We start from the raw sequence: 1,115,861 nt of genomic DNA on the forward strand, positions 1-1,115,861 counted from the left end.
AAGGTCTTTGTTTCTCTTTGTGTTGTGTGCATGTCTCTTCCACAGTATTGCAAGTTTCCTGAGCTTGGGGACTGTTTACTTACTGGTAACCTTAGCTGCCAACAGAGTGTCCAGAATACTAGAGGTATTTAATAAATATTTATTGAAAATTTTTTTATTTTTTAATGTTTATTTCATTTTTGAGAGAGAGAGAGAGAGAGAGAGAGACGGAGCATGAGCGGGAGAGGGACAGAGAGAGGGAGACACAGAGTCTGAAGCAGGCTCCAGGCTCTGAGATGTCAGCACAGAGCCCGATGTGGGGCTCGAACTCACGAACCGTGAAATCAGGACCTCAGCTTAACCGACTGAGCCACCCAGGCGCCCTGAATTATTATTTTTTTTAAAGGGGCGCCTGGGTGGCTCAATCGGTTGAGCCTCCAACTTGGGCTCAGGTCATGATCTCGCAGTCTGTGAGTTCAAGCCCCACGTCGGGCTCTGTGCTGACAGCTCAGAGCCTGGAGTTTGCCTCCGATTCTGTGTCTGCCTCTCTCTCTGCCCCTCCCCCGCTCATGCTCTGTCTCTCTCTCTCTCTGTCAAAAATAAATAAACATTAAAAAAAAAAAAAAAGAATAGTGGTTGAAACTTTCCTGAAGTCTTTTTTTTAAACCTTAATTTGCTTAATGATTTGATCTTTAGATTTTAAGGTTAATCTAACCTTAACAGAAAGGCTTCTGAACTTGCCTTATGTAGTGTATTTTTTATTATGTATCTAGGAGCTTTATTTAAATCTCTTTTTTTTACCCTGCTGTTCTTAAACATTTTTTTTTTCCATCTGAGAGTTTCATAGGTAATTGAATTAATTAGTACAGTGCTTTAGTTCAGGATAATAACCTGTCTTAAATGTCTTGTTCTTTTACTTGTCTTCCTGAACTTGATGAAAATCCTTCATGATAGCCCTTTATTTGACTGTTGACAATAGTTTTAATTTAACTTCCTATTTGTCTTCTGTCCTTGCAGTTTTACAATATAATTGTCTTTTTGTTGTTTTTTTTAAATTTTTTTTAATTTTACACAAGTGGATATTTAAAGTGAGAAAAAGAGATCATAATTAAAATGCTACAAACATAAAGTGCCAAAAATAACCTAACACTAATTGAAATATACATATTTTGGCTGCATTCTTTTTGCTATTGTTTTCACGGCTGTAATCTCTTGATCATCTCTTTACAGGCCACGGTTTTTATAATATTTTGTAACTGTTGAATAGGAAGACCATTCCTTATTTCTTCCAGTATGGTTGATTAATATTTGTTATTATTGATGGTAGGGATGCATAAAACATACAACCTCACCCACGAACATATACCCTGTTTATAGTATTCCAATAGGATTGTGTCCCACCAACACATAAATTCTGTATTCCATGATTCCCATAAAAAAAAAAATGCTGGTTCTGTAATTTCTTTATTTTTTGTTCTTGTTGTCAACCAACATATTTTAATCCTTTGGCGCATTTGAATTTTCTCTTATAGTGGTTTAGGTTTTAAAAGCTTTTATGGGGCGCATGGGTGGCTCAGTCGGTTAAGCGGCCGACTTCAGCTCAGGTCACGATCTCGCGGTCCGTGAGTTTGAGCCCCGCGTCGGGCTCTGGGCTGATGGCTCAGAGCCTGGAGCCTGCTTCCGATTCTGTGTCTCCCTCTCTCTCTGCTCCTCCCCCGTTCATGCTCTCTCTCTGTCTCAAAAATAAATAAAAAACGTTAAAAAAATTTTTTTTTTAAAAAAATAAATAAAAGCTTTTTATAAATGGACAGTTTAAAAAAAACCTGTCCTGTCAGTTTAAAAAAAAAAAAATCAGGCAGGGAAGCCTGGGTGGCTTGTCAGTTAGGCAGCCAACTCTTGATTTCGGCTCAGGTCATGATCTCAGGGTCGTGAGATCGAGCCCCTGCATCAGGCTCTTTGCTGAGCGTGGAGCCTACTTAAGACTCTCTCTCCCTCTCCCTCTGCCCTCTCCCCCACTTGTGTTCACTCTCTCTAAAATAAGATGAAAATACACTAAAGAAAAAAAAAGAGGCAGAAAAGGCTCGAAGTGTTCTGTTTCTATGGACGCAGTGATGAACAGATTGACACTCTCTCCGCTCACGGTGGCCTGAGTCTGGGTGGGAAGAGGAATTCTGAGCAAGTAATTCAGGACGATCCGTGCCCAAAAAAAGTGCAGGGTCCCTGAATGTCCACTGCACTTTCTCCCTGTGGGAAGGCAGGTCCAGCATTCCGTAAGTCTGACTCCTTTCCAGACCAGGTGTGGTGTCAGGGACATTGCTGAAATCACTGGTTGTATTCTTTTCAGAGTTCCCCAGGAATTCCTCCAGAAGGGATTGGGCAGCATACTCTTCTGGGACCTTGAGAACAGGTCACTGTGTGACCAGGAAGAACACAAGTCTCCTTTGTGTCCAGCAGCCAGACAATCACAGTGAGCCCAACGCTCTTCGAAGAAAATAGGGCCTCCGTCTGCTTAAGGTCAAGATCAGACACAGCTTCCCCATTTCAGGCCGTGACTTCATTGCCCTCTCTCAGCCCTTCTCCATACGCCAAGCCGTCAGGGAGAATGTCACTTCTAAGTATTTGGCTGGGATGCTGATTCTTCTCCACCTGCACGATCATTGCAAACCTCAAGTCAGGCACCCTCCCAGGTTTTGTGAGCTGCACATCATAAACCTTGTGTAAAAGTCAAACATATTCCTGACAGGAGTAGAGTTCCATTTTGGCCAGGCACTGATGAGGATTGAGTCTTCTCACAATTAAAAAAAAATTTTTTTTAACGTTTGTTTTTGAGACAGAGACAGAGCATGAATGGGGCAGGGTCAGAGAGAGAGAGGGAGACACAGAATCTGAAACAGGCTCCAGGCTCTGAGCTGTCAGCACAGAGCCCGACTCGGGGCTCAAACTCACAGACCGCAAGATCATGACCTGAGCCGAAGTCGGACACAACCGGCTGAGTCACCCAGGTGCCCCTAGTCTTCTCACAATTTTAGATACCTGATTATTGGAAACATTTTCCATAGACATTTTCTCTGTATATTTCAAGCCTTGTTTCTCTTCCATCACCCATCTGTTTACCTCTGGCCCAGAGCACCATAGGACTTACTCATTTATTTCGTCCTAAGACCTTCAACTTGTATTTTTGTTCCATAAGAGATCAACACAGAGAACTGGCTCTAGGAGTATCCCTGGATGTTGGTGGGGGCGCCTGGGTGGCTCAGTCTGTTAAGTGTCTGGCTTTGGCTCAGGTCATGATCTCACGGTTCACGAGTTCAAGCCCTCAATCAGGGCTTCGGATCTACTCTCTCTCTTAAAAGCAAATAAACACTTAAAAATAAAATCCTCTAAATTTGTCAAAGGATTATGAGACCACTCACTAATCAGTACGTGAAATAAAAAGACAAAGCTGAATGTATTGCTTCCTACATAGTTTGCTGGGGCTGCCGTAACAAGTAACACAGACGGAGGAGGCTTAAACAAGATCAAGGTGTTGGCATGACGCCTCCTGGCTTGGCCTGTAGGTGGCCGTTTTCTCCCTGTGTGTTCACATGGTCTCTCTGTGCATGTGAATGTTGTAATCGCCCCTTCTTATAAGGACATGGATTAGGGCCCACCCTACTGGCCTTCTTTTACCTTAATTACCACTTTAAAGACTCTATCTCCAAAGACAGCCACATTTTGAGAGGTCTTAACTGGGGGATAGCATCCCAATGTATGAATTTGGGGGTAGCGGTTGTGGGGGGGAGACACGATTCAGCTCCTGACATTTTCTAAGTGAGGGGACATTTTCTACGTGAGGGAAAATTGTGTTGGTCAGGCAGAGTCTGTCCCAGCAGAGCAGTGTTGATTTTCCATAGGGTGAGGGGCAGTGTGGAGTTCGGGGACTGGCAGCCTTTCAGAGGACTTGACATCATGGGAATTCGAGCTACTTCGCTGACACTCTTGGTGGTTGGCACTTAGATGCATGTTTAGCAGAGCGAGCCCATCTCTGCCAGGCTGAGCTTCGGCACAGGAGGCTGCCCCTGGATGGCTTGTACGAGCGTACGGGTGAGGCAGGTTGTCGTTGGCACAGCAAGCTTAAAGGCCAGCCGAAGGGCCAGACTCCCTCAGTTTGTGGCAATGTTATTCTCCATACAAGTGGCTTTCATCTGGTCCCACTTTTGGCCTAAAGTGGCCTAATACCCCTTCCCCGGAACTTGTGGTATTTCTGGCTGATTTACAAGTTTGCACTCTGAATCCCAGTCACTGATGTTCTGCTGGATTACAGAGCAAGGGACAGACACCAGAGCCAGCTGGCTCTCTCAGATCACTAGTTCTATGGCCTTAAATGGCTTCACCAAGATTCAGTTTCTTTTTCTGTAATTGGAAATAACAACAACGGTCTCACAGTGTTGTTATAAGTATCAATCATCAACATGACTTAAGGGAAACACCTAGCACAGTATCCATGCCACATGCCACTTCATGGTTCTCATCTCCCACTTATTAGACTCGCCTAGAAGCTTTAAAAATTGCTGAGAAGAGGAATCTCCATAGCCCTCTGAGGTTCTGATTTAATTAGAGTTGATTCCAGGCAGATGATGATAAAACTCCCAAGGTGGTTCTAAAGGTCAGCCAGGCTTGAGAACCATTATTAACTGCTCCAAAATGGTAACTCTTTCTTTTTTTTTTTTTTTAAATTTTTTTTTTCAACGTTTTTTATTTATTTTTGGGACAGAGAGAGACAGAGCATGAACAGGGGAGGGGCAGAGAGAGAGGGAGACACAGAATCGGAAACAGGCTCCAGGCTCCGAGCCATCAGCCCAGAGCCTGACGCGGGGCTCGAACTCATGGACCGCGAGATCGTGACCTGGCTGAAGTCGGACGCTTAACCGACTGCGCCACCCAGGCGCCACATTTACAAAATGGTAACTCTTTCAATCCATTCTCGTATATCTTGATTGGCTTTCCCCCTAAACGTGATACTCTCCTCAAACTTAAGCAATTTTTCTTCTACATACTTGAGAAGGAAAAGCCCTCCCCATGCTGTATGCACACAATTTTATGACAGGATGTCTGTGGCTCTGATGTTATAAGAGATGTGTCTTCAGACCCAAAAGTGGAATTGAGGAGACAGGGTGACTGGAAGGGAATATTTCTTTTTCCAAACTGTAAAAGGATCAAGTCACATAGAAGTCTGCCCATGACATTTATACAGGAAGATGCAAAGGGAGATACACATGCTGGATATTCTAATATTTAAGTTATTAAAGTGATTGTTTTTAATGTTTATTTATTTTTGAGAGAGAGAGAGAGAGAGAGAGAGAGAGAGAGAGAGAGAGCATGAGTGGGGGGAGGGGCAGAGAGAGACAGACACAGGATCTGAAGCAGGCTCCAGGCTCTGAGCTGTCAGCACAGAGCCCGACCCAGGGCGTGAACTTACCAGTTATGAGATAGACACCTGAGCTGAAGTCAGACGCTTAACTGACTGAGCCACCCAGGCACCCCTCTAACTAATAGTTCTATGTGAAATATGTCCTATCATCCTACTTTGACAAATGTTATCTTCATAACCCATAGAATTTATGTATGTATGTATGTTGACTTTCTTTCAACAAAATCTTAATGATGGTTTAATCCTTGTGTCAGTTCCTAGGGCTGCTGTAACAAATTACCACCAATTGGGGGCTTGAATAACAGAGATTTATTCATGCACAGTTCTGGAGACCAAAAGTCTGAAATCAAGGTGTGGGCAGGACTAAACTCCATCTGAAGTCTCTAAGGGAGAATCCATTCTTTGCCTTTTCCTGGTCCTATTAACACCAATAAACTAAAGAATTAAAAATATGTGATGTAATTTTATTCCAAGTATATAAAGTTTGAATGTATTTTCATCAAAAATGTAAATTTTTAAGAAAATGTTAAGTTTCTATTTTTCCCCTAAAACTATTTATTAAAACTAAAAGCAAAATACAAACTATAATTGGGGCGCCTGGATGGCTCAGTAGGTTAAGCGTCCGACTTCGGCTCAGGTCATGAAATCGCCGTTCGTGGGTTTGGGCCCCATGTCGGGCTCTGTGCTGACAACTCAGAGCCTGGAGCCTGCTTTGGATTCTGTGTCTCCCTCTCTCTCTGCACCTCCCCTGCTCATGCTCTGTCTCTGTCTCTGTCTCTCTCAATAATAAATAAACGTCAAATTTTTTTTTTAAAAAATGCAAAGTATAATCAATGACTCTCAAAACTTTCATGCTGGTTAAAGAAAGCTAAACTTTTAAAATATTTTAAACATTTAATCCAATCTTTTATAAAAACAATTCAACAGTTCTAGGGTTTGATGTCATCTAGTGGCTAATGTGAAGAATTGGTGATGTATTACATCTCATTTGAATGGTACATCTGAGTTGTTTAAAACCATAAAATGTTTTCTAGCTACTGTCCATATGCGTTGTAAAGAAAATTTTGGTACCTCCAGAACCAAAAATAGAACGCAAAGAGTAGCATCACTATTGAGAAAAGACACTTAATTGTGCAAGAATCTGTTACATTCATGCCAAGAGAGAGATTGTAACAAGTTAATTGTCCTTTCTCTTACCTATGAACTTCTGCAACTCAAACCTTCCCTGTATTTTTAATTCATCAGGACATAGATAATATGTAGAAAAGCCTTTCTCTGGAGTCTCAACAGTCTAAATCAAGAGGGCAGATGTTCAAGGTCACCTTGTGTCCTTGGATCTTAAGTGACAGGAACCCTTACTCATGTATTCTTTGAGTCAGTTTGTTTGTGATACATAGGTCCCTTTAGAGCTTCCCACCCAGGGGAGGAGGCCCCCTTATGTGATTCTAAGCATGCCTAAGAGTTCTTCAGTTGAGGGAGAGATGGCACTCTCTATATGGTGCTGGTTGGATCAAGCCTGGATTATGTGAGACAAAGCAGCATTGTTCCTATATCTATACTTATGTCTCCTTTGTATCCATTTTGCATCTAGTGAAGTCTTGTTGAAAGCCTTATCGTATTTTCACCTGAATGAAGACCTATCGAGGGAAGGGTCTTATTTTGCTTTGTGGGGGAAACAGCATACTCTTGAGGGGAGCGTGCTATGTTAGTGTTTAGAGTCAAATTCTAGGAGCCCAAGGACAAAGTAAAACCTAGGAGGACATCACGGGGCTGCCTGCCTTCAGTCCCTACTGACCAGGGCAGTTTCCAAAGAAGGAAACCTTATGGGATCTGGTTGCTTTTCATTAAGGAGGGTAGCTCCTTGTTCTGTCTCTTTTGACTTCTATTCATACCAATATTCCACCCTCACCCGCAAACATTCTTTCTTTCCTCTGCTTCTCCAATCTTTGCTTTTAGGGATTTTTAGCGCCTGTACTGACCTAGGCTCTAGAGCTGTTTCTAGTATGTTTGCTAGGGAAGTTATTTCACTTATTTACCTACTTGCTCTGTCCTGCAGACCAGTCACATACTTCTCACCCACCTTTGTTCACCAGATGTGGAGAGCATGGAACTTTGGGCGTCAGACTAGGTTCAAACCTTAGTGCAATCGTGGGCAAGGTACTTACTTCTCAGTTTCCTTATTTGAAAAATTGGCTTAATAATATTTACTTTAAAGAGTTATTGAGAGTTAAGTGAGATATCCATTGAACTGTGTTTAACACCACATCTTCTTTGTCTTATAATTTCAATCCATGTTAATTTGTTTGCCACAGGACACAGACCCAGCTAACTCTCTGGAGGGTTCCTGGTAGCTGTGGGGTTTTGTTCTGAGAGACACAATGCTTGGAAAGAGCAGAGGACCAGCAGTGGGATGAGAAGAAAGAATTGTGTGTCAGGTGAACGCTTTTGAATACTAGTCTTGGGAGAGAAGATTTTATGTTTTATACAATGGACACTTTTTTAGAAAACAGTGTTATTGAGATATAAGTGTGTATAGTTGACATAGAAAAAGGTGCACGTATTTTAACTGAACAGTTAAAGTTTTTCCATATGTATATTCCCATAAAATCATTAGCACAATCAGATAGTGAACATATCTCTTACCCCCCCCCCCCAATGTCTTTGTTCCTCTTGGGAATCTGTCCCTGCTTTCCTCTGCATTCCCCCCCCCCACCCCCCCCCCCCCCCCCGGGAAACACTGATCTGCTTTCTGTCATAACGTACTTTGCATTTTCTAGATTTATATAAATAGACTCATATATTACTTTTCCTGGCTTATTTTACTCAGCATAATTACTTTGGTGTTTGTGTATATTGTGTGTATCTATAGTTTATTCATTATTATAGCTGAATACTAGTCCATTATAGGAATATATCACAATTTGTTCATTCATTCATCCATGCATGGACATTTGGGTTGTAGCCAGTTTTTGGCTATTGCTAAAAATGCTGCCACACACAGTAATTAAAAATTATTATTAAACATGAGATTTGTTAATGAATATGAAAAAGGATCGAAGGATCATGAAATGCTGGTTACAGTCCTGCCTCCTTTTTACTACGTAGAAAGATATGAGATAAGATTAGTTAAAACACATAATGTGTATCAAACCTGAAGCTGCTTGGAGAAAGTTCATTTACAATACAATTTAAGGTTCTAGGGTAAACATGGCGTATTCAATATATGCCACCTCTTCTTCTTCAAAACCCACTACATCTATAGTAAAGAAAAAAATTAAGACATATTCAACAGGGAAGGAGACCATGAGGCTGGGTAACCCTGTCTGGGAGCTAGTAACTGAGGTAGCTGACCAGAGAAGGCATGATCCTAAAAATGCAATGGAAAAAACTAAGGCACACTTGCAATCAGACTGAAGAATCCTCAAAAGACTCAGCAGCTGGGAGCACCAGATACCCCTGGGACTGAAGATTATGGGGTGGGAGGAGGAGGGGCTAAAATGAGGAGGATTGAGGCAAAGCTGATTCAGTCATTTGGAACCCCTGCCCACTCCTTTCCCTCTACCCCAACTGTAGTGGTCTTTACATGGTCTGATATTCAGACTGGATCTTGAATGCTGACACTCCTGGCTTTCTTGCTCTACTTGGCTCTGGAACTCTGGCAACCAGACCCTCACTGTCTAGGTAGGAGATTTAAAGAGTCTCTGAGAGGGGTGCCTGGGTGGCTCATTAGGATAAGCCACCTGATTTTGGCTCAAGCTGTGATCTCTCTGTTGGAGGGATGGAGCCCTGCCTCCAGCTCTGCGCTGACAACATGGAGCCTGCTTGGGACTCTCTCTCTCTGCCCATCTCCTCTCTCTCTAAATAAATAAATAAACTTAAAAAAAAAAAAAAAAAAAAGAGTCTCTGAGAAATCTGGCCAGCTCAAAGAAAAAGAACTTAATAGATGGTGACATCAGGGTTCCCAGCAACCCGCCCAGGCAAGGCACTCCATGGATCCCCAAGTGGACCTGCCCTGCCCATCAGCTCAGTATCCACTCCATATATATATATATTTTTTCAGTTGAGACCATATTTTTTTCTCCCACATTTTTATTCCCGGAGTCCATTTTGCCTGAAGAGGGATTAATATACTTAATTACTATGATTGTGAAGCATATCTCATTTAAGGATTTTTTAAAAGTTGATTTATTTATTTTGAGAGAGACAGAGACAGCGCGAGGGGGGGAGGGGCAGAGAGAGAGAGAGAGAGAGAGAGAGAGAGAGAAACAATCCCAAGCAGGCTCTACACTGTCAGTGCAGGGCCTGCCAAGGGGCTAAAACCCACGAAACCGTGAGATCTTGACCTGAGCCGAAACCCAGAGCTGGACGCTTGACCCACTAAGCCGCCCAGGCACTCCTCAAGTGCAAACAAACCAACCTTGAATTCTAGAGAAAGCACCAAGTTCACTGTGTGGGACAGGGGGGCTCTACAGGCACCCGAGGAATGGTGTAGTGGTCAGTGTTTCTACTGTCAAATGGTTTAGACAGTGCTGGATTCTGTGCTGAAAAAAACAACAACAATACGGATGGACACCCTGATTAAATATCATTTCCCGCACAAATAACTTTTAATTACTTTTCAATGAGAAGACCTTCTCGGGCTTCTGCTCTTCGCTCACAGCTCAGGTCTGGCTTCCTTTGGCTTCTTGCAGCAGCCGAGCACCATTCCCCCCAGGAGCGGCTCTTTCAGAGATCTCTTGCACTTTTATTGCCGCAGGAAGGCTGCGCGGTCGGGATTGCCCTGGATCGTGCAGGGGCTTTCCATTCTCGGAGGGCAGGTGTCAGGCCCACTCGGGTGGCGTCCCGCCCCGCTGAGGCCTGGGTCTCTGAGCCTCCGTTTCGACCTAGGAGGGCGGCTACGTGGAAGAAAGGACAAGGAGAAATGCGAATGAGGCGCCAGCTCCGTGCTCAGCGGCAGGCCCGCAGGGGTGACAGGTTTCTGGCGTCAGTCTTTCCTCCACTAACTTCCTTCCCTTCACCAGCCGCCGGGCCACATGCCCCACTCGGTCATGATTTAGTGGCAGCGTCAAAACCAGATACCTTCCTTACACTTTTTAATTTTTAAAGTTGGTTTGTATTTGTTTGTGTATGTGTGCATAGAGGTATGTAATCTCTACTCCTGACATGGGGCTTGAACTCACGACCCCTAGATCGAGTGGCCGGTTCCCCGGCCTCAGCCAGCCAGGCGCCCCGATGCTTTCCTCACACTTTCATTCTTTCTAAGAATAAAGACCTAGTCTCTGCGGACGAGGTTCTTAACCCGGAGTTCGCGGACTCCACTTCAGAAGGTCTCTAATTTGCCGGACGGTACCCAAATGTTGGCACTAAGGGCCCACATGCATTTTGCCGCCAGGACCCGCGTCAGGTAGTCAGGAGGGTTCTGATCCAAAAAGGTTTAGGAATCCAAGCGGTAGACCTTTCCCTATTACCTCTTCTTCTCAGACCAAGACAGCCGTTTAGCCTCATTTTATTTAATCCCAGTCCGAGGCGGGTGGGGCAAGAGGACTCCACGCCGCTCAAATCTTCTACAGCTCGCGGCCCCCGCCCCTAAAGAGGAGACCCGCCCTCGAACCCGCCCATTGCCCGCTCGGGGCGGGGCGTCTCTACTGGGCATGCTCAGTACTAAGACCTTGGGTTGGTCTCTTAGGCGGAAGCCGGGGCGGAGTGTGTGTGTTTTTTCCCAGGGTGTCCCGCGCTGCTGTCATGGCCGCGTCCGTGTTCCTGTGTCTGCACATGGAGTTCTAAGGCTGTGGGTGTATTCACAGGAACTGTCACCACGAGATTTCAGCGTCTTTGGGCCCTCCTCCTTTCATCTTCTTTAGTTGACTCCTGTGTGACCCTCGTAGGAACCTGTTTGGGCTGCAGCGATGTCCAGGGAGATGTGGATACCGGAGCTGGCAGTTTTGAGGGGCTTCTCCACTGAGGCTGAGCGGCAGCAGTGGAAGCAGGAGGGAGTAACCGAATCAGGTGAGAAAGGCGAACCTCCCAGGAACGTAGGCCAGCGTGTGGACTGTGAGGAGAAAGAGTGGCGGCGGCTGGGTTTTCATTCTTCCGTGTTTGTTTTGTTTTTCTGCCCAAATCTAGCTGATTCCTTAAAGCTTTGGATTGTTGCATCCTTGATGTAGCGGGTGGGGTCCTTGGGCTCTGTGCTTGTCTTTACCCCAAACTTCTCACCGCCTCGGTTCAGTGATGACACCGATGGCGATGTCAGCGTCTTTTCTAAGTCCTTAACTTTTATACAGTCATTTAATCCTTGTAATAGACATGTAAGGTAGATACTACATTTAATACCACTTTGCAGCTGAAGACATTTAAATACATTGTTTAAATAATTTATTCAAGGTCCCACCGCTGAGAAACAGAAAAGCTAAAACGAGGCAGCAAAGATGTAATTCTTGTGAACAGTACACGTTTACAGGAGAGGTAGGGTTAAAAGGCATATTTACTAGTGATAAATGTAGGATATAGGCACATCTGGTTGTGGGATTAAGGCTGAATCCAGAAGAGAAGTAACAATCTAGGACAGTATATAAGCGGGGTGTGTGTGTGTGTGTACACACACACAATAGGTGTGTGTGCACACACAAGCAATAGGTGCTTCAGGAGAGAGGTAGTTTTTGAAGTCTGGTCATCTGGAAAATTTTCAGGGAAGAAGTCAGATTTGAGCTGAATTTTGATTAAAGAATGAGACAAGTGGAGAAGAGCCCAGCAGGAAAAATCACAGACATATTCATGGGGTATTAGGGGAAAAATGAGTGAACCAGCTCTGCCTCAGGGAGTATAGTGTGGGTAGGAGGAGCCAGGTTATGAAAGGCCTTAGACCCCTGTTTATGGAAACTTTTCTCTTGTCAGTAGGAATCTTTTTGAATTCCCAACAGAAGGGTGACAATACAGTAAAACCTTGGATTGCAAGTAACTCGTTCTGCGAGTGTTCCTCAAGATGAGCAAACATTTCTAATAAAGTTTGACTTGATAAATGAACGATGTCTTGTGTCACCGAATGTCGCATGAACACAACTGAGCCAATGGTTCTTGAAATCCGCTTTGATATACCAGTGCTTGGATTACAAGCGTGTTTCCGGAATGAATTATGCTTGCAAACCAAGGTTTTACTGTACTTACTAATGAGGAATATTATTCCTGGGTCTGTCTTCTACCTTGCTGCTCGTTGTATGGATGAGCTGCTAATTGTAGAAGAGGTGATGTTTGTAGAATGATGGGAATTTTCTCAGTGCTTTGTGATTAATGTACAGTAGGCATTCTAAGGATATGCATTTAAAAAATTTTGCATACTAAAATGGTAGATTTACCTAATGGTGTTATCATTTACAGTTTGAAAAAAATGGTTCTTTTGGATTATTGGACTAATTTTTTATATTGCAGAGAGTGGATCTTTCTTACAGTTGCTGCTAGAAGGGAACTTTGAGGCCATATTCTTAAATTCGTTGACTCAAAATATTTTTAACTCAACCACAATGACTGAAGAAAAGATTGACAGTTACCTTGAGAAGCAGATAGTAACATTCCTGGATTACTCAACAGATTTGGACGCAGCTGAAAGGTAGAATTTTATTTGAAATTTTCATAGAGAAACAGACTGAATACATTTACTAGAAAGACATTGGTTTTAGCTGTCATTGGAAAACCTGTGCTGTCCAGTATGACAGCCCAATAGTCACATGTGCTTTTTGAGCACTTGAAATAGGGAGTGCAACTGACGGACAGAATTTTACATTTCATTTAACTGTAATTAATTTAAGTTTAAAAGAGCCTTATGTGGCTCACGGTTGTAATGTTGGACGTTGAGACATAAATTGTTCAGGTTTCAGAAATTTTGTTTTGTAATACTTGGATAATCTCAATAACTGTTGGTTAATATTTTACATTTTTCCTAACAAAACTGAAATGGAATTAGTTGTGGTTGCACAGTGGTTCATATTTGTTTCTTTATTCTTCTATGCAGACAACAGCTGATATTCCTAATTGGTGTAAGCAGTTTGCAACTTTTTGTTCAGAGTAACTGGACGGGGCCTCTTGTTGATTTACAACCTCAGGATTTTTTGCCATCCTTTTTGTTCCAGCAGTTCAGTGAGGTATGCTTTTCGGAAATGTCATATATAGTTATTATTGTGTTATTATTTTTTTCTTTAGGAACTAGTCTTTATAACCTGGAGTTAATGGCAGATAGGAAAAAAAAACATGACTGTATAGCTTGTACAAAGCCTACTAAGAATGCTTGTTCATTGGTCAGATTTTCAAGTACTTCTAGAAGTTCCATTGTCAGTCATAGACTCCTCATGGAACTCTCCCAATTTATGGAGCTCTCTTAGTTGCCCTTTTTACTAAAGTCCAGGCACCTGTACCAGTCACCCAGTTGCAGATATTACCACAGTTATGTAAAGATCTTTTCTGGCAAAGCAGCAAAACTGGAAATCTGTTTAATTTTATTGCAGGTAAGTTGTGCTGCTGTGCTTAAGAATGGATCCCATGGGTGGTTTCCTTTATATTACAAATACTTCTTTATTTTTTTTTTTATTTTTATTTTTTTTTAAATTTTTTCTTCAACGTTTTTTTTAATTTATTTTTGGGACAGAGAGAGACAGAGCATGAACGGGGGAGGGGCAGAGAGAGAGGGAGACACAGAATCGGAAACAGGCTCCAGGCTCCGAGCCATCAGCCCAGAGCCTGACGCGGGGCTCGAACTCACGGACCGTGAGATCGTGACCTGGCTGAAGTCGGACGCTTAACTGACTGCGCCACCCAGGCACCCCTTACAAATACTTCTTTAAAGTGCCTGGCACAGAAGTGCTCCATGGTGATAACAATTATTATCCATATATAAAGACAGTATTACTGATTGGCATTAGTATGTTATCAGTAGAACATACAGTTCGAATTCTGCAACAGTTTTTCAGCGCATATGCATGGAGCTTGGTGAGTATGACATACTCCATAAGAGAAGTGTGGTGACAGTGACTTATCCAGCCACCTCAGAGATCTAGACATAGCTATCAATCACTAAGCCTACAAAAAGGGCTCCTTAGCATCCAAAACTTTTGCAGCAAAAGTGACCTGTTTTCTGTTAGCAAGCTTCTCAAAATTAGAAGTAACAAATGAAAGGGGAATGAAATTATTAGAGATAAGTGTTAATAATCTGATGGTAGAGGGGCGCCTGGCTGACTCAGTTGGTGGAGTGTGCGACTCTTGATCTTGGGGTCATGAGTTTGAGCCCCGTGTTGGGCATAGAGCTTACTTAAAAAAAAGAAATAAAATATATTTAAAAAAATAATCTAATGGCAGTGTGGAAAGAGAAGTACAAAAGCAACCACAATCTGATAGCTACAGTAATTAGCACTGTACTGTCAGTGTAGTGAGTCACTATATTAGGTTGCAGTAGAGTAATTGAAATTCATAATCCTGGCCTTAAATCATTACTGAAAGGTTAAAGGATCATCTGTATCTCATGTCTAAGAAGGGAATTTTTTTTTTTTAAAGTAGGCTCCATGCTCGAGGTGGGGCTTGAGCTCACGACCCTGAGATCAAGAGCCAGATGCTCTACCAACTGAGTCACCCAGACGCCCTTCTAAGAAGGGAACTTAATCTGCACTTTACAGAGGTTTTCATCCAAAGTAATTAAACTAAAATCCCGAAGCTTATGTGACTTAAAGAGATCTGCTTCACTTTTCTAGAACTTTGCTATTTATGTGGAACATCTCACTCCCTCTCTTACTGTGTATGAGACGGTTTCTGCCTCTTCAGTCCTGTGGCGTTAAAAACTCATCAGTCATAAGTGTTTGTTGAGTGTGGCTCTGTGGGGCGAGTGGGGCTTAATTGACATCTGTTCCATCAGTTTGAGGTATTCTAATTTTTTTTTTTTAATTTTTTTTTTTTTCAACGTTTTTTATTTATTTTTGGGACAGAGAGAGACAGAGCATGAACGGGGGAGGGGCAGAGAGAGAGGGAGACACAGAATCGGAAACAGGCTCCAGGCTCTGAGCCATCAGCCCAGAGCCTGACGCGGGGCTCGAACTCACAGACCGCGAGATCGTGACCTGGCTGAAGTCGGACGCTTAACCGACTGCGCCACCCAGGCGCCCCAGTTTGAGGTATTCTAAAGATGAGAAGACAGAGGCTCCCAGTGGTGAAGGAAACTTGACAGAGGTCTTATAGCTGGGCAATTGGAAGCCACATTTTCTGGGTCCAAATCCAGTCCTCTTTCTGCTCTCTACTGGTGTAGAAGCACCTGTAAAGTCAGGTAACAATTCAAGGAAGTACATACGTAGGTTACATGAGAGATTTGGACTGTAAGAATATTGAAATTAACCAAATTAACCAGTATTGAAAGTGGATGTGTCAGACAGTTTAGTTGGGGGTGGAGCGTGAGTTGAACCTGAAGGGTGATGAGGAAATGGACAGGTGGAGAAGAGGAGGAAATGCAGTCTGGGTGCAGTCATGTGAGCAGAAAGTCAGAGGGGAGAAGAGCATAGTGTTTGTGGGAACGGGCTGCTCTGAGCTTGCTGGAGTAGCAGTAAAAGGTCAGACTTCATGGGATTCAGGCCAGACTGTAGGAAACCTTGAGACTTTGATTTTAGTTTTTTTTTTTATTAGAACTACCTCATACATTCAAAAAAGCATATAAAGTGTATACAGTTTAAATAATAAAAGCCCTTGGTTCCCACCACCCAGCCTGAGAAACATTAGCAGTGTTGAAGAACAGAGCTTCCCGACTGCTGCTCCCCAGATGTCGAGCCCTGTGTCATTGCAGTGTCCGTGTGGGGCCTGGGCTGGGTTGGGGGAGCCTGTGAACTGGTCTCCTCCGGTTAGCAGCATTTGCTAGTTCCTGCTGGGCACCACTAATAATAGCATCTTCTGCGGATGCTGTGCCTTGGAAAAGGTTGGGAAATACTGCCTCAGAAGGTCCCCTGTGTGCTTCCTGATGGCAGCCCTGGCCCCCCTCTCCCATGAACCAGGCTCATAAATTTTGTGTTAATCATTCCATTGCTTTTCTTCATAGTTTTAGCACCTGTGTAACTCCAGGAAACATACTGTTTAATTTTTCCAATTTTTGAACTTTTATAAATAAATGACATACACTGTACGTCTTCTGTGACTTGTTAGGCTCAGTGATATATTTTTGAAATTACATCATTATTCACTTTTACTGTTGTATAGTATTCCAGTTGCGTGACTAGACCAGAATTTATATGTCTGTTCTACTCTTGGCCATATGGTATGTTTCCTTTTTTTTCCCCCCAATATATTACATACAGTGCTATTAGGAACATATCTTCTGGTAATCATTTGCAAGAATTTCGAAGCACAGCATACTGAAAAAATGATAGCGTTTGTTTGATGCAGTGTGCTAAATGGAGGAGGCCCTTGGGCTTTAGTTGGGTACCCTGAGGGCTGAGGGGATGGTCTTTTAACACACTTGTATACCCATCCCAGCAGGGAGTTGCGAAGCTCCTCTGTGGTGTATATTTCCGTATGTGGAATCGCTATGCCCTAGAGTATACACATGTTCAGTTCTTCTTGGTAATGTCAGATTGTTTTTGTTTATTTCTTTGTTTGTGTCAGGTTATTTTTAAAGGAATACTCAAGGGGCCCCGAGGTAGCTCAGTCTGTTGAACGTCTGACTCTTGGTCTTGGCTCAGGTCATGATCTCATGGTTCGTGAGTTCAAGCCCCGTGTCCAGCTCTGTGCTGACAGTGTGGGACCTGCTTGAGATTCTCTCTCTCTCTCTCTCTCTCTCTCTCTCTCTCTGCACCTCCTGCACTGGCTCTCTCTCAAAATAAATAAGTAAACTTAAAAAAAAAAAAAAAAGACAAAAGGAATACTCAATTTATACTCTTTTCCAGCAATCCAAGAATTTGGAAGGTAGGGGGAGTTGAAGCTTTTGAACACATGAGTACAGTCATTTTCCTGTGGTAATTCATGATTCTTGGCTCTTGTGAAGCACAAATATTTGTGAATATATTTTATTGTCATAGAGTATAGTGACCAAAGCTAAATTCATTTTCCTTGCCCACAGATCTCTTCCTGCCCCTCAGCAAGGTTCAGGGCTATGCTAATCATTAGCAAGGCTGCAAGGACAGGGCCAGGATCAACTACCTTATGGTGGTGTGGCCTTGTCATTTTTAACACTGTTTTCTGGTTTCTGATGCTAACCGGTCTCAGAGGAATAGCACTAAAGGTCCATGTCTGAGCAGTACGTGAGATGTGCTGACAGTGGAGAGCTTGATGTGGGCTTGAACTCACAAACTGTGAGATCATGACCTGAGCTGAGGTCGGATACTTAACCGACTGAGTCACCTAAGTGCCCCTAAACAATCCTCTTTAAAAATGGACAATTTCCCAAAACCTCTGGAAACACATTTGGAACTCAGTTGCAATATCAGTGTTATATCTCGGGTGTAGGCAGAGGCTGATTTACTTAAGCAGAAGATAGAAAAGCATTTCATTTTTTCATGATTATGCAAGGTAGCACTGGGAAGAGAAATGTATTTATTTATATAGATTCACTCATTTATTTGTTATTTGTCTTGTTACTACCATCTCCCGAGAGTTTTGAATTGAAGAGTAGGAGGTTTAGTAACCAACCCCTGCTTTGAGTATCAGAGGTAATGATACCCAGGTGGTATATCATGGGCTGTCTCTATCTCTTTGTATAATTTTTTTTTTGTTACCCTAGTAAATTACTTGTTTGCTGCTTCTGTTTAGGGATTTCATTTGCAAGAGAATGATCTAAACGTGTGCTAGAATGGTTAGTTATGTTTCTCATTTCAAAGTGATTAGAATATGGATTATTTTTCTTTTTTTTTTAATATTTATATATTCTTGAGTGTGAGTGGGTGAGAGTGGGGGAGCACGGGAGAGGGTCAGAGAGAGGGGGAGACAGAGGGTGTGAAGTGGGGTCTGAGCCATCAGCACAGAGCCTGATGGGGGCCTCGAACTCACGAACTGTTATGACCTGAGCTGAAGTCGGATGCTTAACTGCTTGAAGCACCCAGGTGCCCCACAGATTCTTTTTCTTAAAGGCATGTCATATCTTCTTGTAGTGTACCAGTTTGGTCTGGACTTTGGGAAATAAGGGTGGTTGTATCCTTATTTTGACATCTTTGTGTGACAGAGAACTCAATGAGGCTGCATATCTAGTCTTGGCACATTAGGCAGGTTCTTCTCCCAAGTTCTTAAGTGAGTATATCTGCTGGTATATTCGGCACCTCTGCATGGGGGTCTCGCAAGATGCCTTGTGCTCACGTGTCTCAGACTGAACTCATGGTGAGGGTCTCCCCACACCTGGTCCTCTTCCAGTGTCTGTATCTTAGTAGCCATGCCACCATAAGGTAGTGGTCCTAGTTGGAAGGCTGGAAGTGATCCTGGCCTGGTGCTTGCATTCTTCCTAATGCTTAGCATAGCCCTGAACCTTGCCAAGGGGCAGGAAGCGGTCCGTGGGGAAGGCAGCATGGGGTGCTAGGAGGAACACTGATTTGGGAGTTGGAAAACAGGCTGGAATCTGTTCAGACACTGACGTCTGTGTGATTTTTGACTGCACTTAACATTTGTGTCTGTTTCCTTCTAAAATTGAGGTAGTTATAGTAACTTCAAAATAGCTTCTTAATTATTGAGGTTTAAAAAAAATTCCTCTGGCCTTAGTGTAGGTAGCGGTAAGCTTTGTTTGCAGTTTGGTGGTGCTCTTTCTTTATTCCTCTATTACACTTCTTGACGATGAAGGGAGGACAGCGGGTGAACCCACAGCTTTTTCTTTCTTGCCGGTATCGAATGCTTCAACAATGTATTTATCCAGGCACTGGCATTATTTGGATTATTTAATTTAATCCTTACACGTACCCTACAAGGTGTGGGTTCTATGATTTCATTTTGTAGTTAATGATGTTTCAGTTCAAAAATTTACCTATATCCACAAACTAACAAGAGGCAGAAAAAGGACACTGTCCTGTGTCTGTGACCTTGGAGCTCATGTTTCTAATGGGTAAGCATTCCTGCTGTCTGTCTTGTGGCAGTCATCAAAACTATACAGTGCACATTTTAGAAAATGCAGGTGATTTGTCCATTGTAGAAAGTCTCTGTTTAGTTAAAGACTGGGTTTTCCAAATGCATGTCTTTTTTTGCAGCCTTCTGTTACCACTGGTCCGTAGTTTTAGGCCCACTCAGCATTTGATATGTAAGATCTAGCTGGCTGTTTGGCTTAGGAATTATGGAGCAGACCTGCTTTGTAATGACGTTTGCCAGCTAATGAAGCATATGTGAAATGTGTTTAATGTAAATACTTTAACATAGGGATGCTTTTTATTTTGTTGTAAGTAAATCTATAAAGTCGTGAAACCTCTTCAATACTAGCATTTTCTTGACTTCCCTGTTCCTCTAAAGTATAGGCATGTAGGTGGCCATCTGTTAGGGCAGCCTGGGTTTATAGGTCTCCAGGGGCCTTTATAATGTTATGATTCTGTCCAGTGCCAATTGCTGTGTAATAGATTAATGCCTTTGTTTCAAAGTTGAATTAACTGGAAAATATGTGTTATTGTAAGATCTATAAAGATTAATATTTTGTTAAATTACATCATCTTGGCTTACTTTTTTTTTTTTTTTTTTTTTTTTTCCAGGTCAAAGGACTGGATGCGGTTGTTCTGAATCTGCTTATTCTAGACGGGGAATCAGTCTACAGCCTGACCTCAAAGCCCATACTACTCTTAATAGCACGAGTTATTCTAGTGAATGTAAGACATAAACTGACAACCATTCAGGTAAGGGGAGAAACGACGGTAGGTGGTGTTTTCTAAGTCTTCTTTAGGTATATCACTTTAAAATCTAATGAAAATAGAGATGCCTGGTTGGCTTAGTCAGTTGAACATCTAACTTTGACTCAGTTCATGATCTCACAGTTCATGAGTTTAAGCCCTGTGTCAGGCTCTGTGCTGACAGCTCAGAGCCTGGAGCCTGCTTCATTCTGTGTCTCCCTCTCTTTCTGCCTCCCTCTCCCCTGCCACTTGTGCTGTCTCTCTCAAAAAGGAATAAATAAACTTAAAAAATGTTAAAAAATTAAAATCTAATGAAAATAAGCAAAAACTTTCTCCTTTTATGAGATTCATCTAATATAAAATGAGATTATATTGAGCCCCTTTAAAAGGATTGTATAGACGTACGTTGTGTATGTGTGAGTGTATGTAAATGTTGATTCTCTGAATCTTAAAGGTTTGAAAACATCCTCCATGGTCTTTCATGAATTTCCTGTAGGGATAGTGAGCAGGAGGCAGAATTTTAGTTTTCTTGCAGTCGATCTTAATTACTGTTTCCTGGCCCACATCCTACCTTGGTTCATCATTTGGGTTGGATTTAGTAGAGCATTTGTTGAATGTCTGTTACATTGTTTCTTTAGGTCACAGATAAATTAGTGAGAAGACCTGCTCTACTCACAGAAAGCTACTATGCGGTAGGAGTGACAGAGCTCCAAGAGAGATACAAGCGTGTCTTTTGAGGGTTAGTGGACGTCACCACCTGTACAGTGTGCCTTGTAGCTCCTCAGGCTGCACTGTGCTGTGAAAGCAGCTGTGGACAGTTTGTAAACGAATGGTGTGTGTCTGTGTACCAATAAAGCTTTATTTATGGACACTGAAATTGACATTTTATATACTTTTCACATGTTGCAAAATATTCTTTTGGTTTTTGTTTTTTTCCAGTGTTTTAAAAATGTAAAAACTGTACTTAGTTCTTAGGCTGTACAAAAATAGGAGTGGGGTGGATTTGGCCTGCGGACTGTAGTTTGCTGACTCCTGTTCTAATTGTGGCAACTTGAGGATGTAGACCCAGAAATGATAAATCTAAACTGTATGTGAAATCTCCCCAATTTCCAAGTTTTGGCTGAAGATTTTTAAGAAAAACAGTATTTCGGTGGGCAAAATGTAGACTCGGGCTGTACTGTGTAAGGACTTATTTTCCTAAGTATTTCATACCCAAGTAGGGATAAGAAGGCAAGTTTTGCCTCTTTCAGTGACTGTCATGCCAGCCAGAGGAATTGGAATCGCTTGTACTGGAAGGGGTTTTACTGGATGGGCTTCAAATGTCAGAGTAGATATAAGGCCTTATCTTTGATTGTTTAGTCATGCTAGCTTGAATAAAATTTTTTTTCTAGAGTTGATCTGAGTGAATGCTCTTTTCTAGAATGACTAGTATTTGGCTCTAAAGAAAGTGTCACTGAGGCATGAGGCTGCCAGATGACATTATTGTCTTTGTAGTGAGACTAGAGTAGTAAATGAGTGAGACAGTTTTAAATTTTGTTGGTGGAAAACGTTCATCAGCCAGTAGTTAAGCATCTTTTAAAAAAAGATATATGTACTATCAACTTAGGGTTGAACAAGTAAATATTTGAACGGCTGGTTGTAAATGTCATACTTTGTGGGGTTGGAGAGACAAGTTACCTGAATTTCTTGGCAGGTGCTAAACAACTTTTGACTTGGGCTTACAACCCTGTTGTCTTGTTACCCATCACCATGCAGAGATCACTCTGTGCTGAAATCTTCCCTTTCAGTGAAAACAGGAAAGTTCTTTCTTCTTTGGGTCTGTAATATGTCATTTTCTAAATGATGATATAAAAATGACTTCTTTGATAAATGAAGATAAAATAGTAAAGAAGTGTCCCATACTTAACCAAGTTAATTTTAACCTTTTTAAGTTAGCTTTGAATAGACGTACTCATGAAGAATATATCAAGTTGTTTATAATGATATTTTTGTGGAACTATAAAAGAAGGTGATTTTCCCCAAACCCCCTAATCTGTGAAGTATATAGACTAGTATTAGTAATATGTAAATGTTGAGTAAAAAGAGTCTTGGCTTCAAAATCAGACCAGAGTTTGTCTGGCTCAGCCGCTTAACAGCTGTGTGACGTTACGCTAGTAAATTTCTCTGGAATATCAGTTTCCCTTATTTATAATTATTTTAAAAATGGGCCAAGCTGGCAAAGATTTATTGGGTGCCTTTTGAGTACACTTATGCTTCCTGCCTTTTAGGAGGTTATTGACTAGTGTGACTTCCTAATCAGAACATTCTGTCATAAGTGCTAAAATCAGGAGACAGGATCTAGAAACTAGAGTGAGGCTTCAAATGTCTTTTTTTTATTAATGCCTCAGATTTTCTATTAAGCAATCTTGGCAAACAGATAAGGGCACTTTTATTTTCTAGTAGAAAAATAGGCTATGCTTTCTTTATTTTTTTCACACTCCCTCTCACCCCAGATAAAGATTTGGGGTTAAGAGTTAACTTATAGATCTGATTTTTAAAGGTTCAGCATCTGATGATGTAGGTTTTCTTAAATTTATTTTGTTATGTTTTTATTTTATTTTTGAGAGAGAGACCCAGTGAGAGCAGGGGAGGGGGAGAGAGAGATGGAGACAATCTGAAGCAGGCTCCAGGCTCCAAGCTGTCAGTGAAGAGCCTGATGTGGGGTTCGAACTCACAGACTGCAAGATCATGACCTGAGCCAAAGTCGACGCCCAACCAACTGAGCCCCTGATGTCGTAGGTTTTCTTAAAAGGACAGTTTCTTTGACTCACTCTGTCTGAATTCCCATGTCTAGAAAAGGAAGGGTGGGCTGTCAAACCTGAGTCACTTAATGCTGATGCCAGTTCAGGGATAGATAATCGAAATGTAGCCTGTCGTTAGCCTTAGTGATAGAAAAGAAGGAAAATGAGGCAACACCTCCGGGAAGTAAATGAAACATGATGTGAAACTTCTCTCTATTAGATAATTCTACCTTTCCTCACAGGGACTAAGGAAACAGCATCAGTAATTAAGAAGGATTTTGTTACAGAATCAAAATTCATTTGTGACCGCACCATTGTTGGAGCAATGTGCTGTGGAGCAGTGTAGGAGGGAAACCAGGCAGTTTACCCCTTAATCAAATGAAGACATTAAGTTCAAGTTAAAAAAAAAGATGCTTTTGATAGTTAAGCATGATCTTCTATTAGTAGATGTTGCTTTTATTTATTTATTAAAATGTTTATTTATTTTGAGAGAGAGAGAGAGAGAGAGAGAGAGAAAGTGAGCTGGGGAGGGGCAGAGAGAGGGAGAGAGAATCCTAAGCAGGCTCCATGCTTTATCAGTGCAGGACTCAAACCCATGCAGGGCTCGATCCACAAACTGTGAGATCATGACCTGGGCCAACATCAAGAGTAGGATGCTTAACTGACTGAGCCACCCTGGTGCCCCAGTAGATACTGCTTTAAAAAAAAAAAAAGGAAAAATTAATTTCTTATACTTTCATGCAGTATATTCAAAATAGCATAGTTATAATATTTAATTTAGATGATTCAGTGCATGGTCATACTTAATATTTTAATGAACCTATCAAAAATATTTAATACTTCTTACTTGCAAACTCACCCATACACTCTTCACACATGTACACATACACTCATATACGCATAGTGGAAGATCCAGAAGGTTATAAGCCTTTGTCATGGATTTTTCCAGGGGAGGAGAATGGCACTGAGTCAGCTGAAGAGAGACTTTCACTCTTCACTGTACATGCTTTTGTATTGGCTTTTTGTTGTTTGTTGTTTTCTTTCTGTTTTTTTCTTTTTTAATAAGAAGCAAGTTATTTTTATTTTTATTATTTTTTTAATGTTTATTTTAGAGAGAGACAGCGTGGGGGGGGAGGGGCAGAGAGAGAGCGAGAGACAGAATTCCAGGCAGGCTCTATTCTGTCAGTGCAGAGCCTGATCCGGGGTTCAAACTCACAAACCATGAGATCTTGACCTGAGCCTAAGCCAGGAGTCAGATGCCCAACCAACTGAGCCACCCAGGTGCCCCAAGGATCAAGTTTTTTTGAAATAGTGATCAAGTGAAAACAGCATCAGACAATAGAGAAAAACCTACTGTGTTCTCAGCCATAGTCAAGACACTGTATGAAATTCAGTCTCTATCCTCAAGAATGTTTGGACCAGGTAGAGTTATACTCTTGAAAAACAAGCACCTGATGCAGTGCTAACTTCTAGGAACAGTGTAGAAGTTCAGAGAAGGGAGAGAGAAATATGTGCCACACTCGTGGGAGAAGGCTTCATGGAAGGGTCTCGCCGGGTGTGGAAGGGATTTTCTTAGTTTTGGGGAATATTTGAATGCAGGGTATTCTTTGCAGTGTAGTTTGTGCAAAATATATTGCTCTGAGGAGGACCTAGAGATGGGCAGGACGTGATTTCTTACCTTATTGGGTAGATGGTGGGCGACACTGAAAGCTAGGGATGACCTATGTGAATCAGTGGACTGTGTTCGCAAAGGAGGTAGTACAAATAATACGCTAGAAGTTCAGAGCAGAGAAAACATCACCACCCCCCTATGCCCACCGCACTCCCTGCCTCTGGGAGGTTCTTGCTGGAGTTCTCCTGGGCGAGTTGCTGCCTGGTTTATGGCGCTGAGGGGGTGCCATGGAGGAGAAGGGTGCTGACAGCAGCAGACGTTTTAAAGGATGAGGTCGTAAGTTCTAAACGGCATCAGGAAGCCCAGCTGATTTAAAATACAGGCTCTGAGAGAATGGAGCAGAGGGGTTCTTGCGAAAGAGGGAGAAGCTGATGTGAGTATCATCATCAAAGACAGAGCAGTGGGTGGATAAGTTTGTCGAAGAGTAAGTTTAATTTCGCAAATGTTAAAAAAAATTCTAAACGCTAATTTCAGTTAGTGGAAACATTGTTTTTCAGAGGGGCCTTTACTGTCAGTTTACATGGTTCTTTTTTTCCCTAGAGCTTGCCATGGTGGACTTTGAGGTGTGTGAGTATTCACCAGCAGTTGCTGGAGCAGCGCTCACCGCAGCTCTTTGCTCTTGCCGGAGACTGTATCGGGGAAGGTATGTAGCAGATTTTGTTTGATGCGGGCATGAAGTTCTTGGCTGAGATATTCCTTTTTAGTTTAGTTTTTTACAGGTAATAGTAACTTCTTGGTTGAGGGGGTTTCTTTTTCTCCCCTTTACTTCTGGATGTGGAATATCACAAATTGTTAGGGTGTCAGATTATACAATTTCTTTTCACCTCTGAATTTAAAAAGAGGTCATCATTGTAATTTATATTACCTATTTAGAAAGTGATTTGTTTTATGTAGGTTGCCATGATTTTATCACAAGTGGCTTACAAGTATTTTAATATTTTGTCTGTGTTTTAATCTGAGAAGCCTCTTTGGAAACAAATGCAAACTTTCTTTGTTTAAAAAAACTTCCTTCATTAATGAGTTGGAGTAAATTGTGCCAAATGACATGCAAAATAGAAAATTATTTATCCTCTGTCCTATTGAGTACATGAAGAAAGCCTTTTTCACATTTAGTAGAAAATACATTTTCCTAAGGATGGCAATAGGTGGAGAGACATTTTTACATTTTGTATTATTTTTTATTATAATACGTAATATGCATGTACAAAAGTACCTAAAATATAAATGAAAGTAGAAACCACACACCTCTGTCAGTGCCTCCCACTGCCTTTGCTACACATACCTTGCAGGTTTCCTAGGGAAGCATTTTGAAAAGAGAAAAATCTTGGGTACCTTGATACTTGGTTTTCCTGGGCTTTTGGAATGATTCTTCTTAGCAAAAGTTGCCAAACAAATCAAAACAAAAACAGATTCTCTTGTAGTGAAGGAACACTTGAACACAGATGAACTTGGACCTGGTTACAGACTTCGGAGTTAAGAGAAGGGGTTTGACCTTAGGTGTGTCTGATTCCAAAGCCCATGGTCCTTTCACCATAACAAGAGTATGTATGGCGTGAGTACGTGCACATGTGCGTATGTGTGAACAGTACTCTCCCTTCTCCATGGTCTCCATCTCAATGGTTTCGGTTACTTGCAGTCATCTGCGGCCTGGAAGTAGATAATCCTCCTTCTGACCAATTGTCAGAAGGTTAGAAGAAGCCTAATGCTACATCACGATGCCTGCGTCAGGCACCTTACTTCCTCTCATCACACCGGCATTTTATCATCTCACATCACCACAAAGGAGGGTGAGCACAGTACAGTAAGATATTTTGAGGGAGAGAAAAGGGTTTGGTTCTACTGTGGTTTCTCACATCCACTGGGGCCCTGGGACCTGTCCCCCTTGGATAAGGAGGGCCATGGGGGGGAAGCGGTGGTTTTCGTCACTCTGGGTGGAGAAGCAGTGATCTGTACTTGGTGGAGTAGCACACTCATGAAGGCATAAAACGACTCTTAACATGTGTGCATATGTCATTACAAGAAGCTCCCACACCTTTCTGGAATCTGTTTCCTTCAAGGGTACCTCTATGTAGTAACAAGCTAGGCCAGAATACAGTGGAGAGAATGTTAGTTTGTGCAGCAGTAAATACTACTAAGCTAGGTAATTTAGTTGAAATTAATGTCTCAATTTTGTTGTTGTTATTTTAGGATAGAAATACATAAGCATATGCTAATCTTAGATAAAATGAACATCTGTACATTATTCAAAAGGAGAAAGTAAGGAAAATATTCAGTCAGTATGATAATTGATTCATTTATATTGTGTATGCTAACTGAGACTTAGACCATTTATATTCTTTCAGGACTTTAGGTAATGCAAGGCTACGAAACAAGCAAGGCCATGTTAAATCAAATTTTGTGTGTGTGTATATATATATATATATATATATATATATATATATATATTCTGCTATGGGATTTAAACCTGACATATGATAGATTAGTTGTTTTATTACATGTAAGGAGTTTACTTTTCTGTACAATGGTAATTCTTTTCTTTCTTTCTTTTTTTTTTTAACGTTTATTTTTGAGAGAGAGAGTGTGAGCAGGAGAGGGGCAGAGAGAGAAGGGGTCAGAGGCTCCCAAGCCAGCTCTGTGCTGACAGCAGTGGGACTGACATGGGGCTGGAATTCATGAACCATGAGATCATGACCTGAGCCAAAGTCAGATGCTCAACTGATTGAGCTACCCAGGCACCCCTATACCATGGTATTTCTTAAGTAACAGAACTGAAAAACAGACTCTCGCTTTTTCTGACCAATAGTTTTGGTTTAATGCTTTTGGATTATAAAAGATTTTTATGAGCAGATTTAGCCTACTGAACCAAGACTATAGATTCTCTAGACTGGAGGTCCTTGAGAGCTGTTTTTGTTTGTTTGTTTGTTTGTTTTGTTTGTTTTTAAGCTTCTTTCTACTTAGCATAGTGCCTGGAAAATAGTAAATAATTAGTACATATTTGTTGAATAAGAACAGTTAAGGTTTATTGAGGCCTTTCTACATGCACTTTTAGAACTCCATCTGTTCTCCATTTCAGTAGCAACTTTTATCTGACTTAACTTCTGTACAAGAGTTTTTCAAAAAGTAGAATATCACAGGTGCGCCTGGGTGGCTCAGTCGGTTAAACATCTGACTCTTGAACTCAGTTCAAGCCTTGATCTCAAGGTCTTGAGTTCAAGTCCCACCTTGGGCTCCATGATGGGTGTGGAGCCTACTTAAAAAAAAAAAAAAAAAAAGGAATATTAGAGCAGTTAGGAGAAAAATTGATCCTACCCAGATGCCATATGGACTTTGAATCTCTCCTAATAACATTGCCTAAAGGTGGAGTTCTCTTCAAAATGAATACAGAGTGAACCTTGGAGAAAATGAATACCTGACGCCCCATTTAGCAGACATCTTTTCCTCTGTATTCAGTAAAATGAAAACTGTGTAGACTGAGTCTCCCCCATTCATGCCATTGCATATTTTTGACATGACGTGAGGTATACTCCATAAATGAACATAGTGCAAAGGAAGAAGGGGGGGGTGAGCTTCTAATTTATGAAATTGGGTAAAGTTTTGAAAGGCAAGGGTGACTTAACATCATCGATAATTATGGGGAGAAAAAGTTGCCTTTTCCAGAGGATAGTGAGAGCATTTGAAGTAAGATGGCATCAGGATTCAGCCCACTGTTTAATTTTGTAGAAAGGTAATTACATTACACTACTTAGGATATTATACGGTTTCCTGTGCTTCATTATACTTTTATGGAAAACTGGTTAACAAAAAGTGAACAAAAAAGGTGTCACTAGGAGTTGTTTTTTCTTTTTATGGGAAATCGAATTTGATGCAGTTGTTATAGCGAAAGTCACATTTCTTCCCTTATTCCTATATTATATAAACTTGCATTTATGGCTACGTTTTTTATCACAGCACAGTGACTAATGTTCATAATTATTATTAAGAAAAGAAAAAGTAGCATTCCTTAAGTGCCATTTTATTTTATTATTTTTTTTTAATTTAGAGAGAGAGAAAGAGAGAGTGAGTGCACAGTGGGGAAGAGGGACAGAGGGAGAGAGAGAGAATCTTAAGCAGGCTCCATGCTAGGTGCAGAGCCTGAGGCAGGGCTTGATCCCAAGACCCTGGGATCATGACCTGAGCTGAAATCAAGAGTTGGATGCTCAACCGACTGAGCCACCCAGGCACTCTCCACCCCCTGCGTTATGTGCCATTTTAAAAAGGAAGGACCATATGATGTGTTTTAGAGAGAATTCTATTCTGTGGGGTAAAATTAAGTTTCCAAACAGAAAGGGTTAACTAAGATCTGGAAAATATGACTTGTAAGTGACTCATTCCCCAAGTGGTCTTGATTCTTTTCTGCAATATATTTCAGCATATCATTTACTTTGCCTTACAACTAAGCATTTTTTATGTTGCCATTCTAGGCTAATCAACGACATTTTTCATTTTATCTAGTCATAAATTCGTCCATTTTGGCTATGTTTAAGTAGGTCTGCACATAGTCTTCAACTGCAACATTTCATAAACAATTTTATTTAAAAAAATGTTTTGTTCTGGGATTTGACCCAAATGTTGACCAAGCAGTCAGTTACAACTGAAATATTACTCAGTGTCCAGAGAAGGATATTATATTTGAAATGTTGCCCTTGAAGGATCATCAAAAAGTTGGCAGGATTTTTTTCAGTCTATGAAACATAAGTGAGGATTTCATGAACAACTGTGGTCGTTATATTTTTGTCCAGGAATGTGACATCAGTACAGTGTAGTGGAATAGAGCCCATCACACTGTCAGCAGAACTTTGCTGGACTGATCACATGTATGAAATGAGTAAGTTAGAGTCTTGCAAAGTATGCTCTTTAGTGTGATCTAGGCACTCTTTTTGATGTCACACCAATGAAACCCATGATTCTCTAAAAGATGGCTTAGATGCACACACAACCATTTATTGTGGGAGCGTATGCCGAAAATGCATTTGATATAGTGCATGAGATGTAATATTGCAGTTTAGCTCTTCGAAATTGAGTTTATGAAGAAGTTCGTGTGTAAGAGAAAAGTTTGAAATGCTTTGTCCGGGAGTTCTGCTATAACATCTATAGGCAACTCTGTAACTCTCAGGTTAAGTTGTTTCCTCATCAAAAGAGCTGATCAAAAGATTAATCTCTTGGTGGCTGATGAATGCATTGATTTAAAAAAAAAATTGATACTTTGCAATGAGTGTTATTAAATATACTAAACATATTATAACTATCTGTAGGAATTTCATTTTAAAATAGCCTTAAATAATCTTTTAAGAAGAGACTTTGGTTTTAGCACACATTTTAAATGTACTGGTTGACATTTGTATCCAGAAGGTCATGAATATTCATTTCCATGGAGAACCTACAGGTTTATTAAAATAATATACATCTACTGAGTTGACATGTTCCTTTCTTTACTTAAACCTTGAGTCATCCAAAGCTTGAAACTGTGTGTTCATAATTGACTCATTGTTTTCCATGATACTGTGCATCTAGCCAGTTCTTAAATCTTACCAGTTCTTCCTTAAGGGTCCCATATACATCCATTCCTACCACTCTTATCCTAGGCCATGTCCGAAATCTTTAGTTTGGAAAGGCCCTTTAGAGATTATTTTGTTCAGCTAACTAACTCATTTTACAAAGACTTGTGACTCAAATTGCCCAAGAGCCAGACCTATGATGTAGAGTTTGTAACTCCAAATCCCTCCCACTCTTCTTTCCATTATATTTCTGCAACCGATCAGTAGGGCAGAATTCTAGTATCTGATAAGGATAATGCAGTTCACATTTCTATAGTGCTAGCTCTGTACCAAGGCCTGTACTAAGTCTTTAAGTATATGAACTAGTTTATTCCTCACAACCACTCTTATGAGATAGAACTGAAGACTGAAGAGTTTACAGAGGATGGTAGACTGGTGCATGTAGTGTTCTTTCCTTTTTTTTTTTTTTTAATAGCTTTTTTGAAGAATAATTAACCTACAGTATTTACTCATATTTTGAAGTGTGCGATATTTTACACATGTATACACCTGTGAAATTACCACAATCAAGACAATTAACAGAATATGATGTTTTAAGATCTGGCTTTTAGTTTCTCCTCTGTCACTTAGACAGCTCATCTGACTTCCGAACTAAGGATTCTTTCCATGTAAACTGATCTTTGAAGCCTTTCCAGGTATAAAATAATGTGATTCTTCTTAGGCTGGCTCTCCACTCATCCTAATGCTGGAATTCATTGCAAGATTGTATCCAAAAGAGTTACTTCCTCTTCCCTTGGGAACTTTCTGAAATTACTTTGAGAGAGAATGCATTCCATTGTTAGGATCTGTAATTGCTGCAAAGTGCTTCCTTTTATTAATTAAAAACATCTGTGATTTTGTCACTTATGACTGCTAGCCAGAGCTGTGCTGATATAGTAGCCACTAGCTATCTGTGACTATTTAAATTTAAATAAGTAAAAGAAAAGTCATAAAAAATTCAGTTCTTCAGGTTCACTAGCCACATTGGCAGTGCTCAGAAGCCATGTGTAGCTAATGGCTGCCATTTTGGACATTGCAGCTAGAGAATATTTATATTGTCAGAGAATGTTTTGGACAGGACTGCTGTTGAGCAACAGACAATGACAAGGTAGGTCTGTCCTTCTTTCTATATGACCAGCCCCCAGTTACTTAAGGCTACTGTCACTGTCATTTCACGTCTGAAGGGTTGTCCCTGACTTGCAGACTCATTCTTGGCCTTCGTTCCCTCTCCCTCTACGTTAGTACTGGATTGGTTTTTCTAAATACCATTTACATCATGTCCCTTTTTTGCATTAGGAAAGTCTTTAATTGTTCCCAGTTTTACCTTTGACTTTATATTTTATACTCAATTTGATATTTAATACAAATTGTTTTTAGAATGCTTGCTGTGTTTCAGTCACCGTGCCAGGTGCTAGGGATATTGAAGAACTCAGTGGGGCAAGGGCAAAAATTACAAGTAGAAAAAAGGGCATAAAGGGGATAGGAAGGGATGTGGTTAATCTAAACCTGAGAGATCAGAGAAGGCTTCACAAAGAGCCTCATGCTTGAACTGACTCTTGAAGAATTAAGAATTTATTAGATGAAGCTGGAAAAGGTATATAACATGTATTAAGAGAAGTACAGAGACTCGAAACATCTCTGTGGGTTTGGGAATTTGGGTAGTTTGGAATGGCTGGAGCAGAGTGTGAGGGTGGGTTGTGTGGCAGGTGATGAGGTTGAACAGGTAGGCAGGAACTGGTCCTTAGAACATTGGATTCCATCTTGATGGTTGCTGTCAAAAGGTTTTTAAATATTTGAGTACTCCTAAGACAGTTATTGAGGGCCACCTATGATAGGGGGTACATAGAGCAGTGAACCAGACTCACGTGGGCCCCTCTTTTGTGAGCCTTATGGTCTAGAAGTGAATTGCAGCCAAATTTCTACCCATCTTTCAAGGCCTGCCCTTCTGAAAAGGTTTGTTCAACTATCCTAGTCTTAGGGATATGCCCCCTTTGGTATTTATGATCAGTACCATACAATTTCACTTCACAGTAATTGTCATGTGTCTTCTCTTCCTAGCTCTTCTTTTCCCCATATCTTGTTAGGGAAGATCAGGGCTTAAACCTTGCTGTAGGATCTGGTGTAATTCGAAGCATATATAATAATTCAGTAGATGTTTATTAAAAGTCATAGGATAGAAAAGAGGGAAATTGTTGAGGAAGGGAGAGAGGCAGGAGAAGGATGGAACACTGGAGGAGCAGCAGTAGGAAATAAGCTTGCAAAGTATGGAGATAGGGAGAAAAGGATTTTTTTTAGAGGAAATGAGTTGGCGTTGGCTAGTGCTTTCCTGTTTAGACATGATGTCACAAATGTGTAAAGGCTGGCTTACGGTTATGGATTCTTAGGATAATTGTTTTCCCCCTTCTCCCAGTGCCATTTTTCTTGCTGACCTCTTTTGCATGGCAGACTTAACCTCTTTTTTTAACCTCTCAGTGAAGATACAGTAATTTGGGTCTCAGCTTTGAATGGACTCTCCTGCTGGATTGGCTACTTTGGGTGGGTCTAGGCCTCATCTTCTGTCTTTGGTGTTCCTTGCAGCCATAAAAATGGAATTCTAAGGTCCCTAAGGTTTGGTAGATAGCTTCAGGGCAGAATATGGCTTCGGTGCTTGCGTAATTCCTCAGGTTCAGTTTTCATTCAGTTTTTGTTCTTTGAGGATTCCTTACTTTCTTCTCAGCACAGTGGTATCAAACATCTTATTTATTTTAGTTTATTTATTTATTTTTGTTTATTTATTCTTACACACACTTTATTTACTTGATTGAAAGCCTGTGGTACATACAGTGTTTAATATAGCTGACTTAGCTTTGTTCACACTGACTCCAATGTGCTATATTTGGGTTTTCTGTGCTTGAGACTTTGCTCAGTTGCTGCTGTTGCCATTGGTTTGTTTTCTTTCAGATCAGGAGCAAGGTGGGTACTTTCATATAAAATCTTATTTTTAATTTTCTCTCTGGCAATTGTCTCCTGGGTTTTTAGCTTGTATAGTTATACCTACAATGGAACCAGCATCCTAAAGCCACTGAGATAAATCCTCCTACACCAATATCACATTATCTCCTAAATCTACTAGTTAACAAAGATGTCCAAGGCCAGCCACAACAGATTCTAAAGAGCCATTCATACAATATTGAATCCCACGCCCAGGGAATGTTTTCGGCATCTAAAATTCCTAGGATCTTAAAGGGCTTTCCCGTGGTGGGTTCCCTCGGCTCTGGCTCTGTAGCCATGAGTTCTGGTATATGACTGCGGCCCTCCCTGGCCTGCACTGTCTATTAAACATTTTAAGTCCAGACTTTAAATCTAGCTTAAAAAAATTTTTTTTTTAATGTTTTATTTATTTTTGAGACAGAGAGAGACAGAGCATGAGCAGGGGAGGGGCAGAGAGAGAGAGAGAGGGAGACACAGAATCTGAAGCAGGCTCCAGGCTCTGAGCTGTCAGCACAGAACCTGACGCGGGGCTCGAACTCATGAACCGTGAGATCATGACCTGAGCCAAAGTCGGACGCTTAACCGACTGAGCCACCCAGGTGCCCCTAAATCTAGCTTTTTAAAGGTGTTTTTATTGGGAAAGTAATTGGTCATGCTGTTGGAATTTAAAGATTAAACTAATTCTTAAAAAAAAAAAAAAAAACACCCCCAAAATAAAAAACCATGGCTTGTCTTCCTATTTTTATTGAACAGTCTTTGACCCCTGAATATATGAGCTACAGAAGAAGTAGAAGATGAAAGCCAATTACTCTAATATCCACCTGAATACACACAGGTAGATAGGTAGGTAGGAGGGAAGATAGATACAGACAATCAGCTTTGGGCATTTATGTGACTTAATTATGTGTTATTAGGACAGTTTAAATTTGACAGCCTTCCCTAGACTTACATGGTCTATCACAATGTCATAAGTCTACTTACATGCAGAAATGGCCTTTCTGTGGTTATTGAGAGGTTTTTAAAAAGCTTGGCCAAGTTTTACATCCCTTGATATATAGTGCATCCAGAACCTTAAGGGAAAATTACTTTACTGTTGACAACTAAGGAAAATTGTGTCACTTGTGAACTGTGCTAAGATGATAGAAGGTTATTGTATTTCTGAGAAAAATGGCTAGACACTCAGGAATAGTGGGCAGATAGAAGGAAAAAAATTAATAAAAAGCACTAAGAGCACTGAATATCATCATTTCCTGCTTTTCTTGAGTTTGGTTTGTGTGGAAGAAATCTGATGGAGTTTCGTTGCGAGAAATTCATGTTTGGATGGCTGTCTGTCTTTTAAAGTAACACATGTACATCTCTGCTTACTCTCTGAGTCCAGAGAATCTCTTTAAAAAGGACTGGCAGGGGCGCCTGGGTGGCGCAGTCGGTTAAAGCGTCCGACTTCAGCCAGGTCACGATCTCGCGGTCTGTGAGTTCGAGCCCCGCGTCAGGCTCTGGGCTGATGGCTCGGAGCCTGGAGCCTGTTTCCGATTCTGTGTCTCCCTCTCTCTCTGCCCCTCCCCCGTTCATGCTCTGTCTCTCTCTGTCCCAAAAATAAATAAAAAAAAAAAAAAAAAAAAAAAAGTTGGAAAAAAAAAATTTTTAAAAAGGACTGGCAGTATATAGAAAAACACCTCTTCAGACTCATTTTAATTTTGGTTCAGAGTAAAATAAAAGATATCTGTTTCTTAGCTCTAAGTGTTTGTCAGATAACTAGGTGATGAAGGAGGTTGGGTTGTGTAACATCACCTCTATATTCATTCTGCCAACTCCCCCCTCACCCCTGTTTTTTCCAATAAGTGTGGATTCACATTCTGGCTTTGCCACTTAACAACTGAGGTGACGAGTGAGTAAGCTATCTAAGTTCAGTTTTCTTTTCGTTTCTATATTTTTTTTATTTGAGAGAGAGAGAGCTTGCACGTGCACATATGCAGGGAAGGGGCAGAAGGAGAGAGAGAATGTTAAGCAGGCTCCATGCTCGGCATGGAGCCCGACAGGGGGCTTGATCCCTCGACCCTGGGATCATGACCTCAGCCAAAATCAAGTGTTGGATGCTCAACCAACTGAGCCACCTGGGTGCTCCTGAGTTTAATTTTTTAATGAATTAAGTGGGGATAGTGTCAGCCTCAAAGACATCATTGTGAGAATTATAACACAATATATACCTAGTACTAGGCTGAGATGGCATTCAGTATGTATCACTTCCCTTTCAGCTTGAATAATAGAAAACTGATTCTCCATCTTTGGACACTGGAAGTGTATTTTCTATTCATTTATTATGCATTAATTCTTTAAAATATTTTAAAAATCTTTTTTTATAAGTTTATTAAGTAATCTCTACCCCCAAAGTGGGGCTGGAACTCACAACCCAGACATCAAGAGTCACCTGCTCCACTAACTGAGTCAGCCAGATGCCCCTAAAATTCTTTTTTTTAATTGAAGTACAATTAAGGTACAGTGTTAATATTATTTTAACATTATTTATGCATTAATTCTTGTGGAATGCTGACTAACCCACTACTGGAAGCCTTTGTGAGGGGTAGTTTGTCAGGGGTGCTGTAGAGGTATGGCTCAGGTGACCTGTGGACACCCCCTGCACTCTGGTGTGTGTCAACTAGCCTCTTTATTATATATGATTAATTTTGACAGTCATTTTGTTCCAGACACCTTGTTATCAGGTTATTATCCTCCCGTCTATTCAGCTACGGTATTCAGAGAAATGAATCCTAATCTGACTGCTAAGCTAATATTCATTCTCTATTTGGTATTCATATAGTCATTTGTATCTATGTGTGTCTTTCTCCTTTGAAGGGAGAATTTCTACATTCATTATGAGGCAAACAGTCTGTAAGCTGAGCTCTTCATTAGATTTTCTGTGATGTTTATTTGTAGATTCATTTGGTACTTTGTATCTTCACCTTGCATTGCCATATTCTTTTATAGCATGAGTAAGACAAGCAGTCTAAAATTAGAGCAGGTTTATAAATTGTATTTCCTAGGATCCTGTGGAATAAAGGATGGATGTATGCAATGTCCTTAGCTTTGTTCTTGCAACATGTGAGTGCTGAGAGAATGCTAGCTGTGAACTATTTTTATATCCGCGTTCCTCATCTTTAAGAGCAGGGAATATGCAAATGTATACTTCGCATCCTGTGGACTCAACATTTTACTCGTTTTACTTAATCATAGATTGTTATTTTCATCATTGTTATCCCCCCCCCCCCCCCCCCCCCCCCAGTCTCACAGTCAGCTCTCAGCACACACTCCATCACCTGGTTCCTAGAACTCAGATTGTGCAGTGGTCACGTCATCATTGACCAGGGCTCACACTTACAGCGGCAGAGGCCTTCCTAAAGCTCCATCATCTCCAGCCTACATGCTGCCCCTATTCTCCTGGCCCCCGGTCCCCAGCCCCACTTTGCCAGACACATTTTCCTAATCTTTTCAGGCTCCAGGCTGGTGGCATCACCAGCAATGGAGCCTGATCATGTAAGGAAAATACCACGAGCTCATGAGCGGCTAAATCGGGGACTCCGGGGCGTCCCTGCCCTAAGACACTTACTACACTCCCTCAGATGCCAACCTCCCCAATTCCCCCTGCCCCCGCCTGCCAGCTCATCATAGTTTTTAATGTTTCATCTCATGTCTTTCAGTGACGAAACAAGAAGATCTGTTTGTAGATGATTCCGGTCCGTATTTGGCTATTCAGTTCCATCTGGAATGTGCATATATATTTTTATATTATTATGAATATGCAAAAGCAAAGGATCAGTTCCACATTGCTAAAGACATCAGCAAATTACAAATTGATTTGACAGGTAAGACTTGTTACTTTTTGTGGGTTATTAATTGATTTTTGTGATGAAACTATTACATTGGCAGTTTGGCTGTCTTGTTTGGTTGTATTTGATTTTTTATGTTCTGTTCTTTGCTTTATAAAAATAGATTTTAAAGATTTTATTTTATTTCATTATTTTTTTCTCTTTTAATTTTAGAGAGAGACAGAGTGCGAGTGTGAGAGGGGCAGAGTGAGGGAGAGAGAGAAAGACAGAATCTTGAGGAGGCTGCACGTTCAGAGCAGAGTCTGATGTGGGACTTCATGACCCTGAGATCATGATCTGAGCTGAGACCAAGAGTTGGATGCTTAAACAACTGAACCACCCAGGCGCCCCAAGATTTTATTGTAAAAATTCATAGTTTTAGGGGCACTTGGGTGGCTCAGTTGGTTGAGCATTTGACTTTGGCTCAGGTCATGATCTCACGGTTTGTGGGTTCAAGCCCCGCGTCAGGCTCTGTGCTCACAACTCAGAGTGTGGAGCCTGTTTCAGATTCTGTGTCTCCCTCTCTGTCTTTGCCTCCCCTGCTTGCACTCTGTCTCTCTCTCTCTCTCTCTCTCCCTCTCTCTCTCTCTCTCAAAAATAAATAAACATTAAAAATAAAAAAATTCAGTTTTAGGGGTGCCTGGGTGGCTTTAGTCGGTTGAGGTCTGACTTCAGCTCATATCATGATCTCATGGTCCATGAGTTCAAGCCCTGTGTGGGGCTCTGTGCTGACAGCTCAGAGCCTGGAGCCTTCTTCCCGTTCTGAGTCTCCGTCTCTGCCCCTCCCCTGCTCGCACTCTGTCTCTCTCTCAAAAAAAAAAAAAAAAAAAAAGAAAAAAAAAAATAAATAAACGTTAAAAAGTGTTTTAAAAGTTCATAGTTTTAGAACAGATTAGGAATGAAATCTTTTCTTTATTCCTGGAGATTTCCTCTATTTTCTAGTCTGGTTAGATACATGTTAGTAATGTACAGCAGCCAGGTAGTATACAAATGAACTTGTTTTTAAAAAGTAAGCTCTCGGGGCGCCTGGGTGGCTCAGTCGGTTGGGCGTCCGACTTCGGCTCAGGTCATGATCTCTCGGTCCGTGAGTTCGAGCCCCGCGTCGGGCTCTGGGCTGATGGCTCGGAGCCTGGAGCCTGTTTCAGATCTGTGTCTCCCTCTCTCTCTGCCCCTCCCCTGTTCATGCTCTGTCTCTCTCTGTCTCAAAAATAAATAAACGTTAAAAAAAAAAAATTAAAAAAAAAAAAAAAAGTAAGCTCTCTGCCTAGTGTGGGACTTGAACTCCAGACCCTAAGATTAAGAGTTGTGTGCTCTACCACTGAGCCATCCAGGTGCCCCTACAAATGAACTTTTTGATCATTTGTTTGTGAATGTGGGTTTCCTAAAGTTTGGCCTAACTCCCAAGTTTGGTGTGGCCTCTTTACATAGCCCTTGTTTTGTAAATACCCACCTTCCATCCTGGTTTTCTTGTTTTCCTTAAGAACAGAAATTTTTGACTTTTATTTTTTTCAATACCTTAGAACACAGGTATATAGTTGGCACTCAGATGTTTGTTGAATGAACAAGTAAGTTACAGAATTTCTTCAAAAACCTCTGTGTTTCTTCTGAGTATCAAATAAGAAACATTAGTTGCTTTTTATATCTTGCTCTTTCCCTGGGTTTTCACAATATTCTTGGCATTCGGTACTGATGACATTAATGAAAGTCAGACATGGTCAGTTGAGCACATGTGTTATACCTGTTAAACCTGAGCTGAGCAGTCCAGGCTGTGACAACGGGTGTGTGAAGGTTGAAGTGATTGAACTTATTTGTCATTCTTGGGTCTGAGTTATCCCTAAGGCCCATTCTAGGCCCCTAAATTCTTTGTTTCTTGGGGCGCCTGGGTGGCTCAGTACGTTAAGCATCTGACTTTGGCTCAGGTCATGATCTCACGGTTCATGAGTTCAAGCCCCCCGTCGGGTTCTGTGCTGACAGCTCAGAGCCTGGAGCCTGCTTCAGTTTCTGTGTCTCCCTCTCTCTCCGCCCCTCCCCTGCTCATGCTCTGTCTCTCTCTCTCTCTCTCTCTCTCTGTCTCTCTCTCTCTCTCTCTCTCTCTTTCAAAAATAAACATTAAAAAAAAAAATTCTAGGGGTGCGTGGGTGGCTCGATTAGTTAAGTGTCTGACTTCGGCTCAGGTCATGATCTCACGGTTCATGGGTTCAAGCCCTACGTCGAGCTCTGTGCTGACAGCTCGGAGCCTGGAACCTGCTTCGGATTCTGTGTCTCTCTTTGTCTCTGCCCCACCCCCACTTGCGCTCTGTCTCTCTTTCTCAAAAATGAATAAACGTTAAAAATTTTTTTTCTATGTTTCTTATTGAGCTGGTCTTGTCAATAAAATCTTTCAAATACATTATGAGTTAAATATGACTGTGGCCTGGTCTGGGATCTTAGCCATCTTTTATTACATTGTTTGTATGGGGAAAATTATTAAATATCTAGCTTATAACTTTTGGAACGATGGCCATATGTAAGTTGGAGTCTTGTCTGTATTTGAGAATATAGTTATGTATAATATAACTTGTGAGGTTAGTTTCAGAGATTATGTTTTTAAATGTTTCAGCCCTAGGGGGCTTTTCTTGGGCTATTTAAAAACTAATGGCACGGTATTCTGTATAGTCACCTATAACTGCTGGTATATTTACTAGCTAGTTCCTCATATTTTTTCCAAGTTAAGAGTGAAGAACTTAAAAAAATACAAATGTGGTACTCACAAATATAAAATGGGAATCAGATTATTATTTTTTTCCATTTAACTGTAGCCTTTCTATAAAAAAGTGAGCTGTGTTAGGCCGTCTCAGTAGCTATTTTTGTGTAACATGTGTAAAGGGCCAGATTCATTGCAGGATAAAATCTAGACTTCTTAGACGGGTCATTATGGTCAAGGGTCTTTATAATCTGAAGCCTGCCAGAGAATGGATAATAGGACTGTTGCTTCTATTAAAGCTATTCTTGTAGCAAGGTATTTCAGATACAAAATGGACAAAATGTTGGTGTTAAATGAAGCCAGATAGAATCATGGAAAGATAGACTGTGGGATTTAGAACCTGGAGACCCTGGCTTTAAGCTCTGGCTCTGATACTGATAATCCCTGTGATCTTAAGCAAGCGGCTGCACCTCAGAACCTCTGTTTTTTCATTTGTTATATGAAGATGCTGATAATCCTTCTACCAATGACACTTTTTTTCTTTAAATGTTTGTTTATTTATTTTGAGAGCTGGAAAGAGTGGGGGAGGAGCAGAGGGAGAGGGAGAATCCCAAGCAGGTTCTGCGCTGTCAGCCCAGAGCCCGAAGTGAGGCTCTCTATCTCACGAACTGTGAGATCATGACCTGAGCCAAAATTAAGACTCGGATGATTAACTGACTGAGCCACCCAGTTGCCCCCATGACACTTTTTTGAGGAAGGAGGTAGTTTGATGCAAAAGTAGGTATGTGTAATCCAGTGGCGTAAATCTTGGGTTTGAGTTCTGGCCACATAGCTTATTGGCTTTATAATTCTATTTTAATTTTTAGTATTATTATTAATTTTTATCTCCCACCCCTGGCTTTATAATTTTATAAGTAGTTTTAAAATCATCACTGGGCCTCAGGATTTTTTAAAATGTGAAATGGAGAAAATACCTTACAAACTCTAAAGCACTCTGAAAATACTACTTTTCATGATTGTACAGTAGATCTAATTGACAAATCAGTGGATACAATTTAATATGCTTTTTTCAGGTGCTTTGGGGAAGAGAACACGGTTCCAGGAAAATTACGTGGCACAACTTACTCTAGATGTGAGAAGGAAAGGGGATGTCTTTTCACACTGTGAGTTCAGTCCCGCACCCACTCCTCAGGAACATTTAACCAGGGTGAGTAGGATCGAAAGTTAATTGAATTAACATCCAAATCTGACAGTGTCAGTAGGTGAGTTTTGTAGAAACACTGAATGGGTTGGGAAGAGGCTTCATTTTGTCCCTTTTTGAGCTGTTTCAGGGTGGCTGGGGTTTTAAAAAACAAACCTATGGCTAGGCCTTTTTTACCCTTAAGTAGAGATAAAATGTTATTTTTTTTCTTAGACTTCAGTAATAGGAATTAGCAATGCAGTTAGTTTGTATTACCCTTCTTGAAAGAATTCGAAGGACGAACTGAGTAGAGTCTAATTTTTCTAGCTGCTACCGTATTTGTTGTCTTAACTTTCACCTTCTGTGGATATTTTTAAATATTAAGAGACATGAAATTTCTTAGACTTCCTCTTTAAAATATATAAACAGATGATAAGAATACCTTTTTACCAGTGTTCTGATCCTTTGTTACTCTGTCATTATTGGGCTGGTTGCTGCCTTAGTATGTTTTTCTTGACCTGGCTAATGCATTCTCTTCTTTTTTTTTGTTTTTTGTTTAAAGATTTTATTTTTAAGTAATCTCTACACGCAACGGGGGCTCGAACCTATAACCCTGAGATCAAGAGTCACCTGCTTTACTGACTGAGCCAGCTAGGGAACCCATGCATTCTCTTTTCTTGTAGCTTAATTTTATGGCTCTTAGCAGGATAATAAGTTGGAGAACTTAGTGGTCAATATTCAAAGCTAAGAAGGTACAAAATGCCTTGGGTTAAGATCCAAGAGCTTGTGACAAAGCTTGATTGGGACACAAGGAATCCCTGGGAAGTGAAGGGAGCTAAAAGCAAAAGGTGGTTGGAGGGGGTGTTATGGTGATTGACAGTGACAGCTGATGGTCTCATGCAGTCTGACCCCTAACACAAAAGGAAAATTTAAATAGTAACTACTCTTGTTTTCAGATAATAAAGAAATTTACCACCCCCCCCCCCCAAATAAATAAATTTATGGCTCTTGGTCACTTTACCTGTTTAGATGCCTTTCCATCTCCTTCCACAGAAATCATTAGCATTTATATTTTTTTATTGCAGAAATCCCAAGCCAACATTTTTGGTAGTCCTTTGCTTGATGTTACTGTCTTTGAAGCCCTACTCTTCATTTTAGAGCCTACAAGCACATTTATCTTGGGTACTTTGAACACCAAAATTCTATTCTGTACTGAAAATAGTGCCAAGAGTAGGGGCTAGGGATGGGAAGGGAGAGTGGCAGCAGTCAGGAATCCCAAGGAAAACCTTTAATGATGTATTGTATACCTCCTGGGCTTACTCCAAGCACTGTCTTGTTTGCATTCAAGATATCCAGGGAAGAGCAGCTATTGATTCTAAGAGGGGAAGGAGGGAGGTAAGGAAAAGATGTAGAAACTCAGGGATAAGACTACACAGGGTGCTGCCTATACTTCCCCACATAGGTTGAGCCATAGTGAAGGAGGGCTTGTACTGCTGTGTTGATGCTGGTCCGGGAACACTGTGCTGTTACCTGCTTCCGTCCTTGGCCTCCTTACATGTCTGGAGTCTCCTCTTTAAGCCTTTATTTTTCTTTTTTTCTTTCTTTTTTTTTTTTTTTTAAACCTTTTGATGTAAACCAAATCCTTCTCTAAATCTTAGATTAACTGCCATAATCCTGATCTTTAAGCCACAGCATAGCATCAATGAAAAGAGATTTAATTCTGCAATCCATGCGTTTAATTCAGTAATCCATTGTTGTTTATTTTATTTTATTTTTTTTTTTAATGTGGAGTTCTCTTATTCAAAATTGTCTTCTGGGGGCGCATGGTTGGCTCACTTGGTTAACCGTCTGACTCTTGATTTCGGCTCAGGTCATGATCTCATGGTTCGAGAGTTCGAGCCCCACATTGGGCTCTGTGCTGACAGCGATATTCTCTTTCTCTCCCTCTCTCTCTGCCCCTCCCCTGCTCTCTCCCTCTCAACATAAAAAAAAAAAAAAAAAAAAAAAAAAATTGTCTCTTGTGATGATAAACAGGATAAGGATATGATAACTGTTATTAGGAATGCAAAAAAATGATGCACAATTTAATATAGAATTTACTGAATCTTTAATATTTGAAGTAAAATACATTCAGATAACCTTATGGTTTTCATTAATTACTACTTAAAGGAGTAAGGTACAAATTATGTGATGTATGTATTGATTACATAGGAACAGCTTTATACTTAAGGACAGAAGATAGAATTGCTTGTTTAATTTCATATCCTATTTCCTTATGTGAAGGACACTATTAGATTATAAAATACACTATCTTTTTGATAACCACTCTTTGGGGAAAAAGGCACGTTATTACATCAGTTTTAGTTATTGCAAAATATATCTTGATTGGAAATGTTACAGTGTGAAAATGTATATCTCAGAATTGAGGAAACAGTAATTTTATTGCCAGTGAGGAGCATATTTCCCTGTGGGCCTTTCTAGAGTCTTAGTCTGTTATTACTGGGGAATTATATAGATTCAAGCCATTGGAGATCACCAACAGTTAGGAGCATCCCCACTGTGCAGATTAAAGACACACTCCCTGTTCTTAGTTGTTCAATTGTGTATTCACAAAAAACAAAAATGCATACATGATCACTAATGAGAAATATATATTAAATCCTACGTATGGTATGTCTCACATATTGGAGATAAATTATGTGCTAATTTCTTGGTTAGGTAGAATGTTATGAGGTACAAATGGTACTGGGGCAGAACAATACTCTAAATTTGGGACTTGCAGAATGGTTAGGTAAGTACGTACGGTAGCCGACCCATTAAAACATTTTTTTTCTTTGAGAGAGAGAGAGAATGAGAATGAGTGGGGGAGGAGCAGAGAGAAAGCATGAGAGAGAGAATCCCAAGCAGGCTCTGTGCTGTCAGTACAGAGCCAAATGTGGAGCTTGATCCCAACTCTCTGGGATCATGACCTGAGCCGAAATCAAGAGTTGGATGTTCAGCCGACTGAGCCGCCCAGGTACACCAACAGCCAACCAATTTTAATTTTAGAAGAGCTAAATAGGAACATAGAGAATTTTGAATGAAGATCAAAACTGATTACTTGTTTGTGTCTGACAAATAAATAATTCCGTGTGGCCAACTCTGACATATCTCAGGTCTTCTGTGGTGGAGGGGAAGGAGTCCTGGGATGGTGGAGGAGACTTGGGCCCCTGTCCCTTCCTTATTGTCTAGCCTGGGATGAGAATCTGGTACAGTTACAAAATACTTAGTTTCCTCATTTGTTTTTTCCACATCACGCTTTGTTAAAGGATCAGATTAGATTTATAAAGGTACTGTATGGGTGTGTTAAAAACATTGTGTATTAGGAGCACCTGTCTGGCTCAGTCAGTAGAGCATGTGACTCTTGATCTCGAGGTTGTGAGTTTAAGCCTTGTGTTGGGTGTGGAGATTACTTAAAAATAAAATTTTAAGAAAAAAACAGAAAACAAAACAAAACATTGTGTGTTAATTAAGTAGATTAATATAACCCTATAGTGATGTAATAAGATGAGAATTTTGGGATACTGTAGTGCTACATAGACCAATATGGTAGCCATCAGCCACATGTGATTATTAATCACTGGAAAGTTGGTTGGTTCATACTGAGATATGCTCAAGTGTAAAAGACACATCAGATTCATAGACTGTATGAAAAAAAAGAATGTATGATGTCTAATAATTTTCTCTTGACACAAATTACTGGAATAGTATTTTGGATGTATTAGGTTAAATCATACGGTTTTTTTTTTTGTTTTGTTTTTACTTTTTTACTTTTTTTAAGTGTGGCTGCTAGAAAATTTAAAATTATGTATGTAGTTCTATTTTTTAAATTCTGAAAGGCCTGTCTTGAAAATGATGGCCACCAGGGTGTGCTGTGCACCCGCCAGCCCTGCCTTTGAAGGGTGCCCATTCCGGGAGGAAGAGCCATTTTTTCAACTGATTCTGAGCAGTCGCCTAAGTTTCTGTGTTCCTCCCATCAGCAGTTGTTGGTGTTGCTGTACTCTTTTCTTGAAACCCTGTAGGTAGAGACAGACCCACCGTTAGGGTGATTTTGAGGCTAGACAAGGAAAGGTGTTCCTCTGGGCTGTGTTTTGGGCAGACTTACTGCTTACTAGGGAAAAGGTTACGAGTTAAGAAGTTGACCTCTTAGCCATAGACAGTCCAGCTTTCTGGTCTGTTCAGCTCCTAGTTTTAAGTGCTTTTATTGAATTAGAAAAGAAAAACTTAAAGTGTGCCTATTTTATTTTAAATGTACATTTTGCATTTTGAAAAATAGACCCCATAGAGCCACCACCATAATAAAAATACAGAGTCATTTCCATTACACCAAAAAGTCGCTTATACTTCTCTGCAGTCAGTCACTTTCCCTCCCACTGGTCTGCTTTCTGTCACAGATTAGAGCTGCTTTTCCTAGAATTTCAAATAAATGGAATCATACAGTATGACTCTTTTGTGTCTGGTTTCTTTCCCTTAGCATAATGTTTTTTTAAGTTGTAGCAATTCTCTTTTTTCCCCAGTTTTACTGAGAAATAATTGGCGTGTCACTGGATAAGTTTAAGGTGTTCAGCATAATGGTTGGGTTTGCATAAATTGTGAAATGAAATGATTACCACAGTAGGTTCAGCTAACATCTATCTTCTCATATAGTTGAAAAGAAAAGAAAAAACAGAAAAAAGGGAAAAAAATTTCTTCTTAGGGTCTACTGTCTTAACAGCTTTCCTGTCACACAGGATACATCACATCAGGTCATACATCACATTCTTAGTACTTATTCGTTTTGTAACTGGAGGTCTGTAGCTTTTGACTGTCTTCCTCCAATTCCCCTTTCCCCCACTCTTTGCCCCTGGTAACTACAGATCTGATCTCTTTCTCTATGAGTTTTATTTATTTATTTATTTTTAGATTCTACGTGTAAGTGAGATCATACAGTATGTATTTTTCTCTTAAGTTAGCATAATACCTTCAAAGTCCATCCAAATTGTCACCATTGGCAGGATTTCCTTGTTTTTTTTTTTTTTTATGGCTGAATAATATTCCATTATGTACCATATCTTCTTCTTTTCTTTTAATGTTTATTTTTTATTTTTGAGAGAGTGGGAGAGGGGCAGAGAGAGAGGGAGACAGAGGATCTGGAGTGGGCCCTGTGCTGACTGCAGAGAGCCTGACGTGGGATTCGAACTTACAAACCATGAGATCATGACCTGAGCCAGAGTCACATGCTTAACCCACTGAGCCACCCAGGTACCCTGTACCATATCTTCTTAATGCATGGATGCAAACTTCGGTCCATCAGAGGACAATGTGATTATCCATTTACCTGTTGGTAGACAGTTGAACTGTTTCTAATTTTTGGCTCTTATGAATAAAGCTGCTTGAAACATTTGTGTGTAAGTCTTTGTGTGAACATATGTTTTTAATTCTCTTTGGTAAATACCTAGGATTGGAATGGTTGGATTGTGTGGTGTGTTCTTAACTTGATGAGAAACTGCCAAACTGTTTTTCCAAAATGGTTGTACTGTTTTATATTCCAAACATCAGTGTATGACAGTGCCAGTTGCAAATGCTTGGTATTGTCAGTCTTCTGAATTTTGGTATTCTAGTGTGTTGTGTGTGTGTATAGAGAGATCCCATTGTGGTTTTACTTTTTTTTGACAATTCATTTTTTAAATCAATTTTTTTGAAAAAGAACTTCTATCCAAAAGTTGATCCATTTTAATTGATGAGATTAAACCCATTCAGTTTGATGGCATTTGACAAATACATATATCTAACCATTATAGTCAATGTATGTTTCATTACCCTAGAAAGTTCCATCATGCCCCTTTGCAGTTAATCCCCCACCTCAGTGGCCCTAAACAGTCATAGATCTGTTTACTGTGACTAGAGATAGATTGCTTTTTCTTTTTTTTTTTTTTAATAAAAAATTTTTAAATGTTTATTTTTGAGACAGAGCATGAGCTGGGGAGGGACAGAAAGACAGGGAGACAGAATCTGAGGCAGGCTTCAGGCTCTGAGCTGTCAGCACAGAGCCTGATACAGTGCTCGAATCCACAAACCATGAGATCATGACCTGAGCCAGAGTCGGACACTTAACCAGCTGAGCCACCCAGACACCCTGATAGTTTGCCTTTTCTAGAATTTTACATGAACTTTTTTGTATCTGGCCTCTTTTGTTGAGCATGTTTTTGAGATTTACCTATATGGCTACCTGTGGCAGTAGTTCCTTTTTATTGCTGATTAGAATTCCATTGGATGGATATAGTATAGTTTTTCTTTTATCTGTTTATTGACAGACATTTGAGTTGTTTCTGGTTTGGGCGATTACAGCCCAAACCATTGGGCTTATGAACATTTATTTATATATGTCTTTGTGTGGCTATGCTTTCATTTCTCATGGTAACCACTTAGAGTGGAATTGATAGCTCCTATAGTAAATATATATATTTTTTTATAAGAAGTTGGCAAAATATTTTCTGTGGTTGAACACCATTTTATTATTTTTTTTTTAAATTTTTTTTTTTAATGTTTATTTATTTTTGACAGAGAGAGAGACAGAGCATGAGTGGGGGAGGGGAAGAGAGAGAGGGACACACAGAATCCAAAGCAGGCCCCAGGGTCCGAGCTGTCGGCACAGAGCCCGACGTGGGGCTCGAACTCGTGGACCACGGATCATGACCTGAACCAAAGTCGGACGCTTAACCGCCTGAGCCACCCAGGCGCCCCGTGAACACCATTTTAAATTTCTACCAATAGTGTGTGAAAGTTCTCATTGCTCTAGATCCTTGTCAACATTTGTTATTGTCAGTGTTTTAAATTAGTATTTCCTCTTGACTACTGTTGTCAGGGATCTTTTTGTGTGCTTATTGGCCACCTTCCTTTATGAAGTACCTGTGGAAATCTATTGTCTACTTTTCTATTGGGTTGTTTATCTTCTTTTTGAGTTGTAAGAGTTCTCCATACTCTCTGCATACAAGTCTCTTTTCAGATATTTGTTTTTTGAATATATTCTGAGTCTGTAGCTTGGCTTTTCATTTTCTTAACAATGTTTTCAAAAAACAGAAGTTTTTAATTTGATGAAGTTCAATTTAGTAAGTTTTTTTCTCTGATGGTTCAGGTTTTTTTTGTATGTTCTAATTAAGGACTAATTACCTAGCCCAGCACTGCAAAGCTTTTCTCCTCTGATTTCTTCTAGTTTTTTCAGTATTAGCTTCTGCATTAAGGTCTGTTATCAATTTGGGTTTAATTTTTGTGTTGGTATGGGATAAGAGTGAAGGGTCATTTCTTTCCAAATGGATATCCAGTTGTTCTGCCATGTTTTTTTGAAAAGACTTTTCCTGTGTTGAATCACCCTAGGCACCTTTGTTAAAACTCATTTGACCATATGTGGGTCTAAAATTCTGGACTCTATTTGATTCCTTTCATGTGTATGTCTATCTTCATGCCAGTACCACGCTGTCTTGGCTTTGTAGTAATTCTTGAAATCAGGTACTCTATCAAAGCCCCCTAAGTCCTCAGATTTTATTCTTTTTCAAATTGTTTTGGTTATTCTAGATCCTTGAGAAACAGAGTTGGGAGTGGATGTTTTAGATTAGAATTTAGAGCAGAGTATGGAAAGATCTGGTTTTAAATCCTGGTGGATCAGTAGAGGGGCTTTTGCCTACTGGGCTCAATGAATGATAGCTGTTGTTTCCTATTACTGATATTGTCAGTGCATTCCTGAGGTTTAGATGGCATGTCCTCTGTTTCTACGTAGTAAATTATCTCTAAATATGTGTTTCACAAGAAAAAGCCTATTGACCATATGTAGACATTGTATAATCTTTAAACAAAAAGGTAAGTTATCCCTCCTTAGTAATCAGTTGCATACAGTGTATTGAATGAATCAAATTTAATTTTTGGTCTAAATATTTTCTTTTGTATTGCACCAGAATCTTGAACTCAATGATGACACTGTTCTAAATGAGATTAAGTTAGCAGATTGTGAACAGTTTCAGATGCCTGACCTGTGTGCTGAAGAGCTTGCTGTTATCCTTGGAATCTGGTAGGTCAGTTACTTCCTTGGGTACTTTGAACACTTCGCATATTGTTTCTCTTGTATTGAGAAAGACTATTCCAGGACTCAGTTGTTCTGGATGAATAGGGAATCTTATAATGCTTATAAGGATCGAGAATAGTGGGGCAATCAGTTACCACTAAACCACCAGTGGTCTCCACTGGGCAACCAAGTAAAGGGTTAGAGATTAGGAATCTCAGGGATCTCCTTTGAATTAGTATACTTATCCTTCTCTTTTCCTTCATAAGTAAAATATCTTTGATTAGCTTTTGCTAGAAATAAACTTTTAATAAAGTATTTAGGAGAGTTGAGAATGACTAATTTGACCTTTGAGGATATTTACATTCTGAAGGATAGAATTCTTTTTTTTTTTTTTTTAATTTTTTAAGTTTATTTATTTATTTTGAGGGAGAGAGCGCCCTCCATGGGAAGGGGCAGAGAGAGGGAGAGAGAGAGAATCCCAAGCAGGCTTGTAAAAAAAAAAAAAAAAAAAAAAAAAAAAAAAAAGTCTTTTCACTCAGTAGAACTTACCCTTTTGTGACCACCTCATAGCATTTTACTTCCTTTCCACTGACAGTAGGATTTCATTTACACACAAGTTGAATGCCGCCCTCCATTCCTCTTGTTAGTTAGGGTGAAAGGGATCACACACACACAGCTGTGCTTCTAAGCCCACAGCACTCGTCCTATCACATTATTTGATTCCACTGACAGAATTTATGCTTACTATGAAACATTGTCCAATTCATGATGATTCTTAGTATATAAATAATATAAATAGCAACTATTTGTGAGCAGTTTCATGTACTAGGAATTGCACCATGTACTTCCCACATTACCCCCTCTTAATGTTCTAGTGACCCTAGAGTTTGTTACTCTTCTCCATTTTTCAGAGGGGAAAGCGGGTTTAAATGGCTGACTGACTTACTCAGAATTACAAAGCAGCAGTGAAGGCTTGAATATCCAGGTTTTACTGACCTTTCAGTTTCTTAAAACATCATTTTGGCAAATTCATGATTGTCAACTTATCAGAAAATTAAATCAAACAAAGTATACATATTCCTAGGCATTCTGTCAATTGAGCTTTAGGTACAATGAATTAAACTTCACAGTTGAGAGAGGACTAAAAGACAAAGAAAATGCTTGTTCTAAAATACTGTTTTTTTCCTCCAAATACAATATTGATGGAACAGTTAAAAGTGCTGAGTGGATTTCATAGGCAACTTGAATCTTCCCTGTTCGGTAGAAACTACTTGGTTATGTTTTGAATCTTGGAGCACCTGATGCGGTTTATAAATGAGTCAGGACATCTACATGAACTGAATTCCCTTGGGGGTTGTAAACAGTGATTTTGTTATACCGCCTGATCTCTATCTGATCCCCATGGTCATTACCTGTATGGGAAGGTGACTTGGACGTTGCAGTGGGCTGGGTTGGTTTAGAAAGGAAACACAGAGAAGGTGAATTCTTACAGATGGTTGATTGGTGAAGCAGTGGGGCTAGGAAAAAAGAGACAAATGAAAAACCAGACTCTTAAATACAGAGAACAAGCTGGTGCTTGCCACAGGGGAGGTGGGATGGGGGGATAGGTGAAATAGATAAAGGGGGTTAAGAGTAAACTAATCTTCTTTTAGAGGTTTTGTTTTTTTGAGAGAGAGTGCACGTGAACAGGGGAGGGGCAGAGAGGAATGGGGAGAATCCCAAGCAGGCTCCATGGCCAGCACGGAGCCCCAGTGTGGGGCTCGATCCCACAACTGTGAGATTATGACCTGAGCCGAAATCAAGAGTTGAATGTTTACCCAGGCACCCCGAGAGTAGATTTATCTTTGTGGGCATTGAGAAATATGTAGAATTGTTGAATTGTTATATTGTATACCTGAAACTCCTATAACACTGTATATTAATTATACTTGAATTTTTAAAAAAGGTAACCACTGTCCTTAATTTTGCATTTGTCATTTTCTGTAAAAAAATTTTTTTTGGTAAACGTTTATGCATTTCTGAGAGACAGAGAGAGACAGAGCGCGAGTGAGAGAGGGGCAGAGAAAGAGGGAGACATAGAATCTGAAGCAGGCTTTGGGTTCTGAGCTGTCAGCACAGAGCCTGATGCGGGCTCAAACTCACGAACTGTGAGATCATGACCTTAGCTGAAGTCCGACGCCTAACTGACTGAGCCACCCAGGCGCCCCTCTTGCCTTTTCAAAAAATATATTTATTCACATGTTTTTATACTTCTTTTTTTTTTTTAATTTTTTTAACGTTTATTTATTTTTGACAGAGAGAGACAGAGCATGAGCAGGGGAGGGGCAGAGAGATAGAGGGAGACAAAGAATCTGAAGCAGGCTCCAGGTTCTGAGCTGTCAACACAGAGCCCGACATGGTGGGGCTCGAACTCACGGACCACGAGATCATGACCTGAGCTGAAGTCAGACGCTCAACCGACTGAGCCACCCAGACGCCCCACATGTTTTTATACTTCTAAGTTGATTGTTTCATGTTGTTGGTTTCTGAGCTTTATGAAAATGGTATCTTACTATATGTAGTCTTCTGTGATTGTTTTTTCTCTCAATATTCTGTTTTTATGATTCATTCATGTTTTATATGTAACTACAATTTACTTCGCATTACAGCATCCCTTTGGGTGAATATTTCTCTGTTTATCAGTCTCCTTTTGGACGTTTGGATTGTTTCAAGATTTTTTCCTATCATACACAATTTTACTACGGATATTTGTGTGTATGGTTCCGGTACACCTATTCAGGAATTTCTCTGGGCTCTATACCTAGGATGGAATTATTGAGTTAAGGATATATGAAGGTTTGCTTTACAAGATAGTGCTAAATTGTTTAACAAAATCATCCTGTCAAATTGTACTTGGATCAGCAGGATCTAAATATTCCCATTGTTCTGTCTCTTTGACAGCCTTTCTCTAATTTTTGCCTAATGGTTACAGTAATATTTTAATTTTTTTGGCCTGTGTTTGATAAATAGGAGCTGGTGCCACATTAATTCTTTTCATTTTCTTTGTGACCTGGCACAGATTAGATTGCTTTCCCCCAGTAAAATAAGTTATGTTGACATTTAGTACACCAGCCACATTTTATTTGTTAGCATTTTACTACATACTTGCTTAGTACATTATTTACTGTCATACTTATCTTTGGCACACTCATATCTATATTTGTACATGATACAATATTACAATATGTGCTTTGAAATATATACACTTTACGTTGCCTTTTTAAAAATTTGGTGTCATTAGTTACAACATGCATTTTAGAATTAATTTGCTTTTTTTTTTTTTTTTTTTAATTTAAAGCACAAATTTCCAAAAGAATAACCCAGTGCATAAGTTAACTGAAGAGGAGCTGCTGGCATTTACATCAGTGAGTAATGTCGTCCTTTCCGTTTAATTTTTTTCCTTGTATGTTTTAGGGCTTCTGATGTATTCTTGCCTCAGATTGCTCCTGTTGAAACACTGCCACTTAAGGAAGTTAAGGGGATAAAACCTCATCATTTTAGTTTCCAAACCACATCTATCTTGCTGTTGATTTAAACACAAGCATTTTCCTTTGTACTTGCTTGGATTTGAGGGCAGTGACCAAATATGTCTTGTTCATTGTTTGATCCCAGCGCCTAATAGGTGCTCAATAAATGTTGAATGAAAAAATGAAGTGACAGAACAAGAGTTTGAATCCTCACCCCAAAGCTACTATAGTATGCAACTCTTTTGTCTAAAACTGAGGGTGACGCCTGCATGGATGGGATGAGCAAGAGGACATCAGACAGTGAGGAGCAGAGCCAGGAGGGTGTAGGTTATAGAGGACAAGGAGGGAGGCAGTGTCCAGGGCACGAGGTGCTGGTCAGCCTTCCACACCGTAGAGCAGTGAGAGGCCGTGGGCACTGATAATTAGTGCATTGCTTATCTCCTGGACGAGTCCTGTGGAATATCATGTAGTCTCTCTCATTACGGGGAATTAAGGAGGGAATGGGGTATAAGAAAATAAAGCTGATAGATAAAGACCACAGTCAGAGAAGAATGTCAGTGAAAAGAAAAGATCCAGTAATAGAGATGTTTGAGGTTTTGAGATCAAAGAAGGATTTTCAAGAACAGAAAAGTCGCAGACCAAAGGGTCACTTGGTGTCTTCTTAGCTTTATGGATAAAAAGATAACGCATGTCTTTGATGAGCACAAATTACTTAAGATAATTTTTTCAAAGGCATTTTTATTATCCTAGTTAGAATCAAGTGAGAATTGTGATGTTTTTTTCTTTGTTATTTTTCAGATAAGGCAAAAATGAAGTACTTTTATCTGGTAGAAAGCTAGCTTACTTTGTATTGTCATGTACATTTTGCAAGTTACTGTTTCCTGCATAAGGTCTTGGAACTGATGGGATGTACATCCTTTGAGGCCTCTGGGGGCCTGCTTTCTTTTCTCACTTAAGCATTCTGAGAAGTCTTTGGTGTTTATGATGATAGTGTATCTATATGTAGGTAACTATGTGGAAATGTCCCTGTTTATTCACCACATATGCTATAAGGAATTTGACAAGTAAAGTGTTAAACACTTTTTTAAAAGATTTATTTAAAAATGATTCTGTGTTTCCTATTTATTTAGCTAATCTCTGTTGAATACTGAATCTATGTCAGGCATTGTGCTGGTCACTGGGGATACAGTGTCAACAAAGTCTTTCCCTCTTGGAGTTTACATCTATTTACATTCTTGTGGGGGAAATATATAATATACAAAGAGAGAAATAATATATTTAACAGATGTGCTTTGGAGACCTGTAGAGCAGGGTAAGGGAACATGAATGGCATGGGGATGGCTGTGTCAGAAAAGGTGGTGGGGAGGATCTCAGTGAGAAGGTGACGCTGAACACAGGTCCACGTGCAGTGAGGCCCAGGGAAAGGTGTGGAGGGTCTGAAATGGTGGTCAGTTTGCAGTACTGTAGGGAAGTACAGAGCTGGTGGGGACAAGTGTCTAGATGATACATGATGACTGGGACTCTTGGGTTTCTTCTGATGACTGGGGTAAACAGGATGTAACATGTGCTAGGAAGTGTTCCTGCTGGCCTTTTATGGGGAGGGGATCAGTAATAACATCCTTTGGGGGACTGGTCTTAGCAGATTAAGGTATATGTGTGACCCATAGTTATCCTAAAAAACCCACTAAAATACTCTATTTATATTCAAGCAGTTAATTTTTTTTTTTCAGCGTTTCCCTTTGGTGCAGATAAATTTCTTCCTTTTTAAAAAACTTTCCCTTTTTTATTTTCCTGTTTCTTTTCTGATTCTTCCCGTCCTCCTCCCCCACCCATTCTTGTTCCTCTCTACTGTGAAGTACTTCTGATGTAATTAACTCTGGTAACCTCTGGGGTAGGTAACTCATCTCTCCTAACTTGCAACGAGGTCATAAATTTGAATTTTATACTTTTCCCCCAGGGGCTTCACAATACATAATGTTTTTGCTCTCTTTCCTCCTCTAACTCTTCCAAGTCAGAGCTGACCTGAGGACTGATCTCTTTGGAGGAAAGCTGTTTGATTACAGTGATGCAAAGTGCCAGGCCTGACTCTTCTAAGGAGATGAGTTTTTAAATTCCAAGTGAATCTTTATTTCTTAAGAAGTAGCGTGAGGAACTTACCTGTAAGGAGGGCTTTTAGGAGCCCCAAGGATGCTTTGTGATCTGCACCACCCCTTCTTTTGTTTATCCCAAAGGAAGCATACAGAATATACTGGAAAAATCCAGATGAGCCCTTGTCAACTCATCCTTGTATTTATCAGTACTTCCTGACATCCCTTCCTTGTGCAAGATATTGAGGCAGATAATAAGATGAGTTGGAAGTGGCCCCTGGTTTCAATGAGGAATTTCATTGAAATTTATATCTTGTATAATGATATATCCTGTATATAAATATCCTTTATCTGTATTATTCTATATTACTCCAAAAGAATATTGGAGGAAAAGGGAACACTTTGAGTTGCTACCTCACTTCTGAACTCTTGAACTTCTGTCTGTGCTTTTTTCTTTCTTTTCTTTTCTTTTCTTTTCTTTTTTTTTTTAAGTTTAATTATTTTGAGAAAGAGAGAACGGGAGAGGGACAGAGAGAGAAGGAGAGAGAGAGAATCCCAAGCAGGCTCTGCACTGTGAGCACAGAGCCCGATGTTGGGCTTGAACCCATGAACTGTGAGATCATGACCTGAACCGAAACCAGGAGTCAGGTACTTAACTGACTGAGCCACCCAGGTGCCCTTTCTTTCTTTCTTTTTTTCCTTCCTTCCTTCCTTCCTTCCTTCCTTCCTTCCTTCCTTCCTTCATTTATTTCTTTTGAGAGAGAGAATGAGAGCAGGGGAAGGGCAGAGAGAGAGGGAGAAAGAGAATCCCCAGCAGGCTCCTCACTGTCAGGGCAGAGCCCAACTCAGGGCTCAAACCCACAAACCATGGGATCATGATCTGAGCCAAAATCAAAAGTCAGATACTTAACTGACACAGTCACCCAGGCACCCCTCTGTGCCTTTATTTAACACAGATCATATTTGGGCTTATAATTCTTCGTGTATTCATGTATATTCATGTATATTTTCCCTCCCACAGGACTATAAACTCTCCATTTCAGGGACTGGGCTTTGTTCTTCTCTGGGTCTTCTACAAGGTCCAGTGCAGTGCTTCCAAGCTTCATTTGTAATTGTTGCTCAGTAAATGGATGCAGAAGAAGAGAATGAATGAAATAGACTCAAACCCTGGACAGGATTTATTTGTGTCCATTACCTTGACGATTTTAGGTAGTGCTGCATGATGGTACTTGATGGGAAGGATAACCACTTGTTTCATCTTCTTCTGTGTGATGAGGGAAGTAGGGGATGTGCCTCGTCCTCAGCACTGAAAACTTGTTTTGAGGATCAAATTGGAGAATGTCCTGACAGTACCTTTGAGTAGGTAGAGCTGGTGCACCCATAGCTTTCGGGGATGAGCTGGATCACCTGATCACTGGTTTTAGGAGAGCATTTGTTTTCCAGGAATAAGAATTCCTAAGGGGATAAGACCTGCTTGAAATTGGCTGTAGATGTGGGAGAGAAGGAGGAGGGAGGAAACAGCATACTCTTTCTTGCTGGGCATCCATTTACCTTCTCTGGCAGCAGCGTGGTGGCCTGGAACTAGGGGTGTAAGCTATTGAGACTAAGAAGTGTCTTTTTGTTAACAGAAGGTCAAGAGTAGTTTAAGTCTTAATATTCCTACCAGTGGATTGTAAGCACTTGAAGGGATGGGGACCATAGTTACTGGAGATTTGTTAAATATTTATTGAATAGGGGCACCTGGGTGGCTCAGTAGGTTAAGCGTCCCACTTCGGCTCAGGTCACGATCTCGCAGTGTGTGAGTTCGAGCCCTGTGTTGGGTTCTGTGCTGACAGCTCAGAGACTGGAGCCTGCTTTGGATTCTGTGTCTCACTCTCTCTCTGACCCTCCCTCACTCAAGTTCTGTCTCTCTCTCTCTCAAAAATAAGCAGTAAGAAAAAAATTAAAACAACAAAAAAAGTACCTTCCCACAAGATGTTAATTACAAGGGTAAAAGGGTAAAAGAGAAATCTCTTTTTTGGAGACATTTTTTAGTGATTTCCTGTTGGTGCAGCATGTAGAAATACACGTGAGATAATGTTGGGAGAATGTTTTAATTCAGCAATGTCAGAAGCTTATCCTGAAAGAAATATTTTATTTTTTTAAGGTTGTCATAATGTGGTGCTGTTCCTGAGATACTCGATCCACACATTTCAGGAAAACTGAATGACTCATAGTGAAAATAACCCATATTGTTTTAGAGAGCCATTTATGTTGTATCGGCTTGATAATTTAAAATTAGCTGTTATCTACGTTATTTCCTTTCAGATGGGCCAAGTCAGTGACATTCAGTAATGCTTTTAATTTCCTTTCATTGTTGAAAATGGGAACAATTTAGTTAATTCATACAGGTGTTTCAGTTTTCATTGGCAAAAGTTTTGCTTAAGTGTGAATTGATACTGGCAGCCTGCCTTCTGACTGTCTGCCGAAGCCCCAAGGTCTCCGTAAATGAAAAAAAGAAAAGACTTTTGGAACTTACACATTATATTGTATATATTTTCTCTTTCTGCTATAAATTTTAAAGCTATTTAATAAATACTTATCTGTGAACATAGAACGGTTTGCAAACACTTTTACGTGATTGCCTGTTTTTCTTTTAGGGCATGTGTATTTCTCAATTTTTTAAGATAGGCAACACAACTTTCCGAGATAGCCATGACACCCCTGACAGTTTGTGTTAGCATTACAAGATTGCACATTCTGTATTAAGCAGTTATAGCTCAGGATTTTTTTTTTTTTTCTGGTTTGAATACTTGTCTCTCAAAATGTTACTTGTACATTTTAATAGGCATTTATTGGTAATGACTATTGTGGTGCTCTCTGGGTTATAAATGCTGTTAAAGAAGTAAGAGATAGGCCTGCTTTATTTTGTTGTATCAGTTTGTAGGTTAACTGTTATTAAACAGAGGATTCATAAATGTTTTTTGACTGGAGTTGAACTGAGTTACTTGTATATGTCCTATTTCAGGAATAGACAGAAGGACTGCTAGGATTTCAATAGGAGATTAAGGCACTTTTCTAACCACCATCTATCTACTCTGGTAACTGCTAGACTTCTTTCATCACCGTTAGCCATGGCTTAAGGTTAATACTTATTTGTGGGTTTACTTCTAGCCACATTGGAACAACTGGTACTGACCTTGAACTTTTACTGTAAGCAGCTACAAAACTGGACAAAATATATGAAGCAGCAGTGCAAAAAAGGATAAGTCATGACCAAATTGTGTTTATCTCAAGAGTGCAAAATTGGTTTAATATGAAGAAATCAATGCAAGTCATCTTATTAGTAGAGTAAAAGAGAGAAGCCAAATGATTATCTTGATAGCAGAAAAGCATTTGAAAAAAATTCAACACACTTTATTTTATATTACACAATACATACTTTATATTATAAAGTGTATGTGTATATATTATATTATATTATATTATATTATATTATATTATATTATATTATAAAAGCTTTTAGTAAACTAGAAATTGAAGGGAATTTCAACCTGGTAAAGGGCATCAATGAAGAATCTCATTATTAATATTATTATTTTCTATTTTAGAGAACATGTGGGTGGAAGAGAGGGGGAGGGAGGCTCCATGCTCAGTGTGGAGCTTGATGCAGGGATTGATCCCACAACCCTGGGATCATGACCTGAGCCAAAATCAAGAGATGGACGCTCAATTGACTGAGCCACCCAGGTGCTGCTCTAATTAAAATCATTATTGACAAAAAACAACCTTTCCTCCTTAAGATCTCCATTGAACTGGAAATCCCAACTAGTGTAATAAGACCTGAAGAAGATGCAAAAGGTATATGAATTGGAAAGGAAGATATAAAACTATCATTATGCATAGATGACACAATTATATTCATAGGAAACCCTAAAGAATTGACATGAAAGCTACTAGAAGTAATAGGCAAGGTCTCAGAATACAAGGTCAATAAAAAAAAAAAAAATCAGTGAATAATTTCTAGCAGTGAATAATTGGGAAAGACATTTTAAAACTACTTATGATAGCATAAAATATCAAAAATAAAGTGTTTTGTGATAAATTTAACTGAAATATGACTTGTATGCTAAAAATGACATAATGCTGAGAAAAAGAAGATTTAAATAAATGGAAAGATTACAATATTCATGGATTGGAAGACTCAATATGTTTGAATTGACAGGTTTCTCAAAATTGAGTTATAAATTAATAGAAATAAATTCCTAGTAGGCTTTTTCTCTTTCCAGAAATCAGCAAGTTGATTCTAAAATTTATTAGGAGGACTTCTGCTTCTGTGATGGGCAAGTAAGCTGTTTGGAGCCATCCTTCAGATAAAAAAGACAAACTGGACAAAATGCAAGAAATAAAAAAAACAGCTATCTGATGAACTTGGGAATGACTGAAGGCAGAAAGATTCTGGAGATGACTGTTTTGCTTGGAAGAAGGGAATGACATTGTGTGTTTTTCTTGTTTCTATCTTATGGCTAAATCTTGGTGTCTTAAGTGCAAGGCAGCTAAAACTCTGATAGCAATCCAGCAGTCTTTCTAAGGACAGAGATTGGGGCTACCATGGCTGCTGGACTGTGAGGGGGAACATTTCATAAAGGAGAGAGTCACAATGAAGATTCTTACATTCTTGATATAAATGTTGCCTAAGTCTGGCTTATTCTTGAGCTACACGTGTGTAGGGAATACTCTAAGCAGCTTAGCTAAGGACAGAGGAACTCAGAGGAGATTCTGAGCAGCCACACAAGAGACTATGTCTATAGGCTTAGTCAAAAGTTATGTGCTAAACACAAGACTTTTATGTGTTTAAAAAAAAATTTTTTTTTAACGTTTATTTATTATTGAGAGACAGAGCATGAGCAGGGGAGGGGCCGAGAGACAGGGAGACACAGAATCTGAAGCAGGCTCCAGGCTCTGAGCTGTCAGCACAGAGCCCGATGTGGGGCTCGAACTCACAAACCGAGAGATCATGACCTGAGCCGAAGCCGGATGCTTAACCGACTGAGCCACCTAGACACCCCAAAAAGTTTTATGTGTTATGTGTTAAAATATAAAAAGCCAACACTTTGGAACAACACAAGAAAAATCACACTCAACAGTGTAACATTCACAATATTTAGGATATCATCCAAAATTGTTCAGCAAATGAAGAATAAAGAGACCATAAGCAATTCATAAGAGACAAGATAGTCGATGGAGACTAACTCCAACATGACCTAGATGTTGGAATTAGCAGACAAGGATTAAAGAAAGATCCTTTGCGGCACCTGGGTGGCTCAGTCAATTGAGCATCTGACTCTTGATTTCGGTTCAGGTTGTGATCCCAGTGTTGTGGGATCGAGCCCCATGTTGGGCTCCATGTTCAGCAGGAAGCCTGCTTAGCATTTTCTCTCTCTCTCTCTCTCTCTCTCTCTGTCTCCTCCCCTCCCCCTGCTACCCCTCTCCTCAACTTGAGCACACTCTCTCTCTCTTTCTCTGTCTCTCTCGAAAGAAATCAAGTGAGAAAGATCCTTTAATTACACTCAGTAACATAAAGGAAAAATGTTTGTAATAGTCACAAAGAGGAATTTGTAGAGAAAAATAGAAAGTATAAAGAACCACAGGGTAATCTTAAAATTGAATTTATGTAAAATAAAATGTATGTATTTATGTAAAATAAAAATTAGTGGATGAGATTTACAATTGAATGGAGATGATACAAGAAAGGTTTAGAGAACTTGAAGATAAATCAATAGAAGCTATCCTGTGTGAAGAACCCAGAGACAAAAAAGATAAAAATAATGAATAAGGCTTCTTGGATATGTGGGACAGTATCAGAAGGTTCAACATACATGTAATTGGAGCCAGAAGAAGAGAGAAAATAGGGCAGAAAAAATTTGAAGAACTACTGGCTAAAACTTTCCTAAATGTATAAACATCGTATATTTATGAATTTGAGAAGCACAGTGAGACCTACGCAGGGTAAAACAAAGTAAATAAAGCCTATGTATGTCATAGTCAGTCTGCTAAGGTGAAACATAAAGAGAATGTCTTGATAAGAAATAGAGAAAAATGACACATTAAGTAAGGGAAAACAAAGATTTCAAAGATCTCTAACTTCTTCTCAGGAACTATAGAGGGCAGAAGACCATGGAGCAACATTTTTAAAGTGCTCTAGTGAAAAATGTATCAACCCAGAATTCTGTATTTAGTAAAAATATCTTTAAAGAATTATGGCCAAATGAAGACCTTTTTACTTTTTATTTTTTATTTTTTTCGATTTCTTAAATGTTTGCTTATTTTTGAGAGAGAGTCAGAGCATCAACGGGAGAAGGGCAGAGAAAGAAGGAGACACAGAATCCAAAGCAGGCGTCAGGCTCCAGGCTCCGAGCTGTCAGCACAGAGCCTGAAGTGGGGCTCAAACTCATGAGCCATGAGATCATGACCTGAGCTGAAGTCGGACGCTTAACCGACTGAGCCACCCAGGTGCCCCTGAAGACTTTTTTAGATAAAAGAAACCTAAGAATTCGTTGTCAGCAGGCCTGTAGTATAAAAAAATACTAAAGGAAATTCTTTAGGATGAAGTGAAAAAAAATTCATACAGAAGCTTCAGTGTTCAGAGAGAATTAAAGAACATCTGAAATGATAAAACATCTAGATAAATATAAAAGAGCATCATTTTCCTTACAATACCTTTAATATATATATATATATATTTTTTTTTTTTTTTTTCTATTTAAAACAAATTATGAAATTCTCTGTTGGTATTTTCTGAACTATGTAGAAAGCATGCAAAGGTGGATAAACAGACCTAGATGATTGTAAGTTTTCTACATTTTATGTGAAGGATTACACTATTAATTCTAAATACATTGTGGACAAGTAAAGATACTGCTATTCTAGAGCAACCACTTAAAAATGCAAAAGCATCTGGGGGGGCTTGGCTAGCCCAGTTGGTAGAGCTGGATCAAGATGTGACCCTTGATCTCAGGGTCATGAGTTTAAGCCCCATGTTGGGTGTGGAGCCTACTTAAAATTTTTTTAAAAATTATAAAAAAGTGCAAAAGCATCTAGCTAAAAATCCAATGATAAGTTAAAATGGCAATCTGAAGTATTTTTGAATAACCCAAAAAGAAGCAGGAATGGCAGTACAATAGGATAACAAATACATTCAACCATATCTATAATTATATTAAATGTTAATGGATAAATACTCCAAATAAAAGTCCGAGGTTGTGAGAATGAAAAAAAAAAAAAAAGCAACAACCAACAAGACATAACTATATGTTCTTTCTAAGAGTTGTATTTTAAATATAAAGGCTCAGGTTGAAAAAAATGGATAGAAAATATTATCCTATGCAAACATTAAGTATAAAAAGATACAATTTAGATTTGCTAAATTAATATAAAATAAAAGGGCTTTGTTATAAAGAATACTTCCAGAGACAGAGAGGGCTATTTCATAATAATAAAGGGAGAATTTTCCAAGAAGACATAATAATCATAAATGTATATGTGCCTAATAACAGCTACATGACGTCTGAAGCAAAAGTTGACAAAATTAAAGTGAGAAATAGACAATACCACAATCATCTTATTTTAACATTCCTCTCGCAGCAATTAATAGAACAGCTTGACAAAAACACTGCATAAATACATAGTTAATTTGGACAATACTATGAACTGACTGGACCTAATTGATATTTATAGAACAGTGCACTCAGAATACCTTTTTTTTTTTTTTTTTTTTTAAGTGCACATGGTATGTTCAACAAGACCATATACTGGGCCAGTAAAAAAATCTCAATAAAAAAAAATGCACATCATATGGAATGTATTCTCTAAATAACTGTTAGATATCTAGAAAAACGCCCAAGTATTTGGAAATCAAATAATTAAGCAACATAGTTAGTCTATGGATCAGTAAAGAAACCACAAAGGAAAACTATATATAAAAGTCAGTCATTGACCTCTATTTCCTTCAATTCCTTAAAGTAAAATTGTAACATTGGGGTAATGAGCAATTTTCAGCTAGGATGCTAAGTGCATGAACCATAATAGAATTGGATAGAAAGTTATATTGAACTTCATTAAAATTAAAATCTGCTCTTTGAAGGACATCATTAAGAAAATGAAAAGACAAGATTCAGACTGAGCAAATATTCACAGTACATATATCTCATAAAAGTCTTGTTTTCAGAATAAAGATCTCTTCCAACTCAATAATAATAGGATAAAGCAATGAAAAATGGAGAAGGTTTGAACCAGATCTTCCACCAAAGATACATGAATGACCAACAAGAGTATGAATGATGCTTAATACCAGTAGTCATTGGGAAAATGCATTTTAAAACCACTTTACACCACTTAAAAGACTTAATACTGTGTGGGGTAGTTGGAACTCTTATCCATTGTAGATACAGTGTAATGTAAAATGGTACAACCAGTGTGGAACACAGTTTGGCATTTTCTCATAATCATCAGTGCTACCTCTAGGTACTTACTTATGAGAAATGAAAATAAATGTCCCACAAAGACTTATCTACAAATGTTCATAGCTGTTTAATTCATAATAGCTTAAAGCTGGAAAAACCCAATGTCCATCAACAAGTGAGTGATAAACTAGAGTACATCCAGGTAAAGAATTGATACGGAGCAATGAAAAGAAATGGAATACTGATACATGCAACAGTGTGAGTGAATCTGAAAAACACGATTTTGAGTTAAAAAGCCTGATTCCATTTAGTTGGAATTCTAGAATAGATAAAACTAAATCATAATGACAGAGAATAGGTCACAGATTGATTGCCAGGGAGCTTTTTGAGCTGATGGAAATTTGTATATCTTGATTTTCATGGTTGTTGCATAGGTGTATACATTTGTGAAAACAGCAAAGTCTTGCCAAATAATGGGTTTATTTTGTTGTGCCTGTCATATGTTTCAATAAGGGAAAATGTGTAGGTGTTATTTAGAACTATAATGTTTAAGATTGATGAGTTTATTAAGATAGATTTTGACTTCAGTGTAGATAGGTCGTCAATTTCAGAACTACAACACGAAATACTCAGCCTACCTGATGTGTTAAGTGGAAAGAATGTAGGAGAACAAATTCCCAAAGGGAGGTTGCTCAGTGTTCACATTTAGTATCAATTTTACTTTTTTTTATATAAGGCAAAATCAGGGCAATTTCCCTCAAATATTTTTGGAAACTACTGTTCAAAAGAAACTCTAGGTTGCTCTTGGGGGGCTCAGTCAGTTAAGCGTCCAACTCTTGATTTCGGCTCAGGTCATGATCTCACAGTTTGTGGGATGGAGTCACGCATTGGGCTCTGCACTGACAATGCAGAGCTTGCTTGGGATTCTCTCTCTCCCTCACTCCCTGCCCCTCCCCCCTGAACGTACTGACCTGCTTTCTCAAAACTAAATAAATAAACATTAAAAAAGAAACTCCAAATTCAGGTGGAGGAATATACTGTTTAGAGCTCCACTTGTGGTACTTTTGACCGTTAGCACCTAACACAGGTCACTGATTTGTTGAGTTGAATTTTTCTCCCCTCATGATCAAGAGTCAGCAGAAACAACAAACAAACAAAACAAACAATTCATTGGGCCGGAAACTTGTGTATAAAAATAGCATACGTAATTGGCATCTTCTAAAATACGATAAGGTATTAATACATGATTTCAAGCAACTTCTCTGTTAATGGATATAAAAATAGCTAATTAGTAGAATTTAATTCTTTAAAGTCTGTAAATGCCATTCGAGTAGAATCTATATCAGGTCTGGAGATTAAACTATTGATTGTGTGGCAATCAAAGAGTTGAAGAGTATACAGGAATTCGTTGTGTGTCTTATCCTTGAAACTTCTCTGAAGAAAACAAATCTGAAAATGAAAAGTTAAAGGAAAAAACCTCTTGCACAAAACTATACAGAAAATGAGTAAGCCCATCACTGCCTTATGGCTAGTTAACCATTTCTTTTTTATTTTATTTTATTTTATTTTTTTAACATTTATTTATTTTTGAGACAGAGAGAGACAGAGCATGAACGGGGGAGGGGCAAAGAGAGAGGGAGACACAGAATCGGAAGCAGGCTCCAGGCTCTGAGCCATCAGCCCAGAGCCTGATGCGGGGCTCGAACTCACGGACCACGAGATCGTGACCTGAGCTGAAGTCGGACGCTCAACCGACTGAGCCACCCAGGCGCCCCATAGTTAACCATTTCTATTTGGAGTTGAAGATAATAAGCCAGCTCTCTGGGATATGTTCAAATAACTGTTAAACTTCTTTAAACCTGCCTCTGTCTCTTACTGGGTTTCAACCTTGTGGCTTACCCCACCTTGTCTTTAGTAGTGAAGGAAATAGGGAGGCATTAAGAAGTAAACCTAAAGATATAGATTAAAAGGGGGACTGATGGGCCAGAGATCAGAGGCTCCCATGATCAGAGATCAGTGGCAGTTGTGAGGAATGGAATTATCTGACCTAATAGTGCTTTCAGAACTTTCTACTAAGCCAAGACCCTCAGACAAGTCTGAAGGAATCCTAAATTCATGGTGTGGCTTGCATGGCAGCAGAAACCAGTTTCTTTGGAGGAAAACATCAACAGTCCCAAATTAAAACTGAGCAATGAGCTCACAGTTAAAGATCAACAGAGAAGAGAAAGCAAGCCACCATGACTGAGAGTCAACAAAGACAAGAAGCAGGCTAAAGGAAAAATTGTGGTTTTCTGATTCATAATATAGACCGGCTATGGGGATGTTGAAAGAAGTAAAGCATGTACTAATCACGAAGGTAGTCGAACAACTTCTATTCTTAGACTTTTATGATTGGAGAGGGAAAATATAACTTTTACAAGTAATTTGAAACTGAAAACCAGAATTTAAAAAATGCAACCCATGCTTATCCACATCATAGAGAGGTGATAAAACACCAGGAAGGTGTGTGTAACAGGTGTTTCAGAGGTTGCAGACTTAGAAGTATACCTAAGAAGTGCTTCCATCTCCATCAGTAGATACATGTACAGATGTTTAATAATGGTAATGTTTGTCATCCTGGCAGACAAACTGGCAACAAGCTAAATGTTTGCTGATAGGAGAAAGGATAAATAAATTGTGGTATTTTATCCTTATTCTCCTTTCTTTCTTTCTTTCTTTCTTTCTTTCTTTCTTTCTTTCTATTTTTTTTAAGTAAGCTCTATGTGGGGCTTCAATTCACAACTCTGAGATCAAGAGTTGCATGCTCTACAGACTGAGCCAGCCAAGCGCCCCCAAATTGTAATATTTTATATGACAATTGTGAAATATTATACAACAGGGAAGTGAAAATAAATTAACTATAGCTAAGCAACAATGTGGGTGGGTTTTATAAATGTAATGAAAAGTTGAAAAAAAGTCCCAGATTCACAAGTGTTTATATTATACTTTATAACTTAAACTTTAGCTACTTATAATCTTCTGTGTGTATCAAATAATAAAAACATGGTATCTAAAAATTATTTTGAGCAATGGGAAGATCATTTAAATGTTACTTGATAAAATTTTTTTTAATGTTTATTTTTTTGAGAGAGAGAGAGAGAGAGAGAGAGAGAGAGCATGAGCCAAGATGGGGACAGAGGATCTGAAGCGGGCTCTGCGCTGAGAGCAGAGAGCTTGGCATAGGGCTCAAACCCACAAACCATGAGATCATGACCAGAGCTGAAGTCAGACCTCAACCGACTGAGCCACCCAGGCGCTCCTGATAAACCATTTTCAATAATAAACAGTTCTGATTTCACTGCGTACATTTTACTTATAAAGTGAATGTTACTGTCATTCATTAGGCTAGTGTGAAACAGAATCAGTGATGATGGGGAACATTAATAGAAGATGGAAGAAAAAGACTTAAGAAAGAAAAGACCCTTAGTAGGGTTCACAGTCCCCAGAGAAGGAGAAATATATAGGACTTATAGCTAAGTTGGTAATATATTTGATATTAAGGAGTCTTGTTCAAACTCATGTCTTTGTGCTTACGCGTTTGGCCATCACTGAAGCTAGAGAAGGTTCTTAGGCTTTCTGACGTGATGAATTAACATGGTGCTTAAGGATGAAAAATTCAGCTTTAAAATAGTTTGTGTCTTGGGGCGCCTGGGTGGCTCAGTCGGTTGGGCGTCCGACTTCAGCTTCAGGTCATGATCTCGCGGTCTGTGAGTTTGAGCCCCGCATCGGGCTCTGGGCTGATGGCTCAGAGCCTGGAGCCTGCTTCCGATTCTGTGTCTCCCTCTCTCTTTGCCCCTCCCCCGTTCATGCTCTGTCTCTCTCTGTCTCAAAAATAAATAAAACATTAAAAATAAAATAAAATAAAATAGTTTGTGTCTTTTAAATAGGTCTGTTTCTCATGACAGTGTGAAAGGTGAATCTGGTAGAGCTGATGAACTGGCATCTCCAGAATGTAGAAGGTCTTTATTTATTTATTTATTTTATTTATTTATTTATTTTAACGTTTATTTATTTTTTTGGGACAGAGAGAGACAGAGCATGAACAGGGGAGGCTCCAGGCTCTGAACCTTTTTTTTTTTTAACGTTTAGGTCTTTATTTTTTGAGGCAGCCACATGACCAACAGCTTGATCTCACTCTGGTGTCTGCTTCCTATATGAAAATTTGCAGAGCAGTGAACAGAGCTTTGAGAGCAATTGTAGTAACAGGAGGTTTGGAATCTCAGGATTTGCCAAGCATGTTCCTAGATATTATGGAAGAAATCAAGGTATAAACATAAGACTTGTGTTCCTGGATTTTTTTTTTAAATTTTTCATGTTTTATTTATTTTTGAGAGAGAGAGCGCGCGCAAGTGTGAGCAGGGTAGGAGCAGAGAGAGAGGGAGACATAGCTGAAGGAGGCTCCAGGCTGTGAGCTGTCAGCACAGAGCCTGATGCGGGGCTCAAACCCATGATGTGAGATCATGACCTGAGTCGAAGTCAGATGCTCAACTAACTGAGCCACCCAGGCGCCCCAAGGAATTTTTAATCTAGCTCAGGTCAGATAAACTTATGAAAACATAATTGACAATACCAGGCAGTTTAAACTACAAACTGGTAGCACAGATAAACAAATCCCCTAACTGCTCAAAAAAAGTATTTAGGACAGAGCAAAGAAGGCTTTGTTCACTAAGGGAAGATTTGAGTCAGGCCTTGAAAGACAGCTGGGGTCTAGATGGAGTGATAGCAGGAGCAAAGGCAAGGAGATGGGAAGGGTGAATTGTACTGGGTTTGGTTAGCTGGGTTGGAAGATTTGGTTAGGGCAGTAGTGAGACCTGGGGGAAAACAGATTTGCGACAGATTTTAAATGGCCTCTGGAGTAAGGCCTGGGAATTTGGACTGTAGTTCTCCTTCTGGGGATAATTTATAAACTAAATTTAGAATTCTAAACTTACTGTCATTTGATACTGAATTTAACAATGGATGCGGTTTTGAATAGTTCATTATGGAAGGGGGAATATACTTCTTCTTTTTATAGTATTTCTTTGTTCCTTGCTTTTGTAAGGTCAGCCTGACCTGGGTAGGCACCATCTGATTTGGCTTGAGTGTAGCCAGACAATTATGGACCCACAAAGAGAATGCTGAGTAGGCTTTGATTTATGTGCAGAAAAGCAGCTATCTAAAAGCTCCTTCCTTCACATTTAAAGGAGCAGACCAGCTGGCTGTCATGTAAAGGACCCCAGTGACGTCTGGAAGAAGATTATTGGAAACATGCAGTGATAAGAATGAAAAGGAAATTTGTTTTTAATAGAAACAACACTCCAGAGTTTCTTTGAGGGTGTTACAAAACTTTCTTTGCTACTTTTCTGGGAATGATGGCAGTGTTTCACGTAGTGGGATTGTCAGCTATGTAAAATGATGCCTGTATACATAGCGTATCATAATAAGATTTACTTTTTTAGCGTGATTTAGGGTGGTATTCATTGGCTTTTTCATTTCACACTGTTAGCTGAGTTTCGTTAGGTGTTGGATTATTACAGGTCCTTTTTTAGTGTGAGTCTGAGCACCAGCCCAGGTGGTGTATCTTAAAGTGATAGGCGCCTGCTGAGGCATGCAGAACAGCCTTCCTTTTGCTCTCAAAATACCTGCTTTTCAGCACTTGCTGAAGTGGATTGATTCTCTCGCTTTTATAAAATGCTGTAACTGTAAGCAGAAGATATTACCAGAGTTGATTTCAACTTTCATAGTCATAGTAAATATTTAGAGTATGTATTACAAATTTATGATATAAGTATTAATAAGTCATGTTACTAATAAGTAATATTGTAAAGAGTACATGAAAATTATACACTTACAAAAGCTTACTGGATCAGTGAATCGCCTTTCATAGATTTTGGTCAATGAGAGTTGAGAAATGAGAGAACTTTTCTTAAAACAGCCATGCAAGTGTTATCACTCACATTTCGGTGGTTTCTGACCCTTGCCCTGAAGTGCACAAGTAGTGAGTATTCCATTTCATATACAAATGTCTGGTTGCAAATGACACAACCTTCTTCAGCAGTGTCCTAATTCGCAAAGGTCTGCTAGTTGAACATACCAAATTTCTTAAGGTTCTTTTTTGTTTGTTTGTTTGTTTTATACTGTATTTTTAGCCAGCATATGTCATACTTCCATGGGGTGATATTTCATCAAATTACTTGAATTCGTAGACTCCAAGTAAAAATAAATGGACTTAAAAAACACAGCGTATACAATTGTACGATTCCACTTACCTGAAGTACTTTGAATAGTCAAATTCACAGAAACAGAAAGTAGAGTGGTGGTTTCCAGGGGCAGAGAGTTGGGGATGTTTATTGGTACAGGGTTTCCGTTGCGAGATGAAAAGAGTCCTGGACATCAGCTGAACCACCATGCAAATGTACTTTACACATAAAAATGGTTAAGGTGCTAAGTTTTATGTTCTACGTATTTTACCACAATTTTAAAAAACATTAAAAAGAGGAAAAAAGATAGCACCTGCAATAATGTCATAGACAGGAAGTTTCAAGAAATAAATCTATCAGAAGATTTACGGGACCTCTGTACTAAAATCTGTAAAACATTATTAAGAGAAAATCAGTGAAGGCTTAACCCAATGGGGCATCTGCTATCATGGAGCACTCAGCATTTGAAAATTTCAAGTCTTCTCGAGTGGACCTATATAATGAATGTGATCCCTAACACAATCCCTGAGTTTTGATTTTTTGTGGTTTTAGTAGTTGTTGCTGTTGTTTTTTGGTTTTGTGGAATTCATGCTGACTTTAAAATTCATGTGGAAATGTAAAGGGCTAAGACTCACTAAGGCAGACATGGAGAACTGAGCTGGCATACTTACATTGCCAGATACCAAGCCCTGTTATAAAACTGTATTATCCAGATCATTGCTTACCATATGGCGGTCCTTGGACTGGCAGCATCGGCATCACCTGGGAGCTTGTTAGAAATGCAGTTTCTCCGACTCCATCTCAACCCCTTATTGAATCAGAATCTCTGGGGTTGAGGTCAGAGAGTCTGTGTTTTAACAATTTCTTTACGTTATTCTTACGCACTTCGAAGTTTGAGAAGCATTGAATTAAGACATTTTGACATAAGAAAATACGAAACAACCAGTAGAACAAATAGAGAGTCCAGAAACAGATCCATACGGACACGGTTCATCTGATTTATGACGAAGTTGGAATTGCGGTACAATGGAAACGAGTAGGCTTTTCAATAAATGGTATTAGATGATTTATATCCATATCTAAGAAAGCTGTCTTAACCCCTATATCATACTGTATATACAAAAATCAATTCCAGACTGAATTTATAAAAGTGAAAAGCAAAAATGTAAAACTTTTAGAGGAAAAAAACACAGGGGAACATCTTTGTGACCTTAGGACAAACAGTACAATCAAGCTATAACCATAAAACAAAAACGATAAATTGGACTATGTTAATATTAAGCATTTCTCTTTATCAAAAGATACCATTAATATTTGTAAAGCCCTTAGACTGGTGCCTTGCCAGCATGTTGTTTGTGTTACACGAATGTCAAGAATATAAATAATATCCTCTTCCAACAAAAAGAGTACTTGTGTTCAGGAAATATAAATAGTTAACAAATTATTAAGAAAAATTCTGACAACCCAATAGAAAAAACAAAGGACTTCAATAGGACTTAATGAAGAAGCATTAAATGGTCATTAACATAGTTAAAAGGTGCCGAACTTTATGAGTCATCGGAGAAGTGCAAATTAAAACCATAATGAAATACTACTACATACCCACCTGAATGGCTCAAACTCAGAATAGACTGTGTTGAGTGTTGTAAGGATGTGAAGCAACAAGAGCTCTCTAATATTTCTAGTAAGAGTGTGGAGGGGAATAACCTTTTAGAAGATTGGCAGGAACTGGGAAAGCTAAATGTCTTCATGCTCCATGACATAGCGATTCTACTCTTAAGTATATAGTCAGCAGAAATACTGGTGCATGTTCACCTGAAGAACATGTCTCAGAGTGTGTGAACCACACATGCTGGTAGTTCATCTAGAATGTCCATAGCACGCTTGTATCAGCCCTAAAGTGGAAACTGCATAGATGCCCATTAGTGATATGATGGTTAAATAAACTATTCATGTAATGGAATATTATGTGGCAATAACATGAATATTCTACAACTCTGTGGATGAATCTTTCACAATAATGTGGAGCAGAAGAAACCAGATCCAAAGGAATACTCTGTGATTATATTTGTATAAAGTAGAAAAGCATGCACACTGACCTCTGGGGTTACAAGTCAGGACAGTGGTTACCCTGCCAGAGGGGCAGGAGAGTGACCAGAACAGAGCACAAGGGGGACAGTAGGAATCTGGTAATGTCTCTTGATCTGAGCGCCGGTTACATATGTCTGTTCAGTCTGTGAAAATTCATTGTGCACTTATATAAATTATATAAACAATGTTTTTTTTTAACTTTTTTTTAAAGTTTATTTTTGAGAGAGAGAGAGAGAGACAAAGAGAGAGACAGAGAATCCCAAGCAGGCTCCATGCGGCAAACATGGAGCCTGACATGGCTTGATCTCACAAACCATGAGATCATGACCTGAGCTGAAATCAAGAGCCAGATGCTTAACCGACTGAGACACCCAGGCACCCCTAAAAGCAGTGCTTTAATTAATGGAAAAATTGGATTATTAGCCATTTCTTCACCACATCAAACTGAAAAAGACATGGAAAGAGTCCCATAGGGCATTGACATTCATGGTCAGATGAGTTGCAATGGTCATTCTTTGAATATTCTGAAAGAAGAGTATTTTTAAGAAAATGAATGTTAACAAAGCCCCCTTTCTCAGCACATTTTAAGCAAACTAGAATCTCTCTTATAAAAACAATTTCTTTCTGGGCCGCCTAGGTGGCTCAGTCGATTGTGTCCGGCTTTTGATTTTGGTTCAGGTCATGATCTTATGATTTCATGAGTTCGAGCCCCACACAGGCTCTATACGGAGGTGTGGAGCCTGCTTGAGATTCTCCCTCTTTCTCTGCTCCTTCCCCACTCACAATCTCTCTGTCTCTCTCAAAATAAATAAACTAAAAAATAAAAAAATAATTTCTTTCTGACTGTGAATAATTTCATTCCACTTTCTTGTGTGGATGTATTAAGTGTTTGAATCTCTCTTCCATGTAATCTATGTGAAGATAAACTATGAACTTCCAAACTTATTGTTTACATTAGTGCTTTGCTTGGGAATAATCTGATTTATTTCTTTAAACCTATCAGTGCTAGAAAAGCATTAAGATGCAGGATGACCTACTCATGACTATATGAAAAAAGTGACAGTTTCTTGCAAAAAAACTCAGAAGCATCAATCAAAGCTTATTCTCACAATACATTTTTGCCATGTATCTAGATTCTATACGTTTTTTTTTTTTTTTTTACATGTGTTTAATGTTTATTTTTGAGAGAGAGAGACAGAGACAGAGCGTGAGCAGAGGAGGAGCAGAGAGAGAGGGAGACAGAATCTGAAGCAGGCTCCAGGCTCTGAGCTGTGAGCACAGAGCCCAACGCGAGGCTCGAACTCACAAACTGAGATCATGACCTGAGCCAATGTCAGACGCTTAACCGACTTAGCCACCCAGGCGCCCGTTTTTGTTTATCTTAACAAAGACAAATAAATGTAACATTTTTGGTTGCAAGGATGTCTCTGGTACAACAGAGATAGAACAGTATGCTGTTCTAACAGTAATGTATAAGCAGTTATTTTCAACTTAATGCTGTTTAAATATTTCACCAAATATCAGGATGGATCTGCCAGGTACCCTGAAGTCTACAAGGACATGGTTTAAACGTAGAGGGACATAGATGGGTTTGTATTACTTGGGAAGAATTCTAATGAATTGAGTATCTGTGCAAGGGGAAGCTTGCTGCTGTGCACATCAGTTGTTTGCCAGTGCACATAGCTAGGCGGGATGAAGCATTTCAGACTTTAGGATAATAATATCTGTGCCTTTTTAAGGGCGAGTGGCTAAGCTGTGCATCGGCAGGCTGAGCACTACCAGAAAGCTTAGGGGAAATGATCACAGGTTAATTTGGGTTTTGAGTGATTTCCATTTTAAGGGAAATTTTAAGGGTGTTGGTGTGCTCCTTGCCTTCAGAAAGACGGCAGCTTGCTCTCCTGCAGGATGAATAAAATCCTACTGAAGAACCGTTGTCAGGGCTTCCAGATCAGTAAGGAAGAGGTAAAACTTTCACTGTGTGCCTGTGACATGATACTAACGAATTCAGTAAAGTCACAGGACACAAAATCAATCTACAGAAATCTGGCAGTTCTGTACACCAATAATGAAGCAGCAGAAAGAGAAATTAAGAAAACAATCCCATTTACAATTTTACTAAAAAATAATAAGATACCTAGGAATAAACCTAACCAAAGAGGTGAAAGACCTGTACTCTGAAGACTGTAGAACACTGATAAAAGAAATTGAAGAGGACACAGAGAAATGGAAAGACATTCCATGCTCATGGAGTGGAAAAAAAAATATTAAGAAAATGTTTTTGACATTTATTATTGAGAGACAGAGGGAGACAGGGCATGAGCATGGGAGGGGCAGAGAGAAGGGGAGACACAGAATCTGAAGCAGGCTCTAGGCTCTGAGCTGTTAGCACAGAGCCCAATGTGGGGCTCGAACTCATGAACCGTGAGATCATGACCCGAACTGTAGTTGGACGCTTAACCGACTGAGCCACTCAGTTGCCCCGGAAAAACAAATATTTTAAATGATTATACTACCCAAAGCAATCTATACATCTAATGCAATCCCTATAAAAATACCAACAGCATTTTCACAGAACCAGAACAACAGTCATAAAATGGAACCACAAAAGACCCCAGATAGCCAAAGCAATGTTGAAAAAGCAAAGCAAATCTGGAGACATCACAATTCTGGACTACTACAAAGCTATAGTAATCAAAACAGCATCGTGCTGGTTCGAAAGTGGACAATAGATTAATGGAACAGAATAGAAAACCCAGAAATGAACCCACATCTTTAGGGTCAATTAATCTTCAGGAAAGCAAGAAAGAATATCCAAAGGGAAAAAGTCTCTTTAACAAATGGTGTTGGGAAAACTGGACAGCAACATGCAAAAGAATGAAACTGGACCACTTCTTACACCATACACAAAAATAAACTCAAAATGGATTAACGACCTAAACATGAGACCTGAAAGCATAAAAATCCTAGAAGAGAGCACAGGCAATAATTTCTCTGACATCAGCCATAACAACATCTTTCTAGATATGTCTCCTTCGGCAAGGGAAATAAAAGGAAAAATAAACTATTAGAACTACAAAACAAAAAGCTTCTGCGCAGCAAAGGAAACAACAAAACAGGCAGCCTACAGAATGGAAGAAGATATTTGAAAATTACCTGTCTGATAAAGGGTTACTATCCAAAATACATAAAGAACTTCTAAAACTCACCACCCCAAAAACAAATAGTCCAATTAAAAATGGGTGGAAGACATGAACAGACAATTCTCTAAAAGATACATAGAGATGGCCAACAGACACATGAAGAGATGCTCAACATTATTTGTCATCAGAGAAGTGCAAATCAAAACTACAAAGAGCTATGACCTCACACCTGTCAGAATGGCTAAAATAGGGGCGCCTGGGTGGCTCAGTCGGTTAAGCATCCGACTTCAGCTCAGGTCATGATCTCGCGGTCCGTGAGTTCGAGCCCCGTGTCGGGCTCTGGGCTGATGGCTCAGAGCCTGGAGCCTGCTTCCGGTTCTGTGTCTCCCTCTCTCTCTGCCCCTCCCCCGTTCATGCTCTGTCTCTCTCTGTCTCAAAAATAAATAAACGTTAAAAAAAAATTAAAAAAAAAAAAAGAATGGCTAAAATAAAAAATGCAAGAAACACCAGGTGTTGGCAAGGATGTGGAGTAAAAGGAACGCTCATGCACTGTTGGTGGGAGTGCAAACTGGTGCAGCCACTCTGGAAAGCAGTATGGAGTTTCTTCAAAAAGTTAAAAATAGAACTACCCTACAATCTAGCAATTGCACTACTGGGTATTTACCCTAAGAATATGAAAACACTAATTTAAAGGGATACATAAACCCTATGTTTATAGCAGCATTATTTACAGTAGTTACACCATGGAAGCATCCCGCGTCCATCAATAGATGAACAGATAAAGAAGTGATATGTATAGATATAGATGGACATTATTCAGCCATAAAAAAGAATGAAATCTTGTCATTTGCCATGACATGGATGGAGCTAGAGAATATAATGCTAACTGAAGTAAGTCAGTCAGAGAAAGACAAATACCGTATGATTTCGCTCATATATGGAATTTAAGAAACAAATGAGCAAAGGGGAAAAAAGAGAGAGAGGCATACCATAGAAACAGTCTTAACTTTAGAGAACAAACTGATGGTTACCAGAGGGGAGGTGGGAGTGGGTGGGTGAAATAGGTGATGGGGATTAAGGAGGGCACTTGTCATGATGGGCATAGGGTGATTAAAGTAAATTCCTAAAAACAAAACAAAACAAAAAAACCACTGTTGTCCAGGCTTTTACAGTTGAGTTGTAACTGTATTTCCCTCAGAACAAGAAGCTGACTCTCCTGTTATCAGCCTTGTAGTAATTTCTCTTATTTAGAGCCAACTTTAGATACAAATATTTAGAAATTTACAGAACATTTCTGAGAAATAAGTGAAATATTAGAAGCAAAATAGAGATTGTAAGAATTAGCAATGTATAGTATTTGATATCCTCAAAAAATGTATTTTTTGGAGGAAATAGAAACTGAGAAGATTAAAAATAGTGTGTTTACTATAACTTAATTATACAGAGACATATTTTCATGCACTAAAATAGCCCAGCTTTTTTGTGAGACAAATTCTGAAATTTGGGAGATGTTGAATACGCATATAAGATGTTTCATCCAAATATCATTAGTGACTTTAGAAAAAGAAAGTGAAATAGTAGTTTGAGCTTATTTTTTTATCTTAGGTTTTCTTTTTAAGTCTTTAGCAACACTGGACTTGAATGTAAGACTGTTCTTTTTAAGGACCTTGTAAGTAATGATTTTGTAAAATATATCCTTTTTATATTGTCATAAATTTTTCTTAACCTAATATTTATGCTTTTAATAATTTTTAAGTCTACTGTTCATTGATATTAGGGACATTTACACTGTCCTGCAGTTATCAGCACTTTCCACCGCCAGAATTTTTTTATCACCCCAAACTGAAACTCTGTCCCATTAAACACTAGCTTCTCATACTTTCCTCGCCCTAGAATGGCGGTTGCCATTCTATTTTCTGTCTCTATGCGTTTCACTATTCTAGGTACCTCACACCATCATAAAATATTTGTCCTTTTGTGTCAGGCTTATTTCACTTAGCATAAGGTCGTCAGGGTTCACCCATGTCATAGTGTCTATCAGAACCTCCTTCCATTTTACGGCTGAATAATATTTCTTTATATATAAGGAAATTTATATATAAATCTTTGTATGTATCTCCCAAATTTCTTTTATTCATTTTTCTGTCAGTGAATATGTGAGTTATTTCTTCCTTTTAGCTATTGTGAATAACACTGCCATGAACATTGGCATGCAAATATCTATTCAAGTCCCTCCTTTCAATTCTTTTGGGCATATATCCAGAAATAAAATTTCTGGATCATGTGGAATCCTATATTTAGTGTTTTGAGGATTTTTTTTTAATGCCCAGATTTTCTTATCCATACAAAGATATAGTGAAGTGTCTGCCATGAACATGGAACAGTCATTAAAACTTCATAATCTGTTAATCTCTAATGTATTTTGGTTTTTGCTCACATAAATGATTGGTAGCTAGAATCCTAGGCTAGTAAAAGATTTTATCAGCCTATATTTAGGTACTGTATATTCAGTCACTCATTGCTTCCTATCAATGCTGAAACTGTCCTTATTTAAAACCTCTTTTAGGGGCGCCTGGGTGGCTCAGTTGGTTAAGCGTCCGACTTCGGCTCAGGTCATGATCTCGCAGTCCGTGAGTTCGAGCCCTGCGTCGGGCTCTGTGCTGACAGCTCAGAGCCTGGAGCCTGTTTCAGATTCTGTGTCTCCCTCTCTCTGACCCTCCCCTGTTCATGCTCTGTCTCTCTCTGTCTCAAAAATAAATAAACGTTTAAAAAAATTTTTTTTTAAAAAACCTCTTTTACATAAGACACCCCACTGTTCATGATCTGATGAGTCACTATTTGGTATTTGTCAACATCTTCCTTTATTTTACTAATTTTTGGCATCTGAGAAGTTTAGCTGTTCTCAAGTACTTTTAAGTTGGATAGTAAAGAACTTTCATTAGCTTTTAATAACCTATTTGTGGAGTAGTGAATATGAAGTCTATAATCGTTACAACCAAATTAATGTTAATTTAAAAACTTAACCATAATTCGACAAAGATCAACTTGGGAATTCATGTCATTGTTTTCCCTTCCTTATGACAGAATTTTGGAGGTGAAATAAGCTTTGATCATCTTTTAGTCCTTTATTCCCCCCCCCCCCCCCCCCACTTTATAGCTAAGATACATCTTAGGTCAAGAAGTTAATCCATTTATTTAAGGGCATTTAGAGAATGTCTGGGAAGGTAGAGCAACCCAAGCTAGTTTAGAAAACAGCTTAATTTCTAGATATTTACAAAGTATCGTAATGAATTAGTTGGCACCTTATTTGCTATAAAAGAAATGGAATTTTATTAAAACTTCATAGCTAAAAGTAACCTTAGAGACCATTAAATCAAATCCCATCATTGTATACATGAGGAAAATGAGGTCTAAAAATAGTACCTTTCCCAAGAGTTATGCAGCTAATTGTTGGAGAGTCTGGTCTAGGATCCAGTTCCTTTTTTCAGTACATTTTTCCACTTTGCCATGCCTCTTCTTTAAAAATACGTTGCATACCACAATTTAGCAATGACTTATTTTCTTTCTATTAAAACAATTTTTTTAAATGTTTATTTTTTGAAAGAGAGAGAGAGTGCGAGAGCATGCGTGAGCAGGGGAGGGGCAGAGAGAGAGGGAGACACAGAATTGGAAGCAGGCTCCAGGCCCAGAGCTGTCAACACAGAGCCTGATGTGGGGCTCGAACATACAAAACTGCGAGATCATGACCTGAGCCGAAGTCAGATGCTTAGCTGACTGAGCCACCCAGGCGCCCATATAAGCTTTTTTTATTTGGCATTTGGAGCATATCATTATAAAGAAAAAAATACTTTAAGGTAAAGTTCAGGTTTCTGAGCTGCTTCACAGTATACCTGGATTATAGTGATAAAAATATTATTTCATGGTACCCAATTATTATTTACTATGTTGTGTCACTGGGGGAGAGTATTTTCCCAATTCTCTTCAGAAAAAGAAATGTAACAGGTGATTTTCATAAGCTCCAGTCACTGTTCATTTCCATTTCTGTTTCAGAAGAAGCACCTTTGTACATAATGTTTTGCCTCTGTGTAAATGATGACAGAGAAAAAAAATTCCTTTTTCTTCCCCTTTATCTCTTTCTTTGAGTACTTGCAGTGTGCCAGGCTGTAGGTAAGGCACTAGTGGATGGAATAGCTGGGGCCTCTGCCCTGAAGGAGCCAACCTGGATGCAGCGGCAGAGAATCATGGGATGCAGACAGAGATATGCAGGAAGATGGTTGAGAAAGGCTTTCCCAGGAGGTGACGTTTGAGCTGACCCCCAAAGGGTGAGACAGATCCAATACGAGGCAGTGGTCATTCTCGGGTCATAAATTGGGTGGAATTAAGATTAATTCCTGTCCGGGATGTGGTGGAGACCCTGGGTCAGCCCTGCCTGTCCATCTGCACAGACTAGCTTGAGTCCTCACCGGCCAGCCTGCTGCTTGGATGGTTAGGTGGGTGCTCTCTCCACTGGGTTTGCCTGCTCTACTATTAGATCAGAAATGTCTTAAAAATAACATTTTCTTCCAAAGTTGGCAGAGCATTATAGTGTATATCCCCCGTTTAATTTTCTTTTTCTTTACCTAATTACGATCGACTTACCTTGTGGGCAGCAGTGTTCTATAAAATATATTAAACACAGCCTATCTGCAGTTACCTCCTTTTAGAAAGACTTTCCCAACCAAGTCTTTATATCTCCTGGCCAAACAGATATACGATATATGCATTCTTCAGTGATACCATTATCCAACCAGTTCCCTCTTTAAAGCTTTTCAAATGTCCGTTTGTCAGATTGCATTTTATTCTCGGTGTTTAGTGAGAATGTTTTGCTTGACCTTCGCATAAAAGTCTCAGGCAAACTCTTGTTCTCATGCCAGCACAGAAAACAGTCTGATTTTTTTTCTCTCAGGAAAATATCTCCCCTACTTGGTGTGCAAACCTTAAAGCTGGGCTTTAACTCTGACAAGCCCGTGGCCTGAGCTGATCTCTGTCCTGACACACCATTGACAAAGTGGTCAGTGCGGTTGGGAGCTGTAGGGGAGGACAGGTTTCCTTCCACCTTTTTAGGGCTGGGTCTGCAAATTAACCTGACGGATTAACGGGAGAAAAGCACACAGATTTATGTAGTATAGGTTTTTTTGTGACATGGAGGGCTTCATAAGGAAAAGAAGACCTGAAAAAGTTCAATCTGAGTATTTTACGCTCGGTCTGATGAAGAGTGGGCATCATGGAGGAGGAGTGTGCAAGGTCAAAGAGTGTGTGAGTGTAAAGGATGCTCCTTTCTTCTGGGTGTAGGTAGGATATCTCTCACCTTGAGGGTTTTATGACCTGTTTCAGGGCAGAGGGGCAGGGGGAAGGTCGGAGTGATCTTCCTGCTTCTGCTGTTTCTCAGACTCCATGGGCTTAAAATATTCAATATGCCCAGGTGCCATGTTTTGGCGAAACCATGTCCTGAACCCTATCAGAGGTTAGTGTCATCAACCTGTGTTCACTCTGGATGGTGACTTTCTGTTAGGGGTGAGAGAAGGTGTTACAGGAGGAGAAATCCTGGAGGGGGCCACTTCTGTGGATACTCAGAGGCTTGCTAAGCTTTACCTATTCATATTTAATCCTCACAACCCGTGAGACATGGGAGTCCCCACTGCTGTTTTAGAGAGGAGGTCAAGTAACTTCCCAAGGTCACCCATCTGGTCACCTCACATGGTGAAGCTGGGATTCTGAGCAAGCTCTGGCTGGCTTGGAGAATGTTCGTGCTATTCTCCAGAGCCCTTCCCTCAGCACTCTTCCATCCTGTCACAGGGTTACAGAGACAGTCCCTTTAATAAGGTGAAGAGAAAAAAATGCAGTGATGTGACCCATTGTGGGTTGGAGAATCACTTTGCAGATTCACTTGATGAAGAGTTCATTCCTTTGAAAATTCTTGAGATCAAGTAATGTTACACATTTTAAGTGTTTTTTTTTTATGTCTTTTATACTTCATCGTGTATCTCTTTATAGTGCCACATACACCTATTTATGTTGGTGAAGCCATTCTTCTTGCAGATTTTAGTTACTGAAGGCTGAGATAAGGGTATAGATTAATCTGGTAAAGCATATTTCAAGGGGATAAAATAATTTGCACAGTTAGTTATAGAAGGATAAGATTACCTAATAGATGTTGCATTAGAAAGTAGATTCTGTGAGGGCAGCCACTTTGTCTGTCTTGCTTGCTAGTTTGTCTGTGGGGCCTGTGCACATGGCCTTGCGCAGAGTGGGTGCTCATGTGAATCCATGAACGAACACACTTTGGTGAGACTCCATTCTGTTGATTCTCCTCCGCCCTTATTCGTGGAGGTTTTGTTCACTCCTCATCCCACTCCCCCTTAGCAAAGCAGTTTCCCAGCCTTCCTTACTGTGTCCTCCACTCATGTTGCTCTACCACTCTTTCCTGGGTAGTGTCATCATTTCCAGGAGGTAATCGTGTCTGGAAAACATGTTGAAAAAACAAGATAAAGATGTTCCAGAGACCAAGAGGCCAGATATTAGAATCTGCTTTTGCTACTAACAAATGTGTGGCTTAGAGCAAGCGGTCGAACCCTTTGGTGCTTTCTTTTCCTTTTTATTGTAAGGGAGTTGGTCTTGATTTGGAGTTGAAAATTCAAATGCCTAAAGGGGCCGGCAGTTAGCTCACGCGGTGCTCATGGACGGTCTTCCTGCTAACTTCTAATGAGAATTTGGAGTTATAAATGAATGTGACCAAAGATAAACAGTTGTGTATCTTAGTGGTTCCTAAACTTGGCTACAGTTTAGAATGACCTGGGGAGTGTTTTAAAAAACACTTTTACCAGGGGCGCCTGGGTGGCGCAGTCGGTTAAGCGTCCGACTTCAGCCAGGTCACGATCTCGCGGTCCGTGAGTTCGAGCCCCGCGTCAGGCTCTGGGCTGATGGCTCGGAGCCTGGAGCCTGTTTCCGATTCTGTGTCTCCCTCTCTCTCTGCCCCTCCCCCGTTCATGCTTTGTCTCTCTCTGTCCCAAAAATAAAAAAAAAAAAAAAAAAAAAAAAAAGCTCTAAAAAAAAAACCACTTTTACCAGATCCTGCTCTCAGAGATCTGATTTACTTAAAAAACAAAACAAAACAAGGCAAAAGCTTCTCAGGTGCTTCTAACCTGCAGCTTGGTTTTGAATGATTAATTGGATTCTTAATTAACTAGGGTGTTTTCTACACTGACTTTTGGAAACAAGCAAATGATCAAGGATATGGTCAGCTGGCAGACAAATAAGCATTTTCCCTTGTTTTGCAGCAATCTTGACTGAAAGTTACAGTTGTGAATGATCATGGGGAGACAGTATTGGATTCTAGATCAGGAGCAGAGTGAAAATTGTGTTTGTTACATCAAGTAGCGCCTACTGCATTCTCATTGTCATACATTTTGCCCGTTTCACTCACCTAGAACTTTTATTTTTCTCCAGTACATCTGTTGTCATATTCCGTGGTTTCTACTCCATTCTCTGAATGCTTGGCAGTCACAGCTTTCTGGGGTTAGGACCCAGTACTTGTATATTTGAGGTTTTGTTTTAGGCCAGTCTTTGTTAAGATGCGCCCTCTAGGAAAGCATTTTAACTAAATCGGAGACTCACTACCCTAACCAAGGCCAGAAAGCATTCTCATACATTTTAGTATTGTTTTCTGTAATATGTGTAGAAAGAAAGATCTTTTGCCTTTAAGTGAACAACTTAATTCTTAGGCATTCTGTGTACTTAAAGTTTGATTTGCATTTGCATGTGTGAATTAGGATATTTTTCAAGTGAAAAGTTACAAGATTTCTAATGGTTTGTTTTTATGCTTGAGTTTGGGTGATTTTTAAAAATTTATTTCAAATTTGAGGAAGATATTTTTAGGTGGTTTATTTTCTCACATTTTTTAAATAACTCGTGAAATAAAAGACTTATTAATTCCTGTTGTGATATACTCTGCCCACTGTTTTATCTGGAAAGATTTTGATTTGTTCCTTAAGGGATTTATTCAATAGATTGGATCCACTAGGTTAAGTAATGACTGCTCAAATGAACACACTCTTCACAAAAATACTTGACAGCACGTTTTATTATTATTTTTTTACAGAGAAGATTTTCAAATCTCCAGTTGTATTCTGATATTTTTGGAAGAATGAGTTTTGTACTAATCAGAGAGCGATCACTGAGCTTATCCCTTCTTTTTGTGTTTTTGTTTTTTTTTCCTCTTCTGACAGTTTTTGCTTTCACAACCAAAGTTTTGGGCCATTCAGACATCAGCCTTGATCCTCCGGACGAAACTTGAGAGAGGAAGCACACGCCGAGTGGAACGGGCAATGAGGCAGACGCAGGTGAGAATTCATGTGACAATTCTTGTTATTCTCCCAACTCTCTTTTGCTATTAAAAAGCATACATCTGTGTTATAAATATAAGAGAATGAGATAGCTTTCATTTTGTTCATTTTGGCATTATTTAGGGTATAGGTTCTAGAGTTCATTTGGCTCCAAAGCCCAACTGTGTCACTTAGTAGCTCTGTGACCACATTATTTAACCTAAGGAAAACTGTTCCTCTGCTTACAACACTTCTTCCACCAGATGTGTGGGTCTTCCACACCAGGCATTTCTCCACTTCCCTGTGGATATCAACTGGGTGTCCTACACTTTAATTCAATTCTGACACTTCCTGGAATTAGTTCATACCCCCTAGGTTAAGGGCTCAGACCTACACCACTGTCCTCTACTGTAGATGCCAATCTCAAGTCTGGTACTTCTGACTGACTGGCTGTAAATCGTGGGTTCTGACTCCCTCCTGGGGTCTGATAATTTGCTAGAATGGCTCACAGAACTCAGGGAAGCTTTACTTACTATTAATGTTTATTATAAAGGATATTATAAAGGATACAGATGAACAGCCAGATGCAGAGGCACTTAGGGCGAGGTCTGGAAGCATCCTGAGCACAGGAGCTTCTCTCCTTGTGGAATTTGGGGTGCATCACCCTCTCAGCATGTGGTAGGTGCACCAACCTGGAAACTCGCTAAATCTATTTGTTTTAGGGTTTTTATGGAGCTTCTGTTAATGTAGGCATGATTGATTAAGTCATTGGCCATTGGTGAATAACTTATTCCCCAGCCCTGCTCCCCTCCCCTGAGGGTGGGAGTGTGGCTCAGAGTTCCAGCCCCAAAACTGCCTGGTTGGTTCCTGTGTCAGCTAGCTCCCATCCTTCAGGAGTCACCTCGGTATCTTGGCCTGAGGAATGGTGCGAGGGGCTTAGGAATAACAACAGATGCTCCTTTAAGGAAGCATGAGAGTTATGAGAGTTTTAGAGGAAGTTATGAGAGTTTTAGAAACTCCATGCTAGGATCCAGGGATGAAGACTAAATATGTACTTCTTATTATATCACATCTCACCTCTAAACTTCATTTTCATCATCTGCAAAAGAGAGTAATAATACGACTTGCAGCAAAGGTTTATGATGAGTATTTAAAGAGGCAATATAAGAGTTAATAAGATAAGTGGTTCCATAGGTACAGAATGTGTAAGGAGATAAAATTCATCCTAATGCAAAAATAATCAAAATTAATCTGCATTCAGGCATCATCTCCATTTAATACTAATGTTTATTCTCATCCAGTGACTAAATAGCATCTCTTTTCATTCTAATAAACTAATAACCATGATGCAAATTGATTGCCAAGAAAAATTAAAAATGTTACAAAAGACGTAGGATTTTGTGAAGCCAGTGAAACTGATATTTTAAAAAATTTCTTTTTTGGGGTGTTTAGGTAGCTCAGTTTTGGTTAAGCATCTAGCTTCATCTCAGGTCATAATCTCCCCATTTGCAAGTTCGAGCCCCGCATCAGGCTCTCCACTGTCAGCACAGAGCCTGCCTTGAATCCTCTGTCCCCTTCTCTCTTTGCCCCTTCCTTCTTCTTTCTCTCTGTCAAAAATAAATAAACATTTAAAAAGTACAAATACCTTTTTTTTTTTTTTTTTTTAATAATTGTAAGAACGATATGAGGAACTCCTACATGATGAGACCCTGGTCAAATTTTTTTTTTAAATTTTTAAATTTTTTAAAATTTACATCCGAATTAGCATGTAGTGCAACAATGATTTCAGGAGTAGATTTCTTAATGCCCCTTACCCATTTAGCCCACCCCCCCCCACAACCCCTCCAGTAACCCTCCGTTTGTTCTCCATATTTATGAGTCTCTTCTGTTTTGTCCCCCTCCCTGTTTTCATATTATTTTTGTTTCCCTTCCCTTACGTTTGTTTATCTGTCTTGTCTCTTAAAGTCCTCATATGAGTGAAGTCATATGATTTTTGTCTTTCTCTGACTGACTAATTTCACTTAGCATAATAGCCTCCAGTTCCATCCACGTTGTTGCAAATGGCAAGATTTCATTCTTTTTGATTGCCGAGTAATACTCCATTGTACATATATACCACATCTTCTTTATTCATCCATAGATGGACATTTGGACTCTTTCCATACTTTAGCTATTGTCGATAGTGCTGCTATAAACATTGGAGTGCATGTGTCCCTTTGAAACAGCACACCTGTATCCCGTGGATAAATGCCTAGGAGTGCAATTGCTGGGTCGTAGGGTAGTTCTATTTTTCGTTTTCTGAGGAACCTCCATACAGTTTTCCAGAGTGGCTGCACCAGCTTGCATTGCCATCAACAATGCAAAAGAGATCCTCTTTCTCCGCATCCTCGCCAACATCCGTTGTTGCCTGAGTTGTTAATGTTAGCCATTCTGACAGGTGTGAGGTGGTATCTCATTGTGGTTTTGATTTGTATTTCCCTGATGATGAGTGATGTGGAGCATTTTTTCATGTGTCAGTTGGCCATCTGGATGTCTTCTTTGGAGAAGTGTCTATTCCTGTCTTTTGCCCATTTCTTCACTGGATTATTTGTGTTTTGGGTGTTGAGTTTGATAAGTTCTTTATAGATTTTGGACACTAACCCTTTATCTGATATGTCACTTGCAAATATCTTCTCCCATTCTGTCGGTTGGCTTTTAGTTTTGCTGATTGTTTCCTTTGCTGTGCAGAAGCTTTTTATTTTGAGGAGGTCCCAATAGTTCATTTTTGCTTTTGTTTCCCTTGCCTCTGGAGACGTATTGAGTAAGAATTTGCTGCGGCCAAGATCAAAGAGGTTTTTGCCTGCTTTCTCCTCGAGGATTTTGATGGCTTCCTGTCTTACTTCGAGGTCTTTAATCCATTTTGAGTTTATTTCTGTGTATGGTGTAAGAAAGTGGTCCAGGTTCATTCTTCTGCATGTCGCTGTCCAGTTTTCCCAGCACCATTTGCTGAAGAGACTATCTTGATTCCATTGGATATTGTTTCCTGCTTTGTCAAAGATTAGTTGGCCATACGTTTGTGGGTCCATTTCTGGGTTCTTTAGCGTAAGTATTCTTAAACATCAGTAGGATCATGCAGTCTTTATTACCTTATACCTTGAGGTATACCTTATACTTAAGGTATAAGGTATAACAGCCTGATCAACTTTGCATGTTGGTGCCTGTGGATCTAGTTCATTCGTTCCGGTAGGTGTATGTTACTCTGCTAAGGGTAGGTTCTGTAATTTACTGAACCTATCCTTTATTTTTCAAGGTGCCCTTTAATTAATATTTTGGCTTTAAAACTGCCTATTAGGAGCTTTGGTACTGCACATGGTAAAAACATTTTAATCTACTCCGAAGGATCACAAATGAAAGATACATATTTTCCTCCAATTCCTAGCCCATTTTTTAGCAGTTTCTTTTTTTTTTTGTTGTTTATGCTAGTGGTTTCCATCATAACTTTAAATATTACACTTGTATTATACTTATTTAAATGCTTATATTCTATTTCTAGGTTTATCAACTTTAGATGGAATCTCTTGCCTCCACATTGTGAATTATGGATGAAATCAGTACACCTCTCATCCCCTCTTCCATTTTTATGCTTTTTTTTGGCAATTATTAGGGATTATTACTCTGCATTTTACTCTGTAATTGATGTCATCTGTGTTTCATCTATATGTTGATTTTTAAAATTTTAAATCAGTTTTACATTACAATTATGATTATATATGTTAATTATACAATCAAAACCTGTGATTATACCTATGGAGAAGAAGTTGAATGCTTTGTCTCTAAACTTTTGCTACTTGACAAAGGCTGGCATGACAGCCTTCTTTTTTGCCTTTTTTTTTTTTTTTTTTTAACTTATTCTAGGTTGTAGTCAGCTACTACTGTTTCTTTTTATTTCAGTTGGTACCTTCCTTGTTTTCCTTATTGTCTTTTTTATTACCTTTTGTGTAACTTTTCATATGAAGGAAGCAGGTGGTAAAATTTGAGTCTTTGTGAATGTATTTTTCCATCAGAATTTCTTAGTTGGGTTGGGTATAGAATTCTAGTTTCAAAATCATCTTTTTCTAGGACTTTAAATGAGGTCATTTCTTTAATATCTTCTGACATCCTAGTTTGCTGATAAATATAGCAGTTTGACTTTGTTCCATTTTAAGTGATATTTTTCTTCTCATTTTGAACACTTTTAGAATTTGCTCTCCATACTTGGAATTCTGGATATGTCTCAATGTGAGCATGGGTTCTGGCATCATACTACCTGCTTTCAGATGCTAGCTCTATCACGTCATAGCTGCTTTTGCCTTACACAAGCTACCTAATCTCTCTGTGACTCAGTTTCTTCATGTATATTATGGCATAAACGTACTTATTAGGATTATATTAATTAATATTTAGATCAATGTCTCTCATGCAGGAAGTACTTAACAAATGATATAACTATTATTATTTCTCTTGTTGGAGTACTTACCAGGTTCTTTAAGTGTGAACAATCACATCTCTATAGTTTGGGAGTATTTTTTTTATTCTTTTTTTTTTAATTAAAAAAAAATTTTTTTTAATGTTTATTTTTGAGAGAGAGACAGACCATGAGTGGGGCAGGGGCAGAGAGAGAGACAGGGAGACACAGAATCTGAAGCAGGCTTCAGGCTCCGAGCTGTCAGCACAGAGCCCGACGCCAGGGCTCAAACTCACAAACTGCGAGATCATGACCAGGGCCAATGTCAGATGCTTAACTGACTGAGCCACCCAGGCACCCCTCTATTATTTCTTTAATTATACTTTTTCTCCCTTTTTTAAAAAGCTTTTTTCTCTGGTTCAGTTCTGTAGACTTATGTGAGATCTCTTGAATTTATCTTGTATGACTCTTCTCTTCATGCTTTCTATCTCTTTGTACTTTTGCTTGATGTCATGGGAGATTTCTTTTACCCTTTTTTCTGTATCACTAGTTTTGATCATTAATATATTCAGCCTATCCTTGTAGCTTTTTATTTTGACAATTCCCCTTCTTTCTTTCTCTTTCTTTCTTTCTTTCTTTCTTTCTTTGTTTCTTTTTTTCTTTCAATTTACAGTTAGTTTCAGGTGTACAATATAGTGATTTGAATCACAATTCTTTGCCTTTTTTTTTTTTTGTCAGTGCTCTATTCTTAATAACCTTTATTTCATTAAAAATAATATTTGAAAATTATTTTAGTTTTTGGGAATTCTGTATTTTTCCAGTTTTTTTTCTAATAGCCTTTTCTTGTTTCATTGATGCAGTGTCTCATTTAATTTCTTTGCACGTTGTTCATTAGAATTTTCCATGAATTCTGTCTCCTCAGTAACAAATTATTTTATATGTTCATCTTGGCTGTTTTTTTCTCTTTTCTTTCTTTTCTTTTCTTTTCTTTTCTTTTCTTTTCTTTTCTTTTCTGTGTTGTTGTTGTTGTTTTGAGAGAGAGAGAGAGAGAGAGAGAATGCAAGCAGGGGAGACAGAGGGGAACAGAGGATCCAAAGCTGGCTCTGTGCTCACAACAGTTAGCCCGATGTGGGACTTGAACTCATGAACGGCAAGATCATGGCCTGAACTGAAGTCACCCAGGTGCCTTTTGGCCCTTTTTTTCTTGGTATTGCTTTTCCTTAAATGCCTGATAATCTCCAATGTTGATACTAGTGGTCATTGTGAACTTCCTCTGCAGTTATGTGGATCTCTTTGAGAGGCCTTTCCCTAGAATGGAAGGGCTGACTACAGACTGCACACCTGGCCAGGGTGTGTCTAACTGGCAGGCTTCTTTAGGGTTGCCAAGAATCTTCCTTCTGCACCTTCCCCTGGGGCCCTGAACTCTGGATCTGAGGTAATTATAACAGAGATGCTTCTTTTTTCAAACAGGCCCCATATATCCTCTTGCTTTATTTCCTTATTCCTTTCCTTCTGACAAGACCTGTAAGGTCTGGACAACACCCCCTAGATGGCGCATGCAAACAGTGTGCTTCAGTCTAGGGGCCAGAGATGGCGTCCAGGGGAGCTGGTAGCAGTGCCTAGATCCCAAGTGAAGAGCCGGTAACAAGAGATAGAGACCTTCATGAGGAGGAGCTTTTCTCAGTTATTGTCTGAAGCATCAGCCAGTGGTTGTGAGTCACAGAAGTCACAGATAGCCTAGAATAGTGGGTCACCCTCACCAGAGTGAAGGCCCAACAGTTGAGCTCTGCACAGAGCAGTGAACTAAACAATTTGTGAGGTGTTGTTAGGCCACTGAGCTCAGGGAGGCCTCAGCAGATACAAAAGGCTTAGCATGCTTAGGAGAAGCACCTATTCATCAAGAACAAGTTAAAGTATTTAAAGGATGGGATAGCAGGGTCAGAAAAAAGATCCAACAGTTCCAAATATGTGTATGTGGTTGATAATATGTAAAATTAGCTCTGCAACAAATGTGTTAACACAGAGCCTCCCTTTCTGTCCTTAGACCACAGGCAGACCTTGGGTCAAGGCATCACATCAGAACTGCCCTTTGCACGTCGTCATAAAGAACATTGGGCAGGAAGGCAGTAGTTGGGGGCAGAGACGTAGCTTATGTGAATCATCTCAGCTTATAATCATTGTGTAAGTGTGTGGTTCTCTCAAAGAGATTGGGCTATGACCACAAGAAAGAAGGTAGAGGACCCAGCTGTAGGATGTAATATGTTAGTTATACTAAGCTGGAGGCATGTTCTCTGGGTAGGAGCTCCCCAGGACCCCCCAGTTTCTCAGCAAGATGTCCAGCTGTAGAGGATGCCATCCTGTGGCGTCCAGTGCCGGAAACTCCCCTTGGCATTCTCACAGGGGTGAGTGGTGAGGGATAGTTAATGTCCTCCTGTGACCTCCCATTCCTCAGCCAGATAATGACTATGAGGGAAGGTGTCCCTGAGCAAACCCCGGCTTCTGACCTATCTTAGCTTCATTCTGAGTTTTGTGAGAAGAGGATTTCTGAAGTTGTTTTTTTTTTTTTTTAATGTTTATTTATTTAGAGAGAAAAAGCCAGGGAGGGGCAGAGAGAGAGGAAGACAGAAAATCCCAAGCAGGCTCCCTACTTGTCAGTACAGAGCCTGACAAGGGGCTCAAACCCACGAACTGGGAGATCATGGCCTGAATTGAAATCAAGAGTCAGACGTTTAATCAGCTGAGCCACCCAGGCGCCCCTGAAGTTGTTTTATCCCTCACCTTATGAGAGAATTATACCACCTTAGGATCTTTATCATTTCTCACCAAGATTGTTGTAATTGTCCTTAGTTTTTCTCTTCACTGGTTGGTCCTTTTGTTGAAAAATTAACTGACCATTTGTGTATGATTTCTTCCTGGGTTGTGTTTCTGTAGCTATATTTGAGCATTTACTGAATTATATTATACTTTATTGGAAACATTTCTGTCTTCACATCTAGAACGTGAGCTTCTTGAGGGATCAAGTTCTTTATTTTATTTATTTTTGTATTCTCAGAATAGGCATTCAGTGGATGTTTGCTTCATGTTTGAATTAGCTACTTATTAGCAGGGCTCTTTGAGAATTGGCTAAATTAAAGATCAAATTTTCATCTGGCACTTGAGTCATCCATGAGCTGTACAGACCAGTCCTTTTTCATATCATTCCAGTCCAGATCTTCAGCCCAGTGCCAGAGCTAACAGTAACAGAACAATCACCGTGATCACAAAGGTTAGCTTAGTGTTCTCAGAGGATAGTAATTTCCAGTTTTGTTGGTTGTAATGTTTTAGCGGGTGGGAAAAGAGATAAAGAGATGTCAGTTTTTTCTTACAGGGTTTCCTAAAAAATGATGACTTTCAAGTATAAATTACTACCTTTTGAGACCATTAGAAGTGATAAGGGAAGGTTCACTCTGTATTTCTCAACGTACCAAAAAACCAACACTTTTTCTTTATATTACAAACTGGTCATTTGTTCTGCATTAAAGAATGCTCTCTCATGTTTTAGTGTCTCAGGATATGACTGTGCTCTGATATTTCCATGTATCTTCATAAAAGCACATCCACATTCATTGTACTTGACAGGCTTGGTATTGACCTTGATGTGTGACCATTTGTGTGAGTGGGGAGTATACATACCACTGCCATTGTGGAGCCCCGGAAGAAGGGGATGGGGGATAGGCACATAGTGTAGTAATTCAAACTGACTGTGGTTATGGCTGGGCTTGCCTAATTAGTGGGTATAGCTTCAAAATTTGAGAAATTACATTTGATATTTATACTTATTTTAAATATCCTCTCCTAAATACAAGGTGCTTGTAAGGATAGATTGAAGTTTAGAGCTTTTCAAGACCCTTTACACTTCTGCTTCGGTAAAATTTAAGAACAGGTTTCAATAAGGAATCTTTTCGTTGTAAGGGACAGAAACCCCATTCAAACTGGCTGTAAAGAAGGAAACGTATTGGCTGTTAGAACTGGGAAATCTTGGGGTATTCCAATGTCAGCGATAGCTGAGATTTAGGGGCTCAACCAGATCATCAGCCCTTTCTCTTTCTGTCTTTTCTCACCTGTGTTTTCCCATCTCTGCTTTTCTCTGCCTGCTTCAGTATCAGAATGTCTGTTGTCAGAAAGGCACCAGCTTTCATTGTCCACAGACCTCCCAATCCAAGAGGAAGAGAGGTCAAGTATGATGGCCAGGGTTAAGCCCCCTAATCTCTTGTGCTTCACTCCTCTGTAGAACAGAGAGAGCAGGAAGTAGAGCCTGCCTCATACAGATGTTGAGAGATTCAATGAGTTAATTTTCGTGAAGTACTTGGAATAGTGCCAGGCATATAGTAAACCCTCAATAAATCTGGACTGTTATTATTATCTGCACTTTACAGGAGGGAAAGTTTAGGTACAAGAAAATAAAGCTGCCCAATCCTTCATATAACTTACTAAAAGCAGTCATTACTACCTGGAAAATCTGAAAACTTTGGGATAATTACAGTGCTTCACATTTAATATGCTGAGTCATGCCACTGAGTTTTTTAAAAATCTGAGAGATGAAAACATGTCCATTCCGACTCTGTTCTTCACCTGCATGAGTAATCATTTGCGGCATTTGAAAGTTTCTGAAAAGCATACTAGGATTTGCTCGTGTGATTGTAGCTGTGCTTTTATTTGTTGGAATGATTATAGTTAACCGCTATTTATTTAGAATTGTGTCTAGTTACCACTGTTCACTGAACCCTTAATATGCCGGGTGCTAAATAAGTCTAGCTTATCGGCATTATCTACATTTTTATTAATGAGGGACGAAGGACAGAAATTTTAAGTGACTTACCCAAGGTCTTATAGCTGGGCTAGAATTCAAACCAGGTCTGGTCTCCCTTGGATTTTGAAGTTCTTGCTATCCAAGGGAATCCGACATGCTGTAGTGTTCTGAGGAAGCTACGAGAACTGGCTTAAAAAAAGATATCAATATAATAAGACTTTGCATTGTCTAGAGGAAAGGAATTGAATGAGCACAGGCAGGAAGAAGTGAATAGAGGCTTTTGTGAGAGAGGCTTGGGTTGCAGAACTCTGCCTCTTCAGGCCAACAGTTGAGGTGAGAGGGGAAGGAAATGGAACTCTGCCACTCTCAGGATGGGGTGCTATGAGGGAAGAGGACATGCACAGGGGCGAGTGAAATTGGCTTCTGCCAAGGCCAAGTAAAGAGGCTGTCCTGAGGGACATGGCTAGGCTGAAACCAGGATATGGATTTCATAATAACAGTTTGGTAGAGAATAGGCAATGATTAGTTCAGAGACAAGTGAAATAAAAGTGGGACGAGTAATAGACAGCATAAGATGAACTTTATTTTTTAATATTCATTTATTTATTTATTTTTATTTTTTTTTTAAATTTTTTTTTCAACGTTTATTTTATTTTTGGGACAGAGAGAGACAGAGCATGAACGGGGGAGGGACAGAGAGAGAGGGAGACACAGAATCGGAAACAGGCTCCAGGCTCCGAGCCATCAGCCCAGAGCCCGATGCGGGGCTCGAACTCACGGACCGTGAGATCGTGACCTGGCTGAAGTCGGACGCTTAACCGACTGCACCACCCAGGCGCCCCAATATTCTTTATTTAATTTTTAATTTAAATCCAAGTTAGTTCACATACAGTTTAAGAATAATATCTACAATTAACTAAAAAAGGTGTTAACATTACTCTTCCCTTTTCCAGCCATATAGCTGTATGAGGCCATGTTTATTTATTTTTGAAAGATTGAGAGCACAAGTTGGGGAGGGACCCAGAGAGAGGGACACAGAGAATTGGAAGCAGACGCCACACTTGACAAGCAGAGAGCCCGATGCGTGGCTCGAACTCACAAACCCTGAGATCATGATGTGAGCAGAAGTCGGACTCTTAACCGACTGAGCCACCCAGGCGCCCCTAAAATGATCTTTATTATTAGCAGTAAAAAATGTTTTTGAAAAGCCTAGAAAGTTACAGAAAAGTGAACGATAGGAAACAGCAAAGGAACTTCCTGAAAGGATAGAAGAAAGCACACCCACTGAAGCACACTTCCAAGGCGGCCCTAAACGATAACTCTGGTTGGATTCCAGGTAGGAACATGCTGAAGTTCTGTGGACAGAGTCGGATTGTGTTGACTAAATGGACACGTCAGTTTTCCCTGGAAGAAAACCCTGTGTGCATCCTAACGGCCTTGTGCAACGTTACCCAAACTTGCCTGAACACGGGAGCACTTCTGAGGTGCTTGTGAAAGTATAGCTCTTCAGCCTAGCCCTCAGAGCTTCGGGGTGAGCTCAGCGTTGGGGTGGTGATTATGGGCGCTTTTGAGAAAGACTGCCTTAGGCAGAGGTAGGCTGTTAATCTTTAGTAGCTCCAGATGTTTTTCTGTCTCGTGCCTGCCCCAGGACTTAGAGAACAGAGGCTAAAAGGTCATTTACCCAGGTCTGGAGGCCAGAGTTGTGATTTAATGGGAGACTGAGTGCCAGGAGGAACCTTAGAGGTGAGTGTGATTAAGTGTCACAGAATCTGGGGCCAATTGACATTGAGCTCTGAAGAACAGGAGCTTGGCATTGGACACCCACCAAGGAAGGTAGGGTATATTTATTAAACTGAACTCTTTAACTTTTTTTTAGAAAAGATGATGCTGGGAGTTTAAAACTTTCACTTAGGTTTTAATAATAAATATTTGGTATTCTTTTGCACTTTTATAATCCTTGCAGATTATAAACAAGCCAACTTGTGTTTTCATTTCCTAATTTTTATTGTTACTAAATTTTTAAATATTTATTTTGGAGAGAGAGAGAGAGAGCATGAGAGTGGAAGGGACAGAGAGAGAGGGAGACTCAGAATCTGAAGCAGGCTCCTGGCTCTGAACTGACAGCACAGGCACCCCTCATTCCTAATTTTTCAAGACAAGAGGTTAAAAAAGAATTTCTAAGTATTTCCTTAAACACTAAGCAAGGAGAAGTTTGGGGAGAAAGTTCGAGGTGGGTGGGTGTGGGGAAGGCATTAGAGATAGTGTATCTGCTAATTCTAAGGCAGCAGTTCTCAAAGGGTGATTTGTGGAACCCTGGGGGTCCCCAGACCATTTCAGTATATCTACAGGTTAAAATAATCTCTGTAATAATAATACTGGGGTGTTATTTGCCTTTGCACTCTGTTCATACATTGGGTCAGAAGAGGCAGTGGGGGTGGCAGACTGCTGGCTCCTTCACCTGAATCAAGGTGGGAGGCAGCAAACCTGTGTTGGTAGTCATCCTATGCTTCACTGCCATGCATTCGGTTTCCAAAAAAAAAAAAAAGTTTTATTTATGAATGCCTTTGATAAAGCAATAAATATTATCTTATTTATTTATTTATTTATTTATTTATTTATTAAACTGTGTTTATTTTGAGAGAGAGAGGGAGGGAGGGAGAGAGAGACAGACAGACAGACAGGGCATGAGAATATCCCAAACAGGCTCTGCGATCAGCACAGATCCCGACTCAGGGCTCGATCCCACGACTGTGAGATCATGACCTGAGCCAAAATCAAGAGTCAGACGCTCAACCAGCTGAGCCGCCTGAGCTCCCAATGTTATTTTATTAAGTCTTTACCCTTGACGGTGTCTTTTGGAATATTCTCTGTGATGAAATGGGGTGTACGAGGAAACACTTACGCTCTGTGCTAACATACCGTGGTTGTCTCAGGAAAAAGCTGAACTAGCTGTTTTGCCCATGGAACATGATTTTTACTTGAAAGAACTACCGATACCGTTGGGGTGTTCAAACTTAGTTATTTGGCAGAAATTTTCTCAAAAAAGCAATGAAGTGAGCTCATCACTTCAAGGAGAGAAATTGACAGTAATTTGTTACTAGTGATAAAATCTTGAGCTTTTAAAGATGAGAGTTTTGGGAAACTTGGATCTGTCCCTGTGAACTTGACAGTTTCCCAGTGTTTCAGGTATTGGGATCAGAGTTTTCTGAGGAGATTGTTGGTGATACTAAGGTATATATATTTTTTAATATTATGTGAAATACGTCACATGTGGAAGATGTGTACATTTTCCAAATGACTAATACAAATGGTAAAAAAATCAAGCCTCTGTAAAAGATCCATTCAAGCTTTAAGTTAGATCAATGAGTGTTTTTGTATGTTTATTTGTTTTTTTTACCAGTGTATTTTGCTGTAACAAAAGTTCATTGATAAGATTTCAAATTCCACATTGCAGGTAATGCTGAGAAGCTACTACATGTTGAATTTTGGTGTAATATCAAAGAATAATCTCTACAATTAACTGAAAAAGGTGTTAATATCACTCTTCCCTTTTCCAACCACATAGCTGTATGAGGCCAAATTTTCTTCCTAAACTTCAATCAAAATACCTTATTGCAATAAATTGACTAGAGAAGCAGGTTTGAGATTTTTAGATGTCATCTATTAAGCAAGACATTAAAGAGATGTCCAAAAATGTAAGACATTGCCAATCTTTTCAAGACTTAAAGTTGTTTTTCCTAAAGACATGTTATTTATGTTAATATAATGCATCTATTATTTTATTTTTTGTTAAAAAAATTTGTAATGCTTATTTATTTTTGAGAGAGAAAGAGAGCACGAGCTGGGGCAGGACAGAGAGAAAGAGAGACAGAGGATCCAAAGCAGGTTCTGTGCTGATAGCAGAGAGTTCAGTGCAGGCCTTGAACTCACAAATCATTAGATCATGACCTGAGCCAAAGTTGGACGCTTAACCAACTGAGCCACCCAGACGCCCCTATTACTTTATTTTAAAATGGATTAATGAGTATTTAAATTTTTCTCAGTTTTAATTTTTAATATGATAACTATTGATAGATTATAGCCCATACAAACAAAAGCTCTTTGAAGTCCCTAACAATTTATAAGAGTTTAGAGTTGTCCTGAAACCAAATAGTTTAAGACTATTGACCTAAGGTATGACAAAGGGCAGTGCTTCCTTGAGGACTACCTTTTATGTTCATCTATTTGCTCTGGAATCATAAATAAAGGCATCCACGTTCTCCCAGTCCCCATTAGTAGACCCAGTTTCTATCATCCCACACACTGAAGTCTTTTCTGTGTCTGGAACAAGAAGCAATAATTGAAGTTCTTGACCAGGCCACGCCCTGACTCCCATGTTATGGGATTCAGGTGGGGAAAAAAACCAATTATGGAGTTCTGAATATTTTTCCAGTGAGAAGGTGCTTTTTGTTTTCACAGCCCTGGTAATTGCCCACTTAGTTATAAGGTGAGGTTTTAATGAAGCTATCAACTTGGTCTTTGGAATCAAGCAGGCTTATTTATTTTATGACTTTATGACTTTGGGCGACTCATTTTTATCTCTCTGAGTTACAGTTTCCTATACACGAGCTAAAATTGGGCTAACGATAGGTTTAAAGGTGTTAATACAGAGTATTTGTAATAGGTTTTAATTCTCATTCCCCTTGATCCTATTGGAAGTTCTCTTGGACTTGGGGGTTTGAGGCAGTAGTTAGCTTGACTACTCTATTTGTAAATCATAGCTGAATGACTGCAGACTCCTGTCAGAGGAAGCTATTCAGCCCAACTGTTGGATATATTTGATTAAGTACATCTTTTAATAATAAATCCAACCCTCCTTTTTACACACACATATGTACAGAGATTGTACAACAAAGCAAGGTGATTTGGCATATGATCAATCATACCTTTTAGATTATCAGCTAATTTCTGCTTGGCTCTTCAGAAAGATGATAAACACTTTGATATCATGCTAGCAAGAATGAATAGCCTTCAGTGGGAGGGTAGGTCCTTAGGGACTAGCTCTGTTCTTTTGAAGATATGTGTGCCATACTTTTAGATATGAGCACATAAATAAAGTCTAAATCATACCAGACTTTGTACAGAATTGTCCTTCTATACTAAATCATTCTCCATGTGCTAATTTTAAAATGTAGGCTTCATCTTCCCTATTTTTTTTTTTTTTTTGGTGGAAGTTCTTTTTCTACTGAAAACAGAACACTGAAAAGACAAGGCACATTGTTGCTTTCTGTGGTTTTATTCTTTTATTCCCTGTTACATAGAAATATCTTCTGATCTGTGGTACTAAGGTTCCTGGAAGGTTTGAGAGTGGTTTTTGCATGAGGTTAGGGAATCCGTATGCCCAAGTACATTTTCTCAAAGGATGCTCAAAGTATAAATGCTTTGAGGTGGTGTTTGGGGAGAAAATGACATTTAAAGGGAGCCTTAACATTTGATAACAGTCTCATATCATAATGTGTATACATCACAAAATTATTGTTGGTGTGTCCCAGCAGTCATGCCTGGATTTTCTGTGAGTTGGCTCTTTCCCCACCTGTGGACCAAGCCCTAGACTATTCCTCACTCTCTTCTGTCACCATCCTGGACTATGCTCTGTCTTGCTTTCATTTCTCAATGATTCAGTTCTTAATGGTGGGTTTAGGATATATATGCTTGTCTTTCTCTCTCTCCGTTTTTGGCATTATCATCTTTCCTTAAAGACCACCTCCTCATGTCAGTTTTAACTTATAATCAAGAGCCCATGACTTTCAGGTGTGAAATTCATGAAACTTAGAAACCGGAAAGAGAAATTGGTGCAAAGGTAAGACACTGCTGTAGAGACTACTTACCTACATTTCTGGGAGTACGTGTAAGCTTGCAAAGTTCCAGTTTTGCACAGAATGCATTGTTTGTGTCCGTGTTCATGCACATAGATATACACAGTATTGATTGAGGCCCCAATTTCATTCACTCCTGTTCTAGTACTGAATGTCCTACGTTGTCTTCCAAACTATCTGGATGTTTGATTTACCGCTAACAAATCTTGTGTTCAGTTGATGGTGCAAACCTCCTCAAATGGATCAAAATACTCTTTTGATAAAGCCCTGTACCCACTGAATGTTGGAAGTGCAGACATCATTTCATAGATGAGTACCATTATGGTTTAACGACTTGCTTGTTGGAGATAAACCTAGAACAGAATCCAGGTCACTTACACCTTCCAGCACTGTTTTTCCTATAAAACACTTGAGTTTATTTATATATAATAGAATTATTTACCATGCCTATAAATGATTCCAGTTGTTTGAATAGAGTGGAATTATTTCAGAATGAGTTGCTAAAAAAATCTTGCTCTGAAAAATCTAGAGATGTACTGTAAATATGTCCCTGTATGTATAGTGAATTAGTAAATAAAAAAGAGTTCTTTCAATTCAGTAGAGGAAATAGGCAAATAACAGTATACCATCATCCCTTTCATTTGTATATTAATTTAATGTTTTTAGTTTTATGGGTGGGTAAATCTTATTTAGGAGGCCATCATGCTTAAAGTAGGCAGAAGTGTATTCTGTGTAGGAGTGAAAGTAGGTTAGAATTCTGTTTTTAATCAGTATCATACTTATGGCCTAATCAAGCTCTTTTTAAGCATGACTATACTTCTACAGGGGCTTATTCATGGGATCCAGCTCAAATAAGTGTTGGTTTTCTGATCTGTCTCCTATGATTTTGGAGAGTATCTGAGAATATCAGAGATGCTTAAATACTCTGAGATCATCTAAAGGTATCTGAGAGTATCTGAAATACGTAATAAATCTGATCATTAATCAAGAGGTTTTTACTGAGCATTTTGATATATTTTAGCAAGATGAAGTACCTAAGGCAAGCAACATGAGGGTTTTTTTTGAAAATAAAGTGTTTTGCATGTAGTTAGAACTGTATAAAAGTAGGTGTTATGTGTTGATTTTGGCTTTTATTATTATAATAAGCATTAGTTATTTTTTTCTTTCTAAAGAAAGAAAAAGAATTGATAAAAGGAAAATTTGCCCCCTTTTGATGAATTAATTCAGCGAAACTTTTATTTATGTATTGTAACCATATGTATTCAGCTAGAAGTTTTTCTTCTCTTCCTCTTACGACTAAACAGCTTTGGGCAGAAGCATGCAACCTTTTTGCTATTAAGTTTCTCTGAAGTAAGGCCAGAAAGCTTTAAAAATATTTTGACCAAGATGGTTTAAGAGTCTGGTTATGTCTCAGTTTGTTCTGATGGACTTGATTGAATAACATCTTGGATTGTCAAAGAAGTGATGTAATGAGTATTTTCTCATTCTACAGGACATTCTTAGGCTAACATATGTATCTCCCTCCTAGTAAAATACAGAGAACCCCCAATTTAAGAGTTTTCCTGCTTAGAAACTGATCTCCTTGTCTTGGGTTTGTACTCTGGGGTATGTTAGATTCTCGTTTTCTTTCTTTTGAGGAAGTTTAGACTTGAGATCTCGTACGTTTTTTGAGATTTTCAATTGTAAAAATTAATTTCATAAAAATTTGAAATAATTTCAAATTACAGACAAGTTGCAAGTACAGTACAACTATTTTTTGTATCCTGAAGAATTTGAAAGTAAGTTGCCAACATGGTACTTCATCATCCTCAAATACTAAGACGTTCTCCTACATTGACCACAATATGTACATTGAAATCAGAAAATTAACATTGACCTATGGGTTACTGCCTAATCCTCATAGGATAGGCCTGTGAAAACTAGTCAACTGGCAAAACAAACAAACAAACAAAACCAAATTAGAGTACTGCATTATGTAGTATAGGTCATGATAATTCATAGTTGAGAGAAGATCTAAGTATATGTCAGAAAAGTATGTATACTTACAATAAATTGAATGACATATTAAGAGGCAGGTGAAGATGATTGTGGTAATGGGTCCATTATGCATGTATTTGCTTAGGAACTCCAGAGTATGGCTGCATTCACTTTGATGCTGAATATGTGAGCTCTTTCGAAGACTGATCATTTGACCACTGGATGGTGCCAGCCTGTGACTTTGCAGTTGGCCCTGGTACCTTTTCGCAGAGTCAGCCATCTTGGTCTTAATGGTCTGCTTCTTGATGTAGCTTCTGGGAGTTCAGTGGTATTTCGGTACAGCAGAGGGATTCTTCAATATAATGGAGCTTGCAGCTGTCCACTATACCTTAAGGATGGTCTTGCCTGAGTGAATGTCTTGCCTTATAGATCTGTTGCTGAAGAGTAAGAAAACTCACTCACTGTGACCAAATAGACCCACCTTTTGCTTTCACTTTATTCCTGAGAAAATAGTCCAGAATGAAGTTCTTCATATAATTTTTTTCTGATTTAAATTTTTTTTTAATGTTTATTTATTTTTGACAGAGAGAGAGAGACAGAGACAGAGACAGAGCATGAGCAGGAGAGGGGCAAAGAGAGAGGGAGACACAGAATCCGAAGCAGGCTCCAGGCTCTGAGCTGTCAGCACAGAGCCCGACGCGGAGCTCGAAGTCACAGACTGCAAGATCATGACCTGAGCTGAAGTCAGACGCCCAACCGACTGAGCCACCCAGGCGCCCCAATTTTTCTCTGATTTATATTAGCAAATGCCATTGTCAAAGTGAATCATAGTTGTGAAATAGATACATTAAAGAACGCTTTGTCTGCGGTGCTTGGGGGGCTCAGTCTGTTAAGTGTCCGACTCTTGATTTCGACCCAGGTCATGATCTCAGTTTCATGAGTTTGAGCCTTGCATCCGGCTCTGTGCTGACAGTGTAGAGCCTGCTTGTGATTCTCTCTCTCCCTCTCACTCTGCCCCTCCCCTGCTCACACTATCTCTGTCTCTCTCAAATAAATAAACTTAAAAAAAACCAAAAAACACTTTTTCATAGAAAAGGTAAAAACCTGATGAATTAATACTAGTTCTCTGAAAGAATCATTATAGGAAATCTTAGTTTTAAACTTTTTAATGTACATGTTCAGGTAAATGTTGGTTAATTTTAAAGTTTTTTATTTAAAAAAATTTTTTTTAACTTTATTTTTGAGAGAAAGAGACAGTGTGAGTGGGGGAGGGGCAGAGAGAGGGAGACACAGAACTGGAAGCAGGCTCCAGGCTCTGAGCTGTGAGCACAGAGCCCAACATGGGTCTCGAACTCAACGAGCGGTGAAATTATGACCTGAGGTGAGGTCGGACGCTTAACTGACTGAGCCACTCAGGCGCCCCTAATTTTAAAGTTTTTTAAACATTTGAAGAAATTCAAGAAAAAATTTACATATTTCATCACCTTATCAAAGTGACTCATGTTCTTTGTTGTTTATATGTCCATTTGTATGACTTTTACAGTGAGAATCTCATTTGTATTAAAACATTATTACACATATAGATTCTGATTATGATACATTTTCTTAAGGCTCTTGCAGACCAGTTTGAAGATAAGACTACATCTGTATTGGAACGTCTGAAGATTTTCTATTGCTGTCAAGTACCCCCTCATTGGGCCATTCAGGTATTTTTGTTGCTGTTTGTCATTGGGTATGGAAAATACTTTGCATTTGAAAGATAAATGCATTAGCAAAGAATGATTTTCAGTTTATGTTTGAGTTTGCAAATATTTCAGTGAGAAGAATAAAAGTATCTAGCTGGGGATTGCCGATTACTTCACATTGCTCTTTTGGTTAAAGTGATATTAAACTTCTAAGTTTTTTTTTTTTAACGTTTTATTTATTTTTGAGACAGGGAGAGACAGAGCATGAACAGGGGAGGGTCAGAGAGAGGGAGACACAGAATCTGAAACAGGCTCCAGGCTCTGAGCGGTCAGCACAGAGCCCGACGTGGGGCTCGAACTCACGGACTACGAGATCATGACCTGAGCCGAAGTTGGCCACTTAACCAACTGAGCCACCCAGGCGCCCCTTAAACTTTTAAAACATTTTTAAAAGAATTTAGAACTAGATTAAATAGAATTCTTGAAATTAAGTAGTGGAAGAACCACAGAAGCTTTCATTTTCAAAGTAACTTTTAAAAAAAAAAATTTTTTTTTTAACGTTTATTTATTTTTGAGACAGAGAGAGACAGAGCATGAACAGGGGAGGGGCAGAGAGAGGGAGACACAGAATCCGAAACAGGCTGCAGGCTCTGAGTGGTCAGCACAGAGCCCGACGCGGGGCTCGAACTCACGGGCTGTGAGATCATGACCTGAGCCTAAGTCGGACGCTTAACCGACCAAGCCACCCAGGCGCCCCCAAAGTAACTTTTTATATTTAAAAGCCTTTTTGAGGGTGCCTGGGTGCTCAGTTGGTTAAGTGTCTGACTTCGGCTCAGGTCATGATCTCGTGGTTTGTGAGTTCTAGCCCTGTGTTGAACTGTCTGCCATCAGCACAGAGCCCACTTCAGATCCTCTTTCCCCCTCTCCCTAATCACATGCACTCTCTGTCTCTCTCAAAAATAAATAAACATTAAAAATTATAAAATAAAAGCCCTTTAGGACCTTTTACCAGATAATGAACCTTTAACCAAGTTGTTTACCAAAGCAACTTAAAGCATTTGTTTCTTGCTCTATATTGTGAGATACCCTTGACTACTTTCCTTGTTCTGAGATATGAAAATACCTAGCATAGCTCCTAGAGCTCCAGATTGGGATTGAGATTCAGGACTTTGCCTCATGGTTCTCCTGGCTATGGTGTGGTTCCCCTATTTTGTAAAATTTTTAGCACTGAAGACAACCTAGGTACCTGGTCCAGTTTCTTAATATTACAAAGACGCCCAAACTGAGGCCCCGTCCAGTTGACTATTATTTTCCAATGTGGATCACACAGCTGTTCAGAAAGTAGATCTCTCATTTCCCAGTTTTAGTCTGGTTTCCCTCCTTTCCTTATTGGAAAGGTGTAATTAAAACCAGCTTTTACTGCTTACTTAGTATGATATCAGCATGCATTTTGTTCTACATTTTGCACGCATTATAATATTTTATTGGAACAATTTTGTGAAATATTCTCATTTTATAGATGAGGAAGCTATGGCACTGAGAAGTTAGTAAGTATTGTCATTTTAGCTAGCTTTCTGTCCTCTCTGTCATGGATTATGCACATAGGTGGTGATTTAGAATTATAAATGCCAACCCACCATTCAGTGACTCTGAATCCCCATTAGATTTTTTGGAGTGTGTCATTTTTTTTTTTTTTTTTTTTTTGAGAGAGAGAGGGCGCAAGTGAGCGAGGGGTAGAGAGAGCGAGAGCAAGAGCGAGAGCGAGTGAGAGAGAGAGAGAGAGAGAGGAGGAGAGAGGGGGAGAGAGGGGGAGAGAGAAGCAGGGCTCCACCCAGGGCTTGTGTTTTTACCCGAAGTGGAGCTTGTGTTCACTCGAAGTGGGTTTCAAGTTCTCCTGATGTGGGTCTCGAACTCACGAACTGTGAGATCATGACCCGAGCCGAAGTCAGATACTTAATGATTGAGCCAGCAGGTGCCTGATTATGTCATACAAGCACAGGGTAAACTAGGGAATTTATTACACATTGGAATTCACTTTGTCTGTTGAAGGCGTCTCAATATAATGGGAAAATAAAGAGCTTTGTTATATTACCCTAAAAGGAATACCTTCTTTAGCAAGAAGGTGTTAACAGCTGGAACTTTTTGGCATGTTTTTGACCCTGATCTGTGAAATTTGTTAAGTGCTTTGTACTGTGTGGTTTGTGGTGGATAAATATTTCAGATTCTGAGCCATTATTATGACAAAACATGTATGTTGAGGATATAGCTTTCAATCTGTTTCCTAACAGAAGCATTAGGAAAATTAAGTACTGTTCAAATAGAATTTAGATGAAATGTTTATTTTATCTGCTTAGGAAGCTGTGGATTTTAGGATCTTTACTTTATCTTTAGATAAACATCCTCTTTCATTAACAGATTAAATATTTTTTTTCTTTCTATAATTATAGGGAGTAAAGATCAAAAAATAATAGCATAGTTTATTGTAAAAAGAAACTGTCTTTATTCTGTCACTAGCTAGCCATAACAATTTAGATGCCATAACTTTCCTCATCCATTATAATGAGATTAAACTGCTTACTACATGAGCACAAAGATTTATTCCAGCACCCACATATTATGTTCAACTTTATAAAATGTCCAAATATATTAAATAGCCAAATTCTCCAAAATTCATGGCATAAGGAAGAATTAGAACATTCCCTTTATTTATTTTGTTAATATATTAGCTTATAAGTTTCAGGTATATTTCATTTTACTTTCTAATTTTGTCAACCCAGATTTTCCATATCCTTTGGCTTCTTAACTCTTAAATACGTATTGAATTTTGAAAGAATACTAAAGTTGTATTGAAGAGAAAAGAACACAGTTCTCACTAATATGAAACCATATGGTATTCACGAAACTCACCTACTTTTTTTTTTTTTTTTTTTTTTTTTTTTTAAGTAAGCTCTATGCCCAACGTGGGGCTTGAACTAACGACCCTGAAATCAAGAGTTGCATGCTCTACTGACTCAGCCAGCCAGGCACTTTTTAAACCTTTCTAATATTTTTCCTGTTCTTGGAGGATGAACTATTTATAAACCACAATATGTTTATCTTTTGATATGTTTAACCTTCACTGACCTTGCCACAACTTGCCCCCTTTTCATCTGCCAAGGGCTGGGAAATAAAGTAAGTTTTTTAGAATGTGCTTAAAATAAATCTAAGTAGACCTGAATGAAAAAGACCCAGAGATGCTTTCATGAATGAAGTACACAAATGCTAGTGCATAGATTTATGTCATTTATATCGACTGCTTAGTTTTTATTATTTGTTTGAGTTCAATTTCATTTTTTTCCACTTTAAGATATAATTGACATAAAACGTTGCATTAGTTTTAGGTATACAACATAATGATATGTCTATATATTGTGAAATGGTCACCACATTGAGTTTAGTTAACATCCATCCCCTCACATAGTTACACATTTTTTTTCTTGTGATGAGAACTTTTTAAGAGCTATTTTCTTAGCAGCTTTCAAACATACACTACAGTGTTGTTAACTGTAGCAGCATGCTGTACATTACCTCCTCAGAACTAACTTCTAACTGGAAGTTTGTATTTTTTGACCACCTTCATCCATTTCCCCCATCCTCACCCACCACTTCTGACAGCCACCAGTCTGTTCTGTTTCTGTGAATTTTTTTTAGATTCTTCTTATAAATGAGATCATGTTGGGGCGCCTGGGTTGCTCAGTTGGTTAGGTGGTGACTGACTTCGGCTCAGGTCACGATCTCACAGTTTGTGAGTTCGAGCCCCGCATCGGACTCTGTGCTGATAGCTCGGAGCCTGGAGCCTGCTTCGGATTCTGTGTCTCCCCCTCTCTGTACCCCTCCTCTGCTCATGCTCTGTGTCTCTCAATAATAAATAAATGTTAAAAAAATTAAAAGAAAAATGAGATCATGCTCTATTTATTTTTCTCTGACTTATTTAGCATAATGCCCACCAGGTCCATCCATGGTGTCACAGATGGCAAGATAGCATTCTTTTTTATGGCTGAATAATATTCCTCTCTCTGTGTGTGTGTGTGTGTGTGTGTGTGTGTGTGTGTGTGTACACGTACATGTACACTACAATTTCTTTTACCCATTCATCCCTTGATGAACACTTGGGCTGCTTCTATGTCTCAGTTATTGTAAATAATGCTATAATGAACATGGGGGTGGAGATATTCTTTCAAGTTAATATTTTCATTTTCTTTGGATAAATGCCCAGAAATAGAATTGCTGGATCATAGGGTAGTTCTATTTTTAATTTTTTGAGGCACCACCATACTGTTTTCCATGGTGGCTGCACCAGTTTACATTCCCACCAACAGTACATGAGGATTCCCTTTTCTCCACGTCCCTGCCAACAGTTATCTTTTTGATACCAGCCATTCTGAACTAGAGTTTTTAAACCTTGATTTCTTGGATCTCAGCTTTACAAATCAGATTGTAACAAAATCTCTAGGCGAGAAGGAAATACTGATTTTGCTTTCTAAATTATTCTGAGTTCTTGGGAAAAATTGATATATTGAGTATTTTGAAAGTTTCTGTACTGTTTTTTAATTTCTTACCCCCTTGCTACAGTAGAGGCAAGTATTAAATCATTGTAAATTTCTAATTAGTAGAGGTCAAATTGTAGAAATGGTGTGTTTATTACAGTAAGTGGACCCTTAAAATGGCAGATTGGATACATGTGCAAGTCAAATGGGAGTCTCTTTACATAAAGAAATGTTCATTATTTTAACTTGATTCTTACAGCGCCAACTTGCAAGTCTTCTCTTTGAGTTGGGATGCACAAGTTCAGCCCTTCAGATATTTGAGAAGCTAGAGATGTGGGAAGATGTTGTCATTTGTTATGAGAGAGCCGGGCAGCACGGAAAGGTATGTCAAAGGAACATGGCGTACACTCACGAGAGCCTTCCGTTTGGGGGCTTCTTTCTTGCTTTGCTTTGTTTCTCTAAGCCCACTTTTGCTAGTACTTGAGTTACATTCTTTTTTTTTTTTTTCTTTTTCTCACTTTTCCCCCAGAAATCTTTTTAATGTTTCCTCTCGTTTTTGTTGGGGCACATAATTTTATGTGTATGCATGTGTGTGTATATGTGAAAGAGAAGAGCAGGCCAAAATTGATACGATGTGTGTTTAAGAATGAATAATGAAAGCATTAAAGACTCTGCAGTTTGGTCTCTTTCCTTTACTAACTCTCCTCCTGAGGACAATTTCAAAGTGAAATATTAGGAATTATTTAAGCATCACTGGGCTGCCTGGTGATCAGAGTTTGTGGGGCTGAAGGAAAGTACCTGGGAGGGAGAGCAGCTGGCTTGGCCTATAGAAGATCCGAAGGGTGTGGCCTCCCGCCCTCCTTGGGGCAGAAGAATTGTTAAGTGTGTCACGCACATTTAATACCACCCTTAAATTGGCCAAAGAGGGAAAATGTTGCAGTGTTCATATCTGTTATTTATTGTTTTTTCCCCTCATAAATGAAGAGAATTTTTAAAAGAACAAGGAGCTCTGCGTTGGGAGTATCTGTTGAAACTGACACATTGAAGTCATACGTTAATTTTGGATTAAACTTTTAAATGACTACATTTCTATCATAAGTACAGTCCACAACAGAGTACAACCCACACATCGGTTCATTTACTTCTACAGCCAACCTTTTGCCATCACCCTGAAAAAAAGAAGTAATGGCACAAGTACACGTGTGTCTGTTTCTTAAATACCTTCCTAAGCATGTCTTATTTTAGACTAGTAGTAAAAGTTACACTCCCTTCACTAATCACCAATGGCAGTGAAGGTAGGTCTGAGTTGTACTGGCGTAAGGAGAAACCAGCATGGAAATAAAATTTTATTGTAGAAGATTATAGAATTTTAATATTTTCATCCCAGGAAAGAACTCCATAATCATCCGTTCCAATTCCCTCCTTTTTGAAATGGAAAGGAGTCTCTAGTGATTTGCCTCAGGTCACAAAGCTGGTTATTGATTGTTAGCTTGAGAGCCCCCCTGGCGCGGTGGTTAGAAGCAGAGCCTCTAGGCCCAGGCTGTGCGAATTAAGCGCTAGTCTTGCCACGTGCTCGCCTTGTGCTATTGGGCGAGTTACCCATGCCCGCCCCCCTCCCCATGCCTCAGTGTCCTCACCTAGTGGGACTTAATCAACCTACGCTACAGGTTTTCATGATGTAATCTATGTAAAGACATAGAATGAATGGTCCTTTCCTTACAGGGATATGTGAGTGTTGGCTGCTATTACTGCTCTGTTCTAAGACACTTTTTTTTTTTTTTTCCCTCACATTTTAACATCTCTGGCTGTATCTGACACTTGATGGCATCTTCCAATTGCTGGCTGTCAAGTGGCCATCTGGTCAGCTTGTCTGTGCTTGTCCAGACTTAGTCACAGCTATATTTAGTGTCATCATTTCAATGTGTCATCGTTTCAATAGTGTTATGTACCTGTTGTCATTGCTACATAGGGTGGATTTAATCGCCATTTAGAATATCTTCAAAAAGATTTTATTATGATTTGGCCTTGAAACAAAAAAGTTATTGAACACACAGAAAAGGACAGAAGCAAAGTAGAGAGATGTTAAGTTTGGTAGTTGTGAAGTAAACTGTTGCCTTTAGAGAAATCACCACAGTTTCATTTACTTTTCTTTAAAAATAACAACTAAGTGCTTTATGGGAGCCAGGAAAGGATGACACCCCTAAGTAAATGAAACTATGTTTTGTATGGAGATGTGTGAAAAAAGTTGTCATTTAAAATGTCAGGCAATGTATGGAAGGCAGGAAGAATTGCCAAATTTTTCTGAATGATTTATTTTATAAAAGTATCAGAACAATGAGAGGCTGATGTGATTCCTTCAAGGCATTATGTCATCATGTGATTGAAAGCATTTTTTTATTAGTTAAGAGTTTTATGATTGGTAGTATCCCAGATTTAATGAAATATAGTATGTTTCTTCGAGGGTTTAAATATCTATAAGCTGCCACTTAAAGCAGTGCTCAGGTATTTAACAAAGGAGTCGATGGATGGATGAGTATCCGCCTCCCAGTCTGATGCACTTCCCGTTGTGTTCTTCACTGTGGTAGTCTCTTCCGTTGGCCAGTAAAGAAATAAACAAACTAGGGGCCCCTGGGTGGCTCAGTTGGTTAAGTGTCCGACTTCAGCTCAGGTCGTGATATCATAGTTCGTGGGTTCGAGCCCCGCATCAGGCTCTGTGCTGACAGCTCAGAGCCTGGAGCCTGCTTCAGATTCGGTGTCTCCCTCTGTCTCTGACCCTCCCCAATCTCTCTCTCTCTCTCTCTCTCTCTCTCAGTCTCTCTCTCTCTCTCTCTCTCTCAAAAATAAACATTAAAAAAATTAAAAGAAAAAGAATGAATAAATAAACTGTATGTAAAATTAGGGTAGTTTTTGAAATAGTGATTTTTGAGATAATTAAGTTGAATTAAGTTGAATTAAGTTGATAATTAAGTTGTTGAATCACAAGCACCCAGGTATATTTTGAAATATATGTAAATATATGTAAATATATTTTGAAATTTATGTAAATATTTTTAAAAAGTGTGGAAAGCAGAGACTCTCTCAGAGCAGAAGAAAAAAACTAAGGAATCCATCCCTTTCAGAGAAAGGATTTGACTCTGTCCCCCAAAGTAATTGTAGTATTAATATATTTTTTAATTGGCACATGACCTTGTAAGCATTGTCTTATGTTCATGATGAATTCTCATGTTTCTGGTTACTCTAGAAAATGTGTGTCTTTTTTCTAGGAATGCACGGTCATTTACTTTGTCTTAAAGTCTTTTGTGAGTTTCAGCCAAACATCCCTCAAATTTTTTATTTTAAAAGTTGATTTAGCATTTCATTTGTCACATAAAAGACTTACCTTACCTTTTATTCTTATGTTATATTTGCTGATCAGTTTAACCATAGACCCTAAAAAAGTTTTGCTGTAAGCTGGAAGCAAATGTTTTATTTCTAAAACAGCCGAGATTCTGTTCGTGTTTGGTCGTGTGCCAATAGTTGTCACCACATTTGATTTAACTAGAAGTTTGTGAAATTTTAATCCTTCCATTTAGTGCTTAACGGCATAATTTATTTTTAAAAGGCAAATTCGGAAAAGTATCTAATTCTAATTATTGTGTTCTGGTGCTCGCACCCTATTATTGTAGGGTCTCAGACTTTCTAATTTAGATACTCCTTAACAGAAATTCTCATTATTTAATGACCATTGGCAAAATAGCTTAGATTAATTTTGCCTGACCTTGGGATCAGACCTGGTTCTCATCTGTTAGCATTTATTTTTTTTAAAGTTATCTGGCACACTTCTAGCAGTTTCCCCAAGCCTATGGACAAATTCTTATTTTGGTGTGCAGATTTGATCCCTAAATGAAAGACAAAGACTGAGTTGGTATAAACTGCCTGCAGAAGACGGGAAGGGAGTGGAATGACAAGGATTAGGACCTCTCTTTTTTTCTTGAAACAAGGCTTACCTGAGATTACATAGCCTTATTTTTTATTTTGCTGTGTTTGCAGATCATTGTAGCCATAGGCTCTTAAAAACTTTTCCTTTAAGTTATAAGTAAATGTTTTACTTCTAAAACAGCTGAGACTATTTTAGCAGTTGGTTTGGGTTTTTGGGGAGATGGGAGGTAGGTTTCTAAAAAAAGGTTCTAAAATAGTTTCTTTATATGATGTAAAGTATTTCCTGCAAACTCTTTTCCCACACTGCAGCCAGAGTGATCTTCCTAAAAAACAAATCTGATCAGGTCACTCCCACTCTTCAGTCACTTCCCTTTGTCTCCAGGATTAAGTCAGAGCTCTTTAGCATGAATGGTTTACTGACCACTTCGTGATCTGACTCCTGCTTACATTGCTAACTGCTTTGTCCCCCTCTTTTATCTCTGCTTCATCCCCCTTTGTACTTGCTCATTGAGGTTGTGTTCAAAGTTCCAGCAGGACGAAACTACTTGTCATTTCTTGACTTTGCAGCATTGTTTCGCCTCAGGACCTTTGTATGTGCTATTGTCTGTCTAGAACTTGTCCTCCTTCAGCTCACTCCTACTTATATTCTTCAGGTTTCTCCTTGGTGATTACTTTCCACAGTGAGCTTTCCCTGCTACCTCCCTCTCAGATTTGGGGGTGTTTTCCTGTGTGCTTCTATGGCACCCAACATTATTCTGATTTCCCCTTTCCTGGTTTACTTCACGTACTAAACTGTAAGCTGTTTAAGAACCAGACTTGTGTCTATAGTATTTACAGTGGTCTTCCCAACACCTAGCATGGGCCTGACACATGGTGAGTCCTCAAAAGTATTTGCTAAATGAATGGCTTGTAGCAATTCATTATGAATAGTTACTGCATTGAAACAAATCTCCAAGTAGAGACTATACTCCCTTTGGGCTTTACATGTGGCAAAAGAAACCTCTCCAACTCTTGCCATGTATTCTCTCTCCAAAAACGAATTATGAGATCTCTCTCCTCCCATTTTAATCTTTTACCTTTAGGAATAGAAGCAGGTGCCTTCAAGAAATTTATTCTTGCTTAGTAGATGCTAGACACTGGGGGAGCATGCTGTTATTATGTAGCACAATATTTTGAGTGCCTCTTTCGTACTGCGTACTTCATGTAATTATTATTTGTCACTGTCATGTACTATTTATAAAACATACAAAGTGTGAATTGTTTCTGCCACTTTACTGATTAGTCCTAGTAAGCAGTTTTTGGAATCTGAGCTTAGACCTTCCTCTTCTCTTAAGCCCTCAGTCCTTTCTCCCCCGTGCCTCTCGCTGGAGTTGTTATTAATTCCTTAAAAATTAGGTGTTCGATTTGTAAGACAAAACCTGCCGTTGTGCCCACTTGAATGAGAAGAATAGGCAAGCTTACTGAACGTACCCTGTAAGTTGGTAAGGCAAAATAGGACATGAACAGCTAATTGGATAACTAAGGCTGCTTTTAATTATTCTGTCTTATCTTGGACCTGAAGGATTTATGTTGGCAAGTACCTTCAGAAAATCAAGCCAGAGCATGGTGTTGTCACACACATAAATGTAAAAAGCAATTAGTGAGCACTTGTCTCCGTGAGAGACTGAACAGGACTAGGCACCAGCGCACCTAGAAGAAGTCTAGCTGGGAGCAACCCACTGGGGAGGGATGAAGCGTTCTGCACTTTTCACCTCTCAGTTGCTGTTCAAAGGACAAGAATTTAGACTAGGCACAAACGGCCTTTCTGCTAGGATTACCCCTGGCCAGCCATATGGTGCTATCTTAGCTCTGCCCTGTCATCCTTAGTCACCGTGTTAAGGACAGTAGAACACCTTTCCAGTAGCCATTCTCCCTGCCTTTGTAGAGCCCACCTCTGGAATAGTGAAAATCAGAATCCATTTTCGCTCTCTGCTGCCGGGGAAAAGACTGGAATTAAGCTCTGTCCAAAGTTGTTGAGTTATATGCACACACTCACACAAACACATTTTTTTTTTTTTAAGCCTGAGGCTTTTGTCAAGTGGCCAAATCTGACTATTAGTGTGACCTTAAATTCTTAGCCTACGTTTTTCCACCCCCTTGGAATAAACCTCTGGCCATTAGGCCTAATCCTGTCATTTCTGTAGTCTTCAAAGATACTCTTTATAGTTAGTACCACATCTGGGTCTAAAGCTCATTTTCGCCCCTTCATTCTTTGCCAGGAGAGCTTCTTAGAGTTGTTGCTCTGCTGATTCACAACTGCCTGTAATGACCAGATGTAATGTCAGATGAGGGCCAGGCCACACTTATCACACTTTATAATTATTAATGCCTTTCGCTCATTCACAAAATCAAGGCATAAATCACAGCCAGCAGGGGTAGTTTGTTTTGATAATTCCTCTGACTCAAGGATGAATGATTTTCCTCAACTGTTTTATCTTCGTTTTCACCAGGGATTGAACTTCACTTTTACCCATATCCTTGATCAGATACAAGAAGCTCCTTTTAGGCCATCGGTTTCATTTCTCAGTATTTTTAGTCCCAACAAGAGTCATTTCCTAGGTGTGACTCCTTGGGTTATAAGGGTCTGTTAAATTCAGATTCTGCTATATGACCTCTCTGTCAACTAGAATAAACTTGTTGTTAGGTCCTAATTTAGTCATACTTAGTACTGATGTCGGCCAGAGCACATCCTGTAAAGGAGTTCTTCCTTTGTTCTCAATGGGAAGAATCTTTTATGTCTTTATTTAGAATCTGAAGACGCTTAGAAAACACCAGGAGCCCTTTGTGACTTTAGTGTTAGTTTTAGTTAAATTCATCCAACATTTATAGAGCACCTACAGTGTGCCTGGCAGTGGTATACCAAAGATGATTACGAGACAGAACTTCCCTCCAAAGAGCTTATAGTTTGATAGTACAGATGTACATGAGGAGAATACTTTAGCCTAAGATAGCAGGTGCTAAGATGGAAGTATGTACAAATTCCAAATTTTATTTGGCGATTGTATCGAGAGCTAAATATTTCTCCCTGTGCCTTCCTGTAAGGCAGCAGTAGTCCACTCAGTTTGTATCTTGTACAGACTTTTTCTCTGAGATCTCTAGCATCTCCTCCTGTGACTCTACACGCTTTCATAAAAAAATGATATTTGGTTGAAATTAGCCTTACGTGGAAAACTTTAACCTTGTAATAATCAGTAGTCTTCTCCTTTGACCTCGCTTCCTCCAGTCCTGTTGGCTCAGTTACGTCAGTCACTTACTCAACAATTGACAACAGCACTTCTACTGTTGGAGAAACTATTAAGCAGTTCACCAATGAGATTATTTACAGAAAATGTTGATGTTCCTAGAAGCTGTTTCCAGTTCACTTCCTTCTTTCTAGTAGGGAAACCCCAAGCATCTTACTTTCTAATCTGGTTTTCCAAAACGAGTTGAGAAAGAGCACAAACATTAGTTTAGGGCTTACTGTGTGCCTGACAAAAAGCTAGGTACATTTCACATCTAGTTCTTGTAGGTAAGGTGCACATGAAGAACAGACTCTCAAAATATTAACCTGCTCAGGGTCCTACATTTTGTAAGTAAAACTAGCATTTGAACTGCCTTTCTGACTAAAGGCACCTGTGTTCTTGAAGATCTTCTTCCTATACCTGGAAGTCTGTAGACTGGATTATGCAACACAGTTTTCTAGGGACATGGTAGGACTCTTATGGTTGTAAGAGAACCAACATATATTACCTTAGGCAAAAAAGGGAATTTATTGGTTCATGCAACTGAAAATTCTAGTAGACCTGGCAAAATAGCTGTATCCAGGGGCTGAGGTGATATCGTCATGGTTTTGAGGCTCTCTTGATAAGGCAGATAATATTGCCACAGGAGGCTCAAGCTTAATAATCCCAGTAGGGAAATATAGTCAATTCCATGACTCTAACACAGATATTCTAATAAAGACTTAGGGGCCAAAGTCATGGGCCCTGACCTCCAGTAGGCCCCACATGAGCCATATGGAAGGGGTTCCCCTCAGAGAACAGGAGTTACTATTATCAGAAGATCAGAAAAGGGATACTGAGTAGGAAAAAGAGCAATTGATGTCCACTATAGGGTGGGAGTTTAATGCTCTAAATCTGTTGTTATGAGAAGTATTTTGTTTGGCTTACACAGTATTTTGAAAAAAATTAAACATTTTCAGGTAGTTTCTTCTAGGCTTCATCTAGGCTTCTAGGCTTCTAGGCTTCTTCTCTTGGCTTCTCTTAAATGATGTGGAAACACAAGGCCAAATTCCCACATTATTGTTCTAACTGGCATTCCTTCTTTTATGGGCTCACTCCCCAGCCTGCTTCATTCATTCTCAATAATTGCCAAGGATCTCTGGGCATTTGAGCATGGGACCCTTGCTCTAAGCAGTGCAGATTACCAGTGCAGGTATCAGGAAGTGGAGCGTTAGTCCAGCCATAATTGTAGCTTCTGCTTAAGCCTCAGCCACATGTCATTTTATACTGAGATTCACTGTGTGTAATTATTTCTAAAAAAAAAAAAATTGTATTAAAAATACTAATTAGTTTTTTTCAATTACAGAATAAAATAGTTTATTGCAGCAGCCTAGATAATGTATGTATGTATGTGTGAGTAGAGGGATGGTCTTTGCGGTTTGTGGGTGACAAGATTCTTGCAAGCAACCCAGCTTAATTGTAGCCAGCTGCCCATTTAAATATGCCTTTTCATGTTTGGGAATGCAGTTTTATCCTATTTAATAGATATTTAGATGACAGATTTCTTGTATTCTGTAAAAATGTACATCTATATTTTCCCGTAGGGAAGTAGCAACCCATAGCCAGAAATACCAAAGCTGTTGCATTCTGTGAAGATTCCTGGCCACCCACATTTTGATATTGCAAAAGAGATATTATAAGCCCTTGCGCTTTATTTATGTTCACTGGGCATATCTATTATAGTTCTTTATTTGACAATGAATTATATAAATCGAGTGGCTAAGTGGAGGAGGGAGGAGCAAATAGAGCATTTTTGGAAAGAGTGAGGAAGAAGACTGAGGAATGCAGGGTGACTAACTGAAGAAAGAAAATATATTGCCTACAAGCTTTGCCCTTGGGAAAGATAATGCTGTTGGCAGGATGAAGAGGTATAAAATCTCAAGGAGAAAGAACTGACTTATCTAATAGAAAAATGTGGGATAGGAATTTGAGGAAAGAAGAGGCCAATTCAGACCAAGCAAGATCACTGCTTTTGTGTTTCTTCTTCAGGAGGCTGCCCCATTCTGGCTCTGTAGACCCATGTTACAGTGAATAAAATACCCAGAATTGAAATTGTTTGGTGACAGGAGTTGCATACCACCCACTCCCTATGTTCCTCATTCTTGTAAGTGTTTATTTAGGTAGATATGAATTGGTGGAGGAAGTATTTGAAATCCTCAGTACCTTAGCATTTACAAATGTGAAGGTTTTCCTGATGGTTATTTAATGTTTCATTTGTGTATTTGTCTTCTTTGCAAGTTTGCCAACACTAGGGCTGTGTTAAATGTCTTCGGACTCTGGTGAATCTTTACAGCCTATACAATATTTGTAGAATGGTAGTTTTAGGTCATGCAGGTGTTTTAAGGGTATGGCTTGATGTTCCGAATCTTGGATCCTATTTTTTTTATAGGGTACCTGTAGAGTATAGTACTCCCTTATAATTCTTTTTATTTCTGTAAGGTTGGTAGCGATTTCTGATCTTTCATTTCTGATTTTAGTAATTTGAATGTAAAGAACCAACTTTTGGTTTGTTTCTCTTTTGTTTTTCTATTCTTTCTTTATTTACACTGACCTTTATTATGTCCTTCCTTCTTTGGATTGAATTTAGTTTTTTTTTTTTTTTCCCCTAGTTTCTTATGGTAGAAGATGAGATGATTGCTTTGAGTTTTTTTTTTTTTTTCCCCAGTACAGGCATTTACAGCTATAACTTTTCCTCTAAACACTGTTTTCACTGCATCCCATAAATCTTGGCATATTATATTGTTTTTATTTATCTCAAAGTGTTTTTAATTTCCTTATGATTTCTTTTTTGACCTATTGGTTATTAGGCACTGTGTTATTTGATTTCCATGAATTTGTGAATTCCCCAAATATCTCTGTTATTGATTTCTAATTTCATCGCATTGTGGTTGAAGAATGTACTTTGTATGACTTCAGTCCTTTCAAATTTATTGAGACTTGTTTTACAGCCTAAGGTGTAGTATACCCTGGAGAATGTTCTGTGTGTATTCTGCTGCTATTGGGTGGAGTGTTCTTTAGATGTCTTTTAGGCTTAATTAGTTTATAGTGTTATTCTTTTATTTCTATCTTCTGTATAGTTGTTGTATCCATTACTGGAAGTTGGAAAGTGAAGTCTTCATATATTATCAATGAATTGTGTATTTCTTCCTTCAGATCTGTCCGTTTTTGCTTCATGTAACTTGGGGCTCTGTTGTTAGGTGAATATATACTTATAATTATGTCTTCTTGATGGAGTGAATATATATCATTAAAATACCCTTTCCTCATCCTATTAACAATTTTTGTCTGATACTGATAGCCACTCCAGCTCATTTTTGGTTACCGAATGTATGTATGGTGTGTCTTCTTTTCTTTCTTTCCTTTCCTTTTTATTTTCAGCCTTTTTTTCTGTCTGGACTCTAAAGTGTGTCTCTTGTAGACAGCATTTCATTGAATCATTTTTTTAATACTTTCTGCCAATCCCTGGCTTTTCTTTTTAATTTTTTTTAACGTTTATTAAGTTTTGAGAGAGAGAGAGAGAGAGAGAGAGAGAGAGAGCAAGTGGGGGAGGGGCAGAGAGAGAAGGAGACACAGAATCTGAAGCAGGCTCCAGGCTCTGAGCTGTCAGCACAGAGCTGGACGCGGGGCTGGAACCCACAAGCTCTGAGATCATGACCTGAGCCGAAGTCAGAGGCTTAACCAACTGAGCCATCCAGGTGCCCCTAATCCCTGCCTTTGATTGCAGTGTTTAATACTTTTAAATTTAATTACTGATAATGTAGGATATATATTGGCTATTTTGTTATTTTCTATGTTTTATGTGTTCTGTCTTTCCCTATTTCTGTCTTACTTTTGGCTGAATGTGCCATTTTAATTCCTTTGTCATTTTTGCTTTTTTTTTTTTTTTACGTTTTTATTTTTAAGCAATCTCTACACCCAACATGGGGCTTGAACTCACAACCTCAAGGTCAAGAGTCTCATGCTGTATATAGACTGAGCCAGCCAGGTACCACTACTTTTTTTTTTTTTTCTTTTTGAGTTATTTTCTTAGTCCTTGTACCAGTAATCATTTAAAATAGCATGTTTTTGGGGCGCCTGAGTGGCTCAGTCGGTTGGGCGGCCGACTTCGGCTCAGGTCGTGATCTCGCGGTCTGTGAGTTCGAGCCTCGCGTCGGGCTCTGTGCTGACAGCTCAGAGCCTGGAGCCTGTTTCTGATTCTGTGTCTCCCTCTCTCTGACCCTCCCCCGTTCATGCTCTCTCTCTGTCTCAAAAATAAATAAACGTTAAAAAAATTTAAAAAAAAAATAGCATGTTTTTAAAGTGTCTATTAAACCAATCATTGGGCATTCTCAGTGACAGTTTCTGTTGGTTGCTTTTTTTCCTTATGTAATGGCCATACTTTCTTGTTTCTTTGCCTATTTTTGTAATTTGTTGAAAATTGGATGTTTTAAATAATATAATGTGGCAACTCTAGAAATCAGGTTGTTACTGCTGTTTGTGTTCTTTTGTGTTTAGTGACTTTTCTTAACTAATTCTGTAAAATCTGTATGCTTTGTCCGTGTAGCTGCTGAAGTCTCAGGTTGATTAGCTGAATGGTCAACTAATGATTAGACAGGAAGTTCCTTGAATGCCTAAATCAACAAGCCTCCCAGTCTTTGCTGATGGGCTCTGTGTGTGTGTATGTGTGTGTCAGAGCATGCTTCCAACACTCAGCCAGGCAGTTAACAACCCTGCCTTAGCTTTCACTGAGTGCTTGTGCAAAGCCTCGAGTTCAGCCTCAGGTTAGAGCTTAGGGCCTTCTTGGGTCTTTCCTGAACGTGTGTACCATGTTATACATTCATGGCCTTCTGGACTTCCATGAATATGTTGGTGCCTTTCAAAGCTCTTATGTATATCTCATTCCCTTTTTCCACTTTTTTTGGTTAGCCTGTTGTTTGTCCCACTTGTTCTTTACCACTTCAGACAGCTACAGAATTACCAGTTGTCTGTAATTGTTTTTGACAAAGACTTTTCACTGGGCAAACTCAGAGTTAGGTTAAATACAGACAGCCTTGCAAGTTGGAGAAAGGGGAATAGGAACGGTGCAAGTTAAGATCACACAAAGTGGGGCACCTGGGTAGGTGAGTTCGAGTGGGTTCGTGAGTTCGAGTGCCACGCCGGGCTGTCAGCATGGAGTCCGCTTCGGATCATCTGTCTTCCTTTCTCTCTGCCCCTCCCCTGCTTGCACATGCACTCTCTCTCTCAAAAATAAATATAAAAAAAATTTTTTTTAATTAAATAAAATCACACAAAACTTGTTCTTATCAAGATATCACTACTTTTTAAAAATAAACATTCCTTAGATTATTTCAAGTTTTTGGTTAACTTCCAGAATTATGAAAAAGTTGATTCTAAAACTTTTTGTCAGTTTTCTTGTTGCCTTTATGGAGTAGGGAATTTTCAGAGGTTCTTAGACCACTATTTTTGCTGATGTACACCTGTGGAATATAGGAAGAGTACTGAACCTGAAATTAAGGTCCCATTTTTCAACTTAGTATCTTTTGGTTTTGAGCTGGCCAGTTGGCCCATGGGCATATTATTACCTACCTCTCAGACTTACTGTAGGGATTAAATGAAATAATACATTTAACAATATATTGGATAAAAACGAATCTGTAAATCACTGTCAAAGGGGAGGACACATAAGGCGTTTAAAAGGCAAAAAAATGAAGAAAAGATTGTATCATTCAAATTTTGTTTATGGAAGCAGAGCTACTTTGAGTAGTTTTGGGAATAAGGGGCTTACGAAAGGAGTTAGATCTCACACAGATGTGGGAAGAGCCGAGCAACGAAGGTGTGGAAGAGGGAATAGAAGGACCAGGGCAAAATCATTTATCAGTCCACTTGAAGCACTGGCACGAGTGGACAAGTCAGAACTTACCAGGGAGTCTGAGAAGCTGAGCACTTCCAGCCATGAAATGGGGGCGTGAAGGAGGAGCTTGTGGAGAGACCTGTGGAAAGCTGTTGTCTGTATGTGGCTCCCAGCCCTGGGGTCCACAGTGAAATGTCTGCCGGCCGTCCTGGAGCTGCTGTTGGTTGGCAGGGCCTGCAGTCAGAGGCACAAGCTGGATGCAGAGAGCAGAGGACAGGCGGGGGTCTGCAGGACATCTCTGCATCTTGTCTGACACCGTACTTAACCATGACCACCTTCCAAGAGTAAAAGCTGTTGCTTTACTTCTGCCTTTCACATCCCCACCAAACTCCCCCTCTGACCAGCTCTAATGCGAAATTGGGAGGGAAAGGAATTTTAGGAGACACATTTTAGGTTCCAGCTGAAGCAACTTGACATCGCAGTGCATATGACCCGGCAGTGGGTTAGCCCTTTGGCTTGGGGATTTACTTATTTGGAAAGTTCCAAACTACTACTAACAGGTACAGAGTATTTTATATATTATGTTATGTAAAGAAGAGTTTTTGACTTGGGGAAACTTAAAATTTCTTTGAAAGAGGCTGAAATATTGAAGCATTCTTAAAACATATGAGAAGAAAAGCAACTAGAAATACGTATTTATTTTCCATATCTTGCTTTATTGAGATGAGTTCCTTAAAGGCAATATATCAAATGAATTTTTGTAAATTGAACATTTCCTAATAACAAGTTACAGTATCAGGAATATGATCATTTCCACTTGGTTTTTGAGTGACATCGGCACACCATTTGTCTGAGTTTTGGAGTATTATTAGCATGATGTCATCAAGGTCCTAGATTGGTGAGGTCTAATGAGATGGGGAGACAGTCAAGGTCCTTGCAGACTAAATTATACCAGAAAAGTGTACTTCTCTCTGTGCTAGTGAAAGCCCACTACATCTGATGTTGTCTGGCTATTAGGTAGAGAAAAATGTATTTACTGTATCAGTACCTGCTTATCATATGTCAGGGGGTGTGATTATTTACTCCAGTAAAGAGATCATGTCTGGAACAGTAGGTATAATTAGAGCCACCATTATATTAAGTTTGTCATAATCTGACATTTTCCAGGACCCATCTATATTCTGCTCAGTCTAAATGGGTCAGTTAAACTGCCTACACTCACACACTTTGCAGTATCTCTCATGTGTTTGAGAGTGGCACACATTTCTGTAGTTTACATAGATATGCAATGGTGCTTTGGGTTTTCTCTTAAGGGGGAGAGTAAGCTTGGGGCTTTCACCTGGCACTTTATTCTGCATTAGTCCTCAATGAAGGCTCTGCTGGTTGTTGGATATATCTAATTCAACTATGTATTCAAGAAGTAGGGAGGTGACCACTGGGTGGGTCCAGAGACTTACTAGGCCTACCGTGGGATAGACTCACTCCCATAAACCCACTAACTCATCATGGTAATATTCTGGGTCCCAGAGGATTATCATTAACTGAGAACCAATCAACCTTGAAAAGACAGGTACAGTATTTCTTTCCCTCCAGGATAGAATTACCCAGCAAATGTTAAAGGTACGTCTTTGAGGGGGGCACATGAGTGACTCAGTCAGTTAAGCGTCCTACCCTTGATTTTAGCTCAGGTCATGATCTCATGGTGCATGGGATCGCGCTCCGCATCAGTCTTTGCACTGACAGCACTTTCTCCTGTTCTCTGTCTCTCCCTGCATTCGCACGCTCTTTTCCGCCACTCCTCTCTCAAAATAAATAAACTTTAAAAAAAATGTTATGTCTTTGGGGAAGACAAGGGAAGAATTATGGTATATGCTAGTTATATTATAGTGGGGTCCTTCCTCACTGGTATTGACTCCTTCATTCCTTCCTTCCTCCTTTCCTCCCTCCGTCCCTCCGTTTCTAATTTTTAAAAAAATGTTTATTTTTTTGATAGTGCAAGTAGGGAAGGGGCAGAGACAGAGGGAGACAGAGGATATGAAGCAATCTCTGAGCTGACAGCGGCAGCCCAATGCGGGGCTTGAACTCACAAACCACGAGATCATGATCTGAGCTAAAGTCGGATGCTCAACCAATTGAGTTACACAGTTACCCCTCTGATTTTTTTTAAAGAGCCTCTGACTGTGAAATGACTCCAGGATAGGCATTGGGTGAGAAACAATGTTTTAGCATGGTGACCTGGGTCAGATGTCTGACCCCAAACCTAGGTTTTTTTTTTTAATGTTATGTAGATCAAGTTTGGACTTAGGTGTACATCTCATTTGGCTTTAAGGCTTGCTGGTGAGTCAGCAACCACCTAAGATCCATGCTAGTTGCACTATTGTAATTATTACTCTGGCTGTTCCTGTTGCAAATGACCATGCTCCTCTATAGAGCTACCCTATAGTTCTGAGGGGTTGAGTGCCATCAGCTGGTCTCTATCTATTCTAATCATCCCCTGAAATCCGGAAGCTCATTTCAACTGAAGGACCTCCCAAGTGTTCCCCCCAGCTTACAGGACATCTATAGCACTTTTAAGGGATGCTAATACTGCCATATACAATGTATTTCTCAAAGTTAAGATGAAAAGAATATCCCCTGGGCCCTCTTGGAGGACATTGGGATGGGTGAACAGGTTGCAAATAATAAATTGACAACAACTTTTTCTTCCTAAGTTGTTAGATTCTTTCCTTCACATCACACCAAGGAATTTCTGGCATCTCAACTTAGTTTTGGCCACTTTTTTTTTTTTTTTCTTCAGTTTTGGCCACATTTGAGTCCAGGTTTTAGCCAAGCAATTGAGCAAATAATTGAGAGCTATCCCCAGCTGCTTGAGTAGTTAGCCTTATGAATCAAATAGTACTGATGAGTACCTAAATTCAGCTGATTAAAATTGTGATCCGCTTTGTCTACGGTCTGTCACCCTTAGAATCTCTTTTTCCGTATGGTCCAAGATTTTCCCTCTCTAGAAAGTAAATACAGTCTTGCAGTTCTCTTTGTGTATAAGTGTGTTTACATGAGTGGAGGCAGTAAGGGATGGAAGGGGTCAGCGATGAGGAGAACTGGCATTCTCTTGCAAGGTACTTCCCTGAGGTACAGTCATTATACTGTCTTTTTTTTTTTTTTTTTTTTTAATGCTTTTTTTGAGAGAGAGAGAGAGAGAGAGAGCATGAGCAGGGGAAGGGCAGAGAGAGAGAAAGGGAGACACAGAATCTGAAGCAGGCTCCAAGCTGTCAACACAGAGCCCGATTTGGGGCTCGAACTCATGAACTGTGAGACCATGACCTGAGTCGCAGTCGGACGCTTAACTGATTGAGCCATCCAGGCGCCCCAGTCATTGTATTGTCTTTAAACAAGGTAGCACTAGTCTTAACAGGTAGGGGAGGACTGCCTCTGCTGGCATAGGAAACTCAGTAGGGTTTGGAGGTTTCTATTTTCAGAAACATCCCGCATGTCCTTATTTAAATTCTTGGGCCTTGCTCCTTCATGGTCAGTGCCCTCTTCTCCTGGCCATGATGAAGTAAGTGGTACTAGAGTAACCCTCTTGTTTTAAACAACCATTGCAGTTATTATTGCTAAGAACCAAGCCACATCAAAACTTCAGTGTCTTAAAACAACAAGAGTCATTTGTTTATCTTGCATTGTTTCTGTGGAACAACTTTAGGAAGGGCTTGACCGGGCCACTTGCGATGTGAGAAAGGTGAGGTGATATAACAGTTAACTCTAAATGAACTTTGATAAATTGAAGATGTGCATGATTACCTCTAGAGCAGTCACTCAAAAATAATAAAATGACGGGGCACCTGGGTGGCTCAGTCAGTTAAGCGTCCAACTTTTGATTTTGGCTCAGGTCATGATCTCAGGGTCGTGAGATTGAGCCCTGTGTTAGGCTCCATGCTGAGCATTGAACCTGCTTAAGATTCTCTCTCTCCCTCTCCCTCTTCCCATACCCCATGTACACACATATTTCCTCTCTCTTTCTAAATAAATAAATAAATAAATAAATAAATAAATAAAATGATGTGTGGTTAAAAGGCAATAGAGGAAATAAAACAAATGACTAAAACATATTTGATTAACCCAGTGAGATGCCTTCATTTGCACATAGACCTAGTGAAACTGAGTTTGTCCTGTATTCAGAATTCATGCAGCAGCAATGTCTACATCCGAGTTTTGGCTATACTACCTTGGCAGCTACGAGGAAAAAGAAATTCTTTGAGGCAATCATAGAAATAACTTGCTTCTCTGAACTTGAGGATTTAAAACACTGAATGTCATTTTCTTTCTTTGTGCTATTTGGTGAAATTAGAAGCCACCAACCTACCTCACAGCCTGGTATCTTCAGTGTCCTATCACTTAATTCACAGAAGCCTTTTTTTTTTTTTTTTTAATTTAAATTTTAGTTATTTAACACAGAGTGCAATATTGGTTTCAGGAGTAGAATTCAGTGATATATCACATACAACACCTAGGGCTTATCACAAGTGCTCTCCTTAGTACCCATTACCCAGGGCACCTGGATGGCTGGTTGGTTAAGTGTCCAACTCTTGATTTTATCTCAGGTCATGATCTCACGGTTCATGAGTTCGAGCTCCACATCAGGCTCTGAGCCGGAATTCTGTCTTTCTCTCCCTCTCTCTCTGCCCCTCCCCCCACTTCCATGCACAGTCTCTTGCACGCTCATTCTCAGAATAAATAAACTTAAAAAGATACCCATCACCCATCTAGCCTGTCTCTCACCCACCTCGCTCCATCAACTCTCAGTTTGTTCTTTATCATTAAGAGTCTCTTGTTTTGTTTCCCTCTCTCCTCTCTCCCTGCTTCCCATATATTCATCTCTTTTGTTTCTTAAATTCTATATATGAATGAAATCAAATGATATTTGTTTTTCTCTGATTGACTTATTTTGCTTGACATAATACATTCTAGCTCCATCCACATCGTTGGAAATGGCAAGATTTCATTCTTTTTTTGATAGTTGAGTAATATTCCATTGTGTGTGTGTATGTGTATATATATAAATATATATGTGTGTATACACACACACACCCCACATCTTCTTCATCCATTCATCAGTCGATGGACATTGGGGCTCTCTACATAGTTTGGGTATTGTTGATAATGCTGCTATAAACATCAGGGTGCATGTACCCCTTTGAATCTGTATTTGTGTATCCTTTGGGTAAATACCTAGTAGTGCAATTGCTGGATCATAGGGTAGTTCTAGTTTTAGTTTTTTGAGGAACCTCCATACTCTTCTACAGAGTGGCTGCACCAATTTGCATTCCCACCCACAGTGCAAGAAGGTTCCCCTTTGTCTGTGTCCTTGCCAACACCTGTTATTACTTGTGTTGTTAATTTTAGCCATTCTGACAAGTGTGGGGTGGTATCTCATTGTGGTTTTGATTTGTATTTTCCTGATTAGTGATGTTGAGCATCTTTTCATGTGTCAGCCATCTGGATATCTTCTTTGGAAAAGTGTCTATTTGTGTCTTCTGCCCATTTCTTCACAGGGTTATTTGTTTTTTGGGTGTTGAGTTTGTTCTTTATTGATTTTGAATACTAACCCTATGTCATTTGCAAGTATCTTCTCCCATTCCGTTGGTTGCCTTTTAGTTTTGCTAATTGTTTCCTTTGCTGTGCGGAAGCTTTTTATCTTGATGAAGTTCCTATACACAAAACCTTACATTAGGTAGGAGCTTTATTCTAAGCTCCCACAGGTGATAATTTAAGAAATTCTTTCATCACTGGATATCATGGAGCACCAGTGCCAGACCCTCTCATGATCACTGCCTCCTCATGCCTTCAGATCCAACCACATCAGATAACTAATCACAAATTTTTATTTTCTGCAGGGGCAGCCTTCTGAATTTCTGGGAGGGTTTGGGTTTCAAGTTTCAATGCCATATTGCCAGGAGAAGTGCCTTCAACTACACTATAAGATCATGTCAGCAAAAATTCCACTGTGGCTATAGTCTGTTACGTGTAATTCGGTTGAATACATATATGTGTATATGTAAATATACCTGTGTTGGGTACTTATATAAACAACTTATAAAATTATGGTTAGAACAGTAATAACTATTGTATCATTGTAGAGGTTTCACATGAATTATATTTTAAAATTTCATATGTATTTTGGCTATTTGGGATTTACAACTCTTTTTGCTTAGAAACTGTTTTATAAATTCTGGTTCCACTTTCAGACCAGGCCTAAAAAGCCTGCATAGCCCATACTGTATCAGAAATGCAGATAGGGCGCCTGGGTGGATCAGTCAGTTGAGCATCCAGCTTCGGCTCAGGTCATGATCCATGGATTGTGGGTTTGAGCCCCATGTCAGGCTCTGAGCTGTCGGCACAGAGCCTGGAGCCTGCTTCGGATTCTGTGTCTCCCTCTCTCTCTGCCCTTCCCCACTCATACTCTGTGTGTGTCTCTCTCTCTCAAAAATAAACATTAAAAATTAAAAAAAAATAAATAAAGAAATGCAGAGAAGCCAGCATCCAAAGACACTTTTATAAGCACAGTCGTCTTTTAGAATGTTTCCCCAAAATTAGACTAGTTAAGAATTCTAGCTGGATGCAACCTAAAGCAAATCAAATACATCCACTTTGAGATTGCCAACTGTGTCAATTAAGGAGTCTAAAGAATCAATTTAGCTTCTTGAGGATGGCTTCCCAGATATCGACATCCATTGTGGCCATCCATGGCTGTCTTGGCATCTTGGGTGACTCCACTGCTATTTATAGGAAAGTGTTTGCATGTAAGGATGGGACGTGGAAGTAGAGCCGCTGCCATGCTGTTGAAACTGATCAGAAACAAGGGGTAAGGGACACGGGCCAGGGAAGCAGAGTAGTGGTAACAAGTACAGAATTAGCTTAGCCGATGAGGTGAATCTGAAGTGTGCACATAGGGGAGTATTACCCAAGCTTGTGCCGTGTTCTGAGGATGGTCTCTAATTGCTAAACCGAAGGGACTGTCTGGAAGCATATAGGCCTCCTGTTGGCAAGTTTTATCTGTGAGATAAACAATGACTATTAAATTGTACCCCCTCCTTCTTTTATAAATGTTTCAGCGATCCTGGGCTCCCTGAGCAGGACATTTTAAAAAAGGAAAAATAAAGCAGACTAAACTAAATAAACTAAACTAAGAAACATACCCTTGCATTGCCATTGAGTAGAGGTGAACTAAAGACGCTGCTCTCACAGTCACAGTGGTGGCAGCTGGAGTGGGGAGCTTCTGGGGAGTCCAGTGAGTCCTCCCAGTATCGTGGAGTAAGCTTCCCCTTGGTGCCTTTCTTTCCTGGAGGATTCCAGAAGCCAGTAAAGTAGCACTCGGTTCTTACTTCCTGTTCCTCTCTTTTACCTGTACCATATCTGTTTTCTGTTGTTTTCAGCCTTTGTCCTAGATGCATGAAATCAACAGGTCATCTCAAACTTTGAAAATAAAAATTTGGGTCCTGTGGGATTAAAGATGTTTATGTGCTAAAAAAAGAAAAAGCCATTAGTCACTATAAGCTAATTCACTTACTTCTGTTGTCATTTCTAGGCAGAAGAAATCCTCAGGCAAGAGCTGGAGAAGAAAGAAACGCCGAGTTTGTACTGCTTGCTCGGAGATGTCCTTCGAGACCACGCTTGCTATGAGCGGGCCTGGGAACTGTCCCGCCACCGCAGCGCTCGGGCTCAGCGCTCCAAAGGCCTTCTTCATCTGCGGAACAAGGAGTTTAGAGAATGCGTGGAGTGCTTTGAGCGCTCGGTGAAGATCAATCCCATGCAGGTTAGACAGTTCGGAAAGCCCACCTGCTCTGGGCGCTTCTGTTTCTCTTTGGTTTGGTGTCTTACCAAGATGAGTGAGCACGCATCTTCTGCCCACGTGCCTGGTGAGCTGTGTTTGCAAGCCGAGAGCTGAGTCTCCCACACTTCTGGCTTGTCATGGGAAATGCTGCTTTTCTCTTACTTTCTGCTGTGTTTCTGTTATTTACTTTTCAGTTTTATTTTGTTATTTCTTTCTTTAAACTGTCCTTAACCCAAATACAGCTAGGAAAATTAGGTTTTGTTTTCAGCAGATATGTTAGGGAGAAATAGAGGAGAGTCAGAATTGCACACACTGTAGGACTATGCAAAGAATTGTTGGAATCAGCAATGAGAGCAAAACTGATATAAATAGGGTAACATCTAGAATGGATTCTTGATCATTTAAGAAAAAGTATATTTACAGACACATAAATTTTTCTTTTTTTAAGGTTTGAAAAAGTAATACAAAAAGTCTGGATCGTTAAAATAGGTGACAAGCAGGGCACCTGGGTGGTTCAGTTGGTTAAGCATCTGACTCTTGATTTCAGCTGAGGTCATGATCTCGTGGTTCATGAGAACGAGCCTCTTATGGGGCTCTGCACTGATAGTGAGGAGTCAGCTTGGGATTCTCTCTCCCCCTCTCTCTCTGCCCCTCCCCTGCTTATGCTGTCTCTTTCAAAATAAAGAAATATTTAAAATAAGTGACAGGATAAATCCGCAGGAGAGGACTAAATTTTGAAGGGAAGAAATTGACCATACTTTGTACTTAATGACACTCAGTTGGCAAAATGATTTTATTCTCAGAAATGGTCTTTGTTTTTTTTTAAACCGTACTTTCTTTATGACTGCTTTCCTGTTTCACCAGTCAGAGGCACACATAACTGTCAACCATGGGTCCTGACAGACATGCACGCTGACTTGGTAACATTCTGGTTAAAACACTAATTTGTAATCAGCTGCTAATGTTTACTGAATACTTACTATGAGCCAGATATGTTGGGCATTTTGCCAATATTTGAACCCAAGACAGACTGACCCCAGAGCCTGTGTTCTTTTTTTTTTTTAATTGTGGTAAAAAAAAAAAGCACATAACATAAAATTTACCACCCTAACCATTTCTAAGTGTTCAGTTCAGTTGTGTGAAGTTTATTCCTGTTGTTGTGTAACCACCACCACCGTGCATCTCTACAACTTTTTTTATCCTGCAAAACTAGAAATTTGTACCCATTAAACAGTAACTCCCTACTCTCCCCTTTCTTTAGTCCCTGGCAACCATTCTGCTTTCTGTCTCTATGAATTTGACTATTGTTGGCCCCTCACATGAGTGAGTCATACAGTATTTGTCCCTTTGTGACTAGCATATTTCACCGAACATCATGTCCATGTTGTAGCCTGTGTCAGAGTTCCGTTCCTTTTTCAGGCTGAGTGGTATTCCATTGTATGTATATGCCACACTTTGTTTATCTGTTCGTCTGCAGCTGGACACTGGGTTGCTTCTGCCTCTAGGCTATTATGAATAGGCTGCTATGAACGAGTGTGGGCAGAGATGATCATGTTTTGAACTGGGTAGATTTGGGGCATAGCTCTTATATGCAAAAAATCGGAAGTACATTTTTGAGCTAATCACTTGCTTTCTTCACTCTGGGTAATGAATACAGTGAGAATCTTCCAAATCAGCTGACTGGTAAAGAAAATCCGGAGAAGAGATTATCAGCAGAAATTAACAGGTGCATTTGGCAGAAAGGATATTTAAAGTATTGTCAGAGTTGGTTTTTATTGACAACTCACTCAAACTGAGTGGTCAACTGGGGAGGATTTTGCCCCCCAGGGGACCTTTGGCACTCGGTGAAGTGAAGGGGACTGCTACTGCCATCTAGTGGGCAGAGTCCGAGGCTGCTGCTAAACATCCCATAATGAACAGGACAGCCCCCGAAGGTAAAGAATTATCGGCCAAAATGTCTGTAGTGCCAAGGTTGACAAACCCTGCACTAACTTGATTGTCACTAGATTTTTTTTTTCCTTTAAAAAGAAAAACAACTCAATATTGTGTTGTTAAATTTTTACTTTACTCTTATGGAAAATTGTGTCCTTATCCTTGTTTATGTTAGTACCCCTGCCTAAGATTTGCCGAACCTCAGCCGCTGGAAGGAGTGAGGAAAATAAACTCCCTCCCCTAGCCTCCGTAGTCTAAGTTGTATGAGTGGCATGCACCTGATGGATGTGGGTTATTCTCTCAAGCGCACAGTCTCTTCCCAACAGATAGGCATTCATGTTTTCATCTTGCCCCACTGGCTCCTCCTTCTCAGTCTTGGCGGCTTCCTAGGCTTAGTCCTTGGGCCTCATCTCTGTCTACACCAGCTCCCTGGATTTCATCTGCTCCCATAGGTTTGATACTGTCTATACACCGACAACTCCCAAAAGTGGGTTTCAGGGTTTCTCCCCTGAACTTTAGACCCCTATGTCTAACTGCTTCCTCAGTCTCTCCATTCATTACTCCAGCTTAACATTTACAATATCTGAGATACTCCCCTCCTGAAGACTTTTGTCCCCAAGGTCATCCCCTTCCTAAATTACTCTGACTGGTCTTCCTGCCTCTATCGATCCCTATTCTCAAAGACCATCCAAATGGGTCCTTTTTTTTTTCTTCTAAATCTTCATTTTTGGGAGAAAGAGAGACAGAGTGTGAGTGGGGGAGGAACAGAGAGAAGGGGAGACAGTATCCGAAGCAGGCTCCAGGCTGTAGCTCTCAGCACAGAGCCCAGGGTGGGTCTTGAACCCACGAACCGTGAGTTCATGATCTGAGCCGAGGTCAGACGCTTAATGGACTGAGCCACCCAGGCACCCCCAAATGGGTCCTTTCAAATGTGAGTCCAATATGTCATTCCTCTGTTCCCTCCCCTAGAGGTAGCAGGCAGAATCCCTGAGAGGCTCTCTCCCAGCAGAGTGCCTCCCATTCTTCCCCCTCAACTCACTCCACCTCAACTTCCCCCTCAACTCACCTCTTTCTTCTTCCCTGAATAGTCCAGGCACATTCCTGCCTCAGGGTTTTAGCACTTTGATCTCCCTCTGCCTGGATGTTCTTCCAGATATCTGCATACCTCACTCCGTTACCTCATTCAAATCTTTGCTCAAATGTCACTTGTTCAGAGAAGCCTTCCACAATCATTCTGTGTAAAAGCATAGCCCACCTTCCACCCCACCTTATACTCCTTACTTTCTTCTCTGCTTTTTCTCCAGAGCATTTAGCACCTTGTAATATTTTTACAGCTTACTTTAAAAAAAAAAAATGCTATGTCCCCTTCCCTAGAATGTAAGTCCTATGAAGGCAGAAGTTTTTGTCTTTATGGTTCGTTTATATTTTCCTGGTGCCTGTAACAGTGCGTAGCACATATTGGGATTCAATAAATATTTGTTGAGTGAGCGAATACATAATATCTTTAACCAATTAGTCAATCAAACTATATACTAATTGCTGTGTACATAGCACTGAGTCAGAGGACAAAGCAGTAGCAGCAGCTCGCCAGATAGGCTTGTTTGTACCCCCTGCTACAGTCTAGTGAAGCTAACATAGGCAGAACCAGCCAATAGTGTGAGGCATCAAAGAAATACCAAGTGAGTTATTTGTAAAGCACTGGTTACCTAGAGGCCAAAGAGATAGTAGAGACAGGATGGTAGATAGTGAAGATAGGATGTTGAATTTGGCTTTGAAGGACAGATAGTACTTGGATAGGCCAAGAGGAGGGCGGTGGAGAGGGCATTCCAGGCAGGTGAACAGTATGAGCAAAGCCCTGGAAACCGAAAGAGAAGGGGTGCGTACATGTTTGTGTTGGAGGAACAGAGGAGTTAGAGAGTAGGCTAATAGGGGGAACAGAGGAGTCAGTGAATAGGCTGGTTTTGTAGAGTAAAAGTAAATAGGGCGGTTCCAGTGGGAAAGTTGGAGCGGAGCCAGCTTACGAAAGGTCTTAAATGTGAGGTTAAGCTCTTTGGCTTTTTATTTGGCAGATAGGGAGCCGCTGAAGGACCGGTTTGTGTTTGGCTTTGTTTTGAATGAAGGAATGTGGTATGCGTGGAGGTAATTTAGTCTTATTGTTTGGGAAGCGCTGTGGCCTTGGAAGATACTAGATGTAGACAGGTTTGGGAGACCAGCACATGTCTAGCCTGACAGTTATCAGTCTGGCAGGGGCGATAGGAAAGGGGATGGATGTGAGGGAATTTGCAAGGGAGGACTTGACAGGACTTGATGGTCTCATTATATAATTTTGAATTAATTACTTAGCAAGACAAAGAAATGACAATTGCTCAAAGCAGCATCACAATACAAACAGATGTTATGTGAGGATATTTTGCAGTTTGTCATATGGATCCAATTCAGGCAGGCTGTGAGCCATGCCAAAATATGCAGGCATTTGATGCTAAGTTGTACAGAACTACTGCAAGATACAAACTTGGACTCCATAGACACTGGAACTTGGGATCCAAGTTTGAACCGTGTCTAAGAAGGGAGAGCTCCTACATGCTGTCGTCTCCTTTAAGTCTTGGAATAGAAGGAAAATAGAACGGAATTTAATTTAAAAAATAGGGATTTCAAAAAATGTATTCTCTTCTTTCAGACATTTCCAAACAGGTTTAATAACAAAATTTAAGCAGAATGAGAGTGATATTTGGATGGCTTTTGTGCACTGTAATGACTTTCTGAAACCAAATTGGTATAAAAATAGAAGTGTTTGTTTTATATCAGGGAGTGTCTGCAAAACCAAATGCACTGTCTACGGAATATTTGTTAGAGAATCAGGAGACATGTGCACTGTTTACATTTGTGCTTCTGAGATTGCCAGCTATTGTTCCCTTCGACCTACCCGTTTCATTTCCCCACGCAACTTCTGACACTAAAATTCAACCTTAGACTTGACTTTGTGGGCTGTCGGAAGGTGAAGAAGGTGGGAGAGAATAGTAACCAAACCTCCCAAACAGGATCTCACAGTCTCAGGACCCGAATTAAAATAGAAATCCTTATGTCTACTTGTTATTCCCATTGTCCCCTACTCTTATGTAAAAAGTAAAAACAAGGAAATTGCTCAGATATCAAACCAGTATGTGTAGCATTGAAAAAGGAAAATGTCACTTCCTATTATTTTTTCTGCTGTCTCTCAGCACACATACTAGATTCCTTTTCTTTTGTCAGTCCCTTCCCAGGGCACGCCCCCCCCCCCCGCCCCCCATTTATTTTCCCCGAACTCTCCTCTTCATTGAACTGGTCACCCACCTTTGTAAGGTTACGTGATATAACTGCAGGATAAATACCCGAAGACATGTATGGCCAGAAGGGCCATGTTGGGAGGAGGTGGGCAGACACTGTGGACTGACCACATCAGGAAAGGCTATGCTGGACATAGTGCAGGAGTGAACGCAGGTGTGCACCGAGGGCTGGAAGGTAAGTGTTCAGAAGGGAACTGGCGTCCCAGGTTAGAAGAGCACGAGGAAAGCCATGGATTTGAGTGTTCACTAAACATAAGTGGCCAGGTTATGCCTGTTATCCTGGTAACCCATCGTGTTTAGTGTTTGTCTCAAGGTTTTTCATTTTTAAATGAGGTGTTATTAATTGTTGCATAAAAAGCAGAGTGGGTTTTCATAGACATCCTCTTTGTTCTTCCCTCTTCTGCCGCAGTCTCATCTAGTATCGTACTCAATGCATGTGCAGAGGACAGAGCTCCCACTTTCCAGTGCTAAAATTTGAACAATGACAAGTAACAGCCTGTCTCTTTTTTTTCCAACCCTTTCCACACAACTTACTAACCTGACCCTTTCAAGGACAGTACACAGGATGCTCGCTGATAAAGCCTCCTGTGCTTGCTCACAGAGTCTGGGAACAGCCACCTCCTTCAGGTCCGGGGTGCTGGTAGGAGAAATACTCGCACCAGTGTCTTTGTAAGCCCCCTTGTATGTATCAGACATTTGTGCCAAACTGCAGCCTGTGCAATGCATGACGTTGCCTGGCTACCAGTTGGCAGGATTAATGGGAAATGTGGGGAATCATAGACTAGATGTATGGGGAGCAGAGCCGAGCAGGCCTGCCATAAATAAAGCACATGGGGAATAGTCTGAATTCTCTTGCTACAGTGGTTTGATCACTTATTGTATGGCCTAAATGTACCACTATTTTTATATTACATTGCTTGGTAACTTGTATATAGTTTATAGTAAACCCTTTGGCAGCATTCATTTCCAAAAAGCAAACAAATCAAAAAAGTGTGTTAGAGGACCATAAGGAACTCAATTCTCGTTTGTCAAGAGAGCTAATGAATGTATAGGTTGTACAACATTTACCCTCCACTTCAGGGGCTGTGGTGATATCACTAACGGGAAGACCTAAATTTGTTGAAGAAACATTAGCATTTACATCAAAAGTTAGTAGTAGTTGGTTTTCTTTTCTTTTTTTTTTAAAGTCACGTCCAAAGATGATGATTTAATATGAAGCTATAGAAGGTGCATTTTCATGGCATTTTGTGAGGCTTGACTTTTTATTTGGAGCAAATGAAAATGAGCAGAAATGGTTTATAAGATTGGTCCATCCCACATTTTCTTGTATGTGTACGAAAAGTGAGATCACAGGTGCTAATGTGCTTGCTCTCTTAGGTGAAATAGCTCATCACCAATTGAATTCACCAGTTTGGTATCAGTGACATCAGATGCTTCAAATAGAAAAGTCATTAATTCTGTTCTCATAATGGTTTAATTTTTTTCACCTAGTTAGTGGATTCAGAATAAAATTCTTGGAAATTCATTCTCTCAGAGGTGAAACATCTCACATTATTCTGAATGCTCTTGTACATTCAGTTAAAAAGGTAAACATAACAGATAAAAGTCTTACTTGTAGTGGTGGTAATACGGATATCAATTTTGGTGGACCCTGTGAAGTGTAAACGTACTTGGATGTGATTGTGATGGTAGACATATGTGGTCCAAAGAGGCTTCTACTAATGGAAATAAAAACTGGCTGTTGTCATTTATAATTTTTTTTTTTTTTTTTGAGAGAGAGAGTGAGCGAGAACGAGCAGGTGCGAGCTGGGAGAGGAGCAGGGGAGAGAGAGAGAGAATCCCAAGCAAGCTCCATGCTCAGCACAGAGCCCAATGTGGGGCTTGATCCCATGACCCTGGGGTCATGACCTGAGCTAAAATCAAGAGTTGGATGCTCAACCAACTAAGCCATCTGGGCACCCCTACAACTATTTTTATATACACCATTGGGTAATTGAATTATAAGATTCTTGTGACTTTTCTGATGTTGAATTAAATTTTGTATCGTGTGGCAGTATTTACTTTTCTTTTTCTGCCCATCGTCAGGTGGATTTTAAAAATGTTTGAATTTTTTAAGAATTATTTTATAAGTCAGTTTAAGTGTCCTACAGTCACATGGACTGTTTAAGAAGAGAGTCTTTTGCATTTTGGCTGCATTCTGTTAAAAATCAATTGGAAATCTTTTATGTCTTCAATTAATGGAGTTCCAAAAAAAATCCAGCTTTTGAAAGTTTTTTAGCAAATTGTAATTATTGTAGGCAATACTTTCAAACAGGGAGACATTGAAATTTTCCACAAAGGGAATACTGAGTGTTCAAATGATACACAGGATTTAATTTTGAAATGTAAAATCACACTTTTGAATATCTTCACTGTCTGCTAGGGCTGCCATAACAAAATATGACAGACTGAGTGTTTAAGTAGCAAAGTTTATTTTCTCACAGTCCTGGAAGCTAACAGACCGAGATCAGGGCACCTTCAGGGCTGGTTTCTCAAATTCATATTTGAGGTCTCTCTTCCCGGCTTTTAGATGGCAAGGCTCTTCCTCTGTGTGCCTGTAGTTCTCTTCTTATAAGGATACCAGTCCTGTCATATTAGGGCCCCAACCTTATGACGTCATTTAATATTAATTATCTCCCTTTTTTTTGGCGTGGGAGAGCTCAAGGGATGTGGGAAGGGTGGAGCATGGTGGGTGAGAGAGAGAATCTTCCAATGCAGGGCTTGATCTCATGACCTTGAGATCATGCCAAAATCAAGATTTGGATGCTTAATGGACTGAGCCATCCAGGCACCCCCTAATCTTAATTATCTCCTTAAAAGCCCCCTCTCCAAATATAGTCACGCTTGGGGGGTTGGATTTTAACATATAAATTTTGGGGAGGTATAATTCAATCTATAACATCCACCTAGGAGGAGTTGTTTGTTTGTAACATTTTATTATGCAAATTTCAATTATATAAAATATATAATAGCAGAGAGACCACTATAATGAGCCCTTTCCCATATGCCTGTCAATCAGCTTCAACAATTACTAACTTATGGCTGATCTTATTTCATCAGTATTTCCTTAACTCAACCCCATATTATTGTAAAACAAATCCACAGGCACCTGTGTGGCTGAGTTGGCTAAGTGCTGGGCTCTTGGTTTTGGCTCAGGTCATGATCTCACAGTTTGTGGGATCGAGCCCCACATCGGGCTCCATGCAGGTAACACAGAGCCTGCTTGGAATTCTCTCACTCCCTCTCTCTGCCCCTTTCCTGCTCATGGGCATGTGAGCACATGTGCATGCTCTCTGTCTCTCAAACTTTAGAAATAAATTTAAAAAACTAATGTATCAAGTCATTTCATTTTTTATTTTTAAAAAATGTTTGCTTATTTATTTTGAGAGAGAAAGACTGCAAGTTGAGGAGGGGCAGAGAGAGGGGAGAGAGAGAATCCCAGGCATGCTCCACTGTTATTGTAGAGCCCAATACGGAGCTCTATCCCATGAACCATGAGATCACGACTCTAACCAAAACCAAGAATCAGACACTTAACCTACTGAGCCACCCAGGTGCCCCCAAATCATTTCACTTTTATTTTTATTCAAAAAAAATTTTTTTAATGTTTATTCACTTTTTGAGAGACAGAAAGAGTGTTAAGCAGGAGAGGGGCAGAGAGAAAGGGAGACAGAATCTGAAGCAGGCTCCAGGCTCTGAGCTGTCAGCACAGAGCCCAGTGTAGGGCTTGAACTCATGAACTGTGAAATCATGACCTGAGCTGAAGTTGGCCACTTAACTGACTGAGCCACCCAGACACCCCTCTGTTAAAAATATTTGAGTATATATCTCTGAAGAAATGACTTTAAAAAATAACCATAATACCATTGTACTTAAAACCTCAATAATAATTTGTAGGAAACTTTTATTGATCTTCTGATTTTAAATGAATTAATTTATATTCTATACTAGAATTGAAGCCTATAATTTATCAGTGTCTAAATTTGGTGAAACTTATGAAGAATAATAAATAGAAACAATTTATTTTATGAATTTTGTCTTATTAAAAATATTTGTTGAAGGTGCTTGGGTATCTCAGTCAGTTAAGCATCCAACTCTTGATCTCAGCTCAGGTCTTGATCTCAGGGTCTTGAGTTCAAGCCCATGTTTGACTCTGCGCTGAGCATGAAGCCTACTTAAAAATAAATTATACATACAGTATATATATTTGTTGAAGAAAGGCACTCTAAATGGAGGCAAAAAGACAATACTTAAGAAAAATATTTATAAGTTTCAATATTAATAAGACTAATATTCAGAATATCCTCTGTTTAATAGCAGTTGCTCTGAGTTTACCAGTTATCTCAGCGCATTAAAATTTTTTTCAGGTTAAGGTGCCTAGGTGGCTCAGTTGGTTAAGCATCCAACACTTGGTATCAGCTCAGGTCATAATTTTGCTGTCTGAAATCAAGTCTCGGGTTGGACTCGATGCTGAGCATGGAGCCTGCTTGGGATTCTCTCTTTACCTCTTTCTCTGCCCTTCCCCAACTTGTACTCGTACGTGTGCATTCTCTCTCTCAAAATAAATATTAAATTTTTTTCCCAGCTTTATTGAGGTATAATTGACATATTACATGGTGTAAGTTGGAAGTATACATTGTGATTGATACTTGTATTGCAAAATGATTACCATGGTAGCATTGTATTAACATCTCTGTCACCTTACATAATTACGTGTGTGTGTGTGTGTGTGTGTGTGTGTGTGTGTGTGTGTTGATAACATTTAAAATCTACTCTCTTGGCAACTTTCAAGTATATGATACAGTCTTGTTAACTATAATCCCCATGCTGTATGTTAGAACCCCAGAACTTATTCATCTTTACAACTGGAAGTTTGAGCCCTTTGACCAAAATCGTCCCATTTCTCTTACCTGCTCGGCCCCTGGCAACCACCATTCTGTTTCTAGAGTTCATCTTTTTTAGAGTCCACGTAGAAGCAGGAACATGCAGTATTTGTATTTGTCTCTCTCTGTCTGACTTACTTCACTCAGCATAATGTCCTCAGGTCCATCCATGTTGTCACAAAAGGCAGGATTTCCTTCTTTTTTTTTATGGCTGAATAATATTTCTCTTTTTGTGTGTGTGGGTATGTGTGTGTGTACACATTTTCTTACCCATTCCTCTATCCACAGACAATTAGATTGTTCACATGTTTTGGCCTTTGTGAATAATGCTGCAGTGAATATGAGGGTGCAGATACCTCTTCAAGACAGTGATTTCATTTCCTTCAAATATATACCCCAGAGTGGAATTTGCTGGGTCATATGGGAGTTCTATTTTTAATTTTTCCTCACTACATTTAGAAAGAATATTTTCTCAACTAAAATCATTATGGCCTACTGACAAGAGTCCATCAGAAGTTTTAACAGTTTTAAATGTATTAGCAATAAATTTGACAATTAACCATAAAGAACAACACTGGAGTAGACAGGTAATTTTATGAAAAAATTGTAAGTACTAAGATCATAATGAAAAAAGAAATTAATCAGTAAAACAGCAATACGGTATTAGATATGATTAAGGAAATGATTAAAGTTTATAAATGCTGATAAAATTTAAGTAATTTTAAATCTATAGTATATTACAGAAATGTTCAGACGTCATAAATGTACAGCTTGATTATGTTCCTTTTGTTATTTTAAATGTTTAGCATTTAAACATTTTTACTTTAATATATTTTTATTTTTCAGTTTTGAACAGAACAATCTTATAGGTTCCCTGATACAGTAAAACCAATTTGTTGTTCAACAATTTGTTGGCCAATAAATAAGGTCTTTTTTAATGTATGTAACTTTAATTATTTTTTAATGCTCCATTTCCCTTTCAAAAATGTTGCATTTTGATCAAGTATGTTACATGGTTGCCTAACTAAGCATTATCGAGAGCCTACCACGTACACACACGGATGTGGGAATGAATTAGGCTGTGTCAGCCTATCAGCAAAGAGCGGAGAGTTTCCGGTGGGGAATGATACGGATAGAACTAGTTTTTGAAGGGCCTTAAATGCCCTCCTTCAGGATCTTCCAACCCCGTGGATGTGGAAGTCTGATGTGGTTTTGAACAAAAGAGTGATATGACAAAAGTAGTATTGTAGGAGGTTTAAATAAGGAATGAATGTCATGGATGAATGGGCAGCAAGAGGAAAGATAGAACGGGGTGAAGCCTCATTACAAAGGAAAATCTTCTGAGACCTTGTCATTTGGACTGGCAGGATGGAGGGAGAGCTTAGAATCCGAGAGGATGCCAGTTTCCTCAATTGTCTGATTAAAAAGGAAAATGTCCCCATTGATAGAATGTAGAGAATTCGGGAGGAAGGGAAAAGATCTTTTACGGGAGAAGATAATGTGATTTTGGATACTGAACACGAGGACATGTTGCTGTATCCAAGCAGAGGTGGCCGATCGTCCATTGGACCTAGAGTCCGAAGCCCGGTAGTAAGACCACAGTTGAACTTTCAGGTTGGGGCTTTTTTGTGGAAGTAAGTAAAGCCATGTGAGTAATGAGTTCTTGACAGAAAATCTTGGAAGAGAACGCTGAGCAAAATCCTAACCTTTGAGCAACAGTTGGAGGAAAGTAGAAGTAGCACCAGTGAAAAAAGATTCAAACAAAAGAAACCAGAGTATTGGTCAGAGGAGTAGGGATTCATGGAAAGGATTTTTGGAAACTAAAGGAACAAGTGTCAGTGAGTGATGTGATGTGTAGTGATGAGGTCCAGAGAAGGCCAAGAAGAGGCCACTGGATTTGGAGGTCACTGACGACCTTCAGAACCAGCTTCGGGAGGTTTAGACTGGGCAGCGCATGAGGAAATGGATGTAGCATCAGTCGACTGTTCATATTAGGAGCGTGTCAAAGAGATGAGAGCCAGAATGTAGAGTATTGTACAAGGGGCAGAAGAGGCAAGTAAAATGTTTCAAGATACGGAGACCTTTACATGGTTGAGGGCATTGGATAGAGGAGAGGGTGAATACAGCAGAGGGAGGAAAGATTGAATGTTACAGAGCGAGGGGAAGATAACTAGAGAAGATCACTCTAGGGAAGAGTGAACTGAGGGGAAGAGATGAAGGTATTAGCTCTGGAAAAGGCATAATATTTCTAATGAGACTGGAAAGAAGATGAGAGCATCACTATTATAATAGCATTTTCTGTTTTCTTACGCATCTTCTATAGTCTGAACTAGAATGTAAGCGTAAACCATTTTGAGGTACTGAGGGGGATATGAAAGAATTGTGTTAAGACATGGCCTCTCACCCTCCTGTGGTTTATATGGGCTAAATGAGGAGAGGAGGCAGAAATAACTCTGTGACCAAGGGGTAGAGTAAATAGACAGCATGCTTCGGATGCCTAGGGGTGGCATTATGAATGAGGATGTGAATGGTCAGAAGAGGCCTGGTGCAGATGCTCTGAACTAGGAGAAATGGTTGGGGTTTGGACGGGAGGCAGATGTTGAGAAAACGGGTTTCAGTAGAGAGACTAGCAGATGCAAAAACCAACCACGTAGCCAGGAAGGGTTTCTCGGGACCTCTTGGTTTGCACTGTTTATTTTTTTATTTAATAATAATAATAGCAGCAGCTAACATCAAGTATTTACTAGGTGCCAGGTTCTAGTGTCAACGTTTTACGTGTACTTTTAATCCCCACCACATCCTTTAATCCTTGAGGTACTTACTGCTTTTACCCTCATTTCACAGATAAGGAAACACAGGGTTAAGCGATTTGCACCAGTTCCCACAGCCTGTAATGGGTGGAGTGGGGATTTGAACCTGGGCTTTCTGGTTCCAGAGCGCTTACTCTCAACCTCTTCCCTCTTGCCTCTAGAGGATGTCGTCTTAAGGTTAGGAAGTAATAGTGGATTTGGTTGAGGTCGAGTTAGAAGCTGTGGGAAAGCTTTGAATGCAGAACTGTCAAGTTTGAATTTCATTCTTCCTTTAACGAAGACCCGCTGGGGTTTTCATCAGGAATGAAGAGAAGTTGTAAGTTGCACATTCCGTAACGATCCAGCAGGTGACAGCGCGTGTGTCTGCGAAGACCAGGGAGTTTGAGAGGAACCAGGGAGGCCCTTCCCAGCCCATTCTGTACGTAAGACCACACTTCCAGGGCACAAGACTCTGATAGAATTGTGAGTTATCTCGGGAGCTTGTGCTCTCCCTTGATGTGTAGCGGTTAATTTTCTATTTCATTGTGGTTTTTGAAAGAAGAAAGCGTTTTTATTTGAAATGGAGTTCTCGAGTTTCTGTTGTGAACTGGTATTCACCGCGGTGGAAAGACGCGAGGAATTGGAGCTTACATTCCGATGGAGAAGACAGAATGAACATATGTGAATAATATGGAGAGAAAAAAGAGATTCTTTCCTTTTTGTTCTTCCTTTCTCATATTGGTAACCAATGAAAAATGAAACTCTTAAAGTCTAACTTGCATAACTGCCAAGAAACACGAGCCCCTTAGTAACATCTGGGCCATAGCTGTGGCTGAAGGGCAGTGGGGAGGGCGGAAGCTTTGCTGCTGTAAACCCGGCTCCAAACCCTGGCGACCCCAGGAACACAAGGAAGGTAAATCCCCTCATCTTTCTGAGCCTCTGTTTCCTCATTTGTGAGGTGGAGATACAATCCCCGTCTCAGTGTGCTGCTGGGGAAATCAGAGCCAACGTATGTCAAGAGTCTAGCATGTTTCCCGTAGCGCATTCTCGGTCATAGATGTCACATTTCTCTCCTGCCTGTTGCAGTGCGGTAGTAATGGTGGAAGAAAGTCATCACTGCCCCATTATCTGTAGCCTAAAATTAGGGGGCTACATCTAACATGGGAGTCTCACATGCAGATAATACCTGAACACCTGTATGTCCTCACATTATACGTTCTCTGGAAAGAGTGGGCAAATGTAAGAGCCAGTCATAACCAAATCGGGGAAAGGAATAAAAGGGGGACGTTAAACAATTAATAGCCTGTCTAGTTAAAGAAAAAAATATGTATAAAGTTTAGTTCATCCTGTAGTTTAATTATTATTATTATTTTTTTTTTAATTTTTTTTTTTTTCAACTTTTTTTTATTTATTTTTGGGACAGAGAGAGACAGAGCATGAACCGGGGAGGGGCAGAGAGAGAGGGAGACACAGAATCAGAAACAGGCTCCAGGCTCCGAGCCATCAGCCCAGAGCCTGACGCGGGGCTCGAACTCACGGACCGCGAGATCGTGACCTGGCTGAAGTCGGACGCTTTAACCGACTGCGCCACCCAGGCGCCCCAATTATTTTTTAAGTGTTTAGTTTTGAGAGAGAGACAGAGTGTGAGTAGGGGAGGGGCAGAGAGAAAGGGAGACACAGAATCTGAAGCAGGCCCTGGGCTCTGAGCTGTCAGCACAGAGCCCAATGGGGGGCTCTATCCCAGGAACCCTGAGATCATGACCCGAGTCAAGTTGGATGCTTATCTGACTGAGCACCTAGGCGCCCTGATCCTGTAGTTTAAGCAAGACACTGAAATAGAGGAAATTTTTCCTTTAGAGAGAGAGAGAAGCTGGCAGCCTGGGCCTTGTGTTTCCTTAGGGAGGATATGAGAAATTTGGTTATGAAAGAGTTGGTGGTGCACATTTTTAAAGAATATGAGCACCAAGCATTACTTTAGAAAAAAGCTGTTACCAAAGAACATTGGTATCGCTCTTGGATTTGTCTTGGGTCATTTCCTGTTTAAGGAAACCACATTCAACAACTTATCTGAATTTGGGGGTCATGGGAATGAGTCAGGGACGTGGAAAGGAGGGATAGAGAGCATGGCTTGGCTTTAGGATTCGTTATAACATGTTGAACGTTTTACATGACATAAAAAAAAAAATTCAAACAGTCAATCCTGTAAGGAAATTTAGCAAAAATGTGAAGCTGCTGATTATTTCTTCTGCAGAAGCTTTGAGGAGGAAGTAGATTTGAGCAGTAGACTCTTCATTTAAGAAAGAAAATTGTAATACATAAGCAAATGGTACCTAGCATGAATGTACTTTAAGACTCCTGTAAAAATTAACTTAAAAAAATTTTTTTAACGTCTATTCATTTTTGAAAGACAGAGAGAGAGACAATGTGAGCGGGAGAGGGACAGAGAGAGAGAAGGAGACAGAATCTGAAGCAGGCGTCAGGCTCCGAGTTGTCAGCACAGAGCCTGATATGGGGCTCAAACCCACGAACTGTGAGATCATGCCCTGAGCTGAAGTCGAACGCTTAACTGACTGAGCCACCCAGGTGCCCCAAATTAACTTTTTTATTGTAAAAATAATCCACACCCTTTGCCTAGTGGTGCTTAGTCTTTGTTAGCCCTCGGAGTAGCAAACTGTTTAATTCCTTTTTTTTTTTTTTTTTTAACTTTGATTTCTATTTTAATTTTTGAGGCTAATGTATTGTGGTCTCTGTGTTCACCACACCTGTTGCACACCAGGAACCAGGAGCCATTGTGTGCATTGTGTGGCTCTAGGCAGATTACTTCCTCTCTAGGCCTTGTTTTCCCCTCTGCCTCTTTTGAATTGATTTCTAAGGCTTCTAAATGAATTGATTCCCTCCAGACTCTTCAAACCTGCGGATTCTCCGGTTTGTGTCGCCAGGGTACTTACTTTGCCACTAGATGGCACTAAGGTGCCTTTGAAGCCTGTCACCTCTGGGTTTTCAGAATCTTGGGTGTTTGCTTCCTCAGATCCCCATTTAACATTTGGGTGACGGAGACCCAGAGGTTAAGTTACTCAGAGCCTCTTGAATCTCAGTCATCCGTCTTCCCCTCTGTTCCACTGTTTCTCTAAGGGGCTTTGTGAGGGAAACTCAGAGACCACGTTCTCAATCAGTCTTGTTCTTTCTTATTTTTAAAATAATTTTAAACCATTCTTTAAGTGCATATATCATCATATTCAAAATAAATAATTGGCCTGCATTAGTGTTTCTGTATTGGCTCCCTCAGAGAAAAAGCTAGACTGTCCACTTCTAAAGATCTTTGCCCTTCCTATGAGCAGCCGGCCTCACAGTTTGTGCTGGAATAAACACTACAGAAATCTCAACCGGAGCCTCTCTACCCGATGGTTGTTTCTCCATTCTTGCCCAGTCCCTCTGACGAGGGTTTGCCTTTCAGCCCTCCCCTCCAACTAAACATGGTCATCCATTCTTGTGCCTCACCTCTGTCCACTTGCCTAATTGGGAGAGCTTTTGCGGGGGTGGATATGCTCCAGTTCTGAAACATTTGATCTCCTGGGTTTTCCCAGCCCATGTTAACCGTTCTTTTTTTCCTGTCTTGCGTCATTGGTGACGAGGATGGGATTGCCATCAATCATGGCTGTGTGTGGACAGATGGTACAGTGGGAGACAGGGTGGCCACGTGGAGAAGACGTGGGCTCTGCAGTCCCGCCGACTGGGTCAGATCTCTGCTCTGTCAGGGACTGACTCTGTGGCCAATCGTCATCTCTCTAATGAGGAGGAAGTAGTAGGGTAATATTTACTACCTGGAGAGGGTCCCGTGAAGAAGAACTGAGGTAATGTATGGAAAGCTCCTGATGTCAGTGCTTGGCACACATAGTAGCTGCTCACTAAGTGCTAATTATTCTGATTGCCATTGTATAGAGAGGAACAAGAGAGGCTATATATAGCATGTGAAAGGTAGGAGCCCAAGCAAGGGTCTCTGTCAGAGGACCTAGATTTTTTTTTTTTTAAGATCTCTACATCCAACGTGGGGCTTGAACTCACAGCCCTGATATCAAGAGTCGCATGCTCCACTGACTGAGCCAGCTACATATCCCCCTTTTTACTTTTTAAGTGTAGCTTCTAGAAAAAGTGGTGAGGCTAACATCATATCCCCACCTGATTGTACTGGACTGAAAGGTAGAGAGGTCTTTCGTACTCAAGCATATACAATTTTAATTTGGAGAATCATCTATTAAGGTTTTTCGGAGGCTTTTGATTTTTTTCTCTTACGATGTGCTTTTTTCTTTTAAATACGTTTCTTTTTTTTTTTTTTAATGTTTATTTATTTTGAGAGAGAGAGAGTGTGTGTGTCTGAGCAGGGGAGGGACAGAGAGAGAGAAGGAGAGGGAGAATCTCAAGAAGGCTCCATGCTCAACGCAGAGCCCATGGTTGGGGCTTGATTTCATGAACCATGAGATCATGTCCTGAGCCACAGTCAAGAGTCGGATGCTTAACCTAGGTGTCCCATGATGTTCTGTTCTTAAGAGCCTGACTGGCATCTTGATGCACTATTGGCATTAATCGTTTAAGTAATCGTTAAAAACGAAAAAAGTAAAAGAGGCACCAAATATTCTCCTTCGTCCTCCAAATCCTGAGGACCTCAATGGAGAAACATCTGAATGTATTATTTATGGTTTAGTGTGTCAGCTACAAGCAATTAGAAGATCCTTGAGTTTGTTTTTTAAAAAGCCATTTCATGATTTCAAAGAATAGGGTGTGTGCAAAAACCATCTCCCATGTAATTATATCTTATCAACAGATGGAAATCTACTAGCAGTTAATGGTCCTAGAATTTTCCTTCACATGCAAATTATTAAAACAACACAAATGACCAAGAGTAAAAAAAAGAGAGAGAACCATAATACTATATATTAAATGAAGTCATCAGCCTGATTTTCATTAAATTTATTTTGGTTTTAAGACACTAGTTACAAAACATTGACTTCTTTCAAAACCTTAAAGGTAAATAATAATCTCATTACCAGCTTGTTTTAGAGCTATGAGTAATTGCTAATTTTAGATTTGTAACCTTTGTCTTGCCAGGTGGATTGAAAAATAAAGTTCTTTATTTACATCTTGAATTTACACTTACTTTTTTTTTTTTTTTAAATAATGACACTTGTGAAATAATTTTGTGGGAAGTTTATTTGCAGAAAGCAAGCACGGCACATGGGTTTTGAGAACTTTGAGTGTAATTTTCATTGTTCTTCCTTTAGTCCCAGAATGAGGTATCCCTTCTTCCAAGTAAACTTGTAACCATAATTCATTGGATATAAGATACCATCAGTTGTAAGAGGCACATTTATTTTAAGTGCCACCTTGTATAGAAAATAAAATGCCTCCAATAAACTCTGACAAAGCTGTTGGATCTATTTCAGAACTGTTAAATGGTGAAAAACAGGTGTACCTTATACCTGATGAAATATAAGACAGATTTTGTAACTTACACATTGGTTAGAAGTTAGAGAGCTTGTTTTATATATTGTTTATAAGTTAGCATCAGACTTTAGGTGAGCTCAGAATATATTATATTTAGTGAGTATGGTTTGGTCTCTAGATTCTGTAAATAACTGATGAAAGGAAAGTGTAATGAGGTCTCTTTTCAAGTGCTGTTAGCCCCTTGATTCAGTAAAGTGAACTAACTTTGCTTCAACCTGGTATCTCTACCTTCTCCCCCCTCCCACCAAACACACACCCACCCTCTTTTCAGTCCTTACCTATTCCTCTAACAAAATCTGTTCTCCATAAAGGCTCCTGATAGCAGTTATTTATAGCCTCTTGTGAATTCAAGGCAAAGTGTTAAATTGCCCAAGGATGTTTGCTTTTTAAGCCTTATCTCTAATTATCGGCTAAAAATCTTTATCTGCTTAAAAACCGTTCAGGCCCCAACTAGCCATATGGAACAAGTTTTGTGAAAATGGCTGGGGGGAGGAGGGATGTGGGGGCGCCTCCTGCGCTGTCTCTGTGGAAGGCTACGGGCAGATAACAGAGCACCTGATTTCCTTTCCCACCCTGAAGGGTGCCACCAGACCTGTCTGCCTGCTCCCTGCCTTTGTCCTGGGAGTCCGTGAACCGAATAGGCTACATTCTGCTGCTGCCCTTACTGACCGTATCCAGAAGAAAAGCAAACTTGCCTTGAAACAGCTGCATTTCTGACCAATTTCATTGAAATTTTTATCAGTTTTATCTTCCTTTTGATAGAGGCTATTGAATTTTAAGGAAGCCCTGTGATACGAAGAATTCTTTTGTAATTTCAATAGCTACTTCCTCATTCACCTGTTTTTTTTTTTTAATTTTATTTATTTTTTTCTTTCGAAATCTCTGTGCTCATACGTCTTACTGACTTAAGTCAGGATTTCCATTTTGAATGACTATTTGGCAATCCAGATTCTCAGCCCGCTTTTTCTACATTATTTTCAGGCATGCCCAAGCAGATACATGGTAGAGCAGTTACTTTTGTTTAAACTGCAGAATTGTTTGTGGTCTAACTTGAAGATGAAAGCAAGAGTTTTTTGGGTTTTTTTTTTTTCCCCCTCTCAAGTTTGTTATACATTTATCAGTTGTGAATTTTCTGATATTTTGTATACTTAAAATTTTTTTTTATCTTTCTATTTTATTTTTGAGAGAGAGAATGCTAGCGGAGGAGGAGCAGAGAGAGAAGGAGACACAGAATCTGAAGCAGGCTCCAGGCTCTGAGCTGTCAGCACAGAGCCTGACGCAGGGCTCTAACTCAACGGGCTATGAGCCCCAACTTATGACCTGAGCCAAAGTCGGACGCTTAACCAACCGAACCACCCAGGGGCCCCAATACTTTGTAAACTTTTGACATAGTTGATACTCACTAAAAATGTTAGATTAATCCCAAATTGGTACTATCAGGGTTTATAGACAGAGCTCTTGATTGCATTTATGGCGTTTGGTTAACACAAAGAATGGTGTTTCTCAGCAAAAGACATGCAGTGATATTGCACATGCTTTTGGTGTTGTGTTAGCTTTGAAAACTCTATGAAGAAATTCACCTCTGTTACTAAATTTCATACATTGAAACTAATGTAAAATGTAAGATAAATATCCTATAGATGTCTGTATGTGCTTGCATGACTTTGGCTTTTTTGTCTTTGCAGCTCGGGGTGTGGTTTTCTCTTGGCTGTGCCTGTTTGGCCTTGGAAGACTATGCAGGTTCGGCGAAGGCATTTCAGCGCTGTGTGACTCTAGAACCCGATGTGAGTTTGTTGGGTCTCCTCCTCTTCTCACAGCTCTGGGATATTCTCTGAGTTACTTGAATTGTACTGTAGTTCAGTAATTCCTGTGGGTACACAGTTTCAGTTATACAGAATGAATAGATTCTAGAGATCTGCTGTTCAACATTGTGCCTGTGGTTAACCGTACTGTGTTGTGTACTTACAATTTTGGAGAGAGGGTAGATCTCATGTTAAGGGTTCTTATCACAATAAAAAAAAAAGATAAAAGATGGAAAAAAATTCAAATTTTCTATTATTTTATGTTAAAATAAAAAGAAAACCAATTGGAAGAAAATATACCTTTGACAGAAAGTCACACATTAAGGTAAATTATTTATAAATCTAGAAATAAGTTTTTTCTTATAATAACTAACTTATTCATGGAAAATAAGTTTCATACAACAGTTTTTTAGTTAAAATTATACTTAAGTATATAGCAAAATGTCGCATCTATTCTATCATTCAGTAACATGTGCTGCCTATGTTCATTGCATTATTAGAAAGTTCTTTTAGTTTACAGTCCTTTAATAGTTAATAGTTTCACTGAGATGATAAATAATTCACATATCATGTAGTTCCTCCATTCAAAGGTAAAATTCAGTGATTTCTTGGTATATTCAGCATTGTGTGACTGTCACCACAATCAATTTTAGAACATTTTTATTATCATAAAAAGAACCCCCCTGTACTCATTAGTAGGCATTCCTCATTTCTTCCAAACGCCTTCCACTCATTACCCTCCACGCCATGCCCCAGGCAACCACTAATGTGGCTTTGCCTGTTCCGGACACTTCCTATACATGGAATCCTATGCTATGCGGTCTCTTGTGGCCTCTTTCACTTTGATCAGTGTTTTCCCAGTTCACCCACGTTGTTGCACACATCAGTACTTCTTTCCGTTTTACGGCCAACTAATAGTCCGTTATATGGGCGTATCATGTTACGTACTCTTACATTGTTGGACGTTTGAATTGTTTCCATTTTTTGGCTATTTTAATAGTCATTTACAGTTTTTGTGAAAATAAATAGATTTATAGATTTATTTTGTGTAAATAAATAGATTTTTGTGTAAATAAATAGAATCACAGATATATGATTCTATTTCTCTTAGGTATGTGCCTACTAGTAGAGTTACTGGGTATGTTAGCTTTGTGTTCAAGATTTTGAGAAACTGTCAGACTGTTTTCTAAATCACCATTTTACATCCCCACCAGCAATGTATGGGGGTTCCCGTTTCTCCACACTTTGGTAGCTCTTGTTATTATCTGTCTTATTGATTCTAGTCATCCTTGGAGGTGGGATCTTGTTGTGGCTTCATTTTCCATTTCCCTGATGGCTAGTGATGTTGAGCATCTTTCCATATGCTTATTGGCCATTTGTGTCCATTCATCTTTAGAAAAATATTTGTTTGTTGACATCCTTTGCCCAGTTTTAAATTGGGTTAGTTGTCTTTTTATTGTTGAGTTTATAGGTGTTCTTTATACATCCTAGATACAAGACCCATATCAGATATATGATTTGCAAATATTTTCTCCCATTCTGTACCTGTTTTTCACTTTCTTGATGGTGCCTTTTGAGATACAACAGTTTTTAGTTTAGATGAGCCCCAACTTATCTGTTTTTTTCTCTTATTGCTCATGTGTTTGGGGTCATATGTAAGAATCCATTGCCAGATTTAAGGTCATGAAGATTTACCCCTATCTTTTCTTCTAAGAGTTTTATTCTTTTAGCTCTGACATTTATGTCCAATCTGCTGTTAAATCTGTTTATTAAACTCATCACACCTTATGTGGTTGGTGGATGTTGACTAAACTTATTACAGTGATCGTTTTACAGTATATAAATGTATGAAATCATCAATTACACACCTAAAAATGAGACAGTGTTATATAGCAGTTATTTCTCAATTTAAGAAGGCTGTGCATCATTTCAGATAATGTGTTTTCTTTAGTCCTTTTTACAGTTTTCATGTTTCTGAGACTCCCAAGTTGTTCCCTTACTGTGTTCATGTCTTCTTCAAATCTTCGTATTAAGAACAACTATTTTGAAGCCTTTGGTTATTCCTACATCTCTTTCATTTCTCTGTTTCTACTAATTTTTCCTTCAGCTGTGGATGAATTTTCTTGCTCGTTTGCACGTCTGTCAAGAGTTTTAATTGTATCCTACACACCATGGATGCTGTGTTGTTGAGTTCCTGGGTTTTGTTGTTTTCCCTCAAGGAAAGTAGAACTTTATTTTGGCATTTGTCTAATTTACTTGTGGATCATCTTCATTTTAAGCTTTGTTAGGGTGGGTGTTGCATTGTCCTTATTCTGGGGTTGTAATCACGCTTCTCTGAGGTGTAAGCTTTTGGTGGCTGACCTTAATCCCATGTGTGATCAATAACAGTTCTCCACTCTGGTTGGTTGGAACTTGAACAGCTCCTAGCATTGTGTGGCCTCCAGAATGTCTGTTCAGCTCACAGCTCTCTGGCAGTTGTTCTCTGCTTGGCCTCAAGAAGTTTTGCCCTGAGCACGTATAGCTTAACATTCAGCCAAGGACCCACAGAGATACTTATTGAGATTTCTGAAGCTTATTCTCTGCACGGATCTCATTTCCCTGTTTTTTTTTTTTGTTTTTTTTTTGTTTTTTTTGTTTTTTTTGTTTTTTTTTTTTTGCCCTGCAAATTCTAGCCGACATTTGAGCCCTGAACTCTAATCTTTTTTTTCTTGAGAGAGAGAGAGCGAACATACATGTGTGCATGATCAGGGAAGCAGAGAGAGAGAGACAGAGAGAAAGACAGAGAGAGAGAGAGACTCAAGCAGTTTCCTTGCTTAGTGTGGAGCCCAACATGGGGCTCCATCTCACAACCTTGAGATCGTGACCTGAGCTGAAATCAAGATGCTTAACCAGCTGAGTTGGTTGCTTAACCAACTGAGCCACCCAGGAGCCTTTGATCTCTTTTTCTTAATCTCAGTAAGACTTGCTTCGTTTGATTTTTTTCCTCCCTGTGCTGCAGTCCTGAAAGTGCCTCTAGATGGAGGTGTAGGTTGATTGTTGAGATATCTCAGTTTACCTTCTCTTAAGGGTCACAGTTCCTTGCTGCTTGTTGTCCAACTTCTCAGAAACAGTTGTTTCCTAAATTTTGTCCAGTTTGTAGCTTTTTATTGTAACAAGGCTAGCCTGGTACTAACTGTGCTATGTCTGCAAGCAGAGGTCCATTGCCACTTGATTTTTAAATCATACATTTGGAACCTGAAAACTATACACTGTATATTTTGTAAAAAGCTCAACAAAGAGGAACAAGCATAATTCATATCGTTCTTGTTAGAATCAACATTCGTGCAATGGCTTTAATTTATTTTTGTCATTGCACAGAGGAATAGGGAAAGAAATATGTTTGATTGATGAAATATGTAGGAATAACACTGGAGAACACATACTCCTTTATTCTCCTATCTGAAGAAGGATGATGGTAAAATAGCAAAGCCTTTCAATATATGAAAAGCAGGGGCGCCGGGGTAGCTCAGTCAGTTGAGCATCCAACTTTGGCTTAGGTCGTGATCTCATGGTTCATGAGTTCAAGCCCCGCATCGGGGCTGTAAGCTACCAGCACGGAGCCCCTTCGGATCCTCTATCCCCCCCTCTGTCTCTACCTCCCCCACTCATGCTCTCTCTCTAAAAAATCAATAAATATTTTAAAAGGTATGAAAAACAATATTCTGCATAGCCTTGGATTTGTAATCAATCTAAATATTATGTAAATTATGTTGCAAATTGTCCAGTTATTTTGGAAATCTAAATTTGTAAATAAAATCTTAGCTAAGTTCCAAATTAGTGCTGTAAGAGTTGTGTCAATTTGCTGACCATTTTTGTTTGAAATTATACAAGTGAAGTTTAATTCATTGAATTTTCTCCTACAACTCGAACATTCCTTATTGACAAGTCTGATTGTAAAGAGCACATCTTGGACTCGGAAAATATGTTCTACTTTGGGTGGTAGCAGTTATTTTACCGAAATGAGAGTGGTGTATAACTGGATTCCCAATCATTTCAGAATGCTGAAGCTTGGAACAATTTGTCAACTTCCTATATCCGATTGAAACAAAAGTAAGTACATGAGACAAATATGAAGAACTCAGTTTCCAAAATGAGTGAGTTCAAAAAAAATTTTTTTTTAACAAATGAGATTTTCTTCCACTGAACACTGAACGTTGTGCCTTCCTTCTTTTCCTCTTGCCCATCCATGTCTTTGAATTAGAATGACTTAATATAGCCATTTGAATTCTAAACGTAGCTTATTTCGTGAAAACACTTACCATGTAATAAAAAAAGAAATATTATTTGGAATCTTTATTTGATACTGAAGTTTTACATCCTAAATTTCATTGCATGATAAAAGTAAGCATGCCTTTAGTTAGTCAACTTCATTGATAGATTCATATCAATTGCTTGATGTGTACTAGATATTACTGAGAAATATAAGTATGAACCAATGTCTTCAGGAATTATAGATTGAAGAAATAAAATATCACTGTATTATTTTAAAAATTGATTAGCGTTAGAACTAGTATGTGGTAGGGGCACCTGGGTGGCTTAGTTGGTTAAGTGTCTGACTTCTGCTCAGGTCATGATCTCACGTATGTGAGTTTGAGCCCTGCGTCGGGCTGTGTGGTGACAGCTCAGAGCCTGGAGCCTGCTTCGGAATCTGTGTCTCCCTCTTTCTCTGCCCCTCCCCCTTCCTTGCTCACGCTCTTTGTCGCTCTCAAAAATAAATAAACATTAAAAAATTTTTTAAAGAAGTAGTATATTGTAAATATCAAATGGGAAATACAAAAAGAGCTATAATAGGGCACCTGGGTGGCTCAGTTGGTTAAACGTCTGACTTCGGCTCAGATCACGATCTTGTTGTTTGTGAGTTCAAGCCCCACGTCGGGCTCTGTGCTGTCAGTTTGAAGCCTGGAGCCTGCTTCAGATTCTGTGTCTCCCTCTCTCTTTGCCCCTCCTCCACTCATGCTCGCTCGCTCTCTCTCTCTCTCTCTCTCTCTCAGTAATAAATAAACATTAAAAAAATTAAAAAAAAAACCAAAGAGCTCTAATAATAGTGACATTCGTGGAACACTCATTCTTTTTTAAGTTTATTTTTATTTATTTTGGTAGAGATATAGAGAGAAAGTGGGGGAGTGGCAGAGAGAGAGGGAGACAGAATACCAAGCAGGCTGCACCGATGTGGGGCTCGAACTCATGAACTGTGAGATCCTGATCCAAGCTGAAGTCTAGAATCCATCTCTTAGCTGACAGCCCCCCAGTCGCCCCTAGAACACTCATTCTATGCCAGGCACTCTCTGTAGGTCTCAGAAGAGAAAAGGATTATGGTCCTGGTTCAGGAACACTTCTGAGAGAATGTTGGACTCAAGCTAAAATGTGAAGAATGGGTAGATGGACAGAGGAAAGCCTCTCAGGCAAGAGAAATGTGATCATATGCAGAACAAGTAAACTATACCAACTATAGATTATAGTGAGGTCTCTAGGGAGAGGGAAGGTTGGAGTCAAATGGCAGTGCGTTTTGATGATTTGACTAACAAGTTGAGACTATCCTGTTGGCAGTAGGAAGCCAGAGATTTCGGGGGTGGGTGGGGTGGGGGGGGAGGGAAGTTCATGAAGAAAGAAGCTTTTGGGGAAGATTTATCTGGTGGCAGTGTGAGACAGACTGGAGAGGAAACTGGGGGCTGGGAACCCAATCAGGAGACAGCTGTTGTAACAGTCCAGGCAGGAGATAACTAGCCTGGAAAAAGAAGGGGCCGATGCCAGTTTATAAAGGGGACAACCAAATGGCCTTATTGACTGGCCACAGAAAGCCAAGGAAAGGGAAGAGACAGGGTTTCTGTTGCCAGAGTTTACTAGTAAGTGAAGGAAAGGATGGATCTATTTCCATTTTCATTTGGCTTTATTTTCAAGCTTAATTTAATTTTTCTTTGTGGATTCGCAAGATACTTCTGAAGATATCATTAAATCCACATTACATAGAGATCATGAAATGCTTCTGCTGCCCTTGGATGACAAACTACATAAATAAAGTACTGTTTTTTCTACTGCTGTCTTCGGAAAATAATACTATGTTCTTGATTGCAACTGATTGTGTTAAAATTCCCTGGGGACCCTTTTGGTTTAAAGCAAGGGCAGGGGAAATCCCTGTCATAGTTGTAGAGTGATCTCAGTGGTTTTTTCTGGTAACCCTGATAATTTTGTATGTAGTGAGGCTCTTGTATGTACCTTCTCTTCAGCCCACTAGCCCTGAGCATTCCTCTTTTTCTCGTAGGGGTTCCTCACATTGTTTGACTTCTTTTTGACACTTTCTTGTCTTCCTGCAGCTCCGTAAATAGGTTTTTGTGTAAAAGTGGGGTTGTAAGGTCAGAGGTGAATCACTGCTTTATTGTTGCCTTTTTGCTCTTTCCTTTCTTTGCTGCTGTTCCAGACGTGACTCATTTTTGACTCGTGAGATTGTTACTTCAGGGGTAAATTATGACCGCTCCTCTCAAAAGAATTCTATCCATGCCTAAAAGGAACCCTTCAAACCATGTCATCTGCCCCTTTCCTCTCTTGGGGTTCTTCACTAATGTGCTCTTTTTGCTGTTTCATCTGGTTCCCTAGATGTCATGTCCTTTGGGAAAATCTTCCATCTTTCTGTATAACTTGAAAAAAATTTTTTTTATGTTTATTCATTTTTTTTTTCTTTGAGAGAGAGCGTGAGTGGGGGAGGGGGAGAGGGAGGGAGGGAGGGAGAGAGAGGGAGAGAGAAAGACATAGAATCCAAAGCAGGATCCAGGCTATGAGCTGCCAGCACAGAGCCCGACGTGGGGCTCGAACTCACAGACCATGAGATCATGACCTGAGCTGAAGTCGGACGCTTAACTGACTGAGCCACCCAGGCGCCCCTGTATAACTTTTACAGTGCAGTGTCACAACCACTCTGGGCTTAATAAGTGAATCCTGAACTGAAGATCTTTGTGAAGAGGCCATACTTAACTAGAAAAGAATTCATAGCAAAAACGTTGAGACCTGGAAATTGAGGTTAGAGGACCAGAAGACATGCAGGAGAAGGGATAATCCTCCTGCCTAGGTTGCTACCTGTTGAGTTCTTTTCCGGCAAGATGACCTCACCCAGCCCCACACGGATGGGAGAACCCCAGGCATGGTCCGCCACTGTTGAAGGCAGTTGCTGCCACATGGGAGGTGGGCTCTGGGAGTACAACAGAGAAAGGAAAAAAGACACATGCACACATACACACATACACACATCCTCCCCAAACAGTTTAAGGCTGAATTTGAAGAAGTGTTACAGCAAGGGTACCTTCATTTTTAACTATGAAGGTTAGTGGGCCAAGAGATAAGCCAGTCAGTCTGTTCCATAACACCTCTAGGTAAATTGTTATGACATGGCCATTCTTCTTTTCAAATGCTTCAGGGAGTGATTCTCAGGGCAGTGGCCTGGGATGACCAGAAGAACCTCCATTATCCCTTCCAGAATTTGCCTTGAAGTCATCAAGGAGGAGATGCCTTGTTGAAACACTGGGGCTCAGCAAGGAAAGGGAGGTGGACCTTGTAGTCTTAAATGAACAAACTCAAAATGGCTTTGGAAAAGGAGATTGGTAGCATACATTTGAAGGAGGTTACTGTAACTGTCCAGTAAAACATTTATGATCCATAAAGGAACCAGAGTCTTATCCAGCCAGCTGAGTAAAGCCTGAGAATCTTTTTGTTGGATGAGATGTTTAACATTTCGAATAGGTGAAATGAAGTTCTGTTGATTTCCTTGTCAGTATCAAGTTTTTAATAGTCTTTTTCTCTTTTCTGAAGTGGCTTATATAAGACAAGGATTACTTTATGGTTTGCTATACCGTTTCTGTAAAACTGCCTAGCCTTTTTTTTTTTAACTTTAATTGATTTATTTGGCTATTTCTTTAGCTCATCTTTATTTGTTCATAGCATTCTCTTTATGATTTTTTTCAAAAAATTATTAATCTTATTTGTGCCATTTTCTTTTATTCTAAATGGAATTTAGTTAGACATTTGTCTGTTTTATTTTATTTTTTTCAAAGAACCAGCTTTTGGTTTTGTTAATCATTTCTACTTTTGTTTTTTGTTTTTTTGTCTTTTTTAAAGATTTTATTTTTAAGTAATCTCTACACCCAATGTGGGGCTCAAACTCACAACATCGAAATCAAGACTCACATGCTCCACCAACTGAGCCAGCCAGTTGCCCCTAGTTTTTCTTTATATTTACTTTCTTATTATTTTCTTCTTTCTTAAGTTTATTTGGTATTTTCTACCATATTAAGTTGAATGTTTTCACTAATTATGTCATTTTTTGTAATAAATGCATTTAAGATCATAAATTTCCTGCTACATACTGCTTCAGCTATATCCTGCAGATGGTGATAAATAGTAATTTTCATTATGTTCAAAGTATTTTGTACTTTCTTGATGAATTTTTAAAAAATTATTTTTGAGAGAGAGAGGCAGAGAGAGACAGCACGTGTGAGGGAGGGGCAGAGAGAGAGAGGAGACCTAGAATCCAAAGCAGGCTCCAGGCTCCAGGCTCCGAGTTGTCAGCACAAAGCCAGATGAGGGGCTTGAACTCACAAACTGTGAGATCATGACCTGAGCCAAAGTCGGATGCTTAACTGACTGAGCCACCCAGGAGCTCCTTGATGATTTATTTTTGACAGAAGAGACGCCAATGGTGGGGCGAACTCACAAACCTCGAGATCATGACCTGACCCAAAGTCAGACACTTAACCGACTGAGGCATCCAGGCACCCGTAAATATTTTGTACTTTCTGATATGAGTTTCTTTTTCCCCTTGCTGTGGTTTCCTTTTTTATTAGACGTGCATCGTTAAGTTTCCATATATTTCAATTTAGTATTGATTTCTTATTTAATTTCAGAAAATATAGTCTGTATACTTTCAGTTTCACTTTTTTTACACAAACAACTAGTAATTTTTGTTCTCAATAATAGTTAAATGTAATGACATATTTCATCACTTTCTTTTCTCACCATTGATCATTTATTGTATCCCTTTCTTTCTGGCTGAATTCCCTTTTATTTTTGTAAGAGAAGGTCCTTTAGTGGTTCTATAAGATAGGGGCAGAAGGTGTAAACTTTCTTAGTCTTTGTACATCTGTAAGTGTTTGATTTTGCACTTATTTTTGAGTGGTAAGTTTAGCTGGTTGTAAAATTTGGGGCATGACAATTATTTTCATGCAGTGCTTTATTCTGTTGTCTTCTACATCTTTTGTTGCTAATGAAATATCTGCTATTCTCTCATTGTCATGCTTTTTTAGGTTTTAGGATTATCTTTTTAAATTTTTACTTAATTTTTTATTTTTTTTTTTTATTTTAGAGAGAGAGCGAGCATGCAAGCAGGGGAGAGGGACAGAGGGAGAGAGAGAGAATCTTAAGCAGGCTCCACGCTCAGTGTGGAGCCTGATGTGAGGGTCCATCTCATGACCCTGGGATCATGACCCGAGCTGAAATCAAGAGTCCAATGCTCAATTGACTGAGCCACCCAGGCGCCCCTGGAGTTATCTTTATGTTTTGAAATTTTGTACAGTATACCTAGGTGTTGGTTTATCTTTATTTATAATATTCGGTACAAAAGTATACTTTTGATCATAGAATTTAGGTCTTTGTTCAGTTCTGGAAAATTCTCAACTATTATCTTTTTGAATATTGTGTCCAGACATTTTCTGCATCTATCTGTTTACTCTGCCATGTCTATCAAATGTATATCTGAACCTTATGTCTCATTCTTTCTTCTCTTTATTACTCTTTTATTTTTTAATCTGAATTCCATGTAGATTTCTCACTGTTGTCTTCCAGTTAGTTCATCAGTTCTCTCTTTGTGTACATTCTAGTTTTTTGTCAGCTATTGAGGGTTTTTTAAATTTGTTTTAATGTCTCTTTCAATTCCAAAATTTCCAGTTGCTTTTTATTTACATCTCCCTTTCCTTGTTGCACTTCTACCTGTTTTGTTTTGCAATTTCTTGCTCCTTTTAAATTAAAGAAAATTTGTAGGCCAATTTGAGGTGGTTTGAGGTTGTTTGGGTCTCAAATTCTGTACTAACATGAATGACTAAGGACTGACAGAAAGTCCACATTAACATTTTATGCATTAAGTTACATAGTTTATTTAGGTATGATTATTCATTATTATTCTCTTTAAAATCTGGTCTTTAATAGAGTAAAAGCTTTTAGGACTTTACAAGAAGCCCTCAAGTGCAACTATGAACATTGGCAAATCTGGGAAAACTACATTCTCACTAGCACTGATGTTGGGGAATTTTCAGAAGCCATTAAAGCTTATCACCGGCTCTTGGACTTACGAGACAAATACAAAGATGTTCAGGTAAGACATTCATATTTTGACTTTTCAACTTGTGATTGATGTTAATGCTTGATTATATGATTGTGATGTTGACTAAATATGTATTTGGTTTTGGTTCTGGTTTCTGGCACAGAGCTCCAAAAACCTTTGGAATTTCCTAAGTGATGACAGCCATAAAGGTGTCTTTTGTTGAGTGAATGAGGTGACTTTTGGAAAGCACCTTAAGGATGGGGTTGGTTGCCAGGGAGTCAGTCATGTGATTAGAGGGTTGGGACTTTTAGTCCCATAACCTCCATTCCCCCTTTCTCCATGACCTCCTAGGAGGGGAGAGGGTTTGGAGATTGAACTCAATCACCAATGGCCAGTGATTTAATCAATTTGTCTTTGTGATTAAGTTCCTGTAAAAACCCAGAAGTATATGGTTGGAAGAGCTTCTGGCTTGGTGAACACATGGAGGTACAGGGAGAATGGTACACCCTGAGAGAGCATGGAAGCACCATGCCTTTTCCCACATATTTTGCCCTACGCACCTCTTCCATCTGGCTGTTTCTGAGTTACATCTTTTCAAAATAAACCAGTAATCTAGTAAGTAAAATGTTTCTTGGAGTTCTTTGAGCTGCTCTAACAAACTAGCCCAACCCAAAGAGGGCGTTGTTGAAACCACTTACAAAGCACAGGTGATGACCGAGACTTGGAACTGGCATTGGAGGTGGGGAGCAGGAGGGGTCAGCGCTTGTATAGGACTCAGACCTCAATCTGTGGGATCTGCTGTTCTCTCCAGGTAGATCGTGTCGGAATTGAGTTTGTAGTGTGGGGAACTCCCTGACCTACACACATGTGTGCACATGTGCGTACATGCGCGCACGTACGCACACACGTCAGGATTGGTGACCAGAATCATCTGAATGATATAAACTGTTTCCTTGGCTATACACAGGAAAATTGTGTTGAACACATGTAATGTATAAAACGAGTGTTTTTTCTCTAGTTGAATATTCTTCATTACGTATTCTGGCATTCCAGTGTCAAATATGTTTGTGCAGTCACAGACTGAATGTTACCGTGACTCAGTTAAGGAAATCTGTTATGTGGTTTATGTATATACAGTGGGCTTGCAGAAATGAAATAGAATGATGTTTGTGTGATTTACTGCTTTGGTTATCTCAGTGTAATAGCTGGAGCAAGTCCCATTCTCATTTGTTCCCTCATTGGACAAGCATTTACTGCCCACTTTCAGATGTTTTGAACAATATAGAAATGAAGCCTAACATTTTCTTTGCAGTGTTTAGTGAAATTGTCCTCTTGGTGAGATGCAGTCAGAATGGTTGACTCTAACACTGTACAAAAAACACTAGATCCTTTCAGAAAATATGGGAAACTTGAAGCCACTGAGTTTGTCACCCAGCAGGATGACATATACAAGATCTTGTGGTTTAATTGTAGGTCAAGACTGTATAAAGACAGGGCTGTGCAGGAGCCTGTGGGTTACAAAGTCAGGGGGCTTGAAAATACAACACTTTGCATGAATCGGTACATGCTATTTAAAATGTTGAAGCTGGAATTATGAAAAAACCAGAAGTAACTTCTAATGTGTGATAATACCTCTCTATTTTTATGACCTATTGTCTGTACTCCAGCTGTTCTGAAATTTACCTTATACGGGCCCTGTCTTATACTCCCAGCCCTTGATGTATGCATGGTCTCGCAAGCTCAGCCAAGTTCCTTTAAGGCTCAGGTTTTAAGCCGTTCACTTGAAAGGTCTTTTGGCTTTGAGTAGAAGCATACCTACTTCCAGGATGTATGTCAACCCCTTTGAATTAGTTTTCTTCTTCTTACACTTTCTTTTGTCCTTGCTAAATATTGTACACTGACCTTCCATTATAGAAAGAAGGGACTTGAATTTTATGGATCAACTGAAATGTGAATGGAGGCATGGCAGAATGTTCCATCCTGGAGAGGAATGGAGCCCTAGCAAATCTGTTTGCATGGTTTCCTGGCAGCCTAATATGTGTCCTGTTGACAGAGCTGACATCCTCTGTTGAGGCAGCTCTTTTTCTTCTACACTTAGCCTGTTGATAAAGGGCACCAATGAGGCTGTGAACAGATCTTGATATGTCACCAAACCACTGGGATGGGGCAGAGATTCCAAAGTACTTATCTCTGGTTTACTTCAACTGTAATTTTTTCAAAGATCTTTCTTCACTAGAAAGCATTGTGTAAGCTGTTCCTAAAATCTCAGGGAGAAGGTAAATAATTTACATTGGTATTTCATTCCAATTTATACTTGAAATAACTTCTGTGTGTTTTTTCTTTCACATTTAAAAAATGTGCATCAAACATTCAAATCCAACACTCCTCATTTAGACACCACCGCTGGCTCAATTCCAGCATTCTTTAGAATTACAAACTGTCAGAGCAGGAAGGGCCTGTAGAGCAGTCCCGTGGGCTTGGCGGGATAAACCACCATGGGTTGGAAAGGAGCATGAAGCCCCGCTCCTGCCTGGACTAGAAGGGTTGCTTCTCCAGTTGTCAACCTGCTCTCCTGTCCTGCTGCTGTTGCTGCTGGAGATGTCACGTCTCCCTGAATTGTCTTAGAATTGGCTCCTTGGCCAGTCCGATGCCATTAATCTTCCATCACGTGCCTCCAACTTCTAACTGATCTGCTTTTCTTTTGGATGCAAGTGGGATTTCCCTTCCAAATCCATATTTTAACTCATGGCAATCCTTCATATCTGCTAAGGATTGTAATAATTGACTTACCAGACTGGCTTTTTGGATTTTCCCGAGAAAATCCTGATCACTCTTCTATGCTCGGCACCCTTGGAGTTGGTTTTATGTAAGGAGCCCAACTGGCTAGGTCTAGGCCTGTCTCCTTCTGTGAGAGATGGACTTGGGTGGGTTATGGTACGTAAGCATCGAAGTGAGGGGTACTTTTCTCTTTTATCTCTCACTTATTTTCCTGTGCTTCCCAAGGCACATAAAGCAGGTCAAAGTGGGACATGGTAGAGGAATAATAACCTTTACTGGGGGCTTATTGTCAGACACCCTTCGAAGCACTTGACGTGGATTAGCTCAGTTCTCAGCACAGCTTTATGGGGTAGTTTTGTGTGTTGGACTCTGCAACATACGTATGTGTCTTCCCCCTTGTTTTAAGGGAGCTAATGATAATAAAAATAACTGTTCAAAAATTGTTCTCAAAAGCTGTTACTTCCACCTCATAAAGAGTTATCGAGTCATCAGGATATTGCTGATTTTCGTTGACTTAGGTGTATCAGTATGCCAGATTGTCTAGCTCTCCTGTCTCTGGCAGGCCTGTATTCCGAAAGAAAGGCAAGACAAAAATGAAACAGTTGCTTTACTGAAGATGATGATGTAAAGTAGGTTCAGCCTTGATCATTCCAGTCTCCTGCAATTAAATTAGCCGGAAACGTGCTGGAGAATCTTACTTACGTTTTTCTTCTGTCCCTACGGTTCCTCTACGACTCCTAGCCTAGGAGTGTCCTTCTCTCTTCTCTCTTGGGAGGGAAAAAATTCTTGCACATGTCTAGAGTAATACTGCTGTATTTGAGTATGGGTAAGAGTGTGGGGAGAGAGGTGACACTTAGAATAATATACTGGTAGTCACAGTAGCAAATACCAAGGAGAAAACTGGCAAAAATAATCTGAGTTTAGTTAGTCGATTTTGAAGATAAAACTTTCAGTTGTTGATTTGGCTTGTTGTATACTGAATCCAGTTCATTGGAATTGTAAGAACACACGCTCATAAATCTTTCGGGAACCTCCTGTAAGAAAGAATAAAGAGACTCACATAATAGTTTTTTATTCTGGGGAATTCTGGGCAATTCTCAGTCAATACCATTCATTTTGAAGTAAAAATGTATTCTTAAGTTTTTACTGAAGAATTAAAGAAGAAACAAAGCTTAATGTATAACAAAGGATTACTTTTTTCCCCCTTCGATTTAACAAGCCTCAATTCTGAATGCGTAGAGATACATTTTGAGCATTTTTCAGAAAAGGAAAAAAAATCTTAAAAAAAAAACAAAACCTGAAACTTTTCCTGACACAAATTGAGATGCTTTAAAAAAATTTTTTTTTTAAATTTTTATTTATTTTGGAGAGACAGATCAAGACAGAGTGTGAGCAGGGGAGGGGCAGAGAGAGAGGGAAACACAGAATCTGCAGCAGGTTCCAGGCTCTGAGCTGTCAGCACAGAGCCTGACGCAGGGCTCGAACTCACGAACCATGAGATCACGACCTGAGCCAAAGTCAGCCACTTAACTGATGGAGCCACCCGGGCACCCGTGAGATGCTTTGATTGAACTTTTATCTTAGATTTTTCAAACATATTTTGGTGATCGTGCAGCTTTTCACTCCTTCCAGCAAATCTAATTATTAGGAATTTGTACCCATGGAAAAATCATGTTCTGATTTTCATTTAAAATATTCTAATCCTGAATTTAAGTGAAAATCTTTTGGCTTTCTGGAGAAAATTATTAGCATTTAGTTTAAATTTATGGCCAACTAAACAACAAGGCAAGGATATGGAGAAAAAGGACCCCTCGTGCACTGTTGGTGGGAATGCAAACTGGTGCAGCCACTGTGGAAAACAGTATGGAGGTTCTTCAAAAAAGTTTAAAAAAAGAGGGGCGCCTGGGTGGCTCAGTCGGTTAAGCGTCTGACTTCAGCTCAGGGCACGATCTCGTGGTTCGTGGGTTTGAGCCCCGCGCCGGGCTGTGTGCTGACAGCTCAGAGCTTGGAGCCTGTGTCAGATTCTGTGTCTCCCCCTTTCTTTGACCCTCCCCTGCTCGCACTCTGTCTCTCTCTCAAAAATAAATAAACATTAAAAAAAAGTTTAAAAAAGAACTAGCCTATGATCCAGTTATCACACTACCAGGTATTTACCCTAGCAATACGAAAATGCTGATTTGAATGGATACATGTAGCAATGTTTATTGCAACGTTATTTACAACAGCTAAATTATGGAAGCAACCCAAGTGCCCATCAATAGATGAATGGGTAAAGAAGATGTGGTGTATATATGTAGAATGGAATACTACTCAGCCATAAAAAGAATGAAATCTTGCCATTTGCAGCAACATGGATGGAGCTAGAATGTATTATGCTAAGTGAAACAAGCCAGTCACAGAAAGACAAATACCGTATGATTTCACTCATTGTTCACAAAACAACTGAACAAAGGGAAAAAAGAGAGACAAATAAAAAACCACTCTTACCTATAGAGAACGAACCAATGGTTAGGAGAGGTGAGGTGGGTGGGAGGATGGGTGAAATAGAGGAAGGGTATTAAGAACACACTTATCCGTGATGAGCACTGTAACATATGAGGCTGTTGAATCATTGTATTGTACACCTGAAACGTGTAACACTGTATGTTAATCACACTGGAATTAAAGTAAGTTTAAAATAATTTGAGGCCAGCTGATATTTTATCTCTTTTCCTCTAATTCTTCCTTTGTTCCTCAAATTCAGAATATGAAACACAACTCCTATTGTACAGTAGTATTTCATCTGTATATGAATATTTCAATGAGTTTGAAATTAGTTTCTATAAAAGTTCAGTGTTTTTAGAAACAATTAATGGCAGCTTTGGGCTTCCTGAGACTTCCCTCCTGTAGCCCCACTGCCACACACAGGAGCACCAAGAACCGTGCATATTGTGAGAAATATTGCTCATAAACAAAGCGCTTTGAATTTTTATTCTTATTTTTTTTAATGTTTATTTAATTTAGAGAGAGAGAGCATGTGCTTGTGCACACTTGGGCGGGGGAGGGGCAGAGAGATTGAGGGAGAGAGAGACTCCCAAGCAGGCTCTACTCTCTCAGCGCAAAGTCTGATGCAGGGTTCGATTCCCGTGACCATGAGATCATGACGTGAGCCGAAATCAAGAGTCAGATGCTTAACAAACTGAGCCACCCAGCCACCCCTAAAGAAAGCACTTTGAATAACATTTTTGAAGATGTCAGATCTTAAGGCTGTTAGCTTGATTTTTACATTTGGATTTGGAGACATATTCTTGAGAACATAACATCTAGATATAAGGAGCAACTTGCTCAGGTTAGATTATCATCTGTAGCACTTTATAATGGAGAAATAGCCACAGTGAGATAATGTGTCAGGACCTGTTAATAGCTTTCCTTAGAAGTGCCTTGGAGTGCTGCTGGCAATGTTCATTGTCTGGCAGGTGTGGGTAGAATCACTCTGTAGTGATGTAATCATCATGGAAGGAAAGTTTTGCTGGCTAGTGATGGGCTCAGTCATATTTAGCTTCATAGAATATTTCTGACTGTCATCATGCTTTATTACAACCAGTCAGCGTGGACCAAGACAATTGATAGATTGTCTGGAATATTTTTATCTTGGCAAAAAAATTTTACTTATTTTGACTCTGCAAGTTTGGTAACAGGTGTCTTTCAAAAAAACTCTGATATTCTTATGTTTGACTCTACTTGACCTTATTCTATTTTAGTTTGCTTTAAAACTTTTTTAATTTATTTTTTTCTATTTCTTTGTAAATGTGACTTGTCATTTAAATTGTTTCTGTTGCATATGTGTGTTCATGTGTAAATATATACTCCTTTTAATACAGACACAGGGTAAGTTAGCTGCAAATTATTCTGTATTTTTCACTGTTTGTAATAAATGAAGGAGTTGTATCTGTATCTTTTCTCCTTTTTCTCTCTGTGCCCTAATTTTGACTAATGCATAAACTAGTAAAACTTAGGAATGCGTTTCTATCGGAGTACATATTTATATTCATGTATTTTGATCGCTTCTCGGCCTTTTGGCTAAGATCAAGTGTATATTCATGTATTTTGAATATATATTTTTAGTTACCATAAAGCAAAATTTCATATTCCTGCATAATTAGTCTCTGTTCAGTTTTCTAGGTATTTATTATTGTAAATAATGCCATCAGTACCCTTGTAGATAAAGCCTTGTGTATAGCCATACTTCTTTCCTCAGGGTAAATTCTAATGTTGATTTATTAGTTTTTTCTTTTTTCTTTTTTCTCCTCCTCTTTCTCCTTCTCTTCCTCCTCCTCCTCCTTTTTTGATGACTGGGCCAATCATTTTGGGAAAAGAATTTAAGTATTGCAGTATTACTCCCCACTTGCTATTTGTAAACGGAAGAGGAAGGGATTAACATATATTAAGTGCTTGCTATGTTTCTGGCACTTAACATGGGTTATCTGTTATAGGGCACTCAATATTTGAGGTGGATACTAAATATTTCCCATTTTACAGTGGATGAATATGAAACACAGGGAAGTTACATAACTTGACCAGTCATGTAGCTAGTAGGATCCAAAGACAGGAATCACATTTAGGTATGCCTGTTTTTCTCCTTTGTGTCATATCTTGAAGTCTATGGGATGTCTTATGTTAAAAACACATTTCCACATTATATTAGTGAGTATGTGAACTATACAGAACAAAGTTTTTTTAAATTGGGGTATAATTTACATATATTAAAATTACAGATCTTGGGTGTTAGTTGCTGTATTTGGATCGTTTATATGTTCTTACATAACCACCACCCAAAACAGGTGTGGAACATTTTCGTCACCACAGATGTCCTTTTATGTCCCTTTCTAGTCAATTGTACCACCACCCTTTCTCCCCAAGCCAGGCAACTGCTTTCTGATTTCTGCAGCATGGTTCAATTTTGCTTTTTCTTAAATGTCAGATACAGAGAATCATGTACTGTGTGTTCTTGTATACTGATGTTCTTTGTGTGGATTTCCGTGTGGTGTTTTCTTTGGGAAGGGGGGAGGTGATGTTGATGTGCAGTGGGGCAGCTGGCCAGCCAAATAAATCCTGCAGCGAGTGGTGGCTAGGTATTACCTGAGAGAAAAGAGGGGAGGGAATGGATATATTTTGTACAAATTATATCTGTAAAGTAGGTTTTATCTCCCCTTGCTTGCTGAGGTATCTGAGGCTCTGTAAGGTAAGCTAATAAGGCTGGTGTTTCATAACTAGCAAGTGGTAGGAATGCCAAGACTTGAAGCTTAAAGTCTGGCCTATTTAACCTGAAGCCTGTGCATGCCTTTTCCACACTCTTAAGACTTTTTTTTTTTTTTTTTTCCTGAAGAAGGGGGAAAAAAAAATCACCAAATATTAAACTGCCTACCTCACTGTGATAACTGAGGCTTGGGGAAGCCAAGGGTCAGGGTTATCAGGCCAGGAAACAGAGCAAGTTCTTTAAAGAGCTCCCAAGTGGAGCAGGGAGGTAGCCAAGCTGGGAGGTGGAAAATGGCTTCATTCCTGGCCTGGAGCCCTCCTGGACTGAAGGCAATCCCATTCCTTCCTGCTTTGAAGACCTCCAGCACTCAAAAGCCCAACACCTTGTACTCTCAGCCAAGGTTTTGGTGAGACCTGGCCAAGGACTCCAAGGCTAGTGTTGGAGAAAGGGATAGTTAGGCTTTTCTCTTTGTGGGGATTCTTCAGCATGTACATTGGAATCGCTGTTCTTCCATGTGAGGAAGCGGGAACTTTCTTCAGGGACTGGAGATGGCTCCCCAATTCATTCCCTGCTTGCTGCATCCCCTAGGCATGTTCCGGGATGGAGGTGAGAAAGAGGCCTAGGATAGAGAATGAGATGAAGGTTCCATATCACCTAAGTGGATGAGAGATGTGGGCGAGGGCTTAAGAGGTCATTGCGGGGCATCTGTGGTGTGGCATTGGTTTGGGTAGGATGTGAGGAGCTACAGCGCTGTTTATATTGATGAAAATGAAATCCCTCTAAGCATGCAGGCTTAAACAATATACATAGATTATTTTATGATACACCAAATGAATTCCAAATGGACTAACTGTATGCACAGTATTTTTTCATCTCATAAGAAAATCAGGAATAGAAGTGGATACTTCCCAAATTTTCTGAACTTTAAAGCAATAAAAGAAAACTTGAATTTTTATGACTACATTTTAAAAGTATGTGACAGAATATTTGTAACAAATAGGAAAGATAAAAAGCTAATAATACCCTTATTATATGAAGAGTTAACATCTGCCACAGGAATGAAATGTGACAGAACAGAGAATTCAGAAACAGACTCAAGTAAGTATGAGAATTTAGTCCATGATAAAGATGACATTTTTAAAATCTGTGGGATAAAAATAGAATTTTCAATATGTATTGGAACGGTTGGCCAAGCATTTGGGACCCAAACCAAAGCTCTGCTTCACTGCTTAAACCAAAATAAATTCAAATGGATAAAATATTTAGATTGAAATGCCTCGAGAAACAGGATTACGTTGTAGATGAGAGCATAGATTCTGGCGTTAGACCGTCTGGGCCTGCAGCCTGCCTCCGCCAATCACTGGCCATGTGACCTTGGGGGAGTTAATCACTTTCTGTTCCACTGTCATGAGAGGGGGATTGTTGTGAGGATTAAGTAAGTTAATATAAGTAAAGGGTTTGAGATGGTGCTTGGCGCACGCAGGTGTTATTAAGTGTAGCTGCCGTCATCATCAGCATCATCATCAAAGAAGTCAAAACCATAAAGGCACTAAAAGAAGGTATGGTAAATATTTTATAGGCATAGGGTTGGAGACACTATTTTTGATCATGACACAAACACCATTCTCCAGTAAGGAAAAGTTCAAGAGATTTGGTACTTGAAGCTTCTACACCTGGGGAAAGAACGCCATCTGAGTGGGGTGCTAGAGGTCACTGTCCCTAGAAGGGGCGGCCATTCGTGTAGTGCCTCCTGAACTGAAACTGGAAGATGACTAGTAGAAACTGGGTGGGTGTGCTGGGGAGACACTGTCTCAATGATCTCAGAGTCATCTGGGTCTTTCTACTTAAGACTGCTGGATTTGTAGCCTGCGGCCACTGTAACAAATCACCTCAAACTTGGCGTCTTCAAACAAGAGAAATGTATCCTCGCCATTCAGTTCTGGAGGCTAGAAGTGTGAAATCAGGATGTTGGCGAGGCTGTGCTCCACGTGAGGCCGTGGGGGACAGTCCTTCTGTGCTTCCTCTGGCTGCTGGGGGCTCCTGGCGCCTCCTGGGATTGTGGTGGCATCGCTCCCGTCTCTCCGTCTTCACTTACCTCTGCACCACCTTTTCTGTGTGTCCTCTCCTCTTCTTAAAAGAACTCTGGTCAGGGGCGCCTGGGTGGCGCAGTCGGTTAAGCGTCCGACTTCAGCTCAGGTCACGATCTCGCGGTCCGTGAGTTCGAGCCCCGCGTCGGGCTCTGGGCTGATGGCTCAGAGCCTGGAGCCTGCTTCCGATTCTGTGTCTCCCTCTCTCTCTGCCCCTCCCCCGTTCATGCTCTGTCTCTCTCTGTCTCAAAAATAAATAAACGTTAAAAAAAATTTTTTTTTTTAAATAAAAAAAAAAAAAAGAACTCTGGTCATTGGATTTAGGGCACACCTACTCTGGTATAACCTCTTCTTTTTTTTTTTTTTGACCTGAACCCTGATAAAACCTCATCATAACTGATTATGTCTGCAAAGACCCTGTTTCCAAATCAGGTCCCATTGTGAAGTTCTGTTTAGACATGAATTCAGGGAGGACACAAATTTACCACAGCTGACCTGCCCCGACTGTTAACATTCCTTTTCAGAGAGAAAGCAGTGCCTTTGAGTTTGGGAAAGATAGGGGGGTGCACCCAACACACACCTCGTTGGTTAGCCGTAGTGATAGCAGAAGTGCCATGCACAGACACACAGCAAGGGAAGGCCAGAGAGCCCACACTGGTCATATGAAGGCCTTGCCTTTAGCAAACGATGCCAGCTGCCTGAACATCTGGAAGTGGCAAAAGAGATCGTAAGGATAGGGAGGGAACTCCCTATAGGAAACTAATAAAGCTTTTCAAATAGCTCTTCGTCATATGCAATATTGACAGAAAAGACTGGAATCCCATGCCATGGTGGGCAAAAATAGGATTTCTCTTATTTTTAAGTTGTCCAAGTCTAGTATAGTTAATATACAGTGTTATGTTAGTTTCAGGCGTACAATATAGTGACTCAGCACTTCCATACATGACCCAGTGCTCATCATACCAAGTGCCCTCCTTGAACCCCATTGCCTATTTCATGCATCCCCACACCCATGTCCCCTGTGGTAACTGCCAGTTTGTTCTCTCTAGTTAAGAGTCTTGGTTTCTCTCTCTCTCTCTCTCTCTCTCTCTCTCACAAACTAGGATTTCTAAGAAGGATCCATTGTTAAGCTTCAGGAGATCGTGATATGACCTGCAGCACTGTGAAAAAGACGTGTGTGTGGGTATGCGCATATTTTGGAAAGAGGCTTCCAAAGTCTCATTAGATCCACATGGGTATCCAGAATCCCAAGAAAGTAAACACAGACTAAATGTATCTAGTGAAGAGGTAGACTGTTAGGATTCGTTTTCAGATAAAAAGTCTTGTTGGCCCTGTCTTCTCCTCACCTCTGTAAGTTGTGTTACATTACAAATGGGAAAATACTACTGAATGCATGTATCTGTTGCTCTAATTTTTGCACGTTCACAATGTTGTCCAACACATTCACATTCCAAGCACATTCACTTTCTCCCCACTCCCCACACCGTTTCTCTTTGGCTCCTTAGCTAGGGAGAAGCATCTTCCCACATGGCCTCCACTTCCCCGCTGCCAGCCTCTTTGGAGCCCATGCAGGTTAGGCTTTATCTCCCCCAGGCTACTGAGCCCTGCTGTTGTCAGGTCCGTGCGTCCTAACACTTCCTGGGGACACTTGTCAGGCCTCAGGTTCTTCAGCCTGTCAGCAGTGTTTACTGCCACAGATCTCACTCCCTCCTCGAAACGCGTCCTTCGCTTGGCTTCCAGAATTTTACAGTTCTTACCTTACCAGCTGTGGCTTCTCCATCTCATCTCCACACTTCCCTTCTCTGTGACAGCCACTCCAGGCTCATTCCTCACCCTCTTCTCTTCCCCACTTATGCTACTACCCCTGGCGTCTCACCATCACCTTGGTTTTCCTTCTTCCCTTTCTAAGGTGATATATATAATGAAAACAAGGTAAAAAGTTTTCTCCCACATGACCCTTTAATTCTTTCTCATGGAAGCTCTTCATTTTATTTCATTATGGTTGCACTTTTCAAATGTCTTCATTTTTTTTCCTGTTGGCTCATACTCCCCTGGTGATGCCGGCTTTGCACGGGTAATGTGTGCTGGTGGGAGGGGTTCACGCAAGCCCAGGACCTAAGGGGTGCCCTTTCTTGTGAGTCTGGGTCCTAGGGGGAGTCTCACCCCTTGGGTACACCTCACCACCGCCCCCTCCCACCACCACCAGGTAGCCTGGCTCCTCGGGAAACCTCCCTTTTTTCTGCCAGGTGCTGCTTTCTCCTCATGCCCGTGTTCCTGAGTAGCCCTCTAACTTCAGAAAGTGTGGGACTAGCCAGGCCGCTGGGACCTGTTGCTTTCCACTTCCCACTGGCCGGGCCCTCTGCCCTGCTGTACCCACAGGTTGCTGGCTTACCCTGGGCTGGCTTGGAGAGCACTCACCTGTGAACGTTGGTGCCTGGCACTCTTCCGCCCTTTGCTGCCCTTGTCCCCCATACCGGGACCAGCCAGTTGCTGTCTCCTATGGTTTCTCACGTATTTGCTGTTTCCACCTCAGATTCATCAGCTTTCTCCTTTCTCAAGCGATGTATGGACTTGGGGTTCAGAAAGAGGAGCTAGCCATGGGTTAGCTTGTGAGCTATATAATTTCCAAAATGATCAACAGTAAAGATGTTTTCATATTGGAAAAAAATGAGTTGAGCACAAATTAAGAAAATGTTTAAGGGGCGCCTGGGTGGCACAGTCGGTTAAGCGTCCGACTTCAGCCAGGTCACGATCTCACGGTCCGTGAGTTCGAGCCCCGCATCAGGCTCTGGGCTGATGGCTCAGAGCCTGGAGCCTGTTTCAGATTCTGTGTCTCCCTCTCTCTCTGCCCCTCCCCCGTTCATGCTCTGTCTCTCTCTGTCCCAAAAATAAATAAACGTTGAAAAAAAAAAAAATTTAAAAAAAGAAAATGTTTAAATGTCTTTAAAAGGAACTATGTTTTGGGAATGCAAGCTGGTGCAGCCGCTCTGGAAAACAGTATGGAGGTTCCTCAAAAAACTAAAAATAGAACTACCCTACGACCCAGCAATTGCACTACTAGGTATTTATCCACAGGATACAAGTGTGCTGTTTCGAAGGGACACATGCACCCCCATGTTTATAGCAGCACTATCAACAATAGCCAAAGTATGGAAAAAAGCCCAAATGTCCATCGATGGATGAATGGATACAGAAGATGTGGTATATATATATATATATATATATATATACACACACACACACACACACACACACACACACACACACACACACAATGGAGTATTACTCGGCAATCAAAAAGAAGGAAATTTTGCCATTTGCAACTACGTGGATGGAACTGGAGGGTATTATGCTAAGTGAAATTAGTCAGAGAAAGACAAAAATCCTATGACTTCACTCATAGGAGGACTTTAAGAGACAAAACAGATGAACATAAGGGAAGGGAAACAAAAATAATATAAAAACAGGGAGGGGGACAAAACAGAAGAGACTCATAATTATGGAGAACAGATGGAGGGTTACTGGAGGGGTTGTGGGAGGTGGGATGGGCTAAATGGGTAAGGGGCACTAAGGAATCTACTCCTGAAATCATTGTTGCACTCTATGCTAACTAATTTGGATGTAAATTAAAAAAAAAAAAAAGAACTATGTTTATGTAGCAAACATTTGGAAAGAGATTTAAGTTCACTAATAATAAAAGAAATAGCATTCATTGTAATAGCTGCATATACCTTTAGAAGAACAAAATATCAGAGATTTAAAAAGTAATTAATACAGCCAGTGCTGGTAATGCACAGTGAAATGATGCATTTTCATGTACTACTGATAGGCATCTAATTTGATTTAGCCCTTTTAGAAAGTATCACACTTACCTCCAGATTCTTAAAATGTTTATTCCCTTGATTCCATAATTCTGTTCCTGGAATTCTTTTTTTTTTTTTTTTCTTTTTTTAAAGATTTTTTTTATTTTTTTCAGTAATCTCTACCCCCAATGTTGGGCTCAAACTCCCAACCCCAAGATCCAGAATCACAGGTTCCACTGACTGAGCCAGCCAGGCACCCCTGTTCCTGGAATTCTTTTTTTTTTTTTTTTTTTTTTAAACATTTATGTTTTTTGAGACAGGGAGAGACAGAGCATGAATGGGGGAGGGTCAGAGAGAGGGAGACACAGAATCCGAAACAGGCTCCAGGCTCTGAGCTGTCAGCACAGAGCCCGACGCGGGGCTCGAACTCACGGACCGTGAGATCATGACCTGAGCCGAAGTCGGCCGCTTAACCGACTGAGCCACCCAGGCGCCCCTCTGGAATTCTAACCTAAGGAAAGTTTCAGTGTGGAAAAAAACTTTGGGCACAAAAGATAGGCATTGAAGCGTTACTTATAGTAATAAAAACAACACTGGCAGCCATGGAAGCAGTGTATTTATCTGACTACAGGGAAATTGTTAAATAGACTACAGTCTGTCAACCCAATGGAATATTTTGAATCTGTTAAAAAAATCTATTTTAAAGATTATATGGAAACAAAAAAATACTATGACATAATGTTAAGCGAAACAGGTAAGAGAAGACAGTTTACATAGTATTAAAAAATTTACACATAGCAAAAAAATTAGAAGAAACTCACTGCAATGTTAGTAATACTTGTATTTGGGAATTTTATTTTCCCTTTTTATTTTTTATTGGCTCTGATGTCTTGAGGAAAAAAAACAATAAAAAATAAAATTACAAAAACCTGTTTGGTTTTGGTTGATTCAAGATTTGGCAAAGAAGGGGTGCCTAGGTGACTCAGTTAAGTGTCCAACTTCGGCTCAGGTCACCATCTCATGGTTCGTGGGTTCAAGCCCCACATTGGGCTCTGTGCTGACAGCTCAGAGCCTGGAGCCTGCTTTGAGTTCTGTGTCTCCCTCTCTCTGCTCCTCCCTCACTCATGCTCTCTCTCTGTTTCTCTCTCTATCAAACAAACAAACAAATAAATAAATAAATAGATTTGGGGGAAGAAATGATAATGAAATGATCAAAGTTACTAGTATACATATTTCATAAAAAATAAATTTTTCTGGTGTAAAACTATTTCTTATTAGAAAGGAGGAAATAACAGAGGAGTAAGGAGCTGTGCTTTGTAAATTAACACAGCGAATGCTTGACAACAATATCCAGGACTTGGACTACGGGTTCACATCCAACGCCGCCTTCCCCAGCTGTGTGACCTTGGACAAGTTACTTGACTTCTCTGTGCTCCAGTTTCTTCATCTGCAGAGTGCAAATAACAAGAGGACCTTTGTAGAGGCTCTGGTTCTGACACATGCTCATATTCTTTCTCTGTCCCTCTCACATCTATATATGTAACTGTTATCTACCATTGTCATAGTCTTCTCCATCAAAGCTCAGGAGTCAACTGTCACTGGTGTTCAGGACCCCTCTCTGCACCTCACTTGCTAGGGGAGGCAGAGGAAGTACATTTTGCCTCTCTTGCCTAAGTGTATTTGTAAAGTGGGGCTAGTAAAGTGCCTGTGTCCTAGGATTGCTGTGAGACCCCAGTGAGATCAGGTTGGTCATATGCTTACCACGTAGTGATGCTCATAGCGGAGGCACTAGGGAGGTACTGAGAGCCAATGCCACGTCATAGATTCTGTTTTTCTTTAGGTCTGTTTTGAAGCATAAGGAAAGTCAGGGGCACATGGTGAGTGAGTTAACTGTAAGGGTTTTGCTGTCCACTTCTGATGTAGTAAGGAAGTTGGGAATCATTGATAATCCTGATCGTTTATAGGCTTATATTGCTTTACGGTTTCGAAACTGTTTACATGTGTGTTGACTCCTTGATACAACGATTCTGTGATGTAGTAGGTAGAAGGCCCGACCTCATTACCACTGTTCACCAGTGTTGTAGTCGTACCCCCTTACTTTCGGTGGACTTTAGCAACTGATTCTGTATGCTTCCTCTTTACTCTAGATCTAGCCGGTCTTGAGTACTTGGTGTTTTAGGTAGATGGCACTTGTAGTACTTTGGACATAAAGTTTTTTGTCCTTTTGTTTTCTCCATATGAGCACCCCATTCAAGTGGCCGTATCTTGGATTCTGTTTCCCCAAGAGTTGTTCCATCTCTAAATTCTTCAACTTCAATATTCTATTCTTCAGCCGCTTATTACATACTTAGTAATTCATTGTTTTAACCAGTTACTACTAATTTATTCCTAATAGTTACATTTTTATTTAGGTTACATTTACTTGTTTAACTTTTTTTTTTTCATTTTTGATTATGCAAAGGATTGTAATGCTGGTAAACATCATAGACTACCCAAGAGGAAACTGTATTGTTTGGTGATTCATTTAGTCAGAGTTCTATTGTAGTAACCTTTGCTGCTTTTTTTTCTTTTTTAAGCTTATTTATTTGAGAGAGAATGAGACAGAAGAGAGAGCGAGCATGTGTGTGTGAGCAGGAGAGGGGCAGAGAGAGAGGGAGAGAGAGAATCCCAAGCAGGCTCCATGCTGTCAGCACAGAGCCTCATGTGGGACTCAAACCCATGAACTGTGAGATCATAACCTGAGCTGAAATCAAGAGTCAGACACTTAACCAACTGAGCCACCCAGGCACCCCCTCCTCCTTTGCTTCTTTTAAGTTACAAATATTTACTTCTTTCCTTTCCTTTCTTCTTTTTTACACATATTTACTTTCTAAAGAAGAATTTAAATATGTGTTAAAAGTTACTGTTTTTGTAGTCAGTCTGTATAACTAGAATGTAGTTTTTCTCACTAATTAGTTTGAGGAAAATGGTGCTATTAGACAGTAAATTATAAAATTAATGTTTTTTAAAAAATAATTCTGTTATCACTCTGAGACTACTTTTTAAGATTATAAATTAACTCCATTTGTTAATGGAGTTTAATAACTCTTTTTTCCCTTTAGTGCATGGGACTTTCTTAATTACAAGAAGTAACTTCTTATTTAATGTTTTATTAAAGTAGAGTGTACATATAGAAAACTATACAGATCATAAGTAAACATAGGAATTTTCATGAAGGGAACACACTTGTGTCCCCAGCCCCTGGAGCATGAGTCAGATCATTGCCAGCTCTCCCAAAGCTGTCCCAGCCCCCTTTCAGTCACTAACCACCCCCTCCCCTGTGCCAAGGACATAAATTGAAAGTAAAATCTAATAAATGAATATTCATGTTGCCGTCATTTTTTGTTTCATCTTTTCCAATCTTTGAATGTGTTTATACTTGCCTTTTCTGTTTTTAAATTAAAATTTTATTTTATTAAGGTAACACAAATGTGTACACAAGTTAAATAGTAGTAAAAGGCTTAAAACAAAATGTAGCAATTTCCTGCTCTACCCCTTTCTAGTCCTCAAGATCCTACTCCCTAAAGGAATGTATAGCATTTAGTATATACTGTATTTCTTTTCCCATTTGCACATTTCCAGATTTCATAATATAAGTATATGCTGCTACTTTTTATTAACCAAATTTAGATATTATCTGTTGATTTCCTATTATAGTAAAGCAAGGTCTTAACTCCCTTATATCAGCATCTCTACTACTTCTTTTATCTTCTTAATATATTTACATTAAATTTTTTGGCTAAATGAATATTCTCTATTAACATTCTATGCTTTACATATAAAATTTAAAATATTACAAGGTACTATGATTGGTGGTTTGTTTTATTGCTTTTTGTTTTTTATGATATTATTAATTATTGTCTTGGTTTTCACATTTTTCTCTCTCTTTGTACGTCTCTTGTCTGAAATCATAATGTCTCCTGCCTTTCTTCTTCTGACTTTTGGTCTGGATACAGTCACCAACGCTTGTTATTGCTAAACCCAGTGGAGTCTTCCAGCCCTAAACTTTTGTAGATGTGCTCTCCTTGTTACTTCCTCCTTCCTTGGTTTCCATAACATCACTTTCTCCTGTTTTTCTGAACACTCCTTTTTAGTCTCACTCATGCATAGACCTCTATTCATCTTCCCTTAAGTGTGCGTTCCTTAAGATTCTATCTGGGGGTTCCTGGGTGGCTCAATTGGTTGAGCGTCTGACTCTTGACTTTGGTTCAGGTCATGCTCTCATGGTTCCTGGGTTCAAGCCCCACACTGGGTTTTGTGCTGAAGCATGGAGTCTGCTTGGGATGCTCGCTCTCTCTCTCTCTCTCTCTCTCTCTCTCTGTCTCTGCCCCTACCCTGCTTATGTACACTCTGTCTCTCAAAATAAATAAATAAACTTAAAAAAAAAAAGATTCTATCTGTAATATGATTCTTACCCAGAAGAATCTCTTTAGGTAATGTCTGCCATGGCCATGAATGACTTCTGTTATCTGTTTCTTCTTACAGAACTTTCTTCTACATATATCTGGCCATTGAACATACAGATAGAGAGACTATGAATACATTTTTCTTGCTTCCATACCTGTTCAGGGTCCCACTCTCTTCTTGTGACATCTGCATATGAATTATGTGGAGGCTTTGGTATCTGTCTGTCTATAGTTCTTTACCCTACCCTTCTCCTATTCACACAGGCACACCACTTCCTTACCCTTTACTGTTCCCTTCACACACACACACACACACACACACACACACACACACACACTCAATCTCTCTCTTTCTCTCTCTCTCTTTCTCTTTCTTGCTCTCTCTTTTCTGACCTTTCTCCTCTCAAACATGTGCACTGCCACTCTCCATTTTTATTGGCAAGAAGGCTAAAAATTGTCTCCTGCCCATTGTCTCTTCATGTAGGTAAAGTGAGGAGATGGGATGTTGGGCCAATTGTCAGATCCTAGAGAAAGCAGAGTGTTTTACTAATTTAGTATGCTTCATTTATACTTGATAGTAACTATTTTAATAGATCATCCATTTTAAAGCGTGTTAATCCTTGAAATGTTTAAAAAATGATCACTTGATAGTGCATATTCATATAGTCTCTTCTGCCTTGTTACTTTCAGATTTAAAGTCATGAATGGGATTGTAATATGAATTTTATTACTTTCAGAATTAAAACTACACATTTGGGATTGTAGTGTGAATTTGCAGGTGGAGATCTTGTCCAAACAAGAAGGAAGAAGCGCAATTAAACGTTCTCCTGTCCACTCTTTTGCTATATGCGATTCAGACCATGAGTCTGAGCTTACATTCCTAAAAGCTACAGGTGTCCATCAGATCATTCAGAGAGAGCACTCAGATTGAGAAGACAGAGGCATCGAGCCTGTGAAAGAAGAGCCCTAAGGAGCCCTAAAAGGGAGCATAGAGAGCTTGTCAGTATGTGATTTTAGAGAGTGGTTCAGGACTTTTATTTGTAAAAAGTGTAAAGGTGATATTCCAACAGGTCTCAGGGTTTTTCACCATCATTGTTATTGATGATGGTGATGGTAGCCCTTTGTTTTTTGTTATTATTTCGTTGTTCTTGGCTTACCCGTTTGTTCTGCGCATTTTTTAAGGTCCTTAAAATTCTGGTCAGGGCAGTGCTTGATGGGATGACTGATCGAAGTGGAGATGTTGCAACTGACCTCAAAGGAAAGCTGCGGGAGTTACTTGGCAGAGTGACTTCAAGAGTGACAAATGATGGAGAAATCTGGAGGCTGTATGCCCAACTGTATGGAAATGGGCAGAGCGAAAAGCCTGATGAAAATGAAAAGGTCAGTCCTCTTCCAGTCCTCCTGGGTGCTTGCCTTTTGCTTGAATGACGTGTGGGGCATCTGCTTTGATGGTTGGAAGCAGAGATAAATAGCTTAAAGGGGAAGATTGATATGCTCAGGTCTTCTGTCTTGATTCAGAATCTTTAACATAAGCACTTGGAATTGCGGGCAGGTTAAGACTCGTAAGAATTCATCTTTTCTCTTTTCATGGGTTTTTCTCACACGGTTGTTCTCTGCTTCCTGCAAAAGGCTCTGTCTGACCTGCTCCCCTGCTGGAGCTGCCTCAAGTAGCTGTCCACAGTATATACCCTGCAGCCCTTGCCCCAGGCCCCTTGCTGAAGACTCGGGTAGATGGGGCTCAAGGACAGAAGAGCGTTCAGATCTGAGACGGGGGCCATGGAAGGGAAGAAGAAAAAGGAACCAGATAAGAATATTAGAGGCGAGCTTTAAGTCTAAACATAAAATGCTTTTACAAAGGTCGCCCGGCCCCTTTCTCGAAAGTGCGTTAGAACACCAGTTACACTCAAGTAATGCCTTTGGCTTAAGGGAGCCCCCAGGGTTTCCAAGGTTGAAATAATTGTTTTCTGTTCTTTTCAAAACATCCACAACAAATCAAATGTACTCCTTGCGTGAGTTTGGAATTTGCTGCAGTACAGCTAATCTGTGGGATGGTTAGCCGTCTCTCCTCCCTCCGTCCACCCAGCTGGCTTCTGCCATTGCCTGTCTGCCCAGAGAACACATACTTACATGCACGCATGCACACACTCCTACCTGCCATCCTTCCATTTCTTCTTGAATTATGAGGCTTTGCATATGTGGAATCAAGGGTAGTCTGAAGTCTCTCATCTGTGACTTCTCCCTCAAGATTCTGCAGGGATGGAGCTGTGAAAGTGTCTTAAACTTCTGTGAGTACACACACCTTTGAGTAATCCCATAGTTGTGCCTGGGTTCATGCCTCGTTTTCCAAACGGGGCTCGTAAGCTGATGGCTACTGATGCTGAGGAAAGGTGTGCAAGCTTCTTCTAGATTTCCAAACCTGGCATTTCTGTTTTTCTGTTTGGAGGGAAATGTCTCTATCAGATACATCCCTTTGATTGCTTTTAATTGCTTATTGCTGTCGGGTGTGCATCTGTACCCCTTCTTTGATGAGAATAGTAAAGGCTGTGCTGCGTGACACAAACGCTCGTTTTTCAAGTTGGAATTAGTTCCATATGAGTTCCAGGAAGCCGCGTTTGAAATGTGAATTACACTTGTTATTCTGAACGTTGTTCTTTCTCTGTCCTCAGGCGTTCCAGTATCTCTCCAAGGCATACAAGTGCGACACACAGTCCAGTTGTTGGGAGAAAGATATGACATCATTTAAGGAAGTGGTTCAGAACGCCTTAGGCCTCGCACATGGTATTTGATGTAATGTTCTGATATCCCTGCCATGCTTTAATGTATTTTTACTGAAAAAGTATTTGTCAGAAGTGAAGTTCCATTACACATCATTTCAGATTATTTCATTGTATTGAAATTGTTGTATTTGATTCAGCAGATCTTTATAAGACCAACTACCGTGTAGTAAGCACTTTGGAGTAATCTGAACAAATATAGGATAGAGCGGTCTGCGGGATAGAGGCTTGAATGCCATCTGAGTGACAGGTTAGTTAGGAGCTTTCGGTACGTGAAGTATCTTCACAACTGTAGCCAACCTTCACGGCACATAGAGTCTACTTGTGGTTATCATGTAGCGGTAGGGAAATCTGTTAACATTTGCTGACTCCTATTCCTTTATAAATGGAAATATTTATTATCAGAAATACGTAGATTCCTGGAGTACATAGCAACATACAAAAAGCTATGGCTTGTACAAAAGAAACAAAAAATATCCTGTCCCTGCCTTTGGGAGATTTAGTGGGTGATATTTGAAGGGAGGGATAACCTTACGTATAAAGTTGTATGCCTGTTGGGCAAATATATTCCAGATAAAGGTTCCTTTTAATTATTTGCATAAAGAGAAATATACTGGATAAGTTGACAATACATTTCTATATTTATATTTGAACATGGGTGTGTGAGGCCCTGGAAAGGGAGTTCAAATAAAATAATGAAGCTACAGTGCTAAGAACTGGTTCACAGGGACTATGATCCTATCCTAAAGTCTTCCTCCAACTTCTCCTGCAACTATTAATTACAGTAACTGGGGAGCCAACAAGGGACCATAAAAAGGGTAGACCCTTGAAACCAGGGAGACCTAAACTCCAGGACCAGCTCCACCACAAAGTTGCTAGGTGACGTTGGGTAAATGACTTCTCTCTGAGCCTTAGTTCCCTCATCAGTACAATGGGGGTAATACCTACCTCTGATTGTTCGGAAGTAAATGAAAACATATTCAAAAACTTAACAGTATCCTACACATGGTTTAAATGTTAATCCCTTACATTCTCGCCTCAGCCCTGTTCCTCTGGGGTAGAGGATCTGAGCTGTATGATAAGGCATGCAGAACTAAAAAGAGAAAAATGAAGAACAAAAATAGCATTTAATATGTCTCTAAAGAAGTCACAGAACATTCAAACAGCTTAGAAATGGGTTTAGTAGATAATAATTCTACTTCTGGTCTTTGATATCCTTGACAAAAGGGATATAAATATCCAGTTTTCTGGGCTGCCTACCGCTTGGCAGATCCAGTAGACGTGCTGATCTCTGTCTAGCTGAAGTTCAGAGTAGATAAGGTGGAGGTCATTGCTGGGAGACCCATGGAATGTGGCTACAGTTCATGCGGCTTGTGTTGGCCATGGTGGGTGGGCTTAGATGGAGTTCAGTTCTTGTGCCTTTGACCTTTGTGGATATAGTACCAGGTTTGGGAACCCCCATAGCCACGTGTATTATGTATATAATTATAGCAAGGTGCAATCTCCTTGGAAGAATTTATCTTATCTACTTCAAATTGCCAACCCTAAACATTTCTGTGAACAGCTAGCTTTGTAACAGTTAAAGCCAAGGTATTTTCTGTAATCACTAAGTGTTGCTATTGAACCTGTCAAGTATAAATGCACAGGTTAAAGAAATAAGTGTTGCAGTAAAAAAATCTTCATTTACATCTTAAAGTTGGTTTGAAACTATTTTGGACACTGTTTTTTCATCAGGGCAATACTGGGAGAAAAACAAGTGTTTATTCTTTTAAGTTCCCTTTGACTTTAATGATTTAGGTGTTGGTGCTCCAACAACATTTTAAGCACATTTTAGTGGATGCTCGGGTTTAGTTTCTGGTGATATTTTAGATTGATAAAGATAAATGTTTGCCTTTTCTTGTTGCTTTTTTTTTTTAATTAAAAAAATATTTTTTCATGTTTATTTTATTTTTTAAGAGAGAGAGAGAGAGACAGAATGCGAGCAGGAGAGGTACAGAGAGAGAGGGAGACACAGAATCCGAAGCAGGCTCCAGGCTCTGAGCTGTCAGCACAGAGCCCAACATGGGGCTTGAACTCACGGACTGTGAGATCATGACCTGAGCCGAAGTCGGACGCTTAACCGACTGAGCCACCCAGGCGCCCCTCTTGTTGCTTTTGTATACCAATGCTCAGCTGAGGAATGAACTGGATTTCTATTCTATTCTGTTGCCCACCTTGCTCAGTTCTGAAAAGGCAATGTAACATTAAAAAAAAAAATCTCCACACAATGACTCCTTTGAGTTGCTCTTTGTAAGAGTAGCTACGTGCTTCAAAAGGCCGGAGAAGACATTACAGTGTCTACATAGGGTTTGAGACCTTTGAATAACAACGTTGTCATTTTGTGCCCCTTTGTATTGTTTGGGGGCTATTCATTTATAGCCTCCGCTCTTCTGTTTTCTGGGAAACGGTGCGCAAAAGCTGGTTCTTTCTTTGCCATTCAGGAACTTTAAAAATAATAGTTATGCATTTTAACTACAGTCTACCTGGAGGAAGCACTGCTGTCTTGGATTTGCTGATAATTTGAAACAGCAGTTTATTTCTCTCTTTTTCTGGAGCTCTCTCTTTATCTCTAGTGCCTTTTGGAAGTGGGATTGAGGAAGGGGTCTAATAGTGTTTGTCTTTTTGATCTGCTTTTGTGTTTTTGTTGTTGTTGTTTATTTGTTTTGTTTTTCAGAATTAAAATAAGGATTTAAAAAAGAATCACAGGGGCGCCTGGGTGGCTCGGTCGGTTAAGTGTCTGACTCTTGATGTCTGCTCAAGTCATGATCTCACAGTTGTGAGATCAAGCCCTGCACTGGGTCTCTGCTCTGGGTGTGGAGCCTTCTGAAGATTCTCTCTCTCTCTCCTTCTACCTTTCCCCCCTCGAGCTAGCTCTCTCTCTCTCTCCCTCTCCCTCTCAACAACAACAATAACAAAAAGAATCACAGCTATTTCTGATCCGTTCCTAGGCATTTAACAGCCCACATACCTCAGCTATGGTAGTCAAATTTTCTTCTACTAAGGGACACAGACATCATAATCCTCACTATCTATCTCCAGGTTAACTGTGCCCTTTGAAGATGAGGTGAACATTGTTGATTACCATGCATTCTTTCAACCCTGAGCTGAGAAATGTCAAAGTCTAAGTATTATTTTGAAATGAGAATGTCACACGTTCTCACCAACCATGGAAGACATTAATTAATGATAAAGCAGTTTTTGCCAGGCACAGGTAGTCTCCACCAAACGATCAGAGTTCGCATGCAAGAAAGACGTCTATTTCCATTCCTGGTCTAAGATCTAGGGTACTAAGTAGACTTGCACTGTTGTACTGGTTAGCGTAGTTTTAAAACTGGATCTGGTTATGGATCTGCTTATAGCAAGCATAATTTAGAAGAACAAACACAAGAACAAACCAGTGGAGAGATATCAGGTGCCGTATTTTTACAGAGCTCTTTACTGGTTCTTATAAAGCATGAATAGCCAGGCCTTTTGCTAGTGAGGGTTATGCTTTCTTGGTAATTTCACATTTTAGGAAGAAATGGGCTCCCCGGCTCACTGGAGGCAGAGTAGGGCCACATGGGCAACTCTGTTCTCTCCCTGCCCTTGCTGATGTCAAGTGCAACCCGAGATCCCCATTGCGGTCACCTCCCTGAATGCAAGCATATAGGTTGTGGAAATCACTCCTTCCAGAATGGTGATGGAAAACCCTGAGTATAAAAAGGAGGTTAGGATTGAGCTGTCAGCACCTGTCATGTCGCTTCACTAGGCCGGTGTCATTGGCTACTGTGAGTCCCTTTTAAGGACTTGGTGCCCCAGGAAGCTACACTAAGATCTGCCACATCTGGTTTTGCCCTCTGTGGACACCTTGTGTTCAGTTAGATTTTGTCTCTTTTTGCCTGGTTTCATTAGTGTATGTCTGTATATGTTTTGTGTGTGTGTATCTGTGTTTAGGGTCTCTTCCTGATGATTTGTAACGTACCAAAAATCACCTATTTTCCTCAAAATTCTCCTTTTAGCAGTAAGTGTTAAGAAAGATAATGAGAACTGTGCACATAATTATTGTCCTTTTACCAAAATAAAGACTCTCCATGTAGAAATATTTGTAGAGTCTGTACTATAAAATCCTAATTAAGCAATTGTTTTTTGTACTTGTAAATTATCGTGACCGGTATTTAATGCATGTTTTCTCCCATGTGTATTTTTCAGTGGCTATGAAACACAGTCAACACAAATCCAGCCCGCAAGAGGCAGTACAGGTGCTCTCCTCAGTTCGACTCAATTTACAGGGCTTGATATCTAAAGCAAAGGTAAGAGTGAAATGTCAATTCGTTTGAAGTGTCACAGGAAGAAGGTGTTAGTATGACCTGACCGCTCTGAAGTCGTCTTTTACACTGGGAGTAATTTTAGGCCCGCGTGACATTTCAGATATCAGCCCCCAGGTGGTCCATTGTCCTGGTGGCAGCATCATCAGCCTAATGGCTCAACTACCCTTCCTGGGTAACTCAGGAGTCTTTGAAATTAATATTTATAATCCAGCCCTACTGCATTCTTCAAGTTAAAGTAAAGCAATGCTCTTTTTTTTTTTTTTTTAAATTTTTAAACATATTATTTATTTTTGAGAGGCAGAGAGAGCGTGAGCAGGGGAGGGGCAGAGACAGAGGGAGACACAGAATCCGAAGCAGGCTCCAGGCTCTGAGCTGTCAGCACAGAGCCTGATGCAGGGCTTGAACTCACGGAGTGCGAGATCGTGACCTCAGCCAAAGTCAGACAGACGCTTACCTGACTGAGCCACCCAGGTGCCCCAAAGCAATGCTCTTTTACTTACCATCGCTTTCCCCAAAGTGTGGCACATACATTACTGATAGCACTTGGCTAAAGGTTTTTTTGTTTTTGTCTTTTTAAAAAATATTTATTTATTTTTGAGAGAGAGGAAGGGGAGGGACAGAGAGAGAAGGAGACAGAGGATCCACAGCAGGCTCTGGATCAAAGCAGAGCCCGATGTGGGGCTTGAACTCATGAGCTGTGAGATTATGGCCTGAGCTGAAGTCAGATGCTCAACCAACTGAGACACCCAGGCACCCTAATTTTTTTTTTTAATTAAAAAGAAATTTTTTTTAATGTTTATTTATTTTTGAGAGAGAGAGAAAGAGCATGAGTGCCTAAACTTTTGATTTTAGTGTATATTTATTTCAGTGCATGCTAGAAAAAGTATAACTAGCACATCAAACCTACATTTTCATGAATATTATTGCTTATTTTTCATTTACAGTAGTATAATGTTTCCTTTAAAAAAAGACTTTAAAAAAAAAAGACTTTTATTTAAATTTAAAAAGTTCGGGGCACCTGGGTGGCTCAGTCGGTTAAGCATCCAACTTTGGCTCAGGTCATGATTTCAGTTAGTGGACTCGATCCCTGCATCAGGCTCTGTGCTGACAGCTCAGAGCCTGGAGCCTGATTCTGTATCTCCCTCTCCTTCTGCTCCTTTCCCATTCATGCTCTCCTCTCTTTCTCTCTCAAAAATAAATAAACATTAAAAAAATTATTTGTTTAATTAAAAAAATTTAACTTTAAAAAGTTGAGTTAGAGACAAATATTAAGGAGGTAGTATATGGATTTCACAAACATTGTTAACTTAGGTGGGTGACTCAGGTTTGACACTAAAACATATAAAATCTACAAACGCCACCTTATAAATGAGCACTTGGATGGAGACACCGAAGAGTCCCCAAGACAACTGGTTTGAAGCCTGGACTCTGAGTCTCTACCTGTGGCAGGTCAGGCATGGGGCGGAGCCTGGGAAATCTGTGTAGCCAGGTGTGGATTATACTTTTGGAAGCAAAATTTAAAGGCATATAACTTGTAACACAATTCAGTGCTTTCTCTTCTCATTTTTTTTTAATGTTTATTCTTGAGAGAGAGAGAGACAGAGCGTGAGCGAGGGTGAGACAGAGAGAGGGAGACATAGAATCCAAAGCAGGCTCCAGGCTCTGAGTTGTCAGCACAGAGCCCGACGGGGCACTCGAACTCGTGAACCACGAGCTCATGACCTGAGTCAAAGTCAGACCCTTAACTGACTGAGCCACCCAGGCACCCCTCTCTTCTCATTTTTACTCATCTTCACTTTTTAATCGTAGTTTGCAAACGAATCCTAACGCTTCTGAGAGTGAGTCTGTGTGTGGCAAGTGAAAGTCACTTCTGGACACGTGTAAAACCCTTCCCAGAGTTTGCATGCCTTTTTATCAATTGTTTGATCTTTTCTGATGAGGACATCGTTTTCGCCTGTTTAGATTAGTAACTTGCTTTACTATCCTTTTAGTCTGCAAGCTGGAACCAAATTCCTATAATCTACCAGGAGGAACCATACTCTCACCCGTCTTGGTGGCATAACTTCAGTTTTGTGTCTTTGAGAAAGCAGCATGAGCTCTCAAAAAAAGTCAGGGTAGCATGCTTTCCTGTGACTTTCCTTCTCAGATCAGGAGTGTGGTTTCCTAGTTGGGTTAGATCACTTACCTACCCGTGATTATTTCCTCAGGATACATTCTACTAGTTCCCTTCTCTCTGTGCAAAGCTTTTTCTTATGAGTTATTAATTGCATATAAATCTATACTTACATACTTAAATAGTCTTGTCTGTGCAGAGACTGCCTATCCTCCTGTATTGTGGAAGATGCCCAAACATTGAAGATAAGGCCTCAGATGGGGCATCTGGGTGGCCCGGTTTGTTAAGAGTCTGACTTCAGCTCAGGTCATGATCTCGCAGACCCTGAGTTCGAGCCCCACATTGGACTGTCTGCTGTCAGCACAGAGCCCACTTTGGATCCTTGTCCCGCTGTCTCTCTGCCCCTCTCCTGCTCACGTCCTCTCTCGCTCCCTCAAAATAAATAAAACATTAAAAAAGAAAAGAAAAGAAGGACTCAGAGCATCGTCTATGTTTAGATTGTGTTCTCATTAGATCCTAAGGGGTTATCCAAAAATGGGAAAAAATTGCCTCCCAACGCCTCCTTTGAAGCACAGTTTTTTGCTATAAAATTTGGGAGTCTCTGGTTTTATAGTAGATCAGATGCCCTTCCTATTTTTTTCTTTTTTTAACAAATTGGTTTGTAAAGCTGAATTTCAGTCCCAAAAACACTTTTTGAGAGCACCTTAAATACTGAAAATGGAATAGGATAGCTCAGTTAAATAGCTTGCAGTAAGCTTGGTTCGTACCAGTCTCTGATCTTTTCTTGCCAGGCCAGGGACTTCATAGAAATAAAAGCTCCAAGAACCTAGAGACTCACCTGACCTTGTCCCGTCTGTGCTCCCCCAGGATGGAGCAACTCTCCACCCCTCAGCACATTGTCACTGTGCAGATTTGCTCCAGAGGGCATGGAGCTGTTGGGGGAAATGCTGGACAGCCTGAACACAGAACAGATTTTATCACTTACGTGCTTAGGGATCCTCAGCAAATAATTCATTCTTTCTAAGCCTCGATTTCTATCTGCTTCCTCCTGAGTTCATAGGGGAGTGATGCAGATTCATGATGATTTGCAAGCACTGTAATTCTTAGTAAAAATCAAATGTGCTGTGTGAGTCCAGGTTATTTTCCTAAAAGGTGTTTTCTCTATCAATCACATTGCAATGTTCTTATGTCAGTCTGTTATGAAATGCTGTACACAATGTGACTACACGGTAATGTGACAAATCTTTACTAAACATTTATGAAGTCCTGCATTTGAGTGAATGCTCTCGGCTCCAAAAATCACTGTGTGAAACTCTAAGCTTGTCCCAGTGATGATACTATCCCTCAAAACATCTTTGGGACTCCCTCTTTAGAATTCTGTCAGAACATTTGTCATGTGATATATGGTAGTGATAGTAAATAGTCCCACAGTAAGGGTAAATTTACTTTTTGTAAACAGGTCAGCTAGTCAAGTCTGATGAAGAAGGTAGATAGTGTGCTGGGGCGTCTGGGTGGTTCATTTGGTTAAGCGTCTGACTCGTGGGTTCGTGGGTTCAAGCCCCATGTCTGTCTCTGCACTGGCAGTGCAGAGTCTGTTTGGGATTCTCTCTCTCTCTCCCTCTCTTTCTGCCCTTCTCCCTGCTCTCTCTCTCTCTCAAACTAATAATAATAAAAAAAGGTAGCATGCTGAGTAAATTACATTTCTGATCAACACACACACACACACACACACACACACACACACACACAGTGGTCATAAAATCCCAAAGCTAATTTTTTTAGGTGCCTGTCTTGCCTCAGCAGGCAGTTCCTAACAGAGGCTTTCCAAAATGTCTCAGCCACGATGGCATCGACCTATGTTGCAATATACCTCCCAAGGCAATTCCTTTTATAGGAGGAGAGAGCACATTCATTTTTATTTTAATATGCTGGGATTCTTTGCTTTTACCAAATCTTGATAATCTTTTTGACCCCTGAGTCCTATGCCATAATTAACTTTTAAATAACATAAAGGCAGGGGGGTGCCTGGGTGGCTCAGTTGGTTAAGTGTCTGACTTCGGCTGAGGTCATGTTCTCATAGTTCGTGGGTTTGAGCCCTGCCTCAGGCTCTCTGCTGACAGCTCAGTCTGGAGCCTGCTTCGGATTCTGTGTCACCCTCTCTCTCTGCTCATGCTCTGTCTCTCTCTCTCTCTCTCTCTCTCTCTGTCAAAATAAATAAACATTAAAAAAATAACGTAAAGGGTATGGTTTGTATGAACTTGAATATAAAATGTGTTTGTTTTGTTTGTATACACAATGAATAGATTTGTTTTGTTGAATGAAAAATCCAGAAACCATCCTGTGACATCAAAATGAATAACCGATATTCAGGGCAGCCGTTCTGAAGAGCATAGCTCATTCAAATTTACAGGTTCAGGCACGTTGTTTGATGCCTGGCTCAGTTTTGCAGCTTGTGCGTTTCCAGGATGGTGAACAGAACAAACCCTACCATTGCTGCTGTCATGTGGTATTATTATATACAGGGAATTTGACTTCTCTGCTCTGTACCTATCTTATTTTAAAGAGATTTGTCATTGTTTTGATAGTTCTCCTTTGTTCTTTATATTGCAGCAACTTTTCACAGATGCGGCGAGTGGAGAGATTTCCAGGGAGCTCGCTGATGAAATGGTAGCTATGGACGCCCTAGTAATTGAGCTACAAGGCCTTAGCAATGAGTTTCGAAATCAGTATTGACCATCCTGGGAACACTTTCTGGAAAAGGAGCTCTCACCTTCTGAGTTTCTGAGTTTCTCTCATACCTATGTATCTGAAACACAAGATACTGATTTTTTAAAATAAATTTCTCTTTTATGGCTAACATTTTTGTTTTGTGATTTTTCCAAATGTTTGAGCTTTCTGAAGTACGTTAAAAGTTCCCTGTTTAGGAACCCTCTTGCACTGTTGGTGGGAATGCAAATTGGTGCAGCCGCTCTGGAAAGCAGTGTGGAGGTTCCTCAGAAAATTAAAAATAGACCTACCCTATGACCCAGCAATAGCACTGCTAGGAATTTATCCAAGGGATACAGGAGTACTGATGCATAGGGGCACCTGTACCCCAATGTTTATAGCGGCACTCTCAACAATAGCCAAATTATGGAAAGAGCCTAAATGTCCATCAACTGATGAATGGATAAAGAAATTGTGGTTTATATACACAATGGAATACTACGTGGCAATGAGAAAAAATGAAATATGGCCTTTTGTAGCAACATGGATGGAACTGGAGAGTGTGATGCTAAGTGAAATAAGCCATACAGAGAAAGACAGATACCATATGGTTTCACTCTTATGTGGATCCTGAGAAACATAACAGAAACCCATGGGGGAGGGGAAGGAAAAAAAAAAAAAAAAAAAAAAAAAGAGGTTAGAGTGGGAGAGAGCCAAAGCATTAGAGACTGTTAAAAACTGAGAACAAACTGAGGATTGATGGGGGGTGGGAGGGAGGGCAGGGTGGGTGATGGGTATTGAGGAGGGCACCTTTTGGGATGAGCACTGGGTGTTGTATGGAAACCAATTTGACAGTAAATTTCATATATTAAAAAATAAAAAAAAAAAAAAAAAAAAAAAAAGTTCCCTGTTTCTTTAGGCTTAGTTACAGTTGAATTCAGCATCTTTATCATTCTTGAGGTGTTTCTGCACAAAGAACGAACAAATTGTAGTTTTCTTTTTAGCATAGGGTTTATTCTCTCTCGGCCTAAAATGATATAGATCATCCTTTGGAAAAACTTAGTCTATACCAGGAAGAAAATATCACACACTACAAATTTGTAGAATCGTTAGATCGGCTGCTTTATTATTCAGAAGTGGTAAAAGAGTAGATTGAGTGACAGAAACCTTTTTCCTTCTTGAGATTTTGTATTTGTGTCTGAAAAATACAGACTTGGCTAAATTAGAAATGTGCGTATGGTTTAGCTTCGAAATCAAGAAAATGCAAGAAAAAAAAATGACATAACCCAAATTTTGATTCAACCATTAGCCACTAGTAACCAGGCAGACCCTTCTCCTTTTATATACTGCGAGCCCTCGAGATGGTTGTTCAATAAGGTTATTATGAGTGAAGACAGCCATAAACGGTGCCATGTTACAGAGATGCCAAAGTAAGATGCTTTCTTAGCAATGTCTGTGGAAACAAATATTGAAGGCATTAGCTGAGTTTAATAATCTTACTACAAAAGTCGTAGTAAGGAATTCTCAGTCCTGGCGTGGGTTGCTGAATTTTGGGTCCCGTGCATCAGTCATCTGACCCTTGCTTTTATCTATGTTCTTATTTATAAAATGTGAATAATTACCACCCCTTCCTTCTTTGTTTCAGCTGTCGCAGGAAATTTAAAAATGCATACTCTGCAGATATAGGAATTCTGAACATTTAAAAAAAGTCTTTTAAAACTTTCATCAATGAATTTTAGTTACAAATGGTTTCCTATGCTTCGTTTCCTTAACCACCTGCTTGTCTTTTCTAGTACACTAGTCTAAAAAAAAAAGTCGGTGTCTTCCTCAAAGCAGTTTCTCATACAGGAGACACAGTAACTGTGAGAAAGCCCAATAAAGTGAGCTAGTAGCCTGAGCTAACATTAAATGTCCATTCAAATCTGTTACGGAAGCTGTTGAGGAGTAGGTAGGTAAATGGAGGGAGGGAGGTTTTAAGATGAACTCTATCAATACCCAGCTGTGAGCCCCACTAGAAAATGGATAGACATATACTGGGAAGGGCAAAGATTTCAGGAATCAAGTGGAAGGCTGAAAAAGAGTTTCCAAGTATTAGAAGTTTTTAATTCTCAGTTTGATTTTCTTCAGGTTCAACTCAAGGTAGAAAGACGTTGGTGAGTGTGAGTTGTCACAAACCAAGTCACAAAAGGATTATCTCCTTCTCGTCCTGTTGTCTAATGCTATGTTGAACCAAATTCTCCAGGACGATGCCCTACACCCTCTTTTATTTTGGAATGATCTCACAAAAGAGGGGGCTGTTAAATGGCTTCTTTTAAAGACGTAGACTTGTTAATGATGTTTAATAATCTTATGTGAATGTTTAACATAATTGAAGAAAACATATGGGGAAGTACTATGGTAAAGTTGGAAATGTTGGGGTCTTATCAAAACCTCATCTCTACCACCTCTAACACTTAATGCTCAGGTACTTGATTTCTTCATCTGTAAAGTGAATGTGGTAATAACAGTACCTTCCATCAAGTTCTTAATATCTCTTAGAGTACTTTCACCCAGTTGCAGAGTCAGTAAAACAGTATCAGCTTAAAACTGCTGTATTTCATTACTGTAGGGTCTTTGAGGCTTCATATTGCTATATTATGATTTAAATATTTGCTATTTCCAAATGTCTTTTATAAATTTCAACTTTGATTTTCTAGTATTACTATTTTTGTTTTCAGCATTACTTTTGTGCCTTGTCAAATGGAAGAATATACAAGATGTGATTCTTTAATCTGTATTGAGTCCAACTAGTATGAATAATCATGCCAATAGCTACAAGTTAATTGCGTTCTCACTATGCACTAGGTAAGTCTATGATATCACCAGGACTCTAAAGCTCATGGGCTTTAGAAAGAGAAATAGCCAGAACTCTCTCAACTGGCTCTGTCAGGGCTAGAAAAAGCTTCCAGTGGTCAGCTGATTTCTGTCTTCTCTTTATCACAATGGGATGCCTGGAATGTTTGCCTTTCATTGTTTATAAAGTTCTTCAAGGAGAGAAATTCTGTGGAATCCCAGTACATAATAGCCTGTGGTCTGTTAAGATTATTGTACTCTTTTTTTTTTTTTTTAATTTAGAAAAGTTTTTGTTAGCCTTTTTCCAAAGAAGCCGCATAGTAAATGGGGGCCCTAACTGCAGATGGGTTAAACCCCAGTGAAATAAAATACCTTCTCTTTACCCAAACCCCAAACTCAGGAAACTTACAGAGTTGATGCTGAGTCTAGGAAGCAGAGCCATGGAGCGTGTGTCAAACGCTAGTGAGTGGATGTGGTTCAGAACTACAGAACCCCTGGTTGGATTTTGAGGTTCCTTTTTAGGGTGAGTGCTTGGCCTTACCTCAAAAGGAGACTCAGCACGGTAATGAGGACCCCAAACATTGAAAACATTGACTTATTTGTATACCAAGGCTATTCTTCATGCTCTACTGGTTTCTGTTGGACATGCTATCAGTGTGCTATTCATAAGCAGAGATTTAAGGAAGAAATGACACTAAGTATGTGTAGTTTCCAGACTCCACTCAAAGACTGTGACATAAGCAAAGGTATGGCTAGTTTGGGCTCTTTGTGACCATTTATCCAAACTGTGGTAAATCTACTAAGTTAAAACCCTCGGTGAGTCTCATGAAAAGTACTTTTTTCCACTTCTGTTTTTATAACATCCACATCAATCTAAATCACTGTTTAGATAAGGTAACTCTACTTTACTGGCCAAGAGTGAGGAATAAAACCTGTTAAGTAGATGCAACATACTTCCTTTCTGCGTTCATTCGACAGGCCCTATAGTGAAATGGCAAAGAGCCTTTATTCAAATGGTGGGCGCCATGCTGTGGTGATACAGATGGATTTTTCACAACGTGCAGAAGTGCTTATAAATAGATAGGTTTCAATCAACAAGTAGCTTATTCAGGCATGTGCTCAAATATAGTAGCTGCATTCATTAGACAGACATTTCCACTAATCCCAAGACTATACTAATAAAAGAGTAATCCCTATGGGCTAAAGGTAGTGCTGGCTTGCTTTTAACTCGTATAGAGTCTTTCACAGACCAAGGCCTAATAATAATTGTAGCTGCATTAGGTTTTCACCAAATGAACTATAAAGCCAAGCTTATCTTGAATTTTCTTCTTTTATTTTATTTTTTTTTAATTGCAGTAGCTTAAGTGGACAAAGAGGTACTTCTTACCCTGGATATGCGGCTTGCAGCAAAGCCAATTTAAAACCAATTGTGTGTGCATTTGCGTGAGTGTGTGTGCGTGTTCTCATTACTTTATTATAAAGCACTTTCTCTTTCACCCTTGTTAATAAAGTGATTAATAAAGAGCTTGCTTGAGCTGATTTTGTTTTTTCCATTGGCTTTGAGAGGAATAACAAGTTAATGTCAATTCTGAGATTTGCAAACTCAGTAGGGTGGTTGGACTTTTTATGTGGGCCTTTTCTTCCTTGGGCTGGGCTTTGTTTGACAGGGTCTTTACTCCTCCCACATCATTCAGAGCCAGCACTAATTAGTTTCTTAGCACAACGCTAAAATTTGTCCCTTGCCAGTGATGTCAGACCTGTCTTCCTTTTTCTTATTCTGACTTCTTATAAACCACAGTGACCTGGGAGTCAACCGCTCCATCTCTTGGCCCTGTACCAACATTGTGATCTATGGAAAGGGACTCCCGCCAATGACTGTGAGGTGGAAAACTGATAGTATTAAAGCGGGTCTTCTGAACAGTAAGTATCAGCCATATTTGAATCTTTTGTGGTGTCATTGCCAGAAAGGGGTGGGAGGAAGTAAATCATGTTAATGTTGTTAAAGAGCTAACCCATGCATTGCTAACTTTTTCCAGACTGAAAGCTCAAATGAACGTCGGTATCTATAGACATGCAGAAGTTATTACTGTGGCTCACAGACAGGGGAGTGCTGCTAGAAGCCTCCGTTGTTTGAGGCTTGTTGCTTGGGGCTTGAGGAAGCCCTTAATCTCTCTGTAGCCTGTCAGCGATCCACAGACAGAGATGTTATAACAAGAGCAACCGGAAAATGCGTGTAGAAGTGCTTTGAAAATGAAAAAGTTTAACAGCAATACACGTCACAGTGTCTTAGAAACCACCCAATAATAAGCATTGACACAACCTTTTCTGTTCCTTAGGCGGGAGCTTGGTGACATTCAGTGCTGCTGGGCCATGACACCAAAGTGTCGTGTTCTCAGTGTCTTCATTGTAGCAGCCTTCCCAAGTTTCTGGGATGCATGCACAGACAGGGGAAGGGAAGAAGGAGAGAATGTGATGGAGTTTTACAAAGTGGTGGATTTTTATGCCATCAGGAGTTCTCTGGGTGGACCCACGCTGGGAAAAGGAAAGTGAGATGATGATAGGCAGAAGCCAGCAGGAGAAGGATGACCCCAGGAATTGACTGACTAGGGTGAAGCCAGGGTTAGAAGCCCTGGATTGAAGTCCCAGCCTCACCGTGTCCTAGCCGTGACCACATCTGAGCCCCTGAACTCACTCCGTGGGCCTCACTTTCCTCCACTATAGACTGCAAATCGCTGCCCTACAGACCAGACAGAATTGCTGTGGGGATCGTATCAGATGCTGTGTGTGAAGTGTTTTGTGAGCAACCGTGCACAATTAGTTCTTGTTATGATCAAGAGAAAGGGGCATTGTGGATGGTCTTTCGGGTCCCCGGGACTGGTGGAGTGGCTGGGTGGGGGCTTCCAGGCATTTGGCTCCAGTTTCCGTAATCCCCGTGGGGGTCATAACCCTGTGGTTTGAGAGACAATGCTGCAAAAGTTTTTCCAGTCTTCTGGGTGCCCTTCATCGCTCTACTGACCGAAATCAGTTTGGCCTAGAGTATGTCTGGTGCCAGGGTTGATAAAAGCTGTCTTGGTATTTTTATAGCTGTCTGGCCAGAAAACCTGCTTATGCCTCCTCCACAGTTCTTTTTCACACACAAAAAAATGTGTATCTGCTACAGAACTAGAGTGTGCTTTACATACTCAGTTGATTCCCCTGATCATAACCAGTAAGATATAGGTTATTGGGGGGCCGGGGGGAGGGGAGTGCAGGGGGGAGGGGAGGTGTACTCTGATTCTTGTTGACCTCCTTTAATAAATTACACAAGTGTCCCATCCCACATTCATTGTCAAAAAATTAGAAAATACAAATAAACCAGAAGAAAAATACTGAATCATCCAAATTCCCACCGCTGTAGAAAATAAAACCGTGTTAACATTTTTCTGCAGATGTGTGTATGTATACACACACACACCTGTGAAAGAAAGAGACAGGCTTTTCAAAAAAATTTAATTAAGCTTTCTAACAAAGCACATGGAAGTAGGCCTGCCTTCGACCTGGCGAGGCTCAGAGCCAGAATACAAATGGAGGCCCACGTACCATTTATCTAAATATTTAAAAGTTATAAATCAGGCTAAGAAACTGTTAGAATTAATTTTATGCTTGGATCTTAATATATATTCCTCCATACTGACTTGGAAGGGCATATTTTAATTTAGAATTCTTAAAACTTCAGAATTCCCGAGCAGAATAGTGCTCCCTTCAGGGAGCACATTTCCTCCCTCAGCCCACCCTTCTCTGCAGGAGCCTCGTGTGCATAGGTGTGCACACCCAGCTGACGTCTCAGTCTGTCACACCACCCAGAGATGGCTGTAATGACACCCTTCAGTCCTAGGAGTGTGTGGGCCACAGGCCACTCTACCCCTGGGGGAATATGGACTTGGGGTAAGGCCACGCAGCCCTGGCTGCAGGCTTTGGGCTTTGAGCAGGAGATTCTGGGGTCTCAAGTGCCTGAGCATCGTCTAGAAGGTGAGGTGAGTACAGACTCTAGGTGAGTTCATCCCCTTGACCCATAAGCAAGGGATGTCTGGAGGACAGAGAGAGAGGGACCTTTTAAAGCAAAAGGCCCAGGGCAAAGGTTCCTCTTGCCTAGTTTTTAAGGGTGGTTCCGATGGGAATGTGCTGCCAGATACACTTATTTATTCCCCTCTCCCTAATTTTCCCTAGAAGAGAGAGAATTTCTACTCAACATGCTCTGAAGGAAAAGAATAGAACAATTTAGCTTGTCTTTACTATGCATTTAATCCAACACCAGAGGCATGATGTAAGGAACTAGACAAACTTGATTTCTCCCTGTCTGTGTGTCTGTCTCTGTTTCTCAAGACTTCCCTGACAAAGGAGAGGGCTCTCTTCCTACCCATATTCTCCCTATAAGCACACTTGAGTCAAGGCCCAGGCTTGTCTGAGAGGTGACCTCTCTCTCTTTGTTCTTCCCAATGGGGCGGTAATTCTGGATTGTATCTGCTCTCTAGTCAAAAACTCTCCCTTTAGGGATCAATCTAAGAGCTACACTTCAGGAAAAGTATCTAGGGGCTCAAATGTGATAACACATCAAAATAATAAAATGAACACTTTGATTTCCATCTGTTGGAATCCAGAGTCTATACCTCCGTTGGTTTCAGAATCAGTCTAGAGAGGGGAGGAGAGTGATTAATTGCTTGGATTCAAGCCCTAGTGGGGTTCATTGAGTCGTCTAGTGGAATTTTTTTTAAGTCTGGTGAATATTTAACCAGGGCTGTGAATCAGAGCCATCTAAAGAATTAAAAAAAAAAAAAAAAAACAAAAAAAAAAAAACACAACACCACAAAATCTTAGATATAAGCTCTGGAGATTCAGATCCATTAGGCCTGAGAAAATTTGTTTTTTACAGTTCCAGAGGTGATTCTGATACTTACCTGAAAATTACTGAGCATAATGGAGCTTTATAGAATGAAAATAAATCCTGCATTGCTTTGTCAGAGACTGAGGGTGAAGATGAAATGAAAAAAAAAAAAAAAAGTGTACTGAATACTAAAAGTCTCCCTATATAAAGTTTAATCTATCATAAATTATTGTGTTATTTTTTTATTTTAGAAAGAGTGAGCAAGTGGGGGAGTGGGACAGAGGGAAAGAGAGAAAGAATCCCAAGCAGGCTCCACACCCAATGCAGAGCCTGATGCGGGGCTTGATCCCACAACTGTGGGATCATGACCTGAGCCAATATCTAGAGTCAGACACTCAACTGACTAAGCCACCCAGGCGCCCCTATTATAAATTATTATGAATAATTATCTAGTATTAGTAATTATCTAGTATTGTTAGTTACCATAGTTATTAAATAATACACATTTGGAGCAAAATGCAGTAAAGTAAATATCAATTTCAATGGCCAGATTAAGAAACCCTTATTTAGAACAACTAAATGTATTGGACAAAACATTTTTTAAAGATTTCTTTTTAAATGAGTGGCTGAATTGTAGAGAAATAGGGAAATTCTTGGTGTCCATAAAGCCAAGAATCAGGAGAGGTTAATGAATGCTAAAGGCAGAGTGTGTAGGGGCATACACTAATTTTGGGGGGAGTAAACTTAGTTATTAACAGGCTGAGCATACTTGGAGACATGAGGAAAAACCCAGGATCCACCAAAATGGGAGGTTGGTTCAGGGATCCTTTATATCCATATATGAAAAGTAGAACAATAGTTACAACAAAAACTCACTCAACAGAGGGACGTTGGTGAGACATTTGTCTATCTTTGCCTTGGCTCTGGGTTAAGGAGAAAAAGAAAAAAAAGGAAAATCTCTTTTCTGATAATTCTTAACTCCAAGATTGCTCTTATACTGAAATTTATAGTGTGGCCTAAAGCCATTAAAAATTTAAATCTGGCACACTCAGGTTGATGTGCCACCATATATATGATAGAACGAACCTCTTTGGAGGAAAACACGTTTAACACGGAACTCAGTGCATTATCCCAACAAGGTTCCAAGTAATAAGAATTCATAGTAAAAAAAAAAAAAAATCAGAAACACATCAATAGGTATGGCACCATGGGTAAGAATCAGTTGAAACAAACAGAATAAGATTGACAAAGACCACAGATGTTGGAATTATAGAATATAGAGAAGGTACATTTTTTTTTAATGTTTAAAGAAATAAGAAAGCAAATCAACTTTGAACATAGAAGAGTATCAGAAAATTTCAGAAAGATTTGAAAAAGAGCCGTATTAAACTTTGGAAATGAAAAGTATTAATAATTGAAATTAGAAATTGAATAGGTTAAACCAGAGTTTCTCAACCTTGACACTACTGACATTTGGACTGGATAATTGTTGTAGGGGGCTGTCTTGTGCATTGTAAGAGGTTTACTAGTATCTCTTGTCTCTATTATCTAGATGCCAGTAGCATGCCCTTCCTGGTGTGACAGCCAAAAATATTTCCAACATTGCTAAGTGTCTCCTGGGGGATAAAATCACTCTCTTTTGAGAAATATTCGGTTAAACAAGAAAGCTGAAGAGAATTTTGTGAAGCAACCACTTCACAAGTTGTTTCTGAAAACAATGCAGTGCATTCATATCAGGAAAAAAAAAAAATGAAAGACTTAGAAGACAGAGATTTCCAGAGGATGAAGATTTCCAGAAGGATGTCTTTAATCAAAATTTCAGAAGGATATTAAAGAGAATGGGAAAGAGGCATTTGAAAAGTTAACAACTAAAATTTCTTCAGAACTGATTAAAAATTTTGATTCTCAAATACAGGATTTTCATATAGATTAAAAAATCAACTTCTCCATTTACACATACACACAACCTGCAGGGATTTTGAAAAGGAAAAAAAAATTTAATGGTGCCATTTATAATAGCATGAAAAATTCAAATACTTAGGAATTAATCTTTTTTTTTCACCCCCCCCCCCCCGGAATTAATCTTTTTAAAAGTATTAAATATCTCAGTAGAAAGCTAAAACATTTTCAGGAAAATTAAAGAAGTCCTAAATAAATAAATGGTATGAAATCCTATGTTTTTAAACTAGAAAACTCAGTATTGTAAAGATGTTTCTCTCCAAATCAATCTATAAATTCCAAATAGCCTTAATCAAAATTATAGTAGACTTTTTGGTAGAAATCAAACATCTGATTTTAAAATGTGTATGGAAATTCAAGGGCTGAGAATGCCAAAACAATCTCTTTTTTTTAAACAATCTTGAATAACAAAGTTGAAGACTTACAATATCAGAAATAAAGACTTAACATAAAGTGAGAATAATTGAGACAGTGTGATATTGGTGTGATATTGGTGAGATGGTGTGATATTGGTCTAGACCAATGGGATATATATATAGACCAATGGGATATATATAGAGTCCAGAAATCTGCATATACAGACCCTTGATTTATAATAAAGGTAGCATTGCTCAGCCTTGGAGAAAGGATGATGATCTTTCTAATAGTGCTGGGTTATTTAGATATCTATATAGAAAAAAGTGAATCTTGACCCCCTACCTCACACCATACATAAAAATCAATTTTTTTTTCATAAAAATCATTTGTAAGTGAATTGTTGACCTAAATGTGAAATAATAAAGCTTCTAGAAGATTATATAAGAGAATATCTTCATGAAATTGGGGAAAGTAATGTGTCCCTTGGGACACCAACAACACTAACTTCATAGGAAATTTAAAAACAATTTTGAACTACACTAAAATTAAGAGCTTCTGTTCATCAAAAGACCTGGCAAAGAGAATGAAAGCTAAAAGATGGGAGTAAATATTTGCAATACATATAACTGAAAAAGGATGTATATTCAGTAAATTAATAAAAACTATTAATAAGAAAAAACTTGACCACATACTCAACAGAATGGCTAATATTGAAATGACCGTGCATATCAAGTGTCAGTGAGGGTGTGGAGTAACAGCAACTCTTAAACATTGCTGATCACGGTATGAGTTGATACTAACACTTTGGAAAACAGTTGAGCAACATATACTAACTTTGGAGATAAACATACACTATGACCCAACAATGTTACTCCTAGGTGAACACACATACATACAAGCACACATGTGTGCATCTATGCACCAAACTCTCATACAGAAATGTTTATAGCAACATTATCCCTAATAGACCCCTTAATGGAATCGATCCAAACATGTACCCACAGTGAAGTGGATACATAAATGGCAGGATAGTCATGCAATGGAATAGTATGCATCAATGACAATGAATTTACTATAGCTACACTACAGCAACAACATGAGGGAATCTCTCAAACATTATGTTGGGCAAAGGAAGCCAGATGTGAGGAAAAAATACACACTACATGTTTCCATGTATATAATACAAAATTGAAAAGGCAAATGAAATTAATGTATAAAACTTAGCGGTCCCTGTTGGAGTGTTAAAACTGTCCAGGAAAGCAAGAAAGCGAATACCACAAGAGACAGTGGTTACTCTTGTGGGTGCACAGGGCTGATGACTAGGAGGGTGTATGAAGGACTTCGGGGGAAGCTGGCAATAACCTTTATTAATTTGGGTCATGGTTATCATGGGTCTTTTACCAGATCATTGAGTTATACATTTTTGTTTTGTACATTTTTCTGAATGTGTATTATAGCTCATAGTAAAAACCTTTAAAATATTAGGAACAGTGCAGTCCTCCTAATGTGAACTTGGGTGTCTGCTTTTCCCTTCTGGATCTTTGTAATTTTCTACCTCCTTGGTCTTTTTTTTTTTTTTTTTTTTTTTGAAAAGACCTGACTCCTTTTCCTTGCAAATCATAAAATTGACGTTTAAAAAAGCATACTGCTCTTTGAGACAAAATTTGGCATTACTAACCCCCATGTAACTTTACCCACCACCCCCAACATCTTAAACAAAATATAACATTTTACAACTCTCTAGTGGTTTTACCCTAAGACAAAAATGTGGATACTTTGCCATTATACTCTAAATTCTTTATTTCTTTTGTCTCACACAGTTAAGATCCTGTGCCTTTCTTTCCACATTGCTCTCTGGATAAATAGTGTGGTACTAATGTAAGGGAACCTGGCCAGTATTGAGTCATTCATTGATAGAGTGTGGCCATCTTGTTGACCAAAGCCAGCTTCTCACATTTCTCCTTGAAAAGCATGGTGTTGACATGTTTAATATCCTGTGGCATTTCCTCTGAGCTCCATAGTATGATGGAAAAAGTCCCTGTTGATGTCTGATGGCCAAGTTGAATAAGCAAGGCCTTGAGACTCTCCACTTCACAGCTCTGGCTGGCATGGTGATTTCCTTCAAAGCCGTAATAGGAATCCTGGTAGTCATTTCTTGACAGGATCCCCACACCACTGCTTTCAGGGAGACCACTTATGTGTGCCTGGATGGTTTCTGAACAAATAAAAGTGAAATCTCATCCACAACTTGATAGGGAATGATAAATCAAAACCCAGCACACTACAGAAAAAAATGATAGCCCTAAGGTTTTAAGCTTTTCTGGAAGAATTCCAAAAAGGCATATTTTAAGGGAATGTCTCAGGGCAACCCTAAATAAACTGGTGGCCTATGGATCAAAGACACTGTATTTTATTAGCCATCTCCTGACCCGCCAATCCTACTGTCCTCTAACAGGCATCCAGATAAACCCTCCCTTCTCTTTCTTCCTCTGAGAATCACAAGAATCACATATCAGCCCTGACAGCATTTGATTTCTCATCTTCAGGAATGTAACTGGTACATTCTTTATGCGAAAGAGGCAATCCTAGGAAGGGGTCTGAACCAGACAGAATTAAGAGTATCTTATTTCATCTGCACAAGAACAAAAGAGTGTCTTTCCCTTTCCAGTGCCTGCATGAGTCTGAGGACTTGAATGGAAGCAGACTGGCTGAGCTTAGCCCTTAGGACAGAGACACAGCTGGCAGCAAGAGGGGTCCAACTGAGGTAAGGGGGTCACTTTCTCTCCTCCATGATTATTTTTACAGTACATCCCTGACTTGCAAAGGGTGCAGTGATTGGCACAGGGCTCTTTATCCTTGACTGTAAACTTCCACCAAATTAAATGGCTTCCACCACTGATTCCAAATCCTATAGGTTCATTTTGGATGTGGTTAATAAAATGTTACGGATTTCCATAAGTTTACTCTATGCTGGGAATTTAGTGAACTATGGATGAGGCAGGCTGCCTCTGAGAAGTCCCCCAGTGATCTCTGCCTCCTGGTAGTCATGGCCTTCTGTAATCTCCTTCCCTTCAATAATTAGTTTCTCCTAACTGGTAAAATATTGGCAACATTGAAGGGGATGTCCCTTCCGTGACCGGGTTACATAAGCTACTGGTTCTGTCTTGCAGCAGACTCTGTCCCTTGATAAAGCGGGCCACCATGCTGGAGAGGTCTGTGTGGTCAGGAACTGAGGGTGGCCTCAGGCCAACACTCAGCAAAGCCCTGAAGGAAGCAAGGATCTGAGCAAGTCCTTCAGTGTAACAACCCTCCAGAAACAATTCTCACAAGAAACACTTGAGCTTAGAAGCAGATCCTTCCTTGGTTGAGCTTTCAGATGAGACTCTGGCCAACTCTCTGGTTCAGTTTGATGAGCGACCCTGGAGTAGGAACCAGGTCAGCTGTCCCTGAACTCCTTTCTCACAAAAACTGTGAAATAATAAATGTGTGCTTTGAGTTGGCAATTTGTTATATAACAATAGGTTTTATATATATATAATAGGTCATACAGTAGATCTCACCTGTCATTTTTCTTTCTGTAACATACTCACTTAATATTCACCTTGGAAGATGTTTCCACTGCTATTTCTAAGTTGGTAGACCGACATTCAATTAAACCCAATATGCTATCATTGTACCCCATACTGTGTTAAAATCAGTCATCTCTTTAGAACTAACAGATCATATAAGGGCAAGCATTAAGAAGCTTCTATTGTCTAAAATGTGGCTCTAGTTGTGCCATTCTTTTGCTTAAAGACCTTCTGGAACACTCTAGGAAACAAAACTTTCATAATGTGACCCCAAACACTTTCTCAGGCTTTCTCCCCATTATACTGCTCCCCATCACCTTTCCCACACTGTGTCCCATCCCTTCCCATGTCTGTCTTCTTTCCTACTGCCCTTCATAGTGCTCCCCTCCCTCCATCACCTCATACCTGCCTTTGGAAGGCCTATCTCTTCCATGAGGCATCTCCAAGATCGCACATGTACCCCTAAGCCAGGTGCTCTGTCTTCTCAGTCTATCCTCCCATGCCACTTTTGGTCTTGCTTTGCGTACTTTTCACATGCTGACCTTCATCCTGGTTTGCTTTCCATCCTTTCTCAGATTCTGCCTTCTCTGATCTCTTCTGTGAGTAAAAGCCCATGAGGGCAGAGACTGTCCGTTATTCTCTGTGTGGCCCTTCCCACACCTAGAGCATTACCTTGGGCATGGAGAGGAGCAGAGCAGTCACCCAACGTGTGTGAAGTTGAATATGACAAAAGGCAGACTGGGATGTGGGGCAGCATTAGCACAAAGGGGTTAACAGAAGTGCTACTAAGGAAGGGCCCTATGGCCAAACGAGGTTGAGAAACTAGGTGTACCTATCCCTTCACAAAGAGTCCCTGTGGACATTAGATGATCAAAGTCTCCTGTAGTAAAGAAATGGATGTTGTAGCTGCAGCTTTCTTTAATGCTTTGATTTGGGCAGGAGACTCGGAAGCCACCTCATCACTCATCTATAGGATCCCTGCCCATTTAGAGCTCACCTCACAGCGATTGCCACATGTTGGGTTTTTCTTTGGTAGGGCTTTGAGCGTATCATGCTAAATAGTCCATATCCAGTCACCTTATTTAGTCACAGGTGATTCCAGATGGTTGTAATTGGTGATACTCTGAATGGATACTCAGCTCCCCAAAATACACAAGTTAGGAACTAAGCCACCTACACTGTGTGAAGAACCATGTTTATAACCAGGTTGGCACGACCTTATCATTATGGCCCTTCTGCTTAAAGTTGCAGAGACTGTATTTAAAGATTTCAGACATTAGGGACTCATTTTTTCCACCAACCTTTGCCAGAGCCAATCTTGGTTATTGGAGGTTTAAGAAGCATTGCCTGTGTGTCAGGCACTGTGCTAGGTGCTTAGGATACAAACCTCAATAACAGACTGTTTCTGCCCGAAAGGATGTGTAGTCTGACTCAGAACATAGATTCTGTTAATACAATTCCCTGAGCACTAAAACCCTGTTACATGGGCACACAAGCAAGGGAGTGGGGATCTAGCCTAGAGGGAAAGGGAGGCCTAGCGTGAGAGTTGAAAGGTTCTGAAGGGTTACCCTGGGAATAGAGGTGGAAAAACAGAAAGTCCAATTCAACAGATTTGTTTTTTGAACACCCACTCTCTGCCATGTCCTAAGAATTCTAAGAGGAATGAGGAACACTCCCTTCCTTCCAGGACCTGAGCTGAGTGAAGGCGGTGGGGGCAGAGGTCAGGTGAGGCCCACTGGGCCTGATTAGTGGAGACTGAGGACCCAAGGATTGTAAGGCGAATGGCCAACACATGTCATACCTTCCGTTTTAATTTAAACAATAATTTCTTGCCGCTAATCTTTTGTTGTTGGTGGTGGTGGTTTTTAAAGAGCAAACATCACTCCTCTGGGCATCTTAAGCCCATAGACCTAAAGACCTAACAGCTATGAAGTTAAGAATTCCTGTCGGGTCACTGGTTATCTATTCCCTGCCTTAAGCACTCTTCCTCCCTTTCCTCTCTCCTCGTGCTTCACCTCCCTGAAGGGGACATTGGAAGGGAGAAAGAGGAGGTGGGTTTGCCTCCTTTTGTGGTCTTGGCGACTCTTCCTGGGATTCGTTTTAGGGGGCCTACAGTAGAGCGATTGCACTAAACAGCTAAATCTGACATCTATGTCCCTGGCCGCAGCCTGGCAGACTTAGTGGTAGTTGTGACCCTTGCTTGTTGATTGTGTGCCCTTGGGCATGTTTCCTAAGGCTCTGTGTTTACCTCATCTGTAAAATGGGTAAAAAGATATTCTTCCCAGGGCTGTGTGTGGGTTAGTACTTCTGAGCTGAGCATACTGTCTTCATAAAGGCTGTATTAGGTGCTTCATAAATGCTAATCCCTCTTGCCTGTTTTCCGTGAAATCAGGGCAGTCGTTCCGGCTTTGTTGAGATATAGTTGGCATATTTCATTGTGTGGGTCTGGGGTGTGCAGAGTGATGGTTTGATTTCTGCATCTGTTGCAAGATTACTCCGCACTGGGGTTAGTTAATTTCGCCATCTCATAGTTACAGCTTTGTGTATGTGTGCCCTTATCTTTCTTTTCTAATTTTTCTTAAACACATTCCAATTTTATGATAAGAAAAAAAATTGAAGAAAATAATCAGGAAAGACACACTTGTTCTGAGTGTATAAGAACATTTAATTTTTGGTTTAAGAACTCAGACATCATGTTGGCTTTTTCTACAAGGACCCTGGTTACAAGTAGACACCCTCTTCCCCCAGTGAATGCAACTGTTATACTTAGTGGCCTAGTCTACTTGGGCTGAGAAAACTTTGTCATTGTATTTGTTGCCTAAAACAGGTGACTTAGACATTTTTGTTCCTTTCTTGGAGAACTCCACCATCTCATTTTTCTCCAGCTTACCTTGAGAAAGACAAGGGAGGTGGTAGTTTATATTGGCAGGATTGAAAGAGAACATAAAAATGGGCGGAACACATATTCAATGATGGATGGGATGTGAACATTTTTGGCTTAAAAATCAGTTTTCCCTTGCTCTTGTACTCAGGCCAAGGAAGCACCAATTACTTTGGGTCTTTCCTGGAGTAATTAATTCACCTGGAATGCCTTCCTCTCCTCCCTTCCTGTAGTCCCGTCTCCAGAACTTGTTTTCTGTATTCAAAGGACCTTTACTGAGGGCCAGCCTAGAGACAGAGCTACTAGATGAAGAGGGCAGGGGCAGAGGGCAATGGGGTGGGGGGGGGGGGGCACAGGCATGCGGGCACTCACACCCTCCACTCCTTGTCTGAGTTTGGTGCATCTGGCCCACGGCTCTTGGTAAGGGGAGAAGGCAAGGGCCCTGGGACCCAAGCTCTGCAGGGTATCACTCAGAGAAGTGGAGAGAGTGGGTGCAGGCCCTACAGGACAGAGAAGGGAACCAGCAGGGCCAGAATGAGTGATGGGTATGGGGTGCGCAGGGGTGGCTTCCCAAGAAATGCAGGTCGTAGGGGTGACATGCAAGGAGTGGGGAGAAACCAGTGGTGCAAATGGCAGAGGCAAAGACCTCTCTCTCTGTCACATCTCTGCACGTCTGACCTCTTTCTGGGTCATTGTGGCTACAGACAACCAGCTGCTGTTGCTTCATGTAGAGAAGCATCCAGTGGGTCATGCTGTTCTAGAAAGGGGGATACAGACAAAACCAGGATGCGGTCCCTGCTCTGAGGAGTTTGCAGCCCCCGTGCTGTGCTCCCTAATCAGGGCTGCGTGTCAGAGTCAGCCCGGAGCTTTAGAACATGCACCTTCACGTTTCTGCCATCTGAGAACCTGCCTCTAGCGAAATGATGAGCAGGGGAGAAAGTCAGCACCCCTGTCTCCCAGGCTCTCGGCTGAGTGCATCATATTGCAGGGGGTGAAATACTCAAGCTGGTGTTCCTGAGCAGACCCAGCTCAGCACACAACAACCAACTACACACAGTTCTTCTCAGCCTGACACTCAGTGAAGTCACATCAGTTACTCTGAGAGCAGCTATGGAAATTAGCGAATGGTAAAAACCAGGGCATCTCCCTCTCTAGAAAGCCAGTTGTTAAACATTTCCTGAAACACCACAGTATGTGTCTATATAATCTCATTTAACCTAATCTTCATAATAAGCCCAGATTTTATGTATGGAATAACACTTTACTGCTTTCTAATCACTTTGAAATATGTTACCTTGCTGTCATAATAGCCCAGGAGAATAAGTTAGGGTAGTATTGCTATCCTCATTTTATTTTATTTTTTTATTAAAATTTTTTTAATGTTTATTTTTTGAGAGAGAGAGAGAGCAAGCTGGGGAGAGACAGGGAGAAGGAGAGAGAATCCCAGGCAGGCTCTACATTGTCAGCGCAGAGCCTGACATGGGGCTCAGTCCACAAACTGTGAGACATGACCTGAGCCAAAACCAAGAGTTGGATGATTAACTGACTGAGCCATCCAGACACCCTGCTATCCTCATTTTAAAGAAACACTGGCTCAGAGAGGTCACCCAGTGAGGAGGGCAGACCCAAGCTGAAGAAGCCCAAGTTTGACTCCCAGCTGTACTCTTCCTATTCTGGCAAGCATGGCCCCAGGGGTCAGATTTCCGGTTCTGAGTCCGTGTCTTGACCGCAAGGGCTGGAGGGACCAGACCTGACCCCGTTCTCAGATATCTGGTAACAGGAAGTTTCCCTAACACTGGCAGGTGTAGCTTAATAAATGACCTTCCCGCTCTGCTTATTTTTGTGCATGGAGTATTCTCATGCTAAGTTCAGGGCCTAAATAGGCAGGTTTAAAGGGGGTTTATATTTTGAGGGGGGTGTGATGTGCCCGGGAAATGCGCCTTTGGCTGGCATGGAAAGAAGGGAATCCGGAACTTTAAAAAACCCACTCCATTAAGGTCTTGGCTGAGGCCATGGGAATTTCCAAATATTTCACTGGTTCTAATTGAGGTAGCAGTGAGTTGGAGGCTAGTATGAGGCTTGGAGATTTATGTCACCATGGAAAATTCCCAGTAGACAGGGAGCTAATTCTCAAATGGTGAAAATAGCAGCAAACTCAACCAGTGCCAACGGATATTACCTGCTGGGGACAGAATGTGCCCTGAGGAAGAAAGGAAGAAGAGACTCCTCATTCTCAGGGTGCCGTTCCTCCACTTCTTGTCTTGTCAGGACCTACTTGCTGTCTGCTGGGGTGAACCATGGAATGAAAAGCTGGTCACATCATGGAAAAATCACACTGAAAGACTTTTTTAAAGACAGAATTTTCCTTTATGTCTGAGGTTCCGGTGGCTGGGATTGTTCTACTCACGTGAACAAACACCCGTGTAGATCACCACAGTCAGAGTTCCTTGTGTGTCTGTCGTACTCTCTGACCCTACCTGGAACTTCCACGGAGGGTGTCAGGTATCATTTCCTCTCTATGTGCTGAAGGATGTCCTGTCCGAGGGATGAGCTTCCAGATGGCACCAGATGGAAAACTGGGGGGAGTCGTGGTCTGTGGAGCAGCCCATGACATCAGGACTGCAGAGGCTTCTGAATGGATGGGGTCAGAGCCCCCGGATCTCTTGGCAGAAGGTAGATGATTCCTTCACCAAGCTGTGTCCGCCCCTCCAGCCGCCATGCTGCCTACCACCCCCAGGCTGGGCACAGAGTGCGCACTGTTTTCTTTGGAATCCATAAACACAAACGTGCCCCCAGAAGTATCTCAGACAACGTGGACCAGCAGCAGTCCAAGAGTGTTTGTGCAGAGCCTGCAGGGTTGAAACATGAGCAGGACCACTGCCAGGTGGGCCCACCCATGCTTCAGCAGGGAACCCTCCTTGGGAGATCTCATGTTGTGATGAGAGATGTAGAAGGACTCAGAATTTCAGACTCAGGGTGTGAGGGAAGATTGGAGGTGACTGGTGTCAATAGAAGAGTCAGCAGGAAGAAGGTGCAGGATAAAGCACGTTCACTGGCCACCATTCTGGGAAACCTGGCTGCAGTGTGGTTCCCAGACCCGCAGCAACCGGCATCACTTGGGGACGTGTTAGAAATGCAGAGTGTCCAGCCCCACCCTGATCTCCTGACTCACAATCTGTACAACAAAACCCTGGGGAATTCTGGTGGATTTAGAGGTTGAGTGTCTCGCGACTCTGAATGAAACCAGACAGGCTTCTCCCCACTGACTAAGACCAGGTCCAGGGCACTTCCGGGTGCCGGTGTACTTATTATACAGTAACCTACAGAGGTTTACAATAGAGAGTCAATGGGGAGAATCTCTTTTCCTTTCTCTCTTTCACAGACACAGACACACACAAACACAGACACAGACATACACACGTGCACACACATATGTGATATCAAAAAGGACCTGGAGTCAGAAGCGATTTGAAGTTTCACGGCTGGCTCTGTCACTTAATAACTTAATACTCATGGGACCTCAGCCAAGTCTCTGACTTCTCTGAACATGTCTCCGTAAAAAGGAGGTAGTCAATGACTCCACTGAGCTGGGGACTCACAGGTAGTGAGCAGTAAACATTTTACATGTTTTGACTCATTTAATTCTGTGGACAGCCCATATGATGCTACACTCTTATTGCCCACATTTGACAATGTGGCCCTGGGGGCGCTCACCGACCTGCTGGAGATCCCACAGCTTGAGGGTGGCAGAGTGAGGCCCCTACTCTGTCCATACCCCATGCTGGGACACAGCCGAGTGACCAGTAGACTGGCGTGGAACCCGTGGGGTGATGGATGTGAGCCACACAGGCCAGGACCTGAGCCCCCAGTAAACGATCGCTTTCAATATTATACATGCACAGGAGAAAGTTGGAGAAGATGTAGGCCTTAATTAGGCATTAATGTGATTTCTTTATGACACTTTTTCATGTCTGTGTTTCCCTGAAATTAATGTCTTTCTTTTGTTATGAAAATAAGAAATTGTCATTTATAAAATCCCTCTTTTTATTCTTTTTTAAAATGTGTTTAATTTATTTTGAGAGAGAGAGAGAGAGAGAATGAGTGGAGGAGGGGTAGAGAGAGAGAGCGAGTGAGAGATTCCCAAGCAGACTCCATGCTGTCAGTACAGAGTCTGACATTGAGCTCGATCCCATGAACTGTGAGATCATGACCTGAGCCGAAATCAGGAGTCAGACACTCAACTGACTGAACCACCCAGGTGCCCCTAAAATCCCTCTTGGCTTGCTTGTATGAGTTGCTCCTATGACTTGCTCATTCCCAGTATGAGGGAGAGAAGGAGAGAAACCTTTCAGAGCCTGAGCTAAGCTCCTAACTGTAGAAGCACAGAGGACACTTGCCTCAACTCTGAAAAAGCAGCCTATCTCCATCTCGCTATCCAGAAGTCACAACAAACAACCTGGAGAAGGGCAGGGCACACACTTGCAGCAGGGCTTAAGGAACTCCCTGAGGTTTACATTTCAGTATCTTCCCACACCAGGGACCAGAACCTTTGGGGAGGGGGATGGCCTTGCCTCCCTAGTTCCACTGCATCCAGAATGAACATTCTCAACAATAAACCTTTCAGTGCATAAAGTAATGGCATGGAAGAATGCATGTATTAGAGACTCAGGGTTAACGACTTTCTAAGTGTGGAAAATTTCCTCCCAAAGTGTTTCCATATATAGAAAACTCAACATAATAAATGACGAGGGTTCACAGATCTTGGCGGCAGCGGTAGCAGGGGGCAGAGTGAGGAAGGAGAAGGAATTCCCAATTCCCAGGGCCAGCCATCCCATAACTGACTTCCTGACTACTATGCCACCAATGGTTTCTTCATTGCATCCATCCAGGAGCTCTTTGGATAAATAATCTAAGTGAAAATCAGATGTATTATATTCTTAAAAAATTTTTTTAAAATGTTTATTTATTTTTGAGAGAGAGAGAAGCAGAGCACAAGTGGGGAGGGACAGAGAGACAGGGAGACACAGAATCCAAAGCAGGCTCCAGCCTCTGAGCTGTCAGCACGGGCTCGAACCCACAAACTGTGAGATCATGACCTGAGCAGAAGTTGGATGCTTAACCAACTGAGCCACCCCAGGCACCCCTTATGTATTATTATTCTTAAAGTCATTGACAAATCCCCTAATATAGATTACATGTCTCCCAGCCCTTCTGTACCAGAAGTGCTTGGGAGGTTGAGAATGTCACTGGTCACATTGTCCTTTTCTCTTGTGTCCCTAAAGGGCTTTATTGGGCAGCTTCATTAATGGTTGTCAAATACTCACTTGTCTCAGGCATTTTTAACCTGCTAGGAGCTTGTTGGATCAAACAAATGAACTAAAACCACCCCTGATTCTCTGCTGACTACATTTACCAAGATTAATTCCTATAATTATCAAGTTGCTGCCTAAGCCAACTACTCACAACCTTCCCGGCTGAGCCATCTTTTGCATCTTGACAGCTGTGAGCCTCCTCATCCCCGTGGGTGGAGGAAACTGGTAGGGGCCCAAGAGACGGGAGGATTGCTGAAAGCTGAATCTCACTAATGCTGCCCAAACTTTCCCTCCTGCAGCAAGGAAGGGTCCAGTTTTAGCACAGAAAGTATACTCAGAGATGTATCAAAAATGCTTAACCAAAGGGAATTATGAATCAATGGTTCTGGGATTACAGCTGCCCAAACAGGTCTCTTCCAACTTGGGCTAGTTGCCCAAGAATGAGGGACCCATCCAAGGCTCTGAGTGTATTTCCTCAAAAATCAGAAAGGCCCTGGAGGAGGTCTGGGTCCTAGATGGGCCTCCAGAAGAATGGCAGCATTTTCAGTCTTAGATGGAGCCCTTGTTGTAGCATGGGAGACGTGAGACCTGTATTGGGTATGGGCTTGTGGCTGTGATGTCCATTTTATTGAACAAGGTGACATCCATCTCCTGAGAGATTGTCCGTGAGCCCTGGGCACACGTTTTGACTTAGAAAGTTTTAGCACCGTAGAAGGAAAGGTCACCATGTTATTTTAAACTCAAACTTGATACTTGGATGTATTAATGGCCTGGCATACAGGGGTTGAAAAGTAAGTCCTCACTCCTCTAGCCACTGTTCAAGGCCTTAGCCACATGTCATTTTGAGGTCATGGCTCTACATTTTGAGAAAGATTAAAGTATCCAAACAGATCCCAAGAAGAAGAAGGAGAAAGAGAAGGAGAAGGAGAAGAAGAAACAGCATGAAAAGAAAGGTTGGAATTAGGTCTTATGCAGAATGTTTAAATGTGTTGGGAAAAAAGCCACATGACAACCAAATCTCTGTGTTTAAAGAAAAGAGCATTGCTTATACAAACAGTGCTGATCTGTTTTCTACTATCAGCCAATTAAATGATTTTATTGCCAGTCTCCCATGAGGTTCCATCTTGGGCCATGTAGGCAGTGAATAAGAATGTCTTCTAAGGGAAGACCCTGATGATTCAGTTCTGGAGAGGGAGCGTGAGGAACAGCTTCACCTCCATGAGCCATGCAAACAAGGGCCTGTCAAGCTTAAGTGGTACTTCCTGAGCTTACCTGGCGACCTGAGGGAATGGAGAATTCTAGTGAGGAAGCTTGAAAGACATGATGGCCAACAGAAAGGTAAAGAAATACTTAATCTTAAGGTTGATTAACTACTGAATAAAGGCTATGAAAGAAAGAGTGGGCCTTCTTTCCTTGGGGAGGCTTAAGAATGGTAGCCACCTTCCTCATTTTAAGGATCCTCTTGCCTGGAGTTGTAGCAGGATTCTTGTATAGAGAGTCGTGATGCTGAGGCTTTTCTTTCCGGGAAGAACTTTATTCTTACCGGCACTGCTCAGTTGGGTTCGTACCCGAAGAACTGAGCCCCAAATGCCACATGGCGTAGTTTTTTTAATGTATTTTCCGCTTCTTTGTCTCCCATATATGGTAACGTAAAACATGCAGTATGATTAAGTGGTCTCATGTTACAAGGTCATGAGGGATGTTGTCCCGTATGTGTATAACCAGGTTGCCTTGAGGTTTTTTTTTTCCCTTTCCTTAGGGAGGGGACCCTACCACATTACCCCCTTTAATGCTCGGACCTCTCTATTTTGGGTCAAAGAGCATCATCTTGGTTTAGGTGTTTATATTTTTATAACATTATTACATGAGTGGCCGTCCTTTTTAAATCATGGCCTCAATGAGACTGGAGACAGACCATACAACCAAGGGAGCTTAGCAAGGTAGGATTAAGCAACCTCCCAGAATTAGGAGGATAATTTTTAGGAGAGTTTTGAATCCCTTGAAAGTTGAAAACTTTCCTCTAAATAACTCCCCGGGATTTTATCCATTTCAGGTCTGGACGGGGACATGAGCAATCCTTTTCATTTGATTTGTGATCTCTTCTATGACTTTTTTCTCATTATCTATCTGTAGGCAGCAGTTGTTTAGGTTAAACTTTTTACAAACTTTTTCCTCAGAAGCAAGTAGGTAATCTAAGGCCAAGCGATTTTGATAGATAGCATTGCATATTTTGGTTTGTTGTTTGGCTAGTCAGTTAAGAGCTCTAGCAGGTTTATTGGTTATAATTTTTATAACTGCTTGTAGTCTGATTATGTGGTTTAGCATGTAAATAGGAGTGCAGTAGCCCCAGGACTCATCCTCTGCCCAGGTGGCAGGGTCATAATATTGGATTATATGCTCGGGAGGCCATTTATCATCTTTTTAATTGCCAATTTGTAAGGCATGCTGCTTCCTTTGAGTCTCCGTGTCCCCATACACTTGGACTCCCAAATGTTCCCCTCTGGCAGTGGGGAGCAGGACGAAAGATGGATGAATAGTTTCCAGCACACATGATCCTGACCAGACTGAGGGAAGTACTATGTAGGCTGTCCTTCCACGTATCTAGTATAGTCCACCTGGGACCTGCCATTTGATGGCTGTGTTGACATTGTCTCAGTCCTCTTGGAGATGAGAGAACATAGACAAGGGGAGGGGGTCTCGCTCAAGGTGATCTGGGGTCCCCCACCATTGGGTTTTTCAGGCAGTTGAGTTACAGAATCTTTGGCATAGGCATGTTAAGTTTTTAACGGAGACAATGATGAACTTTTTCCCCACTAGGCAAGACAGTTTTTCCTAATAATTGAGTTTTTGAGAAGCCAAACCCCAGTTGTAACACAGGAGTATTTTGTTTTACTACAAGGTTTGTGGGGATCTAATTTTCTAGTCTCTTATGGCCATTGTTTCCCCATGTTGGTACCAATGAAGTATCCTATCCACAAAAGGAAGGTGAATGTTAACAAAAACCTCTCACCACATTTCCAACTGGTCGGGGTGGCCTCGGCCAATCCTATGGCAAAGAGTAGAGCAAGAATCACAATAATAGTGAGAAACAAGGTGTGACAGTGCATCATAGTAAGGAAACATCTAGAAAATAAGGACAGTCTTTTGTTGCATCAGACCATCGATTCCTTAAGCTTCTGCTGTGCGTAAATTAGTCTGCTTCTGGAGTGACTAAAGCAGAGCTGCAGTCTCCCGTAGTCTCTGGAGTTGCAGATTGCTTCTTCTGTATGGTCAGCTTGCACAGCGTTGATGGATCAGGAATGCACTCCGAGTTTTGAGACGCTGGCTTCACTCTGCTGTGGTGAATCCAGGGACCCACTTTGGCTACCTTTACTGCAGCAGGGGTGGACAAAATGATAGTGACTGGGCCCCTCCAGAGGGGTTTTAGAGGTTGGACATTTCACTCCTTTATCCATATTGAATCTTCTGGTGTAAAGGGGTGAGCGTCTGTGGTCAGATTCACAGGTAATTGCTCCCTGACCCAATGGTGTAAAGTGGTTAGGGTAGAGCCAAGGGCCTGTATCTGTTGTCTGAGGGTTAGGTTGTCTATCTCGTTTAGATCCCCTCCTTATGCCCTTGATAATGGGGGGAGGGTGCCCATAAAGGATTTCATAAGGGGAGAACCCCAGATGTTTCTTCAGCCTCCCACCTGCAGCTGCAGTCTGCCTCCCTGAAGGTCCCTTACCTCTTCCTGCCTAATGTTAACCCTTTCCCTATTTATTTCTCCCCTGGAACAGGGCCTGAAACTGCTGTTAGGGAACAAGGATGATGACTGTTCTGGCTTCTTCAAGCTGATAAAGGATGGTGTAGGGGTACAGCAGTTAGAGTCTACGCAAGGGTCAGTCCAGTGGCCCACAGTATGGTTTTACAGGAAGGCTGGCAGGCATGAGGCAGCATAAACATTAGCAGACACAGAGAAAAACACAAAGTAAAGATTATACTGACCAATAAGGTGGCATCTTAAGATAATGTTTACAGTTTCCAAACCTGACAAATAACTAGGAGAGACCCTGACGCTGTAGACAACACATGTCAGGGGATCTCTCATAACCCAGGTGATAGAGGAGCAGTAAATAATTAATGGTGCCTCTGTTTCTGAGAGTTTGGCCCTAACTTAATTTAAAAAAAATGTTTAAAGCACCTAATGCTTGTGAGGTGTTATTTATAGTTTTGCTGAGTATAAGTAGACAGTTTGCTTTATTTCGAGGTATAAAAGTTTTCCAAGAGTCAGGAGTTCTACTAAAGAAAGAGTCAAGGTAGCCATCTACCATTATTAATTCGTAAATTTTTAGGTAAGCCAAACCTGGGTATTACTTCATAAAGCAGAATTTTTATTACTTTTTATGCCTTTTCTGTCTTGTATGGGGAAGGCCTTTACCCAATTAGTAAAAGTGTTAACCCATACCAACAGATGTTGGAATTTTTTTGACCTTGGCAGATGAGTGAAACCTAACGGTCAGTCTTTTCTGGATGGCCTCCAGTTTCTTGATTGCCTGGGAGAGCAAGTTTGTGGTTGAAAGGATTGTTCCTAAGACACACTTCACAGGCTGATACTACTTGCAGAATTGTCCTTGACAAATTTTTTTTTCAGTAAACATCTTTTGGGCCATTTGATAAGTTTGTCCCTCCCTAAATGAAAGTCCTGATGCTGTGCTTTAATGATCTTTTAGCTCTGTGAACTTGGGAATAGTAATTGCCCTGCTCTGTTTGTAACCATTCCAAGGGCTGGAGACAGTGTCTAGGAATCAGACCCCAGTTTATTTTTGGGGGGAAAGTAGGTGGGATTGAGTCTCCTTTAATATTCGGTATAGCAGGCAAACTATTTTTACTGAACCTTGGTATCTACAGCCTACAATATCCAGTAATTTCCGAAAACTCACATGATTGTTATCTGTCGTGGAGTCAGTAGCACCATAGTCTCTAATTAAGTTACAATGTGCCTTTCTAGCAAGAGAGTAAGATTCTCTGGCATCATCAGGAAAGAATGAGAAAAAGTTAGGTTTCCCATATGCATTCTGGGGCTGAGAGAAAAATTTAGTTAAAAGTTTTCCGGAGATGCCTCTAATGGTCATGCTGCATTTGGATAGTTGGCCTGGAGTAGAAAGGAGGACAGAAAAGGTAGCTCTGGCATCAAGAAGGAAATCAACTAATTTTCCTTCTATATTAAGAGTTACCCAAGGCTCTGGGTTTCTGATAGACAGTTGGTTTAGGGGAGCCACCGTGAAGAGCCCCAGGCCCCGGTTAGTCCCTTCCAGGGACATTGGTTATCTGAGCCCTCACAGAGAGAGGTCCCCAGGGGGCATTCAGATCTCCAGTGATGGTCTCCACATAAGGGACATGGCTTATGGGGTTTTCATTTTGGTTGTCCCCTTTGAGGATGTTTTCATTTCAGTGCTCTGAATGGCCATATAAATGGCACTTGGTGCCAGGACCTCGGGAAGTCCGGTCTGACAGTACATAAGGCTACAACTAAGTCCTTAGATTTTCTTTCTTTTTTTTTTTTTAAGCCTCCTTTCGTGTGTGTGTGTGTGTGTGTGTGTGTGTGCGCGTGGGTGTGTGTGTGTGTTTATTCTTATTCTCCTCTTGATCTTGGTTGTAATGTACCCAATTGGCAGCTCGTAAGAGCTCCTCCAGGGTCCCTGCCAGGCCAACAGCCAGTTTTTGCATTTTCTCTTAATATCTAGGGCTTGGTTGAGTGACAGATTTGTCCTTTAAAATCGTCTCAGCCTTAGGAGTGGCAGGGGAGATAGCCATATATTTAATGAAAGCCTCCCTCAACCTCTCCAGGAAGGCCATCAGGCTCTCATTTTGTGTTTGTAAAATAGTGGCTAATTTAGCATAATTTAAGGGCTAAATCTTAGATTTTCTTAATTTTCTTTTTTTAATGTTTTTTTAATTTATTTTTGAGACAGAGAGAGGCAGAGCATGAGCAGGGGAGGGGCAGAGAGAGAGGGAGACACAGAATCCGAAGTAGGCTCCAGGCTCCGTGCCGGCAGCACAGAGCCCGACGCGGGGCTCGAACTCACAGACTGTGAGATCATGACCTGAGCCGAAGCCGGACGCTCAACCGACTGAGCCACCCAGGTGCCCCTCTTAATTTTCTTTTTTTTTTTTTTTTTTAATGTTTATTTATTTTTGAGACAGAGAGAGACAGAGCATGAATGGGGGAGGGTCAGAGAGAGGGAGACACAGAATCTGAAACAGGCTCCAGGCTCCGAGCTGTCAGCACAGAGCCCGACGCGGGGCTCGAACTCACGGACCGCGAGATCATGACCTGAGCCGAAGTCGGCCGCCCAACCGACTGAGCCACGCAGGCGCCCCATTTTTCTTTTAAAACATCTGTCTCATTAAGAATCTGATTTAACAAAAGCATTATATCTTTCCAGGTCAACTCAAAAACATACGTAATATTCTCAAAAGCCTTTATATACTTATCCGATCAGAAAATTTACCTAGATCTCCTTTTATCTGCCTTAAACCTTGTAATGTAAAGGTTTTTTTCTTCTGGCGTTCTAGTTTCTTGTAAGCGAAACATGCCTGTTACATTACAGGGAGGGCCTGGATAAGGCGGGTAGCAGGGAGCAGAATTGTATTATTATATATACATATATAGATTGAGGACCTGAGGAGGAGGAGGTTGAGGTGGCAGACTTCCCTTCCTCCTTCTCTAGGTCTGTTTTGGGTACAGGTAAGGGGCCCTTAGTTGTTTCCCCTCCTGATTGCTGGACTTTAGAAAAGAGTTGCCATTAAATTAGGATCGACCTTACACTGCTTACATACATCTCAATTTTTTTTTCTTAAGGCCCAAAAGCAATGAACATAGGGGAATTCTCCCCATTTCCCTTTACATTTGCAAAACCAGTCCAATTGTAGGATAGTATTGTCATTGATATTTCCCTCTGGTGGCCAGGTTCCCTCTTCCAATTTGTACTGGGGCCAAGCCTTTGTGCAAAAGAAAATGAATCATAATGCATTCCAAAGGAGTAATGGCCTTGGTTGGGGAATTACCCTCTACAGGAAAAAGGAAGAAAGTTGTCCCTTATCTCAATTTCCTGTAGCTGACCAGGAGAAAACTCATCTCCTGGCCCCTCGTTCTTGGCTGGCTATTTGACTGGCAGCCAAAGCCCTGTCAATCTTGTGAGGCGCTGGGAGTAGTCATTCTTGCCCAGGCTTGACCCTACCTCTGAGAGCTGACCTGGTCTTTCCTGTTTTTTTTCTTGCCGCTCCATTTCCCCCCTGCAGGACCTTGGGGGTATGGACTGTGACCAAGCAAGACTTTCCTGGTTGTTGTAGGATGCACTCATTTTATTTTGGCCCAACAGTAACTTACATATTGATCATTGGCTGTTGAGGGAGGGGGTTAAAGGGCCAAAGTCAAGGTCTATTCCCCTGCCTTTTTCAACAATGCCCACATAAATATGTTTCAGCCATGTGGATATCCACTTTCTGCATACAATGGGCTAAGTTTAGTAAAATAGCTCCCATGTATCTTAGTAAAAGCCCTTCATATATCATCCCTCTCTCATATGGCAGAGGCATCCAGTCTTCTGCTAAATGGGAACAACACAAATGTGGGGGATTTGGAGGCCGGCCTCAAGGGTATTGCCATCATTTTCCCGGCCTTTGGATCAAAAGAGAGGGAATTTTAATCTTAACCCAGTGTACTTTTAAAATCCATTTATTTTAATCTTAGTCTGTCCTGACCACACATAAAATTTCTTTTTAAAGACTTTCTTTCACAAACCTTCTACAACTTTTCTTTGAATTTAGATTTTGTCCCAAGCCATTTCTCCCCAAATAACCAGTCTCATTTAGGACAAAATTACATTCTTTTACCTTCAACAAAAATATATTTCCATTTCTTATGTCTTTTTTTCATATCACCTACTTTTCTGCATACAGAGTTGCTTTTCTTAATTTTTTCAGTTTTAACTACATTTAGCAGAATTTTAACTCTTAGAAACCTTAGTCTGCAGTGAAAACTAAGTAGTAATCAGTGGTGAACTCTATGTTACATCAGAATTTTTTTAGATGGCAAACTTATGAATCCATTAAGCATAAAGCATGCTTTCCCACAGATCTAAATATCCTTAGTTTCTCTGCAACAAGTCAGAAGCACAAACCTACATCTAGTAATTAGTTCTTTAGCCTCTTATCTCATTAGATATCCAGTGAATTCAATCTCAAGTTATCATGCAAACAAAACTTTAACTAACGCTTTAGGTTACCAAAGACTTTGAAAGCTATCTTAACAATTATGCATGGGAACTTTGAGACAGACAAAATTAACCATCATTTTAAGTCGCCTTTTTGCTGACAAATTGCGACAGAGATAATAAGAGCTTGTTTGACCTTTAGAAAACCTTAGGTAGAAAGAAGTTTTATAGATTTAATGCTGATAACTCTAAAGACATGTCTACTTTAAACCAACAGACTTAAATCCATTTAAATATCAAATTTGTTCTGTCTGTGTCCATTTAACAGTTAATCAATTTGTTTCCTATTGTCTATTTTACCTGGGGCACCAGTGGGGAAATCTGAAGGGGGTGGTCTTCACTCTGTGACCTCTAGGGAGGAGGAGCTGATAGTGCCTGAGGCATTGAGGAGCCAGTTACGCAGGCCGCCCCCCAGGTGATGCAGAAAAGGAGGGGAAGGGAAGGCAGAAGAGGAGAGGTGCCAGCAGAAGGCAGAGAGAGAGAGAGATTTCCCAGTTTTAAATCTTGTCAGCTCAGACAGAGGAGCAGACTCCTGGTTTCTTTTGTTTTGTTTTCAACTAGTGGAATTAGGGAGTCCGTGTCAGTCTGGAGAAGACAGGGAATTTCCCCGAAACAAAAGGAGTTTCAGCAGCTGCTTGGGAATATTCCTTAAAGTCCCCATTCTGAGGTAGAATAACCAGAGATAGTTGGCTCTGATTATCATAGTCATGACCCAGGAAATGAATGAGAGATAAGTCCCCACACACAGTCACACGGCAACTCCAACCCACCCCCCACCCCCCGGGGCCTTAGAGTTGCAGATTCATTCCTTGTCCCTTCTGGAACTACTTGGGCAACTCTGGGAGGTGATCAGGCTCCCCTTCTGCCTCTTAGGGGCAGGTCTGCCAAAACAAACCTGGGTTCTTACCGGTCTGGTGGGTGCTCCCTGAGCTGGTTCCTGGACCTCACAGGTTCTGTTGGCACACATGAGGTCCTCGCCCCAGCGTGCTAGGAGGGCTAGTCTCCTGTGGATCAAGCAGTCCGCTGACAGCAGGTGAGGCTGGCGCTAGGTGAGGTCACCTCTCCCAGTGCCCTGAGGTTTGTATCCCTGGTGGCAAACGAGGTGGAAATGCACGGTCTCCGAATCCTGGGCTCGAGTCCCCAACTAATGTAGCAGGATTCTCGCACAGGGAGTCATGACACTGAGGCTTTTCTTTCCCAGAAGAAACTTTATTCCTGCTGGTACTGCTCAATTGGGTTCATACCTGAAGAACTGACCCTTGAATGCCACATAGCGCAGTATTTTTTAAATATATTTTTCACTTCTTTGTCTCCCAGATATGGTAACATACAAACATGTAGTCTAATTAAGTGGTCTCATGTTACAAGGTCATGAGGGATGTTGTCCTGTAAGCATATAACCAGGTTGCCTTGAGGTTTTTTGTTTTTTTTTTTTGTCTTTAAGGAGGGGACCCTACCACAGAGTCAGAGGGCTATACCAGGTATCCTCTGTAAGCTCCACCTATTTTTATGAATCTATGATATATTAGAACTCCGAAGATGGAAATCCAAGCCTGGCTAGCCTGGGCCAAGGAGCAGATGTAGGGCTTCCATAACCAGTTTCCAGTGGGGCAAGTCTGTGGTTGGTCCAGGGGCCCTGGAACCAGGGGTGTAGTGTGCCACCTGCACTTTCTCCTCTCCCTTTTTCTGTGTGTTGCCTTCAGAGTTTGGTTTTATTTTTCACACAGTGGGCCTGGATTTATGTCTGACCCTTCACTAGTAAAGAGGAGCTGCCTCTCCTTCCTTGGTTCCATGCCAAAATATTCTAAAGAAGGACTAGGTCAAGGGCATACCCCCAAAGGCAAGCAGCCCATCCCTCAGTGGTTGGGGTGGCAGGGGAAACAGATCACAGGAGGAAGGACCAAGCAGGCACAACCATAGATACCCAGCATGGCACTGAGCCAGATGCCAAATTCTTCAAAAAAAATTTTTTTAATGTTTATTTTTGAGAGAGAGAGAGAGACTGAGTGCAAGCAAGGGAGGGTCAGAGAGAGGGGGAGACACAGAATCTGAAACAGGCTCCAGGCTCTGAGCCATCAGCGCAGAGTCCAACTCAGAACTCTAGCTCAGGAACCGTGAGATCATGACCTGAGCCAAAGTCAGGCACTTAACCGGCTCAGCCACCCAGGCACCCCCAGATGCCATATTCTAAGTATGCGCAAGCTGGATGAGAAAAGAGAAAGAGAGAAATAGTAAAAAAAAAATGTCAGAGTCGGGCTGGGAAAGAGTGAGGGACAGGGTCCTTCTGTAGCATTAGCATGCTAATTGAAAGGACATTCAGTTCTACTCTTGCACAAAGATGCCTCAGGCTATATGTATCTCTTGCCAATTTCCTTTCAACCCTAATAACTTTTCCTCCTTAAATTCTGTCTGAGCTAGTTGGCAAAGCGTAAAAACACTTTCTGTTTATTTGTGCTTGGTATAGCTGGAAAGATTCCTGTGAAGCTTTTTGCCCCCATCATGTTGTCTGTAAGTTCCTATGCAGTACGAACCCTTTCTTAGTAGGCTACCTGGGAAATCCAAGAGGCAGTGGTATTTGTCAGTAGAAGCTACCCCTTTTTACCTGGTGCAGTATTTCGTGCAGTGATGAACTCCAGCTGCGAGTGGGGTGAAAGCATATTTGTATGGAAGCTAAAGGGACGGGGTCTCGGCTTTTCCAGAACGAATCACCAACAAGCAGTGGTGGAAACAGGGATGTGCAACCGACATGAGCAGGACTTTAGAGCCAGAAAGTCTAGGATTTGAATCCAGGCTGTAAAATGAGTAAGGATTTTGATGGCGGCTGCACTGCAACTTCCAGATCCCCCTTCCCAACCAAGACATTCATACTCCCCACTGCTGAGAGGATTAGTTGCTAAGGCCTCACAGTTCCCTTCTGGGCACTCCCATGGCTGAGGACCAAAGTTACACCTCTCCCAGAATGGCCCGGGCTGATGTAAGGGTTCAAAGCCCAGTACTTTCTACAGGGGCCTTTCTTGTGACTGCCTCAGTGTTCAGCCTCAGCGTTTGCCCCATCCTGCTTCCTCACTGTCTAACAGGGGTTGCTTCAGAGAGCACTCCCCAGTAAACTTCCTATGTGCAAACGTCCACCTCAGCATCTAAGATATTTCCTTGTAGGACTTTTTCTACGGGATGAAAGCCAGCCAGTGTGTGTCCTGAGCAGGTGCTCATAAAGTTATTGTAAAATACTTTGAAAGCCATGACCTGCATGGTTCAGTCACAGAGTTGAGCCACAATTAAATAGGATACAGTCTATTCAACCAGAGTAATTTAAAAAATAACTCAAGTCCTTTACAGATTCTATTAGGAGGGAGACTTTTGGTTGCAACCCCAAGTAAGATTGTTTAAAGAAAGGAAAAGTTTATTTGTGTATTCACATGATTGGTGGGGAAGATTCATGAAACTATAAAGTCTGGGGGTAAACTTTCATGCATGTCTGGATCCAGGGGCTCAGAGAGGAGGGTCATAGGGCCTACTCTCTCCTCCTTCTTCCTTTATACTCCCTCCAAGCTCAGACGGGTTTTAACCATCTGCTGGTAAGAAAGTTTCTTTTACTGGCATTGTCTACCCCAGCCCCATGGCTTGTGTTCAGTGGAAGAGAGAATGCCTCCTTTCTAGGTGTTCACATAGAACAGGTATGTTGTAGAGTATTTAGAGCATGGATTCTCACCCCCCATTGCCCGGGTTCAAATTCCAGTTATGTTCCTTAGCAGCTCTGTGACGGTGGATGAATTACTTATCAGACCACAGCTCCTGTATCTGTATAGTGGTTGATGACAGCACTACCCTTCCCATAGGATTGCAAATATGAAATGTGTTAATACTTATAAAATGTTCAGTGCTAGCATGTTGTAAACACCATATAAGAGTTTTAAAAAATAAGACAAAAATACTTCTCTGATTTGCTTGACTTGGGTCACAGTGTCACATCAGAGGAGATGATGTTCAGGTTGCCCATCCCTGGAGGTAAGGGTAGAGTTAACTCCACTGAAATTTAGGATATGAGGTGGGAGGTTCTCCAAAAGCAATCAGGTTTATGTTGCCAGAAAAAAGAGAATAGATGCTGGGCAGGCAAAGTAACAATTTCCCCCTCCCTATGTAGTTCTTAAAATAGTATACACAGACACACAGTGCTTAGCAATAGTGTTTTTAAATCCTTAAAAAAATTAAGATACTTTCATAATGAAGTAATCTGATAGACCCCAAATATTATCTAAGTGAAAAAAAAATTAGCATCACCTAAAATGAAACAAATTGATATGTTGTGCTTTCTAATTTGACATAATGGGAAGATAATCTCCTTTATTAGCTTCTAAAAGTATTTAGGACTATCTGGAATTCATTTTTGTATGTGAGCTGAGTCTTTAAATTTATTTTTTTCCAATGTGGATACCCTGGTTCCACAGTACAACTTTTGAAAGTTTATCCTTTCCCCACCATCCTGCTCTATCATTTTAATTATATTTAAGCTGTCATAATTGCATATTTATTTCTGGCTTTCTATTCGTCTATTTCTGTGCCAATACCATACTGCTGTCATTACTCTACAAGGTTAAGTGAAAAGGTTTAACAGATACTAAAAACTCCTAAAACAAGAGTAAGAGATTCAAGAAGCCAAATAAATCATAAGATAGATAGATAAATAAATAAATATTAATAATAAATAATAATATAAATAATAAAATAAATAACATGAAGCAAGGAAAAGCAACAATAATGACAAATTCGCACCAGACACATTAACAGAACTACAGAAAATAAAACACAAGCAGAAAGTCTTAAAAGCTAGAGAAAAAAGACAAGATTCCTTGTTAATGAGTGACAGTTGACTTTTTTTTTTAATTTTATTTTTTATTTTTTAAAATTTACATCCAAATTAGTTAGCCTATAGTGCAACAATGATTTCAGGAATAGATTCCTTAGTGCCCCTCACCCATTTATCCCATTCCCCCTCCCATAACCCCTCCTATAACCCTCCGTTTGTTCTCCATATTTATGAGTCTCTTCTCCCCACTCCTGTTTTGTCCCCCTCCCTGTTTTTATATTATTTTTGTTTCCCTTCCATTATGTTCATGTGTTTTGTCTCTTAAAGTCCTCATATGAGTGAAGTCATATGATTTTTGTCTTTCTCTGACTAATTTCACTTAGCATAATACCCTCCAGTTCCATCCATGTAGTTGTAAATGGCAAGATTTCATTCTTTTTGATTGCTGAGTAATACTCCATTGTGTATATATACCACATCTTCTTTATCCAATCATCCATCGATGGACATTTGGGCTCTTTCCATACTTTGGCTATTGTTGATAGTGCTGCTATAAACATGGGGTGCATGTGTCCCTTCGAAACAGCACCCCTGTATCCCTTGACACATGCCTAGTAGTGCAATTGCTGGGTCGTAGGGTAGTTCTAGTTTTAGTTTTTTGAGGAACCACCATACTGTTTTCCACAGTGGCTGCACCAGCTTTCATTCCCAGATGCTTGACTTCTTTTTTTTTTTTTTTTTTTAACGTTTATTTATTTTTTGAGACAGAGAGAGACAGAGCATGAACAGGGGAGGGGCAGAGAGAGAGGGAGACACAGAATCTGAAACAGGCTCCAGGCTCTGAGCTGTCAGCACAGAGCCCGACGCGGGGCTCGAACTCACGGACCGTGAGATCATGACCTGAGCCGAAGTCGGACGCTTAACCTACCAAGCCACCCAGGCGCCCCAGACACTTGACTTCTTAATAGAAGCAACAGAAGTCAGAAAACAGTGAAACGACATCTGATATGTCCTGAAGGAAAACAACTGCTGACTTGCAGTTCTTGCCCAGTGAAAATACCTTTTTTAAAAAAAATTTTAATGTTTATTTATTTTTTAGAGAGAGACAGGGTGCAAGTGGGAGAGGGGCAGAGAGAGAGGGAGACACAGAGTCTGAAGCAGGCTCCAGGCTCTGAGCTGTCAGCACAGAGCCTGATGCGGGGCGTGAATGCACAAACTGTGAGATCATGACCTGAGGTGAAGTTGGATGCTTAACCGACTGAGTCACCCAGGTGCCCCGAGAATATCTTTCAAGAATGGTGGTGAGGGGCGCCTGGGTGGCTCAGTCGGTTAAGCGTCCAACTCCGGCTCAGGTCATGATCTCTCGTGAGTTCGAGCCCCGCGTCGGGCTCTGTGCCTACAGCTCGGAGCCTGGAGCCCAACTGGTATTCTATGTCTCTCTCTTTCTCTCTCTCTCTCTCTCTCTCTCTCTCTCTCTCTCTCTCTTTCTCTCTTTCTCTCTCTCTCTCTCTCTGCCCCTCCCCTGCTCGTGCTGTCTTTCCTTCAAAATAAGTAAACATTAAAACAAAAATTAAAATTAAGAATGGTGGTGAAATAAAGACATTTTTGGACAAAGATGGTGTTTTGCAACCAGCAGACATGCACTAAAAAAAAAATTCTACAGAATATACTTTATACAAAAAGGAAAATTATCCTAAATGGGAAGTCTGAGAGTAAAGAGCAAAAGCCTTGGTAAATGTGGCTCCAATAATCCTAATGGTACTTTGTGATGTGTTTTGTTTTTGTTGTCCTAGTGCTGTATAATGACAACCGTTTCATTGTCTCTTGAGATTCTGGGTGTTGAGTGTACTCAGTGAGGCAGTTCTTCTGGTTTTCCTTGGCACGTCTCCTGTGGTTTCCATTAGATGCTGGTGAAGGCCAGAGTCATCTGGAGGCTTAAACGGGACGCCATTGTATCTGGGTCTTGTGCACTCTTCATGTGGTGTCTGGTCCTCTTCTTCCCCTTGTGGTTTCTCATATGGTAGCTCAGGAGTCCTAAAAGTACAGTAGGGGAAGCTGCCGGGCCATACTAATGTTTGGTTCAGATGTCACTTCTGTATTAGTTTCTCCAGAGAAGCTGAACCAATCGGATGTGTGATATATATTATACATTAACATGTGTGTGTGTGTGTGTGTATATATGTATATGTATGTACATGGATGTATATATTACACATATGTTATATACATATATTATGCATATGTAATATGTATATACTACATAGATGTATATAACATATGTGTAATATATATAACTTATATAGATTTATTATAAGAAATTGGCTTATGTGATTGTAGTAAAGAGATTGAATTAGTAACAACAACAACAAACTTGCCACAAATGAAAGCCCATGCCTAGAGGGCTTCCCTGGGGAGTTCCACCAAACATTTAAATAACAATGAATGCCATTTCTTCCAAGCCACAAGTGAGCCCTGTTAAGACTACATAAGAGAGAATACCAGGTGTTCACTGGGGATCATCTTTGGAGACCAGCTCCCAAAATCCGCCTTGTGTGAAATCTGCTTACAGATCAAGAGCAGCCACATCTTTGGCCCGCAGCTGATTGCTTCCTGAAACTCCTTCGGCTGGAGCTCTTCCAAATGCAGGCTTTGCATCCTTAGTAAATACAAAAGACCCTTGAGAAGTAACACACTAAATTTAAATCAGTCATTTACATCTTAGTGTAGACCAAGGACTTGAGAGATGGAATATTTAATGATATGGTAAAAGACGTTATTTCAAAGCCTTAGGACTTGGAGTGGGGAGAAAGAAACTTGACTGAAGGAGGGGGTGGGACAGGCTGGATGGCAAGTTCAGAGTCAGAAACTTACCTTGTACCAGACCTGCTTAAGTGTTTCATAGAGAGTAACAGTAAATGTCTCCCTTCAAGGAGGGCCTTAATAAGAATCTCAGTCCATAGCCATGAATCGATAATAGCACAATTTGGGACACATACCAGCAGGGAAGAAATGGGCTTTCCCAGAGCTCCTAATGTGGTCTGTTGACAGCCTCCTAACTCAGACTACATTTATTACAATGCAAGTATTCCATCCTTTTCCCTAAGAGTTATGCATCTCTGAGAGAGTGGAGCACAGAAGAGTCTTTGGAAGCAACTTTATAAATAGTGACATCATAGTTATTTTGACCTCAGTGACCCAAAGCTACCAGCAATGGCAGAGGAGCCAAAGGGTTCAATGTAATTGGCCAGTCTGATAGTTCTTCTCTTGGATTTCAGAAGGCCAGTGGTTCCTCAAGTGTGTTGGGAAGGGAAACCATAAACACGAGGCATTGCTTTCTTCTTAGGTGGTGGTCTCCCGTCTGAGGCTTGTATTGCGAGTCTTACCTGAACCTAGCACAGCCTTTGGCATGAAAGGTTTCAATGAATAAATTAATGCTTTTAAGTGGCTTGCTTAACTCCTTTTCTCTATACACATTCAGTGAGCTAATTCTATTAGCAAAGGTTGTTGATGGTCTGAGAAAAGTGGAAGGAGTTCATTTTTGGCAAAGATTCCTAATTTGTAATGTTGGTGGTTACCGCACCCAAGGCTTCCAACTTAATTGGAAACAGTGGAATGTAATTTAGCTGTGGCTGTTCCTCTGGCCGTTAATTGAGCTGATTTGAATTCCATTAAGGTTTTAATGGAAACAATTCCTTGTTAATTAACCAGAACCTCCACCGCTAGTAGCTCGTTACAGGTAGGATCTGCAGGGTGCCAGACCCATCCGTGCTTCTTAAAGCAAACTGTGCAAGGACGCCTGGTCCCAACTCTGGATACATTTGGCATCTAGAAACAGATCTTTGAAACTTCTGGTGTTTATAATCAAAACCAGAGTCTATTCAGTGACCAAACACTAAAACTGCTTGAGTTTTGTTTTTCTAGCTGAATTTCCAATGACAAAATATTGAAGGCGTTTTGTTTATTGGCTTTTCCCAGGAGATCTGCTGCTAAGATAAGACTAAAGCTTTACAACATTGTTTAAAAAGAGAAGTTAGCATCTTAAGAATCCTCTTTTATAAAAAGAAAGATAAAGCATATACTTTCTACTTCATTATTTCGTTAAGACTTTAGTGATATTGAAAATCTGATATTTTTGTCTGCTAACTGTAGCGGACTAATTGTGGTCTTCTAAGTTTCCCACAGGAGTGTTCAAGCTGATCAGGGCAGTCTCATATTCCAAAATATTTACAAGGCATGGGTAATGATCCATCTCAGTCTTCTCCAAAGTTAGGAAGTAGGCTCAGCCCGGTTCTGAGAGAACAGACCTGAGCCCCAGCTTCCTCAGCTTTGGGAAGTCCTAGAAACTTCCTTGCCCCTGACAGAGGTAACTCTGTGTCGTGGGGCTCCAAAACAAAAGTTCCCTCTACAGGGTCATGGCAAAAATTGTTCTGAACTGGCAAAGGCAAATTTAGCTCCAATGAGGGAACACTATGATTGCCTTTCCCCCTTCTTTCCCTTCCCCCACTTCTCCTTGCCGCCGAATCTGGTAGGTGTTCCTGTTTCATCTGTAAGAACACACGCCACTGCTTGTAAATTGTCTTAGTTTTCAGTGGCAGCTTAGATGTTGGCAGAACCTTAATCATTCTGGGAAGAGGAGTCTTCAGTGAGCACATTCACTTCTGAGGCCCGATGGAAATGTGTGTGACAACACAGTAATAAAGGGACCCACGAGCCATGCAGGGAAACCAGCCTCATTGCCTCCCAGCCCCCATCACATGTCTGCTTGAGGTGGGAACTTCTTATTCCTGCTTTTGTTGGGCCATTAGTCTCAAACTACATGATTGTCTCTTCTCAAACATCAGTGTCCAGCTTATGTGGAGTGGAGACCCAAGAATTAACATGTCACTCCACTGAGGAAAAATAATGTGTTCTCATATGCACATTCTTCAACAACCATCCATTGGATGTCCGTTCAGGGATCAGGTGGCTTAGATTTTCCAAGATGACTCCATGGAAAGAAATTTTGATATTTTCCATAAAGGTAAATTATTAACTATATATTAGATACAGCCCTAATATTTGAGGTTCTTATAAATATTAAAAATAAGGAAAACAAGGTAAAGGTGAATTATGTATTCCTCAAAAGGTCTATTTGATCACTCAGCTCTGTGTTAATATATTTGTTAAGAACAAACATGATTAAGGCATGATTCTGCTATAAATGTGTTCACATTGGGGTGCCTGTGTGGCCCAGTTGGTTAAACATCTGACTCTTGATTTCACCTCAGGTCATGCTCTCTCAGTTGGTGAGATGGAGTCCATGTCAGATTCTGTGCTGATAGCACAGAGCCTACTTGGGATTCTCTCTCTCTCTCTTTCTCTCTCTCTCCTCCTCTCCTCTGCTCGTGTGCACACATTCTCTCTCTCTCAAAATAAATAAACATTAAAAAAATTAAATATGTTCATATGTAGCAGGGGACAGAAAGCATGTATACCAATAACACTACCAGAAGGTGAAAAGCCACAAGTGTGACAAGGAAGAAAATACTGATGGGGGAGTTCAGAGAAGGAGATATTGTTGAGCTGGAAAGGTGACTCAGAGGAAGTACGCTAGCCTGTTGAAGGACACCAAAACTTTGGAATAGTAGGGGTGAATTTCAGGGTGTTGACAGCCTGTAAAACATGTGAGCAGAAATCTGCGGAGGGTAATCGAGTTGAGGGCATGGAAGGAATGTACAGTGAGATGAAGAGGGAATGATAAATCGATCCATGAATCTTAGACCAGGGAGACTGGACATCACTTAGTAGACAGTGGAGTGAATCTGAATATTAAAGTGGGGAAGCATGATCAGAAGGGCTAATGTGCTATCATGAGTAGAGGAGGGGACAGGGGAATATGGGGAGAATAAGAGGAACGCAGGAACTTGGAAGGAACCGATCAGGTCCCTGTGCATGATGTGGAGGACTGTCTGTGGAAATCTGTGGCCACACAGGGAGGATTCTAGCATCTGACAATGTGTGTATGGCAACAGTGGAGCAAAACACTCTGGCAAGGAGAAAAGGACTCTGGGTGAGTTGGAGCCATACTTCTCAAACTTTAATGTGTACACAAACCACTTGGGGATCTTGTAAAAATGTAGATTCTGAATCTGTAGGTCTAGGCAGGGCCTGAGATTCTGTACTTCTAACCAGTTCCCAGATGAGGCCCACACTTTTGGTCCAGGGCCCATGTTTTGAGTAGCAAAGAGCTAGAATAATTCACATTTGCTAGTTTTAGGAAATGATTTATAAGCCCTCAAAGTCTGTGAGAACCCAATTGTTTCGAAGGGTGTTTATTTCTTTAAATCTCATTGTAAGTATGGCAAGAAGCTGGCATGTGGTTAGATTGTGTTTGGTTTTTAGGTCCTAGCTTGACCCATCCAGAGTGTAGCTTTCTTCTGCGCAGGATGTGTGGACAGCGTTTCTGGCTCTAGAAATCACAAAGGCGAGTCTGCTCAGTTGAGAACAACCCTTTGAGACAGTCCAATGGCTGCCGTAGGTTCAAGTAGTAGACCTCTTCATTATTATGGAAGTCTCCCTTCTGTGTTTCCTTCAAGGAAGGAAAGGTTACTGTCCAGAGGCAGCAGATCCACCAGCCCATCCTGATTCAGTGTTCTGGAGTCAGTTTGCAGCCTGGGAGGGAATGGGGTTAACCTCCAGGCAGTGTGGTGGGTCAGTTACCAAAATGGTGGCAGGAAGGCAGGTAATGCCACGTTTGGGACTGACCCATGCAGGTCGATGGCCTGCCTGACTGAAGCCATTCTTCACAGCTCTGAGGAGTGCAGTCAGCTCATTCTCTGATACCACATGAGGTCCTTCATTTATGGGGAGACCAGCTTTAGTTCTATGCCAACCCTTTTGCAGCAGAGACCATGGCCTCTATGTGAATCAGAAGAATTGGCCCTGAGTTTCTCCTCAGTGAGCTGGAAAGGGGATACATAAGTCACATCCACTGATAAATATAGGGGAATTATTTATCTTCTGTCATCATCTTAGGCCACAGAGAAGGCCCTATTTCTCTTAATAATCTGATTGGTAGGATTCTCAACCACCACCCACTAACTGGAGCTGCCTTAGTATATACTTATTCCCTCTCTTGGGACATCTTCTTAGTGTCACCCCTGAAGTCATTGCACCAGCCAGACTGAGTGAGCCTGGAGAAGGCCTGGGGACTGCTCTGGACAGTGGGGCTTGGGGTCCTTGTGCACAGCCCATGCCCAGTGTTGTCTTGCCAAAGCATCATCCTGGGTTTCAGCACCTGCAGGGGCTGGTAGATCAGCCCATGGGATTTTTACAGAAGGTCATGGCTTTGCATGGCATGGCTGTGAGGCCCTGCTGAACAGGAGCAACTTTTCAGGGCTGGAGGGAAAGGGATAGCAGATGGCTCCCCAACCAGGACTGGGTCTCAGTCCCCATTTTGTTCTCATTCTTGTGTTCAGGGTATTAATGCCCTGCTCAGAAGTCCTGCTATATGAGTCCCCATCATAGGTCATCACTAGACAGTCAAGGTCCTGGCATAGAACAGAGGTCAGGGGTCACTCAGATAGTAACCCTCCCCCTCCATAGTGAGTTCCTTCTGGTTGGGGGGTTCCTTGCCATTCTTTTCACACATTTACCTCACTCATTGACCAGAAGCTGGGCCCAAGCAATCATCAATTACTCTCATAATTAGAGGTGCACACACAGGGGTTCTGCAGTTAAACATGAAGGTCTTAATCCCAGCTCTACCAAACAGTTCAAGGCCTACTGATCAGGACATGCACCTTGGGACCAGCCCAACTGGGACCTGTGTTCCAGATCCTCATCTTCCTCATTGTCCGACCTCGGGCAGGCCTGGGATCACTGGGAGCCTAGGTTTCCTCAACCACAAAGCAGAGATTATCATGTGCCCTCTCCTGGGGCTGTGGTAAGAATGGAGTGATGGAACACGTGGGGAGCACTTCACACTGTGTGTGGCACATGGGAAGCACCCAATAAATATTAGCTATTACTATTAAATGATGCTTATTTAATAAGTAAGGAGTTGTGGGTTTTATTAGAAGGAAACCAGGTATGTCCCTCATCCCTCTGGGAAGCCACACCACAAGCTCGTAAATGCTCAGTGCGGCATCCACCTGGTGGCCGCATCCCCAAATCTCTCATCAAAAACCTTGGAGGAAATGAAAAGGCTTGTAATTTATAAGCTGAGGCTTCTCAAGGGGGCAACAGGAGGAGAGGGGAGGGTCAGAACCCACACTCTGGGGCTTCGTGGGGTCTGCGCAGGCAGCTTGAAAACAAAGCAGCACTTTGTCCCGTGGCTTCGCTTTGCTTTTTGTCATAATATTTAATTAATTTTGAAATTTCAAATAACATTGAAGGCAAGTGTGAGATATTTACATCTATTAAAGAAGAGGGCATAGGTGTAAATGGGGAGAAGCCATCTATAACCTATAAAATGCAGCAAAGCTCCCAGGAATGTTACAGCTACAGGAAGTCATGGTGCTCTGTTAGGCCGGCCCTGCCAAGCGCCCACCCATCCCCAAGGTGGCCGTGGGCGGGTGGAGCCCATGCAGCACCCCCCCAACCCCCCACCCCCGCCTCGGCCTAATTGGAAAAAGCTGGCACATGCACAGGGCGCTTCTGTGTTCTGGACCCTTCCTTCTGCTTTCTAATGCTAATGTGTGAAACTTGAACAAATGTTCATTAAACCCGTTTGAAACGCGATGCCCCTTCCTCCCTGGGATTTCACTCTTATTCCAGCTATCCATCAGGATGTGGGGCCTAAGTCCTTTATTCCTTCCGAGAGAGGTCCATTTGCCACTCTAGTGAAATAAAACTCCTTTGTGGGTCTTTCGTCCTAGTTTTCTTTTTTTTTTACACTAAAGACTTAATAAAAAAATTTGAAGTTAATAAAAGTGAAAAATACTCTTGCAGAAAAGTGCACAAGTGTATGGCTTAATGAATGGTTACAAAGCGTGACCAATCAAGAAACAGAATGTTACCCTTCCCCACTGTCCCTCCCCCATCTTCTTTCTGGTCACTAACTATCCCAGAATGGTGACACAACCCTGGCTTATAATAGCACATAATTATTTTGCTTGTTTTTCTTTTCTTTTTTTTTTTTTTGAACTTTATGTAAATGGAATCATACAGGATATGCTCTTTGGGGTCTGCCTTTGTCTAAGATTATGTTAGTAAGACCCATCATCCATATTGTTGGGTATTGTAGATCATTTATTCTTACTGCTGTATAGTATCATTGTGTGGTCCTTCCTGACTGGAGACATCCCAGTGGAGGTGGGCATGTGTCCCCTGACAGGGTGGGTCCCAGAGATGGGAATGTGACCACGGTGGGCCAATTGGGGTTTCCCAAATCAGAAGTAGATAGTATCTCTCTTCCTCATGGGAAGTAGTCTGTCATAGCAGATTCTGGAGTTGGGCCATCTGTGCTTAGTCCTGGCTGTGTCATTTACTAGCTGTGGTATCTGGTGTTATTTAATGTCATTTTTAGTCTTAGTTTCTTCATCTTTAAAAGGAGACAATAATAATAATGGCATCATCAACAAAATGAAAAGGCAACCTACTAAATGGGAGGAAATATTTGCAAAGCATATATCTGATAAGGGACTCATATTCAAAATATATACAGAACTCACATCTCAGTAGCAGAAAAACAAACAATCTGATTAGAACATGGGCAGAAGATCTGAACATTTTTCCAAAAAAGACATGCAGATGGCTAGCAGGTGCATGAAACGATGCTCAATATCATTAATCATCAGAGAAATCCAAATCAAAACCACAACGAGATATCACCTCCAACCTGTTTGAATGGCTGGCATCCAAAAGACAAGAAGTAACAAGTGTTGGTGAGGATGTGGAGAAGAGGGAGCCTGTGTGTACTTTTGTGGGAACATAAATTGGTGCAGCCATTATGGAAAACAGTATGGAAGTTTCTCAAAAAATTAAAAATAGAACTACCACATGATCCAGCAATTCCACTTTTGGATATTTATTCGAAGTGAATGAAAACACTAACTCAAAAAGACATCTGCACTCCTCTGTTCACTGCAGCATTATTTACAACAGCCAAGATGTAGAAACAACCTAAGTGTCCACTGGTGGCCAAATGGATAAAAAATTGCAATATTTATATATATATAAATATACACTTATATATATTTATATATATTTATATATATAATGCGTAGATATAAAATGTGTATATATATAATATATACATATTATACATTATGTATTATTATAAATGGAATATTATTCAGCCATAAGAAAGAAGGAAAACTTGCCATCTGTGACAACATGGATGCACCTTGAGGGCATTATGCTAAGTGAAATAAGTCAAACAGATGTCTCTTATATGTAGAATCCTAAAGAAAAGAAAACCTCATAGATATAGAGAACAGATTGGTGGCTGCTAGAGCCCTGGGGGGTAGGAGTGGGGCTGGGAAAAATGAATGAAGGGCATTAAAAGGAAAGAAGAAAAAATAAATAAATATGGCACATTAGTGACCAACCACAGCAAGGACAGCAACAAAAGAAGCAATTGTGGTTTTCTGGATGCACAAACCTAAAAGCAGGATGTTAGTTACAATATCAATTCCAGTTCAAGTTATTCTTGACTGTAATATTACAAGAAAATTTACCTTGAAATAGAAACTCTATTTTAAGGAATGTCCAAGCTCACATTTTTGACTTTAGCAAACAGCTTATGTGTTCTGCATTTGCATCTGGGAGTAAAACATCCTTGCCCCACAAATAATAATAGCATGAACCCCATAGAGCTGTTTCAGAGATTAAGTGAATGCTTAGAAACGTGTTGGGTACATGTTAAATGTTAATAAGTGGAGTTTTATTCTTAGACTGTAAAGTGTAAGGGCTGATTGGCCACTCAGACACCTGCAGTGTGAACACAAGGCTCTATACATACCACACCTGCCATGCCTCTGAACCTTTGCACGTGCTGTTCCCTCTGCCCAACCTATCATCTTCCTTTAATTCTCACACAAAAATTCCATCCCTCTTTCATGTATTAGCCTAAAAGGGCCAGTGTATCTACTTTGCTTCTAACAAAATGTCATCCCTGCCCCGTCATTGTACCACAGCAGCTCTCAGGGCATAGTCTGGAAGCCCCTGGCAGGGGGCAGTTCTCCTGAGACATTATTCCTCTCTTCCACTGTGTTGACATCTGTGCTGACACTACACTGGCCGTGGTGGGTGAAACTGTAGCTGCCTTAGCAGGAATCCAGGCAGTGACACCAAACTGAACTAGACGGTCGATTCTTCATCATCGCTTACTCCTTAAAAAGCCAGTTTTGCTTAAGAATGCCTTAGGGGCGCCTGGGTGGCGCAGTCGGTTAAGCGACCGACTTCAGCCAGGTCACGATCTCGCGCTCCGTGAGTTTGAGCCCCGCGTCAGGCTCTGGACTGATGGCTCGGAGCCTGGAGCCTGTTTCCGATTCTGTGTCTCCCTCTCTCTCTGCCCCTCCCCCGTTCATGCTCTGTCTCTCTCTGTCCCAAAAATAAATTAAAAACGTTGAAAAAAAAATTAAAAAAAAAAAAAAAGAATGCCTTTGATTAGGCCGTAAAAATTGTTAATTTTTGACCCTTGAAGGCCTATATTTGAAAGTGTCTGTGTGACCAGGTGGGAGGTACACATTGGGCACTTCTTAAGGGCACCAAGGAAAGGCCCCTGTGTGGAAGGAGCTGCTTTGTCAACGGAGCACCATCTTCACTTGAAGGGGCAAGTGACGGACAGACCACGGTCATTCAGACTCAGGGATGTGGCAGATATTTTCTTGGAAATGAATGAAGAGAACTTGCTGTCAAGGAAAAGAACTGTCAGTCTTTGTTGCCAAAGATAAGCTTTGAATTTTCAAGTAAAAATCAGAATTTCAGAAAACCTGGAAATACTGCCAAGGGCGTAACAGCCCCCACTACTGAAAGGCTTTCCTGGTGAGATGGCGGGAGACACGAATGAATGGGATCGGGCCGTGATCCTAAGTTGTCTCTCTTTACCTGTGCCTCCCCCGTCCAGGTCGTAACCATCCTCTCAGTATGAGCTCCAACCCACCTGTCCTCTGTCTCCCTCCAGTTCTCATCATGTACGTCACCCCCCACATCTATGGCCACCGTGTATTTGACGGTTCACCGAGGAGGAGCTGGGCTGACTTCCCGGATGGCAGCCCCCTGTACCACAGCCTTGGGGACACAACACCTGCTGGCTGGGAGGTCCCTTCCTTTAGGGTCCAGGAGGGATTTGGATTCTGACAGTGGGAGGCTAAGGCCAGGTGAATGCGGGGAGGCCTGCCCCCTGGAGGGCAGGCGGGAGAGAGTGGGGGGGACAGGCAAACATGACAGGGCCCCTGTCTTCACACCCTTGCTTCTGCCTAGAATTCCCTGTCAGGAAGCAGTTTTGAAAAGAGGAGGTGTAATGAGAACATTCTCTTCCACTCTTTAAAGGGAGAGGCTTTATTTCTTTATTTTTTTAAAATGTTTTACTTATTTTTGAGAGAGATGGCACACAAGCAGGAGAGGGGCAGAGAGAGAAGGTACAGATGATCCAAAGGGGGCTCTGCACTGACAGCAGCTGGCAGGATGCAGGGCTCAAACCCATGAACCGTGAGATCATGACCTGAGCCGAAGTTGGAGGCTCAAGTGACTGAGCCACCCAGGGGCCCCTAAGGGGAGAGGCTTTATTGTTTAGCGTGTTGTTTTATTTGAAGCCACAATTAGGAAAGAATCTTAGGGCCCACCCTAATCTCACATCATTAGTTTAAAGGCGAAAAAGACTCTCTCAGCCCTCAGTGGATCATAGGAGAGTATTTAGATTAACTTCTTATTTATAGCTGATTAATATTACTCTTGAGCAATTATTGTGAAATACCTTTTGAATTCCCTCCTTTGAGGAGCATTTTTCTTAAGACATCAGAATCTCTTATGTCTCATTAGTTTTTTGCTTTAGAAATCTTTAAACATGTGGGCGCTGGGTGGCTCAATCGGTTAAGCCCTGACTTCGGCTCCGGTCATGATCTTGCGGTTCATGAGTTCCAGTCCCGTGTCTGGCTCTGTACCTGTGGGAGCCTGCTCAGAGCCTGGAGCCTGCTGCAGATCCTGTGTCTCCCTTGCTCTCTGCCCTCTACTGCTCGTCTACTGTTTCTCTCTCTTTCTCAAAAAAAAAAATAATAATAATAATAATAATAAAAATAAATCTTAAAGCATATTATTTTGAAATAGTTTTAGACTCACGCTCTCTCTCTCAAAATAAACAAATAAGTAAACAATTTAAAAAAAAAAAGAAATAGTACGGTGTGTGTGTTCCTCTATACCTGTCACCCAGCATCCCCAATGCCTTATATAACCATAGTCTGTCCTCAAAGCCAGGGAGCTGAGATTAGTGCAAGGCTATTAACTAAACTCTGCACATTATTTATTCTTATTTATTTTCTCCATCTTTAAAGTATAGTTTTTATTTTAATGAAAGTTACACTCCATAAAAATATAATCGGAACCACTGGAGCCTAGTATGGTATCATGCGTGTAGTAAGTGGTGTGGACTTTAAGGTTGAAGTGCTGCCTGTAAATGTTGAATTGTGGCTCACTTGCTATGTGATTATAGGCAGGGCACACACACTCTATCCCTGAGCCTTGGGTTTATCACCTATAGAATGAGGCTAATAACCCCCCCTTGGGAGAGGTGCTGCATGGGTTAGACACAAAGCGTATGAAGTGCCTGATGGGTTCGTCACAGGCGCTCCGTCCGTGGCCCGTGTCTCGGGTCAGGTTCCCCAGGAAGCCTGAGGTGGAGGTCTGCGTGCAGGTGGTTTACGGGGAGTGCTCCGGGTGTCACACAGATGAGCTAGCCGGGACACAGGGCTGGGCAGGGGGAGAGATTGAACTACCGTGCAGTTGTAACACGAGGTGCCAGCCCCAGAGGGCTGGGGTGGCCAGGCCTTGCATCCCTGCATCAGCCGGTCCCTGTACGTCGTGGGTTGCCCTCAGGGAAGGGGTAGCCTTGGGCGGGTGGCTTCCTTTAGCCAAAGGCGAGGCCCAAGGACAGGCCCAGGTGTGAGCCTTCAGCAGCTACCGGTCACCCAGCTCTGCTGGGGGATCTGGGGGGTGCCTCACAGCATCCACTGTTCTCACTATTACTGTGGCTCTGGGGAAGGGGACATCAGAAGAGGGGACGGTGGGGCGCCTGGGTGGCTCAGTCGGTTAAGCGGCCGACTTCGGCTCAGGTCATGATCTCGCGGTCTGTGAGTTCGAGCCCCGCATCGGGCTCTGTGCTGACAGCTCAGAGCCTGGAGCCTGTTTCAGATTCTGTGTCTCCCTCTCTCTGACCTTCCCCCGTTCATGCTCTGTCTCTCTCTGTCTCAAAAATAAATAAAAACGTTAAAAAAAAAAAAGAAGAGGGGACGGTCCTAGGTTTTTCACCCTCCCCACATGTGAGTCACATTAGACCCAGGCATATGTGAATGGCTTGATAACTCCAGAAAAAGCTGTTTCCTTTTTTGTTTTAAGCCATTGAAGGAGATCTGTTTACATTTTCAGGAAGAGCTAATTTGGGAGAGAAAAAAGCAACAGATCTTAATCTCCTTTATAGCTGTGAAAGGGAATTTCTTAAAATTCTCTTTGCCTTCCCCACAAAAGAACCACCTCTTGTACATTCCGGCCCTCTGTGAGGATTACCTTAAAGCAGGTTTTGGATGCCGACTTCTAACAATTTTTCAAGAACTCCCTCTCAGTCTGCCAAGGACGGGTTGGGTTGGTATCAGTGCTATCATACAATAATTGTATTTGTTTAGTCATAGCTGGAAGCCTGACGCTGAGGTAAGGCCCATGGGGGATACCACAGAAGAGATACCGAGTCTCCAGCTAGAAAGATTCCATTTTATGCCTTTTCTCTCTGCACAACCGCTCAGAGATAAAGTAGCACAATATGGTTCTAAGTCCTCAGTGGATGTGGATTAAGATCCAGCTCATATCTAAACTTGATTAGTATGCTTTGGTCTATAAGCATCATGATATCATGTCCCCTGTTAGAAGGGAAAGATCACATATGTTAAGATAAAGCACATCTATTTGGTGCAATACTGTAAATTTTGGGGTAGACAATTTCAATAAAGATACAGCTCACTGCACACAATAATGGTGAAATGATAACATGAAGAATTTTCATAAATTAGGGGGATTTTTCTGCCAGAAAACTCGATAAACACTTTTTTGTCTTTCTCTGACATCCATGCTGGGTATTTTGGGGGAAGTGTTTCCGCTAACACACAGTAGAGACTGACCTAGAAACTTTCACATCTGTGACAAACGTACCAGTGCTCACACTCCTCCAAGCTGGGAAAGGGTGAGCCCAGCCCTGCTGGTCACTGTCTTCCACTACTCTCGGTCTCTGTCTCTGTCTCCCTCTTTCTCTGCCTCTTTCCAAACCAGGAGCTTACAGACAGCTGTGGCCCACTCAGTGTGGAGGAGGAAGAAGAGCAGAAGCCAGGTCAGTGCCCTGGAGGGTCCAAGAATGAGAGAGGAGAGCCCCTGTAGGATTGAGCCATGTGAAGGCCTGTCACCCCAGGGGACTTAAATGGCACATGTCACCCCTCTCCTGGCTTGAGGGAAAGGTCTAGGGGGCAGGAGCCAGATCTGATTTCCCTTTGGTTCCTCACAGGGCCTTGCACAGATATAGTTGGTGATTAACAAATGTTGGAGACTGAGTGGCCTTTTCTGTTATTCCCTATTAACAGTGCCAGAAAGTGAAGATATGAACTAATCAGCAGTGATGAGCTCCACAAATTAGTCATGATTAGAGGCAGCAGCATTTTGACAATTACATCAGAGATCTGGGTTCATTCCTAGAAACTCACTGGGCAATTGTCCTCTTAAATCAGAATCTGTGGTGAACTCATCTGAGGGACGGCTGGTCATGCACGGTCTGTGAGTCAGAGGAGGCCAGAGCTCAGATCTTTTCCCAGCTGCGCGACCTTACCGAAGTGGCCGAACCACCTTAAGGCACAGTTTCCTCCGAGGTTAAGTTGGTTGATCCCACACTACCTGTCACAGGCTTGTTTTATAGGTCAGATTAGGTAATGCCTACAAAGCCTCGGCTTCCCCCCAATGCTTAATACGTGGTGGCCATTATTATCACAACTGGGGTAATGGCATTATGTCATCAAATCAAGGCTTTGGAAGCAAAGGGGGAGCATAAAAACAATTAGAATAACTTTTCTGAAAGATTTACTTACTGACCGACAGATTGGTTTCTTCTGTTTCTTTTTTTAAAATGTTTATTTATTTTTGAGAGAGAGGGAGAGACAGAGCAAGACAGAATCCAAAGCAGGCTCCAGGCTCCAAGCTGTCAGCACAGAGCCCGACATGGGGCTCAAACTCACGAGCTGTGAGACCGTGACCTGAGCCAAAGTCAGACGCTTAACTGACTGAGCCACCTAGGCGCCCCTCAACAGATTGGTTTCTTACATTGGTGGACCTATTGATTCTATTTAGGGACTCTTCTCAAATTCAAAGTTCTTTTGAAGAAATGAAAGAACATGTATCTGTGTACATTAAAGCAAATTTTCTCTATATTGATCTGAACACTGAAAGATTTTTCAGCAGAGGGCACCTGGCTGGCTCAGGTGGTGGAGCGTGCAATTCTTGATCTTGGGGTCTTGGGTTCGAGCCCCACATTGGGTGGAGCAATTACTTAAAAATAAAAATTTTTAAAAATTTTATTTTCAGCAGAATAATTATTCTTGGTATGTATTTAGGTACTTTAATCAATTCTTAGCCTAACTGTCATGGTATTTTCTTTGCAGAGTGTATTTTTAAAGCTTTATTATTTTTAACTTTTTCTACAAAATTGTCTGCATTTGTGGCTTAAGGAATTTGAAATTGCTGATGTTTACATTGGCTTCTCTGTAGATCATAATGTATTTAATTGGGAAAATATTTTCTTTACAGCTGTTAAAGTGCCTGGTAAGCCAAGAGCAATTCTGCTAAGCAAAGGCTATTATCAATTCTAACTTTTTAAAATATTGAAAAGTGTAAATAATTCAATCTGAATATTTTCTCAGGTAATTTTGGCCTTTATTCAGAGTTCCTTCTTTTTTGACAAATGTTTTTATGATGCAACTTGTTGAGTAAGTTGTCTCTATGATTCTTTTGAATGGTTCACCAAATTTAGATGATTCAAAATTGTAGGCCTTCTCAATTGCATTCTATTCTGGGACAGAATTTAAATTTATCCAAATAAAAATAGGAGCTCCATCAAAATATTCTTCTCATAGGTTGAGATCATCCAGTGCACAATTATAGAATTTCAAAATACTTCATTAGAGCACTCATTGTGGCCCCCACCCCACTTTTGCAGGATATATTTCAGTGTCTTCCTGCATGGAGAGCTGGTTTCATGGCCTCATGACTTGTGCAGTCACACAGAAGCCATTCCTTAGAAGGGCTCCACACTTGGTTTACTGTTCTGCTGTTGCCATCCTAAAATTCTTAATTTTTTATTAAATTTTTTAATGTTTATGTATGAGAGAGGGAGAGAGAGAGACAGAATGAAAACAGGGGAGGGGCAGAGAGAGAGGGAGACACAGAATCCAAAGCAGGCTCCAGGCTCTGAGCTGTCAGCACAGAGCCCGACGTGGGGCCCAAACCCACGAACCGCGAGATCATGACCTGAGCTGAAGTTGGACGCTTAACCAACTAAACCATCGAGGCACCCCCTAAAATTCTTAATTTTTTAACAGGCATTTTCTTTTTTGTGCTAGGTCCTACAAATTATGTAGCTGTCCTGCTTATTTGTCTTGGTTTTCAATAATTACAGTTCTCCAAAAGCTTCAAGCTCAAAAGCTGAATTAAAAAAAAAAAAAAATTCCATTCACTCAATACTTTGAAGACTTCCCAATGATTTTGAACAAAATGCAGCCCCAAATTCAGAGCATTGTAAGACACTTAGGGTGATTTTATGAAAATCATTTATCACAAAGACTCGGATATTCTGTCATTTGGTAGACACAAAGGAGAATTTTGTGATCTGGTTACTTTGTGTGTGTGTGTGTGTAAAATTTGTCAACTTAGCTTCCATTTCCATTGGTCGACCACCACAGCCTGTTTGGACCAAAGCACTAATCCTATATGTTCCACTACCTAGTCGAAGTACATTGGGTTCCACGGGTTCTTACGTTAGCAAGAATACTGTTTCTACCAGGATTCTAGCCATCAAAATTTGTCACCTCAAAAACAAAGTTTCCCTTCAATGATGAACTTTTAACTTGGATTTAGTATAGCAATCAGAATGTCAGATTTTTCACCCGTGACAGAATGCACTTTCCAAAGGTTTAATTTTATTCCCTGAATTAGGTTTTATTTATTTATTTTTAAAATGAATCATCATTGGAATTAACAGATTTCTCATGTGAGGTAGCTAATGACTGATAGAAAGCTTGGGTCATTTTACTATTTGCGTAGTGCGACTTCTGCTAAAGGCATTAGCAGATAATACTCCATTTTTCAGTCAGGCACAAAAAACATTAGGATTGAAAATGACTGAAATGAGTTTAGAAGAACAGTCGTTGCATCTCAATAAAAGCTAAGCTTTGCAGACTGATACGCAAACACACCTGTGCATCTGCCTGTGTTAGGTTGCCATCTTTGCACATCATCTACTTATCCAGTTAACTTTTGAGGTAAAAGCTGATGTTTCTTCAGCAAAATTGTGTTTGCTGGTTTTCATGTGGCCAGTGATATCATGATGATATCCCCACGGTAGAATCAAGATGTCAGTATTTTATTCAAGTTACTCATTTCTCTCCAACTTTAACGTTTTAATTTTTCCCTAAATATGTACTTTGATCTTTTCAAGCTGATTGCTGCCCAAAGAGTTTATTGCAGAAGGAAAAGATGTTATCCAACAATGTAATAAATAATGGTTGTAGAGTCACTGTATAGTAATGAGAAAACTACTGTAAGAAAGTATTCAAGCTACAGTCTATGCTCTATGACGGGGCTGGTCAGTTTCCATTTCCTGCATGCGTGTCACTTACAGCTGTCCTGTGCTTTTGCACATTTCCTGCTGACCCTGCTGCTGTGTGGCCTGGCATCTTCATGGACCTCCCAGCCCACGTCAGGGGGACTAGTGAGGGCTGGTGAGCAGCTGGGTCACTCACCACCACGGAGTCCCTAAGAACTGGTGGCTGAGCACACTGCATTTTACCATGCTGTCCTTCAAAGGGGGTGTAAGTTGCACCTTGTCAGGAAATGGTTAGGGAAAGAGAAAAGGGTACTGCCGTCATCTTTCAGACTTTACCAGGAGAAAAAGTGAGAACTCAGTTTATCACACTTGTGGTTCAACACTACTGTTCAAGACTGGAAGAGGCTGGGGTGCCTGGGTGGCTCAGTCGGTTAATCATCCAGTTTTGGCTCAGGTCATGATCTCGCAGTTCATGAGTTCAAGTCCCGCATCAGGCCCCGTGCTGATAGCTCAGAGCCTGGAGCCTGCTTTGGATTCTGTGTCTCCCCCTCTCTTTCTCTCTACTCCTCCTCCACTCACGCTCTGTCTCTCTCTCTCTCTCTCTCTCTCTCAAAACTAAATAAAACATTAAAGAAATTTTTAAAAATTAAGAAAAGACTGGCAGAGGCTGAGAATGCCCAATGTGGGTCTACTGAGCCCATCCAGTGTGTTTAATTCCAGTATTGTTAATAATGTGTTCTAAAATGAAGCATCTGGGGTGCCTGGGTGGCTCAGATAGTTAAGCATCCGACTTCAGCTCAAGTCATGATCTTGCAGTTCATGGGTTCGAGCCTCACATCACACCAGGCTCTGTGCTGACAGCTCAGAGCTTGGAGCCTGCTTTGGATTCTAGGTCTCCCTCTCTCTCATCCCTCCCCCACCCTCAAAAATTAACATTAAAAAATTGTTTTCAAATTAAGCATCTGATATATGTTAGACTGTCTGGCACTATCCTAGGAAACCTGGGCACGTAGCCACCCTATCACCGACTGCTTTGGTTATTCTATGGCTTCCTGATGAGACATAATATTACTCTAATTTTACCACCCACTTCTACATCGGAAAAATGACCTTTCATTTAAATGTGAAGAAAAGAGTGAAGTTGGTACGGTCTAGAACAGGACAGTGTAAAGCTAAAGGTGAATGACAACTCAGTGGGTACATTTGGATATCGTGACTTACCTCTTCTGGGAGCCAAATCCCAGAGACAATTTCTGATTATTTTCTTACTGGTCTGGAGCTATTTTTTAGTGAAGGCAGACTGATTTCTGGAGGAGAAGGGGAAAGCTAGGTAATTTATCTTACTCTTGCTTCGTAAACCCAGGGCCTGCATAACTTTGGGTCTGTAACACTGAAATCCACTTTTAACTGTGCCCCAAGTGAAGTGTCAGGAAACCACTGCCTTTTTTGGGGAGTGGGGGTGGGGGTGGTGTTAGAAGTCCAACATTGTATTGGAGGCCAGCTGTATACAAGTTGTGTAAACTTTATTGTCCGCGGGCTTCATCACCTGTAAAATGGCCCTCACAGCACGGGCTGCCAACACAGCTGGGTCAGGACAGCTGGGAACAATTTTCAGTTGGAAAAATAACTTATGTGGAAAAGGAGCATAAACTTTCATCATATACTGGCTGGTTGTAAACTAAGGCCATGTCAGGGAGAAATTCTAAAGGCTTGTTTTTCTATTTGGTTATTGTCACATATTTCTGGCGCACACAAGGTGCACATTTCCCAGGCGACAGGTCATTAGAATAAAATGAACCGGGTCACCTTATTACCTTTCTCAAGTTCTTTACTAGTGGATTTTGGGAAACAGATGCTAAATGTTTAACAAAATCCATACACAGCTTTGTTAGGGCTTTTCCACGGTAAACCGATCTACACAAGGTGCCCATAGAAGAAACATAACAAAGCAAACAAGTATGACCTAACACAGATTAAAACTGTAATTAAAAATTTTTTTTCATGTTTATTTATTTTTAAGAGACAGGGAGACAGAGTGTGAGCAGGGGAGGGACAGAGAGAGGGAGACACAGAATCCGAAGCAGGCTCCAGGCTCTGAGCTGTCAGCCCAGAGCCCGACATGGGGCTCAAACTCATGAACTGTGAGATCATGACCTGAGCCAAAGTCGGACGCTTAACCGACTGAGCCACCCAGGCTCCCCTAAAACTGTAATTTTTAACATGTCAAGTAATGCCAAAGGAACTTGGGTGACCGGATGACTGTGACTGGGGCTGTCCAGATAGGAGAAAACAGCAGAGAGGGTGCTGTCCAAAAGCCGAATAAAACCGTATTTTGAATTTGGAGTTGCTTATAGTTTTAATTGTAAGATATGCTGCTCTTTTCCTGGTTTAGAAACCTAAAAGCATGAATGGACTTCAATCCACAGAATGTGTAAGAAATAGAACTACAGCTGATGCTTGTAAACTCTACCTGAACTTGTATCTTACCAACTTAGAAAGTCTTTCTGTTTGCCTAGAAGTCATGAAAAAGGCTAGTTTTTTACACTTTATTTGACCTATTATCCAACTATTCTTTAAATGTTTTATGATTCCTAATTTACAAAGTTGTTATTGTTGTAAAACATACATAACATTTACCATTTTAATCATATTCAAGTGTACGATACGGTGGCATTAAGTACGTACACAATGTTGTGTAACTGGCACGACTATCTATTTCCAGAACTTGATTTTTTATTTTTAAAGCTTCACCAAGATATGATGCTTAAACATTAAGAGGGGAAAAAGCATGATTTTTCTTTAAAGTGAGATCAACAAGTGATTGTTTTCTTCCTGCCTGCGAATGTAGACTGCTCCTGAGACAGCTCTTGTTAAGTAGGTCTGTATCTGTCAACATATTGTGTTTAACCCTGTTTTGAACTCTGCTTTTATTCTAAGAGGGTTGTAAACCAGGGAAAAGCTACAAAAATCTGTAAACGCTCTAAAAAGAAATTCCAGGACAATATGGCTGGCATGGGAGCTGAGGGGAAACTTTATTATGTTCTTATTTGGAGGAAAGGAAAGTCATTCAAGCCCCATAATGGTTAGATGTGACAGTGTGTGTTAACTAAATAGGGGGACAGATAGGAACGTAGTTTCTAAACTTCTGCAATTCAAATTGCATATTGATTTTATTTTAAATGAAGACATTTATAAAATGAAGTCTCAGAATATGTTTGCATTAAAGGAAATCAATAAAGTAAAAGTGACTTTAGATATTCCATCTCCCTAAAGCTCATGACCTTCAGATCTAGCCATTCTCCTGCTTACAGGACATTTATCTTTCCTCAGTGTCCTATATTAATGTTCACACAGACTCCCTTGCCAGCCATAGCCCACCTCCAGGCAGCAGCAAAGCTCACTGAAGTCCTATTGGAAATATTTACGGTCTTTTCTGGAACCTGTCTCTTCTGTTTTGAAATCATGATTGCAAAAGGCTCAGAAGTGAAAGGTTTATTTTTAAGTGTTCCTTAAAGAGAGAAATAGAAATGGGACTGTTGGTTTAACTTAACAATTTACTCCATGGGTCAAATAGAGATACCCATCATTATATTGATATATGACCCAAATATGGCAAAATATTACATTTGTTAAATCAGTATAGTTATTTTATAACTGCTGGTTCTATTATTCTCTGTACTTTTCTGGACCTACTATGACAAAAGTGAATAAATACAATTTATGGAATTGACAAAGCAAGGGACATCATCTTTCTCTTGTAGGCAAAGGAAATTTCAACATTATGCTAATTTGGAACCGACCCGCCTTCCTAGAGTAAGGTTGCTTCCAAACTCCCAAGCAGTCTTATCTGCACATCTTTTGAAAAAGACTTAATTGTTGGATCCAGCCTACAGGCTCATCTCATGACACTGGTCCAAGGGTACTACGGCTCTTTCACTACCGTGAAAGAACATTCTCCACAAGTACTAAAGATTGGCTCATGTTGGCAGTTTTGGAAACTGTGATGAGTGAATTCAGAAAATGAATTGTTCTGACTCTTTCAAGCTTTTAGGCTTTGAACAAAATAATGAATAACCCTTAGTAATTAAATGCCTTGTTTGTTTTTAGTTCTTTTGAATGCAATCAAGGAAAGGAATGGGAAGGAAAGACGCGCTCAGGAGGCCCCCAAAAGCACTTTGGCACTCACCAAAGCTGCCACACGATGAATAACACAGTGGGGGTATATGGCTAAGTAGGTCCTATTTTTGTGTTGTTCAATAACACTAGGAAACATGCTTTGGTTCAAAGCATTATTTCTCTTCAAGTGTCTCCAATCAGCATCACATAGCTTTTGGTAATGCTAGAGTGATTTCAATGTACCAAGTGTCTTTGAGTAGTTGTCTAAGGGAATAAAGCTAAGGAAAAGAAGAGGGCAGACAGAGGGCATTTGACCACAAAGACTGAGAATTTCATTGGTTTGTGGGAGAATTCCTTGGCTAGTACCTCTGGGAAATGGGGTGGTTTATAGCGAAGATTCCCAGGCATACAAGTTCTTAATAACAAAGAGGCCTTTGCGATGCTGTCTTGGTGAGGATGCTTTTAGCTGCAAGTAACCACAGACCCAACTGAGGACAGCGTAGCCCTGAGGGGATTCATGCTCTGCATAACAAGCCCTAAACTAGGCAAGCTCCACCGAATGTACACAGGGGCGCTGGCCCCACTTCTCTGTGGCTTTCTGGATTTCCCCATTTCTGTGTTGGCTTCATCCAGCAGCAGTTCTGAGCATCACATCCAGTCACAACAGAGTCTTGTGTTATGTTTAGCCCCAGCCTTGGCTGGATAAATATATATGTATATATAAATATGTATTTATATATTATGTTAAATATATTAATATATATTTTAGAACTTCTTTTTCTTTTCTTTTATTGATGGATTTTTTTTTTGACAGAGAGACAGCACACACACACACACACACACACACACCCCACATGCGTGAGCAGGGGGAGGAGCAGAGGGAGAAGGAGAGGGAAAGAGTCGGAAGCAGGTTCCAAGCCCAGCGTGGAGCCATAATTTCACCATTATGAGATCATGACCTGAGCTGAGGTCAAGAGTCAGAGGCTTAACCAACAGAGCCACCCAGGCACCCCTGGACAAGTATATATTGATTAGGGAGTCCTGGAGACCAACTCTTCTCAGTGAGGAGGTGCTAAAAGCAGTGCCACTGAGGACAGTTGAGGTTGAAAAGGCTGAGAGGTGCTGTAAAAGTAAGAAAGAGATGTGTAATTGTGAATAGAACAACCCCAGTTCTTGAGGAGTCACCTGCAGTCACCGTTTCCTGACTTCTGAGATAAGACAGCAAATCAAGTAAAAACCATACTGTGCTCCATACAATACTATTGGCATAAAGCCTTGAGGACAAAATGTCTTCTCAAAAGTGACCATAAACGAACGAGGCTACTCTAAGTAGAAACATAATTTTTTGCATGTTCACACAATAACATTGGCTTATATTTGTGTAATAGAAGCATCATAAGAGCCTGGGTTTTGTGTTATTTAGTACTGGATCAGCAGTGCCTAAGCCAATGAACAGCACATAGTAGGTTCTCAAATTTTTGTCAAAAGAATGAGCAATGGTAGAGGGATTTTCATTTGCTAGTTAAGAGACACCTGGGGGCGCCTGGGTGGCTTGGTCGGTTGAGTGTCTGACTTCGGCTCAGGTCATGATCTCACGGTCCGTGAGTTCGAGCCCCGCGTCGGGCTCTGTGCTGACAGCTCAGAGCCTGGAGCCTATTTCAGATTCTCTGTCTTCTCTCTCTGTGACCCTCCCCTGTTCATGCTCTGTCTCTCTCTGTCTCAAGAATAAAAAAAAAAAAAAAAAACGTTTAAAAAAACGTTTTAAAAAAAAAAAGAGAGACCTGGAAAAAAGTGGGAGAGGGAGAGAGAGAGAGAGAGAAAGAACTGGGTTCGAATGTCAACCCTGTAAGTTACCAGCTGTGGAATCCTTTCTGGGCTTCAGTTTCTTCTTCTGTAAAATGTGGCTAATAGAAAATTGCTTTCTCAGGTTGTTGTGAAGATTAAATGAATTAGGGATGGCTGGGTAGCTCATATGGTTAACTGAGTTGTTGTCCGACTCTTGATATTCGGCTCAGGTCAAAATCTCAGTTCATGAATTCAAGCCCTGTGTCGGGCTCCATGCTGGTGGTGTGGAGCCTGCTTGGGATTCTCTGTCTCTCTCTGCTCCTACCCCCAGCACACACTCTCTCTCTCAAAATAAATAAATAAATAAACAATTTGTTTTTAAAGATGGAATGAATTAATACATGTAAAGCACTTGGAACAGTAGTCCTCAGGAAGTGCTAACTATTTATTATCACTACCACTACTAAGTTCTTAATTTTTTCAGTTTCCTTATTAGTAAAATGGGGATGATGAAAGGTATCCCATTTTGAGGATTAAATAAGATGGTGCCTGTTTCTTCCTCATGGTGTCAGATATGGTGTTAGGAGCTTGGCCAAAGTCACTCTAATTCTATGTCTGTTCTCAGTGCTTTTTATTTTATAAAGTAATTTTTCCCCATTATATATTTGGTCCTCACAACAAATTACTGAGAGAACAGGTCAAATATTAGGCCCTTTTATAGGTCAGACAACTAGAGGTACCGAGCAATTAAATTATACCTCTAAAGACTTACTCAGAAGGCAAATGGTAGAGCCAAAAGCTTACACAGCACTTGTTGGATGTATTGCTGTGTAGATCTCCCACATGTTAAATGTCTAAGCAGACTTTTCAGGGCTAGAGAGTGACTTTATTGAGCAACTGTATAAGGTAAAACATCTCTAAATGGAATAATTTAGGGGAAAGATGGAGGAAGGGACCAGAAGAGGAGATGACATTTTAAAAGAGGTGCTTTTAAGGAGGCAAGGTTAGAATGATCCATGTGATACTGGATGAGAATTGGAGACATCAGTATGAATTCATGTTTAGCTTAATACAGGCACACATGGATTACATGTAGAAAATTTGCAGCTGTGTATAAATACACTGGTTAGTATACTGCATGCCACATACATTTCCTTGCTCTGTCAGCTGAGAGGGCTTAGAACCAACAACATCCCAATAGCAACAAGCACACCCACCACCCAGATCTTGGTTTCTATAACCTTTCTCCAATGGAAGGAACCATGGCTCCTTGGAAGGCTTCTAGCCCTGGGCAGGTAATATAGAAGAGGAGTCTATAGTGTCAGAAAATAAGGGAGTGCTAAAACCAACAAACGAACAAAAAAAGGTGAGGGGTATGTTAAAGGGAGCCAGGAACCAATTGAAAAGGCTCCCAGCGACCAAAGCTAGAACAATATTAACAACAAAACAAATCTTAGTATCAGATTATAACCTAAAGTGTAAATAAATACCTATGAATCCATACTAATATGACTAAATGATTGAAAAATAAATGGGGGAAAAGAGACAAATTTTCCCTGCAGAAGAATTCAAAATAATTTGTGTGGATACTCCACACTCAAGGAGATGGAACATAACTCCTTACCCCTTAAGTGTGGAGTACATATGATGACTTCCTTTCAAAGAGTCCAGGATGGAATGTGGGAAGAAGAGAGTAAGCTTGCAGTGCAGAAACCTGACAAACACGACCCCAGCCAGGTGATCAAAGTTCACATCAGCAGAGATAAGTCATCTTTCTATTTGTCTCACATATTCCTTATTTCTTCTTTCTTGCCTTCTCTTAGACTGATTATTATTTTTATAATAATATTTTATCCCCTCTACTAGCTCTTAGCTATGCCTTTATTATTTTTTGAATGGTGGCTCTAGTGACCTCAATATGCAACTTTAATATATCCTTGTCTATATTAAATAAATATTATGGCACTTCATGGATGAAGTCATACCCCTAAAACACTTTTATTCCATTTTACCCCTTCGTTCCTTAGCACCATTTTTTTTATGTGTTTTACATATAAATCCCACAAGGCTTGCTATTATTTTTATCTAAACATTCAAACATCTTTTAAAGATTCAAAAAATGAAAGACAGTCTTTTCTATTTACCCACATGTTTACTTTTTTCCAGTACTTTCCATTCCTTCCTGTAGATTCAGGCTTCCATCTGGCATAACTTCCCTTTAATTCACAAAAATCTCTAGTTACTGTAGTGATGTAAACAAAATGGCCCATTTATAATACGTAAGATCTGTTAATAACACATTCTGTCAGATCTTGTTTGTTTGAAAATGTCTTTATTTCCTCCCTTTTTCTGAAGTATATTTTCATAGGATGTATAATTCTAGGTTGATATTAAAAATTTTTTTTGTTATTATTTGCTTTTTTTGTTATTTGTAATCATTTTATTTGTTATTTTTTTCATTTGCCACTTTAACAGTGGTATTCCATTATCTTCCAGATTCTATTATTTCTGTGTGTAAGTCAGTTGTCATCTGTGTTTCTCCTCCCAATTCCCCTACCCAAATAAAGTGTCTCTTTTTCTCCTCTGGCTTTTTTTGGGGAGGGGGTATGACAGAGGCCTGATCCCTTGATATTGCCATACATGTAAAAATATATAATTTAAAGTCAGGGAAATAATAATCAGGTCAGTGTTACCTCCCTTCCTCCCCTTTGGCACAGCTTTTCCAACTGGCTTCCTTTCTAGCTTCTTCCTTCAAAATCCTGGAGTGTGAGGGGCAGGGGTCACTTCTTGGCAGCTTCCACTTGAGCTGCCAAAATCTGCTGCTTTCTGAGCAGCCAGGAATGTGGCCCACTTCTTCTGGAAAGCTGCCAACTCTCCTGAACTGAGGTCCTTTGCCACACGAAGGCCCAGGGAATGGGAAGAGCCAGTGAACAATAGACAACAGGGGCACATCCTGCAAGGCAAAGGCATCATCCTGTGCTTTAACTCAGGCGATCTCATACACATACACCAAGCCTGGCACCTTCTTCCCTGTCTGCCAGGCCCCCCTTCTCAATCCCAGCAGCTGCCTTCAGAAAATAGGAAACAGTGAGTTATCCAATTTTGATTTCACACGTCCTGTCAGGCTTCACAAAGCTCTTGGTGGGCAAAGGAATATCTTCTTCTTTTTTTAATGTTTATTTGTTTTTCAGAAAGAGAGAGAGAGAGTGAGCATGAGCAGGGAAGGGGCAGAGAGAGAGGGAGACAGAATATCTATGCTGACAGCGCAGAGCCTGATGCAGGGCTTGAACTCACAAACTGTGAGACCATGACTTGAGCCGAAGTCCGATGCTCAACCAACTAAGCCACTTAGGTGTCCCAGGAATGCCTTCTTTGGTGTCCTTTGTCTTCTTCTTCTTTTTTTTTTAATGTTTATTTATTTATTTATTTTAAAAAAATTTTTTTAATGTTTTTATTTATTTTTGCGACAGAGAGAGACAGAGCATGAACAGGGGAGGGGCAGAGAGAGAGGGAGACACAGAATCTGAAACAGGCTCCAGGCTCTGAGCGGTCAGCACAGAGCCCGATGCGGGGCTCGAACCCACAGACTGCGAGATCATGACCTGAGCCAAAGTCGGATGCTTAACCGACTGAGCCACCCAGGCACCCCTAATGTTTATTTATTTTTGAAGGAGAGTGAGACACAGTGTGAGTGGGGGAGGAGCAGAGAGGGAGACACAGAATCTGAAGCAGGTTCCAGACTCCGAGCTGTCGGCACAGAGCCCAGCATGGGGCTTGAACCCACAAGCTGTGAGATCATGACCTGAGCTAAGTCAGATTTTTAAGTGACTCAGCCACCCAGGTGCCCTGATGCCCTTTGCTTTCTCATTGAACTTCTTGCAGAACTGGTTGATGAAGACGCCTCGCTCACTTAGGATGGGGCCTCCCGGGCACCTGGACATGGTCTGGGCTGCCCACATGATAGTCTGAATCATGCTGCTGGCCTTAGGCTTCCTGAGGGCCTGAGTGGCCCAGCTTGGCTTCAACATGATGAGGGGTTCGGTCCTTAGCTCACTTTGAAGCAGTAGTAAGAGCAGCAACTTTGGCACTGCCACCCTGGATTCCCCTCTGGCTATTTTTAAAGAATTTGTCTTCTATCTTTGATTTTCAGTGACTGTAATGTGCCTGGGAGCAATCTTCTTTCTATTCATCCTGTTTGCAGTTTGGTGAGTTTCTTGCATATGCGGTTTCATGTCTTTTATCAGTTTAGAAAATTCCTGACTGTTTTATCTTCAAATATTTCTTTTGCCCAGTTTTCTCTCTCCTTGCTTTCTGGGACTCCAATTCTATGCATGTAAGACTATTTGATATAGTCCCCTGAGTTTCTAATATTTTAGTTTTTAATATTTTTAAAATTTCTCTGTGCTTCTCTTTGGATCATTTATATTGACCTATCTTCAAATTCTCCAATGCTTTTTTCCCCTGTGTCCCGTATTCTGAGCAATTTAATTCTTTTACCCTTCGTTGTGTCCACAGCTCTTCACTATTCACTAGCTTTAAAGAATTAAATACACAGATTAGATGTAGATGTAGATATAAATTTTCCCTTGGAAAGAGCATCAGTCTTTCATAATTGTCTACATTGGAGTGGTTGTTAAACAATCTTAAGTCATCCAGGGAACTTGTTAAAAATTCATATTCCTAAGAAATGCCATCAGAAGGGCGCCTGGGTGGCTCAGTCGGTTAAGCGTCCGACTTCGGCTCAGGTCATGATCTCACAGTCCGTGAGTTCGAGCCCCGTGTCGGGCTCTGTGCTGACAGCTCAGAGCCTGGAGCCTGTCTCAGATTCTGGGTCTCCCTCTCTCTCTGACCCTCCCCCATTCATGCTCTGTCTCTCTCTGTCTCAAAAATAAACATTAAGAAAATTAAAAAAAAAAAAAAAGAAATGCCATCAGACACCAGCCAATATCTAGGGTACTAAAAAATCCTCCAGATGGTTCTGATGCAGGAGTCCCCAGGAACCCTTTGAAAAACTCTCATTTGTTAAAAGCGTAAAGTCAATATCTAGTTGGCAGTTGGAAAAGGCAAATCAGCATTAATTGAGACCTAAGACCATCAACAAAGCTATCAGATTGCTTTACTAAGCCCAAATTTAAAAACAAAACAACCTAATTTAAACAAATGGGTACACATGGAAATAGACACAGCCTAAAATTGTCGAAAGCCAGGAAGTTGCTTCATTTCAGATGGTATTGATTTCACGTTGGACTGTGGCTCTTTAGTAAGCCAACTGGAGACATAGACAACTTGGGGAAACAAGATTTTCATAGATCTGTTCATTTGTGTTGGTGGGCTGGTGCAATTCTTGAGGGTCTCTAGAGAGAAATATAAGGTTTTAAGGCCTGAAACAAATACCAAGAGCCAAAGACATTAACTGGCATATTATGTAGCTAATTTTTAAACAAACATACCAGAAACTGTACATTCAAATGAGTGCTGTCCTCTTCAACAGGGTATGTAATGCAGAAGGACAAAGACAAATAAGTTGAGTATCAATACCAATTCATTGGTTTGGTGCCCCAAAAAGCTGGATCTGGCTCAGTAGGAAAGAGTGCTTTCATCTACTAGCAAGATCAGCCATGAGCATGGTAGGGGACAGTGGGAACACACAGACTGTATAACTACCTTGCTGGTTTAATAGTAAGATCTCTGGATTAGGGGTTTGAGGATCTGAACTTGAATCTTGGTTCTACCATTTACCAGCTGTGAGATTTTTGAAAACACATTTTGTGAGCCTCAGTTTCTTTAATTTAATGGCAATTAGTCCTAAACAATATTTCCACTGTCTCTTTCATAGATATGTATGTGATAGCCCCTTTATAATTTATAAAGAAATAGTCATAAGTTATTCAAAGTCACTTTGGTGGGCTGTGGTCTTATTCACAATAATTTGGTCATTGCACGTAATACTTTGGGAGTGGATTGACAAACAGTTTGAGCAACTTGGAAAAAGGACTTTTATATGTACCTTGTTTTTATAATTCAGCCAGATCACTGACAAATTGATCACGACCTTTGGATCCAAATGACATGGTTCTTCCCCAAAATAAAATTCACTATCAATGGATGAAGATTTGGTACCCCTGAATTATTAAATAGGGTATGCCACAGGCTTTTGGAGATTCTTCACAAAGAGGAATTCCTAAAATGATTTGTGCAATGGCAGCCTCATTAGTGTAAGAGTATGATCTTCTTTTTTTTTTAATAATTAAAAAAATTGTTTTTAATGTTTATTTTTTTTAATTTTTTTTAACGTTTATTTATTTATTTTTTTTATTTTTTTAAACTTTTTTTTTCAACGTTTTTTATTTTATTTTTGGGACAGAGAGAGACAGAGCATGAACGGGGGAGGGGCAGAGAGAGAGGGAGACACAGAATCGGAAACAGGCTCCAGGCTCCGAGCCATCAGCCCAGAGCCTGACGCGGGGCTCGAACTCACGGACCGCGAGATCGTGACCTGGCTGAAGTCGGATGCTTAACCGACTGCGCCACCCAGGCGCCCCTACGTTTATTTATTTTTGAGACAGAGAGAGACAGAGCATGAATGGGGGAGGGGCAGAGAGAGGGAGACACAGAATCAGAAGCAGGCTCCAGGCTCCGAGCCATCAGCCCAGGGCCCGACGCGGGGCTCGAACTCACGGACCGTAAGATCGTGACCTGAGCTGAAGTCAGATGCTTAACCGACTGAGCCACCCAGGCGCCCCAATGTTTATTTATTTTTGACACAGAAAGAGAGCGCAAGCAGGGAAGGAACAGAGAGAGAGGGAGACACAGAATCCAAAATAGGCTCCAGGCTCTGAGCTCTCAGCATAGAGCCCAACGTGGGGCTCAAACTCATGAGCCATGAGATCACGACCTGAGCCGAAGCTGGACGCCCAACGGACTGAGCCACCCAGGCACCCTGAATATGGTCTTCTAACAGTATTACATTGAAGGCCAAAATTCACTTGAATGTGTAACTGCCTGTTTAATAAACCAGTCATTTTGCATCATACACCCATGGTGTGTATAGCAATATTACCATGTATTGAATCAGAATGATGCTCAGAGGCTACTCCTGCAGTAATCTCTAGGAAGGCACAGTGATGTAAACAAGGAGCCCAAGTGAATTCCCAGCCTCTGATAGAGATGGAATTAGAACTCTGCAGTTCTTATTGATAATGTTAGTCTCTAAGCAACCAACTATTGGCAACTTCAGAATTATGAAATACAGATTTCATACAGCTGTGAAAAATCCTGTATTGTCCATAAACAACTACTGTCATTATGGAGAAGCAAGAAATATTGAAAGGAAAGCAACCAAATAGTCCTTGGGAGGAGTGTCTTTCTGCATTGGCATCTGGACTTTTGAAGGGGTTGCTGACACAATTCTAATCCTATGAAACTGGGTCATGGGGGGGCCACTGCCCTGGGCCCTGAGCTTTTGAGGGTCATACTGTGGCCTTCCTCTCTTCGTGAGGGAAAGAGTCCTAGAGACAAAGGATGTGCCACTTTAAGTCCAATGTGGTAGGAAGAATTCTAAGACGGTACTCAAGATTCCTATCAATCAAGAGAGAGACTGTCCTGGGTGGGTCTGACCTAATCAGGTGAAATCCCTTAAAAAGGGGACTGAGCCCTTCCTAATGAAAAATTTTCCTCCTGGCCTTGAAGAAGCAAGTTGCCATTAGTTCTGCAGCCTCACAGAACTGAATTCTGCCACCAACCAGTGAGCTTAGAAGAGGACCCTGAGCCTCAGATGAGTCTTCCAGCCCTGGTTGACATCTTGATTACAGCCTGGTGAGAGCCTGAGCTGAAGACCAAGCTAACCCATGCACAGACTCTTGTCCCCTGGAAACACCAAATAATAAATACCTGCTGTTACAGCACAGAACACTGGTTCACCCACATTCATCTTCTAGTTAGTGGTACACAAAGTATGGCCTGTGTACTACTGGTCCATGGTGAACTAAATACAGAAAGTAAGAGTAAATTTTCAGTACTTTCTATGGCGATTTGATACTTCTCAAACATTTTAATGGTATTTTACCATTTAACCGAAAATATAGGTCCCCAGTAGAGTGGACAATTTTTGAAACGTCTATTTTGAGAGAGAAAGAGAGGGTGAGCATGTGAGCAGGGGAGGTAAAGAGAGAGTAAGAGAGAGAGAGAGAGAGAGAGGGAGAGAGAAAGGGAGAGAATCCCAAGAAGGGTCCACGTTATCAGCACAGAGCCCAACGTGGGGCTCATTGGTGAGATCATGACCTGAGCCGAGATCAAGAGATGCTCAACCAACTGAGCCACCCAGGTGTGCCAGAGTGGACAATCTTAAAACCCAACTAAAAGTAGCTTGTCACCAGAGAATCCGGGTTTCTTGTTTATGATCTGGGTATCCAGAAGCCTGAGTTCCCTGCACAAATGATCACAAGCCAGCTCAAAGGGCCTGCCCAGTCCTTTCTCTAGCCTGCCTGTCAAGTAGTGCTGCTGATGAACTAACCTGTCGCAGACTGTGAGTCTGAAGTTCTCTCTTGTCCAGCAAGAGAGTGGACACAGAAGTGAAAATGAGAGGGGCGTCTGGGTGGCTCAGTTGGTTAGGCGTCCGACTTTGGCTCAGGTCATGATCTCACAGTTCATGGGTTCTAGCCCCGTGTCGGGCTCTGTGCTGACAGCTTGGAGCCTGGAGCCTGTTTCGGATTCTGTGTCTCCTTCTCTCTCTGCCCCTCCCCTGTTCACGCTCTGTCTCTGTCTCAAGAATAAATAAACATTAAAAAAAAAAAAAAAAAAAAAAAGAAATGAAAATGAGAGAGACTAATGTCCAGGAGGAGACAAGAGCCCCAAACAGCAGTTTCGTCTCCGTATTTATTGAGCTCACAAGATATTACCCGTGTGGTGAACGTGAAGAAAACAAGATCTTACACACGTGAACGTGGAGAAAACAGCCAGATAGTAATCGTTAACTTGTGTGTGTAAGAAGCAAAGGGTCTGGGGGGCAAGTGGAGTTTGTGATATTGGCATCAGATGGAAAGTAATTTCCTGCAAGTGATATAACGAGTTACTTGTGATTCCATTACGATATCTCGCTAGCGTTTTTGCCCTGTGGTGGCAGCTTTCCGCCCTAAGATTTTTCTAACCCATTTATGGAAGTAAAACCTACTTCCTCACACTAACCCTAGGCCTGAGGGTGGCCGAGGGGCAGCTCTTTGTAGGGGAGGGAGGATGGAGCTTAGGAGGGAGGCATGGGTCTGTGACCACATGTGAATGTGAGCCCTTGAATGTGCTGGTGAAGAGGTGGGAAGAGGAGGGGCCAGGGGCCAGAGTAGGTGGCCCTTAAATGCAATCACAAGTGTCCTTGTAAGAGGGAAGTGAAAGGAGATTTGACTCAGAAGAAGGAAACAGGGCATTGAACAATGACGTTACACTACTGGCTTTGAAGATGGAGTAAGGAGCCCAAAGCCAGGGAATGCAAGGAACACAGTTCTAAAAGCTGGAGAAGACAGGGAAAGGATTCTCCCCTTGAGCCTTCAAAGGGTGTGCAGCCCTCTTAATACTTTGATTTTGGCTCAGTAACCTGATTGTAGATTCTGACCTTTTGGCCACCAAGTGTGTGATAATTTGTTAGCGTAGGCATAGGAATCTAATAAAGCAAACACTGAGGCTCTTCCTTTCAATCTGAATTAAAAGCCTGGGGTTTTGGTGTGCGTGTGCAACCACTACCAGTTTTCTAGATGCTATTCTAGAGACAAGGACTGCGGAATTGGCAATGTACATGAGAAGGAGGAAGAGAATGACACAGACCAAAGGGCATGCTTCTAAAGCAGTGTGGAAGGCTGGGTCCCAGCTGATGTACTACTTTAGAACAAAAGGGTGTTCCCTGAAAATAACTGAAGGAATGCTGGAAAGGACTACATATGTGTTAAGCTTTATTCCCACAGCAGACATTTATGACCTATCAGTCCCTGCTAAGAGCTTGACTGACAGACAATCAAGAGCTGCACAGGACTTCCATCTATAAATGGTCCTGAGCACACCCAAGAGGGAGCTTTAGGGCAAGCTTCAGAGACCAGATCAAAATTACAAGTTGAAATGGAGCAAATGAAAACTCAGGGAGATTTGGGAACAGATGTTCCCAACCAAAATGTCTGAGCTTGGAGTCATCTTTTGATCACTGGGAGATGGTGAGGAGCCCTGGATCTGAAATGACTGGGATGTGACAAGTATTTGTGGGCAGATGATGGGGGGGGGGGGGGTCTTTCACCACTCCCTCCACTGAAGCTTTGGGTTAGTCCCAAGGACTGCAGATGCTGTTGAGGCCCAGCGAGTGCTAGGCAGTGGAGAAGACCAGATTCACCTTGTCTACCATCTTCCCTGGGCCTCCAAGGAGAGCTCAGACTATTTCGCAAAGACCTGTAGCACTTTTCCCAAATGGCCTTTCTTTGTTCCCTCTGGTTTCCCAGTCTTTGAACACATTCTGTATTTTGTTGTTGTTGTTCACACAGGTGCCTGAGTCCATCCTGCAAAAATGTTGCTGCAAGCCACCAGGTAGATAATGCCTCGTGCATCCCTGATGGGCTTGTTGCTGATCACTTTCATCTCTGCTTGAGAAGAAATGGGTTTTGGGTTTTTTTTTTTTTTTTTTCTGAATCAGACCTACTGACCATAAGGTTCTCCATATAGCTGCAAAACCATCTTGCTTAACTAGTCTAACTCTGGATACAACTTACATCAAAAGAAGAACTGTAGGGAATAGAGTTTACTCTCCCAAATCCATGTACCTCCACTGGCTTCCCAAGAGTTCGGTATCTGACGGCGTGGGAATGGCAGCCATACGCGTGGGAGAAGGGCGCTCCCTCCAGAAGCACTTCGTCTGTTTGCTTTGGTGTTCGACTCATTCTGCCTGAAACTTAGCGCTTCTGTCTCGCCTGGGAGAGGGGATCCTTGAAGCAAAGGAACATCTCATTCTCATTTTCATATTCCTTCCTCTTGCCCACCCCCATGACGCTCCCCCCACCCCCACCATTGGCTCTCCACCAATACTTTAGCAACTGCTGTAATTAAGCACTTAATATATAGCCCACAGAATGAATAGGAGCCTTCACACATTAGTTATTTACCAAACTGGTAGCAGAAGTATCTTGAAAGTGCATAGCACCTAACCATTTGATATGTTTTTGAATCTAACAGTTTATAACATCCCTGTGAACTCCATATAAGTAATAATAGCTCCATTGAACGTGTTTAGAAAATTGAAGTCTGGAAGAGTTGTGACGTTAGGAAGGTCACACTGCAAATTCTTGGCAGAGTTCATTGAGGACTTGTTTCTTACTCCGCCGTCCTTGCCACGATGCCATGAAACTTTTTGGTTCATCTACCTGACCTCCAGTAAAATTACAAACTTTCTCATTTTTGCAAGTGGGGAGGAAGGAGACTGGGACTAGGCATCTAAGTTTTGACTTGGCTATAAATTGTGGCAAGAGGGCTGTGACTGTGGTCTTGTGGATTGGAGATATCACCAAAACCATCACTCTCTAAATATAACCCAAAAGGACACCCTGGCGGTTCTGAACCACATCAAATAAACCACAATACCAACTTTGTTTTCTGACTGTAATCTCTTACTCATGTCAGGTTGTTTGGTTATTTAAGTGACGGTGGTAAGCTTCAGGCTTGGTGATTTCTAGAAAGAAAAATCTTACTTTTAGGTGCTTATGCATGAAGACTCACAGAGCCTAGGGGATGGTGCCAGATACTGGTTTCCTTTCCCATCAGGGCGCTGCCTGCCAGTCCATATCGAAGTCCATCCTGGAGGATACCTGGGATTTCCCTTCTCCCTGTGGCCCTATCTCCCCACAGTCCCCTCTGCCTTTTGGACCCACCCTTCCCGGGGCCCTCTGTCTTGAGTCACATATATTCAGCCCGAAGGGGCAGTAGCAGATACATTAGGTTCTTCCTAGAGAAACCAGATCCCCCCCCCCCCCCCCCGATCAAATCATGTTTATTGTGCAAATATTAGCTTCTTTGCTGCACAGTATCCATGAGTTATTACATGAACAGAGTTTCATTCTCTGCATCTTCTTACGACAGATATTTTCCCAGCAGAGAATGGGAGTGGAGGCGAGAGGAGAATGAGGAGGGAAGAAACCCCACCCCGTCACACTTAGAGCTTTCCAAGTGATCGCATGCCCCACACTCCCCAACTCATTTGTTCAAAACATGTTCCTTGAGGATTTGCCTTGTGGCAAGAATTATGACATGGGATATACATATCTATGGGCTACAGTCCTTGACCTAAGGGAGTTCATGGTTTAGAAAAAGAAGCATGTTGGGGCGCCTGGGTGGCTCAGTCGGTTGAGCCTTCAACTTCAGCTCAGGTCGTGATCTCACGGTCGGTGAGTTCGAGCCTCGCGTCGGGCTCTGTGCCCACAGCTCAGAGCCTGGATCCTGCTTTGGATTCTGTGTCTCCCTCTCTCTCTACCCTTTCCCCCATTCATGCTCTGTCTGTCTCTGTCTCAAAAATAAATAAGCGTTCAAAAAAAATTAAAAGAAAAAACAGGCTTATTTAAAAAAAATTTTTTTTAATGCTTATTTATTTCTGAGACAGAGACAGAACATGAGTGGGGGAGGGGGCAGAGAGAGAGGGAGACACAGAATCTGAAGCAGGCTCCAGGCTCTGAGATGTCAGCACAGAGCCCAATGCGGGGCTCAAGCTCACGGACCGTGAGATCATGACCTGAGCCCAAGTCGGATGCTTAACCGACTGAGCCCCCCCCCGGATGCCCCGAAGCAGGTTTATTTTAAAGTGAGGTAGAATTAGGGGCACCTGGGTGGCTCAGTCGGTTGAATGTCTGACTTCGGCTCACGTCATAAGCTCACGGTTGTGAGTTCAAGCCCAGCACTGAGTTTGCTACTGTCAGCGCAGTGCCGGCTTCAGCTCCTCCCCTGTTCGCGCTCTGTCTCTCAAAAGTTGATAAAACATTAAAAAATAAATAAAGCGCGGTGGAATTACAACGATTAGAGAAATGCCCAGCGGAGTACAAATAAGGAGCACCTGCAGTCCCAAGTGACTCAAAGCTTCCTGGAGGGACGGATGCTCGCGTTGCTCCAATTTCACAGGTGGGGTCACTGAAACGGCAGACCCTGGAGCTGCGGGGCAGACTGCAGCGTTAGGAAATCGGGCTTCCCCACCGCACGAGCCTGGGGGTCCTCAGAGTGGGCCTGGGAACAGCTCAGGCAGCGGAGACTGAGGAGAACTTCCAGAAACGAGAAGATCGTTTCCAAGAGGTACCCATGAGGAACTGATGTGATCCCAAAATGAGGTGTGAGGGCTTTGGGGTTCCAGCGGATTTCCCCAGGGCGGGGTCGGGTGGCGTGGGGTGGGGCAGCAGCAGAGGAAGGAGGTTGAGAAAGACTGTGATTTCGTTGCAATTTTATAAAACATCTTCCTTTGTTTTTACCAGTAGTCGGGTGCAGGCTAGCAGCACCTGACGGCGATTAATACGCTCAGCCTCTGAACGTGTGACTTTGTCCTCTCGCAACCTCATGAGGGAGTGATTCTCTCTTTTGAAAACTGTGGCTTCAGAGGTTAAGTGACTCATTCCAGATTGCAACTGGAGTGTGAACCTGTTATGCCCAGAATTCGTGATCCCCAAAGACCACCAGGGAGCCGAGTCCGATGCAAAAGCAAAAGAGCCTTTATTCGAGCTAGCTCGAGCTCATTCCCCTACCTGCAGTGAGATACCAGGGAGAGAGAGCGAGTTTCAGAAGCACAAAGGTTTTATAGGGGTCTAGGGGCAGTTGGTGAGGTAATGGCTGTGGCCTCAGCCAATTGGCTGGGGAAGGGTCGGGTCGCCGGGCGTGTTTTGAACGGGTGTGCGGGAGGTTACTCAAGGGGAGGAGGCGTGGTCAAGGTGAAGGACACAGAACAAGATGGAGTCGGCCAGTGTAGGCCCGCCCTTTCAAACCCTAGTATCCTGACTTGAGAGTCTGGTGCTTCGTTGCTATACTAACACAGAGACCGGAAATAGGCTTGATGATGGGTAAATCCACAGATATCTGGTGTTCGGCCAGTGCAAAGGGGGGCTTTGGAGTGCAGTAGCTGCTCTTTATTGACCATCTGTTAGGAGCTTTAGCTCATTAATCCTCTCAGCCTACCTATGAGGACAGCATAGTACTGCCCCATCTTACAGGTGATGGCATTGAGGTACAGAGATGTTAAGCAACCTGGTCCAGGTCACACAGCTAGTAACGTGTGGGTCAGAATTTGAAGTCAGGTATGTCAGACGGCAAAGTCCGCATGCTTGCAGCAGTCGTATGTAAAGTGTAAAATTAAGCTAATGTCACAGATGACGTTCTCATATTCTAAATCAGTGGTTCTCCATGGGGGCAAGTTCACCCTCGAGGGGACATTTGACCATGTCTGGAAACAGTTTTGATTCACAACTGGGAGGGGGGGTGCTACTGGCATCTGATGGGTTGAGACCAGACATTCTGCCAGGGATCCTATAATGCACAGGACAGCCCCACAGCAAAGAATTACCAAAATGTCAATAATGGCAAGGTTAATACGCCCTGGTCTAGGGGCACCTGGGTGGCTCAGTCGCCTGAGCATCCGACTTTGGCTCAGGTCGTGATCTCACAGTTCATGAGTTCGAGCCCCGCATCGGGCTCACTGCTGTCCGTGCCAAGTCTGCTTCAGATCCTTTGTACCCCTCTCTCTGCCCCTCCCCTGCTTGCGCTTTCTCAAAAATAAATAAACATTAAAAAAAAAAAAAAAGCCCTGGTCTAAATTTAAATAATTCTAATGCATTCTGAAGAAATAGCAACTTTTAAAATTCCTCTGTGAATTCCTAGGTCAAAGGTCAAGGGATCCCGAGTCCAATTTCCTTCCAACTTTGCTCCTTGCAGAACGTTTCGGGCAACGGAACTGTGGTGCCCATGGGGATGGACGGTGTGAGTGCCAATGGTGCGCCCACCGAAGCCCTGGGACCTGGCCAGGACCCGCGGGAGCATACGTCACCAGCCTCCAGGGCAAAAGCCCTGGACGATGGTGAGGGTGGGTGGAGAGGGAGCATCCATTTCTTATTTGCTAGTTGTTGGGTATTCTTCAGGATATAGTGAAGCCTTTTCAAATGTAAAGAACTTTTGAATGTAAAATGTATCAGGGCTGCGGCGAGCTGCCCTGCAGGTCAGACCGTGGGGATGCGTCAGGGTTGAAGCCCCTGGCGTGCTTTGCTCTAATTTGCACAAGCACACCAAATGAGCTAGCAAAGACCCAACGCTCCGCGGGCCCCAGGTGTGAGCAGCTGGCTGTGAGATTCTTTTGATTGGGAAAATACACAATGACCGCTGAACTACTCCGAAATCAGTAACACGTTAAAATGAACTTACATTTCATTAATCACGGCTACATCTACACTTGAAAAATTGTAGTGCCAGTATAAACCAGAGGTTATTCATTCAGCCTGCAGACAGCACTTGGCCCGTATGGACTTGTGGACTAGCGAGGGCAGTAACTCCAAGTTTGCCCAAGATTCTGGGCCTGCAGGATAAGCAAAGCTGCCCCAGACCTTTGTGCATGAAAGTTATTCTGTTCCCTAGTTGAAGAATTTATTTCAGGGGTGGAAGGCCAGTTGGCAAAATATGAACATTTTACACATTGTTGCACAATAAAAAATTCAAACGTTAAACATCTTCAGTTTTCACAGTTGTTGGAAAGAAATTAGGCCCTTGGACAAAACCCAAAGAAATAATGGGCTCTCTAACTCCTGCCCCAAACACTTCTCCCATCTGGGCCTGCCGCAGCTTTGCTGTTCCTGCATTTGTAGATCTTCACTTGTCCTATAGACTAGCACTGTCCAATAAGAATGTAACACTTTTTCCCTCAGGGCACCTGGGTGACTCAGCCGGTTAAGTATCCGGCTTTGGCTCAGGTCATGATCTCACAGTTCATAGGTTCGAGCCCCATGCTGGGCTCTGTGATGACAGCTCAGAGCCTGGAGCCTGATTTGGATTCTGTGTCTCCTTCTCTCTCTGCCCCTCTCCCACACACACTCTGTCTCTCTCAAAAATAAACACTGAAAAATCTAAAAAAGAATTTAAATTAATTGAAGTGATGTATAATGGAAAACCCAATGCTTCCGTCACCCTGGCCACATTTGAAGGGTTCCACAGCCACATGTGGAATGGCAACTATACGGGACAGCACAGTTCTAGGCCTTCCATGTGATTTAACAGGCCTCTATAAACCTCACAGACCCCATCATCATGTGTCAGTGGTTTGAAGAGAAGTTCTAGAACCTTCTCTGTGTGACATCAGAGCAAACCTGTGGTGGTTGTTAGGAAGCTTTTGGTTTATGTTTAATGTAAAAACTTCCTATGGTGTTAGCACATTTCAGTCTGACATTTTCCTGTGGAGATGAAGAATAATATGCTATTTTGGGCCCTGTAGTGATTGCCATCCACAGTTGAAGGTCATTCCCAAGCAGGCTGGTTTTTCTGGTCTCCTTTGACTTTGTTTCTAGGAGTGTGGTTTTTGAAAGAATTCAGAAAGACAAACCCCTGAGGAAAAATTTCTTGGGTGAGTGTCAGTCTGCAGCCAATGGGCAATCAGGATGGAAGGCTGGAGGGGCTCCCATCTCTGAGAGAGCTCAACCCCTACACCTGCAAGTGTGATATGGTCAAAGTTGGAAGGATGAAAAAGGACCTTAAAAAATTTCAAGCCGAAGAGTTTAAATGGCCACAGAGCAGCAAACCAAGGTCTACAGCTACTATGAAATAGTACGTGGTCAGTACCTCTATTGACCTCTCTTTGCTATTCCAGAATATGTTAATAATGAGACACACCCAAAACATGTTTAGCATCACACCATCTGCTGCTCTCTCGTGGCCAGTATTATTGTCATCAAATCTGATCCCAATGTTTGCCATATTATTGGATATCCTATGAAACAGAATCTAAAAATACACCTTTTTCCCTCTAAATCAGTCCTAACCTTACAACTGGGGTAGCAACTACAACACTTTGCCTATTTTTTTACTCTCAAGGATTAGGTAATAATATTAAATTCCCCCAGCTCATGCTAGTCTGTTTGCACTTGACTTGGTGTTTGAAGCATATATTTATAAACTAAGGCTGTGCTATGTTTTATCCCGTGCAATTGTCCCATGAGGTGATGGGTTTACAGATTTGTGGTCTCTCATAATGTTTTCTGTTTGAAACCGAATACATCCCGTCTCTCCCAACTGAAGTTCCTCAGCTAAAGTGATTTTCATTTCTGAGAATTTCTTTCTTTAATTTTTTTAAGTTGATTTTGAGAGAGACAGAGATAGCGTGAGTGAGGGAGGGGTAGAGAGAAGGAGAGAAAGAGAATCCCAAGCAGGCTCTGCACCGTCAGCGTAGAGCCCGATGTGGGGCTCAAACTCACAAAACCATGAGATCATGACCTGAGCTGAAACCAAGAGTCCAACGCTCAACCAGACTGAGCCACCCAGGAGCCCCTCATCTCTGAGAATTTCTTGAGAGCTCTTTCTATTATGGAGGATAAAGGAATAAAGGATTCACAACTGCCCAAACTCAGGGCCTCTTTAAATACAGGCCTTGTGGGGAGCCTGGGTGGCTCAGTTGGTTGAGCATCTGACTCTTACTTTGCGGCTCAGGTCATGATCTCCTAGTTTGTGAGATCAAGTTCCATGTTGGGCTCCGTGCTGACAGTGCAGAGCTTGCTTGGGATTCTCTCTGTCTCCCTTTCTCTCTGCCCCGCCCCTGCTCTCTCTCTCTCTCTCTCAAAAAATAAAAATAAAATAAAAATAAATAAATAAATAAAATCAATAAATACAGGCCTTGCATCCAGAACTTGATTTCTTCCTTTAATGGGGTGAGGGTGAGTTCTGCACTCAAGGATGGAAGGATTTAGGGAGCAGTTGAAGCAGCAGGTTTTCCCTGGGCTTCTGCTCCGCTCTTATGTGGCTGCTGTTCTGTGGGCCTTCTGGCAAGTTCTAAAAAAGCCAATTAAAGCAGAAAAGCCCCTTAGAACCAATTCTATTGCCCCCAATATAGCTGTTAAGCTTATAACTTTCAGAAAGCACTCAGTGCTTTGTGTGCCCCTATAGCAGATCAGAGAACTACCTACTGCTTTTCCGTAACATTCTTGAAATCCCTTGTTATACTTATATATTTATTTGTAGATGAACATCTTTATCAGAAACAAAAAGGGCAGGAGTATAGACTGTAAGATCGGTTCACAGAGAAAAACACACATTTCTATTTTGCCAAACACACCACTTATTTCCAGGGTCTATGGCCATATAACATGTTACCTGTGAAGGCTGGGTAGTTGAAAAACTTTATTTCTGTTTGATTTCAAATAAAAAGAAACACATATTTAATTTCCAGAAATGTACATTGCCTCTGGCTCTTAAAATAGACACCCCTCCAATTTTTACTTGCTTTCACTTTGTAACTGTTGTTTGCTGTTTGTTTTAATCCTCTAGAAAGAGTTAAACTTCTTATAGACATTGATCCAATGGAAATAATTGGCCAAAGGCCTAAACTTGTTCTTTATGAGAAATATAAGACTCTAAGGGATTCCAACCCTTTGGAATCCTCACACAATTTGCCCAGGAAGCAGGACATTGGCAGAAAGGGACCATAGGTAACTTTTACCATGTTTATATGGATGTGGATTCTGGGTTTTACAAATAGAGAAATATTGTACAAGTCCATGGGGATAATGAAGTGAAATGTGGAGAAAGAGAAAGATCCCTTTGCATTTTAAGACCAAGTAGTATAGCCAAATGAGACAAGTGAGAGCCTAAAGGTAAAGGTATTAAAACATTGTTTGCTCTTTTTACTTCTCTCTGTGGGGCACCTCTCAGAAAGAGAACAGTTTCACAATGTGGATGGAAGATGTATTGAAATTTTTTAACACAGAATAGCCAGAACAATCTTGAAAAAGAACAAAGTTGGAGACTCATACACCCTGATTTCAAAATCCACTACAAAGCTGCAGGAAGCAAGAGAGTACAGTCCTGGCATAGGATAGGCATATGGGCCAATGGAATAGAACTGGGAGTTGAGAATAGACCCATACATCTATGGCTAGTTGGTTTTCAGCCATATAGTCAAGACCATTCGATGGGGGAAAGAATAGTTTTCTCAACACATGGTGCTGGGATAACTGCTTATCTACATGCGAACAAATGAATCTGGAACCCTACTTCACACCATACATGGAAATCAATTCAAAACAGATCAAAGCTCTAAATGGAAGAGCTGAAACTATGAAACTTTTAGAAGAAATCATAAGTATAAATTTTGTGACCTTGGATTTGACAATGGTTTCTCCCCTATGAGACCAAGAGCACAAATAACCAGGGAGAAAAGATGAATTGAACTTCATCAAAATGAAAAACTTGTGCATGTCAGAAGATTATAGGGCGCCTGGGTGGCTCGGTCAGTTAAGTGTCTGACTTTGACTCAGGTCATGATCTCACAGCCCGTGGTTTTGAGCCCTGCGTTGGGGCTCTGTGCTGACAGCTCAGAGCCTGGAGCCTGCTTCAGATTCTGTGTCTCCCTCTTTCTGCCCCTCTCCCACTCAGTCTCTGTCTCTGTCTATCTCTCAAAAATAAACATTAAATAAAAAAGATTATCAGGAAAATGAAAAGATAATCTACCAAATGGGAGAAAATATTTGCAAATCCTATCTCTGATAAGGGTCCAATATTGAGAACATATGAAAGGCTCTTACAGTTTAACAATAAAGAGAAAGGGGGCCTGGCTAGCTCAGTTGGTGAGCATGTGACTCTTGATCTCGGGGTTGTGAGTTCAGTCCCCACATTGGGTATAGAGATTACTTAAAACCTTAAGGAAAACAAAGAGAAAAATAACCCAATTTAAAGATGTGCAAAGATGTGAATGTATGCTTCTCCAGTATACAGGTGGTCCATAAGCACATGGAAAGATGCTCTACATCATTGGTCATCAAGGAAATTTAAGTCAAACTGCATGATATACCACTTCACATCTACTAAGACACTACAATAAAGAAATTTTAATGGAAAGTAACTGTTGGCATGGATGTTGGCCTGGAACCTTCATGTATTGCTAGGAATATAAAATGGTACAGTCACCATGGAAAACAGTTTGGCAGTTCCTTAAAAAGTTAAATATAAAGTTACCATATGACTCAGAAATTTCACTCATAGGTATATACCCAAGAATTGGAGATGTATGTTCATACAAAAACTTTTAGATGGATGATAATAGCAGTGTTATTAGTAATAGCCTCAAGGCAGAAACAACTCAAACGTCCCTGAATTGATGATAGGCAAAATGTGGTATATTTGTAGGAAACAATTAAACAAAAGGGATCCCTGACACGTTAGCCTTTATTCCCCATGCTCTGCTTCCAGGCACCCCCTGACAACCACTAACCCACTTTGTCTCCTTTGATTTTGCTTATTCCGGACATTTTATATAAATAGAATTGTACAATATGTGGCCTTTTGTTTCTAGCTTTTTTGTGCATGTGTGCGTGCTGGCTTCTTTCACTTAGCCATGCTCATTCATGTTGCAGTACTTCTGAAGGTACTGAGAGAGAGAGAGAGAATCTTCAGCAGACTCCATACCGAGCACAGAGCCCGATGTGGGGCTCAGTCCCATGACCCTGGGATCATGACCTGTGCAGAAATCAAGAATTGGACGCCTAACTGATTGAGCCATCCATGCGCCCCCTTCGTTACTTTGCACTGCCAAATGATACTCCATTGAATGGATATGTTGTGTTTTGTTTACACATTCATCAGTTGACATTTGGGTTGTTTCCACTTGTTTTGGCTCTTATGAAGAACGTTGCTGTGATCATTCGTGCACAAGTTTTTGTGTGGTCGTGGTTTCATTCCTCTTGAGGTTTTGTGTATATTTTAAAAGCTGTGCAGGAGTGCTTCAGTCTTCTAAGCGTCCGACTTCAGCTCCAGTCATGGTCTCACGATTCATGGGTTCCAGCCCCATGTCAGGCTCTGTGCTGACAGCTCAGAGCCTGGAGCCTGCTTCAGACTCTGTATCTCCCTCTCTGCCCCTCTCCTACTTGTGCTCTGTCTCTTTCTCTCTCTTTCAAAAATAAATAAACATTAAGAAGATTTTTTTTAAAGCTGTATAAATTTAGAAAATTGTCATTCCCTTCCTCACATGTATAAAGCTTTCTCATCAAAAGGTAGAAAATTGTTAGAGCATGTAGAGTTCTAAGGGACCTAAGGTACCTGCTCAGTTAGATTCTGGTTTCATTGACGAGGCCTAGAGAGGCAAGGTGACCAGTACGGGTCAGCCAGCCTGTGGGTGACTGAGACAGGCACGGAGCCATATCTCCCAACTGCATTGGGGGGGAGGCCTCCCTACCTCCCCCAAACAGTCCCCACTCTCTGTAACTTGCTGTGGTCCTGGTGCTTCCAAACGCATCCCCGCATGCAGGAGCTCAGGACAGCGGCCGCTGGTGCTGTTTCTCATGAAAGATCTTGGAGGCTTGGAGTCCAGCAGGTGGCTTCTGGCCCCACGCTGTCAGATTTCGCGTGTGGGTCACACTAGCCTCCCTGATCAATGGATTGGCTCTGGCATTCCGAGGGCTCTGAGATACCACTGCAGAGGAAGGCAGGCCTTTCAGAGTGGGCCCTCAAAGTGGGCACCAGCACCTCACAGTTGCCTAAGATGAACTAGTGACCAAGGGTGGGCTTCTCACAGGGCACCATGAGATGCTACTACCCGGCACCAGTTTGCTAACTGGAGCGAACTTTGGAGGAGCTGGTAGCTAAAGTCCCATGTGGGGGCCAAGTGCCATCATAACTTGGGCTGTAATACTGTATCCAAGGGCCAGCAAGCCTGAGAAATGTAGGATTCATGTCTAAAACAGAATTCTCTGTTCCACAGCACGTAGAATATTTTATTATTTTTTTAACATTTAGAGAGAGACTGAGTGCAAGTGGGGGAGGGGCAGAGAGAGAGAGGAAGACACAGAATCCAAAGCAGGCTCCAGGCTCTAAGCAGGCTGTCGGCACAGAACCCAACATGGGGCTTGAACCCACGAACCATGAGATCATGACCTGAGCTGAAACCAAGAGTGGGACGCTTAACCGACTGGGCCACCCGGGTGCCCCAAGAATATTTTATAATCCAAATGGGCTGATCACCTCTTCACTTGCATTAGTGAGATGCTATTATCTCAGTAAGTGTAAATATCAGCTCTGTTAGATTTGGACAAGTTTTGGGGCCTCAGATTGCTGTTCCGTGGTCTTGCTACAAGCCTTGCTGTGAGCATAGGAATGTGGGGCCGACAAGAACAGATGTCAGAGCCCCCGGAAGATCAAAGTGCCGGCTCTGCCTTAGAAAATTTGCCTGGGCCAAGTAGTCCTCTGGATCTGCAGGAAGGCAGTCATAAATATTCACTACAGATCCATTCAGTCGAATCAACTCTAAAGCAAGCATACTCTTTGAATTTTTTCGATTTTTAAAAATTTAGTTGAGGTATAGTTGACCTAGAATGAATGAGTTTCAGGCATACAGCATAGTGATTCAACAATTATATATGTTACAAAATGCTGACCAGGGTAAGTGTATTACATTATTGACAAAAGTGAACATACTCTTTTTTAAAAATTTTATTTATTTATTTTGAGAGAGAGCGAGCACAACTGGGGGCGGAGCAGAGAGGGGGAACACAAAGGATCCAAAGTGGGCTGTGTGCTGACAGCAGCTAGACCCATGCGGGGCTCGAACTCACAAAACGGTGAAATCATGACCTGAGCCGAAGTTGGACGCTTAACCGACTGAGTCACCCAGGTGCTCCAAAAAGTGAACATATTCTTAACCGTTTCCCTGGGAAGATGAAAGCTGGTGGAATGACAGCCATGACCGAAAGCCTTGGGAACAATCCTCACCACTGGTTTCCTCCCCTAGAGTTCATCCCCTTCCCTGATATCCTAATTAATTTGGTGCAGAGAAAAATTTCTCTCCTCTGTACAAAAACTACCCTGAAATTGTTTTTGCAGTTTATCTTTTCAAAACTGAAAATAAGAACACTTTGTTTCTAGCACTGTGGACAGTGATTCCAGACAAGGAAAACCAGAAGGATTTTATGACTCAGGAAAAGCGAGCTCCCAGAGGGACCCGGCTGTTTTTCTTTCCCTTTTGCATTCTCTGAATCTCTTCTTGATTTTTTTTTTTTAAAAAGCCTCTCAACCTGACCCTCCACGTTTCCAGACTTCTCTTTCTGGTCCCAGCACCCTCTTCTCCAAGTCATTTTTCTGCGTTCTCTTGCTTCCCTACATTGGCAGGCCCAAATTTTTTGCCTGGGCTTCTCGCTCTCATTTACTTAGAAGCTCATAATTATTTTTTTCTTGTGGATAAAAATGAGCAGAAAGCCAGTAGGATGATTTTTAAAAAGAGAAGCTCTCCACAGGCCTGCTCCAGGTTTGGCGGAATCCTTCCTACGAGAGCGTGCTTAACTGACACTGCATTGTGTTTCCGCGTTTTGTTCAACGGGTGGACTCCATTATCTTTTACGTTGTGCACTTTTCTCTGAAGACGGTTCACCAGTACAGCTGGATGAAACAAATGTTGAATGGGAACAAAATCAAAAGTAGATACTTTCAGACCGGCCCTAACATCATTAAGGATATCTATGCCAAAACCTGCATCTGGTAGTAAAATCTTTCTTTTTCAAACATTGTTTTCTCCAAAGAACCATCCAGAAGTGGCTACTGTGTGAAAGAAAGCTCTTTAACCGTTTATACTTTGTGGTTTTTAACAGGCATGTCTTTGTCTGATAGAGGTTATCACCCAGCACTCAATAGACATACAATTCTGACGAGTTCGTACGTCTTGCCTAAGGAAGTACCTGCCACCAGGAAAACTAATTGACAAGGGCAGCTCATTTTTGCCACACGGTATGAGCTATCTCTGTCCCCAGAGATGCAACTCCCGCGGTGTGACAAATTGTTTGTGGGACCATACGCATTACAACCCAGACAGTTAGACAAAACACCCCGTTGGACTGAAACTGCACTCTGGACCCCTCAACCAGAAACATGCAAAGTCACACCTGCTGGCCCCCATTGCAGCTTGTGTTTTCCGCCTCTATTTTTTTTTTTTTCCTTTCTGACAAAGAAAAGTCAACATTAAATGAATCTAATGTTAAGGACCCGGGGTGAGGCTCCCACAGAAACTTAATTCAGTTAGTGATTCATTAGGTGGCGTAACTATAGATGGCGTGAGTGGTGTGGCTGAGGTCAAGTTGCGATTTGGAGTTTAAACCTTGATGTTCTCATTGTTGCCGGCCACTGGATGGAGCATAAGTGGCTGACCATGGGGCAGATCCAGTCTCAACAGTTATCTGTAGTTTGGTCCTGGTTATTGTGTAAAGATTGATGTTCTCTAGAAAAGCATCCTTGCCACCATTGAATTCTCACAGACACTGCTGTTCATACCCGAATATTTATGACGCTTGAAAGTAGGAATTTTTCATAGGTGGAAGGTGGGATTATTTGGAACAAAACAGGGATGAGAGGTTTCATTTTTGGAGATCCATGTTGACATGAAAAACTCCTAAAGCTATTAAATGTCAAAACCTCTCTTTTCAAGAGAGAATTTCTCCTGATGCTGTAACAAGAGGAGAACGTAGTGCTGCCTTTGGTAACATTTGTGGTATTTGTCTCTGGTGCGTATCGATGTATATATCATGTGCATTGAACGCATGGGTGCCTTCTATATTTTAACTTGTGAGCAAAAGTCTACAGTTTTATAAGCTATGAGCATATATCATATACATATATACATGTACATACAGTAAAAGCTTACATTCCATTTTGCTGGTATTTGTATTGGTTTTCCCGGGAGCACTGTAAGTTCCCATAGAAATGATTTATTAGTGCTTGTGATGGAAAGTTCTAACTGGTTGCAACTAACGCCCATTTTCTGGAGCTTTTGGTAGACTTGCAGGGGGAAACAGGTACCTTTGCATGTTTTTAGGAGTTCTGTTATCATCATCGAATCAAATGCAGCCTTAGTGTATCCAGTCCTTCCTGTCAGCCCACTTACAGGTCCCATCTTGCACCCTTTCTGATGGCTATTCAATGCCTGCCACCCAAGTCCATTTTTGGATTTTTCTAGCCATTGGTCTTCAAACTCCATATTTAATTCATTAGTAGATTCTGTCTCCAGTACCTCCAAAATTTTTTGAATGAACTTCTTCCCAACCTGACTCCACACTCTCAATTCACATTGCTGCCTCATCTAAATGCTCCAGTAGCCTCCTAGATGCTCTCTCTGCTTCCACCCTGGCCCGGGGCTGACTCATGAAACACAGAAATGCTGGAATAATGTGCAATGTGTATGCATCAGAACACATACATCAGTCAGATCATGTGACTTTCCTGCTCAAAACTTTCAGTGGCTTCCCTTATGTCTTCGAATACATTTTAAATTCCTTAAGATGGAATCTTATTCTCTGATGGCTGTCGCTCTCTTTAGCCTTATCTCACAATTTCCTGTTTTCCTCTCTCCTGAGCACCACATTTCCCATCCAGGCTCCCTTCAATTCTGGGAATGAGTCAAGCTCTTTCCAGTCTTAGGGCCTTTGTACCCACTGTTCTGTCTGCCCCAAAGTGTTCACAGAACACTACCCTTGTCATAGGGGTCTCAGCACAGATGTCACCTCCCCAGAGAAGCTTTCCCTAAAACCATCTTTCAAGTAGGTACTCTCTGTTACTCTCTATTCATTCCTTATTCTTCCTTCCTGGCTTTTGCTATGATCTGCATTTGCTGTGATCTGTAAGTTCCTTATTGTTGGTTTTGCTTATTGTGGGTTTTCCTCCAGAAGACTCTAAATCCAATGAAGATAGGAACTACCTATTTTTTTCTTGAACAGGATAATACAATGTTTTGAAAATATTTTAATATTTTCCATTTTTCGTGTATCCTCAGTGCTTAGCATGGAATCTGGCACAAAGTATGTGCTCAATAAATACTTGTTGAATGAATGAATGAATGGACAGAAAATACTTTTACATGTGAAGGGAAAAAATCCACCTACTTAAAATGTTTACTGTTGGTTCTAATTATGTTTTCTAAGGAAACATAAAATGATTCCACAGCTCCTTGTACGTGATCACATTTGAAATCTTTGCTAGCTTTCTTATTCATCTATGATTTCTGTGCTATATGCTACTTTTAACTTTCCTCGTATGACACGGTTGTCACTTCTTGTCGTAATGATCATTCTCTTTTGGAAGACTCTAATTTGACAACAGCCTTCATTTAAAAAAAAAAAAAATGTGGGTTGCCTGGGTGGCTCAGTCGGTTAAGCATCCGACCTCGGCTCAGGTCATGATCTCACAGTTTGTGAGTTCAAGCCCTGTGTTGAGCTGTGTGCTGACAGCTCAGAGCCTGGAGCTTGCTTTGGATTGTGTCTCCTTCTCTCTCCCCTTCTCCACTTGTACTCTGTCTCTCAAAAATGAATAAAACGTTAAAAAAATTTTTTTTTAATATTATGTTCTGACCACACATAATCCTTTTGGACTTGATGAGAATCACATCCTGCTTATGGATCTTTAATTTTCAGGGTCTATTTTTTTCCCCCAACAACGTATTGCAAAATAGAACATTTCCCAAGGTTCCTGGCATCTTGCTCATTCTCCATGATTACTCAAAGTTACTTTCAGTGGCACTGAGGATATATCTTCACATTCTTTTTAGACTCTGGAATATAATTTGTCTGGAGTTAGAGGTTTGAAATCATTTATTAGATTTTTCTCATTCCCTCACTAACTGTGTGTGGAAGACTTTGCATGGTCTCCTTTGCCACACGTTTAGAATTCAGAATCTGTTCTCATTGTTCCAGAAGACTGAATTTGAGGATTTGGTAAAGTTGGACTTTTTGTCACCTGTTAACACTACAGCATCTTCTTGAACGTGTCACTTCCTATCGTTCTTTTTTCCTTCTTTTATCGTTCTCCCCTCCTCCTCTTCCTCCCTCATTCCCCCCTCTTCCTGCCCTCCTTCCTTCTTCTCCCATCCCATTCTCTGTCTCTGAACTGAACCTGTCATGGGACATCTTTTCTCATGTTTCTCTGGTGACATCTCTCATGTTTTTTGCCTGTCCCATTAGCTGAGGATTTAGCCTTCCTAAAAACCTTTACTTTTACATTGGTTCTTGGGTATGTGTCTCTCATTTTCTTTCGTGAAAGTGTCCTTTAAAACATATGAGTTGATGCGAAACTTTCTGTGTGACTACCCTGGCTGAAGATGTTACTTATCTTTTTCTTTTCCCCTGGAATTGTTCATTATTGCATTGCCTGAGAATTTATGTAACATTCCCCTTCCTTGCCCAAATGGGACATGGTCATGTTCTCTCAGGGTCCCTCTAATTTCTGTACAGAAACCAGGTTGTTCCTAGTCGTTAAAATTATATCCAGGATGGCAGTGTCTCCTTCTGAGAGAGCCGAAATTGTTAGTTACAAACGCAAAAAATTTTTATTAGTGACTCTGTTTTAGCAAAATGTGACCTCCAACAGACACAAAGATAGGTCAAGTCCCCGTCGATGTGATTACTCGCTTGTAGTTGTGGGGTTGCCTTCAGAAAGCCTCATCCTTACCTGCGCCACCTGCTGTAAACATCCACCCTAGAAGGACTCTTGTTTATATTTTGTGCTGTAATTCTATCCTGCCTCTCCCCTTATTCAGTGCCTTTCTGTACAGGACCATGTACAGGACCTACTTCTTCCTGTTTCTCTAGCACCAACCATTTCCTCCTGGGGCTGCATTTGGGGCAGGTGTCTCATCTCACGTCTGTGAGAATTGCCATGCTTGTGTGAACACTCCAAGCTCTCTCTCTCTTTTTTTATGTTTGTTTATTTATTTTGAGAGAGAGAGAGGGAAAAAAAGGGAGAAGGGCACAGAGAGAGAGAGAGAGAGAGAGAGAGAGAGAGAGAGAGAAGATCTGAAACGGGCTCTGTGCTGACAGCAGAGAGCCTGATTCTGGGCTTGGACTCATGAACTGCAAGATTCTGACCTGAGCTGAAGTTGGACCTTTAACCATCGGAGCCACCCAGGCGCCCCCATTTCTCTTTCTTTGCATTTCATCTGCTGTGAATCAAAGCCAGAGACATTTTGGCACATAAGGGATTTTTTCCTGATGAGTTTCTATTTTCAGCTAAGAGTTGAGTACCAGTTAATCTGGTCCAGCAATTTCTCCCAGTTGTCCTGTTCTTCTCACGCTTGATCCTATCTTCATCATCCCTTGATCAGGCTTTCCCTCTGAGTTCCTACTACTTCGTTCTCCTTGGTCCATCTTTGCTAATAGTCTTGTGTATGGAAAGCTCCTCTGATCACAACCAAAGTTACTGGTGATCACCCAGGAACAAAAATAGAACACACTCTGCACAAACTGGCAGAGAGAAGAGGCAAGATCTTCATTTTGCTGACAGTGTGATTTTGCTCAAGAACCATATGAGAAGTGCAGACACAGGAACACAACTTGTAGAAGTGGCCCCGGGTAGATTGCAGGGTGGCTCTCTTTGTGGCCCCCGAGGCAGCTTTCTCTTTGTTTCTGGAGTAGGGGAAGGGGCCGTGCTTGGGTGAAGACGAGATTCAAGGAAGGAGGTGGGACTGGCAGAGGGAGAGCAGGCTTTGGCAGGGCAGCGGCCCACAGGATGTGGCCTCCTCTGCCCTCCTTTCCAGCAGATAAACCACACTGTCCTGGCTGCCATGGGGCTGGGAGGAGAGTCCTTCCCCATCCTGCTCTAACATGGCCTCTCCTCTTCCTGCCAGGATCGTGTCCCGCCCATACACATCCCACTTCCTGCACTGCCTGCCCTGGCAGCTTCCCCCCAGGATCTCAAGGGAGCAGGCTGCTCAGTCCCCAAGTTATCCCCCACTGCCTCCACCCCCATGTCTTTCACCCCCCAGGTTGCTGTCTCTGCATCCATGCTTTCTCCACCTGGCCTCCTGCACTGCACCTGCTGCCGGAGCCCTGGCAAGGGGCATGGACTTCCAGATGGCAGTTGGAGGCTTATTGAACAGCCCACCGGTAGGCCATGTGGGGTATGCAGTCGAAACTAGATACGGACTTGGGTTCTAAATCCACATTTTGCCATCTTCCAACCAGGAAATCATTCTGAGTCTCAGAGTCCCTGTGTAAGATATGGATAATAATCCTAACTATGCACACACCTATGTATACACACACGGAACGGGTGCTCACCACATATATCACTGTTTCCTTCTATAAAATGGATAACATAGCATCGATGTTTTGCATTTATTTTGATGGAAGATAAATAAGGACATTAAATAGTACCTATAATTAACACTTATTGTGGAGAGATATGTAAGCTACTGGTTAGGGTGATTGGAGTCAGATTAAGTATGAGGCCTGGTTCTGCCACTAGCTAGCTGCGTGATGCTGGACAAGATATTTAACCTTTCTTTCTTTCTTTCTTTCTTTCTTTCTTTCTTTCTTTCTTTCCATATTTTTATTTTTTTAATTTTATTTTTAACTTTTTAAAATTTACATCCAAATTAGTTAGCATATAGTGCAACAATGATTTCAGGAGTAGATTCCTTAATGCCCCTTACCCGCTTAGCCCATCCACCCTCCCACAACCCCTCCAGTAACCCTCTGTTTGTTCTCCATATTTAAGAGTCTCTTATGTTTTGTCCCCCTCCCTGTTTTTATATTATTTTTGCTTCCCTTCCTTTATGTTCATCTGTTGTGTCTTAAAGTCCTCATATGAGTGAAGTCATATGATATCTTTCTCTGACTAATTTCGCTTAGCATCATACCCTCTAGTTCCATCCATGTAGCTGTGAATGGCAACATTTCACTCTTTTTGATTGCTGAGTAATACTCCATGGTGTGTGTGTGTGTGTGTGTGTGTGTGTGTGTGTGTGTATGTATGTATGTATATATATACATACATACACACACCACATCTTCTTTATCCATTCATCTATCGATGGACATTTGGGCTCTTTCCATACTTTGGCTATTGTTGATAGTGCTGCTGTAAACATTGGGGTGCATGTGCCCCTTTGAAACAGGACATCTGTATCCTTTGGACAAATACTGAGTAGTACAATTGCTGGGTTGTAGGGTAGTTCTATTTTTAGTTTTTTGAGGAACCTCCATACTGTTTTCCAGAGTGGCTGCACCAGCTTGCATTCCCAAGGATATTTAACCTTTCTAAGCCTCATTTTCCTCCACTATAAGATGGGATCAGTTATAGAACTCACTATCTAGGGCTGTTGTGATTACACGAGACCATCCATGCAAAACACCTGACCCAGTGCGTGGTGCTTAGCAAGGAATCTAGAAGCTGTTGTTGTTACTTTTACTGGTCTTCTTGATCATTTTTTTCTCCCTGCTGCCCTCCCCAGCCCTGGGTCAGGAGAGACTCTGGTTACCTGGTAGGTCAGGGAAGGAAGGAGGACAATGTGCAGAAAGACCCCAGGAGGCACGTGAGAAGGGGAGAGTGGGCCATAGAAGCAGCTGGAAAGGACGAGCTCAGAGGGATGTGAGGATGAGCACCTGGCACTTTGTTGCTTTTATTCTTATGCCTTTTCCATCATTTTTATGGGCTGATGCGTAGACATTTGCTGAAAGGGCTGCTCCACCTGGATCTCATTGAAATTGTGCAGCCTTTCTCTGCCGAACGTTTTCCTATCCCAGTAACTATATAAATGTTCCATTTGTGATGTAATTGTTCTGTTTCAGATTTGCTTTCCTAAACTGAAAAGTAGAGTATCCAAAACATCTGAGACAATGGCTTTAATGTAACACTTTATATGATGAACTCTTCCTTTCCTGTGGTCCACATTTCTTTTTCCTATTTAGTAGTCTACACTCTGGCTCTTGGTGGAGGCTCCAAAGGTCAGAGGTTGCATTGTGAGGAGGATGAAAAAATTAGGTGAATTACTTTTATTGTAAATTTCCCACTTCTTAGAGGGTAGGGGGAAGCATCAGCTAAACAGAGGCAGCTTTCACTTGTTTAGAAATACAGTGCAATCATGATCCTTATTTCGGTTGCTTGAAATGTCTACAGAAAACAACCAGGTCCTGCCAAAATTACTTCCATAAAGAAAATATTCTGTGGCATTAGCTGCCTATGGCAGTGACTTTTTCTTGGAGCCAGTGACCCTCCCTCCCACTTCTTGGTGCTGCTAAATAACCACACATGGGAAGAGGAAGGAGGAATCCGGAATGGGTAGACTTTAGCACAGACATTTTTCAGTGTAGAAAATGAACCAGATTTTGTTCAATGAGAAGATGAGGTAGAACGTTAAGTGTTTGGTTGCCGTAAGGTGACAGGAGGAAGGGTTCAAAGTCAAACACATGGGTTTTAAGCTCCATTTCTCCTCTTCTTTAAATGAGATGTGAACCTTTATGGTATTGACCATCAAGTGGGGAGATGACACTTAGATAGTAGAGCTGGCTGAGGCTTAGCAGGAATGACATGGCAGTACAAGTGACATTTCTCTGGAGCCATTTGCATGGATGAGACAGTATACACGAGGATTTCCCTCTTCTTGGCTCAAGAAGATCGGGGGTTTCTGGGTGTCCTTGAATGCGGGAGGCCCAAAGGTGACAGGAGGACAATGGAAGGTCAGTATGGCATCTATGTCCTGTGCTCTCAAACCCCATCTAGGGTATGAGTTTCTCTGTCTCTGACCCCCACCCCCAGCCCAGTGCAGGGGGCTTGGAGTGGAGCAGGGCCGTGGGGCCCAGGTGATAAAGCCTCACCTGAAGATGGGGCAGAATGACTCTTCCCATCCCACCGGGCACCTGCAGCAGCCCAAGGGCTCACAGCAAACATCAGCATCCAAGTGTGGCTCTCCAGTGGCTTGTGGGCTGTGGGTGTGTGACCATGAGGAAGGACGAGCAGAGGGGTGTCACACACTTATTCATGAGCTAATCTGTGACATCTTCTAGGACACCCAGAAGCCACTGGAAGATGTTTTAGTTGAAGGCGTTGGGTGGGGCAGTCAGGCGGCTGTTGAGGGCTTAGAGTCCTACTGACAGAGCCTTCTTTTAATGGGACCTCACAAGTTGGTGAGGCCTGGGGACATTGGAGATACCTATACCTTGTAGGGTTTCAGTGTTGATTAAAAGAGAGAAGGGCCATGTGAAAGCACTTTGTAAATTTTGAAGTGCTGTAGAATTGGTATGATGGGTAAGACTTTGTAGTATCTGGGCGCCCCTGTTAGGAGGTCACTGGAGGCTCTGCCAAGGTCAGATGCAGGTCGGATACAGATTCGGGTAACCAGGCTACAGAAATGCCTCCTGAGGCAACCCACGGGAGTTTTACTGAGCACCTGCCATTTGCCAAGTATTTTTCTCCCTGCTTAGTTAGGATTCAAAGATGATGCTTTTCAAGAGCTCAGAATCCAAAGACGGTCTCTGTTTGTGGAGTGGATATGAGCACCTGAAAGAACTTGTTCAGCCTCCTTGGAGCCTTCATCTTTGCCAGGGTCCCGGCTGCAGTGACCCCCCGGTCCGAGTGCCCACGGCACGAGGACTGCATTTGCCCACTGCAGGGGCAGCAGCCTCCATCCCAATCAGCAGAAGGCAGGTGACTTCACAGCTGAGTTTACAGCCAAGAAGATGACTATAGGCTTTCAACAGACAATTTGTCTCTTCTGCCTCCAAAGTGTCAACTGTACAGCAACAATTTACTGTGTAGCTCTCGGAAGTAACCGTAAGAATGAAGTCCCCAGCAGCCATCAGGCGGGTGAACAGATTATTGCACTAAAGCAGAGGCATCACAGGAGTGTAAGTGAGTAGATGTCACGAGTCAACGAAACTATACAAGGATTTCTTCACTGATGAGGCACCTCTAGGATTCCTTCCAGACAGCATGGTTCTGTGTTGACCATGAACACTACTATTCAAAGGTCCAGGACGAAGGGGAAGATCGTTAGTCCCGCTCTACAGACCCAGTGAGTATGTCATATGTATGCATACACAGGCGGCCCCACAGAGGAACCACACCATTGCTGCCATCAAAAACTCACAATCTGGGTGAGCGAAATGGGTGAAGGGTGTCAAAAGGTACAAACTTTCAGTTATAAAATCAGTAAGTCATGAGGATATAATGAACTGCATAGTGACTGTAGTTAATAATACCACATTGTATATTTGAAAGTTGCTTAGAGGATAGATCTGAAGAGTTCTGGTCACAAGAAGAAAGTTTGGTCATGGATGTTAATTAGCCTTACTGTGGTGATCATTTCACAGGATGTACAAATATCAAATCATTATGTTGTACACCTGAAACTAATATAATGTCGTATGTCAATTGCATCTCAATTTAAAAAGAAGAACTCACAGTCTGCTGAGGGGTTTGGCAAACTGTGGCCTGTGGGCTGAATCTGGTTTGCTGACTATTTTTGTAAGTAATATTTTATTGGAATCAGACACACCCATTCACTTTTATATTGTCTACATCTGTCTTAGCACTCATTATAACAGCAAAATTGAGTAGTTGCCACGGAGGCCTTATGGTCCACATAACCTAAAATATTGACTGTATGAGCCTCTAACTCTACAGGAATATTTGTCAATCCCTGTTCTTGTTGGAGAAACACAGCCACGCCCAGTTAACTCTAATTCTTAGCTTTGAGTGATGGTGGTGAGGGGCAGAGATGGCTGGTTGGCTGGCTGCTGCCCAGGGTCATTGCCATGATTGGTGGACCTGTCCTCAACCTTACAGGTCCAGAATCTGGACTCTGTAAGTTCACCTGAATATGACAACGGAGTTCGTGATGGACTTGACAAGGCACCAAAAGCAAAGACTGGTGTACAGGCTAAAAACAAAATGTGTGGGACGTACAGGCTAAAAACAAGCAAAAGCCACTCAGGGACTGGATTGATTTCTAGGGGGCTGCCCTTTCTGCATACTGCGGCACTTACCCAACTGTGACACTAGCTTTCTCGAGCTTTCCTGATAAGCATGACCAAATTGGGTGTAGACCTCCAGGATAGCTAGTTCAGGTCAAGGTGAGACCAGAAGAAGAAACTAGCCCTGTCCCTCACCACACAACATCATTCCAGTGTCTGGAATCTAATGCTCATCCCTGCCCACTGCATCCACCCCACCATCATCCATTAGCATCATCCCTCCTGGAGAAGGTTGGGAAAACACCAGGATGTGCTGCTATGGAACCCACCTTCTCTGACAGCCCCTGCTACTGTTAATACAGCCTTTCTGCAACTACATTAACATCACTGGCTAAAAGCTACAGCTGTTCTAGTAAAACGAGCAATTCCTGTAAGCCTAGCCGGCTCTTTGGTCCTTTCTGTAATGTGTTGTCTTCATGGGCTCACTCTAGGAGGGAAACCACACATCTCCACGCTCAGGTTCTGGAGGGCACTTCACTGCCCCCCTCTGTCCAGCCACCTGTAGCCGGCAACCTTGAGCCGTGCTCTAATGGAGGCATAATTGAGATGCTATCTGACCACGGAAGAGAGTGCCCTTAATCCTGACTGAAGGTTTGGAAAAGGGCTTCTCAGCAGAGGTGACACTTGATCTGGGCTTCAGAGGAGGCAGGGCAATTTGAGAGGCCGAGTGGTGGGGAGAATGGCATCCAGGCAGTCCGGGAAATGTGAGCAGTCCCGGAGGGGGCTTGAAGGCAGCGCTGACTGTCCAGAAGTGTGGGGAGGCAGAAGGAGACCGAAGGACACTGAGGATGGCGGAGTGGTGGCTATGGGGATGAATGACAGGAGATGGAACAGGAAAGAGACCAAATCAGACCGGGAGGGGCCTTGTGTGCTTGGGTTTTATTCTGAAGGTGGTGGGGCAAGTTGGGAACTTTATGAGTTCTGTGGTTTGGAAAAAGAACCCAGCAGGCACGGGAAATGCAGAGTCAAAGTCAGGAAATTCCTTGGGGGTTTGGTGAAGACCTTGGTGAGAAGCAGAACAGGGGCAGTGGGAATGGACTAGATGAGAGGGATAGGATCCCAGAGAGACAGCAGCACTCATCAGGGAGGGTTACAGGAGAGTAAAAGTTTCAATCTAGACTGTTGTGGGGATGGTGGTGATGTTAACTGAGCTGCAGCTCTTAGGAAGAAGAATGGAGAGAAAATGATGAGTTGGGGAAGAGAATAAGGAATGTCTGTAGGTCCAAGTGAAAGCAGATGGACCAAAAGGTGAGGTAGAGTTGAACAGTCGGGCTCGTTTTCCTGAGTGTTAGGGAAAGCAAAGACAGATCATCTAGGAGAAAGGTATAGAAGAAAAGAAAAAGTAATGGAGCCTGGAATCTTGGAGAATGGCCCTACTGAAGGATGAAGAGATGATGAGCCCACAAAGGAGGCAAAGGATGTACCTCCATTCATTTCATTTCTTTCATTCATTCCTTTGGTCAGCAAATATTTATTGGGCACTTACCATGGGCAGGTCCTGGGCAGGAAACAAATCCTGCCTTCCAGAGCTTATGGTAAGGGAGGTGCTCAGAAAAGCGCAGCACTCTGTAGAGGTTCAGAGAGGAGAGAAGTGGGAAGGGCAGGGTCTGACAGTGTTGATGACACTGGTGGCTAAGAGGTGGCGTGGAAGAGACGGAAAGGGGACAGTTGGCAGAGGAGAGAGGGACGCACAAAGGCCAACCCTGCATTCTTTCTCTGGCCTCACCTCTGAAGCACAGTGAATGCTGGCCTAATCAGGTTTACCTCTGTAGCCATAGCAACCTCTGGGTGTGGTTTTGTTGCACATTCTTGAAACTTGAAGTGAGGAAGTGACTTTATATCAAGTTACGTACAAATTAGAAATACAGCAATTTCTCTGTCTCTTAAAATGTCCTCTTAAAGGCTTGGGGTGTTTTCTCTTTGCAGGACTCATTTTTCCCATACTTTTTCATTCACAAGGATTCTGAACCATTATGCATATAAGCTAACAGAGTGTTAAAGATGTAGAATAAAATTATTCTGTTCTCTGATTATAAAAGTGCTCATTGTAAAAATCTTCAGAAATAGAGTATAAAGTAGAAGGTCCAAATTATTCATATCCCATCACTCTTAATATCCTGGTTTTCCCCCCAGTCCTGTTTCTAGATGCATTTTACAAATTCGAACACATGTGTTTATGGTCATTTTGTATTTAGAGTTTTGAATATTATTTCATTCACTAACTATAGCATGGGTATTTCCAAATGCCACTAAAATAGTTATAAAAACATTTTATTCTACATGTGCTTCATTCTTTAACCATTCCTATGTTATTCATTGAGATTCCTCCTAATCTTTCTCAATTTGATGGCACAACCCTCTACCTTCATACATAGATTTTTGACTCTGATTTTGAAAGCCATTCTCACTTCTAAGTGATTTATTAGGTAATTTTTCCTAGCATCCTTATATTTAAATGAATAATCTCTCAGAGATTTCAGAGTTGTGAGTACAATGAAAAATGACTATATATCATCCTTTGTCTCATTATCTGATTATTCTGTAAACTTCATTTTTAAGTCAAGAAATCTGACCCAAACTGGAGTAGTGATAAGTTGCATTTATTTTAAAATCGATTTATTAAAAAAAATCTTTTTTAATGTTTATTTATTTTTGAGAGAGAGACACACACACACAGAGTGTGAGCAGGGGAGGGGAAGAGAGAGAGTGAGACACAGAATTGGAAGCAGGCTCCAGGCTCTGAGCTGTCAGCACAGAGCCTGACGTGGGGCTTGAACTCACGAACCATGAGATCACGACCTGAGCCAAAGTTGGACACAACCGACCAAGCCACCCAGGCTCCCCAAAATCAATTTATTTTTTAATTGAAGTCTAGTTGACAGATTGCATTTCTTTCTGACTCACTACTACCAGTAGTGAAACTACCCCAGGTTTCCACCAATACTTGCTTGAATTCCACAGGGATAGTACTGGTTGAACTATTTTTCCATATTTTTAGGTTTGTCAGAGAATATTAATTTTGAATCTAGTTTTTTCTCATTTCTCTCTTCACCTTTAATTTCTTTTCTTTGTTTTATTTTAACATCACTTTCTATGAGGATTCAAAGGTTACTCCAGAAAGCAAATAGAAAGTCATCTTTGTTTGCTGGAAAAATTCATTTGCCATATAGGGCTTTTTCAATTATTTGACTTTCAAACGTTTGTTGTACTTATGTTTTAAGTGTTTCTTGTAAGAAGAATATAGCTGGATTTTTAAAAAATGAACTTTTAACTGTAAAGTTTAATTCATTAGTAGTTAATTCATTAGTGATCATTGATGCATCTGAGTTTATTTTTACCACCTTTTTCATGCTTTCTACTTGTCTTCGGAAGTTATCATTCTATTTTTTTTCTCCTCTCCTAGTTGGGAACTTATAGAGTCTGTTTTTTATTTTTAATGGCTAGGGTTTTTATATTTACCCTCGTCCTAAAACTTAGTGTTTTAACCCTTTCCAGTTTATAGGCTATCATTGTCCAGTATTTTATTTCTGTTAAAAATGTTTTGCAAAATGTATCATGCATAGAGTGTATGTGCACACGTGCGCGCGCACACACACACACACTCTTGAACACTTATGTATCTACTATTTTAAGAAATAGACTATTACTTCTCTTTTAGAAGCCCATGTGCCACCCCCTCCCTCAATATTTTTAATTTCAACAATCAGGTGTTACCGTTAGTGTTGATGTTTGTTTGTATGTATCCACCTGATCCCCATTTTCTTGGTCACTTGGTTGCCATCCTTCTTACTTCAAGTATCTGTCTATCCCCCTTCTGCACTAAGGATCTGTTGATAGTAAATTAGCTTTTGTTCATCTAAACCCATCTCTGTTTTGTCCTCCTTCTTGAAACATAAATTTTGCTGGATATACAATCATAGATTGACAGTTATTTTTCAGCACCTTGAAGACATTATCTTACAGTATTTTGGTTGTTGGTGAGAAATCAGATATCAAGCAGGTTAAGCTCTCTTGTTGTTTGGGCTCTTTTTAAACTAGTCAATTTGTCTTTAATGTTCTGCAGTTGCACCAGGATGACGCTGGCTATAATTTTTTTTTGGAATATTTTGTATGTCCTAACTTTAGGGGTCCATGAAAATTCTTGAATATTGTCTCTCTCCCATTTTTCCCTACTCACTCAGACTTCCACATTTATTAATCTTTTTAAATAATTTCCTCCTCTTTGTCTCTCTGTGCTATATCTTAAGTAATTTTGTCATGTCCAGCTTTCAGCTTAATAATTATGTTTTTTCAGTTGTTCTAATCTGTTGGTTAACTCGTATATTGAATCTTAAAAGTTCAACCACACCTTCTACTTCCAGAAGTTAAGAATCTGCCTTGACACTCATGATAATGTTTTATTTTTTGCTCGTATATTAAATTAAAAAATTTTAGAAAACATATTTATTTTATAAACTATGACCTGCTGGCCAAATCTGTCACACTCACTATCTTTGTAAATAAAGGTTTATTAGAACACAGCTAAGCCCATTAGTTTACATAACACCTGTGTCTGCTTTCACTCTAAAAAGCAAAGTTGAGTCCTTTTTTATTTTTCATTTTGTGTTTGCTTTTGTTTTTGTTTTTAAGTTGAGTCTTTTTGATGCAGATGGTATAGCTTGCAAAACTTAAAATATATACTACCTGGCCCTTTGGAGAAAACGTTGGCCAGGTCCCACTACACATGATAATTCACCCTAAAGACCTTGGGTATCTGATTCTGCTGCTTGATGTTTCTGCTAACTCTGTCTCATGATGTCTTGCTCTGTGAGTAGTCTTGTGATTTTTTGCTGGGAGCTCATTTTTGTTGGGGCATTATCTGTGAGAATTTTATGAGACTTAACTTGAGAGAATATTCCTTCTATTTGTGTTTAGTTTGCCAAGTGCCTGGGAACTACTAATCCAGGACTATTTTAATTAGCTTCTTTGGCCTAAAATAGTTTCGGAATAGGCAAGTAGTGTGAATTTGAACCACAGGCTGAGGTTCAACCGGGGGACTGAGGTGGGGGGGGGGGAGAGGACTTTTTTTTCTTTCAACTAAAATCAAAGCTGAGACACAAAGCTTTTCTTTGCTGTACCCCTTTGCAAGGCAAATACTTTGTAGACTGCTCTCTCACTGGAAATGGGGGCTTTTGGGGGATTTATTCCACAGGCTTTATGCTGACACTCTACTGCCTTGTTGTATCTCTGTCCCCCACCCCCACCCCAGAAGGCAAAGGATCTCAGGGGTCTTGAGGCCTTAAGGCCTGCTTGAGTGAGCATTTACCAGCTCACTGTGGATTCTGGCTTCTACTTCATTTTTTGCCTCTGAGGATATACCTTAATTTCTTGCCAAGTCAGCTATTCATTTTATCCAACATTTTATAGGTGTTTTTCAGGGAAGGATTTTTAGGATACAGAGTCTGTCATGTTGCTAGAAATAAACGTCATGAAAGTTTTAAATTAAAAAATGTCCAGTTAGGATAATGGAAACGGGAAGGTTTTATAACACCTGTACAGATTCCAAGCCTACCTAGGGTTTACTTATATCTGAATTATGCACGGTGTCTCTGGAGTCAGAAAATGTGGGTCTGGAACCAGGCTTTGTGTAGAGTGGCGGGGGAGGGGGGGGACAATACTTTTTCTGGAAAGTTATTTGAAGGTTATACTCAACTACTCAACCCTGCCACAGTATCAGGAAAGCAGCCATAATTACATACTATGTAATGAATGGGCATGGCTGTGTTCCAATAATACTTTATTTAGAAAGATGGGCACTGAGCTGGAAGCTAATGAACCTCTATAAGCATCAGTTTCCTCATCTCTAGAAATAAATATAATAATACTACTGTGTTGTACATAGATTACGAACATTATGTTAGTGAATTCATGTAAATGCTAGTGTTAGCTGAGATGATGATGTTGGCAAGATAATGATGATTTCAAACCAGTTCCCTGAATTTTCAAGATTATAAGGGCATCTTCACTTCAAAACATTCAACTCAGATTTGAGTCTTACTTACACTGTGTTTCCATTACAGGTTGATAGGGGATTTTGTTCACTGTTGTCCTGCCAGAGATCCAGACTGATGGAGCTGCCACCATCTTGAAACTGCTGGTCACTATAGAGACAAGGGGCTCTGGAGGGTCTTGCAGCAATAATTAAATGCTTGGTCTGCAAGTGACTGTCATTTCTATCCACATTTCATGGTCAGAATTGGTCACATCTTCCCCTCCCTCCCATGTCCCCCTAGTTGCTGGGCATGCTGTCACAGACAGGTATCACCTATTGAACCCTCCAGGAAACCTGAGCTGCAGAGCTGCCTTACCCAAGGCTTACCCCCTTGCTAGGGCAGCCCACATGCGGTGACTGTTCCAGGTAAGGTTACGAGGCCCAGCTACTTTAACCCAATGTAGGGCAATTCCAACAGCCATTTTAGCCCCAGAGATCCCTATGGATTTGGCTCAGCCTGCTGGGCAACTTGACTTCTGTCTCTGCCCAATCTTGCTTCCTTCCCTCCTCTCCATAGGTGTTGCTCCCAAGGACACTCCTGAATAAATCCCCTGTACATGAAACTCCATCTCAGGGTTCTCAGAGAATCCAACCCATGACACCCACCACGTGCCCAAGAGGGGAGGGCTGGAAATATCTCCTGGGGAGCTCTGAGGACTATACCACTCACTAAAGTGAGCAAAGTCAGCACATACAGCTGGGAGAGTCTAAAATCTGAGCATTGATAATAGCTAATGTTTACTGACCATTGACCTGCCATATTATGTACTAAAAAATGTTACTTGGATTAGCTCATTAATCTTCACAACACCCTATGCATTGGGTGGATTAGATCAGGAGATGGCAAACTTTGGCCCACAGACCAAATCGGCCCCTGCCCATTCCTTTATGTAATGTCTTGCATGCCGTAATAGCAAAGTTGAGTCGTTGCAATGGAGACTGTATGGCCTGCAATGTTGAAAATATTTAATATCTGGCCCTTTTGAGAAAAAGCTTGCTGAACTCTATATAGGAATTGTTTCCATTTTATAGATAAGAAAACAGAAGCGTAGGCATGTACATGATTTCTTTATCACGGAATGCCATTTTTTTAGTTACAGAAGCAACCGGCTACAGAAAGACCCCCTCCTGTGATGGCAGGTGCAGAACCCTCTTATGCCATTTATGGGCCTTTGTAAGTGCTCAGTGAATGAATATGAATGATTCTCTTCCCTTTACTTCCTTCCACCACCCACCTTTGTAAATTGAGGTCTTCTTTTCCATCTCTGTTTTTGATCTTCTCCTGAACTGATTGTGTCCTCTTCAGGCAAGTGCCCCTGAAATAGTAACCCTGTGACCTCTCTCTACCAGGTGAAGAGCACAAGGGACTCATCAGGTTTTGGTACCTGTGACTCTACAACCCCTGGAGAAAGCTCCACTGTTCCAGAATGCCTTCCTTCTACTGGAAAGAGGGCATTAAATGTGTAGAGGCTGAGCGGACTGCCAGGACTCACTTCATGATCATGTGTGCTGAACCATAAAGTGATAAAATAAAGCGGCAGCCTTGATGGCCTTAGAATCTAAGGCTGAAATTATCTATTTCCAACTGCCTCCAGCTGAGAAGCGGTTCCCAGGACAGCACTGGGTAAACTCAAAAACATTCCCTCATAAAAGTGATTGTTCAAGGGGGATGCAAGGGTTTAGTTCCTTAATGCCCAGTCAGCTGCTTCCCACATTCACCCAGAACAAGGGGCTCAGCCTCCAAATTCGTTCCCATACTTAGAGGCAGAACTAAAAACTGAGCTCAGGTTGTTTGGCACCAAAGTTTGTCCTCTTAACCATACATTCTATTCCCTCCTGGCATGCAAATATCCAGGATTATGTATCTACATTATACAGCTGCTGTTCTGTGTGCTCGGATAGATTTTCTGCTAACGATTTTCTAGCATTTAGCTGCGGAAGGACTGTAGGAAGAGATTCCACCTATCCATCTCTTTATCCCATGCCCTCTAAAGAATTTCCCCAACTTTTAGAGAGAGAGAGTCCTGAATCTAGTGAGGAATATTAGATCCCTAAGCAGAAATTTCTGAAACCCGTTTCCCATTTTTGTTATCTAAAAAAAAAAAGTTCATTATCAAAAATGTCTAGTGAATGAATGAGTAAATGTCAATGACTGACTGAATGAATCAATCTCCAGGTCTTTGACAACTTAAGGATCTTGGACAAGGTCTGTGCTCATGATGAAAAAAAAAAGATAGTTTTGTTATTATGGACCACCCCCTGCAATTAGGTGTCCCAAGAGATGGCCATTTACTGAACAAACACTTCTATAAGCATTTACTATGATTCGAACAGCGTGTTGGGCATTGGAGATGTGACACACAAGGTCTCTGCCTTCAACACAGACTTCTGGAGATAAGGTGGAGGCATGAAAGTCAGTGTGGGCATTGGCCAGTAACTTGCATGCAGGAAGAAAACGGGGGTGGGGTTGGCGGGGCGGTGATGCAAAGACTGAAGATGCTCTTTCTAGTCAGTGAAATGAAGTTTCACATCCAGGTAGTGGGTTGGAAAGGGTTAAGAGGAAAGTTCTGGCGCAGCTGGCAGATGTAACCTGATCCCTCTCAGCAGTAGCCTGGGCTTTAAAACCTGGAAACCTGGAGGAATCACAGACACTGGGCTGGTTTTACTGGTCTCCCCTCACTGTTTAGAAAGCCAGGCCTTTCCTTGCAGAGCTGGTGTTTCTCTGGTGGCGTGAGTTACTCCTGGGTGTTGCTCAGTGCATCCATGTTCTGTGGCTTTTTACTAGTTGCAATTCTCAGGGTATGTCCGGGTCTCCAGTAATAGGGTAAGTCGAGAGGGCAACAAAAGAGAGATGTTATAAAATCACTGACTGTTTTAATGACATAACCCTGGCAACGTAACAGTTTTCAGACACAAATAGGACAAAATTCTTTCTACAGAGCTTTCCAAACCATTAATTCAGAGGTAGGAAACTTTGTCTTTCTATAGAGGGCCAGTGCTTGATTCAGTTAGAGCAACTTTATTTTAGTTGGGGGAAAATTTGGGCAAACCCCACTGCTCAGCAGAACCCTGCCTGCAAACATCTAAAGGCAAGTCCCTACATCAGAACCAAACCTCGACAATTATTAACCACGACCTGCCTTAGTTCTGGTTTATTTTACTAGGACCAAGAATCGAAACAAGCTTCCCCGGCAGGAAATGTTCTATGTCTATTACAAAGCATGTGTTACATGTTTAATACCTGGGGTGTTTAATACCTGGGAATGGACACTAGATGCTCCAAGGGTTAGGAGAGAGAAAAAACTGAGGACTAAGGTGGTTCCAGGAGCTTCATGAAAATAAAGGGTCTTCAGTTCTATTTTGAAGGAGGAGAAGGACTTGGTTGAGGTCATGAGAGTATTTCAGGAGCAGGGCAGGAGTGTCCTGTTTCTGCGGACTAGCAGCTGACCAGAGGTTTTTTTCTTTTTTCTTTTCAAAGAAAAGAAAAAAACTATGTAGATAAATGTACTTGGAACAGAGTTCATTTGGGGGAGTAGCCTAAGATGAGGTTGAAAAAGTGAAGAGGGAGACGCCTGGGTGGCTCTGTCAGTTAAGCATCCACCTCTTGGTTTCTGCTCAGGTTATGATATCAGAGTTCTGTGAGTTTGAGCCCCGTGTCGGGCTCTGTGCTGACAGCTCAGAGCCTGGAGCCTGCTTTAGGTTCTGTGTCTTCCTCTCTTTCTGCCCCTCCCCAGCTCATGCTCTGTCTCTTTCTCTCCTTCAAAAAATAAGTAAACATTAAAAAAAAAGAAAAGAAAAAGTGAGACGGAGGCAATCTATGAAGGACCTTGGGTCTTCGAAAACAGAAAGGCTGGCTAGGAATTGGTATGAAGAGGTAGTTTAGTACATTTTCTTCTTTTTCCTAGGTTGCTTTATTCACTATATGATCATCAATTTGATGGGACACAGAGAGAATATTATGAAAAAAAAGTTAGGATCAAGTGTTAAATCCAGCATCAGGTTCTAGTGCCACTGGGTGAAAATTCTAAGTAGACAAGAGAAATAACAATTACGAATGTCCTGAAATTTAGATTCCAGCAACTCAACAACCTGGGAAGCTTTGAAGCTGATGTAAAGCAGGAAGGTTCCCTTTAAAATTGGATCACGATTTAGAAGTAGTTGTATCTGAGTGGAGAGAACATTACTCTGTTTGCTCACCTGGCACTCTACCAACCTTGCAGGTGTCTGGGCATCTTGGAATGTAAATTTAAGCAGGGAAACTAGGAAAGTTTCCATTGACTGAATGGAAGGTCAAAGGAGTGTTGCAATGCAAGTAATTGGGGACCTATTTGTGATCAAAAGGCAAGTGTTTCATAGACTGCTTTGTAGAAGGTGCCCCTCAGTTTAGCGCGCATCCAATGTTTTCCAACATGCAAACTCCTTGAGACCAAGGGTGTAATTCCTTTGTGCTCCCCTGAATGTTGTGAGGTTTGGATGGTGTGAATGACAAGTGTCAATACAATTGTATTGATACTATTTAATTATCATGTAGTTGCATGTTTTATATTCCAAAGTTCTGAATAAATGGGTATGAAAAACTTCAGTGAAAGCTAAATTTATAAGCAGGTTTTAGTTAGCTGTAGGGAGGCATTTCGTTGTCTTCTGAAGCCGCTATTGTATGATACTCATCCTTAATTATATACTAAGGCAAGTGAGAAGGCGACCAGAATAATTAGGGAAATTTAATGCACACAAAACTACACCTTCGGTGAGTTTGCTTTTGTTGATTGGCTCTTCTCAATTTGTAGCAAGGCAGCCCATACCCTTGACCTTTTTTCCTCTACTCGGTCTCACTTCTCACTCTGACAGTCCTTTTTCAATACTCACCATACATGTACTTATCTGTCTCAGGACAGTTGACCCCATTAGACTGTGTGCTCCGTGTGGACAGGGTCTCGGTTGCCAGGGCCAGGCACAAAGGCACTCACTGGCCCAGGGGCATCTCTGGGCTGTATGTAATCCAACCAGGCATCATTTTAATGTCTCCCCTCGAAACAGAAGTCTGCTTTGATTTTGTTTTAAGGGTCCACATAGGCTAGCTGAAGGCCCCAAGGTTGTTCAGTGAGCGTTTATTGAATGACAGCTAAAGATGCTTACATTTCAAACCTGAAGCTTTAAAGCGAAACGCAGGGAGAAACCTTGGTTCCACTTGTTACTCAGTTCCCGGGGCGGCTCATCTTTCTCGGCAAATCCAACTCCATGTTGCTCCCACAGCTGGCAGACACACTGACATCTTCATCAGATGAAACTTTGCTGTAATTCTTCATTTGGAAAGCTTCATGGGCCTTTTCCTGGAAGCGGAGTGAAATGTGGAGGAGGTCACACATTTGTAATGTCCCTCAACCACTGCTTTCTGATGAAATGGTTGAAAGAACAAGGGAGACTGCAATTGCGGGGATCTTAGCTGGAGCTGTGGTCTTTGGCCACCTGCTGGGTGGGAGGAAATGGGGCTTCTGGGACCCTCTGGCCTCAAGTGAGGGGTGGGGCAGTTGACCAGTCACACCCGCTAGCACCTTCTAAGGTCTCAGGTTTAATTCCAGCTCAAACCTGGACAAGCTGATGTTCCGGTCAGAACTGGCAGATGTTTGTCTGCCAGAATCCTAGTGGGCAGCCTGAGAAAATTAGCTTACAGGTTCCGGGTAGAATTCTTCGCCACCTTCATTTCATTTGTAAGCTTTTCTTTTCCCCTACTCCCCTTACTCTTGTGTGTTCCCTTCTCTACTCATTGATTCCTCCACCATGGCCTGTTCCCCATTCCTTCTGCACCCTTCCTTTCCTCTGCCCAACTTTGCTGTCCCTCCTCCACTGTGTCCCCACTTTCTGTCTTCATGCTCTTTCTCTCCTGTTTTCTCAGCTCCCTTACTTCTCTGGTCCTCAGTCTCTTTCTCCAGCTCTCTTTCTTTCTCTCCCTTTTACCTGCTACCCACTGACTTGCTGTTGCTCTCTTCCTTTTTCTCTAAGAATTTGTCCATGAAACGACAGGAAAGGGGCTCCATGAAGTCTTTGGCTAGAAGGAAACATGGGTGGAAGCAGCTCTGATCACAGGCAGCCACTAAATTTGATTTGTAGTTGATCTTAAATGATTTTCAATTATGCAACTCATAAAGTGTGAGGATAAGGGAACCTGGCTGCATTTGGAGTTTGACTAATGGTTTCAAAGTGCTTTAAAGAGTTTGGCATTTGCCAGCCTTCCTTTCTTCCCCTAATCCTCAAACCCATGAGCTTTTATGGGAAACATAATCCTCTTTTCTGATTCATTTACACTTAGCTCATCTGAGTATTGTTTTGTAAAAACCATCTAAAGTCCAAGAAGTTTTATGAGATCTTTAAAGACTTTTTTTTTTTTTTTTTTGAACGAGGAAGTTTCATACTGCCAATATAAATGGACCTTGAAACGTAGGGGGCGTGGGTCCAGAAACCATGGCATTAAACTGGGTCTAGAATTGGCAAAGGCTGGTCCCCATGCCTGACAGGAACTGGGCTTTCACTTTCAGAATAATACTGACTTGAATGTTAAGGTGAGTAACCATCTCAGGGTGCACAGCACTTTTCTCAATGATCATCTTGCTAGTTATGCAGATCGCAAGAGACTGATGTGCAAAACTGAGACTTTGCTGGTATTTCCTGACTACGGTGAGGCCACTTACTTATGTGTATATCACTTCATTAATGGTTGTGAATGCAGACATGTATACTCACACGAGTGTGGGTCCTTTAGGGATGAGACAGACAATCATGCGAGATTCTTTCTTTGGTTGCATTTCAGAGTTGATCTCACTATGAGATACCCAAATCTGTCAGAAAGCCGTTTGTAATCCAGCTGAAGAGTGGTTGAAATACCCACTTTTCATTGCTTTGGGTAAAGAGAAAGGAAGACTGCATTGTATCTTTTTTTAAAAAGTTTATTTATTTACCGAGAGAGAGAGAGAGAGGCAGAAAAAGAGGGAGAGAAAATCCCAAGCAGGCTCTGCATTGTCAGCATGGAGCCTGATCTGGGACTTGAACTCATGAACCATGACACCCTGACCTGAGCCGAAATCAAGAGTTGGACGCTTAGCAAACGCTTAGCAGGCACCCCTGCATTGTATCTTCTTGATGGTAGGGACCATCTTTCTGCAGAGCCATAGAGAGTGGTCAAAGTCATTGCTCTCCCCAAATGCAAGGACTTCCGGTTGACCCCAAGACCCTCAGGAAACAGCTCAGAGGGGTGAAATGACTTGCTCAGGCTCCCACGGGAAGAGAAGCAGGGCAGTGATAGAGCCCAGAGCTCTGGCTCCCTGTCTAGGCTCTGCCCTCTGCAGGCGGCTGCCTCTTACTGACTGAAGCAGGCTCATCCATCTGGGTCCTGTGAGTGCCCCAACAAAACCAGCATACTAAACTCTAGTCCTTTGAGGACACTATCCTTCACTATTTCCTGAGCTTTCGCTGCCTGACATCTCTCCTCTTCTGACCTGCTTCTTCAGAACAGAGTTAGTGCTTTTAGATGCCTCTTTCCCCCTCCATCCGTTTCCACTGCTGCTATATAATCCCTACTGTAAAATCTCTCCTGGCTGATTTGAATTGAAGGTAGGCAAGATTTCCCCTACACATTGTGAATTTTCCATGAGTTGACAAAGAATTATGGATTGCACTGTGACACTGGCCTCATACAAATCAGATCCTGCCCTGTGAGGGTTTTATTATCTCCAAGTGTTGCTTAATTCAGTTGTTACTTATCTTTTTTTTTTTTTTTTAAGCTTTCATTTATTTATATCTTGTCTCCCTAACCAGATAGGAAATTCCTCTAAGACAAAGGGGTTGTATCTTGGGACACTGTGTGTGTGCAGAGGGTCCGCCTCTGTGCTGGCCTGGGTAGGCACTGGGTGGATATTTACTAGCTTCTATTGTGTCCTTTTTACAGAACCCAGAGCTGGGAGGCAGTTTCTTGACCCACCCTCCTTCCTCAATCATCTCAGCTGGTTCTCTTTGGCTTGGTTCAGAGACTGACCTTGAATGACCTCACTGATCCTGTCCACAGGGACCCCGGATGTTCTTAGAGTCACAGACTGTTAGTGCTGGAAGGTACATTTAATCCAACTTTTCTGTTACGGAGGAGGAAGTGGAGGTTCAGGGATAAGGGGTGAACTGCCTGTGGTCTTTTGGCTAATTAGCTACAGTGTTCTGACTGAACTGTGGTCTCTCCCTCCAGCCCAGTGCTATTTAATCTTCAACAGTGGCTCTCGTGTGTGTTCTCACATGAAGCTGGTGCTCAGGCAGATGGACTGAGGTCCCCTCCTGCCAAAATCCAATATTGGAGGTCTTTCTCCAATGTACAGAAAAAAGAGATTAATGAATTCTCTTCAACCTTAAATTACTTTCCATTAATTCTTAAGCCACCATCACCTGCTACCAATTGCCTACTAGCCAATGCTGGCAGACAACGGAACAAAGATTAGCCACAAATAAATATGAACAAGAACAACCAAAGCCTTGGAAACCAAGTATCATTTTTTGTTAAATGGCTTTTTAAAAAACACTGTTAAGACCATGAGTTTTATATTGCATTCATACAATAAAATCGTGCATTCTGGAGACACTGTTTTAAATTCAAATGCTAGACTATAACATTATTTCATGGTTTTTCCCAAAGAGCACTATGAGCTCCAGGGACTGTCCTGGGAACATCCTGCATTTCCCTTGATGTGATTTTGGGTCATCTCCAGTGAGTGATCCTTTCCTTTCAGATAGGGGTCCAAGGAACTGAGTTTTTTTTTTTTTTTTTTTTTTTTTTTTTTTTTTTTTTTTTTAATTCTAAATGGCCTGGGGTTGTAATGGATCCTAAACTTTGTATTCCCATCTTAAAGGCCTTTTTACCAAGAGCGGGCTGCTTCTGGGGTTGGTGCCTGCCGCCCTTTTCCCAGTCCACGCGGGCGCCCCCTGCTGCCCGCCCTGCACTCTCAAACTCGCGTAACTAGGAGTAGGGTACCAGAGGCTGCAGACCGAGGCACAGCCACGCGGGGTTTACAATCTCAAAGAGAACCATCTAAACGCTTTCGGATGGACAGCTAGGCAAATCCCGAGCAGTCCTTTCTGGGGCCCGATCTGGTATTTTCATCCAACCCCGGCATGTATCCCAGCAAACACAGATAAGAATATGCCTTCCAAACGATATCAAACGAATCCCGTGAGGGTTCTGGAAGGAGAGGACCAGTCAGTGATTCTGCAGAATCCTTTGTCCCTCTCCGGGACCCGGGACCCGGGACCGGGGAGCGGGGACCTCTGCCTTGCCGCCCCACAGTAACAATCTATGTGGATGTGGAGGGTGGCGGCGCGTTCTCGGGCTCATCTCACGCTTTCCCCAATTAGGATTTACTGCCTGACGTCACGTCTGCCGGAGATTGGCTGTTCAGATCTGACACTCGGTTCCACGGCGAGAGCAACTTTTTAAAGACTTTGCAGCCCGGGTTGCCTCCGAGCGTCCCGCGCGCTCACGCCCGCGCTCGCCCGCTCTGCCCCGGGCCCGGGCGCGGCGCCCCCTGCACCCGCGGCTGCGCGAGCGGACCCTCACCTTGCGGAGTCCGCTCCCCTCGCCCCTCCCCTCCCTTCCCGGGCTCGGCTCCCCACCCCACCCCCACGCCCGCCCCCTCCTCCCCGCCGCTTTCGGCTGGGGTCTGGGGCCGCTCGGCCGCCCGCAGAACTTCCTCTCCTGCAGCCGAGTTCTCCTCGTTCCGCCTCCCGGGCTCTCGGGCAGCCGGAGCGCGCGCGGGCGGCCGCACCGGGCGAGCCGCACGGCCGGGGGCGGGCGCCGGGGGCGCCGGCTCGGGCCCGCGATGGCGGGGCCCTGGCTCAGGTGGGGGCTGCTGCTCTGGGCAGGGCTGCTCGCGTCGTCGGCGCACGGCCGGGTGCGGAGGATCACGTACGTGGTGCGCCCGGGCCCCGGCCTGGCGGCGGGCGCCTTGCCCCTGGGCGGGCCTCCGCGCCCGCGGACCTTCAACGTCGCGCTCGACGCCAGGTACAGCCGCGGCTCGGCGGGCGCCGGGGCTCCCAGCCGCGCCTCTCCGGGGGCCCCCTCGGAGCGGACGCGCCGCACGAGCCAGCCAGGCGGCGCGGCCCTGCAGGGGCTCCGGCCGCCTCCGCCGCCCGAGCCGGCGCGGCCCGGGGCCCCCGGCGGGCAGCTCCACCCCAAGCCCGGCGCTCACCCGGCGGCCGCCCCGTTCGCCAAACAAGGCAGGCAAGTCGTGCGCTCCAAAGTGCCGCCGGAGAGTCAGAGCGGCGGGGGCTCGAGGCTGCAGGTTCAGCAGAAGCAGCAGCTGCAGGGGTAAGCCCACACCCTCCCTACGCGCGCGCGCGCGCGCCGCCCGCACCGGGACCCGCGGGGTCAGGGTCCCTCGGAGCCCGGCCGCGGGCGTCGTGCGCCGTGGGGCCGCCTTCTCCTCCCCCCGCCCGCCCGCGCCGCAGGCAGAGGCGAATGCGGGGAGCCCGGAGACTTTGAGGAGAAACTCCGTGTGCATTGTTTCTCGGCTGCGGGTAAACACAAAAGGCATTTCTGCCTGGGGCGTAACCTCCTGTGCGCGAACCCAACTACTCCTAGAAGACGGGCGTATACATGAAGTCACTACTGCTCACTCCCTTAGCATCAATTAAACTGCTCTTTGCAACTCAGTTTTAACTCTTTTTTCCAGCTAGAGAAGAAAAAAAAAAAAAAAGTGGTGGAAGGGCCGGCTGTGAAGATACAGCTCCTGTTCTGCGGCCCAAAACTTTTCAGCATCCTAGATTGTGGGCTTGGGCTTCCGTGCACCTGTGGGGTCGCCTTTCCCCAGGGCAGGGTGTCTGTGCATTGACAGAATTTTCGGTTGGAAAGTTTCTGTTACTGGGCGCTCATAAACATCCTTCCTGCCCCTTTCCCCATTTAATCACAGGTTGGGGGTGTGGGGGATAACTTGTTTTGCCTATCTGGTTCTTTTCTTCAGGGGTACTTTCCAGGCATTGTGATCTCCCCTGTGTTCGGACACTTCTCCCTAAAACTCAGATTCGGTTTAAATTGTGGGCCAGATAATATACAAAATACACTTGGCTCTACTTTGGGGGTTAAGAAGTTCATTTATGTGGACTCTGTTCTCCCTTCCTGTGTAATTCTATGTTATGCAGGCTTTTTGGTTCTCCCACCTTACCCTGATACACGGTCTTTACTCTTCTACCCGGGCAGCTTTGGCTTGGGCATGCTGCGAATGGCTTAGGACTCTGCAAGCCAGGGGAGTGTGGACACAGGAGGCTGAGCTTGCAGGGACCCATATGAACTTGGGTTTTCTGGAAGAGTACACTGCTACTGTGGACTCAGGGGTCTTGCTTTGTTTCAGGGTCAATGTCTGTGGAGGGCAGTGCTGCCATGGCTGGAGTAAGGCCCCTGGCTCCCAGAGGTGCACCAAACGTAAGTTTCCATGCTGGCTGTGGTTGGCACAGTGGGCAAAGGGGGGCTGTCCACATGGGGAGGGAGGCTCCCCCAGGGGTCACACGAAGGGGCTCTTGCTGCCCTCGAGTCGTTATGTATGCAAGACATTATCTGCAGCCTTCATTACCAATCATGAGTCACAGTAATGATAGTGTATCAGTGCCAGCGGCAATGTATTGTAGAGAACTCTGCCGTGCATCCAAGGTTCCCCTGCACCCACACGACTCAGTATTAATCACTGTCACACCTATGGATCAGGAGCTAGGAAAAAAATTCCATTGGAGAATGTGCTATTTGCCAAACCAGTACTGTTAACTCAAGCTTGGATATTGACAGATGAAAAACATTTTTTGGTTGATGGCCAGAGGGGGATGGGAGATAGGTGGCCTTGTTCTGAAATAAAACATTAGCAGTTTCTAAAGCTTTCTGAAAGCAGCAACAAGAATCCTCCCATCTTTGAGGCCTGATTGTTTTCCAGGAGGCAGTGTCTTCACAGTTCTTCACAACTGACAGGTGTGGTCTCCTTCAGTGCCCCTTCAATTAATACACATCTTTTTTTTTTTTTTAATTTTTTAAATGTTTGTTTATTTTTGAGAGAGAGAGTACGAATGGGGGAGGGGGCAGAGAGGGAGGGAGACACAGAATTGGAAGCAGGTTCCAGAATTCGAGCTGTCAACACAGAGCCAGCCGGATGCAGGGCTTAGGGCTTGAACTCACGAACCATGAGATCAGACCTGAGCTGAAATGGGAGGGACATTTAACCGACTGAGACACCCAGGCGCCCCCACCAATTAATACACATCTTAGCAATGTTTTAGAAACACCCATTATTGTTACATGCAGGTTTGAGAACACCAGAACACATTTCCCCGATGTGCTGTAAAGTTGAGGACTCAGTTAAAATGTATTTCGAGGCTCCTCTGGACGAGTTGCCTCATTCTGTTGCTAACTGGAAATTAAAAAAAAAAAAAAATCTTCCACTCAGCGTATATCCTTCTTAGGTTTCTCTGCATGGAGCTTGAGCCATAAACGTTGCGGATTGGAATCATCCCCAATTTTAGCTGCTTCTTGGTATTCGGCATCATAAGTCAAGTTTAGCAATTTGTTTTGTGTACAGTTTGGATATTAAAATCCTGATTTACTCTTGTAAATAATTTATATTAAAAATAAAGTCAGTTTGGATTTTAAAATATTGGAAAAAATTTCTAGTATGGTCATTCCAGTGACCTTGCTTATTAAAAAATACCTTTACTCCTTGAAAGAAACAGGAGGACTCTGGCATGGTGGCTTGGATTTTCTAGAAAGGAATGTCCGGATAGGTTATGATTCGACTGTGATCAAGGAGTAATGGCAGGTAGGAACTGACTGTCCGCCTCTTGATTACTGAACGCAAACTACTGGCTCAGAAATGCTCAGGGTTGTAGGCATTCAGACTGTCATAATTTTTCACTTCTTAGATTACACTTGACAATAGTGTGTCAGCATTTTCCTGAATTTATGATGACTCAGGTCAGATTATACACCCTTTCCTCCCTTTGGTACCTCCTTCCGCTCAAAACCTGGTATGATACGGTTTGCCTATAACATGGAGATAACCCATCCATGACGGCACTGTTATAGTGGGATGTTGCTGTGTAAAGATTAAAAATATAGGGCAGGATTTTATAGATAGTGGGCGGGTGCTCCGCCTTGATGCCTGTTAAAGAGCATGCACCAAGATTGGAAGATGTTTAGTTGGCAAATGATGCAATATGGTGCCTTTTCTGGAAAGGTGGTCTGAGGGTTTGGGGATCCAGAGATGTTCTGGAATGTGCAAAGATGCTCAAGCAGGAAATCTTGAGGAACCACTTCATGAACTTCCTGCTTGTCCAGGCAAGTGAGGCAAGAATATGTTTGTGCCTAGGTTTGACCGGGTTTGCCCTTTGGTCACCCAGAAAGAGAGAAGTTACAGAAGGCTCTGGGTCAGAGCAGTGACTGCAGGGTCCTAGAGGAGGTTGCTACATTGATTTAGTCTCACAATACACATAACAAATACCTCTGGCTTTTGGTTCCAGTTCTCTTTCCAGTTCCTAGAGGAACAGCACCGGGAGTCTAAGCAAGGCAGCATCACTTTCTTTTTTGATGATGGTTCAGCATTCGAAAAACTGGCCTTCCTAAACTGCCCGATCTGACAAATGAATTCATGCCCAAGTGCTGGAAACTTAATGACTCCTTTCAGGAATTATTTATTTATTTATTTATTTATTTATTTATTTATTTTAACGTTTATTTATTTTTGAGACAGAGAGAGACAGAGAATGAACGGGGGAGGGGCAGAGAGAGAGGGAGACAGAATCGGAAGCAGGCTCCAGGCTCTGAGCCATCAGCGCAGAGCCCGACACGGGGCTCGAACTCACGGACCGCGAGATCGTGACCCGGGCTGAAGTCGGACGCTTAACCGACTGAGCCACCCAGGCGCCCCTCAGGAATAATTTTAAAAGTGATGCTGGGGTGGGCCAGTGTCCAGCCCAAAGTCATGTATGCATTAGGTGGATATGTTCCAATGGGAGACTTGTCTTGTGTATGTGGGAGAGCCAGAGAGATGAAGGAGCCTTTCTCATTCAGATGGGATGACTAGAGTTACCATTGTGCTGTGAAATTTGTGTCCATGGCTGAGCAGTGGGCTACTAGAAAAGCCCCTGGCCCTGAGTTCAAATCCTGAAGCCTTGACTAGATGTGGGGCCTTGAGGGATTCACTTGACCTCTCTGACCCTATATTTTCCGATCCAGAAACGAATGTGCTAAACCCTTGCCCACTTTGTCAGATTATTTCAGGTGTCAAGGTGAAAAAGAATGGGTGTAAAAGCCTTGATAAAACCAGAGAGATTCTTAGTTTATTATTGGATTAAGTCAAGTAAATTTTGTCTCATTTATCTGTTACTTGGTTTTCTTTTTTTCCTATGTGTTTCCCTAGCTGCTGTTGTCAGTCTCCTTTTTAAATAACGTAATTTGGATCCCCTTTTAAAAAAATTTTTTTTTTGACATTTATTCATTTTTGAGAGGCAGAGAGACAGAGCACAAGTGGGGGAGGGACAGAGAGAGAGGGAGACACAGAATCTGAAGCAGGCTCCAGGCTCTGAGGTGTCAGCACAGAGCTCGACTCGGGGCTCTAACTCATGAGCCACGAGGTCATGATCTGAGCCAAAGTTGGATGCTTAACTGACTGAGCCACCCAGGTGCCCCTGGATCCCTTTTTATATTATAACTTTAAAGTAGTTTAGGGTTGGGGAGAAGGAGAATGGGGAGATGTTGATCAAGGGGTACAAAGTGTCAGTCACACAAGATTAGTAAGTTCTGGGGATCTAATGTACAGCAAGGTGACTGTAGTTAAGAGTACTGTGTCGTCTACTTGAAATTTGCTCAGAGAGTAGATCTTAAAGTGTTCTTACTCCCTATACAGTGTCAACTATGTGAAGTGATAGCTATATTAATTAGCTTGATTGTGGTGATTATTTCACAATGTATGTGTATATCAAAACATCCTCATATATCATAAGTATGTACAATTTTTGTCAGTTCCTCAATAAAGATGAGAGTGGACAGAGAATGCATGAAAAAGCCAGTCACTCCCATGCTGTCCTGCCTTTGATTACCAAGAAAAAAGAAAGTAGTTTGTGTTGTTCTTATTTATTTATTTATTTATTTATTTATTTATTTATTATTTTAAAAAAGTTTATTTACTTGTTTTGAGAGAGAGAGAGAGTGCACAGGGGAGAGGCAGAGAGAGAGAGAATCCCAAGCAGGCTCTGCATTGTCAGCATAGAGCCAGGTGTGGGGCTCGAACCCACAAACTATGAGATCATGACTTGAGCTGAAATCAGGAGTCAGTCAGGTGCTTAACTGAATGAGCCACCCAGGTGCCCCCTGAATGATTTATTTTAATAGAACTTTAAAATATACTAAGTATTAGATTATTTGCGTGCCTCTAGTTCTGTTAGGATAAAATGTGCTATGTAGAAGTAAAAATACTCCTTCAAGGTATATATAAATGGAAAAATTGCTGATACCCATTTTGTGACTGTAACTACTTCAGTAAATACTAGTGAACTCTGGATTGCAAAAAAATTGATTTGTAGTCTTTTTCCTCTCTACTTATTTGCTGAGATTGAACAATTGCTCTTGAGTATGCTTTATTTTACTTATGAACACAAATACCAATGGTATATCTATATGAAGTTCTCCCTTAAGGTAGTAGTCATAAAATGCAAGTGCACATTTAAATGTACCACCCAGATTGTCTCCTAATTGTCATTATATTTTGAGGATAATCGATAGGGTTTAGCTGAAGAATTTCAATTTATATAGATCATGTCCAGTTGTTACCAAAAATATTTCTGCATAAGAGATCAGTTGTGTTTATCGTGTTCCATTCGCTTAATCCAGTGAAGAAAATAAGATGCCCTTCCAGCCAGACTCCGTTGTTTTTAGTTGATTGACATTTAATTTAAATGGGGCACAGGCAAATGCTTCTGAAGACTGGAGATTTTGTAAGCCTTCTGTTGCATATCATATACGCAACAGGCATGCCTTTGTTGGGGCAAGGAATGCGTATGTGCACCCGTAAAGGTGGCCTTGGGGGGCTCTAGTCTAGAGATGCCCAGTTGTGTGTTAATGCTGCTTTGCTAGACATCCTGTGTGTGTGTGCATCTCTAGAAGTTGAAAGCGTAGCACGGGATAGGTCACTTTAGTTCTTAACACTGAGTGACCATTGATAGTGAGTGTCTGTTTTGTGCAAAGGAGATGGCACCACATTTGTTCTCTTTCCAAAGAGTTTGCATTTATAGGAGAGCTGTGCAGCCTAGAAACCTTGTCTTGTGCTTCGGGCATTCAGTGCCTCCTGTGTTCTGTTTTTGCCTCTTTTCACTTTCACATTTTCTTCCTCTGTCCAAACAGAACCTACCTCTTCTTGGTTCTTGCAGTCTTTTTGTCCCCTGCTCAGGGGAAGTGCGGGCTACAGAAAGACCCAGTCCGTGGGCTCCACTTTAAAGAGGAGACTGGACTGGGAGCAGAGGACCTAAAGGAGTCTGGGCGAGATGCGGGCAAGGCCAGGTTGGCAGAATGAGGAGGACGGAAGAGGAAAGAGGGCAGATTGGAGTCGGGTGCTGGTGCCTGGCACACTGAAGCCCCTCCGTAAATGCATGGATGGTTCTTTCATTTCTTTAACGGATATCTGTTTAGCTTTAACATGTGCCAGGTTCTATGAATAGAGGAGAGACACAGCCAGCTGTAGGGAGTACAGGGTCTGTTTTTACTCACTTAACTCATGGCACATCAAATGACTTGTTCTCTCCTTAGCAAGAAACAGAAAAATCGATATTCCATTGCTTTTCCATTGGCATTCAGCCCACACTGCTTTGGAAAAAAACCCCCGACAAAACCAAACCTAGAAGTGTTCCTTAATGATAGGCAGAGGAGACAGCTCTGTGTACCCTTGGTGTTCAGAGATGCAGTAGATGGCATCGTCCAGGAGGGAATAATGTGGCCGGAGTTCAGATGGCCAAGAGGGCTTTTCAGGCTGTCTCTTGTCCCTTTTGGCTCCGTGTGGCCCTAGCCAAGCTTGGGAGTCGGGCCCAGAATGATTACACATTTTTCGTATGCCTGCTATGGCCATTGACAGCTGCTTTGCCAATAGATCCGCAGTGAGGTTTACCATGGCAGCTGCTGGGAGCACGGGTGGGAGGGCCGGCTGGAAAATCTCGTCATGTGGCATAGACAGCCCCGCGAAAAGGGAGAGGGACCCAGAGGTCAAGTTCACACTGGGTCAAATATGTGTTCTCAACACTAGTTAAAACAAACATTTAGGAACCATAAATTCTGTGTTGCGATAGTACTTAAACCTTCATCATGAAGCCCTCCTCCAGCCCGTGGGCTGGCCCGAACACACCGCCTGCTCCTGCCTGGCCTGCTTTAGTGGAGTGTTTCTCTGCCCAGTGAACCCTTGGCCCTTAGGAAGCCTGACTTGTTGAAAGGACCTTTGGCAGTGTCGGGAGTTTGCTGTTTCTGACCCTGTTATTTGTTGTCTTGGATATTCCAAACATACTCAAACATGTTTGGGGAGCTCGAATTGAATTTTCCTGAAATGCAGATTTTGTTTCCAAGGCCTTCCTAGCAATGAAGAGAATGACTTGGAGTGCTGGGGCTGTGTCCTCACTCTTAATACTGACCAGGATCGGAGCGCACGCTGAGGAGCCACTGAGGGGGTGAAGGCCACAGCATGGTGCTTTCTAGTGGGCCGGGAGCTTATTCCTGATCTTCGTACCATGTGGGCTGGGGAGACAGGCATGGTTTATTACCACCTTTACAGGCAGGGGGCACTGCCCCTGCTTGGATCCCATCCCAGATCTTGTGGCTTTTTTTTTTTTTTTTTTTTCCCTTAAAGTGTTATTTTATATTTGAGAGAGCAAGCGAGCGTGTGTGATCAGGGGAGGAGCAGACAGAGAGAGAGGGAGACACAGAATCTGAAGCAGCCTCCAGGCTCTGTCTGAGCTGTCAGCATGGAGCCTGACCCAGGGCTCGAACTCATGAACCGCAGGCTCATGACCTGAGCTGAAGTCGGATGCTTAACCGACTGAGCCACCCGGATGCCCCTTGTGGGCTCTGGATTCCTTGTTCTTTACCGCCCTAGGCTGCCTGGACATCCCGTGCTGCAGCCCCTCCTGACAGCTGGGTTAGCGATTGGCTCTTACAGCCTGAATTCACTTTGTGAGTTCTCCAGCTGTGTTAGTTTGCTAGGGCAGGCCATAACAAAGTACCACAGACTGGTGGCTTAGAACAACAGAACATTATGGTGTCAGAGTTCTGGAGACCGGAAGTCCAAAATCAAGGCGTGGGCGGCATTGGTTCGTTCTTCAGGGGCTGTGTGGGAAGGGTCTGTTCCAAACTTCTCTCCTTGGCTTGAAGGCCTCCTTCTCCCTTTGCCCCTTCACATCATCTTCCTTCTGTGTCTGTCTTTGTGTCAAATGTCCTCTTTTTATTAGGACACCAGGATCCCCTAATGACCTCATTTTAACCGGATTCCCTCTGTGATGACTCTGAGTCCAAATAAGGTGCAAGTAAGGTCACATGCTAAGATACTGGGGATCTGGACTCCACATTTTTTTTAGGGGGTGGGAGGCTACAGTCAACTCATAAGTAAGCCTAAAGATGCTGTGCACATGGGCTTGAGAGGTGGGCTACTCAAGGGTTGGGTCACCCCTGGGGACTCTGGGCATCCCTCGTAAGGACCCACAGATGGAAGCATGGGTAGGCGGAAGCTGACTTGGGTCCCTCCCGTACAGTCTGGGACTGTGGGTCTATTTTGGCTTCTTCCTTAACGCAGGCGCCCTGGCTGCTCCAGGGAGTGGGAGAGCTAGGGAATTGGCCCCTTGTGATTTTGGTTATGGCTGTGGCCATTTTTACTTGGTCTGTTTAAAAAGATTCTAGAGTGGTGGTTCCCAAGTGTGAATGTGCAGCTGATCCCAGGAGGAATTTGTGAAACTTTTCTTATTGAATCAGCATCTCTTGGGTTCTTAACAGGCACCCCAGGTGATGCTGATGAAGGTGGGCCACATTTTGAGAAACGGTGACCCAGAAAGAACCCTCTCCTGGGCATGATTTATGACTGTTTGTGTGGGACCTTAAAGACCAAGCCCAACACTGAACAGTTTAGAAACTTATCAAGGCAAGAGCCCTCTGGATATTGGTTTAGCTCAATTTTTTTTTTAATGTTTTATTTTTGAGAGAGAGAGCGAGCACGAGTGGTGGGGGGGAGGGGCAGAGAGAGAGGGAGACACAGAAGCAGGCTCCAGGCTCTGAGGTGTCAGCACAGGGCCCGACGCGGGGCTCGAACTCACAACCAGTGAGATCGTGACCTGAGCTGAAGTCGGAGGCTTAAATGACTGAGCCACACAGGTGCCCCGGTTTAGCTCAATTTTGAATAGTACATACAAAAATTGCTGCCTATAGGGTTATTCCATCCAGTTTTTCTTCAGTTGGTTGAATGTTTGATAAATATACATTGTTATAAGAGTCAGAAATATGTAAAATTATGAATGATATGTAGGTGTGCTTAAATGAAGTGTTTTTTTAAAAAGGCTTAAAAACTTTCAAACACACTGGATGTTTTTTCCCACTAAATATTCTATTTTTAATGATAAAATATTTTAAATACACAAAAACCTAGAATAATAATATATCCAACAGCTACTCATCAGGGTCATGTTTTTAAAAACTCCCTGATGTGGCCATTGAGTGCAATGATTACAGATAAGGGAGGGACTGGTCTTATCTTGTGCTAAATGTGTGTTTTACTAATGATGTTTCTTGTTAGTGGAGAGAAAATAATCCATAATTTGCTAGTGTGGCACAAATTAGTTGCTTTGGTACTTGTGGAAAAACACATCAGAGGTGAATGTATTTGTGTATGCTCATATCTGCCTATTAATTTGCCTTGCTTATCAAGGATATTGAGTGTTTCATATAGGCAAAGTGCATTGGATATGCAGAATCTGTGTACCTAAGACAATGCGGTTTCAAGAAGGAAATGCTACCTGTTACCCTTCCCCCTACTCCCCTCCCCAGCCTATCTGCCTTTTTTGCCTTACTCCTTTTTCTCCCCTTACTGGGTCTTGTTCTGAACAAGAAGGCAGTGTAGGTCAGTGGTTAGAAGTTCAGTCTTTGGAGTTAGGATACAGGGCTCCTGTCTGGATGGTAACACCTCCTCATGGTGACACCAGGGGGGGTGGGGTGGGGAGAAGGCTGGGTGTTCACAGCATTCATGGCACAGGTATGATAACAGAACCATCATTCAGAGGCTTGTTGGGGGCCACATGAAGTAATATGTGAATAGCGCATGCAGAGCAGGACTCCTGCCCAGCCATATTCACGTTCTCAGGGGCTCTCATTCTGCTTCTGCCCACCCCCTCCTGGGTGTCCCAGCCTTTCATACACTTTTGTGTGTGCTTCTCAGGTCCCCTGGTGAAAACCATGGCTCCCTCTTCCCCTCTCCCAGAGCACTGTCATTTCACTCTTTCTTGGCTCTGGGTATGAGTGGACCCGATGGGAGAGGTGTCTGTCTCCCTGTCAGCGTGGAGCAGGATTTTCTTTGTGTTCTCTCTCTCTCTCTCTCTCTCTCTTTCTCTTTTTAAAAAGTTTATTCATTTATTTTGGAAGAGACAGTGACAGCACCAATGGGGGAGGGGCAGAGAGAGGGAGAGAGAGAGGATCCCAAGCAGGTTCCACATTGGCAGCACAGAGCCCAACTTGGGGTTCGAACTCACAAAACTGAGATCATGGCCTGAGCTAAAACCAAGAATTGGACGCTCAACTGACGGAGCCACCCAGGAGGAGCCCAATACAGCCACAGTGCAGACGCTGCCTGAATTGAATAGAGTTGAATTGCACTAGCATCTCTGATGTTGTTGTGTTGCAAATACTGTCCTCTAAATACTATATAGAGAATTCTGTCTTCTTTGTTTACTCGTACTTTTTGGCACTAATTTCCATTCGGTTCTCTTTCCCCTTGTGCTTATCCTTGCCCAACAGACACTGCTTATTATGACAGCCTTTCAAGGGCACACCACCTTATTCTGTTTCTGCCAGCTCTCTTTCTGAAGGCCGCCCTGGCATGGCCCAAACTTTAAGACAACTTTTCCTTTCTCCCAGCCAATTTTAGAATCTTTCTGCTCAACATCATCTGATAGAGATTTGGGCCCAAGTAAAATGAATGTTGTATGATTTTCCCTGTAATTTTAGATCCCTGAATACTGCTCTTGGCCAGCTACTCTATTCCCTGTGGCTTTTTCACTGCACCACATTTGAGTAATATTGTTGGCACGGGTGTAAGTAAACAGTTTGCGAAATGTCGTGTTTTGTAAATTAGGAGATGGATGGGCTGGGTTTGGAATACATGCTGTTGGTTCTGCTGGACCAGAAGAGAGATGAGTGTGGTGGATGGATGGGAAGATGAATTTGCAGAAAGTGTTGCTGATCCAGAGCTGACGTGGTCCACTTTGGTGAGCTGATAGAATCAGTTATTCACAGGTGAGAACTACCTGGAAGGATGTATTTTGGTGATGAATGAAGAGAAATTCCTCACAGAGGAGATAGTTCCTCAGAGGTGAGAACAGCTAGCACAGAGACCCTAGGGGATAGATCTGGCCTGGTACAGGGACCTAGGAGTGAGTGAGGGCCAGAATGATAGGCCATCAGGGGGCTACAGCTCTATCCCAGTCAGGTCTCGTAGGCTGTGTAAGGCCACAGATAACACAGGGGACTTATAAATGCAAGTGGATTTTATTGTTCAGGAATGAAACACAAGACAGATTTGTTTTCTGCAGGCCTTCTTTGAAGGCATGGACAAAGAATGGTTTCGATTGAAAATTCATTCACCTTTATTGCTGTTTTTTTTTTTTTTTTTATTGATGAGAAAAACTGCACATACAACAATGAAGTATCCAAGGCCAGGTACACAAATGATCATTGTAGCCTGTCCGCCTGCACTGTGCCCAGATTGCCAGACCAGCCCTGTGTTCTGGTAGACAAAGGTGACAGACGCTTTCCCCAGAGCCACAGGCCAAGACGTAGGATGAAAGCTTGAGGGTTAAAAAAAGAAAAGCCTCTGGTTGCTGCTGTGTTAAGAGGCAGATTAGTGGGGACCCTCATATGGTTCTAAATAAAAAATAAAATGTTAAATCCTTTAAAAATGAAAGCTAAGAATCCCTCTCTGGTCACCATGGAAAATTCCAGAGAGCAGTTAGGAAATGTTAAATTCAGAGCATAAAACTTTTGGAATACACCTGAATGCTGTTCTGAGGTTTTGTTCAACTCCACCCCCTGCCACCCCATCTAATTTCACAGATTGTGGGGTGAGCCTGAGGTAGGCACAAAGGCCACATCTTCTGGGCCTTTTGGGCAGTCACTCAGTGACTCTGTGTGATTTTGTTCCCGTTTGTAAACAAGGTTAATAGCACTCATTGGCTATACCTCCCATTTTGTAGTACATATCCAATAAAATGAGGTTCATGAAGATGCTTCTCAAAAGAGCTATAAAAAACGTGTTGATTTATTAATAAGGTTTTGTGAAATGTTTTCAGCGGGCGAATTTCCTTCTATAATGTGTTGGTATATTTCTTGTCTTGAAAAGTAAAATGCTTAATGTATTCCAGTGGGTTTTGATGATTACAGGTCTGTGTCTCAGGTCTTTATATGGCTGGTGCCATTATGCCTTTGGTTTATGGTCTCTGGGGGAATGGCCTGCAAGTTGGTCTGAAAGTAAACAAAAATACCTAAATCCCCACTTTAATCCCTGCCCCCTACCCCCCACAGGTGACTTGGTTTATCCTCCTAAAAGTAGAGGGTAGGCAAAGACCAGAATCCTTCCAAGAGGGCTATGTTTCTTTCTTAACTGTGATAGTGAAAAGGTTATGTTAAGTTAGTCTAAAATTTCCTAGTAATTGGAGGTGAAATAATACAGACAGTAAGTAAATTAAAGGCAGGGACCCTGGTTTTGTTTTACTTTTTATCCATTAGGAAGTTGGCATACACATCAGTTCTCTGTATACAGTAGACCCCTCAGTAAGGTTTCCTGATTAATAAGCATTACAAGTCACATTTGTTTCTGAGGGAAAGACCAGCTGAAATTCATTTAAATCAGTGGCTACTGGGATGATGTTATTAAGCACTTCCTTTTGTATGAGAGAATGTATATTGCAGCACATCTTCCGGTGGAACCATTTTTAATGCTCATTTTGGGCGTTAGAGGCTCTTTCTTTGGCACAGTTGCCCCATTCTGTCCAACAGTATAGACTGCTTGAATGGCACTTCATAAACCTAGAGGCTCTCAAAGTGTGGTCCCTAAATCAGGGATTGCAGCATCACCTGGGAACTTATTAGAAATGCAGATTCTCAGGCCCTGTCCTAGACCTGCTGAATCAGAAACTAGGCATGGGGTCCATCACTCTTTTTTTTTTTTTTAAGGTATATTTATTTATTGAGAGACAGAGTGCGCAAGTAGGGGAGGAGCAGAGAGAGAGGATGAGACAGTCTTAAGCAGGCTCCGCACTGTCACTGAAGACCCTGATGGGGGGCCTGAAGTCATGAATTATGAGATCATGACCTGAGCCAAAGCCCAACACTTAACCGACTGAGCCACCTGGGTGTCCCCCCCCCCCCCCCCCCCCCCCCCCAGCATTCTGCATTTTAATGAGCCTTCTAGGCAGTGCTGATGCAGGTATTGTTTGGGAATCATCGCTGTAGCTAAACCCACCCCTCCTCCTTTTCAGTATGCTGCCACACATCACATGTAGAGAGAGGAGGGGTGGAGGGAAATTGGTTCCCTTCAGTTCCAGGCATTAGGGGCTAGAAGCTTGTTTTCTCCTCCTTCCTGAGGGCATGGAGCAGTCCCCTAGGCTCAGATGGGAACGTTGTAATCTGAGCCGTGCACGTTACCACACATTCTGTGTGCACACATTCTGAGTGCTGAGGAGACCCAGGGAAGCCATTTTGCCATTCAGTGAATGTGAGTTTTGTACCCTTGGGACTTTCTAGTTCTGTCCTGTTCTAATGAGGAAGCCTTCACAAGCTGGAACTCCCAGGGGTGACCCTGTGGCCCTGGTTTTCACAAGCACCTAACAACTGATCCACACGGAGGCTTGAGGACGCTGGGTTTAAGGTGGGTATACTGGGACAAAAGATGTGACAGGCCAGGAATGATGAGAAACGTATTACCCAATTAATAAAAGTAACAGGAGTGAATGTGACATTTTGTTTTGGAGGCAGGTGCCATTACTCGTTTCCAAAATAGTGCAAAAGTGAAACGAAGAGAAGCTCTTGTCCAGAACATGCCCTCAGCGTTGGCAGGGACAATGCTTTCTTGTGTGAGGATGAGGAAGTTCAGATGGAGAAGGGATGAGGTGGTGTTGCTTGGCCATTCCTTGGGGTCCTGCTGACTCAGTCCTGCACGTTGCTGAAGGAATGCATCAGATGTTTGGAAACAGCCCAGTTAAGAATTTCAGCAATGACCCACACTTTATTAGATGTGTTTTTAGGAAAGGAATTGCCTGTTACAAGACTAGAAACCTTTGTAGAAAGAGCTGAAGAAGGAGTTGCTTTGGTTGTCCTGTGAAATAGGGAATTTTTTCCCCATTACGTATCTTTTTTCTTTCTGCAAAATAAATGAACACAAAGATACTTTACCTGAATATTGAAGAAAAAGTAGGTGTTTAAAAAATACCTATTTCCTTTCCAAGTAGAAAGATTTTTTGGGAAGGGGTGAGGAGTAAGTCTTAGTTAAATCATCTGTTTTTGTGGTAATAGTTCTACCTGCTTAAAAGTAAATATTTTATCTTTTCCCAATGCGAGCAAATTTTTTGCGTGCTACTTTTGATAAAGCACCCAAATGTTTATCCTGTAGACAAAGCCACTATTGGATGCTGCTCTGTGGAGCTCAGGGTCCAGTGGAAGGCCAATAGGACTACAGCACTAGGATTGTGGCTGATACGCCTTTGTCTAATCCTCTCCCATTGAGTGAGGGCAGAACCCGTAACTTCTAGTGAACAGAATATGACGAAAGTGTTGGGATGTCACCTCCTTGGTTATGTTACGTTGTATAAGACTCCCTCTTAGCCGACTGGAGTGAGACATCTTGCTGGCTTGGAAAAAGCAACTGCCCATTGTATTTGTGGCTTGCCTGTGGACCGAGCCACGTGGCAGGGAACTGTGGGCAGTCTGTCACTGGTAGGCAGGATGAAGCTGGAGCCCTCAGTCCTACAGCGACAAGGAAATGAATTCCGCCAACAGCCTGAATGACTTTGGAAGTAGAGTCTTACTGAGCTGAGCCCCAGATGAAACTGCAGCCTGGTGGATCCTTGATTGTAGCTGCTCGAGACCCTGAAGCAGAGGACTCACCTATTCTGTGCTCAGACTGTTGACTCATACAATCTGTGAGGTAATAAATGTATGTTGTTCTTTTTAATTTGTTTTTTTTTTTTTAGAGAGAGAGAAGGTGCATGTGAGCAGGGGAGAGGGGCAAAGGGGGAGAGAGAGAGAGAGAGAGAGAGAGAGAGAGAGAGAGAGAGAGAGAGAGAGAATCCCAAGCAGGCTCCATGCTGTCAGCACACAGCCTGATGCAGGGCTTGATCCCGTGAACTGTGAGCCAAAACAAGAATCGGATGCTCAACCGATTAAGCCACCCAGGCACCCCAAATGTGTGTTGTTCTAATCTCTTAAGATGGTGATGACTTCTTAGACATGAAAAGGAAATCAATACAAGGAAGAATGTGTAGATCCTAGAAGGGTGGCTCAGACCCAAGCCTTATCCATCCATTCTAACAAGCACCTAGTGAAACCATTCTGTGTGTTGGACGCTTTCCGAGCCCCGGAAGTAGGAGATAGGAATAAAACACAGTTGTATCTTCTGGTAGCTCCCTGTCTGGAGCAGTTGGGGTTCAAAGGAGGGACACGGCTCTCCCTTGGGGAGAAATTAGAGTAGGAATTGTTTGAAATGGATTTTGAGTACAGATACAATTTGGACTTGGGAATCTGGTGGCAAGGCCATTCAGGTAATGGATGGTGCTGACTTCATAGTGTGGTTAGAAAAGGTGTTCTCCAGTTTGGAGGGCTTGGATTTGCTTTAACCACAAAGCTTTACTGAAGGTAAAAGAATGATAAGGTACAACATGGATTAAAGTGGTAAGCTCTGTGGCCAAAGTAGACAACATCAAATTTTAAGAACAATAAAATTACTGATCATAACGTCTCTGATACTTCTTTCCCTTAATTCAGTTGTATCATTGGATCGTAAAACCACATTGTCAAGGTAGTCCTGAATAATTTTCTTCTAAGGCATTTGTTCTATGGTGGTTTTTCCTTTCGAGGAGGATTTGAGGGTAACGGATGTTCTGTTTTTAGCTTTTAGCTGAGGGCACTCAAGGGAAGTCCATCAAAGACCCTCCCCAAGGATGCCATTTACAGCAAGTACTTAACGTGTTTCAGGGCAGTGTCAGTGATAGGTGGCTCCATACACAGCCGTGAGTTCCTAAAGATGTCAGTCCAAAGAGGGCTGGTGTACCTTGTGTCCTGTGTACCCGGACAGGCACAGAACTGTCTGCTTCAGTGCTATTACTATTGATCATCTCATTGTGCTGATATCACAAGTGGTTTTGTCGAGTCTTTTTTTGGGAGATTGGAATACATTTCACTTCCTCCTTCCATCTCTCTTGACATTTCTCATCACTCAGCTTGGTAGTAGAAAGCATGGCTTTGAAGGGCCTTCTGATTTTGTGATCTTGTGGAATCTTCCCTCCTCATGGGTTTTTAGAAGGAGAGGAGACTGGCACATGGCTCAGCTTCACCTGTAGCAGTGGTCCTCACTTGTGGGGCCAGGGAGAGAGAATGGAAGGGACTTCCGCAGTCACGTCAAGTTTTCTGAGCCTTTCGTTTTGTAGGAGGGTGGTAAGGGCCAAGTGAGGAACCGACTTTCCCAGGCTCTGTGGACGTTGATGGCCTGCCTTTACAAAAAGGGCTTTAAAAAATTCTGCCTAGTATTCCTTAGGGTTTGATAATAACGTGTAGGGCACATTTTAAACCTACTTGAAAGAACAGTGCTATGCAAATATTGACAATAATTAGTCCTGTATTTTGGAGAGGAGAAATCACTTGAATGTTGTGAAAATAGCACTGATTTAAGTATTGGTGTTAAACCAGTGTTGTGAAAATAGCACTGATTTAAGTTTTGGTGTTAAACACAAAGCTGTTTTCAGCTGGATCTCAGAGTGCCCCTCTTTTTGTACAAGTGGTGTCCCCTGCGGATCTTTGGGTCTTCCAGTCCCAGGTGACACAGGGCCATGCAATGAGGCCTTGAGGTGCTTCACAAGGCTGACACATGATGGCTGCACAGATTACAGATTACTTCGGGTAACCCCCACAACAAGCCAGTGATGGGCTACCATTTAACCTCCATTTTTGCAGATGAGAAAACAGGTTTGGAAGGGTTAGGTTCTTGCGGCAGGTCTCAGACCTCGATGGAGCCCCTCTTCTCTGCCTCAGAGAGGCCTTCAGTCTAAAGGCCATGGATGGCGCTTGGCCTAGTTTAGAGACCCTGCCATGCCTAGAGACATTTCTCTGGGAAATGTGCTATGGGTTTTCACTGGGATTATAGGGTTACACGTTCTTCCTTTCTCATGGAGTTGAGCGAGGCTTCCTTCCTTTAAGCAAACATGTATAGTTGTCCCCAGAAACATGAAGAACTTTCTTAAGAGCTGGCCTTCTTGTTCATGGTTAAATGCCCTGGGGGGAGGCCTTCTTTCTCTCTAGGCTCCAGGCCTCAGTGGGGTGGCTGGGGCACTGTACACCGGTGTGGAGATGTTTGGGGGACATCCTGTGTAACCCTCCAGGGATATTTCTTGTTTCTTTTCTGGAAATCTCAGGGAAGATCTAGGTATTCTCTTTTCCAGCCCTTCGATGCCTGCTTCTGATTGGATTCTTTTCTCCTTCCCACACCTCTAAGCTTCTCTACCCGTCTGTTTCTGAAAGAAATAGCTAATTTGAGACTTTCTGAGGGCATTTTCCACTATTAGTTGCAGGTGCAGAAAGATGCCCTCTTATTTCCTCTGACTAGTACATGGTAGGCACTCAAATATTTTTTGAATTAATTAATGAGTGAATCTTGCCCATCTTACCTTGTTGGGTCAGATAGGTGAGTCTTGTAAACATGGAAGATTGAATCATTCATCCATACCTTTGAGGGGATTCCAGACTCTCAGCAGCCGGGGCAGAGGATTAGCTAGGGCTTTTAGGATGATGTTGGGGAGGCGATGGATTGACTGGAGGATAGTGCAGAGGCGGCCAAGGTCAAATAGAGTGGGTGTCTGTAGGATGTGGTAGGAGAGAAGGTGGACCAGAAGTCATTTTAGGCAGGACCCTTTGGCTGTAAGTGAAAGATACACAGACCGGCTACAGGAAAAGCTGTTTACTGCCAGATAACCGGGGGTCCTAAGGTTTATGCTGGCTTCAGTCCTCATTGGACTCAGGGGTTTGAATCATTAAATCAGGACCAAACCAGTGGTACTGGTACATCATTTGCAGGTGCAAAATTAAAATGTGGGAACCATTGTTAAAAAATAGCATTAGGTTGGGGCGCCTGGGTGGCTCAGTCGGTTGAGCGTCCGACTTCGGCTCAGGTCACGATCTCGCGGTCTGAGTTCGAGCCCCGCGTTGGGCTCTGGGCTGATGGCTCGGAGCCTGAAGCCTGCTTCTGATTCTGTGTCTCCCTCTCTCTCTGCCCTTCCCCTGTTCATGCTCTGTCTCTCTCTGTCTCAAGGATAAATAAATGTTAAAAAAAAATTAAAAAAAAATAGCATTAGGTTAAGTATTACCTATTAATAGTTTCCAAGCAAGAATAATAATAACAAAGTGTAAGTCCTACATTTGACCATTTTGGGAACTGCTGTGTTGATCCAATAGTTATTATGCCCACCAATATTCTATTCACATGCAGTTGACAGAGGTCTGGCCAGTTAACTCACCGTCTCTTCTGTCTGTTGGGTTGTATGATCTCATGGTATTCTATGGGACCAGAGTGCTTCTAGAGCTCACCCTGAATTTTCAGATTTCAACCCACTGATGACTATTTGTATCAGATCATATGGAGACAAAAAATACATTTTTTGTAGTGTGATTTTAGTTTCATTAACCTTTCTATAAAGTTCTCACGGAGTTCCATTTAAAAATGTCACTTAGAAACAGATCAAGTGAGTTTCCCAGAGCTTAACGCTTTTGGGTTGGAGTAATATTATCCTTTACTATTTACTTACATGTTTACACAAAGACTGGTATCTGGGTCATTAACCACATTTTCATAGATCTGGATGCTTGAATACCCTTTCTGAGGACCGTTGTAGAAACTGTACATAACTGGAGGTGTGTGTGGGAGGGATCCACAGGTTACCTGCTCTGATTCATAGCACAGCACTGCAGAATGGCTGTGTGGGTCAAGTTCTGTTTCATTAGTAAATTTTATGACTCACTTTGCTCTTACGATTCTACCTGTCTGTGCAGTATTTTCATCTAGGTGGGAGACAGTTTAAAGTAAGCTTTTGGGTGACACATCCAGGTGCATGTAAGAGTTTTCCACAGAGAGCTCAGTCACCCCTGGAACTGTGGAAGGCTGTCAGGCACTGTCCTTTCTGTCAGGAAGCACGGGCCTTTGTTCATTCTTCTCAGTGGATGGCTCATCCCTCACAGATAAACAGTTTATTTTCGGAGATTATAATAGATACTCCCCCTGGCTCAAAGTGGGATTACACAGTTAAGAAAGATAGCTGTAGCAGATTTTTGAAAGTGTGATGACAAGCTTTTGACTTGAGAAGAAGAAAGTGTTTATTTTCTTTTGCTTGAATTTGTTATTTATTCCGCTTTTTATCTCCTGTCACAGAACTTGTGGCTGAAAGTTACAAAACAAAGGTGACCTCATATTAGCTTATCTTTGTTTTTAAATACTTGCCCACATCAGTACCTGCAACCACAGAGGATTCAAGCCAGTACGTTTTCTAAATGGACCTCAGGTGTCAGGAATTGCATGAACCACACATCCTTTGGTTCATCACACATTATCATTATTACTTGCAGACAAACCTTTATGACTCTAATGGCTTAACTATTCTTTCTTGACTTGTGGCTGTATAATTTAACTTTTCATTAAAGTGCGCAAAGCAGTCGCCACCTGAACTGTGTAAATATTAGGCTGGCTTTTGGTGGATCTCGAAAATGTTTTAAAATCACCCGTAAAAGGAAAATGAGAAAAATAAGGGCTTGGGATCAGAGGATGAACTCATTGGCTTCTTTGACTTTTTATTGTTGCACAACTTCAGGGTTAAGTGACATTGATGCTTGGCTGAGTGACATGGGGTAAGGTTTCAGGGAACTGTTTTCAGTTGTTACAACATGACCGTGTGTGCTCGTCCTTTCCAGTGGGCGTCCTGACAACAGGAATGGGGTGGCTAAGACTCATATTTGGAAATGATCTAGGAAGTCAGACATCTAATTCAGCTACCCCATCCCTGTTCTAACCCAGGAATCTTCCAGGCACTTCTAGCGCAGGCCATTTAGCCTGTAATTGAACCCTAGAGACAGGAAGCTCACTCCTTCCTGACCACCCCTTTTATTTTACAGACCACTTCAAATGTGAAGAATAAAATTGATTTTGTGGAGCTGAAACATGCTTCCTTATAACTTCCGTTCATTTGCTAGAGTTAGTTTTTTTCCTTGTAGATGACAGAGTCCTCACGTGTATAAATTTTGGAAGAGGTAAGATGGTTGTGTCTTGTTTACGACTCTTAATGCTTTCTCAGTTCGTGATATCTCAGTTGATGCTATCAATCTTGATAACATCGTAGAACATCTGCTCAATTTAGCAAGTACCGGTCGAGTGTCAGTCGTTATGTGAAGCTCCATCAGTGCTGGGGTGGAAGACCTTTGTGGGGCACAGAGATAACTTGGTTCCTACCTTTCAAGAGTATGCTATGGTGTGAAATGGATCAGAAAAGCACGTGGTTGGATACAAGAGAGGGTCTAAAGGAGAGTGACTGATCTCAAACTGAGCTGTGTTAGAAAAGTTCCAGAGTGGGATCTGGAGGGAATTAAGATAGGCGTAAGTTGGTTTTGGAGGCTGAGTCTGGGAGTAGGTCATTCCAGGCAGAGACCAGTGTGAACAAAAGCCCAGGGGTGGGAAGCATAGGTTGTGCCCCAAAGTGGGGGAGGGTTTCTATTTGCTCAGGTTACGGGATGCCTAAGGAAGGCAGGCGTGAAATGGTAGGTTGAGCCAAGAGCCGGGAGAAGCTTGATTCGCCACCTCACTTGTTTGTCCTGCAGCCCCATGATTCCGCTGTGAGGCACAGACCTGGGTTTGAATCTGGGAGTTCAGCCTCAGCTGCTGATCCCCAAACGGGGGTCTCTGCCCATTGTAAGGACTGCACAAAATGTAAGTGAAGATTTCACCTTGCCTGGTACACAGCAGAGTCTTGGTAAACAGCAGCTGTTAGGGTTTCTGAATTTGACAGTCTTAGAGAAGCTGGGGGTGGACGCCGTGGGGTGCAGGGCGGAGTTGGGGTGGGGGAAGCCACTTCAGGGGCACTGCTCCAGGTTAGAAAGAAAGGTGTAAATGAAGCAGAGGGAGCACAGGCATGGATTGAGGGGGAAGAGTCAGATTTCATGTTTTGGGCGGGAGAGAAGTCTCTTCAGGTTTTTGTGGGGGAAGGAGGTAGGCAGGAAGGCTGCGTTGGGTGTTGGGTGTGCTGCAGTGGAGGATCCCTCCAGGTGGAGAGAGTCTGGGCCCGAGGGGTGAGCTGAGCAGTGGGGAGAGTCAGTCCAGTCCTGCACAAGAGGATCCAGAACCTAAAGGGGGCTAATTTGAAAGCAGAGAAAGGAATGAATTGAAGGGACACAGTGAAAGGAAAATTGGCGGAGACAGTCTGATAGATGATTCCCAGTGTCTTAAGAGTTCTCAGGGAAAACCCAACACAATTGTCACATTGTTTTTACACACACACACACACACAGTTCAATCCAAACACCATCTATTATTTAGGCCTGTTAGTTTCCTCAGAAAAACCTTTCAGGAAATCCTCTGCTCTCCTAGAGAATGTGTCTATATTTAGAAGACTTTTAGAGAAAGCCTATTGTTAAATTTTCGTTTACTGGCTAATCACTAAGAGACTGTAGAAATGTAAATCACACGGCTATACAGAGTGGGCAGTGGGAAGAAAGCTGCCTTTTTTGTTCTGTTGAAGACTGTGAAGTGAAAACATGACTCAGTCTTTTGTGACCCCATGGAACCCAAGAAGGGTGGCACTGGCAGGGGCCACAGGGGCCCCCTTGTGTAAGGGGGAGGAAACTGACGCCCAGAGCATTGTGACTGGTCCAGGGTCACACAGCTCATTCGAGGCAGAGCCTGCAGCCTGATGCTAAGCGATCCTGCTGCTTGAAGTAACCCATTCTTCCCAGGCCAGGACCTTTGGGCCACAGTCCTAAGTGGGTGGCCCCGACACAGGGGTCTTCAATGAGGAGTGTGTGTGTGTGTGTGTGTGGGGGGGGGTGGTGTATGGGGTTATCCAGGGACTGTTCAACTACAGTGCTTAACAGCTGGATTGTGGGAAAGGACAGTGGGCTTTCACGAATGATTGTGGCTATGCCCTCATAATTGTTAGAAGAGCTTTCTAACAAGTATTCCATGGAGGAAAGTGCTAAACATGAAGTGAGAACTTGTCTTTGGAAGTCTTTCAGTAGAAGCTAATATCCACCTGCTCAAGTTAACAATAGTCAACATTCACTGAGAACTGACTGTGTGCCTGGCACAGGTCTGCTTGTATTCTAGGGATTTTATCTCATGTTATGCTCTTCGTGTCTTTATGAGACAGGTACAATCACGATACTGATTTTATAGATTAGAAAAGTGAGGCCAGAGAGAGTGTAGGTAACCTGCCCAAGGTGACACAGCCAGTGAGTGGTAGAGTAGGATTACCCCCATGTATTTGGGTCCAGAGCCTGCACACTTATTCTGTGCTAGTGGTTCTCAGCCTTTGTTGCACATTAGAGTATCTTGGGAAGATTTTAAAAATCCCAGTTCTCTGGCTACCTCCCATGTTAGTTGAATCAGATTCTCTGAGGGGTAACACCTTGCATGAGTATTTTTTTTTTTTTTCACGTTCAATGTTTTACATCCGTCTCAGTATCAACGTACCATACAAAATCTGCCTGCCAGCCTAGGTGGGCAGGCAGGAGTGGGGATTTTGCAAGTAATGTAGAAAACCAGGGCCCGCATTAGTATTTTTTTTAATGTTTATTTTTTTGAGAGAAAGTGCACGAAAGAGCGGGGGAAGGGTAGAAAGAGAGGGGGACAGAGAATCTGAAGCAGGCTCCATGCTGAAAGCCCAAGGTGGGGTGCAAACTCTTGTACTGTGAGATCATGATCTGAGGCAAAGTCGGATGCTTAACCGACTAAGCCACCCAGTTGCCCCATGAGTACTTTTTTTTTTTTTTTTTTAAAGCTCTGCAGATGATTTCAACTGGGCAAGGTTGAGAACCACTAATGGATGCCATAGCTGGTCAAGTTAGTGTAGGGCAATGCTTTTCAAATTAACATGTGTAGGAATCTCCTGGAGATCGTGTTAAAATGCAGACTGTGATCCAGAAAGTCTGAGGTGGGCCTGAGATACAGCATTTCTTACAGGTGCCTAGGTGATGCTCTCTTACTGCTCTTTGAGTTTCCTTTATTGGCTGAGGTCCCTTCCAGCTCTAGGATCTTATGGCTCTGCTGCCAGAACTGTCATGTGTTTGTGATCCTACTGAGTGTCAGCCCTCTGCTAAGTATATTGTACACATTATCTCCTGTCCTCTCCACAACCTCCAAAGGAGATCTCATTTTCAGAGATGAGGAAATTGAGGCCTATTGAGTTTAGCCGGAATCCTAATTTGAGTCTTCTGAATCTAATACCTGTGTGATTAACTACCATGTTATGTTGCTTTCCCTTATATGTATAGATGTTGTTCCCAAGAAGAGCTTCTATGGCATTTTCTTTTCTAACCCCATGGAAAGGCTTCCAGGAGACTAGTTACTGGGAACTTTTCTGGTTCCAAGCGCCTTGCTCTTTTTTCCTTGTAGTGGGCCTGGTAGTGGCTTATGAGAAAGCATCTTAGGTGTGCAGTGGTGGTACTTTATTATGAAGTGACGTTCAGACTCTGTTTCCAGTAAAGTTTGCCGTCAGTCCCAGAAATGCTTATTGCATTTGCAAGATGCAAATTCTAGACCTGAGTGTGGTCCCTGGCCTAGTGAACCACACTAGGCCCTTGGGAAGCTTGTTGAACTGTATTTCTTGAGCTCCTTCCTCAGATTCCTATGGATTAGGCCTGGTGACCTGTTTTTGAAAGTTCCCCAGACTGTTTTGATGTACACTGATATTTAAAACCATGGTCTTCATGGTTCTCAAAATGGGGTTTCTGGGCTATCAGCATAAGCATCACCTGAGAACTCGTTAGAAATGCAAACTTTGGGGCCCTACTCCAGACAAATGGAATTAGAAATGAGAGTGGTGGGTCTGGTAGTCTGTTTTAACAAGTCCTCCAGGTGATTTTAAAGTTTGAGAACCACGTGATCCTTGTCCTCAAGATGTGATCCATGGCCCAGCATCATTGGTGAGTCTGCTGGAAATCTGGGGCCCCAGGCTCTACCTTCACCAACCGAATCAAAATCTTCATTTTGATGAGATCTGTACATAGTCACATTTGAGAAGCCCTGCTCTGGATAGGGGTTTTCTTCCCTGATTGTGCATCATAATCCAAGAGGCCTTTAAAACATACCAATGCCCTATCCCCACCCAAGGCAGTTAAGGCAGAATCTGTGAGGTTGGGTGGGGCCTAGATATGTAGTTCATAAAATTTCTCAGGTGATTCTAATGGAGCAGCCACGGCCCACCATTGTGGTGGTGGCATTTCACTGGTGCCTAGTTGTCTGCAGTCCCGTTCTCATACTTAAGGGATAAGACTGAAAAGGAGTGAGGGCCCCAAGCATGCCTCCTTCCTGCTCCCAGAATGTGACTGGACATCCAGGCTCTGGAAGTCAAGGCGCAGGGACTGGCCAAGAGGACTCCGTGCCTGAAGAGATCAGGAAGGATAAGTTCTCTTGATATTTTCAGGTAAGAGCATGAGAGATTGAAAGAGATTGGGTGGGGGAGATGGATAGACCATACCCTTTGGTGCGGGCTGAGGAAATAAGAGGGATGGAGTCTGTTCTCTGGCTTCAGGCTACAGGGCTTCTCACACCTGATGCACATACGAACCACCCTGACTCTGCAGATGCCTGGGCTCTGGAGAGCCAGTGTCACTAGGGCTTGGAAAGGGCCCAAAAATATGCAGGGTTAACAAGCTCCCCCAAATGATTCTGATATAAAACCTCAGGGCCCTCATCTGAGACACATACTGCTCAGAGGTTCTAATGGGCTGGTCATCAGGATTACCCGGAGAAACTGCAAAATACAGGTCCTCAGGGCTCATCCCCAGCTCTTCTAATTCAGTGGGTCCGGTGGGGCTCAGGAATCAGTGTGTTTAATAAGTAGACTCTGCCTTTCAGACTGCTCTCAGAAGCCCTCAGGTTTCTCCTGAAGTATGTCAGGGGCTGCCAAGGGGAAGAGGTGAGAGGAGAAGCAAGGTGAGGGAGGAGGGGTGCTCAAACACTCACCCCTGCTTTCTGTTTCATATACTTTCATTGTAAAATTGCATTTGAAGGGAGGATTTAACCTTCTATACAATTTTGAGAACAAGTCATAGCTGCCCATTGGTGCAGACTATTCTGAAGTTGGCAGTGTTATTACCTTTCAAGCCACAGGTCAGGACAGTATCTGTGCTTTATGACCACCCATCCTTCCTGTCACTTGACCTTCAATCCCTGAGCTGCCTTGTACTTGGCCCGTGATGCTTACTGTGCAGAATGTCCATGACCCTGGTGATATTATGGGATTGCCAGATTCTGCCTTTTGCCCCAAGTACCATACTACTTGGCAGCTAATGGAATGCTGGTCACCCCAGAGATGCCTTTTGCACAGCTCATGGTACCTTAAGACAAGTGACTCTCAAATATGGCTGTGGCTCTCAAACTTTTTCGTGCATCAGAATCACCTGGAGTGCCTGGTAGAGCAGATTGTTGGGTTCCACATGTCTGAGGCAGGGCATGAGAGCTTGTATTTCTAGTAAGATCCCAGGTGATGTATGCCACTAAGTCCATGGACCACACTTATAGCCCTTGCCTAAGGTTATATAATGTTGATACAGGTGGGGTCTAATTCTCCTGCTACGTGTATTTTTTCATTGGGTTGTCCTTCCTTTGGTGTTAAAATATGAGGAGAGGAAATGTCTTGCCTAAAGAGTAACCAGTAAGTGGAATGAAGAACTCAGTGTAAATTAGGATCTGGCTCAGTCCCGTATGTACTCAGTAGGTTTGACTGGGCTCAGCCACCAAGCTGACAACAGTCTACTTCATGGTTTCTGCGAAAGTGCACTGCACCGTGTGTTCCCTTGCCACTCGTCATGTAGACTTTGCTAGAAGCGGTTGAGGCAGTGACACGGATCTGGTGATAGCTTCGTGTCACCCAGGGCTTGGTCAGGTGACTGTGTGGCAGAACGCCACCGAACACTGGTTATCAGAAATGCAGATATTTTCTCCTCCCTGAAATAAGTAGTGAAAGGAAAAAAGTGTCTTGTATTAATGGTCTTTTTAAGGCGTTTCCTCTTACAGCCTCAGACGTTTGTGCAGAGCTGGGTATGGCGGTATGGCAGAGAGACGTGTCCTCCCAGTGGCTTGTGGTCCCTGCCATCTGGTCAGAGGTTGTCATCAGTCACAGGTGGGAAATCCCCCTCGGTCGTTGAATGGTTTGACCAGGCAAATGACTATAATTGTTACGTAAAAAAAGAAATAGCCCTTCAGCTTTTTAACCATGTAGTGATACAGCTGTGTGGTGGGATATATTTAATTTTAGTTTTCAACAGTGCACCTGGGTGACTCCACTAACTAGTCTTGAACAAATGCAAAGCTTTAGTTAATAAGGTAATTACATTTGTGCAGGTGATAGGGCAGGCATCTGTGAGTGGTGAATAGAAAATGTGTGTGTTTAACGTTCAGCAGGGTGGAGCCAGCAAAACCACCTTCTCCTTTTCTGCCCTCCGAGGATGAGTCAGAGCTGTCTGGGAATTAGGATGAGTACTTCCAGCTGAATGGTGAACACAGCTGCCGATAGACACTAGGTGGGGGTACCTGGAAGGGTAGGACCAGGCTCTCTTCTCCAGGTGCTCTTGTAGGTTTTCCCTCTTCATCTTGCCCACTGAAGGAAGTAGAGATAATTGAAAACAGAAAAAGAGATCCTGGGCATGACATTAAAAAAAAAAAAAAAAAAAAACAAAAAAAACCAAACAAACACAAAACAGCCTTAGCACTGGCCCACTTGTAGGTCTGCCCTGTTCTCCACTTCAGAAACACCAGATTAGATTTTGTCCTTTCCTCCTAGAGTCACAATAGATAGAATAGTAAAAGCTAAGAATTTTGTTGGCTTCTTGGGTTCCAGACCCTGTGCTGGCTGCTTAACATTGAGGTGGCTTCTATATTTATAGTGGAGTTGCACTATTCATGTACTTGATGAGCTTGACTTGTTGCATGAACTTGGCAGAGGGAGAGAGATGGTGTTTAAATGAAGAAATGGAGACCTGTTCAAATGCAGAAAGACATTTTGAGAGACTGTATGTTGGCCATCATAAATAGATATGCAAGGGTGATTCTGACTATATATGATTTTTATCTTAGGTACTCACTCCCGTCCTGGCTCATCCCCAAAAGATGAGACTTCTTTCTACTATCCCCATTTTACAGATGTTGAACTTGAAGCTTAAAAGGGTTAAGTAACTGGCTAAAGGTCATCTGGCTTGTAGGAGATGGAACTCAGATTTACACCAAGGGATTCTGACTCCAAAGCTCATGCTCTTCGATACTGAGACCTGCTATAACCTGCTATAGCCAGCTGATGGAGAAACTTGAAACAGTGCCCACATGAGGAGTAGTGGCAGGAATGAGTATATGGAGTCAGGAGGAAGGAGTTCACAGGCAGTATGGTAGAGCTTTCTTCAAATACTGGGGAAGGAGGAGTCAATGAATGGAAGCTACGGGAAGATAGGTTTTAAATCAATATGAGGAAAAGTCTTTGTAAGATAGAATGTACAAAGAAGCCCTGGGATGTTGGCAGGGTGGAGATCTTTATTGGAGGTGCTTGACTTAGGCAGAGAGATTGTAGGGGAATTTTAATCCTTGGATGAAGTTCCCCCTTACTCTGAGAGTCTATGACTTAAGCTTTGGCTACAGCTGGGCCAGTTTATCTGTTGTCATAGATTTCCTTGAGCTTTATAAATTGTTTAAGGGAATTGCCTTATATGGGGATGGAGATTTTGTTTTACACAACTTTATTGAGATGTAATATACCATATAGTCCACCCATTTGAAGTATACAATTCAATGTTTTTTTGTTTTTTATTTATTACATTATTTATAAAATGGTGATAAAATATAACACAATTTGTGAAATAGTACTCAGTTGTGGCAATTATTATCAAGGACGATTTTTTTTTTTTTTTTTTTGTACCTGGTAACTTGGTCAGGCAGACATTAAAAGCTGGCTTTGTATTTATTTGATCCTATGCAGTGCTTGAGAATGTGTAGATATGGAGGTCTATGCTGGACTTTTTCCCTGCTTTGTAGGATTCATGGGATTATTAATCACATCTGTGCTAGTTTTTACTAAGAAGACTTGATCACACAAGCACAGTTTTAAGCGTTCATGCAGGGTAATTGAGCATGGTCGAATTAACAGAAGCCCTGGAATGAGATAGGGTGACTCTTCTTAAGGAAGACTGTTTCTCCAGTGTATTTTTGCAAGACCAATTACCCAACTAGGGTTTTTGAACAAACATTTCATACTATGTGGTTTAAAACAAACATTTATTGACTCATGATTTTCCAATCTGGTAAGGCTCAGTAGGGACAGTTTGTCTCTGTACCATGTAACATCAGCTTGGGTGGTTGCAAGTGGCTTTGCTTCCAAGATAGAATACTCACGTGGCTGGCAAGATGATGTTGGATGCTGGCTGTGGTGGTTGGGAGCTCAGCAGGGGCTGTTGGTTGGGGGCCTCAGTTCTCTTCCATATGGGTCTCTCCATGTGGTTGCTTGGGTTTCCCCATAAATGGTGGCTGGGTTGCAAGAGGGAAGAAATGTTGCTTCCTGACGTTTTTCATGCTTGGGCTCAGAGGTCTTAGAATGGTACTTCTGCATTTCTTTGATGGAACAGTCACAGACCCAGCTCAGATTTAAGGGGAGGAGCTGCGTTTGCTGCTGTGGCGGGATGGAATTATTGGGGACCCTCTGTAGAGACTATCATCAAGAACACAATAGTCTTTTTTTCTCTTCCTCACGCCCACTCCACAGAAGCCTGCTGTTAATCGCAGTATGAGCTGGTGACGACCAATGGAAAGAAATCTAAGAAAAAGACAAAAAATGGGTACTAGGAATGCGCTATTTCTAGGGGGATTGTGGTTTAAGAATAAATGACTCCGTGGTCCATTTGTTAAACATGCAGTTGTGCGAAATTCATGATTATTATATTTTTCATGGCTTTATTAAAATCTGACTCCAGAATTGTGGAAAATTGCCTTATTCTCATTCTGTTTTTCCAGAATTGATTAGAAAGTTTAGCAGTTCGGGGCGCCTGGGTGGCGCAGTCGGTTAAGCGTCCGACTTCAGCCAGGTCACGATCTCGCGGTCCGTGAGTTCGAGCCCCGCGTCAGGCTCTGGGCTGATGGCTCGGAGCCTGGAGCCTGTTTCCGATTCTGTGTCTCCCTCTCTCTCTGCCCCTCCCCCGTTCATGCTCTGTCTCTCTCTGTCCCAAAAATAAATAAAAAAAAAAAAAAAAAAAAAAAAAAGTTGAAAAAAAAGAAAGTTTAGCAGTTCTACTTTTTAAGAAAACAGAGACAAATGATTATTGATATAAGTTGGTTATTCATGGCGTATTTTGAACAATGAAAAGAATTACTTGGATTAAATCTTTAAAAACTTCTGTGACCATTTACTTTCTGAAAAACAAAAGCATTAAGAATTTGGGAAGAGTAACACCCAATTATCATCATGCACTTAATAAGTTTGTGTAGTGTTTTAGAAGGAAATAGAGCTGACAACTTCTAACAGAAAAATACTCCTTGCTTTTAATAATTATTTAAATGTCATTTTGTTTACTGATGATGCAGTTTTTACTTGAGATCAGAGGTTACCGTTTATAGAAGAGATTTTAGAGATCAATTACATTAAAAGACAATTTAAATGCATTTAGAAAGGTAGGCCTACTCTATGGGTAAAAGGAGCTGCTAGACTAATTTCTCCATTTGAAGGATGTTGCAAATGAGCATGCTCTTTAAGCAGTTTTTAATTTTATATATTAAGGTTTTGAAAAGAGAGCTTTGGGTATTCCTTTCAGCTGCTCGCTGAGCCGTTGGAGTCCATGGTTCCATTTCAGCTTCAATTCTAAAATACATCTATCCCATTTCACCATAAGAGAGCTAGTGGCCCGGGGACTGATTGTTTACAAAGAGCATTATCTTCCGTGCAGCTTCCTTCCATTGGGAGGAATGGCCTTGTGTTCACGGTGAGGCTTCAACTGTCATTCTCTTCAGGGTGGGAGAGCCTAATGGTTGTGGTCTCTGTAGCAGGGACTATGTCCACAGCCTGTCAAATGTCTGTGTTCTGCAGTGACGCTCAGGCATTAGTGACATTCGCGAGCGTTTTTATTTTAGCAGGGAGAGGCTCTGGGCATGGCTTGGAGTATGTGTCCTCCTGGGTGTTCCCATCCTGGTCACATAATCCTCTCAATTTACCTTCAGGAATGCTGTCAAAATAAATGGTAATGCTGAAAGGCTCGGTGTCACTCACGTAGCTATTATTTTGTATTCACTTCAGAAAATCGGTTTGTAAATAGGAGAACAGTTATATAATATTTTAGCTTAATGATGCTGTTGCTGTGGCCACCGCAGCTTTACTCTGGATGATGAAGTGTGGGAAAGAAAGAAAACAAAGGTAGCTGCTTATTTTTAATTCAGTGGGAAAGGCTGTTTTTGGTAAATGTAAAATTCTAAGGGTAGGAATAAGATTATATCCCAGAGAGAAGATCTGCTTCTCAAAAGCTTTCTTAAAGGTTATTTTGGGGGCACATGTGGGATGAATTTGGTACATGGGGTAATAACAATAGCTGACACCTGTTTAGGGCTGCTCTGAACCAGGCTTGTTTTAAGTGGTTTGAATATAGTCATTAATCCCTAGAGAAACACCTCCCCTCTTTGTTATCACTCCCATTTTACAGATAGGAAGACTGAGATGCAAAAAGGTAATAGAAATCTACCCAAAGACACACAGCTAGTTGCTGTCTGAGCTGGGGCTTGGTTTCGGTTGTCTGGCTTCAGTGGCCTCTTTATCACTGGGTGACACTCCCTAATCAGAGTAATGTTTTTTGTCTTAGTCTTTTCCCCCTTTATGTTGATCCAAGTTTCAGATACTCAGTTCCCAATTTGGCAGTTGTTTTGGCCTCATAAATCTTATTTTTTATTGCTCTGATATGCAAAAATCTTCTCTGGTTTAACATTTTTGGTTGATGAAAATAAAAAGTCAGCTTTTCAAACAGATTACACGTGTTAATAATAGTACGAGACACATTGCCCAATTGTAGTGTGCTAAGAATAAGTTTCAAAGTAAAAACGTAAGTTGCAATATAGTACAGTTATCATAAAGTCTAGTGTATGGTATTCTGTCTCACATATTGTTTAGATTGTAGAAATTACAGCCCTTAAAATTTTAAGCATGTTTAAACAAGCCCTTAAGTGAATTAACATTTCTTTTCAAATAAGTATTGTTGCTTTTTGCCATACAATAACAGGCCACTTTAGAAAATCTGGAACGCGTAATGTGGTATAAACAAAAAATTAATGACGTACATAATTTCACCAATCATAGGTAAATAATTCATGTTTGCATTTAGGTATAGTTTTCTTCCAGCCTTCATTCATGTGTTCATTCATTCAGCAATTGTTTATTGATTATCATCTGTAAGCCAGACTTTTTTTCTAGGCCCAGCTCCCTGTAGAGCTGATCTTTTAGTGGGAGGGCAGACAATGAATAGCTAAATGTCAGGTCAGGATGAATGCTCTGAAGAAACAGGCAGAGCATGGGAATAGAGGCCCAGAGGCTGCTGTGTTGGAGCATCTGATCACAAGGGAGACTGAGTGACGGGGAAAGGCAGCCTCTGTCTGGGGAAGAACGAACACAGGTGGGGAGCATCTGTGACTATCTGGGGAAGAACGAACTTTACAGGTGGGGTGCACCCAGGGCAAGTGGAAACGTGTGTGGGGACTAACAGGGAAGCCAGTGTGACGGGAGTGTGGTGCTTGAGGAGCTCTAGGAAATGATGTGGGAAAGGTGGCAGAGATGTGCAGACATAGAAAAATGGGCTTAGTATGAGTGAGATGGAAGTCTTGGAGGGTTTGGAGCAGAGGAGTCATGTGGCTGTCCTGGGGAGCACAGATTGCAGGGGATAAGGTGGCCCGAGGAAGGGTTTGAGGGAAGGTGGTGAGAGATGGTTAGATTCAGGATGTATTTCTTTTTTTTTTTAATTTTTTTTAACGTTTATTTATTTTTGAGACAGAGGGGAGGGTCAGAGAGAGGGAGACACAGAATCTGCAACAGGCTCCAGGCTCTGAGCTGTCAGCACAGAGCCTGATGCAGGGCTTGAACTCACGGACTGTGAAATCATGACCTGAGCCGAAGTCGGCCGCTTAACCAACTGAGCCACCCAGGCGCCCCTCAGGATGTATTTCAAGGCAGGGCTAACAGGACTTGAGATGGATTTGGATGTGTGGTATGAGAGAAAGAGAAGAGTCACGTATGACAATTGCATGTTAGGGGTTGAAATACTACCCTGCCCCAATTCCTTTGTTGAAGTGCTAACCCCCCAGTTTCTCAGAATGTGACCTTCTTTGAGAAAATTGTCATTGGACGTCATACTGGAGTGCAGGGGGGTGGCTAATCCAGTGGAACTGGTGTCCTTAGGAAACACACAGACAGACATAGAGGGGGGAGGCATGAGGACCCAGAGAGGGATAGCAGCTTCTACAAGCCAGGGAACGCCTGACGCCACCAGGAGCTAGGGGAATGAAATGGGACAGATTCTCTCACATCACTCAAGAAACCAACCCCTCCACCACCTTGATTTCAGACTGCCTGTCTCCAGAACTGTGAGACGATGACTTTCTGTTGTTCAAGGCATCCGATTTGTGGTAGTTTGTGAGGGCAGCCCCAGCAAACTAATACATGCGGTGAGCCACTTGGCGAATGGCGCTGCCTTCTAAGGAGATGAATGCTAAGGAAGATCCTGATGTGGAGTTTGGGGTGGGGGGAGGGGAATCGAGCTATGCTAAATTTCAGAAGTCTGTTTGATCTCCATGTGGAGCTATTCTTGAGGCAGTTGAACATGGAAATCTGGAGTTCATGTAGGAGGATGAAGCGTAGGTCTAACTTTGGGCACAGTCTCCGTGGAAATCAAAGCCTTAGGACTGGATGAGATCACCAGGAGAAGGGTCCAAGGACCAAGCAAGCCTTGGAAACTTTCAACAGAGGTCAAGAAAGGAAGGAAGAGACAAAGGGAGACATAGAGGGGCTGGCGGCATGTGACATCTTAGCTAAGGAAGATGGTGATGAGGAAGAAGAAACTGATCAACTATGGCCACTGCTGTTCTTGGCCAAGAAAAGGAGAAGGCCCCTAGCTTGGTAGCCCAGAGGTCACAGGTGACTCTGACAGGATCCAATTCAGTGGACAGATAGAGGGGCGAAGCTGATTGGAGCGAGTTCTAGGGCGATGAGGAGCTTTTTATTTATTTTTCATTTGGCCTAGCATCATTAGCATTATTCCATATCATTAAAAAGGTCTTGGAAACCTTGTTTTTAATGACTTACCACATTCCGTGACTTTTATACATTTGTTGTTTTATGGGTAGGATGTTTCTGTTTTTTGCTACTGTATTGCTTGTAGTCCTGCCGTGGATCTGTTTGGGTATTGCATTTCCTAGGTTAGGAATGATAAAACTGGGGCGCCTGGGTGGCTCAGTCGGTTGAGCGTCTGACTTCAGCTCAGGTCATGATCTCACAGCTTGTGAGTTCGAGCCCCGTGTCGGGCTCTGTGCTGACAGCTCAGAGCCTGGATCCTGTTTCAGATTCTGTGTCTTCCTCTCTCTGTCCCAACCCACTCGCATTCTGTCTGTGTCTCTCTCAAAAGTAAATAAACATTAAAAAAAGAAAAGGAATGATAAAACAGACATGAGTGTTTCTAAGTCTTAATCCTAAAATATGGCCGACTGTGGTAAAGAAAGTCTGTACCCGCAGACAGTCTTGCTGGCAGTGTAGGAGCTAGCCTGTCTCACTGCACACCTCTCTTCTGCCTCTTACTGAATTGATGAGAACCTCTAGAGCAGCATCAAGTTACACTGGTGACGATGGGCCTCGGTGTTGTGTTCCTCATCTACAGGATAAGGTCTTTGCTGGTCCCATTCAATTGTACTGATTGGCATACTGGACACATACATTTAAGAATATGTTGTAATTCCTTCCTCACCCTGCTGAACTTATTATCTCTGACGAAAAGCCCTTCCTGAGTTAGTAGAGTCCATTTGCATTTTGCTTTTTTAAAATGTTTATTTGTTTTGAGAGAGTGTGCACGAGCCCGCATACAAGCGGGGGAGGGGCATAAAAAGAGGGGGACAGAGAATCCCAAGCAGGCTCCATGCTGTCCGTGCAGAGCATGACTCAGGGCTGCGTCTCACAATTATGAGATCTTGACCCGAGTTGAAGTCGAGTTGTACGCTCAACTGATTGAGCCACCCAGGCATCCTGCGTTTTGCTTCTTAATGGCTTTGTGGCCAGGTTTCATTGCTAACATTTGGCCCCACCCTCCAGGTCCAGGCCTCTGTGTTACTTATTTCTCTCAGCTTTCAGGTCTGATCCTAACTTCATGATCTCAGGGAAGTCTTTCCTAATAACCTAAATCCCATATGGGCTGGCCCCCACTGTGCACCATGCTCTTTCCACAATGCTTATAATAATAATCACTGTTCCTGTCAGTCTTCTGTCTGGGCAATGAGTCTCATGGGGCACAGATGGCATTTTCTTGTGTGCAGTCCTAGTCACAGGGCATATGACAGTGCCTGGTGCAAAATAATGCAGAAATTGTTACTCAGTATTTGTTTCAGTGAAAGACCAAAGTGCAGGTCAAACTTGGCAACGGGCCCAAGGGCACACAGCAAGGGCGTGGGGTTGGGGTGGTCCGGACTCAGATCAGTGTGACTCCAGAGCCAAGCTTCATCTGCTTTCCATCAGTAGGTGAGCTTGGGCAGGCGGATTTCATTGGTCCTCAAGGAAACAAACCATTCTAAGAATTCTTTGTATCCTTTGTAGTCCCTTGGATATGATAAATCAAAATATTTGTCATTTACCCATTGAGGACCCCTCATTTCTCATGCCTTCTATGCCTTTGTTCTAGCACATAACAGTACAATGACTTTTTTTTTTTTTTTTTTTAATGTCTTTCCTCCTGGACTCTGATCTCCTTGAGAGCAGGAGGTTTGTTTCCTCCATCTTTTTATCCAGTTTTTAGCATAACATTAGCATAGAAGGGGGGAGGTCTTACTGTGTGAATGAGTGAAAAAGATAATATGATAGGATTAAAACACATTATAGATTTATTATTTAGAAATAGATGGTCTTCCAGTGAACCTAAAGGTGTCAATTATAATCGTACTCTGTATGTGCATAATAGTTTCATCTGTAAAACCAAAGATTTGTCGCAAACTTGTATTTATCATACATACGTGCTAGCGTTAGTGCACAAAATAAAATTATACTATTAGAGAAGGTGATTGATAACTAACAAAACCCTGTTTTAATTCACATGAACAGTATTAAGATTTAAAAAAACTTAGTGTCACATTACAATTCTAATTTTGAATGGTTGTAATACTGTACTTGACTCAACCTGGATGCTTCTTTTGAATTTTTCGTTAGCATACATAACACGGCTGTGGACAGCTGACATATGTATGTGCATAGTGATTTCCTTCTTTGACTACTGTTAGAATAAATTTCTAGAAATGAGGCTACTGAAATATTTGGAACATGGTGTTAAACTGCTTTTTAAAAGGCTTGTGCCATTTTATTACCACCTTTGTGGTACTTTGTATTAATACTTTTATGTGACTTCTAGCCAAATATTGTATCTCCTTGTTTTAGTTGGCATTTATTTTTTTTTTTTTAAGTTCATTTATTTACGTTTGAGAGAGGCAGAGAGAGGCAGAGAGGAAGAGAGAGAATCCCAAGCAGACTCCATGTTGTCAGCGCAGAGCCTGATGCGGGACTCGAACTTCCTGAACAGTGACCTGAGCCAAAATCAGAGACTGATGCTTGACCAACTGAGCCACCCGAGCGCCCCTAGTTTGCATTTCTTTTGATGACTTGATTAATTTGGATATTACCCCACAAGTTTTTTTACTAATTGCATTTTCTTCTGTTTTATTGTCTATTTTTGTCCTTTTTTTTTTTTTCTTCAGTTTTTGGCTTTAACTTGTTAAAGACTTTTATTCTTTCTATATAATAGCATTTTCTGAAAATATTTTTCGGGTTTTTCTCTTCCTTTTGCTATTTTTTTTTTTTAATTTTTTTTTTCCAACGTTTTTTTTTTTTATTTTTATTTTTGGGACAGAGAGAGACAGAGCATGAACGGGGGAGGGGCAGAGAGAGAGGGAGACACAGAATCGGAAACAGGCTCCAGGCTCCGAGCCATCAGCCCAGAGCCTGACGCGGGGCTCGAACTCACGGACCGCGAGATCGTGACCTGGCTGAAGTCGGACGCTTAACCGACTGCGCCACCCAGGCGCCCCTTCCTTTTGCTATTTTTAATTAAATGTTTATATAGTCTAAACTGTAGATCTTTAACTTTGTTTTCTTTTCTTTTCTCATGGACTTAAAAAAAAAAAAAAAAGTTAAGAAATGTTAATAAAACGACAGTAATAAGACCAGAAACAGAACCCAGAAAAACTGCTGGTGGGTTTTCATTACATGACTTACGACTTAATTATGTTCTATTCCATGAGTGATTTCACAGTTATTGATGGCATTGGGAGGAGTGTGTTTGGCCTCAGTTGACGACCTATTTTAAATTAAATCACATAGTAACAAGCTACTCCTGCTGAGCTCAGGCTTCCAGAACCTCAACCTTGCAGAACACAGCTCCTGGGGAATTAGGCAGATGGCAGCTCCGTACTTGACACAAAGGCATTAAACTCCTGAAAAAAGCCAGGAAATTCCACACACAACCTTTGTGACTTGCATTCCATATAATTGGTGCAGACTGTCTGCACAACCATCTGACTATCTGCTTGGTTAAGTTGTCACTTGGGATCGGGGGTAGATTACAAAAGCAAACCGGGTAGGAGAGAGTGGGGAGAAAGCCTATGCTACTTGATAGCCTGACTTGGAGAGAGAACATGAACACACACACACACACACCCAGCCCTAAAGTATTTCACGTGGCTTTTCCTAACGATCAAACCCCCTAAGGGTTACTATACGTGTTGGTGCTTGGTTCACCTGTGTACAAAATTTGGTGATGTGGAATTCTTCATTATTGCATAAGGCTGGATAGAAAAGGCATGGGGATGCTATGCTAATATTTTTTGCTCATTAGGGATTTTGGAGGAAGCTGACCTGGAGACATTTGCGAGGCAAGCCCAGCATTTATTTGGGTTTGGTACAAGGAGCAGACAGAGTTAGACCAAGATGTGTGACCTCATGCTATGTTTCTTGTGATCTGATATCACTTAGTGTTATTGAATAACTTCAAAGGGCAGCTGGGAATTACTGTGAAGACACACACAGCAAAGCCATTTCTCACCTGCTGTCTCTGATCACAGAAGACACAGTTAGACTCACATTTCTCCGCGGGACACATGTGGTCGACATGCTACAACTTGTTTGGAGAGAAAAGCAAGGGGCAGAGATAGTCACACTGTTGGCCCTGTGTGGGCTGGGATGGGTTTTAAATATAACTAAGAGTTACTTTTTTAGAATTAAAAGCAATAGAGGCTGAGCTTCAGGGCATGGGTTACTTCCTAAAAATACAATCACCAAACTTTTAAAGAACTTAAGGATCAGCTTGTCAACTGGAGTTGGATTCAAATATGGAAGAAATCAGAGAGTATTTGTTTGGGGTGAAATCTGAGAATTTGTTTCAAATGATGAAAGGGGTTTTTCAGAAGACCGACCTGGCAGCCAGGACAGAGTAGGATTTCTCTGTGTATCCTACTCACCCACGTCTTGACGTCGGCTTTCTGCAAGCTCAGGGGTTGTGGACTGAGTTCATCCTGGTCATGGTGGTGCTTTCTGACACTGACCTGCCTCATACCTGTTAGAACCACCTGTTGGCACCACTGTGATTAAGGAACATGTTTTAGCTGCCTTCAATTCTCAATTGCCTTTGCGGGATTGCTTTTAAAAATTAGTTCGATTTTGAAAAAATAGAAAAATACACGGAAAAGTACAAAGGGTGGAGTAGTAAATCCCTGTGTAGGTACTGTGCACAGCTGAGCTGAGTAGCCTTGTTGTCTGTCTCCTGCCCATCTGTCTTCTAAGGAAAAAAAAAAAAAGGGCCAGTAAAGTGATTTATTTTCTTCTCTTACAGTGTTCTACTTCTTTCCAAGAGGTGATCGCTGTTGTGAATTTCGTGTGAATGTGGTACATAATTTTTTATGCTTTTGTTGATTTCATAGGTCTATTAAAAATGACTGGCATTGTTTTATATGTTTAAAAGATTACACGGACAGTTATTACAATCATACAAAAAACAGTATTCCAAAGTATCATCATGTAATTTACTTTTTCAGTGAATGTTATTTTCATGATCCCTCCATGGAGCTAGATGCAGATGTGGGTCATGATTTTAACTGCTGTGTAATATTTCATTGTATGAATATAATACAGTTTATCGATATCAGTATTTTCCTACTGTTACTGGTGTGCCATGAACATACCTGTATGTGTCTCCTTGAGCACATGACAGCAGAGAAGTAAAATCGCTGGGTATTAGGGTTTTCACATTAGAACCTTACTAACTATTGCCGAATTGCTTTTTACAGAGGTGAGTATAAAATATATCCTGTGAGCAGTACATAGTAGTATTTAATTGAGTTCCCATTTCCCTAAATCTTTGCTAACACTTGCACCTCCAGCACAGAGCCTAACCCCAGGCTCGAACTCACAAGATGTGAGATCATGACCTAAGCCGAAATCAAGAGTCAGACATTTAACCACCTGAGCCACCCAGGCACCTGGAGGGATCTAATTTTAATTCTTTTAGTTAAATGCCTATTTTCCAACAGCACTAAGTAGTCCATTGTTTCTGTACCCATTTATTATATCTCCTCCATCACCTTGCACAACTCCATATTTTAGTCTGTTTGTAAGTTTTATGTTATATTGTATTGATCTGTTTCTCTGTCTCTAAACCAGTGCCACATTATCACTTAAAATAGTTTGTACAGTCTTTTCAATCATTTATGTAGACACTTACTTGAATTGAAAATAATGATAGATTTGTTTCTTCCTTCCAGTTCTTAGACCTTTTATTTCTTTTTCTTGTTTTGTCCTATTAGCTGCACACTACAATACCACATCAATTATTAGAGGCTATTATAGGCATTTAGACTTGTTTCTGACTTTGATAGGAATGCTTCTACAGTTTCCTCGTAGTATTTGCTGTATGTTTTGGTATGCTGTTTGTTGTGGGATTTGCTGTAGGTCCTATTTACCAGAACAAGGAAATCCCCTTGTATTTCTAGTTGGCTAAAGTTTTGTTTGTTACTAGGAGTAAGTGATGAATTTTATTGGAAGTTGTTTTGCATTCATTGAGATAAATTCTCATTTAATGTTCTAACATGGGAAATTCCGTAGCCAGATTTGTTGACATTAAAGCCATCCTTATGTTTTTGGAATTAGTTCTGCTTGCTTTTCTGTTTCTGAAATAATATTTTACTTAGGTATTTTGTACCTGTATCCTTAACTGATTTGTGTGTTAGCTTTCTTTTCATGTACTCTTCTTGCCTGATTTTGATATCCAGGTTTGCTATTCTCTTTAAAGGGCTTTGATTCTGGGGGCACCTGGGTGGCTCAGTTGGTTAAGCATCTGACATACTGGGTTCTGCACAGATGGTGTGGAGCCTGCTTGGGATTTTCTCTCTGCCTCTCCCTCTCTCTCTCTCAAAATTAATAAACTTTAATAAACAAAAGGGGTTTAATTCTGGGGGCTGTACTGAATGTCTTGACTTTGACAGGTCAGGATTGGGAATTTGCACCTTACAGGTCCTGGGGAGTTTGGCCTCATGGTGTTCTGCCCTGTTCAGCTTGGTATCAGGTGAATGCTCAGGGAATAGTCTGCAGTTCTCTGAGCTATCTCTGTGTGCAGGCACCTTGCAGAAGCTCTTTTTTTGTTTCCGCTGCATCTGAACCTCTTAGGCTAATCTCCTTAACATGCTTTTGCCCTGGAAGTTTAGTAACTTGTCACAGTTTCTACCAGTGCATTGTGATTTTTCTTTTCTTTTTCTTTCTTTTTTTCTTGATGTTTATTTTTGAGAGAGATACAGAGCATGAGTCGGAGAGGGCCAGAGAGAGAGGGAGATACAGAATCTGAAGCAGGCTCCAGGCTCTGAGTTGTGAGAGCAGAGCCCAGTGTGGGGTTTGAACTCAAGGACCACAAAATCGTGACCTGCGCCGAATGAAGTCATATGTTTAGCCTACTGAGCCACCCAGGCGCCCTGTGATATTCTCTTCTGTTCATTCTTGACCAGCTTGATTCAGAGTGTCCTATCCCTTCAAACTTCTTCTAGAATACATCGGATCTGGGCTTCTGAGATGGTTTCTTTAACTGCAGATTGTTTAATGCCACTACAGATCTTCTACATTAGCAGAGTATATTTTAATATTAATTTGTGTTTAAAAACATCTTTGGAGGATTGGAGATTTGATCGAAGATGCAACTTGCAAATGAAGCCTGGAGGTTTAGACGTCATCATGGAGCGGATTAGGAGCCCACTGATTGTATTCCCTTTTCAGATGTCGTCAACTCCCAGCATCCTTTGGAAAGGTGTGGCTCTGCTTTCACACCAGTTAGTGGACCAAGATGAGGTTAAAGCTCCCATCCTAGGGTACTGGAAATTCTACGTAAGCCAATTAATGGACCTGAGTTTATAATCTCATTCGGGACATAAGAGAACTTGTTGAGATCATTAATGACATGCGGCAGAGTATAGGGACTGTGATGTGAAAGATAAAAGGGGACAGGAGTTCAGGTGTCCAACAGATCACGGTGGGGCTGGTGGGCATTTGAGAAGGACTTCATGGAGAAGGAGGTGGTTTCACATGAGCACGAGCTTGGGAGACATGTTTCGGGACAGGGCACCATGTGCAGAGGTGGGGAGTGGTGGGCTTCTGTAGGGATGGGCAGGGGGCAGTGAGGGTGGAAGGGGGGCTTGGGCCAGGTGCAGGGGGTCTTTAATGTATCTCACAGGCAGCTAACTTGGGTTGAAAGTTTTTGAACAAAGGAGAAAAAAAAATCCAAAGAGCTGCATTTTATGAAACCCAATCTGTCAGCCAGTCTGGATTAGGATTTTGTTCAAGTTTGGCTGCATGTTGCAATCACCTGGAGAGTTTAAGAAAAACAACAACAACAACAAAAACAAAAGCAACCTAAACTGATGTCTGATCCCCTCCCCCAGAGATTCTGATTCAGAGGCTGGTGTCAGCCCTGGGTTTTGAGAGTTTTAAAAGCTCCCCAAGTGATTCTAATGTGTGGCAAAGCCTGAGAACCACTGCCCACCCCACTGATAATATCTTGATGTAGTGTTTACTTATTGTGTTGAACTACTTGTGGTTGGGCAAATGCAGAATCGACTGGTGGAAAAAGTGGTTTTAAAATACTTCTGTAACATTTATTTATAATTTTCCACATAGTTCATTGCCTCGGTTAGAATAACAGTTTTCTCATAAGAGCTTACAAATTTTTGCATTGGCCATGAAGTAGATGATGACAATATATAAACTTTTGGAAGGGACCCATAATAATCTTGAGAATTTGGTCACATGGGAAGTTTTTTTTTTTATGCATTAAAAATAAAAGGGCAGCAACATAAAACAAGCACATTTATCACAGCAAGAATTCAATAAAATAAATGCAATTGTAGGGGTGAAAACACCAAATTTGCAGTTATAAAAATGTAAATCCTAATTTGTGGAATTGTTGAATCACGATGTTGTACACCTGAAACTAACATAACACTGTATGTTAATTATACTGGACTTAGAAAAAATGAGTTTAAGAAAAATTCTCAAAACACTTGCTGGTGGAAGAGTGCCTGTTTCCAAACATTGTATGTCCGCGGTTTTCAGAGCTGGGTGTGCATCTGACTCCTCTAGAGGGTGGTCAGTTTGCTGAACTCCAGTCTGGGATTTAACAGACCTGGGGCAATGGAAGATTGTGCCCTTCTGAAGCGCTTCTGGCGGCTGCCGCCACTGGTCCAAGCACCACACTTTAGCAAGTGCCACACAAGAACCACAACGACATGGAGTCCCAGTTTCCTAGGAGAAACGGCTTGATAAAATGTGGTTGCAGGACGTGAGGTTTGCTTTTCTTTTCATGGCAGGTGAGGGGCTTACCTTGGCATTGAGGGACTCTGTCCCACCCCTCCCTTCCCTGACCCAGGTCCAGCCAGCCCCTCCTGTCTGCATGCTCCAGGAAGCTGCTGTCAGAGCCTATGGGGGGTTAGGTGGAAGGGAAAATTGTCATTCTCCTTATTCTTTTTTGTTTTTAATTCTTTTTTTTTTTAATGTTATTCATTTTTGAGAGAGAGAGAGACAGACGGATAGAGACCACAGGTGGGAAAGAGGCAGAAAAGGAGGGAGACACAGAATCCGAAGCAGGCTCCAGGCTGTCAGCACAGAGCTCCACCAGGGCTCGAACTCAGGAACTGTGAGATCATGACCTGAGCCAAAGTCGTATGCTTAACCGACTGAGCTACCCAGGTGCCCCCGTGTTATTGTTCTCTCAACATTTACTGCAGAAGGGTGGTATCATATATAGTCACACTACTCTATAACATGTTCTTTCTCTTATGGTAGAAAGTTTTTATAAGTTTAAGGTCCCTGCCTCTCACATGCTACCAAATTTGTAGAGTTAAAAAATCTCTACCCTTTGACGCTTCGAATCCCTCTTTGTCCTCCTAAAGACAGGTTCTGGTTGTATATCCTCAGTGGTATTTTGGAAAATTTCATGATTGGCCCCCATCTGGGTACCAACTTTCGTACGCTGCTCTGTGCAGCCTTCCTGGTAGATGAGGGGACATTTGCAGCACACCTTGGGAGGGAGAAGAAGCGGAAATCATTCTCAGATGTTAAAATGAAACATGTTTCTAATTGAAAGCATGAAGAGAATGTATACATGAAAGTGCCTGGGGGGGGTGATCTTTGGCAGAGGCTCAGCTCTGAAAGCCCCGTCCTGTCCTCCCTCGTGGCCACTTCTGTTCTCTCTGGGTGGAGCCCATTTCCATTTCTGTGACATTCCATAAATAACCATGGCCGAGTAGGGACCCAATGATCATTGGTTGGCCCGGAAAATGCTGATAAATTAGAATCCTGAACCCTGGAAGTGCATAGTTTTGGACTTAGAATTCTAGAAGCCTAATTTGGGAAGAGCTCTTGGGGACCGTTTTAGAACAAGCAGTTACTGCCCTCCTGCCCCCAAACATGTATAGGTACAGAGGTTAAGGTTAAATAACAAGCTAAGGTCACGTAGGGAGCTGGTTGCATTTTTCTTTGCTTTTTAAGAATCCCTTCCCACTTTTGGAAAATTTGTCAGCCTATTCTGACACTTGACAGTCATTTCTTACCATTATTTTCTATAACTAATCGGAATCATATTGTAGGAAGATGGGAAAGCTGCTTCTCTCTTTTATAGAAAATCAGGAGGTTAAAGGGCTTTTAGGTCTTGGTCATTTGGCTCATCCATAGTTAAGCTTCCTCTTGTTCATATCCCTCATCTATTTTGTAAATGTTTATGGACTGAATCTGGCATTTCATTTTATGGGTGTTGTAGTAGTATGATCTGCTTGAGGACCAAGGGTTTAGTTTAAGTCAAAAGTGGACTGATAACAAAATCAGTTGGTGTAAATGAGTGCATTTGGACACATAAACTGAAGGAATCCTGTCCATCAGCCTATATAACATTAACCTAATGAAATTTAAGTTGATAACATCTCAACTTCTCTGGGACCTTGCCTGTGATGAAACCCACTTACCCATGACCCGTAGCCCCGCTAACTTTGAAACTCTGGCCACAAGTCTTGTGATTCCGAGTACGTGCATCCTAGCAAATAGGAGATAAAGGGCTTGCTTCTTCTTGGTTGCCTTTCACTGTAAGATTAGGAATGGTGTACAGGGCACTGGCTTTTTGAAAACAGAAGTATAAAAGTGTATCTGGATGATTTTCAACCTCTGTATCCTTCTGTCATGTAAAAACAAAAAAGTGAGTTAGTCTGCATTTCTGAGTCAGTCACTCCAGGCTCCGATAGCTTATGCAAGATGAAATTTGTAGCACTTTTTTGGGGTTGGGGATTGGATTTGGGCTTATCACATCTTATTTGGGTACCTGAAATTTAAACTTAAGCCACTGAGCACAATTTAAAAAGAAAGGCAAAGCATTTTCTTAAGTTTTCCATTGCTGATGCATTTCTGGTGCATTTCTGAGAGGCAGCTCTAATGAAGTGGTTAAGAATGATGACGTTGAAAAACACACACACAAAAGCAAAAACAAAAGAAAGATGATGTTGGAGCCAGTTCACTTGGATTCAAGTCCCAGCTCTTCTATTTACTCATAGTTGTGTGACCTTTGGCAAATTACATAACCCTTGTGTCTATTTCCTCATCAGTAAAACAGGCAAAATAAAACCTCTCCTTACCGCGGTTGCTGGGGAGGGGGGTGGCGTTCAATTTGTCGATACGTATTAGAACTGCCTGGCACCTGGGAAGCCATTAATAAATATTAGCTATCATCGTCATCATTGTTGTCCTTGTCATCATGTCTTTAAGTAAGGTTTTATTTTATTGGAGAGCATTCTGGTGCTGATGTTAAAAGCCCTTGGAAGGACTTGTTAAGTCTCCAATGCTTTTCTTCAGAGTTGTGTCTTCTGTTGTCTCCCTGCAGCAAGCTGTGTTCCACCATGCCAGAATGGAGGGATGTGTCTCCGGCCTCAACTCTGTGTGTGTAAACCGGGGACCAAGGGCAAAGCCTGTGAGACAGCAGCTGCCCAGGACACCTCATCCCCAGGCTTTGGAGGGCAGAGTCTTGCGGCTGCTTCCTCCTGGGTCCCTCCTGAGCAAGCAGCAAAGCACACTTCGTCTAAGAAGGCAGACACTCTTCCAAGAGTCAGTCCTGTGGCCCAGATGACCTTGACCCTCAAGCCGAAGCCTTCCGTAGGACTGTCCCAGCAGATTCATTCTCAGTGAGTGTTTTCACCTTGCCTCTACTCAGGAGCATCTGAATTGCTGTCCTGGGTGATTGCTTTCAATCACTCTGCCTTTCCTGCACAATTGGTAGAAATCACTTGGGTAATAATGTCTCTTCTTTCTTTAAGGTTTTACATGTCATGCTTCTCCATCACGTCTTTTGAACATATTTGGTATGTGTGTTTAGCCTCTGCAGGGAAGATTGACTGTAAGCATGAACCAAAGCAATAGTGAGGGTTAGAGGGATCAAGGTTGGACTGGAAGAATAAAGAGAGTTGTTTCTGGTGCAGTTGTGAGTGTTACAACAATTCTTTTGGGGGTGGGGGAAGTGTCTAGGGTTTTGAAATAATAATTGAAGAAAGGAAACAGTGCAATTTGTAAAGATACATGGAAACAGCAGGAACTCAGCTTTGCGTAGAGAAGATATTCCAGATGAGAGCCCTGGGAAAGAGCGTTTCCCAACCTCGGTAGCAGGTTAAGTGTCTCTTCTATTAACACCATGTTTACCTCCCAGTTGCCACGCACGTCCATTTTTGGTGAATGAGCTCGTGTTCTATTTATGGGAACAGGGTTTTTTCTTAGCGTTTGGAAGTAAGCGCCATTCTGAACACAATGAGGACTCCTGGCTAAGACTGCTTACCCCTGGCCTCCTCCGAGGGGCCCGAGGAGGGGCTCCTGGGCTGCACAGGGTCCTTACACACATGGTTTCCTTTTAAATAGCTACTAGACATGGATCACAAGATGCAGAGTGTGCCACAACTCTCACTTGTCATTTGTCTAGGAATGTAAAATACAGGAAGTTCTCCACTTGGAAATGGGCTTGACCCAGCGGTTCATTTGTAAGTCACTTGCTGGGAATTGTGAATACTTTTCCCCCCTAGAGACAGCTTCCACATGGTGATTAGTATCCAGTCAGCCCACAGAAGTTATTTAATCTGCTAGTGTAGATGAAATTATCCTAATTTATACTTCCCCTTCGAGTAGGCCACCTACTGTCCCTGCTGAGTGGGGTCTGCCTGCTTTTTCCTTTCACTTCTTATCCCCTGCTCCCCCCTCTTCATTCTGCTTTTTCTTTCCTTTCTTGTTGTCTCATTCTTCACTTCTACCTTGGTGAGTAGGTTTGTGGGGCTAGTTTGAAGTCTAAGCACCTTGGTGGCACGTGTTTGGAAAACACGTTCCGGAGCAAGAAGGGATGATGGTTCCAGCCGGTGTTCAACAGTGGCTCACTCTGTGCCCAGGACTGTTTCAGGTGCTTTGCATGTATTATTCACAACTCGCAGTGACCCCGTAAGGTGGGTGCTGTTATTGACCTCATTTTACAGCTATGGAAACTGAGGTTTTTGGCAGAGTGGTTAAGTAATTTGGTCAAGGTCACACAACACAGTTAATAAGTGAGTAATATTAACAAACCTTAGGCTTTAAATAGAGGCGGTCAGGATTCAGCTTCCATGCCCTGAAGGGTGGTAACTTTTTCTGTAAAGGGCCAGGTAATAAGTATTTTCAGCTTTGTGGGACATAGGGTTTCTGTTGCAGCTTCTCACTTGTGCCGTTGTAGCACAAAAGCAGCCATAGATGATGCATAAATGAATGAGTGTGACTGATCCAGTAAAATTTTATTGACGGACCCTGAAATTTGAATTTCGTATAAATTTCACACGTCACCCATGTGACTTCTTCTTTTGGTTTCTCCCCCAACCATTAAAAAATGTAAAAATATAAAAATTCGTAGCTTGTCGGTTGTACTAAAACAGGCGATGGGCCACCTTTGGCCCTTGAGCTCTGCAGTTTGCTGACCCTTTCTCTAAAATATAGTGGTGCTTTTTTGTGCCAGAACATGAATGTAACTGTGTATCCTTGAAATGACACAAAGCTTTGATTACATCATAGCTAGACATCTCTTTTCCAGCATTGTTCTGGATCTTAAAAACAAAGAGCAATTCTGTGTTGAACTTTGCCTCGGCAATCAAGAGTCAGGTTACTGTGCATTGCAACGATTTTTTTCTAGCGTTATTACTTACATAAACTGTGAAGTAATTTACAAGCGACATCCTTCATCTTGAATATCACCATCTACTGTTAGAATTTGACCCTCTGTGGTGTGTGTGTGTGTGTGTGTGTGTGTGTGTGTGTGTGTATGGCTTGTTAGTAGGAACCATATGTCAGAAGTCAGATAAATGATTCAACTTTTTTTTTCTTTTTTTGGTAGCAGCAGTATAATTTAGACAAGAATGTTGTGAGTCAAAGAGGTGGCTAAGGTTTCAGTTCTAACATTGCTTTGGAAAAATAAGTCCGTGGATACATTTGCTTCAGAGGCTTCATCTTCTGAATGAAGATAGTTTTCGCCATGGCATTGTTACAGGGCATGTGTGTGTGGGTGTGCCTGTGATGTGCTTTTGGGTAAGGAGAAGGGGTGGCCCAAGGTGCTAACAATTCTGACCATTTCTTAAATGATTATTTTATTTTATTTTTTATTGTAGAGAAGGCGAGTGGGGGAGAGGGGCAGAGGGAGAGAGAGAGTCTTAAGCAAGCTTCACGCTCAGCATGGAGTCCGACCTGGGGCTCGTTCTCACAGCTGTGAGCTGAAATCAAGAGTCCGATGCTTGATGGACTGAGCCATTCAGGCATCCCGATCTTGATACTTTCTTAATGAGCGCTTATAGGTTGCCCTGTTATCTGGAGTATGAAGATGTAAAAGATCCACTTCTGCATTTAAGGAGGTTTTGAGATGATAGATGAGCTGTAACATGTGAGGGACACAAAGGCAGGAGGGGTGCAGTTGGCCCACAGGTGAATTTAGGTAATGATCTATAATCACCTGAAATCCTACTTAATCAAACTGCCAAGGAACATACATGATAGTACTATTTTGGCTACTTTTAAGAAATGTAATAATTCTTAAGTCATCTTTTTTTAAGATTGACTGCTTTGGGATGTTTCAAGGTTTTGTTTTGTTTTTATCTATCGAAGAAGGAGATTGAGTTTCAAGGTTTTGTTTTGCTTTGTTTTTATCTATTGAAGAAGGAGATTGGTTAAGCTTCCTTAAAGTGCTTGTAGACACAAAGATACCTAAGATATCAAAATGTTTATTTTTTTAAATGTTTTTTATGTATTTTGAGAGAGAGAGAACAGGGGAGGAGCAGAGAGAGAAGGAGAGAGAGAATCCCAAAGAAGTTCCATACTGTCAGCACAGAGCCCGACGCGGGGCTTGATCTCACAAACTGCGGGATCATGACCTGAGCCAAGACCAAGTGTTGGAGGCTCAGCTGCTGGAGCCCCCCAGGTGCCCCTCAAATTGTGTATTGAGCATTACATCTCTTATGTGGTGTATGAAGCCATATTGATCTCTTATCCAGCAAGGTGTTGTGGAGCACACTCCGTGTCCCGGGCACGCACTGTCTAGGGCCTCAGGCTGGAGCACTGAATGAATACACAAAATGCCAGCCTCCCTGGAGCTTACAGCCTGCAAAGTGGGAGACAGGTGGAAGTGGCACGATGAGAACACTGTGAGAAGTGCTGTAGGAGAAAGTAAACCTGCGGGAATGGATGGAGAGTGCTGGGTGGGTGCAGGGTGGGAAGGCATGAGATCTCTGGTGGTTTTAATAGGCTGTCAGGGAGGACCCAACTGGGAAGGTCACATGTAAGCAAAGGCTTGAAGGATGTGAGAGCATGAACCGTGAAGACGAGTGCGTGCCTGGCACGTTTGAAGCAACAGTTAATTTAGGAAGACTGTGATGTTAAAACTACACATTTTAGGTACGTGAGTAGTAGTTGAATTGGTTTTACCTTTGGCCAGGTTAGTTTTAGACATCTTGATTTAGAACCAGATACAGAGCTCTTGAGGAAATCAAAGGAAGGAGCAATTGTTTCCAGATTTTGGAGTGTTGGGGAAGTGGAGGTTCCAGGGATGGCTCTGGAGATGGCGAGCTTGAAAAGATGGTTGAATTTGGACACAAAGAACTGGATGGGAAGGGCATTTCCAGGAATGGCAATGATATGACATCAGAAAATATGGCATATTAGTGGGGCGCCTGGGTGGCTCCGTCGGTTAAGCGTCTGACTTTGGCTCAGGTCATGGTCTCATGGTTTGTGAGTTTGAGCCCCGCTTCGGGCTCTGTGCTGAAAGCTCAGAGCCTGGAGCCCGTGTCAGAGTCTCTGTCTCCCTCTCTCTCTGCCCCTCCCACACTTGTGCTCTGTCTCTTTTTAAAAAATAAATTCACATTAGAAAATAAACATTAAAAAAAAAAAGAAAGCATGGCATATTGGTTACCTACTGCTGTGTAACAGATCACCCAAAACTCAGCAGCCTGAAACAAACATTTATTGTCTGACATTCTCTGCAGGTGGGGAACCTAGGAGGTGCTTAGCTGGGAGATGTGCCTCAGCATCTCTCATGAGGTTGCAGTCAGCAGGGGCCACTCCACTAGGGCTGGAGAACCCACTGCCAAGTTCACTCAAGTCCGTGGCTATTGGCAGGAGGCTTCCCTCCTGGAAAGAGATTACTCATGGATCTCTCTGCAGAACTGCCTGAGAGTTCTCATAACATGGCCGGCTACTGGCTTCTCCTGGAGCCAGTGATCCCACACTGGAGAGAGCAAGGAGAATGCCACAGTACCTTTGTGGTTGTCAGTCTTAAAGATACACACGTTTACTTCCACCTTATTCTACTCATTAGAAGTGAGTCACTAAGTCAAATGCACGCTTTCAAAGGGAATGAAATTAAGCTGCTCTGTTTGAAGGTGTGAATATCAAAGAGTTTTTAGACATATTTTAAAAAGACCACATTTAGGATACGATTTGATTGGAACTTAATATAGATGCAGACTAGTGGTAATAAAAGGTTGTAAGGATTGGTTAAAAACCAAGGTAAACACTTAAGATTTCCACAAAACCATTCCAAAAAGAGACAACAAAGCAAGATAGGAAAAAAAAAAAAAAAAGGAATAGAGAGGGAAACTATAGTTTAGAAGAGGCTTTTAAGGAACTGACTAATCACAATGTTTGGACTGTGTCTATCCTGATTCAAACAAACTGTAAGTAAAAGTAAAAGATGATGATGATGTATAGGAGAATCATGAAAATCTAGACATTGGAAATTTAATGATACAAGAAATGATTGTTGATTTTGGGGGGCTGTGGTGAAGGACTTCTAGTTATGTAAGGAGAATGATATTAAAGTATTTGCAGATGAAATTGTTTGATGTATGAGCTTTGAAATTATTCAGCGAGTTGAGGTACAGAGGTAACAAGATTGGCTCTGAGGGGATAATTACTGAAGCTGGATGATGGGTACATGGAGGTACAGAACTCTATTTTGTTTTATTTTTAGTTTATTTATTTTGAGAGAGTGCGAGTACTTGCACAGTGGAGGGGCAGAGAGAGAATCCCAATGCAGGGCTCGATCTCACAAACCATGAGATCATGACCTGAGCTGAAATCAAGAAAGAGTCGGATGCTTAACCAACTGAGCCACCCAGGCACCCCCAGAACTCTATTTTTGATATTTTCTGTAAGGAAGAGTAACTACAAGAACAACAACAACAAACCAAAATAAAATTTCAAGTGGGAGGAATGCTGTGGTGTTTTCCTGCCTTGGAATGAAGATTCATCTGGCTGTAGTATCTGCAGTGGGTTAGACTTAGAGGTAATTAGATGACTCTGTAACAGGTGTAGCAGTGCTGGTAATGTAGAGGAAGGAAGTGAACTCAGGAGTGACGATAAATTAAAAGCCTTGGCACCTCATGGAATGTGGGAGGCAAAGGTAGAGAGAATGAGGTGTGATCCAGACTTGGGACTGTGGGAGAAAGGAGGGGCATGGGGGTCTTTCTGACACAGCTTTGTGGATGAATTGCCAGGATTATCCTCTGTACCCCATTAGTGGGTGTCAGTGGCTAACAGCTGGGCACTTGGTCAGGTACTGGTTTGAAAAGACCTGGCTGGGGCATTCTGGCAGTACTCATCGCTGTAGTTGGTAGTTTCATTCATGCTTTTCATGGAAGGTTTATTACTGAGGTGTTCCTTTTTCCAGTTTTGTGGGTCGCATCACAGATTCTCCATGAGCTAACGAGAACACCACGTGATGCCTTATCTTGTATACAGATCTTGGCAGTCACTTCTGATGCTTTGAACTTTTACTTGATAATAATGGAGTCTAGAAGGTCTGTATTAACCCTTCAGGTTACTCTCAAATTGCATCCTGTAGATGTTACTCACATGCAGCTGTACGTGTATTTGTGGAAGAATTGCCACTGTTAGGTCGCAGATGTATCTCCACTGTCTGTCTTTAGTCCTATATGCAAAAAGGTGTTAATGCTTATAACTCCTAGCTGGGAGACTCCACTAAGGAGCAAAATTCAAAAACGGTTCAGCTTTCCAGAGCTTTCTCACCACCTGTCAGTGTCATCATTCACACATATATTGAAGTTGCCCATAAAAGTTTGTCGTCAGCCCCTAGTGCTGCTCACTGAGACTGTTTTGACTTGTGTGAAAGGTCTGTCTTTATCCTTGTTCGTCATGATGGATGCTATAGGCACTGACCATGGAACCACAAGGTGGAGGTCATGAGAGGCATTCTTGAGCTCTTAATGTCTTTTGGTCACTAGAGAATGTTGGTACAAATGACCACTGCTTTGCCAAATGGGGAGCTGTTATCTGTGTGGTATAAGGAGGAAGCGCTTTTGCCAGAGACACTGGACCCCAGTCCCTTGTCTTTGAGCTTGAGAAGGAAGTCTGGTTTTACTCAGGATATGGATGTCAAATCTATCTAGGGAGCTCACATGTGTCCTGTCTTTTGTCTTCCCTGGTGATGGCTCTTTTCATCATCTTATGGTGTCCTGATGTTAGAAAGGATGGTGCTTAGTTTCTCTGGAAAAATAAGTTTTGTCCTGTCTCAGACCAGGTGAGGGGACTGCATTTATGTGATGGCACTGACTTATCCCTCTCCTTCATTCTCTTCGTCCCAGGGATGCGGTGAAGAGAAAAGAAGCAAGTGAGCAAATGTTCTTTTAAAAGACAGGAGTAATTCACATGCATTCTATATTTATCAAGTGAGCTCATAGTATGCCAGATATTTTCTAAATATAGGCAAGACTCTTTAGAATCCACATTGGGATGATGGGGTCCATTTTCAAAGTTCTTGAGAACTGAATGCTCTGCATTTACTATGGGTTGGTTGATAGGAAGCAGTGTTGAGTGATGTTTATGCTGTGGAGGAGAGGGTGCTCCCCTGTCCTTTATCTCTGCCCCGCTCTTAGCTTCCGGGCACTGTGGTTGTGAGTCTTTAAAAAAAACCCACAAACTATATGCTGTGATATCTACAGGGGTGGGAAGCTTGGTGTAATATTCTCTCCTAATTAACAGCAACAGCAACAATAAAATGTAAGCTCATTCCCTTTATTTGGACTTTCTCATACTATCCCAATAGGTGGGAAAAACCCCAACTCATTATAAAAACTACACCAGTAGTTAAAACTTGGGAGAAGTTTCAGGCTTTTTGTACATGATAGTTGAGATTGGGATCTTTGTTGAACTTATTTAAAAAGCAAGGAAGTGATCAGGACTCGAATGGGCATTTTCCCCAAAGGATCTCTCAGTTTGGATCTCTCAGAGTAGAGGGGGGACCTTGCAGTATTGACCCCCATCCCCACCCCCCTGCCCCCCCACCGCTGATCTTCCTACGGGGTTCTTTCTATGCTTCCTCCGCTCCCCATTGTCACAACACTTACTTCACAGTCTTTTGTCTCTTTATTGACATAGGTACACAGAAAGGCTACGATAAATGTTTAATACATTTTTTGAGGTTTTTCTAGAGAAAAAAGCCTAAATCCTTGTCTGAGTATTCTTTCATGAATACCTACTTATGTTGCAAGAAGTTACCTTTTTCTCTTGGAATATACTGTCTGCCTTTGTAAAGCCCTGCACAGTTTTGCAGAATACTTCGTATTCCTGTTGTGTCTGATTGACCTAACATGTCTATACGATGAAGGTTTTGATGCTACTTGATGATGTGGAAAAAAAAGGCAAAGTGGCAGAAAATTGAAGAAAAGGAACTCAGTCCAAGGATTTTAGTGTTCACTTTATGACACTTTAGGGATGGGTGAGAACTCACAATTGGAACTAGTGACTGATTTTTATCATTTTATATGCATACTTTAAACTTTTAAAAACAATTGAAGTGCAATTAAAATTACATACCGAAGAGTATACTAAAGTGCACACAGCCTCATGATGATCCCGAAGTGATAACACACTCCTGCATGGACCGTACACGTCAAAGAGTGGAACACTGACAGCACGACAAAGACCCCTTGTTTCCAGATCGGACCTCTTCCTCCTTCCCAAGCTGCTGTCTTGACTTCTTACACCAGAAGTCAGTTTCTCAACAATGTATGTATAAATGAATCCCATAACGTGTATTTTTTCACTCATTGTTATGTCTGAGGTTGACGTATGTGGTTGTGTGTGACTGTTGTTCACATTTACGTTGCCAAAGATCATTTCATCATACGAGTATACCACAATTTATTATTTGTTCCGCTCTTGATGGATGTTTGGAATTTTTCTAGTTTTTGGTTCTTAGGAAAAATGCTGTAGGTAGGCATGTGTGGGAATTCCAGAAGAAGACCTTTGCGAATTCATCAGAAAACCAAGCCCAATTGGACATGGCAATGTCAAGGTTTGAGAGGGACTTCATAATCCATTGTGCAAAGTTTGATCATACTAGTATTTGTTGGTCAGCGCTGTTCTGTTGCTTTAAAAAAAACATGCACGTAGGGAAGATAGTGGGGTGAGATGGTGTTTGAGGAGCCGGGAGCAAGGAACCTTTTCTCCTGAGTGGGACTTGGCAGGAAGAGTACGCTGGATGGGGGTGGGGGAGGTAGGGGAGGGTAAGGGAGCTCACTTGTGTGTTTCCGTGTGTGTACCCTGCAGAGTACCACAGGGAAGGCTTGACCAAGAGTTTTGAGATAGAGCTGACTGGGCTTAAGTTCTGGTGAAAGATAACATCAGGAATTGGAAACTCAAAGTGTGCAATTAAAAAGGGCAGCTGCTGGGCTAGAGTTTGCTCCCCATTTAATTGCTAGCAATTAGGCTGCTGTTTTGGTGTTGTGTAATAATTATAATAGTAGCTAATATTTACTGAGTGTTTATTCAATGCCAGTTCTCTTCTTCCTCTTCTTTTCTCTTCCACTTAAATTTTTTTTTTTCATGTTTATTTATTTTTGAGAGAGAGAGAGACAGAGTATGAGCAGGGGAGGGGCAGAGAGGGGGCAGAGAGAGGAGACGCAGAATCTGAAGCAGGCTTCACGCTCTGAGCTGTCAGCACAGAGCCCAGCGTGATGTGGGCTGTGAGATCATGACCTGAGCTGAAGTCGGATGCTCAACCAACTGAGCCACCCAGGTGCCCCTCTCTTCCACTTTTAAGGACACTTGTAATTGGGCACATCTGGATAATTCAGGGTACTTTCCCCATCTCAAGGTCAGCTGATGAGCAACCTTAATTTCATCTGCAACTTTAATTTCCCTTTGCCTGGCAACCTAACATATTCATAGGTTCTGGATGTGGATGTCTTCGAGGGGCCATTTTTCTGGCTATTAGAGCATTTTATCAAGTACCCAATCTTGTTTTGCTGATCTTTTCTGATACCCAAGAGCGAGCTATAATCGCAAGGGATAGTAAATAATCGTCAGAGTACCCTTCAATTAATAGTATAGCCAGTCCTTATAACTCTGATAAAAGTTAGATTTAAGCGCTTCACGTAGATTGAAGGTCTAAATGTGCCCCCACTGTTCTTTGCAATCTTGGGACCAGCACCCTCAAGCACTTGTGGTGGCTGGAAGAGGGGAAAACAAAGAGCCTAGAGATGGCCAGGCAGTAGGAGGGGCCCTGGCTGTCTTTATGCCCTTAGTCTCATGGAGCTAGGGATTGAAAAGTCAACACCACTCATAAACAAGTATTTTTTGACATCCAATGGCCCCAACCACTAGACAAAGTGGCCTTGGGGCTCTGATTGCAGTTCTCCTGGGGGGAGTTGGGAAGGGGTGGGCAGACTTGGAGTGGGGAGAGGGCTAGAAATGTCTCTTCCTTCAATAGTTAGATTGGGGTTCTTGAGCCTGATAATGTATTTCCCGTATAACTATTCTCTGTTGAAATAAATTTGTGCCCCGGAAATGAATTAGTTGTCAGAGGACCTCCTGCAAACTGGTGATGGAACTGGAATGGAAACACACATGAATCCACTGATAAGCAGTTGGGATAGAACGCAACGTGGTGGACGCATGGGACCATGTACTTGAGCCCTGGCCTGCATGGTTCATTCCAAACCCAAGAATACTTTTTAGAGCCTGACTTTGGGTGTTGTGTAGATTATAGGAAAAATTCCTCTTTGCATTTGGATATGTTTGGCATTCCATGGATACCGCCCTTGAATCCTTCCAAGGTGCCCCTAGGGTTGCACTAAATCCTCTTTCCTTGTTTTCCTTGGCTTAACATTTAGTTTATGTTCAAGCAAGTGTAGACTTAATTTTAAGACTATATTTTTATAGTGGCCCTCTGCCCCAGAGTTGCCTGGGATCAGAATAAATAACTTAGAAGATGTGAGTCCTACGTGAGGGAGGAGACAGTACAGCTCATATTATGCAAAATATGCTTAAGGAAATAAAACACAAAGTTAACTTGTAAACATGCTTAGAGTTTGTATGTTTTCACTATGGTTCTCAATGTCGAGTGTATTTTTTATTCTTTTATCTGTTCCTCAAATGCCTTAGAGATGTCCTGGCAGAAATAGCCAATCCTATGCTCCCAGAGGCAGGAACTTCTAAGGGGAAAGAATGTCTACTTGTACGCTATGGAGAAAAGAAACCCTAAATTTACTAATCCAGGAAAAAATGTCTCTCATTTTTCAGGACTGCTATTTCTGGACAAGCTGTTGATGTGTTTATGCAGGATAGCAGGAGGGACTGGGAAGACTGGATGGAAATTAGTAGTGGGTTGGTGAATGGTCCTATGCCCACCAGAGTTAGGTGGGTTCTCCCATGAGTGGGGTGGAAAGTGGAAAAACTCTGTCCCTTGTATCCCCGGTGCTTCGGATTTTATTGAGTATGAAGTCCAGTCCACAACTGGAGGGATCTTTTCAAAACATAAATCTCATCTCGCCCTGCTCTGCATAAGAGCCTTCAGTGGCTTCTCAGTGCTCTGAGGATAGAGATGAGTTCTCCTCTCCTGGGACATCAGACTCTTATCCTCTGATTGTCATCATACACAGGTACCAACCTGTCACCATGTCCCAGGCAGCTCCTTAACCCTGTCCAGCTCCTTCCTGACACATTTTGTCCGTCTGCAACCTACTGCCTCCCCTTGCACACGCTCCTCTTCCCTGTTAACACCTGTTTCTTTTATTGATTTCAGTTTCCTCTGGGAAACATTCCCTGACACCTGTTACTCCCTCAAAGGTGCTCTCATGACCCCTATTTCCCCATCTGCTCCCTTCATAACATTCATTTCATTTCGTGTGATTTACTCTTCTTGGTGCAGTGCTTCCTTGGTGAATGCAAATGTATATTATGACTGCTCTGGATCCGAAAGTCTGACCATGCAGGAATGCAAATACTAGCCCATCAGCTAAGCTGCCTCAGTTTCCTGAAAGTAATCAGAAGGGACCAGTTGAATGAGTCACTGATGAGAGTAGTCAAAAGTTTTCTCAGTCTTAATGCACTCCATTCTGGGGCAGTAGTCAGCCCTGGCATCCTGTCCTTCTCTGGCACTTCCAGGCGGCAGTAGGACTCGCTTGCTGTGTATCTCTGGCTGTTTTTCTTTGGTCAGGCTCTAGTTCTCTGGATCTTCTCTTCTTGACCTTTTCACTTCCAAGTCTTCTTGCTCCTAGCACTTCCTAGGATGCCTGTGATAGATGTGAGGCACATTAGCAAGAAAAAAAATATGGCAGCAAAGCCCAGGCAGCCAGTCTCTTGGGAAAATTACTGAAACTGACACTGAAAATCGCATTTTATGAGCTTGAAGACTCGTTAGTACTCATGAGTATTTAATTAAATATTAAGTGATTTGCACCTTGACGCAAGATTGGCTCAGTTTTCAGACAGCAAACCGGGATGTGCAGGCAAAGTTTAATTATTTTTCATTGAGAGTTATTTTTCACTTAGCGTGAAATCATTTTTCACTTAGAGTTCATAGGATTCCAGAGTTCTATAATTGACCAAGTTAGCTCTCAACAAAACACAAAGAAATATTTTATCAATATCACTGTCTTTGTAAAGAGTTAATCCTGGGTATTTGTCCCTTTTGAGAGCTGAGTGTAATGGGAACTAGAATGAGAATGTATTAGGTACGATCTTGTTTCCATCTTCCAGTATCTTCAGCACAGATCATAAAATTTTATCACTTAAAGGGATGAATGTCTTGCCTAGAGTCACATGGGTAGTAGTAGAGCTGTGACTTGAACCTGACCTCTTATACTATGATCTCCTTGCTGTTTTTTATATGTCATCGTCTGTCTGACTCTCTGTTATCAAAATTAATGAAAAAACTTGCACGGTATTTTTGAAGCCCCAAACCTAAGAAAGATAGAGGAGAGATGAAAAACTTGAGTCATTTCTCGAGTTTTCAAGTAAAACACTGTTGTTTGATGAAATGTTTTTTATTTTCAAAATGATCAAAATTCACTTATCAAAATGTATTCTGTCTCAAGGAGAAAATGTGACAGTTATTTCTTTATTGTTAGTTACCAATGTAGATGCCGTTCTCACATCTTTAAAAATTAATTGGACTGTCTGCCATGGACAGGGAGTTTATTTTTAAACAATTCTCATCTTGGGGCTTTCTTGACATGGGCATCACTTTTACTGCTTGTGAAATGCACTGCCTTATTTCTTTGCCGGATGTTGGGGTTTTGCCAAGTGCTGGTATTTGGAGATTTGATGGACAGAGTCTAAAGTGAGACATCATTCTTCCTTAATTTGTTCAAAGCCTCTTAATGCAGCAGCTAATCCTTCCTAATTATATTTCTAGGAAGGATGTTCTTAACCCCCGCAGGAAGACGACATAGACATTTTGAGACGATTAGGATGCGCTGCACTCTGAGAAAAGGAATTTGAAAGGAAGTGCTTTCTGTTTCCCCTACCTCACTCAGGGAGTACAAAGACCCAGTGGTCTTTGAGGCCCTTCGTGAAACTTTTCTCTCTCTGTTCCTTTTCTGTTGCTGTGGCCCCTGTTTATCTCCTGGTTTTAAGAAGCTGTTTTGAAGGAGAAAAAAAAAATCCTACCAAACCCATTTCCATGAATGAGGCAAGCGTTTGACAACTTAATTGCCTTCATGTCTTGAAAGGTCACCTGTAAATGTAAATAGTGGGAGATTCATTGTGTGTATTAGAAATACTTGGTAAGGTTGAAGCACTTGGCAGTCTCCCTGATTGATTTCTTTGATGCCGTGTTGCTTTGTGTTAATTTAAGGTAGTGATTTTTTTTTAAATGTTTATTTTTGAGAGAGAGAGAGAGAGAGAGAGAGTGTGTGTGTGTGTGTGCGCACACGTGCATATGTGCATGGGAGTAGGAGAGGAGCAGAGAGAGGGAGACAGGACCTAAAGCAAGCCCTGGGCTGTCAGCACAGAGCCTGATTCGGGATTCAAACTCACAAACTGTGAGATCATGACTTGAGCTGAAGTTGGATGCTTAACCGACTGAGCCACCCTGGTGCCCCTAAAATAGTGAGAATAAGTATGTTAGTGACATGTGTATTAGATCATTTCAGATCCTTAGTATTTTGAGCAAAGTACATATGGTCACTGTCAAATAAGACTTTGATAAATGAGTTATAGTCTCTAAAGCATTAGTGGTTTTGAATATTCCTATGAAGTGTGATTTTATCGCTCACAGATTAATTACAGTTTTTAAAAACTTTTTAGAGATTGAACAGCTTCCAAATGTTTATTAGTTATTCATATTTTTATATGAATAATCTATTAACATTCTTTATCCCATTTAAATTTCTGTTACAGTAGAATTTCTATGAAATTTCTATACATTTTTTATTTGTAAGAGCTCTTTTCGTAGTAAAGATCTCTTTGTTAAACATTTTAAGAGCTCTCAACGTTGGGGGCGGCCCTTATATACAAAGAATGTTATTAGTACCTACTGAATTTTTTATCCACCAATTTGGGTTCTTTTTAATCCCCCAACTTGAAAGAAACTTCTTAAATTGAATTTTTGAAAATTCCCGCTCCTAGGTGGTTCAGTTGGTTGGGCGTTCAACTTCATTCAGGTCATGCTCTCAAGGTGTGTGGGTTCGAGTGCCACATCAGGCTCTGTGCTGACAGCTCAGAGCTTGGAGCCTGATTCAGATTCTGTGTCTCCCTCTCTCTCTGCCCCTCCTCCACTCATGCTTTGTCTCTCTCTCTCAAAACTAAATAAATATTAAAAAAAAAAAGTCCCCACTCACCTTTGAGGACAAGAATACTAATCAACAACTCATTGGGTAATGTATTTCAGAATTCTTCTGTTCTGCTGAGGCTTGTTGGTTGACATAAACATAATTAGGTATTGTTGAACCATCTTAACATTCTAAGCTTGAATAGTTCTTAGTGCATTTCTAACCTGGTTGACTTATCTAAGGTTCAGCAAAATGAGGGTAGAAACTCTGTTCTCCCCATCTCTGCAATTCAAATTTTCAGCTTACTATAGTTGATTAACTTAGTCTGTCAACAAATACTGAGTACCGGCCACATGCCAAGGACTGTTCTAGGCATTCCAGTTGGAGGATCAGGCTAAACATGCTTGCAAGATAGTTAATAATATGGGATAATACCATAGTGACTGGTGATTTAGGTGGTGCCTATTATAAATTCTAGCGGAGTATAAGGAAGGGGGCCATCAGTAGGGACTAGAGTAAAAGGAAGACTTGCCAGAATGTGGAGGACTTTGTGAAGGAGAGAGGCCGGCCTTTAAGTAAAGGAGATGACAGGATGGGAGATAGGGTGGGAGCGAGTCTCCTGTTTCCATAGGACAGGTGGGAGATTGATTTATTTCGGGGATATGGAAGAGTAGTAGGAGGTGAGATTGAGTATGTAGATCCAGATTATGGAAGGCCTTGACAAACGGGGAGAGTGTCTTTGAGTGGGGCTGTGAGAAATGGAGTGATGCCACTCAAGAAGGAAAAGATTTACCTGTGGGGAGCCAGCTTAGCCAGTGCTGTGAAAATGTGAGGAGCACCCAGGTGATTGATGCACACATGAGAGAAAGGTGCCTTGAGCTGGCCTTGTCACCCACCTACCTCTCACAGTAACTTCTGGGGAGGAAATCTAATTTTCATTAAAAATAGAGGGGGATGAAGATGGGCAGTCCAGAAAATCCTTCCTTTGGATCCAGATGAAGGAGTTATGTATGGTCTGATGTTTATCTCTACCTCTAGATAATGTGGAGTCAAAGGATAGGTCCTCTTACCCACTTTAGAAGTGGAAAATGGAGGCTGTCTTTGAAGGCTTTCTTTTTCCTCTATTCCACTCTGTCCTTGGATTCAAGCTCACGGACGCATAATCAGAAGCAGATTCTATTTCCTTCTGTGTTGATCAAACTAACTCTCTTCAAAATGCATTTGGTAGCCATTCATCATACTCTGTAGAAAAATCAAGGTCTCTTTTTTCTTTTTCAGGTGTTCTCAGACTCCTTTTCTACCCTTACCTTTGTTGGCTTTACGGCTTTTGCCATAGCCATTGTGTGTTATCTTTGCCCCTTCCACTATAAATCTCTGTGCATCTGCTTTGTGTGGTTTTCCTACTACACTAGGAGTGCTCAACTCGCCTGTAGTCCTCGTCTAGTAGGTGACTGGAGTCCCACCTTGTTTATGATGTCATTGCTGAGAGCTGCAAGTGAGCCTGGGACATTTGGGCACGTGTGCACACACAGGTGATAACAACTTACATGTTGATGAGTTCTGGATATCTTTCTAGTTAGATTGCATTATCTGGTTTCTAGTTGGATTGCGTTCTCAGTTATTGAAAACAATGTAAAAAAAAGAATTAAAATTTGAAACAAAAATTTCATAATTTACTGTGTAATGTTAAATCATCAATTTTATTTCAGACTTCATGTACATTTGTTGTTTAACATAGCTGTTGAGGCCTAGGGGTTGCTAGGAAAGTTTTGTGATTTGCTCTGTGAAGTAATCAATCCAACCCCAGACTATTTGATAGTACTGGCAGTATTTGTGTTTCACAAAATCAGAAATACTTTCCAAACCCAGTGAAGAAATGCTGTGCTTTTTTTTTTTTTAAAAAAGCTCCTATATCACCTTTATGTTCATATTAATTTAGGACGTTCATTAAAACACAAGGATTTGTTCCTGATTTGAGTGGATACATGCACCCTGATGTTTATAGCAGCATTATCAACACTAGCCAAATTATGGATGGAAAGAGCCCAAATGTCCATCGACTGATGAATGGATAAAGAGGGGTGGTAGATATAAACAATAGAATACTTCTCATCCATAAAGAAAAACAAAATCTTGCCATTTGTAACAATGTGGATGGAGCTAGGGACTATTATGCTAAGTGAAAAAGTCAGGTCATAGACAAGCACCATTGGCTTACACTTATAGGTAGACTTTCAGAAACAAAACAAATGAACAAAGGGGAAAAAAAAAGAGAGACCAAAAAAACAAACTCTTAACTATAGAGGACAAATTGGTGGTTACCAGAGAAAGAGGGGGGAGGTGGGTGGGGGATGGGTGAAATAAGTGATGGGCATTAAGGAGGGCACTTGCGATGAGCACAGGGTGACGTATGGAAGTGATGAATCACTAAATTCTACACTTGAAACTAATATTACACTGTATGTTACCAAACAGGAATTTAAATAAAAATTTGGGGAAAAAACCCATAAGGATTTTCAATCCAGTTTACTAGGAAGTCTTTGACAAGAAACCAAAAGAAAGGACTTGGAACCTTCAATCTCACAGGTATTTATTGAGTGCTTACTATGGGCCAGGTAACTGTGTTGGTGGCTCAAGGAAATAATTCTTTAATTTCAGCAAATAGCCTGTACCTGTTCTGTTTCTTTCCTCCTTTTCTCTGATTTCTAGAGTGAGTAGTTGCATTTTGTGTTTTTTTTTAGTAGAGAGCTGTATTTTTTAGGACAAAGCATATGTAAGGCTATTCCTTCTACTGGTGTTAAGTGATATTTGTCCTGTTCCTTCGAAGTCCAGTTCTGGTGTTAACAGGCCTAAAATTAATTTATCACATGATTTGGGTGCTGTATCCTCGCACCAGGCACCATTCTGACTTGTAGGCATAGTGCTCAGGAAGATCTAACCAAACCCTAACCAGCCTTACACATGCAAAACATTTCAGTTGTGGGCACCTACATGAGAGCTGGGAAAGAGATTTTTGCCTGATCAGGAACACTGAGCAGTAATAGTGTCTGAATTCATAGCTCCTGTAGAGTTTTTGAAGAAAAAAAAGAGCATTTTGTGTGTGTGTGTGTGTGATATTTCACAGAAACAGTAGTATCTGAAAGCTAGCTGGCTGCAGCTGGACAGGCTTCCTTTTGTATGGAAACGCTGCCTCTAGTGTTGGGGAAGAAAACACTCCCTAGAATATAGTGCAATATTATGGTGCCATCTGTCTTGAAAATGAGTTATTCTTTTATTGTCTGCGTTATAGTAGTTCCCAGACAACAGAGAAACTTCAGCTAGGGTCTGGTGCTATTTTGTATATGGACCGGTTCCTGCTGGTGAAAGCCTTTAAAGCTTTATTTCAAAGGGTACTCACATCGGGAGTTACCACTGTGATGTGATGAGGCTTTTGCCATAAAGCTCCCAAGGATTGCACACTTGCCTAGCTTCCTGGGCAGAAGAGCGTATGGAACAGTCACTACACCTTCTGTCTCCTGTTTCAGCTTGGGATGGGACATCTTCCTCTCAGATGGTATTCTTTTTCCTATGAGTGTTTTGAGTTTCTTTTTATTTTATTTATTTTTTTTTAGAGAGAGGTAGAGAGAACAAGTGAGGGAGAGGGGCAGAGGGAAAGAGAGAGAGAATCCCAAGCAGGCTCCACACTCAGCATGGAGCCTGATGCAGGGCTCCATCCCATGACTGTGGGATCGTGTGCCGAGCCAAAATCAAGTTGGATGCTCAACTGACTGTGCCACCCAGGCGCCCCTTGAGTTTGTTTTCAAGGGGATGATGACGCAGATACACGAATCTATAGAGTTGGAAAATGAGGCAAAATTTGAAGGTTTGGCTCTTAAGGAAAAAAAAAAAGGCTAAAAATGCTTTTACTTCTCAGATTTTTTTTAGAATCAATTCAAGTGAAAAAGAATACTAGAAACATTTAAGCGATAAAAACACTCATCACTGTTAATAATTAAGATCTTTGAAAGCTTCAATGTTTGGGGTTGACAAAACAATGGTGACATGCTGGCAAGTTTTTCCTTTTCGGTTAGCTGGACTGCTGCTTAAAATTGTGTAATTGAAATGTGTATAAACATAGTAGTTATAAACTATTATGTTTATACACATTTAAACTCCGTTAAAGTATTAATGTTTGCATTTGAAAGTCTGCATGGATCAGAAAATGGATTTAGCATTTCACATCCTCTAGAATGATGACAGGGAAGTATAGGACGGTGCTGGCGCGTTTTCAAAGGCATTCTTCCCTGGTCTGGATACTATCATAGACGCAAATGCGGTTTGTTCAATTTATTATATACACAACATGCATAATAGTCTGAAAGTGGGTTTTTTTCCTTTTTCCCTTTTTTTCTTTTGGTTTTAAGCACACTGGCTACAGTTGATTATATAAAAGGTTTGAAATAGTGCCTGGTTTAAAAACTTGGGGGCTGATACTCTTTCTTTAAAAAACACCAACCTAATGAATGAATCTAGACAATGCAAACACCCACACCAATCAATTCATAAATGGATTTCATTTGAAAATGCGAATGCAGTTTGAACTTTTACGATTATGCCATTGGGCAGCAGGTGGCAAGCTTTGCTTTTCAATGAACTCCGGTTTTATTTTTATACCACAGGATGCCAAAATTTGAAGAGGGTGGTTTGCATCCACTGGAATATGTCATTTCTTGGCAGTACAGCCTTGAACCACCTCCTTTGCTCATCGTGCATAATTGCCTTTCTTTGGATGCCGAAGCTGACCCTTTGGTTCCCCCTACCTTGTTGCAGATGGATAGGGATTAATTCACATGAGCAACGCTTTTATTCCCGTGATTTTAGCAGCACACTGCTAGTGAAGAAAATAAATGAAAAACAAATGAGTTTTTTGAGGCAGTCCCTGCATGGTTTATAAGAGGTTTTGTTGTATGGACTTAATACTGACACATATATATAACTTATTTTGCTTCCACTTAAAAAAAAAATCACTTCTGGGTCACCTGGGTGGCTCAGTTGGTGAAGTGTCTGACTTCAACTCAGGTCATGATCTTACAGTTCATGAGTCTGAGGCCCGCAGCTGGCTCTGTGCTGACAGCTCAGAGCCTGGAGCCTGCTTCGGACTCTGTGTCTCCCTCTCTCTCTGCCCCTCCCCTTTTACACTCTGTCTCTCTCAAAAATAAACATTAAAAAAAAAAATCACTTTTGACTAGAAAACGATGCAGAGGTCTGACAAATGCACAAAATTGAATAGAGTTTCATGAAAGAATTTGTGGAAAATTGGACAAGAAAAATTCTTCTTGAGACCAGAATTGAAAACCATTGTCTTCTCCTAGACTGTACTGGGTGTTTAGTCAAGATTTGGATTTCAAGTCTGGTAAAGAGACTCAGTTTAAAGATGGGAGTGATAGTAAGGTGGGCACTGAATTAATTTGGGAATTGTTATACTCTTTACATAAAACTTTTTGGATTGTTATGCAGTGTGGAAAAATTTGAGGGAACAGAAAAATGAAGAAGACTGAATCGTTGTAAACATTTAAGCATTTAATAGTCTACAAATATTTAACACTTGCTATGCACGCTAGTTTTCCTATGCCTGTTGTTAGAAATGAGTTCATATGGGCTATGCTACTTTATGTTCATAATTTTTTATATGTTCTTAAGTTTTCCCCTTTTCTGATGCTACTTAAAAATTTTTTTTAGAAAGTGTATTGCATACAAAAGGCTATAATTTTCAACACACGCATCAAGGCGAATGATGGCAAACCCAGATTCTCATACCCACTGCCTAACGGAAGAAACAAAACACTGTCGTTGTTAGAGGCTTTCTCTGTGACCTTTCTTCATACTTTACCCTCTTTCTTCCACAAAGTAACCTGTATTAATCGTTTTCTGCTTTTTAATTTTTTATTAATTTATAAAACTTTTTTTTAAAGTTTGTTTCTTTTGACAGAGAAAAACTGAGCGAGTGTGAATGAGTGCACTTGGGAGAGGCGGGGGGGGGGGGGGGGAGAGAATGAATGAATGAATGAATATGAATCCCAAGCAGGCTCCACACCAGTAGTGCAGAGCCTGATGCAGGGCTCGCACTCACCAACTGCGAGACCATGACCTGAGCCAAAATCAAAAGTCAGAAGCTTTAATGCCTGAGCCGCCCAGATGCCCCATTTTCTGCTTTTTAAAAAATAGCTTTATTGTATTTTTCAGTACTTCTGAACACTGTTATTTTGGTTAGCCAGTTTTTCACTTTTCAATAAATCTATTGTTTGTATTCTTCTGAGACTAGCTTTCCTTGCTCACTTGTTACCTTCATCCATAATAGTGGCTCTCAAACTCGTCTGAGTCACCCGGATGACTTCTAAAACCTGACTTGCTGGTCCCCCACCCTCTACCCCCCACCTTTGTCTCAGGAAGGAGAGTTTGCTTGGTTAACAAACTTAAGGGTGATGCTAATGCTGTTGGTCTTGGAGCCATGCTTTGAGAACCAAGGATGATCCTGATGCTTTGTACCTGGGCTTCATTTACTTTTCTTTTTTATAGTGTCCCGTTATATGAATATACCACAATTTATATATCCACTCTCCTGATGTAGGGCATATGAGTTTCCAGGGTTTTGCTATTCCAGTGTTGCAATGACCATTTTTGTATAAGTCTTCTGTGAATCATTTTTAAGAGTTTTTACACAAAGGAATAAAATATCAATATTAAGGGTAAGTTTTGCTTCAGAAGACTTTTGTTTTCAAGACACACTCTGCTATGTGGCAGACATTGTCTAAAAAAGAACTGATTCTCTGTACAGAAAATAGAACAGCACACACGCAGTCCACTTTGGTGGCCAGTTCTTCAGCCTTTGCCTTTCCCAACTTGGCCATGAGAGCCGCCGACTTTGGGCCCAGGACGTTACCTCCCTAGTGACGGTGGGTCTCATCATATCTGTCTTTGAAATCGACCCTGATGGCTTCCTCCAGTTTAGCCAGAGCTTCTTTGTCTTCCAAGTTAACCTCTGTGAAGTTGACAGTGCCGCTGGTCTTCCTGTAGACCAGATGCCCCAGCCTGGCCTTCCGCTTGATGATGCAGTGGGGAACCCCCATCTTAGGACACAGGGCAGCCAGGGAGACAAACCCAGTTCATTGGATCCGCAGCATGTGCTATTGCTACCCGCTGTGCCTTCTTGTTTTCCATCATGGTGGTGACCATATTAACTCCACCTTGCAGGACAGACAGCCTGTTAGTGGGGACATCCCCTTTGCTGGCAGCTTTCTTCTCTTCCCGGGCCAATAATCTCTGTTGCTTCTCCTGCTTGGTCTCTCTGGTCTGTATTTGTGGGCCAGCATAAGTGGTTGAGTAGCTGTTTGGTGGTCCAAGGCCTGGGTGAACTGGTGAGTGGCGAGCAGAACATTTAGACCCTTCGAGAGAATAGCCCTTTGCTGCTGCAGCTGGATGTAGCAGGGTCATTTGACAAATCAGGTGAGGTCCCCTTTGGGCTGCGTGTCCTGTCTGATGCCAGAATTCTTGGGCCTTTTCTCAAACAAGGGAATGACCACTTTCTTGGCCTCTTACTTGTTTACAACAGCTGGTGCCCCAGACACCTTCTTTCTTTCCGCATCTTGGATGGCTGGAAGAGAGAGATGAGAAACCTTTTTTTACAGTGAGCTCTTGTCAGAGATCAAAACCACTCATCTTGGGCAAACCGATCAATGTTTTTCTCTTACTGTGTTAATCTTGTTCTAGAATCATCCTTCCCTACTGCATTGTCCTCAGGTAGTTTTCTTATTTTCCTTTCACATTTGTTTAACACACCTGGAATTGAGCGTGCTGTGATTTAGTTTATTTTCCATGTGGATAACTGACTGTCTTACTTATTGACTAATTCCTCCCTGTCCCCCAAAACTGATACCTTCGCTGTCATATGCAGACTCCTCATCTATGTGCTGTCAAAATGAACACTTTGTTATGCAGACCTCTAAATAGATGTGTGTCTGTTTCTGGATTCTCTATTCTCGTGCATTAATCTCTATCCTTCAGCCAATACTTGAAGTATGATAATTGTATAACAAGATTTGGTAGGCAAATCCTTCCTCTTTGTTCTTTAGCTATGTTTCCACATGAATGTAGAATCGGCTTGTCACTTAAGAAACAACAACAACAAAAAAACCAACAAAAGCTGGCTAGCATTTTGATTGAAATTGATTGAGCCCGTATATAATTTTGAGATGAATATGCCTCTTTTTGATACTGACTCTTCCTATCCATAAATGCAATGTCCTTTCATTTTATTTAGGTCATCTGAAATGTTCTTGAATACTTATTAAATAATTTTCATGATCTTTCACATCTTTTATGACATCTTACTGCTCCACTATTCCTGCCTGCTGTTGTAAGGAATCTTTTCTAAAACTTCATCTTCAAACATGCTTTCCTATAGAAATGAGGTTTCATGTTTTTCTGTGCACTGAGATTTGCTAAACTTACTAGGGTACATTGTCTGATATTTTGAGTTTTCCATAGAGATTACATCATGTATGATGATGAATTTCTTTTCCTGATCTTTACATCTAATTTTTGTGCCTTGTGGCACTGGCGGGGACCTTCAGTTCATTGTGACACAGAAGCCGTGGTAGTGGGTGTGGTCCCTTATTTAAAGGGCGTTCCATTAGCTGTTCATCACTGGGGACCCCATTTGCCGTAGGTTTTTTGTAGATACCTTGATCGAGTTAAGGACCACCCCTTTATTGCTAGATTGCTGAGGGTATCTGTTACCGTGTTGAATTTGATCTGTTGGTTTGATCGTATGGTTTCCTTTTCTCTTTAATGGGGAGATTGAACGACTTGCTAATGTTGGAACAACCTTGCATTTGTATAATAAGCTTCACTGATGTCTTTTTTTAAATCTGTCATTACTTTCAGTTGGCATCTGTATTCATGAGTGAGGCTGGCGTGGAATTCTGCTTTCTCATGTTGCTTTGATAAGATTTTGGTATTAAGTTATGTTGGCCTAACAGGATGAGCTGGGGAGTGTTCCTTCCTGGTCTGTTCTTGAAAATTTTGTGTAAGATGGGATGTTTGGTCGAACTCGCATATAAAACCACTTGGGTAGTTTCCATGTAGGGGATCATTTTTTACTGTGTCATTTTGTACTTTCTTTTGTACTAAAAATTTTTTTTTGTGTGTGTTCTTTTAGATTGATTAGTCTTCCTCTCCTCATTCTTTCCTCCCTCCCCACAAACTATTTTGGATTATATACTCTCTTTCTCTGCTTAGTGATTATCACAGGTGTTTACCTCAAATAAACAATTTGTATTGAAATTAACAAAGGCAAAGATATTCAGTATTTTTGCCCTCCTACCAAATAACATCAGGCCTTAGGATAATAGTCTGTGCTGTTGTTTTTTAAACTTTCAAGTAAAAAAAATTTTTTTTTAATTCTAAAAATCAGATAATCTATCATTGCTTTATATAGTCAATGCTTATTTTAGATTTTCCCATGTATTTGCCTTTTTTTTGTTACTGCTGTTCTCCATTCCTACTTGCATTTTAGACATTCTCTTTGGGACAGTTTTTCTTAGAGTGCCTCCTTTAGAAATTCTTGTGGCGAGTGTCTTTTTATTTCATTGAATCTTTCTGGGTGTGCAGTTGTAGCTTGTCAGTTACTTTTTTTTCTAAGTATTTTGAAGCCATTTTGCCACGGTCTTGTGGCTTCCCTTGTTAACTGTGGATGAATCTGCTGATGGTCATTCTGATTCTTGTTCCTTTATGGGTAATCGCTTTTCTGTTTAGATTTAAAAAATTTGTCTTGCTTGGAATTTACTAGAATTGCATGTGAGGATTCATGTTTATACTTCTGCAAAATTCTCAGTCATTTTTTTTTAACGTTTATTTATTATTGAGAGACAGAGAGAGACAGAGCATGAGCAGGGGAGGGGCAGAGAGACAGGGAGACACAGAATCCGAAGCAGCTCCAGGCTCTGAGCTGTCAACACAGAGCTGGACATGGGACTCGAACTCACAAACTGTGAGATCATGACCTGAGCCGAAGTCCGATGCTCAACCGACTGAGCCACCCAGGAGCTCCCTAAATCATTTTTTAAAAAGTTTATTTATTTATTTTGAGAGAGAGAGAGAGAGGGAGGGAGGGATGGAAAGAGAGAGAAAGAGAGCAAGAACATGTGTGCACGTGCAGGAGGGGCAGAGAGAGAGAGAGAGAGAGAGAGAGGGAGAGGGGGAGAGAGAGAGAGAGAGAGAGAGAGAGAGAGAGAGAGAGAGAGAAAATCCCAAGCAAGCTCTGTACTGACAGTGTGGAACTCGAACTCCTGAACCATGAGATCATGACCTGAGCTGAAACGAGTCATATGGTTAACCAACTGAGACACTCAGGCGTCCCTTAGTCATTTTTATTCTTTAACTCACTGCTTCTCCCGTTTCCTCCTTTTACAAGTGTGATTAGGCAGCTATTACACCTCATTCTGTTCCCTGTATCTTTTAATATCTCCTGTGTTTCCTGGTTTCTGTGTTGCATGGACATTTATTTCTTCTAGTTCACTAATTCTCAACTGTGTCCTGCTATACCTGCTGTGACCCTTTGGATTCCCCTTTTCAAATGTTTGCTATTTTTTTATGTCTGAAAGTTCTGTTTGTTTTTCAAATCTCTCAAGACTAGAGAGATTTATTAATCTATATTAATCTTTTGTCAGTTAGTCATAATTTAAACGTCGTCTCTGTGTATATTAAATATAGTTACATTCTGTATCCTAAAATCCCAGTTGAATAATTGGCAGTTGTTACTGAGCTGATCCCACAGTTTGATTTGTGTGTGTGTATGTTGTGTGTGTGTGTGTGTGTGTGTGTGTGTTGATTCTCTTATTTCCTTGTGCATGTTGTGATTTCTTTTTTCTTTCTTTCTAATATATGAAATTTATTGTCAGATTGGTTTCCATACAACACCCAGTGCTCATCCCAACAGGTGCCCTCCTCAATGCCCATCACCCACTTTCCCCTCCCTCCCACCCTCCATCAACCCTAAGTTTAGTCTCAGTTTTTTAAGAGGCTCTTATGGTTTGCCTCCTTCCCTCTCTGTAACTTTTTTTTTCCCCCTTCCCCTCTCCCGTGGTCTTCTGTTAAGTTTTTCAGGATCCACATAAGACTGAAAACATATGGTATCTTTCTCTGTATGACTTATTTCACTTAGCATCACACTCTCCAGTTCCATCCACGTTGCTACAAAGGGCCATATTTCATTCTTTCTCATTGCCACATAGTACTCCATTGTGTATATAAACCACAATTTCGTTATCCATTCATCAGTTGATGGACATTTAGGCTCCTTCCATAATTTGGCTATTGTTGAAAGTGCTGCTATAAACATTGGGGTACAAGTGCCCCTAGTGCATGTTGTGATTTCTGTTGTGATTACTCTGTTGCGAGTAAATGTTCAATGGAATTTTATTGCTAGAATTCCTTACATCTGAGTTTTCAGGTATGTTCTTACAGAGGTTCTTTGTGTTCGATTTTGGGAAGTTCATGGAGGTACCTACCACCCATCCAGGCCAGCTTGTAACTAAAGTGGAGTTGATTTTGTTTTGGTCACTCAGGTATTTTGTCACTGACTGCCGAACTCGCACACAGCTGGACTTGTGATTCTCACCTGAGATCATATTTGTTGTTACCATAGCTTTTCACGCTCAACCAAAGCCCTAGCTGAGGTAGCCACATATCTTCACGTTTCCACTGTAGGGTGCTTTTCTTTCTTTTCCGTAGGGTTCATTTTCTAGAAATATTTCTCTCTGGTCTTTACGTGGAATCTGTTACCTTGTACAGTTTCCAAGTGTGTCCCTGTGCCCCATGCAGCACGCTGAAACCTGGAATTGAGGCATCCAGAAATGGCAGATGCCCCTCCAGGGCACATTCCTGTTCTGGTGCCAACTCATTTCCCTGGATTCATGCTCTCTGGTTGTTCCTGGCCCCTGAGAGTTTCTTGTACTCGCATGCCAGCTCGACCATAGTTTGATATTTTGTCCAGCAATTTTAGTTGTGTGGTACTGGCAGATTTTCTCTGCACATCTAACCCTTTGTTTTGCCAGAAGTAATTTATTTTAAAGACTTTTCATTCTGAGAAATTAGAAACCTCATAGTTGGAGGATAAAGCATAAGGTTCCTTGTGCTGCGAGGAGCTCATGTCACAGCTGAGTAACTAGACTTCAGGTCTTTGGAGAGATTCATGCTTTCTTCTCCTTGTCATTTGGAGCATGAGAAGTCTTATGAAAACCCTCTTTTTGGGGAGCTCTTTCAACTAGATGGCCAGTGAGCCCGAGGGATCAGCAGGATTCTACTCTTAGGCAGCTTTCCCCATATTTTTCCTTGGCATCCTGACCGCGATACCCTGCTCTGGGCTTTGCGTCCTGCCCTTTGTCTTTTTGTGCCCATCCTCATTATTAAACCTGGTCTCCTCTTGCTTCGTTTTGCTCACTAGTTTCACCTGGGCATTCTTCAGCTTTAGCAAACGTGTACTTGGAGAGTACTGATGAGTATATGCAGAAATTAAATTGGCTTTTGTGTCTTCTAATCTCACTTGTCTCCTTTAGGGTTTGAGAGTAAATTGAAGTTCTCTTCATTTCAAGAGAGGTGGAGAGGGATAGTGATTTCGGGTAGGAAAAGGGTAGATACATACTTGTTGCTTCTCCTGTGGCGGAAAGCAAAACATAGCTGCTGTTAGAAGGGAGAGTGGAAGCCCCATCAATACATATTTTCTTAAGCCATTAAAACTCCTGAATTAGTATACCTGCCTAGTAATGGAAATGATATATCTGTTTTGAGCATGCTGTTGTCTTGGGTTTAAATTGCGATCTTTTAATGCTGTTTCAGAGTCTTCTGTTGTAGTGGCCACCTGTAAACTTGGCAGCCTTTAGAGCATTGCCAAAAATATCAGGTCACCAAATAAAACATCCTTCTAACCGAAATTGAGATCAAGTATATCTTTGGCTGACCATTTCTAATCCCAGACTTGTCTAAGTCATTGAGAAATTACATGTTATGTTTGTGTGTGTATGTGGGGGGGTATAATAATATAATTATAGGCAATTAAATTGAATTGAGGAAGTGAATGAAATTACTTTTTTTTTTTTTTTGGGTCCCATATTATTTCTTTTTCAGGAATCTGGGTTGGAATTAGATAACCATTAGTTTAGTATGTCAGTATCAAACCTGGAGTGATGATAAGCTTGGAAGGGCAGATTCTGGGGTGAGGAAAGACAGACTATGGTTGCTTGAAGTTGAGCTTTTAGATTGGAAAAGCTCTATATTCTTATTCTCTCTTCTGTTGTGTTCTCAAGGAGAGATCAGATAAGAGATCTAACAAGACAGGTTTTGGAGTACAGAAGCAGTGGCTGAAGTGCAGCTAGAGTAAAAGACAGATCTAAAGAGTTGTCCTCTCCTCTCTTTCATTTTTTGGAAGAAAATGAGCTGTGGGTTACCTCAAGGCTCGACTTGGGTTTGTGATCATGAGTACTGATTACAGGAGGTGCTAGTCAGGAATCCTTGAGGATCTGCAAGCAGGATGGGGCCTGTCAGGCAGAGGGGGTTCACAGGGAATTGGAGGATGGGTGTAGACTGAGGTTTGGAGCGGTGGGTATTGTGAACTCCAGCTCCAGGGGGTGCTTCCTGGTCACGTGTTTAGGAACCAGAGACCTTTACGTGCTGTTAAGGAGCTCACAGTTCAGTAGAAGGCCTGCGCGCGTGCGCACACACACACACACACACACACACACACACACACACACACAGGGTACTATTTCCTTGTGATAAAGATAATGGAAGAGGTTTTGCAGGTGCTCTGGTAGTTGAAAGAAGAATGATTTACCATTTCCTTCTCCATCAAACCTAAACTCTTTGTTAAGACCCTCCATGATAGGGACCTATCCACTACTTGCTCAGCCCTGTTCTTCGCTCTTCTCCGGCTGATGCCTCCCCCACCATGTGGGCCAGTGTCCTCACCTGACCTCTCCCAGGCTCTTTCTCAGCTCCACACTTATTTTCTCTCACCTCCACCTGACAGATCCTCCCTAGAATTGTGGGATGCAATTCATTTTTCTAAGAGCTTCCCAAGAACTCTGATGATAGCCAGCATTTATTCATAACATGCAGTGTTCACAACATGTCAGGTATTCTGCACACATGCTCTTGTGACAGGGGCGATGTTCAAACCGTGATGGTATAGCAGAGACACGGAGCAGTCAGAGCCAGCTGTAGTGTGGGGCAAGGTTGCCTGCTGTCCTGGAGGTTATTCTTTTTAATTTTCAAGATTATTTATTTATTTTCAGAGAGACAGAGACAGCATGAGTGGGGGAGGGGCAGAGAGGGAGAGGGAGGGAGGGAGGAGGAGAGAGAGAGAGAGAGAGAGAGAATATGAATGAGAATCCCAAGCAGGCTCTGCACTGTTGGCTCAGAGTCCGATGTGTGACTTGAATTCACAAATGGTGAGAACATGACCTGAGCCGAAATCAAGAATCAGACGTTTAAATGACTGAGCCACCCAGGTGGCCCTGGAGGTTATTCTTTTAGTGCTGAATTGTCGAGGGGTTACTGGGTAGAGCTGCACTTAGCAGGGGAGGTGAGGGTGCCCCGAACTGTGTCTCTGCCATCTGCTCTATAAGAATATGAGCAGTTTTACGGAGAAAACACTGTACTGGTGGTACCTCCCAGTTGGCTGTCAGGCTGCCTTGCAGCAGCCCCATCATTAACACCCTTTTTGTACAAACTAGGAAAACTAGTTTTTTATTTATTTATTTATTTATTTATTTATTTATTTATTTATTTATTTATGAAGTTTATTGTCAAATTGGTTTCCATACAACACCCAGTGCTCATCCCAAAAGGTGCCCTCCTCAATACCCATCACCCAGCCTCCCCTTCCCCTCACCCCCCATCAACCCTCAGTTTGTTCTCAGTTTTTAAGAGTCTCTTATGCTTTGGCTCTCTCCCACTCTAACCTCTTTTTTTTTTTTTTTTTTCTCCCTTCCCCTCCCCCATGGTCTTCTGTCAAGTTTCTCAGGATCCACATAAGAGTGAAAACATATGGTATCTGTCTTTCTCTGTATGGCTTATTTCACTTAGCATCACACTCTCCAGTTCCATCCACGTTGCTACAAAGGGCCATATTTCATTCTTTCTCATTGCCACGTAGTACTCCATTGTGTATATAAACCACAATTTCTTTATCCATTCATCAGTTGATGGACATTTAGGCTTTTTCTACAATTTGGCTATTGTTGAGAGTGCTCCTATAAACATTGGGGTACAGGTGCCCCTATGCATCAGTACTCCTGTATCCCTTGGGTAAATTCCTAACAGTGCTATTGCTGGGTCATAGGGTAGGTCTATTTTTAATTTTTTGAGGAACCTCCACACTGTTTTCCAGAGTGGCTGTACCAGTTTGCATTCCCACCAACAGTGCAAGGGGGTTCCCGTTTCTCCACATCCTCCCCAGCATCTATAGTCTCCTGATTTGTTCATTTTGGCCACTCTGACTGGCGTGAGGTGATATCTGAGTGTGGTTTTGATTTGTATTTCCCTGATGAGCGATGTTGAGCATCTTTTCATGTGCCTGTTGGCCATCTGGATGTCTTCTTTAGAGAAGTATCTATTCATGTTTTCTGCCCATTTCTTCACTGGATTTTTTGTTTTTTGGGTGTGGAGTTTGGTGAGCTCTTTATAGATTTTGGATTCTAGCCCTTTGTCCGATATGTCATTTGCAAATATCTTTTCCCATTCCATTGGTTGCCTTTTAGTTTTGTTGAATGTAGGAAAACTAGTTTTAGAAACATAGCCTGCCACAGTGACAGCTAGTAAGTGAGAATCAGACCTTGAACACAAACCTGTCTGACCTTAAAAAATGATCATGAGTTTGTGACCACCAGGCCACTTCACACAGTTGGTAGGTTGTCATTCGGAGTCGTGCATTCACCGTTTCCTCTGGATCTAGTCTGATCTAGCTAGATGGCTCTCCGATGATAGCTGGCTGAGGGTCGTTTGGCAAGTGCATGTTTTACTGTGTAAGAAGCCGCCAGACTGTTTTTCACGGCAACCACCCCATTTTGTATTCTTCCCAGTAGTGTGTGAAAGTTCGAATAACTGTACATCCTTACCAGCACTTAGTAGTGTCAGGTTTTTCTTTGCAATTCTAATGGACGTATAGCAGTAACTCACTGTGGTTTTATGACAAACTTTGCTGGATTAAAAATGCTGAGGATGTTTTCACGTGCTTATTTGCCATCTGTAGATTTCCTTTGAAGTGTCTTTGGTTCTTTTGCCATGTTTTTAATTGGGCTGTTTGCTTTCTTGTTATGACTTCTTTTTTGTTTTTTTTTTCCCCCTTTAACAGGACTTCCTTTTCAGGGATTTGTTAATTAGGTTTTTCAGGGCATTTGATATAAACACTTTATAAAGTGCTTCAAAGAAGATGCTCTAGGAGTGGTTGCCAAGGAAAACTATGATGGATTTTGGTTCCGACGGGGGCAGGAGCAGTGAGGATGTGCTTTCCTCAGTGTGGTTTTGAAACAGGAGGACAGAAAAAAGGGAGAGAGAGGAAAGAGCCAGAATGCACAGGAGGGATTTTGATCCTCGGTCTTAAAAGGCAAACAGGGGTTTGTTTGGCTGCCAGTGGAAGCTGGGAGGGTTAGAAATGCCAAAGGGATGGTTTACTCTGAAAAAAGCGGTTGAACAACAAGAAGAACTGTCCATCCTTTTCTGCCCAGAACTGGGTGAGGCTGAACCAGTGAGAGGTTGCTACCACTGGGCAATGAGGTCACATGATTTTGTAACAGAGTGAGCAAATACTGAATACTTTAAGGAAGGGTAAGAATTTACCCCTAGATAGTGACAATAGGTATGTATTTTCAGCATCTGTACTGGTATGTTAATGGTTTTTTCTTTAAACAAAACTACCCTTTGGCTTATATGTGAACTTCTGGGAAGGAATCTGTGAGGCTGAAGCACTCGTTGCTTGTCACCTGACCTGCAAGCCCTGTTGACATTGGAAAAACCAACCAGGTGTCTTGTCCTAGGGTTTCAAGGCCATCAAGGCTTTGGACCTCAGCCCCCAGTGTTGTCTACACATTGTGGTGTGTGTATTTTTGGGGGGAGTGGTGACATGGCTTCTTTGAGGCTCGCGGAAAGCTTATAATTCCCAGTGGCAGTGAATCTCTGTTCCAGAGGGCATGCTTGTTGGCACATTGGCTGTGGGAATGGCATTGCCGACGCTCCTTGTCTCAGCTTGAAAATATTATGGCAGGAAGTCCTGCGTCCGATGATACTAGGTATACATTAAAGTAGTGGGATTGAGCCCAGAGTCTTTTCTGCTCTTGGAGGAGCAGCTTTGATTCCCTTCCTGACATAATTAGCCATTGGTCAAGAAAAAACTTTTTTCATGTATTAAAAGTACCCCAGATAATGTGTGTTCCCGATTGTGTCATTATAATTATTTATGTATATATGTATGCACATATATGTGTATATGTATATGTGTATATATATGTGTGTGTGTATATACATGTATATAAAGCTATACTGTTTATTAGAAAATAAACCCAGCTACTAGGGTGGGCTGAATTTATGCACTGTACCATGCTGTTTGTTGGAGAAGACAAAACAGGGTAAAACATTGCTGGAAGATAAGGGCCCTTTAAGCAGAGCATGAAGCAAGACAGCTGTTCAGGCTGGGGTGGCAGGTGTTGGCTGTGGATGGGTGAGTAGTAATTGATAGGCCAAAAGGGGAGGAAGTATAAGGAGAAATTGGGCCGAGCATGCTTCACCTGGAGTATTCCTGTCGGGCGGCGGGTGGAGGGGGGGGATAGATGTAAGTGGCGCTGAAAATGCAGCATGGGTGAAATGCTGGTTTGGAAAATGTATCTGGAAGTGGATGGCCAGGTGTGTTGTAGAGCAGGCAAAGGGGTAAAGGTTACGTGATTCTACTGATTCATAGACTCTGGATTCAATGTATAAATTTTTGCTGCATTTCTTAGAAATAATTTTCTAAATGTTCAGAAGGAAAGGTGTGCTTTGACTTCTTATTAAGTAGGATTGTTAAAGGAAAAAAAACAATTTTCTGTTTTTAAACTACAAGGAGTGAACCCTGAATAAGTTACGGACTGTAGTTACTAGGCACCACTAGGGAGTGGTGGATTCAGAAAGGTGGTAAAGAGAACAAAAAAGCAGTCAGGAATTGAGAAGCAGCTGAGGATTGCAGGTGGCGAGTGGTGTTGGTGGAAAGAGATTGAGCATTTATTCAGCAGAAGGAGGTGTATGACCGTAATTGAACCCATTCCTTAGGGTACAGCCAAGTGCTGGCAGGAAAGACAGAACCAGAACCGTGAAAAGATTTTGCAGTGCAATACCTGTCTTCCAGAATCCTCCTGGAGAAGAACAATATTGTCGGTTCTACGAGTAACTGGGTTAGAAGTAGCTTTGACAGTGAAAATCTTGGCCTGACCCATTGATGTCTGTAGCAGCACTTTGTAAAAGTAAGGTGCTCACACTCCAGACCTGTAGAAGATATTCCACTGGGATGCAAGAAAACAAAGCAGTAGACGTTCTGCTTATATTTACTTCTAACGGTAGGAACTGTACATAATAGTCTGTCTGCACATTGCCCTGGTTCCTTCGGTGCCTGAAGGTCAGCAGCCCCAGGGTATTTCAAGAGAAGAGCGTGGGTTCTGCTGACAAGGGCGACTGACTCTGTATGGAGGTTTATCTCTACCCGATTAAGTAGATTTCCAGATTACAGCATTTTAAGTAGTCAGAAAATCTTACAGCACATTACAGTGGCATGGGGAGTGATCCTTATAATCTTTGGTACCACAAAAACTAATGGGAGCAGATTACCTAAAGGAGTTGTTGAAGACAGATTAGGAATTGTTCTTGTAAAGGCAGGCATTTTGGCCTTTCAAGTGATACTTGGCTGTCGTATTGCTGCCCCGCAGATACTTGAAAAACTAATGCACATAATCTGCTTCCAAAATAGAGATGATAAGTTAATGAATAAGGAAGTAGGTGTTTTCTTTTAACGATCATGTGCTACAGAAAGGACATCTAGAAAATAAGTGTGTGGACACACTTTGATTGCTAAACGATTTTCATTGTGGAAAGTGGTAGCTGTTTTGTCGTGTAAACTCATTCCTTTATACTTGAAAATCTTCAACTAAAATCATGCAAAGGGTTTCAAACTCAGTGAAGATTTTTGTCAAAATGGAACATTTTCCAATTAGTTTGCAAGACCAACTGACTGAAAGGGAAAATGGAAAGTTCCTAATTTTAGTAAAGAAGCCTTTGAATAATTAGTGTAGGAGACTGAAACTAGAGAATTAAGACTTTAAGAATAGTTCTGCTGTTTGGACCCAGGTGTCTATGTGAGGTGTCTTTTTTAAGCTAGACCAGGTAGTGGAGGTAGATATTGAAATACACTGTCCTTAGAGCGTTTCAAAGGTTTGATTCTACCATAAGGTGTTAAACTGAGATTTAAGAAAACAAAACAAAACAAAAAAACCAAACGAAACACATTTGGTGGCAGAGTCATTGAAAGAAGAAGTGTTTTTAGTGGAAAAAAAAGGATTAAGAATAACAGAATTAGTTTTGAATTTCTTAATTTCATCTTTATCTCTGCCTTCTAAATTTATATTTTTGAGTATGTGTTAAATGTGCCTGTAAATGCAGTAGGAAGTGTGTATTGGGGGTTGGACTGAAGTTTTTTTTTTTTTCCTTCTGGTAGGTATATGATTCTTAATTTTTTAAAAATGTTTATTTTTGAGAGAGAGAGAGAGAGAGAGAGACAGAGTGTGAGTGGGGGAGGGGCAGAGAGCGAGGGAGACACAGAATCTGAAGCAGATTCCAGGCTCTGAGCTGTCAGCACAGACCCTGATGCGGGGCTCAAACTTATGAACCATGAGATCATGACCTGAGCTGAAGTCGGATGCTGAACCAACTGAGCCACCCAGGTGCCCCTGATACGGTACATGATTCTGCAAGTTGGGAGGCCAGTGGTCCACAGAAGGAGACCTGCTGGGATCTTTCTTACGAAATCATCCTGGTCTCTGTGGGATTGGGGGCTGTTTCAGGGATTCGAGTCTCTTGCGCCCTGGAATGGTAGCCTCAGTGGTGGGGGAGGAAGAAGGACTGGCGGCATTCCTGGGGGACTGAGGGGGGAGGGGGTCTGTTCATTTGCACTGCCTGAGTTGGGCTGTGGGGAGGGTGTGGTCTTACTGAAGGAGGCAGGACTGTGTCCTGCTGGCGAGGTCCTGGCACCCTGGAGGACGGGAGGAAATGCCTTGCAGAGGCTCTCTGCCTGGCCTGTTTGGGTTTCCATCTCTGGCAGAAACGGTTTTGATCATGAATTCTGTCTTCAGAACAGCACTGTCCAATAGTAATAGAATGTGAGCCACATGTCTAATTTTAAATTTTCTAGTAGTTACACTGAAAGGTAAAACAGATGAAGTTATTCAATAACATTATTTAACTAAAAATATCCAAATACCATTTCATTGTGTAATCAATATAAAATATTAATGAGATTTTTTTTCCTCCCATGCTGAGTTTTAAAAACGACTGTTTGGTTTATACTTACAATGCCTCGGTTGGGATTAACCATGTGTTCAGTGCTCATTAGCCAGTGCTGGTGCAGCTTTAGAACATCGATCAGAAAAGTTACAGCAAAGTTAGAAGAAATCTGCACATCATCTAGCTTGTGGGTTTGGAGGCCTGGCTGGCTTCAGGATTTTCTCTTATCCCCCATTTTTTTTTTTTGCAGTAAGGTTTGTGCCCAACATGGGGCTTGAACTCACAACCCTGAGATCAAGAGTTGCATGCTCTACTGACTGAGCCAGCCAGACGCCTGTCCTACCTTATCCACCCTCCATTTTTTAACAGGTGGAGTCCTGTATATTTTTAGAGTACACGTAATGGTTAAGGGATTTGAACACTTGTGGATAGCCAGTGTGCAGGTGACTTGTCTGTGGCTTCTGGAATCTCCTATTTTATTCCAGGTTGGGTGGGGAAAGACTGAGATGCTACCTTTTATCTTTTGACAGGGACTCAACGAAGAGAGGTTGTCCTGCATATAAGGTCATGGAGATGATGTCTCTGAACCTATATTGTCACCTGACTGTTGTCCAGGTGATGTGGCAGAGCTTACGTCCTGGGGGGAAGGCCCTAGACTCAGAAAGAAGATTTGGCTTCAGGTTTCTACTTTGTTCCACACCAGCTTTATCATATGGGCTAATCCTTAGGCTTCTTGGTGAGGTTTCCTCAGCTGGAAAGTGAGCGTGGTCATTCGTCATGGTGTGATGGTCAAGTCTGAGTTAAGGATGGGGGAGTGCTGGAAAAAGTGCTGTTAGAAACCGCAAAGATCTTGGGGCGCCTGGGTGGCTCAGTTGGTTGAGTGCCCATGACTTAATCTCAGGTCATGATCTCGCGGTTCAAGAGTTCAAGCCCTGAGTCCGGCTCTGGGCTGACAGCTCAGAGCCTGGAGCCTGCTTCGGATTCTATGTCTCCCTCTCTCTCTGTCCCTCCCCTGCTCTCTCAAAAAATGAATAAACATTAAAAAAAAATAAAACAGGGGCGCCTGGGTGGCGCAGTCGGTTAAGCGTCCGACTTCAGCCAGGTCACGATCTCGCGGTCCGTGAGTTCGAGCCCCGCGTCGGGCTCTGGGCTGATGGCTCAGAGCCTGGAGCCTGTTTCCGATTCTGTATCTCCCTCTCTCTCTGCCCCTCCCCCGTTCATGCTCTGTCTCTCTCTGTCCCAAAAATAAATAAAAAACGTTGAAAAAAAAAAAATTAAAAAAAAAAAAAATAAATAAAAAAAATAAAACAACTTCAAAAGCCTTCTGAGAATGGAGAGGCAGTTGGGGGAGCCGTCCCATCCTAACTGTGGTGGTCCTGCCCTCTCTGATATGGGGAATTTTCTAGAATGGGCCTGTGAAATAACTGTACTGTTCAGAGCTGGGTGTTGTGATGATTCATTTGCTGGCTAGACTGTGCCCTGGTTTTCAAAGCTTGTGTTGCCAAGTTGTGTGACGTGGGCAAGGCTGTGGTGGGTTTGCAGCCTTGGCCTTGTGCATGGTGTGCAACGGGGCCTGGATAGCTGGTGCCTTGTAATAAAACGGCAGTCGAGGGGCACCTGGGTGGCTCTGGCGTGAAGCATCCGACTCTCGATTTTGGCTCATGGTTTGTCAGATCGAGCCCTGTGTTGGGTTCATGCTGTCGGCGTGGAGCCTACTTGGGATTCTGTTTTTCCTCTCTCTGCCCCTCCCCACGCATGTGCTTAAACTTAAGAAGAAAAAAAAAAAAGGCAGTTGATTTCTGCTCCCACTTCTTGCTCCATCTCTTAGGCTTCCAACAATCTCAATCCTAGAAAGCTATCAACTCTCCCCAGGAAATGCAGAACCCAAAGAATTGGGCACATATTTCCATTTCCTTTTTAAATGATACAGTCTCTATTCAAGTTTTACTTGAATATCGATTCATGGTTTGCATAAGCTGTTTGAATTTTAAATGTGTGTGTGAAAATCTTGGAGTTCCAATTTTACCCAAGTGATTGTTAGGGGTGCAGCCTGGTCTCACACCTGTGTGACAGGCTGGTGAGGACTTCCTTGTGCTTGTCTGTCAAGAACCATGAAACTTCAGCCAGGAACACGGCAGGTCTCTGGGTGTGCACTAGAGGGCTGTACTATTGGAACTCTGATACATGAGCTCTCCCATTTCAAAACTGACTGATACATGCACGTGTGGTATTTGGGAAAACTTAAGGTGACAAAGCTTTAGTAACGTTGATTCTTTGAAAGAGGTGTTTGCTACTGTTCACTTCTGTGAACTATTTTTAATGTTTGTATCATCTAGCTAAAATTAAACTAGGGTCTTTAAGCATATTTAAACATTGTCTAAGAGTGAATGGGAAAATTTTGGCAAAAATAAGCAAAACCCCCCCTTATTGAAATCTGGGAGAAATGGGGTTAAAAAACCCCAAATAGCTAATGTCTAATATTATGTGAGAAAGTAAAAAACCTGATTTACCATTTGTCAGACCAGTTAAAAAAAATTTTTTTTTTAATATTTATTTTTGAACTGATAAGAACAGACACTACACTTGATCTTAGCCAAAAGGCCGAAAAGCGATTAATATTTATTTTTGAGAGACAGAGACGGAGCATGAGCTGGGGAGGGGTAGAGAAAGAGAGGGAGACACAGAATCCAGAGCATGCTCCAGGCTCTGAGCTGTCAACACAGAGCCCGATGTGGGGCTTGGACTCACCAACCACAAGATCAAGACCTGAGCCAAAGTCAGACACTAACTGACTGAGCCACCCAGGTGCCCCTGTCAAGCCAGTTTTTTGACAATAAACTTATGTTGTCTTATGTAGAGCCAAGTTGTAGGACAAAACAGAAATGACATACTAAGGGAAATTAGCTTATTGAGATACTAACAATAAATGTCTTTTTTTCTAAGTGTTATTTTAGAAAACAGCTTTGTTAATGGATTCCATGATTTTTTGGATTGCTTTCACTTTTGAAATTCCAGTCTCCTATTGAATTACTCCTCCTCCTCCATTTTCCGCCTTACCGTTGGGCCAGAAGGACTAGAAGAAGGAAGTGGTACATGGTCTACTTTTTCGAGGATGGGTACAAGAGGCACATGTCCAGTGGTGATGTCAATGGGCAACCATCTTGGGTAGGATACTCACAAGAGAGCTCAAGCTGTCTTTAATTAGGATTTAATCCTTAATTATCTTTAGGTGAGGCTAAGTTTTGCTGTAATAATCTCAATAACAATGTATTTATATCACAGTCTAGTGTGGAACAAATGACTCACTATGGCAGCTCTTCTCCAATAGTGAATCAAAGGCCCAGTGGATTCCATTTTGTGACTCCTCATCTTGTGGTTCTTCATTTCGAACTCTGAGTTGAGGAGAAAGTAGGAAAGAGCGGGGAGAGGGATGGAGAAAGAGAGCTCTTGGAGATTCACATCCATGCTTTTTTTTTTTTTTTTATGATTTTTTTTTTTTTTGAGATCTAATAATATGCCATACAATATTCCTGTGACAGGAAGTTGAGTAGTTCTTTCACTCACATTCTCATGGGGAGAACTTAGTTGTCCTAACCTAAATCTAAGGAAGGCTGGGAAATAGAGTCTCTCTATGGGTCCAGTAAGGAAAAAAACAAAACAAAACAAAACACGGGCAAACATAATACTTTGTCACTGCTCCACTGAGTTTCTGTGACCTCCCCTTGACTCATGGGAAGCTCACGCTACTTTGGCCCACACTGATGGACAAGCAGGCTGTTTGCCTTATAGCCACCATCTCCATTCTGCCCAGTTGTGTGTTTTCTTCTCTCCTGTTCCAACAGGTGTGGGGGAAGGGGCGCAGATCCCTCAGTGCATTGTGTAAGCAGACACCTGTCTGGGGAACAGTCGCCAATCTCCCTGTGTGGTGGGAAATCCCGAATTCAACAAGAGGTTCAATGGAACTGTCTTTCCTTGTTTGACCTTCAGAAAGACCCAGTTCCCCACAAGACTGTTGACGTGCTTATTCTCTTCTGTATCCTTTTCTCCTCTCCTTTACAGTTTGGGCTTGGAGTTGCAGGTGGGGAAGGTGTGCCTAGTAGATACCTCTTGCATAGGGGAGTGGGGTTTCTTTTATAGAAAATCCTTGCAGAGGATTTTCTTTATAATTCCACAAAATCATGAGTTACCATAGAAACAGGTAACAATTCTGAATCTCTTCAAATGATTTTTCTTCTGGGAATATCTACAAGATGCTAAAATGTTTATTCAGTATATTTCAAAATTCCTTGTATTATTGGCATATTTTATTTCAGTGAGTTAATACAGAGTATGAGTCACCCTGTAGTAAATTTGATGCAGGTATTTTGATTTATTAATATTATACAAGCTTTATTTTGGAATAACTTTAGATTTACAGAAAAGTTGCAAGGATAATCTAGGGACAGAAAAGTTGCAAGGATAATCTAGGGACTTTGCATATACCTTTCACACTGGTGCTTAAGATGATTTAAGTTCATTTTAATGTACTGATTAAGAGTTTCTCTTAATGTTCATATATTGGACAACCATGTTAAAGTTGTCAAAACTAAGAAATTAACGTTGGTGAACTGCTGTTAACTAAACTATAGCTTTTATTCTGATTTCACCACTTTTTTCACTAATGTCCTTTTTCTGGTCCAAATCTGGTCCAGGATATTATCACTTGGCACTTGGTTGTCCTGTTTCCTCAATATCCTGTAATATGTTACAGTTTTTCATTTTTCTTTTGTTTTTTCTAAACCTTGACACTTCTGAAAGTATTTTGTGGTATGTCACCCAATTTGGGTTTATCAGTGTTTTTTCACAATGAGATGGACTTATGGGTTTGGGAGAAAAATACTGCAATGGTGAAGTGCCTTTCTCATCTCTTCAAATGAGGAGGTAGATGATAGAGACCATGGTATCACTGGTGATAATAATATTGACCACTTGCTAAGGTTGTGTCTCCCAGGTTTTGCTACTGGAAAGTTATTATTTTCCCATTCCATCCTTTCTTATAAGTCACCAAGTACCATCCACACACAAGAGGTGGGGAATTAAGCTCTACCTCTGGGGCTGTGGTGGCGGGGGGGGGGGGGGGGGGCGGTATCTTTGTATTTTATTTGGAATTCTTTTGCAGTGAATACTTGTCTTGTTTCCCCCATTTAATGATTCAGTCTCTTATTTATATTAGTTTAGCTTGATACTTATTCTTTAGGTTATATGATAATTATTGTTCAAATTATTCCACCTTTGGCCATTGAGAGCTCTTTCAAGTTGACTGTTGGGTACAAAGAAACCTAGGAATGTTTCCAGTTACTTGGACCTGGATAAATAGGGGCTTCTCCACTTCCTCAGTGGTAACTGTTACATGAGAAGCATGTTATGATCTTGGTAGATCAATAATACCCGTCTATAAGAAAGTATATAGAAACTTGGCAGTGTTTATGAAAGTCATAAGCATTTAGTAATATAATTAGCATTACAAGCTATTTCAGAGACTAATCCCTGCAAAAGACCCTTGATACAAGATTCTTAGGGGCTTAGAGGAAATTAGAAGAAACCACCCTACCTCCTCTGTTTTATAGATGAGAAATGAAAGCTTCCAAAGTTTAAGTGATTTGCCTACACAAAGCCAGGACTAAAACTTACTTCCAGGGCCTTATAAAGCTAGTTCTTTCCACTGAATCAAGCAGTTAGTCGTCCTCCTGTTTTTTGTTTTTCAAACATGAATACTCTGGAATATTTTGCAGATATAGAAACATAGTTGCTACGTAATGATAAATACTACTGGAGGAAGAATTTTGCATGTTTTACATAGGCATATCAAGTTGATAGCTTGTACTAAAGAGCACCTTAAAAACAATTTATTGAATTTCATATTTTGATAAGGTTTTCAGCACAGAAAACCAGTGTTCTGGGTCTTTTGGATATACTTTGATGTCAGAATTTCTGTTTAACTGGTACTAATTCAATTGCCCTGATTTTATTTTGAGCCATGTCCACTTTAGTATAAATGTAGCAGGAGAAAAAGCATTTCCTTTTATGCTCAGAAAGTGACATGGCGTGTGTGCATTGAAATGACAGTGTTAGAAGAAGATGGAGAATGTGTGGAACCAACGTGTTAATTTTACCTGCGGTTAATTCAGAGGTAGGTGTTTATCTTATTTTCACAGCCGTACACATTCACTGCCACTGGGTGTTATCCTTATGAGTGATTACCATTACATTAACTTGGTCTTCCAGGAGGGGAAGGATGACGTGAATTTCGTTTTAAAAGGCAGCATTGGTTAGTACAACATTTAAGAAGTGTTTTGCCTATGCCAGTAAAAAGCTATACCATTATGTTGATGGATTTGCTACTTTGTGTCCTATTAAGTATAAAATGTGACCATATATTTTGGATTCCAGCTTCTTTTCTGGTTTGTTGAGCACACCGGTGCTTAAGACGATGATTTAAATTAGTTTTAATGCACTTGGGTAATCAAGCGTACAATGCTTTGAAGCCACTAGCAGAGAAAAAGAAGAGGGCTATTCCAGCCTTCCCCACTAATGAGACCCATAAATCAACAGAATGAACATGGAAACTTCAGGGAGCCTTGAGATCTAATTTCAAACACCTTAAAGTTAGGACTCCTTTTCTTGGGTTCAGACTTGCTGGGACCATAGTGCCTTAGGGTAATGGCTGAGCTGAAAAATCTGGGTATAAAGTGGAGAACTTCTGTAGGAAGAAAGCAGCTGGGCCACATACTCTGACTCTTACCTTCGGATTGGACAGGCTTGAGGTTATTAGGAGGCCTGGGCCTGAAGGAGTGGAAGAGTTTTCGGTATTGGTATTCATGTTCCAAACATAGATTATCTGAGAAATCATAACATGACTGCAAGAGGGAGAGCGTTTTCCTTTCAGTGTATCATTATAGTGGGCTTCTGAAGCTAACTCTGCTGCGATAAATTTGGAGCATAAAAGCTTTTTGAGACAAAAGGAATGAGCCTGAACTTTAGAGAATACATTGGACACCTCCCTAAAAGAACAGAGAAATGCCTTTTAGACTTCAGGTACATCTGTAGCAAATATGAAAACAAGCTATTTCTAGGCCTCTGGCAGAGGAGACTGGTCACTCACTGTGTTCTTAAAAACAAAGAAAATAGGCAAGAGACATTTGGAATAAAAGATCCAAGGTTTCTAGATGTTGTTGGTTCAGGCAGTGTCAGAAACTCTTAGCTCTTCTCTTGCAAGCTGACTTTGGACCGTATACATAGACGTATTTGAAATGCAGACTCCACTCCCATGTATTTCACCCTGGCACTGGTCAAGTCTATGTGCCGGTGCATGATGGGATGAGAGTTTAGGACTCCAAAGTGGTGTTAGAAGTGAGCTGAGAAGAAATGACAGTGTCCTAGGGATCCTTTTTGTTTAATTTCCCCCTTGAAAACGCACTGGAATCCTAGAGCACATGAAGGTACTTAATTCTAATAACTGTAGGACTATTTGCATAGTAGGTAGGTTTCTGTGGATTTTAGTAATGTGTTGTCTTTGATCGTTACTGGGAACCATTTAACTACAAGGTGTAATGGCACAATTATTTTGCCATAAAAGTTTATATTTTGATTTGGGCTGTGTGTAAATCATCTTAAAGGGTGTGTGTGTGTGTGTGTGTGTGTGTGTGTATGTGTATGTATATGTATATTCTATGTATAGGAGCAGGCCGGGGTTGGGGTGGCTTTTAAATTGCTTACACTGAATTTAAAATTCTAGGTGTTTTTTGTTTTTTGTTTTTTTTAGAAATACTATGATGGCTAAAATTGAAATATTTGTGGTCATTAAAAACAAAGCAATCAGAGAGAATGGATTATTTTCATATTCAAAAGAAAATTCAAAATCAGAAAGCCTTCTGGTTTTGAAATGAAAAGCACAATGTTTATATATTTTTTAAGACTCAAGTTTTATAGCTATTGGAATTTCTTGCTTGGCAGGTTTTCTTTCTCTTTCTTTCTTTCTTTCTTTCTTTCTTTCTTTTTAGACTAAAAATGACATTACTTAAAGTGCTTCTCTGAAATGGCTCTTGTAGACGTTGAAACAGAATTAACTGTAGCCTTGTACTTGATTATATCACATCAGATTGTAGAACAGTAAGGGTGTTTTGCCTGGTCCTGAGGTGGAGGAAGGTGTTAGTAGGGCTGTTCCTTTCACTTAGGGGGATAATGAGGGATAAAGTGATCAAAGTGGTTATGGAATGTAATTTAATCTGTATTTATGAAAGACTTCATTTTCCTAACCAAGTATCTCATGGTGGTACTCACTGTGTGTTTTCAAGTCCCTTTTGTTTACTTGATTGTTTTCAGACTGAGATGCAGCTGTTAGCACTACATTTTACCCATAAACACTCGAGCATACATATTATTAACTAGAGCTCAGTATTTATCGTTTTCTGTGTTTCCAATTACATGCACTGAAATGAACAAGTCTTACCTGTACCCATTGAATTTTGAGAAATGTATACACTCATGGAACCCAGATTCAATTGGGTGGAGAGCTTTTTAACCTTACCTAAGAGTCCTGTCCGCCTTTTTCTACTCAGTCCTACCCTCTGCCCTAGAGACCTTGACTGTTCTGATCTTTTCACTATAGGTTAGTTTTCCCTGTTTGCAAACTTCATGTAAATGAATTTATACGGCGTGCCCTCTTGGGTACAGTTTCTTTTGCTCACCATATTTTTTTGGAGATTCACTCATATTACCATCTGAGTAAGTAGTTCATGCCTTTTTGTTGTTGAGTAGTATTCCGTTGTACAAGTAAAACAGTTTGGTCAGCTGGTCATTTGTTGATGGATGGATACCTAGGATGTTTCTAATTTGGTGCTGTTGTGACTAAAGCTGCTATGACCATTGTTGTGTTAGTCTTTTTGTGGACATATGCTTTCAATTCTTTTGGGTAAATACTTAGGCGTGGAATTTCTGTGTTGTAAGGTAGGCATATGCTTAGTTTTATAAGAAACTAATGATCTTTTCCCAGAGTGGTTTTACTGTTTTACTCTCCCGCAGAGAAAGAATGAGCGTTCTGTTTGCTCCATATATACACCAACATATGGTATTGTCAGTCGTTTTCATATTGATTTTTCTTAATGTGTAGTGGTATCTCATTATGTTTTTAATTTGCATTTCCCTGATGACTAATGGTGGTGAATGACTTTGAATGTACACTTTGGTCATCTCGTGAAATGTCTGTTCATTCTTTTGCACACTTACTAATTGTTCTTTCTCTGAGTTGGAATTCATTATCCTGGATACCAATCTTTTTTATCACATGCACAATGCATTTTTTTTCTCCCAGTCTGTGGCTAGCCTTTTAATTTTCTTTCTGTTTGTTGATAAGCAGAAGATAATAATTTTGAAGTCTAATTCATTTTTTTATATGGTTGATTTGTGCCATTTAAGAAATCTTTGCCTATGCCTAAATTGTATACTTTCCTTTGATTTCTTTAGTAGCATTACAGTGTTTTTAAAAAATTATTATTATTTTTTTATTTCAGTCTCGATGTTTATGGACTTGGGTCAATGTTGGCATTTTATAGTCCAGAATTAAAATAATGGAATTTTAGAGCTAGAGTGGACTTCTGAGATCATCCTGTTACCTACCAATACCTCTTTCTGGATGAGAAGAATTGCAGTTTTAATCTTTAAATTTGGGCCTGTGGTTAATTTAGAGTTAATATTTGTGTGTAGTATAAGACAAGGATCCAGGTTCATTTTTTCCATACTGATACCACTTGTTTCGGCATCATTTGTTGGAAAAAAATTTTCCCCCTTTGGGTGCCTTCTGTCAAAAATCAGTCAACTATGGGGCGCCTGGGTGGCTCGGTCGGTTAAGCGGCCGACTTCGGCTCAGGTCATGATCTCGTGGTCCATGAGTTCAAGCCCCGCGTCGGGCTCTGTGCTGACGGCTCAGAGTCTGGAGCCTGTTTGAGATTCTGTGTCTCCCTCTCTCTGACCCTCCCCCGTTCATGCGCTCTCTCTCTCTCTCTCTCTCTCTCTCACTCAAAAATAAATAAACGCTAAAAAAATATATATAAAAAAAAATCAGTCAACTATATCTGTATGAGTCTATTTGGTAGGTTCTAGTCTATTTTATTGACCTACTTGTTGATTGTTGAGCCAGAACCACACTGTCTTGAGTCTTGTAGCTTCAAAAGCAAGTCTTCACATGAAGTTGTGTTAAGTCTTCCAATTTTGTTTCCTTTTTTGGTGATTGATATTTGTAGGACCTTCATGTTTCTATATAAATTATAGAATCAGCTTGTCATTTTTTTTTTTTTTTAACAAAATAGGAATTGTGGTGAGACTGTGATTTGCATTGTCTTGATGCTGGATTCCTTGGTGTTTACCAGATCAAACTGTTTTCATAATTATAGGGAGACATTGCTTGCTTTCACACTCTCATTTTCTTTCACGTGTACTTTAGTCTTTGAGAGGCTACATAATGTGTGATCTTGTAATAGATTGAGTGCAGAAGCAGATTGGAAAATTTAGCTGCCTTCTATTCTAAATACGAAGGATATTGGCAAAAATGTAAAACAATGCAAATATTCTCAATTTTATGCTTTTAGGAAGACTTTTCATAAAAATTTGTGTTAATGTCTAATGAATGTTAATTTTTTTTTATTTTATTTTTTTTAACGTTTATTTATTTTTTGAGACAGAGAGAGACACAGCATGAACGGGGGAGGGGCAGAGAGAGAGGGAGACACAGAATAGGAAGCAGGCTCCAGGCTCTGAGCCATCAGCCCAGAGCCCGACGCGGGGCTCGAACTCGCGGACCATGAGATCGTGACCTGAGCTGAAGTCGGACGCTTAACCGACTGAGCCACCCAGGCGCCGCATAATGAATGTTAATTTTAAATGAACTATTGTAACATAATTTTGTTTTATTTCTCATGGTAAATGTGACAGATATCTCATCCACAGAAATTAAAACTTTTTGGATCCTCCATAGTTTTTAAGAGTGTCAAGGAGTCCTGAGAAAAGGAGTTTGGAAGCTTGCTGCTGTAGATCAAATTTGGGATAATTAACATGTTAACAATATTCATTCTTCGAATCCGTGAACATGGTGTATCTCTACATTTATTTACATTTTGTAGTTTTCAGTATAGACCTTCAGAGATACCTTTTGGTAAATGTATCCTTAAGTATTCTATGCTTTGTGATGCTATGTAAATTTTCTGATGGCTTGCTAACTTATACAAATATATTTGATTTATACTGGCTGACCTTGTATTCTGCAAATTTGTGAAATTCAGACCTCATTCTGGTAGTTCCATGTCAAGAATTGTGAAGAGTTTCAGCTGTTTTCCTGGTTGCAGGCTAACCATTTAGCCTCCCACAGTTTTATAGATGCTGACAGAAGATAAGAGAATCCTCAGAGACAGGAGACTTGATTACTCATGGCACATCAGGCAGTATGAACTTCATGTTTACGTTTCTTCCCATAGCTCCTTAGTCCCATAGGGCTGCTAACTTCGTGGGTTTGTATCACAGGCAGGGAGCCCCGAGCTTAGCAAAATCCATTCTCTGCAAGGAGCTGCTAACAGATTTTGCCTAACCTTTGCCCCAGAGAGACCTGTTTTTTTTTTTTTTGTTGTTGTTGTTGTTGTTGTTGTTTTGTTTTTTCATTTTCCTGGACAGCAAACAAATCTTTTTGCTCCAGAGGGAGACACTATCTCTGTTGTCCAAGGCTGTGGACTTTCCAAACATCCTTGAAAAGATTATCCAGATCAAAAGCTGATATAAGACCTGCAAAAACACAGCAATGGTTCTCCTTGTGATTACCACTGTAGGTTTTTGTTTTTTTTTTTTTCAGTTTGTCCTGATTCTACCCCTTAAACTTTATCTTTTATACAGATGCTCAGTCTGGTAGTTCCCCAGATCTTGTTTTGAAGTATCACTTCACTACTTATTGGGGGCTTAGTTCTCTAGCCTTTGAGTTTATGGTCCTTTGATGCCTTAGTCCTGCTCTGTTGACCCAGCCTCTTTTCTCATACTCCCATCCGCAACCCTGATGCTCACCTTCAGTCGAGGACTTTTCTTGAGGCAGTTCTCTTCCCTGCCATGTTGGTCTGTCCCTTCTGCTTCTCCCAACCCTACCACTGTTACAGAGATCCAAACATAGATCAAACCCCACCACTGTTCCATACTTCCCCAACCTGTTCACTCTTCCCACGACCGTTAATCTTTCTCTCTTCTCATCACCTAGGGCACGAATTAACAGCCATACGTAAATGAATACGTACATAGTCAATTGCACTTGCTTAATTACAGAATATTACTGTGTAGAGAAAGGCAGAGGTTAACCATTTTATGTTTCTTTGACTAGACAACACTGGTATGGTGGCTCTCTGTGCTAATTTTGTTCTCCCAAAAAATGTACGAGTGCATGAATGGATTGATTTTTATGCCTTGTGTGTTTTCAGTGCCCGGCATGGTGTTGGGAACGTGGTAGATGCTTTAGTCATGAATTCAACACCTAAATATTTATGAAGTCTTTATATTGTAACCTCAAGAATGAGTTCTAAAACTTAGTTCTATGGGGAATGGGATTTGACCTGTAGGATGTACAAAAGTAAAAACTTGAAAATTTTTAATTGAAGAATTAACATACAGTATTATCTGCAGGTATGCAACATGGTAGTTTGATTACATTACAAAATGACCAAAATTCTTATGTTGTCAGTATTAAGCATACTTTTGAGGGAGAGTAAAAGAGCAGGAAATTGAAAAATGAATTAGAGCTGCAGTATTTTAATTCTATTCTTTTTAGTTGTACTGTTGAATGTATGTCACGTGAGGGAAGTCCGGTCACCTATCTACTTTTACCTTTAGTAATATTATGGTTAATAAGAATGTTGTGTCTACTTCCCGAAGTATAAACACCCTGTAATAATTAAGGGTTGGAGAAATACTGGGCTAGGAGGAGGCATGTTGGAATACAGACTGCTATTAAAAATTAATGGACTTACTCATAGGTTCTTGGATCATCTGGAAAAATGTGGTGGAGACTTCGGAGGGGTTTGTGAGTAGACATGAAAGGGAGGGGGCCTTTGCAAAGTTGTTACTTTTTAAGGGGACCAGAAATCAGAGTTTGGAAGGCTAGCAACGTATTAATGGCTGACAGTGGCTCCTGATCTGTTCCTTGATAAGCTCTAGCATTCTCATCAGGGCCTCCTTGATCCATTCACGTGGAGCTACTGGAGAGACTTGGGTACTCTGAAACCTCATGTTACTGGCAGGCTCCAAGGCCATCTTTGAGTAAGGCCAGTCTGTTCGTAAAGATGGAAGGGGCCAGGAATGGGATGGGGTGGGAATCAACTTGGATAAATGCTTTCCCCTCCAGCTCTCCATCTCCTATATGCCTGGAGCAGGCGCACAGGAAGCATGGAAATCATGCTTCTCCAAAGCCAGGTGTCTCTGCATGGGGCCCACACTTGCCATTCTTACCAGGAAAAGGTGATTGTGCTCTGCTGTTCTGTATTTGCTCTTAGCAGTTGCAGCTGGTTTGATGACAGTCCGATTCTTCTCTCTAACCCATGTCTGCCCGTAGTAAGCCTCAGTCTTGGTGAGAGAGAATGACCTTCCCAGGGAGAAGGGGTGTGCTTTGCTAAAGGACTTATTTTTTTCTCTAGCCTCGTTTGCTGTTTTCGGGAGCTCACTTCTCTGATGGCCCAGGTGCCTTACCTTGAACTGTTTAAAGCATTGGTTAAGGATCAGACAGACCTGAATTCAAGTTGTTGCTCTGCTTTTTACCAGCAGTAGGACTAATGGGCAGTCATGTAACCTGTGTGAACTTTAGTTTTCTGAGTGAGGAATAATACATAGGTGGCTATGTCATGTAATAGGATTAAATGTAGAGCTCTGAGGTCATTACCTGGGACATCAGTTGTCCATCCATAGATTGTGGTGGTTGTCATAATCATACTTGTAATCAGGCATCAGAGAATTTGTCATCTGAGACTTCTGTGAAGGTAAATGGACTTCACCTAGGCAAAAGTATGAAGTGGTCAAGGCTTATCTGTGGCATCTCTAGTTCCTCTTTTCTTCATTCTCCATTGACCTCTCCTTTCCTCCTTCCTGGACCCAGTGGCATTCGGTTTTCTGACTGCCTTCCTCAAATGGAAAAGGTTAAGAGTCTGATCCTGGTATCGCTGTGCTGTTGGAACCAAATGTCATGCAAATAAGAGATTGGCAATCAAGCTGCCTTTGTTTGGCCCAGGAGCAAAGAAGGTTTATTTTTTTATTTTATTTTTTTGTTTGCATTTTTAAATGTTGGAAACAAATCAAAAGAAGAATAATTTGTGACACATAACGTATGAAAGCAGATTTCAGTGCCATGAGTCAAGTTTAACTGGAGCACAGCCCCGCTCAGTTGTTTACATGTTGTCTACAGCTGCTTTCTCCATACACCCTCAAGCTTGAGTGGCGACAGAGGCCGTACAGAGCTCCCGCGTCACTTTGTGCTGCGATTCACGGTGGCGCAGGTGTAACTTGACAGTGTTTTGAGTGCCACATGTATGCCTTTATAGCCTCTGCACCCCTCTGTTGTTGAAGGAAGTGGTAGAGCGGGATGAGGCCGTGCTGAAAGAACCCACCATCTGCTTTTCCTTCTGTGGGCCAGGCGCTCAACACGGCACACCGTGCGCACGGGAGAGCAGCTGAGAAAAGTTAGAATGTAAAACCAGTATCCCATTATGGTAGAGTTTCTCTCCCCGATGCCCCAAACTGAAGTGAAGTTGCGACCAAAGTAAGTTTTCAAGTGGCTTGTTAGCCCCGTCAGAAGAGCTAGTTGTTGGTGGTGAATTAATGCAATCTTGTTTCATCACCGCAGTTGAAGAAATAGGTTAAAAGAAAACAAAATTCCTCAAACTTAGTATTCTCTCGACAAGAACCACTGTTTGAGGATACTGCGCTCGATGTCTGTAGTCAAGCAGTGAGGCAGATGGTTTTCCTTGCTTCTTGATGAGTCCACAAATACTAACTCTGCTCAGTTGTTGGTTGCTTGGATCGATGTAGAGTTTGAAGTGATGGAAAAGTTAGTGTCTATGGATAGTCTGTACAGAACAGCTACATACAGGAGGGAATGTTCTCAAAGAAACAAAACAGATTCTACTTCAGATTGTACTGAATTCAACGTGGTTAATGACTGGTGATAAAGATGTGTGGCTCAGGGATGCCTGGCTGGCTCGGTGAGTAGAGCATGTGACTCTTGATCCCAGGGTTATGAGTTTGAGTCCCATGTTGGGTATGGAGATTACTTAAAAATTGTAAAAAAAAAATGTGTGGATCAGAAAAAGGCTTAGTGGGATAAGTTTACAAAGCTTGTGAAAATACAGGGTGTTGAAAGTCTATGGCTATTGATTTTATCAGCAGGTACATTGGAAGTACTTGAATTTGTCATGTGTTATTGAACAAGTGCCAATGGTAGACTTAATTTGTTCTCTTAAACTAAGTTAGTGACTTCTGTGAATTTTTGTCAGAAATAAAAACTGAATATCCTGATTTGCCCTACCACACAGCACTTGGATGGCTTTGCTTTGGGAAGAGTATATGTGTTTTTTGTGAAGTTTTAAACTTGAGGGCCAAGATGAAAATTCTTCTGAACAGAAAGTACTGCCTTTAGCCACTAATAGCGGACGCTGAGTGGCTTTGGAAATCAGCTTTTGTTTCAGACTTGATAACGAGCTAACATGGAACTGCAACTCGAAACAGTGCTTCTATGTGAAACTTAATACTTAAATAGTTTATTGAGACAACAGACACCATTCAAATCACTAGAATGTTACGCTCTTTCATGTCTTCCTTTGTTGTCAAGTTAAAATAAGGAATGGGATCTCTCTTCTCAATCCAGTTGGTAGTAGTTAATTTTTCTTAGCTCAGTTGAAATACTGGCAGTGCTTTTCAGACCTCAGTGCAAGTCCAGAGGAAGTTTCCCTGCATCCGAATCCATTTAACTGTGCAAATGAGGAGCTTTCACCTAATTTCGGTGGGAATCTGCAATGTGAAATCCTAAAAGGAAAATATTAGCTGAAGACTCTAATAGAATTTCTTAGAATGCCATCCGTGTGCTGAATGTAGTTAATTAAAATCACACTCCTGGATTAGTACTACATATTTGTGTGAAAAGAAATTTTGAAGATGAAATACGTAAAATCACATTACAGATCAGTATTAATAGGTAAACATGTGCAATTGATTTTGAGGATAGAGAATGCTAACTTTGAACCCCAGATAAGCAAATTGTCATCTCCCAAATGGAATATCATTCTTCACAGTAGGAGGCTTCTATGACAAATAACTGCATTTTATTATGTTTTGAACTTTGTCAGTATAAAATTTGCGGGAAGCTTTTTTTTTTTTTTTTTTTTTTTAAAGTATACGTGTTGAATTTCCCTCTTGGCCCACAAAAACTAAAATGTTTATTATGTGGCCCTAAACTGAAAAATTCTGCTAACCTCTCATTTGTATGTGTCTATTTCTTCTGTATCTATCTTCAGGGAATGAATGTTTTTGTGTCCTGATAAAGGTCCGTATCCAAAACCAATAGTGGTAAGGGAGATTTTGTCCTTTGGCTCTAGATGCTACGCTCACTTAGACTTTACTCTTGTTCTTACGTAGTAGTAGGTTGTCTATCAGAGGGCAGAGCACAAAACAGAGCATGAGATTCCCTTTCCTGGTCCCTTTTAGGTGTCCTTCTCCCCTGAGAGATGGCTCCACTCAAGGCCTCGTTTCTGAGAGCTTGGAATGAGGAGGGGGGTGGTGCCGGCTCCATGTACTGATTTCTCTCCACCGCTCCTTTGGCCCCCACCCCTGTCTGCCTCTCTTCCTCCTTGCGTTCAAGGAAACACATCTTTCATCTCTCAGAGGTCCAGCACCCATTCTTGCTATTCCCTCAGGGTAATCCCTTTTGATTTGGAAGATTTCCTTGAAGGTCTGGATGATGAGCTGCCTACTCCAGAGTTGTTGCTGTTCTCTAAAGCTTCCTTGGGAAGAAGAGGGGAGAGGAAGTGGGTAACAGTGACCCTTCTACCCTTGACACCCCTGGTGAGTGTGAATGTGTGTGTGCACCCATGCACGTCCACATGTGCATCGTCTGGAAGTCCTGGGTTGGGATTCTTTTCAAGCTTGGCAGACCTAGGACCCCCGTAGCATAGGCACCTGCTCACAGACCGCTTTTTTGCTCACAAACAAAACAGATCAGGGGTGACTGTGGTCATCAGTGTTTCAGTGTTTGCCTCTCAGTTTCCTTTTTTCTTCCTTCCTGTCCCCAGAGGCCCACTTCCATTACTCTTTTGTGCAGTTTTAACTTATCTGGGTTATTTATGAGGGGGTGGATGGGTGTAGCGCTCCTGACAGACTGAGAATGTCAAACACTCCTCCACAGTGCTGGGTACAGCCCATGATGCAAAGGAAGCTCTTTGAGACCTTGGTCTATTGATCATGTCGAAAGTGAGCGTAGCATGTGGGAAAATGACTCAGTGGTGTGACTTCACCATTGCCCTTATTTTAAACTTCTTACAGGGGAAGCATAACCTAATTCTGACAAAGATTTTCAGCCAGGGCCGGGCTTGCCTTTGACTAAGCGATGTGTCACATTCTCTCTGCCGGAAACGCACATTCTTAACGCCAGTCATCATGGTCCTGGCAAGAAACCTTTTGGAGAGGTGTTGGTATTTGGTAGATTTATTTTTTTTTCCAGCTGCCCACAAAAAACAAACTCAGAAATATCTTTTTTTTTTTTTTTCCTTTGAAAAGTTTGTTGGAATAGTTGGTCATTTCTCCATCTGGAGATGTTTGTTGTTGCTGTGCCAGCAATGGTTTGCTTAGGGCCATGGCAAGGTGACTGTGGCCCTAAGTGAAGGGTAAAATAAACTGGGGCAGCGTGCCTGTCTGGGAAGGTGAAACCTCACGGCTGACGTTAGGCGGTGGGTGGCTAGCCATGGCCGGTGGCCATGGGTCCTCGCTTCAAGTGTGGCTGGGATTCGCTTAAAGAAGCCCTTTAAGTGATGCCTGCCCCGTTGCTCCCAGAAGTGGATACTTCCTCACTGTTGCGTGGTTTTGTGCCCAGAGAATGCCCAGCCTTGCTAGCCCACACTGAGAATTTCCCAGCCCACAGTGGGAACTTCCCAGAAGCCCAAGGACCACACCTAATTTACAAGAAAAGGAGCTCCAACTTCTTTCTTCATTCTTTACAGCTCATGGAAGAGGCATGTTCTCACAGACTCACTGTTAATGTATAGATGCTGTTGCATGCAGCCCCTTGAAAGTGGGGGCCTTGCTCCTGTGTTTGTCCATAGTGTCAGCTCACAGCGGACCCTAGTAGAGAAGGCAGTGTGGTATGGGGAAACCAGATCAGCATTCCAGGTTGGCCAGTAGCTGTAAGATCTCAGACCATTCCATATCTCTGGGTATCTCCTTGTTATTTAATTGCTGGGTTGAGTGAGAGGTTGTCTAATGCAGTGGCTCTCATCCTTGCTATGCATCAGAAACACCTGTGGACTCCTTATCCCATGGATACACATGATTGGGGTCACCTCCGAGGTGAGTTCAGTAGGTCTGGGTAGAGCCTGGGAGTGAATATTTTTCCAGGATTTCTCAGGGCCAGGTTTGAGGACCACTGCCTGTAGTCACGTCTATCCATTATGAATAAATTAAAGAAGTAACTAAATAGGTAATAGGAGCAAAGACTGACCAGTTAAAGATACTTCACATGAGGTGTGTTAATATGTCTTAAGTAGGACCTTTGGGCAGGCTTAAAAACTACCGAAAATGGAGTGAGGTGAAATATTATTTATTTATTTATTTAGCCTTAATAGAAACCTCAGGATTGTTTTGTACTCTGGCATGTGGAGCATCCCATTCTGAGTGACATGGAAGAATGCTGAGGCCAGGGGACAGGGAAGATGGGACTAAAGCTTAGGGATGGTAGCAAAAGAGATGGCAGATGGGTGCCTGAGCACAGGGTTGGAATTTCTGCTTTCTGTCAAGGCTGAAGGTGGTTCTTACACTCTTGATTTTCACATCACTGGGTTAGACACTGAGGGGTATTCCTATGCAATCTAATAAAACTGTGTTTAATACAGTGTGTTCTATCTTCTTGTGGGCCGTGCCCTACATGCTGGAAGTTCTCAGAAGATGAGAAGCTCAAAAGAGGGAGACAAGATTATGAAAAAGTAACTAGAATGCCATCTGCTAAGTGGTAGTCATTTGTGAGTATGCAGGAATAATTTTGGGAGTGTGAAGCCATCAGGGAGGGCTTCACAGAAGAAGCGATGCCGGACTTGACTTGGAAGCCTGGGGTGGGTGGGTCTGTATGGTGGAAGAAACAGGGTCCATGGGGTTACAGGTGCAGCAGCATGACCCAACGAGGTGAGCTCCAGGGACTACAGGTGTTACTTGCTTGTGAAGTAGACAGAGCATCAGAAGACCAGGCTCAACTTCATGGGCTTTGGGTTCCAGACTTGGAGATTTGAGTTTCGTATCCTAGAATTTTGAAATATAGTAAGTGGGAGATGGCCCAGGTTAGGTCTGCTGTTTAGAGAGGTCAGAACGACTAAGTAGACGGTGGCCGGCTGAAGTCAAATTGGTAAAGCTTGTTAATTGAGTGTTGAGAGTAAGGAAGAGGAAGAGTAGAGGCTGTTTCTTAGGATTTTGGCTTGGGTGATAAATGGAAGGTCTTGACACCTTTTGACATACGCATTGCAGGGAGCAGAAAGCAGAGTTATTAGTTGAGAGGTTGAAGGGGTATGTGGACCTTTAGACAAAAATATCTGGTGAGCATTGGAGAAGCGTCTGTGCCCAAAATAATAGATTCAGGAGCGATCAAATAATAAAATTGTTCTACTTCTGGAAAGTGGGGAAACCAAGAAACACCTAAATCTGTATTAGTTAGCTATTGCTGTGTAACACAATTATCCCAAGTGATGTCACTTAGTGGCTTGAAACCACAAGCATCTATTATCTCATAGTTTGTGTAGGTCAGGATTCCAGCAACAGCTTAACTGGGAGTCTCTGTTTCAAGATCTTGTAAGGCTGTAGCCAAGTTATTGGTTGGAGCTGTGGTCTTACCTGAAGGATTGACTTGGGAAAGGATACACTTCCGAGGTCACTCAAGTGATTGGAGGTAGGTCTCGATTCCTTGCTGGCTGTTGGTTTAAGCTCATTTGTGTTTCACCACTTGGGCCTCTCTGAACAGTGTCTCACAACATGGTAGGCAGCTAGCTTCCCTCAGAGTGAGCAAGAGTGTGGGCAACATGGAAGCTGCAGTCTTTCTGTAACCTAATCTCAGAATTAGAAGTGACCACACTTTGCCATATTCACTAGAAATGAGTCACTTGGTCTGCCTCATGCTCAAGGGGAATGGATTACTCAAGAGCCTGAATCCCAGGACATGAGAAACATCTTAGAGGCTGTGTAGCACAACATTCAAAAGGTGAGCTGATGGATGGGTAACGGAGCAGCAGCAGTAACAGTGGGAAGGGCAAGTGAAGACTCAGGAGGGTGTGGTCTCACCTGCAATGGAAGGAGGAAAGAAATTCAAATACAGCCTAGGTTATGATTCGGTTAAAAAAATTCATGATCTTGGGCTTAACAAAAAAAATTTGTTTCTTGCTCTTGCAGATATTCACTACAGGTTGCTTTGGGCTCTGCGCCCACATAATCATCCCCAGGACATGTCCATTAGGGTCGTCTAGGGTTTCTTCCTGTCATTTTTACTATGGGACCTAAGCTGACAGAACTGGGGAAATTACCACCATCTGAATCGATGCCGGTTGCCTTGGCAGACAAGGGATGTTGAGGGGGAACCATGCGTCAGCTCTCAGGACTTGAACCCATGTTGCTCCTTTCACATCTCACTGGCCACATACGGTCCTGTGGTCTTCCTCACTTCCTGTGATGTATCTAGAGAGTGGGGGTTCAGAGACATTTGGTAATCTGCACCATGACAACCCTGGAGGGAAGGATCATGAGTGTCACTCTCCACAGAGAGGACAGCATGTCTGAACGTGGTATTGGCATTGGCAGGGATGTCACTGTTGTTCGTGTTGGCCTGGGTAGTGTTGTGGGGAGATGAGGCATACCCTCATGGCAGTGGGCTGAGGCATGAATGGGAGATGAGAAAGTGGAGAGAGCTAGTAGGAAGAAATAGTTAGAAACTGCTTTTTTTTCCAGCAGAAAAGAAGCTCCAGTCACTAGCCTTCCTGCATTCTTCTTCGTTATCACTGACTGGCATCATGGTGGGTTTTTGTAATGTGTATCAGATACATGGAGGCAGATTCCTTCTAACTGTGGAGTTCTGCTCTGTCCTTAGCCTTTGATGATAATCTCAGAAGTGACCAGTGGGAGTTGACTGAACACCGTGTGCCCTTTCAGTGCTGCATTTAAATAAGAAATTGCTCCTTTTAATAGTTTTCCGGTGGGGCAAAGTTGCCAAGCTTTTTGAGGAAACTTACTTAACGTCTGTTGTTCTTGATACTGCCTTTTTATTTTTTTATTAACTGGATTTGGAAGTTTGGTTATAATAAAATCTGATACAATCTCCAAATTTGCTCCAAAACATCAGTTTTCCATTTTAGCTGAGTTCAGGATTTCAAGAAGGATATATGAAAGTTCTCGGGAACTTGCGGAGTGGTACGGACACAAGCTTTTGTTGCCACTGATGCCATTAATTTTTGGTGGTTGAGAAGTAATAGAGTGCACATTTTCCTGTTGTGAGCTGAAGTCAAGAGGCAGCGATCTGCCGCTGGTAGCTGAGGCATCAATTATATTTGATTTCGCAGAATTTTAAAAAGTAGGTTTAACACACAGGGTGTTGTTCTGAACTAAGTATTTCAGTAAGTTGGTACTTCATGAACATACAGACTTTCCCGGCTGGCTGCAGACCAGGTCTGATTAGCCCACAGGCCGCCATGATTTCTTTTCCTTTCCTTTTTCTTTTTCTTTTTCTTTTTCTTTTTTTCCTCACTGCTTGTCACCAGTCTCCTTACCATGATATTTCTTCCTGCTGCACCTTATCTTGATTCAGTTATTCCCTCTCAGCTCTGCAAAAAGTGGAGATAATGGAGTGAGTCTGCCCTCAGGGATCAAAAAGGATGTTGTGGCAGTAGGGTTTGAAGTAAGAGGAAGGAAGGTGGTGAGAGGGGACTTCTGAGCATCCCTAAAATTTCCGAAACACCTGCAGTTCTATTTCCTTAGGAGGCTGCCCTTAACACACAGAATGGCTTAGGATGTCAAGTATTACCTGGGACCCAAATAATGTGAATCATCCCCCCATGGCAGGTTTTCAGTGACCTGTGGATAATTGAGATTTGATCTGTGAATGATTAGAAAACATTTGGGGGATAAAGCTTCTTAAACAGTGAACATTGAGTATGTTCTGACTTCTTACTAAGTTGGCATTGTGATTTTTAAACTTCAAAATTTGAAATGCAGTGAAGTTGCTAGCATAATTTTAAATAATGACCTTGAGAAATCTGCAAGAAACATTTATTTGTTGGTCCTATCAAAGGACTTGACATTATTCAACTATATGAGAGTTACCCTGGAATTATGTTCATGAAAAATTCCTTCCACCCTTCTTGGCAAGATGCAAGAATCATGGACTATAAAATTGTACCTTCATAATGGCCTTAGGTGTCTTTGAACCAACATCTGACTTTGAAGTTACCCAGCTGCCTGTTACCAATTTACCTGTTTTATTGGGTGTTATTTTTTTTTCAATGGGGGGGCTATTAAATTTAATACTCTAAGCAAGTGATTTAACCCATATTGCTTAGAATATGATGGTATTCTGATAAAAAGTCATTTCCAGGTGTTTCAAGTGAAATGCTTTAGCAAACATCCTTCAAAGGGCCGTTTTTTACTAATTAATATAAATGCGCTTGCTTATTTTTCTGGACATTGGGCCTTTTTTTCCCCAAGTGATTATATTGAATTAGTAGTGTTAAGTGACCAAAGCTTTCTGATTTCTCACTAATAAATTAAACCTCTTTCAGTTGTTGAAATGATTGCTCGTCCTCTATGCCAGTGCACCACCAGTGAAAAAGGTGTATCTGTTTGGGGTTGTCGTATTTTGAGCATGAGTGGTTGGGAGAGATTTGTGTGTGTACCACTGTGCCGGTGAAGGTAAATCTGTAGAGCTAGGGAGGTCGTACTGCTCTCTGTTACTTAGGAAAGGTAAGCTGTGAATTATTCTCTTTTCAGGCTAATTTATTTATTAATATATTATTAATTAATTAATTTTGAGAGAGATCAAGAGATACAGAGTGCAAGCAGGGAAGGGGCAGAGAGAGAGAGAGAGAGAGAGAGAGAGAGAGCGCGCGCGGGGTGGGGGTGGGGGGCGGGCAGAGAATCCCAAGCAGGCTCCACACTGTCAGCGCGGAGCCCGATGCCAGTCTCTATCTCCCGGACCGTGAGGTCACGACCTGAGCCAAAACCAAGAGTCGGACGCTTAACCAGCTGAGCCCCCCAGGTGCCCCTAAGCTATGAATTTTAAGCCATGACTCAAGATCACATGGTTAAGCGATATTCCATATACACTTTGTAAATCAGTGGCCCGGCCGAAGTTCTTCTACCCCCTGGGAAAGTTGTTGCATTGCTAGATTACAGTTCTTTCCTTGAGCTCAACTTTACTTGTACTCCAAAGAATTACTAAGGGTGGTTCAAGGCTTCTTCCATTTGTTTATTTGCTTATGGGAAAGCATTATTCATACTCTCAAGTTTCATTTAAAAACCAAAATGCTCAGAGATAGTGTTGCTTTCGAAACCTGTTAAAATTATAATATGGGTAGTACTGATAAATCGTGTTCTGTTTTAAACCTGATTATGTTTTGGTGGACATGGGCAGTGATGCTTATTTTGATTACACATATTTTTGTTGTGAGGTGCATAATTGTGGGAGTAATTATGTGAAGAAAAATTGGGGGAATAATAAATGCTCTTTATATGGATGATGATTTTTAATTGAAAGCAAACAACACAATAGCATTATCTGTAATCAGATTTTATAGTCAAAATTTAACTATAGTTGAACATGAGTTTATTTCCATCAAAGTTTTAATATTTTCAAAAATAGAAATGCAAAAGTAGTTAATCACTAACTGGACTATACAATTGACCTTGAACACCATGGGATTGAACTGCACAAGTCTACTTAGGTGGATTTTTTCCCCCAATACATACAGTGGTACAGTACTGTAAATGTATTTCATGATTTTTTGTAACATTTTATTTTCTCTAGCTTCCTTCATTGGAAGGATACAGTATATAATACACATGACATACAAAATATGTTAATTGATCTTGGTAAGGCTTCCATCCACAGTAGGCTATTAGTAGTTAAGTGTCTGGTGAGTCCAAAGTTCTGTGCAGGTTTTTGACTGCACTGGGGATCAGTGGCCCTAGTTTCAGTGCTGTTCAGGGTCTACTGTGCATAATATAATCAATTCATCAAGGTGAGTAATTTGCTCTCCTGTGGTATTGACATGAAATTATATTGTCATTTTACGTGTTAATTTTGTCTTTTCTATGTATATACCTAAGTAGTATTAGAATAATCAACATCATTTGAGCCCTTATTTGGCATCTGGTGCAGGAGATACAAAAATGAATGTGAGGGTCTCTGTTCTGAGGGATGAAACATTCTAGTGGAGGAAATTGATGAATAAACCAGAATCACAGGTCAGTACAATATGTGCTGTGATGGAGATGATCACAATCAGTGTAATGGGAGCATAAACGTAGGGTTAAAGGAGGCATTCTGGAAGGGTCCAGTTGTATTGCACTAAAGCAATATAAACAGCAGGTGGGGAAAATGGTAATTCATTTAGTCATACTAGTCCTGCATCTTAAATCGATCACATCTTAAATTAGGGAAATCAGGCAATTTAGAGAATTAAAACTGTATTCATATTATGTCAGGAAACCCAATGTTAATAGAAGGGAAATGTGTGAGATGAGTAAGTGGTGGGCAGGTAAAAATTTCTGCCAGGTAAAAATCTGAATCTTGAGTGAGGTTTGTGATAGTAGTAGAAACATGTCCTTTGTGAATATCTAACTGAAGTAGGATCCTTTTTTTTTTTTTTTTGAAACTCCCTAGTGCACTCTCTCTGGTTCTGACAGGCTTGCCCCTCCCATTTCTAGTCCCAGGTCCCTCTAACAGGCAACCAGGCTGTCCTAGACCACTGGCACCACCTAGGGCCTGTCACAGGGACTGCCCTGTCTACAACCTCTTCACTGTGAGCTCTTCTCTTGCTTTAACCACTTGCCATGCAGTTAGTTTTCCAGGTGACTGCCTTTTTTTCATATGTTCTTTTAAATCCATATGATGCTTTTTCTTTCTTTCTTTCTTTTTTTTTTTTTGACCTGCTACCCTTTCTTTCTGTTGTGAATGTAGACCAAAGCAGTCTTAATCCTGACTAACAACAATAATAATAACAGTAATAATACAAACAGTATTGCTATGTTAGGGAGAAGACAGGCCAAGAGTTTTGAAGTAGAACATATGTCTGTGTTTGCTTAAGCCCTTGAAAAATCCAAGAAGTTCTAGTGAAAACCTTCACATCTTTATCTGTTTGTCCACCACCTACTTAAAGTTCTTCTGTTTATAATATGTCTGTGTTCAAGATACAGACTCTAATTTCTGTCTTAATATACAATCTTTAAAAAATGATACATTTACATTATTATATATTGTATATTATGTATAACACACTTTTTAGGGGTATTTTGTTTCATTTAACTGACAGGAGTTAACCCTTGAAAACAGTCAGTTCTTTTTATTCATTTCTTTCTTTCTTCAGTGAATAGTTATTGAGCACTGTACCTGTTACACAGCCCTGGTATTTCAGCTAAAAAGGATATGCCTTTACAGATTTTGTTCTGGGTTAAAGTTTACACATGGGTGCATACACACACATTCATGTACTCGACACATTTAATAGACACGCTTAACACGTTATACACACACACACATATGAATGTACAGTGATACTGAGACAGGAATTGAAGGATGGTTAAGGGTAAGTGGATGAAAATGTGGGAAGGGCATTCAAAGTGGGAGGAATATCACAGTCTTATGTGCTGGGTAGGGCATCTCAGGATGTGTAATGCCAAAAGGACTTGAGTTTGTTGCTGTGCTGGGAGCAGTTGGAAAAGTAACAGAATAGGAATGCATCTCAGTTCATAAAGTTTTTTTCTGGTGGAAGTATTATTAATTATAACTCCGCTTACTTTTCAAGCTCATCCCTGATTGTGCTGTGGGAAACATCTCCTTAGTCCGTTTTGAGGCCTCCCTGCCCAGTGATATGAACCAGTTTTTCTCCTGGTATATCCCCCTTTTCTCCCCATTCAGGCTAAGTCCTTATGTTCATCATCTCGGGAGAGGGATGTGGCTAGGAAAGTGCAGAACTACCCTGTAATATTCCTGGTTCTGGAATCTTAGATTTGCCAAGTGATTGTGGGCATCTGGTCCTCGTTGTTGGCTCATATAATTTATTGTAGAAACATGAAACATCTTAGTCCTTACGGCCCTCCGGTTCTCTTTCACATAGGAATCTTTGTGAGGTTGCTAAGGGCTGAGACCCACCACCATGCTCCTCCTTTGTTGGAGTCCTACTCCCTCCCCAGAAGCTCTGCTTCTGAATCCTGAAATCAACCTTTTCTCCCTCCCACCTGATGAAGTCTCCTTCTAGTTTCTGGAAATACCCTCTTTTGTAGTTCTGGATGGGTTGCATGCTCTACACGTGAGAGCCATCTTTCCATCTATGGGCTTAGGTTTTTGGACATAAAAGAAACATTAGCAAGGTAATTCTGCTTTTTCCTAGCCACATCCCTTTCCCAGTATGATGAACATAAAGACCTAGCCTGAATGGGGAGAAAAGGGGGATATACCAGGAGAAAAACTGGTTCAAGTTGCAAAATATTAACTGTCCCCCCTCCCCCCATGGTAGGATGGGTCTCAATATTGAGGAGAGACTTAAATATCTACTAGAGTCCAGATTCCCTTGGGGAGGTCATAGGATGCCCACATGACACAAGACCAGGGTTGTGGTTTAGGGAGATTCACCTGATGGCAGAGTCTGCAAATGGGAGAGGGGGGAGTCTAGGTATTCAGGGACCTTGGCTTCTGCAGTGAGCAAGGTAGTTGTGATTTCTTGTGCCCCAGTGAATTTCCCTAACAAAGTACAGCTCAGGTCCTAGGGGCCTCAGCCAAGGCTATAGTTCCTGAAGCTCTCTCAGAAAGGGCTTGTATTAACTCCGATCTGTGTGTGACCCCAAGGCAGGCCTGTTGTATTGCAGAATGTCCCTATTTGAATGCGGAACTTGAGCAAGGTCAAGAAACAGCCACTGAAAAAGGAAGTTCCATAAGGTCATTGATGAAGGAAATGTTGTTGACCTGACCTCCTGATGCACTGTAAAATGGGAGGAAGCTAAAATTCCTAACCGGCTGCTTGACCTGAAAGGGGTTTTGATGCTCAAACAGAGGAAGCTACTTGTGCTTGGGAGGCTCCCCTGATAGGCAAATAGTTCATTAACCTGGGGAGGACTTGCTGAATGTTCATTAAATTTGCATTACAGGTGGAGGGATCTGAGGTCTGGAAATGCTTTCTCATTCCACTAAGAGAGGGGAGTGAGCTGTGGATATCCAAGGCTCTTTGTGACTCTTGAGAAAATAGCAGACAAAGAAGGCTTTTATAGGGTGAAGATGGAAACTTTCTTGGTGAAACTTGATGAACCTCTGTTTGTAGTGCATAGATGTATCGGAGCATGGGGCAAGCGGAGAGAAACTCCAGCTGTTTGGAAGGGTGTAACATAAAAAGGATCCCCATCCTGGCAGCCTCCCTCCTCGCTGCATCCTGCTCTCTAGAAGCTGCCACTGAGGAACTTTCCTGTTTATTCCTGTAAAAAACAAACAAAAAACCCTATGCACAATCAGGTACACATTTAAAAAAATGTTTTCCCCATTTTTCAAATGGTACCACCTAACAGACGTTGCTGTCCTGTGCACCACTACCAAGGATGCTCTCACGTGCCTTCTGCGGGTCTGTCCCTCTCAGCCCCGCCCACGGCCAGGAGTATTCTACCGTGTTCCTCAGTTGGTACAACCAGGTCTTTGTGAGAAGCACCTCTGCTGTCCCTGCCTTCTCACCTTTACTGTGTTGAATGTTGCCTTCGGAAAGGAGAGTCCATACCACCAGCCCTGGAACCTGAGAGTGTGACCTTATTTGGAAAGAGTCTTAGCAGATGCATTTAACTGAAGAAACTTAAGATGAGATCCTTCTGGGTTAAGCAGGTAGGACCTAATTTAATCACATGCCCTTAGAAGAGGAAAAAGCACAGGGCGAGGAAGTGACGGCCATGTGTAGAGAGGGAGGAACAGATGGAGTAATGTGGCCATGAGCCAGGACATGCCTCCTGCTCAGAAGCATGAGGCAAGGAGGGATTCTCGCTTAGAGCTCAGCGGGTGAGCGGCTTTGTTAGCACCTTGGTTTGAGATTCGGTAACTCTGAGAATGTGTTGCTGTTGTTTTAAGCCTCCCAGTTTGTGGTGATTTGTTAGGGCAGCCCTAAGAAGCTAATACACTACCTGAAGTCATCTCCTGAACACCTTCTCCAGACTCATCTATGTGCAACTGCTAAAGTGCATCTGTAAGAATTGTGGTTCTCAGTCCTGATAATGGTTTCCCCCTCAGCTGTAATACACACATCCTTGCCTTAGGAATAATGTGAATAGCTAGCAACTACTGGGTGCTGAGTACTCCATGTGTGTTGTGCATGGTGTCTACAGGTGTCTTAAAACAGCCCTATAAACAGACTGCGGTTTAGAGTATCGAAGTCAATTGCACATGATCATATGTAAGTAGGAGGCAGGGCCAGGATTCAAACTGACCTCTTATCTAACTTCAAATTCTGTGTTTTTATCCATGATACTAGATGGAAAATATAAACTGCATTTTAAATGCCTGGGTACCATGTTATATGGACATGGCCTGGCCACTGGGTGTGGTGGGTTCTGGTTGGTGACAGGTTCAGGTGCAACTGGGAAGAAGTGTGGTCTTGCAGGCAGAAGGTGGGATCCAAAGGGCATGGGGAGTCTGAAATAGCACTAGGCATTGGAGTAATGAGGTCTCAGCAGGTGCAGTGAAAATCTAGGAGTTAAAACACTAATAATGACAAACTTTAGGTTATCCATCATTCTTGTGATATGCCAGGCATTGCTGTAAGTGCTTTGCATGTGTTAGTTCATTATGAAGCAGGTGTTATATGAGCCTGGGAGGACTACCTATAAACAGCTGCTGGAGTTCAGGTACAGAGACGTTCCTCAGTGAGGCCATGGCAGAACAAGATGGGCTTTAGTCTTGAGGAACTCAGGTACATAATAGGTTCCTAAGAAGGAACTGTCAGCTTGGACTGTAAGATGGGTATCCAGTTAAGGGAATTGCAATATGGGAATCCCATATCCAGAGACATGGAACTTGGGCCCATAGCCAGAGGTCCACACTCCCCGGAAGTGATGGACACCAAGTCTAGCAGTCAGGTGGCAGTCAGGGCAGGGAGTGTGGCAGCAGCAGGCTGATGATGGGAAATAGGTAGAGCTTGATGGTGAGACCCCCAGGGTTAGGATCCCATGGGGATGCTGATCTCTATTAGGCCTGAAACTTTGAAGAAGCCCTTGATATCACTGCGGCTCGTTCTCATTTATCTCTTCAGTATTGTTAGGGGAAAGAGGGTTCAGCTGCCCGTTTCTGGAGTTTCTGTGAACTTCATAATGTAATATTTTAAGTTTTATTTTTAGTAAAATTATCTTTACAGCCTTTGTTAATGTCTTTTAATTCATCAGAAGCATTACGAACAGTTTCTGTTGACTCAGCAACACGATAATTTTTAACTTCCTTGTCTCATTGGGCCCTGTTCCATCTTTGTTAAGTTGTGGCAAAGGAAAAAGGCGTTGTTTTTTTTTTTTTTTTTTTTTTTTTTTTTAAATGGGAGACTGTCCCCATCTTGTGGTTATTTGTGTAGAAACTCACCTGTCTGGGCACTTGATCCTAGAGATAGTTCTGTGGTCTCCATTGTTTTTGCTGTCTTGTTGGATTCCAGATCGTCTGATTTATGCTGTTTCTTTACACTGATACTTAGCCCGTTTCCGAAGTTCTCTCAAAATGATGGTTTCATTTGCTCCTCCAGGTGGTCTTAAGGACTAGGCTACGTATTCTAGATAAGAGAATTGAGATAATGTAACAATAAGTCAGTATTCAGTCTCAGGTCAGAAATCTCTCCCTCTCTTTCTGCACATCACTTAGCCACCTCCACCCCCCGCCCTCACCCCCCTTCAAGCATGGAAGAAAGCAGAATTTATGTGATAATAGTGTCTGAGATCATCTTTCAGCAAGCTGGCCACAAATACAAGTCATTTTGTTTATGAACTGTCAGTGGACTTTATCCACACAGAATATCCTTTGCCTTAATGATTTAAGTAGATTTCACCAATTTGCAGGAATTAAAATGAGTTGATTTTATAAGCTGTACCATAATGTTCCGATTACTACTGTATGAAGTTAGAGAACTTAAAAAATGGATGTGCTTTTGGATAGAGTATATGGTACAGAAGAACAGACTTCGGACTTGGAGTGATTTTGTCTGGTATGCAGAAAGTTCTTTTAAGTATAGTCACAATGAATTAAAATTTTTTGTTGTTAAAATAGTAAATTTCAGCCTTTAGGCACTTATTTTGATTAAATTCCTAGATAATACTGGGCATATAAACTGTAAAAGCTTTTACAAATAGGATAGTTAAGGCAGTTACCTTCATTCTACAGAATAATACAATAGATAAATCTCTCACTAATTCCTGGAGATTGGGATTAGAAGCAGAAATGCTATGGCAGATATTTGATTTGCCTGTGCAAATGCCTTCACGTGCTACCTGGTTTTTGGAAACACCTCACTAGACTCTGAGCCCCATGAGGGCAAGGACTCTGTCAGTTTTGCTCATTGCTAAGTTCCTTGGCTAGGACAGTGCACGGTAGGGACTTGTGTGTTTGTCGAGTGACTCAATGAATGAGTGTATAAAGGAAGCAAGAATTGAGGTAGATTTTTATTAGGGACAAGTGGAAGTAAAAGAAGGCTCTTTCTTGTATGCTACGTAATGGTGATGACCATGGTGCCTTGAACATGGCATTGAAAATAATACCTCATTGAAAAATAACTGTATTATAAATGAATGACAAAATGGGCAAATTTTGGGCTTCAGACCTTGAAAGACTGCTCTGAGCATATCTTTGTTTGATGGGGACAAAACAGGATTGTGGGATGGGAGAGGATGTACATAGAACGTGTTGCAGAGTCCCTGTTACAGAATAACTGCATAGAACAGTTGCTTCCTGATCTCACGAGTGTTTTTTTGGAATAAGACTGGGAAGGAAACAGTCATGTCTTAAATCAGTGGTTTGCAACCAGGGCATTCTTGCCCCCCAAGGGACCTCTGGCAATGTCTGGAGATATGGCTGATTGTCATGGTTTGGGGAAGGGCACTATGGGCTTCTGTGCCCAGAGGCCAGGAGTGCTACTAACTGCCCCCCAGTGCACAATACAAGCCCCCGCAATAATTATCCAGCACAGAGCATCAGTGGTGCCGAGGTCCTAGTCATGCACGAAAGTATAACATTAAAATATTGAGAAAGATGAAAAGCGTGTGTCACTGTGAGTATCCTGTGTTAGGCCCGGTATTACTTATTTACTAAAGCCTGTTCATATGTAGCAAGTAATTTTTTTTCAAGTTGTGGTACTTTGTTTCCAGACTCAAAGTAGTTTCTGTCAGTATTGGATTTTTTTCATCAACATATTTATATATCTTAAAAAGTTATTTGCTTCCCAAACAGTAGAATAAACTTATAATCACTGCTTAGCTTAGCAAACGTTATTATTTGTTACAGTCACAAAAGACTGAAACTTGTTAAAAGTTTGATTAAGTTATATTTGATCAAAGTGCCTTTAATCAACTTGGTGATGTTGATTGAACTGAAATTTAATTGACCGCATGTGCTTCATGTGTTGATAACAGCCTGCTTTTTAAATCTGAAAGTGTTTTTCTGTTTCCTGGTGGAAGAATATTGTGAATTTCCAAGACAGGAAAAGAAAGTTGGAAAATTTGGGTAATTCCATTGTTTCATTTGCTTTCTCATTTAGATATTGTGCAATGTATCATGTTCGAGGATTGCGTGGAGGGAAAAAAGACGTTGAAGATATTTTTCATTATCATTGTCTTCAAAGTTGACGCTTTTCTCTGGATGTTTCATGACACATCAGTTACTCATTTGGTAGAGTAACAAGAATTGTCTTGGGTGGTATGATATTTCCCCTCAAGGGGTTCTGATGTATGGTGAATCTGTTTTCTTGCTTGTGACCCTTGAGTTCAACTCCTGGATGCTGCATCAACTCTAGTTTCTTGTGACAGATGGGTGACACTTACTGAGTACTTCGTTTGTTTCAGGTACAGTGCAAAACTCTCCTCACGAAAGACTGTTTTGCCCTCATCACAATGCCTTTAGGTAGCTACTGTTATGATTCCCGTTTCAGACATCAGAGGACTAAGGCAAGGTTAACTGACTTATCCACAGTTGTATAACTGGAGGGTGATGGGGCCAGAATAGGCCAAGCCACCTTGCTAATGGTCTTTGCTGTCTTGAAAGGAAGGGTCAGGGTGGTGGTGGTACTTCCAGTGGGATAATAGATAGAAATCTGCCCTTAACTCTCAATTGCAACAATAACAAAGCATTGGTGAAGTGTAACTCGGTACCATTTCATACAGCTTTGCAAGGTCAGGGAAGGTACTTGTTGGCGGAAGAAGTGGGATTCAAAGAGAATTACCTCATGAAGTCAGTTTTGGTCCCTTTTGTTTGCTGTTGGGGCAGAATATGGATGTATAGACACAGTATTAACACGTGTGACCTGAGGAGAAGCCTGCTTGAGTCAGGCTTGTTGTCTTCAGTCTGGACAGACCTCTGCATCCCACATGAGACTCGAGTTGTGCCTAATTACCGTTGAGGATTGCTGCACCACTGGGTAGCAGCCCTTTTATGGAGCCTCCTTGTCCTGGAAGCAGTATGAATTGAGGTTTGCACTGTGTGCGTGTACATGAATATGCCTCATGCGTGACTCCTGTTGGCAGTGATGGGGAAGGTGTGGACTGCTCCCTCAACACTTGGTGATAGAACTTGTGTGCTATGGGATTGTAACTAGTTAATTCTTCCTCCTCCTTTCTGGTCTCTGAGCTCCTTCAGGACAGGTACTGTGTTGCTACTGGTATTAACAGAGGCCGTTTGTGTTTCTAGGCTCTGTTGCTTTTCATTGACAAAGGAAGGGAGTCTTAGAACTGCCTGAGGTTGCTCAGCCAGTGGATGGAGGAGCTGGGATCCTCATGCAGGTCTGTCTGATGTGAGCATCTCTGCGCTCATCCCCTCTTGCTTGCATCTTGTCTGAATCTGTTTTTTCATCTTTTTTTTTCCTCTTTGCATTTCGGGCACATGGTATTTAATAAATGTTGAATGAATAGTGCCCGTGGATGCTTCTAGGTGGAAGCTAACCATTGCTCTCACCCAAGCATAATGCAGGGTAGGAAAACATACAGGACTGAGTGGCGAGAGCCCCGGGTGTTGTGAGCCTGACCAGCACCAGAAGGAAGCTCTGTGTTCTCAAGAGTCTCCGCCCCGTCCATGTCTCCACAGGTCTGGATTTTTCAGTCAGTCTAGCAGATTCAGTCTAGTTTTTTTTTTTTTTTTAAATCTTTTTCAACGTTTTTTATTTATTTTTGGGACAGAGAGAGACAGAGCATGAACGGGGGAGGGGCAGAGAGAGAGGGAGACACAGAATCGGAAACAGGCTCCAGGCTCCGAGCCATCAGCCCAGAGCCTGACGCGGGGTTCGAACTCACGGACCGCGAGATCGTGACCTGGCTGAAGTCGGACGCTTAACCGACTGCGCCACCCAGGCGCCCCCAGTCTAGTTTTTGAATCTGCTTCCAGAGTCCTGGCCGGAAAAGCTTTCCAAACTTTCCTTGATGCTGTTTGGATGTTGATTTTCAGTGTGATTCTTAATTCTGATGTGCCCTGATCTCCGCCCACCCCCGCACCCTGTTGCTGTGAGAAGGAAGTTGTCATGCCACCCTGAGCTCCCCAGACCCACACTGGCCAGGTGGGGGAGGGGTGTGGGGGAGGGGTGCCTCTAGCTGCGTGACTGTGGACAGAGCTCGTCATTCTCTGTGCGCTCCGTGCACCTCAGGTGTCTCTTCTGTAACATCGTGGACTTGAAGTGGTCAGTGAACTGTTTCGGTAGTTTTGCACCAGGTGTGTGTGTGTGTGTGTGTGTGTGTGTGTGTGTTTGAAATTATTCACCTCTTAAACTTACACAAACACAAAAGCATACACATACGTAATTTGTTGTGCAATTCCGTGGGACTCAGACTCCCCTCGCCCAAAGCCCGTCCATCAGCCAGTTATCCCATGGAACGGATGGAATCTTTACTGGGTTCTGTCGCTCACAGTGTATGGCATGCCAGGATAATGTGAGGTTTTGGTTTTGTTTTAAGCAAATTTATGGAAAAGATGGTCTTGTATTAGAACTTGAATTTGTAAAATTCATAAACCTTACAGCCTGGGCTTTGAAGCAAAAAAACCAAAAAAACTCCAAAAAAACCCCAAAAACAAAAACAAAAGATTTAGTGTTGAAGTGTAGGCTCCTATCTGTTAGGTGTTTGACAGCTCCAGACTTTAAGACTTTGGGATGATTCCTTCTGACTTTTTACTCCATGCTCTCCTCATCTGTATTATATACAAACAGTGGGACAAATGTGTTTTCCTTAGAGGAATAAATAGTGGAGAGATGTCTCCTGGGTGGAGTTTTAGCCTTAGAGGAATGTAAGTAATTTATTGTTAATTTTTGTTTGAGTACTTGATGAAGTATTTGAGGAGCTCCTGGGTGCCACAGGAAAGCTTGAAATCCTCTATTGACATGACTCCTGCTCTCTGCACACAAGAATTACCCCTGAAGAGCCTCCATTCCCACCACCCTAAACTCTCAAACTCTTGTCATTTCTCTCCTGTTTTGTGGGCTGTTTGCTGCCAGTGCATTCTGTTGTTCCTTGTGTCCCCCCGCCCCACACACTTTATGGGGCTGCTTTGGAGACCTAGGCTCCTCCTTCCTAGTGGGAAGATTTCACTCACTTCTAATTTCTTACTTCCTTGACTCCTTTCAGGGGCGGAGGGTAGGAAACCTGAGATGTAAGAGAAAGAGACCACCCCACAAGGCATCCAAAGCCTTAGAAGACCACGGGGTACCCACATTCACTCCAGCGACATTCTGTGAAGTGGAACATACCTTTCAACAAACTAGCATTTTGCTCATAAGGTTCTCACTGGTCCCTCATATATTTGAATCAAACCTTTGTTGCATGTGCATGTATTTTCAAAGGGAAATAAGTGAGCAAAATCAAATATTTGGTTTGCGGCAGTTAAGGTGGTTAAATGCAAACGTTTTTGGCTTGCCCGTCTTTCCCCTCCATATTCTTCTGCTCCTGCTCTCCCCCCTATTCAGGGAGATAGACTGTTGCTTAAGGACTCTGGGATTTTATTTACTGCCTGGTGGAAACAGTTGGGAGGGGGAAAAAAGGCAGAACAATCCAAGTATTTTGAAACAGTTTCTTGGCAGTTTTTTTTTTTTTTTTTTTTTTTGGGCTAAGATAGGCCTGCTGAAAATATTTTTTAAAAAATGTTTTACCTTCGTGGGCTCTGTGTTTGCCAGTGTAAATGTTTCCAAATTGTTCTCTTGATTTCTTTCTTAAGAACCCAGGCAACTGGTATAAATGCGCACGCACACACACAAACACACAGATTCCTTTTGTTCTTTTGGTGTTAAAAATGCACTTATTTCTGTGGAGGAGAAATGATGGTGAAGCAGCAGTTATTGGAAGGCACCTGACAGAAGGCATTGTTACAGTGAAAGCGACAGTGATGGTGATGATCTCATAGGACTTGGCATTTGTGGAAATGAGGGAATCACCAGTCCTTTTTATTTTCTTTTTGCCATATCACCAAGTTAGGGCTTAGAACTTAGCATCTCCTAGATCCCATGTGGGTAGTTTAATGTGGAACTGAAAGATGTAAAAGAGATTGTTGCAGGATGAGTGGGTTCTGGGGATAAAAGGTAGTGAGGTTACTGATGTAAGTTAATGACCAACAATTTGCAAAGGAGCTTTTACAGTTACTCATATTTACAAGCTATTTGCAGTTATTTTATTGGTGTTTCTGTAAGACAACCGTTCTGGGGTAAGTTTATTTGGCTGTTTGGATTCTTTTAAGATCTAAGAAGGTTAAAGACCTGATCTCACCAAGCAGTAAGAGAGCAAAAATTTGGAGGTTTTGTTGTTCTTCTCCTAAAACTTTCTACCTCTGTATCTCCCATATTTAAAAAAAAAAATTGTTTTGCTTTTTTTTTTTTTTTTTTTTTTTTTTTTGCTGGATCTAGGACAAATAGTGGAAGATACTGAGACAAGCAGTTGGCTCTAGACTTGTTTCTGCCATTGTTGAGAGTTAATTTTTTGATTTTGAGTAAGTTAATTCCTCTGGCCCTCAGTTTCCCCATCTGTAGAAGGACATGATGGGACTCCATGACATCCAAGTCTCTTTTAGCTGTCTGAATACTGCTTTTCATCAATGAAGTTCTAACTGGCCTTCTTGGAGAATGTAACATACCACACCATTATCACGCAAATCGTAGATTCAGTCTGGGGAATTACATAAAGCCACTTACTATTTTTTTTTTTAAACGTTTTTTTATTTATTTTTGAGACAGAGAGAGACAGAGCATGAATGGGGGAGGGTCACACAGAAAGGGAGACACAGAATCTGAAACAGGCTCCAGGCTCTGAGCTGTCAGCACAGAGCCCGACGTGGGGCTCGAACTCACGGACTGTGAGATCATGACCTGAGCCAAAGTCGGACACTGAACCGACCAAGCCACCAAGGCGCCCCTAAAGCCACTTACTATAATTGGCTTGTATTGCTCAGTGAGTACCACATAATGATGTTATTTTATTGTACAGTGTGTTCAATTTGACAAATTCCCCAGTTGCCAGAATGTGATGAATCCTGCTGGCCTTGGCGAGCAGACTGCTTTCCTGACTTGCATCGCACAGGATAATAAACCCGGTGGTTTTCTTTTTTTTTTTTATTTTTTTTTTAAAAAAAAATTTTTTTTTTTTTAACGTTTTTTATTTTTTATTTTTGAGACAGAGAGAGACAGAGCATGAACGGGGGAGGAGCAGAGAGAGAGGGAAACACAGAATCTGAAACAGGCTCCAGGCTCTGAGCTGTCAGCACAGAGCCCGACGCGGGGCTCGAACTCACAGACCGTGAGATCATGACCTGAGCTGAAGTCGGAAGCTTAACCAACCAAGCCACCCAGGCGCCCCAACCCGGTGGTTTTCTGAGCTAATGTGCGAGGTAATGCTATCTTCCAAATGGGAAAAAAATGGCATCTGTTCTTCTCTCTAAAGAGGACATATTCCCCCCCCCCCCCACTTTAAGAATAATTCCATTACCAAACATAAACATACGTGTGATCATTTCCAAATTGATACCCTATGCTTTTGTACTAGTGTAGGCAAATGGTTGCTATGAACCTGAAAACTCAGGTCTTTATTCCTTATGTAATCTGATTATTTACAAAATAACGGGAAATTTTTCTGTTTTTTTTTTTTTTTTTAAACAAAGCATACCAATATAAAATGTTACTGATCTTGTTGGAAAGAAACATGTTTTTAAAATACAGATGAGAAGGTTTCTCTTCTGGCAGTTTTAATAGTGATAGGCTTTTATTAGGCTAAGCCTCCTGCAGATAACATTTGTAAACTCTAGATAAAATATAAAATCAATTACTTGCAGATACCAAAGAGCAACTGAAAGTAGACAGATTGGACGGGAGTTGATTCTTAAAAGAAGTGAATTGCAGTTGGATAAAGTTAACATTTATAAGTTTTGTTTTTGCCCGATGGCATTTCCCAGTCTGTGTAGAGTGGGGTGGCTGGACTAGAGCAGAAAGTGGCAATTCCTGACTTGCTTTAGGAGACGAATGGCATTTGTGGCTGCCAGAGTGACTGAAAAGTGAGACATATCCAGGGAAGGAGGGAGCCACAGAAGGGGAAGCCCCAACATCTGTATATAAACTCGGCCCAAATTCTTGGCTGATCCATGGGGAGACTCTCCAGTTTCCAGTGAAATGCAAAAACTGGAAAGCTGAAGGAACTGAGTAGTTCCGGGCACTGCACACCATAGGGAAATAGAATTTGGAGTTTGAATCTAGCTGAATAACTTTCTGGCCAGAATTCTTCAGAATAAGATAGTCTCTACACCATAATACTTATAATATCCTTTCCATAATAACAGTCATGAGAAGAAAAGGAAATACGATTCAATCAAGAGAAGAAGCAGTCAGTAGAAAACAACCCCAAGATGACAGAGATGTTGAAATTCATGCATAAGGACTTTCAAAGCTGCTACTGTAAATATTCTCAATTTCAAATGTCCTCATGAGACAACAGATGGGGAGTTTTAATAGAAAAATAGAAAACATAAAAAGTGGAAATAGGATAAAGGTCAAAGATTAAAAGACATTACCCCATCTGGAGAAAACAGAAAAATGATAAAAGAAAAATGGAAAGTCTCAGTACTGTTGGGATCAAAGCAATTGATACATATGTATTTGTAATCTCAGAAGACAAGAATGGAGAGCATGTGGCAGGAAAGAGGTTTGAATAAAAAATGGCTCAAGAAAGGTGAATACAAAGAAAACCACACCTAGCCACTTCAAAGTAAAACAGCTGAAAAATCAAAGATAAAGAGATAATCTCAAAAGCAGGTAAAAAGATATATACAGTGGAACAATGATATAAATGATTGGTCACTTTTCATCAAGAACAAGGGAGGTTATCAAATGGTGAACTGTTTTTCATGTGCTGAAAAATCCAATTATCTACTTGGACTTCTGTGTTCAAAGAAAAATCCTTCACAGATGAAGTTGAAATAAAGGTATTTTCAGAAAAATGAAAATGGAGACTACTTGCTATAGATTGGTATGTCAAAAAATTCTGAAGGAGGTTCTTCTGGCTGAAAGGAAATGACACCAGATGGGCACTGAGTATAATATCATGGGGATTTATTACATATATAGATGTTAAATTCTTCTGTTTTTACATATGTTACAAGTGCTGTCAAGATTTCAAAGGTAGCGAGATCCATGAAGTTTATTTTTACAAGGATGAAAGAGTCACTGATGGCAATTTCATGGTGCTCTTACTTTTCAGAGTTTTTTAAATATGTTGTATAGTCACAGGATCATGCTCACAAGATTGTTTGGGAGCAGGCATTTAGAAGATGATATGAAAGTCAAATTAAGAAAGAGAAGAAAGTGGTGATAGTGCGTATAGATTGATCATATATTAAAAGGACAGGAAGCAGCTGCAGGAGCGGATTTTAAAAAATTTTAATTTTTTCAAAGAACCAGCTCCTGGTTTCATTGATCTGTTCGATTGTACTTGTGATGAGCACCGGGTGATGTACGGAAGTTGAATCAGTGTGATATGTACCTGAAACTGATATTACATGTGTAGTAACTAACTGGGATTTAAATAAAAACAAAAAAGTTAACTTCTGAAAATTACATTTTATAACTTGGTGACTCTGAGAGGGTAGGAGGGTGAGAGGAAAGTGCTGATAACCCAGTCCTAGTGGAAGCAATGGCCAGAGCTAATCTATATGTCCATAGATTCTGCAGATTTATGATTCTTTGCAATCTGTAAGTACGGAGGTGATCAAAATCTGTCTGATGGAGTTTTGATGTTAAAAATTATCCCCACTTTAACAGTACCCACTCCCTTTCCACAAATAACTAATAATAATACAGAGGACAGATATGTTTCTTTCCTTTTTTTTTTTTTTTTAATTTTGAGAGAGAGAGGCAGAGAGAGAGAGAGAGGAGAGAGAGAGTCCAAAGCAGGCTCTGTGCTGTCAGCACAGAGCCCAACATGGGGCTCGATCTCACAACTGTGACATCACCATCTGAGCCAAAATCAAGAGCCAGAGGCTTAACCGACTGAGCCACCTAGGCACCCCAACCTTCTATGTTTCTTTATGCCCATAGAGTCATGTGTAGCTTTTTTTTAATTGCTTAATAAACAATAGGGATATAATACATAAATGTTTCTGAATCTTGATCTTCTTAAGAGAGATCATAGAAACTCTTCCATAACATGGATATAAGTCCTTTTAATGGTTATAATATTCCATGTTATTAATGTGCTGATTTATTAGACTGTTCAACTAATGGGCAGTTTGTTTCTAGTATTTTTTTTTTTTTGCTATTTTTCTTTATTTATGATTCAGTAAACATGTTAAGTATATCCTTACATAGTAGGTTTTTATTTCCTTTAAATCATAAAGAATGTGATTAGTAGGTCACTGGGAATGTTCTTTTTTTTTTTTTTTTCCTGGTTCTTCTGAGCTCTCTCATACGATTCAGGCATTTTTAGATGATGAAGGAATGTTCATTTTGAATTTAGGTTCTTCTAGATTGATTCCCAAATTCTGTTACAATTCATATTTCTACCAGTGATGTGCAGAGTATCCTCTTCCCACTTTATAGTCCTGTCAGCAGGAATTTATTGGCCTGTCAGCAGCCAAGTAGATGTCAAAAGCAATTTTAAGTTTATATCACTGGTGTGGTTGGGATGCCACAATGTTTTAGATTCACTCTTCAGTAAATTGCCTGTTCATGTCCTTTGTCCATTTTCCTCCTGGCTTTTGTTTCGTTCCTGTTGGGACAAATTTGTTTTGTCATTACTTTAAAAGAGACTTGTGCATCTAATACCCTTATTTTATATGTGCGTTGCAGATAACTTTTTCTGATCATGTATTTAATAACTTTATAAAAGTGTCTTTTTTATATGCAAACGAATTTTATTTTATAAACCCAAAGTCAAATTTGAGTTACTGGCTTACAATTTCCAATGGAAAATGAGGCAGCTACTTCAGAGCAAAGCTCTTGTAGTGTATACAGGAGCTGGAGAGGTACTTCCTTCACCACATTCTCTGAATAGACCTAACCAAGCCAAGCCTTCAGTTGGATACCTACCAACTGAAGTTTAGGAGTTCTTTTGTCCCAGCACAGGAAGATCCATTGTGGCATGATTTACTTGGTGGGATTTTGCTGCTTCTCATGTACTGTCGTACTCTCCAGACATGTTGAAATAGTCATATATATATTTTTTTTCACCAGGTATATTGGCTTTAGGAGAAAAACCACAACATTTCCAACAGTGTGGATCTTGCCGGTCCTGTAGGGCAGTGGATATTTTGTTTCAGCTGGATCAAGCCCTAAAAGAGGATTGGAACAGATGTTTGAATTTGGTTAAATGCTTTCAATATTTATTACTTAGGTGACCTAGTTTAGCAGCAATTGTAATAGAAAAAAACAAGGCCATTTGGGGAAAACAGAATTTATTGCATTCACCTTAAAAATTGAAAGAATTTTCTTTTTTATGTAACTTGAATGGGGAAATAAAACCTCGAGAGATTCTCATCCTAGTTGAACAGATACCTAAATGCATACTACGTTAAAAACAAATATATCCCATATGAAATGTGACTAGAGAACAGTTTTGGAATTAAAGTTGTTGATGTGTTTATAACTGAATTTCAGAGCTGGGGGACTTGGGAGGTTGACTCCTAGATCCCTCTGTTTTATGGATGAGGAAACCGAGACAGGACCGTGATTGACTCTTGGCTCGCAGAGATTCAGTGGCACAGGCAGAAGTATGATTTTAATTTCCCAAATCTGATTCAGTGCTGTTGATCCATCCTCCATCTTAAACACTGAGGTGAGCTCTTGGATCCTTGTACCCATTGTATCCATCCTTGACACTCTGTAGATGCCTATCAGAGCTCAACGTAAGGAAGATGTTGGTTAGGAAGGTGGGAAATAGTGAAAGAACAGTGTTGTTTGACATGTTCCCACTATCTGTTGTGGTTTTCTAGGTTTACAGGTAATGAGAGGGAGTGTATGAAGTTAGCATCCGAAACCAAAAACCATGAATGTCTGTTCTTGCTGCCATTAGGGCCCATGACGGAGAGTTGACTAAAGAATTCACATAAATATAACAGATACAAGAATGCTGGGGGGAAGAATTTGGAGAATGAGCTTAATTGGGTATGAAAGGCTTCCCAGGCAAGTGGATGTGGGTATTTCTCATGTCGGGCAAAAGGGATGTTGATTCCTTCATTGCTGTAAAGAGAGGGTCATTGGAGACTATAAGGCGTTAAGGTCTGAAGAGACTGAAATCTCCATGTGGTTCAAGGAGTGGCTGTCCAAGTGAAGAGTGTTAAAAAGGAGGGAAAATAGATAGAAGTGATAATATGGGGGATAGAACCATGTACCTAGTCATGACTATAGAATTAGTGTTTTTTTTCTTTTTAAGGTTATTTATTTACTTTAAGAGAGAGCACATGCACACATGAGTAGGGGAGGGGCAGAGGGGGAGGGAGGAGAGAATCCCCAACTCGGGGCTTGATCTCATGAACTGTGAGATTGTGACCTGACCTGAAATTAAGAGTTAGATGCTCAACCAACCGAGCCACCCAGGCACCTTTAGAATTGGTGTCTTAAATAGTTGGCTAAAAGAGGACAGAACGCATACTTGGAATTTGGTGATATGAACAAACCTTACTCTGTATTATCCAGAAATCCTGGAGGCTGGAGGTCAGGGGCTAAGAAACCTGCCTTCTCCCTTTCTCTCTAAAGGAAGTGCTATTTGTGTGTGTGTGTGTGTGTGTGTGTGTGTGTGTGTGTGTGTGTGTGTGTGTTTTAAATGGATCTAGGATCTTTGTTATGTAGATTTTTAAATTGTAAAACAGATAGTAAAATTTACCCGTTCAGTCATTTTAAGTGTGCAGTTCATTAGCATTAATTATGTTCACAGTGTTGTGCAACCATCACCACTGTTTCCAAAACTTCCATTACCCCAAGCCAGAAACTTTATACCTATTAAAGACTTCCATCCCTACCCCTCTTCATTCTGTGACTATAAATTTGCCCATTCTAGGTACCTAATAAAAGTGGAATTGCACAAAATGTGTCCTTTTTTGAAATCTGACTTATTTCACTTAGCATAACATTTTCCAGGTTCATCCACATTATAGCATGTATCAGAACTTAATTCCTTTGAAGAGTTGGATTACATTCCATTGTATGTATTCGTCATGATTTGTTTATCCATTCATCTGTCATAGGACATGTCTTGGGTTGGTTTTACCCTTTTGACTTTTATGAATGACGAGTACTTGATTATAATGAATGAACATTGGTGTACAATTACCTGTTTGAGTCCTTGCCTTCAGTTGTTTTGGGTTTACACCTGGGAGCGGAATTGCTAGGTCATACAGTAATTCAGTGTTTAGTACTTTTTTTTTTTTTTTTGAGCAGTGGCCAAACTGTATTTCATAGCAGATCTAGTCCTGGATTTCTTGACTGTTGCAAACTCCTGGAAAGCTTTCCTTTGTGTGAGTGTATCAGTATGAACCTTGGCCCTCTGGTTGCTGTGAATGGAACTATATGTTCCAAACTCTTAAAAAAAAAAAAACAAAACTGAAAAAAAATTCTGAAGTTACTTACAATAAAACTTTGAAACAAATACTGCTTTGCTTTTCTCTTAACTATACATTTGTGTAATTTCTGAACATGAACTCTAATATTATCGGAGGGGTGAAATTCTGTTTTTGTGCTGTCCTCCTTTTTGGTGGAGGAGAAGGAATCAAACGTCCTTGTGTGTGCATTGGGTACTGTGCTAGGTATTTCCACACATTTCAGAAGAAACCACATTTCGTGTTTGTCTTCACATTAACTTTATGAGGTGCGTATTATTCCCCTTAGATTGCATTGAGGAAGTTGAGGTAATTTTCCTCTTCTTTCCTATGGTAAGTGGTAGAGTCAGGATTTGGTTCCTAAAATTTGATTTAAAAGACTTGGAGTTGGCAGTCCCCAGTAGGGTAGAAGCCTTAATTTTTGTTTATATTTTGGAGTTTTTTGGGGATTGTATTTAGTTAGGTTTCCTCTGGCCTCTTTCAGTTGAGATAAATGGATGACTGCAATTCCTTTTTAGTTTGTGTTCAGGGACACTGTCCCAAGTAACCAAATATAGTAGCTCATTTTTTGACAAAACCAAGGACTTTAGTTATTAACAATATTTCCTTCCATGGTTACTTGCTAAATAACTTACTCTAGTTCAAGGTTTTGATGATTTTAGTCTTCTGGGTTTTCAGGGCTGTTGAGTAGTTACCTCATTCTTGGCAGACGGGTATCTGTCTCATTAGCATGTAGCTTCAATAGTTAACAATAGAAAGAGAGGATGTGCATTGCTGGAATTTTCTTTTTCGTCCTTTTTTCCTCTTGCTGTTTATCAGTTTCCTTTTCTCTTTTTGTGAGTAAATAATAATGTTATCTTACCCATATAGTGTTTCTCCTTTTCAGAGTACTTATAAACACGTGATTTGATGCAGGTTTAAAAAAAAATCACAAAAGATTGTTGTAGGATATTTGTATTTTGTAAACTTTTATAGAATAGCTTAATCACAAAAATAATAGAGAAAATAGTATAAAGAAACCTCAAAATATCCCTCCACTAGCTTTCATGCTTAAAACTCAAAGTCATTTGTTTTGTTTATACTCAAATCTGCTTCTTTGCCTCCCTCTGATTATTTTGAAACCAGTCTATAAATGTTTCAGCATGTATCTGTAAGAGATACAGGCTCTTAATAAATTGCCACAAGATGGGGCGCCTGGGTGGCTCAGTCGGTTAAGCGTCCGACTTCGGCTCAGGTCCTGATCTCACGGCTCATGAGTTTGAGCCCTGCGTCAGGCTCTGTGCTGACAGCTCAGAGCCTGGAGCCTGTTTCAGATTCTGTGTCTCCCTCTCTCTCTCTCTGACCCTCCCCCGTTCATGCTCTGTCTCTCTCTGTCTCAAAAGTAAATAAACGTTAAAAACAATAAAAAAAAATAAATAAATTGCCACAAGACTATTAGCCTACCCAAAACAAATAATATCATTAAAAATCCAGGTATCTAAATTTCCTTAAATGTTTCATAAATGCTTAACTTCTTACTTGTTCAAATCAGGATCAAAATAGTGTTCATCCATTCCAACACAGGCTCATATGTCTCAAATCTTTTAATCTCTGAGTACCTTTCCCTTCTTTTTCCTTAAAATTTCTTGCAGAAACTATAGATTTTGCTGGTTTTTACCCCTGTGATATTAACATGTACTCTGTCCTGCTGAATTTCCTGTGAATGTAGATCTAGAGACTTGGTCAGATTTGAGTTTGATTTTTGTTTGCTTTTTTTTTAGTGTTTAGTTTTGAGAGAGTGCACAAGCATGGTGGGGGCAGAGAGAGGGGGACAGAGGATCTGAAGCAGGCTGTGCACTGACAGCAGTGAGCCTGATGTGGGTCTTGAACTAACAAACTGTGAGATCATGACCTGAACCAAAGTTGGACCCTCAACTGACTGAGCCACCCAGATAGCCCGAGTTTGATTTTTTTTTTTTTAATGTTTATTTATTTTTGACAGAGACAGACCATGAGTCAGGGAGGGCAGAGAGAGGGAGACACAGAATCCAAAACAGGCTCCAGGCTCTGAGCTGTCAGCACAGAGCCCAACTCAGGGCTCGAACTCATGAACCGTGAGATCATGACATGAGCTGAAGACCATGAAGACACTTAACCGACTGAGCCACCCAGGCGCCTCTCCCCCCTCCCCAAGTTTGATTTTTGATTGGACTAGTTCATGAGTAGGGTCATGCTCTTCCATCAAGGGTTATATGTTGTCTCTCTTTGTGATGTTAGCAGCCATTGATGATCAGAGCCTCCTTTTAATAAGGGGTTGCAAACATTGGTGTTTTAATTCTGTTCCTTTTTTATTTCCTTTCCTCAGTTACTTGGTTGAGGTTGTTTGTATAGCAAAGGTGGTGAGTATATTAGGCTTCTCCAGAGGAAAAGACCCAATAAGCTGTGTGTATGTATAATAGAGATTTATTTATGAGGAATTGACATACGTGATTACGGGGGCTGGTGAATCCAGATGTTTGGCGCGGGTCAGCAGGTGTGGACCCAGGAGAACCAGTGGTGCAGATAAAATTCAAAGACCATCTGCTGCTAAGAGTTTGCTTTTAGCCACGGAGGCCTTCAACTTACCCACATTTTGAAGGGCCATCTGTTTACTCAGTGACTTAAGCATTAATCTCATCCAAAAATACCCTCCACGTTGATACATAAAATTACCCTTCACATGAGGGCATAATATAATATACTTGATTCTAGCATTTCATTGAGTAGTTTTGAAATGAGTTGATTAGCATTTTCCAAAGGTGATGTATGATTTTTTTTTAATGAATGGATAAACATATAGTATATGAAATATTTCAAATCATCTCTTTTTCTTACCAGTGCTAAAATTGTTTCATCTTTGGGTAATGAGGGCTTCTTCAAATTGTGGCATTAGTCCTTTGACCTTCTGGGTCTATAGTGATATCACCCTTCCCATTTCTGATAGTGACAATTTGTGTCTTTTTTTGTTTTTTTAAATCCATCTAGCTAGAGTTTTATCGGTTTCACTGATCTCAAAGAAACAGCTTTTGGTCTTAATGATTTCTATTTTTGTGTTTCATTAATTTCTGACCTGCTCTTTATTTCATTTCCTTTCCATTATGAGCTTCATTTTTTTCCTAGTTTCTCTCTATGTGGAAGGTGAGTCATTGATTGGAGACCTTCATTTCTAATACAGGTATTTAGCCCTACAGATTTACTCCTTGATAGTGGTTTAGCAGCATCCCATACGTTGTGTTTCATTTTCCAGTTCAAAATAACGTTTAATTTTCCTTTTGATTTCTTGTTTGATTCTTTGGTTATTTATTTTTTTTTTTTACAGTTGACAAAAGTTATATATACTTAAGGTCTGTAATGTGATGGTTTTATATGCTCACATGTTGTGAAATAATTATACAGTCAAGCTAATTAACATCTATTAACTCACAAGTTACCTTTTATTATGGTGAGAACACTTGCCATCTTAGGAAATTTAAACCATTAAATACCATAATATTAACTATAGCCACCATGCTGTATGTTAGATTTCCTAGGATTTGTTAATCTTTTTTTTTTTAAGTTATTTAAATTCCAGTTAGTTATCATACAATGTAATATTAGTTTCAGGCGTACAACATAGTGATTCAACAGTTCCATGTATGACCCAGTGTTCATCACAGCAAGTACACTCCTTGACCCCCATCACCTATTTCACCCATCCCCCCCACCCACCTTCCCTCTGGTAGCCATCAGTTTGTTCTCTATAGGTAAGTCTGCTTCTTGGTTTGTCTTTCTTTTTTCCCCTCCTGTGATCATTTGTTCTGTTTCTTAAACTCCACATATGAGTGAAATCATAAGGTATTTGTCTTTCTCTGACTGATTTGGCTTAGCATAATTGCTAGCTCCATCCAAGTTGTTGCAAAAGGCAAGATTTCATTCTTTTCTATGACAAAGTAATCTTCCATTGTGTGTGTGTGTGTGTGTGTGTGTGTGTGTGTGTGTGTGTGTGTGTGTATGTATGTATATATATATATATATATATATATACCACATCTTTTTTTTTTTTTTAAAGTTTGTTTATTTTGAGAGACAGCACAAGCACGGGGTGGGGTGGTGGCAGAGAGAGAGAGACAGACAGACACTGAGCCTGACATGGGACTTGATCTCGTGACCATGAGATCACTTTCCTGAGCCGAAATGAATGGTTGGATGCTTAACCAACTGAGTCACCCAGGTGTCCCTGTACCACATCCTCTTTACCTATTCATTAGTTGATGGACATTTGGGCCCTCTTCATAGTTTGGGTATTGTTGATAATGTTGCTATAAACATCAGGATGTATGTACCCCTTCGAATCTGTATTTTTGTATCCTTTGGGTAAATACCCAGTCATGCAATCGCTAGATTATAGGGTAGTTCTGTTTTCAATTTTTTATGGAACCTCCACACTGTTGTCCACAATGACTGTACCAGTTTACATTTCCACGAACAGTCCAAGAGGGTTCCCCCTTCTCTGCATCCTCACCAACACCTGGTGTTTCTTGGATTTTTAATTTTAGCCATTCTGACAGTTGTGAGGTGATATCTCATTGTAGTTTTGGTTTGTATTTCCCTGATGATGAGTGACGTGGAGCATCTTTTCATGTGTCTGTTGTCCATGGGTGTGTCTTCTTTGGAAAAATACCGATTCATGTTTTTTGTCCATTTTTTAATTGGATTTTTTTTGGGTATTGGGTTTGAAGTTCTTTATAGATTTTGGATACTAACCCTTTATCAGATACGTCATTTGCAAATATGTTCTGCCATTGTGTACGTTGTCTTTTAGTTTTGGTGATTGTTTCCTTCACTGGGCAGAAGCTTTTTATTTTGATGAAGTCCCAATAGTTTATTTTTGCTTTTGTTTCCCTTGCCTCCAGAGACGTGTCTATTAAGAAGTTGCTGTAGCCGATGTCAAAGAGGTTACTACCTGTGTTCTCTAGGATTTTGACAGTTTCTTGTCTCACGTTTAGGTCTTTAATCCATTTTGAATTTATTTTTGTGTATGGAATAAGAAAGTGGCCCATTTTTATTCTTTTGCATATTACTGTCCAGTTATCCCAGCACCATTTGTTGAAGAGACTGTTTTTTTTTTCCCATTGGATATTCTCTCCTGCTTTGTCGAAGGTTAATTGACCATATATAGGTTGTGGGTTCATTTCCGGGTTTTCTATTCTGTCGCGTTGATCTATGTGTTTATTTTTGTGCCAGTAGCGTACTGTCTTGATCAGTACAGCTTTGTGATACAACTTGGAGTCTGGAGTTCTAATGCCTCCAGCTTTGCTTTTCTTGTTCAAGGTTGCTTTGGCTATTTGGGGTCTTTGGTGGTTCCATTCAAATTTTAGGATTGTTTCTCCTAGTTCTGTGAATCCTTTGGTTATTTTGAAGTTTACAAATCTAGTTTGGTTTTTAGTTTACAAATATGAAGAGGATTTTCCAGAGATCTTTTTGTTACTGATTTCTAATTTAATTTCATGATGGCAGAGAATATAGTTCGTATGAGTCAACTCCTTTAAAAATTACTGACACTTTTTATATGCCCAGATTATGGTCTATCTTGGTAGATACTCTGTATGCACTTGAAAAATATGTGTCCAGCTGTTGTTGGGTGGAGTGTTCTATGAATGTCAATTAGGTTAAGCTGGTTGATAGTGTTGTTTAAGTCTTCTGTATCCTGACTGATTTTCTGTATACTTGTGCTGTCAGTTTTTTAAAGGGGTGTTGAAAACAGGAACTAAAACAACAAAGTTATCTGCTTCTCATGGATTTTTTTAAAAATCAGTTTTTGCTGCTCATATTTTGAAGCTCTGTTATCAAGTGCACAGCTGTTTAGGATTCATGTGTCCTCTTGATGAATTGACCCTTCATCCTTATGAAATGATCCTTTTTATCCTTAATAATATTCTTTTCTGTGAAATCTACCCTGCCTAATACTAACAGCCACTCCAACCTCATTCTGATTCCTGTTAACCTGTTAAATCTTTTTCATTCTTTTGTTTTTAACGTGTCTGTCTTCACACTGAAAGTGGGTCTGTTGTAGGCAGCATGTAGTTGGGTCTTGCTTTTTAACCAGTCTGAGAACCTCTGACTTTTACTTGAGTTGTTTAGACCATTTACATTTTCTTCAAGCATTTGGTTTCAACCCACTTCATGTTTTGTTTCCGAAGTGTTGGGATTATTTCATTAAACCTTCCAAGAGGAGGCCTTTTCCTCCCTTCTTCTTAAAGTCTCCTCTTCATTACAGCCCATTGATTATATTTTGTCTCCTCTAGGAACTTGGGATTAGATGAGTTGAGAATTCCTTGGATGTTTTCCTATAGCAGTCATGTTCAGAAGAATATCTCCTAAGCATGGCTGTGTGGAGACACGGGTTGGCTTTCAGGGGCCAATTGTGAGACACCTGAGGTTAGATGTTTCTTTAGAGCAGATGTGGAGAACCATTTGGAGAAGGGGCAGATGTGGGGAATCGTAGGTGCAGTGCTCACTTTTGTCTCTTACCCTGACAGTTTGCGTCAAGCCCCTAGCATACATGATCTTCTTAGTATAACTAAACATGGCTGGTTGATTGGGCTCCCCTGCCTTAGGAAGCAGTTTGGCAACTATCTTTCCACGATCTCTTTATGGCACACTCCCTTTCCATGCTAAGCTGTTTACCAAAAAGTTATTTCCATCTATATGTTGTACTGCTCCTAATGGGGTTCTACTAAATGATTTTTTTTTTTATTGTTATCCCATTACATTTTCAACGATACGCTAACTCACCTTGCAGATTGCCACCCAGGCAACTTGACTCCAGGGCCCCTTCCCTGGCCTGATGGGGCTTACAGCACACGTGACAAGTCGTGCAGTTTTTACCTTCCCTACACCTTGTCGTTGCCATTTCAATGGGCCATTTGGTCTTTACTCACGTCTCCTAAATTTGTTTGATGATAGTAGCATGTGTTGAAAACAGGGTTTTTCAGCTTCGGTACTGTTGACATTTAGGGCCAGATAATTCTTTCTGGTAGAGGACTGTCCTGGGTGTTACAGGATGTTCAGTAGCTCCCTGGCTTCTACCCATGGGATGTGAGCACCTTACCTCTGAATCTTAACATTTGACAATGTCTCCTATATTGCCAAATCACACCCAGTGAAGAACCACTGGCAAAAGAAAATTGGTTCCTAAGCTACTTGGTTGTGCTTTCCATGTTTATTGATGATGACCACCAAGGTTTCCTTAATTTCCACGCATTTTCCATCCCTCTGCAATATCTACCCTCTTTAATTTCATCGTCTCAATCCCCTAATGGTCTGTCCCCACACTTAAATTTTCAGGGTACTCTTTTCTTTCCTCCCATTCTTGGGACTTTGTTTTTGCTTGTTTCCTTTTACTTCCAACTGTGTGTATTCTGGAATACCCTGGCTCTCCCTTATCCTGATACCGACAGTCTGTGCTGTCCTTTGATCTCTCCATCAGCAACCTTTTACCTCCTAATTCTTTTTTGGTCTGAAAGTAATTCTGTAGGAGTGGGGTGGCCACAGACTTCAGTCTCCCCTCACATGTGTGTTTTGCTGCCTTGTGACATCTTCCTAGCCGTATGTCTTTTCTTGGACCTTCCCTCTGTGCCTATCATCCTTGAGAACTCTGTAGGAAAGACGTTTCCTCCCTCCAGCTGTAGTTGGCACGTCTTATATACTTGAGTGCACTGCCTTTTCTGTGAGTAGCACGCACCCATGCTTTTGAACAGCTTGTCACCCATGCGAGGCACATAGGAGCCCTTGAATTTTGTAACGAGAAACTGGCCCTGAAAGTCTGGAGGTTGACCCTTAGTGGCTTCCTCCTGTAGCTCTGTTTTTTTCCCCTTCTGGTTTCTCTTAGTCTTGATTATAAACCTGAGTACACTAAACATAGGGGAAAGGCTTGGATTGTGTTAGACTGGCCTTCTGTGGGAAACATTTTATGGCCTGTTGGGGGTTTCCTTCTGTGAGGTCCAGAGCGCTTTCCTTAAGTGGAAAGGGGCTTGTGTTTTGCCAGATTCTCCCACCCATTCCACAGGTCAAATAATGAATTTAGTAGAAATATGGAAAAGCTTAGTCTATACGGGTGCCAAAAATTGCCACTATGAAGGCAGCAGTATAAACAGTATGTGACTAATCCTTTCTTTTAAGGAAAGAAGTTGTATGCAATTGTTTCCTTTCTGCTTATAAAGATAGAGAGGTTTCCACAGATTCAGGTCCTCAGATGGCCAGCCCTGCCTCTAAGCTCCAGCCTGTTTTTCCTGGGCCGTCTTGTCCATGTGTCACGGCCTGCCACCTACCTAATGTATTGCCTGCTGTAGCCACACTCCTGTCACTACTGAACCCACACTGTGGGTGGTGCCAGTGACCTACCCACCCCAGGCGTGGCCTTCCCCAGTTCCTTTCTCTGCCTTTTGTGCTGCAGTTGGCAGGTGGTCCCCTCTCTGTTCCTCCTAGAAACTTTCTTCCATTTATCATTTCTGGACCTATGTTATTCTTGTTTTTCTCCAGTTCCCTCCCTCCCCCCCCCCCCCCCCCACCATTTTCTCTTTATATCCCTACCCCTGAGCATGGATATCCTCCAGACTGTGTGGTTCTGTGTTCCTTTTTCTAAAACATTTTTGCCTTTGAAGAAGTTGGCTCCTCCGAGAACATCACTTTTCCTCATCTTGGAGGCTTTCCCTAATCATCCCTCAGAGACTTGCTCCATAGTCTGTCTCTAATATAACTCTCGTCCTCACTGACTGACCCTTTCTTCCGACTGCCATAACTCAGCCTGCTTCTTTGCTCTTACTTTTCCCCTTGGCCTTGAACAGAAGTACCTGTCCAGTCAACCAGGCTTGAAACCTTCATTATCACTTAATCCTTTTCCTTTTGTCTCCAACTCTTCCACATTTAATCCTCAGGCCCTATTGGTCCTTCTGGTGGTTAGCTCCATCCAGCCATTGCTTCTTGATTTATTCCTTTTAGATGTTGTCTAAATACTTCTTGCTGTAGGAGGTGAAGATTTAGCTTGCTTTACTTTCTCTCTTCTCCCCACCCTTTCTCTCAAAATCATTATTTCATTTGCATAGTTCATGTATATCCCGACAGCATATTTATACTTCTCTTTTCTTGTGTCAGTGTTCTCTATCAAGGTCATGAATGTTATCTGAAGACCCTCCATTTTATAAGGCGAGGGCAGTGGCTCTCCCAGTCTTCCCTCCGTTTCTCCTATTCTTTAAGAATTTTCCTGCCTTCTCTAGCTAATTCTGTACACTAATATCACCACAGTTGGTAACATGGTTGTTTCTGACAGTTACAACATTTGTAATATTCTGTCCATGGATGTACAACTCGATGCTTGGATTTCTCTCTCTGTATGTGTCCTTTGCTTTCATGCATGGTTCTTGAAGGAGAGTATTCCTAGCATCAGATATGAATGTATTCTCCCGTTTTTCTTTCTACCAATCGCGTTTATACCATATAGTCAGGTGTCTCCAAAATTGCAATCCTGTTTTCCATTCTCGTGGTTCCTTCCCTCCACCCAGCACCCCCACCGCACCCTGGGATCATTCTGGAACTCCCTGTTTTCTGGGTTGCTCAGCAAGCTCCTTTTTAGGGGGAGAAATAGGAGACCAGTGTTTGAGCTAGGGGAAGCCAGAATCCAGAACGAGAAGGTCTTACTCTGGGAGTGAGGGGCGGAGTAAGTTTTGTGGTTTACACCACATAGTTCCATTCTTTTAGATGAAAATACTCATATATTTTTTTTTTTTTCCCTGAGAAGAGTAGAAATGTGACTCGGACGCTCTGTTTGCTAGAGTTGGGGAACAGTTGACTTTATATACAGATTTCTAGTGAAGACACCAGGGTACAGCCCTACTTTTTAAAATCACCCTTTGCTTTACTTGGTTTCGGGTCCAGAGATCCTCTGTGTTTCCTTGCGAAGATTGCTTCCTTTGTGCCTGTGCCGTCACACAGTGGTTCTTGAGCAGTGCCCTTACACCTACTGGTTGCAAGCCATTAGGGTGTCACAAAGTCATGAAATCAATGTAGTGGTTCAAAAAATAGATTGGAGGACAAAATATCAGTATTCTACACATGGTAAGGGTAAATATTTTATAAGGTTGTTTTAGTTACATAAAAGTACAATCCCTGTGTAGATGTGTATGGTCTCTAAGTAAAATGTTCTTCTTACTACACGTTGAACTACATGCTGCTACAACAGGCAGTGTTTCTCATCCCACTTTGAATCCCACAGATTTGTTGAAATATCTCGTGTGTTTATTAATGGGTGACACGGACCATATTTAGTACCCTGTGTGGCACAGGTATTGATTAATCAGAAGGGATGCTGGAACAGACACGCAGAGATCCATTTCTGCTGAATGTTAACTCCTTATTTACAGGATTGAAGGGATGTCTTGTGGGGGCCTGGTGGAGGGAGTAGGGAGGCGTGCTAAGGGTCTTGGGATAGTAGGTATCTATCAGAAGAGAATATTTCAATATTTTAGTGACTAGTGTAGCTGTGCTATTGTGTAACAGCCACATGTCAACTCTAGATTTAAATATTTCCTTTTTTTTTTTTAACGTTTATTTATTTTTGAGGGGAGGAGGGGCAGAAAGAGAGGGAGACACGGAATCGGAAGCAGGCTCTAGGCTCCAAGCTGTCAGTACAGAGTCCGATGCAGAGCTTGAACTCACGAACCGTGAGATCATGACCTGAGCCGAAGTCAGACACTTAACGGACTGAGCTATCTAGGTGCCCTGAATCTTTTCTTTTCTTTTTTTTTTTTTTTTTTATTCCTTATAATTTTAAGGGCATCTTTGGAGGAAGATAAGATAGATACCTAAAAACCATTTTTTTTCTTAAAAACCATTTGAGCCAGAGATCCTGTAGTTTTCATTTTTAGTTTTCTCAAATATTTTAGTATTCTCTTAGAAAAATTGTAATGCTCTGACAAATTTGATGTTCACTAGTGATAGTTAAGCTCTCCCCCTCCCCCTCGGAGGAGGGAAGGAAAGAATGGAAAATATCTCAACTGAAATGAAGGGAGAAAGATTATTCCTGAAATACTTGGGTAAAAAAAGGAGAGTTAAAGAGAATATATATTTGTAGGGCTTAGAAGTGGTCCAGAGTGGAAATAACTGAGTGATGAAATTAGAGGGGAAAGTGAACATGAACTGCAAAGGAGGAAGAAGGGAAGAGAGAAAAAGATGGCAATCGTGTATTTGTGAAGTGAGCGCACAGTTTTCTCTGTTCTCCCCACATGGTATCACTGTCCATGGCTTTGCTTCCTTCTCCGTGAGGCTGACGTGCAGAGTGGCTTCAGTCTCTTCTTGTGTGTTTACACACTTGAACTGGGAAAGAGGAAAGGAGCTGGAAAATGGGGAAGCACGGTTCAGGGGTAGCTCCATATTTGCAATTTGTGACATGGTGAATACTTACAATGTAGTCAGACTTAACTACCATTACTCATTTCCTTAAGTCAGTGATGGCTGAGGGTTGTTGCTCAAGTTCTAGACCCGATAAGCTCATCTTATTTGTTTATTCTGTACTTTCCAGTTAGGTTTAGAGAAAAGGAGCCCGTATATAAGCTCTCAGCTTCTTTCTTGCTGATTTCTTGCCGCCTCTCACTTCCTTGATTCAAAGGGGAGAGAAGGGAGGAACTCCACTAGAAGGCAGACCCCAGTCGTACCTAGCTGGCAGTGGTCACAGCTGGAATGCTAGGCTGTCCTCTTCTGAATAGGAGCAAGCCTGTACTTTTGCCAGCAGGTGTCAACAGTGTAGTGACAGGATGACAGCACAGCTGGGGAGTGGGTTGCCCCGGAGATGAGAAGAAGGGCTTCCCCTTTTCTTGAGGCTGATAGAGTAGACTTGTGGTTCTTACCATTCACCACCAGATGTGTCCAGCTGTTATACTTTCTACTGTATTCCAACCAAACATACTTCAAGTTCAGACCAACACTTACATCATCAAAACAAAAGTGTTTTTACAACATTAAGCCTTACTTAGGCTTTTAGTAATTTAAGTCATTAGTCTGGTGATAGAGGGAGCGCCCTTCCATGGAGTTGTGTCTGGGAAAACTAAGGTCCAAAGTGGATTTTCCTAGGCTTTCCTGCAACTCTGAGGTTTAAAGTGGTGGATAGAGATCACTGACTAGGTAAGAGGGAAGCATCGTTAATCCCAGCCTCTTCCTTCCTTTCTCATGGTTGCCTTGTCCCACAGAATACCTCATTCATTGTTAGACTCAAATAGACTGACTTTATTCAAGACTTACTGCTTTTGACAAGACACTGTGTAGTGGTGTTTTTGGTGTCTTGGCAACTGACCTTATGTACTCACCTGTCACAATGTCATTTCTTTTTCTTGTTTAGTACAGTCCCTTATTAGGGAGAGTCTTTGGGGTTTGGGGGTACCTTATCAGTGTGATTATATCCCAGGCAACCATTTCCTAAGTTAGAGTATCATAGTTTAGAAATATTTTGTTTGGTGTAGGCGGCTTTAATATGCCCCAGGTGATAAAATTCAAGATGACATCAGAGATGTCTCCTTCCAAAGACTCCGTTTGCTGCTACAGTGCTCTGATCCCAGCAGTTTTGGTACAATTAAGCATTTTCTGGAATGAGTTGGTGTATCTTCTTTACATTGTCTGATTATTTATTAGTCTTACTTAGCTAATGATTTTAGTTCTGTCCTTCAGGGAATTATCAAACGTGGGCAAAGACTTGTTATTTTAAAGTTTACATTACATGCTGAATGATATTCCATTGTGTATATACACCACATCTTCTTTATCCATTCATCTGTCGATGGGCACTTGGTCTGTTTCCATAATTTGGCTGTTGTAAATAATGCTGCTATAAACATAGGGGTGCGTGTATCCCTTTGAATTAGTGTTTTTGTATTTTTTGGATAAAATTCTCAGAACCAATGTAACACTGTATGTTAACTATACTGGAATTTAAATTAAAAAAACTGCTTAAAAAAAGCACAGTTTCCATTACATGCAACAAAAGAGAACTGCCATAGAAAACGGTCAGACCAGAGGGTGAATACACAGTAATTGTGTTCGGGAGTCCTTGGAGTTCTTCACGTGGGGTCTTGAAGAAATGAGATTGTGATCCGTTATTCTTACCATTGTTCCCCTTCTTAGGAGTGAATAATTACAACACATTTAACCTGAATAGTACAGTTTTAATTGTTAAGAGATACAGCATAAAAAATTTAAAGGTTAACTAGAAAAAGTTGAATGTGTTTCTTACCATAATTACAATTTCAAAAGATAATTCAAAATTTTCCCAGTTTTTGTGTGTTCCGACTTTTTTTACAAGCATTTTTTTCTTTGGCCTGTCTGACAGTGATTCTGTGGTTACAGCTCAGGAAGGTGAGGCTCGAAGAGATTGACCTTCTCTTCTTCTGTCATTAGGAAGGTCCCACTGGTTACTCTACAGGCTCTGATTGTTGACAGTTAATTTTGCGTGACTGATCAAGCCGGGGACTTCTTGCATAATCCTCTTTCTGTATTTTCTTCCTCCTTTCCTTTCCTTGTATTTCCAATACTGCCTACTTATCAGTATATGGAAAATACACTTTGTAAATGTTGGTACCTTCTGTATGTGTCTTTGTCTGTCTTACATATAAATGGCCTGTGCTCTGCGTAAAGGCTGTGTGCTCCAGATCTTCTGATAGAATCCACCTGTGGTGGCCTAGATAGCCTATGCTTCTTGACTAGATGAGGGGAGTCTCTTTTATATTAACGTTTCTAAGCGTAAGTGGTTAGTTCCTTGTGTTATAAGAGGTCCACTACAGTATTTGAAGAGAAAAATCGAGCCTCACATGGAATCTACGTTCCTTTCTAAATTGAACGTCTTCTTTTCTCCTTCTTGGTTTCAAAAGTCCATAACTAATTTCCCTCTCCCCACTTTGTTTCTTCCCAGAGTGACACCACTTTCCTCACAGAATGTGATGATACATCATGGCCAGACCCAGGAGTATGTGCTGAAGCCCAAGTACTTCGCGGCCCAGAAGGTGATCTCGGGAGAGCAGTCCACTGAAGGTTCGTTCCCTTTGACATTCAAGCGGGGTCAAGTTATGGCGCCTTTTCAGTGTGAGTATAGTCCAGTCAATGGTTTTTCTAAGTTACAGCATCATAGTTTGGAAACATTTTGTTTGGTTTAGAGGGCTTTAACGTGTCACAGTAGATAAAACTTAAGAGTCCTTTAAAAGAAAACAACAACAAACCCTCCCTGGTTCCCAGAACAACCAGATAGCAGCACGGTTTCTTTATTTTGAGGAAAGGCGGTTTCCTTGGATATTGGCAAAGAATCTGGAGTGACCTGCCTGTAATTCTGTTTCTGCAAGATGGCTCCATTTCTGACACATACTTGCTCTAATTTTAGATACACTTGTATGCCTGACATGTTTACATTGATAAAATATTTTCTTTAGCAAGCTAGCCAGGATTCATTCCGTGTGAAATGTCTGAAATGTCCTGCATTACTCTCTGAGGTTCACCTACCATGGATATTTTTATGATACGAGTCCACTTTTTAGTAGATCGAGCAGATGGTGTGGCAGGTTTTACTCCGAATTTGTAAAGAGCTATTGTATCAGTGGCCAGCTTGGTTAATATCTCACTATGTGGGAAGCTCTCAAGGACAAGGCCTGGCTCAAAGGGTGGGGAATGTGATGATTTGTGGTTTAGGTATTACAGAGTGTCTGCTGGCAGCATCTGGAGGAAACGTTCTGGAGTGAGGCGCAGACCATTCAGAGCCGAGAGCTAGACGCACACGCTCGTTCCAGCAGCTTCCTGCTCTGTCTCACGTTGACTGATTGCCTGCGCCACAAGTAATGAAAAAGAATGCCAGTTGTGAGGTTGAAAAGGACTGTCTTTCACCACCAAGAGGAGTGCAAAATAGCTGAGAGGGAGTTTTTACTACTGTTTGGCCCTTTAGGAGTCTGTATCTTTGTGGCTTTGATTCCCCGGGCCCACCCCCACCTCCCTAAGTTGGTCACTCTTCTGGAGTGATTGACTCTTCCCTTACAATTGGTTGCTTAACAGAAAGAGTATCTAATACAAGGTTTGTACATTGCGTTTTTCATCTTTTGGGAAAATTCTGCTCCGTGACCTGAGCCTGGATCCCCAGAGTAATAGTTGGATGAGGTTTATTGGGCTGATGAGGAAAGCAAGTCCTGGGGATTTTCAAGAGGGAAGAATGGAGCAGTCATATAGATCATCTCCTCATCCTTTAGGTGTGATAATTCCTAGTCATTTGCAAGACAGGGTGTGCATCTTGTTTTAAAGGTCCTCAGGTGAGGGGCAGCTGGGTGGCTCAGTTGGTTGAACATCCGACTTCAGCTCAGATCATGATCTCATGGTTTGAGAGTTAGAGCCCCAACCTGGGCTCTCCGCTCTCAGCACAAAGCCAGCTTCAGATCCTTTATCCTGCTCTTTCTCTGCCTCTCCCCTGCTCATGCTCTCTCTCTCTCAAAAATAAATAAACCTTAAAAAAAAAAAAAAAGGTCCTTTGGGGTAAGTGCTTGATAACCTATTCTGTGTGAATATTGCTGAGTATATAATATTTTTCTAATCTTATTTGAAAAATAACCCCAATGTTGTTTCCTTGGGTTATTATATAGATCATGTATTTCTTAGATGTTCTCCAGAATTAGAATGTGATGGGAGGAGAGTTTTTGAAAGCTTATAGTCATACTGGTAAGGAAGAGAATTTTGAACTATATGAAAGTGTCAGGAAAAGGTGGTCTGAACTCTCTGGTATTAAGACTAGAGATGAGACCGGTTTTGGTTTGTCGATGATTCATTATTGGAATGACTGGTCCCACCATGTGTTGTGTGTAATTTATTTTATTTTAAATGATTATTTATTTATTTATTTATTTAGGGAGAGAGAGAGAGGGAGAGAGAGAATATGAATGAATGAATGATTGAATGACTCCCAAGCAGGCTCCACACTGCAGAACCGATATGGGGACTCCATCTCACGAACCATGAGATTATGACCTGACCTGAGCAAGAGTTGGACACTTAACTGACTGAGCCACCCAGGCACCCCTGTTGTGTGTATTTTAAATGCTCAAACCTTTGCTGAAGGGTCTTCTGGAAGATGAAATTATAATTTAGAAAAACAGGAAGATCTGTATTGTCCATAAATTGGCCACTCATTCTGTTTAAAGGTAGTTTCTCTGGGGCATCTGGGTGGCTCAGTCGGTTGAGTGTCCAAATCTTGATTTTGGCTCAGGTCATGATCCCTGGGTCGTGAAATCGAGCCCTGCATCGGGCTCCGTGCTGAGAGTGGAGCCTGTTTAAGATTCTGTCTCCCTCTCTTTCTCTCTCTTCTTTCTCTGCCTCTCTCCCTGCTTGTGCTCTTTCTCTCTAAAATAAAAACAAATTATAAAAAATGTAGTTTCTCCATAGCTGGGAGCTAGTAAACGAATTCAGACTAACACGTAATCACAGTGATGGAGTTCTTTGCTCAAACTCCCTAGGATTTAATGACTGTTCAAAAAAGAAGCCCAGGAACTAACTGAAGCAGGCCAGGAAGGGAGATGTGGCTATTTTTTGCTGAGACCAGAACTCTATTGAGAGTTGGAAGGCTAATGGGAAAGTTTTAAAAAGAGGTAATTTGGCAGGACCATGAGGATATGGAAATAGCAAAATCGAGTAAGAACAACAATAGAAAGATTAAAACTAGAAAGGAGGAATGAGTCATAATAAGAACCTAAAAGTGATGTCTCCCCACATCCAGCTTTGTATTAGGTGAAAGGAACCCCCAAGAAAACCTTACATGTAGGAGAAAGGAAGAGACATTAGTAAGGGAAGTCTGAGAAAAAGCAGGGACTTCTAGTGTCTTTAATTTCATCTTTGTAGAAGAGGTCAAGTGCAAACATATGAACCTCTCAATTTGCTGAAGAATTTGAAGGTCCAGTTGTAGGAGCAGATAATTCTGAAATTCTGACTTATGAGAAAAACAGAACATATTCCGAGCAGGTAGAGATCATCTTTCTTGGGAAGAGTCTGAGGGACCAGTGTGTCAAAACAGTCCACTGCCATTACTTTCAAGAAGCTTGGGGGACTAGTGAAAACACTGAGGTTGGCAAAAGACAAGTGTTGTTTTTCTGTTTCATTGGGATAAAGAAGGTGGTCTACTGCAATGACCAGTTGGTAGTTTTAATAGTATCTTGCAAACAGCAGTAATGATGTTTATCTAGAGCTCTGAGCATGGTGTAGATTAATCACCTCCTAATAAGGGGTGGCCGCAGCCCTGCAAGACCAAGGGAATAAGGATGTGCATTTGACACCTGGTAGGCCAAGAGCGAAATGGTCAGAGTAAGCAGGAAAGGGATGACAATGGGGGGTGATGGGTTCAGTGAAGCAGAATGTGTTAATGTGTTAAGTCTAGCACTCTCTAGATAAAACAAGGTAGATAGGGAGAAACAAACTATCAAGTTGCTAGGGAGGTGTTCTCTGCTGTGACGAATGAAGATTTTATTAGAGTTTCACAGAGGTTTGATGGCCTAACTCTCCTTCCCTAACCACTGTGTCCACACTGCTTTTCCCATTTTGATTCTGTGCATTTCCCATCCTTCTGAGCCACTTCCTAGGTTACTCCACTCTACATCCTGCGTTGGACATTGGCTGCTTACTGGATATCTCCAGTGACAAATTAATAATGGTGCTATGCTTCCTTCATTGGTCTTAAGAGAATTTAATTTGCATGAGTATCAGCTAGAGCACGGGTCTGTAAACTTTTTTCTTAAAGGATCTGATAATAAATCCTTCAGGCTTGATGAGCCAAGATACATAATTGAGGATGTTATATATAGGTTCTTACATAACTGTTAAAAATGTGAGCGTTTAAAAATGTGAAAAATAATTCTTAGCTGGCAGATTGTTTAAAAAAAACCCACAAAACTGAGTGGCTGACTAGATTGGTCTCATGGGCTATAGTTTTCTGGGTGTTGATCTAGTGGCTCACTCTTACAGTGTACTGAAAACATCTAGATTTTGGACCTGTAGGTGCTAGAATATAGCCATTGAATCAAAAGCTGTCCAAGAGGTGCTGCCTATAAGCAGCTGTCCTTCAATGTCACTGTCCTCAGCAACCCACCCTCTTCACTGTGATGATTCTCAGATAAATCGCCACTGGTTTGAAGACAGCCAGAAAAGCATGAACTACCAGGAAACCACTCTTTTCTGATAAGTCTAGTTTCCTTTCATGTTAGAGTGACAGGCCACACAGCAATAGGGAAAATAATGGATGTTACTCCTAGCTGTTTAAAGAAAGCCTTTTAATATTGACAGAAATAACATTTTTATTGGATGAACCAGTAACCCCCATCTGGCTAGACTGAATCACATTAAGCTATCACCTGAGTTCCTCCAAAAGTTAAACATAGTTGCTATATGACCCAGCATTTCCACTTCTAGGTATATACTCAAGAGAATTGAAAACATATGTTCACACAAAAACTTGTATACACATGTTCATAGCAGCATCATTCATAACAGCCAAGAAGCGCGAACAACCAAAATGTCTATCATCTGATGAATGGATAAACAAAATGCGGTAGATCTTACAATGGGTTGTTCAGCCATAAAGAAGGAATGGGATACTGATACATGCCACAACGTGAATGAACCTTGAAAACATGTGGAGTGAAGGAATCCAGACACGAAAGGATTCAGATCACACAAAATTCCATTATATGAAGTGTCCCAAAGAGGCAACTTCACATGGACAGAAAGTAGATGAGTGATTGCTAGGGGTTGTGGGTAGGGGGAATGGGTCGTGATTGTTTATGGATAAGGAGTTTTTTTGGGTCAATACATACTGTGGAATTAGATGGTCATGATGATTGTACAATCTGAATATATTAAAAGCCATGTTATGTTAAAAACATTAATATAACTTTTTTTTTTTTTTTTTTTTTTTTTTTTTTTTTGCGCCACAGAAGTAGTTACAAGTCCCGGGAGTAGAGCTCATTGGCTCTCTCTAGAGATGGTCTGGGGTGAGGGGGGGTCTTCCTTGGTGACTTCTAGGAAAGAATTGAGTATGGAAATAAGATTCTGTTGTGTTGATTTTGGTAGTATTTGTAACCCAAGGGAAGAAAAGTTAAAATGACATGGTAACATTTGCAATACCACCTCGTAAAAACCATCCAGATTATTAGTATAGCATATGTTCAGGAGGAAACCCAAATAATTTGTGCAAAAAGAGATTAGTTTGACTTAACTCTCCAGAAAAAGCCCTTTGAAGGTAAGATGAGTATCCACACCAGACCGCGGTTGTAGTGAAAACCCCATGGGATGCTGGATAATGGTAAAAGCAGAGAATATTTCTGTTAGAGTCTGTGGTGGAAGGCCGTTTTTTATCTTTGGGGTTGTGAAGATAGGTAGACAGGTAGTAGACTTCCTTCAAAAGGAGATCTTGAGGATGAGCTGAAATACCCCTGTAATTGAAATGGTTTGTAGGTTGTACAAAGAGTCCAAAGAGCTAAAAGATGGGACAATCACTCTCTGGTTTAACGGTACAGCTACTTAGTCTCTTCTACTGTATCTTAGCGTGTTTGGAAATTTTTAGAAATGTAAACTTCTCTAAATCAGATTTTCCATTTCCCATTCCAATGGTTTTCCTATCAAGGTGGACTTAGCTTTAAAATTTTTTTTTTTGTAATGTTTGTTTATTTTTGACAGAGAGAGAGAGAGAGAGAGAGAGAGAGAGACAGAGCATGAGTGGGGGAGGGGCAGAGAGAGAGGGAGACACAGAATCCCAAGCAGGCTCTAGGGTCTGAGCACAGACCCTGATGTGGGGCTTGAACTCATAGACCACGAGATCATGACCTGAGCTGAAGTCAGATGCTCAACCGACTGAGCCACCCAGATGCCCCAAGGTGGACTTAGCTTTTAAAGAGCTATTTATATTAAAAAAAAATTTTTTTAAACATTTATTTATTTTTGAGAGACAGAGCATGAGCAGGAGAGGGGCAGAGAGAGAGAGGGAGACATAGAATCTGAAGCAGGCTCCAGGCTTTAAGCTGTCAGCACAGAGCCCGACGTGGGGCTCGAACTCATGAACTGTGACATTATGACGTGAGCCAAAGTCGGATGCTCATCTGACTGAGCCACCCAGGCACCCTGTAAACAGCTATTTGTATTTTAAAGTCACCTAAAATTTTAGTTCTTTAAGTTCATAGCAAAACTTTAAATTTCAGGAAAGACAGGTGTCCTGTTTTATATACTACCTTCCTTCAAGATTTAAAAGCAGATATAAGTCAGACTATTAAAAGAATTGTCAGTTTATCTTGTGATGTGCTGCAATGTAGGGGAGAGATTGATTACTGGCATTTCAGGGGTGCCTGGGTGGCTCAGTCAGTTAAGCATCTGACTCTTGATTTTGGCTCAGGTCATGATCTTGCAGTTTGTGGGTTCAAGCCCCACATGAGGCTCTGCACTAAGAGTGCAGAGCCTGCTTGGGATTCTCTCTCTCCCTCTCTCTCTGCCCCTCTCATGTAATTGCTTGCTCTCTCTCTCTCTCTCTCTCTCTCTCTCAAAATAAATAAACTTAAAAATAAAAGCAGATACAGGTCAGATTATTAAAAGAATTTCCAGTTTATCTTCTGATGTGCTGAAATATGGGGGAGAGATTGATTACTGGCATTTTAGACACATGGTACTGTTACAAAAGAGCTCAGGACAGGTCCACTATTTTTAGTGTTGAGCATAGCCTTTCTGTTTGAATAAGCAGTCATGGTGGTGCAGAAAGCAGGTCCACAGCCCCCATCGGGCCCCTTTTGACAGAAGAAAATGTAATCCTTTCTGTGCTGGGACCACGGGAGACTTCTTAGTCCCGGATCCTGTGGTCTGTACTGACTTCTCTCGGTCCTTGTAATAGAGCAGCCAGCCCAGTAACTGCCCAGCAGTCGGTCACAGGCTAACTGGAATTCCTGGCTCTCCCATTTGAAGATAGAACAGCCACCAGGTTTCAGGTCTGAGAAGGGGAGGCAAAGACTCGGTTGTTCTCACAGCAGCAGCCTTCCTGCCCGAGCCCCAGCATCTCAGTTCTGGCCTGATGGCAGCCCACAGTCTCAGGCAATGAAGAGCACGGACTCTCTGGGCACCCGAGACCTGCTGTTTGTACTTAAGGTGACGCTGTGGTTGGATGTGCTGGCGTGAGCCCTCAGGTTGTGTCCACAGTGACATCGAGAAGCCTAATAAACATGGAAGCATCTCAGGTTTGATGGTTCTGTCTCCTCCTTGAAAAAGTAAGTTCATACATCTGGAGTGAAGACTGTGTGCGGTTGCAGACTGGTGCAGCGAAGAGGTTACCAGCGAAACTGTGCACTTCCTGGTTGTTATTGTGAGACGATAGTGGTTGTGCAAAGGCTCACAGCCAACAAGGGGTTTTCTTTGGCAGAACAAATCCAAAGACTAGGAGACAGGCAGCCGTTGGCTGGGACAGTTCTGCTTGTCTCAGCCACTTCCAGGAGGTGGATAAGAACACTGCTTAAAGGCTCTGGATGCCCAGTGCCGGTTCGAGTCATCGCAGGGAGAGAGCCCGTGGTGTGGTTGACAGCACCCACCAGGGGACAGAAGGTGGTTTGAGGAAGAAAGACCAAATTCGTCCTCCACCTGTCGTCCTCCACCTCCTCACAGAAGAGGAGGAGAAACCCTGGACCAGCAATCGGATAAAGGCAAATGTAGATGGAATCAGTAGAGGTGAGGAAATCAGAGCCAGATTCTTCTGTGTGTGGTGAAGTGTGAGAGGGAGATCTTCAGAGGAGGAACAGTTTGGAAAGGCAACTCCTTTGGAAAGGAGAGTCTGGTCCTGAGAAGCAGCCTAGCCTTACTCCAGGACACGCCTGAGAGGAGAGAAAAGCAACAGCAGAAGGAGAAACTGCCTGTGCTGGCAACTCCAGGTCTCCGTGGTGCCCTCACTGACAGTTACTGATTGATGGGAGCCCCACTGGGGCAAAGCTCTGCCAATGGATGGTGTGCACCTCTCGGGAAGGGGAGTTCTGTGGGCATGTGTTCTGCAGCCCTGGAAGCCTTCCTTGCATGGAGACCACCTTTGGCTTGTCATGTGCAGATAAATGTCTGTAGGATTGACCCCACGCCAATCCAGTGGGTACTAAGTGGCAGTGGAAGTGGGACCAGCCAGAAACTAGATCTTACAAGAAGCTGATGAAAATGAACAAAGGAATGATTTAGCATTTATTTTTTCCAGTGATTTTTTTTTTATTTTTTTTTAACGTTTATTTATTTTTGAGACAGAGAGATACAGAGCATGAACAGGGGAGGGTCAGAGAGAGAGGGAGACACAGAATCTGAAATGGGCTCCGGGCTCTGAGCTGTCAGCACAGAGCCCGATGCGAGGCTCGAACTCACAGACCGTGAGATCATGACCTGAGCCGAAGTCGGCCGCTTAACCGACTGAGCCACCCAGGCGCCCCAATTTTTTTTTTTTTTTTTTAATTTATTTTTGGGACAGAGAGAGACAGAGCATGAATGGGGGAGGGGCAGAGAGAGAGGGAGACACAGAATCGGAAACAAGCTCCAGGCTCCGAGCCATCAGCCCAGAGCCTGACGCGGGGCTCGAACTCACGGACCGCGAGATCATGACCTGGCTGAAGTCGGACGCTTAACCGACTGCGCCACCCAGGCTCCCTGATTTAGCATTTAAAATACCAGGTGTGAAAAAGAAGACTGGTTTGAGGAAGGACTTATGGTAAAGCTCCATGCTTTTTCCCTTGTGAAATCAAACTCCTGATTGGGCTGCTTGGTCACCCCATACCACACTTTGTGTGGGAATAAGGAACCTTGAGCCACTTTCCAGCTGTATGTCAGTATGGATGTTAGCACTGTAGGTGGATAGAAGAAAATCATCCATTCTTCAGTTATTTCCGACAAAATCCTTGTTGGTTTCAAAGCCTAGACAGAAAAGCAACAGCATAAATAGGTACAAACTGATGCTTGAGAAAGCATTCCAGGGAATGTGGATGAAGGACCAGCGTTTTGCTGAGCTGATGCCCTTAAGAATCTATATTCCATTGAAGGGCAGGTATTACTTGTTGTACATAAAGTTCCATGTGCAGTCTTGCCTTGGCCGCTGTGTCTTATTTGGGGGTGGTGAGGGCGGGTTGGTATGTTTTATCCAGGAGTTGTTTGATCACATCTCAGTCCAGGCATGTAGGTGAACATGAACGTTCTCTTTGCTTCTTGATTCCTTACACACAGAGGAAGAGCGCTGGGAAATAGTAGACATAGACGGATTATAAACACTTCCAAGAAACTTATCCAGTGATGTTAAAAACAACAGTGGAGGAAAACCTAGAGTGAAGGGTTATGTAATCTCAGTTCCCCAATGGGCAGCCTTTCATGCCAGAGAAGGAGGTTTCAATCCCAAGGGCCCAAGATTTCAAAATAAATAAACAAAGTAATCCAAGGATATTTCTGGGTGTTGAGACCGAGTTCAAGATATTGAGAAATAGATACTGTATGATTCCAGAATACTCTATGATCAAACTGTGATATTGGTGGGGGAAAATAACCACGGATGAATATATAGATTGCCTGGAAAGTACAAAGCAGCATTTTGGGAGGAGAAAACCTGCATTTGAAAAAGAAGAGGTGCTGCCTTCTCAGTCTTTGGATCTCTTTGCCAGAAATTGAGGGCTTTACTTTGATTTTATTTCTGAATAAGAAAATTAGTTTCTAGGGAACAATCATTGTTAGAGTTGAAGTGATAGTTTTGATTTGACATAAACAGGATTGTACAAAATACTGCTAATGAGATGTTCCAAAGGGAATTGAAATAGAATTTGTATTTGCTTGGTTTAGCCTCTTTAAAGAGGGGTCCTCTTAGCATTGAAAATTAGTGCCTTATGGTGAGTCTGTGTGTCCCCACTTGGAGGTAAAGACTTCCCTACCTTCCTTACATTTTATGACCTTTCTTAAAGAGCTTGTGTTGTACTTTTCTGCAGTTCTGCATGGTTTTTTTTTTTTTTGATATTTACTAAGTATTAGCCCCTTGTGAAATTGAAATGTATCTGTACTGAAACCCAGCTGCCCAAGGGCTGTGTTCCCATACAGAGGAAGTACGAGTTGACACATGGCTGGAATGGGAGGGAAACCTTTCTTCCCTAAAAAAGGTAATTGCAATATGGTTATATTTGAGTACTTCTTCTGACAGGAAAACATTAAACCATGAAATGTGTACACATGATGTATGTATATGTATATATACACATTTATATTTAATCACATATATAAATGTGTGTTATTTAAAGAGTTATTTTTTGCAGCTGCCTACCTTATACATATTGCAAGTATTCATTAAAAAAAAATTCTTGTAGCCCTAACTGTGTTTCACATGTTGGCTCTTCCAAGGTCCCAGCTTTTTAAACTAAATGATAACTTGAAACAGGCAGTGATTGCTCTTGTGAAAAACATCATAGTTATTTAAAAAACCCCTGTATCCTAGAAACAGACTTAGAGAGCTTTGGGGAAGAAAAACAATCTAGACAGCAGGTGGGAGGGCGGTCGGTGGTGGTCAGTGGGGTGGTTCCCTTTGGTAGATGGCCCGGGGCTGCTTGCGTGGGATTGAGTGCTCTCTGCTAACGATGTCTGGAACCTCACACACCAGGCAGCTGTGCTCCTTGTTGTAATGAACGCCATTTAATGACTACAGGTGCATCGCACGATCACCACTGCCTGCCTCAGATCCCGAAGAAACTGGAGCTCTTCCTCCCACGCGTTCAGTTTACATTCCTTCCAGAGCCACTGAAGCAGGCTCTGCTTTACTTTGGAGGGTTGGTTACAGAGGAACACTCCCCAAACAAAATCTTTCGGTATTTTTTTCCCTTTACTGGCCATTCAGAGATATTATGCTGCCTTTGTTGATTCAGTTAAGTAGATGCTTTCTGGTCCAAAGGTCTTTTTCTTAGGTTTTTGTAACTGTAGATATTTAACAAAAACAGAGCACTATTTAAGTGTGCTTTAGTTTGTTTTTATAGGGAAAGAGGGAGGCACCTATATTTTGATAATATTTCCCTGACCAGCTTAACTTTTTTCATGAAATTTTTTTCATACCAGAATAACTAATAGAAATGTAGATCTTACGTACATGTAATTCTTCCTTCCTCCTTCTTGCCATGGCTTCCTTGTGGGTATAGTGGACTTTTCCACCCCGTTGACATTGAGCTTGCCTGGGTGACCTGCTTTTACTAATGGACTGCAGGCAGAAAGACAGTGTGCCAGCTCTGAGCTTTAAGTTGTATGGTTCCACTCTTCCTTATACCATAAAAAAGGCATGTATCTGGTCTGCTCACATGCCAGTTCCTTTGACATCTGCTTTTCTTAGTTTACCTTAACAGGGAAGATTTACTATTTATTAATTTATTTAATGTTTATTTATTTGAGAGAGAGATAGAGCATGAGTGGGGGAGGAGCAGAGAGAGAGGGAGACACAGAATCTGAAGCAGGCTCCAGGCTCTGAGCTGTCAGCACAGAGCCTGATGCGGGGCTCGAACTCATGAAACCACGAGATCATGATCTGAGCTGAAGTTAGATGCTCAACCCACTAAACCACCGAGGCACCCCAGAAGATTTACTTTGTAAAACAATCTGGATAATTGTTAGTCTTAGAGCTGGTGATGCTGTTTTAATCAGACAGGATACATATAGGTAAAAATGCTACTCTGGGGGACTACAGCTTCTTGCCACAGTGAACCAGAAGAAGGGTAGGCACTTGACCCAAGAAAACCAATCTGCTGTAAGGTGCTGTAAGCTGCTGTAAGGTGGCCTCCCAGAAGAGCATTCCCTAAGAGGGATGATCTGATGAAATAAGATCAATCAGAATTTTTCAAGGAATTTGTAAGTTAAGTTAGAATTGAACAGTAAGAAACTGGAACAGAAGTAGAATACCAAGTAGAAGCAGAAACAGCCGTCATGAAACAGCTGCCATGTTCATATCAGCTTCAACAGCATTTTCTGAAAAGGACTGGCCATAGGGCAACATATAATGGGTTGATGAAAGTACTGTGGATTCTTAACGTCATCCCAGTTATTGAAGCATATTCAAGTCTCCATAAGGTCAGGCTTATGTGGCCAGCTGTTCCTGGGTTGTCTTGGGACTTGCATCTTCTGCATTGCTGTGCAGAGCTTCCCTGTTCAGTCCCATCTCCCTTGAGAAAGGGTGCACCCCCCTGCATTGTATTGTAGGCGGAGACCCCAGCGAGCACTCATTCTGTGTGAACCTTCCCTCTAAGAGCGGCGTGTCTTGATGTCTCAGAGCACCAAAGACTGTCATTTAGAGCAGGAAAACCCAGCTGCTTTACCCCTCTTTACCCCCTTAATCCTGTCTACATCTTCTGTCTGAGAAAGCTTGGGGTAGGTTGGTAGATGCACAGAGAAGTAAGTGGGGCCGGTTCCATATTTTCCCCAAGACCACTGCAGCACTCAGAATTGTCCTCGTGGCCTGGGCTTTCATAGGGCCTGCTGCGTTAACCATATTTATGCCTCAGTGCCCATTTGGATTTTTAATAGAAATGTTTTCAGGTCTCGGATTCTTGATTACATCGAATAGAAAATGTCCAGTTTCAGTTCATGAGTGAGTGTGGACAGAAACCTTTTTAGAAGACCCCTGAAATCCCATCATGCCTCCTTCTCCTCTTTTTCTGGTATGGGTTTTCGGGCAGCCACGGTGGGGCATGCATGTAAATACCTGTCAGACGTGCTCTGCCATGTCTCCAGCGTGGAAATGGAGCAAAATTAGATGCCTCTTTTTAAAGTTTTAAAAAAGACTCTTAGTGGAGAAAGTGATTCATAATGTTTCTTGTCAGAGATCCCAGTTTCCAAACCACACCTTAATATACCTCAAGAACATATAATATGTATGTTTTAAAAACCTGCTAAAGGTACTAGAAACTATATTCTTGTCTCTGAGCATCAGATAATTAGGAAATTTGGACATAAGCTATTTGTCTCCACCAGTGACACTCCATAGATTGAATTTTTCTCATCTATTGGGTACTTACTGTGTGCCAACCACTGTACTGAGTGCTTGCTGTTAAATTAAGTCAGTATGTTACATCATGATATTAGTATATGGACTATTTAAAATTTATCCTACATGTATTCGTATAAGTTTCTTGGGAACAAAAATACAATGAGTTAAAAATTGCCCAAACCAGGATGCCTGGGTGGCTCAGTCGGTTAAGCGTCCAACTTTGGCTAGGGTCATGATCTCATGTTCATGAGTTCGAGCCCTCCATTGGGCTTGCTACTGTCAGGGCAGAGCCTGCTTCGGATTCTCTGTCCCCGTCTCTCTGCCCCTCCCCCACTTGTGCACACGCTCTCTCTCTCTCTCTTTCAAAAACAAACATTAAAAAAAATATTTTAAAAAATTGCCTAAACTGATCTTACTCATTGGGAGGAGTGCCACTTTACCCGATATGGTGACCAATGGTAGCTATACATGAGATGAGCACAGTACCATGGACATAGTTATTGAAACACTGCGTTGTACACCTGAAATGAATGTAACATTGTGTTTCAACTATATTTCAGTAAAAAAGGTGGAAAAAAAGAGTGCTACTTGAGCTTTCTCTGTTATTTTTACGTGGGTGCAAAGCTAAGTTTGACTACGTTAAAAAAACCTGTCAGCTTCATGATTAGTAGGGCTTTTATGACAATAACACTTAAAAATTATCTGAACTTAGAGTTTCTGGCAAGAATTGTTTAACTTAATCAGTCAGATGCAAAATAAGCCATTCTAATTATTTGCGGAAATCCATTTAGATGCCTTTCAAACCAAGTCAAGCCATCAGCTCTTACCTGGAAATTTTGTAGGAACCAAAGTCCACCCTGCAATTTTCCTTTATCGTAGAGTCTTAAATAATAATTAAGATTGTAATGCAAACATCTTGAGATGAAATTTTCCATATTTAGACGTTCTTGTGGGTTTTGCTGTATAATATATCATGGGGTAAGTGTCACTACTAGCTTGAGCTTTACTTCACAGTTACTCTGCTAAGAGCTGACCGCACGTAATGATACCTCTTGGATTTGCATAGTAGTTAACAGCTTATGAATTATATCCGTACAAATTATTTCAAATGGCCCCTACCACAATCTCGTGAGGTAGATGAGCTGTATGAGTAGTATTCTCAGTGTCTTTTTTTTCCCCACCCTAGTTTTCAAGATGCTGAAGAGTGGTGCCTGTGAGTCATTTTACTGTATTCTATTCCATTGAACCTCTGAATATTAGTTTCTTTGTCAAATAAAAATCTTAGCACTTACTCTGTCATAAGAAGGAAATGAGATGACACCTGACATACTGTCAAACACCTAGGATGTGCTCAGTCTGTTTCCTTCCCTTGCTCCAAACTTCCCAGGTGCCTAGTATCTTAAGCACCTACTAGAAGTGTAGGAGAGGCATTAGGGGAGAGTGTGAAGGCTTGTGTTGAAATCCCAGCCCTGCCATTTCCTAGCAAAATGACCTTGGTCAGGTTCCTGATGAATACCTCTGTAGTTTCCTAGTTTCTGAAGGGATAGGAATGTCACTTAAATGATTGTGGGGTGCATGTGAGCTCTGAAGCTTCATTAGGTACTCAGTACATGTTTCATGAGTCTTACAGTGCTCTGTACATTTAGAAAGGTCCATAAAGTCTGTTTCTGTGTTCTCAGAATCTAGGGAAAAAGAAAAGCAGAGAAATGTGTGTGTGTGTGTGTGTGTGTGTGTGTGTGTGTGTGTGTGTGTAGGGGAAAAGAACAGAGGAGTGTGGGTATTTATATTTTACTATATAATAAATTAACCCAAACCTTAGTGGCTTAAAGCAATAAACGTTATCTTACAGTTTCTCTGCCTCAGAAATTCAGAAGCTGGTTGTTTAGCTAGTTGGTTTTGGCTGATAAATTCAGAAGCTGGTTGGTTAGCTGGTTGGTTTTGTCTCAGATTCTGTCATGAAGTTGCAGTCAGGGTATCAGCAGGGGCTGCCATCATCTGAAGGCTTGACTGGGGCTGGAAGATCCACTCTCAGGTTTGTTCACTCACCTGGCTTTTGGCAGGAGACTTTGGTTCTTTGCCATGTGGGCCTCTCTGTGGGCTCTCTAAGTATTCTCGTGGCCTGGGAGCTGGCTTTCCCCCAGAGTGAGTGATTGGACAGAGAGAGCTCAAGACAGAAGCTGCAGTGCCTTTTATGATCTAGTCTCTGAAGTTGAAATAATCACTTCTGTTTTATTTTTTGCTTTAGACATCAATTGCTAAGACCAGCCCATGCTCAAGGGAAGTGGAATTAGATTTCACCTCTTGAAGAAAGTATCAAAGGATTTGTGGATAGATTTTAAAACCATCACACTGTTCAACAGGAGAGGCACTGTCTTGATGGAGAGAGGAATTTGAGCATGAGTAACCTAAAAAGAATTAACTGAAAGCTGGAAAAGTGACAATGTGTGACTACACATCAGTAATTCATTTTTAATTGGCAACTAATCATTTTTCAGTTTTGTTTATTACATGATAAATAAAAGATGGAATACAACTTTGAGAAAAGGGATATTTAGGCAGAAATCTTTTATAATGATGAGTTCTATTGAACTTGGCAGTAATCCCTTGGAGAAAGTAGTTGGGGCCATTTGATGGAGTCATTTAAAAACTGAGCAGAAAGAAGTTTGTGCTTCAGGGACGAGAACAAAAAGTGAATGATAGAATCTGTGTTCTGCAAGCTTGGATACCTCTGATTCTATGAAGAGAATTATTTGAGATATATGATGATAGAGGGCCAACAAGGGCAGAGGGGGAGAGAGAGAGAGAGAGAGAGAGAGAGAGAGAGAGAGAGAGAGAGAATCCTAAGCAATGGGATTGTAGGGCTTGATCCCACAACACTAGGATCATGACTTGAGCTGAAATCAAGAGTTGAATGCTCAACGAACTGAGTCACCCAGGAGTCCCTAAATTCAGAGATTTAAGAATACCAGTTTTCTCCTATATAGCCAGTTGCTTCAACAGATTTTTCTTTCACCTGAGCCCATCAAAATTCAGCAGTTAGAAAAATGTTCATATCTTCACCTTCCTTAGTATTTCTTAAAATAAAATGCATTCATATTGTAGTATCTGTTTGCTCTGGATTCTTCTTGCCTGTGTGATAGAATTGGACTCCCCCAGAGGCACATCAAGGTGCCTGCTTCTGGCCTGGCAGCTGCAGTGATTCAGAATACCTGCACAAGGTACAGGAAGTTTTGGTTTCCCTCTTTGCTCTGTCTTTTGAGTTCTTCCTTCTTTCAGGCCAAATGTAGATTTTGTAATGTGTGATAGGTCATTTTCTTCTTAGTGTCTGCCTTTAGTGTAAGAGTGAAGTTTCCAAGCCCCCTTACAAAGGCAATGGAACCCTGATGGCATTTGGCTCCTTTAAAGTTTTGTGACTTTCAGTTATTAGTTTGAGTAAAAGTTGCTTCTTTGCCTTTGCCATGGACAATGGAATTCCTGAGTATTCCTTGTCTGAGTTCATACTGCCTTCGATTCCTTTATCTTCATTTACTACCCTTGTGTTCTTTGCTATGCACTCCCCTCTGACCATAAAATCTTTTCTTGTTCTCAAAGAGGGAGAGCCACTAGGTGGACTTTTGTTATAAATAGAGGGGGAGGATAAAAATACAGACTGTTTCCTTGGGCTTGATCGAGGCCAAAGGAAGATTGGAAAAGTAAGGAAGTACACATAAATAGGATTATGTGCAAACAGCTAGGGGAAAATGGAGAGATGCACTGTTCAAACAGGCATGCCTAGGTTGCTGAAAATTGTGTAGGGAGTGGGTAGGTGGGTTGGTTCAGGAGGATGAAAGGTGGAAAGAAAGGAGGAAAGGTTTTCTAGAGGGAGAAAAATGTCACGTGAAGCAATGTGGCATGTGAATGAGGACCATTGGACAGTTTAGTTCAGCTAATGCCTGGACTCTTTGTGGGATGTTGTAGGATGTGAGGCTAGATTCAGTGTCTGTGGGGAAGGGTCTCAACTTTCTTTTAGGGAGTTTCATTTTGTCAGAAATATTTGTCATAACCAGTGTGTAAATTATATGGAATTCTAACTTTGAAATTGCATGGTAGATATAATCTGGGACCCTCATGAGAAGTGGCCCCCACTTAATCAAGCTGGTGAATAAGTCATGAAATTTGTTCCTTGGTAAACAAATAGCTCAGCAGATAATCTGTCCTTTGAGTCAGACTTGCTTTTCCACATACAAACAAACAGATGTTATTTATGGAAATGGTGAGTGATAGACTGATAACAAATGCCTCCATTTACTTTCTTTGGAAAAACAACAAATGTGGGGACAAATAAAACCTAATTCTGTTCCAAATTAAGGCACAGAAAATTTGAATCATGTGGAGCATACCTAACCCATGGTTTCTGTAAGGATGCTATACAAACTAGCCCGATTGTGTGAGTACTAGGGCTAGAAGACCTGAAAGTGTTCCCCGCTCTGCCCCTCGTTCACTGGGTTCAGGAACAGCAGTGAAGGCCTCTCTTGTCAGTGGCACCGAAGCCCCTCCTCCTGTGGCCGTGGGTGGGATCTAAAGGCGAGAGCTGCTAAGACCCGGGTTCTTGAAAGGAGGTAGAGATTTTCACATGCAAAAATGCATCTTTTAAATGGTATTTCTCCCTTGGGAGACAACCACTTAGAAAGAGTAGCATCTTGAATGTTGATGCCAAAAAAGAAGAAAATTCCTGGACAAACTCACTCAGTCTTTCTCAAGTGTGGTTCCCATGGTTGTCAGAATTGAATTGAGAACATGCCTACACTGAGCTCCCCTGAACCCCCGCTCCTCCCTCATTTTCTTCTTTGCTTCATTTTATGTTATGAACTGAGTTAAGTACTGTCACCTTGGGATATGTTTCTTCAACCCTGTGTCGTAACATTTCAGATGCCACTGTCCCTTCTGTATAGGATGAGGGCAGTAGGTTCCCTGGTATTTAAGATTAGGAGCAGAGATTTCTGGATATGTTCTAGACAGGTGAGTTTTTAAAGTTGTGTCAAAGGAACCCCCGTGGAACAGCCTGCTGCAATTGCAGGACACCAGGACTGAGGTGCCCCAGCACTATTTCTAATTGGTTGTGGTGCCTTTGAGTGTGGTCACCTCTTTCCCTGGACTGCAGTCTGGAGCCTATCCTGAACTTTTCTAGGCGTTCCTTATCTGTTAGCTGAGGTATGCCTGGATAGTTGAATCCCCTCAGGGGATGTTAAAGAAAATACTTTACAAAAAAGGTCAGAATATGAAAATGTCAGAAAGCCATTGGTTTGTTTTGCTAGTTTTCCACTTTTAGTACTGACTGTATTTCTTTCCCCAAACACTGGGTCAGGTCCTGCTGGGTGAGCAAAGTACTTGTTGGGTAAAAGTTAGTCTTTTGACTATAAAATATATTGCACTTTCAAACATACTTGATTTTGTTCCAGAGATAAAAATAGGATCTTTTAAAAAATATTTTTAGAGAAGAGAGCTTATGATTGGTGTTTGAAGAGTAGAAACTCCAAGGAGAAAAAGGAAATATGAAAAAAAAAAAAATCCCATAGTCTCAAGGTGTGCTGTTAGAGTCCTTTTAGGGCATTGGAGTCCGGGTGGCAGGGTAAGATTGAAGGTTGAGAAAATGTGATTATAGGTGACAATTTGAGTTTTTATACCTTGAGTCAAGATAAAACAAAGACTGAATGAATGAAATAGGAAATTAGACCTGACTCCTCAAATGCGTGGAAATTTGGGATGAAATCTACTGTCTTTGTGCTAGATCTCTGGCTAGTCTCTTGGCCAATCTCCCTGAGCTAGAAACCAACATGTATTTCTATGATTGGGTAGGTTTTATGGCCTAGTGGTAATTCATATGAGACTCACAGAATCTTGGTAAGTAGTATTTTCAATTTCCTCATTCATTGCCTGACAAGGGGAATTGATGCTTAGTAAATGAAAAATTGGCTTAAAAACTCCTTATACATTGGGGTGCCTGAGTGGCTCAGTCACTTAAATGTCTGACTCTTGATTTTGGCTCAGGTCATGATCTCATGGTTTGTGAGTTCGAGCCCCATGTCGGGCTCTGGGCTGACAGTTTGAAGCCTGCTTGGGATTCTGTCTCTGCCCCTCCCTCACTATGTACTCTCTTTATCTCTCTCAAAAAAAAAAAAAAAAAAAGTGAATAATCGTAAAAAAGAAAAAAACAACTCCTTACACATCATTGTAACTCTTATTTATACAGTTAAAGGAAGTTTCTATCATGTGTGGGTTTGGTTTCTGCGTAATATGTTGTGAAACTTTGGGAGCAAATAATTGTTTTTCTTTAGAAAAAGTGTTTGAGAAATTTCTATTTCCTGTTTATTCAGTTATTCTCTCATTGACATGTTTAATTGAAAATTTTCACTTTTTTATGTCATTGGCCATTTTTGGGTAATGTTTTAATGGTTTTGGGAAAAACGTGTTTTGTAATGATTGCAGAGTTTCCTGAATAACAACTGTGTTTTCCCTTGTTTTATGGCTAAAACATTTCATTTGTCTTTGACAAATGCAGCATCTGTTAAGTATGTTTTGAGGCTAAAGACTTAGTAAGAGTGTTCTTTACTGCTTTAACACTACTGGCAATTAGCCCATTGGTAAATATTATTTATTTAGTTTCTTTCAGTGAAGTTTGTTCATTCAGTTATTTTTCTCGAGCAGTTAGTATGAGACACATGTTGGACATCTAACAGTGACCAGACACATTCCTGCCCTGATGGAGTTTGTGTTCCCATGGTGATAATCAAACAGTAAATATATAAATGTGTTTATAATGAATAGGAAATGTAGGGCAAGGTATGGGGGATAGGTAATGTGTGAGGTGTTGCAGTTTTATGTCAGGTAGTCAGGAAAGGCCTCCCTGATAATCTGACCTTCTGGAGAAGTCTTGAAGGAAGTGAGGGAGGAAGCTGCATGGATCAGAGGAAGAGTGTTGTAGGCAGAGGGAACAGCAAGTGCAAAAGGCTTGAGACGGAAGCAAGGAAGCCAGAGTGAATGGGTTAAGGAGGGTTGTGGCAGATGAGGTCAGGGGTTTGCAGCCGTGGAGGCCCCAGTAGGCCATTGTGAGGCCTTTGGCTTGTGTTCTGATTGTGATGGGAAGCCACTGAAGGGGGTGGGGGTGCTATGAATTGATGAACATAAATTACAAAATGATACCGTGAGGGGCGCCTGGGTGGCTTAGTTGGTTGAGCGTCTGACTTCGGCTCGGGTCATGATCTCGTGGTTCATAGGTTCGAGCCCTGCATCGGCTCACTGCTGTCAATGCAGAGTCTGCTTTGGATCCTCTTCCCCCACCCCCTCTCTCTGCCCCTCCCCAATCACGCTTTCACTCTCTCAAAAATAAACAAACATTAAAAAAAAAAAAAAAAGATACCCTGCGAGCTATTTATTCTCCCGAATAAACTGCAAGAGGGCAAAGGTGGAAGCAAGGAGTCTGGTTTAGGAGACTGTTGAAATAATCCAGACACAAGATGGTGGTGGATTGTACCAGAGTGTTTGTCATGGAAGTGGTGAGAAATTGTTACCTACCTTCTGGAAATAGAGCTCACAGGATTTGCTGTTGTATTGAGTCCCAGATGGACACCACCCGCCCGCTACCTAGTCAAAAATAGACTTGCTGTTTTCTGAGATGGGGAAGACTTGAATAGGAGCAGGTTTGGCTTTGAGTACAGGAAGGAATTAAAGCTTGCTTTTGAATACATTTTGCTTGAGGTGTCTGTGAGACATTAGCTATTTACCTAAGAAAGGCCCATCAACGTGAATCGTTGGTTGCTTGGGTATACACACATACAAGGTAGAGGTGGTCCAGGCCATAGTTCAACATTTTCTATATGTAGGTGTGTAGGTAGTCTTTAAATCCATGCGATGGGACAGGATGATATCATCTAGGAAGTCAGTATAGAAAAGAGAAGGCTACAGAGACTGAACTTTGGGGCCCTCCGCTGAGTAGGGTCATGTGGAACAGTGGCCAACAAGGTAGGAGAGAACCACAAAAGAGTAGTGTAACCTAGAAGCCCTTTGGAGAAGGTGTATCATGAAGCAGTCCTTATGTGTCAGAGGGGCTAAACATTTGTGGAAGAAAGACACAAAATTTGCCATTGCATTTGGCAATGTGGAGATCCTGGTGACCCTTCACAAGGGCAGTTTTGGTGAAGTATGGACAGCAACAGCTTGACTGCAGCAGATTTGAAGCCCTTTGGAGAAGGTGTATCATGAAGCAGTCCTTATGTGTCAGAGGGGCTAAACATTTGTGGAAGAAAGACACAAAATTTGCCATTGCATTTGGCAATGTGGAGATCCTGGTGACCCTTCACAAGGGCAGTTTTGGTGAAGTATGGACAGCAACAGCTTGACTGCAGCAGATTTGAGAGAATGGTTGGGGAGGCAGGGGATACAGCCAGGAGAGCAGCTCTTTTGAGGAGTTTTGCTGTAAGGAGAGTAGAGAAATAGAGCGTTACCTGCAGGAGAGAGGAATGGAGACAATAAGAAGAGCAGTATTCTTGAGATTGGGACAAGGGTGCAACTTGTTTGTGTGGGAATGAGGATGAAGAGAGTAAGTCTTTGAGTCTGTAAGAGAAGAGGGCCATTACTTTAGCCCGCAGGCAGGGGTGGGGCTGGCTTTACCTAGAACCCCATCCTTCTTCAGGAGGAAGGCAGGACAGATCCAGATCTAGGTAAGTTCTGGGTCTACCTAGATCTAGGTAAGATCTAGGTCGGCCTGAGTCTTAACAGCTTTTATTTTCTCAGTGTATCAGAGAGTGAGGTCATACCGAAGAGTGTGTGATTAGGTTGCTCTGCATTTCTGCCCAAAACGATATTTTTGGGACCATATGCACATTTTCAAATGTGGTGTCCATTTGATACCTGCTTTTTGATGAGCTGTAAGCAATTCTGTAAGGAACTCAGAATATATCCAGAAACTTACTCTTACATTAAATGATTTCATAGACCTACAGAAAGGCAAAGAAGAGTACATCTCCTTAAATGCATAAAAAGGAAAAGAAATCTTGTATATATGTGTGAGTGAGATAAGTAACTGGCATAGTTTCCTTCAGAGGATATTAATGGAGAATTGAAAGGGAGAGGAAACTCACATAGTCTTTCCTTTCATGTGTATCATCTGTGTAGCAACTCTTTCTTCCTCTATTTCTTCATTTAGTTAACAGCTACCCAGAAAAAAAAAATTCAAGAGATAGTGCTGGAATATTCCTTGATTCTTATCTGAGGAGGTGCTCACATCACATCTAGAAATCTCGTCTAGGTTTCCCCTCCCTCTTGGAGGGTGTTCTGGGACTGGAGCAACCTGATTAGTAATCATAGGTTTGATATTAGTTTGTTCACACGGCATTTTTCTCGAGGAACAGAGAGTATTCTGTGGGAATTCTTTTAAGAGTCCATGAGGAGTTAAGCAAGCCTGGAGAGCAGAACAATGAAGTCCTGTTATTCTAAGCATTATTTAATAGTTTCATGATTTGTCCTTCAAAGAATTTTTGGCCTTCGGGCAAGCAGTGGACTGCAGCAGGCGAAGGAGCCCTTTGCTTGTTTCTCACACACGACCTGTGTATTGAATTGGTTCCGAAATCCGTTTGGACAGCTTCACTTAATGGGCAGGGTGATGGCTTGTAACCACCCAGGAGGTGCTTCCCCTTCCCAGAGGATACTGCCTGTGCTAGTTGGTCCCTGTTGTTGAAGTCGGGTGAAGATGTCACAGCATTCTGGATGCATGCGGAGGACCCTGTATTTGTTCTTGACGTTTGATGTGAGTCTCGCACTTATTATATTTGTTTCTTTGGCTGCCTCGGCTTTCGGTTCCATCCTAGGCTAATGACTGGAGGATGGGCTACTGTGCTCTTTTCTAGACTAAAATCCATTTGTCAAGAACAATTTTTGCATTTTTGAATTTTTCTCCATCATTAATGATCGGGGAATAGAAATGAAAGCTTTTCCTATTGGGAGGATATCGGCTTCTCTTCCATCCCATTCACCATCCACTCTGAATATCTGTGGTTTGTTTTAAACCATGTGCCAGTGCCTCTTCATGGAGGTTTCAGTTTGCACAGGGTCTGGCAGAAGCTGCAGACAGGATGTTGACTCTTGAGTGTCTTGACTGACTGACTGACTAGGAGGCCCAGTGGAGGTGCTACATGGCTCCAGGCAATCTATCCTTCTAGCCAAAGCCTCTGCAACGCAAGATCTGAAAGCGCTTCCTTCAGATATGTGGGGCTGATTTATCTACAGGGGATCTGAAAGTTACATTTTTGTCATCAGAGGGACCAAGCATGAAAGCTGAGCCAGCAGTTGCGCCTGTGTACTTCTGATTGGCCTGAGTTTTCCTCCTCAGCTTTGTAATTGTTCATCAGCTATTAGGTACTCCAGGGGCGGTCTTTGACCACTGATTTCGCCAAGGGTTTCCTTATCCTCATGGGGGATGCAGGGCCTTAGACCGGAATGGCCTCCAGCATCCTCAGAACCCCCAATCTCTGTGGGGTTCGACAGTCTTTCCTTGGGGTATATTTTACCTTCATTAGGGGCCTCCTAGTAGGCAAGCCTGTGGGGTTTTTGAGTTTTAGTTTACTCAAAGCATTCGAGGAAGATGCCTGTCACAGACCCAAGTGGTCTGTGGAGGAAAGTTCGCTGCCACTCGTACTGAATTCCCACTTAACTCTTGACAGATGAATGGTGTGCTCTTCAGCTTGTCACATTTGAGGAATTTGAAACTCAGAGCAGTTTACCTTACTTTTGGGTTCTTTGAAAGTTAAACTTTACATGATACCCTCGGCTACCTAGAAATGATTTTACAAGGGGAATCGGAGAGTGTATTTTCTAATCCTGTAATATTTACAGAGATCCTATTAGAGCTTTTACACATGACAGTCTAGTGTGAAAAGCAGCTGTGAATTTTTTAATACTGATTTTGAGATTGATTTGGTAAGCTAACGCTAATTATAATGAAATCAATGCTTCATGAAGACAAGAGGACTCGCTGAGATTATGTGTCTGCTTTAGAATTAGACTGCTTTTATAGCAGAATGTTAGTAAAATGCAAAGGGAAATATGAAATAAAATGTGTCTTCTTCCAAGAAGATGTGAACACTGTAAAAATCAGAATTAAGTCATATGAAACTGTCTCTGCCTTTTGAAAATCCAGATGATTCCAGGCCAAAAAATTTTTTCTTTTGGCAAAGAAATAGAATAAGTTTTTAAAAACAATAGGCCTGGAGACTCTCAAGTGCCTATAAAGTGACTACTGTAGCTGCGAGGTGAAACGGGAATAATGATTAAGTGCTTGCTTTCTTTGGATGTCTCTCTTCGCCTAAGTGAGCAGAATTTAGGTGACGGTATGAGCATCTGCATGGCAGCCGCCCGGGCCACGAGTTAATGCCAGAGAAGACAAAATAGTTGGCACACCATTTCTAATTTCATTATTGTACCAAGAGCCAGAAAAAATAGAAGTTTATATTCTTTTGAAGTGGGACAGTGTTGTCTCTCCCTTCTTTTTTTTAAATGGGCTTCACACACTTAGATTCACAGAGTATTCTCAAGATATTTGTAAGCATGGTCTGACAACTTAGAGCGCGAGCTGGTTTGTGTGTGTGTGTGTGTGTGTGTGTGTGTGTGTGTGCGCGCGCGCGCGCACGTGCGCACTACTGTAAAAAAAGTCGAACTATGTGAATTTTGTCTCTGGAATCAACGTTCTATTGTAGTTTTTTAAATTTCTGAGGTATACTCAAAAATTTTAAATGTTGTATAAGCATTCAAAGCAGTATTTGGCAAATTGCCTCTTCAAATAAAGTTTTATCGGAACACAGCCACACCATTCATCTACATATATATTGTTTTCGACAGGCTGCTCTCAGGGTACCACAACAGAGTTGAATAATTGCCAACAGAGTCCTTTAGGCCGCTAGCCTTCAAATGTTTATTATTTGGCCCATTATAGAACAGGACTCTGAGTCCTGTTTTGCAAGGTGCTCGAAGATTTGGTTGAGCCCTAGGACATCTCCCCACTTCACACTGTGTGTCCTGATCTCTTGTGTTGGAACCACTGAGTGAAAATGGGAAACGGTCTTGAAAAAACATTTGAAAAGATCTGAGGCTGTTTCTCTTCTGCAAGAATCATTTTCTTGTGTTAAGTGAAGGGGCCAACACAAGCTGATCTCTTCAAGTTCCTTCTGACTTGAGCTTTCGTTACTTACTCGGTAGTTATCTTTGAGGAGGTGAAGGGCTGTCTTGTGGAAGAGACGTTACTAGGTTGTGAGACCCTGGGGAGCTGAGTTAGGGTTAATGGGTGCAACTGGCACACTTGAGCTCCAGAAGGAAGTGCACTTGCTAGGAACAGCTTAGAAACCAGCCGCACCATCTTAGTAGATAATGAGCTCCCTGTCACTAGAGATGTTTAAGTAAAGGTTGTGTCAGAGGACCTTTGGGGTCCAGCTTTGAAATTCTAACTTTTTTTTGGTTAAGGTTCTTTGTCTCCAAGCTCAGGTTTGACCATGATTTTTTTTGTTGAGGGCCTATGGAGGCCTCTTGGATGATTTCCTAAAAATCTAGTCCTGGTCAAACCAAGGCAGTATGAGGGGGACAGAATTGCCTCTGGTAGGCAGAGGATGGCAGCAGAAAGGCTGGCCCAGAGCTAGTCTCTCCTTTGGCCCCTGAAGTAACACAGTGACAATAGGCAGGGCACTGCTTTCTATCATCCTTAGTCTCAGAGCTGAGCCATCTGGTCTCCAGCTGCGGCTACCATCTTTGCTTCCCTGCCTAGGCTCCTGGAAAGACGAAAGGACCTAGACAGGGGTGTATCACAGATGCAGAGATCGCACTAGAGTTTCTGTATTGCACTTTGCCCTAGAGTCTACATTGGGACTTGGTCATGAATGGCAGTTCTGGGTGAAGTCATACATGCTCTTTGTAGCTCTGCTATTGTGGCACAAAAGCAGCCATAGATACTATGTAAGTGAGTATGTGTGGCTGTGTTCCAATAAAACTTTATTTACAAAAGCAGGCCATGGGCCATATTTGATCCCTGGGCTACAGTTTTCTGACCCCTACTACAGACCCTGGATGTCAGAACTAGCTAGAAAACATGAGCTGCACGTCTCTCATGTTTTGTAGAAAAAGTGAAATGACATGTCCAACGTCACACCGTGGTCGAGGCAGGCTTATAACCCAGCATCTGACTTTTAGATTAGTGCCCATTTTGTAATACTTTGCTGCCTCTGCTGTGCACTCAGGTTATAGCATTTGGTTTTAAGGAGAGGGCCACGTGAGTGCAGGAAATACGTGCCTTAGTGGCCTGTGAATGGCAGCAGTGAGGGCTCCGGGATGGTATTTTAACAGAGGCAACCCTTTAGCCTCGTGACCTGGCCTCCCTTTTTCTTAGATGGTCCCTGTTGACAGTAAGGCACAAATACAGGTTGCATAAATTAACATGGGGAAATAATGCCCCGGAGTTGTGAAAAAGAAATGGGCTCCCACAGCTGCGTCACAGGATTTGATCACTTCAGCCGAGAGTGCCAGGAGATTTGAGACAGATGTTTTCAGACATGCCGCATGCCTAAAACATTTCCAGGGGTCGGACTGCAAATAGTGACTTAATAAGTGGAGAAACAGGGAAAGTATGCAAGTTGAGGACACAAGAGTTTATTCACCACGAGGTGCATGGCCAACCTCTTTGCATTACATCTGCCTGTCAGGGTTGGCTCTTTCATGTCGTGCCCTCCGTATTGCTCTTTGTCTGCCCGTGAATAAAGTGCAGCATTGTGGTTAGTAATCCCACTCCAGTGACTCGACTTCAAATGTGGTTTTGGAGTGCATCCCAGAGTTCTGTTTGCTAAGCTTCCTACTCCTGTTTCAGAGACACCACTGGATACAGAGCAGCGAGCACTGAAGGCTTCCCTCTTTCCTTAAACCTGTCGGGTTGTGGGCTCTCTCGTTCCCCCTCTCCTCTCCTTGCTTTTTTCCCCTTGTTTTTTTTTTTTTTTTTAAACCTTCCAAGGCACTTTCATGGATACTAAGCTGATGTGTTTGTTGTTCTTTTTCTCCTTGCCTCCGCTCCTAGTGAGTAACCACACTGGCCGCATCAAGGTGGTCTTTACTCCGAGCATCTGTAAAGTGACCTGCACCAAGGGCAGCTGTCAGAACAGCTGTGAGAAGGGGAACACCACCACTCTCATTAGTGAGAATGGTCACGCTGCCGACACCCTGACGGCCACGAACTTCCGAGTGGGTGAGTTCCTCCACGGTCCCTCACTGTCCTTCCTGAATTGAGTTTTCTGAGATCGTAGCATGTAGACATCCTCTTCCACTCACACTGCTCTCTGCCTGAATGGGTTTCTGTCTATGAGCACGAATACGCTTCTTCCAGGAGATCTTTTAAATCACTTTCAGAATAATTTTTACCCTGCTTTTCTGGCTTCTCAGAGAGATGGCAACTAGAATGTTGCCCCTGATTGCTTATCATGGACGCAGCCTGTGGTGATGGGGGGGGGGGGGGTATCAATAGGACAGAAAGGGATAGCTTTTACATTGAGACCCTAATGCACAGTTCGCATTGATCAGCTTCACGTTTAATCTGCTCAGTAATAAGAATTTGTCCTAGATCTGACTCCCGTTACAAAATTTGGATAGTGTTGCTTAAGTTTAAATTTTTTACTTTACGGATAGTCATGTTCTAAAAAAAAAAAAAAAAAAAAAAAAATCTAAGAATTGTCAAAAACTGCATTTTGGTTGTAGAAAGGGATACAGACTTGCATCCTTCACCACATTTCTGCTCTGATTCAGAAGGCTGAATTATACATTGATACATGACATGGATTTAGGGGAAGAAATGCTAGTGGCTTGCTGTCAGCACTCAAAACCTTTTAATCTCTCTTAACTAATTTAAATATGAACTATGGTGGTCCCTGAAAAGAAAGCTTTTTACTTAAAAAATTTTTGTGTTGTTTTTACTTTTTCGTAAAGGGCGAAAGTTTTGCGGTCCACTGAATGCTGTCACGCTGCCATGTTGTCATGCAATACAGTATTTTTGTCACGGAAAAATGTCTTTTATTATTTTTTGACCAATTATGGTTTGCCATGTGTACTCAAATAATCACAGACACCCACATTACTTTATGAGTTACTCACAAGAATAACCCAAATGTCAGACAGATAATAACACTGGCTAGATCTGGTCTTTTTATGGAATATTGCTGTTTAGTCTTGAGCGTGTGTGTCTGGGGGGTAGGAGAGAGGGTGTCTCTTTCAAACTGATTATCATCAAGACAAAATACAAGGGGGCAGCCTGAAGTCCTTATTAGCTTTTTTGATTATTCTCTGCTTTATCGTGACTCCTAATCCTGATGAGGTCAAAGCATTATTCTGGAGAGTCTGTACATGGAAAAAAACGTATGCCCATAGATACTATTTAAAAGGGTGTTGTGAATTTCCTGGCTATGATAGGGGTGTTTGGGCATATTTTAAAAAAGAATTTAGTTGGTGGATGCCAAGTTACGCTTAGCAGGGCAGAGCGCCGAGTCTAATGGGAAGTGTGTTGAACTGATGATCGGGAAACTAGATTCTGGTCCGGGTCCTGCCACTACCTACCTAATCCACAGAGTGTGACAGTTACTGTTTCTGGACCTCAGTTTTGTCTCATACAGAAAATAAATGGCTTATGTTTAGTGACCTCTGAAATTCAGTCTTCCTTTAAACTCTTAGGGCTTTTTATGAGCAACAAGTAATATCATTTTCCGGAGGGTTATAGACAATGAGGGGAAGAGAAAAGGCAGTTCCCAGTAGGTTATTACGTGCTTAATGGCTTTTTCCCACTTTTACTTTTCTTGATTGCCTGCCTTGCTCTCATGGCTTTCTCAGCTCCATCAGCAGCAGCAATCACTGCTTCTCCTCCTCCTCTCAGTTTTCATAAATCTTTACAGTAAGAATGACAAAGCAATCGGATGGGTGGTAATTTTTTGGCTTACAGTGTATTCATTTTGAAACTACATATTTGAAGGCTTTGAGAAACAGAGGAAGTCTACTTGTTAAAACACGCTGCACACTTTCCTGTCTGGCATTTAAGCAGCTGTTTAGGAACAGGATACACGTAGCCTATTCAAAATGTAAAACGGAGCAAACTTATTTACACAAAAAAATTTCAAAACCAGAGCTCAACTCTGCCACAAAAGGATTGGCAGAGTAGTTCACGAGAGAGAGAGAGAGAGAGAGAGAGAGAGAGAGAGAGAGAAAGAGAGAGAGAGAGAGAGAGAGAGAGAGAGAGACAGACAGGCAGGCAGGCAGAAAAGGCATGGTAATAAAGTTTCACATTGGAAGTCCTGGGAAATATTTAATTTCTATCCTGAGCTATTTTCCTCTTCTCTTTATTTTAATTAAAAGACTGGATAATCTGAGGGACCAGTTTTAAATTTTTTAAATTGAAGAATGGTAATTTTGTAGAACTTATAGATTATGATTCTTCAGAAATACAGAAAATTTTAGAAGTTCTTTTTTTAGACATAAGTATCTTTGTGGACTTGACTGGTTTAATATAGCTTTATTACTTACAAAAAGTAGCTGGCTGTTTTTCTATTTATATTTGCTTATAATATGTTAAATCTTTTGCACATAAGACATGTATATGGAAAATAGAACAGCTTGGGGAAAATTCAAAATTCATTAAATTTGTTAGCTGCTCTCTTTGGCCTCTGCTATGTAAGGTGTGGGGACTCACACACTTGTTCTGTAAAGGGCTAGATAGTAAATACTTGAGACACTGCAACACAAACATGTGGTCTGCAACTACTCAACTCTGCTGTGGCCATGAAAGCAGTGTAGGCAGTATGTACAAGAATGGGTGTGGCCGCATTACAAAAACCTTGGGTGTGCCAAATTTGACTTCAGTGGCACAGTCTGCTGACCCCTGCTCCCAGAAGTCAAAATACTACTGGGAAAACCATATGGACTTCAAGGTCAAGGGAGCTTAATTAAATAGTCCATTTTGATCATCAGAACTGCAGAAATGAATTTGAACATTTCCATAGTGATTTACAGGTTTTTTGTTTTTTGGTGTTTTTGAAGGAAGTGGAACACATACTATTATTAACATTTTCTTGATAGGGAAACTTAGGCAGTGGTGTAAGTGAGCTTGACTTAGTTACATAGCAAGTCTGTTAGCTAGGACTAGAACTTAGATCTCTTTAGGTCATCTGTTTACTTGATTGCGTGGGGTCTGACCACGATGGGTAGGAGGGACAAGGTGAAGAACCTCATGGAGTTGGGTTTTGTGGGAAGGACGGATGGTTTAATAGAGAATAGGCACCTGAGAGACCTGTAGCCCTGGATTGGAGTCCTGGCTTCACCATGGCCACTGGCCATATTCTGGCTTTAGATCCTCTTGGGCTCAGGTCACTGACCACACAGAAGAGGTAATAATAAATATACAGAGGGGCACCTGGGTGGCTCAGTTGGTTAAGCGTCCAACTTCAGCTCAGGTGATGATCTCAGGGTTCACAAGTTCCAGGCCTTTGTTGGGCTCTGTGCTGACCACTCTGAACCTGGAGCCTGCTTCAGACTTTGTGTCTCCCTCTTTGCCCCTCCCTTGCTCACTCTCTCTCTCTCTCTCTCTCTCAAAAATAAATAAGCATTAAGAAATTTTTAAAAAAAGATACAAAGGATGGTTCTTTAGCAGACACAGGGGTGATACTGGTTTCTTCCTGTTTTGTGCTGCTTCTGTGCCAGTCTTTCTGGTCTTTGGTGATGGGGAGTCTGGGCTTTTCAGATGTGAGAGGCAGGTGTATTGTTTTCATGACTATTAAGCATATAGTCTCTGCTCTTGAGTATTCAGTTAGAGACATCTTAAGTATAACTTCCACTTACTGTGAGGCCTGAATGAGGATGATATCCAAGGCAAGTACTCTGAGATTCTAGAATAAACTCATTTTTATGAACATGATATTGATATGATATAGCAGAGTATTTCCATCAAGTGGCATTTTCTTTAAAGCAGATTTCTAATTATAACACCTTTTTTGTCACATTCTGAGCTTTGCCTCTTGGCTCTCCCCACCTTTGCCTTTTTAAAAAATGGAAACATATTCCTAGTTGGGTGGGCCAGCAGGTTAACCATTGTTGTTTTAATGGATTCTTTCCGTTCATAGGGATATCATGAAGACGACCTTCTGGTATTTTTAAAGTTGTTTATAGAGTCATAAGTTCTCTTAATAAGAACATAGGAATTCATGTTGTCACAACTAGAATGTTTGAAATAAAATAATACTATCCCGTGACATAGCTTATTTGTAGAGCCACTGAAAAGCAATCATGACTCCTAAAATAACACATTTGGTTTATATGATGCTGCTTTCTCTGAAGAGTTACAGGGGACTCAGTTTCGATCAGCATCAGCTGAATAATTACAAAAATTATTTGATAATTTAAAAAGTATGTTTCCATGTTATTTCATTTGATGCTTATTTCCTCTGAGGGAGGTAAATTACAGGATTCATATTCTGTGGATATGAGTACCATAGCCCTGGTGGGTTTGATTAAAGGTGACTCGCAGTCAGGTTTGCCTTCCCAGCATCCACATACCTCCTTCTCACCCTGTTGCCAGGTGAGTATGTATAAAACACTGTGCTAGATTTTCCGAGACAAATCCTAAAGCTGTTCCCTGAGAGCTTGTGCTTTGAGACGAGGAGCGTGCATACATAAACCTAAATCAAAGTAGAAAGTGCTTTGCCTGAGCCTGAATGAGGATCTCCGAGAAGGAGATACCACGTCTAGCTGAGGAGGGAAAGAAATGGCGTGTGACTTTTCTGTCACCATGCTATCCCAGCGCTAACCCTTGTAGGGGTTGGCTTGTAGCCGGAGGTGGCTAAATGCATGTTTGCCTGATTGTAGACTGATGGGGGCAGTGGAACTTGAAACGTTGGTTAAGTTCCAAAATACAGATGGAAGGGAAGTAGAGGGAAGGGAGGTCTGGTTGATATGGGAAGGAAGAATTTACCTGTTGGAATTAGGCAGGGAGACAAGAACGTGCATAGGTAGTTTCTGAGAATTGGGAGTAGTTTCACTTAAATGCAGAAAGCATGAAAGATGATGATAATACATGATAAGTCTGGGTAGGTAGGTTGGGGCATGGTTGTAGAGTACCTTGAATTCCAAGTGTAGGAATTTGGACTTTTCCAGAACTTACTAAAGTTCTCTGAAAAGGGGACATAGAGATTTCTCATTTTGAAAAAAAGGAGGAAGTTTTCTCAGTTTTTTTTTAAGGCTGGAAACTAGCATTTTATTAGTCTAAAATAAGCTTTTGATCAGCTCATAATAGATGACAGTCTCTAGCCACTTTTAACTGTTGAGTTTGGTTTGCTGCTCTGTGTTGGGAATTTCCCCCGTATATCTCACGAAACCAACCTTGTACTGAAGTGTTTTTGAGGAATGGAAGCAGTTTGTTTTGTTACACTCATTATGTAGGGTCTCTTCGTAACGAGGGAGACAGTTCGCTCTCATCCAGGCAATTAATAAACCAGTAACTGCTCAAGGAGGGGGAAGCATTTAGATTTTTTTCTGGCAACTTAGTTCAGAGTCTTTCGTCCTCTGCCAGTTGTCATTGTTTGGATCCCTTGATGTTTATCCAGCACAAAAACCAGTGAAATGCCAACATATCACTCTTTGATTAAGTGGTGGATATATTTTCCCCTTGATGCATTGTACAGATTTATGTTTCTAAACATGATCTAGTATAATACTAAAAGAAAGTGGTTGCTTTCGTTTGGGCAATTTAGAATGCCTAAGAATTTATCAAACTACTCCCACATATATTTAATCTTTTCAGAATATTTTCCAATAGTGAATACATGCCATCATGTAAAGCATTTTGTTGTTCATTTTATTTGAGCTTTGAAGTGGTATTAGGAATATTAATTTATTTAACGTCTTTATTGAGCACCTATTGTGTGTTGAGGATTAGTATAGGTATTAAGAATACAGTGGTTAGCAAAACAGGCAAAGTCCTTGCCCCTGCAACACTAAAAAAATACAGCATGGCTAAATAATGTGGGTGAACCTTGATGATACTATGCTACATGAAATGGGCCAGTCACAGACTAACACAGGGTGTGTGATTCTGCATGTATGAATTATCTAGGTAGTCAGCTTCTTAGAGGGAGAGAGAATGGTGGTTTTCAGGATTGGGGGAAAAAAGGTAATAGGAAACTGCTGTTTTATGGGTATGGGGTTTCAGTTTTGCGTGATAAAAAGTTCCGGAGATTGAATACTCAACAATATGAATGCATCTAGCACTACAGACCTGTACAGTTAGAAATGGTTAAGACCATAAATCTTATGTTGCATATATTTGACCACAATTGAGAAATAAAACCAAGCTATAGTGTGAGTATACAGTACTGTCACATGGGTACTACCAAAATATACGATATGTAAGAAAAATTTGACCTAATGCCAGGTAGTGATGAATGCTATGAAGAAATAGCATCTTGGGAGGGGAGGTGGAGGTGGGGGTGTGGGTGGAAGGTATGGATGGCTATTTTAGGCCAGTCGGGAAGGGCTGTCTGGTGAGGGGACGTTTGAGCAGAGACCTGAACGGAGTGAGTAGTGAGCTCTGGGACAGAACATCACAAACTTCGCAGATAGAGTAACCTAACTCTATCACTGTGTTTATCATTTTATTTCAACTGTGGCACATCTCCAGAAGGCTGGTGTTAGGAGCGTTCAGGCAAATTTGTCCTATATGTGTTGTTGGATTAGGTTTTATTGATATGTATATTGATCTGTATATATTACATACACACACACACACAACACACACACACACACACATTGTATCAAGGAATCCTGTTAATAACATCTTTAGATAAAGAGCCTCATTCACAGAGCATGGGAGCAAGCAAGTCTCTGGGTGAAAACATGGTCCTAGAATTATTGCAGAAGGAATCTGGTTATTTATAATAAAAAGTACAGGGTCTTTGATATAGAAAAAATTTACCAAAGAAGCAGCATTGCCTTTTTCTCCAATATCTTATGTAAGACAGGTCACATGATTTTGGTATGGAGCTTTTTTTAATGGAAATAAAACTGATTATGAGGGGGTGTGTGTGTGTGTGTGTGTGTGTGTGTGTGTGTGTGTGTTTGTGTTTAGGGAGAGGGTCCCGTGTGGAGGAGCGCTGCATGGAAAGGTAATTCCAAGGGGTTAGTTGGACCAAGGAGAGGCAATAAGTTGTTGATGTTAAGAGACCAAACCAGGAGAGAATGAGGTCCTGTTGGTTGAAAAGGAAGATCTTGGAAGCTGAGAAGGTATGGGGCACAGAGCGGTTGTATAAGAAAGTATGTATGCGGGCACCTGGGTGGCTCAGTCGGTTAAGCGTCCGACTTCAGCTCAGGTCATGATCTCGCGGTCTGTGAGTTCGAGCCCCACATCAGGCTCTGGGCTGATGGCTCAGAGCCTGGAGCCTGCTTCCAATTCTGTGTCTCCCTCTCTCTCTGCCCCTCCCCTGTTCATGCTCTGTCTCTCTCTGTCCCAAAAATAAATAAACTTTAATAAAAAAAAAATTAAAAAAAAAAAAAAGAAAGTATGTATGTAGAGATGCCTGGGTGGCTCAGTCAGTTAAGCCTCTGATTTTGGCTCAGGTCATGGTCTTACAGTTGAGGGATTTAAGGCCTGCATCATGCTCTGTGCTGTCAGCACAGAGCCCGCTTTGGATCCTCTGACCCCCTCTCTCTCTGCCTCTCCCCCCACTCTCAAAAATAGATAAACATTAAAAAAAAAAAAAGAAATATGTCTGTAGTCAGGACGGTTAAACAAAAAAAAAAAAGAAAGAAAAGAAACAACCATAGGTAAAAGATTTCAGCAGTTTGCTAGCTCTGTGAGAAATGCACGTGTGATCGATTGTTCCTGGTAAGCCATGCCTGGCCTATGTCATGGGGGTGGCTGGGACTCCTTAACGGTGTTGTCCTGGCTAGCCTAGAATAAATGACCTTTCAGAGTTCTTTGGAGTGTGTACCACAGTGTGTCAAAGCACATGTTCTTTCCTAATTGCTCTGCTTGAGCACAGGGGATGATCTTTGGAAAACTAGACTGCTTAGTGTAGCATGTTGGGCCTTCCAGGACGGCCTTAACTCAGCCTTAATCTCTGCTTCAGCCCATCCGAGGCTCCAGGTTACCAAAGGTCCCCAGATGCACCAAGCCTTCTGTGCTGCTGTGCCTCTGTTCACACTGCTGTCTGCCTGGCAGGTGCACTTCTCCAGCCCGTGTTCTTGAGCAAATCACCTACTGCTTTGTCAGGAGTCAGCCGAGGGCTGCTTGTGCCACGGAGCCTCATTTCCCTAATTTTGTTATACCTGTTTATTCCACTACATTCTACACTGCTTGGGGACAGGGACCTGTGTGCTTTTTGTTCGTCTCCCCGGTGCCAGCATGCACCGTAAGGTGCCAGCCTTACTTTAGAAATGCTTAATGCATCTCAGTTGGCAGAGCAAATTGTCTACGCAGGTGCCTGTGTAATGGTGGCACACAGATTTTACCCGACACCGCTTCATCGTGAATCCTCAGGCAGCTGATGTTGCAGGAGTAAAATAACCATTGGAGCAGTCTTTATAGAGTTTGGGGACACAGAATAGGAGAACATACTGCATTGACTACAAGATGCATGAAAAAGACGCTTTTTAACACTGTGGTGTACTTGTTACTCGTGGCAAACCTTTGTTTATTTTTTAAAAACGTATCTGTTTTTTCTTAGCCAGTGAGAGAGAGAGAGAGAGTGAGCGAGCGAGGAGGGGGGAGAGAGAGGGAGAGAGAGAAAATCCCAAGCGGGCTCTGCACTGTCAGCACAGAGCCCGATGCGGGACTCGAACTCACAAACCGTGAGATCATGACCTGAGCCGAAATCACGAGTTAGACGTGCAACTGACTAAGCCACCCGGCCGCCCCAGATTCCTACGTCTTTAGCTATTCTTGCTGCGTGAATTCCCACTCCCCACTCTTGCCTTTGTCTAAATACTCAGAGTCTGTTAAGGAACAGCTTCAAGCTCTGTTTCAAAGGTTTCTTCCTTTGCTGCTTTTCCTCTTTCCTATTCTGCTTCTAGTGACTACCTTGTCACTTGACCCTGGTGGTCTAGCTCTGGTATACTATTGATGGCTCTGCACCCCTGGGCTGGTGATGTAACCTGTCTGATTCCACACTAGTCGAATGAATCCAATAATGAGCTGACTTTTTTACAGTGCTTTTCAGGCTTATGAGAAGGAGCCAGCTGAGGGTACTCATGGGTTCCTTGGATTGATTTCAAAAAGACCTTTCTTTTCCCCAAAATAACACATCCTTCTCTCTTCTTTTAAAAAGAGTTTGTTCATTCATTTTGAGAGAGAGAGAGAGGGAGGGAGGGAGAGAGAGAGAGACAGAGAGAGGGAGGGAGGGAGAGGGAGAGAAGGGGAAGGATAGAGAGAGAGAATCCCAAGAATCCCAATCCAATGTGGGGCTTGATCTCATGAACCATGAGGTCATGACCTGAGCCAAAGTCAAGAGCTGGACACTTAACCATCTGAGCGATCCAGGTGCCCCAACACATCCTTCTCTTAATTCACAACCTCTGTGTCCTGTGATGGGGGCATTGTGGACTTACAGCTCCTGGAGTTTAGATAGGGTATATTCCCTGCCTAACCACAGAACTGTGGTTCCTTCATTTACCAATCCTGATGGCACAATAGCTTCTAGAAAGGCATAGAAGGATGTTTGTATTATTCTTTCACTTTGGTCCTCTGCTCCTACTGCACAGAAGACTCTGTACTTAGTCACATTTAGGCTAACTCTGGGCACTTTAGGTACAAAATAATGTTGGGCATCATCATATCATGGAGACAGTGTGGTAGCACCATGTTTCCTCTGTCTTGGATCCTGCTCCTCCTTGAGAGGTTCACTTGCTAACCCAGGAAGCTCTTGCCTGTTGCCAAGCCTGCTGGCAAGAGAAAAGCATTTAAATACTGTAGCACATTTTGGAACAGAAAGCTATGGTCAGGAGGAAAAGTAATCATCTTGCATAGATGGGGGGCATCTCCTGTGATGTATGATTACAACATTTGATGCAGTTTTGTGCTACTCACTTTGCTGTCATTGTGTAATTTACCTCTGGGCTCCTAGGTTATACTAAATTTAAGGAAGTTGGACATAAATACTGAAATCACGTTTATGAGATACAGTATGTACCTACAGAATTTATTGGCATACAAGTCGGGCTTAATTTTGCATCTTTAGTCTTAGAGTCAAACATTTATATCAGCTTTTAGTAGCAAGGTGTGTGTGTGTGTGTGTGTGTGTGTGTGTGTGTGTGTGTGTGTATTTTTTTTCCCCAAGTGGAGGAGGAATAATGTATTTGTATATTGTTGGAAAAACCTCCTGGAACTAACATCACAGATGATATGAAAATGTTTTTGAGGGCAGCCACACAGTCATCTTCATGTAACACAGTCCAGGAAAATAAAATAACTACCAAATGGGGAAGGATAAAGTTAGTTAGGAAGTTTGAGATTTATTCTCCAAAGATATATCACAAATAAAATGAGAAGAGCCAGATGCCCTTCCTTTGCCAATTTGATGTAATGCTGTCATTGATACACTTATTAAAACTTGATTTTCTATTTAGTTGAAGAGTATGGGTTTAAGGAGTGGTTTCCTGCTCGACACCATTATCTTGCATTTAGACTCACGCAATAATTACCAAAAACCTGGCATGGCTTCAGTGTTGGCTTTTGTAAGATTTGGTGGGAAAAAGAAAAACTTTCGGCAGAAATGAGAGATTTCTTCACTCTGAGACCAAACTTCAGATGCCCATCAGATTCAATAAAAATTTGTTCTGGATTCTGAAGAGTTTCTGAGCTTTCCTAGTGCAAAAACTCAACCTGATTTTCATCAAATTTTCCTTAGAAGAGGTAAAAGGGAAACTTGACATTAAGATTTTTTTTTTTTTTTTGCAGCAGGGAAAACAGACCACTGCCCTTTTTCTGACAAATTAGGAAGTGCCCTGGAACGTTCTTAACTAGTCTTATTTAGCAAGATTAGAATATGTCACTTTTTGCCACTGCATTGTCCCTTTCTGAAGAAAGGGTGATTTATGAGCCCTCTGGATCTTCTTGTGGTATTAATAACATTTTGAGCCAGCTGTTTTATTGGATGTACACAGAGGGTAATTAGAAACATCTGAGAGTCCCGTAATGTGCCCAGAAAACCATGACGTTGTATGGAAAAGAAAAAAAAATAACATTCTTGCCAAAGTTGTGTATTTGGTAAATAGATGAATTAGTATCAAACAGAATTTACTCTGTATTATACCCGTTTTGAAAAAGAAGCTAACTCTCCAGGCTGAAAATATCTTCTTTTTGAAACACATTCACTGCAGAAATCATAACCTTATTTGGTAAAAGACTTCTGACCGTTCATACAGTAGTTATCATTTCCCTTCTGTCAAACTTCATCATATTATGGACCATTTTCTGCCAGAAGTATTTCTCCTTTTTACCTGGCAGTTACTTGAAAACTTCAAAATTCTGAGGGATCTCATTTAAGGAAATTAACTCTTAGAAACATACTGCACCAGGGACTAATAGTGTCCAATTTGCCTAATAGTCTATCCTAGAAATCAGGGTGGGATTCAAGAGCTTGGGCTCTATTTTAGCTAGTTACTTGAAATTTGATCTTCTCCAGTGGTGGCTGAGTTTGAATATTTGGGAATGCCGCAACAGTGGCTAAGTCGGGTTCTGATTTAAATCAGGTCCTGTTGTCTCTTCCCTCAAGACAAAATCTAGACAAGAAAACCTAACAATTTGCTGGTGGCTGGTGAATGGTTCCTTTCATCTTCATTCACAAATAACAAGCCCTCATGACAAGTCAGTGCTGAGTCAAACTGACACATCCCAGGCAGCTGTGGACAGGGTTCAAGTTGGAGGCCTCCAGTATCTTTTCAACCTGTCTTGCTTTGCATGTCTGCATTGGGTTGCCATTTTTGTCCTGTTGGATCATTTTGAATGGGATTCCTCATCAGTTATGAGACAAAATTGTAGCTAATTGTAGATTTTGTTAGAGGTTGGCAGTGACTTAATGAAGCCTCTAGAAGGAGAAGTGGATTCACCTGTATAAAAATGTTTATGGGGGTTAGGGGAATAGGGATAGTAGTTAGGAGCTCTGGCTGAAACCCAACTTCAAATGTCTGCCTTTTTCCAAACCCTGAATCAGTGGCTCTCAGTCCCGGTTCTACAACAGATTGTCCCATGGATTACTTAAAAGACCATACCCCAGCTTCTTGGATCACAATGCCTGGGTGTGTTTTGGGTATGTGTATTTTCAAAACAAACGATGCTGACGATTGTTGGATACAGCTCTGATAGAGAACCTGACGTCTAAGCCAGGGCCCATCACCCTTCCATGCTCAGGAATCACCGTGAATCTTGACATCATGTAGGTTCTCATTCAGTAGTTCTGGGGTGGGCCTGAGATTCTGCATTCCTAGCCAGCTCCTGGGGATGGGATCCTGCTGGGCCATGGATCACCCATAGAGTAGCAAAGATCTAAGGTGTTACTAGTTCATAAGAAAAAAGGTTTCAAAAAGATATGTTATCATTAATGATACTTGTTGAGTTCTTGAATGAGTCTGACACTGCATTAGTAAATGATTTATAAATGCCATATAATCGAAATAGGTTAACCCTTTGCAACTTTCCTACCTCAGTTCCTTTCTTCGTAGAGCTGAGGTTTCCTCACCTCCCGACAGCCTCTTGGCCAGGGCCGCAAAGACATCAAATGCTGGTGTGGCAGGCCGCCTTCTCTCCTTACCCTATCGTTTCCTCCTGCTCTCCCATGCCTCCTGCCTTCAGAATTTTCCAGGGGACAGTCAGAAAGTGTCTTTGTTCACCATGTCCCCTGAATTTCAAGGGATATGTGTCAAGCTCTCAAAGAATGTTCTCTCCCCTCCCTCCCTCCCTTCCTTCCTTCCTTCCTTCCTTCCTTCCTTCCTTCCTTCCTTCCTTCCTTCAAAAGAGAGACTGAGTGCAAGCAGGGGAGGGCAAAGAGAGGGAGACAAAGCATCCGAAGCAGGCTCCAGGCTCTGAGCTGTCCTCACAGAGCCTGACGCAGGGCCTGAACTCACAAACCATGAGATCATGACCTGAACCGAAGTTGGGCATTCTATGGACTGAGCCACCCAGGCGCCCCGAATCTTCACCTTCTCTACCCTACGGCAGCAAGCCGGTTTCTGCGGGGCAGCCAGCACCCCAGGCAGTAAGGTGACTGTTACTGACCTTTGTCAGCTTTGGAATGCAGTTCAAATCACTCCACAAAAGTTCCATTCCATAGTCTGCACAACTATATGCAAGGACTGTACTTTTTGCCTACTAGTAATAGGACATAAATTTGTTTTTCTAGATGAAGTGAACTGGGAGATATATTTGCACAGATCCATCCTGATTCTAGTTAAGTTCTACTTGTGATTAATATTGAGCATTCCGAAAGGATTTGAGAATGCAGTCTTCAAGAGAAGGTATACTTGAGTGATATTAAGCTGTTCAAACCCTTCACGCAACCATCATCCTGAGTTTCTGGTAACATAATCTCTGTCCTGAACTTCATTACACCTAAGCTTCTCTAGGCCCCCTAGTGCCTAGTTTTGGACTAATGAAGATGATATTCAAGAGCACCTACCATGCAATAGACAAGTTGAATTAATGAGAAATAAAATAGAGTCACCATGAATGCATTCGCTGGGAGGGCAAAGCTAAAACTCTCCCTTCTTCCACCGCAGTCCCATTCCCCTCACTCTGGACTCTTGTTTTTCTTCACATGCGTGCAGCAGGCATATCCCAGGTGGTCCATGCTCCATTTCCTCTGGTACTGTGCAGTCTCTGGTTCACATCCATTATGCAGATGGGAAAGGGAAAGTTGAGTTTGTGTAATGGTTCTCAACATGGGGAAGTTTTGTCCTCCACAGCCCCCCCTCCAAGAGACATTTGGCAATTTCAGGCATTTATTAATTGACCATGCTGGCCAGTTGTCCTGGCATGTAGTGGACAGATGCCAAGGAGGCCCCTAAACATCCTGTGGTGCACAGGACCGCCCACCCCTACAACAAAGAATTACTTGGTCCAAAATATCAGCAGTGCCCAAGTTGAGCAATGCTGCTCTGGGCATTGCTATTTTCCCCTATTGGACGGTATCACAGACCATCTCTGGTATTTTGTCCAGGTCCCTGGAGAACTCGCCCTCTTAAATCTCAAGATTGTTCTCTAGGTAAAACCTTCAGTGTTTTGTCACAGCGGGGCTGGAGCTGACCGCTAGTTCTTTCAGCCCTTCTTGTACATGTATTAACTAATAAATGGGACCCAGGCTCCCGGAGGCCAAATTTGCATTTGATAATTTATACCTGATGATCGTGTTGGATTCCAGAGGATTGAGATGATTTGAGGTGTCTCAGGATGACTCACGTGGGCTTGATTGGCCTTTATGGGGATTCTTTGCAAACTGAAGAAATAACAAATGGGAAAATGCTTAGCACGGGAGGCATTTTTTTTTGCACATCTCAGAAGTGACTATAATAGAAACCACTTTTCAACACTAAGCATTGCTACTGTGGATATTCATTTGTGAAGTGTCTGTGCTATGGCTGTTGGAAAGGGAGAGAAAGCGGAGTGTGTTTATTTGAACAATAGCATCATCACATGTTCAAATAAACATAGCACCTTGGGAGGGTTACAGGTTTGTTATTTCTAACCCAAATGTCTTTACACATGCCTTTTGAAGGGTCATTTTGCCAAGTTTAAAAGAAGAAACTATCCAAGCATTAAGAGTCTGACATATTATTTAACTTGTTGAAAAAAGAAAAGCCTCTTTGTGGCCAAAACACTCCAGGTCAGCTGGACAACGAGGTATATCATGTTTTGAAGGCATTCACTTTTGGCCTGAGAAGCAGCCCCAGAGAGCAAGTAAGACCTTACTCTCACCTGCATGTAACCTCTTACACAGCTTTCCCTTATGTTTTGGTCATCTTGCCCAGGAAGCTTGGAATTTTCACTTGTTTTGCACTTTTTTTTTTCCTTTACTGAATGAAATGTCTGTTCTTAATTCCACCAGTATAGCAGTATTTTATTGCTTCTTTTCATGAGACCCTCAGCCCATAATTCACATGGCTGATTTTTTTTTTTTGAATTGTGTCTTTTTTTCTTGTTTTTTTAGTTGTGGTAAAATACACATAACATAAAATTGGGCATGTTAACCATTTTTAACTATATACTTCAGTGGCATTGAGTATATTCACAGTGATGTGCAGCCATGACCACTAACCATTTCCAGAACTTGTCATTATTTCAAATAAACTGTATGCCCATTAAACAATAATTTCCCATTCCTCTGTCCCCTCACCCTGCCCCTGGCAAACTTCGTTCCACTTTCTGTCTCTATGATCTAGCACATTTGCGGTATTTCATCTAAGTGGAATCGTACAGTATTTGTCATTTTGTGTCTGGCTTGTTTCACTTAGCCTGATGTTTTCAAGGTTCATCCCTGCTGCAGCATGTATCAGAATTTCCTTCCTTTTTAAGACTGAATAATATTCCATTGTATGTATAGACCATATTTTGTTTATTCATTCATCTGTTGATGGACGCTTAGGTTTCCATCTGCTGTGCATCATGCTGCTGTGAATATTGGTGCACAAGTGTTTGTTGGGGGCCCTGCTTTCATTTCTTTGGGGGAAACCTACACAGGAGTGGAATTACTGGATCATAGGGTAATTCCGTTTAATTGAGGAGAAATTGCCAAACTATTTTCCACAGTGGCTGCACCATTTTACATTCCCACGAGGGGCATGCTAGGTTCTAATTTTACAACGTCCTCGCCAATACTTACTGTTCTCCCCTGCCTCTTTTTGTGATAGCTGTCCTGATAGATAAGTAGTGGTACCTCACTGTGGTTTCGATTTGCGTTTTCCTAATTACTAACCGAGTCGAGTCCCTTTTCACGGCCTTATTGCTCATTTGTATATCTTCTTTGGGAAATGCCCTATTCAAGTCCCTTTGCCCAATTTTGAATTGGTTCATTGAAAATGGTTTTTTAAAAACTGAGATTTCCACTAGGCTGTGTCCTGAATTACAGTGTAATCAACAATCAGTACTGACTACTAATCTTTTGAGAGATGGACGTTCTCGTCCTGGTCCTGCCACTTGAACAAGACTCATTCTTAAGTTTTAATTGTTTCATGTGTGGGAGGAGAAGGAAGAGTTTAGGGAGTAGGTGTTCAAAATCCCTTGGAGCCCTGAAATGCTATTATCTGGTCTATAAAGCCTGCGTTAGGAAAAAAAAAATGCTGGAATATAAATGGGATTAGGCTTTCTTTAGTATGTTTTATTCAGGAAATATTTACTGTAATTTCTTAGCATATATAGCATGTTGCCTTTTGGAGTTTTCTGGCTCTGCTTTCCACTTTAAATCAAAGGAATGATTTTCTGTAAGTGCAGTGATCTATTGTGTGGTGATATGTCATTGTCCTTGACAGGTTTAAACAGAAAATGAGAGACCTGAAATATTTGACAAGCTTATAAATGACTTTTTTTTTTCTTGCTTAGTTTTTTTAAAATCAGAGTGCTCAGACTTTGGCCAGAAACAGAATGGCTCCATGGTGGCCTGAAGGACACACAGCTCATGTAGAGTGGGACAAGAGGGTGTGGATTCAGGTGGGGTCAGTCAGGTGGTAAAGGGCTCATTTTCTTTTTTCTCCTCCCCTTCCCCTTTTCCCCCTTTCCTTTCCCCATTCCCATTCCCCTTCCCTTCCTTTTTTTTTCTTTTTTTTTCAGAAAACTGATATAAAGGCCTTCATGCCTTAGAATGTGCTAGTGTCCTTCTACAAACTGTAACAGTTGTATGGTTTAGGATTAAAAATCTGAGCTGCAAGGATTTAAATTACTTTACGGGGTGTGGGGGGTGGGGATAAAATCAAAAGCTCATTTTAAACATAAGGATCACAGTTTTTATAGTAATTGAAGAGGTAGTTTTTTCCATCTGATGCTTGTTTGGCTTCATTTATCTCTTGCCAATTCCCCTGGTTATCTTAATTTACTTGGATTAACAGCTCCTTGAATTTTTTTTTGTGTGTGGATTTAAAGAAAAGGCCAGATGCGTGAGCATTCTTCAGCAGTAAAATGCAGAGTTTAATAATGCTTCTGCTGGGATTCCCCTGCCCTGCGCTGTGTCCCTGGAGGCATCAGTGGGCTTCCTTCTGCAGGAGATTGGAGGGCTGAAGGGGAGAGAGGTTGGGGTATTTTTTCCCAACTGCTGCCTGCAGGGTCCCTGGGGGTCTTTGTGTTTTTCCACCTGAGGCCACGCCTCTGTCATGAGGAGCTCTCTTCTGCAGTGGCAGGGTACTGTTCACACTGTGGTTTTCCCAGAACTCTGTTGAGTTCCTATATACCTACGTCAAGAGTCTCTTTATTAGACTGTCTTCAGTTTTGCCACATTTTAATGTGCCTTTTTTCTTGACTGCTTCTTGACTGATACTAAAATTCCAATTAAAGACCTGAGGGCAGATTTTTAAAACAGTTGATATGCCTGGCATCTTCTTTAAAAAAAAAGTTTAGTGCGTTGTTTTGATTACATAACATATGGTACAAAATTTAAAAGACACAACAGGGCCTACTCTAGAGTGAAAGCCAGTGTAATTTATTTGCTTAACAATTAATATCAGCACAAACAAATCTACCTTGTTTTTTTTAAAGACTGCGTAATATTTTACCTTGGCATCTACTGTAGCATATTTAAACTGACCGTATGATTCAGTATTTGCCTGTTACTCAGTTTTTGACCGTCTTATTAAGTATTTGTAGTGAGTAATGAATTCTTAGTATACATGTGTGAATATCCAAGAATATCCAAGAATTTATCAATTTTTAGAAACAACATTGCTGCATCAAAGGCCATGTTCTAGCTTAATTTTAATGGGTATTTACCAAATTATCTTCTATAAAAGTTGAACTCTTACATTCCCAGTACAGAGGATATAAATTTGGATTTAGAACCCTGGTTTGCATCTCCCAATAATGCAGATTGTCTGACCACATTCTTTCCAATACAGATTATTAAGCAATTTGAACTCTGAGTCTTTAAAAAAATTTTTTTAATGTTTATTTATTTTTGAGAGAGAGAGAGAGAGCATGAGCAAGGGGAGGAGCAGAGAGAGAGAGAGAGAGAGACAGAGAGACAGAGAGTGACAGAGAATCTGAAGCAGGCTTCAGGCTCCAGGCTGTCACGACAGAGCGCAGCACGGGGCTTGAACCCATGAACCATGAGATCATGACCTGAGCTGAAGTTGGATACTTAACTGACTGAGCCACCCAGACACCCCTAACTCTGAGTCTTTTCATGTGTCTGTAGTAGGTTTCTCAGCCTCAGTCTTATTCACATTTAGGCTGGACGGTTCTTTGTTTCAAGGGGTTGTTTTATGCATTGTAGGATGTTTAACAGCATCTCAAGTGTCTAACCATTAGATTCAAGTAGCTCCCCCCCCCTCCCCAAATGTGGCAACGAAAAATGTCTCCAGTCATTACCAAATGTCCCTAGGGTCAAAAATTGCTCCTGGTTGAGAACCCACTGGTCCAAAATTTTTTCTCCTTTGCTGTTTTTCTTCCCCACTGAATTGTTGGTGTTTTAACTTATATTTATGGTATTTTTTTTTCTTCTTAGGCCATGAAGAAACTTAGGATTTTTTATGTAATCAGAGTTATCAGTGTGCTTCTTCTTCCTTACGTATAATTGATAGAGAAATTTGTTTTTGATAAAGATTTTGTTAAATCAAAGTACTGAATTATTCTTCTTTAATTGCTGTGACCCCTCTTCAGTACTAGACAGCAAACTCTGAGGGATATACCAGGGTTAAGCCTGAATTTTGTTGATGAGGGGCATATAAATATTTTGGAGTGGATCAGAAATTTTAAATTACCACTTATTGAGTACCTTCTGTATGTCCATTGCTGTGTTAGACATTTTATATGTGTTCTGTCTTTACCTTACAACGGCCCTGAAACATCAGGTCATTATTCTCACTTTCTCGATGAGGAAACTAAGGTACTGAGAAGTTAAGTAATTTGCCCAAGGCCACAGAGCAAGTGAGTAAGCACAGCTAGGCTTCCCTCTGACACCCAGGGCCTTGCCCTGCCCTGTGCATGGTGGTGTCTCAGTCCCCTCTGTGTCAGCATTGGCATGAAGCCTTGGGAGTGTTCAGAGGAAAGAGTGCATTCAATGGCTCTGACCCATCTTCTTTCTGCTGAGCTTGGACAGACCCACATACTACTTTCGTCCATTGCGTCTGACTCCAGCTGTTCACTGAATCTTGAGCCTTGGTTGAAGTGCTGTCACATGTGTGTGTGAACCTCTTTCCCCATTTGTAGAATGGGAAGGATGATGCCCACCTCGTAAGTTGTTCAGAGGGTTAAATGAAGCATGGTTTTTAAGAATGCTTTCTGATCAGAGCAATGTCCATATGTTGTTATTAGTTGCTTGATTACCATACGGCACACTTTGATTAAGTCAAATGTGATTCATTAACTGTAACACCAAGCATTTTTTAATATGCTGTAAGATATGAGATTGGCATTAGCAAATGTAACCAATTTAATATGCAATTTCTTGTGTACATAATTAAAATTTAAAACATCCTAAATTGGTTGCATTGCCTAGTGTGTCTATATTTTTATGTCACTTAGCTGCAGTTTTAAGTCTGATACAAAAAAAATTGTCTTCTGTAAATAGCTTTAATAAATGTTAGAACAATCCGAAGAACTTTGATTCAATGTAATTTGCTATTTGGGGTTTTCATAAATAATTTATACATATCACAGTTCCACAAATGACAGATTTTACACAGCCGATGGGCACGCCATTGGTGACTAAAGAGCAGATTTTTTATTTGGACTCCGGGCATGCATGGGAAGCACATGGAATCTTTCCTTCTCTTCTGAAGTACTTGGCCTTTGAAATTTAATATATAATTTAACCTTAAAATTATAGAGGCTGAAAAATTTATAAGTCAGACATCAAAGGTGTTTGGATTCCAGAGACTTGTTATTGTCTTGGTTTATTTAAGAAGTTGTTACTGCAGAAAGAACTAAACTGTGGCTATTACATGTATGGGAGTGAAGAGCTGTGAAAACCGTCAGCAGCCAAGGAAGGAAAATGGCATTCCAGAGGTGGCTTCTTTACTCTCATTGGTGTGTTTCTGAAAAGTCGAGAGCCAGTGATCATACACTTGTACCACATGGTCCTATGAGTGGGATAGCCTTAGAGCTGACAGCATCTAGTTCACCCTTTTTGCTTTATCCATCAGAAAACTGGTGCCCAGAGACAGAAGGGGGCTGCCTCAAGGTCACAGCTAGTGAGGGAGCTGTGGTTCAGACTCGTATTTAGGACTCTCAGTGCATTGCTTAATGAGATTTTGAGGTTTAAGGTTTTCTGTCTGGGGATTTCTTAAAGTGGCCTTCTGTCGAAGGACGGCATGGCGTGGTTGGTGACTTCCGATGTGGTTTGTGTATGTGAGGAGGGAGTATCAGAGATGGATTCTGCTCTCGTCCTTCCTGTGAACCCCATTCCCATCCAAACAAGATGAGAGGCCCTCAGGGAAGCCAGGATGTCCATATGCAAAAAACAATATATATATTATTATATATATATTTATATATAATATAATATATATAATATATATATTATTATATATATATTTATATATAATATATATAATATATATATAAATATATATAATATATATTATATTATATATATAAATATATATAATATATATATAATATATATAATATATATAAATATATATAATATATATTATATATAAATAATATATATTATATATATAATATATAATATTATATATTATATATATATAAATAATATATATTATATATATAATATTATATATTATATATTATATATATGTGCAAAAACAGAATATTCCCCCATCATTATGTAAACTCTGCTCAACAAAACAGTGAGTAGATTACGCTGTGTAAACTTCAGATAGAGATTGATGTTTGGAATACCAAACCCAGATATCCCAGGATTAAGAATTAAAAATGCAAGCAGTCATGCTGAAGAAATAACCCAGCACATTGGCAGACAGGCCTTCCTGTCCCAGCCACAGAAGGCAGCTTCCTGCCCACACCACCTTCTGCAGGGCCCGCTTAAGACTGGATGCCACAGCTATATGCCATCTTCTGAAATGAACCCAGGGGAGAAATTCAGAGAGGACATCCCAGATGAGCTCAAGCCTAGGAGACTCACTTTTCCTTAACTAATTCCTAGAGGGGGTCTTGAGTAACTTTTTCTTAGCTCATTGAAAGGAAGTCGAGTAATAAAGTATCTATGATTCATGACTTTGTGGTTATCAAAGGAGTCACCTTTTAGCCAGAAAATGGAAGATTTCTTTCCAGTGATTCACATGTATTACCCAGAACATTTTGGCTTCCTGGAACTTAAGATATAAACTAAAATCCCCTGGCAATAACTTTTTGATATCACAGATCAATGAATTTTCCACTTGTCTCTCCTCTCCCCTCTCTCTTTCTCTCTCTTTCCTTACCCCTCTCTTCTCCTCTCTCCCCTTCTCCCCTCCCCTGTAACCCTGATCCTTCAAATGTACCATCTGTACCTAAATGCTGGGTAGCTGTGAAGACAAAAAAAAAAATCTATTGGTCTTCAAAATGGTAGAAATACACAGTGTTACCTTTTTTTTTATGAAACTGATGACACAGACTTAGTGTAGCACATCATGTAATGAGGCAGGAAGCACATTTCTTTGGAGAGCTCCGTTAAGGTAAGATGGAATGTCTATTGTGCTGCTCTGTCTCACGGCCAGACAGAATGCAATGAGATGGGAATGTGGGGGGCTTGGGTCTGCTTAATCCTAGCCCCGAGTGTGCCTCTCTTGAGAGAGGGAACAAAGCTGCAGCCTGGTGAGCTGTGGCCATATAGCAACAGCTGCATTTAGCTTGGCTCCCTCCCCTTGGCCTTGACTGAGCCCTGCTAGTCCTCACAGAGAGGAGCAGCCTGCTGACACCATGTACGCTACAACTCAGGGGCTTCCTGTCACAAGTAGTGGAAAAATATGGGTCCTTGTGAGCTACAGCTAAAGGAATGGTAATAGTTTCTCTGAACCTTGTGCTTGCTACTAAGTGCGGGCTTAGCCAATTCAGCAGCCACTTAACCAAGAGATTGTGTTTGAGTTGCCAAAAAGCCACCGTAGCCAGCACCCCCATCCGCCTTTAAAAGACAGCATCCCTGATTCCGTTTCTAGGGAAAGAACGTCTCCTCATCTCTTCTATTTTTTGATCTTTGTGTCTGATTATTTAACTCATTTAATAGTACGTTTAAATAATAGGAAGACAGGAGCTCCAGTTCGTGCTCATGTTTGGAGGTCTCTGCTGAAGCTACGTGCTGACTCTGCTTCCTGGATCTATGCACAGATCCGATTTAGGCTTCTTTGGCTTCTGGTGTGATAATTCAGTAGCATGCTGCAGAAGAAAACTTCCTGGACTTACAACTCTGGGGTAAGATCTGGTCCAGAGTTGGAAGGAAAGGAGAACTAACGTTTATCAAGTACCCTCTGTGCACGTAGGATAGTTGTAAGCATTTGTCACGTAATCTCTTCTTCCTCAGAACAGTAGGTGTATTATTCTCATTCACTGATTAGAAAAGTGAAGCCTTGCAAGTTTAAGTACCCAACCCAGAGAATTATAATATTCAATCCAACTGTAAAAATAACAGTTGTGGACAATTTCCATTTCTATAGCCACAAGGAGAAAATTTATTAGGGTCTTGAAGAGACCTGCCTGTTTTAATTGTTGGTAGATGAATAGTAGAATTTGAACTTAATGGAATCCAAGCGCCTCGGAATTCTTTGGAGTGGGTCATTCATGTGGTTTGGGCATTGCTCCTTCCAAGAAGATATTTTGATTGATTGTGTCAGTGTCCTTGGGTGGGCCTCCCAAGAGCTTGAATGCCTGTGTAAATTTGGTTTCCTCTAGCTAGCTTCTAAGCTTTTACAGATGAGGCACACCGTTTTCATTTGTTCTTTTCAATTTATTATACTAATCATTATTAAAAGGATGGGAATTCAGTACAGTGGTTGACCTATGATAGAAATAGGCCTTTCCAGCTCTCTTGAGAGTCACTACATATTATAGGCAACACTGATAATTAGATGTTGGGCCCTTGTGATTAGTAGCAACTATTTCTGCCTCATTATTATTGATCCTTGCAGTACTCAGGGCTAGAAAGTGGATTTTATCTAATTACCTATGGCTGATCCCTGCAGTGTGTTAAGAAGGATTCAGCTGCTTCCGTGGGTGTTTGCAGCAGCCACTAGTCATAACAATGATGACTGAGCCTTTCTATCACCTCTTGATTGCTCCAAAATGTTTTAGGACAATGTGCACACTTTGGAGATAGCACGGTAGGCTATGAATATTGATTCTGCCATTTATTAATGGTGTGCCTTGAGAAGAATATTAAAGGTCTTAGAATCTCTGTTATCTCTTCTATGGTGTGGTGTGAAACTATGTCACTCGCAGGGTTGCTGTAAGGAGTAAATGACATAATGAATTTAATACCCTAAAAGGAGTAGAAGACCAACAATTGTTAGTATCTTTCCCTTAAATAGAGGGCAAATAGCCATTTCCTTATTGAAACTTCATTGTCCTTGCCTTCTGCAAACATTTTCATGTGAAAGATTAGATGATGTCAATATTGGCCTAAAAGCATTTTAAGATAGACCTATTATTGCCATCATTTTTATGTACTAGATGTGTTAGCTGAAAAGGGTTAATATATTTTAATAAACAAAGTGGAGACCTTCTAACAGGTTTATGTTGGACATATTGAAGAGCTTACATCTTAGACTAAACATTCATATGAGAGCTTTTACTGATCAATCTTAGAAATTTTGGATCATTTGGTTAGTTACTATATAATCTCTTCTGTACTTCTAGACGGTCCTCTTTCAATCTTCCTTTGTTCTGTATCTCCCATGACTTTTGAATTACTCCTTTCAAATGGAAATGAAGTGACTTGGTAACAGAGAGCATGCTTGCTAGCAGTCTCTGACAGTTTCACAGGCGTCTGAGAAACACATGTGGAAGAATTTACTGGATACTCATCAATTTTAGAATAGAGTGACAGCCACGGGTGAATTTGTTTTGTCAAGCTCAGAAGAGCAAATTTGGAGGGAGAGAATTGTATTATTCCTCTGTACCTTTTGTGGCTGTTGTGTTGAATTTAAGGTGTCAGAATAAAGGGTGAATGAGGTTTATCATTCCTGCTTGTTTATTAAATCGATTTGTATCTGTTCATATGTATGTCAATAGATTGATGCAAAAGAGTGCATAAAGATAGTGGTCAGACAACATTTTAAAATCAAAATGAGTCCTTACACATTCTTTTTCTTGTAGGAATTGTGGCTAGATGTCATGATTATATATATAATAATTGGAAAATTCTGTCAATCTCTGTTCTTTGTGTTTTCCACGGAGTACTGGGCTGTGAAAACTAGAATCTTCCATTTTAATTGTAAGAAGTCTGTACAGTTTTATGCAGATAGTGAAAGCAGCAATTTTGTTCTTCAAATCAAGTGTAAGCTTTCCTAATCTGGACCATATTGGTTATACATGTAGTTGACAAATAAGATTCACTGTCTTTTTCCTCTGTGTGGCTGTCGATCAGCTTGCTAGAAGCTGGAAGAGATCTCATCCTAAATCACTCATGAAGATTAGCAACAAGCTGTAAGTTTGTCCACACATATTGTGTGGTAGTAGAAGCTTCCTATAAGGAGAACAGTGTAAGGGAGCAATTAGTTGAATTTTGTAGGAAGGGTTCAGAAGAGACCTGCTAGATACAGACAAGTGCTATCTATTGTCGTTAGACTCAAGATTCACAGATGTGGCACAAATGTATGTGAGAAGCAAAGGCAAAAGGCTTTGGAGAAGAGAGTGAGGGAGTGTTCCTTTTAGACCTAAGAGATAGGAAGCTTTAAAAGACCTTGAATCATCACTTAACATTGGAAATATTCCACTATGTTAAAAATTATGGAAAGAATACAAAATGAAGTTTAAAAATATTCTGGGTATAATATTAAAAGTTCTGATCCTATTTGAGCCATGTGACCAAGGGAGCACAATTGTTCAATCTTTCCAGGATTGCTGCTTTCTAAATCGTGGAAGAAGCACTGGAGGTGGTCTAAAATATCATGGAATGCTGGCGGAAACTCTCTCTTCCCTTCAAGCGTTCTTACTCTACTTATTTTGGTGTCATTTGGAATAAAAGGAATCACAAAAAGCTGCACTGGGAAGAATTCTTAATTGGTTCATGCATACACCCAGAAAGAGTTTAACTAGGGGGCTTCTGGCCTTCTGTCAGACAGCTAGAGAGCTGACTCCACTGAAGTTCATTTAAACCACTGACAATTATTGGGCACCTACCTTGGCATTCTAGATGCACAGGCAGGATCTCCTAGGCCTGCAGGGGGCAATCAAGGGAGCCTTCACGGAAGGAGAGGACATGAAATGGAGGTGAGGTCCAACAACCGAAGAAGAAGGGAAGGGGTAAATTCTTCCAGAATTTGGCCAGGTGCATTGGTATGGGTGAAAAAGAGAGAGTGCTGTGTTCCAAGAAATCACAAGTAGATTGATTTTGTGGTCAAAAATGCTCAAAGCAGGACTTGTTGGAGATAAGACAGCAGCACTTGGTACTCAATGCACTATTACCATGAGTAGAGTCATTAATTTTTACCACAACCCCCATGAGGCACTTACCCCCCTGGGGTTTTTGCCTGAATTCCATTGAGAAAACAATTTTTTCTTTCTTGTAGGTGATAGAGAGCCACAGAAAAACCATGTAGGGTAGTGAGCTGAGTATATATGTCAGAAAGTACATTCTGGACATAGTATGGAGAGAGGTAAGAAAAATCAAGACGGCTTTGCCATAGTCTACACGAGACAGAGTAGTCTGAGCTTGGGGAATGTAGAGAAAAAAGTAAATAGAGTTATTAAAGATGAAGAGAGAGAAGCAGTAGGACTTGGTCACAATGTGCAGGTTATAGGACAGAGAAGAAAGGGACTCTTGTGTTTGTGGCTCAGAAGCAGTATTCTTTAACATTTTGTAGCTTATAAGACCACAAAAGTTTAGCACCAAGAAGGAAATGCATATATCAGTTAGATCTGTTGTTTCACTTATTAGAGAACCAAGTTCCAGAGCGCTGGATTGAATTGCTGAAGGTCATTTAGCTGTGTGATACAGACCTAGGCCTGGAACTCATGTCTCTTGGCTCCCAGTAGTGAGAGAGATCTTCTGATACAGTAGACTTTCAACTTGCAGAAAAAATCTCTGTAGTGAAGGTGATTTTATTACATCCAGGAGTAATAATAATAATAATAATAATAATAATATCTGGATCTATTTCCTGATAAAAGTAATGGACCAAAAAAAAGTGAATCCTGTGGAAAATGCTTACATCATGTGGTAAAGTTTCTTAATACATCAGCTCCAGGTAGAGAATTAACAGAATTTTTTTTAAGTTTATTTATTTACTTTGAGACGGGGCGGAGCGAGTGAGCTGGAGAGGGGCAGAGAGAGAGAGAGAGAGAGAGAGAGAGAGAGAGAGAGGGAGAGAATGAATTCCAAGCGGGCTCCATACTGTCAGTGTGGAGCCTGACACAGGGTTAGACCTCATGAACCGTGAGATTATGACCTGAGCCAAAATCCAGAGTCAGATGCTTAACCAACTGAGCCACCCCAGGCACCCCAAGAATTAACAGAATTTTAAAGGTGAAAGTGTTTGTTCCAAATGGCTTGTTTGTGAAAATAACATCTTTGGCATCTGATAGGTTTCACGCTCCAATGGTATTTAACCTATTCATAGGTACAAAAGGTGTGAAATGCTTCCCTCTTTCCCCATTAGCCTTTTCACGTTACCAGTTCAGTTGTGGAAACAACTTCTACCTGAACAGCATAACGCTAAAAGTAAGTACACCTCTAAGAGTAACGTGTGGACTTTTTCTTACTGTTTGGATTGGATCTGTTATATACTATTCACTTTCATGTTGAAATCACTTTAGTAAATGCTTTAGTTTATCAGAACTACAGAGAAATGATTGTAGTTTGTGGAAGTATTTCATTGTCTGTCAGTAAAAGTTGTTGTGTGGTGCATTTTGATTCCGAATTAAAACATCCTTATATAGTTTCCTTAACTTCAGTGTCTGACAGGCCATAAAAGGAAACGAGAAACAGGAGGAATATTAGGGAAAAGTTTCTGAAATTCTTCTTCGTATACCCAAGTAGTTTCCCTGATGATACTTGGTTTATTTAGGAAAGTTGCCAGGAGGATTTGGAAATTTTTCTAGTCCTGATTAATGATGGTAGTTTTAATTTACTTTTCTTCCATGTCTCTGATTCTTATCCTGTACAAAATCTAGACCTCCAATTGTTTTATTGTGGTAACTGAGTATTAGTGTGTACACTAAGATGTTTCAAAAGTTAACTTAGCCTGAGACTGAGCTACATCTCAGGAGAGTTAATTAGAAACATACCCATGGGCCAATACTGGGGATTAGAAAGAATTATCTTCAGGAAGTCAGTTTTGATACATATTGTCTTGATTTAATGGAATGTTCCAGATCCAGGAAGTATATATATATGGAGCCCTGAGGAATGAATAGGCATATTTTAATAACCTGAACTTGACATATCAGGTTATTTAACTTAAATGGAAGGAGACATCTTGGCTCATCTCATCAGTCAGTAATGAATCACGTGGCTTTGAATAGCTTTAGCATTTGACTCTGGAAAGTTCTGCTCTGCGATTTTAAGCAGTCTGTGGTAGAAGCTCTCTAAAACTATCACCATCTAACTAACCTTCCAAATCAACCAACTCCCTTTACTCCTTTTTAAAAATATACTGACCGATGCCCATGACATGCTGAATTTTCCTACCTGATGATTCACCCCACACACTTTACCTCCCAGGTCTGAGTTGAATGGCTACAAAGGGTCAGTTCTTTTGTTTCTGACTAGAAATTACATCATTTAATGAAATATTATATAAACCAGTCAAAATGAGTGCAAAAAAGGGAGTTGTTTTTATGAAAATTAAATCGAATGATTTGGAAAGACCATAAAAGCAAATGACTAATATAATATTATTGATGGTCAGTTTAAGGCAAAGTTAAGAAATTGGAAAGTAAACTATTAAAAAATCTAGAATTTGGCATTCATTTGGCTTCACAATCAAAAAATGTTTTGTAAAAATTTCCATTTGCTCATTTATTCATTCAAAAAATATCAGGTACTGACCATGAGACTAGCAATTTGCTAAGCTCTAGGGATGGGCTGCTGAGAGAGGAACGGTCCTCATGACAGGATTTCTTCCCTCTGGGAGCTCATGACCTTTTGGAGAAGTCAGACACCCCCTTGGGCAGTACAGTTCATTGCTGTCTGTGCCAGGCTGCTGTATACATACATTCATTGCTGTCACCATGTGGCAGGGAGTGGGATCTATCAGTCTTGTCTCTTGTCATCATGGGAGGCCTCAGTGATGGGGTAGAGTTAGAGGCTTGGGTTGAGGTATTAGGGTTGGGATGGTAAGTTGGGAAGGGGAGAGGAAAGAGCCTCGATGGAACCAGACATGTGAGAGGGAGCATGGGTTTATAAATGGAACTTCAGAGAACATGACAGCAACATTGTGCAAATAGACTAGACAGGTAGCAAGAGCTAGATCAAGAACAGCCCTTCTGCCATGATTAGATTTTGAGGTCTTCTGCAGGGGATCCTCAGAATCTCTGAAATATACAGGCTATTGATGTGTTCAGCTTTTAGCTCAAATGAGTCTATATCTCAGTAGGAATGATCTAGGAGAAACTACCTGAGAACTTTTTTTGTATCATTCGTGTAAATAATAATGTCCGTAGATCACCTTCTAGTTTCTGTTAGATGCTCTCATTCTTCTCTGAACACAGGTACAAAACAAAAAAAATGGGATGCTGTGTAAGATACAAAACCTGGGTAAATTTTTTTTCAATATAACAGGTTATAAAATTGAAAGTTATTATTTGTAAAAACCCATTCTTTTATCTCTCACTTTAGTAGCCTCAAACAAGGCCTGTGAGTCTAAGAGTCAAGGAGGTCAAACAGTTTCCTTACTAACTGAAGTCGCAACTCCCTGTGTAATCATGACGGCAGTGGTCGTGGTCAGGTGGTTGTTCAGCCCATTTTGACTCTGAGTGTAGGTAATCTCTGTCTATACCTATGTCTACAGCCTGTGACCTGTTTGTGAAAACTTTGAGACCACCAGTGTTTGGGATAGCATACCCACCAGTCTAGAGAGGCCTCTAAACTGGTTTTTCTCTGGCAATTTTGTGTTACATCTCAGCTTAAGGGCCACAATCTATCTGGGCTCTTTAGTATGTAAAGAAGCCACTGGGAGCCGTTTGTCTCACCTGAGGGTTTTCTGTTCAGATCTAGAAAGATCTGACACTGAGCTTCTCAAATATCTGTCCCTTCAACAGCTTCACAGAGTAATTCGACCATCTTTGGAATGGATAATTTCTTCACTGTGGTGATTTTGACTCTTGGTGCTGCATCTCGACCTTGAGGCTTGTCGATGACTGCTTACTACTCAGAAGGAGAAGGCTGAAAGGGTTCCCTGCTCCTTAAAAGAAACAAGACGAGGCTACAGAAATAAGCCTCACTGTGGCATATCCTCCCTGTGGCCCTATAGTTAGGTGGAAGCCATGGGAAAGTAATGATCCATGGAGGGTGGGGATAAAAGGAAGCCGTAGACGGCCCATGTAGATTTGTGTTTATAGTAGTGGTTCCCAAACATTGTCTACCCAGAATTTATCCCTTTTGGCATCTGCCTGGATTTTTACAGACCCCATTTCATTTTATTACCCAGTGTGTTTCTTCTTTCATGTTTCACAGGGAGTGTTTCTCTGCTCTTGTGTTAGTCCTGTGCCTCGACTGCTGTTTATTCTGCATTCTTCCCCATTCTTCCCTGGTCTCCCAGCCCCAACTCCACCCTAAACTGCCACATTTCTTTTCTTTTTTCCCCCCCACCACATTATGTTTTCCTGATTTTGAAACCTTCTATTCAAAATAACTGCTTATCTTTAAAAAGTGGGAAAGCAAGTTTCATGTAATAACAAATATTAAGATATTTAGATTGCAGTTTGAAGCAAAATCAGTTATAATCCATATTTATCCCCTGGGTGAAAACTCCAGATGGAATGAGTTATACAATTAAGCAAAAAAGAGACGAAAATAATCTAACAAGCTAGCATGAAATAGGTTATTTATCAGATACTTGGAGGTATAGTAGCTTTTAAAGGAATGAAACCGAGAAACAGAGAGAAATGAGCTTAATAACTTAATTGTATGAAAAAAAATAGAGTATGTGTGTCCAAAAAATACTAAGCTAAAAGGAACAGGAAATGTATTTATAAAGATTATTTCATCAAAGGACAAACAAGATCTTGAAATCTATTGTCCATAAAACATGAAAGTAATTAAAATCATTAAGACTCTAAGGGATACAGAAAATATATAAACACAAATAAACAGGTCAAGCAAGAGGAAATAAAAACAGTAAACAAATATGTAGGGGAAATGTCAAAAATCCTTACCAAAGACACACAAAATTAGCATTGTGATAGTATAATCCGATCACAGGTAAACTGTTACAGCTCTGAAGTGAGCATTTGGAAACTATTAAACTAGTAGAAATATTTAGAAGTGAAATCCTATTTTGACAAGATAGATGAAAATTTGATATCTCAATGATAGGTGCTGTTGATGTTAATAATATGTTTTTTCTGGAAGATTCATCTGTTGATATATTCAGCAATTCACCAACTCCACTAGATTCTACAAACAAAGTAGCAAATGAAATAATACACAGTTTAGTGCATAACCTGATTAGTTATAAGGATATGCATGTCTCTTCCTTTTCATAATGCTAGTTTAGTTTCCCCTTTTGTATGATTCCCATTGCACCCTATTCATAAAGTTGATTCTCATTTGCAGAGGCCCACGTTCACTCAGTGCTTACTGTGTGCTCACTTCTAAGTGCTTGGAATATATGACCTCATTCAAGCCAAGAACCCAGCCAAGCTGGTACGGTTTTTATTGCCACTTCATAGGTGAAGACGTGGGGGACAGAGAAGTGTTAAATAAATTGCCCAAGATCATACCCCTAATGATGATGAAGCTGGGATTTGTACCCCCTGGAGGTCTGGTTCCAGTCCCTTCCTCTTAATGCCTATGCTCTTTTGTCCTTGTCATGCTGAAGCAGCTACAGTGGTATAATTGGCTCATCAATGTGTTTCTTGTTCACTGTATCACCTAGCGCATTACCTTGTGTATACTAAACAGTCAATAAATACTAATTTAATGCATGAGACAATAAATACTAAGATATCATTGATGATGTTCCTTGCAGCTTTATCTGTGATAGTTAAAAAGAAATGCAGTCTAAACCAACAGAGGAATGGCTATGTTATTTATCATCTGTCAACTTAATAGAATATTACGTAGCTCCTAAAAATGTTAAAGCTGTATAGCAATATATAGCAGGGAACAATATGGCTGTGTAGTAACAAAAGATTGCAAATGTGAACTATAGTCATGATACCTGTCACCTGGATGTCCCTGTGGATTTCACCTGCTCATGGTATAGATAATATAGTGATTGTGAAAAACCCAGAGTATGCTAGCCCAAATCCCTTACCTCCTGACACAGAAACTTTATCCCCTCTGCCCCCATTCTCCCTGAGAGTATATCTGAAAATCCCTGAAGGTGCCCCACTTATCACCTAGTGCAGGTGGCTGCATTCACCACATAGCATCCCTTCAGGTTTTCCTGTCTGGACCCTTCGAGGTCCACTCCAGCTGGAGCCCCAGGAGAGAACCCTACCCTTCCCCTTCTCCAGAACTCCCAGCTCTCTGCCCTGCCTGACGCCTCTTCACATGCCATGAAAGAGCCAGACAGGTGGTAGTAGCCTGCAGAACTGGGAGAGCAGCTCTTTCTCCAACCCTGTCCTGCTGATTGGCTCCTGGGCCCTAAAGCAATTCTGCTTATGTCCAGATTCTCACAAGGACCATAGATGACAGAAGCTAAGTGCCAGGAGGGCAGGGAATTTGTGTTGTTGACTTACGTTTGCCAAGCGCTTGGAATAGGACATGGCCACTGGTAGATCTACATTAAATCCTCATTGAATGAGCAGACATTAGTTTTTGACCTTCTAGCCTTCACTTCTGAGCTCATTGGGGACAAGTGATCGAGCAGCACTGGGCAATCGAACTTTCTCAGTGATGGAAATTGTCTAATGCTGTGCAGCGAGTCCTGTTCATTTCCCTTTTCATTTCAGTGTTCTTGAATCTGCCCGTAGTCTTCCTCTGATGTCTGTCCTCTGATGTCCCCGAAAACCCGTGTATCTATTAAAAGAACAAGGATCCCTGGTGTGATTCAACCTATGTATTTAGATCCCTGGAAAAGTTCATGAGTCTGCCTCATCTGCAACAAGATAAACCCTCCCATCTGTGTTAAGGCTTTATTAGCAAACCCTATTATGATCAATTATGAGAAACAAGCCTCTGGAAGCAGAATTTATTTATTTATAAAACATTTTTTTTAACGTTTATTTATTTTTGAGAGAGGGAGACACAGCACAAGTGGGGGAAGGGCAGAAAGAGAGGGAGAAACAGAATCTGAAGCAGGCTGCAGGCTTTGAGCTGTCAGAGAACGCAATGCGGGGCTTGAACCCACAAACCATGAGATCATACCTTGAGCAGAAGTTGGTCACTTAACTGACTAAGCCACCTAGGGCACCCCTGGAAGAAGAATTTAAAAGGGCTTGAGATAAGACTGTGTTGTGTGGTGAGATTTGAGGGACATCTCTTGGGTCTTCCCTCCTAAGGGCTGTGTGGCAAGAGCACAGGACCAGGATTTAGGACACCTGCATTCTTGGTTCATTTCTGTGACTACCCAGCCATGATGCCCTAAGGACACTCAGTCTCTGTAGCTCACTATCTGTAGGATAAAGTGGTTGGATTAGATTATTTGGGAGATAATTTCTAGCACCTCTGTGGAAACCTCTGCACTTCCTGGAACCAAGATGGAAACTACAGGGGATGCTAAAGTTATCATGTATCAAGAAAAAAGAAAGAGAGTGTCTAAAGAGATGTATACATATTGTGTTCTTTTACATTTGGAATTTTTAGGGTATTGATGTGCATTTTCTTTTTTATGAGTTCTTATCTGTAAAATACCATGCAATGAGATACAGGGGATGCAAAGATGAGAACACCATGGCCTCTTGCCTACCATTTTCAAAATCAAGTACAAGAAGGAAGAACAAAAAATGATTCTAATACAAGGCAGAGTGATAAGTGACACAAGTTGTTAGGTGCTCCCGTGAATTGGCAAATGGCTCTAGAATTCTTTCTTCTTAGGCACCATGCTCCTTTCTTTGGAGGACCATTCCCTTTTTGGAGGCCATATTTGAACCAGACTTTCCAGGGCTGCAAGAATTTGGATTTGCTGTGATGTCAGAGGTTTTAATGCAACTTCGTGTCCTCAAGACCGATATGTATTGTCAAGGCTTTGACTTTGCAAATATTTTAAAACTCTAAATTCAGATTTAATTTAAGTCCTTTCCTGAGGTTCAGGAATAGGCAAATAACAAGCAGGTAGTACTGAACTTACTGAGAGTACGAATTTGGTCTCTTGAGACACCACAGAGCTTGCAAATTAGCATAAAATAAATGAAAGAGGTTTTAACCTTTGTTTGTAATGCTGTTGTATGTAGCTTCAGCAGTAGTACTTGCTACAAGGCTTAAGTGGTTTTGCTTGGTTCTTGGGAAAGCATTTTGCAATGATATCAAAGACAATGCCAGGCTTCAGTAATTAAGGTGGGATTGGTTCTTTGCAGATTTTTGCAGCGGTACTGTTGTAGAATATAGGGTCTCGGAGGATGAAGCCTGTTACCGTGTTTATGAACCCTGTTTCACTGTCCATTAGGGGGGCAGGATTACCATTTCCCCAAAGGTATGTTTATATAATTCTCCCAAATGAAGTCTGCTTTTCTTAACTCCATGAGCATTTTATTAACTGCTTTGGCAATAAGAATGAAAGTTACATTTGTATTGGTGTCTGATTATGCATTATAATTCAGTAAAATACACCACTTAACAGAATAACCTCAGTCACGTCTACACAAATTGCAAGGGTCTGGATACACGTTCTTCCCATTTTAAAATTTAAGTCCTGCCATTCCCAGGAGATGAGATGAGGAGATCTGGATGGCACTGTGTTAACTAACTTGGTTAGACTTTTGAGAACCAGAATTTCAGGAGTGGAAAAAACCCCTGTAGATTGGATCATGGAGCTGTCCCTTTTTGCAGATGGGGACACCGTAACCCACAAAATGAAAAAATCTGCTTCAGTTTTCAAGATTGTTTCTATAGGATACCCACCCACCCCAAGGTGTCTAGGATTCTTGTGTTTACTTTGCAGTCTGCAAATGCTGCTGTGTTTCCCGCCCCCCCCCCCCCCCCCAAGGATTAAAGAGCCCTGGTGTTTGGGAATTTTTAGGAGATAGCTACACTGACAGATTCTGTGTGTGAAGGGTATGAAATAGAATTTTGTGATATCCTCGATAAGTGGAGCTCTTTAGGTTATGCTGAGTATTAGAGCAGATCACATTTGATAGCTCGCTGCTTTGGTGAGGTTGATGATAAAGGAACAGAAAGCCATAAACAAAGCTGAGATGATGAATGGCTTCATCCCAAATTGGAAGCTCTAGAGTGCATGTGTGTGGCACGGCTTCGAATCTCCTGGATTATAAACAGAACAGGGTACTGAAGCATTTGCTAATGCACACAGCATTAAAAACTAATGACATTCTTGGAATTCTTGTTTGTTTAAAGGTTGATATTTTGCATTTGTTGAGATCTGCATTGCCTTTAACTGGAGCCCAGTAACATACGCCAGTATTTGATAAGTGGGGATGGGATGCATATGGTCTTCCTAATTACCGAAGCAGGTGAAACAAAGAGATTCCCTCTGGTGGGGAGAGTGTGGTGGCCGCGTTTTTAACAAGAGCTTTGCCCTTTTGCCTAAGGTTTCCTTGGACTCTGTTTTTCCCGTTTGCACGTATTACCAAGAGCACGGATCTCTTCTCTCACATGTTAAAAAAAAGTCCTCTTACTAACGGAATGATTCTATATTTAATGAGTTTTAAATTAAACCTTCTGGAATTTAACTTCAATCTAGCTAAATAGTTACTGAAAAATGTAAAGTGAGATCCAGGAACTCAATGCACATTTACAGTGCACATTTCATGTGTATACAATAGAAGATCCTACTTTTTGTGACTTAACCCTTCCTCTTTCTTTTTGCCTGGTTCAGACTCCTGTAATTGCTATTCGCCCTGGCCCTGAGCTGTAAGTTTTTATTTATACTTTTTCTGTTTCACTGTATCTACTTTTATTGGTTGCCCTATATCCTTGTGAGAAGAGACCGGAAGTTGACCTGTATTGGTCCTTCCCGCCCAGATATTCTCACTTTGTCCTGGTCTTCCACACTTGTGCCACATCAGTCTCCTTTTGGGTTCTAGGCCTTTCTAAGCCCTCAGGATCTTGGCTCCTGTTATTTCTTCTTTTTGCAAACACTCTTCTGCCAACTTGTTACATCACTGGATTCTTCTCCTCTTAGGCTTAAAGGCCACCTCCTTGGACAGGTTGTTCTGGCCACTGTATCTCACATGTATTCTTGGTGGAGTCTGGGAGTCAGTAGAAGTTAGTGGACAGATAATCAAGAACTGGCTGTAGGCAATTTTAGAACACAACAATTGTAAATCTCTATGTTCCGTAAATAAAACCCACACTTAGATTTTAGTAAATGCCCACCAATCTCTGTGCTTTCTCCCTTGGCTCCTGTGTTGGGGTAGGCCCCCTCAGTTCGCCATCTTTCTGGCATCAGAAGGATGTGACCAGCATCTTTGCTTTCAGCTCCAGGTTTGGTTTTGTTTGTTTTTGTTTTGTTTTCTAGTGCTGCCTACTGAATTAAAAGGCAAACATTCAAGTTGTTTATTTATATATATAAATAAAACAGTGGACTAGGTTCTTAAAGTGTAGTTTGTAGCATCTAATTATCATCTAATGTTTGTTACCCAAAAGCTTTAAACAACTGCACTGTTCACCCACTTTCTGGCAGTGTAGGCATGTTTGGGGGAAGAAATAAAGTGATAACTTTTACTTTCTAAAAATATTGTGTGTGTGTGTGTGTGTGTGTGTGTGTGTGTGTTTTAAATACTCCAAGGGATATCAACAAAAATGCTGAAACCCTTTAAGGGAACATTATTCTTCTAATCAGAGACAAGTGGGAAACTTTAAGTAGTTCTTCAAATCAGTCATGTGTGTGTCTGTTCTGTGAAATGACATGTGTAGGTTTTTCTTCAGATAGAGGTTTGTTTTCCCTGTCCCGCCTTAGCCGCAATAACTTGAAACGGTCTGTCTGCTGGCACGAGAATCAAGGGGGTGGGTGGAGGGGCCTGGACGTGGCTGCAGGAAAGTCAAGTACATTCCTAGGGCGCCTTTTGGGGACAAGCAGCTCAAGTATTTTTATAGTCAACTGAGATAACAGGAAAGAGAGAATATGGCTTTTTTAGTATGCGTCTTGAGAAAACCCATTTGGTGCATATTTGTATACAAATCATTAATATCTATCCATTGAACTTCCACTTTGTGGCGCAAAATGTGACTGTTGTGTCATCCCGATTTTTTGAGTACTGCAAGTTGTTTTCTAGACCAGAGGGAATGGTGGAACACACTCAAATACTTGACAAATTTAAAACCTCCAACTTCCTGTTCCTCCAACATGGAGCCTTTGGCTCATTTTGACCTGGTATAGTAGTACTGTGAGATACATTGAGTGGTTGTCATGAAATCACACATTTTGGAATAACAGGCCGAGGACCCATATACCTCTTGTTCTTTGCAGTAGGTCCTAGGTGGCCATGTGATGCAGTATCGTGAATTATGGTGATAGCCGGCAAAATGTCAGGCTGCCACGGAGATGGGATTTCTTAGCATTCTGCGTTACGCCTACTGGTTACACGTTCTAAAATATATGTGCCATAGCTAGACTTACAACCAGCCTTCTCAAGTCAGCCTTAAAGATAACTTACTCTTTTTCCTCTTCATGTGTTGAGATTTTTCTAGAAACTGGCAGCACAGACTGTATATCACTAGATGATTGTTTTGAGAGCGGTGTGAATTTGGAGACAGAAAGAAACCATTCATAGTTAAATCCTGAAGTTGTAGATTGATTTTTAAATTTGTTTTCTTTGACATAAAAGAGTATTGAACTATAAAAAGAGTGCCTGCCACAAAGCACTGAATGTGTAGTTACTGAATTGAGGCAAAGAACTTGATATTGTAATTTAGATTTTAGAAAATGCTGGAACAGGCTAATAGATAGTTTACCTCTCAATCATAAATAGTTATAAATAGTGCCCTCTTACTGGTTAGAATAAGTCAGGCAGAAACTTTCCTTTATGAACAGAGAGAGACACACAAGGTTACTAGACCTCTATTCTGGATTATTGCTGTATCCTCTTAGACTGGTGCATCCTTGAAACACTTATGTGAAACCTGCCTCAGGGTTTTAAAGGTAGATTTAAACAAAACTAATTAAATTCATATTAGATTTCAAAATCTGTTGATATGAGAAATGTCTCACGGAAGTGAATTGGTTAACGTTTCTTTGAAGAGAAAAGATGGTTACAGACAGAGATGAAGTTATTTTACTATAGATCCTAGGGAATCTACCTTACATGCTACTGTGGGACCAAATAAAGGATCTGCAGACTGAAACTGTGCAAAATGACCTTAATATTCAGTAGGAAAATGACCAGTTCCGTGACCTTTAAAATTTTTTTTGTCAAAACACGAAAGCTTCCTCATTGTAAGTTATAAATGTATAGGGGAATGCAAAAAAAGAAGTGCAACTAATGTTAATGCCCTCTAATTTAAAATGTTAGAAACACTAAGAATCAGTGTTTCATTTCTTTGAGTAGAACTTATCAAGAGTAGTTTGAATAGTTTGCTTTCATCTCGTTGTATAACTTACGACGTGGAGTATCTTTTCTCTGCCACAGTGACTTGTCCTGGTCCTTCCTGAGTTTGGATCCACTCCCAACATGTTATCTTTGGTGCTTTCACAGCTGTGAACTGAGCGTTCCTTCCATGTCACTTCCTCTGGGACATCTTCATTTTTTTCCCTCATCACCACTTTCCAATTTCAGTTCCACTGTTACCACTTTTTATTTTTTCGTTACACTTTGATTTTGTGTTGACCCCATACCCTCTTTTGATTATGCACTTGTGTAAAAATGTCCTATGAGTTTATTACCCTGAGATGAGGGGGCAACGCACCTCCCTGTTTGCTGTCTGTGCACGAATTGAACAATATATGTGCCGGGACCAGTTGCCGACAGACTTGGAAGAAGCACGACTGATGAGAGCTCGTGCTCCACGAGTGTCATTCACGCAGGAAAAAGTTAGCAGTAAAGTTTGTGCTTTATGTAATTCATCATTAATACACTGAGACAACTAAAGTTGGAACTGTGTCATTGGGGAGACTGGTGTTATGTAACTAAACTGTGGTCACTGAGATCCAAGAGTACTGGAACTATGCAAAGTGAAGAGTGCCTTATTCCGGTCAATTGTTTGTAGTACATTTAAATCTTGGCCTGGCTCTCCTTGCCCATTACATGTTGAGCACACCCACTGTAGCCAAGTGTTTTAGAAATTGAAATCGGAAGTGAACTAGGACTAATCAAGTGTTTGACTCAACATGGAGTCAGCTTTGACTCCTCTTCCCTAGCACCTCAGGCACTGGAGAAAGCATATGTCACATTCCATCCAGCATGGGCAGGCCCCGGACACAGTTTCTGGGCAGCTACGTTGGTCATTTTCCTGGTTCTTTCCTTCCTCCTCCGCTGTCTCCTCTCTTCTGCAGCCCGTTTGTCACTTCCTGTGTCCCATCTCCATGCTGTACTGATTTTTCCTTCTATCATTGTATTTGTGTATGACTCTGTTCTCATTGCTGTGATCCTAATCTGGGTGTTTGTCAACTTGTATTTCAAGTAGTGTCCTAACTGAATTCCCCACCTTCACTCACTGTTCCAACTACTCTCACATGCCATCACAAGAGGAGTCTTTCTGGAACAGTCCTTGAGTCTTCCTGAATTCTCTCCTTGAAGCTTCCGAGCTCCCTTACTGATTGTAGAATAAAACCCACACTTCTTACCAGGAGGACTTTAAGAGCTTGCATTGTGTGACTTGACTCAACCCATTTTATCACTTGACCCCTTGCCTCAGGAACCCAAGGTTTTAACAAGAGAGCCATACTCATTATCTCCCAAATATACCTGCCTCCTACTTTACACACATTATTTTCCCAAAAGGCACTTGTTTATGAATCTTGCCCAGTTTCAAAGACTTATCCCAAAGTCCCAAAGACTTATCCCTGTAAAGTCTATTGTGACTTTCCCAGAAATGAGTTTTCTCTTCTCTGATATTCCACAGGATTTACATTTTATATTTTCCGATTGTCACTTATATGCTGATCTGTACTGATAGTTACCATGTATTAGCTCCTCAGTTTTTTTTTTGTTCTTGAAGGGCAGGGACTGAATCTTCTGTGGCACCTAGAATGGTATTTGCCAAAGTGGTAGGCATGAATTGTTTCATTGCTTCATCCAGTATTTTATTGATCTCTAGCTTTCTTCTTTTTTTTTAATGTTTGTTTATTTATTTAGAGAGCAGGGGAGGGGCAGAGAGAGAGGGGGAGAGAGAATCGCCAGCAGGCTCTACACTCTCAGCACAGAGATGGACATGGTTTCAGTCTCATGAACCGTCAGATCATGACCTGAGCCGAAATCAAGAGTTGGATGCTTAATTGACTGAGCCTCCCAGGTGCCTCTCCAGCTTTCTTCTAAAAGCTGAACTACATGCTGGAAGTAAAACATACCAAGAGGAAACCCGTGATCGCAGAACTCTAGTTGAATGAGGCATACAGAAAGGTAGTCAGACAACTAACTCATGCAGTAGTAAGCTCAGTGAGCTTACTTGTGATGAGTAGCCAATGAGAACCCATGGAGGTTCAGAGGAGGGGTACCAAACCCAGATGAAGGACAATTGGGAATGCTTCTAGAAGACGTGAGGGTTAAACAGAGTCTAAAAGATAAGTAGGAGTTAGGTAGCTGAGGGGGACAGAAGGGAAAGAGGGTTCAAGCCAAGGACACAGGGTGGATAAAGCACAAGAGGTTCTCTGCACACTGAAGAAATGAATGAAAGTCAATGTAGTGGAGTAAAAGAGAATGAGGTGAGATTTATAAGTGATAAAGCTTCACAAGGAACAGAGGTCCTATGATGAGAGAGCAATGGACATACTTGATGAATGTTGACAAGGGAGGAGTTCTAGGCCTGGACGTTTGGATGGGTGAAATGGGGGAGCAGCAGTCTGGTTTCTGTTAAGGACCACTTGGTGAATGGAAGTATTGGCGGAAGGTGAGGAGTTCGATTTTGGACCTTTCCAGTTTGAGTCACGTGTGGAATATCTACACGAAGATACATTGTAGTAGACAGTTTGGAACTCAGCAGAAAGCTTTGGTTAGGAAATACCAATTTGGATGACATCACCGTCTAACACAGTAAAATCATAGAAACAGTGTGTGTAGAATTAGTAAGGGCGAGAGGTTAAGAACAAGCCTTAAAGCATACCAGTACTTAAAAGGCATAGAAATGGAGTCTGCAAAGAATATTTCTGCAATGGTCTGAGAGAAAGGAGCACAAATAGATGAGTGAGATGTGATGGAAACCAAGGGAAAAATGAAATCCATCTATTGGGTTTAGCAACATGGAGCCCGTGAGTGATCTTGGTAAGAGTAGTGTCATGTAGAAGAGAGGTAGGGAGAGGGAAGCACAGCCTGGTCCAAGCTAGATGGTAGTGTGTCGAGGCAGTTCTTTTGAAAGGTTGGTCTTAAAAGAGGAGAAGACTTAAAAGAGAGTAGAAGCTGGAAGGAAATGGAGTTGAGGCACTTTTACTGTTCAAGTTGGTAGGAGTCTGATTATGTTAAGAGGCTGATAGGAAGAATTTTAGTTAATTAGGAGGTTGACTAAAAGCTGAAGTTAGCCAGAATTTAAAACTCTTCTTAAAATTCTTTACCCCACGTGTCCTTTTATCTTTCTTTATTCTTAATCTGTTAAAGCCCATACTACTAATCACTCTGGTACTTCTCAGTTTCACTGTGGTCTATCCCAAGGAGATTGCATATTCCTATAAAGCAGGATTCAGGCTCTTCTCCTCCCTGATTCTGGGTAGCACTTAGTTCCATGTCTTACGAAGAGAATACCTGTATCAAGAGATGCTTTAAACACTCATTTGTTTCTTTGTTTATTCTTTGAGGAAATAATGTCTGCTGTGTGCCAGGAATTATTCTAGGTGCTGAGGATATAAAAATCACTAAGCTAGACAGATCACTTTTTCCCAAGGACTTTATAGTCTAGGGAGACAGTTAACAAACAAGTAATACACTACAAAATCAAGGTAATTATAGGATGCAACAGATACTGAAAAGGACACTGTGATAGATAATAATCCTGAGTGGCTACTTTGAATTCTTTCCCTTGTCAGGGAGAACAACCACAAGCAATTGGAGAGTTAAATGGCTTTAGGTGGGAAGAAAAAGATAGTAATAGTCCATTGTTTTCATAGTGTAGTGACTTCTTTGTTGACTGTTACTAAAGTCATCAGGAATATGATGATTATCATGGGCTGTGGGTTTTGGGGATTCTGTTGATTGGTTGTTACTTAGCATTTCAGAAACTACCCACCTCTCCCCATTTTCTCTTTTCCCTTGTAGTAATTTGCCATCTTCCATGTATGAATGGTGGCCAGTGCAGTTCAAGAGACAAATGCCAGTGCCCTCCAAATTTCACAGGGAAGCTTTGTCAGATCCCGGTCCATGGTGCCAGTGTGCCTAAACTTTACCAGCATTCTCAACAGTCAGGCAAGACATTGGGAACGCATGTTGTCCACTCTACACATACCTTGCCTCTGACCATGACTAGCCAACAAGGAGTCAAAGGTAAGGTTATTTATTTTCTTTTTGCCCATTCATCAGATGTCTGTTAACCTACCTAACTCATGTGGAAGCACGTATCTGCAGATGGCGGGACTGGTATTGAAACAGAGAGAAGTATGTGATCTGTGGCCTGGGAAATGGTGGCAGGGACAGAATATGAGCTCAGGTATGTGGCTGCAGTACTTCCTAGGCCATAGAGATTTAGTATCTAGGAAATAAAGTAAAAAGGAGCCCATCCTTTTATGCTGGCTCTTAGCACCAAGAGCTGTTACATTCATGTTTCTGGCAGGGCCTAGGAAATAGAAAGATGAGCAAGGCAGTGTTCAGACTCACATAGGACTAATGAGCTAGTGGATTGCCTAGTACCTGCTGGTGAGTATCGAGTTTATTTTGTAGTTGAAGAGCGCTTGGTTTTAGTTATAAACAATCAGTTAACCTCACTGGGCTTCAATTTATTCATCTGTAGAGGAAGGTAAAGTAGGTCACTTGGAGCTTAGAAATTCTATGACTAACTCATTCTTTCAAACCTGGCATCTCTTACACATGAACAATTTTTGAAAAGGGGTCAGAGAAGTGTTAAGGCCTTTAGTCTTTAAAACTTGAATGTTAGTTAGCATCAGAAGATGAAATTTTATTTGGAAGTTGCAGAAAGTAAATACAGATATAAAATATCACGTGTAAGTATTTTCCATAGTTCAGGAGTCCCACAGGTATGGACATGCCATAACATTCAGGATAAGGGAATTATGCCTTGTGGAACTGTATTTCCTCTTTTGACGTAGAAAGGTAAATCTTACAAGTTTGGCAGTAGAAACACTGAGAAATGCAAAAGTAAACTCTTGAGCCTTTACTACTGTCCTTTGATAAAGTGTACCCACCTGTGACCACAGGCAGCATGAAGTTTATTTATTTTGAGATGGAGAGAGAGAGAGAGCGCATGCGTGTGCGTGCACAAGCAGGGGAGGGGCAGAGAGAAGGAGAGACAGAATCCCACTAGACTCTGCACCATCAGCGCAGAGCCCGATGTAGGGCTCAAACCCATGAACATCGAGATCATGACCTGAGCCGAGGTCAAGAGTTAGATGCTTAACTGCCTGAGCCACGCAGCGCCCCCTCCCCCCCCCCCCCCAAGAATATTCTTGTCTCGTGAATGTGTTACTGTGAAAGGTTTTAATGTCTCTTTACATGTCCAGTTTTACTCTTTAAAAGACACAAATCCAGGTTTAATTTGTGTTTTGAGTGTACCCTTTTATTCTCCAGAATTGATGGCTGTGCAGCAAAAATACATACATACTAGGTGTACTATAAAGTTTATGTGGGTGTCTGTATTTGCTCTCATGCTGACTCACTTGTTAATTATTCACGACTAAAATTTTCTCCTAATCTCTTTTAGTGAAATTTCCTCCCAACATAGTCAATATCCATGTGAAACACCCTCCGGAGGCTTCAGTTCAGATACATCAGGTTTCAAGAATTGATGGCCCAACAGGCCAGAAGACAAAAGAAGCTCAAGTGGGCCAATCCCAAATCTCTTACCAAGGGCTTCCCGTCCAGAAGACCCAGACCGTACATTCCACGTACTCTCACCAGCAGGTCATTCCCCACGTCTACCCTGTGGCTGCTAAGACGCAGCTTGGCCGGTGCTTCCAGGAAACCATTGGGTCACAGGTAAGCAACATTGCCCTGCCCATTTGGGTAATGCATTATAGATATGGCATTTTAATAGGAAAGCCAGACTTGGCAAAATGGTTTTCAATAGATGGGGTTGACAGACTGACCCCTGGGCCCATTTTTTGTAAATACAGGTTTATTGGAACATAGCCACATCCATTCATTTACATACTGTCTGTCCTTCCATGCTGTTGGCAACAGTTATGTAGCGTTGGTGAGATCATGGGGTCCCCAAATCCTGAAATAAGGCCTGTAAAGCTCTTGACAGAAAAACTTTGCTGAACTCAGTCTATAATATTAAGTAGTGATCTTCCAGAAATGCTTCCAGAAGTCCATGATTGCCTGTTTATATATTTTTTTACTTAAGGTGATCTGTGAATAAAATAAGTCAGGCATGAGATATGGTATGTGAGATGTATTCTGCAAAGATGTTTGAAAACATTTATGCCTTTTTGCAACAGTTTCAAGAGACAAATGCCAGTGCCCTCCAAACCTGTAGGTTGTAGGTACAGAGGAATTTTGACCCCTTTGTGCAGTGATAACTTGGCATCTTCTTTCTGCTAATAAAAATTCGTAACTACCATGGCAATGCAGGAATTGTTTGACGTGCATTTTAATATTGAATTTGCACGTCACTTTAGGCCTATATTTATACCATAAAGTGAGAGAAAGGCTGAGTTTTCTTTAAAACTCACTGTTGAATATACATAGCAAAGACAATATAAATATATTGGTTCCTCTACCTCAACCATGTTGTGCTACTTGCTTTGGGATCACATGATAATGTTGTGGCTTTTTCCTGTGGTTCTGCTCTTGTCATTTCATATGGTTTGGATCCCCCATGAGAAGAGTCGGTGAGATAAATGTATTATTATTCCTCTGTTGTTACCTGATTATTAGAAAATTAGTGTGTGTGTGAAGTATTTGTAGGTAATAGAGTCAGTTGTTACTGCTTTAGAAACCTAGAAAATGCTTTTTAGGTACTAGACAAGTGTACGGTAGGGTTGTAATCTTTCTTCTGGGCAGTAAAACAAAATTGGTTTATAGACCCAGCTAGAAAAGAGAACCCATGTGAATAGAGTTAAAGGTCTTGGCTAGAGCTGTGGCCCCAGCAGTAGGTGCTAGGAGACCAGCTTCCTTATCTGTAAGGTAGAGATAAGAATATGGGGGTTTGTCAAGATGAGACATGTAATGTGTCTGCTTTGCAAATGTTGTAGAACTCTGCAAATATTAGCTTAGAAGGTACTTATCTATCCAGATAGTCAAACTTAAAAATAGAGTAGGTGATTGCTTATGTCCTGTAATTTTAGTAAAGCAAGGAAGGCTTGATCCCCCAAACACCACCTTTGTTGTCTGCCTACAGATACCTGAAATGCTCACTGAAGGGAACCTTTTCATTCCTCAGTTGAAGACCAGGTTTAAGCAAATGCTTCTTGGAGAAGGAACATCATCAATTTAAATTTAGCTTAGAAGTAAAGACTGGATTTTGTGCTAAGGTCAGGTTTCGGTAGGGACAGTGGGGCTGAAGATAAACTTCATACTTCACAATGTTGCCCCAGAGTAGCCTTGGAGAGAGAGGGTGATATTGGTGCCATTTGCATTGTTTAGCCATTCCAGCTTAGATTGGTCACGAGAAAGGAAAAGGCAGGTCCTTTTAAAACTCTGTGCCCAGTATCTTTCTCCCTAATTTCCAAGTTGGACACAGAGCCTAAAAAGCAAGAAAATGAGGTATTAACAAACTTACCAGTTTTGTATAATAGTAGGCTGAGGATTGCGAACTAGAAAGGATAAAAACAAACTATTTACTTTCAAGCGTAAGCTGGACAGTACAGTCAAAGCGAGCTGGATAATTGGTAGAGTTCCCCAAATAATTCAAACTCCGTGGAATACTTTTGCCTTATCTGGATACTCTTCTGACTTCTGGTCAGAATGATCCAGACAATGATCTCAGTTCTTAATTTATTTTGCATGTGTAGTCACTAATACCCAGCTTCAAAATAAGACCTGTTTTCAAGAAAACACTCTTACTGTTACTGAGAAATGTTGCTGCATGCCTATGATTGTCCAGTAATTTGTGTAATTAGGATGATCGAGACATTAAAAAATACATTTCTGGCAAATAGTCAATAGTATATAAGACGTGTCCCTACAGAGGTGCTGGAAAATATGTGTGCTTTCTAGCTATAGTTAGTTTGCAAACAAAGCTCCATGAGGTGGTGTAGGTAGATTTTTAAATGAATTGCAGAAACAACTGTGTAAATGCTCCTTCGGTGTGCATTGCGTTGCTTAGTGGGAACACTCTCATTAGCTGCAGATTTTGGCTCTTGAGACTTCGAATGCCTTAGAGTTATCAGTAACTGTGTTTATGTGTTACCATGAGAGGTCACATACGAAACAAATTTGGCAGAAACTGCTTTTGTGTCTATGGCACATTCTAATAGTAAACTTGGGGTTGAAAGTTGAACATGAGCTATGATCATGTATTTAAATTCAGGGATCTTTGTATAGTGGAATGTCAGGAATTGCTTCAGTGGTAGAGGAAAATGCATGATTGGTTAGGAAGGCAAGCTCCCACAGAAGTGGGGGAGAAGAATTAAAGGAAAGAGAACATGGCAAGAAATGGAGAAGGGAGTGTTAGGAAAGACCAGAGAAGCAAAATAGCTTGGGATTCCTGGCATGTATTTGTACAGATAACAAGCCCCTTACACCTGAGGCATAGTGTGATATAAATGACTTAGTATCAAGGTAACACTTTCATGAAGCCCCCCTTCACCATGCAGTCAAATTCAGAATTGTTTCAAGTGGGACAACCGACATTATGTGCCTCCTGATGTGACACAGTATGGAGTTTCCACATCATCCTTGAAGTATTCTTGCCAAAAATATTTAACCTGAATCTAATAAAGCCTTTACACCTAACCTATCTAGCTCATAGGCAAAGGGGAAACAAACTAAAAACATCACACGCATATCTCCTCCAGCAGACAGATTCATAATGTAGGATATTATAACCTGGCTTCTTCAAAGAAAAAATCTTCTCATGAGGGAAAACAAGAAAAGCAGAGTGACTTTTCTAGAAAGAGACAAATGAGACCCAATGACAAATATAACATATGAACCTTAATCAACTCTTAGCTAGAAATACGCGCGCACACACACACACACACACACACACACACACACATACACACAACACCCGGCTCCAAAGGATATTGGAGAAATCTAAATAGGGCTGGATATTAGATGATATTCTGGAATTACTATTATTTAGGTAGGATAATGATGTGGGGGTTATGTAGGACCATTCCTTATTCTTGAGAGATGAATGTTCAAAGTTTTAGGGGTAAAACGCCATGATGGTTATGGTTTATTTTCAAATACATCTCATACACAAATAAGACAAAATTGTAATAGTTGTTGACCCTGAGAGGTAGGTATTCAAGTGACTGTCTCAGAATATGTGAAAGTTTCTTGAGGAAAAGAAACAAAAATTATAACTGTCTAGACTTAGAATAATCAAATTTTAAGTTGAACTCGAAAGCTGTAACTTTGATACATTTTATGAATTTTTAGAGAGTAATTTTAAAAGTTTCAACTTAGGAAAGAATGGGGTGGGTGGATGTGGGGACGGTAGACATGAGGAGGCCATGGAGGAGACGTTGGCTTCGGTCCATTTGTGAATTGACCAGGGTCCAGTCTAAGAAGTTAACTTGAAAATAAAGATGAATTCCTGAGCTTTTGTAAAGAATCAAGCATCAGGATTTGATTATTGGCTGTTGTGGGGGATTTAAAAAAAAAAAAAAAGAATGTGATAAGTTGGACCGTTCTGAACTTCCTTGCTTCAGAAATCAGATAAATGCTCACAATGATTGATTAACCCTGGGGGAGGGTTGTAAGATGAAGATGAGTAGCTACATCTTTGTTTTAAGCAGCCCCATCCTTGACTGACATCAAGAATGGTGCGTTCTTGAGTATCAGTCAGGAAGTCTTATGCTGTTTCAGAGATGGAGCGAGAGTAGATGAGTGGAGAAGATTCATTGAGCAGCAAATAGCTCTAGTGGTGATAAATTCGTGAGAACAGTGGACATTTCTTTGGCTTGTATTATGAAGAGAAAAGAGCAGGAATAATGGGATTGGGAATTTATAATGTCACACACTTGACAGAGTGTGACAAGGTATGGGGGGGTAGAGCTGGGGGAGGAATCAGGCCTATCGTTTTACTGTTGGAGAAAGTGATGTTCCATCTTTTAAGTCCTAAAAATAATTTCTTCTTTAGATCACATAGAGTATTGATTTCTGTGTGAATTGAGCTGGATACAGGCATTGCTAAATTCATATTCAAGTATTAAAAGAGTAGAAATTAATAGAATGCATGGTGTGGCTAAGAGGATGGATTTCTTGAATGTAAATCGAATCTGAAGCAGTTAACAAGTCATAATTTTGGCAGTTATCTCTCTGTGCTACCTGAAGTAGTTGTGGGTGGGGGGTGTTCTCTGTATATATTTGAAAACATTTTGGAAAGTCTACTCACTGTATAGATGAAGTTAGAATTACAATTTCCGATGGTTAAAATTACCAACTATTTTTAGGAAAATCTTGTGTTATTTCACATGCTGGAAATGTGAACATTTCCGTGCTGGTTTTCATCTCTAAGGAGAGGCCAAATTTCAGAAAATACCCCCTCAATTTCTTTTTGCATCACAGGGACATTGAATATGTATACTTTTTCTGTTGTACAAGGGTTTCCTTTGTTTTAAGTTGGTTCTCTTAATAGTGACCCAAATTTGAAACTTACTTGGCATTTGAGTGTCTGTTTTACGCAGGTTTTATTTGTTGCCCAGTTGCTGGCAACAAACATTTGCAGTGACCTAATGATGCCAGATGGTATGAAAAGACCCTGTCTGAGAAGTGTTTAGAATCACGAGGTAGGGCTTGGGGTCCAGTGTCCACGCTTGGGTCTGCCTTTGCCTGGTTGTGCAATCATGTGCTGTTTTAAATGTGGGAACATGCCCCTTAATTAGACACAGACGTACAAGATGAGACAAAAAGTCCAAATGCTTCAAGACCTTCCTTTTGCACATGCCAAAAGAGCAGAAAATTCTGCATATAAACACCTGAGTTAACGAAGAACAGAAATACTGGAAAACCTGAAGTAGGTCTAAACAGAAAAGATATTTTTAGTACAGTGCTTTAGCACAGATAAAGATGCTCAAGCAACACCCAAACCTGCTTGCAACCATAAAATGGCCATAACAGTTAAAAAAATAAAACAAAACAAAACCGTAAGAAACAAACTCTGTGTTTTCATTTAAATTCTCTAATATGTATTCACTACAAAAAAAAAAAAATCCTTATGTGGATTAAGGAGAGAAGAGAGCAGTACTTGTGAAATCCTGAAATTACTGGAAAAGCCTTTATTTCCTTTCCTTCCCGGTCATACAAATAAGAAGAGCAGGAGCAAAACTGAGTTAAGATGACTTGAGAATTATTTAGGGGTCCTCCTAGAGGTTCTAGAAGTTGTTCCAACAGTTCTCTTTAGACAGGAAAAATGGAAACTGGATGGGCCATTGGAGAAAAAGTTTATATAATTGGAGATAGGTCTCTTTTGGCAGATAAATTCCATAACATCCTCAGGCTCTAAATCTTAGTCCTAACACACACACACACACACACACACACACACACACACACACACAATTTTTGAAGGGCCAAACAAATGGACTTGACTTTTGTTTAAAAAAAAACTTTTTTTAAAGTAACCATCATGGAGAAATTAACAAGAAACTGTGATCTCATCAAAGTGGGAACTCTCCTAATTACATGGCTGAAAGTACTTTTTATCTTTCTTTCTTTCTTTTTTTTTTTTTTTAAATTTATTTATTTCTGTTGAGAGTGAGAGACAGTGCCAGTGGAGAAAGGGGCAGAGACAGTGAGAGGGAGGGAGGATAAGAATCCCAAGCAGGCTCTGGTTCCATGCTGTCAGCGCAGAGCCCAGTCCCTGGCTCACTCGATCTCACCAACCGTGAGAACATGACCTGAGCCATAATCAAGAGTCAGGCGCTTAACTGACTGAGCCACCCAGGTGCCCCTGAAAGTACTTTTTAAAAAAGTCTCAGGGCACCTGGGTGGCTCAGTCGGTTAAGCATCCAACTTCGGCCGAGGTCATGTTCTCGCAGTTCTTGAGTTCAAGGTCTGCATCCGGCTCTGTACTGATAGCTTGGAGCCTAGAACCTGCTTCGGATTCTGTATCTCCCTCTCTATCTCCTCCTCCCCTGTTCATGCTCTGTCTGTCTGTCTCTCTCTCGCAAAAATAAATATTAAAAAAAATTTTTTTAAGTCTCAATTTTCTGTGACAGGACTTTGAAGAAGAATATTTCTTGGTTTCTACCACACAACAGCCAGTGAGAAAGTAGGGAAGCAGATGCTTGGCCTGTCAGTTCCACAAGGCAGAAAAGATACATATGGATAGATACTGATGTGGATTGATACCACAGACAGACTGTAGACTTTGCAAATCTGTTCGCAGTGAGGATGAGAATTCAGGACTCAATTAAAGGAGCTGGGAGAGTATGTTCTGCTTAGAAATCTATTCTTTAATTTCCACAAAGTCCTCTCTGCTGTGACCTAAGAGCATTGCGAGGATGAGGCCTAAAAGTAGGGTAAAAGACGTGGTTTAGGATATTCTGACAGGGGTGATGCTAGAGTCATTGTGACACTCTTCACATTGGCTCTTTCCCTTTACAAGCTACATAAATCGATGAGACTTCTAAAGAAGGAATAACTAGGAGCGCCTGGTTGGCTCAGTAGGTTGAATGTCTGACTTCAGCTCAGGTCATGATCTCCTGGCTTGTGAGTTTGAGCCCCATCTCAGGCTCTTGGCTGACAGTGCAGAGCCTGCTTCAGATCCTCTGTCCCCCTGTCTCTCTGCTTCTCTCTCTCTCTCTCTCAAAAAATAAGTAAAACGTTTAAGAAGGAATAACTATAAGACATTTTACCAAAGTCGCTTGGCCTCTCACTTACATATCATCCCTTATGTGGGAAGGAGAACTGGGTCAGCATTGGGTACAGGTGTGTATGTGGCCCTCACCCCTTACCCATTTCCCCAGCCACATGCTTTTGGGGGCAGGTCTGTCCCTGGTGAACCTGGCCTTCATCTTCTTGCAGAAGTACTGCGGGGCAGTGAGTGGGAAAGGCAGGGCCAGGGCTACCAGACATCTGCCTTCTCTGTGAGCAGAGAGCCCCAATGGGGTATGCTGATTGCATTTACTGAAGTTTGGCCTCCTTCAGGTGGAATAAACCATTAACACCAGGCACTTCCTATGACATCTGGGTTTTTCTTCAGTGTCCCACTCAAATACTCCTTTGACATAATCTAAGAAATATTTAATTGAGTGTTAGTGAGTCTGGTTGTCTCCAGTGGCTCTCAAAGGGCCACCCTTGCCAAACCTTACCTGTGTCAACTGCGGAGGTATCACCGAAGGTGTCACACACGTGTCAGCGATGGGTGCCTGGAGCTCTCCAGTGTTGGCTGGTCTGGTTCCAGCAGCCTTTGCCAGACAGACTTCGTTCAGGGACTCTCTTCCTTCGAGTTTAAAAGATCAGTAAAGACCCAAAGGGAGAAGGAGCTGTATGTGAAGAGAATGTGTCTGCATGTCTCTGGGCTTCTGCCAGTGGCCAGGGAAACTGCTAGCTTTACTTGGGGAATGTGGGACTAAGACATTAGGATAATCAAAATATAGATTCTTAGAACTGAAGTAGGCTACTTGAGAGAATGGATGATGACCTAGACGCATTACCCTTCCTACTGCCTGATTCCGGTCTTTACCTAGGCCAATGTCTGCACCTATGCACGTCAGCTTTGGCTGTTCCCTCACCCTAATCTCTTAAATAGCCAAGTTTATGCTTTCTTGGTCCTCCTCAAGCACCTCCTCTCAGATGTTTTTCATTTTATTGGCAGTGACAGTGCCTTTATCATGACTGGAAATATCAAATTTCCATGTTTTATGCCTCTAGGGCTCACTCAATACCCCTATTAATAATTAGATTCCTGTTTTTGCTGAGGAACAGGCCTTGAGATTAATTATAGGGCAGTTTGGAGTGGAAGCATGTTATGTCACTTCTGAATTTGGCAAAGTGATATGGTTTTGTGGTCATTCCATTTGAAGATGGCAATATGCCGGAAGTAGTTTTAAGAGCCCAAGGTATGGAGCTCCTCGGTGGCTCAGTTGGTTAAGCGTCTGACTTTGGTTCAGGTCATGGTCGCACAGTTCATGGGTTTGAGCCCCATGTCAAGCTCTCTGCTGTCAGCAGGGAGCCCACTTCAAATCTTCTGTCCCTCTCTCTCTGCCCCTCCCCCACTTATACTCACTGTCTCTCTCAAAAATAAATAAATTAACTTAAAAAAGCCCAAGGTTTGAATTGATGTTTGACTTAGGCTCTATACATTACAAAAATGTTTAAAGACTCAGCTGGTATTCTTGGGTCTGTTGTTTCTTGGCCTTGCCAACATGGTCCCTTAGAATTGAGATTTGCTAAAACAAAGTAGAATCATTCTGGTTTACTTAAACACACACACACACACACACACACACACACACACACACGTACAGAAAAACCAAAATAAACCCCAGTCCTCTGGAATCTGACCCATAAATTTGTGGAGAAAAAGCAACACTGATGTTGAGAGATGACAATGACTCCATTGCCCTGCCCTGCCCCTTCTCCCACATTGAGGACAGATAGTACAGGTTTCTTTTTCTTTCTCATCCTTCCATTTTTTCTTTCTCCTCTTGTCTTCTTTTGTGAATCAAAAAATTTACATATCAATGTATCAAATGGAATATTCTTTTCAGTGAGGCCCTTTATGAGACTGTGCATTTATTCTAGCAATGGCTGTTGGGCCAACAGATTGGAAATTTCCGTTTCGAAGGGATTTTTCAGAACTAGTTAATGGAGCTGCATGAGAAAATTTGTCTGTCTGTGATCTTGTGCAGCTCCCTCATTTGCTATATTCTCAGTGGCTTGAAGGCTTCCAGGGGTCAGTTCAGCCTCCAGAAAGCAAGGATTTGTACCATTGGATATTTGAAGTAGCATGTCTTCATCCCTGAAGAGAATTCTGAAATCCATGCAGAGGAGTTCTAAATATTTTGAATAAAAACAGCAATGCTTTCAAGATGACACTTTGAAGAGGTCTGGTTTAGAATGTGCAGGCCTTAATGGAGCTGTTAAGAAAATGGTTTGAACATTCTGTGGCTTAGGGGCAGGCATCCTGGTAAGATGCTGTGTTTTTATAAAATTGATAGCTGATAGAGAACACTGACGTTTATGACCTTACTTGACCTTAAAAATAGGGAAAAGTTGGTATTCTTGTCTCCCATTTACTTATGTGAAGCCTGAGACTCAGAGATGGAGGTGATGTTTCCATGTCCATAATCTTTTTCCGTTTTTGCAAGCTCCCTGTCTCTCTGGCCCTCAGTTTTGTGTGTGTGTGTGTGTGTGTGTGTGTGTGTGTGTGTTTTCATTTTTCAAATAACTGGTTTGCCTGAGAAGACTACCAAGGCCACTTTTAGCCCTGCAGTCCTCTGACTGATACGTTTGACATCTTTCTTCTTTTCCATCTTATGTGCCACCAATAGTTACATATGCACAGGGCCTATGGACAGAGCAAACTGCACAAAAATGAGATACGTCAAGACCTACTAGGGACGCTTGGGTGGCTCAGTCGGTTAAGTGTCTGACTCTTGATTTCATCTCAGGTCGTGATCTCACGGTTCATGATTTCAAGCCCCATATCGGGCTCTGAGCTGACAATCCCTGCTTGGGATTCTCTGTCTCTCCCTCTCTGCCCCTCCCCTGCTTGCGCTCTCGTGCTCTCTAAATAAAGAAACTTAAAAAAAATACCTACAGTGATTTCTCAAATCCAGCCTGTATTGGTACCTCCAAAAAGTCTTCTGAAGTCCTTCACCCACATGTACTGTCTTCTGTCTGAACTCTACTTACTGCATTTGGAATCCCGTCAGACCATTTTGAATTTAATTATCTCAAAATTGTTGATTATGAACCTCTTTTCCCCACAAGGCTATGCTTTTCACGAGGGCAGGGCCATTTAGGAATTGAGCTCAGTGCTGGCGGCAGAATAGATTGTGCTGTAGTAATAAATTAACATGACAAAAGCTTGCATTTTGCTTGTGCTAGGTGTGTAAGGGGTAAGCCAGGAGCTCTGTGCCATCGCTCTCTGTCAGGCTGATGGGTTTCCACTGTGTTAAGACTGTGCTATCCGGAATATGTGGCCTCTTTAATTCCTACAGCACGGGGAGAGAGGTGCTGCAAGGGACATTGCTTTTCCCACAACCCTTGTTCAGAGTGAGTCACTTGGCCCCGCCTGTCAGGGCTATGGACTCCATCGTGGCCCTCCCAAAACATATGTTGAAACCTTAATCTCCAGTGTGACTATATTTGGAGATAGAGTCAATAAGGAGGTAATTAAGATGAAATGAGTTTGTAAGGGTGGGGCCTTGATGTGATAGGATTTGTGTCCGTCTAAGAAGTGACCCCTGAGAGCTCACTCTCTCTGCCCTGTGTGGACACAGCAAGATGGCAGCGTCCTGCAAGCCAGGAAGAAAGACCTCACTAGAGCTGACGGTGATGGTGCTCTGATCTTGCATTTTAAGCAGAACAGAGAGAAAATGGATGTCTGTTCTTCAAGCCCCCCGGTCTGTGATATTTTGTTATAGTAGTCAGAGCTGACCGATGCAGTTAGGAAGCTGGCACATGCCGGGAAGCTGGGACAAGTGGTTCTTTGGTGAGCAGTGAATGTTCCTGCCACAAGTGGCAGAATGTGGTCAAGACAGACCTGGTTTCCTGCTCCCGGGGAACTCAAGAAACCTATTAATATGATTTGTGGCGTTCAGTTTTTCTACACTATTTGCAACCAAACCACAGGTAATTATTAGTTTTGAGTTCTGTGTACTTGGATAAAACACAGAAAAACTGAAAGCTTAACCAGATGAGGCACGTGTTGCAATTTACACAGCGGTATGAGGCCTGAAATGTTTTTTGTTCCTTGCAGTATCTCTACATAGAAAAAAAAAAAAAAAGAAAAGAAAAGAAAAGAAACTGAGAAGCACCGGAGCTTAATATAGAAAATTTCCTTCAGTACAGTTGTAGAAGTAAGCACTGGGGAAAGAACCCTTTATGTTCATCATTTTGGGAGTGATCCAGTTGCCATAGTAATAACAACCCTCCCTGTATGCCCATTTTGATTTCCTCCTGAGCATGAGTCTGTCTTTTTAGTCACATCCTCGGTAATGGAACTTTGAATAAATTTCATGTTCTCACCATCTAAGGCTAGGATTTATGATGTGATTTGTGTTGTTTTGCTGTAAGGACAGGGTAACGGGAATTATGATGTCAGAATATAATCATGACAATACTTATTCTTTTTACGGTGTAAAAATAGCAACACACATATATCACAACTGATGAAATGCTTATTAAATCATTGTAGAGATGGAGAAAATAGCCCAAATTTAATTGTTTCTTTAGAAAAGATGTCAAGTCGAATCGTAAGTTTCATGCTTAAGAATTTTTTTTCCCTTTGTATGTTACTTTTTAAAACCATTTTTGCCTTAGCGTAACTTTTAAAATATCGTTTCATAAACTAAAGTAGTTGTCTGGAATTCCTTGAAGCCTATGGTTTGGCTTCAGTGGGCTTTAAACAAATACACTGTCAGAAATCAACGTGGATACGTTTCCAGCAGTTAATGCCCTAGTCATAGTAGATATTTTGTAAAATCAATAGCCTGAAATATCAGAGGATTATGGTTGTATCAGATACCCCAAATGCCTAACATTGTTTTAATTACTCTAATAAAAGAAAGCTGGGTGGATTAAAAAAAAAAAAGCAAAAAAAAAACCTTGCTTATAAAGAATGTTCTGCTCAAGCCAAAGCAAATTTTTTACAAGTTCTTTAAAAAATCTGGAAGTATTTAAGCGCTTTCCTCTTCTTATGAGACAATGCCTGTTACCCCGCCAGTGCTCTGTCGTACAATATTCCCCTTTATGACAACAGGCCTTAGGACAAGTTGATCAAATATGTTGTTCTAGTTGCATTAATGATAGGCTTAGATATTTGGACCCTCTTTCTTACTGGCGCATAGAAATAAACATATTTAATGTTCTAGTGCATGGACATTGAAGAGCTCTCCTGAGGTTTTCCAGTTTAGTTTGGAGCCATGGTTGGCCCAGAGGCCATAAGAACACCGTTTTAGTCAGAAGACGGACAGAAGTCACTTTGCCGGAGTGGAGATATGTTTATATCATAGCGAAAAGATTGATGATAGGAATAAAGAGCTGTGATAGAAGTTTGGATTCATCCACCCCATTGCGTGTACTTGGAACTTTTCCCATAAGGGACCTCATTCTGGTTCTTATGAAAAGAAGTCCAAGATTTCCAAAAAAGGGGTTCCCATTCTTCAACCAGATATAGAGTACTGAGGGTATAGCTTCTGTTTGCCAGAAAACCTCAGTTTGTACCAGAATGTTGGGGTAAAGTTTTCTGGGTCTGGGTGGGGGTGAACGTGTCAGATGCATGCTTGGAGTAATTAATGGGACACCCATGCCGTGTAGGTTGATCAATCACAATGTGACCTTGCAATGGGTCCCAGCTCAGGATAGGCAAAATTTGCATTTCCATGACCATCTTGAGTAATTTCTGATAGTTTGCCTATTTGATAATCATATATGATTCATTATAATTAATCTAGAGAGTGGCTGTTGAAAAGCCATGACTGTTTTCAGGAAGATAGAGCTGCTTTTTTGTGAGCACTGATTAGCAGAAGAGGGGTGAGCTGGGAGGGTAGGGTCAAGAGGAGGAGGCCCATCCTAGTATCACTGATCACACTGATCTAGGTCAGGGTGTGATGCTAGGCCTAGGAAGTCTGCATCATCATGGAATGTACTGTATCAGTCTGGCAGGCAGGAGACATTTAAGGAACCTTGCCCTTCATAGGATTTCCCTGACACAGGAAACCATTCCACTTACAACCTCCGGTTATCTTCTACCCCTGCACTGGAGCCTTTATAAAATCATAGAATTTAGGCACATCAGTGAGTATTAGTAATTAGTCTGTACGTAAAACTTAATTGATGAGGAAGCTAAAGTCTAGAGAAGTGAATTAGTTGCTTCACATCTCGTATCTCTGGTTGGTGAGGACTGAAACTGAGCCTTTCTGGTTGCTACTCCAGTGTTCTTTCTACTATTCCATCCTGGTTTAGCCCATCTCTTGTGGTCCCGGGGTGTTCACAAGGAACTGTTGCTATCTGTGTAAGTAGGCTCAGGCTGCCATAGCAAAATACCATAGTCTGGGTAGCTTAAGCTATCCAAACTTACTTTCTGCAGTTTGGGAGATAGGAAATCTGAGATCAAGGTGCTCACAGATTAAGTTCCTGGTGGAGCTCTTTTCCTGTTTTCAGACACCCACCTTCTTGACGTGCTCACGTGACAGAGAGAGAGAGAGAGACAGAGAGAGACAGAGAGTGAGAGTGTGAGAGTGTGTGTGTCCCTGTCAGTCAGTCAGTGGTTTATGCTGTGGTCTTTATTCCCTTCCTTGTAAGTACACTAATCCCACCCGGGAGCCACACTCTTATGACTTCATCTAAACCTAATTACTTCCCAAAGGCCCTGCTCTCTGTACCATCACATTCGAGGTCAACGCTTCAACTTAGGGATTTGGGGGATGAGGCACACATTCCGTCTGTAACACTAGCTTAGTGTGAAAAGACAGCTGTATTTCCTGGGACCTGTCTTAGTGAGTTCCACATTCTGCAGGGTTTTATGATTAAGCCATGGCTGCTTATGGTCAAGAGGTGCAGAGTGGGCTCTGTTATTTTGGCTTCGTGGTCTTGGTCTTCTTACCAAGACGTGGTGGGTGACCAAAAAGATCTGGATGTCCCCAAAGTGAAATTTGCTGCTTGAACATTGGTATTAACTGGTTGAATTATTGTCATTCAGTGACATCATGTTGTGTTTCTCGAGGAGAATTAAAATGAAATCCACATGATTACACATCTTTCTACAGCATTAATTCTCTGAGCACTTTTCACTAGCCTGAGCACTTTTGTGAAAACCTGAACATTTTTAGGAAAAACATAATACCTTCTTTTTCTTTTCATATTTCTTAAAAATTTTTAAAAGTGTTTATTTTTGGGAGAGAGAGAGAGAGAGACAGAGAGACAGAGAGAGAGAGAGAGACAGAGTATGAGCAGAGGAGGGGCAGAGAAAGAAGGAGACACAGAATCTCAGGCTCCAGGCAGGCCAGACCCCAATGTGGAACTCAAACCCATGGACCACGAGATTATGACCTGCGCCGAAGTCAGACGCTTAACTGACGCTACCCAGGTGCCCCTCTTTTCATATTTCTATATCTAAATTACTTCATGTATCCTTTCTTGACAAATTGAATCTGGCATGTGGGATACTGAATAATTGTTGGGTTACTTAGTCCTTTGTTAAATAAACCCAAGTTTCTAGGTGAGGGGCCTGGACAAAAGGGTCTAATATTGATTGTGAGCCTGGTACATGCTGGCTATCTGACTGTCTTATATGTATTGTCTCAGTCCTCTTGAGAGCTCTCTGGAAATGGGCATTTTTAGTTACGTTTTATAGGGTTTGAATGTTTTGCCTATAGTAAAATACATGGTTAATTGGTAAAGTGAGGACCCATCTTGGTCCAACATCAGAAGATATGCTCTTAGCATTTACTCAGTTATGGGTCATCTTTATTACACTACTTCTCATTTGGTCCACAGGGAAGGTGATTGTGTGGAAAGATCAGTTTCACATTCAGATAGCCTTAATTCTAATGGACGTGGAGAAGCCTGGGTATTTGCTTTGTGGTAGGACATCTTTTGTTGGGGATAGCATTTGTTGGGGAAAGATCTTGTTCTGTGCTTAACTTAAAACCTCCCTTCTACTCTTTCTTTGAGGAGTAGTATAGCTAATGGGCTTTTAATAATTAGCCAATTTTGGGTTTTTTGGTCCTCTGATAACTGTTCATGTTGACCTTAAATGTAATTTCTTCATTTTTTCCCCCCATAAATGATATACTCTTTGCTGTTAATTCTCTTTTACTCTTGAGGGGGGTATCAGATGTGGAAAACTGTACTTTCATAAAAACAATCTTTTCCCCCTCTTTTTCTTCCTCTTTATCAATATTTCTGTGTTTGCCATTACTTCAAAGATGCCAAATATTTCAGTGGACACCATCCAAAACACTTTGCTTTGGGAAAATGAACTATGCTGTTTCCTTTTCCCTCTCTCCTGATTAATTTTGGTATCTAACTACAAATGAAATCCCCGATTTGGAAAACTCTCCATGGCTTAGCTCTACCTCATTCTCTGACTTTCCCCACCCACTGTCTCTGTTCCTTCATCCTTGGCCTGCCTTCCTCTGCCCTTCGCCTCCCACCCACCTGTGCCTGGGTCCTCTCCCAGTTGGTGGTCAGTCTTGGGCTTAGCCAGCGCTGTTCCATCTCTTTGGAATCTGGCTCTCCAGTCCAGCCGTTGAGTCACCGCCTGTTTGAGCCCCTGCCCAACACAGCCCTGCAGCACTCTTGCAGGAGCTGCAGTGAGTCAGCCTTCTCTGTTCTTTCATGTTTTACTTCAGTGAATCTTAAAAATCTGCATTACTTTAACTTTTTAAGTTCTGTTTGTGTCTTTGGCTCCAGTGCCTTTTTCTCTTTGAGGAAACGTTCTTTGTTTAAACTCAGTACTTTATGCAGTATGTATGCAATGGTTCCTGATAACAAAGTAAAATGAGTTCTACAGATGTAATAGGGATAATTCTTAAGAGTATTTTGATATTATTGTTTTTAAATGTCTTAAAATTTTTTTAAGTTTATTTTGAGAGAGTGAGCAAGCACAAGTCAGGGAGGGGCAAGAGAGAGGGGAGAGAAAGAATCCCAAGCAGGTTCCGCACTGTCAGCAAGGAGCCCGATGCAGGGCTCAGAACCTTGAGATCATGACCTGAGTCAAAACCAAGAGTCAGATGCTGAACTGACTGAACCACCCAGGTGCCCCTTAAATGTCTTTCTTTAATAGGAAGGCTAAGTAGTGGCCGTGACATGGTGGCCATCTTTGTGGAGTGGCCCTTTTACTACTGAAATATCTGAATGCCTTTAACAAATTTATGATAAGAGGCTAACAAATGGCCGGCATTTGAACATTTTATGGGTTGTACTCACACGAGACTCAGCTGAGAGGGCAGATGGGGATCCAGCCAATGCTCTGTTTACTGAGTGCTGTGTCCTGATGCAGAACACATCTTAAGGGTCACATTTTTCTAATCCCCATAGAGGGGCAGAAGGGATAGGGCGGCCCTTTTTGGACATGCATAGTTTGATCTCACCACAGTCCTTTGTAGTTGGGATTATTGTCCCACTGTCCCATTACCAGCCCAGAGAGGCTGGACAATCTGGTGAACATCTCTACTCACAAGAGAGTAGGAATTTAGATCCAGGTTTACTGACTACAGCCCAGCACTCTCTTCTTTTACTCCCTACTGGACCTTCCTTCCTCAGAACCTGGCACAACACAGCCAACACTCTTAGAACGAGGATATTATAGGTACTAGTAATTTTAACATAGGAAAATGAGATCTTATGAAACCACACTCCAATATTTATCATAATCTCTTTAAATTATTGTTCATCTCTAGAACATTTCCAGTGGTGAGTTTTTTGGTGACAAAAATTATGGGCCTTGGTTGCCAAATGCTAAGTTTTGAACTGTCATTCCTGCTCATATATTTATAGGGGGATGTAAAAAGTGCAATCACAGCTTAACTTTGAGTGTCAGGAAAGCGCCACGGTAGTACCTCAAAACTGAGTTGAAGTCAGAAGTGTTCTCAACTAGGTCAAGATTTTAAAAAGTACATGATCCCACAGTCTGTTTATTCTTAGCAACTAATTTAAAAATTAAAGGTTTTTGCACCATTGCTTGCAATAATTTTGTGTTGTAAAAGTTAAAACATGGGTATTCATGGAATAATCGTAACGATTCTTGCATAGCTTTACTTTCTCGGACGTTCTGGTAACACAGGAAGGTAGGAAAGGTCAGTGAATTATTTTCTTGCACTCACTCTTCTAAGAACCATGGTCAGTGCACTGGTGAAGTGGGGCTGGAAGTAGGTCTGTTTGTTCTTCTCTTTTCTGTCTAGTTTGCATAAGTCTCATAGAAGGAAGCTCCGCCTGCGGTGAGCGTCTCTGGAGCTACTGATATGAGGAAGGAGGTGAGACAGAAGAGATGGTTAGGAGTGCACCCACCCAGACACACTCCTGAGGTAGACATGAGAGCAACAGAAGTCCTCCAGGTTGGCTTTAGTGTCTAGTAATTTGTATTTCCTAAATCACGTCGTACGACCTGTCAGTATGTATCGAACACAGAACCCTCGCCCTGGCAGAAACCATTGAAGCCATCTGCTTTGAATCCTGGGCATTCCTGGCAGATGGTCCTCCAGCTTCTGCTCCCAGTGAAGATGTCAGCGTCTTCTATTGTTGAGGAGCATTTGCTGTTGAAAAGGTTTCCTCCTGAATGACAGAAGTCCTCTCTTTAGTCCTACTAATACCTTCATCACGCAGCTAGCCTTCTTTAACATATCTGTACTGTGCCATCACGGTCGGACATAGTCTTACTCTCCTTTCTTCACTGGATGCCCACAGGACCTGGTTGCCAGACCCGGCATCGTTCTGCTTGCTGCTCTAGGTGGGTCGTGCATTTGCTGAATGCTGGCATGGACGTGTGGACTTCTGTGTCCCCCCAGTGTGCAACCTGAGGTGGTGAGCTTTTTGAGGAGCTGCAGCTCGATGCTCATTTGACAGGATAGATTTTTCTTTCTGGCTTGAAATGGCTAAATATTGGTTGTAAATTTTTTAGCACGTTTCTTCTGGATTCCTCACACATAAGATACGCCTTGAAATGAGAGACAGGCTTTCTCTGAAAATGTGGTGAGTGAGTCACATAGGAGAAATTCCATTTGTGTTTTTCACTTGTAAAAATCACCTCAGTCTGGGCATGAAAACGCAGTTCAGCAGAGCCAGTCATGGGTCCTTGGGATGGTGTCTCATGAAGAAGCAGAGTCTACCACTCTGAGAGAAGAACATTCTGAATGCAAACCTCATCCTATTCTACGTAATTCTCTCCAATGTGACCTTCACTGTGGAGGAGAGAGCATCCTCTTCCTCCTTCTTTTCCTCTAGGCACTTCCTCCATCCAAATAAGACCTCACAGTGTTGGGTAGTCTCCTGTGTGAGAACCTTGCCTGTGGCCTCAAAGGTCTCTCAGGCCTTGTTTCTGGCTCACGTTGAAGCCTCTTCATAATTAACTACCTCAAGCAGCATGTGTGAGACTTTGTGCCTTGCTGTAAGCCTGACTTCATCCCTTGCAGCCTGTTATTATCCTGTGTAGACCCAATTTTGAGAGGAACACACGGTTTTGTGGTACCACCTACACCGTCATTTATTTAATCGATTTGGATGGTTTGTGCTGCTTTTGGCTGTGGACCTGCAAAAACAAAGCCATGGGATAAAGCAGCCCGAATCCTGTAATGAAAACCTCGTACCTTTTCTGAAGCCTGTTAGAGAGAAAGAGAGGAGAGAGAGAGAGGGAATTTATTTTTACCCTACCAAATAAAACATTCTAGGAATCTGAGGTGAAAATTGGATTTTAACTGCTGCTAAAATTTTGCGCATATAAAATCAGCAAGTGCTGAAAGTTCTGCCTGATTAAAGGGAAGAGCCTGGAGAGTCTGGTGCAAGAATGGTCCATATCCGAAGCACACTGGTGTCTCACATAAACCTCTTTGATAAAACTGGAAATAAACATTTCTGGATGTAAGCTTCCTGTGACTGAGCTGAAGGAGTCTGGAAACTACCCGAATCCAGCCATGGTTGCTTCTCTTCTGTCATGTTCTCCTTTGTTGGAGTGTTCACACCACCCCCCCCTCCCACTGCCATCTCCCTGCCCTTCCCTCACCCCAACCCCCATCATTGTCTGCTGTTGAGAGCACATAACATCCTGTTGAAATCCCTAAAAAACCACAAAAGCCTGAGGACTTGAACACTATCATTCCCTGTGCCAGGCCTTCCCTGGTTTGGTTTTACAATTCGAACAGGTAGTCACTTAGAGCCTCGGGCAGAATGCTATCTGCCTGGACCCAGAAGTCTGCTGAGTGAATGGTGTCTGTGACCCGCTGCCCTTCTGAGGGCCGCCACCTGCCCGGACGTTCTTGTCACCATGTTGTGCTCAACCAGCCTGGGTGCAACTGCTAACTTTTCTTGGTCTGCAGAGAGCCACTGCTTGGTGGCCTGTAGCTAGGTTGTTTGATAGTTCCTTAGATTGTTTGCACCTTCCATCCCTCAGAAGTGATCAAGCATGGGCACTGTGTACTGGGGTATAAAGAGACATAATATACATCTGTGTTTAATTCACAAGCATAGCGGAGGCAGTGGAGCCGTGTGGGATGTGCTTTGGGGTATGGAGAGAGGATGCGCTCGCTGAAACTGAGGAGACTGGATGCTTCATGGTGTCAGTTCTTCAGAGCTGTGGGTCACGGTAAAGGTTCTCCAGCCAAAGGGAGAAGGATGGCTATAGGGTATATGCCAAGGAAAGGAAACTGCTCTTGGAAAGACATTTGTTCAGAAAATAAACAATCTTTTAGGGTGTCTGAAGGCTAGATGTGGGGAGATACAGGGGGACACAGAGAAAGTCGTATGTTCTGAAGCAGGGTAGGGAGGACCCTTGTGTACCATCCCAGGGAGTTTGCAGTCTTCAGACTGTGGGAGTCATTGAGGGGTTTGAATCAGTAGAGTGATTCCATCAGATTCGTTTTCGGAAAAATGACACTGGAACCCGTCGGGAGGACTTTTTAGAGGTTGAGGCAGAGGAAGGCAGAGTAACTTCTCAGATGCGGGGTCTGGGCTTAGCCTACAGAGTATCGGTGGAGAGCCAGGTGGCCCTTCTTGCCTGAGTGGCCTCAGAATGGGTACAGAGAGTAGGATCTGTTTGCCTTGGCCCTTCCTGACCCCATTGAGTTGGTCTGACTTCAGACCCTTGCCTCTCAGCCTCTTCAGACATCGTGTGATTAACCAGGAGATGAGATGCGTCTTGATATTTGACAACTCTAGCCCTGCTCTTCTACCTACTGTCCTTGCTGAAACCTGCCAGCACCTTCCTTGCTTGGCTGACCTCCCTGGGTCAGACTACTTGGCTATCTGGAGCTTTCATCTCTGCCAAAGCTGATCTGGCACAGCCAATGATCATTTCTTGTACTGTCCTTTCCTGCCAAGGCTTGGTATTATAGGAAGCCCTGAAGACTCTTGTAGATGGGACCTGTGCCATATTTTCCACGTTTGCACACATGCCACACCCTCAGAGCTCTGCTTCCCAGTGATCCACACCAGAGGTTCCAACAGACAGTTAAACTAAATTTTAAAAGTTTATGTTGAACTTGTGAGTTGAGGTTCTTCTCAAAGGAAAATCAAGCGGGGGTGGGGGTGGGGGAGGTAGCATTGGAAATAGGCATTTTATAAAGTGCTCTGAGCAGTGACAGATTCTCCTAAGACTCTAAAATGCCAAGAAGCTCTTAGAAATATGCTTGTTCATTAGTGTTGTATGGATTCTGTTCTGGTGTTTTGGTTCAAAGTTTGAGTTTTTTGTGTTTTTTTTTTTTTTTCTTTTCCCCTCTCTAATTGTGTCAATAAGAAGGGAACTGTTTTATAATGTGACGGTGAAGCACAGCAGTGTTCTAGAGCTGGGACATCCTGCACTCAATTAACCTTTGAATTTCACATCTCATCACTGCAGTGTGGCAAGGCGCTCCCTGGCCTTTCGAAGCAGGAGGATTGCTGTGGAACTGTGGGTACCTCGTGGGGCTTTAACAAATGCCAGAAATGCCCCAAGAAGCCGTGTAAGTGACGTTTCATTATTCCTTTGAAGGTTAATGTAGCGTATCGCTTTCCTTACGATAACTGTTCATTGGTGAGACAGCCTTCGACTTTCAAAGAACTCTTAGAGAATTCTAGAACATAGTGCTGCAATTTGCATGTCCAGAAACCTTGCTGCTGGTCCACGAAAGCTTTACTGTCAATTCTGTGTTGTAAAAAGCAGGTATCAGTTGCCTTCTCCAGTTTGATCACTTATTTCTAAAAAAGCATTTTAAGAGAGCAGTAAGCTAAACGAGGTTCTTTTTCCTCAAGCAAAGAGAAAAGAAGCTGTCTTTAAAATTCATAAGTGTTTCGGGGTGCCTGGTCGGGTCAGTCGGTTAGGCGGCCGACTTCAGCTCAGGTCATGATCTCGCGGTCCATGAGTTCGAGCCCCGCGTCGGGCTCTGTGCTGACAGCTCAGAGCCTGGAGCCTGTTTCAGATTCTGTGTCTCCCGCTCTGTGACCCTCCCCCGTTCATGCTCTGTCTCTCTGTGTCTCAAAAATAAATAAACTTTAAAAAAAAATTAAAATTCATGTTTCAAAAACTGACAAAAAGTTAATGAAGCTGCTGTTCCTTAGGTTAAATTCCTTAAGTGAAATTTTTATCAATTTTTATCAAAACTTTTATCAATAGCCACAACAGCCATTTGGTATACCATAAATGTTCAGATTTCACTGAAAAAAGGCTCAAATGGAGAAATGATTGGTTGCTGATCTGGACAAGACAGGTCTACAGTCTCTAGAACACAGTACTTTCCCTGCCTTTTCTTAGTCACCACTTTTATACCATCACAGTTCTCTGTGACATGAATCTACACTGATACCCCATCTTCTGGTTAGTCTATAAATCGTAGTTTTTAGAACCTATTGATTTGAATAAATCCAGGTTTATGTTCCTCTGTTACTTTTTTCCCAATTATGCCAGTATTTTTAGTTAAAAAAATTTTTTTTAATGTGTATTTATTTTTGAGAGAGAGAGGGAGAGAGAGCGCGCATGCGCAGGGGAGGGACAGAGAGAAAGGGAGACCCAGAATCCGAAGCAGGCTCCAGGCTCCAAGCTGTTAACACAGAGCCCGACACAGGGCTCAAACTCATGAATGGTGAGATCATGACCTGACCGGAGTCAGATGTTTAACCAACTGAGCCACCCAGGTGCCCCTATTTTTAGTTTTTGAATGTAGCATTAACTTTGGCTGATTTCTAATAGAGATTTTTTTGAAAGACAGAAGTAACTTGTTTTTTGTAATACACTTAACTCATCACATTTTCCCCAAGAAAGCAAGTGATATTTTTCCTCCATTATCTTCCTTTGTCTGCTATAACTGAAGATTTTTATAGTAGGTTTTTACACTTCATGTTGCAAGAAATTTCTCATTTGCTTCAATTGGATAATTTTTATTTACTCTTCCTAAGTTGATTTGATATTCTCATCTGCCTTTCACACCTATGTTCAGTCTAGAATCTGTCATCTTGGAATCCTTGCTCTACAGGCATGACTTATGTACTATTTGTTCTATGATCATTATAATTGGTTACAAATAATTGTCTCATTGTCTCTCATTTGGACCTCCTTGTCTCTCAAAGTTACCTGTTCTCTAAATCTTTTGATGCCTAAACTTTTGTTTATTTCATTGATACTGCTTCTGTTTTCTTTTCTTTTGGAGGACTAACTTGTGAAAACACCCACTAAAGTTTCCAGTAAATAATGAATTCTTTAGTTAGGGAATGAATCAAATAAATGAGACCTTCATTACTAAGAATGTCCCCTGTGGACTTTCTATGCTGATTTGATAATGATTGGTAATGTGGATTTCCAGCAAGTGGGCTTAGTGTGATAGTTCCTCCTCACTGAAAGATCCATGTGCCAAAATGATTCTGGCAACGTGACCAAAGGGATATCCAGGAGAGATATGGTATGATTTAAAAGAGCATGGAGTTTGGAGCTAGGTAGACTTGAGTTTGAGTCCCAGCTTGAGTCGTTTGCTGTTGAGTCTTATGAGGCAAGTGTCTATATCTAATATGTTGAAAAAAGATTACTTTTTTTTTAGATGTTTACTTTTGGGGGGGGTGGAGAGGGAGACAGAAGGAGAGAACACAAGCAGGGGAGGAGCAGAGAGAGATTGAGAGAAAGAGACATGACACAGAATCCCAAGCAGGCTCCATGCTGTCAGCACAGAGCCCAATGCAGGCTCAAACTCATTAATTGTGAGATCGTGACCTGAGCTGAAATCAAGAGTCAGACGATTAACTGACCAAGCCACCAAGGCGCCCCAACTTTTCATTTTTTTTCATGGCCTTTCCCTCACATACTGTGTAAGTTTGTCTGTGGGAACATTGTGAAGGGGGCGGTGTGTTTCCCACCTCTAAGTCTAAGGACTGCAGAAAGAGAAGTTCAGTTCTTACAGCTTCATTCTGGGGCCAAGTTCATGTTCTGTCATACTTGCTGCATCTTCTCTCTTATCTTATGCCTTTTTCTTATCTCTCCTTCTCTCTGTGTCTTTTGCTTAACTGCTTCTCTTTCCTCCGTTTTTCCCAGCCCCAAAGTTGCAAGATAGGGACAGAAGTTAGGGGTACAGAGAATCTTCCATTCTTGTTGTTTTTTTAATCCCTGACTTCTACTCCTGACTTTGTGTTGTTTTTACTTATAGTTGTGTTATCTGAGCATAAATTCCCTGCTTTAAATGGTCTTGTTAACTCTCCATTTTAGTGTTAGTAATAATTTAAGCTAAATGTGAAAGTACAAAGTTGCTATCACTTCTTACTAAATGCTGATGAAAATAAATTCATAGGTTGGCTCATGTAATGTATAAAATTGAAGAGATTGATTTCATTTCAGGAAGGGCAATGTGGATTATGACTGAAGTAAACCATTAACATCTTGACATTTACTTTCTGCTGTCCTAAGTGACTCACTCCCAAGAAACACACTCAGGGTCACATTCTTCCTGTGTCATTTAAAAACTTTCCTTTCCTTGGTTGGTACTACTCTCTAAATCATATTCATTTTGGAAGGCAGCAGACTTTCCTTGGCTTTATATGCTATGGTTTTGTGTTCCATGCCTTCCCCCCACCTTTTTTTTTCACTTTAAAGTAGTTCAAACTTCAGTTTTCAAATGACTTTTGTTTAATGTTTGAAGTTTTTGTTTAGCCCCATACAGAAAGACCTTTCATTGTTGTTTAGTTTTTATTGCAAGAACTTAATTTTAAATCTGTAAACGATTTCATTAAATACCCTGTAATCTATTAAAAATGTACTTAGCATGAACAAGTCACTTGTCCTTTAGAAGTTTTTAGAAGAAAATTTAGAATCTGAAACATCGAATCCTAAGCTGAGGGAGACCTGAAGAGATCATCTGGTCTGGCTCTCTGCCTTGAGGTTGATGACTGTGGAAACTTTTAAAACAAGATACCATCTCTTTTGCCTTTGAACAGTTCACAGACAGAGATCCCAGAATCTGTGTAGGCAGCCAGGGTCTTCATTCTGTGGGGCAAGACTAGCTGTGTGGCCAAGGAGCTTGAATTGGGGTGATTCCCCACATGCCAATTTCTGCCCTCCTATAACTCGCTATTCCAAGACTGCTCACTGTAACCTTTTCCTAGCTTTTAGAAAGATCTGAAGAGATGGGACATATGACAAAGAAAGGAAGTGAAGGAGGAGAGAGGAACACCACTCGTACATATTCACCCTGTTCCATTAGTGGTGAGAATAAACAGCATGTGTTAGGGGCAAAATAATTTTATTTTCCAAAAGAAAATTTCCTTTTTATTTTAAATTTTCCCTCTTTACTCTTTGTTCATGTCTTTATAGTGTTCTAACCATCCATCCTGTTTTGATTATTGCCCTTTATCTGTTGTTCATGATCGTAATGAAAGACTACCTTATGGCAGGAAATAATGGCATCTGTCATCTTGTGAGTGGTTTTTGTCAAGCACTGTGGTAGGCATCTGTATAAATTATGTCTAAAATCCACAGCGACCCAGACCTGCTCAGTAGTTGGGAATACTCCCATTGTACAGAATCACCATTTGAATCCCAGAAAGCTTGTCTCCCAAAGTTGCAGAGCTATGGATAGCCAGAGCCATGATTTGAACTTAGGTCTGCTTGGTCCCTGAGCCTATGCTGTATCCATATGCCAGGAAATCATTTTGGCCTCACTTAAGAGCATCAGTTTCAGTGACTAGGGTTTGTTGATAATTTGGTAATTGCAACATTATATTGCTGGTGAAATTTCTGGGCGATGAACCATACCACTGATCACAGAGGCCTTTCTCATCTCCTAGCTTCCTCTCATCATTTCCTGTTCTTCTCAGGTTCATAGTAGGAAGAATCACTCATTACCAAGATATGTGAGCCAGTATTTAGGCGAGCATATTATTTATTGTTGAAAGTGGGACACTTTTGGGAGTGGAGTGCTGTTATTAATGCACTTTGCTAGTACAACTGGCATAAGCCAGGACTGTTCCAGACAGACTAGGATGTATGTTTACCCTACTTATAAGAAAATTCAAATGCCTGGAGCAAATTACTGGGCAGGGAGAGAGTCTTTGTAATATAAATGATCACTAACTGGTAGAACATATTAAACCTTCTTATGATTTTTTTTTTTTTTAATTTTTCTTTTTTAACATGTATTTATTTTGAGACAGGGAGAGACAGCATGAACGGGGGAGGGTCAGAAAGAGAGGGAGACAAAGAATCTGAAACAGGATCCAGGCTCTGAGCTGTCAGCACAGAGCCCGACGCGGGGCTCGAACTCACGGACCATGAGATCATGACCTGAGCCGAAGTCGGACGCCCAACCGACTGAGCCACCCAGGCTCCCCTCTTATGATTCTTTTGATTAATGTTATCAAGGTTTGCTGACAACTACTTGGGACTATATACATTGCAAAATAAGTGGTACATTTATAACTGAGTATAATGTAAAAGAAACTGATATACATTGAATTGGGTATCTTAGAAATGAATAATACAGACCACTGATGACTTCCATGGATTAGGTTATCACAACAGGCAGTTTAGGACTGTAAGAATTTAAGCGTGTAACAACGCATTCTTTCTTCCTTACAGCGTATCATGGATATAACCAAATGATGGAATGTCTGCAAGGTTATAAGCGGGTCAACAACACCTTTTGTCAAGGTAAGTTTAACTGAGTTCATTGGTGTGGATTTCCGTTGGTTTGGCTTTTTAGGAATCTTAAGTTATTTGACCACAATTTTCTCATTAGCCCCATATGAGAAAGTCACAACAATGAACTGCCTCTCGCTCACTCAAATTATCTATAAGGAAGCAAAGAGTTATAGTGTATGGTTGCTAGAATTAATAGCATTTAAACGTCATGGAACTTTTTTCCCCTATGTTAATTTGTGATGAAATCCACAGGAGATTGGATTATATTACAGAGCACCGTATGGTCTCCATGCTGGTCGCTCCCTTTCCATGCGTGGGTGCATGTGCATGCATATAAGTATGCATGTGTACCTAGCAGTGTGCCTTCCTTGCTGACACAGGATTGGGTAGTAGAGTTCCTTTATTTCCCTCTCATCAGAATATTGCTAGCCACCTCAAAGTATTTAAGTATTAAATGTCAGGGTGCATACACATTTCCTAGGCAATAGGTAAAGCTCTGTAGCTAAATGTGAAATGTCCTGAGTGCTTTTTCTCAGTTTATTTTGCACCTTATAGCAGATTTGAACAAGCAGGGGGAACCTCAGAGATCCCGTAGCCCAGTGTCTGTACTTTACAGACCAGGACATTCAAGCCCAGACTGGTGTAGTGACTTTCCTGAGGCTAAATAGAGCTGGGGTTGTAACTCAGGTTTACGAGTACCTAGTTTAGTACCCACATATGATATCAAATTTTGTTTCATTTACTCTGTGATTTGTCCAATTAATGCTCCTAGTTTCCCCTTAAATGTCTGGGTAAAAGTGTTATTAGTAACTTGGAAATGTGTGTATATTAAAATGGAGAAAGAGCCTCCATTAGTGAACCAAAATCCACATTAAGAACACAGCACATGTTTTCCAACTTGTTGTCTGGGGCTCTGTATCCTTGACCAGTATGTGTTTATACAGGACAGGGTAGATTAAGGTAATGTTACGAAGTCTAGATTAATTCCTATTAAAAGGGTCATGTCAGTGGACTGTCTTAATTACCTGAGAATTTTCTCAGGTTGTTCCATATTGCATCTATCTAACTTTTATGATCTGTAGAGCTCTAGCAAGAAAAGAATTTTCTTTTGAAATGTACATAGGTGTACCATGCATTTTAAAAAAGTGTTGCCTTAAAATATGGTAATCCTCCTGAAAGTTATATTTAACTGCTCAAGGAGAGGGCACCCAAGACACTGTGTAAGAAACATCCTAGTAATGTGGGAATAATGGATTAATCAATATTACGTAGGAATCAGTAGAATTTAAGATATCCTTAAGAGATTGTATTAAATGGATGGAAAATTGAAATGGATGGAAGAATGAAGATGTTGAATGGACAGATGGCTAAATATATATTCTACAGCATAAATGAAGTGATTGCTTCACAGATTTGGATGAAAATCTATATGACAAGCCCTAGCCCATTTTTAGAATGCATTAGTAGAAGCAGAATGAGCAGGGGTTTGGAAGTAACAATCTTGTCCTCTGCTAGTCAGACTGAATTTGGGGTTTGGGTGTTTGGTATTCGTTGTCTTTTGGCTAATAAAGTCAACAGAGCTTATGAGGGGCCTGGAATCCTGAGGGTGTTTAGCCCTGGAGAAGAGCAGAGTACAGAGAAATAGAATGGCTGCCTTATAAACATGCCTTTAAATGTTGGATCCACTGTTCTACAAAACAAGTCTTTGATTTTTATTTTTTTTTAAGTTTATTTATTTATTTTGAGAGAGAGTGAGAGAATGTGAGTGGGGGAGGAGCAGAGAGAGAGGGAGGGAAGGAGAATCCCAAGCAGGCTCCGCACTGTCCGTGCAGAGCCTGATGCGGGGCTTGAACTCATGAACTGTGAGATCATGACCTGAGCCAAAATCAAGAGTTGGATGCTTGACCAACTCAGCCACCCAGGCATCGCAAAATAAGTCTTTATGAGTTGCTTCAAAAACCAGTCAATAATAGAATGGAGTTAAAAGGAGGCATATTGACAACTCAGAGCAAACTTTTTCTGTGGAACAGCATTCCCCAACACTGTACTGAAATGCCTTTGCAAGTAGTGAGCTTCCTGCATTGGGCATAATTCAATAGACCCTTAAAAACAACTGGCCATGGGGTGCTCCAGGGAATTTCTGTCCTGCACAGTCCATGAGGTTGGGAGACTTTGTAGGTACATTCCAGGTGTCTGATGGCTATCATTACTCTGTTGCCTGGGATAGATGCTATGGATGAGAAGAAAGAAATGACAGCTGGGTCTGTCATACACATTTTAGCTCCGCGATAGGAAGTTTCCTGAAGTGTGCCCTGTGATGAGGTGTGTCTGCCTCCTCTCAGAAGGAGGATCCTTGTTTATCCTTCCACGTTGCAAACCTGCTGTAACTAATATTCAGAGATGCTCCAGAATGTCGGGTGCTCCTAATTTCCTGATGTCAAATTATGAAGAATGTGCATGTTTTTGTGGGGTAAGAAGGGGTGGGGTGGGCTTTAGACATTATTAATCCCAATTGAAACCAAGACACAGAGTAAGTCACTTTACCAAGATCGCACAGAGAATGAGAGGCTCAGCCAGGATTAAGCTCCCAAACCACCTCTGTTTCTGTGGGCAACATGGCCTCCTTTACTGATTTTACATGTATCTAAGGTATAACTAATGTAGATACCAGCTCTTTAGAACTAGCCGTGCTGTTAGAAGGTACGCCATCTGTTGTGAGGAGTATTAGAAGGTAATGCAATCAATATTAATAAGATTTATTGTAATACGAAAGGATGGTTATCCAACATATTCCTTCTTCTAGCTGGTTCAAGGTTCTAACAGTGTTTGTAAAAATACCACGATGGAAGTAGAAGTAAACATCGGCCACATATCTTAGCAAAAGAGAATGAAGGATCCTTTAAATAATTGCTTGATTTTTGTTGTTATTTTTGTATTTATCTCTTCTGGTATGAATGGTATGGAGTGACCTTTTGCAAGTTTTGTTCACACTGAGCACAGGAAATGGTTCCATCTCGTTCTTTGCCCTGACAGTCAGTAACACCAAATCCTGGCTTACGTTTGTCTCAGGAGGATATTTGCAAAACAGTGTCAGACTTTTTGGCAGGGAATCTGGAGTGAAGTATCACAGAAAATTCTATTTCATGGTGCCTCAAAAAGGCACCGCTAAATTATACTGCAGAGAAGATTGACTCATAAAATAATATGATTTCATTCATCATAATCTATTAAAATTACTTTTGAGAGAAGGGCTTAATTTCACTCCCTTTGTGACACTATTGGTCAGTAAAATGAAATAGAACTTTCTCACGTTACATATGTACACTCCTTTTTCCTAGAGCTCGAAGCTTTAGTTTTTGTTATCCCAGAGTTTTTCAAAAGGAGCCCATTAACCACTAATTACTTGTGCGTTCCACATTGTTCTTAGAGTTTAATGTCTTCTCAGTTTACAAAGCACATTTAAAATTAAAGTGATTAATAACTAGAATTACATTATTTCCTTCACCTAGGCGAACTAATGTCCTGAAACAACGTTTAGTAATGTGGGCTCAGTAACAAAGAACCAACTGTGCACAAGTTAATTTGAGGAGCTTTCAAATAATTGCCCTCCAAGTTGGGTTTTTTTCTCCTCTCTAGCGGTGCTGCGATTATCTTTTCAAAGGAATGATTTATTGCACACACACACATGGAGCTCTCAAACCTGCCCTCACTACCCTTAACATTATGGAATTGTTATAATTTGCTTCATTTATCATAACAAACAATACAAGCATATTTCCTGGTAGATCTAGAACAACATTTGTCATTTGATTATTATGCTAAGGTTTGATGTAGAGCTAGAATTAAATGGAATAATACTCCATGAATATGGTAATAGGAGCGCCTGCTTTCATACTCCTTGACTCTGGAGCTCACTTGTTCCCTGCATTTTGAGTATTCTCACTTGCCCATAACTTTGTCATGAGATAAATGAGCTCTTAAAAATTAGGCGTAAATCCAATAAAATGCAATTTGGTTCTGAAATCACTTGGAGACCAATCTATTTAGTGAAGTCTTTTGTTAAAAGCAAATACCTCTTTGGATACACAGAAATCATTCATTTCATGAGCTGTAGGTATGAAATCAACCTAGTATTATTCTATACATTTTGTGTTAGCATGTGCTGAGAGGTGCTGTGGGCAACGCCACAATATGTAAGTGAGAGATGTCTGCACTTTCATAATCCAGTGTATGTATATTCCTTTTTCATAGATAATCTCAAACATTAACGAATATTCAGTGATCCATAAACATTAATTGGCAGGGTTCCCCTAAGCTACAGACTGAGGAGAGGGCTGGTGAATAAGGCATCCCTCTGGACCTTGGACTCAGTGTAATTAAGTCAGTTGGAAATCAGCAGGACTCAGTTTGCTTTGTTCACTCTCCCAGCTAGCTAAATTTTAGCTGACTCGAGATGAGCCCATTACAGCAGCTATGACAGAGCTGTCCACGTAACTTTCCACCTCAATTTTTTTTTACACCAGTTATTCTGCTTCAATAAAAAAGATTTACAAAACAGATACGATAGGGCATCATTGTATCCATTACCATGGACAGTCCCAAGTGTGGGATTCCTTGAAGGTGGTGCCCCAAAGTGCATTTGAAACCACAGTTTGTTTGGAACATAGAAAAGATAATGGACTTTTTTTTTTTTTTTTTTTTTTTTTCTTCAGGGGCATATCTCTGTGATTAAATGAAACTCACAATCTTAATACTGTGTATCAGTAAGCCATACTTGGGGGATTTGGGGTTATGAAGAGCTTGGCTGGGCAATAGCATCTCTTTCAGACACCTTAATGATTACAAAATACTGTGACTGTATTAAGGTAAGGATATAGAAGGAGGCTGGTCTTTGACTACTTTGGGAAAACTAGAAAGTGCAGGTGAGACCCTCAAGAAAACGTATTTGGTTGTAGAAAACGTGGTCTCTGGCATAGCGCTGGGTAACAGAATGAGTCACCATTTTATAGTTATTTTCAAAGGTATAGTTAATGGACATCGAAGTTTTTTTTTAATCCAGTTAATAGTTAAATGAATGTACTGGCATTTTATCAGGTTTTTCATTCAGCATTGTTTCTTGTATCCTGTGCTTGTTTTGTGGGCTCATGAGTTTTTTGTTTTGTTTTGTTTTTGTTTTTGAGGTAGGTTTGCCAGATAAGATACAGGATAGCCAGTTAAATTTGAATCTCAGATAAATAGCAAATAATTTGGTTGGAACGTATATACTAACAAGTACTTGTTTGTCTAAAGTCCAAATTTAATTGTGTGTCCTGTATTTTTATTTGCCAGTCTGTATTTTAAGATTATATTCTTTGACAGTTCTTTAAGTGAGGGTCAGTGAGAAGTATATACTTTATATGTCTGAGAATATCTTTGCTTGGAGCTCATTCTCTAAGGACACTGGTCAGGTGTTCAGTTCCAGGTTGTTTGCCAGCAATACATTTGACCACATTGTGCTAGTGTCTTCTGACTTCTTTTTGATACTTTCTTCCTTTGTAGGTAATCTCTCTTTCTCTCTTTTGAGATCTTTGAATTCTTTGTTTTCTGTAGTTTTATCATGATGTGTTAATATTTGCATTTATTTTGATTTTGCTCAGTGGACAGAGTGCATTGTCCATCTGAACAGTCATGTCTGTCTTCAAATTTGAAAAATGATAAACTCTTATCTCTTCAAATATTGTTTTTCTACCATGTTTCTCAGCTGAAACTCCTATTGACTAGTGTTGGAGATGTCTTTAATTTTCATGTCTCTGAGCAAGTCTTTTGTGCTTGTATCCTTTCGTCTTTTTTTTTTTTTTTTTGGTTGCATTTTGAATGAATATCTCAGTTCCATCTTAAAGTTTTCTCAGTCTTGTTTTATTAAGCCTATCTGGACTCTGTCCGATCCATTAGACTTGTAGTTTTAAGATTGTTTTCCATTTCTGAGGTTTCTAATAATTCATAGCTGCCTGGTCTTGTTTCTTTCCGTTTAAATATATTCATTCATGTAACTTTTTAAGCATGCTGACAAGTTTTGCTAGATTTCAGGTGCTGAGGAAGAATGCTTCTGCACAGGTTCTTTTGGATTCTTACCTTCCGTTGCTAAATCCTGGCTGCCCCTGTTTCCTTCTGGGCGGTAGACACAGAAATTCAGTAGCTCCACCCACTACCATGTATTTCTATGCCGTTTCAGATTTACTGAGATGTTTCTTTTGTTTTTTAATCTTCTTTTAATAGTTCGTTTTCAGTTGCTAAGCGTTTGGAGCCTGGGAGACTGCCAAAGCACGAGTTTTACTGTGTTACATTTCTTTAACATATATCCATATCAGAATTGAGCTTTTTAAAATCCAAGATATCAGTATTGGAGTGTGATATTTAATGTATGTATGTATTATAAATTTTCTTTGAGGATGTGGAAAAGGCTTTGAGAAAACAAAGCTCCAACTTATATAATTGTTATCCACAGGTAGTCTTTTTTCCCTGTTGAATTAAGCAGCCCATCTGCATCAATATCTGCCATTCATTAGCTCACTTGCTTTATAGATATTTAATGATGATTTAAATGGGGATACTCTGAGAAATATTAGAATATAATAAGACTCAATTCCCGCCCTCATGAAGATCCCTGTTCTTACTTACAACTCAAATATCAAGGCGGCAGGTGGTAAGTGCTTAAGGAATGAACCGAACACTGTAATTTCAGAGAGAAAGTTCCCATTTAGTTAGCAAATTGGATAGCACTTAAAAACCTAATCTTTAAAACAAACACATTGTCTTTTTTATTTATAAAATAATTCATACCTAGTGTTTAAAACTTAGAAACTAGAGAAATGTATAAAAAGTAGAAATTACCTGGGGTGCCTGAGTGGCTCAGTTGGTTAAACGTCCAACTGCAGTTCAGGACATGATCTCATAGCTCGTGAGTTTGAGCCCCGTGTTGGGCTGTGTGCTGACAGCTCAGAGCCTGAAGCCTGCTTCTGATTCTGTGTCTCCCTCTCTCTGCCCCTCCCCCACTTACACTCTGTCTCCCTCAAAAGTGAATAAATGGTAAAAAAATGTAAAAAAGAAAAGAAATTACCTTTATCACCTTCAAAAATTGGTGAATTTTGCTGTAGTTCCTGCTATATATCTATAGATATCTATAGATAGATAGATATTTACATCATATTTCACAGATAAGTGTGAAAACTGTTTTTACTTAATAGATAATACTTTCTCATGTTATTAAATCTATTAAGAATTATTTTAATGCAGACGTAGTATCCTAGTTAATGGATACTGGAGAATTCATTTAATTATTCTAAAGTGCTGTTTTCAGATTAGTTTCTATTTTTTCTTAATACATATACTGTCATGAGTGTACTTGAACGTAAAGCTTCAGCGAATCCATGGTTCTTTTTACAAGAGAAATGACTGGTTCCAAGCTGTGATTTATCCTGTACACATGACTTTTGGAGAGGATGTGCATTTCCCTTCTCACTAGCCTTAGAGAGCCCACTGACCATAGGTCCCTCCTCTCCTCCCTTGCCTCCCTGTTTAGGCTCTCCCCAGGCACTTTATATTGAATATGGCTGTGAGCAAGATTGTAATTTAATATTCACTGTTTTATTGGAACTAACTCTTGGTGGTTTTAATAATTTCCTCTGAGTTTTCTACGTAAGAATAATTTTACCTTAAAATAATTGCAGTTTGGGAAAGATGGTATCGGAGTTGGGAAAGTCATCGGGACCAGAGGAGATTAAGACACGGGCATGGGAGAGTATGTGCTATGCTGTGCCTGCTGAATCCCACAGGTGTAGGTGAAGGTGGATGAATTAATTATTACGGTATGGGGAGGGGGCAGGCTGAATGCAAAATTTGTTTGATATAGTGGCTAGTGACTGTAAGCTTCTTTTAAGTTTATATTTAAATAGAGGAACATTGATATAGTTTGTTATATATATTATGTCCTTGACATTTGTGGTTTCTCTCAAAGGTTTTGGTGAGAATTTCCATAGAGTGAAAATAAATGGCTTTAACTTAGTAGTGAGAGTTTTGTGCTCTCCCTCTCTTGCATCCTTACTCCCTCTCACTCAAGGTCCGCCCACCCAGCCTGTGCAGGGCTGCCTTCTTGTGGCGTTTGGAACAAGGTACAAGGGAGACAATGACCATGTACAGACATAAAGATGTTTTTAGTGATGGTGATCCTGACAGCAGGTGACTTCATGGTTTGTGATCCTAAGTTCACTAGCACTGAGGCCCAGTTTAAATTTTTTTTTAATGTTTTTTATTTTATTTTTGAGACAGAGAGACAGAGCATGAGTCGGGGAGGGGCAGAGAGAGAGGGAGACACAGAATCTGAAGCAGCCTCCAGGCTCTGAGCTGTCAGCACAGAGCCCGACGCGGGGCTCGAACTCACAGACTGTAAAATCATGACCTGAGCTGAAGTTGGAAACTCAACCGACTGAGCCACCCAGGCGCTCCTCAGGCCCAGTTTAATAAGCCTTTTGTATATAACCTAAGTTCTTCCTCTAATACTCTTTAGTTCTTACCCAACTTTTTGGAACTAGCTAGACCAGCTACTGCTCCATTTCTCATTACTGTTGATTTTGTTAACGTGAGGCTCGTCTCCTTATGATATTACTTACACGAGAATAACTTGATTTCTTTTTTCTCATAAAATAGATTTCCTTTCTGGTCATCATTGCTTGCATATTTTGTATCTGCCCATTTATATATTTTGCTAGCATTTATTCAGTGCCTATTTGGTGGAGCCATTGTGTCGGATGCTTAGGTGTGTCATAATTGAACAACCCTGGGAGATAAGTACTGTTACCTTTTTTTTTTTTTTTTTTCTTTTAAACTGGTAATGAAACTGAGTCTTCTGACTCCAGAAAATTAAGCGATGGAAGGTCATGTAGCTGGAGAGTGGTGGAATTTACCTCTGCAGCCTGAGTACTCCTCCCTGTGCTCTTAACATTTATATAGCAGTGTGCAGTTTATGAAAGTACTTTTAATGTGTTTTCTCATCTCTAAGGTCTTGACAGTGACCCCACCTACTTGTTGCAGGTGGGGAAACCATGACCTAAAGCCTTGCTCAGCAAATGGTAGAGCTGAGAATGATAGTGGATGCCCGCTGATACTTTCACATTCTATGTTTAGCTCTTAAGCTCTTTACTGGTTTGAAATTGGTTTAGAAATCATAGAGTTGTCCAAACTTCATCGTCTAATTTTATAGCAAGTTGCCTTGTAAATGTATCTGGTGTGTAAAGTTTTTTTTTATCACATTATTTATCACATCATGTAAGTCGTACCCCCTCAGTTTAAAATTTTTGTTAATATATATTTATTTTTGAGAAAGAGAGACAGAGAGAGAGAGAGAGAGAGTGTCAGAGCATGAGCAGGGAAGGGGCAGAGAGAGAGGGAGACACAGAATCTGAAGCAGCTCCCGACTCTGAGCTGTCAGTACAGAGCCCAACATGGGGCTCGAACCCACGAACCAATGAGATCATGACCTGAGCCGAAGTTGGACGCTTAACGAACTGAGCCACCCAGGCTTCCCTGTACCTCTTCAGTTTTAGCGTGAAGTTTTTAAGAAGCAGAATATTTATGCTTCTAAATACTCTTGTTTTTATTTGTGTGCTTTTGTTTTGCGTTGATGCTTCTGTACTGTTATTTAGGCTATAGTTCATTTAGATTCTGAGGCATTCCTTTTCTAGGATCGTCTCTTCTCCTTTCCCCTGTCAGTTAACAATTAAATAAAATAATCATGTAGTTGCCACACTTCTAGGTGCAACTGGGCAGGTTTGCTGACCCAGGCCAGGGGCGGATGATCTCAGCCAGGCTCATTCTTGCATCCGTGATCTGCTGCTGGGTGCCTGGGGCTAGATGGTCCAGGATGGTCTCGGCTAGGATGAATCTGCTGTCTTACACAAAGTCACTCATCTTCTGGGCAGCTAACACGGGCTGTTCGCAGGCTGGTGGCAGGGTTCAAGAGAGTGAAAGCACACAAAGCTTTACAGTCTTAGGCTTGGAACTGACACATTGTCACTTCAACTTTGTCCTGTGGTTGAAAGACTGAAGTAATAAGGGCAGCCCACATTCAGGTGAGGACATAGCAAGAGGCATGGATACATGGAGAGGTGGAGAATTGGGGTCATTTTGAAAGTCAATCTATAACACCCTGATGGATTACCCTGACTCAGCAAGTAGGAGTGCGTTTTTTCTGGGAAAAAAGGAAATGAAGATTTTTTTTGTGTGTTATGTGAGGTCACTTTACATCTGCTCATAAAGCCATATTGACAAAGTATTGGTGGGAAAAAATTCTGGTGGATTATACTGGAAACTATATCATTTGTTATATATATATATATATATATATATATATATACACACACACACACACACACATATATATACACATATATATATGTATATATATATATATATAAACTTTTTGATTTTTTAAATTTTATTTTAGACACACACACACACACACACACACACACACACACACACACACACACACACCATGAGTGGGGTGGGGCAGAGAGAAAGGGAAACACAGGATCCCAAGTGGGCTCCAGGCCCTAAGCTCTGAGCTGTCAACAAAGAGCCCAACATGGGGCTCCACCTCATGAACCATGAGATCATGACCTGAGCTGAAGTCGACACTCAACTGACTAAGCCACCCAGGCACCCCCCATATATATATATATATATATATATATATATATATATATATATACATATACATGTATATATATGTACATAATATATGTATATACATACATTATACATATATACATATACATGTATATGTATATATGTATATACATATAAATATATATGTATATATATACAATTTATTTATTTAAAAATTTTTGTTAATGTTTAGTTTTGAGTGAGAGAGAGGGAGACAGAGCACAAGTGGGGGAGGGGCAGAGAGAGAGGGAGACACAGACACAGCTCTGAGCTGCAGGCTCTGAGCTGTCAGTATGGAGCCCAATGTGGGGCCTGAACTTGTGAACCATGAGATCATGACCTGAGCCGAAGCCGGATATTCAGCAAACTGAGCCACCCGGGCACCCCAATGTTCGTTATATTTTTAAAAAAACTTTGTATCTGTATATAGCCTATGTGTAGAACAATGTATTTTTCTTCTAGAATAATCAGTAGCTTACTCTTACAAGAATAGATCAGTTTTGGTTTTTTTATGAACTTTCAAATGATCCAGTATGTGTTCTTTTGTGTCTGGCTTCTTCCATTCAACAGCATGTGGCCAGTACCATTTCCTAATATTAGAAATTCTGGCTAGTGAAGTGATAATATCCATTGATGCTTTCATTTAAAATCTTGAAAATACTTTTTCCCCTACCTTCAACATGTTCTTCTTGGACTTTTCTGTCTACGTAGTATTTCCTACAGTTAGCATGGTCTCTAAAGTTGCTTTCAGTTCCACTATCAGAAAGGACTTGATTGTTGTGATGTTTACTTCTTAGTAGGAAGAAATGGGAAATAGGGATATGAGAATAATGTATGTATAAGTATGAAATTTAGAATCCCTTGTTCTTGCTATATGTTTGGGAAGTTATAGTAGAAAATCAGTAGGTAGAAGTTAAGGCTAGAGCCCACCAGACCTGATAAATAAGTTCTTCAAAATACTCACAAATTTTTAAAATCCTTTTTTTTTTTCTTTTGAGAGAGAAAAAGAGAGTGAGAGAGCGCATGTGCACATGCACATGCGGGAGGGACAGAGGGAGAGGGAGAAAGAATCTTAAGCAGGCTCCACACCCAGTGCAGAGCCTGACGTGGGGTGTGATCTCGTGACTATGAGATCTTGACCTGAGCTGAAATCAAGAACCTGATGCTTAACCGAATGAGCCACCCAGGCGCCCCTAAAGTTCTTTTTATTTAGCCTGCCAGAAATTCATCACAACACTCGGCTGTATTTAGTGATTTAATCCCAGAAATTGTGGGGTACTTATTGTGATTCTGAATCAAGTTTTATGATAGTCACCGACTAGGAGGGAATTGATAGATGTGTTACTGATTGGAAGGGGTTATTCTACCGTCCTAGGCATTTTCCTGGAACTCCTGCCACAGTTTGTATTTTAAATAGGCACAGAGTTTTTAGGAAGAATTGAAACCATTTTGGTCTGGTCCTGAGCATCCTATTTCAGCATTTAAAAGTCAATTTGGGACCCATTCCTCTCCATTTGAGAGTCTTTCCCTAATGTGTCTTCTTACCGTGCTTATATCACTGGGATAGGATTCAAAAAGGAAATGTCTGTTTATTTTATTCACTTTTCTTCAGGAAAGACAGTGGTGAAGTGAGTCATTAGCACATTGTATTTTCCAATAGCTCTTTGACCTTAATCTCTGGGGCTATAAAATCAATGGGAAGATGCCTGTTGCATCACAAGCGATGAGGAAAGCCCATGATGGATTCATGTTACTGTGAATGTTTCAAGGAGAAATTAATGTAGTGTCTGTAGACTAGAGTCAGAGATCCAAGACCCACAGAGATGCGTATGTGATTAGCATCTTGCATGTGTAGCACACATGTATCAAGAAATAAATACAAGCTGTTCTCTGGGCTCTGATAATTCTTTTATCATGTTACCCTGAAGACAGAAGAATTGGAAGGAAGGGAGTGCCCTCCCAGTGGTTTACCTCCTCTCAGTGAGTCTAGTGATCAAATCTATCTTGTGCTGGATTATCATTTACAAAGCGGAGGACAGTTACAGGTCAGGAGGGAAGGGTATGGCGGCGGTGAGGCCTGGTTGAAACAGACTAGCCGCAGAGAGCAACATTTCACAAAATGTGCTTCACGGACCGCCAGTTCGGAGGGATGTAAATAGACGGGGTGTGCAAAAAGGCTCCATGGCCGAAGGTGTAAAAAAAACCACCAAGTTAAAGAAAACCCAGAGTTTTTTCCAAAGGACTTCTTGGGGTTTGTAATGTGCTTGTGCATGTACAACGTGCAGTGTTTCTCAAACATCTTTGGCCACAGGACCCTTTTATAGGCTCATAAAGCTTGTTTTACATAACGTACCTTGGGTAAAATTGCTCTGGAACATTGACCTTCAAACATTTTTTTGGTTCACTTATCTCCTAAAATAATTTGGAAAAAGTTATGTGGTCACACATTTTCAAGCTTACATCTACATTTTTTCCCATTAAAATTAAGTGGATGCAGTAGAATAATTTCTTGGGCATTTATTTTAGATATGTGGTTTAAACATTTTTTTTAATGTTTGTTTATTTTTTGAGAGAGAGGGAGAGAGAGAGACCGAGCGCGAGCAGGGGAGCGACAGAGAGAGGGGGATACACAGAATCTGAAGCAGGTTCCAGGCTCTGTGCTGACAGCTCATGAACCGTGAGATCATGACCTGAGCTGAAGTCGGACGCTTAACCGACTGAACCACCCAGGCACCCCTGAACATAGTGTTATCAAAACTTGGGAGCTTCAGAGGTGCCTGGAGGCTCAGTCGGTTAAGCATCCCACTTCGGCTCAGGTCATGACCTCGCGGTTCATGAGTTCAAGCCCTGTGTTGGGCTCTATGCTGACAGCTAAGGGCCTGGAGCCTGCCTCAGATTCTTTGTCTCCCTCTCTTTCTCTCTCTCTCTGCCCCTCCCCTGCTCATACTCTGTCTCTTTCTCAAAAATGAGTAAACTTAAAAAAAAATTTCTTTTTTCAAACTTCGGAGCTTCAGAGTTGACTCATTCAACTTATGAATAATGTTGCCGTCTAACCTAATTGGTGAAAGCTGGGCCCTCTTGAGCAAACCAGACTTTATCACTTTTCCTGTGACTCGTCCTCAGGAGGGATATATTTGTGAAATGTTCAAATGTTTGGTGTCTTTGAGAATTTTCCATCGTGTAGGGCAGTGTACTTAGAAAGCATAGAAAGATTCCAGATGAGCAAGAGATACGCCTTGACTTTGTAAAGAAGACAAAGGCACTGAGTGAAGGAAGGATAGGAAAAGAGACTGGGCATGTGTGTTCTTAGATCACTTTGAGAGAAGAAAATGTATGAAGGCTCAAGATCTAGAAACCGATTCCTTTAAAAATTTTTTTTTTTTAACGTTTATTTATTTTTGAGACAGAGACAGAGCGTGAACAGGGGAGGGGCAGAGAGAGAGGGAGACCCAGAATCTGAAACAGGCTCCAGGCTCTGAGCTGTCAGCACAGAGCCTGACGCGGGGCTCGAACTCACAGACCGTGAGATCATGACCTGAGCCGAAGTCGGCCGCTTAACCGACTGAGCCACCCAGGCGCCCCAAGAAACCGATTCCTTTAAATAAAAGGATCCAAGCCTGTGTGTACCTGTGATATATTGTCATATGCCTTTAGGGATATGTGTACCCCCAGTGAACCTGCTTCTGTGGGAGTTTAAGGATACATATGTCCTCTTAGAGGATGCATTCTGTGTCTAATGCATGCAAAATAGCCAAATGGTCTGTGTGGCAAGGGAAAGTATTTATTTACCTTGAGAGGAATTTTTTTCTGCTTTCAATTGGAAGTTATATTGCCAACTTATATGCTGGAATTTCTTTCCATCAGCAAAACCTGAATATACACAGCAGAATCTGTAGAAGGCTTCATATTTTCACACAATGTGAAGATCTTCATGCCCTTTTCTCACCTTGGACTTAATTCCTTTCGGTTATTAGACATGCCTCATTTCCTGTATAAACTTGCGTCACTAAAAAGGCAGTAAATTATTACTTTGTTAAACATACATACTTTCCTTTAGGAGAATGGATACATAAAAGTGTGTTTATTTCCCATAAGGACACTTATGCTATTCATAATATATTATGCATTAACTGTCATTATTTATTCCTTGGTATTTTAAGCCCTGGCAGATTGTTTTAAAGTCTGAATATTTAAGCTAAAAGTAACCTTGGGAATTATCTGGCTCAGCCCTTTTGTGTTACAGGAAAGGAACGTGAGATCAAGAGAAACAAAATGGCTTGCTCTAGGTAACATAATTTAGCATCCTCATTACAGTAAAACTAGGTATTAATGGGATATGCCTCTGATTAGATTGTTAACCCTTCATGTATTTTAATTAACCCTTTTTAAAAAAAAAGATCTTGGACAAAATTATGCTTATAAAATGCGAATGACTGTTGCTCACCATCCAGAATTGTCATGAAGTTCCCATGAGAGGAGGTGAGTAATACAAATGTAAAGGCACATGAGGATCCTTGTGTCATAGTACTAGAAGATTGTATCATTGCCTACTACTCAAATACTAAAGCTGTGTTATATGAGGTTGTTTAAAGGGTCTCTCATTAAGCATATTTTCCAACTACTCTGTATTTTTCTGCTCTCTGGGTAATAGATGCCTTCAATTTCAGTTGTATTGGGTTGAACCATGTGACATTACTAATATTCAACCATTTTAGACTTACAAGAAGACCAGTTTTGTATTACTGAATTTGTTATGGCTAGAAGCCATGGTAGGCTATTGTGGGCAGAGACCCTCTATAAAGGTTTCAAGCTAGTCTCCTCTGTGTTACCTGTATCCCTATGGATTTTTGCCTACTGGAAAGTTGCTCATGAGGCTGTATGAGTTTCTCCTCTTGTTTCTGCCTCTGTCAACTTCTTAGACTTAACCAAGCAGCTCAGATTGGAAGGTATGAAGATTGGCTGTATAAGAGGACCAACTCCCTTCAGCCATTCCCTTGGATCTTTACTCTTTAACTCTGAAAACTGTGAGGTCTCCAGTGGTTATACCATTCCTTGAAAGGATAGATTTCCATAGTTGGCCAGAAAAAAATCAGTGCTGTACAGAGGGAGAACAATGAACAAATTCATTTGTTGATCTGTTTGTTTAAAAACTAAAATACTTTCAATTTAATCAAAATGCATTAAGGGAAATTGGCTGACCCTTATAAAATATGATACTTCTGATCTGAAACAGTTATGTTTGTCAGATATAAGTTACTTATGAAAATGATAATCAAGTTAGAAACTTTTATTTGATTTAAAAAATAGCCGTAGGAATTGAAGTCTAAATAGAATTAAAATTCATAATTTGCCCATCATGTTTCATATAATTGTTAAACTTTTGCCTGATAACATCTTCTCTTAGTGTCCTCCTTAAACTTCTCATGTCCAGATATAACGTGTTCAGTTAAATACGTTCTTAAAGCATTTGTGATTTTTATCAGTTTATTTAGAAAGATCTTAAAGAGCTTGGCTACCTGAGAAAGTCATTTGGATCATTAATTGTTCATATTTCATATTAATTTCTGAGGTTCTAAATTAAAAAGTATGGGAGTTTTGATTTTTTACCTTTTTGTTTTTGTTTTTTAAGTACAGAGAATATAAACTAGCACCTAGTAAGTCTTCTCGGGAGCAAAGCAGGGGACGGAAGAAGGAAGTAGCAAAAAAAATTTTTTGATCTAAGTTTAGGTGTAAAATTTTGTATATTAGGAATTAACACTTTATGAATGGAGTGCTTTTGAAGGTTTCATTTGTGAGCAAGTTGTTGAAACCTGCAATATGATTTGTCACAGAAATAAAAGGTCAGGATTCAAAACTTTAAAACATTTTCTCGACAAGCATCCTCTTATTATAGAAGCTCAGTACTTGAAGCAAATGAAAGACAACTGCCTTGCTTAAAACAGGTGTAACAGGTACCCAGGGCTCTGGGAGTGCTTAAAACAGGTGTAACAGGTACCCAGGGCTCTCAGCAGATGACAGTGAAGTCTCATGAATCTTGTCAGAGACCTGATCAGACTCAGTGGTGCTACAGGATGGTAGTCTTCTAGGTCACAAACCACACAGTCCCCAGCTCAGGGATTTGGGGGACCCTGTCTCTTGTGCTTTTAGCTAAGACCATAGCAGTCTCCATGACAGTGGGAGATTGTCAGACGGGGAAGATACGGATACTGAGTCAAGTGAATGAAACCTTTCAGGTCTTCTGTGTAGCCAGCACCTACTTTCACTCCCTCATTCCTCAGCCTGCCTTGAAAATGGTCCCTTCTGTACTTACAAACTAAGATTTTCACCATCTCTGTGTGAATTTCTCAGCGAGGGCATTGTGGACCTTTTTGGCTGAACAATTCTTCGTCAAGGGGGACTGACCACGCTTTTAGAATGCTGAGCTCCCTCGTACCTACCCACCGTGTGTTCTCCAGTTCTTGTAACAACCCAGAATGTCCTGCAGGTGAGCACACACCCTTCCCACTATGGGAATCACCAGCCCCTCTCCCTGACTACTAAGAAGGAAGTAGTCTTACCTACAACATTCCATAGATAATTGCTTTTTAATGTTTTTTTTTTTTAATTTATTTTTGAGGCAGAGACAGAGCATGAGTGGGGAAGGGACAGAGAAGGAGGCACAGAATCTGAAGCAGGCTCCAGGCTCTGAGCTGTCAGCACAGATCCTGAAGTGGGGCTCAAACCCATAAACTGTGAGATCATGACCTGAATTGAAGTTGGGTGCTTGACTCACTGAGCCACCCAGGCACCCCCATAGATATTTGCATTTTAGAGGAGAATGTTTTTATATCCAAATGACCAATAAATATATTGCAAGTACAAATTAAAACCACAGTGAAACAACACTACACTCCCACCAGAATAACTAAAATGAAAAAGACTGGCAGTAATTTGGTGAGGATGTGGAGCAGTGGGTTCTGGGCTGGACATGGGCATAACCACTTTGGACAACACCATGATTATTTATTAAAGTAAACATGAGTCTTCTGTAGTGAACTAGAAACTCCTAGAAATAAATCTGAGAGTAATGACTACCTTGGCCTACCAAAAGACATCTATTATATAAGACTGCACACACTCTCACACACACACACACACACACACACACACAGAATGTTCACAGGAACATTGTTACTGATAGCCAAAAATTGGAAATAATCCAAATGTCAATCAATAGTTGAATGGACAAATTAATTTTGATATCCTCACACAATAAAAATACAACATCAGTAAAAGAATGAATTCTCGGGGCGCCTGGGTGGCTCCGTCGGTTAAGCATCCGACTTCAGCTCAGGTCATGATCTCACGGTCTGTGAGTCCGAGCCCCGTGTCGGGCTTTGTGCTGACAGCTCAGAGCCTGGAGCCTGCTTCGGATTCTGTGTTTCCGTCTCTCTCTGACCCTCCCCCGTTCATGCTCTGTCTCAAAAATAAATAAACATTAAAAAAAAAAAAAAGAATGAATTCTCACAGGCATTAAAATGAATAAAAGTCAAGCAAAAGAACATACACAATAGGATTCCCTTATATGCAGTAGAAGAACAGGCCATACTAATGGATAATAGTACTTAGCTGTGGGGGCAGAGATGTTAACTGGGAAGAGGGAGTAAAGGAGCTTTCTGAGGTGATGGAAATGTTCTAAATCACAGGCTGTATGGTGGTGTATGGTGGTTATTCAGTATGTACGTGTGCACACGTGAATATATGTATGCATACGTATATGTAAAAGTTCATGTAGCTGTATATTTAAGATATATTTTGCTGTGTGTAAATTAAAAAAGAACCTGGGGCTTTAATCTATATTTTATGGTATTTTGGAGAATAGGTTAAAAAATAAATTGAGGCAGTTAATGGAAGCAGGAGTTTTTTTGGAAGCCAAGAGAATGTGTCATGAAGAAAGTTGCATGCTTCTGGGGGGGGCCAAACTTAGGGGAGGCGGTGTTTCTGGTGCTTTTGGCATGAGCTGATAAGGATCAAGACAGTAGGAAATGCATGATTCCCCTTCTTTATGACATTTTCCTATTCCTGCCTGTAGCCGTAGTGGGTTTTTTGAAGTCTTAATTCCTGACCTCCATCCCCATGGCATCATTGTTGAGGGCAGTGGGCAATGTTGAGGAGAGTCGAAGAGAGGACATTGGAAGTGGGCACAAGGAAGTTATTGGACGTCAGGTATTTATCCATTGAAAGACAAAACCTCCACCTTAACCTGGCAGCCAGCAGTGAGGCTGGTACACCACTTCTTAGCAAACTCCAGTCGCAGGGAGGTTTGGCATTCCAGGAGGTGAACAGGGAATGTGTAGTGGTACATCCAGTGAACAGAAGTGCAGGCCATTCAGGGAAAGAGGAAGGCTAATAAATCACTCCCTAGTGGGGACATGAGGGAAAACAGAAGAGTACAGATTGTGTCTAGCCTTTTTGACCACAACTGGCTGATTCTTCAAGTTTGAGGTTTAAGTTGGGACATGTGATAAGGGCTTTAGTTGTACCATGTAGCCCCAACTGGACTTGGCATTCTTCCTGGTCCTTCATGGTGGTTTTCTTAAGGAGAATGAGTGATCCTGGAAATCTTTTCAGTTACATGTTGTGCATAACTGTGTGTTACAGCACAATGTACACTCTGGCAAAGAATCAGATGATCAGGTGCTAGACCATCTGTTGTGCCAGGTGTAATCTTGCTGTGCCAGTTTTCAGCTGGACCCAAGTTAGAATGCTGTAGAGTTTCTACAACAGATAGAATGGTAACTTGTCATTTGGGTGTCATTGAAAATGTATTTTATCACTGAAATGAAAAACTGCAGGTGTCTGATAAAATAAGTCCATTATAGATATCAATGGCTATTTAGAATATGAAATATAAGCAAATAATCATTTACTGAGGTCTCTACTTGCCTTTTTATGTGGCAATTCTGCTAGTAATATTTTTCTGCCAATCGTGTAATTTTAATTTAGAAAATTAATTGTATAGTTGTTAATAAAAGTTTTATTAGAACTGATGATTGAAGGAAGCTAACATGATTGGAAATAGAAATGCTAATAACCATATCCATTAATGTTAAGCTTCGTAAGCCATCCTGAATAAAAATATAAATGACTACTCATTCTTCACTTTTAACTTGTCCTATTCTGTTTTTTATTTTTAATTAATTACCTTTGCAAATGACGCTATAATCTTTTTTTTTTTTTTTTTTTTTTTAAAGCACTACGTTTTTATCTCTCTTCTTGCAAATTCTTTGGATTTCCCTTTGGATCACTGTCATAGCCTGTTTAGGCTGCCTTAACAATACCACCACCTGGGTAGCTCATAAGCTACAGGTCTGGAGACTCCTGGGAAGTCCAAGATCAAGGTGCCAGCATGATCACCTTCACTGAGGGCCGTCTTCTGGTTTCAAACTTCTCTGTTGTGTCCTCAAATGATGGAAGGGGCTAAGGATCTTCCTCATGATTTAAGCAAATCCCCACCTCCCGCCATCCCCGCCATACCATTACCTTTGGAGGTTAGGATTTCAGCACCTGAATTTGGAGGAGACGCAAACATTCAGACCATAGAAATCACCATATGTGGCTGACCTCAAGTCTGTTTCTAGCCATGGCGTCTTTTTAGTTTATTCCTGAATATGCCACTGCTGCCGAATTTTATGTTTGAGTATCCTCATGTGACCTTCAAATATTAAACTAATCTCTTCATCTGCCTCTTTTTTCCTCAGAACTTTCCACAAAACCAACAATGTCTTTTCCCCTTCTCTCAGATTAGATGCCTCCCAGGCATTTTTGACTCCTTTCTGTTCCTTTCCAGTGTTGTGCTGGCCAAACTCTATGCACTGCCCATTGTTCTTTTCAAAAGAAACATTCCTTCCTTCCTGATTATTCTCACCGTCCCCAACCTGGCTTGTCACATCTCATACTTGGGTTACTCCTTCAGTCCTCAGCTTCTGGTCTCCTTTTATCAAGCCATGTGTTGGCCAGATGAATTTCCCTGGAGCCTGGCTTTGGTTATATCTTCCTCATGCTCAGAAACCTTTAGGATTGCTCCCTCTTCTCAGTAAAAGTGAATCCAAACTTAGCCTGGCTTTAACAAGCTCCCTTTCCAACTGTTTACCTTCTGAAACTACTTTTCTAGCCAACAGTTTGACTAAGGGTTTCCTGATTCCCCTTCCCTTCTGCAGTCTCTGTGCCCACGCTCTGGGGTCACTCTTGTAGGTCCCTCATCCCTTCCTCCCCATCCATCTACCTATCCCCACCTTTGATGCCTGATGAAGTCTTGACCATCTCCCTGCCCCACCCCAGGGCTCTAATCTCCCCTTCCTCCAATTAACTCCACTGGGACTTGCTGCCTACACAGGCACTTTCATAATTTGACTTCTTCAAGTTGATGACCTTTCTTCTAATTGTGATAAGTTCAACTGCTTTCCCTTTCTTTAATTTGTAGGTAGTTGTATGTCCAGCTAGACTGCAGGTGTCTACAGGGTAAGAGTCTTTGCCTTACCTGTATGATGTTTAAGACATAATACCCACTCATGTGCAAACTCTGTGAAGGCAGGAATCTCGTCAGTTTTGCCCACTGACCAATCTCTAATACTCAGAAAAGAACCAGGGGAAGGGTAGGTGCATACTAAATAGTTGTTAGATAAGTTGGAGGTGTTCAGTGAATGTTTGATTTGATTTTAGGTTACTCGCACCAGTTGTGTTGAAAGCTAACATCTATTTACTCGAAGAGACAATTGTAGTGAAAATAAAGTGCATGCTCTTTACAGCCAGGATCTGTTCAACTGGGCTTGACGACTTCTTCTAAAAGGCTTGTGTTTTCCTGCAGATATTAATGAATGCCAGCTACAGGGTGTGTGCCCAAATGGTGAGTGTTTGAATACCATGGGCAGCTATAGATGTACCTGCAAAATGGGATTTGGCCCAGATCCTACCTTTTCAAGTTGTGTTCGTAAGTAATGATCACTTTTTATTCCTATTTTGGATCTTTTTTTTTTTTTTTTTTTTTTTTTAAGGAGGGGGGCTATCCAGAAGAAGATAAATAGATAAATATACTCAGTGGTCAGCTGAATATTGTAAACATGCAGGAAAATCTCATTAAAAATGACAGTGAGGAGGAGGCGGATCTGATATGCTAACATCTATGTTTTAGAACTTTCTCCAAAATAAATTTTTATTGCAATCAGAAAAATATAACAGCTAAAAATCAATGTAGAGGACAAGCACACTGAGAAAACAAACTTTGATAAACCAGTTATTTAAAATTTTCATACCTGAAAGATGAAAGCAGTTTTGTCCTTCATGAGCATTTTCAGCATTATTTAGACTGTGTTAAACTTTGTCCCAGCTTCTGTCTTTAATTAATCCAAATTCTGAGTCACTGGTGTTGGATTTAATGAGGTTTCACCGTATTTGCTTCATTGGAAGAGTCTGGGAAATAGTTATGAAGGCCCTGCATTTCAGATTTTCTATTCAGTTCCTATTTCAAAGATTCTTCTCTGTTGTCCTCAAAAACCACCAAAATGTGTCCCCAGAGTTAGACTGTTTGCCTTCCAAATGTTGTCTCTAAGCTTCTCTCTTGTGCCTGGCAAGGATAAAAATTACTCATTAAACCACATGTTCCAATATTGATAGAGAAAATATAGTTTTTCCAAAGAAACTCTCTTACCACAAAACCTAATCCAATGTAATCACTACAGATCACCTTATGCATTTAGGATGGGTGCATTTACATATAAAGTTCTCAAGTGCAAATTTTTTAAGGTTATCTTACTTTTTTGTTTTCAAGGTAACATTACTTTTAAAAGAACTAAAGTCCCTTATTACAAAGTAGGTGAATACTGCAGATTTTTTAAAAGCTGTATCCAATTAAAGTTTAAGCATTTTATTTGTTTATTTATTTAGTTAGTTATGAGTGAGACACTATGGGTGGGGGACAGGTGCAGAAGGAGAGAGAGAGAGAGAGGGAGGGAGAAAGAAAGAAAGGGAGAAAGAGAAAGCAAAAAAGAAAGAAAGGAAGGAAAGAAGAAAGGAGGAAGAAAGAAAATCCCAAGCAGGCTCTGCACTGAGCCGGGGCTTGATCCCATGACCCTGGGTCATGACCTGAGCTGAAATCAAGAGTCAGACACTCAACTGACTGAGCCACCCAAGTGTCCCCGAAGTTTAAACACTTTAAATTACTGCATGGCAGAAAATAGGATAATTTTAAGAGCATTCTGTATTTCTGTCCTGCTAGGTTTTTGTTGTTATTACCTGTTTTTTAATGTGGCTTTTGTATGTGTTAAGCTGCATCCTTCTGACCTCCACTGTTAACTTGGAATTTGGTCAAGACACGTTCTTGATGGACAGTATCATCTGTTCTTTTTAATTGTGCACCTCTCCCTGAGACACATAGATACAATGAAATATGGGCAAATGTAGGAAAGTAAAAATGACAGTCTCATTCATTACTTTCAGAATTCTGAGAGTTCATTGAGTCTTCTGGATAATTGTTACTAATCACTACTATTTTCTTTTAAAAAGTGTCAAATGCAGATTAGGAAATTTCACACGTAAGTTCCTTCTTCTGTATTCTTTCACAGACAGTTCTGATCACGAAGCAGACACTTAATTACAGGGCTTTTTTGGTGAGTGGTAAAATTAGACTGTAAGATGATGTTTCATACAAGGTACATTTGAAAACTAATGCAGGGATCTGGAAATTTCAGGCCAAAACTCACATTGTTGACAATATCCAGATAATTTAGGGATCATTTCTGGCTGATTTGAATTACATGAGTAAATATTTTAAATAGTTTCATAATTTTAAGTGTAAAAGATTTTACAGAGTTTGGATATAGAATTTGCTTTGAATGTTTGTTTTTTTTTCCTCTTAATTTAACTTGTAGTCTGGTTAAAATTACCAGACTGAAGATTGAAGATTAGGTGAAGTTGGAAAACTGGTCGCAAAGTGTTTTATTAAATTTTGACTAGATCTGATGTCTAGAGTTAAGGGCAGATGTCCAGGTTTTAATAAGATTGTAGAAATCTGCCAATGAGATTTTTGAAACACTTACACATTTCCTTAGCATTTATTTTCCCTGTCATTGCCCCAATAATACTGAACTTATTAAACAACCATCCATTCTTATTTGAAAAATAAATAATTCAATTTTATGGTTCAGCTACAACAGCTGAAATGATAAGTATTAAGAGAGGTTTGTTGCTGGTTAAATGCTCCAGTTTAGAGTTTGAAGTTAAAACCTGGGCTCTACACCAGCATTGAACGGGCAGATTTATTTCCCTATTCTCTGGATTTACCACATGTAACCTCACAGATGTGTGGAGTTCCTCAGGATTTGTGACTTGGGTCAGTCCAGCCTGATTGGTTTGTGAACTATATTTTGAAGAAATCAGTGGGGGAAGTCTGAAGACCGTTGAAAAGAATCAGGAAAGAGGGTGATGTTTACAGTGTAAGGGGAAAAATATTGAGGAGATGGTGGTGCCCTTAATAGTAATGGGGAGATAGCAGGAAGAGACTGGGGCTCGCACGTATGTTTACATGCACACATACATATACACGCACACACCAGACACACAAAGGCACCGAGCAAAGCCGTTGCTTAATGTTTGGAATGTATGTTTTTGAGAGGTATTATAAAAACAGCTGTGGATAGAGCAGGCCAAGCACAAGGAAGAGATTGACCACATTTGCTCAGGCAGCGTGAACTTTGGGCCTATCCAGGCTGTCAAAGCTGTGGCTGACTCTGTGAGCGCAAAGGAAGGCACTTGGCCATGGCCAGGGTTTGCCCGCCCTGTTCTCCAATGCACTGAAGTGAACACCCTCAGATCTCCTTGATTCTGGCCTAAGGTTGCAACCGTCTCGCTTTTCCTCCTTGCCTGCTCTCTGTCCTCGCCTTAGCAAAGCTCACAGAAGGAGAGCCAGTGGACCTGGCTTCTGCTGCCTCAGACCTCTGTGTCTGTGCCTTAGGCTGCTACAGCAGCATTCTTTGGACCTCCTCCTCTCTAGGGATGGGGAAAGGTGAAATTTCAGGATTTGTCAGAGCAAATCCAAGAAAAGTATAATAACCTTTGCAGTATAATAAGCTTCCTGACTTGCTCAGCTGCAATTTTCTTGGGAATTCGGGAGCTGCGGGATGAGAGCTGTGGTGGGTATCCCCTATAGGTTTAATAGAAAAATGCCCAGATGAAAGAACTCTGAGCCCGGATATTTGCTGTTTGATAGTCTTTTTGCCCCATGGCCTTGATGCCAATACACAGAAATGGAGGGTTGGAGAGAGATGCTCAGATGAAGCCACATTCCTTCTAAAAGCCGGTCATGTTTATGCCCATGATATCTTTTTACTTCCCCAACATCTTAATGAGGGATGTATTATTCTCATTTTACATATTAGGTAATTGAAGCCATGAGAGTTTACATAACTTCTGAAGATCCTACAGCTAGTAAGGGACTCTTGAGATTTAACAGTGGGTTTTGGGCCTCTAAGCACCCAAACCTAGTTCTAGATCAGGGGTGGGCAAGCCATAGCCCATGGGCCAAATGTGTTCCACTGTTTGTTTTGGTAATTAAAGTTTTATTGGAACACAGCCATGCCCATTCATTTACGTACTGTCTAATGTTGCTTTCATGTGGTGATGGCAGAGTTGGGAAGTTGGAGCAGAGCCAGTAGGGCCCACAGGGTCGAAAGTGTTTATTATTTTGCCTTTTACACAAGGAGTTTGCTTATTCTTGGGCTGTATCAACACTGTCTAAGAGAACTTTCTGTGATGATGGGGAATGTTCTGTATCTGTGCCGTCTGGTATAGCAGATGCTAGTCACATGTGGCCAGTGTGACCGAAGAATTAAATTTTAAATTATAATTCATGTACATTTTATTGAAGTAGTGAGGCATTAATGTCTCAGACTGCATAGTTCTAGATCATTGTTTTACACAGCTGATTGAGTAAATGACTGCTAGATCCCCTCCTTTCCCCCTGAAATGGCCTTTCCTTCCTGACTTAGTGGTTTTGGCCATGTGGCATTGTTTTCCAGGCAGTCGGGCTGGGAGCTTCTCTGCCAGTTTTGACTCTGTCCTCTCCTTTGGTCTCCAAGAAAGTTGTTAATCTTTGTAATCTGTCTTTTCTTTTTTTAAGTTTATTTATTTATTTTGAGAGAGAGAGAGTAAGGGAGAGAGAGAGCACGCAGGGAAGGGACAGAGAGAAAGGGAAAAAGAAACTTCTTATACAGGCTCCGTGCTGTCAGTGCAGAGCCCAATGTAGGGCTCAACCCTGTGATCTGTGAGGTCATGACCTGAGCCAAAAACAAGAGTCAGACACTTCAACTGAGCCACCCAGGTGCCCCTGTCTTTTCTTTCCATCTCTTCTGTGGCCGTCCTAGCTCAGGTCTCTCCCTTCCCTCACTTAGTGATCTCGTACCACTGTGTTCTGGGGGTTAGACAAACATGTCTGTGCAAAGTGTTTGCCCCCACATGATAACAGTAACAACAAAAACCAAAAACCAGAGCAGTAATATCAGCATCTTTATTGTGCACTTAATAAATGCCAGGCACTGTGATGAACACTTGATACAGATTATAATACTATGATAGATAAAATACTTACCAGATGTCCGTGAGGTTTCTGTCACTATTCTCTCTATTTTAGAAATAAAGAAATGGAGGCTCGGAGGGGTTAAGGATCTTGAGAAAAGTCACACAACCTTTAAGTGGTAGAGCCCACGCTGGAAACTGGATCTTACTCCACAAGCCGAGCCTCTAATCAGGCAGAAGAAACCAGTCTGAATTGACAGGAGCAAGTCCTTTATTTAAGGAGAGCTGTTATTTAGTCTCACTTGCCACACCGTAGAATAGATGCTGTAACTCTGCCCTGTCTCTGGAATCATGGTTTCTTTTATTTTGGTTCTCCCAGAATTTAATAGCACATTTTCCCACAAGGGTGCCCGGTGGTTCTTATTTCAGCAAATTCATCTCTCAGACTCCTCATGACACTTTACCTGCCTCTCAGCCCTCGTCCTCTGTAGGGTTTTAAGCGTTAACGGGATGAAACTCTAATGTGAAATTTCATCCAAGAGACGAATGAGGATATCAGGGGTGTTGGGGGAGAGGGGAACAACCAATATACATGCCATCTTTCTGAGTCTTTTATATTTTTCAGCTTCCTCTAAGTGGCAGATTAGTTTATATCTGCTTTAGGATACTTACCATTCATCTGTGGAAGCATGTCTTTGAAAGTAGGATCAGAATTTATCGTATAGCCCTGTAATTAAGTTGCTTGGTATGCCACTGGGGAATCCAAGTGAGAGAAACGTACCATCTTTCTGTCATAGTGTGTTGTGTGACTTTCACCATCAGCACTGGCTGTTTGGTGATGGTTGGTGACTAAGGTATGGGGCTGTATGCGTATATTACTTTTGAAGATTTCTAGATCTCTAGCTAACAAAAAAAAGATACATCTTCTTGACTGATTGATGTGGCATTTCCAGTAGGTTTTACATGCCTGAAGGGTTTCCATCTATTTGGAGTACCTGAGTTTTTCCACCTTTATCTTAGCAACCCATCTTGGAAGAATATAACCTGCAAAAACCACTGTTGGAGCGTGTCTGCGTTTTGGAACCTGTCGGCATGTTTGTTACTGCTACTCTGTACCCGTTCCCATACCCGTTTCCACTTATTCTTTAGAAATCTTTGGGCATTACCGATTTTTTTTAGTGTAGCCTAAAACTTTATGACTCGAGAATATATGATCACGTGTACCATATGTTAAAATAAGTGTATGTAATGAATTCTCCTTTATGATTAGTCTTCCAATCTGTAATGAAAGGGACTCAGCTTCGTAATTCAGAGCACACTGTCTATGGATTAATGCTGTCACGTAGACTAGAATGTGAAAATGCTAGCGATCTAACAAAATAAGTGGAATTGCCATATGAGAGATCGGAAATGATAAAAGAATGACAGGTAATCTAGGTGTTAAAATAGGAGTGGTTTGAAAAGGCATACTCTGTTACAAATCTGAGGCATAAATGAACACTTTTTGGTCCATATAGTTGAAGATCAAAGAAAATTTGAATCATGGGAGCCTCAGTGAAATTGATGTATGGAAGCTGGACCGTTTCTTGGTTTTCTTCCAGCTCTGAAGGAATAATTTTTTTCATTAGTTTCTTATTCTTATATGTAGTTGGGATGAGCCAGAATGTCTAGTTAGAACATGGTCTGCACACCCATGCTCACCGACAATTGCTGCGATGACCATAAGCCAGTGATTTCTCTTACTTCCCTAACAACCCCCACTTGAAATGCTTTGGAAGCTGTCTGATGGGAGGACAAAAGTCTATAGATGATTTTTGGTGTGAAATGTTTAGAAAGAATTAGTTCACTGGACTTCTGTCTTTATACTCCAGATGATAAAATGCCTAAAGTTTGTGTGGTGTGTGTGTGTGTGTGTGTGTGTGTGTGTGTGTGTGTGTAGTGCAAGAGACCTCAACAACTATCACCTCACTTTGCTTAACAAACAATGTCTTACAATTCATAGTCATGCACACCTAATAATCTGTAAAAAACTAAATTGTTGATGTGGAGTTTTACTTTAATTTGGCGGACAGACATGGTAGTAGGTTCCTTCAGAGTAGAGTCCCTGGGGGACACCTGGGGGGCTTAGTCGGTTAAGCATCTCACTTTTGATTTCAGCTCAGGTCATGATCTCATGGTGGTGAGATCAAGTCCCACATCAGGCTCCATGCTGATAGTGGAGCCTGCTTGGGATTCTCTCTCTCCCTCTGCCTCGCCTCCCCCACTCTCTCTGAAAATAAACTTCTCTAAAAAAGACATCCAGATGGCCAACAGGCACATGAAAAGTTGCTCAGTGTCACTCCTTATCAGGGAAATACGTATCAAAACCACCCTGAGATATCACCTCACGCCGGTCAGAGTGGCTAAAAAGAACAAATTAGGAGACTATAGATGCTGGAGAGGATGTGGAGAAACTGGAACCCTCTTGCACTGTTGGTGGGAATGCAAACTGGTGCAGCCACTCTGGAAAACAGTGTGGAGGTTCTCAAAAAATTAAAACTACATCAACTCTGGACCCAGCAATAGCACTGCTAGGAATTTACCCAAGGGATACAGGAGTGCTGATGCATAGGGGCACTTGTACCCCAATGTTTATAGCCACACTTTCAACAATAGCCACATTATGGAAGAGCCTAAATGTCCATCAACTGACGAATGGATAAAGAAATTGTGGTTTATATACACAATAGAATACTACTTGGCAATGAGAAAGAATGAAATATGGCCTTTTGTCGCAATGTGGATGGAACTGGAGAGTGTTATGCTAAGTAAAGTAAGTCATACAGAGAAAGATACCATATGTTTTCACTCATATGTGGATCCTGAGAAACTTAACAGAAGACCACGGGAGAGGGGAAGGGGAAAAAAAAAGTTACAGAGAGGGAAGGAGGCAAACCATAAGAGACTTAAAAAACTGAGACTAAACTGAGGGTTGATGAAGGGTGGGAGGGAGGGGAAAGTGGGTGATGGGCATTGAGGAGGGCACCTGTTGGGATGAGCACTGGGTGTTGTATGGAAACCAATTTGACAATAAAATTTCCTATTAAAAAGAAAAATAAATAAATAAACATTAAAAAAAAGTAAAGTCCTTGGAGACTTTAGGGGAGACACTTTGAGGGTAACAAGGATGACACCTAATCTGGTATTAACTACCCCAGAGGTGCGGGTGAGGTGGATACAAGGACGTGAGTGTGGAGAACTAAGTGGAAGGGAGTCCATGTCACCATTAGCCAGCATCATGGATTTGAGGAAACTCTCTGCCGTGTCCTGAATGGCCCTTGTTCCCAGGATCTAGAACTAACATTAATGCAATTAGTATTATAAGTAAGCCCTACCATATGTAAACTAGGCTCCTGTGAGATGGCCTGACATTGTTTCTCTGAAAACATGTGTTGTAACTTTGAAATAATTTGGAGAGGAATTTTTTTAGTAGAATCTCTTAGGAACTGATTATACTAGAACTATGACCTATAGGTGTATACACACACACACACACACACACACACACACACACACACACACGATAACATTAGTGATGTTCGGTCATTCTAGGGATTTATTATCCTTTTGGGGATGATAACCATACTTAAATTGTCTTTTATTTTGCTCTGTGATCTTTTATCAGTCTTGCACAGACTCCAGAAAGTAAGTAGGAGAAGGGAGAGGAAAAGACTCAAAGTTCTCCCTCTTAGCACTTTTTTAGTAACCTGGACAAAACTGGCCTGACTAGACTAAATTACTGTGTTAAGTTCTGAAGCTTCAGGAAGGTCTCCTCTGCTCCCTTCAGTCACCTGTTCCCATATTCCAATTCTCCAGTATTGCTATTTTTAAGTATCTTTACTTTGTTCATATTCTACCACTAAGCAATGTACAAATGCCCTTGAGAGAATGGAGATACCTACTTTTATTTTCAAAAGAGTGGCTGACAAGTGCCTTGTGTCTACTCTGTACTAAAGGTTTATTAGCATATGATATTTCTAATCTGCACACTGAGCCTATCGTCTATAAGTGAGGGTTATTGAAGCTCACCAGTGGATTAGGGTTCTTTCCAGAGAAACAGAACCAATAGGGCTGTGTGTGTGTGTGTGTGTGTGTGTGTGTGTGTGTGTATGCATGTGTGTGTATAAAGAGAGCGATTTCAGAGGAATTGATTCACATGATTTTGGAGACGAGCAAGTCCAAAATCTTCAGGGTAGGCTGGTAGACTGGAGACCAAGGGAAGAGTTAGTGTTATAGCTTGATTCTGAAGATAGTCGCTGGCAAAATCCCTTCGTCTGGAGAGTTCAGTCTTTTTCCTCTTAAGACCTTCACCTGTTAGGATGAGGCCAACCACATTCTGGAGATAATCTGTTTTACTCAAAGTCTACCAACATAATTGTTAGTCTCATGTATAACATACCTTCCCAGCAACTTTCAGACCTGTGTTTTGACTGAATACCTGCCTGCTGTGGCCAACTGAGCCAAAAGATCCAATTAACCATCACAACCCCAGTGACTTCTATAGGTTGTATTCCTGGCAAGAAATGCCATGAGAATCCAGGTCTGTCTGGCTCTAAAAACCTTTGCTCTTTTCACTGTGCTGTAGTACCTTAATTTGATCAGGTTGTTTCTTACAGCATCTTAACAGAGATGTCAGTCCTTTTGGAATGATTGAAAATTGAGATCTGAGCAGGAGAGGAAGGTGATCTGGAAGCTCCAGGTGCTAGAGGAGTTAGTTAAAGGAAAGGTACATGGGAAAAACCTCATCTGGACAGGGATACAGTAGAGAAGAACTTTGGTTGGGATGGGGGAGGGATCAAAGGGAGGACAATCAAGCTTGGTCTGTTCAGCCCATTGACTTGGCCTGGAGCTGACTCTGAAGAACATACTCCATCCACATTTACATTAGAAAATGAACTTCTCGAAGGCAATATTGTATCTTATCCTCATCTTTGCCTTCTGTGCTCACTTGAGTGTCTAGCTGTTGGATTTGGATTAATGCAGTTTGATCAATAAACTGAGAGTAGAAGATTCAGGAATAGGATTCAGGTATTGGATGATTATGGGCCGGTGTGCTTTTGCAGTGTTTTCTAAGGGACTGCACCCATCGTTGCCTTCTCTGGTGTGCTGTCTTGTGTAGTATGGCAGGTCAGAAGCTGCTCCCTGCCTCTTATATGCTGTTGACTGGCTTACAGTGACACCTGATGAGGCCTCACAAGCTCTCCCTGCCCTCAAAGTGAGAAGGGCAACAGCTGTCTTTTTCAGCATCAACTATGTTCAGTTCCTGATTTTCACAATGCCTGGCTGTTTGCCAGATTCTGCCCTAGAACTACCTCTGTTATGGCTAAATACAGGAAAACAAGTGATTTTGATAATAGTTACTTAGATTTAGTTGGGCAGCTGATTTTGGCCAAAGTGGTTTCTTTCTACTTCATGCACACATACCTGATCTAATGCTTGCTAAATTGGAAAAAGGGACCAGATAAGAAGAGGGACACTCGGGGCCCTGATTCTAAAACTTGTTTGGTAAGCTGACTCTAAATCAGGAAAGGTGATGCCCTAAATCTACACAAATTTATTCTGAAATACGGTTTCTAATCCAGAACTTAAGGTTCAATTTACTGTGTCAAGAAAAGTCAATCTAGTCTTTGTCGTTTCTTGGGTGACATCAGGCCTTATCTCTCTGCTTCAGCGGATACCCCTGTGATCTCTGAAGAGAAAGGGCCCTGTTACCGACTTGTCAGTTCCGGAAGGCAGTGTATGCACCCTCTGTCTGTTCACCTCACCAAGCAGCTCTGCTGTTGTAGTGTGGGCAAAGCCTGGGGCCCACACTGTGAGAAATGTCCCCTTCCAGGCACAGGTAAGTCATGTCCATCTGTACGCTCATATTCCTTCCCAGCCACGCAAGGACACAGGAGGACTTTGGCAACTTGGTTTATTTTTGGTTTCTGACTTTTAATTTACTTTTTAATAATACAATGGGTTTCTATCAGTTTGTACAAACCATGACCATAGAAGGTTGAATCAGTGGGAAAAAATGACATGCAAAGTGATTTTCCTGTTTCTTTGTAACATTAGACTTCCTTTTGAATGTTAAGAAAAGCCATTACTTTCTATCCTCATCTTCTCGGACCCAAAGTCTGCTGTTCAAAAGTACAAAGAGACCAGAGGCCCTGCTGGGCCATGCACTGTCGTAATGCCTGACCGCATGTCACGTGCATGGAAACGAGACCTTGTACGGGTTGACTCACTTGCTCATTTATTGAACATGTGCTTGTCAGTTTCTCCAGTTGGAAATGGAGGGAATTATAACCATGATTGAATTTGTGCTCTGAGAATTAATAACTCAAGGGCAGATCCTGCCAGTGCACCTAGGAATTTCTGAGTCAGAATATTAATAGAAATTGATTAATTCTTTATACTTTAGTTTGGTGCATATTTGCCCAATATCCTGAAAGAGTAAGTATATTTCTCTCAGTGTCTTGCTTATGCCAAGGAATCCTCACCTTCTCAAGCAAGATCAAGTAGGATTAAATGGAAGAGAAAGAAACACACCCTGCAAATCCGGGCATGGTATTATCAAGGGAGGAGTGGCACCTAGTTCATTGGCACATGGTGACCATAAAAAAAGTCTAGTCAAGTGCTTATTTGGCAAGATGCTTCCCACCTAGGGAAGTGGAGAAACTCTCACAGGACTATGTCTCAAAGCTGTTGCTTACACAGCAGCAGACAGGGTTTAAATATAAATTTAAATCTCATGGTCCACCTTTGTTGGTGATTAGGATCGGAAAGAATTGGTAAGGCAGAGGATAGTATAATGTTGATCGTATTTTGATAGCCTGTATAATTTTAGACACCCACAAAATAGCCTAGTATTCTCCCTTTGGGATCTGAACTACTGATTATTATAAAATAATAATCCATGAAATAAACTATCTTTGTAATTTATAGACCCATTTCTCTTCAAGTTCGGTTTTAATAGCTTTGTGACTCTTACATGAAGTGTAAATCAAGATGGTGAATAGAACACAGGAAGACTCTTTGATAACATCCAGCAACTAAATTTGAAAATAGCATTAAAGACAAACTTTTTGTACTTAACCAATTTTTGGTTAATTTGGTGATTTTCACAACATTTAGTTCATTAATACTGAAAATATTTGATCAGAAAACATGTCTTCTTCTGGAAACATCTGTTCTTTCAAGTAAGAATTGTATTTCATAGTTAAATTTAAGAATGAAGTTCTGCCATTTAATGTGTGATCCTTAGAAAAACAATGTTTTAGCAGACTTCAAGGAGTATTTTAGAGTTTCCTTTTTATTGAGAACTAATTTTAGGTCCAGAACATTCAATAGGAGATCTCTTGTTTAGTAGAAGTGAGAAATGACTGACTTTACTTTCAATTTGAAAAGTAGAAATATAAAAGTTGACCATAAGCTCCTTAGTGTCTGGGTTTGGTAACTTGCCTCCAACACCAACACCAAAGGGATTAGGTGGATTTTCCTCCTCAGGCCACACACTGCCTCGCCACCCCCGTCTTTCTCTTTTACTTATTCCTGGAGGTGATGCAGTGGAGGTTAGCAAATCCTATGTGCCCAGTCTACCTTTTTTTTTTTTTTTTTTTTTTTCTGAGTAGACAAGACCACTTTCCTGGCAAGGATAGCAGTCCCAGAGCACAGAACATCGCCTTGTCCTCTGGATAATTAAGCCAGCTGGTCAAAGTCAGGCTGTTGCCCACTCGTCTCTTTTTTTGAAAATAACTCCATTTTCTGACTTGGCATGTTCTGTTGTTCTTGACTTCTTTCCATCATCTCTTTAGTGTGTTTTAACTTTGCTGGATTCCTTGTCACTATCCTGAGACTCACTGTTCAAAACCACTTCCCCTTTTCAGTCCTTCTTAACCAACCTCACCATATCAGCTGATATGCTCCATTCTGGCTGAGTCTGTGATTTGGAAACAAGTTATGAAAGATTCCAGCGCCTCATTTCCCTGACTAGTGATGTATTTTTCTTTTTTAACCTTCTTGCTAATCATCTAGCTTAGACATTACTGAGTTCCTTGTTAATAACTAATGAAATTACACCAAAGCAGGAGGAAAAGAAGAAAGCCTGGTTTTTGCTGATCTTACACACACACCCCATGATATATATATATATAATATATATTAAAATCTTTGATACATAAAAATCTCCTGATATATCACATATATATGATATATGATACAGAAAATTACATATATAATATGCATATATAATATCTCCTAATTAGTCGCTGATCTATATAATATATATAAATATATGCTTCCTATATGCTGTATATGCCATATATATATATATGTGTGTGTGTGTGTGTGTATATATATATATATATATATAACTCTGATAAGGAATTAACAGATGGAGAAATACTGAGTAAAACAAAGGGTTGGGTTTTTTCTGTAAATATGCAAATTTAACAAATTCAAGCATTATGCATCTGTTTTTGAAGTTTTTGAATGTAACTATATTAATGATGGTTTATTTAAAAAATACTCATCATGATATTTTCCTCTGTATAAGTTTGCACTTTTAGATTTTTAAAAGGAATATTTTCCCATCCCAAATCTAGCTGCTTTTAAGGAAATCTGTCCTGGTGGAATGGGTTATACGGTTTCTGGCGTTCATAGACGCAGGCCAATCCATCACCATGTAGGTAAAGGACCTGTATTTGTCAAGCCAAAGAACACTCAACCTGTTGCTAAAAGTACTCATCCTCCACCTCTCCCAGCCAAGGAAGAGCCAGTGGAGGCCCTGACCTTCTCCCGGGAACACGGGCCAGGAGTGGCGGAGCCAGAAGGTGAGAGTGGAAATAGATCATGGACCCAACCGTCTGTCTTGTGTGTGTTTGGTTTCCCTGTTAACACTCTTCGCGAACAGGGTTTTTAACCTCAGTACTATTGGTACTTCAGGATAATTTTCAGTGAGTAAACTCCTTGGCCTCTAACTTTTAGATACGCTACTAGCACCCTCCCCTCCGGTTGTTAGAGCCAGAAACTGTCCAGCCCAGCCAAACGTCCCTGCAGGCCAAAATGACCTGTGACTGAGGACCACGGCCATAGGGTAATATGTTCATAGCAGGTAACAATTTTCCAGGGTGATCTCAGGACCTGCTGGGGCCACTTTTTCTTGGTGTTTATTCCTGAAGGGTAATTTAGATCTTTGAGGGAATAGTCATAATTCATTTCTTTGTCTAGAAGGCCATTTAATAAATATTTATTTACTTTGCAAAGTGGAATCCACGGATTTAAAGAAGTTAAAGCATTGACTGAGCTTCCAGGAAATAGAGGGCAGCAGGCAATCAGGGATAATGGGAGGCAAGTGAAGGAAGACAGGAAAGTCCATTGAAGGGATCTTGGAAATTGCCTCATGCAGTCCTTCCATTGGCCTTCTGAGAAAACTGAGACCTAGAGAGGGGAGGGACATGGCTTGTCAGATGTCATGTGACGAGTATATAATGGGGCCAACGAGCACAGTTTTCCAAGAAGGCAGGTAAGGCTTTATATTTTAGAAGGAGTCTAGAGACAATTAACTTTGATTGTATCTCTTTATAAAAGCCAGCATGTTCAATACCTTGAGTATCTTTATTATAAAAATTCTCACCCCAGATAGAAGGAATAAAAATTTTAGATTTGTATGACATGTACATTGTCTCTAATGAAGCTTCTGTTGGCTTTTCACAGTTTATTAGGTCAGAATTTAGGAATGGATTTTGTGAGGAGAGAAGGTACCTAGGTTCTAGAGAGAGCTTTCTTCAGGTCTCTGAGTCTTTCTGTGTTCTCGGTCTGTTTCATTTCACTCTTTCACTCTGTTGTACTTCTTTGGCTAGGTAGAGCAGGTAGGACCTCACCGAGATTTGACAGTATTGACCCATTTACTTCTACACAGTAGGGGTCTCCTGGCCACATGTTTGCAACTACTCATCCTTTGCACAGGCAGGAGGAAATGGCCTCTGGTCCCAGATGCTGCCTCATGACTTTCTTGGTGGGTTAGGCAGGATGGACAGTTAGTTGACTTTTCCAACCACAAGAATAAAGCAGCAGCGATAAGCTATCAGGTACCCTGATTGCTTTGGGGAGTTAAGCATCTACCGAAATTGTACACTTATGTTTATGGAGACACTGATCAGTGAGGAAAAACCCCAGTAATCGTTGATCACAGGCTTGAGGAGTAATACTAAGGACTGATTAATGGGACGTAAGTTTTCTAAATACAAAGACACAACTACTACCTCACAACAATGTCATGACTGTTTAATATGGAATTTGTTCAACATATTAATGTTAATCTCTAATTAGATTTAATTGGCCTGTGATTTCTGTCCTCCTAATTTAGTTAGCTTATCTTACTGGAAGTTCTCTTAGTTCAATAAAGATTAGGAGGACAGTACCCATTCTTAGATCTCTTATTGAAATAAGTGGCTTTCTTTTTTAACATAAACATCAGAAAGTATTTTAAACATTATTTATTACATTAAGGATAAGTATGTGGCCAATTAATGAAAATGTTTGTTTTGTTTTGTTTTTGTGATATGGGATATTCCATAAAAGTCAGATTAGGCATAAAATAATGTGCCAGAAAGTGTTGTTTCCTTTAACTTTTTCAGTTAATGAAGGAGTTGGAAAGAATTTCATCGCATCTACCTGAACTCCTGTAGTTAAGGAATGATATAACATGGATAGTTTTTCTGTTGGTTGTGTGTAAAATTCTCCACAATGACCATAATTCTGCATTTTATTGAGTTTGATTCTTAATCCTTTTGGGGTGATAGTGGACTTCTATTGCTTTTTAAAAATATAACTGTTATGTGGTAGATTGACTTAAACTGTACTAATGTCCTTCTTTCTTTTCTGGTTTTAGTGGCAACTGCACCCCCTGAGAAGGTAATTTATTCATTGTTTTCAAGTCTTTTTTACCATCAAAATGATTTTCTTTTAGAATATGTATGGATTCTTTTTAGACTTAAATGTAGTAACATGTCTATTATTCATTATTTGGTTTGAGGAAATCTAGCATTCATTCATGAAACATTTATTGAACACCGACTATATAACTGGCACTATCCTGAGTGTTAGGAAAACAATAGAGAACAAAGCAGACAAAACTCCTTGTTCTCATGGAACTTAAATTCTAGTAAGAGAAGAAGGTGGGACCAATGGAATCAGAGGATTACACAGAATTCAGATCAACTCATGGCCTGGACTATGGATGGAAAGAAGGTGTTCTGACATGTTCATGCAACTGTGTATTCTCAGAGCACATATATGCTAAGCGAAGTACTTCTTAATTCAACTAAAATTTAACATGCGTGTTTGATTAAATTAGAATAAGACCAGAACTTACCCTTGTTAGGTAATAATCCAATCCAATACTAGAGTATTGGTTCTTAGAAATTTCCATCCAATATTAGAATATTGGTTCCTAGAAATTTCAGGGAAATATTTAATCAACTTGCTGGGGGTTTTTTTGGCATAAAATGGGACTATTAACTGTGAGATTTATTAATAGAAAATATGGAAATTTGCTGCGGGGCGCGTGTGGGGGGTTGGCGCCTGGGTGGCTCAGTCAGTTAAGCGTCTGACTTCAGCTCAGGTCACAATCCCCTGGTTCGTGACTTCAAGTCCCGCATCAGACTCTCCACTGACACTGTGGATCCTGCTTGGAATTCTATCTCTCTTCCTCCCTATCTCTCTGTCCCTCCCCTATTCTCTCTCTCTCAAAATAAATAAATGAACTAAAAAAATAATTGCTGGATCTAAGTCCTATCTATATAATATTGTTCCCCATCTGAATCTAGCTGTGATTCTTTAATAACATGAAAATTCGATCAGTATTAAATGTTCATACATTTATATATCACTCAGTTGACAAGAATGCAGTATTAGAATTTAGGGAGCGTGAACACATATGTAAATTATTATAAATAATTTTAAAAACCTTTAGCTTATAAACATGGGACAGAATAGCTTTAAATGCTCTAACATAAGTGCTGAAAGAATCCAGACAAGGAGAAAGTAGGATTTTGGAGTGATAGCACCCAAGAAAGAAGAATGTTGTTATATTGACCCGAGAAGAGGGACAACACATAGGCATATTTGATATGCACATTTGCAACTCCCGGATAGGGTCTCTAAAGGTCAGTGTACAGTCATTTGCATGTTGTTGATTTTGAATTCAGTTCTGGTAGATACGTGGAAGGAATCATTCACTGTGTGAGCAGAGGAGCCAGCTCTCTGATAACCTCATCTTATTGAATAATCGCTGTTTTCTGTGCTGTTGATAATTGAGTGTATGGTAACTCTCCTGAAGGGTCTTAAAGAGGGCCTCAATGTTTTCTTGTATACGTACACTGTAATTTTTTTGGAGATGCGCCAGTGGGGAACATGCAGTCCTAGTCTTTGTGGTCTTGGCTTCTTGCAGAGGTCCCATGATGTTGAAGATTGATGAAGAGAAAGCGGGGTCGCCCAGGGGTGGGAAATGATATGCACAAAGGTGCAGTGGAGGGGAAGGCAGGAGGTCAGTTAGGGGAGCCTGAGAGGCATGTTAGGAAGAGAATTTGGGGCTGCTTTGGAAAGCTTGGAATCCGAACCGTAGTTGTAATCCGTGGTGGATTACCTTGCTCTCCTCTCTCAGACTCTACTTGTCAAGGGGAGAACTGGCATTGGTTAGAAAGTCTGCTGCCCTGTGCCACTGGGGGAAATTCTGTCTGCAAGTTGCAGGAGTGCATAAACAGCTGACTGTGGTCTGCTCCTTGTTAGCATAGGCCATGAGCTGCAGGGAATGGGGAACTATGGAGACTGATTGAGGTCACATTTAATAGGTAATAGAAAATTAGTCTGTATTCTTAAGCAGAAGAGAAAATGTGGGAAAAGGTAGTTCAGTGTTTGTTATTTCTAGAAGATGAATTGCCCCAGGATTAACTGAGACAGGGAGACAGGGAGCTTAAGGGACCAATTAGATTACTACAGTAAGCATGATGAGAGAGAGTCTGGACTGCAGCAGTGGGCACAGTGGGTATGGAAAGATGAACAAATATAATAGGCAGTGCAGATGGGCAGGGCTTGGAAGGAGGAATGAGACAGACAGCGAGGATTGCAAAGTGACTTTAAACCTGGATGGTTTAATGGCTGTGACATAGCATAGAAATAGACACCTTGGATTGAGAGCCTGAATGGTTTTGGAGGGGATGGATTTGAGGTACTGGTGGGATATCTAAACGGAGTTAGATAAACACTCTTGCCGACAAAATAAGATCTTTGATGAGCTACTCAGGCAGGATATCTAGGTTATAAAAAGCAGAGGAGATAACTGAAGAGAGCAGTTAAAAGGGAAACAGACTAGGGGAGTGAGCTTTCTGGAAGATGGCAGAGGGAGGGAGCGAGGGAGGGGATGCACAGGGCAGCTGTGACCAAGTCACCTGATGAATACTTATAAGGAAGTGAAGGCGTGGGCCCACTGACCCCGCACTGCTGTCCCTATTGGCCTGATGGGTCTGTCTGCAGTAGCCCGAGCAGCTGTAACTGGAAGCTGAGCCACAGGCGTCAGTCTGTTTCTTCACCTCCGGTCTGGAGGACAGCAGTGGGCAACAGGCCGCATATGGAAGTCCCAGGTGCTCCTCCAGGTCCCCGTTTTTCTGATGCTCTGCCCGCCTATCACTATGCTGAGAGCTGGAGGTGCAGAGTTACTAGCTGCGAGTTAATGACACGAGTGCTGTACCCATTATGCAACCTGCAAAGCGTGGCTGGCCATCTTCCCAAGGCAGAGCCACATGTCAGTGAGATGACGGTTTAGTTGTCTGTTGAGGTTTATTGTGCCGTGTGTGAGACCAGATGTGGTTCCCCGAGCCAAGGCATGTAAGATGCCTGAGGGGACCTTTTGCTTTGGGCCCTAGGAAGTGGGTGAGGATGTATGGATGGATCAGCATTGCTGGGGAAACCAAAGACTTGCTAGAGTAGCGGGCATAGCTACAGTTCATACATGTATTTTTTTCACACAATTGCACACTTTTTTTGTCCAATGTCCTGTGATATTTGTTGCCTTTCTAAGAGTAGAACTAAATATAGTAATATGTGAAAAATAAAAATAATTCTTATTTTTAGTTCTTTTCTTTCTTTTCTTTTCTTTTCTTTTCTTTTCTTTTCTTTTCTTCTCTTTTCTTCTCTTTTCTTTTCTTTTCTTTTCTTTTCTTTTCTTTTCTTTTCTTTTTAATACATCCACCCAGGAAATACCTTCATTGGATCAAGAGAAAACCAAACTTGAGCCTGGGCAACCCCAGCTCTCTCCAGGCATCTCAACGATTCACCTGCATCCACAGTTTCCAGGTAACCTCTGTTGATCTGTGCAATTTGTAAGAGTACTTGGGATAAAAAAGTGAGATAAGAATTCTTTTGTCTTTGATTTTAAACTATAATAAATCATTAGAACTCATAAATGATGTGCAGTGTGAGACATATACTTAAGTATGTTAATATACTCATAATATTAGTGTGAGGATGGTCTTGTAAGTTTTATAATGGTAAGAGGAAGATAAGTTTTTCCAGTATTTTCTGTGGCCAAGAGTAGCTCTATATGTGGAACGTTATTGAGGGTCATTGTTTGATGGGTCATTTTTCTTGGCTTTTGAATTGTTCACATATATTCTTGCTACATGTTGAAAGCGGGGCTATGTATTAATACCATGAGCTTTAGGGATCGATATCAGTTCTTAATTATCCAAGCACTACTGTGGTATGTTATGAGACTAAATTATGCTTGCGTTTTGAAATAGGATCTCGGTGCACCTAACAGGCTTTAATTTTTTCATCCCTCCTTCCTCATATAGTGGTGATTGAAAAAACATCACCTCCTGTGCCTGTGGAAGTAGCTCCTGAGGCTTCTACATCAAGTGCCAGCCAAGTGATTGCACCTACTCAAGTAACGGGTAGGTGTGCTGTTCCTTATGTTACATAGCCTGTGCAGGAGATGTGGGTCTGAGCCTCCTTTTAAATGGGGTATCAAAATTATGTCAAATGTATGAAGTTGCTCATGGCAGCGTTAGTCATCATAGCAAATATTTGGAAATAATCTAAATACTGTTAAAAAGGAGGAATCTTTAAATAATTTGTGGTACACATAAACAGTGAAATATCCCATAGCTATTAATGTTTTTTTTTTTTTATTTTTTTTTTCAGCTTATTTATTTGGAAAGTGGGAGAGGGGCAGAGAGAGAGGGAGAGAGAATCCTGAGCAGGTCCACACTGTCATTGCAGAGCCCGATGTGGGGCTTGAACTCACAAACCACCAGATCGTGACCTGAGCCAAAATTAAGAGTCAAACGCTCAACCGACTGAGCCACCTGGGTGCTCCGGCTATTAATGTTTTAAAAGAATATTTAATGTTATAAAGAGATGCCTGTGGCATAATAAGAAATACAGAACACAGTATGATTCTGGCTTTATTTTTTAAATGTTTACAGACACAGAAAAAGATACAAAAAGCACATCAAAGTGCTCAACCATCACCAGTTACTGGGATCGTGGGTCATCTGTTCTTCCATATATTTTTATGTATTTTCAAAATTCTTTATAATAACTTGAATCACTAGTAAACATTATAAAAATTTATAATGTGAAACAGATCAACAGCATATATGTTAATACCCTTAATGTAAAGCGAGCTCTTACAAATCAGCAATAAAAAATAATAGAAAAGTGGGGAAATAATATAATCAGATAATTTATAGAAAAAAAATTACCAAGAAACATATAATAGGCAATGTCAACTAGTAATCAAATAAATGCAAATTAAAATAATTATCAAAATAGCATTTAATTTTTACTAGAGTAAAATTGAGGTCAGGGGCGCCTGGGTGGCTCAGTCGATTAAGCGTCCGACTTTGGCTCAGGTCATGATCTCGCAGTTTGTGAGCTTGAGCCCCGCATCGGGTTCTGTGCTGACAGCTCAGCATGGAGCCTGCTTCAGATTCTGGGTCTCCCTGTCTCTCTGCCCCTCCCCTGCTCACACTCTGTCTCTCAAAAATAAATAAACATTAAAAATTAAAAATATATATATTTTTAAAAATTGAGGTAAAACACATGGCTGAAAGAAATGTAAACTGGTTTAACTCTTCTAGAAAGCACAAACTGGCAAAATGTATAAGAGACTCTTAAATACAGAGAACAAACAGGGTTGCTGGTGGGGAGGTGGGTGAGGGGGAATGGGTTAAATGGGGGATGGGCATTAAGGAGGGCACTTATTGGGATGAGCACTGGGTGTTACATGTAAGTGATGAATCACTAACTTCTATTCTTGAAACGATTACTGCACTATATGTTAACTAGCTCGGATTTAAACAAAATTAAGAAAAAAAAGAATTTTAAAAAAGTTCAGAACTTTTGACCCAGTAATCTTATGTTAAAATATCTAGTGTGAGGAAATAATGTCCCCAAAGACTGAGACAATGATTTATATGAATGGATACTTACCACAGCATCAGGTATAATAGAGAAAAAGTGGAAATAATCCAAACATTTAACTATAGGGAAATAGATAATTATGTTACATCTATACATTGGAACATTATGCTGCCATCACATACAGTATTTTTGAAGTATTTTTATTAAAATCTAGCAGAAAATGGTCACAATACTGTTAAACACAAAATGAAGTATGGAAAAATGAAGGAAAGAGCACTTTGCCAATTATATAAAAAAGACTTACATATTGAGAACATACTGGAAGAAAATATGCCAGATATTAGCAGTGATTATTTTTATAGTAGGATCCAAGAGGTTTGGGGTGTTGTAGAATATTTTCTGTTTTCCATATACTCTATAGTGGACAAATATTTTTATATAGTCAGAAAGAGATCGCTAAAATGCATCATGCCAGAGTAAGGTCAGGATGAGGTTGGCAGGGTATAACAAGAGAAGCTAATAGAGGAAGGAGTGTGCAGCCTCTCTTAAGATAATCCTTCCTCAGAAACATGACACGAATGAATTTGCAAGTAAAAATTGTACTTCGTGTGTTAATTAGATGAATTATAGTGAGCATTTCACAGTGCCTGCCTATATCAAAGCATCAAGTTATAAAAACGATGGTACAATTGTATAAAATATATATAATTTTTATATTAAAAACTTGGTCCATTTTCTCAAAAATGTGGATGTGAGTTCTCTTAGATATTTGAATTCAGACATCAGACTGAAAAGTGTTTTTAAAAAGCACCTTTGGGGGTGCCTGCGTGGCTCCTTAGGTTAAGCGTCTGACTGCAGCTCGGGTCACAATCTCACTGTTCATGAGTTCAAGCCCCGCTATCAGTGTGGAGCCCTCTTCGGATCTTCTGTCTGCCTGTCTCTCTGCCTCTCGCGACTTGCTCGTGCTCATTTTCTCTCTCTCTCTCTCCCTCTCTCTCTCTTCCTCCCTCTCTTTCTCTCTCTGTATCTCAAAAATAGACATTAAAATATTTTTTTAAAAAAGTAAAAAATAAAAAATAAAAAGCATCTTTGTGTCCGAGGATGAAATGCACTTCACAGAGATGTGCAGTCACATCAGGGTCTGCAGTGCATTTTTCTGTCGTTCAAGGCACCTGCACCCGGAGCCACAGCCTTGTCCACTTACTGGATGCCAACTGCTTTTTGCTTTTCCTCTTCATACTGTGTTAAGTTGTAGAGAAATAACAGCTCTTCTAATCACTTCTAGAATGATAAAATGAAGTGATAGTGGTTTTTTTTTTTTTTAAATGGCCATGGCTAAAACAGTTACTCTGTTCTGAAGTCATTTATGTGTCTGCTCACTTTATTAAACACATCTATAAGAGACTGCACCTTGGCACATCTTGGTCAACAAGGATCTTTTCACTGTTGATCTCATTATTAAAAAGGAAAATTGCAGTGTGACAATACATGGACAATTCACTAGGTCCAAATACTGTGTTTCTATATTTGTATTTTCCCATGTGAACGTACAGCTTTGTGCCTTTTTAACAATGGCTGACTTCAATGAATAGACTTCTTGCAAACTAGCTCTGCAGAGGTTAATTAAGTCTGGCTAGATAAATGTAGTTTCGTCATTTAAATGCAGCTGTGTGAGGAATAACAAATTGAAGTTACTTAGCTTCAACTGAACTACAGAGCTGGTTTAAAAAAAAAATGAAAGTAGCTGTGCTTTAAGAAGTTGTTAGAAGACAGCTTAATTTGAGTTTGGCAGAGATACAGGCCCGACATCTGCTATCACATGTTTGAAGCATGAATATTTCCTTCCAGGAAAAAAGTGATGTTAAAATTTTATGCAACATTTGTAGGTGTTCCTACTTCCTATAGTAGAAGAATCTTTCTGAAACAGCCCATGGGGAGAATATTAGAGCATTTGAATTAAAATGGCTTGCAACTTGAGAGCTACACTGTAATCTGTAATCTACACTAGAACAAGAAGACTGTTTTGTATCAATTTTAATTTAAATCAAACTATAGATGTTCCCATTGGCTTTATGTGAGAGCCAGACACATAGATTGAGGGAGCAATCTGATCAGTTCTGTCAGGAGTATTATACAATGGCTCTTTCCCCTAAAACACAGAGGAGGTAACTCATGTTTGTCACTATTTATTAGTTTGTCTCATAAGTTGAAGAAAGGAATAGAATAATACGTAGGAGTCTAAAATAAATAAAATCAGCTTCATATGGCTTAGTGATGATACATTTGTGATTGTGAAATTAGAAGTAGCCTTTTCAGATTTCTTCAGACACACTTTGACATGTAATAAAGTGAGCCACATACTTGCAAGAAATAAGTGTGATATTTTCCACTCTTAACAGCTGATTTGGTGGCTTGCAACATTACTGGTATACTGTTTCCAAATAAATTATACATTTCAGCATATAAATTCTTGATTTAACATAGTGTCTTAATAGCTCAAGGATAGGTTAGAAAATCAAACCTCTGGCAAATATCTACAAAGTGGAAACATCTGTTTCAATTGTTGTGGGACAGTTTATGCTCATTGTGGGGCAGTTAGGAAGCCAGGGCATTTTTGTAAACCTTTCCATGAGCTAACATTTGATGCCTTCCTCCTACTCTTCCCAAACTTCCTCCGTAGCCCTTGCATACCAGCCAGAAATTATTCTTTTGACTTCCATGACTGCTTTGTGGAGACCTTTGTAATTATCGTGGCCCAAACATTATAAAAACTATTGGCTCATCAGATCTTTTCCAGAACTCAGAACTGACCCCTTTAAAAAAAACGTTTGTCCCTAAAGCGTATTACTGGTGTCATTACAGCTTCTATAAACTATGTATGCTGTTGGAAAATGAACTCCTTTTTTTCATGTAAAATCATCATGCTTTAATATCTCCAGGATTTATTTATTTATTTACTTACTTACTTGAGTAATCATATGATGAGGAAAAACATGCAAGATCAACATACTCATTTTCATATTTTGCCAAAAAAACTTTATTTTTCGTTTAATTAAAAAAACATAATAAAGATACCAAACTCCTAAATCCACTGTTGGCCTTGGTGGTGGGATAAATAGAGTATTTGGTTTTCCCTTGGCTTTTGGTCATAGCTCTTTTCCCAAGATTCTAAATGGAATTCTAGTGAAAGAAGCAGAATATGGTTCTTGACTTGGAGAAAGTGAAGTTGCTTCAGAGGCACTTATAGTAGAGAAGGATCAGGTGGTCCTGAGGACCCGGGGGCATGTGATGGGTGTTAGGGAAGAGTCTCCTGGGAAGAATCTCTTGATCTCTCTGGGAAGCCAAACTGGCTAAAGAAGGCAAGACCTTTTCATTAGCCTAGAGTACCCCAGAGACCAATAATTAGTGCTGCCTGTGTGAGGCTTTGCCGTAATTCTTATGCTTATGTCTACATACAATCTGCTCAAAGAACTGTATGTTTCAACAGAAACTGCTTCATTCTGTGGGAAGAGGGTCACATATCTAAGTGTGACTGACCTCTTGGAAAAATAAAAAGACCTGTCTTTTGTCTTCGGAAAAATTAGAAGAACTTGCCAGCTGTTTTTCAAGACGGCCTTTTGGTATAACAGTACTTGCTAGAGAATGAAAATCTCATAAGAGGGGAAAGCATGGGAAGAGGTAGTTAGGAGACTTGTGTTAAAAGTTCTAAGGTGTTTTGGAGGTGTTCTGACTCTCTGTTTGGAAGGGTGGAGTCCTGCTTAGCACATGGGCGGAAGGGAGCTCTGAGGCCGCACTGATGAAAGTTGCATTAATTCATTGCTTGTATTAAAAAATGGGACAAACAGGGTAGAAATCAAATACATTTTAGTAAATATCCCTCCACTCCTTTGATGTATCTCTTAGTACCCTCTAGTGGTGTCAGAGTAACATTTTCTTATATATGTTAGTGTCCTGCCAGCTGGGATCAACACTATCAAGCTGTGTCTCTATATAGTTTATCTATGAGGTAATCAGCTAAAGATTGTCAAACATGCCTCATAAATATCCTCAGAGCCTCTATTTTAGATTCTACAGTGGAAGAAAGGCCATTTCCTAAGGTTTCGTCCTAAAACTAAAGAGTATAATTCTTAAGTATTTCTCCTGTTTTAGAGATGTCAGAAGAAACAATTTAAATATGTTGGCACACCGTGGCATAGGAATGTATCGTATTTGAATTAAACATCACATACTTTTGATGGTTTTTGGTCGCACTTATAAATATTCCATTCTAAAGCTGTGCTTGAAAAGTTACAAATACTCGGTTATCAACAAATTGGTGTGTGTGGGCTTTGGGACACTGAGTTCTGCTCAAGCATTATATGAAAACCCCAGATTTATAGCCTTTGAACTTGTTCTGAATCCTTGTCCCTAATATATTAACTCATCTTCTAACTTTTCTCTTTGCAAACTGATTAACATGTCTCTTGTTTTAAGAAAATAGCAAAGTAGACTCTAAAGGAAGATTAGTCATTACAAAGAAAATCGAGAGAAGTAAATACCAGTAATTTTCAGAGCAGGCATCTACCTACACTATGGAATAGAGGGTTAGAGATGTGATTTTCACACTGTTCTTCTAAAGAATTCCTATCCTAGAGAAAAAAAAATCTTACCTGAGTATCTAGGATTATAATCAGGAGAAGGTGACCTTTTCCTTTCAGGTTTTTGTGGCATAGAAAGGATAATTTAAAAAAAAAATTTTTAATGTTTTTCATTTTTGAGAGAGAGGGAGAGAGAGACAGAGCATGAGTTGGGGAGGGGCAGAGAAAGAGGGAGACACAGAATCTGAAGCAGGCTCCAGGCTGTGAGCTGTCAGCACAGAGTCCAATGCAGGGCTCAAATTCATGAACCATGAGATCATGACCTGAGCTGAAGTCAGTCGCTTAACTGACTGGGCCATCCAGGTGCCCCAAGAAAGGATAATTTTTGTTAAGGAAGGCTTCGGATTATAAAAGTAATTCAAATGCTCATTGTAGAAATTTTGAAAAATGCAGAAAAATCTAAAGAAAATACCAATCCCCATAATCATAACCTGAGATTTATTTTCTTGTCTTTTGTGTAGTTTATAATTTAGATCATATTCTATATTTGTAACCAATTATATCTTTTAACGAATAAACATTTTCCTATCATGCCAGTGATTATATAATTATGCTATATATGTTTTATAATTCATTTTTTGTATATTGCCACTTAAGTTTAAGCCATCATGTTAATTACTAATGTTTTTAGCCTTCTGGGTTACTTTATTTTTTCCATCATTTTACATTATACGGACTAAAGCACTCTATTTTTCTGATAGTGAATTAATTAGCACATGTGGGCTCACAAAAGGTATAAGTAGTTTGTAAATGCGATGTGTGCCATCCAAGTAGATACCGCAGGTCTGTATTCATATGCTTCCTTGTAAAGTCCAGGGACTTTCCAGATGATTTGCACCAATTGTCTCAAAGTCACAGCATAGTGCCTAACACTTGATGAAAAATGAAGAATGTGGTTTGGGTTTTGGAAAGCTACCACAGCCGCAGCCCGCAGCCCTCGTTTAGGTCATTTCCATAGTGTTTGTTAAAGCTCTGATGGTCACATCCTCCTGCAGAATGCATGGTAGGTTATTGGTAATGGTAGCACACCTGTTTCTCATCTCAAACCAAAGACGCTTCCAACAAGGCGGTTGATGTAGCTTACCCTGCCTGAGACCACCGTCTTCTCACGCTGGACTGCATGGGCTCCTGGCAGCATGCATTTTAAGCCTTGTTGACTTTGTGTTGACAATGAGGTAATAGCCCAGGACAACCTTGTTTTAATGTGCAGCTTCTTTGTTACATATTCTTAAATGATTTCCAAAGGAACAACATTTACAATGCTGTTAATAATATAATGGCTAGCTTTTTTTTTTTTAATACATAAAGGTATTTTGTTAATTCATTTACAATTCGCTTTTAAATCTACAAATTAAAAAAATTCAGGTATATGGATTACTTACAAGAATTCTTCCCCCTTATTTCTTTTTTAAATTTTTGCTTATTTGTAAAAATATATATTTTTTTTTTTTAAATTTTTTTTCAACTTTTTTTATTTATTTTTGGGACAGAGAGAGACAGAGCATGAACGGGGGAGGGGCAGAGAGAGAGGGAGACACAGAATCGGAAACAGGCTCCAGGCTCCGAGCCATCAGCTCAGAGCCCGACGCGGGGCTCGAACTCACAGACCGCGAGATCGTGACCTGGATGAAGTCGGACGCTTAACCGACTGCGCCACCCAGGCTCCCCTGTAAAAATATTTTTTAATTTAATTTAATTTTTTAAGAATTATTTTTAACATTTATTCATTTTTTGAGAGAGAGAGACAGAGCATGAGTGGGGGAGGAGCAGAGAGAGAGGGAGATACAGAATCCGAAGCAGGCTCCAGGCTCTGAACTGACAGTACAGAGCCCAACGCGGGGCTCAAACTCACAAACCATGAGATGGTGACCTGAGCCAAAGTTGGACACTGAACCAGCTGAGCCACCCAGGCGCCCCAAAATTATTTTTTAATTTTAAATATCAGTATAATTAATGTACAGTGTTACATTAGGTATACAATATAGTGATTCATGTATTCTATACATTACTCAGTGCTCCTCATGACAAATGTATCCTTAATCCCCGTCTATTTCACCCATGCCCCCACCCACCTCCCCTCTGGTAACCATCAACTTGTTCTCTACAGCTAAGAGTCTGTGTCTTGGTTTGTCTTTTTTCCCCACTTTGTTCGTTTGTTTTGTTTCCTCAGTTCCACGTATTAGTGAAATCGTACTGTATTTGTCTTTCTCTGACTGATTTATTTCGCTTAGCATTATATCCTGTAGATCCATCCATGCCATTGAAGATGGCAAGGTTTCATTCTTTTTTACAGCTGAATAACATGCCATTGTATAAATACCAAATCATCTTTATCCATTCATCTATTGATGGACACTTGGGCTGCCTCCATAGTTTGGCTGTTGTAAATAATGCTGCAATAAACATAGGGGTGCATGTATCCCTTTGAATTAGTATTTTCATATTCTTTGGGTAAATACCCAATAATGGAATTATTAGATCATATTGTATTTCTGTTTTTAACTTTTTGAGGAACAAAAACACCCTCTCCAACACTTGTCATTTCTTGTGTTGTTGATTTTAGCCATTCTGACAGGTGTGAGGTGATACCTCATTGTGGTTTGATTTGCATTTCCCTGATGATGAGTGATGCTGAACATCTTTTCATGGCCAACAGTCATCTGTAGGTCTTTGAAGAAATGTTTGTTCACGTCATCTACTTATTTTTAATTGGATCATTTGGGTTGTTTTTGGTGTTGAGGTGTATAAAAGCTTTATGTATTTTGGATACTAACCCCTTATCAGGATATGTCATTTACAAATGTTTTCTCCCATTCAGTTAGTTGTCTTTTAGTTTTATTGTTTCCTTTGCTGTGTAGAAGGACATGGTCCCAATGGTTTATTTTTGCTTTTATTTCCCTTGACTCAGGGAACATATCTAGAAAACTGTTGCTATGGCCAATGTCAGAGCAATTACTGTTTGTGCTCTCTTGTATGATTTTTATGGTTTCAGGTCTCACTTTTAGGTCTTTAATGGCTTTTATTGAACACGTATAATATGCCAGGCATTGGGCCATGTGCGTTATTTATCTTCTTTGAACCTGGTACTCAAGTTCATGCTCTGATTATTCCCATTTATTTTACCTGCAGAAAAGTGAGGGCTAGCATGCTTGAGTAACTTGCCCCTGTGTTACAGAGCTTAGAAAGGGTAGCCAGATTTGTGTTTTCAGTGTCTAGAAGCCTGGGCTTCTACCAACTAGACTGTCCCTGCCTGACAATGCCATGATACCTTATTACAAAGTTCACTGAAAATAGATCATATAAGGGATGGAATTCCTCTCAGAAGGCCACTTTTGAGTCCTCAGGTAATTAAGGCCATTTTATGTCCTTTTGGTAAGTAAGCACATTTTGATGGCCTTTACCCAACATAGACTCCCGAGACCCTGTCTCTACCACAGTGTGTACCCACATGGAATGAGGCCAGTCTGCTCAGGCCTTATAGAAGAAGCAGGTCTCAAGCACCAGTCAGTAGGAGCACAAGGGGGAATTTAGCAGAAAAGATTGGGAAGAAGATTCTACTTTATCACTCTAAATATAATGATGTTGAAATTGGCAAATTAAGAGTAAGTTACACCCAGAAGTTTTGCTTTGATTAGGAGTGGTAGATCTTTCTTGGGAACTAATGACAGATTTTGGAGGAGGTTGGACATAGTTGTTAGAAACTGAATTTGGCCTGCTAATGAATAAAAAGTTACTATATATTTTATCAGTAGAACTCACATGTTGGTTCAAAGTCCATCATGTCAAATGAACTGGAATGGGTAGAAACTCCTTGTGGGCCATCTTAGAAGTTGAAAAGATTTGATTGTCTTAAAATTCCCAAGGTGGCCTCTTTTATTATTATTATTTAATGTTTACATATTTTTGAAGGAGACAGAGACAGAGTGCAAGCGGGGGAAGGGCAGGGAGAGAGGGAGACACAGAATCCAAAGCAGGCTCCAGGCTCTGAGCTGTCAGCACACAGCCCGACACAGGGCTCGAACCCATGAGAACTGTGAGATAATGTCCTGAGCTGAAGTCGGACGCTTAACCGACTCAGCCACCCAGGCGCCCACCAAGGTGGCCTTTTTCTGACTTGCTATCCACTCCAGTTCATGTTAGAAGTTGTTTCATTAGGAATTATTGATGATCTTGGGTGTGACTAACTGAGCAATTATGAAGTAATCAAATGAATTTATACTTGATTTTAGAAGTCACCATACCTTTTTTATTGAACTCAAGTTGACACAATGTTGCATTAGATTCAGGTGTATAGGTTAGTCTTTCGGCAGGTCTGTTTGTTATGCTGTGCTCACCACAAGTGTAGCTACGATCTGTCCCCATACAACACTATTCCAGTACCATGGACTAGGTGCCCTGTGCTGTGCCTTTCATCCCAGTGGCAGCATCATTCCATAAGGAAAGCCTGTACCTCACATTCCACTTGACCCATTTGCCCATCCTCCCCCCATTCTGGCAACCATCAGTTTGTTCTGGGTATTTATAGGTCTGTTTCTGTTTTTTTTTTTTATTTCTTTGCTCATTTTTTTTTTAGATTCCATATGTAAGTGAAATCATGTGGTATTTGTCTTTCTCTGACTTATTTCAGATACTTAGCATTATACCCTCTAGGTACATCCACACTGTCACAAATAGCAAGATCTCACTCTTGTTTATGGCTGAGTAATAGTCCACTGTGTATATATACACCACATCCTCCTTATCTACTCATCTGTCAGTGGACACTTGGGTTGCTTCCATATCTTGGATGTTGTAAACAATGCTGCAAGAATCATATGGGTGCCTGTACCTTTTTGAATGAGTGTTTTTATTTTCTTTAGATAAATGAGAAGTGACCTGTGTCTTCTAATTGCATACCTGACGATAAGCTAATCAGGAAATACACAGGAATGGTTTGCAAGCGACAGTGAAATCTTTGTTGATGTCTTTTTTTTCTCTCTTATTTATTAAGAAATAAATGAATGTACTGTGAACCCTGACATCTGTGGAGCAGGACACTGCATTAACCTGCCTGTGAGGTATACGTGTATATGCTATGAGGGCTACAAGTTCAGTGAGCAACAGAGGAAATGTGTTGGTAAGAGACACTTTTTCATGGATGAAATTATTGAAGATAAAACATTTCCACATTAAGAACATTTTCCCTGTGATTATCATGGGAAATGTTACTGTGTTTAATTTTTAAAAATTTCTGTCCCTGCACTAAAAGAGCTCAAAAAGAGGTTTGTTCATCTCCTGGGTTGCTCTTACCTCCTGGTTCAGTGCTACCTACCTTTCCAAATGTAATACAATTAGATAAAAGGGGGAAAAAGGTAAACTAATTTCCAAAGATTTCTAGGTATAATAATATAATAAAATATATAATATATGAAGTAATAGAAATAACTACCTATAAGCATGTATTTAGCAAAACCAAAATAATAATACTATATACTGCAATAAAGAATTATATTCATGTAATTGCTCAAAATCTGATTTCTAAAAGCAATTTCTAAACTGAAAATCAGTAGACTAACACAAAGCTATTAATGAATTTACAAATCCAGCCTCTCATATGTGGTTCTTTGGAAAAAAATGTATCTCAGAAAGACGTATGATGGCATTATGGAAATCATTTCAGTGCATTAACACTAAATTTAATTGCTCTCTTTTTTAGAAAAAGGAAATTCAGCACTAAGAGTTAGAAGGCAAATATAAAGCAACAAGGCATATACCCAGTTAATATGACTTTGATATGCTAAGTGTCCATAAGATGTGTGACTTGACGTTATTTTGTTTTGTATATGTATATGTGGAGTGGGATGAGGGGAGTATCCACCTACTCTGTACCGTGGCTATTTCTCTTGAATTTGCATACATTGTATGTATTCTGTTTGGAATCGTAGAATATAACAGGGCATTTGAGATGATCTAGTCTAGCTTTGCCCACGTGCACAGTGGGAGAGTCCCTTTTACAGTATTTCTGGCACTCTCTGCTGAGCTGGCCTGGGAGTTGCACATGAATTTCAGTGCTTAGGTGATTCCATGTATCAGAGGGGTCCTTCTGTGTTGACCTAAATCTGTCTCTCACAAACACCAATGTGAAGGTTGTAGTTTTAGCTTTTCAAACAATATACCATAAGTGTATTCCCTGTTCCCAGTAACCATCCTTCAAGTATCTGAGGCGTGTGATCATGTCTCCCTTTCCTAGTCTCCTCGGTTATAAGGATGTGGTGCACAGGGAATAGTGTGCTGGTATTTTATGAACAGGGAGACTGAGAATTTCATGCTACACGACACTGATACTTTTATCTGTATTTTTGTTAACAGATATTGATGAATGCACTCAGGTCCAACAGCTCTGTTCCCAGGGACACTGTGAAAACACCGAGGGAAGTTTCTTGTGTATTTGTCCAGCAGGATTTATGGCCAGTGAGGAGGGTCCTAACTGCATAGGTAATGGCTGTGTTCTTCCTGATGCATAAATTCCCAGATCTGGGTTGTTAGCTCCCCTAAGATCCCATCAATCTTAACTGCTTATTCTGGCAACCCAGAATTTATCACTGAACACCTTTTATGACATAGTCATCTGCTAGACACTGAAGGATATAAATATGGAAGTTTTTTTCTCCAACGCTATGGAATGAAGAGTGTCAAGTGTGTGCAGAGACCCAAGATGTTAAATGTGTTGGGTCCCACATAAATCAAAACCACTCAATTTTGAAACACGTCAAACAAATCAAAGGGATGGTAGTGGGAATCGGTTGATTCTTGACTTCAAACTGACCTGGGAGATGGGAGAGGTTTGAAATTCTGTTTTGAGAAATAAAACTCGACCGTGTTTTCTGCCTCGTATAGATGTTGACGAGTGCCTGAGGCCAGATGTGTGTGGGGAAGGACACTGCATCAATACCATGGGGGCCTTCCGGTGTGAATACTGCGACAGCGGGTACCGCATGACCCGGGGCGGCCGTTGTGAGGGTGAGTCAGTGCCACCTTGAAGTGTGGAGCACACATGATGGTGAAATGCAGGGCTGGGTCCACACCTGAGACTTTCCTCCCCCAGCCTGTGCATGATATCAGCTCATCGAAGCTCTTCCTGCCTTCTGCAGTCACAGCCTCTTGGACTTGCTTCAGGGACTTTGGATTGTTTTCCATTGTCTTCCATTTTTGCTCTCCCCTTGTCCACCTCAGCATCTGCCTTCCCTGGTAGTTTGACTGAATCGCTGTAGAACAATTGATTGCGGAGCATCGTAGCGTAAGCCCAGACTTAATTACAGCGTCTGGATCATTCATCTGGGAACATGGTGCAGATTTACCCGCTGTTGATTTTTAGTTTCCACCCTTCTTGCCCTGTTACATTCCTTTCTCGCAGCTTGTCTTACATGTGTTCTGGGACTTGGTTACAAACCCTTCTGTACCAAAGCTCCCTCTGACTAACTCCAGGTTGCATTCTAGCCCCGCTAGATAAAATTTCTTTATTATTGATTGTGGCAATGAGTTTGCTAGTATTATATTAAAAAAAAAAAAAAAGTTCTGAGAAGCTTTTAGAGTATGGCCAGAATGCTTAACCATTTAATATTTCTGCTCATGTTTGTATCCCAGTTATACAGGTTCTTTTTGAAACCACCATGGTGCTTTTTAAATAATTATTTTCATGAAGAAATATGTTGTACTTCTGCTTGAATGCTGCCATGGATATGTGCCGGGGAAGGGAAGAGGGGTCTCTGAACACTTTTCTGAGGGGCCAGGCCATGTGGATGGTCCTGGTTCCACGGGGGTTCTTTGCCTGTGGCCGCCTGAAGATCAGCCCATTTTCTAATATGGCTCGACTTCCAGACCAAGGGAGGGACAGACAAGTTGGGGCAGGCTGCCCTCAGCTGTCCCTGCCTCCTCTGCATTGGTTTTCTACATGGATCTAATGACCTGGTCCTGGAGGGAGAGCTAATTCGGTGTTTTGGCAGTCTGTCCCTGCCTCTCCCCCAGGCCCCTTGCATTCTGATCTGGAGAGACGCGGGAGCATTTTACATTCCTGAATCTCTGATCAACTAGGATCATAACAGAACTATAAAGTCTCTTCCCTGGCAGCTGAGGGCCATGAGACAACAGGGGTGAAGTGTGCCCACTCTCCTTTTATAGGGGACCCTCACTCTGCCCTGGAGAGGCAGCATGCCCCCTTGGGAGGGGGCAGGGCTGTGGCATCAGCTCCTGACTTCTGCACTTAGTCACTTTATGGCTTGGAGTCAGCGACTTGGCCCCTTTGGATTGTTAACTTGGGAGCCACAAAGTTAACTTTCAGGGCTGTCCTGAGAATAAATGCGTGTTGTGGTATCTTGTGTGGTGCCTTTCACCTTATTAGTTCTCAAGAACCATTCTCTAGAAACCTCCCCCCTTTCCTGATGACTTTGTTTTTGCATGGGCCTTCTTGGTACATCTATAGCTTTGGAAATGCTTTTAAAGAAATGGCGTGGTTTACCTGACAAGCCTTTATGTGTAAAACAACACTCCCCGAAAAAGTCAAATGCTGATTCTAAAATTTTTTTCAATGTTTATTTATTTTTGAGAGAGAGAGAATGCACATGTGACCAAGTAGGGGAGAAGCAGAGAGAGAGGGAGACACAGAATCCGAAGCAGGCTCCAGGCTCTGAGCTGTCCGCACAGAGCCCCACGTGGATCTTGAACCCATGAGCCATGAGATCATGACCTGAGCTGAAGTCAGATACTTAACTGATTGAAGTCACATGCTGATTGTTAAGTCATACTTACAGTTTCAGGATGGGGAGTTGAGACATTTAAGTAGTAACTATGGTGCGAGGATGGAAAGTGGGAAGGAGTAGAAATTTGAAAATTCTGTACGTAAACAGGAAACCGATGGAGACTGTTCAGTAATATTTGGTGTATGGAAATTATTTCACAGAAATACTACCAGGGTTCCCTGAGTAAATAATACATAATTCTATCCCCATGAAATGGCTTGAAAAGAAGAAGGAGCCAAATAACATGGCTGTTTTCTAATTTTGTCATGGACCAGAACCAAAGGTCCCCAGGCTCCTGGCTCACCAAAGATTTTCTCAGCTGCCACTAACAAAGTTGCTTTCAAACAGCCCCAGTCTCCAAGGAGTCTATTGTAGTTCACAGACATTATCTCATGCGTCCTTACTTTGTCCTGCTGAGGTATTACCAGGCAGGTAGTCCCTAATTTATAGATGAGGGAACGAGCAGACAGAGGTGAGAGTGGCTGGAAATGTAGGGATGTTGTCTTGTCTTGCTCCGCGTTGCATCTTATTTATTGGGCCAGCTTTCCTTAAAACCTTCTCTGACTTAACAGTTGTAGTTCTATTTAAAAAAAAAATCCTTCCAGAGAAGAACGTAATGCTGTTTGGAAAATGAAACTGGCAGGCGTCATCTTTCTGTAGAACAAGAAGTCCCAGAACATCTGACCTAAAACACACACACACACACACACACACACACACACACACACACACACACACCACTATGTGTCATTGTCTGTTGGCAAGGATTTTTTGCTGATAGGAAAAAAAAATTACCACACTGACTTAGTGCTTATTCTATTAATAACATCTTCAACATTTTTCCTTTGAGCATCTTTTTTACTTGAAGCGTATTTTCACACTTGTCTGGTGATAATGAGAGATAATTTTTGAGAATTTCCCAGAATGGATGAATGTATCCGTTATATATTTCTTTCACTTTTTGCTTATGTCCTGAAAATTGTCTTTATATTTTGCATATGATTGGAGGTCCTATATGTATCTTATATTGGAACACTTAGACAGTAAATACACTCATTTGAATTCCGACTCCAATCCCAGAAAAAAATGATCTCTTCAAATGGGGCTGGTACCCAAGGTGTTCCCACTCTTGTTAAACTCCTGAACCACTTCCTGTATCCTGCTTCCCCCTTCTGTTGTTCTACCATTCTTCAAAATGCCTAGAGCCTCTGTAGTAGTTACGTCCGCCACAGCCCCAAGCATATTTAAGGTGTTGTTTTTCTCCTCACATTGAAAAGAACAGTGATGAATAACTCCAGTTAGCTGTGAATGTGAATAATAAGGTATATTTTTATTAGAAAATATTAGCATACGATCATATCACCATGTTTTTTGGAAAGTCTGGCAAATATTTGATGAGTTCATTTTCTCCTAATGTTCTGTTTCCACCTCCAAGGAGTTCATAGCCTGTGAAAGGTTTTAAATTATTCAAACCTTGGGTGTTCTTAGGCCCATGAAGCCAAAGCAAGGATTTCCCTAGAGCATCCATTGCCTGCAGAGAGAACCTCTGGCCAGGTGGATATGTGGCTTTGTCACTCTCATGCCTGTTTATTATATTTCTTTCTGGCAAGCTGCAGTATTCCTTCAAAGGTTTGGTGTTCAGAAAATGGCCCCCAAGAAGCTGCCAGCTCCCAGCAATGGAGAGGTCTAACCCTGCCAGTTGGAAAACTGGAGCCAAGTTTTTCCTTTGGATGTGTGTAAATATTTTATACAAGGTCTACCTGGCCTTGCATTATTGTTGTGGTGGTTAAGTGTAGGCACAGTGTTTGACTTACCTAGTTATGGTTTTCTCCACCAAAATGTAGATACAACATACCTTTTTTCCCCCCGGCTTCATCAGAAAAGTGAATGTTTGCTTCCGTATTCTGATAAATGCTTGTGACCTACTTTTCCAATTTTTCAGATATTGATGAATGTTTAACTCCAAGCACTTGTCCAGATGAGCAGTGCGTGAATTCTCCTGGATCTTACCAGTGTGTTCCCTGCACAGAAGGGTTTCGAGGCTGGAATGGGCAATGTCTTGGTAGGTACTAGAGTGTTCTTATCAAAGTCTTGTTTTTTTCTGCCTAGTGCATTTTCTGACAGAGTGATGTAATGCCAAGTGATCCCTCGTTCAAAATGGAAAAAAAAGAGGAAAAAATGGAATATGACAAAGTTGTGTCATTCTCAGAAAACTTCTGAGAAAAGTTCAAAGTCACTTTTAACCATGGAGAAAATGGGAAAACAAGTTGGTAGAAAGAATGGGAGATTTTACCTGGGAGACATAATTCTGAGTGAAGCAAATTATGGCCTTTGATGTGATAAATAACCAAGACCAAATAAAACAGTAATCACCACAGGGAGGGAGAGGTGGAGGCAACAGGCTAAAAAAGAGAGAAAAGGCCTAAGAAGAGGCCGCTTACCACACACTAATAGAATTTGGAAGCATACAGCACAAACATGAAGCAGAAGAGAAATCTTGATGGCTTGTCTCTGACATGTATTCACTGAAGTCTTTACTAAATACTTCATACCAACATTAGGCACTGAGGAGGAGAAGCATCAAATTTGCTTTCAGTCTCTTTAGCTGTGCTCCACTTAGCTTTCCCCCTTAATGGTTTTCCTCTGTGTTTCTGTCTCTGTCTCTAATATTTTCCTTAGAAGCTGAGCTCTTTTACACTCAATGCCAGACTCTGACCATGTGTGTTAAACTTCTCATTTCTTCATACTTTCCTTCCTTCTTCCACAAGGGCTGAAGAGCTTACTGTATATACCCAGGGTTGTGCTGTGTGCTGGGATACGTTGAGGGACAAAAAAAGTGCCTTCCTCGTGGAACTGTCTGGCGAGGAAGACTCATAAGTATCTCATAAGTAAATGCAAAGGCACCAATAAGACAGTGCTGGGAAGTAGGGTTCTCTGCTGCTCTAAGAGTGTGCGATAGAACGAGTTGCCTCTGGGAAAATTCCTGATCGAGGTTACACTGAGGAAGGGGAGGGGAAGGAGATAAGTTTGGACAGAGGAAACAGCCTGTGCAGGGCGCTTGTGGAAGGAGGAAGCAGTCAGGTTCACCTTTCAGTCACTAGCTGAAGGGCTAGACAGAGAACAAGGGAAGATTGGCCGCAGGATGAGGAGGCAGAACACGCTAGATGGACCCTCTCAGTCTTACTTAAGATGCTCATCTTTACTCGTACACCTCTGGGAAGATGTTTAGGTGTTGCAGAGCAGACAGGATGAGTAGGCTCGGCAGAAAGAGTCCCAATTTCAAAGCTTTGGACTCATCACCAGGTTGCATAAGCTACGCCTCTGTACATGGCCGTCTCCTTCTGTCATTGGAATTGAGATGTTGATCTTTGGGAGAAGGGAAGATTTGGGTTCATTAATTGCTTATTTGATCTGCATTTGTTGATGTGATCGGTACTGGTCAGAACATTATGTTTGGTTTTAATTTTCCCGTTTGGCATAAATTTCATACTTGCCTGTCAGGATTCCATTTGTGTTCTCATTTTCACATACTGAGGCATATTATAATCCAAGAGCAGAGCCTGAATTTTACCTTCAATAACTAAAATTCATCATAGTGGTATAAACACAGCCCTGATGCATGAACTTGCTAATGAAATATGACTGACCAAATTGGCAAGTGATCGTTCTTCAATACACATGCGTTTATCTAGATTGGGCAATCATAAGAAATGAGTTCTCATACCTGGATGTGTGCAGTCAATCTAATCATGACCACTTTGCTCCAGTTTAATGACAGAAACACAGCACCTCATTTAAAAGTAACTTGACTTTGCCAACCAGACTTAGTGGAATCCTAAGCAGAAATCCTAGGTCACCATGTCAGTCACCCAAAGTCATACACTTAGCCACTTGTTCCAAGCACTACTTTTCGGTTTTGCATTGCTAAGGTCATGCAATTCCTATGACAAGTAGACCGTGTACTTTTTTTCCTTCTGCCTTTATCTACAGATCAGGCTTCTCCTCCATGATGATGTTTCAGTTCCATTCGTTGTTCAGAGCTGGACTTAGAGCTCTTCTTAGATTCTCAGGAGGGCTTTTGCAGATTATATCAAAACGGATCCGTGTTAATTTTTTATGGCAGTAGAGCTTTCACACATTAAAAAGTTGAGTGTGACAAAAAGTCGATGTCGCAACATGCCTTTCTATTCTTTTTTTTTTTTTTTTAATTTTTTTTTTTCAACGTTTTTTAATTTATTTTTGGGACAGAGAGAGACAGAGCATGAACGGGGGAGGGGCAGAGAGAGAGGGAGACACAGAATCGGAAACAGGCTCCAGGCTCCGAGCCATCAGCCCAGAGCCTGACGCGGGGCTCGAACTCACGGACCGTGAGATCGTGACCTGGCTGAAGTCGGACGCTTAACCGACTGCGCCACCCAGGCGCCCCACATGCCTTTCTATTCTTACTGAACCAATGAATGAATGAGATTCTTCTGCTCAGCTCTGACAACGCTAATGAGTACCTAGTGATGGCTCCTACATTTTAGTTCTCACCTTTATACTTCTGCTACTCTAAAATACTTTTCCAAGGTGCAGTCATTACTTAAGCTGATCATTGAGTTGAGCTAATCAGCAACAATTTGATTATATATTTATTTTCAATTTAACAGCTGAGTGCCTACCAAGAGCCAGGCAGTTTTCAAGACCCCGGAGATTAAGGGAAAATAAAAAAAATGCCTTCCCCTCTTTGCCTATGTACTCTAGAGCTTACATTGTGTTTGCAGATAAACAAGTCAGCAAGTAAAGTATGTCGTATGTCAGATGTGTTTTCAGTGCCATGAAGGGGAAAAAAATAAAATAAATCTGCCTGAGGGATACAGAGAGTGTCAGATTCTATGGTGGTCAGAGAAGACATCAAATGATAAGTTATTTATACAGTGTTCCTTTCTATTTGTTTTTTTCTCTATTGGTTTTTTGTGATGGGTTTGTGGCTTTTTAATATCATTTTAGTCCAGATAATTTAGGGTGCATTGATGAGACTGTTTTCCCCCAATTTTAAGTGTATGAGAACATTAAAGACTTAAAAGTATTCCAAATCTCACCATTTGAAGGAAAGTCTTACACTTGGTATTTGTTAGTTGCCATCTGTAGAGAAGATAATCCCTACGTCACAGGGTTCTCTGTTCCATAAGTCTTCATGTCCTCCTTTTTCTACCACTCTGCTCCCGCTGACTGAATGTTTTTAAATTATTACAATTAAAGTTGTACAGGGTCATATGTAATACTACTATCGTGTGGCGTTATGCTTATGGTTTTTTCTAAAGCCTGTTGATCTGTATATTGATTTGGCTCTTTTTCCTGTTACATGGATTCATTAGGAATTGAGAATTGCTATTTTGACTCATATTCTGCAGGGATTTGGTGCCAGTTAGACTTTCTCCTTCTTTTCCTGACTTAACAGTGAACTTGCTGAAACCATTAATGGCCTTGTATTCCTGCCATGTAAGCTGGCTCACTGATTGATGCTTCTCCTTGATTTATGAATTAGAGCAGAAATCATCTGGGGCCGAAACAGGTCAGATGTTAGCAGGTGTTGTCTGGAAGACCATGCTGTTTCCTAGTGTTGAGTTCAGGGCATATGATCCTTCATTCTCAGTCATTTATTGCCCATTTTCAAAATATCTATCCCTTGGTGCTTTTTGGCAACTCTTGTTGGCTCCTCTGTTAATGTAGCTTCTTCTTTCAAGTTGTGGATTTCAGTCCTCTCTTGAAAGCCACTTTCATCATTCAACATTGTATTCCTTGGACCTCACATTCAGCCTGGAGTTGTTGCCCACTTGATCCCCACCTCTAATGATTATTTCTTCACCCTGGGTTCTGGCGAGTTCCAACTGGCTGCTTCAACCAGGACCTTTTTTGAGGGAAGCCAGCCTGTCAGGTAGTCAATTAACAGGTTTCTCTTCACTCATGAAGAACAGGCCTGATTCAAACCCTGCTAGAGCCATCCTTCAAAGGAGATTCTCTGATATTTAATTGTGTAAAGGTACATTTGGCAACTCTTCTGTAAAGATCATATTTCCTTGAACTTAGACAGATTTTGAGCTATATGACCTCTCTGAAGCTTGGTCTCAATAGCTTTAAAATGGGTATTGAGATACTCTTCTTCATTGGATTTACTGTCAGAATTAAATAAGCAATATAAAGCATGTAGAAAGGCATGCGACACAATGTAGAACCCAATAAATGTTATAACCCTTCTTCCCCCAACTCTGTTATCCTCCCGTTTACCTCCTTAATCCTGAAATATAAGAAGGGCAGTAATAACTGATACCTATCCAATAAATTCTATGTCAAGTTTCTGTGTGTAACTATCCTTGGCTTTTCATAAGCTCATTTCCTGTAGTTCTTCCCTCTCCCTGTGTCATCGGAGCCTTCGTTTATGAATCTAAGTAATCTTAATCTTAGAGTTTCCTTTCAACTTCTGGACATTTTTGTTTAGCTGGGATATATTGCTTAAGAATCCTCATGCTTTTCTGTAGGATCACTGATCATCCCTAACAAATGTTTCGCCTTCTGCAATACTGCCATTTCCATCCTTCTACTTCACTTTCTTTGCTCACCTTCATAAGATACAGTATCTATCACCTGGTGGTTGTATGCAGGCAGCGCTGAGTTTACTTTATTGTCTTACTTTAGAATTGAGTCTGTGAAAAACCATGTGACCTGGGAACACAAATTTCTGAGATTTTTATCATAGTAATCCTTCTCTGTCAAACCGTAATTAAGTTAATGGTGACTCTGTGACTCCGATTTACGTTTTCTAAACGTAATGGGTCCTAGGCATTTGAAGAACTCTGTGTTATTTGATCCACTCGACAACGGGTTAGTCTTAGTCTTAACGAAAACCAGGTGCAGAGAACTTACACGGTAAACATGGAAAGCTCCTTGTTCTAGGAGTTCTTTTCACACTAGGATTTATTTTCAGATTTTGAGGAATCATTGTTAACCTTTATGGAATACATGAATATTCATAGACTTGTATGAAGTTGGAGACTTTCATCCTACATTTATTTATTTTGTATAAGATGGCAACAGAACTGAACATCCACCTTTTGCAGATATTAAATGTGCAAACACCAGCCTAATCCCTAATCCCACTGTATGCTAAAGAAGTCTTCTAATTAGTCACTACGTTATTATCGAACACCTAATTATGTGCTTGATTCCAGAGAAGATTTGGAGTTGTAAACGAGCAAAAAAAAAAAAAAAAAATACAGAATAAAACGGTGCTTCTCAGGGGATGGGAGCTGGTAGAATTGGGAAGATGTTGTTTAAGGATGGAAGCTTGGAACTGGCAGGTAGGTAAGCCCTGGGGATCTATTGCATAGGTTACTGATGATTACAACAGTGCTGTGTTACAGTGATTATAGTCAACAATGCTGTGTTATAAACTTCAAAGCTGCTAAGAGGTTAGATCATGATTATGTTCACAAAAAAAGGAAATAATTATGGGACATAATAGAGGTCTTAGCTTACATTGTTAGTCATCTTGCAATATATAAGTATATCAAATCATCACTTAAACTGACACAATGTTATGTCAATTATACCTAAATTAAAAATGCAAACAAGAGAGGCGCCTGGGTGGCTCAGTGGGTTAAGCGTCCAACTTCAGCTCAGGTCATGATCTCACAGCTTGAGAGTTTGAGCCCCACATTGGGCTCTGTGCTGACAGCTCAGAGCCTGGAGCCTGCTTCAGATTCTTGGTCTCCCTCTCTCTGCTCCTCCCCTGCTCACACTCTCTCTTTCTCATTTAAAAAGAAAAAAGAAAGCAAACAAGAAACTACTTTTGAAGGCAGGAAACATGCCTGTGTGGGGAGACTAATTATTATAATAACAACAAACCTCTCTTACATTGTTACAAAGGGCTTTGACTTCGTTGTGGGGTTTTTTTGTTGGTTTTTTTTTTTTTTTGTTTTTTGGGGTTTTTTTTTGGTCCTCAGGGTAGTCTTCCCTGTAGTACACATACAGAAATTGATTCCCAGAGAGGGTAATGGGCTTGCCTAAGGTTATAGGTAATAAATGGCAGATCTAGGACATGATCCCAGGTCTTTTATTTCCCAAACTAGTGTTCTGTTCTATACACTACCTCATATCTGTCTCCTGTTTACCCAGGAAAATTAGAGAACAAAACAATATGAAGGTAACGAGGAAGACAAAAACGTTCATAGAAAGGAGAGATCCATGTGGGTGCGAATCCTCCCTTGCGAGCAGCAATAATAACGGCTCAGGGATTCTTGACTCTGAGATGGCAGGCTGCACCACGGATAGCCCCAATTGAGTTTTGCTGAAAGACAAAATATTCTTTTGGAAAGGTGAAGTAGGAAAGCAGTGATTCGGTACGATTAATGGATTGGTTTTCTGAGATCATCTTTGTCTCTTTATCTGGGATGTATATAGCATTGGCTCTTTTCCAGTCCTAAACAGCAGTGATGAGTCTTTGGGGGATGTGTAACATATTTTTGTAGGCTGCAGTGCTACTGCATATCTTGGTCAGACTTGACAGAGGGCGTCTGAGATCCTGAGGATTTACTGTACCTCGAGTGCAGGTTGTTCAAAACACTTGCCTAACTGGCTTCTGTACCTTACTTTGCCATGCTTGCTTTTGTGTCAAATATGCTCTGCCATCGTCTTTACTCTAAAAGACTGTGTATAACGAATAGTTGAGGGATAACCAAATTAATATCATGGTTGGGGTAGGGAATAATCTCATACTTTCAGGTAGCCATAGTGATGGAATATGTTTACTTCCCTTATCAAACGATGCTCATTCATTGAAGTTTGTGTTGACCACTAAGGAATTAAACGAGACTGAATGGCCTCTGAAAAATGACTGGCTTGCAGTGTTGAGAGATTCATTTCCTGGAAAGTACAGGAAGTAATGCAGGTGCACTCTTGCTCTGGAATCAACTCTGACCAGCCTCAAGGAGCTGATAGGTGAAGTAGAAAGTGGCACCACAGCCTTGGACTGACTTGTGTGAGGTCAGCCACTGAATACCCTCTATACCTCCAGAGGTTAGGCTTCCCAGAGAGGGGCTTCAGGCTGCCTGGTGTGTTCCCAGGACATGAGGAAGGGAAATTTCAAAAGGGTTCCTGACCCAGAGGAATTACATCCAAAGGCAATGAGAGGCTTTGCAGGTGGGTTTGCTGGCCAGTGGAAAGTTGTCTTTGTCAAATTGTGGAGAATGGAAAGTTGCCAGAGATCTGGAAAGAGATTAATGTCCTCACTTCCCCCCCAAAGAAGAAAGAAGGTGCAGTTCAGGAACTAATGACCACTGAACTTCATCTTAACCTTGACAAAGAACTGTAGGCTGCAGGATGCAAATGATAAGGTAAAACATTTTAAAAGAAAAAGATGATCGTAAGAATCAGCCAGGGCTCACTAAGGACAAATCATGTGTGGCTATTCTGACCGCCTCTTCTGATGGGCTTCTCAGAGGAGCAGGTCATGAAATCCTTTAGGCATGGCATGTTTAGTTTTCAACAGGCCTCTGTTACAGTCTCTCAGGGTATTGTAGATGAGAATGATGAATTTGGATTGGGTGATAGTATACTGGGATGGATTCATAAACTTTTGAATGATCATATCCATGAAGTGCTGACCGCATAAACCCCTAGTAATTCCCTTACTATGGGAGTTTTAATTAATTCATTGAATAGAAAATGTCAAATTATGTCCCAAAAGCCCATTGGTAAATTGTACTTGGGGAGATCAGAAGACATTTTTCTACAGACACCATACTTTTCATGATGTTTCCCTTTTAAGCTCATTATGTATATGCCTCATAAGAATTTGGTAATGTGACTTCTACAAAACCATGATCCTAATCTCAGAGTAAGATGAGTTTCGAACTCTAATTAAAAAAAAATTTTTTTAATGTTTATTTATTATTGAGAGACATAGAGTGTGAGCAGGGGAGGGGCAGAGAGAGAGGGAGACACAGAATCTGAAGCAGGCTCCAGGCTCTGAGCTGTTAGCACAGAGCCCGATGTGGCGCTTGAACTCAGAAGCTGTGAGATGATGACCTGAGCCAAAGTCGTACACTTAACCGACTGAGCCCCCCAAGTGCCCCTTGAACTCTAATTTAGAAACCAAAGGCCTAACCATCTCTCTCTGTAGCAGGGATTAGGGGGTGTGGGTCTTGGATGGTGGACTGAATAGAGACTACCTTGTTTCCCATAGCATTGATCTTCTAGAAGGTTCAGGGTAAGAACTGGGGGGGGGGGGGACAGGTGGCAGGCTTTCTGTCAATAACACTCAGGGCCCCACAAGTTTGTGTCCTTGACTGAATGGAAGAACACTGGAAACCATTGACAGTTTTTAAAGGAGCAACACCATTTTTTAAAAAGGTTTATTTTGAGAGAGGCAGAGATATAGCGTGAGCAGGAGAGGGGCAGTGAGAGGGAGAGAGAGAATCCCAAGGAGGCTCTGCGCTGACAGTGAACTATGAGATCATGACCTGAGCCAAAATCAAGAGTCAGATGCTTAACCGAATGAGCCACCCAGGCATCCCAGGAGCAACACCATTGATCATATTTGTATTTTAGGTCACTCTGGCTACCTGCTGGATAGTGGATTAGAGAGGGCAAGACTCCAAGTGGAGAAACAGACTGTGATGGTAACCCATGTGAGAGAAAATGATGGTAGTAAGAAAGAAATAAAGCAGGGGTATTTGAGAGATATTTGGAAGGTAGAATTGATAAGACTGGTAATAAATTGAATGTGGGGAAAGAGGGAGAATAAGGAATCTGGATAGGATGACTTCAATTTTTGACTTGGGCATTTGGATAGTGGCATAATGTATTGATGTGGAAAGCAGCATAAAGAAAACATGGGGAAGATCAGGTTTGGGTCTGAACACTCAGAAGTGCCTGTGATATATCAAGTGGAGGTGTCAGGAGACTGACCAACGAGGTTGTGGGGGTCTGCAGTTTAAGAGAGGTGTGGGCAAAAGATAAAATGGTGACTTTATTTCACTCCTTTTACGTCCATCAAGTGAGGCCACACCTTCCTACTCTATGGAGATTCTTTTTTTTAAATTGAGGTATAATCTGTAACATTAGATTCATTTCAGGTATACAACATAAGGATTTAGTATTTGTGTATATAACAAAATGATCATAATTCTAGTGAAAGTCCATCACCATTTATAGTTATGGCATTAAAACATTGTTTTTCTTGTGATGAGGACTTTTAAGATCAACTGTCTTAACTCTTAACTATGCAATGCAGTACTACTGACTCAAGTATCTTATAAGTTGCAAGTATTTTATAAGTATTTCATCAACAATAATCTGCACTCTTAATTTGCTTTGACTAGAGAAAATAATGGTCTTAGAAACTGATTTTGTTGTTATATTCTGCAGTCCTGTAAGTCACATTTCCTGATGCATGAATAACTAAAGAGAACAGTCCATACATTTTTCAACTTGTTAACATTTTTGAAGCCAATCCAGATCCTCGATGGGACATTTTAACGTTACTGTCTGGAATTTACATGCCTACTGTCTAGGCTCCTTCTGTCCCATTATTTACTTTGGCTCCAGTGTTTGGCTTCTTCTTTCAAGTTGTTTGTATTCAGTGTTCATAAAAGTGGACTCCGACAACCAAGAAAAAGATGGACAATGAGACAGTTTGGAAGTGCTATTTTTGTTGTCATAGAGAGTAGGGTCAGTTCAGTAGCAGTAAGTGATTTTCTGAAGGCCAGGTAGAGTACTCACGCAGTGCTAATTCGCCGGCTGTTCTCTGTTTGCATGTGAGACGTATGCCTGTGTGCTTGGTTGCTCACACACTTTTGCCTTATTTTGATAATACAGTAAAACCTTGATTTGCGCGCACGATTCATTCCAGAAACATGCTTGTAATCCAAAGCATACCAAAGTATATCAAAGCAAATTTCAAGAAACGGTAGCTCAGTCGTGATCATGTAACATTCAGCATCACGTCCTACTCATATTGTAAGACCTCGTTCGTTTTATCGAGTTAAATTGTGCTAGAAATGTTTGCTTGTCTTGCAGAACGCTCGCAGAACGAGTTACTTGCAATCCAAGGTTTCACTGTACTCTGTTTCTCGATATCATTGTCAGAAAGCCGTAACCCAGTTTTAATGGAATGTCATGCGAACAAATGCAGTCTGAACTGTGAAATGCTGAATTAGAACGAGATCTTTGTTAATGTGTTTGTGACTCTTTGCCTTTTAAGAGGGTGGAAAGCTTTACTGCTCTCAGGGTGAGCATTGCAAAATGCAATGGATGGAATCAAGAGCATTTTCCTTCTTATTGTTTGTCTGCCTTAGATTAAGATGCTGTGCGTTATTGACCGCCGTAAAATTAAGCCTAAATCATGATGTGGTGTGTAATTTTAGCACTTAAGTGGTTTAAATTGTTCTTCTTAAGGTTTTTGTTGTCCATGCTACACTGTGTGTCTTCTTACTGGGACTTACGGTGGACTTACCAGAGGTGCTCAAATGCGGCATAGAGCTCAAGTTTTTCTTTATGAAATAACAATATTCTAGTAGGAGATTAATGAATGCTGAATGAAATCAATGAACACGTAGATGATTCTTTTCTATATAAATGCTATGTTAGCAAACAATAAAAACAAACGTACTCCTAATTCTTCAGCGGTTTCTAGCACTACACTTAACTTGTGTTAATAGAAACAGGTTAAGGGATACCTGAGTGGCTCAGTCGGATAAGCGTCCAACTTTGGCTTGGGTGGTGATCTTACGGTCTGTGAGTTTGAGCCCCACATTGGGCCCTGCACTGATAGTGCAGAGCCTGCTTGGGATTTTCTCTCTCTTCCTTTTTCCTCTGCCCCACCCCCCACTTGGTGGCTCACGTGCACACGCTCGCTTGCTCGCTCTCTCTCTCAAAATAAAAAAATAAACTTTAGAAACAGGTTAAAAGGATGATCTTTGGAGTCAGGCTAACTGGATTCAAATATGAGCCCCCAGTTTCTAACCATGTGGCCTTGGACAGTCTGTTTGAATTTCTCTGAGACTTGGTTCTTTTGTCAGTGAAATGGTTAGCTTGGATGGCTTTTGTGAGGATTAAATAAGCATAAAGCCTTTAGTGCTTTTGTGCAGTAAGTGTTTGGTAAAGATTAGCCATTATTTTATCTGCCTCTGCAGTCTGTACCCTACCTTCAAATTGCCCAGTAGGCTTGTTGGTCCTCTAGATTGATTTTTATAATACTGATTCAATGCTATCTTTGAAAATTGTATCAGAGGTTTTTTCCTCCTTTCTGTTAACAGCTCCTGTGGTTTCTCTAGGTCATGAGTCCTATCCTTTCTTCAATGAACCCTCCCTTCCTGCAGAACTCATCAGTTCCCTTACTAGACCTTGATACATCTTTGATTCTTTGGAATATTTCATTTTGTAGAGGATGCTGCTCTAGAACCTCCCTCTCTTCTTTCCTCCCCTGTACAGCAAGCTTTCACTGAATTCATTCATAGACATCTTCAGTTCCTTTTTTGAGTTACTTTGCGGAAAGTAAATTAAGGCATGGACCTATCCCACGTGTTGTTCACACCTGAGCTGCCTTTCCTCCTTTGGGCTAATTTGAAAGCTTGTCTTAAAGAATCTGTCCTTTCTTTGAAGATGGACTATTTCTATTTTTAGCCAAATTCAACTTTATTTATGTTTTATTTCTTTTTTTCTCTCTTTGTGGTTTTTCCTCCCCCCTTATGCAACATTCTTCAGATGTGGATGAGTGTCTGGACCCACAGATCTGCACAAATGGTACTTGCTCGAACCTCGAAGGCTCCTATATGTGTTCATGCCACAAGGGCTACAGCCCAACCCCAGACCACAAGCACTGTAAAGGTAAATACTCTGATCGAATTTCTTACTTTTATTTGAACTGCACTTAAGAATCTGTTCGAGTAACTAGCTGAGAAAAGGGAACCAAAAAAAAAATGAATTATGCTGCCTGTCATGTGTTTTAAGTGAGCTACTTGGAGCACATTTTTGTTGGTATCTTTGAAAGTGACTCTTCGCTGTGGTTACATACAGACCATACGTACTTAGATAAAGGAAAACAGCATAGTTTTAGAGAGCATCTATAAACCACAGGTCAATTTTTCATTTCTTGTGGTTATAAAAACTACAGTTGCACATTTCTGTGAATATACTAAAAACCATTGAATTGTACACTTTAGATGAATTATGTGGTGGTGAATTATATCTCAATAAAATTGCCATTGAAAACCTTCATTGTAGAAAATCTAGCAAAGAGAAAAGTAAAAAAAAATTTTCTCAGTCTCATTCATGCTTAGTCCTATCTCACAGATATTTTCTATCACTTTATTTTTAATGTGCAATTTTGTAAGTTTTGTCACTTAATAGTATATACATCATGAGCATTTTATATATCATTAATAACTTTACAGACATTATTTTTAAAAGCTGCTTAATAGTGCAGTGTATTACTATTTCAGCATTTTCTTGCTGCTTATGTGTTGAACAACCATAATTTTTTTCCACCTTCTCATTATGTAAAAAAAAAAAAAAAGGATCATTTCTTTATTTATAAATGTGGAATAATTGGATAAAACATCTTTAATGTTTTTTTATTATTTTGATAGAATGCTAATTTCTAATTTTAAAAATATATTTTTTAATTCTAAAAGATTGAATATTTATTATATATGCTTATTTCTATTAATTTCCTGGAGACTTCTAATTATTACAACATTTATTTCATATTGCAACATGTATTTTGCACATTTTTTTCTTGTGTAAATTTATGTTACTATCTGTTCCTATTTATCAGGTTTTTAAATCACCATATATGAACACTTTATATAAAGCACGTGTGTAAACCTACGTACCTGTGTCTTTGTATTACAAATACACTTTTTTATGGCATATTGTTGTAATTTGTCCAAAGTTTCTCTAATTTCCTCTGCATAATTCTTTTTTTAAGTTTAATTTTTTTCTGTGGTCAAATCTGTGGATGGTTTCCTTCTGCTTCTGCTTTATACCTACAAGCATGCTCTTTCAAGGGGAGGAAAGGAAGAAATACGTGAAGTTTTACTTCTTTCTGAAGTGTCTCACTGAGAGTGAAGGATGTGGGGTGGGAATTAATTTCTCACTATGGTAGCTAGTAGTAAACAGGTATCTTACTCTCTTGTAAGAATTGTAGCCTCTCCCGCTGGCAGGAGCAGATTCCCAGACCTCTGGATTGGGTGGCTGACCCCTTACATGCAGGGGAACACCAGTCACCCCCAGTGGAGCATGTAGGGGGGCCTCATCTCCCTTCCCTCCAGGTCCTTTTCCTGCTGGCCCATGTCCACAGTCTTCCTACCAAGTTCTTCTGGTGATTTGCTCTGCAGCCTTGGATACATTAAACTTGGATTTCCAGGTCTCATATCATCTCTAAAATTCGGGGATTGGGTTTTTTAGAGGAATAACGCTCCAAGGAGACACATGTTGGGTGAATGACTCATTACCACTTTCTTACGCTTGGCTGCTGTCATCCCAGATGATCCTGCCCCACTCTAGTAAGGCTTCCCAGCGCCCCAGAATTCCCACCATCGGCTGATGGCAGCCATAGAAACACTCATTTTCCGCTCTGTGTGGCGCTCTCCTGGGCTGCTGCAAAAGCTTCTCTTCATCCTTCCCTTCTTTCCTTCCGGGTATATCAAGGAACCTGCATGTTCCAGGCACTGTGTTCAAATGCAGATGCTGAGAGGTTTTAATCTCTCAAAGCACTTTTATTGGCTGGAAAAGACGCAAACCTACTACTATAATTATAGATAGAGGACCACATGATGAAGTTAACGTTATCGGTGATGTATTACAAAAAAAAACCCTGTGAAATCCAAATGAAGTCTGGAGCTTAGTTTAAAAAGGAGGAGTGTAGTATATCAAACCCTCATTCAGTCACTCAGAAGCTGTGTGGGCTTGGATAAGTTTTCTTAATTTGCTAAGGCTTCCTTACTCATCTGCAAAAAGGCAACAATAATGGTACCTACTCAGGTGATGTGAGGATTGCGTGTGGTAATACAGAAACAGAGCTCATATGGGGAGAAGGAGATTATGTCGGGACAGAGAGTGACGTTGTTATGCACCACATTAAAGGTGTGTACAAGGCTCTGTTAAAGCCAAGAAGTCTGTGGCTAATCCTGTGTGCACACTTCTGGGAAAGCTTCACGGAGGTGCTGCTGTTTAACCTTGGTCTGAAAATTTTGAATATGGAGGGGAGAAGAACTTAGGAGGAAGAGAAAGCAACACATAATCAAAGGTTGGAGGTGTGAAAGGGCTATTCTCTCCACGTGGCATTTAACCTTGGCCCCTATTCCAATTTTCCTTTGCATTATGGTCTGGGATAGGATCAGGCAAGATCCCCATCTTCTGCTCTGGAAACCTGCATACGGACTAATTATTTTCCTTACTCCCAGTCAAAGCCTACCCTTTTTATAATAATAAATCGTATAACATCCTTTCTCCTCTAATAATTTCATAGTCTTTTCCAAACTACATCAGCTCAAAGATGTAAATTCTTCCCAGATCTTAAATCTATCCTTTTTCCGGGGTGCCTGGGTGGCTCAGTTGGTTAGGTGTGTGACTTCGGCTCAGGTCATGATCTCATGGTTTGTGGGTTCGAGCCCCACATTGGGCTCTGTGCTGACAGCTTCGAGCCTGGAGCCTGCTTCGGATTCTGTGTCACCGCCTCTCTCTGCCCCTCCCCTGCTTGTGCTCTCTTGCTCTCTCTCTTTCTCTTTCACTCTGTCTCTCAAAATAGATAAATATTAAAAAAATTAAAAATCTGCCCCTTTTCCAATATTGCAACAACTGCCAATTTCACCTTAGTGCTAAATATTAACTTTGTTTTCATGTCGCTAAAGGTCCTGAAAACTTTTTTTCAGGTTGTAAGCATATCATCTAGTATATTAAATCAGTATTTGTTTCTTTATATCTTTTGTATATCTGTGTCTTTGTTATCTCTTTATACATTTTAGCACTGTATGTCCTAAATTTATAAATACCTAGGGATAGTCTCTGTTTTAACTCTGGGCTGGATTTGTCATAATAATATGTTTAAAAAGCCCCTTAAAGAAATCATGCTTGGTGAAAATGATACTTTCTATTTATCTTTTGGCACAAGAGAGAGAAGACTTTTGTCCTGCATGCCTATTTTATTAGAAAGCGTTCTTTTGTCATAGGAATTTTGTGCCTCATCAGAAAAGAAAAAGGGGTTCCCCTTTGGTCATCTTAAAGACCCAAAGATCACCTTACTCAAGATAACTGGATTACCTCAAGTTGTTCCAAATGTGTGTGTCATTACTTAAAATGAATTACTTCTGACAGTATTCCCAACATAAATGAGTAACTTATGTAAGATGTCTGCTTGGACAGTGCTTAGAATGGACGGTATATTTTCGCTGCAGACATCTTCACATGGGAATGCTTAATTTGTCATCTTCTTTGAGAAAGTCAGAAAGAGTCCAAGGCACTAAAAATGTTGTCAGACGTTACATGAGATCCAACAGGCTACACGAACTGTTGTTGGTCTTAAGATCTTAAGCTGACATCTCAAGTATTTAATTGAATGTGCTGAAAGAAAATATGGTGTAGGCTGTTCTTTGCTGTCGACCCCTCCTAAAGCTAATAGACTTAGAGCATTTGGAAAGGTAAAAAATAATTCTTCAAATGAAATTCAGCTCACTTATTTTGTTTCTCTGTTGGCAGTCAGGACTTACTGTGTTGTGATGCCTTTTATTTATAAATAAGTGAAACAAAAATTGCTAGTGAAGTTAATTTCTCTTAAAAAATTAAAAACGATTTCATGAGGTCCTATTACAGTAATAGTGTTGGGAGCTATTTCAGGAAACATGGGATAATCTGACACCTTGCTTCTATCAGGATATAATTCAAAAGATTAATGCTGCACGACAGGATAAGAAATACAACTTTGATCAGGAAACAGATAATTGTTAGTAGTACTTGAGGGGAGGGATTGCAACAAATGGAATTCTCCTGGCAAAAACTTTCAGATGCATTTTAAATAATAAGGTATTTTTAGGGGCGCTTGGGTGTCTCAATCGGTTAAGCATCCGACTTTGGCTCAAGTCATGATCTCACAGTTCATGGGTTCCAGCCCTGTGTTGGGCTCTGTGCTGACCGCTCAGAGCCTGGAGACTGCTTTGGATTCTGTGTCTCCCTCCCTCTCTGCCCCTCTCCCACTTGTGTGCACTCTGGCGCGCACTCACTCGCTCGCTCTCTCTCAAAAATAAATAAGTAAACGTTTAAAAAATTAAAAAAATAATAATATATTTTTAGAAGAAAACAGTAGTTAGACATTGATCTTTAGGATGTGGTCTTATAGCTTGATTTGTAGTCTCAGAGTTTAGCTAAGATAGAGACCTAATATAAAAAAATTGTCCTTGTTTATATTTACAGATACTGACGAGTGTCAGCAGGGGAATCTGTGCATAAATGGGCAGTGCAAGAACACTGAGGGCTCCTTCCAGTGTACCTGTGGGCAGGGCTACCAGCTGTCAGCAGCAAAAGACCAGTGTGAAGGTAGGAGTGTGGTTACGTGACCTACTGTGATTTTAGTTAGAGGCACCTGCCCTGAAAAAAGTGTCCTCCGTGAAGCGAGTGTGTCTTTCAGAAACAACCTGGATGATTGCTTAATGGTGCAAGAAAGCAAGGGACCTCAGCTTAAGTCAGAAAAGTCCATAGCACAGGATGGAAAAGGGCTAAATTTGAAAAATAGGGTATTTGTGAGCAGTGGCTGAGCATTAATATTAGGAAGGAAAATTATTGCTCTCTGTGTAATTCCTTACTGCAGAAAATCAGTTCCATTAAATTCATTTGTAAGTTTTACCTACTAGGATTTCAGCAATTAGAATGTTACTATATCAGCCCAGTATTAGTCTGTGGAATGTTAATGACCTTAGTTTTTGTGTGTAGTCAGCTTTTCACAATTTTTCCTTTTTAAAAAAATTTTACCAAACAAGAATTTTCAGCAAGATTGCAATAAGTAGCATCCCCCTGATATCACTGATAAGGCTTGTGAAATATATCCTGTTCCCACCAGTGATAATATTTTGGACCTTGCTGTGGTTGACCTTAGAGTAAAAGTGTATGTATTTCATTGAACCTTCTGCAGAATTACTTTACTTCTCAATAAGTATATGCTTCCTGAGATTGAAGATATTTATGGTTTCACCTGTGACAAGTATTAAGTGTCTTGAGTTTTTGAAAAGACAGATCATTTGAATTTCATTTAAGAACAGAATACACACTCTACAAGGCCAATTTGTTTATTATTAGGAAACAAATCCTATCCATGTCTATATGTAAACTTTGAATAGTGAGTACCAATCTCTCTTGGGATGCTATTATAAAAGACAATATGTGATGGTCCTATAACGAGATCTACCAGTATTATCAGAACAGTCCCCAATTTTCCCCTTCTTGAACATGGAAAGACATTACAATACCCAGTCTAGAAGAGAAGAACACACACAAGCATATCCATGTACACAGATAAATTAAATAACTTGTTCTGGATTCTGCAAGTCTGTCTCAAAGTATTTATACTTTACTTTGTGACTTTTGACCTTAATTGTTAATTAGCCAAGCATTTATCAAATGCCCATCATGCATAAAGTACTGCAAATGTATATATAATAAGAGAAGCCTACAGATAAGATAATCAGGCTATCCTATTCAGCATCCCTTATTTTGAAGAGCCTGTGATGTCAGTACCAAAAATAAGTCAGACACATGCAAAACCACCCACCAGATTATCCATCGGGGAAAACTGATTTTAGGTGCCAAAATGCCATGATAATCAAATTGATGCTGTAAGCAGAGTGAGGAGAGCAGAGTTGTGAGGGGTCGCTGTGAAAACTGATGTTTTTGTTAACTCTTCTAGAATCACATTGCCAGCAGTAGATAAATGTGCTCAGATGTGAGGAACAAAGTCTGTCAACAGCAACATGAATTAATGCTTGTTCACTGTAAAACACTAGATCATTTAAGTAATAAAGGATGTGGTAGACATAGTCCCTGCCCTCAAGAAACTTAAAATCTAAGGGTAGAAGTAAAATAGCTGAATACGTGTAACGTATTGTTGTGTCTTCTATTGTGTGGATAGGACACGAGTGTGCTTTAGCCTGAGCTCAGGGTTGAGGTTACAAAACAAATCATCTCTAAGCTGAGGTTATGTGGGTTAAGGAAGAGAGAGATTCAGTGGCAATGTAGATGTCAGACTGGCTGGGAGGAGGGAAGGGCCATTAGATTTGGCCAGCAAATCATTCAGAGAGAGAGAGGGAGAGAGGGAAAGGAAAGAAAAACTAGGGAAGTCTAATTGCTAGGGGGCTGACAGGTATATCCGTGAAAAAGAAATGAAGACATTCATTGACTTGACACTTCGGCAAACTTCTCCTGTACGGGAGACCATGAATATGTGTACATGTATATGTACATGAATATAGTGATGCTATAGTACATGAATATGTGATGCTATTTTCCAGTAAAACTTTGTTTACAGTAGTAAGAAGTGGGCTGTAGTTTGCTGACCTCTGCTTTAGATTATTATAGGCATAAATGCTTTTAAACTCAAGAGTGTTCTATTTGAACCTGTACAAGAGACTCAGGAAGCTTCATTCAGGTTTATAGATAATAGCAAAGCATTTGCCACCCATCAGTAAATATTGGGATGAATATGTGCAGATTCTTAGCTCACAGGTTAAGATTTTAAGTTCATCTGGATTTTCCCTACTGGAGGATTCATGACCTTTTATTAGAGATCAGTTTAATGAAGAGGCTAAATTAATTATAAATTAGATAGTTTATAGACCTTTTTTTACATGCATGATTAAAAATATTTTTAAAGCACCACTTCTACAGTTTCTTTTTACCCTCTGGTTCCTAGATATTGATGAATGTCAGCATCATCATCTCTGCAGTAATGGACAGTGCAGGAACACAGAGGGCTCCTTCCTCTGCATTTGTGACCAGGGTTACAGAGCATCCACCCTTGGAGACCACTGTGAAGGTGAGAACTGCTCTTGATTGCAGAGTCCCAGAGAGATCTGGACATCATCCTGGCTTCGCTTCTTGAATCCAACCTTTGGACTTCACAGTTGAGGACATTAGGTCCCTGGAAAAACATTTGCCTCATGGTCACACAAATAATGAAAAGAAGCTGGTAGCATGCAGGCTTTCCTTGTACTGCTTAGAACTGTTTTCTAGAAGAATTATGCCAACTAAAGGAGTAAAGAATTGAATTAGCCTTAGCTTCTCTCAGCTTTAGATGGTTTCTCCTGGGTATATAGTTCTGAATGGTAACACCTTGTGTATGTAGGTCCAGCATCCAAATAAGTAAACACAAATTAATTTTCCAGATTCCTGAAAAGTTTTTAAGAGCTAAAGTTTAATTCAGTTTTGAGCGTTTTGCCTAAATAGGTCTAAAAGATACGCCAGGTATACAGCATGGTGTAATTGTTAACTACCTACTACACCACTGCCTGGCCATGCCTCAGAACCCCTGGGGTGGTCTGGGCTGCAGGGCTGGTCTGTCACCAGCCTGTTCACATGTGAATTGTCTCTGCTCACTGTCTACCCAACTAACCATTTTTTCCCAATTTATCCTCTGTTGTACTGCAAGTAAGCCCTGTCAGTTGTGAAACCAGGAATGTGAGCTTGGCAGGGTTGTGTCTCACATGGAGAGTTAGAGTTGTGAGTGAGGGTCTGAACCCCACTGTGGAGAGAAGCACATGAGGTTTTTAGTGGTTTGTGACACAAATGCCACATATTTGTGGCACAGTGTGTCATACATTGAAAAATGGCTATGATAGCTTTCTCATTTGTCAGTCCCTGTTGGTTGGGAAAGATCCGTTATACTTTATAGCCTCCTGTTTTACTAACCAAAGAACTTTGTGCCAGCATGGACAACCTTTCCGGAGGGCAGTTGGGGGCAGTTTCAGAGGCCCTAAGATGTTGTTACTGCTGAATCAGCAAATCATCTAGGATTTGATCTTAAGATAATGGTGTTCTTTAAAGGGCTGATAACTCCAGTGAAAAGTTATAATTAACATACCTCTTGATAAATAGGCAAACAAGTGATAAGCCAAAGTAATGAAATTTGCTTGAGAAATCAGGTATTGGGAACTCCAGCACATATGGGTGGTTCAACATGGTGGCTTTCCAAGGTGGGAGAAGAGGGCGTGTAGCTGGGAGCTAGTCATGAACAACCTATTCCAGAAGTAAGTATGTGACAAGGCACATGCTAAGGCATTGAAAACCTAAATTGACCCCCAGCATCTCTCCTGCCCAAATCTCTGACCTGGCCAAGAGGGTAACCAGGCCATTGATTGGTCCTCAGTAGAAGGTATGCTCCTTTTTTTTTGGCTGTTTTCATGTGTAACCGTCTCATCAGAAGTCCGGAATTTTTATTCTATCAACATCAGTTGTGTGAAAAGCCAAACAAAAGCTTTTTAGTCAATTTGCTCATCATTGTTAATATATATTCAATAAGAAAGTTTCTTTTGGAGTATATAATCAGTCCTTTTTCTCTTAAAGTCAGGGCTCATTTCCCTAGTGTTCTAGGTTATAAATAGGACTGGAGTCTATTCAACTAATTCAGTGCTCCCTTTGAAACTATAATAGCACTTCAGCCTGCTAATTCTCAACTAGTGGCGTTTCTGACCCTCCCCAGTGTTATGTAGCTGTAATTAACTGAGCTGTTACTGTTCACACCCCTCTCACAGCTGTGGGAGGAAGAACCGTCTTTCTTGTTGGCTTTTGTATTTACATGTGTAACTTTCCTCTAATAACTCTGGCAAAGGCCTTGTTTTCTTGCAGTGTTACCCTACAATTCTGCTGGCCTTCTCGCAGAGTCAGAATCCCAAGGATTGTGCTAATTTCTGTGTGTTACTTACTCCAGCATGCTCGGTAGCCACTCAGTCTGTGAAGGGTGGCCTCAGCTGTCCTGGTCATTAGAGGCCTTGGCGTCGCAGCCATCGAAGGCTCTGCCTTGGACATGTTCCCCTTCTAGATACAGTCTCTCCTTCCATACCTCCCTTAGCATCTTCCTTACCCTGTCACAGTGTTTGCTCCATGCTAGTCCCTTGCAAAACCTGAGAACGATACAGGATTCACTCTTTCTGTGGCCCGTCTCTCTTGGTCTTCTCTTTGTGGACCAATCCAAAAAGGTGAGAAGGAGTGCTAGTATTTGTTTCCTATGACACTTCGTTCCAAGTCAGAATCACTCATGTTTTCACGTATGCATTCATTCAACAAATACCTGAGTGCCAAGTTTGTGCCAGGTACTGACTTGGGTACAGGATATACAGCAATAAACCAAACAGGCAATTTCTGCCTTTGTGGAGCTAACATTCTAGTGAGGGAGTTAACGATGCACATGATAAACAAGTAAAACATATAGTTCATTAAGTGGCAGTAAACACTATGGAGGAAAATAAAGGAGGGTATACAGGGAGTGTGGAGGGAGAGGGGTGATCTTACAGAGGCGAGCAGAAGTTTCTTTGAGATAATGGCATTTGATTATTTATAGGAAGACCATTCCGTTCAAAGGACTAGCAGATGCAAAGGCACTGAGAAATAGGCTTTGTAGAAGAGACCAGGAGTTTAACTTGCGCACTTTAAGTTTGGGATGTCTATAATGAGTATCCGAATGAAGATCTCTGAAAGGCAGTTGGAGCTGTGCATGTGGAATTCAGGGGTGAGTCCTGGGTTTGGAATCATTAACATGTATAGAGATAGTGTTTAAGCCATAAAATTGGAAGACATCACCAAGGGAGTGAGTATGGCTAGAAGAGAGAAGGGGTCCAAAGATGGAGTCCTGGCCTCTCATTTATAAGTGAGGAGGAGAATAGGAATTAGCAAAGGGGATTGAGAACATGTGGCAGGAGAGGAAAGAGGAAAATCAAAATCTAAGAGAAGAAAACACTTCAGAGATTAGGGAGTCATGAACTTTGACATGAATGTTTGACACACATTGCTGCTAGGGAAGATGTAGGCCAGGACTGATCATGGGATTTAACAGGGTAGAGAGTCCTGGTGATTTTGACCAATGCAAAGGATTTAGGATTTAGCAGTGAAGGAGTAATCAAGATTAACTCTTGTTTCCTTAAAGCCTGTTGCCCAAATCCTAGAAGGGCTCTGTCTATCTTTCATGCCACCCTAGGTGGTGGTGCAGGACAATCCCGTGTTGGGCTCTTTTAACATTCAACCTACTTTTTTTGTTGTTGTTGTTCTTTGAAGATCTGAATTCAGGTCTGAAAAAAATTTAGATTAAATCAGACTCTAATGCACTGAGTTTTCAAATCTATACAGTTATTTATAAACACGAGATATTGTTTCTTTTTCTCACATGTTATTTCTCTTAGATTTTGAAAAATGCATGAACATGAAATTATTTTAAAGTAGTGTGAACAAAGCTGATATGCTTCCGTTATGCTAAGGCAAACATCTAGGTAATGGAGTATTTCTCTTGTTGATGAAATGCATGTTCTCAGGACTCTCCTTCATCTTTTTTGAATTGGGATTTTTTCACATAATGCTGATAATCAAATGTGCCTTTCCTTGGTTATCTCAGTTTCCTACAGAACACAGAAAGGTAAATCACAAAACCAGCCATCTACTCAGCACTCATTAGAATAGCTGTAGAGCTGTTAGGATAAATATGGAAACCCGGAGCTCTTACGCCTGCCTTGGGAATGTAAAGTGGTGTAGCCACCTTAGGAGGCTGTTTTATCACAAGTAAACTTACTCTGTGACCCAGCTACTCTACCCCTAGGAATTTACTCAAGGAAAAGTAAAAGCTTCTGGTTACACATAGACGTACACATGAATGTTTATCAAAACTTTATTCATAATAGCCACACTGTAAACAGTTCAGCTACTCATCCTAAGTAAATGGGTCAACGAATTGCAGCACCTTCATATGGCACAGTACTAAGCAATAAAGAAGAGAGAGCTGTTGGTACACACAGTGACTTAGATCAATCTCAAAGACACTGGGCTGATCAGAGGAAGCCACACAGAAAAAGGGCACAAGGAAATTTTTAGGGTGATGGAAATGCCTACACCTTTTTTTTTTTCCTATGACTCGTCCAGTTGATTCATTTAATGCATATTTTAAGGCAAAGATTCATAGTAAAGTAGCATTTATCTCCATTTGGCACAGTCATTATTGAAAATAAATCAGAGATTTGGGGCTTATAAATTATTTTCATAGAATTTATATCTAAAAGCCTATTCTCAATTAGAAATCTTTTAGAAATCTTGATTTAGCAAGGGTCAGTTCGCTGGTGAACAAAATATTCTGTGGCGTATTCACATTTCATGGGGACACTTATGCTCTTACCTGTCTCGTGCATAATTTTCTTTTAGTGTCTCTTCCATGGCAGTTGTAACACTCAAGGCATTAGATTAATTATGAATGGAAATTTTAAGGTCAGACTGGCAAAAGAGTCAAAGGGAAATGTCACAAGCCTTATGTCTGTAACTACAGAATAGCGTTCTTACAGAGATCTCTCACAGTTCCTTAAAAAATGATTGCATTTTGCAATGATAGAAGAATCCAACAGTGATCCCAGCAGATGTAAACCGATACAGAAATGCCTGTACCTTGATTCCGACCGTGGTCACAAGAATGTATCTACATTTGTCAAAAGTCATCGAACTGGATTCTTAAAATTAGATGCACGTATTGTGTATAAGTTATACGTCAGTGAAGTTGGGAAAACACACTAAAGAAGAAGTGATAACCCACTTCAGTTGTGACAAAGTCACATCGGCTGGGTTTTATTTTTAGGATCAGGATTCAGAAACATTTTGATCTAGGGGAAGCATAAAACAAGTATAACTTGTTTTTCTTTTGGTGGAATAAAATTATAAGCTGCTTTCTTATTTCTCTTTTATTTGACTCACGAATGGTACAGGAGCCAGTTAGTTAAGTGGATTGGGTTCTATGAGGAAAATTTAAGCTGGTGTGCCAGCATTTTGAACGAGACAGCGAGGGAGGTTGAGACTACAGCGGTCTCCATGTTCACTTCTTCCTGGAACTTCTCATGCATTTTCACAGCAATCATAATTATTTGCAAGAAATGCCATCCTATGCCAGAATTCTGAGAAAACAAAGACGTTTTTGTTCCTCAGCTTTCTGCAGTGCTAATAATTGAAATCCTGCACAGACAACAGAAGAGGGAGTCATGGACTGTGTTAGGGATAATGAGCTCTGACTGGAAGTAAATGTGGTAATAAACAGCCCTCTTGAAAGATCTGCCCAGCATTCATGCCATGAGGGGGGTCATTAATTGTCTCACACGCTCACAGTCAGAACTCATTATTGGTAACGTAAACCATGTTTAGTTACACATATGCTATAAATACATACATTTAAAGAATCCAGTCAACCTCAAACCTATTGGTGATAGCTGCTGAGTAAGTGGCTTCAGTGAAGCTTTTGATCTTGCTGATTCCCTTTCCCTCCAAAATCTCCTCTTCTTCCCCTCCTCCACTTTCCACCCTGCTGTCCGGGCCTCAAGTAAATCCCTTCTGTTGGGCAAAGCCACCTTTGTTTTTTTATGATACCTCTTCTCTAAATCCATGTGACATGTGAAGTTGGTACCATTCTTTTGACAAGCGATTATATATTTTGACAACTCTTAGCTTAAATTTTTTTGAACTTATAAAACAATGTGATATTTCGTGTTCATTTTGATTAATATAATTTGGGTTTCTTTGAACAATCATTTCTCTTTGTGAGCATGAATCGTGCCAAATACTTTCAAATTTTTCTTGTAATGCATAATACAGGATCTTGTATAAATAGATGCTCAAGATATTCTTAATACGTATTTGAAGAATCTTTTTTATTCCCTATTATCACCAAGAATGTAAACAAGTAAATTGTTTAGTACAGAGTTTTGACTTTTCCTCTTGCAAATTTCATTTGATGTTGAAACTTTACGTATTGTTCAAAGCCAAAATCTTTTCAAAATACTTCATTTCAAAAAACTCTGATAGTTAGAAATCTGTCCTCCATTAAAAATCATGTATTGTGTGAGATGTAAAACAATGTTCATTTATGTGATTTTTATGTGTAAGGGTAATGTTTAGTTTTTTTAAATATAGTTTATTCCACCTTTAAAATTATTTTAATTGACTTATAGATATCAATGAATGCTTGGAGGACAAGAGTGTTTGCCAAGGAGGAGACTGCATTAACACTGAAGGGTCCTATGATTGTACGTGTCCAGATGGATTCCAGCTAAATGACAATAAAGGATGTCAAGGTATTTCTCTGTTTTTTAAGTCCTAATTTACGTAGCTGTTCAGTTCTGTGATGCTTTCTGAATATAGTCTGTGGCTTTACCCATTTGTATATAAATGAGCTGTGCCAGTTAATGGTATTAAAATATCTTTCTTGGGTCTGCATCAAGTATGAGAAGTTCTCACTTTGCACTGCACCATGGTAACCGAAACTCCTGCCTTTTGGAACTGTGTGCCAGCTTTGCAAGCTATCGTGGCAACTGAGGTCACCTGTACTTTGCTGTTCCTTCCACGGGCCAATCTTGGTGCTATATTATAAAGTCTGGCTTTTTTATGTCCTTCGTGGGTGTATTTCATTTTGTCTCATTGCTGGTATTTATCTTTCCTTGTCTTGATCCCTGTTTTATCCAGTATCCAGCTTTTCCTCTTCCTAAAAAACCTCATTAATAATTTGGTTAAAAGTATAAAGGTATAGAAGATAGGATTTCCTATTTCTTCAAAGGGCTATCACAGTTCATCTCCCAAACAAAGGTATAGAGGAGACAAGGTACTAATAAGAACACAGCACCAATCACAAGAGCTTTAACCAAACACCTACTATGTGCCGATTACTGTAGGTACCTCAGGGATTTTTAGAGAATCGAACAGGCAGCTTTTTTAAATATCCATTTGGTGCATGAGTAACTGAGGATCAGGGAAGTTAATTAGCATGCTCCTCCCTAATAAGTAGTAGAGCTGAGATTCGAATCCAAGATCTTTTTCTGCTGTTTTGCTCTACATTGCCCTACCGATTATTACTTCATTTATAGCCAAAATAAAGAAGACTGTGAGATTCAGTGTTTTCCCCCCAGTATAGCACAATGAGTTACCAGTAATGCTGCGACTAAAAAAATCAGATTGTCTAAACACCCCCTCCCCAAGTTTTCCTTTACATTAGTCTTCATAAATCCATGCCTGTTGTTTCCATTGAAGGCTCTCATTTATATTTACCTTTATACGGATTCATTTCTGCTACCTTGGATAAATTTTTTTTTCATCATTGTCTCCCCTCCATTACTATCCCAAAGTACATATAAGTAAAGGATTGTTAGAGTTCCTCTTTATCTACTGCTACTGGACATGAGTGACTTTCTTATTGTAGATTGTCATCAATTGTGTCTCCTTTCACATGCCCCAGATGTATAGTACTTGACAGGGTAGATGGTCTGTACTCTCTACGATGTGGTACTGAAATATGACTCTACCCTGTGTCCGTACCATTACCCACACACCCAGCTGTGTGTCACTGAAATACAAAAGACATGAGCCCTGGCCTCAAGATCTTTTAAAATTAATTTACTCACTGATCCCAAGATTTAACTATACTGTGATACCCTCTATTTGTTTGCCATCTTGATGTAGTAAGGTGAATTTAAAGTGTTTAGTATTTCCAATGCAGAAATTAAATGTGCTTGGATTTAATACAATAGAGAAGAAATATTTGAATTATAAAATTATGTGTGAATATTTCCATTTTGGAACTTTTGCATCTTAAAATGGATCTTGGCTTATATAAAAATGCCAAGAGATGCCCCCTAAAAAATAACTGTATCCTGCTTTTATTATAGACATTTGGGTTTAAAAGTAATACTTTCTTTTCTAACTCCTCGTTCTTTTCTAATTCCTTTCCCCCACAATGTTTTGACCTGGTAGAGGCAAACCAAGCCTTCTGTGAGTGGATAGTGATTTCATATTGCAGATTTCATAAACTTCTAGAGTCAAATCATAAGGAAGTAATTTAGTCATATGATTTATTAATTGCACTACTGTCTTCTCTCAGTACATTAAATTTGTGATTTGATATCAAGTCAAATATGTCACTCCTCCAAACATGTTTTATGAACTCTAAATCATTATTAAATTGACTTCATGCTCTGTCACATTGGTGATTCTTGTTTTCCAGAATAAATTACAATGTGTGCTTGAAAAACTTAAATCCACAAAAATGAAAAATATTCCTGAAATGGGTTTTAGTAATGTTTAAAGAATATTATCTATGAATTTGCTACATCACCCACCTTCTCTGATTAGAGGCTGTTTACAATGGCATGTCCTAAATGGCATGTCTTAAATCCTCTCTTTTGGCTGTGTCAGTGGAGACAGCCTGGTGATCTTTCACTCTGCCTGAAGTCACTGGTCTACTTCTGTCTAGTCTCATGGCTAGTCACATTCTGTACATGGGCATAGATTTCAGAGTTTGTTTTAATGCTGACAATGTAATTGATGCCAGTGCTAATAACCATAGGACATATTTGAATGACCATGTGTGATAGACGTAAGCTTTAAACTTTACCTAACGATCTGAAGATAGTTCCATGTTCAGTAAGGCATTTTCAGTTGGAAGTGTAATAGTCTCTTCCCCCAGCAAAATTAATGCTGAGATACAGACAGCATGGAAATTCCATGTTAATAGTCTGTGTAGGAATGTGACAGCGTACATTTGAGATTCAGAACACACTTCAGTTTCGCGTTTTGACTTACACATGCCAAACTGTGAATTTCTGTGGAATCTCGGACCCATGAAAGAAACCCAACTTAAATATAGTCTGGCTTTCAGCTGAGTTACTAGCAGCATAGTTTAGAAATGCCTCAATAAGTACAACCCAAATTGAATGCATATGTTTCTCTAGTTCCAGATACTCATGTTGTTCTTTTTTAGCGGTTTCCTGGAAAAAAGTCTGGGAATTCGTCTTCAGTTCCTGTCATCAAACTTTTTAGACAATTATTTGTTAATCAGTGACTTCTCTTGAAGCAAGAACTTTATGCACATTATTCCCTGTGCAGAGTTGCAAGCTGGCAGTGTTTAAAGGGCCAACATTGAGGCATAGGATAAAATAAGCCTATGGATAACCTTTTGGGTTTCACCAGATGGATATGGACCTTGGGCTTGACCCCTAGGCCAGTGGAACTTTATTGAACCTTGTTGCACAGATAGAAGTAACTCAGGGCAGCAGATTGGGAAGAAAGAATACAACTAAAAGCCCACAGAAGGTCAGAGTTAAAAAGAGGTGACCAATGTAAGGTATTACCAGTAAGTAGAGACCAATCATAGAAGGTATCAGAGATTTTATAAAAGAAGTGAAGAATTTCACAGAGTGAAGTCACATTGAGAAATAGTCTAATAGAAAATGATTCATTGCTCTTCCTTGAAATATTTTTAAATTAGTGCCAATAATAAAAATGGGGGAGTATTGTTAAGAAAACATGAGTAATTCCTGCTTGGTTTCTTATTTTGATTCAGTGGTGGTTAGGCCAGCTAGTGCGAATTACATGGCGGATGGAATGGTGAAGAGTTAAGGATTAATTCAGAGAAGTGAATAAATCAGTGATACTGCCAGCATTTCCGTCACACAATGAGATGAGAAGGTAAAAGGAAGACCACCTGCATCCTGGATGCAGAGAAAGGGATGACTTTCTGGAGGAGAACTGTAGGGTTGATGGTTCGGCATGTTCAAGAAGTCACTAGGAAGGGCTTATAATCCATACCTTTCCCATGTGCCCATTAAGCTTGGCAGTTATTTGTGTTGGCTCCTGCCCCCCGTTACACGGTGAGCTTCAAAATGGCAAGTGCCCCAGCCTGTTCAGCCTTCTCATAGAAAGCATTCAGTAAGTGAGGGGCGCCTGGGTGGCTCAGTTGGTTAAGTGTCCGACTTCGGCTCAGGTCGTGATTTTGCGATTCATGGGTTCAAGCCCCGTGTCGGGCTCTGGGCTGACAGCTCAGAGCCTGGAGCCTGCTTTGGATTCTGTGTCTCTCTCTCTCTCTGCCCCTCCCCCATTCTTGCTCTGTCTCTCTCAATCTCTTCCTCACAAATAAATAAACATTAAATTTGTTTTTAAAAAAAGCATTCAGTAAGTGTTTTTAATTAAATTAGAGATGGACTTCTAGAAAGATGTATCAAGGGCCTCTTTACCAAGAGGTAAAGGAGGGTTTAGGAGACTCCAGGAAGGTAGGGCAAAAGCCTTACTAGGGTTCCTGCCTGCAAGGTGCCAAGAACCTGTGATAGTATTCATGGCCCCAGTTAACTAAGAATTCCTCAACCAGTCATGGTTTAATTAGAGAATGAACATCACTGAAATTTTGTGGTGGGCAAATATTCGTAATATACTATGAATGTGCTGTAGTAGGAGTTAGGGACTCCATTCAACTATGCAGTTCTCTTCAAGGGGCAATCGTTGTAATAAGAGACACAGCTGAGTAAAACAACGATTAAAACAAGTGCAAATAGGTAGTTGCCTGTGTAGGTACCAGTGTGATTAGGTGAACCATTCTCCAGGATTGTTGAGGTGGTCAGTGTGAGCACTGCTATCCAAAATAATTAGGACTAGTTTGATGAACATTTCACTTTCATGTACTATCAGTGTTTAGGAGTGAATCATGACCCTGGCCATGAGAAGCATAATCATTCTTCATTCAGGACAAGCAGAGTATAAGATGGCCGACACAAGTTTATAGCATTATTTGTTCATGAGTCTTAATAATCATAGCCAGTGGGGCACCTGGGTGACTCATCTGGCTAAGTGTCTGACTCTTGATTTCAGCTAAGGTCATGATCTTGTAATTCGTGAGATGGAGCCCCACATCAGGGATTCTCTCTCTTTTACTCTCTGTCCCTCCCCTGCTCATGCTTGCGCTCTCTCTCTCTCTCTCAAAATAAATAAATAAACATTATAAAAAAATAATCATAGCTACCACTTTTGGCCCTTAGCTGTATGTTAGGCTCTGCACTAGGCATTTGATCCTCATTCCCTAATTGCATCATCACAAAGCTGTGCAGGTAATGAACACTTCCCTGGTCTGAAAGGTCTTCTTTTTCTTATATTTTTATTTCTTTTATCCATTTTCAACCAAATATAGATTGGAGTCTATTTCATTTATATATTCGGCAGACGTATGTAAAGTGCCACTTGGAGCCAAACACTGTCAATAAGATGTGTCCATCTGTGCCCTCAAGTTCACATCGGGGCGCCTGGGTGGCTCAGTTGGTTAAGCATCCAGCTTGGCTTGGATCATGATCAGGTTCTCTGCTGTCAGCGTGGAGCCCACTTGGGATCCTCTGTCTCTCCTTCTCTCTGTCCCTCCCCCACTCACACATGCGCATTCTCTCTCAAAAATAAAAACTTAAAAAAAAAAGTTCACATCGTAGGAGAGGATGGGGTGGAGGTGGCGTGCTTGGTGTTAGAACGGATTTGTGTGCATGGAAATGGAGGAGGGCGAGGGGAACAAAGCATGCTCACTGATAAAGACTATTTCTCAGAGAAATTTTTTGTTAGAATGTTTGTAAGCCTCCAACAGATCTTAAAATTAAATGGGGGCAGGGGGGGAACATGGGGGGGGGCCTCCAGGTTGAACCTATGAAAGCGAAAATACTCTTTGTGTAGATTAAAAATGGTTGAACATTGGCTTATTCATATGATTTGACCTAAATAGTTTCTCTCGTAAAACAATCCAATTTGTGGTCTGGTATATATACAGACAGGATAGTTGTGCCACAAAATAAGTGTCTGACCCTTTTGTGATGGATTTGCTTACTGTATGTCTGCTATCATGTGAAACCAAAGGAAAAATTTTTTTCACGTATTTGGAACTCTTTTCAATTCCAGATATTAATGAATGTGAACAGCCTGGACTCTGTGATCCTCATGGAGAGTGTCTAAACACAGATGGTTCTTTTCACTGTGTCTGCGAACAGGGTTTCTCAATTTCAGCAGATGGCCGTACATGTGAAGGTAAGATAAACCATAAGGGGTCATGCAATTAATTCATGTTAAAGCAGAGAGGAGATTGCTTTCTATTTAAGCAGGCAAAGACTGGAGGACACCAAGAGATACTCATAATTGAAGGCCTCAAAGTATGTATGCATAAAGGTGACTCCTGTCTGCAGTCATGGCTCGGGGATTGCTGGGGTTCACAAGTAGGATAACCTAAGGTCATGCTGGTGAAAATACTCATAGATGATTCCTTTCTGGTACTGAATTAATTGGTTGAAATGTGCAGGACATGATGATTTTAGGTACACCTGGAGGAGACATCGAGCAACCTCCCTGATGGAAATCCGTCCTCTGCCAGTTTTGATTAGGGGTCATATTGATCATCCTCATCGTTGTAAACATGTCTTGCATGATTTTTCTACCACTGTTAACAGAGATTTTCCAGGTATTTCTCTAACATCCTTAGCTCTCAGGCAATTTTCTTTCCCATGGGTATTTATTATCGCCTTTAAAGTTAATTGCGGTAGAAGACATTGAGATAAGCATGTTGGCTCCCTATTTGCCACCTCTGTGTGTTTGCAGGGATCCAGCACTGTTCTTATTCATAAGATGTGTGTTCTTCATGATTTATTATAGTTTGATACATTGAGGAATAATTCATCTGAACCTTTTTCAAAGTAAACACAGGAGATTCCCATAATCGTAATTTCAGTCTGTCTCTTTGAGAGTTTAGGTAATCAAAACCCAGCTGAAGTTTTAAAGAAGTAAATTACAAAGGTTCTGTGCTGGGCTCATGATAGTACCGAAATTCTTTGCCCTAAAAAAAAACAGCGCAACAGGAAGTGCCTGCTCTCCTTGCTGGTACCACAGTGGAGTCATGCCGAGGAACAGCGACCAGGGTCATCTGAAACTAATTATTATATTGGGAAGAATAAACTGATCTTATAAAAAGCAGGAGATTGTTGAAATTGCTCTCCTGCTGAGTAGACAAAACACTGATGCCAGATTTGGCTTCAAGCAAAAGAGAGATAGTGCGGGGTGCGGTTTGAGCGAGCAGATTTTGAGGGGTTTGGAAGCCATCAAAAGTTGGGAAATGGAGAAAAACATCATTAAAGGTGGCCATGAGAGGTTTGCAAGGAAATCCATGCTGCAGTGATTTGAGCTTTACATTAATTTTATATTTCGACCTTAGGATGAGAGTTCTTAAGAAATATACCACATGAACACATAAATGTTCTGCAGAGACTGCAGCGTTCCCTGGCAGAGGGTCCAGGGTGCTAGCCTATCTGAGTCACTGATGACACCCGACACATGTTTTCCTGCATTCCAGAAAGGTGCAGGCTTGATGCTTCCGATGCTACCCTCGCTGAACAGTGTCCAAGTTATAACCGCCGATGATTGTGCCCTGCAAAAACTACATTCAGAGAACAGCGCAGGTCACTTCACATGCTCGCTAGTCAAAGTTATTGTTCCAGAAGAATATACCAAAGCAAATACATTCACATCCACTCTGTCTTTTGTAGTTTGTGATTTCCTTTTAATTCTGTGTCTTTTTAAATACTGATTTCTGCAACTCAAGAGTTATATAATCACTCTAATGTGCTTGCAGTTCTAATTTTGTTAGGCATTTACTTGGCAAAGACTTGAATTGTAAAATGTGTTTTTAGAAAACCTCTAGTACTTTGTAAATTACTATACTTTAGTATACTTTCTTTGACCCTTGGTCCATATTTTTTTACTCCAGAAGCTGGACAATTTTATAAGTAATAAAATAGGTAATTTAGAATACGGTGCTGATATATGGCGGTGTAACTAAAAATCTACCTAATTAGTAGGCATGTTATTCTCTTTCTAGAATAAGCTTTGCAAAGCTTTCATTTTTTATGGGCTTACTCCACTACATTAAACTAGTCCAGATTTTCTTTTGTTGGACTTCGCCTGAAACTTGTGGCAGTGGCAGTCTGTCCTGATTCTACCCCTGGCTGTGGTGTAGGGTGAAGCCAGCCCATGTGATCAAGGGTTTAGCTGTGGAATTGATGTACATAGGACTTGAGCGAACAGTGAGAAGTGGCTGGTTCTCTTCATGCCCATCCACCAACTCATTTCTGAGCTTCTGGTTTAAGCAGCTGAAGCCTTGGGGACACAGGGCTGGCGTCCCCTGTTCTGAACTGGGCTGACTGAATCCCGATGCTCTAAGCTGGGCTAACTGAATCCCGCGAACTGAGGGAAGGAGAGCCCTTCCCCGATTTCCCGTGGCTTAGGGGAGATGTTGGCGTCTGGTCACAATTACTGAACCACAGTGAAGAGGCATACTCTGTCAGCATAAACTGTCTCAAGTTATCAATTAGCATGGCAGATAGTATAGAAATAAAAACACCATCACTGGATCCTTCCATTCCCTTGTGTACATGGTGTTCTGGGAACATGTACCTGATAGAGGAAGGAGAAACACCTTGATTCTCCTACATGGCATGAAGAACAACAGTGTTTTTTGAAATTCAACTGGAGTGGAGTGGGAAGTATGTGGTGAGCTGTTAATTCATGTAGTCATTTGCTCAGAGTTAGAGAGCCTGTCTTGTGTACTGTTCCCACTATAACTGTTCTGAGGGCAAAACACATAGTTCTTGTCCACTTGGAGCATAGGTTCCAGGAGGAGAATCTGGGATAAGTAAGTAAATAATACATACCAGAAAATTATGTTTTTGTCTTTAAACAATATAGTGTAGTTAGGCTTTGTGGATATAAATGAGTACAGGTTGCCACATGCTGTAAATATCATAAGGGTCATTTTTCTCCTTTCCCGTGCATGGATGTCAGAGAAGTTCAGACTTCCTCCTCTTTCCTTTGCTTTCTTCTTGGAACTGTGGTTCATCTCCTCCTGCCACCACCTTTACATCCTCTGGCCCGAGTGTTTATCTTGTGTAGGAAAGCAAAGAAAACTTTTTACCTCTTTCACTGAGTTCACTGTTCTGTATCCCAATTTATCCTATTCATTTTTTTTTTTAAATCACAATTCTTTTGCTCCTTTAGTTTTTTTTCCTTTTGTTGTTGTTGTTGTTGTAGAGTTTTAACTCATGAAAAATATTTCCCATCCCATTTATAAACTGACCCAGAGTTGGGTTCCTTATTGTCACCAGAATGTATGTGAGTGGGCAAATTGGGACCCTTGGGACAGTCAGATTCCTAAGTGTCACACACCTGTCCCCTGACCCCTGTGGAGAAGTGTCCCTTGGCTTCTTTGCATCACAGCATTCAAGGCTCTCTTTCCATGCTGCTCTTGGCCAGGGGCCACAGTGCTGTCCCCATTGGGCTTCCAGGTTGAATGAGAGTTTATACAACAAGCAGAGTTGGGGACATCAGACATGTCTAGACCTCACTGTGCTTTCCAGCCTGTTCACACCTTAGAATGGTCACACTGGCCTAGCGGAGACCTTGAAGGATCCCAGCAGTACAGCACCAGTGGCTTGCAGAACCTGGTTAGTCGTGGCTAATTAGGCCTCCAAACCACAACCAAAATCACTCCCTGTCTTTTAGAAGGTATCCCCATTCATTCATTCATTCATTCAGTAGACAAATATTCAGTGAATACTACATGCCAGCCACTGTTCTGGGTACTGGGGCCACATCGGTGAACAACAAAAATTCCTACTTGCTTGCAGGCAGTTAACTAATAAGTAAACTACATAATAGGCTAGAAGGAGATAAACCCTGTGAGAAAACCAAGTAGAACAGGGTATGAGAGATCTGAGGCCTGGAGCAAGGAATGGAAAGCTGGAACCATACTAACTGGGGAGGTCTGACTTGACCATTTTGCCTTAGAGAAATAATAAAATATTGTGTCTGGGTAACAAATGAAACCATATTAAGTGCCTTTTTCACACTGCCCATCTACCTGCTAATAATAGCCTATCAGTAAATAAAAGGGCATGGGATTGTCTGCTGAGGGCCTTTATTCTATTGCCAACATCAATTCTGTTGTGTAGACTGGGGAGTAGAAATCAGCGAACATCACCAAGAGCAAACCCTAATGTAAACTGTGGGCTTGGGTTGATAATGATGTGTCATTGTGTGTTCATCAACCATAACAAATGTTCAGGGATGTTGATAGTGAGGGCACCTGGGTGAGAGGACGGGGGTGGAGGGGGTAAGGGGGAATATGGGAACTTTCTGTGCAATTTTATTGTGTATCTAAAGCTGCTCTTGAAAATAACCTCTGGGGGTGCCTGGGTGTCTCAGTTGGTTGTGTCCAACTTTGGCTCAGGTCATGATCTCGCAGTTTGCGAGTTCAAGCCCTGCGTCGGGCTTTGTGCTGACAGCTCAGAGCCTGGAGCCTGCTTCACATTCTGTGTCTCCCTCTCTCTGCCCCTCCCCCACTCATTCTCTCTCTCTCTCTCTCTCTCTCTCTCTCTCTCTGTCAAAAATTAAATAAACATTAAAAAATATTTAAGCGAAAATAACCTCTGATCTTGAAAGTCAGGCCATTTCTAGAATGACCTGTTTTTCATCAGAAAGGAAAAAATCAAAACCCTTAATATGAATTCTGTATTCTCCCATATTTTCCTCCCCCGGATAGTTATTGCTTTTCAAAATAATACCTCAGACAGAATATGTAATCAGAAGCTTCTCTCCCGCTTTCAAAATAATTCTAAAACTGATCCAAATTCGAGAACTCTAAGGATTGGAAAGGGACTTCTTAAAACATGGAGCCTGAGCTCTGAATCCCAGAGTATTCAAAGAATCCAGTCCTGTTGTTCAGCAGCTCTAGAGATTCTAATCCTGTAAGTTTTTAGAGTATCTTCTACAAACCACTTCTTGCTAATTCACTCATTTGAAAGGAAGACGTAACCAAAGGCAAGTGGTGGGGATGGCTAGCTTCTTGAACTTTACTGAGACTGGTGGTATCAGAAAAACTAAAAGAAAAACTGCTTCAGTTGGAAGAGCATGTTTCTCTTGATCTTGTCGTCATGAGTTTGAGTCCCACGCTGGGTATAGAAATTACTAAAAAAAATTTTTTTAAAAAGTGAGAAAGAAAGCCTGAAAGAAGTTAGGTTCAAACTTTTAGGCTAATTTTGTGTTCATTGGAGCCAGAAAATATGGTAAAGTCTTGCCAAATCAAAGCAATAAAAGGTAATCAGGAGCAAGCATGGTTTTGTTTGTAGACTTTTAGGTACATTTTCTATGAATAGTATAGAAGGAAAGTATAAAATCATTGTTGACAGTATGCCACGCAATTGGTGACTTTGTGGCGTGGAGATAGAACTTTGTATCTGTCACCAAGGAGAAACTATATTTTTTGAATGATTTAGCCAAGTAAGACATTGAAGTGCCGTATCACAATAATATATTACATCTGGCCAGTTGGCCCAAAGGTTTTTAGGGTTGTTGGGGGTTTTTTTTTGTTTTGTTTTGTTTTTTGTTTTTTGTTTTTTTAGTAGCTTTATGGTCAGAAACTGAAAAATCTAGTGAGAATACAACCTGAGTGTTTCTTTTCTAAACAAAGGGAATTTAGGTTAACAATAAGATCCTTTTTCTCCCATATATAAAAAAAGGAAAGGGATCATACAACATTCCAGGTGAAGAAGGGAAGTGGCTTCCTGCTGTAAAGGCTCCTGTTCCTCACGCTCACTCCTCCTGTGAATGTACTTCTGCAGAAGTGAGTGAAAATGGATGTTTAAATCATTAGGGAGAGAGCTGAGGAAATTTTGCTGGAATAAGCTGCTTTTGGATCTGGAATACATATTTTCCATGCATTGCTTGATTGTCTTCCGTATATCAACATTTTTATAAAGAAATTCATAATAGTAGCACAGAAATTCAAGAGCTCTTCCTAAGCCTTTTATCACTGCTGACCTTTTAAAACCCCAGAGCTATGGAAAATCATCCGTGCATAGACAGAGAAGTAAACACTTTCCTTGCAGCCAAAAAAATCGACACGAAACTGCCAGAAAGTGAAGTCTGTAGATAGTCAGCTGCCCCTTCAACACCTTTTCCTGCCACCCAGCTCACATCCAGGGCGTCAGGCTTCCTGCATCTATTTCGGTGAGTCTTTTGATGTCGTCTGCAACCGGAGTTCTTTATAGGTCATGGAAGGTTGTTGTGAATGGTAGGTATTTCTAGACTTTAGGCTTGAATTGTAACACTTAATGTATTGATTCCAGAACCGGTTATTTGTCTAGGCATCCAGCTGATGGAATATTGTGTGGTTGTCTCGGAGTCCCAACATGAGTGGACTAGAGATTCTTCCTACAGTTGATTTCATGACTTTATTAAAACAATAGCAAAAATAATAATAACTAGCATTTACGGAATTGTTTTTGTGAGCCAGGCACTGTGCTAAGTGCATAATACCAATTTGCTCATTTAATCTGCATGACAAACCCGTGGGTAGGATTAGTATTAATCAGAATGCTTTTGGCTGCAGTGAACAGCTTAAGACAAAGAGACTTACCGTACTAAGAAGTGTAGAGATGGTCACCTCCTCTCTATTAGAGGTCTTTATTCAAATGTATCTTTCTCAAGGAAACCTTTTCTGATCACCCTTTCTCACATTCACCTCCAGAACTTCCCATTCCCCTTTTGCTTTTTTTAAACCACCTTATTCTAATTTCTCTTATTTATTTATTGTCAGACCCCACTCCTAGACTCTAAGACTGATGGGACTTCGCAGTGGGTCTTGTTCACACCCGTATGGCATTGAGAATGATCAGAGCATGGTAAATGGTGACTAAGTGAAAGGCTGAAGTCTGTAACTCCTCCTGGAATATCAGGAAATAGATACAACAAGATTACTCCAGATCAAGCGTATTGTGTGTTTTTGTGAAATCTTTCTATTTTTTCAAGACTTAATTCTCTAAAGCACACCCTGCATAATTATTGGGTACAGCAGTGGTTAAGCAGTTAGGCTGTGGGTTCTGAGTATGTGGGCTTGGACTCTTACTCTGCTTCCAAGCTGTGCGAACTTGAGTAAGTTACCACAGCTCCTGTGCTTTGGTTTCCCGTGTGCATAGTGAAAATGATGCTCCTACCTACATGGAGCCATTGTAAGAATTAAATATGTTGTTGTGTGCTGGTAAGTATCTACCTAGAATGGAGCCGGGTCCCATAGAACGTGCTCCGTGAATGTGAATTAGTCTTAGTATTTTAGCACTTTTTACATTGGTACCCTCGTTACTTTGCCATCTATTGCCATTTTTTTAAATATGTGGACATCTAAAGCATTTAACATCTATTTGTTTTTAAGTGATCAGTGCTCACAAAATATACAATACACAGATTACCTAAGTATTTGTGATTTAAATTGATAGTTCTGAGTCATCAGGTCTGGGTCTAAAGACGGTGCTATGTTATATTTTATGTGCTTTTAACCCCCAAATGTGTTTATTATAATTTATTTATTAATTATGTAAATTAATACATAAGCCATATGAAGCATAGCAGGGTAACTCATTTATACATAGTTTGCTTTAATTCTGCACCCTTTGTTTTCCCTAGGAGTGCCACATGACTGACTTTCTCCAGGCACCCCCTAAGTATTTCGAGTTTCAAAATGTTTCATGAGTCAGTTGCCAATAAACTGATGGCTAATGCTGATGCCTATTTGCATTTAAATATTGGAGTTGTTATTTCTAGAGATACGCTGTCTATTTTCTGTGGTTTCATAACTGATCTTTCTTGGCCTCCTATTTGAATATAGAAAGAGAAAAATTAGAATAGTGAAAAAAAATGAGAATTTTTTTGGCTGATCTTATGTTGCTTTTGGGGCCTACGTGTCAAAAAGATGAATCTGGGGTTTGATATGTTTGGCCTGTGCTTAGGGCTTTCTCCCAGCTCTGCTGGCAACACGTCTTAGCCTGAGAAAGGCTATATGAAAAGAGAAAATGTACACCATGACTCTGAAGTTAGAAGATGTTTATTTGTTAGAAAGTCTTGGTTGTAAAAATGTACAACTATTAAATTAACGCAAAGACAGTCCACTGGTTATAAATAAATATGTGCAAAGTAATAGTGCATTTAAAAAACTTTATGTAGTGTAGAAACACAAAATGCATTTCACACGTTAGTGCCTGCAAGTAATTGGGTTAGAAATATGTGGTTGGAGTTCAGACTCTTTCCTGTATCTAAAGAAACTTTTCTGAATGGCATGGAATTTATTCACCATGGAGAATTCATTCCAATACTTCACTTTTTGTGATAGTCTGTTATATAATAGTAAATTAGGCTCGTTCTTTATCTTCAGGGGCAGAGAAGTTTTTTTGTTTTTTTTTCCAAGCTTTCTTCTCATTTCTTTCCTTGAAAGTCTTAGAGATGTTTCTTTCCTGTAGCAAATTTAAGTCCTTCTCATTCACTTTTCCCGATTTTCTGTAACATTGTCAGTACATATAGTGGAGGAACTAGGAAGAAATGGCTTTTTAAATTCAGAAATACACCGTGATACTCTTTTTCTCAAAAGAAGCATCGTTGGCTTCTGTATCCAGGTTTCGCTTTTGTCAAAAAGACTGGTTTATGTCTCATTAAAAATGTACCGTTTTTCAACTTGATTTAGAATTTTTCCTTTAAGTATCACAGACACTTAGTTTTGGATTTTAACCCATAATAGATTGTTACTGTAATCGAACCAACATCTGGCTCATGCAGTGGCCCCCACCCATTGCCTCTGCCTCACCCCGGGCTCTCCCTCTGTGAGTGGGAAGATGTGTGCCCAGTGCAAACTGCAGGCTTTCGAAGCTGTTTAATGACAGATGTCCTCTCCACGTACAGAACCTGAGCCTCGTGAGTTTCCTCAGTCACTGAGACATAGCGCACTTGCCCCATTCTGTCGGTCTTTCCCTCCATGAGCAGGGAAGTTTGAAATATAAAAGCTGAAAGACTCTTCTTGAGTTTTGTTTTAAAGCAGTTAATCTAAAATGATTTGGTTCATGGGGCACCTGGGTGGCTCAGTCGGTTAAGTGTCTGACTTCTGCTCAGGTCGTGATCTCACGGTTCTTCAGTTTGAGCCCCCCCCCATCGAGCTCTCTGCTGTCAGCGAAGAGCCGGGAGCAGATCATCTGCCCCCCCCCCCCCCTCAAAATGAATAAATAAACTTAAAAAAGAAAAAAGGTTTCTGGTGCCTGGGTGACTCAGTCGGTTAAGTGTCTGACTCTTGATTTCGGCTCAGGTCATGGGTGATCTCACTGTTCGTCGCGCTCTGCCCTGGCATTGTGGAGCCTGCTTGGGATTCTCTCCCTTTATCCTGGCTCTCACTCTCTTGCTCTCTCCTGATGTAGCTTCTTCCTAATTTTTACCCCATTCCCTTCCCCATTACCCACTTAGGGCAGTAACCACTATTTTGTCTTCATTACTGTGGCTTTGTTTTACCTGGTTTTGAACAGTTTATCAGTGGAATCATATAGGAGTTATTCATTTGTGTCTGACTTCTTACCTTCAGCATTCTGTTTGTATGCTTCACCTATGTTACATGTAGCAATATATCAGTTACCTTCATTGCTATATAGTATTTTGTTGTGTAAATATACTGTATATATTTTGTTGATGGGCACTTGGTTTGTTGCAGTTTGGGACTATTATGAATAAAGCTTTTATAAATATTCTTGAACATGCTTTTAGTGGATATAGTCACTAATTTCTTGTGGAATATTACTCAGGAGTATAATCTCTAGGTCCTAAAATACGTGTATGTCTCCCTTTCATAGATACAGCCAGTTTTCAGAGTACCAGTTTCCGCTGCCCCGACTTCTAATACATGTTTTAGTCCTACATCCTTGTCAGTCATTGGTATTGTCAGTTCTTTTAAAGGTTAGCCATACTTAGTAATGTATTCTCCTACCCTGTCAATTTGCATTTCCTTTGTGAGGGTTGATGCTCAACTTTTCTACCGTGTTGGCTTTTTGAGCATTATTTCAGCTCTCTAATTCTGCATAGAAGACCTCTTCAAAATGAGGTACTCCATACAACAACTGTGTTAATGGTAAGTTGAAATGAACCAAAATTCTTTTAATGAAGGCCAGTGTTTTAATTATTTCATTTGAGATCAGTACATTCTGTGTCCATGATCTTTGCAAACCCTAAAGTCATTATGATACTCTTTCATATTGTCTTCTAAAAGCTTTATTGTTTTATATTTAAAATTTGGAATCTGTAATAGCACTAAAACTTTTTTTGTGTATGGTGTGAAATAGAGGTCAAGATTTAATTATTTCCTAAATGGATTCTAATTGGATCATCACCCTTTATTGAGAAGAGTACCCTTTTCCCGCTGATTTGCACTGGGAACTTTGTCATGAACCACGTGTAAATATACAGGACTCTTTTTCTTCTTCATTCCATCCCTAGATTGGTTTATCCTTGTACCAGTAGCATATTGTCTTAATTATAGTAGCTTCATAATGGACACTAATGTATGTACTGTAAATTCTAAGTTGTGCAGTTTTGTTCTTAATCAAAATTGTCAGACTTTTTCATGGCCTTTTGCATTTCTATATAAGTTTTATAATCAGCTTATCACTTTTCACCAAAAAAAAAAAAAATCTGAGATTTTGATTGGAATTGCATTGAATCAATAGATCAATTTTGGAAGATTTGATATTTTACAGTATTGACTCTTTTAATACATAAACATGACATATCCTTCTATTTAGGTTTTCTTTCATTTGTTTTGGTGTTTTGTGGTAGTCTTTTGTGTAGTATTGGACAGAGTTGTTGCTGTTGCTAGGTTTTCAGTATTTTTATATTGTTGTGAAGGGTATTTAAAATGTATTTTACCTTGGGATGCCTGGGAGGCTCAGTCAGTTCTTGATTTCAGCTCAGATCATCATCTCAAGGTTTGTGAGTTCGAGCCCCACATTGGGCTCTGTGCTGACAGTGTGGAGCCTGCTTGGGATTCTCTCTCCTTCTCTCTGCCCCTCTCCCCCATCCCCTCAAAATAAATACATAAACTTTAAAAGGTGTATTATACCTTTATAACAATTTGATTTTTGTGCATTGACCTTGGACCTATGAGCTTGCTAAATTTACTTGTTATTTTTATTAGTTTATCTGCAGATTCCTTTGGCTTTTGTACTTAACAGCTATGTTGTCTACTGATAATGTAGTGCTAGTTTTATTTATTTTCTTTCAGTAATTATGCCTTTTTTAATTATACTGTCTAGGACCTTCACTACAATGAAAGTAGTGATAGCTAGCTTACTTGTCTCCTTCCTCATCTCAGCAGAAAAAGCACTGACTATTTCTTTAACTTTGATGTTTGCCATAGGCTTTTTTAATATGTGCTCTCTGGAGATTCCCTTTCAGTTATGGTTTGATGAGAGTCTTTATTATGAATGGTTTTGAATTATCAGAGATGCTTTTCCTGCATCTATTGAAATAATTGTGTTCTTTTTTTTTAATTGTATTTTCTCCTTTTTTCTATTAATGTGGTGAATTACATGGACTGGTTGTTTTTATTTTTGTTGTTTTTTTTGCTTATTTGTTTTAAACAAGATAAAAGCTTATTTTTTTCTGTGTAACAGTTCAAGCGTAAGTAATCTCGGGCTGAGGATTCAGATCTACCATGCTGGAACCCAGGCAACATCTATCTTGTTCTGCTGTCTTTGACATGTGATTGTAAATCATGGTTGAAGATGGTATTTCCACTGCCTACCATCACATACACATTGAAGCCATATTGATTTTCCTTTTTAGGGAAAAAGACTTTTGTGTTCTTATAATAAATCCAACAGTCATGATATAGTATCCTTCTTTTTTTTTTAAAATTTTTTTTTTAATGTTTATTTATTTTTGAGACAGAGAGAGACAGAGCATGAATGGGGGAGGGGCAGAGAGAGGGAGACACAGAATCAGAAGCAGGCTCCAGGCTCTGAGCTGTCAGCCCAGAGCCTGACGCGGGGCTCGAACTCACGAACCATGAGATCGTGACCTGAGCTGAAGTCAGACGCTCAACCGACCGAGCCACCCAGGCGCCCCTAGTATCCTTCTTATACAGTATATCCCTAGAGCCATATTGCTAACATTTTGTTGAGAATATGTGCATCATTAGAGAGTTTGACCTTGAATGTACTTCTGATGTTCTCTGAAGTTATAGAATCAAGGTGGTTATGGTTTCATAAAATAAGTTCCAAAGTGCCTCCTCTGGGTTTTTTTTTTTTGGAAAAGTTATGTATAAGATTGATGTGAGTTCTTTCTCAGATTCCTTGACGGATTCATAAGGAAAGTCATTAGGGCCTGGAAGTTTTTGATTATCGTGTGTGTGTGTGTGTGTGTGTGTGTGTGTGTGTGTGTGTGTTGGGGGCCAGGGTGGTATTAAGAAAGTCTTAAAATTACAGTTAAGAATTCTTTAAAAGATAAAGTAACATTCGGTTTTTTGACTTTGCATGAGAATTTTGGTTAACTTTGTTTTTTAAGGAATTTATCCATTTTAGGTAAAATTTCCAATTCATTGTCACCAAGTAGTTCCTAATATCTTTTTTATATCTCTTTTTAATGTCTGTAAAATGTGTTAGTGATGCCTTTCATTTTTTATTTACTAATTTGTGCTTTCTTTGTTTTGTTCTTTTTTTTAATTATATTTATTTATTTCAAGATAGAAGAAAAGAGAAAGTGAGCAGCAGGGAAGGGGCAGAGAGAGGGAGAGACAGAATCTCATGCAGGCTCCACACTGCCAGTGCAGTCTCTAACTCACATACTGTGAGGTCTTGACCTCAGCCATGATCAAGAATCTGATTCTTAATGGACCGAGCCACCCAGGTGCCCCTGCTTTGTTCTCAGTCTTTCTACAGGCATTAGTCTTGGCAAAAAATAACTTGTGTTGATTTTTCTCTTTTCTCTTATGTTAATTTCTGCTTTTATGTTTATTCTTTCTTTGGGCTTCATTTGTCTTTATATCTTCTTGAGATAGATCCTTAGATCATTGGGTTTTCAACATTCTTTTCTGTAATATATATATATATATATATATATATATTTTCTAATATACATTTATGGCTATGTACTTCTTTCTAAGAATGACTTTGCATCCTCAACTTTTGATATATTTTTTGCTATTCAGACAAAAGTATTACAAATCCATTGTCATTTTTTTTTCTTCAGCCAGTGAATTATTTAGACATGTTTTGCTTAATAACCAGACATTTGGGGAATTTTTAATAATCTTTTGTTATTTATATACATTTTTTAATGTTTTCTTTCTTTCTTTCTTTCTTTCTTTCTTTCTTTCTTTCTTTCTTTCTTTTTTTTTTTTTAGAAAGTGTAAGTGAGGGAGGCACAGAGAGAGGGAGACAGAGGATCCAAAGCAGACTCTGTGGTGACAGCAGTGAGCCCAGTTGTAGGGCTGAAAGTCAGGAACCTTGAGATCATGACCTGAGCCCAAGGTGGACGCTCAACTGACTGAGCCACCCAGGCACCACATTGTTTTTTATGTCTTAATACCTCTCTGGCCACAAAACATACTTTAAGTGATTTCAATCCTTGGAATTTGTTGTGGGGCAGAATATGGTCAGTTTTGGTAATATTCCTTGTGTACTTGAATACAATGTCTATTTTTCAGTTGGATCTATAAATGTTAATTAGTGCTCAGTTTGTAAATTGTTTAAATCATGTGTATCCCTACTGTGTTTTTGTCTGCTTGTTACATAATTTACTGAAGGGGTCTTTTATAATCTCCCATTATTATGGAGATTTATCTGTTTACAATTTTAGTTTCCCGGGTTTTGTTTTATACAGTATCTGACCATGGAATTAAATACAGAATTTTTTGTGTCTTCCTGGTGTATTGACCCTTGGTCCATGTTTGTCTCTACCTGTGCATCTAGTCTTTGAATCTACTTTATCAGTATAGCTACATATGCCTCTTTCAATAAGATTTTGTATGGTTTGTCTTTCCCCAATTTTTCATGTTCTTATCTTGAAGGGGCCTTTTTCTTGTAAGCAGAATAGTTGTTGTTTTTTTTTCTAAGCCAGATTGACCATTTTTGTCTTCTAATTGGAGAATTTAGTTTACATACATTTACCATAATTATTGGTATTGGAGGGTTCAAATCTATACCTTTCTCTTTGTCTTCTGTTTGTCTCATCTCTTTTTCCTTTGTTTTTGTTTTTGGCTGCCTTTTGGAGTATTTATTATTATATCAATCCCTTCCTCCCCTGCTTTTTTTATGCATATTTTTTGGAGAATGTTTCCCTATGATTTTTAACTCAACAGTTGATGAAAGGAAAATAAAATAAGTTTGGGATATGAAACATACTGGTCCAAGATCTATTTTCACATAATAAAAAGTAAAACTGTATACAATACTTAACTATATACCATAGAAAAGTCAGTCTCCAGTAGAAAACATTTACAGCTGGGAATTTACCATTTGTATTGAAGGAAGGGATTAGGTCTAAAGTGTTTTTACTTTTCATTCAACAGAATGTCTGAATTAATGTTCAGAAATTTGTACTTTTGGGCAGTCTCCAGAGTTTTTGAAAACTAAACAAATACAGCTTTGTGTGCAAGAAACAAAACTTGGCTAGATTAAAAAGCATTAAATTTTTTTTTGTTTGCTTGATTTCAATTGCAGTTGCAATTATTGAGATTTGCTGTGGCTTTTTTAACAGAATATGTGTATACTATTGTTAATAATTATCAGCAGCATTTTTCTCATGTAATTTTTATCATTTCAAGCAAAATACTTTATTGTAAAATAAGACATTCTGGTTTTTTTGTCAATTGGAAGACATGTTTAATGTTTTCAGTTTTATAATTCTTTTTAGAATAGTTATGAATATTCTATTTTTGTGTATATAGTTTTATTATACTCATTTGCTTTTTCTGGTTAGAGTGCAATATATACTTGGGTATACACTCGTAAAAGAATTTTCTACTTTTGGTATCTTCAAATAGTTGTTTTTAAGTATATAATTGTTCTGATTTTGAGAGTAATGTGCTCATTGTAGAAAATTTAGAAAATTCTAACAAGTATAAAGTTATTTATCTACCAACCAGTTAATATTTGGCCTATTTCTTTTTTAGAGTTTTCAGTGCTTAAGTATTAAAGTAAGATCTTCTACTTTTTATCTTTAGTTTTTAAAGTTTACTTATTTGAGAGAGAGCATGCATGCAAGGGGGAGAGGGAGAGAGAGAATCCCAAGCAGGCCCTGTGGAGCCTTACTTGAGGCTCTAACCCATGAATGGTGAGGTACGACCTGAGCCAAAATCAAGAGTCGGATGCTTAACCAACTGAGCCACCCTGGTGGCTGTCTTTACCTTTATGTTTTCACTTAGCATTACAGTATTTATATTTTTTGATAGTTATATCCCTTTGAAAATGAATTTGTGATGACCACATAATTTTATAACATGAGTATACCATATACTTGTAAAAGTATCTTCCTAATTGTGGAGATATAGACTGTTTCCTTTGTTGTTGCTATTTAATGCTCTGTGAATACACTTGTATATAAACATTTATTTTCGTTAATGATCATGTCCTTAGACTAGCTTGTAAGACACTTGATACAAGATCAAAGGATATTGGCAATCTTGTGTGTCTTAACAATACGTGGGACCACCTTGCTTTCCAGAAATGTTCTGCTGGCTTCTGTTTCCACCCCCATGCAGTGAGTCTTGGCTCTTGACACTCTCAACAAACTCCTGTTCCTATTTTTCTGTTAATTTGATAAGGAGAAAATAATATCTCATTTTTTTAATGTTTATTTTTGAAACAGAGAGGATGTGTGCATGCATGAATGGAGGAGGGGCAGCGAGAAAGAGGGGGACAGAGGATCCGGATTTTCTACTTTTGGTATCTTCAAATAGTTGTTTTCAACTATATAATTGTTCTGTATCTTCAAATAGTTGTTTTCAACTATATAATTGTTCTGATTTTGAGAGTAACGTGCTCACTGTAGAAAATTTAGAAAATGCTAACAAGTATAAAGTTATTTATCTACCTATCTATCAGCAGAGAACCTGATGCAGGGCTTAAACCCACAAACTTTGAGATCATGACCTGAGTCGAAGTCAGACACTCAACTGATTGGGCCACCCAGGTGCCCCAGTAATATCTCATTATAATACATTTTCTCTTAGTGAGGTTACCTTCTTTTATATTTATCTTTTCTGTGAAATATTTTTTGCCTGTATGAGGTGGAGTTTGTGTTTTTCTTATGTGTATTAAGGATAATATTGATTTATCAATGCTTGATAGATAGTTCCCCAATTCTTCAGTGTGCCTTTTTAATTTTATGATGCTGTTATGTCCTTACCAGCTTTTTACTTTGCCATATTCCGTATTATGATCAATCGTATCCTCCTGTTTTTCAGAGTATTTTATCTTTATGGCGCTATTTTTATATTTAACTCCTTCATGCTCCTGGATACGAAAATGAACATTTTCTTACCATTCAGTTCTTTTATCTTCATCCTAGAACAGCTTTTCATGTTCGCCTCTGAAAATTTCAGATACAAGGTTCTACATTATAAATCTAACTTTTTAAACTTGGCGTAGCTTTAACGTGACTGTTGCTTTTGAAGGAATGGAAAATGGTTGTGTCACCAGCTGCTTTTCTAGCCCCGTGCCACTGCTTCATTGGTTCTTTGTCCCACTGTGAGTGGCTCAGCTTTCTTTGGGCTTTGTTGCTAATGTCATGTGCCATCTTTTTAGGGTCTTTCTAAGTGTCTAGTGAGGGGCAGGAGAAGGCTATGTGACTAGGCACATTTTTCAACACAAAGTTGGGTCACGAGCTTCCAAGAGACTCCAGCTGAGCCTTGAAGGGCTTGGAGGGCAGACAAAGTTTCCCTAGGTAAAAAATGTGGCCTAGGAGCTGCGGCGGGAGTGGGTCCTGGTGGAATAAATACCACAAGCTAAGATTTGGAGACATAAAATACTGAACAGGTTGAGGGAACACTAAGTAAATTAGTTTCAGTTGAACATGTGAAAGAGAAAAGTGATGAATAAGATATAGCTAAGCAGGTAGGCACAGGCTGGATTGTGGAAGCCTTGCTTGCTTTTGTATTAAACAAGTAATATGTTGCATATTGCCATTACACCCCTATTATGTGCCAGGCTTGGTTCCATGCTATGGGCATGTGGTGGTGGGCAAGCCAGGTATGGTCTCTAACTTCCAGGATGTGCATGTGCACAGGGCAAGCAGTAAATGCACAAATAAGCTTTCCAGACAGCATGTGACCAGAAACCATTACGGCTGCTATAAAGGCAAGGAAAGAGTCGGTGACCAGAAGGAGGGGGGAAAGCTAATTTATTTCATCTAAAGGATCTCTTACGGAATGGCATTTTAGCTGAGCTCTAAAGAGTGAGTTACCTGCTGGAAGAGTGGGGTAGGGATGCCAGGTGGTGGGCAGCATGCCAGGTGGAGTTGTGGTGAAGGGAAGGACACTGAGGCAGGGAAGTAATAGATACATTCAGGGAAGTGGAAAAGACTGGTGTCAGGTGCTGAGAGGGAAGGAGGCACAGTGACTCATGGGCTGGAGAGTAAGGGGCAGAGTATACAAAGCCTCCCAGGAAACTTGGGTTTCGATATCATTCTAGGTGTAAAAGAAACAGACTGGTTAATTTTAAGGACAGTGATACACTGTCCTTAAATACATTTATGAAATGATGAAATAGTTCATCATTTCAAAGGTGCGTATTTTTTTTTAATACTGTAATATTGGAATGTTGCTTATAGGTGTGATTTTTTAAAATTTTGTTTTAAATGTTTATTTATTTTTGAGAGAGACAGCGCGCTAGCTGACGAAGGCAGAGAGAGAGAGAAACACAGAATCCGAAGCAGGCTGCAGGCTCTGAGCTGTCAGCACAGAGCCTGGTGCGGGGCTCAAACTCAGGAACCATGAGCTCATGACCTGAGCCAAAGTCAGATGCTTACTCGACTAAGCCACCCAGGCGCCCCTAGGCGTGTGATTTTTTTTTAAGGCAGTGCAACATAGTTTGACGAATTCTTTTCCCCATTAGCTAGAGGTATATAAAATAATTGTGTCCTTTTCAATGTGTGTCCTCTTAAGACACATTGAGTTTACTTACACACATTTGAGTTTACTCAGTACTCTAATTTATATACAGTAAGACCTTGGTTTGTGAGCATAATTTGTTCTGGAAACATGCTAGTAATCCAAAGCATTTGTATATCCGAATGAATTTCCCCATAAGAAATTATGGCAACTCAGATGATTCATTCCACAACCTAAAAATATTCATGTGAAAATGATTACAGTACTGTAGTATAATACAAAATAATAAAATACAAAATATAAAGAAAAGTAAACAAATTAACCTGCACTTACCTTTGAAAACCTTCATGGCTGGTGTGAGGGAGACAAGAGAGAGGAGGGCTATTGTGTAGGATGACTTTCACTATCACTAATGGACGTTGACTGCAGTACAGTATTAATAAGCTCTTGTCATATACTGAATTTAATGTAACTGGCACTAAGGCACCAGAGGAAAGAAAGAGTCTGTATCTGCAGGCAGCCTGACCAAGAATGAAGCAAAGCATTCCTAATTTTATTCTTGTGTGGAAAAGCAAAGGACTGCCTGTGGGTGCTTTGAAGTGACAAAAAATACACTACTAGTGCCAGATGTGGGCTCTTTCCAATGTTCTGAAAAGTCACTGATTTCTGCCAAACACCACGGCCTGAGACTGAACATCCAAGCATGGGAGATGATCACCCACCATCCCTCAGAGAGAGAGAAAGAGTGAGAGAAGAACCATTGACTTAGTTGTGATCATGAGACATTTGGCATCGTGTACTACTCGTCTTTCAGGACACACTCAGAACAACTTGCAATCCAAGGTTTTACTGTATTTAAAGTGCACATCACCCAAGGTGCTGTTTGGAAGTGGGATTAGAGGAGCATGAGAAAGGTCAGGGGGTTTCTTGCAGGATGTTGTTCAGGCCAGACATATTGGTACTCAGTCTAGAGCAGTAACAGCATGATGGAGAGAAATGAATGACTCAGGAAATCTTTTGGAAATGAACCTGGTATTGGGTTAGAACATAGTGTTGGGTTGGATGTAGGATAAGGAGAGGGAGTATTGAGGATACATTTCTGGTTCTGGATTTAGCAAGTAGGTATTTGCTGGTACTATTTGCTGACAGGGGTAAAAATAAAGCAGTTTTTTTTTTTTTTTTTAAAGATCACAGTTATAATTGGAGTTTATTAGAGCTGCCCATGAAATATTCATGTGGGTATATCAGACAAGCAATTGGATCAATTTAGATCTAGTGCTTAGTAGAGAAGTCTAGGCTGATGATATAAACTGGGAGTCATAAGATATAGATGGTATTTCAAGCTGTTAGAATGGATGAGGCCATCAAGAGAGAGCATAGAATAAGAAGAAAAGAGCATTCAGGACTAAGCCCTGAGAAACACCAACATTTAGGAGTAAGGTAAAAGACAGAGGTTGTGTGGGAGTGGCCTCAGGATTAATAGGAAACCCGGGAGCGTGTAGGACCATGGAATCCAAGGGAAGAAAGAAAGAGAGTACTTGAAGAAGACAGTAGTCACCTGTATTAAATACCACTGAGAGATCTGTGAAGGTACCAGTCAAGAAGAATCCTTTGGATTTTACAGAATGGGGAGCTTATCAACAGCCATTTCAGTGGATTAGTGTAAATGAGAGCTACCTAAGAATGTATGAGAACTAAATGGAGTAGATAGACACAGCATGTGTAGAAAGGTCTGGAACCTTGACTATTAAAAAGACTGAAAAATATGATTCTAGCTAAAGGGCTTATGTGCAAGGAGGCTCTTGGTTACTTTTAAGACGATAACTGGAAATGTTTGGTCCTGATGGAATGACCCAATAGAGAGGGAAAGAGGGAAGGAATAGAAGATACAGGGGCAGAGGGTCAGCTAGAAAAGCATATGTCTTGAGAAGCCAACTGTGGATGAGCTCCAGAGGGCATGTGTCAAGGGCCTTTATGCTGTTTTCCATGGAGAAAAACTGAAGAGGTTTAAGCAGAGGATTGTTTGATTGGACTGTTTCAATAGGTTAATTATTCTGTTATTATGGAGGATGGATTTGGAGAGGCTGAAAGCACAAAATCCATTAGAATGCCACTGTGGGAATTGAGGTTGGAGGCAGGGAACCTCTGGATAAAGTTGAGAGGAGTAGAGAGCATGGAGATAGAACCAAGAGAGAAAATCAGAAGAGTGTGATGATTGGATGTGGGGAGGTAATTGAGGATGAGTCCCATGTTTTTGGACTGGGATGATGTTCGTGATTTTAGGGTGGTTTTCCTGGTGTCTTTAACTGTGCATGGTGAATATCCATTGTCTACATAATGAGTGATTAAAATCAGAACACAATTTTGGTTTACTTTCTCTGGAACTTCTAGCTTTTTCCAGAAATCAAATGGGAGGCTGCTCTGGGTAATTTTTAAAGCATAATTTAAGTAAATCTTTTTTCAAGTAGTGGGTTTCAAGGGAAGGAAGAAAATGATCTCTCATGGGCTAGTCTCGTTTTCTAGAATTTATGTACTAGAAAGTTGAATTGAATTATAATTTGCTACTTCTGTCATTTCTTGCTGCTTAATTTAGGCTACTAGCTTTCAAGACATACTTGTGACCATCAAGGCCCCATGTTTTTTGCCCGCCCTTTGCTGTCCAACAATGGCATGGTAGTCACTCTCTGCACAAGGGCATCGATTTGCTGCTTTCTGGCTCATCCCCATTTCCTAGAACAAAGTTATTTTCCATAACACATAAGGCCCATATTCTTCAGCCTTGTCAAAGCTGCCAGACCTCAGTGGACCTTTTTTTATAAGGCTCTTTCCATATCCTATTGTATTGTCTGGACCATATCCAAATCCAGTTTTTAATTTCCTATTGGCTAAATTTTATTTTTTTCTTTAGGCCTTGCACCCCTCTTCTGTTTAATCCTGGCTTCTCTCCTCTGCTGTGAGAGAGACCTTAATCTCTTTTGGGCCAGCAGCCATGCCATTTTAAAATTCCTTTGGGCAGCTATTCAGCTGGTTTAACATTGTTCAATCCTACTTCTTGGCTGGGATTTACTGTCTCCTGGTCGGCTTCCGTTCCTCTCAGTAAGAAGTATGAAGTCTGCATTTCCCCTGAAGCAGGAACCCTCCATCCTTTCCAGTGTGAGCGCCACCCCCCACCCCCAAATCTTTGGGCTTTATTTTCCTAAGATTCTGGCACCAAATATTTAACCACTTGCAGTTGGTCAGGAAGCCCTGGACTGAAATTGTGTGTCATTTCTTTTTACAAAGAAATTGAGAGAGCAGCAATGCTAGACATGGCCATGGGATTTCCTGTGGCTGGAACAACTTAGGTGCTTGATGGGCCTTCTTTGCAAGGGTTCCCAGAAAAATCACCTCTTTAGGACCTACAGTACCTTGGATATTTAGGTTTCAAGTATGATGGTAATTGGTGTTCAGGCCTTGTTGAAGGGCAAGAGGAGAGGATACTGGGTCAGTGAGGGCCAAGTTAAAAAGTGTGTGTCCTGACTTCCATCTTTGTAGTGAAAAAACTCCAGTATGCTTGTTGGACTCACAGTTTGGTTCTGTTTGTCCTCTTGTCCTGGCCTTTTATAGCCATCACCGTGATGGGACGCAAGAGGCTCTGATGAGTAGAACCACACAAGAGGCTGTGGTGAGTAGAGCCACAAAAGTAGATTCAGAAGGTTGTTCCTACACTAGACTCTGTTCCTTTGCCAGCTCTGACTGGGTAACTTTGAGGCAAGCTACTTTGCCTCCCTAGGCCTCAGCTTTCTAGTTCTTTAAATGAAGGGGTTGAACTGAATAATCTTCAAAGTCCCTTCAAGTTGAGATGAACCCCATCATTCATATACAAAAGGTTTGATGACAGGAAGGCTTTTTCTTCTCAACCATGCAGTTGTGGAGATTTTCCAGTGAATGATCAGAACCGGGACCTGTTTCTGTCATCTGTCTCTCTAGAGTGTCCTGGCAGCAAAAGGCTCATTAGTGAGCTCTTTCTTCCAACAGGTAGTCGTGTCTTACTCAGAATAAAGAAAGAGAAAATCAATAAAACAAAGATAGGACATGTTAAGAAAGAAGCAGCAGCACAACAAGCTGACAACTGTGTTTGAGAGAAAGAAAACCAAATCATTTCATTGACAAAATATCCACAAATACTCCTTTCTCCCCACACCCATACTTGGAGGGATATAGTACAGAAAGTCTAATGGAATCCTTGAGGTTTTATTAGGAATTTCATTGTTGAAGTCTGAATGTAGTTGTAATTTTCTGGTAGGTAAATAAGGTTTACCTTTTAGAAAATCATGCCTCTTTTCCGTTATTTGACCTTATTTCATAGTTCACTTTACCTAAGTGGGAAGGTGACACCATTTATACCTTTATTTGGGAATTTGAGGAATATGGTTGGAGTTCTGCTCTTACATATAAAATCCCCGATAATAATTAGTAGGTTTTGAAAAACTTTGGTCTTTTGATAAAATGTACCAAGTAAAAAGCATATGGACAAGGAAAATAGATCTACCAAATGGGTCAGAGGTTAAGATCTTCACAGTGTGGGCCTGTCCAGTCATTGACAGTATTGCTACTTGAAAAACGAACCACTGGTAGTTCCAGTCATCCGGAATGATGCTCTGTTTCTCTTTCTGGCATTTATATTAATGTTGTTATTAGAGGATTCATGTCAGCGATCTACTATCGTTGGTCTGTGTCATTCTTCCGTGAATCCATATCCATAATATTTATATCTGCCTTGCTCTGTAAAATATTAATAGCAAAAACTCGCACAAGAAATTAACAGTTCTTACAGGGGACATAACTAATTCATCGGGGTTGCCAGTCAAGAGGTTTCTGGACAGTCATTTCTTTGTCACTCCTCTGGTAGACAGTATGAGTGGTGATAATGCCATGTATGGCTTTTTCAGATGTCTAAGCAAAATTGGTTTCAGTAATTTAATAGAATGGCCATTCATTAAGCAAAGAGAAAACCTGTCTTATTAGCATCTTTCAAAATTGAGTTTCATATTCAAAAATCAACTTCAACAAAACAAGACGGCTTTCACTTGTCCATTTCATGAAACTTGCATCTTGGTAGGGCTTTTCTTCTAACATATTTTTATTTTTATAGAGTTGATCTTAATTATAGCCATTCCTGTTCACAGACAGGGCTAACAATGGAAAAATATCTCAGCGCTCACATCATCAAAGAGAGTTCTAATGAAATAATGTTGTTTTATACAGGTCATCAGAGAAGTAAAACAAATGTTGTCCTCTTATTAAGCTATTACCTCACCTCTTTGTTGAAAACATGAAACTGTGGAGAGTTAGAGTGTATCATTTTCATAAAATATTAGTTGCTGAAGAGCTCGTCTCCAGCAGGCATTCCACGTTATTTTTTCCTATTCATTCAAATCCAAAATATTGCTCATCTAAACTTTCTGTGTGTTAATCACTGGTACATTAAGTCTGAGACTGCAAGGCGCCCAGTAATTCACAACCATCTCAGGACTTGTTCACCTTAAGGTCACTTATTCAGTTCCCGAGCTGTGGTCATTAACACGAAGTCATCATCTCCTGTAACTGCACAGGATTAGTAAAAGGGAAAGCAAGAGATTTTACTTCAAGAATCTGGACTGAAAAGCCGCCAGATTTTTAGGCACTGGTTTTCTTTCCTCCCTCTTTACTATCTACAGTCTCATTGAAGTAGGGCACTAGGTTGTTGGTGAGAGCCTGTCGAAGGTTCTCCACCCCAAAAAGTGGCCCTGATCGGCGCAGCAATTGCACGAAATGCTCTGGGAGCAGAGAGGAGGGCCCATGGAGTCTACTGTGTGGGAGGTGTCCCTTGGGCTGATTCCTGATCAGCCTGGAGGAGTTTCTGACCAAAGCGGATAATGGAGAGACTTTCTAGTAGAGGCAGGGCATGGGGGGGGGGGGGGTGGTCCCATGTCATTGAGAAATGAAAGACCACGGGGTTTCAAGAAACTCTGGTATGCTGAGAGGGCTGGAGCATAAATTGGGAAGGAAGTGTTGGGCTAAGAACTCTGGCCAGATATTTAGCCAGGAGCCCAAGGAGGAAGGGTCCTCTGTGCTCAGTCATGGAGAGTGGTTGGTGTCCTCTAGCTAAGAAGATATAACTGAATATTCTGAGCAAGGGAGTCTCACTGACAGGTTTGCAGTTGTGGAGAATGGATGAGAGGGAGGGCAAAGCTGGGGATAAGAAATATGGGGGGGGATAGATAAGAGGGTATGATAGGGGAGGGACAGGGCTGAGGAGAGAGGGAGGCATGCCCCTAAGATTTCTGGCTGGGGTGACTGGTTGGAGTCTCTGATAAAGACAATGTAGGAGAACTGAAGATGAGGAGAAGGGTGATAATAAGTTCATTTATCATGAAAATGTCCCGTAGTATCAAATAAATGGTTTTCAAAGGACAGAGGTCAACCTTTGAGAAAGACTGGGGAATCACCAGTATATAATTGGTAATGTGAAGGATTTCTGAGTTTCTTTCCAGCCCTTAAATTCTGTGGCTCAGCAAATAATCTCTTAGGTAAATAACATTTCCGTAAGTCTAAAATTAACAGTGATCTGTGTTAAGTAATTTGATGATACTGTGTAGTTACTCTTACTGTTGTGATCAGTAAATAAATTGCCTTATGCTGACATTGGAAAGCCATCAGAACAGACTTACTGCATATCATCTTTGTATTAGATGTTGCAGGAGAGATTCATTTTTTTAGATGTGAAATAACGTCATTGAGTTTTTGGTTTAAGTTGAAGTAAGAGATGGAGGTAAAAAAACAAGGATAGAAATCAGAGAGATTTGTCAGTAAGCTCAGGAAGTGTGGCTTAGGAGGAATATAGTGAATTTGGTTTTAGGCTTGATGAGTTTGAGATTATACCAGAAGATGAAATGGGAATGATTAAGAATAGGAAAGATCTTCTGGCTAGAGATGAAGCTTTGGAATTCCTTCCAGGGACAATGGTAATTGAAGTCCAGATTGTCTGGAAAGGGTGGAACAAAGCAACACTGAGGAAGCAGCAGGTCCTAGGGAGGCCCAAGCCCTGGCAGACCCACCTTCAGGCTGCAAAAGGGTGAGGTCCAGCCAAAGCAGTTAAAAGTCCAACAAGAATTGGAGCATCCAGGTGGCTCAGTCAGTTAAGCATCCAACTTCGTTCAGATCATGATCTCGCAATTCATGAGTTCGAGCTCTGTGTCAGACTCTGTGCTGACAGCTCAGAGCCTGGAGCCTGCTTCGGCTTCTGTGTCTCCCTCTCTTTCTGCACCTCCCCCGTGCATTCTCTGTCTCTCTCTCAAAAATAAACATTAAAAAGTTTTAAAAGTCAAACAAGAATAATATTTCACTGTGGGATATGAAAGAGAGAGTTGAAGGTGGCAGCTGGCCAGCCTTGAAGGTCAAGGATGATGGTGATGACCGACTGGAAAATGACCATCAACTTTACTGACAGGTCAGCCTTTGGTGGCCTTTCTCAGAGGAGCTTCTTTGAATAAAGAGGGAGAAAGTGAGTTTGTAGGTCATGAAGGAAGAGGAGGAGAAATAATAGTGATAATAACGGTTGGCCTATATTTTCTGCTTCCCGTCACATGCCAGGCAATGTTATAAGCACTTTATACATGTTATTTTGTTGAGTCCTCACAGTAATTTTAGGACTATACCAATATCACTGGTAGTAGTATGGTTACTACTTGTTTTTACTGATGAGATAGGTGAGGAGCAAAGGCAGTGCGTGTAGATAGTTCTTTTGAGACATTTTGCAGCAATGGAATGAATGGAAAAGCACAGTAGGTGACATCATCAGTAAGTTAATGCTTTTCCAAGAGCTTTTAATATGTTTTTCTTTAATTTTAACATTTTTTTAATGTTTATTTATTTTTGAGAGAGAGAGAGAGAGAGAGGGAGAGAGAGAATGAGCATAGCGGGGGAGGGGCAGAGAGAGAGGGAGACAGAATCTGAAGCAGGCTCCAGGGCTCTGAGTTGTCAGCACAGAGCCTGATCTGGGACTTGAACCCACAAGCTGTGAGATCATGACCTGAGCCGAAGTCGGACGCTCAACCGACTGAGCCACCCAGGCGCCCCTGAAATTTTAACATTTTTGAAGTCAGTGAGGGTAGAAGTAACTGAGGATGCTTCAGGTAGGACTAGAGGGAGGAGAGACTGGTAAGGAGGGGAGAAAGAACTTTGGCCTTGAAAGGAGAAGGGACAGCTTTGTTTGTGTAGAGAAAATTAAGAAAAGTGGGTGGTCACTTATTTTTTACAATTCAAAAGTGATACAGTCTCTGAACTTACTCTTGATTATGTTAGAAAGTGAGGGAAGGAGATGAGACAGCCACCAAATAATTATTGCATTCATCTCTTTCTTCTAGAACATTTCTTGACTCGGAGTTAACAAATTTAGAAAGAGCAGGGGTGCCTGGCTGGCTCATTGGAAAAATTGCTCAACTCTTGATCTCAGGGTCGTGAATTCAAGCTCCATGTTGGGTGTAGAGATTACTTAAAACTTTAAAGAAAAGTGAAGAAGAGGAAAGTTCAGTGTTTTTAACTCCTCCAAACTAAATTCTGTCAAGGGCTGCATATCATTTTTTTTAACCATTTGCTATCTTCCCATGCATTTGGATGCAGTAATTGCATTTTCTTAATTGTTTCTCCAAAAGCCTATATTTGGGGACCATGTAATCCAAAGGCAGAAAGGACAGAACCCAACAGAGGGAAATGTGGAGTGTGGCTGTAACAAGGAGAAGGGGGATGAGAACAAAAGGGAGAAGTAAATTAGTCACTGTAACGATAAAAAAGTATATCTCAAAGTCTGTTTATAGGTTTATAATTGAGACATCACTTTTATGAGAACATTTTTATTGGGGAAAAAAGGCTCAGGACCACTACCATCATGTTTATAGGGAACACAGTGAATTTACAAGTCGGCCACTGCTAGTTAGTTGGAGCAGATTGATGCTTAGGACCTTAAGTGACTCTAACTTGGTGACAGCAGATATTCTCTTGTGAATAAGTCAAGACAGGCTGGTTACTCTGCTGAACTCATCAGATTCTCTGTCTTCCTCGCCCTCCTCCCACTCCTTCTCTCCTCCCTTCCTGGGAATGCTGTTGAGACTTGACCAAGGTCATCTGTAGGGTTGAGTGAGAAACAGCCAGGCAGGTCAGGGCTTCTGTTGGCCCCACCTCCTCAGATAGAACTGTGAGCATGGGCCACGATCCAAAAAGGTGACCACACTTTCACGTATTTCCCTTGTAGGGGAGTATACTGTCCTTGGAAATAAAGGGTAGAAAACATGTAGAAAATATGACCATGGCAATTACAGCAGTCATTTCCGTTTGAAAACATTTCCTGAGGCAAAGTAAATGTTTTCTCACAGAGCCCAACATTTGTCTATGAAGACATTTTCATCAAAACATTTTATTGATATGTAAAATGTTTTAAAAGTTCATTCTGTGTAAACATGATCATCTCATGCTAACCGGGGTGTGCTGAGCACCTCTGTCTATCCATTAATATCTGGTGTTTGTCAGTCTGTGCTTTGTGTCTGATGTCAGATGTCTTTTTTGCAGATATTGATGAATGTGTAAACAACACTGTTTGTGACAGTCACGGGTTTTGTGACAATACGGCTGGCTCCTTCCGCTGCCTCTGTTATCAGGGCTTTCAGGCCCCACAGGATGGGCAAGGGTGTGTGGGTGAGTTTTTAGATTTCTTTCCCCAACGTGTTTCACATCCCCTCTCCCCCACTTAAATGTAATCAACAGCAGGAGAGGTTGTAATAAACAAGGTAATTTGGGCAGAATTCATCATCATTTGATTTTGTCACACAATTTTGGGGATGCGCAGAAGGATGGCTTCTGAAATTGTTCAGGACATTAAGAACTAGAGAAGTAGGGCTTGGAATTTCACATATATTAAAAAAGAACATCTGTTGAAACTCAGCTGCGGGTTCGGAGCCCTTCTGGAAGAGTCCCTCCTGCACAGGAAATAGTCTGGTGTGTGGTGTAGCTTGTCTGTCTTCAAGATGTACCTCCTTAGGCGGTGTATTTAAGGAAAAGTGTTGGCAAGAGTTTCATTTTCCAGGAATGACACCCGTAAAATGATGCTTCGGATTGTGCAACTATATTTCTTTGGTCTGTCTGGGATTGACGGAGCTGGAAGGAATCTTGAATATCATCAGATGTCCTAGAACAGGATCCAGCCCATGCTCAGATAGACAACATATTTCATATTTCATTTTCTGATCACCTCTGATTTTTTTAATTAAAAAAAAAATTTTTTTTTAGATTTATTTATTTTTGAGAGACAGTGAGACAGAGCATGAGCAGGGGAGGGACAGAGAGAGGAGACACAGAATCTGAAACAGGCTCCAGGCTGCGAGCTGTCAGCACAGAGCCCGACACAGGGCTCAAACCCACGAACCGTGAGATCATGGCCTGAGCCAAAGTCAGACACTTAACTGAGTGAGCCACCCAGCCACCCCAGCTCTGAGTTCCTTAAATAGCGTTCATTGGGAAACATTTGCAATTAGAACCATTAAATGAGAAAGAAGATAGGTTAAATTCAGAACATCACAGACAATCAGACTTTTTCTTTACCCTTACTCTGTTCATTTTCACAGCAGATAACATCTGAGGAGGAGTTAGCAACTTCTTAGTTTGAACATCTGCAATTAAAAGCATTAATTCATTTCCTGTGCAGATGAAACGGGGAAAGCAAAGTCGATTTGGAGGTTTAGTGATGAAATCGCTCACTTGAGTAGTCACGGCTTTTAAACCAGCACTGTCATAATTGCTAGTTCCAACTCCGACTTTAATCTCCTTTGCGCTAAAATACAGGCCATAAAAATTGTGTAAATATTTTGACTAAACAGGTCCTGTGATCTGGCTCCCACTTCTCAGCCTCACTGCCTCCTTCTGCACCTTTTACAACCACTTGTGGTTGCCCATGCAACTGTGAAGTCACTGGGCTGTTGTTTGCTCCTTTTGCCGGGAAGGGAAGAGCCTCCCGACCTCCCCTTGCTTGCCTGGGCTCATCCCACTTACTCCTGAAGATACTTTCACTCTTCTCCCAGACACTGTCCCTGCTCCATCATCTCTCTCAAGCTCAGCTCTGACCCCTCCTTCTGCTTCCAGCATACCTTCAGCAGGTGCAATCATAGTATTTATACACTTTAGGGGGAATTGTCTGTCTGTGTGTCCTGCCTCAGCCACCTTCCTCAAGGCCTCAAGATCCTGTGGTTGAGAGCCTTGTCTGTCTCCCCTGCCCGGGACTAATGTTTGGCCTATTGTGTGTGCGCAGTAAATTTTAACTGTTGCATGATGAGATATATTAGGTGTCGGGCCACTGACATCACGCAGCTCCTGAACCCCCAATTAATGTTCACTTCTAACCAGTCAGATGAGTGCACCAAACCCATCTTGACATGTCATTTCAGCCTACAAAACACCACCGTTAGAGAAGGAATATTTGTTATCATTTTATTGGGCTTCAGAGGTGTCATTTTATTTGCTCATTCACTCTCAAGAATATTAACTGAGCACCTAATATATGTACTTCATGCTGGGTGTTCTGTAGAATTTAAGAGTTGAATCAGCCCTGAGACCAAAATTTGGCCATGCTGTTTCCTCTTCTTGGATCCTTCCTGCACCCTCACTTCCCCCAAATCCCCACCAGCTCTGCTTGTTACCCACTCATCCTTCATTTGGAACTTGGCTCCAATATCCTTTCCCTAACCCACCCCTTCACGTAAGGTCCACTGCTCCATCTGTTGTGGCCTGTGAGATGATCTGGTTGACTTCCCTGACTTGACTGTAAGCTCCATGAAGACAGGAGTCAGGCCATCATTTCCCCAGTGCCTGGCCCAGCGACACAAACTAGAAAATATTTTTGGATTGAGTAAATTCATTCTGGTGGGAGAGATCTCAATAGTCGTGTAAATGATACATGCTAGAAAGTAGAAAGTCCCACTTGACATTTACCAAATTGATAAGTATGAACTGGCACATTTCTAAAGTCAATTTTTCTGGTCTAAATTATGACTGTCTGGGTTGATTAAATATGCCAACTCTCTGCTTTCCTTCATGTTATAATACCTTTTCATAAGCAAAACCCAGCTTATTAGGTTAATATCTGTTTATATACAAAGTGAAATGGAAAACTGAGGTAATTATCCAAATAAGTCAAGATACATAAACTTTTTGTCCAATTAACTGGGTATAGCAGGTGAAAATAAGATCTTTTCCCCTGAATGATTTGGGTAATTGCTCAAATATTTAACTTTGTATAAACCATCTCAGAGCACGCTCACGAAAGCTGATGTTTGTACATGTTTAATGCATAAAATACATGAGCATTTCAGATGTCAAGTCAGGTACTTTGTTGAATTGGACATTCATTAATAAAATTTCTTTGAAAGATACCAGGTAAGAGGTAGTATTGGGCAAGGTCAGACATTAGGATTAGCCTTTTTTTAGGGCTATGTGTTTGTATAATATCGAATAAAATGTACTCATTAGTAGATTCCTGGACTGTGTTTTAATTAAGTATAAAGTCCAGATGAAAAACACTTAGCAAAATAGAAATTACACTGTGGAACACCCACAGAATTTTTAGAGGCACGGTCAGTGATAAGTTATTGGAACACTTTGTTTCATGCGAATGATTAATGTATGCTGGCAAATATTTACAGGGGTCTTTCCTTTATTCCCCAAAGGGATACACAACCTGAATTCTGGTTGTAGAATTATGGACATCTTGGCGGCTAGAGAACTGTATTTTTAGTTATATGAGTAGATTTAAAGCAATGTTTTTAACGAATGTATGAAATGTTATTTCTGAAGTGCCAGTTTTGCTAATATTCCTTGAATTTAAAACAGAGTACATTGTCATTTCATTTAAGACCTCATTATGTCAAAAGTTGAGGAAGAGAAAGTTACATGGTCAGAGTGTACATGCAATGCTTGATTCCTTTAAAGAGGAATTGGAATTTGGAAACGTTGCTTTGTGTTTTCACGGTCCTTTTACACAAACCAAACTGTGCAGCCTGGCCTTTAGGAGCCCCTTCCCCAGAATACTAGAAGGGTTTGATTGCTCCCTGGGGACCATTTGTGACCAGTGGCCACCACAAGCCCTGGTGCAGCTGGTAAAACAGAGAGCTGTCAGGGGTGAGGCACACACCTGACTTGATCTGTGCTCCCTTTTCCAGATGTGAACGAGTGCGAGCTGCTCAGTGGGGTATGTGGTGAAGCCTTCTGTGAAAATGTGGAAGGGTCCTTCCTTTGTGTGTGTGCTGATGAAAACCAGGAATACAGCCCCATGACCGGGGAGTGTCGCTCCCGGGCCTCGGGAGGTAAGTCACAGTGGCTCCTCCTGGGGACTTGTACCTACACTGGTTTGGGCCAAACACTCTGGGAGTGAGGTAAGAAATAACCGAATGTTCTGGCACACTGCTGTCTCTGGAAGCTTCCATGCTTTTTCCAAGCCTGCCTTATCAGTGAATTAGGATGTGGTCAGTGACAACTCTGAGCTAGATGGCCTCTCTTGTGCTTTCCAACCCAGAGACGCCATGTGTAGGGTAAAGGATCCAAAATGATGAGAACATTCACTGGGAATTGCTTAAAACTCAGAGAGAGCCATCAGCTCAGGGTTTAATATGGCATCATCTCATTAGGTTGCATAATCTTTCTTTCTTGGCCCTTGGAGAAACGTGTCTTGACACTTCTCTAAATTAAAAGCAACATATAGGCCTCTCAGGATCTACAAAGACTTCCACTTGGAATACTTAAGGTGTTTTTTCAGAAATTGGCCCAGAGAGTGGCTGTGTTTGCGTTCATTTAAAATTTGATTTAGTCTGTGTCGTCAGGGCACGAATTGAAATGGAGAACTGATGGTTTTCCAGATAAATTAATCAACTTCCAAATCACTCTCTTAGTTTGTGCCATGTAGCTATAGCCTGGTTATATTTTAACGAAAGCAAAAGACCAAATGATTACTTGAGAGCCAAATAAAATGAAACATTGGCCATTTGACTTTCTTGCTCAATCTCGGTTGTTTTTATCCATGTGTCTAAGAGTGCTCTCACTCTTCTCAACAGGGCACACTTGTTCTGTATGAAATAACCATCTTTGCAAGTAAAAGGAAATGCAATTTAAAAATATCTTCACATACACATATTCTTCTTAATTGTTAGATATAGAGGGGAAGGGTACAGAATTACAGAATTACACAAAAAGACAATATAATGTGTAATTCAAAAACACTGTCTGTGAGGGGGAAGAGGTGATGTATTGCTGGAGGGAGGGGTTATTCCTCGTTCTAGTGACCACCTCTGTGACACATGAGCTGTAGCGAGAAGACTTTTCATCTTAGTTGTTCCTAAAATAGCAAAAACAAACACACAGTTAAAAACCTGGCTGGCCCATAATGCGATTGGTTAAGTAACTGCCTTTTCCTATTTGTCTTTAGTTCCGTAGAGGAGTGCCTCACCCATGGTATGATGGTGAATTTACAGTATTTGACTGAAAGATTATAGTATTATAGCATCATTATTATAGTAGAGTATAGTGTACTATATTATAGTATTATAGTATTTGACTGAAATAATTCACATATCATCATATTGTACACTCATTAAATGATTCCTACGAACGTTACGTAGTCCAGATAAATGCATATAGTACAATGTTAAGTCACAAAATGGGCTGTTCCAGTGATTACAGTCTGTGGCAGGAGGGAAGAGGAGGACACATAAAATAGATAATTATTGGAATTAATGGAAATTTTAGCCTTTTCTTTTATTTTCTAAATTTCTTATACTACCTCAAATTGGAATAACCATGGTGGTCTGCGATTTTCCAGCTGTGTAAGCTTGGGCATATCATTCCACATTTATGAGGTTTGGTTTTCTCACTTGTAAAATAGAAAGGTTTTATTTACCTCACAGAATTTTATGATTTAAAAAAAAAAAATCCTATATGTAAAAGGCATTTGTTAATGGCAGAGTACTCTATGAAGTATTAAAATAGTAAGCTATGATCCAAATACTTAAGGGATATCTATTTCTCATCCTTTTATGATCTGTTCTGAAATGGTGGACCTTTTTAACTATGTTTTTTCCTAGATAGGTATTTTTTTGCTGGAATGTTTCAGCAACATCAGGGAATGGTTCATTCACTTCACGTAGATTCAGTTTAGGTAAATGTCTGGGATCCTAAAGTTTGTTCATTTCTTGTTTTGGAGATTAATAGTACCTTAATAGGATCGTGAGACCATCTGAATCATATTTGGTGAACTGGAGTAGTTCATCATAAATGGCTTCTTAGGGACGCCTGCGTGGTGTAGTTGGTTCAACATCTGACTCGTGATTTTGGCTCAGGTCATGATTTCACGGTTTGTGGGTTCAAGCCCCGCCATCAGGCTCTGCACTGATGATGTAGAGCTTTCTTGGGGTTCTTTCTCACTCCCTTTCTCTCTACCCTCTCTCTTTCAAGATCTCAAATAAATAAACTTGAAAAAAAATTTTTTTAACTGCTGCTTAAAACTGTCCAGTGATTCATTTTGTAAGCTTTGTTCCTCATCTCCTATTTTTAAGCTTTTCTTTAATAAAGTCTCTAACATTTGCTTTGCCTTTTTCCCTCCGTTAGAGTCCTTGCTCTCATCGACTGACTGACTCTTTCTGGAAAGTTCTTCCAGTCAGAATTCACTAAGTACTGTCCTGCGTTTTTAAAGAACTTGGTTTTGAATACTCAGCTTCATAAAGCTGCCAATAGATACATAGTTTCTCCTTCCTCTTTGTATCTAATCTTTTCTTTTATGGTTTCTTACATATTTTCCCCATAGTTCTCTGGCTTCTGCTAAATATTATACATACCCAGTTGTTTTTATTGGTCCATGTCAGTATAATCTGACTAATTTATCTTGTTTCTGGCAGCTCTACCATACCTCAATCTGCAGAGTTCCTGGCGAACTGTAACTGATTATATGCAGCCTTCAGATTGTCTATGATGATATCTTCATCTGAGCAATTCTCTGTCAGGGTCCTGAGAGGCAGGCCAGCTGTCAACTGCAGGAGGAGACTTCTCTGCCCGACTTGAGCAGGGCTGTTTAATTGACCTGCCATTTGAAAAGGCATTTGAAGCTAGGAATCCTGGAAAAGATAATATAGTTTCTAAATATTTAAATTTTCACTTAAAGCGTATCAATGTACATTCATTTGCCAATCTTTGAAGGAGGGCCGAGAACTTGTTTTGAGTACAAGTCCACTCTTAAGAGTCCTGCATGGCTTGTCTCGCATAAACTACATTACGCATGATCTCCACCACCTACTTTAAAGGGAGAAAGAATTTAAAGGCCTTTGCCAAGTACGTGAGTGTAAAATTCCTCTAGATTTTTATCGTTTTTCTCAATTTTTGTGTAGTTGTCTTTTTTTAACGTTTATTTTTGAGAGAGAGAGGCAGAGACAGAGACAGAGCATGAGCAGGGGAGGGGCAGAGAGAGAGGGAGACACAGAATCTGAAGCAGGCTCTGGGCTCTGAGCTGTGAGCACAGAGCCTGATGCAAGGGCTCGAACTCACAAACCGGAAGATCATGACCTGAGCCGAAGTCGGATGCTTAACTGACTGATCCACCCAGGTGCCCCTACAGTTGTCTTATCCACACCTAATTTGATAGCGTTCCATTTACTGAATCAACTTTAGTCTTTAACTCGTTCTATAAACAACTCCTCGCAATTCATACTTTATTGGTATATATACTGTTTAATTATATAATTACAGTAATTAATACACTGGCACAGAATGTTTGAGAATAATCACAGATGAGTCTTGGTCAGCATACAGCTCAGCATGTGAGAGCAGGAAATGTGTGCTTCTGCCCAAGAGCAGCTTCCTGGCTGTGAGCATTCCACCTGCTGTGGGCACAGGCCTGGGTGCCTTTCAGAGGGCAAGAGAACATTGGTTAACGCAACAAGTTGGTTAAATGGGGGCCATCTAGAAGAGTTTGTATCCTACTCTAATCAAAGGATCTGCCGTTACACAGAACAAAACTTTTTATACCAAATTTAAGTGAGGGTTTTTAACAAAGATTCAGAATAATTTCACTATATACATTCTAGACCGACAGCTCAGATCTCATCCTTCCTGAAAAGTAATTTGGAAAGGAAAGATGAATTTGCAAGAAAGATGAATTTTACTAAGCTGCTAAATTTCCCCAGTCGGAGGGGATCCCACCAATGAGCAGTAGCACAATCCACAGTGGTATCGTACTGAGGACAGAACAGGAGCCAAGGGGTGATGTCAGGAAAGCAGATTGTGGATCAGTGCACAGAATTTTCCAATAACTAGGGATAGGTAATGGTCATGAAATTACGGGTGTTTCCCTAGACGTGTCCCAAAACAAGTGGGATACCCACTGGTCGAAGGGTACCCCCTTCCCAGCACGGTATCGTACCAGGTAGCCTTTATGGTACTTTTGAATTTTAATGTCCTAGGGTTTTTGTTTCTAAACTACTTCTTGGCTCCCACCTAATATTTTTTAGGTCTGGTCTAATGGTTTTCACTGCCTGGGCCTTTGGCCACTGATTTACATTGTTGTACATTGCCTAAAAGCACCTGCAACAGAAAGAACTAAAAAATGTCCATGCCACTCATCACGTGTAAGAGGGTATGGATATGAAATACAGCCTGATGCTTTTATTTTCTCAGTGCCTGTGATAATTGCTCCATAAAAACTTTATGTCCTCGGGCACTCTAAAAGAAGCAGTAAATATGTGGTCTTGGCAACTGCAGCCTTCAAGCCTTACCCACAGAATGCTGCTCTCTGTCTTGATTGGTGCACAGAGGAGACTCTGGGGTAGGAACTGAGCTTATTTTTAAAACAGAAGGTATAAGGAAAAGAACACAAAAAAGATATATGTTATAATCGAGGCAGGTATTCCTCACTTGAAGAAAAGCAAATAAACGAGATCAGAAATTATACAACATAAACTGGAGTGATTATTTGCATTGTAGAAGAATTGTTCTTTATGCAGTTTATTGCAGCATTTTCTTAAATATCCATTTTTCTCTAATGTATTTGAGAGCTTATTCTCACATCACAAGGTAGAGCCTAGGCTTCTACAACTAGGAAGCACCTTCATGGTTTTCTAGCCCAGCTCCTGTATTTACCTGTCAGGAAGCCGAGGCCCAAGGAGAAACTGAATGCTCTTCTTAGGGTCCCACAGCTAGGGCTGTGCGGGAACCTAACCCCGGGATCTTTTCCACTTTGCCATTCCCCTTCTCGAGGCCGATGACCCCATGACTAACAATTGGCTTCCTGGGGCACCTGGTGGCTCAGTTGGTCCGGCCTTTAGTTTTGGCTCAGGTCGTGATCTCTGGGTTCATAGGATCAGGCCCCATGTGGGGCTCTGTATCAGGAGTGCAAAGCCTGCTTGGGATTCTCTCTCCCCCTCTCTCTCCACCCCTCCCCTGCTCACACTCTCTGTCTCTCTCTAAAAATAAATAAATAAACTTTTTTTTTTTTTTTTTTTTTCAACGTTTTTTTATTTATTTGTGGGACAGAGAGACAGAGCATGAACGGGGGAGGGACAGAGAGAGAGGGAGACACAGAATCGGAAACAGGCTCCAGGCTCTGAGCCATCGGCCCAGAGCCTGACGCGGGGCTCGAACTCACGGACCGTGAGATCGTGACCTGGCTGAAGTCGGACGCTTAACCGACTGCGCCACCCAGGCGCCCCAAACATTTTTTTTTAAACTGGCTTTCTTTTTGAAAAAAAAATAATGCATGTGATTTTATTTAAAACAATGCATATTCTTCTCAGAAAATTGGCTTATACGAAAATATATCAAAAATGAAAATCCCCCACAGTGGCACCACCCAGGAATAATCTCTGTCACTGTGCTGGCCTCCAGATTCTTTGATGGGGACCTCCAGGCTCCACCTACCTCCACAGAACTGTCCCCCATTTGATCCAGGGCCCCCAGGCTTGTCTGCGCAGAGCGCCTTTCCCTTGGGCCAGTGGAGAGCACCTACATGCTAAAGCCATTCGTCTCGCTGCTCATTCCTTCTTGTGAAACAACTGACCGTGGTTTCCCGTCTTCCCTCCTCCTGCTTTCCTTCTGATTGATTTAGGACATTCCTTCCCCCATCCTCCTCCCTCTTGCTCTGGTCTTTTTCTTTCTCGTTTCCAGACTCTTTTTCCTCAGCCCATTCCTTAAATAATAATGTCCCGGGGAGTTGCATGTTTAGGCCTCTTTTTACTCTCTGTTCTTCTCTTGGGATATTTAATCGTCTTCTCTGAGTCAACTCTTACTTACGTGATACAGCCTGCCAAGTATCTTCTGCCTCTGCCTCTGTCCTCAGAGCCACACTCCTATTTCCAGCTGCCTATTATTGGCCCTTTCTCCCAGGGTGTCTTGTCAGAGTATCTGCCTGAAATTATCCCCAAACCAAATTCATTACCATCCCTTCTCCAACCTGTGTTCACTCATTAATTGCCAAACATCAGTCCTGGGAATCCTGACATCACACCTTAATTTTTCTCCCCATTCCTCCAAGCCTCCAGAACATTCTGCCAGTTCTATCTCAACAGTGTCCTTCAGCTCTCCCTGCTCCTGTGTTACCAGTGCCCTGGGCCAGTCCTTCAACAACTCTTACCTGGACCATGGCGGTAGCTTCCTGACTTCCCTCCATCCCACCGATTCCTCTTCCTTGCTGTTGCCACCATTGATGTTTTCAAAACATGAATCTGGTTTTATATTTATTTTTATTCAAGGTTTTATTTAAATTCCGGCTCGTTAACATTCAGTGCAACACTAGTGTCAGGTGTAAGATGTAGTGATTGATCACCACCTACAACACCCAGTGCTCATCACAAGTTTTAGCTGCTTATTGCTGCCTACAGCGTGAAGTCCAAAGTCATTGGCAGGGCAGCAGGACCCTTATACTCTGCCTTACTCATCTTTGCATCCCCTGTAACCTTGCTCACTGCCTCACCTATGGCAGACACTCACTACCTCTTGAATCAAACTGCGTCTTGACATTCAAGAGTGTATCCCCTCTGTATTTATGGTGTCATTCCCAGCTAGTTCTGTAGAATTAAGTACTGATTCGTTTTATCCGAGATAGATTGGAGGCCACAGTTGAATGAGGAATGATCTATTTATACTTCCTTGTAGGGCGGATGGTTCCTTCATGTCTTTCGGTTAAATAACAAGTAGAACAGAAGAATGAAAGCGTTTCCCTGCTGTCAAGGGACACGTGTAAATCATCCTCCTGATTCTGACAATTGAACTCAAAGAGCATCCTTGTTCTCCTCCTAGAGAGGTCCGCTACAGGTTTTATGTACGTACGTATTTTTTTAAAGGCAGGAAACCACATATAATATCATTGAACTGTTACATTTGGCGGAGTAGGGTTTTTTTTATGTGTTTAGTTAACCTGTAAAATAAATTAACATTGAGACAGTTTTTTAAAAATAATTTCTGATTAGAAAAAAAGACCTTCGATAGGAAAAAAAATGAAAGACAGTGAGAGCATAGTATTTAAAATGCAAACATTGTAAAATGCCATAAAACTCCTGAGGTCTTACTGTGTATTTGTAATAGATCTATACTATAAATGTAGGTAAGGCTAGGGATAACATACTCATTTGTTGGGGAAAAAAGTTGAATCAGGTTTCTTCCCACGTTCAAAGAGCATAGAAGAATTTACTAATTACCAAACTGTGCTTTTACCTTTATGAAATTTTTTACTTGCTATATATAAGATGTAAAATAACATCTGAGTTTTTAAGTGAGGAGATGTCCGTGTTTGAATGAACTGATGGCAGTTGATGCAAGTGACAGACTCCAACTGGATATGAGCCATTGCATGTTCTTGAGACAGGAGATGCCCACACTGGTGCGGCAGCAGTCATTTGGGGCCCTGGCATTTGCTATAAATATGGCCCAACGAGGAGGGGTTGGTACATTTCCTTTAAACATTTCCTGATATTTTACCTGTCACCTCAGATGTGGCATTACTGTCCCAGTCATCTTCACAGGCCCTCACAATGCACCTGTGACAGCGTTTTGCCACGACGCTTGCTGTTGTGACATCCTGCCTCTTCTCTGTCTCCACGGGCGCCACCTGCTCACACGTCTCTGTGTGTCACACCCGTTTTTCTTTCTCCACGGAACGTCCTTCTTCTTTCAGGAGCCTCCTCTTTCACCCCGGTCTTGTTCTGACATTCCCGGTGTCCAGTACTGTCTCCATGAATCACAGGCTTTCTCCCCACCTGCCCAGCCCCAGCCTGTTGTTATCTCAGGCTCACTTCCCCTGTTCTCTTCTGTTCCTTTGCTGGAAAAAGAAACAAAAACAAAGAACCTTCATTCAACCTGGCTGGTATTTATTGCCTGCGTTTTAAGTTGAGGCCATGAGGTGAGTCTCAGTGGCATCGTCCTCTACCCAGTGCCTAAATCAGGAACACGGCTGTCGCTTGTTGCATGACAGTGCCTCCCGGGCTCTCTGTCACCTTCAGTGACTTCCTTCGCAGACCACTGCTCCCCTCACCCCGCTCTGCCCAGACCTGAGTACAGTCGTCCTTCTTATTCCTCCTCACCCCTGTCCACCTTGTCTCCTGTCCAGTTTCTCTAGTTATTTTTGAAGAAGTTGGTTCACATGTCAGCTCTCCAGGCAGCCTTCTGTGGTAGCCCTGCCCACCCTATCCCTGTGGAGTGTGGCTTAGGCGCCCTACACTTGCTCCCTTAGCGTTGTCACAGCCTGACTCCCCCATCTGCTTGACTTAAGGACAGGAACTGGGTGGAGGAGTCCTCTTCCAAGTGCTTTTTCTCTTACGCTTGGCTTTCTAATCTCTTGACTTGGTCCATATCTTTACCATCAAGGTTACCATCTGTTCCCATTCTCCCTTTTTCCTTGCATTCATTCCTGTTCAGCCCACTCCTATTGTCCGTGCTTGTTTTCTGAAACTCAACAATGGCTGTCTCCTGAATTCCACCTAAAAGACACACACTTTCGGGACATCTGGAGGGCTCAGTTGGTTAAGCGTCTGACTCTTGATTTCGGCTCAGGTGATGGTCTCATGGCTCGTGGGGTCAAGTCTCACATGGGGCTCTGTGCTGACAGTGCAGAGCCCGCTTGGGATTCTGTCTCTCCCTCCCTCTTTCACTTGTTCTCAAACTCGTTCTTGCATTCTCACTTTCTCTCAAAATAAATAAACTTGAAAAACACACACACTTTTTATTTTTCAAGTCTTGGAGAAAACTAGGAAAAAAAGGAAATATGTGAATTTTCAAGTTCTCTTTTATTCCTTCTTAGAATATTATGCTAAAAATTCTTTTCCCATAAAAAACAGGAGTTGGGGCGCCTAGGTGGCTCAGTGGGTTAAGCGTCTGATTTCAGCTCAGGTATCAGGCTCTGTACTCACAGCTCAGAACCTGGAACCTGCTTCGAATTCTGGGTCTCCCTTGGTCTCCCTCTCTCTCTGCCCCTCCCCTGCTTGTGCTCTGTCTCTCTCCCTCTCAAAAATAAATAAACATTAAAAAAAATAATGAAAAGCAATAAAAAACATGAGTTGGTATAAAACATTAGTGCCTATGGTGATTTTAAAATAAAAAACGGAATAAAGCTTTGTGAATGATTGAGTTGAAAGTAATTTATTGAACATTACCAGGGTCAGAGTTAGATAAATTGATGCCTTCTTAGGACTCTAGCAGGTGTTTTACTTGGAGGCATTGTTTGCTCATGGGTATTTGCTCATGGGTCTTTGGTCATTGTCGTAAACCTGACTGTCCCAGAAAGGTATGAAGAAGATTAGCTCATAAAAGCCTTCAGAATACTTTGCAAATGGAAATTGAAAGACAGGGGCCCATTTAGAATGCTCGTGTCTCCCTTAATTAGAAAAATGTTACAGATTTCCTCAACCTGACAGCAAGGCTAAGATTAGACCGAAGGAAACCATCCTCTAAATGAACACCACATCTTCTTCTTTCTGAGGAACCAAGAGAGAAGATGTTTCTAGAAAGTGCTCTTCATAAGTGGCACCATATGACTCAATCCATGACTTTCTCTTCAGAGCCAGGGAACATGATTATACTCTATGTGACCTGGTGGCTAAACTCTACACCAGCAAGGATTATCTGCTGTCCCCTCCCCATTTGTCTCAAAGAAGTTAAAAAATAAATAAATAAAACAAACTCATGCTAGTTGAGATGCTAAGAAGCTGAGCCCCATAGAAGAGGTTTCAGAAAGGCAACAGGCATGAGACATTGGACCCAACCTAAATCGTCTCTTCTGGAAAGTAAGGATGCTTTGTAACCTGCACATACTGTTTCATGGAGTTGCTCTGTGGATCACAAGAAAGGGCCTCTGTAAAAATTGTTTCAGAAACATGTGTAAAAGTTCAAAAAACTCACTTCTTACCATGTTCCATACCCTAGGATTAGACTATGCAAATTGCTGTTTATACATAGATGTGATGCCAACCTCTTAATAAAATTGAAAAAGCAAATCCGAAGATACCAGAGGAGAGGTAGTATATTTCTTAGAAGTCTGTGGCATGGGGTATGTAGTATGGCTCATGTTACTTATAAAATCTTTAATAAAAATAAAATTTATTCTTTTTAATGCCTGGCACTTTACTATCCATTGATTAGATCTTTTAAAATTGCTTGGCAATTTAACCATTCTTCCTGTGGCAGCAAGTGACCTAAACTCATAGAGATTCTTTAAAGAAATCACATTGCATTGTGTTTACTGATGAGTTTTCCCCCCAGTGGAAAAATGCTCTAGGAAGTTAGTTATTTAAAGGTTAGAAAGATAGGGAAATTGCTGTTGTTTCACAAAATGACCTTTGTGGACTGGTTTTTTTGAAAAGAATTTGCATCTCTTTCCAAACACAGATGAGGGCCTGACTAACCCCCAATTTCAGCTGTATAAACATTGAGCTTTCAAACTGCTGGGATAAAAAACAAGACTTGTAACAACCGATGTAAAACCTGAGTAATAGGATGATATTACTGGTTGTCTCCCTTATGCAAAAACTTGTGAGTTTCCTTCCAAAAAAGAAAAAGAAAAAGATAATTTTATTTCTTAGTTTATGTGCTATGAATATAACAAACATTGTAGAAAACAGGCCTATATATATATATATGTTTTTGTCTCCTACATAAGCCTCTGGTGTCTGATTACTTAGGAATATAGCAGTTTTCATGATGCCCTACTGTATAGTATTCCATGTTGTAAGAAATGCCATGACATACTTACAACTTGGAACGCAAGAAGAAAACAGTTATTCAGCCCTCTCTTTGCACAGACTGTAAACTTGATTGACAAGCTAATTACGCTGCTGATTTGATTTGTATTTCCAAATGCATACATTAATAGCTGTACTTTTAGGTCAACTGAATAAAATGAGCAAAATCATTAGTAATGGGCTGCCAATTAATTTACAAGTGTTGGGGGAAAGTTTATAAATTTTTCTGCAAGACTCATGGTGGATTTTAATAATAACTTCACACGCCCTTTTCCCAAAGAATTCTGTTTATAAGAGCTTGGAGCCCCTCGTAAAGAGAAGGAAGCGGTGGTTGACTGCTCTCTGCGTGTGGGCACAACACATTTCTGTCTTTTGCACACTTGAAAGCTAGAAGAGATGAGGGCTGTGGCAAGTTTTATCTGATTTCACATCCAAGGAAATGGACTTAAAACCACTTCATAATCTGTTGTAGAAATCAGCATTTCCTCTTTTTCCTGGACCTGTATTCAAGGTTGGAATTTGCCATCAGCTATTGACACTGACTTAGAATCCAGCCTGAATTATGTCAAAGATAGAATGATCTAACAGCCACAATCAAGTGTGAAAGGGGTCTTCTACATTCTCATTGATGTTCTGTGTACATCAGAGTTTTGTTTGCCATTTTGCTTGTTTTCCTTGCCCTAGGAGGAAAGAAAGGGTAGTTGCTTTTCTGATAGAATTTTGTGGAATTCTATTTTAGGAACACTTTTGCTAAGTGGCGTATTAATCTAGTCCTTACAGTCAATCTGACCCTGCCAAAGTAAGTATATAGGGCACTATTGTGAAAATAACGCCTTAAACTTTCCTAATTAATTGTGCACCAACTGCAAAACAAAGGTAGGTGTTGACCTTCAGGTCTTATCCTCACTGGCAAATGTTTTCCCTTTGTCCTTGTAGTTCCTTCATATCTAAGAAGTGTTCTAATGAAAATATTTCATTGAAATTAATCTAAGTAATTGTCACGGCAGTAGTCAGCTTTTTATTTGATATAGCATAAAATAAAAACTATTAATAAGTCCTGACTGGATCATACACAGTAACTGAACTCTGCAGCATATGGTAGAGAAGAGATTAGACCACTTTACAAGCCTACTCTCAAAATACTGACCTTTTTTTAAGTTTTATTTATTTATTTTGGGAGAGAAGGTGGGGGAGGAGCAGAGAGAGAGGTAGAGAGAGACAATCCTGAGCAGACTCTGCACTGTCACCACAGAACCAGATGTAGGCTCAAACCTATGAACTGTGAGATCATGACTTGAGCCAAAATCAAGAGTCAGACTTAAGCAACCGAGCCACCCAGGCGCCCCCAAATACAGTACTTCTAAAAGCTTTTAAAAGCGCAGTCTTGTTCATAGGCTATAAATCTGATGGGATTAAATCATTTATAGTATTATCTGAAAGTAAGTGAATTTTGTTCTCATCGTTTGTATTCTCTCATATCACTTTGTCTTTTATCACAGAGGGTTAAACTGAGTCTGTTGGAAAATATATTCCTCTAGAACACACATGAGCCAGGACTAGAACCGAGCCTTGAAATTCTTGGGGCGCCTGGGTGGCGCAGTCGGTTAAGCGTCCGACTTCAGCCAGGTCACGATCTCGCGGTCCGTGAGTTCGAGCCCCGCGTCAGGCTCTGGGCTGATGGCTCGGAGCCTGGAGCCTGTTTCCGATTCTGTGTCTCCCTCTCTCTCTGCCCCTCCCCCGTTCATGCTCTGTCTCTCTCTGTCCCAAAAATAAATAAAAAACGTTGAAAAAAAAAATTAAAAAAAAAAAAAAAAAAAAAGAAATTCTTCCCCAAGGCTTAGCTGGCACTCATTGTTTCATTCAAAGTCCTATATTTGCAGCATTTTAAGTAGACTTTCAGTAACAAAAGGTTATTTTAGAGATTTGGGGTTATTGCAGTGTTTTCCTGGTTATTATACTCTGTCTTGTACTGTTCAGAAAAGATTGGGGCATTGTTGATTCAAATAACCACCTAAGAGTTAAATATTTTGTGTGGCCCCACATCTCTGGTCAAATGTTGGGGAAAATTTTCATTGATTTAAGTAGGTGTTATAGCTCACATAGAATGGGCCTATGTTTGGCAAGAAAGCAGATATGGAAACTCTTCTCACGGCCAAATTTATAGGAGTATAGCAATTGGTTTAACGTAAAAGAAAATGATTTTGACAGATTTACACTCTTGGGGTGTGTTAGAAATGTATCAAAATTCCGGATTCCAGTGCATTTTTATCTTGAAGTGGAAGGACCCACACCTGAAGCAGAAGGCCGTTTTGTGTAAATGAAATGCTGCTGGCACCCCCCCCCACCCCACCCCCACCCCCGTCTATCTCTTCATTATTGTGTTTTCCGCTCTGTTGTGATACTGATCTGGTGTGTCCTAGAGGGCCCCCCTTTCACTCTCTCCACTCTCTTTAGACTTAGATGATGATCAACCCAAAGAAGAAAAGAAAGAATGCTACTATAATCTAAACGATGCCAGTCTCTGCGATAATGTGCTGGCCCCCAATGTCACCAAACAAGAGTGCTGCTGTACCTCCGGTGCCGGCTGGGGAGACAACTGTGAGATCTTCCCTTGCCCTGTCGTGGGGACTGGTAAGGACCAGCTGAGCAGTGTGTTCACACTTGGGTTGGGTCCCGTGGTGTCCAGGGCCTTGGAAGCTTCTCATTTTGGTTGCTGCATTGAAGCCTTGAAAGGATGACATTGACTGGTACCTGCCGTAGTGGCATTGAGATGAGATTACCGTACAGTACGTTTTCATTCAGAGCTGGAGCCATCCCCCTCATCCCACCTCAAAATGAATTCTTAAACTTAACATCAGTCCATCGCAGAATACACTATTACAGTATGGTTCCATATGATATTTTGGCAGAAAGGCAATTCGGTTTTATTCCATTTTTAAGTTAAAACCTGTCTTTTTTAGCTAAAACTGATCCCGCATTATCCGTAGCTAGAGCTTGCATATTTAGGCTAAGATCTTGCCTGACTGGAATCTTATTCAACCTTTAAAATGCTAGAAACCACAGTAATGGAGAAGTAAGTCATAACATCAGTCAAAACGTTGGTAAATGAGAAGTGCATGAACTAGGAGGGTTTTTTTTTTTTTAATTACAAGTAAAAAATTTTAAAGTCATTAGATCTATTCGCACCTAATCCATAATTTTGGAAATTATACTGAATTTATTTGTCCAGAATAGATGACAAGAGTTGCCTTAAAGTTAATGGAGTCTGGGGGAAAAAAAACCAAAAACTGAATTTCAAAATTTAAAACACACATTAATGGAGAACGTTTATTTTTTTCTCTTTTTAACTGTTTTTTTTTTTTTTTTTTTTTTTTTTTTTTTTTTTTTTTTTTTTTGGTCTCTCTGAAATCAGCTGAATTCGCTGAAATGTGTCCTAGAGGGAAAGGCTTTGTCCCCACTGGAGAATCCTCTTATGATGCTGGTGATGAGAACTATAAAGGTCAGAATCAAACAGAAATGAATTTGTAACACGTGTGCATATCAGCATTCCGGTGAAAGCATGGCTTGGGCTCCACAGAGTTATAGCTCTTCTCATCATAGAAACTGATTAGAAAGCCTTTAATTCTTCTAGGGGAAGGCGCCTGTCAACTCTGGGCAGCGTTTGGTCTTGGGAGTTAGAATACTTAAGACCACGCAGCCCTGGGATGTCATGTGACCCTCCTGAGTTTCCATCTCTTCATCTTGGAGATAAGAATGATGTCTCAAGGGTTATCGTGAGGATTAAATGAGATAATATACTAGAAATACTTAAAACTCTGTACCTAGGAGGTGCCTAATAAATTTTAATAAATTTATGCTTTTATTCCAGAGGTATATTATAAATAATACAAGCTAAGACCATATAATTTTGACCATCATTATATTGGTCTTTGTGGTCATCAACAAAGCTAAGATTCTTGACTTTTTTTTAGAACTCATCCTACTATTTGCTAAGATGCTTTGACTAATGGCTACCGATTCATCATAAGGAATCGAAAAGAAGAAAACTAAAGTAAATGTGTTTTGTGTATTTAATGCTGGTAATCTATAATTCTGAAATAAATGCACAATCTTTTTATTTTGGTGAAATTTAAGCCACATCTATGAGTATTTCCTTGTTAACTACTCACTTTTGACATTTCCATGATAGAGATATTATGACCTCTTATATACACTATGGGGTTTTTTTCTTCCCTTTATAGTCTAATACTGAAAACTGCTAAGTGGCTAGAAAACAGACTAAACAGTTTTATTGTCCATCCGTTTTTGAGAACTACCGTTTTAATGATACTCAGTAGCTGGATAAGAAATTCCATATGTGCTTTTTAAATAAATCTATGATTCAGTCCAATTAAATAACAAGAAGCCTTGATTTGTAGTATGTGTTTAATAGTTTTCAAGTTCACAAATATCATACTTTGTTTTTGCAGGCATATAGTTAAATCTCACTTCATATTATGGAACAGAGCCCTGATTTTACCATAAAGTCGCCCTCTCTTTCATATAAAAATAAGTTCCTCCTCACCCTGTCTTAGCAGTGCTGTAAATGGTTGGAATATTAGTTGCAGATCCAAACAGCTATGTATTATGGACTTGACTTTGCCATTTTCCAGCTGTGTAACTTTGAGTGATTCATCCATGAAGCCTATGATTTTTTTTTTATGATATGACATTTGCTCTAAAATGCTAGAACTGATGGTAATAATAATAGCAATGAAAGCAAGGGATAAACACTTTTTGAGAGTCTGTGGAATCTTCTTCATGGATTTTCTCATTTAATTGCTTTATTCCTGTCAGGCAGATGTTCCTATTGTCCCCAACTTACCACAGTAAACTGAGGTTTGCAGACAGATGGTGAGCACTTTACGTTCTGTGGAGAAATGGGCCTTCCAAGACCTTCAGAACTTGTGCTTCCATTAGCTGGTCATTATCACCGAGACAGACTCATCAAGTTCCATCAAACTCTTCGTGGGGATTTTTCTTCATCCCATTTAGTTCATGAGCCAACATACACATTTAGAGAAAGGCACATTTCTTAAAAGGTATATTCTTGAGAAAATACTGTTGGCTGCATTGTGAAGTTCATAAACTATTTCATTGGATAGGAGGTAGTGACCCAGAAATTATATTTACAAAAAGACCTCCTCCAATAATGTTTTGGACATTGTTCCCCAAATGTCACAGATTCTGTTTCTACATCTGTGAGTTAGGCTTAACTTTAAGAATTTTCTCCTGTTGTATCTGAAGATTCTTTGGACTATGAATATTATAATATCTAAGTCAACTGAAGCCCAGTATTCGTTAGACTGTTTTTAACTCAAAGACCAAAGCTCAGTCTTCTCTTTCACCATTTTGCCCCCCATAGATGCAGATGAATGCCTGCTCTTTGGGCAAGAAATCTGCAAAAATGGCTTCTGTCTGAACACTCAGCCTGGTTATGAATGCTACTGTAAGCAGGGGACATACTATGATCCCGTCAAATTGCAGTGCTTTGGTAAGTATTAGGAGGATACAGGGTGCTCTGAAAATATACAGATGGAAAAAAATAAGTGATGCTGTGTAGTCAAAAAAATTGCTTTGCATCTAAGTCACATGTTGGAAAGACCTGTAAATGGTTTATGGATCTTTTTTTTGAGCAAGATTTAAGAAAATAAAAAAACCTCCTTCCTACTTTTGGAACAGATTTCAAGCAAAGAGTTAATATTCAATGTGGAATTATAATTCAGGTCACTGGTTTAACTGAAGTGTTCTTTCGGTCTGGGGAGCCTCCTGTTTCATCACTCATACCATGCAAGTGAAAGTCATTTTTAAATACTGACCCAGACTTTAAGGCTTAAGCAGAAAACCATATACACTAGACAGAAAAACATAGCAAAAGGAAATAGTTTTAAAACTATCATAAAGAGGCATTTTATCTTAAATTTCTAAGCATATCCTGTTCCTAAATGTTTTCTTTCTTTCTTTAATGTCAGCAGCAGCAGGGAAACATTATTGTTCCAATCAATACAACTTAATATTTTTATAGCCAAAGCTGTTCTCTTTTGGATGATGATGTGTAGTTAATTAAAATGTGGCAGCCTCTGTAATCTAGACTCAATTTAGCAGTGTATAAAGTTTGGTGAGTGTATGAGGTACAACTGATTGTTGATTTTCTTTAATTTTTTTTCTTTTAAGATATGGATGAATGTCAGGACCCCAATAGTTGTATTGATGGCCAATGTGTTAATACAGAAGGCTCTTATAACTGCTTCTGTACCCATCCAATGGTCCTGGATGCTTCAGAAAAAAGATGTATACGACCAACTGAATCACATGGTATGTTTGGATGTGAGATGCAAGTCTCTGTCCAAATAAATGTCAAGGTTTTCCTTTTGACTGAACTGTGAGCTACTGGGAAATAGAAAAATTGACTCCTTGGGTATTTTGGAGTAATTAAAATGAGATGCTAAAAATAATAAGAGAGAAGGGGTGCCTGGGTGGCTTAGTCAGTTAAGCATCTGACTTCAGCTCAGGTCATAATCTCACAGTTGGTGAGTTCAAGCCCCTCATGGAGCTCTGCACTGACTGAGCAGAGCCTGCTTTGGATCCTCTGTCTCCCTCTTTCTCTGCCCCTCCCCTTCTCTCTCTCTCTGGCTCTCTCTTAAAAATAGATGAACAGTTTTTAAAAATGAGAGAGAATAAGAAGAAAAATAATAAGATGCATAACAGTATGTAGGAGATTCAGTACCCTATACATATTTAATCGCCAAGAGAATATAGATCGGCTGAGCCGATGGCAGAGCTCTTCTGTGCCTGTTCGTCACATTTCACCCTCAAAAGCAACTGAGGAAGATGTGAGTTCAGGAAAAGATAATCAGGTTTGCTTGACTGGACTGAAGGACACAGAAGAGGCTGGGCCCAACAGACCATGGAATCCAACAAGGTGGTGGGGACCCCTGGCGTCCATTGATTGGAATCCCTCTCTGTCGCCAGTGAGATGATGCACCACTCCTAATTGGCTTAATTGAAGTGAAGTGAATTGAAGCATGAAGTGTCACTAGGGCTTTGGTGAATGAATTGAGTGAGAAAGCAAGAATCTGCAAAGTGTTACGTAGAAAGAAATGGTAGGAATTGACAGAAGGGTCAAGGTAAAAAAGGAAAGATTGGGAAATCAGAGATCAGTGCTTTAGGATTATGGACTATAGAAGGAAGAGAGTGCAGTGCTTTCTACAACGATGGGAAGCTGCAGACGGAGGGATTTAATTGGAACATGACGGGCAGGTTGAATTTCAGCTGATGGAATGACACCCTGTTAGAGATGACAGAGGTTTGATCCATGGAAAGACCAGGCTGGCTTCAGACTTTTACTTGGAAGTCAGTCTGAGAAATAGAGATGGAAACTTTGAGACTCGCTGGCTTCCACCGCTGTGTTTATGAAGTAGGAATAACAGTGCAATTGTCATGGAACCATGTTTTCCCTTTCAGAACAAATAGAAGAAACTGATGTCTACCAGGATCTGTGCTGGGAACATCTGAGTGATGAGTATGTGTGTAGCCGGCCTCTTGTTGGCAAGCAGACAACTTACACTGAATGCTGCTGTTTGTATGGAGAGGCCTGGGGTATGCAGTGTGCCCTCTGCCCCATGAAGGATTCAGGTGAGCCCTCACCCAGTTCCTTCTGCCGGAGGCCTTTGGGAACAGGTTCACCTCCCTCCTTTGGATCCTGACTGTTCTTTCACGTCTGTATCTTCATCTTCACTCCTGATTCCTTACTTTCATCAGGGGTGGGGATAGGGGTGTGTGTGTGTAAGAGCAGGGTTGCATAAACATATGGCTCCTGGTTTACCTCCAGTCTAGACCCTGCCATTAATTTTTGAAACCTTCGTTCCCTCCCCAAAGAATGATAAATGACCCAAAGAAACATAATGCAACTTAGCAATTGGTGACATAGATCTTTAGAATTTCTATTTCCCGATACTTCCTTTTTCTCGACAGTCTTTCTCATTTCTAACAGTTTCTACTTAGAGCAAAAAGTATTAGAGGCTATAGAAAGTCTGTCCTGGTTTTTATGACAGCCTCTTTGTGAGAGAGACCAAAAAGGAGTTATAACAATAGAGGAAGAGAGTAGAAAGGAATTGAAATGTATGCAAACAAATGTCCTTTCATTTCAAGTTTAGTTCCGAGGATAAACCTTTGTTCAAATGGGAAATGCAGCATGCTAGGCTCCTGGTTTATCCCTTCTCCTTGTGTTGCGGGAAGACTGAAAGGTGCTGAGTCTGGGCTATTTGGTGACTCCTGGCCTGTGCACTGACTGCTTACTTCTTACCTCTGCCGCCACTTAACTGCTCTTGAAAGGAAAGCCCTTGAAAGTGTTGGGTATATCATTTTGTCTTTAGCTCTGAAATCGAGTTGTTAAAGCTAGAAAGACACCATGTGGGCATAAAGTGAGGGAGTTTATAATGAACAAATTCTCAGAATGGGCAAGAGTAGAAAAAATCCTTGAAAAGAGGAAATGCATTGACTTTCAGTTCACGAGAATGCAACTTTTGAGCTGTTTTATAGCCTTTCAGATTGGCGATAACTTAAAACCAATGTAGCATAAAAAAGAAAATGATTTGAATATGCCTTAAAAGAGAAAAGACTTGCAAAGGATAAAGAGCAAATACATAAAGAAATAGATGGTGATGATAGTAGCCTGGTAGTGGAAAGAGGATGGGTTCTGGGGCCAGACAGGGTGGATCTGGAATCAAGAACTGTCCAATAACTTCACCCAGCACAGCTCGTTTGTACAACAGAGGTGTTTATGCCTATCCTGTTGGGCTGTTGAGGAAGGGGAGGATGTAGGTAGAACAGGGACACAGGGAGTGAATGCTAATGATTATTAGCATTACTATGGCCTCTGTCCCCAGAGGCAGATGCCACAAGGAGAGGAAAGCAAAATCCATAGGAAGGGAGTACACAGGGCCTTGAGACATGTTCTCACAGTGCTCTTATATATGTCAGATCTATTGTACTTAGCCAGTGGTTTTTATGGTTGATTTTTTTTCAAAAATAGACCCCTTCTAAAGAATTAATCAAAGGGGTTCTGTCTCTCTCCACCTACCCCATCACAATTGAACTCTGCTCCTCCTTAGAGATGTTCATTCTTAACAGTTGGGCTTTTTTTTTTTTTTTTAACCATGCAAACCTTTTTCCTACACATTAATTGTTGTTATATAGCTATATTTATATTATTGTCATATATTTACATTAAAGAGCTTATTTAAAACTGAACTCCGTATTGTCGATAAGACATGTTTCGTTTTTTGTTTCACTCTTCAGCATCTCTGAAATGGGAGATATCTTATAATTGATGGCATTGAACAATGGCCACAAGCTGTTTTTTTACATTTTAATAATGTCTGTTATATCAGAATGTATTTTACAATATGGTATCTTGGAATAGAGGAAAGATGATAAATTTTTAAGTGGTTGCACAGACTGTTTTATGGATACATCTACTTTTATTTAGTCACCAGCAGCACTGGACTTTGGGGTTGTTTGTCCCTCCCACTGCTTGCTTCTGTCTTGACTTTCCTTCTACAAACAATGCTGCAAGTGAACTTTCATGTATGTATCTTATATACACCTGTGGGAGTGCCTTAGTACGAAAATTCCTACAAATGAAAATGCTGGGTTGGCAGGTATGTGCACTTTAAACTTACTATATTACTCTGAAAATATTGCGCAAATTTGCACTCCCCGTGGCAGCATTTGAAATGCCTCCTTCCTCAGACCCTTCTACCATTGGATATTCTCAGTCTTTAAAATTGTTTTTATCAGATGGGTGAGAAGCATATTTACATGCACCTCCCTTATTCCTAGGGAATTTGAGTATCTTTTCTTTGTTTATAGGTGATGTGTATTTCTTGGTCAGTGAATTGTTTATCACCTCCTTCACCCATTTTTTGTTGGACTTGGTGTCTTATTAATTTTTAGGAGCTTTGTATATATTCTGTTCACATCCCCAACATTTGGATTATGGTGTATGCTTTTTGTTACAGAAACTCCTTTATAAAGGTTCTGCACATATTTTCATTTTATTCTGTCCCTGTTCTAATAGTATGATTTTAAGTATTTACTGCATATAAGTCTGACAGGCCAATGGCTTTGAAAGTCAAGTTTAATTGACATAGCTTTTGGAAGAATAGTCAAGTATGTTGCTGTTAGAAATGAATTTTAGAATATTGTATCAATTTTCTTTAGCTGAGACTTCATAACATTTTAAAATATAAATTTGAACAAACATGTGAACAAATACATACTGTATAATATTTTTAGTAGAGCATGCGATATCAGGAAAAATATGGTACCCATTGCCAAACTAAAAAATAATTAGCATTGCTAATTATGGTAGCACTATAAAATTACAATAGTTAGCATTTGCAACAATCTTTTAGTTAACATATGCACAGTACTTAGGATAAAATCTCCAAAAAGAATCTCTAGCATATAGTCAACCAAATCTTCAAAATCAGTGGTTTTCCGTCTTTTGTTTTTTAAACAATGGTAGTTTGTCAACTGAATTGTTATTTTAACCTCTAATATAGAAATTCGTTAATCTCAAAGTTGCTGGGGGAACTGGTTGGGAGAATAACTACTTAGTCTCTGCAGGTATCTCTCAGGGACCCCAGGGTTCCAGGGGACACATATTGAAAACTACTGTTCTAAATGTTTTAGTCGGAGGATAGGAATAAGTTAGGCAGCTCAGAAGGAGTGTTTCTGTTATATCCCTAAAATTATGGGCCTAGAACTATACTGAGTTCAGAATAAATCCACAGAGAAGGTCCACAGCAAAGGTTTTCCAGAGGTCCTCTGACCAACTGCCATTGCCTTGATCAGCATCTGACATTCTAGTTATACCCACACCAAACCATCTTCCATGGAGCGTCTCTGCTGGAGTACAGTCACTAAGGGGAGCCAGAGCAGAGAGGTCAGCGTGTAGGCTCTGGAGGCAGGTTGCCTGAGTTTGAATACTGGCTTGGCAACTTCCTATCTAGGCAACCTTTTTCCATTGTCTCCTGGTGCCTCTGTTTCCTCATGTGAAAGTAATTTCACCTGCCTTACAGGGCTGTTTTAAGACTTGAATAAGTTAATACATGAACACCTAGAATAGTCTTTGACACATTTGGAAGATAGCAACAGCTATTGCTACTTACTGCTAAGTGACCCAGATCAAATGCATTTTCAAATGTAGCTGAAATCCAAGGATCTTATAAAGCATACAATTATCTAATAGCATCTGAGCATGAATTAAGGATAGACAAATGCAGAAGTAATTGCTCTCATATAAGCCTTGCTTTTCTAGACAACTGCTTTGCAAATATCAGTGGGCATGTCAGTTCTCTGTACTCCCCAGATCTTATGAAAAAACAGATTCTGGTTTCTAAGTGCAGAAGGTGGGGCAGGATTCTGCATTCGTAGCAAGGAATGCTACTGGTCCTCAGCAAGGATGTTGCATTCCTAGCAAGGATGCTACTGGTCCTCAGACAACACCAGCAAGGTTCTAAAGACACCTAAGAGCATCCACCTTGATTTTGTTAAGCTCACTTTAATACTGTTAGAAACTTTTCAAAGAGGAAACAAAGAATGTGTGAATTTTAAAACATGTTTACTCATAATTTCTGTCCTTGAACCTTTTAAATATGCCGTTCATGGATATCTTGATAGTTGAAAAGGACCACATTGTCTGTTGGTTAATATAAGCCCTGGATGAATCCCAGCCTGTCGGGCACTGAACCTTCCAGTTTCCCTAGTTGCTCAGCGATGCTTTGGGGAACAATTAGTTACTGATGGAAACAGTGCTGGAGGAATTTGAGGAATAAATCGTAGCACTTGTCATCAGCTTTGAGCATTAAAGTGCAGTGTAAAGTAAAGCTTTGGCTCTGGAACAGGCTTTCACACTTCTGGTGCAATAGGTCATGGGCACTAATTCTTGCTAAGGCAGCAACTACATCTGAGAATACTGGTAGTTGGAGGAGGTAGGAGTGGCTTGTTCAATCGTGTTCTCCAAAGTTAGATGGCGTCTTGTGGAGTGGTACCACATGCAGGGGATGGAAGTGGAGGGGGACGGATTATATCAGGACAACTTGACACGAGGAGACCTGCATAGTTGTGCAATCCAGTACATTTCTGGGGCTGCTTAGGATCCATGTTAATCCTCTGCTAAAGTCATGGAGGCCAGACACCAGGCATTCGTAGAGGTTCCAGATGATTGAGGGAGGCCCTGCAACATGACATTGGACAATTTGTTGAAGCCATTGTGCACCGATAGCTTCCCCGTCCTCATCCTCTGGAGGCCTCGGCTCCCATATTCCTGTTCTGGCCTCCTCTCCTTCTCGTTCCTGTGCTCTTGGCTGCTTCCAGCTTTTCAAAGGTTTGAGACAGGGGGGCTGAACTGCTTTGGGAGGACCCTAGAATTTGAGCTCTTTATCATGTTATATCATTCCAGACTCTGGGAGAAAAAGGTGTTTGGAAAACCAAGTCAGGCAAGACAAGTCATTTTATCCGTGTCATAAACAAGACTTAGAGAAACTACAGCTTTAGAGCGAGATGGTAAGATAAGCAAAATGAGAGTTGATGTCTCATCAGCTGTCCATCACAGTCTAGCACACTGGCGGGCATACTGACAGTATGTATTTGATGAATTCAGGGACTAAAGTAGGGCAGTTATTCTTGGTAAATAGAACTTAGTGATACCTTGCACTTAAGTAAAATGAACTTTTAATGTTTTTATTGCTACTCTTGAAAGCATAAGCTTCAATTTTCTGGAAAATGTGCCTATGAATTACAAGATATGTAGGATGCCGTTATCGCATGGAAATAAGAACCCACTAACCCACATGGGAAAGAAAAAGACACACTTGAAGTGAAGACACACTTGACTACTGGAATCTAAGATTCCCAGGGCTCCCAGTGTCTGTGGCTTTCTTGTTCAAATAATTAGACTTCTGTTAAGTAAATTATTGAAATAATTAGACCTACTGTAAGTAAATTGAACATAAAGACTTAAAGTCTTGATCTAAAACTTTGAAGTTAAGAGGAAATTCGACAGGACCCTTAGTGTGTTGGGAGAGTGCCACCTATTGGTGGTATGACGTACTGCACCACAGTGTTGGACCCTCTACGGTTACTCTTAATGAAAGTCAGGTGTACAAAGGTGAGAGTAGTTAAAACTCGAAGGAAACTAGTGCCACAAAAGAAATTGGCACATGTTAAAAAAAATTGTAAAACACTAATATTGATCAAAATTCAGAGGAATGGTCCTCTCATTTTTGCTGAGAGAACAGTTGGAAGATACAAATACATAGAAACAGTTGATGCAGAAATTCTGATTCTGGGGATATGGATTATGCTTGTACTTGAGTGCCAAGGGGAAACTGTAATCATTACAGCTTGAAGAAAAATTTGAAATCAATTCTGTCATTAGAGAATTTGTTAACTGTTACATGCAAGATGCAATTAGGAAAAAGAACCATGTTTGAAATGCAATCTTAAATTATTTATAGTTTGCCTGTTTTCAGCTTTAGTTAAATTACTTACATATTCCTTCCTTCATTTCATTATTTACTTCACACCTGCTATGCACTGTCCAACAAATTTTGGAACAGATGTACAGGTTGTATTTACATGAAATGTAAATTTTGATTCTGCAAAATTAACATAGTGTACAGTTACATTACTAAATTAGAATTGTTTTTTTCCCTAATTGTTGCATCTAAAACATGCACGTGATACCCTTGATTCCCTTATTTAATAAATGCGCTATTTGTTGCAACAGCAAATGTTTTGATACTTCGCAATAGCTTATCTACCCCCAATATTTTCATATGGTTTTGCAAAAGTGACAGACTTTGGAATCTGTGTTCGAACAGTTGAGCTAGTGATTTCTTCCATATCCATGCACAGCTCTTACATGTTCCCAAATATCTCCATATAAGAAGTTTCATAATACCCTTGGAGGTGTGAAGGAAGACGGGGATTTGAGTCATGGACTGAACTTGAAAAAATATTGTAACTGGGCAGTGGTTGCAAAAGGCCTTTCAGCAGTCATGGCTTAAAGGCTTTTCCAAGAAATATGTTTCCAAAGAATGTTAATAATAACTTTGGAACATCCTACATGTGAGGCACAGTGAGTGGTCACTGCCTTTGGTTGAGGCAGTCCAGGGATCTTGTTCTGTTTCTGGCACTGCTTCTGTCGATTGCACTGGACAAGTTACTTCAGTTTCCTTTATCCAAAGTTGAGAACTCTTGTGAGGTTATGGTAATTAATACTCTCTGAGTACAAAAGCATTTATCATTTTGATCATAGATCCTGAATATTATGATTAAAGGAAGTGTAGCTGTTAATAAATTATAGTGGAGCATTAAAATCACACTGGAAAGATATAAAAGGCCTCCTAGATTGTCTGGCTACCATGCCTGTACACGTAATGTATACCGTGTATATGTAGAGTGGTAAGTGGTCCAGTGCTTTGGGACGTAATTCTTCGTATCCATGGAGCTAAATCAAATTGGATACTGTACGGAATGGCAAGTAAGCCATTTATGTGGTTTCTTATCAAAAGGATTGGTTTACTTAGAAAGCTTCCTCTTACTCCCTCCAAAAAGCAGTGAAAATACTTTTGTTACTATAAAAGGACAACTGGAAAATAAAATTTAGTAGTGAATTATGCACATGCAGCTTTGTGATTTAGTCCTTACGTTAGTCTCCTCGCATGTAAAATGGCAGTTAGCAACAATAGGTCATTTGAGGGTTAAATGTGATAAATGCGTGTGAGATGCTTGGATTACAGTACATGCTTTGTAGGTGTTAGCAAATCAAATCCTATTCCAGGAAATGAGTTGAGCTAATGATTATTCCATGGTAGAAGTCTTTTTTGAAAGGAGGCGTGAGTTAAAGACAATGAAGAAGTGGAAGAGTGTTTAGGGACTAACGCAGAGTTAGACAGCTCTGCAGGACCCGAGTGAAGCTGCCTCTTCTGTGCCCCTCCGGACTCCAGAGCCACGAGTGTCCGCTAAGGGGGGCTTTATGGCTGGAAAGGACCATTTAATGTTGGCTTTTAAATGAACATTCGGTGTATTCAATTTATCAATTTTTTAAATAGAAAAAACAAAATAATGTATTTTATGTTTATAAAGAGTATAATCTATGAATGTTCAAAGAGAGATTTTCCTAAGAATTTAAGTCCAACTTACACATTTTGTCATTCTACTTATAAGTCCAATATTTTTAATATAAAATATTGATTTTTATTTTGTGATGAATGTTTAAATATAGCAAGGAACAGATAAAATTTTCCTTGAGAGTGACTTCTGTATCAAAACTGTATTAATTAAATCTCTGAACACTTTGGTCTCCATTTATAAATTTTATGGGGCATCTGGGTGGCTCAGTCATTAAGCATATGACTTTGGCGCAGGTCGTGATCTCACAATTTGTGACTTCAGTCCCCACATCAGGTGAGCTGGAGTCCTACTTTTCTCTCTCTCTCTCTTTCTCTCTCTCTCTCTCTCTCTCTCCCCCTCCCTCCCTCCCTCCCTCCCTCCCTCTCTCCCTCTCTCCCTTTCTTCCTCTCTCTCTCTCCCTCTCCCTCTCTCTCTCTCTCTCTCTCTCTCTCTCCCTCTCCCTCTCCCTCTCCCTCTCCCTCTCCCTCTCCCTCTCCCTCTCCCTCTCCCTCTCCCTCTCTCTCTCTCCCTCTCCCTCTCTCTCTCTCCCTCTCCCTCTCTCTCTCTCCCTCTCCCTCTCTCTCCCTCTCTCTCCCCCTCTCTCCCCCCTCCCCCTCTCTCCCTCTCTCTCTCTCTCTCTCTCTCTCTCTCTCTCTCCCCCTCCCTCCCTCCCTCTTCTCTCTCTCTCCCCCCCTTCTCTCTCTCTCTGCCCCTTGTGGGATTCTCTCTCTCTCCTCTCTCTGTATCTCTCGCTGTCTCTCTCTGCTACCCGCTCACTTGTGCCCTTTCTCGCTCTCAAAAAAAAATATTAATTTTATGTATTTATTTTCTCTCCAGCACTCTATATACTCAAAAGGGCAGCCCACAGTCCTAATAAGTATTTTCTTCTTCTTTTTTTAAAGTTTATTTATTTATTTTGAGAGAGAGAGGGCATGCATACACATGCCTGTGTCAGGGGAAGGAAAGAATCCCAAGCAGGCACCACACTCAATGCAGAGCCCAACACGGGGCTCGATCTCACAAACCATGAGATCACAACCTGAGCTGAAATCAAAGAGTTGGTCACTTAACCGACTGAACCACCCAGGCGCCTCAGCATTTTCTTCTTAAGCGCTTAAGCAGCTCTTCTAAATCTTAATAAATCAGACTTAAGATGCAGCAAATTGAATTTTTAATAAATTCAAATACTGTTTACCAACCTGATCAAGTCCTCTTAATACTCATTCAACACAAATCCTAATCGAAAGTCTGCTTTATTTCAAAGTAAAATCCCAAGGTCTGTCTGTGATATGGTTCTTACAAACATAAACATATGAAATAACAAAAACCTCATTCTAAAACCTTCATAGTAAAGTTACTATTCTAGACTTAATATACATCATTAATAGAGTTTCCATCTCAGGCCAGCTGAGGTCACTGGGTGGAAAAATTCATGACTGTGATGGTCAGTTATTGGAGAACGAACACCAGGGATGTGTGTGCTCAGGTGTGAGTCTGAACATCCATGCATGAGATGATGGGCACGTCCCGTCACTCCCATGTCAGCAGGGGACCACAAGTGCTTCTCATGTTATTACTTTTATTTGAAAAATTTTTTTAAATGTTTATTTTTGAGAGACAGAGTGCGAGTGGGGGGGTGGGGTGGGCAGAAAGAGAGGGAGACACAGAATTTGAACCAGGTTCCAGACTCTAAGCTGTCAGCACAGAGCCCACCTTGGGGCTCGAACCCACGAACTGTGAGATCATGATCTGAGCCGAAGTTGGACGCTTAACCAACTGAGCCGCCCAGGTCACCCTCATGTTATTACTTTTATAATCAGTATCTTCCATTATAGGGACTCAAGGGAGTAACAGGGCAGATAAAATTAATATATAAAAGCTTTTCTGGGACTCCTGGGTGGCTCAGTCGGTTGAGCGTCCAACATTGGCTCAGGTCATGATCTCGCGGTTTGTGAGTTCGAGCCCCACATCGGGCTTTGTGCTGACAGCTCGGAACCTGGATCCTGCTTCAGATTCTGTGTCTCCCTCTCTGTCTGCCCCTTTCCCACTCCAACTCGTCTCTCTCTCTCTCTCTCTCTCAAAAATAAAGAAACATTAAAAAAAATGTTAAAGCTTTTCTCCAAGTACACATGACTCCCCTTAAGAATCAGATACTGTCTCCCCAAAGGGATGTGCTCACCCCATCAGGATTCCCTACCACCCTGATGGCTTGAACCAATGATAAACTTCCCTTGTGCCTGTAAGGCAGGCTGGAGTGTTAGGGTTCTTTAGAAAAACTGACCCAATAAAAGAGAGAGCGATTTATTGACTGATTCATTCATTATAAGGAATCGGTTCACATAATTATAGCACCTGATAAATTCAAAATCTGCAGGGTGGGCTGATGACGTGCAAGGTTTGAGGGGAGCCAAGGCTCCAGGTCAGAGGCCTTTAGGCAGGAAGAGCTGATGTTGCAGAAGCCGGAAGACAGTGGACAGTAGATGGAGAATTTTCTCTCAGAGGAAAGACATGCTCTGTTCTCTTCAGTGATCCAGTGAATCAGTAATTCATGAGTGAGTGAGGCCCACTTTATGGAGGGCAATTTGCTTTAACTCAGGTTCACCAATTTAAATGTTACCTTCATCCAGAACACCCTCATAGAAACACTCAGGGTTTGACCAACTATATCAGGGCATCCCATGGCCTAGCCAGGTTGGCGCATGAAATTATCACAAGTGAGATTGTGAAAAAGTTAAATATTTGCAGTTTGTGGGCCATCTGCACTGTAAGGAAGGACATTGGTTTTAATTTCTATCTCCTCCCCTGGCACATGCTAGAGAAGGGCAGGGAGGAGGTAGGATATTTAACACTTAGCCAGGGCCCCCAGCTGGACAGGGCTATGACAGCAGGTCAGGGCCTCTTTAAGCTGTGCAGAAGATACAGGACTTGAGAGAGGGAATAAGCAGGCAGGGATGAGTGACAGGGAAGCCTGCTACAAATAGCAATGTATCAGAGGAAGAATACTAGAAATGAAGCTTTCTAGAATGTGCTTTTTAATTTAAAAAAATTTTTTTAACGTTTTTTATTTATTTTTGAGAGAGACAGAGACAGAGCATGAGTGGGTGAGGGGCAGAGAGAGAGGGAGAAACAGAATTAGAAGCAGCTCCAGGTTCTGAACGGTCAGCACAGAGCCTGACGCGGGGCTCAAACTCACAGACCGTGAGATCGTGACCTGAACTAAAGCTGGACGCTTAACTGACTGAGCCACCCAGGCGCCCCCCTGGAATGTGAGTTTTTAAAACAACCTTGTCAGGGCTCCTGGATGGCTCAGTGGGTTAAGTGTCCGCCTCTTGATTTCTGCTCAGGTCATGATCTCAAGGCTCGTGAGACTGAGATTCTTTCAAGCTTGAGATTCTCTTTCTCCCTCTCTCTCAAACCCTCCCCTGCTCATACTCTCTCTCTCTCAAAGTAAAAAGATAAACTTTCAAAACAGCAACTTTGCCTTTGGCAGGTGCATTAGACAACAAGCGAGCCCCAGGCAAGTCAGGCACCTTCAGGTTAGGATCATATTTTGTAGTCGCTGATTTAAAACATTTTACAAAAGAAACCTGGTTTGCTTTCAGAGTAAGGACAGTTAAAAGGAGGGGGAAAACCCAACCCCAGGATAGGGGAGCACTCCATTTCCTGCTACATTGCCAGAGACAGCACTCTGGAGGCATGTCCTGGAACAAGCTGCAGTTCCCAAACCCAGTTCCCTGGGGTCACAGCCAGTGAGGGTTTGGAACACCAGCTGCAGAGACTTTGCTGTACTGCAAACCAGAGTATTAACTACACCGAGAACTGGTGGAAGCCATGGTCTCCAGGGCTCCAGAACAATTAGAGAACAGTTAAACGCGAGCACGGTTTGAGGATGAGATTGCCAGTTGGTGTCCTGAGCACTTCTGAAATTTTAGTTTGTGAATGGCTTGGACTTCAGGGAGTCACTTGTACTCAGTGCTTATTTTTCCTAAAAGCTGTACTGTATTGAGGTGCTAAGAAAGGATTTGGCCACATTCTTTTTTTTTTTTTTTTATGTTTTATTTTTGAGAGACAGATTACAAGCAGGAGAGGGGCAGAGAGAGAAAGAGAGGGATACATAGAATCAGAAGCAGGCTCCAGGCTCTGAGCTGTCAGCACAGAGCCTGACGCGGGACTCGAACCCACAGACCGTGAGATCATGACCTGAGCTGAAGTCAGACACTTATCCAACTGAGCCACCCAGGCGCCCCGAGGATTTGGCCACATTCTTACATAACCTGTGCTGAATGGAGAGTAAATTTCATTGACTAAAGTCTCACTGATGTCCTCTTAGACGCTTTCTCATTTAGAACCTAAGTAGAGAAATTAAAACGTATGTGTAAAATGAACAATCTGATGACAAAGAACAACACTTTTATTTTTAATTAACAAGCGATTTAATTCATCTCAAAAATAAGATTGTTTTAGCAGTTTACACTTTCTCCCTTGAAATCAGAGCTCACGCATAGACGTTCACTTTCTAGAAGCACCTTTCCAGTGGTTTTACTAGGTGATTTGCTCTTTAGTGGACATTTTACTTTCACATATTGTACATAAACTTTGCTGTTAGGATTTTTTTTTTCCCTCTTCGGTGACAAGAACAATTGAAATGCACTCTAAGAAGAATGAACTGTGATGAGTGGGACTGTGAGAAAATCACTGCCCGTAATTGTTTAAAGCCCCGTTTTATGTTTGAGGTTATGAATTCAAATAACACTGTGCTTATTCTGACCTTTTCTTAATTAAGCTTATGAGACAGCTGTGGCTAGAACAGAGCTGCTGGCTCCCCGTGCCTTTTAAATGCTGACCTCATGGCCAGAGCAGGCAAGCTTGGCAAAATTTAGAGGAAGCTTATCTACTGTCCCTTCATGCAGCACACAGATTGTGCCTCTGATGAATGGGAGAAAAGCATCTAGAAAGTGCTTAGAAAGCTACCACGTTCTTGTCTTTGTGTTGACACAAATCGGCAGGGAGCAGAAGCTGGGGATGCCATTGTTTTTGCTCCCTATCCATAGCTAGTATCCTCACAAAGATTCACTCACTGGGGGGGATTAGGACACAGCATGCCTTCTTTATGCTTCCTTCTGAGATTCAAGTCTCCATGGCAAGCAGAGCTATTGTGAACATTTGTGCTGGTTGTACACTGCTCAACCCTAGAAGATACCATTTACATGGTAATCTGTGAGCACCTACAAAGTATAGCTGAAGAAATCACTTCCCGGAGGAAGTGGTACCAAGACTATATCTGATTCTGAATAGATCCAGAGGGGAAAGTAAAAAAAGTGATTTCAGATTAAGATAAATAGCATTGTATGGGAAAACCATAAAACTGAATTAGAGATCTTAAAATAGTTCAGTGTTCCTTTGTAGTGTCTTATTTCCTATAACTGAGTGGAATAATAATATTGACTGTGTTTAGTGTTAGTTTAATATTCTACTTATTACCTAGAACCTGGTCTTCAAGTAATAATGGATTCAGCTGTATCTTTATCTCATAACCTTGAGATCTATACTTCAGAATATTAATCAAGAGTTTTGAACAAATGTTAATATAGCTTTCTTTGCTTCTAAACTTAAATAAGCAAGGTCAAAATAATATACACTAAAACCCAATTATATTTACCCTTACATTTTAATAGTTTGTTTTAGTAAATGTTACGGTTTGAGAGTCAATCCTGGCTTGCCTTTAGAACTTCTCTAGACCTCCATTTCTTCAGCAGAAAAGTGAATGAGAGACTGACCTCAGGGATATAAGACAGACTGCTTACAATGTGTTAAATTGCATGATTGTCCATCATTCTGAAACCACCCAGGTGAGCTCAGTAGCGGCACCTAGTGGTGATTACCTCCTATTCCCAACCACAAAGTTCCATGACAAATTGTCTTCTCTAGATCCTTCAGCCTAATAGTAAAACTTCTCTTCAGAATCATAAAATATGTAAGCTAGAAAGGATCTCAGAGATCAACTACTGTAGTTTCCTCATTCTATCAGTTAAAAATAGAAAGGTTAGATGAACTCTAGACTTAACATATAAACATTTTTTTCTCCTGTATTATTTTTGTTTCTCTTTTGACTTTTTTTTGAAGTGACATTTAAATAACATAAAATTAAGCATTTTCAAATGAGCACTTCAGGGGCCTCAGTACATCCACCATGTTGTACAATCTCCCCCTTAAGGATGTACTTAGCTCCTGTTTTAAAATAATTCTTACTTGGTTAATGCAAAAATAAAGACAGAAACCATTGTATTCCTGATATATAATAGTAACCTGCTTTTTCTAATTGTTGACTTCTCGGATCATCACTTCAGGGTGATATTTAGAGAACAGGAAAGAAGAAAATAAATTGATATATCTGCCCTGGCAGTTAGAAAATGATAAAGTAGAACGGTTTAGAAAAACTAACACGCTGAACTTTCCTCTTGTTTGCCTGTTTATTGTATTGTTCACTCGTCTCTCTTATCAAACACTAGAGGTTACCTCATTCCCAATTTCCCCAGAGATTGCCTGAATGTAAGACTTAACGTTGTATTTCCAAAGCCCTGGGTATTTAGAAATGGAGAAACCTTTTTCACGCAATCCTTAATAAGAAGTTCATAAGTTATCAATCATTATTTTAGGGTTTTCGTGTGTGGCATGATTTAATGGCATTACAAGTGCATACATTTTGAATCCAGGTTTTAGAAGGCAAAGGGAGCCTCCAGTTTTTGGCATTCATACCCAACAAATCTGTCTCTCCAGTAGAGTCTGGCTAAATAAACAGCAATCTGTTGGAAACGCAGTGAGTGACTGGGTTTGGAAGGGCAGTGTTAGGTGACTGCTGGGGTGGGGAGCTCAGTTGGTCTGTGGCCCATGAGTTTCCTTAGAGCATTAACATTTACAGGAGTCCTGCAGAACGTAAACCTTGCCAAGACTTTAGACTTCATTACTTCCCTGTCCTCGACAAGTACAATTTAATTGAACATTAAGCAATTTGATCTCTTTCACCTAATAAATCGAGCAAATTCAATAAACATAAATCCTGCTAATGATAGAGCTGACCCTGGTGGGGCTGAGCTCATCAGCATTCATGGTTATTGCTCTCCCTGGAATTTGAGTCACAAATGCTTATTGCTGAACTAAGTACTTACCTGGTGCTTAAGGTCTAGGGAATGGATTTCATAATTTTCTTTGCAGGGTTTCTGAAGGGCAGCTGTGGAATCGAACACGGTTTTGCAGATAGACTAAGTCAGGTTAGAATCTCTCACCTAAACTAGGACAAGTTACACTATAAGTCAGAAACAAAAGGAGCTAATTACAATTATTTCAGAGGATGTTCGGAGATTTCAAGGAAAAAAAAAATGTACGCAAAAGCGCACAGCACCTGACATGAGGGAACTTCATGTAGTACATGTTCACTAACTTCCTTTTTTTCCCACTGTTCTTCGGCAGAGATCTACAGTAGCCAGTGTTTACATGCTACTGTGTTTCCCTAAAGCTTTCTTATCCATTATATATGCCCATGACTCTGAGTTACCTCCCTCCTCCTCTTCACCTTATTGGCCTCCACAGATGCCACCTCCAAGGTGAAGCCTTCCCCAGCTCTTCCTGGTGACCTTCTCTGTGGTCCCGATAAGCTACTGTACATCTCACAGTGTATGTACCTTTGTCATAGCGTCATTATAACCTTCCTCTGTCCCCACTCCCACCCTCCCCATAATATTCTGTGTCTGGTTGAATGAATGAGTCAGTCCCTGAATAAAACATTGACTTGCCTTTAATATCACAAAGACAGGTACCCTAATCCTGTTGAGGATGAAACTCAAAAAAATACGTCCAGTCCAAGCAACTAGAAAGTAGAGAAACAACACTAGGACCCGAGGCCTTTGACTGAGTCCATTTTCTTTTTAGAATACCCTGTTCCCTCTCACAGTGCAGCAAGTTTTAATATCTAGGAAGCAGGCTACTGTCTGTTCATTGGACACTGTAGGTAAACGTTTTTTTCTGAAAAGAGCGTAAGTAGAGAGGCACTCAAACAAGTGGCCGACCCACAGGGTGTGGACTGCCAGTGGCATGCTGTCTTTCAGGTTCCTTTATCATCAGTGCTGGATGGTATTTTCTGTAAATGGTTCCCATTTTTCTAATCTCCTAGTTTTTCCCACTTTCAGTCAAAGACAAATGCCCATTGTCCTGCTGGCTGCACAAGCACCAGGATAAATCCTAATTCCATTCTCCCTGTCCTCTTCCTTCATTTCCTGGCTGTGTGTCTGTGTTTTCCAAACACCATCATCAATCAATAAGACGTGTGGAAGTCTGTAAGAAAAACACCTGGTCTCGACATTGGAGCAAAACATGACCCATTTTTCTTAATGCATAAGAATCGGTCCTTGTTTCTTCTGTATTTGAAAATAATGCACTTCAAACGTTGGAGCCCTGAGTTTTTAGCCTTGATGTGTGGAGAATGAAATGCAGTCTCGTCTTCATTTCTAAAAGCAGCTGAATTTAATCTGCCTCAGTCAGAACTAAAACTTCACCTCCCATTGTCCTCACATGCCAGAGTGGCATGGTGACATGTGACTGTCCAGACCAGCCCTGCAGATGTGTCTGTCATCAGGAAGGGAGATTTCCTGCCAGGATATAATGCTGTGCTTCCCATTGCTGCTGACAGCAGAGGCCCCAGACCCAGTGGCTCCAGGGGGTAATTTTTAAACTTTTTTTTTTTTTTCAATTTAAAATTAAAATCAAAGCAGCACCATCTGTCATAAGAATCAGCCATGCCAGGGAAAGGACTGTGATCAATGGCCTGGATCTTGTTGAGACTACTTAGTGACGGTGTCCCACACCGTCTTTTCATAGCTTTGATCAAGAGCTTAGCATTTGTCGTTGGGGAGGTGAAGAATGCATAAGGGGGGGAGGCTTTGAGGTGTGAATATTTCCATTTCCTGTTCATTTCACATTCATATTTGGCCGGATCCTGGATGAACACATTGTAAATTGTGGCTCATACATGGTATTTGCCTCCCAGAGCACAAGCTCTGGTGAGCAAAACTATTCCTTTGTATCGGTCCCCAGACAGCTAGGCGATTAATAGTTGTTGATGTGCCTAAGGGTGTTGTGGAGAAGGAAAAAGACCCTAGGGAGAGTATGTGTTCATCCCCACATGTTGAGCTAGGTGAAACGGAGAACCAGTAGAGGCTCGTGCGCTCTCGTGGGAAGTGGGTTCCGTACTCTCTGCCAACCATGATTCACTGTGTCCCCCAGCTAGAGTGTAACCATGCCACGGGACTAGCTGATCACCAAGGCTAGAATGGGCTCTGGTTGTAGCTTGGGGTGCACAGAAGCCCAGCACGTTCTAGAAATAGACACGTGCTCAGGTCCTGAGGAGGATGCCTTGCCAAAGACTCAGAAAATTCTGTGATATTCCAGTTGCTCCCCTGGAAGATGATGAGAAACCTGTCTACTTGAGATATCTCTGAAGGATTCAGGCATACAGTAAGAATTGTTGGACATCACTGTGCCTTCTACTCTGAGTTCTGTTGGTCTGGTGTCACAATATGCTATTGCTCTCATTGCCTGACCAAATAATTGTATCTGTCAAGGCAGTAAATGATTTTGTCCCCAGTTGTTTGAGACAAAGCCCATGAAGACCTCTTTCTCTGTTTACTGAGCAAGAGTTTCTCTCCATGTATTAAAAAAAATTTTTTTTATGTTTATTCTTGTGAGAGAGAGAGACAGAGCATGAATGGGGGAGGGGCAGAGAGAGAGGGAGACACAGAACTTGAAGTGGGCTCCAGACTCTGAGGTGTCAGCACAGAGCATGACGCAGGGCTTGAACTCACCAACTGTGAGATCATGACCGGAGCCAAAGTCACCTTAACCGGCTGAGCCACCCAGGTGCCCCTCTCCATGTATTTAAAAATTCCAAATAATCTTGAAACAATATTTTAAAACATCTAGAGAGTGACCTTCATTGGTCTTAATGTACTGCACACTTCTTTGCCTGCTGACAACTACCTGTACGTTTTGCTAATACTGAAATTGCTTCTTTAGCTGTCTTTGAAAATCCTCATTTATTTCCAGTGTTCAATAGAGACTTAGAGATTTTTACCTATGAGAGAAATCGGAACTTCCGTTTTCTTGATGATTCAGAATTTATGAACAGTTCCGTAGCAGTATCTCATTTTCATACATCAGTAATACAGAGGTAGGCAAACAAGAATTATTACCCCCATGTGACAAGTGTGGAAACTGAGGTCTGCCCCAAATTGCTAAGCTGGGAAGTAAGTGGTCCAGTCAGGACTTGAGCCCCAGCTTCTTGCCTCCAGAGCCCATGTTCCTTCCATTACCCCACACTCGCTTCGCCCTTGACCCTGGCCAAGAATGAGAGCAGATGTGCACAGCAGGAGGGGCAGCATGGATGGATTAGGGTAGACCCATCCATGCTCCCAGAAAGATAACTCAAAATGCATGTCCAGGTGATGATGGGAATGTAGCGCATCTTCAAATACAAAAGAGCATACATTTCGTGCAGAAATCAGTTTTGAAAACTGACCAAAACTGTTTTGAAATTGGGAATGCTTAATGTGTTAGAGAAAGGAAAGCAACAAAGGACAGTAAGTTCTAGAATCTTAAAAATGCATGGCTGAGGAAGAAAGGAAGGGAAAGAAGATATGGCGGTCCCTGAAGTTTCACCCCCGTTTGTCTGCTCTCCTTTACCAGCCTGGATCCAGTCAGAAGGTTTCCTTAGGAAACTCTTGGTAGTCCCCAAACACAGCTTACAGCTTCTTTCTTGATGCCTTTGGGTAACCTCTTTAAAATGAATACAAAATACCTTTTCCAGCAAAGGAAATCCTACTTGTCTTCTGAATTTCAGGTCAAACGCCACCTTTTCCAGGAAGCTCTTCCTCCTCCTCACTCTCACATTTGGGCCCTTTCTTTTGCTCTGCTAGATGGTGAGAGCTTGAAGGGTAGGGACCAGCTCGTTTCATGGTGGAAGAGGAAGACCCAGACCTAAGGGCCAGACGGCGCCCAACAGCTCTGTGTTAGTCAACAGCTCCGGACCTTGAGTCTCAGCGAGGTTTCCTCTACATGCAGATGTGTATAGGACCATGCTCAGCCTTCTCTGGATTTAGTTTTACAAAATAAGAACATGAACTTATTTTTAATATCTCCTCTTGATCACAGCCATTGCTTGGATATAAAATACCGAACAGTCTCCCTTTCAGATGTGCAACAAACATATATAAAAAAAGCCATGAGAGAAAATGACCTCAGCTCTTGAAACTTGTAAATATTTCAGCAATCTTGCTCTCAAAGGGAGATCCCTAATTCTTTTTCAAACTTGAAGGAGAACTGACAACCGTTTGTGTTCTCTTTGCTTCCAGTTGTGTGTGGTTTTTTTGGAGGGAAGGGTGCAAGTCAAGGATCTTTTTTTTTCAGGTTCACCTGTTTCCTTAATGAAATTAATATTTCTTATGAAATGATTTCAGGCAAAAGTGTTGGGTGTCTGGGGTCTGTATGTTGTTCCTGGGAAGCTTCCACACAAGGAGAATTTGAGGAAGGGGCAACCATCACCCCTCCCCCTCCATTCAGTGTTCAGGGTCTTTTCTGGCCTTGTGCTTGCTTTGTGCAATTCTAGGAGAGAATTGTGTGAGTGTGTGCACACACACACACACATGCACCTCTGGCTCCTTTAAGTGGGGGTAGGGGGTGAAAGAAAGCCTTGAGAGGTCACACCAAAGCCCTAATGCATTTCTTTATTTTCATATGTCACAGGAGGAAACAAAAGAGAGTAAAGCCCTCCCCCACCCCCCCACCCCCAGTCTGTGGTCCAGGCAGATGTGGTTGTTGCCTTGTGTGACTGTCCTGAGTGTGTCCATCCAGTCCTGGGGCCACTGGACTAGCATCTCACAGTTTTGGAAGAGCTACTGAAGTCTGGGGAGCCCCAGGATTTCTTCCATATGCCAGATAAATCCTTGGACAGTATATTTCCATACAACATGTATTGAGAACATGAAGCCATCCCTTCTAAAGCTTTCTTCTCTAGACCTGCCAAATAACTCTGCCCCTCAATTCAGGCAAGGGCCTGGGACGGTGAAATGCTTTGAAAACTCAGTAACCCTGGAACAAATGAAAAACCAGTGTCCCATGTGGTGGCTGGGTCCTTGTTACTGTAATACTACATTCATACAGACCAGGCCTTGATTTTAGAGTTCTAAAAGTTGCTCTTAAAATAAAATGGTACCTACTGGCATCCTCACTTGGTTATGTCTTTTTTGGATCACCAGAGTTACAACTTTTCTGTCTCTTTTGAGTGAAAACATACCTGTCTGTGAGAATGACCAGTCCTTTAAAATGGTAACACCTGTTGGTTTCAGGTAAAACCATTCTTCCAAAAGGCCTGTAGCTTTCTGAGCGCTGGCTCACTTTTCAGTTCCTTCCTCTCCTGGGCTACATTCTGCCAACTGTTCAGCTACTGTTTTTGGTCTTCAGTGTAGAATCTTAATTATGCTGTTTCGCTTTTCATTGTGCGTGGGTGGATACAGCTCCCATAAAGAATATGGAGACGAGGTCTAAGATCAGTGGTGCACATGTGTGCGAGACAGGAGCGTATGGTGGACAGTGCCCTGGCCGGTTTCTGTGGCTCTGAGCTGCGAGTGGGTGTGTCTAGGGGTCAGCAAACAGTGATGACGTCTCACATTGCTTTTCATTTCCTTCTTAGATGACTATGCCCAGCTGTGTAACATCCCCGTCACGGGACGCCGGCGGCCATATGGACGGGATGCCTTGGTTGACTTCAGCGAACAGTATGCTCCAGAAGCTGATCCCTATTTTATTCAGGACCGTAAGCAAAATTTTTCAGTTATGTTGAAACTAAAGTGACTGACTAAAGATTAGTCAATGGTTCTCAAAAGGTAGCCCCTGGGAATTTGTCAGAAATGTAAGCTTTCAGGCCCCACTCTAAGACCTGCTGAATTGGAAAGTCAGTTTTATCCATCCTGTGCATACTCCTTATACGTGTTCAAGTTCAGAAATATTGGATCAAATTATTGGCATGCTGGAGGGTCTGCTGTTACTTTTACTTTCTTTAAAGAAAAAAAAAATCATCTTCTAAGATCCATAACAAAATCATTTCTTTACTCATTTCGTGATGGTCTAATTTAAGGGTCGGGGTTGTCTTGAAAGCCTGATTATAATTGACATTGTTTCTCATATAAGGAAATGACATGTTAACTGTAACAAGTTGATCTTTACAGATATTTTAGAGTGGGAGGTCAAAAAAATTGCTCTTCTGGTCAGAAATTGTTAGAATCCACTCATGATGGGATTTATTAAGAAATGATGCATGGTGGCTTCTCCTGGTCTTGTGGGCAGAGATTTTCTGTGGGAGATGGAGTGTGCCTGTGTGAACCCTGTTCCCATTTAGGAAAAAAAATGTCTGTGGGGCGCCTGGGTGTCTCGTTCGGTTAAGCGTCCGACTCTTGATTTCAGCTCAGGTCATGATCTCGGGGGCCCTGTGGGTTCAAGCCCTGTGCGGGGCTTCACGATGTCAGTGCAGAGCCTCCTTGGGATTCTCTCTCTCTTTCTGCCCCTCCCCTGCTTGCGTCTGTGCTGTCTGTCTGTCTGTCTGTCTGTCTCTCTCTCTCTCTCTCTCTCTCAAAATAAATAAATAAACTTTAAAAAAGAAAGAAAGGAAGAAATGTCTGAAGGTGTTTAACCGGGAGTGTCCTGGATGAGGAAGCCGTGCAAGCTAAAGGTTTCTATGGGGGAAACCACAGCTTTTCAAATACACAACACAGTAACACAGTATTGGTAGAGGATAGGTGGTGTCCCCTTCAGGACTGGCAATGGGGAAATGCGGCTTCCAGCCGCCTTGTCCAAATCTCACAGAGGGGCCCTCCTTGCAGTGTGTGAAGCTACACCAGATTTTCAAGACGGAGAATCCCTGCAGGCCGGGGGGTTGGAGTTAGGACTTTGGAGACACTGCTGAATGACAGACTACAGTGACGCCTTTTCTTTCTTGGGGCCCTGTTACCTGTGAACGAAGCGCACTAGCCGTGACCTGGTTCCTGAGGGCAACCCAAGCTTTGTGGCTACATTTGGCACTGCTTCAGTTCTGAGTCAAAGAGTGTTTCCTTCCTTCCTTTCTCCTTCCTTCCTCTTGTTTTTGATGGATGCATACATTGATCGTTCAGCACAATGACGTGAAAACAGCATTGTATCAGTCCAGCTGAGTTAATTAACATGCCCCTGTATCCCCCCCCAGCCCCAGGTGTAGAACATTCCCAGCATTCAGAAGACCCCTGAAGCCCTTTCCCAGCCGGGCCCCCTGCCCCAAGAGTATCATGACTTCTAATACCTTGGATTATTTCTTTTAATCAACAACATACATCCATGCACTATTTCATGAAATGTGTCGAAATACACTGGCAGGTATAAGACTGGGCACTTACAATTTTGACACTTACCTGTGACTGTGTTATAGGTCAATAAACATTTACCTTTAAAAAGAAGAAAAGGAGAAGAAATATTAAGGTTGAAAGAAAGCCCAGCTTGCCTGCCCCATAAATCCAAAATAACAGGTTAAGTCTCTACACAACAGTGACCCAATCCCATAGCTTCTATGTGCAGCCTCTAGCACATTAGATAGAGTCCAGATTCCAGGAATTTTCATGTTGAAGTGTTCTGGCTCGTGTACCTTCTTTTTTTAATGCTGACGTTGCTTCAGGACTCTTTTAATTCACTACAAATGTTAAGAAATAAACATGTTGGTGTCACATCGATTTCCTATTTAGTAACAGAAGAAGCTGAGATGCAATTTTAAGGCCTCCAGCACTGATTCTATCAATGGCCTTTAAACTTATTGCAATTTATGAGAAATAGCTCCTCCTTCCCAGACCGGGAGCAAGGACTTTCCGGCCCTTCTAAAGAAATGACTGTATTGGGTAGATAGCAACATAGAAAGAAAGCTGAGATTTCTTAATCTCCTGCCTTCTGGTTATTTAAGAAAATTGGACTGGTAACCGGAGGCAGTTTTTTAGTTAAGGCAGTATTTTATAAAAGTAGAATCTCCTAGAGCAGAAATCAGCTCTTTCTTGTAAAGGACTAGAGAATAAATTTTTTAGGCTTTGAAGCAGCTACTCAGCCCTGCTAGGGTATCACGAAAACAGCCACAGACAGCATGTCAGCGAATGGGGTATCTGTGTTCAAGTAAAACTTTATTTACAAAAGTAGGAGACCACCACATTTTGAGAAGGGGCTGTCCTTTGCTGACTCGTGTAGAAGTATTTTTCGGAGTCTGCTTGATGTATGTGTGTAGAGTTTTCAATATTTAATTCCATGTTTTAATTTCTGTAATAATAATTTTTAGCAGTTATAAAGTCAAAACGATTTTGCCATGATACCTGGAATTTGAAAATATTATCATAGATTAAGACTTTATTTTCTTAAGTATTTCTCAAACTGGCTTTGGGGCCCTGATGACATATTCTTAATGGTGTGTAATTTTTTTTTTCCCCTTCAAAATTTTTAAAAGTGCTATCATGGATGTATTAATTTTTAGTCACAGAGTTAAACCTTACAGCCCTGTCTAAACAATGTTATTTTGCTGCCCCCTGCAGTTCCGCTGGAGAATTACTTCAGAGGCCAGAGTTATGGTCATATTTTGATTTTTTTTTTTTCCTTTTAAAGCTGATAACGTGATGAGGTTCTGAAGGGGGAGCCCACATCAACAGTGTTTTTATATCACTGTGGATTTATATTTACAACTCTTCTTTCTAGAAAGAGAGCTAAATACTCTTGATGCCTGTTTCATGTGTTTATATTACTAAACGCTAGTTCTGAATCAGTTTAAAGATACCTAAACTATAAAAAAAAGCCAAACAAGAACTTCTTTGTTTCCTTAAAAAAATAATTTTGACTTTCTAACCACAAGTATGATATACTTTTCTCATTTATCAGGATGTTTCAAGTCGCTTTTACTGTCTTTATCCTTTGATCTCCTGAGAGCCCTTTTGTAAGGCTCATTCCAAAGCTAGAGCAAACAAACACAGGTTACACAGCAAGACCAGCCCAGCTTTTCACTGCTTTTTGGGGAACTCCAAGTGAAAAACCACCGCCTCAAATTTTCATGGATGTTCTGAGCAAATGTCTGCTGAACTGTGATAGTCACTTCCATTGTTTCCATCCTGAACGTTGTTCTGACATTTGCCCTACTGAGAACTCAGGAAATTTGGAATTTTAGATAAACACTTCTGTTTATTAAGAGCAAACCCAAAAACCATACTCAGTCACTTTTTATGCTTTTAATTTAGAACATCAGAATTCAAGATGTAGGGCTACTAACGGACAAACGATATATAAAGCTTCTACTATCTTATGCATAATGCTGTGTACAGATACATTCAGTGTTAAATTTTACTGCTAACTTTAAGACACCTGAAATAGGTGTCTAAAATATGAATATATGATGAACCACAATCTTAATAATCGTATAGTTTTTTTATAAGAATTTTTTAAGTTTATTTAATTTTTTTCATGGGGTGGGCAGAGAGAGAGAGAGAGAGAGAGAGAGAGAGAGAGAGAGAGAGAGAGAGAATCTTAAGCAGGCTCCACACTGTCTGTGCAGAGCCCAACAGCGGGCTCACTCTCATGAACTGTGAGACCACGACCTGAGCCATACCAAGAGCCGGATGCTTGAGCCATCCAGGCGCCCCAGTAATCCTATAGTTTTAAAAGACAGTGAAAGAGGTTGCAAATTTCTAACCTGGCTCCTGTCTTTTCCTTTCTAGGTTTTTTAAATAGCTTCGAGGAGTTGCAGGCTGAAGAATGTGGCATCCTCAATGGATGTGAGAATGGCCGCTGTGTGAGGGTGCAGGAAGGTTATACCTGTGACTGTTTTGATGGGTATCACTTGGATATGGCCAAGATGACCTGTGTTGGTAAGGATGATGTGTGCCCTCTCGGAAGTTATTCTTTCCCCCAGGTGCCCTGTGGCCAGATCTCCTATAATCGAGTACATGTAAGATAGATTTGCAGTTTCAGTTTAGGAAGAGGAGAAAAGTTCTGGAGATGGCAGTGATGGTTTCACAACAGTGTGAATGTACTTCGAGAGGACAGAACATTCTAGGTAATTAGTTTGACTCCTCTAACTTTAGCTTTTGACTGCAGCAAATAGTGTTTTCCCCCAGTACCTGACACAAGCGTAAGAGAGTGTAGATGTCTGGGGAAAAAAAACTTTTATGGTAATCATTTTGGAGAATGTTCCTCCCACAACTACCTCTTCCTCTCTCTCGCATTGCCTTTGCTTCTATTTTTGAACAACTGGTAAGCATACATTAATTCTTCCTCACGTGCTCAATGCCATCTTCCAGGGCCTGGCCCTTGACTTACAGGGTTTTCCTATTTCTGTGGCTCTTCCATTCCCTCCAGTAGCAACCCCCTTCCCCACTTGAGTTTTGTTTGTCTCTGTCTGCGGTGGGTCTGGAAAATAGGTAACCTGGGTTATTACAGGTGTTTAGAGTGCATTTCTTTCCTGTGGAAAGAAATCTGAGAAGGTAACTTGAGCCTTTACAGGGGCTGCCCCGAAGGCTCTCTGCTCACTTGTTTGCTTCTTTAGTGTATTCCTCTAGACAGATCTGTTATTCTGTACCTGTGGAAAGGAATTTAGAAGTGGAAAAATTCCTCCAGCTTTCTTGAGTTTTGACTATAAGATGTCAAGCTGACAAAATGTTCCTGTTGTGTTAAATACAGGGAAGGAAATTCTAGAGCCTTCCGGATCATCTACCTTTTTCAGATCTAGAAAGTCTTACTTATCTTGCATGTATTTGCAACCGATGATAATGAGAAAGACTGCACAGTTTACTGGGGTGGGGGTCCGGGGGTGAGGAGAGCGGAGAACAGCCTGGCTGTGTTCGGGCCAGACGCCTTGCTGCCTCAGGTAAGCCGTAGGCCACGTTTCCTCTTGGGGTGGTACTGGAACGTCTTCACCTGCATGGTTTGGCTTGTTGCAGATGTAAACGAATGTGATGAGTTGAACAACCGGATGTCTCTCTGCAAGAATGCCAAGTGCATCAACACCGAGGGCTCCTACAAGTGTGTGTGTCTGCCTGGCTACGTGCCTTCGGACAAGCCCAACTACTGCACACCATTGAGTACCGCCTTGAATTTAGAAAAAGACAGCGACCTGGAGTAAAAGAGGATCTACATAACCTAAGCCCGTATACTCTGCACTGTGTAAAGGAAAAGAGAGAAATGTGTTATACTTGAGACATTGCACCTACCCCAGAATGTCGGAAACACGGAACCATCACAGAATTGCGTCTCCTCGTAAAGAAGAGGAGAGGATCCAGTGTGAGCCTGACTGGTGTGACAGACCAAATGGACATTTCTCTGAAAAACCAGTATATATAGTCTGTTCATATGTAAAATTCAGTGGAAAAGAGGCGGAACAGTGCTGTTATTTTAAACAGAAGGTTGTATTATGATGTTTTTGTTTTTGTTTTTGTTTTTTTACTATTGCTTGATTAAATTTGGCATTTAAATAGTGGTGGAAATATTTTATATAATTTTCATTTTTTGGTTGTGCAGTTCCTTGGCTGCTGTTTTTCTTCAGATTTTTTTTTTTTCAAGCTCAAGGGCACAAGTCTTTGATAAAATATTGTTAAACTGTATTATAAGTATTGTTACACAGGGTTATGTTATTCCTGGTCTGGAGCATTTTTAAAAATCCAAACTGTCTGTCCTGTGGAGCAGGCAGCAATTTTGTCTCAAAACTTTTCTACACATTTCGAGGAAAATACTTTATATTTACAGTGTATCGTCTGATTTTAATGTCCATTCTTAGCCAAGCTGCTAGTAGGCATCAATTGGATCCTTTCCCGCATTAAAATGGAAGAATTAATGAGCTCATGTTAGTATTGTAATGTGTAAAGTAAGCCCAGCAAAATTTTTTGAAAACTTGATGATCCCAATATATTTACCATTGTATGTTAAAGCAAAATAAATCACCATTTTTTTAGAAAAAAAAATTCTACCTGGGAGTAACTGTCAATGAGTACCTGTCATATTCCCCCCACCTCATTTATTTTTATGAACGGTTCTCTAGTAGCATAGAGTCTTTCACAGGTTAATTATTACATTTGTTAGATGTTGGTAGGGACTGAATGGCGTCCACCCGCGTAATTCATATGTTGGTGTCCTAACCCCCCGTACCCCAGAATGTGAGTGTCCTTGAAGACGGACGTCTTTAAAGTGGTAATTAAGGTTAAATGAGGTCTTTGGGGTGACCCTAGCCCAATATGACTGGTGTCCTTATAGGAAGAGATAGGACAGACACACACAGGGGAAAGACCATATGAAGACACGGGGAGAAGACCGCCATCTCCAAGCCGAGGAGAAAGGCCTCAGAAGAAATCAACCCTGCAGTACCTTGATCTCAAACTTCTAGCCTCCAGAATGATAAGAAAGTTAATTTGCTGTTTAAGTCACCCAGTCTGTGGTACTCTGTTCCGGCAACCCTGGCAAGCAGGACACAGATACAGATCACAGCTAGATAGCACAGGAACCCTGAAAACAGCTTGCGAGGTTCTAGTCCCTGCTTATACACGTCTGTATGGTTTTGTGATTGTTAAAGTGAGTTTCAGAACCTACTTTTTACTTAAGGAAAGCATCTGAGTTTAAAGAAAAACAACGAACCATGTGTAGGGATACCCAGCCGAAAATTTCATTTAACATTTTCCTGAAATACAGGCTTTTGGTGTCTAATACCTGCAGTGGGAAGAATGATGGCACATCGAAGATAGCCGTGTCCTAGTCCCTAGAACCTGTGAACATTATGCGGCAAATGGAAATTAAGGTTACAGATGGAATTAAGGTTGCCAATCAGTGGCCTTAATAGAGAGATAACCCAGAAAGACCCAATGTAATCACAAGAGTGGAAAAGGGAGACAGAAAAGCAGAGTCTGGGGGGAGATGAGAGATGTAGGTGAGAAAGACTTCCCCGCCATGCCCGCTCGGAAGGCAGAAGAAGAGGTGAGGGGGCATGAGCCGAGGAATGTGGCTTGCCCCTGGAGGCTGGAAAAGGGAAGGTGCCATTCTCCCCTAGAGCCTACAGAAAAGAGCGCAACTCTCTCGACACCTTGATTTCAGGCCAGTAACGTGGATCCACTTCTAACCTACAGAACTGTAAGATAACAAATGTGTGTTGTTGCACACCATGACATGAGCGGTCATTTGTTGTAGCGGTGATGACGAGCTCGAGCAACACCCAAGCATCATAAAATGGACCTCTCAACATTTTCAGCTGATGTTTAGGTATAGGAAAAACTTGCATTTGTATCCCCAAGATGCAATGCAGCATTTTAAATAAAAGGGCCTGTTGGCACAGGTCTTGAATTATATTCCAAATATTAGCATAGTTGGAGTCGTCACGGATGTTTGAAAAGCACAAAGACTATCGATGAAATGGATGTGCTCTGGGATGTTGCTGGCCAGCTGGCGTGCTTCCTTTGAATGCATTTCCACAGTGCTTTCTTTCCAGGTCTGTCTAGCCCTTATTTTTACTAGTTTTGTACACCTCGCCCCAAAACATTTTGTTTTTGTAACGTACAATTCTTTTAGCTCCTTTTAGTAGTTACTGCGATTTTACTTTCCGTGCCTATTGTCCTCTAAACCCACAGGTATAGTATGCTGTGGCAGTGGTTCAAATTCATTGGCCATGAAGAGGCAGGCACATAGTACAGTGCGTTTGGATTGTTATACTGGTTATATAATCTGGTGTGCTAATACATGTATTTTCCAGCTGCCTGAGCCAGCGTCCACCCACAGAATGAGTCTGTGTACCTGAAACCAACAATAACATTCTATTCTTTTGTCATAAATGTCAAACTCTACTCCAAAAAAACTAGACCTGGCTATCTGATGTAAGCCTATGTCATTGGAAGTTACGTCCTTGCAATCTGCCATGTTCGTCAAAATAAGCACTAAATACAAACCCAGCAAATCAAGCCCTTAAGCATATTGAATGTGTTTCCATATTTTTATTTAAAATTTTTTTTATGTGATCAAAAGAATACCGTAATTTAACTTTAGTATTTTCACACACAAAGGACTTTCTTATTCTAAATTGTACTTGAATTTTCCTGGAAAATCTTAATATCTTCATATTGGCAGAAATGATGAATCTGAGATGCTTAAAAATAAGGCTCATGAACATTTCATTTGGGTCAACAGTGCAAGAAAACAATATGTGTATGTTACGTGTTCCTCCTTGTGGAAACAAACCGTCACCATGGCTTTAGGAATTGTTTTAATACCAGCATTAAAATACTATGATTCTAACATTCTCTTCAGCTTTCAAGTAGGAATAACTCATGTATGTACTAGATCATCTACGATTTGTTGCTCAAATCTTTGGTAAGAAGAAGAAAACAATGGCTGTCGTTGATCAGTATCCCAGTGTTGGGGAATCAATTCTGAGAAAACTAAAGGGAGGTATCACAGTCTGATACGACAAAAGACACCTCAGGGAAAAGACTTCCTTAACTTAGGATAAAACGTTTGTAACCATCACAGGAGTATGAGATTCCTCTCACCAACTTTCCTCTCTCTTTGAGAGCATAGGATGGCCATCACTGGAGGAAGAGCAGTTATCTCCCAAGTCATTTATGAAGAGCATTTTTGTTTTTATCATGATTCTGAGTATAACTGGGTCAGGCTTTGCTGTCTTGTTGTGACCACAGAAAATCCAATAGGATACTGGTCATCTATCTTGATATCCCCCACCCCCAACATATCCACATACATAAGAATTCACTGAAACCTGCATACACTCTCTCGTTACTCTCTGAACAGCATTCCTTATGTGTAAGATAGGGACAGTGACACCTGCCCTTATACCCCACAGGAGTGTAGAAGGGATCCAAATATGATCACATTTAAAAAGCTTTATAAGCCAGGATTCATTGTGTGCAGATGAAGAATGATTCTTCTTTGCTCCGTGCTACTGACCACACTTTAAAACCTTGACACTTCTACACGCTCCTTTGGCTACAGTGAAGAATTAGTCTAGTCTCCTTCTTGATTCCCTTCCCGGCTGCTTTCCTCCAAGCCTGAGGCTTCCCTTGGATACACTTTGGTTTAGACTCTGCATTTCCCCACAATCTGGACACTCTTGCCTGTTCATTGAAATAATTTCCTGGAAGAAGTTGCTGCGATGGAGCATCAGATGGAGCAAAAGATTTTGGAGGGACTAAGAAATGTATATGTAAATTCAGGAGTCATCTAAACCTTCTGGGGCAAAAAGGGCAGGAGATTTTGGAGGCAAGATCAGACTAGGAAGTATTAGAAAGTGGGTGGGAGAGAAGATTGCTGGTCTGAGAACAAAATGGCCTCACCTCCATCAGGTGTTTAAGTGTCATTCAAGACTAATGGTTTTAAGTCTTCAGAGTTCAAGGTTTTCTTGGATCCTCTCATTTTTGGAGAAAAATGGCCACACTGGCCCACATAATATGGAGTACACCTCAGGTTTTATTTTCCAACCTTGTACAGGATCCCGAGACACAGGGACCTAGAAAGGAGTCCCTAACATCAGAGTAGTTTGGCCTTGGTGACTCAGTGGGAAGAGGCCAGAAGCTCTGTCCACCATCATCCAGCCACACTCAGCTGATGGGTAGGTTGTGCCTTGACAGAGTGGCAACCTCAGTCTGGGAGCACGCAACCTGCTTTCCTAGCAAAGGCCGTGACATTGAGCTTGAGGACTAAGAAGCTATAGGATAAATAAAGAGTTGACTATAAAAGCAGCCAAATACTTCTTTCCAACTGCCATTCTTGATTTTCAACCTCTCGTTCAATGACCTAGCTGGAAGCAAGGACTGGGGGCTGGGACAGGAGCCCATGGACTCCTTGTAGCTATGGACACTGAATCAAAAATATTGTGGTTTCTACAAATTGGAGAGTCATTAAATGTTCTCCAAAGTCTCCCCAGCCTGCTATGGATGGGGCAAAAACTCACTTCCTGCAGGATATTACTGCTTCCCTCATCATCAGTCTCTGCCTTCTCTTCATTAGTGCTCTAGATCAGCACGGTGCAATGGAACTTTTCGTGAAGTTGGAAATGTTCTATATCTCAGCTGTCCAATGTGACAGCCAGTAACCACATGGAGATATTGAGTACTTGATATGTAGCTAGTGTAACTAAGGACCCAAGTTTTTATTTTACCTTTCATTAAATTTAAATAGCAATGTGTGGCTAGTGACTACCATATTGGTCACCACAGCCTGGGTTCTCACCTTTCTTTGGCCCTTCATCTGGGACGCATTCTCTCCCAATCCCTTCCCCCAACCTGTGGTCTCTAGTGCACTACTGGGCAGAGAGCTTTTTGTGGTAAAGAAAACAATGTCTTTATTCCTACAAGTGCTCTCCAAAGCAGATGTGCAGTCAGTGTTTAAGAAGATCAACAAGGGAATTCACATAACTCAACTTGTCTTGTCTTCAGAGATGCCACACATATTTCATTTTTGCCAAATATATAATCAGTCAATTTTGCCACAGTAGCAGAGAATGGCATGAGGAAGATCACGGAGACCTAAACTCTGGAGGAAGAGCCAGAGATACATGCCAAGACAGAGAAAACTCCTGTCTAGCTCCTCTGGCCTTCCTTGCCATAACTCCAGGTTTCTCCAAGTGTGGTCACCAAGCAGGAACATTGGCATTACCTGAGAACTTGTTAGAAATGAAAATCTCGGGTCTATCTCAGACCTATTGGAACAGAAACTCCGTGGTTGCCACACCTCAATCTGTGTTTTAATAAGCCCTCCAGAAAATCCTGATGCATAATAAAGTTTGAGATTGCACCTAAGTAACCATTTGTTCATTGGGCAAGAGGTGCTCACTGGGCTCCAGGAATCATGATACTTTTTTCAGGAATGTCCAAACCCTTTAATGCCCTCCTAGGCAGAGGTAATTCTGTAAGATCCTAGTTTAATTCTCTTTTTTCCTATTTCCTTCCCCTATTGTACCAGCCTTTCCTCAGTTGGCTAGCCCAAGCTTCACTCCTCCAGGTGGGCCCAAAATAAATGTTGACTTTCTGAGCACCTTAACCAGTAGATATTTTTATTTACTGAAGGTCTATTAGAGTACAACACTATTTTTTGTATGTTGTGCATTTAAACAACAGCCCTTAACCTAAGTACTGAGAGGTCTTGCTGGAGCTGGCTGTTACCAGTTCATGACAGCTAACTATACATAACGACTCCCAACCACTTTGGTGGCTGGGAATTGGTCGTGGTGAGAGTATTTACACAACAGAAATTGGCAAATAGCTGATTATTAAAACATTTACCAATGCACCACTGAATCATCCTTTCTTACAAAGAAAGGAAACAGGATCAGTGAAGTTGAGTTGGCCAAACTGGCATATGTATGAATTTTAACCTAGATCTTATAAACTCCAAAGCCAGCCTTCTTTTGTTACAGGGCTTTCCTGGTGATACTTGGGTTTCAATTAACTGGGGGCACGCAGCATCCGAATAGGAGAAATAGGCCATGTCTAGAAGGCACCAGGCTCAGAGTACCCTTGCATACAGCAGAGAAAGCTATAGTCTCAAAAGGTAGGACTAGGAGGGGTCCCTGTGAGGGAAGATGTGTTAATCACATAACAAAGGACACACCTTCAAGGACAGACTTAACAATTTTTCAAATCATTCTCCTTTAAGACAATCTTTCATGTTTAGGGTTTTTTTTTGTGGCTCCTTTCTTAGAAAAATCAGCCACACTGCCCCACAAGTTTAAATACCAAGTTTAACTGGGGATTTATTCTCCCACCCTCACCAGAATCTTGAGACACAGACAGGGATTTTGATAGGGATTGAATTGAACATGTAGATCAATTTAGAGAGCAATGTCATTTTAACAGTATTATGTCCATGAACATGAGATGTCTTCCCATGTATTAAGGCCTTCAATTTCTTTCAACGGGGTAGTATAGTTTTCAAAATAGAAAAGTTACATTATTTTGTTAAACTTATTCTTAAGTAATTTCTTCTTTTTGATGCTACTATAAATGGAAGGTTTTTTTTTTAAATTTTTTAATGTTTATTTATTTTTGGAAAACAAAGTTCAAGCAGGGGAGGGGCGGAGAGAGAGGGAGACACAGAATCTGAAGCAGGCTCCAGGCTCTGAGCTGTCAGCACAGAGCCCAATACGGGGCTCGAACCCACGAAGTGTGGGATTGTGACCTGGGCCGAAGTTGGACACCCAACCGATGGAGCCACCCAGGTGCCCCCGTGTTTTCTTAATTTCAATTTCAGTTTACTTATTACTACTATAATAATTGTAATGTGTTTTGTATATTGATCTTATATTCTGCAATCTTGCTGAGCTCATTTATGAATTCTAATAGTTTTCATTGAATTTCTTAGGATTTTCTATATGCAAGATTATGCCATCCACAAATAGTTTTAGTTCTTCCTTTCCAATCTAGATGCCTTTTGTTTCATTTTCCTCCTTAATTGCCCTAGTTAGGACCTCCTTTACAATGTTAACTAGAAGTGTCAAGAACAGACATCTTTGTGCTGTTCCTGATTCTTAGGGGGGAAAGTATTCCCTCTTTCAACATTGTCTGACTGATTGATTGCTTGATTGATTGATTTTTCAACATTAAGTCTGATTTAACTTAAGGTTTCCATAGATGTCTTTTATCAGGTTATGGAAGTTCCCTTCTATTCCTAGTTTTTTAAGGTTTTTATTACAAAGGCATGTTGAACTTTGTGAAATGCTTCTTTTGTGTCCATTGAGATGATCATGTGGTTTTTGTTTTCTATTAATGTGAAGTATTACATTAATTGATTCTCAGATGTGAAACTCATCTTGAATTCCTAAGATAAATCCCATTTGGTTATTGTACATAATCCTTTTTTGTATGTTGCTAGATCCAATTTGCCAGTATTTTGTTGAGGATTTTTGTGTCTATGTTCATGAGAAATGCTGATCTGTAGTTTTCTTTTGATGTCTTTGTCTGCTTTTGGTATCAATAGTAATGGCTTCAGAGAGTAAGTTGGGAAGTATTTCCTTCTCTCTTATTTTTAAAAGAGTTTGTGAAGAATTGGCTTCAATTCTTCCTTAAATGGTTGATAGAATTCATTAAATTGCTCATGGGCTCTTTTCTGGGGGAAACTAATTCAGTCTCTTTACTTGTTATAGGTCCATCCAGCTCTTAAAAAGAGAAGACCTTTTCTCTTGTTGGTATGTACTCACCCTGGAGGCACAATGCCAACAGCCAAACCTAACTAATCAGTAGTGTCCTTAGGAGCCAGGGCAATATAGAACTGAGACCTGGGAAGGACCAGGCAGGGCCTCAAAGCAACTGCTGGGTCCCTCACTTGTCCCCTTCTCAACGGTAGGTGACAGTGGATCTGGCATCCTTTGGGCCCTGTGCCCAGAGTGACTCAGCTCTGGAGCTTTCTACCCTTCATTTCTGCCCTGATGGGCACCCAGGGATACAGCCTCAGCTCGCTTTTCCTTGTGGCAGTCTCTCCTTGGGAATATCATTGGAATCACCCTAGTTACCTGGCCTGCATTGTCCTTCTGGCCTTTGTCCACTCAACAACACTGGATGGTTTTCTCCAGGCCAACCCACAGAGCAGTGCTTTCCCCTTGGAGGCTCTCTCGTTTTCCCCAGTGTCATGGAATCCCCTCTGAAAGCTGAATCCCTCATAAGCTTTTCTTTAGCCTTCATCCCCTTGCTCTCCTAGCACGTTTATGGGAAATGCCAGGTTCATGCATGTGTTTGTAAGAGGCCCTCGATTTCTGCCCTCATTTTATAAGTGAGAACTCTTCCCACAAGAAGCAGATCACCTACCCTGGCCAGAGCCCCACAGTCCTGGGACTGGGATTTGCATGGCCCTACCCCCAGCAGGGTTCATTAATCACTCCTTTCTGGGCCACCTCCTTCTGGTCTTCTTTTTCAAACACCAAAACTACTATTCATTGATTATTACTTCTGTGGCAAGCCTGTCATCTAATGTTCATGGGAACTGTACTTCATCTCCATATTTATAGAATTTGGGAGGTTAAGGGCCTTGCTTAGGGTTTCATAAGGAATAATACCCAGGGATTGACTGAGTTCCCAGCCCATACTTCTACCCAATATGCCTGAATTTCTCATTGCTTAGGAAGAAAATACACACTTTTCTGTTTACAATAGAAAATAAAAATGAGTGGAGAGGAGATTCTCCTGTAGAGTCTCTCAGGGCAAACCCTTTATCAGGCTCCTGGTTACTTAGCATAGTGAGTCCCAGGTCGCAGAGTCTGAAACAGAAGGTCGGTCTCAGGTACATGAACCTCATCCCTTTCATTCATTCACTCATTCATTCATTCACTCACTCACTCACTCAATGAAGATTGACTGAATATTAATATGTGCTGGGAAGCATAGTAGGTGCTAGGACCCAGCAGTGATCTATAAACAACATTTCTGTCCTCATGGACCTTCCATTGTAGTGAAGGGACAATATCTACTCTAATGTTATTTTAATAAAAACTCTGAAGATAGATGGAGGATTGTGGAGGAAGGCTATGGTATGTGATGTCAGAGAAAGCATCTCTGGGGATAATATTGGAGCAAAGGCCGCAGTGAAGTGAGGGTATGAAAGGCCTGCAGATTTCTGGGGAAGGAGTTCCTCTGTAGTAGAGGAGGTACCAAGACCTTGGGGTGGGAGCGTCTGGGGAACTTTAGGACCAGTGAGGCCAGTGTGGCTACAGCGGAAGGAACACCAGGGAGAGCAGTAGGTGATGCCTTCAGAAGTCAAAGGGAAGCCATATCCTGTGAGGATTGTTGGCCAGAGTGAGAAAGTTTTTCTACCTCCTAAGATCGTTGTAAAATTTTCTTTCAATCTTTAGGCATCTCAGCTTTTCCGTCCATTCCCAGACTCAACTGTTCTTGGACAATGAATAAGCAAACTATTTGTAAGCAGACTTCTCTCTTCCTCTCCATAGGGATTATCCTCCCTGGTTCCTTCCCTTGTGGCCTTAGTTACTATTCTGAGCTCTAAAAATCCCCAGAGCCTCCCCGGGTGCCTACAAAATAGGATGTCACGTTGCTCCTCAGCCCCAGGTGGGATGTCCTGCTCTTGGAAGAGAAACAGTCCTCTCCTCTCACCACCTGGAAGACCAAAGACCAAAAACAAGAAGGATAATGAGACCCTCATAAGGAAATAGGAGGTGGGCATTGAGAAATGCTCACTTGAGCTCCTTTTCTATAAAATGGAGAATTTCCTAAGAGGTGGAATCCTGGGGATGCTGTGTGCTCATCAAGGTGCACCCTGCTCCCACATGTGAGCAGGGAGCAGAAGGGAAAACAGTTCAAAAGGGGAAATGGTTTGCACAGAACTTTCCCATGTAGGACAACTGGATAGGCACTAAGTAGCCGCTGTTAAGATTTTAATGGCCAAAGGGAGTTGCCTTTAGCTCATTTATTCAGTGAACATGTGCTAAATGCTTATTTTGTACCAGGCATTGTGCTTGACCCTGGGAATATGGAGAAGAACAACTTGTAGTGTTTGATGCCACAGCTAGCTCAGAAGAGAGATGCAAGCCCAGCTAACCGTGCTCCGATGAGGTGAGTAATCCCGTGGAAACTGGAACTCAGTGTTATGGGAACAAGGAGGAACCAGTTACCTCTGCCTGGCGGGGGTGTATGGGGGGTGGGAGAAGAGCTGGGATAGAAGCCTTAGGGAGAAGAAGAAATAAATGGAATTTTATTGGTCTTAAATGTCACTAGGGGAAAAGAAAAAGAAAGCTATAACTCAGCCACGTCACTGCCCCTTCCTGTTTGTCACAGAACATGCATCTGGTCTTATGGAAAGAGCACTAGATACGGTGTCTTAGAACACCTGCCTGTGTCCACAGCAGGCCTTAAGGCCCCAAACGAGTCTATCTCTTTCTCTTCTAACTTTGTTTTTACATCAGTAAAGTGAACTCTGAGGTCCCTACCGCATCAAAAATTGTTTATTTAATTCTTCGATTTCCATTTTGTCACAATGGCTTCTCTTTCTCAGCCAGATCCTGTTGACTGTGATTACATAAATGATTCACCCTTAGAATGGCTTATCAAAGCTATTTGGGGGCATATCCAATCTCTGGAAGAATCTCTGAAAAGCTGGGTGTTCCTACATTTCCCTAAATTCCTGAGAACATGTGGTAACTGCTCTAACTGTACACGGGCTTCCTGCAAGTTAGAGCTTCAACATTTGAATAGACTTCATGTGAAAAGGATCGATTAGATTCTAGAAACACTGGCATTATGACAAGACATTTAAAATTACATTTGCCTATGTGAAGCAGGAGGAGCCGCTTTGAATTCAATTTTAAATGCCTTAAATTTCTAAATGATTTTAGAAGATTTAAAGTTTTAACATTTATTTGCACAAATTTTTCACTGTTGATAGCTTAGGAATATGAGAGATGCCATTAAAAATCTGGATCAGGAGCTGCAAGAGGTCATTTAAAAGATAAAACAGGGGTACCTGGGTAGCTCAGTTGGTTAAGCATCCGACTTTGTCTCAGGTCATGATCTCCTGGTTGGTGAGTTCCAACCCCGCCTGGGGCTGTGTGCTGTCAGCTCAGAGCCTGGAGCCTGCTTCAGATTCTGTGTCTCCCTCTCTCTTTGCCCCTCTCCTGCTCATGCTCTCTCTCTCTCTCTCTCTCTCTCTCAAAAATAAACATTAAAACATTTCTTTAATTAAAAAACATTTTTAAAGAAAAGATAAAACATAAAAATGTTTGCAGCTACAAGGTCAAGTTTTCAGTGAAACTTTAAAAATACTTGATTAGGAAGTAGCAAGAAAATTCTTCAATATTTAATTTGTGCTTGCTACTCCCTATTTTATTTTTCTTAAAATTATTAGATAACATAAAGAAATTTTGATTAATTTTTCCATCAAGCTCTACCTAGAAGCCTCACATCCCCTCCCTTTTACCCTAGGATGCCAAATGAATCATATGAAATAAGCATTTTGCAACATTTGAAAAGCACTGGGAAGCATTATTTCAGGGTGTATCCCTCTGGGTGGAACTGATTTTTTTTTAAATTTGTTTTAATGTTTATTTATTTTTGAGAGAGACAGAGCCCGATCGGCGGAGGGGCAGAGAGAGAGGGAGACACAGAATTAGAAGCAGCTCCAGGCTCTGAGCTGTCAGCACGGAGCCCGACACGGGGCTCAAACCCACAGACTGTGAGATCATGACCTGAGCTGAAGTTGGATGCTCAACTGACTGATCCACCCAGGTACCCCTGGAACTGATTGTTTTATTTAATACTCATGCTTTCCCCCACTGATCTGCACAGGTAGCTCTGTCATAGATCAAGTCTCTTCCTACACAGGGGTCTATCTCTGAGCTCTCTGCTCAATTCTATCACTTCTGATCTCTCTCTGCATCAGTATCACGTTATTATTAGCCTTTTCTTAATCCGTCATGTCTGATATCAGGTAAATTCTTCCACATTTCTTTTTTGGGAATATATTCACCTTTTGGGGGGGATATATTCACCTTTTTTTTTTTTTTAATGTTTATTTATTTTTGAGACAGAGAGAGACAGAGCATGAATGGGGGAGGGGCAGAGAGAGAAGGAGACATAGAATCGGAAGCAGGCTCCAGGCTCCGAGCCACCAGCCCAGAGCCCGACGCGGGGCTCGAACTCACGAACCGTGAGATCGTGAACTGAGCTGAAGTCAGATGCTCAACCGACTGAGCCACGCAGGCGCCCCTCACCTTTTTTTAAGAAAACAGTAGCCTTTATTTTTTGAGCAGCTTCACATTTATTGAAAAATTGAGGGAAAGTTTGGAGAGTTCCCATAATACACCCTGACTTCCACCCCTACCCCAGAGTTTCCCCTTTAACACCTAGCATTAGTGTAATACATTTGTTACAGTTGATGAGCCACTGTTGACACATTAAGTCACTTAGTTTCATTAGAGTATCCCCTTTGTGTTATGCTTCCTAGGAGTTTCGACCAATGTATGATGACTTGTATCCTCTATTACAGTATCATGCAGAATAGTTTCACTGCCCTAAAACCCCACTGTGCTCCACGTATCCATCCCTCTGTCTTTTCCCCTTAAAACCCTTGGAAACCACTGATCTTTCTACTATCTCTGTAGTGTTGCCTTTTCCAGAGTGTCTAGTTGGAATCATACAGTGTGTAGACTTTTAAGATTGGCTTCTTTGACTTACTAACACGCATTTAAGTTTTGTGGCTTGGCAACTTATTTCTTTTTAGTGCTGAATAATATTCCATTTTATGGGTACACCACAGTTTGTTTATCCATTCACTTACTGAAGGATATCTTGATTGCTTCCAGGTTTTGCCAGCTATGAATAAAATTTCTGTAAACTTTCTTATAAAGGTTTTTGGGTAGATAGTAAGTTTTCAACTCATGTGGGTGAATATTTATCTGATTTCTCTTAAGAAGTGCAATTACTAGATTATATAGTAACAATGTTTAATTTTGTAAGAAACTGCCAAAGTGTCTTCCAAAGTGGCTATACTATTTTGTATTCCCACCAGCAGTGAACGAGAGTTCCTGCTGTTCCACATTCTTGCCACAATAAGGTATTGTCAGTGTTTGGGATTTTCCACATCCCAACAGGTGTGCAGTGGTATTTTGTTGTTTTATTTTGCAATTCTCTGATGACATATGTTATTGAACATTTTTTTCATATGCTTATTTGTGATCGATATATCTTCCTATGTATTCTTCTTTAGAATTTTTATCCATTTTTAATTGGGTTGGTTGTTTTTTTATTGTTTGCTTTAAAGATTTCTTTGTGTGTGTGTGTGTATATATATATATACATATATATGTATGTATATATGTATATATATATATATATACACACACACAAAGAAATCTTATAAATGTATATAATATTACATTATTATATATTATATTATGTATATATTATATTATTATATATATTGATGTTTATTTTGAGAGAGAGAGTGTATGAACAGAAGAAAGAGAGAGAGAGAGAGAGAGAGAGAGAGAGAGAGAGAGAGAGAGAGAGAATCCCAAGCAGGCTCCACGCTGTCAGCTCAGAGCCTGACGTGGGGCTCTGGGATCATGACTTGAGATGAAACCAAAAGTCAGATGCTTAACCTACTGAGCCACTGAGGCACCCCTGTATATTTTGGATATGTGTTGTCAAAGATTTGCTCCCAGTCTGTAGCTTCTTTTCATTCTCTTAAAATCATTTTGTCAAGTTAAAACAAAAACAAAAACACCTTGTTAGGATTTTAATTTAGAATTACATTGATTCTATAGATCATTTTGGGGAGAAATGGCAGCTTTACTGTATTGAATCTTCTGGTCCATGATATTTATTTAGATTTTTTTTAATGTCTGTCAATAAAATTGTATAATTTCCTTCATTCAGGCTTTACAAACATTTTGGTAGATTTTCCTTAAGTATCTTATTTTTTGTTGGTATTTTTCTGGAAATGTTCTATTTTTTAAAAGTTTATGTTTAGTAGTTTGTTTCTGATGTCTAGAAATATAGTTGACTTTTATATATTGATGATAACCTTGCTAAATTGTCTTCTTAATTCAAACAATTGATCCTTAGATTATTTTAGGATTTTCTTGAATCTTCTACGAATAATTATTGTTTTGTTTCTTCCTTTCCAGTCTATATTTTTAATTTTCTTGTCTGAATGGTGATGGTGATAGCAGGCATCGTGGGTTTTAAGAAAATCTTTTTATTGTTGCCATATTAAATATGATGCTTATGATACTTAAGTGTTTTTATTATTTTTTAAACTATTTTTTTAAAGTTTATTTATTTGTTTTGAGAGAAAGAGAGAGAGAGAGCCCCCAAGCAGGGAAGGGGCAGAGAGAGAGCGAGAGAGGGAGAATCCCAAGCAGACTCTGCACTGTCAGTGTGGAGCCAGACGCTGGGCTTGAACTAACAAATTGTGAGATCATGACCTGAGCTGAAATCAGGAGTCAGACTCTTAACAGACTGAGCCACTCAGGTGCCCACTTATTATTATTATTTTTTAAGTTTTTTATTTAGTTAAGCATTCTCCAAACCCAGCGTGGGGCTTGAACTCTTGACCCCTAGGTGAAAAATCACAAGCTCTTCTGACTGAGCCAGCCAGGCACCCCAATGCTAAAGTGTCTTTATGTATGCTTTTATCTGCTGAAGGATATTCCTTCCTGTTCCTGATTTGCTAGTGGGCCTAATATGAAAATAAATATTGAATTTTATTGAATTATTTGCAGCTAAAGACAAATTTTTTAGTTTTGTTGCCTGCAGAAATCTCATGTAACTCAAGAGTAAACCTCTAAGCTGAAATATGCCTGAAATGGCCTCTGTTGGGGTGGAATACTCAGTGCATCATCCAAGAAACCCAGGTCACTTAGGATTATTAAAAAAAAAAAAAAAAGTTCATTGATTGATTGAGATAAAATCTTTGATTATCCCCCCTTTAAGCAGGCAGTTAGCCAATTACTGGAAATCATAACTTCTCTTAAACAGTATACAACTTCAAGCGCATTCCTTGGTACAAAATTAAAACCACAAGTATATTGTATTTCCAGAAGGTTTGTCTAGGAAATATTTGGTTCAAAGGCATAGAACAGCCAAATGCAGTACCCTCAAATTTAGAAAGGACAGTTACTTTATCTGCTCTGGCAGGATATATCCCCCCTACCCCACCCACCAGTGTACCCATATTAAAGATGCAAGTCCCAACAATATGGAGAGAGGGTAAGGAAGAGAAAACAGGAAGACAGTGCCAATTATGAGATCCCCTAGTGATAGAGCATAGTGTCACCCAACATCAAAGCAAAGTGAATGTTATCTGTGAGCCATTGGAGGCATTGTTATAATCTTAGAATCAGATTTGTTTGTATTAGAATCCTTTCGTTTTCTTTTTGTTGTTTACCGTATGCTACATTCACTGAAATAGTAGCTTCACTCTTTGTATGAGTATAAAATAGGTATTCCTTCACATTTATTTCCTTGTAAGGTTTATACCAAGTTTTTCCTGACTCCTTTGGCTACTGTATAGGAAATTGTTCTTAGGCATTTTGTTTTGCTAGTTGATTTGCATTAGTTTTTGTAAAACATAGTCGGCATCATTTCGCGTTGTGACTTACTTTTGGCTTCTGGGATTCATTGGAAGTGGTGTTGATATTAATTTATACAGTATTCCGTGTGGGATGTGGGATTTCATTTACCAGTAAATTTGTTTTGTTTTGTAGCCTACTTGGTACCAAAACTCACTAATGTGTTTCTTTTTAACCATCTGATTTTTTTTTCAGTATTAGTAGAATATTATTGTATAACTATAACCAATGATTTTCATCTGGACTCCTGTATATAGCATACTGTATCTACAGAACCACATTAAAATCTCTTTAAAATAAGTGAAATGAGGGGGTGGCTGGGTGGCTCCATCAGTTAAGCTGTGCTGACAGCTCAGAGCCCGGAGCCTGATTCGGATCCTGTGGCTCCTTCTCTCTCTCTCCCCTCCCCTGCTCGTGCCCTGTCTCGCTCTCAAAAATGAATAAACATTAAACAGACTATCTTTAAAAAACAAACAAGTGAGATGAAAACTATTTCAATTTTTTCCTCTACATTTCCCTCCAAAATTTGCTTGTAAAATTGGCCTCTTAGCTACCAGTGAATACAATATTTATTGACATTTCATTGGATGCCAGCTTTGTGCTTTGGTCTTCATATCCTTATGAACGGTTTAAGCAGAGCTTGTACAGCATTCTCAGGAAATGTTTTTTTGGTCTGGGCCAGTCCTCGGAAGCCAGTTGCTGAAGCCAGGGGGCACAAGCAAAAACCCTGTGGTCTCCTGATCCCCTGCCCATCAGCACCTCTACAATGGACAATGAACCTACAGGGGAAAGGAAACAGAAATCTGGGTAGTGTTTGTTTTCAGTGTCAGGGAATGACATCACTACCAGAGATTATGACAAGATTATTGGAGAAGCTGGTGGGTGGGCTTGGATTTACAGCACAGAAAGGTCAGACCTTGGTTAACAGGCCACATCATTAGAGCACAGAGAACACTATATGTATGTTTTAAAAGTAGGAAATATTAACACTTTTATGAGCTTCATGTGAACTTGGTAATGTGTGTCAAGGCCAAAAAGTGTGCTTTCTATAAAATTTACATGATGTGCTAGGGCCAATTTTTTCTTTTATTCTAAATCATGATAATATTCTCCCCGCCACCCCCCCCCCCCCCCGGCAGTGGGTTGGCCCAGGCTCTTCCTTGGTTAAAATCAGTGAGTTGGGGTTTGGCCAGTTTTTTCTTTTGTTTCCACGGACTCTAAACAGTCTGTCATTCCTGGATCTCACAATTATAAGAGCACAGATAACAAATGACTTGGAAATGTCTAGTATGGACTAAAAGGTGAATCAGTGATGATCACTCTCCATAAGGGTCTGTATACAGGGTGGGCTAGGGAGAACAGGGCAGGGGCTTGGTGTGTCATCAAGGCGGGGGCTCTGGAGCACCTGGGTGACTCTTTGAGTTAAACGTCCAACTCTTGATATTGGCTGAGGTTCATGAGATTGAGCCCCAGGTCCGGCTCTGCACTGACAGTGCAGAGCCTGCTTGGGATTCTCTCTCTCCCTCTCTCCCACTTGTGCACTCTCTCTCTCTCTCTCTCTCTCTCAACATAAATAAATTAACATTAAAAATATAAAAATACGAGGGCTTTAATGAGCCAGATTCTCCCCACATTGAGTATATTCTCAAAGTAAACTGGTTGTTAAGGATCCTCTGATCTTCTTCAGGACCGCAAGAGACCAATTGAAGTTATTACTTTGAAAGCAGGAAAACATAATACGATTTTCATGGCAAGCTAGCACTATTGGTTAATTCCTATGCTAGAATGAATGGCATTTGGGACTTTGTGCAAAACAGAGATTAACCATGGGTTTAGTACCATATTTGTCTGAGATACCACCACTGGATGGCAGTAAAAATCCTTGGATTTCTCTCTATTCTTTTTCTTTCTTTTCTTTCTTTTTTCCCCCTTCTCATTAACTAGTCCTGCTTGTCCACTTAAAAATGCCATGCTTTTAGAATTAACTTTTGCCAGAACACCTTAATATGAAATGGCTATGACATGTTGTGCTCAAGTTCAAGGTGAAAAAAAAAAAAAAAGAAGGAAAAACAATTATGTGTATTGTGATCAAAACAGGATAAGGAAATTTGTATGACCACAAAGTCAGGCAATTTCCCCCATTAGTTAAGGTCAATATTTAGTCATTATGTCATTTTAAAATCAAATTAGGTCCAAAGTGATGAGATATTGATTAAACAAAGTCTCATTGGGACTTCAGACTTCTAAATACTAGGGAGAATGATGGTCTCAAAACAAAGATACAGGAGTTATCTTTCCACTGTTTACCTTCAGAATTAAATGAAAGGTTATATTGTCCCCAGAGTGGGCTTTCAAAAGAGGACACAGAGACACATCTACAGAGTAGGGCTGAGTGTTGGGAATATAACAGCACCCACTATGGACAAGGCCCCTGCTTCCATGGAGCTCAGATGTTCCCTGACTTATCTGGTTGTCCAACCTACAATCTGAAAGGCACCCTTCCCTCCCCCGCACCCCATCCCCCACAGTCAGTCATTAGCAGGTATTATTAAACTTTTTTTTTTAAGGTTTGTTTATTTTTGAAAGAGAGACAGACAGAGTGTGAGCAGGCGAGGGGTAGAGAGGGAGGGAGACACAGAATCCAAAGCAGGCTCCAGGCTCCGAGCTGTCAGCAGAGAGCCCATGGCAAGGCTCAAATTCACTAACTGTGAGATCATGACCTGAGCCAAAGTCAGAGGCCCAGCCACATGAGCCACCCAGGCACCCCAGTAGCAGGTATTATTGATTCCACATCCTACCTATCTCTGGATTCCATCCACTTCCCATCTCTGTCATTTGCACTGCTATGGTCTAAGCCATCTCCCCGTCTTCACAGTCCATCCTGACTGGTCTGCCTGCTCCTATGCTCGCCACCCTGCAATCATTCTCTGCCTGGTAGCCAGAGAGATGTTTCAAAAATATAAACCTGATCAAGTCAGTCCCCTGCTGAAAACCATTCAGTGACCTGACTTTGTCTTCCAGTTAAATCTCCACGTGTCCTCCGCTGACCTCCTCAGGCTCACCTCATGCCATCTCCAGTCAGCAGTTACCCGCTCCCACTTAACTTATTTTAATTCCATGATGGTAACTCCCTCTTTCTTCCTTTAGGACTTTCCCATAGCCTGTTCTTCTTGCTTGGAATACTCCCTCCTTCTTATCAATACTTCTTCATCTAAGTGGTCCTTCAGGTGTCCGCTGTCACTTTTCTAAGGATACCTTCCTTGACCCAGCTAACTAGGTTACGCCCTCTTTGCATGTTTTCTTTTGATACTCTGTACTTCCTCTCTCATTAACACTCATCACATTTTATTTTATTGAAATTATTTGTTTCATGTTGACCTTTCCCATGATGGTAATAGTTCTAAACCCTGGGGAGTTAAAACAACAATAACCGAAAAACAAACAAAACAAAAAACAAAAACAAAAACAAAAAACTGAAACCACTAATACCAATACCCTACCAAGCAAATCAACTACTAGGACTTAGGTAAGGTCTGGTCATCCTATTTTTGTAACTTTTCATTTTGATATAAAACAAACTTACAGAAAAGAAGGATATAAATAACTCCCCTGTATTTTCTACCCACATTTCCCAATGTTACATTTTACCCTGTTTTCTTTAATCTTTAACTCTCTCTGACCTTCCACGTCTTCATGTACAATTTTTTCTAAATTATTTCAAATTAAGTCATAGATATCTTATATCTTTACCCCTATTTACTTCAGTGTGTTTCCTAAGAACAAGGACATTATCTTATATAAACTCAGTATGTGGTCAAAACTCAGGAAATTTAACATTGACACAGTCCTATTATCAAAGGAGTTCATATTCACATTTCATCAGGTATCCCAATGATGTTGTTGAGGGATGGGTATCCCAGGAAACAGACTCTGGGATGGAGAGTAGTGTGCAGGAATTTTACAGCGAGCACTCTTAGGATCAACACTGTAGAAGGGAAGAGAAGGAAGCAGTCAATATTGGAGAGAGGAAGAAATTGATGCAGTCTCAAAAAAGACGAGGCCAACTTTGGGAAGCCCTGAAGCTCTGCTGAGCTCTCAGTGTTGTCCTGAGATAAGATGAGGGATCTGACTTAGTAATACACTGACCAGTTATTGGATCTGAGCCGCTCTGGGGAAGGAGGCATGTCTTTGCACAAGGCAGAACTCTCCAGCCTAGGGTCATTTCTGAGGACTGTCAGCCAATCACACTCTCAGTGGGTGAAGGAATAAGCCCTTCGTTTCAGTCTTAAAGCAGTCAGAATGGCACATCACAGCTTCTGCTCTGATTTACCATTTGTGCTACTTTGACCCAACTCTCCCTGTCAGTTCTGGGAAGAGTTCCTCCAGGATCCTGTTGGACCTCTTTTCCTAGAAGAAACAGATAAGAAGGTTAGCAGGGTAAATGGCAGCCCCAGGTAGAAGCAGTTGGAGCGCAAGCAACTGGGGCTACAATCACTCTCCACCGTCTACCACCAATTCTAGATTGCCTCCTTCTCAGCCACCATCCTTGCTGAGTAGATGGCTTGCTTACTTGTTGGCCTCTGAGCTCCTGATCTCCATGCCCTTCTTCAACACAACTGTTGTGTTTGTTCATTTATCATCAAGATGAGCAAGGAAATATCAAGAGGCATCCCATTGGATCACCAGGATGCCATCATTTTCTTTTCTGTCCCATCATGTAACAGCAACCCTCCTCCTTCTGATGATCAGGATCCTCACTGCAAGCTGGCCTGTGGGTGGCAGATTCAGAATCCCATGTGAATGTCTGTTTTGTTGGACCTGCCAGGGTTACAAGTTGCGTTTCCCAGGAAGCCGACTCTGAGATGGAGATTGGCATACAGGAACTAGGTTAGGGAGTGTTCTTGGGACCAGTGCCTATGGAAGGGAAGGAAAGGAACCAGAACTGGGCAGAAGAAGAAAGTGAGTCATAATGCAGTCTCAACAGACTCGCTGTCTCATTATGATCTTGTAAAGTTCTGTTTTTGAAAGTTTTCGTTAAAACTAACATCAGTGACATCAGGTGGCATGATGTGCGGCTCCCATATCAGTTTCTTTGCTGCCCTGCCTAGAGAATGAAGCATCGGGTAAAATCACGGAGAGGAGCATCCCTATCAAGGTTTCCCAAAGTCTTCCTTTATTTCCTCTGCAGGAATACCTTTCATTCTTCTGACTTCAGTGGTTATACTTCAACAGTTTTCCCAGAAATCATTGCTTTTATTTATGAAATCATTTATCATTGGGATAGACTTTGGTAGGATTTTTCTTTAAAAAGCCTCAGGGGAAGCAGTTCTTCGGGAATGTAACCATCAAAAAAAACAAAACAAAACAAAACAAAACAAAACAAACAACAAAAAAAAAAAAACCAGAATCTAACAAATCCCATAAGCTGAGACATGTTGCAAACATTTGCACTTTCACCCAAATGCATGGCCAATACTAAGGAATCTGTTTTAATATTTGTTTCTTCATATCTTCAGCAGTGTTTTCTATGTGACTTTCCAGAAAATTTGCTGACAAAGGAATGCCTTTTAGTTTGTTAGTCTTTTGTTTTACAATTATTTCAGCATTTTTTTTTTCTTAAACTCCTGCAGGATGAACCAGGGACCCTGAGGGTTTGTGGCTTTTTTGTTCCTCATTACAAAGTGAAAAACCTCAAAAGAAGCTTCTTTAGAAAAGCAATTATCTGTATATTTTGTGAGCTTTGTCAAGAACTGGGTTTGTGCCACATTATTTTATTTTTTATTTTTGCAATTCTGTGAAAAGCCTTAATGATTTTAAGATTTAATGTAATGTTAATTATATATCAGAGTTCCAAATTACTTTCAACGTCTCTGAAAAACTAAAATTTGTCTTCCTGTTCTGGATGCTTAGCTTTTAGTTGTCTTGCTCATCACCAAACTTCCTGTTATTACTTGGTATCTCAAGACATAATATGCTAGCCAATTAAGAGAGAGTTTTACCATTAATGGCAGTGGATGTAAATCCGTATTTCAAATGGCCTTCTTGATAGTTTTGTAATTGAAGGCGTTATTTACCCATAGTGTGGCTGATGAAGTCTTTGTAGTCCCAGTAGACGGGTTTGCTCTGCCATTTTCTTTACATTCATTTTGATTTTATCTTTCTTTCGCCTGCAGGAATCTTTTTAAAACATTTTTCTCCAATATGAATGTTGCCTTAGGTAAAATGAGAGAATTTCTAAAATCTTTCTGGGCACACATTAATGGAAATGTCTGAAGACATTCTAGAAGCAATCAATTGACTAAGCCAGCATGGGCATCCCTTTGGAACTTTTTCCTCCATAGAATATTTTAAAACCACAGAGGCTGGGGAACTGTAATTATAGCAATTAGCTTATCCTGATTGACATAACATCAGTAAAAAGTTTGAAGAGTATGAGCTCCTGTTAAGTTGGAGCTCTCCTTTCTGAACTTGTGCAAGTGGTTGTTTTGGACGATGCATTTACGTTGGCTCCAATTAACTTCACCTCTCCCATTAGTCCCTTTACTTTAGCCTGTCAAGATCTTTTGAGATTCTGATTCTGTCATCCAGTATGATTGCTGTCTCTTTCAAGTTTGCATACCTTCTACATCTTTAGTCAAGGCCTTAACACAAATTTTAAGAAGGATATCTCTTTAAGACAAAACCAAAACAAAACAATAAAACAACTTCCTTTTGCTCCCGTTGCTCAGCCCCTCTTGGGGCTGACAATGGCAGGATGGGTTAGTCTGTAGTCTCCACAGGGTTTCCTGCCAGGGGACTTCTGCACTTCAGAATCAGGCAAAAATCAAACAGCGCATAGAGTACTTTGTTCTCATAGGCCTCCTGCAGATAAGAGCTGGAGATCTTGAGATTTCTCTCCCCCCATGTTCCTAATCATCAGTCCTGCTCCCATTTTATCACTTGCTCATGACTCCCTTCTATAAGAGACATTTGAATAAAAAGTCTTCCTCATATTTATCTTTTACTGATTCTCTTCCCCCCCCCTCCCCCCCCCCCCGCCCTGCCCAACTAGGCAACAAGACTTCATCTTTTTCACTGATATGTCAAACACATTTTCCAAATGGTCTGAAACCAGGAAGAGAGAAGGAAGAAAGAAAGATTCTAGGATGATGCTAGATTTCTGGTTTGGGTGGCTGTGTCGAAGGGAGCTAATACTTCGTACCTACGTCCCATGGGGAAAATTAAAAAGAAATGGAATCCAATCTTGGACGTGGTGAGTTTGAGATGCCTGGGAACAGTCACATGGAGATGTTGAGATTCCATGACATAGACCAGTCTGAAGCTGAGAAGCCTCTGTGATGAGTACCTGACAATGTTCAGATAGCAATTCTGAGTACACACTGATCAAGTGCTCTCACGACTTTGGCCTCAAGGCAGTTTTTGTCCTTGGAGTAGATGTGGTGGGCTAGGGAAGAGCCATGAGACCAAAAGGACTATTTTCCATGTCTCTCTGATACTATGATCATAGACAAAACACACTAGGAATCATTTTGCAAACTTCCCTTGGAAGTTACCAACCCCAAATCTAGACAATTTATGTCCACTTTGCTGGGATTTTTAAGCCAGTCCAACAGCCTACCCCCTGATAATGAGTTATGCCCCATAGCAATGTAGTCCTTTGGGGGTGGAGTGGGTTAATAATCAATCATCTTCATAGCAATTACCCTGAATCTTCTATCTTGTTCCTGCCTTACTGTTATTTTGATTCTGTCTCTGCCCAGTTTCAACCTTCTGGTGTTTTATTATTACTTCTCCAAAGCCTGTATCTTGTCCTCACATTTGGTATTTGTGCTTAGTCTCCCTGGTATTTAAACCTCAGTTAAGTTACTATCACAGATTATTTTTGAAAGGAACACTTCTATATCAGCCAAGATCCATTGAGGAGGCAAAAACCACACCAGATATGTGACCAGGGGAATTTTAATATAAAGAATTGCCTGCATCTATACTTTGGCTCATGTAAATAATGCTGCTATAAACATAAGCATGCATGTATCCCTTTGAATTACTGTTTTCATTTTCTTTGGATAAATACCCAGTAGTGCAATTGTTGGATTATATGGCAGTTTTATTTCTAACTTTCTGAGAAACCTCCATACTGTTTTCCAGAGTGGTGGCCCTAGTTGGCATTCCCACCAACAGTGTTAAGAGGGTTCCCCTCTCTCCACATCCTTGCCAACACGTGTTGTTTATAATGTTTTTGATTTTAGCCATTCTGATAGGTGTGAGGTGATATCTCACTGTAGTTCTGTTTTGCATTTCTCTGATGATAAGTGATCATGGGCATCTTTTCATGTGTCTGTTAGCCATCTGGATGTCTTCTTTGGAGAAATGTCTGTTCATGTCTTCTGTCCATTTTTTAATTGGATTATTTGATTTTTTGGTGTTGAGTTTTATAAATTCCTTATAGATTTTGGATACTCACCCTTTATCCGATATGACATTTATAAATATCTTCTCCCATTGTGTAGGTTACCTCTTAGTTTTGTTGATTGTTTCCTTCTCTGTACAGAAGCTTTCTATTTTGATGTAGTCCCAATAATTTATTTTTGCTTCTGTTTCCCTTGCTTCAGGAGACATATCTAGAATAAAGTTGCTATGGCCAATGTCAAAGAGGCTGCTCCCTGTGTTTTCCTCTAGGATTTTGATGGTTTCCTGTCTCACATTTGGATCTTTCATCCATTTTGAATTTATTTTTGTGTATGGTGTAAGAAAATGGTCCAGTACCATTCTTCTGCATATTGCTGCCCAGTTTTCCCAGCACCATTTGTTGAAGAGACTGTCTTTTTCCTATTAGATGTTCTTTCCTGCTTTGTTGAAGATTAATTGACCATATAGTTGTGGGGTTATGTCTGGGTTTTCTTTCCTGTTCTGTTCATCTATTTGTCTACTTTTGAGACTGTACATACTGTTTTGATTACTATAGCTTTTTGTAATGTGACTTGAAGTAAGTCAGAGAATGACAAATACCATATGATTTCACTCATATGTAGAATTTAAGAGACAAAGCAAGCGAGCCAAGGGGAATAAAGAGAGAGAGAGAAACCAAGTCTTTTTTTTTAATGTTTATTTATTTTTGAGAGAGAGAGAGACAGACAGACAGACAGACAGCATGAGTGGGGCAGGGGCAGAGAGAGAGCAGGAGACACAGAATCTGAAACAGGCTCCAGGTTCTGAGCTGTCAGCACAGAGCCAGACGCGGGGCTTGAACTCGGGAATGGTGAGATCATGACCTAGGCCGAAGTCAGACACTTAACTGACTGAGCCACCCAGGCGCCCCAAAACAGAGTCTTAACTATAGGGGACAAACTGGTGATTATGAGAGGGGAGGTGGGCAGGGGGGATGGTTTAAACAGGTGATGGAGATCAAGGAGTACACATGTTATGAGGAGGACTGGGTGTTATACAGAACAGTGACTCACTGTTTTGTATACCAGAAACTAGTATTGCACTGTATGTTAAGTAACTGGAATTAAAATAAAAACTTAAAAGATAAAATAAAAAAAAAAAGAATCACCTGTAGAGCTAAAACAATCTCTGAGGATGTGGTATTGGTCCACAGGGGCTGGTGTCTCTGAAGGGGTATGGTTATGTACCCTGGTTATGGAAGTGGGACGTAATTGAAAAGTGGATTCAGCTGTTGCTGGGGGAGGTGGTGCCTCTGGTGGGGTGAGAAGCTCTGCTGGGGTGACATCACAGGGGTAGGGACAGGAAGCAGCGAGTCCTCGCAGGCTCCTTTGAGTGCCCCCTACAGACCATCAAAGGAATCCAGCTGGAAAAACAGAAATGCCTTTTGTAGTTTCATTGCCAGCAGCACAAAGCAGGGTATGGAAGAGCGTTTGGACTTAAAAGATAAAAACTTAAGATTGTACACCCTCACTCTAGAACCCTAGCCCTAACCCTGACCACTTGGCCAGCTCCTCCTCCTCCTCCGCTAACCCCTCCCCACCACTATCACCAGTGGCAAATGACATTTTTAACATTTCCCGCTTCGGTTCTCAGAGACTCTGCCCTTGTCTGGGCAGTGGTGAGCAAACTGTAAGCATCACCCCCGTTCCCGGTGCCGTGATGCTGCAGGAGTAACTTACAGAGTCTTCAGACAGGAACCCTCCTAGCTCGTATCAGCATGGTGATGGCAGACACTAGCTCTCTGCTACTGCATCTTTTACCCACCTCCATGCCCTTCTTCAGAAAAACTTGTTTTTTTCCCGGAATCTTGGGGGTTTTCTTAAGCAGTTTGTTATTCTCAGGCTCTGGTCTGGTTATCGAATGCTGCATAATAAATCACCCCAAAACTGAGTGGCTTAAAATAACAAGCACTTGTTGTCCCTCATGGCTTCAGTGGGTCAGAAGTAGAAGCAGCTTGGCTGAGCATTTTGGATTGGGGTGTCTCCTGACCCTGTCATCAGGTGGTGGCTGAGGCTGGTATCATCTTGAAAGATTCTGGCACCTGGACTGGGGAGACTCAAATAGTTGGGGGCAGGAACAGTTGGAACTCTTTAGGTCTCTCTCTGTCACTCTTTGTCTGTGTGTGTGTGTGTGTGTGTGTGTGTGTGTGTGTGTGTGTCTCCATGTGGTTCTTCCACATGGTGGTCTTAGAGTATCTAGATTTGTTATATGGTAGCTGAAGATTTCTAGAGCAATTTCTAAGAAGCCAGCAGAAAAGGTCCTTCCTTTTTTAAATTTCACCTGGGAGGTCATGCATTGTTACTTTTGCCACATTCTGTTTTATCAAGGCAATCTTAGCCACTCAGACCTCCATGTATCTCCCTGCCTACCCTATGCTTCTCAACCCTTGGATCCTAACCACATCTAGTTCTTACCAGGATGCTTTCATGCTCACGAGGAGAAACGGCCTTACTCTCACAGAGCATCTTCACTGTGTTACACAGTACAGGACCCATGCCCTTGCCCAATGGCTCTGCTGGGTTTCTGAGTTTCCACTGACACAAACTTGTGTTGAGAATTCTTCGGACCCTCCACCTCCCGAGCAGAAGAACCAATGCCCTTTTTAATGAAGAAGAATGCTAGCTCCTCCCTGCTGACTACTGCCTCTAGAGAATTCCTCTCCAGACCCGTATCCATTTTCTAATCAGTGACGCTGAGACCTACTCTCTGGCTGAATCTCCATAAAATTATACGTTTAGAAAGTAGGGAACATTGTCTGGGTCTTGGAGAGCATTAACTCAATTATATCTCTGTGCCAAGTAATGGTTGTGGTCTTTGCATTTCCCCAAGCATTTCCCTAGGCATTTCCTGAACGTTGGTAAGCAGGATACTAGACGAACTCATGGGCCTGCATGATGCCATGCTTCCAGACAAGTATTTCATGGAGCTTCCAACACTTTTCACATGTCTGTACATTAAAAATATTCTTTGAAAAATAATAATGCTTGTGGCCTACTGGGGCAAACAGAAGATCCTGCTCTTCTAGGAGACAGCTGACCTCAAACCCCATCCAGCTTCCTGTCCAGAGGGCTGAGGGCATCTCTTGCTTGGTAACCTGAAAGCCATTCTTGGTGCACTTGATAGAAACTGGCATTGGGCTGGGCCAGCTGTAACAAATTACCACACACTGGGTACCTTAATGTAATGGAAGTTTATTCTCTTTGTTTTGGAGGCTAGACATCTGAAATCAAAGTGTTGGCAGGGCTGTGCTTCCTCTGAAGGTTCTACAGGAGAATGATGCCTTACCTCTTCCTACCTTCTGGAGGCTCCAGACGTTTCTTGGTGTTCATTGAGTTGTTTCTTGCTACATTACACCAGTCTCTGCCTTCATCTTCATAGGGAGTTTATCTCTGTGTGTTCTCTTCTCTTCTTAGAAGGACACCAGTCATTGGATGTAGGTCCAGTCTTAAATCCAGGATGATTTCATCTTGAGATTCCCAAAAATTACATCTGCAAAGACCCTATTTTTAAATACGGTCATTCTGAGGTTATTAAACCTATTAAAATAAGGTTTATTTTTAAATAACCTCATTCTGAGGTTCTGGGTGAACATAAATTTTGTGAGTATATGATTCAGACTCAGATCAGTAGATCAGAAATGGGATTCTCAAGCTAATTTCTGTTTAGCTAATGCAGTTCATGATTTTAGTCTTGGTAGAAACTCCCTGTTCAGGCCATCAGGTAATTCCCAGATTTTTCTAGACCTAGAACTTCATTCCTGAGCTTTCTTACTCTTCATGTCCTGTTAACCAACCCAAGAAGGAGAAGAGTTATCTTTGCTTAGATTCCAGCCATCAGGCCTGAATTCTGAGAACTGAAAATTTGTCATCTTTATTTTGGTCTACTTTGATCTAGAGTTTCCCCCAGTCTTTGGGGCCAATGCCTTTGGTACTGAATGGGAATGAATGGCAGGCTCTGGATCCCCACTGTTTTGCCTGTCAAGATCCCTCCCCACTTTCCTCTCCAGCAGTCAACCTCTCTGACTCTAGGGATGGTCATGAGACAGGCTGGGCCAGTCCTATGACCTCATCTGTGGTCACAGTGATTTTTATAAGAAGTGGGCTTGGTACTCAAGCCAGTCAGAGTGCTGCCACAGGAGTTCTCTCATGAGAAGTGCAAGAAGGGAGCCCCTTTTCTCTCTGGTCACTGTGAAGATATGAGCCCAGAAGCACCACATTTCTGGTCTCAAGGAGAACCCAATCCGAGAGTTTGAAGTAAAGATTTTAGCCAAAGAAAGAGCCATGGTGATGCTCCAGGGTTGGTTTCCAGACACTCTAAAGGCCCCTGGTATTGCAGAGGTCTGACAATGTTTATTGTAATGTACATGCCTGACATTAGGCTTTTGATTGCAGAGCCATCTACTTCAAAAACAGCCAACTCCAGTAAACATACTGCTAGCAAGACAACTGGAAAAAGAGGCCATCCCACCCATGAAGTTTCCTTTTTTCAGAACCCTTAACTCCAATAAAAGCAGAACCCCAGGTCTTTGCATGCTCTCTCTCTACCCATAATCTTGCTCTGTGGCCCCAGGTTTGACATGAACTCTCCAGACCTTGTGAGTAGTAAACGTTGTTGTTGTTGTTGTTGTTGTTGTTGTTGTTGTTTTTCCAGAACTCCCTAATGGTCATTGCTAAGGTGTGTCTTGCAATCATAATAAGAACCACATGGGCCAGTCCAGCCACAACATTGACTCCAAAATGGGAAATGTCTATGGGGCATCTGGGTGGCTCAGTCAGTTGAGCATCTGACTTTGGCTCAGGTACTGATTTCACAGTTTGTGAGTTAGAGCACCACATCAGGCTTTGTGCTGATAGCATGGAGCCTGCTTCAGATTCTCTCTCCCCCTCTCTCTGTGCCTCTCCCCCGCTAGTTCTCTCTCTTTCTCTCTCTCTCCCTCTCTCAAAAATAAATAAATATTTTTTAAAAATGGGAAATGTCTATGGGGGCTTGCCTTGGCCCAGGCAGTGCACCCAGGCATTACATCATTAGACTTGCTATATCAAGACACACCTGGATTTTTTTTTTCACTTGCAAGGGCACAGAAGATAATAAAACAGATTTAATGGAATATTCTAATACTTAAAAAATCATGTTTAAGATATAAATATGTCACCTTTAAGGGCCAGACTTCCTGTGATGAAAAATCTGGTGGTTGGGGTCTACATCATTTAAGACAAAGCAAAAATGAGCCTGTCTGCCTTCCTTCCTTCCTTCCTTCATTTCTTCCTCCTCCCTCCCTCTCACACTCTCCCTTTCTCCCTTTCCCTCATACCCTCTCCACCCCATTTTTTTCTCTCTCTCCCTCTTCCTTCCTTCCCTCCTCCATTCTTCTTCCTTCCTTCCTTCTTCCTTTCCTTTCCTTTCCTTTCCTTTCCTTTCCTTTCCTTTCCTTTCCTTTCCTTTCCTTTCCTTCCCTTCCCTTCCCTTCCCTTCCCTTCCCTTCCCTTCCCTTCCCTTCATTCCCTTTCTTTCTTTCTTTCTTTCTTTCTTTCTTTCAATTCCACCTATATTACGGGCAAGACAGCCAAACTAGCTGAGAAAAATTTCCTATCCTGCACATTTAAATAATAGGGGGTGGCAGAAACCACTTTGCAGGCATTCTGATAACAAAAACAAGGACACAACTTGTCACAATTGTTAATAGCAATAACCATTACAACCATTTATTGACTGCTCTTGGGCCAGGTATTGTGCTAGTATATTGCATAATTACTCTTCTAAAAAGTAGGTATTTCTCTACTTTGAGGTATACATGAGGAAATGAATATTGACAGGGTTTAAAGGTCATCCAGATGTTAAGAGGCAGTCAAATTTGAAGCCGGATGTGTCTGACTATAAAATCTAGGTTCTTTCTACTTTTTCCATGCTTCTTTGGATGAGATTAGGAGCCATCCAGCATACACAGTAAAAGAGGTGTCTAGTCCCTCAGATTAATGCATTGGGGAACACCTTCATCTAAGTCCTTGACTTGCCTCAGGCCAACTCCCCAACTCTGTTAGATCATTAAGGCCTATTAAAGCATTAACCATGGCCCTCCAGAACTTCTGATGGCTCTGCATTTGGAATGGTGCCTTTTGACACATAATACTTATGACAACTGTGCCCAGATCAGAGAGACCACAATGCCCCAAGGGCATTCTACCACTCCAAACCTAGCAAACCATCACAATGGGTTTTACCACTGATCTGACCATCTCCTAAGTCTGCAGCAAATTTTCAAAGTGGAAAATATTCTTTATAATCCCCAATCTTCATTACCTGACCTCCCTCCCACCTATTTTAGTCATATTCATTTGTTCGCCAAATGTAGGGGGAGTATCTGATAGCTGACAGTGACTTACAGTTCATGTGGCTTCAAAGAGCATGTTTCCATGGCACCCAACACCCATAGCCAGAAGGCCAAACTGGATCAACTCAGTTCTGGAAAATGCCTCTGGTTCCACATCGGTCTGTCCGCTTTGCTTCTTCCTTCTGCTTTATGATCTCATTTCTTAAATGTAACCCCTGATTTTGATGTTTGGACTCAGCTCTCCTTGCTCAGATCTGGTACTTTGTCTTAGGATTGGGTTTCAAAAATGGTCCTCCCATCATAGAAACAGAAAGTACAATTGTGGTTACCAAGGGTTTGGGGGAGGGTGAAAAGGGAAAGTTGCTGTTCTGGGGTATAGAATTTTAGTTTTGCAAGAAAAAGTTCTGGAGATCTGATTCACAACAATACGAATACACTTAACTGCACTGTGCACTTAAAAATTGTTAAGATGGGAAATTTTATGTTAGGTATTTTTTTACCACAATAGAAAAAAATACCAAAAAAATTTTTTAGTGCCCAGAAAAAGAAGTTCCCTCCATTCAGGTATTTTCCTAAGAGCTGCAAACTGACCTTGCTACCATTATGCACAAATTAGAGCTGACTTTAAAGGACGTTTACTCCTTAACATGTGTTCCAGTTTGGAACCTTGATGTTGGCTCCAGCTATAATAACAATTCACTCAGTACTTGTACTAGTAAGAATGTATGTTAAGATTGTATGTTTTAGGGGTGCCTGGGTGGCTCAGTTGGTTAAGCGTCCAACTTCAGCTCAGGTCATGATCTCAAGGTCTTTGAGTTTGAACTCCACTTCAGGTTCTGTGCTGACAGCTCAGAGCCTGGGGCCTGCGTCGGATTCTCTGTCTCACTCTCTCTCTACCCCTCCCCCACTCATGCTTTGTCTCTGTTTCTCTCTCAAAAATAAACATTTAAAAAAAAAAGAATGTATGTTTTAAACATGGGATCCATGGTTCTCAAACTTCAGTATGCAGTTAACAATCACAGGCTTATTATAAATGTATATTCCAAGGCTTACCCCAGGCTTACTGAATTGGAAATCTTCCAAGGCTGAGGCCCAGCAGTCTGCATATTCAGTCAACTCTATGTTATTCTGATACAGGCTGTCCTTGTACCGTGATTTGAGAAATTCTGCTTTGGAAGGTATGCTGCTTTTAGGGCAAAGGCCAAATGTTTAATTTTATTTTCTCTTCTATGGCTCAAGCTCAGAGCTTTGTACTTAGTAGGGACTTACTTGTGGTTGAAAAAAACACAATAAAAAAAGTATCTGCTACCCTTGTCCAAATAAAATATAATCTGTAGCATGTGGTTTCTTTCAGAATTAATCGTGCATTAATACTTGGTATTTGAGCAAGCCATATAAGAAGGAGCTATAATATGATGCAAGTTCAAAATATGTGGCTTTAGTGTTTAGTGTTTTGAAATCCAGGCTCTCAGATCCTCTGATCTCATATAACTCTAAAAAGTCATTTCCTTCTTGAACTTTTTATCCCTCTTCAGCCTTTAAATGAAAATGAAGCATTCATTCCTGGTTTCAACCTGACTTACAGCTTTTTTTTTTTTTTTTTAATTTTTTTTTTTAACCTTTGTTTATTTTTGAGAGAGAGACAGAGCATGAATGGGGGAGGGTCAGAGAGAGGGAGATACAGAATCTGAAACAGACTCCAGGCTCCGAGCTGTCAGCACAGAGCCCGACGCGGGGCTCGAACTCACGGACCGTGAGATCATGACCTGAGCCGAAGTCGGACGCTTAACCGACTGAGCCACCCAGGCGCCCCTTACAGCTTTTAATCTATGTTGTTAATGAAGTATTAGACAGCATTATGATGTATTTCGTTGTGTAGTCTGTCCACACAAGAATAACTGTGAATATGTGTTTAAAGTTCCATGTACTTGAGAATTTAATTTTTTGTCTGAAGAAAAAGAAGTTCATTTATCTAGTGAGCAAAGCAATTTGGAATTGCCTCATTTAGATAAAATTCATAATTTTGTTTCTAGTGGAACATTTACATATATGATATCACAAAAATGTTCAATGGCAGCTTTTTACTTGGAAATTAATAAGGTAATTTGTTCTTCATGCTTGAGAGGAATTTTGCCTATGAGATGGGCGGTGGTCTGTGAAGGCTTTCTGACCCTGAGAGTCTGTGAATTTATGCTGCCAGAGTAATTTCTTGATGCACTCAATATTACTTGGATGTAATATGAAATGTAATTTGTTCCCCACAGAGGACAGAGTTTGTAGCTCAAAATTTGCCTATCAAAGTGAATTTCATAATGGTTTTATCTCCATGTATTTTTAGAATGACATCATGCGGCAGAACTATAAACATTCAAATGGAGAATCAAAAGTTGGGTCAGGTAGTAACACCCCAGTCGATTTGGCTTTTAACTTTTCTGAGGGACTAATATACATTCTCTTTCTTCCCTGTATCATTTTATTATGATGTCCACAGTAGCACAGAGGTCACCAAATGCTTGGTATGAATATAACCAGGATTTGTGGCATTCTGAAACATCTTGAGAGACTTGGAGGGTCAGGTCGAAAGTCACAGAAGCTTAGAACTAAAAGGACCTCAAGGATAGATCCTAAGGACATTCAAGTAACTGAGTTGCTCACAAGTGCATGATGGTAGAGAGATGCCTTGCTTCTTTCTCAAGGCCATACACTTCCCACTGCTTTGAATGAAGAAAAATTAAGAAGTTGTTTTGTCTATTCTGTCTTTGGGTAACATTGTCCTAACTATTCTTTAGTAACATACCACACATTACATGTATTTGTTTCTTCTTTCTGTGTCTTTTATTCATTGTGGCAGACAGACTCTAGGGCAGCTGCCATGATCCCCTACCTCTTGATATTCACGCCCTTTGATCTCCACCCTCTGAGTTTGGGCAAGACCTGTAACTTGCTTCTAACCAACTGAATGCATCAAAGGTAATGGAATATACATGGTTATATGTATGAGATTACCTTACATATGACTGTAAACCATCTTGATAGGAGACTCTTCCATAGCCTGCCTGGCCAGAGATGGCTTAGCTGGGTCCACTTCCTCAGAGTCTTATAAGGCTTCAGTCAAGGTATTGGCTAGAGCTGTGGTTTTATCTGAGGCTCAACTGGGGAAGGAACTGCTTCCAAACACATGTGATTGTTTGCAGTATCCATTCCTTGCATGCTGTTGGTTTGAGGGCCTCAGTTTCTTGCTGGTCAGTAGAAGGAGGCTACCCCCACGTCCTTGCCCTGTGGTGCTCTTCAGAGGCAGCTCACAACATGGCAGCTTGCTTTTTCAAAGCCAGCAAGGAAGAGACAGACTCTTTGTCATATTGGATATGGTCAGAAGACTCACTTATTTTAATTTTTTTAATATTTATTTATTTTTGAGAGAGACAGAGAGAGAGAGAGAGCAAACAGGGGAGGGGCAGAGATAGAGGGAGACACAGAATCTGAAGCAGGCTCCAGGCTCTGAGCTCTCAGCACAGAGCCCAACACGGGGCTCCATCTTATGAACTGCGAGATCATGACTGAGCCAGAGCTGGACGCTTAACCGACTGAGCCACCCAGGTGCCCCAGAAGACTCACTTATTTTAAATTGCTGTATCTATTTGGGGTGAATTTGCACCCCATGATTTATGTTAAATTCTAAGGCTTGTGATCATGTTCACCTTGACCATATCAATGTAAACCCATTCTGAACCTTTTTCATTAGTTATATAATGATACGGTTCAGGAGATTGTGGAGCATATTGACTGTATCGTGAATTCAAACAAATGTACTATGTTTTTTTAAGTTTATGTATTTATTTTGAGGTGGGTAGAAGCAGAGAAAGAGGGAGAAAGAGAACATCCCAAGCAGGCTCCGTGCCCTCAGCGCGGAGCCCAACTCGGGGCTCAATCCTACGAGTGGTGAGATCATGACCTGAGTTGAAATCAAGAGTTGGACACTTAACCAAGTGAGTCACCCAGGCCAAACATACTGTATTTTAAGCAAGGAAATTGTATGCACTATTAAATTATCAACCAACCTACCACTTGGCCTTTACTAGACCAGAGTGACTATCAAAGCAATAAATTTTAATTTTTGCTTGGCAAATCAATTTCACTGCCGTGTTCTTTCCCCTCCTTCCTTCCTTCCTTCTCTCCAAATGTTACACAAAAATAAGGTAATATTTGGGCACCAATGCTCTTGGAATTTATGGTAATCTCTTATCCCCGCCCCCAACCCCGCTGCTTCAGAAGTATGTCATGCTCTGTCCCTACAGTCATCTGTTTTCTTTTCTGCATATTTCTTCCCAGTGACAGCTTTGCTTCTCCCTGCTTCCAACAGTGATTAGCTCACAAACTACCTTATGGTTGAGTCCAAAGGCTTTGCCCAAAGGGACACACAACTGGCAGAAACAGCAAAAAGAAAGTGTCCCTGTTTCAACATTAATAGGAAAACTTTTACCACAGCACCAATTATAACTTCTTTAGTTACTATGACATCAGATTTTAGTCTTGACAAAACTGATAAAGCTCTAGGCATTTATTATTGGATAGTCTCGGGATCCTTTATTTCCCCCTTCATTACATGGAAACTAGCACTGTTTTATTTTAGGTGCTTGGCAGTGACAAAATACCAATAGAGGTCAAAGCCAAATCCAGTGAAGGAAGGCAATCTGGTTTAGATTTTCCCACTGAACTTCACCAAGGCTGGGCTTCTCCTGCGAGATAGTCTGAACTGTTTGATTTCTGCCAGCATTATTGTAATTTCGCAAAGTAACTATGATATTATTGTTTACTGACAATAGTCTAAGTAAAAATAAACTACTGGTGAACACAATTCAATTTTAATGACCTTAATGGGAAAGTTTTATTTCTATCCCACTAAGTATTCTTGTTCCTTCAAAGAATGGTTAACTTTTATGTCTTATTTTTATAATGTAGAACTCCTTCCTAAACTTCAACCATCTTTTCAGTGTTTCAACTAGAATTTAATGTTAAAGTTTATTTTATTATTTATTTTTGTGGCAGGGAGAGGCAGAGAGAGAGGGAGACAGAGAATAAAAGTAGGCTCTGTGCTGTCAGCACAGAACCCGACACAGGGCTTGATCCCACGAACCATGAGATCATGACCTGAGCTGAAATAGTCAGACACTTAACCAACTGAGTCACCCAGGCACCCCATCCTACTACAGTCAGAGGTCCATCCTTTACCTGCATCCTTTCAATTCATCCTTCCAGGAGTTCTCATTCATTTTCATTAGTATGATACAATTCAAGTCCAAGGAACACAGTTCCCCACCATGTGGTCGTCACCTAGCACTTCTACACGTTGTGAACAAAGCCAGGCTTTTATTAAAGGTATCTATAAGGCATTTAGGTGCAGTACATTCAGCTTGAACAAAAATATGCAGATCTTTGTTGCATTTTGTTTGACGACTTTGGCTTGGGATTCCTCTGTATTGTATACACTGAAATTCTTTGTAGGTGACTACAATAAAAAAAATGTATTTTCTTCTACTTGCAAAACCCAAATAGTGGAAGAAAGCCGCACATTACCTTTCCCCATGAGGCCTTTGACTTTTTCCCCTAATGCCTTTTGAGAGAATCTATCATTAATTTTAGATTAGGAGCACAGAGCCTCTCTGTTCCCATAAAATGTTTTAATGCTTCATTTCTAGAGATGGCTATATGGGGAGCTCTGTGAAGCTGTTCTTTGTGAGAAGTAAAATACTTCCTCACAAAAAGAGAAGTAACGTTTCTGGTGAACAATGGAAGCCTGGCAGATGTACTTGGTGTTTGAATCAGAGTTCTTGCTTTGCACATGGGAGCATGGTTTGCTCCTAGAAACATACTACCCTGTGTCTGGCCATTTCTTGCCAACGTCAGCCTGTGTCCCCTTTAGCCGCTTCACTACACTGCAGCTGTTATATACTGACCACCATGGACTTCTTTCGTCCTTTCTGCCATTACAACAGGGCCATTCACTCCTCACTTTCTGTCTCTTTTTTAAAGAAATCTTTTCCTCCCCCTCTCTGCCTGGGAATGTATATGCTCTTGCTTTTCCCTCACCAGATCTTGCTGAGCTCATTGTTTAGCCTATTCTTTCTAATATACAGGACTTTGCATTAAGGCTACAAATGAACAAGAAATGGCTGGGTCCAAAAACAATAAATCACTAAACAAAAGCAGGGAATGGGACTTTTTTTTTTTGCATCTAGAGACTTAATTTCTTCACGTTTTCTTTGGTTTCATCTTTTTTTTTTAATGGTTATTTATTTAGTTTGAAGTGGGGAGGGGCAGAGAGAGAGAGAGAGAGAGAGAGAGAGAGAATCCCAAGCAGCCTCCGCGCTGTCATCGCAGAGACCAATGCAGGGCTCGATCTCACAGACTGTGAGATCATGACCTGAGCCAAAATCAAGAGTCAGATGCTTAACTGACTGACTGAGCCACCCACATGCCCCTGGTTTCATCTATTGCAGGGAACTTGTAATTTTCAAACATTCATATTAGTAAAGTTGGCTTTGACTTGATCCATTTTTATCAAGACTACCCCAAATGAGAGAGAGCTTTTGTCTCTCCCTTAAATACCATCAGCTTGTTTTTTCACTGCTTTTGCTTCTTCAGCTGGCTTCTCCACAGCAATAGGGAAATTAATGTGTCTTCTTAACATTGTATGTAAAAACTCTTCGAGTCTTCTAAAAGTTTTTTAAATGTTTATTTTTAAGAGAGAGTGCATGCACGTGTGCACAAGCAGGGGAGGGGCAGAGAGAGAGAGAGAGAGAGAGAAAGGGAGACACAGAATCTGAAGCAGGCTCCAACCTCCAGGCTGTCAGTGCACAGCCCAATGTGGGGCTCAAACCCCCAAACCATGAGATCATGACCTGAGCCGAAGTCTGACCCTTTGGCACTCCATCTTCTAGTCTTCTAAATAGGAGTCACCAGCATAAAAAGGATTTAGAAGTTTTCCTTATTCTTAGGTAAAACAAAATCAGTTGTCTAATCCTGTTCATTTTTATTTTTTTAATCAAAGTATACTTTGACCAGTTTCAGGTTACCACATAATGATTCAATATTTGTATATATTATGCAATGATCACCACAGTAAGTCGAGTTAACGTCTGCCATCAAACATAGTTCTAAAATTTTAGTTTTTATTCTGCTAAGAACTCCCGAGTTCTACTCTTTTAGCAACTTTCAAATACACATCACAGGGGCGCCTGGGTGGCTTAGGCAGGTGAGCATCTGACTTCGGCTCAGGTCATGACCTTGCAGTTTGTGGGTTCGAACCCCGCATCCAGCTCTGAGCTGACAGCTCAGCTTCAGATTCTGTGTCTCCCTCTCTCTCTGCCCTTGCCCACTTGCACTCTGTCTCTCAAAAATGAATAAATGTTCAAAAATTTTTTTTCAAATACACATTACAGCGTCATTAACTATAGTCACCAAATCCTTTTTAGAAGGTGGGATATTAGTAAGGAAAATAATTTTATAGGCCACTGCTTCTCATATTTCAGTGAGCACCAGAATCACCTGGGGTTAAGATAGTTGCTGGGCCCTGCCCCTGAGAGTCTGATCCCTGTGCTACTGAGTCTACTGGTCGTTAGACAGCACGTGCAGCATGCCGAGTAGCCCCTCCAATCAAGAGATTCTCTAGCTTCTCCTGGATTGCTTCTCAAAGTGTTCCCCTAACACAAAGAACAAATTGTTGATAGTAAGTGTGGAACGACTGACAGAAAATGATAGATAATCAATAGGTAACTAATAGAATCATGTGATGGATCTTAAGTAATAACAGTTTTTAAAATTTTGTCGTTGGGGAGCCTGGGTGGCTCAGTCGATTAAGCGTCTGACTTTGGCTCGGGTCGTGATCTCACGATTCGTGGGTTCAAGCCCTGCATCAGGCTCTGTGCTGACAGCTCAGAGCCTGGAGCCTGCTTCGGATTCTGTGTCTCCTTCTCACTCTCTGCCCTGCCCTTGCTCATGCTCTCTCAAAAATAATAATAAAATAAACATTAAAAAATTAAAAAACAATAAAGTTCTGTTGTTAAAATTAATAAGGTTTTACAGCATGGGTGCACACTACAAAAAATAAAAGGGCACTAAATATGTATATCACAAACTGATCTGTCCCCACATTCCAGATCCACACTCCCACTTTGCCAAATCAACCGTGTTTAAGTATCTTGTTTGAGTATCTGAATTTCACATTTTGAAAGAAGTTGAGAACTGCCCTCCACATAGTTTGTGCCAGTTTATATTTCCATCAGCTGTTATGGGGATGCTTATTCCTCCACACTTGAATGGTATTAGGCAATACCAAAATTTTGACCTGTCCGTCTGATATGTGAAAAGCAATATCTAATTTTTATCTTATGTTGTATGTAATCATGAGAGAAGTTAAACATCTTTCAGTTGCAAAACCGTGGATAATCTTTAATACAGATGGGCGACCAGTCTATAAACTCAACTTCATAATTTCTTTTAAGCAAAAGTGTGTGCTTTTCTTGTTCACCTGTTGATAACTTCCTTTTGTTGAACCTTGCCTCCAAAAGTATTTCAACTACTTTTGAATAAAAAGAAATAAGTTTGGTGACCCCTGTGGTCTGCCCTATCCCTCATTTCCCCCAGGAAATTCTATTTATAAGCCATTCCTTTGGGAAATGAACGAGGTGACACATGTTTGCTGATGGTATTTTATACAGAAAATGATACATCTCCAAACCCAAGCTTTCCTTATGGAAAATGTCAATTTAGCGAAGTGTAGATGATAGGAAATTAAACTTTGACTCTGGTACCATTACGAACACTGAATTTTCCTCAGCTTGTTTATTGGTATTCACTTGAAAGAAACACATACACACACACACACACACACACACACACACACACCTCAGACTTTTTGAAATCAAATGCATTTCCTGCCTTCTTCTTTCCTCAGTGCTCTTACGACCAGCCTATTTATAGCCCAGAAAAGGAAAAAGCTCCACTGGAGGCAGGAAAACTAAGTTCAGAAAGAATAGGAGGAAGTGTGCCTGCCATTTAGCCAAACAACCTTTAATTCATTGAGCTCAAAGCCCAGCAGCTTCACTGTCGTTGTTAGGCGTAAACAGCTTGCAAATTTGAATTTTTTTTCTCTCCCCACTTTTGACCAGCACTGGGGCATTGAAGGTGATGGCAGTGTTTCAGAAGCCAGAACAGAAATCTCTAGGTGTTTGCACACAGGGAAGAGAAACTTGTTAGGGGTTGGTGAAGTGGAAAGAGAAAATTCAAGAGAGGAATGAGCTTGATATGATTCCACGTCTGTGAGTTAAGGTAAGTGTCATTTTTAAGACTGTCCATTGTTATGTCTATAAGGGATATCATAAGCAATGGAAGTAGCCAGAGACAGTATATATGCTTTGAAGGCAGGTCCTCATGAAAAGCTCATAAGCTTATTTATATTTCTGAAGAAATATAGAAATCAGTCTCAGTTATGACATATTCAGTCTTTAACAATGATATATATTTTTTTGAAATAGTATTTGTTTCCTTAAGATAGCTTTATCTCCATTAAGCTTTCTTCAGTTCCCTGATCACCAGGGGATTAAATAGTATAAATACTTTTGCTGAAGATCATTTTTGAAAAATGATTTCTAGGATTTGTCTGTTTATTCTCTTCAAAGTGCTGATTAATGATCATGTACCATTTCTTTGATCAATACTGGTTTAGAATATATTTAAATCAGCTCTCAAACTTGAGAAAAGTTACTTAACTAAAAGTTAAATTTTGTAGAAAAGTAAGTGAAGATAAAGTTGTTGTTGTTGTTGTTGTTGTTGTTGTTGTTGTTGTTGTTTTCAACACAAAGCTTCTTCTCTGGGACATTAATTTTCAGACAAAGGAGGATTTCTAGAAGCACCAAAACAACACTGAACAGCTATGGTGATAGAAACTGTTCACCATAATTTATTTACATTTAAGTTAGGATTTCAAAACATTCAATTAGCAGGCATTTTCTGAGTGACCTGAAAAATGCCACTAGCTTTGGAAGTGGAAAGGTGGAAAGGTTAAATCCAAGAACAGTTGATGCTGCCCACAAAAACTTGGAAAGCTCCTAGGGACATTCCGAATTCTTTTAACATTCCTTGCCATCAGACAAGCACATTTGTTGAAATTATGCACCATATTTGCATCCACCACTGATAACTACCCCCCATTTGTGTCCTGCAGTAACTTGATTGATGTCACAATGACAACAAAGGGATACGTCTCTAGTGGTCTGTTGAAAAGAAAGAGCAGAAGGAAACGTTGGCTGTTATTTTGGCTTATCCCAGTTCGAGACTGGTATGTTTAGAATCTGTTGCAAGAAGATAGCAAAGCTGGAAGCCAGAAAAAGCTGAGCCAGCCAGATTGTAACTGGTGCAAGGAGCCAAGACGTGGCTGTGGCTCCATGTGGACTTGACTGGCTGTTCTCCTCCCTAGGAGAGTTTAAGCGTTATTAGTATTTTTTTTTCTGTTTAGAAAAATTACAATCCATTCCTTGGAAACTGTAGCAAAGTGTAGTATTCTTGAATAGAGAGAACCAGTTTTCTTAGTTGCTCTGAAACCATAAAAATAAAGACAGAAATAACATATATCTGGGTAAATATGATCGATCTGAAGAAACAAGTAAAACAAACTCTTAGCACTTGTTTCCAAGACACTCCAGTGCCACATAGTCAGTTCTGCATCCATTGTATTTTTTGCACCAAGTGAAATCCAGGGTAATCTGATTAATTTCCACTCCACGTGAGACTAGTGATAGAGATGCTGCTTACAGTGGTCCTGGTTTCTGTGAGTGTTGAACTCCCTGCCCTTACAGTTTCAAAACAACTTTTTCATTTGAAAAATGTATATTTTTCTTTTTTTAAAACATATTTTTAATGTTTATTTATTCTTAGAGAGAGAGAGAGAGACAGCACAAGCAGGGGAGGGGCAGCGAGAGAGACACACAGAATCTGAAGTAGGGTCCAGGCTCTGAGCTGTCAGCACAGAGCCTGATGCGGGGCTCGAGCTCATGAACCGGGAGATGATGAAACTGAGTCGAAGTCGGTCGCTCAACCGACTGAGCCACCTAGGCACTCCCAAAATGTGTATTTTTCACTTGTATATTTACATTTTGAGAATAGAAATGTTTTAAATACGATCGAAGATTTAACTAATAGAGACAATTAGGAGTTATGTGTTTTATTCTAAGAACATATTTTTTTTTCACTTTGAGAAGTCTTATGCTTGGTCATTGGTTTCTGGATGCCCGCAGATGGTCATAAATGTGTTCCTGCAATGCCAGTTATTTAAAATAGATTTGGGGGGGACTGTTTAATAGTTTCACCAGTTTCTTGATTTTTTTTCAAGCTCCTGAGTGTATTTTATGTTAGAGTTAGCTAATTTTGAAAACAAAATTAGGAGCTTTTTTTTTTTTTTTTTTTTTTTTTTTTTTTTTTAGCTTTTCTATTAATCAAATAGAAATCCGTTGCTTGGTTTCCAGCATGACTCTTATTTACTGTGTGTTAATAGGTGACGTTATCAAGCCACCTCTGGCCCTCACATTTAAATATAAGTGAAATCAGATTATTGAAGAGATAGTGTGAAGTGGTGACAAATTGACATGTCACCATGTGTAACCCATGACTTGTAGGATGCGTTGAAATGGAGTGTGGGGCGAAGCATGCCAAGGTCAGGCAGCTGGACCCACCTGGCCTGATGCTGTGGGGACGGGGGGGGTTGCATATTGGTTTTAGTGTGTCTGGGAGCACCTCAAATCCAGGTAAGTGGCCTCTGGAGGTTTTCTTTCTCCTCTGCCCTCATCCCTTCATGCCCTATGTTACAGGTTTACAGCAGCCCCACACCACACAAGCATATTTATGAAGTTTTCCTACTTGCACTGCAAACTTTACCTTTGATAACTCAACATTTACTCAGAGAAATGGAATTCTATAGGACACAAAGCATCTTATACCAAATTAATGATTAATATTAACCAAATTAGGGGCGCCTGGGTGGCTCAGTCAGTAGAGCGTCCGACTTCGGCTCAGGTCATGATCTCGCGGTCCATGGGTTCGAGCACCGCGTCGGGCTCTGTGCTGACCGCTCAGAGCCTGGAGCCTGTTTCAGATTCTGTGTCTCCCTCTTTCTCTGACCCTCCCTTGTTCATGCTCTCTCTCTCTGTCTCAAAAATAAATAAATGTTAAAAAAAAATTAACCAAATTAGTGATGTACATAGTGGGTACCAGTAAGGAGGTTCTCCTGACTCAGGCAGGTTTCACGGAGGTATGAGGTTGAGCTGACCTCGCAGGCAGAAGATCTGATGGTACTGTGAGAAATAAGTGTCCGAGACGAGATTGGAACTGTGTACGTGGGCAGGGATGGGAATATTCTTGGTGTGCCCAAGGAATAGGGTTGTCAGATGAAAAACAGGATTCCCAGTTAAATGTGAATTTCAGACAAACAACAAACTTTTTTTGAGTGTAAGTATCTCCGATTGCACTGGTGTGTATGAAGCCTACTGCATGGGACTTACTTATTCAAAAATATTGTTTGTTGTTTATCTAACATTCACATGTAACTGGGTGTCCTCTGTTTTCATTTCCTAAATCTGGCAACCATACCAGGGAGCTGTGTGTCAACAGCTTGACATAAGCAGGGGCAATAAGCATAAGGGGCAAGAGAGAAGCGTCTGGAGGAGGTTGGGGTCAGACTGTGGTGGGACTGTAATGCCAGACAGAGGGGTGCAGAATCTAATTTGAATCCCCTGGGAAGCCAGTGAGGGGCTTTGAAGAAGGAAATGACATCAGTGAGATCTGCCCATTCAAGGCAGGACCTGGTGGGTCAAACAGAGCAGGTTTCTGAGGCCTGGTGACAACAGAGAGAAGGAAACCAGATGGAGACACATTAGAGAACAAATCAACATGTTTTGTAAACTAATTGGCTATGGTTATAGGAAGAGAGGAAGTGTTACAGAGGATGTTATGTTTTACTGTCTATTCTAAGAAATAGCCAATCAGAGAGGTAGCAGCAGGTCAGGGAGTTAGCGGGGAAGATGAAGATTTTGGTTTCAGGCCTATTAAATTTGATGCTGTGATGGCATAGTCAGGTGGAAAGAGTAAGTGAACAGCTGGAAATGGGAAACAGCTTAAGAGGGAGGTGAGAAGCAGAAGAGATAACGGCCAGCATTTCCTTTTCTGCTAAGCCTTTCATGTCCAGTGTCTTGTTGAATGCTTACAACCACCCATGGGCAGGTTGTATCACTGGCCTCATTTTATGAATGAGGAAACTGCAGCTCAGAAAGGTTAAGTAACACGTTCACCACCAGCTAGCTAGTGAGAGACAGGTAGAGAATGGAACGCAAGTGTGTAAGAGGCCAAAGCCCACATGCCTGCTAATTCCCATGGAGAACAAGGAGGATCTGCTCTGGATTCATTTTTTTGCATCTGCAGAGATCTAAAGGAACCAACTTTCCATGCTGTTATCTGATTATTATTATTATTATTATTATTATTTTTTTTTTTGAGAGGGAGAGAGAATGCATGAAGAGGGGAGAGGGGTAGAGGGAGAGAGAGAATCTTAATCAGCTTCCACACTCAGTGTGGAGCCCTCCGCAGAGCTCTGTCACACAGCCCAGGGTCATGACCTGAGCTGAAATCAAGAGTTGAATGTTCAACCAACTGAGCCACCCAGACGCCCCACTGTCACCTGAGTTTTAACTGGATTCCTGGTCTTCAATTTTTTCTAAGTGTGGTAGCTCTCAGAGTTATGCACCTTTTAGTTAATCTCCCCGAGGAAAAGGGAGGAGGTTATACTCAGATTTTTGTGTTTATTTATTTGCACATTTATTTCCAAAATTGGTTTTCCCTTCAGTGCCTCATTTTTTACTTTTCGTCACCTACCTGGTGAATTAAAGATTATGCTGCAAACAGGCCAGAGAATGTTGAACTCCTTACTCTATCCTGGGTTGCCCTCTAGTGGCTGCCTTAGGTAACGACGCTCAGGCCAGGCAGGGACCACGCAGGCAGCCCCTGCTCCTTAGGAAACCAATAGTTCAGAGAATCACTGCAGAATCATCTGTGGGTTCCTCAGTGGTTTGGAGGCTAGTTGTGCTAGGAGGTTCTGGAAAAGGACTTCGTGGAATTACGTACCCCCTTCCAGCTGCCTGGCCTGAAGGGCATTTTGAATAGACCAGTGTTACATTTATCTTAAACTTTGTAATCATTAAAAAAAAAAATCACTTTTTTATCTTGTTAGGAAGGCACATATTATCAAGTTTGGTTATTAAATAGCTTTGAATGCACCTATGTGATTTTGTTGTTAATAAATTTTCCTTTTATTCCAAATATTTACTTCAAGATACACAATATAGTTTTTAGTCAAAAGTGAATAATCTGTCTTTGAGGAATACAGCCTAAGGAAATATTCATAGATCCAGACAAAACTGTATATAAAAGAATGCTTACCTATTTGTAATGGACAAATTTTGGACAAATATACAATAAAACCTTGGCTTGCAAGCATAATTTGTTCCGGAAACATGCTTGTAGTGCAAAGCGCTTGTTTATCAAAGCGAATTTCAAGAACCGTTGGCACAGTTGTGATCATGTGATGTTTGGCGTCCCATACTACTCGTATTGCGAGACATCATTTGTTTATCAAGTTAAAACTTATTAGAAATGTTGGCTCGTCTTACGGAACACTCGCAGAAAAAGTTACTCGCATTCCAAGGTTTTATTGTACAAAAAAAAAATAAGGAAATTGTTGAGTAGTATTCCACAATGTGGAATTTCATATAGGCATCAAATTACATTAAAATATTTAATGTTTATACTAAATGCTAAGTGAAAAGAGAAGGCAAAAAAAGTATATACATGGTATGATCTCACTTTCTTAAGAAATATATATGTTTACATGAAAAAGCTGAGAGCTGAGCATTTATATACCAAAATATTAACAATAGAAGTCTCTAGTTGGTGGGATAATGGGGATTTTTATTTTCTGCTTGTTTCCAGGATAAGCATGTTCCCCAAGATAAGCATGTACTACTCTTATAATCGGGAACAAAAAAACAGTTGTGTTTTGAAAAAGCGGAGAGCTGAGTGCCAGTGTTCTGATTTCTTGCTGTCATGGCTGACAATCATGTAGGTGCTAATTCAGCTCCATTTACGGCTTCTCTGCCCAGTCAAGAGCTGTATCCTGTTTGGGACAGCATAATTCATTGTAATGGAAAAGATGATGATGCACTAGCGTGGTCTATGACTTCACTATATTCATCAGCAACAGGAAACAAAGACACACACTTTTTTTTCATAATTGTTTTAGTAATAATTGACAATTGGAGGAAATGAATGGCAGAAAACAATTATGGGCAGACAAGATGGTCAGCAGATCAGACTGGGAAATGCAAAGGGGCCAGTCTCAGTTTTGTTCCTAAAACGATTTCAGAACATTACAAAGATATTATTGTTTTGTTTTCAATCCACTCCTGAAATCACTGTTGTTTTTACCAGCAGTTGCACAATTCTTTGCTGGCAGCAGTGACCCCCCCCCAGTATGTTTTTGATTCAGTAATCCGGTAATCACACATCAAGGATTTGGAACTGAATTTTTTATGTATATCGATACTCAGGGCCAGTGTGAACTTCTCCCTGTGTGTGTCCACTAATAACGCTCCTTTTTAATAAACTGGCCATTTGTGGCCCATACATGAAATTTTAAACACTTCATTTTCTATTAAACTTTAAAATATCAAATCCATATTTCTCTTTTCTGTGAAATGATCCCTAGTCTTCATTTGAACAGCAGGGGGTTGGGGGTGGGGGTGGGGAACAAACAACCAAAACTCAAAATAAGTGAATTCATGATTCACTCTCTGGTGGAATGAGCACAATTAGTAACCGCTGAGCTGAAAATGAAGGCTGCATTCTCAACTAGGAAAGAGCTAAGTAAGGCAGGTGTTACATACACTGTGGTAACATTTCTCCACCCTAGTGGCTTCTGTCTGTGAGCATAACTTAACTGTCCTGCTGGGCACTGTTAAAATTCTTAGCATGGGGGAACTACACATGCAGGGCGTGCTTTAACCTGTACTCCAAGTCATATTCTTCTCAGATTAGCCTGATTTGGAGTAAAATTCTGCAGCAGCTCTCGCTTCCAATCTTAAAAACCTCTCACTGGTCATGCTCTTTGTTGTGGAGACCTCTAGACCGGTGCTGCCCCATAGGAATATAATGTGAGCCACAACTGTCATGCTATGTTTTCCAGTTGCCACATTGCAAAGATAAAAAGAAACGGAATTAATTTTTTAAATATAGTTTATTTTACCCAATATACCAAAACATTATCATTTTGACACGCAATCAATATAAAAGGCTATTACTGAGGTAGTCTACATTTTCTTTTTTCGGTACTAAGTCCTTGACATCCAGTGTGTACTTTGCATGTGTCTCAGTTCAGACAAGGCTCATCTTACATGCTGAATGGAGTCAGGTGCCTGGTGGCCACTGTAGTAGACAGTGGGAATCTAAACAGAAGACCTATAGTGCAGCCACAGTAATGTAAATGGCATCTGAAATTTGGGCTGTGAGATCCCACTGTCTGTCCAGGACTCAGCCTTCTCCTCTGTGATGTACTAGCAAGCCACGCGAACAGGGATCATCTGCATCTGAAGAGTTGAATAACTGAAGAGCAAGAAAAGATGGCCAGTTTTTGACTTTTTGCCTATTAGATCCAACTATTTTCCCTGTTAGAACAATCCAGCTGTTCGTTTAGACTGTGTCTGTAATGGATTCCTCAGTTGAGGGTAGATAGGGGTAATAGAGGTTTTTAAAAACTCCCAATTTTTGAAATCTGGACTATGTAATTGTTAAGAAACTTTATTTTATAACAATGTTTTCAAGTGAAGTTAGGCATAGGAATAGATTCCATTACACAGCCTAAAACTAACTTCCAGAAAGCATTATCAACATCGTGTTTCTAATAATGCATGCAACTTAGCACAAAGAAAGAAATCTTTAGTAATACACACACATACACACACACACACACGCACACACGCACTCACACACACACACTCCTAACATTGTGATTGCTTGCTGATGTCTATTGTGCATTCTGCCTTGTCTTATTTGAAGAGAAGGAAGTATGCTTCAACAATCTTGTATAACTACTATGCCCTGGGGACTCTCATGCCAGTCAGCTGGAGCGATAAAGATAGCTCTGTGTGCTAAATGTAGGGATCCAAAAATAGAACTAGTGGAAGTGGATAAAACTACAAGACATTGTAGGTTCTTGTGGCCCCACCAATGGCAGGAACCTGGACACAAGAGCCCCAGAAGTCCTGGCGGCAAGTCCCAGCTCCCTAGAACGATCGTCGTTTGGGTTCATTGCTTATTCCGGGAGGGTTTGTTTAGGAAAGCCAGATTTAAAGCAGTCAGAAAACTCTAAAATCAAATGTACATGATGACCATCCATCGATTTACAAATTGGTAGTGCTCCAAAAGCTTGTTTGTAAGAATTTTCTTGGCCTTCGGAAGTAACTTTCCATTTTCCCCATAGAAACAAAGTCATAAATAGTGACTGGGTATGTGCACCTAAAATAACATATATTCTCAATGAAATTGTTGCAATGTATTTACTATATATTTGCAATGTATTACATTAAGTAATTCTTCTTTATTAATCATTATTATTTTATGAATACATGTTAGTTAAATTATTACAAGGCATTAAAATTTTTTTTGAATGCTTATTTATTTTTGAGAGAGACAGAGCACAAGCAGGGAAGGGTCAGAGAGAGAGGGAGACACAGAATCCGAAACTGGCTCCAGACTCTGAGCTGTCAGCACAGAGCCCAAGGCAGGGCTCGAACTCGTGAACCGTGGGATCATGACCTGAGCCGAAGTCGGACACTTAACCGAGTGAGACACCCAGGCTCCCCTATTCCTATGCATTTTAGTGAAATAAAATTATTGTATCACTTCTACATTACTATATCATACATTAATAATATGTTAATAATTACACTACATTAATCCATAAATAGTATATGAATAATTAAAACAAAAAATATGCTGAATTAACTCAGAGTCACCTTACATCCAAAACATTGAGCACTGGAAGAGGAGCTAGCAAATGTCTGGTGTTGCACCAGGCTCGGGAACAAGCATCAAAGATATATCCTACTTATTTTGTCCCTTAATGTTGGTAGGAAAGCAAATTCACCAAGGAAGAATGAGGAAATAGATGGAATTCTTTACTAAGGAGGGTGCCTTACCTATGAGACTCTTAGGGGGAGAAAGCCTTTACATTTGTATGTCTAAACTTAGGATTTGTCTTCTCCTTAAGGAAGAAGTACCCCTAGCAATGCTTTTAGTGCGGAGCCATAATTAGGATCCTTTCTCACTCCCAAATAGGGTGAGATTTTCCTGAGTAACGTTTGGCCAAGAGGGAAGGTGGAGAGGAAGGCCACAGTGAAAGAGAATATGTGGGCACATGATACAGAGATTCGTGCACAAATGCCCCGTTCTCCTGCAGGGAAAGAAAGGCAGAGAATGATGGACTCAACTTTGGATGGTTCTCTGTGCTTTTCCATGAAGCCTTCAGGGTGGGAAACAGGAGGGGAAGGAGGGGTGTGCAGGTGGTCTTTGCGTATTGGGTACGATTTCCAACTCAGTTTTTTGTATCTTCGTGAGTGCCATGAACTCTTGGATTCTGTGGATACCACCATGGCTCTTTCTAATCACCAGTAAATGAAGAGCAGGTGGTGAAGTCAGGCATTAACTGGCCTTTAGGCAAGGTCAAGAAGTCTGGGCTGAATGGGGCCACTGGTTGGCTTGACAAATCAGCAAGAGAATTCAAGGGCATGTGGGTCAGTTGACATTATGTATGTAGCTCAAGAACAGGAGTCTGGGCCAGGAGAACAATGGATTCCTGTGACTTCTCTCTTTCGGAACACCTTCCAATAATTCCTTCTGGCTGCGAACTGGGGCTGTCTCTCTGGTAACGGAAGGCAACTAACAGAGATCAAGGCATGTTGTGCCACAGGCTGCTCAAAGAGGCATGCTACATCTGGGGCACGCACATCTGTGTTCTCTGTGTCCCAAACTATCCCTACCCCTCCCGACGGATGAGCCCATCCTTCTTCGAAATCCTTTCTCTCAATTTATTTTGCTTCTAGGACATTTTCTTTAAAACATCCATGATTTGGGGGCACCTGGGTGGCTCAGTTGGTTAAATGTCTGACTCTTGATTTCCAGCCTTAGGTCATGATCTCACGATTTTGTGAGTTCTAGCCCCACGCTGGGCTTTGTACTGACAATGCAGAGCCTGCTTGGGATTCTCTGTCTGCCTCTCTCTCTGTCCCTCCCCTGCTCATGCTTTCTCTCTTTCTCTCTCAATAAATAAATAAACAAACAAATAAATAAATAAATAAAGCACGCAAGCAAGCAAGCATCTATGATTTTTCTTTGCTCTGAGAACTACGACTCAGACTACCTAAATCCACTGCCCACACTAGGTACTCATTTGAACTCTCAAATTCCACTGCTGAAATTCTCAGCATGTATTCTGGCACATACCACCTTCGTTTTCTCATTTCTCTTTCAAAGTTTTAAACACATAAAATCAGGTACTCTGTCCTCAATCCCATTATACTGAAAATATAAATGTCAGAAACTTTCTGACTGATGTGGGAAATGATCTCTTCCCATTTTTATTCCTCTTGATCCCTGTACCATTTAATATCCTACAATTTTCCTCTGTTGAAATCTGAGATGCCACATTGTTCCCGATTTCTTCCAATCTTGATAAGGGGTTTTTTTTTTCTCTGCCCTCCATTGTAGCTGTTTACCAGGGGTCCTTGTCATCTGTGTTTGTCTAAATCCTTTCTCCCTCAGAGATCTTATTCATGGCTTCCATCTGTAAATAACTCTGAACTTGCTTATCTAACTCTGAGGGAATTTTAGCCTCCATTCTAGGTGCAGGTCTCTGTCTGTCTGTTTCTACTTGATGTTCCATCATCGTTTCAAACTTAGCACGTCCAAAACAAAAACCCTACCCTGTTTCCCTTATCTACCCGGCCTCCCTGTGTTCTTTCCTTTGATGGTGACATCATCCCATCTGGGTTGGAACCATTTTTCCTCTAACTTGTTCTTCACCTCCAGGTGACCCCATAAGTAGATCATCCTTCCTGTTAAATGTGTCTCATATTCCATTCCTCCCTTCCTGTCACTACTGCTTCCATTCTTGTTTGTTTGTTTGTTTGTTTGTTTTTACCTCAATCAAGGACTCTGAGCAGCCATCCAGCTGATTTCCTTCCCTCAGGCTCTCCCCTTCCCTCACACCCACCTCTCCATACTCCTGGGAGAATACTCTGTCTTGGAGAGTGTTAGGACTTTGTTAACAATTGTTAAGTAGACCCCTGTTGCTGGATGGTGAACAAAACAGAAGTCCATACCAGAAACTGAAATAGATTTACTACTCACAGGTCCTGGAGAAGGCACTCTGAATACCTTGAGGGTCTACACGGGGAGGTCAAGGTAGGGTACAGGTACAGGACGAGGGCACATGCCTTTATTAGAGTCTGTGAGTGGAATGCTTTGGGGTTCCTGGGCTATGGCCAGATTGGTCGATTCAAACTGAAAAGAGTTTGGTAAGCTCCACCGGGGTCTTACCTAAGGGTAGCACGAAGGAAGGCCCTGGGAGGCTGGGGGGACTGTTTATTACAAGGGTCATTAGGGAAGTCCTGTTAGGAACTTACATGTACCTGTGACTCTGCAGGATATTATCCCCTCACATGAGGGGCTAGTGCCTGTGTAAGGTCCGCAGGCCACTTGGCCAAACAAAATGGATGCTGAGGCAGCAACACCGTGGAGTAACTTAGCTAAATTCCTGACAGAAGCCTGCAAACTGCCTGTGGTCTTAGACAAGCTTCAGTGAATGGAAATTCACTCAACGTAGCTATACTGGTTTTAAGAAAAATATGTCCTGGAAGCACCAGAAGTGAAGTTGAGAACGGCAAGGACCTCCCTCCAGAAACCAGGTGATCAGGGCCTGAGGCCGTGACTGCTGGAACTTGATGGGTTTTGCCATTCCTCAGAGGCTCTGCTCTCCTGGCCCCCTTGCTTTTCCTGTCTCACTGAGCACAGGAGGAAGGAGGATGTCCATCACCTCCTCAGTTTGAAGGTCCTTTTTGTTCAAGCACCGATAGAAATGGATAGATCTCCTGCTTTGAATTCCCAATTCTCTTGAGAAAGAATCTAATAATCAGAGTGACCTAAACCTGCTTCAGGTGTATCAGTTCCTTGTCTGGTCATTTATGACCTTGAGAGAGGAGGCACGGTAGTAGTCCTGAGGACAGGGACAGTTTTCAGAAGAGAGGCTTGTGCTATGTAAACCATCTCTTACACATCTGGCCTTCGGATGTAATAGAGCATTTTATTTTATTATTTTACTTCTCTCTGCCAGGTCCTAACCAATAATGTGTCTCCTAACTTTGCCTAAACATGTCGTGTGTTTTCCCTCTCTGCAGATTTCCCTGTGCTGATCTAGGCAGCTCAGGTTCCACCACATCCCCTTTTTTCTCTCAATCCAAATCCTGCAGGCTTCCAGATGTGGTACCCATCTGCCATTTTTGACAAAGCCATCAGCAGTCTTCAGGGACCTTGACCTCTTCAGAAATGCTATAACACACTGTCTATCTAATATATTGAATCACAGGATGTTTGGTATATTTGGGATATTTCATTTTTTCAGTCATTTTATGCCTCCCTAGTTAATTTTCCAGGAGTTTCTCCTCTCATCAATTTAATTATAAATTCCATGAGGTATAAGTCATAGGAGGGTCACTGGATACCATCTTTCTGCAGGTTATCATACATGTACATGAAAAGGAAGTTTAAGAATGGTGTGATGACAGTCGATCTTATTTTTCTTCTTTGTGCTTTTCTGTACTTTGCAAATTGTTTGTGGTGAACATACATGAGTTTTGAAATCACACACGTACAAAGAACATAAGTCACTTTTTGAAAACTGCAACTATTCCAAATAGGATCAAGTCAACCCCCTGTGATACCTTGACATAAACTTGGGTTATCGTACTTTTCTAAGTTGGGTTGTATAAATAATCCTGTGAATTAAGGAAGTTGCCTGGGAAGAAGAATAGTTTTGAAATCTGGAGCATAAGACTGGGAAGGGTGGCCAAGGTAGAGAGCCTGGGGTGGGCCTGGCCCCCAGGGACCACCAAAGAGGGTTGCATATTATAGAGTGATGAGTGTATTATAAAGACCCTGAGTTTTTGGCTAAAGAAGGGTGTAACACAAAACTTTAAGTCTGAGATCCCATTCAAATGAGATCAGTGGGTTTTTTTTTTTAAGTCACAAATGCACAGTGACAATATTTTGAAAGGTGGAAAATAGCTGACTAGTAACTCAACAATAGAAATCAGAAAATCAATCCAGTTTGCCCTGGAGAACCCAGGAATTCCCCTGAAACTGTAGGTGAAGATGAGGCTAACATCAGGAAGACTGGTTGAAAGTCTTCCTAATAAGCAGATTCCCAGATCCCTTCCCTTACTTTACATAGTTGGGAGTTGCCCCCTCCCTTGGTGTAGCAGGACTCTGGAGGTTTTTTTCTCTCAAGAAGTTAAAACATGGGGTGTGTAGACTGGGGACCCTGGTCTTTGGATGGGGTCCAGCTAAAGCATGGATTTTATATTTAAAACTAGAGGGGTACCTGGGTGGCTCAGTCAGTTAAGTGTCCGACTTTGGCTCTGGTCAGACTTCGGCTCCAGTCATGATCTCACGGTTTGTGGGTTCGAGCCCCGCATGGGGTTCTCTGCTGTCAGCACTGAGCCTGCTTTGGATCCTCTGTCCTCCTCTCTCTCTGCCCTTTCTGTGCTTGCCCTCTCTCTCTCAAAAATAAATGCTTAAAATTTTTTTAGTAACTAGAGGTTAATTGAAGTTTGACACCAGATTTCTACTCCCACTTAGATCCTAGAATGTTATGGGCAGAACAGAAAATGTGATTGCTAATAAGTTCTAGGTTTTGTATCCTAAGACTTAGCGACAGAAAAAAGATGTTCTGGCTCCATGTCTGAAAAGCATGGGGAAGTGACTCATAGGTTAGGGAATCATCTGCCTGAATCAGATGTTCACCCCTGAAACACTCGAATGTGGCCAAAGCAAGAGAGGTACTAAGACTACAGTTTGGATCACATGCCTATCCCTGGACAATGAACTTTGCCCCAAATACCAAAGAGTTTCTCAAGGTGGGAGGGGCAGATGAGCTTGCCCTTGAGAGTGGGCATGTAGGCAGACATCACTGGAGATGTCAGCTGAAACTCCTCAGCCTCCCCTGTAGGCAATGCTATGATGGAAGCAAAGGTCCTATGAAGGCTTAAAGCTGTCTTACCAGTGTAAGAAATGAGTACACTTTGCATTTCTACAATATATTATGGAGTTTCAAAGTACTTCATTTCATTAGCTTTCCAGAAAAACCTGTGAGATGGATATTGTCATTCCTACTTTATTGATGGTTATGGTGGACTCCTTATGGTAATGTGGCCGACTCACTCACTATCCCTCAACTAGATTGAGCAGAGCTGGTAGCAGAAATCCTGTCTTTTGCTTCTTAGTCTGATTGGGTTTGTATGTTAGCACCCCAGTGATCAGGCCCAAATCACAGATTCCTGGATAACTGGGCAGGGGAGGACATGTGGAGGTGCCATTCACAGCCAGGGGACTGTATGACTGATTGTCCCCTAGTCACCTAGGGTCTCCCCCACGACTGCCTGCACAGCAACCCCAACCCGTGTCAAACCAGTAGAGGCTTGGAGGGCGCTTCTAAGCGCACACAGCCAGAGGAGCCACATGGCCTCCTTTTGGAATAAGACTAAAGAATTAACTTCTGGGAAGAATTTTCCATTTGTTTTCCAGATAAGATTGATTAGAACCATCTACTCAGTTTTGCAGATTCCATGAAAGAATGGATGAATTGTCCCGTCTGGCCTGGCTATGTTTAGTCCGCATTTCTCAGAAGAGTGCTAACTCCTCCAGGCAGGGACGGCCTCTTTACCTTCAGACCTCTCGAGAAGAGGAGTTAGATGTCCCGGATGTGTGCTCCACGCTGGCCAGAGGGGAGCATGTAGGCTGGAAGGGTGGCCCCATCTGGTGTCAGCTAGACAGCTCCCTGTGCGTTTTATTCACCCTCTGGTGAGGTTATGGTGGGGAAACACTCTGTATTTGTCAGTCCTCTCTGCGTCCCTTACACCTCCCCCACCCTCTCCCCTCCCAACCAAGTCAGTTCTCTTTGTTATTTTTGGTGTAAAGAACTTTCCTCCCATTAATTTCAAGGCTTCAGAAAAGCAGTTAAAAGAGATTGAGTTGAAGGAAGCTATCTGATCCTGCTTTCTCTACACACACACACACACACACACACACACACACCCTCCCTCCCTACACCTGTGAAGCTGAACTAATTAAAAACGGATCCATCCTTTTGCTTGTTATTTAATAATAGTCTTTGCATTTTAACGGTGAGTCCAGACAGTCTATACTGGTTGTGGTTATTGAGGAATTAATAATGCTGTTTTTTATTCCCTGTTTACCGCTCTTTTTCTCTCCTCTCCTGCTTCTTTTGGATCTTTCAAGTTTTCCATATTCCAGTTTCTCTCCTCTAGGGCTTTGGAAGTTAGGTCCTCTGTGTCTGTTCTTGTAACTGGGTGCACGTAAAAGACATTATTTGATGTAACAGAGTCTAAAGTTAAGCTCTCCATATTGACATCTTCTGCATAGCGCATAGATCTTGCAAACCTTTCGTTTTGATCGCATTCTCCCATCTGCCGTCTTATCACTGAGGAAAATTTTAGCTCCGCAGTTTTTCTCTTTTAAGCAGTTTTGTCAAGGGATAATTGACATAGAATAAAAGGTGCGTGTCACAAGTATACAGTTTGATGTCTTGACACGTGCATACACCCGTGAAGCCATCACCACCACCAAGATCATGCGTAGCCTCTTAAAAAATAGATTCAGTTCACACTTGAGCTTAACAGGCTGCATGTTACCAACGTCTGCTAGTTTTCAGGGGCTTTGTTTTGCTTAAAAGTTCTGTGGCTTCTGGACAGAAGTAACTGTGATAATTACCGTTCCTCAAAGCCCACTGGGCGTTGTGCCAAGTGCTTTACAGTAATTACTTCTCATTGCTTTCTTTATTGCCTTTAATTTTTAATTATAAAAACAGTACAGGTTTATTGTAAATAAATGTGCTTGTCAAAAATGGATAGTGTAACAAAGGAAAGACTGGCAATTCTTGAAACCCTTTGTTTTCTTCAGAGTGGATATACGTTTATTACTTGTCACTGCAGATGTTTTCTATTGAAAGCATATATGATTGTGGTAAAAATGGAGCTAAATACATAGTGGAGGGGTTTGGGGGCTTAAAATAATAATCATTTATGCACAGTGCTTTCTGCAGCTTGCTTTTTTCACTTCTTACTACCACACCATCTGCCCATCTCATCTTTTTCACGGCCGTATGACATATGTAGCATTGAATTAATGGCATTGTGATTGTTTTTATTAACCTCTCTTTACTTTTAGGCTATTTTTTTTCTTTTTTTTTTTTGTTGTGATTACATGTGTCTCATGGAGTTTGTCTTAACATATGTCTTTGTGCACTTGTTGAATATTTTTATAGGATAAAATCCTGAAATACAGTGCATTATTCCCAGCTCATATAGCCATTTTTCGACTTGGGTATTATCATTTCCTTTTCACAATTGAGGAATTTTATGCTTAAAGGGTTAAGCTTACTCAGCTGGTGAGTGGCTGATAAGGGCATGAGAGCCCTGATTTCCCAGGGCTCCAATGTGTCAACATCCTCAACCCTCAACTCACTGCTTCTCCTACTAGTTTGGAAAAATGGTCAAAAAAGAAAAACGTTATTAATGTTGGAATTGTCAGAAGGATTAGCAGGGATTTTCAGCTAATGGTAGTTCTATGGAATTAGAATGCAGGACGTATTTCAAGCAATTTATATTTTCACCTGGCCCTTCAGCTGAGGACACTAATGTGAGAGCTGAGGGGCTATTTTTAGCAGGTTGCTTTAAGCCCTTTTTTGGGGGGGGGGGGGAGTTGTGAAATAGCCTGTCCATCACAGGCAGCTAGGAATTGCTTGCCCACTTTTTTGTTCCGAAGGAAAGGACACACACCATCTGGGCCAGTAAGTGAGGTCCAAAATTGGACTCATGTTTATTTTACTTAATAAATGTGCTCTTGAATAATATGAGTTGAGTTTAGGTTGGTTGAATGCCATTTTTAATGCAGCAAGAGTGCACACATTTCTTGTAATCCTGCAGTGAGTGGCTTTCTAAAATAAAGAATGCTTTGGTAATGTGAACAAATTCCCTGAATTTATGTTGATTATAACTTATTTTTTCTTTTCTTAAGGCAGGGAACTCTATGCTTGGTTGCTTGTGTCTTAGAGTGTGTTGGATGGTATGGCGATACTCGTTAACTATAATGTGGAGTACATGTGCTGTTATTAGGAACGTAGAAAAATATAGTTCAACTTCTCACTCTCAAGTCCCAAATCAAATGACATGACAAAACCACATAATTTTGAAGGTTTTAGTTGGTTTTAGAAAACCAACTTCCGCCGGGAGGAGTGTGGCTGTAGACCGTGGGCACTCCTATCCTTGTGTGTGGACTGTGGGCCCTATTCCTGTCTCACGGTGGAGCCGTAGGGAAGAGCTGGCTCTTCGCTTACTCAGGCCACAGTCCAGAGAATAAAACAGAAACGAGTGAGGTTTTGACTGATCCTCTTTCACACTAGCACCATCGCATTCTTTGAAAGTAGACTGAAATATTTTTGGTCCAATGTGAACATTTTTGTTCTTCATAACTTATTCACATTTGCTCATGTATTTTTTAATGTTTATTTATTTTTGAGAGAGAGAGAGAGAGAGAGAGAGAAAGAAAGGAAGAGGGGCAGAGAGAGAGGGAGACACAGAATCCAAAGCAGGCTCCAGGCTGCGAGCTGTCAGCCCAGAGCCCGACGCGGGGCTTGAACTCATGAACCATGAGATCATGACCTGAGCCGAAGTCGGACGTTTAACGGACTGAGCCACCTAGGAGCCCTGCTCATATATTTTTAATTAATCAGTAGTTGATTCTACAACTGGAATGGCCTTTAGAGTTTATGGAATTTTTGGTGTGTGAAGACAATAAGGACTAGGCTCTAACTTTTAACTTTGACCCATTTTAGTTGATTTAAGACAATTTTGGTTTAAAATTTTTTTAAGTTTTATTTATTTTTGAGAGAGAGAGAGAGAGAGAGAGAGAGAGAGAGAGGCAGAACTTGAGCAAGGGAGGGGCTTAGAGAGAGGGAGACACAGAACCTGAAGCAGGCTCTAGGCTCCGAGCTGTCAGCACAGAGCCCGATGCAGGGCTCGAACCCACGGATCACGAGATCATGACCTAAGCTGAAGTCTGATGCTTAACTGACTGAGCCACCCAGGCTCCCCAAGACATTTTTGGTTTTAAAAAATAGTATTATTCGTGAAAAGGAAGCATCTTCAAAATAAATAATTTAGTTAATATACCTGGTGGAATATAATTCTGAGAGAAATTTTTAGTGCTTTTAATATAAAAATCTTGATCCTCTAAGTTGACATTTATCAGGTCTATTTTAAGGCCTTCTTAAGGCCATAGACCTTTGTATTGATTTTAGGTCAGTTTTGGGAAAATGACTGAAAATGTATAGTAAAATGAGTAATTTTCCAAACCCAATAATCCCAGTTTTGGATATCTATACTTTGGAATTAAAAGCACTAGAAGCTAAAGGTAAACATGCAAGGATGTTTAGTGCAACATTGCTTAGAGAAGCACAGAACTGGGAGCATCTAGAATGTTCATTAATAGGGTGAATAAAGTATGATATACACTGTGGAGAAGTATGCAGCTATTGAAGAGTACAAATTAAATTATATTATTGACCTTGGAGCCAATATATGTGTTCATGATACATTAAGGGGAAAAATCAAATACAGATTCTTTTTTTAATGGAAAGAATAGAACCCCATACATCTATGTATGTAGCAATACATTTTTTGTAGGTGTGTATTATCTTGGCAAGATGGGAGTGGATAGGAGAGAGAGGTTACTAAAATTTTCTTTATGTCTATCTCTATATCATTTGATTTGGTACAATGAGCAAATTTCTTTCTAAACTTAAATATTTTGGAAAGTAAAAAAGAAACATAGGAGTCTTGCTCTTCCAATTTTGCAAAAGGAAACAAGACTATTCTTCTATGTGATAATGCAGTTATTCTGACCATTAGAATAGAAATTGAAGAAGAATTTATAGGCATTCAAATACCTATCAAAGCATCATCATGTAGGCTGGTATTTTTCAGCTGTTTTAGCTTGAGCTCCCCTGCATTTGACTGCGCCCTCCCATGTGTTTATCTCCAGGAGCCAAGAAGTTTTCCAGAGTTCTTACTTCCTATAGTTATAAAGAAGCAACACCCACCTCTCAGTTCTGACCTCTCCCCTTCACCTGCCTCTCAATTAGAGTTTTAGTACAGCGTTTTTGGTCTATTGCTTTTCACTAATAAGAGTGGCAATCACAAAGATGAGCCCTGAGAACAAAAACTTCCTGTTTAATTAAAACATGAAGGAAAACTGGAAATTTTCATACCACTTTTTTTTATGTGCTTCTTAGAGTGCTTTCTTAGTTTACCCCCTCTGATCTACAAATGAGAAAATCTGGTTGCAGTAATATTAGATTCTCATTACTCAGTGGGTTCCTGCTCTGTCTGTGGTCGCCTTGTGTGCTCCCAGGCAGTCATGATGAAGAACATCTTATCCAAAGGCTTTCTATACACAAAGGGTGTGAGTAACCCCAAGACTGCAGCCAAGAGTTTGAGCAAACACAGTGTAAGAAAATCATGGCGATGTTTAGTGGAGCATGTGATAAAAGGAATGAAACTTTAGGAAAGGATATGGAAATGAGGTTAGAAGCTCAGTCCTCACAGATTTATAACCTAGAAGTGGTGATGGTTGGATTAAAACGTGAGCAAGTAGTTTGGCACAAAGGACTGGAAAACAGGACTTGCAGTTAGCTAGCTGGGTTTGGATAATGTGATAAAGCGAAGAGCGGAAGCGATTACATAGAACACTGACATTGTTTAGAATTATAGGTTTCCCCAGCTATTCAAAAGGAGAGCATTCCTATGAAACCTTTTGTAAGCCAAAAATGGCGTAAAGCAATGAAGCGCTTACCACTAACGTATATGGAAAACTTTTCCAACGTTCCCACACTCCAAAAATAACCTCTCTTAGGCTTTTCTGATACCACATCTTACTAATGGATGCACAAAATAAATCGAGAAAAAAACAGAGGCTCACGGAGGCAGTTCAAAACTGCGGCAGCGGCTTGATACTGAGATGCTGGAGGCAGCTCCCGGGGAAGGAGCTGGGCAGTGCAATCTTACGCGCTGCGCTGCCTCTGTAAAGGCAATGTGCCAAATGCTGAACACCATTTTCGCTTCTCACTTTTTTTGGATTTCTGTTGGTAAGCAAAAGGAGGTGCTAATGTAGCTCTTTTGTAAAAGTGAAGTGGCATAACCTGAACTTTCAAAACGTTGGAGGCCCGCACGCACAACGTTAGCGGATGGATTTAGTATCAAAATAATATGGCTGTTTTATAATTACAACCATGGTGTAGCAATTCCTTCCTTCATACACTGAGCATCATCTTCCAGCCAAGGCTCGTGGGCTTTGGTATGAACCCAGTACAGTTCAGCAGACTCAGTGGAGGATGGGGAGAGGGAGGCAAGGGGGTGCCTCGAGTTCACAAATGAGAAAAAGAGGATTTGGAGCTCCTAACTGTGCTTTTCCTCTGATGCCTGCAAAGATCAAATTGTGCCCGCACCGTGTATTTCGTTATCACATATTTCGAGAAGAAAAATTTTAATTTTTTTTTTGGTCTCATTTTCCCCGAATCAGCTTTGTATTTTCTGCTTTGAAATAGCAACGATGCTGAAACTTGGATAGAAAGGAAATTATAAATCTGAAACTGCCTTTCTATTATTTTCTATACACTAAATGATTCTCAGAAAAAATGCACAGAGGCAGGCTTAGGAAATTGTTTTTCTCCTCTAAGCAACTTCTTCAAGAAGTAAAGCAGTCCTGGAAGCAGCAGTGGCATTGTGGAAGATTTAGATTCAGATTGACCACTAGTCTGTGGTTGATGGGGGTGCAATCCTCAAATCTGAATGCCAGTTGGTGTCAAATCAGGGTTTAGAAATAAAACTACTGGAAAAGTTTGTTATGGAAGCAATTATGCTAAGTAAGGTGATTTGTGTTGAGGGTGCTAACCTTCTTGTGTTTACTGAATCCAGCTTCAGCTGGAAAGCTAGCCCAGTTTAAGAAGGTGATTCGATGGAGGGGAAAAAAAAATCTGCTGTAAAGGTAAATTTAAATTAATTAGATTAAGTGAACACAACTTTACCAATATGTAATAGGGTTTTAAAAACACAAATGAAATTTTACAAAAAGGGAGAGAGAAGAGAGATAAAATATAGGAAAAAGAAAGAGACCAAAAGTAGAAGTCCATTTTTAACCTGGGCTGGTTTGTCCAGAAATTTGGGGATTTCTCCAGAGATGCTGAAGAGGGGAGGCAGGGTGCTGAGACTGGGCTGTGGGAGCAGTTTCTGGTGGAGGCTGTCCCCTTTTTTCAATCTCCTTTTTATTTCTATGCAGCTGGTCTCCAGTTTCTGAATGGCTTGTGTTCAAAAGGTTCCCTTGTAAATCTATAAATTACAACTACTGTTGTAATGCCAATAATTAGACCCCAAAGTGCATTACAGTTGACTTGGCTATTGCACATGAGTGTAAGCAGGTTTAATTAGAGAAGGATGGGCCAGTCTATGAAAATTTCTGTGGCCCCTAAATCATTTGGTGGGTGGGAGGTGGTGTTAAATGTGGAGGGTTTGGAGTCAGATGGACCTGGGTTCTTTTACATCCACATTTCTCTCTCTTTCTTTCTCTGCTGCTCACGGGTTGTGGGCAGGCTAGTTAATCTCATTAAAGGTCATCATCAGGGGTGATAATAGCATCTCCTTAGAGCTTTGTTGTCAGAATTCAATGAGTATTGTGCACAGATGTTAGCTTGTTATATATTAATACTACATTAGTATAAAATGTTACAGTATTAATAGATACTAATTGTTATGATATATGATCGTTATTATTCCTTTTATATGGCTTTCTGCATACTCCCCTTTTCTCCCAGAGAGATTATAACCTTTGAGAGTAGAGAGTTTCGTTGTGTATTTTGGTGAGTCTTAAATGCAATGCACTTTGAACATAGACCCTAGATGTGTTCATTTGTTGACAATGATTTGCTTTGTTCAAGGGCTTTAGAGACTAAAACTCTCCACTTTGATTTTTCCACATTTTCTTTCTCTTTGTTACAGGCATGTAGTGAACACAATTCTTATGATAACTCATTGTGCCTGGGTATTTATTTTGGCTCAAGGGAAAGAAAAGGGGAAGAACAAGAGTGAGAGAGAAAATTCCCCCCATGATACCTAGACAGATGTTAGAAGAAAAAAGAAGAGAGAAGGAATCCAAAAAATGTATGTATTTAAGAGAGAAGACTGGGTAGAATTTGCCAAACTTGAGAAGTAAGAAAGTAATGTTGTGTACGCGGTCCCCTGAAAGGAAATGGAGGTGGGGGTGGGGATACAATATAGCCTTAGTACCTCAATTGACCAGCAGGTGGTGTGTCCCCAACTCGGAGCAGCTTGTTTGGAATTTGGCACAAGGCGGACAGATAGATGGGCCGCTTCCGCAGGGGGCAGCTGGCAGAAGAGGTTCCTGCTCTCTGAGCATGTGTACATGGGATGGGTACCATTTAGGAATTTCTACCTAAGGGAATGCCTCGTGTAGGCATAGAGGCCCATCAGGGCATCTCTGAGAGACGGAATCCAGCTGCTCAAGCAACACCATACTTCTTTCCTCTTCCCGCATCCTTTGAACCTGGTGGTTCCACTACTTTCAGTGATTTGCTATTGAATATTGGGTCCAGGACCAGAAGGGTAGAGAATTGAGACTCGGTTGGGCAGATATGTGTAGTTTTATTAATGGATGGTGAGACTTTGCTGCTCTTGGTCCTTTTTTCTTGATCACATTTCTTGACAATGGCTTTCTCCTCTTTGTGGAGATAATTAAAACATTTAAGGATGATTGCATGTCTCTTTATATAAAAAAGATGTCATTTAGGGGTGCCTGGGTGGCTCAGTCGGTTGGGCGGCCGACTTCGGCTCAGGTCATGATCTTGCAGTCCATGAGTTCTAGCCCCGCGTCGGGCTCTGTGCTGACAGCTCAGAGCCTGGAGACTGCTTCACATTCTGTGTCTCCCTCTCTCTGACCCTCCCCTGTTCATGCTCTGTCTCTCCCTGTCTCAAAAATAAATAAACGTTAAAAAAAAAAAAAAAAAGATGTCGTTTAAAAATGAACAACTGGGAGTGCCTCGGTGACTTAGTCAGTTGAGTGTCCGAGTTCAGCTCAGGTTCCGTGGGTTCCAGCCCCACGTCAGGCTCTGTGCTGATGGCTCAGAGCCTGGAACCAGCTTCGGATTCTGTGTCTCCCTCTCTCTCTGAGCCTCCCCCCTCGTGCTGTCTCTCTCTCTCTCTCTCTAAATAATGAATAAATGTTAAAAAAAATTAAAAATGAATAACTGATACACATTTATAACAGAAACAGTAGAAAAAAGGTGATAAGTGCAAAGGGCTTGGAAAACACTGACCCCAGTTCCCAAAGATAATCACTATTAAAAACTTGATATATAGTTGACCCTTGAACAACACAGGTTTGAACCTACTTGCATGTGGATTTTTATCGATAAATACAGCACTCTAAATGTATTTTCTTTATTATTTTCTTAATAGCATTTTCCTTTCTCTAGCTTACTTTATGGTAAGAATACAGTATATAATGCATCTACAATGCAAAATATGTGTTAACTGGCTGTTTATGTTATGAGAAAGGCTTCCAGTCAACAGAAGTCTATTAGTCATAAGGTTTGGGGCAGTCAAAAGTTAAATAAGGATTTTCAACTGCATGGGGGGTCGGCACCCCTCACCCCTGTGTGGTTCAAATGTCCACTGTATAACATTTCAGACTTTTACATATGTTCACATGGTTTTTTTTAGAAAAATGAGGTCATACTGAATAAACTGTTTTATACCTTGTGTTTTCCGCTTAATCTATGCTGAATATTTTTCTGTGTTAATATACTGCAACAACATTACTTTATAATGATTGTGTAGTGCTAAACCTTACAAATGTATAGTAATTTATTCAACTATTTTTGGTACACAGATTGTTTCTAATTTTTCACTAGTATAAACAATGCTGTGAGAAACATTCCTGCACATATGAAAATCAATATTATTTTCTAGGGATATATTTCTAGGACAGGAACTGATGAATTAAAGGGTATACATATTTTAAAAAGCTTTTGCTACATATCACAAAGTTATCTTTCTTACAGCTGGTACCAATTTATACTCTTGCCCCCAGAGTATAAAGGTGCCATTTTCCAAAACCTCCTGCCAGCATTGGGAATTATCAATTTTTTTATCTTTGTTATGATTAGAAATACTAAATAGTATCCTATCACTTATTTAATTTGTACTCCATTTTAGGAAGCTGATTTTTATTTATACTGGTCATTTATATTTCTTTACTTGAAAAGAGATCCTTTTTAAAAAATTTATTTATTTTGAGAGAGAAAGAAACTGAAAGTGGGGGAGGGCAGAAAGGAGAGAAAGAGAGAGAGAATCTCGAATAGGCTCTGAGCTGTCAGCACAGAGCCCAGTGCAGGGCTCAAACCCATGAACAGAGAAATCATGACCTGAGCTGAAATCAAGAGTGGGACACTTAACTGACTGAGCCGCGCAGGTGTGCCCAAACTTCTAATTCTTGATGTTTTCAGCCTACTTAATACCCAGTACCCCCCACTCACTGTTGTTTTATAAACTTCTCTTTTAAAAAAATTTTTCAGGTTATTTTCTTTCAAATAAACTTCAGGATTTCTTTTTGATCTGTTTTTTTTTTTTTTCAAATTTCTGGCATTTTAATCTAACTGTAATTACATTTATAAATTAAATAGAGGAGAATCGACATCCGTACAATGTTGAGTCTTCCAGTCTTGGAAAATCGTATAATGATCCATTTATTGAAATGTTTTTTTATTTTTTCAGTAGAGTTTCATACATTTCTTTATATATTCTTCATTTTTCTTGTTTTTCCTAGAAATTCTGTTATTATTGTTGCTATTGTGAATAAGATTTTTTTTTCCTGATGTTTTCTAACAGTTTTAGGCTATTATGTGGGGCACTCAATTAATTTTATTTTGTGACTGTTCACCTCACTGACATTTCTAATTATTTAAAACAGTTTTAGAAGTTGAATCTATTAAGGGATTATAACATATGCAAGTTAGATAATTTTGTCTCTTGCTTTCTCATAGTTCTTTAGTTTTGTTGTTGTTGTTGTTGTCTAGTTGCCTTGGCTTGAATGTCCAGAATAGTGCTAAATGATACTAGTGACAATGAGCATCGTTTTTTGTTCCTGATTTTAACGTTAATACCTCTAGGACTACACCATGAGGTATGATGCCTGTGTTTGGTTTGGGGTAATCTTGATCATGCCAGGAAAAATTGTCCTAACTCCATTTCATTAATTAAAAAAAAAAAAAAACTGATATTGAATTTTATCAAAAGTCTTTTCAAGAGTACCTACTGTGCTAATTCCAAGACTGTTTCCTATCATGGTATCTTAACTATTGAGATTATTCACATCTCTATGGTAAACTATGTTTATATGTGAGGTTCGTCTGTGGTTTCCATTATTAATCAGTTTGTTTGTTTTTACATCAGGGGTATTATGTTAGATTTCTGTTACTTTTGCACATTTGAACATTTTATACAGCCAGGAAATTATCTGTGGCTTGAAACTCAGGGAGAACTTGATTGTGTAAGTAATTTGGACTAAAAACTTTCCTCGGGAACAATTTCTCAATACCTTTTACATTGTTCCATGATTATTGATCTGTTGTTTTTCAGCTTTTTGAGTTAGTTTTCTTCTAATTAACTCTTTTGGCTCTACTTACAATATTTGGTATGTGGTGTTCTCATTACTGAAAACTTCTAAGCATTTGATAATTGCCTTTTTGATTTTTTCTCAATCGATGATTTTTCCATTTTTTTAATGTTTATTTATCTTTGGGAGAGAGAGAGAGAGAGTAAGCAGGAGAGGGGCAGAGAGAGAGACACACACAGCATCTGGAGTAGGCTTCAGGCTCTGGGCTGTCAGCACAGAGCCCTACTAGGGGCTCGAACCCACCAACCACGAGATTGTGACCTGAGCCAAAGTTGGATGCTTAACCAACTGAGCCACCCAGGCACCCCCCAATGCATTATTTTTTAAAAGAAGAGTTATATAATTTTTCCAAGAGCTTTGCTCTTTTTTGACTTATACTTTTGCAATTATATTATAGTTTTATTCCAGTCTGGTCATAGATTGTGGTGAAAATAATTTCTTTTGGGCGCAAATCACTTACAATTTTTGGGTGGCCTAATATAAAATTGGTTTTTGTAAACTTTTCTCATATCTTTTCTGAGCGGAATAAACAGAAGACCTTTCTCTTTAATCATTCATTTATTCAGTCAGCATTGTTTCAGCTATGTGTCTCCTGCAAGAGTCAGGCATGGTATTAGGCACTGCAGGATATAAAATGAACAAGTCACAAGCTTTCTTTAAGGTTGTCAAAGTTTGGATGGGACATAGATACATTAAGACCTAATTTGACACAAAGAAATGCAATGGTAGCAGAATTTACAAAAGAAGGGCTTGAACCCTATCACAGCTTCTGGGAATGCAAAGATGCCTACGATTTTACCATGGTTTTGGGGAAGCTTTCAGCATGAAAGTGTAAAAAAATAAATGAATTAGTTAAGGTCAGAGGCAGACTTTTGGAGGCCAGACAATTAACTAGGAAACCACTGTAATCATTCAGTAATAAATTAAGACATGTAAAAACTGTTAGGAAACAGGAAGAAAAGGGGGGATTTTCACACGTGAGGGCGGCAGGTATTAGAAGAGTCCACACAGGAGGCTGAAGGAGGTCGAAGTGAAATGTTGCAGAAGCCACAAGAGGACACATTTGGGAATTCTTGGCCACTTAGGTTAAGTGCAGCTGAGAGGTCAAGTAAGATAAAAGCAACAATGTGTCCAGTAGCATCAGTCTTTGGTGACTTGGGGAAAGCAGTTTCGGTAAAGTTGGGAGAAAGAAGCCAGACTATAAGCAGATCTCAATGTAAATGGCTTGTGAAGATGACGGAGGCATGAGGTGTTTCTCCAGAAGCTTAGCTGTGAAGGGAATGAGCGGGTTAGGGCAACAATGAAAGGAGCAAAGGATCAAAACAAATGGCTTTTAAGACGTAAAAATAATGTGAGCATATTTGGATAATGAGGAAGGTGAGTGGACAGGGAGAGAAGGCATGATTGTTGGCCAAAGGATCCTGAACAGGTAGGGGTCCCAGGGTGAGACACAAAGTCCAAGGGCTGATGGCCTTTGATGGAAGGAGGGCTCTTTTTTTTGAGTTGAAGGAGATGATTGGTACCCATAGGCATTTGGGACAGAGAGGTGGGGTCTCCCCATTTCTTTGCAAGGCTGAGTGTGTTTGTGGAACCTCAGTTACACTGCTGGATATTGTCAGAAGGGTCCAGGGTCTTGTTCTGCACTGACAGTTCACTTTATATGTACGATTTGGGGTCCGTCCCTTCTTCTCATAGAAATGAGAGAACTTTTATGCTTGCCTTTCTTGAGGCTGTTTCTCTCTCTCTCTCTCTCTTAATGTTTTATTTATTTTTGAGAGAGAGAGCAGGAGTAAGGGAGAGACAGAGAGAGGGGGGATAGAGGATCTGAAGCTGGCTCTGTGCTGATAGCAGCCGGCTCGATGAGGGGCTTGAACTCATGAAGCGTGAGATCATGACCTGAGCTGAGTGGTATGCTCAACTGACTGAGCCATCTCGGCACCCTGAGACTGTTTTTTGAAGGATTTTCCAGAAGTCTCTGTCTCATTAACTATGTGGTATGCAATAGACCATCAGAATAACACTGTTAGTTGTAAATAAAGTGATTGATGGATGCCATAAGATCACAAAAGTTTCCAATAAATAAATCAAAATAACATTTCACATCTTCAATATGCCTCCTTTTCTGTGTCTGATTAATGATTGTCACACGAGGAGAAAGTTTTATGAAGGTGACATATTTTAGCACACTGTATTTTGATATCTGTAGTTTATTACTAACTTTGAACTACAGGGGATTGTTTTGAAGCTTGCAAAAAATTTCTGGATTTACACTTTGGGCATTCACATGTTGGTAGCAAATTAGTCCCCTGAAAAATTGGCAAGCCTGAGGAGTTTTGGTCTTTGTTATTCTGGAAAAACACTCTATCCTCTGTATGGAGGGAACTGCTGGTTTAATTCTGTAAATAATTATGAGACAAAACCCAAATATGAAAGATTTCCCACATAAACTCCTCTATTGAGTAAGAGCTCACTTATTAAAAATCAAGGTTGACAGTTTAACAGGCTCATTATGGTTCAGAAATCCCCTGGGGCATTTTAACCTTTTAAAATCTTTTTTGGATGTTCATTTTGCCAAATGAGCTGACTCCCTGCCATATCTCCATTCTGCCCTGCTTGGGCTCTGATCTTAGAAAGTGTCACTCTTACTATAGCAGTAAGTCAGGTGCTACCCAAAGTCAGATAGTCCGCAGGCTTTCCTTGGAGAGGAAGATGAAGAGGACGGGGTGGGGAAATCTGCTAAGGTGAGAGGTCTGAATTCAACTAGGTGCCCAGATGGTCTGGCACCTTTGTGAGCAGCACAGGAAACAGCATGTTGGTTCAACTTCCTTGCGCCAAAGGGGGCAGCAGCACATCTATAAAATGGCTTGTACATTTTGTGATCATTTCTGTTTCCACTCTGATTCCCTGGCTGATCATCTCAATGGCTCTGCTGTGCCCCGAACGTTGATACAATCCAACAGGTAACTAGAGTGTGTGGAGGTTTGGTCTTAAGCTACCTGCAGTCGTTTCCAATGGCTGTCTAGACGAAGCTGTTTCTGATATTCTCCATTAACCCTCACACGTCTGCCCCTCAGCATCACTTGGCACAGCAGCCCTGGCCTTTGCAGTTAAACTTAAGCATTCTTAGACAGTCTGCTTTCCTCAGAACAGGCTGCCTTCTTAACAGCTCTACCACCAAAGTGAGCCCAGGATGCGGAGAAAACGAAACCAAGATGGAGCACTGCTTTGCTGTACTCCCGGGGGCACCTGGGATGCAGCACTGTTTCCACCTGCTGGGCCGTTCTGTGCTTCCTTCCTTGCTGTTCTAGAGCCCCAGTGAAGACCTGAGTGAGAGGGCAGAGCACAGGGACTGCCAGCCTCCCCACCCCACGCCCTACCCCACCCCCATCAACTTTCCACTTGCAGTGACCTGCCCTCCAGGGTGACTTATCAGATGTTTGGGGTTTGCCACTAAAAGAAAACAAACGGTGGAATGTCCTGCCCTGCGTGCTAATGAAACGGCTGAGCCAGCTCAGGGGTTAGGAGGTTTGCGAATTAGGAGAATAATGATCTTCAGTTTCTGACCTCCTGGCGCAGGCGGCAGTATTTATCAGGAGGCGCATGTGACTGGTTAAGAGACAGAGCCCCAGCTTGGAGGAAACAGCTGCTTGCGGCATGCTCCTGCATTTGGCAGCTGGACAGGCAGGGTGCTGATGTGAGGACTAGGCGACAGAACCGCCCCAGTAAGTAACTGGAGAACTTTTGTGTGTGTGTGTGTGTGTGTGTGTGTGTGTGTGTGTGCATTTTGTAAGGCACTGACAATTTTTAATTTTGATTTTGGTTTCCCTCTGGCACTAAAGGAGGTATATTATTTGTGTTACTTGTGTTGTCTGTTGGCAATAGCCATTTGTATTTTTACTGATTTTTTTTTTTTTTAGAACCTGTCATTTGCAGCAATGTTTTCTGACTTAAAGTGTGAATGAGGCATACTGCTTGATTCCTATCTAGGAAAACAACAAGTTGATTTCCTGGTGCCTGGGATGTTCATGATCCGTGGTGTTTAGGTTCAAAGTCAAGTTTGAGATTATGAAGTGGAGAGTGTATTAAAGTGAATTGATGACTAGGTTTGATTTTAATCAATTTTTACCATTGAAGCTTGCAAAATAGTGTTTTGAGAAATTTGTATGTCTGACTTGACCATTTCTACTCAACTTTGAAAACTCTTTCATTTAACAATGCATAACAATCTGCAATATAGAAAACTAACAAAATAATATTGAGATTTAGATTAGAAAGCATGTTTGGGTTTCAGGCAAGCTTCATAACTCATCAAAGACATATTTTCTAGCTCTTCTCTTGAACGAGCTTTTTCAACTTCGTTGCTTTGACGCTGAAGTTTTTAGTCACCCCTGGTCTTCCTTACTTTAGATAAAGGAAAGTTAGTGTTTTGATGATGCTCAGTGTCCTTCCTCTTGCCTGGATTATTAAAAAATGTTACCTGAAGTTGATTATCAACCCTGGGGGCGGAGGGGAGGGCTTCCAAATAGCTGAGATCTCTTCTTTCTCGGGTTCATTCAGTGGTGCTGGGGCTTGCTCTTAGGAGAGCACAGAGCAGGCATTATGCTGGAATTGATGTGTTGTTTGGAGACTTTTGTCCTTCTGGGGTAGTTACCAGCCAGAATGTTTCAGAAAGGAAAAGGGGAAAGGGAGAGGACAGCACCCGTAATGGATGAGGTAAACCTCTGGAAGTGACAGGTCTCTGAATCAGAGCATTGAGCGAGATAACCAAATCAGTTCCTTTTTCTGGATTGCCTGGACATTAAGGAAGGTGGGGGGAGGGGGAGTAGGTTGTTTTGATTTGAATTCTTACCAAAGAGTTATTTTGCTTGTGACGAGCACAGGGCACCCTGAAGTGTGTTTGCTTCTCCAGGTGACGGATGGATTGTCAGCTATGCTCAGGCTGTCCGGTTTTCTTGCAATTTCTGCCCCCTGCCTGGATGGAACACAGCTCTCCCCACCCCACCTCCCTGCCCTGGTATGTGGAGGGCAGACTGGAAATGACCTGGGGCACGCTGGTCCCGCTGCAGTTTTCCTCAACACACTTGGTCTGGAGTAGCACACTGGCCAAAGATCTGGGGTGGAAGCACTTTCGGATGACCCTCCGAGAAAGTGGCTAGTCTGGCGCTGGGAAGTTTCTCCCCTTCTTTCCCATAAAATGGAAAAGATTCGACCAGACTCAGAGTGTTCAATGAGACAAAAAGTTATTTCTAACTCTGCCATTTCTTTTTATGACGTTTGTGTGAAGTCCTTGATTTAGCCTGTGGCCACATGGCCCAATGACTTCCCTATTTGACTACAGGGCCCTAGCTACCCACTGGGCCACTTTTTTAGGGAGTTTGCTGCTGCTGTAGTTTCACTTTTACTGCGAGTCTATTGGAAAAGAACTATGAGGTGAAGTTGATTTCTCCAGAATAATAGAGACACCTTCAGTAAAATGGAGGGTCTCACTGGCTATCTCTAGAACAGCCTTCGGAATTATTCAAGTGCCGATATTTTGAAGGCCCACAGACTATTTTGAAAAATCCAATGATATCTTGACTTTCAAAATATCAACAGAATAATAAATAATTATTTTACATGTAGGTAGTATGTCCATAGGGTCAAAGACTTTCAGATCTGGATAGGAATTTTAGAGTGTGCAATTGAGCACATTTCAGAGTTGAGAAAATTCTAACCAATGTGTCTGGGTCAAAGTGTTAGTCGCAGAGCCAGGAAAGAGGGCTAGAGGCTTCTGCCAGGATTATTATATTATTATTATAACATTAACACTGATAATTATAACTTGAATTTATTGAGCACTTTGCCAAATGATGTGCTAAGCAAATGTATTTATTTTCTTATAATCTTCAGAGTAAGTCTATGTGCTATATATTATTATTCCAGTTTTATAGGCAAAGAAACTGAAGCTCGGGGACCCCCTTAGCTGGGCAATACGTAGCACAGACCCAATTGGCTCCTGGAATGGACACCGGAAACTGCACACATTAAAAGACTTAACGTGGAACACATACACTAATTCCACACATTTAAACTTAAAAGCTTAATGCTTAATGACATGCTTAACGGGATGCAAATGAGAATATTTCAGTGCAATACAATTAGACACACAACGTGTGTTAAGGCTCTTTCGAACGGTCCCTGGCAGGAAGGGCGAGGTTTCCCCTTGTGACAGTCCAAGCCCAGGCTGTGCAGGGTCACTGACCTGCAGCCTGTTTTTCTCGCTGAGAGTAGTTCAGTGATGGCTCCCGCATTGGTCAGAACAGCAAGTTTGAGCTTTATGATTACCCTGGAATACACCACTCTTGTTGCCCTTTCTGGCCTTTTCTCTCAGCTTTTCCTGTCACTCCTTTCCTTTGGAGGACAGCCACTCCACCTGTACCCCACACCAAATAGCTGGCTTGGTGGTGATAAAACTATGAGGCAGACCTGTACATTGTTGTTCAACCTGGAACGTTGGTTGTCCAAGTAGGGGGTGGTTGTTCATGAACAGAAGCAATGTACTCCTTTTGTTTGCTCCATTTGTTCTGAGCTGTGAGGGGAGACGGTAGGCTGGGGCACTGAGGTGAGGGAGGAAGTGTGCTTTTCTCTGCACACTTCCCCGACCTGCATATGGTCGCCATGCTTGCAGGCCATGAACCTGCAGCTTCTCTGGCTCATCAGCCAGAGACCAAGCTTTAAAGAAATCTTAAAAAAATCTCAAAATTTCATTTGGCTCTCCATATTCCTCCATGTGGTTCAATGTCAAAATTAGGACTGGCGATAAGAAAGAGCACTGAGTAATGCACATGTAGCAGAAGGGTCCTTTGCTTAATCAGGAGGAGAATTAAGTATGTAGACCAGTCATGGATGTCTTTGAGAAAGTGGTCAATGTTTTTTCAAGGCTGTTATATGACAAAATTACACATTCTGAAGATCAAGCTCCATATAGCAAGAAGGGGGAATTTTTAATCGACTTCTCACCTACTGATGCTTCTAAAACTAAGCCCAACTCCAGAGAAATCAGCAATATTCTGCTAAATATTTAGCAGCAATATTCTGCTAAAACAGAACCACTGGAAATTACCTCCAGTCCTTGGTGGGAATGGCTTATTTTCATGGCAGTTGGCATAGTCCAGTGGGTTATTTATACAAGAGACACATGAGACAGACTCAGAATCACTGCAGAGTCTGTAAGGTATACTCCAGAGCTGGTTTAAAGCAAGATAAAGTGTTTGGTTATCTTCTTGGGACCTTTTAGGATGAGGAAACAAAATTTGTGATGCCATGTCGGCTGCCTTTGTTTCTTTGTCTTTTCCAGACTGTGTATTCCAAAGAACCTGTTCCGGAAGAGTTAACTCCCTTGGGTCTCATTTTCCCTTTGCAGTGATCGCTCATTTACAAGCCGTAGAGTTGTTCAGCTGTTTGCATGTCACATTCCCTTTGTTTTAGGGATTTGAAAATCTGGGTTTTGTGGGGTGTTGTTGCATTTTCAGATGATCACAGCAGTCTCTCTGGAGTCCGTGGCGTAGGTTCACTGTGTTGGATCTTGAGCCCTTTTGTAGTATCGAGAAGACAGATTCCTGCATTTATGTAGGAATTTTCTGGTGTAAGGCGCTTCCTTGCACTTTGCCACAATTCTATGGAATGAGGGAGGACATCATCACCATCACCACTGTTTACAGTGAGGAAACTTAGAATGAGGGAAGGTGAATGAACTTGTCTGTGGTCATGGGACCAGTAACTGGGAGCGCTCACCTAAGTCCTCTGTCTTCTGACTCTGAATAATACCTGTAGAATTGTCCTCTGTGATCAAAAGTGCTGTAATTTGTATTATCTTCTGATGGGCAAAAGTTAAATGAGAGACTGATTTGTGATGTACCATCCCATGCATGTCAGTGATGGTATTTCCAAAGCCTACAGATATTTGGCCTCAGAAACAAGGTCAGCCTTAGTTATAGACATGGTAGTATTTGCTTGGGGTGGTATTTCTAAACAAACTTGGTAATTTTCCTCCCTGCAGATCCAACGTAAGTTGGAGTCATACTAACTACGGTATGATGTAATATTCAACTTTTATAAGGTATCTGGGTTTTTTGTTTGTTTTAGATATAAAAAACGCAGTCTGTTGTCCAGCATGCACTCCATTATCCCACAAAAATCATTATTGGAACAAAATCATGGAACAAAAGCATTATTAGAAGTTCTGCCTGGTTACATTACCCTTATTCACATGGGAAATAGTATACTCTGACTACTAGCAACAGTGTCCCCTGTGACCATTTCCCTCTGCAAAGTTATCTGCCCACTACTGAGAGAGTCCTAGCTCTCTAGAATAATTGAGACTCTTCACTACTAGTCAGTTTTCTGGTATGGTAACCCAGTTCATTGTATAACAGTGCTATCTGTATGTTGGTAAGGTCATAAAAATGACAGCACAAGTGCCTGATGATTTTATGATGCAGCTGCACATTTTAATGGCTATGGCTTTGAGGTGGGGGTGTGGGGGGACAAGGGACAGCTCTTTGACCGTAACAGCTATTACAGTGTTGTTGTTTCTTTAAAGTAGCTTTTTTTTTTAGTATGAATGTGAAAGGTAGCCTTCTTTTAATTTAAAAAATCCTGAACAACATTTAATTCATGAGTTGACACAAAGAGCATTTTTCCTTAGCAACTACTGTAGTAATCAGAACTTTCTGCACCTTTCAAGAAGACAAAGGGGGAAAAAAATTAGAAAGAAAGAAAGAAAGAAAGAAAGAAAGAAAGAAAGAAAGAAAGAAAGAAAAAATAAGATGGTACATTAAAGGCTTAGCTTCCTGGATTCCAGCCTGTAGAATAGGAAGTAGCCCCTATTGTAAGTTGAGAGTTCAACTCAATATATGAATGATTCGCGTGCCTGCACATACCCTAACATCTTGGAAGTTTCTATGTGATCAAACCAGTCATTTTATTTCTTGAAGACTCGTCTATTCAAACTGCTGCTCTATCTTTACTCGTAACTTTGTGCTGCTTTAGGAGGATCTGTCCCCACCCCACAGAATATTCCAAGAGCCTTGCCTAGATCATTATGCCATTGATTTGCTTTTGCATTGTAAGTGTTGTAAGTGAATGTGTTCCAGGTACAGTCTTTGACAGAAAACTAGTGATGGGGAAAATAATGTGGAAAAAAGTTTGTCATTAGTTCCAGAACTTCACTTTAGTCACTTTGCTGCTGCTTCATTGTTTCAAAAATCACAGACAAGGGGGGTACCTGGGGAGGGGGGAGCTCATTTGGCTATGCATCCGGGGTTAAGCATCCGGCTCTTGGTTTCAGCTCAGGTCATGATCTCATGGTTGATTTGTGAGTTCAAGCCCCATGTTGGGCTCTGTGCTGACAGTGTGGAGCCTGCTTGGGATTCTCTGTCTCCCTCTCTCTCTCTGTCCTTCTCCCACTCATGCTCTCTCTCCCTCTCTCTTAAAAATAAATAAATAAACATTTTTTAAAAAGTGTCTTAAAAAAATCACAGACAAGTAACTACATTTGAATGTGTTTACATGATTTTAATTGCTTTTCTTTTTCCCTTCTGAAATATTTGTACTGTGATTGAGACCTTAGCAACTGATGAACTAGGAAGGCAAGGGGCTGGAGAAGAACTTAGGCAAAGAGGCCATCAATTTGCCATGGAATCAGACTCCAAATTAAGAAAGAGAGAGAGAGAGAGAGAGAGAGAGAGAGAGAGAGAGAGAGAATGGGGTATAGGAGAAAGAAAGAAAGAAAGAAAGAAAGAAAGAAAGAAAGAAAGAAAGGTGAAAAAAAAGTCTGTTCAGTCATGCCTCTGTTTTGTTTTGAGAAAATAATTATTTTTCATTTCATTTAACAATTCAAAATGAGCAGAATCAATTTTCCTTGGAGACTTTTATATAAGTTCACTTTAGGAAGGTACCAGCTAGAGGTTCCTATTCAGGAACTGACACACTGGTTTGATAGAACTCTTTGGACCCAGAATCGAGGAGCTTGGAAGGACAAACAGCCTCATCTAGCCACACCCTGTCAACTTGCCTATGACTATCAAGGAGGCATGTTCTCAAATATCAAGTTAACATAGAATTCTGGAGCTCAAAAAGTACTCAAGAATTTAAAACTTTTTTTTTTTTTTCAACGTTTTTTATTTATTTTTGGGACAGAGAGAGACAGAGCATGAACGGGGGAGGGGCAAAGAGAGAGGGAGACACAGAATCGGAAACAGGCTCCAGGCTCCGAGCCATCAGCCCAGAGCCTGACGCGGGGCTCGAACTCACGGACCGCGAGATCGTGACCTGGCTGAAGTCGGACGCTTAACCGACTGCGCCACCCAGGCGCCCCTAAAACTTTTTTAAAATGGAAGAACTGAGTATAATTTCTGGAAAAATCTGGAAAAAATCATACCCTGGTTTCAATTTGACTGAACTTTGGATTCTGTCTTACTTTCAGTTCTGCTTTCTAAACGTAGAAAGTATTTCGTGTATACATGGAATGCTTGCCATTCAAAATCATATGAGTTGACAGGATGTTTTGCAGATCACTGTTTATGGCAAGGACAGTGCTCAACTGAATGGTGGTGCTCTAGGTTTCTCTGTTATCTCTTTCTCTCCCTACTCATTCAGATTCTAAGATGAATCTGTCTCTCTTTTCCTTCTGTAGTTGGCATTTATTTTTTTTTTTAAGTTTATTTTGAGAGAGAGAGAGAGAGAGCGAGAATGAGTGGGGGAGGGGCAGAGAGAGAGAGAGGGAGAGAGAGAATCCAAAGCAAGCTCCATACTGTCAGCAGAGCCCAACATGGGGCTCGAACCCACAAACTGTGAGATCATGACCTGAGCCGAAATCAGGAGTCGGACACTCTACTGACTGAACCACCCAGGTGCCCCTGTAGTTGGCATTTAAACAGAATCTGCTGCTGGGAGAGGAAAGAAACTGATGTTTATTTTCACAACGTCCAGAGGTAGACATTATCATTGACATTCTTACAGAAGAGAAAACTAAATTTCAGAGAGGTTGAGTATCTTGCACATGGTCACAAGCCAGGGAGTAGTGAAGCCAGGGTTCTGGTCCTAGTCTGCCTGTAAACAAAGTGTGTGCCTTTTCTACTCAACCACACTTGTCTCTCACTATGTTTATGTTAAAATCTGGTGCTCACTATGGAAAGGGCAGCCATTCTGTGGAGTCTGGATTCTGCTGGCCTTGTCATGTAACCAACATTACATCATGCCCAATACCTAGCCATTTCCATTAGAGGAGTGCCATAGCACAAAGAGACTTCCTAGGAATCTGTGGATTTATGACTGCATCCCGCAGTCTCCTTGTAGCCTGCACCCAGAAAACACTCATCCTGCTTGCATTGTTGAGGTGTTCTCTCAGCTGTGGCATTCTGCACCGTGGGCAGGGTTCTCTTGCAGAGCCTAGCCTCTGGCTACACTCAAAAATCATTACACGATCTCAGATGATGACAAGTATAAAGAAGATCATGACTGGAGGACCTGGCTGATTAACAAGCAGTGACCGTTTGCTTTAAGTTATATTTGGTTTTTATGAGAAGTGACATAATGTTGGCATCAAAAGAAGCAATCATACTCGCTTAATAAATTGTTTCTTGGGGCCATGATTACAAATAGATAAAAGGGCAAGCAGACCTTGAAGCAGGACCAGTGGAACATATCTCATGCTATTTTAATTCTCTATGTTTTAGAAGAAATACTTCCTTCACACTCTCTTGGAAGCTGCAGGAACTGTGGTCGACTTAAGCCAGTGATGGTGGTTTTACTGTGTAAGAATTGAGGTTTTATCTTTTCAGCTATCACGATGACTGAGAAATATATCACACATAGAATTCTGCAACTCTTTGGAATTTTCTCTCACATCAAGCTTGTGTAAGAGAGGCTAATACGTTCAAAAAATTGTTTTGAGTTTTAATTCTCAGATACGGAGATTTTACTCAACCAAAAGTTATTAAAACTTCAGTAAGTACAGTCTAGTTTATGGGACTTCTTATGTGGAAGCTGGAGTTTACATTTAGGTAACAAAAGTTAAAGAAAAAAAAAGCCCCAAATATATTTTCCTACAATTAATTTGGCAAGTATTTTTAAACATATGCTTTCTGTTGCCTATTGCACTAACCTGAATAATGGCACAAACTTTACCCTGTAGGATATTACCACCTATATTAAGCATACCAATATATTTTTTAAAATCACAATAATCATAACACACAAATATCTGGTCTATAACAAAGGCTTGTGTAGAGTTTTGTGGAAGCTGGGGAAGAGAAGATGACTATTTGTGTGAGTTAAGGAATGTTCCTTAGATTTGGTGACATTTGAACTAGGTTCAAAAGGACAAGTAGCCATTGTTCAAGAAGAAAAAACTGTATTTTAAAAGTCTTCTTTCCACAAATAACATGTAGCTTGGTAGAGCTGAATCAGAGGGTACATGTTGGAAGAGGAACTGGAGAAAAGGCTCAAAGATAAGGGTATTCTGATGGCTGAGGTAGTGTTTGCCCTTCTGCAGCATTTAGATATTTTTGAGGATGATTTAAAATTAAAAAAAATCTTTTTATTATAAAACATTTCCAACATATACACAAGTAGACAGAGTAATATAATGAACCCCCATGTATTCATTACCTGACTTCAACAATTTTTGATGACGAATCTTGTTTCATTTCTATCCCCATGCATGTTCTCTTGTTCCCATATTAGTTTTGACACAAATCTCAAACATTTAATCATTCCACTCATAAATATTTTAGTATGTATTCAGTATGTATTTCTAAAATATAAGTTTTCTTTTGAAAAATCCATAATGTAATTAATACATCTAAAATAATTAACAATTTGGGTGCCTGGGTAGCTCAGTTAGTTAAACTTCCAACTCTTGATTATGGCTCAGGTCATGATCTCACAGTTCATGATATTAAGCCCTGCATCTGGCTCTGCACTGACAGTGTGGAGCCTGCTGGGGATTCTCTCTCTCCCTCTCTCTCTGCTCTTCCTATGCTTTTGCCCTGTCTCAAAACAAACAGACAAACTTAAAAAATAATAATTCATAACTATTATTTTGGCTTGTCAAGTAAGGAAGTGATAGGAATATATTTGTAATCTAGAAAGAAAACTCTAGAGGCAATGAGGGGAATAGGTTGAATAGAAAAAAGACCAAACCAATAGAAGACTCCAGAGATGGATTTGAACCAAGCCAATAGTGATGGAGAAGGTGGAAGAATTTTCAGAATACTTAAAAAGTAAATTGATAGTTTGTGAGATCAATTAGATACAGGGGTGAAGGTGAGAATGGAGTTAAGGAAAATTTGGACATTTTAACTTGCATAACCAGCATATGAATATGCCAATAACTGATACAGTGTAGGGATTCCTTGAAAAGCAATTTAGCCTGGTTTTTCATTAGCCAGAGATGTTTGGAAACAAATCCAAAAATATCTTCCTATTACCCTCAAACAAAGCTTTCAGACCTGGAACATTTGGAGTAATTTTGATTGTTCCAACTTAAAAAGTCATTAACAAAAATTAAAACATCCAGAGTAGCATCTAAAATGCTCAAGGGTCTACAGGAGCCCCTTGGACAGACTGATGACTGAGACCTCTTTAGTTAGCACACAATAATAGTTGTAAAATCACAAAGGCTAATAAACATGATTTATTCATCAAATCCCCGAACACTAAAGGTTTGAAAGATGTAAATTTAAAATAATTGAAAGAAGTTTTTCATACTGTATGATGAAAATGTTCAAACAAACAAAAAATCTTGGAAGAATTGTACAGTGTATGTCCATATACCACCAATTCAATTTTAACATTAACAATTTATCATGTTTTCTTTTTCACATCTATTCATTTATCTTCTATCCATCCGTTGTTTCATCTTTTTTTTTTTTCCAAAATAAGTTGCAGACAGCAGTGCACTTCATTTATAAGTACTTCATCATACATATTATTAACTGGAGTTCAATATTTGTTTATTGAAAATTCATATTTTATACAAGAGTGATTGATCTTATACATTTATTTTGCCAAAAGGCTGGGACTCAAGAAGGATTAACACAATTCATGGCCGACTCTTACTGGGTTATTGATGAAAACAAGGAGCTGTTTGAGAACTTCTTGATCCTCAAAAGTTGTGGCCATATGGAGCAGCCGTACTCGACCACCAAACGGTCTTTGAGGCAATGGCAAGAATTGACTTGGCAAAACTACATGCTTCCCAGTAAATGTTAACTGAATTTGAATGTGAAGAAACTGACCCCTAGAAGCATACACACTCTGCCAGTAAATGATTGGGCAGGTATGAGAACAGATCACCTCCAACAGTTTCACACTGAGCATCCCTGCCTGCCTGTAACAACTCTGCAGAACAGTGTAACAGAGTAGATGGTTTATTAGTCAAAACTGTAGTACAGGCGATGCATTCTATCTAGACCCATCCTGAGATTACTCAAGAGGAGCCAGTTCTTGGGCAATAGGAAAGAAGGTAACCTATTCTCACAAAAGAGAACTCTTGATTCACATATTGAGAAAAAAAAAAAAAAGTACTTGTGTTCATAAGTCCTCTGACATTCTCCAGAAAGACTTCATGTGGCTTATGGTAAACAGCAAAAATAAAATAAAGCTGAAAATGATTAACATAAGAATAAAACAAGGACCAAAATATGTCAGTTAGTAGAATGATGGACAAACTTAGACTTAGAAAGCTTTGAAATGTTCTAAATTAAGTCAAGTTCTGACATTTTAAAACCTTCCAATTGGCTCCAGAATTAAAAATCAAGTGGAGACGGGGCGCCTGGGTGGCGCAGTCGGTTAAGCGTCCGACTTCAGCCAGGTCACGATCTCACGGTCCGTGAGTTCGAGCCCCGCGTCAGGCTCTGGGCTGATGGCTCAGAGCCTGGAGCCTGTTTCCGATTCTGTGTCTCCCTCTCTCTCTGTCCCTCCCCCGTTCATGCTCTGTCTCTCTCTGTCCCAAAAATAAATAAACGTTGAAAAAAAAAAAATTAAAAAAAAAAAAAAATCAAGTGGAGATGATGTCTAGAAGATGCATTTGTTCAAATGCTTATTGTTGATGAAGATGTCTAGGATTCATTTGAAGACCGAAAAATTCAGTTACATAACCAGGCATTTGCTTACACAAAAGGCAGACATTCTGATACTAGGAAGAAATTTAGATGTTTGATTAACTTTTTCAGTTTCCAATTTGATGTTCAGACAACAGCCTGTTTCAGTGGTTTTCAACTGGGGACAATTTTGCCCTCTGGGGACATTTGGCAATGTCTGGAGACATTTTGGGCTGTCCCTACTGGGGATGGGGGTGGGGTACTACTGGCACCTAGTGAATAGAGGCCAAGGATGCTGCTAACCAGCCTGCAGTGCATGGGATGGACCCTACAACAAAGAATTATCCAGCTGAAGTATCTGTAGTATTGAGGTTGAAACACCCCGATCCATATATGTCAGTTATAGATCTAACTCTAGTATGCCTTGAAAACACTGTAGATGATTTACATGTGCCATTTCATCTTGTGACTTGTTGAAGAGTATGTGGTGGTGACCTATATCCTTAAGAAATGCTACTGCATTGGCACCATGGCAAAAACGGGGATGTAAAATGAACAGTCCTTCAGAATAAGATCCACAGAAAGCTGAATTGAGTGGTTGACCATACAAGTCAAAAGCACTCTTTGGTATCTAAGAGCATCAAACGTTGGCAGGCAAGAATGTAGATATTTAATTACTAAAAAAATATTCAAAGGAATTGGGGCCCTGCTGTTTAAGAGAGCGGGGGAAGGGATCATTAGATCCTAAGTCATAGGACAGTTCATCCTGGGACTTCTCCCTCTGGGACTTGGAGAGCTCATTTCTCTGCTTCCTTCTTTCCTCTTCAAAATCTCAAGAAGGAGAACTGACTGTGTCAGAAGCAGGTGGATTAGATAAACTCCTGTTGGCAACCTGATGATTATGTCTCTGATTTATGTTCTTCTTCATCTTGCCCTTGGTAATTATATACTCTATGTTTACAACCACGTTCTCTTCCTTTCTTCATTCATGTTCCAACAGGTGCTCAGACCCTTGGTTAGTCCTTCCTCCTCCTGATTCCTTAACGTCTTCTTCTCTACAAGATCATCCCCATCAGGATACAGGTATGTTTCGGCAGCTCTCATCTTGTAAAAATGTCCCTTGATCCCCGCATCCACTGCCAATCTCTCTTCGATTCTAGACAGAGTTATTAAATTAATATTCTCCACAAGCTGTCTTTGTTTCTTGATCTGCCATTTACTCTTCAGCTCACAGCAACCTGGCTTCTGCCCACAGCTCCACTAAAGCTGCTCTTGTCAAGGTGACCACTAACCTCCTTGTAGCAAAAATTTAAAAAGCAGAGTTTCCCATCTCTCTTGTTTGACCTCTCTCAGTAGCATTCAACACAGTTAATGGTTTCAGCTTCCATAAGCATGTCCTTCTCTTGGCCTCATGGAGCAGCTTGCTTGACATTTTCCTTCTGTCTCTCTGACAACTCCTCATGACGCTCTGCTGCTTTACCTCCTTTTTCTGACCTCTAGATGTTGGAATGCTCAAGGTGGAATGCTCTTGTCCTTTCTCTTTATACTTTCCTCCTAAGTGATCTGAATCATTTATGTAGCTTTAGATTCTGTTCATATGGGGACAATTCCCCAAATTAAATTCCATCTCAGATCTTTCCATGTTTGTTTAAATAACTACACCTTGAGACCTGCACCCAGGAGTTCCACAGGCATCTCAACCTTAACACATTCTTTTTTGGTTTCAATTTATTTATTTTTTTATTTTAGAGAGATTGTGAGTGGGGGAGAGGGGCAGAGAGAGAGAGAGGGAGAGAGAGAGAGAGAGAGAGAGAGAGAGAGAGAGAGAGAGAGAGGGAATCCCAAGCAGGCTCCATGCTCAGATCCATCCCACAACCCTGGGATCATGATCTGAGCCCAAATCAAGAGTCAGATGCTCAACCAACTGAGCTACCCAGGTGCCCCTCAACCATCGCACATCTTAAGCACTCCTGCCATCCTGCCAATCTTCTCTCAGTTAATGGAGTTATAATTCTGATGATTTTTCAGGCCTTTCAGTCTTTCACATCTCTTACTAACTTAATCTCCAAGTTCCAACTCTTCAAAGAGATCTGTCCTTGCTACTTACCTAAAATAATTGCTCTTTTTATTCTCTATCTTAGCATACTGGGTGAGTTTTCATTCCTAGCTCTTATAACAGCTTGTAATTATATATCGGTTTGTCTACACCATTGGGCAGGGATCGGGTCTCTTTTGTTCACCAGATACCCAGACCCTGGCATAATATCTGGAAGGTAGAGGTATTGTGTTCAGTCATTATTTTTTTAATCAGTAAAGAACTATTTGGATACTAAGCCTAAACAGACACTTATTTTATCCTGATGAGATAAGAATCAGATCCTTTTGGGGCACCTGGGTAGCTCAGTCGGTTAAGGATCCTACTCTTGATTTCTGCTCAGGTCGTGATCTCACAATTCATGAGTTCAAGCCCTATGCTGGGCTCTGTGCTGACAGCACAGAGCCTGCTTAGGCTTCTCTCTTTCCCCTCTTTCTCTGCCCCTCCCCTGCTCATTCTCTCTCTTGCTCTCTCTCTCAAAATAAATAAACTTAAAAAAAAAAAAGAGTCAGATCTTTTTTTTTTTCTGTTTGAATCACACTTTTAAGTGGATTAACAGATAATAGTTACACATCATTCAGAAATAAAAGAGAAAAAAGTTAATCTTTAATAAATGCTTGTTGATTGGTGAATTGATTGAGTAGCTAATCGAAAATTTACTTAATTTCTTTGTAATCCTATTTATTTACAACAAAGAAATAATACTACTAACTCTTTTTCAGAATTATTTTGTAGAGTGAAGTTAGATTATTGCCCTCTACTTCCTTTTGAAGAAAGACATTAAATAGGCACACAACCCCATTCGAGATGGTGCAGAGATTACATGTATTATCAATTTCCTTTGTCTGAGAACTGCAGTGCACTGATGTCTGAACTCTTGTGGTTTGTGGGTCAACAAAATGTCATCCTGCTTCTTTGTCATAAGCCCCAGAACTGCTTCAGATGCCCAGTACCCACCAACAAGGGATTTTAGCTTCTTACTAAAACCTCATTATCATCTTAGGCCCCTGAATACAAAAAATATTTTGACAAAGGGAGATGATTGGTTAGGAGTCATATTTGTACAAAGAGCCAAAGTCTCTTAAAATTAGATTGCTGAGTAGAAATTCCATGACAGACGGCAGATAGCTGCCTCATTTCTCCAAGTCTAAGTGGCCAAAGGCTGCTTCATGTTGGAAAAGTTATACTTTTTAAGACAGATGCATTAGTTCAAAATCAGCTTTCTGACACATGTACTTTTTATGTCCCAGGGACCCCAGTATGAGGCTGGATTCTCTGGAAGCTCACTGTGATGATGTGTTTCCCTTCCTTCCATGAACTCACTGTTTAAACTTGGGCAAATTATGTTATCTATTTGGCCTTGGGGCTCTCCTTTAGAAAGTGAGGTAGTTTACCTGGTGAATAAAAGGTCCCCTTGAAAAGTAGAAATGTTCTCTGTCTCTCCTGCACCACAATCTCTTTCTCTTTTTAGAACTACAGGGTTTCTTTGTAGTAGACAAAAAAGGCACTATCAGAAGACTTGAATGAGCACAATGATGAAATCAGGTGTTTAGAGACCAGGACTTGCAGCTGCACTGACCCAGTAAATAACCCTTCCTTGGTTTCTGGTTTCTCCTTTTAGAGCAATAAACAACAACAAAGGAAGAATACCAGCTCAACTTGTATAGTCTCTAGTTACCCAAGTGACTCATTATCTAAGTGCCGGAAATTATCCACAGGAAGCTATCCTGAAAGCCCACAGTGATGAGTACCTGTGTATTACTCAAATCTGACATGGAGGAGTAAGCTGTTACTAGCTGTAGTCAATAGATCCAAAGCAACATAGGGAGGAAGTGGGGGAGAGTGAAACTAGATATTCACTATAATGTGAGGAATCTAAAAATGTATTCTCCACTAAGCATGGGTAGGTACATTTTTTAAAATATATAGACGTTCCAGTATACGTTCTATTTTCCCTTAATCTTTCCAGAATCTGCAAAGTAAAGCGTTGAGAGGGTATTGGCACCAAGTCCCATGCTGTTTGGGAATCATTAATGAACATCTATTTTACAAGAACTTTTCTACAAAAGGAAAACACAGAAATCTGAGGGAATTGCAAAACTTGGAAGTAATCTAGACATTATAAGCATATTATAAATGGAAATAAGTAATAATCTGCTAGCCAAAGCAAGCCTGACAAATGCTGTAGAAATTCTCAAACTTATTGCCTTGCTTGGGTGGGAGGTGAAGTTTGTCTTGCGATCTGAACCTACTTTTTGAATGAAAATATGCCAGAAGGCATAGTAGCTGTGGTTCTTCTTTGTTTAATCCATGAGTAGTAACATTCTGAAGACCTGTACAATGAAGAATCCCCCTTAACCTTTGCTTAGCATCTGTAATGTCAAGAGGGAGCCTGATGTGTCTGAATTCGGGGCTCACAAATGCAAATATCTGCAGGCCAAGAAGACACTATAATGAGTGAAGTAGATTGGGATAAGAATCTTCTTTATAAATCTACTTCCTTATAAATCTGCTAAAAAGAAAAGGCACATAAATGGCAATGACCCTTGGCCTCAGCTGGGGAAACAATAGAGGGTAGTTGGAACTTTGGGGAACTGGAAGGCAGTCGCTACTCAGCTCCAGCCAGATGTTGCCTCATGGGGCAGATAAGATTTCTCCACAAGAATCTAGAAAACTGGATTTTTAAAAGATAAAGTCTGGATTTGTACATTTTGCAAATAATGCAAAGATTTTGAAACTTTGTGAGGGCCTAACAAAAAAAAATAACATTGATGGGCCAGACCTCTGTCCAAAGGGTCACCATTCTACAATCTGTGAATGCTAAGTAAGGAAGAACTTAATTTGCACCATCTTCAATTTGGAGAAAAAATAAAACTAGGACTTGTGGTTCAGTATTTGCCTTTAAATAGGTGTGCTTACATAAAGAGAAAAATTTTAAAAGGGCATTTGAGAACAATACAATGTTTAAGCAGCAGTGTACTTTTATACTTAACTGCTATAGCATCAGATCTAGGGTTCCTTAGATTTTGTGGGAAGTACGATTTTGTATCAGGACCCACAAGAACATCTTTGTATCGAGATGTTATTGATGTCCAATATATGGCATCTGTTCAGTCATCTTGCTATAAACAGGGTTATCATAAAAAACTCATTGGGATGATTCAGATTGCTTCATATAACCACAAAGATGTGGAGATTTGGATACTTCTAAATGGCAAAAACAATTTTCCAGTTTTTATAAATAGATGTTTGGTACCTTGTAGACAGCACATTATCAAAGGCAAGACTCCCTTATCCAAAAGCAAAACTGAATGTTGGAAAAAGCATTATAATGCCTGAGAACCAAAAACACTTGTACAAAACTTGGGCTCTGTTCACACTGCTTTAGATGCCTGAAGGTAACACATTGTGGGTCTTGAGTGTTCCTTCATTTTTCAGTCTAGACACTGTTTGAGGTATTCCAGTATTTTTCTTCCCAGTAATTGATGGCTTTATGGTGACTTTTTCCCCTTTATCTCCCAAACCAGGTATTACTATGTAGTAATAAATTAATGAGAGTTTTAAACATTTTCTCTTTTTTTATTTATTTTTGAAAGAGTGAGAGAGTGTGGGAGGGGCAATGAGAGAGGGAAAGAGAGACTCCCAAGCAGACTTGCGCTGTCAACGAGGAGCCTAATGTGGGGCTCGATCCCACCAAACATGAGATCATGACCTGAGCCGAAATCAAGAGTTGGATGCTCAACTGACTGAGCCACCCAGGCACCTCTAAACATCTTCATTTATATTTTTCTGTTTTAAGAATGCAACAAATAATTAGCATTGCATTGAGTAGTGAGAAAATATCTCTTTACCCAAATGCTTGGTAAAAACTTTCAGGTTTTCTGTGATTAACGGTTCAAGAGTGCTAAGATAGTTAAATAAATAAATACGTGGCCTGGTTCCTGGACTAGAAATTAGAAGTGTTGAAAATATGAGATCTTGTGGCGAGATAAAGATTGGCGAGGGGTTAAAACTGTGTGAACATGGGGACTTGTGAAATCCCCACAAATTACCACAGAAGCCAACAAGGCTCTCATTCTATTTTTAGTGCCTGGCTCGGTTTCACTAACTATTTCAACTCTTCAACATCCTTATTGTGACCAGTATCTCCATCAGCAGAACTTTAGGTGGAAATGTTTTTGTGTTCTATCTAATCTCAAGAACATTTTTTTTATGGGTTTTGATAACCTGACATGCATTTATTCCCATTCTGGAGAAGAATGAGTTCAATGTCAAGACTGGGGTCCTATTCATGACCTTTTGGTATATATGAAATACTACTGAGATTTCTATATGTATCTACTAAAATTTCCTGCTCTTTAACTTCTCTGGGGACATGTATGTGTCTGTGTATCCCTGTAAGGACCTATCTTACATGCTTGATAGATATTTCTTTGAAAAATAGATTGTAACTGATGGGTAAAAATATAAATAGGTGAATATGAATAGTTGGGTTGTATGTCTAGAGACAGCTACTTTATCCTCCCCAAATAATGAATACTACATAGTAATAACCTGATTATGGAATCTTTTTAAAGTTTATTTATTTTGATAGAGACAGAGAAAGCACGAATAGGGGAGGGGTGGAGAGAGAGAAGGAAAGAGGGGAGAATACCAAACAGGCTCCGCACAGTCAGCGCACAGAGCCCCACAGGGCTCGAACTCACGAAACCATGAGATCACAGTCTGAGCTGAAATCAAGAGTCCAGTAGATGCTTAACTGATGGAGCCACGCTGGTGCTCCACTGATTATGGAATCTTTAAGAAAATATGGGACTACAGTACAATTAGTAGAAATGGGATTTAAACTAGCTCTCATTTCATAATTCAGATTTCTAGCCTATGCTGCCTTTTCTCCTCTTTCGCCAAATGAGTATGTGTCTATAAAATACATGTGGCTTATAACTTTGAGAGACATGAAGTAAATAGGAATCATTTTATTCCATAGTTAGAGGGCACTTTTTGGTCATTTACCAGGGAAAAAACAATAGTAGCTAACACTTACTGAGAATGTACTATATTACAGTTAATTCGCATTTAACCTGTATTAACTCATTGAATTCTCATAATAACCCTACAACATAGATACTATTACTCTCCAACTATATAGATAAAGGTACAGAGGCACCATAAAGCTTACATAATTTGCCCAAGGCCACATACTAGAAAGTACAGGAGTCAAATTTGGTGTCAGTGGTTTGTCTGTAGAGTCGGCTCTTAACCATCAATCAAGCCTACTCAGAACTCATTAAATGACTAAAATGTGTAAAGCCTGCACGGACCCAGAAGAGGGCTGCATTGGATTATATCACATGGACCTTCACAGTGGCGTTTAGTTGTGATGCTTGGAACACGACAGTCTCTCTCTCCCTGTCTCAATGTTGATTGAGTGAAAGGAATGAACACATGTGAACTTTAAATCCAGTTTTAAGAGCCCCATTCTGTTAGTATTCCTGCTTCTCCACACCTCTCTGCCTTTTTCAGTGTTGTTTTCTTTGCATGCGGTTTCTCCTTCTTTCTCCACTCAGTGCAGCCCCCCTCATGCTTTAAGGCACCGCTCGATTCTGTGAGTCAGAAGTTATTACTTCTCTCGTGACTCTTTCATAATGCCCTGTATCATAATTTCTGTTCATTTCGTGGCTCCCTGTTTAGATTTTAAGTCCTCTGAGATTACAATCTATGCCTGATACAATCTTGTATCTCTGCCATGGTGTTAATCACAGTGTCTGGCACAGAAATAAGTGTTTATTAAATAAATGATAAAATGATTGGAAGAAGTTTTCCGTGTATTTTTATTCTCTATAACCTAAATCTGTAATAAAAAATCTAGAAGCATGTCTTGAAATTCCATCATGGGCATGTTAATGTAAGAGGAGTAAATTCACTGAATAAAAGAAGAAATTCAAGATGAAAATAAGATTAGAGAAAAACAGTGGAAAAGAAATCTGACGTTTGCAGATCATCTTGGAAGAAGAAGGTCGTAGAGAAAGATAACCATAGACAGATATCAGATACATTTCTGGGTTGAGGGCTAGAAAGACAAAAGACACAGTCTGGTTCTTAAGAAATTACTGGGGAGACAGAACCACTTGGTAACATAAATCATACAAAGCCTAAAGGAAGTCAGTAAGCTGAGTACCAAAGTCTGCCTGGAGGAGCTGGGAGGGAGGAGAAGAATTCAAATAGGCATTTCAGAAGTGAGTGTGTGATTGCCAAACAGACTTATTGAGGGGAAGGGAAACATTCTAAAAAAGAAACAGTATGGGCAAAGCATGATGTCCTGGTCAGTGCAGGCTGCTGTAACAAAAATACCATAGACTGGGTGGCTTAACAAACCATTTTCATGATCTAATTATCTCCCAAAGGCCCCGTCCCCAAATACCATCACACTGGGAATTAGGGGTTCAACATATAAATTTGGGCAGGGGCACAAACATTCAGTCCATAATACATAGAAAAGAAGTTCATTTTATGGTAATATAACATCCTAGAATAACTGAGGGTCAATCTAGAAAACTTTCAACAGTGCACACTGCCATGGAGCAGGGGAAAGGTAATGGCAACCTGAACCCGAGAGTGGAAGTGGAGAGGAACTGCGATGGGAGCAGATGAGAAGCATTTGGGAGGTACATGATCAGACCTGCCTGTGGAGGGAGGGGGAAAGGAGGAGCTGGGAAATCTGGGATGAGTCCTCAGTGTCCAGCATGGAATGCCGGGGCAGATGAAGCCGTACATCAAGGAAGGAAATAAAACAGTTTAGTAGGAGGGTGAAGAGGACATAATTTTTAATTAATTAATAAATTATAATTGAAATATAATTCATATACTACTAGAATCTATCCTTTTTAGTTGTATAGTTTCATGATTTTTCATATATTCACAAGGTTATAAAGCAACCACTGTTATCAAACTTCAGAACATTTTCATCACCCCAGAAAGAAACCCTGAACTCATTAGAGTCACTCTTTATGCTTCCATTCCCTTAGCCCCTGGAAGCCCTAATTTACTTTCTGTCTCTATGAATTTGCCTATTTTGGCCATTTCATCTCAATGGAATTATACAATATATGGCTTGTTTTGTGGTCTGGCATTTTATTTTATCTTTATTTTATTTTTATTTTATTTCATTTCATTTCATTTTATTTGTATGTTTTTCTTCACGTGGCATCATGTTTTCAAGGTATATCCACGTAGCAGCATGTATCAGTAGTTTATTCCTTTTTGTGGCTGAATAAAATTCCATCACATAGATACACTTCCTTTTGTTGGTCTATTTAGCTGTTCATAGTCATTTGGGTTGTTTGAACATTTGGGTTATTATGATTACTACTGCTGAGCATTTGTGAATAAACTTTTGTGTGGACATAGTTGTTTTTTCTTTTAAATGTTCATTTATTTATTTTGTGAGAGAAAATGAGAGAGAGAGAGAGAGAGAGAGAGATCATGCACACATGCTAGCAGGGGAGGAGTGGAGAGAGACAGAGAATCCCAAGCAGGCTTTGTGTTGTCAGTGCAGAGGCGGATGTGGGGTTCAATCTCACGAACCATGGGATCATGACCTGAGCTGAAATCCAGAGTCGGACACTTAACTGAGCCACCCAGGCGCCTCTGAACATAAGTTTTCAATTCTTTCAGGTATATACCTAGGAATGAATTTGCTGAATCATATGGTAACTCTCTGTTTAAGTTTTTCAGAAACTGCCAAATTGTTTTCCAAAGCTGTATCATTTCATATCTTCACTAGCAATGTGCGATGGTAAGGTATGAAAATGTACCCACGAGCTAAGTAAAACTTTCTCAAAGGCACCCCCAGTTAAGTGCCAGAGCTGGGATGTGATCCCAGGTCTGCCCATCTGCAGCCTCCACTCGCTGACCTCTACAGTATACCATGCATCTGGCCTCAGTTTCTTTTGGAGTTACCAACATGGAGTGGTAGTTGAAGCCATGGTTGTGGATGAGTTTGTCATGGAGAGTCTGAGGTGAGAAGAAAAGTCCAGGCATGGATACCTGTGGACCCCCAGCAGTAAGAAAAGAGTCTGTGTGTGTCTGAGGTGTGACCAGAGGCACAGGAGTAAAACCAGGGAAGAGAAGTTGCCAGGAAAACCATCCAAGGGGAGAATTTCAGGGGGAGTGTGGTCAAGAGGCAACGCAAGGCTGCTGAGCCTTGGGGTGAATGTGGTGTCTTCTGCCAGAGTAGTTTTGGTGAAGTGTGGGAGTAGGGAGTGAAGGGAGAAGTGGACAGAATTTGATTTGGGTGTTCTGAAGAGGGCATGGAATCAATCCAGCAAATTCTACCTGACTGTGAAGGATGAGAGCGATAGGAGAGGAGGCCAATAGGGAGCTGATGATCTTTGTTTGTTTCTGGTTTTGGTCAGGAAAGATACCTCATATTTATTAAACTGCTAGTACTTTAGCTCCAATTCATTAATGCTCCCTTTTTATAAGAATATCAACAAAATCCTTGTTTCCAGTCTTTTGCCTCCTCCAACTCTTTAATAGTGACTTTGTGAAAAGCTGTCTTCCTCTCCCTCTGTCTTTTTCCCCTCTTCCTGTGTCTCTCTAGATCCACTAATAAGAGAAAAATACCCATCTGAATCTGATTCATGTTTCTAGGAGTTACAAAATTTCCAAAGGGTAATTTGGTATATTCACAAAGTAGTACTATCAACCTCTATAGTCCATGAGAATTCTAAAAGTTCTTTTCGGCATTGATAGATACCCCGACCTCCTTATCTTCTGTATGTAATATGCTATTAATCCATTTATAATGTTGTTCTAATAGGGAAATACACTCTAAATTCCAAAATCACTTTTCAAATATAGTTGGGAACATTTCATAATTTACTTTTTTATTTTCCATTGTGTTTTATGCTCTTAAAGCCTTTTTTTAAGCGGGCTTTTTTTTGTTCTGATGAGGAAGGCACAGTAATATTGTTTCTCTCGTGTTAGGGATGATGAAAGCAAGCCTTAGAGAAGTTAAAGGGGACCTCAGACACCACTGACATTTATTAGTCACTAATATTTTCTCTTTTGTTGGTATACACAGTGATTTCCTTGTAGGGGTAAGGTGAAATTAGTTAATGCCTCAAATGAGAAGAAGAGACATGTCACCACCTCTTGAGATATGTCTTCCTTTTAGAGAAAGGAAGAAACGTTTGCTGGAGAAGAAACACCTGAAATCATAGAAAATGACAAAGTCATTAAGTGGAGCCTTCTAATTATGGCCTTCAAGCTATATACGTTTAATGGAGGGTGCAGAACTAATTTTAAAAATGTTTTTTGTTCCTATACTTTACCTTTAATTGGTTTCAGTAAAAGGTCTCACTCCAATTCAGAAGTAATCACAAACTGAGACTTTACCATTTCTCAAAAGAGTACTATGAACATACTGGTTTCTGAACAGGAGCAAAATGTTTTCATTTAGATGATAACATAGCACAGTTTCACTTACAAAGGAGAAATTAATATTACCTCTTCAAATGGGTCTGCATGTGTATACAGGAGTTAGCATTAGAATAGTGTAAGAAATTTAGTTTTTAAAGCTTATCACGGTCCATAGTAAAATTGGATAACAAAATTAATAACACTACTAATAAAGCAGCATTGTACAGCCTCCGTTCTTCTTTTAGTATATCCATTTACTTATGCTTTTGAAAAATCCAATGACAGTTCAGAACTCAGTGCATCCCTGAGTAAAATCATTTTACTGTCATCAGCTCTTGTTCTAAGTATTGTCGTGTGTCTGTGTGTGGGGGTGTTTCCTGTGAGAGAAAGTTTCTTTTTTTTTTTTTAATTTTTTAAATTTATTCGGAGAGAAAGAGCAAGCACATGAGTGGGGTACGGGCAGAGAGAGAGGGGAAGAGAGAATCTCAAGCAGGCTCTGCACTATCAGCACAGAGCCTGACATGGAGCTTGAACTAAGGAACCACAAGATCATGCCCAAAGCTGAAGCCAAGAGTCAGAAGCTCTGACTGAGCCACCCAGTTGCTCTGAGGGTAACTTTCTTGGTAACAGGTTGATGATATCAATGTCCTGCCCAATTCTGGAATTAAGCTCAGATATTTCCGGCTACTTTGCTGATACCACTGAATTTAGCTGGTATTTTCTGTTCTAGTTCTGTGACCCATAAAACTTAATAATCCCAGAAGTGTCCTTGTTCAGGAAGCCTTCTCAGATCTCTTTGGTTAAATTTGATCCCATATTTGTGCTCCCAGAATGCCCTGGGCATGTTTCCCTGAACTGGGTGTAATGGGATCCTTATTATATAATAACCAGTTTATGGAGTGCCTGGGTAGCTCAGTGGGTTGAGTGTCAGACTCTTGATTTTGGCTCAGGTCATGATCCCAGGCTCATGGGATCAAGCCCTATGTCAGGCTCCACACTCAGTTTTAAGCCTGCTTAAAATTCTCTCTCTGTCTCTGTCTCTGTCTCTCTCTCTCTCCCCCTCTGCCTTTCCCTCTCCCCCTCTGCCCCTTTCCCCTGCTCATGCTCTCTCTAAAAACAAACAAACAGGGGCACCTGGGTGGCTCAGTCAGTTGAGTGTCCAGCTCTTGGTTTCAGCTCAGGTCATGATCTCATGGTTTGTAGGTTCGAGTCCCATGTCTGGCTCTGTGATTCTGCTTGGGATTCTCTCTCTGTCCCTCTCTCTCTGCCGCCGCCCCCACCCCCCACCCCCCACCCCCCCCGTCTATCAAAAATAAATAAATAAAAACTTAAAAAAAATTAAAAAACAAAAAACAATAGCAACAAAAAACAGTTTGTAATCTGTATCCTGCAGGGGAAGTAGGCCCTTCAAATGGACTCTTTAGGGGAGCCTGGGTGGTTCATTTGGTTAAGCATCTGACTTCGGCTCAGGTCATTATCTCGTGGTCCATGGGCTCGAGCCCCACAGTGGACTCTGTGCTGACAGCTCAGAGCCTGGAGCCTGCTTCAGATTCTGTGTCGCCCTCTCTCTTTCTCTCTCTTAATCTCTCTCCCCTCCCCACCCTGCCTCAAAAACGAATAAACTTTAAAAAATGGGCTCTTTACGGGGCGCCTGGGTGGCGCAGTCGGTTAAGCGTCCGACTTCAGCCAGGTCACGATCTCGCGGTTCGTGAGTTCGAGCCCCGCGTCAGGCTCTGGGCTGATGGCTCGGAGCCTGGAGCCTGTTTCCGATTCTGTGTCTCCCTCTCTCTCTGCCCCTCCCCCGTTCATGCTCTGTCTCTCTCTGTCCCAAAAATAAATAAAAAAAACGTTGAAAAATTTAAAAAAAAAAAAAAAAAAAAAAAAAAAATGGGCTCTTTACACCTCCAGTGCTTAATGTTTAACAGATACTTAATCATTGGCCTTATTTTTGCTCAGCCAAACAAATGCCTTTCTGTAAGCATGGACATACTTTTTAAGTCAGCCTTCCAGTATGTTGGTGGTTCTTACTGCATTCCTGTGAAACAGATTATACTGCTGGCTGCATTCCTGTGAAACAGATTATACTGCTGGCTGTGCCTTCCGTTCACATTCTTTTGCTTCTTAGAGGCTTTCTGTGTAGTACCTTCATTCTCTTTTGTGTAGATGCTAACCCCTGAGATTGTCATCTGGGCCCAGTGGCTGGTTCCCTAAGAGTTGTATTTAGCCATGCCAGTTACTGAAAATCTCTTCCTGCTCCTGGTGGGCACAGAGGCATGAGCCTGTTAGTGCTGGTACCAAGTACTGAACCAGCTCAGAGCTCATCTCACACGGCCTTTTTTGGGTAACAATTTTGGTAACAATTAAGGAACAATGTTTAGCTGTGTTTTATTTATTGCTAGGTTACTGGGGAGAATACTGGCCTCCCACAGTTCAATGGGTAAAGCACTCAGCACAATGAGGACCCAGGTAGCCTTCAAAACAATGACTTCCTCCTCCTCCACCAACATCATCATCATCATCATCAAGCTCAATCTGGAGTAAATGAACAGTCAAAGGGTAAGGGATAGTGACTTTACTTGAGGGGATTTGGAATCAGGTCCTTCCAGAGCATTAGTGCCACAGATGAGATTCTTATGAATATAATGCTGGCATCTTAAGGAGAAAACATTGATCTTCATAAAAGCTGTTTTCCCAAAGTTTAAAATTTTAACTTCTAGGCTAAACATTTTCTCGTTCTGAATCTTCTTTTGGGATCCTATTTACAATTTGAACACTAGAGTTGCCATGGTAGGTCATAACCTTTCCAAGGAGTTGAATGTGTTCATCTGGAAACCATCTGATTGCAAATGTCTAATATGTGTATATATCAGTTCTCTTCTGTGTTTAGCTTCAGCCAAATGCTAGGAAAATACCTGCTTGGTTGGACTTTGGAATTTCGTATTTATTGTTAAAGCTTCTTCAAGATTCTCATTTCTCATTTAACTCCTGTTAAATGTAAATATATTCGTTTGATTGCCAATAGTAAATACCAGTAACCAAGAAAAAATAAACAAAATGCCGCTTAGCCTTGTTACTTAATTGTTGACTGGAGCTACAAGGGGGGCCTTGTGGAATGAGCTCTGAGCTGGTTATTGACTTCCGTTCAGTATTTGGTACCAGTGAGTCCCTGAATTGCCAAACTGCTGTAATAATGATGGTTATTCATCTTGAGACAATAGAGCCAGTGATCGAATGCTTAGAAGCTAAACACAGGGCATAGTACACATTTGTTCTAGGCAATGCCTAGAAATTGATCTAATAGGCAAGTCTTAACAACAGCTAAAATTTGTGTGGGTAGTAGAAAAAATACAAATTTTCAGAGTCGGACAGACCTGACTTTGCCACTTAACTAGTAATATGACATGGACAAGTAATTTAACCTTTCTGGAGCTCAATTTCTTCATCTATGAAATGGGGAGAATGATATTTTGCTTTAACAAAATGATATTCTAAGATTTAACTATAAGTAATTTTCCCAACATTATGTGTATCATATTATATGCCACCAACAAGTAGTATTTGAAGAAACTATTATTACTTTGTTTTCTAAAACCCACAACATTGATTATTTATTTATTTTTTAAAAAATTTTTAATGTTTTTATTTATTTTGAGAGACAAAGCAGGAGTGGGGTGAGGAACACAGAGAGAGACACACACAGAATCTGAAGCAGGCTCCAGACTCTGAGCTGTCAGCACAGATCCCAACGCAGGGCTTGAACCCACAAACTGTGAGATCATGACCTGAGCCAAAGTCAGATGCTCAACCGACTGAGCCACCCAGGCACCCCACAACAACACTGATTATCAATGCCCTATCGATTTAGAAAAAGCTCTTTTCAAGAGAAAAACAAAAAAACAATAACAACAACAATTTAAAACTCAGGAAAACCTTATTATCACATTAGGTAAACCCATCCAAGACAAGAATGAAAAAAATTACTTTTAGAGTTGAGAAAAACACCGTTTTCCAGGGCTGCTTATCCTGTATGTCATTTGTTCAATTACCTTTGGGGTTATTACTCCACTGTCTGTAAACGTGGGATACTTTATTCTCTGGGTCACCATGGCCCATTTAAAATGTTGTAACTTTGGTCTAAGCACTGGGCTCATTTCCTTAGTACGCACTATCTGGGTTGGTTTGTGATAGAATCAACTTTGACAGTGATGACAGGAGGTTGTGACAGAGTATGATGAGAAAGAGTAATCAATTGGAGGAAATAAGGTAGAAAGAGAAATTCAAAGAGTTGAGAGGTAATGTTGAAAACAATGAGAAGGAAAATTAAAGTTAAAAGAAGACCAATGCAGAAAAAAGCAAAGGATGCCAAATATGAAGAGTGAACTGAGAAGAAACAGTAATGTATCTTGTTATTTGTGATCTTTTTAAAGATAATAGATAATGAGGAGATTGGTGTGTGTACGTGGTAGGGCAGAGATACAGAAATCCCGACTGGGAAGATAGAGGACATGGGAATGGTGGCTGAGGCTATAGTTGCCCAGAATGCAGTGTTCTGGATCAAGTCAAAGGGTGAGAGACAATTTCTTTATTATATCACATCCAATAGTATCTGTCTTCTTCCTCACCATTTGAAGCGAAGCTGGGTAAAATGGGAGAAGGAAGGAATGCCCTTGTGTGGAAACTACCTAGCAAATGCCAGCCGTGCTTTAGCTCTGAGTTATGGAAACCACATGTGACTGGACTATAACGGCATTAACTCAGAATTGCCTGCTCCATAAAGAAGAAACTTGCCATATAAGTTGTTCCAGAAAAGTTAAATACTTTCAGAAACGTGGCATGAATGATGTCACCCACAGAACAAGGAACACTAAACTCTCAAAACAAACTCCAGAAAAGAAACATCAGCCTTCTCAATGGAAATAATGGGAAATAGCCCAATAATTCTGTTTCTTTCTTCTGTGCTTTTTACCACATCTGTTGCATATTTTTTCCTCTTGATAAACGTCAGACCTTCTAGCAGATGACCTTGTCTCCTTCTTTTTAGAGTAAATAAAAGTGATTAGACAGAACCTTCCTTGACTTCCTGCTATCAAAAAGACAAATCTACATATATCTCTACCTATTTTGCCCTCTTTCCTGCTGTTACAATGAGAAAGCTGACCTGCTACATTATCCAAAGTAAATCCCTCCACCTATACATGGCTCCATCACTTCTGTCCTCTCGGGATCCTTGTTATGTAGGTTAAATTCTTCTCCTGTTCCTTAAATTTTCCTTTCCAACTGATTAGCACTTAAATATGCTCAGGTGTCAAATCAGAAGTCTGTAATGGGTATCCAGAAGCTAACTCAGCATTTCCCTTTGGACATCTCACACAGTTCTAACTCAACACATCTAAAAGTGAACTCATCTTTTGTCCACCATGAATATCCTACTCCTTCCCCTTCCCCTCAATTTCTCAATCTCAAGGGAATGGCTCCATAACCCAACCAAATGTTTAGCTAGAAACCTGGGAATTATCCCTGATTCCTTCTTTCTGCTCATTCCCCAAAGCCATCGGATCAGCAAATCTTGTGTCTATCTTCAAATTATATTCTGTAACAAACCACCCCCCTCCATCTCTGTTGCCACACACTGGTTTAGATAGCAATCATCTCTTGCTTGGATGGTTATAATTGACTACTGTTTTCCACATCATCAGTGTAGGTGTCTACTAATCTCTTTTCCACACTGCAGCTGGAGGGATCTTTAAAAAATCTAGGGGTGCCAGGGTGGCTCTATCAGCTCATATCAGGTGAATGTACAACTTCAGCTCAGATCGTGATCTCACAGTTCGTGGGTTCCAGTCCCGTGTTGGGCTCTGTGCTGACAGTTCAGACCCTAGAACCTGCTTTGGATTCTCTCTGCCCGTCTCCCGCTCATGCTCTGTCTCTCTCTCCCTCTCATCTCTCTCTCAAAAATAAATAAATGTTAAATTTTTTTTTTAAAATCTAGGTAGGATCACACCGCTCTCTTATTCATCTCTGAAACAATGGTTTCCCATTGCCTTTCAGATAAAGCCCATACACCTTCATATAACTTACAATACTGTTCATGAGCTACCCCTATGGACTCTTTAGTCTCATGTCTTGCCATATTCAATACTTCAGTCATTCTAAATGTCTTTCAGCTTTTCATAATTGCAATATTCCCATCCACTTTTTGCCTAGCTAAAACTCGTTTCGCTCCTATACTAAAGTAGTGCCCCTCCCCTTCAGGGGATACTTTATTGTAATTATTTGTTTAATTCTTTGCTAGAGTATAAGATAAGAATTATGTCTTTCTCATTTACCCATTTATCCTCTTCTCTGCTTGCCCCCAATCTTGTCTACCAGCCATTCCAGTACCTTACTTAGTATCTGGTGTCTAATAAATCCCCAGTAAATATTTGTCAAATAAATTCATTATTTTTCAGGGCTTTATTAACCTTTCTCTTACTGAACTTAATATTCTTGATTCTCCTTAGTCTTAGGGAATATAATCATAACACCTTTTGAATCTCGTGTCTGTGGAGAGAAAGGGAGATTCAGCTTGAATGTGGCCAGAACAACAAATGCTAGGATGAATTAGTTGTTAATCCTTAAGGTTTAAAGGCTTGTAATAATTACCACTCATTTTCACTAAGGTTTTAGGCATTTAGAGAAACCCCCTTATTTCCATATGAAGGTCTTATAAAAGCCAAGACATATTTGTGGTCATTTATATATAAAGACAATATCTGCCATTAGGAGGGAAGAGTCTTTAAGGGTTTTTGTTAGTTTTTTATTGCAATAGAGATAATGCTATAGACAAGACTATCTTTCGAAGTTCTAACATGGCCAACATCATTTCAAAACTGTTTGTTGAATTTTTACTAGATATAATATTTCAACTTACAAATTCTGTAATCCTGGAGCCAGGAGCAACCTTTGCTGTCATTTTGGCATGCTTCCTAGACACCTTCTGGGAATTAAGCCCACAACATCTCTGACAGTCATTACTTTACTTTGGCTCAAGAACTTTCAGGAATGGGATTCCATTGCTGATGAGGCCATCTGCCCCACTCTTAGAAGCTCTAGTGTCACAATGTTTTTTCTCCTATTTCTTTTTTTCTTCTCTAACTTAATATCTCTCTTCCTGTCACTTCAATCATATTGGTCCTGTACTTCACCTAAGTCCTCAACTTAAAGACCTTTAAATATTGGAAGGGAAGAGATACTGTGGGTGAAGGGAAGCACATTCTCTTGAGCACCCAGTATTTTACAGGACATATGGTGGGTGTATTTTATGTTACTTCTGTAACTCCTTCAACAATCCAGTAAAGTAGGCAGCAATATTGGCATTTTACTCAGACGTAAGTAAAACTCCCCCACATTTGCTTATCTAGGGCTGAAATCCAATTTTCAAAGACTCTAAAGGTTCTGAGTCAAGAGGCTGGGGTGCTAATTTATGTCCGTTAATGCTAGCTGCATGGAGCTGACTCCTTTTTACTATTTCTAAAATTGGGAGCATAGTTCTTTTTGTCCTAGGCAACCTCACAAGGATTTTTTGAAGACAGAGGCTTTCATGTTAATGAAAGACTTTTTGCTGCAGGCAGACATCATGGCCTTTGGAATCACACCCAACAGAACTCTATTGCCCTTTTGAAGTGAGAACTTTTCTCATAGAAGTAATTCAAGCCCTGGGGAAATTTTGGCTTTATTGTGTCCGTTTCAGACTTGTGAGAAAATGTGTATGCTGGGGAGCAATAATTCTCATTTCAGCCAGAGAGTACCTATCAACACTAAAGCAAGTCCCAAACCATTGGGAGACTAAACAACCTGGACTAAAATAACATTGACACTCACATTGAGACAGTCAGGAAATGATTTAGAGTCAGAGTTTGATGATCACCACAACAAACTGTTTTAGAGATTTACTAACATTCCAAGGTCAGTGTTTGGAAATTCGTAATGAGTACTCCAATGGTACAAGTGTATTTGGACTAAAATAGTATTTTACACTATGTGTATAAATTTTGGTTTTTGCCACATTTACAGCACTTTAATAGGCTGATCTTTAAAATAGCTATTTGATTTAAAAAATACCATGTCACCAAATAACTATTTCGAATATTTTTCTTTATTTAATTGACTTTGAGATGGACAAAATTTCGAAAACCACCTATAACTCAAGGGTTTTGGAAATGTTTTAACACAACATGGATTCTTTGGGGTTTCTATTATTTAACTCTGTCTGGGGATTTCTTTATGTTCTTTTATCAGGTTCTGCAAAGTACTTATTATTCAAGTTGGATAAACCAGTTCTGCAGACTGCATCCCCAGTGCATTTTCCAAGAATGACAACTGCCCTTAACATTCTTGCAGACCTGGATACCTATCTGTGTGAAACCAGTAGGTAAGTATTTATTTAAACCATTGTAGATTACATACGAAACTTGCCAAAATAAATATGCCTAGGAAAACTGAAAGAAACGTGCTATGATATTAACAAGAGTTATCTTTGGATGGTGAGATTGCAGGAAACTTTTTTTCCTTCCTGTCCTATTTTAAATGATGAATATATGTTGCTTTTATAATAAAGAAGCTTTACTTTTGAAAAAGCAGTTGCAGACACAATAGCCACACAAATAAAATGAGATCTCAGGTGCATGTGCAGGTGACAGAATGCTAAGTGGGGACACAGACACATCTACTGATTGCAGAAACAGATTGTAACTGGAGAGCCTGGCCTGCCTGGCTCTCATGTGCTGCCTTCCTTGCAGATCACAAATATAATCCCAAACATAGTGACAGGTCTTTGGTACCACATTATTTCTTTCTAACCCCTTATGGAAGGGTAATACCTTCTTCAAGAAGATCAGCTGAATAGAGGTGCCTGGGTGGATCAATCCGTTAAGCATCTGACTTCAGCTCAGGTCATGACCTCGCAGTTTGTGAGTTCAAGCCTCACGTTGGGCTCTGTGCTGACAGCTCAGAGGCCTGGAGCCTGTTTCTTATTCTGTGTCTCCCTCTCTCTCTCTCTCTCTCTCTGTTCCTCCACTGCTCACTCTCTGTCTCTCTCTCAAAAATAAATAAACACTTAAACAATTTAAAAAAAAGTAGACCAACTGGATAATTATAGATTTGACCTGAGAAACTAGTTTAGTTAATGTAGGCCATTTGGTTCTAAGCAATATATTTACCATTCAGTAACAAGAGTTCACAAGATAAAAAGTGTCTATATATACATGAAGGGTAATCAAACTTGTCAATTGTCCAGTCTTGACTTTTAATGGGATTGACAGAATTTACATTAAGGAAATAAGAGAAGTGTTTCCCCCAAAATGTCCTGGAAGAGGTACCAAGTTCTTATTATGAATATAGACAGATCCTATTAAATCTAGAAACCTGGAAGGAACTGTTTACTAGGCTGTTTACTAAAAGCTGATTTAAAGTACTAAAACAAACTAAAAATATTATAGTACATATTCATATAAATATGTACATATTCAAAGATAAACTTTTTACAATTTTTATTTTATCATTTCTTCATCCATTCATCCACTCATTCATCAATTCATCAAATGCTTTTTTTTAGCATCTTCTCTATGAGAGACAACATCTTAGGAGTTGGGGAGTATGCCAGAGAACAAACACAAAAATCCTGCGTTCATAGAGCTTATGTTTATAGTGCTAGAAAGATTTAAAAACAAATAAACAAGTAAAATATATAGTACTTCAAATGGGGGCGAGTGTTATGAAGAAAAATAAAGCCGGGAGGTGAGGTAGGGCATGCCAAGTGGGAGGTGGGTGTGAGGAGAGAGGTCTTGTTGTTTTAAATAGGGTGGTCAGGAAAGGCCTCACCAATAAGGTAAGTTGGTTAAGAGACGTAAAAGAATTGCTTCCAGACATCTTTAATATTTCCCTTTCACAAATCGTTTGAGCAGCAGAAGTGGGATAGCATTGATCCCGTGTTTCTGTTATTTTTACTGCACATATGAAATAATCCTACTTTTTAGTCTCTAAATGTGGCACCGTCAGCACAAGAATATGGTTTTACACAGAAATAATACACAGTAAAAAATTTCCTTTGGAGTTACATGCCTACTGCACAGACCCACTCATATGTCACTCTTTGGTGGTCCCGTTGAACTAACACAACCATACACATGGAAGTTAGCTTTTTTTCCCTATTCATTCATGTGTCTGCTTTCTGAAGTTGACTTTGAGCCTACTAAAGGCAGGGATGGGACAATGATTTGTTCATCTCGGCAGCCTCAATGCTTAGCCCAGTGCCTGGCATCTGTCAGGTTCTTGATGATTGCCTGTTAAATAAATAAATTTCGAAAGTAGAAAAGACACTGACTTCAAACAGTTTAAGAGATTAATTCCCAGTGGGCACATTAACCTATTAAACTGCCCAAAGTGGATAACTGTCTTACATCATGATGAGCTCTCACCTTCTCTAAGCACTATATGGAGCTCGCATCAAGGACTCTGAAATAAAATGATGGTGCCTCCAACAGCAATGCTTTCAGTATAAGGAACTCTCAGAGGTGGTTTCCAATCCCATTTCCCCTATGACAGTGATGTAAAATGAGAAAGCTGTCATCCCCACATTTTTTCTACCTATGTGACAGATCATTTGGCTATGTCAACTTTCTGATATGGTGTGGAGGAGTGATATTCCTCATACTGGATTAGGGGGCAAAATAATGACAATGTATGATATCCATACTTGGGAGAGCAATGAAAGGGGAAAAAGGAAACTAAAAGCTTCATTTTACAATGGAGTCCTGATTCTAGGCCTTAATAATTGTGTAGTTTTAGACCAGTTGCTGAATCTCTGCAAATCCAATGACCTCATCTGTAAATTGGGAATAATAATTACTATTTTTATGAAGCAATGTTATGAAATATTATTTTGTTGGTCATAACAGTATTATTATGAAGGTCAAGTTGGATAATATCTAGAAAGTGGTATGGCGATTGATCTATAATGTGGATGTTCAACAGATTATTGTTAATACTTTTATTACTATTCCCACTAGTACTAAGGTCACTATTAGAGAAATCATGCAAATAAGACTTTTTAAATCAATTGTTGAATGTTTATATGATCATTGAGGATAATTATCACAAATATATTTGCACTTTACAATTTACCTCCTTTGGGGTACCTGGGTAGCTCAGTCACTTAAGCCTCTGTCTCTTGATTTTTGGCTCAGGTCCTGATCTCACAGTTCATGAGAGCGAGCCCCACATCAGGCTTTGCTGACAGCTCAGATCTTGCTTGTGATTCTGTCACTCCCTCTTTCTGTGCCCCTCCCCTACTCATGTGCATGCTCTCTCTCTCTCTTTCTCTCTCTCTCTCTCAAAATAAAATAAACATTTAAAAAAATTTACCTCCTTCTATATACTTATAATAATATTAAACCAAGTAACATTTATAATATTCTTGAATGTCTCTCTTATCTCTTAAGAATATGAAGAAAGTTGGGGCACCTGTGTGGCTCAGTCAGTTAAGTGTCTGACTCTTGGTTTTGGCTCAGGTCATCATTTCACAGTTTATGAGTTCAAGCCCTGCATCAGGCTGTATGCTGATGGCGCAGAACCTCCTTGGGATTCTCTCTTCCCCCCTCTCTCTCTGCCCCTCCCCTGATCATGCGCATGGTCTCTCTCTCAAAATAAATAAAAACTTAAAAAAAAGAATATGAAGAAAGTTAAGATATTGTATCAAGACAATGTCGGCTGCAAAATGGGCTGGTATTTAACAGAACATTTCTGTGGTCCTGGGGCACCTGCAGGCGAAGGAACAGGTCAGCAGGCATTTTGCCATCATGGTGGTTGACATATTATCTCTGTCACTTTGATACTTTTCTGGTCGAAAGATGCAGTCAATGGAAGTCATTATCTTTTTTGGTAGGAAAGTAATGCTATAATGAGGTCTGAACTCTAGTCTAATAACTTTCTTTTCTTGTTTCTTTAGAGTCTTGGAGTATAACTAAGGACAGACACCAGTACTAGCACAAACGTTACCAAGTTGCATGATTATGGAGATGGTCTACCTATTGCTGAAAATGTATCTAGTTTTTTGACAACGGCTTAATAACCATGGGGTCAAGTGGACTTGGAAAAGCAGCAACACTAGATGAACTGCTGAGCACTTGCATTGAGATGTTTGGTATGAGGGTTTTCTCTCTTTTACGTATCTTGATGCTCTGACATCCCCCTTTTCACGTGCAAGTGTTGCTGTGAAACAGAATTCAATCTCTACCTCTAGATTTGAGTCCTTTGTGATTGACCCCAGTCTGTCTCCCCCAGGATCACTGCCCTCTCTGCATCTTCTTCACTTTACTTCCCACAGCTAATATGCCAGCCACATGGTCCACTTAATGTTTCTGGGACATCCTTGCATCTTTCTATGCCTACACCTTTATTACACTCCTTCACTAAAATTTGCTTCAGGGACCATCTCAGTTGCCCTTTCAGGTGTTCATATTACCATTCCTAATCCCCGCTGTCAGCAGTGTGGATTGCTTCCTCCCACAGCCCTTTGGGACTTTCTTATGGTACTTGGTATATGGGGCTATGGTTATTCCTCAGTCTTTTGTCTCAGACAAGCATGGGTAGCACAATCTGCTGCATTCTATATTTGTTTATATGACTTGTACCTTCTACTAAGCTACATGCTTTTTATGTTGTTTATGTATCCACTTCAGCATTTCAGGATATTCTTTGCACAAATGGAATCACAAAGGGGTTGTTTTTTAATTGTTTTTTTTAAATTTATTATTATAGGAAGTGTTAGACCAGAGTCGGGTGGCCAGATAAAATATGGGATGATTAGTTAAATTTGAATTTCATATAAGGTACATTTTTAGTGTAAGTACATCCTAAATAATGCATTGGATATACTTATGCTAAAAAATCTAGTTTTGGTTTACCTTAATTGAGATTAACTAAGTGTTCTGTATTTCTATTTGCTAAATCTGGCAATCTAACACCAGAGGGAGGGTGAGACCTACCTATTCACTCAACTTGCAAGGAAGACCCAAACAATAATTGGGTCTATGAGACGTTTTGACACTAATGTTTCTCTACTGATATTAGAAAAAGAGTAATACTGTTGTCTCCTCACTCCCACTTTATTTTATTTTTTTAACAGATGACAATGGAGAGCTGAACAATAGTTATTTGCCAAGAATAGTTCTACTGATGCACCGATGGTATTTATCTTCCACTGAATTGGCAGAAAAACTTCTCTGCATATATCCTTTCAACTACTGCATAATTTTTACAATCATAAATCAAGTTCTGTATTTAGTAGAGTGTCTAACAAAAGCTGGTGAATTAAGATGAATAAACAGTCTTCAGTCAGTTATCCAGCTCTTTTGTGGATATATATATATATAGATGTCTACACAAGGCATCTGCGTGATGGACCAAAGAGTTGACTATCCATCTGGGTGTTTTGGCTGTACTTGAAAATAATCACTAGATATACAATGAAACGGAAGCTTAGGCTGAATGTTTCTAATTTGTCTTAAACATTTCTGCTGTTAGTATAATGAAAGAATAGTCAACACTTATTTAAGACCTAATTTATTCCTTTTAGGATGGCAAAATGATGGACACAGAGGATATGGTTTAGACATATGGAAATGCCAACCAAAATAAGGCACAAATCAGGCACACATGCCACCTAAGTTTTCACATTTTCCCTTGTTGACAAGACACAAAGAACATTCTAACAGGTTTATTGCAGTCGGTTGGTTGATATTAATTTCAGATTTCCTTCTGATACAAAAGCAAGCAAAGAAACAAACAAAAAGACCCAGAAACCCCATTCTAGTAAGAGCTTTTAGCAATCTACCACTTTTATACACCGTACAGTCCCAAAAGGTGATTGAAAGCCAAATGACACAAAATGACAAAATAGCCTCACATGTATAAGGAGGTTTTATTCCTGGAGATCTAATGTTTATTATCAGCCTGCTTCCAGCCCCAGGGGCCTCCACATGACTGGGAAACCTTACGGGGTAGGAGCCTGATAGGCAGAGGGTCTGTCAAGTATTAGGGCCATGTGGGCTTCCATTGGCTCATTGCAAGCTTCCTCCACTTTCTACTTTTCCTCTCCATCCTTTCTACAGCCTCAGGATAGAAGGGAATATTGGAGAGGGTAAGGGGACATTTACCCTGAGCAGAGGTTCTTGAAAGCGAGCAATATCCCAGTCCTCAGTGTAGTCTGAGAGTCTCTAGGACTCAATATGGGGGTGTAATAGTGCATAGGTTACAATTATTCAGTGCTGATATCATCAGAGCTTGTTGTCTCCCCATTTGAACATCCATATAACTCACATGTCCCTGGTATGGACTTCTTATTAGGAATTCATCTAAATTGGTCAAACAGCTGCAGGTGTGGGCAAAGGAAACAAGGTACAAGGATTTTTTCTTTAACTAGTGTACGTATCGAGATGCCAGTGGAGAAAACTGTGATGAATTTCGGTTAAAGATCTGCTACTTCATGAGGTAAATATACTTATACATGTAATTTGTCTTCTCCTTTATGGTTCTGGAATTGTTGATAATTTCTTTTTTCCCAAGCGGCAGACCTAGTTTGGCAATAGAATGGACTCCGATCCCTCTTTTACTGATTTTGATTAAATTGGCTCTCCTCTGTTCCTGGGAGTTGAATTTATCTTTCTTTTAGAGGTCAAGCCATAGCAAATGTGATTAGAGAATGAAACTAGCTGTTGGAAAGAGTAAATTCATTTCTTTTCTATTTCCCCACCATATACTTTCCCATGTAGTTGCCATGAACTGGGAGAAGAGTTTCCTGCACTTAGATGAGAGTAGAGACACTCAGGACTTAGGGTCAGAAAGAGAGACTCAGAGAGGGAGTGGTAGACTTGGGTCCTTGATTGAAGGAGGGAAAAGTGAGAGCTGGTATCATGCGGAGGGGAATAGGAGATTGCTCATTTGGGGTATGGTCCTGGGTTTATGGTGAAATGTAATCTGTAAAATGATACAATAATTTCCATAAAGGTCTAGCTTGAAATCTTCTCATCGTCAAAAATATTTGATGCCTTTCAGGTACTGGATTCTTAAGTTTCCTGCAGAGTTTAATTTGGACCTTGGTTTGATCCGTATGACTGAAGAGTTCCGAGAAGTAGCTAGCCAACTAGGGTATGAAAAACACATCAGCCTCATCGACATATCCAGCATGTAAGAGTGGCACAAGCTTCTTTCAAACATGATGAGTCATGATGAGGGGATGGAATAGTGATGGTCCCGCTTGACCTCAGTCCATACTATTTCAGAATCAAGGTGTGCTCTTGTGAAGAAAGTCTTGGTGCAAAATGAGCACAGCCCCACTGGACATAGTTCATCTTTCCAAGCCTCAATTTCTTTATGTATAAAATGGGGATAGTACCTTGGTCATGGGGCTACTATGAGCATCCATTAAATGCATAGTAAGATAGCATTTGGCATGTAATAGATGCTGAGTACTTAGTTACTAAGTCTAGTTCCTGTCTCCTAAGTCCTTGCCACTCATAGTGTGGCCTGTAGATCAGTAGCACTGGCATCACATGGGAGCTCAGTAGAAATTCAGAATCTCAGGCCCCACCCTAAACCTGCTGAATTGGAAACTGCATTTTAATAAGAGAGCACTAGCTGATTCATGTGCACATTCAAGTTTGAGAAGCCCTGTGCTATGTGCTTCTGAGATCAGCCTGAGGCTTTACAAATGTTGACCATTGTTTTGCCATGAACTGGTTAGCTCATTTACTAGGAACTCAGTGCTAATTAGATTCGCATTTTATATCTACTAGTTAACTTTGTACAGAGAAAACTATGCAATGGCCCTAAGTATGGTTATCCATATTGCAAATATATGTTTTTGTGTCCTGGGCTTTCATACTCTGGTCCATTTTCCTAGAATACTTCTTTAAGAGTCTTGATCAACAGTGCATGATCCAGGAATCATTAGGGATGTTGTTAAAAATACAGATTATTCAGGTTCATTCCTAGTAAATCAGAATCTCTGGCAGTGAGGTCAGTCCTCTGTCTTTATAACGAATTTTTCAGATAATCCATATGTTGCTGAAGTGTAAGAACCCAACTTCAGGTAGTTTTCATGTGCCTTCAATCACCATCGTATATATTGATAATCTGCCAAATTTATACACCTAACCCTGACCTCTCCCCTGTGATCCAAACCTTACTGGTCACAAGAAAGAGCAAGTAAGAAATTCTGGATGGATCGGTGCAAACCCACCCTGTCTGGAAAAACAACTCAAAGTTTATGTTCTATTGGCAGTGGGTCAGTGGTTTTCTCTTCAAATATGAAGGACAGGGCGTGTATTTTGCGCAAGCTCCTGGAAGCAGGCCAAGAGTTACAGAGTCAGTAGGTTAATAACTTCCATTGAGTGAAATGGCCTTTCAGCACATTGACCAGACTCACTGTTTCTTTTATAGTCCTTCCTATGACTGGATGAGAAGAGTCACACAGAGGAAAAAAGTATCCAAGAAGGGAAAAGCCTGTCTGCTGTTTGACCATCTGGAGCCCATTGAATTGGCTGAGCACCTCACTTTTCTGGAGCATAAATCTTTTAGAAGGATCTCAGTAAGAAACTGACATTTATTCTTCCAAGGATAACAACCACCATGCCAACTTTCCCAAGAGCTGCGTTTTCATATTGGCAGCCTCTGTCATTGTGCTCCACTGGAAAAGTGCCCTTAATTCACAGGAACAATCCCTTTTAACCAAAGATAAATATTATCCTGCCTTTATTTTATGGCTTAGGAGCTATATATCTGTCGCTATTTTCAATGTCTCCTTTCATACGATTAAAGCATGATTTTCTAAATACTCAGTGGAGATTTAACCATTCAAGGTTTATTTAGCTCCATTGACTTCTCCCAAGTGAACATGTTTTGCTAGGCCCTCCATTTGAGAGAAGACATATTTATTTAGGTTGGGATTTGTATAAATGCCTAATTACGGGCATAGGTTGAGAATAAGAATTGTAGGCTTTGATGAGACTCTCACATCAGGTTGTTTATTTCCAGATATAGAGAGCCGGAATTAAACTTTTCTTTCCTACTCCATCTTAATAGTGTTCCTTCTCCACCTCCTTTCTCTTCCTCTTGACTGTGGTCTCTTCCTAGCCACCTACTCTCTATTTACTTGTTATGAGACTATTTCCACAATGGCTCACGATCAGGCTTTGTCTCACCAAGCTCTGGGGCAATCACTCCTCTTTCTTTTCCAAGGTTCCAGGAAATTAATTACATTATTACTTGCAAAGAAGAACATGAGGTTAGAAGTATGGATTTCTGAAAGACTGATTCTTTTCACAAAATAATCCTATTTGGAGAGGACCTTAATGATCCCTTCCTGGCAGGCCATGAGAGGGAACCCCCTGCATTGTTTACATGATAGAAGGCTCACATGTATTTGGTGGCATCCATGCTGACTCCCCCAAAAGGTTTCTGTTTTGCTAAGGAGCTGGCTTACTTCAATTATTGTTTTCTTCTTCTTTTTTCTTAAAAAACTGTACAAAAGTATTCTGACTTGAAATCATTATATTTGTATTCATTTCCTTTTCTTTAATGTATGCCATTGTATCTCAGACTTGCCTGGCTGTTGGAATCACAAGTAGTGGGTGAAAAATGAAGATTCTTGGGTTCTTTCTTTGGAGATATTGATCCTTTAGGTCTGAAGTGTCCCCAGAAACCAGTATGTTATAATGCAAATGCATCAGGTGGATCTTATGATCCAGCAAATTTGAGATTCACTGGAATGTGACTTAGACTCTTGTCCCTCCCCGCCCTGTCCAACACTGTGATGTGTAAGCATGTATCTGTGTATGGCGGAGTGAAACACAGCAAAATAATATGTTAAGGGTACGTGTATATTCAAATGTGTAAGATACCATCATAAATGTTAAATGAAAGAAATCATTATGTTGTTATGAAACAGCGTCTCACATCTTCCACACAACGTTCTAATTTCTGATTTTACAAAGACTCCATTATAATTCAGAGTCTCTGAATCTTCCTTTACTAGTTCACTGATTACCAAAGCTATGTCATCCATGGCTGCCTGGAGAATAACCCAACCTTGGAGAGATCTATTGCTTTATTTAATGGAATCTCTAAGTGGGTCCAGTTGATGGTTCTTAGCAAACCAACCCCCCAGCAAAGGGCGGAAGTCATTACAAAGTTTATCAATGTTGCCAAGGTATGTATGTCTGGGCATTAGCCTGGGGTTCTTAAAGGATTCTAGATGTTTGTTCCCTCTAGAGAAAAGTCATCAAAGAAATTTGGGGTTCACACCATAAAGGACAATTAAAGTATTCATAATATCTGGTGGTGAACATCATACTTCTCTCATGCACGAAGACTGCCTTTAATTGGCAGTACTTGGAAGCATTCGTTGTAACGTTTTCTGTAAAATGATGGATATATTTTCCTGGTGGATTGCATTTGTGCTTCATGGTAAATTGATATTATTTGTCCTAGATCCTTGTTATTAAAATAGTGCATTCACCTGTACTTCAGAGAGGCTAGAATAGTTGAAAAATTCTTACAAAGTATTGATGGTAATTTTTTTTTATTGCAGAAGCTCCTTCAGCTCAAAAATTTTAACACTCTGATGGCAGTGGTGGGAGGCCTTAGTCATAGTTCTATCTCACGCCTCAAGGAGACCCATTCTCATCTTTCTTCAGAAGTTACGAAGGTATGGTGGATTAAATTCCAATCCTGAGTACAAAAGTCATTTGTAAATTGTTTAGGGATAGGATGCTCCTATCAGAAGGGGAAAGTTCTCTTCCTAGACAATGGTTGATTACACATGGGGAATTAAAAGGAAGGTAATAGGCACACCACTGGCAAAAACAGGTTGGCAGTGGTGGCAAGTGTCCCAATAAGAAGGCCTTTAAGAATACCAAGTGTACCAACAAGAATACCATTAACATATGGCAGTTGTGAGTACTCCACAAATATGCACTTGGTGCTAACTATGTGATATGCACTGTGACACACACAGGGCGTACAAGGCAAATAAGACAAATCATTCCTACCCTACCCTCCTCAAATCAAGTCAATGAACACCTGCTCTATTTATAGCACTGTGTTAAACACAGTGGACAGATACAAAGGAAGAGAAAGATGTTGACCTTGTCTAAAAATCCCTCAGATTTATAGCTGAGTTCTCAGGAAAAAAAAAAAAAAAAAAAATATATATATATATATATATATATATATATATATTTAAAAAAAACAATGATCTTTGTCTTTTTAAACTGAGCTTTTTCTGCCATATTTGTTTCCAGACCACAGTAATATTTTTCCTTTGTCAGTGAAAAAGAACATTTCATCTTTAGGAAAAGATTTCTTTGTAAGCATGTAGTGTGCTGTACCAGTAAGGACACGTTCAGCTATAAGTTTTAAAAAATCTTGAAATTGCTTAGACAGTAAGGCAATAGGTCATCTCACATACCTGGAAGTACAAAAAGCAGGGCCAACTCCAGGCATAATCTGATTAGAGCTCTGGCTCAGTAGTTCTGCCTACCTTTCAGTATCAGTTGTTTGTTTCCTTAGACCAGCCTTTCTCCTGATTGGGCTGTCTGCAAGTTGGAGACAGGGAAAGCTTCTGCCTTCAGCCCTGCCCCCATGGAATGAAAGACGTTGTTTTTAGGCAGATTGGACCATCTCAGGTCACATTTTCACCCCTGGACCAATAACAATTGCTAGAAGAATATAATGTACCGATTGGCTTATAGGTAATATAATGTACCTCTGTGTTCTTGAACCAATCACAAACAAGAAGGATGGAATTATAATGACGGTAAATCAGACCCAAACTTGGGCCTAGGAATGGAAACAGCTCCATCTGAGTCACAGGGCTGCTTTCAGAAAGTTGTAGACTGATCAAAATTGAGGAAGGTCTGGTTGCTCTTAGGCAACCAGCGGTAAACAGGAGGTTGTAAGCCAAGAAGCATTGCTCTCTGACCTAAAACATATCACTCGTTCTAAGCATACTGGGGTTCATTATGTAAGTGTCTTACTTTCCTTGAGCTTCGTACTGAATTTCAAGTAAAGAGCAAAACACATTTTACACATTGTGATGAGTAAGAATTCAGTGGAGGCTCTTAGAGGCTTGGAACCACCAGTGGATCTTCAAAAATTATTTGAATTCTTCTTTCTTACAAAAAAGGAAACTGAGGCCCCTCAAAATGAAGTTACTTGCCAAAGGTCACCTGTCTAGTTAGTGGCAGAGTCCCAAACCACAGCTATCTCATACCTCGGTGTGGCTTTTCCTACCCCATCCCATTCCAGGTTAACCTTTAAGTAATATCTTGAATGCAACTTTCTTAGAACAACAACTGTACTATACTACATACTGTATTTTAATACAATACATGCTTATGTTTGTGGACTGTAGTATTTCCATGAATTGCCAAATACTTCTAGATGATTGATGCTTTTTAACACCCTATCAGCCCTAGTAGGTAGGCAGAGGTGCGGGCAGTTTCTGTTTTGCAGTAGAATAGAACACACTGTCTAGCTCATATAGCCAGGCCCAGGACATTTTTCTAATTTTCTTTTTCTAGGTTAATAATTTCCCTGCATCAGTGTTCGTGCAATTGATACTTCTCTCAGTGGCTGAGGAATTTCCTAGCCACACACGGCAGGGCCTGGGGGTGGGTAGGAGGGAAGACTGTTTGAAAATCCTACTTTTCCATCTGTTCCAGAACTGGAACGAAATGACAGAGCTGGTCTCCTCCAATGGCAATTACTGCAATTACCGCAAGGCCTTTGCCGACTGCGAGGGCTTCAAGATTCCCATCCTTGGCGTCCACTTGAAAGACTTGATAGCAGTCCATGTCATTTTCCCAGACTGGATGGAGGACAACAAAGTTAACATTGTAAAAATGCACCAGCTCTCCGTTACCCTCAGCGAACTGGTGTCTCTGCAGAATGCCTCCCACCACTTAGAACCCAACATGGATTTGATCAACTTGCTCACGGTGAGTTGAGGGGACAGGAGTTTGTGCTGAGAGCTCTTCTCACTTCCCAGGGGATGTGGGAAAGTCCTTGAAGGTCATTCACCAGGTTGCATGCAGGGCTGGTAGATGGGGCAGGATCTGAAAGGGTGGGTGAGGGGAGGGGAGCCCAGCCCCATATCCGGCATGAGCTGAGACTATAATCACGGGGCAGAGAAATTTTCCTTTGTCCTGAGGAGCCTAGGTACCACCCTTATAGCTCTGCTTCTAGAGCTCTTGGAGAGGCCCTCCGCCCTCAGCCCCTCACTCTCCTTCGTCACACCAGTCTAGCTCATCACCACCTTCTACGTGGCCTCACCTCATCCATTTCCCTTTGCCCTCCCGCACAGCATAGCTGAAGCCTGGGATAATACCTGGTCCTCCTCCATGATCTCCCTGTCCCCACTGCCACCCTCCCCTTGCCAGCCTGGCCTTTGAGGCCCTTCTAGACTTGTTGTCTATGTATCCTGAGTTGTCATCACTTGATGCCACATCACACTTGCCATTGAGGAACACTGGGCTTTCCACCACGAACTGCTGCCTTCTGCTTCCTGGCCTTTGCACTTTCTTGGAAAATCCCTTCCCTATCCACCCCTGTGACTAGCTCAAATTCAAAACCTTCTGTCTTTCTGGAGCATTCTCTGTTCCTCTCCAGAGCAGTAAGTGTCTGCTTCATGTGTGGCTCTTGACCTTTATACTTTCTTAACCATAGGGAGGTATCATTTTGTATTAGATTTTTTTTTTCCTGTTTACCTGCCGTATATATCCCATATCCCCACTGCCTCTCATGATACCTGGCATATGTAGGAGCTCAACAGATGAACGAATGCTGTATTTAGGAATGTTGTGGGTCAGACAGATGAAATTCGACTAGCATTCATATTTTTTGTCATTCGTGGCTGATCTCTAGGTCCCGGCGCTTTTAGACACAACAGGTGTATGGGAGAGAACCTACCCCATTGATGGCTGCCTTGTCAGGGGGAAGAGGCATAACCAAATTCTTTCACCCTTGTTTAACAAATGGAGAAGCAACTTCCCTGTTTGGGTTTATAATACGGAAGCTTCAGACACTTGACTGCAATACTGAATTGACTCTTTTCCATTCGTGGCCATGGAAAATGAAAACAATTTCCTTCTGAAGCTCTGAGGGCCTAAATCCTTTGGGACCACTGCACTGGCATAGGAGTGGTTCCTAGACCTTCTCACACACTGTTCCTAGAACACATGATTGTTTACCAAGGCATAGAACCCCTGAAGTGCATGGAGTAATACCAGCTGTACCTTAGCATAAAGCAGAAGTGGCTGACACACACAAAAACAAATCTCTTGGGACTGAGTTTGTATGACAAACAGTAAACACACAGACATTCTCTACTGGGGGGGAAAAACCCTCTCAATAATCCAGGCACCTGCGCTTATGAATCATTTGCCATGTAAATCTGTTTCCACGAATAAGTGACCAGAGTTGCAGCCCCAATCAGACAGCAAAGCCACAGGCACAGGTGATGTCTGCAGACCAGCTGAAGTTCCACCTGTCTGTGTCCAGGCTACCTTCACTACGTGGAGGAGAGTGTCATAGAGCAGGTGCCTATGCTTGGGCATTTTCTTATCCCAACAAAAGATGATGATGGAGTAGGGGAATTAATTTTGAGTTATGAATGAAGCAACATAATGACAGATATTTAGAGAAGTATCAAAAGACTTTGAATGAAATTTTTGGGTGCAAATGGAAAATTTGAACCCTAGAAATAAAGGCTAAGAAATATATATTTTTTTTCTGTCTGGGAAGGAAAGAAAAAAGAAAAAGGATGACAACACAATCAATCCCTGCCCCACCCCCCCTCGGGTATTAAAATATAGAAGCCACCAAGCACTGTATTTAGGACAACAATGTTATCTAGTGTAGTACAGTGGCAAGAATCCTGGGCAGGAGATCAAGCTTTTAGCTCTGTGTGTGCAGTTACTTAGTTTTGTCTCCTTGTTAGCTAGACCTGCCCTTGGTCTTTTCATAAGGGATTTTGTGCTCATTTGTGAGATCTCTTCCAGCTCTAAACTTCTGTGATTCTAGATATAAGGACTGGTGGCCCCTTGAGAATAAGGAGCCTGGTGTCAATCTGATACTGTGGTTCCAGCCCAGTGGCTCCTCAGATAGCACAGTCCCACATATGGACATCGATCAAGGCAGTTTCTATTTAAAGCCAAGACCCCTCCTCCTTCCCTACAACCAAGAAGGTTCATTGCCCAGGAATATACATTCATTCTTCCTGGCCACAAGCAGATTAATCTCTTCAATGCAGATAAAGGAGATTCCCATCAGGTGTTCACTAGAGCCCAGTGGCCATCTCATGAAGCAGGTAGGTGTTAGGATTAGAACCATTTGACTGACAGAAGCTGTGAGGGCATCCATACGTGCAGCATTTCTCCATTCATTTTTCCCCAAGATTCTAGGTCAGGTTTTTACCTGAAGTGATTATTTGCCTCTAAACATGGCTCCAGGTGAGAAAGCCAATACATGATTGAGAGCCCTGAAAGATGGAAAATGAGAGCTCTTAAATAAATCAAAAATTACGGAATGTCCGCTCCATGTGGTAGGCTGCATAGCAACCTTGGGACTTTACAGAAATAACTGATTGCATTTTTCATAGCATTTTCACATATATTTCATATACACAGACACCCTGTCAGGGACCTTGGGAAGGGCAGAGAGTGTAACATCACCCCTGTCCCTTTGTATTTTACAAAGGAAGAAACAGATTTCTAAAGGACAAAAGGCTTGCAAAGGGAGAACTTCTGAATCCCAGCTTGGGGTGGGGGTATCTCTCTCTCTCTCTCTCTCTCTCTCTCTCTCTCTCTGTCTCTCAGTGATGGGAATTTACTCTGATTTATTTTACATCTATTTTATATATATTTTATTTTGCATCTGTAAAAATTAAGTAATCTCTCCTTCCCTCTTCATGGGTGGCTAAAGAAGGAATTAATTACAGAACAAAATCTATGAGTCAGAGACTCTGTGTGCCATTTTTATCATTGTAAATTTAGCCCCTGAACAGCCCTGGGCACATGAAGGAAGGGAGACCCCAGCACTAAACACATGGATTTTGGATTGTTCCTCTTTTCAGGGACAATCTAGAGAAGGCATTTTCCACTGTGATCCTAATCCTGGAACCAGAAGCTTTAAAAGCTGATGCTTCTTACTTTATGGTATACAAAATCATCTGATTCTTTTCATAGTATTTTTAGATCTATCAGTTACTTTTACCATTCTGAGTATATGCAAATAACTGGAAAGCCCCCTGTATTTTTACAGTTTCAAAAAAAAGAAGAAGAAGAAGAAGACGAAGAATTGCAAAAATGGTCAATAAGATAGTTTGATGACCAAGTGTGTTTTATTTTACAGTTCTCTAGTCAGGGCGACATAGGTCTTAATGTGCAGACTAAATCCACAACCATCTTTGCTGATAGGCTTGGGTGTAAATGCAGCAACATGAAACAGTGATTCAGACCATTCTCCAAGCTCAAAATATGTTAGACACAAGCAAGCATTCTTAAGATTCCATTGACAAGTTGCCTCTAATTATTTAAAAAAAAAATTGTGGAAGAAGTAAAACATGTTGCTCTGCACAGGGCTGTAAAATCCAGAGGAGATGAGAGAATGCATGTAGGTAGGATCATGGCTGGGAAAGCAGAAGATGGCAGGAGTAATACATTCACTGATGAGCACAGTGGCATTTGACTGGAAGCCAACCATGCAATGCCCATCTCTATGGCCCGCTACACAAACCCCACTGAATGCATGTTAGCTCATTTAATCTTCACAGAAGTCCTGGGAAGGAGCTATTATTTATGCCTCCCATTTTAAAGACCAAAAGACTGAGTCCCACAAAGGCTAATAACTTGCTCAGGATCAAATCACCACTAATAAATTAAGGGCAAACATTTGGAGAAGACATTTCCATCATAGGATCTGGTATCTGTCCATCTGATATATGAAAATACCACAGATGTTCTGTGTCTTTCGAGAGAGCATCTCCCCTACTCAGTGTGTGGTTTATTTGGATTTCTGGTCAGATGTTCTGGCACTGTTGTCATCCCTTTCCCAGCAGGTGCCACTGCCATTCATTATTAAAGGCCGAATCAGTTGGACAGGGTCATGCTCATCGAAGTCCAGATCAACTCCTGATAACAAGGAATCCAGAAGGAAACAGTGACTTGATTTTCTCCCTATGGAACATTCACAATGCAAGGCAGCAAACTGTGGCTGGGATTATAGAGGCAGAAAAGATGGCAATGGATGCACTGTCTGCTTCTGTGAGGCTTAGAAGCCGGTAGAGTTTTCCATCGTGGAATTTATAAAATAGCAGGCAACTGCCATTGGCAAGATGTGTTTTATTTGGCCTACACAGAATCATAAAAATTTTATGTTGGTTGCCAGGATTTAAAAATTGAGATATTTCATGTAAAACTCCAGATTTCTGGCTTCACTTGACAAATGAGAAGATATGTCAATTGTCAAGCTGACAAAAATTGGCTGTACCTGAGCAGTGGCTGTCTCCCATTCATCAGGGACCCCACCTCTCCCTGTCACCTCCCTAACCCAGAGATCCAGTGTCACATTCTACTTATCACACATTTTTATTATTGTTGAGCTCAGAGGAAAGGTCCCAAGGTAATTACATCTGCGAAGACGGTTTTGGCAAATAAGACATTATTATACCAGTGTTTCTACCAAAAGATCTTTTTCATGCATTTCACTTCATTCTTTTATATAATGAGCTGCCTTGTAAAGGCATTTGTTTGTAAAGGCACTAGGGGATGGTTCCTCTCCTCCCTGGAGGTAGGAATGACTGTTTAATGGAAGATGGATATAGTGTCTGTTCTTTGTGGGTAGGATTTTCAAGATCTGAAATGATGATGGGGCAGTTTTATAGTCAAGTCAATTTCATTATGTTTAGAAAAAATCTTTAGGTGACAAAGTCTAGATAAAGCAGTATATGACCTGATGTGTGCAATCCTTAATTTAAATGTTGTAGGGGCGTCTGGGTAGCTCAGTTGGTGAAGTGTCCAACTCGAGTTCAGCTCAGGTCATGATCTCATGGTTATGAAATGGAGCTCCACGTCAGGCTTGGTGCTGGGCTTGGAGTCTGCTTAAGATCCTTTCTCTCCCTCACCTGCCTCTCTCTCTCTCTCTCTCTCTCTCTCTCTCTCTCTCTCTCTCTCTCTCTCAAAAAAAATAATGAAAGCAAGATAAATCCTTGAAAGACATCTTTTGCCTCTGAGTTTTCTCCCACTTCATCCTTCTTGTGCTTCTCCCTCACTCTACACCCATACACATTAAGTTTTTATTTTTAGGCCAAATATGTTAAATAGAATTTTTCATCCCCAATGGTCGAAAGGACAGGGCACCTGGTTATGTTCACTGCTGATGAAATGGCATGATTCATCTGGCATCTTAACATTAAAGGGTGTGGGTGAGACTCATCCAGGCTGATTTTAAGTCTCATGCCTTCTATTTTAGATGAATGGGACCATGCATTTTAGTTTTTACTGATTTCATTCATGCACTCCAATCTTGGTCTAAGTTGTTGTCCCTGCCTGTCCTGATCTTTCTCTCCTTCTTTCTCTGTCCGAATAGTCCCAGTTAGGTCCTAGTTCACAAGGTCCTCTGTGACTCTGTCCTGATCATTTCTGTTTTCAGTGATCTCCCTTCGCCCCCCCCCCCCCCCCCATGATAATAATATTAGTAGTAACAGCTGTCATAATAATAGTAACATCAACAACACCAAATAACATTTCTTGGCATTTTACTGTCTACCAGGTTGTGTGTGTGGTACTTCACATGAAGTATTCCATTTTATCTTGATCAAAATTCAATTCAGTAGGGATTTTTGTGATAATTTCCATTTTACAGATGTGGCAAATGAGTGTCAGAGAAGATATAACTGGCTCAAGGTGCCAGGCTAACCAGTGGCAGGCTTAGGACTTGAACTCAGGCCCAACTGACTCCAGAACCTTCCTTCATGCTTTATATGCTGCCTCTCTGAGCAATTCCTGTAGCATTGAGAGTGGGGGCATCTTACTTCATAGCTCAACTATGTTGCCTTTTGTTGATATAAACACATCTGATATAGCACATAGGATGCTGATGACCATGCTAAAGTGTTTGGTTTTAAAATTTCATGTTCTGCCTCTGCATGCTATCTTTTTAATGTTCTGCATTCTCTCAAATTATTAGACACTGAGCTTCAACATTTGGTTTGAAAATATTTCAGCAATGTAAATAAATAAGTAAATGTGATCCAACATCATCATTTATCCTTTCTAATTTGTTGTAGCTCTCTCTGGACCTCTATCACACAGAAGATGATATTTACAAATTGTCACTGGTGCTGGAGCCTAGAAATTCTAAATCGGTAGGTGGATTTTTTCTAAGGATCAGTGCCAAACACCATTGATTGTCATTTACAGTAATTGGCTATTACAGTGATGCTTTGTGATCTGAAGACTGAAGAATTTAAAAAACCTGTATTCCATTTTGCCAGTGGAACAGCTTAGCTCTGACAGTTTGAGTATGATTTCTTCATCAGAGGCTAACAAAGAAGACCATTATTTCCAATCACTCTGTTTTCTTGTTATCATCTATGTGTTGTGTCTCCTCTGAGAGACTGCCTACCTATAGGTCCTCCCCCTCAACAAAAGAGAATGCATCTTAATGTGAAACAGTGTTTTAGATTCTTCAACATAAAATCCCATTCAGCATAAAATGAAGTTTAATCAATTTTAACGTTTATTTTATTTTTGGGACAGAGAGAGACAGAGCATGAACGGGGGAGGGGCAGAGAGAGAGGGAGACACAGAATCGGAAACAGGCTCCAGGCTCCGAGCCATCAGCCCAGAGCCCGACGCGGGGCTCAAACTCACGGACCGTGAGATCGTGACCTGGCTGAAGTCGGACGCTTAACCGACTGCGCCACCCAGGCGCCCCTTAATCAATTTTAAATACCCTGATCATAATTCACAAATTTCTCTGCTAATGATCGACTCAACTCATAATTTCAGTATCACATTGGATAGTGTCTCAATTAATGGCTGACTCTTAGCAAAGAAACATTATATGATAAGATTGAGGAAATTGCATTACTGAATGTACACTGATTATTAGTTTTAGTGAGCGGACTGTATCTTAGATCTGTTTTGCACTCATAAAAGAATACCTGGGTAAATTTGAAATTTGCGGCGAGAATGAGGTTTGCATGTTCAAGGAAAACATGTCTGTACTTGCCTCTTGGACTCGTATCCTCAGATCAGGTTTCTGATAAAGATCTCATGACTTACCTCCTTACCAGTTGAACTCTGTGGGATGTTGCCAGTGACTTGGACCTTCAATCTGTCCCTGTATTCTGACTCTGCAGCATCAGCCCCAAAGAGGCAGGGCTGTTCTCTGGTACAGGGAGGGTGTGCACTTGAGTCTGAGTTAGTTGACCTGGTAACGTCTGTTCTTAAAATTGTGAGTGTGGTGGCTCCATCAGCATTTTCAGCTCCCCTACTAGAGGCCCATCTCCTGGGGACACTGAAGAACAGACCCATGTGGGAAAATACAGCAGAGGTAAATGGAGGCATGAAGGCTAGCCTCTGAAAAGTTAGCATGAGTAAGAGCTAGAGAGAAAGGTAAAGTTACTGGAAAAAAGCAACTTCTGAGCTCCTCATTCCTTTGCTTTGTTGTGAAGAGGCTGAGCATGGTGTGGCAAGCTATGTGTGTGCCCATGGCATTTCCACCTGCCCACACCTTCCTTTACCTGGAGCAGGGCACTTTAATTGCTACCAGTTGGTTGTTGGGCACCTGGTGGGGCATCATATCCATGTTATCTCATTAACTCTGTTAAGGAAACTGAGTCTGGTGAGCATAGGTGTCTCACACGGAGCACTATTAGCCAGTAGGTGGGAGAACTGGGATGTGGCTTCAGGCCTGTCTGTCTTCAACACCTGTGCTTTTTTCTTTTAAATGTGTATCTATTTATTTTGAAAGAGAGAAAGAGAGAGAGAGAGTGTGTGCGCGTGTGCACAAGTGGGGGAGGGGCAGAGAGAGAGAGTGAGACAGAGAATCCCAAGCAGGGTCCACACTGTCAGTGCAGAGCCCAACGTGGAGTTCAATCTCATGAACCGTAAGATCATGACCTGAGCCAAAATCAAGAGTTGGACGCCTAACTGACTGAGACACCCAAGTGCCCCAATGCCTAGGCTTTTCTACTGCGTGAGGTTGCCTGTCCTTTTCCTGCCACATCTTATATGGGAACATGGTAAGAACAAGGCACACTTGCCTGAGTTGTGCCTTTTACATTTGTTTTCAGGATAGATTTTGGCCAATTTCAGAAGATGTTTCCATCAAATACAGAAAAATCTTTTTATCTTTTGTAAAGCAAAATCTTTGAAAGTCCCTTCCAAGTGCTAAAATCCTATGAATCTATGAAAACACATTTCCCAATCCCTTACTGTCTCTTATCTTAAGTGGCTTGTTACCCTGTTTTGCGCTTAGGTTTGACACATGCTGCCACTGGAGAACAAGCTCCTGTCAGGATGATGGTACCAAGAGCCTGTAACTTCAGTGTGCTTACCATTGGTGCTGGTGGACCTCACCAAAGTCCCACCATGAACCTTTTTCTCTTCACAGGGCACGCTCGTGTCTCACTGGTTCTTTGTGTTTTATTTGGTGTCTCAGTTTTTTCACTCTACCTCTAGGTCAAAAGAAATACCTCACAATTCCACGTATAGAATAGTTAGGTCCAAACAGCTTAATATATATTAATGTTCTAATGACTTAGAACCCACTTTAAAAAACAATACATATATGTTGAAATCAAAATAATATTTTAGGGGCACCTGGGTGGCTCAGTCAGTTAAGTGGCTGACTTTGGCTCAGGTCATAATCTCATAGTTTGTGAGTTGGAGCCCCGCATTGGGCTCTGTGCTGACAGCTCAGAGCCTGGTGCCCGCTTCAGATTCTGTGTGTATGTGTCTCTCTCTGCCCCTCCCCTTCTTGCACTCTGTCTCTTCCTCACTGTCTCAAGAATAAATAAACATTAAAAAAAATTAAAAAATATTTTAATTCTTTAAAAACCACAATTACTTACTAATGGATGTGTGTGCCTGTTGGGCATGAAACAATATCTTAAATTTTGTCATCAGATTGAATATGGCTACCTTTTTTCTTGTTCCACATTGATTTTTTTTGCTTTGGAAATATTTGATACCATTGAAAGAAATACAGCATGATCTAATGGGTGAACTGTAAGCCATTTCAAGCTGGTAGTTTACATGGTGTCTAACAAATACTGAGTACTGCTGTATTTCCCTTGGGAGTTTGAAATATCTTTTGGTATCCCTGAGAGTCCACTGCAGTGTTCTGGATGGACACCTCGTTATACAGTTTGGGAACCGTGGCTTTATCCTTCATCAGATGAACAAAATGAAAAGCTTGATAGAAAGAGTCATGATGTGTGAGTGAGCCTATGTGTTGGTGATCATATCCAGATGGCAAGTACTTTCTGGTCCTGTTGGTAGCCCAAAGGATACCAGCAACACCCACCTCAAAACATTGCAAAGGGTTTAAATCTAGTACAGTCACTCTTGCAAACATGTTTGTCCCCAATTTAGTATCAAATAAACACCTGTTAAAACAGATTTGCATGTATGCACCAGCAAAAATATTTACATTTAATGAAGGTCCTGGGGAGAGGAATAAAGTACATTGCACTCTTGGCTTGTCTCCCGATAGGATTGTGTTTTGCCTCTGTGTTGTGTAAACACGTTATGCATTATTGCTACCATCTTGGCCACATTATTTAGTGAAAATGTCTTGCAGGAAAGTGGGAAAACATATGGAGGAAGCAAGTTCACAAAAGAGGCTAGAAAGATCTAATTAGCCAAATAGTGAGAAGCGATTAAGCATATTGAAAGAGATGCCAGCATGAGAACATAAACTTGGCCATTCACATGGGCCCATTTACTGCAAACATCTACTAGTTTATTATCAACACCAGGTATTAAAGAACTAGATAACAGGTGTTTTATATATTTTGCATTATACAAAAAGCTGTATGGATTATTATATAGGTTTTAAGGATGTTTTAGTAATATTTGGGGAACTTGGATAGAATTTTGGAGTGGGATGAGAGAACAGTGTCTTTTTCCCACTTAAAAAAATGGAATCTAGACTACTGCTAAACAAAATACACTCTCCAAATATGTATTTAGTTATAGATTAGATTCTATTGACAAAACATGTTTGTTTTCAGAACATTTAAGTGATACATATGTAAGTTTTTACTGTATTATTAACATAAAAATGTGTATGTGTATGTCTTTCTCAGTGTTCCCTAATTACTTAAGGTCTAAGATAAAGTTGAAAAGTGTGTTTTTCCCCCCTGTCAGCAGCCTACCTCCCCGACAACACCCACCAAGCCTGTGGTGCCCCTGGAGTGGGCATCAGGAGTGATGCCAAAGCCAGACCCCACAGTCATCAACAAGCACATAAGGAAATTAGTTGAGGTAAGTGATTGAGAGAGAGTAGAGAGCACTAGAAGGCCCTTTTCTCTTCCCAGAATATTCTACAGTTGCCCAAGAATCAACTGAAGTCAATGAAAACAGCCCTCTTGCAGGTAGGATCAATTTAGCAGACACTGAGCTCTACGTGGCATTGGCTTATGGGGGAGATTCCCCCAGAATGGCCTTTTTCCCCTTCCTGTCATTCTGTTCTCATTTACCCAAATACCCTCAGCTACTTCCAACTTTCTTTCACCAGCATTTGATGCCTCCATCATTGCCCCTGCAATTTGAGGGACTGTTTGGGGATTAGAATCTACTCATTAAAAACCTATATGGGTCCCAATAAAATGCCCAATAAATTGATTACCTGAAGGTAAGAAAAGATCCTGTAGGATGCATAGTTTCTCTTGCTGTTTATATTGAGGTCTGTGACACACCTGCACAGAGCCATTTACGTCAGAAACATTACTTAATTATGGGAAAGTGTCTATCAGAGTTTTCATGTAGAAAGAAGAGTAGAAGCACCATTGTGGGGAAAATGGAAACAGATTTGGCAATAAAAACTATGACATCTGATTAAACACTCTGCTTTAATGGATTGGTATGATACAATAGAATCATATCTTTGGGATAAAATAAACTTTTTTTCTGGGGGGTGGATGTTTAAAGAAAAAGAGGGGGTGCTTGGGTGGCTTAGTCGATTAAACATCCAACTCTTGATCTCAGCTTGGATCTTGATCTCAGGGTCATGAGATTAGGGCCTGCATTGAGCTTCATGCTGGGTGTGAAGCCTACTTTATTTTATTTTTTTTTCAACGTTTTTTATTTATTTTTGGGACAGAGAGAGACAGAGCATGAACGGGGGAGGGGCAGAGAGAGAGGGAGACACAGAATCGGAAACAGGCTCCAGGCTCCGAGCCATCAGCCCAGAGCCTGACGCGGGGCTCGAACTCACGGACCGCGAGATCGTGACCTGGCTGAAGTCGGACGCTTAACCGACTGCGCCACCCAGGCGCCCCTGTGAAGCCTACTTTAAACACACACACACACACACACACACACACACACACACACACACACACAAACCTAAAGAAAAAGAAAGAATTTTCTACATCTTGGATCATCAAGGAAACCATGATGCATTGGAAGAAAACTACTACGCAGCATGTGAGGCAGCAAGGAAAGTTCAGAAAGGGTGAGGAAAAGGTCTGAGAAGGCCATAAGATTCAGTGGAGGCCTTGTGTTGATGTTGTGTAACAGACCCAGCTTGGAGCCAGGGAAGGTGGGGAAGGAATCCAGCTCCAAGGGTTGCAGCTCAGGAAGGTCTAGAACCGGGAAATGAAAAGACACAACTGTTTTCTTTTCCACTCTCTTCTCTGCTTTTCTCTGAATGCTCATTCCATTATCTGCAGACAGACTTTCTTTGCTACACAAGGGGAGTCTGTATCTCCCTCTCCCCCTTCCTCTCTCTCTCTCTCTCTCTCTTCCCTTTTACCTTCTCTCTTATTTTCTCTCCAGTTCCAATTTTATGGTGGAAGATTGGTCCAATTTGGATAAATTGCCTACTGTTGGTTCAATCAAATGAAAGATTGGATTTTATTATGCATTTCCACATTAAATTTTATTCTACAAAAAGAATTGCATCCTTAATATGGATATAAATATGGATATTAGATTATAAAAGTAGGTACAAGGAGTTAATTTTAAGCAACTTTGATTGTAGGTAAGTATTGGTATTGGGACTTGCAAAAAGACTGTATATTTTGTGATTTTGCACAATTCAGTTTTCTATAAATAAACTTACAATGGGTTCTAAGCAGTCATGTTTTTAAGTAATCTGTTCATTTATACCTTGTTCATCTCCCAAAGTACCCCTGAAGCAGCTTGCAACATAGGGCAATATGGATCAAATAGAATAGAGAGAAAGCATTGGGAAAAGGGAGAAAGATTCATTATAATCTGTTTGCATACATCTGCTTCTAGGGAGAACTTAACAAACCTTTTGGAAAACCCAATTTAGCAGAGGGCAATGGAAAAATCCTTTTATTTTTCAATTATAAAGAAAGTCAGAATCATTGTAAATATGCAAGCTTTTCATAAAATACGGAGAATACAAGTTTTACTTTTAGGCCTTGGGAATTCTGCTCTCGAAGGGGAACCACTGATAATTTGTAAACTATCTTGTATGACTTTATTCCCCCATAAACACATACACCCACGTATGTCTTTGAGCAGCATTGTTCAATTATTTTCCTAGAACAGATTCCCATCAGTGGAATTGCTGGGTCAGAGAGTAAGCACTGACTATCTTCCAGAAAGATTGTGGCTATTTACTTCATCAACTAATATGAGAGTGCCTATTTTCTCATTCCCTAGGAAATTACCCATTATTTTAATGTTTTCCAATCTGAGAGGTTTAAAAACGTTTTGTTTGTGTTTCTGTAATTACTAGCAGAATCGAGCATTTCCCATGAATGTATTGGCCACGTGTAATTTTACTTTGGTGGTCTCCTTTTCTCCTGAGCTCTCCTGAGCTGCAACAGGTCTCCTCCTGTTTTCCTTTTCTGTCTTTGCTCTCAGGTATATTGCAAATAATCTTCTCTGACATTTATCTTTACATTTGTCAGCTGAGTTTTTTGATTCAATTATTTTGCGTTTTACGTAATAAAATATTTTTGTAGGGGCTCCTGTGTGACTCAGTTAGTTAAGTATCTGACTCAGTTTTGGCTCAGGTCATGATCCCAGGATTATTTGATCAAGTCTGCATTGGGCTCTGTGCTGAGTATGGAGCTTGCTTGAGATTCTCTCTCTCTCTCTCTCTCTCTCTCTCTCTCTCTCTCTCTCTCTCATTCTCTCTCTCTCCCTTTGCCCCTCTCCCCTGCTCAGGCTCTCTCTCTCTCTCTCTCTCTCTCCTTTTGCCCCTCTCCCATGCTCAGACTCGCTCTCTCTCTCTCTCTCTCTCTGTAAAATAAAAATTTTTTAAATTGTTTACAGCTTCTGACTTTGATGTAATGTTAAGGAAGGCCTTTCCCACTCAGAGATTACAAAACATAAAAATTATTTTTATCTATTTATCTTTCATACTTTTACAGCTTTCTTATTATTAAAATTGTTTTAATGTTTATTTTTGAGAGGGAGACAGAGCATGAGTGGGGGAGGGGCAGAGAGAGAGGGAGACACAGAATCAGAAGCAGGCTCCAGGCTCTGAGCTGTCAGCACAGAGCCCAAAGCAGGGCTCAAACTCATGAACTATGAGACCATGACCTGGGTTGAAGTCGGATGCTTAACCACCCAGGCATCCCTATAGCTTTATTTTTGACATTAAAATATTTAATGCATCTAGAATTTAGTTTTGGGCAATTGATTTTGTAAGATTATTAGCCACTTAACTCAACAGCACTTATTGGATAATCTTTAGTTTCTCTGTGGATTTGAGAAGGTACTTTTTGATACTCTAAATGCCTATATATACATAGATCTATTTCTGGACTCTGCTCTCTATAGTAAGTTGTAGTACCATGTTGTTTTGATTCATGTAGCTTTGTGGAATATTTGATTTCTGATGGGGCACGTTCTCTCTCATTTCTTCTTATCTTAAACAATATTAGGCTATTCTCAACATGTTTACTTTAATTTGAACTTTAGAATCAATTTGTTCACTTAAAACAAATTGCCACTGGAATTCTGATTGTAATTGTGTTAAAAGTATATTTGAATTTTTTAGGAGCACCTGGGTGGCTCAGTCAGTTAAGTGTCTGGCTCTTGATTTTGGCTCAAGTCATGATCTCATGATGGTGAGATAGAACCCCTCTTCCTGGAGCCTGCTTAATGTTCTCTCCATCTCCCTCTCCCCCTCCCCTGCTCATTCTCTCTCTCTCTCTCTCTCTCTCTCTCTCTCTCTCTCTCCCTCCCTCCCTCCCTCTCTCCCTTTCTCTCTCTCAAAAAAAAAGTATACTTGAATTTTTTTTAGATAATTTAACATTTTAAAGCTTCATTGTCTATTGTTATGGTTTTGGCATTTGTGAGTTCACCAAACTTAACTTTTACCGAAACTGAGGTCTCAGTTTAGACCTCACTTTCTCCAGGAAATGTTTTTTTTTTTTAATATTTATTTATTTTGGGGAGAGTGCAGCTAGGGGAGGGGCAGAGAGAGGGGGACAGAGGATCCAAAGTGGACTCTTCACTGAAAGGCTGACAGCAGTGAACCCAATGTGGGGCTCAAACTCAGGAACCGTGAGATTTTGACCCAAGCCAAAGTTGGACGCTTAAGCGACTGAGCCACCCAGGTGCCCCTCCAGGAAACCTTTTAAAATCTCCCTTAAAATTCTCCCACAGCAGCCTATTTTTATCCTCAGCATTGCACTTATCTTGTTATACCATAAAGGCTTCTTGATTTCATTATTTCCCACTGGATTCCAAGCTCCTTGATAGAACAATATACTAGTTATCACTGCTTTCCCAATAACAAGTTCAGAGCCTGACTCATACCCAGTTATTCAGTAAATATTTGTATTTCCTTTGCAGTCTGTGTTTAGAAACTATGACCATGACCATGATGGGTACATCTCCCAAGAGGACTTTGAAAGTATAGCTGCCAATTTTCCCTTTTTGGATTCCTTCTGTGTCCTGGACAAAGATCAGTAAGTTTTAATTTTGTTATGTTTTAATGCAGCTATCCTGAAACAGAAAATTAGTGTCAGAGGAGAACAGGGATACCTTTATTTTTATTTTTATTTTTAAGTTTATTTATTTATTTTGAAAGAGAGAGAGAGAGAGAGCATGAGCAGGGGAAGGGGAGAGAGAGAGAGAATCCCAAGCAAGCTCTGCACTGTCAGCACAGAGCCTGATGTGGGGCTTGAACTCACAAACCATGAGATCATGACCTGAACTGACATGAACAGCCAGAAGCTAACTGATTGAGCCACACAGGTACCCCAGAGATACCTTTAATTTGCATCTTGACAGCTTCAATCCTAGTGTGTTGATGAGACAAGTGTAATGTTTCACTGATTTTTTTCTTGGTGTTCACAAACCTGACTGGCTGGATGAGATTATAGGGCAGGCTACATCATCAGTACTGAGTGTAAGTGCCCATTTGCAAATGAGCCCAACTCTCCATATTACTTCTACTTAGCTCTATTTCATCAACCCCAAAACCTCCATGAAGAAAAAATGGAGGAGAAATATAGTTACATCTAGGCTGGTAGAGTCCTCAGCATCAGTGGACCTGAGGGCAATATTAAAACTAAGGAAGGAAAATTATTTTAAATTACTTACAGCTTTCAGAAGAGCAGGTGATGTCTGCAGATAGCCAAGAAGGGTCCTTGCTTTGTTTTTCTCTCCACTAGCTCAAAAGTTATTTTGGTTAATGAAGTAAAAATATATTTCTATTGAGCTTCAAATGATTCCTGGAAAAGTAGATGACTTTGGAAGCTAATATCCAGCTCACTGGAAAATAATGATATGAAATATATATTGCAGAGAAACACTGACATTAGTAATTTGATTGCTTCATTTAAAAAAAAAATTTTAATGTTTATTTATTTTTGACAGAGAGAGAGAGAGCAAGCAGGGGAGGAGCAGAGAGAAAGGGAGACAGAATCTGAAGCAGGCACCAGGTTCTGAGTTGTCAGCACAGAGCCAGATGCGGGGCTCGAACTCATGAGCTGTGAGATCATGACCTGAGCCGAAGTCAGCTGCCCAACTGACTGAGCCACCCAGGCTCCCCAATTGCTTCATTTTTAATTATGTGAGATTAGTTCTTAGTTTAAAAATCATCTATAATGAGATGCTAGATTTTATACTGGTGGAATGTCCAAATTATATCACTTTAAAATCCTATAATAATTTTGTTGGTGTGTGAAGTTTGTTTTTTTTTTTTTAATTAAGTCTGTAGGTAATTCAGTACACTAAGGCTTTCCTTGGTACTGTATCATAAACATCTTAAAACTTTAATTCATCTTCATTGTATTTCTGGAAAAAGGAATCCTTTAAAATAAGTTAAATTATTAGAAATAAACTTCTTTTACAAAATGAAATTTAAGTTACCTGCTAACTGCCCACCTCCCTTAGTATGTTTCTGTCAGTGATGTGTAACCTAAATTCAGTAGGGCATGAATTTAAAATCACTTCCTACTCTTCATTTCTTTTTGTTTTTTCAGCTGATTCTTTAGATGGACCTTACACTGTGCCAGCAAAGATATAAATACAATACAAAGATATAATATATCTTTGTATATAAATACAAAGATATAAAAAAAATTTTTCCCTAAAAATGCAGGTTTGAAATATTCATACTGTATATGATTTCTTCTTTAGATATGTTGATTTTGCAAGGCCAGTAGACCATCCAGGAAGAGATTCTAGCAAGCTCTAGATGTGGTACCAAGATTCAGGAGAACAGTTTTGGAGACATAGATTGCTAGGTCTTCAGCCCAGCCTCGTGGGCTGGAGTCCTGGGTGTGGGAGCAAATTCAAAGTTTAAAGGAAGATGAGCTTGGGCCCTGAGGAATGTAGCTTCAGGGGCTCTTCTCCCTACATGCAGCTGAAAGAAAGAAGTAGATCCCGCAGGAGAAGCATGGGAGGAAGGAGAGAAACTGGCTACTTAGAATCACAGGGTCACATGGAAGAGAGAGTGTCAAAAAAGGAAAAACCCTGTCCCCAAGTCATGTGCAGCCAGGAGGTCAGCAACATCAAGGAGTGAGAAAAGGCCACTGAGGATGTCCTTGTGACAGTTTCAGCAGAGAGGTAGGGTCAGAAGCCTGGTTATATGGAGTGAGGAGTAATCAAAGGAAATGAGAAAAAAAAAAAAAAGAAAAACCTCTAATGAACATTCTTTTTGAAAAGCTTGGGAGGAAGAAAGGGAAAGGGAAAGATAGGTGCTGGAGTTGGAAGCGAGGTTGAGGAAAGTCGTTTTCCAAGAGAGGAAGTCACGAGTGTGTTTGTACATAGAGGAAGGAGTGGGTGAAGAGACTGAGCAGAACCCAGAAGGAGCTGTGTCTTAGGAGGCTGGAGAGTGGGGGATGGGAGCATGACTTCCTCAGACCAGGAGGACCCAAGAGAGGACAGATGAGATACAAAGGAATTCTGAATTGGCACAGAAGGGTGTGGTCTCCAGCGTGTGCTGGTGTGGTGAGAAGGCAGCATGAAGATCACCTCTTATCAGGTGGATTTGATCTTGGTAAACAAGAAGTCTGATTATGTGTGGGTGGGTGCCACTGGCTGTGAAGATCTGGAAGAATCCCTCTGGTAAATGGTCTGTAAGCCAATAAGACCTGAATGAAAGATTACCACCACTGGCAGTGGCCTGGATGACAGCAGGCTGAATGAATTTGAGACTGGTGGGCCCAGTCATTACAGTTTTCTGCATTTCTCCAGCAGCCTGATTCTTGCACACCCTATTGTTAGGTTAGGGCTAGAAAAGAGATGTCCTTCTGAAGCTACTATTTGGTAACGAAGGAGACTTTCTGTGCTATGACACACAGGACACACACACACACACACACGCACACACACACACACATCTTCTTACTCTGAAAGCCTCTGGCACTGAATGCTGTCTTTCGAGGTCCCCTCCTTTCAAATAGAACAGAAAAGTAAACACTGCCCACCTGCTTTTGGCCACAAAGGTTTGGGAGGTTGGGTGATTAAAGTGTGTCAGCCACTTAGCGACGTGGTCTTCAAAGATCGTTCCCTTTTTTGATTCTCTTTACAGGGATGGCCTAATTAGTAAAGATGAAATGATGGCTTACTTCCTGCGAGCTAAGTCCCAATTACACTGTAAAATGGGACCAGGATTTGTCCATAATTTTCAGGAGATGACCTATCTCAAGCCAACCTTCTGTGAACACTGTGCAGGATTTGTAAGTCTGTTTTCCATTATTTCTCTTGTGTGTAGTTATTTGTACAGCATCCTGAGAGTGTCGGAAAATAATACACCAACGGAATCCATTGTGTGCTTTGGATCAGAAGTAAAGTATGATGGCTCCCTGAAATTAAAAAATTAAGTTTAAAACAAAAGCAATATCTGCAGGTTTCACTATGTTCTTTCTAGGATTGTAGGGCTGGCAACAGGGGAGGATGGAGAGGCTTGTTAACTCAAGAGAGCAGTTTGTCTGTTAATCCCTGCCAGGGAAAGGTTCTGCCCAATGAGCCTTGGCATTCGTCACTAATACTCGTAGCAGGTGCAATTAAGGGGAGTATTTATCTCCACCAGTTCCTCCCAGTTCTTGTTTCATGTGGTAGCAGTCACCAGACATCCATCATGGCATGGCTCAATAATTCATAACTCAAAAAGTAAAAAAAAAAAAATCTTTTTGGAAGGAAGATGGTTGTAATAATAAGTAACGTTTATTTGGCACTTGACAGTAATGAGGTACTTCCATAGACGTTAGTATAATTGATCCTCGTAACTAGTTCATGACAAGGACATTTTATTCTCCCCATTTGCCTATCAAGACAGAGAGGTCCAGAGAGGATAAGTCCACTTTCCCAGGATCACACAGCCAGTAGTTACCAGAGCCAGGATTCAAACACGGGTGTTTTGACTCTGAATCTGGAACCAGGAAGCTGGTTCACTTCTTTTCCCCACATTTGATAATTCTTTGTCATCTAAAGGCAGCTTTGGCCTTGGTATTGAACAAAGACTCATGGGCTCTGAAAGTCTAGTTGATACCCAAGTTGTAGAAAATGAAAATGTGATCCTCTAGGACAAGATGGCCCTGCAGCCAGCATGCCTATTACTCTTTGGTCCAGATGCCAGAGCTCAGTTTTGTTAGCTTCATTCAGCCATCATGTTCCACTGGTTCCATAGTCTCTCCAAATCTTTCGGCAACCTAAGGTCCGAAATCAAAGGACTGTGGGAAATATTGCTCTATGCCCATCTACATGAGGTCACTGTCTCCTGTCCTTGTCTGGCACCTGACCCAGAGCCTCTTCCTGCCTTGTGCTGTCTGCTAGTTATTAAAGAAGCATTAGCAAGTGATGCCCTGATTTGCCCTCCTGATAGGACTCATGCTTCACTTTATTTTTTCCAGCAGTTCCTGCAGCTATGCTAATAATGTGCCATATCTGGATATTAGAATGCTTCTTCTTAAATCTTATCCTTTCTTGTCCTAGATCAGTGGCTTTTGCTCACACACAAAACTCCCAGGAGCAGTGGCTTCCTGTCTTTCCCTCATGTGACACAGTCTTCTTTCTCTACTTATTAGTGACAAGACCTTGCCAAGTGACTTCCCCTCTCGCTAGCCCAGTCTATATATGTATAATGTTAATACATATAAAAAGCTTAAAACTGTGTCTTTTGCACAGCAAAAGTTCCATAAATGGTAGCTGTTAGGGTTATTATTATTACCATCACCAAGGTCTTGGGGAGGAAAAATTTCTTATCACTGCAAAGTCTCCATGTCTGGGACCTTGCAAATTATTTAAATTTTCTGGATCATCCCAGTCACCTTTTATAGAAGAGACGCAAACTAGATTATCTTTAAGATCCCTGTAGCTCTGACATGATGTCATAGTCCTGACACCACTTCCGTTTTCTGGTTTTCTGTATGGACTGCTCTGTAGGGATTCCTCTTCCAATCATCCCAGGCACCTGAGGCCTTGCTTCCAGTTAGTTGTCTTAATAACCCTTCCTATCCCAGGGCACATTTGAATCTTAATAATATATTCTGAAGGACCCAATAACTTTTAAGACTCAAAGGAATCGCTCTCCACTGGTGGAATTTCCTTCTCAGAAAGGGGGTGAGAATCAGTCTTCCTGATGCCCTGAGTCACTGCACATTGGCAGCTATCTATTCTTCTCATAGGTGAACACTCAGGGCATTGTTCCCCTATAATACCTGTAAGTGATGCCCTCATCAGCCCCAGTAAGACACTGGCCCTGTTTCTTTCAAAATCATTTTATTAAATAGGTATCAGTCACCTAACCTAACCACTACAAGGTTAAAAGTGGAGTTTTTCCAGCTTGAGCGAAACCTGCTGAATTGAGCAAAACAATACCGACGCTCCTGTGTCCCTCGGCCGCACGTCTGATGCCGTGGGAGGCACGGGAAAGAATGTGGTGTATCAGGAGGGTGGACACACCACCACCAGAATGATCCCCTGAACGACCTGGGTGACCACCCCCTCCTTACACTGGAGGCCCTCACATCTCTCCTGAGACACTTGTCACTTCCTACATCCTCCTTCCTACTTGATTGGCAGAATCTGAACATTATTCTGCATCTCCCACAGCCTTGGCACAGACCAAACACTGAGCAGGCCGAGAATGAATACACGAACAAATAGATCTTTTCCTTTTCTGTATTCTTTTAAGTTACCAATGCTACTTGGAAAAGAACCTTGCACAGTGCAAATGCTTTAGTGGGATACGCACTGTGTAGGTTGCTTATTTCCCAGGGGGCGTGCCAAGAGGAGCTACTGCGATGAAAAAGAAGGCAGGGGGAGCTGGGGGCTTCCAGACACAGTGACAGCCTCCCCGTGGAATTTTGCTGAGAGCGCATTATACCAAAGTCCAGTAATTGTACCAACATCAGTTTCCCATCCCAGCTCCCATTTGGCTTTCAGAAAGAAAAGGGAAGCAAAACTGTTATCGCCCCAGCCCCCAGCTGGAGTGAGCTAGGAGCTGGTTCTTCTATCTGACAGGAAGGGTGTCAGGATCTGCTACATCCTGTTTGTGCGCCACCGAACATCATGCCTCCCAGGACTTCCTTCTTCTGGTCTTCTTTCCCACCCCCCCCCACCCCCCCACCCCGCCGATTTTAATTCAGATTCTCTGACATTCTTTTGTCTTTTGTTACAGCTCTGGGGCATAATCAAGCAAGGATACAAATGCAAAGGTAAATAAATGTAATGTTCCTAACATTTTTTAATGTGATATTTGGGGCAGGAATCAAATTTGACTGATGAAACCACAGAAACTCTTGGTGTCATGGAGAACTTGGGTCTTTGGCCACTGGCAGTTGAAGAGTTAATGTTTTTGGTGGGGCGGGGTGGGGGGTATCCATGGAGTTTTGGAGATCCCAGACTGGAATTTTATAGTTTGTTGCAAGAGCCAGCAAACCACCCCTATCAACCCACACACCTGTCGTCCCATCTCCAAGATGTCTTGTGAATCACACAGTCTTGTGAAGCACACAGTTAAGGTGGGACTTCTGAAGTGTGCTGAGTGTAACTAAAATACCGTATAAAGGAACTGCATCCTTCATGGGAATAGAGCCCACACTCATTCCCGTAATACAGATGCCTTTCTTTCTACTCTCACATCTAAGCTGTTCCTTTCTCACTAAATCACAGATGCTGATGAGAAAAGAGAAGCCTTAAACAAATTATTTTTGTCCCTTTTCAATGAATTTGTTCATAAAGTGCCCCATTCAATAGGAATTTATAAACAAATAAATATATACTTGATGAATGCAATACGCATGCATATTAATAGGCACTTAGGAATATGTTGCTCTTTGTACATATGATCATTACACATTCTTGGTGTTTAATTTCAGAAATTGCTGGATAATTTATGCAGACTATTTGTACTGATGGTTTTAAGAATCTGATAATGCTCTTGAAAGATATAACTACAAAAGGAAACATCTTAGTCACAGAATGGCTTTAGATTAACACTATTCCCTTAGAATGCCTTTTTTCCCCTGTAGCCATCTTTCAGGATTTGGCCCTTATTTTGCGTGAACAGAGAACTTCCCTGAACCTCAATGGGAGCCAGTCTCAAAAACCTTCCCTTTAGTTCTTGGTATCAGTTGTCTTGGTGTAACTTGGATTTCTACTTACAAGCAGTAAGCAACTGCAATATCTTACTGCCCAGCCATAGTTTTATTCTGGTTTCTGACCCTATCCCCTAAAGACACACCCCCCCCCCTCCCCACACACACATATACACACAATTTTATGAAGATTAAAATCAATTAAACCCTTGGATCATCTTTGTGCACATGGTATTTTCTCTTCTTTTTTTAAAAAAATTTTCTTATGTTTTTATTTTACTTTTGAGAGAGAGAGACACACAGAGTGCCAGCGGGGAAGGGGCAGAGAGGGAGGGAGACACAGAATCCAAAGCAGCCTCCAGGCTCTGAGCTGTCGGCACAGAGCCTGATGCGGTGCTCCAACTCCCAGAGTGAGATCATGACCTGAGCCGAAGTTGGACGCTTACCCAACTGAGCCACCCAGGCACCCCTGGTATTGTCTCTTAAAGGCACATAGAGTGAAAAGATTAATTGAAATAGACTGAACCTGTCATTATAATTTGGTCTTTCCATGATGTCATTAAAGGATCATTTGAAATAAGACCATTTGGGGGAGAAGTGAGTATTGGAAAGAATTAGAAAGTTCCTCTTTGATAGTGAGAGAGAAATATACTCTTTATTTATTAAAAAAAATTTTAATGTTTATTTATTTTTGAGACAGAGACAGAGTATGAACGGGGGAGGGGCAGAGAGAGAGGGAGACACAGCATCTGAAATAGGCTCCAGGCTCTGAGCTGTCAGCACAGAGCCCAATGCGGGACTGGAACCCATGAACTGTGAGATCATGACCTGAGCTGAAGTCGCTTACCCGGCTAAGCCACCCAGGTTCCCCAAGAGAACTATACTCTTTAAAATAATCATATTTGTTCAGTGATTCTAAGGGAAATGTAGGACCCTCTATAGGAAATAATTATGTTGCTCTCTTCCAAAGCAGCCCAAATTTTCTGCCCCAAGTAGCAATTAATATTCTACTCTTTTAAAAAATATTTTTAAAATGTTTATTTGTTTAGTTTTGAGAGAGACAGAGAGAGAAGAATCCCAAGCAGGCTCCACGCTGTCAGCACAGGGCCTGATGCGGGGCTTGATCTTAGGTAACATGAGATCATGACCTGAGCTGAAATCAAGAGTCAGGCGCTTAACTGACTGAGCCATCCAGGTGCCCTAATTCTACCTTCTTAATTAAAGCATTCTAATGGGAGATTTCACAGAGTCTGCTGCCATTTCAAAGCCACAGTCAAGTCTGGAAAATGTTATTAGGCATAAGCCCACCTTGTTTTCTGTTTCTATGCAAAGAAAAGAAGGAGGAGATAAGATCATTTGTTCTCAAGAGGCACCTGGGTGACTCAGTCAAGTGTCTGACTCTTGATTTTGGCTCAGGTCATGATCTCACTGTGATGGTTGAGCCCAACATTTGGCTCTGTGCTGACAGTGTATAGTCTGCTTGGGGTTCTCTCTCTCTGTCTCTCTCTGTCTCTCTCTCTCTCTCTCAAAATAAATAAGTAGACTTAAGAAACTCAGTTGTTCTGGAAAAGATCTGGAGGAATGAAGAAGAATAAAAAGGTGTAGGCTAATACTGAATGAAGGGCCATCTCGCTGTAAATGATCAGAGGCAGCTGTTGGTCCTGGGAGACACTAGACGCTGGGGTTTCTTTCCCTCATTCTGGCTCAGGGAGCCTCTTGGTGGAAAATCCATCTTGGCCTGGGAGAGCCCCAGTCCCGTGGAACTGGCATTTAGTTTCAAGCAAAGGCAACTCTGCCTCGCCCCTACTTGTTTGCTTCCCAGCGCCTCAATGAATCGTGTAGTGGAAGAAGTTGAGCAAATGTGAGAGGAACCCCAGGAAGGCTAGTGAGTCCCACTGGCCCTTTTCTAGCCCCTGGACAGATCCTGTGGGCCTGAGCTGGACTCTGAGTCAACACGGGAAGGAGCATGGGGAGGACACGGCCCTGGCTCAGATGCCACCCTGGAAGCCCAGTCAGCACCAGGTACACATGATTCACACTAATCATCTGTGATATTTTGGGATTTTTCAGACTGTGGAGCCAATTGTCACAAACAGTGCAAAGACCTCCTGGTTCTGGCCTGCAGGAGATTTGCCCGGGCACCCTCCTTGGGCAGCAGTCATGGGTCGCTGCCTGGAAGTCCCTCATTGCCCCCAGGTAATGTCCTCTACTTTCTCACTTTTCTTTTCTACTTTCTTTCTTTTGGCTTGCCTTCCCACACCTAGACCTCCACTGGGTCCTGGATCTGAACCTGGTCGGAATCATTATAAACACCAAGGCCAACTTCAGGTGAGAGGCATGGCGACAGCCTTGACTCCCGCTTGCTTCTCTCTGCTTTCAGGTCTCACTTCTCTGCAACTCACCTGCAGCCAGCTTGGGTCTGCCTCTGGTCCGTCCCTCTAGGGCCTTGCCCGCCAGACTCCTGTTGTTTGCTGTGAAGCGATCAGATGTCACATAATCATGACAGTCTTCCCCCTTCCAGTGCAGGATGAAGTGTTCGAGTTCCCTGGCGTCACTGCAGGACACCGAGACCTGGACAGCAGAGCCATCACATTGGTCACAGGCTCTTCTCGCAAGATCTCTGTGAGGCTGCAGCGTGCCACCACCAGCCAGGCCACCCAGACCGAACCCGTATGGTCAGAAGCTGGCTGGGGGGACTCGGGGTCCCACACCTTCCCCAAAATGAAATCCAAGTTCCATGACAAAGCAACAAAGGACAAAGGTTTTGCCAAGTGGGAAAATGAGAAGCCCAGGGTGCAGGCGGGTGTTGATGTTGTTGATCGGGCCACTGAGTTTGAGCCTGACCAGGATGAAGCAGATGCTGGTGAGACCAGACAGGATGGTGAGGTCAGTGCTGGGTCAAACCACAAATGAAATCACTAGAGGGAGGCTGAAAGGGGCCGACATGAGCATCATAGCGAGCCTGGGAGGCAGCCTATAGTTTTGGGGGCTGAATGGTTGGGCATTAACACATATCACTTTTTGTCTTGCTGTTGGCTAGCTACATGATCATGGGCATATTATTTCTTCTCTTTGCACCTGTTTCATCATGTATAAAATTAAACCAGATGGGGAGCACCTGGGTGGTGCAGTTGGTTAAGCATTTGACTCTTGATCTCGGTTCAGGTTATGATCTCATGGTTTGTGGGTTTGAGCCCCACATCGGACTCTGTGTTGATGGTGCAGGGCCTGCTTGGGATTCTGTCCCTCCTTCTCTCTTTCCCTCACGCACTTGTGCTCTCTCTGTCTCTCTCTCCAGATAAATAAATAAACTTAAAACAAAATGGAACCAGATGGGTTCTAAAGCTAAGTGAAGTCTGCCATTTCTGTGTCCTAAAATGATGTCCTAGGGACCCATAACTTACTCTGTGTATCCAATAGACCAGTACTCTTTACCAATCAGCTTAGTTTTCCAAGCTAGAATCAGGGCCCAAACTTGGGGGAGGGGGACAGTGGAAACAAAAAACCTGCAGAAAGAGAAGAAGAGTTGGAAACTCTTGCCCACACACACACACACACACACACACACACAAAGCATTTGACAGCACTATGGAGAAGGGGGTGGTGAGAATCAGAGACATGGCAGACTCAAGGTTCTATAAGCCAGGCTCTGGCTCCGTGCAGAAATTATACTCACATCATCCGAAGCAGATTGGGAAGCATATGGAATTTGTTAGAATAAGCTGAAAATATAAATTGATTCAAGATAGACTTAGATAAATTTATTAGTCAACAGTCTATAGAGTATTCAGAAAAAAGATTTGGGGAAATTGGTGTCATATTCTTAACCTTTCAAGCTGTGCCATGGAGGGCAGCCATTGCGTCTCTACGGAATCATTCTCATAAACAGAATTATTGGGTTAGGCAGAGATCCTATTGGATCGAGCCAGTGTTCTTTATTCTTATGGGTGGTCCTCTACATTCCACTCTTTAGGAGACCTAAACACACTGTCTCCATAGTTCCCCCTGATGAGAAAATCTCCAGTGACCTTTAACCAAAATTCCTCTAGTTCCTTCCTCATTGAAGACAATTAATAAGGAGGCCACATATTATTTTCAGTCTTATGCAGTTTCTTGTAATTCCTGCTGAGCCATTTCTTTTCCTTTCTTTATAACACCAACTTTTAAAAACAGCCGTGTTGAGACCTAATTTATGTACTATAAAACATACTCATTTGAAGTGTATAATTCAGTGGTTTTTAGTAGTCACAGAGATGCACAACCATCACTGCAGTCTAATTACAGAACATTTATGTCATTCCCAAGTGTATCCATTAGCAGTCACTGCTCGTCTCCCCTATCTCATTCTGGCCCTAGGCAACCAACTAATTTACTTTCTGTCTCAATAGGTTTGCAATACCAACTGTATTTTTAACATTTCTTCATTGATCATCTTGGCAAATCTTTCAGTCCTGTCCTTCCATTTCTTCAACTGGCCTAGCATAGTTCAAGGTGGGAATATAAAGGTGAATAAGAAAAAATTCCTGATACCAGGACAGAGGAAGATATCCTGGGGGAAGGGTCTTCACTTGGGGTCTAAAGAAGGGCCTCAAGGAGTTTACAAAAATGTATTACGTTTTATGTGAAATTATATATGGACATATGCTCATTTCTGGGGAAAGGTCCACAGCATTGAGCAGATTCTCAAGGGGATCTAAAAAAAAAGCCAGAAATCGTTATGCAAGATTTTTTGGATGAAGCCTGAAAATTGTGCTAGTCACCCCATTACCACCCCAGCCTGTGGAGGCTACTTCCATGAGTGCTGTGGCTATGATTGAAATCTCAGGAAAAACAAGAGCTTCAATGGGTAGGGTCATGGGATGCCTACCTAGAACTTTCTAGATGGTGCTCACCTCATGGACCATCTCTGAATTCAGAGGAGTACCTGCTTTTGCTTAATAATGGTGAAAGTAGCCATGAGCTCACTTCTGTTCACCTAGCACTGTTCAAGTTACCTCAACCTTGCTCCTGGCTTACGAGAAATTCACAACCTGTTAGATGTAGGACAATTACTTACATGAGTAAGAGTTCTGGATCTTCAGCCTCTATAAGCAAATAGAGACAAAGATCTGCATTTTTTTAAATTTAATTTTATTCTTTGAAAATTGAACGTTTACATTCAGGGTTTGTCTTACCCCTTCAATTTTCTCATGTATAAGTCATAGAGACAGGTCACTGACTACTAGTATTGAATTTCATGTGTGCTAGTTGAAGAAGACAGTACGTTCATATATAAATAAAATGCATATGGCATACAGGCTCCTTCTCATCCAAATCAGTAACTAATGAAGACATTTACCCTTGTTTAGGGAAAAAAGGAAAAAGGAAAAAAAAAGGTGACAAAATTACACCACAGTTGAGTATGTAGACAAAGGCGTTTCATACTTAGGATTTTTTTCTGCCCGGCAAGGTAATGAATGGGATTCAGAGAAATGATCTACACGCTTATTATTTAGAATCAGATGATGTTTATGAGCCCCAAGAGTAAAAAGGCCCACTGACAGAAAAGACAGTTGTGTTTGTGATGTGCATATTTCCTTTGGCTGAGTTGCAGGATTCACCCTCATTTTAAAATACAAGGGTGTGAATATTTTTTTGTGACCGTGGATATCATTTCACCAATGATCATTGAGCCCCTGGATCGCAGGGACAAGATGGAAGATCATAATTATTCTCTTGGCAGTAAGAACATGTATATTTTCTTTGTAATGCTTCTTTGTTTTCCATTATCTTCTGCTAGATTAGATCTAATCAACAAATTTATAAGGGCTAGGGATTGCTGGACTAAACAAAGTTTAATATGTTTATATCTTTTGCCTCTCTCTCTCTATCTCTCTGTATATATACTTATATAGATATATATCTTTTTCCCTTACAAGTGTTCTCAGTGCCCTTATGCATATTTACATTGTGGATTTCTAAGAGGGAAGCCTCGAGAAGAAGCATTTAACAGACCAGTGTTTTGTGGAGCACCCTTTAGGGAACATTAACATAAGCATCCTTGTTGGACTCTGTAAGATTTAAGATTTCATGTGCTATGGGACTATATGACCTTTTAATTCCCTCTAAATCTTGAGAGTCAAAGTACTGATCATCTGAGATGTTCCCTCAAATGTAACTGATAAACTGCTTTCTAGGAATATTCTTATTTTGTTAAATGCAACCCAGACATACAACAGGTTCTGATTTGTATTGCAGGATGGGTGACTTCAGGCCGAGGACACTGGAGGCAATCATATTGGCATTTGGAAGGAGCGAGATGAGAAACTCTGAAGAACGCTCCAACTCAGGAAGTTATCTGAAAAGATACCTTGGACTTTTATTGACTGGTGACACCATGGGATCTCCCTGATTGGACTATGGGACAGAGGATTTCCCCCGTGAACTATTTATTTCCTCCTTCCTGGGCTCTAGTTAGGTGTCACAAAGATTGGGTGATGTAGTTGGTAGTTTTCTCATCTATCTTTTTCTAGAGCCATTTATCTATGAGTGAAGTGAAAGCTTTTCTGCATGTACTTGATACTCCTTCTCTAAACTCAAACTTTAATTTTGTTGTGAGAATATTATTTCAGTATTTTTATAAACTTTTGGTGGGGGAGGAGTCAATTTAGAGGTCTTTTTTTTTTCTTTTGTGCTTTTTGGAGGGGACCGGGACTTATTTTCTAGAAGGACACAGAAGCTCTTCAGATCCTGGAAGGTGATGGTTCTACCAACCCAAGGAGATGATGTTTACATTGTTCTTACCATACAGTTGCTATTAGGATATGTAACGAGTCATACATTTATATTCAATAAGTCTTACCCATTCTGCATCATAAGGAAGCTATGAGACAGCCATGAAAACTCTCCTGATATTTATAATTGCCATGGGGATTGTTCTTACCATACAGTTGCTATTAGGATATGTAACGAGTCATACATTTATATTCAATAAGTCTTACCCATTCTGCATCATAAGGAAGCTATGAGACAGCCATGAAAACTCTCCTGATATTTATAATTGCCATGGGGGAAAATTAAGTATACTTGTCTCATCTGACTAGGTTTAGCTATCTTTCCTAAAACTCCTGTTAAGACTGCCAATAAGAAATGTGGATGGTGATTACAAAATCAATTAAAATTTTGGGGGATAAAATTTAGGAGAAAAACAAACCACCAGAAAAGCAAACCACTTAGTGAAATGAAAAACACCCAGCAGTCTTTAAAAAGTCAATATAGTTTTGAGAATTTTATTTGTTACAAAAGAAAAGTTTGGGTTGTGACAGGGAACTTTTGTCCTCTTCTGAAGAAACCACCATCCATAATTAAATAGTCATAGAATCTGATCATCAGAAACCACCTTTGATTAATATTTTATTTCAGCTTTTCATGTATCAATATTTTAAATATCTTCCTTTGACCTAAATAATTAGATGTGGGTCTGTTTTTTACATGATTAGAAGAGAGAGAACTTAGCTCAACATGTTCAAATATAGAGATTGGATTGAGCCAGTGGGCAAGGGGAATGACCTGGTGCCTCGTGACCAGAGAGAAGCTGGACCCACAGAGGTGCCCTGCTCTGCATTGGGAGTTGAAGTGTGTATACCACATAAGACTGAATCTGTTTCTGTGAGGGGCAGTCCCTTCAGCAAAGAAATGCCTTTCTTCTCTTTCTGTTAGGTAAAATTGAGGACAGTTCTATTCCGCAAACAGTTGACCACCTGCTCTGGGCAGGTCCTGTGCTAGATACACAAAGACAAGTAACACCTGATCTCTGCCCTCAGGAGCTGAGAGCCTGTGGGCGTTAAGGCAAGATGGTTCCATAAAGTACAGTTCCAGAATTGCTAGAACTAATTGTGCCAAACAGACTGAGAAATCAATGTGCAAATTAAATGAAGTTATTAGTTGAGGGAGCTTTGATTAAACTGTGTAATAAGAGAACTCACCATGTACAAAGCCCCTCAGAAAGCCAGCAGCCATCCCTATGTGTTGGCTCTATGTATATATACTATCTGTTCCTACTCATAAATGCAATGAAATACATGTTCACAAAATTAAAAACAGAAAATGGCAATTTCAGTACATGAAACATTTCTTGTATATGTTTTTTTAATTTTAAGAAAATTCAGGAAGAAACTTGGACTCTTCTTTTTCTCCTCAAAGCAATTATTTCACTCATCACTGAGTTTGGGTTAGTTTTGAGTTTTCATATATAAGAAGAGTTTTATATTGTCAGCCTTCCTGTGACAAAGATACCAAATGTACCTTGAATAAAAAAACAAATACAAACAAGAAAGAAAATAAAACAAACATATTTGTGTGTGTGTATGTGTATTCATACACATACACATGCATACACTCACACACACACTACTATTCTTACTTTGCTGAAGAGGAATCTGTGTCCACAATGAAGCTACCTTATAATTTTGATTATATTATTTACTCACAACCACTGGTGACTCTGATGTTTCAATCTGTCAATTTCCCACAATCAGTAAAATGAGTAAATTAGGCAAACTCATGGAGAAGCAAAATAAACTATTATATCTGGTTTCTCCAGACCTTCCTTTTGTAGATTTGATGGTCACTATCACCTTTTAGGTGAAAGGCAAAAGCAAAACCAAACTCTTAACAGTGACTGGTATCAGGTACCAGGACAGAATATGTTATATGCTGCAATTCAGTCTTCCTAGAGGGATGTACAAATCGGACTGATGCTGTTTTAGGTCGGCCTCACCAGAGGGTGGCCCTAGTTGGTATTGAACAGTTTTTGTTGAGTGGCTGCCTCCTTAAGCAATAATGTCTCCCCCTGTCCATGGTAACAGTCTCTCCAAAGGTCCAAAGGGCTTGCTGTTTAACTTGCAAGGCAGGACTCCTGCAGAAGGGAGCGTCAAACTGTTACTGATGGTAGGAACCTTAGCATTTCTAAACTAAACACATTGATTTTTGACTGAGGAGGTAAATTCAGTCAAATGAAGAGAGTGCAGCCTGTCTCTGGCATGCGATCTGCAGTCAGATTTAAATCTTGTTTCTGCCAGTTGTAGTCATGAGACCCTGGGCAAGTCAGGTACCTCTATGTGAGCCTCAGTTTCTTTCCTCCTGTGAAAGGAGAGATTTCCCCACCTTCCTCAACAGACCTCATAGAGCTATTGTAAACATCAGGTTGAATAGTACATGCAAATATCAGGTTGAACAGTATATGTAAAGACCTTACAAGTAAGTTAATCTTACTCTGCAGTTAAGCAGGTTTCTTTTCTAAAATTGTCCACAGGATCCCAGACTATATGTTTTCATGACTGTGTACTTTGGAGGCTCTAAACCCAATGTTTAACTAAATTCTGCATGATTTAAACAACATGAAACGCATATTCTTATTCCTGACATTATGTGTGTGGAGGGTTAATTCTGGTCTGTTTCCTAACACTGGCTGTTGTCTCTCTGTTTGAAAATAGGTAGACAACATAAAGAAACCAAATGCGTAAAATGTGAGTTTAGAGGAACATAGGTCAACGCATAACTACCCTTAAGAATTTAGTGTTAATAGAGGCAGACAAGAGAAAAACAATTAACTTTTAAAATAAAAAGGACACCATTTATTTGACAGCCAGAATGTATTTTACAACTACTGAAGGTGGTAATGAGTGGAAACTAGTTGGAATTTAAGACTCCTCAGGAAATAGGTTCATCCAAGTTGCATCCAAAACTTGCTTGCTGGAGTCTAGATGGTACTCAGACCTCAAACAAAAATATCTATTTTCTTTTAAAAATGTTAATAACAAGCACTTTGGAATTCACATCTATTCAGAAACTAAGTGGCTTGCAGTTTATACAAAATAGCAAAAGGAAGGCATTGCTGGGGGGCATTCTGTAAGGCAGCTGGCCTGAACACTTCAAAAAGAAACCTAAAAGGGACCAAGCAGTTCTGGATCAAAGGAAACACATTAACCAAATGAAACGCAACAAGCAAATGCAATGTTGTAAACCTTGATGGGACTTTTAAAGCAGACACTTTGCAGGCAGCAGTTAGGGAAATCTAAATACGAAGGATAGCAGTCCCCTTTATCTGCAGCTCAGTTTCCAGAGTTTCAGTTACCTGCAGGTGATACCATTGAAGCAGGTGAGTCTCCTTCTGACCAATTGTCAGGAGGTCATAGGTCGATAGTAGCCTAATGTGACCCCTGCCTCACAACATTCAACCTCACTAGCTTGCTTCACTCACCTCACTTCTCCTCATGCGGGCATTGTGTTACCTCACATCATCAGAAGATGAAAGGTGAGTACAGCCCTGTAAGAGGTTTTGAGAGACAGGGGCGCCCGGGTGGCTCAGTCGGTTAAGTTTCCGACTCCCGATTTTGGCTCAGGTCATGAGCTCAGGTATGTGGTTTTGAGCCCCGCGTCGGGTTCCATGCTGATAGTAGAGTCTGCTTGGGATTCTCTCACTCTCTGCCCCTCCCCCACTCATGCTCCCTCTCTCTCCCTCTCTAAATAAATAAGTAAATAAATAAATAAAAACTTAAAAAAGATGTTTTGGAAGAGAGATGATATTCACGTAACTTTCACTGCAGTATTTACATTCTGTTTTATTATTAGTTGTTAATCTCTTACTGTGCCTAATATATAAATTAAACTTTATCATAGGTATATTGTAGGAAAAAACAGCCTATATTGGGGTTCAGTGTTAACCGCGGTTTCAGGCATTCGCTGGGGGTCTTGGAACATATACTTTGCTGATGGAAGGGGACTACCATATGTTAAATAACTTAAAGTTTATTCACTTCAGTATGAAAATGATTTCATGGTTCTATAAGAGAATGTCTTTATTTTTAGGAGGTGCCTGCTAACATAGGGATGAAGTATCAATATTGCTATTTACTTTAAAATGGTTCAGTGAGGGGCACCTGGGTGGCTCAGTCGGTTTAGTGTCTGACTTCTGATTTTGGCTCATGAACTCGGGGTTCGTGAGTTCGAGCCCCACATTGGGCTCTGCTGTGGTGGGATACTCTCTCTCTGCTCCTCTCCGACTCTATCTCAAAAAAAAAAAAAAAATTAAAAAATAAATAAATAAATCTTAAAATGGTTCAGTGAAAAACAAGTTTTTGTGTAGAGAGAGAAAGTGAATGTGGCAAGATGTTAACAATTGTTAAATCTGTGTAAAGGGTATATGGATATTCATTGTACTATTCCTTAAGCGTTTCAGCAGTTTTGTAGTTTAAAAAAGCTGGGGGTGGGAAAAGAAATGATTAATTTTAATCTTGCTGGAAATCGTTTAGAAGCAACAATGAGAAGAACAACAAAAAGCAAGTTCCATTTGCAGAGTGCCTAGGAGGGCCCAACAGGAAAGATGGCCAAAAGCATCAGAGATTGATCAGAGGCTTTCAGGGGAGATGTCCCCGTAGCAGAGGGATTATAAACAAACAAACACAGGCAGCTACAAGCACCCTCTCAACACAGAGGCAAGTTCTGAAGTGTATCTCCTCAATCCTTTGTTCACAAGGGAAGGAATGCATGTACCAGCCCGGGTCAGGAGCCTCCTGAACCTGGTTTGGTTCTGAGAAACAGAGCAGAGCACACAGGGAACATTTGCAAGAACATGATCTGCTCTACCATAGCAGGCTGCTACAGTCTTGTGACAAAACAAAACCAAAAAAGATCCGCGGTTGCCAGTCCTTGCCAATTAGCCTTTACTAATTGAACTTAGTGCAAACCCCAGGATGGTGACAGATTTCACCTGGTCTGGACATTATCCTGGCTCCTTCCCTGCATGAACTTCCCATAGATTTTGGATAAAAGTTCAAAATTACAAACAGTTAAAACAAAAACCCAAGGCATACCAGAGGGGAAAAAAAAGGATATAGCTAAATAGGTATCAGAAGACCTCTCACCTGAAAGCAAGCCAACCAACCACACTGTTACAGAGCAGATGAAAATTGTTTCTGCATGTATTAAAGCCACTTCATGAATTCCTAGTCCACAGAAATCACGATAATAGTAAATGCTTAGCGTTGTTTTAAGCTACTAAGTTTTAGGGTATTTTGTCACACAGTAATAGAGAACTAACACAATATCCTGCTGGACAGTTCAACGCTAAGGTTTAGATTATCTTCTCTACTGTGCAAAAAGTTGTTTCCCTACCAGATAAAAATTGTTTGCATTCTTATTAAGTTTTCTTCAAGTGAGAATCTGGATCCTAATCCATAAAAAATAGTATAACAAACAAAGTTCTGTTCCCCTAGAAGAGAGTTTCTCAACCTCTGCTTGACTGACACTTGGTTCCAGATAATTTTTTGTTGGGACAGGGTGGGGGCTCTGCTGTGCATTGCAGGTCACACTGCTAGATGCCAGTGGCACATCCTCCTCTCCCTTAAGTTGTGACAACCAAAAATGTACCCAGACATTTGCACATGTTCTCTACGGGGCAAAAGTGCCCGTCTCTGAGAACTACTTCCCAGAATTATTTGGAGGTCTTGTTCAAACACATGGCTGGGGGCCATCCACACAGCTTGATTCTTTTGGTCTGGGGTAGGGCCTGAGAACTAGCATTTCTAACAAGTACCTAAGTGATACTGGTGCTGATCCTGCTAGCTGGGTACTACACTTGAGAATCATTGCTCTAGAAAGTCAGATAACCCTTATGTACACTTGTTAGATACTACTTTAGAATGAAACCCAAAGGCCATGAAGCCCTCTTTGGCCTTAATTCCAGGTTTCCAATGACTTTTCTTAGTATTTCTAAAGATATAGAAGGTGAAGGCAATTCTGCATAGTTATAAAGGTAAACACTGGAACAGAACTCTAAATCTTTCTAAATACCAGAATACAAAAACCAAAGCAAAGAGACCTTGTAGCTTTTAAAAGTCTAAAAATGGAAAACACATCCTAAAATAAGAAGAGTTCAAATAAGTTCAAATATATCTGTCATATAAATGTAAACGGGCTAAATTCAACTATTAAAAAGATTCTCAGACTGGTAAAGAAAAACCCAGTCCTAGGCTGTGTATGACAGGCTTGTCATAAGTGATTCAGACACTCAAAACTTAAAAAAAATGGACAAAGATATATCAGGCAAATGAAAACAGAGGAAATATTGGTCATAGATATAGTATCACATAAAATTAAATTCAAGGCAAAAGGCACAAAAAGAGACAAAGGCGGGCCTATTTTAATGCTAAAGAGAACAATCCACAATGAAAATATAATTACAGACAGATGTTTTTCACCAAACTATAGAACATCAACATTTATAGGACAAAAGTGTAGGAGATTCAATGAGAAAAACACAAATAAATAAGTGGAATAAGACATTTATTTTCACCTTCTCAGCTCATGATATACCAAATACTGAGTACACAAAAAATAACTTGCCAGATGTGGACCATCCAAAATGGTAGGCACCAGCCAGTGTGCTGTTGAGTACTCAAAATGTGGCTAACCCAAATTAAAATGTGCTGTAGGTTGAAAACATGTCAGATTTCAAAGACAGTTCACAAAAAAGGTAAACTACATCCTTAAGAAATTTTGAGTATTGGTTACATGGTTGCAATGATAACATTTTTGATATAATGGGTTAAATAAAATATATAATTAAAAATAATTTTACCTTTTTTTACTTTCTTAACATGGCTGCCATAAGATTTACAATTGCATACATGGGGGTGCCTGGCTGGCTCAGTAGCAAGAGCATGTGGGTCTTGATCTCAGGGTCGTGAGTTCAAGAGCCATGTTGGGTGTAGAGATTACTTAAATAAACTTAAAGAAAAAAAAAGTTAAAAAATAAAATAAAGTGCTGCTGAGAGACACAAAAGAAGATTGAGATGAATGGAAAGCCACCAAATTTTTGGGTAAGAAGGAAACATCATAAAGATTTCAGTTGTCTTCGAATGAACCTTTGAATTTCTTACTTCAATTCCTAAAAAGTGCTAAGAGGCAATTTGTTTTTCATTAGCAAATCGATTTTAAAGTTCATGGTCGGGGAGGAACAAACATGAACAGCAAAGTAATATCTGAAAAATACTAATGAGTGAGTACTAATTAGCTCCATCAGATATTGAAGCACAATATTATAAAGGTATGAATTCATAGACATAGAATACCAAGTCCAGAAACTGAGGAAGCAGTAGGATAATTAAGTATATGATAAAGTGGTCATCTCATATCATTTCAGAAAATAAATATAATTCAGCAAAATAACGACCACTGGGAAGCAAGCTTAAAATAAATTTGGATTTACAGCTCAAAACTTACACCATGATAATTTACAAATGAACGAAAGATTTACATGGAAAAACATCAAACCGTACTATAAACTATGGGATAAATATTTTAAATTATTAGATAGGTCAAGCCTTTTTAAGTAGAATGCAGTACACAGAGCTACAAATTCATTAAGACAAATTCAACTTCTGGGTTTCAAATAAAATGGGCAAAGGAATTGAAAAGATAATTCACACCAAAAGAAATCCAGAGGACGCAATATGTTACCCTTCTCCCTAAAAAGAAATATAACTTAAAACTGTACTAGAGTAATAGTTTTCACTCCTCGGATTCAAAAAATTTGAACACTTTCTTGGCATGAGTGTGGGGAAGTAGACATTCCATTCACATATCACTGTTGGGAATATAAATTTGTGGAACCTTGATGAAGACCATTTTGGCAACATCTGTCAAAATTCAACATGTATTTTCTTTTTGACCTAGTAGTTCTGTGTCTGGGAATTTATCCTAAAGATGATGATGATGATGATAACGTTAGCAGTAGTAGCAGCAGCTGAAACAGGATTTACTGTATGTCAGGCATTGCTCTAGGTAGTTTACACAGGGCCATTCATCGAATATCTGTAGTAACTCGAGTTTTTACCAACAATGAGAAACTTGAGGCACAGAGAACTTAAGTAACAGGCCCAAGGACACACAGCTAATAAGTGGTGAAGCTAGGCTTCAAACCCCAGCAGTATGGATCCAGAATCCCGGCTCTTACTTATGACCTCTCAAGATCTCCTGGGACACAAGAGAAATACAAAGTGAACACGGCTTATCACAACATTATTGTTCAGGATAGGAAACCACTGTAAATAATCTAGTATCAATTAATAAAGCCCTGGTTAAACAAATAAACGCTTATATCTATCCATACAATGTAATGCCATTTAGACATTAAAAAAAAAAAGGAAACTCTTCATGAATTGTTATAGAAAGGTCTGCAAAATAAATTTTAAAGAAAAATCAAGGTGAAAACAGTATGTATGGATGTATTGCATGCCATCATTCGTGTATAAGTGGAGGGAAAACATGAGCTTATTTATTCTCTTTATATGTGTAAAATATCTCTGAAAGAGGACACATCCACACACCAGTAACAAATTAAATATCTATGAGTGGGTAGGGGGAGGACTGTGTGGCAGAGGGACACAGAGACTTCAGTGAAAAACTTTCTATGTTTTGAATTTTGAGCCATGTAATAGCTATTCAAAATGCTATTCAAAAATGAAATAACTGGTTTTTGAATTCCCAATATAGCATTCTTTCCAGTGCCACATACCATCTCTTTTTCTATAGCTAAAACACCTTCAGAGGGGTTGTTCTACACACCCCAGTGCTAGTAAAGATCGTACTCTCAAAAAGAGGCTTCTCTAGTATATGATATAGGCAGCTACTTCTGGTCTAGGACAGTGCATTATTAATGAAGTAAGTCCTCAGACATACATGAAGACATTTACCAGCTTATGGTCTTTAAGCCTTTCTGCTCACCTGCACATTTTTAAGTTTATGTACAAAATGTTTTATCATAAGTTTAAGTAAGTTTATTGCTTGCTGTAAGATGAAATGAGCATTGACTGTGATCGGAATAAATATCTCAGGACATGATTTGATAAAATAGGTTCTAGGTACCTTACTGAATAATGACCTCCAAGTCTGAAAGAAAGCATTTAACATTTTGTCTATGAGTTTTATCCAATGAATCGTAATAAGATTTGGTTTTTATAAAATAGTCTGGTGATATTTAAAATAATCCACATAACTAACCAATACTCGTTTGGTTTCTCTGAATTCAGAATTTCCCTAGACAGGGCAATTTGATCCTTAAGGGAAATAAATATAAAGAGATTTAAGGGGTGGGAGTGCTTTGAATAGATGTTAACCAATATATTTTAAGGTCTCTGTGTTTGGTACCCAGAGGATTTTACACCTGGTGCAATTCACGAGAGGAATATATCAGAGATATATTGTGGACTTTTTGTTTGCTTGTCTGTCTTTTGGTGAAGTGGGAAAAGTTATTTTCTCAGCTAGGTTTGGGAAAGAGTATTTGTGGAAGACCAGGATTGGGAATTTATTCCTTTACTTAGAGCAATCCATTCGAGCAGCATATCCTTTGCAATGACTGCATGTTCTTGCTAATTCCATTTTGGAAAACTATGCTAAATCAGATGCATCATCCTACCTTCTTAGTTTACCTTGTTTTTTGTTTTTTTTTTTTTTTTTATCATTAGGAAAAAAAAGTGCCCAACTAGAGGGAATATTTGATAGAAATGTAAAAACAAGGAGTCTCCTGATCTTCACCTCCATCCCTTTGTTGTCCTTGATGCTGTTGCAAAGCTGCTCTGTTCTTTTAAATTTTTTTTTTAACGTTTATTTATTTTTGAGACAGAGAGAGACAGAGCATGAACAGGGGAGGGTCAGAGAGAGGGAGACACAGAATCCGAAACAGGCTCCAGGCTCTGAGCTGTCAGCACAGAGCCCGACTTGGGGCTCGAACTCACGGACCGCGAGATCATGACCTGAGCCGAAGTCGGACGCTTAACTGACTGAGCCACCCAGGCGCCCCAAAGCTGCTCTGTTCTACACACACACTGAATACACTGGAAAAGATTTCTCTTATTAGACAAAAACTAGAATTAAGAAGCATCATAGGTCTGTATGTAGGATATCAAGATAATTTAGGCTGTTTTGAAGTTGTAATAAGGAGAATTGAAACATTTATTCCAAACTTGAACCAGGAAGGGACGAGAGATATTCTCCCTTCGGTTCTGTTTAAGGTGTTCCTGAGTAGTAATTACTTATGTATTGATAGTAGCTAAACACTGAGTTTATACCATGTACTGTACATCATGGTGGACATTTTATACAGATTATCATACTTAATAATTATTAGTGCACTCAAGTTCTGAATCCAGAACACCCATCTCCTGGTTCTCTAAATGAATTGTTAGGCAAATATTTGTTGTATCCACACATTGCTTTTCAATTTTAATACAGGTATACATTTCATTGCCCTAGTCTGTTACAGATGTGCCTCTAGGGGAGACATGCTTTCTATTACTCTTGTTTTTCCATGGGAAAGCACTTAAATAACAGGGAAAGAAGGTAACTGTTAGCAGTGCAATATTTAAAACTATTATCTCAGCATCATTGTAAATAAGATTACAAAAAAGCCCTCCCTTATCCCTTTCAGTTGGGATTTCTGAAAATTGAAGGTTAGAATAAAACAAATTTCTTTATAGTTTTGCACTAATGTAGTTGACTTTAAAAATAAATTTTTTTAAAATGTTTATTTTTGAGAGAGAGAGACCGAGCATGAGCAGGGGAGGGGCAGAGAGAGAGGGAGACACAGAATCCAAAGAGGGCTCTGAGCTCCTAGCTGTCAGCACAGAGCCTGATGAGGGGCTTGAACTCATGAAACATGAGATCATGACCTGAGCTGAAGTTGGTTGCTTAACCCACTGGGCCACCCAAGCACCCCAATGTAGTTGACATCTGATTGGTCTTCTGTACCACTGGTACATTGAGTGAGAAAGGATTTTGTAGGAATCTAATGCAGGAGACATTAGAGCCAGTGCTGGCTAAGGCTGTGTTAAGTGCTGGAAACTATGCTGGGAGTAAACCTTTTTGTCCTGAGGAACTGATTGTACTTTTCAAAACTTTCCCCAAGAAAATTTCTCAACTATCTTGTAAATGCCGCATTTAAAAAAATGGCATTAAGATACAGTCAGTGATAGATAGGTTTGCTTTGAATTCACAGAGAATTCTGCTATATCTTGAAGATACTCACTTGAAAATTTCCTTGAAATTTCCTTGAAAATTTCCTTGGCTTTTTGTAACCTCTCAGGGCACACTTTATTCCATTAAATTTTACATTGTTATTTTACTTTCTCCTCTAGTGAAGATTCTGGAAACAGTCTAAATTTACTTTCATGTCTTTCCTTCCTCAAACTCCAGTAAGCTGGCTTTAGTTCTGAAAGTTCTGTTGAAAAGGTCACAAGATATAATGGGTATTTTAAGCTCTGGTTCACTGAATCCCTGTAGTATATGGAATTGTTGGTTACTGAGCTCTGGAGCCTAGGTTTGATTCTAGCTCTCCTGCTTACTAGCTACATGAATGTTGGTAGTCTACTCAACAACCATCCTGGGCTTCATTCTTTGTGTGAAACTGGGGTAACACAATGCTCTTGATGAAGGGTAACAGACTACTGCCCTTACTACTAAACCTAGATTCCCATGCTGCTGCTGTTTTCCTCTTGCTTCTGTGACCCTGATCCATCACTCCTTAAGTGATTCCCTGAGATTCTGTCTAATCTAGAAAGATCTAATGCCCTTTCCCCCTCTTTGGTGATTTAATACAGAGTCCTTATTCTGAATATCCCAATGCAAAGTCAGTGGATGTTGATCATTCCCAAGTCTGTCTCCTGACATTTCCCCAAGTTTCGGATTGAAATCATCCCCCTCCCTATTATTATGTGGGATATAATATATGTTTTTGATTCCAATCGTTGCCCTCTCCTTAAATCCATTCTCTTCTCCGGTCAGTGATTTATATAGCATCCAGATGTTGCATATGTTGGTATACTGAGGCATATAAACTAGGTCCAAATTACTTAGGAAGAGATGTAGAGCCGTCTATTAACTGGCTTCTACCATGTTTCTACTTCATAGGAGCAATACTAAACACTGTGTTATCCTAGTGCCCTGGTGTAACTTTCATTTTTATTATATTCTGTAATTACCTGTTTCTGGCTTTGCCACTGGACATTTTCCAAGGCAGGACTAACTTACCTCCATATGTTTTTCAAGGTCTTCCCTCAAATTCTTAGGGAACATGTTTAAAAAAAAGTTTTATTCTAGTTCCACCCTAGGTTTCTTCATTTACATTTAGTGGGAAGTAAATGATTTACTGGGAAAGTTCTCATGCCAACAGCTGTGTTTATGCAACATCTTTACCAACATACTTTTATAGGTGACTAAAAGTACCCAAGGTGAGTGAGTTCAAACACTGACATGCGTACCTGCCTCCATCAGTGATTTGAACTGTAGGAACACATTGATGTATACAACTGTGGAAACGGAGCACTGAACAACAAAAAGAACATTTCTAGTGATTATAATTATGTTAGTGAGCAACGAGAAACAAGAATAGCAGGGAAAAAAGACATTTTATATAACATTAGGTACCCTGTGATGAGTGTATTTTGTAAGTAAACCCAATGGCCCTGTTAAAAAATAATGAATCAAATACCATCCAAAGTAGTTAAGACAGAGATGGCTAAGTATTATGAATATGTCTAAAACCTATTTTCAAAAGGATATAATATAGGTAAATAAAATATCCAGAAAGGTAGAATGGGCACAACATAAAAAAATCCAATAGAATGTAAGTGATTTGGGCAGTGGGAAAATAGGTTAGTATATACAGACATGATTTCAAATGGTTTCCCTTAGCAAGAACTTATTTAACTCTTCTGTGTCCAGCACATTTGGCTGGATACTAGCTCAGTTTGGATCTAGAGCAAGAAATGAGAATGATAGTGGCAGATCTCAGATAATCTGCACAGAGAATGTGGACATGCTAATTTAGTGTCTGGTTCAGAGAAGAAACAAAAGCACTAACAAAAGGTTCTTTCTCAATCTAAGTTAACAGTATTTTAAGATTTCATATGTCAAAAATTCCCATCTAAACATTTTATCTTATTTCTCCAAGAAATTCCCACCTTCCCTACTCTAGTAAGTTATTGTTTACTGCAAGTTAAAGTTACGAATATGTGTAAAATCAATACATGCCCTACACAAAATCTCAGAACTTTATTTTAATATAATGGCAAACTAACTGGTGGTTTGAAAGATACCCTATTCAGAGAGAACTTAATCTGTCAAAGAGGAGAAACTAAAAGACCATCTTTTTGTGGGTTTATAATGGGGGGGAAAAGCTAGTTTGAGGCAGAAAATGGAGATGCAAATTTTAGAGCCATCATAAAAAAAATGTGTATTTGCTTGCTTACATGCTCAAATTTGAAAAGCAGTCTATTAACCACAAAAATAAATCAAAATTATGTTTGTCAAAAGAATGAAACATATTCATTAGGTATACTGTGGAGTCTTTGGTTACAAAACAGATAAAGCAAATGTTAAGGTAACTACTGTGAATACATTCTAGGTTAAGATGTGAAACCTTGACAATTTTATTTCCGATAGGACATCCCTATACATACTAAATATATTTAATAGCATAGAGACACCAATAATTACAACGTTCAAGACAGACCTTAAAAATCTTTAATGATAAATAAGAGTATTTTCAATTATCTTCAAGTTTGAACCTTTTAGGATGGTAAAGTCTTGCCAAAAAATCTAAAAAAACTGGTAAAATTAACAAAATGATCAAGGTAGGTTTTTAAAATGGTTTTTAGGTACCAAAAGAATGTGCCTATCTCAATAGCAAAAAGAATATTGCTATTCTATGGCAAGACATTTAGTAGGAAAAGGAAATACTATTCCTGCTTTTACAAACATATATTTTCAATTCACTTCCTTTTAAGAAAAATGTGCCTCATTCGTAGGAAGAATGGCGAAATAAAAAAAAAAAAACCCTGAAAGATTAGGGTCATTAATTTATCTTTGCCTAATACATTGTGTAACAACAGCTCCCCCCAGTGGCCAGAAATGAGTAGTGACGCTTTCTAGCTGTAATGTTCTAGTGAAAGGTAAATTTGGAAATATGTATTTTTCAATTACTTGTGGCCTTAGGGTAAGGATTATCTTTCATTACAAATTATGTTTTAAAGAAACACTCAATAATCTTTGGAGAAACAAACTATTAGCTCTTAAGCTGGAAACAAGTATCCACAATAATTCAGTTTTTAAAAGTAGCTAAAAGAAAACTCAAACCAGAGAGAGAACATACAGATACTTTATTGCTCACCTTTCACACAAAGCACACCTCCAGCCATTTTCTTTCACAGCTTGACAATGTTTACGTTTACAAAAACCCAGCCCGAAGCTTCATGTAGATTTCAGTAAAGGAGAATGTAAAACATCAACTCAGCCAGGCTTTTGTTTTCTGCAGCAATAATAAAGGGCCTCCTGCACTAAGCAAAAATCTGTCCTCTTACTTGGTAGTGCATTTCTTCCATTACAAAAAAAGTCTCCTGCCCCAAGCAAACTAATTTTGTATTTGCTGAGCCAGTGGTATTAACTCGTGCATAAAACAAATTTCAGTTTGCTGTTTCTTCTAACAGATTTCAAGTAAAAATAAGGTTTAAGGAGGAACTTGTTTTGAATGGATGCAGGTCAGTTTGAATTGCTATACTATATAAATGCCTACATGTATTATAGGTTCACAACTTAGTTTGCTTTTATAATCTTTACGGATTTTGGCCGTGTTCAAGGTTTTCAGAGTTGAGCATATGGTACAGTATTCCATCAAAAGAATAAGGCTACTGAATGTGCTATCTGCAGAAGAGCTCATTTAATAGGAACAGACCCAAAGTTCTATCATGAAGCAAATGTGGCATAATCTCTCTGAATAAAAAGCCAATCGGGGCAGAACTGTGCTTGGAAAATAGGCATTAGAATACTTCAAGGAAAACACATATAAATGGACTGTTAATATGAGGAAGCCTTCCTAGTTGTAAGTCTAAAAAAATCTAGGAGAATCCTCATTTTCAAAACTTTTTGAAAACTACTTATTCAAGTAATTTCTTCCCCAAAAAGTACACGTGTTCTGACTGTGGCATTAGTCTACTGGTCGATTAAAGGCAATTTTAATTACCTTTTAAAAAATTCTTCATACAAAGGAGAGAGGTTGTATATGTTTCTCAAACAAACTGCATTATGTAAGTCCTTAAAAAAAAAAAAAACAAAAACAGAATTGAATGAAGACCTACAAATACTTATGCCAAGCAGGAATCTGCCTGCCACCTGTGGTCTCACATTAATTCAAAATTGATGCTGGACTCAGAATTCTGAAACTAAGTTTCTATTACTTGAGCTCTAGCAAAATGTAAGGTTCCGTAGCCTCAACTAGTATAATGTCTTCCCTGTCCAAAACCAGAATGATTATACTGATAACCTCCATGCTGGAAGTGCTGTTCAAACTGTCCCCCTTGGTGATAATTCTGGCTCCCCCTTCCTCCCCAACCTCCTCCCTGGCCTCCACGTCCACCCCGGCCTCCACGACCACCTCTCCCTCCACGACCACTGCCTCGATCACTATGATGCCCACCATCTTGGTATCTATTGTCCTGCTGGTATCCACCACCCTGGTAACCACTTCCTGTATATGTAGATGTTTGGAAGCCACCATAACCACCGCCTTGATAACTACCACTGTGGCCACCACCATGATAGCCACCTGGCTGGAAACCTGAATCTCGATAACCACCATCTTGGTAGCCACCTCCTCCTCCTCCACTCCCTCCATCCGTCCAGCCTCCTTGATGCTTATTTCCTCTTCCTCCCCCGCGGCTACCATGGTCATAGCCACCACGTCCACCTCTCCCTCCTCCTTGTTCATGACCTCCTCGTCCTCCATATGAGGAATGTTCATAACCACCTCTCCCTCCTCCTCGGCCTCCTGCTTGCTGCTGGGGGCCATCTTGCCTTTTCTGCCATGGTGGCATCTCTGGAGGTGGAGGTTCAATTTCGTTGGGTCTACCTCCTCTGTCAGGCACCCTGCCCATCAACACCTATGGGGTAAGAAAGAGGTTTTAAACTGTATTTTTATAAATAGAAATAAATGTATGTGAAAGAAAAGTGAAGATACTTTAATCACCTTATTGATGGCACAGGCAGTCTTTTCTCTTATAGAGCCACTGCTTGTCCTTAAAATCTTCGACAAGTCCTGTCTTGCAGCCAGAAGGTGGGCGACAGAAATAGTACTTTTAGGAGATAAGACTGAGCGTTTTGGCTGGTAAACCTTTGCTAATTTTTCTGTCTGACTCTGTTGAAACAAAGTGTTCAAAGACAAAAGTAAATTTTCAAAATGAAAAAGAGACACTGATATTAAATATGTTCAAGACTTCCCAAATGTCTGATAATGTTACTCGGTTTAAGGTTGGAGGAGAAACATTATACTCACCACTGCTCCAACCTAGTCAATAACTATCTGAAGATACAACTGTGAGACCTGCTAATAGAGCAAAGAATAATGTTGGCAGGTGGCTCGGAGGGAGATACAAAGGGTCAAGGGGCTTCCCTTTAGGATTGTGGGGCCAAAAACGTAAAAAGGTTCCCCCCTGCCATTGGTCTCAGATCAAACATATTCGTTTTATCTAGGTAGATACAAGGATGTAAACCATTTCAGTAATTTTGCTTTTTAATTTTCTCATCTTTACTTACAATGAGAAAAAATGTTAGCTATGATTAATTTGTACTAATTATGTTAACAGGACACATTTCTTCCAGAGTGATCCCCCTGTGTAATACTTTCCTCTATTGTAAGTAATAAATAAGGAAAAAAGGTGTACATTAACCATTTAGTAGAAGGATAAGTTAATGACTAAAACTGTCAGCTCCTGAGAGACAAAACACTGGGAAACTGGGACACCGGGGCAGGCCACTTAGATGTGTGTGAAACACAAGACTGCAAAAGATAAATGAGCAAAGGACATAAAGAGAAATTTCACACACAAGAAAGTCAAGTTCAAACAAATATAAGAAATGTTTCCCAGACAAATTAATCTAAATGTGAGAAACAACAATCTCCAATCTACTAAATTTTGGAAGCAACAGTTACAAGTACGATACACAAAGACAAATAATATTTGGTGTCAGTTATATGCAGGTCTTAAAATATGGACGGTAAATGTTTAAATTATGTGAAAAAATAGAATGTAAAAAGGTTTGTTATGATTGTGTATATAGACAAAAGAAGGGAGATAATACTAAAAATGAAAACAGCTATTGTGGTTAAAACAATGGGATGATCAGTGACTTTTTATTTGAAAAAGTTTTCTTTAATAATTAATAGGATAAAGAGATTGTCATTCCATAGTTTGTCTGGAGGAATGTTTCCTGAATGTCTTGTATTTCTTTCTACTTGTACCTATAGTAAGTGCTCGACTCACTGTTTGTTGAATGGAAACAAACACTTTTGAGAAAATAGTTTTATGTTGCAAATAAAACTGATTTAAAATGCAATTTCAAAGTGATACAAGTACATAAATTTCATTATGTGAAACAAGTTCATTTTGTGCATATAAAGTAATTTCTATGAAGTTATTTAAAACCAAGTTTCAAAATGAGATAGCAGTACCTAAATTCCATTAGAGGAAACAAAAAAAGATTTGTGTAAGTAATCTGTACAATGCTGATCTTCCCCAATACATTTAATATAGTTTGTAAAATCACTGTGTATTATGGTTCAAAAGGATATTAAATATCACTTAGACTAAACATGATTATTTTAGAGATGTCCAAAATGGGGAGAGAAACAGCAGCTCCAACACACAGGGTCAGGATGCCCTGTGCTGTCATGCCGATGCAAACTCAGGACCACGGTTTGTCAGTGCCTCAGTCAGTGCACTGACGTCAGTCAGTAGACGGTTTTCTAGCTACAAGAGGTGCAAGGTTTTTGTTTTTCAAGTGCATGGACCCCGCTGAGAGTGAAATGATTGTTTCTGGTATTTCCTACAACAGTCACAGGAGAGAACCATTTGCGCCATGTGTTGCTACCAAGTAGCTGTGAGGTCTCAGACAAAGCCTCCATTTTCATCAGTTGCAAAATGAGGGGAATTAAGACCGATCTCTAAAACCCCTTTCCAACACTGAAGAATTGTAAGTTGATAAATATCTACCCCAACAATGTAGCAGCCAAATAGGGCTTTGCTAAGGTTTAAAGATTTCAGGTGAAAATAACATATTATTAGCAAATAACCGGAGAACTAAATAAAAACCATTTCAGAGTCAGTTAACTAAAATTCAGAAAAAAAATCTGTTTTCAAACAGGAATATACTATTAAGGGAATACCTCATACACATTTGGACCAACCTCCCCATAAATTCAAGGATCAGCTCCACTTCAGGTTCCTAAGGAGGTCAAATTAGTCAAGTGTGCCAATTTCTTTCCGCTTACTGATCGTATAGTAGATATTTAATATTTAATAAATATCTGTTGAATGACCAAGATCTTTACCTGGATTATCTCATTTAATCTGAAGTAAAACTGAAGTCTTACCAGATTCTCCAATTCTCTATAAATGCACAGTAATATCTGGTCTTGCTAAATCCAGTATTTCTCACTTTAAGTAGCAAATTAAATTGTTAGCTTTAAGTATAGCAAACAAGTGATTTCAAAATTTTTTATTTTAGTGATTTTTAAATACTCTATCCATTTCTCTTACAAATGGGTACTCTTAGTAGGGCCTAAAACATACGGTTTTGCTTAAAAAAAAAAACTGAAAAGCCTGAAAAAAATGTTTTCTTCATTATTGCTGAATAGCTGGAAGAGTTGCTACTCAGCAACTCACTAAAGAAAAATTCCTGTATGTGTCTCCTATGCATTTCTCTTGTAGTCTCCACCATAGCTAACCTGTGCTAGGAATGTTTAAGGATCATGTCTATAAATACTCTGCTCTTTTAAATTATTTAGTATGTACCTTAGCTCTGTCAGACCAGCCAAAAGACTGGACAGTGACATCCAAACGTTTTATTAGCAGCTTTCTCCGAACTTCATATTCATTGGCTACGGCTTGGTTAATTGCTTCTATCTTTTCCTAAAAACAAAATTTAAAAGACCAGTTAGAATTTAAGTCTGCTTGACCCCCTGTTCCAAGAGGGCAGAAACTTGTGTCTGCTTCATTCATAACCAATTAATTCCCCAGCACTTAGCACAAAGCAAATTACTTGATATAGTACTAAAAGTTATAGTAAGTTGATGAAAAAATAGGCAAAACAATGTCTCAAAACATAATAAAGAATAAGCACAGAATTCTCATTAAGCCTTCCCATATTTCACTGTGTGAAGCTTAGCCCAGTGACATTTTTGGCTTGAAGGCAACCCATTTGGCAATTAGAAACATACTCGACTGCAATTTATTTTTTACTAGCTATGTGAAATATTTACAAATTATGAGGTAAGTGCTTCTAATCATACACAAATAAAATTATTCTGCCTAAATCTTAAGATTCACAAAACTGATTCTGAGAATGTCCAGCTAGGATATTACATATCAGAAAACATAAACAACACAAACTGTAAGTGTCAACACCATGAGAGAGGCAGATGGTTCTTTACCGAGTTTATTCAAGATGACTGCTACTCACCCAGTGGGCTGGTCCCATTGGCTTCTTCAATAAAGGCTTTCCCACATGGTTAGGTGGAACTTTTGCTAAGGTCTCCTTTAACTGACACAAACACATAAATGAATGAATAAACAAATCTACAAGTAAAACATATCTTCCTCATCTTCCCATTTCCCATCATATCTTGCCATCAAAAGAAGATTCCTGACAGAGGCAAAGGTGGAGGATGTTTTGAAATGTACAAGACCCACACGATAAAGACACTCACTTGTCCCACTCCTCAAGTGCCTATGGAAGCATGATTCCTTCACTGTACCTAGAACAGTGCCTGACAACAGTAGGCACTCAATGGGTATTTGCTGAATGGATGAATGAACACACAGAAAATATAGACTATGGATACAGTGCTGCTCCCCTGTAGAGTTCAGCCGAATTTGTGCATCATGGTGTCCACTGACCCCACAATGCAAATGTACCAATTCTTAGAGTCCAGCAGATATGCATACAGAGAATAACTCTGCTATAACAAATACCATTCTCTTATATTTATTTATTAAAATTGCTTATTCCTAGTCAATTATATTTTTAAAACCTCTTAACTGTAGATTACGTGTGGCATAAAAATAATTCTGACTTATTTTCACATACTAGGTTGTTAGTAGTGGTCAACAAACCTAGCTCGCCATCTGAAACATGTAAGACTCAAAGTGACTGGATTAAAAAACCAAAAACATTGACATCCTTTTCTGTCCAGTCAATGGAAAGGAAGGTGATAACATTTAATGATAAAGACCTTAAAAATTAATTGCCTCAAAGTTCAGTGATAAAATTTTAAAAAGGACTTAAGTCTTAATTCTTTTTACATTATACCTAGCTTATTTCAGTTTATAAGTCAAAGCATAAAGCTTCCTTTTTGAAAAAGAAACATGCTCACAAGTTTAAAAAAATAGTAAAGCACTAATTTCTCTTTAAGGTATCTAGGATTTAAAACCCAAAACTCATTTAGTAACAATAATATGCACATTAGGTTCCCATTTAGAGAAATTAACTTGCTTCATTTCAAACAAATGTAGGACTATGCCTTTAATACACTACAATCTGGTACTAAAGGTCTTACTTTTTTTTCAATCCCGCTGAAGAATTGGAACATAGTTATATTGGCTGGAGGTTTGGACATTCCTAGAGCAATACATATGCCTTTCAACTCTTGAAAGACCTCACTACCGCCTCCTTCTTGAGCTTTTTTTGGAGGAGTATTCACACAGAGCATTCTGGCAGCTTCTAGTTCTGAGATGAGGTATGCTGAAGTAAACAAAATAAGATTTCAAAATGAGATACAGCTACAGTTAATAGTCATAAGTCTGGAGTCACAACTCTATAGACCTAGTGATACGTAACTTTTAAAGCTGCAAGAATGGATAAAAACAAGAAAAGAAAACCATTTTTACCTGCAAATGACATAACATATAAACTGGTTCTGTAATTCAGGTATTTAATCAATATATGTTTAAAGGGTGATTTAAAATAAGTGATTCTTCTTTGAAACCAAAGTAACAAGGTAGATCACATCTAAAAATCTGGATCTGTGTTATCCCACTATCCAGAACAGGGGTTGGCATCTGCTAACAAATTTACCAAAGGTGGCAGGTGGCAATCCTCAGCAACAGTTGGAACTGGTTATTATTTTTTTTTACTTCTCACTACTGACATGCAGCAGTGATGGAACTCTCTTGCTCTCTTACGTTCCAAAATTTAGGTAGTCTGTTCAGAACTGGCATAAAACATTTTCAAGTAATAAAAACTTAACTTACAAAAGGGGAAGGGCACGGAATTCCCCAAAGATCCTTTCTCACAGCCTCCAGTAGCCTAATGCCACCCTCTCTGGCTGTTTAAAGAAACCCCTCTTCCATCTTTGATCTTCTCAATATTCCCTTTCCCCTACCTTCCTCCTTCTCTCCCCACTCCCCCCAACTCCCCTGAAAAAGAGCAACAGAACTTTCTAAGCTTTCCTTGGCAGAGTCCTTCTGTATCAATATCACCCCCTTATGTGTTGATTTCAGCCAGGTATAATGAGGGCTGCAATCTGCTTCAGGTGACTGAAGGTATAAAATATTTACTCTTATTTCTTTAACCTTTCCAAGGACATTTAAATTTTTATGAAAGATGATTAATAATCATTTGGATCTCAGGATTTCCGGTTATGTGACAAAGTGAGAACCTTCTGACATTAGAAAGAGAGGTTTGGAAAAAGACATTTTCTGGGCTCTTAAGTCCTATGAGAAATACCAAAGAATGATCAGCTTGGGTATCTCATTTCCTATACCCAAGGTGTTATGCTAGAACAATAAATAACAGCCAAGCTGCTGGAAAGGTCATTCTAAATGGTTTTGATAAAATCTTAATGTGTTCTATACAGCAAACTGTATGAGTTAAAAGACCAAAAAAGTAAAACTCCATGGTCATGAAAATAACCACTGTTTTTCTAAATAAAGTTTTACTGGAACACTACCATGATCATTTCCATAACCTCTCTGGCTGGTACGTGCTACAACAGCAGAGTTAAGGAGTTGTGACAAAGACCTTATGGCCTACGAAGCTGAAAATATTCACCGCCTTGTCCTTGTAAAGAAAAAGTTTGCCAACCCTTGTTCTAGAAAATCATATGATTTAATGAACTGGTTCTCCAAATTTGGGACAACATAGCTCAGGCATCCATAAAATTAGTTCACCAATACAATTCCCATCAAAAAAAACATTAACTGTAACTGAAGTTCAAAGTACTAGGAAGGGTACTGGAAATATAATACAAAACAAAACAGATGATCTCTACTGGCAATCTAGTTAGGAATAAAGAATATATGCATAAAAAGATGAATAATTCTTCATCTATTAAGAACTCCGATATCTGACTTATTTTACCTAAGGGAAATAATTGGACAACCAGACAGGCAATGAACAGCTAAAACTTCTTAACCGGACACCGGAGAGTTTTTTAGCCACTCATTCAAAGTCTAGTCTACTAACAATTCTAACGAGATTGGTTATATTCCCCTTTGGAACACAATGTATTAAAAGCTTCATATTAAGAAGTTCAAGGGTGCTGGAGAAGTAAAATTATAGCATTAAGATGTGACAACTGATACTTGGAAAGATGAGAAATATTTATACAGAGCGAAAAGAAAATGAGCACATGTACATAAATACTAGCATGACAGAGGGAATACAAACTGAGGGGAATATTTTAAAGGGGAAACAGCAGAAGCAAAGATAGAGGAGGGAGTAATGTATATGTGCATGAATTCCAAGAGCAGCATAACCTTTAGTTGGTTTAGTCATTTAGTTGAGAAGCAAACAGTTGTATATTACTGAGGAGCTTTTGAGTTGATAGCACATTAAAATAAAGTCTAGGGGCGCATGGGTGGCTCATTCGGGCTCTGACTTTGGCTCAGGTCATGATCTCACAGTCTGTGAGTTCGAGCCCTGCACTGGGCTCTGTGCTGACAGCTCAGAGACTGGAGCCTGCTTTGCATTCTGTCTCTCTCTCTCTCTCTCTCTCTCTCTCTGCCCCTCCCCCGTTCATGCTCTGTCTCTGTCTCAAAAAATAAACATTAAAAAAAAAATTAAAGTCTATAAATTATGACCCCGAGTCCAAAATAATATTCAGTGCAGTCTGCTTAAGAAACAGGAAAGAGTCAAAGGCATTTTATAAAGATTTATATTCAAAGTGGTTTTTATAAGTATGAACACTAAAAAGGCCAAACTCTTAGCTCTTTGAAAACATTAGTTATTCATGATCATTACTAAGCTTTCCATAAAGTTCTTATCTTCCTATGTAAGATAACATATCTCGAGTGCCAAATACTAGGTTTTGGTAAGCAGTGTTACAAAGGAAGAACGAGTGAGTACACTGTGGCTGAGACAGTTCTAGAAATTGCACAATTTGAAGGATACTGAATGCACACCTAAGAACTACATGCAGCAGTATTAGTATTTCAAGCAGTATCTAACCTTATGTGTATACCCCCCTCCACCCCCCAAAAATCATTCAACAAAGGGGAAATTATGAAAGTGATTCTGGAATAACTCAGTGTCTGGGTATAATGGCTATGAACACCATTTTTAAAAAACTGAACTTTCAAAATTAGAGCTGTCACATTATTCAGAAACCACAGTTATAAAGACAATATTTTAAAAACCCCGACCTATTTATGTCATAATAAGAACTGTAATATTCACTTAACCAAAGCTTAATCTAAATGTGTCGCAGATGCTACAAAACTTGTGAGTTAAGACTACTGGCTGTGTTTACTGCAGGGTTCACTTAAGGCAATAAAATTTGTGAGTCTACTTACTGTTTTTCAGGGTGAAGAAAGAAATCGTAGTTAGTATACAAAAAACATGGAAAGAAAGAAGTTTTTGTAACAGTTTATTTCCCAGAATGATCAGTAAGTGCAGGAAAAATTCAAATACTATTCCAGAAAATTTTACATTGTAATTTGATAGATTTACAAACAAAACCAAAACCCCCAATTACCCAGCCACAAAGAAATACCCACAATATACAACACTTTAATTTTTTTAAAAAATCTTCATTATTCCCACACTACCTTCCTAGTCTGTTTTAAAATGTGCTTCCAGTCCAGAACGCTAAGGTTTAATGATCACACACTTGAATACTGGGCACTACCTACGGTCACATTAGGTGAAGCATAATACTTCGAGTACCAGGAAAGTTAAATGATAAAAGAGGAGTAATTACAAAACAACGCTGCTACCAGTGCACAGGACCACGATTAGCTTCTAAGTTGAAAATGTAATAGTTTTCTTTAAAATATGTAGCATTCTGATTTCAATCCGTAATGAAATGGTAAACAGCCAGTTTATTAGTCAAAGAAAACATGAATAAAAAATAACAGCTACATTCTAGTAGCTATGAACTTACTGAGCAAAAGGAGGCAGTTCTTCTGAACGAGAAGGCGCTTGGTCACATCCCCAGATGTCAGTGAAAGATACGGACAGTTCATCTCCCCTAGTAGCCCACTCACCTCAAGCTGGAATTCTTCAGCTTCACTCGGGCCTTTTAAGAATTAAAATAACCTTGTTTAATAAAAATTGTTTTTCTTATTAGCATAAAAGTTATATATGTAAGTTGCAAGTTTTAACAGGATATTCCTAACACAAGTTACTTTGACTTCTAAATCCTTCCTTTCTCACACCACTGCCAACTTCTGTTCTTGAGAAGTTTTCATTAGGTTATTCCCTTATTGGAGAATGTTTAATGGTTTCCTAATTTCTACCTCACCTAATCTAATTATCTGTCTGCCCTTAAAGATTCTTCTTCACGGCTTCTCCACTTTACCTTCCCTGCAAACTGCTATGTAGTAGTACCTATGACATATATATAGTAGTTACCCTCTACCTCCACAAATATTCCATTTGTGCCACGCCAGTCTCCTCACTGTCGAAGGAACAGGCAGACTCATTTCCACGTCTGTGCCTTCATTTAAGTTATTCCCTGCGATTGATATGCCCTCTATGTGCTTCTCATCTATCAAACCTCACCTGCCCATCAAAGCCCAGTGGTCTTGCTCCTTGATAGAACCTTCCCCAAGTGCTGCTGCGCTCACTGATTTCCTCCTGCTGTGAACCATAAAGTGAAGCACTGAATTACTGTACTAAACCTCCAGTGGTTCCATTTGTGCCTAACATTCCCAATGAGATTAAATCTGAAGTTAGCAAACATGACTTGTAATTCTGTATTCCCATAACACGTTAAGTACAGAGTTTATCTCGTGAACCAAGGAAAAACAATGCCCCTTCTTCCTTACCATTCTTTCTAATGGCTTTCTATCACACAGGGGCAAAAATCAACAAACTCTGAATCACTTGATCTGAGTTCATTTTCTCATCTGTAAAATGGGAAGGCTGTATTACTGTTTTGCAAACTGTTCTGTAAACTCAAATTCCAAATAACTCCTTGACAAGGAGCCAGGGAGGAGGAGAGGCTTGTGTTAAACATACTCCCTCTTAACTTCAACCAAATAGGTACACTTTACCTGTTTTGTATGTTGGCTTCTATGAGATGTTTTCTTTTGAAAGGGGCTCCAGGTTATAGTTATCATCTAGTATACATGTTTTCACAAGTTCCTATAGTCTCTGAAATGTGAGGCCAAGAGGCAGTATTAAGAGTGCTGACCCCCAATCTTGACTGCTGGGGTTGAACTCTGGTGATATCATGCACTAGTTGGGTGACCTCAGACAACGCATTTAACCTAGCTGTGCTTTCTTGTTTCATGTATAAAAGAGCAATAAAACCTGCCTCAGGTTTTAAATGAGTTAACACATAGAAAATGCTTAGAACATAATGCTCAATAAATGTAAGCCATGCTATCATTACTGTTACGCTACAGTGTCCTTAATAATTGCAAACGGCTGCAACTAACATGTGCACATTAAATATACTAAACATGTAAAAACGTGAGCTCTTCAAATGGGATTGTGTCGGGTGTGGGTGGGGAGTAGGTGTGTAGTTCTCCATGAGCGTAGGTTAACAAGTAGGCATTTATCTTTGTCTCCCATTGTAGGTTTACCTATGGTAGGAGGGAGCCAGATGGTGTAGTGTTAGGTTCCAAGCTTCTGTCTCTTTTGCAGAATAAACAAAGTAGTGCTAATACAATAACAAAATTGGCAAGTATAAAACAGCTCTCAACACTGTAAATCTGATGGTGCTGCATCTGATTGTGGTGGATCTAGTGATACATTTCTGCGATACAGAAAACTTCTTAAGAAAGTGTTCTTTCTCTTTCTTCCCGTGTATAAAAGAATTGTAATGCATTTACTTTACATGCCACACGTCCTCCTGGAATCTAGTGGTCCTAAGAAAAACATTCCAACTTTGAGTTCTAGCCACCAATTTAAGAGCTCACAAGTCATGTTTTACAAAGAATGGAAAGTTCATATATGCAATACTTGTCTCCCATTTCTGTATCTCAGTAATAAGATCTTTTCAACTTTCACTTAACTTCAACTTTTAATGTTTTTTTTTTTCTTTTTACACTTAGAAAAAACTTAAAACTTCAGGTTTAGTACTAATAATGTTCAACTGACAATACCCCAATTTTACTTTTATGTTTTGCACCTAAAACTGAATGTTTACTTACTGTTAGTTGCTTGCACATTTTCCTCTAGTTTACAGAACACTCTTAATTCAGACACCAGCCAAGCACAGAGTTTGGTAAACTCAGGGGAACTGGCTCCAGCACAGACTGCCTGAGACAGAGCGCCATCTTCCAACAATGGACCCTTGTAACTGGTAAGTAAAAAATTATACTTCAGAAGAATATAAAATCACACCTAATATTTTATACAATTTATCTATGTATTATTTGTAGTTAGAGGACCAATTTCTAAACCTGCAAATACAAATAAAATTTACAGAAAATAAAATTTAAGTTTTTAATTTTAATCTAACAAAATAGAAAAATAAGCTACTTGGTAATTGCATTTCAATTCTTCAAAATACATAGGAGTATTTAATAGAATCACATACACTACTAAATTATGTCAACTTCTATCCATTCACTGAAAGCTCTTATTGTACAAAGATTTTCTTACTTTAACTTAATTGAAATTAAAACATTAAAAAGTGATAGCTCATTATACTATAGTTTACAATTTCAGAAATATAACTTAGGTTATCTTTTCTAGAAATTTTTCCAGAAATGAATTAGATAATTTTTTAATGACTTTCTTTAAAAGCAAAAACTTGTCAGTTAATCAATTATTTGCTTTTTCTAGATTTAATGACAGTTAAGACTATTAAGACATACTAGTACTCAAGAAATGTCTGGATTTATTTAAAACATGAATAACTGCTGGCAAGTTGATGTCTGGGCAAACTGGTGCATCTGAATCCTAACCCTTTTTAAGTGATTCAAGCATAATCTTAAAATATTATTAAATGTTCACATATGCATAAAAGACAACAGTAATAATGAACCCCAGCCTAGAATATAACTAGAACCAAAGATCCTGTCATTCTCAAAGCAATTTTAAAATATATGTTCTTCAGAAGATTATTTTATCTTTTAAGTGAAATACTGATAAAAACACTGTTATTAAAGATGAACATTAAGTATACTTAAGATAATTTGAAGTTTGGAGGTACAGAGATGTTCGAGAAATGACAATAATTTGGTTCTTTTAAAATGCACTTAAGTGTTTATACACTGAATTGAATGGGAAAAAACCTTACACAAAAAGTGAGATTATATAGCCTGGCATCTAGATTCAACCCACAAATTATTAGATACTGCAATATAGAGACTAGGCCTACAAATGTCTCCTTGTGTTACACATTTAGAATTTGTTAGTTTATTCTACAAATAGTTATTGAATTTATACTGTGTGCCAGATTAAAGATAAACGATAGTCATTTAAACTGTAATAATTCTCAGTGAATCCTTTAAACGTACATGTCAATCAATCAGGCCTGAATTTTAATGACTGAATGTCATCAAACTCAGTAGTTTTGCTTAAAATTTATAGCAAAGTTTTCGGAAAATCTGATGGTTCAATCTGATGGGCTGTACATTACAACCCATCTCAAATGTTTACTTGATTACAATGATTACAGTAACAACTACTTTTTTAGTACTCCAGAAAATACAGTGAAAAGGGTAGAACAATAATGGGAAGAAACAGCATCCATCACCAATTCTTTAGGCAACATCTACCCAAGCAGAATGACTCCATTTAAATAAGGCTCTCTTCCCTCAGTCTACTACTCCTTCAATGCTAACCTTAAGTGTCATTTCTTCTAGGAAGCTTTTGGGACTTTATTTGCTTTCCAAGTGTAAAGAGACCTTCGTCCTCAGTTCTCGCAGCATTTTCTCACAGTGTGAATTTCTCTTCTACCTCACTTTGGGCTAGTAAATGATCAGCCCAACACTGCCCCAGAGCACAAGTGCTCCTTAAAAATGTTTACTGAATGAATGGATTCATATGTGAGCAATCAATTTAGTCTGAGATGTCTGCCAAAGAGACCATATTGCTGAATGTGACTTTTACCTATACTCTAATCAAAGAAATAAGCCCCCTAAAGTCTGGAATATTCTGAAAATTCAGAGCAAGCTCCAAAGAGAGAGACAATGATAATTCACTGTAACAAAAAAAGATAAACACCACCAATTCTTTTCTCAAAAATTTCTACCAGGACAGCAAGTTACTTAAATGGGCAGACTCTGAGAACCTCATGGTGTCCTTTCCTTTCCTTTTTTTTTTTATTTAACTTTTTAAAATATTTATTTTTGAGAGAGAGAGAGAGAGAGAGACAGTGCGAGCGAGCGCAAGTGGGGAAAGGACAGAGAGAGGGAGACAGAATCTGAAGCAGGCTCCAGGCTCTGAGCTGTCAGCACAGAGCCCAATGCGGGGCTTGAACTCACAGACCATGATATCATGACATAAGCCAGAGTCAGAGCTTAACCGACTAAGCCACCCAGGGGCCCCTTCGGTGGACTTTCCTAAAGAAAGGTTCCCCCAAAGGTTTCCATGTCATGAACACCCTTGGGGAGAGTTTTGACAAAGGACTTGTTATTTTATAAATACAGCTAGCTAAATCTGTATTTTTTGGACACCATTTACCTGTAGACACATAATGTAATTCTACAGTTTATTTCTGGAACCACCCGTAGTCCAAAAGGTTCTAAATTCTCAAGTTTTAATAGAGTACACTGATCTCAGTGACCCAGAGAGATCAGAAGCCCTATTCCCAGCTTCTAGATACTAAATCATGGTTGGGTAACTGTAAGAAGAGACAAAATGCACAACAAACATGCAGGGGATGTGGTGGCTGAAGAGGACTCTAAGGGTCGGGACTAATGGTGGCTTAAAGAAGTAGAGTGTCACTGTCAGGGGAAACAGCAAATGGTTCCCATGAAGATGGTGACAGGTTAGGTACATAAGTGAGGTGGCTAGCGGAATGGATGCAGGCATGTGGCTTAGGGAAGCCTGAGTGCATGCAGAGATGACTGGGCAAAGGAGATTTTTTTGAGAGAAAATGGGGTGGGGTAGGAGCAGGGGCTCAGGACACGAGCAGAAGTTTGGAGAACGAGTAGGAAAAAAGAGAATCAACTTTGGCAACCTCCAGAGTGAGGGGGTAGGGCAAGACGATGGGGAGCAAGAAGAGAAGCTCGAGGAGGGGGGTGGCGAGAACCCAGAGCCCAGACAATGACACGCATGACTGACAAACGCTGCGGGTAACTCGGCTGCAGGGAGCACAGGGCAGGCCTACGGTCGTCGCGTTAGGAGGGCCCCGACCCGGCAGGGCAGACAGTGGACGTGGCATTGGGGTTCGGGAGCCATATGGAGGCGACAGCCAGGAGCCACCGGGTGCGGCGTGCAAAGGCAGGTGTCCCCGACTGGGGCGGAGGAGGTGTTCCCGGGGGCCGGCAGTGTGAGGTTTAGGAGACCCGTACCCTGGCAGTCTTACCCCAGATCTTCCAACGACTCCAAGATGTCAGTCTCCATGAGGTCACACTCCATGCTACTGTGGTATTCAAATTTCCGAGTCGTCAGGCTCCCCTCTTCGCCGGCAACGCGTACACTCGCGCATGCGCCGCCTCCCCGGAACTTCCAAGTCGACAGCTGGCGCCTCAACCGCTGCACTGCGCATGCCCGGAGCGTGCGCAAGAAACTCGGTCCCGCCCTCCGCCCCACCCCTGCCGGCTAAAGCGGTGCTGGGCGGCACCGTATTACACATGCGTATTAGTGAATAGCGAAGCCGGTGGCCGGAAGAAGGGCAGGAGGACTGGCTGCGTGGCAGCTGGGCGTGGGGACCTACTTCGAGGGGGAGCGCCCTGACTTCTCTTTATTGGGTGTACGCATGTGCGAATGTTGGAGCGAGATGGGCGCAGGAGGAGCTTGGGGGGTGGCGGCTCAGGACTTGGTGGGTGTTGGCTGTGAAGCGGAGTCTTGGGAGCCCGGGGAGTCATCCGGGTGGATGCCCGCAGCGTGCTGGCGTGTTCTCGCCTGAGCTGTGGGGCGTGGGGAAAGGGAAAACTCTAATTCCTTAGGACAGGCGTAGACGGGCCAGTGCCGAGAACGCCAGATAGCGTGCCATTTGATTTCGCTGTGGCTGCGGTAGCTTTATTCCAGGCTTAGAGAGGCGTCAACTTTCCCTTGACAAGGAGGAATTCAGAAAGTTGTTTCATTCCCCCTGTTGCGTTCTCTACCTGATTTCTTAAGCCCTTTCCAGACCTTTTATTCCCAGGCGCCTTATTTTAAGGAGGCGGCGGGGGTGCGGGGGAAGGGCTTCACTCTGTATCAAATAGAATAGTATATATTTAAATCCACGCAATTTAAACAGCGAATAAACTTTTTTGTTGTAATATCATTGTTTTTGACATTTGGCTCCGTGTGACATTCAGTTCACTATGGGTTATGATTCTTCGGCAGTTATTGATTGGGCATGTACGTAGAAGTTACTGATAAATGAGAAAATTGTTCTCAAAGTGACGGCATACTTAGAAAATTACACTTAAACATGTATTGGTATAATGTTGAATTGTATAGGTCTTTAAAGAGTTTCCACACTGCCAGCAAATTTTATTTTGTAGTTCTCAACATTTTTGTGTCTAATGCCCCTATCTTTACCCAGTTGCCCCTCTTCCCCTTATTTTGCATCATCTGGAGTGGGGGAAGGAATGAACATTTATTATGTGCCTTTGGTATGTTTGACATGGTATTACTCCCTTGATCCATATTATTTTATGCAATCATTATAAGGTTGTGTAAGTATTACACCCGTTTTACCGATGACACTAAGACTCAGTAGCTTAATGATCCTTAAAAATAGTAAGGCCAGTAAGGATTTTGATACTGAGTCATATCTGAATTCTTATTTCTTCTTATTTGACTAAATAAGGACATATATAGGATATGAAAAAATAGGAACATCTAGCTAGTAGAATTTGTTTAAGCATCTATGTATTGTACATAGTTACCTAATTATAATGAAAATGGGATACTAATTTGTTCTTGTAGGGTTGTTCAAGGTGCTAACTAAAAGTAATGTTTAATGCAAAATCAATTGGGGAAAAGAAAGGGTTTCATTCTTTTTTTTTTTTTTTTCCTTAGGTAGTCTTCATGCCAAGCGCTGAGCCCAAGGCAGGGCTTGAATTCAGGACCCTGAGATTAAGAGTCGGAAGCTTGACCAGCTGAGCCACCCAGGCACCAAAGGGTTTCATTTTTGACTCACTGCTTGATGTAAGTTGTAGCACATAATATTAGTGAGTGAGCAAATGATGACTCCCCTGAATTTCTTCTTTTCTCTAATGCAAATCATTAATTTAAATGGAGAGTAGCCAACATAGTTTATAAAAATAATTTTATAATGAACTTTGCTGCAATAAAAACAATGCTTGAAAAAGTAAATATTGTCAGGGTGCCTGGGTAGCTCAGTTGGTTAAGTGAACAACGCTTGACTTTGGCTCAGTTCATGATCTCATGGTTGTGAAATGGAGTCCCAAGACAGGCTCCATGATAGGCACGGAGCCTGCTTAAGATTCGCTCTCTTCCTCTCTGACCCTCCCCGTCTCGCACTTAGGCTTTCTCCCAAAACAAAAAAGTAAATGTTGTCATAGTTTCTATAAGATTTACTAGGAATCTTGTGCATTTTATTTTGAAATTGTTTGTATTTTAAACTGGGTATCTAAAGACCTTATTCAAGCTGAATTTAATAGAATGAAAAGAACACTGATCTAGGAGTTAAGGAGCCCTGGTTTTGGCCTCAGATCAGTACAATAATGAATTTTCTAATACTTAGAGGTATCTGAAGTCCATCAAGTATCTTTGAAAAATGAGTTTTCTCAAACTTTGAGAAATGAGTTTTCTGTGTAGAAGGTACTTAGCTAGAGACTGGATAATGACTTGTTGTGGGTACTCTTGTGAGGAGGCATGGGGGCTATTTACCAATGCTGGTAACCTTTGATTAGACTTGTACCCAGAAAGAGTGTAAAATACTAATTAAAAATGCTCCTAGTGTCTATCCCTGAAGAGGCCTAGTTACTGTCAGTTTTCGTTTCCTGTTGCTGCTGTAACAGGTTACCACAAATTTAGTGGCTTTAAATAAGACAGATCAATTAGTCATCTTTCAGTTCTGGAGGTTGAATGTCCAAAAGGGATATTGCAGGCCTAAAATCAGGAAAGCTGCATTCCTTCTGGAGTGTCTAGGGGAAAATCTGTTTTCTTCCCCTTTTCAGCCCCTAGGAGCTGCCCTCATACCTTGGCTTATGACCCTTTTTCTTTTTAGGTAATCACATCACCCCAGTCTCTGCTTCCTTGATGTCATGGCACCTTCTCTGACTCTTAGTCTCCTCCCCTTCTTGCACTTATAAGGACCCAGATAATCCAAAATAATCTCCCAATTTCAAAATTATTAATTTAACCACATCTACAGAGTCCCTTTTTGCATGTAAAGTGACATATGAATACATTCTGAGAATTAGAACACAGATAACTTTGGCGGGTTCATTGTGTGTACCACATTGTCTTTCCTGGAGAGTAAAAATCTTGAAGGATCTTAAAGACCAGACTTTCTAAATCTTGAAAAGAGTAAATAGAAATCATATGTAATACTTGTGACAAAAAAATACAGAGGGGAAAATTGAAATGAAAACTGATTTCAGTTTTTCAGAGGAACATCTTTTTATGTCATAATCTTAAAGATTATTATAAGGGAGGTTTTGAATTATGTAGTAGTTAAAAATTTATGCAGCTGAGATTCTTAAGAAAGTTACTTACAGAACCTATACAAGGGTAATTTGGATAATGGCAATGAAGTAGGTACAAATTTGAACACAAGTTTTGTCATTTGTCAAAGAACGGTTTCTAAGAGTTGACTAAACAGGCACTTAAAATAAGTAATTTTTCTTTCTCAAATAGAAGAGTTTGAGAAATAACAGCATATTCCAGTTTTAATGAATTTGCCTTTAGAATAACCTTGCAACAAGGAGAAAATAAGAAAGACCATAGATTTGTTCATGTTGCTTACGAAGTGAGTTGTACATGCTACTAAATACAATCCTTGTCAGCTTGCACAGTAAAACAGTGCTTTCACAGTAAAATATTAGCATCTAGGATTAACCTTGTAGGGTCTCAAATACTTTTACTTTTTTATTTTTTATATTTTATTTATTTTTTTAAAGTAGGCTCCACATTCAACATGGGGCTCAAACTCATGACCCCAAGATCAAGAGTCACATACTCCACCAACTGAGCCAGCCAGGCATCTCTCAAATACTCTAATAAAGAATGCTTGTTTTCAAATCATGCCTCTGGCTATGTTAGTATATTTTCAGTTTGTGAATAGTACATGTTAGTATACATTTCTGGCCATGTTAGTATATAGTCAGGCAATTTTTCGAGAATGTTACAAAGTTTGAGAAAAATACGTTGTCTGTGTTTAAATTGAGGAAGAGATATAGATATGGAGGATATAGATAAAGATATAACCAGATCTTTCTGAACGAAAGCTCCAAATTTGATTTCTGTTGTCTCTCCAACGATACTTCAGCCTACTTGCCCTGTCCTGCCAGCCTGTAAATCAGGCACATGGTGAACCAGACAGATACTGGTCTCATCTGAGTGCAGTAAATAGTTTTTTTGGACTATAGCCCAGAGGTAATAAACTAGTATCCATATCATCCTGAGTTATGTTTTTTTTTTTTTTGCCCAATATTTTTGAGTCATATAATAGTTTGGAGATATTATCTAACAATCTGGATCGCTCTTTTCTTGAAAACATAAATCAGGTGGGTGACTGGGTGGTTCAGTTGGTTAAGCATCTGACTTTGGCTCAGGTCATGGTCTCATGGTTCGTGAGTTCAAGTCCTGCATTGGTGAGCTCAAGCCCCACTTCAGGTGAGCTCAAGCCTGGCTTTGGGTGAGCACGAGCCTTGTTTTGGGTGGGCACAAACTCCACTTCAGGTGAGCCCCACTTCTCTCTCTCTGTCTCTCTCTCCCCCTCTCCCTCTCCCTTCCTCTCCATCTCTGCCCCTCACTCACTTGTGCCCTCTCTCCAAGAAAAAAAAAAAAAAGAAAAAGAAAAAAAGAAAAAGAAAGAAAGAAAACATATATCAGGTAACTTGGCAGCACTGGCCTCATATTGCCCATCGAAGCAATGATTGGCTTTGTTGAGAAGGTTGCCCCTTGTAGATGGGACGTGAATCTACCAGTTCTCTATGGTTTTTGGATCCTATCTCTCAGGCAATGTATAATATACACGTACACCCAGAAATTTACTTGCCCTCCTGTGAGTTTGTAATTTCCAATTATTTTATTCTTTTACTTCTTAATGCTATTGATCACTTCTCCTATCCTACCTCTCATAGGCCTCTGCTCCTTCCTCCTCTGCCTATTCTAGTATACGGGAGGGAAAATGTTTCCTCTACCCTCTTAATGAATGGGGCCTGTAAATTAAACTGATAAACACAGATTAGCAGGAAAAAAGACTTACACATTTTTATTGATGTTACTTTTTAAATTTTTTTTTTATGTTCATGGTGCTTCGCAGAAAAGAAGTGAAAACCCCAAAAAGGTAGTTAGATTTGAGAGTTTATGTACCATTTTAACAATGGGTGATAAATGGTGGAGAAGCAACTAAACACAGAGAAGGGATTTGAGCTTCTAGGGGTGTTAAACTGTGGGAAGATAAGTATATGGGGAAACTACTGGAAGATAAGGGTTGTTTCAGTAAGGTTTTTTTGTGCAGTCTCACCTTGGTGCCAACTTTCTTCACGGCCATAAAACTCTTGGGGTGGTGTTTACGGCAGGCCTAGTTCCTCGGAAGTTTGTTTTTAGTCAGCTAATGGAAGTTTAGAGAAGACTTCTTTCTGCATCTGTTGTGTCCCAAATTCCTTCAGCTCAAAATAATCTGAATGCCAAAGTGGCATATTTTGGAGTGGCGTATTTCGATTCTTGTCGGTAGTCACGTGGAACTTCTACTATTCACTTAATACCCCTTGCACTTCTGTTCCTCTGTACTCTGTACAGGTGGTGTCCTTTGCCTGGAATCCCCTTCCCCTCATTCTCTGACTGGCAGCTCAGTCTTTAAGACTCAGTTTGGGGGAAGCCTTCCCTGCTTTAGGGACGCATTCTCTACTTTCCAAAGATTCCGTAATGCTCTGTCCCAGGTAACATTCCTGCTCTAGATCAGTGCCCAGAGATCCCCTCTGCTCTCTCTGCTACGTTGCTCACGTTCTACCAGATCCTCAAGGCTTAGCTCAGCTTCACTAAACCACAAAGAAGGTGTTCCCTCACTGCACCAATTAAAATGAATTTTTCTCTGTGAATTTCTAAGGTGATGGTGCCTCACTTGATTGACTAGCATAACTATTGACTATCATAACTAACTTAAATGCGTATTCCTGGGCCTTGACTATGATACATTTTAGGTCAACATTGCAGGGGTGGATTTAGAAATCTATTTTTCTTAAAAACCGCTTCAAATAGTTTCATAATTAGTCCTTCGTAATTTAACATATACTAATGTTATATTTTTATGTTGCTTGTTTAACGTGTTCTGATCTTTTCTACCCAGTTGCTATAAAACCATCCATGTCCTACATACTGCTTAGTACGTTGATGCATACACAATAGGCATAAAGAAATGTTGATTAGTTGATTGACAAGAAAATTTTTCCTTTCTCATGACCAGATTTTGCTTTCTTTTGAGAGAATAAAGTGATTCTTTGCAGGAATAAATAAGTATACAATGATGAATTATGCTCTGAGCTCTTGTATCATCCTGGAACTCAGTCAATGCCTATTTAAAACTAGGCTATTCTGGTAGGATGATATGTTCTCTGCTGATTTAGATTGTTATTAGCAACTTTGTCTCTTATCCTAGTGTAGTGATTCTCTATGGTATGGAGGATTAGAGTCTTCAAGGAGATTTTTCAAGCCTCCCTCCTGGCATGAGTCCCCAGGAGAATCACAGCATTGTGATGAGAGATACTGATTGGGGGTGTGCTGTGAAGAAAATAGGGCTAACACAGAATAAGGGCTGTAAATCACTGTCCTAAGGAGAGCTTGTCAATATGACCATTATGATTAGATTAACAAACAGGCTGATTTTGAATGTCCTCAGCAATCTTAGTTTCCAATACTTAGCAACAGTTATCTACTTATTTCCTTTTTTAAAGTTTTAACTTAAATTTCAGTTAGTTAACAGTGTCATATTAGTTTCAGGTGTATAGTATATCGATTCAACACTTTCATGCATCACCTGGCGCTCATCAACACAAGTGCACTCCTTAATCCCCATAACCTATTTCACCCATTTTCCCACCTACCTCCTCCCAGATAACCATCAGTTTGTTCTCTATAGTTAAGAGTTAATTCATTATTATCACAAAGGGATCATGGTTTACAAACACAGTAGAGATAAGAATAAAGTATATTTTAAGCAGAAATTATTGTATTTAAATTTTTGTGTTGGATTACTTTATGTTTTGGAAAATCTGGATAAAGTCACATAAATTTGACAACTGTAGAGAATCTTGGCACGTTATTCTAGACCAGTCCTTTTCAACCACTTCCAAGAGAGAAATAAGCCCTAATGCCCTAAGGCATCCAGCATATATAATTTGCTTTTCTCCTATGCATCTAGAATACCTACTATGTACCATATTTGGCAGAAATAAGAAAAGACTCACTAAATCATTTTCTCTAGGGCTCAGATCTCTTCTGTGATTGAGAAAGGCTAAATTATCTAGAGCCCAATGATTTTCAAACTTCTATGTGTATCAGAATTACCTGATATACACCCTACCCAAAAAGGTTCTGACTCAGTGGGTCTGGGAGGGGGCCCCTACATTTGTATTTCTTTCCTTTTATTATTATTATTAATTATTTTAATGTTTATTTATTTCTAAGACAGAGAGAGACAGAGTGCAAGTGGGGAGGGGCAGAGTGAGAGGGAGACACAGAATCCGACTCAGACTGCAGGCTCTGAGCTGTCAGCACAGTGTCTGATGCGGGGCTCGAACCTGCAAACTGTGAGATCATGACCTGAGCCAAAGTTGGCCGCTTAACTGACTGAGCCACCCAAGTACCCACCCCTCACATTTGTATTTCTAATAAGTTCCCAGATAATAGTTGACACTGCTGTGTAGAGACCACAGTGTGAGAACCACTGATTTAGACCAACTCTTAATCTTATTTACAAGACTCTTGTCGATCAGTAAGAAAATAAATTTATATCATGACCCAGTATACACAGGTGTGTGCACACAGCTGAAACAGTTTCATGATAAAGACATACTTCTTGCTAGGTGCTGTGCACAGGTTTGCTTGTTTTAAAAACTCTTAACAAATGCTGATTAGAGCCACTAAAGTGATTTTTCATGTTACTAACAGGTTGTGAGCAGCAGTCTAAAACACAATAGATGAGGACATCTCAGTTTTTTTCAGCTTTAGTATTTCCACCCCATGGCTTAACTATTCTTATTTTATAGATAAGTACAAGAGGTTCCAAGTACAAGAGCCTAGGCGATGGCCACCCACTAAGGATTCAGACACATCTGAAGAGGCTAATGGGAAGATGTTTGGGGCCCAATGAACAAACACCTGAGACTGAAAGCTTGCCTTCAGCATCCTTCAGCAGTGAAAAGCCAACATGCAGGTGCTCAATTAGATTGGGTAAAAAAACTTACCCTAAGAGAGCATGATGGTACAAACTTAATCAGAGACACTGACTAGGGCTTGTCCAGGAGGAATGGTTCTCAGCATAGTATAAGGCAATGATAGTTAAGTGAACTTGAACTTCTGATTTGGCTGAAAGGAAAACCAAGCCTAATTACAAATGCAGGAAAAGAGAGATACAGGAGAAGTGTAAGAAATCTTTAAAAAACAACAAAACGTTTTAGGAGTATTACAGACACTTGGATAAAAGGAAGCCTTGTTTAATGGCCTGAAGACAAGATGAGAGAAAAGGTGTTTGTTCTCTTCTTTACTCACTTTACTATTGTGACCCTGGAAATGGGAAAACTGTGGATGACAATGTCAGTAGTAAGGGAACAACATCTGCACCAGAAGTTATGTCAGGAACTCTGACATTCGTAGGAATGGATTGCTACCTAGATTTTACTGAGGACTGTCTGAAGACTGAGGATTTTTTAAGGGAGATTTGCAGTCTGTGATTTTTCACCAGGCTTATGTGTCCTACACAAAATACCTAGGAAAAGAGTTCCTGGTTTGTGTGAACTGATCTGTCCCAGGCCCTGAGTGATGATGAACTGACACCTGAGCCCACAGTACCTGATTTTCAACTTTGTGCATATGGAGCCTGGTGGCCCAGTGTGTCCCCCATAAGTCCCTGCCTGTGACCGTGACTGTCCCTCCACCACTGCCAACAGCAGAAGGATCTTTTGGAGCCTGGACACACACATGGTAGGGCCACCTGCACATGCGCAGTGCAGCCTGCAAGCACCTGCCCAAGCAGGTGGGCACCTCAGCAGAGCAACCCATCTTCTTGGAGCTATCGGTTCCCAGTACTGCACTCCTGATGTGCAGCTGGCACAGGGAAGGTCATTTGCATCAGACCCCTTCTGGCCATGACCAGGAAAGATACACAGGACCTCAGTGGGTCTCCCAAGTATCTTTCATCAGCGGACTTCCCATAGATGGCACGGCTAAGGACTTCTGGTGAGATCCTGCCTTATGGGTAAGTAAATCTGTTTGGAAGCGGGGTGGAGTTTGGTGTGGAGGTATGTCCCCCAGACGTTTCTGCTGGTGGCTGGGTGTACTCCTGCACGTCCCAGATCCACAATGGATCCCAGGGTGCCTGGGTGCTCATGTGGCCTGCAAAATGCAGTTCATTCTACACACCTACTCTCAGGCATCAGGCCCTCCGGGCCATCCTCCTGGGGCTGTGATTCCCCTCACTAAACCATTGATGAGAAGGTTTGAATGATGGTTACTGTCAGATTCCATATGGTGTTGCTGTTCTCTTAGTATAGGGGCCTGTATGCAATCCTTGTTTTTAAATTCAGGGTGTTTCCTATATGTAAAAATACTTCTTTGTGAGGTACAATGTATACTCTATCAATATAATAATAGATTTGGGGGGGGGAAGCAAAACACATGACATACACATGGATTTCTTCACATGAAAAAAATACCGTAAGATCACAATCAAAGTTTGAGTTTAATCCTTTTATAAAGATTCTTATGGGCTACTTTTTGCCATTGACAAACTTATACAACAACATGATCCATTGAGATCAGTTGGATAGGATAATTGAGCAATATTGTCAATGAAGAATGACCCTCTGGGATGACTGTTGTGTGACTGAGTGGAGGGTGATGCCTTTTACCTGCTACAGGGACCCATGAAAAAAGACCAGATCTGTGGAACAAGAGCATGAGGTGACATTTGGACATGTGAAGACATTCTGAAACATTCCTTTGAGACATTCAGATGGGGCTGTTGAATAAGCAATTGGATAAGAGTCAAGTTGAGTGGAGAGGTCTGGATTGGAGATGTAGTTCTGTGAGCTACCTCTGAAAGAATGGACTTGAAGGTGAAGTGTGGATGCAATTACCTAAACAGAGAATATAGTGAGAGAGGAAAAGGATACCTTGAGAAACGGCAATATATATATTATTTAAGTTTATTCATTTATTTTGAGAGAGAGAGAGAGAGTCAGGGAGGGGCAGAGAGTGAGATGAATAGACAGGCTCCACCCTCAGCAAGGAGCCCAACGTGGGACTTGATCTCCTGAACCCTGGGATCATGATCTGAGCCAAACTCAAGGGTTGGATGCTTAATCAGGTGAGCCACCTAGGTGCCCCAAGAAGTGCCGGTATTTATTGGCACATAAAAAGAGGTGAAGCTTCAAATGAGGACAAGAGCAGAGAGGAAGACAATCAAAGGTGTGTTGTACAATGGATGTTAGGACTAGATTCAGGATGAAGGGTGGGGACAACTATGCTAAATGTTGCAGGCAGGTCTAATAGGATAAAGATCAGAAAATGTGCAATGAATTTAACAGGAAGAGCTAGTTCAGTGTAGTAATGGGGGCTAAAGTAAGATTGAAATATGTTACTGAGTGAATGAGAGGTGAAGAAGTGAGGGTGGTGAGCCTAGAGGAAAATTGAGAAGTTTGATGTTTCATGGGTAAAGCCAAAAGGAAGAGAAGTTGCTAGAAAGATATGTGGACTTAAGAAAGATTTGTTTGTTGTTGTTTACATTTTGAGCAGGTTTGAAAGCCAATGAAAATGATCTAGCTGGAAGTGAGTGATTTTATATAAGCAAAAGAAGACCAAATTGGTAATATTTTTTGGAAGTTTGGGAGGGGAGAGGATGCAAAGTACTGACAAAGACTCTTTCCTTTGACCAGACTTCAGTCAGGCTCCTCTGAGTCCTCTCTTTGACGAGGCCCTGACCTTGGGCTCTGTCCTTATCCAGAGGCCCTGCCCTTTAGACCAGTTTTAGCAAGAATCCTACTGAGTCAGTTTAGCACATCCCCTACCCTTGATATCTTTTCAGTTCTTTATTCCCCACTCCCAATATCACTGTGGCCTGCCTTCAGAAATCCTTTCAGTTTACCCAGAATCTCCCTACCCCTGCTGTTTCCTCCTAGTAATATTCTGTCCACTGACCTCCATTCTGCTCTTAGGCTATAAACCTCCACCTGTTCTTAATGTGTTTGGAGTTGAGCTCAATCTCTCCCCTTCAGGCAAAGAGCTCATTGTAGCTTTTCTCTCAAATAAAGTCTAAAGTGTCACGAATAAGTATTTCTCTAACCTTACTAGGGTATGAATGAGCCTGAGAGCTGGAAGCATGGTGATCCATGTCATGCAGTGGTAACACAGCTGATGAAACGATTCCTTGCAATAACTTGGCAGGCATATAGCTAATAACATTTAGTTCTAGCAAACAGCATGGGAAAACAATATTAGAAGCTTATGTAGGTTTCTACAGGCTGCATTTGTGAGGTATTATTCAGAAGAGATGAACTCAGAAAAGAATTTCTATGTTTGCAATCAGGAATGAAAAAGGGTAGAAAAACTCTTCAAATTCAGGGATTTCCTCTTGGAAGAGACAATTGCTTTTCAACAACCCCAACTGGAAAAAGCTGGTACTAAGAAGGCTTCTGGGGAATAAAAGCCAATTAAAACTCAATCTTGTGTAAAGGGTCAAGCTCTCTGGATGTTAAAACAATGGAAGGAAGGAAGATGTTTCAGAGTAAGCATCCACCTAAATGTGTTCTGCCCAGTAAATCCATTCAATGCCTCAAGGAAGAGAGATTAAATGTGAGGGCTCCCAGAGAAACCTTATAAACAAGGTGTGCACAGTTTATTTATGTGAGGGAGTCTTTAGGTTAAGAAAGCAAAGGAATATAATGATTCTGAGAACTCTGTCTTAAAAAAAAAAAAGAATAAGAATAAAATTAGGGACATAGAACTGAGAAGAATCAGAATATGAAAGACCTGTTTAGGAAAGTTAATCTGGCAAAGGAATCTGGTCAGAGAAGCCTGTGACTGACTCACACTTCATGATCTTGGATCCTGAATTTTCTATAGGCGGGAAGCTGACTGAAAAAGCTTCTCAGAATACGAGGGGCTCTTCCACAGTCTTACTATCAGGTGATGCTAAGAAGGGTGATGACTAGGAAGAACCTCTCAGAGGGTTGAGCCAGGGCATGGAGGCAGTTTCAGAGGCTTCTTCTGGACCTTTCCCACCACACTGACTCTTATTCCACAGTTCAGAGAGCCAGTGTTTCAGTTGCCAAATATACTGTCTCTACTGTATGCTCCAGAGGCTAGGAAATGTCTGGAGAGTGGGTCTGTTTGATTACCTGGGGGATGGACTTGAGCTATGACTCCATTGCTCTCACCCTAAAGGGCAGTTGGCATGACAGCATTTCTGTTCCCTTCATACGGTGCCAGCTCAGACTCTGCTGGATAGCTGGTCTGGATTAGCTCTGTGTATAGTTATTCTGGAAAATGGCCAGATGTGAACCTATACATTGGAATACTGCACAGAAATGAGAATATACAAACCATAGTTACACACAACTATATCAATGAGTCTCTCAACAAAATTAAGTAACAAAAGTAAGACACAAAAGACTACATAGCATGTAAGTCCATTTGTTTAAAGATAAAAAGCAGTTAAAACTAATCTATCATCTTTGAAGTCAAGCAGTAACTTTTATGTGGTAATTTTTTGGGGGTGACAGAAGGGAAAAAAACCCATGAGTTTCTGAGAACTTTTTGAAGATTTATCAGTCTGTACACTTATGACTTTCTGTATGCTATAAATATTCTTATGTAAGTCTTTGGTTGGATCTGTATGTGTATATTAATATCTTTTAGATATATACTTAGAAGTCATATTCCAAGGTCATAGACTAGTTGTCTGTTTAATTTTATTAACTACCACGTTTTCCAAAGGTTGTGGCATTTTACATTTCTACAAGGAATGAGAATTTCAGTTGCCCCACATCCTTGTTATAGCCAACCCTTGTTATTGTTTGTTGTTTCACTTTCACCATTGTGGTAGGTGTTCCTTGTTTATTTCATTGTGGTTTAATTTTTATTTCTTTCATAGCTAATGATATCAAGCACCTGTTTGTCATTGTGAATATTTAAAAATTTATTTATTTATTTAAGTAATCTCTCCTCATGGGCCTTGAACTCAGGACTCTGAGATCAAGAGTTACATACATGCTCTACCAACTGAGCCATCCAGGCACCCTATCCAATGTTAATATTTAAAACAAGGTCTGGCACAATATAAGCCTTAAATGTGTGTTTAATTCATAAAGGAATTAGATATCAGAAGGTTCAACATTATGCTTCTTATTAAATATGTTCCTACCTTTAAACACTATGGAACATATGGCTTTTCTTCATTCTTACATGTAAAGTTCCTGAAATCAGTCTTAACTGCCCTCTTTCTATATATGATATGATGTACTAAGTTCTAGTAACAGATTCCCTGGCTCTGTCACTTGTTATTTGTATGATTTTAGGAAATCCTAAAGCCTCAGTCTCCTCATCCTGTACAATGGGTGTTATAATAGAAACTACATTGAGGTGCTGTTTTGAGGCTTAATGACATAATCTGGGCAATGTGTTTAGAACAGTGCCTAGCATATAAAAGCTATCAGTAAATGGGTTTTTTTTATTATTATTTTGCAGAAATGTAAAACAAAGCTTGCAGCTCTTTTCAGTAAACTGTCAAATAGTGCATTTGAATAAAGAAAAAAAATCCCATATTCGTTTTTACAGATATGAAACTAAAGCTCAAAGAGATACTGTTCTAAATTTATACAGGGTGCCATCACTAAGCCTTCCTAAAATAGAAATTTATGGTAAGGGTTATTTCTCTTGAATAGCGTGGAGAATTCATCTGGCCAGCTTTCTTGTTAGAGAAATTTGCAAATAAAAGAGTTCATTGATAGGATATCTCATTGGATTATATTTTATCTATAAAAATGCTATGGGAAGGGAAGCCAGAAAAAAATAATAGCAATGGAGAGGGAGGGTGTTGAATATGCATGATTGGCTTTCAAGATAGCAGCTTGTTTTATGGATGAGGGTGCAGCCTCTTATTCTAACAGGCATGAAGTTCAGACTTGCTTTTTAGTCTTTCAGTATCCACAGAGTGAACCATCTGAGATGATGAAGCTGCTGATACACTAAGTTTGGACTTTTGAGCTATGAGGCTCGTTGTTTGAAGGGCCAAGAGAAAGATGAGCCTTTGATGTACAAATACCTTTTCCATTTTCTACAATCAATGCTAGTCTGTATTCCAAATGTCAGAATACCGATAGTTGATGTACTGAGCACTTAAAATGTTCCAGGTGCTATTGTGAGAGCCTCACAAATATTACCTCACTTTTGCCTGAAACAACTGTAAGATAGTGATACAATTATTATCACTTTTACTAATGAGAATGTTGAGACATAGGAGGGGTAAGTAACTTTTCACAGAGCCAGTAAATGAGAGTGCCAGGGTAAGAACCACGGCCAGATGACTCCAGAAGCACGCTAGTATTCTGCTTCCCATTGGCAGAATGGTCCTAGAGGAGGAGGTTTGGAGAAAGAAGGAGGTGTGGGTAGAGTGAAAGGAACAGAAAAAGATGGGAGTGTTGAGATGCAGCAATTAGACCCCCCAATTCTTGTCGTTGAGAGCAGACAGCTCCCTGGAAGGCTTCGTTTTCTCCGCTGGTTGTGCAGAGATGCCACGAAACTGGGCTCCAGGTTCCTGGAAACCACTTAACTAAGCAACTGAGGTGTATGCTTTCTCCTTGGAAGTATCATTCTTTGGTAAGTTCATTCACACCAGTGAAAACCCAGGCAACACCACACCTCCCGTCTTTGCTTGCCATGTACCCAGATGCCTCTCTCCACCTTGGCCAGACCTTGCCTAGTTAAAGCCACCTCTTCTGTTGTTTGCATTATAACCTATCTTTTAAAAAATGCTTTGCATTAAAATCCATCTTAGTTAAAACTGCCTAATTGCTTCACTTCACCAAAGTAATAGAAAACCAAAGCATTGATTCATTAATGCATTTGACAAACGTTTACTGAGTACCCACTTTCTGGTATCATTTTTAATGAGCCTGTGCTACTCCATGCCCCCTTCCCTAGCTCTCTGCTAGAGGAGATCAACTATTATTCACAAATTACTGGGTAGCATTTGGTGATTGAGATTGGAAAAAAAAATCTGTGCAAATAAATGTCTTCATGATTTATTTATTCCATGATCATATTATCTATCTGATCTCAAACTATAGTATTGGGAAGTGACCAAAATTCTCAAATTTTGAGTTGTCTTGACTCTACTTCTGCGTTTATTTTTTTTTTTTTATGTTTGTTTTTGAGAGAGACAGAGAGAGAGAGAGAGAGACCAGGAGAGAGACAGCATCCAAAATAGGCTCCAGGTTCCAAGCTGTCAGCACAGAGCCCAATGTGGGGTTCAAACTCATGAACTGCGAGATCATGACCTGAGCCGAAGTCTTAACCAATTGAGCCACCCAGGCGCCCCTACTTCTATGTTCCAATTTTATGAAACTTTATTTTTTTTATTTCACTGTTACAAAAAAAAGATACCTTACAGATTTTTGAGTTTTGAAAAGTGATAAAGAAACCTTAGAAACATGTATTCTAAATGCCCTGTGGATAGATATTTTAATAGAAGTTTAAAAATATTTTATCGTTATCCCAGAGCTATGGATCATTGCCTGCCCCTCCTCCCACCTTCCTTTCTACTGAAATTTTCTCCCCTCTTGCTAAACCAACAAGAAAATGACCTCGTGTCCTCCCACCTCAGTTGTGGTTGACTGCGTGAGAGAATATATGACTTGAGGATACTGTTCCTAGAGATCTATAGCCTCATGTGAAAAGATGAACATGTTCAAGCATTTTTCTCTGTTGTGAGTGTGGAACTGGAAAACTAGGGAGACTGAGCCAAGTGGCCCCATGGGCAGCAGTGAAAAGGATATGTGGAGGGCTGCTGTGATGTAGCGTGGCCAGATGCCCTAAGTTAGGAGAGGTGAGGAAGCCATCCAGACACCTTGGAGGACATAGGTGTTTTCTCATCTTTTAGATGAAACTGTAGCTCAGAGAGCTTTAGTTTAGTTATCCAAATGTGAAGAGCTATTAAAGGGCCACTGTACTCCCAGCTTTCTCACGCTCCTTCTCTTCATATAAAAGTTAAGGCAGGGGCACCTGGGTGGCTCAGTTGGTTAAGCATCCGACTTCAGTTCAGGTCATGATCTCGCAGTTTGTGAGTTTGAGCCCCGTGTCAGGCTCTGTGCTGACAGCTCAGAGCCTGGAGCCTGCTTTGGATTCTGTGTCTCCTCCTGTCTCTGCCCCTCCCATCCTCATACTCTGTCTCTCTTTCTGTCTCTCAATAATAAATAAACATTAAAAAATTTTTTTAAGTTAAGACAAACCTCCCAAAATGACCTTGGGTAGTACCAATGAAATTAAATTCCAGAAGAGTCTCCATTTCTCATGATTTCTCATGACTGACGATTTCTCTTTCTCTCAGAATACTTAGAGGCCATATACACATATTTTTATGGGTTATCTAATTTGTATTTTTACAAATAGTACTTTTAAAATTCCCAACCTAGTAAGATGAAAGTTTAATGCTATATTCTCTTTACTTCACTATTAGTAAGACTATCCATTTCTCACCCCATTTTTACTGGTAACACTGGTAACACTGATCTCTACAGCCTGCTTTTTGCCTACAATTCCAGTGAGTACAAATCTTTCTATTGAATGAAGGAGGCACAAAAAGAGGAGCAAGAGAGGTCCTCTCTGCTCTGCAGCTTTTGGGGGAGAGAAGATTTCTGTGCTGTAGAAAGTAGTCAAATAATCTAATTTGATAAAGCATTGGAAACATTCATTAGACTCTCAATCTTATCTTTCTGTGCAATAAGGAGATTTCTTTGAATATTCATAGTGATTGCCAACTTGTTTCCTGCTAATATATATCCACCCTTGGAAGCAAAATTGAAACAGAGGCACTTATACGATTCCAAGGACTTTAAGAATAGTACCATTGTCCTATGAAAATAACCTTCAAAAAGAAACCTGGAATACAGGTTTTTTTGTTTTTTTTGTTTTTGTTTTTTTTTTTTTACAACTGATTATTTCTCTATTTATTTTTCCCTGGTAATACTGTTAAAATTGACATCTCTATAGTCCAAAAAAAGAAAAAAAAAATTTATAAGATGCTTTTCTCAAATCAGTGGTCCTTTCTTCCTTGTATGGATGGTGGGGTGGGGGGAGTATGTATGACTGCTCGTTTCCATCACTTAAAAATTATTAGCAGTTTTATTTAAATTAGCAGTTGTAAGATATACACTTACTAACTCAAATAACTCAAATGACCTTTCTGAAATTGATGTGACTCGTTTCACCAGCTTGAGGAAAATCATCCCTATATACTCTTCATCCTCACATGCTTTATTTGGAAAGAATTCCACTGTGTTTTTTTCTGCCCTTCCCAACTGTCCAAGACTGTTTGGACCAAAGCTTCTGTCCTTCCATACACCAGGCAGAGAATGAGGTGGGGAGTCCCATCGGCCTGTTAGCTGCCTGTTGCTTCAGATGGTATTGCTGAGTCCTGCTGTTGGCTGTGTTGCACAGCCTGATGGACTCATGTCCATTCCTTTGGTGATGCCCTTCCTGGCATAGATCCTTGCAAAGGCTGATGTCCCACTCCAAGGTTATGTTGACATGTTTGGCTATGTTCCATTTTCCCTGACACTGTGCCACAGTGGATCCAGAGGGGCTCCACACTGAAGCCCATTCTATACTGGGGTCAGTTCCCACACTTTACCTTTTGGGTGAGCCTGGACTACTCGCCTAGAATATCTATTCCCTGTGATTCAACTTTGGAGTTCCTGACAAATTTTCTGCCAATGGACTACTGTCTAAGCTATCATGATCTAGCCAGGTCATGTGGGGCTTCAAGTATCTTCTCTCCCAGGGGTCTTGGGATCCTTAGAAAAGTGTTCATCCTCTTTTCCTGAGTGCTGCATACAAAGGGGTCTTTACCCACAGGATTCTGTCATATTGGACAGAATCTTCGACCTGTCTGCAAGCCTACCTTTATTTGTATCACTAAAGCAGTTACCTTTCCAGATAGCTCATTTAACAAAACAGTCTGCTCCTGGATAAATTGTGCTGTAATTTTGGACCCAGAGGCAGCTGCCATAACTTAAAATTTTTCCTCATCTGAGACTGCAAACACCTATGCAAGGCCCTGTGCTGCCAATAATAGGGCAACAAAGGAAGGATTTGAAGGTATGCCAAAGAAGGTATGAGTTTCTGAATCTATGTGTATTCATGTTGAGGAGAAATCCCTGTGTGTACTCCAAAACAAATTGGACTATTGTCTGAAAAATGTAGAGGAGGAAAAAGCCTTTTTCTCTACACTCTCATGTTCAGTGTCTGGGAGCCTGCAGATTAAACTGACAAAACACACACTAGCAAGAGAAAAAAAAAAAAAACAGAGTTTATTCCTAACTGCAATATGAGGGTGCCCAGTGATGAGTGACTCAAAGGGGTGGTTAGACTTTGGGGATTATATACCATCTTAAATGGTGAAGGGGAAGGGGAAAAAGGCAGTGGAAAAGGAAATGACTTCTTAGAAGGAGGATAAGCCGGGGAAAGGGCATTGGTAGAAGACAAATGGGTTTTTTGACAGATAAATGGGCTTCTAGGAGAGTAGACGGGGGATAGGAGAGCCTGAAGTCTTAAGTCTGTTGGAATGTAATGCCTACTTCTTGAGTTCTAGTCTCCAAGAAGATTAGAGTTGTCCCCATGGCAGGGATTTATTATTGACAATTGAAGTCTTTTGGGATACCCTGCTTTTAGGAAGATGAGGTATTTCAGGAATTCACATGCTTTCATCTCAAAATAATGTTTATGCTACAGTGACATATTTTGGGGTGTCATGTCCTGATCCCTTTCAAGAAGGACTAAATCATTTGAACATTATAAAGAATAACAAACTTTTAAAATATACAGAGGATAGTTTCCTGTTCTTTTTGAAGAAAAGTTTGATTCACTTTAAGAAAGTTTAATTTAAAAAATAACCCACGTATCTCCTAATCTCCCTAGAAGGCCAACCATAATTAACTTTAACACTAAATATATATTCAGTCCAATGGATCTTGGACAAAGGAGCTTTGTGACTTTGGAATCCCCTTTACTGAGAAACTGCAGCCAGTAGAAGGAATAAATTCTTATGTTAGTGGACCTTGCCTGGTGTCTCTTGTTGGTCAATTCCATGCTACCTCATGGCATCGTAAGTAAGAGGGTGCTACTGTTCCACGTGGCACATTGGTATAGGGAATGAAAATGCAGTCAACACGATAGAAGCTTTGTTTCTTGCTTGTAATTTTCCTACTTTTTGATGGTTAGTATATAGTTACTAACACCTAACAAAATTCTTTCCTGCTTGACAAATTTTTTTTCTACTTGATGGCTTATTAGATTGGTTTGGTCTCTACTGAGGACTGGATGTACAGTATGTACATATATACATACATACATTTAACCTGAAAGATAAAATATAGGGAAAGTATTTTCAAGTTAATTGTGTGCCTGTGGGCCTGGAAAAGATGAAAGATGAGTTGACTAAACCCTAATGAAGTGGAAAATGTTTGTATTTTGTTTCAATAACTATGAGCCTGGGAGCCCATGGGGACCCGTGGTTTTTATTCTTTGCTACAGCACGTTCTCAACAATGGCTTTGGAATAGTCTCTTTGTTCTGTGGCCAATGAGGTTTTGCCACTGGTGGCAGATGACAATTTATTTTTGAATTGGACTGGACAGGGATACTTTTTTTTTTTTTCTTGGCTATGGTGATGATTTCGGGAAGACGGGCCTCAGTAGAATGTTAATTCTGGCAGGTTAGATTTTTCATGTAATCCTAATTGGAAGAATCAGGAAAAATGACTGTAAGTTGGACAATAAATACTTCCCACAGGGGAAAGATCTAACTGGAATTGTTGCTAATGATGTCAAGCCTCTTCTGTAGCTGATGACTGTTATAAATTCAGACTTCTCTCTTGTGCCTTATCCTGGTAGATATGCTTTGAAGACCCTTCTCCCTATGCTACTAGAAGGCCCCTAAACATTCTTGCATAGCTGCTATTTCATATTTATGTTTCCTTGATGACTCTCCTGAGCCAATAACAGCATCTGCTCCCACAGTTTGCTGGGCATTAAAGCAAGAGTCCTCTCGGTACTCTATGATCTATGACGGACGCTTCTTATCAACTGCATTTTAATCAGGTTCCCTCTTCCCTACCTTTAAGTAGAGGTGTTTCATGCATCATGACATTGACAGATAGATGCCCTCCTCAGCTTTGTTCGTAAATTCACAAGAAAATTAGTTTACTGTTATGAAATAATGCACTACGTTTTCCTTGTTCAGATTTGTTTCTATCAAAAGAGGAAGATTTGTCATTTGCCTGAGAAGGACTGAATTGGTTCTGGTCTTTGTTAGAACACTGAATGACACTTTGGCAGTGCCTCCGTGTGTGTGCTTATTCAATTTCAGATAAGAAGACACTTATCTGTTTTGTAGCTTAGGCCACATAAAAAAGTTTTAGATAAAACAATTCTGTAGATCCAGGCTGTGCTTTGAAACAATCATTCATTTTATAGGGATTTTATTTCTGAGGTGACATTCATAACCTCGTATTAAATGACTTCTTATAAAGTTATTTCACAGCACTGAAGAAAGAAATCAGAGAAAGACATGATTTAAATATATGCATTTACCCAAATCTTTTGCTAATCCAAGGGCCATGGTATGGGTATTGCTGTGGAGTCTTATATATAATGAAGGAATCTTAAAATACTCAACTTAGAAATTATTTTGGGGTAGTGTTGTAGATTGAATATTTGTATCTCCCCTCCCCCCCATTCATATGTTAAAATCTTAACCTCCAATGTGATGGTTTGAAGAGGTAGGGGTTTTGGGAAGTAATTAGGTCAGAAGGGTAGAGCCCTCATGAATGGCGTTAGTGTCCTCTAAAAGGGATTTCAGAGTGGCTTCTTTCGCCCTCTAGCTGCTATGGGAGGGTATAACAAGACAGGAGCCCCAACCCGGAAGAGGCCTCTCTCCAGAACCCGACCATGCTGGCACCCTGATCTCAGACTTCTAGCCTTCAGAACTGAAAAATAAATTTCTGTTGGCTATAAGCTACCCAGTCTATGGTTCTTTGGTAAGCAGCCTGAACCGACTAGGGCAAGTGGTGTCTCTGGTATCTGCAGAACAGTAGTTTAGAGAATGGTCAGTAGATTTAAAGAAAAAACATGGTAAAGAGAAAACATGGTCCAAGAGATTTATGAAGCAGGTTAAAAAAATGTAAAATTTTCTTTATTATAATATTTCACATCTCCTTTAAAATGTTAGTGTTGGTTAGATTATCTCCAAGAGATAATTATGTTATATTGTGCTTCCTAAGGTTATTTGACCACAAATTTAGTTTTTCTCCAATGTGTCATTCTGTGGGGCTCATGTTTAATCAAACACACATGGGAAAGTGCTAGTAGAGTGTGGCTCCTTAGTAATTTAGTGGAAGAAAATGGGATCCCGAAGAGAGAACTGACATTCCTAAGATTACCCAGATGGTGAAGTGCTGTCTCAAAGCTAGAACCAAGCTCCCCATGTCTTTGTTCTTTCCATGATTCCACACTGCCTCCACCTGGTTATGTTTTCCTATGTGACTACCACTAGTAGAGTAGGTCCTATATCCTCCTTTTTTCATGGCATGCTTTTTGCAATATACATTTAAAAAATAAACTATTTTTTTAGAGCAGTTTTAGGTTCATAGCAAAATTGAGCAGATGGTACAGAGATTTCCCTTAAGTCCCCTTGCCTGAAACATGCATAACCTCCCCCGTTATCAGTATCCACCACCCGAGTGGTACATTTGTTACAATGGATGAACCTATGTTAACGCATCATCATTACCCAAGGTGCAGTGTTCACATTGGGATTCACTCTTGGTGTTTGTTGTACATCCCATGAGTTTTGATAAATGTATAAGAACATGTATCCATCATTACAGTATCACACAGTGCAGTTTCCCTGCCCCAAAAGTCCTCTGTGCTCCTCTCATTCATCCTTTCTTCCCCCCCAGCCTTGACAGTCACTGGTCTTTTACTGTCTCGATAGTTATGCCATTTCCCAGATTGTCACATAGTTGGAATCATATGGTATGTAGTTGTAGGGGAGGAAAAACTTAGTTTTTTCCCCTCTGCCCTCCTAGGTTCTCTAGCTGGGTCATATAAATGAGACTGACAAAAGGTAAATTAGCAAGAAAGAAACAAGAGAAAAGTATATGTATTAGTATATGTATCGTGCATTCACATGGGAATACTCAAGAGGTGAGTAATTCAAAGGGATGAATAGAACTTGGCTTATACAGCATCTTAACAAAAGAACAATACATTTTTAGAGAAGTGACCAGGCAAAGGAAGAAGACTTTGGGTTTTTAGTTCTAGGGTGGCAAATTGTGGGAGGGTAAATGTATGGGGAAATCAACGGAAGATAAAGGCTAGTTTCAGCAAGGTTTGTTGTATGGATTCCTCTGGTGCCATCTACAGTTGTCTCTGGTGATTAACTTCTGTCCTTCCCCATAGGGAGGAGTGAGGGCATCTTTACAAATTTAAGTCCTATTTTAAGCACATAAGGAAAGGGCAGAGAGCTTTTCTTGAATCTGCTTCCACTTAATTGCTTTTCGCTCAAAATAATCCTCAGGCCAAAGTGGCATATTACGGGATGGCATATTCTGGTACCCTTCATAGTCTTTTCAGACTGGCTTCTTTCACTTAGTAATATGCTTTTAATACTCTTCCACGTCTTTTCATGGCTTGATAGCTCATCTCTTTTTGGCTCTGAATAATATTTCATTATCTGGATGTACCACAGTTTTTTAAATCTATTTTCACCTGCTGAAGGACATCTTGGTTGCTTCCAGTATTTGTGCAATTATTGGCACACATTTGTATGCAGGTTTTTGTGTGGAGGTAAGTTTTCAGCCCATTTGAGTAAATGCCAAGGAATACAATTGCTGGGTTATATGGGAAGAGTATGTTTAGTTTTGTGAGAAGCTGTCAACTGTCTTCCAAAGCGTCTGTACCACTTTGCATTTCCACCAGTAAAGAATGAGGGTCCTTCTTGTTCCACATCCTCGTTAGCATTTGGTGTTGTCAGTGTTCCTATTTATCTAATAGGTGTGTAATCCCTATATAATTATTAAGGTTTATTTTTTCTAATATGGTTTTAACATTTAAATAAAATAGAAGGCTTTTAAGGAAAAAAATCAACCTATTGTAGTCACTTCTTCCCAATCCCCAGGCTTGTTTCCCAGAGGTAAACTTCTAACTCTTGCCTTTATCTTTTGGTATCTGCCTCCGTATTTTAAAATAACATTGTATTGTCTTAATTTGTTAATTCTATACATTATCTCTTCATTTTCTATTATGAGGAATGAGGATTTGACACTTTGCTACTATGCTTTTCCTCAGCCTAATTTTATTGCTCACTTTCCTGACTTGTGTTTATTTTTCACACACTGTTTTTTGTTTGTCCTGAAGCTAACAATTGCATGGCTTTTTCATTTGCTTTGTTTTATATGTACAAATATATTAAAATATTTATATGAATATATTTATATACATATGAATAAGATATACACACAAACATACATATGAATAAGCAGAAAGAGAAAAGGAGAGAGAAGGGAGAGAGAGAGAGAACTTGTCAGTATAATTTTGCACATACAACCTAATCAGAACCTCTTTTTCTTTGGAGACCTTCCTTGGGCCCACAGATTTCCAGTCTCTATCTCTAGGCTCCTTGCAGTCATCTTCTGGGAATATTCTTTGTGACCCTTTTAGATTCATTTCATGGATACTTTGTTTCTTGGCTTACTTATTACTTTGGTGAAGAACGTTCTCCAGCATGTCAAATATCTTAAATTTACTCTTGTGCTTGATTAATATTTTGGCTAAGTATAGAAATCTAGGTTGAAGGTAATTTTCCCACAGAATTTTAAAAACATTGCTTCCAAATTACACTGTTTTTGAGAAGGCTAATTTACTCATTCTAGTGTGCTTTTAAGAGTGACCTTTTATATGTTTTGTTCTTTCCGAAGGCTTGTATAATCTTCTCTTTAACCTTGGTGTTCTGCAATTTCACAATAGTACGCTTTGATTATGAGTCTTTTCTCATTTTCTAATCTGGCTCTTGGTAGCCTTTTCCAATCCCTGGATTCATGTTCTTCATGATTGACAATGCTCTCTCATCTTTCTTTGTGTATTTGTTCAATGGTGGTAAAAGACACATAAAATTTACCATCTTAACCATTAAAAAAAATTTTTTTTTAATGTTTGTTCATTTTTGAGAGACAGAGAAAGACAGAGTGTGAGTAGGGAAGGGGCAGAGAGAAAGGGAGACACAGAATCTGAAGCAGCCTCCAGGCTCTCAGCTGTCAGCCTAGAGCCTGATGCGGGGCTCGGACTCATGACCTGTGAGATCATGATCTGAGCTGAAGTCAGATGCTTAACTGACTGAGCCTCCCCATACCATCTTAACCATTTTTAAGTGTACTGTTCAGGACTTCAACTGATTAGATGGGGCCCACCTACATTATGGAGGGTAATCTGCTTTATTCAAAGTCTACTGATTTGTTAATCTTGTCAAAAAAAAAAATGCCTTCACAGCAACATCTAAACTGATGTTTGACCAGATATCTGGGTACCCTGCCTAGCTAAGTGGACATATGAAATTAATTAATCATTACTGTCATATAAGTAGAATCATGCAGTATTTGTCCTTTTTTGACTGGCTTATTTTACTTAGCATAATGTTATCAAAGTTCTTCCATGTTGTAGCTTGTGTCAGAATCTCCTTCCTTCTTAAGGCTCAATTATATATTCCCTTGTATGTACATGCCACTTTTTGTTTATCTTTTCATCTTTCTATGGACATTTGGGCTGCTTCCACTTGTTGGCTATTGAAAGTAATGCTGCCATGGACCTGGATGTACAAATATCTTTTCAAGTCCATGCTGTCAATGCTTTGGGAGTATTTACCCAGAAGTGGGATTTCTGAATCACATGGCTGTTACTTGTTTTTCATTAAAAAAACTTTTTTTTTTTACATTTATTTATTTTTGAGAGACAGAGAGAGACAGAGCATGAGTGGGGTACAGATGAGAAAGAGAGAGACACAGAATCTGAAGCATGCTCTAGGCTCTGAGCTGTCAGCACAGAGCCTGATGTGGGGTTCGAACCCACGAACTGTGAGATCATGAGTTGAAGTTGGACACCCAACTGACTGAGCCACCCAGGCACCCCTGTTTTTCATTTTGAAATCCTATTAGTTGGATCTTAAAATTCTTAGATTGATTCTCTAATTTCCTTACCTTTTTTCTTCTCCCATTTGACTTTCCTTTTTATTCTACTTTTTGGAAGTTTTCCTTTACAAGGTTTTAACTCGTTTCCCATTCTTTTTCTTTCCTTCCTCCCTTTCTTGCTTTCCTCTCTCCCTCCCTCCCTCTTTCTCTTACCACGCTCCCTGTCTTTCCTTCTTGAACCTCAGCTATTATGTTGAACAAGCACTGCTTTGGAGTCAAATCATGGAGCAATTTATTTTTGTCCACTACTCTCCTTTTGTTGTTTTGTGGTGCTGGCTGGTTCTTTGTTTGCCCTTGAATGACATTTAATGCCATAACTTCCCTCACATTTTCAGATACCAAAGATGCTTTTAAGTTGCATGTTATTGTGGTAGAGGTGGATAGAGTCCCTCCCTGAAGGAAGTGGTGGAAACCTTCTGAGAACAAATGAAGGCAACGTGGCCCAATCAACTCCTATATACGTATGCATAGCTCTGACACGAGTCTGTAACTTGGACTGTGTCCAGTCAGACTCTATGTGTCACTGTATATGGGAAACAAAGAAGTAGAAATTGCATAACAGGCTATACACTGCTGTGCTTGGGGCTCAGCCTTTTGGGTCTTGCTGAGCCTGTGCTGGCACGAATAAAGCTGCTTCTTGGAAAGAAAGGCCTTGGTGTCCTGTTGCTCTGTGCGAGAATTCTGCTATAGTATGGTTGAATGCTTAATCTTTTTTTTTTTTTTTTTTAATGTTTATTTATTTTTGAGAGAGAAGGGGCACAGGGGAGAGGCAGAGAGATAGAGACGAGGATCTGAAGCAGGCTCTGTGCTGACAGGAGGGAATGTGACACAGGGTTCAAACCAACGAACCATGAGATCATGACCCAAGCTGAAGTTGGACCCCTAACCAACTGAGCCACTCCGGTGCCCTGATGCTTAATCTTGACTTAAAGTTAAAGCTTACTTTCTCCAGCTGAAGATGCAAAGTGTGGAGTCAGAAAAGGGAGAGTACTGCAGACTTCTTTTCTCTTTATACCTGGCACTTTTATTGCTTCTGTGCCGTCATTCTAATCACACATCCTGATCTGTCTCCTCCAGTGTAGGAATCCTGCGAATAGAAGGCATAGGAAACAGAGACGTATCTCTAGTGACAATAGGGTCAAGGTATGTGGTTTCTTATAGGCTTATATGGCTTTCTCATTTTCCTATATGATTTGATACATAGTCATTATTTTCTTAACTATATTTTTTTACAACCTCATTAACAGATACAAAATGTTAGTATTTGATGCAGGGATAATAAATCATTTCAGTTATGTTGAAATACCTCCTGAAAGTCCTTCCATGGTACCCACCTGTCTCTAGCAGAGTTGACCTAATCTGCATCTTACACCACTGCTTGTGCCTGCTTCTGTTTTGCTCCTAACAGACTATATTAGAATCATCCGTTTGCCTGTCTATTTCCCTCCAAGACAATAAGCTCCTTGAGGGGCCTCATTATTTCTCAAGTGCCTGGAGTATAGTGTTATTCAATACATTTCTATCAAATTGAACAGACAAAATTCAAATAGTAAAATATCAAAGATTCAGCAAAAGAATTCCGCAAAGTGAGAGCTGATTCCAGAAGAGAGGCTGTTTGTCTATTTGGGAGGAAACATCTCCCATCCCCTATTATAACCTCTGGTCTGATCCTTTCCTCCTGCTTTAGTGACTAAGAGGGGGCTAACATTTTTTTTTGGAACATTTTTCCAAAGGAAACTTTGGTTACCATGATCGTGTTCAGATACCTAAAGGATTTCTGGAAACTGACCTCTGGATACCCAGGGAATTAACATATTCTGAAAAAAAAATTAGTCTGAAAAAAAAAGATAATGAGATAGGCTTGTTTGTAAATATTTGGTTCACCTTTCTGAGAGACATATCTTTAAGCTATAAAAGTGTACAGTATGTTTTATGGGTTTTATCTTCCTTTCTAGCTCTATAAAATCAGAGTTTTATTGGTGTGAGCCCTCTGTGTGAAATAAATGATAGATAAGCAGATGATCATTTTATTTCATGGTTGAGACAAAATGTGCTCAGCTTTATTGCACCTAATCCCCCACTGAAAGAAGTTTTAAAGTGCATAGTAGTTAATTCTGTTTGGCAGATATGAGCTGTAAACATGTTTTCATCTGCTTTCTCCCCTTATTAAATTAGAAATTTTCAGTGATTATAGGTTTTTACTTCTCTTTTGGGGAATTTGGAAATAACTTTTTATATCTATTTTTCAGATGCATTGGTGATGTCCCAGAGTGACCTGGGGTACAATATTAATTAGTTTCAGCATGTTAGTACCATTGGCATAAATGGCATTTTTGGTTTAGAATCCAAAGATAAGCCATCTTCATCATTGTCAAAGCCGTGTTGCCTTGACTAGAAAATAGCTCTTCCAACTTGGTACTAATCTATGACTCTTTGTCTACACTTAGTACATAAAATACCTTTTGCCTTTTACGTGGCTGATTCCCACCCTCTTTATCTTTTCTACCCCTGAAGGTGGCACTGCCTAATCTTGACCAGAACGGGGCAGAAGATTGATCTTATTTTTCATACCAAGTCTGATAGGTTATTTTTGGTTTTGTGGCGCATTGAGCCTAGAAGGTGATGAGGTCACATCCAGACTCAATATGATGGGGTGCTACCATGTGATAGAGATAGAGATGTCTGCCCAGGTTCAGTTGTGGGGGCGCAGTTACAGCTCACATTATTAGATTGCATTAAGTGTGGGAGGAAGGGGGTTGGAGACCACCCCTGAATTCATGAGTTGTGGGACAGATGACATCTCACAGGAGCACCATGAGTCCAAAGGGTACCCATTAGGAACGTATCCTTTATCTCTCCCTTCTGAATTCTCTAAGCCACTTCCCCAGTCAAAGCATTCACTCAGAGTGAAAAAACATACAGTCATGCCAGAAAACCTTAAGTCAAAAATGCTCTAGAGGAAAAGAGGCTCCCATTCAGTAGGATATCTTATGGCAAGAGCCTCCACTCCATCCCAGACCACTTCATGAAGTGGACAGTCCAGTGGATATAGGCTACCAAAACATCTAGCCCTGGCTTGCAGGCGTTTGTGCCTGAAAGAGTGAGAGGGAGAGGAGACAGGGAGACAGAGACAGAGAGGTAGAGATGCTTTGCAGAAGCAGGAGGATTCATTTAAAGTGACAATCTCAACTTGTGAGTTTTTTCTTTGTTTCACTTTTCATTTTGATGTCTTAGGGAAGCGTTGGTCATTTATAGAACATCTGTCTGAGGGAGAAATCCAACTCAGGTTTGACCTGTCTCTTCTAGTTTTACAAACTTTTGCCCACAGGCAGACAAACCTAGTGTACATGCTGGCTCATGACCCCATCTTTCATCATTTTATACTTCAGTGAATAGCTTGTGGTTTTCCATTCTTTTCTTGGTCGTTGGGCTTTTGCCCATTCTGCCCCCTTTTTCTAGAATGCCCTCTCTCCTACCTGTTCGAGCCACTCCTTCCTCGGTCCACCCAGTCTGCTACATCTCTGCTAGCATGTGAAAACTTAGCTCAGGCATTGCCACACCCAGGATGTCTTCCTTGGTTCACACTGTGGCACATGTTGGTTTGCTTCCACACACCCTCCCTTCTTTCCATTGAGCAACACCCTGATTACTTTTAGCATCAGGCGTGGCTGGGCTTCTTCTTGGACCCAGGGGTTGAATCTTTACTGGTAAGCTAATAGTAATAATTCTGTTTCTCTTACCAGTAACTGTTTTAGGAACAATCAGATGGTGCAATTCTGAGTGCCAACACATAAAAGGAAAGTCTGGAGCTCTGGGAAAATGTATCCTGCTCTTAAAAAGCAAGATAAAGGGACATTCTCTCTTCTAGTATGTTGCTCGTGAGGAAGTGACATGCAGAGTTGTGGCAGCCATCTTGTGATCATGAGGGGACAAACCTGAGGGCAGAGGCCAATACTTTGGGAATGGGAGAACAGAAAGATGGAAACAATTAGAATCTTGAAAATGCCCCTGAGATGCCGACTCAACCACCCTGGTACTGTCCTCCTGCCAGACTCTTTGACACAGAAAATAATACATCCTCTTATTGTTTAACCCAGTTTAAATTTTTTTTTAATGTTTATTTTTTATTTTCTTAAAAAAATTTTTTTTAATGTTTATTTTTGAGATGGGGAGGGGGAGAGAGAAAGAGAGTGCAAGTGGGGGAGGGGCAGAGAGACAGGGAGACACAGAATCCAAAGCAGACTTCAGGCTCTGAGCTGTCAGCACAGAGCCCAGTGTGGGGCTGGAACCCACAAACCGCAAGACCATGACCTGAGCTGAAGTCAGATGCTCAATAGACTGAGCCACCCAGGCGGCCCAATGTTTATTTATTTATTTTTTTTGTGAGAGAGAGGGGGAGAAAGCATGAGTGAGGGAGGGGCAGAGAGAGAGGGAGACACAGAATCCAAAACAGGTTCCAGGCTTTGAGCTGTCAGCACAGAGCCTGACTTGGGGCTTAAACTTGTCAACTGTGAGATCATGACCTGAGCCGATGTTGCATGCTTAACTGACTGAGCCACCCAGGTGCCCCATTGTTTAACCCAGTTTAAATTGAGTTTTCTATTATTCATACCTAACATCTTCTTTACTGATACCCACCTTACCCCTTATCTATATTTCCTTTAGAATCTTGTGCATTTTTCTATCATGCTTTCACTTCTAAAAATAGCTTTATTGAGGTATGATTTACATATCATAAAGGTCAGCTGCTTAAAGTATGCAATTCAATGGTTTTTTAATATATTTGCTGTGTTTCATAACTGTCACCACTGTCTAATTTTAGAACATTTTATCACCTCCTGAAAAGGAACTCTATGTCCCATTAGAAGTCTTACCCCTCACCCCACCAGCTCTAGGCAACCATTACTTTCTGTCTCCTATGGATTTGCCTATGCTGGACATTTCATATAACTGCAATCAAATTATATATCTTTTGTGACTGTCTTCTTTTGCTTAGCATAATCTTTTCAAGTTTCATACATCTTATAGCATGCATTTATTCATTTACCGCATTTTGTTTATCCATTCACCAGTTGATGGACATGAGAGTTATTTCACAACTTTTTCATTGTTGGGGCAACAGGGCAGCCTGATCTTGGTTTGCTTCTCCCGACATGGAGCTGCAGCCCTTTGAGTGGGTGAGGGCAGTGGGGCCCCAGTATTCTTAGCCTACTGTGCTTGGGTAGAGCCTTTCCCCTGTAAGTGTGGGTGGAGGAAGGTAGTCCTCAACCCTTCAGCTGCACTTACCTACAATTGAGCCTCTGCTGCAGAGAGCTGGGGTTGGGGGTAAGCAGTGCTGGCAGCAGGGTCTTCCTGAAGAGGTACCCTATCCTGATTAGGAACTGGGGAGACAGGGAGCCCTATATTCACCAAGCCATATTCACCTGGAGTGGAATTTTCTCATGCTGAGTTGGGGGATCAAAGAGGGAGTGTAACCGGGGCCCAAGGATGTAAGAGCACCTGCCTCCTGGGGTCCCGAAAAGACCAGGTTCAGCCACTTGCCACTAATGAAATCCACAGGCAGAGAGAGGAAGAGTGGTGAAACAAGAAAGGCATTTATTTCAGTGAGGCCAACACCGGGAAGAGGTTTATATAAGGAGAACATGGGACAAAGTCAGTGGGTACATGCAGTTGGGCAGTAAAGGTCAGGTCCATCACTATCATGGGGCCAGTCACCAGAGGTCTTGCTGGTATCAGGGCAGTTGTTGTTGCCTGAGGGGGTAGGTTCTGATCCTCCTGGTCTTTTGCCTGGGTTAAGAGATAAGCTGGAAAGAGGAATGAAAACAGAAAGTACAGTCTGAGTTAAAAGTGGAGGTCATTAATCGACCCAATTGAAGGAGGAGTGCAGAAACTGGGAGCACAGTGAAGCAAGGCTTTAATCAACATTCTTGCAAGGGTGGGTGTCTGACAGACAGGGGCAGTTACAGCAGACAATTTATATCCTAGTGTGCAAGTCCCTCCCCTGGTTCCTCATTGGTGGAGTACTAAGGAGGTTACAGTTTTACCCGGATGTCACTTATGCCCATGTAAGGCAAAAAGTAGTCTGATTGGGATAAATGTACATTCGCTGAGGTGATGCAGAGGTCTTTAGTCCCTCCTCCCTGTTCTTTGGAACATGCTCATTGCAAAGCTCCCGAAAATAAGCCTGGGAAACAGAGAGGGGAAGAAGAGCAAGAAGTGAAGTGTCTAAGGGTTGGGATTCCATTGTGGAGGAGGGGAGGGGTTCCTACATATTTCCAATAGGTTGTAAACCTATTGTTAATTACACAGCACAGCTTTCATTTGGTATTTCTGAAAAATAAATTGTCTCCCTTCTCACAGTTAAGGTGACAGCTGTGTCCTCTTTTAGGAGCAAGTCAGGGTTTAAGTGCCAGGGATGCTCACCGTTCTTGTGAGGATTTAGTAGATTTTTGAGTAAACCTTTCTTCATTTGCTGTATGCACTTCGGGCAATTTCAAGAGACTTTAAATGGCTGTATTTTTGTAATTTTCACCAGTTGTGTGGCAGTTTATTTTTATATAGGAGACATGGAGCTCTGAACTTGAGTTCCTTTGCTTCCTCCAGACTTAGAAGTCAGTGGGCAGCTGGTATAGATGAGTTAGAGTTCAGCTACATACGTAATGGGCCCAATTTGGATGTGTTGAGGGGGATTTTTCCCCCCACACCACCAAGCAAGCTTGGGACACCAGCTGGGTGTTCTACAATTCAACTTAATTGTGATGCTGATGCAGGCAGGCTGAGGAACCCAGAGGAGGGTCCCACAGGACCAGCCAAGAGGGTCCTTGGCTTCATGCAGGATAGAAATCAAATGTTCAGCCAGAGAAAGTGAAAACAGAGTTTATTGAATAGCATAAGTGACAGAATAGCAGAGTGTCTGGGAAACTTGAAGGGAAAGAAGAATGAGTCTTGTCATTGCTTGGAGTTAGGGGTTTATACTGAAAAAGGGTCTAGGGTACGTGTTCCTTCAGAGGAACAGAGCTCCAGAGGTAGCTCCAATCAAAGGCGAGAGTCAGGTGAACAGGAGGTGTTATTCCATAAATTACCGAAGGTAGGGGTGTTGATGCCAGTGTCAGCAGAGGTTTGTTTGAAGCTAATGTCTTGGAATGTGTTTGGGGATCTGGCTCTTCTTGGATGTTATTAGGTGTTTGGGGCCTAGACAAAACTCAGAATGATTAACTTTCTCGCTTCCCCCTTGAAGCGGGAACATAGCTTCTTTGGCTTATTCGGGGCAGAATATAGAACATGAATAAATGGGGTCTAACAGAAAAACAGCAGAGATGGAAACTTTTCTAAAAGGCAGTCTTTTCCACTTCCCTACTTGAACATTGTCTACCCTGAGGTGGCATCTGAGTCCATATCACGAGACTGCACTGCACTTCAGAGGCCAAGTTCCAAGCCCAGGCGATTACCTGTGCTTCTGACTGGCTATAAATCAGAAGTTCCCATGACCCCCTCCTTGGGTTGGGTTAATTTGCTAGAGTAGCTCTCAGAACTCAAAAATTTCACTAACCAGATCACCCATTCCTAGTATAAAGCTAGGTGGAAAAGATGCCTAGGGCAAGGTAGGGAGAAGGGGCCCAGAGCTTCCATGCCCTCTCCAGGGGCACCGCTCTGCCCAAATCTTAATGTGTTCACCAACGTGGAAGCTCTCTAAAGCTCTTCCTTTGGGGTTTTTATGGCGGCTTCATTACAGAGTCATGATTGAGTAAATCATTGGCCATTGGTGATTGGTTCAACCTCTACCCTTTTTCCCCTTCTTGGAGGTCTGGGGTGGGAGTGAAAATTCCAACTCTCTAATGACAGGATTGGGTTCCCTTACCCTCAGACCCCAGCCTTAGGTGCTTTCCAAAGGTCACGTCATTAACATAACAAAAGACACCTGTACTGTTTCCATCACAGGAAATTCCAAGGGTTTTAAGGAGCTTGGTTCCAAGAAATAGGGATGAAGGCCAAATATGTATTTCTTTTTTTTTTTTTTTTTTTTTTTTTTTATTTTATTTTTTAATATATGAAATTTACTGTCAAATTGGTTTCCATACAACACCCAGTGCTCATCCCAAAAGGTGCCCTCCTCAATACCCATCACCCACCCTGCCCTCCCTCCCACCCCCCATCAACCCTCAGTTTGTTCTCAGTTTTTAACAGTCTCTAATGCTTTGGCTATCTCCCACTCTAACCTCTTTTTTTTTTTTTTTTTTTTTTCCCTTCCCCTCCCCCATGGGTTTCTGTTATGTTTCTCAGGATCCACATAAGAGTGAAACCATATGGTATCTGTCTTTCTCTGTATGGCTTATTTCACTTAGCATCACACTCTCCAGTTCCATCCATGTTGCTACAAAAGGCCATATTTCATTTTTTCTCATTGCCACGTAGTATTCCATTGTGTATATAGACCACAATTTCTTTATCCATTCATCAGTTGATGGACATTTAGGCTCTTTCCATAATTTGGCTATTGTTGAGAGTGCCGCTATAAACATTGGGGTACAGGTGCCCCTATGCATCAGTACTCCTGTATCCCTTGGATAAATTCCTAGCAGTGCTATTGCTGGGTCATAGGGTAGGTCTATTTTTAATTTTCTGAGGAACCTCCACACTGCTTTCCAGAGCGGCTGCACCAATTTGCATTCCCACCAACAGTGCAAGAGGGTTCCTGTTTCTCCACATCCTCTCCAGCATCTATAGTCTCCTGATTTCTTCATTTTGGCCACTCTGACTGGCGTGAGGTGGTATCTGAGTGTGGTTTTGATTTGTATTTCCCTGATAAGGAGCGACGTTGAACATCTTTTCATGTGCCTGTTGGCCATCCGGATGTCTTCTTTAGAGAAGTGTCTATTCATGTTTTCTGCCCATTTCTTCACTGGGTTATTTGTTTTTCGGGTGTGGAGTTTGATGAGCTCTTTATAGATTTTGGATACTAGCCCTTTGTCCGATGTGTCATTTGCAAATATCTTTTCCCATTCCGTTGGTTGCCTTTTAGTTTTGTTGGTTGTTTCCTTTGCTGTGCAGAAACTTTTTATCTTCATAAGGTCCCAGTAATTCACTTTTGCTTTTAATTCCCTTGCCTTTGGGGATGTGCCGAGTAAGAGATTGCTACGGCTGAGGTCAGAGAGGTCTTTTCCTGCTTTCTCCTCTAAGGTTTTGATGGTTTCCTGTCTCACATTCAGGTCCTATATCCATTTTGAGTTTATTTTTGTGAATGGTGTGAGAAAGTGGTCTAGTTTCAACCTTCTGCATGTTGCTGTCCAGTTCTCCCAGCACCATTTGTTAAAGAGACTGTCTTTTTTCCATTGGATGTTCTTTCCTGCTTTGTCAAAGATGAGTTGGCCATACGTTTGTGGGTCTAGTTCTGGGGTTTCTATTCTATTCCATTGGTCTATGTGTCTGTTTTTGTGCCAATACCATGCTGTCTTGATGATGACAGCTTTGTAGTAGAGGCTAAAGTCTGGGATTGTGATGCCTCCTGCTTTGGTCTTCTTCTTCAAAATTACTTTGGCTATTCGGGGCCTTTTGTGGTTCCATATGAATTTTAGGATTGCTTGTTCTAGTTTCGAGAAGAATGCTGGTGCAATTTTGATAGGGATTGCATTGAATGTGTAGATAGCTTTGGGTAGTATTGACATTTTGACAATATTTATTCTTCCAATCCATGAGCAGGGAATGTCTTTCCATTTCTTTATATCTTCTTCAATTACCTGCATAAGCTTTCTATAGTTTTCAGCATACAGATCTTTTACATCTTTGGTTAGATTTATTCCTAGGTATTTTATGCTTCTTGGTGCAATTGTGAATGGGATCAGTTTCTTCATTTGTCTTTCTGTTGCTTCATTGTTAGTGTATAAGAATGCAACTGATTTCTGCACATTGATTTTGTATCCTGCAACTTTGCTGAATTCATGTATCAGTTCTAGCAGACTTTTGGTGGAGTCTATCGGATTTTCCATGTATAATATCATGTCATCTGCAAAAAGCGAAAGCTTGACTTCATCTTTGCCAATTTTGATGCCTTTGATTTCCTTTTGTTGTCTGATTGCTGATGCTAGAACTTCCAGCACTATATTAAACAGCAGCGGTGACAGTGGGCATCCCTGTCGTGTTCCTGATCTCAGGGAAAAAGCTCTCAGTTTTTCCCCGTTGAGGATGATGTTAGCTGTGGGCTTTTCATAAATGGCCTTTATGATCTTTAAGTATGTTCCTTCTATCCCGACTTTCTCAAGGGTTTTTATTAAGAAAGGGTGCTGGATTTTGTCAAAGGCCTTTTCTGCATCGATTGACAGGATCATATGGTTCTTCTCTTTTTTTTTGTTAATGTGATGTATCACGTTGATCGATTTGCGAATGTTGAACCAGCCCTGCATCCCAGGAATGAATCCCACTTGATCATGGTGAATAATTCTTTTTATATGCTGTTGAATTCGATTTGCTAGTATCTTATTAAGAATTTTTGCATCTATATTCATCAGGGATATTGGCCTGTAGTTCTCTTTTTTTACTGGGTCTCTGTCTGGTTTAGGAATCAAAGTAATACTGGCTTCATAGAATGAGTCTGGAAGTTTTCCTTCCCTTTCTATTTCTTGGAATAGCTTGAGAAGGATAGGTATTATCTCTGCTTTAAATGTCTGGTAGAACTCCCCTGGGAAGCCATCTGGTCCTGGACTCTTATTTGTTGGGAGATTTTTGATAACCGATTCAATTTCTTCGCTGGTTATGGGTCTGTTCAAGCTTTCTATTTCCTCCTGATTGAGTTTTGGAAGAGTGTGGGTGTTTAGAAATTTGTCCATTTCTTCCAGGTTGTCCAATTTGCTGGCATATAATTTTTCATAGTATTCCCTGATAATTGTTTGTATCTCTGAGGGATTGGTTGTAATCATTCCATTTTCATTCATGATTTTATCTATTTGGGTCATCTCCCTTTTCTTTTTGAGAAGCCTGGCTAGAGGTTTGTCAATTTTGTTTATTTTTTCAAAAAACCAACTCTTGGTTTCGTTGATCTGCTCTACAGTTTTTTTAGATTCTATATTGTTTATTTCTGCTCTGATCTTTATTATTTCTCTTCTTCTGCTGGGTTTAGGCTGCCTTTGCTGTTCTGCTTCTATTTCCTTTAGGTGTGCTGTTAGATTTTGTATTTGGGATTTTTCTTGTTTCTTGAGATAGGCCTGGATTGCAATGTATTTTCCTCTCAGGACTGCCTTCGCTGCATCCCAGAGCGTTTGGATTGTTGTATTTTCATTTTCGTTTGTTTCCATATATGTTTTAATTTCTTCTCTAATTGCCTGGTTGACCCACTCATTCGTTAGTAGGGTGTTCTTTAACCTCCATGCTTTTGGAGGTTTTCCAGACTTTTTCCTGTGGTTGATTTCAAGCTTCATAGCATTGTGGTCTGAAAGTATGCATGGTATAATTTCAATTCTTGTAAACTTATGAAGGGCTGTTTTGTGACCCAGTATATGATCTATCTTGGAGAATGTTCCATGTGCACTCGAGAAGAAAGTATATTCTGTTGCTTTGGGATGCAGAGTTCTAAATATATCTGTCAAGTCCATCTGATCCAATGTATCATTCAGGGCCCTTGTTTCTTTATTGACTGTGTGTCTAGATGATCTATCCATTTCTGTAAGTGGGGTGTTAAAGTCCCCTGCAATGACCACATTCTTATCAATGAGGTTGCTTATGTTTATGAGTAATTGTTTTATATATCTGGGGGCTCGGGTATTTGGCGCATAGACATTTATAATAGTTAGCTCTTCCTGGTGGATAGACCCTGTGATTATTATATAATGCCCTTCTTCATCTCTTGTTACAGCCTTTAATTTAAAGTCTAGTTTGTCTGATATAAGTATGGCTACTCCAGCTTTCTTTTGGCTTCCAGGAGCATGATAAATAGTTCTCCATCCCCTCACTCTCAATCTAAAGGTGTCCTCAGATCTAAAATGAGTCTCTTGTAGACAGCAAATAGATGGGTCTTGTTTTTTTATCCATTCTGATACCCTATGTCTTTTAGTTGGCGCATTTAATCCATTTACATTCAGTGTTATTATAGAAAGATATGGGTTTAGAGTCATTGTGATGTCTGTATGTTTTATGCTTGTAGTGATGTCTCTGGTACTTTGTCTCACAGGATCCCCCTTAGGATCTCTTGTAGGGCTGGTTTCGTGGTGACAAATTCCTTCAGTTTTTGTTTGTTTGGGAAGACCTTTATCTCTCCTTCTATTCTAAATGACAGACTTGCTGGATAAAGGATTCTCGGCTGCATATTTTTTCTGTTTAGCACACTGTAGATATCGTGCCAAGCCTTTCTGGCCTGCCAAGTTTCAAAGGAGAGATCAGTCACGAGTCTTATAGGTCTCCCTTTATATGTGAGGGCACGTTTATCCCTTGCTGCTTTCAGAATTTTCTCTTTATCCTTGTATTTTGCCAGTTTCACTATGATATGTCGTGCAGAAGATCGATTCAAGTTACGTCTGAAGGGAGTTCTCTGTGCCTCTTGGATTTCAATGCCTTTTTCCTTCCCCAGTTCAGGGAAGTTCTCAGCTATAATTTGTTCAAGTACCCCTTCAGCACCCTTCCCTCTCTCTTCCTCCTCTGGGATACCAATTATGCGTATATTATTTTTTTTTAGTGTATCACTTAGTTCTCTAATTTTCCCCTCATACTCCTGGATTTTTTTATCTCTCTTTCTTTCAGCTTCCTCTTTCTCCATAACTTTATCTTCTAGTTCACCTATTCTCTCCTCTGCCTCTTCAAGCCGAGCCATCGTGGATTCCATTTTGTTTTGCAATTCGTTTAAAGCGTTTTTCAACTCCTCGTGACTGTTCCTTAGTCCCTCGATCTTTGTGGCAAGAGATTCTCTGCTGTCCTGTATACTGTTTTCAAGCCCAGCGATTAATTTTATGACTATTATTCTAAATTCACTTTCTGTTATATTATTTAAATCCTTTTTGATCAGTTCATTAGCTGTTGTTATTTCCTGGAGATTCTTCTGAGGGGAATTCTTCCGTTTGGTCATTTTGGAGAGTCCCTGGCGTGGTGAGGACCTGCAGGGCACTTCCCCTGTGCTGTGGTGTATAACTGGAGTTAGTGGGCGGGGCCGCAGTCCGACCCGATGTCTGCCCCCAGCCCACTGCTGGGGCCACAGTCAGACTGGTGTGTGCCTTCTCTTCCCCTCTCCTAGGGGCGGGATTCACTGTGGGGTGGCGTGTCCCGTCTGGGCTACTTGCACACTGCCAGGCTTGTGTTGCTGGGGATCTGGCGTATTAGCTGGGGTGGGTAGGCAAGGTGCACGGGGGCTGGAGGGGCAGGCTTAGCTCGCTTCTCCTTAGGTGATCCACTTCAGGAGGAGCCCTGTGGCAGCGGAAGGGAGTCAGATCTGCTGCCGGAGGTTTGGCTCCGCAGAAGCACAGAGTTGGGTGTTTGCGCGGAGCGAGCAAGTTCCCTGGCAGGAACCGGTTCCCTTTGGGATTTTGGCTGGGGGATGGGCGGGGGAGATGGCGCTGGCGCCTTTGTTCCCCGCCAAGCTGAGCTCTGCCGTCCGGGGGCTCAGCAGCTCTCCCTCCCTTTGTCCTCCAGCCTTCCCGCTTTCCGCGCAGAGCTGTTAACTTATGACCTCCCAGACGCTAAGTCGCGCTTGCTGTCGGAACACAGTCTGTCCGGCCCCTCCGCTTTTGCCAGCCAGACTCGGGGGCTCTGCTTGGCCGGCGAGCCGCCCCTCCGCCCCGGCTCCCTCCCGCCAGTCCGTGGAGTGCGCACCGCCTCGCCGCCCTTCCTACCCTCTTCCGTGGGCCTCTAGTCTGCGCTTGACTCCGGAGACTCCCTTCTGCTAATCCTCTGGCGATTTTCTGGGTTCTTTAGGCAGGTGTAGGTGGAATCTAAGTGATCGGCAGGACGCGCTGTGAGCCCCGCGTCCTCCTACGCCGCCATCTTCCGGCACTCCCAAATATGTATTTCTTATATGTATGTATTTCTTCTCTCACTCTTTTACTTGCTAATGATAATTTTGTCTTTGCTTTCATAGATTGTCCCCTCCCTTTAGTCTTATTAACAAAATAAAACAAAATAGGCCAGAGGTGGAGTCATTTGCTCGCTGGACAGCAAACCAAGACTTAATTGCAGTTTCAACCTTTCCCAAGAGTGGAATTTTAAACCAATCAGTCTGGAATTTCCTGGTGAGCCCTAGTGAGTTAATCTGTCTGATAAGACCCCCTGTTTTCCCCTAAGGGAAGGTAACCTTGCCTGAAGTAATCTTTTATTTTCTTTTGCTCATAACCTCCTTGTCTTGCCCTGTTTCCACCTATAAAATCCTTCCATGCCTATAAAATCCTTCCATTTCGAACAGCTTCTCTGAGCTTCTTTTTACTTGCTAGATGGTATGCTGCCTGACTCATGAATTGTTGAATAAAGCCAATTAGGTTTTTTTTGTCTTTTTGTGGGTTTTTTGTTTTTTTGAGGGACAGAGTGGAACAAGAGAGCCCACTCAAGAGAGCAGTCTTGAGCACGAGTAGGGGAGGTGGGGAGGGGAGAGTCAGAGAGAGAGAGAGAGAGAGAGGGAGAGGGAGAGGGGGAGAGAAGGAGAGAGGAATCCTAAGCAGGCTCCATGCTGACAGCGCAAAGTCCAGTTTGGGTTTTGGTCCCACGAACCATGAGATCACGACCTGAGCTGAAATCAAGAGTCGGAGGCTCAACCGACTAAGTCACCCAGCACTCCAGTGTCTTTTCATTTTTAATGACAGGTGAGTTCCCACACTTAATATATTCTGACCTACTAAGGACTGAATAAATCTGTTAAAGGAAGGAAAGCTGAGGGGTTAGGGGGCTGAGGGTACAAGCAAGAGAGCAGTTCGAGTGATTTAGTCGGCCCTGCTCCTTCTCATTTCTCCAGACTTAAACCCTTGCTTGGTTCTACCATACTTAACATATACCTATAGGTTAGAAGGTCTGTGGTTGTGGCCAACCTGTTGTCTGTGCCAGTAAGTGATGCTTTAGAAATCATTCCAAGGTACGTGTTGAGAGTATATGAATTTACCCTCTCAATATGTATGCATCTGGATCACTCAGAAGTGTGAGAGAAATTCTCAGTGAAATGGTTACTTCCTAGGACCTCGCCCCTTGCCTGACCCTCACCATAAAATAATCAGCCCCACTGAATCCCTCAGCCCCCTCTACCATCAGTTCCACTGGCTCTCCACACGTGGACCAATTGTTTTGTACTTAAATTATGTTTGGTTGGTCTTATCTTAAGTGGGAGATTCTCAATTCTGATTGCATATTAAAGTCACCTGGGGAGATTTAAAAACTACTGATGCCCAGATTGTATCTAAAACTGATTAAATCATAATCTCCAGCATAGTGCTGGGATACTGGTATTATTAAAACCCCTCAGAGATTCTAATGTGTAGTTAAGATTGAGAACCAGTTTCTGAAACCCTTGCTGGGCTCTCAGTGCCAGGCAAGTGGATTGAACTGGCTACACCTAATTGTCAGGCAGGAGCTCCCCTTAGTGGAGAGGATGAGCTTGCAGTCTTTATTAAAGAGCAGAGGTAATACCCTCAGAATGCAATTGCTATATTGATCTCACGTTGATAGCCTGTTTAGAAGAAGCTGAGCTCCTGGAACAAGGTTTCTTGCCTGGGTAGACCTTTGGCTCCCTGGATTTCTGCTGTCTTCTAGACAATCCTGGCACTGTACTAGCTGTGTTCTAGGGAGATGCTATTCAAACTTTAAAAAAAAAAAAAAAAAAAAAATATATATATATATATATATATATATATATATACACTTATTTTTAGAATAATCTTTCCAAATGAACTTCCATGCAGAAAGTGAATGTAGAGGTGGATAAAATATCATTTTTCTAGTTGAGGCAGGGATGTGGGAGATTTCCCTTCCTGGCTATTGCGTCCTCCTGATCTGCCCTGAGTCACTTCTGCTAACCTTAGGGTTTTTAGGAACACAGATTGAAAATTACCACTATAGGGTGATAGCAGCAATATAAAGGACCAAAGAGCCAAAGGTAACACGAGTCAGAGTGTTAGTTGTTTTCCCAACAGAATGATAAGGTATTCTCATTGCGTAGTGAAGGCTGGGGAAGCCAACATGCTCAGTGAGAACGTGAAGTATAGAGGAAGCATCAAAGCAAGGAGCTCAGCACAAGAAAAACAGAGAAGAGTAACCAGAATAGTGAGAAGGTTGGAAAATCACATCATGGGAGAAATATTTGAAAGAACGGTCAATTGTTTAGCCTGGCGAGAAAATAAATGTGATTACTCTTCCAATATTTTTAGGACTGTCATATGCAAGTAGGAATGAAGCAGTTTGTGTGGTGGCAGAAAGTAGAACATGCACCATTAGGTGGGAAGAAGCTTCTGGAAAAAGCTTTTGGTTCAATTTAAGAAGTTTTTAATATTATAATGAATCACCTCAGGAGCTACCAAGCATCCACTCCCAGGAGGTGTTGAGCCATTGACTAGATAACAAAGTCATTTATTTACTTCATCCCTTTCTCGCTTTCTCACATAATGGATTTGAAGACTCACAGTAATTTAAATAAAACTATAGTTTTTATCAAATAAAATGAAAACTTGAGTACCTACTATATGCCACATGAATGATTCTTAACTGCTATGTTGACAGTGAGATGTATCACAATTAGCTATGAAATGTGTCATAAGAATTAATTTCTATTCATAAATTAGTAAAGCTTGCAAATAATTTGGTTTAAAATGACAAATTAGAATGACTTCAATCTTGTACCTATGTCATGGTCACTTTGATTCTTCCGTAGTCTATGATGCATATTTAAGTGAAGAATTGTGGGTTGTTAGCCAAAGTGTCTAAAGTTAATTATAACTTACATCACATCAAATTTAGGTTACAACCTCGGGTTAAGTCACCAGTGCTGATCTACCATGAGAAAGTGTGGCACAATAAGGATCATCATATTCTTGTGTATTGCCCCTGGCACCATTTGTTTTGCTTTCCCGGAAATAGTTTTGTGTTAAGAGTCCCATAGGAGTATGTCCTCCGGTGAATGTTGTCTGGGCTAGTATCTGTTGGGTGAGATCTACAGGGTCCCTGCGTCTTCCACAGTGGAAAGAGTGGCTAGGTTGATGGAGCTTTGGAATTGGACATGGCTCCATGTGATACCAACACTGCCATTTCTAACTCTGCCATCTTGGATAGACCAAGTATCTCCCTGAGCATCAGCTTCCTTAGCCATTGAAAAGGGGGGATTGACTTCCTTCCACGGTTACCTGGAGGTTGAGAGATAATGAAATGTACATAGTAAGTACATTTGTTTAAAAAAAGAGTAGATACTGAGTAAATGATAGCTGGTATTAACAGCATCTAATAGGGCTAGAGATAACATTCTATTCAATTGCCTTCAGCAATTGATCCCTTCCAGTAAGATCAGAGTGTACTCACAGTTCTTTGGAAACAGTAATTACATAGAAAGGGACTATTTTTTGAGCTAATTAATGGAGAACACATAGGTTTTTATTTTGTTTGATCATTTGTTTTTTTTCTTGTGAGGCTTTACTATTTTAAAACAAAACCTAAATTTGAATATTAGATATAACTATCAAGGAATTATCAGCAAAACAGAACTGGAGAAAGCATTCTTTTTTTTTCTTAGACATCATTTTTAATCCTCATATCTGATTAACAGTGGCTGTGTTAGACTTTGTTGATGAGGCTTGCAAATAATTAAAGGGCTTTGAAAAGATTTGACTATTTTTACATGTGCTAATTTTTTATATTTCTATAAAATACAACTGACATGAACAGGCCTCAGCAGACTGTGACTACAAGCTGGGAAATACGTTAATGTTCACTTGACCACAGGTCTGAGCTATACTCAATCCCCTTCTACCCCAGTAACAGAGCTCAGATGAGGGTGAGGCAAGAATGCCCTTTTACAAATTAAAAACTTCAGTAGTTGGAAATTATGATCATATAGCTGACACTTACAGAGAATAAGCTAATGTATTAATAGAGTAAGAAGTATTTTTGGAACTCTGCAGAGAAATTGAGAGCCACAGGCTGATCTGAGGATTGAAAAGCTTTTCTATTGCTAAATAATATCAGAACCCGTTTAGAGGAGATCCAGGTGGTGTTTGGTAATTATCTATCTGCCTATTATTGTCATCGTCATTATTATTATTTATCTATCCATCATCTCCTTGCCTATCAGTGTTACTTCATTAATTCAACCTATATGTCAGGGCATTATCTGTACTCAGATGTGCTGTTTAAAAAGATTTATTCAGAAATTTGGCCATCCTACCAATGTAATATTAGAGATAAAATCTAAATCTTTCTCTTGCCTATGGAATCATGTTAAAATTTATTCATTAAGGGAATTTGGAGGCTATTTTGTTCAAGTGTTTTCTGTGAAAGGTATCCTCTGGTGATAAAGGAATAAAAAGCTTTTGGAGCAAGTGTTCACACAGAACATCCCACATGCATTCTTGGAATGGTTAGGGATACTTCTTTGCAACCCCATCAGAAAGCTAAAGTGGTAGATGTTAAAAAATGCGGGCCTGTGACAAAGAATTGTCTATGGCCCATTGTGTGAACGATGTATAAGTAATAGATGATGTTTATAATGCTGCTGTCAGGTCAAAGACACTGGTAACCACAGTAGTGAAAAAGATTGCCTAGGGGACATCGTCATTACTGAGGGTATGATTGCTTTGGTTTTGATTTAATAATTCATTTTGCAGAAAATCAGCCATGTTATATTACCCTAGAGATTCTGTCTTATATTTATCAAAACTGATTTTATGAGACAGTTGCAGATGCTGAAAAATCAGTGGTGGTCAGAAATACTCAATAAAGTGAAGTTCAGTGATTAGGACTAATACACTTCTATATTCCTCAGACCCGCATCTACAGGTACAAATATAACACTTCAAAGTAAAGATTGAATTATATCTATTTTATGTCATACAATAAGCCCCTGAAGTTGAGTCAAAATGAGATTTAAAGTGCCATTATAGTCCTCTTAGAAAAACCTATGAAGAAACTAACATCAAAAGTTAGACAGTATGTCAAAAGCTGCACATAGAAGACAATTCATAGTATCAATGGCGTGGAAAAATTAAAACAAATGAATTAAAATATTGAAGCAGCTACAACTTGTGAAAGATAGGATAATATATTAATAAAGAAGAAGTAAAAGTATATTGCTTGAGGGGTCTTGGGGTGGCTCATTCGGTTAAGCATCCAACTCTTGATTTCAGCTCAGCTCATGATTTCATGATTCGTGAGACTGAGCCCCATGTTGGGCTTTACACTGCTCTGAGCCTTTTGGATTCTCTCTCTCCCTGTCTCTCTGCCCCTCCCCTGCAAGTGCGAACCTACTCTCTCTCTCTCAATATAAAAAAATAAACATGAAAAAAATGTATCGCTGGAAGCAGCTTAGGACTTGATTCATCTGACAAATGCATATCCTTTGCTTCCCATTCACTATTCGCATTTGAAAATACATATGCAGGAGTGCCAAATGACTGTCTTTAAAGGGAGGATTTGACTTTTGGAGCTATGGGTACTTTGATTTGAGACTTAAGTAAAATAGGTTATCAGTCTTAATGATTCAGATTTCATTGTTAAAAAAAGAGGTGAGAAAAAGTTACTTTGCCTTACTCAGTGTTGAACTTCCCTTTGCCTAAAGACAGATGATGCCTGACAGAAGGAAGACAATAACCTCATTATTCAGTCATACTTCATTTTGTTTCCCAGATACCCAGTTCCCCTCCTAACAGCTCAGTTAAAAAAAAAAAAAAAAATCTTTTAAAAGGTTAATTTATAAATATTCCCTTGGGAGCACACTGTGCCACTATTTTGGCCCTTGTTTTTTTCCCCTTAACAGTAGATCTTAAAAATAATTATTTTTAATGTTTATTTATTTTTGAGAGAGAGAGAGAGAGAGAGAGAGAGAGAGAGAGAGAGAGAGGGAGCAGGGTAGGGGCAGAGAGAGAGGGAGACACAGAATCTGAAGCAGGCTCCAGGCTCTGAGCTGTCAGCACAGAGCCTGATGTGGGGCTCAAACCCATGAATCACATCATTATCTGAGCGGAAGTCAGAGGTTTAACCGACTAAGCACAACATATCTTAGAAGAGAATTCCATTCGATTACTTAAAAAGCCTCTTGCATCCTTTTTATGGTTGCATCATATCAGCTTGGCAGGACAAGCTTACCCTCCTCACTCTTCTTTTTTCATACTCTTTACTTGTCAATGTATTTAAAATTGGGAATATGTTAAATTCTGATTTATCTATAAAAATTTGTCATCTTTGTGATACTGTCTTCTTAGCCAAGTGCATGATGTATATCTTTCCACTTGTTCAATCTTTTTAACCTCAGTGAGAATTTCAGACTTTTTTCCTATAGATTTATGCAATTCTTAAATTTGTTCCTACATATATCATCTTTTCTGTTTTTATTTTAAGTGAAGATTTTTTTCCCCCATTTTAACTCCTAGTTGGTTGTTTGGCCAAGTGAAGATTATTGATAACTGTACATTAGCTTTGTACTAGCCACCTTACAGAATTATTTTATTATTTGTGATGGTTTTTCTATCTTTTTGTTTCTCTAGGTGTACAATTATATCAATTCATAATTAATGATTATTTTACCTCCTTCTTTCGAATTTTTATATCCTTTATTTTCCTCTTTTGTATAATTGAATCAGGTTGTACCTACTAGAACAATGTTAAAAACTAATGGTTGGGGGGCTCCTGTGTGGCTCAGTTGGTTCAGTGTCCGACTCTCAGTTTTGTCTCAGGTCATGATCTCATGGTTCATGAGTTCAGGACCCGCATCAGGCTTTGTGCTGAAAGCGCAGAGGCTGCTTCGGATTCTCTCTCTCACTTTCTTTCTGCCCTTCCCCCACTTGTGCTCTCTCTCAAAATAAATAAATAAACTAAAAACAGACAGACAAACAAACTAATGGTCAGGGCACCTGGGTGGCTCAGTTGGTTGAGCATCTGACTTGGGTTCAGGTCATGATATCGTGGTTCATGAGTTCTAGCCCTGCATTGGGCTCTCTCCTAGTGCAGAACCTGCTTCAGAGGATCCTCTGTCTTCCTCGCTCTCTCTCTCTGCACTTCCCCAGCTCATGTTTACTCTCTCTTCTCTCTCTCAAAAATAAATAAACTTAAAAAAAATGTTTTAATAAAAACAGCAAAAAACTAATTATCATAGTAGAAATCCTTGATTTCTTCTTGACTTAAATAAGATTGCCTTTAGTCCTGTCATGTTGGCTTTGGGATTGAAATGGAACTATATGTATATGTTTACTTTATATATTTATACTTACAGATAACATAAAATATAAAATATATTTATATAAGTATGTAATAGTTATATATTATGTAAATATATAATGTCTGTCTCTATGTTAGTATCTAAGTGGTTATGATAGCTTTCCTGATTAGATATTTTAATATGTTCCATTGTAATTCACTGCATGTATGGAATAAACCCCACTTGATTTTCATACATCTACATGTAAAGATATATAAGCTTACCCTTAAAATATTCTCTGAAGAATATTGTACCAACCTCCCACCCCTGCCGCCTTTGTTTTTTGGGCCTACCTATCGCCCATTCCTCATTCCTTCTCCTCCTTTTATTAAATCCCAATTTGTGGGATGTAATATACACTGCTTTACATGGCATGGCCATTCATTTCATTAAGTCAATCATTATGAAGCCTGTTTCTTGACCAGTGATTGGATTAGGAATGGATACATGATACATTTTAGGCTGCTAAAGATGTACAGTGCCTAGGAAAACATTCTTCCATAGCTCAGATGTAGTCATGAAGATAGTAGACAAGGAATGTAATCTCAAAGTGTAAAACTGGGGTCCCAGAAGCACAAAGGACAGGAGAGATCCTCCCAGGGAGTTGCCCCACAGGGTGACAGTTGGCCACCAAAGGCCACTTTCTGTTGCTATGGAAAGAATTCTTACATTTCTGTTCCTTAGGGTATATATAATAGGCACTTAGTGATGATTATATTTTGTTCCCATTCTTCTTCCTTGAATTAACAGTAAATTACATTTGTCCATTTGCTTCTTCATTTTTGGCTATTGGGCAAAAAAGGCAATAAGGGACTGCCTTGTCTATAGAGAATTTGAAAACAATAATAAAACTGGCTAAAAGTTAGTCTCCTTTTCATTATTGCCATGTGGCAGCCATTCTGAACAATGTTAGTAATAAAAATACCCCTCTACGCTAGAGTGGACAGCTCCCACTGGCATCCTCTTTCATATTTCACTTTGGTTGATATCATTTAATTACTGAATTAACGTACCTTGGAGCCACAGTGCCTTGGGACTTCCTGTTATGTGAAGAATTATTGTTAAATCCATTTTTGGCCAAATTTTCTTTTACTTCTCCATTAAGACCTTATTACCTGATCCTCCACTAGAAAGCTAATCTCTGCTCTCATCTTCTACTGTCAGTCTATCTTTTTTTATATACCTCTTTGGTGTCACTTGTTTATACTCTTTATTTGGCTTCTCAATGATTTTTGAACTTCTTGACATCAAGGAATTTATCTTATTTATATTTGTTTGCTTAGGATAATGCCATGTTGGTAGTTGAATAACTGATTATTCCATGAATAGATCATTTATTTAGCCTTATGTGATCATTTATTTTAATGTCCCCAAATCGTCACTGTTAGAATACTGCTCTTTTGGAACATCCCATGCTTTACTTTGGACAATAGGAACTTAAGACTTGATAAATGATGTATTTGTTTTATGTTGCTCAGACCAGCTTTCCTAGTTCTTATGAAAGAGAACTTCATGGTATGGTGAGCAAGGCACCCTGTAGTTCTCGTTTCGGGAGATGTCTGCTCAGATACAATGTAAGAAGTCTACTAAATATGGGTCAGCTGGGTGGCTCAGTCTGTTAACCATCTGACTCTTGGTTTCGGCTCACATCATGATCTCACGATTCATGGGTTTGAGCCCTGCATGGGGCTCTGTGCTGACAGCTTGGAGCCTGCTTGAGATTCTTTCTCTGCAGCCCCACAAAAATAAATAAACATTAAAAAAGAAGAAGTCTACTAAATATACATACAATTTTAAAGAAGAAACATACTTTCCCTGAATGAGATTATAGAATTTGTTGGTTTCCTGTGTTACAGATGAGAATCCACTAGATGGTACTATTACGTAAGTAATCATACTTGGAACAATACTGAAAAATGTTCTCCATTAAAAAACTTCTCACTGAAATATTTTGTTTTCAACTCAAACTATGCCAGCTTGATTAATAATGTGACTTCGTCTTGAGTGAGGAACTAAATTTTCACTATTAAGATTTATGGTAAGCTTCTTGCAAAATAAATGAGCAAGGTAATCAATTAGCAGTGTTTCAGTTGTTTGTGTGTATGGAGAATTGTGAACCACAGCATGTTGTATCTGAAAACTGAGCTCCTTTCAGAAAAACGTTTGGGTGCATTTGAGATGGGAATTGCATTTGGTATGCATTTAAAATTAACTGCTTTGGAGATGGCAATTTATTGAGTATTTGGTGTTTACAAAGTTTTGCCAGGAAATCAACCACTAATCTGGGAAAGTCTACACATGACACACTATGCAATTAGAAGCAGATTTGATTTAGTGGAACAGCTACATGGAACCCTCTTTGTAATATTTTCCATGGAGTTCACACTCTGGACCTACTTTGGAGTTGGGCTATTTGGAAATAAGCCATTTTGATACCTAAGTATCCTTGAAAGTAATCCAAAATGAACATGCTTCATATAGAATTCACTTTATAGTATCATTTTAACAGAATCTCTGAATCACTGAAGTAATGAATTACACATATGGAGAATTCAAATGCTTGAACATAAAGGAAAATTCTATATTTGTATTAAAAGCTGCAATTACGTATATCAACATTAAAGTTAGTACAATTATTTAAATACTGGGAAATGTATGCTAAGTGACATATAATAGAGTAAGTAAGCTAATATTACATTTTTCCTTCAAGCTTTTAAATCCCTCTGATGGATTCTTAACCTGATCCATGGGTCCCTTAAGTGTTTATAAATAGAAACTGGGGGTCTGGGAAATTTGAGTAGAAAGATTACATCTAATAGAAATGCAGCATTTTCTTTAATTACAAATGTAGACAATAAACCATGGAAATATTATCAGTACTAGTCCTTTTGACATCAACAGAAATTACAGATATTTTCACATCACATTCTAATTGTTTTAATTTCTTAAAAGATCTTTCTTATTCATCACGACTTTAAAGTTATGGTGATTATTACACTCTTTGCTGAATCTTGTTTTCAAGACGATAATAAAGAAATAAGTGTGTTATTCTATAATAGTTTAGAAACATGTTACCATATTTCAGTATAAGTGGTTTCCTTTATAATCCTATATATTTTTCATTATGCATTTAGAAATATTCTTCGGACAAGTCTTCATGAACTTTATACCAGACCATCAGAGGGGTCCATAATGAAGAAATGTTTAGAAGCCCTTTGCTTTGAGAAGGACACTCTGGCAAAACTGAACATTGCTTTTCTGCCTTAAAAAAAGATGTAGCATCCCTTGGACTCTGCCATTTAAGGGCATTGAATGACCTACAAGGTGGATGACCTTGAATAGATCTATGATTACTCTTCCATTTAGGTATATGAGTTTAGAAGGTGACTATTTCAAGTAAGAGAATTTTTAGAATTTCCAAATTTATCAGAAAATAAAGGTTTTAAAATACAGAGCAGTAGACTCAACTTTCTATAGCAAATGGGATTGAGAATTGAACTAAATAGGCAGGTACCTTGTTTCTTAGTATTCATGTCCCTTAAAGCAATTCATAGACTGATATTAACTTTTCAACTCACAGATCCTTATAACTTCAGGAAATTAAGAAACATTAAGAATTTTTTTTTACCAGGAATAGAATCAAAAGTTGATGTGGTAAGTGTACTACATGGTCCTAAGATATTGAAGGAAATGGAACAAAGCCAAGGTATTTGGTACCTTGAATTTGGTAGACTCATCAGCAGATATTGTGTCTGCAGACACACTCCTATAGACCTGACTATTAGCTATGCCAAGTACCTTAAATGTGTGTTTCATTGCACATCACTGACATCTCATTCGCATTTAACTATGAGCGCTGGCAGAAATTTCTGTGACTAAAATGTCCAGGGTGTCCTGGTTCTCTTACGTCTTGCTGAAAATGCCAGTTTTGATTAAACTTTTTTTAAAGGGAACTTTAAGAACTCAGGGAGAATTTAGGAAGGAAAGATTGGAGATTTATCTTTTTAGTAGAAAACACTACAACACTTTTTCTTGATCTCGTAAAGGCTCTTGTATTTTAGCTATTTGTTAAATGAGAGGGATTATTTCTGTGTTCAAAGAAAGGCTGATGGTGTCGAATACTCCTCATTCTGCACAGTTTGCCAGTGGAAAAGTTAGAGCTTCTGGGTCTGGGGTTGTGCCCTTCATCCAGAAGGATTTGTTGCTGGAGGAACCCAGGCATGGATGCATTAGGGCAAACTCAAGCCTGCTGTTTTAATGCAGGGGCCTTCTGTGAACTATGGTTCATCTGCATGTGGAAAATCAGCAGGTCTGCTGCTTGGGTTCTGAACCCTTTCCTTCTGCTCAGTTAATGGCTCATTCGCTGGGCAGAATGATTTCTGCTCCTTCAAATTTCTCCTTCATTTCTCTTAGAAGCCTGTCTTCTCAGTGTCTCAGCTGTACCACTGTTCAGCAGAGTTCACCACACCTCAGAGTTAGTGTTAGCATTATATTTATGTCACTCTGCCCACTGAGTCCTTAGATCCTGATTAGATAGCATTTACCCACCCCCTAGTTTATACTGCCACATTAGTTCTCCAGGACCTGGTCATTCCTGGCCTTGCATGATGTATATAATGTGGCTGTAGACCAATGAGAGTGATTTTCCTTTGTGCCTTTCAGAACTCAGTCTTAAAACATTAGCTTAGTCATTCTATGCATCCTTTTCACTTCATTAATCTCTTTTCCCTTCACTCAGTACCAAATGCAGGGCTAGCCATCTTGATTGTCACTGAGATTATGTCAGTCTAATCCCTTAAATCCTTCAGTGGCTCCCTCTTTTCCTCTTCATTATCAGTGCTTTAGTTGCAGTCAGCATTTTGTCAATATTAATTTCCTCATATCCTGAGATACCCTTTCATCTTCTTTCTGCCCCTCCCAGATGTCTTTCATTCAGAAGTTGTTCAGACTTTTTCTATTATCTCCTTTCCATTATACTCTAGAAACATGACCTTGTATTCTAGACTCCCATCCATACTTTTTATAAAATATTTCTCAATTATTTACAAGAAAATGCGGGCTAATAAACTCACCAGTTAGTGTATCTCCCCTCAGTGCTAACACTTCTATTACATACAGATGAGGATTCATCATTGCAAACATTTTAAGGTGTTAATCCACCTATATGTGTTTGAGTGGTGGCTTCTTTATGTGCATCTGGTTCTGCCCCAGGAAATATTTTGTCAGAAACTGCAAAGGTGGTTTCTGAGTCTAGAGTTGTATCTTGGGGAGTTGAGTTACACACCACATACACTGGGTTGCCAGTAATGGATCATACTTTTCATATACTTTAGGTCTTTAACAGCCTCTCTACATCTAGTTAGACAAATAATGCAACAAGAAAAAGGTATAGAATGTTGGAAAAGTGTTGAAAACATTTTGGTTAAAGCATATATACATATATACCTGTATATTGGTATCTTAGCTCAGACTGCTGTAACAAGATATCATAGATTAGGTGGCTTGAGCAACAGTCATTTGTTCTTCACAGTCCTGGTGGCTGGGAAGTCCAAGATCAGGGTGGTTGTAGATTTGATTCCCAGTGAGAGCCTACTTCCTCATTTACACAAATGCCTTCTCACTGTATGCTCACATGACCTTTCTTTTCTTATAAGGGCACTAATCCCATCTTGAAGGTGGGACCTACTTTAAATGTATTCACTTCCTCTGCCTTCAAATACCATCACATTGGGGGTTAAGGCTTCAACACAGAAATTTGGGGAAGACCCAGGCATTCATTATGGTTACATAATCTGCAGGACCCAAAGCAAGATGAAAATTCCCTTGATTAAAAACAAGGAACAAGTGCCATTGAAAGTACTAAAATATAAAAGTTTCTTCTTTCTTTTGCAGTTCTCCCTTGACCTGTCATAGTATCCTTTTCTTGCTATTCAATGTCACAGTCCTTTGAGCATGGGGATTCTTGTCGGGGTTAGTATAGATAGACCCTTACAGGTGCCAAGGACCCCACCCTGTGCTTTGTGCTTGGGCCCCAGGCTGCCAGGCTTTCCCTCCTGCCAGCATCAGAACTCTGTGAGAAGTCCATCCCTCTTTCCCTGGAAACCGCTGTGCTTCCCAACGGTGACCAGAGGATCCCCAAGGGATTGCAGCCCTCACACTGGTATGTGGTGCCTGGATCAGGGGTGGGTAGGAGGCTTGTTCTCATCAGGTCTTCTGCTAAGTGAGGGCCACCACCATGCCCCTTGCTGAGACAGGTGCCTGTGAGCGCTCGCATGTACCACCCTGACACTCCCAGAAGGTGGAGGGTGGCAGCAGTAGCTGCGTTGTGGCAGGGAGGGGAGATTGAGTGGGACCTGGAGCACCAGTGTGTCATGACCTGGGCAGCTGAGAGCTCATCACAGGGTGACAGCGGGATGCAGGACTGCCCGTGAGCCAAGGCTCCAGCCCCTGGAACGTACTCCGTTGTCCCATTGGACTTCACTTACAAAATACAAATTATAAGATAAAATGATTAAGAATTTTAAGACAGAGACCTTGGACTCTGAGCATGGGGCCTTTCTGAACATGAATCCCTCTGTAGCTGTACTGGTCATGTGTCCATGGAGACAGCTGGGCACGCAATCCCCAAGCCTTGGCTGTTATGTCATATAACATTTCCAGATCAAGCTAGTAAATCCTCAAAGAATAGGAATGATAGCATAACATATTATGTCGCTCCTCATAAATGGCTATGCTGCATAGTCTGAGCCCCACAGTATACATTACGGTAGCATACGTCAAAGGCTATTCACTGAACATTGATATATCAAGACAGTGAACCAACAGCAGGATCTAATCCAAAATTAAATACTCTCTTGATGAGTGTTCATCTAGCTTGTAAAATTTATACACAAAACAGACATTTCACTTTCTATAGATGTTTCCGAAATCTGAGGATCTCTACATAGGTACCTCTTAATTATTTTTTCTCTACCAAATTGATCAATGTTTAAAGGAAGCAGCATCCACAGATAGAATCCAGAAGGGGGAGCTCTGAACTCATTTAAATATCAGGATGTGAAGTTTCTAGTTCAGAGTGTATCCATGGAGAGCAGGATGGTCTTGAAGTATAATTAGTTCCAAGGCAGAATTTTATCACTTGAGCCTTTGGGGAGTGGTAACATGTAAACACTTATTAAAATGTGGTGGTGGGAAGAGGCCCGATCCTGTGTGAGTCAAACAAGACAGATGCACATAAAACCAAAGGGTTTCTGCCCTCTGAGATGATGTGTTCCTTGATTGAAGATATATGTCACATAGTAGATTTTCATCCATGTTAAGAGATAGCAAGGAAAGAGTAAGGACGTCTTTGCAGCTTACAAATAGCTCTGACAAATAGAGATACAAACAGTGCAGCTCTCAGAATCTAGTATTTTTCCCAGGGCATCTTTGTAGAAAAAAAAAAGAAGCTATTGACTTATGTTTCCATATATTAAGTTCTCATATCAGGAAGGATTAAAGTATATTGTGGGATGTCTTGTACAAATATAAATAAATCGAGAAATAAACAGCATTTTATAAACAGATGAGACAAAGCAATAGAAATGAAGGCTTATAAAGTGTATTGAATAGTAGACTTTGTTTTTTTGCCTCTATTTAAAAAAAATTTTTTTTAACGTTTATTTATTTTTGACAGAGAGAGCGAGAGACAGAGCATGAGCAGGGGAGGGGCAGAGAGAGAGGGAGACACAGAATCCGAAGCAGGCTCCAGGCTCTGAGCTGTCAGCACAAAACCTGATGATGCGGGCCTCAAACTCCAGACCTCGAGATCATGACCTGAGCCGAAGTCGGGCGCTCAACTCACTGAGCCACCCAGGTGCCCCGCCTCTATTTTTTATTGATGTAAAGCCACCTTAGTCTTTTGAGCCAGATGAAGAAATTAAAAGCGAGTGTTTTGTTAAGTCAGGAGTATGCTGGGACAATGGCTGGTGAAACTTGGAGGGTGTACTCATTCTCTTGATCTTTCTGCTTGGTTCTCCAGCTTGGATTTGAGATAAGGACATAGTTTGTAAAAGTTGGCAAGCTCTACCCAGCATGGCTAAATACAAAGACTTGGTTGGTTCTACACAGCTAGAGAGTTTGGGAGACTTTTTATCCCTGGGGTAAGGTTAGTAGAAGTGAATTGGGAAGGAATTGTATTAATTGACCTTAGTACTTTCCAAAAAAGGGCTGAGTTAGATTCGCAGAGTAGCAAACCAGAGACCTTTCCTGGCAACATAGCACAACCCACTGTCCTATTACGTTTCTTTGTCGTGTTTTTATTTTTTTACCACCTGGCTTTAAGGTGTGTGTTTATTTGCTTTTAATCTGTTACCCTACTGAAATGTAAGTATCATCCTGAAGACAGAGACTTTGCATTATTTTAGAGTCTATCTTCAGAGTGTAGAACAGTGCATGGTACAGAGCAGGTGTTCTGTAATTACTTGTGAAATGAATAAATCGATGAATGTGTAATGTCACATGATTTATCATTTTTTTTTGTATTTGAGATCAAACTCATGAACAGAGTAAAAGAAGAAAGAAAGGCAGCAAATGGAATGAAATGAAACATTTTGCAGTGCCCTTTAGTCTTTTTGCCTTTGCATCTTCCTAAATACCTCTCCGCAAACTCCTTTGAACTGTGAATCTTTCTTGTTGGCACTTTTCATTTCTTTCCCATGTTAATATTTTTCCACCTCTCTTACATTGTTGTAGTTACATCTAGCATGTTCAAGGATAGCAAATTATGCTTCTCCAAAATATGCCACGTTGGCATATTGATTATATTGAATTAAAGTTACTTAAGAAATAGCTGGTGCAAGAGAGACACCCTGGCTCTCTTTTGTCTCCCCAAAAGCAGGAAATAAACCTCTTGGGTGAAAAGGACCTTCCGAGCACCAGGAGGGTAGAAGGCATACTAATTGCCAGAGATAAGGAATTTGAGGCTGAGAAGGCTGTATCAACAAACTCTGTTACTACATTAATTTGCTACCCCAAGCCCAAACCCTTTATTTTGTCACATCTTCACAATTATTTCTTTGTCCAAAAGCTATAAAAGCTGCCTACTTTGGTCACTTCTTTGAATCTCATATATTTGGGGCTCCTGTGCATGTGAAATTAAATTTGTTTTCCTGTTTATCTTATACCAGTTTAATTGTTAGACTAGCCAAAGAACCTAGAAGGGAGGAAAGGAAAGGTTGTCTTCCCTTACAATCAATGTCAGTAAGAAAATAGAATGTTTCATATTTCAAATGGGAATGTCCTTTATTTGTTTGTTTGTTTATTTATTTATTTATTTAAAATTCAAGTTAGTTAACATATAGTATAGTATTGGTTTCAGGAGTAGAATTTAGTGATTCATCACTTACATGTAACACCCAGTGCTCATGCCAACAAGTGCCCTCCTTAATGCCCATCACCCATTTAGCCCATCCTCCACCCACCTCCCCTTCAGCAAACTCAGTTTGTTCTCTATATTTAAGAGTTTCTTATGGTTTGCCTCCCACACTGTTTTTATATTATTTTATTTTTCCTTTCCTCCCCCTATGTTTTGTTTCTTAAATTCCACTTATTTGTGAAACCATATATTTGTCTTTCTCTAACTTATTTTGCTTAGCATAATACACTCTAGTTCCATCCACATTGTTGCACATGGCAAGATTTCATTCTTTTTGATTGCTGAGTTATATTACACACACACACACACACACACACACACACACACACACCCCATATTTTCTTTATCTGTTCATCAGTTGATGGACATTTGGGCACTTTCTTTAAATAATGGCTTGCCCTAAAGATCTTGCCTCTCTTTGTGTAAGTAGTTTCTTCCTCACCTTTCTTAGATGTCAGGAAAAAGTCCATGTATAAATGAAATTCTGTCTTCCAAGCAACATCTTACAAAGGACTCTTTTCATCTTTGGTCGCTGCTGACAGAAATGGTCTCCTTGAGCTGGGAGTGGGGAGGTGGTGGGGGGTGGGGAAGGACAGTCTCTTCTCCTTTCATGGCTTTTCCATTTACTGAGAGTTCTTAAGGGAGCGTTATGCACAGAAAGTAGGTGCTTCTATGTATTTTAATAAATATTATCTGAAATATAGTGTCAGGAATAGTTAATTCTTTTTTTTTTAAGTAGGCTTCATGCTCAGTGCGGAGCCTAAGGCAGGTCATGAACTCATGATTTTGAGATCAAGACTTGAGCTGAGATCAAGAGTTGGATACCTAACTGACTGAGCCACCCAGGCACCCCAGGAATAGTTAACTTCTAATGAATACAATTGAGACTCACACAGAAGGTCAGTTGTAGAGATTGGGAAGAAGAAAATGCCAACTGTGTGCGTGCGTGCGTGTGTGTGTGTGTGTGTGTGTGTGTGACAAATGTCCTGGGACCAACATCCTGAGATTTTTTGTGTGTGACGTGTTAATGTATGGAATACTGTTTCTTCCCCCACTGCCACTGTCTTCTCTCCACAGTAAAATTGCAGTTTACTTTATATTTTGCTTTGTATCTAGCACAGTATTGCACACTTCACAGTGTTTAATATGAATTCATGATTTGAAATTTGAAAAAGAATCAGCTGTTAATGGAAAGAATTTTGAGGGAGCAAAGGACCTAGTAAGATAAATAAGCCATATATTTAGTAGACAGAAGCACAAATTGAAAGGGTCATTTATGATGTTTTCTATGGACGTTTTAAAGCTGCATTAATCAGTATAATAAACAATCATTAGAAATGTTTTACATTGTTTAGCCAAGATATCTTTATTTTTAATATGTAATTAGGCTTAACTCTAGGACTGGTATCTATTTCTTCTTGTAGGATATATTCACATACTTATCTAGGTAAAAATTCATAATGCCAAGGTAGCATCATTTTGCTTCATTCATATTCCCTAGTCAAGATCATACCGTGTTTCCTCTGCTGCATAACAAAAACCAGGTTCTTTGTTCTGTCTTGAAAGGTGATACAGAATGAACTCAGCCTGCCTTTGTTTGTCTATATCCTATGCCGTATTAGTCTTAGTGAATAATCTAAACTCAGGACAGGCTCTCATTTTTAGCTCTTGGTGGTGCTGACACACACAGAAACACAGCGTTTTACAGTTTACAAGTTTAAGAGGATACTGTGTAGAATACAACCTCACAAAAATAAGGTTATACAAGTATGCAATAAATTAAACAATGCTGACATGGATGTGATAAGGTATAGATAGGCAATAGCAAACTGTTGTGCTTACTGCTGTAGTTTATTTTTTAACTGAAGCAGAATGTAAAGTACCCAATTTTCATGTCATTGGATTCTATCCTTCATAATTTTCTCTGCTCAATTTCATCAGGTTCTTAGGTGTATTCCAATTTAACCCTACATGTACTTACTGTTTGTGTTATGTTAAAGTTTCATCCAGTTACACTTTTGGGCTGGCGGGAGAACATTGCTGATGTAAATGAAACTGTCTTTTGGGCACATTTTCATAAAAAGCAAGTCCCAAAGCTATAGCAGGGGAAAGGCTATTTGAATTTAGGTTTCCTTTATTCTTTCCTTTCCATATTTATTTTTTTACTGTTGAGAATTAAGAAAGATTAAAAAAATAAGTGTATTTGAATTACTTCCCCCCACCTGTTATAGTAAAATTAAAAAGCAAAATATCAGTGTTCACAAAGGGGTGACAGGGCTTTGTACCTCCTAAGCCAAAGGGAACAGGAGAGGGCCTGGTGATGTAATGTAAGGTCAGGAGGGAGGTAGATGCTCTTTTTTTTAAAAAAATGTATTTATTTATTTATTTTGAGAGAGAGAGATAGAGAGAGAGAAGAAGATTAAGGAGGAGGAGGAGGAGCAGAGAGAGAGAGGGAGACAGAGAATCCCAAGCAGCTCCAAGCTATCAGTGCAGAACCTGATGTGGGACTTGATCCCACAAACTGTGAGATCATGACCTGAGTGGAAATTGAGAGTCAGACACTTAACTGACTGAGCCACCCAGGCACCCCAGAGATAGATGCTCATATAATATAGTATAATATAACATAGCAGAGCACTTCCAGAATAGTGGAATAAGAACTGTTGAAAATCCACTTCTCTATAAAAGCAATGAGAACATTAAAAAAAAATAGTCAAGAGCAACATTTCCAAAACTCTGGAAATTAATCAGAGGTCTACAATAATTTGGGGACCATTTATGTAGAAAAATGCTTAAATCTTGGTAAGAACAGTGAGTTTTGCAGTGTTTTAATTTGCCTTATCCCATCCCCTTCTCAGCAGCTTTGAAATCATGGTAGCCAAGAAAACCAGCAACCTAGTAGCCACTGGAAGGGGCAGAATGGGTTTGGAGATACTTAAAAGCCCCATTCCCAGATAGCTGTCATTATTTGACTTGCCTATCAGTTCCCTGGAAACCCCACTGGCAGGGCTTGTCTTCATTTGACCTTTCTGTCTCAGTGGTAATAGCTTTTTCCCTGAGGCATTTGTTGAAAATGTGATCATATTTGGTTGTGATCATATCTGGACCTTGTTAAGAAGCTGGCCAAAATCTTAAAAGGAAAAGCTGGGTAACGAGATTTCCTGTGGGGGCTTGGAAAAGCTCTGACATATTCCTGGGAATCTAGAAGGTCACACGCATGTGCAAAGCCATGTGCATGTCTAGGAATAATCTGAGAAGGCTCTTATCTCTCACATCTGGCTGATCTCGAGTTCTTCCCAGTCAGGAAGTGAAAGCTAAGGCAGTGTAATAAATTCTCTGCAAAAGAGTGAAACCCACACAGACCACCTTAGCAAATGCTGGGAGACTTACTGGTTCTAGAGATTTAAGAAAATCTGTATCCAATTATTAGCTGATCCAAAGCTAACTTGGCAGAGACATCAGTGGCTGCACATGACAAAGAGTACAGATTTTACAGAATTAGTTCAGGAAAGCTATTATACACACAAACAGCAACAAACCTTGGGTGTGTGGGGAGATCTGATTTTCAGAGTTGCCTTATTATTATTATTATTTAAAGTATTTGGTTTTTGACTAAATGTTCAAGGCATTCAAAGAAAGGGAAAGTATGACCCATGCATAGGAAAAAACAGTCAGGAAAAACACACTCTGAAGAAGCCCAGGTATTACTAAAACACCATAAATTACCAGGCAGACTTTAGATCAGCTATTATAGATATGTTGAAAGCATTAAAGAACTAATTAAAGAACTAAAGGAGAGTGTGGGAGCAAAGTTTTATCAAATAGAGAATATCAGGGAAGAGATAGAAATTGTAAAAAATAATCAAATAGAATATCTGGAGGAGAAAAGTTACAACTAAAATGAAAAAAATTCGCATGTCGTACTCAGTAGGAGATTTGGAGTGGCAGAGGAAAGAATGAAAGAATTTGAAGATAGGTCAGTTGAGATTTTCTAGTCTGACAAACAGAAAGAAAAAAAAGGAATAATGAGCACAATCTCAGAGATAGGTGGGAGACCCTGAGTATGTCACCAAATATGACACCAAATTCTGGGAGTCCCAGAAGGAGAGGAGAAAGGAAAAGAATGCTGGAAACCACCAAAACCTGGGAGAGGCAGGGCATAGATTTTCCTCTAGAATCTCCAGAGTGAGAATGTCCTTATCCTTGCCAACACCTTGATTTCAGCTCAGTAAAACTGGTTTTGGACTTATGGCTTTCAGAGGTATAGGAGGACAATGTTCTGTTGTTTTTATTCACCTGTGTTGGGGTAATTTTTTATAGCTGCCATAGGAGACTTGTTTGCTCCCCAACTCATCCTATGGGTCTTGTATTACCTTGATGCCAAAACCAAAGAGAAGAAAAAAACTACACACTTTTTGGATATAAATGCAAAAATCCTTAATAAAATACTAGCAAACTGAATCCAACAACATAAAAACAAACAAATGATCAAATAAACAACACAATTATATACCATGATCAAGAGGGTTTATCACAGGAATACAAGGTTGGTTTAACATTTGAAATCAAGGAATTACATTATATAAGGAGAATGAGGGATAAACCCACATAATCATTTTAATAGATGGAGGAAAATAGTTTGATAAAATCTAGTACCCTTAAATGATGAAAACACTCAGAAAACTAGGATGGGGGGGGATTTCCTCAACCTGCTAAAGAGCATATATCAAGAACCCACAGCTAATGTATTTAGTGTCAAAGTGTGGGATGCTTTTCCCTTAAGATCATAAACAAATAAGAATGTCTGTTCTTGCTCTTTCAATTCAACATTGAACTGGAGGTTCTAGACAGGATAATTAAACAACAAAAAGAAGTAAAAGACATCCATATTGGAAAGGAAGAAGTAAAGCAATTTCTATTTGCAGATTACATGGTGTGTATACAGAAAATCTTAAGGATTCTACTAAATAACCATTAGAGTCCATAAATTTAGCAAGGTTGCAAGATGCCGTATCAATATAAAAACATGAATTGTATTTCTATATACTAGCAATGAATAATATCAAATTGAAATTAAGAAGACAATTTTATTTACAAAAGCATCAGCAAAAATGAAATAGGAACATTTAACAAAAGAGATGCAATACTTGTATGCTGAAAACTATAAAACAGTTTTTGAAAAAAAATAAAGAAGACTTAAATATTGTAAAGACATCCCATATTCACAGATTGGAAGATTGAATACTGTTAAGATGGCAGTACTCCCTAAAATGATCTATAGACTTGGTGCAATCCCTGACAAAATACCAGTTGGCTTTTTGCAGAAATTGACAAGCTGATTCTAAAATTCATATGGAAATGTAAGGGGCCCAGAATATCCACAACAGCCTTGAAAATGAATCAAGTTGGAGGACTCACACTTCTTGATTTCATAACTTACTACAAAGCTACAGTAATCATGACAGTATGGCACTGGCATAAGGATAGACATACAGATCAATGAAATAGATTTGAGAGTCCAGAAATAAACTCTTACTTTTATGGTCAATTAATTTTTGACAAGGGCACCAGCACAACTCAATGGTAGAAGGAATAGTCTTCAACAGATGGTGTTGGGACAATTAGATTTTCAATTGCAAAAGAATGAAGTTGGACTCCTATACTACACCATATATAAAATTTAACTCAAAATGAATCAAAGGCCTAACTGTAAGAGCTAAAAGTATAAAATTCTTAGAAATCATCATAGGAGTAAATCTTTGTGCCTTTAGATTCGTTAATGGTTTCCTACATATGTCCAAAAGCACAAGTGACAAAAATAAAAAAGACAAATCAAACGTCATCAACATTAAAAACTTTTGTGCTTCAAAAGGCACCATCAAAAAATTAAAATGACAAAACCACATTGAGATACCACCTCACACTGGTAAAAGTGGCTAAAATTAACAACTCAGGAAATGACCGATGTTGGCGAGGATGTGGAGAAAGGGGAGCCCTCTTGCACTGTTGGTGGGAATGCAAAATGGTGCAGCCACTCTGGAAAACAGTGTGGAGCTTCCTCAAAAAATTAAAACTAGAGTTACCCTATAAACCTGCAGTTGCACTACCAGTAATTTATCCAAATGATACAGGAGTGCTGATCGGAAGGGGCACATGCACCCCAATGTTTATAGCAACACTATCAACAGTAGCCAAAGTATGGAGAGCGCCCACATGTCCATTGACGGATGAATGGATAAAGAAGATGTGGTATATACATGCAATAGAATACTCCTTGGCAATGAGAAAAAGAATGAAACCTTGCCATTTGCAACAACTTGGATGGAAGTGGAGGGTGTCATGCTAAGCAAAATAAGTCAGCCAGAGAAAGACATCATATGATTTCACTCATATGTGGAATTTGAGAAAGTTAACAGATGACCATAGGGGAAGGGAAGGAAAAATAAGATACAAACAGAGAGGGAGGCAAACCATAAGAGACTCTTAAATACAGAGAACAAACTGAGGGTTGATAGGGGTGGAGACTTGGGGTTTGGGGAATATGGGTGATGGGCATTGAGGAGGACACTTGCTGGGATGAGCACTGGGTATTGTATGTAAGTGATATATCATGGGAATCTACTCCTTAAGCCAAGACTACACTGTATGTGAGCTAACTTGACAATAAAAAAAAATTAAAAAGGCAACCCACAGAATGAGGGAAAATACTTGCAAATCATATCCCTGATATAGGGACTATTATAAAGAATATGGAATTATCTCCTACAACTCAAAATAAAAGACAGATTACCCAAATAAAAAATGGGTAAAGGATTTGAAAAGGTATTTCTCTAAAGAATATATTCAAATGTCCATTGAGAATGTAAGATGCTCAACATCATTAGTCATTAGGGAAATGCAAATCAAAACCACATTGAGATGCCACTTCTCATCTACTGGGATGTCTATGATGATAATAATAGTCATAATAATGATGACGATGATGATAAAAAATAATAAGTGTGGGCAGTGATGTGGAGAAATTGCACCTTCATACTTTGCTAGGGGGATTATAAATGATGCAGATGTTTTGGAAAACTGTTCAGCAGTTCCTGAAAATGTTGTATTTAGAGTTAACGTATGATCCAGCAATCTACTCCTGTGTATATACCTCAGAGAATTGAAAACATGTCTACACAAAAACATATATCCACATTAATGTTCAAAACAGCATTATTTATAATATCTGAAAAGTGGAAACAACTCAAATATCCACAGATTGATGAATGGATAAATAAAATGCAGTATAGCTATACAATGGAGTATTACTTGACAAGAATGAGGAATGAAGCACTGATACATGCTTCATCATATATGAACCTTGAGAACATGCTAAGTAAAAGAAGCCAATCACACAAGGGTACATAGTGTATGATTCTATGAAATGTCCACAAGAGGCAAATTCATTGAGACCAAAAGTAGGTAGTGATTGCCAGAGGCTGGAGACAGGGTGGAATGTGGGGAGGGGGGAGACTACTAACAGGTATAAAGTTTCTTTCTATGGTGATGAAAATGCTGTGAAATTAGACAGTGGTGATAGTTGCACAGCTCTGTGAATATATTATCAACTTGTCAATTATATACTTTAAAAGGGTGAGTTTCATATGTGACTTATGTCTCAATAAAGCTGTTATTAAAAAATATATATAATGTGACCTAAATATTGTACTCAGAAATGATATTAATTTGGATATAGAGCAAAAGGATATGGGAAAGAGGTTAATTCTTATAGTATTAGATGCCTCAGAAACAAACAAAAACCCGACTTATTCAGAGTTGATCAAAGAATACTGAAGAGAGGAGGAAAAAAGGCACCACTCCAGTATCTCTTGCTTCCTTACCTGTTGTCAAGACTCAGCTTTCATTCTTTCTACCAAGTAGCACAAACTTGTGCAAATCAGCCTGTGTAGTAATACAGTATTCATAAGGTGAATCTTCAGTCTGTTGCCACCCACACATCCTAACCCTATACTCTCCATATTATTCTTTACTCTTCTTAATAGACATATAATTTTAAGACTCATGTAATAACATTTCCTTCTATTCCAAATTATTGTACATTAGCAAATATCTTGGGAGTTTAAACAATATATCTTATTGTTATTTTAGCTGGGAAACATAACTAGTTATTTAAAAAAATAGGCCAGTTTCCTTTTCTAGCTTCTCATTTATGTCATTCTGTTTCATTGAGGAAAATCGAAACTAACCTGATTATCTCCCGGCTTCTCAAGGAGAAACTAATTTTTTTTTTCCAGGGATTTAGATAGTTACAAAATTGTAGGACAGGCCAGAGGAAGAGAAGAGGTGGGGGTCTCCCCAGAAATCAGGAAATTATAAGCAGCTACTGCCTACATCCCAGGAAAAGCCTGACAAGTGTTTCATGAAACTGAGGAAGGAAGCTGCTGTTGGTCTGAACTGTGGGCCAGAGTGGATTCTCCTCCTTCCTGCCTTCCAAAGCTCATGCAAATGATTCTTTTTGATGGAATCTCAGTTGGAATCCAGTTGGCAAGAGATTCTGGGACATATAATTGCCAAATTTCTAGCCCCTGTGGTACATCCCTGAGGAGAATATAGGAGAGCACTGACGAGAGTGTTACTGAGAAATAGCTAGTATGATATGCCTTTGGAAGTTAAAGCGCTGGTCAAAATGAATTTTATGATCTTTAACCAAGTACAAATCAAATAAAATAACACTAGGGATGCTGTGCTATTCTTTTACATCAAGCCATTTACTTCTGGTAAATTTAGCTTTGGGTGAGTAACATTTTAGGTTTAGAAATTAAGTTTTGTTCTTTAAAATACTAGATTTAACAGAAGACCATGGGGGAAGGAAAAGAGAAAAAATAGTTTCAAACAGAGAGGGAGGCAAACCATAAGAGGCTCTTAAATACAGAGAAAAAAACTGAGGGTTGGTGGGTGGGGAGAGGGGAAAACAGGTGATGTGCATTATGGAAGGCATTTGTTGGGATGAGCACTGGATGTTGTATGTAAGTGATGAATCATGGGAATCTATCCCCCAAACCACGAGCACACTGTATACACTGTATGTTAGCTAACTTGACAATAAATTATATTAAAAATATACTAGAAAATTTACTACTGGGGTGCCTGGGTGACTCAGTCTGTTAAGCGTCTGACTCTTGATTTTGGCTCAGGTTGTGATCTCATGGTTTGTGGGTTCAAGCCTTGGATTGGGCTCAGCACTGACAGTGCGGAGACTGCTGGGATTCTCTCTCTCTCCCTTTCTCTCTGCCCCTTCCCCAATCACATGGTCTCTCTCTGTCTCTCTCTCAAAATAAATAAATAAACTTAAAAAATTTTTACTGCTGTGTTTTGCCCATTTTTATATTTTACCTTTCTTATGTCTCTGGCTGCCAAATAACTAACTTAAACCCAGAACATGTTTGTATTTGTATCTCATTTCTACTGTAAGAAATTGCTGCAAACTTAGTGGCTTGAAGCCAAAAGTTTGAGATCAATTAAAAGTCAAGTGTCAGGGCGCCTGGGTGGCTCATTTGGTTGAGCGGCTGACTTCGGCTCAGGTCATGATCTCACTCCATGAGTTCGAGCCCCGCATCAGGCTCTGTGCTGACAGCTCAGAGCCTGGAGCCTGTTTCAGATTCTGTGTCTCCCTCTCTCTGACCCTCCCCCGTTCATGCTCTGTCTCTCTCTGTCTCAAAAAAAAAAAAAATAAATAAACATTAAAAAAAAAAAAAAGTCAAGTGTCAACAGGGCTGGTTTCTTCGGGAACACTGTGGAGGCTATGTTTCCTTGCCTGTTCTAGCTTCTGGAGGCTGCCTGCATTCCATCACTTGGCCCTTCCTCAAATCCCCCCAACCTCTTGATTCTATCATCCCATCTCTTTCTCCTCTTCCCCCATCAAATCTCACTCTGCCTCCCTCCTGTAAGGGCATTGTGATTACATTTAGGCCTGACCTGAAAAATCCAGGATAATCTGTCCCATCACATGAGTCTTAATTACATTGGCAAAGTTCCTTCTGCCATGTAAGGAAACATTCAGGGCTTGAAGGATTGGGACCTGGATATCTTTGGGGGCAATATTTAAAAAGTATATGAGCCTTTCTTTTCAAAGGAATTTACCCTCATTTCTGTTTTCTACCAATACTTTCCACAGTGGAAGCCACCAGGCCTATCTCATCACTATAACTTTGGGTCTGAAATTTTACAGAAAGGGCACTCTGGCGTGTATTGCCCTTTCTGCAATGATCCTTGCTTAGCATGCTGCTAAGAGCTTTAGCTTTCCAGGCACAAAGGGCCCTGGGACTGTGGATACATTTGCAAAGAGTTCTTCGTTTTTTCAATGTCATATCCTAAGTTTTCTCCTAAAGAAGTATCTCTTTTCTGCTAAACACTTTGCTTGTTTGCTTGTTGACTTTTGGCTCACAAATCCCACTGAGGCGGCACCACCCCTGCCTTTTTGTTTACTCAGGCATGGTCTAAAGCAGTACTGTAAGTGGAGCCTGGGAAGAGAACTGGAACCAGTCCTGGGCCTTTTGCTTCTAGGGCCCTAAAACGTTATCCCTTTGCTCTGTATTCTTGGATCTTGCTTAACCCCATCGGCCCCCCATTTTCCTAAGGAACAAAGACTCCTAGTGCATTTCCCTCCTGCTCGTGTCTAGTTCCTGTGGTTCTTCTGTTGGAGATGAGGGCTTCTTTCTGAGCCTTAGTTATAAAGATGAGAGAGTAGATGGGTTTCTTTGAGACTATCAAGTGACCATTGTTTTCACTCAGATTACATTAGACTGCTCTTTATTAAAATCCTCAGCAGGATTTTACTTCAAAAGGAAAAAGATGGTAAGAATATGCAGTAATTGGAGGTGAATAGTGACAAATGGTCAGATAATTCCTCAATTTGGGAGAAGTGTATTGTTTGTTTTATTTGAACATGGAAGAATTAAATGTTCTGGAAGTCCAAATTAAATTGCAGTCTGGATATAGACTAAAAAGGCCCTGAAAAGTAACTAGAATTCATAAGCAACTTTCTGTGCACAATTCTTGCTTTCTTGCTATTTTACTGTTGGAAATATATGAATGTAACCTATTAATCTCAGGTAGAATTGCTGATTTTCTAGAATGGTGTAGTAATTAAATAGTTGTTTTTATCAAAGCGTTTTATTTTTGCTCCTATCTGGAACAGAGTAAACAAAGATCTAATTTATGTCAACAAAACACTTTATGAGGCAGAGTAAGTGGCAATGTCAATAAACACTTGAAAGGAAGATTTGCTTCCAATTCATGGTGAATAATTGAGGTGACAAAAATCTCATATCAACAGTTCCTTCCGTACTAAAGCTTGGATGAAGTAGAAATGTACTAGCAAACTTTTTTGGGCTCTTTTTGCATCCCGATTGCTCCCCATTTTTTCCCTGGAGTAGCACAGCACCATTCAGGCAGACCAAGATTAGCAGCACTTGGAAAAGGACAGGCCCTCAGTGTTTTGGTATACAGTCAGAGACTTGCTGGCATCTGACATCAGACTACTTTATACAAGAGCACCATTCCATCAAGTACATTATCCCAAGCTAGAGGCACAGAGGGGTCGCTTAGGTGTGTTAAAGTAATTTTTTAAGGGCCAAGAAGGAAAGACTTTAATGTGGGATCATGCAGAAGATATCCTTTGTTCTATGAAAATCAGATGTGCCAGAATGATCCTTTATTTACACAGGAAGTTTCTAACAATAGATTCTGATTCTGCTATTAGGCCTCCTCTTTCTCATTTATTCCAAGAGAATTTGAAACTCAGGAAGAGGAGAGAAGAATTGAAAATGCAAGATGTCTTGAATATGCCACTGATGTAAAGATTAACCTTTAGAATAGGGCATCTGCTATGGCACAGCTCCATGCTGAAAGTCTGTTTACAAAGGAAGGCATTAATCAAGACGTATGAATCCATTTATTATGTCTTTGCAATGTTGCTAACTTCGTAGTGAGCCGGTGAGTGAGATGGCTGAACCCTGACAGCTAATTTAAACCCAAGGTCTTCACTGTCCGGAGATTTATCAGAGAGTCAAGCAGCCAGTATCTTTTACGACTTGCACCTTCTCCCTTTTCAGATGTAGTAAATGAAAAAGACTGAAAAAGGAGGTACCATCTAATGCAGCTGTGTAAAATCACATAAACACCATGCCCTGGGCTTTCATTATAACACCTCCTTCTTAGCTAATTACTGTCAGCATTAAATTACAGAGTCAGGAGGCCCCACTCAATACCAATTCATTCATTTCAGGTCACAGTTTGGCAGAAAACCTGTAGCGAAAGGCCAAACCTTTATCCACTAAGCCTTTTATTTGTGACTAAACAAAAGTCTTGACAAGTAGTATAATTTGCATCAAGCAGGGCTACACCAAAGACCAATTAATAGCTTTTTTTAAAAAATAAAAATTTGCTCTAGCCTCTAGTCCACTGGACAAGATTTATCATTTTGCATATCAAAAGACAAAAGGCAGTAGATTATTTTCTTCTCACATCAAGCATTGTATCTTGTAGTATTACCAGCCTTACAGCTGGGTAACATGATTTAAAAAAAAACAAACAAAAAAAAACCCCAGCAAGCGCAACATTTTACACCCATCAGATCTGAGTGATTTTCATACTATGCTGGAGAGGTGAAATTTTTTGGTGGTATTGGTTTTTGTAATATTGTTGATTGGAGAGATTTACTATCCTAATTCTTTTAAATTCCATTTTTGCACAATTCAGCATGCAGGTGGTCAGATTGAAATGTGTTTTTTAAGAAATGCAGAAAGGTTTTAATCTGCCTAGGTGTTTTCTGGGATATAAAAGTATATAAAGCTACTAACCTTCCAGTGGGTTTGATTTCCTTTTTAACTATCATTCTTCAGACTGCTTATTTAGGAAAAAGAAATCAAATGTATTAAAGCCTAGTATATATGGTTGGTAGTTTGATATAGTTTCTTAAATAAACTGATTTTCTGATCATATAGAAATAAGATTGAAATTAGAAATTCAAAATCAGCATATCTTAAACTTAGGGTAGAGTGATGATATTAATCCGTAAGAATCTGTTTCTATTGATCTGCTATGCTTTGGTCTTAGAGCATAAGGGAGATGCTTTCAGTGAAAACATATTTTGTTGCTTTGAATGAATAGTTCTTGTGGCTTTAATGATGTCAGAGTCTAGCCTAGGTACTTTTTTCTTTTCTTTTTTTTTCAAAAAATTTTGTTTTATTTTAAATACCCTCTACACCCAACATGGGGCTCAAACTCACAACCCTGAGATCAAGAGTCACATGCTCCACCAACTGAGCCAGCCAGGCGCCACTAGGCACTTTCTTATATATGACCTATTTATTTAATTCTCACAGGAGAGTGTGAGTTAGGAATACTCTCCATTTTATTTTTTTATTAAAAATTTTTTTTAATGTTTATTCATTTTTGAGAGACAGAGACAGAGCGTGAGTGGGGTAGGAGAGACAGAGGGAGACACAGAAACAGAAGCAGGCTCCCAGGCTCTGAGCTGTCAGCACAGAGCCCAACACAGGGCTCTAACTCACGAACCATGATGTCATGACCTGAGCTGAAATCAGATGCTTAACTGACTGAGCTACCCAAGGTACCCCAGGAATAATCTCCATTTTATAGATAAGTCAAGCCAGGAGAGTGAAGTGTCTGATTCAAGATCCCATGCTGCTCAGGGGAAGAAATAGAACTGAAGAAACACAAGTGTTCTATTCTGAAAGCCACTGACTTCTGCCACACTCCTGCTTCTTGCACATTGGAATTGTCATTAGGGGAAGATTGTATTTCTGTTGAGCTCATCATTACCATTATCAATTGTTTGTTTGTTTGTTTGTTTGTTTAGGTCAATATTTGAATGCAGTGCCCCTACCAGCAAAGTTTCTGAAAGGAGAGCCTGCTCTTTATTAATTAACAAACCAAGAACATTCTAGATTTTTTTCCCCCCAGTTCATGTACTGTTTTGGCAATGTTTACACTTGTGAACATGCAAAACAAAGACACATTTAGACTGTTGTTCTGGTATACCCACTATCTTTTCTCTGTAGACTGGAAGAATGAATAAATACTCATGATAAAGTCTTCACATACTAGGAACTGCTAAGTTAGAGAGTTTAACTGAAGTGGATGAATATGGAAATGTATAGAAATGTGGTCTGTGAGGTTTCTTATGCTGTTAGCTGCCTGAGACGTGGAGGGATGGGCATGGCAGTGACACTATGTAATACAAACAACGTCATACGTAAGTTTCTGCTATTCTTTGTACCTGCCCCTTCTCTCTCCAGGCCCAGTGAAAGATGGATTCTGTAACTGCAATATGGTTGCTAACAAGGCATCTATTTTGCAGATGTATTTTGTGGCTATGCCTTTTTTCCAAGTCTTGAATCTGACTAAATCATGTTGAGATAGCCTTTGTGAGTGCCTACACAGTGACTGGCACTGTGCTAGATGTTGGGAGAGGGGTCAGTACTGAATAGGACAAAGTCTATAAATATATTTCTACAGGAAGTGGTGGCATGCACTTGGGTGGTAGAAATGGGCAGATGCTTGCAGTGGAGGGTATGACAATAAAAAAGCACACAATACACAACAGAGTTAGAAGGAGGGTATTAGAAACTGTTAATGGGGGCTGAGAACAGCTTTAAAAGAAGGTGGCTTTCAAGAATTAAAAAAAATGATTTCCTAAGTGGAGGAGATTGCAGGTTCCAAGACAGGCAAGAGGATGTGAAACAGCATAGTCAAAATGCCACAGGTCTAGATGGGAAGGCAGGTCATGAAGAGACTTGTGGACCAATATGTTGTCTTGAAAGCCACTGAGAGCCACTAAAGGCCTTCAGCAAGGGATCACCATGATCAGATTTGTAGGTAGTCAGCAGTGTGGGGACAGATTTCAGAGTGTCATGGAAACCAGTTAGGACATCTTCTCCAGATATCTTTACGCCTAAACAGGGATGAAGCAAGCACTGGCACTCCTATGATTCCTAAATTTGGTGGTGCTGCTGTTATATTTTAATAGTTATATGTGCCTGGAATGATCCATTAGATCTCCAGCAGGATTCCACAGGGAATCAGCAGCTGAGATGAAGATGTGCCTAGTGAAGGGATAGTGGGATATGCCATCAGCATCGATGCTTGTAGGGGAGTGAAGGAGGCAGGACTGGACAGAAGGGGAGCTGAGCTGTGATACAGTGACACAGAACCAGGCCATGGGGCTCTCAGGAGCTGGATGGCCTTCAGAAGCAAGGGGCTAGATCTTTTTTTTTTTTTTTTTAATGATTATTTTTGAGACAGAGAGAACATGAGTGGGAGAGAGAGATAGAGCATGAGGGGTAGAGAGAGAAGGAGACACAGAATCTGAAGCAGGCTTCAGGCTCTGAGCTGTCAGCACAGAGACCAACACAGGACTCGAACTCACAAACCTTGAGATCATGACCTGAGCTGAAGTTGGACGCTTAACCGTCTGAGCCACTCAGGTGCCCTAGAAGCAAGGGGCTAGATCTTTACATGTCTGTGGCCAGTGATTGGATGAAGACTGTCTCCATGGAGGGGAGAGATTGTTGGCTGAGGGCAATTCCCGGAGTGGGAGTCAGCAAGGAGCCATCAGCTGTGACAGTGCAGTGGCTGGAGGAAAAAGCACCTCAGTCTTTGAGCGCTCAGTTGAGCGCTCAAACGCAGCAAGGCGACCACCATCACTAAAGACATTATAGTTCTCCTGAGAACATTCTTGTGGAGCAATAATGCTCAGGAAGAGCTCACTTAGGCCTTTGCTCTTGTTCTTTCCTCTGCCAGGAATATTCTTTCCCTAGCTTTTTCTTGCTTCTTGGTGTCCACTTCTAATATCTCCACTGAAAAGGCTCGTCTGATCACTCCCTGTAATCAGCCCCTAACAGTCACTCTCTAGAACATCAACCTGTTTCATTTTCTTTGTAGTCCAACAAGATAAATACAAATCTCATTAGCTGTCTTCCTACCCCTTGCATGTAAGTTCCAGGGATCTTTTCTGTCTTGTTCACTGCTACATCCCCTGCACCCAGAACAGTCCTGGTCACATAGTAGATGCTGCATCATTGGTTGCCAAATGAACAAATGAAAATTAAGTTCAGGAGAATGGATATCCAGAATTAGAATTTTTCAAACGAGGGATCACAAGGAACTTTTGTCTTTTGCTTTTGACACTGGTGCGGCTCAAGTCCAGGAAGAAGGTTTGTGTCTCATTGCTTGGCTGCACTTTCCAGTCGCCTACAGAGAACTACTGGAGAATATCTCTTGATCGTGTAGGATGGATAGGCCTCTGGGAAGAGCTTAGCTCTTAGATCTCACATTGAGTATCTTTTTTTTTTTTTTTTTTTGCCTCTGGGAAGTTTAAGGATTTTTATTATTCTAAAATAAAACTATCTTAGAGGAACATAAATTATCTATTAAAGAGACTTTTGGAATTTTAGCATAAAAATCACGAGTGGAATTTGTGCAGAATCGACAAGCTACTCCTCTATAATCACCTAAACCATTTTCTTTCAAATAGAAACAAACTGAAAAATGTAGTAATTTTCAAGTGTAGAAGCAAAAAGGCACTTAGCACAGCTTGAAGATTCAAATTATTCTGGAAACAGCGCTGGTGTACTTGGCTTTAATTTGAACTTCAGCTCTTAGAAACAACCGATTGAGAGTCTCACCTCATGACAACTGCTGACTTCAGAAGGGCCTGTGGATGGGAAGGGGTAGGAGGCAGAGCCCTGCTTTTCTCTTCTTTTGTCTCCCTCTGCCTGTTTCAGCCAATGAGTCTTGTAGCAGTCCTGTCCCGGAAGCACTCGCTATGTTTGTCTCAGAGGAATGGAAGGAGTCTTTGGAAGTCATTTGTTCAAGTCCTTGTCGCTAGCCAAGAATAAATGGACATCATTCTTTATAAATTCACTTTTATTTATATTTAAGTATTTAGATATGTTGCTAGAAGAAAAATTTGGGTCCTCTGATTCAATTAAGAGCAAAATAAATATTTTAGTTCAGAGAAGAAATAGGAAAGCTTTTGGGTAGTTAGGGAAGGTGCTAGGATACTTAGGCAGGCTCGTAGTATGTTTAAGCAGCAATAGAGAGGAAAGAACCCAGGTTGAACTGGGACAAATGCAGATTTGTCTTTATTAAAGAAAGTCCCATTCAGCAATTAGAGCAGTCTGAGGTAGAAATGGAGTGCCTGAGGATATGGTGAATAGTCAGTCGGCTCAGTGTTTACACAGAGCATCTATGCATAGCCCTTGCAAAAGAGATTCAAGAAATGACTTAAGAAACAGAAGCAAGATGATATTTAAGGGCCCCTTGCAGCTTTAAAGTCCTGTAAGTTCTAAGGAGATTATAGATGCTGGAGAGGATGTGGAGAAACGGGAACTCTCTTGCACTGTTGGTGGGAATGTAAACTGGTACAACCACTCTGGAAAACAGTGTGGAGGTTCCTCAAAAAATTAAAAATAGATCTACCCTATGACCCAGCAATAGCACTGCTAGGAATTTACCCAAGGGATACAGGAGTGCTGATGCATAGGGGCACTTGTACTCCAATGTTTATAGCAGCACTTTCAACAATAGCCAAATATTGAAAGAACCTAAATGTCCATCGACTGATGAGTGGATAAAGAAATTGTGGTTTATATACACAATGGAATACTACGTGGCAATGAGTAAGAATGAAATATGGCCTTTTGTAGCAACGTGGATGGAACTGGAGAGTGTTATGCTAAGTGAAATAAGTCATACAGAGAAAGACAGATACCATATGTTTTTACCCTTATGTGGATCCTGAGAAACTTAACAGAAGACCATGGGGGAGGGGAAGAAAAAAAAAGGTAGAGAGGGAGGGAGCCAAAGCATAAGAGACTCTTAAAAACTGAGACTAAACTGAGGGTTGACGAGGGTGGGAGGGAGGGGAAAGTGGGTGATGGGCGTTGAGGAGGGCATCTGTTGGGATGAGCACTGGGTGTTTTATGGAAACCAATTTGACAATACATTTCACATTAAAAAAGTGAGTGGCTCTCCATGATTCTGTGTCACTAAGTAGTTATTTGTTGCCATAAACACTGTATTTTTTATTATAAATTTTATTCTCTTTATTTTATCTTTTTAATTTTTAAATGTTTATGTATGTTAGAGAGAGAGAGAGAGAGAGAGAGAGCGAGCAGGGGAGGGACAGAGAGAGAGGGAGACACAGAATCCAAAGCAGATTCCAGGTTTGAAGCTGTCAGCAGAGAACCTGACACAGGGCTTGAACTCACCGACCGCAAATCATGACCTGAGACGAAGTTGGACACTTAACGAACTGAGCCACCGAGGCGCCCCATAAATTTTATTCTCTTTAGGCCACCCCTTTTTTTTGGACTTCCCCGTCCTCCCAGGTACTTACATCTGAAAATTGGAATCACTTATCATTCTTTCTCTTTCTTTCTCATATGCATCCCTTCCTCATCCTTGGCCTGTTGGTTTTTTTAATTTAAATAGTATTTTTATTCCGTCTTTATTTAAAATTATGCATACACAGTTTGAGTCAGATGATTTTATAAGACTTAAGAAAACAGAAGTCTTTCCTGTGCTTTATTTCCTTTTCTCTGTGGGCAACCACTTTAAGCTTTTTGGCTATTTGGATATGTATCTCTGTATTTCTAAATAGCAAGTTTATTTTTCTAGTTATTAATTTTTCAAATTTAGGAATGATGTATTGACTCCCTAGTTGGAAGATGAGAATTTAGTTTTCTTTCACCTCTTTACTCACCCCCTTTCTTATGTCTTCCCTTATTACATCATAATTTAGGTAAGCATTATTCATTGTTAGGACTTTGCATGTTGAGGCATACAGGAAGCACTTTCCTTCCTGACTTATTTTTCTTGAGTTGATAGTTATGTTTTGTTTATTTGTGTGTGTGTTTCTTATGTGTATACTCATCATTAAATCAACCCAAAACTCTTGTACAGTTTTCTAAGTCTCTTCTCAATTCTTTATTTGTATGCATCAGGTGATTTATTAATTTCATCTTCTTGATGAAATGCTCTCTTGGACTTTTTTAGCTCATTTTGATCTGCCTGTTGTCTGGACCTGCCTTTGTAGCTGGTGCACAGCCAACATCTAGACATTTCCCTTTTCCTAGTGATCCTTTTTCCTCCTGAGAAGGGCCCCTTTTTACCTATATCTGGTATCTTCCTCTTTTTTTTTTTAAAGTTTTATTTATTTTTGAGACAGAGGGAGACAGAGCATGAACGGGGGAGGGGCAGAGAGAGAGGGAGACACAGAATCGGAAGCAGGCTCCAGGCTCTGAGCCATCAGCCCAGAGCCAGATGCGGGGCTCGAACTCACGGACCGCGAGATTGTGACCTGAGCTGAAGTCAGACGCCACCCAGGCGCCCCTCTTCCTCCTTCTTGATCGCTATCTCATTTTGGTGGGATCAATGCCTTCCAGAGAGAGGGTGTGTGGAGATAAATTTTTTTGAAACTTACTTCAAATTACTATTTTTATTCTACCATTTTACTTGATTGATAATTTACGTCTGGTAGTAGAAATCTAGAACACTTCCTGCTCCTCCCCCCCCCCACACTGAATATTTAATGCATTATTTTCTGATTTCCAAGGTTAATGTTAAGAAATTAAAAGCCATTCAGATTCCAGAAATTTTGTGTTGTGAGAACTGTTTCCTTGTAAGATTTTCTTTTTTTCTGTCAGGGTTCTGAAATTCCCAGTGGTATCTATCTTCATATGTTGTGTTAGCTGCTTGGATTGGGCCTTTAAAATCTATAAAATCATGTTCTTTACCCCTGAGCTATTTTCTTGAATTATTTCTTTAATGATTTCTTCCCCTCCATTTTCTGTTTCTCTTGCTGGAAACTGCCATTTGGCTGGTCGATCTGCTGAGCTGGCTTTGCTATGTCTTTCCACTCATGTTTTCCATCTGTTGTCTTTTGGTTTTCCTCTCTGGGAGATTTCCGCACCTTTATTTTCCAAACCATCTCCTGAGATTTCATGTCTACGATTGGATTTTTGATGAGTTTTACTTGGGTTCTCCTGTCTCTTTAATAACATTCTATTTTTGGTTCAAGGATATAATATCTTCTTTTATCTCTTTGACTTTATTAACATTATTTTTCTTTCTCTTGTTCCTTGAAAAGTTCTTTTCCTCCAAGTTGCTTTTCTTAATTAGCTATTTAACTCATTAACTTTTGGTTCTATCATTCATGATAGGTACTTTTTCCATATGTCTAGTGATCCTCATAAAAGAGTAGAGAGTTAGATCTGATTAGAAAATCTCAGTGGATAGTTGGTGATTCTCATCAGTGAGATGCTCCATAGGCTCCCCTGGCTGGGCCCTTTCACTGAAGGACTGTATCAGTAGGTCTTTAGGTCTTTCCATTTGGGCTGATCAAATGCACTAGAAAAGAATCTTTCATTCTTTCTTTCTTTCTGTTTTTAAATTTTTTTTTAAGTTTATTTATTTGAGGGAGGGAGGGAGAGAGAAGAGAGACAGAGAGACAGAGAGAGAACAAATGGGGGAGGGCAGACAGAAGGAAAGACAGAATCCCAAGCAGGCTCTGCACCATGGGTGAAGAGCTTGATGTGGGGCTCAAACACACGAACTGTGACATCATGACGTGAGCATAGATCAAGAGTTGGACACTTAACTGACTATGCCACCCAGGCGCCCTCTTTTTATTTATTTATTTATTTATTTATTTAGTATTTTTTTAATTTATTTTTTTAATTTACACTCAAGTTAGCATATAGTGCAATAATGATTTCAGGAGTAGATTCCAGTGATCCATCCCCTATGTATAACAGCCAGTGCTCATCCCAACAAGTCTCTTCCTTAATGCCCCTTACCCATTTAGCCCATCCCCCGACCCACACCCCTTCCAGCAACCTTTAGTTTGTTCTCCGTATTTAAGAGTCTCTTATGTTTTGTCCCCCTCCTTGTTTTTATATTATTTTTGCTTCCCTTCTCTTATGTTCATCTGTTTTTTATTTTAAATTCCTCATGAGTGAAGTCATATGATATTTGTCTTTCTCAGACTGACTAATCTTGCTTATCATAATACCCTCTTGTCCCATCCATGTAGTTGCAAATGGCAAGGTTTCATTCTTTTTGATTGCCGAGTAATACTCCATTGTATATATAAATCACATCTTCTTTATCCATTCATCCATTGATGGACATTTGGGATCTTTCCATACTTTGTCTATTGTTGATAGTGCTGCTATAAACCTTTGAAACAGCATACCTGTATCCCTTGGATAAATATCTAGGAATGCAATTGCTGGGTCATAGGGTACTTCTATTTTTAATTTTTTGAGGAACCTCCATACTGTTTTCCAGAGTGGCTGCACCAGTTTGCATTCCCACCAGCCGTGCAAAAGAGATCTTTCTCTGCATCCTTGCCAACATCTGTTGTTGCCTGAGTTGTTAATTTTAGCTGTCTGACTGGTGTGAGGTGGTATCTCATTGTGGTTTTAATTTGTATTTCCCTGATGATGAGTGATGTTGAGCATTTTTTCATGTGTCAGTTAGCCATCTGGATGTCTTCTTTGGAGAAGTGTCTATTCATGTCTTTTGCCCATTTCTTCACGGGATTATTTGTTTTTTGGGTGTTGAGTTTAATAAGTTCTATATAGGTTTTGGATACTAACCCTTTATCAGATATGTCATTTGCAAATATCTTCTCCCATTCTGTCGGTTGCCTTTTAGTTTTGCTGATTGTTTCCTTTGCTGTGCAGAAGGTTTTTATTTTGATGAGGTCCCAATAGTTCATTTTTGCTTTTGTTTCCCTTGTCTCTGGAGACGTGGAGAAGTTGCTGCAGCCAGGGTCAAAGAGGTTTTTGCCTGCTTTCTCCTCTAGGATTTTGATGGCTTCTTGTCTTACGTTTAGGTCTTTCATCCATTTTGAGTTTATTTTTGTGTATCGTGTAAAAAAGTGGTCCAGGTTCATTTTTCTGCATGTTGCTGTCCAGTTTTCCCAGCAGCATTTGCTGAAGAGACTGTCTTTATTCCATTGGATATTCTTTCCTGCTATGTTGAAGATTAGTTTGCCATATGTTTGTGGGTCCATTTATGGGTTTCCCCTCTTCTTTTTAATGTTTATTTATTTTTGAGAGAAACAGAGAGAGAGGGAGCAGGGGAGAGGCAGAGAGAGAGGGAGACAGACAACTTGAAGCAGGCTCTGTGCTGCCTGATGTGGGGCTCGAATTCATGAACCTTGAGACCATGACCTGGATGCTTAACCAACTGAGCCACCCAGGTGCTCCAAGAATCTATGTCCTGTCACGAAAATATATGTTTGTTTCTGGGAGTTGAATCAGGAAAGAGAGCTTGGGCTCTGTGCTGACAGTTCAGAACCTGGAGCCTGCTTCGGATTCTGCGTCTCATTCTCACTCTGCCCCTCCCCAGCTCGTGCTCTGTCTCTCTCTCTCTCAAAAAGAAACTTAATTTTTTTTTTTAAAGTAGCTGGTGCTGCTGATTCCTGAGCCTTTGGGGAAATCTGTGTTATAAATCAAGTTGCTTTAATCCACAATTTATTTAGTAATCTCATCCCTGTTACTACCACCTCAGAAATCTCTCTTTTGTGTGTACTGTCCTTCAAGGTCACAGTATCTTCATGAGTTTTTAAATGCATGATAGCACTATTATTTAAAAATAACTTTATTCTCTGTGGTAATATTAGCATAGGCTTTTAAATTGTCTCATCTTCTTCATCAGTGAGCACAGAATACTGCCTGAGTTTCACTTCATACATGTTACTTCCTGCTCTTAAGATGGCGGTGGGTCACTTTGTAATTAAGCACTGACTTCTATTCTGCATTCTAGAATTTCATGAGAGAACCACATCTTTCTGGGCTAATATTCCATTACACTTTTTTTAAAAAAAAAACTTTTTTTAAAAAAAAGAATTAGTTAAATCCAAGTTAGTTAACATGTAGTATAATAATGGTTTCAGGCATAGAATTGATTCATTACTTACATATAACACCCAGTGTTCATCCCAACAAGGGCCCTCTTTAGTGCCCATCACCGTCAGCACTTATTTCCAATATTCCTTCTCTCCTGCAATCTTTGTTTTAGTATTCATTTATTTATTAATTGATTTATCCTTCTGTTCAATCAGTGTATATTTATTGAGCTCCTGCAATGTGCCAGGCGATATACCAGGCTATAGCGATACAAAGGAAAACAAATAAGACACAGCCCTTACCCTCATGGATCTTACAGTGCGGTAGGAACAGGGTAGGAGTAGGAGATAAGTTAAATAATCACACAATAAATATACAGTTATACATTTGATGGGTATTACAAAGGAAAAGTGTGAAGTCATCTGAGAGGAACTGATTGTTTACTGGAAGTCGATGAAGGTTTCCATGCCTCAGTAATCTTTGAGCTGCAATTAAAAGATGAAGTGGGGGCAGAGCATTCTCGGTCAAGGGAAGGCCAAGTGAAAATGCCAGGAGGCATGAATACTAAGGAATAGTCAGAGATCTGAAGGAAGGCCACAGAGCAGTGGGAGAGGGTGGGACAGTGGTAGATGATGGGGCTGGAGAGGTAGGCAGGGGCTATATCAAGAAAGGCCGTATAGTCCTGCTTAAACTTTGGGCTTTACCATACCGCCCATAAAGTTTCTGGAATGATTTAATGAAAGAACTTAAGATTAAGTTTGTATTTTTACAAGGTCACTCCCATTGATTGCAACGGGTAGAATACATTGGATGGGTCCAGAATGGAAGCAGAGAGACTATTTAGGAGCTGATTGCCGTTCATACGTATGGGACTTGATGGTGGTTTGAACCCAGATGATGACAGTGTTGATGGAAAGAGTGTTTGAGAAATATTTAGAAGTTAAAATTGCAGGACTTGATTAGGGACCATATATGGCTGGTAAAGGAGAAGAAAGAATCAGAGAAGATTTCTGAGTTTCTGTCTTGCTCACCTGGGCAGATCTTGGTACTATTCACTAAGGTAGAGAACAATTGTATCCTCTTTGAGGACAGTAAAAAATGACACAAGACAGAGTGTTCTATTTTGCGTTGTTTTTTTTTCTCATCTGACTCTCTCCACTAAAATAGGAGCTTGATGAGAGAGAGAGTTTGCCTTAGTCATTTCTGTAATTGTACTCCTCACCCCGGAGATATTTTGCCCAGTGTTTATACTGGTGGAAGAAAGAAATAATGCTTAACCCTGATTTGGGCTGCTGGAATGTGACTCAGAGTTGGACTTTTTCTTTCTTTTTTTTTTTTTTTTCATGTCAGAAAGATGTTTACCTCCACCTTATTTCTAATATATGTAATTTTTTCGGGGTGCCTAGGTAGCTCAGTTGGTTAAGCATCTGACTCTTGATTTTAGCTCAGGTCATGATTTCATGATTTTTGAATTTCAACCCCATGTCAGGCTCTGTGCCAACAGTGTGGGGTCTGCTTTAGATTTTCTCTCTCTGCATCTCTCTCTCCCTCCCTCTCTCTCAAAAGTAAATAAAAAGATAAACATTTAAAAATTATATTTTTTGGAGGGGCCTGGGTGGTTCAGTCGGTTAAGCATCTGACTTCGGTTCAGGTCATGATCTTGCATTTTGTGAGTTCAAGCCCTGCATCGGGCTCTGTGCTGAAAGCTTGGAGCCTGGAATCTGCTTTGGATTCTGTGTCTCCCTCTCTCTCTGCCCCTCCCCAGCTCACACTCTGTCTCTGTCTCTCAAAAATAAATCAACATTAAAAAAATTTTTTTTTAAATATATATTTTTCAAGTTGTATGAAGACTAAAGGAGATAGCAAGTATAAAAATATTTGGGAGAGAAAAAGGACTCAAAAAGGATTTATTTCATCATTATTATGCCTATGCTTTCTTTGGCCCTCACATTAAGTTCCACACTTTTCTTTTATTTATAGAAAGAACTAGGTAAGACATTTTAACTAAGGATTTAATCAGTGCCAGACATAATGAGATGCATTAGTTTGTGCCACACACACCACTCCATGGGATGTCTGCTGAACGGGTTCCAGATACTATTCCACATGAGTCTGTGGAAACTTCTGTTAGCCTACATCTGGGCAGTCACCTTTCCATTTGGTTTCTCTGAAAAATTTTATACTATCTATAATGGAAGCAACATTTCTCATACTCTCTATAATGGAAGTAACGGAACACCTTTAATGAGCAATTGCAATTAGTACACTGATTCAGGAGGGTGTTTGAAAGATAACAATTGTGATACAGTAGGTTAGCTATTAGTGTATATATTTGTAATTATGTTTGATTTTGGTTTTATTTAAGTCTTACAGCTAGCATTTTTTTTCCTAAGGGAATTTTTTTGGTATTTGTTTTAAAAAAGCCAAAGTCCTGGTTCATTGCAAATTCAAGGGATACTAGAGAGATGTTTTGTGGCGGTGGCCTGCTAAATGGGAAATCTTTTTATAGGTAATGAGGGGCTGGGTTAAATCAGTGCTTCTTCACCATGGCTAAAGGTTTTAAAAATATCTATTCTCAGGTACTCCCCCTGATCAGTTAACTCAGACACTGTGGGGTGAGATCTGGCATTATTATTAACACTATTTATCGGCGTCTCCACATGATTTTACTGTGCAACCAGTATTGAGAACCATTATACTAGATAATCTATAGCTGTTTACCCAACTTTATTTTTTTTAATAAAATAAATAAGGGTCAGAGAGAGATGGGGACAGAGGATCCGAAGCAGACCCTGTGCTGGCAGCAGTGAGCCCAATGCAGGTCTCGAACCCACGAATCATGAGATGACCTCAGCCAAAGTCAGACACTCAACTGACTGAGCCACCCAGGTGTTCCTCCCTAGCTTTCATAGTCTATAAATTATTTTGTTTTTCTTGGAAGAAACTTTCTATTGTACTGCCGTTGCAGTCTTTTTATTCACATTGCTTATGGCATTTCCCTTGTCCATTTTGCAATTTATGTATTAGACAATCTGAAGATGTAAACATCTGAGTTTTACACTTCTGAGATCTCTAATGTGTAGAGACGTAGGCAGTTTTGGTATTAGCTGGGCTGCCACTTGCTATGCAGATAAGGGGCTTTCACACCAGTCTGTTACTTAACCAATCTGTCTTCGTACCTGAGGACCTGGCTTTCTCCTTCAAGACGTATTTCTGCCTCGGCACCAAGATCAACACCCAAGGTCATCTGAAATTATTTAATTTGACATGGAAGAAATCACTGAGTAGATGTCCAAATGTGGAAGCTGTTAGGTTAGTGCTAATGTGCAGCTGGGTTGGGAAACATTGAATAATCCATCTCCTTATAAAATGTTAAATACAATTTAGCTACCCTAATTAATTGCCATTTGTGTAGCATAGGACTAGCTGCGTGGCTTCGGACAATTTACCTTCTCTAAGCCAGAGTTCTGAGCTATAACATGGAGCTGATAATACTACCTTTTAATTGGATTGTGGTGACACTTGGTTGAGATATTTTATGCAAAGGGCTTAAGTCAATGTGTGGCATATGGCAATCACTTTGAAAAGTTACCTAATACTACTACTCCTGCTCCTACTACTCCTACTACTGCTACTACTACTATTGCTGTTGTTATTATTATTGTGGTGATATTGTTGATATCAGATGATATTGTTATTATTGATCTCTGATCAGGGATGGCTCCAAGCAAATCCCAGTAATAAATATATCCTCTTGCCTGTCAATCCTTGAGTCCCACACTTGCCAGTCTGGAGGCCACAGGTTGTGGGGAAGTTGGGGGCTGAGAAGCACAACCATGTGCGAACCTTCAGCCTTTCTTTCCATATGTTCTGTGCCTCTTTTACTTTCTTCCAGGACATCTGCCCCTTGGATTAATCACGAATGTCTTGGCTCTCCTGAAGACTGCATTCTCAAAGTTCTTCGTATATGCATTCATTCATTTGTTTGTTCATTCATAAATTCATTTATTTATTCCCTCATTCAAAGTAAAACTTAGTAACTGAATATTCTGAAAGTTTTTTTGTTCCTGAGACAGAAAGCATTTGTATTCAAGCCTTCGAACACAGCAGCTTCATTTTCTGTTGTGTTTAGAGTGAGAGCATTTTTTTAAAAGAGAAATAGGGAAGGACCTCAGAGAAAACTGCATGTTGCTTCCAAGGCCCTGAAAGCCACTCCCTCACACCTCAAACCACATGTACAGGAGAAATTTCTTTCCTGAGGTGCTAGAACAGGCTGTCAAGGCCTAGACTCAACACCCCAGCCTTCTGTCCAGCAGATGGCAGACACTTGGCAATGATTCTTCTCCCCACCTTATATTTGCATTAACCTACCAGCTGCATCCGTCACATTGCTGGGTAGGTAGCATGTATGCAGTACTACTGATTTATTTGTTTGGCAGTATGAGCAGGGGTTTGAAATCTTGAGTAAGAAAAATGTATTTCCACAGAAGCAAATGGATGAAGAAAGCTTGCAAACTTGTATTTGTTGCCTTTGTATCACTGAGGCTCTTGCTCTTAGGGTCTGGGAATCCAGGTCAGACTTTCACATGCACTAGGACTTTCACATGCACTGTTCAGGTCAGACTTTCACATGCACTGTTCATGCACTAGGTGCTATAGGAAGCGACAAGTTGCTTGCTGTGTTACCTGTGTAATGCAAGATGTGGAAACGAATCTTAATGTCCTTCCATTTGGAGTCCAGGGGGCAAGAAAGAACATCAAGGGCCTTGATTTGCAAAATATGTACTTATTTACCATTTCTCTTCTCTTTTAAAGGCCTGTGTATGGGCTTACATAACTGGCAATAATTACATATTCAATTTGGTCTATTTTCTCATGTTTTATGTGCCTGCTATTCTCCTTCATTGCTGATTTTAAGAACTGATTCTGTACATGTTGCCTTAATTAGTTTGGATGTTCTGTTTCTATGGATTTCTGAGGCACATCTTCTGTTTATGCATTTTGTTGTTCAGCACTAGGAGTTTAGTTACCATCTCTCCCTTGGAGGACCTGAGCAGAGCTGTAATTCAGAAAGGATTCCTATATATTGGCATACTTGCTAAATTCAAGAGATTGGTTATAGAAGATATTTTTTTTAATTATGTTTTTTATTTTAGTTCCAGTATAGTTAACCTGTAGTATTACATTCATTTCAGGTGTACAATATAGTGATTCAGCACTTCCGTATGACACCTGGTGCTCCTTAATCTCCATCACTTATTTCACTCATCCTACCACCCACCACCCTTCTGGTAACCATCAGTTTGTTCTCTATAGTTCAGAGTCTACTTCTTGGTTTGTCTCTTCCTCTTTTTTTTTCTGTGCTCATTTGTTTCATTTCTTAAATTCCACCTATAAGTGAAATCATATGTTTATTTGTCTTTCTCTGAACGACTTATTTTGCTTAGCATTTTACTCTCTAGCTCCATCCATGTTGTTGCAAATGGCAAGATTTCATTCTTTTTTATGGCTGAATAATATTCCATTGTATGCAGATACCACATCTTCTTGATCCATTCATCTATTGAGGGACATTTGGGCTGCTTGCATAATTTGGCTATTGTAAAAAGTGCTGCAATTAACATGGGGTGCATGTATCCCTTTGAATTAGTGTTTTTGCGTAAAAACTCAGTCATGCAATTTCTGGATCCTAGGGTAGTTCTATTTTTAACTTTTTGCAGAACCTCCATAGTGTTTTCCACAGTGACTATATCAGTTTGCATTTGATTGTGGAAAATCTTCATTTGCCTTGAAAAGTAATTTTTCTTGTGTTTTTTTTAAATAAAAGAATATATGTTTATTGCAAAAGTATTTGAAGCTGGAGGAAATTTTAATAAGGAAAATAAAATTTCTTTCAATGTGATCATGTGTGTAAACACACATACCTTTTATTCTCCTCAACCTCTCTTCCCTGGATCAATTTAACAAAATTATTCTATTTACTCAGCATTATATCAGAAATTTTTATCACATTTTTATACTTTCTTTGTATTTTTTTCAGCTTTATTGAGATATATTTGACATACAGCACTGTATAAGTTTAATGTGTATGCCATAATGATTTGACTTACATATATCACAAAATGATTACCACAAATTAATATCTATCATGAAATAAAAACCTATTTAATATAGATTAAAAAATGTTTTTTTCCTTGTGATGGGAACTGCTGGATTTATTCTCTGCAACTTTCAAATACATCAAACAGTAGTGTTAACTGTAATCATCATGCCATCACACTTTTTGAAAGCACTGTTTTTACTGGCTGTATAATCTGTATTTTTCATGGATAATTTATCTCTTCCCTTAAGGTTGGTAATTTAGTGTGTTCCTGTTTTTTCACAACTACCAATATCATACCAATAATGATATGAATAGACAATATGTGCAGGTATGATTTATAGGTGACACTGATAACATTCCCAGATATTCTAACCTAGATCGGGGCCAAGTCTGATAGTTGTGCTAGAAGTCTGAAGGTTTATGACTCACTAATAACCTTTTATTTCATCATTAACACATAGGTTGGTTTGGACCTTGTTTCTAAGTTTACACAGCAGATCATTTTCCAATGAATATATTTTCCAATGAATACATAGTTTTGTTCTTAATTTGGTACTTTGCTTTCCTGTCAAGTGTGTTATTCTTATAGCACAATAGGGCCAGATGATGCTACAAAAAAACAGTGCAAACCTTTTGATTCAATTCTCCTACATTCATTGTTTCTTTCTGGGATAAATGCTGAGAATTATCTACTTAATTCCACAAAAAACTCTTGTGGCTTAAAAAGATCATAGAACAAAAGAAGAAAATGTAAAGATATATGAAAATGGAATCATGAAAAATAAATCCTGACTAAGATAAGAGTTTAAATCTAAGGGAAAGCTTTAGAACACATAAATGTGGCCAAAGGGCCACAACACTACCTAGCTTTGAGCTTGAGTTAGGCCCTGAACTGCCAAAAGAAAGTGGGAACCGTATTCTGTCACATAATTCACAATGATCTCAAACTGAAAATATACCGTGCTTTAGGAGATAAAGCACTTTGTGGAGCACAGAAACAATTTTACCTTATTCAGTCTACCTTGCCAATTCTATTAAAGGCATCTTAGAATATTTCATGATTGCTCTTAAGAAATATCTTTCCCCATTGAGGCATAAGACATAAAAAAATAGAAAAGGAAAACACCCAAATGGTGACCCTATGTGTATTCAAAATGCATATGGTGTGTTCAGCTGGGTTTGATCTGAGACTCCAGCAAAACTCTTTCTGAATTTATTTATTCATTTTTGACTGGGTAAGACATTTACATCACATGTTTCAAAATACATAAGCTACCAGAGTACGCATAGCAAAAGTCTTCCTCTTTCTCCTGTCCTGCAGCCACCCTGGTCCTTACACCAGGGGTAACCCATGCTACCCATTTTTGTCCCAATCCTTTTTTTCAGGATTTGGTGACACCATCAAATGAGATCAGGAAAAGACAAATACAATTCATCAGACGATTTCAATCCTTGGCTTGGAGAAAGAAAAATTCACATAACTGTGCCGTAAAAACATTGACTCAGTTTGGGTGTTGCGGTATCTGTGGTCAGGGCCAGCTTCACAGGCATGCACCTTGTGAGCTTGCACAGTGTGCCTGTACTTGCTTTAATGCTCTGTTTTCACCATCTTGAAATTCTTCATGATTTTTGAACAAGGGGCCCTGCATTTTCCTTTTGCGCTATGTCTCACAAATTATTTTCCAGTCTTGTTGGTGATATTTTCCAGGTAAAAACCAATAGTATAATTTATGACTTGAGTAGTCCATGACTGACATGGGACAATCACTTGGTGTGAATAAAATTCAGGTTCTCACCAATCTCTGAGGTACACTGTGTTGAAACATTTGCTGAAATGTGGGAAACTTTCTGATAGAATAAAATTTCTAAAAGAATGGGGAAATACCAAACTGAATAGTAATGTGCTCCTTTTGAATGCTAAATTCCAGATAGATGCATTAGATTTATATGATTGTATAGTTAACATTTGTCTTATTCTTAAAGACCTACAGGTTGGGTCTTGGCAACTGACGTTTTAACCATACTTAACAACTGAGGTTATACTTGACCATGGCCACTTACATGTTTTTGTATTCACACATTATTTTTTTGTATAAACCACGGATATTGGATATTAAGTTCTGGCCTAAGTTATTGTTGGGAAAGGGAGGTGGATATGCCCCAGAAAATATCTGTGCAAATATAGTTGTTCCACTCCCACCAGGAATAACATTTCCAACTATAAGAATTTAATCTGCCTCATCTATTGCCGTGGTGCAGAGAAATGCTCATTCCTTGGGCATTGGGGAAGAACATCTGCATTGAGAACAAAAACTCCGGCATAGACAACTCAGAGGTGGAAGAGCTACTAGAATTTGGGAGTAAGGCTATGATTTTTTAGGGCATATGGGAGTGGAGTCATGGTAGAAATCCATTAAAAAATGTGCAGTACCCTGTGGGTGGGCTTTGAGCATGGGCACTTACTAAGTCTTCATAATAAGGGCTGTGATGGCAGAGGAGGCCTTTCAAACCAGTGTAGACCTCATGGGCAATAAGGTTGCCAGATGCCCAGCTAAATTTTAATTCAGGTAAGCAAAAAATATCTTTTTTAGTATAAGTATATCCCAAATGTTGCATAGTTTTAAAGTATTAGTATGTCCTATGAAACATTTGGGACATATTTATAATAAGACAAAAATGACTAGTTTGTCTGAAATTCATATTTAAATCTGTTTCCTCTATTTTTAGCTTCTGAATCTCATCATCCCACTTTGGGACACCATAAGCCTGGGATTCTCATAAAATGATGCAGACTGGATCAGAGTGAGGTCGTTAGCCACACTGCTTAGGGGCCATCACCAGATCACAGTGGGGAAACTGTGGAGGACAGATGAGACCTACTGCACGCTTTTTATAGTTCATTGTATGTTAACTGTGACTGATGAGTTGAATCAAGTTCCCATTAATAATAATAATAATAACATGGCACTTACTATGTACTGGTCACTGTGTTAATGTGCATTACTTGCATTATTTTATTTAATTGCTAACAACAGTCTTATGAGAGAGAACCTATTATTTAATCTATTTTAAAAGATGAGAAACAGGGTTCCCCTTCAACAATTGCAATATAATCCACATACCATAAAATTCACCCTTTTAAAGTATAAGATTCAGTAACTTTTGGTATGTTCACTAGGCTAAGCAAACCATCACCACAATCAAATTTCAGAGTGTTTTCATTACCTGCAAAAGAAACCCTGTTGCACATTAGCAGTCACTCTCCATTCTTCCCTCTCACCAGACCCTGGGAACCACTAATCTGGTGTCTCTATGAATTTACCCATTCTGGACATTGCTTATAAATGGAGTCATACCATATGAAGCCTTTTTTTAACTGGCTTCTTTCACTTAACGTGATGTTCTTAAAAATATTACATAAAAAAAAATTTTATCTTCCAGTTTTTTAAAATTTATATCCAAGTTAGTTAGCATATGGTACAACGATTTCAGGGGTAGATTCCTTAGTGCCCCTTACCCATTTAGCCCATCCCCCCTCCCATATCTCCTCCAGTAACCCTCTGTTTGTTCTCCATATTTAGGAGTCTCTTATGTTTTGTCCCCCTCCCTGTTTTTATATTATTTTTGCTTCCCTTCTCTTATGTTTATCTGTTCTGTGTCTTAAAGTCCTCATATGAGTGAAGTCATATGATACTTGTCTTTCTCTAATTTCGCTTAGCATAATACCCTCCAGTTCCATCCATGTAATTGCAAATGGCAAGATTTCATTCTTTTTGATTGCCGAGGAATACTCCATTGTATATATAAACCACATCTTCTTTATCCATTCATCCATCGATGGCCATTTGGGCTCTTTCCATACTTTGGCTATTGTTGATAGTGTTGCTATAAACATGGGGGTGCATGTGCCCCTTCGAAACAGCACAGCTGTATCCCTTGGATAAATATCTAGGAGTACAATTTCTGGGTTGTAAGGTAGTTCTATTTTTAATTATTTGAGGAACCTCCATACTGTTTTCCAGAGTGGCTGCACCAGTTTGCATTCCCACCAGCCGTGCAAAAGAGATCTTCTTTCTCTTCATCCTCACCAACATCTGTTGTTGCCTGAGTTGTTAATTTTAGCTGACAAGTGTGAGGTGGTGTTTCATTGTGGTTTTGATTTGTATTTCCTAAAAATATTTTTTTCATTAAGTTTATTTATTTTGAAAGAGAGAGAGAGCATGAACGTGAGTGGAAGAGGGGCTGATAGAAAGGGAAAGAGGGAGAATCCCAAGTAGGCATAGCACTGTCAGAGCAGAGCCAGATGTGGGGCTTGAACTCACGAACTGTGAGATCCTGACCTGAGCCGAAATCAAGAGTCGGACATTTAACCGACTGAGCCACCCACGCGCCCCTTAACATGATGTTTTTAAGGTTCATCCACTCTGTAGCATGTACTGGCGCTCCCATTCCTTTTTATGGCTGAATAATATTCCAGTATATGGATGTAGTGTATTTTGCTTACCCATTCATCAACTGATGAACATTTGGGTTGCTTACACTTTTTGGCTGTTGGGAAGAATGCTGTTTTGAAGACAGAGGTTTGATAGGGTAAGTGATTTACTCAATGTCATGCAACTCAAAGATGAAAGAGCTAAGATGCATAGGTTTAAGATGATAAAGACCTGCGATGATTCAGAGCTTGAACTTGTAACCACTATTTCATGCTGTGTCTTGGAATTCTCAAAAATCCTGCCTTCATGAAGTCTCACATCTTTGTACAACTTCTTGGGTATAGATTAACTTGTTAGGTTATTAGTGATGAGATCCAGAATGGTTATAACTAGATAAGTGGCCCTTTCCTCCAGAATTCTGTCCTAACAACACATATTCCTGGCTGGAATTTCAACTTGTTACATATTTTCGTATTATAGCCCAAAGAAGGAAGATGAGGAGAGATCCCTTAGTTTTCCTCCATTTTTTTGTCTCAATTCCAAATCCTCTACTTCTCAATGTTCAGGTTTAAAAAAAAAAAGTAAGTTATGTAAAAGAATATCTTGTGGTTTTTCCTGAAGCTTTGGAAAGTTGAATACTTTATATCGGTTTTCCTCTTTTGTGTTGCCAAGGAACAGAAAATAAAAACAAGAAAATAAGCACCAAAAACCCCACAAAACAAAACAAAACAAAACCCCTCAAATAAACAAAAACTCCCATAAAACAAGAGAGAAATGGTTTGAGAGCCCCTGTTGTTTTATTGCCTGTGTCAATTTCTCTCTTTTTTCACCATCCAACTGTGCAAAGGCCTGCAGCTCCTACAAGTGAGAGGCAGCTTGGAGAACAGCAAAGAAACCAAAGAATGCACCCAGTTTTGCTCCTTAGTAGAGACTCACTGGAGTTCCACCCACTGTAAACAAGAATCCCAAGATGCAGAAGGGAGACATGTTATTTCTTTTCCTTCTTCCAGTTCTGGTTAGGCAGTATTTAACCATTCACTAGGAAACATACATGCTTCATTCCGGTATCAGCGTCTTTTACATAATGCTTTATTAGGGAGAACCTAAAAAGGGGAACATGTTTGAGTTGAGCTGCTTAAAACAAAGCTCACTGTGCCAGCTGGTTTGGAAGGAAGGCAGACTTTCCCCGGGGCACGATTTCAAGCTGGGGCAAGCAAAGGTAAAATCTTGAGTTCACATTTCCATTAAAAACAGGGATTATGATTTCGATCCTGCTGTTCAGTGTTCTCACTCCCCTTTTTTCCCAAATGAAAATCCCCAGCCTGTAAAAAATAAAAATTAAAAAGAATCTTTCTGGCACCCTGCAGCAGAGTCACAAAGCTCAGCCATATATTTAAGCTCCTGTACCATGAATGTGCTCATAAGGCCCATGGATGCTTCCGTGTTGCTTCCTCACAGCAGTGGGTGCGAGGAGCTCTTTGCTCTAATTCCTGAGGGTGATATCATCAGGGCAAACCATATAACTTGCCAGTGTCTGAATTCTAGCTTGTGAAATGGGCAAGAGAGACCTATCCACAGGGGTTTAGGGAAACTAATTAAAGTTTATAAAGGCCTTCTTGGATTTACCATAAAATATATGACTATGAATTCTCATTGTTATCCCCTTAGTCCCAAGGGACCTAAAGAACTTTCATGCCTATGAGCTTATTTAAGCTCTGCAGCTCCCTCACGAGGCAGAAGAAGACATATCTCAATACTCACATTCCATAATGGGAGACTGAGGATTTCAGAGGTTAAGCTTAGTGCCCACATTTTTGTTACCTGACTTCCAGTAGGGTGCATTTTTCACAAATTCATATTGCACTTGAGGTAGAATCTTGGAGAAAAATTGATTTTATGATTCAGATTTGTCTCTCAAGAGAGCTGTGTGAATATTTTTACTGCCCAGTAATTTATGTAACAGGAAAAGAATGTGCCAGTATCATTGGTCCATGATGTAGTATATAAGTGATAATGGAGAAAACAAACACCTTTAGAGAAAAAAATAAAGAGGAAAAAGAATTATTCAACAAAACAATTTGGAAATAGTACATTTCTGTGTAAGTCAGGCACCAATACCTACACACACACACACACACACACACACACACACACAGCCTTTGGGGAGTGACAAAGTATGGGTTCTATCTTTATATATAATGAAAATTACTCTCCAAATGGCAGTTTAGCTTATCTTAATGGAATATTACCAGTATATTAAAAAATTCCTATAAATTACTCAGCTGGCTTTTATAATATTGGCTTATTCTATTTTAAATATCTAGGAAGTTATATTCTGCTTCTAATTGGACTTGATACAACTGGTTAGAAAAGAGTCAATTGCTCACTTTGAGGAAATACAATAACTCTTCTGGGCAATTTGGGTGCCACTTAATACATTGGATGAAGTAATTTTCTAAATGGTATCCTAGAATTAATGCACATTTGAAGAAGAGTCATTTACCCTTTTTTAGAGGTAGGTGCAGGCTTTACGATGGAATTCAATGGCTAAATCTAATTAAAACACCAGTTATATGATTTTTTTTTTTTTTTTTTTTTTTTTTTTTTTTTTTTAATGCTTGATCAGTCCCAGCCTTGGCAAGTACTCTGAGTAAGCCCTTCTCTGCTAGGACTGCAGGATCCTGATGGTTGTGGTCTGTGCCATTTATAAGGTTTGGATTCAAGATTCCATTTAATGCTACTTTTTTCCTGAACAAGCCATAGAATTCTAGAGTAAGTGGGGTTGTATCTCTGGGGGGGATTTGAACCGCCTTTGTCTTTTCTTCTTCCCTACTCTGTGGGATCTGGTGACTAGAGTGTCTCAAAGCTGTAATATATTGTACATCTCTAAGTTGGAATGAAGAGAGATTGGTTGAGGTGGTAGGTAGGTTTTCTGTGAGTTGAGGGGGAATGTTGACACAAGGAAGTGGGGTAGTTGTCGCCCAGAATTCTATAATATGGTCTACCTTGATATATGTTCTGTGGGTTCTTGAAAAGAATGTGTATTCTGTTGGTAGATGGAGTACTCTATGAATGTTGGTCAGATCCTGTTGGCTGATACTGTGTTTGAGTTCTTCTGTATCCTTGCTGAATTTCTAGATAGTTGTTCTGTTGATATTTGGGAGATAGGTGTTGAAGTCTCCAGCCAAAAATGTGGAATTGTCTGTTTCTCCTTTTGCTTTATCAGTTTTGCTGCAAATATTTTGCAGTTCTGTGGTTTGGTGCATACATATTTAGAATTGTTAGGCTTTCTTACAGTAATGACCCATTTATCATTACATAATAATGTCCCTTTCTGTCTCTGGTAATTTTCTTTGTTCTGAAGTCTATGTTATATGATATATTCATATAGCCATTTTTGCTTTCTTTTGACTAATGTTTGCATAATATATCTTTTTCCATACTTTTGATTTCAACTTTCCAAGATCATTATATTTGATATTAATTTCTTATAAAATGTATATACTTGGGTCATGTTTTTTAATATACTTTTCCAATCTCTTTTACTTGGTGTATTTAGATAAATTAAATGTAATTATTCCTATGTTAGGGTTTAGTCTCCAATTTAGTTTTTATTTTCTGTTTTCTCTTTCTGCTTTGTGTTTCTCTGTTTTCTTTTTCATGAATTCCTGTGGGTTATTTGAACATTTTTTTAGCATTACATCTTGTTTATCTATAGTGTTTTGAGTGTTATCGCCTTGTATAGCTTTTTTAGTAATTGCTTTGGTATCATTTTATATATATATATGTATATATGTGTATATATATATATACGTATATATACATACACACATATATGTATATATATACGTATATATACATACACATATATATGTATATATATACATACACATATATATGTATATATATACATACACATATATATGTATATGTATGCACACACACACACACACACACACACACACACATATATATATATATATATATATATATATATATATATATATATATATATATGATTATCACAGATTACTGGTGTCAGCATTTTGTCAGCTTGAGTACAGCAAAAAAACCTTAGTTCTCTTTAGGTCCCTGTGCTCTTCCCATTTTATGATAGAATTGTCTGAAATATTTCTTACACATACATTTAGAATCAAATCAGTGTTACAAGTTTTTTCTTCATTCATCAAAAATAATTTAGAAGAGTCAAGAGGAGTAGGGAAAGTCTGTTGTTTTAACCCATATTTTCTTTTAACATGTTTTTTTCTCCCCCTGATGTTTCTAGATTCCTTCTTCAATTGTCTCCTTTCTGTTTAGAGAACTTTAATCATTTTTTTAATAGTAGACATGCTTCCAACAAATTCTCTTAGCTCTTATTCATCTGAGAATGCCTTGACTTCCCTATCATTCCCAAGAGATATTTTTGCTGGATAAAAGATTCTGGGTTGAGAATTATTTTCCTTAGCACTTGGAAAATGTGTTTTTCCTTGTAGTTTCCTGGCGAGATAGCTGCTGTAATTTGAATGGTTTTTTCCTTCATAAGTAAAGTGCTGCTTCTGTCTCATTGTTTTCAAAACTTATTTTAATTTTCAGAAGTTTGACTGTTATGTGTTTTGGTGTGGATTTCTTTGCATATATTCTGTTTGTGGGTCACTCAACTCTTCTTGAATATGTAAGTTTCTATCCTTTGCCAAATTTCAGAAGTTTTCGTTCATTATTTCTTTAAATACTCTTCAGTCCCAACTTCTTTTTCCTTTTCTTCCACTCTGGTGGCAAATATTAGATTTTTAATTTTTTGGAAGTCCCAGAGATCCCTGAGCCTCTGTTCATTTATTTTGTTTCAGTCTATATTTTCTCTGTTGTTCAGATTGGGTAATTTTTATTGTTTGACTTCAAGTTCACTGATTCTTTCCTTTGTCCTCTCTATTCTGCTATTGAGTCCACTCATTGAATTTTTTCTTTTGGTTTTTGAATTTTTCAGTTTTAAAATTTCCATTTGTTCCTTTACTTTTTTTCCTTCTTTAAAAAAGTGGTTTTTTGTTTGTTTATTTATTTAGAGAGAAAGTGTATAAGCAGGGGAGGGGCAGAGAGAGGGGGAGAGAGAGAATCCTAAGCAGGCTTCACCCAGGTGCCCCCATTTGTTCCTTTTCTATGTCTCCTGTTCCTTTGCTGAGACTTCCTATTGAATTTTTTTTTTAAGTAATTCCTCTAATTGCTTGTTGGGGTATTTTTAAGAAAGCTGTTTTAAAATCTTTGTCAGATAATTTTAACACCTCTGCCATCTTGGAGCTGGCATCTGTTGGATGTGTTTTTAAATTGTTTGACATCTTGCTGGTTCTTCGTATGCTGTATGATTTTTGATTGAAACCAGGATATTTTGGGTTATCTACTGTAAGACTCTGGAAGTGATTTAAACCTTCTGTCTTAGCTAGTTTCTCTGATAGTGCTCTGGCAGGGAAGGAGGTAGAGGACACCATCTCATGAGGGGGATGGGTGGGGGTAGAAGTCCAGCTTTCTCACTCAAGGTCTGCTAACACTGGAGATGGGGGACCCATTGTTATTGCTGGGTGGGGATTGGAATTCCACCTCCTCACTAATTGTCTGCTGTTATCTCCCTGGCTGGGAGGAGGAGGGTTGTTTTGTCACTGCTTCCCACCTGGGCTTCGTTGACACCATGGAACTTTGGGGATGTGGCTTCCTTACCAGTGGGCAGTGGTAAAAGTCTTGACTCTTTGCTAGGCCTGATCTGACACTACCCCACTGGGGAAGGTGAGGGATGCTTTCTTACTGCCATGTGGTGGTGAAAGTACAGGCTTTCCTGATACCATGAGAGAGGTTCTCATTACACCTGGTGGGGATGAAAGCCCCACTTCCCTACTGGACCTTTTTTCACACCATCTTGGCAAGATGGATATTGGATATTGGCTTTGTTCCATCCTCTTGAGGGCAGAAGTCTAGATTCCCACTTGGACTTTGCTGGTATGAGTGGGAGTGGGGCCACAAGTCTTTTGTGTGCATGTGTGTGTGCATGTGTGTGTTTGTGTGTGATGTTTGGCTGCTGTAGACAAGTTATTGTCTAAAAGTTATATTTTGCTAGGCTGCCTCTCTCCTGGTCTTTTGGCTAGAGAGAACAGGCTTTTCTACAGGCTATTTTTTGTCTGTGCCCTTTGACATTTCTGAGTTGCTGGATTTTCAGTACCCAGTCTGTGTGGATAAAAGAAAACTCAGGATGTTCATTACCACGTTGTTCCTCAGATCATGAAATCTACCTGCTCCTTTATACCTTTTGGAGACTTCTTATGTTTGTTTTATAATGTCTGGGGTTTTTCACTGTCCTTATGGGGGGGGGATAGGAAATGTGTATATATACATCATCTTTCTGTGGGTCATAGACTTTGTAAACTATAAGAAACCTAGAAAATATTTAACATTGTACTTGTAGTCCACAATATTGTATTGCACACTTAAAAATGTGTTAAGAGGGTAGATCTCATGTTAAGTATTCTTACTACACACTCCAAAAGATATTTAAGTCCATTCCCATATGTTCCAGATGGACTTCTGTACCTTGTATTCTTAAGACTACCTCGTTAGCTGTTGGCAGAAAACTAGGCTAAGATAGAGGTGTCCTACTTTTTAGCTTTTGTTATTCGTGTTGCACTGTCCTGCATCATGTTTAGCTACTAAAAAGTTATTTTTGAAACATGAGAGGACCACATCAAGCAAATTCTATTCCCCCTCCCTCCCCCCACAAAATGACCCCCAAAGCAAGTAGGAACCAAACAAAGAAAGTAGAACAAGCTAATAATATGAAAAGTGGTGGCTAAAAGAGAAAAGTAAGTACTCGGGAGCAACAGGGTATAGCTCATTAACTAGACCCTATGTCCCTTTGGTTAAACCAGTATGTTAAAAACAACAAAACAAAAGCAAACCCTGAGAATTTTTCCTAACACATGTGCTCTTTTATAAGGCATTTTTTTTTTTTTTCAGTGTGAGTTTGTTAACATAGCATGATGAAAAAAGTTTTGGTTCGTGTGTGAGTTCCCTCTCCCACCCCCATTCTGTTAATATTTTGAAGTGATCAGGGGCGGACTTTCTCACAATTAAAGAGAAAACCTAGGTGATACATAAAATACCTATGAAAAAAGTTGCACATCTTACAAATGTATCTTTTCTGAGTGCAAATATGAGTGAGGTTATTGGCTTCAACAACAACTACGTTTCCTAAAAGATGAAGGCCTTTGTTAAATCTGGGAGTACAGATGAAGATACTATAAGGACATTATTTTCTGTGTTAAAATTGATTGTTGAAAAAGGCTATAAAATAGATCAAAATTTTAATTTTGATGATGTTGGTCTCTTAAGGACCCACATCTGAAAGGGTAAGAGAAATTCCCAAGATTTAAGGAACAATTATGATGTTGGATGTAAATGCTGTTAAATCAGAAACTGTAAAGTCTAAGATTTTGTCCTACTTGCAAGCTAGCAAGTTAGCTTGCCACAGAATGTGTGTGTGTGTATGTGTATGTGTGTGTCCTACATAAACACACACACACATACACACACACACACACACACACACACATCCAGAAGAACACAAGACCCATGAGTCAGGGACACACACAGATGGTTTATTGCTCACAGTGAAAATAGTGAGAGTAGAATCTTGCATCACTTCCCCAACCCCAATTTCCCACAGGGAAATGCAAATTAAGGCCAGATACTTCCTGCACATAGAGTGGGTTTTCGTCACAGGAAACAAATCCCACATTTAGGAGACTGTGAGCTTTTATCAGGGTTGCTAATGACCTGCCTGTCATCTCTTCTGGAAAGCTATTACTCTTATCCTTGGAACATAAGCAAATGTCCTTGGGGAAGAGAAACAAGACTTTTCGACGAAAGTCTTTGGGGAAGGAGGTATTCTCTTTCTTAGGTTTGTTCTCCAATCTTCCTTGAACAAAAGCCTACTACTGACCTGTGCTCAGAAAGCATAGGCTGCATAAAAAAGTAAAGAGTTCAAGAAGAATGGTCTCCCAACAGATTGCAGTGGATATTTAACTGTGGCTAGTATTTTTATTTGGATTGGTATTGTTTGTGTTAGTACTCTGCTTATAGAATTACACAGGTTTTCAGTGAACTGTTCCAAATGTATTTTCTCCCCATAAACTTTCTAATTTTTAATACATAAGTTTACAGAAAATAAAATTTATCAGGAATACATAATCGCATTATAGCAGTGATATCTATTACCTTCAAAATGGATAGAAGACAACTGAGTGGTTTTATTTTTTTCTTCCTCTGATGGGAGGTATTGGAATGAGGAGAGAAGAGTAAGTGGAAGAAATGTGAGGAGTAGGGTCTGGGGTTTCACATGAATCAGAGAGGCACTCTAAACCCTGAGGATGTCCATTCATTTGGAGGTACACATACAGTGAATATAGTAAAGCTTAAGCTTCAGAGTCTCTCATTTGCATAAATCCTTTCAAATGACACAGAAAGGGCGCTCACATTGTATTTTCACATTATCTTGTGTTTTTGTAAACTTTGCAAAAGGAAGATATCTTGACCGCAGCCAGGTAAGGGAGCTGTTTTTTTCTACTCTGGCTTCTCCTTGTGTTGGGTGGCCAGTGGTATATTTTTGTAAATTAGCTAAGGGTAAGTTGAGCTGGACATACAGTGATTAGACTTGATGAGGTATATTTAAGTAGTTTGCAGTTCTATTCCTGAATATTAAGTTGTTGTTAGTTGGACCAATGTAGAAATTTAGAAACTGCCTCCAGAAAAGCTTCTACCTTGTGCCCTGCAAGTCCAACTGGAGTCATTTAGAAACAACTGCAAAGCCAGAGGCTGAATAATGATACGACAGTGTCCTATGGTACCTGGCGCTGGAAACGTGTACGTGCTACAGGAGAAACCAGGTATGAAAAATTTGGAATCAGAAGCCAGAAATTAGAAACACTTCCAAATATGACATCTTACATGTCACACTGAAAGAACTTAGATAGCAAATCTCAAATTTGATAGTATTCCCTCGAACTTATATATTACCAAGAATTTATTGTGAAGATAAAAGAAATTATCCATTATAAAACTATCAATAATAAAAGCAAATTTTGATAAATATGCTAGCAGAAACTAGATTATCTTTCTAGTCTCACCACAGAAAGTGATTTTGCAAAACTGTGGTCATATTGAAAGTTAAATGAAAGATTGTGGCCAAAAATGTAGGGAAAAAGTGTTATAGAAGTGTGTATATGGTTAATTATTAACTGTAATTCTGGATTGTATGATTTTTGTGGTATTTGCCATCTTTTTAACATTTATAATATTGTGGTATCCTTTCTCACTCTGAATAAAAGTTCATATGCATATCTGATTTTGTCCTGCAACTGTGTGTTCTTGTCCTTAAAGAGTGTCCCTCAAATTGTATACACTTTATGACCACAAATCTGAGATCTACCCTTGATCATATGCATGGTATCACCTCATGCCCTAGATTCCCTTCCCTGAATAGATGAAGTGAACACTCTCAAAAGGGAGAGTGGAGCCCTTGTATTCTTCAAGAGACTGTACACAGCATCAGTAGAGGTCTTTATTTTTTCTTTCTTTCTTTCTTTCTTTCTTTCTTTCTTTCTTTCTTTCTTTCTCACCCCCCACCTGCTGTGACTCAGTCTATGGTTGAATATGAGATATCCATCTCTCAAATAATAGTTGAGAGAGAAAACAAACAGCAACCCGTACTATATCTGGGAAGAATTATTGGGATAAAGCAGCTCAGTCTGAGTAAGGAAAGCATGAGAAGAAATGACAGCGCAATTGTGAAGACGTACTTCAGCAACAACAAAAGCAGGCATGAACAAAAGCTCAAAAGAACAAACTATGAATCCAGTCTGGGAGGTACAAATGACCTGGAACAAAAGAAATTTCTCACAAATTGTCTGTGTTACTTGGTAATGTAGTAAAAATGGCAGTCCTGTAACATCTCTGGGAAGCGATGATAGATAATGTAATGAGGATGCTCTAGAAAAAGTAAAACAAACTAAGGGAGAAACTAAGATATCACAGAAACAATAAAGTGGTTAGAAACATCAGGGAACAGATTAGCATAGGTGAAAACAAAAATACTGATTTAGACATAAGGCTTGAGATAGCTATATTGAATTCAGACAAAAAGGAATAAGATATTTAAGTAATTAAACAGAAAGTAAAAGAGAGACAATAAATCCATTGCAAAGATGACTGATATCCCTGATATATATAACCTAACAAATGGAACTATAAATGTATTTAGAGATTGATATAGTAGAAGAAAATTACTATGAAATAAATAAAGAACTGAATAAGTTGGACAAGACTATTGTATCCTAATAAAATAGGATAGCAAAAATAAAAAAAGTAATCGACATCAGACATAGCCTAATTAGGTTGAACTTTAGGAATAAAGAGAGAATTCTTAAGGCATTAAGGTGGAAAAAGAACATCATATAAAAAGAGAAAAATGACATGTTGCCTTCAAGTTTTCTTTTAGAATAGCAATAAGTACCATATTGGAAAGAGGGTGATCTAATATTATAACACTGAGACAAGTTGTTTTCAAGTAGAAAGCAAAACATACGTTCTCAGTAGTATATCATATATTTCAGGCAATGAAGCACTCATGAGCCCTTTCTAAAAAAACCAACTTGATGAGATTAGAGAAAGAGAACAAAATAAAAATATCTGTGGAAGGCAGAATAAGGTACCATCTCCCCAGATGTCCATGTCTTAATCCCCAGAACCTGTGAATATATTACCTTATGTGGTGAAAGGGACTTTGTAGATGCAGTTAAGGATCACAAGAGCGGGAGCTAATCTTGGATTCGTAGTGGTCCTAATGTGATTGCAACTTTCCCTATAAGAGAATGAGGGAGGTGGGGCACCTGGGTGGCTCAGTGGGTTAAGCATCTGACTCTTGATTTCAGCTCAGGTCATGATCCCACCATTGTGAGATCGAGCCCTGCATTGGGCTCTGAGCTGAGCTTGGAGCCTGCTTGCCATACTGTCTCTCTGCCTGTCTCTCTGCCCCTCGCCTGCTTGCTCTCTCTCTATCTCTCTCTCTCTCCCTCAAAATAAATAAATGAAAAAAAAAAGAGAGAAAGAAGGAGGCAACAAGGTCAGAATCAGAGAGGTACTTGAAGTTACTGTATTATAGGTTTTGAGGATGGAGGAAGGGGCCATGAGCTAAGGAATGAAGACAGCCTTTAGAAGCTGGACAAAGTGATGAGACAGGTTTTCTCCTAGAGCTTTCAAGAGGAATGTCACCCTGCCAACACCTTGACTTTAGCCCAGTGAAATCCATTTTGCATTTACAACATTCAGGACTGTAAGATCACAAATTTGTGTTGTTTTAAGCTTTAAGTGTATGGTAATTTGTTATAGTAGCAATAGGAAACTAAAGTACTACCAACCAACCGAATAAAAACAAAAAGAGAAAGAAATCTCCCAGAATTCAGGAATGGAGATACCACAGTAAAAGGGACTTGCTGTGAACACTGAATGGCTTTGAATACAGAACTAAGACAAACTAACTCTGGGAAATTATGGTTTACAGTAGAAAATAAATGTATAGTCTATTAATGGATTAGTTGAGATATTAGCTAGAATGCAGTTAGAATGCTATAAAAAGAAACCTAAAAATGAATTGCTTTAATGAAATGGAAATGTATTTCATTTTCATGTGAAAGCCTGGGTAGGTAATCCAGGGCTGATTTGGAGGCTGAGGATATTGGGATGCAGGCTTCTACTGCTTTGTTGTTCTGCCCCATCATTGGCATGTGGCTTTCATCTCATATTCCCACATGGATGTTCCAGCCATCACCATCATGTCTGCATTCTACCCTTTGGAAGTGTGGGAAAGGGACCTCGGCAAGGGCCTGTGTCTTCTCTGGAAAGACATGGTGTAGAAGTTGTATATATCACTCCTCCAGTATTTTGTTGCCCAGAATCTTGTCGGATGGCCACACCTACCTGTAAAGGAGGCGGGGAAATGTTGTCTTTAGCAGGGATGTCTTGTGCTCAACTAAAACTTACAATAAAAGTGGGAAACAGAGATTGGGGAAGAAGCAGCAGTTTTTGCCACACTTGATAATATAAAAATAATGATATAATCTGAGTCAGGGAGTGAGCAGGGAGAGAGAAAGTATTGTGGTCTGCTTCCTCCCTCCCATTTTTATGACAGGACACGGTTCCATTGGAAGCATCTGAAGTTTTGAAACATGTAGTTGAAATTATTTCAACTTAAAGCTTGAGTAATCACTTTTTGACCTAAGAGTGATCTTTTTTGGGAATACTTCTTATGGTGAAAAGACATTTCATCTTCAAGGATTACTTCAGTGTTGCCTCGTTTTCATTTTTTGCTTGAATAAAATTAAAAAATTTTAAGTTGAAATAGCATGCATATTATGATTCCATTTTAATGAAAGTCAATTGATTTTTCTGGATATATGAATAGACAGACAACTAGAATAGACTGGCACTCACATAATGTTAATTATGGCTATGTATGGGCTGTAGGATTTGGGGCATTTTTTTTTCTTTGTTAGACTTTTCTGCATCATTTTAATTTTTATAATGAGCACACATAATTATAAACAAAATGAACAGGTCTTTTTTCTCAACAAAGATACAGTCATTACTAATGTGAGGAGAAAGAGATTCTTAAAATTTTATTAGAAGTATCACGGAGTGTCCTTAATTAGTGCAATAGCACAAGCTTGAATTTCTAAAAATCTCTTTAACAACTCTTCTGAATGTATTAATTATGTTTGCTGTTTTACATATCTCCTTTCTGTTTTCCTGTCATGATTAGCAGGAAACCCCTCCAACTCAAGAGGGGATGTTTTTAGATAGCAGTAAAGTGGAGATGTTTTCATTCCAAACTTTCTTGCGTAGGCAGGGATCTCCAGGAAGTAGAGGAGCCAGTGACAGCTGTATAGAGAAATGAGCTCGGACTGAATTCTGTGGATTATGGGAAGAACAGGAAAAGCATACGCATCCAGCATGGGATTGATAAAAGAATGTAAAGAGCTGTCAAACCTGCTGCTGAGCCCGGAGCTTCTGCTGCTCTGAAAATGGTGTTTTCTAGCACACAACCTTATTTTCCTGGCCTTTGGGTCATAGCTTATTGGATCAGAAATGAGCGCTTAATCTAGAGCAAACATTATTTTTGTTGGCCGGTGACAAGCTATATGGTTTGGCTTGAAGATATGATGTGTGCAATGTCTGATGCTCTGTCACTGACTGGTTTCCCATGAGGCACTCTGAGATGGAGATAGGTGTGTAGGAAGGTTATCTGGGAGTGTTCTCAGGATTAACAAGGGGAAGGAGAGGAGGAGAGGGGAAGGAAGGAAGCAGGAGTGAGCAGAGGGAGGCGTTGACTGGTGATACAGTCTCAATGCAGTTTTGAAGCTAGAACGAATCTTCAGAGATGTCCCGAGTTGAGAAAAGAGAACTAGGCCATTATCCTCTTTATTCATAAGTCCCAGCTGCCCAGGAAGGGGACACTGCCTTGTGTGAGGCAGCTGGGGCAGTCCCTGTGGAGGCTGACAGCTGGGGACTGTCAGTAGCACTCCCAGTGGCTAAGGGAGAAATCCCTTTATTTCTAAAGAGGGTCTGGGTGGCACATTGCAGTGTTTGTCCATTACAGCACTTTTCACCTTTTTGCTATCAGTTAGAATCTCAGTTTTGGAATTTAGAGCCCAAAACAGTGCACATTGTCATTGTCCATGGAAGAGAGTGAAAGTCATTGTGAGGAAGGGGCCAGTGAGGCCATTGTGAGGCATATGGAAGCTAATGTCATGAAACAGAAGCTGTAAGTACCCGCAGAAGCAGCTTGCATTAGGTCAGAAAGCACAGAAGGGTGTCACCAAGCACCTTAATGATGCTGGCTGGACTTATGAAGTATGAACCCCTGTGGCTGAGCCAGCTCCAGTGTAGTTCTTGATTTTCTTTCTGTGGATGGAATTTTCCTCACGGTTTTATAGGCATTATTCCTTTAGATAGTAGCCCAAAGATCTGAAATTCTATGGTGATCTAAGTGTACATAATTCCATTTAGCCTCATCTACATAAATGCAAGGAACTCAGGACTAAGATATATAGACCATCCTCTTCTGGGGACCATTTATCTGTATCACCACTGCTATAATAACATGGCCCCGGTGGTGCAGGGTGATGAAAGGTACAGGTGTATGTTTAATGTTCTTTTATCACATCCATCTGGTGCCACTTCTGTGTTCTTGCCCCACGCCATTCATTCCTCCGTTATACAGTGTGGTGGAACAACATATTCTGGCAATGGCTATTTAGTTAATAAGTACTCTGAGAGTATTTAGTTAAAAAATGAGATGGAGCAGTATTTATTATTGACCTTCATAATATTGAAGGTACTGATGTTAAATATTAAATATCAATAATGTAAACATTTGTTGTGCACATATTACATGTCAGCAACTACGTAAAGTGCTTTGCATGTATTATTTTAATCAACACTCGAATGTCATATGATAGGTAGGTATTTTTCTCACCTTTTTGCAAGCGAGGAAACTGGTGGTCAGGAGATTAAGCATCTTGTCAGAGGTCAGGAGGCTAGTAAGTGGTAGAGCCAGGATTTAAACCAGGCAGCTTGCCTCTAGACCCTGCACTGTTCTGCGCCATAGACAGAGAGGTTGTAATCCTTATAACCTCAGTGCTGGGCTTTTGGCAAAGTGATGGGTGATGGTCTGGTGAGCTCTGTTCTCACTCAGGGGCTGCTCTGCCTCAAATTCAGCCCTTTGCGATTCCCTCTTTAGTCTCTTCCTGCAGCTGGCCTCTTTCAAGCGGCACAAATATTATAGGACACCCGACACTTGGATTAATTTTCACCAGGATATTACTAGCTTGTTGAAGCAGTTCAATCCTATAAAACCAACCTCAGATATTCTATGTTCGGGAGTCTCAGGGACACTGAAGAGAATAGACCAGGTTGAAGTCACCAAAGGCAAGTTCCCCTCAGAGGTGTTTTCGCGCCTATTGACCCTGCCTAAAGATAAGCTTGAGAGTGCACAGAAGGTCAGGCCCGGAGTCATGCAGCGAATGCCAGTCGAATTTTAAAAGTTGGGTAGGATCCAAATAATGTTTATTTTCCTGATTTGTAAATTGACATATTCAAATTGGTAAGCATGCTCAACTATGATTTTGGAGAGTGGCGGTGGTTCTGAGTCATGTTTCAACTCCTCCCTGTCAGTTTCCTTTTGTTGATTTGAGCAAGAACCTTCAGGTGATGGAAGTACAGTAGTCTCTTTGTTACCTTGAAAGCTAAAGCTTGTGCTGGAAGGTTGCCTAGCAACCTTTGTCTCTTTTGTATTCTTTTGCAAAAGGTTTTTTTTTGGTATCCTACAATGCAAAATTTTGTATTTGTATTTATTGACAATTTAAAATGAACTTCTTATTGGTGTGTTAGAATGCAACAAAGTCCATGTGAGTCCATCAAACCTCTGAGTAATAATTATGAGACAGTGAAGGCTTATTTGGTGAAACTACGCGCAATAACAGTCCCACAATCATAAAGGCATTTCAGAATCCTGCTGTAAAGCATAAAGGACTCAAAGAATGCACAATTCCTAATGGAACTACATGTTTCTCATGAAATGTTGCTTTTTTAATACATATATTATTAGTGCTCTCATGGGCTAAATGTACTTTTATTGGAGATACTATCCTAAAGCTAAAGTTAGCTTAGCACTCAAAGCTATAGAAATAAGAAGGATGCAAAACTGTATAAACACATGTAAAGTATTTTCATTTTTTTAAACTTTAAAATTTTTCAGAACTCATGGACATGATAATTTGCTAGTTGTTTTTTCTCTCAGTGAAGGAACCGTTAGGCTTTTGTGTGCTTTACATTCTGATTTTCATCTTTGAACTCATCTTTCCTTGGTTTCTCCAGGGTTTTAGAGGGTAATATCCAGAAGGCTTGAGAACAGAGCCTCCATAAGTATTCATGGTGAAAGCCGTACTCATCTTAAAGTCTGGAGAAATTAAATTCTGATCAAGAGATTATCTTATGGCAAATATTTAGCTGCCCGAAACATAGAAGCTAAATTTGTGTAAACCACGAAACCCAATTAGAGAGTTGAACTGTAATTTAAGGTCTTCCTCTGTGCAAAAGATTGCCGGTAAAGTAATGTCAGGATCAAATGGAAGAGTATTTTTAGAAATTAATGTACCTATTTTAGTAACCTGGGACGAGTATTAAACAGTGCTCTGAAGTTTTTAAATGCTCTTACATTTGACAAGACTTTGGTATAAGACTGGTTTTATGAATAACTAATTTCAGCAGCTTCCCTAAATGGTCTACCCAGACATTCTACAGCAGAGGAAAGAAGCAGTGGAACATTTATTTGCCAATGGCTATATTGCAACAACGTCTCATCTGCAATATGAGAATTTTATTTATAACACTTCCAAAAAAGTCAGGACTTGAATAAAAATGTGGAGGGGATCCTTCTTCCTGCCGTCCTTCCTCAAAGTTTGCAATGAGTTGGGACTTGCCCTTTGGGGGATGTCTTTCTTATTAGGGGCCAGCCACAGAGCTGATTCAGAGGGAGGAAGCTACATTAACTGAAGTTTGAGAAGGATATGAAGTTGATGTTTATTTCGTCATCTTCTAATCTGGTGAAAAGCATGCCCATGACTTAGGCAGGCTGAGTGTGTGCATGTTTGTATGTACATGTGCACATGTGACCTCTTTGCATTCATTCCCTATTTCTAGGTTTTGCAATTTTTAAGTGTTTTTTTTCCCCTTGATCAATCTCTAGATGTTCACTTTGACTGGCTCCTACAGGCACAAAGTGTGCGTGTGCGTGTGCATGTGTAGGCCCATGGCTGGAGAGAAACAAGGATGCAACATTACTATGTGCTTCATGGCAGGGTCCACCCCTTCATCCTTTGTTTGACTTACGGACATGGTATATCTTTGAAAAATTATATCCGTAGGAAGTATGGGTGAGGAAGGATTTTGAACTTGAGAATTACCTGAGTTTTCTTCCTTCACGTGTCGGTAGGGAGAGCACCTTATGTGGCAGCTCTATTCATGGAGTCAGTCATTCTTCTGTAATAACTGCATCTGTCGGGAGGGAGACCTGCTATCCATTTGTTATTAGCAACAGTGGCCCATTTTAAGAGCCTTACATATAAGCATGACATTGGAATCTAGGTCCTTTTTCTATCTGTTCTTGAAGAACAGAAAAGAACTAAGCGTCTCTTAAAGTTTTCCTAATCAAAGGTCCACAGTAGTTACTGAATTTTACTAACTCATTGGCTCTTCCCTGACTGACAGGTGGACTTCAGCCTACTTTTAATTCTCTCCATTTTTTATGTACTTCTTGGAAGTTCTCAGGTGAGGTCATCTGTGTTTTCACAAATCAGCCCTTTGGCTCCCACCTGCCACTAGCTTACTCCATGCCATGCTGCCGCCACCAATGCCTGCAGTGTGAGATGTTGCTGTTCTGCCCCGGGATCCTGCCTATCTAGGCTGGTGTTCCCCTGCAGCTTGCCCCTGTGCTGCTTGCTAATCCCTTCTCCTGGTGTGGATACCCCCCAAGGATCCAGCCACATGACGTCTTGGCCCTAATGCTGCTGCTGTGTCCTGGCAGTCTGCTCAGAACAGCAGGCTTGGACTAGATGGCTATTTATGCTTGTCCAGCTTCTCATTCTCTTTGGGAACCTACACCTCCCTCTTCTCTGTGGTCCAGTGGGATTACTGATCACAGTGACTTTCACACACAAGGCCCACAGGTGTCTCCTTAATTCAAGGTAGGACGGGGTGACTCAGTGTCCCGGAAATTTGCACTGTGAATGGAGGGACACCTCATTGGAAGGAAGTTGTTATTCCAGTGGTATTTCCTCAAAGAGACTATATATGAGATTTTGACAGTGGCCCTTGTGACTATTCTGCTTTCCATCCTTCCTGGGTTTTGGTGGACCAGCTTTTCTTCTATAACTAAGATAGACCAAGTCAGTTTTGGTTGCTTAGAACCGATTAACTGTTTCTGACACTGTAGGGGAATGGCCACTTTTCTGATCACGTAGGGTTAGTCATAGCAGGTTACTTGGCTTATAAGGAGATAGGAGATTTAATAAGACACCTATTTTGGTTGTGACTACAGCGTCAGTCTTTTCAGAGGATCTGCTGATGGTCTGGGTAGGTGCGGTGGAAGGCTCAGGTGCTAGCCATGTCCTGCAATCAGGATAACAGCTTCCTCCCAACCCCAGGCTCTGTTACTGAGGTTGTTTTGTACAACAAATCTCCACCACAGGCACAGAGTTCTGTGGGCAGTTGCCTGGAGATACAATTAACTGGAGAACATATATTCAATTCCATGTAATTGCATGAGTTACAACTTGGACAGATTTGACACATCCCGTGGTGGACTTTCTCTGGTCCTGATGGTTCCTCTTCTCGCAGTTTGATTTCTGGCACTTCCTCTTCCCTTCCTTTGTCAGTTTTCTCCCATTAAATTGTTGTAGGTACCATAGGAGTTCTTTCCCTAGAAGTAACCTAATGGGAACCTAGTGCATGTAAATAAAACTGAGGTGGCATGAGGACAGTAGTACCTAACTCCACACAACTTAATGATTCCAAAATGACAGCCCATACCCAGCATAGACACCATTACAGTGTGTTTACGGACTGATTACCAGACTTATATTGTGCTAACTACATTTATAGTTATTTTATTTTAGCCTCTCAACAACCTGGAAGTAGCTACCATTGCCTCCCTGTCCCAGTATTTTCATGTTTTACAGATGAGAAAATTGAGGTTTGGGTTGTTGAGTATGGTTGCAGATGTTACCTCTATTGGAGTTCCATCTACCTGGATCTAAAGCCCATACATCCTCTGTCACTGCTCTTCTCTTATTCAACTTCATTTTACAAATTCCAGTCATCATAGTATCAGAAGATGTAATATATTAGGTATGATCGCTGTTATACAATAATTCACCATTTGGCAGAAGAGAGAACCAATTTAAACACCAACTGTAATAAGACTGTATTATGAGACATGGGTAAAGTGTCTTGGGAACTTGGGTTTAAGTCATGGAGGAAGGCTTGCTGGATGAGGTGAGTTCTGGATTGGAATTTGAAGATTAATAGGAACCTACTGGGCTGAAACCTTCCTCACCCTTCTCAGGCCCTGATACTCTACTCCAGGAAGCCATAGATTACTGTCACCAGCGTGAAGTGTGCTTGGTGTCACTAATGACGTTTAAACTGAATTGTCCAAAAAGGGAATGGAGGGGAAGTGATCTGGAAAGAGGGAAGGGGAAGGAGGAGTGGGGACAGAAAAACAAGGGAAGGGTAAGGATGAAAGATGATGAGAATGGGCTGGAAGGGGAGAGAAGGGAAGGAGAAGAAAAGAACGAGAAGAGGGAAATTGTGTTTGAGCTTTTTTAGTCCTTTCGTTTTTAGCTAGTGCATACCATTCCCCTGCATGAAAGGTCCACACAGTTTGTTTATTCTTCTACTGAAGAATTAGGTTGTTTCTACCTTTTGTTCTTAATTTTTGTGTTAAGTATTTAATATATGTGCAATTCTGAGAACACCAGAAAATAAGGGACATTAGACTCCATTTCAGAACCTGTAGCCTCTCTTGCATATCTTCCATTTTGGTCTTCCTTGGGAACAGCCTTGAGTTTTAGGACAAATTCATTAATTTAATCTTATAAATCTATATTTGAACATTAATAGACTATTTCCTCATATAAGACTGGATGGCTTAGATAAATGTTGAAGTTTTAAAAATAATTCGGATGTATACTTTAACAAGTAAAAGAAAAACTTCTGAATTCTAAGTTTGGATTTTGCTTGTAGCTCTAATTCTCATTGGGACTTGTGTGCCTTATTAAAAAGACTCCTGGGAGAACTGTCTTTAAGGAATGGCTCAGGGATTGGATGAGAACCTAGAGATAAATAGCTAAAATTAAATATTTTTAGAGTGGTTTTGTATGTCATCTAGAAGTTTCTTCATTTTTAATGAACACTTTTTTTCAAAAATAGGATATTTTGATAGATGTTAACTTTAAGAATTTTATTCATTTATTTTTAAATTCCAGTGTAAGTAACATACAGTTTTATGTTAGTTTCAGATGTACAGTATATTCAACAATTCTATACATTACTCAGTGCTCATCATGATAAGTGTACTCTTAATCTCCTTCACCTATTTTACCTGTTCCCCCCAATTACTTCCCCTGTGGTAACCACCAGTTTGTTCTCTATAGTTAAGAGTCTGTTTTTGTCTCTCTTTCTTCCTTCTTTCCTTCCTCCTTCCCTTCCTCCCTTTTCCTTTCTTTCTTTTTTTCTTTCTTTCTTTTTGCTTGCTTTCTTTCTTTCTTTCTTTCTTTCTTTCTTTCTTTCTTAGAACACACATAGGGGTGGGGCAGAGAAAGAGAGGGAGAGAGAGAATCTCAAGCAGTTTCCATGCCCAGCATGGATCCAAAGGGGGCTCAATTTCATGACCATGAGATCATGACCTGATCCAAGATCAAGAGTCAGATGTCTAACTGACTAAGCCACCTACATGTCTGTTTGTTTCTTTTTCATTTTTTCATTTGTTTCTTAAATTCCATATATCAGTGAAATCATATGGTATTTGTCTTTCTCTGACTGACTTCATTTAGCATTATACTCTCTAGGTTCATCCATGTTGTTGTAAGTGGCAAGACTTTATTCTTTTTTTTTTAAGGTTTATTTATTTTTGAGAGAGATGGAGACAGAATGTGAGTGGGTTAGGCACAGAGTGAGAGGGAGACACAGAATCTGAAGCAGGCTCCAGCTTCAGATGTGTATATATGTGTGTGTATATATACATATATATGTGTGTGTATATACATATATATATACATATATATGTCACATCTTATTTATCTATTCATCTGTTGATGGACACTTAAGTTGCTTACATATCTTGGCTAGTGTAAATAATGCTGCAATAAACATAAGGGTGCATATATCTTTTCCAAGTAGTGGGTTTTGTTTTTTTTTTGGTATGTTTTATTTATTTATTTATTTATTTATTTATTTATTTATTTATTTATGATAGAAACCCAGTAGTGGAATTACTGGATGATATGGTAATTCTATTTTTAATTTTGCGAGTAAACTTCATACTGTTTTCCAAAGTCACTGTGCCAGTTTACATTGCCACCAACAGTGCACAAGGGTTCCTTTTTCTCCACATTCTCATTCACTCTTGTTTTTGTGGTTTTGCTTTTAGCCACTCTGACAGGTGTGAGATGATATCTTATTGTAGTTTTTATTTGCATTTCCTTGATAATTAGTGATGTGGTGTATGTAGATGCTAAAGTTTTACATAAACATGTATCATATTATTCTGGAATTAAGTGGTATCTTCCTCTGTTTCAGAAAAGCTTTTAGAACCCCGTGTATTTCTTCATTCACTCTTTCCCTTACTCATCTCACTATCTCACTTACTCAACATGTATTTGTTGATCACCTACTATGTTCTTCTAAGCATTGTTCTAGTTGCTGGGGATATAGCAATCAAAAAAAAAAAAAAGAGAGACAAAAATCATTGCCCTTGTGGAGCTTATGGGTCCTTGGCAGAGACAGAGTAAGCAAGAAAACTAAGTAAGAGATATATATGTAAGTATGTGATCAATGCAGTGGAGTAAAATAAAGCAGGGAAAGGGGGTAGGAAATGTTGGGGTGTGGTGGGACCATTTTTTAGATGAGGTGGTAACATGGCAAGGGCATTCTGGGTAGAGGTAGCAAGTGCAAAGGAGCATGACATGTGAACATCCCTAGCAAGTTTAAGGAAGAGTAAGGAGGTGAGTGTGGTTTCATACAGTGGTGAAAGGAAGCATAGTAGAAGACAAAGTCAAGGTATTATATGCGGGTGGGTGCAGAACATTTAGGGCCTTGTAGACCATCTTAAGGGCTTTGCATTTTGCACCGAGTGAGATGGAAAGCCATCATCCTGGCCTCTGAGTACCTTATCTTCCTCATTTTTAATGATCCTTTTCTCCATTCCTTTATTGTTACCTTCAAAATCTCCATTTCAATCTCCTACTCTCTGACCATGTGCCTCCTATTTGTCCTGTCTTATTCTAACATCCCAACTCCAACCATTTGTGATCACTTTAGGGCCTTTTATTCACTGACTGGAGAGTTTTTCACTAGTTGTTGCCTTTGCCTTGTCCTATTTTCTCTCTTTCTTTTACAGGTAGGATTTCAAGCACATTTTATTTTATTTTATTATTTCTTGGAGTATAGCTGATATACAATGTTACATTAGTTAAGAGTGTATGACACAGTGAGTCAGCAACTCTGTACGTTATGCTGAACTTACCACAATGGTCTCTCTTCTCTTATCCAGCCTAGATCCCCATATGTGTTGCTGTAGTCACTGTGTATAACCACTGACTCCTGGGCCTATTTCTTCACTGTTGAACTCATCCAGAAGAGGCCCAACCCTGCTTTAACCCAATCTATCTATTCTGCGTCTGCCCCCTGGGCTGTATACACCTGAGACAAAACACCCATCCATGGTGACTGGCCCTACACTTAGAATTTATGACCTCAAGTCCCAAGTGGGTCCAGAATACATACCAGCAGCCTTAATTATTTCCTTCTTCCTGTTATCATTTTTCCATGATTCCCCCAAAGACTATTTTCATCTTACCTACTCCCCTCAAACCTTTAACATCCTTCACCATTTTGCACTCTCACTGATGGTTTTGAGTCTTACTTTGTAGAAAATAATGAACATAGAACTCCCTCCTCTTTGCAACATGAAATCTTCCAACCTATCTGCATCTGTACTTTATGCTCCGCCCTTGCTCCTTTTTTTATGGAGGAAGAACCATCCTTGCTCTTTCCTAAGACCAGCTACCTGTTGCTACTCACAGATATTGCTCTTAGAACTGTTTCCTCTCTCTCTGGCAATACAAGGTTTTCTTCCTTAATGTGGAATCACCATGCGTGTTAGAATATATCCCATCTACAAGCAAGCAAGCAAGCCTTTCCTTGACCGCATCCATACCCTCTTTTTTCTCTTTATCTTTATAGTAAAACTCTTCCAACGATGTCCATGCTTGATGTCTCCACTTTCTCCTCTTTCAGTCTTGCTTGAACACTTCAATAAAAATTTTATCCTTACCATAACAAGAGAACAGCTTTTACCAGCGTCACCCATGATCTTTCTTCATTTTTTGTTTTATGCAAGTCTCTGCAATGTTCAACAGAGCAATAAACTTTCTGAAATAGTTTCTTCACTTGGATTCTGGAATATCTTACTTTCCTGATTTTCTTCCAGCTTTATTAGTTTGAAAAAATTATATATCTCTTAGGTTATTATTCATTAATATTTGAAATAAAATGTGCATTTTATAAAATGCTTTTTAGTATCTAACAAGAAAATTTTATGATTTAATCTCCTTTAAACTTACTATCATGAGGGGTGCCTGGGTGGCTCAGTTGATTCAGTGTCCGACTCTGGCTCAGGTCATGATCTCACAGTTCATGAGTTCATGAACGGTTCATGAGTTCAAGCCCCATGTTGGGCTCTGTGCTGTCAGTGCAGAGCCAGCTTCAGATCCTCTGTCCCCTCTCTCTGCCCCTCCCGTACTCGCTCTCTGTCTCTCTCAGAAATAAATAAACTTAAAAAAAACTTACTATAATTAGTATATTAATACATATAGACTCTTTGTCATTCTTGGAATGAATTCTGTTTGGTTGTGGCATGTTACTCTTTTATTGTATTCACTCTGTTTCTATTTTAATTGGGATTTTTGTTTAAATATTCATAAATAAGATTTGCATGTGTGACATTTTGGCTTATTTTTTGGGTCAAGTTTTTTTTGGGGGGGATCAAGTTTTGATACGTAGTATGCTGGCTTTTTAAAATTAAATGTTATTTCCTCCTTTCTCTATGTTTTTTGATAACTGGTTGTTTTTATAAAAATGATTCCCAGTCCTTATAAATAATTCAAGTTTGAAAGGAAAAACAAAACAAAATGAAGACTCACTCTCAATTCTCTCATTTGAAAATAACTATCATTAATACAACATGGACACGATACCGGATATCTTTTGATGTGTATATATGTTATGTGTGTATGTACAAAGAACAGTATGCCTGGAACTTGGCAGGTGCTCAGTTAATGATATCTGTTTCTTTAATAAATACAATGTTAGAAGGAATTAGTTTTGCAAATGTGAAGTGATATCAAATTGTATTTTTATTTATTAAATTGTATTAGTATTTGCTTTAAATAAAAATGAACAAAATTAAGTTTACTTGATGTTAACAGAATAAAAACAAATAGTTGAAATAACTGAAACTGGAGATGGTTCAGAAATTTAGATACATTTTTTACCATAAAATATTAATTTTTAAAAGATACCTCTGTGGTTTAAGGTAAATAATTCCATAAAACAACAAGATTTGATTTATATTATTTATTTTTACTTTTTATTTACTTTTACTTAACTTTTAGGTAATATTGATTGATAGCAATGTAATAATTCCTGTCTTCACTATTTTTTAAGTTTTTAAAAATAATATGTTATTTTAAGTCATCATACTTATTTTGCTTGCTTTCTGTGCTTTACTCATAATTTCTAGTTTGTTTTAGCCTTATTACCATAATTTAACATTTTCAGTACTCACCAGTGATCCTTTTAGCATCTTCTTTATTCATCACAGTTGCCTTGTTTCCATTGTTCAGTGGAATTTGCAAGACAGTCTTGTGGGTGCTTTACTTCATTATCATTAATCAACCTCTTGGTTGGTTAGGTTCTTGATATTTCACGTTCCCCCAGAACTTTGCATATATTGTTAATATAATTTTCTGGCAGTGTATGCTTCTGTGGAAATGTCTAAGACCAGCCTGTTTTTAATTTTATTTAATTTTATTATTTTCTAATGATACCATGGAATTTCTGTCAGAGGGGACGAACTCCTGGGTTCACTTCATCTTCAGTCACCCATCTTTTCCCAAAGCTATTCCCATTCTATCTGGTGACAGAAAGGAAACAATAAGGACACCTCTCTGATTCTGGTTTTATTACAGTAGATGTATGTGATGTAGGCTTCCCGGTTTAATTGGAATTTCAGATAAACACTGAACACGGTTTTTAGTGTTAAGTGTATACAAGTGAAACTAGGTGTCCTGTAATTTTATTTGCTAAATCTGGCAACCTTAGATACCATTGGTGATAGGTTGGCTTTCTTGCCTTTGTTGGGGTGTGAGTGGGCAATGAGAGCCTGCCTGGGGCCTTTCAATGTTTCTCCTGTCCCCTGGCTTATTGTTTTCTCAGAAGATCTTATGTCATTAACTTCCTCATTTGTTTTCAATCCTCCATGTTCCTTTGGGGATAATTAGGTCTGAACAGAACTGATAACCTCCCTGTTCTGTAGAGACAGTAATAGCTATTCCAACCACCTCACTGGAAACTTGTAGAAAGGTGGCAAGGGCTTCTGCCCCCTTCAGAATTGGGTTGTCCGTGTCTTTCCAGGGAACATCTTTGTCACTCAGTTTGCTTCTCTGTGAATTGGGACTATTAGTAAGAATTCCCAGTATATTTTACCTTAGCCTTCCCTTGCACCTGTTGTCATATGGGTCAAAAGCCACTCTATGCCATGTTACATAATACCATAATCTTTGCCTCCTCTAGACATTTATGGCAGAAATTTGGGCACTAGTTTATCTGACCTGTTTGTGTGTGTTTATGTGTGCATTTTTATTCGTTTTCACTACTTTTCTTTCTTCAATTTATGGGAAGAAGGTGTATTTGTGATCTGGCTCTGACCTACCATATTTACTCAAAACCGGTCTAAATAACACAATAATTATCCCAGCCTTAAAATTTGAAATATTTCACTCATAAACTTACCTGAATTCAATATTTTTGTGAGAATTAGCTCTTTGAAAACTTTGGAATTTTTTTCATGTTTTTTGTTTGTTTGTTTGTTTTTTGAGGGTTTCAACATTTTTAGAAAAAAAGTACAAACTATTATTTTAAAGTTATTTTAGCTTATATCATTTCCCTTTTTGTATTCTTAAATTTGTGTTTTTGTGTTTTCTTCCTTTTTGAAAAATCTAGTGTAGTGGTTTACCTAGTTAATTTATTTACCCACCCTCCTAAGAGACTAGCTTTTATATCTATCAATCAGTTCTACTTTTTTTTTTCTGATTTATCAATTACTATTATTTAATTAATTTTTCCCTTAAGTTGGTGATATTATTTACCAGTGTAACATGCACACATTTTTCAAAAATATAATTCATTGTCAAGTTAGCTACCACACAGTGTATGCAACGCATACACACATTTTTAAGTTGAATGGAATTTTACCTTTGTATACAGCCACGTAACCACTCTGCAGGCCAAGTTATAGAACTTTGCAATGCCCCAGAAAGTTTCTTGTGACTTTTTCTTATAAACTACCCCCGTCGCCCTACAAGAGGTAATTATTCTGCTGATTCTATTGCCATAAATTAGGATGGGCTATTCTTGAACTTCTGATAAGTCAGAAGTACTGTAGTTAGTACTGATAAGTCAGTACTATAGTGAACTTCTGACAAGTCTTTTGCTCAACATAATGTCTTCAAAATTCATTCATGTTATTGACAATATTTCATTTAAAATTTATTTCTATGCTGCCATTATGTATGTTTTATTATTTTCCAATTCAAGCATAATGGTTAAGTTTTGTTTATTTTTGTTTAGTAACATGATTCAGGTCATAGATTTCCCTTGTGGTACAGTGTTAGTTTCCCCTTAGGTTTTGGTAAGTGTTGCTGGGGACTTAATCAGTGATTGTAAGTTAATCATTTTATTTGGCCCCTCAGTGCCTCTGATTGCCTGTTTATGGAGTTGGAAACTTTAAATATCATGATTTTTGTAACCCAGTGGAGGTCGTGATGATTGATGAGATACTGTAAGATCACCAGATGGCCTCATCCATAAAGAAAGCCCAGCTCTGTGCCTACTTGGCTAAAATTTCCAATTGCTCTCATTTCAGAAGTATGATTTCTGTATCCTGCTGGTAGTCAGTCCAACAGGAAGTTGCGCTTTCCCTCCCTTCCCAAATTAAAGATTGACAAAATGGAGGAGAAATGAACAGTTAAAAGTTTAAAGTGTGATTTCCTTTTTAAGATAACACATTTTAACCAAAGTAGATTACTTTAACCAAACAAACTAAAAGGCTGTTTCTACCTTTTCTTGTTTTAAAACTCTTGTTTCAGAATTTATTATTTTTTTTAGCTTAAATTATCATGTTACTTAATGATGAGAATTTTATTCTGGGCTTTATTCTGGTTGAGGCCTGAATTCATAGTCATCAGAAGTTGAAGCTACTTTTATGTGTTTCTCTATGTGCATGTTTTGTTGTTAAATTATATTTTTAATTTTCATTCCAGGAATCAGAATCTTGTACTAGATATTCTCTTCTTGGAATGCTTTCATCTCATGATTATAGCTGGCTGGCTTCCTATTGTCATTTAGACCTCAGAGAGACCTTCCCTGATGATCTGTCTAAAATAGCTACTCATCACTCCTGTTCACTTTTTCTATTTCGTATCTCTGTGTAGCACTGTGGTCAGTGGGTATTTTGTTTCCTTTCGTCCCTCCTTCTGTCTAGTTTTAGATGTCTGTCCTACTTTCGATGTTTGTCTCCCACCAGCTCACAAGATGGTATAAATGCCAAGGGAGCAGGAATCTTGTCTGTCAGAGTCACCTCTGTTTCCAGTGTTTAGAGCACGACCCAGAATAGGCCATTGTGAGACATTAAATGAGTTAATGAAGGAATGAATTAGAAGTCCCCTCATATTCCAATGAACACAATGTTGAAGGAATTATAATTAGTGAACATTCTATAAAGCATAATTTAATGTTTGAATGATTGTCTGAATGAATAAACTTCTATATCCGTAGAGAAGGTGTGTTCCTTTTTATGCCATTGTGTAAATGTTTAATAATTCCTTCTCATTGAGACAGTTGACTTTTTCCCAACTCATGGCTCTTCTCTTGATCCCATTTTTGAGTTTATCCTGATCTCAATCCCTGGCCTCCTTTTTCTTATTTTAATTGGGCACATCTGAAATTTTTTTTTTTTTTTTGAAAAATAGCTGTGATTCTTGTTATGTAAGAAAAGTAACTCAAAACAGTGACCAATTAATGAATTATTTTTTGAGTTTTGGATTACATTATATTCTTTTAGCAATTCACTTATTCATGTGATAAATTCATGCTTATATGTGCTGGGCACTGGGGATATAATGATGAGAAATGCAAAGTTCTTACCTTTGAGGAGCTCACATACTGTTGTCGAAGATCAAATTTTAAACACATAATTTGATGAGGGCAAAAAAGTATCATAGAACATACACATTGTTTCTTGAAAATTGCATAAGGAGTTGGCCAGGAAGGTAAGGATGAGAAGAACACTCTTAAATATGTGCCCAGGGGGTCTCTTAGGCACCAGGTTCTAATCAATTTCAAGTCATTCTCCCTACAAATGCTTACTCTGTGCCAGTACTTCTAAGCAAGAGGGGTGCTGCTTAGCAGTGTCTGGCGTATGGCACACACTCAAAAAATACTCAGTGAATAAATGAGTAACTTTGCTCATTCAATGACAAAGATCCATGGAGAGTTTCCTAGTGTGGTGTACATGAGTAACATTTTCTTTCTTTCTTTCTTTCTTTCTTTCTTTCTTTCTTTCTTTCTTTCTTTTCTTTTTTTTTTTTTTTTTTTTTAATACTCACATTGACATCAGGGTGGAAAGACCTAAAACAAGAGCCTCGTCCCGGTGAGGCCTGCTGGGGTAATCCTGGGAATTAGGGACTCTGGCTTTCCTTGGAGAATCTGAGCAGGAACAGCTTTGCACATATGCAAAGCAGGGGGGCAGTGCTGGATTCAGGAAAAATAAAAATGTAGAGTTTAGAGGAAGGGGCAAGAACTATTCTATTCATGGACACATTGCACACAGCAAATAATCTTTCTAAGTTACTCAGAAGTATTAAGATGCAAATACCCTTTGCATTGGAATCATCCAGTTGTTACTCCCTTAAGTTACAACTTCCGAAATGAAGTCTTTTGCTCTTCTCCTCTACGACCTGATATTTGTCAACATTGGCTCCTGCTTTAGGGCAATTAAATTGTTTTTTGTTTGTTTTTTGGTTTTTTTTCCTAAGCAAGAAAAGCACTGCTGTCCTTCTGTCAGAACTAGTCTGTGATGGAAAACTGTCTCCCCTAGAGTTTCTCTCACACTGACAGAGATTGAACAGAGATTGAAATGTAGAGAAGACTCTACCGGTCCAGGTTGCCACTGAAGTCTCTCACCACCTGAGATTCTGTGGCTATAGATGATGTAGTGGTGCTTCCTCTCAAACAGGTAAAAACCTCTCACATATATGAGAAGTCCCATCTCTCTGATTATTGATGTTTTTTAAATTAAACTTTAACTTTTTAAAAGTGTTTATTTATTTTTGAGAGAGAGAGAGAGAGAGAGACAGAGAGAGAGAGAGAGAGACAGTGTATGCAGGGGAGGGGCAGAGAGAGAGAGAGAGAGAGGGAGACACAGAATCCAAAGCAGGCTCCAGGCTCTGAGCTGTCAGCACAGAGCCCGACTTGGGGCTCGAACTCATGAACTGCAAGATCATCACCTGAGCCAAAATCAACTTAAGCAACTGAGCCACCCAGGGGCCCCTATTAAGCTTTAAAGTAAGCAAAGTGTATTACAAAATTAGGCTAATTTTAAGCATGTGCAGTTATGGAATCACAGATTTTGTGTGCTTCTCTTTTTCTCCTAATGCACATTAACATAAATTCATAACCCATAAAATATGTTTGTTCTTGTATCAGAGGATATGATCTTGTGTTTCCCTAATGGTACAGGACTTCCACATTGGGACTCTGGCATAGTGTTTCAAAGCCTGCTGTGCCACAAACCTTTGTGAGCAGTAGCTCTGGCTAAAATCTGGAGATGAGTAAAGAATACTGGAGGGCTCAGTACCTCTTAGCCCTGACAGCTGTCTCAGCCTGCTGATCTACTGAGGGGAAGAAATAGGGTCCCAGTGAACAAGGAGCCAAGAGTACACATTTTTCTTCCCAGAAAGAGGAAGTTAAGCCTCAGCTTTCGTGTGACCAATGAAGACATGATACCCGAGGCTGAGAGATCAGCTGTGTCTCTCTTCCTAGGCAGAGAATGCCATGGAAGGCAGGGGCCACAGATCTGCAGGTGGTGCAGGAATTTGGGAAGAACTCAAGATGCACGCGAGGCCTGTGCTTTCTCTGCAACCCTGGCCCTCAGTCCAATCTCAGATGCTGGGAGTGACCAGATCTACAGGTAACTGGGGCTTACCTGCTCATGTTGGCCAACAGTCGGGATTTACAGTTTTACAGCTCCTGTTCCAATGGAGAATCAAGATTCTCATTGACCACGCCATCACTCTATTATATGTATTTGGTAATTGAGGAGCCAAATGGAGAAATACTGTGGCTTTTAGCTGCAACTACAGGAAGAATTCAGAATGACAGAAATTTAGTTACAGTGGCACTTCAATTAATAACATCCATGGAAAACATGCCCTTTACAAGGATAGCATCATGTTTGAGAAAATGCAAAACAAAAACAGCTATAAATCACAAAAAGTTGCTCTACATGCTTTTACTCGACTGAAAAAAAAAAGACAATCCAACACACCCACAAATAAAAAATCCAAGCAATCAGCCGAGAACCTCTCTTTCACAGCTTGTGTTGTTTCCCCACAGTTTAAAGTGAAGAAAGAATTCTCTGAGCAAAAATTCCTTGGAGTATCTGGTCTCATCTTTCTGCACCTGCCCCGGCATTCTGCCCACTTGTCCCAGCACACCACCTGTCTGAATTCACAGATTACTCCCTCCTCTTCTCCTAATGTTCAAGACCTTCTTTCATATCTTTTTCTCCATGAAAATTGAGAGTAATCTTGAAATCTGCACTATTTATCCTCACTGAGTATTGATTAATTAATTATATTTTAACTCAACAGATCTGTGAGTATGCCCCATGGACCATAGTTTTTCAGATGGCAGTGGGTGTGATGTAACCAAGAGGAAAGGGTTGTGGGTCAGATTAATTTGGAAAGTGTGGGACTGAACAGCTTCAATGGACTTGTCAGAAACTTTAATGGGTATATGTAAATTTAAAAATCATAAGAAGGGTGTTAGAGCATCCACTGTTTCCAAAACTTATTTGACTCTGGTAGAAATTTATTTTGAGCATCTCCAGAAACTTAGGTGTGTCTGACACATGCTGGAGAATGCTGTTTTAGCTGAAACTCATTTAAGCATGCTTAAGCAGGGTGCATCTAAGCAGTCTGTTTACATTTTACACCTATGGTAGGTTGAACAGTGGCCCCCCAAAGATGTGTACAAGTCCTCACCCCCAGTACTTGTGAATGTGGTATTATTTGAAAATAGGATCCTTACAGATGTAATTAAGAGCCTCATAATGACATCATCCTGGTTTTATGGTGGGCCCTGAATCTAATGACAGTGCCCTTATTAGAAATTCAAAAGGAGATGACACAGAGATACACAGGGAGGAGGTCATGTGAAGAAGGAAGCAGAGAATGGAGTTCTACTGCCATCACTGAGGAATGCCAAGAACCATAGAACTTGGAAGACTGAAGGAGGGGTTCTTCCGGAGAGCCTTTGGAGGTGGATGGCCCAAATGACACTGATTTCAGATTTCTTCTCTTTCAGAACTAAGAGGAATACACTTCTCTTGTTTTACACCTCTTGGTTTCTGGTAATTTGTTTTGGCTGCCCTAAGAAAGTAGTACAATGCCATCTTCTTCTAATTGTGGTGTGGTGACTGAGGCTTCTTTTTTACTTATTTATTTTAAAAAGATTAGGCATCAGTGAACAATGGGCAAATATTTGTGAAGGCAGAGCCAGACCCTGTGTTTTGATCACTGAAAATAAAGTTGATATAATCTTGTGAGTTGGTTGATGGCTGGTGGTGGTGGTGAGGTAGTTAGAAGAAATAGCCATGGTTTCTATTCAAAGACAGTTCCTCTCCTTTTGGGTCCCTTTCCAGTGTTTTGCTGTCTTGGTGAGGGGCTCCTGCACCCATCTATCTTCTTCAGTTTCCACACCTGGTCAGTCACAAACGCTGATGGTGTTAACTTGCAGTATTACTCCAGTCTGTCCTTTTATTCATCTGTTTGCTGAAGCACCTGAGTCCAGGCTTTATCAGCTCTTACCTGGCCCCCTGGAACTCCTGACCATCCTCCACTTAGCTTCACTCCAAAACATTTTTGTTCCAAGCACGTTATGTATCCTCTTCTCTCTCATAACTTTAAATACTACCATGGGGGCGCCTGGGTGGCTCAGTCCATTAAGCCTCTGACTTTGCCTCAGGTCATGATCTCATGGTTTGTGAGTCTGAGCCTCGCTTCTGGTGAGCTTGAGCCCTTCTTCCGTCTCTGTGCTGACGGGGCAGAGTCTGCATGGGATTGTCTCTCTCACCCTATCTCTCTGTCCCTGGGTCACTTGTGCCCCCACCCAATAAATAAGTAAGTAAGTAAGTAAGTAAGTAAATACTACCATGACCTCCCTCTTCTCTTAGATGAAAACCAACATCTTTACTATGTGCAACAAGACCTGCTATCATCTGATCTCCACTAACTTTCCAAACTCATCTCACACCCCACTTCCCTCTGCTCTCTTCTCCCTATCTCAGAGGATAGAGGGATTCTCTGTTGTTGAACCCATGCATAACTTCCATTCCTGCCTGCATGGTCACCTTGTTCATGAACTTAATGAAGAAACATGGGCTGATGGGGGAGGGAAGCTAACACATAACTGTTTATAGAAAGCCTCCTTCCCAGTGGAGGTTCTTTGGTCATTGTTCATTTGGGACAAAAATATCCTTGTACTGTGGGTCCATTCAGATAGGTCCTTATACATAGATAGAACTCTTTCCTGAGTCCTCTTTTCCTGAATTTCCCAAGGAACTTTATCCTTCCAAGTTCCCGACAGTCTGGAGGAACAATTAAACATTGTCCATGACTTGATATAAATTCTGACCTTAGGTCTTACCTGCTTCTAGGCAGAGTAACCCACAGGAAGAACTCCTCAAAGACCTACTCAGTGCAGTAGTCCACTTTTGGTACCAGCAGTTTTGATAGAAGTATCTGTAAATCAGGCTTAAAATGTCCTCTTGGTCAAGTGGTCATAGAGAATGTCTTTCTGAACCTTAAACAGTAGGCTGACAGAAAGGTGGTTGCACAGCCTTTAGGAATGAGGCTTTAGGAGCAGCTACACCAGGAGGGTGAACCACCTGCTTATACTTTCAGGATGTGCTCAAGCCTGATCTCATAAATAACATGTCTAATTGATAATGGGGTGCCACTAGACATACTTATTTTTATGGGTTGTTAAAATCAAATAATGCCATTTGCATGTCTCCTGGTTTTCCATTATAAGACATTCAGTCTCTACCAGGGCTCAATAGCAAGCCAAGAGTGGTTTCTCAAAATTTGAATAGCTATTTAACTGAGAGTGCATGATTTTACTATAGTTCTTGAGGCCATTTCTCCCATTAGAGATAGCTACAGTGGCGATGTCTACTGCTGTAGACAGTCTAAGCATCATTGGATCTTCTGGATCACAATTCCAGGGGACCCCTGGGTCCCACTCACTGCATTCACTTTGGGGGATCCCAGTTAATGGCATAGAGAGAATCCTGGTATGGGTCTTTTTTCTTCCCTCCTTCCATCCCTGCTTCCTTCCTTTCTCCCCTTTTGCCTTTCTACTTTGCCTTACAAATTTATTGAGCTCTCTCTACCACAGTCGGCTCTGCCTAACCATGGAAAGACCCTGTCTCCTTCTCACTTCTCAAACTTAATGCAGTCCTTGCCCTTTCCTCCCTATACCCCCAGACTCCCAGATATAACTTTTATAATTCTGTCACTTTTGACATTATAATAGTTAGCACTTAATTCATTTTTTTTAAATACTGTAACTCTTCCTTATTCTGGAGTCTTGGAACACATCATTGACTCTGCTACATCGTTTGACCTTTGTCAGAAACTTTCTAAGTAGGAAAAATGTGTTGAAGCCACATGTCCTCTCTGCTAATGGAAGTGTCATACATTAAGTTGAATTTGCCTTGGGATTTGAGTCGCTGTTGAAACCGGGTCTTGGGACATGTAATAACTGTAGGGAGCTAGGATTTGTGCTTTATTCTTATTTGAGAGATGTTCCCTCTGAGAGTGGGACATATGTTTCTTCCTATCATAAACCTTTTTTCAGGAAGGGCCTGATAGGTCGTTTGGTCCATTGCACCAACAAGACCATATCTCAGGAGGAAGGACGCTCTCTAGCATCTGATCCCTGCTGGTTTCACAGCCTGGAGACATGGCCTTGCCCTTGCTTCCTGGGCAGCATCAGATTCATGGCTTCACTCTTCATAGGTTTACCAGGTTATTACACTTCATTTCTCTTTTGAAAATTCCTCCTCTTTCTTAATTTCTCTGCAGACAAAATGCCATCCCACATTACACATCAGTCTCACATATTTATGGACTAATTTTATGTGCTTCTCCTTTTTTATGAACCACTCAGCTGCCCTTGTTTATCTTTCTGGGAACCATCATTTCCCATATTATAGCATTTTTATTCCTTGTCTCTCATTTCCCTCACTTTCGACATAATTTTGTGACCTTTAGAATCCCTAAACTTGGTGTGGCATCCTCAGAGAAATCTCAGTAGATTCATGCCTTCTTTTTTTTCAGGGCAATAATAGAGTTTTGTACATGTACTCAACAGTGGTATTCATTCTTCTCCCTGGCCGAGCTCATAATATAAACTTCTTTCTAATTTGCTATTCTTGTTTGCCCCTTGGTGTCTTTTTTCATTATTAGTTCCCTATTTCCTCCACTCCCTTGGGCCTAGCAAGCTTCTCAGTTGAATGAGTTAGCATTTTTCACGTTGAGTTTTATACAGCTATATCTTGCCTGGGTTTCCACACTTATTTATGTCTTTCTATTATTTTATCTTTGCTCATTGATATTTGCAACATCCCGTAGATTAGTAATATCAGGAAAACCTCATTAACTTGCTGATCACTCTTTCTCCCAGATCTTTATTAAGATATTAAGATTTAACACCAATTCCTTAGTACCCCACCAGTCATTTCAGTTTCACGCAGTCTTTGAGCCGAAATGAGAAAGGACCCTGGAGGTGTGTCTGTCAGTTCTCTTAATACCCTACCTTGCATGTCATCTGAATCTGTTAATTTATACATGCTCCTTAGATTTTCTAACTCTTCCTTCAGTTCTACTTTTTCTGTAAGAAGCTCTTTATAAGACTGCATCATTTATTCATTGTCCATATTTAGAGTCTTTCAGAGTTAAAGATGGATTCCCCCACCTCCGTAAATTGTTGTAGAAGGTGAGGGGTACCGACATGTATTGAGTTCTTATTATTATGTTCTAATGATGTTAATATTATTTTATCCAGTGGGCAGCACTCCGTGTAAGGAGGTGTTATAACCTCCTTTTTGTGCATTTTGAAGCTGGGGTGCAAAGAAGGTTGTAACCTTATTACTGGCATGTGGTGAAGAAGTGGCTGAGCTGGAATTTGAACACAGTGCACCAGCCAACTGCTGAAGGTCAGTCACGCAGGCAGCCGCATTGCTCTGTGGCCTGTTGGCCCTCTGCCGGGGGGTTTTGGGGTATCTGGTGAACGCTGAGAGAAAGCATCCAGTGAGGAAGGTAGTTAGGGTGCTGCTAAGGATAAAGCAGCCACAGTGTGCTCTGGAAGGATTTCAGGAATCTCGTGGGAAGAGCGATGGCAAAAAGGCAGTCCTAAAAAGCACCTGTGTGGCTACCTCCCCTTGTGACCTCCCTTTGTGATCTCTGATTACTCCCCACAACTTGACACAGGTCTTCTGACTGTGCTTGACCCCCTGCATCTGCTGCAGGAAACTTTTGGTCTGTTTAGCAGAGCACCACCTTGGGATATGGTATTATTCTTTAAGGATCATGGCTCTCTTTTCCTTCCACTGTCCCTGGTGGGGCATGAATTTGGAAAGACACAGCTAATTCCCTTTCTTAGAAGAAAGCTAGCATGCAGCAATATGATGAAGGGTGCAGAGAAAAGTCATGGTAAGTGTATAAAAGATTGACATTAGTGAACTCGAGGGAGAAATTTTGTCCAAATGGACTCAGTGACTTGGACACTGTCCAACTGTTATCAGTTTGGTTATGGCTGCTCTGTGAGGTTCTCTGAGTCATATATACCCTCCTGATGCAGACCTTTCCCTTCTGATCCACACCAGACCCTTGGAAAGCCTGCGTGCCTGGGCTTTGGAACTTGTTCCCCTGGGTCTCAGCATTGGACCAGTCCTCCAGTTTCCATACTCCCAAAATAGCTGCTTGGGACTTAAGCAGCCGAGGTCAGATTCCTGGTCGTCTTACTAACCTAGAGGAGAGAGCAGGTGGATCAAGGTTGGTCCCTTGGAATAGGGAGGAACCAAGGGCCACATGCTGGAGATGTGTTCTCAGATAGCCATCCTTAGGTTTATTTAGATTAAGTTATAGCAGCTCAGCAAATTTACATATACTGTTAAACTCACTATCCTGGAGTATTGTGCTGGGCATTTAAAATAGTGATAGAAGTGTCCCAAATAAGGTTGCCAGATTTAGTAAATAAAAATACAGGATACCTGGTTAATCTGAATTTCAGATAAACTATATATATATATATATATATATATATATATATATATATATGTATGTATATTTAGTGTATGCTCCAAAGAGTGTATGGAAACATTTTCTCAGCTGCATAGGGACTGTGTGGGTGTTAAGTAGTACAGCTATAGCTGACATCCTCTACCCTGATGAGCTTGAAATATTGCATGGGACATATTTATACTAAAAAAAAAGTTATTTGTTGTTTATCTGAAATTCAAATGTAGTGAGACATCGTATATTTTTTTTGGCAACCCTAGTCCCAAAGGCAGATGCCTTAACTCAAGTAGTAAACACGTCATGGGGAAGATCAAGTCCCATGGGAACTTGACACTTGATGCTGCAACAGTACGAGGCAGGAGCTAATTCGGGCCAGATGAACGCCATGAACAAAAATCTCAGAAATGTGGGGCGTGTGGTGGCTCAGCCGGTTAAGCGTCCGACTTAGGTCGTGATCTCACAGTTAGTCTGAGCCTTGCATTCTCAGCCCAGAGCCCACTTCCCCCTCTGTCCCCCTCTCTGTCCCCCTCTCTCTCTGCCCATCCCCAGCTGGTTCTCTCTCTTTCTTTTCTCTCTCTCTCAAATAAATAAACTTAAACAAAAAGCTCAGAAATGTAGGATTTCCACTAGATTCAAAGACTCCATAGGACTTTAGGAGGCAGAAATAAGGTGTGCTTGGAGAGGGGAGTGGATTTCAGGTGGGCAAAGAGACCTAAGCAAAGGTGTGGAGGTGGGAACGTTGTGGGAGATGATGAGTAAGACTGCGGGAGAATAAACTGGGAAAGGGTTGAAAGGGAAATTGATGTTGAGCTCTGTTCCATTGTTCATGTAGGGCCATTAAGCATTTTAACCATGGGAAAGAAACACCGTGAGTCATGTTTTAGGAAGATCATGGTTTCCTCTAGGAGGAACCTGAGGCAGAGGGAGGTTAAGTAGTTTGCCCACCACCAGCCTTGTAGCAAAGAAAGGGGAAAGGCCACGTAGATATGGTCAGCTTTAAGCAACTAAGAATTATATATGGAAACCTAATTCTTTTTCTAAAGGGCTTAATCTTTTTCTTTGTGCCCTTTCCCTAGATTGTGTAGAAACTGTGTAAGTGGCAGAGTTGTAAGCTGACAACGTCTACCCTCAATGAACTTGACCTCTTTCTCAACCTCTTTTGATATTTGGAGTTTAGGACACACAATTTAGTAGATCCTGAGAGTATTTCTCCCCAAGTGCTGGGATGACAGCGAGGAAGTACGTATTCACCTGCTTTATGCTGGCCTAACCTATGGGGTTATCCAGGAGGCCCATGACCACCCTTCCGGCTGCAAATGAGTCGGGTTTAGTTTAATCCACTAAATTGTTGTCATGGCCAATGTAAATCCTCCTCCAGCCCATCTCTCTCTTTTTCAAAGGGATATATAGTGCAGTAAGAATGTGGCCTCTTAGCTCAGTGCTGGCAACTTTAGAACTGTTTTCAGTCTGTGGGTTTTATAGTGATTATGCTATTTCTACTTCAGTACAAAGGCAGTGTTTGCTTGCTTGCTTGCTTGCTTGCTTTTTTTTTTTTTTTTTTTTTTTTTTTTTTTTTTTTTTTTTTAAAGTGGCAGAGAGGAGGGGCAGAGGGAGAGAGAGAATCTTAAGCAGGCTTCACTCTTAGTGTGGAGCCCAACGTGGGCTCAATCACATGACCCCAGGATCATGACCTGACTTGAAATCGACAGTTGGACACTCAACTGACTGAGCCACCTTGGTGCCCCCAAATGTAGTATTTTCAAGGAAACACCATCCTGTTTAGTGCTTTGAGGCATTTCTTTTGTTTAGGCCACTCAAATTCATGTGTCAAAATAATATCAGGAAAACATGAGCAAATATCCATCCTTGTAATTTTCTGGGAGGCTGAGATTGCTTTCATGTAAGTGTTTATAATTTTGCTTTTCATTCACACGTTTATATTTTTTCTTTCTGCATTAACTAATAAATTCTTGTTTTCTGAATATGCCCAGGCTGTAAAATCACCTGTCAGAGGTACTTTAGTAGGGATTTAGGCATTAGAGGGAATGTTGGACTGAATGACTTTTAAGGTCCTTTCCATTTATGAGATTCTGTTATTCTATTTCCTTGGTGACTCAAAATCAAATTATATACCGATTTTCCCATAGTGCTCAAAAATTGCGGTTGACAGAAAGAGGGCTTGCAAATATTGATTTATCACATATTCTGTCTTTTGTAGGTTTAATCAGGTGATATATTACTGGAATTTTTATTTTGATAATAATGGTTTAATTACTTAGCAACTGTTTACACAATGTCAGCTGGTGAAGATTTCTGACGATTCTCCATGCTTTAGGCTGTCTGAAAAATTACAGTGTTAGGACCAGAAAAGAATGAGATGTGTAATATAGGTGTCATTCAGGGTAAGATAGGATGCAAAAGTTATTCTTACACAGTGGGCAATGGTCTTGATAATTCAGAATCAGCGAGGGAGTTTAAAAAATATATAGGTTGCTAGATCTCACCTTGGAAATTCTGATTCAATAGATCTGGGGTATGACACTGGAATCCTCTCTTCCCTAGAGAAAGTTGGGCTCTGACATTCTACCTTCTTAACAAAAACTGAGTGCTCTCCACACTTGCCAGTGTCCAGGAATGTGCATGTGGGCTGGGGTCCTCCTGGGAAGCAATTATTTCTCAGAGTCACAGACAAGATTTGGGGCAACCCCTCTCCCTGATGCCCTCTGATTTCCTTTTGCTTTTCTAGCACCCCTCCCTCACCATGCCAAACCTCATGCATCTTTTACTCTGTTTCTCCTGACGCTCTCTCCCTTCTCCGCATGCATCAGTAAAATCAAGAAATCCAGCCCTTTAGAAAAAAATTTCCTCCATGCCATATCTCCCTTACTGAACCCACTTTCATAAGTAAGCCTCAAAACGGCAGATGGGATCCTGAAGAGAAAGACTAACTTCCTGTCTTAGTCTTAGTCTGTTTGGGCTGCCATAACAAAATACCATGAACTGGGAGGCTTATAAAGAGCAGAAATTTATTGCTCAGAGTTCTGGAGGCTGGAAATCCAAGATCAAGTTGCCAGCACGTGAGGGCTCTCTTCCACCTCTACAAACTTTTGTCCTCATATAGTGAAAGGGGCTAGTGAGCTCTGTGAGACTTTATTTATTTATTTATTTATTTATTTATTTATAATTTTATAGTTAATATTTATAGGTGCATAGTTTCATGCTCACATATTTTTAAGTATTGTATATATTAACAAATTTCACAATACATCATTATTTTTAGACAGAATCATTAAATGACACCTAGAAATCTTTTTTTTTTTTTTTTTTTTTCAACGTTTTTTATTTATTTTTGGGACAGAGAGAGACAGAGCATGAACGGGGGAGGGGCAGAGAGAGAGGGAGACACACAGAATCGGAAACCGGCTCCAGGCTCCGAGCCATCAGCCCAGAGCCTGACGCGGGGCTCGAACTCACGGACCGCGAGATCGTGACCTGGCTGAAGTCGGACGCTTAACCGACTGCGCCACCCAGGCGCCCCTAGAAATCTTATAATATATGATAATAAATCACAACTTCTCAAGAACAGCAACAAAAAAAATAGTGAAGATTTAGAAATAAGTGGTAGTCACTTAGGTGTTTTAATTTAACTTTTAGATTTGAAGCCACAATATCCACATAAAGACCCTGCTACCATATATTCACTTCAGTGAGAGGGAAGCACTGCAATGCTGAGTAAGGGCAGGTACAGATAATTTCAGTCGGTGCGGATGGAAGAGTTTAAAATACGCTGTAAAAACTTTGAGAAAATGTCATGACTGGGCACGTTGGAACTGAGTACTTGTACAGGATGGAACATCTCTCAGTAGGTCTCAAGAAACTGCGAGTAAAAGTATTTCTTATGCTTCGGGTTCATAGTTTTGATACCTTCCTCAGAAGGCATTTCGTATGCCTCATTGTCAGGATCAACAGGCATATCTTCCAGAATTCCTTCCCGTGGGCCTCCTTCTTCATTCTTGCCCAACTGATCCTTTTTGCCAAAGCCAGTGGCAGCTGCGATGCTCCCTGCTCCCTCCACTGTCTTTTGTGTGACTGATGTCATCACTGGTCATCACCACCTCACCAACATTTGTCACTTGCTCTTTGGTCTTCTCAGCCACTGTTGTCACATCATGAACCGCTCCTTCCTTGGTTTTGGAGCCTACATAGAGAACACCCTCTTTTGTCTTTCCTGCAGCTTCTGCCACACCCTGTTTGTTTTTTTCAGCAGCAGCCACGACTCCCTCCTTGGCCTTTGAAAGTCCTTTCATGAATACATCCATGGCTAATGAATTCCTTTAAACCTTTTTTATAAATGCTAATCCTGTTCCGGGGAGGGTTCCACCCTCATGACCTAATCATGTCCCAAAGGCCCCACCTCCTAATGATATCACCTTTGGAGGTTAGAATTTCAACATATGAAGGGGTCTCCTGAGTGGCTCAGTCAGTTAAGCATCTGACTTCAACTCAGGTCATGATTTTGCAGTTTAGGTCATGGTCTCGTGGTTCATGAGTTCTAGCCAGCATCAGTCTCTGTGCTGACAGCTCAGAGCCTGGAGCCTGCTTTGGATTCTGTGTCTTTCTCTCTCTCTCTTTCCCTCCCCAACTCATACTCTGTCTCTCTCTCTCTCTCTCAAAAATAAATAAAAAAACTTACAAGAAAAAAGAATTTCAATATCTGAATTTTGGGGAAAACAAACATTCAGACTGTAGTACTTACCAGTGGGTGATGCCAAATTGGGAGGTGGTTCTATAACTCTTTATGTATTTCAATAGCTTTGTAAATCTGCAGAATAGTCTGTCTTTTCATTGTATAGTTTGGTCAATAGGTCGTTCACATTACTGGCAGACTGAAATTAGTGAGTAAGGATTTTTTGCTTTCAGTGTGGACCTTCCCCAAACTACCAAACACATTGCTCCCACAATGCATTCTTTTTTCCAAGTTAGAGATAATTACTTGGCCAGTCTAACTTTAACTTAGGAAGGTGTTTGAAGGCGGATCTTGACTTTTTTGTTTTCCTTTTGGTTCAGGTTTCACTTCTTCCTTGGTAATTGCTTTCGGAAGAGATACTTAGCAGAAAAGCAAACTGTTGCACCTAAAGATTGATTATACCTTTTCTTCCATTACTCTGTCCTTATCAATTTTATGTGACATATGTGAAAGTCAATATAATGTTCATTTTTCATGACTACATGAAGAAAATGCTCAGCTCTGAAAACTTTAAGAAAAATCAGAGACTTTCTCCTTACCTGCTTCAATCCCTATTGAATATAGTGTTTACCATTATAGTTTTTAATATGTACATGCATATCTTGAAAGTCTTTTTTCTTTTACTTTGAATGTTTTATGTGGTTATTTTAGAAAATGTAGAAAAAAAAGTTTATTAAGAAAATTAAAAAAAATAAGAAAATAAAAACCATTTGCAATCTAGAGAACACTGTTTTATAGATATATGTGTGTATGTATATATAGTATTTATATACATATATTTGTAATCACTGATAAATTCTGTGCTGAAATGTGCAATAGAGTATATATTCTCTTTTGCTCCTTTTTTTTTTTTTTTTTTTTTTTTTTTTTTTTGAGAGAGAGAGAGAGAGAAAGACTGGGAGCTGGGGAGGGGCAGAGGGAGAGGGAGAGGGAGAGAGAGAATCCCAAGCAGGCTCCTCACCCTCGGCACGGAGCAGCCTAACAGAATCTAACAAGAGTCTGATGTTTCACCAACTGAGCCACCTAGGTGCCCCTCCAATTAATTTCTTTATAAAGAATACTAGATGTGGAATTATTGGGTAAAAATGAATAAAATTTCTATAACGCTCTTGATGCATAATGTCATATAAATTTTCCAGAATCTTAAAGCATATGAGAGGATGTATTAGTTATCTATTGTTGTAAAAAAAATTTACCTCAATATTTAGCAGCTAAAAACAAGCTTTCATTATCACCCAGTTTGGGAGGGTCAGATATCCCACCATGGCTTATCACGGTTTCATTGGGCTAGGGTCTTTCACTGGGCTCGGGTCTTTAGTAGGGTTGTAGTCAAGGCATTGATCACTGCTGCTTATATCTCAAGGCTCAAACGAGGGTGTGTTTGCTTTCAAGTTCACTCAGGTGGCTGCAGACCGACTTCAGATTCTTGCTGGCTCGTGGCCAGAGGTATCAGTTCCTTGCCACCTTGGCCTCTCCTTAGAGCAACTCACAACATGGCAGCTGACTTCTCTCAGAGTGAGCAGGGGAGAGAGTGAGAGAAAGCAAGCAATATGGATGGAAGGCACAGTTTTTCTGTAAATTAACTTTGGAAATGTTAACTTTGCTGTACTTGATTTTTAAAATTTTTTTTTAATGTTTGCTTATTTTTTAGAGAGACAGTGCAAGCAGGGGAGAGGCAGAGAGAGAGGGAGACACAGAATCTGGAGCAGACTCCAGGCTCTGAGCTGTCAGCACAGAGCCCGATGAAAGGCCTGAACCCACAAAACTGTGAGATCATGACCTGAGCTGAAGTTTGCTTAACCAACTGAGCCACTCAAGTGCCCCTTGCTGCACTCTATTTGTAAGAAGCAAGTTATCAAAGCCCACACTTGAGGGAAGGGCAAGAGTACAACAAGGAGGTGGAAATCATGGCAGCCATCTTTGAGGCTGCCTATCACAGAGTACTACTATCATTGCATCATTACCAGCACTGAATGTTTTTATATTTAAAATTTTTTTTCAGTTTGAGGTGCTCCTTGGTGCCTCAGTTGGTTAAGTATCTAATTTTGGCTCAGGTCATGATCTCATGGCTTGTGAGTTCAAGCCTCACCTTGGGCACTGTGCCAACAGCTCGGAGCCTGGAGCCTGCTTTGGATTCTGTGTCTGCCTCACTCTCTGCTCCTCTCTCGCTCAAACTCTGTTTTCTCTCTCTCTCTCTCAAAAATAAGTAAACATTAAAACACTTAAAAATTTTTTAGTTTGATAAGTAAAAGTAATCACATTTCATTATAATTTCATTTTTATTTCTTTTGTTACTAATGGATAAAGTGTTATTTATTGTTTATGGGTTGTTTCTAATTTTATTCTTTATTTTTTAATTTTTAAATTAAAAAAATTATTTTTTTAAAGTAATCTCTACACCCAAAGTGGGCCTCAAACTTACAACCCTGATATCAAGAGTTTCATGATCCACCAACTGAGTCAGCCAGGCACCCCTAATTTTATTCTTTAGATTGTCTATTTATTTTCTCCCATTTTTTCCCTTTGTGGGTCTTAGTCCCCACCCACCCCCTCATCTTGAAATGCTAATTTAATTTGAAATTGTGACTTATCTATGGAAGAAAGAGTTCCCTGTAAACTTTAGGAAGTTGAGAGAAATTTATATCTCATTTTGGTTTGTGCTTCAATGAAAGCACTTGTTTCTTAACAAAAAGATTGGACTTTTACCTGTGGCCACTACTGGCAGTTACTATTGAAACTCTGAAGAAAAATAATGAAAAATTTGACATTTATTTCCCCAACTGCCACTGGATTTGTAATGACATGTTGACATTTAATGGTTTTAACATTTATTACAGATGATCTAGCAATTTGTAGGCTAATCATTAGCATCTAGCTTTTTTTATTCAAAACTGGTGAAAACTAATTAAAGTGCCATGCCTAAGAATTTGCAGAACTATAAAAGCCTTATCTACTAAAATGTTTCAAGAAGGTGAACTTTTAAATTTAAACATCCAAGTTTTGTTTAGAGGATCAAGAATTAAATAGCAATAAGTAACACCACCTGTAATTGCAGGAAGCTTATTATTTCTGAAGACCAATGAATACATGTTGTATAAGAAAAGGAACATCAAACTTGTATTGGTCAATATGTGACCTTGGGCAAATCATTTAAGCCTGCTGATTTCTTCATCTACAAAACAGAGACCTAAGACTTTGTTACATCTTTCAAAATGCCATGAACATTAATGAAATAATACTTGGCAAGACATAAAATTAATGGGAGTATTTTTTTATGACTCTCACTAAATTCTCTGTTTTGTAACTCAGTCCCTCAATTGTTGGATCGCTTTAATTGCAGGTCAGACCGTTCTGCCTTACTTTACGCTAAAATCTGTCTTCTGCTGATTTCTACCCATTTATTGCAGTTTTATTCTCTGAAACCATGCCAACTTTAATTCCTCTACTACATGTTAGCACTTTAAATGTTTGAAATAAGCTCTTTGGTTCCCCTCTAAGATTTAAAAAAATCCATACTAAGCACTATTCAGTCTAAAATAAAATTTGTTTTTTAATTTAGGAAAAACTTAAAGAACTTGAAGGAATTGTCATTTTCTCATGTGAAGTCAAATAACCAAAATTACTCAGTAAAAACTCAGCTACAATGCTTTACAGTGAAAAGACATTTTTACACAGATATTTGGTCATTATTCTATGGTTGTTTATAATACAGTGGAGACAAGTGATGGGGCCGACAGAAAGAGAAAGCATTCTGATTGCTGAGCACCTGCTGCATTTGTAAGATGAATATGGCTCTCAGAGAATGCCTTGTTCTGGCAGAGAGAAGACTCTGTGGGGTGGACTGTAGTGGTGGAATTGGAGGAGGATCTGCTTTACATTTGGAGGTGGATAGTGGGTTGGATGAGAAGTTAGAGAAATTTCTTTCCCAGTGCTATGGCCATAGTAAATGCTCAGTATATTTCTTGGATCTTTTAGTGTGATGATGTTTTGTTTTAGTCTTTTAGCTGGGTTGATGAAAGTACTATAGGAAATCTATAGGACTATTTTGCTGCTGGTCATATTTAATCTTTCTTCATTCAATTCAATTAATTTTATCAATTCATGTTTTAGAAGTGTATATTATGGATCAGACACTGTGCTGGGCATTGGAGATTTTTTAATGTTTATTTATTAATTTATTTTTGAGAGAGGGGAAGAAGGGCAGATAGAGAGGAAGGTAGAGAGAATCCCAAGCAGGCTCTGCACTGTTGGCACAGAGGCTGACATGGGGCTCACACCCACGAATTGTGGGATCATGAGCTGAGCCAAAACCAAGAGATGGTTGCTTAATTGACTGAGACACCCAGGCATCCCTGGACACTAGAGATATTAAAGTGAATTAGGTAAAGTCCTTTTACTAAGACAGCTTGTATTATAGACAAGTGACAGATAGGAAGACAAGGGAGTGCCATGGAGAGGTCCAGGCCTTCCCATGGAGGTGGATCACAAGGTACAGAGGGGGCCTCTCAAGGCTTCTCAGAGTGAGACTGAGGTTGAGTCTTGAAGACTGGGTGAAGAAAGAGAAGGGCATATAGAGATGGATATATGCAAAGGCCCTGAGGATACAATCCACATAGCCTATCTAGGCAATTGCTAATGGTTGAAAATGGCTTGAATTAGGGAGCTAGGGAGGAGCAGTGATGGGAGATGAATCTGGAAAAGGAGCCAAGGGCCATATTACACTAGCTACCTGCGGAGTTCTTCTTTAAAAAGAATTGAGTACTCTTCTTACTTTCCATTGTCTCTGGTTTAGACTAATGTTCTCATCTATTCCCACCAGACTTGTTCCATATCCACCTCCCACCCTTGCCCCAACTTTGTTTTCCTGCAGACACTACTTCTAAGCTCTTCTCCCTATTTGCCCATCCCTGTCCTTCTCCCCTAACAGTAGGCCTTTTGTTTAGTCTTTGACTTCTGGTTATAGGCTCAGGGAGCCCAGGCTATTTAACTATAGTCCCACATGTCAGTGGTTTATGGAACTCTTAATTAGCAGTTATGTAAATCGGTGTAAGTTAAAAATTTTAAACCTTTAAAAAGTTTTTTATTTCTTTATCTAAGCCACTAGCTAAAAGTTTAACAGTATCAGTTCACTTTCATTGCAAAGATCAGAAACAATTCAAACTAGCTTTAAAAATGAATATATTAGTTCATATCACTGAAGGGTTCAAGTGTAGATCAGCATCACTCATTCCTAGATCTAAGGTTCACCAAGTGACAGCAAGACTTTGGCTGTGACTCTCCTATTTTGGCTCTTCTTTATTTTATGCTGGCAGCATTCTCAGGCAGGCCCTCTCCATTTGGTGGCCTCTGGTGGCTCTAGAGTGATGGTATCCTTAGAGTTAGCATTATCCATGTAAAGAGTCTTCGCCTCCCCAACGGTTCCATCCATTCTGGATTTGAGCTTCATTGTCTGGGCCTGTGTCTTGTGCCATTTCTGAAGAAGTTACTATAGGCAGAGGGATGGAACATGTCTAAGTGACAAGGCCATTTCACACGCCTATGTCAGGAGCTGGCGGTTTTGAGATAGCTTAAGCCCAAACCACATGCTCAAAATATGTAAGGGGTGGTTTCCTATGATGACTAGAATGCCATTACAGGAGAAATGGGTGCTGGGCAGCAAGAACAGAATGTATCTAACATAAAGATTTTACAGTTGAATATTCATTTATTCATTCTACAAAATTTACTGAGTGTCTGTGATTTAAAGATACACTGATGTATAAACATGGTCACTGTCCTCAGAATGGTCATAACCTTCAAGTGGAAAAAGATATGTAAGGTACCATATTAATTAACAAGCAACAATTATCTTTGGATCCACTTCAGTCTTATCTTCAGTGTTATCATGAGGGTCTCTGTCAAGCCTTTGCTGAAATTGTTATGTATTGAAGATACTAGAAATGTCAAGTCTGAAATGAAAATATAAGTTAGATTTTTACTGCCTTAAAAACATTCAGAAAAATGTTTTGAATACTGTACTAGAGACTATGAATGAAGACTTTGATATATTCACTTTAGGAGAGCCAATGGGTGAACATCAGCTGTTTCCCCATTACTTGGGTGTGATATTGGAAAATCTGGAACTTCAGAACTTTTTGAAAGGATAAAAGAATATGAGTTTGGCAATCTTGGCTGTAGAAATTGTCTATAAAGAGGATGATTGAGAGTAATCATAATCTTAAAGAGGAGAAATGATCCTAAGTGACAATCACACAGACAAGATATAAAATAAGCAAGAATAAAAGTATTCTAGGAGAGAACACTCTTACAAAATTCAGCGAGTTGAAATTCTTTTTGGAATGCCAAGAGGCTCACATGAAATATACTACACACTTGAAGATATAAAATGTATCTTTATAACTAATGGCCCCAAAGAACATGGTATTTTACATTTACCTAGGCTCATTTATCCCCAGATCCAATCAGACTTTCTAGATAAGTGCCAAATGTTAAGTGGCTTATTCAAGGTCACACATCTTATCTTCCTGTTCTCATAGTTCAAATAAAATTCTAAACTTATATTAGTATGTGTAACAGCTTAAATTTAAGCTTCTTTTGTTGGTTTTAAGGATCTGCTATGTAAAGATTAAGAAGAAAAATGCATAAATGTAACACTGTGAAAGAGCATAGGTGTTCTGGTCACAAATCTCAATATAGGAAGCATAACCTGCTTCTAACTTAGATTGTTTGTAAGACATACAAGTACTTCTTTCTCTTTCTCTTTTATTATTAAGTAGATAGAAGAGTATTTAAAAATATGTGCATAGTATAACAAATATAATGAAAACAGTGTATCCCCACCTAATCTGACAAATGGAAAATTACTAGTAATCTTGAAGGCAGTATGTGCAGTATTGTATTTATTATATGAATATACCATAACTTACGTATCCATCCTACTGTTGATGGGTATTCATGTTTCTAGTTTTTGTTGTTTTGAACAGTGATATACTATTCTTGTCCATGTTTCTTAGACTTAGTGGAATTGGAGGGCCATCGATAGGTACCTCAGCAGATAAATGCCAACTTATTTTCTGGAGTGACATTAACAACCAATAGCAGTGTGCTAGAGTTCTCGTTGCTCCACACCCTTGCAGCTCTTGGTATATAGACATAAATTTTTACCCGTCTGTAAGTATTTTATTATGTTTTATTTTGTATTCTTTAATCACTAATCAAGTTGAGTGTCTTGGTAACGTATTAGGCTCTTTGGAGAAATGTCTATCCAAGTCTTCAAACCATCTTCTACTGAAGTTTTTGTCTTTAGTATTTCTTTAAATTATTGAATTAACCTTCATTTTTTCATGACTTGCCTGTTCACTTCTAACAGAGTCTTTTGACAAACAGAAGATCATAACTGTAATATACTTAAATGTACCCCTCTTTTCATTTAGAGTTTGAACTTTTGGCCTTGTGTAAGAAATCCTTCCCCACCCCAAAGGTCAAATAGGTGTTCTTCTGTTACTTTTATAAAAGCTTGTAGTTTGGGGTTTTCCCCCCTATTCATAAGTATTTAATTCCCTGGAATTGACTTTTCATAAGGTGAGGGTCCACTTATCCTTCCCCCATGTGGACGCCAGGGATATCAGAACCAATTGATGAAAAGGCATCCTTTCCACACTTCCTGCTAATGTCATATTTGTCACACATCTGTATTATATATATTTGAGGGTCTTTTCGGGGGCTATGTATGCTGTACCTTTGGTTTACTTTTCTAGTCTGACCACTAGCATGGTGTATTAACTGCTATAGATTCAAAGAATAATTAGCTGCTGTGGCATTCCTCACTTTATCTTCTTCTGCAGCATATATCTACTTGGGGTCATTTGAGAGTAGGTTACAGATATAATGGCCTTTTATCCCTAAAGACTTCAGTGTATATAATTATCATGGTCATGAAATTTTATATTGATCTACTACTATTATTTACTCTACAAATACATTCAGATTTTAACAATTATCCCAATAATGTCTTTTATAGCAACACTCTCCTTGATTTCATATCCAATCTGGGTCACATATCACAGTTAGTTGTTATGTCCCTTTAGTTTCCTTTAATCTATAACATTTCATCAGTTGTCCTGTGTCTTTAATGATAAAGACATTTTTGAAGAGTACCCAGGTCACTTGTTTTGTGGAATGTCCCTCAATTTGAGTCCAGTCACATTTTGAATAGGAACGCCATATAAGTTACACTCCTCCTTTTTCAGTGCCTGATATCAGAATGTCAATTTTTCTCATTATTGACAGTATTAATTTCAGTCACCTGGGGTGTCAGCCAGGTTTTTCTACTGTAAAGTTTTCATTTTTCCCTCTGCAATGAATAAGCAATCAGCGGAGAGAAACTTTTAAATTATGTAAATGTTCTGTGCTTTATCAAACTTTTATGCAGTGGTTCTACTATTCATTGGTGATTCCACTGAATCAATTATTTTTACTATGTCTTCTAATCAATGGTGTTTTAATCATACCATTCCTCCTGCTTTTTTAAACTTAAATTTAAGTTAATTAACAAATAGTGTAGTATTGGTTTCAGGAGTAGAATTTAATGATTCATCACTTACATATAACACCCAGTGTTCATCCAGCAGGTGTCCTCCTTAATCCCCATCACCCATTTAGCCCGTTCTCCCACCCATCTCCCCTCAGTTTGTTCTCTACATTTAAGAGTCTCTTAGGGTTTGCCTCCCTCTCTGTTTTTTATCTTATTTTTTTTTCCTCCCCTTCCCCTATTTTCATTTGTTTCTTAAATTCCTCCTCCTATATTAAAAAAAAAGTTTATTTATTATCTTACAGAGAGTGTGTGTGTGTGCATGCAAGTGGGGGAGGGGCAGAGAAAGAGAGGAGAGAGAGAGAATCCAAAGTAGGCTCTGAGCTGATAGCATGGAGCTTGACACAAGGCTTGATCTTGAACCTTGAGATCATGACCAGACTTGATATCAAGAGTTGGTTGCTCAACTGACCGAGCCACCCAGGCATCTGTCAATCCTCCTACATTTATTTATCATTAACATTTTTAGAAATAGATACAAGTTCTGTTTTGTTTTTCAAATCTTCTTGGCCATTTAAAAATAATTTTTGCTTTTTACTTTTATTTTTATCTCTTATATTTCTCTCTATATGATAAAGTTAGCTATGCTTTTTATGTGTTTGATAATTCCAACATCTGATCTGTTTGGGTCTGATTTTTCTATGTGCTGTTTCTTTGACTATGAACTCAATTTTCTTGGTACTGTATATCAGTCTGTTCTTTGCATTTTTCTAGGCACTTTTTTGGAACAGCCAGTACCCTAACTAACAACTGCCAACTTCCAGGGACTTTACATTAAATTTTCTGCTGAAGTTTTTCAGACCATTCAGGTAGTATGAATTTGGGCTATGGAACTCATGAAGGCTGACTTATAGTTAAGAACTTTTAAAGAAGAATTTTCCTCCTGACATGCAGCATTGAAATTCAACAGGCAATGATTTCTTGCTATCTTTGGGATGAAGAAGATGTGGGTCTATGCCAAGTTTGTTCTTTCTCTGTGATTGTAGCTGCTGGATAGCCAGCTTCATGGATGGAGTCTTCTATGAGATTCCCTGACTTGGGATGGCCCTGACTTTATCTTCTGTAACCAGTGCCCCAGGGAGCCATGCAAATGAAACTCAAATCCACCAGTTTTGACATGCTCCTGGGAAAAATCTGGCTTTAGCAATTTAGTCATCTCTCTGAATTCTTATTTCCACTTAATGTTTGGCTTCTGAATATTTCTTACCATTTCTGTTATCTATTTCAAACATTTTCCAAAAACCTTTAATAATTTATCCTGTCTTTTTAGTTGTTTTTAAAGACAGTGGTGTTAACTATCATACTACTGGCAATGGAGTCCCTCACACTATCTTTATCTTCATATTGAGACCCATTTTATCTTTTACAAAGTAACACTAACATGAACATATTGGAATATGTTAGTGCAGTAGACTTCAGTGTGCCTGTTCTTCTCATAGAATAATGCATAAAAATCCATTAGAGGTTTAATGAGGTTATTTCATGCAATTGTAGTCGAAAATCCAGTTTCATAGGTGATTTATTTGATCACAGATGATGTTTCAACTTTTTGGCTGTGTTGATGAAATAGTAAGTAAAATGTTTTGGCAAGGAATTAAATTAGGTCTTATGGTCCAAACAAATTTCAAGAATTTTTTTTACATTTTATTCTAAATGTATATCTATATTTGTTGGAAGTGACTCATATAATGAGCAGGCATTTAGTAAATTTTAATTAGGCAAGCAATGAATAAATGAACAAATAAATAAGTATCGTTCAATAGCTCAATCCCAGTTAAATGTGTACAGAATAGTCTTCAGTTGGCCATCAATGAATGAGTCAGGTTTATACCAGGGCTCATCGATCTTTAGTACTTTCCACAAACCTGACAATGGGGGAGGGTTGGAGAAAGAGGCTTTCAGTGAAACACTGTAAATACTTGCCTCACTTCAGCCACTAAATTGAATTTCTAGCATAAATCCTATCCTAGGCATCAACAGTGCAGTATTATTTGGAAAGGTACAATTGATGTAAATATAAGTGCTGGCTATTTATCAAGCCATACCATTCTTTTCCTACCAAGAGATAAACAGATTGTAGCATTTGCTGTCGTTGAAATACATTGAATTTTCAAGGACTGCTTTCTAAAGTCTGGGTATTTTTTTTTTTTTTTTTAGAAACATGTTTGCCTGAAATTCTGGCTGCTATTGCTCTGAAAGGGGGGAGGGGTACTGTGAGAGTAGTCAGAACTGTAACAGAATTATAAGGACCTTAAAATCTCAGAAGGGAGTCTCATCGTGCCCGGGAGAACAGCCCAAAGCAAGACAGAAAGTTTCCTGAGCAGGATAGAGAGCCTCAGTGTCTGTGGTCAGAAAATAGGCATCTTAGTAACTGGCCACTAGGTAGATATAATCATAGGAACTGGGTCCCTATCATACAGGCAAGGCTTATGGATGTCTGAAGGTAGCATTTGAATATTAATTGAGAGACACATTAGGCTATAGATCATTTTCATCTAAGCTACTTCCTAAAAGTTATTCCTTACACCCCATCTCCCACTGCTCTTTGAAAAATTTTTAAATGTTTTATCATTTATTTTTGAGAGAGAGAGACAGAGTGCAAGTGAGAGAGAGGCAGAGAGAGAGGGAGACACAGAATCCAAAGCAGGCTCCAGGCTCCAAGCTGTCAGCACAGAGCCTGACGTGGGGCTTGAACTCATGGACCACGAGATCGTGACCTGAGCCAAAGTCAGATGCTTAACCTACTGAGCCACCCAGGTGTCCCATCCCTCTGCTCTTTGAACAGGCTAGGGCAATTTTTAATTCTTCATGTTCTGAGTTTTTGTATGTCTTTAATGATAATAAAAGCCTTACTAATTCATTTAAATGTATTTGCACAGTAGCCTTTTCTAAGGAATCCTCCTATGTGATATGCTAGAGAGGTACCCAGGTCCTACAAGACCAGTGGTCTTGCATTCTAGAAACCAAGTTTTAAAGGTTATGAAAATATTGACTGCTAAATATTCATTTTCTCAGTTATAAATAAAAATATTATTACTACCTTCTTCTCATATATTAGATACAGTCAATTGGCTAAGTGGAGAGGGATCTATTTGTAGGTTGCCTAATTTATCTCACCTAAGTCATTCAACTAGACAGCTTATACTGAGTTTGGTTACATAATTCATGAAGACTATATGACTCCAAAGCTATTTAATTTATTTTTTTATTTTTGCCAGTGACTGAGCATTGGAGGAGTAAAAAGTACAAATTTAAAATACCTATTTATGTTCAAATATTTTTGGTTCAATAACCAAATCTGTAATCTGCCTGTTCAGTACAGAAAACTATCAGATGTTGCTTTTTGATATCTGGCTGCTAAACACAGTGGTGGTATGTTCTGAGGGATGAAATAGACATAGTATTGTAAAGATCTTCATGTTTTGTCATCATCTTGGTTCCCATCACTATCTACAAATCTGGAAAATAAACAATTGTAGGTAACTTATCCAATTTAGAGAAGAGTTCTGACTATGAGAACATTTAAATCACTTGAAAAGGCACCCCTGTAGATAGATTCAAGAGAAATTTAACCTTATTTTCGATTTCCTAAGACATTATTGAATTGTTCTCATTGTTGATTGAAAAACATGTAGGTAGCAGCAGTATTCAAGTGGCCACATTGCATCCATTCCACTTATTCTATTTTATTTTCTTGGTATGAACAGATATTTGATATAGAGCAAGACCATCCCCAGAATTTAGAGTGTCTAGTTTAATTTGGTTTGAGTGCTTAACTATGATCTATAACCCCAAATTTTATGTATTTTCTGGGAAGGTACAGGTATAAGTCCAAAATTTGGAAAATAGACAATACACATATTTGCCAGAACTGCTAGTCTAGAAAATTTTAGATTAAATCTTGAGACAGAGGAGAAATCCTAAGATGAGCTCATACACATGGAGGACAGCATACATGGTGTGAGGAAGACAGTAGCATCAAGGATTAACTCAATAGTTCTCAGGGGTGTGGAGCAAACTTAAGATACTGGGCTTAGGTGGGTTGTGCGTGAGAAGCTAAGTGAAAGAAAATTTTAACAACAGAAACAGACTAGCGTGATTTTACAATATTTCCAATGTTATAATTTGTGAAGGTTAGTTTTTCTGAAGAAGGTGTTGAGTAGTGATAATAATAACTATAATATTAACAGTTATAGCTAACTTTTATTCAGAACTTACTAAGTTCTACTCATTGCTACTATTTTTTTTAAAAATGTCTTGCAATATGGGAATGTAAGCTGGTGCAGCCACTCTGGAAAACAGTATGGAGGTTCCTCAAAAAATTAAAAATAGAACTACCCTATGACCCAGCAATTGCACTACTAGGTATTTATCCAAGGGATACAGGTATGCTGTTTTGAAGGGACACACACACCCCAATGTTTACAGCAGCACTATCAACAGTAGCCAAAGTATGGAAAGAGCCCAAATGCCATCGATGGATGAATGGATAAAGAAGATGTGGTTTATATATACAATGGAGTATTACTCGACAATCAAAAAGAATGAAATCTTGCCATCTGCAACTACGTGGATGGAATTGGAGGGTATTATGCTAAGTGACATTAGTAAGAGAAAGACAAATATCATATGACTTTACTCATATGAGGACTTTAAGAGACAAAACAGATGAACATAAGGGAAGGGAAACAAAAAAATATATAAAAACAGGGAGGGGGACAAAGCATAAGAGACTCATAAATATGGAGAACAAACAGAGGGTTACTGGAGGGTTTGTGGGAGGTGGGATGGGCTAAATGGGTTAGGGGCACTAAGGAATCTACTCCTGAAATCATTGTTGCACTATATGCTAACTAATTTGGATGTAAATTAGAAAACAATTAAAAAATAAATAAACTTGAAAAACCATTTAAAAATAAATAAATAAAATAAATAAAAATATCTTGCAACCCCCCCCACCCCCGTCCAAAGTAGGTACTATTGCTATCATCTCTATTGTACACATGAAGAAATTAAAGTTTAGAAATAATAGGTAACTTTTGCAGCTAGGAATAAGGAGCCAGGATTTAAAAACTGGTGCCTTATAAATTATTAAATTATGGAGTCAATGGACTTTGAGGAGCATATTCCAGGACTGGAACAGAAGAAAACTGGGGGTAGTGGTCATTTGCTTAGATGGCACATTGAGAAGGATGAAGTGGAGTATGGAAAATAATTATATGGACGTTATTATTATGAAGCAGGTGGATGAGTAAGCGGGAGCAGGACATCCAAGGCTGTGTATGAGCAGTGAACTTGAGGCCACCTGCTCTCTACAGCGGGGCCTCATTTCTTTTGTGTTGGGATGGCCCAGCTTTCAAGTGACACATTCTGGTTACCCCAGACCACTGGTGAGATGCAGTGGGATTAGGGTCTAGAAGATGATGCCATCGAATCTTTCCTCCCAGTGGTTCTTACCCCCCACCTCCCCTCACCTGCACTTGTACTTCTCTACCTACTTGCTTTCAGACACACTGTTTCTTTTGTTTGGAGACAGATCATCTCCCTTTGGCACTCTTTTTTTTTTTTTTTTTTTTTTTTTTTTTTAACTCAGTTGAGATGTGACTTCAGTTGCAGAGCTTTTCCTGACTCCCCATTAAGGGAAGGCTTTCGTGCTCAACCTGAAGTGCCCAAGTCTTCCATCGAAGCAATCTTGTGAGAATACTGTGATTGTTTGCTTGTCTGTTTGACTTCCCAGCAGACTGTATGCTCTAAGGCAAGAAGTGGGGGTTTTAATTTGTGTGTGTGTGTGTGTGTATTTGTGCCTTGCACATGAAATCCCCTAGTAACAAATGTGTTAAAGCTCAATAACTGAATAAGCGAATGAATCGAAAGTAGCAGGCAAGAGAACAGTGAAGTGGTGTGGCAAGGGAGTGAGTGAAGGAGGTGTTCAGGTGAATATTCATATATAAGAGTGGAGCTCAGTAGAGAGAGATGGGTGAGGATGAAAGGCGAAAGAAGCAGAGGGACATCCTTGTGGGAAGAGTCGGCGGAGCCTGCATGTGCATTGCTCAGATTATAAAACAGGCCAAACAGCAACATGTACCAGTGATAACACAATTCAACTCTTTGGAGAGCTGCTTAGAATTTTCTTGTGCTAAAAGCAGAACACCTGATTAATATTTTACCATTTTAGCTCTCACAAGGCAGAGGGAGTAACATGGGGAAGCCTCTTCAGGACCTGGTGTTAACACAGAGCTAACAGGCCTGGTGTGGGGGACCAAGGAGCTCTGGGGAAAGGACTTGGCTCTCTTTGCACAAAAGGAACACATTTATTCTTCTATTAGAATTGTACACACATCTGTAAAAACTGGATCATAAAGAAATGTATAAAGAGAAAGAAGGAGGAATAAGCACAAACCTCCTTTGATTCCTATTACTGCTTAACATTTGTGGTGTTTTGTTCAGGTCTTTAAAAATACGAATATACATATGCAGTTTTTATACATTTGGGATATATGGTTTGGTGACATTTTTAAAAAGTTGATCCTATTTTGAGAATAATCTTTATGTGTTATTTCAGATTCCTTTATAATAATACTTAATTAGATATATGATTATCTATGGATGTATCACTTTGGGAATACATAATCTCTTATTGTTGGATGCTTAAGTCATTTTCAATTTTCACAATAATGAGTAATGCTGCAAAGATATATTTATGCAACACTGAATTCATATTGTTATGTATACATTTTCTGGATGGATTTCTAGAAATGAAATTATAGGCAGAATAAGACTATTAGTGTTAAGGCTCTTCATACATTCACTTCAGTTTTCTTCTAGAATTACACTCCTACTAGTGGAGTATGGAAGCGGTATTTTCACTTTATCTTGGCTTATGTTCAAATTACATACACATACCACATATGTATGTATACACATACGTTATGTATAATATTAATAGATACACAATACATATCTTGATTTGCATTTTCTTGATTACTAAAGAGTTTCTCTGATTATTACTAAAGAAATTAAAGATTACACAAACTTCAGTAATTTGTCAGTTAATGAATGATCTCTTTAAGGCTTTCATCCACTTTTTTTCTTATTTATTTTTCTTATAAATCAATGTGGTTCTATATGAATTCCTTAGACTTATTTTCTTTACCCCTTACTTTGCTTCTGCATATAATAGGAAGAAAGAAGAGATGGCCCAGCAAATAAGTATCCTCATCCCTTACAGGAGCAGGGATGGAGTGGTAGATATTGTAAATCTTTTATTTCTATCATGTTCAATTTTTCTGACATTTGCATAGGAGGCAGAGAAAGAGAAACTAACAAGTGAGAGAGATGAAGGACTCAAGAGTATAGGTGGGGAACCAGGAGAGAGCCATGAAGGCTGGCAGAAAGGACCACCCCAAAATATGCCATTTTAGCATAAGGAATATTTTTGAGCTAAAGCCTCTTGAAACATGTGCAAGAAGACCTCTCTGACCTCTCCTTGTATTCCTGAAAGCGGGAGATATAACTCCCATGTGAAAGATGCTATCCCTATACCAGGAATCAGAGATAGTAGTCAGGGTCAAGAGAATTTTGTACAAACAGATCTTGTCAAAATAGTGCTTATCTTCTTTTAGTCTGTCCGCATACTTTGTTTACTTTTCCCCAATTGCCTCTGTTTGTTCAATTTCATATATAAAGTATTTAGGTTTGGTACTTCTTTGGGTCTCCAGTTCCCTATGAGCCCCTCCACAATGCCATGTGAAACTTACATTAAATAAAATTTTATGCTTCTCTCTTTCTCTTATTAATCTGTCTCGTCACAGAGCCCTAGCTGAGAACCTGAGGAGGGTTAAGGAAAAATTTTTTCTCCCCTACAGAAAACAAGGCAAGAGAGAGAGTTTCAAGAAGGAGCTGTGGTCAACAGAGATAATGCCCCAGACTAGTCACATAACATAAGAACAAGACCAAACACACACTAGGATTATCAGTGAGTATCAATTACACACTTACTAGGTATCATTAATTGTTTAGTGCTTTATATACTTTCTCCACTTAATCTTGATAGCAATTCTTTGAAATGGTACTATTATCCCCATTTACAGATTGGGACCTGAGACATATGGAGGCTAAGAATTGTGTCTAAGGTCACACCACTAGCATGAGATTCATATGCAAGTTTTTCTGGCTCTAAATTTCAAATATTTCACCATAACAATTGACTGTAGTGTGAGAAAGAGCAGCGAGGCTACTTTTGAAATGCTGAGTTCTCCACCATGATCTCTTTAAGCAGACATTAGACAGTCATCTACCAGGATGTTTTAGAAGGTTTTCTTCAATCAAATGAGAAGGGATGTATAAGGTTCTCCCGAAAAATTCTAACTGTTGGGTTTGGTGGTCTTTCCAAAGAAGAGGTGAATATTCCTGTTATAAGACAATAATGTGTTGTCATTTCGGACATCTAATAATGTTTTCAATGATACAATGCGTGACTCTGGTCATGATATCTGGAGGAATTTTGCATTTTATATAAATTATATCCACACATGGATTTCTAAATCAAGGGTGCTGGTTATTAATGTTCAGTTGCTGGTTATTGGGCAATATTTGACAGTAATGTGCTGTTGAGTCCAGAGCCACAAAATTCTGAGCAGGAGGAAATGGTTCATACTTACATTCCCAGATATGTTTATTAACTTGATCTCTGCTTTACCACATCTGCAGCAGAACAAGTGTTTCTGCCATTCTTGCATATTTTCCTATCCATGACCTTCCTAATTTAGATAATGGTAAGTGATTGGTGGCCACACACTTACTGATATTTGTAGCTGCAAAGACTTCTGCCTTCTTGTAAGTGGCAATTACATTTCTTTAATCAATTTGAAGCACGTTCTGGATTCACTGCTAATCTCCTGACTGTGGGCTCTGTTCAGTACAGGTCAGGAAAGTAATCGTAACAAAAATGTGAAAAACATAATTATGGTACCATCCATCCCAATGCAATCAAAGCAATAGCTAATTTCCATTTGTAAGTTCAGACGATACTATGTGGTCTGTCAAATACATTTCAAAGCTGTAAGCTATACGAGATGAGTCATTCATAATGTATAGACAGCAAATCCTGGAGAGCATAGACTGTCTGCAGAGATTCATACAAATCCTGGCATGGAATATGTGTTCAGTAAATGTTATGGACATAGACATATTTGTGATTTGGAGTAACTAATGTCACCTGTGGCTATAAAAATTGTATTTTGATTTGTGATGTGAAATCAACTGAAGATCTTTCTATTGAATTTCATTTAGTCATATATTTGAGTATTGAATTCTAGGGAGGTTTGGTTAAGTAAGCACCAATTTGTGATTTTAGTGGGAATATTACATTTTTGTTCTGGTATTATTACCAGATTGTAATGTGAAAATATTATAAGATGTTTTAAAAAGTACTTTTTGAAGATAAAACAAAGATTTAAGCCTGAAAGAAATTAAAAGGTCTAGAGATTGTCTCCATTTCTTGGGGGGCCAACCAAGTGGATTGGGCTGGAGATTGTAGATGTTTTTAGTGGCATCTTGGGGGCTTCCTAGAAGGAAGTTAGGGAGAAGGGGCAGGGTGAAGGTTAGGGACCAGAGGAGGAGCAGGGTGCTGGGAAAAAGTGAATGTATCCTGTTATCGTCCTCCACCCACCCCCCCATTCTCTCCCTCTTGCCTTCCTTCCCCTTTCTCCCTGCCTCCCACCCTCCCTTCCTCTCTCCTTCCCTCTCTCCATCTCTGTCTCTGTCTTTTTCTTTGTAGAGGGTGGGGGACTCCAGCCCCATGAAAATGGATACATCACACCTAGAGATAAGTAAATCTCAGGTGAGTTTGGACCCCTTGTCCCCACCCCCCACATTTGATTTGGAGGAGAAAGAGTGGGAGGGACACCTAGAGATTTTGTGGTTCCAGAGCTAGGAGAAACGCAAGGTCTCACTGGTCAGTGCAGTTCAGTTACTGTGCAGATGAATCTGGAAGGGCTGAGAGCCCTGCAACCTGAGTCTTGCTCCTGAGCCAGGGGTCCTGCTTGCCTCTCAGCTGGAGAAGGTGAGCTGATTTCTTCAGGCAAAGGTGCCACTTGCTTGCCCAGTTCTGGTCCATGTGGGCTGTTTCCACCCAGAAAACAAGTCCTTTACTGCTGCATAAGGCACTGCATGGACAGACGGCACTGGGCACAGGGGCACGTGGGGGCATCTCCTGAAGTTCCATCAGGTGCCCGGAGCCCCCAGGACTGGGATGTTTTCTTTAAGGCAACTTTAAGCTCAGGGGTGAAATAGGTGCCCCATTTGGTCCCCACCACTCTTCCCTCAAGAAACCCATCACACTTCCAACTTCAGCCCTCCACCTTAAACCCTTGTGACTTTCAGGGTTTTCACCTGAACTAGGTTACCTCTTCCACCAGTTCTGTGTGCCCGCAGTCCAGCTCTTCCACAAGTTGGCAGAGGTAATGATACATGAATATTTTATTAAAAATACTTCCAACATTCAATGTGTTGTAGAGAAACACATTACCAGATCCCATCCACCCATCAGGTCAGGTCTATTTATTTTGCCATATTTCCTTTAGATTCCCGCCCCTACCCCACCCCACTGCCCACCCGCCAAATTGAAGCATACAGATAAAGTGCCGGGAGAGTCTCTCACTGATTCTTTTCTCCTGGTTTTTGTCTCAGAAGTAACCATGACCTTGAATTAATGATTATCACCCCTGTGCATGCTGTTAATCAGTTATTATTACTATACCTAAGTAATACAGAACACTGTTGTTCATGTTTCAAAATTTATACAAATGCTCTCATAGATATCATTTTACAAGGTTCTTTTCTAGCTCAGCATTGAGATATTTACCCATTCAGTACTTGTAGCTCTAGTTTTTTCCTTTTAAGTGCTGTTAATATAGTATCCCATTATATGAATCATTAGAATGGTTGTAATATTTATTCAAAAGAGGATCAACTTTCACTTCTGTTTTGTACCTTTTTAATCGTACAATGCTCCCAGGTTACTTAGCATAGTCATGGAAGCTATATATAATTATTGACACATGTGTGAGTGTATTTGTTCAAGGAAATTTTTTTTAAAGTTTATTTAATTTTGAGAGAGACGGAGACAGTGCGAGGGGGGGAGGGACAGAGAGCGAGACAGCGAGAGAGCGAGAGTGAGAGAAAGAGAATCCCAAGCAGGTTCCGCACTGTCAGCATGGAGCCTGATTCCATGGGCCCCGACTAACGAACCATGAGATCATGACCTGAGCTGAAACCAAGAGTCTGACACTGACTGAGCCATCCAGCCCCGTGTTCAAGGAATATTTTTAAAGTGCCTTCCAGCTTGTCAGTCCCCATGTTTAGTGCTGAAACACAGAAATAGATATAACATGACTGTGGTGTAAAGTGGAAGGCAGATAAATAAACAAGCAAATGATTCTGCAATCAGAGCTGCGCGATATTCAAGCATTTACAGCGTCCTCAGGGACCACAGGAGGTTGTGGGTGAAAGTCAGTGTGGGAGAGACAAGTTAGGGAAGCCTTCACAGGGGAAGGGACTTTTGAGTTGCTTTTGAAAGAATGGATTTCCCAGGAGCTAAATGGGGGAAGGATTACCCTTATAAAGGGATTAGCACCGGTAAAGAAAGACAAGGATTTTGAAAAGGAACAGTTAGATCAGTAAATTGCAAGTAGGTTAGTCAGCCAAATAACTGCCGGTGGGGTGCCCAGTGGGGGGTTGCCTGGCTATTACAATTTCCCTTCCCTCAGATGAATGGATGAATGGTGCCCACCACGTACAGCACTTGTAGCATCTTTTAATAAACACTGAGAAGTTTGGGTGTTTGTGTTTATCCCACTCATCAACATGGTTTTCTAAAACTCTCCTGTGTTCCCTTCTTCAGGGATTAAAAGCATGGTCATTGTGGCCCAACAGACCTGCATTTAAAACGCAGCTCTGCCACATGTGATCTTAAGTCCTCTGAACCTCAGTGTCTTCATCTGTGAATTGGAATAATGGCAGGTTCCCTGCTTTGCAGTAGTTCAGAAAGATGAGCTAACGAAGTCATTGACTCTCCAGGCATTTTCTTTTTCTTGGCTGGCAGGACTGCGCTCTGTAGGGTTCTGTGGACGTGGCTGACAAAACTGCGGAGTCCCAGAATTCCTAAACTCATTTCAATCAGGGAGCAGGGTGGGCTACCTGTTACAGTAGTTTCATAAATTTCAGTGCAGAATATTTATAGGGATCCCATGGAAACAGCCTTTCTTCTCAAAGAAGGCTTTTGAAAAGCTAGATTAAGCAAAGTGAAACAACTCTCTCGCCCGCAGGATTTCCTAAAGACGTTATAAGTTAATGAGTATTTTGAACCTCAAAGAATGATATCATGGGATAGGGCATTTCCCAAACTTACTTGACAAAGGAGTCCCCTTTCAGGGTACCTCTGTTACTATCTTCCCGAAGCACAGTGCTTCACAGAACAAAGCTTGGGAGTTGATTTAGTTCTTAACTGAGACTTTGAACATGCAGTGTCAGGACACGAAACAGATTCACAGTTTCATACTTGAATCTTATGGTTCAATATTTTTCCTTTGGAAGTGATACAGAGAATGCATTATAGAAATCATGTTTATCCTGTGAGATGTTAATTTCCAAGTGTTTGTGATGCGTCAGAAAAATATCTCTGGTCTTCCTTATTAGTCTATTATGACACTATTATCCCATCCTGAAATTTCTCTAAATATTTCTTGAATCTATTGCATTTTTGTTATGAGTCATATCTTTTTTTAGTTTGAATATAGTTGACACACAATGTTATGTTAGTTTCAGGTGCACAACTTAGTGATTAGGCAAGTTTATATATACATCATGCTATATGCTCACCCCAAGCGTAACTATCATCTGTTCTAATACATCACTAATACAATGTCATTGATTATATTCCTTATACTTTGCCTTTTATTTCTGTGACTTATTCATTCCATAACTAGAAACCTGTATCTTCCACTCCCCTTCACCCATTTTGCCCAACCCTCCATCCTCTTCCCCTCTGGCAGCCATCAGTTTGTTTATTCATTTGGTTTTGTTTGTTTGTTTTTGTTTTTTTTTTTTTTTTTTTTTAGATTCAACTTATGAGTGAAATCATAGTACTTATCTTTCTCAGTCAGACTTATTTCACTGAGCATAATACCCTCAAGGTCCATCCATGTTGTTTTAAATGGCATGACCTCATCCTTTCTTGTAGCTGCATAATATTCCATTGCCTGTGTTTGTGTGTGTATGTGTGTACCATATCTTTTTTATCCATTTGTCTATTGATAGACACTTAGATTGGTTTTATACTTAGCTATTACAAATAATGCTGCAGTAAACATAGGAGTACATATATCTTTACAAATTAGTGTGTTCTTTTTTTTTTTGGGTAAATACCCAATAATGGGATTATTGGACCATATGGTATTTTTATTTTTAATTTTTTGAGGAACCTCCATACCATTTTTAACAGTGGCTGTATGAATTTATATTCCAGCCCCAGTGTATGAAGGTTCCTTTTTCTCCGTAGCCTCATCAATACTTGTTATTTCTTGTGTTTTTGATTTTAGCCATTCTAACAGATGTAAGCTGATATCTCATTGTGATTTTGATTTGCATTTCCCTGATGAGTGATGTTGAGCATCTTTTCATATATTTGTTGGATCTGTATATCTTGAAAAAATGTCTATTTAGTTCTTCTGCTTATTGCTTAATTCAATTGTTGTTTGTTTTTGGAGTTGAGTTGTTTAAATTCTTAATGTATTTTTGATATTAACTCCTTATCAGTTATATCATTTGCAAATATCTTCTCCCATTCAGTAGGTTGTCTTTTTCTTTTGTTGATGGTTTTCTTTTTTGTGCAGAAACTTTTATTTTGATGAAGTCCCAGTAGTTTATTTTTGCTTTTGTTTCCCTTGTTTTAGGAGACATATTTAGAAAAATGTTACAGCCGATATCAGAGAAATTATTGCCTATGTTCTCTTCTAACATTTTCTATAGTTTCAGGTCTCACATTTAGGTCTTTAATCCGTTCTGAGTTTATTTTTGTATATGGTTTTAATAGATGTCCAGTTTCATTTTTTTATATAAAGATTTTATTTTTAAGTAATCTCTACACCCAACATGGGGTTCAAACTTAGAACCCTGAGGTTAAGAGTTGCATGCTCTACTGGCTGACCCAGCCATGCACCCCCAGTTTCATTTTTTTGCATTCTTTTCCCAGCACCATTTATTGAAGAGACTGTATTTTCCCCATTGTATATTGTTGCCTCCTTTGTCGTAGATTAATTGACCATATAAATGTGGGTTTGTTTCTGGATTCTGTGTTCTGTTCCATTGACCTATATGTCTATTTTTGTGCTAGTACCATACTGTCTTGATTACTACAGCTTTGTAGTGTATCTTGAAATCTGGGATGGTGGTACCTCCAGTTTGTTCTTTTTTTTAGTTTGTTTTGGCTATTGCTTTTCTGTCTGTATACAAATTTTAGCATTATTTGTTCTAATGGATTGTGAAAAGTGATGTATTTTGAGACGGATTGCATTGAATATAGATTGCTTCAGATAATATGAACATTTTATCAGTATTAATTCTTCTAATTCATGAGCATGGAATATCTTTACATTTGTTTTTTTCATCATCAATTTCTTTCAACAGTGTTTTATAGTTTTTGTAGTATAGGTCTATCACCTCTTTGGTTAAGTGTATTCCTAGGTATTTTATTCTTTTTGGGACAACAGCACATGGCATTGTTTTCTTAATTTCTCTTTCTGCTACTTTGTTATTGATTTATGGAAATGCAAGTGATTTCTGTGGATTAATTTTGTATTCTGCAACTTTTCTGAATTCAGTTATTACTTCTAGTAGTTCTTTGGTGGTGTCTTAAAGATTTTATATGTGTAGTATAATGACATCTGCAAATAGTTACATTATAACTTTTTCTTTACCATTATGGATGCCTCATACCTTTTTCTTATCTGATTGATAGGGGTAGGATTTCTAGTACTATGTTGAATAACAGTGGCAAGAGTGGACATCCTTGCCTTATTCCTGATCTTAGAGGAAAAGCTTTCAGTTTTTTTTTTTTACCATGAGTATAATGTTGGTGGTGGGTTTTTCATATATGGCCTTTATCATGTTGAGATATGTTCCTTCTAACTGCCCTTTGTTGAGAGTTTTTATTATGAATAGATGTTGAATTTTGTTAACAAAATACTAGCAACTGCATACAGTAATACATTAAGCAGATCATTCACCATGATCAAGTGAGATTATGAATCATATCTTAGAGGTAATATGATTGAAAAAGGCTATCTGTTTTATAAATACAGTATTCCCTTTAAAATTATTTTATTTCTTAATTTTTAAAAATTCCAGTGTAGTTAATATACAGTGTTATGTTACTTTCAGTTGTACAATATAGTGATTTAGCAGTTCCATACATTGCTCAGTGCTCAGCAAGACAAGTGTATTCTTAGTCTCCTTTACCTTTTTCACCCATCACCCCACCATCTGTTTGTTTTCTACAGGTAAGAGTCCACTTTTTGGTTTGTCTCTTTTTTTTTCCATTTTATCTGTTGTTTCATAAATTCCACATATGAGTGAAATCATATGGTATTTGTCTCAGCTTCTGAGTGGTTTATTTAGCTTATTTATCTTAGCATCTAGCTCCATCCATGTGTTGCAATTGGCAAGATTTCATTCTTTTTTTATGGCTGAATAATATTCTCTTGTACATATACTGCACCTTCTTTATCCATTCATCTGATGATGGACACTTGGGATACTTCCATATCTTGGCTATTGTAAATAATGCTGCAGTAAACATACGGGTGCATGTATCCCTTTGAATTTTAATTAGTGTTTTTTTATTCTTTGAGTAGATACCCAGTAATGTGATTACCGGATCATAGGGTAGTTCTATTTTTAATTTTTTGAGGAAATGTCAGACTCTTTTCCACAGTGGCTGCACGAGTTTGCGTTCTCATCAACAGTACATGAGGATTCCTTTTTGTCCATATCCTCACCAATATGTCTTGTTTCCCATATTGTTGATTTTAGCCAGTCTGACAGATGCAGTGTCTCATTGTGGTTTTGATTTGCATTTTCCGGATGATGAGTGATTTTAAACATCTTTTCATGTGTCTGTTGGCCAGCTGTATGTCTTCTTTAGAGAAATGTCTGCTGCCCATTTCTTAATTGCATTATTGGATTATTATTAGTGTGTGTGTGTGTGTGTGTGTGTGTGTGTGTAAGTTAGGTAGTGAGTGTCAAAGCCTTGCTGGTTCCCATAAGTGGCCATGTGCTTATGCTAGAGGTCGGGAAAGGAGATGATGCCTGCCAGCTCCTTTGTACCTAGAGGGGTCCCCCTAAAATCCCTGCTCCTCTGGGGCAGTTTCTGAAATGAGTACTCTTCCTCTCATGTGTGCCAGTTGTTTTTCAAGCTTCTCCCTTCTATGCTGTAACTCTAAGGGCTGTTTATTGTGCTGTCTCTTTACAGGTAGCGACTCTGTTTCCTCTAGCCCTCTGGACTGTCCCAGAGTGGAGCCTGATCATTTTTAAAATTCCATGTTTTAAGTACAGCTCCTTGTAAGAACTCATGAAACGTGGCCCCTCTTGCTTTCAAAACCAAATGATATGGGGATTCATCGTCTCGCATGCAGGGTCCCTAGTAAGAGAGTCTGTTTCTCTCACTTCTCCACTCCCCCTGCTCCATCCTCTCCCAGGACAGCTGCAGTCTGTTTTGCTCTTCACTGCCTCTCAGCCCTTCCTGCCCTCTTTGATGTGGCCTCTTCTCTACCTTTAGTTGTAGAGTCTGTTCTGCCAATCTTTGGGTCATTTTCTGGGTTATTTATGCTGATGTGAGTGTTACCTCGTTGTATCCATGGGACGAGGTGAGCCTAGGTCCTCTTAATCCTGCCTCCTATAGTGCTCCTGGTTTGTCCTCAAGTTTCCTGTCTCAGACTTCAGTTGTACTTCATTTGAGCCTTCTAGGATTCTCCACTGTTGCAGATGTTCTGAATAATGGTAATTCACGATAGCTGCACTTTGTTTCGTGGAGGAAAGTTTTATTATAAGGGAAAGGGAATATACAGAATTAAACAATTATAGTAAACATAAAGAGGGAGAGAAGTACAGAGAAGAACAAAGAAGGGTTGATACATCAAATTGGGTACTCACAACATCCAGCCTTCTGGCTGGGGAAGCCCTGCAGTGCACAGCCCGGCTGGTTGGAGTCCTGAATGAGGGTCCTGGGAAGAGTGTATTCCCCTCAGGTGAGGATTCCAACTAACTATTCCCACCAGGGCAATAGATACACCATCCGTGTATGATCTATGGTAAGTCATTAAGTTTGCCTAAGTGTAGTCCTGAGCAAGCTAGGTTTTTTTTTTTGTGTGTGTGTGTGTGTTGTCATATCTCACAATCCCAGGATCCTGGGCATTTGTTTATTCCTTTCCCTCCCAGATCCATCCCAGGGGGCCAGCCTAGTCTGGCTCCAGGAGGAATGTGAGGCCCTCTTGGTGTCAGGAACAGAAGGGCCAATTCTGGTCCTGAGGCCAAATACAGAGCACAAGCCAACAAACCTCCCATGATTGTATATGTGCAGCTCTGGGCAGAAATACATGACAAGTCACACAAACAAGTTCTATACAGAACAGCAGAGTATCAGATATGGATCCCTCATTATATCAATAAATTAGGGATTAAAAAAACTGTGGATAGTCTACATTTCTCTGATCTGGCATATCAATAATAGCAAAATTTCTTATTTCCTAATGAGAAATTCAGAAGAGGAGCATACATTAAATATCAGTGATGAATGATAAAACAGGATCTTTTTCTATTTGTAACTTATGATGTATCCTTTATTCCTTTCCAAAAGGTATTTGAGAAGTTTACAAGTAAAAGACACATTCACAATATCACTTTTAAGCAGAAAGAAAACAATTAACAATAACAACAACAATAAATTATACAAGTGGGGAGAAACATATGTGACAAAATGTATGTTACTGTTGTAACAGCAATTAAAAATTAAATTTGGGGTGCCTGGGTGGCTCAGTCGGTTAAGCGTTGACTTAGGCTCTGGTCATGATCTCGCCATTTGTGAGTTTGAGCTCCAAATTGGACTCTGCACTGAGCACAGAGCCTGCTTTGGATCCTCTGTCTCCCTATCTCTCTGTCCCTCCCTCGCTCCTGCTCTCTGTCTCTCAAAAATAAATAAACATTTAAAACAATAAAAGGAAAATTAAATTTGAATCAAGACTTCCTGGCAGCCAAGGAAATACAGGTGGTGCGGAGGGGGTAGGGAACAAGGTATCATGAGATTATAACATTAAAGTTTTAATCAGCAAAATTATTTCTTTGAGGGCTTAGCTAATGAGATCAGAATGCATTGTGGTCTTGTGGATTAACTGGGTCCAGGAGTAGATTAAGAATTCTCTGAATTAAGGGCTCATGCATCCCGTGGGTTTTGATAATTTTCACTGGGCAGAAACAAGCAAACAAACAAACAAACAAAAACAAACATCCAGTTGAAGATGCTTAAAAAATTATCCTATTGGATTGCTTTAATTTCCTTACCACAAAAAACCTCACTGAAGCTGGAGGCCAAACATTCAGGGAATATGGATTGGATAGGGTGGAAGTCACTGAACTCTGCTCACTGTTGGAAGGATGCCTTCCACCTCTCCAAATTCATGGATCAAAAGGAGGCCCCAGTGGGGGCATGTCTATGTTTTCTACATCCCAGATCACACCATGAAAACAATTTAGAAACAAAGGTTCTGAGGTTGCCAAGCTGTTTCCCTGTTGGGAACCCATTGGTGTGTCACTTCTGGTCCCTTGAATAGCCTCATTCCTGGGAGACTGCACCTGCAGCTCAAAGCATTCTTGTTCCTTTTTGAGACTCTAAAGAATACTGTTCCCCGGCCCATCCTTTGACAAAGAGCTAACGCTCTGAGGCTGAGTGTCATCTGCCCATGGATGTTCCCCTGAGCAGGATATATGAGTACCACATATAGGTCAATAATTTAATGTCCCTTGGAAATAATGTTCTTCAAGAAGTTATTCATTATTTATTTAGAGGGAAGGCAGAGAATATATGAGAGAAGCAGGAGAAGGAGATTCTCTGGAGGTGGCCTTCAACTTCTCCTTGGTGGTCAGCTCTGGCCCTAAACATTCACATCACACTTAGCATAGCACAATCATGTGCACCTGATTGGACACATCAGAGTTCAGCGGTAATACTGAATCCGTAGGTTTCTGGAGGTCTCAAATCCCATCCAGAGTGGCTTATCAGAAATTCTTTCCAACAGCTTATAGTCTTCCTGAGAGGACTTCTGGTAAGTGCAAGCGTCTCCATTTAATTACATTTCCAGTGATGTTTTAATGCCTCTTATTGATCAGTGCCCTGGTCAGCTGCCTGGCTGGCCTGCCCCTTAATCTCACTCTGGTAGGCCTCAATGGAACTTTCTTTGGGGTCTTTTACATACACATTTATGACCTTTTAGCTGTACTGAAAGCTACAGAAATCAATCAAACAAATTCCTACAAAGGCCAATAGTGAAGCCACATTTCAGCAAACGAAACATTAAAAAATCTTGCCTGAGGAAAGTGTGGAAGAAACTTGGCCTTTTCTTTGCCCCCGATTGCTTTTTCTTGGATGCACATTTGACAAGGGAAAAGAAAACAGAAATGTGGACAGTTTAAAAACCAAGCAACATGGGGGCGCCTGGGTGGCGCAGTCGGTTAAGCGTCCGACTTCAGCCAGGTCACGATCTCGCGGTCCGTGAGTTCGAGCCCCGCGTCAGGCTCTGGGCTGATGGCTCGGAGCCTGGAGCCTGTTTCCGATTCTGTGTCTCCCTCTCTCTCTGACCCTCCCCCGTTCATGCTCTGTCTCTCTCTGTCCCAAAAATAAATAAATAAAAAAAAAAAAAAAAAAAAAAACCAAGCAACATGTATATAGGAACAGGACACATAGGATAATCTACCACAGAACTATTTCACACATAGGGTAAGCGCCACCTAGAGGGTTTTTAAGGCTCCTTTAAACAATTTAAGTGAATGTGTTATCTTTGATGAATAGTACCTATTGTATGCTGGGAAAAGTAGTAATGCTTGGGAAAATTGAAATTGGTAAACATTAGAAAGAAGAAAAGAAAGGATATTGGAAAGAAATTTTAATTACATGAGACTCAGTGTTTAGATGGAAAATACCTTATTATCATATGGCTTGTCATCCATCACTGCCATCCAACTCTCTTTATCACTGGAAAATTCAACTTGTATGGTCTAGATATCAGGGTATACATACCCTTTGGTAACTTGTAGAAGCAAAGAAACTGGGCCATGTATCTTTTCAGAGACATTTGTGTACTCAGTTTTTCTGAATGTTTTACCTAAATGTGCAGCTACAATTTTAGGAAACAGAGAAGAGCCTTTTGTTTAATATAATGGATCAGGTTGACTGATAATTGGGTTTCCCTCCCATGAGAACCTTGAAGGTGTTTACTCTTCTGTTCATGGATGCACACACCCATCCATTCCTTTTTTTAATCCTCATTCCCACTCACTATAGTGCCTGTGGGACAAGTATCAGGATTATTATGACACAGATCTTGTTCTGTCATCAATGACAGAGTTCATGCTTGGACAGAGCCAGAAGAGAACTTTCTGTGAGAGAGAAGAAAAAATTAGGAGTGTGTGGGGAGAAGGTTGGGGGGCGACGAGGCAAAAAGACTTTCTGAGGGAGGAAATAGGTATCTTGATGGATGAACTACAGTCAGTCAAGCTAAATTTGCTGTCTCTCTGCATGCTTTTGGTGTATATATGTAATCATAAAAATAATATCTAATGAAGGAAATGTGGGAAAATATAACAACAAAAAAAGATTGAATGAAAGCATGCTTCTCCAACTTGGGAAGTCTATGCTATTCTCTTAACACAGTTACTGCAGTGATCATGGCAACTGGGTAGAGTTGGTGAGATGAGACCCATGTGTCCCCTCTGGTAGTCTGACCTCTTCATTTGATAGATAGGAGTAGAAACTGAGTCAGAATTTGGGGATCATAAAAAGTCACTTCTACTGACTCATCATGAGTTAATAGCTCAGCTGGGACCAAATCCTTTGTGTCCTAGCTCCTAATCTGAAGTCTTTTCTGCTCTGCCACACAAACCGCTTCAAATTAACTTTCAGTCAGAAGGTAACACTGTGCGGTGCATATTCTGGGGACTTTATACCTGATTTCTGTAGTTTCCATGATTGTCCCACATTTTCTGGGTTCCTTATGATGAACTGATATCAGAAAGTAAAGGTGTGTACCTAACTCGAAGGTGACTTCCGAGTGTGGTTAATCTCCTGTGTACAATGAGTTTTTTAAGATTCATTTTATTGGAAGCTAAGGCAATGCAGAGCAGTGAGTCTATTTGAATGCAATAGTGCTTTTTAAGGAATCAGGTCCAGCCAATTTCTGATTCCCTGAGGCTAAATTCTATTAGGCATTAAAACTCAAATTTCAGGCACCTTGCACTGATGAACACAAGGAACATCTGTAGCAAGTTTCTAGCATTATAACCACTGAATACTGATTACTCTTGGAAGACCTAGGTCTACAGTGCTAATGGGCTAAAATGAAGAAGCATTTGTTTCTAAAAATGTATAAGTACCTTCTACTTTTCAACTGGATGGAGAGGATGGTGGATGATTTTGATAAATATTACCTGTAAGTTTTCAGTTTGATTTTTTTAACTCCAGAGCATTTATAGGGCTACCAATAGACATGTTAGTAATAAATACCATTAATTTGGCATCCACCACATTCTATACAGTTTGTGTACATTATTGCAATCTTTTTGTATCCCCGAAAGTCAATAGTAGTATCTTTATTTTATAGGAGAGAACACTAAGGCTCGTAGAGGTTAAGTACCTTGCTGCAGGTAATGCTGTTAGAAGGTAGGTCAGACTAATCAAATGAGGCTGGAGTGACTCTATGCCCTCTACACAATTCCAGGGATTGTCTCATTTGTTTCTGTATCCTCACCTCCTAGCCAATCCTTGGTTTAGGAAGTACACAGTCAGGCTTTTGAATTTGTTCTAGTTAAACAGTGAGGACTTTGGTGTTTAAAAAGTTTATATATCCAAAAAAGTCAGCTAAGGAATAGTCCATGAGTGCAGCACGCTTAACCTTGAGTAGGAAGCTACTTGCTTTTTGCCCTGTGTTTATATTACTTGGAGGCTGGAGATAACCTGAGGCCTACAAGTTTCCATTCCAGCTTGAAGTCAGAGACCCCCAGGGGAATCTCTTCTCTGCTTGAGATGATGTAGAGGAGCCATCAGTGTGGTCTTGTCCTTGGCCTCTGAAGCCTTTCTGTGTTCACTCTCTTTGTTTGCCTCTCCTGATGCTTATCTCCTCAGACCTTATCCTTTCCTTTTCCCTTTGCCTTGCCATGGTGGAGCTCATTCTGGACTGAAGGTGGCCACATGCTCTGACTTGCTTTGTGAACTGACATGCCTTTGCTGAGAGATGATTTTTCACGGCTAGCTTCCTTCAACTTGTTAGATTTGTGGCTTCAGCCATTTCTAATTTGTTCTTCCCAGCAGTTCCCCATGACCCGATGTCAGGGGGATCAGAAGGAAGGATTGATGTGCAGAATGATAGGAGTAGGAGTCAGAGGGCAGGAATCCATCCTTGAGTGGTAGGAGGCTGGGAATTGATAGGATGTGACAGGAGACTTCAAAAGGCTTTGTGGGGGTTGACTTAGGGGACAGACTGTATTCCCATTAGAGATTGAGGAGCAGGATGAAAAGTGGGTATGAGGACTTATTTTTGGTTACATAGTCAAACTTTAGCTAAGTAAAAGAGGACAATGCTTGGGCGTCTCACAATATCCAAAGATGAATGCAGCTGCCCTCTGGAACTAGGGACCTGAACGCTACTGCCTTTTCCCACACCTCTTTTCTGTACTTCTTTCTGCCTCTCTGTCTTATTTTTCTCCCTCTCCTGCATCTGGTACACAGGGCAGGAAGCATGGACATCAAGTTGGTCTTAGTCTTACATGTTATAGGTACAGTGATTAAGAAAGAAAATAGCCTTCTTATTTACTCTTGCATTTTTTCTCTCTTCTCTCACTTCTTTTTTCTTATCCCTCTCCTTTCAAGTTTCATATTTTTTAGGAATAAATATTCAGACCAGTTGGGGTCAGATGTTAACCCCTGGACTAATTAACTGTGGCAAATGGCACAGACATTATAGAAGCATGGCAGCTTTTGCTGCTGTCATGTGAATGGATTGGGGAGTTGAGCTGCAATTTTCTAGAAAAGTGGTTCAGGGGAGACCATTTATAATCACTACCCTCAAAATCCAGAATCTGATAGGACAGGTCAGTGAGTCAATAAGACTATCAATTAATGTGGTGATTATGTATGATAATGAAAACAACCAACTTTTATTGGGCTCAAGCAATACTGTGCTAAGTGTGTGTGTGTGTGTGTGTGTGTGTGTGTGTGTGTGTGTGTGGTATAAAATTTCATTTAAGCATTATGATTCTAAGAAGTAGTCAGTATTATTCTCATCTTATAGATCAGGAATCTGGGATAGCCCACACTATTAACTGCCATGCTATACTGTCTGATCTGATGATTGGCACTCATTATAGAAGTATAACTTCAGATGTTTGATAAAGTTTATTAAATGGTAGTGCAGATTAACTCGTTGTGATCCTTTTTCTGGGATCAGCAAACTAAATAGGTGCTAGTTTAAGAAGGTGGCAGTGCAGCAAGCTATGCGAGATAGTGCTTTGTTATCATGCAATGACTTTTGAGTATTTTTAAATGGTCAAGTTGTCTATTTCAACCCCACCTGGATAAAGTAAGATACAGTTATACAAAGTGACCTAATAAAGTCCAACATAAACCCAATGCCAAAGTGAAGAATACAATTTCAGTTTCTGATTGCCCAGATTTTCTGATGCCCTTACTGCTTTTCAGTTCAGTAGCTATAGAGAATTTTTATTTCTAGAGAGAAAAAAATTGATTCTATGGTTCTGAATAATAACTGATACCTTCTATATTGATCTTATGTTGTGGGAGAGGAATTGATAAAATATAAAGTTTCAGAAAACCTGGAATAAAGACCTTTCATAACCTTGGACATAGCAGCAACTCAATAAGTATTTTTTGGTTTCAATTTTATTTAACACAATTTTATTTAATACAAATCAAGAAAAGGATGAATTGGGGTGGTCTTAGCCTTGACTATGAACTGACTACATTCTCACTGACCAAATATTACCATATTGAAGAGAGTGTGGTGACTTGGGCCCCAAATAGCTAGTTTTAGCAACCGCCTCTCTATTTACTATTTGTAGCATATTTATTGAACCTTGGTTTCTTCATTAATGAAATAAAAATGTTAATGACAATTACTTTCACTATCTCAAAGGTTTATCCTACATATCAAACAAAATAATTTTATGAAAGCACCCTATGCACAGTAAAAGTATCACACAATGTTGTTTTTTTTTTTTTTTTACCATTTTTTAAAAATGTTTATGTATTTTTGAGAGAGAGAGGGGAAAAGAGAGAGAGAGAGACAGAGAGAGAGAGAGAGACAGATAGGAGACGCCGAACCCGAAGCAGGTTCCAGGCTCTGAGCTGCCAGCACAGAGCCCAATGCAGGGCTCCAACTCACATACCATGAGATCATGACCTGAGCCGAAGTCAGATGCTCAACCGACTGAACCACCCAGGTGCCCCCTATGGGCCCAGCATGCTTAATATTTTTTACCTTTTATAATTAATACTTATTTCAGAAATTCAAAAAGTATAAAGAATTATAAAATGAACACACCTGTATCTACCACATAGTTTAAGATATAAAAGATTACTGGCAATTTGAATTCCCTTCCTATCTCATCCTAGGATACACCTGAAAAAGTAGAATCACATACTGAGTTGTTCCAAACATACTTAAAAGTTTTCCAATAATTGAATTGAGTATCAAAAATGATTTTCCTTTGGTATTCACACTTATGTTAACAAAATTCATCTGTTTTAGAAGAATTGATTTGATTTTTAAACAAAAACACATCAATTTCAATACTATGTATATAAAAGTTAAATAACTTTATTACTTTGTCAACTCAGTATTATTAACATTTAATTGAATAAATACTGTATAAATTGACAATTATGAATTTATCAATAGCAACAGAGCGTTTTTCAATTTACACAATATCGTCAATAACATCTTAAATCTTCTCTATATTGATTCAAATATAGGACATGTTTAAAATAATTTTTATTTTTATTATGAAAAATTTCAATTTCAGCATGCATTCTTATGTCTGTGTACATAGGTTGCAAGTAAGCTTTTCTTTTTCTTCAGGTGTCACAGATAACTTCTTCATATGCAGTGTGATATCTATAAGGAACTAGAGATCACACTGTCATTTTTTTTTTTTTTTTTTTTTTTTGTATTTGATTATTGGATACTTGGGAACTGTATGTTTATTTCAAGAAAATCTTGACTAGAAGTTAAAAGTTGTGCACGAAAGTGTTAGCTCAGCAGGTTTGGTTTGCTCAAACCCTGCACATTCCAAAGGGAGTTCTGGCCCTTGATCCTTTCCTGGGAGATAATCTCTAGGCCCTTGTAATAGTCTGCTTGATAAGAGTGTCTTTATGTATCTAAGGCTTTTGGCCACACCAGAGTTTATGCTAAAAATGTGATTTATAGTGAATGTCCTGGTCCATGCTGTATCCATTTGACCTTTGGGGGAATTGGAGACTGAGTAGGTAAGGTCCGCCACACAGACATTCTCTACCTACTGACTGACCCCTAATAAAAACCGTGGGCACAAAGGCTCAGATGAACTTCTTGGTTGGCAATACTCTGCACATGTTGTGACACATCATTGCTGGAAGAATTAAACACTACCCATTTGACTTTTCTTTCATGGTGCCTGTGTTTTGCTGATTTTAATTGGTATTCCTTCACCATTACAAGCCATAACCCTGAGTCTAAGAGCTTCTCTGACTTGTTCTAGTGAATCAGTGAACCTGAAGGTGGTCTTGGGGAACCCCTGATACAGTTTTGTGTCAGAACTGGGATTGACTAGACTGACCCTGACTCAATAAAACATGATGAAAATGCAGCTTAGGAAAAGGAAGAGTGAGAGGGTAGAGGTTGACAAACTTTTGATTCCTAGATGGTTGCCTGCTCACCCATGGTGTGAAAAAGCATCTGTGTTGTGATCAGTTACTATATGTAAAACTTACCAGTCAAATCCAAATATGATAAATTCAATTCCTGAGGAGGTGTTTCCCTGGATACATAAGGAAATGCAAAATAACAAGAAACAAGTCAAATATACAATCTCTTAGTTATCATTATCTGTAATAGCTAAAGTGAAAGTAAAGGAGTGTGTTAGAGTAGATCCTGATACTGGACCAAGCTTGGATTTCAGCCAATTCAGGGTAAGCTCTAGCCTCAGGGCCATCATCAAAAAGATAAATTATGATAATTTATGATGTTCTATGATAATAGAACCTTTATGACCTTTCTTCACCAATAAGATAATCCAGGTAGGAGGAAGACAAAACCAAGAAACAACTACCAGCAGGAGGTATGATGTGAAGGGGTTGTTTTATCTTTTAGATTGATATCATCAGCTTCCTAAAGAACTTTTACTAAAATGAATGTGAGAGTGGCCAACTTGGGGGCAGTATCATGGGTTTTGAATGCAGAGTAGAAGAGCATGTCTTGGTCGATACAGGATGCACAGTTCACTATTGAACAATTACAGATGGCTGTATATAATCCAGACACATAAAAGGTTATTTCAGAAAGGACAGCTGGGGGACTAGATAATGTAATGTTTGCTTACTGTGAGAAGGGGGATTATCTTTCTCTTCCTTTAAATGCTAAATGAACTCCCCAGATGAAGTGTCTGATATACTTTGTATATAAGCCATGCTGGATTGACACTATGATGACTGAGATGTTCATCCATTTAATATACCCCTTAACCAGGTCATGGTAAGTTCTATGATTGAGGGAGCTCCTTTTGCATGGGCAGCCCATGTGTACTTACTGCCATAAAAGCAAGGAGTGCTTTGGGAGACCTTATCAGCTTTGTCTCAACTTCCCCTTATGGGTCTTAACAAATGCTAAGAAAATTAGAATGATTCACAAAAGAATAGAAGAAAGACAAAGTGGAGGTTCCAGGGACTCACGTCAGCAGGGTGGAAGTTGTTAGAAGGTTCTTAATGAATAGGATGAATAATGTGGACATTGATGAGGTTGAAACAAGGTCTCAATGCAGCACCATGGGAGGTTGGGTGGACTGGTGGGGGTCCTTGCTGTTCCCCAGTGTTGAAGGATCCCAAACAAATATACTATATTTACTCTACTTTGTAAGAATTTAAAATGTTGGAAGGCAAAGATGAAAATGAAAAAACTGACTTCTAATTGCTGGGGATGATGGTCTGGCAACTTAATCAGAATAAAGATTGATAAAAGAGCAAGGGTCTTCTAGCTCATCTCCTGGAAGGGGACTGAAGGCCATATGCACAATATATGGGGAAAATGGTCAAGGACTAGAGAAGAAACTTTTCTAGGACTCCTTCGTGTAGGAGTCAAATGCACTGTGATTCTAAAACCTGTTGGTGAAATCCTAAAAGGGGCTACAGATAGACTGGGAAGATACGGGACACACAGTTGATGGGATTTAGGTAATTCTTTGGGTGAAAACTGCAATGTTTGAATGGGCTTTACGTGAAGTGATTTTGTGTCTTTCACCTGAATGCATTATTAGGATGGATATTATATATGATTACAGAACACTTCCCTATCTAGTATTATAAAGCAAAAGGCATGTAAGTTCATCTAGTTCTGATTCCTCCACTTTTCTTTGAGATTTGTGGAAGTGGGTGGGAAGTATGCTGGTAGAACCTTCCTCATATCACCTCAGCTTTTTTTTTTCTTTCTTTTTTCTTATCTGAATCAATGATCCTGGGACCAGGGCTGCAAGTACATGTGCCAGAAGCAGGGGATGATCCCTGTGTAAGAAACTGTAACAGTACCTTTAAACCTTTATGTCCAAATCTCTAATGGCCTGATGGGATGGATTATGTCTCTATCCCATCTGGCAAAATTGGCATTAACAGTAAATGCAGCCATATTGCTCAGTGGTTGAGATAACCCTGTACCTATGCCCTATGAGATAGTTCTGTACCCATGTAATCCTACCCTATGTGGGTGGGAATGAATTGAGGGGAAGACACTTGACAGACTGGTAATTGCTGCTGATAATCTGGACCAGCACAGTGGCTGAACCTAATACCCATTCCAAAGGTGGAACAGTTTTGGTAAAAAATTAATGACAAATGGTGAGAAGGAGAAATAGTCGCTGAAGGTGAAGGAATGAATATGTGTGTTATGAAACAAGGGAAATCTGATACAACACTGATCCTTTCAGAGAGGCTTGGAGTAAGAGAACAGTACTTTCTCTCAGCACAATTATACCAGATACCTGAAAGGATGGAATCATATATTTGCTGCGATCACTCTTGCTTTTTGAAACTATTTTTTTGACAAGGCCAAATGGAAGCCTGAAAACCTGACTGGTATTGCTCTGGGAGATATTTTAGTCTTACAATATGATGATGAACTGGATGAGTTGTTAGTTACTTGGTGGAAACTCTAGTAATATGCTAGTGTCCACTGACTGTCATTTCAGGTTACAACTACCACAGAGGATAACATTTGGGAGGGAATTTCCAGAAACTACTCCCTACCAGACCATCAAACCTCATGGTATACAACTCTTGGCAGACTGATTACTGTGTAACTATAAACCTTGATGATAAAATGCTTAGAAAGTTCCCTGGTTATAATGGGAAAAAAATATAGCAGTGGTATGCCTGCCCTGCCATAGTGTGCTATCCACGAATACATATTGCCCTCGTTTTTGTGGATGGAAAGCTATTAAACAGAATAGAAAGAGATCATGGGCTTCTGATGGGATTATAGCAGCAGATATTACATGGAGGTCCATATTTCCCTGGGGAACAGCCCCATCCTGAGATGATGGAGGCTTTATGGATTTAGTCAAAGTAAAGTAAACTAAATCTAGGTGTGATACTACTCATGGAACCCTAGTGTGGGTGGCCCAACGTTTTTGGGTATAGAACATGTATCCTGATTGCACTCAGGCCATTAGTATATAATAGTAATGACACGAATGGTGGATTTAACACTGGCTCACAAGACACAAAAGAGCTTTAGGGGAGATAGATGCCTCACTGGGTATCATGGAACAAGCTAAATTCATCTTTGATGAGGAGCAGCATTCAGAGGAAAAGATTTGTTAACTAGAATAAAGAGATTAGGGGAAATTCTATTCTGGGAGGAAAGTAAGAGGTGGGATTCAGCCCAGAAAGATAATGAAGTTGGATGAAGTGGGAAAAGAAGGCTAAAAAATAATGCTAGATAATTTCCACTGTGTCGGGAAAGGGCTTGTGCTTTGACCCAACAGGGCCTCTTGACTGTTTTAACGTAGCTATAGGACAACGTAGCCATGGCAGTGGTCCTCATCCTAACTGTTGAGGCTCAAGGATCACAGCTGTGGGGATCTTAAGGACCTTCCAATCTATGGAAGTTCTCTGAGGCCATTTGCAATTATGTCGATACATCATAACTGCCCTGACCCCAAGAATACATCACAGTAAGACCTATCCTGTAGTACAATTAGCAGGGTAGTATTAGAACTATTCCGAATACTATCCATGTCTTCAGAGGGAGGTCAGCCCTGATGTACAACAGCACCCAATGGGAACCAGTACCAGTATAAGTCTGTGAACTGGAACAGGGTGACTAGCTTTGTTTCCAGTGGACTTAGAGCCCAGAAATAACCCGGCTGTGGCTAACTGTAATAATTCCTGTCTATAATAGAATCCAGTATATGGGCAATGGCCAATTCTGATAAGGCATGGTGATAACCTCTGTAATTTTTCCTGATTTGTTCTGTGATGAAATAGAATTGTATCATGACCATTCTGTGTTAAGATGTAACCCTGGGATTGTGGGTGAAAGTCAATGACCTTATGTACATAAGTCAGATGTATGATAATACTGATATTGATGATCAAATGTGTTAGGTTTAGTTAAAGCCTCTTTGGGACATAATACCAATGGAAAATGACTGGCCTGGAGAAGAAGTGGATTTATCTAACGATCAGCTAATTTCTATACTAAATAGTTTAGTACAAGTTTATCATAAGGGATAAAGAGTGATAGATCAAAGGGAGTAGACTAGTAATCAAATTAGCACAAAAATATAAAAATATATATAATAGGTTTATGGTCTTTCTTTAAATCTACCCCTAATCCATAGCACTCCCTCAAATTTTAAGCATATTTATATCGATACTATTGCTGTATCAGTTATGAAAATGCTAAACTAAATGTAGTTTGTTCAAGCAGGAGCATTTTGCTGTAAGAGAGCCTAGGCCTAGGGCCAGGGTGGTGGTTGTGCAGTAAAGTGGCTGCACATTCCAAAGAAAGGACTGGCTGTTGACCAGCTTCTGGGAGGGAACCTCTAAGCCCTGGAATATCCTTTCTGATAATAGTGTCTTTGTATACCTGGGGCTTTGGGCCTTGACAGATAGTTAAGTGCTTCCCTCTTACAAAGACACTTTCGATGACATTGGGACCACTAGAATACTCCAGAGTAATCTCTCCTTTTCAAGAATCTTAATCACATCTGCAAAGTCCCTCTTGCCATGGAAGGTAACACATTCACAGGTTTTGCAATTTAGGACAGGAACATCTTTGGGGGCCATTATTCGGGCTACCACATGGAACAAACTAGGCAGGTATAAGGAAAGCTAACAAGCAAGTCTTTTGAAAAGTGACACCTATCCAACCCTCCTTGTGTGTCTCGGGAGTTAAGAGGACATTAACTGGGGGTGTGGGGGTGTGGAAGGGGAGAGAACACGTCCTGTCCAAAAAGGACAGCTGCTGCTTAGTTCTGGTGACTATTGCTGCGTGGGAGGGTTGGCCCTAGCTGCTGGAGAAGACAGGAACTCACATGTGTGTATAAAATAGTGCGGCGTTAAAATGTTGCTGACTTCCCCGAGTTTTGAAGTTTCAAAATATATTGCAGAGGTCACACAAAGCAAAAACACATCTTGTCTCCTCTGCTGTTCACACTTTCACAATGATAATGAAACTATTTGAACAGAGCAATTGTTCTCCCGATAAAAGCCAGGGCCTTTTTCCCCCAGGGAGGGAAACGATACATTATAATAATGAAAATGTAATTTAGAAAATGCTCCTGCCTTTAATCCTTAGGGTTGCTATGTGGGGTTGATTGTACTGTCTCCATCTTCAAGTGAGGAGGAGCCAGGATGCGTGTCTTTTTTCCTTCCAAATTCCATCCTTTTTCCACTTTGTTCACTTTCCTTTATCTATAACTACATCGGGTTAAATTAATTAAATAAGGAGGCCATTAGACTGAGGTGGCTCTAAGGCTGTAGCAGTCTACGTAAGCAAACCAAACTCTCAGCTTGTTAAATGCCTCAAGTTTACGAAATTGAAACCTAAGGACAACCAGTCACAAACAGACAACTAGGCTTAAGGCTACAGCCAGTCAAGAATCTCTTGGCTTTGCTTCCACCTTGTCTCTATAGAAGTCTCTCCCAGGCCTCCTGCTGGTAGAGCACACCCTACTACTTCTGGTTTGGTGCTGCCCAATTTAAATCGAGTTTTGCTTAAATAAACTCTTAATTTTTTTTTATTTTTTATTTTTGAGAGAGAGGGTGAGAGAGATTGAGTGCGAGCATGAGTCAGGGACAGGCAGAAAGGAAGAGGGAGACATAGAATCCGAAGCAGGCTCTAGGTTCTGAGCTGTTAGCACAGAGCCTGAGGTGGGCTCTAACCCACGAACTGTGAGACCAAGACCTGCGCAGAAGTGGGATGCTTAATGACTGAGCCACCCAGGGGCCCCTAAACTCTTAACATTTTTAATATGTCTCAGTTTATCTTTTTAACAGTCTCAACAGGTACTATGCCAGTTGGTGCCTTAAGGGGTTTTTTCATGTAGGTCCTGCAGAAACTGCTTTCGCACTGACTCCGCTTTTCTCACAAATCAGAGGCGCGAAACTGCATGGCTTCCTTCCAGCCTTGTTGTTTGAGCAAGCAGCTCAAACCCAGAGCATGTAAATGTGGAAGGACAAAGGTTGTCCAAACCTAAATTGTGGTCCACGTGCAGCAAGAAAACACATTTTCCCACCATTCTTGCATTATAAATAAACAAGCTAAAACCAGCCCATATTCTCCTTCCTCCAAGAGAGACTCAGCAAGCATCCATGGCTCTTTTTCAGGAAGCACTCAGAAGAAGGGAATGGGAGAGGTCAGTGCAAAGAGTGGCTTCAATATGTACTCTCTTTACCATCTCATTTTAAAGTCTTCCTTCCCATTCCTTTAACTGAGTAGAGCTCTTTTGCTCAGCATTTCAGCCTCCTCCCTTTCCCCTCCTGCAGGTGCATATTGTGTATATCACACATTTACAGTTGTTAGCCATTAGCTGGCTTTTACTATTGATTCTTTCTTCTTTGTTACTTTTTTCCTTTGAAAGCTTCATTCAGTGCTCTGGCATTAAAAAAAGCTCGGCATGAATAAAAACAACAGAATTCTCCCCCTTTCTGTCTCTGTGAGAAGCCAATCTCAGAACAAGTTGCGTCCATTTTCTGTAGCTCAAGCGACTTGAAACTTGTGGTTGTACTTAGGGTTTTGAAGCGGGATGTGCAGAAGATTGGAAGAGGGCCATCAGTCAGTGAGCAGACTTCCCTGGGCAGGCATGCAGGGAGGATCTCTGAAGGCTGAATTTTTGTCTTTGTTTTTTCCTGTTTGCTGCCAACTGCCAGTTACAAATTGGATACAAATTCCTTAACCTTTGGCCAGAAGCACTCAATTTCATGCTTTCTAATTTATATGTAAACAAAATTGCAAATTTGACTTAATTATGTTTCCCTCTAGTTTTTCCACCTTATTTTGGAGGGTGGGATTGTTTTGTGATTTACTTCATTCTGATTAACTCTTGACTTTCTGGAACATTCTGCAGCATTATATAAAAAATTCCAACCTGTAACAACCACTCAGTATGCCTGATTTAAGCAGCAGATTATAGCCTCACAATCATAGACTGTTGCCTAAAGCTGAAAACAAAACCTTGAACACCTTGAAACCAAAATGTCTCCATTTGAAAAATAATAATTAGTAGCACAACCTTGTTTTCTGTAAATAAGAGAAGTGAGAGAATTAAGTGAAGGCAACTATGGCTGTGAATAAATGGTACCTAGAAACTTCTTCATTTTTTCTAAAGTTTATTTTTGAGAGAGAGGGACAGAGTGTGAGTGGGGGAGGAGCAGAGAAAGAGGGAGACACAGAATCTAAAGCAGGCTCCAGGGTCAGACTCACTACCAGTGAGGTCATGACTGAGCCGAAGTTGGACGCTCGACTGAGCCACCCAGGCACCCTGAAACTTCCTCAAATAGAGTCAGTCTTTACAATTTTCCTTCCCTGAGGAGAAGACAACTATTTCCAATTGATGTGGACTTACCCATAGTGTTTATTTTATTTTATCATTTACAAACTATTCTCAAGGAAAAATCCTCCTAAAATTGGCCTGGGAACTGCTCTGGAATCTTCTCTGTTTGTTGCTGTATTAGTTTCCTAAGATTGCCATAACAAATTGCCACTAACTAGGTGGCGTAAACCAACAGAAATTTGTTCTCTCAGTTCTGGAGGCTAGAAGTCTGCAGTCAAAGGCTCTAGGGAAGGAGAGTTTGCTCTTTTCCTAGCTTCTGGTGGTTATTGGCAATCTTTGGCATTCATTGCTTTGTAGATGCATCACTCTAATTTCTGCCTTGGTTTTCACATGGCGTTCTCCTCTGAGTCTCTCTGTGTTTTCTCCTCTTACAAAGGTAACAGTCATTGGATTTAGAGTCAACCCTAATCCAGTGTCCTCTCATCTTAACCAATTATATCTGTAAAGACCCTATTTCCAGGTAAGGGCACATTCTGGGATTCTGAATGGACATGAATTTTGAGGGCACACCATTAAACCCACAATACTTGCTGTTCACTGATTTAAACTAAGTAAGTATACATGATGCCAAGTGTGAGAATTTCAATCACGTCTGGAAGTTTTATTTATTCAACTTTAAAAAAATTATTCAACAATTTATTTATTTACTGTCAACGTTTGGTAGATAGAGCCCAAATCTTCCTTTGATTCACATGTGGACAGTCTTTTCCACGTATCCAGAACAAACAGATAATGTATTGGAACAGTCAAGCCAGAAAGAACTGAATCCAAAATTCAGGGGGAACATTTTGAATCTTCTCTGTTAAGGACCACATAAAGATGCACCCTGTGAAGCCCCAAAGGGGATTCCAGCTAAGGCCTATATTATTATTTTCTGAAAGTCCTTCTTACCCGAGCTTTGGCTTATCATTGAGTTTTTAAAATTTAATTTAGCATATGATTTATACTTTGAAGATCTGATGAAAAGCTTTTGTAGCTGAAGTGGGATAATAACTTCTTGTCTTTCACTCCAGGAAAGTAGGCCTGTCTGGGTGCTACTGAAATGTTTTAGTGATATCTTAATACAGAAATATACTAATTTAAAAATGCCAACCTTGAGTCAACCTGTTAGTGCTAATGCCTAGTCCTTTGAATTTGACCCAATTCAGCAACAACCAGTATATATTCTGGGAATGAAGGAGAAAAGAACAAAGGGTGGGAATAAGTCACTGAGCTACTTTCCAGATTTCTCAACTTAATTAGTCTTTAATTAGTCTCTTACCCACTCTTCTAAACATCCAGACATCTGGTTAATAGTATAAGCTGATGATAATAGGGGAAGGTTATATGAATAACAGCTCCTGAAGGTGTTGCTAGGTGTATGGGTGGAGAGAAGTTCAGAATTAGGATTGGCCTTGATAAGAAAATGTAGGAGTCAGAGAAGGGCCTCCTAAGAAAGTAGCAAATGGATCTAGGCACAGTGCACATCAGGAAGCTTGAAGCACAAGCAGCCCCTGAATCCTGGGACAGATATACTGAGATAATTATAGTTAAAACACATCTTGAAGGCATTTGTTGACTATTCAGTTTGCCCTGATAACCACTGTTTCTTCACTTCTGCTAAATTCATACACCTATCCGCGGGTGATCCACAGGGAAGCAGGACAAATGATAAAGGTCTATAATTATAACACTGGTTTGCTTTATTACATTATAATAAAGAGGCTTCATTAGTAAGAACTTGTTGATTCCTGGATTATCAACTAATCAAGTGGATTTTGACTCTTTTAAAATTAACTAAAAATTCTTTTCTGAGAATTGATAGGATATAGATTTTTCAAATAAGTAGCACTTTTATTTTTCCTCCCACAATGATCACTTTGAGGCTTACCATAGTTTCTGAATTGTATTTATTAGTCATGCCATAACACATTGATTAATACAGCAAATTTAGTAGATTCATTAAGAATCTGAAACATAAGTTAATCAGTGTAATCTCAATCATCATAATGTCTGTAGTTTCAACCATCATAATATTTGTACTATGTGGAAACATATCAGATGACTGCTAGGGTTATCTGCTTTGAAGAGATTCATTAAATTCACAGTTATTTTGCTTACAATATCAATGTCAAATTAATTTATTCCAAAATCTTAGAAATAGACGCATTTGTGGAGAGGTCATTTTTGTTTCCAGATATTGATAACAGATACCCATTCCACAAAAGCAAAAATACATCAGGCAAAAAATTAATTCAGGCTGTCATAGGATATTTCAACCTAAGTTCATTTATTTGTTCACTCATTTACTCCATCAGTGGTTATTTTTGTGAGAACCAACTATATGTCACTGACTGCTCTAGACACCAGTGACACAAGGGACAACGCAAGCCCTACCCAAATACTAGAGTTCACATTCCAGTCAGATGTGGCCGGGGAGCCAGATGCTAAACAACAATGAGGACAAATACCCAACGTCTCGGGTGCTGACAAAATGTGCAAGTGCCATGACAGATGGGAAGCAGGGCAGGAGGATAGTGAGGGAGATGGGAGTGTGGCTCTCGGGCAGAGACTTGAAGCAGCCACCGGCAGAGTTGCACTTCTTGTGAAGTACGTGAAGCCTAAGCTTCAGGGACTTGCACTTGGCACGGGTGTCTGTGAGTGAAGGGAGCTGCGGGGTGCTGCACAGTGGAATTATGTGGAGGCAGAGCAGGTTGCCATCAGGAAGCATTTCTGTGTAGGCAATTCTGTTTAAATGATGAGGATATCTCCAAAGACAGTGAACAATGGACTCCCAAGTCATCTCCAGAGCTCCCATAATTTGCTATAGTTTCTGTTCTTATTCTAAAAAAAAAAAAATGTAACCTAAAGTTTTATTTCTTTTTCTAAAAGAACATTCCCTGTCATAATTATATTAGCTTCAGGTCCCAACCAACCTTTATCCACACCAGCCCTGGGAATCTCAGGGCAAGCGGCAGACAGAGGGAACTGCAAGGATGCCAGTGGCTGGAGCTCACAAGAGGGCTATAGGTATGAGCTCTTGCCAAAGTTGTGGGAAGGGGCAACAGAACTTTAAGAACTGTGGGTTTTATTCTTATGAGGTTGTGACACCAATTAAAATTGAGATCAGAGGAATTACTGGATCTGATGTACATTTCAATTAGATCCTTTTTTTAATTTATTTATTATTATTATTTTTTTAATGTTTATTTATTTTGGGGACAGAGAGAGACAGAGCATGAATGGGGGAGGGGCAGAGAGAGAGGGAGACACAGAATCGGAAGCAGGCTCCAGGCTCTGAGCCATCAGCCCAGAGCCTGACGCAGGGCTCGAACTCTCGGACCGTGAGATCGTGACCTGAGCTGAAGTCGGACGCTTAACCGACTGAGCCACCCAGGCGCCCCTCAATTAGATCCTTTTAAAAGAATCACTCCTAGGCCACACCAAGGGGCAGCAGTGGTTGGGGCTCTGTGGGTAACAGTAGAGGGGGTGAAAAATACCAGCATCTGGGATATATTTTTTAAAAGCAGACTTGAGAACACTTGCAAGTGGATTGGGTGTAGTTAATAAGGAAGAGAGAGGAGTCAAGGAACATGCCAAGGTTTTTAGTTTGAATAATGAGTGGATGGAGGCACTGTTCACTGAGCTGGGGAGTTGAATCAGAGTTCAGCTTTGGAGATATTAAGTTCAAGATAGACATCCAAGTGGAGATTAAAAGTAGACAATTGAGTATATGAGTCTGTCACAGTTATCGTGTCATTTAATCCCCAATGCAACTCTGTGTAGGTATCATTATTCCTGTCTGAAGGTTACAAAAAAAAGTGGCTTAGATGTAATCCAATATTGTCTAACAATATGTGGCAATTCTAACATTTAGACTATCTGATCGCTTGTTCATCACATTGAATCATCTTTATTCACCTGTTTCCCTCCCTCCCTCTGTGCCTTTCTTCTTTCCTTCCTTCCTTCCTTCCTTCCTTCCTTCCTTCCTTCCTTCCTTCATTATATACTTATTTTACAGCTCGTTAGTGCTAGGTATTGGGGTTACAAATACAAACAAGATATGGTCCCAGCCTTCAACTTGCCTTATGATCTTAATAACTTTTTGGATATATTAAAGTGTGGAGCAAACAGAACCCAGTAAAATTGATAACTTGATATTTTCTTGAGTCCAAGCAACCATGGGTTATAAAAAGTAGAATTCACAGTAACTTTCTTGGGAAAAAGGAAACACTAAAATTAACAGATTTCAAGTTTAAGACACTTATTGACTTTAGATAGAACATATAAAAATATATCTTAGAATTCAGAAGATATAATTGGGCCCTTATTTTCTAAGCCCTTGGTATGCTTTATTTTATTTAATAATCCCAGTAAGCCTTTGAGATAGCTAATATTATTTTTCCTACTTTATAGATGAAGAAATGACACAAAGAGGTTAAGTGGTAAGTGGTAAAGCTAGAAACCAAACCCAAGGTATCTGATTAAAAGGGGCATTTAATCATTTTGCTAAACTGACTTTAAGAGTTAAGAGACTTGGAGTGTAGTCCAGATTTGGTTTCTAAAGTTTGGGACCCTTATCCTTGGACTTCAGCATCCTCATCAATAAAGTTGGACTTGGAAACCTCTGGACATCTCATATGCTCTAAGAAGATTATAACAGTAGTCACTACATTTTATTATGAGATATACTTCTCATTGAAAAAATGACTTAGACAATAAATACATATATCTATCATTTATTCAGTACCCACTATGTACTAGGTTAAGTGCTTTGTATAGTTTATGTGCTTCAGTAATTACTACAGCTTCACGGGGTCAGATTTATTATGTGTATTATAGATGAAGAAGCAAATTCAGTAATTTGGTGAAGGTCAAAAAGCTGGTAAGTTTTGGAAATGGATCTAACCCAGTTCTGAATCCAAATTCCATGGGCTTTACTCATTTTAGTTTTTCTCTAGAAAAGTAGGGATAACCTTAAATGCAAAAACTCCAAAAAATGTCAACTCTCAGAAAAAAAAAAAAAAAAAAAACAAGACATTTTTGGAAGTGTTGAGTCTAGTTAGCAGAAGAGGGTGTTAAAATGCTAAAGTTGTTTGCCACAACTTCAGCCTAGTGAGAGAATCTCAAATAACTTAATGTCCCTGTTTGGCAAGCTTTTTATAGAGGAGAACCTGCCAACATTCATCCATTAGTAAAATCTAAGATCTCCTTAGGAAGTTCTGCTTGTCATTAATATCATATTACATAAATTATCTTGAAGACATCAAAATGTTTTGGAAAACAGACTCAGTCTGAGCCTTGTTGGAAATATCCATAACAACTTTAATTATCTAAAGGACTACTTCGTGGCATGAAGTATCCTGATATTTATGTGTCTCAGTATCCTAATTTCTTTTTTTTTTAAATTCTTTTAGATGTTTATTTATTGTTGAGACAGAGATTCACAGAATGTAAGCAGGGGAGGGGCAGAGAGAGAGGGAGACACAGAATCTGAAGCAGGCTCCAGGCTCTCAGCTGTCAGCACAGAGCCTGAGGCAGGGCTCGAACTCATGAACCGTGGGATCATGACCCGAGTCAAAGTCAGATACTTACCCGACTGAGACACCCAGCTGCCCCTCAGTATCCTAGTTTCAAACATAAACAAAAGAAGAAAGGATAGTATGATGATCCTCATTACCCAATACCTAGTTTCAACAGTTATCATATATTGCCAATTTTGGTTATCTGTAACTCCCTATAGCTTTCTCCTTGCTGTTTTATTTTTGTACAGCTTTATTGAGGCCTAATTTACAGTCTCTAAATTAATCCATTGTAGGCACATGATTCAGTGATTTTCAGTAAATTTAGAGAGCCATCACCACGATCTTGTTTTAGAGCACTTCTATTGCCTCAAAAAATCCCCTCATATCCATTTGTAGTCAATCTCCCTCCTACAACCAGCCCTGAGAAACCACTTATCTGCTTTCTACATCTATATATTTGACTTTTCTGGCCAAGTGCTGTTAAGGTTCATTCATATTTTGATATGTATCAATAGTTGGTTCATTTTTATTGTTAAATAATACTGCATTATCTTTTTGAACATTGGGAGTGTTTTCAGTTTTTGGCTACAGTATATAGTGCTGCTGTGAACATTTGTGTACAAGTCTTCGAGTGAACAGGAGTTATTTCTCTTTGGTGGACACATAGGCATGGAATTGTCATGTTGTAAAGTAAGTTAATATTCAACTTTTTAAGTAACTACCAAACTCTTTTCAAAATGGGTGTATCGTCTTACCTTCTCACCCGCAGTTAATTATTCTAATATATTTACATTTTCATATGAATTTTAGAATCAACTTGTCTACAAAATTTTTCTGCATGAATTTTGATTGGAATAGCATTAGATGAACCTGCAGGTCATTTTGGCGAGAACTGACACCTTAACTGTGTCGAATCTTCCAATTCGTGCCCAAGTAACTTTCCTTACTTATTTCGGCTTTCTTTGAATTTTCATCAGTGTTTTACCGTTTTCAGTACATATGTCTTGTTAGATTTATGCCCAAGTATTTCATTTTTGAGAGGAGCTGATGTAAATGATACTGCTTTTTAAATTTTAGGTTTTCAATTATTCATTGCTAGCATAGAAACAGGATTAAGTTTTGTGTTCGGATCTTGTATCCTACAACCTTGCTAGACCCACTTATTGGTACCTGGATACTTTCTTAATTTATTTTTTGTATTTTTTTGTACAATTGGGATTTTCTATATAGACTTTTATGTCATCTCTTGGGAAGACCAGTTTTATTTCTTCCCTTGTAATTTTGTATCTCTTTTATTTATTTTCCTGTTTTCTTACATTAGATAGGGGTTCCAGCATGACATAGAGTAGGAAATGATGTTGAGTGAATAGAGTGGTCATTTTTGCCTTGTTTCTGATCTTAGGGCAAAGCACTCAATCCTTCATTATTAAATATGATGTTATCTATAGTTATGTTGTTTGCTTTTGTTGTTGGTTTTTGTGGATGCTCTCTTATAGATTGAATACATTCTCTTTTTTTAATTTGTGGAAAGTGTTTATCATGGATGGATATTGAATTCTGTTAAATGCTTTCTCTGTTTCAGTTGATGTATTCATATGATGTTCTTATTCAGACTGTTTATGTGGTGGATCATGCTACTTTATTTCACATTTTAAACTAGCCCTGCATTCTTGAGATATCCTCTATTTGGTTGTGGTATTTGTTTGCTTTTTTATGTTGCTTGATTCTCTTTGCTCATATTTGTTGAGGATTTTGTGTTACCTTGGCATTGGTGGTTGTTGGTTTTTTTTTTCTTTTCTCCTGCTGCTTGGATTTTCCTGGTTTTTCACATGCAGAGTAATTTTGGATTGTATCCTAAACAGTGAAGCATTATGTAATGGGACTCTCTGATCTTGCTTAAATCCCACTGAGAATGTTGCAGTTTTTGTTTTAGCATGCAGTGAATCCAGTTCAGTTCAAGATGCAAGTTCCAAATAGGTTTCAGTGGGTTGTGGTTTTAGTATCAGTTCCATTTTCAAGGCTTTTGCAGTGTTTTATGGATCTATCCTGTGTGTGTGCTACCTACTGAGTGGCCAGTGTGGGATTTGGGCAGGGGGTCTGTCCTGTAGTTCAGTTCTCGGTCTTTGGTATCCTAATTAGGGTCAGACTCATGCATGCACAACTTGGGATTGAGTCAGAATTTGTGAACAACTTCATGGGTTGCTTTTTGGAGCTCCTACCTCTCTGTGATCCCACTGGTGCTTATACTGGCTTCCTGGGTCTTCTTTTTTTCCAGTCTTTTGGCCAGTGATCTAGAAATGCATATGTCCTGGGACTGCAGCTGCATCTCAGCTAAGTGGGAGGAGGACAGAGACAGCTGAGTCTGGCTTCTTACACTCACCCTTAAGTAAGAGGGTCCATCATTTTGGTACCACATCTCCTCTAATTGCAGAAGAAGATTCCTGTCTCTCAGAGATTTAGATGCTTTGTGAATCCCTGCTGCTTTGACTGGGGCTGTGGTGGGTTTGCCTTGAAGCCTGTGGAGAAGAACCAGGGCCCACACAGGATCAACATAGTCATCACTGTGCTGGTGAGTGACATGTGCTCCCTGCTGTTGTTACAGTATGTGGGGCAGGGGTGCAAGGTGCGCACAGGTAAATGTGTGCTGCGATCCTCTGCTGTGATTGTCTTTCATGTGGTTTTGATTTGTACTTGTCTCATGACTAACAATATTGACATCTTTTATGTGTTCACTGGCTACTTGTATGTTTTTTGGAGAAATCTCTACTTAAATCCTTTCCCTTTTTTTAATTTTATTTTTTATTTTTTAAAATTCACACCCAAATTAGTTAGCATATAGTGCAACAATGATTTCAGGAGAAGATTCCTTAATGCTCCTTACCCATTTAGCCCACCCCCCCTCCCACAACCCCTCCAGTAACCCTCAGTTTGTTCTCCATATTTATGAGTCTCTCCTGTTTTGTCCCCCTCCCTGTTTTTATATTATTTTTGTTTCCCTTCCCTTACGTTTGTTTATCTGTCTTGTCTCTTAAAGTCCTCAGATGAGTGAAGTCATATGATTTTTGTCTTTCTCTGACTGACTAATTTCACTTAGCATAATACCCTCCAGTTCCATCCACGTAGTTGAAAATGGCAAGATTTCATTCTTTTTGGTTGCCAAGGAATACTCCATTGTAAATATATACCACATCTTCTTTATCCATTCATCCATCAATGGACATTTGGGCTCTTTCCATACTTTGTCTATTGTTGATAGTGGTGCTATAAACATGGGGGTGCACATGTCCCTTTGAAACAGCACCCCTGTATCCCTTTGATGAATGCCTAGTAGTGCATTTGCTGGGTCATAGGGTAGTTCTATTTTTAGTTTTTTGAGGAAACTCCATACTGTTTTCCAGAGTGGCTGCACCAGCTTGCATTCCCACCAACAATGCAAAAAAGATCCTCTGTCTCCGCATCCTCACCAATATCTGTTGTTGCCTGAGTTGTTAATGTTAGCCATTCTGACAGGTCTGAGGTGGTATCTCATTGTGGTTTTGATTTGTATTTCCCTGATGATGAGTGATGTGGAGCATGTTTTCATGTGTCGGTTGGCCATCTGTATGTCTTCTTTGGAGAAGTGTCTATTCCTGTCTTTTGCCCATTTCTTCACTGCATTATTTGTTTTTTAGGTGTTGAATTTGATAAGTTCTTTATAGATTTTGGATACTAACCCTTTATCTGATATGTCATTTGCAAATATCTTCTCCCATTCTGTGGGTTGCCTTTTAGTTTTGCTGATTGTTTCCTTCGCTGTGCAGAAGCTTTTTATTTTGATGAGGTCCCAGTAGTTCATTTTTGCTTTTGTTTCCCTTGCCTCTGGAGATGTGTTGAGTAAGAAGTTGCTGCGGGCAAGATGAAAGAGGTTTTTGTCTGCTTTCTCCTCTAGGATTTTGATGGCTTCCTGTCTTACATTGAGGTCTTTCATCCATTTTGAGTTTATGTTTGTGTATGGTATAAGAAAGTGGTCCAGGTTCATTCTTCTGCATGTCGCTGTCCAGTTTTCCCAGCACCACTTGCTGAAGAGACTGTCTTTATTCCATTGGATATTCTTTCCTGTTTTGTCAAAGAGTAGTTGGCCATATGTTTGTGGGTCCATTTCTGGGTTCTCTATTCTGTTCCATTGATCTGAGTGTTTGTTATTGTGCCATCCTTTCCCCATTTTTAAATTGGGTTGCCATTTTGTTATTGAGTTATATGGGTCCCTTTATATATTCAGTATACTAGTTTCTTGTAGATACTTGATTTATAAACATATTCTTTTATTTTGTAGGTTTTTATTCTTTCTTGATGGTAACATTTTTTGAATCACAAAACTTTTTTTAAAATTTTGATGAAGTCCAATTATGTAATATTTTCTCTTTGGTCGCTTGGGCTTTTATTTTCAAACCTAAGAAATCATTGCCTGGTCCAATTTCATAATTGCCTGGTCCAAATCATTGCCTGGCCCAATTTGCTCTTATGTTTTTATTAAGAGTTTTATAGTTTTAAGTCTTATATTTTAGTCGAAGATCCATTTTGAGTTAGTTTTGTGTATGGTGTGAGGTAAGGATCCAACCTCATTTTTTTGCATGTGAATGTCCAGTTGTTCTTTCATTTGTTGAAAAGATTATTCTTTCTGCCTTTGAACTGTCTTGGCACCTCAGCAAAAAATCAATTGGCCGTAAATATGAGGGTTTATTTCTGGGCTGTCAATTCTATTCCATTGATCTACATGACTATTATGCTATACTACACTGTCTGGATTACTGTAGCATTGTAGTAAGTTTTGAAATTGAGAAATGTAAGTCCTTCAACTTTGTCCTCTTTTTCAAAACTGTTTTGGCAGGAGAGTGTTTTTACCCTAGGATAGTACGTATTTAAGACTTGAAAGTTAATGTTATGGCAGGCTTAGTTATTAGTTATAACTTAGTTATAACCTGGTTCTTATCCAGGTTATACTTTTTAAAAATCCTGTGCTTTCCAACCAAACAAATCTATTCAAATCCTATTCCTATTGTTAGAAATGTGCTTTGCCAGTCCCATGTGCCATAGCAATTTTGGGTGCATATTTTACACTTAACCACTAATGTCCACTCTTGAATCTGCCAGATACTTTACCCTTGGATTTATCTTCTATGTTGGTCATCCCCACATTAACTTTTGAGCTGGAGATTTGGTTTTCTGAGTACATATTTTTAATTGAGTTTGTCAACACTCAGACACTGTATCTTTCTGTGTGCTTTGTGTACACTTCTGCTGGAATAAGGATCATGTCCCACTGTGGGACCATGCCCTGGCGTCATAGGGACCTAAGGTACATATTGGTATTCTTTCCTGTGGCTTGGTGCTCAAGTCCATCCCTAGTACTAACTGGATGTTTAACCCTTTCCAACGAGTTGGGTACGTCTTTGGTGTTGAGGCAGCACAAGGCTGTATGTGTCTACGCAGAGATACTATTTCTAGTGTTTCTTTTTGAGTTAAATGGATAGATTAATTTAAGGTAATGGGCAGTTTTATACTTAACAGTTAAACCCTTTATATGAAGCAGTTAATAGGGTTTTCAATTCTTTGGATCTTTATTTTGATTTTGAGATCAACAATACTCAATCAGGTTTTAATCCACTTTCAGTGAAATGGTAAAAATGGTGGAAAACAGGCATGTCAATTCACTTGGAAGCATGTATGTATATTCAGGCTACATGATGGCTCCATAACCTGAAAACAAATAGGCAATTTGTCTCACTTACTGATGTAACTAACGTATTCACAGAAGACAATCTGACCATTGAGAGAATGCACATGCTTATAGAGCTACAGACACTGGAGCTTACTGCTTTGTAGATAAGAACCTGTGGGACTCTGGAGAGATTCAATCAACATTCAAACTGTAAACATACTCTGTGCCAATTCCAGGTTATATTTAAGTTTTGGGTTGATTTCCCAAGAAGCAAGAAGTTCAGCACTTGTACCAGGATGTTTCGATGTTTCTTTTTAAACCTGGAATCCCAGTTGCTTATTGTTTATAGAGGTCAATGACATTGTTTTTGGAAATGGGAATGGAATATTCTCTAGAGTCCCAGTGAGGTCAGGTCAGGCTCTCTCTGAAGGTTGTTAGAGAGCCTGGGTTTTGAATCAATTGCATGAATAACAATTTTGATTGTGTCCGGGTCAGGCACTGGACACCTCCTTGTCTACTGGCTACCTACTTGTCCTTGAACTGTAAAGAGTAGACTGAGAAATGGCTTAGGCTGTGGCTGACAAACACTGTTTCCAGTATTTATGGAGAGAGAATTGTTACATGCCTTAGCAAGGCTGTCTTTAGAGATTAACATGCCTTGTTCTTTTTTATTCCTTTTGATCAAGGCCTGTAGGTTTTTAAATAGTTTCTGGAGTGAGCCTCTACCCAGGCTCTACTGAGCCTCTACTCGCCATTCTTTGTCTCCTTCTCCCTTCATAATTTTTGTACTTAAAGAAAAAAATGAAGTTTTTATTCTTTGAATGGAATAATCTATAAAGTCTCAGGAAATCCAGCTCTTTAATTTTCTCTCTGATTCTGATTTGATGAGTGGCAATTTGATTTTTCCTCCTTTGCATCTTTTCTGGCCATTTTAGAAATACTGAAGTGATTGCAAACACAGGGGAAGCCTCCTTAGGAGAACTGACTCAGCAGCAGCCCTCTGCTGAGAGAAAAGGCTTTCCCCTTCCTCTTCTTCATTGTGACCAGGGCCACTCAAATTATTTGTCCACAGGAAATGCCCTGGCTTTCTGGGAGCTCTAATGGGCCTGACAAGCAATATTGCTTATGCTAATACATCACACTCTCAGTAAGGGATTTCAACAGTAAATTTCCTTTCTCTAGGGATTCATTTAACAACATTTATACAATACCCACAACATGCAAAACATGACACTACACATGGGAAAAGAAGGCGGAGAATAATAAGGAATGGTTTCTGTTCTTCAGGAGCTTTTTAGTTGAGAGAAATAAGTGTATTAGGGTTCTCTAGAGAAGTAGAACCAATAGGATAACATGTGTGCACCCCCCCCCCCCACACACACAAACACACACACACACACATACATGGAGGGAGAGAGACAGAGAGACAGACAGAGAGACAGACAGAGAGGTTGATTATAAGAAGTTGGCTCACACAGTCATGGAGGCTGAGCACTCCCAAGCTGGAGACCCAGGAGAACCAATTGTGTAAGTTCCAGTTCATGGGCAGGAGAAGACTGGTGTTCCAGTGCAAACAGGCCATAGATGTTCCTTCTAACTCCACCTTTTTGTTCTATTCAGGTCTTGATCAATTAATTGGATGAGGGCTCCCCAATTAGGGACAGCAATCTGCTTTACTCTATCTATGCATTCAAATATTAAACTCATCCAGAAACACCCTCTCCGTGAACTTAGATTATTGTAAGTAAAGAGAGGGTAGATGAGGAGTCCCTGGTATCAACTGTGATAGAAAGATGAACATAGAGAAGAAATGTAGGCCATGAACAGTGGAATTCTCAATGACATGGCCAGGAGTATATAAGACACATCTCAAAAAGTAGTGGAAAGAGCAGAGCACATGTGTTTGAGAAGCAGGACTGGAAAATGAGTAGAAAAGAAACAAGCAATGTATAGAGGGCAGTAAAAGCAAATGATTTCTTTTGGAGTTTGGAAAGAGCTCAGCATATTTAAATGGCACTCGTTGTTGTTGTTGTTGTTGTTGTTAATGATAAAGGCTCTGAAGTAATTTGAGCTGGGATTTAAATGGTAGTGGGACTGTCACTTCACAAAGAATGCAGCTGTTGATCCATATTCTTGGAATGGTTGATTGGGAAGGAGCCTTTGAAATCTTCTAGGCCAGTCTGTCATTCATGTAGGACTCCATTTTAAGCATCTTGATGGTCAAATGTTTCTATAGGAAGGAAGCACACAATTTGCAGTTATACCATTTGTTGTTGTTCTATTAAATCTTCATTTGTGACTTAAGAATCTTACTTTTACAACCAAAAATTTCCTTACTGAGCATATATGCACTAAACTAGGAGGAAGGATTTAGGGGCCTGTCTTTGGGAAAAGTACCCTTCCCCGGGGAAACAAAACTGAAGTGTCGGTCCATCTAAGGATAGCACTTCCTCCAAACTACAGATTTCTGCTCCTTCTCATAGGATTTAATCAAAGAAGAATCTTCTTTGGGATGCTGACATCTTTATCCTCAGCCTGTTAAACTAGTTGGACTCCACCTCTCAATGGGCACCATTAGTCTCATTACCTAAATGTGGGTTATAGTTTCAGGAATTATATAGTCTATACCTTATCTGGTGGCCCTAATTTTAAATGCCCAGTTCTGTAATTCTCATTAATTCTTTTATATGACCCATGTCAATACTAGCCCTATCTTGAAGAATACAAACTCTCCATTTCAAATGCAATCTTGCTTTGAAAAATGAATATTGTTAGCTACTGTCACTTCTGAACTCTACCACACTCAAAGTATGAAATTAAGAGAAAACTGCTCTAAAAATACAAATGCACCATTTCATTTTGCAGATGTTTCTAGAGTTGCTGAATACTTTAGCTTTAATTAATGTCAGCAATGAATTTTAAATTGGGTAAAAAAATCAAGTGAAAAATGACAAGAAATAAGAATGTGATTCTGAGGTATCACTTATTATCACTATTATGTAGTGATATTTTGCTAAAGTATATATAGAATCAAATGTGACTCTTGTACAGCATATATCAGAACAACTGTGTAATTTTTGGATCTCAGTACAGAAGGATGATCTGAAAAACGTTTCTAGCAAGTGCCAATGTACCTTTGACAAATTGATTAGTACCAAGTAGTAATACTTATATGCCACAGCTCTAGAGCCCAGGGATCATGTTATATTTAACTTTGTTTTTCTCATGGGTCTCAGAACAATCTCAGTGTGATTTTAAGGATTATCAAAAAGAATTTGTTAAATTGTGTATTTGCCTTTAAAGCCAAGTTTCCCTACCCTCAAAGGATATCATGAGGTAGAAGGTCAGGCTTGAAGAGGACATAATGTCTTCCCTGAAATGGAAGGCATAGCCTACTGGAATCAAATCAACTAAAGCATTTTAAGAACCTTCCTGTTTGAGCCAGGAGAAATCTTACATGCATTTTTTTTCCAGAGGTGCAATAAAGTAGTGTTGCTGAGCCTTCAAGCCCATGAGAAGGAGGGAGCTGGGTGCTATGATGGAATACTTGCAGCTGTATGTGTATGAGTGTGTGTGAGTGTGAAGAAAAGTTGTCAAAACTAAATTGGCTAACTCTTATCTGGAGAGCAAGGGCTTGCTATATACTGGTGATATCTTGTGACTTCCTAGTGTTCTGAGTGTTAGAAAAACATTTCTTCCCTTGCCCTAAGGTGCTTCTACTGATGTATGATATATTACTAACCTGCTTAACACTATTAGGTATATTGCTCTTACGCTTGAAAAACAATCCAAATGCTTTTCCCGTGCACCCAAAGATCCCAGTTATCAGCTTCTGACTAGCTCACCAGTCTCATCCTTAGCTCTTCTCCCCTTCACTCATTCTGCCACTGTCTCTCTGCTTCAAATGCTGTTTCCCTACATTTTTTGCATCAGCTAAACCCTTATCCTTCTTGCCTCAATGCAAATGTGAGTTTTCAGAGGTATTTTTTGAAAATCCCAATGATGTAGCATTTCCCCTCTGTACCTGTTCTCTACCTGTTCCAACTCTATCCTATTCTAATTCAGGAAGGGAGCTGCCTCAGACTCCCAGATCTGGAAAATCATTATTTAATGTGGCTGATTTTGACTTTCAACTCAGGGAGCTCAGTGAATTCTAAAGGATTTTGCCAGTGCCATCAACTCACCTTATTTGACCAGCATAGAAAAGAGGGTGGATGATATGGCAATCTAACACCACTCTGGATAAAACCCAGTCACTTTCTATTCTCTTTTACTCTTTTGTTGTCTTTGTAGCACTTATTACTATAGAAAATTCATAATATCCTATTTTCTTACTGGTTTGACAGATATTTATGAGAGCAGAGATCTTGTCTTTATATTCACTGTTGAATTTTCAGTGTTTTAAATGGTGCCCAGCGCATGTAAGTACTCAGAGATCTGTGGAATGTAGTTGAATGATGAAATGATTCTACATGTGAGGTTTACTTTAGATGACAAGTATATAGCAGGGCCTGGTACACAGTACAAAATCTACAATTGTTCTACCTCTCTCTAGCCTTCCTTATGAGAGAGATTCAGTGATCTCTTGTAAGTGTTACTTGAGCAGCATTTAAATCCAGCTATCATAAAATTAGTTATATATATTTTTTCTTACCTGTTTATTTAAATACAAGGTAATCTGCAACTTAGACCATATTAACACTTTCTCCCTTCTTGGAAAGTACCTATTTTTGTAATGATTCTTTAACTCTACTCATTTGGTAATGAGGATGTTATTCCACTATAAAATTAGGTTGACAAGAATGACTTTTAATCAGATCCTCATATGCCCATTGTATTTCATATACTTTATAGTGTTACTCAGATAAGAATGGTGTACAAATATTTGTATATACCACAAAATTATATTGTAACTTATATGTTGTATTAAAAAGAACTCTATATCAGTGCTTATTGGCTTTATTTGAACAAATTAAGCCTTCCTGGTGTTTTCTTACAATGAGGTCAGTTAATCAGTTCAGCTCCACACAGCTTGGTTAAGCTTGCACACCATAGACCTATTGTGCATTGACTCCTTCCTGTTCTAATTTAGAAAGGGGGCTGCCTCAGACTCCAAATCCAGAAAAATTATTACCTAAAAATGTTGATTTTTGACTTTTAATCCAGGGAGTTTAATAAATTCCACAAGTTTTGCTAATGTCATCATTTCACCTTATCTAGCCAGGATGAAAAAGAGGGTTGATCATGTAGGCAACATCACCACCTGAATAAAACCTGGAAAGTCATTCCATTTAATTTGAGAAAGTCATGATTCCCCTGGCTGTGCACAGTGAGCAAGAAAAGCACCATTGCAACTCCCTTACCCCCATTTTTTTTTTTTTTTTTTTTTTTTTGTCATGTAGAGGCCTTGGAAAGATTTCTCCTGTTTGTCTTATTTGTGTCTCCTATATCTCCTATTTCTCTAGCCATTTGTTGGTAATTGGAGCTTTGTTCCTCTGCTGTTTGGAGACTGGCATATCTCAGCTCCCTTGAAGAAGAGTCTCAGGGTCTTTCCTTTAGCTACTGTATGCCTGGAACTTAGACTGCAGCCCAAGCTTACTGACCTCCTAAGAGAAGGAGTAAATCCTTTACTTCTACCTTATAGGGATATAGCATCAGTGCAAAGGACCTAACATGGTGTCAGGTTGAAGGACAAAATCTGCAGTTTGTTATTGTGTGGAATGATAGGTCATCTGAAACCCACATACAAGCATCATTCTTATAAGTCTGGTTTTCATAATGAAAACTGGGTACAAGAAGATTGAACAGTCAAGGAAAACAATTTGTATTCTGGGGACCAGCATAGGTTATAACTTGAACCTGCTTGGAAATTGTTATTCCTCTAGGAGGGGGTATGGTGGAGCTGTTGAGTGTTCCCTTTGAATGGGTCTGTACTTTGCTTTTCGCCATACTGAGTGATGAGAAAGTGGAAGAAGCTGTCCTGATGGGTGGCTTGGAGACAGGAAGGGAGGAACCCCAATGTGGGCCACAGCTAGAGTAGCAAAGGCAGTCACTCAAAGACATTTTGATTCTGTCATTATGAAAAAACACTCTGGCTACATAAGTGGAATATATCAACACACTCCTTTAGTCCCCTTTTGACATTCATTTAAAAGCACAGTGCATAAAGTCCCTACTGTGTGCTCAGTCCCAGAGACAAATTGGTAAGCCAAACATTAAATATATTCAAACACAGTTTTTGACAAGGCAAGTATTTTAAGGCTCCAAGTTTATTTAGGAACAGGAGGTATTTTACGGCCACAATTCTCTCATTACCACAAAACAGACTGTGTTCCTAATTCGAAAGCTCCTCAAATGAAATTCTGTGTTTCCTGTATTTCCCTTCCTCTAACTTTAATGTATGCACTCGTGAGGCATTAACTGGGCACTCACCATGGACTGCAATTCTGAAAAGATATGGGGAGAAAGAGGTAAAGAGAGTCCAGTTCCTGTTTTAATTGACCTCACAGTATATTCAGATTATAAATGTTAAACAAATAATGAATCACACCATGCTGTGATAAACGCAGGAGAAAAGGTCTGCCTAAAGCCCTTCAGAGGGTAGGCTACATGCTAGAGTCAGAAAAGTTGCGAAGGAGGGGCGCCTGGGTGGCTCAGTCAGTTAAGCATCTGACTTCGGCTCAGGTCATGATCTCATGGTTCATGAGTTTGAGCCCTGCATTGGGCTCTATGTTGACACCGTGGAACCTGGAGCCTGCTTCAGATTCTGTGTCTCCCTCTCTCTCTGCCTCTCCCCTGCTTGCACTCTGACTCTCATTCTCTCTCTCTCTCTCTCTCAAAAATAAACGTTTAAAAAAAAAAAAAAAGAAAAGTTGTGAAGGAGTCTCACCAGCCCAAATGAGATAATCATATCTAATTTACATGTTTGGGGCATTTGGTGAGATATTCTATCTAGAACATTCAGCATATGGTGATCCTTCACACCTGTTAGTTTTTATGATGATGACAAATTCACTTTGTTTCTTTTTACTCTTGTACTAGAGAAATTTTATTTAAAACTATCTTAACACTCCCAGAATGTTGAACTAGTATCTACTTTCTTTTTCTTTACCATGTCCTTTAAATAAAGGCTTCCTTATCTATTTTTCTTCTTCTTCCTCTCTAGAATATTTGTCTATCAACTTGGCTAAATTAAAACAAAAGATTTAAGGCAAAAGATGGAGTAGAAAATGGAATTGGGAAAATGAAGGCAAATGGAAATTAGACTATTGTAATTCTGCACACATCTTTTCCTATGCACAGAAATCGGAAATCACATAAGGAAAGTGCCCAGAGAATGAGGATGTTTTCCTTCTGCTGTATCTGAAAATAATAAGATCAGTCAGTGGGGATGCGATTGGGTTTTCTAGCCTATGAATGAAGCATAGGACAAGTATTGTTCTCAGCATGTCTGCAGTTCTTGAGCAAGAAGGCAACAAGTGGGTTTAGAATAACAGAGTTAATTTGTACTTATGGGAATTTTTGGGAAAGGTACTTAATATAATTTCCAACTGCAACATATAAATTAATATATTTTTCTAGGGATAGACAGTCTAGGGATAACAATGTACTTAGTAGATGTAAGTAGGTATCATCTTTGAAAAGTATTGAGTGCATTAGGTTGCCTGAAAATGAGCAAAAACAGCTGTAGTCTTTCTATATTTTTATGACATTTAGTATTCTATTTTTCTAAAAAGTTGAACATGGTTAAGAGGCAGTATTGTGTAGAGGTTTAAGAATACAAAGTCTATCCTTAGCTATGTGACCTTCAAACATCAGCTTCTTCATCTCTAAAATGAGTGCAAAGCCAGTTATCATGTAACAGGGTTTTATGAGGATTAATTTGCAAAAAGCTTGAGAAGGTTATTGATACTCAGTAACTTTTACCAATTGCCATGTGATCATATACATCTATAATTATCTAGTATCTCATGACCATACCATGGAGCACCCACAGATGCCAATGTTAACTTCTTGTGATAATGTTCTGTTTCACTTTTTAGTCCTTTTGTGGATAGGGAATAAACTATGATAATGCTTCTGTATAACATTTTAGTTTAAGAAGCTCTTTGTTTTATGGTTGCCTGGGTGTGTTCCAAGACTCAGGGGCCCCATGGCTTTTCCCATTACTTATGCCACAGAAGTCTCACCTGGTACTCCACCTACTTTAAATGCACTAGTTGGGTAGGCCCTATAGCTCATTTGGGTCTGTCATAAAATCAACACTCTCCCTGTGACTTGAACAATCTGCCTCAGAGGAGACCAAGCCAACCCAAGCACATGCTGCTTGCCAATATGAGGCTCGACCTGGCATCTGCACAGAAAGAAATTTCTCTTTCGGTGCCAGGTTTTAGTGGCAGCATGTTGGGTCATGGTGTGTAGGCTTGATGCTTGGGAACTGAGCTGGAAGTCTGTGTCGCACCTGTCAGCTTCCCTAGGTGGTTGGAGGTGCTGATCAGGGCAGAAAGGCCAGGCTAGTCTCATTCTTTACATGTGATTTGGCATTCTACAGGAGAGAAGCTTCTAGAAATGCTACTTCTAGAAGTGCTATCTCTAGAAGCAGGCAACCAGAAGTCTGGAAGGTAAAGGATGAAAACTATTGATTTCTGAGAACTTTGTTGTTGCTTCAGATTGGTCTGGCCAAGTTTGCAGAGTGCTCTAAAACTTCTAATTCATCTTTCACCTGTCAGTTAGCTAATGCCTAACTGTATTTAGTATTAGCTGTGCCACCGTCCTGTTTTCCCAGGCCACGTAGTGACAGTGTCATTAGCTATGCATGTTCACAGGAGTGGAGCTCTAGCCTGGGCTAATGTGATGAGGTGGGCAGCTGGTGAGATGGTATATGTTGAAACACCAGTGTTTTGTTACAAGCCCTATATATAACATTTTCATTTGTTCACATGAAGATTTTGAATTAGTAATTTTAACTAAACTAATTTGTTAAGTCATTTAAAAAAGCAGTTGCTAATAATTTTTCCATATATTTTCTTGGTTCTCTGTATCAGCCCAATCATTTGACTGCATTATTACAAAAATGGCACAATGGTGGTTGCTATGGCAGTCAGGCAGAAAAAGAAGAGAGCAGAGAGTCCTAGCCTCATGTCTCCATAAAGGAAAATATTGTTGTTTTTGAAAGTTTATTTGTTTATTTTAAGAGAGAGAGCAAGAGCACATGTGTACAGGAGGTCAGAGAGAGAAAGGAGAGAGAGAGATTCCCAAGCAGGCTCCACGCTGTCAGCACAGAGCCCCATGTGGGGTTCAATCTCATGAACCATGAGATCATGACCTGAGCCCAAATCAAGAGTCAGGTACTTCACCAACTAAGCCACCCAGGTGTCCTGGAAAGTACGGTTTTTAATGTCAACTTCAAAGGTTTTAATAAGATAACTTTACAAGGATCTATTTGAGGGCATATGTGAAATTGCCTTTATGCAAAGGTAGGACATTTCCAAAATGACACTCATTTTGGAGAGAAGAGTTCCACTGGGATAATAAATTTAGAATCATCCAGCTAGGGAATAGAGTTGAAGATGTGCTGAGTGAAGGAGGACCTGGAAAAGAGAGGTGTGTGTGTGTGTGTGTGTGTGTGTGTGTGTGTGTGTGTGAAGTAATAGTACTGGTAGTAGTAGCAGAAGAAGAAGGAGAAGGAAAAGAAGAAGGAGGGAGAGAGGGAGGGAGGGAGGGAAGGGAAGAAGTGGTCAAATGAGAGGAAAGATCTACAATTTAGAAAAGGTCGATGAGAAGACCCTTTATTCCCATTAGACAGGACGCAGTTGCTAGCTGCCCTGATGCTCAAAACCTTAATTCCTGTCACCATCTCCATCCCTATCTCCAAAGGGAAGCTTTGCCTCTTTGCAGTTGCTATTTTGGGAGCTTTCTTATTCCCCATCCCCATGAATGTGATTAAAAAAATTTTTTTTAGAGTAATTCTATAAACGGTAGTACACAACGGAAGTCCAGAAATATAAGAATGCTGAACCAAGAGTACTAATATGTTTATTTTCTCATGACAATTTTGCTGCATGTTCAGGGCCGATAGGAAGAGATATGTGCGGTAAGGGTGTAAGGCTTGTTTTCAGCTGGCATTCATTCTTACTGGTTGCTGCCAATGGTACTGTTTGTTAAAAATGTTATAAATGTCATTTCCATCTATATATACCCCAACCAGCTCCCATTCCTCTACTCCTCTCCCCAGTACAAACAAACCACCTTCTCTCAGTTTTTCTCAGGTCTCTTTCTAATAATACCAGAACCTATCACCTAGGGTGACAGGAATGTATGTCAAAGACATCTTCATGCTCTAAAATAAATTCTTAAAAGGTCATGAATTTTATTGTTCCACTGAAAGAATGCAAACCATGTCAACCTCCATGGGAAAATAAACTATTTTTTCTCCCTTTTCAAAAATAAACCTTCAAGTTGGAAGATGCTCAAAGCCCTGCCTATGAGTTCGTATTGAAAATTTGTAAGACAACGTCTGTTTTGCAATTAGTGTCTGTACAACTTGTCAGAATTAAAGAGGGCTATGACAGCTGACTTTTATTTTGTAAAACAAAGGAGGCAAGCATTTACCAACATTTCTTATGTGTGCAGCTTGTCTCACTGGAAGTCTTTGAGTAAATTTTGTCTTAGAGTTCTTTTGTATCCTTAGTAGCTAATGTGAAGCTCTGTAGCAAGCTTCTTAATAATCTTCAGACCTGTGTCTGAATGCCAGATCCATGGAAGTATATTGTGGTCATTTTATTTTCCCTGCTTTGCCCAGATCTCAAAAGGGTACTTTGGTAGGGTGAATAATGGCCTCTAAAGATATCCAGGTACTAATTTCTGGAACCTGTGAATGTTTCCTTATATAGAAGAAGGAACTTTGCAGGTATGATTAAGTTAAGGACCTTGAGATGGGGAAATTATCCTGGATTATTCAGGGGATAATGTAATCACACATGTCCTTAAAACAGAGAGGGGGAAAGAGAGAGAGAGAGAGAGGGGGAGAGAGAGAGATTTAATTACAGAAGAGAAGTAGGAGCTGTGGGGACATGTGAGAAGTAAGGGAGGTGATTCATTTTCAGAAATACCAAATAAAAGCTGTGCTAACAACATGTTTACAACCTATTAGAAATATGTATGAACCACCCCCCCCCCCCCCCCCACCGCCCTCCACACACACACCCACAATGGAGTCCCAAGATAGTTCACTTCATGCTTCTTCTTCCCCTCTCCATTTCATGGGCTTATTTTCACAGGCTTTGCAATGAGCATGTGCCAAAGAACAAAGGGAGGAGGGACTGAGGGTCTCTGCCTCACCTAAGTGAATGTACATTTGTTACAGTCAGACTCCTTTTTGCCTTACATGGGCATAGCTAATGTCCAGGTAAGGCTGTAACCTCTGTGCTACTCAGCCAATGAGGAACCAGGGGAAGGTCTTGCATGCCAGGAAGTAAATTGTCTGCTGTAACTGCCCCCAGGGTGCCTGTCCCTCGGACGCCCACTTTTGCAAGAACGTTGATTAAAGCCTTGCTTCACTGTGCTCCCAGTCTCTGCGTCCCTCCTTTGATTGGGAAGATGGGAATATTTCTAACAGGACGAAAGCTAGCGGCTGGAGTGGTTCTGGAAGGAATTCAGGAAGCCTCCAGATGCTAGAAAAGGCAAAGCAACAGATTTTCCCAAGAGTCTATCGAACGAACCAGGCCTGCCTGATTTTAGACTTTTGACTTGTACTATAATACATTTGTGTTATTTCATGCACCCAGGTTTATGGTAATTTGTTATAGCAGTCATGAGAAACTAATACAACCACCTTTCCCCTTCCCATTAAAACCAGTTTCAATACCAGGGGCCAAGAGATTTGTGTGAGGAAGGTAAGGACACAAGTAGGCCTTTTCCCTGCAGCAGGGAGCTTCTCTAGGGAGAAGTTTGGTGTCTGTCATTAATTTTGGAAAGTTCTTGGTCATTATTACTTCAAAAATTTCTTCTGCTGTATATGGTCTTCTCTTCGTGGTATTCTAATCATATGTGTTATTTCTTTTGATTTTGTACCACAGTTCATTGATATTTTGTTTTTAATTTTTTCTTGATACCCTTTTCTTTTTGTATTTTTGTTTGGAAAGTTTCTGTTGATCTATCTTTGTTCACTGCTTTTTTTTTTTTTTTTTTAAGTAGGTTCCCTGCCTAACGTGGGGCTTGAACTCATGACCCAAAGGTCAAAGGTCACACTCTCTATTGAGTGAGCCAGCCAGCTGCCCCCCCCCCCCCCCCCCCGAGTTCACTGCTCTTTTCCTCATTTGTATTGTGTCTTGTGAAGAGCTCATTAACGACGTTTTTCATTTGTCTTACTGTGTTTCTGATTTCTAGTATTTCCTTTTGGTTCATTCTTAGAGTCCTCATGTCTCTGCTGATATTACCAGTCTTGTCTGTTGTTTGCCTTTTCCATTAGAGCTTTTTACAGAAACCATAGTTATTTTGAAGTCCTTGTTCAGTAATTCTAACATCTGTGTCATATTTGAGCCTCCTTGTTGCTTTGTCTCTTCAGAGTGTGTCTTTCCTCACCTTTTTTCATACTTTGTAACTTTTTATTGAAAGCTAGATTTGTTGTATGGGTAATGGTTATGAGGTAAATAGGTCTTTGGTATGAGAGTTTGTGTCAGTCTGGCCAGGAGTTGGGTCATCTTTAATATTTGTTATGATTATAGGTTACAGAGGCTTCTAATTCATCTGGTGTCCTTGTTTTATCTCCTCTGTTGGCTTTGGACCTTCTTTCTGTACTGATTCCGAGAAAGAGGCTGTGTATTCCAGCTCTTTTAGCTCTCATCCACTGTTTTTATACTGGAGGCTTGTTGGTGTGGTGGTAGCGTGTGGGGGAAAAGAGATCATTCTAAAATTTCTGATAAAGCGTCAGTCTTTCAATGGGACTGTGCCTTAAAGATGTGGCTTGTGCAAGTATCTAGGTCCTTCTCTATGGTTATAGCATTTTCCCCCATCCTTCGTGCCCGCTACTCCTTTTCCTGTCTGCAGCATTTCCAACCTATTTCCTTGAAACCCAGTCTCCAGCTGACTATGGATTCCGCCCCACCCCTCTTCTTTAGGTGATAGAGGGAGGCTGGACTAAGGAGGGATTTTCTTCTGCCAGAACGGACAGGAAGGTTTCAGTGACCTTTCCCCCTGGAGAATAGGCTTTTATTATAGAGAAGAGTCTGGAATAGTTTCACAGTGGGTATTCTTCCCTTCCCTCAAGGGGACCTTTCTTGGATCTTCACCATGAGAACTTGGGAGTTCCTGGAAGGAAAGCCCTTGAAAGTAGGGGCTTATTTTTATGTCCCCCAGGAACTTTCCCCTCTCATGCTAGCCCCCACTGAATCTCCAGGAGTTTGTCAAAATCACTAGTCAAGTAAATGGTCCCACCACTTGTGGCATCCAGAAGCTTCTGCCACAAGTAAGCAAATGTGAGATGCTGCATCTCTCTGGATGGTCTATTTTTCCAGATTTGGGGTGGCAGTTTACCCTAGGATATCTGAAGAGCAAAGAAGAGTTGCTGATTGTCAGTTTGCTCATTTTTCCCCTGAGTTCTCTTGTTTTAAAATTTTAAAATGTTTATTCAATATTGAGAGACAGAGAGCAAGTGTGAGCAGGGGAGGGGCAGAGAGAGAGGGGAGACACAGCATCTGAAGCAGGCTCCAGGCTCTGAGCTGTCAGCACAGAGTCCGACGTGGGGCTTGAACTCATGAACCGTGAGATCATGACCTGAGCTGAAGTCAGCTGCTTAACCCACTGAGGCACACAGGTGCCCCTCCCCTCAGCTTTATTGAGGTATTATTGATATCAGACATTGTGTAAGTTTAATGTACAATGTTTTTATTTGGTATACTTACATATTACAAAATGATTATCATCGCAGCATTAATAAACACCTCCTCCCTCTTATCACATAATTACCATTTCTTTTTTGTGATGAGAATTTTGTCCACTTTTTTGTGTTGCAAGGACTAGATTGATGACTTCCAAGTTATTTACATTTTGGAGCTGAACTAAATGTATCTCAGGAGCCTACTTAAAAATGCAAAAGTAATGAATGCCTCCTCTTTCAGGAATGAGTGGCCCCTTAGCAGCCCTGAAATTCTACACAGATTTACCTTTTCAGATTACCTAGCAAATGGGATGGAACCATGTGCAAGTATATTTAGTGAGCTGGTGAGGGTTGGGAATGCGGGGTGGGGTGGAGTGGGAGGGCTTGACAAGGAGGGAGCCTGGGGTGGAGTGGAGAGAGAAGGATTCATAACTTGATTCCCTGCCAAGGAGAACTGGACAAGATGGCAGCATGGGGAAAGAAAGTCAACAAGGGTTGCTGGCTTTTCTCAGTTCAAGGAATGAGGAAATGTGGGAGGGAATGAAGAAAGGGAAATATGAGTTGGGATGAAAGGGGCACTTACAAAGGGGGGATTCACCAAAGTTGATGAATATTGCTTAGTCTTCAGAGCTTAAAAATTTGACATGCTGCTGTTCCCTGGGAAAAATGCTTGGGAACTGGATGGTATAACTTATAAAAGGACTCATAGTTTTGAATATATTTAATAAATGTCTATGTGGACAAAAAAACTCATAGGGGTATTGTAAGGTTTCAATGAGATGATAGATATATTTTATTATTATTGTTTTTATTCTCGTGATTACTACATCTTCTATTATTATGTATGATTTTTTTTCCTGTGAGAAAATTCAGCCATGATATAACAATGGCAGGACCTTTTTTCTGAGTTCCCTCAAAATCAGTTTATATGATTGGCTTCTAGTATAGTTATCAACATTACTTAATGAAGAAAGATATGTATAGTATGTGTGCACATGCATAAATGCATAAGTACATATATATGTGTGCTTATACATACACATATACACACATTGGTATTTGCTTAGGAAAATTCTAGAAGGATATGCAAAACATTTCTTATGTTAGTTATTACTGGAGAGTTGAGACAGAAAATGGGGAAGAGAATAAAGTTTTATTTTTTATTTTATACTTTTCTATTTTGTTTAATGTTCTGTACAATGAACAGTTTTACTTTCAACAATATAACTCACTTTGATGTCTTTTATATATGTATGTATGTATGTGTATGTATATATGTATGTAAGTGTATGTCTATAGTTAGATTTTCATGCCTATGAATTCTTTCCCTTGCTTTAGAGTCATTCAAGAGAAAGTATCGAGTGAATGGTATCATTTTGTGAAAGAGGAAATAAAACTTGCATGTTCTCAATGAACAACATATAAACTATACAGATACATGACGAGGATTACGTATTCAATTTCAATGTTGTTTCAATATTATGATATAAAATGGGTTTTATTTGTGTATGGTAAGATTAAAGGGGCAACATTGAAATGACTTAAGAAAAGTGAACAAAATAAATATGAGGAACTATTTTGGACATGCAATTGGAAGCCTCAGCAATAGGAAAGTGTTAGTGACCAAATGTGCTTTTTCATGTTGTTACAGTCTTGACTTGAGATCACGTCAAGAGAAGGCTATGGAGAGTTCTGCAGGGCATAGAACACAATTCTGTGTTTTATCAGAAGGGATACAAATCCTTTCCTTGTCTGACCAGAACACTTCATATGCAAGTTCAAACATTTCAGGAAAAAATAAAATACCTAGTTAACACCCTCTTCTTTTACAAAAGAGAAAAACACATCCTTCGGGGTATTGTAGTGAACACGCACTGCAAATCCAGCCCTCCTCTTTTGTCATGCACTCGGAATCCAGATGTAAGCCCCTAAGCCCTCTAAGCCTTTCCCAGGCACTAAGGCTCTTTGCGTGCACCACTGAGACCCAACACAATACAAATCTTGAATTGCACAAGGTGTTTAGGGGTGGGCTAAATTATATCAAAACAGGTTTTCTGATGCAGTGATGATGATCTGAGCTATGAAAGATTGCTATCAGCACTGACAGTTTACATTTCCCATCAGAGAATAAACACAAGCCCAAGAGTTATATGTTAATATCACCTTCCAAGCCATAGTTTTAGAGCAGGTGGTATTACTGAGAGACTAAAGTACTAGGGATATTTAAGGACATTGTCTGATTTCATTGCTCCAGACTGCACTGCTAACTCTGGGTGGCTAACCTGTAAATGTGTGTGACAGATCAGAAGGTGGAATTTGTGGGGGTCAGGTAGGAGAGGGGATAGATGAGTCTTTACAGATCTATGTCTTCTAATGGAAATATCCCTGATGTAGATAACTGCAAATAGTGTGTCCGTTGCCTTATCTTTCAAAGAAGAGAGACCCATAGAACCCTAGACTCAGAGCTAGAAGGGCCTTTAAAATAATGTAGACTGGGGTGCCTGGGTGGCTCATTGGTTAAGCTCACAACTCTTGGCTTCAGCTCAGATCATGATCTCATGGTTCATGAGTTTGAGCCCTGTGTTGGGCTCTATGATGACAGCTCAGAGCCTACTTGGGATTCTCCGTCTCCCTCTCTCTCTGCCCCTATCCTGCTTGCTCTCTCTCTGTAAATAAATAAATAAACTTTAAAAAATTAAAAAAATAATCTAGGCCAACTTCTCCTTTTTTTACATACGAAAACACTGAAGCCCAGAGAGGTGACTGAGTTACTAAGGGAATAAAAGTTACTATAAAAAAGTAACACTAGTATTCACATAATTACTGGGTATTTATTATAAGATAATTTATTTTATGTCTTGAGTATCCCAAATTAATACATGATATATCTATAGGGCCAAAACAATTGGTCAGAATTTAAAAGCCTCCTTCCCATTTATTTATTTTGTAGCAAATTTACTTTTACCACTAAATTGTATGTCCTTTATTGTGTTGTTGAACCATTCTAGTTTCTTAACTGGCTACTCACTTGGTTTAGTAGAGACAAATATCTCCAGTAATCAGGAGGATGCTAACAGGTGATTCACAGGCTGGTCGATGACAGTGAGTACCTATTTTTTAAGCTCTCCATGAAACTAACCATAAACCCCACAACGATCCTGCAAACTGAGGTTTCTTTTCCTGGTTTTGTAGACTTTTGAGCTTAGAAAGTTTAATAACTTATGCAAGATCATCCTGCTTGTAGGTTGGATTAGTCTCTTTGGACTAGAGCAAAATACCACGAACTAGGTGGCTCACATAACCAAAATTTGTTTTCTCACAGTTCTGGAGGATGAAAGTCCAAGACCAAGGTGGCAGTAGCATTGATTTCTGGTGAGGCATCTTTTCTTGGCTTGCAGAAAGCTTCCTTTCTACAGTGTCCTCATATGACCTTTTCTCTGTTTGTGCATGGGAGGAGAGAGAGCTCTGGTGTCTCTCTTCTTATAAAGACACAAGTCCTGTTGAATTGTGACTTCACCCTTTTGTCCTTCCTTAGCCTTAATTACCTCCTTAAAGGTCCTGTCTCCAAATACAGTCACACTGGGGATTAGAGCTTCAATATATGAATTTGGGGAGGACCAGTTCAGTCTATACCAGAGATAGAAGAGTGGGGGTGTGAACCTAAGTCTGCCCGACTTCAAAAGTCATGTTTGTTCTATGTTACCTGCTGATTCTTAGTGTATAAAATGGCAATAGTAGTATTTTTTCCTATCAAATTTATATATTCATCCCATGGTTGACAATTTAACTCTATTGTGTTTGTCCCCACCAAGCTTCCCACAGTAGGTGGGTTTGGTTGATGATGCTAACTAAATGGTAAAAAATAAAATATTTTCTTACTGGGATACTGTGGCTCTAGAAAGAAGATTCCTTCTGGGCCTGTGAGTGCCTGTACGCTGACCCGGTTTAAGCTCCAACTGTAAGAGCTTGACAAACAGGTTATACTATTAACTCATTCTAAGCAAGTACAGTCATTTAAAATTAACCCAATCCACAAAAATATGTATTTTATGCTTATTCTGTGCTGGGTGCTCTTCTAATAGTTGTGGGAAAGACTGATGATAAGATCCTTGCTTATATGGAGAACACAGAAGAAGATAAGCAAAGAAATAAGAATTTAATGCAAGATTGGTGCTCTGAAGAAAATGAAGTAAGGTAGTAGGATAGAGGGGGACTGAGAGTGGCTAGCATTAATTTGGTACTTCAGGGAAGACCTCTTTAGTATTATGACATATAAGCTAAAACCTGAATGATGACAATGTGTATTAGTCAGGGTTTTCCAGAGAAATAGAACCAATACAATGGATGGATGGATAGATGGATGGATTGATAGAAAGAAAAGAAATAAAGGAAAGGAAGAAAGAAAAAGAAAGAAAGAAAACAAAAAAAAGAAAGAAAAAGAAAGGGAGAAAGAGAAAGAGATGTATTATGAAGGACTGGCTCACATGATTATGGAGGCTGTAAAGTCCCACAGTCTGCCATCTGCAAGCTGGAGGCCCAGGAAAGTAAAATGATGATGTAATTCTAATACAAACCCAAAGATCTGATAGCCAGAGGAACCAGTGGCATAAGGTCCAGTCCAAGGCCTCAGTACCAGGAGTGCTGATGTCAAAAAGGCAAGAGAATATGGATATCCTGGTTGAAACAAGAGAACAAATTTATCCTTCCTCTGCCTTTTTGTTCTGTTCAGGCCCTCAATGGATTGCATGATGCCCACTTGCGTTGGTGTAGATGCTCTTTACTTAGTCTACTGATTCAAAAGCTAACCTCCTCCTAAAACATCCTCACAGGCACACAGAAATAATAGTCTAGCAGTTCTCTGAACATCCCTTATCGCAGTTAAGTTGACACATAAAGTGAACCATTACAGATAGGGTTAATGGTGGAAAAATTTGGGAATTAGATAGTCCAAGCAGAAGAATAGTAAAATCAAAGGCCCTGGGTGGGGAAATGTAATTTGTTTGCGGAACAGAAAGGCCAGTATGGCTAGATGCCATGAGTAAGAGGGGGGGAGTGGCCAGGACAAGATGGGAGGAGTCAACAAGGGCCAGATCACAGGAGGTCTGGTACAGTGGGGAAAGGACATTGGCATTTATTTTCAGTGCAAGATGACTTTCTTAGAAGATGTTATGTGGAGAATAACAAGGTCTGGTTGACATCTGTAAATCATCATTTTGTGGGGGTACATATAACACTTTCAACAGTGGTAATTTTGTGTCTCTCTTCACCATGAGTATCTTCCTATGAGGCAGAAGGAGGCAACATATTCTGTGGAGTGGTCAATTAAAAATTGGTTTTTGAAGAACTGCTGTACCAGAAAATTAGAATATTTGTAGAAATACAGACCTACTTAAGCTTTGCTTGTAGCTAACTCATGTTTAGTGTGTAAAGAAACTTGGACCACTTGTCTGTCATTGCCTGTCTTGTTTCTTCATTGTTCAGATAATCTGGAAAATGTTCTAGTGAGGAGTGAATTTGCAGCTTCCTTTCTTAATTACCTCTTTCTTTCCCTCCTCCACCAACTCTTCTTTCTTCCCTTCTAATAAGGGAGGCAGTTTATGTTTTCCTTCAATAGGTGCTCTTTTCTCCATGCAAATTCAGCCTGTTCCAATTATATTTTCTGGGCACTGATTTCATTGTCTGCTTATAAACTCCTCTAGTTATCACAATTTAAAAGCTATGATGGGAGGGAGACCTGAAGCTGGCATATGAACAGGAGGCTAGCAGATATTTACTGCTTGCCTGAGACAGTTGCTATGAGCCAGACTCACCCACCAGAGGATTCCAGAAGGGGCTATGCTATCTCCACCTGCTTCACCTCATTTCTGTACTCTGATGACACCTGTTTCAGGGCAGCTAGTGTGGTTTGGGGACATCTGTAGATGTTAATGTAGCTTGCTCCCACAGAACAGCTGATGGCTGTAAGCATCACTTATGGGTGAAGCAGGGAGAATAAGAAGTCAGAGGTATAATGTAGGAAACCTGGGGGATCAAAGGAGTAATGGGGACAGGATGAAAAAAAAAAAAGGAAAGTGAGACACAGTCAAAAAGTGCTGTAGATGGTAGCAGGTTTTGAGGACATGGAGGAGATAATTCTAATTTAATGTGAAGAAGTAGCAAATGAACAATGGAGCATGTGATGGCAAGGATTGGGTAGAGTGACAAGATATGCTCATTTGTGCTTGTTCACCCATGTGTCCATGATGATGACAGCCCAAGTCTTGTCTGCTTCCCTCTGTGGATGTTGGCTGCATTGGATGCCATAGCCCTCTAGTAGGGATCTCTGGTTCCCTGACTCCCTGGTAGCAGCACAGAAAAATTAAGTTCTATTTTATGAGGACCATCATTGTATATATCTGAATGTCCTTTGTTTTGCAGGACTATATACACAATGGTCCTGTGCAATGTACCCCCAAAGTCCATAAGCCCTGAAGATAGCTTCTAGCTGCCTAATCTCTTTCTCTTTCTCCTTCTTATCCTCCTCCTCCTTCCTCTTCCTCTTCCTCTTCCTCTTCCTCTTCCTCTTCCTCTTCCTCTTTTGGTACTATGTGCCCTTATGTACTATATTTATCTTGGAAGGCAGGTGAACTATAAATTGAGATACATAAAGCTACAAAGAAACCCAATTATATTGAAATATGCTATCCACATATTAAGAAACAAACATGATATGCCACTATATGTGATTTTTTACTAACATATTAAGTAACGTGTTAAGTAAATAAGATCTAGTGATGGGTCTAATAATTTCATTATATTAAAGTGGCATGAACATATTTTAAGATATCTGGGCCAAGTGTAATATGATATGAACATATCTATGATTTCTGTTGGTGACAGAGTAACAGGTACTATTGGTTTCACTGTGGGTTTTTTTGCTTATTCATAATTAAATAACATGCTAAATTTCAGTCAGATGTTAGTAAAACTAAATATTTATTTTTTTTAAGCATTCAAGGTCACAGATGCCCTATATTCTATTTACTGACCTCAGGAAATTTTTGATTACTGATTCATTTTCTTTAATGGTTATGGGTCTGTCCAAATTTTCTACTTTTTCCTGTTTCAGTTTTGGTAGTTTATATGTTTTTAGGAATTTGTCCATTTCTTTTAGATTACCCAATTTGTTGGCATATAATTTCTTATAATATTCTCCTATTATTGTTTGTGTTTCTGCGGTGTTGGTTGTGATTTCTCCTCTTTCACTCATGATTTTATTTATTCGGGTCCTTTCCTTTTTCTTTTTGATAAATATGGCTAGGGGTTTATCAATTTTGTTAATTCTTTCTAAGAACCAGCTCCTGGTTTCATTGATCTGTTCTACTTTTTTTTTTTTTAATTTTGATATCTTTGATTTCTGCTCTAATCTTTATTATTTCCCTTCTTCTGTTTGTTTTGGGGCTTTATTTGCTATTCTTTTCCCACTCCTTTAAGTGTAAGGTTAGTTTGTGTATTTAGACATTTATTCCTTCTTTAGGAAGGCCTGGATGGCTGTATATGGTAAGAGTTAATTTCTGGCCTAGTAGGTCCCTGAAGTAGAGAGATTAAGTGGCTAGCCTATCCACCCCCAAACTGGTAGATGTACTCTGGTTCTGGGTTCTTTCTATAAAGTTTAAAATATCCCTGAGGAAATAGGATAAGTGCAAAGGTAAAGCCAGAATGGGTGATATGCTTCCTGCTTACTGTTTCTCTTGGCATTTACCATGTGATTTTCAAATAACATGCCTTACCTACTGCTATTTCTTGACTTTTCAATATTCAACTTTAACTGTTTGTTGACTTTCTCCTTTGGAGGAAGACTTACAGCTCTTTTCTCCCCATACCTATTTTTCCATTCAGTTCTTTGGCAGTCGAGAGCCTTTTCAATATGGAAACTTAGTCCTTAACACCTGATAGAAGCTATAACTTCTATCATTTGTTTGATCATTTTTTCCCCCTCTGTTTTCCTTGCTTTAAGTGCTCGATCTCCTGGACTGAATGACTAATTTTTTCTCATTGTATTAGTCCTCTGTTATTTTACATTCCTTTTTTTTTTTTTTTTAAGTTGGTAGGGAATTTTTTTCAAGTGTATTTTCTACTTTTTTACTGAATTATAACTTTGCCTCTCATTTTTATATTTTCTGGAAACACCTTGTCCCTCTATTGGAGCATCCTATTCTTCTTTCATAGATGTTATAATTTGATTCTTTTATGAAATTTATTTTGAAGTTTTTAACATTTGTTTTTGGTCATCAGATTAATCCTATTCTGAGATTCTTTTTTAAGGTTTATTTATTTTAGCTTATCTTTTTCATCTAAAAGCCTTTTAAAAAATGTTTGTTGATCCTCGGGTGTTCATATTTTAGAGTGAGGAGCTAAAAGACCAACTGGAAATTGCTATGGAGTATAGTTTTGTGTCCTCCCGTCCCCACCTCAAATTCGTATGTTGAAGCCTTAATCCCCAACATGATGTTATTTAGAGATGGGGCCTTAGGAAGGGTATTAGGTTATGAGGGTGGAGCCTTCAGGGTGAGATTAGTGCCCTTATAAGAAGAGACACCAGAGAGCCTTCTCCTCCTTTTCCTGTCTTTGCTGTGTGAGGAGTCAGGAAGGATGTGTGTTCTCACCAGGAACCAGATCAGCCAGCACCTTGACTACCCAGCCTCTAGAACCATGAGAAATAAATTTCTGTTGTTTAAGCCACCCTGTCTACAGTCTTATAGCAGCCCAGACTGACAAAAACAGAAGCTCTATGTGTGATAGGTGGGGCTTTTTTACTGATGGGTTTGTATGGCATTAAGTCTGAGTTTTTAATCTATTTCTTTTAAATTTATTTATTTTGAGAGATAGAGAATGGGTGGCAGAGGGGCAGAGAGAGAGGGAGGCTCCATGTGGTCAGTGCAGAACCAAATGTGGGGCTTGATCCCAACTGTGAGATCATGACCTGAGCCAAGACCAAGAACTGGATGCTTAACCAACTGAGCCAACCATGTGCCCCATAAGTCTGATTTTTTAAATGGGAATTCCCTAACCATTATAAGTCAGGGTATATTTCACTCCTCTTTCAAAACTCTCCAGTGGCATCCATCTATCTCAGAGCAAATGTCCAAACCTAAAAATAACTTACAAGGCTTTATGATGCACTCCCTGACTCCCTCCTGCTCCTTTGTTACCTCTAGATCCCATTTCCTACCATTCCCCACCCTGCTCACCCTACCCGGGCCAACTTGGTCTCCTCATGGGAGTGTCTTCTCACTATCCCACACATAATGAGGTCACTTAGTCCCTCTTCAGGCCTTTGTAATTACTCTTCCCACTGTTTGGAAGTTTCCTCAGATACTCACCTCAACTTCCTCAGATTGCTGCTCTACTGTCACCCTCAGGAAAGCCGTTCTGACCACCTTATATAAACTACCTCTTTCCCCTTTGCCTTCATGTCTACTATCCCTGCTTTATTTTTTCTCCTGTTATACGTCTCCATCTGATGTTACTTTATTACTTTTTGCCTTATTACTTCTTTCCTCTTCTTTCTTTCTTTCTTTCTTTCTTTCTTTCTTTCTTTCTTTCTTTCTTTCTTTCCTTTTTTATTTTTATGCAGCCTTTCTCCAACATTTAACCTCTGAGAGCTGAGGTTTTTATGTTTTGTTTACTTCCGTAGCCACAGTTCCCAGAACAATGCCTGGCACATACTAGGCACTCGGTGCAGTTTTAAATAAAGTTGTTTGGCTATGAAAATGGGAGAAGGGTTCCAGAGATCTGGCTTCTCCTTGTACCGAGTTTTAGCATTCCTCCTTGCCCTGTACATGTGTTGATAACCACCATCTGATAACCACCACCAGAGCTATCACAATTCCTGAGCCTTTCCAGAATCCTGAGGTGCAAATAGTCTTTCTTTTGGCTCTCAATCATCTAACATCCAATAGAATTAGGTTTCAAACTTTCTAAGGTCCTCAAAGTCAGTTACCACTTTCTTGTTTTTTGCCTCAAAACGTTTTGTCAATTTCTCTTACTCTCCTGTTCTCTTGAGCTATGACCTCACAGCCCTGCATGATGAGAAACTTTCCTATATGCCTCAGTGCAAAGAAAATGACAAATACGAATATTCTGGATTTTTGTCAATATGGATCTGAAATGGTATACTCAGGAGGAAATGAAATTACCAGAGGGGATCAAATAGGTTGTGTGATTGTGTGTGGGAGATGTTGCAGTACAGACAGAAGCCTGAGTATGTGTTTGGAGCAGATTATCTTTTTGGTCACTTTCAACTGTAGAAGTCATGATTCAGTGGTTCTGTGAAATGCTCTGAACTGCTAAGATAAAAGGTGCTATGGACACAAAGAGCATTATTATTAGCTCCATTTGTTGAAGTGATGTTATAATCTTTGTTCATTTTCAGTTTTATTATTCATTTGAGCCTAGTGAATCTTCTTACTGGCTCCCCCTTTGTATTATCACAATATCTAACAGCTTTAATCAGTCCATTTGTCTTGACAAAAATTACATGGATGGCTGTCCCTATTCACAGCACTGTTTTGTTTTTTAAATATCCATTCAACCATAGCTTCCTTCTCATAGAATACCCCATATGTATATTCAGTCTCAGTGTTTCGGTTCCACCAAAGAAAGGTCCCTTGTCTGTTTTCCACTAGCATAACCAGCTTTAATACTCATTGTCTGAGAGCATTGTTTTTAATCATTTCACATTCATGTGGAACTCCTATGTAGCTCCATTATCAAGAATCAAAACTAACCAGCATTACTTAATGGAATCTTTAAATAGATTGTTAGAAGCAATTTTATCCACTTGTGTTATTTAGTCCCATGCTCCTCTTTTATCAAGAAATATATTCCCTTTTACCTGGCCTTGTCAGACTTGATTACTAGACACGGAGAGCATTAATAAGATAAAATTCTTAGTCAAGATTAGAATCTTATGTGAAACTCCGTGTTTGACTGCTTTGGAATTGTCTGGAATATGGTCATATATTCAGTTTTAAATTGGTTACATTGCTTGCTTGTTGATTAGACATACCACCCTATTGCTATAAGCTTCAGGTTCTCTGGACTTTTGATGATCCATCTTAATGGAATTTATATTATGTATTTCTTTCCTTGAGTAGTATTTTAAAGATTGTTTTGGAAGCTGACGATGCTTGCACAAGTGTCTGAATGCCCTGGCTATGATCTCCTAAGGGGCTCTGCGGTATCTGGGGCCTTATAGACTAGACAGAAGTCTATGGTCATATGTTTTGCCTACAAAAGCAGAAATGCAAACTGGCCAATAAATTCTTCTTTAGTCCTTGTAAAAAGTCAGTCTCAGGCTGATCAAAAGAATGCTGGAGGTACAGATAATTTGTGAGGTTTTATTTTGTTTTATTTTATTTTATTATTTTATTTTATTTTATTTTATTTTATTTTATTTTATTTTATTTATTTTATTTATTTTATTTTATTTTTTAAGTAGGCCTCACGCCCAGTGTGGAGCCCAATGCAGGGCTTGAACTCACGACCCTAGGATCAAGACCTGTGATCAAGAGTCAGATGCTTAAATGACTGAGCCACCCAGGCATCCCTTGAGGTTCTATTTGTTTTTATAGTTTATTTATTTATTTTGAGAGGCAGAGAGAGAGAGGGAGGGAGGGAGGGAGAGAGAGAAAGAGAGCAGAGGAGCAGGGGTGGGGCTGAGAGAGAAAGGAAGAGAGAGAGGGAATCCCAAGCAGGCTCTGCGCTGTCAGTGCTGGGCCTGACTCGGCTCGAACTCATGAATTGTGAGATCATGACCTGAGCCAAAATCAAGAGCTGGATGTGTAACCAACTGAGCCACCCAGGTACATCAAGGTTCCATTAAAAAAAATTTTTTTAATGTTTATTTATTTTAGAGAGAGAGAAAAAAAGAAAGAGAGAGAGAGCAAGCACAAGTTGGGGAGGGGCAGAGAGAGGGAGACAATCCGAAGCAGACTCCAGGCTCTGAGCTGTCAGCGCAGAGCTGGACACGGGGCTCGAATCCACAAACCGTGAGATCATGACCTGAAATGAAGGTAGATGCTTAACCCACTGAGCCACCCAGGTGCCCCGGAAGGTTCCATTTTAAAATGAAATTTGTTTGTTTGAAAAGCAGCAATATATAGTGCCCTACCCTTAAAATCTTTAATTTAATTTTGCTTTGATCACTTAAAATCTGATAATTGCCTTTTGTCACCCTCCATGATATTTTCTCAAGAATTCCCCTCAGATTATAGCCTGTGTTGGGGTTCTATTCCTAGATCTACTTCTCATAGGCATTCTGCTTAATGTTCCTGAACTTTAATTTATATGCATGAAAATTAGATTTTAAATGCCTTTCTTTGTATTGTTAAAGCAAATAAAATACAGGCAAAAACTAATATGAAATAATTTTGGAACTATCCACTCTTGAGTTCATGTTCCTCTGCTTTTTCCATTAGTATGCGTAACTTGTGTCTATTTGTGTATTAGTATTATATACAGATAGATAGATATTTTATAGACAGGGAACTAGGAGAACCTAATTATAAACTTTAATCTCAGAATGACTATTTAATTGCTCAGATCTTCAATTTCCCTATTTACCCACAGAAATAGCAAGACAAATACAGGCATATATAGCTCTAACAATTGCTGTTTCCTTGAATTTGCATTTGATCAATTGCTGGCAAATCAAATCATATTTTTATTATATGGAGGAGGGAGGTGGAGGTGGCATGCTGTTTAAGGAAATCTTTTTTTTTTTTTTTTTTTTTTAAGGAAATCTTTTTATGAATGTAACAATTAACCCCCTAATGCATCTGCCTTTATAAATTTGGATTTTTAAATAATGGGTTTTGGTAAAAGAGTAATTCAAATTTTAGAAATGAAGTCGTATTTTAAATGTACTCAAGCATTCTTTTTAAAATGTTACCTAATCTCAGATCCTTCTATGAATATGTTTTGTGTTTTATTATTTATATTTTGATAGATTTTGATTTTTATAAGTCATTTTTAGTTTTTCTTAAAGTAGGGCACAGCTGGATTACTTTTCTTTATCCTACAGAGGCATAGTGTAGGGTAATTAGTTAATATTCCCACCATTCTGGAAAGATGAATAAAACATGGAGCTGTATATACTGTTGACCTCTGTTCTCACCTTTTCTCCTCATGTGTGGAAGAATTTGTAGTGGTTGGAAAATTGGCAGGGATATGTTACTGGTTAATTGACTCTGTCTCAAGGCTTGTTAGTGTTCTCTTCAAGATACATTTTTATTTTATAAGAAGAAATAAAAATAATTCAAGTAGAAGTAAAAGAGAACAAGGGCAATAGGAACTTGAGAATTGAAAAATTTATTATAAATAAAATAACTGGCATAAGAGCAAAAAAATCCTGAAAGCTGTAATTATTAAATTTCTTCTTAAGCCTGGAGCACAGTAGTGAGAACATAAACTTTCCATTCTTCCATTTGTTGTATGCTTTCTCTTCAAGCATGAGGCACTTTTGTGTCATTTTTTATCTGTTCTAGAAAACCTTTTAAATCCTCTCAGGCTCTGAAGTTCAGCCTTAGTTCTCCCTGAACCCCCTCATTACCTCCCCACACCTCTCTCTTTCTCTCTCTCTCTCTCTCTCTGTCTCACACACACACACACACACACACACACACACACACACACAGACACACACACTTCTCTGATACACTTTCTTACTTGGGCATGTACTACATTTCCACTGACTTCTCTAAGTAAGTGATGTTCTCTTTCTCCTTTGTGCAAATGAGGAAGCCATTGATATATAAGGTATTGTCTTATTTTCTGATTTTAAAATAAAATCTTTTAAGGTTCTGAAAATATTGCAACTGGGATGAGGATCTTTCCTTCCTTTTTTGTTGCCCTGGTTCATTTGGGCTTAAAGGCAGTTTTGAGAGGAAATGGATGTTCCCTATGGAAAAAAGGTGCTAATTTAAGGGAAAAAGTGAAAAAGTTGACCCTGGCCAACTTTTAGTCTCTTGCTTAGTCTCTTGTTAAGCCTTAGTGAGGCTTAACTAAGATGGAGAAATCTGGGTTCTGGATGCTTCTTCCTTTTTTTTTTTTTTTTTTTTTTTTTTTTTTTTTTTTTTTTTAAGAGAGAGAGAGAATGCAATGGTGGGGAAGGGGCAGAGAGAGAGAGAGAGAGAGAGAGAGAATCTCAAGCTCGACCTCAGGAACCTTGAGACATGACCTGAGCCAAATCCATGAGTCGGACGCTTAACCGACTGAGCCATCCAGTAAGACTGGGTCCTTATTTCTGTAAACTGATCATCACCTAATCAAATAATTTTCTCATGACTAAAAATCTTACATGCTTCCATCTGATTCTCCTTTCAGGGAACTAGTTAGACCTTGCTCAAGTCTGGGGGCCTTTTAGAAGTTCTTTACTGTTATCTAAGAAAAAAGACTCCTGCTAGACTGATATTGCCTACCTCCTGTAGGTTATGGTGTCCTCTCGTTTCATTAGCTGATGGAAATTCTTCTGGATAAATGCATCAGTCAGTAAGGCTATTGTCACTGAGAGGAAAAGATCCCCTACCCTCTGAAAAAGACCATAAAGAGTAAGAAATTTTCCAGTGGCATGGAGGCAGAGATCTTGGGGATTCTGCCTAGTTACTAGCTCATTGTGGGGCTTGTGCAAGTTTATTCTCCCTTCTGGATCCCCAGTCTAAAAATAAAATGATTTTATCACTAGGGAAGCAGCCTATGCCTATCGGTATTTTTCTTTGTTTTGATTATTATTTTTTTTTTTTTAATTTTTTTTTTCAACGTTTTTAATTTATTTTTGGGACAGAGAGAGACAGAGCATGAATGGGGGAGGGGCAGAGAGAGAGGGAGACACAGAATCGGAAACAGGCTCCAGGCTCCGAGCCATCGGCCCAGAGCCTGATGCGGGGCTCGAACTCACGGACCGCGAGATCGTGACCTGGCTGAAGTCGGACGCTTAACCGACTGCGCCACCCAGGCGCCCCTTGATTATTTTTTAAAATAGCTTTGAATTTGCTGAGATATAATTCACATGCCTACAATTCATCTTCATTCAAAGTGCACAACTTAATTTTTCTTAATACATTCATAGAGTTATGCAACCACCAGCATGAACTAATTTTATAACATTTTCATACCCCCTAAAAAAAACCCTTATACCCATTAGTATTAAATCCCTTTTTCCCTTGTGTCTCCTCTTCCCTAGCCCTAAGCAACCCCTAATTTACTGTCTGTCTCTGTAAGGTTCCTTATTCTAGACATTTCTAATAGAAGAATTTGTACAATATTTGGCCTTTTTGACTGGCTTCTTTCACTTATATAGTTTTTAAGAGTCAGACATATTGTAGCATATGTCATTACTTCATTCCTTTTTACGGCTGAATAATATTCCTTTGTATGGATATACCACATGTTATTTATCCATTCATCAGTTAATGGACATTTGAGTTGTTTCTGCTTTTTGGCTATTTGTATTGAGATATGAATCCTTCATCATATATATATATATATATATACACACACACATATATATGTATATGTATACATATATATATATGGTTTGCAAATATTTTCTCCCATTCTTGGGGTTGTCTTTTTACTTTCTTGATGGTATCATTTGCTGCACAAAAGTTTTTAATTTTGATGTGGTCAATTTATACATTTTTTTCCTTTTGTTACCTGTCTTTTTGGTATCATATCTAAGAAACCATTGTTTCACCCAAAGTCATGAGAGCTTACTCTATGTTTTTTTTATGAAAGTTTTATAGTTTTGGCTTTTATATTGTGTTGAAAATCCATTGGTTTGTCTTTTCATTTCAGAGTTGATCAAAACACTGAATACTCTTGAAAAAAATGGCCCAACGGTCCATCTTGTAGTAGTTCCAGATAATGGAAAAGCTGACAAGAAACATGTGCTGAGTACTTATGGCTTCAAGCGGTTGTATCCTGACTCCATGTTCCCATTGCTTTTCCTTCACTTATACTTCTGCTATGGTAAGTTTTAAGTTTAATTTTGTTCACTCACATGGCTGGCCAGTGGAAGAAAGTTTCCATATTGAAGTCTGAAACCAATAGCTGATGGGTGTTGTAGTAAAGCATGCTTTATTGCTATTAAGTTATTACATTTTTGTATGATTTTTTTTTGCTCTTTATTTACCACCCAAACCCTAGTCTATTACCTTTCTCTAAGATCGTTTTCAGCTTTTCCTTTTCACATAATTATAGAATGTGACTTTTTATAATCTCTTTAGTTTCTCATTTTTTTATTCTTATGTTCTGGAAGGTTTTTTTTTTTAAAGCCTTTATTCTTTGAAAAGCTTTTTTAAAAAGATGATAATGTTGTTCTATATCATTATTCTGTGGTAGTCACAGCCTTTAATATATTTTGGACATTTAATACACATTAAACAGCAAAAGATTTATGCTTGACCTTTCAGATGACTATCAACTGGATTAGATTTCCTAATTAGCCATTGATCTGACATCACTGGTGCTTCCGAATTTAGACAGTGACATCCCACCCCTCCAATGTATAAAACTCTAGTAATAATCTGAATGACGGAATAAGAAAGTTAACTGCTGAAGACATTTAATAATGGTCAGGCCTCCCAATATTAGCCACATCTTGCAAAATGTTGACTTCCATATTTCTTTTCAGAGGTGGTCACACAGGTTTTTAGGAGAGCCCTTCATTTGTCCCCTTCACCTCTAGGGAAAGAGTTATCTCTGTTGAACTTAGGAAAACTGTATTCCATATAGTGGTTGTCTTCCTGCTCCCCAGGAAATAATCTGCTGGAACTCAAAATACAATTATCACGCTTGACCACTTTCCTATATCCTGGAGCTGACCATTATTAATGGCATCCAATTATTCATAGCAATCAAGCAGCTGACCTTGCTAAACAGATCACAGCAGTGGGTATTTGACAGTCAGTCTGCTGGCTGGGCATAATAGGAGGAGACAATGTCATATCCTGGTCATCTTTAGTGAAAACAGCATGACATTTGCAGACTTACCAGAATGCTTTAATAACTTGATTGCAAGATTTAGTGTGTCATTATTTTAAAAGCATATGTTTAGAATATGCTGGCAGGAGCAGGAAAGAAAAAGTTGATTTAGGTAAGCTTGGCATTTGGGAATATCTTTGGTTTACCCCAAATCGCTAATTAACTACTTGAGCTTTGGTAAGCCATTAGGTTTTCTGAGCCTCAGTGTCCTCAACTCTAAATGAGGGCATTTTGCCTACTTTCAAGGGTAGTGGTAAAGGATCAGTGATATAAAACCTATGGAACAATCAGGTAAGGAGAAGTTGCTCAATCATTGTCAGTGTCCTGTCCATAGTGTCACTCTGAGCCCCAGCTCCAGCAGAGATAAAAGACATAGCATGAAAGCCTTTTTATTCTTCACCAAAGTTCAGGATAGGTTTTGACTCTCACATGAATGCTGCTTTTTCATTCTGCTTTTTCCACAAGCCCACAAGTCGAAGGTTTTCCTTTATTGGGCAGCGGTATTAAAGTGTGATATTTGTTTGCGGTGAAGGAGCCTAAGCGTTAAAAACTGACATAAATTTCCAGGTGGTTGGCTTTTGACCCCTCCATTTCCTTGACTGTGTTTTCCCTTTGAGTTGGCATGATATATAACGGTTCTGATTCAGCTGCAGAAAGGAGCGACTTGTTTACTTTTGGAAGTATATTAATTCTCTCATGCCGCTAGGAGGGGGATTTTCACAAGGAACTAACTTTATGTGAGTTTTGAGCCAAGCAATTTGAAAGGGTTTGGAGAAATGCCCACAGTTTATAGTCCCTCGAGGGTCACTGGCATGTTCTAATTCAAAGTGACCAGAGAATAATTCCTTCCTTATGTCCTACTTCCTTGTGGCCATGTGAGATGCCTTAGTGTCATTTGCATCCCAATTAAAAAAAAAAGAAAAGAAAAGTAATTCATACATTTTTAGAATCTCTGGAGTGAAGTAAAGAAGACATTCTCTTTAGAATTTCTCATACACACTGCTCAACAGTGGTAGATACACAGGGAATTTAATTTGCCATAGACATCAGGAAGCATTTAGCAAAATTCACTAAGAGAAACAGGTACTTCATTTTAGAGAAGGTGGCTCACAGTGTCAGATTAGCCCTGAGGACAACTGGGAGTTTCCTGGTAACCTGAAAAATTTCCTCTTGTTTTGCACTCCAGGTGGATCATCTGGTTATGTAAGTGGGTGAAAGGAAGTGAAGGAATTTTGTGGTGGCTTGGGACTCTGGTATATTCCACCTGCAAATTAGGCAATTCAGGAAGTGACCCAGTTGGCTTTGTAGACAGTAAAATTCTGTAGTGGTTAAGGGCATAGTCTTAAATTCTGACAGACTTAGTTTCAAATGCTAGCTTTTTCACTCTTTTATTAGAGTTTTCTTATCTGTGAAATGGTAGTAACTCTCAAGGCTCTTGGAGAACTTAAATGAAATCATAAATGTACTAATATCCTGGTGCTAAATGTAATGAATTGAATAGTATCCTCCAAAAGATATGTCAATGTCCTAATCATTGGAACCTATGACTGTGACCTCATTTGCAAAAGGTCTTTGCAGATCTAACTAAGTTAAGTATCATGAAATGAGATCATCCTAGGTTAACCTGGTGTGTCCTAAATCCAATGGCAAGTGTCCTTATAAGAGACAGAAGAGGAAAAGACACAGACACACAGAAAAGGAGGCCATATGAAGACAGAAACAGAGATTGAAGTGATGTACACACAAGCCAAGGAGCCCCAGTAGCCACCAGAAGTTGGAAGAGACAAGGAATGAAATCTCCCCTAGAGATTCTAGAAGGAGTGTGGCCTTATCAATGTCTTGATTTCAGACTTATGGCCTTCATAACTGTGGGAGGATACATTTCTGTTGTTTTAAGCCACTCATTTTGTGGTAATTTGTTATAGCAGCCACAGGAGGTAAAGGACTGAGCATAGTGTCTGGTCCATGGTCAGTGTTCTGTGAGTAGTAAATAGCTAGTGTTCAGATAAAGTAGATCTTTTTGAGGGGAGAAAGAATGTGCTTTCAAAACTCCTTTTTAAACTTTTTTCCTGCCTGGTTCATTTAGCCTTATTTGCTCATTCATTCATTCGTTCATTCATTCAGTTAGTCTTTCAGTATTTTGTTAAGCAATTTCCACTTAGTGCTAAGCATACTAGATACTTTTAAAAGAGCAGCACTACATGATGGTGAATAGAAACATAAGACCCCAGCCTCATTGAGTTTACTCTCTAGTGGGAGAGACAGACAGATAGAAAATAAATCCTCACTGTGCACTATGAAGAAATCTGGTGGGTTTAGGGACAGAGAAGAACAGAGAGGATTAAATAGGATAATCAGGGTGATGGGCTCCCTGCAAAGAAGGAAACAGGGAGAAAAACCAGAGACATCAGTTTTAAGCAAGTAACTGAGACTGAAAAGCTGTGGCAGAAGGTATAGAAAGAAAACAAAGGTATTTTTGTAGACGACTTTTGTGTTAAAGCAGAGTGTTGACTTTGAGATTTGACTTTGCATCAGGGATGAGAAACGCATGAGAAACAGAAGACATTTGGATCTGCTGAGTGGAATACTGTTGCTGTCCATGGGGCAACAAGGTAGTGTCTTAGATGTTTTAGGGCAGAGGTTGGCAAACTTTTTCTCTAATGGGCCAGATAGTAAATATAGCTTGTGGGCTGTATGGTTTCTGTTGCAACATTTTGACTTTATGTTAGAGCATTAAGCAGACATAGACAACATGTAAACAAATGAGTGGCTATGTTGCACACTTCATTTACTGGACACCGGAACTTGAATTTCATATAATTTTCACATGTCTTGAAATATTTTTCTTTTTATTGCTTTTTGTCAACTGTTTGAAAATGTAATAACCCTTCTTAGCTCAGGAGCCGAACAGGAACAAGCAGTGAGATGCATATGGCCCACAGGTCATTGTTTGCCGACCTGTTTTAGAGTGCAGCTTCTGATCTTACTGGCAGAGGGTCAACTGTCGATGCCTAGCGATCCTGCCCTATGCAGCAGCCAGCAGGCAGGAGTGGAGACTTGTGGGGAAGAGACGGCCCCTTGGGGAAGTAGTGTGCTATCTGTTAAGAATTCACAGTTCTTGCTGGCCTGATAAACATGGGCCTGAGCTTGAATTAAAAATGATTTTTCTTTTTTGCTTTGTAAATCAACACATAATGATAATGTTTCTTCTTGATGTTTCAGCTATAAAAGTGCAAATTATGCATGAAATTGATGTACATTATTCCATAATGAACAAATCTGATAGAAAAACACATTAGGTATTTATATCGAAAACAAGTCGTTCATAACTGTTAAAGACATTTTGAAAGGGAAAAGTATGTTCCTGAAAACATGAATGACTGGAAATCGGGCCCATTCAGTTATGATCAGGGAGAGGGAGCCCTGTGTTCTTACAATATGTTGCTGGCATTGTCCAGTTGGCTTTATGGCCATAGCTTTATGACATCACTTCCTAAATGGTAGTGCATTTCTATATAATATGGCATTTATAACCTCCACCACACTTTGGCTCTGGAAATAGGTTGATAAACAAATGGTTATGAATTTGAATTTGTTAAATATTTTGTGGATTCAGGTGTCTTATTCAGACCCTGTGGGTACTCTGCAAATTGAGCTTAAGTTTTGGCTTCTTGATTTTTAAGCATCTTCCTCCACGTTTCTTTAAAACCTCATGTTTGGGGGCACCTAGGTGGCTCAGTGGTTAAGCGTCTGAATTTGGCCCATGTCATGATCTTACAGTTCTTGAGTTGAAGCACCAAATTGGGCTCTGTGCTGACAGCTCAGAGCCTGGAGCCTGCTTCGGATTCTCTGTCTCCCTCTGTGTCTCTGCCCCTCCCCCACTTGTGTGTGTACACTATGTCAATAATAAAGAAATGAACATTTAAAAATAAGTATGTAATTAAATAAATAAATAAATAAATAAATAAATAAATTTTCATGTTTTAGCTATGCTGATTCTATATGGCACCCACAAAAAAGTACATACTATTGTCAATAAGTTTTTGTATGTTTAATGTAAAATGCCAGTTTAAATTGAGCCACTTTCTACAGATCATAGATGATTTTAGAGCTTAAGGAGGCCTGAGAGATGACGTAACCCAACTTCTTCATTTTATACCTCAAGGAAATGGTGGGGAAGTGACTTCATAATTCATTAGTTTTACCATTAACTGTAGTTGGTTTCTATCTCACTCTGTAATGAGCTCAACTCTCCTCTGTCCACTCAGAAATGCTTACTTAATGATTTGTAGAGGGGACAAAATCATTCCCAGCCTCTCTTGTATCATCTCTGTTTTCCTAATACACATATCTGGGATATCAGGAAATCATAGATGTGTTGTCATAGTAACTTTCTTTTCATGTAGCCCATGGCTTTGAACCTTGACAGTAGGAACCGCTCCATGTAATATTGTTACCCTTATTAAGAGGGTAGGTTAAGGGTGTGCACACTCACCTCAGAGAGTGGAAGAAAAAATCATTCTAGAGGGACATGGTCTGTAAAAGAGGCAGAGTGGGTGCTCTGTGGATGTTAAGGTAGATCAGCGAGTGACTGATCAGGTGGCTGAGACTGGTGACGGGGTGAGGTGCATGGCTATGGGAGCAGCTGTCCATACGAAGGCATCTGGTCAGTGAGGGACACTGTAGGCCCTCCAGACAATGGTCAGTATTGTCTCTAAGCAGGCAGCAAATAGAGATTATTACCTTGGATTTGGGGATAGGATTCAAGTCTGGGAAGAAGCTCTCCCAGACAAAAGATACCTTTTGTCTCCCAGACAAAAGATACCTATGTCTTCAGTGGGGGTGGGGGGACAGGGTCCAGAAGAGTGGGAATGAGAGTTTTCCAGAACTGGGAAAGAGGAGCCGAGAGTGGAATCCAGAAAGAAAGGCAGTGATAAAGGCGAGGGAAAGCAGTTAGACAATTTAAGCACATATTCCCCATCTGTTTGGGCTCCAGGAGCGTGAGTCCTCAGTGAAGTCAGCCTTCCAGAGAAGTAGAGAGATAACAAAGGCAGGGTTGAGGGCAATGACCTGGTTCACCCCTGTCACTCCAGTGTAGACTGTACTCAACAGTTGTGCTTGATCCCTGTTTGCCTTCACATGGTCTCTTGGGTCTGACAATGCTCACTTGCTCTCCAGAGATTTTCAATTTGAACACTTCTGTGAAAACAAATTCCTCATAAAATCTGGAGAAAATCACTGTTCTTTTAATGGCTCTTGTTCCAGGGGAGAAATAGACAATATCAATCCATTTCCTAAATATCTATTCCTTATATGGCAGAGTTATAGTAATTGATATGGCCTTTTATGTATTTAAGGTCACACTAATTGGGCTATCAGACTGTCAGCCAGTGATTTTTATCTTTGGTGTAGTTCTTGTTTTGGCACTTCATGACATCTGATTGATATTTATAAATAGTTGAATCATAAAAAAAAAGATATATAAGATTTAATGTCCCTTTAAATCTTGTTGAAAAAGCCAGTCTCTATGATAGAAATGTCTGGTCCTTTCTGGACCCATCCTTGCTCCTAGTAGGTGAGGCAAGCCACCTGATTGCTGTGTTTTACCTGGTCTTAGTTCTGTTTCTGGACACACTACATATTTCAGAAGGATCTTGAGTCAGTTTCAGGCCCACTTTGCTGCTCTTTCCCTTGTTAACCAGGCTGCTTATATATGGATCTAGGTGAAGTTTCACGTACATGGCAACTAGCATATACTTATCAGCTCAATCATTATATTTGTTTTCCAGGATTGGAACTCAGTAATTCCATTCTTTGGAATCTTGGCTAATCTGTTTTGTTTGAGTTTTGCTTGCCAAAACTAGTTGTTTGCGGTGGGATTTTTCCTTTTTAATTTTTTAAAGTTTATTTATTTTGAGGGAGAGAGAGGCAGAGAGAGAAGGAGAGAGAGGATCCCAAGCAGGCTCCATGCAGTCAGTGCTGAGCCCGATGTGGGGCTTGAAGCCACGCACTGTGAGATCATGACCTGAGCCAAAAGCAAGAGTTGGGCACTTAACCAACTGAACCAGTCAGGCATCCTGCTTTTTGGGTGGCTTTTTGGCTTCCACTGTTATGTAACTTCCACTTCTGGGTCTGGTTTTCCATCTTTCATCCTAGGTTCCTTCCCTGAATATCTGGAACCTACTTTCTATTTTTAACCTCTAGTTCCATGCCCATTATGGGCATGGGGCTTGATCTGTGGAATTTATTTTCTTGACCTGCTTTGTACTTTTTTTTGCATTCTTTAGTGATTGCTAAGCCTCTTTCTTGTTCCAGAAGCCCCTCTGCTTTGATTCAGCCTTTCATTAACCGTTGCTCCCAAATTATTCCCTTGCCCTTCTGTACCAGTGTCTTGATTCCTTCACCACTCCAGCTTTTTTTCTGGTTCTCTGGGCTCCTTAACAACCACATATCAATGCTTTGATCATCAATACCTCTGACTTTGGTCCTGGACATCTAAGACTCTCCTCATTCTTTCCTATCTCAAACTGACTAGATGTCAACACTAGATTAAAACCAAATCAAACCAAGCCAAACTAAATCATATGTACTTAATAAAAACATAAATAGCACTGTACCACCAATGGATTAGTGAAAAAAGTCAGGCTATATGCCTACATAGCCTTATATTTATTCATATCATAGCATGACTAGGTTTATTTTGATAGACTATCTACTTTAAACAAAAATACTTTTTGTAGAGCTCTATGTACAACATGAGAAACAACCTTGAGTTATAGTTATAAATTCTATTTGAATTAGAAAGGAATTTGGCTCACCAGTACCCTTCTCCTCTTTGAGATGGCTGATAGAAATTCCTTAAAATATTTCAATTATTTGAAAGAATATTCTAGGGCTTTCTATTGTTTATTGCCTTTGATATAACATGAACACAGTGCCTGCAACTGGCTTTCAGAGCTTTTGGGTTTTGATCATTTATCTTTTGATTTATAGATTAAAAAAAATTCCCTCATTGAGGGGTTTCTTTTATACATTGTGGGATATCACTCGATTTTGTAACATAACCTATAAGAGAAAATAGAATACAAAATTTTAAAATCCAATTTTTAACATCATTTTTAGTTATATTTTGTCATCAAGTAGTATGATGTAGGCTTCCTTAAGCCTATTAAAAGAGATTTCTTTCAAAACATTTTATTTAAAAAGCAAGAAAATTAACATAAGCTTTATCTTTTCAACCTTTTAAAATTATTACATGGTTTATAAATCAGCATATAGTCTTTCTTGATGAACATACTATGTGTACTTAAAAAGAATGCATATTCTGTTGTTGGAATATTCTATGAATGTCAATTTTATAGTTATTCAATCTTCCTACATCCTTATTGATTTTCTGTCCATTTGTCATATCAATCACTGAGAAATAAGTTTTGCATTATTCAACTATAATTGTGAATTTATCTATTTCTTTTTAAATTGTCAGTTTTTGCTTCATTTAAATTCATATTTAGGTGCATACTCATTTAGGGTTTTTATGACTCCTTGGTGAGTTGACATTTTTATCATTATGACTTTTTAATCTTTATTCTTGGTAATATTTCTTGTTTTAAGTCTTACTTTACCTACTTAATACAACCATTCCAGATGATAGAATGAATATTTGTGTCCCTAAAATTCATGTTGATACAATCTTCAGAGTGATGGTATTTGGAGCTGGAGCCTTTAGGAGGTGACAAGATCATGAAGGCTCCACCCTTACAAAAGACTATAAGATTACTGCTTTTATAAAAGAAACCCCAGAGAGCTTCCTTACCCCTCTGCCATTTGAAGAACGACAGTGAGCAAACAGCCTTCTGTAAACCAGGAAGTAGGCCCTTACCAGATGTGGAATCTACTGGCACCTTGAACTTGGGCTTCACTGTCTCCAGAATTGTGAGATAAATTTATGTTGTTTATAAGTCACCCAGTCACACTAGCCTGAATTAAGACATACCCCTTCATGATAATGTCTCTGTGACAGGAGCCTCAACAGACTAAGACATCAGCTTTATGATTAATATTTGCATAGTCTGTTTTTCCATGAATTTACTTTAAACCTATTAATCAGGATCTTTATATGTGAAAGGTTTCTTTTGTAGATAGTACATAGTCGGGTCTTACATTTCTTTCTACTGTGACAATGTCTGCCTTTTAATTGGGATGTTTAGATCATTTATATTTTAGGACAACATTGATTTAAGATTGGAGAATTGTAGTTATTTGTTTCTCAAATGTCTGATGGCATTTACCAGTGATTTCAGTTTTGTTGATTTTCTGTATTGGTTGTCCACTTTATATACCATTGATTTCTACATTTATTTTATTTTTTTCTCCATTCTACTTACTTTGTGTTTAATTTAATCTTATTTTTCTAGCTCTTACAGTGGATCTTAGATCATTGATTTTAAGTGTTTCTTCTTTAATGTAAACATCTAAAGATATAAATTTTTCTTTATAGACTGCCTTAATTACAGCACACAAAATTTATTATGTTCTGTTTCCTTTACCATTCAAGTCAAAATAATTACTGTTTGTTGACTCATGTTTTATTTAGAATTATATTTCTTTTTAAAATTATTTGTTTATTTTTTAATTCCAGTGTAATTAACATAGTGTTATATTGGGTTCAGGTGTATAATATGATGATAATTTCACTCATGTGAAATTTAAGAAACAAACAACTAAACAAAAAAAAAGATAAAAACCAGACTTTAAAAACAATTTTTAATATTTATTTAAAAAAATTTTTTTTAACGTTTATTTACTTTTGAGACAGAGAGAGACAGAGCATGAACGGGGGAGGATCAGAGAGAGGGAGACACAGAATCTGAAACAGGCTCCAGGCTCTGAGCTGTCAGCACAGAGCCTGACGCGGGGCTCGAACTCACCGACCATGAAATCATGACCTGAGCCGAAGTCGGCCGCTTAGCCGACTGAGCCACCCAGGCGCCCCTGTTTATTTATTTTTTGAGAGAGAGAGAGAGACAGAGAGAGAGAGAGAGAACATGAATGGGGGAGAGGCAGAGAGAGAGGGAGACATAGAATCTGAAGCAGGTTCTAGGCTCAACATGGGGCTCAAACTCATGAACTGTGAGATCATGACCTGAGCCAAAGTCAGATACCCAAGTGACTGAGCCACCCAGGCACCCCAGAAAAACAGACTTTTAAATATAGAATTATATTTCCAAATTTTCAAATATTTGGGGATATTAGAGGTATCATTTTTTTCTTTTTTTTTAATTTTCTTTTTTTCTTTTTTAAAATTCACATCCAAATTACTTAGCATATAGTGCAACAATGATTTCAGGGGTAGATTCCTTAATGCCTCTTACCCATTTAGCCCATCCCCCCTCCCACAACCCCTCCAGTAACCCTCAGTTTGTTCTCCATGAGTCTCTTCTGTTTTGTCCCCCTCCCTGTTTTTATATTATTTTTGTCTCCCTTCACTTGTGTTCATCTGTTTTGTCTCTTAAAGTCCTCATATGAGTGAAGTCATATGATTTTTGTCTTTCTCTGACTAATTTCACTTAGCATAATATCCTCCAGTTCCATCCATGTAGTTGGAAATGGCAAGATTTCCTTCTTTTTGATTGCCAAGTAATACTCCATTGTGTGTGTGTGTGTGTGTGTGTGTGTGTGTGTGTATACACACATATACATATATACGTATATATATATATATACACACACATACCGCCCGTTCTTTATCCATTCATCCATCGATGGACATTTGGGCTCTTTCCATACTTTGGCTATTGTTGATAGTGCTGCTATAAACATGGGGGTGCACGTGTCCCTTCGAAACAGCACTCCTGTATCCCTTGGATAAATGCCTAGTAGTGCAATTGCTGGGTCGTAGGGTAGGTCTATTTTTAGTTTTGTGAGGAACCTCCATACTGTTTTCCAGAGTGGCTGCACCAGCTTGCATTCCCAGTTATTGATTTTTGATATGGTTCTATTTCAATTAGAAAATATATTCTATATGTTTTCATTCCTTCAAAATTAAGACTTGTTTTCTGACCCAACACATGGACTATCTTGTGAATGTGCTATGTGCACAACAAAAGAATGCGAATTCTGCAGTTGCTTTTTGTAATGTTCTGTAAGTCTCAATTAATTGATTTAAATTAATGTTCTTAAATTATTCGATAGTGTGTTTCCAATCTTTAATATTCTTTGATTCTTTTGTCATTATAACATGTCCCTCTCCACCTTTACTGCTATTCCTTTTCTTGAAGCATTTTTTGTCTAATTTTAAATATAATTAGTCCAGCTTTCTTATGTGTATTATTTGTATGGCGTATATTTTACCATCATTTTATTTCCAACCTTTGTGTGTATTTATATGTAAATGGATCTCTTGTGGAGAGCGTATATTTGGTCTTATTTTTTTTTCTAGTCTAATAGATTTTGCTTCTTAATTAGAATAGTTAGCCCATTTACATACACATAATGTGATTATTGGAATGGTTACGTTTAAGACTACTATCTTACTTTTGATTTTCTATTCCTTCCTCCATTCTTTGTTTTTTCCTTGTTTTCTTTCTTCTTTTTGATTAAGTGAATTTTTTTTAGTGTTCTATTTTATCTTTATACCTCCTTATATTGTTTTTTAGATTTGTTCTAGAGATTAACATATGCATCTTTAATTTATCAAATATAGCCTAAATTAATATTTTACTGTGCAATGGACTAAATATTTATATCCCCCAAAATTCATAGGTTGAAAGCCCTAATCCCTCATGTGATGGTATTTGAAGATGAGGCTTTTGAGAGGCAATTAGGTCATTGCCTCTCAAATTAAGTGGAGCCCTCAATGAGATTAGTATTCTTACAATAAAAGACATGAGAGAGATGATCTCTCTTCACCATTTGGGAATACAGCAGGAAGTTGTCATCTGCAAAGAAGGTAGAGAGCTCTCACCAGGAACTGAATTGGCCAGCACCTTGATCTTGTACTTCCCAGTCTACAGAACTGGGAGATGTAAATGTTTATTGTTTAAGCCACGCAGTCTATGGTATTTATTATAGCAGCCTGAATTAAGACATACCCCTTCATGATAATGTAAGAATCTTACACTGCTCTGCTTCTATTTATTCCCTTTATATTATTTCTCCTATTGTTGTGATATCTTTTACTTTTATATATGTTTGAATCTTACAGTCCAATTATACTACTTTTACCTTAAACAGTCTCTTAAACAAATTAAAAAATGAGGAAGCTTTGTTTTTGTTTTTGTATTTGCCCACTTAATTTACAATTTTCAGTGTCCCTAAATCCTTCTGATAGATCAAGGGTCTATACACTTTTTCTGTAAAGGGTCAGAAAGTAAATATTTAAGGATTTGCGGGCAATACAGTCTCTGTCACAACTATTCAAATCTGCTATTATAGAGTGAAAGCAGCTGTAGATAATTTGTAAACTAATGATTATGGCTATGTTTTAATAAACTTTATTTATAAATACTAACACTGAATAATTTTCAAAATATTGTTTTTCTTTTGATTTTTTCTGATCAGTTAAATATGTAAAATCATCTCAGTACATAGACTGTCTAGAAACAAGTGGCTGCCTTGATTTGGCTTGTAGTCTGTAATTTACCAACCCCTACTAGATCCATGTTGAGTTCTGGTACCATTGTGCCTCAGCCTGATGGCCGTCTTACAACATTTCTTGTAGTGCAGGTCTGCTAATGACAGACCTTGTTTTTGTTTGTCTGAAAATATTATTGCCCCTTCATTTCTGAACAATATTTTCATAGGATATATACTGCTAGGTGGACAAGTTTTTGTTTTATAATACCTTAAAGATGTTATTCCATTGTTTTCTGGCTAGTTACACCTCTAATGCTATTTCCTCTGCCCAAAAGCGAAGTAGAATCCTGAAGCAAATGCAAATCTCACCTCACATGTTTCTTATCTTTCGAGGAACACAGTCTACATTGTCTCTTGTCCAGTGCCTCAAGACAGTTGCTTTATGTATTTTGTTCAGTTGTATATTTATTTTTACACTGAGAATTGTCCTACATCTGCTATTCTGTCAAATCAGATCTAAAGGGCTATTGTTTATGTTCAAAACATATATACTGATTGATTTGTGTTATATTTATAAAAAGTCATGCTTGGGTCCTGAGAAGTATTTGTATTTAGGAGTAAATATCATGCTCTATAAATTAATCTCTCTCATTCTGTCTTTTTTAAACTCCCTTTTTAAAAAATGAGAATTCTATCTAGTTGAACTCTGAAGCCATAATGAAAGCCTTAACTTAGGCCGTGAACCTTGATGGTCATAACCTCAACCAATCAATATTTATTGAGTACCATCTGTGTACCTGATGCTGGTAGGTCTCAGAACTGTTACTCTTGCAACTCAAATATTATAAAATAAATCATGACATGACATCACTTCTTGAGGAGAGGTTGAAGAATAATGTCACGAAACAAATGAGATTCCACAATTCTAAAGCACTAGGAGTTGATCTACCTGGAAAATGAGTATTCTTTGAAAAGCAAAACAAAACACTGAGAACCAAATTTTATTCCTAAGTCTGTTGAAATGATATTGTTCAGTTCATAGTCCTTCCAGGTCTCTTTTTCCTTCTCTGTAGAATAAAACTTCCATGCTCTATGATCTTTAAATTCCCTTTGCTATCTAAAATTTGTGATTCCCTGCATGTCTTTGTACCTTTTTTCTGTCTTGTGCACTTAGGACATAAATAGAGGAGCATAATTTTTGTGAGATTCTGCATTATGAATGTGATTTTGATTATTTAAAATATGAAATGTTAGAGTGCACTTAAGTTGTACAAAATGGTTTTCTAAACATAATAGGTAGTTACCTTACACGTATGCTTTTATGTGTCCTCTGAGTCATATCTGCTCTCAGTAGCTGCTGACAAAACAGGATTTTACTGCTGAAAGAGCAGCAGATCTAATATTGCTGCAAAAGAGCAGGCTGAATTTTATTTTGCCTTGGGTCATCAATAAAATTCTAGTCATGCTCTGATCCTACACTCTTTATTGTTCCCCATGATGCATCTCAGGTAAAAGAAAACTTTACTTTTTTAGGCATTGCAAAACTTAAACGAAGAATTAGAAAATACCTGAAGGGTCATACATAAGTAGTAGAGATCTTGGCAAGGCATTCTTCCTGATGTAGTGATACATGTAAGTGGGTGTATTTAGTAGGGCAATGCTGACTGCTGTAATAAATAAACCTGCATATAAAGTGGCTTGGAACAATAGGACCTTGTCTTTCCCACATGTAGCAGTCTCTGGCGGGTGACTATGTGAGCAGTGCAGCTCTCTGTCTTGTGGTCTTTCAGGAACCCATGTTAATGGAGGCAGTGCCATCATTCAGGGTCTTAGAAACAGACAGGGACCCTCCCAACACAATATACCATTATATGGCTGCTGAAGTTATATCCAATGCAGTCAGTCAGAAAGGGTGAAAGAGCATGGAGAAATTCAAGACAGGTTTCTGAAGACCAGTCCTCTTTAATTCTATTTGGCTTCATCTATTTGGAAGAGAGGTGGAGAAATCTCAGAATCAGGAAACAAAGCCCTACCTGACTCCTGAGCTCATGCTCTTAACCACTCTCTTACATTATCTTTTCTGATTGTAATTTGCTTTAGTCCATTCAGGCTGCTGTAACAATATCATAGACTGGGTGGGTAATGTGCAACAGAAATTTATTTCTCACAATTTTCTGGAGGCTAGGAGTCTGAAATCAAGTTACCAGCAGAGTCAGTATCTGATGAGGACCTGCTTACTTGTTCATAGATGGCCTTCTTTTTGCCATGTCCTCACATGGCAGAAGGGGTGAGGGAGCTTTCTAGAGTCTCTTTTATAAGGGCACCACTCCTATTCATGAGGGCCCTGTTTTCATGACTAAGTCACCTCCCAAAGGCCCCACCTCCAAATATCATCGTACCGGGGATTAAGTTTCAGCATATGAATTTTGGTGGGGGGACAGACATTCAGTCTATAGCATTGTTTAAATCTAGAATTCTACCAAATAAACTGTTACTAGAATGCAATCCTTTATGAACCTATGCTAATAGAGAACAATGAAATTTTTATTTGAATGTTTCCTATGATTTCCCCAGTTTTTCCCAAAGGTGCTCTCTCTCTCTCTCTCTCTCTCTCCTCTCTCTTTTCATCCAGCTCTAAACTGGATGTGAGGGCAGAACTTCCTCTTTTTAATGACTTGGAGATCTATATTCATCCTGGGAAATGCGGAGAACATAGATGAGCACACAATCCAAAATCAGCAGCTGTGTTTGTCCTGGAGCTGCAAGATTCATATCTTTCAAAGAAGGTGGTTTTTAAAACTCTCTAGCTTAATCTGTATGAAAGGCCTCTCACCTCTTTCTTCTGAATCAAAGAGGCTCAAAAGTTTTATTTATTTATTTATTTATTTATTTATTTATTTATGTATTTATGTATTTATTTTCATCATACTTGATAGCCAATAATCTCCAGTTTCATGTAAAAACTTACCTGTGCACACGAATCTGCTTAGGGATAAAAAAAATACATTCTCAGTAATTGTTAATGTCCTATTTTCAAGTCCTCAGAGGTATTTCTGTATTTTTCAGTGTATGCTGCTCAGTTTTCAATTGTTCTACTTGAGGCTTTTCTGACTTTGGCTATTTTTCTGGACAGATATTTCATAATCCTGAAAAACAGTACATATGATTTCAGCTGTCCAGAGAATATACTAGTTTTAATAGATATTAGCTAAGATGTATTAGCTAAGATGAAAGAAACTTTCCACTTGAAAAATGTTCAAAGACACTTTCCGCCAAAAATTTGAGGCAAACATGCCAAACATTTTGCTTCTTTTAAAAACATATCCATCTAAGAGAACTGCACATACCATGAGTTTTATAGGTAGAAAAAAATCTTTCACTTAGACCTTTAATCCAGAGTTGTCCTGGGTTATAATGATAGGAACTCTAGTGGGTTTACCCTTTAGCAGAAGACGGGATTGTTCTATGACATTTGAGCCTGTTGAAGACAAAATTAATTGCATGTAGGAAGTTTGTGGGCTCACATGGAAGAAGAAATGACCCACATTTGATGACAAGATCTGACCACTGTGAGATGCTGCCAGAGTTATTAACATGCCAATGATACACTGAATATAGATTAAGTACCTCATTATTTTATATGCTTTATTTTATTACAAAAATAGTTTGGGAGTAGTATAAATAATATATTCAATGAGCATGATTTTGCCTTTTTTATTGTTGTAAAATACACGTAACATAAAATGTACCATCTTAACCATTTTAAGTGTATATTTTAATGGTATTAAATACATTCTCATCATGTTGTACAACTGTCAGCACTGTCCATCTCCATAGCTCTTTTCATCTTGTAAAACTGAAATTCCGTATCCATTTAGCAATAAGTCCCCTTTCTCTCTTTTCATCTAAGTGGAATCATGCAGTATTTGTCTTTTTGTTACTGGCTTATTTCACTTAGCATAACGTCCTCAAGTTTCATCCATGTTGTAACATATGTCAGAATTTCCTTTTAAGACTGAAGAGCATTGCATTGTGTGGGCATACCACATACATCCTCCATTCATCCATTGATGGATAGTTTGGTCATTTCCACATTTTAACTATTCTGAATAATACTGCTATGAATACGGATATACAAATATCTCTTGGAGATCCTGCTTTTAATTCTTATGGGTATATACCCAGAAGTGGAATTGCTGAATCATATAGCAATTCTATTTTTAAATTTTTAAAAGTTTTTATTTATTGGGGCGCCTGGGTGGCTCAATCGGGTAAGTGTCTGACTTCGGCCCAGGTTATGATCTCACAGTTTGTGAGTTTGAGCCCCGCGTCAGGCTCTGTGCTGACAGCTCAGAGCCTAGAGCCTGCTTCTAATTCTGTGTCTCCCTCTCTCTCTGCCCCTCCCCTGCTCATGTTCTGTCTCTCTCTCTCTCCTTCAAAAATAAATAAAAACATTAAAAAAATTTTTTTGAGACAGAGAGCACAAGAGAGCATGTGCTAGCATGAAGCAGGGAGAGGGGCAGAGAGAAAGGGAGAGAGAGAATCCCGAGCAGGCTCTGCACTGTCAGCGCAGAGTCCAAGCAGGGCTTGATCCCACGACCTGAGCCTAAATCAAGAGTTGGACCCTCAACTGACTGAATCACACAGACGCTCCTGTTTTTAATTTTTTTGAAGAACCACCACAGTGTTTTCCATAGCATTTGTGCTTTTTTCATTCCCACCACTGTCACACAAGAATTTTTTAAGGGAGGCAGCTATAATGCAATAGTAAGCGCATCAATCTTAAAGCCAAAAAAAACAAAAACAAAAACAAAAAAACAAACAAACCAAAACTGAATAGGAGTTCTAGTTCCTGTATAGCAGTCATGTGACCCAGGACTGAATGATTCTAATCTCTCTGAATCACCGATTTCTCACATTTAAAAAATGCCTACCTCACAAGATGCTGTGATTTAATGAAATAATGTATGTAAAGGTCACCAAAACTGTTAGTTTTTTAAAAAATACGAATTATTTATTATGACATAATTGGATACTGAGTAATTAAGACTTACACTCTTTCCTGATTGTGTGTGTGTGTGTGTGTATACACACATATATGTATATGTATATATATGTGTATATATATAGTATATATATGGGCACATACATATTCACACATACTTTTAGATAGTTTTAATGAGTGTTTCTCTATAGAGCTTAGTATTCACAGTACCTACTGAGTTTCAGTAAAAGTTAAATTTTACACCAGTGATAATAATCTCATGGAGAAGAGCTCATTTGCTACTATTAGCAGAAGAATATCAGTAGGAAAATCCCTGCTGTGCATAGTTGCACTTGTTAGTTCAGTCATGTGCTATGCCATGACTTGTTCCTTCTGAAGGAAACCCAGGGAGTTGTGTGCAGTCTATGATTGGCTTGGGTTTTAGGAGCTATGCCATTTAAAATCTCTGTGACCTAGGATAAGTTCTTGTGTCTCTGAGCTTCAACTTCTAAGTTTTAAAACTGAGAGATTTGGAATAAAGCATTTTTAGGGGCTTTTCCAGACTTAGAAATCTCTGACTGTGAAGTCACTGTATGGTTGGTCTAATGTGATCTGGTTGTTAATTCCTGCCAATGTTCTTGAGTTCAGTTAGCACAGTGGATCCAGAAGCAATTTGTTGAGAGAGTAAAGTAATAATAGAAGTAGGAATAATTTATACCCATCATGAGTGAAATTTCTTAACTGTAATAAGAGAATGACCTGTGATTGGGTAAGATCTGATAAAATTTATAGTCTTTGGAAGAGAAATTATGTAAAAAATGAATGACTATGCTTTTTAGTGTATAATTAATAAAAATAATATAATGTTCCAGATCAGCTCTGGCCAATAGAATATTCTGCAATTATGGAAATGTTCTATATCTGCACCATTATTGTGGCAGCCACTAGCCACTATATATCTATTGAGAATTTGAAATGACTAGTGAAGAACTGAGAATTATTAATGTTACTTAAATTTATTTAATGAAACTTAAGTAGCCATATGTGGCTAGTGGGTACCTTCCTAGAGCACAGTTACGGAATGTGATCTGGGGGTGCCTGGGTGGCTCAGTCGTTAAGCATCTGACTTTAGCTCAGGTCATGATCTCACAGTTTGTGAATCCGAGTCCCACATTGGGTGAGCATGAGCCCTGCTTCTTCAGGTGAGCTCTGCTTCTTTCTCTCACTCACTCTCTCTCTCTCTCTCTCTCTCTCTATCCCTGTGATCTGTTCTTCTTTAGGGAAATAAATCTGATTATTCATCTTATTGTGCATTCATTAAAACTAACACAACTAACACAAGGCATGTAGTAGTAGACTGATAAATAATTGTGGCAGTAAAGGATGTTTTTTGAAGAAAAACAAGCATCTATGGTCAAGTATATTTGGAAAAGACTACATCTCGTATCGCTTGTTTTTGGAGATTCATAGTACATATTAATATATTATGTGCCTTGGACAATTCTCTAGTACATAGATTTATTTTGTTTTAAATCTGCAACTCTCAAACTTATTCAACTACAGAGTCTTTTTATGTGTATATGTGTGTAAGAGAGAGATTGAGAAAAGACAGGAGGGAGGAGAGAGAGAGAAAGAAGAAGAGGGGGGAAAGAGAAATGGATGAGCTCACTCCTGTTAGGTGCCTGGATTCTGCTCTTCACACACACAGATGGATGATATTGATGGAGTGAAGGGATTTGGAGTAGACACTAGAGGACAAGCATCCAGGAAACAAGGATGGAAAATATTTAAGGACTTGGAGCCCTCTGTGGAGTTGGAAAAGGAGGCTTATAATCTGGGACTCCACAGGAGACCGGTGGTCTTCATGAGGTGAGTATCTTCTCCCTTGAGAAATACTCACTGTTCCTACATATTAAAAGTAATATTTGTTTATAATTTCTTTTTAAGTCTTAGGGATCATTTATTTAGAGGTCTTTTCTGTTTCTTTTTGAAGGAATGTCAACTTTGAACCTGAATTTGGTATTTAAAGTACAGGGATTTCCCCCTATAAAGATTTGTTTTAAGTTTATATTAAAACAAAACAAAACAAAAAATCAAATTTTTATTCTTGGGTTTCCATAATTGAAATTTTGGTTGGAGCTGAATCACAGTTAACTAAAAATTAGTTATAGTTAATATCTAATAGATAGAGCAAGAGGAAACAAAAATGAGGCTTCTTGTTTACCTAGCTTTCTATCTTCCTGAGAGTTGGTGCATAAAAGTGTGAGTGAGAAGGGGAGCTGCCTGAAACCACTACCTGCTATAACATTTTTTTTTCCCAGAGAGTAAAAATACTCAGTTACCTCTTGGTTTATGAGGCAATGAAATATTCCAGCACATAAATATTGACGTTGAGACCCATGGGATGTAGGAGTGCTAAGCACATTTGCAAGACATAAAGACCAAAGCTAAATGAAGTTACATCTTTTCCTATAAAATGCAATCTGTCCCTCAATGGATTTTACCATCCTATTGTTTTTATTTCCCCCATCTTTATAATTGGAGACATCCTGCTGGCCCATTGAAAACACCACTAGTATTTCTTCCTGAAAGTTAGCCAACCTACTGATTATTCTTAAAATTCTGATTAGGTGTTTGCAGTTAAAATTAACACATCAGGGAAATGCCAGGATGGGAGCCGGAAGTTGAGAACAGGAAAATGGCTAAATAAAGGCATTAAAAAAACAATCTGTGGGAACAATATTGTGAAATGAAATAGATTTTTTAAATGGAAAATATTGTATTACTTTTAACTTGCCTCGAAGCAGGAAGAATCTGAATTCTGCATACTGAATACAGCTGCTCTAATGTTTATTTAGTTTGTATCGACATGGACAGGGGGCTCCATGGTAACAACAGAAGTTAGTGTATATATATATATGTGTGTGTGTGTGTGTGTGTGTGTGTGTGTGTGTGTGTGTGTAGATGTTGGCAGGTGAGTAGATGTTAGAATTTGAATTTTCTTGTTGGAAGTTGCATAAAACAAGTTTGGGGCACATTGTGTTGGATCCCAAGGATTAGTGGGGAAAAATTCATTTCCTGATTAGGCTCTGCTTTACAGAATCATGTAAGAATTCCCTGGTGAGCTATGAAACTTTAGAAATCTTATTTCAATTGTGTATATCTTTGTTTTCCCAACAAGATCATAATATCCTTGAGAATAGAGATAATAATAATGAATGTATTCATTTAACAAACATTTATCTCCCACCTAGTAGATTACAGGCATTGTGCTAGGTATTGGATCCAGCAATGAATAGTACAGTCATGGTCCTTGCTTTCAAGGAGCTTATATTATTGTGTTGGGGGAGACAGATAGTAAGCAAATGAAGGGCTGAATATACTTCAGATACTGACAAGTGCTGAAAGAAAAATGAAGAAGGTAATGGGATCAGAAATAAGAGTAGTCTAGGAGAGCATTTCTGAGAATGGAGCTTGAACTGAGGCCCAGCATGAGGAAAGAGCCAGTCACAAAAGGGCAGATTGGTAAGAGAAATAACAAGTGGATGACCTTAGCATGGAGAGCTTTATCTTTCAAGGACAGAAAGAAGACCAGGCCAGGGTGGCTGACCTAAAGGATCTCTTGGGAGAGTGGAGCCAGGTGAGGTCTGAGAGGCTAGAGAGTAAGATTACTTATTTTGCGGAATGCTTTACCTTACCTGCATGGTGTCTCATGGCCAAACCACAACTCTGATTTAAATTCCAACTCTCTGTCTTTTCCTCTAAAATATGGAACAAGATAATAATGCCTGCTCTCACTACTCCTATCCCATGTAGTACTGGAAAGTTCTAGACAAACTAACAACAAACTATCAGAGTGAGAAATTAAGAAAACAATTCCTTTTATAATGACATCAAAAAGAATATAAAATATGTAGGAAGACTTGTACACCTAGAACTATAAATTATAACACTGATGAAAGAAAAGCAGACACACATAAATGGAAAGATATCTTAGGTTCATGGACTAGCAGATTTAATATTGTTAAACTTTCCATATTACCCAAAGTGATCTACATGTCCAATGTAATCCCTGTCAAAATCCCAATGACATTTTTGACAGAAATAAAAAAAAAAAATCCTCAACTTTGTATGGAACCACAAAGGAGCCTGATGAACCAAAACAACCTTGAGAAAGAACAAAGCTGGAGGCATCATGCTTCCTGATTTCAAAATATATTACAAAGCTACAGTAATTAAAATAGCTTTGGACTGGCATAAAATTAGACATATAAAACAATAAAACAAATAGAGAGCCCAAAAGCAATCTGTCACATATATGTTCAACAGATTTCTGATAATGGTGCCAAGAATACACATAGGGAAAGGACAGTCTCTTCAACAAAAGGATAGTCTGTTTTCAGTCCTGGGAAAACTTGATGTTTACTTGTATAAGAATGAAATTGGACCTTTATCTTGCACAGAATCACAAAAATACACAAAAATTAACTTGAGATGGATTAAAGCCTTGAACATAAGTCCTGAAACTGTAAAACTCCTAGAAAACTATATTGTGGAAAACTTTGTGACGTTGGTCCTAGCATGATTTCTAGGATATGACACCAAAAATACAGGCAACACGAGCAAAAATGGACGAGTGAACTACATACTAAAAAGCTTCTGTGTAGCGAAGGAAACAAAGAGTGAGAAGACAACCTACGAAGTGGAACCTACGGAGAAAATATTTGCTAACCATATTTCGGAGAAAGGGTTAGTTTCCAAAAAATATAAGGAGATTTTATAACTTAATAACAACGAAACAAAGTAAAACAATAAGAAAAAAAGCAAAACAGAAACAAAATTTTAATCCAATTAAAAATGGGTGAAATACTTGAATAGACATTTTTCTACAGAATACATACAAATGGCCAACTGATACTTGAAAGATGCTCAACATCACTAATCATCAGAGAAATGCAAATCAAAAACACAATGAGATATTACCTCACACCTGTTAGGATGGCTTTTATCAAAAAAACCCCCAAAGGACAGCAAATTTTGGTGAGGATGTAGAGAGATTGGTATCCTAAACACTGTTGGTGGGGATGTAAATAATTGAAGTCACTATGGAAAATGTTAAGGAGTTTACTCAAAAACTGTATGGTTCAGCAACTTGGGTATATAATCAAATGAATTGAAATCAGGATCTTAGAAAAATATCTGCATCCCCATGTTCATTGTAGCATTATTCACAAATGCCAAGACATAGAAACAACCTAAATATCCAACCATGGATAAAGAAAAAAATGTGGTATATAAATGTAATACAATATTTCAGCCTTAAAAAAGAAGGTTATCTTGCCATTTGCAACAACATGAATGGGCCCAGAGGACATCATGTTAAGTGAAATATGCCAGACACAGAAGGACAAATACTATGTGATGCCACTATATGTGGAATCTAAAATAGTTAATCTCAGAAACAGGGAATGGAATAGTTGTCTGCAGATGCTGGGGAGAAGAGGATATGGGAGGTATTAGTTAAAAGGTACAATGTTTCAGTTATACAAGATGTCTAGTCATAGACATCTAGATGGCATAGTGCCATAGTGCATGTAGTTAACAATACTGTATTGTATATTTAAAACATTGCTAAAGTGAGTAGATCTTATGTTAAGCATTCTTATCACAAAAATAATATCATAAATAAGAAGGCAGGAGGAAACCTTTGGATGTGATGGATAGGTTTATGGCATAGATTGTGGTGATGGTTTCATGGGTGTATACTTTCTCCAAAGTTATCAAGTTGTATATATTAATTGTGTACAGGTTTTGTATCGCAACAAAACAAAGCAAACAAAACAAAAACTGTCATGTAAGAGAGGATGAGACTTAGTGCCTTTGTCCTTATTAATGCTGATAATAGAAAGTGATATATCTCAACTGCATTTCTTTACCCACTATGAATGATATACCTATCCATGGATTACCTTTTAATGCTGTAGAGGATGCAGAGGACTGGTCAGTCGTGTGATAAGCACTTCTGTTTCTTACCAAAGGTGACTATTGAACTTAATCTTTATTTAATTGTTCACCTGTTCTTGTATAAGTAAGTATCTGTGTGCAAATTGGGATTCTAAACTTTGGGTTTATCAGAATTTGTCTCTCCTAAAATCTTGGCAAGGGCTTCTTATTCCTCTCTCCCCCTCCTCTGTCTTTTCCTTCTTTCACTATTCTTGCCATGACTATCAGGAAGCTCAAATATAAATTTAATCCTAAAAATGCAGTAACTACAGAAGCCTAGGTATGTATGAAATTTGCATTTCCCAATAGCTATAGGTTTGTTTGAAATTTTCTATTTCTATTTTAATACTCATACTTTATATGTACCTTTAATTGCAACACTGCCAAATCCTTTTCAAACAGGAAGAGCATCATCTGTAAACTACCATTTGCTTAGTGAACAAGCCATCTGCAATGGTAGTTAACGTTTTCTTATTCCTATAGTCAGACTTTCAGTTTCATTCTTTGGGCTTTGTAGCTTTATTTTATTAGATTTCTTTCTTTTTTAAAAAAGTGTTATTTTGTATTCAAATATAATTATCATGTATTGCTATAGTAGTTTCAGGTGTACAATGTAGTGTTTCAACAATTCCATATATTACTCAGTGCTCTATGAGATAAGTGTACCCTTCATCCCCTTTATCTGTTTCACCTACCACCCCCCCCCCCACCTCCCTCTGGCAACCACTAGTTCTTTGTATTTATAAGTCTGTTTTTTTGTTTGTCTCTCATTTTTTTTTTTCTTTATCTGTTCATTTGTTTTGTGTCTTAAGTTCCACATATGACATGGAGGGACCTAGAGAGTATAGCGCTAAGTGAGATAAGTCAGAGAAAGAGAAATACCATTATGATTTCACTCATATGGGATTTTTAGCTTTAGAACTGTAACTCCCATTAGCCTTTCACCAACTATTTGTGTTTTACCCAGATTGCCTCAGATCCTTCCACTTCCCCTCCCATGTTGTGTGGGCTTTTTCTTCCAACAGTTTGTGTCAGAGATTCTTTTGGAGAACTGCTTTCTGGCTGCTGGAGCTGCACTGACTGTTCCCACACAGCTGGGAGTGAACATCCTTCCCGAGTGGCCCTTAGCCAACAACTGATTGAAGCCCAGCTCCTTTGCTTCCAGTTAGGACAATCTGTTGAGTAATTTATACCGTAGAGCTATCGGCTCCAGGAAGCCGTGGTTGAGGCCGATGGTGAGAGTGTGGCTGGTCCTTCACATGAAATCACACCTTTGCATGGCTTTGTCACCTCTCTTTGTCCTGCTTTCTTCATTCCCTTGTTGGTTACTCTTGGGAGCACTTCCTTAATAAATTGCCTATCCCTGAATTCTCCTCTCAGAGTTTGCTTCCAGTGAACCTAATCCAAGATACCATTTATTGACTTTAAATCTTTACACACACACACACACACACACACACACACACACACACACACACACAATGTTGGGATACTGACTGTAGAAATAAAAAGCCATATTAATTATTTAAATTAATTAAAGTATAGAGACATTCTGAGTAGAACCATGTAACTATCCCAATCTTAGGGTAATTAATAACAAGTTCTTATTGAAAGCAGCAAACCTCTTTGGGATATTGTTAATAAAGACTCAATACCCACAGTGAGGAGAGTGAGGCAAAATGATGGCTTTGTACAAGTCCAACCAGTTTCAATACCATTCATTAGATGTATATAACACAGTATGTCCTCAAGCCTTATCTTTTTTAATCTCTAAAGTGGGAAGCACAATACCTACCTTGTAGGATGACGGAGATGATTAAAAATTGCAGCATGTAAGACAACTGTCTCAATAAGATGTTCATTCTCCAAATTAAACCTACATGCATTACAGGTATAGAGATAACGTGGCATTTAAAGAGAAATCAGATTCTTAAATACAAAGAAGGGAAATCTCAGGGAAGACTGGAGTGAGGGTTGTAAGATGCAAAAAAAAAAAAAAAAACAAAACAGTCTAGACAAGGAGAAAGATAAAAGAGCTATTCAACTACAGATTTCTTTTAGTTGTTAATTAAAGAAGGCACGAGATTAAAATCAGGAGAAAGCGGACATTAATATCTGTCTGTTCACTGTTGAATTCCCTGTATTTCACATAATCCCTATCACAGAGAAGGCTCTTCCTGTAGAACAGAATCCCATTGAATACATTTCATAATTTGCTGTATATACCCCATGCTCGAATTAACCTCAGAGTGGACCTTACATAGCTCTTACTCCTCATGTGGATTCAGTCATTTCCAAAACAACAATAACATTAAAGATTTTAGTGTTTTTATAGAGTGTCTAGTTACTGAAGCTTTCAGAATACTATGTTAATTAGCTATTGGGCTGTGAGGACCTTACCAGATCCTTGTAGTCAGTATCCTAGAGTTTGGAACCGGCCCTCCAGGTAACAGCAACTCATAGCATTATCCCAGCCAGGCCGATTTATATCTGGACATGCTACTAGTTATAAAATAACACTATTAACGGGGGCTTAATTCAATTTAGTGGTTCCAAACAATAGTACATTTCTTTGTTTAAATCAGTTGGAAGAAAAGTGTGCTTAAAATATTGCCAAAGAAATCAGTGAAAGTTTCAAGCTTGCTCATTTACAAATGGAGTCATTGTTGAAAAGGGTAATGGGAATGACAGTTATAAAACTGAGGAGCCCAATGAGAGAAGCTGTGAAATTATGACTACAGTGGGGGAAAAAAAGTTTGTTAGAAACGTTCACTTCTGAGGACAGATTGGGTATGGAGGTAGAGCAAAATAATAGTGAATCTGATTCTGGGCACACTTAATAGGAAAGTTGTTGACACTGTCACGCTGTCCTCCACATGAAACAGATGTCTCTTCAGGGAAGGAATAGTCCAGGAAAATCCCATAGGAAGAGGCCATTCATGACAGAGATAGGAGAAAGAGATCATGATCGAATCTCTCTTCCTTTCCTTTCATTTAATTCATAGGGGCATAGCAACATTCATTCACTGTGTGGTTGTTAGGAAAATTTAGAAAGGGGATATGCCAAATTTTAGAAAGGTAATATGTCCATTGCAAAAGAACTTCATCTTATAGATGAAGGAGAATGGCAAAGAGGCAGCCTCTGGACATTTATTTAGATTAAATACCAAAGCTATGGAAATAATTGTAGGATGACTAAGCTAGTAAGTAATTGCGCTCTTGCATGGTGCAGTCATTCTACTGGGAGACGTTTTCTTGAATCTTTGCTAATTGCACTAAGCATTAAGACAATTACTGCAGTTCCCTTTGGAACACTTCTGTCCAAAGTTAACTTTAAGAAGGAAGAAAAAGATCAAGGATTTAGAAAGCCAAGCCAAGAGTTTGGAGGAATAGTAACAAGTGATGGTTTAATGCAAACAATTTCCAAGTTAAGGTACAGGGGGCACCAAGTATGTTTTAGACACCATGCATTAGAATACCAGCTTGGACACTTGGGAGCACATTGTTAAAGTTTTCCTACTTGAGAACAGATTCAGTTAAAGGAAAGGGAAAGTCTCAGAGTCTTGTTAATTCAATAAAAAGGAAGAGCTTGTGCATTCTAATAATGCAATATAAGATTAGCTATCATGCGTATAATGGTGGGTATCACATGAAATTCACTTTCCTTAATTATGTGTATTCACTTCTCTTTAAAAATGAGAATTCTAAGCTTCCCCATACAGATGTATTTATACTTTCAAATAAATTAATGTAAAAATGGTCTTCTAGTTGGGTTCCAGCATATTGAGAAAATCTTAACCCTGGGTTTGAATGAATGTCAAGAAATTGCTTCTGCATTAAACATGTAAAAACTTTTAGTTTTTTTTTTTTTTTTTGGAAATGCTTATAGTGCAGAATGTCTAGCTTATAGCTAGACAGAAAGCATACTCCCACCCTTCACTGAATTGTTTCAAAGAGCACTGGCTTATATAGTATGTACTTTCCAGAGTAAAACTATTAATCTTGTGCTACCATGAATTCATGTGTGTGCTGAAATGGCATTTCTGTGAGAGTTCGTAGTTTTGTAATTGTACCATGAAAGTTATTGATTATGCATTACCGAGAATCAGCAATAAAAACAAATGGTTAAACATGTTTTGCATGAAGTGAAAGGGGATATAAATCCTTAATATGATACTAGATTTATGAGCACAAAGTAAACAGAAGTTGAGGCAGATTTGGCATTTCTTCAGCAAACAATGCTAAATGTTTAATATCTGTGTGATGAAACACGTTCATCTTCTGGTTATTGACCTGTTCAAATTTTCTGTTCACATATTGTCCTCTAGAGGAAGACACTTCTTCACTTTAAACTGACCACTTAAAAACGTATCAGGTGAAGGTTTCTCTGTGGACTGGGGCAGGCTGGTGATTAAATTTTCTTGAGTCAGTAGAGAAATTTAAAAAAAATCAATATTGTGAGTTTTTCATAAAGGTAAACTTATTCTATTCTAAAAAAACTGGCTTTTTGGTCTAAGATTATGTCCTATTTACATATGTGGTTTTAAATTTCCCTATTATGAAATGATGGTGACAATAGGAAGTACTTAGGTTTTTGCTTTTTTAAATATACTTATTTGGCAAAAAAGTTGATGCCATATGTTGGTCCTCATTTTTTTTTAAAAAGTCACTAATCAATAAATTTCAGAACTGGTGTACATTAAGCATTATACAACTATAGTGGCTGTGAAAATACTGAAATAAGTTTATAATTATTATTAAATAACTATTGCCCTAAATGCCTGCCTTTCCACCCACTCTGGCCACTCAATCTCATTTCTTGGGACCCCAGACATTCTACAAGTAAGTATTTAAAAGTTAATGCTTGTCACAGCTGGGGTCATCAGGATACTATTTGACTATTCAAACTTTACAGGTGTTAAATATTTTAAATACAGTTCATGGTAAAATTAAATGCCAGAACCATTGGTATAAAAGGAGTGTTGCTATCTGATTCCTTTAAGAAAAACAAAAACAAAAAAAAATGCTTCTCAGACACGGAATCCCTTAAAACTGTTTTCAAGACAATCTGGCAACTCCTAGTTTGATAAATATAAGGATAGGGTTGTTTTTCTTTCTTCATAGACAGTACAGTATGAAAATCTCCATAAATAGAGACACAGGGCTTATGCTTCCCAGGCATCAGTAGTTACAGGATGAGAAAGAGTGGGAAGACCTTAGAAGCTTCTCAGGAGAGAGAGAGAGAGAGAGAGACGGACACAATGCATCTCTTCTCTTCCTCAGAATTTTTCCTTCGGTAAGGGAAATAAGGTTTATGCAACTAGAAGGAAAAAATACACTGACTAAAACAAAACAAAATAAAACAAAATGAAACAAACTGCAGCTTTGACAAAGAGCACGCTTTAAACCAAGAAGATGAGGACGAATATCTAAAGAGACTTGAAACAGTAAGCAGAGTGAGTAAGGGAAGTTTAAAATCTTGTTTTGAATGTGTTAGATCACATTAACCACCCCCTCCTCCGCTTTTTCTTTGTTCTTATATGCATGTCTTTTAAGCAAAAGATAGGACCAGAATGAGTGATTAACTTGAATTGGCCTTTGAGTAGCTGCCCCATTAAACTTCAGAGACAGCCTATCTCCATTGCTGCAATCAAGTGACTGTAGTTGGTACTGCCCCTGCACATGTAAGCTGCAGAAACCACGTAAAGAGGCGAATAACCCTCCTTGGGGTATGAATCACCAAAATGTATGATGCTCTTACCTGAATAATATTGTCATTTGAAACATAAACCTTATTTCTCTGCACTTTGAAACAAAGTGAAGCTAGTTACCTTGATTCTGCTTTTCTTATTTCTTGAAACTCTGCCAATATATCTGCAGAAACCCTGCAGTAAACCTGCATTGACAGGTCTCTATTATAAAATGCGTAAATAAAACATTTTGATGCCACATAGAGGTTTAAAGTATTGAGGGTATGATTACATGATTATGGTTTAAGGTTTTTACATTAACTATCTTTAGAGAGAAGTCTGGGATAGGGAGGGTTAATAGGCACAGTGAAATGAGCAGAGAAAATGCCACTGCAGGTGTTTGCTTTAATGGGGTGTTGATGGAAAGCCAAGGGCACGTAAGTAGGGAAATGAGTGAAAGAGAGAAAGTGTTGAAGTGGTTAGTGTAAAACACAGGTCTGTGACAACGTAAAGCTTTAATGCCTACAATTGTTTTGGCTTTTCTTGTTTCAGAATGCTGCTTTGCTAACTATTGTATAAGGCCAATTACCTTCCTGCAAGGACAGGGCAACTAGAGTGGAGATTTCAGAAATAGGGTTATTTAATCACACATAGGAAGAAACACATTCCTTATATTAATTTCACAAATTTGGCAGGTAAAATGAATTTTTTCTCTAGCTTATCTTTGTCCGTTTTATAAACTTTATATATTAGGAAACCTATAACATATGCATATATAGTAGTATAGAGATTAATATAATGAACTCCTATTTATCCAGCCTCAAAAATGATCAATTCCCCCACCAACTTTCTGGCAGCAAATCCCAAACATTATCTCATGTCAGTTGTTAATATTTCAGTATATATCTCTAAATAATAAATACTCTTTTGAAATATATTACAACCCTATTGTCATACCAAAAAGTGATATATCCTATTTATCATATCATAAATAAATAATTTATTAATATAATAACACCCAGCTAATGTTCAAAAGTTTATCTCATTTTTAAAAGATGGTCCAACACCCAAAAAAATACATCCAGACATTGCAATTGGTTAATGTGTCTCTGTAGTCTCAGTCTATGGGATTGCTCTTTCTGATTTAGTTTCTTCTTGACTTTTTTCTTTTTTGGTGGTTGTTTTAGCAAGTGGGATGTTTGTAGACAGGGTAGATTTTGTTGATTACATCCTTGAGGTGTTATTTGCATGTTGCTCTGATCTCTCTATCTTCTGTAAATTGTTGGTTAAGTTTGATATTTTTAGTAAGACTACTTCATAGATGTTATTGTTTACTTTCCTAAGAATGTCTAAAACGTTTCTTGTTTGTAGGTGTCCTGCTGGCAGTCACTGAAGGCCTTTACCCACAT

At 40.3% G+C, this 1,115,861-nt stretch overlaps 4 protein-coding genes, 1 long non-coding RNA gene, 2 other non-coding genes and 4 pseudogenes across 22 annotated transcripts; 4 read left to right on the plus strand and 7 right to left on the minus strand.

Moving 5' to 3' along the window:
- Window positions 1–9,974: 9,974 nt before the first annotated feature.
- On the minus strand, window positions 9,975–10,987 carry LOC132690993 (uncharacterized). Its single transcript, XR_009615560.1, has 2 exons — window positions 10,858–10,987; window positions 9,975–10,284 (listed from the first exon to the last, which is right to left on the minus strand). It is a non-coding gene; the product is annotated as an uncharacterized LOC132690993 (long non-coding RNA).
- A 99-nt stretch (window positions 10,988–11,086) lies between these two features.
- TTC27 (tetratricopeptide repeat domain 27) lies at window positions 11,087–187,997 on the plus strand. The gene is made up of 20 exons (XM_078444804.2): window positions 11,087–11,395; window positions 12,812–12,989; window positions 13,392–13,521; window positions 20,053–20,193; window positions 25,180–25,282; window positions 36,875–37,039; window positions 40,799–40,932; window positions 48,873–48,985; window positions 52,317–52,383; window positions 82,727–82,840; window positions 101,477–101,572; window positions 106,337–106,459; window positions 126,707–126,934; window positions 147,103–147,201; window positions 151,256–151,308; window positions 157,444–157,609; window positions 177,090–177,287; window positions 178,574–178,685; window positions 182,909–183,009; window positions 187,751–187,997. The coding sequence occupies exons 1-20, from the start codon at window positions 11,296–11,298 to the stop codon at window positions 187,871–187,873; spliced, it is 2,544 nt and encodes an 847-aa protein (XP_078300930.1). The 5' UTR covers window positions 11,087–11,295; the 3' UTR covers window positions 187,874–187,997.
- On the minus strand, window positions 36,457–36,541 carry LOC144615978 (small Cajal body-specific RNA 18). The gene has a single exon (XR_013554839.1).
- Window positions 36,621–36,760, minus strand: LOC132675564 (small Cajal body-specific RNA 17). The gene has a single exon (XR_009608799.1).
- On the plus strand, window positions 164,376–164,449 carry LOC144615981 (U2 spliceosomal RNA; annotated as a pseudogene).
- A 62,209-nt stretch (window positions 187,998–250,206) lies between the features above and the next one.
- On the minus strand, window positions 250,207–251,593 carry LOC132687626 (large ribosomal subunit protein uL11m-like; annotated as a pseudogene).
- A 45,704-nt stretch (window positions 251,594–297,297) lies between these two features.
- On the plus strand, window positions 297,298–698,600 carry LTBP1 (latent transforming growth factor beta binding protein 1). Of its 9 annotated transcripts, none has more exons than XM_060652189.3 (34): window positions 297,299–297,882; window positions 298,922–298,992; window positions 342,940–343,237; window positions 435,856–436,025; window positions 463,025–463,192; window positions 504,962–505,186; window positions 506,577–506,851; window positions 527,715–527,817; window positions 532,905–532,976; window positions 554,515–554,637; window positions 564,925–565,092; window positions 567,842–568,069; window positions 570,130–570,152; window positions 573,491–573,590; window positions 574,091–574,189; window positions 585,291–585,416; window positions 586,649–586,774; window positions 587,177–587,299; window positions 591,017–591,136; window positions 602,818–602,940; window positions 607,522–607,644; window positions 610,010–610,132; window positions 616,278–616,400; window positions 622,018–622,143; window positions 649,652–649,777; window positions 653,290–653,433; window positions 666,787–666,963; window positions 667,745–667,831; window positions 669,737–669,865; window positions 670,546–670,686; window positions 671,836–672,006; window positions 692,294–692,416; window positions 696,363–696,512; window positions 697,584–698,600. In XM_060652189.3, the coding sequence occupies exons 1-34, from the start codon at window positions 297,395–297,397 to the stop codon at window positions 697,763–697,765; spliced, it is 5,154 nt and encodes a 1,717-aa protein (XP_060508172.1). In that variant the 5' UTR covers window positions 297,299–297,394; the 3' UTR covers window positions 697,766–698,600. The 9 variants fall into 9 exon arrangements, with proteins under 9 accessions (XP_060508191.1, XP_060508218.1, XP_060508172.1 ...); XM_060652216.3 differs by having other exon boundaries at window positions 568,001–568,069; XM_060652199.3 differs by having other exon boundaries at window positions 435,856–435,974.
- LOC132674310 (U2 spliceosomal RNA) lies at window positions 380,663–380,779 on the minus strand (annotated as a pseudogene).
- Window positions 698,601–737,510: 38,910 nt separating the features above from the next.
- Window positions 737,511–842,990, plus strand: RASGRP3 (RAS guanyl releasing protein 3). 8 transcript variants are annotated; one of them, XM_081795201.1, is made up of 20 exons: window positions 737,513–737,807; window positions 767,247–767,392; window positions 779,757–779,839; window positions 798,552–798,684; window positions 802,258–802,452; window positions 803,437–803,539; window positions 804,738–804,800; window positions 805,365–805,496; window positions 806,751–806,898; window positions 808,345–808,518; window positions 808,900–809,016; window positions 811,034–811,309; window positions 817,657–817,734; window positions 821,750–821,866; window positions 826,388–826,503; window positions 829,578–829,725; window positions 832,668–832,704; window positions 835,657–835,782; window positions 836,108–836,472; window positions 839,824–842,990. In XM_081795201.1, the coding sequence occupies exons 5-20, from the start codon at window positions 802,383–802,385 to the stop codon at window positions 839,830–839,832; spliced, it is 2,079 nt and encodes a 692-aa protein (XP_081651327.1). In that variant the 5' UTR covers window positions 737,513–737,807; window positions 767,247–767,392; window positions 779,757–779,839; window positions 798,552–798,684; window positions 802,258–802,382; the 3' UTR covers window positions 839,833–842,990. The 8 variants fall into 8 exon arrangements, with proteins under 8 accessions (XP_060508312.3, XP_081651332.1, XP_081651327.1 ...); XM_060652329.3 differs by lacking the exon at window positions 767,247–767,392 and having other exon boundaries at window positions 737,511–737,807; window positions 821,753–821,866; XM_081795206.1 differs by lacking the exon at window positions 767,247–767,392 and having other exon boundaries at window positions 737,511–737,807; window positions 805,365–805,457.
- An 11,775-nt stretch (window positions 842,991–854,765) lies between these two features.
- FAM98A (family with sequence similarity 98 member A) lies at window positions 854,766–870,760 on the minus strand. Its single transcript, XM_060652363.3, has 8 exons — window positions 870,602–870,760; window positions 867,273–867,421; window positions 865,055–865,189; window positions 861,230–861,414; window positions 860,134–860,214; window positions 859,467–859,583; window positions 856,643–856,810; window positions 854,766–856,556 (listed from the first exon to the last, which is right to left on the minus strand). The coding sequence occupies exons 1-8, from the start codon at window positions 870,652–870,654 to the stop codon at window positions 855,888–855,890; spliced, it is 1,557 nt and encodes a 518-aa protein (XP_060508346.1). The 5' UTR covers window positions 870,655–870,760; the 3' UTR covers window positions 854,766–855,887.
- A 130,159-nt stretch (window positions 870,761–1,000,919) lies between these two features.
- On the minus strand, window positions 1,000,920–1,001,453 carry LOC132691087 (alpha-synuclein pseudogene; annotated as a pseudogene).
- Window positions 1,001,454–1,115,861: the final 114,408 nt, after the last annotated feature.

Source organism: Panthera onca, chromosome A3, assembly GCF_046562875.1.
Source record: "Panthera onca isolate mPanOnc1 chromosome A3, mPanOnc1 haplotype 2, whole genome shotgun sequence".
NCBI lineage: Eukaryota > Metazoa > Chordata > Mammalia > Carnivora > Felidae > Panthera > Panthera onca.

Bases quoted from the DNA above. Each gene is read 5' to 3' on its own strand.
- FAM98A (XM_060652363.3), bottom strand. From the start codon at position 870,654: ATGGAGTGTGACCTCATGGAGACTGACATCTTGGAGTCGTTGGAAGAT. The intron at 859,584-860,133 runs GTGAGTAGCAGT...TTTTGTTTTTAG, and splicing joins CAATGGGACCAGCCCACTGG to GAAAAGATAGAAGCAATTAA. The intron at 856,811-859,466 runs GTACATACTAAA...TTGTTTCAACAG, and splicing joins GCTGGTCTGACAGAGCTAAG to AGTCAGACAGAAAAATTAGC.
- LTBP1 (XM_060652189.3), top strand. From the start codon at position 297,395: ATGGCGGGGCCCTGGCTCAGGTGGGGGCTGCTGCTCTGGGCAGGGCTG. The intron at 573,591-574,090 runs GTAACCTCTGTT...TTCCTCATATAG, and splicing joins CCTGCATCCACAGTTTCCAG to TGGTGATTGAAAAAACATCA. The intron at 666,964-667,744 runs GTAAGGACCAGC...CTCTGAAATCAG, and splicing joins TTGCCCTGTCGTGGGGACTG to CTGAATTCGCTGAAATGTGT.
- TTC27 (XM_078444804.2), top strand. From the start codon at position 11,296: ATGTCCAGGGAGATGTGGATACCGGAGCTGGCAGTTTTGAGGGGCTTC. The intron at 52,384-82,726 runs GTGAGTAATGTC...CTCTTCTGACAG, and splicing joins AGCTGCTGGCATTTACATCA to TTTTTGCTTTCACAACCAAA. The intron at 177,288-178,573 runs GTCAGTCCTCTT...CTCTGTCCTCAG, and splicing joins AGCCTGATGAAAATGAAAAG to GCGTTCCAGTATCTCTCCAA.
- RASGRP3 (XM_081795201.1), top strand. From the start codon at position 802,383: ATGGGGTCAAGTGGACTTGGAAAAGCAGCAACACTAGATGAACTGCTG. The intron at 809,017-811,033 runs GTATGGTGGATT...CATCTGTTCCAG, and splicing joins TTTCTTCAGAAGTTACGAAG to AACTGGAACGAAATGACAGA. The intron at 826,504-829,577 runs GTAAGTTTTAAT...TTCTCTTTACAG, and splicing joins TGTGTCCTGGACAAAGATCA to GGATGGCCTAATTAGTAAAG.